This window comes from Rhodamnia argentea, chromosome 5 (genome assembly GCF_020921035.1).
Source record: "Rhodamnia argentea isolate NSW1041297 chromosome 5, ASM2092103v1, whole genome shotgun sequence".
Lineage (NCBI taxonomy): Eukaryota > Viridiplantae > Streptophyta > Magnoliopsida > Myrtales > Myrtaceae > Rhodamnia > Rhodamnia argentea.
The window spans coordinates 4,144,112-5,206,590 of record NC_063154.1 but is presented as its reverse complement, the minus strand read 5'-3'; the positions used below and the strand labels follow the sequence as shown (position 1 = coordinate 5,206,590).

Sequence of the window (1,062,479 nt, the reverse complement as noted above, 5' to 3'; positions counted from 1 at the left end):
TGTATGGGCTTTTTTCGTTTCTCATTTTCCGCTAAACGAGTGAGCGCCCATTGGATTTCAGAGTGAGCTAAGTTGAAAGTTCAAATTTAAAAAATAAAAATATATAATAGTTTGACATAATCCGGAGTACATTAATTACTATTACCATTAGACTTCTGACATTAATGACCAATTTCCAAAATTAACATGCATTTACGACACATAGTAGTCAACCATTTTAATTAGCTACAAAACAATATTATACACACACGCATTTTCTATATATATAAACTCATATCCCTAAGTTTGACCATAAAAAATTCATCATCCATATGTTATCATCTTACCAACAGCTAGCTGAAAAACCTGAAAAAGATTTAATAAGAATGGGATGAGCGACGTGGTTTCAGTAAATAATACAAATCTCTTCTAAATAGATCTTTGTATGCATGTTTATAAAATAATATCAAGACACATTTATCCTAAATCTAGTAGGTAATACTTTCACAAAATCAAAATGAGTTTTATCACTTTAATAGGACCATATACATATAAGATGTACTCGTTCAATCAATACTTTAAAGTAAGTATCAATAGTTCGATCTATTGATCGATCTCATGCTTAATATCAAATTATGGTCATGCTTGTCAACCCGTGACAAGGCTTACCACGATTCCCTTTAACTATGTCTCTACTTATATTAGCAGGTAGCTCGTCCCATAAAGATATCCTGAGATTGGTATGGATACCCACAACCCTCAAAGGCTTCTGAAAATAGTGACCATGAGAATTTAACTACTAACATCATCTTTCAATAACCCACAAATGCAATCCGGAATTGATTTCATAAATCGTTTTAAAAACCAAGTATGAAAACTTTCACAAATCAATTCCTCATATATAATGCACTTTACAAGGCTTTTTTCGGACACTTGCAGAATACATTTCATTAATCATTCACAGATAAATACGTATAACATTTCGAAACACTTTTCATAAACGTTTCCCAAGCTATTTACAAGTAACCAAAATGTTGTAAATGCCTCCTGATCCAGCTTTATGCATCAAATATTCTCTTCTGTAGCTCATAATATGTCATCACTTTTGCGACATCAGATTACAAATTCATAAAGAGAAATAATGACCACTAACTGAAAAATGCAAAACCAAAAGCTCAAATTGGAAGCTACACAATACGTAAAACTTCAAAAACCTATCAAAGAAGTATCAACTGACCGTCAGACTCATGCGCCAACTAATCTCGACAAAGACTACTAGGTTGGGGTCAAGTCATTCGTTACGGATCGATAAAAGACCTCATTGAACGTCAGAGTTATACAACTCGAGCGTGCCAAGCTTGCAACAGAGTTTCACCTGGAAACCATTCTCAAATTCCGTTGATCACTCATCCTACCTCCGCTGCGAGGTTCTGATCTCCATTAACACTGGAAACTACGCTAACTTCGCCAATTTGCAAGGTACCCCTAAGCTTTCAGGACGGAGAAAGTAAAAAGCTTCCAAGAAATATTCAACAACAGAAGGATTCATAATGCAACTTTTTACTAATTGATGAACATCTTCCGACAAATGATTGTTTGACAATTTTGTGATCCCGTATCCCAAAAAAAAGATCGATAAATACACGCTCACTCGTGGCTAAAACTTACAAACTGAGCTTCACAATGGGTTAGTGTGAATATTGACTGCTTGTCTTCACTGCCAAAGCACATTCGCCACGATGGTGCCGGCACGAAAACCACCAGGCACTTGTATGAAGAGTACTTGGCCATCCACTCCGGTTAAGGTAGTTATATTAGAGTGAGGTTAATGCTTCCACATTTCAGTATATGCACTGTGAAACGGGCAAATAAGTATCATCGACCCGTAGCCGCTGCTTGACCACGAGGCGGTCAATTTCTTGAAAGAATCACATTCACTTCCTTCAAGATACATGGGGAATGTATCCTACACAAAGCCCGTGAGTGAAAATCTAGTTGGCCGATCTGCGCTCGTCAAACTGCTTGAAGAGCTAGACTCAACTCATGCGCGGACTTTGCAACAGATCCCCCTCTTCTATGAACAAAGAAAATCAGAACATCGTCACTTCTATGGCTTTTTTAGAAGCATATAACAAGGTCTTCAGAAAAGGAAAATTAAAATGAACCTGGTAAGAGCAGGCAAGCACTGTTTGACCTTTTCGAGCTCTACGTAGCAGAGGTTATAACGTTCCAACCTGTCCCAATCCACCAGCATCACCATCAAGTTAGTTTTTGGATGAAGATTCTACCCAAGAACATTCAAGAACTGAACAAGATGATAAGGCACACACCTTTGTTCAGCTTCAATATCTACACCAACAGGCGTTGATGCCGATACTGCTGTATAAACCATGGAACCAAAAACTCTGACCAGTTTGAGAAGTATGTCCACAGAGATGCTCAAATGCCTGCACAGTTAGAAGCTTTTAGAAAAATTAAATGTCTTTATTATGGAACATAAAAGAGGCAAAAGAACAGCATGATTAATCAGACAAAAGACTGCTCATAAAGAGCGTGGCGTCAGGCCATTCTTTTGATCCTGTGTCATGTTCAACATGAATGCAGAATTTCATTTGTCTAACCAAAGCTACATATCTCCAGAAAAGTGAACGCACTATGATAGCTATAATGCCAGTGAAGCATACGATGAAAGCTTTTGATGCTTCACCAATCACAAGAAACGAGGATGCTCTTTTACTGTGAGTAGCTTTACGCAAAACAAACTAAGCTGAAGATTTGAGTGAAAAGGTCTCATCATAGTCATGATCATGGCATCTAAGGGTGTGGATACCTTCACATATTAAAAAAATTAAAGCTGAAGAGCGAGAAATAAATCAGGGACACCAAAATGAAAAGAAGCTGCAGCAACAAAAAATCGCAGCATCAAGGTTCACAACCAGAATCTGGTTGAAAATAAACCGTTTTGACGATGCAAAGATGAGGAGTAAAGCTGCTACCAAAGAACCATTAAGCACTTGTTACTCACCTATCCAGGTCACTCTCAAGAAGTCCATTCAGAAGGGGCAAAAGACAAGTGAACATATCCAGAGTAATCATGTCAATTTTCTCTGTCATTATACTAACTACATCAGCAAGCACCTGCAGTTTAGGACAAAGAGTGGTTAACACAAGGATGCTAATTAAGACCTCATGAGGCAATCCCATGTTTCTTCAACAGTCAGAAAAAACACTAAATAGTCACTGGAAAGCTACTCACAGAATTATCAGCCATCTTCTCCATAGCACCAATAGCCCCTTTAATATCCCTTCTTCCCCAGAATCCATTGACGACCTACCACATAATTTACAGAAAATGATTGTCGCATTTAATGACAAGATGACATCATCGCAACGCTATGCTCGTGAGCTTAAACTATTTTCGTGTCAGGACCACCGAGATCTCCACATGATAACATGCCACCATGTAAGTCCCATCCATACTACCATAGAACATACAAGCGAATAAATATTAACATTTAATTATATACTAGAATGCAACTTAAAAAAAAAGGCCGAAAATGAATTAACAACTTCTTTTTGGAGGACATCCCTTAACTTGCTGAATAGGGGAGATGAGCTCATACTACTCACATCCTACCTTTAAATCTCCCCCTCTAACATGACCTCTAAGATAAGCATTCAAGCAGAGAAAGATAGTCACCACAAGTTGTTCTTAGCACTTTGAAAAACACGAGCAAATGTCCTATTGATTAAGAATCTGCAGCTTGCAGATTCGAGAGTGAAAAGCATTTTCTATGGTGTTAGATTCCCACTACGCTCCTCATAACTTCCAGCCTTATACAGCTATTGACATGACAAGATGGGCTAATGCATAGGCTGTTGTTTACCAAAACATAGAGTTCACAACCACATTATAACTTTCAAAGACTTGAGTGTATACAGCTATTTAAATCATGACAGTGACCTATATGAAGTACCTGCAACTTGGCTAACCGAGACTGCATAGAGCCAACAAATTGGTCATGATGCTCCATCACATCTGCGATGGCATCCTCATCACTGGCAGAAACTGTTTCCTTCTCAGCTGACGATCTATGTCCTCTCTGTTTCACAACAGGAGTTGTCAAAGACGAACCCAATTTATATTCATACAAGGCGACATCGTGAGTATGCTACACCACACTGTATTATGAAAACCCGGAAAACCCAGATCATGCCTCTTCCCTCCCTCCCTCCCTGGACTCTTGATCTCGAGTGGGCAAAGTCCATCCAAATGGAAGCTTTTAAGAGCATCATCCAAAACAAAGTGGGCAAGGGCCTACGCACAATTGCCCAAACCATACCTTCGTATTCCCCAAACTGGACTTCAGCCCAAGAAAATCAAACAAAAGTCCTAAATGCCCACAACAAAAAGGCAATATCTTTGTCCATTCTTTGTTTTATCCACCACAAGAGTCGCAATGAAAAATTCCAAAAACAGACAAATCAAGAGAAGATACTATTTGGGCTAAAAAAAAAAAAAAAAAGAGAGAAGCTACTATAGGAACCCTCCTTGGTATCAGAACCCACATACATGCAACTGCAGAGGTGCATTTGCTCAAAAAAAGAAAAACAGAATGCATTGTTGCCCCATTCTTGCATATAATGACACTTATTCCAATAACGAATAACAGGTTGAAATCTGTCGGAAGGAAATACAAAACATTGAAAGAGAGGGCCAGTGAAGAACTAGTGCATTTCCTTACCACACTAAGAGGAAGCACATTTACACCAGGCCCCGCTCTTGAGGTAATGCTGGGTGTAGGTCCGTCGATATTAATCTTCTCTCTTTTCTCCCAATTAACAAGGGAACGCATTCGCCCTAGATATTGACAAGATTATATGAGCAAACCTCCTATAATGCCCAAACACAAAGTAAATTTTGAAAATAGGATGTACCTCCCCTTTGTCCATCCACAAAAAGTTGTGCTCTGTTTGCTTTCTGCAAACGAGATTCATCTGCAACAAAAGATTCGATATTGAGAATCATTATTTTAAGGAAAAAAAAATGCACATTTGCAGATCCAAGCTTCAATAATCCAAAGAGTTGGAAGCCAAACACTCCAGCTATCTAATAGGCAGAAGGTGGACATTATGAAGGTGAAACCCAACAAACACATGACAGTTCTCACTTTTGCCTGTAGCTGGCTATAGATTTCACAGAGACCATCAATTATTGCATTAAGGTGGAAAGAATTCATCCAGCTGTGATTCCTTGCAACACATCTCAGCATATGATGCTTAACTCTTTCACTAAATAGCTTTGTCGCAGTTCAAGGAGTCTAACCAGATCCTAGGCTTTAGAGGGGAAACAAACTCAAAAAAAATTCACCAAGTTGTCATTTTTGGACCAAAATCTGAATTTCCAGGAGATGTTAATATAGCTCCTTGCTACTATTTCTGCACCCAGCTCACTTTACATATGCACATGATATATCAGTAAAGCACATTTATCAACTTCGCCAGACTAATACCACTCTCCATTACGAGGATCTTCTATTCACCTATCAGGCTTCGTTGTGCATTTACCAAATAATACTAAGGTGCATAATTTCCTCATTTTGCATTACTCTACCTCCCTCTTAAAATTCTGATCTTCTAAATGATCCTTTTGATGTCAGAACAGGTCCATACCAAGTTGGAAGCAATTCTTTGGCAATAAAATCCAGCAAAACTAGCATAACATTGTGGAACAGGCCGCTATAAGTGAAAAGGTGCGTTGAAATTACACAAGAATGAATACTCTACAACTATGGGTTGCAATTAATATCGGAAAGCATTCTTCTTCTGATAATTGAACACATACAATTTTCACGCTGGTAATCAGCCGGAGCATCCATTATTGTACTTGTGTCATGCTTGCTCGGAAAACCAGATGAATCATCCATTGTGTTTCTTTCAGCAGTAGAGAAGCCTTGGACTGGGCCTCTCGCTGCAGAGAAGATGTTCCTATTTGTAATGTGGCCCAATGAACTGGTATTTGGGCCAGCTGTTTCAGATTGACCTGAGACTGTTGGCTGATCTAGTTCGTCTCTGCCATTTGAGAGCCTTCGTAATTCAATTGATTTTGACTGCAAAGAAAATGGCATAGTTCTTGAAGCAAGATCAACTTCTTTTTTGGATTCAGTAGCCAGTTCTGATCTAGTGTCAGTTCTAGGAACAATGACAGGTACGATATCTGATTTACTGAAGCTGGGAAGACTGATTGTAGCATTGGCCTTCGCAGTATTCCTCCTTGGAACTGCTGCGATCTGAGCTGTCACTGAGGTGGCTGGAGCCACCTTTGAGCCAGCATTTATATTGACCCTTTGAGGAGTACCAGGTACACTTCCTGTGGCTTTAGGCATATGCAAAGCAAGAAAATTGTCATATTCTGAACTCCATTCCAGATACAAAAGCAATATAACCAAAAAGTAAAAATAGATGTCTTACATGCCAAACTTTTCTGCTCCTTAACAGGATCTGAATTTTGAGAAACCGACAATCTCCCCAGGGACTTTGTTTCCTTCACTAAAGAATCTGAAGTTTGGGAAACAGATAACCTCCCTGAATTGGCCTTAGCAGTATTCTCATTCAGTACAGAGAGATTCCCTACTGTAGGAGCTTTAGATTCAGGAGCTACTTTAAATCTGTTATTACCAACAGCATATGGTTCTATTCGCTGAAAAGAGGTGAAAGAGAGCACATCATTTAAAAACTCAAATATGACACAGGAAGCAACTTTAGACTACAACCAAGCGCACAAAGTACGTGCAACTTACCGAGATGTCAACAACCCAAACACCAACGCAACTTTGATTGAATGAGCAGCCGAGAAGCTTTCCCTCGTGCACATTAAGGTCCGATAATCTAGACCATCCCACATCTACAGTGTCATGGCACAGTATTGGTTCCCAGGAAAGAACCTATGAAGAAGCATGGAACAAAAGAATCAATAATGAACCATGTACCTTTTCATTGCAACATTAAATTGTAGCACTGTTACCTTAAGATTTTCATGCAATCCACAAAGAAGGGTCCTTCCATCAGGATTGAATGTCAAACAACGTACTCCAGTGCTCTGTCATATTATTGGGATGCCATATGGTTCGTAAGAACGTCAAACTAAAGACCCGTCGATAATTTAACTCCTCTTTATGTACCAAAAAATCATTCAGACAAAACTCTTACCTCGGGTCCACTGGAACCAATCAGTTCAAAGGTCTCGAGGTCCCAAAATTTGACAGTCCTGTCAGCAGAACCTGTAAAACAGCCGGAACATACAAACAGTTAGTGGAAACATAAAGAGATATGTTGCATTGAACAAAATTGCAGCAGAACGGTATCTCACCTGTTGCCAGTAAAAACTCATGGGGATGGAAATCTATACACTGAACTTGGCCCTCATGACACTTAAAATCATGTAGTAGCTTTCCGGCCGTCAGATCCCAGAGCTATTAATCGGATTCAGAAATGTAATCAGCCATATATTCTTAAGCAACCATAATAAACATATTGATAACATCATTTCCTCCAATCAACATGATCCAAATCATCTGCGCAACTCAGGCAATCACCATAAATCAGACCCTACATCACATTTCCTTAGACAAAACCATGCATTCATTACTCACAAGGAACTGCAGTCTCAGTCACCATATCCAGAACTAGATATTGTGATAACCCATAAAATGATATAGGCTCTAGGTATTGGTAATTGTTTCGGAGCTATCCAATTATGTAGCTAATGTAGGTCTAGTCATCTGCCGACTGTCAGTGTTGCACCAAGTAACCTACAAATTTCATCAGCAAGTGGCAAGTGTGCTCGTTTCTAAAAGAATCTACGCTCCCTTCGCTATACGACAAATCACACCAGACTCCAGATGTGCAGTTGCCCCTATTAAAAACATGTAAACGAGACTGAACCACAGCGCAAATTAACTATAAAGCCTCCACAATCATCGTCCAACTACCACATCCAGGGATTAAGATGCTTCTTAACTATTACCAGAAGAAGACACCTAGATGAATGATCACGTACTTTATCACATGAACTATTTTCACAAACAATTTATAGAATACAAAAAAAAAAAATAATAATAATAACCTTCACAGTGTTGTCCTCTCCACCAGAAACCACCCAACGACCATCAGGAGTAAACCTAATTGCATTGACCCCGCGAGTGTGGCCTTTGTAAGTGTGGATACAACCTTTTTTCCTGATATCCCATATTTTTAAGTTCGTGTCAAGAGAACCAGATGCAAAGAACTCCCCAAAAGGATGGAAGTCCACTGATATGCAATTAGATCTATGACCAGTGAGAGTCCGAACAACTGCAGAGAAAATTACGTCACAACTCGTTGTTACACATCAATGTGATGTGAAAACAAATAAGCAAAGACATGTTTTCTAAGATATAACTTGCAGATTACAAGTTTGAGATACTGCTTAAGAAACAGATGAGCATACTCTTTGCCTCTTCTAAATCCCAAAGCTTGATTGTACCACTTGCTGCTCCTGCAGCTACAACCACCTCCGAAGAATCGAAAGTCACTGAATCAATTCCACTGCTATGTCCAGACAAACTCTGAACACAAGAAATGAAAATTAGACCTGCTGTTTAGATCAAAGGCAGATCCTAATTAGCATGGCCAGTTTTTAGGGTGCCCAATCCTTTTATCTGATGAAAGCAATCATATAAAACCTCTTCCCACTGGGAAAGAAGATGAACTACGAAGAGTACCTAACTCAAATCTATAAGCTGCCAGATCAATGGTAAGGGATTTCAAATTTGGTCAAACATGTCTAATTCTTAATCCACCATCAGAAACTCGAAAGCTTCCAATTCACTTGGTTAATGGACCAGGTATAAAAGGAACATACTGGAGTCACACTCTGTATATCATGACTGTGTCAAGACGAAGGAGTATAAGTATCACATCGTCACAGCAGCACTAGGTACATGCCACCATCATTTGGGCATAAAATCAAAGTTAGAGAAGAATCCATCAGATGGTCGATAATTGGTACGTAATTCATACAACAGTGTGACCGTAGAAAACTGACCAGTATGGCATTGGGCTTTCCAATAGCCCAGAGATTGACTTTATGATCTTCTCCGCCGGTGACCAGAACCCTCGATGACTTCCTTCCAATTTTGAGGCAATTGACTGCTGCAGAATGCGCTACAAATTCCTCTGTTTTTGCAGCTCAAGTTAAGGAAAACCTAAATATCACTAATAATACAACAACTTCCGATGATTCCCAACTGAAATACAAGATGTCCGAATCCACGAAACAAGGAAGTTTCACATACAGCAGCAAACCGAATCGCATTTCATCTTGCTATTTGCAGCCACAAAACATGGCATCAACACACGTGAATTTTCAAGGATACGTAGCTTGTAAGCGCGCTTCGTAGCCATGGCGGAGACGCGAGCAAAACCCTAATGGCAAGAACAGCTCCGGAGACATTCAACATATGACGGGTCGTTCGAAACGAGCCCAAGATCCGACAAACGAAGCCAGATCTCAAAAACCCAAGTCGGGTTCTCCCCGTATCACGCCCTCATTGCCAGTACCCAAGCCCTGGTATTCAACAACAATTAGTGAGTTCCCAGATCACCAGGGAACGAGAACTAGCAAGAAGGAAGGTGAAGAAGAAGGGGGGTGGGGGGGCTAAAAATTGAAAACAAAAAAAATGCCACCTTTGCGGCGACGTTTTGAATGGCGCAGGTGAAAGAAGAAGACCCTTTCCTTTTCTCTCTTTCTCCTGCTCTTCGCTCACGCTCGAGAGAAAAAAAGGAAAATGGTCGCGGAGTAGAGCATAAGCATTCAAATTCCCGGAAGCAAAGAATTTCCTGTTTTTTTTTCAGTTACGGAGAGTCATCACGCACAATCAAATCAGCAGAAAGTATTGAACTAAGTGACAGCCTTTTCCCCCTCTAATTCTGGAAGGAGAGAGAGAAAACTTGGAACGCCAACAATGGCGACAATGCAGTGATTCTGGGAAGAGGAAACCAGGGAGGCAGAGAGAGAGAGAGAGAGAGAGAGAGAGAGAAGGGGTAGTGAGAGGGGAGAGGAGGAGGGCAAGGGAAAGCTTTCAAGATTTGTGTTCAGGTTCAAGAAAATAACAATATTTTCCTAATAATCAACAATAATTAGCAGTGATGACAATCATATTCTCAATAAGATGAGATGAGATGTGGTGTGCCCAATTTGAAAACTACCCACCGCCTCTCTCTCCTTCCTTCTCCCTTTTGGACCAAACTCTCCCTCCCCTCTCAAATCAAAAACGGTAAAGTCTCATAAGCACCGTGCCCCCACCCACCCCCTCCCCTCATAATTTGATCTCATTTCCTCACTTTGCTTCCCTTCCCTTACCTTTCTCTACAAAATCAATCCACTTTCTTTTTCCTCGGATTTTTTTTTTTTGTTGGTCGAACGACGACGACGACTTTTTTATTTTATTTTATCAATTTTACATGATAATAAGATTAAAAAAAAAAATCGTCACACTCGATCAATGTAATGTGGCTGAAGAATGAACCGCGCGTAATAACACGGGCGAGAAAAATTATGGTAAAATTTATATCAATCTATCTAGCTGATTTGTAGAGATTGATAATGTTGTTTCTTTAGAGGCTTGTTTCCCTTTCCTTGGGGGTTTCGTGGGGATATGTTTCCACTCCTCGTTTCTTGCTTTCTTGGACTTCATCTACCCCTTTTATTTTATTTTATTTTATTTTTTTAACAATTTAATTTTTTTTTTGGCTTGTTCTTGAATTATATATTGTAAAGTGGGAGCCACACAGCAATCATCAGGATGCAGCTCCATAAGCCTATAGACCAAGCAGGTCCTCCCACACATTAAGGTTGAAACTAAACAATACTCTTTTGGGGCCTGAAGCCATATTCGGTATCCGTTAGGTTTGACCTTTGGTGGCATTTAGGTATATAACTCTTTCTGCTCTTTTTATCCCTTCGTGCACGAACATGACATAGCGAAATTTCGGCGGCTAAATCGATTCGACGTGGGCCGGTATTTAAACACCCCTCACGTGAAAGCCACATCAAGAGCGGCACGTGAATTGATCCTGATACCATGATAGAATGTCCAAACCCGAAGTTTTGAGTTGATAGGTAGGGTGAAATCACATGAATATAACGAGGCGCTTAGGACCCGCCAGAGCGAGCATCCCGAAAGTTTGACGATCGCACGTGTCGATGCGATGGTCTCGGCGAGTTTCTCCGAGGCTCTCCACCGATAAAACATGTAATCAATTGTGCATTGAGGAAAAGAAGAAAAAAAAAGGACGGAATTCCGTGATTGCTAGTTACGAAATCGGAATAAAAATGAAATAACTTCCCACCCCCCACCACAACCGCTTTTGTTTCTCCATTTAATTAGTCCACCGCAAGGAATTATTTCTGTTTTGGCGGGGGGTAGGACTTTGCCCTCACCCGGTTCCAATGAAGAATATTTAATGAGAGTCCTTCACAACCTCAGAAAAACCGTGAATGTATCGGCTTCAATGGCCGGAACACATGAAAAGCATGCCCGTTGCGGCCACCAAACCGATGTCGGTGGTGGCGCCACCGTGGGACACCACCCCCACCATATGAATTTCACATCGCCTACAGTTTTGCTCTTCCATCCACACAAACCCAAAATCGCACGCACGCCGAACAATCACAGTGCAAAGCATTTCGTTAATCGAAAGCTGCTTCGAGTCGGACCCATTTTGTGGACTGCATAATGTATGTAATCATCCTTATGTTCGATTTCATTCTCGAAAGGATGGAAATCGCGTCATTTCCTCCATCTCGAAGGATCTTGATACGTCGTAATTTTTCACCTTCGTTTAGAGCAGGGCTCCAAGAGCATAGCAATTCTTGAGGAAAAGAAATTCTAAACTTATTATATGAATATTAATTCAGTCTTAAACATTCTAATTTGATCAATTTAGTTCTAAAGTTTTTTTATAATCTTTCAATTATGACTGTTGACGTGGACAATTTTTTTTTATATTTTTTACATTTTTTTTATTTTTCATCCACCGAGCCACGGGCGAGGGATAGCGAGAGTCGCCCCTCGCTCGAAGTTGGCGAGGGTCGACCTTGCCCGATCTAGCGAGGGCGAACCTTGCTCAAGGCTAGGTGGGCCTAGCAAGGTCGAATCTCGCCAGCCGTCGCCAAGTCTTGGCGATCAACAGAGGAAGAAGGGAAAAAGAAAAGAAAAAAAAATGACAAAATTTGTTAATAACAGTGTTGGCTATGAGCGTGACACATATGACATATAGCTTTCACATCAATGTTTTTCAAGTCAAAATTGATTGGAAAGACTAAAGTGGCAAATTATCAAAATATTTAAGATTAACTTGATCAAATTAAAAGGTTTAGGACTAAACTAAATTGTGATCCGCAGTTTTTCGGTAATTTTTTCCAATTGGGAATGCAATTTTGGTCGGTCACGGCTGAATTCTGTTCTGGTGAATGATTTTTAGTTTTATTTTTTTGTCAGAGAAAGATTTTTGTTAGCACGTCGTTTTCGTGGTTAAATAAAATTGGTGGACAAATTTCAAATTTTATTTGTTTTAAGGTGTAGAAGTTAAAGAGTTGGAGTGGTCCCCCCCGGTTAAAAGTACAATTACCTGCCTTCCTCAACCGAAAGAAGATTTTCAAAAATTCTGACGAGGATGTCTTTTTTTCTTTTTTCATATAAATTACGATTATATCATCTGATAACAAGACATAAAAAAAGCTTTAAACATGATAAGTTGTCAGGTGGACATTGTAGGAAAACGGACATGTTCTCCACACGCTCTCTTATTCAATTTTTAATGTGAAGTTATATCGAACTACTATAATTACGGCAATTGAGGTAAATGCAAAAGGATCCTCCTCTGTAATTTATCACATTATAGGATAATTCGACCGTGTTAATTGATCAAAACAGTAATGATTTTTAATCCGACGCGAAGAAGTTACCGTCGCAGAGTACTATAAAAGCTAAAAGAGCAGCAGCAGCAGTAGAAGAAGAAGACGAAAAGTTGATATGAAGTCCCAACAGAAATATCAAAGTAAGTCGAACATGATTTGCTCTTTTTCGTATTATATGCGCGCATCATCACTAACTCCAACCACAGGTTGGCCTGCGTTGACTAACGCTAATCAAAGTCCCGATTTGTTCTTCCTTCCTTTCTTTTTCAGGTGGATTTTGGGTTTGGCTAATGTCCTCAGGTGGATCCATTTTTATTATTTTTTTTGCCGGACCTGTTGTTTCCATCGCGAAACAACTTTTTCGAGTGCGCAAGCTCTCGCCGTCTCTTCTCACTACTTGAGAAGCAAGAGAGGACGATCTTTAAGAGACATCATGGAATGTCCCTCACATGAGACTGCGATGAGATGCTGTAGAATGTTTTGTTTCTCTTCAAAGCAAACTCCAAGAACTTCATCAGCTTTTATAATGCAGGCCTCCTCAGCAGCTCATCCATGAATTGGCCTCTCTACTAGACCCTACAAGCTCACACCGCGGGAGGTGGGATGAAAAGGGCGGACGGCATGTTGCTTTAAGAATCAAAGGCACGGCGAAGACGCATTGGGAGGTGATGTGTGATGACAGATCTTTAAGTGGGTATATGAAAGAAAGCATGTGCCGATAGCTACGGAGCCCGAGAAGTGTTTCATCTAAACTCGCACGCACCGTGGACGCTCGCTCGACTTTGTTTCATCAAAATCACGTATCCAAATCTTGAGGCTAGTATCGGCATTCTCGGCTGCATTCACTGGGTTCTCAACATCTTCACACGTCGAAGCACCGTGTCGCCCAAAACTGTCTGGATAAAATGGTACGGACAACAGATCAAACAGATCTGAGCTCTTTTGTATTCCCAAAAATTGAGCGGTCAAGGCCTTCAGGAACCTTTTTCTAGTCATTTAGAGGTTTGTGAGGGCGTTGTCGGACAAGATTGAAGGAAATTGAGATTTTCAAGGAAAACAAGGCGACGATACAAGCCGAGTGGCGGTGAATTACGTGCAAGAGGGAAAGGAGTTTGCCGTATCGAGGCCACAGTAACCTTTTTGCACTTGACAAAAAAAAAATGATCAATCTAGAAGAAGAGGAAATATAACTCCAAGGGAAGAGCCAATTCTGTAAATCCTTACGCATGAAGGTTTGAATAATTCAACCTCACTGATCTGTCTACAAACCTGAATTCTGGAGATTAGCATCTTGGTTAGTCCCTTTCCTTTTGTTTAACTGCAGCATTCTTTGACAGGGTAGTGCCAGAGTTTAGTTCCAGATTTCTTTTATGAGCAGACAATACTTACCTTCTTCTATGCCACCCGAACTTTCTGTGACTAAAGACGTTGAGCATTCATCAGTTTCCTTAAGTAAAAACGTGCTGTATATAGCCGTCAGCCAAAAATTTTCTGACAATCACAAAAAAAAAAAAAAAAAAAAAAAAGGGACCGACAGCGGGCCTGCCAGTAATCAAAGTAGAAGCACAATTGCCACATTTTACTTTTGGCAAGAATTTGCTACTGGTGCAGAGCAAAAACAAAAATGACCATGATAGTGCTACCGTACAAAGCCAAATGGGGTGACGCATTGACTCCATACGATAGCAGCCATTCCTGTCATGACAATCTGTGACTTATTTGCTGCTGTAAGGAAGTTCCTCAAATATTCAGCAAAAATATCAGATAGGAAGAGTTTGCATGAGAGCGGAAGACAGCAGGTATGTGCCCGAAAAAGAAAAACTGTAATAGTTCAATCCCGATCTGAGAACGGTTCTCTTTCTCTGCCTTTGGCCCTGTGGGTGCATGAGTGCGTGCATCTATGAGAGCAATGAGAGTCTGTCCTCAAGATGACAGAAATAGGTTACCAAACACGAGAATTACCACATTTTCGTAAGTGAACAGCATTACTTAGTGAAGACGTGTGCGTAGAAGGCCAGTCTAGTCCGATAATCTCCTTAATGCACCAAATAAAGCTCAAACACGACTAAACCATGTAACAAGAATGAATTTGGGATGAGTTGGAGCAGATACAGCAACGCCAATGATACATGAAAGGCAAATCATGAGGTAGATTTGGTTATTTATTGCAGCATGATAACTCATATATATGGGAATCCAGATTGCCTCCTAACGAAAGCAAGAACCAAATACATTTTTGAGAATGGCAACTCAGGAAATAACATTATGGACCCATCAACCTCAAGAGGGTGAAGAAACAACCTCTCATTCTTAATCAGTGGTTGAGCAGTCTCACCAACAAAAAGCCAAACTTCATTCAACAAGAATTGACCACAAATCTGGCAAAGCATTCTGCACCAAGGATAACACTATCTAAATATGCTCCTCTGTCGAACATGCTATACCTAACAGGAAATGGAGTAGCGCGTCTGTAAAATTTCTGTCATTAAAATTAATATTATCATTGAAAGAGTGAAACAGTCCCTCGATGAAGGGGGCAGTTTGCTAATCACCACATTTTCATCAGGAAAATTTGAAAGTTGAGGAGGCAATCCTCCAAACGATCACATGGAATAGTTCATGAATTGGCTAAACCTTGTCAGTAGTGAATCGAACAGCACTAGAAGGAATTATGTGATGTTGATGCGCACCCAGAACAAAGTCATTGGAAAAATTAAATGACTTCACTGAGGAAGAAAATCCCAGTTCCCAAAACTCAATTAGCATCCAGACTTCTTCACTCATGAAGCCCATAATAGGACCACACAACTCTCACTACCACTAAAAAGTTACAATCTCATATAGTAGCTGCTAATGGCAAACGAGATCAATGATTAACAAGATAATCAAGTGTAAAAACAAAGGTATACAGATGTGGAGATGGATTTACAGGCTCAGATGTGGGGACAAGTCAATTTTTTCCACTGATTTTTGCGCTAATACTAGTCTAATTTCATTTGACAATGATTATTTTATGAGTACCCCCACGAAATTCCTCATAGGAGACTTTTTTATTTATTTATTTTTTTTGGGTCGAACTCATAGGAGATACTTTGACAAGCTACTATTGAACCTTTTATCAAGTTTGCCCCCATGCACACTAGAAGTACTTCACAAAGAACATATAATTGCTACATGGACATAACCTCATCCTATATAATAAACATCTATGTAATCTTTAAGTACTTTAACACCCCGCACCCACCCAAGAAAAAAAAAAAAAAAAAACTCAAGATCTGACCCAGCACAGATGTTTCCTTTTCCACCTATACATTGCCACAAGCAGGAAGCAGAGTCCTTTCTTTTTAATTTCAAATTATACCCCATCATAAGAGAAAAATCAGTTATTTAGGCCCTTGAGGATTAACATGGCGAAGTGCTAGTTTTTGGATACAAGATATCCACACTAGTCACCACAGACACATTTGCCCAATTCGTCTGAAGTATCGCAGTTGGTTTTATTGGATCTTCAAAAATTCATGTGCGAGCACATCGCCCGGGGGGTGGGGTGTGGTTGGGGTTTGTTGGGCTAGGAAGCCCATTTTATGAAATCTCCAAGGGATCCCTCCACGTATTTTGTAAAAAGAACCACTCTTTTCGTTTGTGAGATCTATAAACTAACATAAGAAACAACTTTCGTCATAGAACTATATTTAATTGAGGCAAATCACGCCCAACAACTTCAAGCTTCACGAGTGGATGGCTTGTAAAACAGCAGTAACACTCATCAAATCAGATTTCAAATCATCTCAAATATTGGCAAAGTAAAGAGAGAAAAGAAAGGATTATACTAGTAATTATTGATTCCTACCAGTCATTCATCAATGAAACGTTTTCACTCAACTGCTTATACAAGTACTGAAAAGGGCTAAACCTTGTAACAAGATTCAGCTCACATTGAAGAAGTTCTACATTTCTCCCAGCCAATTGCAGTCGATGTGAAGTGTAGATTCTTGGATTGTATGAAGTGCAGTTGTAATATTCAGGAGTGAAGTGACAGGTCCAATAACAACAGGACTTACCATATTTATTCTGACAAACAAACTCTCCGGGACACCATTAAAACATTCTTGTGTCAAAGACGTATTCATATTCTCTGCTCATTATGGATAACTTTAATTATCACCGGTTCAAATCTAGTCACTCAGTTCAAATATCACTTCTCTTAATAGCAAGAACCATGATCAAGTTGAGCAAAAGCTATCCTCACATTCCATTGTTACAGTCACATCCCGTGTAAGCAAGAATACAGAACGTATGACCACCGTGCCCAAATTGAATCCTCGAGGAACAAGCAAACTGTGCCTCAGGAGGAGACAAAACAGCACTCTCGTGATAAGAACAATCGTAGTATCGAGTTCGAAGGCCCTAAGAATAGAGAACAATAGTAGAACAAACAACCATCCACATTAACCGCCCACAAGCACTACGCTAGCAAAAAGTATGTATGAATATAGGAACAGAGATTAGAACGGGAGAGATTAATTTGCCTTTTGTATGGGGAAGCAAATACACAATGCTGAAGCGCTTATACACTGATCGAACTCATCATCATATCACACGGACATCAATCAAACATACTCGAACTCATCCTCCTTAAGATGCGCAAAGAACTTGACAGGTCCACGGCCTTCAATTTCCTTAACGAACTGCACCTTAAAAGGAAGATTAGCCGAAATGCGCTTACCTTTAAAGACCGCGACGTACTGCTTCAGCTCGCCTTCCATCCCGGTCAAGTCCACCTCGGGCACGCGCGGAACGTGGTACACCTTCAGCGGCACTTTTACCCTAACTCTCGCTCCAATCCTCGCCGAATCGCCGTCCGAACCGTCTCCTTCACCCGAAACCGATGGAGAATCGCTCTCCGCGGACGAGGAGGAGGACGGCTTCGAGTCCGATTTCAGCGCGACCTCGCACGAGACCTTCCACTCCCTCGTCCGCGAGGTGTTCACGGCGATGTTCGCCGCCGCCGTCCTCGGGAGGGGCGAGAGGCGGAGAGAGGCGCGAGCCGATTTGATCGAGTCCGAGGGAGACGAGGAGGAGGAAATGACCGGTGTGTTGGGGCGATTGATAGACGCTGCTGCGACCGCGGCGGTCCCAGCGGTCGCCGGCGAGAGTAGAGCCATGTTCGCGGCCGTCGCCGTCGCGGTTTTGGAACGCGGAGCCTCGGTGAACTGAAGAAGAAGAAGAAGAAGAGGAAGAGCAAGAATGAGAAGGTACAGTCCTTTGTAAATCTATCTAGCGTCGAGCGAGTGATTCTGGTGAATTGGCCATTTTGTTAGAACTGCGACCAGCATTAAAATAAAAGAAAAATTAAAATGAAAAGGGAAATTTTTTTTTTTGGGTCCAAAAAGGGAAAATAAAAAGGTGAAATTACACCGATTTCTCTAACCCATATAACCGACATTTCTCATTTTCGCCTCTGCCCACCTGTAAAGGCCATGCTCTTTTTATTTTCACTTTTTTTTTATACTTAACATTTAATCTCATTATTTCTTGACTTTAATGGAAAAATGTGTCCAAGTTAATTCGAGATCGAGCGAATTTTTCGAGAAGCAAATAGAGTGTTATTAAAAAAATAAAAAAAAAGGGTGGAGTTCTGATTGAAAATCGACCGGTAATTTTCGATTTTTAGCTTGGAATAGATTTTTTATTTTATTTTTTAACCCATAAATGACAAAAACAGATAGTTCTTATTTGAGTGGGGCCAAGGGACTGACACGTGGCACTAGAACATGTGGCTGTAAGTGGAATGGGGAAGAGAGAGGGGCGCGATTCCACTCCAGCCGTTTTGGATTTGGGATAAACCCGGGAGGGCGACGCGGCCGCCGATCATCCCCACAAACGGGGAACCGGAAAATATCTCGACATCCGTTGGCCCCAGAGAAGTTTAAAAAAATATCCGAGAACACGGAAATAAATTGACGAAATAACTAATATATAAAAAACAATATAAAAATGCCTTCAGTACTTTTGCTTGGACCTTGCTCCCCAGACCTTTCGAGCGTCAATACTTCAGTTCGATTCGATTTTCTTGAAAATCAAATCGAACTGAACTATTAAGATGCAAATTTGAATCGAAGGGAATCTCATCCTGAATTGAACCAAGAATCCATCTCGGTTTGGTCAGTTCAATTTTTAGTTTTTCTTTTTCAATTTTTATTTTTTTCCTTTTTCTTTCTTTCTTTTTTTCTTTTTGATTCAACTAGCTGACCATTGGCTGAGGGCCAGCAACCACCAAGCAAGTGCTGGCAAGGCTTGCTGGCCCCTGGGCGAGGGTCAACGACCCTCGTGGGCGGCAAGGGCTTCGTAGCCCTCACCCACCCTCGCCCAAGGGCCGGCGGCCCTTTCCCCAAACAAGAAAAAAAAAAGGAAAAAAAAGAAAAATAAAAAACGGTTACATTTGAAGATTTTCAATGTGATTTGGTTAACCGAACCAATATAATTGAAATGAAAAAAAAAAGGTTATTTTTCAATTACCAAAATCGAAAATCGTATCGAACCGAAATGCACGAAATTTTCGGTTCAATTTAATTCGGTCAACGGTTCGGTTCAATTTTCCAGTTCAATTTCGACACCTCTACCGGACCTAATTAACACTTAAATGAATGATCTTGGATATTAATGACACAAACAGTTTGGTGCCACGGTTAACTCATGGACGACGAGACGGCGTTCGATATTCACACTCTCATTCCGTTTCACCCCCTGTCTTAAGATTATGGTTAACATTATCTTGAAATGTTCGATGCCATGTTCTGATACATCTATCTTGGTGAGCAAGAGGCGAAACGACGACATCAACTTCGAAGATCCGACATTGAGTAACCGTGTTCGCTTTTTGCCTAACGTCGAGCCTTCTCTTTCGATCGCAATGGGTTTATGTCCCATTTTAACATGCCCACTTTCAATTTGTGCCACAATAACTACTCTACGGGGATTGCCTCAGTGACTACTCTTTTCACTTGGGAAGGGGGAGGTGAGGGGTTCGAATCCTTACCTTAGGGAGTTAGGGTGGGGACACGTGAGAAAAAAGTAGAGGTTCGTAACATGCGCACACACTGTCGCTTGTAGATAGAATAAGACCAGATAAAAAAAAAACTATATATAATGGGCTGAAATGTTATAAGTATTAATTATAGTCAATAAATGGATCATAAATGAGTTTAAATATAATATGATTGTTTTTTTTTTTGCCCAATCCTTAAAAAAACTTCAACTTTAGTATTAGTGATAATTATATCCAAATTTTTTTTGTCTTATAAAAAACCTCCAATATCACTTTTGTCCCAATTCTATCCCAAACTTTCAATTTGGTCCCAATTCTACCAGAGTACCAAAAAAATCCTCAACTTTAACATATATCCAAGTATATCTAAATTTTTTTTTTATTTCATAAAAAACCTCAAATTTTTACTATTGTCTCAATTCTACCATCGATAGCCTTTCGTCTATAATCACCATTAGTTAATCCTATGTGGCATTTTCACGTCATTAATGAATTACACTTCAGCAAAGCTAACATAAAAAAATCCCGAACTTCTCTTACGTTGTTTGCTTTCCTTACATATTATCGAGAGATACATAGTTACTCAAAACGATGTTTTTGGTATTCTCTTCGGCACTCAACAGCCCAAAGAACTTCTATACATGAAAATATTTGGACGAACGATCTAAATTTTCGTTGCTTGAAACCTACTGTTTCTAAATTTTGAAGAATCATTGATAAGTTCGGCGAAAAATTTTTAGCCACGTAGGATTAACTAACAATGATTATAAACGGAAGGTTGAATGTGATAGAATTGGAATAAAAGTAAAAGTTGAAGGTTTTTTATGAGACAAAAAAAAGTTTCGGATATAATTGGGATAAATGTTAAAGTTGATGATTTTTTTTTTTTGTATTAGACTGGTAGAATTGAGACAAAAGTAAAAGTTAGAGGTTTTTTATGAGATAAAAAAAATTGGATATAATTGTCACAAATGCTAAAGCTGTCTTTTTAGGTATTATGCCTTTTTTTTTTTTTGTAATATGAGTGTTAAATGGATTGTAAATTGGTTTACAACTTGCTTAGAACCCAATCCATTCTATGACTTTCTTTTCATTCTCTCTCATCATCACTCGATCTCGCGTTCACTCGCTCCGTACTTTCATCTCGGTTTGGATTTAAATTTTTTTAAATTGGGCTAAATATGTGTGGGGTTGAGTATGAGTCGGGTTGGATATGAGGTACTGAATTTATATTGCATGGAAATTGGTTAGCACATGTTAAATGTGTCTATTTCGATCGAGATGGTAGCATTGTCGATGAATCAAACCAAGGAACTTCTGATTGACCCAACTGGAAGCAGAAATTGTAACACACGTCATGGACTCGTCCTTTTCGGACACTTATCATGCATAAAATTACATCATAGAGAGAATTGCTAATTCAACTAGGATAGCGACTCTTGGCCTGAACGAGGCCTCCTCGGCTTCGCGGAAGGGAAATGCTGCTCCACCGTGCGAAAGAATCGAACGGCGGCTGATCTTTTTGCTGGCTCTGCTCTGACCATTAGCAGGGATCAACTTATAATTCATACGGGTTCGATTCTGTTCTCTCTCAGTCGCGGCGTTCAGCTAGGAACGGCTTGAACATCATCAGCACCCCGATTGCCTCGACCACATTCAAGATGAAGAAGACCATCTGGTCGCCTGCGCATTGGCACGGGGTCGTTAAAAGTCACCTTCTTTTTATTTTAACAGATGACAACGGATGAGCTAGCCGTGGACCGTGGTTATACAAAGAAAGTTAGAGCTGTGATTGCACAATCGGAAAAAGCCGGTATACCTGGGAGCAAGGCCGCGTCCCGACGCTTCTGTGCACAAGAGAATCTGCCAAATATTTTGAGTCCATGGATCAGAACATTGATCAAGTCTACTCTTTAAGCATGCAGAAGTAATTGTTTGATTTCCCTGATGAGTTCTATGATCGACTGCCCAAATTTTCCCACCATCGCCGTGATTAAAAGAAGGCCAACCACAATTAAGCGGGAACTCACATCGCGCCTCCTCCAGCTGGACCAGCCGCCTTGAAAAGAGACATGGCTGTCATCGCGATTCCATTAGCAGCTCCTCTCTGATCTTGGTCCTGCGATTTTCAGATTCATGCTGAAACCAAGCCTTAACAAGAAAGATACAGACTTGACGATGTTCAATGAAGATCAGGCTCGTCTAGGATGATCATTAGAAGCTTACCACAGCTTTGTTTTGAAGAAGGAACAAGCTGGTGATGATGGAAGTCTTCCGACATGCAAAATTCGACCATTAGAATTAGGTATGAACAGCAGTTTTGCCTTCTCTCTTTTCCATAGAGAGACGCATATTTGCTACATACTTCAGGTTAGAGGGTAAGGCATACTCACAGATAGAATATTCTTTGCGACCGATGCGCAATTCAATGTTACGGAGAGACTTAGCCCGGTCAGCATGGCTATGAAAGGGTAGCTTGACAAGAGCGGTATCGACAGGACCTGCATTAACGCATTTGTGCGAAGGAAACACCGGGTGAACACATCTTTTTATCAAATAAATGGCAAACGGCCGGAGATACACAATAGCCGGAAAAATGTACTTTTCACAAGCAGGTGCTCCAGTTCAAATTCCGAGATGTCGAAAACATACCCCACAAATGCGGGCTACCACAACGGGACCGAGCAGTCTGTCCAAGTGTGGATATAAACCCGTCTGGAAGACGAGAAGGCCGGCACCTGGCAGTAGAATTTGGTAATCAGCGATTCCCCCACAAGTAATCGAAACGAGCACAGAGCTACATTAAACGATAACAGATCACCGTGCTTCTAAGTTTCTAATAGACAGAACGCACTGAACGTGTTTATCTTGGAATGTAAGAAAGAAACTGGAGTACACACCTGAGATAGACAGAACAGTTCCGACATCTTCAGTTGTGTAGCTTAAACCCCCTAATCGCCTAGGGCTTACAGCCCATAGCGAGAAGATCTACAAAGAGAAAGTAGCATGGAACGGCCGATGAGAGGATTGCAACAAAAGAGATCAGTTTAACACCTAAATGAATCTATTTGGAAAGCGGCATGATATGCTGATGCCGTATTCTGATGAGCTGCTTCGAACTAGGATAACCCAAGAAAGAGCCCAAGTAGTTTTCTCGCGACAACCAGTTCACCATGACTAGCCAAATGAATGTCTACCGACCGCCGCATTGCAGATTATTAGCACGTGTTCTTCCACAGAAAAAAAAAAAACATTTTTTGCTCTTTAAGCAACTGGGATTAAGCACTCGGCAGCATGAGTACTTAAAATCATTGCACTCGGGATAGTAGAATGTCTAGCACGGTGCACAAAGAAGAACTGAGAAGGCGTCATGTACAAAGTGCACGGCATTTTGAATTACCTCCGTGTAAGCCATGTCATGAAGCGAGAAGACGCAGTACACAATGATGGACGACATCAGCGGCAAATTTCGAATCAGAGACCTTTTCGGAGCTTTCCCTTCGACTTTATGCATCTCATGTTTTGTACCGGACTTGACGGATGCGGTCTCTGCACCTTCACGGGACTCATCAAGCTTTCTACTTCCATGGTGCATATGCAATGTTTCCTGCAGTAAAACCAGATAACTGGACACTCAATAAAGCGCAACAAGCATTCGGTAATTCATTCATGGATAAGGTGAAGCAGAGGTAATGTCTGAGGAAAGGGGCAAAAAAAGAAATGTTTTCAATATCAAGAATGAGAAACATGAACTGAGTTTAGGGAAGTGCGTACCGGAAGCCAGAAGGACGCGATAGAAACTACCAATGCGAAAAGCGAGATGGTGAGACAGGGCAAGAAGTAGGGAAATCTGCATCGAAATCTGGAAATCAGTCGATGATCACTAAAAAGGATCTGCAGCAGAAGCAAGCAACCGTGCTCACCTTCCGAACACTGATTCTTTGGAAAATACCGACGGAAACTTTTCCGCGGGCTGAAGAGAAAAGAGTACAAAACCGGGAACCTCAGAGGAGCATGAAAAATGAGAGAAGCATTTTTCACACACAAGTGTCGGAATTGTCATCGTCTGTCGAATACTCGATTTCATGCGTCGAGATATGATAAATCAGACATACCTGCGCAAGATAACCTCCCAGAGCTGGACCAATAATCAATCCTGTCGCCCATGCTGTACTGACCTGAGTCCAAAGGGTAACCTCAGCTTTATTACTTCAGCAGAAAAACTAGGAACCTGTATTGAGAGCTCGAAGGTTTTTACAAAAGGTCGGAGATCTTACGGTTGATATTCCTAGCGCTTGGTACTCCTTGCGGAACATTTCGCTCGCATAAGCCTGTTACGAAATTAAGAAACACAGAGATGAAAATGATCGTAAATTCGCAGAACAATAAAAGAAGGGATAGTTCATACGAGGTCCAAAATAACTCGTGCAATGACGAATCCCGAAGTTCATAACTGTACCATATCTTACCTTGATCGGTCCGAGTAAACCATTTAAACTTCCTAGAAGGAACCTCGTTGCAATGGCCATCCAAAAGTTCACACTTAGGCCAAATAGAGTGTTGAAGATAACCCTGATATTAGCCGAATCTTAACCATTAACTGAATGTGATTGTCGGACAAATGTTTTTTTCATTAGGAACTCAAATGAATGGTAATCCTGTACTAACACTGCGATTGTTCCAATAATTATGACGGGTTTTCGCCCATAGCGGTCTGCCACAATTCCCCAGATGAGCGATGTCAAGACTCTACCGAACATGAGTGAAGAACCTCAAAGATTTCAAGGAGTTCGTTAGTTAAAAGTTTAGTCGAAAACGAACAAAGGTGTATGCAATGAACAGAGATAAGCAACTCGGACAATCTCACCTACATAACCGGCATAATATCCGATGTCTTCCTCTCTTTCGGCGATATGAAAATCTCTAATCTGCCATTTGGAGATCAACAAACAAATGAAGATTTCTTGACTACAAGCATATACTTCAGAGTCATTTATACAATTATCTGGCGAGGAAAGTGAACGAACTTTTTATCGAGCTTAACCATCCTACGTGACTGCGTCAATGGCTAACTCTGACACTTCAAAGTTGTATAAAAGAATGGTCACTACGCCCAGACATGTTTCATTTGCAACAAAAGCAACAATTTTCAGGACGAATCGACCAGGAGCCTAGAGAGACGACATTCGAGAAAACAGAGCCAAACCATACAATTTAGGACACAATGTCTCGAGTGCAGACGCAACAGTTACATAAACATCAGATTTAACAATGATTTATAAAATGCAAGAGCTTACCATGAAGTAAAGGAATGGGTATAGAGATGATATTGGCAGTGCTGGAAAAGAGAAAGGACAAGACACTGGTCAGTAACATCATAAATTAACCAAAAACACAATGTCTAATCTAATTAGCTACTAATTATATGACTACAAGTACAACTTGTTTGCACGTCTTTTCTAACCCGCGAATATCTTCTATATTATCGAACGAATAAACGCGATAGCTGAATGAAATTTCACAACAAGATAAGCAGACTAATAGTGCCAGAGAGATAAAACATCTGCGGACATACTCTCCATCGCTACGCGAATATCGTCATCGGCTTAACTACACATCAACAACTGAATTATTCCAAACATATTAACTCCAAAGTATCACGTAAATTTGCATCATGGCTATGTCCAGTAAATCAGTAAGTTCAACGAACCCAGAAAAGAAGGCTTACGGACAGCAATAACGCTACGTGTGCTCATTACCGGTGCAAAGCACGACGATCCAGATAGACGCAAGCTTGCAGATCGGCAAGCCTCTCTGTGATTCCTTAAACTTATCGACCTTGCAGCCGGGGCAGTTCTCATAGTAATGCTTCTTCAACAAAGCCTCCTTTTCTTCGTCCGTCGCCATTCTTATGAAGCTCGACAGATGGAGCTGAACACTCGGAACTCAGCTAGCTTCCACCAACAAATGAAGTAGAAAACCTTCTTTCTCTCACCCGAAAAATCTGCTTCAAGAGAGAATAATCGCAAAGCGCTAAAGATGAACAACACCACACGGTATTATATACGATTCTCCACTTCTAAGGCATATTCTGCCAGCGAGAGCACGTGAAAACATCGGATACTTCATGTCTAAAGCTGAGGCTTAAGTACAATACAAGTGCTAAAATTTGTGTATGACGCTCACTTTAGTATTAAAACTTTTAAAACAATCGCTTAAGTGCCAACTTTTTTTAAAAACGATTACTTCAGTGCCAACTTTTTTAAAAAACAATCACTTCATTGCCAACTCCGATATGAGCTAACGTGGCTCGCCGAAAATCCGATGTGGCCTATTTTTTATTAATATTTAAGCTGATGTGGTTCGTCGAAGTTGGCACTGAAGTGAGTGTTTTTCAAAAAATTTAGCATTTAAGTGATCGTTTTAAAAAAAATTAACACTTAAATGATCGTTTGAAAGTTTTGGTATTGAAGTGATCGTTTTTAAAAAAATTTGGCACTTAAGTGATCATTTTAAAAGTTTTGTAATTAAAGTGAGCGCCGTACACTGGTTTGGACACTTGTAACTTTTCAGATCGTTTCATGAAAACAAAATCAAAGTAATCACATACCCAAAAAGTAGAATAAGTTGATTCTGAGTGTGTGATTGAGAGTTTCGTTCTTTTGCACGTGGGAGTGAAATTATGCAGGAGCTCTATATGGTTGGCTTTTGTAGCAAATCCATGGAAGACAATGAGTCTGGTGAAGAAGATGATTCAGGAAATGTGAGACCCAACTCGTTCCAAATACCATCATTGCATAAGTCAGTTTCTGATGGTTTTAAGCAAATGTGATTCTTTGACTCCAAACAATGGCCAACTTTTTCATTGATATCCACAAGTATCAGAGTAAAGTTGATACGAGCAGAGTTTAATTAATAATGAACGAAATAATAAACAATTGAAGGAACTCGACAACTCGCTAAGGAATTCATAGACAACATTAATTATTGACTAGAACCCTCTTCAAGACTTGAGAAAATTGATCCATAAAGCCATCAATAACGGACAATTGATAAGAAAACGTAATTACTAGATCGGATGACAAGTGGCAATCTAGGAGTGCATTGATTTGAGGATTTTACTCTTCGTTTGTCACATGCGTATCGGTTTAAGGTTCTTCGTGGTACTAACTTACATCAACATCAACATCAACATCATCTTTATCTCAAATTAGTTGAGGTCGGTTTCATGGTACTAACTTAATTTAACGAAAATTAACGGAGGAAAAATTTATCACGGATATATTATTTTGAGCGAATTGGTAATAAAAAAATAATTTAAAATAAATTTATCACGAATATAATGAATTGAGATTTTTCATATTATTAATCCGTTTTTCTGTCAGCTTAAAATGTCCGTTGGGACTTTAATTGTTAAGGCCCTAAGTTAGAACGATATTGCTTCTCGCAACCCCAGATCGGACAGGGTCACCCAACACATGGTCAGCCATCATCGAGCTGAACATCGAAACAACATGAAGTGACGCAGGCATGACAGAAAGAAGACAAAGACGATGACGAATGATGAGGGCTGCTTTATTCGTGCCGATAACATACATTAACTGTTTGCCCAAATAAGAACGTGCTAATTGTAGGAGACATCAAAATAATAGGGATCGGTCCAAATTTGGAAAGGCAAAGTGCAGATAGAACTCTCGAACGTGTTACGAAATCATGCCACGAAATCTCGTCCAGGCAAAATCAAGCATCTCGTACAGCTTAATTGACGGCAGCGAATAAGGAAACGGATTATTCAAACACGTTGTTGATATATTTTACTAGAAGATTCGATACTTTTAATTTATAATTTTTTTCCTATTCGACTATTTATTAATCTAAGAATGCATATGTTTCACTGAAAACGTCAAAATAAAGAAAAATATTTTCCATAAAATCCATTTCCAAGGGAAAATGTTTAACTTTCATTTATAAATTTGTTTTTAGTTCTCGTAAAAAGATATTTTTCGTTTGGTCGATTATTTTCTCCTCACAATCAAATATCGGGAAATTAGAGAATAATTTCTAAAAAAGGAAACCCCAGTAAGAAGGACATTGACAGCAACAAGGCCAAGCAATAATGGAGGAGGACAACAAGTCAAAGTCTCCAGAGACGCGTTTCGTACAATGTCACTGACATTCATTCCCTAAACGACAGAGAAAGAGAAACAGCACATGGTCGGCCCATCTGGTGTTGAGTTGACGTATGGGAATTGCGAAAGCGTGCGATCCAGCTCTCGAACCAATTCGACTTTTCCTTCTCTACGTCGTTCAATAAGCGGAAACAGGGCATGAAACTAGTCTTGCGACCCCCATGATAACATTTCCCTCCATCGACTGTAAAGAGATCAGTCTCCGTTTGAGGAGACGAGGAAAACTGGAGGGAACCAAAGCGAAAGCAGAAAAGCGGTTGAAATTCCGATGTTTTCGAGCGAGAAGAATATTAATGGTTGGTTTATAAATATGAGGAAAAGTTTTGTCATGTGAGGAAAGATTATTAAGATTCACATGTGAATTCTATTGAACAAATCACATGTCGGAGAATTGATATGGCGTGGACACTCCAAACAAAGAAGAAGAGAAATTTCCTTCTTTTTGTTTTTCCTAGTCGAATTGTCATTTGTGGCTCGTCTGTTTTCTTCCCTCCCATTGGTTTCCCGACGGCGTGGAGGCCTCGTCGAATGCCCGACCTCGCCCCGAAGAGACGATACGTCCGATGAGAGAATGGGCCTTTCTTTAACCTTTTAAAACAGTACGAAGGGAACAAGATCAAATGACCAAATTTTGGAGGAGCCACTCACCACATTAAAGATTTTTGGTTGCCCTGTGATATACATACTGCTGGACTTTGTCCTGGTGGTGGTGGTGGTGGTCGTGAATCAGATGTCACGTCGTGCTTGTTCATCGACAGCGACGGGTGCGAAGAGGCTGGGGGTCCAGCTAGACGGCTCGTGTTGTTTGGATGCGAGTAGAAGCCCGCGGTACGTGAGCAGTTCTTGCATGATTCGGGTGTGCATCGATTTAATGGAACATCGCCCGTTGGTTCACTAGACCATACATGATACATGGGTTCAAGTGCTCTCTCGAAGGATCCGAGAATTTTTCCCGACACATATTGGATGGTACGGTCGCTTTCGAAAGCCACATGACATGAGGCACCGAAGTTGTGGACGACACGGTTTGTGATGAGAGGGTTGAAAGCAATTATTATCAAAGTTACGTTATATGCGAATGCGAGTGACGTCCATCGCTCATAACCTGTATATATATAGTTTAAGTGCAATTTCCTCGAATTGGAACGGAAGAATGTATGACCCTATTTTCATATACACATATATTGCTATTCGCATAATGTCGGTCGCAGCTACCATCCGAAAAATCGAATATAGAAGGGCTTCTTTTAAGGGAGCTGTAAAGAGCTCCGATTTTGCGCCGCGGCTGTCTTAATGAAAGGCGAGACGGCATCGAATATTTGCACTATCCTTCCTTTTCTTCCTCGTCTTGAGATTATTGTCGATGTTATCTCAAAATGTTGGATGCGGTGCTAAGGACTCCTACATATCTAGGTGGACCAGTTAGCCAAACAACAGTATCTTTTCGGCAATATGATATTGAGTACATATTGAATTTGCTTTCTCCCCGACAAAGCATTCTCTTTGTGATGAGCCAAATATTCACCTGTCTAAAATAGAAACAGGTTATAGTTCTTGAAAGTTTAGGATTATTTGGCACGAAAATTGAAATTCGGCCAATGTAAGCACTACAAAGTAATCAAGCACGACAAAACGTCAAGTACGACAAATCGGAAGTACGACACGTCATAAGCTTACTCCATTGCAAGCTGCTGACTGTAAGCACGACACTTCACAAGCCGACCGTAAGCACAACACGTCATAAGCTAACGTTATCGCAAACCGGCGACAAGTCGACCGGCCCTAAGCCGACCGAACCATTATAAATAGATACCGATGTCGGTTCATTTAGCAACTCTTGTCGGAAATTCCGTTGTTACCTTGCTGGACCGCCGCCATTGGCCGTCCGTTTGCTCCTGCGACCACGGTTATCTGTCGCCGCCCATCCGCTCTGACTCCTGTCACCGCGACGCCCTTGGCCAATTGCCTTTAGCCGCCCGCCACCTTGGCTATGCACCGCCCTAGCATGGCCGAGCCGTTCATCGACCACCTTGGGCGATTATCTGTCGTTCGTTCGTCATCTTCAAAAATTGGAATTTCTGAATCTATGCGAGTGGATTTCTAACTCTTATGGTTTGTTTGGATTGACTTTAGAACTGTTTGTCGATAGTTTAGAATCCCGATTGTATTCTTGAATTGTCGCCCTATATGCTTGATTCTTGCATTGATTGATTTTACGAAAAGAATATGATTATGAAAACATATCATTCATTCATCTCATGGAACTTCGAACGCCGAGTGATGGTAAGATTGCATTGTGTATGCATAGCATGGCATTTCATGATGAAACAAGTGAAACACTCGTCGTGAAATCTATCCGACGTTATATCACCATGAGGTTTATTTGGCGATGCCCCATGGAAGTCGGATGGAATTCGGGATGTCTTCCAATCGCGGATCGGAAATGCCTCTGTCTCTATGAGCTTGAGATGCCTCTGGAGTGAGATTCCGGGTGAGTCCATCCTCGAGGACGGCACACCCGCGGAAAATGCTTATTCGTGAGGAGCCGGTGCTGCCTCGTGGGAGCCGAATGGAATTCGGGATGTCTTCAATGCTTTTTGATGGTTGGAATGCCTCCATCTCTATATGAGCTTGATATGCCCATAGAGTGAGATGCCGGGTGAATCTATCCCCGAGGACGGCACATCCGCATGAGGTTTATTTGCGAAGGAGCCAGAGATTGCATTGCATACAATCTCATGAGTTTTTGGAAAAGAAATCTTATACTTGAATTGCCCGAAACGAGTGCATTTAGATTTATGAATTATTAATGTGGCATTATGATTTCAATGTTTGCATACTATTGAGTTAAATGTTTATTCGTGGAGTTGTCGAGCTCACCCCTCGTGGGATAACTATTTTTAGGTTAGCCTAGCTAACCAGTGATGTTAGCAACAAGGAGTAACTTATGGATGTTGGTGGTGATTTATGAAGTCCGCCCGTGAGGGTAACGTTAGGCTGGAGTAGTTATCGTATTTTGTGATACTCTCATTGTTTTTGAACTTTTGTAAAGAACTGATTGAAAGATATGAATAAAAGACTGCTGTTGTTTGAGATGTGTGATATCTGATTAGTAAAACCATGAAAGACCATACTCTTTGATTAGGCGTGCCTGCCAATTGAATGTTTTGTATTTGCATGCATTTATGCTCGTATGACCACTTGATTGTTTTTTACTTAGAGCTTTTGCATGTGTCAGGTACTTTGATTAAAGAAAGATTAAAGCAGAGAACTAAGCCTTAGTCGCGGGCGGTTCAATATGGGATGTTTCGCCAGCCTCGTGTAGATTGAGGACGTGACAGGGGTGAACTACCTGGATTGCTACACTCTTTTGGTCGCAGTGTCTTCGCTAGGCTAATAAGCTGGTTGCTGTGGCATAAGCAGGAAGGAAGCGGAAAGTGTGGCGATGTCAATGAATTGAACCAATGAAACTTCTGATTGACCCGACTGGTTCTTCTGTTTTCAATCAACTGCACTACCCTTACAATGCCGCGGACTAATCCTTCTGGACACTTAATTCTGCAGAAGGTTACATTATAATGAGCTAATTCTATTCCGCGCAATTGTTGGAGAATTAAGAAATATTAGCACATAGGTGCGAAATTGCTAACTCAACTAGGACAGCTACTCTTGGTTGAAAGAGACCGGCTCGGCTTCGTGGAAGGCGAATGCTGTTCCACCTTGTGAAAGAATCGAATGGCAGCTGATCTTTTTGCGAGCTCTGCTCTGACTTTAGCAGGGCTCTGCTTAGAATTCATGCAGGTTCAATTCTGTTATCTTCAGTCGCGGCGTTCAACTAGGAATGGCTTGAAAGTCATCAGCACCCCGATTGCCTCGACCACATTCAAGATGAAGAAGACCATCTGGTCGCCTGCACATAAGCACGGGGCCGATAAAGTTCCTCAGTAAGCTGAGAGCTCAAGCGTGGTCTATCACGGTCGCGTAGACTTATTTCGCATCATTGTACATTGTGATATGTATGCATACACGCATTTTCATGGGAACACCTTCTCCTTTTCTTTTAGCAGAAGACAACAGATGAACTAGTCATGGTTATCCTTTACCAAAAAAAACTAGTCATGGTTATACAAACAAGGCTAGAGCCATCTCCGCAGAACCGCAAAAAGATGGTTTACCTGGGAGAAAGGCCGCATCCTGACGCTTCTGTGCCCAAGAGAATCTGCGAAAGATTTTGAGACCATGGATGAGAACATTAATCAAATCTAATCTTTAAGCATACAGAAGTAATTATTTGTTTTCAGTGCTGAGTTTAATATGACCGACTTCTCAATTGTCCCATCGTCGCGATGTAACGAAAACCAGCAAAAGTGGAACTCACATTGTGCCTCCTCCGGCTGGGCCGGCCGCCTTGAAGAGAGACATGGCAGTCATTGCAATTCCATTAGCAGCTCCCCTCTGATCTTGGTCCTGTGATTTCAGATTCAGAGTTAAGCCAAACCATTACGAGAAAGGTACATATTCGAAAATGTTAACAAAGATCAGACTCATCAAGGATGATCATTAGAAGCTTACCACGGCTTTGTTTTGCAGAAGGAACAAGCTGGTGATGATGGAAGTCTTTCGACATGCAAAAATTCACAATTAGAATCAGGTATGAAAAGAGGTATTCGATTTTTCTCTTTTTCATGCACAAGAAGTAATTTGAATGATTAACGTGCATATTAGCTTCGTATATAATAGCTTGGAGTGTAAGGCATACTCACAGATAGAACATTCTTCGCGACCGATGCGCAATTTAACACTGTGGAAAGACTTAGCCCGGTCAGCATGGCTATAAAAGGGAAGCTCGACAAGAGGGGTATCGATAAGACCTGCATTCACGCATTTGTGAGAAGGAAACACGGGGGATCATCATCATTTCATCAGATAGATGTGAATGGCCGGAGATACAATAGCCAGAAAATATGTTTTTCAAAAGCAGGTGCTCGAGTTCCAGTTACGAGATGTCAAAAACATACCCCACTAACGCGAGCTACCACAACGGAGCCGAGAAGTCTGTTGAAGTATGGATACAGACACGTCTGGAAGATGAGAAGGCTGGCACCTGGCATTATAGTTTGGGGTAATCAGCGATCCCCAGCATTTATATTGAATGAGCGCAGAGCAAGTTAAATGATAATAGAACACCATACTTCTAAGTTTCAAATAGACAACGCATATCAATGAAGTTTCGTGAATTGCAGGTTTGGAGACTACCTCATTGTTTTTCTGAAAGAATTTATCTTGAAATGCAAGAAAGAAACTGGAGTACATACCTGAGATAGCAAGAACAGTTCCGACATCTTCAGTCGTGTAGCTTAAGCCCCCATATCGCCTAGGGCTTACAGCCCATAGTGAGAAGATCTGCAAAGAGAAAGTAGCATGGAACAGATAATGAGAGGATCGAACTAAAAGACAGATGAATTTATTAGGAAACCGGCTTGATATGCCGATTCCGATCAACTACTTCGAACAACGATAGAGTTCCAAAGAAGAAGCCAAAGTAATATTATGACAACAACCACTATATCGTAACTACCCAAAAGAATGTCCTCTGAGTACAGCATTTCGGATTATAAGTTTGTGTTTCATCCACGATAAAAGAACTTTTGCTCTTTAAGCAACTGTCAATGAAGCGCTCGGCAGCATGAGTACTGAAATCATTGCACGCAGGATTATGGAATGTCTGGTACAGCGAATGAAGAAGAACTGAGAAGGCGAGGGAGACAAGCACTCGACACTTTAGGTTACCTCTGTGTAAGCCATGTCATGAAGCGAGAAGACGCAGTACACAATAATGGATGACATCAAGGGCCAATTCCGTAGCAGAGACTTTTTCGAAGCTTTCCCCTCAACCCTTTGAGTCTTGTATGTCGTGTCAGCCTGGAGGGATGCGGTCTCCACATCTTCGCAAGACTCATCGAGCTCGCTACTTCCGTGGTGCACATGCAATGTTTCCTGGAATAAAACCAGATTTTCGGACCCTCAATAAAGTTCAACAAGCAGTTGGTAATTTTTTTCATAGACAAAAGTGAAGCAGAGGTAATGTCTCATTGAAATGAAAAAAAAAAAAAAATCAGATTGTTTTCCAATGTCAAGGATGAGAAACATGAACTGAGTTTGGTGAAATGCGTACCGGAAGCCAGCAGGATGCGATAGAAACTGCAAATGCGAAGAGCGAGATGGCGAGACAGGGCAAGAAGTAGGGAAATCTGCATCAAGATCAGGAAATCAAATGTTCGCCGCTTGCATCCATGATCACTTAGAAGGATCTGCAATATTAATGTGGGAGAAAGCAACCTCCACTCACCTTCCGAACACCGATTCTTTGGAAAATACCGACGGGAACTTTTCTGCAGGCTGAAACGGCAAAAATAGAAAACCAGGAACACCAGAGGAGCATGAAAAATGAGAGAAGCATTTTGCACGCAGTGTCCGAATTGTCATCACTTTTGGAAAACGAAATTTCATGCGCCTAGATATGATAAATCCGAAGTACCTGTGCAAGATAACCTCCTAGAGCTGGACCGATGATTAATCCTATCCCCCATGCTGTACTAACCTGAGGCCATAAGTGTAGCTCTCAGCTTTATTTACTTAGCAGAAGAACTACGAATTTGTATTGAGAACTGAAAGGTTTCTACAAAGGTCGGAGATCTTACGGTTGATACTCCTAGCGCTTGGTACTCCTCACGGAATATTTCGGTCGCATAAGCCTGTTATGAAATTGCGAAATACATATGAGAGTGGTCGCAAATTCGTGGAACAATATAAGGAGGGATACTTCATTTGAGGCTGGAGCCCCATGACGAATCCCAAGAATCATCAGCCTTACGAGATCTTACCTTGATAGGTCCGAGTAAACCATTTAAACTTCCTAGAAGGAACCTCATCGCGATGGCCATCCAAAAGTTCACACTTAGGCCAAAGAGAGTGTTGAAAATAACCCTGATATAAGTCAAATCATGATGATTAATTGAGTGTATCCGTCGGAGAAGTTTAGTTTTTAACTGAATGAATGCGGATATTTTACTAACACTGCGATTATTCCGATAATTATGACGGGTTTTCGCCCGTAGCGATCAGCCACGATTCCCCAGAAGACCGACGTCAAGGCTCTACCAAACATGAATGAAGAACCTTCGAGATTTCAAGGTGAAAAGTTGAGTTGAAGACAAACAAAGGAGTCTGCATTGAACAGAGATAAGCAACATGGATAATCTCACCTACATAGCCGGCATAATACCCGATGTCTTCCTCTCTTTCGGCTATATGAAAATCTCTAATCTGTCATTCGAAATTCAAGAAACAAATAAGCATTTCTTTAGTAGAAGAGGCTAAATCAATTCTTCGAGTCATTTATACAATTATCTGCCGAGGAAAGTAATGGAGCTTTTAGTCAAGTTTAACCATCCTAAGCAACCGCATGCCCAATGGCAAACTCTGCTGCTTCAAAGTTAGACGGAAGAATGTGCATTTCGCACATACTTGTCATATTTGCAGCAAAAGGGAAAATTTTTAGGACAATTCGACTGGGAGCCTAGAGCGATGACATTCGAGAAAACAGAGCCTGAACCATACAATTTACCAATTTAGGACGCAATGTCTCGAGTGTAGACAGAGCATTTCTAAATACATCATATTTAGAAGTTGCAGTATAAAATGTAAGAACTTACCATGAAGTAAAGGAATGGGAATAGAGATGATATTGGCAGCGCTGGAAAAGAGAAAGGACAAGACACTGGTCAGTAACATCATAAGTCTAATTAGATATTAATTATGTGACTACAATTTACATCTTTCTGAACTGTGGAAGATCTTCTAATTATGTTCCGAATTAACGTTATAGCTATAAGCGGACTAACACTAGCAGAGAAATAAAACATCTTGGGGACATACTCGCCGTCCCTATGCGACATCGCCATCGGCTTAACTTCACATCAACAAAACCGAATTACTCCCAACAAATTTGTTAAATATGTCTCGAGTTTAAAATTGTTATTGGCACCACAAGACAAAATATGGGGACCACGTTTGATCATTACTCAAGATTTTGGTCTGATAGGAGTAATGGTAGATCAAGTTTAGTTGACTTCGTGAACCCCTATGCTAGTGTACGGGGACTTCTTTCGGCAGAAAGTAAAAGCAAAACAAAGGGGCTCCCATGTGCATGCACATACATATATTGGATTGCGGGGCCCATGGAGCAAAAAAAAAGAAGACAAAACTTAATGTTTAGTGATTCTACTTTTTGTTGCTCTGCAGGAGAAGCCGTATGTGAAAAAGAAAGAGAAATCTTGGTGAGTCCCGATCAAAGGTGATTTGGTTGATCCTCATTATTGCTCTCATGTATAAAGCGTGGGTTTTCTTCTGTGAACAATGAGCCACGCATAAAAGGAGGACTAAGAAGAGAGAGTCTACTTCTCCTGCCGAGAGGCTCTTCCGATCGCGCGAAGAAGTCCGAAGAGAGAAGATTTGCTTCGTGAGTTTTATTTTGTTATATCCAATTAAGTTGTTTATTTGTAAACACTTTGGGTTTGGGTATAATCTAGGTGCGGGAAACACGAGCGTATTGAGCGATTGTAATTCCGATTCTCCGATTATAGTGGATTGTTCTTGCTGGCTCTCCCGTGGATGTAGGTACCGATATTCGGACCGAACCACGTAATCCCTGGTGTCATTTATCGTTCCTCGTTATTTCTCGTGGCTTTTTCGCATTGATTTATTTGCAAGATCTGGGTTAGCTTCCGCGTTATATTACAACAATTGGTATCAGAGCACCAGGTTCGGATATTCTAGATTGTGATTTGGGGCTTTTGCTTGTCTAATTATTATCTGGATATCCTGTTATTGCAATTATGTCCGGAGTGAAAGCTGAAATTGAGAAGTTTAACGGGAGGAACAACTTTGGGTTATGGAGTCTCAAGATGGAGGCGATATTGACAACTCAAGGTTTAGCAGAAGCATTGGAGGGCAAGGCCGAGTTGCCCGAAACGATGACAGATGCTGAAAAGGATGTGGTAATGAGGAAAGCTAGAAGTTTAATCCTGTTGAATTTATCGGATGAAGTGTTAATAGAGGTTGGTGAGGAGAAGGATACCGCAGCATTGTGGACAAAACTTCGGGCGCTCTATGTAACGAAGGGTTTGAACAATCGCTTATACATGTTGAAGAGGATGTTCCGGTTCGGATATATCGAAGGTACGTCTATCGAGAACCCATCTAGATGAATTTAATAAACTCATGATGGATTTGAAGAACGTCGGTAAGACACTTGATGATGAAGAGCGGGGGCATGATGTTGTTAGCTTCCCTACCGAGTCATGGGAGCACTTTACCGATTCATCATTGCGGGGCGTACTACGATTACCTCGGAAGAGGTAAAGTCCGCCTTATTTTCTAAAGAGTGGCAGAGAAAGTTGCGAGATGACGGTCTAGCGCAGGATGTAGCGCGAGGACTAGTGATTCGGGGTAGAGAGCAACAACGAGGGTCCAAGAGCAGAGAGGTAAAAGCAGATCTAAGTCACGTCATAGAAAGTCCAAGGGACGCGTGAAGTGCTTTGAGTGTCACGAAGAGGGGCACATCGGGAGAGATTGTCCTAAGTTGAGAAATAGAGGTGATAAGCAGAAAGCCACAACCAGTGTGGCGAACGTTGTTGAAGAGAGCACTAGTGATGCAGAGGCTGTCTTGTGTGTGACCGCAAGTTCATCGGGAGATGAATGGGTGCTAGATTCGGGGTGTTCTTATCATATGACGCCTCATAAGAACCGGTTTACTACTTACCGGACCGCAGATGGTGGTAGAGTTCTGTTGGGGAATAACGCAGCCCGCAAGGTTGTGGGGATAGGGACAGTTCGGATTCGGATGCACGATGGCGTGGTGCGCACATTGACGGACGTAAGGCATGTACCGGAGCTCAAGAAGAACCTTATTTCTCCGGGGACACTCGATGATATCGGGTGTAAGTACACCGCTGAAGGTGGAGGCTTGAAGATCTCTCGAGGTGCTATGACAAGTGATGAAAGGGAAGAAAGTGAGTTCTCTCTATCATCTACTTGGGGAGAGACCGTGACAGAGCGCTGCTGCGGTTTCATCGGGTGAGTCGATTCGATCTAACTCGTTTATGGCATATGCGTCTAGGGCACATGAGTGAGGCGGGTATGACGATGCTTTGAGTGATAGAGGGTTGTTAAAGGGTCGAAGACAAGTAAGTTAGACTTATGTGAGCACTTGCATCTTTGGGAAGCAACACGGAGATTAAGTTTGCTACGGTATTCATTCGACCAAGCAACCGGTAGAATATATTCATTCGGATGTCCGGGGCCCGTCTCCGGTTCCTTCGAAAGGAGGTGCTCGTTATATGCTGACATTTATCGACGACTATTCCAGGAAGGTATGGGTATACTTTCCAAGCACAAATCGATGTGTTTGATCGGTTCAAGAAATTTAAGGCATTGATTGAGAAGCGATCGGATAAACAGATCAAGTGCCCGAGAACCGATAACGGCATGGAGTTACGTGGTAAAGATTTTACCGAGTTCTGCGAGAGAGAAGGGATTGTGAGACACCGCACAAGCACAGGGACACCACAGCCAGAATGGCGTGGCGTAACGGAAGAACGAGAACTTTACTTGAGCGGGCTCGGAGCATGCTTTCGCATGCTGGAATAGGCAAGGAATTTTGGGCCGAAGCGGTGAACATGGCATGTTACCCGATTAATCGATCTCCATCATCTGCTATCGAGTGGAAGACTCCGGAGGAAGTATGGTCGAGGAAACTCGTTGATTACTCCGGATTACGAATATTCGGATGTCTCCGCGTATGCTCATGCGAGTGATGGTAAGCTTGAGCCGAGGTCGAAGAAGTGCATATTTCCGGGTTATGCACATGGGGTGAAAGGCTACCGGCTGTGGTGCACCGATCCCGGATCACCCGGTTTTCTAATCAGCAGAGATGTGATCTTCGACGAGACCGCAATGCTTCGACGAGAGGAGTTACGAGACACAACCAGCAGAAGCGCACGGATCATGGTGTGAGTAGTGAGGTGGAGCTTCAGGTGGAGACTCCGGAGACCTCGGAGGTAACAGATATTCAGACTGCAGAAGTAGCCGCAGTTCTCGAAGTCGGTGATAGTGCACAACTAGTACAACCGCAGCAAAGATAGTATAGCCGCAGACAGACAGAGAAGGCAAATTAAACCACCGGTACGTTATGCTTATACAGATTTTGCTTATGCTTTAACCGTAGGTGATGAGGTGGAGACAGATGAGCCTTCGTCTTACTCTGAGGCGATGGCTAGTTCCGAGTCGTCGCAGTGGCTAGGGGCTATGAGTGAAGAGATGGAATCACTCCATCGAAATCAGACATGGGAGTTAGTTAAAGTACCCAAGAGCCAGAAGATTGTCGGAAGTAAATGGGTCTACAAACGGAAAGAAGGCATTCCTAGTATCGAGGCGGCGAGATACAAGGCGAGGCTTGTTGCGAAGGGGTTTACCCAGCGGGAAGGCATTGACTACGGTGAGGTGTTTTCTCCCGTGGTAAGGCATACTTCTATTCGTGTTTTACTTGCCTTAGTTCTTGCCGCACGGGATCTCGAGTTGGAGCGACTTGATGTGAAAACAAGCGTTTCTTCACGGTGAGTTGGAGGAGCAGATTTACATGAGGCGACAGAGGGATTTGCTATTCCGGGTAAGGAAGATCATGTTTGCTTATTAAAGAAATCTTTATATGGGCTGAAACAATCTCCTAGACAGTGGTACAAGCGGTTTGACGCTTTCATGGCTAGTCGGGACTATTCAAAGAGTCGATGGATAGCCGTGTTTATTTCAGGGAGATTGGAGGACGGGTCTTTGATATATCTGCTATTATATGTTGATGATATGTTGATAGCAAATAAAAATATGTCCGATATTGATGTGTTAGAAGAGGCAATGAGTGCTGAGTTTGAGATGAAAGATTTAGGTGTCTGCGAAGAAACTATTGGGTATGGAGATTTTGCGTGACAGACCTGCAGGATTATTACGTCTGTCTCAAAAGAAATATATTGAGAAAATTGTTGCACGTTTTAATATGCGATCGGGAAAGTCTCGTGAGTACACCATTAGCGAAGCACTTTAAACTTTCGGTTAAGTTATCGCCGCAACCGAGGAGGAAGAGGAACATATGTCTCGTGTTCCTTATTCTAGTGCCGTGGGTAGTATTATGTATGCTATGGTATGCACTAGGCCCGATATTTCACAAGTCGTCGCTGTGGTTAGTCGTTATATGAAGCGTCCGGGTAAAACTCATTGGGAAGTCGTGAAATGGATCCTCAGATATTTGAAGGGGACATCAAACGTTGGTATAGTATACCGGAGGGACAAGAATGGTAGTGAGACCACTGGTTTTGTGGATTCCGATCATGCGGGTGACTTGGATGAGTGCATGTCTTTAGCCGGGTACGTGTTTACGCTTGCAGGTGGTGCGATTAGTTGGAAGGCGTCCTTACGGGACCACGTAGCCTTGTCGTCGACCGAGGCGGAGTACATGGCACCGACCTTTGTAGTGAAAGAGGCGATATGGTTGCAAGGTTTGCTCATGGACTTTGGGTTAGAACAGAAAAGTGTTGATATACACTGTGATAACCAAGGTGCGATTTATCCGGCATATAATCCGGTTTATCACGAGCGAACGAAACATATCAATATTAGGTACCACTTCATCCGAGATGTCTTAGCGAAGGGTAAGGTTGTTGTGAAAAAGATTGCTACAACAGAGAACCCCGCGGACATGATGACTAAGCCTGTTCCTTTGGCGAAGCTCAAGCTCTGCTTGAGCACTATTGGCGTCTGTAGAGAGTGAGCGCCCGTGGGGGCGTTGGGAGAGCAGCATGGATGATGAGCATTATTAACTTGGCTTCAAACATCGAGCCAAGGTGGAGAATTGTTAAATATGTCTCGAGTTTAAAATTGTTATTGGCACCACAAGACAAAATATGGGGACCACGTTTGATCATTACTCAAGATTTTGGTCTGATAGGAGTAATGGTAGATCAAGTTTAGTTGACTTCGTGAACCCCTATGCTAGTGTACGGGGACTTCTTTCGGCAGAAAGTAAAAGCAAAACAAAGGGGCTCCCATGTGCATGCACATACATATATTGGATTGCGGGGCCCATGGAGCAAAAAAAAGAAGACAAAACTTAATGTTTAGTGATTCTACTTTTTGTTGCTCTGCAGGAGAAGCCGTATGTGAAAAAGAAAGAGAAATCTTGGTGAGTCCCGATCAAAGGTGATTTGGTTGATCCTCATTATTGCTCTCATGTATAAAGCGTGGGTTTTCTTCTGTGAACAATGAGCCACGCATAAAAGGAGGACTAAGAAGAGAGAGTCTACTTCTCCTGCCGAGAGGCTCTTCCGATCGCGCGAAGAAGTCTGAAGAGAGAAGATTTGCTTCGTGAGTTTTATTTTGTTATATCCAATTAAGTTGTTTATTTGTAAACACTTTGGGTTTGGGTATAATCTAGGTGCGGGAAACACGAGCGTATTGAGCGATTGTAATTCCGATTCTCCGATTATAGTGGATTGTTCTTGCTGGCTCTCCCGTGGATGTAGGTACCGATATTCGGACCGAACCACGTAATCCCCGGTGTCATTTATCGTTCCTCGTTATTTCTCGTGGCTTTTTCGCATTGATTTATTTGCAAGATCTGGGTTAGCTTCCGCGTTATATTACAACAAAATTAACTCCGAGACATCGTGCGAATTCGCGCTCGTTGTCGTGTCCGGTTACTCGGTAAGTTAAAAGACCCAGAAAAGAAAATCCAAAAAGTCGACCGGAAGCTTATGAACAACGATGATGCTACACGTGCTTCATTACCTGTGCAAAGCACGACGATCCAGATCGACACGAGCTCGCGGATCGGCAAGCCTCTCCGCGACTCCTTAAGCTTCTCGGCTTTGCAGCCGGGGCAATTCTCGTAGTAGGGCTTCTCCAACAGCGCCACCTTCTGTTCTTCCGCCGCCATTGCTGTCGACCTCAACAGGTAGAGCTGAACACAGCGAATTCGGCTCCCCGAACAAAATCTGCTTCAAGGAGACAGAGCAAACACAAAGCGTTAGCGAAGAACAACGCCACATAGTATCATCTACGATGCTCCACTTCAACGCATCCTACGAGAGTTGACAGCACGTGAAAACACAAAGATGCTTCATGTTTAAAGCTGAAGAAGACACAGATTCTAGCTTGACGGGATCATTTCATGAAAGACAAAAAAAAAGGGTTCGAATCACATACCCAGAATGAAAAAAAAGAAGAAGTTGATTTCGTAATCTGCGATTGAGGGTTTTGTTCGTGTTTTTGCATGTGGGAGTGAGATCATATGTTTGGCTTTTGAAGGGAAGCCATGGAAACCGATCGGTCAGGGAAATTTGAGAACCAACTTGTTCCAAATGTCATCATTGCACACGTCAGATTTCTCTGTGAAATCATCTGGATTTCCCTTGTCGCCATTAAAGTCCCACCGCCTGCTCGAATTTTTGGCTCGTTATTTAGCTCACGATATTAAAACGTGGTTTCACTGCCCTTGATTTAATGTCCAGACAGGGCTAACGACAAAAATATTTTGTGGAGCACAAGAAAGTCGATGCATTACTGATTTATGAATGACTTGGCAAAAGCATCTAAACGCGTATCCGCACGAAAGATATAACGATCTGGATATTGTCTCAAAATTTTTCCTTTCACAAAAGGATGGCATGTGATGCATTTTGATCAACCTACGTTCGATTTCGATCGTCGATCAAACTCTAGGCTAGTCAATTTCCTTTCGTCTTGACCTGGCATCCACATAAATTGAATCCCATGATGGAAGATTAGAAATCATGTAAAGTTGTTAAGTCGCGAATTTAGGTTCTCGTCACATGCATCCTATTAACAAATTATTATAGACTCTGCATATTTTCGAAAACCCTAGATCGAACAAGGATTGAACATGCAAAGACCGAGATACGACGTAATCAGCCGCAGTCAAATCTGAATATTCAATATGATATGGTGGGACACACGTACGACAAAACGAAAGCAGAAATGATTACGAGGACTGCTTTATTATTTATGGACTAACGTGCAAAATAACGGGAGACAAGACAAGCGACCGAATAGGACACTAGGGATCGGTCCAAAATCTGGAAAAAGCAAACTCCAAATAGAACTCTCCAACCTCACCAACGAGCCCCCAGGAAAGCCCGGTTAAAAATTATTACAAAACGAAAGAAACGGGTTATTCAAAGGATGCTGATAATGATTGCACGAGAATTACTCAATTCATCGAATTTTTTTTTTTAGAATTTCTTCTTGTTCGATAACTTAATACTCTGAAGTGCCTTAATGAAGGAGAATTCGTCCTTAAATAAATATTAAAACTGCTTCGTCCGAAATTTCATCTGGACTCTGAGGTCTCTCGCACGTTGAGCAACAACAAGATAAGTTTTTTTTTTTTTTTTTTACCTGTGAGTCTTTGATGAATTAGGACATGTGTTTAAATGCCTCAGCCTGACGTACTACTGTGTTTGTCTTTTTCTGCATCAACGAGGACTATAGTACAAAGGTCACGGGCAATCATTTCCAAGACGACAGCAACTTTGGGGGGGAAAAAGGAGAAAATGATTTGTAATCGTCCTCTTGGGATTATTACATATATTTGGGGACGCGGTAGATGCGATGTAGGGCACGTCTCTTGAATCCGATGAATCCGATGCGGTGCTGCATAAATGGACAAAAGAAGCGTTCCAACAGAGATGGTGGCGACGATAATTGCTCGATTGGAAAAACCTGCGGTCACAGTCAGGAAAGACTAACAAAATTTTTGGATGGAAAGAGTTTGGGGAGAGATTGAATTCTCCTACTTGAATCGATAACGTGAACGATTTATGTAATACTATTTTAAAAAAAAAAAGCCTATTATAAAAATTTTCCATGTCTACGCGAGTATATCACGTACAATGATTTCTAGCTAAAATTTCGCCAGCATGACTAAATTAACAAATCGTTAAGAGGTTTAGGATTAAATTGATCAAATTAAAAAGATTATGATTGAATTGATATTTATACAATAAATTTAAGACTTTTTTGATTATTATCTAGAAGAAATAGTCTTGTGATTTCCATAAAAAAATTTCTTCATCGATTTTGAAAGATCAAGATTTGTTGAAGACAAGGAAAATGGAGGGAGTGAAAGTGAAGTTGGAAAATAGGCGAAATTTCGATAATATTCCGGCAGAGCAAGGTTTTGAACATCTGATCTTGCCTAAAGGGAATGATACATTGTAACCTTCTAGCTAAAGTAACGAATTGGTTTACGAAGGGCCCAAAAATCAAATGAGAGATTTTGTACGAGCCAATGGCCACATTAAAAACATTCTTGTCGCAGTACAAAATATTGCTGGACTTTGTCTTGATGATGATGGGGAGGTGAAGTTTCACGTTTCTCTTGATCATCAATATCGACCCGTTGCACCTCCAGAGGGGTCAAAATCTGTTTAAACCCTCGAGAAAAGCTAGGGTTTCCTCCTCTTTCCCCCCATCCCTTTGAAAACGCAGCCGCCAAGCTTGTCTTTTGAGGTTTCTCCCTCCCTCCCCTCCCTGCCCCTTTTCTTACTTGTTTCCATCTTTCCCCTTTGAAGCTTGTGTGGGTAAAAAAATTTCCGATTTCGATTTTGAGTTAATGTGGAGATCAATTCGGCCATCCGCCGAGAAAGACATGCGTGACATGGCTCTACAATCTCTCGAAATTAGGCGGCTCTTCTCTCCCGATTCAAGTTTAGGTCATGATTTGAGGTTTTACTATCCCAAACTAGATCTAAATATAGATATAGCCATGAGAGTTCCCTATAAGTATTTGATTTGTGTTCTTTTAATATATTGATGTTGCTGTCTTTGCACGGCGATGGTGATGAGGATGTCGTACTTAGACGCGCACCGCAAGCCGTTGTAAATGGAGTGAGAGATCTCGGCATGTGCTCATCACTAAATCTTGTGATCGGCCACCAATGTTTTACAATGACAGATAAAAGTGTGCTGCCAGTTGCAGATTTGCTTTGTTTGCTTTATGGCTTTCGTTTTGTTTAGCAGTTATTTGAAATTTGCTAGACTCGAAAGATATAACTTTCAGCTATTATTATGATATATGAATAACATCTTTCTTTCGAACAGAAAAAAAAAAAAACTCCAGAGAATTATCAGCCATTTCGTTGGATCGCATGAATTTACATGAGGTCCGCATGATTCAATGATGGAGATTCATTGAAGGGTCAAGTGTTCCCTAATAGTGCAAGATTTTTTTTCCCAATATGGATTCCATGGTTCCCCGCTTTTCGAAAGCCACATGACACGAGGTACCAATTTGTGGACAGCAAAGTTTGTCGCGAGCTAAGTAGTCCAAACACGTGACACGATACGACACGATACATCGGCATGCTATTTTCGTAAAATAATTTTTTTTTGACACGTTGAGATATATTATATATTCAATATCTATTTATATATATACATGATAAATTACCATTTTTACAACAAAAAAAAAAGCTTTTAAAGTAAAAACGAGTGGACCAAAAAAAAACAAATGAAGTAAAAACGGAAATTAAATTGCCATGACTGCTCTTTATGTGGTGGGTGTGGCCTGTTGGAGCCTTGGAGGTCGCGTGCCCCACCAATTTTATGAGAAAATTAAATTGCATAGGTGTGGGTAGACATGGCCAAATGGGCCCAGGGGCTCGGAACCGCCGGTTCAGGGCCGATTCTGATCCTTTTTTTTTAAACAAAAAAGGGAGGCACAGGAGAAAGAGCTGTTGGGCTCGGGAACCGGCGGTTCCGAATCAGAACCGGAACTGGAACCGGCCTGAAACCGCCGGTTCCACCTTTTCGTGGAATCGGAACCGGCGGTTCGGCCGAACTGGCCATATCTAGGTGTGGGTGTGGCCTGTTGGGGGTTGTGCTTGCCTATTACTAACGCCAACCTCACCTCCATTCTCTCTCAGGGTTTTATTTTATACCACTTGTTCTACGACGTTGCAATCTCCTCTTCTCCTTCTAGATTTTCCTTGCTTCTCTGCGATGAGTTCTACCACGGATGCATGTCCGTGTCCGTGTCCGTGTCCGTGTCCGTGTCCCACATGTATCCGACACCGACACGGCCACTCCCTAAGTTATTGCTTAGGTTGCGAGAGGGTCCTATGCAAGTATTGTCACAGTTAAGTTATATGTGTGTGATGACCACAACTTGTAACCCGCATGACATATAGGGAAAGTTACTCGATCAGTCCTAAACATATTATATAGATACCAATTCAATCATAAATTTTTTAATTTTATCAATTTAGTCCTAAACCTTGCCAGCGATCGACGAGTGCTTACTAAGTTACTAACCGTCGCCAAAAAATAATAATTATAAATAACAATTAAATAATGCTGACGCCAACGTCGGCCGTGTCATGTATGATGACTGGAGTACACGTCATCGATTTCCAATCAATATTTGTCGAATAGACTAAATTGGCACAAATTCAATAGATTTATGACTTTTTTTTTTTTTTATACTTTTCCGCTCGGTATAGATATAGCTGAAGGATAGTTCTCTAGTCAAGGACTGAGAAAAACATAACCCTTTGCATACATAATTGTATTTTTAGAGGGGGGATAATGAAACAATCGGACAAACAAGGAATATGATTGGTAATATGCACAACGTTGCTATTGACTATTAGTAGCGACAAAGTGCACTGCAACACAAGTATATTCCAATAGTGAGATTGATGCATACATTCAGGGGAAACTGGAAATGAAACATTTTCTTCCCAAGAATGTCAGGATGATAACACAATCACGACTGCCATTTGGATGAGCATGTGAAAGAATCAAATGACAGCTGATCTCTCGCAAACACTGCGCTGAGTTTCGGCAGCGCCTATACTTAGAATTCATGCCGGTTCAACTCTGCTTTCATTTAGTCACGGCACTCGACAAGGAACGGCTCAAACGTCATCAGCACCCCAATCGCCATGACCACATTCAAGATGAAGAAGATCATCTGGTTCCCTGCACACCAGCACGGGGATCGTTAAAGTTCCTCAGTAAGCTGAGGGCTCAAGCGCAGTCTGTCAAGGTCGCATAGACTTATATCTCGTCATTGTACACCCTGATTGTGTGCATATACACATCTTCATGTAAACAGTTTTTCTTTTAGCAGATGACAACTGATGAGTTAGTCATGGTTATACAAAGAAGGCCAGAGCCGTCTTCTCAGAATTGGAAAAAGTTTGGTTTACCTGGGAGAAAGGCCACGTCCTGACGCTCTTGTGTCCAAGAGAATCTGCGAAAGATTTTGTCCATGGATGAGAACATTAACAAAGTCTGCCCTTTAAGCATGCAGAGTAATTGTTTACTTTCGGTAACGTGTTTACTATTGTATTGACTGCTAATTGTCCTGTCGGTGTAATATAATGAAAGCCGACAAAAATTCAGCAGGACTCACATTGCACCGCCTCCTGCTGGAGCGACCGCCTTGAAGAGAGACGCGGCGGTCATCGCGATTCCATTAGCAGCTCCTCTCTGATCTTGATCCTGCGATTTCAGATTCGGACTTAAGCCAAACCTTCACGAGAAAGGCATGTGTTCGAAGGATGTTAATAAAGATGAGACACATCGAAGACCATCATTAGAAGCTTACAACGGCTTTGTTTTGCAGAAGCAACAAGCTGGTGAAGACGGAAAGCTTTCGGCATGCAAACTTCGACAGTCAGATTTGGGAATGAACAAAGGTTTTGCCTTTTCTCTATTCCATACAGAAAAAGTAAATCGAATGTTCTTTGTAAATATTAGCTTCACATATTGTAGAATAGAGTGTAAGGCATACTCACAGAAAGAACATTCTTTGCGACTGATGCGCAATTCATAATTATGGAGAGTTTTAGCCCGGTCAGCATGGCTATGAAAGGGTAACTTGACAAGAGCGGTATCGATGAGACCTGTCCCCAAGCATTTGTGCAAAGGAAACACGGGATTATCATCCATTTATCAGATAGACAACGAATAGCCAGAGATACAATAGCAGAAAAATTGTTTTTCACAAGCACGTGCTCGAGTTCAAGTTAGTAGATGTCGAAAACATACCCCACAAATGTGGGCTACCAAAACGGGGCTGAGAAGTTTGTCCAAGTATGGATTTAAGCACGTTTGGAAGACGAGAAGGCCGGCACCTGGAATTAGAATTCAGCAATCAGCGATCGCCTGCAAATATATCAAACGAGTACAGGGATATGTTCGGTGATAATAGACCACCATACTTCTAAGTTTCGAATAGGCAGAACTCATATCCACAATAAGGAGGACCACATGTCGAAGTCTCGTTTGAATTGCAGTTGTAGTGACTACCATGTTGTTTTCCTGAACGAATTTATCGTGATGGACAAGGAAGAAGCTAGAGCATATACCTGAAATGGAGAGAACAGTTCCAACATCTTCAGTCGTGTAGCTTAAACCCCCCAATCGCCTAGGGCTTACGGCCCATAGCGAGAAGATCTACAAAGAGAAAATAGCATGGGAAGGCTAATGAGAGGACCACAATCAAAGACAAAATGAACTTATTGGGAAACTGGCATGATATGCTGATGCCATATTATGAACTACTTCGAACTCGGATAGAATTCCAAAGAACAAGTCAAAATAAATTTCTCGCAACAACCATCAGATCATGACTAGCCAAAGGAATGTCTTCTGCCAACTGCATTGCAGATTACAAGTTTGTGTTCGTCGTCAATAAAACAATTTTTGCTCTACAAGCAACTGTGAACGAAGCACTCGGCACAATGAGTACAGAAATGATTGCACTCATGATGTTAGAATACGGTGAATGAAGAAGAACTGAGAAGGCGTGGTAGAGAAGCGATGCTATTTTAAGTTACCTCCGAGTAAGCCATGTCGTGAAGAGAGAAGACGCAGAACGTCATGATGGCCGACATCAAGGGCCAATTACGAATCAGAGAGACTTTTTTGGAGCTTTCCCTTCGACTTTTTGCGTCTTGCATTTCGCACCAGACTCGAGGGATGCGGTGTCCACATCTTTGCGAGACTCATGAAGCTCGCTATTTCCGCGGTGCATATGCAATGTTTCCTGCAATGAAACCAGATTATTGGGCACTCAATAAAGCGCAACAAGCAGTTGCGAATCCATTCATAGATAAAGTTATGCAGAGATCATGTCTGATGAACGGACAAAAACCAAATATTTTCAATATCAAGAATGAGAAACATGAACTGAGTTTAGTGAACTGCATACCGGAAGCCAGCAGGACCCGATAGAAACTACCAATGCAAAAAAGAGAGATGGCAAGACAGGGCAAGAAGTAGGGAAATCTGCATTCAAATCAAGAAATCAAATGTTTAAAGCTTGTGTGATGATCACTTGATAGGATCTGCACTATCAATGCATAAGAAAGCAACATCCACTTACTTTCCAAACACTGATTCTTTGGAAAATGTCGACGGGAACTTTTCCACGGGCTGAATTGAAAAAGAAAAAAACAGAACAACCAGGAACATCAGAGGAGCATGAAAATACTCAATTAATGCGTCGAGATATGATAAATCAGAAGTACTTGCGCAAGATAACGTCCCAGAGCTGGACCGATAATCAATCCTATCCCCCATGCTGTACTAACCTGAGTCCAATGTGTAACTCTTAGCTTTATGTACTTGGCAGAAAAACTAGGAATCTGTATTGAGAGCTCAAAGGTTTCGAAAGAAGGCCAGAGATCTTACGGTTGATATTCCTAGAGCTTGGTACTCCTCACCGAACATTTCGCTCGCATAAGCCTGTTACGCAATTACAAAAAACATATATGACAATGATGGCAAATTCGCGGTACAAAAGAAGAAGGGATAGCTTATCTGAGGCTCAAAGTAACTTGTGCCACGACGAGTCTCATTCATAAGCGGTACAATATCTTACCTTGGTCGGTCCGAGTAAACCATTTAAACTTCCTAGAAGAAACCGCATCGCAACAGCCATCCAAAAGTTCACACTTAGGCCGAAAAGGGTGCTGAAGATTACCCTGATATAAATCAAACCATGACAGTTAAATTGATAGTAATCGTCAGAGAAATTTTTCATCCCTGGGAACTGAAAACGAATGGTAATCTCGTACTAACACAGCGATTATTGCCATAATTATGACTGGTTTTCGCCCGTATCGATCCACCACAATTCCCCAGAAAATCGACGTCAGGGCTCTACCCAACAGGAAAGAACGACCTTCCAGATTTCAAGGAGTTTGTTAATGAAAAGTCAAAATCAAACCAGGGAGTCTGCAATGAACAGAGATCAGCAACAGGATAATCTCACCTACGCAACCGGCATAATACCCCGATGTCTTCCTCTCTTGTGGCGATATGGAAATCTCTAATCTGCCATTCGAAATTCAACAAACAAACGAAGATTTCCTGAGTAGAAGAAGCTAAATCATATGCTTCGACTCATTTACACAATTATCTACCGAGGAAAGTAGTGGGACTGCATGCCAACAGCTAACTCTGATGCTTCAAAGTCAGATAAAACAATATTCACTTTACTCATTGCTTGTTTCATTCGCAACAGATGCAATAAAATTTCAGGACTAATGGACCAAGACTAACAATCTGGAGCCTAGAGAGACCATATTTGAGAAAACAAAGCCTAAACCACACAGTTTAGGACTCAATATCTCGTCTAGACAGCACAGTTATATTTACATTATACTCAAAACTCCAGTATAAAATGTAAGAACTTACCATGAAGTAAAGGAATGGGTACAGGGATGATATTGGCAGTGCTGGAAAGTGAAAGGACACGACACTCGTCAGTAACATCATAAGTCTAATTAGTGACTAATTACGTCACTACAAGTACATCTAGCTAGTACATCTTTTCGAATCGGTAGATAACTTATGATTACTGAACGAATTAACGTCATGGTGCTATGAAATTTTACAATCAGCTAAGTGGGTTTACACTCCATCCTTATGCAAAATCGCCCTCGTGTTAACTTCACATCAACCACCGAGTCATTCCAAACAAATTAACTCCAAAGTATCATGCGAATTCGTGTCGTCCTTATGTCGAGTCACTCGGTACATTCAATGAACCCAAAAAGAAAAAAAAATGATAGACATGCTCATTACCGCTGCAAAGCACAACTATCCAGATCGACACGAGCTCACAGATCGGCAAGCCTCTCTGCAATTCCTTAAACTTCTCAACTTTGTAGCCGGGGCAATTCTCATGGTAATGCTTCAGCAACGACACCTCCTTTTGTTCTTCCACCGCCATTGCTATTAACCTCGACAGCCAGAGCCGAACCCACGAAATTCAGCTCCTGAACAAATGAAATAGAAAACCCTTCGTTTCTCACGCGGAATATCTGCTTCGATAGAGAATAATCACACAGAGTTAGCGAAGAACAGTTCCACGTAGCCTCATGTGTGATTCTGCACTTTAATTCCAAGAGTGGGACGACGTGAAAACATTGAGATGCTTCATGTTTAAAGCGAAGATGTAGATTGTAAATTGAGATCATTTCATGTAGAGAAAAAAACGTTTGAATCACATACCCTGAATGAAAAAAAGGCATTGATTTTGTCCCAAATGTGACATTTCTCTCGTTTAAGAAAATGTTGACAATGTGAGGAAGAACAAAACTGGTACATGTGAATTGGAATTTTCTGGATTTTGCTTGTCACCATTAATGTCTAGCCACCTACCCATATCTCGGTTTGCATTTTATTTAGTCCATGACATTAAAAAGCCGTTTGCTGCTCTTAATTTACTATCTAGAGGGGGCTTTCTGGTTATTAGAAAAAAATTATCGAGCCTAAGATAGTGAATTTATTCAAAAGGAAGGTGTTTCTGGAGTTGAAGACATCATGTTTAAAGCTCGTCTAGTCACTAAGGGTTAGATTTTGAAAGAGTTAAGTTTAATTTGATAAATGACTTGGCGAAATCATCTAACCAGATATACAAAAAGCGCATAAATTACAAAGTTGATATATAAAGTGACATGGTGACTTATTAATATACGCAGAAGAAAGCCCCCACATTGAAATACACCAAGATGTGAGATACAGTGAGATAATATAAAGTGAAGCAGGTATGACAAAGAAGGAAACAAAGATGATGATGATGAGGACTGCTTTATTTATGGAATAAGTGCAACTAACGCTAATTGTTTGCCCATATAGAACGTGCTAATTGTAGGAAACAAGATCAATTGCAATTAAAACATTAGGGATCCTTCCAAAATCCGGAAAAAGCAAACCGCAAATACATCTTATAAAGAAATGGGCTATTCAGTGGTGTGGAATAATATACTTTACGAAAAAATTTAATACATTAAGATTTTAACTTTTTTTCTTATTGGAAAGCTAAGTACCTTAGGGGCATTTGGTTCCGCTTTGGGAAAAAATCTTTGGGAAAAAGCAAATACCCGGTTGCTTTTGTTATGCAAAAAACGAATGATGTGAAATTATTTTTTTTCCTAAAGATAATTCCTTGACTTTGAGATACTTGTAAAAATGAATGAATGCAAAAACATTTTCATCGTTCAAAATATTATTTAGATATAAGTTATTGTCAATAATGAAAATATTTTTCATTGGCTAATTATTTCAAGCAATACAAATGATTAGTTTTTGAAAAAATATTTTTCAAGTTATTTGTTTTTCACAAAACAAACGGAACCTTAGGCTAATAGGGTTTTCCGAAATGCAATTGTGTTTGGTAAAAAGTCCTTTGTAAAGCAACTTTGGGATAAAGTGTTTGGCAAAATTTTTCTTACAAAGAACTTTGGTTGCGTTTTTGTCTATTTTCTATTAAAAAATAACCCGAACCCTCTAGCTTCGGCGAAGGGTTCTGCCGCCACCAGCCTTTGTCTAAGGTCACACAACCTCAAGTGGCCCCTGGCAACCTCCAACAAGGGTTGCGTGACCCCTTGTCGGCCGCCCTCATGTAGAGAAGATGAAAAGTAACAATGAGGGTAAAATTGGAAAACAAAAAAAAAAATTGAGGGTAGTTTTGGAAAAAGAATTGTTTAACCCTAGGAATAGCCTTCCAATGCTAAAAGCGCAAGAACGTGAGGACATGTCTTGGGCTTTCAGTTTTGCCAAGGCCCGTATTTGGCCATAAGGGTCCAAAAACAGAAATTCGTCAAACATTTCATGTTTTATCTAAGTGGCTTTGAAGGCTCAAAGCCTCTTCCCAAAGCTGAACCAAACGCATCTTGAATTAGAATATCCTCATGGCCATATGAATGACTCCTTGAATCATATATAAAAATGAACGAACCAAAAAAAATATTTTTATTGTCCAATAAATCACTTGGACATAAATTGGCGTCGCCAATGAAAAGATTTTTCATTGAAGAATTATTTCAAGAGATATAAATGATTATTTTTTTAAAAAAATGTATTTCAAATTATTTATTTTCTGCGAAACAAACAGAACCTTAGACTAAAGGGGTTTTTCAAAGTGAAATTGTGTTTGGTAAAATGTCTTTTGTAAAGAAACTTCAGGTTAGATAGCATTCGGCAAAAACAAAAATTTGCAAAGAACATTGGCTGCGTTTATATCTATTTTCTATTGAAAATAACTCAAACCCTTCCTCGGCCCCAGCGAAGGGCTCAAGCCTCCGCTGGCCATCGTCGGAGGCCACACGACCTTGGGCAGCCCCGAGTGACCTCCAACGAGGGTCACACAACCCCTTACCGGTTGCCCTCCCACGTAAAAGATGAAAAGTAACAATGAGGGAAAAATTGGTGAGGGTAGTTTTAAAAAAGGATTAATACCACGAAAAACTCAAAACTAGTACACATGTGATAAATTTATCCCAAACTATTTTTTTATCACAAAAAACTCCAAACTAGTACACCCGTGATTAATTTACCCCAAACTATTTTTTTTTTTACCATGTGAAACCCCAAACTGGTATACCTATGACAAATTTACTCCAAGCTTTTTTTTTTACCACCAAAACACTAAACTGGTACACCTGTGACAATTTATCCCAAATTGATACACTTGTGACAAATTTGCCATCCATTAATTTCTGTTAAATTGAGTTAATACCATGAAAAATCTCAAATTGATACATCTATGACAAACAATGAGTAAAAACCCCAAATGGGTACACTCGTCAACAGTCACGTGTCATCTAACTTAGCAATTTCACGGTAAAATTTAACGGAAACTAACGAAGAGTAAATTTGTCACAAATGCACCCGTTTGGGATAAATTTATCACGAGTGTACCAGTTTGGGATAAATCTATCACCGGTGTATCGGTTTACATTTTTTTATTGTAAAAAAAAATAGTTTTGGATAAATTTATCACGTATATATCAGTTTGGGATTCTTATGGCAAAAAAATAGTTTGGGATAAATTTATAACTGCATCAATTCGAGATTTTCCGTGGTATTAGGCTATTAGCCCTTTAAAAAAAGAATTATTTAACCCTAGGAATAGCCTTTCGCAAATGCCGAAAGCCCAAATAGGCCATAAGGGTCCCAAAAAAATTTGCCAAACACCTGTCTTATTTCCCAAGAGGCTTTGGTTAGCCCATTCCTAAAGCTGAACCAAACACATCCTGTTAGACATAATATTTCAAACAAAGCTGACCTGTCTTAAATAGTGGTTTTTGAAAAGCAGGCTTACTTCGACCAAAAGAAAAAAAAGGCTTACAATTGGCACATGAAAATAGTTTTGACGATAGTATTTTTAGGTCAATTAGAGTATAATAAATTCTACATCAAACGGCGGCCCACCAATAAAAGTTTTCCTTAACAGCCTAGCCTACATCACAACAATTTTTAAAATAAAGAGAGCAAGATGAGGACAAAAAGTCAGCACAGCGTCATTACTACAAGGTCACAGACATTCATTCCATAAACAACATAAACCTGGAAAGAAAATGAAATGAAGGACGGTCCACTTGGAATTGATATATGGTGAGAGACAGATGCAATATAGGGCACGTCTGTTGAATTAATAGACGTGCGATCGTAAGTCAATTCATCTGTCGTTTTTTATGTCGTTCTTTCACAGGAGAAAGGACAAGAAAAGGATTCCAACATTATTTTGGCGACAGTACTTGATTGAAAACTATGGTTATAGTCCGAGGACATGACCATGAACTTTTTGAAAGAGTTTTTAGTTCCGAAAGAACAATTTTCTGTTGCAATTTCGTAAGATAATATGAAATTTAGATAGAAAGATTTGGGAGACATTAAATTGTCGTTTTGATATTAGCCAAAACGGTCAACAACAAGAACTTCAGTGATAAAATTTCATCGCCCGATGAAGTTGTGTTGTGGTCCGAGACAAAAATCCATTTTGGAATAGTAACTAAAGAGAGGAGGTTGGAATCCAACTAGGGGGCTCGTGTTGTTGGGACACGAGCGAAGCACGCAATATAAAAACAATACTTTGGATGGTTCGGGTGCACATCAATCCAACGAATGTCAGCCATTTTGTTGGATCACGTGGATCTTACATGAGTCCAAATAATTCAACAGTCAAAATTTACTGGGGTCAAGTGTTCCCGGAGAATCCAAGAATATTTCCCAATCTGATTATGTGGTATCATGGTTTTCGGAAGTCGCATGACATGAGGTACCAATTTGTGAATGAGTAAGTTCGTCATGCGAGGTTGATCCAATACAATTATTATCAATGTTAAGTTGTATGGATGTGACGCCCACAACTTGTAACCTGCATGATAAAGGAGGAAAACTACTCGATTAATTATAAGTCTATTGTACGAATACCAATTCAATCATAGATTTTTTGATCTGATCTTAAATCATTGGGCAAAATTACAATGTAGTCATTCCAGTAAATTTTCATCGCTAATATGGCGATCCAATCATCATTGGCTGTCCTTCATCCTTCATGGCACACTACCATGTCATTGATTCTTGACAAAAATTGATCGGAAGGATTATGTTGAAATTTTGCACAAATATTTCGAACTATATTGAAAAATTTTAATAATTTATAATTAAATTGACATTCATACAATAAGTCATTGATTGATCGGACGATTTCCAATATAGATATAATTGAAGGAACTTTTTCCGAATCAAGGATGGAGGAAAAAAATGTCAGGATGATAACACAATGGCTGTCAATTGCAAACTAATTAACTATGCATGGGTTTCTTTGAAAAAATCACGAAAAATCCCAAACTATGCTCACCGTAACGCATTTATCCGAAATTTTCTATTGTGATACTACAAACTCCAAACTAATACTCGAGTGATACATTTATACTCCGTTATGGGTCTATTAAAAACCATCGGTAAAATTTGACGGGGCACCGATGTGGCACCCCATCAGAAAAATTTAAAATTAGAATCAAAACAGATAAAAAAAATCAAAGCAATGTTATCTCGGTTATTGTTCATTGTCTTCAAGCACTCATCTGTGGACGACCACCTCGATTCAGGTTGTCCATGGCTTCCCCGACTTGGGATCAAGGAGATGAGGGGATCGACGACCTTGAATCTAAGGTCGCCACAACGGTCAAATGACTATGAGCCTTATTTGATGTTCAAGAGCGAGATCTCACTTTGGTCACCCCATCCAAAGGTTCTTTGTTTCTTTCATTTTTCCTCAACTGTGCTCAACAAGCTCAGCTTTTGTGTGACGAGTTTCGGAGAATAAGATCTGAAAGCAAGAAAATGAGAGTACTTCATGCCCTTATTTGAAATTTTTCCTAACTTTAAGGTCGATTGATAGGGCATACGAGTTTATGCTCTCTCTTGTGGTAGCATCCATTCACGTGTTGATGGTACTGAAAACAGGAGTTGAATGCTCACGCTCTTTGACTATGCTTCGGACAAAAGTGAGGACCCTTTAATTTCCTGCTTTAGAAGATTTGATGAAAGTATCTTATCCTTACAAATATAGTGAATCATACTCTTCACAATATGTTTGGTAGAAGGAAATGAGAAAGAAAGAACTCTAAACACTCAATTAAGATGAAGTAACTACGAGGGAAAAAAAGGATTCACAAAATTATGAGATCTCACTAAAATAAAAATAAAAAATCTCTCTAGAGGTTGTAGGGAGAAGCTTAAGATCAAGGCAAGTTTCTGATCTTTTCATCACTCTTCTATGATTTAATGTTGCTAGATCATGGTTCATTTGAGGTTTATGGCTTAGTATAGATTTGAAATAGAAGTAATGTTAAGCCCATGGTGCTGCCTGGGGTGAATCATAGTATAAAATGGCTATGCATGTGAATTTATGAAGCTATTTTAAAACCGAGCCAAATCTGACCTTTTGTGCTTTCTATTTTCGTTCCGCTTTTTGTATGCTTTTATTTACTAATGTCAAAACATAAAAATTGGAGACAACATCTTAAAATATAACATATATTAATTTTAGAATTTTTGCAGTTCACAGGGTCCGCCATTTGGCCATGCACTTTCACGGTTTTGTGGCCTGTGATAAATCTAAGTCTTGTCTGACCTTTGGTGCTTGTCATTTTTGCACCTTTTTCTGTGGGCTTCTATTAACTAAGATCAAAGCATAAAATTTGAATATAATATTCTAAGCTACAACATATATTAAATTGATAATTTTGGAACCCTTTTAAGTAGGTGATATGACTGATCCCTTAACCCATTCTGTTCCGTTGCTGAGACCCATTTTTTCCATAAGTTGCTTGATTTATTTTGATTTATACGTACTGATTTGGACTTCGTGAATGCTGTAAAATTTGTAGAGCTGTGTTTATGTACAACATATGAAATTTTAGTGAGTTTTGAGATTACTTCACTTGATGAAAAGTGAAAATTTCGATCAACGTGCAATATTGACTTTTTATGAGTAGCTTTTGCATTTTAAGGAAAAATCGCATTTTCGCAGTCCAAATGAGTAAAACTTATATACGAAAGTTACTCAGCATACATTGAACTATCATTTTGAGGATTTTCATGATTTTATAAATTAATTTGATAATTTTGATCAATGCAATATGAAGTCCAAACCTGCCTGGTGGCTGAAGGAGCACAGATATGTGGTGTACGGTTGGTTTGTGTGCGAATTACCGTTGTGTATCTGTTTCTTTTTTATACATGCTGAGTAGTGGTAGACTCAAAAGATTCGCATGTAGAATATTCCTATTGCATATCATATAATGACATGTGTGCATGAGCACGGAGTTAAAAGACGTTAAAATTTCCACCGGATAGAGTTCCGATGGAGCCTCGGGTGATTTGGGAAGTCTCTTGATGTATAAGGAAAGCCCCTGCTGTGTGATCAGGGAAGTCTCATGAATTGAGATGCCTTAAGTATGTAAATTTTGATAGTGCCACGCGCGAATATCGAGAGGAATCCGTGGGCCTTGAAAAGTGAGATTGAGAGCTATGAAATAAAATAATGCTAAAAATTATGTGCATATTTGTGAGTACATAGCATATCTCACGTGATGTGATGTTCATTGGCTACAAATGCTTGATCTGTATTTTTGTTATAATCCTGGATGGCAATATGATGAATATAAAATGATGTGCTAGGTAAGATAATAAAAAGAAAGAAAACTATCTGACACCGCCAGCGCCTCTGCGTGTGGGGAATAAAAAGGGTCCATAGATGACTGGGGTTCAATCCCTGGAAGTCGTTGTTGTAATAGTAATAATAATTTTTTTTTTAAATTAAACGTTTAATTGACGTAATTTATTAGAAGAGCGGATCTTAAATGAATTTTAGTCGGGAAGCAAGTGAATCGTATGGTGTAATTTTTAGTTGATTTATTTGTTGGGCTGTGACTCACTCTTGCAAAAATTTCCGATCCTTAGATATGGACATACCGCCACACCACTTTTACGGAGCGCCATATCATATTCGAGCTTGGCATGAGGATGTTGTTTTCCCTAATTCACCAACTGTTTTCGTTAAGTACACGATCGTCTTATTTGCCAACATGGGATGTCTGCCTGTTGTTAGTGTTAGATTTATCACATGATATTATAGGCAAGGCGATCGTGTGTTAGGACTTCTGATCATAGACAACGACGGCAATGGAGGGGGCAACAGCAGAGACGGCAGCGACAGGCCAAAGGGCGATCCAGGGGAGATGGTAGAGAGCCAGGCAGCAGATACATATGTATGTGTTCGTGTATATTTGAGCGTATGGAGAATAGTGTCCATATGTATTGAACAAAATTTTTTGAGACCGCCTGATAGAAAGGAGTAGGATCATGTTTGTGTACCTCTCACCAGGTAGGCTAGATCATTTGCTGTATGACTCGAATGGTGGTACATGTTATGGCTATGGGTTGAGTATGAACTTGTTCTTATCTTATGTCTTAATGAATGGAATATTATATTCAACATGAATATCATTCCGCTTGCTTATAATGGGAATTCATGCGGGTTCAACTCTGTTTCCATTTAGTCGCGGCGCTCAACAAGGAACGGCTTGAACGTCGTCATCACCCCAATCGCCACGACCACATTCAAGATGAAGAAGATCATCTGGTTACCTGCACATGTGCACGGGCTTGTCAAAGTTCCTCAAGGTCGCATAGACTTAAATGTCGTCATTTTACATCATGAATGTGTGCATATATGCACATCTTCATGTAAACATTTTATCTTTTGGCATATGACAACAGATGAGTTACCTGGCAGAAAGGCCGAGTTCTGACGTTTCTGTGTCCAAGAGAATCTGCCAAAGATTTTGTCCATGGATGAGAACATTAATCAAGTCTACCCTTTAAGCATGCAGAGTAATTGATTGTTTTCAGTAAAGAGTTTAAGATTATCTACTGCTAATTGTCCCGTTGTAGTGATACGATGAATGCTGACAAAAATTAAGCGGAACTCACATAGCGCCTCCTCCAGCTGGACCAACCGCCTTGAAGAGAGACATGGCGGTCATCGCGATTCCATTGGCAGCTCCTCTCTGATCTTGATCCTGTTATTTCAGATTCCAACTTAAGCCAAACCTTCACGAGAAATGTATGCATTCGAGGATGTTAATAAAGATCAGACACGTCGAAGATTATCATTAGAAGCTTACAACGGCTTTGTTTTGCAGAAGGAACAAGCTGGTGAAGACGGAAACCTTTGGACATGCACAATTCCAGTTAGAATTAGGTATGAACAGAGGTTTTGCTTTTCTCTTTTCCGTAGAGTGTAAGGCATACTCACAGAAAGAACATTCTTCGCCACTGATGCGCAATTCAAAACTATGGAGAGACTTATCCCGGTCAGCATGGCTATAAAAGGGTAGCTTGACAAGAGCGGTATCGATAAGATCTGCATTCACGCGTTCATGCAACGGAAAGACGGGATTATCGTCCTTTTATCAGATAGACCCTGAATAGCAGCGAGACAAAATGTTTTTCACGAGCACGTGCTCGAGTTCCAAGTTATGAGATATCGAAAACGTACCCCACAAATGCGAGCTACCAAAACGGGGCCGAGAAGTCTGTCCAAGTATGGGTATAAACAAGTTTGGAAGACGAGAAGGCCGGCACCTGGTGGTAGAATTCAGCAATCAGGATCCCCGGCAAATATATTGAACCAGTACAGACATACGTTCATTGATAATAGACCAAGACCACCATACTTCTAAGTTTCGAATAGGCAGAACTTGTATCAACAATACAGAGTGCCACATCTCGAAGTTCCCTTTGAATTGCAGATTTAGTGACTACCAAGTTGTTTTCCTGAACGAACTTATCTTGACATACGAGGAAGAAACTGGGGTATATACCTGAGATGGAAAGAACAGTTCCAACATCTTCAGTCGTGTAGCTTAAACCCCCTAATCGCCTAGGGCTGACGGCCCACAGCGAAAAGATCTACAGAGAGAGCAAGTAGAACGGAAAGGCTAATGAGAGTATCGAATTAAAAGACAAAATGAACTTATTTGGAAACTGGCATGATATGCTGATGCCACATTATGGACTACTTCGAACTCGGATAGAATTCCAAAGAACAAGCCAAAATAAATTTCTCGCAACAGCCATCAAATCATGACTAGCCGAAGGAATGTCTTCTGCCTGCTGCATTGCAGATTAAAAGTTCGTGCTTGTCCACAATAGAAGAACTTTTGGTCTTCAAGCAACTGTCAATGAAGTACTCGGCACCACGAGTGCGGAAATCGTTGCACTCATGATATTGGAATACGGTGAATGAAGAAGAACTGAGAACGCATGGCAGAGAATCGCGTGCTATTCTTATGTTACCTCTGAGTAAGCCATGTCGTGAAGCGAGAAGACACAGTACGTCATGATGGCCGACATCAAGGGCCAATTACGAATCAGAGACTTTTTCGGAGCTTTCCCTTCGAATTCTTGCGTCTTGCATTTCACACCAGACTTGAGGGATGCGGTCTCCATGTCTTTGCGAGACTCATCAAGCTCGCTACTTCCGTGGTGCATATGCAATGTTTCCTGCAATGAAAACAGATTTTTGCGCACTCAATAAAGCGCAACATCGCTACTCATGTCAGATGAGCGGAAAAAAAACCGAATATTTTCATCATCAAGAATGTGGAACCCGGACTAATTAGCGATGTGCATACCGGAAGCCAGCAGGACGCAATAGAAACTACCAATGCGAAAACCGAGATGGTGAGACACGGCAAGAAGTAGGGAAATCTGCATCCAAATCAAGAAATCAAATGTTTAGAGCTCATGAGGATGATCTCTTGATAGGATCTAACAATATTAATGTAGAAGAAAGCAACATCCACTCACTTTCCGAATACTGATTCTTGGGAAAATATGGACGGGAACTTTTCCGCAGGCTGAGGGCAAAAGAATACAGAAACCAGGAACCTCAGAGGAGCATGATAACTAAGAGAAGGGGTTTTTGCACACAAGTATCGGAATTGTCATCGTTTTTCGAATACTCAATTTCATGCGTCGAGATTGGATAAATCAGACATACCTGCGCAAGATAACCTCCCAGAGCTGGACCGAGAATCAATCCTATCCCCCATGCTGTACTAACCTGAGTCCAAAGAGTAACTCCTTAACTTTTTGTACTTGGCAGAAGAAACTAGAGATCTATATTGAGAGCTGAAAGGTTCTAACAAAGGTCGGAGATCTTACGGCTGATACTCCTAGCGCTTGGTACTCCTCGCGGAATATTTCATTCGCATAAGCCTGTTACAAAATTACGAAACACATACATCGGAGCTTATTGAGGCTCAAATTTGCTTGTGCCACAACGAATCCAAAAGTTCATAAGCAGTACGAGATCCTACCTTGATCGGTCCGAGTAAACCATTTAAACTTCCTAGAAGAAATCTCATGGTAATGGCCATCCAAATGTTCACACTTAGGCCGAAGAGGGTGTTGAAGATTACCCTGATATAAATCGAACCATAACAGTTAAATTGATTGTAATCGCTGTCATCAGAGGAATTTTTCTGTCACTGGGAACTGAAATTGAATGGTGATCTAGTACTAACACAACAATTATTCCCATAATTATGACTGGTTTTCGCCCGTAGTGATCCGCCACAACTCCCCAGAAAATCGACGTCAAGGCTCTACCAAACAGGAATGAACAACCTTCCAGATTTCAAAGAGTTTGTTAGTGAAAAGTATAGCCAAAATCAAACCACGGCGTCTGCAATTAACAGAGATAAGCAACAGGATAATCTCACCTACACAACCGGCATAATACCCGATGTCTTCCTCTCTTGTGGCGATATGGAAATCTCTAATCTTCCATTCCACATGCAACAAACAAAGTAAAATTTCCTGAGTAGAAGAGGCCAAATCATATGCTTCTAGTCATTTACACAACTATCTACAGAGGAAAGTAGTTGGACTGCATGCCAAAAGCTAACTCTGATGCTTCAAAGTTAGATAAAACAATGTTCATTTTGCTCATACTTGTTTCATTCGCAACAAATGCAAAAAATTTCAGGACTAATTGACCAAGAATAACGATCTGGAGCCTAGAGAGACCATATTTGAGGAAACAGAGCCCAAACCATACAGTTCAGGACACAGTATCTCCTGTAGACAGAACAGTTATATAAACATCATACTTAAAATTCTAGTATAAAATGTAAGAACTTACCATGAAGTAAAGGAAAGGATATAGAGATGATATTGGCAGTGCTGGAATGAGAAAGGACAAGAAACTGGTCAGTGACATCATAAATCTAATTAGCCAACAATTAGGTTACAAGTACATCTTTTCGAATCAGCAAATAACTTCTGATTACAGAACGAGTTAACGTCATAGCTATATGAGATTTTACAATCAGCTAAGTGGACTAATACTGCCAGAGAAATAAAACATCTGTGGTTACACACTCCATCACTATGCAATGTCGCCATCGGCTTAACTTCACATCAACAACTGAATTATTTCAAACAAACTAACTCCAAATATCATGTAAATTTGCGTAGTCCTTATGTCCAGTCACTCGGCGAATTCAATGAACCCAGAAAGGAAAAAATTCAGAAGTTGACAGAAAGCTTATGAACAACAATAGTGCCACATATGCTCATTACCGCTGCAAAGTACAACGATCCATATCGACACAAGCTCGCGGATCGGCAAGCCTCTCCGGGATTCCTTAAGCTTCTCGACTTTGCAGCCAGGGCAATTCTCGTAGTAATGCTTCTGCAACAACGCCTCCTTTTGTTCTTCCACACCCATTGCTATTAACCTCGACAGATAGAGCTAAAAAGGCGAAGTTCAGCTCCTGAGCAAATGAAACAGAAAAACCCGTCTTTTCCCACACGGAAAATCTGCTTCAAGAGAGTATCAACATGTTGGAAATTGTGATCCATGTCCTAAATCTAGAAACTACGTGCTTAATAATGAAGTCTAGAAATTGAAGATCCAGCTGCAACTATTTAATATCCAGCTAGCAAATTCTTATCTAGCAATCTAGAGAAGCCTAGAGAACGTGCAGCAAATTATTAACTAGTTAATGAAAAAAGGTGTGGGGAGCATGAAAATAAATAGCTCTACAACCACACCTCCTCCAACTATTGTAATATCAATTCTATCAACTAATCAAACTAACATTATCCCATGACCTATATCCTTGAAATATCCTTGTCCATCGGTCTACCAAATACTAAACAATTGTACATAACTAACCAAAAACTATGCTTGACATCAAAACCATGCTTCCACACGATCAATATTAGAAACATGGTATCAGAGCAAGGCATGATCATTTGGTTATGGGCATTGGTAAGAACCGAGAGGTAAAATGGTGCATCAATGTTCGTAAATAAGTCAGGTGTAAGGGACTGTGAAAACAGAGCTAGGTCCGTGCGGTTGGTTTTGGGCGTTTGCTCTAACCACCTTGTACTGAAATTAAAGACACGGTCTTTAAGCCAGAGCCAGAGGCAGAGCAAAAGCCGGAGCTAGAATTTTGATGGCCCAACACATATGGGACATCCTTGAACAAATGTATGTCGATTAGAAGGTCGGTGCAAGTGTTACAAGAAAGGATATAAGGGATCGTAGAACGAAAACCATAAAAAGGTACGGGACAAACTACATGAAGAATTTTAAGGTACTTCCAAGACATTATGAGATATGTCCGGAATATCACGAAAATAGATCCGGAATACCGTAAAAAGGTATGTGATCTATTTCCTGACCAAAAGAAAAAAAAATTGTCATCCATTTTCTGAACCTAGAAATTACTTGCTTAATGATAAAGTCAAGAACTTGAAGGTCCAGCTGCAACTAGTCAATATCCAACTAGCAAATTCTTACCTAGGAATCTGGAGAATCCTAGAGAACGTGCAGCAAATCTCCAGCTTGGAGGATGTACGTGGGATGCAAGCAAGTCCAAGTCAAAGTTAAAGAGTCTCACGTGTCGAAGATGCAGGGAACTTGGCAAAAACAAAAATAGTCAACAAGTGAGTAAAACAAGAATGCTTAGTGGGAACGAATAAGATTTGGCTTAAGTCAACAAGGGAGAGTCGGTGGATGGAAATGGCGGGATAAGAGCAGGAGTGCCATAACTTTTGGACGGTGCTTACTTAATAAGTGCACATCGAAGTAGGTGCCATTTCTGGCAAATCGAATAGCTAGCAATCTCACACGACCTCATATCCACATTGACAGAAAGGTCCTCATGAGAGCAAAACGAAGCCAAAAGCTGATATTAGACATCCTATAGTCGAGTAATTCAATGGCGATGTGGAACTTCCTCACCTTAGGCGACCGCATGGAGGACCAAGACAAATGTATTCACAAGGGATAAGCACTGGGACTTAAACGAGAGAGAGAGAGAGAGAGAGAGAGAGAGAGAGAGAGAGAGCGAACGAGAGAGGAAGAGAGATTACATTAATTTAGCGTGGCGCCGTTTTCTGATTAGAGGCCACCTCATCGTTCACATGGACTTCCTTTTTATTATTTCATGAAAAGCCACCTAGGTATTAGCATTAGTTAAACAAGCCACGTAATATCTTTTGGCAGATTTGATCGCCGTATATACTTAAGTGATTGTTTTTTCTTTGATTTAGTACTTGAAGTGATCGACGGAAAATTTTGGCCCTAGTGAGCATTGTACGAATCTTTTGGCACTTCTAGTTTTCGTGTCCCCTAAAATTAAGCAACAGAACAGTAGACTAAATTTGATCGGCAGGCAGGCAATGTTGGTATATCTAACCTAAACTTTCATATGTGGGCTCGCCCATGACATAAAATAGGTATCAAATAGGTACTATTCACTTTATACAATGACCGTGCTAAAGGAGGAATTTCTTCCCCCAGTCGCTCAAGTTGTGCTTCGGGTCGGGAGGGCCTAACACGCACTTACACCCATGATCAGGTCTACAGGAGATTAGTTCACGAGCATGGGATCGATGGAACTGTGAAAGAATCGAATGACAGCTGATATTACGCAAGATCTGCTCTGAGTTTTAGCAGCGCCTTTTAGAACTCATGCGGGTTCAACTCTGCTTTCATTTAGTCGCGGCGCTCGACAAGGAACGGCTTGAACGTCATCAGCACCCCGATCGCCATGACCACATTCAGGATGAAGAAGATCATCTGGTTGCCTGCACATACACAACTTCAGGTAAACATTTTTTTTTTTCTTTTGGCAGATGACAACAGATGAGTTAGTCCTGGTTATACAAAGAAGGCCAGAGCCATCATCTCGGAACTAGAAAAAGTTCAGTTTACCTGGGAGAAAGGCCGTGTCCTGACGCTTCTGTGTCCAAGAGAATCTGCGAAAGATGTTGTCCATGGATGAGAATATTAAGCAAGCATACCCTTTAAGCATGCAGAGTAATTGTTTGCCCTCAGTAACGAGTTTAGTATTATCGACTGCTAATTGTCCCATTGTAGTGACATAATGAAAGCCGACCAAAATTAAGTGAAACTCACATTGCGCCTCCTCCAGCTGGACCGACCGCCTTGAAGACAGACACAGCGGTCATCGCGATTCCATTAGCAGCTCCTCTCTGATCTTGATCCTGCAATGTCATATTCGGGCTTAAGCCAAACCTTCACGAGAAATGTATGTATTCGAGGACATTAACAAAGATCAGACACTTGGAAGATGATCATTAGAAGCTTACAACGGCTTTGTTTTGCAGAAGGAACAAGCTGGTGAAGACGGAAATCTTTCGACATGCACAATTCCACAGTTAGAATTAGGTATGAACAGAGGTTTTACTTTTCTCTTCTCCGTAGAGTGTAAGGCATACTCACAGAAAGAACATTCTTCGCGACTGATGCGCAATTCAAAACTATGGAGAGACCTATCCCAGTCAGCATGGCTATAAAAGGGTAGCTTGACAAGAGCGGTATCGATAAGATCTGCATTCACGCGTTCATGCAAAGGAAACACAGGGGATTACCGTCATTTTATCAGATAGACCATGAATAGCAGCGAGACAAAATGTTTTCCCCCGGCACGTACTCGAGTTCCAAGCTATGAGATGTTGAAAACATACCCCACAAATGCGAGCTACCAAAATGGGGCCGAGTAGTCTGTCCAAGTATGGGTATAAAAACGTTTGGAAGATGAGAAGGCCGGCACCTGGCAGTAGAATTCAGCAATCAGCGACCCTCCGCAAATATATTGAACGAGAACAGAGTCGCGTTCAATGATAATAGACCACCATAATTCGAAGTTTCGAATAGGCAGAACTCATATCAATAATGCGGACTACCACATCTTGAAGTTTCGTTCAAATTGCACATTTAGTGACTACCATGTTTTTTTCCTGAACGAATTTCTCGACATACAAGGAAGAAGCTGGAGTATATACCTGAGATGGAAAGAATAGTTCCAACATCTTCAGTGGTGTAGCTTAAGCCCCCTAATCGCCTAGGGCTTACGGCCCACAGGGAGAAGATCTACAGAGAGCAAGTAGAACAGAAAGGCTAATGAGCGGATCGAATTAAAACACAAAATGCACTTACTCGGAAACCGGCATGATATGCTGATGCCATATTACAATGAACTACTTCCAACTAGGACAGAATTCGAAAGAGAAAGTCAAAATAAATTTCTCGTGACAGCCATTAAATCGTGACTAGCCAAAGGAGTGCCTTCTGGCTGCTGCATTGCAGATTACAAGTTCGTGTTCGTCAACAATAGAGCAATTTTTGCTCTTCAAGCAACTGTCAATGAAGCACTCAGCACCATGAGAACTAAAATCATTGCACTATGATATTAGAATAGAACTGAGAAGGCGTGGTAGAGAAGCGCGTGCTATTTTAGGTTACCTCCGAGTAAGCCATGTCGTGAAGCGAGAAGATGCAGTACGCGAGGATGGCCGACATCAAGGGCCAATTACGAAACAGGGACTTTTTCGGAGCTTTCCCTTCGACTTGTTGCGTCTTGCATTTCACACCAGACTCGAGGGATGCGGTCCCCATATCTTTGCGAGACTCATCAAGCTTGCTGTTATCGTGGTACATATGCAATGTTTCCTGCAATGAAACCGGATTTTTGGGCACTCAATAACGCGCAACAAGCAGTTGCGTATCCTTTCATAGATAAAGTTTTGCAGAGTTAATGTCCAATGAGAGGACAGGAATGTGAAACATGAACTGGGTTTAGTGAAGTGCATACCGGAAGCCAGCAGGTCGCGATTGAAACAACCAATGCGAAAAGCGAGATGGTGAGACAGGGCAAGAAGTAGGGAAATCTGCGCCCAAATCAAGAATTCAAATGTTTAAAGCTCATGAGGATGATCACTTGATAGGATCTGCAATATTAATGTAGAAGAAAGCAACATCCACTCACTTTCCAAACACCGATTCTTTGGAAAATATCGACGGGTACTTTTCTGCGGGCTGAAGTGCAAAAATACAGAACAACCAGGAACATCAGAGGAGCATGAAAATGAGAGAAGCAATTCCCGCACAGTTGTCCGAATTGTCATCGCTTTTGGAATACTCAATTTATGCATCAAGATATGATAAATCAGACATACCTGCGCAAGATAACCTCCCAGAGCTGGACCGATAATCAATCCTATCCCCCATGCTGTACTAACCTGAGGCCAAATTGTAACTCTCAGCTTTATTTACTTAGCAGAAGAACTAGGAATCTGTATTGAAGTTTTTTACATAAGGTCAGAGATCTTACAGTTGATACTCCTAGCGCTTGGTACTCCTCACGGAATATTTCGGTCGCATAAGCCTGTTATGGAATTACGAAGCACATATGTCAGAATGATCTCAAATTCTTGGAATAAATTAAGAAGGGATAGGTTATCTGAGGCTCGAAATAACCCGTGCCACGACGTGTCTCAAAGTTCATAGGCGGTACGATATCTCACCTTGATTGGTCCAAGTAAACCATTTAAACTTCCTAGAAGAAACCTCGTTGCAATGGCCATCCAAAAGTTCACACTTAGGCCGAAAAGTGTGTTGAAGATGACCCTGATATAAATCGAATCATAACACTTAAATTGATTGTAATCGTCGGAGGAATTTTTTCGTCACTGGGAAATGAAAATGAATGGTGATCTCGTACTAACACTGCGATTGTTCCCATAATTATGACTGGTTTTCGCCCGTATCGATCCGCCACAATTCCCCAAAAAATTGACGTCAAGGCTCTACCGAACAGGAACGAACAACCTTCCAGATTTGGAGTAGTTTGTTAGTGAGAAGTGTAGTCAAAATCAAACCAGGAAGTCTGCAATGAAGAGAGACAAGCAACAGGATGATCATACCTACACAACCAGCATAATACCCGATGTCTTCCTCTCTTGCGGCGATATGGAAATCTCTAATCTGCCATTCGAAATTCAACAGACAAACGAAGATTTCCTGAGTAGAAGAAGCTAAATCAAATGCTTCAAGTCATTTATGCAATTATCTACCGAGGAAGGTCGTGGGACTTTCGATCGAGTTTAACCATCCTATGTGACTGGATGCCAGCAGCTAACTCTGATGCTTCAAAATGAGATAATACAATGTTCACTTCGCTCATGCTTGTTTCATTTGCAGCAAATGCAAAACATTTCAGGACTAATTGAACAAGAATGACAATACATATACATCATACTTAAAAGTTGAAATCTGACATGTAAGAACTTACCATGAAGTAAAGGAATGGGAACAGAGATGATATTGGCAGTGCTGGAAAGAGAAAGGACAATACACCGGTCAGTGACATCATAAGTCTAATTAGTGATTAATTATGTGACTACAAGTACATCTAGTTAGTACATCTTTTCGAATCGGCAAATAACTTTCGATTTCCGAACGAATTAACGTCATAACTACATGAAATTTTTCAATCAGCTGAGAGGACTAATGCTGCCAGAGAAATAAGACATCTGGGTTTACACTCTCCCTCACTGTGCAATGTTTCCATCGGCTCAACTTTACATCAACTACTGAATTATTTGAAACAAATTTACTCCAAAATATCATGTAAACTCGCGTCGTCCTTGTGTCCAGTCACTCGGTAAGTTCAACGAACCCAGAAAGGGAAAAAAAGAAAAAAGTCCAAAAGTTGACAGAAAGCTTATGAACAAAAACAGTGCTATCCATGCTCGTTACCATTGCAAAGCACGACGATCCAGATCGACATGAGCTCACGGATTGGCAAGCCTCTCCGCGATTCGTTAAGCTTCTTGACTCTGCAGCCGGGGCAATTCTCATAGTAATGCTTCTGCAACAACGCCTCCTTTTGTTCTTCCGCCGCCATTGCTGATAGCCTCAACAGATAAGAGCCGGACCCGCGAAGTTCAGCTCCTTGAACAAATGAAACAGAAAAACCCTTCTTTCCTCACGCGAAGGATCTGTTTCGAGAGAGAACAATCACAAGGCCTTAGTGAATACCAGTACCGATAACATCATATACGATTCTCCGCTTCAAGGCATATTCCAAGAGCGAGTGAGAAGAGACGTGAAAACGTTAAGAAGCTTCATGTTTAAAGCTGAAGTCATAGACTGTAACTCCAGATCATTTCACGTGGAAAAACGGGTCTGAATCACATACCCCGAATGATAAAAACGAAGTTGATCTTGTGATCTATGATTGAGGGTTTTGTGTTTTTTTGCATGTGGGAGTGGAAATCATACGGGAGCTTTGTGTGGTTGGCTTCTAAAGGTAAGCCATCGGAAAACAACCAGCCCGATGAAGTTGACCTTCCATATTTCATCATTGCACACGTCAGCAGATTTCTCTGGTTTAAGGACACCTAACGAAGCGAGTGGGAACAAAACTGGTACATATGAATTGAAATCATCTGGATTCCATTAATGTCCTGTCACCTACTCGAATTTAGTCGGTTACATTAAAAAGTGGTTTTAGGATAATTTGTAAGATTGATACATAAAAGTGATATGACGACCCACACGACAGCACTTTTAGAATAAAATTTTTGAAATCCATTTTGATCACGCAACTTCAATTTTATGCTTCTAAAGTATTATTTTTTTTTTTTACTTTAAAAGTAGTTTTGAAAGTCATTTAAAGAAGTAAAAAATTACTTCTTTCAAAAAATAAAAAAATTAATTTTTGATTAAAAGTTGATTTTCGTTGTCATGGGCGTTCGTAGAGTCGTACAAGACCCACACGTTGGAATGGGCATCCAACAACAAGATGCGAGATCGGAGATGCTCGGCCGTGGTCAAGCTGATTATTGAAATAATATAGAGTGACGCAGTACACGACGAAAGGAAAGCGATGATGATGATGATGATGATGATGATGATGAGGGCTGCTTTGTTTATGGGCTACGTGCAGATAACACCAGCTGTTTGCCCAAATAGAACGTGCTAATTGTAGGAGACATCATTTGCAATCAAAAGACTAGGAACCGGTCAGAATCTGGAAAAATGCAAACTCCAAATAGAACTCTCACATCTCGTAAAGAAATGGGTAAGTGTGCAAAAAAGATTCGATCAAATAGGGAACTGCCTGAACCGAACATAATTGGCCGGTTCGATCCGATTTTCGATTTCGGGTGTAGCATTGCCCACCAAGACTGCCCCAACTGGATCGGTTATTTTTTTCAATTTTAATTTTATTTCTTAATAATATTTTAAAAAATCATTTAAACTCTTAATTAATTTGGGAATTTTTATAGATGGACGTGGAGTGAAAGTGACTCGGTTCAAGGATTTTCTCAAGTATGAAACCATGTAAAGATAGTGGCTCACACAATTTTGGAAGTCTCTTTTGAAATAGTTTGATTTTTTGGCAGGTAAGAAGTGGCATCCAGCCTTGCCTTAATTGACAATATTATTGTGATGCAAAATGGTGCATCCACTTAAACTACAGTAGAATATGAAAAAATATGTGAATATATATATTTCAAGCACATGTAATCGGCTCTCTTGGACCGCTCGGGGAATCGGATTAGGCCGATCCTTCCGGTATGCTATTCCAAAGTGAGAATCGGACTGCCCGGGAACCGATCACGCCTGTGGATTACTCAAAAATGTCAGATAATATATTTTGCTAAAACATTTATTACATTAAGATTTTAATTCTTTTCTTACTCATAATCTAAGTACCTTAATGGAGGACAATGCTCGACATAATATTTCGAAAAAAAAAATTGATCTGTTTTGAATATCGATCGTTGAAAAATCTTCATTAAAAAAGCAAACGAAATAACAATTTCCATAAATACCGACAGCAACATGATGGAGTTCTAATGAATGAGGACAAACTGGTCAGCACCGGCATGATTATTACAAGGTCACAGACATCCATTCCCTAAACGACAGAAACTTGGAAATAAAAAGAGATGAAGTTTGGAATTAATAGCCTTACCAAAAAAAAAAAGTTTGGAATTAATATTTTGGAATTGTTATATGGGGAGAGATGGATGCGTATATAGGGCAGGTGTCTTGAATTAAACAAAGGTGCTCTCAATAGTCAATCCGTCTGTCGTTTTTGGCGTTGTTCGTTCACAGGGAAAAATGGATCAAAGAGGGTTTCCAAAAATTATTGCGGCGACAAATTCATGATTGAAACCTGCGGCCGTAGTCCGAGGACGTGGCCATGACTTTTTTTGAAAGGGCATTTTGTGTACCAAAACAAAAGTTTCAGTTGCAATGTCTGAGTAAACTTGTGCGAAATTTGGATTGAAAGAGTTGGGAGAGATTGAATTGTCATCTCGATTTTAGCAGAAATGGTCAAGAACAAGATCTTTGGTGATAAAATTTTCTCGTGAAAATTACTAAAAAAAACCTAAACCTACTGTAATTATACTAATTCATATATAAATATTTTAATTATGCCAATTGAGTCAAACATTGGGCGAGATCTATAAGTCTTGTCAGCAGCGGCCCTCACTCATAGCTAGGCAAGGGCCTCCCTCGCTAGTGGCCGCCTGTTGGCTCTTAACAATACAAAAAATTTAAAAAAATTTATATCGGCATCAACCGTATTATGTAGGATAGCCAGTGGATGGTTAGTGTCCATGTCATTAATTTTTGGTCAAAAATGGCTGGATGGACTCAATTAACAAAATGTGAAAATGTTTATAACACAATTAGCACAATTAAAAAGCTCAAGACTTAATTAACAAAATCACAAGAGATTGAGGATTTTTTTGGTTATTTTGTTGTGGTCTGATACAAAAATCCATTTTGGAATGGTAAGTAAAGAGAAGATCCTGGAATCCAATTGGGGGGCTCATGTCGTTTGGACCCGAGCGAAGCTCGCAATATGAAACCAATACTTGCAGGATTTGATTGCACATCAATCTAACCAATATCAGCCGTTTCGTTGGATGATGGGGATCTTATATGAGATCTAAATCATTCAAGGGCCAATATTCATTGGGGTCAATTGTTCTTGGACAATCCAATAATTTTTCTGAATACAGATAAAATGGTATTGTGCTTTTCGAAAGCCACATGACATGAGGTACCAATTTATAGACGACAAAGTTTGTCACAAGTGAGTGGGTCCGATGCTTTTACTATCAAAGTTGTATCTGTCTGGCGCCCACAACTGGTAACCCACATAATATAGGAGGAAAATTACCTGATCAGTCCTAGACCTATTATACGAATGTCAAATCAGTCATAAAATTTTCAATTTAATACTAAAAAATTGGCACATAATTCCAATGTAATTATTGCGATTAATTTTCATAAAAAAATCGATGACGTGGTAGTTCAATCATCACCAATTGTAAATATACTATGCAATGTCCCTGTCGGCTTAACTTCACGTCAACAACTGAATTGTTCCAAACAAATTAACTCCAAAGTATGATGTAAATTCGTCTCAGTAATGTATCCAGTCACTCCAACCCAGAGAAGAATATATGAAGTTAACAGAAAACTTATGAACAACAAAAGTGCTATGTATAATTGTGACCGTTGTTGAGCGTGACCATCCAGATCGAAATGAGCTCACATATTGGCAAGCCTCTCCGCGATTCCTTAAGCTATTATTTCGATAATTGGCCGAAAATAGTATTTTGGCAAATCGTTAAAAAGTTTAGAACTAAATTGACAAATCGTCAAGATGTTTAGGACTAAATTGGCATAATTGAAAGGTTTATAACTGAATTGGTAAATTGTCAAAAAGTTTAAGGTTTAGAACTGAATTGACCTCCATACAATAGGTTTATCACTTTTTGGACAATTTTCCTCAAAATCATCTAAATGGATACACAGAAAGCACACACAATTGAATGTTAAGATGATTTCTAAATTTGCTATATTAAGTGATATGACAAATCATTATTGGATGATGAACAAGGCCCGTGTATTGGATTGCGCACTTAGATTATCAACTTTGTCAATCCCTTTTAGTTCAAGTAACATCTTTCTAATGAATAAATATAGAAAAGATGTGAAAGCCCGATTTTCTTATGTGGATAGTGTCCCCGTGCAATTTTAATCATCGAGAGACAAATAAGGACAACATTGCTTCCATGAAAAGTTTGATTAAGACTACTTCTTGGTTAGAGTGGTCCTCGCCAACCCAGGGCCGACATCCCTCGCTCGAGACCATTGAAGGCAGCCCTCGCCTGAGGCCAACGACTTCCACCGGCCATTAACAAAGCTCGGTGGTGGTTGACGAAGGGAAAAAGAAAAAAAGAAAACAGTAAATAAGAAAAATAGAAAAAATAAATAAAATTATATTGAAATATTATTAAAAATTATTTATGTTAGTGCAGGTCATGCTACGTAAGACGATCGGAGTCATGACCGGAGTCCGCGTCAGCAATTTTGCCAGGCAAATTCAATTAAAAATATGTGACAAAGTTTAGGATTCATGGAGCAAAATTAGACAAAAAAAAAAAAAAAAAAAAAAGAGAGCAAAATTAAGCTGACTTTTTTAAGGTGGTGCTTGGAAAAGATAAGGTTCCCATTCGTATGCTAGACTAGGTCCTGTCAATTCTGTTTTTGGGTCAATTCGAGCAAATCCAATTTCCCAATAACTGTGTGGCCCACGACAAAGAGTTGACATTAACAGTGAATAAAAAATAATGATTTTTAAAATACCGACAGCGACAACATGAAATTATGATGAATTAGGACAAAAGGTCAAATCTTTGCAGAGACATGATTAGTACAAGGTCACAGACATTCTTTCCCTAAACAACAGAAACTTGGAAAAAAAATACGGTCCTTTTCGAATTACTCTATGGGAAGAGATAGATGCGATCTAGGGCACGTCTCTTGAGTCAATGAATGTGCTATTATCATATAATAATCTGAAATTTGGATAGAAAGAGTAGGGAGAGAATGAATCCTGGCCTTGATTTTAGCCATAAATAATTCGAGACCAAGAACTTTCGTGATAAAATTTCCTCTAAGGAAGTTTTACCGTGGTCCGAGAATTGTAACTAAAGAAAAAAGGTTGTAGTCCAATTTGGGGGCTCGTGTTGTTTGGAGATGGGCCAAGATCATGTTCACCTTACATGAGATCCTCATGACCAACAACTAAAATTTACAATGTTCAAGTGCTCTCAGAGACTCCAAAAAAAGCTTCAACACATATCATATAGTACCGTCGCTAACATTTATAACGTTTGCCATTGTCTATTAATAACGACAAAACGGACTACAACACAAGCATATTGCCTTAGAGAGACCAATTCGCGCATTCAAGGGAAACTAAGAAAGAAGCACATTTACTTTTTGTTCTTATCTCCAGAATTTCCAAAATAATAGTACAATTATCCGCAAAATGATCGATCTAGATGGATTTCTGTCAAGTAAGTCGTAAAGAGCTCTGATAATGTGCTTTTGTATTTAACTTAAAGGGAAGAGTATCTTATGTGACGGTTATATCACATAACATTTCGATATGGCATTTCTCGGGCATATAATTTCGATAAATTTACACGCGAGATAGCTTGAAAACAATAACGGGTACAACTCGTCCTATAATTTGTTATGTCGCACCAATATATCGCATGATATAAGCAATGGATGGATTTGTTCATGGGTGAGTCGCTGCTTTGATGGGTAAAACATGGGCCTCATAGCCCAAAAAAGATGAAAATGGGTCCACACACATGAATCTTGCAAGTGATTCTCGGGGCTTCGGCCCACATAGCATGTAAAGGCAGTGAGAGTTCTGTTGGATCCAAAACTAAATAACATAATGAAGAGAAAAAAATACCAAAAGAGTTCTAAAATTATTGTGCTTTTATCAATTCAGTCATAAACCTTTCAATTTGACACGCTAAGGGGGTGCATGAAAACGTTTCAGAAACAAAATTTCTGTTCCAAACCTATTTCCGGAACAGAAATCCGTTTAATAACGCAATTCTATTTTTCTATTTTTGAAATAAAAAATTGTTTCAGAAATAAATTTGAAGAAGAAATGTGAAACAAAAGTTTTCTACTTTTTCGAGAAATAGAAATAGAAATCTCATTTTTTCTCAAATACCCGCCGCCACCAACCACCACCCGGCCGCTACCGCCGCCGCGCCGCCGGTCGCCGCCGCCGCCCGCCGCCGCCGCCGCCGCGGTCGCCACCCGCCCGCCGCCGGTGGGCTGCCGTTCATCCCCGGCCACCGCCGCTGTCGGTCTCCACGACCACCTCCCGTCGTCGGCCGGCCAACACATTTTTCAGAAGTAGAAATTTTATGTCGTTATCAAACACATTTTTTTGCTCAGAAACTCATTCAGAAACATAAATAGAAAAAACTATTTCTAGCCGTAAATCTATTTCGAAACGTGAATGGTTATCATTCACCCCCTAAGTCCTAAACCTTTTCACATTTTTCGTATTGAGTCCATCCGGTCAATTTAAACCTGAAATTATTGACGTGGATGTCGGGCGTCATCCATGGCATGGCAAGTATGAAGGTGAACATTTTTGTAAATTTTTAATAATTTTTTTTTCTTTCTTTTTTTCATTTTTTTCCCATGGCCTATTGTTGACAACTAGCACAGGCCATGGCCGACGAGGGTCGGCTTGTCGGGCCTCGCATGAGTAAGGGCAAGCACCGAGAAGCCCAACCCTCATTGGCCGGCACAGGACATGGAAAAAAGAAAAAGAAAAAAAAGGTGAGCAATTCCAAAAAATTATTAAAGTCCACGTCACTACCAACCGTGCCACGTAAAACGGTTGGTTTTCATGTCAACAATTGTCTACCTAATTTGATCAAATGACTCAATCAGTAAAATGTGAAAAAATTTAGGACTTTCAAATTGAAAGATTTATGACCGAATTGGCAAAAATACAATAGGTTTAGGACTTTTTAGACAATTTTTCATAAAATATGTCAAAAATATTCTTCATGCAAAGACCCTCCTCGGATCGGCTCCTCGAGATGGTGTCTTTTTTTTTTTTTTTTTTAGACAGACCTTGAGATGGTGTCTTGATTTGTACTTTCTAGGCTGGTTTCGACTCCAAAGGACATGACTGAAAGAGACTATATTGGAGGAAGGAAGAAACACCGTGGTGATGAATAATCAGCTCCTCATTCAATTAGTATTCTTTATTTCGTACCCTTTTAATCCCAATCAATCAATGCATTGCATATAGGAGAATTCAATTACGAATACCATACACGGTGCCGAGTTCACTAATTAGGGTTGTACGCGACATCCGCCGGCTTGATCCATTTGTCGCCTTTGATGAAGGATTTGACCGTGAACTTGCTAGCTTCCTTAGTAGAAAGGTTCAATCTCAGTCCCTTCCACTTGACCCTGTTGTTCGTGTTGGACCCCGGTCCGTAATTCTGAGATTCCGCGTAGTATATGGTGTCCGGGGCCGAATTGCCGACCCACGGCAGCCACCCGTTCGGGCTGATGATGTTGGACATCATGGAGCGCGTGTACACCGTGGTGGAGTAGTTCTTCCACGGCCGCCCGAGGAACGTCTGGACGTCGGTCAAGTTCCCGGCCGGCCAGATGGTGCAGTTCTGGATCGAGATGCCGGTGTTTTGGTTGGGGTCCATCTTGCCTTGAGCGGTGATGGTGTTCTGCTGGCCGAGCATGGGCGTCTTGGGTAGGATGTTGCAGTTCTGGAGGACGGCCGCGGAGTTCCCGAAGATGAAGTCCACCGTCCCGGAGATGCTGCAGTCCCGGTAGAACTGGCGGTTGGAGTGAGTGTAGAGGGAATCCTGGAAGGCGTCGATGCGGCACCGGTAGAAAATGGACAGGTCGGCAGTCGACATGAGCGCCACCGCTTGGTGCTTGGCCGGGCCGGCGGTGTTGCGGAATCCCATGTCCCTAGCAATGAAGCCTTGTCCAAAAACAGCTGCAAAGTGAAAATGCAAATAGTTAGTTCTGGGATTCGAGTTTTAATGAGTAAGAGATTGCGAAGGAGTGAATTACCGAAAGTTGCAGTCTGAAACGTCGGAGTCCCGTCGACGACATTCAGCCTACCAGTGACGACCGTCGCATCCATCCCGTCGCCGACCATCACGACGTTCCACTTCGACTTCTCGACCCGCACATACTCGCTGTAGACCCCCTTCTTTACGTATATCACGAACGCTTTCTTGCTCTTATCTGGAACGGCATTGAGTGCAGCTCCGATGGTCTTGTACTTGCCCGAGCCGTCTTTGGCCACAACAGCGTTTGCCTTGTTCCTCAAATCGGAGCTCTGAAGCAGCTCCCGCTCCTTCCGGTGCGCCCATTCCGGCACTTTGTGGTGATGGTGGTTGCGGCCGAGGTGGTGCTGGGGGTCAGCCAGGCTCATGAGCCGCCTTAGCTTGATCGAGCTCGCGATGCTGGAAATCCAAGTGATGATAGCAAGACTATTGCTCGTCAGTTCACCCGAATTCTTGAGATGACTCGCAGCATTCTCTTTAATTGCTCCTGCCGATTCATCAAACCCATCGATGCACGTCTGTTGACAAGTCCCGGCAGCGCTGAGCCAGGTCCTGAGATCGTCCTCGGAATCGAGCACGCTCGATGCATCGCTCGATGACAGCGAGCTGTTCAGATGGTCCAGCGCAAGCCCGAGGAGCTCGCGGCAGCTGTCCAGCGCCGTGCTCGCCATCCCGTCCGCCGTGGTGTTATCGAAGGTTGCTCCTTGCTCGGAGAAATATCCCGCGGCCTTGGCCAACTCCTCCAAGGCCACTTGGATCGACAGCTTGAACAGATCCTCAGGGCGGACGTCGCCGCTCGAGTTGGCCATTGGGGCAAGGGAGCCGAGGCACGAGTCCTTGTACAGTGTGACGTCGCACACGGCCTTCACCGAGGTGGAGAGAGGTCCAGGCTCTCCACCGCTCTTGCTGTTGGCGTGCACCGAAGTACCGACCACTGCAGCGACAACGATGGCGACGAGGACGACGGAGGACAAGCTTATGACGACGGTTCTCTTCCGCGCTCGGCGGCGGGCGTCGAGCGTCGCTTGCTCGGCTTCACTGATCTTCCCATAGGTCTTGATCGAAGCCATGGATGGGCAACTTGGAGATTATGTTTTTGTGCTTGGCTGTTGTGGTAATACTGGTACACGGGGCGTTAGTGGTATTTATACGTACGTGGCCGTGCATGGATTAAGGCACGGGACTACGTGCGAGGCACAAAGCAACGGTAAACGTGAAACATAGTCAAGGTGATATGTCTGGATGTTCCATTTTCTTTTCGGGGGGTAGGAGTGGTTCTCATGTTTGTGAAGCAACAAACAACCAAACATAATATTTTTAGTAAATAAATAGACGGGCGAGTTTTTTTTTTAATCTAAGGCAATAATTTTTTGAGGTTTGACTATATACATGAATTATCAGCAAGATTTGGCGTTGACTTGTCGAACCAGATCTCAATGTTTTTCATATGGAGTGAGAAATTGCCCAATACGTTTTACTAGAAAGATCGCTAAGAGTGTGTCCAAATCCAAGCTCACCAATATATGCAGTTGGACCCACGTTCATTCAAAAGTTTAAGTCAATGAATTGTGAGCTGACTAAGATATATTAATTGCTTCACACCATATCAATTCTCGGATGTGAGATTTTTCAACACAACTCACACGAGTATCCCAACAATCCGAAACCTTTCGAGTGCTGTCTCCACAAGGCTGTCTTCATTTGGCTTCATAAAGCTATTATTTTGTTCCAAGGGCCTTGAGCCCTTCTCTTCCTCGGTCCAACTTCTAACAGGCTGGGCTTCGTTTCTGAGCTTTCAAGTTTAAGCTGTCCTGTCCACACGCGGATTCATCAAGCATTCTCGGTAGGACGTGAGAGAATTATTTCGTGATCGTGTTGAATTATTTTTTCTTTTTTTTTTTCTTTTTGGGTAAACAGAAGGTATAAACTAAAAGAAACTATAGTTTAAAATCAACAATCCCAACTTTATCACTAAACAAAATATGAGTAATTCCCTAAGAGGTCGCAAGTAGAACGTAATATCCAATCGCTTCGTTGTACCAATATTTGCAATCATGACTACGGGTCGATTGTCTTTCCGAAAGATATGACGAATTTTGAACTCAGAAAGCGATCCCATGAGTCTTCTAATATATTTAAGTAGTGCTGGTCCTGTGGCATTCTCTATACTCTCCCGATTAACAAATTCGGTGATAATTTTGAAGTCCATCTCGACGATGAGTTTATGGAAACCATGTTCTTTTTTTTTGCCGAACCTTATTTGTACCGTCGATTTCGATGGGCCGTCCTCGTGGGGCCCACCAAGCTCGACGGTCCAGATGCGGTTCAGTATACGTAAATGGGTCGGGCCATGCCCTGTTTTGTTGTCAAAATAGAACTAGCGATATCAAGTCACTCCGTATCATGATCGCACCGGCGATCCATCTCATTAAATCGTTAAATGCGTAGGTTCTTCCGTAGAGAAGTCACCAAGCAATTAACTCACGATGAAAACGAGTTATTTGGCGTCGATCCGTAGGCGAAGAGCATCGTACTTCGGAATTATGTTCGGATTATTTTTTTTCTTTCCAATTTTCTCTAACCCCTTTGGACCCGTTGGATTCGGCTCGGGCAAACTGATAAATGGGCCGGGCCCGTTTTGTCGGCCGGCCCACTTGGATGACGCCCGATATGCAACAAGTATTGGAATCGTCGTCGGCTAGTGAGAGAGGTAGAGAGGATAAGGAGGAGAGAGAGAGAGAAGCCAAAGAAGAATAATTTTTCTCCAGTAATCCGGGTCCTTGTGAGCCCATTACATCTAACCCCTTGGTTAACACGGGTCCCACGTGGAATTACCAACATCGACGGTTCAAATACATTTGAGCTTAGTGTACCGGGATCACCGAAATTTCTTTTATCTCTCTCTCTCCTCCTCCTCCTTTGCCATCTGCCAAAGAAGGTGACGTGTCCTCCACTTTCCGACAAACAACATGGAGGGGGGGCCCTCGACTGGACGCGTGGCATCTTCTCAGCGGCTTTGGAAGTCGCAGCACATGCCCCCCCCGTGCACTCCGGCGGCTGCGTCTCTCCCTCCAAATGAAAAAAAAAAAAAAAACGCATAAGATAATAGTTTTTTGTTTCAGATAACTCAAAGCGATAAAAAAAAAAATTGCTCTTTTTTCTCAGAGGGATGGCCCTCCCGCTCCGGACAAGCAAGGGTCTCTCGCCAAAAATGACATTATTGACCTCGTACAAAAAATTTGGAACGAGTCTATCCGATCTTTTCTAATAATTTAAAATCAGGTCGAGAAGAGAGAAATTCGAAAAACATCTATCGAAAAGCCGAAATTCACATGAATTCCGAGGATAGGGTGGTGAGAGACCCGTGAAGTGAACTCGTGAATCCACCAAAAACATTAATTTTCAGCCCCTTTTTGACATAATTTTCTCTCCGTTTTTTTTCCCGGGAATATGATTCGGCGGTAATGGAGATTTCACACGTGGGAAAAAGAGGCGGGGAAGGGTAGGAACGTGAAATCGCAGGAGAACGTGAGCCGTTCCTTCCAGAAACATAGGCTTTGGTTTCAGGTGCCCCGCCCTTTTTGCGCACGTTCGGAGCGCCGCCTCGGCTTCTGCAGCTGTACTCGGCTGGCCTGATCTAGTGCGCCGCTCGCTCACGCCGTTGTCCTGCGCCTCCAGCATGTCGCGCGTTCGTTCCGAACGAACCCTTTTTTTGAGGCAACACGACGAATGGAACGGTTCGGAGTCTAAAATCGAGGTTTAAGGATATAAACGGCTCAGCTCATGATCAAGATGAGATTGACCGGCCTTCGACCGTCTGTCGGGCTGGCCCGAAAAAAGGCGAATCATCTGTCAATTTAGTCCCTTGGGGCCGATCGAACCTGATCTAACTTAGTGGGTCGTTGATTTTGGTGATTGCCCATGTTTTCGAATACCCCATTGACTTAATTAAGAAATTTGTAATTGCTATTAAGTTTGAGATAAGATCAAACATTAAAAATCTCGTTCCACTGGTCAACGAGAAAAGAAGGAAAGATTTTTTTTTTTTGGAAAAAGAAAAGGAAAGTTGCGTACATGGATTCGTGGAGGGATCCGAAATTGAATGCCGAACGTGTCGGTCGCCAAAGGACAAGCAGCGAAGTGGTATCGAACATTTATGTCGACGGTGTGAGCGTTATACACCGTAGACAATCCCAAGGACAAAAAAAAATCGTCGACTCGTCGTGAGCCACGGCTTAAGCGCGGTTAGAGCTAACCCGACCATGGTTTAATAAATACCCTTTTCCCTTTTCACGTAAAGAGAGAAACATTTTCACTCGACTCATTTTCATGGAGAATCGCACATAAAAGGAAACAGGCCCGCCCCCCCAAGGAAAAAAAAAAAAAACACAGAGCCTCTCTCTCTCTCTCTCTCTCCGGGTGTGTTCATTGGAGAATCTGGAGGAGGAGAAGAAGAATCTGAATGCTCAAGGAGGAGGAGATTGAACGGTACTCACATGCCCTCTCAATCCATCTCGTCGCGCTTGTCTTGTTACGTAAGCCCTTTGTCGCTTCTCAGTTCTTCGTGGGACTCGGCTTCGGTTCCTTCTGCTGTTGTTAGCGAGCTCCGGTCAGTGAGTTCCGCGCTTTGTGGTTGCGTTCGATGTCTCGGAAGGAGCTAGTGTTGCAAAATTCTTTTCTTCTAAAAAATACCGTTCGTGCTTACTGGAAAGTCGACTTCTTCTTCTTCTTCTTCTTCTTCTTCTGTTTTTTTTGGTTTTTTCAAATGAGTTTGTTCTATTTTTTGTTGGACATGGAGGCCTTTATTGGGTCAGAGATTTCGTGGGTTTTGTGATTATGATTGGCGAGTCACTGTAGTTATCATTGTTTGTGGGGTGTACTCGTTTCTTTGCTTCTCTGGTTCCTCTGCTGATTACTTTTTGTGACAGAGAAATCTGCATAAATTTTTTTAATACCAATGGATGATGGGCATGGCAGATCTAAGTGACTCTTTGTCTGTTCTTGGTTTGTAACTCCTTTTCCTGAGTGGGTTTAACTTTGCAAATCCGTTACTTGGGACATAAGACTCTTTCTAATTGGTTTTGATGCCTGCTCTCTGAAAAAGTGGGCTCATTTCTGGATTTGTGTTTTATGTTGGCTTGATTTCAGTTCGAATGCTTGAGAACTAACTGAGGAGATTAGGGTTGTCCGTATCTCTATTTAATCATCTCCATACATGGCTTGTTTCTTGATGCGTGGCGTTTTTGTGTTCCCGGAAATTTTACGTGTGAAATCTTGTTTTCCTGTTTGCCTGCCTTAGTTGCCTGATTAGTGCCTTCAATTATCTGTGGAGAGCTTTAAATGGGGGGGATAAATATCGATTTTTGTTGCCAGTTTCATTTATTGTGTGAACATATTTATGGTGGGGGTTGTCCCTAAGTTTTACTTTATTTATCGTTCTGGTTGCAGGGGACTGAACCATATTTTCACATCCTGGTTTCATGAAATGTATCTTGAGTTGGATCCACAAAGATTTTGAAACCCTCGAGTGATTAAGATCTGCTTGATTCTAGGTCAGTTTGGAGAGTGAGAACTGCGAAGTTCGCTCGAAGCAAGACGATTTTGCGGCCTTCTTGTCATAGATGGGTATCCTCGAAGAAATGGGCTTTTGCAGTAACATCGACTTCTTATCAGTTCATCCCCAGGAGGCTGATACCGAACAGGAAAACGAGGCTGTTATGGAGGAAGACTACAGCGATGAGGAGGTGGATGTTGATGAGCTAGAGAGGAGGATGTGGAGAGACAGGATGCTCTTGAGGCATCTCAAGGAGCAGAGCAAGAACAAAGAAGCTCCGGACAGTGCAAAGCAGCGCCAGTCGCAGGAGCAGGCGCGGAGGAAGAAGATGTCGAGGGCTCAAGATGGTATTCTCAAGTACATGCTGAAGATGATGGAAGTCTGTAAAGCTCAGGGCTTTGTGTACGGGATCATTCCTGAGAAGGGCAAGCCGGTGAGCGGTGCCTCGGACAATCTCCGAGCATGGTGGAAGGAAAAAGTGAGGTTCGACCGGAATGGACCCGCAGCGATCGCCAAATACCGGGTGGACCACTCAATCCCCGGGAACGGCGAGGACACGGCCACCATTGGACCCACTCCTCACACCTTGCAAGAACTGCAGGACACCACTCTCGGGTCGCTCTTATCTGCTCTGATGCAGCACTGCGATCCACCGCAGCGGCGATTCCCGCTGGAGAAGGGTGTGGCTCCTCCGTGGTGGCCCACAGGAAACGAGGAGTGGTGGCCCCAGCTGGGCCTACCCAAGGACCAGGGACCTCCACCCTATAAAAAACCTCACGATCTTAAGAAGGCTTGGAAGGTGAGCGTCCTCACGGCTGTTATCAAGCACATGTCGCCAGACATCTCCAAGATCAGGAAGCTCGTTCGTCAGAGTAAATGTCTACAGGATAAGATGACCGCAAAGGAGAGTGCCACGTGGCTCGCAATAATCAATCAGGAAGAAGCTCTGTCCAGGAAATTGTACCCCAATAGCTGCCCGCCTGTGTGTCCAGATAGTGGGTTTGGGTCCTACGTCATCAACGATGCTAGTGATTATGATGTGGAAGGAGTTGATGATGAACCGAAGCTTGAGGTGGGCGAATGCAAGCCTTTTAATCCAAGTGCTTTTGGTATCGGGCCACGGGTGTCTACAGACGAGCTTTTGGTCCATCCACTGGTTTCTCAAATCAAAGGAGAAGTCAATGAAACCAAAACCAATTTGCGGTTAATTTCAAAGAGGAATCAACCATCTGATGAGCTGAAGGCGAAGATGGATCAGCAGATATACACATGCGAGTTTTCTCAATGCCCTTACAGCGATCACCGCCTCGGTTTTCTTGATAGGACGTCGAGAAATAATCACCAGCTGAATTGCCCTTATCGTAGTAAGCCTATTCCTTCCCAGGCCATTGGAATTTCAAACTTCCAAGCGAGCAATGGTCAGCAAGCAGCCTTCCTTCATTCCTTTGCTCAACCTAATCCTGCTCCATCTCCAGGGACTCATGCCCCGTCTTTTAATATATGTGGACTTGGACTTCCTGAAGATGGACAAACGATTATATCCAATCTCATGTCGTTCTATGATACAAACCTTCAACAAAACAGTAAAATTGCGGGGAAACTTGGTGCACCTGAAAATGAGCAACAGTTGCTGAATGTTCATAATAGCATGGGTGATAGCTTCTTCACTCATGGAGCTTCCATGGAAGGCAAAACGCATGAAGACACAAACCTACCCTTGAACCAATCGGTCTTTCCATCGATGGGCAGTCAACATGATCAATGCAAGGGGTTCGATTCTCCGTTCGAATTTTGCCTCACTGACGGGATGCTCGACTCTCGGTTTGGTTCTCCTTTTAGTGTGACAGCGGCTGGCTGCAACACAATGGATTTGCTTCCAAAGCAAGACATCTCTGTTTGGTACCTTTGAAGCCACTGCCCATGTCTTTGCTTCATGATTTTCTGTGAACTGGGCGCATTGGAAAAGAAGAAAAGTACCAATCTGTTGTTTAGTTTACTTTTGCTGCAAGTTGGTTGAAGATTTTGGGTTTTGAACTTAGCTTGGATTTGCTTGTCAGAGTAGGGTCTCTCTCCTGCAGCATTCTCTATAGGATGGTTAGCAACTTACAATTGCATTTGCAGTAACTGGCAGAGGATTTGGTAACAAGATGGGGAAGAACAAAAACCATACTCCATAGTGTCCTAAAGTTTCATGCTTTTTGTACTTTATTTTCTTGTTGGAACTGCTAATACTGGCTTGTAAAAAAATTTCTGATTTGGAATATATATACATAAATAGATTCTAGCCCTCTGCTTTTTGCTGAGCTAAACTCAGATTCTCTGTTTTGCTTCTTTTTGCTTGGATGGTGGGTCTCTTCTCTGCATGCACTCAAAAAACTCCAGTGAACCATAAGTGAAATAGTTGCAGAGATTGTGGTTGGTGAATGATGTGCCATTTTTATTCATCCACATATAACCTGACTTCAGCAAAATCATAACTTGGTCTGTACGGATCAAGTGAAGCCTGGAACTTTCAGTGCCAAAAGGTGTGCATGGTTCAAGTTTTCTTAATATGACATTCATCGAACAATCCACATCATGTTGTTACCTTCTCGAAGGTCAGCGTAGTCCGATTATTGTCAAATTCTCTCGTCAATGGTGATTTCCGGGACATTCACTTAAGCTGTTTTTCTTGTGATTATTGGAATTGCAAAATTCATTTGCTTGTCGCCAAAGGTCAATGGAGTGGCTTGTCTTCTTCAGGTTGCTTAATTTATTTGGATGATTATGGTTCTTCTGTTGTTAAATACTCCAATTATGGCGCCGTCCAAGGCCCATCAGTTCACCACTTGACCAGCTCCGAGTACGACCCGCTCCACAGCTTGAGCTCATCTGATCTCTCAATAATTTCACATTGCATATACTCATTTCTTTTTGTCAACAAAAAGAAAAAGTTTCCTTCTTCTTTTTTCCTTCTTTGATACATATCATTAATCTTGTTTTCAACTCATATTTTGGTGTTAATCTCTTGGCAATGTTCTCCTTGGAGTTAACAGGGGTGTCAAAAGAATGTTTTCAGTCCAATCTACTCACATTTTGTTGTTTTTTATTTCTTTCTTGGATAAGAGAGGAGAGAACATGACAAGACTATCAGAGCAGATTTTACTTCATGCCATTCTTTGTCTATTATCACTATGAAAGAGAAACAGTCTACAGGACAAAGCTAGAGGCTGATATTCAAAATGTTTTAACAGATTCTTACAGAAAAGAGTGAGAAAATACTTGGAATCAAAGGAAAGAAACAGCTATAAGGCCAAACTGATCTTTAGGGAAGAAACTTTCTATTTGTTTGATTATGTAAAATGAACAATAGGTAAATATCTAGAACTGCACATTAATATAAGAAGGATCAAGAACTGCCCTAATTGACAGAAGTTCTGTTCATTACAGCTGACTGACGCGGTTTGGTTATCTATATCGGCCAAAGATGACGAGAACTATGCTGTGGGTTCTAGGCGACTCGCTGAAAATTGTTCACTGTGGTCTTAAGTATTGAGTTTAATGAAAATCCCAGACATTAGAGATCCTGTTGCATAAAACAATGAAAGATAAGTCAACCAAGCCGCTCAGCTCTCTCTTTCTTTGCTCTTGTTTTATTTAAGTTTCTAGGTTCATAAAGAGTGACTTCTTCTTTTTTTTCCACATGGATTTAGGAGGAAATGATAGAAGCATAGAGTTATTATAATGCATCTTTGGATTCTGTGGGAGGAGATTGGTTGATTAGTTTTAGTTAACTAAGTCACCTTTGTCTCTATTTCCTCAGCTGTTGTGCCCTCCAGTTTGTTCCCTCGTCTCCATCTGAATTTCATGCATTTCTTTATGATCTTATAGTAATGCAAAAATAACTGTTCGTCTATGCTTATGTCAATCCCTTATCATTGAACCCAACTTGTACTCTTTCTCTCTTTCTCTGTTCCTTCTTTAAAGTTCAAAATTTTTCTTAAGTCCAAGTCCAGACCCAGTTTTCCTCAAGTCTCCAGGATTCCAAATTCTCGAGTCTTTCCCAGCTTTTGTCAGAAAAGCTCTCTTTGCCTATGGGCGAAGAAACAAGAAGGCTCTCTGATGACTATGAAGTGGTTGATGTCCTCGGCAGAGGAGGATTCTCGGTGGTCAGGAGAGGCGTCTCCAAATTGAGCGGAGATGGAAGAGAAGTCGCCATCAAGACGCTCAAGAGGCTCGGCCTGTCGACTCCGCCGGCAACAGTCCCCGCAAAGAAGCAGTTTGCTTCGCTGACATTCCCCATGTGGAAGCAAGTGCCCATTTCTGATGCCCTCCTGACCAATGAGATCCTGGTCATGAGAAGGATAGTTGAGAATGTTTCCCCTCACGACAATGTTATCGACCTCTACGATGTGTGTGAGGACCAGAGTGGGGTCCATCTGATCCTCGAGCTCTGCTCTGGCGGGGAGTTGTTTGACCGGATCGTGGATCGGAAGAGGTACTCGGAGGCGGAAGCAGCTGCTGTCGTCCTGCAGATCGCCCGGGGCCTGGATGCTCTCCACAGGGCCAATATTGTGCACCGGGATTTGAAGCCAGAGAATTGCCTGTTCTTGAACAAGCGCGAGGATTCGCCACTGAAGATCATGGATTTTGGGCTGAGCTCCGTGGAGGAATCCGACCCAGTTATCGGATTGTTCGGCTCGATAGATTATGTGTCACCAGAGGCTCTCTGTCAAGGAACAATAACAACTAAGAGTGACATGTGGTCTTTGGGAGTCATTCTATATATTCTACTCTCAGGGTATGCTGCAATATTTTCACTCTCCTGATTTGTGATTACCTCAGATAAAAGGATGATGATCTAATACGGTAGTTGCTACTTTTGCAGTTTTCTTTGCTTAATAGGCTCTTCACAGATGTGAAAATTCTCACCTTCTTGATGAAGCTCATCACGTACTTGCTTTAGAACCCTCGAGCCATGACAGTATAATATGTGACTGCAAATCCTAGAACAGTTTAAACGGACTGTTCCAGGATCTAGTCACTTGTCAGATTCATTTGTGAGCTTAGCAATTCCTGTGTGTCTCATAATCCAGCTGTTGACTATATTTTCTTCAAGTCTGAGTAGGATTCCCATTATTCTGAAAATGTCATTGTTTCCCAATTCCTGCAAATTTCCTGGCAACCAGAGGGCTTAACGATTGTCAGATTCCTGAAAAGTGTTCCTTTTAGTCGCTTTTCGCTTCCAGCTTCGCTCCAGCAGAGGCATTAAAAATATTTCTCAGATCTTACAGCCACAGGCAGCTGTCCGCAGATGTTGACATCTTTTTGTATGAATTTCAGGTATCCGCCATTCATTGCCCCGTCCAACCGGCAAAAGCAGCAGATGATAATGAGAGTAAGTTCAAGCATGTCTATCTAACAGGAAAATATTTCGCTCTCTTTTGTGGCCCTAGGATTAGGTATTGTTCTTCTCAGTTCCAAGGACGAAAAGTTTGACTTGGCGAGATTATGTTTCTTCTGTGAAGGGAGAGTTCAGCTTCGATGAAAGGACCTGGAAGAACATTTCTTCGTCAGCAAAAGAACTAATTTCCAGCCTCCTGACTGTGGATCCTAGCAGGAGACCGAGCACCCTCGATGTAAGATACTCAAATTTACTACTACTCCAATAAGGTCCTCCTATATAGAGACAGGGATTCAGTCGCTATAAAAGAGAATTGCTGTCAAGAGAAATCTGTGCATTGCTCATAACTAGAGACTTAAAATTGTACCAGACTCACAACGGTAAATTCGTTGCATGGTCCTTTTAGAAATAATCAAGAATGAGCTAACTATTCTTGCCCGTGATAATTTCTGAAGTAATGCACATGCTCTTCTAGTGATACTAAACTCAGCTGTTCAAACAGCTTCTCAATCATCCGTGGGTAATCGGTGACTTGGCCAAGGAGGAGCAGATGGACCCTGAAGTCGTTTCGAGGCTGCAGAGCTTCAATGCCAGGCGCAAATTGCGTGCAGCGGCGATCGCGAGCGTGTGGAGCAGCACCATATTCCTGAGGACTAAGAAGCTGAAATCTCTGCTCGGGTCGCATGACCTTTCGAAAGAGGAACTTGAGAATCTTAGGGTCAATTTCAAGAAAATGTGAGCCAGAGTCCATTAATCCGCAGTACACATGCTTCTGTTTAGGTTCTCTGCTTTGATGGAAATTTCATACTTGGTTCACTGCAGATGCGCTAATGGAGACAATGCCACCCTATCAGAATTCGAAGAGGTTCTGAAAGCGATGAACATGTCATCGTTAGTCCCCCTGGCGCCTCGCATCTTCGACCTATTTGACAACAATCGTGATGGAACCGTCGATATGAGAGAGATACTGTGCGGCTTCTCCAGCCTCAGGAACTCCCGTGGTGACGACGCTCTACGCCTGTGCTTCGAGGTACGTTAATCTTCATGGTCTCTACGGAAGAGAATAACACTTCAAGAAAGTTTTAGAGTCGGACAGTGAGATGCTTTGCTATGAACTTGGAGGGATATTAAGGTACACCTGATTATCTGAAAAGCCCCAGGAACATTATTTATCGGCAAAACAATGCAGCGACGCAGACAGATTAGAGTTTCAGTACTGGTGTGAAAATTCTAATTCATCTATTCCGGCGAAACATATCGCCTTCGGGTTAGAAAACTAAATGTTCGACAGAAAACAGGCAGTGTTTCTGCTATCTAACCGACCAAAGCACGCTATCTTTTCTTACCCGCCAAATATCTATCTTTAGCAACTCTGGACACAAGACCAGAAACTCGTTATCACGCTGACTCAAATTCTGTGCGAACAACAGATGTACGATGCAGATCGATCCGGGTGCATCACCAAGGAAGAAGTGGCTTCCATGCTTAGGGTAATACCACCCTTCAACTTTTCACTAAATTCATTTGATTGATTGTTCTCCTAGTTAAAAAGGTGATGTTGCGATGATGACTCTTTTTACAGGCTTTGCCCGACGATTGCCTTCCCACGGACATCACTGAACCGGGAAAGCTAGATGAGATATTCGACCAGATGGATGCCAACAGCGACGGGAAAGTCACCTTTGAAGAGTTCAAGGCGGCAATGCAGAGAGACAGCTCCCTACAAGATGTCGTGCTCTCTTCTCTTCGTCCGTCATAGTTTCCTGCTACTTCGGTGTTATGCCATAATAAAAAAGTTTTGTTTTCATGAAGTTTCTTTATCTCTTTGTATCCGCCACTTAGAATCTGTTGAGCAGAGAGAGAGAGAGAGAGAGACTAATGTTTATTGCTCTATCTGTTAGCAAATGACGACTCTCATTGTAATGATCTTTCAAGGAGCCAAGCCTGGTTAAACTCCCATATATACCTCGTTCTTTTGAAAAATACGCCATTGAAGGAAAAGGCTTCCTTCAACTGGCAGATAATCTGAGGATTCATATCAATAATTGATGTAGTTGAAGTAAGTCAACTGATGTATTTTCTGGGGCAAGCTCCAGTATTTGCTTAGCTTCAGATAGAGGATTTTTTTCACTCTCAGGTGAAAAGGAGAAGCAATTAAACTCGAATACCATCCAAAAATTGCATCAAGAGAATAACCCAAAGTGAAGATTATACACGTCCAATCTTCTACCTCATTCATTAAAACCATTTTCACACAGCTCACATTTACAGTGGGCTACCTACTCCTGGTTTCCATTATATAACACTTGACCTATAAAAGGCACATATACATAACTAAATCCACCCAATGTGGTGAATGTTGTGCTATCTTGAATGACAATCAATCCTAGCTATTACTTTATAACACTAGTTACATTATACAATATATTTCTCACTACGGACCTCTGCAATGCCTCCTTCCTTGAAGCAACTCTGCAGATTCCAACCCTCCGGGTAAATTGTAGCAAACGGTAAATCTTGACTGGCAAATGGTAATGTGGGCTATACAAGGGAAAAAAAACATGCCTATCAATAATGGATAGGAATCGATATCCTTCTCTAGCTGTGGAAAAAAAAAACCTAGTATAACAGGAAAAAGTGATGGAAAAAACCAGCAAAGCTTGTATGAGCAGTCATTCATGCATCAATATGAATTATACTATTTAGCAAAACATTTGAAACACCACACAGAACAAAATGCCTATGATCTACATACACCTCAAGTAATGTAATGCAGTATTGCTTGATTACAAGGAAAACAGTTGAGAAACTCTACTTACACCTTTTAGAGCTGTTCACGGATGTAAGTCATGGATCTGAGCATTGAGCCTAGAGTGTCTCTTGACACCTGAAATTTCACCTCTGTTTCTCCAGTGGATATCTTCGTATCTTGAAGCTGAAAAAGGATAGCAATATAATGCTGTAAGCAAGGATTAAATGAACCAAGTCAACGACACATGAGAGCACATTATTGTGGACAATTCCCACAGTTTTAAGGCTCACCCTCAGATACCTAAGTGAACTGAAAATCAAAACTCTCAAACGAGAAATGCTTCTTCTCAAGCATGTGAGGAACAAAAAAGGTTAATCCCCATGAAAGGTATAACTGCACAGTTACTTTATCTCATGTTTGGGATCCTAAAAGGGCATACATCATATCCAAGACAAGTCCAATTGCCTGAAGGTCGCCAGAAAATCATGCACAGAGTTTCCAACAAAAAGCAACATCTATGGGCTTTTGCTTGCTAGGGGAAATTCAAAATTTAGCTCAAACCCCAAGTCTCTTATGCACCTTCTCCTACATCAGAAAACCTAATTATAAAATGTCATAAAGATACTTCCTCTTAAGCCCGAATCATATGGGAGCATGGAACTATTTAAAGGAAGAAAAACCTGACATATCACGGATATCACTGTAATATATATCTCACTAAACCACGTAAATTCTACCCACTGAGAAAGGTTAAATGCTGAAACACTAAAGCCATCAGGAGAAAAGGTGTCCAGCCTTTGCGATACCTTCAAATTGATGACAGCAACCTTATTGGCTGGGGATGAGAGCTGTTGGCTGATGTAGGCCATGGACCTCAACATGGGCTCCAGCGTGACTCTTGTTAACCTGAACTGCACCTCTGTCTCTCCACAAGGATTCTTTCCATAGTCTTGCAGCTACAAAAAAGGTGAATGAAAATGAAATGAGCTTGTGAGCAATATCCACAGAGAGAGAGAGAGAGAGAGAGAGATAATAACCTCAAAAGTGTGGGTATATATTTATCAGCACAATATTATTACTCCATTCAGCCCCTCATACATACTAAACCAATAGAGCCACAGGAAGACCACGTGCTCATACTCAGATAAGCACGAAAAACTACCTTCCAGATGACAATGAACAACTCGGTGTCTTTTCAAGTATTTAACAAGGACATAAATGTAAATGTCTCAATTCTGAAATGGAAATTATCAACGATATGCGAGTGGTTAACTCTAGTTTACAATCAGGGAAAAAAAGCCTGATGTACAAAAAGCATAACCGTATGAAAGGCACAGAAACTCGTACCTTCAAATTAACTACAGCGACTTTAACAGCAGAAGTTGCAGTACTCCTCTCAATTACCCACGTCATGGACTTAAAACAAGTAAGAACAACCTACATTAAGACAAGACAATCAGAAATTGACACAAAATGTCGAACTACTATTTAACAAATTCACAAGATTAAAAAAAAATGAAGGAAAAACTTAGAAGAGACAAAAATGCTTCCTACCGTGTCATCAGGTGTGCCGCTGTCGCGTTGAATTGACACAGAGGCGAGGCTGGGCTGAGTTAAATCAGCCACAGGAACTCCATTGTCATTAAGGTTAAAACGAGGAGGGTAGGCATCTTGCCAAGGCCACAACGCTGGGAACATCTGGGGGACAGATGATGAGGTTTTCTTGCTACTGTCCTCATTACTTCCACCTCTCTGTGAGCTTGGCAGAGCCACTTTAGCAATGCCTTTCTTCACGGAAGCTATCTTTCTAACACCCTCTTTCAGAGCACTCATTGCAGTGTTATAGGTTTCCACGGCAATTGCTCCTTCCAAAGCATACTGGATGGCTTCCTGACATAGACTGTTGAAGCGCGATGTAAGAGTTTCAATACCATATGGATCAGAATTTTGTTCTTCAGATCCCAACAGAGATTTCGCATTCCTGGTCCATCGCTTTAATATGTAGTGAGAAGGAAGGGTGAGTACATTTGTCACAGTGAAGACAGTCAATATATGTCTACAGAGTATTCCTGAGTACTCAAACATTTGACAGCTGCAGCTTGCTTTCATCTCAGATACATTTAGAGCAACTATGAATGCCTTGTCGTCATGTTCATATTTAGCTACCCTGTATTTACTAACAACTCCATCATCCTCAATCTTATTTGCAGTATACACAAAAGTTTCAACTAATTCCTCCTGGAACTTGGCGAAAATTTTCTTTGAATAAAGGTTTGCTGCCTGTTGTTCCATAGGTGATGGAGTTTTCAGGACTGGAGTGGTGCCCATGGTATCATAATCTGCTTCTATTTCCTTCTCTAATGAACTTTCCAGAGCCCTTTCATACTGCTTAAAAAACAAAGGGACCGTTGTTTGTTGATTCACGTATCCATCAAAGAATGAGCTCACCCCTTGGTTTGATGAGATTGCAGCAAAGAAAGTGTCACGAAAATAAACCGGAGCCCACTGCTTCCTAGCCTTATATACTGCTTGAAGCCACTCATTTTTTTGGAGATCATACCTGTCAAGAAGAGCAACCCATGATGCTTCAAAATCATCAACAGTTTCAGAGAAGTTAATGCAACTGTACATATCCCCGTAAAAAGAAGGATGAGTAAGGTAGATGTGAGCTAATCTTTCCTGGCCCTCCCTTAGGATGTGCCACTTGCAGATACAGTGACGAGTTTGTGGAAATACTTGAGCCACTGCAGCTTGTATGGCTCTATCCTGGTCAGTAGTTATAGAAACAGGGGGTCTATCATTCATTGCAGACAACCACGTCCTAAAGAGCCAAGCAAAGGATGATTCGGACTCATCTAGAAGTAATGCACAACCAAACAATATCATCTGACCATGATTATTTACACCGGTGAAAGGAGCGAAGGGAACTTGGTACTGATTTGGTCTATACATTGTGTCAAAAACTACAGCATCCCCAAAGTAGGTATATGCTGCCCTTGATCTTGCATCAGCCCAAAAGACATTAGTCATGTGGTTATCATCATCAAGCTGGATTGCATAATAGAAACCAGGGTTTTTCGCTTGCATTTTCTTAAAATAGTCGAGAAGGTTTTGGGCATCTCGTCCCAGATTTCTCTTCCGAATACTGGGTCTCACGTAGCTAACAGAACCAACGTTTCTTGCTGGGTGATTTGATTCAACAGGGGAGATATTCCTCCCTCCTCTATTTGGCTCATAAGAGACATGGTTCCCATGCAAAGAAGCATGAGCATCACATATAGCATCCAGAGGTTCACTCACATTCTTTGTAGCACCAGCAAAATGCCTCCGTGGTCGGAGATGACGCACATTACCAGGAGTTGCTGTTGAATGGTTATGCTCTTCCACAAACTTTGACACGACCCAATTGTCCGATTCTTTCCTCTCAATTCTGAGCACTGCATTGCAGCTTTCTATATTCTTCCTTTTTAAAACCTCTCTGGAACATGCAAAATCCCAACTTACAATCGGTCCATCGGGCCTACAACGGCTAAATTGACCAACCTGGGTGCTGAAACCAACATGCCTAGCATATGCATCATAGAAGGTTTTTGCAGCTTCTTCCGATTCGAACTGCATCCCAACACATGGTTTTGCCCTTATGTCGTTTCCTGAAGTAGTCGTCTCCTGGTCTGAAGAAGTGTCGCTGGCACTCTCTTGATCGCCCTGATCATGCACAACACTTTGAGTGATGCGGTGTCCCCTGGGGTCCCTAGTTTTATCAACCGATTCAACCTCCATTATTCAACTTACAACCCAAGATAGAAAGCAGCGGCTGAGAATGCTACAATAGGTTCTCTGCGCCTACTCATCTAGTTGGAGATGTGGAAAGAGCCGTACTAAGCGTCTCCCATGATATGGAACTACATCCTGCAAATCAAGAAAGCACAACCAAGTGAAGGAATTCACCAATATTAAAAGATTACTTCTTCTTTACCGGAAAGCAAAGAATTTTCAATCATGTGGAAGACGCGATATTACACCAGCCTCAAGAATCGAGATCGAGTTAATTCTTTACGGTATTACTGCTCCACAATTTAAAAGAAGAAAGAAATGATCCCCCCAGTGTTAACGACCGTAGCTCTTTCCAAACAACTCCAACGCTCTAATTCCTACACTCCAATATTCTGGAACCACAGTTCGAGAGAGCATCGATTTCGGTCTCGACCCCGCAGAGGAACCTCCGCAACGCGAATGCCACACCAAAAACACGGCAGAACATACGATTTCTTTAAAATTGAAAAACGCATCCCGTCATTCCCAGCGGAAACAGGTGCCGAAATCGAATCGAACGGCGAGGCGTACTTACGTGGCCACCGAGTTCAGCGCTCGAGCGATTAATCGAGCGTCGCACAGCAAATTCGAACGACAGCAGCTGCACTCGTGTGTGCCGCGAGCTTTCAGGTCTCGCTCCTGATTCGATTTCGGCGCGACGGAGTCGGAGATTTTCGGACTCGGGGCGTGAGAGCGACACCGCAACTCGAAGAAGAAGAAGAAGAAGAAACGCGGCACTTGGGTGCTGTTTCCTTTTGCCGTTTTCCGTAATTGTCAATGCTTGCATTTTCGCCGCGCGATTTTGCATTAATTACGGAAAGGCTCTCCTCTATTCTCTAGGATTCCAAGTTGGGTCCAATTTTTTCCCCCGGCAAGTTGGATCTCGTTGATGAATGCCTTTTAGTCTCGATTCTCGAGATACACTTATCGAGTGGTAAAAAGACACTTGGGGTGTCAATATTTATGTACTTCACTCACTTTAGTGTCAATATTTTTTTTATCACTTAAGTGCCAATTTCGGTAAAAAAAAAAACGATCACTTAAGTATTAATTCCGACCAAATGGTACACGTGGCATTTTTTTATTAATTTCTTAATATTATGTGGAATTTTTTTAAAAAAACCTGTTCACATGGCATCCACGTGGCAATTTTTTTTTAAAATTCAGTCCATGTGGATGCCACGTGAAATTTTAAACTAAAAATTAAGTTAATTTTTAAAAAAACTAAAAGTAAACATAAAAATAGCTTTGCCGCGGCAAGGGCTGTGAGCCCTCATCGTCGCCGCCCACCATCGCCGCAAAGGCCAATGATGGGTGGTGGAGTGGCCAGCGAGGTCGCGAGCTTTTTTCCAAAATGGTGCAAAAAAAATTACAAAAATGGGTAAAAAAAATTTTATTTACCGGATTGAGGCTTGCGGGAGTCATACTCCCGAACGGCCCACCCATGCGGGCTCTTCCACAAAGGTGGGCCTTTTTTATTATTAATTTTTTAAAAATAAAATTCGTAATTTTTTTAATTTTTTCAATTATTTTATGTTTATAACATTTATATTTATATAAATTTGTAAATAATTATCAATAATTAATTGAAAATTTTATTAAGATACATAATTAATAAATAAGTTATTATTTATGTAATTAATTTATTTAGTACGTAAATAATTTATAAACAATATTCATAAAATAAAATTGATAAAATATTTGAAAATGACATATCCAGATTAGAAATTTACCGATTGGATAATTTAAAGTGCTAGTTTTTTAATGTAATAATGTCTTTAATTATTTTTTCGAGTATGTCACTTTTAAGGGAAACGTTAAAAGCCCCATTGAATAAGATGACATATCCAGATCATATTCCTTTGCCAAGGCGTGATTTGACATTATTTTTTCATGAATACAAATAAAGGGGGGGTGTGATTATGCAATTTAAAATTTCATTTTTGATGTCCCCACCGGTCTTATTCAATGGGGCTTTTAACGTTTCCCTTAAAAGTGACATACTCGCAAAAACAATTAAAGACATTATTACATAAAAAAAAAACTCGCACTTTAAATTATCTAATTGGCAAATGTCTAATCTAGATATGTCATCTTCATATATCTTATCAATTTTATTTTATAAATATTATATATAAATTATTTACGTGCTAAATAAATTAATTACATAAATACTAAATTATTTATTAATTATGTATCTTCATAAAATTTTCAATTAATTATTGATAATTATTTACAAAGTTATATAAATATAAAATAATTGAAAAAAGTAAAAAAAATTACGGAGTTTTAAAAAATAAAAAAGGTCCACCCGTGTGGGAGAGCCCGCAAGGGTGGGCTAGGCCATTCGTGTGGGAGTTAGACTCCCGCACAAGCCCCAATCCGGTAAATAATTTTTTTTTTACCCATTTTTGTAATTTGTTTTTTACACCATTTCAGGAAAAAGCCCCGAGGTCCCCGATCCTCGGCGACCCGGTCGAGGCCTTGTCGTGGCTAGGCAAGGCCGGAATCGCCCAACCACTTGGGCGAGATCAGCCCTGCCGTGGGGTTTGCGGGGCCCCGGCTGGGGTCACCGGGGCTTGGTGACCCCCCGAGGCACTCCCCCCTCATCGCCGGTCGACGATGGTGGGCAGCAGCGGCAAGGGCTCACAACCCTCGTCGCTACAACTTTAACTTTTTTGTTAGCTTATTTTTACTTTTTTTTTTAATATTATGTGGATTTTGTTATTGATTTTTTTTTTTTTGCTGACTAGGATGTTCCAGCGAGCAACGTAGATGCCATGTATGCTTTCCGACGATGCTCACCAGAGTTGGCACCGAAATAATCGTTTTAAAAAAAATTGGCACTTAAATGATCCCAAAAAAATATTTGCACTAAAGTGAGAGTCATATACAAATATTGACACTCTAAGTGTCATTTTGCCCTTATCGAGTGTATTTGAGATGGTGGAAAAAAACATAGTTTGCCAAGAATATTTTAAGTTCCAAAAGTATATATGTTCACTATAAATCCTTAAACTTGTCACCAAAGTTTTATTAAATCCTAAAACTTATAAAAAATGCAATCGAGTTTTAAAACTTGTCAAATTGGTACAATTGAGTCCTTCAGTTAATTTCATTCAATTTTGCTAGCCAAAAATGCTAACGTGACTTTTTTTTTACACTTTCTCTCTCCTAGTGGCTAAAACGATGTCATTTTTATCCAAATATGATTTTTAATATAATTTTTATTTAAATTTGAAAATAAGGTTAAAAAACAGCATCGTAACAAGGGAGGTTTTGCAGCCCTTGCCCCCGTTACCAACCACCATCGTGAAGTGCCGACGATGGTAGGGAAATGGTAGGTTGCGATCGCGGTCCCTAGCCATGGGACGGCGACCCTCGCCTACCAATGGCAAGGGCTGGTTGGCCCTTGGCCAAATCTGGAGTATCATCTCCAAACGATGGCTCAAGGAAGACAAAAAAAGTACCCATCTCGACTCGGGAGCTTCGCAACCCTTGTCCGCCACCGCCAGGAAGGGATGCGATTCTTGCCGATCGATGGCGAGGGCTGACAATGGTAGGGAAGTGGTAGGCCGCGATCGCGGTCCCCGGCCATGGGCCAACGACCCTCGCCTACCAATGGCAAGGGCTGGTTGGCCCTCGACCAGATTTTGAGTATTGTCTCCAAACGATAACTCAAGGAAGACAAGAAAAAGTACCCATCTCGGCCCAGGGGTTTTGCAACACTCGCCCACCACCACTAGGAAGGGTCGCGATTCTTGCCGACCGATGGCGAGGGCTAGTGGGACCTTGGCCAAATCTGTCTAGAGTATCGTCTCCTCAGAAGAGAAAGACTAAACGATACTCTAGATCTAGCTGGCCCTTCCGGATGATGGTGAAGTGACCGGGGCGAGAGCCGTGAAGCGACTGGGGCGAGAGTTGCAAAGCCCCCATTATTCTGTCACGTCAAAGGGAGCTCAAGTTCAAACCTGTCAATACATTTAGTTGAACTCATCTTCAATCAAAAGTTAAGCCAATAAGTTACAAGCCAATAAAGATATATTGACTGCTCAACACCACATCAATTCTCCAATACGAGACTTCTCTAACACAATTCGCATATACATCTTAGCAGAAATTTTGTCAAGAAAGTAAAAACACCATCAAATTTGAATTTCGTTCTTCTAATTTTGCGAAGAATTTACAGTTTAAGCATTAAATCGAATCGAATTGAAGACGTCAATGTATTTCAAAGGGACACAGGAAATGCTCCACTCAACTCTAACATATATTAGGTTGCCCGAAAGAATCTTCGCAAGAAAAATTGCCTTCAAAGCATGTCCTGAACAGAAGATCTCTCTAATCCCTTGCGATGAGAGGGACGATGACGGTGATACCGTCGGCCTTGCCTCCGAGGTGCTCCTTGCCGTGCTTTGTCGCAATTTTGGAGAAGGGCGTCGTCATGGTCTTGTCGAGGGAATTGCCGTGCGTTCGAGCGGCTATCGAAGATGCGATGTCCCCGAGATCCTTGCCTTCTCTTATCCCGGCTTCTGCTGCGTCCCTAATTTGCTTCACGAACATGTTGTCGAACAACCCATCCGTCCCGGCGACGATGACGTCCCCCTCGCGTACTTCGACTTTGTAGCTCTGGACATCCACATAAAAATCGTTATCGAATCGGACCGGAAATATTATTTCGCAGACAAGCCAAAGGAATCATGAGAAAGTTGCCGAATACGGGATTAGTCAATAAAAACCCGTAAAGATTCACCGATAAACATAAGGCTCATGCGGATCTATAAGACTATAACATGTCATGATTCAGGTCTCGTCGCTCCATTAGGTTTTGGGCGGTTTTTGCATTCGAAACTGGACAGCCTTATCCAACATGCGTGACGTTGAAGCCGCTCGCTAATCTCATTATATAGTGAACAAGCTACGTGAAATTTCCTGATGCAAATCTCCATCCGTAAATTCAAGTTCTTTTACCTGTGCTGTTAGCGGCGAACAGTAGTGTCCTGGCGTTATTCCAAGCTGATATGGACGATTGAAACCGTGCTCTTGGATCGGCGACCGGTAAACGCTCTCGCCCGTTCGGATCCACACGAACCTGCTAGCTAGCACCCACGTTCACGACCTGCAAATGGTGCTGCGACGGAGAAACACAACAGAAGCTCGCAATCAGTTTAGTAACACTAATTAGCCGACCACTCGGAAAGTCCCGCAAAGAAAAGGACGCACATCTTTGGCCAGCGCGTCAGTACACACGGCCGTCGCTGATCCCCTGACTAAGGTCCTGCGGAAGGCCTTGTGGAGTACCCTCTCGAGCTCCACACGGCCGGCCCGCTGCTTCCCGACATCATCAGCGCAGCTCGTCATGAGCCCCCGGGCATACTCCCCATGGTCGACGCCGGACCGAACCCAACTCCCGACACCATTCAACACACTGATGGTCCCCTTCTCGGAGCACATGAAGTGCGCGTCGTGGCCCTTGGGGTACACGGCCCGTTTCTCCGGCACGTAGCACGACCCGGCGATCACCCTTAATTTCCCTTTCTTAGAAGCACCGCGGGCACCACAAACGAACCACATGCTTGCTTGTGTGTGAGAAGTCGGGAAGGTCGAGGCATTTATGGTTGTGTGTGAGAATTTATATACACGAAGAGAAGGGGAGAGATTCTTAAAATTAAACCGTGTTATGGTTGGACTAGGTTTCCGGATTCCACTTGACTTGACGTGACATTACAATGAAAATCACTTTTATTTAATTACAATTAATTTTCCTTTTTCTTTTTCTCTTGTAGGGTAGATCTTATCCGCAGTTTTATGTGCTAATCTTCCACTTTTTTGAAAATTTCTTTTAGTTCTTATTTTGTCATAATTATAATCTTGATAGTATAAAAGCGTGTATTTTTCTAGATGTTGTGTCACGTTTCATGATGATTCCAAGCGATCCTAATAAAAAAAAACTGCTCCCATTTACATGATAATTTAGGATAAAAAAACTGATCAAATATCAATCGAAATTAGAAATAGAATTACAATAAAAAAAAAAAAACTGCTCCCATTTACGACAAAGATGATTTGCAAAGAAAAAAGAAAAAGCAAATCACGAATTCTTAAACGGTAGTTTCTACTAGGAATAATCAGTAGGTTTGGCCCAAAACAAATGTAAGAATAATCTGTCGTTGCTTTTTGCATTTCAAAATTTTGGATTTCAAACAATAAGAAATTGGAATATTATGAAGATTAAATGTAGATTTACAAGTCGAATTTTGTATATTTTAAAATGATTTTAACACGTGAGCTGCGAAATGAAAAAGAAAACTTATTAACATGTGTCTCAAAGTCGAGGGAGCACAAGTCCTCGTGTGTTCCTTTTTTTTGCGGGGAAATTGTCAAAAAAGTCCGAAACCTATTGTATTTTTGTGAATTCAGTCTTAAATATTTTGATTTTGTCAATTGAGTACTAAACATTTTTTTTTTATGTTTTACCAATTGAGTACATTCGATCAATTTCGGCCGAAAATTATTGACATGAACATCAGCCGTCTTATGTGTCACCATCGTCGCCGACGTGAACAACTTTAAGAGTATTTTATTTTATTTTTTTGAATTTTTGTATTAATATTTTTATTTTTTCATTTTTCTCTTTTACTTTTTCTTTGGGCAAAATGACACAAATGATCCCCGAACTTTGATCCAATGTACAATATAGTTTCTTAACTTTTAATTTGACCAATATGACCCATAAACTTTAATTAACTCAATATGCAATGTGGTCCCTGAACTTTTAACTTGACCAATATAGTAGTTCAACTTTTGGAATATGTTTAACTTAGTCCTCAAACTTGAATCAATGGAAGGACTACATTGAACAACTTTCTATAGTTCGGGGACTAAGTTGAACATGATCCAAAAGTTTAGGGACCATATTAATCAAATTAAAAGTCCATGGATCACTTTGCACATTGATTTAAAGTTTATGGGTCATATTAAAATTTAGAAATTACATCACACATTGGATCAAAATTCAGGAACTATTTGTATCATTATCCCTTTTCTTTACTAGCCGGCGAGGATGGCCGGGCCTTGGGCCTTGCTGGAACTATCTCATTCGACTATTGGCCACCTGTACAACAAGTTGCAGAATCGCAAAAACATGCAAAATCTATCCACGTCTTCTTCGTTTCAAAAGCTTAAACACAAGAGAGACGAGAAACGGCGGTCGCGGTTGATGCCGACGGCAAGTCTCTTGTTGCCGCAGACAGCAATGTAGATAAGGACAGCAACTTCTAGGGGCGCCACCGTCGCCAACACTGCCGTCAGATCTTCCAGACATGTCCACATCGTCAGCTCCAGAGCTCGAATCCCTAGTCTCCATCAACGCACCTCCGTGAACAATCTCTTTCCCGGACTCCAAAGATCAAATATCAAGTCGATGCCATCTTCGAATCCGTTGATTCTGTTGAACAAAGCCGGCAGGTAGGGAATCGGCAGCTGCACGAAGCCCATGTTGGCACAAAAGGTCCATGGAAGCTCGCCATCTCCAGCAGTGGAAGCTTCAATTCGAGGTGGTTGAGGTTGGTGTCGCAGTTCGGCGACAGGTGAATGTGACCAATTTCGATTGTCATCATCATCGTCAACGTCGGTGGCAGATTTCGGATCTAGAAGCGGTTGCGGCGATTGTGGTGGTTGGTCGGAGCTGAAGAGATCCGTGTGAATGCCTCTCTTCTTCAGGCAGTCGTCCTAGATGCTGACGTCGAAGTTGGTGACGGCGTCTGCCCCTCCGTACTGGATCGCCGCCATGTCGTAGGCTTCTGCAGCCTCCTCTGGAGGGCCTGCGGGGAAGTTTTTCATTCGAGAAATCTCACTTGACATACATATAAATATTAAATTCACAAAAATACCCAATAATTCTCAAGCTCGCCTTAAATGTTAATAAGGACAAATTGCGCCAATTGGATAAGTATTTGTCATCTTTCATAAGAATTAGGATGATGTTACAACTCACATCCCAATCGATTTCCTTCATTAGCAACAAACGATTTCACAAGATTGGGAAGGCGTCTTACGAATTTCATGTGAATCTCGCACTTATTGAGACGGCAAGATTCGATGCACCGTCGTAAAAACGCAGAAAATTTTTTTACCTAGCAACGCCTCCTTGAGACTCCTCTGGAGAATCTGTTGTTGCGCTGTCAAAGTGACGCAAACTTCTCGTCTTTAGAGAATTGTAATTGTAATTGACCAAATAAAATAAGTAGATCGCTTTAATATCGTCAAAACATTATAATAAGGAGTGTCAAAACCAAATGAGGAGTGGAAAAAGCGCGGCCCATACGGAATATATGCACTCACACAAAAATTAAAAAAAAAATCTAAACTAACTTGTTTGAATATCTACGATCATCTATTCGGTAATGCTTAATTAGATAGTTTTTAATTCATTGATCGTTCTCATGCTAAGAATGGTCAGTGATATCAAAGCAGATTTGTCCTAGATAAAATATGCTTGTTGTTAATATAGTGACAGATGAAAAAGGGAAAAGTATACAAAAAAAGTCCTAAATCTTTTGTTGTGTCAATTCAATCTTAAACTTTTCGATTATATGAATTGAATCCTAAACCTTTTAATGAATTGTCAATATAATCTGTCCGGCGAATTTTAATCAGAAATATGACGCGGTCAAAAATTAAATATTTTATTATGAACTTTTTATTTCTTATTTTTACTTTTTTCCTCTATTCTTTTCTCTCTTTGTTTTTTTAATAACTTTAAGCAGGGCAAGGTCAATGGCTGACCATCACCGGCCAGAAGCAAGGGCCATGGACCCTTGCCTGGTTTGGCCAAGGGTGTCGAGGCCCTCATTGGCCACGGGAGGGGGGCGGAGGCCCTCACTGGCTCATAGTTGGGAAAAAAAAGGGGAAAGAAAAGAAATTATTATTGTCCAAGGGCCGGTCATGTCACGTAGAAAGGTTGGCATCCAATTTCTAGAACGAATTGACTATATTGGCAAATCATAAAAATGTCTAGTATTCATTTGGCTTGATTGAAAGGTTTAAGATTAGACTGATACAATTACAATCGATTAAGGATTTTTTTGGTAATTTTACCTAAAATGATAGAAGAGTTAAAGTAAAGTCACTTCAAACTTACCAAATTAAAAAAAAACTGCGAGAGTTCATGCGATCTCTCAAAAAGAATCAAAGCAAGCACATCTCTTTGCCTGCGCAAGAAAATGCCTCCAAAGCATGTCCTGGACAGATCAGTCTAATCCCTTACAATGCGAGCGACGATGACGGTGATATCGTCGGCCTTGCCCCAGCGGTGCTCCTTGCCGTGCTCCTCCATGCCTTTGGAGAAGGGCGTCCTCGTGGCCTTGTCGAGGGAATTGGCATGCGCTCGAGCGGCTATCGAAGATGCGATGTCCCCAAGATCCTTGCCTGCTCTTATCCCAGCTTCCGCCGCGTCCTTGATTTGGTCCACGAACATGTTGTCAAACAACCCGTCCGTCCCGGCGACGATGATGTCCCCCTTGCGTACTTCGACTTTGTAGCTCTGGACATCCACATAAAAATCGTTATCGAGTCGGACCGGAAATATTACTTCGCGTTCAAGCCAAAGAAATTACGAGAAAGCTGCTGAATCGCTTATCCGTTGCGCTTTAATTTAGACATGTCCGTTCAGTACGATGCTGAATACGGGATTAGCCGATAAAAACACGTAAAGATTCGCCGTCCGTTCAGTACATTGTGAGCAAGCTATGTGAAACTTTCTGATGCAAATCTCGAAGTTCTTTTACCTGTGCTGATCCCGGCGAGCTGTGCCCTGGCTTTCTTCCAAGCTGATATGGGCAATTGAAACCGTACTCTTGGAGCGGTGACCGGTAAACGCTCTCGCCCCTTCGGATCCGCACGAACCCGCTATCGCCCACGTTCACGACCTGCAAACAGTGCTGCGACGGAGAAACACAGCAGAAGCTCGCGATCAGTTTAGGAACACTAATTAGTCGAAGGTTTGAAAGAAAAGGACGTACGTCATCGGCCAGCGTCAATAGACACGCCGTGGCGGATCCCCTGACTAGGGTCCTGTCGAAAGCCGCATTGAGTACAAACTCTAGGTCCACGCATCCGGCCTCCCACTTCCCGACTTCGTCAGCGCAGCTCGTCATGAGCCCCCGGGCGTACTCCCCGGGATCAACGCCGGACCGAACCCAACTCCCGACCCCGTCCGACACGCCGATGGTGCTCTTCTCGGAGCATATGAAGTGCGCGTCGTCGCCGTCGGGGTACACGGCCCGTTTCCTCGGCAAGTAGCACGACCCGGCGATCATCCTTAGTTTCCCTTTCTTGGAAGCCCCGCGGGCGCCGCAACAAACGAACCGCATGCTTGCGTGTGTGAACTCAGGAAGGTCTAGGTGTTACGGTTGGCGTGGATAATTTATATAGATTCTTGGATTAGGTTTCCGAATTCCACTTGATGTAAAATTTCAAGGGAAACTCCTTATCTTTAATTTCAATTAATTGCCCTTTTTTACTTTTTCTTCTCGAGCGGAATCTTATCTGCAGTTTTAAGTGTGTTCTCTTCCAACTTTTTGAAAATTTCTATTTAAGCCATATTAGTCATGATTATAATTTTTTTTTTTTTTGAATTTTTGATAGTATAAGAACATGTATTTTCAAGATTTTGGCCCGTTCCATGGTGATCTCAAGCGATCCCAAGCGGTTTTTGTCTTTGATAAATGTAAAGCATAAGGAAAAGAATTATGCTGGCTAATAAAACAATTACATACTTGATCGACCGCCATACAATATCGTTGGAAATTGGAAATAGAATTAGAAGCAAAACAACTGCTCCCATTTACGACAAAGATAATGTTATAAAAAAAAAAACAAACTACACGTTGTTAAGCGATAGTTTCTACTAGGAATAATTTGTCGGTTTGGCCCAAAAAAATTTAAGAATAATCTGTTCTTGCTTTTTGGACAAACTTTATAATTTTTTTTTCATTTAAAAATTTTGGATTTTAAAAAAGAAGAAATTCGAATATTATGAAGATTTAAAAGTCAAACTTTGTATATTTAAAATGATTTTAGTACGTGAGCTGCGAAATGAAAAAGAAAGCTGAAGGAGCGCAAGTTCTCGCATATTACCTTTTCAACAATACACGATATTTTCTACAATGACTTGTTTAAATATCTTGGTAATGATTACTTATACAGTTTTTAATGCACTGGTGCATCTCATTCTAGATTGAATATATGAAAGCAGAATTATCCTCAAATTAAATATCCATGTTGTTAACAATAGGACGACGAAAAAAAGGGAAAATATTTAAGTAAATATCGTAAATCTTTTGTACTTCTGCAATTTCGATTCTAAACTTTTCAATTATATCAATTGAATGCTAAATCTTTTGATGATTTGTCAATATAATCCGTCCGGCCAATTTTAGCTGAAAGTCACCGATATGGAATCCAACCATCATATGTGACACGACCGATTTTGAAACGGACAAAATTTATAATTTTTAAATATTATATTCTGAATTTTATATCTTTTCTTTTTCTCTTCTCTTTTTTTTTTACCTTTTTTTTTTACAACTCTAGGCGGGCCGACCATCACCGGCCACAGGCAAGGGCCGGTGACCCTCATCCGGTGCGGGTGAGGGCGTCGCAACCCACATTTTGAAAAACAAAAGAAAAAAAAGAAATTAAAAAATTGTCTATGTCAACGCCGGTCGTGTTATGTAAGAATGTTGACATTTATGATAGTGATTTCCAATTAAAATTAGTCGGATGGACTGCATTGGCAAATCGTAAAAAGGTTTATGACTCAATTGGCACAATTGATATGTTTAGGACTGAATTGATATAAACTAATAAGTTTAAGATTTTTTTTAGTACTTGTTCACGGTGAAAAAGGGCAGAAGAGTTAAAGTAAAGTCACTTCTAATTAACCAAATTAGAAAATTGTGAGACTTCATGCGATCTCGCAAAAAGAAAAAAAAATCACATTCTTTTTTTATTGTGCAATTGCTTCATTTGTCGCACCATTCGTATAATTATCGAGCCCAAGATATGGAATGTCCGTGTGTATCTTGTGGACTTATTAAACTCGAGAGATAAATGTAATCATTATTTTATCTTTGTATTTTAACAATATCAGCTGTTTTTTTTTTTATGTAAAAGTCAAATTAACTAAATATTTCTAAGTTAATCAGAAAAAATAATAGTAAAAGTAAACGCAAAAATGTGAAAAAGAATTGGAAGTATCTTATTCTGAGTATTGACCAATGACCACTAGTGCAACTTCTCGAGGCCGCCGCCGCCAGCACCGCCATCAGATCTCCCAGACATGTCCACGTCATCGGCTCCGGAGCTCGGATCACTAGTCTCCATCAATGCACCTCCATGAATGATCTCTTTCCCGGACTCCAGAACGATGTCATCTTCGAATCCGTTGATCTCGTCGAACAAATCCGATAGGTAGGGAATCGGCAGCTACGCGAAGCCCATGTCGGCGCAAAAGCTCCATGTAAGCTCGCCGTCTGCCGCAGCAGAAGCTTCGATTCGAAGTGGTTGGGGTTACTAATGCGGTTAGGCAGCAGATGAACGTGATCGATTTCTGTCATCATCGTGTTTGCAATCTAGAAGCGGTTGCGGCGATTGAGGTAGTTGGTCAGAGCTGAAGCGATCGATGGGGATGCCTTTCTTCTTTAGGCAGTCGATGTAGATGCCGACGTCAAAGTTGGTGACGGCGTTTGCCCCCTCGGTACTAGATCGCCGCCATGTCGCAAGCTTCTGCAACCTCCTCTTGAGTACCTGCGAAGGTACGGTTATGATTTTTTTAAAATAAAAGAATTATCATTTCTTATGACATTTTTATTTATTTAACTGAAACTACAACTCCCAAATTTTATTTTCATTCAAGAAATCTCACTTTACATGCATATAAAAATTAAATTCACAAAAATACCCAATAAATCTCAAGCTCGCCGTAAATGTGTAAATATAGAAGCCGCCAAATTCCAACAATTTTAGCCTTAATACAATGTTGTTCACAATTACCAAAAAAAAGCGAGGAATTCTTCACACGTGCGCCACTTTTGTCGCCAAAGGCAATCTCTTGCAGCCAATAACTCTTTAAATTATATGCATGAATTCACATAAATTTCAAATTTTGGCTAGAAAATATAGACAACCATTATCAAAATAAAAATAAAAAAACAATAATCCCACCAAGAATCGTGAAATTTGCCGGCTATATGCTAGGTCTTCTAAACTTTTATCCATCTTGCTAATATAAAAAATTTGTACCGATGACCCAAAAGTACATTTCTTTAGACTTCCAAACGTATAGCTGTTAAAAATCCGATGTGGCGGCATCTACGGCTGCATCGCCGCCGCCATCGCACTATCGAGGTCGAATTTTTTAACGGACATTGTAGATGGAGGTCTAACGGAATGCATTTTCGGGTCATTGGTATCGATTTGGAGCATTAGTGAGATAAAAAGAATTTGGAAATATTGGTGTTTTAGGAGGAAGAAGATATCCAATGTCATCCATGAACTTGAATCAATAGAATGACTATATTGAACGTCTTCCTATAATTCAAGAACTCAGTTGAACGTGTTCCAAAAGTTCAAGAACCATATTGGCCAAATTGAAAGTTCAGGGATCACATTACACATTTGGCTAAAGTTTAGAAACCATATTGATCAAATTAAAAGTTCATAGATCACATTGTATATTTGGTCAAAGTTCATAAATCATTTGTGTCATTATCCTTTGAGAAAATGTCAAATTCGAAAGATTCACAGCCCAGATATCATCGGCTTCATCGGGACTTCTAATTACGCTACGATCTTCTGCTTCCAGAGCTGTTCCAAGAACTCTTATCTCACATGTGGGCTTCAAATCTCCTTGTCCAATCTGTGCCTGTTCCACCCACTAATAAATCGCCGCATCCCCATGCGGATTACAGAACACGAACAAGATGAGAAATCTCAGGCAGAGAGAGAGAGAGAGAGAGTTGGTGACTCCTCTTTAAATGGAGCTCCTCCTGCACGTGCTGTGCTCATCACCGTTTGGAGGTTCGTCAGCGTCTCGAGCTCTGCGGGCGCGTCTCTTCTTCGGTTTTTGCTCCAATCGCATTAGGATCAGACCCAGAAGCAGTAGCCGGAGAAGATGATGGAGTAGGAGGCCTTTTCATTTGGCCTCTGTTTCTTCCTCTATCTCAAACCTGAGAGAAAGAGAGAGAGAGAGAGAAAGAGAGAGAGAGAGAGGAACTACGTATGAACGACATGGATGGGTCATTTGGCCTCTCTCTTGCTCTGTCTCATACCTTAGAGAGAGAGAGAGAGAGGAACTACATATGAGAGAAATGGATGGGTCTCTAAGGGTGGGCATGGCAACACTTTAATTTTGTTGCTGATAAGAGATTCTTTCGGTAACGATTGAAAATTTTTACTTTGAAATATTAGAAACATGAAACATTTTACGAAAAATTATTATTAGCGGCCGAAAAATTTCTACTTCATGTTTAATCTTGTTTAAATTTCTTTAAAAAATAATTTTTATTATTAAAATATATTATTTACTTTTTAAAAATAAAAAATTATTTTTTATTTTTTGCTCCAACGGCCAAAAAGGGCGAATCGGCAGCGATGGCGGGTAGTGGTAGTGCGGCGGTGGTTGGCGACCGGCGGCAATGATCGCGAGGGGCAAAGGCTATAGGTGGCGATGGCCGGCGGAGGGCGACGTCATCGCCGGTCGATGGTTGTGGGTGACGGCAGGTGGCGATGGCACAACGATGGTGCCGCAGTGGTCGGCGGTGGGCAAGGCGGCTGGTGGTGAGCGGCGATCAGCGACGGCTTGGTTGGGAAAGAGAAGTGCTGAAAATAAAAAGAGGTCAAAGTGAGAGAGATACTACTGTAATTGACTAAAAATGTTGTAATCGACTAAAAAATAATTTCAAAAGTAGAAATTTATTGAAGAAATAGAAATGTAATGTTGCGTAACCAAATCAAATTCTGTTTTAAAAGTTGCATTATCAAATGGATTTCTATTTTAAAATCATTTCTAAAACAGAAATTTATTTCCAGAAGCGTTACCATATTCGGTGAATTTTCTGACTTGTATGCAGTTAATCTAAAGTTGTTTACCAAATTTGGGAGACGCGCAAGACGAAGACCTCAGAAGAGGAAGACAGAGGGTGAGCTTAAAAAATAATAATAATAATATATTTGACCAAAAAAAAAAAAAAAATAAGAAACGAAAGATAACCCAAAGCCTAACTCAGAATGCACAACCCTTGGGTTCAGGCTAACCAAGGTCTGAGGTTAAATAACTTTCTTGTACTGCAAACCACAACAGCAATTAGATGATTACACTAGGCGGATTTTGTCTCTCTGTACTTGGATGAACTTCTGCTGGTCTCATCCTGAATCATTTTGACTAAGAACCAAATGGAGAGAATGATACTGTGACCCCTCCACCACAAATGAGAAAACCACCGGATTCCAAACGGTTTCTGTGGGTCACCCTGTCCGCCAACAAGCTTTGCATCGAGGCGTGGAAGTCGTACTCGTCGAAATGGAAGTAATTGCTCCTTGTACTTGCCGTGCTACTATCGTCCTTCTTAGAGCGGTTCTTCGTGCCTTTGACGCAGTTGCTGACATCGCGTCGAAGGTCAAAGTATTCGAATGTGTCGCCTGAGAAAGAGAACTTGTGCTTCCATCCCAGTTCCCGATTAGTACTTTCAGAACTACCTGGCTCTGAGGTAGAATTCTCATTACTGCATCCGACAGCTACTCTTGAGGATTTGCCACCGAGCTCCAACCGTCTCTCCATGAATGATTGCTGCACAGTTGAAACCAATTTCCATTCACAACATTAAAACCATCTCACTGTATCTTGAATTGCCCCCCTTTCATTTGCCACAAGATATCTGATCTTCACATGCGATTTGCGCAAAAAAACCAGACTCTCTATTTGAGAATCTCTTGTGTTCACCGTAGATGACAGCAGAAAAGGCCAAGGATATAGCGAAAAGCATGGTGACAGACCTGTTTCTCATTGACATGACCATTTGGAGTATGCATGGCTGATGCGCTCAAATTTGATGCACGAACTGATCCGCCTTCATTTAAGGGGTTAGCATCACCAACTAATTTGAGTGGTGGATCTTCTGGCGATGAGAAGTCGGAACTATCAAATGTCGACAGTGAGACGCACTCATCAAAGTACGCCAGGGCTTCTTCTGTCAAGCGTTTAGACATCTTTCTTCTCTCAAGGCTACCCTGTCATTGTTTTGATAAATCACATGAGAGAGAGAGAGAGAGAGAGAGAGCTATCAATATAAACGGTGATCTAACAAATGCATGAAGTTATCATCGTGCAAAACAACACCATTACAATCCTTACAAATGGTTTTCTTCGTGCAAATCACATTCATGAGGATCTTATGACGTTCCTAACGAGCTTCTGGAAACATTTTTTACACAATTATGTTCCTACGTCACTTAAAGAGCCAAGATTTTCTTAAAGAATTGCATAAACAAACTTAAAAAGAAGCGAGAAGCTTTTCATCTACATGGTTAATATCAAGCTCATACATTTTTTAAACAAGGGAATCTAACTCGCGCTTTAACCTGTTTAATAAAAGGAACAAAAACTCAAACAGAGGATAGATGAAGCGCTCACTTTTCGTCCTGGGCGAGACTTTTGTCCAGAAGATGCTCTTGGATCGGGAAGAATTTCCTTCAGGATTCTACTCAGTTCTTGCCCACGGTGCTCCTCAACAGCCAAGTCTGCTTTTAGTTTTCTGGCCCTTTCTTGGGACTGCAAGTCAATGTCAATAGGCAATTTTAGTGGCAAAAAGAAATAAGCTGCCAGACGATGCCACAAGCTACAAATCCAACAATCGGAAAAACTTTATATGATAGCACCAGTTCACTACAAAGATGTGATAGCCGAGTGATAACAAGTCAACATTTAATCAAATAAACTTAAAGTCTCTCCACAAAAATTACTACAGAGCTTGTTTGAAAAGACCCTGAGCAAGGGGAAACACCTCCTCAAGCTTTTCTGCATATTCCCTCCTGATGTCCATGACCAGTTCAACTGCTCCCGGATTTACAAGGTCGGGGGGGATATCTACGACGCTGGAGCTTCCAAGGGCAGCGGTATTGCTCCTTCGTATGGCCTAATTACATATATAGCACAAAAAGGCTCCATAAAGATTGATGAAGGATTGAAATGGACATTATCTCCAACACACTTACATGCTCATGACAAGCATCCAAAAACAAATGTCATAAAACTGGAACTTCAAACATTCTCAATTCCTTCTGACCCAAAAAAAAAAAAACCCTCCTCAATCCGGCATGGCAAAAGATGCGTGAATATGCATATGGATCCTCAACAAGGAGAGCACACACGTGACCACAGATCTGATCAGACTCCCAATTCATAGACAACACCTAGTGTGCCAGTGACACCATATGGCCCAAACACCTCTCAATCTATGGTAACAGGAAGTCATTGCTAATGTTTTTCCTTATTTCCATGGCTTTGGTTCTCCATACTTTCTTTTTAGGGAAAGAGCTTTATTACCATTCTTATAGGAGTTTCTGGAAGATGCAGAGGGGCACAGTAGTAATAGTGCCATTTTCACAGAGCTCATGTGAGCAATAGAATTAGGCCCAAAGAACATTGCATTATCAAGTAAGAAGAAACAGCACAAGAATACTAAGTCAATATTGCACAAAACAGACGTATTTGCTCGGTCTAAGCAATAAAGAATGGCAGAGGTTGCTTGCTGAACCACATACTGCAACCTCTGGAGATGAAAATGACTCTTATTTTCGGCCATAATTCTCCCAAATGTTATTTATCCACTCTGCGTCTTCCACCAATCACTAGTCGTGCAATGTTGTCTTTCACAGCCAGTACATGAGATATATCATCCATTAAACTTCCCTTTTTACAAATTAAGATTCTTCGGATAGGCCTATTACACATGCAAGATATCCTAACAATGAACAAAGAGTAGCTGAAATTTTAAGCTCGTTCAAAAGTCTGCATGCATATGCATGTAACTTGCATATAATTTCATGCACATAGTTGCTAGTGTAAAGAAGAATGACAATGGCAACTGCCATGACAAATAACAAAACATGTCTGATAAAGCTCCACGGCACTTTTCCTTAGGGTCCAGCCCATTTATTTTCTTCTGGTTTAAGGATAAGAAAACTCTCTGATAATTGCAGAGTCACTTTCTAAAGTAGTCATCACTTTTTGCAACTCACCACTGGCAACAATATTTTCAGATTTAGATGGACGCAAGTGTGAGAACCGTTTCTGTCTATGGGATGCCATGGTCGGATGAAAGGACACCTCACCATGATACTCAATTCAAGGTTGTATAAGTCGATAAAGTGATGTGGAAAGCAAACGCAAAGCTTGAAATGCAAAAACAATATTTCTTCATCTTAGTCAAAAGAATCAAAACGTCAGAGTGCCATCTGCTAGTTTCAGCTCCACAATGTATTTTATCCTTCCTAAGAAGTATGAGATAGGAAAATTCAAGAAATTTGTAAATTTGAATTCTGAGAAGGCATGCTGGATCACGTAACCTGCAATGCCAGTCATGTGGAAAGCTCTACCCAGAATAAGCATGATGCCATACGAACTCCACGAAGAACTAAACTGGTGAAAATGCTACATTGTCACTGAATTTGCTAAGGGAAAAAAGAGCTATGAAAATGGATGTAATAACAATAGGACCTACAGTTTCAAGGTCAGTTTGAATATCAGAGATTGCTCGCCTCACTTCAGATCGAACTGTTTCATAAATGCTGCTAGGAGTGGCATCACCTCCTAAATGATCCTCCCGCACTGCCTGCAGTCATAGCACAATGGGAACTACATTATAAGCAGTGAAATTCAACTTGGGGATTATAACATTGGAGAAGCTGTATTATGAAGGAAAGGAACAGCAGAGCAACTATAGTTAGTTTGTTACCTTAATTTGTTCAGAGACAGAGACTGCTTTAATGGTCCTCTCCTCTACTCCAGAAAGAGAACCCATTGAAACTCCATCTTCCCAATGCAAAGAAGACTAAAATAGGAAACATATTCAAAAATGAATCTTCATGAGTTAAAGTTTAATTCCATTAAATATTCAGATTGCGCACGACGAAGGTTGTGCGAGCTCCTACCAAACTTGTGGCAGAATCATCAGGTGGCTGAATACTCGGGTGTTGGCTAGTCCAAGTCCTCGAATTCTTCATCTGATCCAAAACATCAGAACGACTACTCCTATACTTTGTTGATGAATCATGCTCAGGCTCAACTTCACCCTGACCACAACAAAAGAAAAAAGCCCACAAACACAAGCTCAATACTAGATCAAACACCCGAAAATTCCAGGACTTCATTGAAGAGGAAGGACCAGACCTCAGAGCTAACAAAATGACCTCTGGAAACCGGATTCCGCGACACAGAACGGACCCGCCGCCTCGTGTCGACCCTGGACAAGCTCCGACCGAGATCCCTCCTATCTCCCAACAAATTCGACCCGACACCTCCGCTCCTCGAGACTGATCTCCCCCTCCTCTCATCCACAACACCTGGGCTCCTCCCTTCCGCCTTAGTCCCAACAATCCTTGTTTCGAGACCACCGGAATTCCCACCACCCCTGATCAACTTCTCGGACAAGGTCTCGTTTTCAGGAGGGGAATCGCCGGTGCAGAAGAGAGGGTTGTCTCTCTTGTTCAAGAACTCGGGGGACGAGGCGACCCTGGAGAAGGCGCTCACGCTTCTTGATCTCCTGGGAGAGGCTCGCCTCTGGGCATCCCGCGAAGCTTCCCTGACGGAAGGGGACGGCGCCGTCGCGCCGGAGCTACCGGAGGCAGAAGCGCCTCTTCTTGAAGTGGATTTGAAGGCCGAAACCGCCATCAACACAGAGGGGAGTCAAGAAAAGAAGGAACAGAGTGGGAGTTGCGATATGTTCCCGATAGAATCTAGGAGATATCAACCTAAGAAAGACAAAAGAAAAAGGTGACGATGATGGGAATGAAGGACGGTAGGAGTTGGTGGTGGGGCTCTTTCATCTTCTTCTTTTGCTCCTTTCCACTGTCGAGGATTGCGGCAGTCTCGGCGCTACCCAACGTTAAAAAAGCCATTATTGCTGTTTCTGGTTTGACCTGCGGTGTCTTTCTTCCCCTCGCCCTCTCGGAATCTCACATGGCTTTTTCGATTTATTTATGAACTCCTCTCACCTTCCTCTTCCGCTCCCTCCTTTATTAACGGCAGATGCCGCCATAACGGATCTGCTTCTTCATCAGCAAGCCGCCTTTTTCGGCAGAGCTTCTTCATTTCTTTGTTTGGCTAAGCAGAATAAGCATTATACCACCCGAGTTGCTATGCCGTGAGTCAGAATCATTTTGGCTTTGCTTAATAATCAAGAACGTCTCCTGTAGGAAGCTGAGAAGTTGGATTTCGGAGCCGCACTGGACATCTGATATATGCGAAAAGGACGGCTTCGTCCCAAGAAAACACGAGATTCGGATTAAGATGCGCCGAGTTTGGTGCATCCGCGGCCCTGCTTAGTGCTTACCCTCCCCGAACAGAGCGAGCACAAATTGTCAAGCGCGGGCGCTTGCAAGCTCAGAGTAGAATGATCAATGTATATAATGCCTCCGCAAAGATGTCTCCCTACAGATTCACGTAAATGTAGATCACCACGTGCAATCCATCGTGATTCTTTCCTTTCGCATTTTGTCTGTCTTTCCCATGGAAAACTAGTCGCACATTATCGAGTTTCCATTTTGATAGTGCGACTTACCTTCGTTCCGATAGTGCAAGTTATCATAATGGAATTGGACATCACAAGTGAAACGAGAAAATTTTCGGATGAGAGAGGAATCAATTTCATTCTCTCCTCGCAAAATCAATTCAATTAACACAAATGCCATAACTTTTGTAAAACGCTCGCTTGAATGGCATATCCTTTTTTCCGACAATCTTAAATGCCATATCCTTCAGGGGAAAAAAAAATCGTTCACTTGAATATCATAACTCAATTGATCAATTGAGTGCCATAACTTTAGAAAAATGCGCCCGCCCATAACTTCAATTGATCGCTTGGATGCACTCAAGTTATCAATTGAAAAGTTAAAATATCATTCAAGTCATAAAAAAAAAAAAAATTATGACACTTATGTTCACATCCTACTTAAGTTGTGCCAGCAATATCGAACTGTCTAGTTCAGGCGAGCTCGGGCTGAGCCTAAGGCGAACCAAACTCCTTGTGCAATTCAAATCATCTCTAGCTTGAGAAAAGAAGCAACAGAAAATGAAAAATACCACAACATATTCATCTGCTGCGAATTTCCGCACGGAGAAAATGTAGAGTAAAAAGGAATAAGAAACTTCACTTTTTGCCTCAGTCGGTTACATCAAAACAGAGCTTAGCCTCGTCCCAAGGGCCATTGATCTCAAACTTGTATTCCTGTATCCTTATAAGCCAATAAGGGCATACCATGGAAACAAAAACCAGCAAAACTAGAAACATGAAGAAAAGCACCCGATGCAATTTATAGACAAAAGCCAAACTAACTACCATTAACACTAACGAGAACAGGAGATGTAAACCAAAAGACTGTTTCTTTATGCAATCAGTGACTAAAGGGGCAAAAAGAAAAATGAGGAGAGAGAACAGCATTATAGCAAAAACATTTCCGGATGAAGGAAGGCGAGAAGCAATGAAAACTGAAGCCACAATAGAGGCATTTAGGGATATGCAACTGGTCAAGGTAGGATTTTTGCAGGTTCCTGGAGCATGTACCGTGCACCGCGAGTAGTCGTGTAAGAATAGATGGATGATCAGCAGTGAAACAGTTACTGCACAGATGGAGTCCGAACTTATGGACGTTGTTAGAGTTCTGTAGATAGGAGCCAAGACGTACAACCCGGATGTGAAAAAGGCAACATTCGCTAAATAATGGAGGAGCTGATTGAGTGAGAGCATCTTTTCTGTGAGCAGGAGAATCATGAACCCCGACATCAAAAGGCTCGCATCGATAAGCAGGAGAGACTTTTCACTGAGACTAGAGTTCAGGGTGTAGGTCCAAACGACACCGACTAGAACAACAATGCATAGGTATTGAGAAATCGAAACCGAGTCTCGCATCACCTTCAGCAAATCCCGTTTGACAACGTTGGCATTCGTGACCATATCTTCAAGGAAAGACTCGTCCGTGTAATTGTCGTCATATCCAAGCTGCATCCCTCCATACGCCACTTTTCTCCATTTGGATCTAGTCGGAGAAGAGTTTTCTCTATCCATGGCAACCGAATTAAGTATCAGCCTGTCAACGAGATGTTGATCCACACAGTCAAAGCATCCTCCCATTAATGTTCCAAGTGCAGTGGATGTAAGCCAGGACCTCCACAGGATCTGTGCTTCCTACGTGGTCACGATGGCAACAAGACCAAACCACAGAAAACTCAAAAGTACGTCGAATAATGGGAAAAGGCAGGATTAGGTCTCACTAGCTATTTTGAGATTGTGATTTTCAAAGTAACTGACTGAAGATGCCATAGAGTACAATCTTCAATACCCATCCATATATTTTAAGAAACCCAATTTGGATGCAAATAATGAACAATTAATCATGCTACAACTCGATCACAAATCATCAGTCAATCGTGATGGCACTACTTATTCATCGAGAAGCACTTCATCACGCAACTAGATACTCTTACGGAGTTCACTATGAGTACTACAATCTAAGTCCATCCATTATAACTCTTCCCATAACATTGCCTGACAAATAAATGAATCCAGAATAAGCAATTACCCACCAAACCACTGATCAAACATAGTATCATAACGACCTTATAAACCATTTCGCATGGGTACTACAATCTAAGTCCATCCATCATAACTCTTCCCATAACATTGCCTGACAAATAAATGAATCCAGAATAAGCAATTACCCACCAAACCACTGATCAAGCATAGTATCATAAGGACCTTATAAACCATTTCGCATGGGCCACAATATATCTCAACTTCCACAACTAAATCCCAAAGGAGACGAAAAGCTCGCCACGTCATCCTAAAACGACATAACGTGGGGAGCGAAATGGGAAAGGGAACCCTACCCTACGAGCAATTCAAAGTTCCCACTAAACAGGATTCCCATAAACTTAGGATTTTTATCAAACAATTGGTGCGCGCAACTGAAATATCGAATGGAACAACAGAATGGAGCTCCATGAAGCTAAGAAAATCCAAACCCACACCTCGACAAGCTCGCAGGCACGAGAGAGATCGCGATCGACGGAGCTCGATTCGTGCTCACACCAGCGCAGACACAGGCAACAGAGAGAGAGCTCGCCGCCGCAGCGAGGTTTGCGCCACCGCGAATTGCCAATGGGAATCGGAGTCTAACGACTCGGGATCGGTGGATCAACGGAAGAAGAGAAGCAATCCGACATGATCGGCGACATTCCCCGTTTCGGCTACTTACGGAAGAAAAGCTTTAATCTCATCGTCAATAAGATGGGCCGGGCCAGCGTAACATCTCTTGGATCACTAAGCCCGTGGAACCTACGGGCTTCAATAGAAGAATGCAAAAAGCGTTTGGCCCAGCTCAGTTTTGACATTTGAATAGTTCGCTTCGCTTTACTCGTCTATATAGTTATTCAGGTCGACAACTACAGCTGCTTGAATTTGGGCTGCGCTTGTTTCGTGAAAAATAAAAATTTTAAAAACACATTTTCAAAAATGATCGCTTGAAAAAATTAATCAATAAAACATAATTTCTCGGTATATTAAGGAGAACGTCGGTTCTACCCGCGACACAAGTTCTCAGAGAAGGCAGATGCTAGGGTGGGGGAACATTCTGTATGAGCACATCTCAATGGGCTGTGCAGTAGATGGCATTAGTCCCGGCGCACGGATAATATCCGAGTTTTTCTTTTTAGCGTGGACTACAGTGCATTGGGAGTCTTTACATACGAGGGAAAAAGGCACGAATGATCTTTGAATTTTATCCCAACGTAAAATATGGTCCCTGAACTTTTAGCTTGTTCAATTTGGTCCCCTGAAATTTAATCCAATATGCAATATCGACCTTGAACTTTTAAATTGTTAAATGTTGTCCCGAAACTTTTGGTATACGTTCAACTTAGTCCATGAACCATATGAAATCGTTCAATATTGTTCAATGTTCATAAAGTTCATGGACTAAATTGAACGTAGTACCAGAACTTGATAGACTACCATGAATATAGGATTAAAAGTTCATGGATCACATTTGCGCATTGGGATAAAGGCGATGGACCACGTTGAACAAATTACGAGTTTAGAAATAGTATTGCAAATCGAGCCATTGTTGAGGGAATGATTTATGTCATTATCCTTTAATCAAAGTTGGATCTGATCGGTCTTTGCCAAACGAGTTTAAGACAAAACCTCCATTTTCTTAGTTTCAGCAAATTAAACATGCAACCCATTTTCGAGTGAGTCCATGGTCTGCTCTGCTCTTTAAGGAACTCCTTTAAGTTCAAATCCGTATTAAACCGAGCAGCCCACGTGTCGTCGTCGTTTCTGGGGAAGAAGCGAGAGATAAGAGTCGTAGACATGGAAATGGCAACAAATTTACAGCAGACCGCCGGCTCGTACTCACAAGCAGATGGCCGAGAATAGCAAAACGCTCGGCCATTGACAGCTCAGTTCCTCTGCAGAACATTGAATTCTTCAGACCCCACCCTTACCAAAACGAAACCCTCTGTGTCTTCCACAGAAGCAAACAAGCAAGAGACTTCAAAAACACCACCCCCACCCAACCCCCCAAAGAAACCCTAAACGAGCGTGAGACGAGATCAGCTCTCAACGGAGTGTATGTGTTTTATACTCCTGTGAAGATACATCACTCTTTCCATCTCTGCTGCTGCTTTTTTTTTTTTTTTGTCTTGTCTCTTCCGTTTGGGTGATTTTCTCAGCTCTCTTTCTGGTTTTTTTCAGACAATAATTAACCTGGTATCATGGCTTTGCGTCTGTCTTTCGACCTCGAGGCCGACGAACAGGTGTGTACATCTATCTACACGTCCAAGTGTATACGTGTGTATGCACATATGTATGTACGCATGTATTTATCTTCTTCTTCTTCAAGAACAAGCTTACTATTTTGTTCTTCCGGTAAATCTTTTCTTAAGGGTTTTTGCCCATATTCCCTTGCCTTTTCTTTCATTTTATGGAAAGGGGTATGGCGAACTTCCTTTCTTTGGCTCATTATCTCCTTTTGGTTGCTGTGAAACCCAGGGTGGTCCCCAGGTTTTGTTCGAAGAAAGCTCGAGCGTGAGGAAGGTGATACTGAACAGGCCCAAGAAACTGAACTCCCTCACTTATGAAATGGTACTAAACAGTACAGAGCATATATATATCTATCTCTCTCTCTCTCTCTCTCTCTGAAGCTGGTTTTGATGACCTTGTGGTGTATTTTTTACCACATAATCTGCGCTACATGTGAATCTTCAGAGTACAGTGAGACCCTCAGAATCAAAGTTATCTTGCTTTCCTCTGACATTCTTACCACTGAATGAGAGATCGTCTGTACAGCTCTCAATAACTTAAATTTATGCAGAGGTAGAAACAGGATTCCTCATTAAAAAAAAAAAAAAAGGTTTGTGGTTATCATGGCTATTTATAGGGGTGAACATGATTTCAAGGTAAAACGAACTAGACCGGTGGGAAAACCTTCCTGCTCAAGGTTCCAAAATTTGAACGATAGGTTCCAAATTCTAAAAATTGGAGAACCTATAACAAATTTTTGTATTTTCTTGATATATGTCTTCGTGCGGTTCTACGATATTCCACGATGTCCGATAATAAGTATGTAATCCGAAGTCACTAGTTTGAGTTTCCATTTCCAACGAGTTGTGGTCGTGGATTAACCACCATCGTTAATGGTGGAACCTGGGTAGATCCCGGAACGTGTGACAAGTTAGGTTTTAGGTTCTAAAAAAATGAGGAATTTGTTCCGACAGGAAGGTTCCGGGTTTGAGATGAAATCAGTACGTAACCTAAAACCACTCACCTCCGATTATTTAGTAATATTAGTTGTCGCAACGAGTTTTATTCTTATTTTGTTTTGAATTCTTTAGATTTTTTGCACACCCACAAACAGAGGCAATTAACTTCTCCCTTTCCGCCCCATGATAGGCTTCTCAGCTGTTAAGGAAATTGGAAGAATATGAACATGATCCTGCAGTTGGCTGCATAATGTTGAAGGTGAAAACGACAAGTCACATGCTTTTTCATTCTCTCTAATTCATTAATGGAAGAATTTTCATCAGGGGCGTGGTAGGGCCTTCTGTGCTGGAGGCGATGTCATGAGAGTGATTTGCACAACCATGGCAGGTTCTCTCTCTCTCTCTCTCTTTTTCTTTATGTATATACAAATTTTTTTCAACTATTTATGCTCCTTTATTAAACTTTTATTTTTATTTTTCAATTAATGCACCATTAAATATGGGGAAAAAAAAATCATAGGACATTGGAGCTTGGGTACGAGGATTTATGGTCTTCAGCTCACCTTAGATTATCTGCTGGCCACTTACAGAAAACCTGTGGTGAGTCCCAAAACTCTACTTCATCAAAGTACACGCTCAGGCCCTACTTCATTCATGTCTTTAAGATGATGCTTATTACTACTATTGTTGTTATTATTGTCATTATCCAGCAGGCCGCCAATAGAAACTTCTGTCTACACTTTACATTCCATTGATGGTGCTTGTGTTGAAACAGGGCTTAGGGTTTAGGGTTTAGCCTCTAATATGAGTTTTGTATCCCTAATTTTCAGTGCCGTAGTTAGTGTGAATTCTCACTACTTTCTCTTTTTATACGATCATTCGTTGATGGATAAAGGTTGCTCTAGTTGACGGAACTGTCATGGGTGGAGGAGCTGGGCTATCGATGCAAGCGACATTTCGTGTGGTCACCGAGAACACGGTATTGAGTGTGGAATCTCTTGTCTTATAACTTTTTCAGGCAATTAGTTTGAGCCATATGTATGTCGTTGATTGACCTGTGAAAATACGCACAGGTCTTCGCTATGCCGGAAGTATCCATAGGTTTGTTTCCGGACGTCGGTGCATCGAAGTTCCTCTCTAAGCTTCCAGGAGCTTTTGGTAAAATTTCTCGGATAAAAAAAGGGCAGATTTAGCGCGTTTTAATGCTTAGAAAGAAAGGTTAATACTGTTAAAAATTTCAAACCGGTACTCCATGATACATTTATACCAAATTAATTTCTGTCTCACGAAGAACCTCAAAATCCATATCCCACAACATATTTAGCTCATACTTACTTCTTCTCGTGAAAAATCTCAAACTAGTATCCCCGATAGTTTATCTTTTTCGCGTCATATCCCAAAAGTAGATTTGGATCGTGTATACAAGTTTTTTTGGGATTTGACTGAAAATTAGTTTGTGATAAATGCGTCGTTAAAATATTGGTCTGGGATTTTGAATGGTTTTATCCGTAAATTTAACTAAGGAAAACAATTCAATATCGGTCACATTAAAGAGAGAGAGATGACATACTCTTGTACATGTTGATCACAACAATCAAATGCACTTTTTTTTTTTCCAATTTTTGTTCAATTCATAGACATTTATGGTCGTCGAAATAAATCTTTAGTCAATGCTTTCGAATTTTCAAGACATTATTTCTCCTAACTCTATAGGAGAATACTTGGCCCTTACTGGTGCACGGCTGGACGGAGGTGAAATGTTGGCTTGTGGTCTCGCATCTCATTTTGTGCTCTCCACGGTAACTTACTTTTCTTTTCACACAGACTCACTTAGAAGCTTCTGCAGTCAGCTTGGTCCTAATTCCATAAAAATAGTATATAATTGGGGGACACAAACAGTTCATGAATTTTGATCCAACTTGTAATGTCATTCCTAAACTTTTAATTTGTTCATCATCATCCATGAACTTTTAAAAATAATATATATGATATAGGGACTATATTGAACGTTTACATGTGTGTAGTTCATGGATAATGTTGAACAAATTAAAAGATTAAGGACGATGTCGCACATTGTGTCAAAGTTGAGGGATCACATTATTCAAATTAAAAGTTCATGGACGACATTACACAATATACCAAAATTCAAGGACCATTTATTCTCTTATCCCTATATAATTTGTACTTTAACTTAATTCCATTTGATTATAAGTTATGTATTATAATTCACCGATTTCCTCCGTAGAACCCTCATCTTTAAAACCCTAAGGCTATGTTTGATCAAGATAAAAGTCAGAATATGATAAAATTTATCATATCCGATGCTTGGTTCATGCCCGGGACGGGATATATTGGGATATAAAGAGAATATAGCCCGGATAAAATTATCCCATGGGGAAGGTCGGATAAAGGTGGATATTGTTCATGCTACAAAAACTATTTTTTAATAACAAACTTCTTAAATAATAAAAATAAAATAATAATTGAATTGAATTTATAGTTGAATTCTAGTGTTAAATAGAAAAATCAAAATAAAAAAATTTTAGTTTTTATCTGTTCTGATTTTTATTTATTATTTAATTTCTTTCTATTTTATAATATATAGTTTGTGTGTGCATATATACACACACCTAGTATCTATATCTATACAGAGTTTAAATATAATAGTATTAAAATTTGCTAAGAAATGATGGAAGGGAATAAAAGGAATGATAAAAAGAGATTTAAAATTTAAAAATAAGTGAAAAAAACAAAGTAGAAGAACCCATATTTTAAATGAACATATTCAAACTTGAAAATGATCTTTCTAATTCTCGAAGAACGAGAGGCAATGAAATTTCTTTAAAAAATTAGCATTTCCATCTCATTCTACTATATATTTTTAGTTCATGTTGAAGTTTCATGACTCCTTTGTAGTTTTCTAGTTCACGAAAAAACTCTACGAAAATGACGAGAGAGTCGAAACTCCTTCTCCTTCTTAGCTTTTTGGTCCACATCAAAAGTCTATGAAAGCATAAAGAGAGTCAAAATTCCTTCTCCTCCGTAGCTTTATGGTTCATGTTGAAGTTTAAAGAAAATAGCGAGAGCGGTAACGCTTTTCATAGTCGCAAAAGTAAATGATTATATTTTCTCTCTATTACTAGATTTGGTAGTGAATTAAGAGAGATTATGTCTCCGTTCGTACATCGATATGTCGTAAATACCAAATAATGAACACATAGGATATGAACATATTTGACTTTATTATTGTGATTCACCGGACAATAGATAGGATATGACTAAGTTTTTGAATCTCATATTACATCCTATCTAATCTTATCTTGGCTAGAAATCCAGACAACCAAACTATTTATCTATCTAATAAAAGCTCATCGTTTGTGGGTTTCGGGAGCTTCCACGGCTGGAAAAAGCATTGTGTCCGGAGGCCCCCGTCAGCAAATCAACCATTTCGGCTTTATTAAACAAATTCGCGCACAACCCTAATCTAAACGAAAATAGCATTTTAAGGAGGTAATTCTTCGAGCTTCCTATTTCATGCCACAAATGCTAGTATTAATCGCAATTATCGCGTTAATCTTTTGGGCGAGCAGATTGGAGATCATCAACGGGTGCTTCTCGAGACCCACCGTTGAAGAGATATTCTCGTCGCCGGTAATTTATTTCGCGCCGAGAAAAGCGATTAATCCCACTCGAATTTTTCGTTTCTCGCTTTGTGGATTAATCTTCAAAATTTTGCAGGAAAATGAGATAAAAAATAATGGAGCCGAGAACTGGATCGAAGGCGCTGTGAAGTCCATGAGATCAGCCTCCCCAACAAGTCTTAAGATAACTTTGAAATCGGTAATAATAGGGGAGATTAGGAGATTTTAGATTAATCTAATTATTTTCGCGGGGGTTTACTTCATGGTAATAAAGTCTAATTGAGATTAAGTTTCGCGACTACAGATAAGAAAAGGACGGACACAAAACCTCGAGCAATGCCTTGCTCATGAATACACCATCTTCTGCCACGTGTTGCGAGGATCCGTGAATAGAGATTTCTTCGAGGTCCCTTTGAATTAAATCTTATTTATTCATCCTGTTTTTAATTTTCGATTTGTCCCAAATTATACATGTGTTTATATAACCTGGAATTTTTTTTAAGGGTTCAAGAGCGACCCTATTTGACAAGGACAAAAAGGCCAAGGTAACGTTATTCTAATCTAGATTAATTAGCGCGTCATGTTCAAATTCGTGGCGAATATTAATTAATTAATCAATTAATCCATTCATGTTTTTCCTAACAAAATGCAGTGGGACCCACCGAAGCTGGAATTGATCCCCGATGAGATGGTGGACAAGTTCTTCACGAGCCTTGATGGGATCGATCAGGATTGGGTTAGCTTACAGCTCCCGATTCGGTCAGGTCAGACCCGATCACGTGCGAAGCTCTGAGGGACGTCACGTGCTCCTTTTGGATATCTGATGGTTTCTGTTTTGTGGGATCTCATTATATCGTAATTTATGGGCATGTTTCGACCCACAACTGCCTCATGAATTAGTCGCTTGAACTTTAGTCTAATTATATTTGATGCATCAATTTTAGAGTCACCCTTCTAGTTTGGTCGAAACAAAGAGACGTGGGATTCTCCTGCCTCCATGTTAGCTATACTGTAAGAAGCTTCATCTTATCGGCGCTTTATTGCAAACACCGTTTCGAGAAATTAGGAATAATTTCAAGAACCTTATATACATTTCTATATGATTGCTATATGAGAAATTTCTCAAAACAACATTGTTTGGATGGAGCTTGCAAGTCAAAATCACATAGGACAATCGGTATTGAATGGATCTCCAAGTTAGAATTTCCCTACCTAAATTGGTTGGAGGGGATGCATCCAAAAATCGTTAAAAGGTCGAGCACGGCATTGATAAAATTGAAAATTTTATGACTAAATCGGCTGACATACTATATATTTGAGACTGATTAGGTAATTTTCTCAGTCATGTCACTTTTTCTATCCTTGGAGTTTATAATGAAGAGTCACACTTTCAGGCCCTTTTTCGACATACGATTAACTCCCTGCCATTTTCGGATCAGCTATGGCCCTACTCCCATTTGTCAGACACAATTATTGGAGGACTTACTCCATTCCATGTGGCCCATTGTAGTATCAACAAAAAGGTTTGTGAGCCACAAAAATTAAAAAATAAATAATAAATAATTATTGTGGGGTCCACTTCTTCAAGAATTTATGGCCCACAAGATATCATTATTTTTACAATCACCCAAAGATCGATGAGTTGGCAAAGTTCGAAAAGTTTTACCTTTTACTTCATTTTGCTCAATGATTAATTTTCTTATTGGTAGTCTATATATGGAAAATGCTTCTCCGATAAGATTGTCAAGAATGGTACAATTTTAACCGCAGATCCACACATCATCACCGCATGTTTTGCATAAAACACTCATTGATTGGGCGATCGTATGGTCAAAACTAACTAACGTAACTCACAAACTGTTGGATTGGCGACTTCCTTTATATATATATATATATAGACATGGGTTATATTTGCCTCCATTCCTAATCAAAGAAAACTTCCTTGAACAGATACAAACGAGCTTCTTATAGGTGGGTCACAAGTTATAAACCTTACCTATATGCAATGCAACTTAACTATAGTTTCCTCCAACCATGTCTCCAATTATTAGGATACAAGTTATGAACATTCACCACATGCGGTCTTAACTAAAGCTAGAAGTGGGCGGCATACACGTTTGTAACCCACCAATCAGAGATGGTCGGAGCGAATTCCCTCCGACCCAAGGTGGTCGGAGAACATGGCACCCAAAATGACGGCAGCGCCTCCGAGATCGTGACCCGCAAATGAACTGGAATGCAACACCTCCAACTAGGTAGAAGGAAAACAACCATCCGATCCACGTTATCCATATTCATCTTTTCTAAGTCGAGTTTGCACAGGGACAATCTTCATGTTCTTGACCCACCGCTCGGGATACCGGTTCGAGAGAGTTCCTTCCGATCAAAGGCGGAGCAAAGCGCGAACCGAGACCGGGCCATGCTTCATATTTACTCCCAGAGTACGGGGTCGATAGAAGCTTGATGCGTGGAACGGAGAAAATAAGTATGGAATCCAGCAGGTAGAATGGGGTTGCAATGCATTTTGGGGGGGAAATAATAAACGAGGGAGCGCAACTGGGGCACTAGCAAAATGACCATTGATGGTAAGTTCTCAGCCACACCAATAAATAACCTAGCTCTGAGGCCGTTGTGTATATACGGACAGACTTAAATGAACAGGAACCACCACATTTGGACCTTCTGATAAACCCTAATCTGTACCTCGCCATTGTATATATATACCCCCTCTCTCTCTCTCTCTCTCTCTCTCTCTGGAATCAAGTGCTGCTGCCATGGCTTTCCGGTGCTCTTTCGACCTCGAGGACGACGGCCAGGTACATGTGTATCGTCCGGTTCCGCCATGCACGTGCTTCGTATCTTGCACGCTTTCGGATCTATGGGTCTCTTTCTTGGGGGTGATTTTCTTGATGCAAGAACTGCTGGTGAGTTCAGGTTTTGTTCGAAGAGATCTCGAGCGTGAGGAAGGTGATACTGAACAGGCCCGCGAAACTGAACTGCCTCACTTATGAAATGGTATGAACAGTTTTATTATAATGGAGTCCAATAAGTATTACAATGTTATATAATCTCTCTCTCTCTCTCTCTCTCTCTCTCTCTCTGCTTTTCTCCATATTTTATGAATGTGGTCAAACAACCTCATCCATAATTTATCAAAAACGGGAAGCGGCAGGGATAATTTAGTGCCGAAGAGATGTCCTATGATAATCGTCATTAGATGAATGTTTGGTTACGGTTCGTACCGTTCCGTACATAGGGCATCGCCCCGGTTGGGTGAGTCGATAATTCCCTCGAGTTTAGACAGGGTTTCTTTACAGAGTACGGCACGGATCGAGACCTCTCGAACCTTCATTCATTTCCTATGTACTTTGCGAAATCAAGAAATGACTTCACAATCGAGATCTGTACATAGGACGTGTCATATGACAGTTCTCCACGACCCGTTCGTTATTAAGATTTGATGCTGTCGTTTATGGGATTGCTTTGTGTTAAAAACCGTTCTCTTTTTTTTTTCCTCTCCTAATTGCAGGTGGTTCAGATGTCAAGGGCCTTGGAAGCGTATGAATGTGATCCGGCAGTCGAATGCATAACTCTAAAGGTGAATACAGAAATGTCTCTGTGGTTCCTCCTTTCGGATGTCGAAAAGGTTTACGAGATCTTGTGGTGATTTCACTGCACACAAATCCGCCGGTCTTAGGAACCAATACCTCCCCCCCCCCATATTGACTGAAGGCAGACCGGTCAAAATGGATCATGAACCGATTTCTTAACCCATCTATGATGGGTTGAGATGTTACGTGGATTAGTTGTATTTAATAAAATTGGTAAAAAATTGGACGTAAATGGATCATAAATTATTTAGATTCACCCCATCTCTGTGGCTCTCTTTTTATTCTCTCTCGCGCTTGCTCACTCCGTGCTCACAGAACGGGTTAAACTGGTCTACTTGAGTCTGACCCTTTTCGACCCGACCCGACCCGATCTACTCGTTTGATGGGCATTAAGACTGCGGGCAGGGCTTACAAGCCGAGGCTTACCGCTTCTTTCATCTTCACAACCGGCTTGATCCCTATTGAAGCTGTTCAGTAAAAGTTTCGGATTGAAAGTGAAGAGCTTTTTGACTCTGTTGTTAATGTAGATGTAGAGATGTCATGAGACAAAACTTCTTTTTATCAGGGAAACGGCAAGGCGTTTTGTTCCGGAGGAGATGTGAAGGGAGTAATCTGTTCATCGGGGGCAGGGCATTGGAGCTTCGCCGGTGCTTTTTACAGGAGTGAGCTCATCTTGGATTATCTGATTGCCACTTGCACCAAACCTGTGGTCAGTTCAAATCACTTCACAATCACAATTTATCTTTGCGTAATCCAAATAGTTGATCGATCATGTCGACCTAAGGTCGAAGATTTAAATCGTTTTACGCGAGGGCCATCTAAATCTCCCGATATAATGTACGTATGTTTTCTCCGACCGCGTGACTTGAAATGCCGTCAAAGATTGCGCTGGTCGATGGGATCGTGATGGGCGGCGGAGCTGGGCTCGGGATGCACGCCGCGTTCCGCGTCGTCACCGAGAACACGGTATCGAATGTCCGGTCCCTTGCTATCGATTTTCAAATGCAGTTTTATTTCAAGATTAATCTCACTAGCTGTCGGTCCGCCAATTGCCCGGTCTATACGTGTTTTGCTTACTATGTTAACTACCATATTCTTGTTGGATAATGAACAGGTATTTGCAATGCCGGAAGCATCGATAGGTCTCTTTCCGGATGTCGGCGCATCGAAGTTCCTGTCTAAGCTTCCGGGCTCTTTCGGTAAGCGCATCGTTTGGTTTATTTCATCGCCGTCGATGTTAACATCGACCATAGTTTTTGCATGACAACCTTATCGGGTCAATCCGTAACCAAAACGCGCAGCAAACGAACTTAAATTTCTCTTTTTCGAGTCCTATCGTTTGCGAATCACATCGTGGAAGGTTGAATGCCGTAGGAGAATATCTGGCGCTCACCGGCGCGCGCCTGGACGGCGGCGAGATGCTTGCTTGTGGTCTCGCATCTCATTTTGTGCTCTCCAAGGTAATTTTTCATTTATCTGCATGGGCTATTTTACTCTGAGTAATTATTGTATTCTTGATAGGGGTGAGCAAATCGGATCCCCCGAATCGGGAACAGCCCGGACCCGATCAAATCGGTGGTCCGGTTCCCGGTTCTTAATATTGGAACCGATGGCCGAGCGGTGTGATTCTCGGTTCCAGGGACATAAGACCCGATCGGACCGCCCAAATCGAACCGATCGAATTTTAAAAAAAAAAATGTAACCATAATATTTATTGTTTAGTGTTTGCTTCTTTCTTTTGTTGTTTTGTGATTGCCTTCTTCTGTCACTAAGAATGGTAAAATCTTGATGAGTAATTAAATCACATCCAAGAAGCTAAAACCAGAGTAAAAAAATAACAATGAATCCTAGAAAAGGAAAAGATACTCTCTGTCTTGGGCACATTCAGAAATTTGTCGTGTTATTAGTTCCCGGTTCCCGGGGTAGCCATCCGATCCCCAGTTCCACAAATGGGAACCGGGATCACCGGTCCGGTCCCCCGTTCTTAAGGGGAACGGAACCAGATCGGATCGGAAACCGATCACCCCTAATTCTTCATAGATTTTACCTTTTTCCTCTAATTATCATCTCTCTATCGTTATTGTTACTTACATTTCGAATAAGAAAAAAAGTGAAAATGACACAAATGATCCCTAAACTTTGGCCCAATATGCAAGGTGATCCCTGAACTTTTAATTTGACAAAAATGGTCCCTAAACTTTAATCCAATGTGCAATATAATCCATAAAATTTCAATTTGTTCAAGTGATCCCCGAACTTTTGGAGCATGTTCAACTTATTCCCTAAACTATAAGAAAATGTACGAAGTCATCCCCGTACTTGAACTAATGAAAGTACTACATTGAACATCTTTCCGTAATTCATGAATCAAGTTAAACATGTTCCAAAAGTTCATGGACCATATTGGTAAAATTAAAATTCAGGGACCACATTAGATATTTGATCATAGTTCAAGGACCATTTGTGTGATTATCCCAAAAAATAATAATAATAATAATTTTTTGAGTTTGTTTCAGGACCTTCCGTTGCTGGAAAAGAGCCTATGCGAGGAAGGGCCTCTTAAGAAGTCGACCATTTCCGATTTATTAAACAGATTCGCTCAAAAACCAAATCTCAAGGAAAACAGCAGTTTCAGGAGGTAATTAAATTGGTGTAGCTTCCGAAAAATTTCAATACAGTTGCTCGGCATCGTACTCGATTGTCATTTTACTAAATCGATCAAACGAAAAGAAAAAAAAAAAAGGCATCGAAAATTTGTCCGCTCAATTGACATTGGTTGTTTGGCGATGCTAGATTGGAGATTATCAACAGATGCTTCTCGAAACCCACCGTCGAAGAGATATTATCATCGTTGGTAAACAACCCAAGCGAAAAAGCGAATAATTTCCGTGCGATTTTGCGCTTCGTTTTTACTAAACCACTCGACTTATGTCTTTTTTTATCTCCTTGTTTTTTTTTTTTTTTTTGTTGGTTGTGCAGGAAAATGAGGTTGAGAATGATGGAGAAAAGAAATGGATCAAAGATGCTATAAGGTCGATGAAATCAGCCTCCCCAACAAGCCTCAAAATAACTCTGAAATCGGTGCGTAATTGAATGCCCATCACTTTTTTTTCCTTTACTTCCTTGATTTTCATGCGCGACAAATTGTTCTTTTTTTTTTCTTTTTTTTTGCATTATAATGTACAAGTGACCATGAACTGAGTGAGTTAGGAAAAATTTATTGACGTCATCAAATTTGCCACCCCAGATGAGAGAAGGACGCGCAGAAACTATCGAACAATGTCTGACTCGTGATTACGCAATTTCCTGCCATATGTTGCGCCGGTCCATGCATCGAGATTTCTATGAGGTCCCTTCTTGAATTAATTTTTGTTATTCCTTCTATACATACACATATATATATAGGCACACGTGTGTATATGTGTGTGTAATGTCCTGACCGTGGACGATGAAATCCATGTTTTTCAGGGTTCAAGAGCGATGCTATTTGACAAGGACAAAAAGCCCCAGGTATACAATCATCAGGATTAGCAAATTATGCCTTATAAATTCAAAACTTTTTAAATTGTTGGAAAATAATTTCGGACATCCTGAGCGTTCAAAGTTTAAAGAAAAGCCGAACGAAGTTAGAAAAGTAGAAAAATTATCTGTACATATTCTTAATTTTCCTAAAGTTCCCCCTTGTTTATCTTGACGAGTGCAGTGGGACCCGCCAAAGCTGGAGTTGGTCACCGATGAAATGGTCGACAAGTTCTTCAGGGGTCTTGGTGGGAACGACCCGTATTGGGTCGAGTTAGGGCTCCCGATCAGATCGGGCCAGACAATGGCCCGGGCGAAGCTCTGAGGGGCGTCCAAGATTTGGGAGAAACGAATGGGAGTAGATCCACATCACTTTGTTTACGATCTTTATTGCTTGGAATAAAGCCGTAATGGCTTTCAGTCCGACTGATGAGCAGACGTGTTTGTTATCTTTGACGTGTGCGCTATCGTATGAATCTTCTATCTAGAGCTGCCTGCGACGGCGGTACGTGTACCTGCGAAGCATTTGAACAACGCTCTTTGATTTATGAAAATAAATAAGATGGATGCCTCGGGCTTTTGTTCGGGGATATACCGTACCGATCTCACAAGAACAAAAGGTTAAGGCACAAGGGGAAGGGAGGAGCTCGCCAATCTATAAATGATGCTAGAAACAAGAACCTGCAGCTGGGAAAGAATGGGGCATTGCTATCTCATGGCAAGTCGGTGGCAATCCCCTGAATCCTTCGTCTCGTCGCAGAAATCGCAAGGACTAAGGACCCCCATTTTGACTAGATCTATCCTAACGACAATTCGTGAGGATGAAAGAAGATAAACCTCACGACTTAGAACTCCATAAGTCTTCGTCTCTCGTCAGTCTCCCAAATACGGACCAAGCTTATGCCTCAACAGTCAATCTCACTCCAATTGTTTTGCACCATGAAAGATTGATCAAAAGATCGAAGCACGGCCCTTAAGAAATGTAGGGATGCCCTCTTCGGTGTCAGCAGAAGTGAGATTTGTTCGCAACAAAGTTAAAGGAACCAGAAGGCGTCTATCTCATTGCAACCTGTGTAAGGAGAAACACCGACATAAGACCTTAGCGAGTAAAATAAAACACAACAATTGCAACCTCATTTCTATGAAGTTTGTTGCAAATCCTAGTTGGATATCATATTCAGTTCCGCCTAATATCAAAGAGATAAAGAAGTGTGTCTTGCCTAGAAGGAGAAGATGCACACTTGATCCATGTAGCGTAGATTCCCTGATCTTTCACTCTGCGAAGGAAAACCATAGCTAATAGATGTATGTGGTTGGGAAAACCATATGCAACAACCATAGCATCTAACTCGATTTGCGATCGCAACTGTCTATATATATTTACTCTCATACTGGATGAGCTCATGGACAGCGCTTTCAAACTTATGGATGTACCATCTAAGAATGAGATGAGATGTCTAGTACACAGATTCATCCATGGACCCCTCTCGAAGACATCTTCCGAGCAACAATTGAACAAACGATCCATACAACACTCTTTAAATCTTGTACAGTCACATGATATGTCCTATCTATTGGTAAACATGGCAGCAGTCTTTCATCATTTTAAAGGTCCTTTCCCAACAGCTACAGTATAGCAGATCCAAGAGCCACTATTCATCGATATGAAATGCGAGGTAAACAGAGATGGCACAGAATGTTTATATAAAATGACTGGCGACTAAAACCCAGTTTGTGGTATATGCATAAATAGTCCAAAAGACTGTCTTAAACATAATTATCATAAGTCTATTTGAATATTATTCCTCATTTTATAAGATATCTGAGGAAGCCTAATGGCTCAAGAACTAAACTGCTAGGCAAAGAAATAATTTCTAAACTATGACGGCAAATAAATAATTTATGAATTAGGACCCTGAAGGGCAACAAAGAGTCTTCCATACTTTGCACTTGCAGTTCATTGGGAAGAACTTAAGAGATAGCAATTATCCCAAGTATGAAAATGCTCCGTGACAATAGTATTTTCCTTTTTGGCAAGAACACCTTCAATTTCTTGAATGAGTAGTGTCTTAGCACAAATAGTTAAACAACCAATTTTTAATTCTGTACAAAGAACATGCATGGTCTAAGGAAATTATTTCATATGGTTATCTGCAAATCAAAATTTCTCTAAAGGAGTGTGCTGCACAAGAAAAACCAAAGACCAGATATCATTATCAAGCCATAGCAAAGTAGGATGACAATTGTTATTAAGAAGATTTTTTACTCACAGGTATATGTCATCTGTACGAATCTCAGGAAATAAATTAATGTAGAAACGAAAGCCATCAGGGCTTATGTCCCGGCATAGTAAACCTGCCAAAGAGCAAAGCAATGTAAGAATGCTTGTTGCAATAGCACTCCAGCCATTTCAACATTTTTTTTTTTATCTCTCTATAAGCCACATACCTCGGCTCTCAGCAGTTAAGAGGTGCTCCTTGGCCATTGCTGGAGCAATTCCTAGGGTCATGGCAGCATCACCAGCACTTACACCCATCTGAAGGGCGTCAGGCCGTGTAATGAGCAACTTGATTCTAGCAAAAACCTATAAACAGCATCCCTCAGTTATTATCAGGCAAAGTTGGATATAAGTAATTAGGGTACTATTTCTTACATGGGCAATATAAACCAAATAGCCCACATGCCTCAGTAGTTCCTTCTGTCAAAGGAGACGTACATATCCCACATTCATCATTGGATATTGGACAACTCTTTATCATGACAAGTTTGGCAGCCTCTTGCCTCAAACTATAAAATTCTCTCTCTTAGAGAGGGTGTCTACTGCCTAGAGAGCATGAGCAAGAGGCATATCTATGAAAACCACAGTCCATAATGCAGTTCCCAAAGCCAAACTTATATAGCAGCTACAAGCATAACAACATTTCATCTCGCCAGTTTAAACTGAATACAGACAACAGAACATGGGGCACTTCTCCCCAAAGTAAACTCAATCAACACCTTCATAGATTAGAAGGAAGTGAAAGATCACCTCTTCATCGCTGTGGGACTTATTCTGGATAATCATTACTCCACTATCAAACTTCCGAAGCATTACAGGACTGAGAGAGGGGACAGCTCCATTAGTATATATAAAAAATCAGGCCACCTCAAAAGAAATAATAATTATACTGACATTACTCGAGTAGATGGAAAATGTCTTACACATCAAACTTCTCCCACAGGGAACATGCTCGCAACAGATCCTCTGGAGAGATCAGTTCTGTGCCCCGAGCCCGGTTAAAAAGGCAGTACATGTCTATAAGATTAATCATTCCTCCAGACCTCTCAAGAGGAATCTTCACAAAATCTGCTAACTAAGAGCCAAAAAAGAATAATTAACCTTTTGTTAAAAAAAAAAAAGGAAAAAGGACCAAGAATCTAAGATTATAATACAAATAATCACATAGTACAAATGGAATGACACAAGCAGTCCATTTTTTAGAATTTGGAACATATTAAGCCGGTGTATTAGAGACAAGCTTCAGTATAAAATAACTCCACAACTGCTAAAAGGAGCAAATGGTGAATAATTCCACCATAAGTGCTTTGTAACAGTATGCATCTCATCATCTAAGGCCAACAAGGCAACACAAAAAGAAGCAAGGAAATCAGGCTCTATAAGACAAGAAGTAGAAAATGGAGCAAATTCCTCATGAACTGGAATGCACACCCTCAGATTGTAATTCACGAAGCATATACCAGCAAAGTCCTTAAGGAAAAAGCTTTGAAACAAGCAGTTAAGTTTTTTCCCCAACTCCAGCCATTGATCATTGGGATCTCCACATGCATAGAATAGAGATGAAACACCTCCATAATTTCTACCTTTAGGTGTATCCTTTTCAATGCTTTAATCCTTTCAAAGAGTAGTTCATCCTGTTCTCTAATATCACATCAAACGCTCAGCCTCATACATCCATAAAGAATGCTTACTCACGTCCCACAGCATGTCATCCTATTCCAAATTTACGGTACATTTACGTGATCATTTTATGAGTGTTCCACAGGCAGGAAGCTGAAAAGCTTATCGATGTTATCTCACTTAGATGACATGATGCTGCAGTAGAAGGTGTAGACCCGCTGTACCTACTAAATAAACTGCTACAGAAGGTATACATTAATTTTCCCCTATATACACAGGAGGATAAACACTGAACATGCCGTTATTCAAACAATAACCACATATCAAACACAATAGCGAGATTTGACCCAGAAACAACTACAGCAGCTATCCAGCAAAAAGCATATTAATAATATCTCTTCCCATGCACTCTTCAGATGTTCCAATTTCTAGGAGGTCTACATTGCACAAAAACCAGGAATCGTATGAAAAATACGAAGCTCCTGTTAGATGTATGCACTCCCATGCTAACACTCGATAGGATAAAATATGCACCGCTGTCAACTTTATTATACAAATACTTTTTTTAACCACTGTTGTGAAAGCATTACACTAAATAAGTATTGACCGCAACCCTATTTTACACTGTCATGTTGGGACAAAGATATAGAATCAACACATTTACTATTTAAATGGCAACCAAAAGCCAGGAGTTCTATTTTTAAGTACACGTCCCAAGTCCTGCTCAGCAGTGTTACAGATGAAAACAATCAATAAGAAAATTTTTAAGTAAATGGCAAGAGAAGAGGACCTGCCGGGATAGTTGCTGGTGATACAAAGCACCGGCCGACTCTTTTGTAACTGGAGAAACAATACCAACACTCAACAACCAATCCTGCATTTCTTCTTTTGAACCTAATTCCTCATCATTTGATGATCCAGCTTGAGATGGGCCAGATAAAAGTTTCAACCTCATTTTCTCAGCAAGCATCACCATCTCTTTTGCTTTACTCTGCAGGCACACACAACAACATTGAAATAAGAATATGGAACCCTCAGTGTAATCCACTCATTGATAGCAGAAGAGCTATAGAACAGACAAGACAGTCATAGCTGCTGTTTGCCATAGAAAAGGAGAAGTCCATCTGCCCAGGATTTCCTCTTTCTTCAGGCTTTTTCGGCAGCACGGTTACATGGATAGTAAGCTTAAAATTGAGTCTTTTATGCTTTCAGTTTTCTCATCTTAAAGCAACGCCTTTTGCAAAATGTTATGCTAGTCAACATAAGCATAAAAAAAGGCAATTCCCTCAAATCATTACACCTTAGAGCAGATTAGTTCAAACCAAAAGGGTCCAATGAACAATTTCTGAAAGAAAATCCAAATGTGCCAAACAAGGACAGAGAAATCGAACTCTTTAACTGCTGCATATCCTTCTCCCAATAAGTCCAGGACAACCTCAATTATTCCATCCCAAATAATCACGTCGATATTTTACCATTTCGGTGTAGGAATCGATCAAGCAATCAAACTAGACCACAATGCTGAGAATCTAAATCTTCTCCCCCCCAACCTACCCGTCCTAAATAGTTCTTAGCAATGTCAATCAAACAACTCGAATTTATAGATATTACATTACCATGAGGGCATTCAAGTCCTGGAAAGCATCCTGCAAGCTCTTATCAGTGCTCTCCCACATCTCCTGTTCTCTCCTCAGTATCCCCGCGACCCCAACCACTCTCATTCCTCTCGAATCAAACCCGCTCGAACTGGCACTCGACTCCACAACCAAACTCGACCCTGAACTCGCGCTCTCACTCTCCTTCTCTCTCTCCCAGACCCTCGCGCCCCAATTCTGCCTGAATTTGTCCACAAACGCCTCCACGTCATCCTTCCCTCTCATCACCAGCGTCGCCACGATCGACCTCGTCCCCATGCCGCCCACTCGCCCGTCCGAGCCTACAGACAACTGGACCTTGAGCCGCGGCGACCCAAACATCGACTTGATCGATTTCTTCAGCAAGAATATGTGCGTGACGGACGCGAGGGGGACATAGGAGGCGGTGTTGGCAGCGGCAGCGGAGGAGTCGGAGACGAAGATGAGGCGGTGAGTCGTGAGGATCAAGAAGGACGACCTGAGGTGAATGGAGGAGCTAAGCGGCGGCGAACCTTCAGGTTCGAGCTCGACGTTGGAGAGGAGAGAGCACTCGATCTCGTTGGGGAGGAGGATCGGGCGGCCACTGGTGGTCAGCTCCGCCGTAGGGAGGGCGGCTCCGGCCATATGTTGAGCTTAATCTCGCGCAGATTGAAGCTGGATGAGTGTTCGAATCGCTGGCGATCCTTCTACGTTGCTTCGCCTAATTCTCGTTCGTATGAATCCTTGCCGTCGTTATAGCGCGGGAGGAAAAAATGACGCCACAAGAAGGCGCGGGGCGGGGCGGGACGAGGAATAGAGTTGACTGGGAGGACGACCAAGGTGGCTGCGGACGGCGGAGGTGGAGGTGCGATCGCCGATCAGCCTCGGCGAGTTTTGACCGGAAAAGCGCACCGAACTCCCGCTGCTTGGGCCTTGGGCGGTATCCACCTTGGAAGAACTCGATTGACGCAATGCCGAATGGACGGCGATAGAACTCGACTTCCCAATATGATCCAGCTCTCGGCCTTCCCCGAAAACGAGCGGGTCGGAACAGATTGGACCGGATCCAGTCGACCCGGATTTGGCCGGCCTTTCCAAATTTTTAAGAAAAAAAAGTTCATTAATGTTTCGGGATTTATTTTTGTGAAATTTCGATAAGCATTTCGAAATAACACGTCAGCATTATATGACCCATTCACTTTTCATTTACCGTGTTCTTGAAAAACTAAGATTATTATAAAAATAAATATCTGACTTTAAACTCGCACGGATATTAAATTCACGATAGTCATCTATCGTGAAAATACATATTAAAATAATGTAGGTCAATACTTCAACGAAGAAAAGTGTTGTCTTTTTCTCTTTAAACGACTATACTGGATTAGAACTCAAATTGCATGTCTTGCGTGTAACCAAGCCCGCTGAGATGACCAGCCATCGCCTTGTTCATGGGCGGAGGACCACACCTTAGTATCTGCAACATTATATAGTGACATATCATAAAAATAATTTAAGTGGACCGAATCATTGATTAGTTTGGAAAACTAAAGACTTCTCAAATTCTTGAGAAAGTGCATTTTTCCGAGTCAAATGAATGATCCGGATAATATTTTTCACGATCGTTTGTATCTCTTGAAATAATTAACCAACGAGACATGTTTCCATTATTGAATATTATCTATGTCTTAGATTATTTTCTTGAACACCGAAAATAGTTTCTTTATTTTTCAAGCTGTTCATTTTTCACTAAACAAATATAGCCGAAAGAGACAATTTTCCCCCATAAAATGAATTACAAAAACACGGCGAACATAGATGTTAACCCGAATATCGGAAGCCGGTGGTGGGCGGCGGCTTCGGATCATCTCCTTCGTCACATACCCGCCTCCACCATTCCAATTCTCGGGAGGCTGAAAAATAATGGCGAAGATCGATTAACGGCAAGGTTAATTTTCCGGGGCCGACGATCCCAGCATAGACAGTGCATGACGACCGTTGTACATGCTCGATGTATTTGTTGTGTTAAAGCGAAGATTTAGAAAGCCACTTGAGATTTTCCATCACCGACCCGACTAAGAACATAGTACACCTCGAAACGGTTGGCAAATTTCTTGGCAAAGGCGTCCAGTTCTTCCTACGAATAATGTAGTAAGCCATCGGGATGCAAATCGAGATGTAATCGATTAGGAAGAGAGGCGATGAATGAGATATAAGCTGCCGTCCGTTTCACGAAAAATAAATAATTTGATAAATATTTTCATAAAAATAATCATTTATATCTCTTGAGAATAATCGGCCAGTAGAAAAGTAATTTTATCATCAATCATAATTTATGCTCAATCTTTTTTTTTTTCGAATGATGAAAATATTTCTTGTTTATTCATTTTTCTAAATGGTAAAAGCGAGAAGAATTATATGCGTACCTTCAAGAGTATGTCGTGGACGGTAACATTGGCGTAAATGAGGCACGCTTTTGTCTTGTCCTTTGGGTTTTCCAATATCGCGCGAATAAGCTGCTATGAAATATAAAAGGTAAAAAAAAAAAAGGACGATAAATGATAAAAAAAAAAAAAAAATTCAGGAGATGACGAGGATATGGAAGCATTGCCTGGAAAATGGGGGTGATGCCAGAGCCTCCGGCGAGCATCCCGAACGCACGAGCTTGATTGGGCTTATACTTGAATCGTCCCTTCGGATGAGATGAGATGAGAAGCAGAAAATGTTACGTTTTGAAGTTAGGCTTAACTTGTCGCCCAGGCTCGCCAGTCGCGATAGGTTGAGCTTCATAGTCGGGGAAATCACCCAAAAGCTCGTAAAATTTATTTTACTCTGATCAATTCAGTTCTGAACATTTTAATTGTGTTAATTGAGTCATAAATATTTTCCTAATTTGTCAATTTAGTCATTTCGACCAATTTTGATAGGAAGTTACTAACGTGGACGTCGGCATTCCTACATGGCACGGTCGACAGTGACATGAAAAATTTTAGAGAATTTCTAATTTTTTTAATTTTTCTTCTTTTTTATTGTTAAGAGCGGATTGTTGGCAACCGGTCACTGGGCAAGTCCTTGCGTCGGCGGCTGGCAAGGGTCAACCCCAAGTCGGACCTTAACAATAAAAAGAAAAGGAGAAAAAAAATTAGTAAAAGGTTAAAAAATTCTCAAAAAATTTCACGTCGGCGTCAATCGTGTCACATAGAGCGATCGGTGTCGACGTAAGCAATTCCAAGCCAAAATTGATCGAAACGAATAAATTGACAATTTGTCAAACGGTTTAAAACTCAATTTGCCGAGCCCGCGAAAAGTTTACTTTCAGGGCCCGTTTGGCCCAGCGATCCCATGAGCAGTTAGGCCCACGTTCAGATCAAATTGGAAGCAGCTAGCTAACGAGTAGCGTGCACATATCATCTACAACTTAACTTTGAAGCATTATGGAACCGATTGAGATTGGTACCTTTGGTCCTTTAACGGTAAGGTAGTCACCTTCACGCATCTCCCTGAAATGGTGAGACATCCTTCCTTTTGGGTACATCTAGACCATTCACCAGATCAACCCATTATAACTTGGTCAAATCGCAAATTTATTTTCGCGGTAATAGCTATATTAACGTAGCTTAATTGGCGATTTATCATAATAAAGATACGTATATACCTTCACGACCAATTCGAAGTAGCCAAGATCAGAGTCCAGAGTGATGGGGGTGTATGGCCTAATGACTTCTTTGCCGTCTCTGTCCTTTCCTCTGCTCGACGCAGATCGGAGAAAAATAACATTTTGTGAATGCGTGACTAATTAATTTTTTTTCGTTATTATCACCTGCAAATTATGTGTTGCCCCACGGGAAGTCCCAAGACCGAAGTGGGGGTGGGAAGAGCGAATCTGAATCTCGCGGAATTAGGGCTGATCGGGGTCTTCTTGATGAGCCTGAATTCCTTGAATTTCTTCGGGTCAAAGCAGCCTTCACGAAACCGTACAAGGATCCCGAAAGATGTATTAGAATCGGCATGAGAAGATGGTCGGACCGGGTCGATTCTATGAGACCAACGATCCGTCTCGGCATATAAAGTTTTGCAAGAATTAGTCCGCGTAAAAATAAGGTCGTAAAAACATGTCTCATTCGTTTGGAAGATTTACAAATCAAAATTATTTTCCCTCTCTCCTTGGATTGAAGCACACGTCTCTAGGGTCAGCTGAACGGCACTCCGATTCGCTTCCATCCAAGAAACCACGTCTCGTCTCCAATGTTGTCCCGGTCAAAACCCGGAATTGTCTGAATTCTAATTAGGGGCATGATACAATGATCGATGGCTAAACCCTAAAACTAGAAATCGACACAGCAGCAGCTAAGCTATATTAGCTCAAGGAATGGGGCAAATTAGGGTTTGTTAATAAGGTCAAACACCATAGCTCATCCATATATATGTTATTTTTACTAGGATGCTGTAAGAAAACGACCCCTCAAAAAAAAAAAAGTTGGAATTTTCCACGGACCTTTCGATCTGCTCGATCTGCTCCTCTTGAGAAGGTAGACCCCGGAAATCGGGATCGCGAACGGAACCAATGCAACACCGATCGTGTTCGCTCGGATCGATTCGAGAAGACCCATTTTGCTGAAGAATCCGAAAGAGGGCATGTTGAGAAATGGTTTCAGCTATCTTTGTGCAACACAGGAAAACAAAAAAGAAAAAAGAAAAAAACACACGCACATATGTTAAAAACATGAATTTTGATTCTCACAACCATGTTTTATGTGTTGGTGCTTCTTATTTTGTTCTTTCCTTGTGATGTGCTCTGCCTTGAACGTGGGCTTTGGCGTGCATCGACGGCAAGAAGAATCAAGGGAGGTATCAATGGAAAGAAAATTGATCGATTAGTATTGTTGAAAATTCAAATTCCAAAGCTTAAGAGTGCGTTTGGTTGAGGGAAAACGCCATGAAAAAGAAAAATGCTTTTCAAAAAATTACTTTTTGAGAAAATAATTAGTTTTTCTATGTTTGGTGATATGTGATTGATAACTTTTTCTGGTGTTTGGATATCATTAGAAAAATGATTTTTTATTACATATTTGGAAAATGATTTAAATTTCATGCTAAAAAAATAAAAATAAATTTTTTTATTTTTATTTATTTTCTTTCTTTTATTTTAATTTTAATTTTTCTTTCTTCCTCTACCATGACCAACCTGCGACCGTAGGCGAGCTCAAGCTCACCGAACGACATCCGTGGCCAGCCGTCGAGGCCTAGTGACTGGCCGAGGAAGAAGAAAAAGACAAAAAGAAGAAAAGAACATAATAACAAAAAAATAAAAATACAAAACATAAAAAGTATAAAACATAAAATGTAAATTTTTAAAAATAAAAAATAAAAAATTAAAGATGAGCTATTTTGTAAAGTGTTTTCACCTATTAGATTTAAGAATTCATTTTTCTTAATTTTATGCACGAATTTTTCATTGACCGGAAAGTTTTTCTTATTGACTAGGTTATTTTCGACAAACAAAACAATCAAAAGTCCGAAAAACCAATTTTCAGATAACACTTTCACTGAAACAATTAAACATATCCTAAGTTTGTTGACGAAGTGAGTCCACAATTATATTAGAGATCTGTTTCTTTCAAGAAAAGTTGTTTTTAGGAAATTATTTTTCGGCTTTCTAGTATTTAAATGATGAAAAACTAATCGACCTAAATCTTTCTTTTCATGACTCAAAACAAGAAGCTTATATTGGGAGAGATCGATTTCCCCTTTTGGCAAGAACCGCCAACCAAACGAAAACAAAAGGATTCCCTTGAAGATGATTTTCATGGAAAATATCTTCTCCATCCTGAAGTTTTCAAGGAAACAATCGCGCGCCAAAAACATATAAATCACTTAAATAAGTGATGTAGGATGCTTAAACACGCCCTTTCGCTTGCAAGTTGGATTATGAACTAACCCATGTGGATTCAACGAGCATGCGAAATGAACGGAACATAATCTGTGGCTTCAATATCGTGTTAGAAAATCCAATTTTGAAAGTTTAAAACTCATAGCCGAGAGATTATCCCACGGGGAAGAGAAGTATAGTTTCCACGGAACCATCGTGTCTTCTAACGACAGAAAAGTTGCAATTCGGGCAGTAACGTGGCTGAGAATCAAAGAAACACTGGACAACATCATATGGATTCGGGGCAACGTTAGGAGTCGGGTAGAAAAGACGGATGCATGGTGGGCGGAGACGAGAACTCCATTTTTATTTGGGTACGTCTTTTATTTATTTTATTTTATTTTCATTCTATGTATAAGTTGGAGAAAATAATAACACGTTTATGTATTAGAATTGACGGACTCTGACGGTACAACGTGTTATTTCTTTTTGTGTAGGAGTGGATGGAAGAATTCAAGATTATGGACGGCTATGACCCAGCCAAACTCCGCTAGGGTCGTGGCCGTTGCGTTTGGCTTTTTCTTTTCTTTGTTTTTCCATCCGGGGCTTAACTTTATGGAAAAGCGCAGAGATTGGGGCAAAACACTTTGGACGCGCACGTCGCGTCGCGCGACCACATTCACATGTCATGATCGATCGCTTTGGTTTCAATTCGATCCGCTTTGAAACCGTCGAGACGAAATCGCTCTGATTTCTCACCAGCTAATCGAGCAAATTCCTCTGCTAGGGGAGGAGTGTTTTTCACGAAGTTAGTCTTTTGATATCCGTGGGATTTAGTGACATCTCTCAATCACCGAGAACCTCGCCCCGAACAAAGGGCAACAAACGTTGACTGGCAACCACTTATCGTTCTTCGACACTAGCAATTTCTCGCGTTGAGAACTAAAATAACGTTTATTCGCATCATTGAATCCGAAAAAGAATATCAATTTTTTTTTTATTTTTTATTTATCAGGTCCATCACCAGTGCAAGGAATTATTTACATGCTCATCGACGCCTATACATAGAAGTAGCTAATGAAAAGAGAAGTGTCCCATTCCCAGTTGTTGCATCCTCCCCTAAGCCCTAATTTGTCTATTTCCCCGCCTCCGCCGTCGTCCTTTTCTTATCCTATACTTGCGTATCGACATACGAAACACCTCTAATAATTCACGATTCGACAGCCTATTAGTCGCAAAATTCGGCGATTTTTTCGCCTTTCCCGACATTTTACTTCTTGCTCGGGCTCCATTTATTTCTCGAAAAATAATATTTTTCTGAAAATAGTTATCAGCGTAGAGATATGCAATTAATAATCTCGCCCCTCTAAAATCACCATGTCTTTGCAATGCGGGACTTCGGCTCTTCCCTTTTGAATAAAATATCAAACGTGTTCTTTTTCAATGTCGAGGGCAAAAAAAACAAAAAAAAATTAAAGCGGGAAAATCGCATGCGTGGAGTCAAGGTCAGCCGCCATCTAGAGAACCTGTATTTCGGGATTAAGAAGACGTGGGGAGTGGGTCGCGATTGACCATTCTTTAATGACATGACACGTAATTCCAAAATTCAATCAAATCTTTGGACATCCTCCTCATTGAGAATTGGTGAAAGGATGACGCGCTTTCTAGAACCCATTCTTTTAGATTTGGCGTGGGACGAACGAGAAAAGAATTGCGTAATTAACAAGTGCCCCAGTTTAAAAAAATAAATAAATAAATCCCAGTCACCTTGTCACCTCAATGACAAATCCATTTTGAAAAAAAAAAATATAAAAAAATTTAAAAAAAAACGTGTCAATTAATTTTATTTTTTTTAATTTTTGGTTAACATGAGGAGGTCATTGCATAGCTAATCCACGTTGAGGGTTTCAACTCATTCGCGGCTTACCGTAATTATACGCGCTTTATGTACAGAAAAATTGATTATATAACGGTCTCCTTAGCTGATTGTTATGCTAATAGCCTGTTTTGGATCACAAAAAAATAAAAATAATAATGAATTGAAATTTATCGTCGAGTTTGCTCTTTTAAGATTTTGCGGCTCGTTTACCTACCGTTATTTTCACCCGTCACCCACGGACCGTTGCGCTAGCAAAGTCCATTTAAGTATCGTATGTGTGTGTATATTTTTCTTTGGACTATGTCATTCACCATATTTTTTGTTTGGATAACTATGACAGTAGGCCCTATTTTGCCTAGCTGTAAATAAATACATGAATAAGGAGGGTGTCGGCCCGACGTAGGGCAATTATTGAATAAATGTTAGGTATTATTAGGACTCGATACTAGCTCTAGAATCAATATTCCGTTCTTCTTTTTTCAGAATTTACAGAAAAATCAAGGTCCGAAACCGTGTTACCCAAAAAAGGCGAAATTACATGAGGAAGTTGGACGAACTCCTAAGTAGTTTTGTTTTTGCACCTTTAGATTGTGAGCGACACTTGTATTAATGGGAAGGATTCCTTGGACCTTGTCTAAAATAAAGGTACGGAGATTATCGAGCAAGAGGAACCTTCCTACACAATAAAATTCGGAATTCGGAATTCAAATTAAATTATACTTAGTTTCGAGGGTTATTACCCTTAAAAATTTCCGAGCTGATATTCTCATGACGTATATTTTCATCTTACAAAAGATTTCAAACCGATGGCCTTATGACGCGTTTGCCCTAATTTAATTTTCGTCTTACGAGAAAAAATCAAATCGATAGTACTTAATCCAAATTTGCCATTTTTTTTTTATCATTTTTGTCGATATCCCGTTAAAATGATATTTTATTTGCTAAAATGTTTATTTCGATATTAGTTATAGTCCCACTAGGCTCGTTCTCCGTAACTCACTGTCGTTTTGTGCATGGGGCGCGTCAAGTAGAAAATCTTAGCAAAAAATGACAAACGCAATTTCAATCTAACACTCAAGCTTGACGGTTCGTTCAACCATATGCAAAACATGATCCACAGTTCCCGTCTCTTACCAAAGGGGAAAAAGAAGAAAAATTCTTATCTGTTATTGAGCTCTCCAGATCTTTGAAATTCTGTTAGATGCATTAGAATGCTTTCATAATTCCCTTTTCTAATTTTGAGTTATTATAATGCTACAAATCTCAAATTGACGCGCACGCGTCACATTTACTCTCAATTGATATTCACCTCATAGAAAATTCCAAACCAAAACAATTCGAGCTGCATTTGAAAGAAATTTAAGGCGTAATTAGGGATTTTTAGCATATTCCCGTAAACTTGAAGGAGCTCTTAAGGGGAGAATTAGCACGTTTTAGCATATTTCTCAGCCTCACTCCGTGTTTTCCAGATCTGATTTTCCGGAACGGCGCCGTTTACGAGGCCCATTATATTGGATTTCCATACTGAATTCACGTCACATGCTGATCGCCCGAGTTGTTTGGCGAGCTTGTTATTATGTGAGTAATTTAACATGGATGTTAGAGAATCAATTTGACGTAAATGGAGCACGAAAGTATCGGAAGGTGATTTTTGACGACATTAACTTTTTTTTTTTTTCCCGTGACGCAATGTTATAAGCGGACCAGACTTTGCAAATTTTATTTTTCTCGGAGAGGGTTGATGCTTTAGTAACTTTCCACACTGCCGAGAAAAGAAGAGATTTTTCTTTTCTTTTCTGCCGAGAAAAGGACAGACAAAGGAAACCAAAGAGAGGCGAAATCAGCAGCCACGAACATGAAAGAGGTGGTTGTCGCCGTCGCCGTCGCCATTATTAGCGAGCGAGAGAGAGAGAGAGAGAGAACCAGATCGAACGCGGAATCAGAATCATCAGAAGAAGGAGAGGAGTAAAGTAACCAAATTTTCGCACGGCTTTTGAATTTTCGAAAGCGCGAGGTGGCTAAAAATCAGGCCTTGTTCTGTGTCCCCGAATCACCATCGACTGCCGACAAGGTCGATTCTTGATTTTGTCTTTTATGTTTTATGTTTTTTTTTTGCTTTTTTTTTAAAACGAGGAAAATGGACAAGAAAGAGGATGGAAAGCAGCTCCCCCCTCACTTCTCTCTCACCTCCAATTCGTCAAAGAGGAGGAAGAAGAAACTGAAAAAACCCCGAGAGTAGAAATTTGAAGGAATCGTCCTCGTCTCTCGGTTCCGGTCAAATTGAGCCACCTCCTCCGCCATTTGAATAAACCCCCCCTCCTGATCCTGTCGCTTGCCCGCCGGTCCATTCTTCTGGAAGGATTTCCTTTCTCTCTCTTCCTTCTAGAAGATGACTTTTCGACGCCCCTTGTGTGGAAAAAAAGGGGAGAGACTCTTTTGTTCCGATTAATGTTATGTTTTTTTTTTTTTCTTGCCCCCTCCTCTCTCGTTGGTGCAAGGTGTGATCTTTTTCTGATTAAATTGATGGGGTTGTTGTTGTTGTTGTTGTTGTCGCCACCCCATGACGACACTTCCTCAAGTCTTGCAATCCTCGGCCCGCCACCCCCAATCCTCTTCGAGAATGCAATCCAAGTTTGACTTTCTCGACATTTCGCTCCGTCTTACCATCCCCCCCACCACTGAAAAAACACACGCATTTTGAACCACCATCTGTCTGAATAAGAGGGAAGCTTGAGGCCCATCCCTGGGTTCGTCGTCGACTTTACTTCTCTCCCTCTCTCTCTCTCTCTCTCTCTCTATCTCTCTCATACCTTTTTGCACGAGCAACTTGCTGCGACAAGAGCCAGAACGAGAGCAACGATTGCCCATCAAGAGAAAGGTGTGTTCTTTCCTTTAGAATTCGCCTCTCTTGCCAAGTTTGCTTGGTCAATGCTGCTGCTGCAGCTGCTGCTGTTGTAATTTCGAGTGGTTGGCTTGTTTTCTTCATTCTGGTTCTGCTTCTGCCGCTGCCGCTGCCGCTGCCGCCGCCGCCGTTGTCCTCGTTGTGGTTGTTGTGAAGTAATTTTCGATTTCTTGATCGGACGAATCTGGATGGTGCTCTTGGCATGAATTTATTGAGGGTTGACTTCCTAGTGTTGCCTCTGGTCTGGGGATCATGTCCACAGGCCGCCCTCTTCTGATCCCGTCCCCGAGAACGCCTAATACCCCACAAACCCCTTCCATACCCACCTACGCCGATCTTGCAAAACGCAGCTCTGGTGATTTGAAACCCGTCTCTACCATGGAGTCCAATATCGCCATTGACAACACCTCTAGTATTGAGTCCAATTACAACTCGTCATCCAGGCGGAGCATTTCCTCGCACCAGTCGAGGATGTCCGGTACAAACTCTGTCAAGGAAGTGATTTTGGCGGATTTAGGATCCAAGCGAGTGCGGCATGGGTCGCGTGGCACGGATTCGGAGTTTATGAGCATGTCCCAGAAAGAAATTAATGATGACGACGCGAGGTTGGTTTACATAAACGATCCCGACAGGACGAACGAGAAGCATAAGTTCACCGGGAACTCGATTCGCACTTCCAAGTATTCATTTATCACTTTCTTGCCTAGAAATTTGTTTGAACAGTTCCATAGAGTTGCATACATTTATTTCTTAGTGATAGCCATACTCAATCAGCTTCCCCAGCTGGCGGTTTTCGGCCGTGGAGCCTCCATAATGCCATTGGCATTTGTGTTGCTAGTTACAGCAATTAAAGATGCATGTGAGGATTGGAGGCGGCACCGCGCGGATAGGATAGAGAACAACCGACTGGCGTGGGTATTTATGAATGGTCAGTTTCAACGGAAGAAATGGAAGGATATTCGGGTTGGAGAAATCATCAAAATTCAGGCAAATGACACTCTTCCATGTGATATGGTACTGCTTTCGACCAGTGACCCAACTGGGGTTGCTTATGTGCAGACTATTAATTTGGATGGGGAGTCGAATTTGAAAACCCGATATGCAAAGCAAGAGACACTCTCTAAGGTGCCTGAGAAAGAGAAGATTAGTGGTTTGATCAAGTGTGAGAAACCCAATAGGAACATTTATGGTTTTCAGGCAAATATGGAAGTTGATGGGAAAAGGCTTTCCCTTGGACCTTCCAATATTATTCTTCGTGGTTGTGAGCTTAAGAACACTGCCTGGGCGCTTGGAGTTGTAGCATATGCTGGACGGGAGACCAAAGCTATGCTCAACAATGCTGGAGCCCCTTCAAAAAGGAGTAGCCTTGAGACTCGTATGAACTTGGAAATCATCATACTTTCCCTTTTCCTATTTGCTTTGTGCACAGTTGTTTCTTTCCTTGCTGCCGTTTGGTTGAAGCGCCACAAGGATGAGCTAAACATCATTCCATTTTACCGGAAAAAGGACTACTCTGAGCCTACTCCTGACCATGACGATTATAAGTACTATGGCTGGGGACTGGAAATATTTTTCACATTCCTCATGGCTGTTATTGTCTTCCAAATAATGATTCCCATATCATTATACATCTCTATGGAACTTGTTCGAGTTGGTCAGTCTTACTTCATGATTCAAGATACCAACATGTATGACGAGGCCACAAATTCTAGCTTTCAGTGCAGGGCCTTGAATATAAATGAAGATCTAGGACAGATAAAGTACGTGTTCTCTGACAAAACTGGTACACTGACTGAAAACAAAATGGTGTTTCAATGTGCAAGCATCTGGGGGGTAGATTACGGTGGTGGAAAAGCTAGCTCTCAGAATGACGGGGTTGGAAACCCAGTTGAAGGTAAGACTTTTATATAACGTCCTGTAGTATTTCTGGTGAGGCCTTCTGATTATGCTTTTCTTTATCAACTTGAACCATCATCTTATTCATGATTTCTTATTCCTATCAGTGGACAGGAAGATTCTTAGGCCTAAGATGGCTGTTAAAGTTCACCCTCAGCTTTTGGAACTAGCAAAGAGTGGAAAAGATTCGCCCGAAGGCAAACATGTTCATGATTTCTTCCTTGCGTTGGCTTCATGCAACACATTAGTTCCTTTTCTCGTTGATACTTCTGATCCTTTTGTCAAGTTGATTGACTACCAAGGCGAGTCTCCAGATGAGCAAGCATTGGCTTATGCCGCTGCTGCCTATGGATTCACACTCATAGAGAGAACTTCTGGTCATATAGTGATTGATATTCAAGGAGAAAGGCAAAGGTAAATTCAACTGTTTGTTTATTTCCTTATGTAACCGCTTTTTTCATTTTAAGCAATTTGGAGACTTGTTCGGTTCTTTTCAATTGTTCTTGGGGGGGGTTGTCTTTGTTGCTGGAGCCTGGACTGTGGATTTCCGCGCTCGCATGAGGGCTGGGTGTTTTAGTAGTTGATGTATTTTATCCATGGAATGTGACATAAAATTGAACTGTTCTAATTCTTCCTTTTGTCCAATGCACCCTAATGGGCAGTGCAGGTTTGATGTCTTGGGTCTGCATGAGTTTGATAGTGACAGGAAAAGGATGTCCGTCATCTTGGGATTCCCTGACAAGACAGTGAAGGTGTTTGTCAAAGGTGCTGATTCATCCATGTTTAGTGTGATAGATAGATCACTCGAGAAGAATGTGATACATGCAACTGAGCAGCACCTTCACGCTTATTCCTCTGTGGGTTTGAGAACGCTTGTGGTCGGCATGCGAGAACTAAGCTCTTCAGAATTTGAGCAGTGGCATTCTGCCTTCGAGGCAGCAAGTGCTGCTTTAATGGGTAGGGCTGCTTTGCTTCGGAAAGTTGCAAGCAATGTGGAAAACCATCTCTGCATATTGGGCGCCTCTGCAATTGAAGATAAGCTGCAACAAGGGGTGCCAGAAGCCATTGAGTCCCTGAGAATGGCAGCGATTAAGGTTTGGGTATTGACTGGTGACAAGCAAGAAACCGCCATGTCGATTGGCTACTCCTCAAAGCTCCTAACTAGCCAGATGACCCAGATAATAATAAACAGCAGCTCCAAACAGTCGTGTAAAAAGAGCTTGGAAGATGGCATTTTGATGTCCAGTAGGCTCACAACTCAGTCCAGCTTCACGAATAACACTGTAGGAAGTTCCGGAGCTGCTGTAACTTCGCTGGCCTTGATTATTGATGGTACAAGTCTTGTATATGTTCTTGATAGCGAGCTTGAAGAGCAGGTAATCATTTGTAAAATCTGTCCACTTTTTAATTCCTAAATCACTCTCTATCTGCTAATATTGCTCATTGATGTGTTGCTGCAGCTATTCAAGCTAGCCAGTAAATGTGCTGTTGTATTGTGTTGTCGTGTGGCTCCTCTGCAGAAGGCTGGTATTGTTGCCCTGGTGAAGAAAAGGACTTCAGACCTGACTCTTGCTATTGGAGATGGTATTTATTTTTGCTTTTGAAATGAACGACAGAGATTAAAAGTGTGATAAGCAAGTTATTCTGGATCTTTTTTCATGGATTAATCTTTTCACTGGATAAATGGCAGGCGCCAACGATGTTTCCATGATCCAAATGGCTGACGTGGGAGTTGGAATTACCGGGCAAGAGGGCAGGCAAGCTGTGATGGCATCAGATTTTTCAATGGGACAATTCAGATTTTTAGTCCCCCTGTTACTAGTCCATGGGCATTGGAATTACCAAAGGATGGCTTACATGATATTGTACAACTTTTACAGAAATGCGGTGTTTGTTTTTGTTCTATTTTGGTGAGTATTAATCTGCTGGACTGCTCCATACTGCTGCATTCTACATGTAGGGACAGCAAAGCGCGTGCTTGCACTCTGTATGTACTTATATTGATGTATGCTAGCATCTGCGTTATCCTCTATTCAAATAACTGAGTTTTTCATCTGCTTCCTGTAGGTTAACAAGCTAGTTGCCTGTGCTTTAGAACATGTTGTAAAATTGATTCACCCAGTAAATATTCATAACATGGATAAATTTCGTAACGTTCATAGTTGTAAATTGGCAAGTCATGTGATCAGATGGCAATGTAGGTGAACTCCTGAACTTCCCACTTAGAAGCTACAAGAAGGTCATTGAATTTGTGCTCTATAAATGGTCCTTTTAATTGTTCTTGCCCATTATTGGGGTATTTTGTTTTTCCTCCTTTTAGATTGAGAAGCTTATTATGTATATTTCCAGTTAACTTGGGTAAAATTTCTAAATCCTGTGTACACTTCTAGGTATGTGCTCTTTACTTGCTTCACATTGACAACAGCAGTTACTGAATGGAGCAGCATGTTATATTCTGTCATATACACTTCATTTCCTACAATATTTGTCGGAGTTCTTGACAAGGATCTCAGCAGACGGACTCTTCTCAAGTTTCCTCAACTGTATGGGGCAGGGCAGAGACAAGAGAGCTACAGTTCAAAATTGTTTTGGTTAATTATGATGGATACGATATGGCAAAGTGTAGCCATCTTCTTCATACCTCTGTTTGCATACTGGAGGAGCACTATCGATATATCCGGCCTCGGAGATCTGTGGACAATAGCATCAGTTGTGGTGGTCAATTTACACTTGGCCATGGATGTCATTCGGTGGACATGGATTACTCATGCAGCCATTTGGGGGTCAATTTTGGCTACGGGCATTTGTGTTATCATCATTGATGCATTACCATTTTTATTCGGTTACTGGTATGTCCTCCTGTCTTTGCTTTATTCCCACCATGCATATGCATACGCACTCTCTCGCCCTTTCAAGAACACAGTGATGCACATGCTTTATGGTTTGGTAGTAGCTGATATTTCCTAATTATTTTGCCTTTATTGGTTGGCCAAATAGCAAAAATGCAGTGAGACACATTTATCTGCAATTTTTTGCCCATACTGGGGCCATGGTTAACTTGCGGCCCTTGATTATTTGCCTGCTTTCTTCTTCAATCAGAGAGGGATCTTAGCCTACCGGACATCTCCTGGAAAACCCTTTTCGTTCTGCGTAGCCCCTTGTGCTATAGGGTCATGTTACCAGCTAAGAATAGCTCTGATTTCCAAAAGGGAATAAGTTAATAAAAAGATTCGCTCTTTCTCTTACACAATATGGTGATTTAAGTAGAAGAGTTACGGTTTCATGTTCTATTTCACTCTCCAATGGGCATTCCTTACTCAACTAAGGGAAAACCATGGGAAAGATAATTTGGCAAAGACTTAGTGTCCATAGTTAATTGATAGTTATATTACTATTCTCTTGGTTAATTTGGAACCCAACCTATGCAAGGTGCTGGTCTCAATCTCGCTTGGTGGTGCCTTTTGTCACTTAACCGTGGCCAAGAAAGTGGTACCTTCATGGTGTACCCATCTCTTGATTGTTTGAATGAAAAGTCATGAATAGACCAATGTAGTCAACTAAGAAATACGCAGGATACCCATATGTTTGGACCTTGATCATGCTTTGGTAATGTAATTCTTACCTGTTTTTCAGTTGATTGTTGTCTTAAGTAACTGATCTGCTATTACTTGCTTAGGCGGAAAATGAAATTAAGGTGGTTTTCAGCATTTTTCTGATGCTATATACTAACTACTAAGCAGACAGCCAGACATCATGTTTAAAGATTTGGGAATTGTTTTGACTCTTAATGAATAGAGGGAAACCAAAATGATGCTCTCACTGTTTCATGCCTCCGAAATGATTGAAGCTGCACTTTCAATCTCAAATAGAGAGTCGACCTATTTTTTTCCTAATGTTTTATGTCTATTTATATCGACAGGGCCATCTTCCATATTGGTAAAACAGCAGAGTTCTGGTTATGCTTGCTCATCATTGTCGTGGCAGCACTAGTTCCCCGGTTTGTTGCAAAAATTATCTATCAGCACTTTAGCCCTTGTGATATTCGAGTAGCAAGAGAGGCTGAGAAGTTTGGGAATTTTCGGGAGCTGGAACGTATGGAAATGGAAATGAATCTTATGGCGGAACCTCAACGGAGATGACAAGGTGTTTTTTTTTTTTGTAAGATATCACATTCTTTTGGCATCTTTAGGACATATATACTAGATGCCAGTTTCTTGTTGTTTTGCTATCCAAAGGATAGTGTGTGAATACTAATTAGATTCAAAAGTTTTGGTTTGTGTATCTTGTAAGTTCATTGAATGTATGTTATGTACTGTGATGAATAGTCTTGAATGTACCAGTAAATGAAAGATGAGGAGAGTTTCATCATATCGACCATACCAGTTTATCTATGTTTGATGCGGTATCAAGAATTGGGTAATTCAAAGCTGCCGTGTATCTGCTCTGAAAATGAAAGTCGATAAGGGCAGCGTGTGTGCAGGCTATTTCGATTGTGGAAAGTCAATAACTGATTCATTTAGTGAGCTCCAGGGATGAAGGTATGAGGAGTTGCTAGTTACAACCTCAAGCACTTACCATGACATTCATTCTAAGGTATGCTGCACATTGTTGCTCTGTCTGTGTAAAGTGAAATGCTTCTTTGAGCCTGGTGGGGAAGAGCAGTTCAATCAACCATTAAATTCCACTATGGTACCCCTGACTTCACATTTATGTCTAAATGGTGGGTGAAGAAGATAAGTACTAGTTAATGCCAGTGTTTCTGAAAGTTGCATTGCAATGGGACCATTTGGTTTCCCTGCACAGCTTTCACTGAGGATCAACTATGTTTTCTTCTTCCAGTGATGGTAATGAGTATGTGTCAGGGTGCACTTTCTTCTTCAGGTACTGCAGATCCCGGGAAATGAACCATTTTGGCTGTTCTGCCAATTCAACAGCTTCCTCCAATGGCACTCTTGGGAAGAGAGAAGAAAAGAGAAATGGGGTTTACCTTTTTCTTTCCCGTTCTTTAAAATCTGTGTCAAATTGAATTGCACTCTACTTGTCTGTGTACCTCCACCTCTGCTATGAGTGAGCAGTAATATGGACTAAAAGGGAGCATTAATGAGAGAGTGACCCGATGTAACAGTAAATAAGCTACATGAAGTGATGGCTTTCACCTAAAGAGGGACATTATCAGCAATGCCATACCTGTATTATTAAACTTCACTTGAAAATATGACAATTTCATAGATTGTTATACAATAAGTAGACCCGTCAAAATATGTCATAAATCTATATGTGATGGGTTGAGTTACTATATGGATTAATTATATTCAATAAATTGGTTATCAACGAATTTAAACTTAATACGAGTGTTAAATGAATCGTAAACAAGTTTACAATTTACTTAAACCCAACTAACACTCTTTCTTTACTCTCTCTCACCCTCACACGATCCCGTGCTCACTCGCTCCGTACTCTCACCTCAATTTGAGCATGAGTTTCTTAGATTAGATTAAATATGAAAGTGATTTAGAAATATTGATTAGGTCGAGTACATGTTACTAAATTTGAATTGCAATAAACGGATCACAAGCTGGATAAATAAATCTATTTGAATCGATGGCTCGACACAAACCTGACCTAACCACCAGTTTGACGGGTCAAACAACAAGTGAAGTCTCATGAGCAGTTTAGCCGGATTCCTTTTATGATGATAATAACGAAATAGAAGCCATTAATTTTTTATCATTGATTTTCCAATCCACCAAGTTTGATTTATGAAACAAAGCATTAATTGTTGGTTTGAGAGAAGTAACAACCAAATGAAATGTGCAATTCCTTCAATATCCACAACAATTGAGCATCGATGGTTTGATGAAGATTTGAGACAAATAGTCGAGCATCAGTGTGTCCTAACTAAAATCTGATCGAGATTAAGGTTACAAATCGGATCTAATTCGTGATGGGAAGAGAAAAAGCTTTTCCAAGAAAGAAGTAAGCCCACCTATGTTTTTGCATGCTAATAATGCTCCAGAAAATAAAACAAACAAATGGAACTCAGAATTCACTATCCGGAGCACTCGAAAAGAGAAACGGGAATTCTATGAGCTCAATCTACATATACTATTCAAGCAAACAGATCTCCATTGAAGAATGAAACAAGCAACAACCAAAATGAATTTACAAACAAATCTTGAATTTTACTTCAGGAGATCAATGGCAGATTCTGCCTCAGATGCTCTTCAATCTTCGACGACGTATCTATTTCTTCGAGCACCAAAAGCAATTCTCTGACAGAAGGAAAGAACAACTATGTCAACCAACACTTTAAAGGTGTATGTAATGTGAAATATAACCAAGCTATGAAACGGACATAGAGAGGGCCATGGTTACTGAACTGAGAATATCTGGGTGTACGCTTTGATCCCCGTAAGAAACCGGATGTAAGTGGGTTTCTGTGTTCCGTTGGTCGGAACTGATCTGATACTTGGAACAAGATACTTGGCAACCTGCATTATCCCAGAGCATCAACCAGTAAGTTTAAAGAATCGTAAGTGGAAAAAGAACAAACGTAGAATAGACAAACGAGGGCAAGAAAAGTCTTAAACAGAAAGTAATCAAGTGTGTATATATATTCTCTCAAGCTTTTCAGTCATGTACATCATGTCGTGTCCACTTACCAAAGAGTTGATTATTTTACAGCTAGCTATCTGCATCACCTTTTACTTAGCATGATCTTCCCAAGTATTTACTGTTCATATTCACTAAAGCTACACGCTCTACCGATCAATTCAAAGTACAGTTTTAGTCCAGGTCGATGAATAAGATGCTACCACTTCAGCTGGTTCTGCCAGGACATTGATAAAGAATTTCGCCTGCAATAAGCAAGATATTACTTTCTGGTCCAATAACTGAAAGAAAAAAGACATCCCACAAACTGTATGACATTCTGAAAACCTGGTTTGTGGTGGCGCCACACATGAGAAGGTCAGTTGTGACCATTCCTGGCTGCAACAGTTCGTTAAGAGGTAATAGTTAGTACTTGCTCGAGATCATCCTAGATAAGACATATCCAAATGGGAGTAATAATTAGTACTTGCTTGAGATCATCCCAGATAAGATATATCCAAATAGGAGTAAGTTTCATCATTTCTCAAGAGAAATGTGCATAAAATGTCCGACTAAATTTCAACTTCAATAGGCAGAAATCATTGCAGAAAGTCGAACGAGTGGTGTCTATCTGCTAAAGCATATCTGTAAGTATGTTGTATTGTGGGAGATACGAAGCTTTATGGGGCCCGTTATGGACCTTGAAAGTTTCAACTGCACTCAAGGCATGACTTTCCTCTTGAGGCATTTTGTGCCTAATGAGTTCCACTATGCTAGCGAGCCTCTTCAGATCCTAAAAGCATGCATAAGCATGTAGAGAAAGGAGAAGCAATTGATTGTACTGAATGCTTCAGATAACTTTCAAAAGTGACCTTACAGGTGAAATTTCTTTCTGCAGTTTCCAATCAAAATTAACAGCCGATAAACATAACCATTGTTGTATCAGCATACATATGGGATGCAAAGAAGCAAGCATCTAGAGGACAATGACTTGGACAAAAGAGTGCGCAAGTGTTTAATCCTCAGGTCATTTACTTGCCGATGTAGAGGTGGAAGCTCTAATAGTCTAAAGATATATCTTTCATGGAAATCAACCAAACTTTGTCTCTTGTACAAAGGTTTAGATGCACAAATGAAAAAACAAAGAAGATAAGACCAACGCACCGACAAATTATGGACTAAAACATTTTTCACATCTTGCATCTGCAGCTCTGCCTGCAAAAGGAATCAAAGGCTTCTGAACCTGTCAGTCTGATACATAGGTCTTTAGAAAAACAAGACAAACAGAACACATTTCTGAAAGTCGTCTTTGTAATTCATAGTGTTTAAACATATGAAAGCAGATCCGGAATAGGAAAACTAGATGGAAGGAAGCAGAAGCATAAAAATGAAACATGTTCCCTCTTCTTTCATAAAATTCTGTCAGGAGTTATGAGAAACATATGAATGCAATTTGAGCCCCAAAGACATTTATTTGACAGTGAGTAATCAAAAGACATTTCAGGTGGCAGCATTCCACCATCAACATTATTAAAATTGGCATCAAGACCTGATGACATTTCTTTTGTATGAAGACATAGATACTAGCCGGGGTTCACCACCTCACAGAAATAACTTCTAATCACTATTCAAAGTAAGTCAAAAAGCAACACACACAATTTGTAGTGTCAAACAGAGAGCTGCCTGTTACCCAACCAAGTTCAAGCACACGCGCGCGCGCGCACACACCATTTGTAGTGTCAAACAGAGAGCTGCCTGTTACCCAACCAAGTTCAAGCATGCGCGCGCGCGCACCCGCGCTATTTGTAGTGTCAAACAGAGAGCTGCCTGTTACCCAACCAAGTTCAAGCGCGCGCGCGCACACACACACTATTTGTAGTGTCAAACAGAGAGCTGCCTGTTACCCAACCAAGTTCAAGCTCATCCTATATTGACTGATGGCCTATGTCTAATCGTTCTCAGTAATAAATTTGTCATTGATAAGTGTGCAAGGCATTTGCATATCGATGCATATTAAAGGTTTTATTACACAATTTTTACAAGTTTTGGATTAGTTTTTAGCAGTAAGACTGCCATACTCTGCCAGTATAAAGCAATACTGGTTCTTTAACTGAGAACAAAAAAACTTCCCAAGAGAACCTTAACCGCAGGAGAAATACTGCTAGAATTTGGTGACAAGCAAATGAATCATGTAATAGGTCCCATAAAAACGAGAAGTAAATGGAGAATTAGTCATATACCTTGTCATAACAAATATCACTATGAAACAAGAAAATGATACCTGTAATGATTTTGTTAAATGCACCACACTGCGCTTAGTGGCCCCATATGCAGCAAACCTACATCCAAGATGTAAACAAGTACCATCACCAAGCAAGATGACTCCAAAAAGCTACTGTCAACAGGAACAAATTCCGGGAGCATAAAGGACAGGAGATGACAAAATCTATCATGCATCAAGGAGCATAATTGCTATTTAAATTCAGTAAAATAAAGAGAGATCTTCAGCAAATTATTAACACAAAAAAATCAGAAAGTGGAGATCTTAAATGGATAGTCCACATGCAGGTTTTTATGATACTTAAAAGCAAAAACATCATACTTACCTGGGAGTTGGTCTTCCATCTGCACCAGCTCCATCCATGTTGAAAATATGACCCCCTCTAGGCTGGCTCAGCATCATCTTAATTGCCTAGAAAACAAACTAGCATTAGATGTTAGTCAAATAAGAACAGCAAGAGAAAAATAAAATGAACTTATAGATTCACATATATTACCTCACGACAGCAAAGCATCAACCCAAGAGAATTTGTTGTAACTACTTCTCTGCAGAAAGATGTCACATACTGGATAAATAAATGACAAAAGCTGAATGAATCAGACGGGACAATATGGTCAGGAATGATGCCACAGGAAGAAGCAGAGAGGGGACAGAATGCTCACAAAAGATCTTCATCTGAAGATTCTGCTAGTGCTTTGTAGCTATACGCATTTGATCCAGCATTGTTGATCTGCATTATTCCCAAAGACGGTAAGATGGTGACTGAAAAAAGATTTCTGAAAAACAATCAACCACAGATGCGTAAGAGCAAGGGATCAAATCATTGTTGGGGACAAGATAAATAAGAATTATAGGAGTTAGATGTATTGCTATTCCAGATGTAAGTATAGTGCATAAAAAGTCTCCACTAAAATAAAAAGTATTGTCAGTACCATCTTGCACTTCGGCTAGCAAAATATTATTCCTAACGAAAACCAATTCATGATATTTATTGATCAACCTCTTACTTACTAAAACTACATTCAGTTGAAGTAGCAGAGGCAATCACCAAACTCATGTCAATCCATAGGAAAGATGGGTCCTCAATCAACTACACTTTTTCTTGGACTAATTGACAATACAAATAGAAATCTCTTCTCGAGAGTGAGGTCCATCTGTTCTTGAGTCAGGAATACAGAAAGATCCTCGAGCTGCTTCATGGCATGAGAGAATAGAGGAAACCACTTTTACCCATTCTTCCCTGTTCTACCTTTCATCCACCATTGCAAAGACGCATACAAAAACACTCAAATTAGAAGGCAGTTTGCATACCCATATGTCGATGTATTTCAGTTTCTCTTGTGCATACCCTACCAAACTCTTCACCTCCTGACCTTCACGGACATCACATTTTGTACCCTAAGTGGAAGAAAAGGACTTTGAGAAGATGTCAAAACGCGCAATGCAAATGGGAAAAATTTGCAACATCCGGTATGTGAGAATATGTGATAAGGAGGTCATGGAGTAGGTACAAACACATGCTGCTCCCCGAATTCTTTTCTAAGGTCCTGAACAGCAGATTCCACTCTCTCCACTGGCAAAAAAAGAAAAAAGATTGAACAACCTTAAAAGCTCGACCCAACATGAATTCCAGAGCGAACGCCCGCCACACCCAAGACATCGCAAACCATGAGATGGTTACAGCAAGGTGAATTTACTATAGGTGCATTAGGAGAAACACTAGACCTGATCTCGAACAGATTAGGACGTTGTCTCCTGCTTTGAGGAACTCCTTGGCCAGCGCATAACCTATCCCTGAACTCGAAAAAGAAAGAAAGAACAGGACAATCCAGAACCAACGTCGCTCGCTGCCACTTCCACTTCAACAGCAAACTTCATGCCCCATGACATAAAAAGCATGCTAAACGAAAGAGGGAGGGAGAGAGAGAGAGAGAGAGAGAGGGCAGACCTTTGGTGGAACCAGTGATGAGGACATTGTAAGGAGGAGTCATGGGCTCTCTGCTATTCGCCGATGATTCCGCCCTCGCCATCGAACCCATGGAGCTGACGCCAGGATGCGCCGAAAGCTCGCGTCTTTGGCGGGAACCAACGGTCGGACGGCGAGTGCTGGGGATGCGAGAGTGAGAGGGAGGAGCGACGGGGAGCTCGCGCCGGGCTGCGAGGGAGGGAAGCGGAGGGGCGAAGAGGAGAGTACCAGCGGTCGCCATTGAAGAAGACCAGCAGGTCCAAAAACTCGCGGACTGAGCAGATGAGAATGAGTTGCAAATGGATGACGAACTCAGCTCAGTGGACTGAGATTGAGATAAAGCAGGGGAAGCTCGCTCCAGACGGAAATGGGATTAGTCTTGACGTCCTCGTATGTTCCATCGGTCGTTGAAAATTTCTTCTTTAACGGCCCCGAGTATAACAATTCGTGGGCACTCAAGTTAGTTTTACACTCTCTCTCAACCTGAGCGATCTAAATCACAGTCGAACAAACAGTCCGTCGGTCACACGGACAAGCCACGGGCGGCCTCAGCCAATCCTTATCATGGCCGTCGCGGCTCACTAAGCTCGCCCAGACCCACCAAAGCCTGCAAGGCTTGGTACAAAAGCATGACAGTATACTAATGTCCGTAGAGTTGACGAATTCTCTGCCACCAGGAAGAAACACACGGACAGTTAAATTGAATTTCAAACATGTTTTGAGGTTTGGGATTTGTTCCCTGCTAAGACCTGAGGTGGCTTTCAATTTTCATAATCCATCCAGAGACTACTACAGTTACAGAGTCCTTACATATTACCCTGTCCTGATAAAAACACATCGATGCACAAGATAAAATAATATTAATGTCATCTCGACGGGATCTCTGTTATTACTCCTGTATATACAACAAAAGAATGACAAACTGCGTTGAAACCAGTGTTTTCGCAAGTCGGTCGCCTGAGCTTGGTTACTGTGACCCTCCTGCTGTGAGGAGGCATCCCTTCTACTGAAGCTTTCTACTGAAGCTTACGGGGCTTGGAACTGTCCTTATCCGGTTCCTCGTACCGGGACCATAGAACATCCCTAAATTTGATGACATAGGTTCCGGCCTGAGAATCGACGGTTTGCATGACATTCCGAATGCGGCAAAGTCGCATTGTCAAGCCCTCAACGAGGATTTCTCTTTGATCTTCTCCGTTTGCCAAGGAGTTTCAGCATGTTATCTGTGACATCAAGTGGGGATTTGTCATCTTCATCACGGGTATCATCTGAAGTGTGAGTTAACCACGCTAATGCTTCTATAGCAGCCTCCCTCTCCGCAAGCTGCTTATTTTTCTTGGGCTTCCCGACAAATTGCATTCCCTTGAACTCCACCAGTGCCCTAAACTCGTTTGTCTTCAGGTGCTTCGTTTTGTATTTTGGAGGAGAGTGGCCTGCTCTCATCAGCAGAGTTTGGAGCAAGCTCTTAGGATTTGTTCCGTCTCTCGTGAATTTGTTGCCATCGGTAGGTTCCCTGGGCTTCTTGCTTTCTCGGCCAAACACAAATCTCCCTTCGCATTGGTCCCCAGAAACGAGCTCTTGCACAGCAAGCATTAAATATTTTGCTTCCTTGTGAATGTCCAGGCTGGGATCCTGAAGCTGCAGCACCAACAAGATGACCAAGTCAATTGATCTTCTCAGGCAAAGTATGATTTCTAGAATTCCGTACTCTGTACAAGAATATGCCTGCACATGGGTAAGATAATGCTGGCGTAAACCCTATTACCAAAACTAAGGATCCAACCAAGAATGTCAAACTACCATACTGAAATACAATATCAAGACGATCACTCATCAGTTATCAAAGATGCATAGGTAGTTATATAATGAGATCATGAAAGAAGGATGTATTTCAGAAATACGCATTCACATTGCATGCAGAATGAATCTTCATTTAGGTATGTCCAGTTCCATTACTTCCGGCCTTCTAATGTGCTTGTAAATCATACATTACCGTCTGGTTTTCACGATTGTCAGTCACTCTCCACGAATGTACTAAAAGGAAGAGAAAAATCAGAGATATTCATTCTTTGTTTTCTTGACCAACCTTCTTTTGAAGAAGCTTGTCAAGCTCCTCCTTAAGCTTCACATAGCACTCCGCCAAACTCGGATCCATGAAAAAGTCAATATACCCTTCCAGCATTTTCAGATGCCCAACCTAGGAAAAGGCAATTTAGTTATTAAAGGAACCAAGCAATAATATTTTTAAGAACAGAACAAAGATGACTGTCTTTCAGCAGGAATCACCTGTACTCCATGGCTTAGAGCACCGCCGAATAGCATCAATATCGAATCAGATACACCAGTTGAATCACGTAAGAAGACAGTATTCACTTTGATCTTTTCTCCAAACACTAGCCATGGATAAGGAATTGTCTGGTAGTTCGCATTGACAGAGTTCTACAGAAGAAGATTGCACTATCAATGAGAAGATCACGTGTACCCTAGGAAACAGCTGATGAAGAGGGAATTACACCTAATACAGCAGCATTTTTGCAAAATATTCAAGAAATGCATGAAAAATAATCTTACTACAATCAAGTGATGGAAGAACAGCACAATGAAATTAGAAAACAGTTTCGCCTCACTGAGATGACTTCCAAGATTCAAATGTCATCTATTACTATCAATTAGTAGAAGTACGGGCCCATACAACGGAAATCTGCTTCACATATATATCAATTTCAATATAGGGAAAGAGGGGGGTCGGTTCTCGACAATATCCAATACTCCAAAAGAACATAAAAGTGTCCCATAGACTTTGAAAATGGGACAGATGGCAAACTTCACATACCGCGTAAAGTAGCACCATGCCATCATCCATTGTTTTGAAAGACATGGACGTCTCCCTGTGCTGCAAATGTCGAGGAATTATAGTGTCATAGAGATGCACGAATTTCCAATAAACAACTTGAGCTAAATTTTCAATTTGTAGGAACTTACAACTACAGACGCAACACCAGGAAAGAGACCACAGCATATGATTGCACGGACAAGTGGTTGATTGTGGCTTAATTTGTTATTAGTACTTGAATCAGCTTCTACCAAGCCAGCATCTTTTAATATGAAACTAAACTGCTTCCTAAGAGAATGGATGGCTTGCAGTGTCTGGGAAGAGAGGAAATTCCTCCAGCAGTACTCATAAGATGAACCTTCTCTCTCTGCATCCTTCCATCCTTCATATGCACGAACAAGAGCCATGTGGTCACTGTAGTCCTTTGCAGAGAACCTTGATTTTGCTGTCCCTGCTAACTAAATATTAGCAGAAGTATCAGCCGATGAAGTGCATCACAATAGGAACATGACTAGAATATTGACCAGGACATCCAACACCAGAAGAAGAATCTAAATAACTGCTTCATATAGTTGAGCAAATTCTCAAGAAATAAGAAAACAACATAAAATGCACTGCAGATGTTGTGCCATGTGTCAAGATGTTCCTTCTTCTTATGGATGCACAGGATGAGCGATGTGTCATATCAGATCCATAAATGCTTTCTCCTTTCTAATTGCTCAGATATATTTCAAGATTAGTCTGTTCAGAGACACATGGTAGCATGGGCTGGCAAATAGATTTTAACATGGTTGATGAGTCATGTTCAAGGACAAGTATGACAAGTATAAAAAAGTAGTACATGAAGAGATTAATAATTTAAGATCACCAAATGAGCCAGTTTTAGGAAAAACGGGCGAGAAATTCAAGTACCTCCTTTTTGTCTTGAGGCAAAAGGAAAGGATCTCTCACACTGAGTGCTGATACTATGGTAAGAATGGGATCAAAACAACGAAAAATGGCACCCATAATTAGCATTTTCCCCAGCTTCGGATCAACTGGAAGAACTGACAAAAACTTCCCTGGCAGAACAAAAAGCAGGCAACATGATTGAAATTCGATTACAACTAAATTCTGAAAACTGCTGCATATAGTTAGCACACATATAGTCATTCAAAAGTCTGAGAAACTACCAAGATCCGTAAGATTTTCCTTCTCGTCCAATGCCCCAATCATTTTCAAAAAGTCAACAGCATTTTGGACCTATCATGAAGGACATGACAAAAGTGATGATGGAAAAAGCCCAGTAAATCCATTAAAAGAGCAAGATAAGAATCTAAAAGGAGCCATTTACTTACAGTAAGTGGTTCTGGTGGCTGTAGTGCAGCTGACAGGAATTCCCCTATACTGGCAACCTGCAAGCTTTTTATTTGCAGGCAAAGAGAGTTCAGAGGAGTTCTCAAAAGTTCCGGAAGCTGATACTCAGCAAATGCTTCATAAACACAGCGGGGATATAAGTGGTAACATTCGCCTGGCTGTACACGGCCTGCTCTACCCCTTCTCTGCAAGTCAAAACAGCAACCCACAAATTTTATACTGATAGATAGGCTAGGATCCTAGGGTAAAAATAACAACCGTCATATATGGAAAATGACATTTATATCCATATAATTATCACACTGTCCACAAAATAATTTCTCTTTGCTGAATAATTGCAATGTCTGGGAATGCCTCTCTGGGCATATGTGCATACTAACAACAAGGTTAGAAGAGATGCACCTGTTTGGCAGATGCTTGTGATATCCAAGTGGGTAGTAGACACGGTGTATTATTCAATGCATCATACGTGGTCTCTTTCGCTTTTCCACAATCAACAACAAATACAATGTCATTGATTGTAATACTCGCTTCGGCCATATTGGTGGCAAGGACTATTTTACGCACATTGAATGGTGGTCTCTCGAATATTTGTTTCTGTGGAAAAAGAAAAATGAAGAGATTAAGCATTAGGAAAGTTCCAAAAAGGAGAGTTATCCTGCATATTCATTGTAATCTCTTTGCTAACAGATGTCAATATGCAACTAACACTAGGTGCAGCGACATAGCACTTGGCCATCAATTATATTGAGAAGCATCATGTTTACCATTTTCTGTTTAACTAGTTTGATAGTTCTCGCAAAGCATGTGAATCGAAGTTTACCACTTCCCACCTCTGTTGCCACTACTTTGTATGACATTCCTAGAAGAAGTGAGGGCACTTACATAAGGTTTGTAAACCAATTTTGAAGCCAGCATCCTGCCTGTGATTTTTTTATAAGCACCATCTAAGACCAATTTTCAACTTGGCAAACATGTCATGGCAATGAAACACTGATGAGACCAATAAAGTCAGCCATTAATAATTCATCATCTTATCCAGTAACAGCAAGTAAACAACATAATAAAAAGCCACAACATACTTTATTTGTGATAATAGCAACATTCTTCATATTGAAGCCATCAGCATGATAGCTGACAGTATCAAGCAAAATAAAGAGGAAAAGAAGCATTACTGATTGGCACCTGCATGTGCAGTTGAAGATTTCTGATTAACAAGCACATCTACAAATTTTCCCCAGGTCCTTATGATAATATTGATAGTGTGAAGAAGAGATATACAGAAGCAGTCCTACCTGTTCAGATGTTGCCATTGAACCATGACATGTTATGAGCAGAACCCTGTTAGGGTCTCCAAGAAGAGGATGAGCTTTGAGTTGATCCCTTAAGCAGCTTATATCCTCCCATCCAGTCATGAAAACTAGTACAGCACCTGGTCTTTCTTTTCGACATATGTGGCATAACACTGCCTCAATAAGATTGAATCCTATGCAGTCGGGTGTCCAACATGATAAAGAATCACGCACTCTAGAGCTGTAATTTTCAAAACTTGATTTGGTAAGAACATCCTGCAGATAAAAATAATATAACTAATTAAATCATGCATCATACATCACACAGAAGTAGTTATTAATAGAGATGACAGTAGAAGTGTCAAACCTCGACAAGAGCAGTAATCTGGTTTTTCTTTTTCCGTGGTGCTAGCTGTCTCTGCGTTTTCCACAATTTCTCTTGACCATAGTCATCTAATTGATTGAATGAGGTCAACTTGTATCCAGTAATTTCCAGTACATCTTCTAAAAAATGAGCTGTCACTGGATATGTGAATCCCTAAAATCCACAGTTTCCACTCAAGTCAAATCATCGGTAGACTATTTAACACCAGAATAAAACTCAACCAGAGTGAATTCTATACAACGAACTATTTAATTATGTAGGCAGGAAGCTAGAAAAAAAGCTTCTGTTGTGACAATGCAAGAGAATCAAGAGCAAGAGAAATTCAAGAAAAATAAAAGGGAAGAATAGACTAGAAGAACTCAGAGCAAGCAAATAGAGAGCCGAAGGGGGTGGAGAGAGTGGCTTTCCATGAACATAGGAAGATCAGATCGCACAAAAAGGGTAAAGAAAATCTAGAGAACCTGTCCCATGAGGCATAGAGTAACGTAATGCAAAATTTGTTATCACTTTCTCACCACCAAGAAAATAGGGTCTCATTCATAAAGAGGACATCAAAATCAAATAAACTTGTACCATAGAAAAATTATTCCCAAATGATCAAAATTAACGATAGCCAAGTTTGTAGAGGATACTTTTCCCCAGACACTGTAATGAATTCTCCTCACTCTATTCCCCTCTTATAGCACAAGAAAATTCCCAAGAATCTTGACTTCCAAGGTTGTGAGTTCCATCATGCGGAATCATAAGAGGAAAAAATATGTTCCGTGAAGATCATAATTTATGTCACAATTTCCATTGTAAGGAGGGAGATGTAATTTTCAGAGATTTAGGTATGCTATACATCAACTGCAATTGGTGGAATTTGACAAGTTCCACTATTCCAACTTCTTTGATAAGGCAGGGCAAACACTTTCAAACTTGAGACTAGCTGGTCTTAAGCAAACTCGTCCCACCTTTAGAGTAAACTGGAATCAGTAATCAGAACTAGTAATCCTCACTATATTTTCAAAGACTTTCTAAGAATGACATGGCATGTTTCAGTCGATGAATTGTGACAATAGTAAGTAATGTAGTATGGCTAACCAAATTTGCCTATGAAATTCACGGCCCTTTTCATCCCCATCAGATGCAAGAATATTAACAATGACCAACTTCATTTATTTGCTCTTATCCAGAGAAGAATGATCAAACAGATGATTTTCACAATAACTTGGCCAGACAACCGTTTTCGAAAGTGACACTCACAGAAACCACACAACAGACCTGACAACTGCAGATAAGGTATAAGAAATCAGTGGCATCCATAGACGTATGTTTTTACCGGTATATGAATAGTTGGGGCACCTCCAAAATAGGTGGAGAATAACTCTGCATTCAATGTGGCACTCATCAATATCAATCTCAAATCTCGACGGCGTGGAAGAAGATCCTTTAGGACAATCAAGAGGAAGTCTGCAAATGACATGTAAGAAGTCAGAAGACCAAAGCTTTTACCACTTCTAATGAAGCAAGAGGAACATAAATTCATTAACAACTGCACCTTCATTCATGCCTCTCTCGTGAATTTCATCTACAAATACATGGGTTATACCATTCAGGTTCCGATCACTCAGCAATCGTCGTAGTAGAATTCCACTGGTACAGAAGAGAAGATGTGTATTCTTTCCCTTCATCCCTTCTAGCCGAACTTTATAGCCAACCTATAAAGAAATCTGTGTTGTTGTATAGCAGAACCAATACAAACAATTTAAATAGAAGCAACATATGAGATGAACAAAGATTACGATGCACTTTAACTAGGGAAAAGGCTCACTGTTTCACCAAGAGGCTCTCCTCTCTCAGCAGACACTCTTTCGGCAACTGCCATAGCGGATATTCGTCTAGGCTGCGTGCAGATTATGCTGCAAAATGCTCCCCTACCAGATTCTATTTCTGACTCTAGGACATATTGAGGAAGTTGAGTGGTCTTGCCACATCCAGTCTCCCCAGATATTACAATGACCTACAATGGCCAAAACAAAGAGGGAATAAGAAAGCCCACTTGCAAAAAAGCATTCTCTCTCCCTTTCTAAAACATTTCCATGATCCTAAATAAATCAACCAAGCCAGACTCTTTCAAACATACTGAGCTTCTCCAGATAAACTAAGAATAAGTAATAAGCAAAAGTTTTTAGATTGTGCTCGAAGAGTTCAATGCCCGTGTTAGGATAAAGCTAAACATTATTTGCTCAATCTGTTAATGAGAAAATGAGGAATGGCTCTAGATTACAATAAACTTATGTACTTAGGCTGTATCCCAACCTAGATACCGACAGGGTCATGGATTATCCAAATGCAAGAGAAAAGGAGATGAATAACAGGACTGGAATGTGAATTGTAAAGATCTTTCACCAGAATCAGACTTAATGATTAGATCTCAAAGGACTAGCACTTCTTGTAGAGAGTTTGCCACCCATCAATAGGGCATAGTTGGATATGATAGACACCTTCATTACAGTGACTCAGCTCTACTGAATTATGGATGGAGATACTTATTGAAAGCATGAGAAACAAATAGAACATAAGACCAGACCAAGACACACAGACTCTCTCTCTCTCTCTCTAAAAGCCAGTTTATCTTCATTCGATGAAATCGGACTATGTTCAGTAAGAACCTGATTCCTCGCTATTGCCTGAAGCAGCCTGTCCTTCTCCCTGAATGCAGGTAGAGATTTCCGAAAGTCCAGCATTTTCCTGCCCTCCGGTGACTCCTATCAGGGAAGAAAAGGAGGTAAATTAGATGGTATCATGCAGAACTTCAGAGTATGACTTTGTGACATTACAGTTGTTAAATGAAGCCGGCTTCCGTTTCCGATTACAAAAAGAAGAGTGAGCCCAAGGAGGATTTTCTTCACTGTACACATCAAGGCAAAAAAAAAGCTAGTCTAGGATTCAATTGAATCTGCTTAACCGCGATGTTCTGATAAGAATTAAGAGTTTTATAATTTAGTGCCTGCACAAAAGTGGAATAAGCTCGACAACATTCCTCTCGGGAATATACAGGAACTAAAATTAATTATTGATGTGAACTGAATGATCTTCAAGGATGGGAGTAAAGACATTGATCAACAGGCAACTACCAACCATTACGACCAATGGTCTCACTACAACACAATTGGTTTAAGTTCAACTAATGGCATAACCTCAATTAACGAATGTAAGACTGCACAATTGAGAAAAATACTGACGGATAAAATACCAAACTTTAGTACACTAGAGCACTTGGAGTACCTTGACAAACAGGAGAAAAAAGATCGCTATAAAGTAAGTTATGATTCACACCTGCCAAGCTCTTTGCATGTTACGCATCCGCAAGCTTCTCCTTTGAAGTACCTTTTCCATGACAGAACCATCAAGAAATAAGTCTGGATTGTCATCTGGATTGATCTCTTCAACCTGATCGGCTGACTTAACAACACTTGCTTCCTTGCCTTCTTTACCAACTCGTAATTGGATCCTATCAAGATGTTCCTGAAGCAAGCCCTCTACTCTCCTTTGCAGGCCTAGAGGGATAACCACCTGTAACAAATAAGGCAGTTCAGTTCTACTTGAAGGATGGAACTTAGAGGCTGTGAGTACCGAGGACTTTTGATCCTCTCCATGAGCACTGCAAATTATCACCTCTCTTTGAGGCCGCTTATCATCGAGATCTGGCCTGTAGTTTGGGAGAGGAACCTTGCTAGCAACAACTACTTTTCCATATATTTCGCTGTAAGAGCATACGAAGTCAACTGAGCAAGGAAAGCCACAATAGGAGAAAATTACTCAATGCACGAGTCTAAAGTAGCCACTGCCCCTTCACCTGTAAAGCCCCATCCTTTTCGCAAGATTAGAAATCTGCTCATAGTCTCTTCTATCTCTTTTATCTCGAGATACAATTTCCTGGTCCTTTTCGCTGCGTGAGAGCAAGCTGAGCTTCCACTTCCACTCATCAATGTTGGCAACTGAAGATGATGCCTACAAAGGAGACAGTTTTCAAGACATAGAACAACCAAGTGTTTAATTTTGTTTTCAAAAACGGAATGGAATGAACTAGCTACCCGACCAAGCCTGAGTGCTAAAGAATGCGCCCAAACAAACACAACTTGCTCAAAAGAATCAGTTTCTCCCCGTCCAAACCAAACCCATCTCCAAAAACTGATACATCAACTAAATTCCCGAACAGAACAGAACTGAAAAGAGAATAAACAAAAGAGAACCTTGTGGCCCTCGAAGTCGACTTCGTACTCATCGTCCGAGAACTGCTCTGCGGCATAGCCACAAAACCATCGCCTCGTCGCAAAGAATCCCCCTTCACAAAGCGTTGCCTCAGAAAACAGACCGAGCAAGGAGTTGCAGACCCTGCCCTGCTTGTTGACAAAAGGGCAGGGCATAGACTTGGTGATGTGTCCCAGGAGAGCACATCTTAGCATGATATTAGGCATGTTACTGAGGAAGGCGATCGATGCGTCTCCATCTAAAGGCTGGATTGAAGAGCCAAAGTCGCCGATTCTTCAGGCATTGGCACTCTCTCTCTCTCTCTCTCTCTCTCTCTCGCGAGACTGAAGCAAGAAGACGGAGCTGAGCTTTCAGCCGTCGCAGTGCAAACTCGACCGAGGCTTTTTGGCGTTGGATCACTTTTCTCGTGGGCCTATCAACGAACGCGACTCCATATTAGCCTGGCTAATAATACAAAATACCAAAGAAGTTGAAGGATCTATGTGAAAATGACAAATTTTCCCAGGGCAACAAGCAATTTTGCCAGGTTCATTCAGCTCCAGAAAGTATTTACTCGTTTGGTTCCTCTTCCTCCCCTGACATTATCGTCATTGCTCATCGTGAGAATGCCATGACAAAATGAAGCTGCGAGCAGGGGAATCGGAAGGATGGATTCCAAACCGGAAGCTAGATCCTATCCTATTATGTTGCGTTTGGTCGTCGGGATTTCCGGTCGGGATATGATTGAATATGATAGGATAAGAAATCTAAGGATTTGGCCATATTCTATCCACTGTTTGGTGAACTGCAAATTTAAAGTAGAATATTCTCATATCCTATCCTATCCCGCATTTGGTAAAAACTATATATCAATACAAATGACATATATGCCCCTACGTGATGTTCATGAAATATTCCGATCTTATTACTATAAAAATAACGTTATCATACACAAAAAAACTCGAAAATATACACATTTTATTAGATTTTCAAACCTCTTTGCAAAAAAATAAATAAATAAAATGAAAATAGAAACAAATGAGACAATAAAGTTGTCATCATTCTAAAAGTTAGCTTTTATATGACGGATAAGAGAAATCTTATCCGACTTTATCCTATCCTTCCCCTCGGATTTTTTTATCCGTGTTATATTCCCTCTATATTCTACATTATACTATTCGGGACACCTACCAAACACATGATATAATAAAACATATCATATCCCGAGTTTATATGGACGACCAAACGCAGCATTAGTGTTTGATCGTGCTCTTTGGAACCCGCCTAGAATAGAACCAGCCGGTTCTAAGAAAGTTCGAAGATCAACTAGTCGTCGCGGTTTTTTTTTTTTCTTCTTCTTCTTCTTTCTTTTGTTTTGTTTTATTCAATATACACAATGTATGTGTTAAATTTTGTTTTAAAGGAATAAAAGAACTTACTCGGGTTAGGGGTAAATCGATTTGGTTTCGGGTTTTACAACCTTACAAGTTCCGAGTTCCAAATTACGAACTAGAATTGCCCAATTCAGAGTATGGAATTGGGAAGTGAAGGATTCAAGGTTGGTTTTTTGAACTGAAAATCGAATTAGATGTGAAACAATTAGGTAAAGCTTGTTATGATATGTGCCGGGTTGAACTAATCCGGTTGCTCACTCCTGGCAAGGACTTGAATTTCTTCTAGAAAATCGATTGCCAATTTTATTTAAGCATCACTAAGTTGGTTGTTCAGTTGAATCCTCATCTATAGGTTATTATTATTATAAGAGAAGCAAGTATTGGCAATCTCTCTCTCTCTCTCTCTCTCTCTCTCCGATTTCAGTCAGCTCTTGGGCTGTTCCTGAGAGAGATGGGCCATAACAGGCCCAAAGTGAATCGGCCCATTTCCAAAAGAAACTAAAGTGCTCTGCCAACCGCAGAGCAAAACAGGTCGTCTTCTCCTCCTCCTCCTCCTCCTCCTCCTCTGCCTGTAAAGCGTGCACCGACAACCGGAGGCACCTACTTCACCGGAACTGAATTGGTGAGACACTCGAATTCCTATCTTCTTCCCCCTTCGCCGCCTCGCCGAACACTTTAATTGTGAGTCCGTGCATCGTGCTTCGAGTTGTCTTTCGGTCATTTGAATAGCGCATGATTTTGTTGCTTCCCTTCTTGTTCTTGTTCTTGTTCTTGTTCTTGTTCTTGTTCTTGATTGTGTTGATTCTCGTAGTCCTCCTCTGTAACTAAGCTGATTTTCTTTTGGTGATTACTACACATGATGCCGTTTCGATCAAGACCATGTTACTTCTGTGACTTTGGGATTGAACACTATTCTGAAATGATTTAGCTTCTTTTGAAATCGTTCCAGTTTTTTTTTTTTTGTTTATTTGGTCGGTTGGTCAAATGATGGTTTGGATTTTTTGCTGCTTTATCTTGTTGCAGGTCTGATCGATTTGAGCTCATTTTGAAAGATAAGAAGACATGTCGAAGACGCTGGTGCAGCCAATCGGGCAGAAGAGGCTGACCAATGTGGCCGTTGTCCGGCTCAAGAAGCATGGGATGCGCTTCGAAATCGCCTGCTACAAGAACAAAGTCCTATCTTGGCGCTCTGGCGTGTGAGTCTCTCTCTACACCGCTTGCCCCGTTAAATTTTGAATGGCGACTTCGCTGCATAGGAGAATTATTTCTCCATGATCCTTTGTCAAGTATTTGAATTACATGTATGTAAGAATCAAGAATGTTCAAGATGGTGACAAATATAAGTTCTATGTGTTTTCGATTGATGCTTCTTCATGTTCACTCAAATGGTGGAAGACTCCCTGTTGATATGGTAGATATGCACTTCCTTCAATGTTTCAAACATTATATACAAGAGAAGCAAATTCAGACCGGGATATGCAAATACTTATGGTGCTGACTGTAGAGCATTTTGAGATGTAAATACTTAGCTGTTGCTTTTCATGATAATCTGGAACAGTGAGAAGGATTTGGATGAAGTACTTCAGTCGCATACTGTGTATACGAACGTTTCAAAAGGAGTTCTTGCCAAGTCAAAAGACCTCATGAAAGCCTTTGAGACAGATGATCAGACGAAAATTTGTTTGGAGGTCAGTGACGTTCTATTATGGATCATTACATGTAGAAGATTTTGTGTGTACAATATCCTCTAGTGAATCAGAATAGATGTCTTCTGTTCATAATTCTTACATCTCGTGTCATTTGCAACGAATGCTCATGTAGATTTTGGATAAAGGAGAGCTTCAAGTTGCTGGAAAGGAGAGGGAGATGCAATTTGCAAGTCAGTTTCGAGATATTGCCACAATTGTTATGCAGAGGACAATCAATCCTGAAACTCAACGCCCTTATACTATTAGCATGATTGAGCGACTAATGCATGAAATTCACTTTGCTGTTGATCCGAATAGCAACTCAAAGAAGCAGGTATCGAGATATTCAATTTTGATGGACTTATAAAAGAAATCTTGTTAAAAAAGATGGACTTGCAGGATAATGTTTTGCTTTGATTGGACTTTTAGAATATCATGAACATGGTGTTATATATGTCTGTTGTCATACTATATATACGGCTTATCGGCTTTAGAGTATCATGATATCTTACTGTTGGATTTTCTTATCTTATCTTTTTCCTTCCCAGTTAAATTTCTGTGGTAACTAGCTTTTTCCAGTATCACATATGTATAGAGGAACTTTTGGCCATTTATTGCTTTGAACTGTGTATGCAGAAGATATGCAAGACGTTTGCATATCAATAATACATCTTTTGCATCTCTATTTTCATATTGATGCAAAATTTTAGTGATATAAAACCTAATGGAGGAATCAATCTTTCGCAGCTTTTCACCTTGTAATGTTTAATAAGCTTATACGCTAAATTCTCATGCAGGCACTGGAAGTCATACGTGAACTTCAAAAGCATTTTCCAATAAAAAGAGCTCCTATGAGGCTCAGATTCACCGTCACTGAACAGAATGTTTCTTCTCTCCTGGAAAAGCTCAATGCCTGGAATGCTAGTATCAATTCGAGGGATGAATCTGCAAGTCAAATATCTGTTGTAAGTCTTAGACTGTGATCTTGGAAGAGCTGCACTGACACTACATGAATCGTTGATGAAAACATATCTGCATTCTTGAACTGTGAAACTGTGTTCTTCACTTTTGAATGCTTTGATTGGATGTCCCCATCACAGAATAAAGTGCATGATTCTGATATCTTAGAGTATTTCTAATAGGGTGATTGTAACATACTAACTTTCAGTGTTGGACCAGGAGAGTGTTAAGACAACTTCTTTCTTGTTTATCATTTTTCATTTCTTTTATCCCCCTTTTTTAGTAGCCTTTTTTTCTCTTATATTAGCTAAGCTCCTGCTTCTATTAGGACAGGCTCTTCAAATAACCAGTTCCTCTAATTTTTACTTGGTGCAGTTCGCAGTTTTTTAGTATGATTTAATGACGTCTTCTATTGGCATAGATGTTTGGCTAGAGACAATATGCCTCTATGTACTCGGTGAGTCTAGACTTTTCTTGTCAACTGATGAATTTTAGATTAATATCCGAAACCCCTCTTCAATGGAAATAAATTGGATCTCTTCTATATTGTTTTCTTGCCCCTAGGATGACGAGAAGTTCATTCTTTTTTATGCATTACGGATCTGCTCTAGATATGTTTAGATGATGTGGTAAAAATCCTAAGCTAGTGATGCTTTGTGCAACGAGGATTAGTCTTGTTTGTTTTGGTATGATGTGCCTTTGTTTACGAGCACACATATTTTATTCAGGTATGCGAAATTGAACCAGGATTCTACCGGGACTGTGAAGCCTTGGTGAGAAATTTGCAGGGGAGAGTGGAAGTTCTTGCATACTCTGTGCATGCTGAAGGGGATACCCAAGTGGACGACTATGATGATCACGAGGACATCCCATCCCGGTCTGAACCTGATTCCGTAGTCCAGCTAACTGAGAGGATGCAGAAACAGACGCTCACGTCTAAAAAAGAGGGCACGGAGGAGGAAGTAAAGCAAAACAAGTGCAGCACCTGCAATGTGGTGGTAGGGGACGCAAAGCAGTACAGGGAGCACTTCAAGAGCGACTGGCACAAGCACAATTTGAAGCGGAAGACCAGGCAACTCCCTCCTCTCTCGGCAGAAGAGTGCATGGCCGACATGGACTTGGACGACATGCGATCAGATTTGAAGGATTACTCATTTTGAGGCTAGTTTTGAAGCTACTGAGGTTTGGTTTTTGTGCAGTGGCTGCGTGTGTAACCCAAAATAGAATGTAGTACAGAGAACTAGTCTACTAAGTTTGCGCCCTCCGCTTATTTCTTGACATATAGTCTTGTGGGCAAGGCAGACTCGTTGAATTTATCAGACTCTTGTGTTCACTTTATTCCTTTTCCAGCGTGTTCAGTCATTCGTCGATACTCGAGAAGTTGGCCTCACATTTCTGTAAGAGAGTTGAGCAGAAATTTTCCGAAGAATGCGAAAAGACTGCACCGAGTTCCTGAGGGCTCAACGAGCCTCACCGTGCTTTTCTGGTGGCCTTATTCTTTGGTGTACGAAGCCAAATGGATTAGCTTGATGAACAGTATGTTTTGCATATTTAAGACATACTGAATCACCCACCAGTTGGAATTGATAATTGTCTATCGAGATAAGCATCTTTGATACTTGATAATCCCTGAATTCTTCTTATCTTGGATGCAAGGTTATATTGAGGAAACTGAAAAAGAAAGAAACCAATTTAGTGAAACGCAAAACTTGATCAGAAGTGCTCCAAGTTTTCCATGACTAGGTTACCCATTGGAAAGACTACGGAAGAAGCAAATGTCGCGATTCACTTGCTTTGATTGTCCAATATTCGCGGTTCCATTCAGTTGATACTTGATAACCCCTAAAATTTGTAATTCTGAGCATTCAAATCCTAAAATTTGCAAATTTAATGTACTCGAGACCTCTGTTTAATTCCGTTAAAATGACGCGGACGGAAAATGTCACGTGGGTTGTTTTATTCTGTCCTACGTGGCTCTCGAGGAAAAGGTAAAATGTTGCGTAAACTTTCATTCACGAAAATCTAATGGAGCTTACGAAAAGATTAAAGTATATGATTGTGGTAAGTCTCGGAATTTAGATACATAAAAATGAAAATTTTAGGATTGAAGAATATTCTCATGACAAGTTTTAGATTTTTTGCTATGTCGGTACATTTTTTGAAATACGCGATAAAATATTTTTAAACAGTTACTTCATATTGATGATTGGTAAGCTCATCATCTCAGCATAATGATGTCGCTGTTGCCGGAGGAATGTAATTTTGTTTTAATAAAACTACTTTTGGAGCATCAATCCGTTGCTTTTTTAAATTAATCACCTACTATGAACCACGAAGTGATATAATTTGTCTGGGGTGACATTTACTTTTAATTTTTCGAACTGTTTTAAACTTTGGGGTACTTACATTTTGACTATTTATCTACACGTAAACAATTCAAAACTCTGAAAATATTCAGATATTGACATGCAGCATCCATATATAAATTTTATAACTCTTCAAATTTTACGTAGTGTTTTTTTTTTTCATTTAATTTTCAAGTTTTAAGAGGGTAAAAACCGAATGTCACTCGAAATCCTTGAGAGCTATCTTTTATATTAAAAGCCACTTGGAGCCGGATTGCTTTGAACAAGAAAACCTGCGAATTCCCAATCGAGACTTGAAATAGCGGACGAAGGGTTCTCTCTCTCCCCCCCCGTCCCGCCCACCTTGACCGTGTATGGCGTCGTCGATGACATTGTTCACCGTCTATTGAATCGATACAGCGACTATGGAGGCTCCAATCATCGGTATTCCCCTCTCTCTCTCTCTCTCTCTCTCTCAATTGTGCGCTGCTCTCTTTTTGGGTCGCTGTGCTTTCTTCCGACGGCAGAAAGTGAGCTCATTCCGTGTGTGTTTTCCGAATGAGCAGATCCGTTGCAGGGAGATTTCCCTGAAGTGATTGAGGAGTACTTGGAACATGGCATTATGAAGTGCCTCGCCTTCAACCGCCGCGGTACCCTCCTCGCCGGTACTCTCTCTGTCTCTGTCTCTGTCTCTCTCTCTGTCTCTCTCTCTGTGGAATTGTTTTTGGAAGTGGCATTCCGACGGTGCATCTAATTTCGGGTTCCGCTAAAGCTTTGATTTTTTTAGCTATTTTGCTAGTGATAAAGAAGAAGATGAGTTCTTTTTAGCTACCGTTTAAACTGGGTGCTTTGAAGTTGGAAAAGATGTGGCTCGACCTCGGTACTTCTGTCATTAGCGGAGGTCGTAAGGGCTCTCTCCCCATCCTGACCTCGTCCGTCTTAGCTACTCAAAATTCCCTACTCGTAGGCCTGTCTGGTCTGTTCTTGGGTGGAGTCATATTTTGTCGCCGTTTACTCACTTTAGAGAATGCTCTTTTGATTTTCTTGCAATCTGGGCACGATGGAATATTTAGAATAACCAGAAAATGAAAGTGTAGTTTGAATACATCAACTGTTTTATCCGAGAATTGTTCCGATTTGTTCCGAGTCTAGATTAGAACACAATTAAAGATGGAAAGAAAAGCAAATATATAAATGGAGTGGAAGGTTTGAAACACAGATCACATACTTTTGGAATGCACATGATTGATGACTAGAATCTTGTTCTTCCAACCGTTTGGTGATTCTTTAAGTTTGGGGCTACAGTTTAGAGTTGCAGTGCAGACAGTCTTTTTCTTGCAAGTCGTGGCATGTGGCGAGTCTTCTGTTGGTGCATCCATCAGTTACATAATGGGATCAGCATCGCAATGAATAGCTGGTCCCTAATGTTAATTTTGAGAAGTAATTCTAGTTCCTTGTTTGAATGCAATTTGTGAGTCCTATTCTTGGATTTTAGCATTTGTTTTACTGAATGGTGGTTTTGGAAGTCTTGTGATAGGAACAGCGAGAGAGTGATCTGCAAATGTCTGCATCTTTGTCTGATTTTTTTCCGACGCTTCTTCTGAAAATTAGTGTCTGGCTGTTGTCCTATGAAGGAATCGTTGTGGTTCTTGATTATGCTATTTCTTCTATAAGTATATCATACTCTGTTTGATTTCCTTTTCCAGCTGGATGCACCGATGGAAGTTGCATTATATGGGACTTTGAGACCCGGGGCGTCACGAAAGAGCTCCGGGACAATGAATGCACTGCTGCAATTACGAGTGTCTGCTGGTCCAAGTATGGCCACCGCTTACTTGTGTCTGCTTCTGACAAGTCTCTTATTCTTTGGGATGTTCTCAGTGGAGAGAAGATAGCACATACAACTCTGCAGCATACAGTTCTACAAGCTCATCTTCATCCTGGTTCCTCAACTCCATCTATTTGCCTGGCCTGTCCTTTCTCATCTGCTCCTATGATCGTTGACTTGAACACTGGAAACACAACAGCTCTTCCAGTTTTGACAGCTGATGTAAGCAACGGAATTGCTCCTCTGCCCCGGAACAAGACATCAGATACATCAGTAACTTACTCTCCGTGCAATGCTTGCTTTAACAAGCATGGGGATCTGGTTTATGCAGGAACTTCGAAGGGAGAAATTCTTATAATAGATCACAAGAATGTCAGAGTGTGTGCCATCATCCTTGTTTCTGGTGGTGCAGTTATAAAAAACGTTGTATTTAGTAGAAATGGACAGTACATGTTGACAAATTCCAATGACCGGATGATTAGAATCTACAAAAATCTGCTACCTCCTAAAGATGGATTAAAGATGCTTGATGAATTGAATGAGGGTTTCAATGAACCAGATGATGTGGAGAAATTGAAGGCTGTTGGATCGAAGTGCTTGGAACTTCTCCATGAGTTTCAAGATTCTATCACTAGGGTCCAGTGGAAAGCACCTTGTTTTAGTGGTGATGGAGAGTGGGTGATTGGTGGTGCTGCGAGCAGAGGAGAGCACAAAATTTATATATGGGATAGGGCTGGGCATCTTGTTAAAATTCTTGAAGGCCCAAAAGAAGCATTGATGGATTTGGCATGGCATCCTGTTCATCCTATTATTGTTTCTGTTTCTTTGACTGGCTTGGTTTATATATGGGCTAAAGACTATACTGAAAACTGGAGTGCATTTGCTCCAGATTTTAAAGAGCTTGAGGAGAATGAGGAGTATGTTGAACGAGAAGATGAATTTGATTTGGTCCCTGAGACTGAAAAGGTAAATGAGCAGATTATGAGCTTGGCTTATTTGGCTTGATGTTAACAATTATTGAATGTGTATGCATACAGGTGAAAGAACCAGATGTTCATGAAGATGATGAAGTTGATGTTTTGACTGTGGAGAGGGATTCAGCTTTTAGTGACTCAGATATGTCCCAGGAGGAACTATGCTTTTTGCCTGCAGTTCCTTGTCTCGATGTTCCTGAGCAGCAAGACAAGTGTGTTAGCAGTTGTTCAAAGTTGCCAGACGGTAACCATTCTGGATCGCCACTTTCAGTAGAGGCTGGTCAGAATGGAAATGTGAGCAACCATAATTCAAGCCCCCCCGAACGTAAGTTTTCTTTTTCCCACTTGCTGGATTTCCGAAGTGTTGAGATTCTTCTCGTACAGACTGGATTTTCCTGTCAATTCCTGCAATATAACATTGGGGTTGTACGCATGACTATTTGTTCTTACCTAAAGCAGATGCCTGACTTAGGATCTGCATGATAAATTGCCCTCTTAATTATTGGCTAGATTTTCTTACCAACTGCTAGGAATCTTGGTAATGCATTTTCATCTCTGACATGGCATTGAGGGAGAAAAGACTACATTGAGTATGTGTGATGAAAATTTCGCTGAAAAATTAGGCACACTATTTATGGTTGTAACGGAGGAGGGCAGAGGAGAGTCTGGGAGGAGGGGTAGCAATCAAGTTGCAGGACTCTGTAGATGAAAATGTGATTTCAATAGGTGATTACTGGTTTTTTAGCACATAAAAGTTAAGTGATGCTAGGCTGTTCTGTGTTCCGTCTCTTGTAGGGAAGTTAATAGAATGTCATTCTTGAGCTCATGTGTGGCCGAAAGGTTTTTCTCTGACTTGTCTAAACTTATGCAGCCATGGAGAATTCAACTGCCGAGGACACGGATGGTGCACGATTAAAAAGAAAACGCAAACCTTCGGAGAAGGGGTTGGAATTGCAGGCAGTGAAGGTCAAGAGACCCATGAAACCTTTGAAATCGTCTGGTAGATTGTCAAAAACTAATAAACCTGTGATTGATCCGGATTCTAGCAATGGTGTATATGGAGACGACGGTTCTGATTGATTCGATTGAATTGCAATTCTCATATATTCTGCCTCTGTGGATGTCGTGTTCCATTTTCACCTGCATGACACAATGTTTACCGATCTCTACTCTAGGCTTTGAATGCCGTCGCCAGGTTCACCGAAACATTCGAAATTCTTACTGCAGGATGTGAACGAAAGATGAACTTTTTTTTTCCTCCCTTTTCCAACAATAGAACCATGATTACACTTTGGTGATTCTCTGGTAGTTGACCAATTGTTCATAGCAGTCAAAGTAACACAATGTGCCGCTAGAACTCAAACTTCGACAAGTTAGAAGGTTGGTCCTATGTATTCAACATTAAGCCAAGCTACATGAGCTCGACCTAGACGTCGAAACTTGATCTGATCGCTCAGAGTTAAGCTACACATTCAGACTCTGCTGGCCGTATACAACAGTGAAAATAACATGGTTTTCATTTTTCTCGTCCTTTTTTCCACTAGGCTCGTGTCAGCAGAGGTCGAGTTCAAAGCATTAGGATGCTTGGGGTCGGCTGATTCTCAACCCGACTCAGACCAAAACCGTACGTTAAGGAACTTCCAATCATGTTAATAAATGGCGTTATCTCCAAGATCATTGGGGTAAGGAAAATCTCACCATCCTTAATGGGTCAAGAGAATCGATAATCCCGTGAATAAAATACTTTGAGGCCATTACATGCCTCAATTATCCTTGATGGTCTCAGCCGGCGACTACTCTCCGCCCTCGTTAGATCGGGTCGGTACGGCATGCCCTTGGGCTTAATGAACTTGGACTCATGTAACTAAATCGCATATTCTCTCCAAGATCATCAGGTAAGGATCCCGATCCTTGCCAACAGGTCAACAAAATCAGCAATCACTATGGACACGGCCGATAGTTGAAAGAGCTTGGGATATTGACTCGACCGCCTTCTACGGAAAAGGATAACCCACTTCGAGCCAATTTTGTGCACTGTTTATCTCATCGCCATGGTCAACATTGTAAGTCCAGCCCCCCTTAATGGGTCATGGGTCGCTGGCAAGACCTTCCATGTCGGCGATATTTTAGGTTAATCAATTTTACCATAGTAATGATAAGAGTAGGAAATGCGTTTGTGCCCACTTTCGGTAAAGCGGCATATTCTACATGTGTAACCTGCGTAAACATCACTTACTAATGCCTAGCGACGACTACGCGTGTGTTGATCATCACATATGGTCGGTCGAGATTGTACTTCTGTTTAGATTTGGATGGACAGGAAAGCCATTTTCTTATCTAAATTAACAGCTATAGGATTGATAAGAGTGTTTTTATATCTTTTCGTGCCTGCAACTTGGACTGAACAAATTTTGGTGATTGGTGTAAATGGCAGTTTTCACCTATGACAACACCCAGCATAACGTGGTCTCCATCGATGCAAATGGGTACAACAAATGCACGACGAAGAAAAACTACAGAAGCTACGCTAGTGGCAACGACCAGATAAAACTGACCGAAGCCGGCAACCAGTACTTCATCTGTTCGTATCACTGCGATGAGGCTAACCTGAAGATTGCAATCACTATCCACTCATGATGAAGCGACATCGATGTGGTCAACTGAGGTAGGGATTTCATCGATCTTAGCACCGGCTACACGGTAGATGTCAAGGCCTTTTCATTTGGCGTGTTTACTTTCCAATTTTCTCGTACGATGGAGTAGGGAAATGGAGTGGGAATTGTCTCAATAACAAAGGCACGTAATGGCCTCAATGGAATGCTTCGAGTGCTTTGCGTTAAACAGTACCTTGTTCATCAAACTGGTGGAAAATGAAGAAAATCTTCCTTCTCCTCGTTAAGGGTACAAATAGAAGGTACTATTTGCATTATAAAAAAAAAAAAACACTCCAGTTTCCTTAATACCAATACGAAATACAGAAAATGACGTGGCAGTGGATAAAAGATGTGCAGGATTTCAAGCCCATCATAATTGTCAAAGCCCTAAAAGATTTCACCTTGGCATACGGCGAAAGTCAGAATAGTATGCACAAAGGCGCAATGTACCTTCTTAGCTGCATCTTGTGGGCGTTGGAAAGATATTCGTAAAGTATTGGGGGGAAATAAATAATACGGCCTGTTGCAACCAGAAAAACAATAACACGGATAAGGCGATAACAACTTCAATAATGACAAAGTCAATGAGTAAACAATGAGGCAATTACAAATCAAATTGTTATAAAATTGTAATGGAATTACATAAGAGGTGAGGTACGGCTAATCTCCGTGTGGCGATTATTTCCTGTCTACGATGATAAGCAGCTTCACAAACCGTGTCTCCTAAAATATGATACCCTAAACCCATTTGTATTAGTACTATGTGGATGTGATTGTGTCGAACACTTCTTGAAATCGGCACACTTAGCGAACGACTATAGAGAAAACTAGAGGAGCACTTCGAGGAGTTCTCCTTATTTGAACTAAAGAGACACGTCTATTCATAGATAATAAAAACAATTCAAGAAATTGAAAGGACAATAATTCAAGGTCATGTCGGTTAGGCTCACATTAGTCGAGCCATTAATCCTTAATAACGGTAATATTAAAGTCAGAAACTCAAGTAGAACGAAGAGTCACGTGAATTCAAGAGACATGTGAACCGAAGAGAGTTGCTGAGCCATTGATTCATAATAATGACAACAATGAGGATTCTGCAAATAGAATAACTACAATTTGAATATCAAAATTTTTGAAAATTCGTTAACTGGAATAATTGATTTTGCAAATGGAGTGGGAGATCTCAGCGTGTCCTTGAGCTATGCTGCTACATATTAAGTAGGGGAAGAATTTGGCTGGTCCTATAATATTGATCTCGACGCGTGGGTCCCTGCTAGGACTTTCTATGTCCTTGATGTTTTAGGTAATCAATATCACCATTTTCATTATAAGAGTAGGAAATGCATGTGAGCACGAATTCCCTAAAGTGGCATGTCCACATATATAATCTGCAAGGGACATCACTTACTAATGCCGAATGACTACGCCCATGTCGATCATCATGTATGGTTTGTCGAGATTGTACTTCAATTGAGATCCGGATAAAGCGGATAGTCATTTGCTAAAGTGAATAGCATCAACAGGATGAATAGGAGCATCGTTATATCTTGTTGCGCTTGTGGCTTCTACTCAAACTGATTCGAAGCATTCACGTAAATGGACAGTTTTCATCTATGACAACACCTATCATAACGTGGTCTCTGTTCGTATCACTGCGACTACGCTAACCAGAAGATGGCGGTCATGGTCTATCATTGGTCTTAGCACCTGCTACGCGGCTGCTCTCAAGGGCCTTTTCATTTTGGTGTGTTTTACTTTTCAAGTTTTCCCATTGAACGAAGTAGGGAAATGAAGTTGGAATTGTCTAGATGGATCAACAAAGGAGATCTACTTATCGTTGAATCCGTTAATTTATGACTTTTTTCCTTTTCTATCTCTGGATTTTTTTAAGAAGATCATGAAGCACATTTATAACAATCACCTTTGAGTGCTTTGCGTTAATACTTAATCAAGGGTCTATTTATCCTTCGGTTTGCCACGCTTTCCTCTGTATACGTCTGGATTATGAAGCAGAAAGGAGAAGTGAGATAAATCCTGTTTACTGTGTTGAAGATGCCCTTCACCGCCTTGTTCGATTTTGGCTATGCAAAAAGCCGCTCGGGGTTCCAGAATAGGATCGCCTCGCAAATGTAAATTGTAAATTCTTGCATAGTTTTGGCTTTGTCGTCTTCGATCGAAGTTCGAAATGCCCTAGTGAAGAGAAACCAGGGGAATGTTTTGGTCTGAATTCTACCTTTTGAGGCTAGGAATACCGAATACAGGATAGCAAAATATTGCCTAATTCTCACTATATCAATCGTTCTACCACCACTTCTTAAGTCCAAAATAGCAGAAACTGATCAGTCCAATAACATGGGATTTTACAGGCGTAACTCCTGCTGCCACACACAGCGATAACAAAGGTAGTTTCGACAGTAGCTTGTTCATCAAAGTTTTCGTCGAGTAGAGTGACTCGAGCCTTTAGACACGGCCGACGGTTGAAAGAGTTTGATTTAGGAATCAACCGCCTTCCACAAAATGGAGGACTCGCTTTGAGCCAATTTGTGCATTGTCTATCTTATCGCCATAGTGAGTAAACCAAAGCATTTTCGAATTGGGTAATCACTTCATGCATGAAATCACCAAGCAGAATGAACTGTCCTCTCATATAGTATGTGTATGAGCAGGACTAACAATACATAAAATGTACGCGCACACAGACAAAATCTTATTTCCATAGAAACGCACTTCACTCTGCACAATAGCTTGGAAATGGCGCATCTGGGAAAGTGCTTTCTCAATGTCACGACGGTGGTGACGATGTTCGTGTTGATTCTTCCGTCCTTTGAGCTGTGCCACTTCATATCAAGGAGGGGACGAATTTGGCTGGTCTATGAAGTTGATCTCCAAAGGTGGGCCGCCGGCAAGACTTTCTCTTTTGGTGATGTTATAGGTAGTCAATTTTGCCGTTGTCATTACAAGAGCAGCATTACAAGGGCAGGAAATGCATGTGAGCACGAATTCGCTAAAGGGGCGTGTCTAAATGTATAATCTGCATGGACATCACGTACTAATGCCGAGCGACAACCTGCATGTCTATTATCATGTATGTTTTGTCGAGATTGTACTTCGATTGAGATTTGGATAAATCGGATAGTCATTTCCTAAGGTGAATGACAGGAATAGGATGAATAGGAGAGTGTCGTTATATCTTCTTGTACTTATGGCTTTGACTGAACTGATTCTAAGCATTCATGTAAATGTACAGTTTTCATCTATGACAACTCCCTACATAACGTGGTCTTTGTTGGTGCAAATGGGTACAACACATACTTGGCGGATTCAAGTGGCAAGGACGAGATAACGTTGGCAAGCGCCGGCACATGCTTTTATTTATTCACAGTTACATCGGATTAAGCGAAAGAGACTGCTGACTCGTTCGGCCAATTAATAAGAAATCGCTGATATAGGTCGTTCAACGTCACTTTCTTAGTTTGAATTTAATAAAAATCACCCGAGAAATCAGACACGGGATTTATTTATTTCATTTCACGAGGAAACTGATGATGACATGTAAGTAAATTTCTTTTATTTTGAGGATGATATGTTGTTGATGAAAGCTAGTTCTCGGCTCTTGTGGAAGATCCGTATTTGTAGGACAGATAGGCCCCGAGAGCCACAATCACCACAATCGCCACTCCTACGTTCACAACCAGTTGCCGATCTTCGTTCAAACCTGTGGTCAGTCCCTTCACTGCCCTCTTCGCAGCGCCGACCAAATTCTCGGTTTCGATCACTTTCTTGCCTGAGATGGCTTTTGGAATGCCAAGGTTTCGTGTACGATCATCATCCAATCCGGCCCCGGTGTTATTCTTCCTCGAAACCTCTATCACTCCATTTCTCTGCGCATCGTCCTCGTTCTGTGATGATGTTTTGTTTGGCTTGTCACGTGGAGTCTGTTGTTGATCTTTGGGTTTCTTGGTTGTCTGCGATTCAACGGTAGGTCTGTCGCCCTTCTCCTTTGCTCCAACTGCCAAGCCTTCACCAACTCCATAAGCAGCGCGGTCCGACATCACATTCGATGCGGCTCCTTGAGGCTCGACCCGGCTTGCTTTTTGTGGCGTTGGGTCACTGGCCTTGCTTGAGGTGGCTTTTGGAGGGGGGTCTTCTTGACCCTTCTGATGTTTCGCCTGATCAACGGCTTCCTTTGCGCCGGCGACCACCTTGTCGTCGATCTTCGTCTTTCCGATGTTACCGCTTGAAGTGGTCATTGGGGGCACATTTTGTTGACCAGCCTTGGGAGATTTTGGCTCTCTTTCAGTGCTCAAAGATTGTTTCTGAGTCCTCACTTTGGGTGGTGGTGCTTCTTCAGGAGGGACTGGCGTGATGGTTTGCTTCGGCAGGGTTAGGACGAGAGTTCCGCGCTCGAACTTGCCTCTGATCTCGCCCGGCTTGCAGTTCTCCGGGATGCTGAAATCCTTGCTGAAACGGCTGAATTTGTTGGTCCCGAGAGGACGCTCTCCACGGACTTTCACAGTTCGCGGCCGCTCATCATATGTGACCTTGATTTGCTCCTTGACAAAACCTGTATATGAACAAATTACATATATACAATGTGAAAAGGTCGAATTTGAGTTATCACGTCGGTGCCGACGATTTCATCATGGTCGGAGGACCCAATAGCGCTCGATCGAAGTTCAGAACATGTTCTTGAATCGAGAAATTAATTATTACATGACCGCAATACATGTTCTAAGACAAATTGAACCATTAAACTTAATGCAACTTCGACTCTATGATTGAGCGAAGTAAGAAAACGGAGGAGACAACTATTGATGGCAGAACAAGGATAGAATAGCAAAAGAAAAAAAACCGAAGGAATATGCAAAACCTGGAAGAGAAACGCTCAAGAAATTCGCGGTCGGTTCTTCCCGCCACTCAAACTTGGGATCAAAATCCTCGTACACGGGACGGCCCGTCACTTGTGGCGTCCGGCCAGCAACAGTCCCGGACGTTCTCGGCCTCGTCGCCATCGACGTATCTCGTATTTTCTTCCCCCTCCGCAACTATTTGATCATAAGATAGACATTTTGCTCGGCGTTGTCGGTCCGTATATATGTAGTCTTCAACAGCGTCGGTAATGCTTGTGGCGTAAGTAGGTTTCGTGCGTTTGTGTCGGACACGTGAGATTATTCTTTGCCGATTGTTTGGAGTCAAATTGAACAAGGCAATACATTGCTTCTCTGAGAAACAAGGACCAAAGTTCTTTGTTTAGCCTCTGCTTCTCGCCTACGTGAGATGCACCAATCCATCCCCCCTATTTCAAATTCCTTACTTGAGGATGACTCCTCATGCGTTTGCATGATGAGTCTTGAGAATTAGAGAATCCAATAACAAAAAATCGAACCCGACATAAAAATACGTAGCCAATGCCGATTTCAAATACGATCGGAATGTGATGATGAACTTGGCTCTGCCCTGCCGATAAGTTATTGGGCGCTTCTAGATTGTAGCACTTGTGACACCCGACTAGATAATAAAAAAAGTAGTGAGAAAATGTGTGGTATCACGTTTATATTTTACAAGTAACTAATTATTTCACCGCACGGCTCATGAATATGAAAGGCTCCCACTTCTCCATGTGACATTACTTGGATATTACGGCAATTGCGACTCTCTCGTGCAAATTGGGAATTAAGCAATTAGTGCGGAATAGACTCGGATCGTGATGTTTGCGATCGAATTGGGAGAGAAATTTTCCCAATTAGATTCTCCCAATCTGATAAGGGGGTGGAAAATGAAAATTCAAAAGAAATGGAGGACTGAAATGGAGAGGAAAGTGAAAGGCTTACCTGGACACGTTCCCACGAATTCCCAACAAGAAGGAAAAAGACAACATCGTCACTCACTCACTTCACTTCATCACCGTTTCTCTCTCCACTACCACCTCTTCTTCTCTTGGCCAATCTAACACGTTCACTTCACCGTCATCTTTTTTGTTGTTTCTTTTCTCCTTTTCTCTGTTTATTATGCCTTCCAACCCCTGCTCTCTTTCAGTCGCTTTCAGCTGTAAGCGTATCTCTTTCTGCTTCTACTTTTGCACCGTAAGTTCTCTCTCTTTTTCTCTCTCTCTAAAATGTGGCTTTTTGCTCTGATGAAAGAATCTAGAAAGTCATCTTTTTAGCTCGCTTGTAATAACTCAAGAACAGAGAGGATAGGGGATGACCCTTTTAACTGTTCAGGCTTCTTTAGCAAGACTAGGGGTAAGGGCTATGTAAAGATGGTTCCTTTTTTTTTTTTGGGTAAGGTAAAGATGGTTCCTTTTCAACTCGCACAAGGTAGCTTAACAAGAGATGAGAGACGCACACTGGCGCCAACTGTTGCGCTCTTGCCTCTTTTTCTCGCAGCGCAACCAAACAGGGCAGTTACCCAGAAATGAAACTGATTGGAAGTTCCCTTGTTGGGTGATCTAGGACTGAACAAGGGCTCTTGGGGGCGGGGTGGTGCGGACTGAGAGATGAGCAGGGCTTGTCTTCAAACACTTGGGGTGCTTTCGTTATGGTGGTTTGTGGCATCAGCAATGGCTCAATCCACAGAGTACGTTATGTACAAGGACCCAGAGCAACCGGTGGCTGCAAGAGTGAAGGACCTCTTGAGTAGAATGACGCTGGAAGAGAAGATTGGTCAGATGACACAAATCGATCGCACCGTGGCGACTTATGACTTCATGAGAACCTACTCCATTGGTAAGTAGAACAGATCAACATTGTTTATGCTTGTGCATTTTATGTTTTATTTCTTTCTTGTGTTTCTTTTTTGGGGCACTTGGTATTTGGGGTTCGTTGTTGGATTATTATATATTCTATAAAAGTTCACATTTTTTAAGGTGCAATAGTTTGTGTTGTTAAGTAATGACCTACCATTGCAAAGTTTAGCAGGTGTCGTCACACTTCATGTCTGGACTCCATGCATGTTCGACCTACTGTTATGTGAGTGCGGGACACATGATCTAGAAGTTTAATTCGTTTATGTCACAATGATTGTTCATTTCCAGTTATCCAGTGCAGTGTATAGGTTGCCACCTCACCGTCTCAGAACTAATATTTTGTGATGAATGAGCATTTACCTTTTCTGATTATTTTAGTCCAGGTAAAAACCCTAGCAGTATCAACTCATGTGTGCAGACATGGACATGATCCATTTCGGTTTCATTTTGCAAGGGATCAAGCAGTCTCTATTTTACTATATGAGATGCAAGGGTTGATCAACCTCTATCACATATGAATGCACAAGCTGGGTTCCAGCAATAAGTTAGCCTCTCGTATTGATTGAATTCATTTCAATGTTAATAAGAGAAGCAGGACTTCTATCTTGGAGTTTGAAAGAAAGTATGATTGTCCTTCCGCATTTACTCTTGTAATCCTTATTGTAAGTATGATAATTGGAGATAGATATATGAAAGTCCTATTTCGTTTTCTTCAAAATTGTTCAGCCCTCAAAAGTCATATGACATGCTTTCTCTGTAGTAAATCTGTATGTGACATTACCATTGATAACGGCCGCACCAATTACACATACTTGATGGATTTTGTACATGAGAGACCCTGCCTCTTAAAGTCATACTACCGTACATGCTTTAGAGGCATCAATAACCTCAAATCATCTACTGAATTCTTTGGTTGATGTGATTATGATGTGTTACTGACTCCATCGAACCCCACCTTTTTTTTAACATTTAACCTCCGAGAAGATTGCAGATAACTAATGTGATAACTCGTATCTGTTTATAGCTCTCACAGAGACAAGATCATCTTAATATCAAGAAAGAGTCCCATAAAACTGTCAGGTTGGCAGACTCTTGAAATGTCACTGGGCATGTTGCAGGGAGTGTCTTGAGTGGCGGTGGGAGCACTCCACTTCCTGAGGCAAGTGCGGAGGATTGGGTCAATATGATAAATGACTATCAGAATGGTTCTTTGTCCAGTAGATTGGGTATCCCAATGATATATGGAATAGATGCTGTTCATGGGCACAATAACGTCTACAATGCAACAATTTTTCCGCATAATATTGGACTTGGTGCAACAAGGTAAAAAAAGTGTTACTTCTTGCCGGTATAGTAATGTTTTGCCTTTGGAAATTATCTACGCTCTAATGTGGTATAGAGTTCTGAGATACTGGCCTGTAAGATTTTGTAGTGCATCAATTTTATATCAATTTCTGAAATACCAGCATGTACTTAGGTGGTTTAGTAATCTGAATTACGATCGTTCGGCTTGAACTTGCTTGCCTGTACCTCCTTCAAGGCTAAATATTTACCTGATATGCTATTTACTCCAGAACTTTGAAAATAATTCTCTGGGTCAATCTAAGTGGAATTTTTCATTGGTTATTACATCATGTGCAGAGACCCTGACTTGGTGAAAAAGATTGGTGCTGCCACAGCCCTTGAAGTCAGAGCCACGGGGATTCCTTACGTCTTTGCCCCCTGCATTGCAGTAAGCAGCTTAAACAAAATGTTGACAGAATTAAGCAAAAGCATACCTTATATATGCTTCTAAAGTTGTCATATAGGCCTTTTCAGCCCATCTTTATACGGCTTTCAGAATTTCATTTCTCGGGACTTTTTTGATAGGTTTGCAGAGATCCAAGGTGGGGTAGGTGTTATGAAAGCTATAGTGAAAACGAGGAAATTGTGAGACAAATGACTGAGATTATACCTGGATTACAAGGGGATATTCCTTCTGACTCTCGCAAAGGAGTTCCATATGTTGGTGGAAAGTATGAGCTCTATGGCTTTCTAGTGTAGACTTTATATTCTAATTGTAATGTGCTAAGTTATTATGTCTAGGCAGTTCCTTTGTTTTAAGGAGTTATTGGGAAATATTCTTTTAGCAATTCAACATTTTCTGATGATTGCTGATGTGCCCATATATGACGCGCCTGGTGCCTTGGAAAGTGCATTCTCTCTGATCCACCAAAACTGTTGTCATGTTTCTCTATGATTTGTTCCTCACTCCATCAATCGCTACTGATCTGCTGGCACCATCTTTACTAAGAATGCTTCGTCTTTAGTATTGAAGTCCCATCAACTTCGTTCTTTTCCTGTCATTGTTGTCAGTTGTCAATATTGAATTGCCTTTCTTTGAGGAGTTTCCTCCTTGATTTAACTTCAAAATATCCACAGGAACAAGGTTGCAGCATGTGCAAAGCACTTTGTGGGTGATGGAGGAACTACCAAGGGGATCAATGAGAACAACACTGTTGTTGACATGCATGGTTTGCTCAGCATCCACATGCCTGCTTATACAGATGCAATAATTAAGGGTGTTTCAACAGTCATGGTCTCTTACTCTAGCTGGAATGGAGAAAAGATGCATGCTAATCGCGACCTTGTTACTGGTTTCCTTAAGGACACTCTCAATTTCAAGGTTCGATCCACTCTGCATTGTTTCAGCTATATACATAATTAGCACGCCACAGCGGCATCTCACACTGCTCAACAAATTGTGTCCTTGGGAGAACGTTTTTAAGAGTCCCGAGATGGGAACAAAGGTTTATACACGGCATTAGGTGGTCACATGATGCGCATAAAGAGTTCTGCTTTTGTTATTCCTCGCAGCATAGTGTTTGTGCAAGTTTTTATCAATGCTGATCCTCCATTGAATTGGGATGTCCGATTAAAATTCATTTTGAATTACTCATCGTTTAGCCTTGACAACCTACCTTCTTCATGCTCTGTTCATATCAAAAGAGGTTTAAGCCATCCTATACTAGTTTGCTTAAAAATTATTTCTAGATCAAATTATGCCTATAGATGATGCATTAGAAGTGTATGGTCTAGCAATCTGTTTCTCTGTATGGCCTAATCATCATCTATATCTCCTGTGTCCTATCTATTTATATTGTAGTTCCATCGGTGCTACTCATCTATTGTCAAATCCTCATGTATATGAAATAGTTGAATAATTAACTCCTTGGTTGCTGAACAACATATACTGCCATGCACTCAATCGCAGTTATAAGACAAGATGCCTGCCTGCCAACACCCATATTCTGCCACAAACTATCTCTGTGAAATGTTATTTACACATTTTCACCTTTTTGGAAGACTTACTATATTGAAACATAATTGACAGTGGATCCCAGTTATTAGAAAATATATAGTGGATCCCTGTTGAAGGTAGTTAAATCTAGGGTGGTATGTGTTAATTCATAAGATATGTATATCACAGAATATCAATCGCTTACTTGGATATTTTGATCAATTTCAGGGCTTTGTTATCTCAGACTGGCAAGGCATAGACAGGATCACTTCTCCTCCACATGCAAACTATACCTATTCTGTCGAAGCTGGAATTTTAGCTGGCATTGACATGGTTAGGTTCTCTTCTGCTATTTGATGTTTTCTCAACTGTCTTTTAGAGATAGCTCCGTCATTTGACAATTCAAGTTCAGATCAAGGAAAATGTACTTAATACGTAGTTTTGGTTTTGTGGCTTCAACAGGTCATGGTCCCTTTTAATTTTACAGAATTTATTGATGATCTAACTAACCTAGTTAAAGAGGAGGTTATCCCTATGGATCGAATTGATGATGCAGTGGAGAGAATATTGTTTGTCAAGTTCACCATGGGCCTCTTTGAAAGCCCTATGGCTGATCTTAGTCTGGTGAGCGAACTTGGAAGCCAGGTTAGTGAAGTTATTATTCCATATGAACATTCCAAGTCGATGATGATACCTGCTGGTGGCTTGGTGCTAAGGCAAATGAAAAACTCTTTATGAAGGATTGGGCATTTTCTGGCATATTCCATGAACCACCGTCATTTTTCGGTTACATATGCTTAAATTTGTGTATTTGCTCCACTGCTATTGGTAAGTAAGCTAACTTGCATCACCATGGATAATTACTTGTCCTGTTAGTTTACCAGGCACACAGAGAGTTGGCGAGGGAAGCTGTGAGAAAAACTCTTGTGCTGCTGAAGAATGGGAAAAATGAGACTGATCCTTTGCTGCCACTTCCAAAGAAGCCAAAGAAGATCCTTGTTGCAGGTAGTCATGCTGATAATTTGGGTTATCAGTGTGGTGGATGGACGATCAACTGGCAAGGATTTAGTGGAAATAAATACACCAGAGGTACTGCTCCTACTACGTGTCTTCTTCTTCAGTTCTATTTGAGGACTAATTGCGCATATTGGTTCAGGAATTCTGTTATGCGCTATTGACCTATAAGGGTCGTAGAACATCATGGCATATCGTCTTTTTGAACAATTGAAGTCTTTTCTTTTGTTTTTGTAATGAGACAGCAGGATAAGCATCTAAACGGCAAGCTTTGCAATGAAGAAAGCTTAAAAAGTGAAGATCTAGGCCATTTGTTTAAATACCCTGGTTTTGTTTCCATGTTTTGGGAAAGGTAATAATAGTGGCATTAGGTTCCTCAGGAAAGGAGAAAGAAATTATTGTCGAAGCCTTTCAGAACTTGCTGAGGAGGGCATTTAGCATTGTGCACTCCTGCACAGACTTGCACGCCAATAACTGCGTCGTCTAATAGCTACCTAAAAGTTAAATTAAGAGAACTCTTTGGTCTGGCCCAGAGTCTACATACTGTTGGGGCACAATCCTTGTCCAGCCTTGATCTCCTCTGGTGATGTTAAGCGCTGTCGTTCTGGGGCTTTTGGTTTTTAGTTGATAAGGATACGTGGAGTACAATCTTTCAGGTTCCTCTGAAGACAACTAAAGGGAAACTTTCATATTGATGAATTTTCTTTTAATGCTGCCGCAGGAACTACAATTCTCAGTGCCATAAAGTCTACAGTTGATTTGAGCACAGAAGTAGTCTACCAAGAAACCCCCGGCAAGGATTTTGTCAAGTACACTGATTTTGATTATGCTATTGTTGTTGTGGGTGAGCACCCTTATGCAGAGACCGCCGGAGATAGCATGACACTTACAATGGCAGATCCCGGTCCCACCACCATTACCAATGTTTGTGAGGCTGTGAAATGTGTGGTCATCGTAGTTTCAGGAAGACCTCTCATGATTGAACCATATATTTCTTCAATTGATGCCCTAGTGGCAGCATGGTTACCGGGCACTGAAGGTCAGGGAGTGGCTGATGTTCTTTTCGGGGACTATGGGTTCAATGGAAAGCTTCCAAGGACATGGTTCAAATCTGTGGATCAACTCCCCATGAATTTTGGGGATTCGCACTACGACCCACTCTTTCCTTTTGATTTTGGACTTAAAACTGAGTCTGTCCCAGGCCTCGTAGCAAGGTAACTTCTATTGGTAAATTCGTTCTAAGGGAGCGAGCTCCAAAATTAAAACTGCTTTGGCGTCATGATTATGTCGATTGGCTTATGCTGTCTTTCACTTAATTTGTGTTGGCAATTGACAAATGTGGTTGCACGCTTATTGGAGACTTGACTTCTTTAGATTTTTTACGTTTGCCATGTGAATTTCCGTAACATTTATGTGGTATCTGATAATGTTCTTGTTCGAAGAAGTTGCTCTTTGATGGAGTATTGAGGATATGCTCCAACTGAATTTATCGTAATGATGACTGTCGATGATGATGGTTTATTTACCAATTTGCAATCCTGAAGTGCAAATAATAGCTGTTACGCTATATATTTGAGAAGACGATTACGTGGTTCTTCTGTACTGAATTTAATTTCTCTATACAGGGCTACCTCATTCGGCACTGATTGGAGACCGCACCCCCTAATGGTCACAGCCTGCTTAGCTATCAGCCTATATTCAGCTTCTGCAGCTTGTTGCTCCGGTTCGCTTTCAACTCTTTGATTTCCTAGTCGAATGTTTTTTGATGTTGGTAGGTTATAGGTGGCGGGCACCGAAGGTCAAATTGATATGGTAGAAGATTTATCTTCTGTAGTTCATTTGGATGTAGTACTCCCGGGGGGAAATGATTTATCTCCTTGTATCTTCTTCTAGTCTTATTTGATTCATGAGAGCGAAAGAGCTTCTCCCTCCCCAACTTTGCAGTCTGACTCTGTAATGACTTTGGTTTCCGGAACTATACATAGGGGCACTTGCCGGGATCTTCTGTGCCTTTATGTATCTATACCTTCTTCGCCGCTCTCGAGAGTCGGAGTTCTGTGCGCAAGCGCAGTTATATCGGGTACAGTTCAAAGTCGGAATATACGGGACCTCAAAACTTCTTAAATTTCTGCAATCAAGTTCTGAGAGTCAAGTCATTGGAGTTTTGCAATCATCCTTGAAAAGCTTTCGGCGCCATGACATCCCTCGATGCCATTTGATTCGATAAAGTGCATCGAGCCTGTGGAGATTAAAAATGTTCGTACTAATGACTGATCAGAGGTCCGAGAATAATAGGACATGGCGGATTCTTAAAAGCCCGAATTGTACGTACCTAGACATTTCAGGTTTTCTAGCTCGAGTCCGGCATCATCTTGTTATTGCACATGTCATCTTATACAGTTTTATGGTTGCATGGCCAATTGCAAGACTAATATCTTCGAGAGGAAATCGAGACTTTCTCGTTACGGTAAGAAATGTTTTACCGGCCCACAACCCCTAAAACATCTTGATAAAGGAATAAGGGTTCTTTGACACCTCATCAACGGATACTGCTGTAATACTAGAAATTATTAACACCTTTCGAAAATTACTAGAATTTTTTTGAAAATTACTAAACATGTTTGTAAAATCGGTGATTTTAACTTATGGGGTTTTTGAATTATCCGTAAATAAGGGATGAATTATCCGTTTGTTACTTTAACGATTAATTCACTGTTCTATACAATTATTTTCTGAATTGGGCCGAATATCATAGCGATACCAAGGCCCAAGCCTCGTTCTAAGACCCGAAGGAAAATTACCCATGCACGAATTGGTGGGGCATGTGACACGCGGCAGTCTCCTACAGGTCCACGACTGAGAAGATTTTTTTTACCCCTTATTGTCAAGACGATTTTCGAATTTCAAATCATGCTCCAACGGTCATATTTTTCCCCCTAGGGTTTCCAACGTCTGTCTCCCGTCTACGACTACAAATACTCCCTACACCGTCCGGTCTCTGCAAATTGCCCAAAACGCCTTGTTTTGACAAACGCAAAGCGATTCCCATTTTTTTACAGAACTAGAACAGTAAACGCTCTCTCCCATCTTCTCCAATCTCTCTCCCTTGCCTCGGCGCCGAATCTGCGGTCGCGATTTCTCGTAGTCGAAATGGACTTCCACACGCTGTCGAGGAGGGAGCTCCAGGTGCTGTGCAAGAAGAACAAGATCGCTGCCAACATGACCAACGTCGCCATGGCCGATGCCCTCACTGCTCTCCAACATGTAATTAACGATGTCTTCTCATTCTTAGTTTACTCCGATGATTATTCGGTGGTGTATTGCCTTCGATTTTTCCGCTTCATAGTGATTCAGATGATGATTCGATGGCGTATTGCCATCGATTTTGCCACCGGCTGATTCAGTGAATCAACAGCAGGGTGATTCGGTGAATCACGAGATTAGAGAAGAAACGTTTTGAAAAGGAGAATCTGGGAACTTTTCAAACAGTTTTGAGGTTGTAATTGAATTTCCATTGATTTCGCTGCTGCTTTGTGATTCCAAGATGATTCGATGGTGTATTGCCATCGATTTTGCTGCCGGCTGATTCGGTGAATCACGAGATTAGAGAAGGAATGTTTTGAAAAGAAGAATCTGGGAACTTTTCAAACAGTTTGGTGGTTTTTATTGTGGTTGTACTGACCAAAAAGAGAATGAATTGATTCATTTGCAGCTCAGATCTTTCTATAATGAGTCAAGATCTTATTTTCCATAGTTGAATGTTGTTAATGGAATCTAATATTGAGCACAGTTGAGTCATTTTCGATAGCATGATGTTGCTTGAAACTCGAGTGGAGAGAGAATGTTTTTTTGTTTTTGTCCGATTTCATCTAACTGGTTTTTGTATTTTTCTGGCAATTTCTGCAACAGGTTGAGGGGTTGGAAGAGTTCCTAAATCCATCCGAACCTACCAATGCGATGCAATCGCCAGAGAAAGCTCCGCCCGAAACTCCAGCTGTTCCTCGAACTGCAACTCGAGCCTCGGCTAGAGCAAAACCTGCAAAGGATCCCGACAGCTCGCTGGCCATGTCTCGTGCTCGTCGCAGTGCGATGAGCAGTAGGCACGTTGCAGATCAGGAGAACAAACAAGTCAATCTGCCGGATACTCCTGCTGTGCCGATAACTGGAAAAAGAGCCGGGCTTGCCTCGGCTCGGAGAAGACAGGAGGCTATGAAGAGAGATGAGAAGACCGAGGAAGAAAATCAAGTTGTGCCAAAGTCTTCGACAGTGAAGAGCACACAGAGAAAGGCTCGAGTATCTGCAGCGCCAAGGGTATACAGCACAAGGAGGTCAGTGAGGTTGTTGGAGAAGTCAATGTCTGAACTGAAGCTGTCAGAGGAAAGAGCCTCAGAAGTGGAGCCAATTAAAATGGATGACCTGGGTTTGAAAGAAGAATCAGAAGAAGTCCTAGAAGAAACTGAAGAGAACAAGAATACACTTGGTAGGTGTTCTAATTTAAGGATGAAATTGATTTAGGAGTTATGAGTGGATAGAGCTAGGAATCATATGACACTTTTTATTCATCATAGTTTATTCCTTGCTGTTGACACTTGGTAGGTACTCTTTTGGTCGTCTTTGTAAAAGCAGTCACTTAGTCGTAGATTCAAATGAATGATAGTTCTGATTAGCGCCACACTATAAATGCAGATGCTGATTCCCAGGCTGCAGAAGAGGAGAGTTCAGAGAAACCCGATCATTCAAATATTCATGTTGAGAAGTCAACTGGAATGGAGGAGAAGGAAAGAGAACTCGAAAGTCATGTGAATGTGAATGTGGAGAGCAGTTGCGTTGGAGATCTCAGCTCCCAGGCTGCAGAAGAGGAGAGTTCCGAGAAACCCGATCATTCAAATGTTCCTGTTGAGGAGTCAACTGGAATGGAGGAGAAGGAAAGAGAACTCGAAAGTGATGTGAATGTGAATGTGGAGAGCAGTAGCATTGGAGATCTCAGTTCCAAGGTACTCCTGGAAGTTGAATGTGGCAAATCTGATTGCCTGAGTGCCCTTTCTGATTCTGATTTGAAGGATGATGTCCTTGATGAGAAGTCAGATCAGTTGGATGATAACCTACTTGGTAAGTCGAGTTATCACATATTTTCTGGTACATTATTTTCTCCAATCACGAGTATCATGCTAATCAATACAAATTCCTCTGTAGTGTCAAAGCTGAACCAAGATGCGCCACCAGTAGACACTTCTGATTTGAAAGATGATGTCCTTGATGAGAAGTCAGATCAGTTGGATGATAATCTACTTGGTAAGTCGACTTATCGCATATGGTACATTATTTTCTGCAATCACGAGTGTCATGCTAATCAATACAAATTTCTCTGTAGTGTCGAAGCTGAACCAAGATGCGCCACCACTAGACACGTCCGTGCAAACTGATGGTCACAATGCTTTTACTGAGATTGAGGATCATCTTGTAGAAGAGACAACGAACCTAGAGGTTTCAGAAGAATTAGCTTTTGGCGAGGACAATCAAAGTGATGATATCGACATTGATGTGAAACCCATGACAGAAGAGAAGCTACTGAATGAAAACATCCTGGAATTTGAGGAAGATGGCAATAATGAGGAAACTGTTAAAAATGGTTTAATGAATTCGTTACTTCCCGAAGAGCAGAACTCTCATCAGCAGATGGTGGAAAATAATGAGGGAGTTGGTATTTCTGAGACAATCATCTGTACCTCTGATGATTCTGCTAAACTAGTTCCTCATATTATGACCAACTCAGATCGATTAGTCCCTCACTGCGATGATATTCAGGAGCCAGTTGGGGACAATGATTCGGGTGTTGAAATTCCCATGTCCAGCCAATTGGAAATTTGGGACAGTGCTCCTGTTGAGCAAGAAGAAAGCATCAAGCTTGACCAGTTGATGTCTCCTTGTCTTGTTAGTCCAATAATTCAGACAGAGAAGCATGAGGATGAGCAATTGGCTGAAGTCGATTTGATTGAATCAGAAGAGTTCGCCATGGAAGTCCGTGAGTGGCACAAATCATTGGTTGAAGCTTCTGCGGCTGCAAATTCATCAGAAGTGAATGCAGCAGACATTCAAGGATATGCTGATCTTCAAGAGCTAGTTGATCTTCATGTGATGCCAGAAATGGAGTTTGTCGAAGGTACTTGTGAATTGCCTCCATCTGACATTGCAGACAAGACTCCAATTTTTGTGAGCAAAATTAGCACACGTTCTCCTCTTGCTGCGAATGGTAAAGTTACGCTTTCCCTGTTGACAGCTGACCGACTGCCAAAGTCTCCTGTGCTGGCGAAGTCATCCAGTAAGAAGCAGTCCACGGTCAGAAAGATGGCTAATAAACTGGACAATAACAAAGAGAACATGGACAGTCCACGCTCCCCATTAGCAGTAGCAGATGACCAGCTACTGCTTGAGCTCCCTGGGCAAGTGAAGTCATCAAGCAAGAAGCAGCCCGCACCAAGAAAGATGACCACTTTGCTAGGTGACGACAAAGAGAATATGCAGAAGAGTGGCAGAAAAGTTGAGCCAAACACAGAGAAGGCGAAAAAGAAGAGCGATGAAGGGAAGAGTAGAGATGAGGATAGAGTGCTGGAGTCCTTGCAAAAGAAGAGCCTCAGGCAGTTGAAAAAGATGTTCAAGGAAAGATCAGGAATGCCTGAAACCGAAAGGAAGAAAGATGCCACTGAGGTATGCTGATTTTACTTGGTGATGTTTTCTATTTGCTTTGTGGTTTGGTAACAATGTATCATTGGATTAACTGTTTCCTAAATGTTGAGCACATCATAATGATTAACAGTTTCGCAAATGTTCAGCTGCAGCAGCAACAATTGGGGAGTGCGAGACCGGCTTTGCGAGTGCTGTCATCAGAAAACCAAATGGCTCTGAGTGAGGTAGAGGGTAACTGAATCTATTGGGGAGTGCGAGACCAGCTTTGCGAGTGCTGTCATCAGAAAACCAAATGGCTCTGGGTGAGGGAGAGGGTAACTGAATCTATGGTTTTGGGGATGTATGTGATTTTGCGAGGACTTTTTCTTTATCTGGAGGGTGCAAACCTCGGTTTGCCTCTATTGAGTTTCTTTTCCGATGTAATAAGAATCAAATGAAGACCATTCTGATTGCGGAAATTTTTCAATTCCTAAAAGTTCATCAATTAACGTGCAACATTTTTAGATCCCACCCAGTCTATGTCAAGTATGAAGAGACTAATTTTTCCAGGCCCCCTGACTTTGCGCCATCCAATTTTTATCTGTTTACTAATTTTTCCAGGCCTCTCCATGTTTTGTGGATGAGAACGCTGGCTTCCTCCAGGATAAGAAAAATTCAATAGCTTCACAAAAGATACATTTTCTTTGCATCACAAACTTGCCCCAGCAGCCTTACAGAAAGATCCAACCATCTTCAACCATCGTTCAATCACTTTCTCATGTAAATTCTGTATCTTTCTTTCCTCAGCATATTAGATTTTATACTTGCTTCTGATATCCTCCCGAATTCTCATGGATATAATAGAAGCTTCTTTATTGGCGGGTAATACGCCTCCAACCTAAGGGGCCCTGCAGCAGATTACTGTTGTCAGATTGAGCTCGAGTTGATGGATTTGCTCTATATGTGGGCATTCAGAAAAGCCATGGTCTTTGGTCCTCCCTCCCTAAGAACGAGCCGTCCAACCAAGTCTGATGCATGTAGATCCACATAAATCCACCTGGAAGTTCGGCATGCTGAATTTCATGAAAAAAGGGCTTAGTTACTGCAATAAAGATTCTCAATAGAATCTTAATCATTGTTAAGATCATGGGATGATGAAGCACAAATCAATGGCATTCATTCAGCCATACCCTTGAAGTGAGCAAGACTGTTGTCACACGGCATTCTCTATCTTTGCCTGCAAAATGATTGAATATTGAAGATGAATTTCAGGTAGAGCTATTGAACTAATTTCTTCTAGAAAGCATCACATTTGACAAGATAGAATTGTTGCTGTCACATGTCACTACCATCTATTTATCCATCTTGGTGGCTTAATTAGCCACTACCCCAAGTAACCACGCAATTGTCAATCAATTTGTAGACTGTAGTCACATGAGTTCTCATTAATACTGTTTTGCAAAACTGACCTTGGAGAATGTATCCAGATGATCGTTCAAATAAATAAGAGCAATTTAATCAAGTATCTTAGCAAACTTATACTAACCTGAAACAAATGGAGTTACAGTACCACTTAGATTTGGGGCCAACCTACATACGTTAAGAACGAAGTACAGTTTGTTCAACGGCCCTTCCTATCCCGAACCGATCTTCCCCGGGATCGCGAATTCCAAGTTTGTCTATGAGTGCATATCTGATTGTATTAGTGTCTAGAATTGATTTCTTCTATGATCTTCAAGAAAGTTACATACCAAAGCCGTTTTACCAAGCCTAGAAGTCAATATTATGGTTAGTGTCTACAGCATCAGCTTTTTAGCGGTCAACTTGGTTTAAAAAGCTTCACCAGTACATGATCAGTCAGTTTAATCAAAGTATCTCAGCAATTTAATCAAGTATCTTAGCAAACTTATACTAACCTGAAACAAATGGAGTAACAGTATCATAGTCAGTTAAAGCTTCAGCAATTTAATCAAGAACCTTAGCAAACTTATGCTAACCTGAAACAAATGGAGTTACAGTACCACTTAGATTTGGGGCCAAACTATATATGTTAGGAATGAAGTACAGTTTGTGCAAGAGCCCTTCCTATACTGAACCGATCTTACCTGGGATCGCGAATCCCAAGTTTTTCTATGAGTGCATATCTAATTGTATTAGTGTCTAGAATTGATTTCTTCTATGACCTTCAAGAAAATTACATTCCAAAGCTGTCTTACCAAGCCTAGAAGTCAATATTATGGTGAGTGTCTACACCGTCAGCCTTTTAGCGGTCAACTTGGTTTAAAAAGCTTCGCCAGTACATGATCAGTCAGGTTGAATGAAGCTGCAATTCTTTTCCCGCTGTAAACCGAGATCAAGCCTACTTGAAATACACCTATTCACCGTTTTGCATACTAAAATGAAGCTAAGACACAAGCTCAATTTCCAACTGACAGTGTGCTTAGGTGACAAAATGACATGTATTAAATGCTCTATTTTAGGTAAACCATAGACTTCAAGGTTATGCCAAGCATATTTCAGGTAATCAAACACTACTCAAAACTGAGGGAGTGCTTCCAATTGTGGATGAAGTATCAATGTCAGGTGATCTAGAGAGACAACACAAGGTTAGAATTCGAGTTCAGTGTAGCCAAGCTCCAATCAAGCAATTTCTACCCCTAGTTAGCCTCTTGGCTTTTATGCTTCCCAGGCACTACATAGGTCCTGAGTCCAGATCGTGTCGACTGGAATCAGATAAGAATACATAACGACATGTAAACGGAAGAATGGTTAGAAATGAGTATCATACCACATAATTCACACTTATCAAATTTCACCAGCCATGTGTCTGAACATATTTGAGCTACAGAAACTCTATCAACCCATACTCGAAACTGCTTTCCCAGCTGATCTCCATATGAGTTGGCCAACACATCTATGCACTGGGAGAAAGGAATCTCTATTCCAGAAGGATGCACAAAAGTACCCAGTGAATTCTGCACAGAAAATAAGTAAACTTTTCTTTCACCAAGTAAAATGACAAAACTTTCAGAATTTGAAGATAAATTGATCTCCCAGAAGCAAAATGAGGTAATAGGCCCAGAACATGCAATATGAGATGCCATGTGAGCTAAAAAAATAGGACATGTAGTTTTCGTGTTGGTGAGCCTCAGCATCTTGAAATTACTGTAGAATCAAGAAAAATTTTGACCTATAGGAGAAGATACATTTTTTCTTAATTGCAGTAAACAGAATTGACTAGGATGCCAGACTGATAAGTGACAACTAAAGCTCACTTTTCCAGTTTTGCCTGCTGTGGCATGATATACATGAAGGACATGTTTATTCTTTCCATTTGAAGTCTTAATAAATGGAGGAGAATGCATAATTCCTCTCATATCAGCTTAAAACCATGTGTTTTCTACTGCCACGATTCCTTTTACCTTTATTGGTTAATTAGCTTTAAATAAAGATGCTAGATTGTGGAGACACGAGGTCAGACTTTTGCTGAGTGTACCCCAACAAATGCAGTGGAAGCAGAATTTGGGGGAAAAGGTGGAACAAACTTACAAAGAGTAATCTTAAATTATTAATAAAATGGTCGGACCTCTCAACTTCACCACGTCGCCATCTCTCATAGTACAGATAAAATTTCACTACTTCATGACCAGGATTGCATATTTCATCTGTGCATTTCAGAAAGTCCTGTATGTCCCTTGGAGAAACATTTGGACCGAGACTAAAAGTCCCAATCGCTTGGATGATTCCAGCAGCACATCTCTCAGTTGCATGAGTAATTTGATGGCTATTCCTTGCATTTTCTGAGCACCACTCTAATAATTCCTCCTGTGCATTGCTGACCTGCATGTGGTAGGAGTTACACCATGTGATTCACTACTAGGACTCTGATTTTAGACTAAAACTAGTAAATGCTACTTACCATCACACCATGTACTGCAGGGACAGTGAATAGCTCAGCATCATTTCCAGAGTCACCACAAACAAGAGTATTGGAAGGGACACGTCCCTTAGCTTCGAACTTCTTAAGCAAATAAGCAAGTGCCTGTCCCTTTCCAGCACGCTGAGGCAATACATCTAAAGCAATTCCACTGCTGTAAACTATTTTCACATCTAGCTGTCAATCAAATACAATTCCAAATTAATACGATTCTACATGATTAAACAAAATCCAGAGCAATTCTGGTATGACATTGGATTTCTCATATTGCAGATCTGAATATATTTTCATTCTTACCCCATATTTCTCTAGACATTCTGCAAGATCTTTCATAACTTTCATGGCTTTGTCCTTCTCCACATAAAAGCTGACCTTGTGAGGCCGTTGGTCTATTTCTGGCTGAATTTCAGTCCAGCGGTTGTCAAAAATAGAGAGAAAGGTTAATCCTATCACGGACAACAGTTTCTGACTTTAAGTTGGGTGTTGCCAACTTTAATTGTGGAGAAACACATATAGTATGTATATATTGTTCAAGAGCTCAGGAAGCTCAAGAACCTATCTGGTAAACCAGCAAGCAATCTTTAGCTAGAATACATACCTGAGGAGTAAGTTCAGGAAACTTTGCTGTTTCTCCTGTGACTACATCACGGTTCCATTTCTGATTCAGATAACTCTCCCACTCAGCATCCGGTACCATTGACTCGCCATACATGATTTCAGTTCCCACAGACATGATCGTGACATCAGGAGTCAGTAAAGGCTTCTTGATTTTCAACTGCTTGTAACTTGTTGGTGACCTTCCAGTGGAGAAGACTAGCAGAGAATTATCACGGTAGAAAGCTTCCCACAGAGCATTAAACCTAAGAAGAGAGAGGTTCTCTGGATCAAGATGATCAACCTGCAATGAAATATCTCAATTCTATCAACAAGAAGGAAAATATAACTGATGTGAAACAGGCAGAAAAGCTACCTACCATGGTAAAGTCAAGATCCGATACTATCAAGAGGCGTGCAGCACCATCAAGCCGATCCATTACTTTCACGCACCAACTCTATAAGTAGGCAACAAGAGCTACCGCTAGTGGAATTAGTAAACAAATCCCAAAGCCTAAACAGAACAAAAGCTCCCGATGACTGTAAATTAACAAAAACTGATTCATATTTCGTAAAGATTGGAAATTCAAACGAAAATGGGATAGTGCATTATCCTACAGGAGGAAGCGACTTCCATGTTCTATATCCTTTAGCTACAAACTATGATCAAGTCTTCATCATCTCAAACTTCAAGCACACCATGAATGTCTTATGTAGGAAATGCATGGATTTTTACAACGCAAACTGTTTGTGAACAATTCAATTTACTCTCGACTACTGCCCAATTTCATCCAGCTATGTTCTCAGACATCTCGTGATGAGAAAAATGAAATGCTTGTAGTAGAATACTATCATACGCGACTTATAATCTGACAGAGCGCAAACAAACTCGGTTGTTCCATTCCCACATATAAAGTCCAGCCTGCTGAAATTCCAGCAACAGAGCAACTAGTAACCACGAGATGGTTAATCAATCGCTAACCCACTCCCAACAACGCATTACTCAGAGAATCTATAATGCACGGTAGGCGGATTAAGCTGCTTTTAGAGAAGGATCAAATGCATAGCCACTTCGACTAGAATTTTCTCAAAGGTAGCCAGATGGGTTTCGTAGCAGAATAAAGAAAAAAAAAAAAACTTTCTTTATGGTGGTTACGCGCACAGCACACCGTAGCTTCATGTACTAAAATGCAAATAAGATGTTCTTGGTTCTTCCTTAGCTACTTCCATGCACAATACTCTGAGACCCAAATCAGAAGAACCCAAAAGAAGCATCCGACAGGGGATTCCGATCCTTCGAAAAATCGGAAATTCGACACCGGACGGAACTGTTTGTAAGGGGCAAATGAATGTCCACTCATGGATACCCACCTGTTTTCTTCTGGGATTTCTGCTTCGGAGAACGGTCCGGGAACATCAGGGGACGACCCCACGATGCGATCATGCGAGAAGAATAGAATGAAGAGGACAATGCGAAAGGGGAGCGAAGAAGAACTGGAGCAAGGATAAGATTAGAGACGGAAAGCGATAAGGCAACGAGAGTGTTCTTGGAAACGGGGAACTGAAGATGGAATATACCTGCTCAGTGCTTACTGGTCAGTGGACAATACCACAACTCAAAAGTCACTGATTATTCTTTCAACTTGGACCACATTATACAATAACTCCAGAGCTTTCAAAAATAATAGACTACCTTTCTGAATTTACTCTTTCATTTGCCAAATATTAAGTATTAACCGAAAATGGATTTACTCTTTCTTTTACCAAAACTTCCAATAACGTCCCCCTTGTTCAATGCAACTCAGATATAAACTCTGTTCTCCATACGGTAACGGTGTGGGGATACTGAACCTAGGCGCGCATCATCTTTTGGTAAAACCGTAGTTATTATAGAGAGATTTCTCAGTATTTGCCCATCACTTATGTTGCTCCAAGATTCGGTGATCGGCCACCGTTTGTGCTTCGATGCTACAACGGATCGATCTTTGTGGAATGAGTGAGTTTCTGCAAAGTGTACCAAGTTGATTCACTTTTCAACTTTATTTGTTTTAGTTATTTTATAGGATTTGCATATTTATCTTGAGGTTATGTACTTTTTTTCATATGAAATGAAACATTCGACCAAAAAAACAAACTTTGTACCATCTTTGGGACTTGGATCTCCACCAAATAACGAATGAATGGCAGAAATCGGATGGTCTCTCCTGTCCCGTCCCGTCCTTGTTCAATCAAGAATGCAAAATACAACCCAAAACTGCCTCGTATTTGCTTTGCTCTTTACTGATGCATTTCATTTCCAACTTGAAAAAACGCCAAAAAAGTCATAAACTTATTGCATTGATACTAATTCTATCATAAACCCGTCAACCGAACGAATTTAATTCCAAACCTTTTGTGTTTGTATCAATTAAGTCTATTTGGTTAATTTTACCAAGAAATTGTTGACACGGATACTGACTATCCTATGTGGCGCAACCGACGTTAATTTGGACATTTTAAATAATTTTTTTTAAAAAAATTAAATTTTAAATTTTTGTCTTTCTCTTCTTCTTCTTCTTCTTCTTTTTTTCCTTTCATTGTGGCTAGTAAGGGTCACTAGCTGCTAGACAAGGGTCAGCAAGCCCTCGCCAATCACCGGGCGACAGCCCGCAAACCCTCACCCGGAGCCGATGGGGCCACGAGACCCCGGAAAATGGCCTTTGTAGCCTCGTTTGCCGCCGACGAGGGCTTGCTGGCCCTTGCCTAGTGCGGGCAACCCTCGCCGGACAAAATGAAAGGAAGAAATAATAAATATAATTGAAATTTTGTTATTTAATAAATAATTTGAAATTTTGTCCACGTCGGTGTCGGTCGCACCACATAGGACATCCGACGTTCACGTTAGCGATTTTCGGTTAAATTGGCTATATGGACTCAATTAACATAAATGCAAAATGTTTCAGACTAAATTGGTCTAATTAAAAAATTTAAAACTCAATTGGCATCAATACAATAAGTTTAGAACTTTTTTAGTATTTTTCCCATTTCAACTTCATGGCTCATTCCTTGTTATGTTGGCTGAATGCATAAAGACAAGGAACAAAAAAAAAATTTATTTGTTTTGTCTTTAATCCTCCTCTCTCGGACTTTTGCTCTGTCTATTTACAAAGCGCGGGATTCGAACTCCTTACCTATGATGCTAGTGTCCTCACCTCCTCAATCCCTTTATCAGTAGGACCGCGTGCCTATCGGTGAAAATAGGAAACAAGTTCAATAGGTGAAACGTTTGCCTCTAGTCATCACGAAGAATCATCAGAGCCAGGAGTGGACAAATGTTTTCTTCAGTTCTTTTAGACACGCTTATTATCAAGGGCTTGGAACATTCATATAAGTCAATCCTATTAGAACGGAGCATCAGGTATTTGTATATGACTCTTCCATAAGATACAAATCGACGAACCAGATCTGCAAGCAACATAATGCAAATTCCCAAGAGCAAACCCAAAACAGAAAAACGAACACATTAGTGTCTTTCCAATCACTACTCTCATCGGTTCAGAAGATGTATGGGATAAGAGCCTTGACATCTTCAGGAAAATCCTCAAATTTGGAAGTGTACCACCTCCTAGTGGCGTAACTCCTGCCCAGAAGGTAGAAAAATATGGCCAGAGAACAGGAACAAGAATAAACTGACTGGGAAATGAAGGAAATCCCCACAAAAGCTATGACCTCAAACAAGTAGTGTGGACAAATGACCCAGCCAAACAGTCCACCCTTGGGGATCTTGTACTCTCTCTCACCCTCTTTCCTCAGCTTGGAGAGGAGGATATGGTGGTACGAGTTGCTGGCTATCCCGATCAGGAATAGCGCTATCCCCGGATATAGCAGGTCGACCGGGGGCTCGGGCAGACCCTCAGATAGGTGTTGCGAGTAGATCGACGTCGCGGTTGAGAGGAAGTAGATGAGAGAGATGACCACCATGGAGCCCACGCCCATTCCTCCACTAAACTTGTGAATGAACAACACCTGGGAAAAAGTTTAGGTTGAAATGAATTTGCTTGAGAAAACTATAAGAGCGAAACAGGAGCTTAGGCCAGTTTCTGTTCTTGGGAATAATTTCTGAGCAGAAATAATTTTATATTTTTGGGAACAGTTTCTGAGTAGAAGAATTCGTTTGGCAACTGTACAAAATTTATACTCTCGGAACAGAAAAAGAACAAAAAAGTGTACGGTACAATTATAAGAATTTCAATTTCCAATTTTTTATTTAATTACAAAAATGTTAGTGGAGGTGGCAGGGACCGACGAGCTGCAGCGACGATCGGTGACTAGAGACTAGCGGCGGCGGCGGCGGCGATGACGAGGGCAGTGGGCTCATGATTGTAAAGATGAGCATTAAGTTACACTAAGCTTGTTTTTCTAAAATGACATTGTTTCTTTTTTTGTTTTCGATAATAAAGAATCTATTTTTTTTTATTCTTGTTTCCGTTCCTAGGAACAAAAAATCACTATTTTGGGGTACAAAAGAACAGAGAATCAAAAATATTATCAAGCGCGTCTTTAGTTCCGCCGCATTCGTTGTTTCATTTTTATTTGAGAACTGAAAGGAGTTGTCCTAAAAATGCATCTTTCAACATTTCGAGACGGGTTTTCAAAGTTGGAATCAAATCTGCAAACTGCAGACTGATAACACAATTTTATGTCTTACGATTTCGACCAAGAACATGAGGATTGGATTAGGACATGTCTTATAAGTTTCTTGTACCAATAACATTTCTAAAAAGCAAACAGCTGCCTTGAGGGTTGGGAGAAGCAATAGAAAAAGAGAGAAGTGCAGCTTTACCTCCAGGATTCTCTTGAAGAAATGGAGGGAGATGGCTGACCGTAGGATCAGGAACCTGAGGCCCCCGTCGGGGAAGATCAAGAAGGAAGCGAGGCCCGCGAGGAAAGCCGGCGAGTAGAGGAGCAACATCCCGGTCCTGCTCTGGACTTTCTTGTTGGGAGCGAGGCTGAACTTGGAGTACTGCAGGTGAACTCCTCTCGCCTCCAACAAGCCCAGATAGGCCAGCATGGCCACGCTCACCACCGACATGGCCGTCGTGAACACCGACGGAGGCGGCGGGAACACGAAATCCAGTATGGTCGATATCACCATCGCCTCTCTAGCGTGTTTTTCTGCAGCTGAGATGATGACTCTTCGATGTGATCAACAGGAATTACAAGTGCGCTGAAATATACAAGTTGACAATCTATTAGCCATATGCAACTCTATACCCTTCTTATAAAATGCTCCAACCACCTTCTATTGTATACAATTCGATTCCGTATCCCATGTGACGTCGTGGGGAATAGTTCTTCGTCATTGACTGAAACATCGATGAATTATTTCTTCCCCTACTTTGTATTTTAGTAGAGGTGAATGGAAAGAAAAAGGAAGGTACTCAAGTAATTTCTAGAGAAAAGATGGGTTATTAATTAATACTAACAAACAATGATGGAACTTTCAATGGTTACCTAACATTGGCATTATGACTATTCAACCACCGGCCAAATGCAGTTGATAACATCTGGTGTGACCTTCTTCTCCGTTGCCGCTTCTCAGTTTGCTGAAACATATGTAGGCATCGGTGCTTCTCGTGCCCGTCCTGATAAAACTTGTCTTCCTCGACAAATCTCTATGGATGTTTTACACTCTCTGTTATCTTCTTTAGATAAGCATTTCACAATGAATAGAACAGGAGCTCCTTTGCAATGATGTTTACAGTGGTACCATCCCACCCCAGATCTTTCAATACACCTTGAAAAGAGCAGCCAACTAAAAATTGAGTTAGAATACAGCACCTGAGGAGTAAGTCCACGAAATTTTTCTGTTTCTCCGGTGGCCACATCGCGGTTCCGTTTCTGATTCAGACAACACTCCCATTCATGATTCGGTTCCATTGATTCTGTTGGAGTCCAACACCTAATATAAGAGAGAGAAAAGTCTTAACTGGACTTTAGGTCTTAACCGAGACTCTAGTAATTGACATGATGATGGCAACTAGAAGCCTTCGTGTAGCAAGCAGTTGAAAAGTCAAAAAAGAAAGCAAATTAAGTCCAAATTGAGAACTTGCACTTTGGCTTGAAAAAAAGGTGCAGCAGCTCATTTTCACACTCGAAGTCGGCAAAATGGATGGACCACCTTGAAGAGAAGATCAAGTCCAATTTTATTTCTTTCATTGGCGGTGAAGTGCAAGCGGCGAACTTTTTCTTTCACGCTAGTCTTGAATGTTGTTTTTTCAAGCTTTCTCACATGGAGAGAAAGACTTCATTTTTTTTTAGAGTTTTAGAGTGTGTCGTGAGAGAATAGATTGTAATAGTTATACGAGATAATTCACGAGTGTTATACTTTTACTGCGGTTTAGTATAACGAGTTTATCTTGAGTTTTTTATTACATTTCTCTCGTATTATCACCACAAATCTTCCGCATATCTAAGAGTGGTATACCTAGCAAGGTTGCGCACTCTACAGATTCACCACACATGATTTCAGTTCGCAGAGACATGATCATGACTTCTGAGAGTCGATAGGGGAATGAAATTGATGGGCAACAGGCAGGAAAAGCTACCGACCATGGTAAAGTCGAGATCCGCTACTATCATGATGCGTGCAGCACCACCAAGCCGATCCAATATTTTCACAAACTCTACAAGTAGGCAACAACAGTAACCGTCCGAGTACGGGACAACAGCTCTCCAAGACAGTAAAATTAACATGAATTCAAAACACGGTAGTTCATTATTCTACCGAAAGTGTCTCACTGTTGGGACAAGCACACTATTAGTATCAATAACTTTTGTACAGCGTTCATTTGAATACCATAATTTTTAAAACGTTCACTTAAGTGCCATAATTTTCAAAAATCGTTCACTTGAGTGCCATCGCCGACATGAGCATCGGAACGCTAACGTGGCACAGCGAAAAAGCTGGCGTGGCTTGCCGAAAAAGCTGACGTAACACTCAAATGAACGATATTTGAAAGTTATGGCACTCAAGTGAACGTTTTGAAAGTTATGGCACTCAAGTAAACGCCGTACACAAGTTATGGCACTCATGGTGTACTTATTCCCTCATTGTTTTATGTCCTTTAGCTGCAAACTATGATCACAGTCTTCATTGTTTGAAACTTTCAAGCACGCCATCATTGTCTTACGCAGAAAATGCATGGTTTTTTAAACAATGCAACTGTTCCTGAACAATTCAATTTCCTCTCAACAACCACCCAATTTCATCTGTTCAGTTCTCAGATATCCCATGATGAGAAAAAAATGAAATGCTTGTCGTAGAATACTATCATAAATCTGACGGAGCTCAAACATACTCGATCACTCCATTCCCAGAAATAAAGTTCAGCCCAGGTTAAAGGAAATTCCAGGAACAAAGCAACTAGTAAGCCATGAGATGGTTAATCATTCACCAAGCACACTCCCGACGACGCACTCCTCCTAGATCCTATCATGCACAATTGGCACGTGATTTAGATTCTTCAAATATCGGAACAATTAACACCAGTCGGAACTCTTTGTAAGGGCGAATGAATGTCAACCAAATACCAGGCCGACACACAGATTCCCACTTTGTTGTTTTCGGGGATTCCTGCTTGGGGGAGAACGGTAGAGGAATATCATCAAACCATGACGTAGCGAGACGAATCAAACGAAGCAAACAATGCGAATCGGGAGGGATACTAAGATAAGATTAGAGATGGAAAGCGATAGGCAATGAGAATACTCTTGAAGACGGGGCACTGAAGATGGTATATACCTGCTTGCCAGTCCAGTAGACTAGAAAGCATGAGATCCATACTGGATCTCAAGTAACACAACTTGACTATGTCATGCTTAAGATTTCCCTAAACTTAAGTACAGTCGCACAATTTTTCCCCAACTTTGAGAAGTTACGTACTATCTCCCTCAGTTTTGGCCCCATTGCATAATAGTCCAAGAACTTTGACAAATCACAGATTACTCCTCTAAACTTTGACTTTTGTTTCAGTCGCTAGTTTTCCCTCTGCTTAGCCGATAAGTATTACATGAAAGTAGATTTAACTCATTTTTCATTTTACCGGAACTTTAGTACGGTTCTATCGAATTTTGTCAACTTCATGAACCATGCGTCCTCTCCATTCTTTTAACTTTCTGGACCATGTAATAGAGCCCGCCTTTTTGTCGAAAAAATTGAACAGCTCCATTTTCATGTGATATTTGACGGTTGTGCAGATAGAAAAAGCTAACGATTGCAACAATAGGCATAATAGAGAGGCGATAATCTGTACCTTCACAAAGTTTGGGGAAAGTGTATTATGGTGGCAAAGCGAAGGACGGTAATCTCAAACTTTTCAAAATTCAGGGATTATTGTGTAACGATGCCAAAATATCGAGGGTTTCGGTAATTATCATTTATTTCCTTAATTGAGTAGATCCTAGATAAGGTAAATGATTTGGACCAAAAAAAAAAGATAAGGTAAATGATGCCATCAATATATCTAGCAGCTCGGAACATTCATATGTACTCGAATGAGACATCAGGTGTAAGCCTGTACATGACTCTTTTCCTAAAAAATAATCCCTTTGAACCAGTGTTCTTCCGATCACCACTCTCTACCAATTCAGAAGATGAATGGAATAAGAGCCCTGACATCTTCAGGAAAGTCCTCAAACTTGGAAGTGTACCACCTCCTAGTGGCATAGCTCCTGCCCAGGAAGTAGAAAAATATGCCCAGAGACCAGGAACAAGAAAAAACTGTCTGGGAAATGAACGTAATCCCCACAAAATCTATGACCTCAAAGAGGTAGTGTGGGCAAATGACCCAGCCAAACAGGCCACCCTTGGGGATCTTGTAGTCTCTGTCACCCTCTTGCCTCAGTCTGGAGAGGAGGATATGGTGGTACAAGTTGCCAGCTATCCCGATCAGGAATAGCGCGATCCCTGGATAGAGCAGGTCCACCGGGGGCTCGGGCAGACCCTGGGACAGGTGTTGCGAGTAGATCAATGTCGCGGTTGAGAGGAAGTAGCTGAGAGAGATGACGACCATGGAGTCCACGCCCATTCCTCCACTAAACTTGTGAACGAACAAGACCTGAGATGAAGTTTCTTGGTTGAAATGAATTTGCTCAAGAAGGTATAAGCGAAACAGAAGCTTAGGCCAGTTTAGTTCTGCCGGATTCGCCGTTTTATTTTCATTTGAGAACCGAAAAGAGTTGCCCTAAAAATGCATTTTATGACACTTCGAAAAGGGTTTTCAAGTCGTAATTGAAGCCGCAAAATGCAGATTGATAAAACATTTTAACGTCTCACAGTTTGGAACGAGAACACGGGGATTCGATTCCGCATATCTCGTAACTTTCTTGTACCAAATATGTTATCAACAAGCAAGGGTTTCATATCACTACAGTAAAGAGTGACTCGGGGCACATGTGTGCTCAACGATTATTCCTCTGAAGCGCGCGTTGACATGACCTTCTTCGGAACACAAACCAAAAACGTGCTCATAAATGTCAGAAACCAAACGGCCTTGAGGATTGCTTTGGAGAAGCAATAGAAAAGAGAGAAGTTTAGCCTTTACCTCGAGGATTCTCTTGAAGAAATGGAGGCAGATGGCTGATCGTAGGACCAGGAACCTGAGGCCCCCGTCGGGGAAGATCAAGAAGGAAGCGACGCCCGCAAGGAAAGGCGGCGAATAGAGGAGCAACATCCCGCTCCTGCTCGGGACTTTCTTGCAGGGTGTGAGGGCGAACTTGGAGTACTGCTGGTGAACTCCTCTCGCCTCCGACAAGCCCCCATTGACCATCGAGGCCACGCTCACCACTGACATGGCCGTCGTGAGCAGCAACGGAGGCGGTGGGTATATGAAATTACGCAGTATTGTCGACATAACCGTCCCTTCTCTAGCGTGTTTCTCTGCAGCCGAGATGACCGTTTACTAGTTGGGTGGTGAGTTTGGTTTCAATTGGAATCGTGGTATGTGGTGAACAGGAAGTGCACCTGGGCTGAAACCGATTAGTGGATAATAAGAACTCAGCCAGCACGACAACACGAACGTCAACAGAACGCGCGTCGACAGGATACGTAAGTAGTCCTAGGCGGTTTAATAACCATACGTTCGATTCTTTTGCTTAACTTTCTGATGCCATGGCTTTACCTGTGTTCACTTGCCCCTCGTGAAATTTTTTTTCTTATATTTAGGTGGAGGCAGAGCACGTATTGGTTTACTCGTGAGGCTCGAGATTGGCTCTTGAGAACACTCAGGCTACTTTTTCTATGTCATTCGTGAAATCTACGACGCAGCCATCACGGTCGGTTGTCTTCCGATTCGCACCCAGAAACTCCAAACACAAAACTGCACCGACACATCATAGCACCATTTCATAGGCTTCGTCATCCTTCTCACTAAACCAACATAGTTTGCTGGTGATCATGGTTATGTAAAGCAACAAATTAGAGCTGTCGTTGACGAACATTCGCTGTTCATCAATGGTCGACTGGAGGCCTACCCAACTTCGTGCACCTAAAGATTTCACTCACCCTGAACCGCAATGGCACCAACGGTATAAAAAATGTGAACTTCCATGACACATAAATTTACTATCCTCAATCAAATAGACGACCCCCGCTCCCCTTCGATTGCCATACATTCAGAAGCCTCAATAGATCTTCTCGTGCCATTATATGTGATTCATACACAGACGATCTAAAAGCATTTCACAAAGAATTAGAACCGAGATTCTCTGAAATGATGTTTACAGTGGTATTAATCCGCCCGGATATTTCAATACAACTTGAAAAGAGCAGCAGACTAAAAGTTCGAGACTACCGAACAAGTTGCAACATAGATATGTCAGTGTGACATAATGACATTACGAATACTACAGCAGTTCGAATGACCAAACCACCTCTTTTACAACAAAGGAACGGTCGAGAGAATCGGCGGGGCAAATTCTGCAGGCCAACTGTAAAGCTTTTCTTGCAAGACAAGAACCAGCATCCTACATTAACATTTTACAAAACCCCCCCATACACTAATACATTGGGGTATAGACACAACTAAAGAATCAAATCGAAAATTTAAGAACACACTCCTATACCCTCTATACATCACCCACCCCAAAATTGTTTTCATTGATTACAATGCAGTAAATGAACCCCCGCCAACTTCCTCTCAGAGAAGGATGCCTGAAGGTTGGCAAAAGGTCCAGTATCGAGATTACCACAATCCATCAATCACGTCCTTTTAGCACCATGCCATATTACACCACTAGCTCTTCCAATGGCAGTCTAAGATTGAACATGCGGAGCTCCTTCCTGACGGTGTGAGATGTCACTGCCCTCAACACATCCAATGAACTAGTGGAGGCTCGACTTCTAGTTGTAGATTCTCACCGGCTTCTCAAATGTGTGACGATTCTGCAAAATTAAACATTCTCATAGGATTCTTTACTTTCCACTTACTATCAGATGAGTTTCTTTAATTGCCAGAGGGAAAAGGAGATTTTCAATCCACTACTATAACATAGAGGTCGCACTAATAGAATTTTTGGTTATCTAGCCCAAATATTTCCGTTATGCAGAAGTAATCCACAATGCCATAAGACTCTCCATTGCAATTTTTAAAATCTTCGGATATTGTTGAAGTAGGGTTTACAGTAGCAGGTCAATGGAGAATCGGTGTGGCTACCAAAAGGTAGAAAGGGCAGATCCTACATATTAAGACGAGCAAACAAAAGAGTATGATAATAGAAAAGGACGGTCAGGTGGAAGACAAGGTATAGTGCAGGAACTTAGGAAGGAAGGATGAGTGTGAAGGCAAATTTGACGGTCAAAGTTGAAGCTTTGAGCAAAATAAGGGAAACCCGCTTTAGGCGGGTAGGAAACAAATAAAATGTGACTGAGGCCAGGTGAGTGGTGGTTGTAAGGTTGCTTGCACTTGGTGTTAAACGGAATAGGAACACATTCTCTGCACCAAAACCACACCTCAAATCTGTTCCTCGAGGAATCAATAACCTCACTGGGTTGTGTCTATGACATGTTCCCTTTCAGGAAAGACCAACAAGATCAATATTTCGGTATCCCTCCCAGGCCTAGAGAGGCTATTTCCACCATAAAATAACGGCACATGAAAGTCAAAAAAGGATCAAACATGACATTATATCATTACCCAGCTTCATTACCCAGCTTATTTAAATCCCGGAGAGAAAACAGCAAATTTTTTATGTTCATTGCATCAGTCAGAATTAGATCATGCACAAATAGACTATTTCATCACTCATATCCTAATTCCTTTAAACAAACGGAGTTCCTGAAAACTACCTGATTGACTGCATATGACCTTTTTGGAGCATTATCAGTATGTTCCAGTCCAAGATACTGCTCCCAAGCCCCATAGACATCCCTCCTCTAGTAAAATCACAGAGCAGTAGTCATTAAATGACTCAAAAAGTTGCATTAATTAAAGAAAGCATAAACATAAATGGTCGGATTTCCTTTTCAGAGAGAGAGAGAGAGAGAGAGAGAGAGAGAGAGAGAGAGAGAGAGGGAGGGAGGGAGGGAGGGAGGGAGGGAACCTGAAAACGAGTAGAAAGAACATCAGAGTCTGCAAGATACTCCGGACGACCCAATGACAGAAATGCAAACCTCCACTGGCACGTTATAGAAGAAAAGAGAGAATCATGAGATGACCAGTGATGGAGATGCATGAGGAAAAGACAAAGAATCATGGAAAAAAAGAGTAGATGATCATGACATGCATTATGTACTACCCATCAAGAGTGCCAACCCTCACAGTAAAACTGCAGTCCACGAGTTGAGCACATACAGTTTACATTGACCTCAAGACACCATACCTTTGCAAATTCTTCATCTGGAACCTGCAGTTTTTTCTGTATACGAACTTTAATATCAGACAGGGTCTCGCCTTCATGTATAACCAGAAAAAAGGGTTCCCCAAAATTCTGAACCTATTAAAAAATACAAAATGATTCAATACCAAGCAGTATGAGGCACAATACAGAAGAACCACATGGATTCAAAAATCTGAGTGGCGTCCAAAGGAAGAATATGCCTGTTCACTCTTCATCACCTGGTTTTGAGTAGTTTCCTTCATAAAATGATAAACATGAATAAGACGATCATGAGGACCAAGGTTCTTCTCCTCTTCGGGAATCTGCAGAGGGAAAGTGTGATGTTAACATACTACAGGAACCGAATAACCACCCAGAGAAACCAGCGACTGACCTCATAAGCAAGGGTGACCATCAACACAATCAACAATGTGCGAAATAACATGAGATGGCTTGCCACAAAAATATACTCAATCTAATATACTTTTCTAACTACCTTCCTAAGTTCCACTCATTAAAACAATATGTAGATTTAGGAAAAAAGTTAAAAACCAGATGGACATACAACAAATTCTTTACATGAGGAGACGCGTAGTTAAACAACAGAAGGGATATGTTTATCCACATAATTTGCAAGTTACCTCTTCTGCACGCAAAGTCCAGTATTGATCATTTATATTCTCAATCTTTTCGTTGAGTGGGAAAATCTGCAAGCAACATAATTGCAATTCTCAATGAGGAAAAGAAAATCAAATAGCACACGAAGATTAGAATCAACTCCAACAGCAAACACTTTGACAAGAGTCCCATTAATGACCTTGTAGATCTTGTGATAAAAAACTTCAAGCAACCTCAGTTCGGTACTTGGATGAGATAAATCCACCTGCATGTAAAAGAAATTAGTAAAATGAGCCAAAACTCCTCCTGAACATTTTCCAGAAAGAGTTATGGACTTTGCAGACGTTAATTAGCGAAGTAATGTAGACTGGAAATACTCTTCAAGCTTGAAAATATAAACATGATGGGGATTTTGAAGCTTGAACTGATCGAGCACGGCATTTATCACTTTAAAAGCAGAGATATGTGCATCTGTTAGAAAAGGAATTTTCGGATTACCTTGGACTTAAGGTCATTTATAACATCGCCAACAGTGCTTTGTTTTGGCAACCTTATGGAATGAATAACAACCTGAAAATACATGCTGCTATTAGGATGATCACTTTTAAATAGAAGGATGAGTGAGGAAAACAGACATAGAAAGTAACTATAGAAATGTAGATCTTGACGACTGCACTCACTTCATCTTTGGTTGCATGATGAAAAGCCACCTTCAGAGTTTTCAAACCTTGTAGTTCAGGCAGGGGGATATCCAAGACTTCATAATAAAGAATATCTGAAGTCTAGCAACATAAAGACAAGGAAAGTCCCTTTCAGCTCTCATAATACAAAGGTCTACAGAATAACAAATAAGTCTGAAAGAACTCCCAAAAGTTTCACCAATCTGAAGGAAACCTGATTATAGTGAACAAGCATGTCGCACAAGTGCTCTGCTCCTCGATACTTGATTGGTTGAGGTTTAGGTTGTTGGGAGTAGCAATTATGAGGCGTCAGCCTAATTTTGGATGGATCTTCTAAACCGAGATGGCGGGCCACTCTTTCCACGACATCATCGTAGTTGTGAAGCTTTGACCTAGAAAATAAAAAAATAAAAATAAGTGGCTTAAATCATATGAAAACATTATCCCAGCCCTTGAACCCACTTTTATGGCCCCCCTCTCGAAGTTATATGCAGGCAAGATGCACTTGGCTCGAAGGGGAGAGAAAGTGGGGTTTACCCAAAAAAGGGTGTTAGGACAGCTTTCCCCTAACTTTTAGAATAGGAAACAGATTTTTATGTGGAGCACCTCAAATTTTTTGAAATGTGACAAAATTAATATTTAAAGTAACATCATATATTTTGGAATAATATATGTAGAATTTCCTGAAAAGGCCAAATACGCTTTCTGGCTCATGTTAAGGATGAACCGAACACTCCACAATATTTTCTTCTTAAAAGCTGCATTCCAGTAATGCGATGTGAAAGTAGTATATTAACAAAGGTTAGAAGGTTCTGATAAGCTAACACAGATATCAATATTATTTGACAAGAAGCTTTATCAGCGTTCCAAAGTATGTTTATTCTGAAGCTTTTTCCTCTGAGAAGAATAATTATAGAGCTGATACATGAAGAAAATTGTGCAAAAGCGAGGGATACAGACCAATTCAAAGTGACACCCATTGTCCACAAAAATAACTGCACATGCATATAGAGAATCAAAGATAATTTCGTGTTTTGTTTTAGTTTCACTTGTCTGAATCATTCAATCCCAACTAAGTTGGTATGCCAAACACCACAGAAATAACATCAGTTCTTTATTGTCTTTAACTCATTTAATTCATCGCAAGAATTTATTAAGTTGAGTACCAAAACTACCCTTATTTCTAATCATATTTTAGTGATTAGCACTTCAACTTCAATCTCATTTTATATCGTACATATATCATCACAATGAAATTTAATTGAAGTCCCCATTTGCATCCCAATAAATTAATGGTGCTAATCATTTAGCATTTGACTTCATTTTCTAAGATTCTACATATTTTACCTTCTCAAAAAACCCATGATTTTCTGAAAGCGGCTATGTGTCTTTGTATCATTTATCATGCCATTCGAGCAGACTATTAAATGTAAACCAACAAGAAAATGTCTGTCGGGAGGGGGCCATAGCCCATCATGGCCTCCCCCTCCCTTCGGCCAACTATCATATAGCAAATATCCACACTTCACACACTTACAACTCCAGCGAGAACTCATCCTCTTTGGGTTTCTCCAATGATCGGAAACGAACAACCTGGGATTGGACAAATGAATGTCACAACACATTAGTAATGGCAGCACCTGGTAATGCACTTCATTGCATCAAACTTACAAACATAAATAAAACAGAGTACAAAATTGACTCAAGAAATCACAAAGGGTTGGAACAGATTTCACATCAACTCTATGCTACTGAGAATTCGTTAAAATAGTCAAATTCAAAGGCTTCACACCATTACTCTGAACCATTGTTTAGCTCAACTGTAAAATCAACCATTACCGAATCACGAATTAACGCCCTCATGGCAACAGGAGAAACAAGAAACTTAAACTGGGCCAGTTACCATAGTTAAATTAGCCCTTCAAATTTAAATTAGCCGGCACCACCAGGTGGACATTGATGGATGTTCTTTTCAGCTAATTAAAAAGGGGGAGGAAAAAAAGGAATAATGAAACGAATCTTTATGTACCTGACGATTGTGCACATATTCCATAAATGTTGGAACATCAGCATAGCGACGTTGTTCAGTACTGCCAACTTTAGACTTCTGAAAACATACTATATCTCCATCTTCAAGCTGTAGAGCGAGATGAGAAGAATGAATTAGATAAACAATAACTTTAACTACACAACCAAAGTAAGAAGCTTTCATTAAGTAAGAGTCCAAAAAGGAGATAATTCAGTGCATCCGAGACATACCTGACTAGCACGGAAAGTGAACTTCTTATCAACAGGTTCGCACATGACATTAGGTTCAAATTTGATCTCCTGAACACAGTTATGAAACAGTCACCAACTATAAAACCAAGTACAAAGAGAATGCAGATAATCAATAAGGACAAACGAACCTCAAAAAGGTCAATCTCTTCATCCGGAGAGAAACCAGCCATTTCATTTAGTTTTGTAAGTATTTCAGCTGGCTTACTAAGTATTTTCACAAAGAGCCTTCCCACGTACCTAAACATCAAGAGAAAGCATAAGCGTCCATCCTTGACTCATATATTAAAACATTCCAGAAATTTTCATTACCGAAGTTCCTCTTTCAAAGGGTCATAGAGCTTGAAGAAGAGAAGAATATCCTCCTTAGACTTCTCTGGCAGTGGCACAGGGCGCAACTCCTGAATAATTTACAAAATTAGTGAAGTTCCATCTATAAAGATCTATTTGAGTGAGTCAAGTCAACAATAACAAAGGCCACGCAAAAGTGAGTTTACAAAGACCTATTAACCATGAAGAAAAATCGCTACCCAACCTCAAGAGACACACAGTGCAGTAGACAAGATGAGATTACCTGCCCCAATTCTACCTCCAGAAACAGCTTCAATTCAGCAGTGCTTGCCTTATTGGATACTTCTCTCACTTGCCCAACCTACAGCAGTTCAGACTAATCTTGTCAATTGGAAATGGTGCATTGCATTTGGTTAACAATGTCATCTTACAAATCATATTGTGTAGTAACACTCAGAAGAAAGGTGGAAATTTCACCCCACTAAAAGGTAAGCTGTAAATCAGCACACTAACTTCCAACACAAGTGTCGGTCAAAATTCACCTAAGTGCACAAACCATGGTAGTATACAGAGTCATAAGAAGAGCCGCTAAAACAAAAATACGATATTTCACCTTGATATGTAACAGAACCTGTGCCCACCAAAAGATATATTTCGCAACACAACTCAAAGTGTTAAATGAAGTGTTCATTCAAGATCTAACAATTTCAAAATGCTAACCAACTTGACCGAGTCAGCATTTTTAGTTTCTATCAACCTCCGATTAAGCCCCAGCATGACTAAAAGAAGTTTAGCACAAAGAAAACCAATTAATTTGAAGTGGCAAGTCTATATGCTGCAATCATAGCACAAAACATAGAGGCCCAACTGGAAAGTAAAATGACCTAAAGAAGTGGGGAACAAAAAGATTGAAAACTAAATAAAATGCTCACAGATTGCGCTTCTTCCAGAGGTGTCAGTGGCCGATTAGGACGATATGTATGGTTTTGCCGCTTTGCCCACAACCAGAACCGTTGACATTGAACAGGTATGCCAAACTCTTTAGCAACTTCTTCCTGAGAAGAAACATAAATTAGACAAATATGACAAAAAGTGGAGAACAAAAAGGAATTGCAACAGTCAGGGGATGCTAGAATGCCGTGCAGTTCGACCTTAAGAGGATGCTGCATGTGAAGACCCGCTAGTAGCTTTCTAGTAGTACTAAGGAGAAGGGTGACTAAAAGTAAGGATATCCATGACCACCTATTGTGGAGTAAACATGAGACAGATCTATCACAGACTCAAATCAAATGAAAACCCAAATTTATGTGCCATCACCACAGCATAATGTAGATACGACAATCATTACAGAAACCTAAATCCATCAGATTTGATCCCCACGAGTTAACATGCATGAGTGTATTCAAGAAACATAGAAAGAATAACAAAAACAAGTACATTCATAACGAACTAAAGATAAGCAAATTCACGAACATCTACATGCACTCGTATAGAAACTACGCAATTAACTTCAGTAACCTGAACTTTCAAAGTGCCACAAACCGTAAGCAATTGGTCACACGCCATTAATTGGGATCGCCAGCAAATTCACTATATTGCAGCACGTTGGGTTTATTACTTTAGAATACTAGCAAGTTAGGGTTATATGTGTAATTGTACTAGGCTTAACCCTAAGCATATAAGTACTCCTGATCTAAAAAATAAAACAATCGCTCTTTCATCGATAACATGGTACCGGAGCCCAAAATTAAAACCTAAACCCTAGAATTAACAATACCCATCGTCAATCAAAAATCATCTGCAACCAGCCTCTGTAGATCTCACCAGTGACTCAAGATCAGCGTCGCCTAGGTTCCGGCGACCTCACCCAGCGTCGCCCAAGTCCCGACAACCTCGTCCAGCATCGCCCAGCTCCCGGCGACCTTCCAGTGACCTTGCCCAGCGTCACCCAGGTCTCGGCAACCCCAGCCTAGCGTCACCCAGACCAGGCGATCTTAATCCAAGGTCGCGCACTACCAACTGGTGTTGCTGGAAGTTATCTAGGTCAGAAAACCTAGAAATCGGTATTGTCGAAGGTGATTTTCTTGCCTCAGACCTCGCCATGTGTTGATTCCTCACGAATGGTTGTACTTCGGGGGAGTTTCTGAGGCTTACCGTTATGTAGATTGAATGAATGGTGTGTTTGCTGGGTTTGTTGAAATTGGTGATCCGTGTGGAAGTGAATCTTAGTGATTTGTGGAAGTGATCTGTTGAAATGAGCTCTGTTTGCTGTTTTTTGGCTAAATTTAGTGATCTATGGAAGTGAATCTTAGTGTCAGAAGTGGGAGTGAATTGAATTTGATGATGTTTTTGGCTGAATTGTTGATTAGTGGGAGTGAATTTGGTGTGGCTGCTGAGATCGTTGAATATGGTACGGGATTTGACTGAATTTGGTGTTCTGTAGTATCAGAAGTGTGAATGTTGTGTCTAAATTTGAAGTGATATTGGTGGATACTGGAAGAATTGATATAGTAAGTGGTGTGTTTTACTTGATTGCATACGGGTCAAGTTCCTAGTGATTAGAGGTTGTGGAGATGTTTATTGGTTCATCAAGTTCTCCATCTATTGTTTCGGGGTCGGTCCCCGCTAGTGCTTCTTCGAGTTCAGGACCCTTTGGTTCATATTATAGTATGACAAGTTTACACAATACCTTGGTCAAGTTGGACGGTACCAATTATCCTTCTTGGTCAATGGCTCTTTCAACCTTTATTTATTCTAATCGCCAATCTACATGGCTTGAAGAAAAACCACCCGAAGAGTCATGCTACCCAACCATTCGAGTTAGTTCACTCCGATGTGTGGGGTCCTAGTCGAGAGTCTTCATTTGGTCTTCGTTATTTTGTCACCTTTATTGATGATTGTACTCGTACAACTTGGTCATATTTAATAAAAGATCATACTGAAGTTTTTCATCCTTTCCGCTAGTGTTATAATGAAGTTTGTACTCGATATGATTATTCTATTAAGTGTTTGCGTACGCACAATGCTCGTGGATGCTTCTCTTCTTCTACCTTCATTCCATTTCTTGAATCTCATGGTATTTTACATCAGAGTTCTTAGTGCTCACACTCCACAACAAAATGGAGTTGCTGAACACAAAAACCGTTATTTGTTGGATGCTGCGCATTGTCCACTTCTTCACACTCATACAAGTCCTTTTGGAGCTATGCTCTTCTTACAGTATGCCATCTTATTAATCGTCTTCCGTCCTCCGTGTTAAAAGGAGCTATTCCTTATGCTTTTCTTCATCCGGATCGTCCTTGTGGTCCGTTCATCCTCGTATTTTTGGATGTGCCGGTTTTATTCATTCTTTGTCTCCTGGGTTGGACAAATTATCACATCGTGTTGAAAAATGTATATTCGTGGGTTACTCCCATACCCAAAAGGGTATGTCTGCTATAATCCTACTCGTGTCGTGGGTATATTTCTGCTAATGTGACTTTCTTTAAAGATCAAGCATATTTTGGCGATGTTCGTCCTCGGGCACCATTAACCATGGATCTTCCGCCACCCTCGGCGCCTACGTCTCAACCGGAGCCACCGCCTATTAATTCTAACGATGCTCCACCGGATTCGGGATCACCAAGATCAACTCCTCTTCAGGTCTATATACGTGGTCCTCGCCCTGTTTGGGGTCGTACATCTTCACCGACGAGCGTTCCCCCACCACCACTTCCGATACAGGCTTTCGATCCTCTTCCACCGTCTCCCGACGGTTCTTCCGTTGCTCACCGTACTCGGTCTCGATATCCTCTTTCTAATTTTGTGTCTTATCATAACTTAAGCCCTCGGATGTTTGTTTTTGTGTCATCCCTTGCATCTATGTCCGTGTCGAGTAGTGTGCAGAAGGCTTTGGCCCATCCAGGTTGGACTCGTGCCATGGAGGAGGAGATGGCTGCATTGCAGCATAATAAAACTTGGAAGCTGGTTCCATTGTTGGCTAATAAACAATTGGTAGGTTGTCGCTGGGTCTTTGTCGTCTAACACCATCCGGATGGTTCGGTTGAGCGCTTAAAAGTTCGTCTTGTTGCAAAGGGCTATACTCAAACTTATGGTATTTACTATGATGCTACTTTTTCTCCAATAGCCAAAATTCCTTCCGTTCATATAGTTATTTCCTTGGCTGCTCAATCTTAGTGGACTCTTCATCAGCTTGATGTGAAAAATACATTCCTTCATGGTGATATTCACGGGGAAGTATATATGGAGCAACCACCCGGGTTTGTTGCTCAGGGGGAGGTGTGCCGATTGCGGAAAGCTCTTTATGGACTTAAGCAATCTCCTCGTGCTTGGTTTGGCCGCTTCGGTGATGCGGTTATCACTTTTGGCATGCATCGGTGCAGTGTGGATCACTTAGTATTTAGTATGTCATTTTCAAAAGGATGTCTTATTCTTGTTGTTTATGTTGATGATATCATTTTCATAGGAAGTAATGTTGAAGGTATACAACGACTCAAGCAATTTCTACAAAGAGTTTTAACACTAGAGACCTAGGTCAACTTTGATATTTTCTTGACATTGAAGTTGCCTATACTAATGGCGATATTGCTCTCTCCCGCAGAAAGTATACTCTTGACATTCTTAAGGAGGTTTGCTTACATGATGCTAAGCCTGGCGACACACCTATGGACCCCGGAGTGAGGCTTGATAATGAACACGGAGAACTTCATCATGATCCAAAGAAGTATCACCCGTTAGTAGGCAAGTTAAAACTATCTTACCATTACTCGTCTAGATATTTCATTTGTTGTTAGTGTGGTGAGGCAATTTATGAGCTCTCCTCGTACTATTCATTGGCAAGCCGCTCTACAAATTGTTCGATATTTGAAAGGAGCTCCAGGTCAAGGACTTGTGTTCCATAATCGTGGTCATCTTCGCATAGCTAATTATTCTAACCCCGAATCTTTGGAGGTGACAAGATATTCGGATGCAGATTGGGTTGGTTGCCCTATGGATCCCCGGTCTACTTCGGGATACTGTGTTTTTCTTGGTGGTAATCTTGTGTCGTGGAAAAGTAAGAAGCGATCTGTTATTTCCCAATCTAGTGCACAAGCCGAGTATCGTGCTATGGCTAATGTTCCAGGTGAACTTCAATGGGTGCGATGTTGTTATCCGAGATTGGATTGCATATGACCGGATCATCTATTCTCTGTTGTGATAATCAGTCTCCTATTTATATTGCTAGCAACCCGGTGTTTCACAAGCAAACGAAGCATATAGAGGTGGATTGTCATTTTGTTCGGGAAAAGGTGAACTGTGAAGACATACGGTCGGTGCACATGTTACGAAGCGCAACTAGCAAACATTTTCACAGAGTCTCTTCGACATGGACGAGTTTCATATATTTGTCATAAGTTAGGACTTTTTGATATGTACGCTCCGACTTGAGGGGGAGTGTTGGGTTTATCACTTTAGAATATTAGCAAGTTGGGGTTATATATGTAATTATACTAGGTTTAACCCTACGCCTAGAAGTACTCCTTATCTCAGAAATAAAACAATCGCTCTTTTATCTATAATATAGCATATTAATTATACCCTCTTTGAAAAGAGATATAAAAGCATATACTTCTATCCACCCATCTTTCTGCTTTTCTTCTTGTGCCATATCTTCAGCCATATTAAATGGATGTATAAACATAGGAGGACAGCTTGATGATGAAAAAAATAGGGAACCCGTGTTCTTCTTAGCATTTGTTTAGAACATTAAGTGACGTATCAGTCCACTTCAAAGCCTTCTCAAAAACCCACCTTCCCTTGTACTTAGGAATAAATGACTTCAAATCCACCTTGTAGTTACTTTCATGACAAGACTAAGAAAGCATTATACATAAGGCATCATGAAAAAATCTAATGGAATTAAAAACCAAAAAAAATTTGTTATGCCATTTTTACTGACCTATGAAATAAACAAAAGCAAAAAAGATCTATTCATGGAGTCAAGTTATATCATTTCAACTACACACAAATACTCAAAATTGAGGATCAACAGCATCGAATACTAGTCTGTATTGGGTAGTTGTGGGGTCTGCTAAACAGGAAATTGAAGCATGGCAGGGTATAGAAATCCCTTTAGCAAGAAATATAAAGTCTCCATATCATGCTCGTAAGATGGTTCGTATCCTACGTCATTCAATGCATACGAGGGCACACTATCCTCAAAAAGCGAAAATCTTGTACTGATTAGAAAAAATGCATATAGATGATGCACAATTTACAATAAAAAAGTGGAGAGTTCATTCACGATTTTACAACCAAAAAGTAGAGACAGGGAGTACCTTGAATAGCTGAAAGGGCATCTGCTTCTGAACACGAAAACTTTGTACTTTATCATGATCCACAAGATCAAAATATATGTCTCTGCCAATCTGATCATGTAGGTCCCCATCGCGTGCGACCTAGCATTGACAGTGTGATGCATTCACTCACAGTCGTGGCAAGGGGAACCACATTACAAGAAAATGCAATTACTATTGTAAACATTTACCTTTATGATGGTATATAGATGTGCCTCGGCTTTTTCCTTTCTCTTCTTTTCCTTCTCTTCTTGCTCTTTCTTCAATCTTACCTGGAGACAAAGCATATGTTGGCTTCATTGGCATCATAACTATTCAGTTACCCCATTTCTAATAGATGGTAAATGACTTACCCTAAGGTGCTCAGCAATGTCCTTCTCATCCACACTACAAACAATTTTGTCCTTGTCACTTTCACGTATATATACTAGCATATACGCATTCGAGTATTTTGTGAACTTGAATGGGGAACTGTTGAACCCAGGATTTGTTTGTGGTAGCTGTTGAATGCAATAAGTGGAGCAGGAAGCTATCAAGAACACAACAAGAAGTAAATGAAGGGATCAAATCAATGTCCAGAATGAACTACCTCTTCCTCTCCCCCGTATTGTTCCTCCAATGCCCTCTTCACATCTTCCTTTGTCACCCGTTCATCATCAAACTTGAACCTGCATAAAGCAAACCTTGCCAATTTATCATAGGTAAAATATGCCATCAAAAGGGAAATAAGAAAAGCAATAATCAACTAAACAATTGCACCATGCAGGTACGATTCAAGAAGCATAACCTTCAACATATACATCAAGGAACCTCAAATAACAAATAATTGCAGTTACGTGATTGCCAAAATCAAGACAGAGACAAATAAAGTGCAGGTGGCAGCACCTTCCATATTTTGCCAATCAGAATACAAAACCTTTTTCCATACAAACAATCAGTAATGAAATGGTCATATTGACAACAGCAACTTGGAAGTTCAAAAACTGTGATGCATACCACTGGTCTGAGAGGGTTGGCCTAATGTAAGCATAATAGTGCCCCCCATGCACACCGCCACTGTGAACCAAAACACTGCCACCCATACATTAAAAAAAATTAGCGAATGTTGCTGAATCGCAATAAAGCAAAGAGTAAGTAACCCAGCTGTTGTCTTCTATCTGCAAGTTACTCAACCGAAAGTTACAAAATATAGTGTTCAGCATGGAGACACTAACACGACACCTCGTTGGCCATAATATAATTCATCAATGAAAAAAACAGAGTGAAAACCACAGCAAAAGGATAATCGTTAGGAATGTTTACTAAAATATTTCAAACAACTGATGCATCTAATTTGAGCTGACATAAGATAATCAAGGAGAATCAACCATAGAATTATATTTCACTTGATAAGAATCTGTGAACAATGAAACACCCATCCACTCTTGAGCTTCATATGTTTATTTATTTCTTTTAAATACACAAATTAAAAGTCCAGGGTTACAGAGAGCCTTGGATCCCAAACTGAATAGAGGACTAATGCTGACAAGAGGAAGGAGGAAAGAATCTTCCTCTCATGAAGCTAGATGAAGAATTAATCCTTTACTAAATGATAAATCAGCCAAGAAAAAGAAAGAGCTTTACAAGCTTTTTATTTTATTTTATTTTTTTTTTTTTTTTTGGGGGGGCCCAGAATAGAGCTTCATAAGAATGTATGTCGCAATTAAACAGGTTAATTTTCTTCAATCGGCAGAGTATGCTCGGATAATTCAACCAAGTATAGCATTTGATATCTTGTATAAAGTATCTACAGATTTTGCAAGCAGGCATTGACAAGGTAGCCTGAAACAGGATGTTGGAAATACCTGTGAAGTGTGTACAGGTTGCGAACACTCCGATCTGCGTCAGGCGACAAGTACTTTCCATTCTCTCTATCGAGATCAAGTTGCAAAGGAAACTCATAACGGTCATTTATCTGCTTATTGTCAGACAGAAGAACTGTCAGCTAGCCCCCACAGAGCTATAGACATGAGAATAGAGAGCTGCACAATCAAAAACCCTCCACTCGATACCCACTGGTCACTATGACCGATCACAAGATGTGAATACCTTATTATACTTACTGTCAATCAATGAGCACCAAGATAAGATTTAGATGCTAAAAAACAGAAGAAAGTCAATTGGTCTCCATACAAGCTAAATATAAAAGCACATAAGATTCAACCTTCGACGGTGATAAGATTTTACAAGCAATCGACTTTGTAGCTTACAAAATCACAATGCTGAAAGGATCACTTCTAGAAAGGAAATTTTCTTCCCCATTCAATCAGATGAAAAAATTGAAAAATAAGGTTTCACATTCTCTCATTTCAGAAAGGCCATACGCAATAGCTATAGCTGATACAGCTCGATCAAAGTTGAATGCTTCAGTCATTTCCCTATGCTGGTGACTTTAACAGTGTAGCAAAAAAGAACATTAAAGCAAAAAGATACGCAAGTCAACCCAAAGCATATGATGCTGTATCCGGATGTAAAGCTGATCCTACATAACCAGAAAAGTTCTTCATATGGATATACACTTTTAAAAGTTCGACTTATGGGCCAGTGAAACTAAAAAAAAAAAAGCTCTAAACCAACTATTCAGCAATAGAAGATGTCCTCATGCAAAAAGAGACTTGAGGAAGGTTTACTATTTGGTATCTACTTAATTCCAATATTTAAAAAACCAAATCAGCAATTCAAACGTCATTCTACTGTTGTTCTTCTTGTCTTCATTTATTAACAGTTAGACATTGCACTAGCTTTCTCCAAGCTTATCACTCCAAGGACAGACATCTCCCTCTTCATGTGATTGACAATAGGGGCGGCTAACTTCATGTAATCCATGGATTTCATCAATTCAAAGCCCAGAAAAGGTTGTAGAAGTCTCCAATTGCTATATGCGAATACCGTTTAGTCGAAGAACAAATAAGTTTTAGCTAATGTAATATCAAGAAGAAAAAGAATCCACAAGTCAAGATAATCTTGAATCAGATGCACAAAATCAAGCGTGGCCCATTTCCCCTCTTTTGCGATCAGTTTTGCTGCAGCACCCGCTGCTCTAGCTAATTGTCCACTCCAATTTTTAAGTAACGCGCAGAGTCTTGAATTGGACTCAACTATTCAGAACAGCCAAAATAAAACTATGAAAAAGTTGCAAAGTGAAGCTTATTCAGAATAGAGAAAGTAAAAGTACAAGAATGTCGCATACGTGAAGCTTAAAATCTACTTCATTAAATCCCATGTCAGAAATGCATCTTCTCAATGCTTTTCACTGATAAGCTAGCCAGACAAAATCTGACTTAATCAGAATTAATTTCATAAAATTGTCCAAAAGCCTCTGAAATCTATTCTTGGTGGACTATGGTCATTATGAGGTAGTTAGTTCTTATCTTTCTTTTGATCAGTCTTGAATGAACCCCCAAAAATAAAGCTTCCCTGGGCTGTGAACACAGTGACGCACTCGATTAAAGGTGGTTACACGCATCTCTCAGTTAGTCAAAATGTAAATGCTCATTTACAGTGCTCTTCATCAAATGATGGGTCCTGTCAATGATGTAGCAGGTATATGACTTTTAAATCAGCCGGCACCCCCTTGGTACCATTTTCTGAATCTATGTTTAATCACAAGAGGGAAGAATTAAACTGAGCTCTCTGTCTTATATATCTCTGTCTGAAATTCTTATCTACCAGAATGATGAAAGATACACACAGCATCTGACTTCGCTCAAGGCAACAAAATCTCGAGGACTAACCTTAACCATTGTATCCCGCATAAAATCATATTCGAATCGTTTTAGCTGAAGTTGAAGAACGGGGGGGAAGTCTATGAATAGTACACCCTTCTTCGCATCCTGACAAATGCACAAGCAAGTACCCATGCAAATTCAAAGGTTACATTTTTCATCACAATAATACTCATTCATTCAAGCATAAGCGACAAATTACTTAATCATCAGAATAGCTATTGCAAGGTAAAAGGAAAAAAAAAAAAAAGATGGAAGAAAATTGATTCTTGACCCCAGTTAAAACACATAATACAATCAAACAAATAAAAACTGCTAACATGACCCATTACTTATCATAAAAACCATCAGAAAGCTACAACCATGATTGATGCTTGGAACTTCTAACAAACTATACTCTGCCTTATTCATGCAAATTTTTTTACAAACAAGTCAAAAGAAGATGAAAATTGAAGCAACCATTATGGATGCTGTCTCACCTGTAAACCATGTTGTTCGGCATGATATCGATTATCACCTTCAAGTCTCTCCACTTCTACATACTTGTCAAAAGAAGCGTATACATCTCGACAGCCTTTTACATCAAGTTGAAGATCTAATTTCACACAAGCAAATTGCAAAAAATAATCAAATGCCAGCAATAATCTCTGCAAGAACATCTTTTTGTGGCACGTAATATGTTTTCAGAGACCACGAGTCAGAATACGTACCATAAAAGGATTCCTTCCTCGTTGACTTGTAGTCCACATTAATGCATTCAATATAGTTCATATGGTGACCTTCAAACAGCTGCTGAATTGTACCCTCCACAACAGTTCCCTGAACAGATGAGAGGATAGGTCTGCTTACTTGAAGCTAGGGACAAATATAGGCTGGTTCATTTTGATCAAATGGAATAAAAAGGTCGGGGAAAAAAAATCCTAAATTGAAAAGATCCAATTCTTGGTTCTCGCTACTAGTACAAGGGGAGAAGGAAGAGACGTAGACTTTTATAGGCTTTTGCAAGGACAATAAAATAGATAACTTATTGAAATTTTATGTGCCAAGAAACAAAGAGTTGCTCGCTATCCTCCCTTCCTCCTTTCTCTATTTCCTCTGTTCCTCTCTTGACCGTTTTACCCAGCACAGCAAATAAATTAATAATAAAAGCAAAGATTTTTCATACCAAAACTCATACCTTCATCTTGTCTTCAAGTTTTTCACAGAGAACCCGGTTAAGTTCTTGCACATCATGCTGCATGAATGAATCATAAGTGTCCCACCCAAAGGATTTCGTCAACTCCTTTGTCGCTACACTGGTATCACTGTACTGGAGCTTATAGAATAAACTTTGCAAAGCAAGCGGTATGCTTCCTGAAGGCATATCATTTTCTGTTGTTGGCATATGATACACCGCCTGAAACCACAGGACCAGATGAGTATGTCCCGAATCATGATTTTAACAGAAGATTATAAGAGTGGATTTGCTACCTTTCTGAAGTAAGGTATATGATACAACGTCTGAAGAAGGGAATTCATGTAACAGGTAGCTCCTTGGTTCTTAAGTCCAACATAACCAGTCTCCTTTTTGGAGTCATGTGACCAGTAATCGACTACTCTGCGAACTTCAACATCAGCTTCAACAACACATGTGTCGTTCACCAGATAACCTCTGCTAGGATTATACAATTCACTAAGATGCATGAAGGAAGTAAAACCCCAATCACTCTCCCGTGCATTGAACTGGTGCTGTGTCTCTGCAGAATCAAAAGGTCGCAAATGAAGCACAAGAATATTTTCTTAATTGAAAACAGGAAAGAAATGAGGCCTCTAATATGTGAACCATGGAAAGTATAATGGCACTTAACCTCAGCATTTCACTGACCTTTAAAACTATTAAGTACATCACATAAGCACAAGATGCCCAATGACATGTGTTACATTTAGGCAGAGGACTTCTTTTCGACTAACTCTTTAGCACAGACTGAATTAAAATCGACTCTGTTGTGAAAGAGAATCGATAAAAGGGACTTGGAACACGGATTCAACCGAAAATGATGATGCACTTCTAGATAACGTCACTGCCACATAGCTGTCGAATTTAAAGAATGACACAGCTCATTTTCATCCTTCTCCACTCGTCCAATTCAAAATCTACATTACATACATATCTTGCGGTTTTCATTTTCAGATAGACCATGAAATAAACAAAGCCAATTCTACTAAACCAGACACTGCGTCCAAATATAGTGCAATTTTGGAATCCATAGGAATGAAAATTTAGTAAATACACAGATGCAAAAAAGCAAAATCATTTATTACATCAAAATGAAGCGTAAAATATAAACTGGCAAAAGGAAAGTACTCCCAAGGAAGTTATGGAAGAAGTACCTTTTCTTACGGAGAATTTGTTGTGAATCTGATTAATAACAGTTAAGCTGAACTGCGCATATCTACTCCAACCATATGGCAAGGTCGCCGAATCCGCAACATCCAGATATATTGACAAATGGTCCACGTTATTCCCTTTTGGGAAAATAAGAACTCGCCTATCAAATATAAGATTAAATAAAATCTTCACAACGAAAGAAACCAAAGTAACTGCCAATTGTTTAAAATAGAACTCGACGAAACTTGGAGAAAGCTGAATACCACTTGTGTCCACCAACATAAAAGATGTCAGAGTAAAGCTTCTTGGTGTTAAGCCTTGTGAAGTTCTCTATCGTCCATGTGAACCTCCCCGATGGGGGATCTTCAGCAGCTTGTGTTTCGACCGTACCTGCAGTATCTGCTTGAGCTACAAAGCCAAAACCAAATATTAATGAGCCAACTCCCAAAAACAGAAATAACGCATAGTACACGACACAGGAATCTCATGCCAATTTGCCAGTAACAAGAGGACAAAGCACTCAGCCTCCAGGAGCATTACGACTACATGCCACAGTAGACAAGTTCCAAACTTTACGAAACCGTAATCACAACAAGTGGACAGAATAATTAACACTTCCGCTTTCCATTCTTTCCTCAGATTTCTAGACCACCCAAAAACAAAATGAAGCATGTACAAAGCCATTCAATGCACCTCCCTAAGCCATAATGAGGAACGCAAGTCCAGAAACCATATAATTAACACTTCTCACCAGGCCACAAAATGCCGCACGATGCTCACAAGTTCACTCGACGATCAAGCAAAATGAACAACGATCTCACTTCCCCCCGGCCCCCCCCAAAAAAAAAACCCTCACCCAAGCAGCTGGCCTCGAAAACATGCAAATTCCTCTCCGCAATGCGCCAACAGCAAACGACCGACGAGCGAGAGAGGAACAGAATTCCCACGCATTTCACCGCGAACAAAAAAACAAAAACAAAGACCGGGAACAGTACCTTCCATGGGCTGAGGACCTTCGGTGAGTTCGGTGTTGGGGACCAGCATCTCGTCGTCCTCCTGCTGCAAAACCAACAAAAAAAAAAAATAGAAGCACAGAACACACCGGGACAGAAAGAAAGCGTGAGACCTCGGATCGGATTACACAAACCCTAGACGAGTAGGGAACAGCTAAAGAAGCGCCAATTGCGGCGAAAACGGATTGCGGAAGAAGATCAAAGGCGGAATCGCAGTCGCGACAGTGGCGAAATCAGAGAGAGAGAGAGAGAGTGGGAGGTCGGTGATTACATCTACAGGCGGAGGAGTCATCAGAGTCATAGGACGAGGGCACGGGTCGGCGCCTCCGGAATTGCGATCGACTGAATCTGAGAGAGGGAGAGGTGGTGATGTGCGGGCCAAGTATGAAGAGGAAGAGAGAAGCTCTGCAACGTAACACGATGAATCGCGAGCGAGCGAGCGAAGAGAGAGAAAGAGAGACTGGGTTTTCCTCTCCAGAAGGGATACTTTCGGTATTCCACACGGCACTTTCTTTTTTTCTTTTTTCTTTTTTTTTCTTGCCGTAATTGACAATCTCGGCGTGGACTTGAGAACTATTTTTCTTTTCCCTCTTTTTTTATTTCTTCCAAAAACTTGAAATATTTATTAATTCCGCAAAATGAGGGAAATAAGTCATTTTCGTCTTCCTCGTGATATTTTGATCTTCCCATTGTTGGCGGTTTATTTCTAGAAACTTATGTACTTACAGTTTGTACGAGGAATAAAAGGAAAGATTCTTGTTTTGAATATTTTTTCTATTAGGTTAGAAGACAGATCATATTAATAATGAATATTGGATTTTTATCGCAATCCTTTTTTTATGATTAACATTGTACATTCTATTTTTGCTAAATTAGACGACTCATAAAATAAAGGGAAAAATTCAAAAAAGGGCCCGAAGTCCTCATGTTTTCTCAAATAAGGGCCCCAAGTGAACACCGATTCAAAAAAGGGCCCGAAGTCCTCATAGTTTCTCAAATAGGGGCCTCAAGTGAATACTGTTTCAAATAAGGGCTTGAAATGACCTTAAAATCTCAAAAAATGGCCCGATTCAAGGGTATTTTAGTCTTTTTACTTATTTAATTTTTTCTTTTTTATTATAATTTTTGTTATCCGTTTCCACAAAAAAAAAAAAAAAAAAAGAGATAGGAAGAAGTTCACGTTCACAAGCGGGAGCGCCGCCCCTCCCGCTTGTGGCCGCCGGCCCACCGCCGGTGGGGGGTCGGCGGGCGCGGCGAAGGCCGGCGGGGTTGCCGGCGACCCCGGCGACCCCGGCGGCCTCGCCGGTCGAGGCGAGGGCCTCGGCCCTCTCCCGGATCTGGGTGAGGCCGGCGGTCCCCGCCCGGATCGGGGTCGCCGGCCGTCGCCCGGATCCAGGCGGGGTCGCCTTGACCAGGCGACCCCCCACCGGCGATGGGCGACGGCCGGCGACCCCCGATCCGGGCGGGGACCGCCGGCCTCACCCGGGATCCGAGAGAGGGCCCGACCCTCTCCCGGTTTTGGCGAGGGCCGAGGCCCTCGCCTCTAACACCCGGCGGGCCGCTGGGTCGCCGGCGACCCCGCCGGCCTCGCTACGCCCGCCGACCCCCCACCGGCGGTGGGCCGGCGGCACAAAGGGAGGGGCAGCCCTCCCGCCCGTGCATACTCTTTTTTTTTTTTATAATCAAGAATAATAAAAAATTAAAATGTGAAATAACGAAAATACCCTTCAAGCCAGACCCTTTTTTGAAACATTATAACCACTTCGGGCCCTCAATTGAAACGTACTATATTACTTTAGACTCTTATTTGAAACATAATTCTCTTTGGGCCCTTATTTGAAAAATCAAGAGGACTTCGGGCCCTTTTTTGAATTTTTCCCTAAAATAAATAAGCCGATGGATTGTTTTTTTTGTGCCTGGCATATGGAATCCGGTCACGGAGTGGTTTGCTATGGGTAAAATAAGTTGTGCAACGCATAAATGCAAGATATGATAGCATGTCATTTCAAAAGTTTCAAATCCATTTTATGCTATTAGCTTCAAACATGGTGTTTGAGATTGAACTTAAAAGAAAAACACGAGCCCTTGGACACCAATAATCGAGGTAACATCCGGTGTGATTTCAGGTTGTAAATACTTGATACGAAGTAGCAAAAAGATGCTAGATGCTTTTAACTTATATCTCCACTTTCAATCCATCCATCTCAATCATCGAACTCAAATCATTGTAAAGGATGAGCATGCTTCCAATGAAGAATTGAAGAATTGAATCAGTGAAAACAGGGTAGGTTTCATGTTTTGGGGTATGAAGGGTAGGTTTCGGATTTCATAAATTAGGGAATCGATTCCGAGTAGATTCCAGCTTTCGGGAGGTGGAACTTATAACCTAGAACAAGTCCTTGGCCCCCGATGATGTGTGTAATACGGAACCACGAGCCCGAGCTTCCATTGCTTGCAATATCCATGACTAAGACTTTTACTTTGTCAATCTTTCGTATTTTCGATGTGTATAAATATGAGTAATCGTCAGTAGATTATACTACCAAATGGATATTAAAAGTGAAAACTCACTTCAATCATTAAATTGAAAATACATGTAGAACTTGGATAGACTATGGAACGCATCATGAAACCTATAACAAAGCAGATTCCATGTTCCAAGGTTTGTATGGTAGGTTCCAGGTTCCAAAAAATGGAGAACCGATTTCAACGGTCAAGTTCCAAGCCCCAAGGAATCTCCCAAACCGCTCATCCATAAACCCTTGTATTATTCAAAAATCAGCAAACTCCATCCTATTTAAATCCGCGTCTCTAAAATGACCCGATGCAGCGTAAAGAGTTTTCAAAGGGGACAATTAATTTAAAATAGATAGGAATCATGTCGATGCACTCGAAAATTTCCCGATTTTTCGAATTGAATTGTGTTATTTTCTTTGTTGCCTATCCAATATAAAGCAACTTGAGTTACCTTTAATCTTCTTTTCTGAAGGTAAAAAAAAAAAAGCTCTGGGTAGCCTTTCTTATTATGGCATAGTAATTGTAAAAGTATTAACAACCAAATTAATAAAAGACTCGATAATAACAATATTATAATGATAGGATGAGATATTACTGTTGCCTTTTCTCCGCCATCGGTTTGTCTTCTTCCAATCCCCATTCGACTAAAGCTTAGCTAGTAAGGCTCTTTTCCTTTCTTTTAATTATCTTATATTTTTTAGTTTTACTCCGTCATGCTTTATTTAAAGTCAAAAAGGCTACAACAAAATTAGCAGACATCGTGTAACTCCACTTCATTCGAGGACCATGCTTTTTGATGGATGCCGGTTACTTTTTCTTCTTCCCTGTACACATTCGCGGCTGATTTGATACCAATCCGACCCAAGATCGAAACCCGAAAGGCACGAGGAATTGAGAAAACATCGAAAGGAAACAAATATCGCTTTACGCTTTGGTCGCTCCATTTATCATTGGGTTTTAGTTTATCTTGGGGTTTGAGTTTGGCACCGAGGCCACGAGCACCCGTGTCTCATCGGATTAATCCAATGACTCGCTGTAAACTTTCCCCGTAAATTGTAGAAAAAACTACTAAAAAAGTCTTAAAGTTATTGTAATTATGTCAATTACGTCAATTACGTCGCAAACTTTTATTTTTGTCGATTTAATCATAAACCTTTTACAATTATGCCAATTCAGTCCATTTAGCTTGCAGGAATCGATGCAACGCAGCCATGCTGACATGATAATCTTTTAATAACATTTTAATATTTCTCAAATTTTTAAAATTTTTAAAATTAAAAAAAATCTGCATTTTTTCTCTTTTTTTTTAAGGAGTTTGGGCTGGAGCCCTATCGGCTACAACGAGGGTCGCGGCCCTCGTCTAGGGACCAGTGACCTCTGCCAGCCCTTGGAGGGTGGCCAGCAAGAGGTTGCAGGCCCAAATCTTAAAAAACGAAGAAAAAAAAAAGAAAAAAAAATTATTTAAAAAATAAAAATAAATAATTAACAAATATTAATAAAAAAATTATCACATCAACGCCGGCCGATCAAATAGACAGAATTGACATAATTACAAAAATCTTATGACTTTTTTTTATGGCAATTCTCTAGCAATTCATGTCCCGCAATTATCGATCAAGATGTCACATTTACACTCTATGATTGGTTTTGAGTACCGTGGACATGCGCAACGTGCTAACACCTTTTCTATCTATGCCTAACTCCCGTTCTTCTTCTTCTTCTTCTTTTTGTGGTAAGCATATGGTCCGTGACAATAGATTATTGACGAGTGGTTATCCAAACTAATTTCATTTATGCAAACTAATATATACACATATATTTATTTTTACATGCACGTGCGTTTACAAGAATATCTTCTATTCATGGTTGTGACACGTAACTATCTTCTATGGATAAGCAAATGGCGTGTTATAACATGCATTTCTATATATTAAAGAAACGGGGAGACGCTAAAAACGACACTTCGTAACGCGGCTATTTTCATCACTGCAGGATACCATGGGATCACTCCATCAATAGTACATCCGGAATCTTGGCGTATGGATAAGAATACATAGTTTGGAAATAAAAGAAGGAAGATCCATTTCATTAGGCATATTAAAAAAAAATGATATTTACATCACGAGTGTTTGTTTCACGGAAAGCTTATAATTTGAAGAAAAAAAATGATCGCTTGTATCCCGTAAGAATGAATGAACGAACGGAAAATATTTTTATTATTTATGAAATTATTCAGATATAAATTGTTATCGATGGTGAAAATATTTTAAATTAATTATTTTTTTGAAGAGATATAACCAATTAATTTATGATAAATATTTTTTAGATCATTCTTTATTCGCAAAAAATGCTGTGTCCGAGCCGGCTTTCTAACACCTCAACTATTTCACTTCTCCGGGCAATCTTAATGACAAATTGAAGTGATTCTACGCTGACCCTAGGTGCAAAGTTGTTTCAAAACTTTCAATTTGTTTAATGTAATCCATGAACTATCGATAAATGTTCGATGTAGTCCCTATGCTATGTTAAAATTATTAAAAGTTCGGAGGTCATATTGGACAAATTAAAGCTCGATGACAACATTGCACATCAGATCAAAGTGAAGAAATCATCCGTGTCATTTTCTAGAAAAGAAAATATTTGCTTACTCGAGTTTGAGTTTTCTTCGATTGGCTCAATTTAAATTTGAGAGCTAAAAATAAATATGAAAATTTGTTTAATATTAACTGAAAGTTGATCACCGATTTTCTTACTACACATGGAAGTTGTGATTATTGCTATTGAGTATCATCATCGTAATTGGCGAGATTCCAATTGCGGTCAAGGTTTATGCTAAGACAACGGCACCGTTTTTGAACTTAGAGGTCCCCTTTCCTTTCTGAATTTCCTTACTTGTTTTTTTTTTTTTTGGTCACAGAATTTCCGTATTTGAGCTTGTTGCTAAAATTGTATACACGATGCTGTTTCATGGGTTAATCAGGGAGATAATCCCATGTTTATGAGTAATATATCCAGGTGCATAGATTAGGATATGATCTCGAATTTATTGCTCATATCCACAATGAATGCTTTTCAACCCAAAAAAAAAAAAAAAACCACAATGAATGCTGCCATATATAATTAATACATGCATGGATTTGGCTAAAACAAAAATCCATGCATTAATCGCAACACCAAGGGTGCGTTGTTTCATGAAAAATTCAAAATTTGGAAAATATTTTTCAAAAAATAATTGGGTATATAACTCGGAAAAATTAGTTGACGGAAAATATTTTCACTACCTACAACAATTAATGCTAAATTATTTTCGTGGGTGATGAAAATATTTTTCATTCATTCACTCTTAAATCTTGAATTTTTCACGAAACAAACGCAGCTCGAGAGTATTAATAAAACCAAATTCCATGATCAGCACCCACGTGGACTTAGGACTTTTTACTAGCGAGGCAAAAGAAAAGTCTGAAGTTATTTCAATATGAGGAAAATACGTTCACAGTTACAATATGATATTTCCTTTTTGCACAGAAAAACACTATGATATTTGAAAATTGACTTTTGGGTCCCTAAATTTGTTGGACTTATACAATGTCACATAATAAAATAAATCTAAAATTTATCCGACAGCTGCAAAAGTAAAAATAAATCACACTCCTGTGGCATGTTTAAGATAAATCATCACCACAAATTTGCAATCTATAAACAGCCCCAAAAGTCAAAAAAGAAAAATAGCCATAAAAAAAATGATAATTCTTGCACCTAACCTAATTAAACCGCTATGACAAAAAAAAAGGACAAAAAACCTAATTAAACCATTTTTTTTGTATTATAGATAACTATCTTTATAATTTGGTTTTATGACTCATCTTTTAGTAAAATCAAAATGATTGTTCAAATTATTACACATTGTTTTTGGTTGCCAACTAAAAACGAAAAAGAATTTGTGGTTCACGAAGCACCCTCATTCTTAACTTAGCACTACTCTTGCGGTCAATTACTTTTTCTACTTAGTAGAAAAAGGGAATCCTTGCCCCTTCAAGATTATTGTAGTCATCAACTAAGTTTAATCTCATCAAAAGGTGTTTTTTTTTTAATGTTTAACACTTAATCGAGTCTTAAAACAAGCCCTTTATCTTCTTAAGCGCTGTTTTTTTTTTTTCATGCTTAATGAGTTGTCATATAGGCCCACAATCTATGATTATAGAGGGATTATCCCGACATCAATTCAACGGCCTTTCATTAAGCGAGTGAGACCAGCCCCCTTTTTTTAGGTCAAAAAGAGTAGCCGGTTGGAGCGGCTCATACTTGGGTGAATCAAAGTGATATGTTTTACTCACATTCATTTTCATGCCATGCAATCTGAGAGATTTACACTTGATTGATCTTGCTCCGACCCGATCCGAATTCATCAGGATCATATATTTTTAGTGTATTAGTCAGTTCACGGTCACCACTGCTATCGTCGCCTTCACCATGACCTCCTTGGTAATAATTGAAATGACGCACTTGAAATAATTTATAACAAAACCTGATTTGATTTCCTTGTACATCAATCATCCCTACATATTGCATCACAGGTCATCGGCAAGGAACTCCATCCAACAAAAACTCCATTATGCCATCCCCCTAGACATGGTCACGGGCCGGTTTGGGCCCGCAACCAGCCCGTTGACCGGGACCGGTAGTTCCGAACCGGAACCGACCCGGCCCCTCACGGGCCGGTTCTAGTTTTAAAAAATTAGGAACCGGCCAAAAAAAAAAATAGGGAAAGAGCCGTTGCTCTCCCCCCCCCAAAAAAATCCCGGAACCGCCCCTTTAAGGGCCAATTCCTGTCCCATAGTGGCCACGAACCGAAACCGCCGGTTCACGGCCCGTGGCCATGCCTAACCCCCCCTCTCCCCTCTCCTTGCATAGATTTTTTTTTTTTTTGTCGAACTCGCCTTGCATAGGTCAAAAGGTCTATAATTTGAAGTTCAAGTTCAACTTGAGGGGGTTGATGGTTGAGAGAGAGAGAGAGAGAGAGAGAGAGAGAGAGAGAGAGAGAGAGAGAGAGAGAGAGAGAGAGAGGAATTCAGCAATAATTGAGAGACTTGGGCTTGGATAGGTCCTCGGCCCGGCCATGGGGGCTTGGGCCGAGGCGTAAGGGTCTTGATCCCACTCTTGAGGGCAGGGCTTGTTTGAGCCTCAAGGGATATAGGTGTGGGCTTCGGCAACCTAGATGTGGGAGCAAGGTACCCAAGCCTGGCTATCGAGGTCCCGAGCATAGGTATCGAGGACTCAAGCATGGGCATCAAGGACTAATCACTAGCGGTCAAGGCCGAAGCACCAAGTTCCCGTGTCCGAGCACCAGGGCATAGTTGCATTTTGGAAAATCATTATTGATTTTTTAAAACTATAAATTATTTCCCCCGAATTTAAGTGTCGATTTCCATTCACCGAAAAAAGATATTTTATTAATTCATTTTACTAACAATTCGAACACGGGGAAATAAAGAAAATGTTTGTGATACATTTTCTGTGAAATAATTGGACCATTAAAATATTAGGGTTCATTTTTTTTCCTATTTAATGTAGATCATAGATTTTAAAGTCGAAGATCCTAATTCTCGATTGAACTCTTAAAAAATGAGGTTACTTCTCCATATACGTTAAGATCAATATGCCATTGATAAAGTCGAAGATCCTAATTCTCAATTGAACTGTTAAAAAATGAGCTTACTTCTCTATATTCGTTAAGATCAATATGCCATTGATAAAGTCAAAGATCCTAATTCTCAATTAACTGTTAAAAAATGAGCTTACTTCTCCATATACGTTAAGATCAATACGCCATTGATGTTTGACTTTTTAAACTAAGAAACAACCTTGAAATCAATTTAGAGAGTACATCATATCGAGGCAAAACATGCATCATATCGAGTTACAACACAAAGGTTGTGTTAACCAACTTTGACCGGCATCCCAATCATGTCGGGACACTTTTTACGTAGGTAACTTTGATCTTAATTCAATGCGAAATACTCTCTTAACTCCCGAAAATTCTTAGATCACAAAATGACTTTGAGATTCGTTTCGAAACCATACAGTGCGACTGCAATTGGAACACGCCGGATAGAGCGAACAAGCGGCGACCACCCCAAGAAGACGAAGAGCCGAACATTCAGCAAGATCCACCGATCCTGTCCAGCGAAACGCGTGGGCCGTACTGGGTAGTTTGGGTTGGTTGGTCCAGTTTAATTAACCGCCTGTCATTGTCCGAGCGTGCCCGATACCTGCACGGAGCAAACCTCTGCACTCGTCGCAACCGGCCTTACTCATTGATTTATCCACAGAAACAAAAGGAGAATATGGAAAAATTCTTCCTTTTTCTTCTTTTATTTTGAATTTTGTTTTTCGACGTCTCTTCTGTCTTCTTCCTCTTGGTCTTTGACTCTTCATTATGCTAATGCCAATAAAGAAAACCCAGGAAACGAGCCTGTTTGTCTCCCCCATCTTCAATGGCGCGACTCGGTGAAGTCCCAGACTTCTGAGCTCAACTCTCTCTTTTCTGAGTACCCATTTCAGATATCCAAGATCTGAAACTCTGGGTTGCTCGTTTGGTAATTTTTGGATTCAATTTCCATTTTTTTATGAGGCTTGAAGTCGTTCTCTGATCATTATCTACTGACTCCTGTTGTCTTCCTTGGAGCTTGAGCTTCGTTAGAAGTTATCCTTGGTCGAGCTCACTTCTGGGATCCATCGTTTTACTCGTGTTCCATCAACTGACCGGCCAGTTGTTAATTTGTCAATACCCAAGAGTTGGATACACATAGCTGAACCGATTTCTTATTGATTGACTCTGGATCGGGGTTGTTGGCTGCGTTCATGATGCCTTCCCAAGCTCTGTTCTTGGGTTTCACCGCCACATTCAGCGTCAACTCGAGGTAGCTCTAGTGGGAAGCGACTTGATCGATCTATTCAGTTGTTGAAGATCAGGTTGTTGCAAGGTGCAGTTAGTAGCGTTTATGGCGATTTGATCTTAATGTTAAAAAGTAATCGACTGATTTACTAGAAAACTACACAGTAGATATATCAATGGGCAATACCTGTGTGGGACCGAGCATCTCGAAGAATGGGTTCTTCCAATCAGTCTCCGCTGCGATGTGGCGGTCCCGACTACCAGAAGATTCAGTACACACGAATGCGGAGACTGCAAACCAGGAGACAACTACGGAGCCCGAATCGCCTTTACCGGTGCAAAATAAGCCTCCCGAGCAAGTAACAATGCCGAAGCCGGAGACCAAACAGGAAATTCCTCCCAAGCCCAAGAAAAAGCCTCAGATGAAGAGGGTGTCTAGTGCAGGACTGAAGACTGATTCGGTTTTGCAAAGGAAAACCAGCAATTTCAAGGAGTTTTATAGCTTGGGGAAGAAGTTGGGACAAGGGCAATTCGGAACTACCTTCTTGTGCATAGAGAAAGCCACAGGGAAAGAATTCGCTTGCAAATCTATAGCCAAAAGGAAGCTGATCTCTGAAGAGGATGTCGAGGATGTGCGAAGAGAAGTTCAGATAATGCACCACTTGGCAGGGCATCCAAATGTTATATCCATCAAGGGTGCTTACGAGGATGCAGTGGCAGTCCACGTAGTTATGGAGTTCTGTGCAGGTGGTGAGCTCTTTGATCGGATCATTCAACGTGGGCATTATACTGAAAGAAAGGCCGCTGAGCTTACTAGGACTATAGTTGGCGTAGTTGAGACTTGTCATTCTCTAGGCGTGATGCATCGAGATCTTAAGCCCGAGAATTTTCTCTTTGTTAGTAAGGAGGAGGATGCCTTGCTGAAGACAATTGACTTTGGATTGTCAGTTTTCTTCAAACCAGGTATATTCTAGTGCTTGTTGCTCCTCTCATGTTTTCTTGAGATTGTCTGCTTTTGTTTTGCTTAGGATGCTCTATGTATTCAGGACAAACAAGTAGGAAAATCCTCAAAATATGCATCTAATGCCAAAACCTTTTTCAGGTGAATCTGGTAAATAGATCACGAGTAAATTGTCGGTGGTCTAAATTACATGCTTGTTATTCTTTTCCTACAACGTGAATACTAGATCAGGTTTAGAGTTGTTACTCATCTATGGGAAGGGTGAAAAAACCAGCAACAGGTTTGGCAAGAAGCATAGAGTGTTTGTTGTAGCATGCATAGCTCTTTTTAAGTCTTTACTCTTGACCGATGCTATAAACAGTCCTCATGAGTGAAAATGAATGATGTTACTCATCTATGGGAAGGGTGAAAAAACCAGCAACAGGTTTGGCAAGAAGCATAGAGTGTTTGTTGTAGCATGCATAGCTCTTTTTAAGTCATTACTCTTGACCGATGCTATAAACAGTCCTCATGAGTGAAAATGAATGATGTTTCTTCCAGGTGACAAGTTCACAGACGTGGTTGGTAGCCCCTATTATGTTGCACCGGAAGTTCTCAAAAAGCGTTATGGACCAGAAGCTGATGTTTGGAGTGCTGGGGTTATCCTCTACATACTGTTGAGTGGAGTTCCCCCCTTTTGGGCTGGTGAGATTTGTTTTTTCCCCGTTTCAAGATTATTAGTCCCCAGTGTGCATGCTCTTAATGTGTATGCAATCCTAACTTGGCCAACCACATTTTAAATGATCTTTTTTCATACCACCAATCGTGAAGAGACTGAGCAAGGGATATTTGAACAAGTTCTGCATGGGGATCTTGACTTTTCGTCAGACCCATGGCCTAGTGTCACAGAAAGTGCTAAAGACTTAGTGAGGAGGATGCTTGTTCGAGATCCTAGAAGGCGGCTAACTGCTCATGAAGTTTTGTGTGAGTTGTTTTCTTTCTATTTTGAGTCATAAATCAAAGCGAGTTTTTTCCTTTTATCACCTTTGATCCGAACCCTGACAGCATGCACTCTGAAATGAAGATTGAGCATTTGCTTACCTGCTGATGAGAATTCAATTTCCTATAGGCCACCCATGGATCCAGGTTGATGGTGTTGCTCCTGACAAGCCTCTTGATTCTGCAGTATTGAGTCGCTTGAAGCAATTTTCAGCGATGAACAAGCTGAAGAAAATGGCACTTCAAGTAAGTGTCTGGATTCGGAAGACAACTTTCTTAAGCTAGATGGATGGAGAAAAAGGCTACTAACATATCATTCAAAAGAAAAAAAAGGGTTTATTGATACTGCAATGTGTCTTGACATAGTTGATACCTGTGCAGGTTATAGCAGAGAGCTTATCTGATGAAGAAATCGCTGGCCTGAAAGAAATGTTCAAGATGATAGACGCAGATAATAGTGGCCAGATTACCTTCGAAGAGCTTAAGGTAGGATTGAAAAGAGTGGGAGCCAATCTGAAGGAGTCAGAAATATATGACTTAATGCAAGCGGTAAGTGTCGGCTAATGAATCAATTTTTTAAACCAATCCTCACTTGTGCTCCTCTATTTAGGCTCCTTTCTGGTAAGAAAGTGTCATACTGCAGTAGACCCCGGCTTTACCTGAAAGACTTAGCTTGTTGGGCTGTTATCAATAAGGCAAACACAAAAGAAAAAATGAAGAAAGAAGAGAAAAGCAAGCAAAACCTCCTCTGGCGTTTACTTCCACCATGGGATGTCAATGTCCCAGTGAAAAGTGAAAACATCTTTATGAATAGGCTGAATTGTCTTTACGTGCTTGGTTGTGAAGCCTTGAACGTTTCAGTTTCCACGCCTGATTACATCTTATGTTGCTGTGGTAACAAAGGTCACAAACCTAGATGATTCAAGCCATATTTCTTAGGGAGCTGGTTCTTAGTATTATTAGGAAAAGCGAGCTCTTTATTGTGGTGCCTCCTGTATGATCTGGATTTATTAAGTCTAATGGTTACTCTATCCTTGTGCCCGCTATTTCTTAGCATCATACTTCATCTTATCAAGTTATTTGTTAGCTTCAGAGTAGATGAAGAAAAGGAATCTGGGGATTTGGATTATTTTGGAAAATTGTGTGAAATTGGTGTTGATGCTGATCCACCTCTTCAGGAGTAACCGTTTTGTCACCATGGTTACTGGGAACCTATGTTCTAAACACTTGGAAGCAATGCCATTTATCTCACCGGTCGAAGAATGGCAATGCCAGTGGATCTTCCTTCTAAGTAGATCACTGATCGGATAGCTGGTCTTAAAATTTGTAGGCGGACATAGATAACAGCGGGACGATTGACTACGGGGAATTCATTGCTGCCATGTTGCATTTAAACAAAATCGAGCGAGAAGATCATCTGTTCGCTGCTTTTAACTACTTTGACAAAGATGGGAGTGGCTACATCACTCAGGACGAGCTTGAACAAGCTTGCGAGGAATTTGGCATCGAGGATGTACGCCTGGAAGAAATGATCAAGGAAATTGATCAGGACAATGTAAGTCATGTCTTGAATGAAGTAAATTTTACCCTAACTCAATAAGCGATGGACAGGTAACAGAAACCATATCCTAGATACGCATAGACCTAATTTGCTGAGAATATCGAAAGAGTCAAGCCGACCCGCAGACAATATCAAACTTCTATCTGTTTCCCACCTTTCACCTGCACGATGCTGCATTCTGTCTGCTATTGGCCTATTATAACTCCAGTAAGTTGCTTTCAATGGTCATCTAGGTCGGATCAAACCATTAACCATGGGTTTCTTCAGTAACACATCGAGAAGTTTGTTATAATTTCTTTCGGTGATATCCTTTACGGTAATTATTTGTCCTAGAGGTTGATGCTCGCCAGTGCCAATGCGTACTGACTCGGTGCCTACTGATTTTGCAGGATGGACGGATAGACTACAACGAGTTTGTGGCGATGATGCAAGGAGGAAACGCGGTATTTGCACATGCAGCTGCTTTGGGCAGGAAAAGCCTAGAAAATAGTTTCAGCATCGCGCTTAGATAAGCTTATATAAAACTCTAGTTGCACAAGCAGCGGCGACATTCCTCTTTGGTTTCCTTCTCTTAAATATGTAATCTTTCCTATTCATTTCACAATTTTTCCCCTTGATGAGAACTAGAGTTATCGAGAATGCATGCAACCAGCGCCAGCGAGGCCTGTTTCATGTCCTTACGCTTGGGACATAGAGATTGATTTTTCACTCCGTCTTTTGCAACCCAAACCTTCCTTCCTTCCTTCCTTCTTTCTATCTTTTTTCCGACAGTGTTTGAGGACTTCTGTAACTGGTTGTATTGTGTTTTTCCAGTTCAGGATAGTTCGTTGTTGTTTGAAAAAATAGAATGGTTGTATTGCTCGGTCAAGTTATTGGTTTTTCCCCCCATGATACAGCTTATAATTTCCTTGTGGGTGGCTCTGGTTTTGGCTCATATACATACAGTAGACTATGCACATGCATTAGATCAATGGCCCTTGAAGCTTTAATCAGTTTTCTGTTTACACAACTATCCTATTTTGCAGGTATTCTGGTAAAGCTTTTGCTGACATGAATTCCTCCTCTAATTTGGCCTTACTGATGGTGAAATAGCCGCCCGCCTTTGTATTCCCCGACTCGCCATTGACACTTGATTCACCTTCACCTTCACCTTGACCTTACACCACTGCTATGGCAAATCCCGAAAACTGGGCTGAAGCGTCTTCATGAGCCATAGTCCCCACTATCCATCTCGCCACAGCCACAGCCATAGCTGCTTCGACCAAGCGGTGCACTTGATTCAGCCCCTGCTCCATCTCGGGTGGATTTCTACCCTTCCGGCGGCTGGCCAAACCATCAAATTATTAATCTAATCCTGCAAAATTCAAGCCTTGGATCATCTTTCGTAAATGGTCAAGCCGAATCATTCCAATGGTCACTTAGCGACGCTAATTAGTTTGACGGGAAATAAGGTGAATGAGGTCTCTAGTCCAGCTTACAAAATTGCCCGCGGTTCAGATCTTCGGCTTCCAGAAGATCCTAAGGCATAGACCAGAAGACGCTAAAGGCATCTTTGAGTTGTATCAATCTCAGTGGTTCATGCTCTTGTGATCACGCGCTTGTTCGCGTGCGGATCCACCGAAGTCGTCCTCGGCGCATCATCGTTCCAGGCTTACTCTTGGATGACTGACTGCAGGTCGGGATCTATCCTTCTGCTGGCATTCATAACATGATTGTGCTTTCACCAACATCGAGCTCATCTGAGCACAGTGGCTTGTCACGTCCCGATCCTGGTGGCTGTGGCTTCATGCTACGTACGGAACAGGAATCGTTTGGGCAAAACAGGACCGGCGAAGGAGATGAATGGTTCGAGATCTGACTTCTGGAAACGAGGAACGAAAAGATTGGGTGCTGCAAGTTCATCCTTTTCTAGTGTCTGGTCCAACGTTGATCCGGGCAAATTCAACTAATGTGGTGATCAGATAATGCCGAGGTTCATGAACTGTATGAAAATATTCACTATTGTCTTACCATGAATCCAATATCAAGGATACTACTGAACATTTTCATATAGTTCGGGGACTAAATTGAATATGTATAAAAAGTTTAGGGAACACAATACACGTTTGGATAAAGTTCACGAACTATATTGAATAAATTAAAAGTTTAGAAATCGCATTGCATATTGAGCCAAAGTTGAAGAATTATTTGTGTCATTTTTTCATTAAAAGTACATCAAATTGATTATAAAAGAGCCCTTGACGAAAGCAATATTTTCCCATTACAAGCCACGGGTGCAAATGAAAAGCAATGTAATAAAACGCATATATATATATATTTTGGGTCGAATAATAAAACGCATTTGAACCCGCCACTCCCAGCACCGAAGCCCAAAAAAAATCGCCGATTATTTGAACCCGCCATCGCCAGCAAATAAAAAGGCATTTCCGCAAATCGACCGCCGGCGAGAGAGAGAGAGAGAGAGCTGATAACGAAGGACGGTAAAGTAGCGGCGAATCTCCGTCGACTCTGACCGGAACATGTGGCGGAGGGTCGTCTCCGGTGGCCATCTGCGCCTCCTCCCTTGCCGCTCCATCCCTCGTCGATCCGCAGCCTCCGCCGCCGCGAACCACCCCACCGTCTCCTCCGCCGTTAACTCCATCCTCCTCCGCTCCCTCAAGGAGCACTACCTCGAAGTCTCCAAGATGACTCCTCCTCCTGTACGCCTCTTCTTCTCACATCTCCTTTCTCTCTCCGCTTCTTTTTTTTCCCCTTCCATTTGTTAAACCCTCGGAAGGGGTTTTGGAAAGGGTCACTGTTGATAGGCTTTTAGCGTAAGTTTGATTCGCCTATCGTTGCTGGTCTTACGACCTGCAGAAAGTGAATCCTCCATCGCCATTCACGATCGTGAAAGGCGCGCTCGACGCGGACGGTCCGGTTCTCAAGCGAACTTACAACGACGAAGAGATTAGCCTTTACGTTATGCGGTTGGCGAATCTGGCTCCTGGTGGTGGTGGAGATGAGGACGGCGAAGACGACATTAATCAGTTGTTCCTTCACGTGAGCATCGCAAAGCCTGCTCAGAAGGAGGCCTTGCATTTTCTGTGTGGGTTGTATCCGGATGCGCTGGGGATTCACTCTGTTTCGATGAGGCCGAAGCTCGAGACCACCGGTTTTCTCGTGGTTCCGACTAAATACAATGGCCCTGTTTTCGAGTAAGTTGGTGTTGGCTCTTTTTAGTGATGGCATTTCTTGCTGTTTGTGCATTTCTTGGCTCATAGAATTGTCTGAAAGATCATTAGAATAGGATGCAGAGGTTGAAGTTTCTGATCATTTCATTATGAAGCTCGTGTACGCCTGGCAGGGGATTTTATATGCATTGGTTTCTTCAGTGTAGAAATGTGGTAAGACGTAGAAGTGCCAAAATTAGGGCTAGCTATCTAGACTGAGTTGAAGCAAACATTCTTTCCGTCACCATGATAACTAGATTGTGAGATTCTTTGAGATTGTGCCAAGACTACTGGCAGCTCCACTAATTTACTATCGGAGGAGGAAATTGAGGGAATCTTGTCATTCTTCCTCAGGTGAAAGAACAAGTCTTGCCTTTCTTCCTTAGGTGAAAGAATCAGTCTGCACTACAAATTTATGATCAGATATTTTGAGGGAAATTTTAGTAGCAGGTAATTAGTCTTTTTATGTAATGATAAGCGGTAGAACTTTAGTGGCCTCTTTGAAATCTATCTAACGATCTCTCCTATCAGGCACTGTGTCTAGGTGGGTTATGATGAGTTGATGGTTCTATGACTTTAATGTTTTAAAATATTATATTGTTTCAATCATGTAAACTGATGTTGTTCATTTTGAATGTGCTTCTTTTGTTGTTTTTATGGGAGGTCATACGTAATTGATGGTGCATACATCTTAGCAGAGACTCAAAATTCTTTTGGATGGGTGCAAAATGCTATTGTGCTCTATTGTTGCGTAGCAATAGAAATAGAAGCCCGCTTATGCTGCTTCGGCAGCGCTTTTTCGCCTTCTCTTCGCTCTAGACTGGAGCGCTAGTGGACACGGGGACTAATATTAATGTGCAACTCCCTATAAAAAGTAGAGCTTCAGATGGGATGCATATGCATTTTGAGCTGTTAAAAAAGATCACGGAACTCGCTAACCACTATCTTGTCCTAATTAGATTGATGTTGCAATATGTCGAGGGAATTAAGAAATCATAGTATTGCATGACAAAAGGTGGCAACTCTACAGTCTCAATTTTAAAAGGGAAAAGTTATATGACAATACAGTTTGATGGTCAGAATGTGCTCAGGATTTGTTTCTGGGTGCTCTCAACCTTTCACCAATGGTTTCTATCATTTTATTCATGTGCTGAGTTTGATGCAAGTAGTTTTTACAAATGTGCAGAGACCTTGATGAAAAGGTGAGGGACGCGCTTCACAGTTACATTGAGGAACGGGGGGTGAATGAGAGTCTCTTCCCATTTCTTCAAGCATGGCTTTATGTCAAGGATCATAGGGGTCTGATGCGTTGGTTTCAATCAGTGGGAACTTTTATCAGCAAAGATAAGTCTGCAAAAAATGATTAATTTCAGTGAGTACTTCTATTGCGGAAGACGTCCATAAGTGAAAATGCTGGTTTTTGCCGCTTTTTCTTCCATAGCTTATTGGGGAGGATGGTCAATAGGCTACAGCTTGGTGATTGAGCTGCTACTTTTTGGTGGTCGTGTAGATTGCTTATTGGGAACAAGAGATACTCAGATACGGGTACTTATTTATTAGTTCGCTTTAGATTTTTTCTGCTTGTCAATTTGAGATAAGGCATGGATGTTGCTCCTCATATGAAGATTCTGCAGTGGCAGTTGTTATATGGGATAGGTTTGATGTACCATTTTGGCTGCAATATTTTTATTCACCAGTTTAATGTGCCATTGTTTTGCCATCAGCTTGTTACTCGAGGTTTTTCTTGTTACCCATTTTGTCGAGCTGATCATGTCATTATTGGACATCCTCTGCTGTCTACCTGCTCAATTTTGGTTGAAATTTAAACCTTACGATTGCTAGGATTGGGAGCTTTTCCATTCTCATTTAGTCTGCGTTTGGTGGACCGAATGTAGCTCTATAACTTATTTGGTGTTTGATGTGATGCAAAATCTGGATATGTCCGGATATATAATGGATATAATCCCACTTAGGGGGTGGGGTATACTGGGATATGAGATGGATTAAAAGTTCGTAAAGAAGAACAACAATGTGAATATAGACGGATCGATGGAGAGAAAACAAGCATGGGAGCTCAACCGTTGTTTGACCAAATGCTCTTTATCTATTTTGCAGTCCATCAAAATAACAAGAATTACAAAGAAATCAGTCATTTTCGTAAAATACTTTATATGATCGTGTTTTTTGGGAATGTCGAAGAAGATAAGCATTGACGTAGTATATTCAGGTGATGGTAGCTAAGACTTATGCAAAAAGCAGATGAGACTTATAAAAAAATAAAATAAACAGAAGGGTTAATACCATGGAAAACCCCAAACCGGTACACTTGTGACAAATTTACCCCAAATTATTTTTTTTACCACAAAAAACCCCAAACCGGTACACCCGTGACAAATTTACCCTAAACTGGTACACATGTGACAAATTTACCCTCCGTTAATTTTCATTAAATTTAACTATCAAATTGTTGATTTAGTGACATGTGATAGTTGACGGGTATACCAATATGGGGTTTTAACCCTCTATTTGTTACTGGTTTATCAATTTGAGATAGGTGATCTTCGGATCCGATGTGTACGGTCTCGTGGAAGGCAAAAGCATTAGAGACGAGGTCTTCGAGCCATCGCCTTTCTTTGTAAGATCGAAGACTTGCTTTCCGTATCATTGTTACCAGGTTATCCCCATGGTCTCCATGGTTAGGATCTTCGCCGCCGGCTGCCCCTAAGGCTTACTTATTTATGTCAAATCGTGAACCTCCTTCCTTCAGTAGTCTCTTCTTGTACGATGACACCATCCATAGCGCACGGATGGGTGGAGCACCAAGGGTTGTGTCCTCCCATACCGTAGCGGACCAAAAGCCAAAACAAAGTGACGATTTAACGGGGGGTGAATTTGTCACATGTGTACCAGTTTAGGGTATTTCGTGGTCAAAATAATTAGTTTAGGGTAAATTTGTCACAAATATACCAGTTTAGGGTTTTTGGTGGTAAAAAAAATAGTTTGGGGTAAATTTGTCACATATGTACCGGTTTGGGGTTTTTCGTGGTCAAAAAAATAGTTTGGGGTAAATTTGTCACGGGTGTACCGGTTTAGGGTTTTTCATGGTATTAACCCTAAACGGAATCAATGAGATCGAGAGCCATGAAGATAGGGAAAAGGATTTTCCTCTTGCTTGAAGAGAAGTTTTTTTTTTTCTATTTAAGCTTGTTGTTTTCAGTTTATAAAAAACGTTTTCCATTGATCAAATAGTTTTCCTTCATCGAAACTATGACAATTCCGTAAACAATTTCTCCGAAATGGGTTTTCATCAAACAAGCACATCCTAAATAAGAAATGGGCTACTTCTTTATCGGTGACCACAAATTTATTGTGGGAAAGGTATCAAAAGAGCCATAAACATATTGCATTGGTATAAATTCAGTCCTAAACCCTTCAGTTGGATCAATTTAATCTTAAACCTTTTTGCATTGATATTAATTCAATCAATCCAATCAATTTTGGTAGGAAATCATTGATGTGGATGTCGGTGATGTCACGTAAGATGGGCGACACCAACGTGGACATTAGTTAATAATATATTTTTAAAAAAATTATTTCTAATTATTTTTTCCCTTTTTTTTTTGGGAAACTCATTGGCCAACCCTAAGTTTTGGGAAAAAAATGGAAGAAAAAGAAAAAAATAAACTTTTTTTTAAAACATGGTGCATTCATAAATAATGTCCACATTAGCATTGGCCGCCCTATGGGACATCGTTTCACTTCGGCGATTGCCGGCCAAAATTGGCTGGATGGACTAAATTGGTACAAACACAAAATGTTTAAGATTAAATTGATCCAATTGAAAGTTTCAGAATTGAATTGACACTAATATAATAGGTTTAGGACTTTTTTAGAATGTTTCCCATTTATTGTCAACGCACCTCCTTGTGCATGCTTAGTATAAGGATGCCATTTAAGTTCAATTTTATCAATCATTATTACTATTGGTGAATACGCGATCTATGTAGAGTTTCATCCGGGAGCTACACTGCTGGAATTTGGGCAAATTTTTTTTTTGTGGAATGGTTCAGAGGTAGTATTCGTGTAGTGTGAAGCATCTATTGATTGGAGAACACATTTGATTTGGGAGGCCAACCTTAGTAAAATCGAGGCTATTTGAGCTGACAATCTTGTAATTCTCTCAATTAAAACGAGAATGGACGTTCAAACCAAGTAAAACACTACTTTAATCGACGATTCAACCACACCACGCTTATTCGTTAACCAATCAACTTCTACATAAGAGCGAAAGGCTCGCCTACGCAACAGCGAAAGGCTCGTCGTAACGGACATTCACCGCTGTCCGTCACACAAAGCTTGCCCGTCGGACTTGTTCATGCCACAAATTTCTCCATCAAACCCTGACAGCTGAAAACGGGCCGGAACAGTCCCTAAAATAGGAAATTCGTTATTGTTCCAGCGCGCACGAGTATCCTCGGAAATTCGTTTCGGGCAAATTGTAAGCCCAAATCGAGCTCAATAAAATCCTACAAGATCTGAAGTTAGGGATCGGCATAGAAAATTTCTCCCATTAGATGAACTATGAGCTTTACCGGGTATTGTGAAGACCTCCGTGGCGCGTACCCTTTTCCTTTTCCCGTCCGTTCTTTCTCTCTGTGCCGCAGTATGTGGAGGCCTCTTGCCACAGGCATCCTCTCCGACTTGTCGTCCTACGCAATGAGAGAGAGAGAGAGAGAGAGTTCTTTCAAATTTCTTGGCGAATTTGCTTACGAATTCGAGGACTTGCAGTCGATGAGAAACCCCTCACCGTCAGACAGTAGCTGCATCATCTGCAACAGAGCAGGCGAACAACCCTTCCACAGATGTTGGCAGTGCTACGACTACTTCGTTCACTATGAATGCGCCATGTCCCCAGCAGGTGACATCGATCACAGTTGCCACGTCCATACTCTCAAACTTCGAACCTTCAATTACTCCCGAAGGTATTATAAATTTACCTGCTATGCTTGTGGTGCTGAAGGATGTTCTATCTCCTACAACTGCACGGACTGCCACTTCCATTTTCATCTTAAATGCGTCTTGAAGATACCGCTTTCTGTCCAGCATAAGCGTCATGAGTACCCCCTCATTCTAAGCTTGCCCCCCAAAAGATGAAACCAACGAGTACTATTGTGAGGTGTGCGAAACAAGGAGACACCCCGACTATTGGATCTATTACTGTCGGCCGTGTGAGTACGAAGCTCACTTGAGCTGAGCAAATCCCGACATCCCGCCGTATTCCATTACAGAAGATGGAGAACTGCCCGGAGAGTGCAATTCCGAAATGTCTGATGAATACGGTCAGTCGCTTATCTCTGTTACTCGATCATCATCCCAAAATGGGCACCAAGTAGTACGAGACGAGGAGGCTGCATCAACTGATGAACAAGGTATAGATAATTATCCCCATGACACTTGGAACATACAAGATTTAGGCAATTGGGGGCGACACAATATAGGGGATTCTTATATTGGTAGCAGATTTTAATCTGCCACTTTGAAACAGAACTTTGCCGGTGATTGGATGTGGTTATTCATGTTATTGGTCAGCCTCAAACAAACTTACAAGATTGAGTATAAGTAAGCTAGATTCACGTTAGATGGACTCAGGAGAGGATTTTGGATTCATGATTTTGATTGCACTATCCGAACAACATGTAACAGCTCGAGTCCAGCTTCATGCGTGTACAAACAACGTGAAGGAGTGCAAAGAAACAATTGACGCGATATTGCAATCAGTAAATTTGTTAGGACTCCAATCAGAACCCGAATCCTCTGCTGCATTCTATTCAGTGCCTTCTTTTTCTCCCCCTCATTGTAATGGACTAGATCACAGAATTCCTGGCCTTAGAATTGCCACGCACTAGTTTGAATTAGGTCAGGTCTGCATTTCGGTGCTGTCATGTGAATGCCTTATAATTAACGTGCACGAAATATACAGATGACGAGTGCGAAATGGTGCGACGGAAATGTGTCCATGATTGTATCTTGGATAACCGTTACAAGGAGAACTTGGCTGCGCTGATCATTGCAGTGAAGGGCCATCCGTGCACAGGCAGGAGCACCGTGGCTCAGTCACTTGCTAAAGCTCTTAGATGTACTCCAATCGCCTATGATCTTGTCCGTGAATGCATCTCGAGAGCGCAAAATGGCCTATCTCAGCCTCAATGCCTATCCACCGAGCCACTCAGTGAACTATCCTACCAAGTTCTATGCCGCATGCCTACGACCCAGTTGGAAAGAAACCATCATGCCATTGATTCGCCATTATCTTGCAAAGTTCATTTTGATAAACTCCTGAGTTTGGCAAAATCAGTGGATGCAATTGTCATTATCATGGAATGTGGACCACAAGATCATATTGAATTACAGCGTTCGTTTGAGAAATGCCAAGTTGCAGGTGGTGACGATGGGGTGTCCTCCTCACATAAGCCATCTTCGGGTAAAGATGTTGAAGTGCCATCTGAACGACTTGAGTATGATGCCAGTGGAGTTCATGTTCCTAAGCTCATGGTCGACACAGCATGATTGATGGACTGGAGGGACAAATTGAGTCTGCAAAGAAGTTGGTAATATCATGCTTGTATGACAAGTTTAATTTAGAAAGGGCGATAGAAGATTTTGACGTCCGCTCATCCGAGTGTGTTCAATGTTGCGGGGCATTCATTCACAGAAAGTCTGCTGGTTTGCCTACCAGCTTCAAGCACGAAGCTGATCAGCATGAACTGTGCCTTCAGATGTCCGAGATATCGTACGCGTATGGAGCAACTTATCTACTACAAGGGCGACCCCTGTGGCCTCATCTTTCATCCAGGAATGGAGCTTTTCCATTTTCAGTTAAAAGGGGATCTTCCATATATCCCCTTTAATGATCAGTACATCAACCCACTTGAAACTTATGAGGGAATGGGTTGTTAGGATTACGAGTTAGTCCACTTGGATGAGGAGAATATAACCCGCTACAGTTGCAATGCTTTTGCTCAGGTGACCGAGGATTCATTATGTTGCCGCGATGCTCGCGATCTTCAATTCAAATCCAGACTTCATCCGGAAAGTGCTCTAAAATTGACCTTTGAGAATTTCACCTTTATGAATCCCCGAGTTCCTTCTCCGTTTCAACAACATGTGAACGAGTATGAAAGGCAAGTAGTTGATTTTTGAGGTTCCGTTCAGTCACCTAGCGATCTGAACACTTGTTCCTTGGAAGCTCGTGAACTCTGTATTGCACTCTTGTGCGACGTGTATAATTGCTTCTCAACAGCTTGAGGGCAGCCAGTACTTATCGCGACGAACTCCAAATAATAAGCACCTGACGGCAACCAAAAGCCCGAGCCTCCGTGCTTCATGTCCGGTATGCCACTTCTCTACCTTCATTGGTATTACAGTCTATTCTGCACAAATTCAGGAATCAACACATTATTTTGTGCTTCAATTGTTCGCATGTGTATTGTATCGGCCAAAACCTGGTGAATATGCGATCTGTTTAAGGGTTTCCCCCGGGAGATACACAGCTAAAGTTCGTGGTAAAATGGGTTAACTTTTTCTGCGGAATGGTTAAGAGGTAGCGGCGGTTGATCGTGAATCTATTGACTGGAGAATAGACGGGATTCGGATAGCATGTGAACCTTCTTCGCCCCCCTTTTGGCCAAAGCACTTATTCTTGTTTAATGGTGGATAAATACATTAGAAGTCCTAAAACTTAAATATGAAACGGAATTTTGGTCTAAGCATGATTTTCGTTAGTTTGAGTATTATCCAACTAAGACTTTCAAAAAAAGTGAAATTAGAAAGATAAAAAAAAGCAAATTAATATTTGGACCTATGCCACGTGGGATAGAGAAAAAAAAAACAAAGTCAGTGCTTTCCATTAGCATAATTGGATGGAGCTAACGGAACGATTCGATTACACAAATTTGATAAATTTTAGGACTTAGTTGCACTTTTATGACAAGTTTTAGGATCTCGAGTGCGCTTATCCCTATTTGATAATCAGAGCTAGGTGGACTTGTATTTTAAGTGGGTGGGCTAGGAATTTTTGGTTTCGTCCTTGAACAAAAGCAGATACGGACGGAATTTGAATGTCTAAGTTCAGATGAATTTACCATCATGCGATTATAGTATGACTAAAGCGAAGAAATTATGGAGGACGCTTCCGATTAAGGTGCTTTTATTCTCAAATAGAACCCATCACATGTTGCAAGAAAACTGTAGAGAATGCTTCCGATATGCAGACAAGAAAGCTTACTGTGACTGAGCAGTTATCTCTTTCTTTGCCTGGGCGGGGCACGTTTACTCCATTTGTCTCCCTGAAATTGAATGTACATTTTGCTAAAAGTAATTGCTTTAGTCGGTTTAAAAAAAAAAAAAGTTAACGAAACATATTCTCATCATCAACAGCAGTCCATACCTAAATGTTTTTATTACGATGAATATGTTCTTCGTTCGTTCGTTCGTTTTTCTGAACGACACAAGCGATTGATCTTGAAGAAAGAGACTTTCCAAGTCAATGATTTTTGGCAAGACGGTCAACCCCGTGCAAGAACTATCAAAACAGTCTTTCTTAAATGATACAGCATTGCTTGCGCGAAACGAGGAAGCAATAAATTGATGCGGGGTCCGAGATCAATTAAATTAAGCTTAGTGAGTCGGGACATGATTTAGTAATCAAATAGTAAATGACCTTAGGCCCAGTCACAACTAGCTGTGCGGTCCAAAATTGTTAATCCATCTTCTCACAAGAAAAGTACGAGAAAAGGAACATGCCGAATTTAACTCATTTGCCGCTGGGGAAGAAGACCTGCCATGAATAAATAAGTGAAGAAATTATAGAGGATGCTTCCGATTAAGGTGCTTTTTCACTCTCAAGTAGAACCGGTCACATGTTGCAAGGAAACCGTGACACCCTGAATTTAACTCATTGGAGGTATTGTACGCTTGAGGTCGGTCGACGAGGCCCGGCAGAGAGGAAAAGGGCAAAAGAAAAAAGAAAAAAAAAAAAAGAAGAAAAAAGCAACGAAGGAAAACATATCAAAAGAAGAAAAGTAAAAGAATTCGAAATAATATTAAAAAATATTCACGTCGGCGCCGGCCGTGCCACGTAGGAAGGGCGACGTCCATGTCAGCAATTTCTGACAAAAATTGGCCGAATAAACTCAATTAGCAAAATGTGAAAATGTGTAGAATTTAATTGACGAAATGAAAAAAAAAAGATTTAGGATTGAATTATCAAAAACGCAATAGATAGACAACTTTTTGGATAATATTCCCTTATTCTTATGCTCTAGTGGTGAATCTGCCATCGATTTACAGTTTAGTGGGTGGTGGTTTTTACTTTTCACATGCTTGTTGATGCCCGCGGACCTTTTTCTTTGACTCCTTTTGCCAAAGCACGTTTTCTTGTTTAATAAACATCGTTAGGTGTAATGACCAAAAACAAAACGAAACAAGACAAAACATCGTTAGGTGGACTTCCTATTTTAATGGGATGGGTTAGAATCCTAGTTTTTGTCCTTAAACAAAGGCGGAAATGGACGGAATTCCAACCTCTGAGTTCAGAGTCGCATTGGACCACCAAAAAAAAAATAAATTAATTAAATAATAAAAAAGTTCAGGTTCACCTACAATCATGCAATTCTAGATAAGAAATTATGCAATAACAATCTGGTAATCCTATCCCTGCTCATAGCCAATGCATACCCGATCCGATCCGACTCAGTCCGACCCGACCATTATTACTAAAACACATCTATATTTGACTAAATCTAGGAAATCTAATAGCCAAACCGAAGTGAGAGTGCTGAGTGAGTGACTGCAAGATTGAGTGAGTGCGAAAGAGTTGGAGAGAGAGTGAAAAGAGAGTCATTGAGCCAGTTTTTTTTTTTTTAGACAAGTTGGATCTAAGTAAGTTGTGAACCTATTTAACACTCATTATTTTAGGCTTTACCATTTCAAACCATTCATGCTTCATTTACTGAATATAACTAATAATTTAATAACCCATATCGTCAAATATGGATTTATGACCCATTTTGACATTTATAACTCCCCATTATGGATTTTTTAGTGTTGATTAGCAGACATGATAGATGATTGTTTCTTTGCCTGATTATGCTTTTTACCCATGTGCAGGACCTATCAAGACAGCCTTTCATGGATTTGATTCGATCAAGTCCGGCATTCATCAACATCAACTGGTGTAGGTTGTTGCCACAATCGAATCTGTTTGGCTCCATTTTTGCAAGATGTGGGCTACATTTGTTTCGTCATCACGGCATTTCCTCTCAGCCTCCGGTCATTATTATGCATCACTACCTTCCTTCTGATTCTGAGATGCCGAGAACCTGGTCTTCTCGTTCACACCTCGGCTGCTAATAAAATATTGCCACTTGTCCCTCCATATTCAATGTGGAATCAGGGAACAGTAGGTCATTCTTTTTTCATTTTTCTGTCACTGGATCGCGCTTGAAAGCTCTACAAAGCTGTATATTCGACAGAAGAAAACTCAGATGAGCTCAAACACACAGATACAGAGAGAGAGAGAGAGAGAGAGATGGAGGCATTGAAGTTCACTGAGGCCGCCGAGAGCTTCTGGGAAGAACTGATGGAGAGAGACGAGAAGCTACTGCATTCAGTTGATGAATGCGCGTGGTGGCGTCGACCCATCTTTACCAACATTGAGTTCCAGAGGTCGATTTCAGCTGCAGGTCCATTGCTGGTGGCTTCGACGGGCTACTCATGGTTCGCAAGGAAAATAGCCATGCATCTCAAATGCACTTACGCAAGTTATGATGATGTCCGTCCATCCACCCCGAACATGGATGACCTGTTTCTTCAACAAGATGTTCTGTGGGAAATATCTTCCTCCCAACTCTCTCTCGGCCACAGCGTAGTCGGTCACTGCCCCCGACTCAGCCGACAAGAAGTTGATAGGTTGCTGGAGTTGGCCGATTCTAGGGGCGCCTTACTCATTATCATCCAAAGTGGGAGATCACGGAGTGATCCACATCCGAGCGTCACAGAGTCAGGGCATATGCCAGAACTAGTACATACTGGTGACATGAGTGACGTTCCTGTGCTCATCATTAACACCTTGGATCGCGGTTTGCGCGAAAGCGGGGTCTCCCCTGCTTACGAAATGGACGACATCGTGCTTGAATTTATCTTCTTGTGCATGGATATTAGAGTCAGATGCGAAAGAGAAGTCGCAGATCAGAGCCTGGAATCGGGGAAATCGCAGCTTCGACATTTCAGCCATCCCCATCTGCTAACGCTGCAGGAATTTACCAGCGAGATAGACGCCGATTGTTGGGTTTGCTCGGCATCGATATCGGGCCTCTGCTACACTTGTCTCAGCTGCAAATTCTTCGTGCATAGATCTTGTGCCCAGTTGCCGCAGTATGTGGAACCCTCGTTCCATGCGCATCCTCTCCGGCTTCTTGTCCTCTCCAATGAGAGTGACAAATCTTTCACACTCAGCAAATTTCCTCGGAAAATAGATCCGTTCCGCCGCTCGTCATTGACAAGAAGCCTTTCATCCTCAGACAGTGGTTCCTCGTCTGAAAAAATAGATCCGTTCACAAGAAGCCTTTCATCCTCAGACATTGGATGTTGCCCGTCTGAAGACAGTGGTTCCTCGTGTGAAAGCAGGGCAGAGTCTCTTCTAAGTTGCATCATCTGTGACGGAGCAGGCGAACGACCCTTCTACAGATGTTGGCAGTGCTACGACTACTTTGTTCACTACGAGTGCGCCATGTCGGCAACAGGTGACATCGATCACAGCTGCCACGTCCACCCTCTCAAACTTCAGACCTTCATTTATTCCCGAAGTCAATACGTATTTACCTGCTATGCTTGTGGTGGTAAAGGAAGTGCTGTCTCCTACAGCTGCGAAGAATGCAGGTTTTATTTTCATCTTAAATGCGTCTTGAAGCTACCGCTTTCCGTCCAGCACAAGCGTCACCATCACCCCCTCGTTCTAAGCTCGCCCCCCAAAGATGGAACCAACGAGTACTATTGTGAGGTGTGCGAAACAAGGAGACACCCCGACTATTGGATCTATTACTGTCGGCCGTGTGAATACGAAGCTCACTTGAGCTGCGCAAATCCTGACATTCCTCCGTGTTCCATGCCAGAAGATGGAGAAGTGCCCCAACATTGCCTCCTGGAAATATCGCTTGACTTTCCGCCAGTACTTCAACGGGGAGATACAAGTATTAGGAGGAGAAGCAGAAGAAGCAGAAGCAGAAGCAGAAATTGGTCGCCTGTCTCTGGTAGTCGATCATCATCCCAAGATGAGCACCAAGTAGTAAGAGTCCCGGACGCTGCATCAACTGATACAGAAGGTATAGACAATTCTTTACTTAGCTTCATTCATATCTCTTTGGATAGAATACACTGATTTAGGCAATTGGGAGGGACGCAGCACAGGAGATTCTCATATTGGTAGCCAATTTTTAATCTGCAACTCATAGACGGAACTTTGTCGGTGATTGGATGCGGTAATTCATGTTATTGGTTGGCGTCAAACAAACGTCCTCACAAGATTATGTAAGCTAGGTTTGCATCCAGGTGGATTTGCGCATTTGCATTTATGGTTGTGATTGCAGTAATCGAACAACATGTAACAGCTCTAGTCCAGTTTCATGCCTATACGAATAATGTGAAGGAGTGCAAAGTAACAATTGATGCAATGTTGCACTCTTTACATGCGATGTTGCAATCTGTCCGTGTTAAGATCCTGCCAGAACCGATTCCATCTGTTGCAATATGTTTCGCGCCTTCTTTTTCGACCCCTCACTCTATCTATTGGACTCTAGATCAGAAAACTCCTGGGTTAAGAATTGCAATGTACTAGATTTACTTAGGTCAGGTCTACATTTCCTTGCTGTACTGTCAATGCCTTATTAACACGAATGTGCATGAAATATACAGATGGTGAGTGCGAGAAGGTGCAGAGGAAATGTGGTCACAATCGTGTCTTGGATGAAGAACTGCCCAGAGAATCTGAGGACGCTTCATCCAGATTGCCTGAAGTACGGTCTTGTCGAAGCAGGAGTTCGTCGCCCATCTCTGCTACTGGGTCATCATCCCAAGATGATGACACAGCATCATCTGATGCAGAAGGTATAGACAATCTCCCACTTAGCTTTATTCATGATACTTCGAATAGAATACACAATTTTGGCAGTTGGCGGTGACACAATGCCAGAGATTCTTATCCAGGTAGCAAATTCTTAAGGTGAGACTTGTGGATAGAACTTTGTCAGTGATTGCACTAACCGAACGACATGCAACAGCTCTCTCCAGTTTCATGCGTATAGAAACAATGTGAATGAGTGCAAAGAAACAACTTATGCAATGTTGCAATCGGTAGATGTGCTAAGACTCCTACCAGAATCAACCCCCTGTTGCAATCTGTTTAGTGCCTTCTTGTTCTCCCCCTTTTTCTGATGGACCGTGGATCAGAGAACTCCTGGCTTTAGAATCGCGACGTATGGAATTCAATTAGGTCACGTCTACATTCCGTTGCTGTCATGTCAATGCCTAATTACATTCATGGAACATACAGATGGCAAGTGTGAGAAGGTGCGAAGGGGATGTGCTCATCAACGTGTCTTGGGTAACCAGTACCAGGAGAACTTGACTGCGCTGATCATTGCAGTGAAGGGCCATCCATGCGCAGGCAGGAGCACCGTGGCTCAGTTGCTTGCTAAAGCTCTCAAGTGTACTCTAATTGCCTATGATCGTGTCCATGAATGCATCTCAAGAGCTCAAAAGGGCCTCCCTCAGCCTCAATGCCTAGCCCCCGAGCCATTCAGTGAATTATCCTACCAAGTTCTTTGGCGCGTGATTAAGACCCAATTGGAAAGAAACCATCATGTCATCATTGATTTGCCATCACCTCGCAGAGTTCATTTCAATAAACTCCTACGTTTGGCAACATCAGTGGGGGCGACCGTCATTCTCATTGAATGTGCACCACGAGATCATATCAAATCACAGCGTTGGCTGGAGAAATGCCAAGTTGCAGGTGGCGATGAAGGGGCTTCCTCCTCGCATAAGCCATCTTCCGGTAAATATGTCGAAGTGCTATCTGAACAACTTGACTACGAAGACTACGACATCAGTGGTGTTCAGGTCCCTAAGCTCACGATCGACACAGCATCAGTTAACGGACTCGAGGGACAAATTGAGTCCGCAAAGAAGTTGGTATTATCAAGCTTGTACGACCAGTATGAGTTAGAAAGGGTGCTAGAAGATTTGGACATCTCGTCATCCAGGTGTGTTCACTGTCGTGGGGCATTCATTCGCAGAAAGTCTGCCAGTTTTCCTACCTGTTTCAAGCACGAAGCCGATCAGCATGAACTGCAACTTGTGACGTCCGAGAGAATATTCGCATATGGAAAAATTTGTCAATTCAACTGCAATGCCTGTGCGATGGACGGCCTGAATATTTACTATTACTGCAACACTTGTGACCTCAGATTTCATCCAAAATGCGTGCTGGAGTTGCCTCTCACGGTCCGGCACGAACGCGATGAGCACGCTCTTGCTTTGATGCCGTCCGTGAAAGACGATACATACCAGTACTACTGCGATGTGTGCGAGGAAAAGAGAGGGGCTGATGATTGGATTTATTACTGCGAGACTTGTGATTACCAAGCTCATGCTGCTTGCGTGATCGACCCGCAATTTTTCCAGGAAAACTGGCAACTTCGGTTGGTCCCAATAGTGTATGATTTTTGATGCACGGTATGCCTCTTGAGTTAGATAAATCAAGGGTTCTCCTTTCTCTTGTGTCCATCCAAAACGGAGGATGAAAGCTGATTTTTCTTCTCAGGACCAACTCAGAGTGCACGCATACTGTCTCTAGTCGATGATATGGATGACTTCTGGATGTATAACAAAAAGTAAGCTGCCATTGTTGGGATTTGTCTCGAGATTTATATTTTTGGCAATACACCTGTGCTTACATGTTATATATATGCCGTGAGCATCTGACTTGACTTTATCTGCTGTCACTGCGACAAGTTCACCACCGCGGCCGGCGCTGTCCCTTCTCCAAGCGTGTGTTCTTGTCGGACTTGAGACGTCCGTCGTTGCAATGCCATTCTGCCTGGCAAATTCAATCATAAACACCGACAACAGCGAGTTATGCCAACGCTTGTTGCACAGGGAGGTATAAACTGTTCGGGAGAAACGGGCAACAGTTCGCCACAAACTAAGCCAATTCAAGATCAATATCTTCCCCAAAATTAAACCGACTTAACCTAGCAACAACCAACAATATATCCAATAATACAACTTCGAGAACAAGTGAATATGATATGGGAAGGACAAAAGACAATACAACAAGATTTTACGTGAAAAACCCAAAACGGGAAAAACCACTAATAGCCCAAAACTTTCACTAATTAAGAATAGTAGGATACACAAATAAGTTTCTCTCTAGTCACACACTAGAGACCCAACATTAACAATACAAGAGCATTTTATCACCACAAAAGTGAAATAATACAAATGAGGCAAGAAAATTCCAACTGCGATTGGAGAGTTCAGAGAAGAATCTTAACGAATGAAACCGATCAACTCAGAATCGTTACACCCCTATATATATATATATAGAGACACATCCGACTAAATATAAAGGTGGTTCCTCCATTAGAGTTTCTACAATCCTCAAATATATTTACATCTCACTACTCGGCTAAACTCGACAACTAACAACATATATGTATACAACTTCCCTTCGGTCATATCCAAAATCTGACTTCCAAAGGTTTCCGATGTTTACGCTCTTATTCTACTTGCCGTTGACTGAAGAGCCAGAAAACATGTAAAAGGAATGGAATGAGCAACCACGGCTCGATGAGTGGTACATATCTCTTCTAAACGGATCGATCACTCACGATGCACATATAATAATATCAAAACTCTAATTCACGTAAAATGAATAATATCACTTTAGCTTAACGATATATAAGTATATTTACCAGAAATATTTCATCGGTTACCAAATATCATAAAAAAAAATTCAATGGTCAAGTCCATTGATCAATCTCAGTCCATTGATCAATCTCCATCAAACAAAATGTCAATGGTTTATTCCGTTGACCAATCTCTTGCTCATATGAAACCACGATCACAACATAACGCTTGGTGACAAGGCGACCAAGATTCCCTCCTTGATAAGGTCTCCACCTATTATCGGTCGGTGGTTCGGCCCCAAAGAATATCCTGAAACTGGTATGCATACCCAACAACCCTTAATTGGGTTCATGGCCATAATGACCATCAAAGCGACATTTACTAATAATCCACAAACCAATCCAAAATCCATTTCATAAACCAGAATATATTTCACAACCATTTCGGATATACCAGGTTCACAAATCGAAACACGTATTTCACAATTCATTTCGTAACACATTTCTCAAGTGGTTCATAAGTATCAAAACGTAGTAAATGCCCGATCCATAATATTTTTTTTTATGCAACAAATATGCCTTTAGCATTCATAATATATATCAAATCCGTACCGCTTTCAAGATATGACTTTATAAATTCATAGAAGAGATAAGCATCACTCACTTGATATAGCCTAATTCAAATCTCGAAAACTAATTCAGGCCCACGAACTCGAATCCTATCAATTTAGCAAAAACTGGTATCACGGGCAAGCAAAAAATGCTACCGTAACTACAAATCGACTAAGTTAAGCTCATTCGCTAATCAAAATATTCCTACACGTTAATAAAACGCTTATCCAAATCGCATAATCTAAACTATCAGCAACGCGTAAACGTAAAAATTCAACCGTATGGCGTAACTTCGAAAACTATTCTGACTATATGAAGAAGGGCTCGAATATTTACTAGATGCTGAAAAACGCAATTGATTTGGCTTGATTCTTGACCAAAACGAATTTATTTCTATCTTTCTTCTCTCCTCTTTGCGTTTTCCTCTTCCTGTTTTCATGAGTGAATGAATCACTCTCTCCTTTTTGTAATCTCGGCCGAGCACTATTATTTGCGGCGGTGACTATTTTCCTTTTTTTTTTTTTAACTATTTGACCAGTCAAATGGTCAACAGACCACATGGCATCGCAAGGCCAAATGCAAGGCCAGATGTCATCTGCATATTACAGTAACCCTCGGTCTCACGATCAACATACTAAAATTTAAGCCAATTCTGTCAACGTGTGGCTTTCGAATCGGGACCGCAAAGTCGCTCCCATTTTCTTCTTCTTTTGCTTCTTGTCTCTTTTGTTTTTTTCTTTTTGTTTTGGCTTTTCTCTCTTTTCTTTTGCTTTTCTATTTTGTTTCTTGCTTTCTTTATCTGCTGGATGGGTCCCGCATCGGCGGTCCCACCAACAAATCTCCTAGTCTGCCTCACGTGGGGAGTTCCCTCGTGTCCGCATTGTTTCTACAAGAAAAAAGTTCCATCATGGGCAAGACTTTGATCATCATGTCGGATTCGTTGTGGTCGGTGTGGACTTTCTCAAGTAGAAAGAGCTTCTCTTCTAATTTTTCTTGGTTCCAATGATATTTCACATCAATGTGCTTCTATCTAGAATGCAACATCGGATTTTCGCTAAGATAGATAGCATTTATGCTATCACAATTTAAAACAAACTTCTCTTACTTCAAGCCCAACTCTTGTAGGAATTTCTGCATCCACAGTAGTTTCTTGCCTCCTTTGGTAATAGCGATATACTCTACTTTAGTCGTAGACAAAGCTAGACATTTTTGCAATCTTGATTGACACGAAACTACTCCCCTATAAAAGTCATCATATAACCCAACGTGGACTTTCGAGAATCTATGTCACTAGCATAATCAGAATCGGAATCCACACATTTTCTTCTCTTTTTTTACTTCCTCCGCCGCTCGCCGGCCATGGCAACCCCGGCAATCGGTCGCAAGCGAGGCTCGCCCTCTGCGTTGCTTAAGGCCGGTGAAGTGAGGCCAAGCCTAGCCTCACTAGATTCGGTGAGGCTCGGCCTTAGCTCGTCGGCCCGCGATCGGGCGATGAAGAAATTAAAGAAGAAAGAAGAAAAAGGAAGAAGTGAAAAAAAAAATAAGATTTATAAAAAAATCATGGTTAAAAAATATTAAAAATTTTGATTCCACATTAGTCAGCTGTGCCATGTGGGATAACTAGGTTCACGTCAACAATTTTAGATCAAAAGATGACGCAGAAAATAATATTAGATTTTCCTTACCAACGACGGAAAGTATATTCTAATTCATTGTCAGGTCTCAACCAAATGGAAATTGACTTCCTAAAAAATATTTTCCAACGATGACTCATTTTCTACAAAACAAACGGAGCCTTAATACTAGACAAAAAGACCAGGATTTGAATCCTTTCCAAGAGAAGATAAGTTGATATCTTGGATCTTATTCCTAAACTATCAAAACAACCTAGGGCCGCGGGCTGCTTGAGCATGGCCAAGTTTTAAGTGATGACTGGTTAGGGGTGTTTGGAATTGTTACTTATCATTACCGTGCTCGGATTTAGCATTTTTCAAGTGATCATGTGGTTCCATTGAGTGTTAATCTAAACATGGGCTCTCTTGTGGATGAATTTTTAATGCAGAAGGACACAAAATGTGTCAAAGCTCATGTATGATGCTTATTTAGATGCCAATTTTTTTTTTTTTGGATCATTTAAGTATCAATTTTTTTTAGAAATGACTATTTGAGTAGCAACTCCCGTGACTTGCCGGAAATCTTACATGGCAATCCTACGTAGCACGCCGAAAGATCCTAATTTGCAATGAAAAAAATGTTAAAAATTAAAAATATATAAAAACATAAAAATTTAAAAATAAGCTACATATTTACAAAACTACAAAAAAATGGTTGGACTTGGAAGGGGGGTGCCAAGCCCTAGTTAGTGGCCGACCGTAGGCGAGGACCGCCACCGGCGAGGGTTGGCCATGAGTGGCGGCCTTCGCCTGCGATCGGTGGAGGTCGCTGGCCACTAGCTAAGGCTTGGCGACCTCTGCTGATCATCCCCCATCCTCGCTGCCAAGTCCAACTCCTTTTTAATTTTTTTGCTTATTTTTTAAATTGAATTGAATTTTGTAAAAAAAATTAGCTTATTTAAAAAAAAAAAAATCAATGCATGTGGACTGCATGTTTAAAAAAATATGCCACGTGGGCTGACTTTTTACAAAAAATTGCGACATAATATTAAAAATTAATAATACATGCCACATAATCGGTTTGGGTAGAATCTCTTGTCGTTGGCATTAGTGATCGTTTTTTCTTGAATTTGGCAATTAAGTGAGCCTACAATTTTTTTACAATAAATTAAGCATCGTACACAAACTTTGATAGTTTTGGTGTTCTTCACCCAATTTTTAACTTTTGCTTTGGGTGTGGGAGAGTTGTGGACTCTGGGATTGGAGTGGGTCACTTGATTCATCATTTCATTTATTTTCCTTGCAAATCAAATATGGGCTTGAGACTTCAGGTGACTTTTAATAATAGAAGTGAATTAGAGAGAGTTCACTTAAGAGCTTGAGAAAGAGGCAATACGCAAATACTCTCACCTATTTGATGATTGTAATATGTCTATATTGCAAAAACGAAATTTTTGTAAGGTGGGTAAAATATAATAGATAGGCTCAAAGCCCAACCCATTAAAAAGCCGAAGTCCTCATTTCATTTTCTCTTCAACAGATGAAGAAGAATCCGGCCAAGAAAACAAGAAGAAGACGCTCGACCGTGGAGAAGAAAGAAAAAGAGGAAAGAAGAGTGGAGAAAGAAATTTTACGCATACACAATCCAAACGTCCCGAGAAGCCCAATCATCCGTGAATTTTTGAAGTTTCGCATTGGAGTAACGTGCAACAAACGTGCAATGAAAAATTGGCAATTACTATAAACGAGTTTCTTCATTAGCATGTATGACCTGATTGGTTGACGAACAAGCGCCGAGTCGTTCGTTAGAGTAGTGTATTACTTGATTTGATATCATTATTTGACTAGTTGATAGGATTATGAGTATGTTGGCTCGAGTGACCATCTTAGGTTGGTTTTGGCTTCTCCAGGCGAGTAATGTTATCTCTTTTATGAATTTGTAAACTTGTGTCTTAAAAGTGATACAGATTTGAGCGCCGTTTGAGTTATTAAATCATATTTGTTGCTTAGAAATATGGATCGGGCATTCATTAGGTTTTGGTATATGAGTAGAATTTGGGAAATGTTTTAGGAAATGTGTTGCGAAAAGTGACATATATATATATATATCTTATTTGATCTGTTAAATTTATGTCTCGAGTTTAAACCATTTACGAATATAAACCGATCTCTTAAAAGAACAAGAAAATCTTGAAAATATCCGAGGTTGACCACGTTGACTTTGTGAACTCCAATGTGCTGTACAGGGACCCGTTTTGGCGGGACGGAGGAGGAGGTGCCCACGTATGTTCTTTCTTTGAGTTTATCTTGTGGGCCCATCAATTAATTACAGGAAAGAAAGAATAAAAATAAAAGAAAGAGATTATGCTTTCGGGGTTTCTGGTTCTTCAACCGAGACAGCCGCACCGTAAAGAGAAAAGAGTCGCGCGCAAAGAAGAGAAAAGGGACACTACAATCTGGTATTTTCCTTTTCGGTCGCATGGGCTCGGGCGCAGTGATTTTGTCCATGATTTTTTTTTTTTAAATCCAATTAAGAGTTATTTTATTTGCAAACACCTTAGGTTTTGATATAATCTAGGTGCGAAAAATATAAGCGTATTAAGCGATTATAACTCTGATTCTCCGATTATAATGGATTAATCTAATTGGCTCTTTTCCGTGGATGTAAGTATCGATATTCGGACCGAATCACATAATCTCTAGTGTCCTTCATCATTCCTCGTTATCTCTTTTAGCTCTTCACATTGATTTAATTTACAAGATCCTGATATTCCGCATTATCAATGAAGCGGAAAAAGATTATATATTTTGAGTGCATGGAATCTTTTTGTGAAAGAATTGCAAAAAGTTCTTGATCTTGGAGTATGGTTAATGGAAGGTTATGGGTATCGATTTGTGAAATTCTTTATGAGATACGTTCTAGTTGATGAATTGAGTCGTGAAAGGTGATTTGACCGATTTACGAGATTAATTATGGTTTTTGATCTTGGGAGAGAATGAGGTTTAAGCTCGTGTTACTATGGTTAGAACCATTGAGACCCAGTTGGAAAGAAACAATCATGTCGTCGTTGATTCGCCATTATCTCGCAGAGTTCGTTTTGATAAACTCCTAAGTTTGGCAAAATCAGTGGATGCAATCGTCATTATCGTGGAGTGTGGACCACAAGATTATATTGAATTCCAGCGTTCGTTCGAGAAATGCCAAGTTGCAGGTGGCGACGATGGGGCGTCCTCCTCGCATAAGCCATCTTCAGGTAAAGATGTTGAAGTGCCATCTGAACAACTTGAGTACGAAGACTACGAAGCCCCTGGTGTTCAGGTTCCTAAGCTTCAAGCACGAAGCCGATCAGTGTGAACTGTGCCTTCAGACGTCCGAGAGATCGTACGCATATGGATCGACTTATCGCTTCACCTGCAACTCCTGTACGAGGTTCGGCGACGATATCTACTGCGAGTGTGACCCCTGTGGCCTCATCTTTCATCCAAAGAGCGTGCTAGAGTTGCCTCTCACGATCCGACACCAACGTGATGAGCACGCTCTTGCTTTGACGCCGTCTGTGAAAGATGATACGTATCGATGCTATTGCGATGTGTGTGAGGAACGGAGACGGCCTGATGATTGGATTTATTATTGTGAGAGTTGTGATTACCAAGCTCATGTTACTTGCGAGATCGACCCACAATTTTTTTCACGACAAACTATTGATTGATTGCTGGAAATAGCAGATTCTTGTGGGGGCAGCAGTCGTTTTCTCTGAATGTTGGATATCCAAGGCTCATGATTCGGGTTCTGGTGCGATGCGGTGAGGCCAATTTCGTTGAGCCGATTATATCATTTTTGGCGGTTTCAAGTTGGAACCTTTACCTTCGCCAGCCTCCAGGAATGGGAGCTTTTCCATTTTCAGTTAAAAGGGGATCTTCAATGTATCCCCTTTAATGATCAGTACATCAACTCACTTGAAACTTACGAGGGAATGAGTTGTTAGGATTACTAGTTAATCCACTTGGATGAGGAGAATACAACCCGCTACTTTGCATTGCCTGTGCTCGGGCGACCGAGGATTCATTATGTTGCCGCGACGCTCGCCATCTTCAATTCAAATCCAGACTTCATCCGGAAAGTGCTCTAAAATTGACCTTTGTGAATACCCGAGTTCCTTCTCCGTTTTCAACAGCATTCGAACCAGTATGAAAGGCAAGTAGTTGATTTTCGAGGTTCCATCCAGTCACCTAGCGATCTGAACACAACACGAGGTTCGTAGATGACCTCCATGATCCTCGGAAGCTCGTGAACTCTGTATTGCACTCTTGTGCGACATGTATAATTGCTTCTCAACAGCTTGAGGGCAGCCAGTACTTATCGTGACGAACTCCAAATAATAAGCACTGATGGCAACCGAAAGCCCGAGCCTCCGTGCTTCATGTCCGGTTTGCCATTTCTCTACTTTCATCGGTATTACAGTCTGTACTGCACAAATTCAGGAATCAACATATTAGTTTGTGCTTCAATTGTTCGCATGTGTATTGTTTCGGCCAAAACCTGGTGAATATGCGATCTGTTTAAGGGTTTCCCCCGGGAGATACACAGCTAAAGTTCGTGGTAAAATGGGTTAACTTTTTCTGCGGAATGGTTAAGAGGTAGTAGCGGTTGATCATGAATCTATTGACTGGAGAATAGACGTGATTCGGATAACATGTGAACCTTCTTCGGCCCCCTTTTGGCCAAAGCACTTGTTCTTGTTTAATGATGGATAAATACATTAGAAGTCCTAAAACTTAAATATGAAGAGGGGTTTTGGTCTAAACATGATTTTCGTTATTTTGAGTATGATCCAACTTAGACCTAAAAAAAGCGAAATTAGGAAAAAAAAAAAGCAAATTAATATTTGGACCTATGCCACGTAGGATAGAGAAAAAAAACAAACTCAGCATTTTCCATTAACATAATTGGATGGAGCTAACGGAACGATTCGATTGCACAAATTTGATAAATTTTAGGATTTAGTTGCACTTTTATGACAAATTTTAGGATCTCGAGTGCGCTTATCCCTATTTGATAATCAGAGCTAGGTGGACTTGTATTTTAAGGGGGTGGGCTAGGAATTTTTGGTTTCGTCCTTGAACAAAAGCAGAAACGGACAGAATTTGAATGTCTGAGTTCAGATGAATTTACCATCATGCGATTATAGTATGACTAAAGCGAAGAAATTATGGAGGACGCTTCCGATTAAGGTGCTTTCGTTCTCAAATAGAACCGATCACACGTTGCAAGAAAACTGTAGAGGATGCTTCCGATATGCAGAAAAGAAAGCTTATTGTGACGAGCAGTTACCTCTTTCTTTGCCTAGGCAGAGCACATTTACTCCATTTGTTTCGCTGAAATTGAATGTACATTTTGCTAAAAGTAATTGTTTGTCTTTACAAAAAGAGAGAGAGAGAGATAACGAAAAATGTGTTCATTATCACAAACAGTCCATACCATTAGTAATGATGAAAATATTCTTTGTTCGTTTGTTTTTCTCAACGACACAGGCAATCGGTCTTGAAGAATGAAACTGTCCAAGTCAATAATTTTTGGCGAGAGATGGTAGTGCTTGTTTCCTACCCTGTGCAAGAACTATCAAAACAGTCTTATCTTACATGATACAGCATTGCTTACACGAAACAAGGAAGCCATAAATTGATGTGGGGTCCGAGATCAATTAAATTAAGCTTAGTGAGTCGGGACATAATTTAGTAATCAAATGGTAAATGACCTTAGGCCCCGAGTCAAATCGCTTAATTCTATCAAAATATGTGCGGTCCAAAATTGCTAATCCATCTTCCCACAAGAAAAGTACATGAAAAGGCACATGCCAAATTTAACACACTTGCCATCGGTAAAGAAGATCTGCCGCGAATAAATAAGTGAAGAAATTATGGGAAACTTATTAAAAAAAAAAGTTATAAGCTTTTCGTACTATTGTCAATTCAATCATAAACCTTTTAACTTTGTAAATTCAATCTTAAACCTTTTACATTTATGCCAATCCAGTCATAAACTTTCTTTTTTTTGCCAATTCAATCCTAAATATTTTGTATTTATGCCAATTTAGTCCATTCGGCCAACTTCGGCTGGCCCACGCCGATGTGGACCCAAACGGCACTGACAAGGCAAATTTTAATATTTTTTTTCAAATTTTATTTTATTTTTGGCAATCAAAATAGAGATTCAGTAGAGAATAGCCCAGAGACAACCTCCCAAGAGAACTTCTCCAGCTCACGATGAACTTCCCAATGGCAGCAAGAACCCATGTTTCATCAAATGCCCAACACTACAGCAAGAACCATCGACTCTATTTCACCAAGTCAATGAACTTCCGCAGTAAAAGTTGGGACAATTGCTGATCTCAGGACAGACCACAGCGACATCAGCAAAAGACTCATCAGTTCAAGCAGAAAGCGAGAAGATCTAACTGCAGATCACCATTTTTAAAAAAGGGAGGGGCTAGCGCAGGAGCCCACCACCACGACCCCCCACTTAAGACACCGGGGCCGAGGAGTTTTGAACTCGGGACCTCTCGTGAAAGGAACTAAGCTCAAACCGACTCGGCTACCGATCGGTGGGTGTGGTCTTTCTCTTTTCATGTCATCTTAATCGTAAAATCACCTCCTGGTTTTTGATTCCATCTCTCTTTCCCATTTTTGCAATGAGAATACAACCAGAATATCGTAAGGTAAAAATAAAAATAATTCAAGACCAGGCTTTTAATGTTCTTGACGGCTGCCAACCACTCACAGGCACAACCACAGATCTTCGCCGTTGAGGTCGACCCCACCCGACGGCGGCAGATTCAAATCAAAAGGCAAAGGCCTCCTCCTCTTAAACCACGACGTCGACGAAGACCCCTCCTCGACGCCCCCTTTGCAATCGTCCACCACCGACGACGATGGATCGCAATTGGTCTGGCAATCCTCCGGCCCCACGATCGGCGACCTCCTGTACCTCTTCTCGGGCGGCAGCCGCTGGATCCGGCGAGGCTTGACCGTCACCATCGCTAGGCGAGAGACGGCGACGCGACACCATGGCTACCAAAGACGGTGCCGACCTCACGCAACAGCAGAAGGATGAAGATGAAAAAAAAGAGCAAGAAAAGAAAAAAAATGAAAAATAAAAAATTATTTTGAAAAAAAAAATTTAAAAATTATTATTAAAATTGTCCCGTCGGTGCCGACTAACGTCCATATTAGTGCCAGCTGGTCAAAGTTGATCATATGGACTGAATTAGTACAAATGCAAAATGTTTAGGACTGAATTGGTAAAGTTAAAAGATTTAGGATTGAATTGGTAAAAGTGTAATAGGTTTATGACTTTTTTGACAATTTTTTCAAGAAATTATAGAGGTTTCTTCCTATTAAGGTGCTTTTTCAATCTCAAATAGTGTCAATCACATGTTGATGTACTGTTCGCTTGAGATCGGTCAAAGGAGGGAAAAAGAAAAAGGAAAGGAGGAAAAAAAATGTAAGGAAGGAAAACAGAACAAAAGAAAATAGATAAAGGAATTCGAAATACTATTAAAAAAGGTTCTTGAAGTAGGACGGCCAGCGTCCACATTAGCAATTTTTGGTAAAAATTGGCCGAATAAATTGAATTAAAAAAACGTGAAAAAGATTTAGGAATTAATTGACGAAATGAAAAAAAAAAGGTTTAAGATTAAATTGTCAAAAACTTAATATGTTGAGGGCTTTTTGGATAATATTCCCTTAATCTTATGCTCTAGCGGTGAATATGCCATCTATTTAGAGTTTCGTTTGGGAGCTACACTTCTAAAATTCGCTATTAGATGAGTAAATTTTTCCGTGGAATGATTAGATGTGCACAGTTTATTGACGCCATCGAAACTCTTTGCTATGTTATTCTCGATACATGACACTGGCATGTTTCTTGGTGTATCTGGACCTTTTCCTTGGCCCCTTTTTGCCGAAACGCGTTTTATTGTTTAATGAACATCGTTAGGTGTAACGACCAAAAACAAAACGAAACAAAACAAAACATCGTTAGGTGGACTTCCTATTTTAATGGGATGGGTTAGAATCCTAGGTTTCGCCCTTAAACAAAAGCGGAAATGGACGGACTTCCAACGTCTGAGTTTAGAGTCACATTGGACCACAGGGGAAAAAATATAACGGATCACCATAAACCCCGTCAAATGGGTAGGTCGAAAATGATTCGATCCAAAATGACCCATTTTTATGTAATAAAAATCTAGTGACGAGCCGAACCATAGTGTAAAAACACTTCCACATTTGACCAAATCTAGGAAAACTAATAGACAAATTGAAGTGAGACCGCTGAGTGAGTGAGCACAAGATCAAGTGTGTGCGAGAGAGAGAGAGAGTGAAAGGAGAGTTACTGAGATAGGTTGGATCTAAGTAAGTTGTCAACATATTTAACACTTATATTCTTTTAAACTTTACCCTTTTAAACTATTTATAGCTCATTTACTGAATATAACTGACAATTTAATAACCCATCTCATCAAATATGGTTTTATGACCCATTTCGACAGGTATAGTTGCGAGGATACTATAGAGGATGCTCCCCATGATGGAATTTTGGGTGCTGATTAGCAGAAATGATAGCCGATCGTGATTCACCAATCAACTCTTTCTTTGCCTGAGCTGGTATGCGATATTGGATCCGTTTGTTTTGCGGAAATTGAATGATTTGCATACCTTTCCTTGAGAATAATTGTTTTGTATTGCTTCGGAAAATTAGTCAACAAAAAATGACTTTATTATCAACAACATTCTATGCCTAAAAATCTTCGTTTACAATTCGTTCATATTTATATGCGATACAAGCGATAAAAATTGTCACACCCCGATTCTCCAAGAAAAATGGCATGACACGGCCGTCCTCCTTTACTCAAAGGACGCAGCCTCAAAGTAAGAACAAAAACCTGATATCCAAATTATATACCTCCACATATATAATGATAAACAGGTCACAAGTTCACAAAAATTCAGAGCTCATCTCCCAAAACGGAAAGACAAACACAAATAGCTTTCCATCTAGCTCGAACTCACCAACTATATACAACTTATCCCAAAAATATATCCCCACTATCCACAAAGTAGTCTTGTAGCTAACGTACGCTCGACCCTATTTGCGACTCGCCGATAAACCCGAAAGACAAAAGAGATAACGGAGTGAGCAACCACAGCTCGATGAGAAATACAATATCTTCTAAGCGGATCGAGAAATCACTATGCAATCGTTAAAATAAAACAAAAGCAACTCGTAGCAATAACAACTATCAATGGTTTAAACCATTGATTAATCTCATTAAACTAACTTTCGATGGTCCATCTATCGAATAATCTCATACTCATCATCAACTATGGCCACGTTTAACGCCGTGGCAAGGCGACCAAGTTTACCCCTCTTGGTTAGGTCTACCACCCATTTTAGCCGGTGGTTCGGCTCAATGACGTCCCGACAAGATGCATACTACCCCCACCTCGGTGGGTTCTAATCATAGGGATATGAGCATTAATCACAATACCAACATCCAGAAAATCACAATAATCCAGCTTAACAAACCAAATACATAGTCTTGCTCAGAAATATGTTTCTCAAACAGCATTTCAGTAAAACAATCGTCAACAACCATATCAAATAATAAAAGGGGTAGTAATAGCTCGATCCGGTTTATGCAAAAATAATGCTCGAAACATCACATTACTTCACCTTGTCGAGAAAATCAAACCACTGCACTCGTGCTCATCTTTAAAGCATGAGTTTTATAAATTCTTAGAAGATAAAGTACATCTTACCTTAAAAGTCGCAATCCAACCTATCGTAGTCACTCGAACCAACTCATCCGAATCCCTATCAATATATAGAAAAACGGATCAAATCGAGTAACAAGTCATCCTAACGTACGACTTAGCTAAACTATACTTATTTAGTGACAAAACGACGACTACGCACCAACAGAAACTTATCCCTAACAGAAAATTCAATGCTGTTTGCTAAAGACAGCTTGCACGCCAAAACCGTTAAAGCCATAACTTCCTCCACCGAACTCCGTTTCAAGCCATCTTACTGTCCACGCGAAGCTTGTTCAACGTACTACAAAAGTCTTAACAGGGTCAACCTCAACCGACAAACAGAAACTAAAGAAAACAGCCCTCAAAGTCCACTGTTGGCGCAGTAAGTCTGCGCACCAGATTTGAATTGCTCGGTCCGGGCAAACCATAACACAAAATCGTGATCCGTCGAATCCTACGGCTTCATAACATCCTAAAGTTTCATTCCCAAGCAAAAACGTGGCCAATCGCCCACGAGATAGGACACAGCAACTCAGTTTCCCCCAAAATCCGAATTTTGCCCTAAATCCAAAAAATCACTTCAATAGAGAGGGAAGAGAGGGCGAGCGCTTACCACGTGCTGCGACACGTAGGGAAATGACTTCAGCAAAGCGCTCGTGGAGGGTGGTGCGCGCACGTGACTGTTTTCTATTTCTCTTTTTCCCTTTTCTCCTTTCTCCTTCTTTCTTCTCTTCTTTCTCTCCTTTTCTTCCTTTCCCCTTTCTGTTTTCTTTTTCTTCTCTTTATGCGATGGAAGACTCCCGATTCTTTTAAGAGAAACCAACTGCTCCCTTTTTTTTCCTTTTTTTAAAACTAGTGGGTCCCACCACTTTTTGACCTAGTCAAAAATAACTCACATATTACAAAAATTGTTTTCGAATCAATGGTTTTTTGGAGAAGTAAGCGCACTTCTGTTTATGCTTCTTACCCATGTGCAGGAACTATCAAGGCAACCTTTCATGAATTTGATTAGATCAAGTCCGGCATTCATCAACATCAACTGGTGTAGGTTGTTGCCACAGTCGAATCTGTTTGGCTCCATTTTTGCAAGATGCGGGCTACATTTGTTTCGTCATCGCGGCATTTCACTCTCAGCCTCCGGTCATTATCATGCATCAGTACCTTCCTTCTGATTCTGAGATGCCGAGAACCTGGTCTTCTCGTTCACACCTCAGCTGCTAATAAAATATTGCTACTTGTCCCTCCATATTCAATGTGGAATCAGGGAACAGTAGGTCATTCTTTTTTCATTTTTCTGTCACTTGATCACGCTTGAAAGCTCTACAAACCTGTATATTCAACAGAAGAAAACCTCAGATGAGATCAAACAGAGAGAGAGAGAGAGAGAGAGAGAGAGAGAGAGAGATGGAGGCATTGAAGTTCACTGAGGCCGCCGAGAGCTTCTGGGAAGAACTGATGGAGAGAGACGAGAAGCTACTGCATTCAGTTGATGAATGCGCAGGTCGACCCATCTTTACCAACATTGAGTTCCAGAGGTCGATTTCAGCTGCAGGTCCATTGCTGGTGGCATTGGCGGGCTACTCATGGTTCGCAAGGACAATAGCCATGCATCTCAAATGCACTCACGCAAGTTATGATGATGTCCGTCCATCCACACCGAACATGGATGACCTGTTTCTTCAACAAGATGTTCTGTGGGAAATATCTTCTTCCCAACTCTCTCTCAGCCACAGCGTAGTCGCTCACTGCCCCCGACTTAGCCGACAACAAGTTGATAGGTTGCTGGAGTTGGCCGATTCTAGGGGCGCCTTACTCATTATCATCCAAAGTGGGAGATCACAGAGTGATCCCCATCCGAGCGTCACAGGGTCAGGGCATATGCCAGAACTAGGACCTCCTGGTGACATGAGCGACGTTCCTGTGCTCATCATTAACACCTTGGATCGCGGTTTGCGCGAAAGCGGAGCCTCCCCTGCATACAAAATGGACGACATCGTGCTAGAATTTATCTTCTTGTGCATGGACATTAGAGTCAGATGCGAAAGAGAAGTCGCAGATCAGAGCCTGGAATCGGGGAAATCGCAGCTTCGACATTTCAGCCATCCCCATCTGCTAACGCTGCAGGAATTTACCAGCGAGATAGATGCCAATTGTTGGGTTTGCTGGGCATCGATATCGGGCCTCTGCTACACTTGTCTCAGCTGCAAATTCTTCGTGCATAGATCTTGTGGCCAGTTGCCGCAGTATGTGGAAGCCTCATTCCACGCGCATCCTCTCCGGCTTCTTGTCCTCTCCAATGAGAGTGACAAATCTTTCACACTCAGCGAATTTCCTGGGAAAATAGATCCGTTCCGCCGCTCGTCATTGACAAGAAGCCTTTCATCCTCAGACATTGGTTGCTCGTCTGAAGACAGTGGTTCCTCGTGTGAAAGCAGGGCAGAATCTCTTCTAAGTTGCATCATCTGTGACGGAGCAGGTGAACGACCCTTCTACAGATGTTGGCAGTGCTACGACTACTTTGTTCACTACGAGTGCGCCATGTCGGCAACAGGTGACATCGATCACAGCTGCCACGTCCACCCTCTTAAACTTCAGACCTTCATTTATTCCCGAAGTCAATACGTATTTACCTGCTATGCTTGTGGTGGTAAAGGAAGTGCTGTCTCCTACAGCTGCGAAGAATGCAGGTTTTATTTTCATCTTAAATGCGTCTTGAAGCTACCGCTTTCCGTCCAGCATAAGCGTCACCATCACCCCCTCGTTCTAAGCTCGCCCCCAAAAGATGGAACCAACGAGTACTATTGTGAGGTGTGCGAAACAAGGAGACACCCCGACTATTGGATCTATTACTGTCGGCCGTGTGAGTATGAAGCTCACTTGAGCTGCGCAAATCCTGACATTCCTCCGTATTCCATGCCAGAAGATGGAGAAGTGCCCCAACAGTGCCTCCTGGAAATAGCGCTCGACTTTTCGCCAGTACTGTCCCGGACGCCTGTCTCTTCTAGTCGATCATCATCCCAAGATGAGCACCAAGTAGTACGAGTGCTGGACGCTGCATCAACTGATACAAAAGGTATAGACAATTCTTCACTTAGCTTCATTCATATCTCTTGGGATAGAATACACTGATTTAGGCAATCGGGAGGGACACAGCACAGGAGATTCTCATGTTGGTAGCCAATTTTTAATCTGCAACTCATAGACGGAACTTTGTCGGTGATTGGATGTGGTAATTCATGTTATTGGTTGGCCTCAAACAAACGTCCTCACAAGATTAAGTAAGCTAGGTTTGCGTCCAGGTGGATTTGCGGCTTTGCATTTATGGTTGTGATTGCAGTAATCGAACAACATGTAACAGCTCTAGTCCAGTTTCATGCCTATACGAATAATGTGAAGGAGTGCAAAGTAACAATTGATGCAATGTTGCACTCTTTACATGCGATGTTGCAATCTGTACGTGTTAAGATCCTGCCAGAACCGATTCCATCTGTTGCAATATGTTTCGCGCCTTCTTTTTCGACCCCTCACTCTATCTATTGGACTCTAGATCAGAAAACTCCTGGGTTAAGAATTGCAACGTACTAGATTACTTAGGTCAGGTCTACATTTCCTTGCTGTACTGTCAATGCCTTATTAACACGAATGTGCATGAAATATACAGATGGTGAGTGCGAGAAGGTGCAGAGGAAATGTGGTCACTATCGTGTCTTGGACGAAGAACTGCCCAGAGAATCTGAGGACGCTTCGTCCAGATCACCTGAAGTACGGTCTTGTCGAAGTAGAAGCAGGAGTTCGTCGCCCATTTCTGCTTCTGGGTCATCATCCCAAGATGATGACACAGCATCATCTGATGCAGAAGGTATAGACAATCTCCCACTTAGCTTCATTCATGACACTTCAAATGGAATACACCATTTAGGCAATTAACGGTGACACAATGCCACAGATTCTTATCCAGGTAGCAAATTCTTAAGCTGAGACTTGTAGATAGAACTGTGTCAGTGATTGGATGTGGTTTTTCATGTTATCAGTTAGCCTCAAACAAACTTTGTCACAAGATTAAGTATAAGTTAGCTACATTTGAATCTAGATGGATTTGCATTCATGATTGCCCTTAGACAAACTGAACAGCATGTAACAGCTCTAGCCCAGTTTCATGCGTATACAAATAATGTCAAGGAGCGCAAAGAAACAACTGATGCAATGTTGCAGTCTGTAGATATGTTAAGACTCCTACCAGAACCGACTCCCTTTGTTGCAATCTGTGTAGCGCCTTCTTTTTCTCCCCCTCATTCTGATGGACTTTGGATCAGAGAACTCCTGGCTTTAGAATTGTGACGTGCGGGATTCAATTAGGTCACGTCTACATTGCGCTGCTGTCATGTCAATGCCTTATTACATGGATGAAATATACAGATGGCAAGTGCGAGAGGGAGCGAAGGGGATGTGCTCATGAACGGGTCTTGGATAACCAGCGCCAGGAGAACTTGACTGCGCTGATCATTGTAGTGAAGGGCCATCCCTGCGCAGGCAGGAGCACTGTGGCCCGGTTACTTGCTAAAGCTCTCAAATGTACTCTAATTGCCTATGATCGTGTCCACGAATGCATCTCAAGAGCTCAAAAGGGCCGCCCTCAGCCTCAATGCCTGTCCCCCGAGCCATTCAGTGAATTATCGTACCAAGTTCTTTGGCGCGTGCTTAAGACCCAGTTGGAAAGAAACCATCCTGTCGTCATTGATTTGCCATCATCTCACAGAGTTCATTTCAATAAACTCCTATGTTTGGCAACATCGGCGGGGGCAACCATCATTCTCATTGAATGTGCACCACGAGATCATATTGAATCACAGCGTTGGCTCGAGAAATGCCAAGTTGCAGGTGGTGATGATGGTGATGGGGCTTCCATCTCGCATAAGCCATCTTCAGGTAAATATGTTGAAGCGATATCTGAACAACTTGGGTACGAAGACTACGATGCCAGTGGTATTCAGGTCCCTAAGCTCACGGTCGACACAGCATCGGTTCACGGACTCGAGGGACAAATTGAGTCTGCAAAGAAGTTGGTAATATCATGCTTGTACGACCAGTTTGAGTTAGAAAGGATGCGAGAAGATTTGGACATCTGGTCATCCGAGTGTGTTCACTGTCGTAAGGCATTCATTCGCAGAAAGTCTGCCAGTTTGCCTACCTGTTTCAAGCACGAAGCCGATCAGCATGAACTGCACCTTGCGACGTCCGAGAGAACATTCGCATATGGAAAAGTTTATCAATTCACCTGCAATGCCTGTGCGATGAGAGGCCTGAATATCTACTATTTCTGCAACACTTGTGACCTTAGTTTTCATCCAAAGTGCGTGCTTGAATTGCCTCTCACGGTCCAGCACAAACGCGATGAGCATGCTCTTACTTTGACGCCGTCCGTGAAAGACGATACGTGTCAGTACTACTGCGATGTCTGCGAGGAACAGAGAAGGGCTAATGATTGGATTTATTACTGCGAGAGTTGTGATTACCAAGCTCATGTTACTTGTGTGATCGACCACAATTTTTTTCGGGACAACTGACAACTTCAGTTGGTCCACATAGCAAACGAGCTTTGATGCACAGTATGTCTCCTGAGTATGATAAATCAATGGTTCTCCCGTTTCTTGTATCCATCCAAAACAGAGGATGAAAGCTGATTTTCTTCTCATGACCAACTCAGAGTGCATGCACATTGTCTCTAGTCGATAATATGGATGACTTGTGGCTGTATAACAAAAAGTAAGCGGCCATTGTTGGGATTTGTCTTGAGATTCATATTTTTGTCAATACACCTGTGCTTACATGTTAAATAAATGCTGTCAGCAATCTGACCTGACTTGAACTTTATCTGCTGTCACTGCAACAAGTTCACCACCACGCCCGGCGCTGTCCCTTCTCCAAGCGTGTGTTCTTGTTGGACTCGCGATGTCTGTCGCTGCACTGCCATTCTACCAGCCAAATTCAATCATAAACACCACCAACGGGGAGTTATGCCAACGCTTGTTGCACAGGGAGGTACAAACATCCACTCGGATTGCGAACCGTGCATTGCAGCCTCGTGTTTAATCCGAAATGCGCTTGAGAGCTGCCTATCACGGTCCGCCTCAAATGCCATCGGCACGATCTTACTTTGACCTTGCCTCCCAAAGACGATATGTACAAATATCAGATGGGAAACCTCTGAGATTCATCAATGGAAACAGTTGGATGGGCATATCATGCAACAAACATATCCGTGCAGGGATTATTCTATGCTAAACCTCTTCTTGGAAAGCTGGCTGGGGCTAGTGAGTTGTCTTGCAATCTTGAGAGAAATAAGGATGCGGATGATATCAGATGCTGGTATCTCTAGAGTAGGTAAGTCGGTCTACAGATGAGCCCTCTGAACTTCTCCTGCAGACAGATATCTGGCTTGGACGCTCCGAACTGCTTCGGAGTCTCCCCAGATCTGGGATTTCTGCTTCCCTGGACGATATTGCTGACAAAGAGTCAGCTGATCGTCTTCGAGACAGGTTGATTGCAGATGAGCAACATAGTATGGTTGTCCACACTTGTAAGAAGTGCAGATATATGGCTTTCCTGTATGGAATGCTTGAGGACATGCTTCAATTCGAACGGAACACTATGGGAAAGCGCGAGCGAAGTTTAAGCAAGCGATTCAATTGCAGAATATGCACATGGTCTGAATGCTTTCCTGGAGAAGATAAGTTGATGTGTTGGATCTTATTCCTGAACTATCCGAACAACCTATGGTCGCGGTCTCCTTAGGAGAGATACGCACTACCTAGAGCTGTGGTTGCTCGTCTCTTTCCTTCCCACTCTTTTCAAATTCCTTGGCTAGAGCAAGAGCGATAACGATGGGGACTTTTGGAAGTGGGATTTTGGGTGGTTGAAGGTTGCGTCTTTCGGGTGGACGGTAACGACCTGATACGATGAGGACGGAAAGTGATCATCGGGGTTAGAGGGCTCGAATAAGAAGCAGGCCCTGGCAGGTTTCTAGGATGGTGAGTCGAATAAGGAAAGAACGTGTTTAAGATATGTGTTTGTGTTAAAATTGAAATTAACTTATATATAGATACGTAGCATGCCAAAACGGACAATACCTTGAGGATATCACATTTAAAAATAGTGACATGGAATTCATGCAAACTATGTACCATGACCGCCAGATTAGATATGTGTGTGTTTTTTTAATCAGAAAATATTTCTTTTTTTTTCTTGTCAGAATATCAGAAAATAATTCGGCCAAGTTCTTTCGTCGGCTTTTCCAGAAAAAGGAAGGGACAGCTCAGCGAAGCCCAAATGGCACAGTATCATCAGCGCGGCAGTGGCACTATCTGTAAATTAAAATAATAAAAAAATCTGGCACTGCGTGGGCAATGTGTTCGCGGCTCCAAAGCTTCATCGCCGCCACCATTCCCACTCGCTGCAGTGGCCGCGGCCGTGGCCGAGCTCGCGCTCCCAAACCCCACGTCCTCGTCCTCTTCTCTCTCAGCTCGAGGTACGAAATTCCTTTCTGTGCCTCCCTTGCTCTTTCATCTGCAACACATTGTTCCCGCTTTCGCATCTCCAAATGTGAGGAAGCCATCACTTCCCCGTTCCGTTCCGCGCGCATGCGTCTTACGCTCATCATCTTCAGCCTAAATGCTCTGTTCTGAGTGCGATTGGGTAAGTGATGCGTAGGGTTTCCTTGTGGCAGCTACAGCTCCAGAAATCGAGGTGAAATGGGCGACTACGGCCCGTCGAAGGGTTGGGAGGTGGTCGTCGACGACCGACAATCGCTTGATCGGAAGATCGACGCGATTCGGAATGCTGGGCCTCAGAAGCTCCAGGTCCTCCCTTTTCTTAGAGAGAAATTGTATTTTTTTGCTGTTTTGTTTGATGTGCGGAATTTGTCGAACCTAAAACTCCTTGAGAAGTTGTAGTCAAATATTGCGGTGATAGTTCATGGAAACTGATGAAGATTTTGTACTTGGTAAAGTCTGTTCTATTATCCCTTGGCCAGTAGCATCGATCACGCACTTCTGCTTAAAAATTAGTACCATATGTCCCTGGTTTTTCGATACGCTCGTGCCACATGACATGCAATTAAACTGGTTTTTGAGCCAAGTTTTTTGGAATGCTCAATGTATATTAAATGGTAGGGTGTGCATCTGTATTTTTGCCCAACCTTTTCTAGGAATGTGGTATGTTGTATCTATATTTCGATGCCTTTGATTTTGACACGCTGTTGGTGAAAGTCATATCTATTATCTAGTGCTTTAAAATTCACTTTTTGGCAAATTGAAGTTTCCCCTGCAAGGCAGCATCAGACATAGTTTTTGGTCATCACTGAGTATTATTGGCAGGTGATTGCAGATTTTGATGCAACACTGACTAGGTACTGGGTTAATGGCTGCCGGGGCCAAAGTAAGTTGCTGTTGGTTGTTTGGATCATGTGCTGTTATTTCCTGCTTAATTGTCGGTACCCTCCCTGGTTGTCATGTCTAATAATATTAGTAGGCAGTCATGGCCTTTTGCAACAGGGGAATCCGGAATATGATGCTAAGAGGCAGCAATTATATGAATATTATCACCCACTAGAGTTCTCACCAACAATTCCAATTGATGAAAAGACAAAGCTCATGGAAGAGTGGTAAGCGATGTCTCTGCTCTTTATGGTACTATTTATGCTTGTTGTACAATGGGACTTTGTTATGCATAAGTTCGTAAGTACTGTTGACATCAAGTAATGCGGATTTTGAGGATCTTAGCATGAAGTAGGACACTCATTTTTAAATTGCTAATTAGTGCATCCAAATGCTTCTGTATATAATCATCTCTCTCTAAATCATTGTAATCAACACAGGTGGGAGAAGACTCATGCTCTTCTTGTTGAGGGTGGCCTTACCTATGATGATATAAAGAAGTCTGTCGCTAGTGCTAACATTGCTTTTAGAGAGGGTGTGGTTGAACTCTTTGAGTTTTTGGAGGTAAATTTCATCTTTCATGGAATGACCGCTGCATCTCGCTGTAATAGGCCCTCCTAGAGTGTGTGAAGTGCTTATATTCTTCTTTTCCAGTGGAGTAGGTGTCATCAAAGAATCAGTGTAAATGATTATTTTCAGCATCTTGTTATAGGTTCTAGTGCCTTGAATGCAATTATGCCAGTTATGTCTCAGTATTCTCTCTGTTGGTTGCAGGAAAGAGGCATTCCTATCCTTATTTTTTCTGCAGGGCTAGCAGACATTATAGAGGAGGTGAATACCGGAAGAGAAAAATATTTATGGTACTATTTTCTGATTTAATGTCTTTCTAGTATAATTTGATTCTTTTTTTTTTTAAACGTTTGACCCTAGGTCTTAAGGCAGAAGCTCCACAGATCTTTCAGAAACATCAGGGTTGTCTCAAACCGGATGGAGTTTGACAATGATGGTGGCCTTATATCTTTCAAAGGTATCAGTTGATTAATTTCATGCCGTGGAGAAATGTCATGCATGACTTGGAAATAAATAGTCATATGACAGTATTTCCCTGATTTCCTGAGATCCTGTTAGCTGGAATATTGTGCTTCTTTCTTGAATCCTTTTTGTGTTATTATATTTCTTGTCAGATGACCTACTTGTGCATGCACTTGCATTTTGGTTTTGTGGCCTTCTTCTTTTTTATGCTATTATCTCTATGATGAGGAGTAGCAGTGAGCTTTTGACTTCAGGTGGATCAATTGACTTCTTGTTGTTGACTGCTCCATGCTGATAGAACTTCTAGGATCAGCTGCTTATAGAATTATTTATATCGAATGGTGGCTATTCAATGCATTTGGGATATGGCAATATAACTTAGAGGTCTGGGTGTAGAATTTTCTTTTGCTCCTACTTGTTCTTCATATGTTGTCATCAATTTACACATGACTTTTGTATTAATATGGATTTTGTTGATGAGTACCTTGCGATCACTGGTTAAACATCTCAATAAAGAATGTTCGTCATTTCCAATGCACCGTCTTTCTCGGGTTATGTGTGATCATTACAATGGTAATAAAAACAATACTTTATTAAATAGGGTTAATACCGTGAAAAATCTCAAACTGGTACACTTATAACAAATTTGCCCAAAACTATTTTTTGACTATCAAAAACCTCAATTGGTATACCTATGATAAATTTACCTACCGTTAATGTTCGTTACATTTTACCGTCAAATTGCTGAATTAAATAACATGTGGCGGTTGACGGGTGTCTCAATTTGGGGTTTTAACTCTCCGTTTTTCATGTGTACTAGTCCGGGGTTTTACATAAATTAACCCAATTTAACAGAAACTAACGAAGGATAAATTTGTCATTGGTATACCGGTTTGTGGTTTTTAGTGGTCAAAAAATTAGTTTGTGGTAAATTTTTCCCAAGTATACTAGTTTAGGATTTTTTGGAAAATTCCAAATAAGGGCCCCAAGTGCTTTCATTTTCTCTAATAAGGTCCTAAAGTAGACCTTGTTTGGAATAAGGGCCTGAAGTAGCTATATCAGTCTCAAAGAATGGCATGAGCTCACTAGCTAGTTAAGGATATTTTCGTCATTTATATTTTTTTTCCCTTTTTTATTAATTAAAACTTAATTTTATATTTAAAAAAAAATCAAGGGTGGGGCCCTTGCCGCCATCGGCCCTCAATCGCCAGCCTTGGGCGAGGATAGGCCGGGTTACCGGGTCCCAGCCACTGGCCAGCATTGGCTGACCACAGGTGAGAGCTGCTGCTGGCTGGGGTGGGGCTGGGCGGCGACTTCGCCAGTGGCGGCCCTTGCTTGAGGTTGGCCAGCATACTTGTACTATTAACTCTATTAATTATGGTTAACTAGTAAGTATGGTTAACTAGTGCCCTTAGGGAATTCGTCAAGAAGACCTTTTTATATAGGCGTAATTTGCATCACTGTTGTCTCCCATGATGTGAATGTTTCAGTTTGCTTGAGTATGTGCTTAACAATTGATGAATCCTGCTGTACTTTTTTGTATATATGCTGACATGTCCAGGGAGGACAATTCACAGTCTGAACAAAAATGAGCATGCACTTGATATGGCTGCTCCGCTTCACGAGCAATTAGGTGATGTTAACGGAACAGTTGATGATAGTGCCTCAGTTAAGATGAGAACCAATGTCTTGCTTCTCGGGGACCATATTGGGGACTTGGGCATGTCTGATGGTCTGAGCTATGAAACTCGAGTATCAGTGGGATTTTTGTAAGTCTATTTCCCTTTGTCATGTGCATAAGTTTTGAGTATAGCGTATCAAACTTTGAGGTGATCACACCATGAATTTAACGTGCCAACTTAACGAAAAAAAGGAAAAAGAGAAAAAAAAAAAAAGTGCTTCTTCATAGCAGAAGGGTGTACCATAAGTATTCTCGATAATCTTCTAGGAAATGCATGCAATTTTTTGCTATATTTATAGCTTTTCCCTTGATGATGGAAATAGTTACAACTTTTGATATAGAGGTGAAATGACGGCTAAAGTACGCTACAAGTGCTAAAACTTGTACACAGCGCTCACTTTAGTATCAAAATTTTCAAACGATCACTTAAATGTCAATTTTTTTGAAACACTTACTTCAGTATCAACTCCGATTTGAGCTAACATGACTCGCTGGAAATCCGACATAGCCTATTTTTTATTAATATTTGAGTTGACGTTGCTCACCGAAATTGGCACCGAAGTGAGCATTTTTAAAAAAACTTGACACTTAAGTGATCGTTTTTAAAAGTTTTGGCACTCGAAGTGATCTTTTTTAGCACTTAAGTGACTATTTTGAAAGTTTTGACACTAAAATGGGCGCCATACCCAAATTTTGGCACTTGTAGTGTACTTAAGTCGTGAAATGACTGGTCTGATTTTTGCATGTTGACACCTTTTTGTATTCAATTTCCTTGTTTAAGAAGCGGTCACTGCTAGATAAGTCTGTTCTCTGCAGATTCATCTACTTCCTTGACAATGTGAACATCTTTTCCAGGAATGACAATATTGAGGGTTCTATCAATAGCTACCGCAAGGCATTTGATGTCGTTTATCTGGTTAGTGAGACTTACTCCTTAAAAATTTTCTCGGCCTTTTCATGAACCTGATGTGATTCTCATTGCATTAAATGTCTTTACACTTTCATAGAATGACGCTCCTATGTCGGGGGTGCTGGAGCTTGCCTCTCAACTTCTTCCAGCCAAAGCCACTTGACTGCAGCTGACCCGTTCTTTTGGTTAATTCATTCAGGCCCTTAATTTCGAGGCAGAAACTTTTCACAATTCATTTAAGATGAATATTAGGCTTAGTAGAAAGATGTCATTATATCTTCTGCTGCCGAATCACAGTGGTCGCCTCCACGCGAGTCCCGTGATCAATTGTGAAGGTGACCTCATGAGATTTAATCGGTAGATCTCATACCATGTTGAGCATTAATTATGTAGTGATGCGTTGGTATTCTTGGTCCTAAACTCGTATCATTCTCTGTAGATGGTATTCACGCTCTGCTGTTTCAATTCTTTTCTACTGCCCCTTTTTCCCTTTGGACTGATTATGGCATAAACCCGCAACACGCGAGCTTAATGCATCCGAACTTAGTGAAGTCAATGCACCATATCTGAAGGTCGAGAAGCATTAGAAGGTTCCCACGTATGAGATTTGTACAAGGTGCAATGTCTTTTTCCTTGTTAAGGTAGGTTGCCGTTTACATCTACAGAGGTTCACACATGCAGAACTTCTACAGGGAAAATTGTCAAAAAAATCTTAAACGTTTCATACTTTTACCAATTCAGTTCTAAACCTTTTAAGTTTGCCGATTTAATCTTAAATCTTTGCACTTTGTGCCGATTCAGTCATATTCGCCGGATATGGCTTATGTTTTAAAATTTTTATTGAAAAAAATTGCTTTTTTTGTTCTTTGGTTTGCTGGTTTTAAGCTCGGCGACCCCTAGGCAAGGGGCAATGGGGGTCGCCAGCCCCTGGGCAAGAGTCGGTGGGGGTTGGCGATCCTCGCGGGTCCTTGGGCAAGGGTCTTGAATCCCTCGCGGCCGAGCGCCCTCTTGGGCCACGGCGAGGGCGTCGCGGCCCTCGCCCCCCCTCACCATGGCTAGATTTAGGCCAGCATGAGTCACCATGACCAGATTTGGCCACGGCAGGGGCGAGTGAGCGTTGCAACGCCCTTCCCATGGCCCGCAAGGGCGATGGTCGCAACCTCTCGCCTTCGGCCGCGGGGGATTCGCGGCCCTTGCCCAAGGACCCATGGGGGTCGGCGGCCCGTCGGCTCTCTCCAAGGGGCCGACCCTCGCCACTCCTTACTCGGTGGCCGACGACCCCTGTCGGCCCTAATTCGGCGGGGATCGCCAACCTTGAAGCCAGCAAAGGAAAAGATAGGAAAAATGGATTTTTTTTTAAAATAGAAATATTTAAAAATTATCCACGTCAATGTTGGCGACGTCACGTAAGACAGTCGGTATTCATGTCGATAAATAGGACTGAATCGGCAGAAAATGAAAAGAGTTAAGATTGAATCGACAAACTTAAAAAATTTAGAACTGAATTGATAAAAATGGGGAAAAGTGTCAAAAAAGTCCTAAACCTATTGCATTAGTGCCAATTCAATCTCAAACCTTTTTTGGGTGCCAATTCAGTCCTAAACCCTTTGATTGGTGCCAATTAAGTCCTACACCTTTTATTAGTGTCAATTCAATCCTAAACTTTTACAATAGTGCCAATTTAGTCCTAAAAATTTTGTATTTATGTCAATTGAGTCAATTCGGCCAATTTTGATTGGAAATCACTGGCATGGAGGTCAATTATCCTACATGGCACGGTTGGCGCTAACGTGGATTTTTTTAATATTTTTTTAATATTTTAAATAATTTTTAAAAATAATTTTGAAAAAAACCAAAAAAATGCTTAAAATTTATTTAAAATATTAAAATAATATTAAAAAAAGTCCAAGTTAGCGTTAGCCGTGTCATGTAGGACAATCGATGTCCACGTCAGCGATTTTTTATCAAAATTGGCCGGATTAACTCAATTGGTATAAATATAAAAGATTTAGGACTGAATTGGCAACAATACGGAAGGTTTAAGACTAAATTAGCACCAAAAAAAGGTTTAGGACTTAATTGGCACCAATGCAAAAGGTTTAGGACTGAATTGGCACCAAAAAAAGGTTTAGGACTGAATTGGCACTAATGCAATAGGTTTAGGACTTTTTTGACACTTGTCCCGATAAAAATGTGAAAGGTTTATGATTTTTTTAACAATTTTCCCTTACCTATAGTTTACAAGATGTGGGCTTTGGTTTGTTGTGCTACGTTTTCAACAAAGTAAAACGATGTTCGTCCACATCACGGGTCATTGGGTTACAACTGGATTATCAAATCCGAGGGTTTGATTAGTATGTTCCCATATGTCAAAGAAAAAAACTAAATTTATATAAAACCAGCAGCCCCGGCGGATTTCGTGAAGTATAAGTCGAAATGGGTGTTGATATTTGGTCCGGCTCTCATCATGTCGATAATGACTTCCCTTCCATCCCTCGGCCAATCAATTTGGTCAACTCCTGTCTTCTTCATCATCTTCTCCTAACTTGTCTTACCCTTTCAAAAATCCAATTGCAGCCTTTTCCGTCTAAAAATTTCCAGCCACAATTTCAATTGCAAAAAAAAAAAAAAAAAATTGGTACCTGAAGGGAAAAAATCAGAAGAGATTGGCTCTGCTGAGGCCAAAGAAACAGAGGTAGTTTCAAAACGTTGAGGATTCAAAACTTCAGTGCTTCATTTCGTAAATGCTACAGACGCGTATCAACAGTGGATATCCACAAAGCATCTACAGGAGCCGTTCCATTTTAATCATTTTCCGGCGAACCTCCTTTTGAATCAACCGCCTAACTTACCTGTCTCCGCCGTGAGAATTGCCATCGGCCCGTACGGCCACGGGCACCGGCGACTTCCTGCAGACGGGGCACGTGGCGTGCAATCTCAGCCACGGATCGACGCACTTCATGTGGAAGAAGTGCCCGCACTCCGGCAACAGTCGCAGTACATCGCTCTCCTTGTATTCTCCCAGGCATATCGAGCAAGAACCACCGCCAACACCATCGCTCGAGTCCGCTGAGTTGTTCTTCTCGTGGTGCTTCACGCTCGAGAACAGCACCGTCGGGTAGCCCCGGAGTGTGGCCTCGTCGATCCCCCTACGCGCTTGGGCCGACTCGACGTCGAATCGCCGGAGCACAATCCTAGCCGGGATGACCGCCCGGCGGTTAGCACGGATGCAGAGGTAGGAGGAGAGGGTGATGACGAGGACGAGGACGATGAAACCGATTATGAACACCATGTCGTACGCGAACGAGCTGATGTCGCCCGCGTAGCCATCCGAGCTTGTGCCGCCGCTGCCTGGACTGCTGTTCATGTTCTGAGAGCGTTCGAGAACGAGAGGGAGAGATTGTTTTGACTTAACAGTTCTCGTATCGGCAGGCGCCAAGGTCATAGGCTGAACAAATAGAGTTATCGTAACACCGGAGGAAATCGATTTATCCAAGTAATATAATAACTCGAAAACGACCCCGTTCTATATTTTATAAATAAATTCTATCATATACATTATTAATCAAGTAAAAATTTCCGCGTTTCGGGAAATAAATGAAAGGAGTTTCACACTTTCAACTGGAGAAGTACAAAGCACAAGAAGCCATCAAATTTGACATGATGACTCTCTTCCTACAAAGTTACTCTGCCGGAAAATTTCTTCTATATATGATATTCCGGCTTCCGATCAATCATCTCCCTTAACGTATGGAGTGTGTATGTACGCGGCGTCGCTGACGAATGGGATGTTCGCGTAGATCCCCGCGACCGCGCACCTCACACACTCCATCAGCAGCAATATGAACGCGGACCCAACCATCGCCCAGTAGTACATCCCGAACCTGCCGCCGTAGTGGATCAGCGGCGCGAAGTTGCTCGCGTACCACACGATCTGCAGCACGTTCTCCAGCAGGATCCCCATCATCACGTGGTATCGGAAGAAGTGCGGCCACTTCCGGTTCCGCACGACCCCGAGGTACACGGCGAAGCAGTACACCATCAGGAACCAGGTTGGGAGGCGCCGGATCGCCCCCGGGATATAGTAGCTCAGGAACTCGAATTGCTCGTAGTGCTCCATCAAGGGCTGGAAGTAGAAGGCGGTGTCGGAGACCTGCAGGGCCATCAGGTAGGGAACGCACGCCAGGGTCCGCCACCACCACTCCGGCTTCTTCACGATCTTAGGGTAAGGGATGCTGAAAGGATAGTCCAGGTACACTTTTGGAGGCGCCGGGCATTTGCGCCTTCCGGTTCTCGGCGGTAACATACTCCGGTCCTTGCCGAACAATGAAGTCGATGCTGGGGACAGGCGTAAAAGAGGCTGCCGACCTGCGAAATCTGGAAAATGTAATGTTTACATGATCATTTCTAGAAGTTTAACAAAACAAAAATTTTCGATAACAATGACTGAGTATCAAGAAACTACTTGACAATCTGTCTCATTTTGTAAATCATACCCTCTCATCTTCCTTATTGTTACAAACAAAAGCTATTCGCGCAGTTACTCCTTTGCTCAATGAGGGATCGAAAACAGTTCGAGGGCGAAAAGGTGACAAGAAAAAGTTCATTCATTCAGGTAAAGAATCCTAGTTCTTCGCCGTGTTGGCTTTATTAACGGTTAAATCTGTTCAAAGCAATGGAGCATACATAAGCATGAAGAACGAATATGCACCTTCGAATATCTGAAATTGCTGCCCAATGCTGGTTGATAACACAGGCCTTACCGGCCGATGGTAGTCACAAGTAAACGCCAGGCTGCACAATAGGAATTTACCGGCCTTCGGATGCACGGAGACGGTCCCGGAGGTCCTGGTCCATCCGCGCGGACTAGCATTCAAGTGCCTGTTTAAATTACAAGAATGCAAAAGAACGGTTCAGCGAGATGGTAGTGCCAACTGCTAAAAGACTACGAAGAACAATCAAGTCGGCTCAGAAATGCCCGAACGAACGATAGACATCTAAGTCTGCATAACGATGATCAGCCAAACGGTGTCGGAAAAACATCAAATAGCAGCTTGACCGAGCTAGATAGCCTCAGTACTCCCCGCTTGCCGCTAAAAACTTCTGAACAGTTTCCAACTTTTCCACTGTATAACAAACTAGGCCAAAACTCTTTGTTTCCTCAAAATTTCGATCCAGACACGCCTCTATTCTCTCTTCTCGAAATACGTGGGATCCATAGACAAAAGTATGATTCCTTTACATCAAATAAAGTACTTTTCAATAGGCTCCAAGCGAAGTGACACTCTTGATCATAAACTCTGCGGTTAATAGAGCTTGGAGAGGCGAAAGAGACTTCACTGAGAACATCCCACATATGCGTACAGAGTGCATCAACAGATCTAATAAAGCCAAAATTTATTTGAAGTCTGCAGCAAATTGAACCCTTTTAGCTGCAAATTTGATTGCTTTGATACCCGTTTTCTGTTGCTTAAAGCGCCATGCTAAATGATACACGGACAGAGAGAAAAACGTCTTTCTGTATTCTTTTACCGATGGTATGTCCGAAAGTCAAAACCAAGAAAGTACTTACAGAGGAGGAATTGCCGCCTTTTGGACGGCGGCGGCAGCGACGGCCGGCATCTGAGCTGAACGATCCTCTCTCTTCTGCAGTCACCCACCACCAAAGATCTGCAGAAGGAGAGAAAGAAACGAGAAAGGACTGAGCTCTGAATCGATTTGACCGGCACATAAAGATCAGAACATGGTTCCGGAGATTATTCTTGCGTCGACGAGATCAAACACGAGTGACAACCACGCCCCAACCATTACCCAAACGCGAATTCTTGAATCAGATACAAATGGGTTGAAACAAGGCTCGAAGATGGTTGCGCAAAGAGAAGGAACCGACGTTGGGGAGGGGAGAGGGAAGAAAGAGTCGGCGCTTTGGGTAAATGGTAAGCGTCTTGCGTTGCGTTGCGATTTATAAGTCGGCGACCGCAAATAGAAAAAATGGAAGGAAGATAGAGCCGGTGGTGGGTTCGTGAATTCTGGGTGTTTCCGAGGAGTTGGGCTTGGGCTGTGACTTATTACGTCCTTCACATAATGGGCCCATTGGGCCAGACAATACTGCTTATGTCGGATGTGTGCTTGGCAAGGCAACCTAGGTGTTGTCCTCTTCCTATGATAGCAATGTTACGTTCTTTTTCGGTTTTGTTCAAGATTCAGATAGAGGTGATCGGTTTCAGCGTGGACGGTTTCCTCTCTAGAACCGAAAGTCGTCCGTTTGTGGTCTGGTTTCTCGATGGATGCATGGAACCGGTCCTTTCACGCAATCAATGGCTTGTTTTTCAACAAGCAATGAACTGGTCCCACCGAACCTTTTATTTTTTCTAGCAAAAAAAGAATGCCTTCTTCTTTATTTGCCTTGTTATTTGTTAAAAAAAATTTAAACACATACAAAGAATCTTACACTTTTCTCTCAGTACTTCTACAGTGAGTAGATTGAAGAAACTAAAAAGGGGCGAGTGGTAGCAATTAAGGTTTCCAACTCACGACAAATGGAAGGGGGGCCGGGGGAGGCAAGGCCGTGAGTCGTCTCTGCAAGGAACGGCTGAAAACGCGGCCGTGAGTCACCGAGAGTTGAGAGTGGAGAGACGGAGAGATCAAGGGAGTTGCTTGAGAGAGTTGAAACAAGAGACACCGAGATGAGACGAGATGATAATGAGTGAGATTAGGAATTTAACATTTTAATTTTGCATAAACCTTAAAAATATATATATTATTAGTATGGTCCGGGTGGCTAGGTGGGTAGTTGTAGACCAGATATCATGAACCAAACCGGTATCCACCGGCTCCAGTTTATTGGAACCGGGAATTGGACCGATTCCCTTGAGACCCACCGGTTCCGGGCCGGTCCAATCCGATTCTAGGCGGATCCCGATTCCTTTGCACGCACTTAGATTTAGAGCTTTTTAAGCCCTCCACTAATCTTCGTCGAAATGGATCAAATCTTTCTTCGATCACGATTGTCCTAGAAGTCCAAAATCTATTGCTGTCTGGCCAATTGAGTACACCATTCAAATCAGACACTTACTTTGGTCTATGTGATGACCCAAGTCCCCATCTGCAACAGCTAATGAATTAATTTGTTCTCATAATCATAAGGTATCGTCGCGCCGGGACTTGACCCATTGCTTCACCGGACGAGCTAATCTCCCAACTTCTCTTCCGTGGACATTGACAAGATCGTACCATGTTAGCATTTTTCGCAGTTTCGTTGACCCGATTTATGAATCTCAAGTGAAGATTGATCAAGTCTGCCTTTACTATCTGTTGTGAAGATTTGAGGGAGAGAGAGAGAGAGATGAACAACTTTGAGTGGAAAGGAAGCAAGACAAAAGCGCAGAGAGAGAGAGAGAAGAACCACTGAGTTTCAATTTTTTCCTGATGTCAAGCAAGAATATATGCCTTCATGTCCTGGCAACTGAAATCCTAAACTAGGAAAAGAGAGACAGAGAGACTGAAGTCCTAAACAATTTGCCGGCAAGTATGGACTCCACTTTTGGTCTTGGATCACTTGCACATCAGAGAAGCAAAGTCGCTGTTTAGCAAAGTAATCATTATAAAGAATCTTCTTTTTTTCGAATTTTTTTTTTGGAGCTTGCTAATAAAGAATCCTCTTTATTAGCATTTGCTTCTTCCTCAAATTGATTCTTGTCTAGTCTACAAAAAAGGAAAAGGAGAAAAAAGAACCATCAAACTCGCATGATCTAGCATTGTCTGTGCGTCGTGTCCTGTCGTGCGTCGTCTATATATGAGCGCGCAGCTGGGAATCTGGTCTTGCTTCCCCGCAGCGAGAGGCTTGTAAATCTCAAAGTTGATACTCAAAAGAGGATCAGAGCATTTTCACTCCAAAGAGAGTCGAACACAATGGAGAGAAGCAGAAGCAGAGCATGCCTGTACCTGTGGATTCTCCTCCATCTATTTTCCGCATCCGTCTTCTTCATCCACAGCGGTAAGCGAGTGTGTCGTGATTGCGCGGCCTTTTCGGCATTGCCGACCATCTCGTGTTTCCTGGTCAAGTAACTCTTCTTTAGTTAAGTCTCAGAGTCACTTGAATCAGTGTCATTCTCAGTCATTGTGTTCTTTTTCATCCTATGTCCTGCTGATACATCCACGTCCACATGGTTGATGACCAAATCTCAGAATGTCATTTTCCTCGATCAGTATCGCCTGAAAGTCGGGCTTTTTCCTCGTCTTGTAGATGCGAGAAGGATGGCGCCTCGGTCCAAAGGCGCGACGCATCCGACGGTGCCGGCCCTGAGATCCACGAAAAGAATGAGAGTGACTAGAAACCTGGACTCGCCATCGAACATCCAGCCTTACGTGAGCTCGCCGTTCACGCTGCCGCCGTACGATTCGCTTCCCCCGATTCCTCTGCCTGATCTCAGCCCTCCATACTGCATATACCCACCATTGACTCCACAGCCCCCAGCTTCCACAACAAACCCACCTCCCACAATGACCACACCAACACCACCATATATCTACGTCCCACCAATCCTTCCCTTTCAAAGCCCGCCTCCCAGCCCGGCTGCCGTGATTCCGGGCCCGCCTGAGTCGTTCCCTAGCCCTCCAGGCCCTGCAATTGTCCCTACCCCCCCAGGCCCCGGAACCGGTCCTAGTCCTACCCCTCCAACGATCAACCCGCCTTACTACGTGCCTAGCCCCCCAATCTTCATTCCGAGCCCGCCCTCTTATGTCCCGTCCCCGGGCGGCATTGTCCCAAGCCCGACTATATTCCTCCCGCCGGTTGTCTACCCTCCTCCCACGGTGCCGCCACCCCCGAACACCAGTCCTAGCATATCCCTGTGGTGCGTGGCCAAGCCCTCAGTGCCCGAGCCCATCATCCAGGAGGCCATGAACTACGCCTGCGGATCCGGCGCTGACTGCGCCTCGATCCAGCCACAGGGCTCATGCTTCCAGCCCAATACGCTGTTCGCGCATGCCTCGTACGCGTTCAACAGCTACTGGCAGAGGACCAAAGTGGCCGGCGGCTCATGCTCCTTCGGTGGCACGGCCATTCTAGTCACCGTCGATCCTAGTAAGCATACATTTGCATAAAATCAATTGACCTCTATACTCTGCAACATATCCTAGATTTGATCCTAATTAATTACTTACGTTAAACCAGTTGCTAATGCCTCTCTTTTTCTGGGGCCATTTCGTGCAGGCTATGATGGATGCCATTTTGTCTACCTGTAGCAAGTGAAACAGCCCTGTTCTCGGCGACGTTGAGGAGCAGAACACAGATGATTTCTATGCCATCCCACTTCCTAAAATTTTTTTTCATCTTTCCCTTGGAATAAAGTAGGAATTTCGGTTCGTTTTATCAGAGGATGTATGGATTTTTGGCAGTAGATATACATTCATAAGGTGTTATCAGATGACAGGGTACGAAACTCATATCCTTCTAGTGTTAAGAAAACAACCTCTTCTTCATCATATATGGGATTCATCACTCCCTACGTTCACCGCTGAATTTTAGCAGATGACAACCACCATGAATTTTAATTTGCAATGGTAATGTTGCAGCTAACGAAAAATTTCGCCTTAGGTATCGATCATTGCATCGCTCAAGAGAGCTAACGGATGCAAGGTACAGTTAATGGAAGAACTCGCTAAAGATTCTGCAAATTTGAAGAAGCAACATCGAATTCGACTAACCCGAAATCACACTTGTTTGATGTAGCTTTTGTCCTCAAGATGGTAACTACAGGTTCACCAAAGCTGGTACATGTCCATCATTTAGGCTTTGTAACATGAGAGGGTCCATGCAGAGTCAAGTGCCTGTACAATGTTGATACCAAAGTAGATCGGGGCAAGCACCGCTGAGACCAAACTTCCAATCTCTGCTTTGATTTGTACATGTATCAAAGGCACACATTCACGTAGACAAAATATACATCTGAGTGTGTATTCTTTGCCACTAATCAGCCGGTTCCGAGCTTGTCTGAGCACTTACTGTTTTTGAGTATTGAATACGATGTACCAGTTTTTGTTGTCCTACTGCAGCAAGTTGCTCTTCTGAGAAATGGGGAGCCAAAGACATAGAATAACTGAAGCATGGATGCACAAAGTATACCGACACGAGAAATTCACTCCTATCCACATGATCGACAAATCTAATCACAATGCAACAAGTGCGATAATCGATTGACAAGCTCCGCTCCTCTACCATTGTTTGTTTTTCCTTTTTCTGTAATTGATTCTGCCACTCGCAATGAGGTTTCCAACGTGCTTTGTGAATATGCATGGACATCAACTTTTGCACTCGGGGAAAACCATACTCTAGAGCTCGAAGTCCACCGCATCACCGGTCCAACTGATCCCTCGGTGCTGCGGATGGCGGAGCAGCCTTAGCAAGAAGGGTCGGGACCGGTGAGCTCCGACAAACTGGACACGTGGGACGCATCTGCAGCCAAGGGTCCACACACTTCCTATGGAAGACATGGTGGCAATCTGGCAACAACCTCAGGACGTCGCTGTCCTTGTAGTCGCCCAAGCAAATGGAGCAAGAAGAGCGAGTCGAGTCGGAGCCCGACGCGCCCTTGCGAAGCTCCGCCGATTCAAGGCGCATGAGCTTCTGAGGGCCATTCCTTCTGCTGGCAATGTCCTCTTGATCTCCTTCTACCTCTAGGATTGTTTCTGGCTGATGCTCCGGCCGAGAGTCGCGGACAGGGTTCGGAGGCGGCGGGTCGTCGAACCTCCCGCGCCTGCGGCTGCATAGGTACGATACAGCCCCCACAAATACGACGACGACAAGGATGCCGATGGACACTCCCATACCGTGTTTGGGTTCACCGGCTCTGTCCATCTTCAAGAAGATGAAGGGGAGAGCCAAAAGGGAGAGCTGAAATCTGACTCGCGAATGGCGTTTAAGCCATGAATCTACATGATGAGACTTGAGGGAGTTTCTTTGAAATTCACAGTCAAAAACGTCAAAATCAAGAAAAACATCCTTTTATCTCGGCAGGTCTTCCCGTTGCCACCGTGACGATGGCAAAGGATGGAAATATGCGGAAATTGCCTAATCGAACTTCTTAATTAGAACAGACCAAAAAAAAAAAAAAACTTCTTAATTAGAAAGTCTCTTCTACCTAAGTCCCAAGTACTAGGTTTCATGTTCGATTCCTACTCGACACGACAATTTTTAAGGTTAAACCGCGCGAAAATTCATTTCATAGTCAATCTCTAATCTCGACGTGAATGGCCTCCCCTTAGTCGAGCGGACATAATCGGCACACTAATTGCAAGTTTTAAATCCGCAAGTCATCGTTCAGTTGGGTTAATAGGCGCCCCCCAACAACTTATTTTTTGGCACCAAGCATGAGAAGACAAAGTCAAGCAAAGATTTAAATAGGGTGACATAGACCGTTATATGCAAGTAGAAAACACGACACTATTCTTAATAACTACCTAGCAACTTTGCTGTACACAAGGACGCGAACTGGACCCCATGGACAACGTGACACGAGTGTATTTTTTTAATTTTTTTTTTGTGCATATCAGTATGCACAAGTACGAGAGTCGCGAAATTCCGCATTATACTTAATCAAGATCATAATCGAGAACCATACACATGAAAAAAAGAAAGGGTATTCCGGATAAATAATCCCCTAGTAATTAACTACTCGCATTAGCCATTAATTAATTTTTACCGTGAAAAAAATTGGCAAAATGAATTGGTTTATAATTTATTTATTTTTCCCCTCCCTAGTCCGTACACCTCTCTCTCTCTCTCTCTCTCTCTCTCTCTCTCTTCCTTGCAATTAGGAAAGAAGATTCACAGAGAAGTTCCAAAGGGCGAGACAGGTCCCCAATCAACAATTAATGCATGTTGTATTATATGTACATGTTAGACAACGTTGGCACCTGTAAAATTCAATGTCACGATGGGTTTTGAAAGGGAGACTTTGATTCGACATGGTCTTCATCAATTTGTTCTCTTTCGAGTTTTTGTTTTAAAAAAAACCACTTTAAAAAAATCTCTTAAATTAGAAAACCAAAAACAAAGTCAAGTCTTCCCTTTGATCATTTAAGCTGATTATTTCTTTTGTTGTGGGGGCACTTTTGGACTTGATATTACATGCTATTGCTCCACTTGGGGTTTGTATGTGGACGTTTTAATGTCCAATATGTGTGATTGGAGGACAATTTGAACTCAGCCTTCGAAGGTAGGATTGAAATAGCACCTCTACACATACAACGATTCGGACGAGAGTCGTATGTTAGGATCGAAGATCGGCGAGAAGGACTGCATTAGAAATTTCGTGTAAAGGTTCGGGACTCAACTAGTAAAATTAAAAAGTTTAGGACTGAATTGACATCCATACAATAGATTCAAAACTAATTGGATATTTTGTCCATGCTCAAGATATGAACACATGTAAAAAAAAAATGGTGTATAACAAGGAGAAAATGGGGAAATAAGTGGCTGCGGTTTGTCTCCTCAATGGCACTATCGTGGGTGTCCCAACGGCAGGCCGTACTATCCATAATTAAACTGGGAACAAAACTATCAGGAACTATCGGATGGGCAATAAGCCGTGGCCGATCAAAAGGATAATAGCACGAATGATTTTTGAACTTTGGCGTTAATATGTGACATAGTCTCTCAATTTTAAATTTATTTAATGTGATCTCCGAACTTTATCCCAATGTACAAAGCTATTTCTAAACTTTTAATTCAATCAATATGATCTCTTCACTTTAGTCAATGCCGGGGGCGGGAGGAAATAGACATTTTCTATAACCAAATGATTGAAACCGAATTAATCACTGTACAAACAACATGAGAACTTTGTGCTTTCCTCCGAGACCCAGTGCGAGCCTAACAGTTCTTAAATTATGATCGGTTGGGTATCGGAGAGTACAAGGTTAAGCAATACTTACTTTGCATGGAGAGGCCTTGACGGATTCGGGAAGCACACTGTGTGTGGAACGACCTCGGAGACTCGATGATTGAGATCTTCTTGTTCGGTGCCGACCGGGATGTCGCCGTTCTCTTGACTCTGTTTGTGTTTCTTGCTCATCAAGATGCAGAAACAGAGCGCTCTGAGCCACGTGCTTCCAGTTTTCATGGCAGATGCCAAGAGGACATCATCGTTATGTGGCCGGAAACGTGAAAGCAGAGCCAGGGCAGCCTCGAGGGCGGAGGCGGTACCAGAAGCCGCTCCACCAGTAGAGTTCCCGAGTCTCCCAGAACAACTGTTTCGGGAGCTGGTCGAGCAATATGGACTCTTCTTCTTCTCCCGTAGGAACAGAATGACCCATGGTTCTCGGCTTTTCGTAGTCGACATTCACCGTAGCTATGGCTAGTGTTTTGTGGTGTTTGGGTTACTTCCATGGGAGCACTTTTCTGGTCCTGCTGACACCGGAGAAAATTTAGACGTATGAACCAGGCGGAGATCAATTGGTGCATATTATGTAAGTCCGTTCGTGCTGATAGACTGTAAAGGATCTTTTAGAAAGAGCAGCTGATGCTTATGCCAAAGACGCTAATTAAAGACTTGTCTCGAGATGGATCACTTTTGAGCACAAATTGTGAAAGCCAATGAACAGCTTTTCTAATTTATTCTGGCCTTTTTCAGTTGAAGCATCATAATTCGTTTCATTCGTTCAAGGAGTCGGAACAATTTGCAACGCAGCTCCTGCGAACAACAAATTCCTACTCCACCAACGACTGATCTCCATCCCCGTGGGTCAACTTGCTACTGTTCTCAAAGGAAAAGACCATAGTTCTTCAAGAAAAGCTCTTCCTTTTTCGCTTTCATTTAATCTTAGAGGAGTTAAATGGAGCATGAGCTAAACGGAATTACCAAAAATGGAATCATATTAAAAAATGAGAATTCACAAGGATGAGGTTTCATATGATCAGGCATTGAAGAGCTTCCGGAAAGGACCGTCCTTCCTATCCTTAGCCGCTTCCGTGAGAGCAAGAAACCTCTTGAAACCTGTTGAGGCGGCACCACGCCCTAGCGCAGCGGCTCTAGTGAGCACATCCTCCCCAGATGCGATCAAGCTGACTGAAGCGATGTTTGACATTGCAGGAGCTATTGTGGGAACTGGGGCAGCAGGAATGACAGGTGGCGCTACAGGAGGTTGCACAATCCCAGGTCCAAGTTTGTTGAAGTCATCCAATATAGTTTGCTGATCGGCCTTCTTGAGCCCCTGCACACACCAATACCATGTCACAACCGTCATAAAAACAAACTCTAGACAAGGTAGTTACGATCCATTTAAAGAAATCATGAAGAAATGATGAAGCATAGATGCTTGCGGATTAATTTTCCATTGTGCAAACAAGAAAGAAATCACAACTGTTTTTATTTTTTCTTTTTTTACCACAAGAGAAGACACTGTTCGCCAACCAGTTTGCCATGACCATAATAATGTCATTTTTGTTTTGCTTGGTGTATCTTGATCCGTCGATCATCTTAGAAAAGAATACTCTTATCAAAATCAGCCTCAGAGATCAATATTCTGTCAACTACCTTGAGCTCCAGAACACGCTGAAACTCCATTGTCGTTCCTTCTGGTAATAATGCACGATATGTATCTGCCACAGAATCAACAGGAGACAGAATGACCTGCGTTGGAAAACAAATTATGTGTGACGGACAAAGGAGACCTCATGTACTTGAGAGTAACAGCCTGCACTAAGTAAAGAAAAGAACCTTTAGAAGTGCTTCAGCTTTGCTCATCTCTCGGCTTACAAACTTAGAATAGCTGGCAGCGCTTGATGTCTGCACCAGAGAGACAGATTGCAAAATGGTTGCATGAGCTTGTTGGTCTAATGGAAGAAAAGACGAAAGAATCCCTTGAAAAACAACCGGGATTGACCAAGAATTCCAATCAAACGTGCAACATCTAACTGCATCAATATAAATTAAAAGGTAATTCCCTGTAAAATTTGCAGATATGGGATTGTCTGACTGTAGATCAAAGCAAAACTGTGGGCCAAACAGTTTGGCTGCCCACTTATCAATGCTTCCCTAAAAGCAGCAACTTTTGTTCTCTTACACAGGAAGCTGATTGCTAGTCCCTTCGCCACCGAACATTGTGATCTCCCAGTCCCACAATTGCTACATCAGCTTAATCAGGACCTCCCTAGTTACTATTGCTTCCCCGGTCAACTGAGACAAGCTGGGACATTCTAGGCCCACAACAATTCTCTGCCATCCTATCTAGTCCAGCTATGACTAGCAACATAACTTTGCTAGTATCCTTGTAGAGCTATTGCAGAGTATATAGTAGCTGAATGATTTTGTCTGTTGCAAAAGGTATCATAAAAACTAAGCAAAAATCATAATCTATATCAACACTGGATAAGCTGCCCAATTAAGTAAGTTATGGACGACCAGAAGCGGGAACCCAATGTCCAGAAAATAGGTTGAGATGAACAACTGTGCTCAAAGGTGCAAGCAACGCGAAACACAGAGAGGTGAGCGGGGTTTCAGGGTTCCAAGCAATTGGTGGGTGTACTTGAAAGTCAATCTCACGCATTCCAGTGTAAGTAACACAAAATTTGCCATCATAGGTAAACCACATCCACAATATGCTAAGAGAAAATATCTAGGTAACTTGCACGTTCAGATAGTTCGTCGACAATAGGATAAAAGTGCAATAGGAAATTCAAGAGTCTATATTTGGATGTCATCGAAGCAACAAAACTAATTGTACTCACTTGTCGGCCTAGGGAAGGAATATCTAGGAGGATTGTCTTTATGGCTTGAGTATCCAACAGCATCTGCAAAAAAGTATGATACAGTTAAAATGATTTCAGGACATCAAATTCATTCCGCAAACTAGAAAGACGATACCACTCGAAGCAGGAACAACAATAGAACAAGTTCCTTTTCATTAAAAGTTCAATCAATGAAAACACAGAATAAAATACCTCCCTAAGTTGCACTATGTTACTTCGGCTATAGTTTTTATGATACTAGCCGTTGCAAAAGGAAACTTATCATGCCAATTTAGGGTGTTGAATGTGTCCTTTGGCTGTTCATTTAAGAGAAAAGCAACTGGCATGCATCAAGAGATATACACAAAAAGGAATACATGTCTTGTTTTCTTGACAATAAACCTTTGAAAAGTATAAAGATAGAAGAATGAGAGACATTGAGCCCCTTAATTATAATTACATCAATAAATGAAAAGAAGCTACTCGTGGAAACAAGTGCTAGCATTGTGGGAAGTAGAGAGCTCTCAATGCAAAGAATTTAAGGAGTAATCTGAATAGTGAGATGCTTTCGATATGATTCCAATATGTCAATTGACCAGGTACTGCATGAAAGTCAGTCTTAGCACATAATCCTCAAATGCAAAATACCAAACCTTCCTGAATAGGGGGATGCTTCAGAATGATGACAAACAATAAAAAGAAGCAGCAATTACTTGTTGGGCTCCAGTTTCAGATATCTGTTTGCATTTAAATATGTTGACGTAGAAGCGGGGACCAAGTGATGACGCAAGCTGCAAGAACAAAGTTATCAAGGTTGAGAAGAAAAAAAAGGGACTGAAGAAAGCAGATCTCCGCTGGAAGTTATGCAACAAAATGCATGGGCGCTACTTTGGCTTGTAAAATGTTTGCCTAACAGAATGATGGCTTAACCGAGACCCGCCTTATTCTACGGCTGACAATGAGTATAGCTATGCATAATTGTGGAAAGAGGCTCCTGAGAAGTGTGTCATTGCTCTGCAACATAAGAAATACTAACCGCGAAAGATACGTAGGAAGTGTTGTGCCTCAGTTTATTTCGTTTTGTAGCTAAATGACAAAATATCTAGGCTGATGCATGAAATCAGCAAATAGAAAAATCCTTCAGGTTACCTTGTCCAAGAAGAATTGGAAATAAATAGGAGACAGAAGGCTTCCAAGCACAGGAATACTATTATTCAGCATCAGATTTATGTTGTTGACATACCTGCAAGAAAAATGTGGTCATACAAGCGAATCATAATCTCCATTAAATGTGTTTTGGATATGTAGAAATCATCTCACCCTGATTGATCCCCGACACTTTCTAGAGTGTTCCATGGGATGCGTGTCATGGCAGCCATTTCTATATCAAATTTCGTTTCTAGGCCATGCACTAGAGTCACAAGTGCTTTTGTTATGACTGCAGAAAATTCATCCTGTGATACCGCTGATAAGTTAGCAATTAGTGACAAAGAGAATGAGTACCTCACAAGTGCATGCAAATTGAAGTCAAACAATACCTGTACTTCTGACATATCCACACCATCAGCGTATTGGGAATCGATTATCTTTGATACGCTTTCAGCCAGTTCGCCAGCCTATCAAAATGTCAAACTGCAGTTACGATAAACTTACACTGATTTTACCCAATCAGACTGGAATTCAAAAATCAAATATCAGTAACCACCTAATATTGTCTCAGCCCTCATCAAACAATTTCTCGTAGTAATGATGCCTTTGTGGAATTCTCTAGCACTATAAAAAGCATCGTATAATTACATTCTGTCGCCTAAAACGGTAAAGGCAATAGCAAAGTTGACTCTGAAATTCTGATTAGCATTGACAACAATTAGAATAAAATATTGCAATCTCACTATCAAGCACCAAAATTTTGATTTTAACCCCTTGAACTTTGGTCCCTAATGATGGCATTTGGAAGTTTCTTGTGAATAGTATTAAAGATGGCATTGCAATTGGATACACTCTTGAGTAAAGCACAAATGGTCCAAAGAACCTTCTGGTGGGACATTGCTATAATTTCAGAGATGATGTTTGTATGTTCTTCCCGGAAGAATAACATGGAAGCAAAAACAGTCCACAGAACCTTCTGGTGGGACATTGCTATAACTTCAGCAATGAAGTTTCCATGTTCTTCCTGGAAGAATAACATGTAACACAACAACCTCCTATTAAGCGCATACAGTCTACAACTTTCCATGTTGCTTAAAACTGTTCTTCCATAGTTTTAACAATATGACAAGGTAAAATAACCCAGCAGTCCTGATAATCGCTAAGGAAACAACAATAATTTAATAACTAACCGTTTTATGGCAATATTCAGCTGAATTCACTATGTAGCAGATCACTCTTTCATCTCTGTCTGAAGTCTGCATAATTACAATGATTGCTCAAAAGGAGGACATATAAGAACTTTAAGAATAGCCAGAAAAAGTTATAAAATAGACTACCTTTATCTGTCCGTCTATACCTGTGGCCGCTGCAACAAGCCCCACACCACCTTTAGGTAGTTTTGCAAAAAGTTTTGTGGCATATGCTTTAAGAACTCTTTGAAATACCTGATCATAGTTTCCAAGTCAAGTTCTATCAGGTTTCCAAATCTTAATTTGTGATGGTGAACTGGATGAGATCATCAGATTTTACTATAAATACTGATTCTCAAATAGCATGACTAGATATATAACATGCAAAATGAACTGCTATTAGATAGTTGAATGACCAAATGTTCAGGTAAAAGATCCTCATAGCTAGAGAGAGAGAGAGAGATTTGAATGGTAACCGAAGGCTTAATCCCTACTGAGGCCACTTTCAATACTTATATCCAAAGACAGTTTGAAACTCAGAAAACCTAACTGGCTAAACAGCCCCCCCTCCTTTTTCCCCCACAAAAACCCAACAACAAAATGCAAGAATAAAAAGGGGGAAAGCCACCGATCCTCCACAGCACAAACTTTATGTAACAATACATTCTTTTCCTACAGCTTACGCCACCTAACTTACACCAAACGTTGCTTAACTTACAGAATGAACGATGTAGCTATGAACTTATTTGCGTTGGGCCACATGGTCCAGTCACTAGACCCATCATAACTACAGTAGATCACTCCAATTGAGGCATTCCGTTATCTGCCCAGTTCATAGGAACTCTAGCTTGAGCTAATCTTTACAAGCGCCATTACCAATTCCATTATAAAGGAACGCATCTAAACCATTGAAATCGATCAACACACCTTGAACAAATTGAATAGCGTCTGGTTCTTTGTCAGAGCACTGCAACGCTTTAAGCTTCTCTTGATGATAAGAAACAGCTAAGACAACATAAAAAGAGGGTCTGTCAGCACAAAAGCTCAAAAACCTACCCCTCTACAATCAAGTATACTGTATCGATTTAGTCCTATATAGGTAGTAATTGGAAAAGTACTACAGGATGCACACCCCTTGAGCATTCATGAGAAAATTTATGTATTCACAAAATTAGCAAATGAATCGAGATCATGGTTCAAAGTCAAGACAGCAGAACCGAAAGAGCAGTCACTAGATTTTCACTCCACCCAAATATACATGAGTCGAATTTTCAGTTAATTGATTCACTATCACCATCTGCAAACGTCTACAGCTATATTTGGTCAGTAAATCCAAACGCAAAAGATGCATCAGATACTTGCAGTTGTAACCGAAATCAATGTTTCAGTCGCTTACCTGCATGCTACTGGTTAAAACATTGTTCTGACTCCCCTCCTCGATATCCCATGTTTCCTCCTAATAGAGGACATCATAAGCAGGCAAAGTTAGTCCTAAACCATTGAATGAAAAATATGGAGAGCCAAAGTCCAAAAAGAAAGAACTGAAACTACCTGGACAAGTTTTTCAAGACTTTCCATCAGTGTTTTCTCTTCTAGCTCTATATATACCGTTAAATGAGGTTCGAAGCAAGACGAAATGATTCCACGGAAGTTGAACTGTCATCAACAAATGGAATTAGTTTTCGTGAACTGTTTAGGTCAAAAGATGTTCATAGATGCTGTTCACAATCTTCAATTAAAGTTATACAGTAAGCATGCCCGGACACCTGAACATAAACAATGGAACAACAGTTTTCATTCCTTATTCTTAGCTCAAGCACTCTAATTTCTCCGTCCAAATCCTCAAGACTTGTTGACTGTGGTCTAGAAGTAAAACCCAACTAAGAATAGTCGTTGCACGAATAGATTTCCTCCTTAGAAAAAAAAAATTCACAAAAAAAATGGGTTCAATGACATCCTATTGTTTAAGTCACAAAAAAATTTTAGACTACAATTCTTATTCTATCTAATGCAAACTTTAAGGACGAATTTTAATCCTATGACAATAAATCACATAAAATCTCCACACACAAGACAAGGTAAAATCTCCGAAGCACCAACACAAGTACCAACTTAATTTCTTGTTTTCTACACAAGATTAAAAAATTTACCCCAGCACCAGGCACTGACACATCTTTGTTTCCATCCTTCTCCTGTCAATTGAAATCAGAAGAATTGGCAAAAGGGTGAAAAAGCAATCTTACAGAACTTCACATTAAGGACTAGAAATCGCTTAAAGCACTGTCCTGGATTTACCTCATCCTCAGTTCCTTGATGTGCCGCAAGTTTCCGTTCGTACTTCTTTCGTATATCAGAGACAAGTTGACTGTTATTTTCACCCTTATCTATGTCATCTTCACTGATGATCTCTTTGCTCCTAGCTCCTCCCCCAAATTTTTCTGCCAATTCATCTTCAAATTCCAGGGTTCGTTGGAGTGCCTAAAGTTAATTGTCCATGACAAATAACATTCTATAAGAGGCTACGAAGAGCTTTCCAAATGTGCAAATTCAATGAGATCAAGCAACCAAATGACATTATGTTCAGTGATGTTTCCACGTAGAGCATCCTGCATAAGTAACTGTGCAAGATATAGGCCTACGAACAACAGGAGCACAATTGCGAACTATGAGATCACGCGGGCCACAAGGACCTCTTTGCCCTCTCTTACTCTTACATGTATAGCAAGGACTAGGGAATATCCAATATTAGGATCTCAATAAGTACAAGTGACGATGAAAACACACTAAGGTATAGCACATGCACATGATAAAATCTAGTCAAGCTGACACTACCCAGGAAAAAGATTAGGACAGGTTAGCAGAATAGATACTATCACATGAATATTCATAATCAAGTAAAAGCTCCAATTATCTCTACAACATGGTTATGAAAAAATGCTTTAGGGAACTTTTTGATTTGACTCTGACCATGAGATAGCTAATTAATCCATAATTATCATATGGAGATTATTGAAGCGATATCATCTCAGAAGCCAACTTTAAGACATTCTGAAAATTGATTGAAGGACTACATACATGTATAAGCATTTTTATAGGGAAGACCTACATAGATTCTCGACCAATGTGTTGCAACATCCTGGAAACACAGCCTTAGTGAAGAATCTATGAGCCATGATACGGGCATAGTGAATACAGCAGAAATGAAAGGTCCCATGAGGGTTTGGATATCATAAACTTACCAATAACAAAGTACCGACATCTGGCTTTTCCTTCAAATTGACGAGGATCTCTTCAAGTTGTTTCCTGAAGATATATAGAAGAAGTAGATTAGTCACATCTTTTTGCTTCATACTGCTTCTGAGAAACTTCTGCAATACTTGCAAGATCAAATTGACTCCAAATGCTTAGCATATGTAGGGCAGTGCAATGACCATGTCACAAATGTCAGTCTTCTAAGATCTTGTTTAACGCTGGCATTCAAAAGTAAGAAAATTTCTGTAGTGCACTGATGAAACTCATATTAAAGACTCCACCTCTGTTGGAATGCACAGGTTTAATGGGCAAAAAAACATGATCTTTTTCCCCCTTTAAAAAACTATTGCTAAAAAATCACTCATGCTTGAAGAAAATGACAAAGTTCCTCAGGATGAGATTATAAGAAAAATTTGGCACGAAATTGACAGAATAAGTTTATAAGGCCAGCAAACTTCACAATTATACATAGCTCTTTTAGCAGTTTCTGCAATGTTCCTTTGTGACTTCTTCCTTACAAGCTCGTCTGATTAACGTCCACCCTGATCACTAACATCTTGAAAGTTTAAATAATAGCAGCAAACTGAGAGATCTCCCAGTGTTAAAAATAAAAGTGGCACTGTGATAACTCAACTTACTTGACTGACCTTTTAATAGCTAGAGATGGTCATAATAACACTATTTCAACAAAAGAAATGGTACATTTCCAGGTGAGTATACCTTGTCTTCTTACAGAATAGGATGCAAAGCCGATAAGGGACGTGCCAGGAAGGAGGAAAGATCTTCCATATCTCTTCATTGGTTCTCATTCGACGCTTAATCCAGGCATATCTCCGTTCTGTTTTATCCAGCTTAGCAAGTTCTGCAGAAACAAACACGCATCAGCTTGAATACCTCAGAAAAAGCAAACAGTTAACTTTGGTAAGTCTGAAAATAATAGTATATCATCACATGCACAATACAAAGTAGGCAAAAATGGCAGACCAGCTCCTTCAAATATCTGTTCATAAGACGTGAGCTCCCTGCTGCAAAATGTATTCACCAGCTCCTCCCTCACAGAAGGCTCCAACGCGTCAACTACTAAGCAAGCATCGGATAAGTGTTGCAGCAGATTTGTCTCTTCGCTCTCTTTTCCTGTACCTAAGCTGAAATAAGGGGCCAGTCAAGTATGCCGTCCAGATTATCCCAAAAGACGAAAAATATCTCCCGTCATAAATTCCAAAATTGCAAACCAAAAGAACTGCCAGATTAGTATTTCAACTTTAGCCAGGAAGCAATAAGAAAGATATAAAAAGGAAGAGTTGCATTAATCTATTTATTGAGTTTCACATGAATGCATCTTGAGGTTCATTTGGACACTTAGTACTACTGAGGCAATAGTCAAGAATGATCAAATAGAGGACAAACCATGTGCATAAAGAGAACAGACTATTCATGACTGACAGGAACTCATGCATTCCAAGAATAAAGTACCTCGAAAAATCAGAGAACACATGCGACTTGAGTATTTGTTTGATATTCTTAAACTTCTCCCTAAGCTCTGTTATTTTGGGAATATCCCTGTAGGCTTCAAAATGACTGCACAGCTGGTTCACAGCCTGAAATGCATCAGCAGAAAATAACTCAATCAATGCTTTTTTACAGGACTATGCATAATATAATCTAGATATTCCCAGAGATAAGATCTGAATGACAAATCAAGTTAAAGCACAAAGAGGCGTTCCACAGCATTCAATGACTGAATGAGGAACCAGGTCATCTAAGATACGAAATGGAATAATGCAAGCATGAAATCCTGCGGGTAAGGCAATAGCACTTGGATGTCACTCCATATTCTGCATAGATATAGCATAATGCAAATTATCATGTATTCCATAGAGCTAGATAAGCCCAGAACCTTCTTTGGCGATGAGTAACCTAAACAACTACAAATTAGCACGAATCAAGAGCTGACCACCTTCAACAAATATTTTGGCAGAATGAACAATATACGAAGTTTATACCATTTCCTAAATATAATGTTTAATCTAACAAGTTATTTGACTCACGAGCAATCACAGTACCTCCAACTGTGCAGCTGCCTCTTTATATTGTCTTTTAGAAGCCATTATCTGGAGTTGCTCAATGGCTGAGACTGATAGGAAAAAGAGCAACACAAGTTAAACATGTAGCATCTCAGATGGTATTGTCAAAGTAAATTGATCATGCCAAAATAATTATTCACTTTAATGAAATATGCCAGATATATTGTCACAAGCTACAGCACATAGCAAGACCCTAAATGTATAAAACAGGACCCACAGGTCCATCATGTACCATATTTCCTTCAAAGTAGTAAATTGGATACCTAGGGCAGCACAAAACAAGTTTCGAGCAAGTAATGACATAGCCTGATGAAAATGGGGAAAGAAGCGAAATGAAACTGGGAAATGATCCTCGTTTTATTTTAGTTTGATTTTATTGTGTTGTGTAATTGCCAAGCAACAAGAAGCACACATGCTAGTGCACACAATAATCTGCCATCATATTCAAGAATACTGTTTATGCAATATTGTGTATTCAGGCACGACTATCAGTATTTCCAACAAGTTGAGAATTCATTTATTCCCCCAAATAAAGCTACGACACTAAAAGTAAGCATGTTTGATGAAGAAACAAATCCTTATTTTCCTGATATTAATTAAAACCCAGGGAATAATTAATGCCCACAATGAATCCACAACCGTGTAGAGCAAAATAAGAGGCATGCATGATTCCAAAATGATATAATGTAGACAGCAAAGACACTGACCAAGCATGGTAAGACGGTGAAGAGCAGTGATCGTTGTTGTTATATGCTTCTTAGCAAAATCCAACTTCTTTATGTCACGACAAATTTCCTGAACCATGGTCTCACTTTGCTCGGCTTTGGTTTTTATTTCCCGAATCTTGTACATGAGTTCCTGCTTGAAAGGAAAAACATATGAACATGAAAATAGCAGACTGACGAGGTGGTGTTCAACATAGTTGAAGTTTCCTTTCTGCAAGATGGCATCAAATATAAATAGTTACTTTAGATTATTCTTTAACAGACCTCAACAGCGTGTGTAGCAGCAGCAAGATCTTCCTTGGCTTTTGTCCCTGAATTACTCTGTAGAAATGGACCAGAGAGAGGTTGTCAAAAGTTTAGATAGGAAAAATTTGAACCAAACCAGAATTCCATAACGCGTATGAAATAATGATCGAAGTTTCAAATGATTTTGACATCTTGTTTCCTACCCACATCTCATGTAGAATCAAGTGATGGTGTAACAGCAAAGACAGCCCAACAACAGTCATGTAAGCTTCTATTTCCAATCTTACAGAGAAGTGCTATTATGTAACCACTTTGAAATAAGTAAGAGACATTTACAAGCCCCTTACAGATCCAGAACTTGGCAATGAAAAAGTACTCGATGTAACCTCCCTCAAATGCATCCATAGAATTTCACCTCACCAATAACAGCATAAATAAGACGCTTATTCCTTAAGAATCACAAGGAAAGCCAATGACTCAATAGCAAAAATATACACAAAAACAAAAACAACAGCGCAGCTTCTTCCCTTTTTGCAATTTCAGCGTTGTTAAGAGCAAAAACTCATGATGCTACAGAACTGATTCACCATCTTGTCCACAATGTGCCAGTAAACTACATGCCACTTCGTTGAAAAATTCTTTTGGAGCATAACGAGATTCACCAGGCACGATTGAATCAATTACGCAATATGCCAAAGAGGAGGACTCGAGAAAAAGATAATAAAGAACGACCTGCTGGCGAACAGCTGCCAAAATTTCAGAATCAATACGACGAATCTCACTGTGTATCTTCTGCATCAAGGGCTCGACCCCGGATAACGAAGCCTCTGCAACAAATAAAGCGTCTTTCGCCACGTTAAAACGCCAAAAGCAGCAGACAATCGTATCGGAAGAGAAACGCTCAGCCGAGAGGGACCTGTAGGGAACATCTGGTTGATGTACTCCAAGGTACTTGACTTGTCCATTGCGCTATGAATCGATCGCGAACGCGAGTCCTCAGTCTCCAGTTCGACCTGTCAACCGGTGGAAACCACCCGCGATGGGCAGAATCAGTTCACTTCCTGCTGTCCTTGTCTCCGCAACCCTTCATTACGCTTCATCCCCTCATATCTGCACCGAATTAAAGTTTGCTTCCGGCTTAGCGCCGACGGCAGCACCGGGACCACTGATCTCCGAGCAAATTGAAGAGGGAAAAAAGTGAGAAAAGTATTTCCTCAACCGGAGACAGCTTGAGATCTTCAATGAATCCCCGATCACAATCCGACTCCGACGCCGGAAGAAGAGACAAAAGTTGAGGAATCGATTCAGCGGACATACCAATCGAAGATCCCCGAGTCGACGATGGAAGCCGTCAAGCTTGTTTGGAGAGCAGATCAAGATGAACTGCTCCAATTCTCCACGAGCGAGCAGCGACGAATGTCTCGATCCGTCAGCTTAAGCTAACGCGGGGAGTCGAGCGAAGCATATGAAAGGTGCGCTGAAAGGAGAGCAGAGGAGTGGGTCTAGTAAAAACCGGAGTGCTCTGAGTTTTTTTCGAACAATTATCAAACAAATAAGAAGAAAATTCAGCTCCATTTCTTTTCCCAAATCGAGACGATAGTTTTCAATTTTGGCAGGGAAAAATAAAATAAAATTTTGCTCGGCTTAAAGTTGGGTATCCGAAATAATCATGCTCCAGAATACGTCAAATTCTGAAATTAAGTTTACATTTATTTCGACAAAATAAACAATTTAAAATATAATTTTGAAAATATAATTATTCGTATCGCTTAAAAGATAAATAAAAAATGTTATATAGTTCATGAAAATATTCAGACATAAATTATTATTGATTATGAAAATATTTCATATTGACTAATTGTTTTAAACCATACGAATGAGTAATCAATTTTGGAAATATATTTTTTTATTATTTATTTTTCGTGAAATAAAAATAAATTTTTAAATATATAAAAAAATATATTAATTTATCGGAATATTGCTGAACAAAATTAGCACTCTTTTCGGTGTATCATTCATTTCATAAATCTTCATATGTGAACATTCTTTAGGCACAGTTGCATGCTTCCGTCTTGAAAAACCAAATGATGCTCTTTCCTAATGTTTTTTATGATGAAAGTGGATCTAGAAAAATCAAAAAATGATGAGGACCCGATTATCGGGCGAGTACTAAATCTTGTTGGAATAATCCACTCGAGTCTTAAAACTCTCGTTCCGTGCATTCAAAATTCTAAAAACTTGCAACTTCAAGATGTGGTCATTTCGTTAACTTAGTCGATTTTGAGTGGATAAAAAATACATGTATTTTTATTTTATTATATGTCATTTTCTATTGCGCGTGATGTCAATAAAAAGACGACTCATAGTTATATCGTCCACTAAGATTAATGGAGTTAACGGGAGGAAAGAATTGGCCAACTATGATAAGTTTTGGAAAATAAATGCACAAAATAAAAGTTTTGGGGCTCTAATGTATTACCCCGACAAATTTTAAGACTTATACGATAATTATCGCAATCAAAGACATATTTATATTATGGAAATTCTAGGATAAATTATTCAATCAGTCATAAACATATAGTGTGGATGTCAAATTTAATTCTAAACTCTCTAATTTCGTCAATTTAATCTCAAACCTTTACACAAAATTTCAATGTAGTCCTCATGGCCAATTTTCGCAAAAAACGCTGGCGTAGCAAGACGCCACGTAAAACGATCGGTAATGATTGGACCGTTACATTTTCAATTTCCGCAGAAAAACAATCCAAAGGGCTTTATTGCAATTTTGGGTAAAAATTTAGGATTAAATTGGCAAAATTAAAAAATTTGTGACTAAATTAATATATGTACAATAAAATTGGCCCAATACCCAAAAAAACTCCAACTTTAGCATTTGTGACAATTCTACCCAAAACTTTTTTTGTCCCATAAAAAACCTCCAACTTTTATATTTGTCTCAATTATATCCCAAACTTTTGCTTTTATCACAATTCTACCAGCCTAGTATCGAAAAAACCCTTAACTTTAACATATATCCCAATTATATCCAAAACTCTTTTTTTGTCTTATAAAAAACCTACAACTGTTACTTTTGTCCCAATTCTACCATCGTCACCCTTCCATCCATAATCACCATTAGTTAATCTATGTGACATTTTCACGTTAATGAATTACACTCGGTAAAGGCGACATGAAAAAACCCATGAACTTCTCTTCTGTAATTTGCTTCTCCCACATATTGCCGAGGATATAGAGCCACTCAAGACAGCACGTTTCGTATTCTCTTCGGTACTCAGCAGCCCAAAAAATGGCTAGGCATGAAGATATTTGGACTAACGATCTAAAATCTCGTTGCCCCCGAAACCTACTATTTCTAAATTTCGAATATTCATTGGTAAGCTCGGTAAGAAAACTCAAGTTACGTAATATTAACTAACGGTAATTATGGACGAAAGACTGGCGGTGGTAGAATTGGAATAAAAGTAAAAGTTGGGATTTTTTTTTTTTGAGACAAAATTTTTTTGGATATAATTGGAACAGATGCTAAAGTTGAGAGTTTTTTTTTTTTTTCGTATTAGACCGGTAGAATTGGGACAAAAGTAAAAGTTGAAAGTTTTTATGAGACAATTTTTTTTTTTTGAATATATTTATCACAAATACTAATGTTGGAAGTTTTTTTGAATGTGAAGCCCAATAAAATTTATGACTAATTCCATGACTTTTGAGGCAATTCTAGCATCTCGTGTCTTTTCAAACGGCTTGAGTTCATAGACACTGAATATCCTAAGATTTTAATTAATTGTTATATCGATGGATCAAATTAGACCAGAATACCAGCATGTTTTGTCGATTTTTAATTAATTTTCGTGACAACTTAGTAACTTGTAGCTATTAACTTGTCGAAATTACACTTTTTACTATCTGACGTGTGTATACTTAATTATTTGGAAAGGAAAAGATATTGACAAGTCTAAAAATTTCATGTCTGCTATTACTAATATGTTTTGTTATCAAATTGAAAGTACGTACTCCTTATAATTTAGACTTCAATTTTACCCCTATCTACTATAGATGCGACGAGATTGCTATTCACAGATTACTTCTCATAAATTATTAATCAACGTGACAACAATTACTTCCTATAATATGTTGCAACTTATTAGTCTACACGAAAGTTATTAAACACCTTTAAAAGTGATAAGAAACTCAGAAATTGCGTAACACGTGATTAAACTTTACAAGCATCGAAAGAAGAATTTACTTTTCTAAGAAAAAACCTACTAACTAATACGAGGAGATTTAGTTCTTAGAAAATTGCAAATTGCCTTCCTGTTTCAAAAGTTACTCGACATGTGAGCAATTACTCATAGCTCATGGGGAAAATAGTACTTTATTAGAACTTTTGAATAACAAACAATGCGAGAAATTCACTCCCAGACATATTTTTAAACTACAATTTCAACATATTGTTTGTTACTACCTGTAAAAAAATTAGCTCTCCGCTTAATCCCGGGATCTCTGAAAAGCTCATCGAATTGTTGAAGAAAACAAACTTATCCTAACCAGAGGAAAGTGAAATGAGACCAATTGGCAATTCCACAATGCAATCATCTTCTATTCCCCTTCACAAGCTCCAAAACTCGGCAACTTGATTCATTTATCGACTCCTTACCGTCATTAGTTTGTTGAAAGAACAGAAATTACAGCGGAAAGGAGTAGCTACATAGCCATATAAAATCGAGTAGACTCTGCATCTCAATTCTACAGCAGGCGTCTCCATCTACTTCCTCGGCACCAATACATGATCAACAAGGAAGGAAGGTAATTCCTTTTGCATGAGGACCGGCAGGCAGACCCAGTTCATATCTGCCTGATTAGGGAAGAGAAGTTCCATGAGAATTGTTGCTCCAATTCATCGTAAACGACTATGCTTGAGATGTGACGACAAGGAGCCAATACAAACAAGACGAGACATCAAGAATCTCTATAATTCAATGACGTAACAACCCCAAAGAAGCAGCTTGCTCGTCCACAGAATTTGTACCGATGAAGCATGACAGAAAAGCTAAGAGCGGTAGTGACATCGGATATAGATTGAGGGGGTGATATGAAAAATTATGATTAATTTTTTTTTCTCAAACAAATGCGTTCAACAAGTTTTAGAAGGATTTTACAGCATGTCTAGCAGTTGGCACCACCAGCAAGCAAAAGCACCCAATATTTACCTGGGCATTGGATCTGCCAGAAGGTTCAGCAGCGTGTCCTGCTGGATGCTGGCGCTTAAGGCAAGTCAAGCTCTGCACCCAAAACCGGCCCCTCATCCAATTGAAGAAATACAAGTCCTCTCTGGTCTCTGTTTCCATTCCCATGCCTGCTTCCAAACAATTTAGTTCTACAAACCAAAGTCAGAAAGTATGATGTATTAGCTAACATCATGTTCTGCTTCCTAGGAGTACATTTGCTTGCACAAGAGGCCAAAAAAGAAGCAGAAAGAAAAGAAATCTGCAGTAAGATTCACGTATTCTTCTACCTCATTTCTTAACCTACAACTTCCATTACATCTTCCTCAAACGACAAGACTCACCACACAAGTTTTCTCTCGATTTGTGCCACTTATTTTATATGACTTGATCTAGACATGTCAGCTCAGGGGCTCAAGGCCAAGCTCCTAAAATACCCCCAATCAGATAATCGACTTGTTAATAAATTTCAAAAGCTACTTTTCAGATGACTTCCAAAGCAGTCACATCGATGTGCAGTAGTTAGATAAACAGTGTGAATTTCAGTGTTTCAGCAATTGCCAAAATTAAGATGTACCCCTTTTGTCACAGGAGGCACATGCATATATTATCATAACTGAACTAAAGCTCACCAACTAAGAGCTCTTCTTCATCAAAGTCATCAGGTACATTGTAGCTCACTCCAAAGGTTTCTTGTATCTCACTCATCATCAGTTATGTCCATTAGGTCCGTCATCTCATCTTGCAAATGCAAGCTCTATAAAACCAGCTGAAGAAACAGCCGATCCAAAGGAGTCAGCATCTAGACTGAAAGAAAAGAGTAAAGGAGAAATCACAGACATCAATGCCATGGATCTTCATGATTTTCACCACGCCTTTCAAATCCTTATTGGCATACTTCAGAGACGTCAGCTGGAAACAGAAGACTAATACAGGTTCAGTATCAAGTGAACCGAATGGATAATACATGAAGTAAAGCTAAGTGTAGCATATATGTACTAAAAACAGCTTATGCAGCACGCATCCTAATAGGTTCGCAATCGACGATCAAAATAAAGATTGCGTTGTAGAAAAGGAGAAAAAAATATAGCTAGGGCACGAACAATCCAAGAAAATTTATTTTTTTATTCCATTATCCTTTCTTCCAAAGTTGCAACAGATCTCCTCTCAAGCATTATTAGCCATTGAAGTGTACACGACGATCTCTTCTCATCTTTTGAATTCAAGCATGACAAGAAGTAAAGATAATTGATTCCTTGAACGGCTATAAAGTTTATTCTCAATTTGAATTAGTTTCAGTTTTACATAAATGAAGAATAGATCCTACTTAAATCATGCTTTTAGTTTCATTGATTATGAGAAATATTCAGTTTTCTTGGCTACGTCAGTAAAGGATTGCTCCTACATCTCAAATCATGCTTTAGCTTCATTGATTATGAAAAATATTCAGTACTGTTGGCTACATCAGCAAAGGATTGTTGGCACAATGGACTCTTATTATCATGACAATAAATTAACTAAAAGTGAAGTTTCTATACTTGCACAATGAAATAAATCTCTTCACTGCATATCTTTCTTTGCACAGACAGAAAATCCTATTCTAAAATATCTCTGGAAGTACCCTTGCGAAATGATTTTACTTGACATATCTCTATTGTTGTGGGATTTATTAACTCCGGTAACATTGAAATTCGTAGCAATCGACTAACTACTGGCGAAATGATAATAACACGATTTAGATTTCTCTAGCTATTTTCTTACGAAGTTTTGTAAAGTATAATTACGATGACATTTTCTTATAACAAGTTTAAAACAATTTCAAGAGCTTCAAAGATTGCTGGGTAGACTTCAATGTAATGCTTGAAAGGACCTTTGTGCAATTTTGGGAAATGGGGAGCTAAATTTCCTTTATTTGTTCTTTCCCCATCAATGTTTTTCCCTTTTTTGCTAAGTTTATTTTGACTGATGATTCAACACTTATTTAATGACATGGCACATGCCATATAGGCCACCGTGTCATTTAGACAGAAATTCTTGGTAAAGTCTTAGTATGTGTAGCATTACTCTAATACTAATTATATAAGGTTGTGAACAACAGAACGAAATTCGACCCCAGCAACAATGACTCGAAGGATAGCAAAAACAAAGTAATGTGGCGGCAAAGATTATCCATGTATATCACTTAGAAATCCCTTGCTAGTGGCAAATGGCTCATCCCCTACCTCTCATGAGGTAGGCAGCATGTTCCAAACAGGGTAAACATAAAGCTTCGGTTGCACTGTCTTGAATTATGCGTCTTGCAGCGCTACCAAAACAAATATGAACAGTAACTTTAGAACTGTAGTAAAAAAACCAGATGTGATTCAGCATGAATAGAATCCTACAATGGACGTCAATAAAACTCAGCTTCACCTACCGACACGATTCAGCAATTATGGTTTTGGGAAAAGATAAGTTAGAAATTTAATTTAATTAGATACACTATTGACCTGCTGAAAAGCGAGCCATAATTTAATGAGTGACATAATTTTGCTGAAAGATGGACTCATAACTGTCAGATCAAGCACACAAAAGGACACTTCTGACAAGCAAAACTTTGGCTGTAAATATTACAAGGATCTAACAAAACTACTTGGACAAGCCTCCAGTACAAAAGAACACCAACCAGATAGCCACAGCCTAACCTTGCCAATCAGAAAATTAGCACTAATAATTACTCTTCTTGGAGACACTATATCAAGTTATTGAAATCCCATGCTGGCTATGGAAGTAAAATCAAAAGTTCCTGATCAGATTCCCAAATAGGACACCTTAATCATTATACTTTAAGAATATCTTACATTGGAAATCTTTTTAACAATAATTCTTTGAAATTTTGAGGGACAGGAAGTCTATTCAATTACTGTTTTCCAAAATACCCGATCCAGAGCATTATATACACTGATCATTAGAATATTAGTCAAGAGATAGGATTCAGGCTAGATCCAAATACATGGATAGACAACCTAGTCCCTTCAAAAGAAACTCAAACAAACTATTAACACGTTTTCCGAATTAAGTGGAACAAAAGCAACTAAAAAGATTATTATACATCAGCACTCCAGATACACCATCCTTGCCATTTACGTTAGGTAGGTGGTTCATTGCAAATTCTAGAGAAGTGGGAATCTAGCACGTACAGTTTGTTGAGCATCTTTGTCTTTGATACCCTCCGCATTAAAAGCAACTTGATCAAGTCTGAAACTCTCATTGCATAGCATGTCGCGTTGTCCTTCATACCTGTTTACAGATTTCATGATAAGAGAACTTCTATGAAAAACTGCAGCTATCTCCTAATATGCTCTTTTCTTAACTAAAAAAACACATAGCAGCAATCAGGGACTCTCAAATGCCAAGTTGCTACATTTTGTCAAAATTATTAAAGATAACTCGGTCCAAAGTATCAACTTGATCAAAACCCAAACATAAAATTTAGTCTGGTCTACAATAAAAAAAACTTCCAGGAAAATAGTTGCATCAATCCATGTGCATAGTACGATGCCCGTTCTTTACAAGTTGCTAAATAGGGAGGACGTATCTTTTCCTCGAGATCGACAAGCAATTATTATTGACTCCGCATTATCATAAGCAGAGCTCTCCTTTAAAGACAAAAGACAAATTACTTTTCGCCAAGATAGACATGTTCCAAACGTGATAAGAGTGTAGTAGCTGCGGGTGACAAAAACTACTACTGTTAATCTATAGTCCCAGACACTACTTCACCCAAGCCCTTTGGTGCAATATGTTAACCTAAGATGGACCAATAACAGTGGCAGTGCGGACCTCAGATCAGCCCAAACTTAAGCTGGAAAGAGAAAATGGTTGGGTGTGAATGCAATACACAAGTTACTACAAGGCATGTAGTTGTTTCAAATTAAGATCTCTCTTTGTTTTTTGGTTGAAGTTTCCATCTAAGTTCAATGGAAGGAGAAGAATTGGGAAAAAGTTTCCATGTAAATCTTATGTAACCAAACCAAAGCAAAAAGATCGCTGGTTTCAATTGACATCATCTGGAAGTAAGTTAATATGTTCATTCAAGCTCAATTCAAATACGTGTAGAGTAAAAAGTTGCAAGATTTTGAATTCAGGGCCCAATGGAAGTGTTAGGTTTCGACACTTACTAGTAGAACACATGCTCTCCGAAACATCCGGACTATCGCATCTCAAGCATCCTCAATTAACATGAACCACAGACCTTATAACACTTAAGGTGTTCCACATTTACCTCATATAAGGAGAAGAAGATACCAGACCTCGGTGAAATGAAGTGAAGAAGTAAGTTATCCAAAAAACAATTAGAAACTAAAGTCAGATGACTTGCAAAAAGTCATACGTTCGTTTTTGTTGGAGAATCCTCATTGCTCGAGCTTTTTTAGCTTCCTGCACCGGCCCAGGCCGCATTCTCTTGATTTGTTCTTTATATTTACCCAGCTCCGTGTCAAGCTTCTTGATTTTCTCATCTATCGTGTCGCCTCTTCTAGTGATCTGGACGACAGAAAAACAAGACCGTGTTAGGCATTTACAGGCATTAATCGGCAGACACAATCCATGGTACCGAAGGAACAACAAGAAGAAGGGCGTTGCCCCCACATAAGCAAACGTTTTGATCCTATCAGGATAGAGCTAAAGGCTTTTCTGACACTGTAATGCTCTAAAGTAATCACCAAATTCGTGATCTTAATACAACGAAAGTGTATGTAACCACCGACGGTCATCCGATAATAAAATGAGTCATGTCTACGATTATGCTTCAGATGCATCTCAGAACGCGAACATAACCATTTCACCGTCATACTCCTGTCTGAACATCCACAATGTGCATTTAAAAGATCGTCGTAGAGCGACGGAGTTCCGAGAGAACACCGCCACAGTGATACGAACAGCAGGAGCAGCAGCAATCAACTTTCAAATTGAGGAATAGCAAGAAAGGAGATCGGAAACACAAAAACCCAAACGGAAAAGCAAATAAGAAGTTCCAATTTGGTACGGCGCTCAAATATGACCAGTGCAAGCGAGCGCGAGCATGCTGTGTAGGTGAGTCTGTGTGTGGGGTGATAGAGAGAGAGAGAGAGACCCGATCGGAGGCGTCCTGAACGGAGGAAGCAGGCTCCTTCTCCTTCTTGACGCCAAAAGCTCTCTCCATCTTCTTCTTCTTCTTCTTCTTCCCCGAGAACGAAACTGGAAAGGAAAACCCCCTCCGCTACGTTCGCAGAGATCGAGGCAAAACCAAGGTTTTCTGCGCGACACGAAGAATACCGGAAGAGAGTGTCAGGGAATGTGAGGACTGAGAAGCTGCACTTGGCGTTGGCGGAGCGAAGCAGGAGAGGAGAGAGAGAGGATTCACCACATGGAGTGTTCCACAAGCGCCATGAAAGTGGAAAGCGAGAGCTGCGGCAGAATTATTGGAGAAAATTTCAAATAAAAGCTCGAAAATTAAAGTTGATATTATTTTATATAAAGACCAAAAAGACCCTCACAATCTCAAATAAAGACATGAGGTAAATATTATTTTAAATAAAAACGTGAAGTTGTCATATTAATCTCAAAAAAAGGGTCGCAGCCCTCTCCTAACTTTAGAGAGGGCCAACAGGCCCTCATCTCTGGTCAGCGGGATCGCCGGCCTTTGTTGAGATGCCGACGACCTGGCGATGGGACAGTAATCACAGGTAGGAGGTTGCCTTCCGCCCGTATTTCCTCTTCTTATATATTTTTTTAAAATTTTTTTGTCAAAGATGTATTTTGACGAGAATTCATGATTGGCTAGAATATTTTAGCCGGTCGGTTGGCCGGGCCAAATTTTTACTGGGACAATAAAGGCACTTCAAATCTTTATTTAAAATAAGGATCACTCGAGATTTTTATTTGAGAAAATGAGATACTTTAAATCTTTATTTGAAATTTTTCCAAACTATTATTACGATAGCACGAGGGCCGCACAATTTCCGTTTTGCCGTATTTTGATCATTTTATCCTTAATGGGTCCCATGCTTTTGGCAGCCAACTGCACTCAGTTTTAGTTCAAGTAAAGCCCAAGAGACAAACGAGCTAGGTGGCTTTGGGTGCACCGAGGCAAAAGCTAGGTGGTCGGCAAGGATTTGGGGGGTGCGGGGGGGAGGGAGGGGCGGGCCTTGCTGCGAGGTCGAAAGGCGGGAGTCGAGGAGGGGGGAGGAGAGTGGTAGCAGCCGACGAGAGCTGGAAGGAGAGCTCGTGGGAAGGAAAGCTGGCGGATGGCGACGGTGGCGTTGGATCGACCGGAGGTGGCGATATCCCAGTCGGTTCAATGCGGCGGGATCGTCTTCTCTTCTTTTCCTGATATGTTGCTGTATACCATTGCCACTACCATTATCTTGAGAATCGCCAAACAGGGTCTGCTATGCACAAAGAGAAGAAGAAGAAAAATGTGTGGGATCCACAAGGTGGAAAGAAAATGACGAAATCAAATATAAAAGAAGGGCACCATGTTTGAATCTTCGGATGCCAAAATGTAGAGCCCACAAAAAAGTGTACTAGTGAAAAAGACACTAGAAAAAAGGGTGACCCTAGCATAATTAATCCATTAGTTATAACCATAACAACATCTCAATCCTGTGTGCCAAGGCAAATCATTGGCAATTAAGGAAAAGCTAATCATATCCTCATGTGATATGATCTTGTTTCTTAATTTTGAGGTGGTCCAAGAAGAGAAGTTCTTAAGTATTGATAGGAAAATAACTTTCCAACTTCGCATCCTTTTTATTATCCACATGTCGAGTTTTTTTGTTTGTTTTTTGTCTGTCTCGTCAACACCTCCAAACTTGTGCTAGGGACTTGAAAGTGTCTCGTGTCACATGTCCATCCGTAATTGGAGTTCACAGGCTATTATCATGAGTCGAATTAGGGCCGCTCTCCTCTCTTGCATGACTTCTTAAGATGGGTTAGAGAAAATTATTTAACTTCCAATGATGTTTTGCCGTTAAAAACTACTAATTATGTGAAAACGATATTATCTACTGGTGTATACAAACATACTTTTTCCAATTATTAAAAAGATGAGTCACACAAGAAGAAATTACGTAAATTTCTAACCCCGGCGTCAAATTTCACCGGTCGTCGATACATCGAGAATAACTCGTCCTTTCAATAATCATGAGAAATTATCAATTCCTTATACTTACATGCATTTTACAGAAATAAACGAAATTACATCCCCAGAAACAAATTAAGCAATTCACCGAACAGCAAAATCCTATCTTTAACAAACGCCCCTCCTACGGGCAACTCCACCAATGTTTCAATACATTCGTACAGTTGCAACACCAAGGAACATGCCCAGCAACACCTCTAGCATTTCCCGGTGGACGGCGACTTCGGTTTTGAAGGCGGCGGCTTTAGCCCGAGCTGTTTCCTCGTCCTCCCCACGAAGAGATCGCCGGATTTGATCTTTCCAGGAAACCATCCAATTGCCGTCATGAACGGGAATTGCGCGACTGCCTCTTTTCTTCCGAGGGAAACAATCGCGAGCGCCGGTCCGGGCTTGTAAGCAGACATCTTGCTCGCTTGTCCTCCGCTCATCAACAGCTTCAGGTTTTTCACAGCGATCGCGGCGTGCGCATGGGCCACATAGCCTTGTTTGAGTTCCTGCATAATCAGCCACAGAAAACATCATATGAGGACCTAAGCTTTCATGATCGATTCCCTGTATGATAACTTCAGGTAAGGCACAGAGAGAAGATTGACCAAGAGTGCTACAGAGAATCGAGTTAAACAGACACGGTCGGCACCGGATTTTACTTACTTCGATATCGGTAATATCGCCAACCGCGAAAGCATTCCTGTGGCCCTTGACCCTCAAGTGTGCGTCGACCATCAATCTCCCGCGGCTGTCCAAGCTGTCCTTCAGAAAAGTTTGTTTAAGCCAGGAAGAGCCAATCGGCTTCCCTGTACAAAGAAAGTGACAATCGGCCTGGATAGTTTCGCCCCCGGACGTGCGATAAATGCCATCCGACATAGAATCCAGGTCGGCCGATTGGCCCAAGATCACTTCAACTTTCTTCGAAACCAACCAATTCAATGTCTTCTTGGAAGCCTTGGGACTTATGAATTCCAGCAATCTGGAACCTCTGTGCACCAGGGTCACCTTCTTTTCCGGAAAGTCGACGGCGATTTCACCAGCAAGTTCAACACCCGTGGGACCTCCTCCAACGATAAGGATCGAATTCGCAGATTTAATCTTGTCATATTCTGCAAGTAACAATCCACAGAGACAGTCTTTATCATCGAAACATGTCCCCAAACATCCTTAATTTTCGTAATGCCAAAATTAACTGTCAGGATTTTTCATGTTGTCTCATGAGCATTTTACTCACCGGCCTTGTAGTGGACGAGCCTCTCGCCTCTATCTCTCGGGACTGAATCGTCGTGTCCGGTGGCAATGACAAGATAATCATACGGATACAGATTGCCATCCGCAGTCAAGACTCCACTTTCCGTGATTTCCACCGCCGCGGAGGTGACAATCTGTCCATGGGTGAGATAATCTCTGTGATAAATCACGGATCGTTCAGCGACGGAGGGCTCGACCATCGCCCTTAAGGCTGCCCAGGGGATCTCAAAGTACTCTTTCCTGTCGACATTTCGAAATCCAATGAGCGCCGATCATCAATTCGAGGTGCTAAAACAGATATAGTAGTAGTCTACGACCAAGATCACACCGTGTTCCGAAGACTGGAAAGGGAACTCTTTTTCATGCCACCCGGTACAAAGGACTTTCGAAAATGAGATCGAGCGACGTCAACGCCAATCTCATCCTCGATAACTAACATGCTTACAATGTAAATTGCTCAGTACTTTGATTTCTGTACTGGAGACGGGATTCACCAGGAAAATACGAAGAAAATTCCATTCTCAGTCCAGGAAAGATAAACGGATTAAGGGAAAAAAAGAACCATGAATGATGAATCAGAACTCTCCAAAAAAGAAAATAATAATAAGGCAGGGGAAAATTTGTGGCTTACGGGTCGATAAGAACGACTTCGGCGATGAACTGCAGGGACTTAGCGACGAGAGAGCCACCGACGCCGCCACCAATCACCACCACCTTCTTCTTCTCTGCTTCAGCTCCTCCTTTCGCCGCCATTTCTTTCGAATTCGATTTCAACTCGCTCCACGGTTCTCTCTCTCTCTCTGTGATTCCGGCAATGTCGATATCTCGATTTCGCACTCAAAATGAAATGAACACAATGCAAGAACACAAGCATCGACCCAACTTATATAGGCCACCACACTCGAAGGAAGTTTCCAGAAAATGTTAAGATAAGCCGACAGGACAATCCGGGAAAGCAATTGGGCATTTTTGTAGGGATTTCCATTTGTGGGCGCCTGTCCCCTCCTTCCTTTCTAGACTGCGAATTGGGAGTTGCTTCGTCGGCAGTGACGTTTTACGTGCCCATCTTGGGGTTTGCTCCTCGTATGGTCAGCGAATTGACCCGCTTCATCTGAGGAAATAGAAAAAGGGTTAACATCACAAAAATAAATGCATAAATTTTTTTCAAATTAATTTTTTTTAAGACAAAAAACCTCAAATTGGTACACTTATGATAAATGTACCTTCCTTTAGCTTTCGTTAAATTTTTACCATCAAATTGCTGAAATGGACAACACGTGACAAATTTTTTTTTTTTCAACAAGTTTGAGGTTTACCACATGTATATTGTTTTAGAATTTTTCATGGTATTAACTAAATTTAAAACTAACTGGTGGTAAATTTGTTCTTGATATATCGATTTAGGATTTTTAGTGGTTAATATAAATTTATAACAGATGTACTAATTTGAGATGCGGTTAAAAAATTAGTTTGGATTCTCTTCCTTTTCATGATTAGTAAAATACACCAATTCATGAGTCGGAAGATACTACAGTGGCTTGCCACATGGTTTATGGCATTTGTAATACTACCGACATGCGAAAATCGGTAGGCTTTCCTTTGGGAGGGAGAAGAAGAAGAACGTCACCCTATACCTCAGAGAACAGATCTGCGACCTTTGTTTTGCCAAAAAAAAAAAAAAAAAACAGATTTGCATTTCTTTTTATCCAAGATTTAATAGTTGGTCTATTCTTAATCTAGGTAAAGTCCATCTTGTAGTGATAGAAATAAGCAAGAACAAATAAGTTTTAGCTAATGTAATAAAAAATATTAACTGTTGTTGCGAAAACTCTACCTACTTCATTTATTTCAAACAGCTCAGAAACGAACATATAAGGAATAGAGATATTCCAACCCCCTAAGTAAAAAACCGTTACAAATAATGAAAAAAAAAAATTTAGATAGGAGGCAACGTAAAATAATCCAAATTTAATATCTGAATATTCAGTTCGATAACCTGTTACTAATTCTTTTTCCGCTTTTAGTAAATCAAAAGGTCATCTCTTGCATCCCATTAAGAAAGAAATTAGAAAAGCGAAAAATCCTATAGGTTGACGCCACAAATTTCATCCTCGAAAACTGGGCCCCAACTATTTCAACCGTAAAAAGTTCAGCGTTTTGACTAGGAACCGTTGTTCGAAGTCAATGGAGGTCAACGGCTGAGCGAGGGTAGCGGTGGCTTTCTTGATTCTCAATTCTTGATCCATCTCCTCTGCAAGCTCGAGCTGCAAGAAAGAAATCTTCGTCTCTCTCTTTCTCTCGCATCCGTTCACCTTTAGCTCATGAATTCCCAAACACATCCCAATCGAGCTACCTCAAAATCCAAAACTTTCCTGTTCTACGTGCCCGCAATCCTAATCCTCTCGCTGGCCGTCTTAATCACTCTCCCTGGCTCAAATTTCTCCAAAACCCAACACCTGAAAACGCTCCTCTCACTAAACCCACGATCAATCGTCCATAAAGTTTCCAACTTTCTCCTCCAGACCCGAATACCCTACCAAGCCCCGATCCCCGACTCGGACCCAGCACCTCCGTACTGTGTCCTATGGATGGCTCCTTTCCTCTCCGGTGGTGGGTACAGCTCTGAGGCCTGGTCCTACATTTTGTCCCTCCAGGAGCACATGAAGAGCCCAAAGTTCAGATTGGCGATTGAGCAACATGGTGATCTTCAGTCCCTTGAGTTCTGGGAGGGCTTGCCAGAGAAGATGCAGAGACTGGCCATCGAGCTTCACCAGACGGAATGTGCAGTGGGCAACACCATTGTGGTATGTCACAGTGAGCCTGGTGCTTGGTACCCACCATTGTTTCAGACCTTGCCTTGTCCGCCATCTGGTTATGGTGAGTACTTGTCTGTGATTGGGAGGACCATGTTTGAGTCTGATAGGGTCAACCCTGAGCATGCCCAGAGATGTAATAGGATGGATCAGGTGTGGGTTCCTACTGATTTCCATGTGGGTACCTTTGTTGACAGTGGGGTTGATCCATCCAAGTTAGTTAAGGTTGTGCAGCCCATAGATGTGGAGTTCTTCAATCAGGCCAAGTATGAGCCGCTTGATCTCAGTTCTATTGGAAATCTGGTCTTAGGAGAAGAACAGAAGGGTCTTCTTAATTTGAATAGAAAGGAATTTGTGTTCCTGAGTATCTTTAAGTGGGAGTACAGGAAAGGTTGGGATGTGTTGTTGAAGGCATATTTGAATGAGTTCTCTAGGATTGATGGGGTTTCTCTGTACTTACTGACAAACCCATATCACACAGACAGAAACTTTGGCAACAAGATTGTTGAATATGTGAACGCCTCTAAAATAGAAGAACCAAACAAGGGTTGGCCTCCAATATATGTGATCGACACCCACATTGCTCAAGTGGATTTTCCAAGAACGTATAAAGCGGCTGATGCGTTTGTGCTTCCATCGAGAGGGGAAGGATGGGGGAGGCCTCTTGCAGAGGCCATGGCAATGTCATTGCCTGTGATTGCAACAAACTGGTCCGGGCCCACTGAGTACTTGACGGACGAGAATAGCTACCCTTTGCCTGTTGAGCGAATGAGCGAAGTGCTGGAAGGGCCATTCAAGGGGCATCTATGGGCCGAACCATCGGTGAATAAGCTTAGGATGCTAATGAGGCACGTGGTGAGTAATCCTGCAGATGGTAAGGCTAAAGGAAGACGAGCCAGGGAAGACATGAGGCGTAGGTTTGCTCCAGAAATCGTGGCAGAGATTGTAGCTGATCACTTGGAACATATACTGGAGAAAATAGCTTGAGTGTGCTAACATTTCCCACCGGCAAAGATATTGCTTATATTCTTGGATATTCGAGTTGTGAAACTGGTAGCATTGTAAGTTTACTTATTCAGTTGAGTGACTTGAGGCGGCAACTTACAGGAAGCCAATTTTTCCTTTGTGTTAATCTTGTGGACGTAAACTGTTGTAAAATTTGCATCATAACATGATCAGACGACAGGTGTTGAGGTCGTATGTAATTGGTGAAGGCTCACCAGTGCTTATATTTTCTGTCTGGACTGTAAGTCCTCTGATTTATTAATGTTGCCAATGAAAGGCCAGAAAAGAGAGGCCAAAGGTTAGCATCTGGTGGCGTTTTCCTTTCACTGAGTTCAGTAATCATGGCTAGCTTGACAGACGAGAATAGCTACCCTTTGCCTGTTGAGTGAATGAGCGAAATGCTGGAAGGGCCATTCAAGGGGCATCTATTGGCCAAACCTTCGGCGAATAAGCTTATGATGCTAATGAGGCACATGGTGAGTAATCATGCGGATGGTAATGCCAAGGGAAGACAAGCCAGGGAAGACATGAGGCGTAGGTTTGCTCCAGAAATCGTGGCGTGGGTTTGCTCCAGAAATTATGGGGCATATATGGGCCGAACCTTCGGTGGATAAGCTTAAGATGCTAAGGAGGCATGTGGTGAGTAACCTTGCGTGCAGATGGAAAGGCAAAAGGAAGACAAGCCAGGGAAGACATGAGGCGTAGGTTTGCTCAGAAATCGTGGTGGAGATGGTTGCTGATCACTTGGAACACATACCAGAGAAAACAACTTGAGTGTGCTAACATTTCAGACCTGCAGAGGTATTCTTTATATTCTTGGACGTTTGATTTGTAAACTGGAAGTATTGTGAGTCTGCTATCTGTTGAATGACTTGAGGTGGCAACTTACCAGAAGCCAATTCTTCCCCTCCGTTAATCTTATGGATGTAAACTGTTGCATGACGAAATTTTGCATCATAACATGATCAGACAGATGCTTGCTGAGAACATGTATAATTGGTGAAGGCTAACCAGTGTTTATATTTTCGGTCTGGCCCATATATCCTCCGATTTAGTAATTTTGCCAACGAAAGGCCAGAAAAGAGAGGCCAAAAGTTAGCATCTGGTCACGTTTTCCTTTCACTCAGTTCAGTAATCATGGCTAGCTTTCGCAAGTTTGACAGAATTGGTCTCCGGAAACTTGTGAACAGGTAATTTAGATTTTGGCATCCGTTTGTCTGTACAAAGAAATTCCTTGGTTCTCCTTATAACCTAGTGAATTTAAGGATGAAGATATGCAGGTGGCTTGCCAAGGTCTACTACCAGCACAACATTATTTGTTTTGGTCACAACTCACTAATGCCAGCACGGCTTTAAAATATGCCATAATAGTTTGAGATCGCAACTACCAACGGTAAGAAATTGGTTGCTAGAACGAACAGATGTTTTATCATCTGTTCAAAGTTCGTACGTCCATGTCACAATTGAATGCTCACATGTCAGTACACGGATACCATAACACAGTACATTTTCTAATCCTCGCTACAGCTCATAGTGGAAAGTTTAAATTAGGAAAAGCATTAGCTTATTCATTCGTTCTAGGTTTGCCTATTCCCATCTATTAGGCCATAACTTGTCGTTTTCGAGTGAGGCTGGGGTACATTTAGTGTACCGTATTTTAGGGTATCTTGACTGTTGGTTTAGCGTTGAATAAAAGAAAAAGAAGTTAAGCTTTACCAAAAAAAGAAAAAAAAGAAAAAGAAGTTAATGAGTTATTTAAGGCTTAAACGCTTGGTACACGGTACACCAGATATGCCATAGCTTGACCCGCCCTTTTCTTGTCATCTTGGGACATGCCCTCTTAAGATGCAAGTGAACGTGCAGAAAGATACAAAGAACACTTGTAAACTTACCATAAGCTACTCTTACATCATTTATGAGTGAAAGTGAAGCCATTTAATTAACTCTCCACCCATTAATGGTCCAAACACAGGCATAAATGGACCCAGGACAGTTACTGCCTCAATCAATACATAGACGATAGTACGGTTATGTACACAGGATTGTCCTAAGGACCTAATCCATTTGAAGTTCCTGCCAAAATGTCTGAATTTCCTCCAAACCTAGAGGATGGAGAGTTCTGGCTACCATCTGATGTTTTTCATGAGATTCAATCAACAAATGCTCATCATGAGAACAGGTCAAATTATGCCTTGAATATTGCTCATAGTCATCCTGTGCATGCTGTTGTTGGTCCAAGGATATGTGCTGCCAATTCTTTCCCCAACATCGCTATCAATTTCAAGGCTGTTTCTCTTTGCTTTCCAGGAATTTCCTAATATGTGAATCGGATTTGGCTATTTCAATCTAAATTATGACACTACCAGTGGAGTTCACTGTCTTTCTAAATCATGCTTAAGCTTCCTTTGGACAATGTAGGAAAGCGGACTGAGAAACTTGAGAGGGCGGCCATACCTTCCTGGATCGCATGTGAACAGAGGACTAATGAACATCTCCCCTGGGAAATATCAAGGCACTGGTGTCTTTATCCCCAAACCAACCACTTGGAAGGAATCGAATGTTAGAATGATCAAAGGTACTCAAATTCTCCTCAATCATCAAGTTTTCACATCATTTTCCATTACAGCATGTTTGCCTCTGGGCCTCAGCTGATACTGTGGCCTTTTCTCTTTCTCTTCTTTGTCCCTTCAATATAAGCTTTGTCGTCTCAGTAATGCTTGTGATTGAAAACTTTTTCAACCGGTGAAAATAGGTGTCTTGGGAGATTAATTATTTACCATTTTCAGAAAATGCAGTAGTTTCTCTAGTAAATCGGGGTACATTAAACGAGTCATTTCCCCCTTAAATGAAATGGGGAAAAAGTTAAAATTCTATATGTAAAACGGACACGGTGAGACATTCTTATTGTTTTGTTTCCTTAATTATGTCCAACTTGTTTATGCCCCTCAGAGAATCGACTCTGTTCTTGTTCTGCCTGTGGGATGGATATTCAAAATCATTGACAGACTTGATCTTTTGATAAGTAATTCTTGTTTAATCCTGTGCAAAGTTACTGTCGTCAGACAACTAGTCGTCAGACACTTATCAAGATGAAATTCGGGGTTGTATAACTTAATTCTGTGGAAGGCTTGCTCCCAATATGCACTACAGACTTAATTGCCTTACATGATTTTGTTTTCCTCCCTAGGTGGGAGAAATAGGCCAAGCTATCAAGGCAATGGAATGACCGAGAAGGAAAATTTGCGAAATCTAGTGCCAGAGGCTCCTCTGATTTCAACCCAATTCATACATTTGCCTGATGATTGGACATATTAAATCTACTGATGAAGGACTCCAATGGATGGACATAATAAAAGCATCAGATCCATCTGTTTTTCTGAATTTCAATCATGTAACTGTGCAAGCATAATATCAACTGAATGTGAGTCATAAGGTTTTCTGGAACTTGATATGTCAAGAACTTCAGCTGATAATGCACAATGTTAATTGCTTCAATCAACATGTCGGACATTGTTTGGCTGCAAGAACAATGGAAGAAAGGCTGACAATGCCTTGGAAAGAAAAAGAAACTCTCCTTAGCCCTAAGTCATTTTCTTAGACATATTTCCTCGGAAATAATCCAACAAGAAGTCGCAGCTCTTGCATCTGGGACAACATGGATTGATCTCGGACACCATGACATACAGGCGACAGTTTTCACAACCCATCAAAATCAATGATGGTACCTCCTGCTGATGACGATCGATGTCGAGAACCCCATTCAAGTTAACATCCAGCGACATACAGGAGTGCTGAGAGGAGATTGGGGATGGCTCTTCTAACTGAGCTGATGGGGCTTGAAGATTATGATCTTCTTGAACCCCACTGCCTGGTGCTGGTGGTGACAGTTTCAGAGTCAAGTCCACATTACTCATAGTAGGCTCTGCTCTTCGCCTGCTCGACTCTTCATGGCATGTTTCTTCAGTGCATCTTGGGATTACTGGGGTCCCTCCACCCTACGAACAAAACATATCAGCAGTATGGAGGAATATGAACAATATGACAATTTCCCTGCAATAAAAACCAGCAAAGAAAAAGGAAAAAAAAAAAGAAACCATCTTGATCATCAAAGAGTTAAAAGGACAAGAATGAAAGCAATAATTCACCTCACATGAAGGATGCAAGCTTCCCAAGTCTGATTCGTGAAGGTCACCTTGCTCAAACGGAGTCAAAATCGGACTGTTCATCCGAGAATCAACATAAAAATTGCTCCCAGGTTGTTGTGGTTGTGCCATCTCTTCCTCTTGCTTAACATCTTCATCACCCTCGTTATTGTTGGGCACGATGGAGTCATTAGCAGTGCCTGCATTTGTACACTCATGAGCCATTTACTTGAAAACAGAGTCTAAACTTTCTCTCTTCGGCCTGGACAATTATATATAGCTCGGTAGCAGTTTAGCCCAGAAACGTGATTTTTCATGCTTGTTTTTCAAATCCAGTGGCAGCATTTGGAAAGTAGAAAGGTGGGGGCGGGTCCATTGTGAATCTTATGGTCGTGCTCATTTATAGTTATCTCAAATAAGAGATGAAGGAAAAGATTATCTTGAGTGGTCATGTAGATAATTAATCCAGAGGCTATCTTGTGATCTTTCCCTACTTGAACTTTTGATCTTTTCCAACCCGTGTTGGACAACCGACATAGGAGATCCGGCAACAATTATTACGTGCTCTCAGAGCATTGAGTCGTAGATTATCATGAGTAGTTTGCAATTTGTATTGGAAAATCGGAAAAATGAGAGGCTTGTTAAACAGTAGTACAATTTCTTTTCTTTTAATATTTTGGTCTTTGCTTTCTGTGGAAAATATGCAATTGTTTGCGAAAATTCAGGGGCATAAAAACCATGGGAGTCGAAAAAGACTAATATACATATATATATATATATATACATATATATATATATTAAAGTTGCGATGGCGAGTGTTGCGGTACACTTGTTAAGCATGCCGGATAATGATTTCGAAACTCTAATTGCACACTTTACTAGAAATGTTAATACATTGATAACCGCATTTAATTAGTAACCTAACAAGTGCTTAAAACACGCTAGTTAACAAAAACCGGTACATCAAAAAGAATGAACGAAGAGAAACAACATCGGTAATGCCAAGAACGTGCACTTACGGTAACCGTCGCAACGACGAGACGAGAGGAAAAAAAGAGGACAGATTTCCAAACTCAAAAGAAGCTTGTGCTTTCACGTGAATCCGTTTGTTATTTTCTGCGGCTGTCACGAAGAAGTCACAAATGCTTTGGGCTTGTTGGTCAATCTATTACCATTTTCACTACATGCAGTAGACAGCAGGAGGACCATGCTCACATTTAGAGTTATTCATAGAAACAAAACATAAGGTCTCCAGAGGGCTGCAGCATATGGTAAAACTCTGTTCCAAAGCGCATGGAAAAAAGCAAGAGTAAATCGTTTTATTTGCTTGACAACGTAGAACGAATTTCTAATTTGTTAGGCCATCCGTTTATTTACTAGTCCTGTCTACGTACATTGCAAAGTACACTTCGCAATATAACTACAAGGATGCACAAATGGGGTAGAAAAGCAACATCTCTCTCTCTCTCTCTCTCTCCCTGCACTGCCGAACCAAGTCAGTGTCCCTGTGCAGTCCCTACGCCGTTAACAAAAGGTTACAGCAACTATTCGATCATCAGGGAAAGTGCATAGGACCTCTTTCTTCATATTGAATCTGAAGAGCTTTGATGGATCCAGATATACTCTTGCATAGTGACATATACCAGATCACTACCATAATCTTGAACCGAGATTGTTGTTGTCTTCGCTGCCATCGTCATTGTTGTCACCATCAGTTGCAGCAGCATAAAATAAGTCATCATCGCTAACATCAGATTCCTTGTCACTCCCACCATCCATATTATTATCAAGAGCGTTCACTGAATTCCAGTCGGGAGGAAAAGTCTTCTGTAAGGCTTCTGTGAGCTCCCCACCTGTCCTCTCAATCTTGCGCAAACACTTTGACCAATGAACAGCAGTCCCCATGTCAACTGTGAACCCACACTCTATTATCTCTTTGCATATAGATAAAACTCCGGAGTACACGTAAGCTTCCGCAACAGTTGCCCTTGCTAACAATGATGTCATCAAGCAGTGATACACAGCTTTGTCTGGCTTCAAACCGACCTGCTTCATCTCTTCAAAGCATTTCAAGGCCTTCTCCGGGTGAGATGCACGGGCCCACCCATGTATTAAGGTCGTGTAGGTTTTGACATTTGGCTTCACCCCCAAAGCTTCCATTTCTTCCATTGTCTTTGATGCTTTCTGAGAACAAGAAAGTCAAGAAAGAGACGAAGTCCAAATCAGGGAGAGCAGTGTAAAGCAGAAACCTATTAATATTTAAGACGGAGAATTGTTTTTCAGGCTCATATATGCAGCATTAGGTGCTAACTACACAAGGATACAGCCATCAGGAGCAATAATATGAATTAGTTTTCCAACTTCCAAATAACATGATAAAGAGCTATCAAAGAGGATGGATTTCTCTATGATTAGTCCATACAGCAACGAATATCAAACCTAAATGTACGCAGATCTTCCTCATGACCACGAGAACATAGTTTAATATGTAGAAGACAAGAAAAAGACAAGTTATTTCAATCCCAAGAAAGAGAAGGTACCGCCATGTCTCCAGCCTTGCAACAAGCATTGATGAAGGATGTGTAAGTGTGGATATCAGGTTTAACTCCTTCCTTCATCATTTGTTGCATTAGGTCAGCAGCCTCCCAGACATCACCTCGTCGAGCCCATCTACACGACAAAATAGAGCTTCTCAAACAGGGGATAAAAGCATATATTTGCATTCACAAATGAAAACGATAGCTAAAGTAAAGGTTCAATCTGAAAATGACTTCAAAATAAAGAAATAAAGAAAAAGAACAGACTTGGCACAATTTTTTTATGAAGATCAACATGTATGAACCCCCGTCTTTCTTGTCGAGAATTCGACATCTAATTGAGCCTTCATGCAACTTTATGTTAACACAAATTGCAACATTCATACCCATCAATCAATATGTTGTAGACAAATGTGTTTCTGGGAATCCTTTGCCTACTCATTTCCCTAGTAACTGCCAGCGCACTTTGCATCCTTCCTGCCTTACAACATGCCTTCAATAATGCCTCATATGTATACACATCAAGTTCCAGGCCCTCGTTTCTCATCATAGTAAAATATTCAAAAGCTTTTCCTGTGTCGCCCAATGATGCATAACCATGCATGATGGTTGTATATGTATGTTCGTTTGGACTTATGCCTGCCAGGGTCATTTCATTCAATATTTCAACAGCCTTCTCCATCTGCATCAGATAGGATATTAGCAGGGCAAGTAGTCAATTTATGAAATAAATAGCTATAATAACATACATGATAAATATGCATCTTCACAAAAATTAAAACCAAAACCATGAACAGTCAAGAATAAACTGAATCTAGCATAATAGTAAGAAGCCACATAACAGTTGACGTGAGCAATCCCATATGGGTACAGTCAAGCCCATCAATCAAGCATAGGTTCAAGAGCAGGTCTTGGACTTGCAAGGCAATCCTTAATCCATTGAGACAAACTTTTGCCTAAAAAGGTAAAAAGATGAAAATGAAAGCAATCCAAGTAATGCCAGAAAGGTCATGGTAAATCATTTGCATTCTCAGCCAATTCTTTTTCCCCATCATGGAGAGTTATTACACTTTTTTTATCTTAAGAACTATATACCTGACGCTTCTCCACGAGACCAAGAATCAGAGCATTGAAAGTGTGCACAGTAGGAATGCATCCACTCCGCCTCATCATATCAAACATCTCTAGAGCTCTTCTGATCTCCCCAGCTCTTGCAAAACCATGTATGATGGGCATAAATGTACGTGAGGTAGGTCTATGCCTCTCCTTCTGCATTTGCTTGACAGTGCTGATTGCACGATCAATGTTTCCCATCCCACAAAATGCTCTGACAATATTATTGTACAGCACTACATCAGGCTTCAAACCACTTGTAATTACATCCTCAAAAACGGCAAATGCATTAGCCCAATCCTTTAGTTTCAAGAATCCATTGATCAACATTGAATATGTCTTCATGTTATGCTTTATGCCCGCCCCTTCCATCATTTTGCTGATCTCCAATGCTTTAGAAACCTTTCCAATCTGAGATGACAAACATGAAGAATTTCATTTGTGTCTCCCACATGGACCAATGCATAAAAGATTTCTATCCAATATGAAGCAAACATTATCTGCATGCAGTGCACAAGGCGTATCATATCAAAATAAGTATAAAAGGTAGGTACAGTCATACATCATGCCGTGCCGCATTTTCTATCATGAACCTAGACAATCTAAACTAAACACCAAGAACTGAAAGCTAGCAGAGCTATGCAAGGAACTTGCCGCTGTGGGTCGTACACTACTGCTTGGTAAGATAATTAGCCCCATGACAGGGTGAAAGAAACAGAACCAACAAAAGCAACCAATTATGGGGATAACGAAGATGCATACATAAATCAGTTAAACAAACACGCCGTCACTGAACCACAGAGTTTAACCAGTTTAAAACAGAGATCCCTATCTTGTACAAAGCATACAGGATAACATATATGTAGGGTACTACCCATGAAATCAATAAGAAGATGATGTTATCCACAAGTAGCACGCACACGCCAGCACTGTATTCAAGGCTGATAGAGAGAGCAACCAGAAGTAAATCGTTTAAGAGGAAAGACACGTCATTTTTAAGTAAAGAGCTTGACTAATGTTTAGAGGCATTAAGCTTATGAGCCATACAATGAAGTCGTGGAAGAGAGTTATTGAGCATCGTTTAAGAATAGGGACCAAGATCTCTGTAAATTAATTTGGATTTATGCCAAGAAGATCTACCATGGAGGCTATCTTCTTGATACGATAGATGATGGAGAGATATCGAGAAAAGAAGAAGGACCCACATATGGTGTTTATTGATCTCGAGAAGGCGTATGATAATATTCCAAGAAAGATTCTGTGGTGGGTTCTTGAGAAGAAAAAAGTACCTTCAAAGTACGTAGAGGCAATCAAGGATATGTATGATGGTATTACCACATGTGTGAAGGCTTGTAATGGCACATCAAGTTATTTTCCAATCACAGTAGGCTTACACCAAGGTTCTCCTTTGAGTCCTTATCTTTTTATCCTAGTTATGGATAGGCTAACAAAAGATATCCAAAATGGGTGCCGTGGTGTATGCTATTTGCAGATGATATTGTGCTTATTAATGAGGCCAGGGCTGGGATTGGCGCTAAATTAAAATTATGGAGAAGCACGTTGGAGTCTAAAGGATTTACATTAAGTCAAAGTAAGACCGAATACATGAAGTGTGAGTTCGACAAGGCAAGAGGAGGAGATCAAGAATCCGTGAATATGCTTGGACAAGAAGTACCCAAGAAAGATGATTTTAGATATCTGGGATCAATATTGCAAAAGGGGGGAGAGATTGATGAGGATGTAAGCCATAGAATCAAAGCAGGTTGGATGAAATGGCGCGGTGCATCGAGGGTTTTGTGTTATCGCAAAATCCCTCTTAGGCTAAAAGGAAAATTCTATAGGACAGCAATAAGGCCCGCAATGCTATACAAAGCTGAATGTTGGCCAGCACAGAGGCAACATGAGCATAAAATGGGAGTAGCGGAAATGAGAATGTTAAGATGGATGTGTGGTCATACAAGGATAGATAAGATAAGAAATGAAGATATTCAACAAAAAGTTGGAATAGTACCGGTGGCAGAAAAGATGAGAGAACATAGATTAAGATGGTTTGGATATATTCTTCGAAGATCCCTAGATACTTCGGTAAGAACAAAAGTTTGTTACCAAGAGCATGACATGAAGAAAGGAAGAGGTCGGCCGAAACTTACCTGGGGGAAAGTAGTAAAACAAGATTTAATGAAATGGGAAATAGATTGGTGTACGGTTTGTCTTAAGACGGAGTGAAGGAAAGCTATTTGCATTGGAGGGGCAGAATTTCTATGTTCCAGACTGTCATTTTTAGTTTTTTTTCCCTAGATATATTGGATTATATATTTATTTTTATTTTTATATAATTATTTTTTTCCCTCAATCGGTCTTGCTTTTATTTTATTTATTTTTGGGTTCATCGACCGCCGACCCCAACTAGTTTGGGATAAAGGTGATGTTGATGTTGAACTCGACTAATGTTTAAAGTTCAGAGGTGCGTAATATGGAGAGAAATTATATGAGAAAGAGAAGACAAAGAATGCATCACCTTGGTGTAGAGATTGATCAGACATCCATAAGTAACTACGGAAGGTGTGAAGCCACATTCCTATCAAAAGGGAAAAACATTCAGGTACCCTTCTGATGCAATTGCCATGTGTAATGACTTCAGAAGACACACACATTGAGATGTGAAGAAAGTACTCAGGAAAATGCTTCAATTTACACTCTTCGAGGTACAAATAGTCAGGAGAACACAAAAGAATCACAGAATATCCATATGATCCATTAGTCACACTAGTCCTTGCGGAAATCCAATGTTTCAGATGCTCCTACTTATCGAAAAGATACCCAAAGCTAGACAAATAACACCTGTGATACTTGACCAGAACATAAAAAAAGTCAAATCTTGCACATAAAGGCAAATTTTTGCTATGATAGTTCTATTGATCTGACAGTTTTCAGTTGAGAAGAGAGTTCCTAGTTCTGCAATGGGCAACATTATCTGAAAAAATCAAACCAAGATGAACTTGGCAAAGACTAGAGCACTAACAACCATACCTTAAGTCTTTCAAAAACAACAAGGCATTTATTCTCATTGCCCACCATTGTGTAACCATCCATCATGGTGTGATAGATGTCAATGGGAGCATCTACTCCTTCTTCTTCCATCTCTCTTACCAATGCTTCAGCTCGATCCATGTTGCATGTTTGACTAATAGATGGAAAAAGGACCAAAAAGAAATAAAAATTTTATAAGTACAATATTTTATCTAATTATATGCAGGAAGACTATGTTAGAAGCAAAAATGTGAAGCAAAATTAAATGACTTTTCACATAAAAGAAGAACCCATCTAATTTACCGAAAAAAGAAGAGGGACAGGACACAAACAATAATTACCATATAAAGCAAGACATGCAAATCTGAAGGACTATAGACCTAAAGTCAGTGGAATCTTTATGCCTGAAACCCTGTTTCAAATAGTCATTTATTTGGTACCTCCCAAGGATCAAGAACCACCATTCTAACCCTTCTAGGGGGATTCCATCCACAAACACAAAGTTCATGGTTGACTGATATTGCTCATCATCATTTGGCTATTGCATTTATTTTAGCAGCAGAAATTACAGATACTCACCAGTGAGCATATATAATATTCCCATAAACTCTTGCATTTATCGTTGCATGAGTCTCTCTAGCCTCCCTGAACCAGTATTCTGCAGCTCTTCCAAAACAGTAATAAGAAGTGTGAGGATATAGGAACACAAATTAACCTCTTCAAAAAAAAAAAAAAAAAAAATTGGATAGAGATATTAAATTAGTGCAAGTGTCGTTATCAGTTAGAATGGATTTAAGAAATTAGTGGCGAAAGCACAGAAGTGACTTCTCATGCATGTCTGTTCATCACAAAAGGCAGCCAAAGTATTCTTTTCCAAAGCAAAATATAGAAGGACTTGTCATCTCTCCAACAGAACCTAATAATTACTATGTCCTGGTGAAATTAAACACCACCAAAGAGAACGATCTTACGACGATGGATTTAAATTCTCAAGTAATTGATCACGCGTACGGTTTACTTACTCAGCATTGCCAATTTTTGCAAATCCTCCCACAAGTATGCTATAAGTTACCAAGCTCATCTCAATGCCTTCTTCCTTCATCTTTCTCACACAAGATAATGCTTCTTCCATATCTCTACCAACAGCATAAGCATGAATAAGACTGCATAAAGTATACAAACCTTGGTGAGTTAACAAAAAGGATACCTAAATATCACTCTTTACCATGGAAAAAAGCAGGGATACACATATATATCTAATTGAGTATAGCCAAAGACATTGGTATAAAATCAGGTGAATAGATGTGGATCTTTTATTCAGAAAGGTTGATGTAGAATATAGCTCACTGAAAGAGTTGAGCTTTTCACTTATTATAAATACCAGGAACCATCACACTAGACTGGCAAGTGTACCTAATGGAACATGCAATAAAACATCAAGCTAAGTAGAGCAGTCACATGAGTTCCAATGAGCCGTAGACAAAAGCAGAAATTATTACTTGGTGTAAACATGCGAGGTAGGCTCTATTCCCCTTGCTCGCATGCTCTCAAATGTTTCTCGTGCTCGGTGCATATCACCTCTTCTTGCATAATAGTTTACCATCAGGCCAAACTCTCTTCTGGACGGCTAGCAAGAAGAATAGCATAAGCGAAACAAGGTACTCACAAGACAAAGTTCGAACCTCTCACTAAGTAAAATTATCATTTCATTGTAAGAATCAGATCTTCAGACAAATGGCAAAGATAAGTCGAGGAGAGTCAAAAGGCAGTTACCACATCAAGGAGTAATTACTAGAGTTTGATTCTGATTAAATGTGGTAATATTACAGTGAAAAAATAGGGCCCAGAGTAGGAGGTGCTCCAGGAAGGATAACCATTTGGAGCAATGATATAAGAACTAACTTAATGACACAAGGTAAAATGAAGCATATTTTAGCAGTCAAAACATCTGCTAAGAGCAAATCTTTGACCATAAAAGATGACACAAATTGGAGAGCATCACAAATATCACACAAGTTAAATAAATTTGACCCAGAATTCTTTCTATGTTCTCCAAGAATGTAATAAAGGGTATATGCAAATTATTCCAATTTCTAATTGCCGTACATGATCACCAGTGCCTACAAGTTAAACTTTGTCCGGAGATAAATGTAACCTCTGACAAGATTAATCCACTGCTATTTTACACCAATTTCACTTTTCCGCAGAATAATTCCTGGAGTCATTAACATCATCCAGTGCCTCAACAAACAAGACAATGCATATTAAAAGTATCTCAACAAGCAATGCAAACAATTTGAAACGGTCACAAGCTTATACCTTCCTTATCCGCTCGAACGCACTTACAACCGCTTGCCAATTCTCTGGCTCCGTCTCCAAAACCGTCCTAAACGCATTCCTCGACCACTCCCTCTCTTCATGCCACTTGGTCCTAAACTCCGCCGCACCATTCCCCTCCACATACCGCAGTCTCTCCTCCGATTTCTCCTTTAGCCTCCTGCCATCATCTAGCTTCACTGTCAAAACCCTACCATGGAACTCCACTCCGTCAAACTCCACAGCCTTCATCGCAGACTTAGCTGTGGTCGGACCGCTGTAGATAACAAATCCAAAGCCTGCATTTCTCTCGGTCTCATTGTGTCCCTTAATGAGGATCACGTTCTTAATCGGCCCAAACTGGCGGAAAAACTCGGCTACCTCGTTCTTCTTAATCCAGTTAGGCAAATTGCCAACGAAAATCTTGCCTAATTGACGGTAATCAATAGCCGCCAGAGCGTCATTCGAGTCAGAATCCTTAGTGACTTGACTACCACCCTCTCGGACGTCATTTTCACCCACTTCGGGCGGTGGCGGAGGAGGTGGAGGTGGAGGTGGAGGTGGTGCGAGCTTGCTGGAGAGCCAGAGCTTGTTGGAGAGAGACGTGGTCGTTGAAGTGCTGGTGGTGACGGAGGTGGAATCGGGACGATGAGACGGATTTACGAGGCTCTTCAGCGGGTTTTTGGGGATTTTGACCCTCGGCTTAGCCGAGAAAGACGAGGGAGGGGGGTTCTTGAGGACTCGGGGTCGACGGAGGGGGTTTGAGGTGGAGGGACCGGAGGCGGGGTCCTCGGGCTCGGGGTTGGGCTCGTGGAGAGGCCGCACAGAGAAGGAGACGGAGGAGGTGCGGAGTTTTGCGGCGGCGAGAGTGGCGGAGGAGAGCGGTGGCGGGTGGGTGTGGAGTGAGATTGCGTCCATTATCGCATTGCGAGTGGAGGGAAAGTGACGAACGGCAACAAATGGCCGGTCATCAGCATGGCGCTCAGCTCGGACCAGCTTCTCATCCTCTCCAACCTCATGGATAGACCTTATATTTTTATGGACAGGCCCCTGATCTTTTTGTTAATATCTAATGTAGTCCCCGTACATTTTCTTTCGTTTGATCTAATGGCTGAACTTTTTAATATTCACATATATAGTCCTTCGTTATATATATAGACACACACACTTATTATGTGGATGTGCCTATCTATGAGTTACAGGGATCCCTACACGGCAAATTTGGCTTCAAGTTAACAGAAATCGTGGCCACATCAGCTGATGGTGTTAAACTTTTAACGGAAGGACTGTATCGATTGGATTCTTGAAAGCCTAAGGGTTAAATTGAATAAAATTAAAAATATATATAAAAAATAATGTCCCAATTATTCTTTGACCATCACCTAATTCTTTTTTTTTCCCCTTCCTTTTGAGTCAAGATAACCGAATATATATAAAGAGAGAGAGACATACACACATACACATAATATACACATAATATACACTCTTGCGACGTAACAGTCACATGTGAGTTATAGGGATTCCGACGAATCTAACTTCAAGTTAACACAAATCATGGCCATGTCAGCCAATAGTGTTGAATTGTGTCGATCGAATTCTCGAAAGTCCAGGGGCTAAATTGAATAGAATTAAAGAGTTAAAAGAGCAATGTCGCAATTATTCGGGAGGCGGAAAGCAAACTTCTTCTCTTCGGCATTAAATCTGCTTAATTTTAAGCGCGACAAAAAGTCGCACTCCTTATTCTCGGAATCCCAGCCCCACCCCCTTTGCCTTTTTCTTTTCAACTTTTTTAGTGGGGTTAATTCGATATTTAATAGCTATCACTTATTTTCCATCTCGACTCCTAATTTTTCCCCTCTCTCTCTCTCGCTTTGTTTTTCTAATGGTCGCCGGTTCGTATTCGTGCAACATACATTTTGGACTTTCACGAGTAATCTAATTCTTAGCATGTCAATTCGGAAGATTCTCCCAATTATAATCTAAACACGCCGATTACGACGTCTTATTACGTGGAGATCTCTCTTTTTTAATTATTGGTAACTCTTATAGAGAGGTTTAAAATCAAGTCAAACAACAAACGCGTGCTTTTATTTAAAAAAAAAAGAATTACATTTTCTTTTGAAAATCAGAAATCGTTGCACAAAACACGACTAAACTCTGATGATGGAGTTAGGAACCCCGAAGCCCATACTAATATCCCCTACTGGCTATTGCCAAGCAGGGTTTTCCAACGCCTATGATGAAGACCTCGATTGTCAGGTTTACATACCCGACTTCCACACTCGGGTCACCAGTGGTGGCACCTAACTCTTCCAACGCTAAGCCTTGGTCTCCCGAAATTGGGATTGGGACCTCACTTCCCATTGCCAAGGAACCCAACGGTCGGACTTGGGTACGTGGCTCTCGTGCATGGGTAGGGGTTGTCCATGCTTGGGCTCCTCACGATCGAGCTTAGCTCTCTCGAGGCTAGAACTAAGGCTAGGAGTATAGTGCCCATGACCCCGACAAAGGGCTTGGGTCCCTTGAGGTCGAGCTTAGGTCCTTAGCTTTAGCACTCGGCCCCAAGTCATTGGCACACGTACCAAAGACCTCGAGCAATTAAGTTTGAGTCCTCGACGGAGGGGGTTCCATTCCCCGGAAATTGGGCCAGAGTCCCTCGAGGCCAAGATTGGAGCTTGAAATTACATTCAAGACTTTTTTTTAAAACGCGTGTCATGATTTCCTTATAACAAAAAAAAAAAAAAGTCTTCATATTACATAGGAAAATGATATTATTTCACTTAAAAACAAGTTCCTTTGAATATACTTTCGCAAAGTATATTTTCCTTTGAGCGAATGGAGCTGTTACTTTTTCCCTTTCCTTTTACTTTATCTTTTTTTCTCAGGTTCCCTATTATTTTATCGCCACTCCAGAAAAAAAAATTAAAAAATCCTCGCCATTTTCATTTTTAGCCCCCGTCCTTTTAATTATTCCTCTTTCTCCATCATTTTTAAGCTTTTAAGCCATCGTCGTCTGCGCTTTGCTTTTGTTTCCCTAGATTCTTCCCTCTTGACTCGTCGTCTCTGCAACAATCTCTCTCTCCCTCTCTCCTCCGATCAGATCTCCGGGAACTCTCGCCGCGGAAACTCCGATTCTCTCTGCTCACTCATCCATGACGCTCGGCTCGGGAGGATCGGGGGTCGTTGGTGAGTTCTCAAAACCCTCTCGTGACCTCGTTATTCGACCTGCTTTTGGCCTCTTAGTCTCGTGTCTTCGTGGATGTGCTTTCGCTTGCTTCGCTTTGCACTTTGTCGATCCGGAGATTCTGCGGATTGACGAGCGCGCCGTATTAGCGTGTTCGGGTGGTTCGCAGGTCTGTTTTGGCTTGACGACGGTGGTTTCGTATCTTAGGTGAAGAATTGGTGGCGTTATTCTCTCGAGTTAGGTGCGATGTTGCGTTTAGGGGGAGTGCCTGTAATATTCTGTGCTTTAGATGGCGTAGGCCGGCCTTTGGTATCTGAGTCTTTGTTTGATGACGAATTTGAATGCTTGCCGCTTGTATTCTTTGTCATTTGTAAGGCTTGTGGCTGTTGAGGGATAATGATCTTTGTATCTTTGCCTTTTTTTCTTGACTGTTATGCTTAGCTAGCTTTTCCTCGTTAGGCTTTTGGATGTGTGTAATTGATGTGTTAACGAAAATACTTTTGTGTTAATACGCTCGATTTTTGGATTAGTCTGAGGTTTTTGTTGGCTTGCACAAGATTTTGAAATGATGTTCCAGGTTTTGATTCACTGGGGAAGTGCTTGCAAAGGCATTTGGCTGGGATGAATTTGCTGGGGAGTTTGGTTTAATAAGGAGTGAAGATAGCTTAGGGAAAACTGTTTTGATGCCTCATGCACATTGTTTCACCTTTCTATTGTGGTGTACCTGTACAAAACCACTTTCCTGTCGAACTGGTGCACTCACTTGATTTTAGTGCAAATCATATATTAGATGTGACTAGACCTCAATAGCTTCGGTCAGTTGGTTGTTACCATTGCAATTGAGCTGAAGGTCTGTTTGTCTAAAGTTGCTGGTATTATTCCACTTTCAGTCACACAAAAATCTTTTTTGCTGTATTTTCCTCGTATTAACTGTTATTGCTCATCTAGAAAAGCAGCCTATATCTTCGTAGGAAATGGTGGCAGCATTCTTTTAATATTTAGACTATTAATTGAAGGAGAGTGTGTGAAACGGTGAAGTCTTGGATCCTGAATTGATGATTGAGGTAATGGATCATCAGATCCTGTCTTGTGGGAAGTCTTGCTTGTCCAACTGTACAATAATTTTATTTTCGCATAGGCTTGGGAACACTTTCATGGTTAAGTCATCAAAGGCATTGGCTTGGATTATTGTCTTAAATGGCTGGTATATGGGTGTAGTGAAGTATTAGAGCATGTGCGTCAGCAAAGTCTGACTATTTTTAGTATCTATCTCATTACATAATACATGCTTGAACTGAAATTCATTAAAATATGCTATCACTTTCGCTTAATCAAACGTATACAAGGAGCTTTATTCATAAATATCCTTAGACAAGTATAACAAATCATTATTATTTTATTTGTTGTGTGGGAATGATTGCTTCATCACCATTTTCCCTTTGGCACGCATGTATGTTTGCATCTGATGAAGCTTCTATGCTTAGACTAGGAACCTCTTGATTGCCTGTAATGTGACTTGATGCTTTGCAAAACACTTACGAACATCTAACTTTTTGAGTCTACTTTAGTTCCTCGAAATTTCAGGTTATTGGAGGAACTTGAGCGTGGAGAAAAAGGAATTGGAGATGGCACTGTTAGCTATGGGATGGATGATGGGGATGACATTTACATGCGGTCTTGGACTGGCACCATCATTGGTCCTCACAATGTGCGGTTTTCTGTTATAAGTAATCTATTTCATTTTTCTGTTTTCACCAACTTGTGAAAAGAGTACTTGTACTTCGACATTCTTGTCTGTGCATGTCAGTTGCAATTCTCAATGTATTGTGTAATGAGATTTGGTTTCTTAGACGAAGATGCTTCGACTTTTGAAAGGATGAATTAGATTGAATTGATTGGGGTCATGATATTACAATCTTGGGAAACTTTAGTTGGTCTTTTAAACCTACCCCAGGTCCTGTGTTGTTACTGTTGCATTTTTCATTACCGATGGCAACTTATAGATAAATGACGATTGTGGTCAGCATATCCTTTTGCTGTTAGAACAATAGGATATTGAAGACTTGAAAATGTGTTCTTGTTGTTTAGATGCGACTGAAAATGTTTTCCATGGTTAACTAGGGTAGTAGTTGCTTAGAGCATGGAATATATTAAATGGATCACAAAATATTAACTCTGATCGCCATACCAGATCACTTTATGAAGAAATTCTAAGTTCTCATCTGTCCAATCAGAGGTCATATTTGCTTGACAGAATGTGAAGATGTAGCCTGTATTCTTGTTCTGAGCTGGCTGTAAGAGTATATTTTTTGGACTTATTCTTGATATCATCAGTCAAAGTATAATGTTTGTTTCTGTTCATGTTCACCACTGTCTAGTGTAGATTGCTTACTGTTGCAGATTTTGCTCTATTTCCCAGACTGTACATGAAGGTCGTATCTACCAGTTGAAGCTGTTCTGCGACAAAGATTACCCAGAAAAGCCACCCAGTGTTCGTTTTCATTCACGCATCAACATGACATGCGTTAACCATGAAACTGGAGTGGTAATTGATCCCATTCTCCTATGTTTGTGGAATGTAGTGGTTTCTATTAGTGCACGATCATGACTTTGTGCTGCATTATTTATATTCGTGTCTATCAGTGAAGCACATTCATGGCTTCGTATAGCCATCACTTCTGCAATCCTCGAAATTCTTAGTTTCTGCATAAAAGCCTAGATGTCGCAGATTCAGTGTGAGATTTGACGATCTTTGGACATTGACATAGAAAGACCTAAAGACTACTACCCTCTCTCTGCAGGTCGAGTCAAAGAAATTTGGGTTGCTCGCAAATTGGCAGAGGGAGTACACCATGGAGGACATACTGACTCAGCTGAAGAAGGAAATGGCAGCCCCACACAACAGGAAGCTCGTCCAGCCTCCTGAAGGCACCTATTTCTAGCTCTGAATATGACATAGAAATCAAGGGGCATGTTGCTTTCGCCACATGCAATATATAGTTTGTAATGCTGTGTCGATGCTTTTAAAGTCACGATGGTGGAAGAGGGGAATGGCCCTAAGAAAGCCGTCCCCTTTTCCTGGATTCATTGTTGTTCTATCGACTTCTTTCACCTAAACTATGTCTCAAAAGATTGTTTAGTGAATGGAATTTTAATCCGCGTGTCAAAATAGCTTGCCGATCGCTACCTTAATTCGCCACTATTCTTGCCTAGTGCAGCATTTATTCTTGGCCAGCTGATAGTGGTGATTATTTCTGTCTTTTTGGCCACAAGAAAACAGCAGGACACTGCTCCGAAACTTTGGAATTTCGGAATATTCGTCAGTCCAAATTATTTGATGGTAATCTGGAAAGTGAAAGTTCTAAGTTTTCCTGTTTATTGCTATGAAGTTTCTACATGCACCCGTGACAAATTTCATTCGGTGGCAGGAACTAATTGAATGATTGGTTTCTTTTTCCCTTGACGGCGGACTCAAGAATCAACCCGTCTGTCATCTGTATGCACTTTCGGCCAAAAGACATGGCCTCCCATTGTCCCTATTCAGCGAAATCAAGCTTAGGAGGACCCAATAGAAGGAAGTATCAACATGGGCATATTTTGGGATGCAATAGTAAGGAATTTTTTTTTTTTTCCCTTTTTGGAGTTATCAGGAACTTCGTCAAGTGTTGGTTAAGATAACAACGATCGTTGCAAAATTGTCACGATTTCTCTGTTGTAATTATTAAAATCTTAGTCGCTTCTTGTGAATTTTTTAAGTCGGTCGATACTTATTTGATATGCATCTCCAATCATTTTCTAAGCAAAACGTGAAAGAGTTATAAAATGTAATCAATATGAATACCACGAGTATGCAATATCTGGACCGTATGGCACTGTAAATGTTGTCCTTTACGGTCGTAACTTTTATAATGTACAGATAGCCCCGATTTTAAGCCAATTTCAACTTTTCGTGGTCACCAAATCTCTGTTTACTTGTAGCAATTACTGTACAAACAGAAAAACGACCACAATTGCTCAAATATTAACTATTTAGTTTACTCATTTAGTAATAGTCGTGATAACCAAAAATAAATGCTCTTGCTACCAATTTGGTTAGTTAGGAGTTTGAAATAGTGTGATCTTAACGTGCATTTGTATGGGCGAAAAAATTTTCGTCAGACTTTCAGCATTTGGTTTACTGAAAAATGACAAGTCAACGAAAAATAATTTAGCACAAAAAAAATGCACACTTAAAATTAGAAAAATAAATTTTTTAACCTGCAAAGACAACATTTTTCTGAAAAATGACTTCCGAAAAAGCATTTTTCATTATCCTAAAACTTCCCGTAAAACCAACACACCCTAATGTATTTTATCTAGCTATGCACAATCCAAGCAAATTCCTTTTTCCTTTTTGGCTAAGGTTTGCACACCACGAATTCACGACTTTGCCGCCAGGTAGCGTGTTTAGCAGTCATTGCCCCTCTCCTCCTCTCTTATAGCCGATCACAGAAGTGATTTACAAGCCAGTGTAGACATTTTGCCAATCTTGTTGGCAGTGTCTTACCCCCAAAAATAAAAGGAAGAAGAAGAAATTAGGAATCCAAATAAGCTCCTCTGCGTAGAAATTAGAATGTCGCAGGGGGGAGGGTTCGGAAGAGGAAATACGCTTTGCTCTAGCAAAACTCTAAGGGAAAGTTAGACATTTCCAGAACACCAAAATCTTCAGCATGCAGAGAGTCATAGCATCATATGAGCCGGTGAAGGCAAAAGGAATTGTATTGCAGCTCGAAAGTCTGAAAATATCATGCTTAAAGTCGATCTTCAACACACCCAGCTGACTAGTTTAATTCAACATGCCCTTAACAAATGCTAAAACCCACTATCAAAAGCAAAATCAGACTGACCACAAAAAAGCTCCATTCTCACAGCATTAGCATGGCCTCAATCAGTACCTCCTTCCTGGTCCTCCACCGCGGCCAAAAGCCTGGGCGGGCATCATAACCTGTGGTTCAACCTCGACGAGCCCAGGAATGTCGGACATGCCGAGAGAAGCAAGCATGTCCAGAGTCTCCTTGTCGACCTTGATCTCGTTGGTCTTGATGGCTGACTCGTCGGGCACGAAGTCCATGCGACGCTCACGCTCCTCCTCCTGCAGCTTCAATGAGATCCCACGGACGGGTCCCTTCTGGATGCGCTTCATCAAGTGGGTGGAGAACCCGGCGATCTTGTTCCGGAGCCTCTTCGACGGAATGATGGCGACTTCCTCCAGGATCTTCTTGTTCGTGTGGAAGTCCAGAGTCATGCGAGAGTAGTACCTCTCGATAACCTGGCGAGAGGACTTCTTCACAGTCTTGGTGCGCACACGACCCATGATTGCTTACCTTTCCCTACATATCATTGGAGAAACCACAAAAATGACATCATTGCATCCAGCCAATAACTAGAAACATGTCTCACTTTCCACATTCAAGGTTCAGGGAAACGCAAAACCACTTAAACCCCACAAAAAATAAACAAGCAAACAACACAAGAACAGAATCGCCATTACCATATCTCAGTTGCAATTACTTGTCAGATTACAGCATTAAGGGAAACAAAACATCTCATCAAAATTCTATGCCTTGCACAATATCAGCCTAGTAGAAAACTCAGGTGCTAAAAGGGATTCCATGGCGATTAGGAGAATGTCACAATCAGATATTCGGAACAGAAGTTCGAATCCTCTCGTTTAAGGCGATGAAACTTCGCCCAAACAAGATCCAATACCGAGACCGGGCCGAACTCAAATAACAGTCATGAACACGAATCAACCCATGAGAATCAAAGCCACCGAGCTCAGAAACCTCCAACCCCATAAAAGCTACTCAAACAATCAACAACTTTGCATGTAAATAACTACATACGAAGGCTACGGACAAAATCGAACTTTAAAGCGCAATCGAGCCAATGATTTCTAGAATCCAGGAACTAGCAGAACAGAATATGCCCTAACCAACCACCCCAAATCAGGTTTCACCACCGTAAATTACAGTGGAATAGCCAAAGAATCACAAGATTTAGACTATGCTTACCTGTTGAGAGGAGATGAAGAACGAAGATGGAATGGATCGTCTGAGCACTCGGCGACTGCAAGGAGGAATGAACTTGACTGAGCAGACGTGTTAATAAATATGAGGGACGCTAGGGTTTCTCTGTAGGTGCAAAACGGAGCCAGCGAGCCGATCGGGCTGGGCTTTTTTTTGGGGCTCGATCTGTAGGCCTGGCCCAAAAAAAGGCCCAAACAGAAATTGCCCGATTTGGTGGCCGAACAATTTCTTTTTTTAATATTAACAGTAATCAGACTTCAAATCTCCCACGTACAATTCTAAAAAAACTAAAAGTAAATTTACGTAAAATTCATCTCAACTTTAACATGGAATAACTCTTGCGCCCTGTTGAAGTATATCCCACATCAATTGCAACGGGTTATAAATGCTTTTTATGTTCATATAGTCTATCTCCGCTTATCAATTTAAGCTTTTAGAAAAGTTAGCAACAGTCCTACAAAATCTCGTAAACTATCAGAGTAAGAGGTCCTGAGTTCGAATCTTTTCAGGCCCCTATTTGCCTTCAATTAAATATGTCCACGATAGTTTCAAATAAAGGGCTAGCTAAATATTATGACTGGTCAAGAGCATTTTTGTCCAAAGACAATTCTAATTCTAATTTACTTTTTAGTTTTTAATTTTCTTGTTTCTCATTTCTTTTTTTTTCTTTACTACGGCCTCGCCCACCGCTGGCAAGGGGTGGCCTCACTTGGGTAAGGGCGACCCTTGTCCACCTTCTTCAAGCATCGCCGAAAAATAAAAAAGGAAAAAAAAATTTCAAAAAATAAAAGACAAAAATGCCCTTGGTCAATTTGAAGGCCAGACCCTTTTTTTAGACTTATATAGCCACTTTAGCCCCTTATTTGAAATAAGATCAGCGTCATATTTTTATTTGAGAAAACGAGAGCACTTCAAGCCCTTATTTATAATTTTTCCTAAGTTTAATAGCTGAGAAACTAATGGTGACTTTGCTTGATATTGATGAAGCATTCCCTTGAGAAGCCAATTCCCAAAAAGATCAATAACAATGATAAAATAGTCCCTTGAGAAGAGAAAATGATATGCCGGGAAATGATTAGCACTTCTCTTTTCCACATAAAAAAAAAAAACAACAGAAAGAAAAATGATTAGCACATGGACTGTTTAATTACTGACATACTTACACTAACCGCAATTTAATAGTTTAAGTTTTGACAGTAATTGGCAGTGGTCCAACCAAATTTTTCCGTGCCACGGACTTGATGGCAAATGTGGGCGCTAAAGAAAAAAAATGAACTGTATATGCTTGAGTGGGGAAAGTAGAGATAAGCGAGTCAAATTGACTTCGAATATACCACTTGGTGTTCATACATTTATGTTGGCAAAGTCAAATCTTATTCAAGATAAATGGGAGCAAGATCACTTACATCAGTACATCCTCAAACTTCCTTTATTCAATGATTTTTAACACTGAACGCTTTTAGAATATAATTTGCAGGAACAAACATCACATTGTTTTGTTAGAAGGTGATCTCTCTCGTCTGTCTCACTCTCTCATGCTTTGGTGGGTGGGGTTGGTGCAAGGCCAGCCTTCAGCGCTTGAATGGTGTCGACAGTAGTATTGAAGGATTTAGCCAGGATTCCGCTGTCGATGTTGGTCTCGAACACGGCCACGGGGACCGACACCAGTCCCGCGCTCGCGCTTCCGAACGCGGAGACTGCCACGGCGTTGCCGGTCTGGTTGGTATTGAGCTGGAAGTGGACTAGCCCCTTGGGGAATATGAACATGTCACCGGTCTGGAGGGTCTGAGTGAACAGCGTGTTGGTGGTGTCCACGAACCCGACCTCGAGCGTCCCATAAGTGAGGAACAGGAGCTCCGACCCACGGGGGTGCGTGTGCGGGGGGTTCACCGCACCGCCCGGGAATTCGAGGACCGCGTACGAGACGCTCTGCCCTTCGAGAGCGGGGAACTCCTTTGCGCTCGCTTTGGTCACCGTAAACGTGGTCGGGGGTTCGGCGTTTATGAGAGACCTCATGCCGGTGAACGTGAAGAAGCTGCCGTCAACGACAGTGCCGTTCGGGGCCACAAAGTCGGTGAGAATGTCGGGATCGCCGGCGCTCGTTAAGCCGAGAAGAGACAAACCAAGGACTAATGCCGCGACGAGCTCATACTTGGCCATGATGGACACTTTGAAGCTGATGAAAATTTACCTCCCTTTTGTGTTCTTTGTGTGAAGACAGGTTTGAGTTCTAGCTTTCTCACCTGGGCCTTGTTTTTATAGGAAGAGCTTGACCGAGACGAAACCTAACTGTTGCTCGCTGAAGATTACAATGCCCTCGATGTTTTCTAGACATGCTCAAATATCTAGAGCAAATGAGAGCCGGTCGGTTCCATGTGTTCGCCGCATCTTGTTCAAGAATAATGCGAAGATATTCGCAGCGAGGACGGCATGTTGCGACTCGGTTATACACGCTAATGATTGACCAAAACCAACATGTCTTGAACTTATTAAGCTGTTGCCTGTCTGTTGTTTTTAACTCATCTGGGTTTCAAGTGTTAAAGCCCTTGAAAATGAAGACGGCCGGTCGTCGAAAAAGAGGATTATTTCGCCATTCGACCCACGTTGATCACATGTACCTTAGTCATCATCTACAAGAATGAAACAGGCTTACAAAAATTGCTGAGTGCCCATTTCTCTTTCCCTATAGCAGCTATCGATGAGTTAAACTTCTAGTATGAAACTTCCAAGCAACTGTGTAAGCTGGAGCAGTTCATCGGTTTTCACTTCACCAATGAGCTCTTTCAGCTTTTGGCTACCGTTAGGACCTCAAGATGACAAAATGTCGTTTAAGCTTATGCTCACGGACGGCAAGAATTCACTTCTCACAAAATGATCAGATCTAAATAGGTCAAAACATTGCACTGAAATACATATATGGACAACTTTTTTCTTCTGCCGGTTTAACAATCCAACCAATACATCCGATGGAACGAAACAGCATGGGACACTTTAGTTGTAGCATTAACATAGTCAGGATGATCCCGTGTTGTTTATATGAAAATGTGATCCAGATTGCTCCACTACTAGGACATCATAGATTGAAACTCTACTATCAGTTTCACTGTTTTCTTGCTCTGGACATTGTTAAATGAAGATGTAAATATTGGATTACTGACCCCGTGTTCTTCAGAAATCTAAGAATCATCGATCATCGGCAATTGCCCTTCTTTTTTGTGAATTGGAAATTCCTTCGTATAACGCGTTGTTTATGATAAGTTCCTATGTTTCCTAGCTTCAGATTATTAGTCCTGCATAATCCTTCTGTGATGAGCCTTAACCTCTCTAGCCGTCATTCCTCAGCTGATAGTACCTTTTCATATTACACTGCCTATTTGATTCGATTATGGTAAACAAATACGGTAAAAAAAAACAAAAAGAGAGAGAATAGGAAGAAAGTAGCGAAATGTTGATAAAATGTAAGCAATAGCTGGTCAAACGAAAGTTGCTTGACAATGATCCGACAAAATCAAATAGCTTTCTAAGCAGAGTCTTCCTCCCCTAGGCCGTTGGTGGCGTAGGCCTGAGTTTGAGAGCTTGAATGGTGGAGAACACTCGTCTTGAATGGCTTTGCCAAGATCCTGTCTTGATACCGATAGTAAAAACACTCGAGGGAACCAACACGGTTCCAGCAGGCGCGCTTCCGAATGCAGAGATGGCTATTGCGAAGTCCGTCTAATTAGCATTATACTGGAGGTGAACCGGCCCTTTAAGGAACACGAACATGTCGCCAGCTTGGAGCGTCTGATCGAGTGAACAGCTATTGGTCGTGTTGATACATCCGACCTCAACGCATCCATATACGAGGAACAAGACTCAGGCACATGGGGATGCGTGTGTGGAGGGTTGACATAGCCTGCCCCATGTTCCAGCACTGCCAACGAAATGATCTGCCTATTCACAGCCGGGAACTCCATGGTGGTTGCTAGCGTTATCACCTAGAAGGGGGTAAATAGATGATTTTGAAACTTGTGTTAAAAAATAATGCGAAAAACAAATAAGTTCAGAACTTAGTTCAAAGTCTGATTGAGAATAAGATCTAAGATGATGCTATGGTCAATTTGTGCACAAATCTACTATCAAGGATAATATAAAGAGAGTTTATGGGATAAAGAATTTGCACGCAAAGTTTATAGTGATTCGGCTTTGATAGTCAATCGGCTGGATTCCATTAATGAATAGCTCAGATTTTACAACTTGATGATGATCCTTGAGTCAATAGACTACTATGTTTAACACTCGATCACTTTGAATGAAAACCTCTAGGCTACGTTTGGCAGTCAAGATAAAAATCTTGATAAGATAAATTTTATCATTTTTTGTGTTTGGTTCCCGCTCGGGATAGGATACAGTGGGATATAGAAGGGATATAGTCTAAATATAATTATCTCATGAGGGAGGTGGGATAAAGGTGAATAGAATTTCTTTTATTCATGATTTAAAAACTATTTTTCTAAATAACAAACTTCTTATATAATAAAAATAAAATAATAATTATATTTAAATATATTTGAATTCTAATGTTAAAAAGAAAACTCAAAATGAAAAAAAAAACTCATTTTCATTTTTATTCATTATAAATCTTATTCATAATTTAATTTCTTTCTTCTTTATAATACATAGCATGTGTGTGTGTGTGTGTATCCTAGTATCTATATCATTACATATTTTAAGTATAACTGTATAGTTTATTATTTAATGAAAAATTTTATTAAGAAATGATGGAAACGAATCAAAATAATCATTAAAAAGGGATTTATAATTAAAAATAAGTAAGAATGAAGTAGAAGAACCTAGACTTTAAGTGAATATATTCAAACTTGAAAATGATTTTTCTAATTCTCGAAAAATGATGAGCAATGAAATTTCTAAAAAAAACTAGCATCTCCATCTTCTTCTCTTTTATATCTTTAGTTCATGTGGAAGTTTCATGGCTCCTTTGAAATTTTTTAGTTCACGATCAAGCTCTATGAAAACAGCGAGAGAGTTAAAACTTCTTCTCCTTCATAGCTTACTGGTTCACATCAAAAGTCTAAGGAAAAAAAAAAAAGAGTCAAACCTTCTTCTTCTCTGTATTTTGTAGTTCATATTGAAGTTTAACGAATAAAGCGAGAGAGGCAAGACTTTTCAGTCCCAAAGATGAATGGTTATATTTTCTTTTTCTTACCAGATTTGGCAGTGAATTATGCGATATTCTTACAGTTCGTTTGTATATTTTCAAATTCATTTACATTGATATATTATAAATATCAAATAATGAACATGATATGATATGAATATATCCGGCTCTATTACTGCGATTCACCAAACACTGGAGAGGACATGGCAAAATCCATGGATTTCATATCCAATCCCATCAAATTCTATTATGACTAGAAATCCGGACGACCAAACGCAGTCCTAAGATTTAGAGTGTTTGGATCAAGAATGAATATAGAATGTTCTAGAGCTTTGAAATTTCAGATTTTAGACTCTCTTACTATCTTCAACTTTGAATTCTCTTTTATACTCTTCCACCTTCAAACTAGTCGTTGAAAAGGTTTTCAGAGGATCACTTAATCCAATCATCCATACCATTAAGATATGGGTTTCCAAAGATAGAACACTTCATTGGTTTCATCCTCTTCTTCCTTAATTCATGTCTTTGATAGAGATAGAATAATCTTCACGATTGATAATTTTCAAAAACGAATATAACACAATTGCTAGCTGTTGTGATAATATAATATTTCTTAATCAACTTCTTTGATTTCATCTCATAAGAATTTGGATATTGCATCTAAAATACTCTCTCAGAGTTTGAGCTCTCCTAACGTCAGCCTCTTAACTTAAATTGCAAGATCAATTCCCATATATCCATTCCTTAACTTCTGAATGTACTTAGAACAATCTGTAAAAGAGTAATTTATTACATTAAATCACATTGTAGAGTATATGGATTGTTTTGTTAACTTCAAAATCAATTAAAATTTTTTTCAACAAAATTACATGAACAAAGATCACATTGTTTTATTAGAAGTTGATCTCTCTCTCTCACCCTCTCATTCGCTGGCGGGTGGGGGTGCAAGGCCAGCCTTCAGTGCTTGAATGGTGTTGACGGTAGTCTTGAAAGATTTAGCCAGGATTCCGCTGTCGATGTTGGTCTCGAACACGGTCACGGGGACCGACACCAATCCCGCGCTCGCACTCCCGAACGCCGAGACTGCCACAGCATCGTCGGTCTGGTTGGAATTGAACTGGAAGTGGACCAGCCCCTTGGGGAATATGAACATGTCACCGGCTTGGAGGGTCTGAGTGAAGAGCTTGTTGGTCGTGTCCACGAACCCCACCTGGAGCGTCCCGTAAGTGAGGAACAGGAGCTCCGACCCACGGGGGTGCGTGTGTGGGGGGTTCACAGCACCGGCCGGGAATTCGAGAACCGCGTATGAGACGCTCTGCCCTTCGAGAGCAGGAAACTCCTTCGCGCTCGCTTTGGTCACCGTGAATGCTGTTGGGGGACCGGCTTTTATGAGAGACCTCATGCCGGTGAACGTGAAGAAGTTGCCATCGATGATAGTGCCATTCAGGGCCACAAAGTCGGTGAGAATGTCGGGATCGCCGGCGCTCGTTAAGCCGAGAAGGGACAAACCAAGGACTAATGCCACGACGAACTCATACTTGGCCATGATGGACACTTTGAAGCTGATGAAAATTTACCTTGCTTTTCGTGTTCTTTGTGTGAAGACAGGTTTGAGTTCTGGCATTCTCACCTGGGCCTTGTTTTTATAGGAAGAGGTTGACAGAGAAGAAACCTAACTGTTGCTCGCTGAAGATTACAATGCCCTCGATGTTTTCTAGACATGCTCAAATATCTAGAGCAAATGAGAGCCGGTTGGTTCCATGTGTTCGCCACATCTTGTTCAAGAATAATGCGAAGATATTCGCAGCGAGGACGGCATGTTGCGACTCGGTTATACACGCTAATGATTGACCAAAACCAACATGTCTTGAACTTATTAAGCTGTTGCGTGTCTGTTGTTTTTAACTCATCTGGGTTTCAAGTGTTAAAGCCCTTGAAAATGAAGATGGCCGGTCGTCGAAAAAGAGGATTATTTCGCCATTCGACCCACGTTGAGCACATGTACCTTAGTCATCATCTACAAGAATGAAACAGGCTCACAAAAATTTTTGAGTGCCCATTACTCTTTCCCTATAGTGGCTATCGATGACTTAAACTTCTAGCATGAAACTTCCAAGCAACCGTGTAAGCTGAAGCAGTTCATCGGTTTTCACTTCACCAATGAGCTCTTTCAGCTTTTGGCTACCGTTAGGACCTCAAGATGACAAAATGTCGTTTTAGCTTATGCTCACAGACGGCAAGAATTCACTTCTCATAAAATGATCAGATCTAAATAGGTTACAACATTGCACTGAAATACATATATGGACAACTTTTTTCTTCTGCCGGTTTAACAATCCAACCAATACATCCGATGGAACGAAACAGCATGGGACACTTTAGTTGTAGCATTAACATAGTCAGGGTGATCCCGTGTTGTTTATATGAAAATATGATCCAGATTGCTCCACTACTAGGACATTATAGATTGAAACTATCCTATCAGTTTTACTGTTTTCTTGCTCTGGATATTGTTAAATGAAGATGTAAATATCGGATTACTGACCCCGCGTGCTTCAGAAATCTAAGAATCATCGATCATCAGCAATTGCCCTTCTTTTTTGTGAATTGGAAATTCCTTCGTGTAACGCATTGTTTATGATAAGTTCCTATGTTTCCTAGCTTCAGATTGTTAGTCCTGCATAATTCGTTGTCACCACAGGCACAATGAACTTATGGGCTTATCTTTTTAATCCTTCTGTGATGAGCCTCAACCTCACTAGCCGTCAGTTTTACGCACGTTGATCACATTTACCTTCGTCATCATCTACAAGAATGAAACAGGCTTAAAAAAAATTGCTGAGTGCCCATTTCTCTTTCCCTATAATGGCTATCGATGACTTAACTTCTAGTATGAAACTTCCAAGCAACTGTGTAAGCTGAAACAGTTCATTGGTTTTCACTTCACCAATGAACTCTTTCAGCTTTTGCCCCAGATGACAAAATGTCGTTTATGCTTATGCTCACAGACGGCAAGAGTCCACTTCTCATAAAATGATCAGTTCTGAATAAATAAAAACAACGCGCTGAAACACATAAAGACAACTTTTTTCTTCTGCAGCAATGTCGGCATGCATGTGCCGTGCCGTCTGTGGCTCTCTGACTATGTTCGGTACTAATGTCAATCGGGGAATTTGAGATTCAGTTGATCGAGATGCATCCAATTGGAGGTTTCTGAGAATTCTCTCTGCTGGTTCATCAATCAAACTGATGCATCCGATGGAACGAAACTACATGTGACACTTCAATTGTAGCACCAACATTGTCAGGATGATCCCATGTTGGTTCTATGAAAATATGACGCAGATTGCTCCACTGCTATGACATTTATAGATTGAAACTTCACTCTCAATTTCACTGTTTCCTTTTCTAGATATTTTTGAATCAAGATGAAAATGTTGAACTACTGACCCATGTGCCTCAGGATTCTAAGAATCAACAAATGATGTGTACTCTAGTAGAGTTAAATGCTTGTGATCTTGAATCAAAGTAACCACAAGAAGCCTTGCATTGAGATTAGAATATGTCTTCTTAATCCTGCTGTGATGAGCCTCAACCTCTCTAGCAATCATTCCTCAGCTGTAATACCTTTACAAATTATACAGTCTATTTGATTCGATTATGGTAAAAAATAATAGGAAGAAAGTTAGTCAAATCTTGATAAAATGCAAGCAATAGCTGATCAAATGGAAGTTGCTTGACAATGATCCAACAAAATCAAACGGCTTTCTTAGCAGAGACTTCCTCTCTTAGGGCTTTCATGGCGTAAGCCCGAGTTTAAGAGCTTGAATGGCGGAGACTCTCGTCTTGAACGACTTTGCCAAGATCCTGTCTTGATACCGGTGGTAAAAACAATCGGAGGAACTGACATGGTTCCAGCACTCGCGCTTCCTGATGCAGAAATGGCTATCGCGAAGTCCATCTCATTAGCATTGTACTGGAATAGAACCAGCCCCGTTAGGGAATATGAACATGTTGCCTGCTTGGAGCGTCTGAGTGAACAACTTGTTGGTCGTGACGACACATCCGACCTCAATGGATCTGTATACGAGAACCAAGATCTCAGACACATGGGAATGTGTGCGCGAAGGTTTGACATAGCCAGCCGAGTACTCGAGCACTGCCAAGGAAATGCTCTGCCTGCTCAGAGCTGGGAACTCCAGGGCAGTTGCTATTGTTACTTTAGTTGCTGTTGGTGGATCTGACGGAAAGATAGCTCTCATGCCCTTGAAAGTGAAGAAGTTTCCATAAACGGCAGCGACATTCAGCACGACATACCAATCTTAAGATCATCTTGTAAACTCACAAGAAGATCCACAAAATGAATCAGATGTTCAAAACCAAGGACAGACTACAGCACTACCAGTTGGTAAATATTAGATGGGACACAGGTTCTACAGGGAGTTGCATAGAGATCACTCTTTTGCCGGTTCGAATCCAGAAAGCTGCAGGCTTCAAGAGTTGAAAACTATTGGGCAGCTCTTTTGGGGAAAAAAAGGCATGTTAGCTTGTGAAGTTCATTTCCGCCATTTCAGGGGGGCTCCATCTCAAATGATATATACTGCAAGAACCTGGAAATTTTTTCCCCTTTGCGACAGTTTGTGTTGTTAAGCCATTAATTTGTATTAAAAAGATAACATCATGTCTCCATTTGGAGTTAAGGTCTATTTATTTCATGTTCAAGAGCAATAGACACTGTTGATGAGGCCTTATAAACTTCAAACCACTTGTATAGTAGGGTAATCACATAGCAAATTCTACATTAACCAATCCAATGCGAACAAAAGAAAAAAACAACAGTTGATACTGATCAAATGAAGCAGCTTTAGTTTCATTACTTATTCGATGAAACATTCGAAAGAAAGAGAATGAATTTAGTAGTATTTTCGCCTTCCTCTCTTAGGCCTTGGATGGTATGAGCCCACGTTTGAGAGTGTGAATGGTGGAAACGGTCGTCTTGAATGACTTGGCCAAGATCTTGCTGTTGATGCTGGTGGAGAACACAGTTGTAGGAAGCGAGACAGTTCCAGCGCTAGCGCTGCCAAATCCAGAAAGGGCTACTGCATAATCTGATGCATTAGCATTGTACTGGAAGTGAACCAGTCCTTTGGGAAAGATGAACATGTCACCGGCCTGAAGGGTCTGAGTGAAGAGCTTGTTGGTCGTGTCAACAAATCCAACCTCCAGTGATCCATAAGCAAGGAATAGGAGCTCGGATGCACGAGGATGCGTGTGTGGCGGGTTGACTGAGCCGGCCGAGAACTCAAGAACTGCCATCGAGACACTCTGCCCAATAAGAGCCGGGAACTCTGCTGCGCTCGCTTTAGTTACGTTGAAAGCTGTAGGAGTATCCACCGGAATAAGAGATCTCATGCCGGTAAATGTGAAGAAGTTTCCATCTGGAGTAACGTTCTGTGGGACTAGGAAATCTGTTAAGATGTCCGGATCACTAGCGCTCGCCATCTGGAAGACGGACAAAGCGAGGACGAACGCCACAAAAAATCTGTGCTTGAGGACTAACGAGGCCATGGTAAGAAATTGGTGGTGACTGATAGAGCTTCTGTGCTATTTGTTCTGATGAGTTAGCTTGAATGATAAAATTTCAACCTAGAACATCTATTTATAGGGTTAGCTGAGAAAGGACAAGAGACTGAACTGCAAGCTGGAGAGATGGCTACTGTCTTGGACATCACAACGCCCTCGTAAAAACTTTACAAGATATTGTTTACTTCGTGCATATCCGCCAGAGCATAATGCTGGTATATGTCGATGATAAGCATACTACTATGATGGACCATAGGCATGGCGACGGAATCACGGGTTTTACAAGTTTTCCTGGATAGTTCGTGGTACTTTAACCATTATAGTGAACAAGGCCAAAGAAAACTAAGTTGCTTGAATTAATTCGACTTGTTTCTTCACGACTGCTGAATCTCTTGAACACTGACTTTAGTTTCGCTCGGCACACGGGAAAAAGGAAAAAGAATTCCTAGAAGTGCACTAATAACAGGTTTCTGATTGTAGCCAGCTTGCAGCATTGTTCTTGTTGTTTGGCCACTTATTTCAGTCTCTCTGTTCGGTAATACCCAATAGTGCAATGCAGCATCTCCTCTCTCTGTTTATTCAACTTGTGACCTCTTCAGAACTTCTTCCATTTCTGGATGCTACATGAGTGGACTACTACAGATATAATGAGAGCGGCAAGACCTAACGAGCAAATCGTCGCAGCCAACAAGGCAAAACATGTAGATAGATAATCAACTAATGCAATTCATAGGAGACTCAAAACGGATGGACCGTAATGGATTAACCAAAAGCAAGAGCAATGAGTAAGCTCCTTTATGTAAGCTAGAAAAGCGCTTTGAACGTGTTAGAAACCTTAACAAGAAGGACATTGTTTCGCCGGCAGTTATCATCATCAGTAGTTGCAGAATGACCCCCTATTCGAGCTCTTGCTGCTTTGACCACCGCTCTCTCAAATTCTCTTGCTCATGTAACGTGTATTGTATCTAGCAATATCACCTAGATGGTGATTTTAAACAATTTGAAATTAATTGCGGAGTTTAAACAAGTTAAGGCAGGATCTGAATAGATTCAGTAACAGATTCAAAACTAAGATGTGCAATGGACTAAACACAATAAAGAGAGTTTAGAGTAAGAGAGAATTATATGCAAAGTTTATAGTGGTTTGGCTTAGATAAGTCTACGTCCACTCTCCCACGCCGACAATTGATTGGCTGGATTCCACTAGATGAATAGTTGAAAGGTTATGAGTGATATAACACTTTTCACTCTTACAGAATTTTTCAAAGATTATGAGTGATATAACATTTTTCACTCTTACAGAATTTTTCAAAGATAACGTATACGGCTCTCAAGAACAAGTATATGAATCTGAAAAACTCGAGCACTTTGAAATTCTAAGTCTTGATATCTCTCTAATCGATAACCATGATCTTCCTTTTATACTCCTTCACCTCCAAACCGGCCGTTGGATAGGTCTTCAAAGGATCGCTCTTCAATCGTTGATTAGACGCTATCAATGTTGATTAGAAGAGACTATATCTAGAAAGATTTGGTAGCCATTGGAGTAGAGTCCGAACCATCCAGATTCAATCGCCCATACAACTAAATCCCCAGTTTCCATAAGTAAAGTTTATTCAATTATGAAAGCTTTCTTGTCCCATGGAGGTAATATCCAATCAAGGATACTCTCCAATCTGTTTGGAAAATAATTCTGTCAATCAAAGATTATAGACTTTTACAAATAACACGGCCAAATCGGAAACCCGCCAAACATGGATCTTCATAATCCGAACAAAAATATTACGTAATCTAAATATAATTCATAAGCGGTCTTCAGAAGTAGAAGAAACTTTTTGAATCTGATCAGACTAGAACGATGACTGTGAGCCTGAATAAAGCCCTTGCTAATGTTTCACATAAGTCTTCTTCAATAAAGATTGAATCTCCATAAGCGATATCTCACTCCATCTAAATAATAAGATTCAACTGTTTTATAAGTGTTGACACCTAAATTTTGATTTCCAGAAATTCATAAAATGAGAATTGATTATAGTTCTCACAAAAAAAAATTCCTCATACATTGTATATTTATTTCTCATCAATCGTGCATATTTTTGCATTCGAAGTCGAGGTGAGTCAATTGAGTTTAATTTTGGCGGGCGATTGGAGCGGATTTAATTTGGAAAATTTTAACTTAGGCATAGGGGTGTGCTGAATTAATTAAGCTAATTGAACTTAACTTCAAGCCAATTTTATTTCGTTCAAGCTTAATTATTCAAATAAGGCTTTTAGTTCAATGTCCGTTATTTAGAAAAGCCTCAGTTGAGTTCAAGAATGTGAGATGAGCCCATGGGTTGATTAGAAAATTCGAATGAGGCATTACAAAGGCTGGCTGAAATTCCATGATGGGTTCGGTCCTTAATTTGACTCCAAATTAGCCAATTATGATCACTTAATCAAGTGAAGCCCCCAATTAATTAACCATTAATCATCTAGAACCCAATTAAGCCTAAAGTTGCATTCTAAACCCACAAAAGAGGCCATTTTCAGCCATTTCTTTCATCACTACCCCTTTTGGCCGAGATTCATAGAGTCCTAGTGGATTAGGACTATTCAAAGTTCAAATAATTCAAGAGTTCTAATGATTTGGGGATTCTATCTAGCTAGAGTTTTATCGGATTCGGAAACCTAAATTTAATGGTTCATAATAAATCCTACTCTAGCTAGGATTGATAATTTGACGGTTCAAGACTAATTCTACTCCAACTAGGATTGTTGAATTGAAGCTTTATATACACGAGAACTTGGCTCACATAAGAGGTTTCGGAAAAAGATTACGAAGAGAGAGAGAGAGAGAGAGGTGGATTCAATCCGTCCTCAGCCGAAGCACCTACACCGACGGTACTCTTTTACCACAGGTGGGTGATGGGCGCTTGAGGCTACCCCAATCCTTGCTCGTGCCATCATTCTTGCCCCTACTGGTGGTCCCCGTGGAAGCCTTGTTGTCCTAATTGGTGGCTAATCCCATCACCAGCCGTGTCCACTTGGGTTGCAATCCCCATCACTGCGCCATCTACTCTTCATTCAACTGAAGTGCTGACCATCATCCTTGCCTCATCTTGACGCCACGAAGTGCTGTTGTTTTCTCGTCTTTGAAGGATTTGTGAGCTGCCGCAAATAGCCAGGACAAGAATCCTGTCATAGCCTTTTGCGCCACTGTTCTAGCCACAAATTGAGGTCGATCAGCCCCTGTTTCACCAATTTTTGAAGGTCTAACTTTGTTCCTACTTGTGTTAGGCTGTTTGGAGTATTTTGGCAACAAATCGAGCTCAAAAAGTGCTAGTTTTGGACGAAACTCTCAATGCGTGCTGCAAATTCAGCTTGAAAAATGGTAAATCTCTCAACTTTTTTATTGCAATTCGTGCTCATTTACTTGGAAGCCTGCATATATGTCTCAATACCTTGATGAACATATTTGATTTGCAATTAAAAATTAAGAAGTTCAAGCTTTTCCTATCAAATTCGTGCTAGAACCGAAAATTGATATTTGTTGTGCAAAAAAATCTGACCTTTTTGAGTAAATTCGGTTTAATCATTGAAATTGCTTGAATAATCTAGAGAATTGATGTAGTTTGGTTGGAAAAACTCCTTTCTCAAAGCTAAAATTGTTTGTCATTTTTCTATGATCTAAATCGAATTGGAAAAGGTTGAATTTTTGGTGAATTGGATAATGATTTTCGGCACACTTGTCATAGTTGCCTGAATTGCTCTATGCTCGTGGATGATCCGTGCTTTGAATTTTATCTAGGGTTAGTTAATCGACATTATCCTTGGTTATTTGATATTATCTCTACGTTGTGGATGAGGTTTTTTTTAGCCTAAACTTTGTCTAATCTTTGAAGACGTTTGAATTGGATAATATCAGATTTGCTATGGATAATTTCTGATCTTGGATGTTATTTCTAATATGTGATTTGATGAGAATGCTTATCCATGATTGATATGATCTATCTTGTAATTTTTTTATAGTGCTTGATTGTTAGAGATAAGATTTGTGCTTGATTGGATGTTTATCTTAAATTTTGAGAATTATCCAAAACAATTTTTCCAAACATTAAAGATAATTTCTCAAATTAAAAGTGGATCAAGGTTTTTTTTAGATGAGGAAAGGTGGACCCCAATGCCATATTTTTGGCCACCCCTCTCATATTTTCGAAAATCCAAAAAAAATGACTCATTTTTATTTTATTTTTGTCATGCTGTTTGTTTTTTTATTGTTGTAAAGTTTGCACAATTTTAAACAAACATGCCCGTAATATATGCTCACATGTGCCTAGACCCTTCCAAAAAATTAAATCACACGCCTTAGCCATGATCTCATGGAATGAGATGGTGATTTAGTACAAAACTTCGTGTTCTTTCCCTTTGGCAAAAGGGACGTTGTTGTTTTATATCCTTATCCACATGCTGGCTCGAATCTTCGAGGATGTAGCAAATAAAATCTTGCTCTAACCTAGATCTTTGGGAATGAGAGGATTTTTGGAAAAATCGAAAATTAAAAGGTATATTATGGGCATTTTTGTTTGTTTTTTTCAAATTTTCGATTGCTTTTGAGTGCTTTTATTTATCCGAAAAAAATACAAAAAAAATCATCTTTTGGGTGCATAACATATGGTCTCATATTACATTTTTTTTTCCAAAAAATCAAAATCATTCAAATCAATCGATCAATCGAAAAAAAGGATTTTTCATGAAAGTTAGTACTAAAAGGGCATTAATTTTCTAAATTAATGTAACCAAGTCCCCAAACTCACTTTCTCTGATTCGTACAAATAAAATAGTTCTCCTGCTATTTTATGTAGGTTTATAATTAATCTACCGTAAATGATTAGTGGCGGCTCCAATTAAATAATTTTTCGTGAATTGAACCTAAGTTGCGATTTGATAGGACTTGGGAGAGTCCGAGTTAGGTTGGTTAATTTAATTAACCTAATAATCCATTAGCCTAAATTTTAGGTCGCGACAATAAGTAAATATGTGACGATTTCGTCTTGAGTTGAACATCAGGTTTAGAACAATATAAGCTTTTTCATTCACGTGTCATACCTGCAATAAAGTGTTTGAAATCATTAACCAGATTCTTTCTTAAGAAGGATAGTTTTCTCAAAATCAAAATATTCAGAGGAAGGTATTCTCAACAATGTGAGTGACTGCATTGCGAAGAAGGGAAGCCTCCTTCTCATGCCTGCAGCAGAAGGACAAAAGCAGAAGCAGAGGCACCGAACCAACTACTTCGGATTCCTTAACACTGATCTTCTTATGCAACTCGCCATCTGCCAAAAGCACAAAAAGAACAGAAATTTTCATTTTGCATCAAGCTGAACGGCATGATGGAGTTCTCCTTATGGCTGCTAAAATCATCCAATACACAATTAGTGGGAGTCATCTAAAGTTGAAGTCTTCCGAGATCCATATCCAGTAGCACTTCATCTAGTCAGCACAATGAGCAAGCAAGTCTAAGTATTTTGTCACATAGACTAGCAAGCCGTATTGGAAGTGAATATAGATTCAATTCAACATGAGGGTCTATGCTTTAACTTCTTGATAAGCTAGGGGCACAAACGTGGGGACGGGCCATTAATTTTTTTTTTAGGTACTTTGAGTTCGTGCAGCAGAAAAAAATGGCCCTAGGCTTCCAAGGAAACACAAGACTGAACCTTCAACGAGAGTCCAAACAATCCAGAAACTCTGCGAGTGCATATGTGACAGTAAACAAAGTGCAGGGTTTCATATATAAATAACCAAATTGGACATTTTCGTTCCGGTCTCATTGAAAGAATCATTTGCATGATGCACATGATTCAGAAGAGTAATTCACGCGACGAAGATACTAACACGAATGGCGTCTATATCATTGGGGCCAACAAATGCAATGTTTCATCAATTTCCACGAAAAATCAACCAGATTAGAGAACCAAACAGCGGCGCTGTCGATCAGTTGACAAAACACGGACGTCGGACACCACGGTGGCACATAAAGACCGCTCCTCAACTGACTCAAATCCTAAAATGCCGTAAGCTTCGAGAGTTGAAAACTGCTCGACAAGTATGCCCATTCATGAACAGGGGAAGTTGGCCCAAAAGCCATGAATTTAGCTGGGCAGCTCTTTGAAATGAGAAGACCATGTAGCTTGTGAGGTTTATTTCCACCACTCCATGAAGGCTTCATCTCAAAGGATACTTGGATGCGCACTCCAAGAGAAATAGTTCTTTTTGCCATTTTCCTAAGTCTGACATCAATGTGTTGTTAAGCCATTGCTTCGTACTTAGAAGATAACATCATGTCTCCATTGGGAGATAAGGTCTACGTATTTCGAGTCAAGGAGCAATGGAACGCCACAGAATCGCGCAAAGCTGTTGCTCGCTGGCCTCATCAATTTCAAATCGCTTGTTTAGTAGGGTAATGACAGAAAAATTTTACATTAAGCAATGCAATGTGAGCAACAGAAAAGTCAGTTTAGACTGACCAAATGAAACGTCAATCAGAAGACAAATGAATCGACTTTATTACTACTTTGTGCTCCTCTCTTAGGCCTCCAATGAATTATTGGACAACGATGCCGACTCTGTTTGACATACCGTTTTCGTTCTAGCATAATGCCATGCTTGGAGAATAATGTGACCAGAGGAAGCTTAAGCATGAAAACAAATGCTTGCTAGATGTAAGATATGCTGCGAAGTACTCTTATGCCATTATAACTTCCAATTAGGCTTGTCAAACGGTGGGTCGAATTTGATTTTGATCGGGTTGAAGATAATTCATACTCGGATCAAGACCTATACCGAAGACCCAATTCTTAGTAATTTTTTTAATCTTAAATTGTTACCTCCCAAGAATGGGCGACTCCATGGACCGGCTCATCGAGCCAATGATGGAGCTCAGATGCACGGCTCAGGTCTTGAGCTAGGAGTTGGCGCGAGACACAAGCAACATGGAGACGTGGGGTGAGCGTCGCGCTAATAAACAGAGCTCGGCCAACAGCTCGGCGTAATGACTTTGCCATGGAGTCGGGTACTTGGGCATGGCCTGTTACCCTGGCCCAGCCTTTGTGGACCCAACCTTTATGGGACTAGACTAGACAAAGCCCGGGTCTGCCTTGATGGACCCAAGCGACATGGTCAGGAATCCGGGCATAGGCACCCAAGTCTCCGGCTGAGCGTCAAGGGACCCGGCCGGGCCAGGTATCCATGGACTTGACCGCTCACACCGCCATCTTGGGCTGGCCTCAAGGGACCTAGGCCCAGCCACTATGGACTTAGGCCCGACTATCGAGGAAACTGACCCGGACCCGGACATGTCGTTACCCTACATCATGTCTCCTTGGGGAGATACGGTCTACATTTCAAGTTCGGGAACAATAAAAGGCCACAGAATTGTGCAGAAGCCTCATCAACTTCAAATCGCTTGTTTAGTAGGGTAACGTAGGAAATTCTACATTAAGCAACACGATGTGAACGAAAAAAAGGTAGTTTAATCGGATCAAATGGAACGTATAATGAAATATTTAGTCAGAATATTACGAATCAACATTATTATGTTGCTCCTCTCTTAGGCCTTGGGTGGTGCAAGCCCGAGTTTGAGAGCTTCAACGCTGGAGACATTCGTCTTGAATGACTTGACCAAGATCCCGCTGTCAATGCCAGTGGTGAATACACTTGCAGGAAGCGAGACGGTTCCGGCATTCGCGCTACCAAATGCGGAAATAGCTATAGCGAAGTCCGTCGCATTAGCATTATACTGTTAGTGAACCAGTCCTTTCGAAAATATAAACATGTCCCCAGATTGGAGAGTCTGTGTGAAGAGCTTGCTGGTTGTGTCGACGACTCCGACTTCAAGAGATCCATACAGGAGGAAGAGGAGCTCAGAAGCACGGGGATGCGTGTGTGGTGGGTTGACTGAGCTGGCCGAGTACTCAAGAAAAGCCATTGAGACACTCTGGCCGTTAAGAGCCGAGAATTCTGCCGCGCTCACTTTCGTCACTTTGAAAGCTGTAGGAAGATCCAGCGACATAAGAGCTCTCATGCCGGTGAAGGTGAAGAAGTTCCCGTCCACAGCTGTGACGTTCGGCGTCCAGATTGCCCGCGCTTGTCACTTGGAAGACGGACAGAGTAAGGACTAATGCAGTGAAGAACTCATGGCTGAAGGCAGGCAGAGGCCATGGTAAAACTTTAAGGTGCAGGGGAAGATATTTGTATTGTGGATGTCAAAAGATAGAATTCTAATGCTGATTTGGGATGTGACTGTAAACTACAACCGAAGCTGGAGAGACGGCTATATCGTCTTTTGCAAACTCCATTGTCCTCATGAACTTCCCAAAGATATGGAGTGTAATGTGTATCATTGGACAACAATGTGAACTTTGTTTTACCTACCGTTTTCGTTCAAGCTTAGTGCCGGGCTCGGAGGATAATATGACCTGAAGAAGCAAAAGCATGAAAAATATACTTTGCTAAATGTAACATAAGCTGAGACGTACTCAAATGCCATTATAACTCGAAAGCAACACTCCGCCTGGCAGCTAAAGGTTTCAGGGGTGAGGTCATTGGATTAGGAGATCAGAGGTTCGTCCTCCCCGCGAGATGGGGAATGAACTCGCGGAGTATGCTTATAGATCAAGTAGTACGAAAAAATCATAGCTCTACCCTTTCATGAGTCGTGTATGGATATAGCCAGTTATGAATGAATTTTCATAACCAAACAGAGTAAAGACTGTTGTGCAAGAATTTCCAAGCATCAGGCATTGCAACCTGCATGACATACAGCTCTAGATCCTCCAGTCATGCATCAGCGGGATGAAGATGACAGAATATGTTTCACGCGAAACAGAAAAAGCATAAATTTGAATCAAAGACTGTGCCATTTTCCCCTCGGCTAAAGCCAAAAGATAGTGAGGAGCATATGGCAAATCATCTCTTCCGATGCATAGACAAAATAAAGGGATGCAATCCTGATTCCTGACACATGATTTTCAAAGAGAAGCAAATGCAAACCGACTAGCAACCAGCTTAAGCATTAGAAGCTCACAAAAACAGTATCACTGTTAGGAGACTAGATCAGATATTAACAAGAGGATTATTCTGTACAGGAAGCGACTCCCAGGACAAGTTTATTTTGCATACTCATTATTCGCCTGCGAACACCCTCGCTTCATCAGTAGTTAAAGATCGACCTCTCAAGCAGTATGAACCCCTTCAGGTTTCTGCAAAAGGGCAAAAGAAGAGGCAGATAAGAGAGAATATAAAATCCTTGAACATTCCTCAAAAACCTTTTTATCAACATAGAGCACTGCCAGCAATAAGAACAGGGTTGGTTCAGGTTTGCATCATCCAAATGATTCAAATTGTATTATTCCATCTGAGTCATCTACTAAGTTACTGGACTTCAAGGTGTGGATGGGTATGTCCAAGTAAGTGTTCAATCTGGCCTTGAGTCTGTGATTCGTGATCAATAACAATCTATCTACCGTATCCAATTTGCAAACAATTCTAAATTTGGGACAAGATAGCTGGAAACTTGCTCCAACCCAATGACCCACAGAGAATCGTGATATGAATTGCATGCGGTTCTAGACTCGATTCTAAGAAGGACCTCCAGCTTTGAGACTGAGAAGGCCATGAGCTCCTCCTATACAGAGGAGTATTAGCAGCTTCAGGCTATCCATATCAAGTAGCCACAGAAAGACAACACCATCTGATGTTTTACTCGACTAACCATGAAACAGGCATCTCAATCTCACCAGACAAATCATTTGCAGAGTCTTCGTAGTTCCGGGAATGTCGCGAAGGATAGGACCGAGTGCAGTTCAAAGACCATCCCTCGAAATGACGGATTATATATATAGGACAATCACTATTGACTCTTCCTCTATTCTTTTTTTTGTCTTTGTTTTTTGAATTTTGTATGTCTGTGGAATAGAAGGTGCCAAGGATCCTTTAGACATGTACCTGCTCAGCAGCCTCTTTCTCTTTCTCTTTCTCTTTCTCCGCCTTCTCTTTCTCGGCCTTCCTTCTCTGTTTCTCCATCCTCTCCCTCTCCATTTTCTTTCAGAGACCAACAAGAATTCATCAGAGTAAAGCCGGAGCAACATGTATCGGGCTCCACGAATGAGAATCCCGATTTGAATTGAATAAGGAAATCGCTAGAGAACAAAAACCACAATCGAGATGCTAGCAGCGGAATCATTCATCGATTCATCCCTAGAATCAACTGATCTTTAGATTCTTCATACGCAACACGCGCGCAATCACAACCGGCGAAGCTAAGCTCAAATAGGAAAGGAAAGGGACCTGGATATAGACGTTCTCAGCTGCGCGTTCCTCCTCGCTCAGGATCCTTCCATCGCCCGAGCTCAGGTACCTCGCCGCTCCTCGAGATGAGTCCATGAACCGAGTCAAGCTCGCTCGCCTCGCCGCTGCTCTCATGGCCATCTTCTTCACTCCCTTTATGGCGACTCCCTTTCAGCTTCCGCTCCGCGCGTTGCTCAAGGCAGACTCTACAAGCGCGGTATTATATTGCTCGGATATCGGGTCGAGCTTAAACGGGTTTGGGCCGAATCCGGGTCGTCAGCCGAAACCGATTCTCGAAAAACCGGAGCGAAATTCCTGGTGGCGCTGCAAGAAAGCTCGCGAGCGTGTGCGGAAGTACGGTATTACCCTCCTCGACAGGTGGTTCCGCTTTCGTGGGGCTGGGGGTTTCGGTCAATCCGGCTGAATGGATAGGTACGACAGGGTGAACTATTGAACTAATGTGTAAATAGTTTTGCCGTTATCCGGATAAGAGAGAACTTGAGGGAGGGCCAAAAATGTAAATCAGTCTAAATCACGGGGGCATCGTGGGCCTTTTATGGTATGGGTTTGGCCCCACTGCAAATGGATCCTCCATTTTCTGACCCGTTAGATTTCTCCCCGAACCGGATCCAAGGCACGCAGAACACGACAGCCGCAGAAGAGTGAACTTTCGTTCAATTATCGCGCTCTCTAAAGACGCCATCAGTTCCGACCAAAAAATAAAAAAAAGACGCCATCAGCTCGTTCCTGGCGGGAAAGAGGAGGGGAGGCGACGCCGGAGCGGGAACATGGGATCCGAAACTCCGCTTCCGAAATGGGCTTCGAAACCTTGCATCATGGGCATCGACGAAGCTGGCCGGGGCCCTGTTCTGGGTTCGTCCTCTTCGTCGTTTTTGTTTTTTTTTTTCTTGCAAATTTCTGTGATTCTGGTTCGATGGTCTGGTGTTTTTCTGCGCTGATGCGTTGCGTCGGCAGGTCCCATGGTGTACGGGTGCTTGTACTGTGCTCAATCGTATCAGAAGACGCTCTCCACGCTGAACTTCGCAGGTTTTTGATTGCTTGAAATGCTTCCTTTTCATGGTTCTTCTCCTTTCCTGATGAAGGCATTGGCCGTGATGTGAAATGGTTGATATAGATTGAGTTTGCTTTTCCCCGAAAAGACGATTGTTTTGATTTTTCTAAGAATAATTTGAAAAAAAAAATTGAGTTTGGGTGGAGTGAAAGTCTCTTTTTATGTCGGATTAATGTATCATCTGGTTCAAAATCGTTTCTACTGGTAAAGTGGACGACGTGATTTTCGAAATTGTTAATGAGGTGGTCACCTTCAGTGTAAGTTACTCGATGTCTCATCGATTTTTAGTAACGCCCACATAGATGTATACCATTGCTTAATTTTCTCTTTTTCGATCTATTTTGTCCTGACATGCGAGAGGTCTCTCATTGGTAGGTTATCAGGTTGGATTTGGTTGAGATTTTTGAAAGATTGAATCAAGAAGATTTTCTTAACAATGTTGACAACTTGACTTTTATAAGTAAGAAACATGAGTACGAGACGAGGTCACTCCTTACCACGGCAAGACGTATGGATGTTTGAAATTGTTCAGGCATGGCCATACCTTTGAATTTTCATAGAATATGGACACATTTCATAGTTTTTGTCGTCAATTTTTTTTTGCCGGTTCAAATTCCCTCGATTTAGTTGCAGTTGTTTCATGCTTTACTTTCTTTATAGTTTATGGTTTCATTCTGATGACAAAATCTTAGTACATACCATCTAAACTTTGATAGTTAAAATTACTAATTTCACGTTCATTGATCTTCTCAACTTCTTTTCTTTTTTTCATTTTATTGCCTTAGAAACTTGATTTTGAGTATTGGCTGAATGAGCTTTTGGGTACCAGTTGTTGAACTTTGATCACGAAATATATTTGGTGGAGAGATGTTAGCTCTATGAAACACTTATTCCATCTTGGACTATGCTTGAACAAAACTCGTAAAGACAGTTTTCTCATGAATACTTTATCATCCGTTAGCTCATGGAAGAACTTTCTTGCTTGATGCAGCGATAATTTCTGAGATTACTTAGCCACAAATAATGGAAAATCTTCTTTAGCATGATGGTTTCTAATTTAACTGGTCTACATTACTTTTTGGTAAACCGGCAGATTCGAAGACATTAAAAGAAGAGAAGAGGGAGGAATTATTTGAAAATCTAAAGGCTGATGAATCAATTGGCTGGGCTGTTGATGTCATAGACCCACGAGAGCTTTCATCTAAAATGCTAAGGAAGTAAGCTTGCTATATATATGATTCATTCATTCTCTTTCACAGCAATCTGCTATAAATGAGGGACTTGAATATTTTGATCTGTGGCAGAAATAAAATCAATCTCAATGAAATATCACATGACTCTGCAATAGGACTCGTCTCCAGGGTGCTCAATATGGGCGTTCTTCTAACTGAGGTAAATTCTTCAGAAGCGTTTTCCTTCCAACATCAACGTGCTTATAGTGATCAGTCCTTATTGTATAAAAGTTCGGTGAGCATGTGACTATCTGGATAGCGAAATTTCAAAATCATCAGTCCAGCCAAATTATTTATTATCAGGAGTTGAGGACTAAAGAGAGAATAAGTGGGAAAATACAAAGAAAGAAAAAAAAAGTATCTGGAAAGATACTGGCAATTCATGATTCTACTGGGAAAGAAAATATCTATAATTTCGTGAGATTAGTTTGCAAATTGGTACAGGGAGTTAGTTATGTGGGTTTTTATGCTTGAGCGTCTTTCACCATATTCCCTTTAATTTTGAAAATGCTAGAATTTATGCTCCATTGCCTTGATTTCCTCGTTATACTTGTGTTTCCAAAAATAAGTGAGAGATGTTCCACCATCAGTCCCTAAAATTGAACCATCATCATGCAGAATTATCCAGGAACAAAATTTCAGTAGAAAAAAAATAGGGGCGCTGTTCTGCTGGATGATCATTGCTGAACATAATTACAATCGCAACTGAACATGAACTGTTCATTTAAAAGGTACCAATTAGCTTGTAAATTGTGAAACTTCATTAAGGTGGTTCTCCAGAACAATTATAAAGTCACCCCAGTCCACTGGCTCTGGACCACCGAATGTTAAGCTTACACATGACCTTTACTTAAAAAAACTTGCTTTAAGGAAACATGCCACATGGGGTTCAAGAGTGTAAAAGTGCTGTTCTTTTTAGTGGCTTTTGCTTTGAATGCTTCTAAGCAACGGTCATAGGTTCTCCTTTGTGATGTAGAAGCCCATGCAATCTATCCTCACTTCATTAGTGGGAATTCAGATTCTTCGAAGCATGGTAGTGTAAAACTAAATCAAAGCGACTAACTGACCATGATGTGACATTTTCATGAAGCTTATAACTGCATGCTTTCAGGTTTATGTGGACACAGTTGGAGATGCTGAAAAATATAGAGTAAAGCTTTCTGAAAGATTTCAAGGGGTCAAATTTGTGGTTGCAAAGAAGGCCGATAGTCTTTATCCAGTTGTTAGTGGAGCAAGCATAGTCGCAAAAGTGAGTAACTTGATTTAAATAAGAATTTGTCAAATCAGGGCTTATCTCAAGCCGTTTGATGCATCATTTCTCCTTTTTTCTTTTAATGCATGAAGGTCACGCGAGACAGAGCCTTGCACGGATGGGTCCTTGAGGAAACAGCTGAAAACATGCACAAGGAGTTTGGTTCCGGATATCCTGGAGGTAAAGAGAAAGACAGGCTCTCTTTACTGATCTAAATATGAAATGTTTGTTCTTCTCTGAAACTTCATGCTCAAGATGGACTTCTCTGAGAGTTCTGCTTGCCGTTGGTTTGTCGCAGACCCCGAAACGAAGGCATGGTTGGAACAACACAAACACGCGGTTTTTGGGTTCCCAAGTCTCGTCCGCTTCAGTTGGGGTACATGCACGGCATACTACAAGAACTTTGTTGAAGTCGTGTGGTGAGTCTGTGCTCTGCCTGCACTCCCTCATCAACTCCTTATGCATCTAGCCGTCTGGATCTTCTAGGCACTGTTTCCTTTCTGAAACCAATGAACAACTACAATGCTGAATATTTGCAAAATAACTTATGATTTGGGGTGGATGCCCAATTTTTAAGACCACTAGGACCATCGTAATTGGATAAATTAGCCAAATTTCTTATACAATACTTGACCCCACAGCAGGGATCCATACTGCTGACTCCATTCAGTGAAAAAAGACTTGAGTAGCTCTTCTTGTTTTCTGTCAGTATTTGTGTAGGACTTAGGTACTCAAGTCTTCTCTGTCAGTTAAGTAACTGCAATTATGAAAACCACTAAGCATTACATCTGCTATTCCTATAGACCATGAGAATAGAAATGCACAGCCGCGATGCTCAAACTGTCATATTTCAACCCCCCCAAACAGGGAATCTGATCAGTTGGATGAAGATAATTTCGACGGAAGTAGTGGCAAGAAACAGGTGAAGCTGAGCAGTCTCGGCTTTACATCGAAGAGGAAGATAGAAGAGACAGAATCAAGTGGCAGAGGTCGCTGCAAATTCTTTCAAAGCCGGAAACTCCAGCAACTCACTCACTTCTGAGAAAGGCTGGTGACTATCGCGAGGACAATGGAGGTTCCTTTGTTTAGATGTGCTTATTTTTCAGCGGCGAGTCAACTTAAAGAGTAAGAAAGCATTGTTTCCTAAACTATGCGTTCTCTCTTGCAGCAAGGTGTGGTTCCTCGTCAAGATTCATAAATCCGGAAGCTTGACTCGTTGCGCCGAGAATGAATTCTCCAGGGGATCCTTATTCAACTGTAGCTTAAAGGGTCAATTCTCTTCATGGAAGTTCAAGAGATTAGCATTCTAAGCTGAAAACCAATTTGCCTCGAAGAGGAACAGGCGGTGTAACACTTATGATTGGATCTCCAGGAGACCTAGTGTTCAACAGTGTCCTGAACATAATAACGGTTGTGGTTGTTGTATTGGGATTGAGTTTTTGATGGAATTGAGCGCTGCTTTCTTTCTGCAGCTTCCACTTTGGAACTTGATTGTAGGACATCGACTTTCTCAAAAAATTTGATCCTTATGGCTTCTTCATTTGGCTGACAATGTCTAGCTAAAATGCATGTAGAATTGTGTTTCAGAAATTCTTCAGCCTATTATTATAATCGAAAAAAGGGGAAAAAAAAAAAAAGAAATTTCTTCGGCTTTATATGTTCGACATGTTTTGCAAATCTAGCTTCTTGAGAGATAGACAACATGAGAGGTGTTATAGATTTGCTTGGTCAAAGATTTGCAGTTACTAAACATATACTCTAGTGCATCGAATCCCCGTGCATCAGGCCACGGCCCACTCGACAAGACGACGAGATGCACCTAAGCCCAGTCCACAGAGCTTAAACGAGGCTTGTTTAGGCCCAGTGCTCAGAGTTGGGCCCAAAGGCTCAGGCCCAGCCCGCTTTCCTGTCGAGCAGAAACCCTATCCTTCCTACCTTTCCCGTATAAACTAAGAAATCCACCGCTCTTCTTCCTCCAAGCTACCACCGCCGACAGCTCACGCCGCACGCTTTCCTCCGATCCCAACCCGTGAAACTAGCTCTGGTTCACCATGGTAAGAACAAGTGTGATGATGCAATCTTCCGTACTTCGTAATGCATGAGTTCACGACGTCGAAGCATTTTTCGCGGGGAAAAGAATTAGTTGTCGTGTTCGTTTCCGAGTATATATCAATCTTCCGATGCGCCGAGTGTTTTTTCTCGTGTTCCCCAACAGCTTGCAGTTTTGATTTGATGTGTTCGCTGACGTTGTTGGGTTCACGGGTGTTTTTGTAGGCACCGAAGAAGGATAAGGCTCCTCCCCCGTCTTCGAAGCCGGCTAAATCTGGAGGCGGCAAGCAAAAGAAGAAGGTCGATTTTCTTTCTTTTTTCTATCTGGGGATTCGTGCTCTGAGCTCATTCGTTTCAGCTGGGTTTTAGGGTTTCTGCTATGCGCATTGGGTGTCTGTGATTTGAGTGTAGGGCGGTAAATTGGGCTTTGTGTTGCTTGTTCCTCTGAAGGATCTCATCATGGGCGTTGTCCTAACTTATCATCATTGCCTCTCAATTTACTTACAAGGACCGAACTTTTGATGCCGTTTAACTGCGAGCACGTGTCTTATATGCAGCACTCGGTATTTTCAGTTGTTTAGTTCACTGCTGAGGGAGAGAAGGATTGTGTGATATTTGTTCTGTTTGGGTCACCAGTGAGGTTGGACCAGTTCTGCATTCTGGGGCTTCTATTATATGCGCAAATCTGATCAATGACTGAAGTTTTCAGCTCTTATATTGTTAATCAAAATGCAGGGCTGCTAGTTTTCCATAGCAAAGTGAGGATAGCTTCTGCTAGTTAAACACAGAATATCTGGGGTTTTACGGCATCCCTTATGTGTCGATTATGATTGATGAATGTACCTTTTTTCTTGTAAAGGAGTTAAGAGTACTTTTTACATATTTGCCTGAGTCTTTACGTAGTTTGGCTTCAGCTTCAGGCGGTAGTTGTTACTGGATGTCTGTGTGTGACCTTGTGAGATCATTTCGTGCAGAAATGGAGCAAAGGAAAGCAAAAGGAGAAGGTAAACAACATGGTACTCTTTGATCAGGCAACGTATGACAAACTTGTCAGTGAAGTTCCCAAGTACAAGCTTATCACTCCTTCCATCTTATCAGACAGATTGAGGGTATGCTTACATCAGCCGTCTTGTTTATTCTATGCCTCATTTACCTCTGCATCTTTCACTATGGTAGTAGATTTATTTATTTATTTATTTTGCACCACTGCTCCTTTGATTTGTTGCTCAATGGCTTAGAAAAAAGGCTTCCTCTGTTTAAGTGTATATGCTTTGCTAGGAATATATTGGACATTAGTAGCAGTAAATTTTTGTTGTTGGTATTGAGCCTTGGAGCTGCTTGATATACTTGAGCACAAGTTCTGCTCAAGTCGTTTGTGCCATACCCTTTTGCAAGGATGTTGATTGACAATGTTTAACCAATATCCTATTGGGCGATTATATACTCTGTTGGCCCACATGTCTGCAATGCAATCTAATCTGCTCTTTGGCTAAATGCTTCTCCCTGTGGATGATTAGTCATTGGGGATTGAATCCTCTTCCTTCGCCTTGTCATCATCATTTCTCTCTTTTAGATATGTTGCTCCTGGCTTTTGTTTGTTGCAATCATTGGTTACAGCCAGGTAGACTATGACTAGTTTATTCTTGTGTTGATGGATCGCTTGCCACGATGAACTTGTGAAGTGTATATTACATGTATGATGTTAGTCATTAACATCTCAATGTTCTGGCATTCGTCCATTACAGGTCAATGGTTCACTGGCACGTAGAGCAATCAAGGACTTAATGGCAAGAGGTCTTATTAGGATGATATCAGCTCATGCCAGCCAGCAGATCTACACAAGGGCTACCAACACCTAATATAGGAACATTGCCTTGAAAGTTTCATGTTTTTTTTTTTTTCTCTTTCTTTTAGCTTCCCATTATCGGAGCTGACTGAGGGGGAAGTTTTGCTTTTGCATTGAAGTTTTTGATTGTTGCTTCAGTAGCATACATTTGAGCTCTTGTTTTTAGTTAGGGGGTTGAGCGATTATTGCTTCATTTCCCTGTGCTGGAATGATATTCTATCAACCAGTCGGACATCCAATTTGAGGCATCTCTGCGGCTTTTCTGGATCTCACAATTGGTCAAGAGAAACAATGTGGGCAGAAGAAATTATTCTGATAACTTTCGATCTTGAAATGTCCGACGTTTCTTATTTCGGCTGAATGATGCATCACCAAAGAGATGGATATCTTGTTCCATTACATGCTTCATGCATGGTCTATATTTTACTTTCTTAAACCACTTTTATTATCTTACCTGCATTGTTGCATGCATTAGCTTTTTAACAATCAAATGCCTACACTCTTAACATCCTCACTAGTGTTACAACTGCTGGAAGCTTAATTCCGTTTGAATGAACGAAATGTTCTGTGCTCTATCGTCGTATTTAAGAGCTGTGGTCTTTGCATTTTCATCCGGTCCTGTGCAGTTGTGGAGCTCGTGAAGTTATACTTCCAGAAAGGTGCATTTGCGGAGTACATTATTTGGATAATTATATGCACATGAGATACATTTCATTTACAACCAGGTATGTTATTTGGTAACTACAGTTAAATATGTTTCGTTGGTTGATGCTTTGGGTTCGGATTGCTAAAAACATACCCCGAGCGAGTTGAATATGAAAGGCGGCGCTTATGGCTTCGGAATCACTCTGTTGGAGTCGATCACTGGCCTCTCTGCAGTATAACAAAGGGTGATGCTCAGATTTGCATAAATGACAGGCTCACGATCCATCCGATAATTTCAGAGCAATTTCTGCATTGGATTAGCTCGGAAAAGCAAATCATGTGGCCATGGCGTACATTTCACTCGACCCAATGCAGATTGAATTCAAGAACCGGGCAACGAGTTGAAAGCCGTCCGATAAATTCGAGTATGCAACTGAGATTTTGGCCGATCTCGAAAATACCCGCTGTCATTGTACAGATCCCGAGCAAGGTCGTATTAGACGAGTCCCGCAAGCTTTGAAGAGAGCTCTCTATCAGATCTCTATGTCCCAAAATGATCTCCGGTTGCATGCTCTATGCCCCCATTTACTTTTCTGGAACTGAAGTTCATGTTCAACTGAGTCATATTCTTGTATGATGTCTTCATTTTCAACTGTCAAATTTCCACCTTTAGTAATCTCAAAGGGAGTATTTTCCGATACTATGAGGATTTATACAACCAATCCGTGCTTCGGAAAGTGAAACCCGTAGTAGGTAAGAAAGAATCAAGAAGAACTTAGGGTCCGTTTGTTTCGCACACAATGAATGGTTTGAAAATCATTTTTCCAAGTTGGATTGGTTATATCGAAAATGTTTTTCGTTCATTCAGTTTGTGAGCAATGTAAACGTACCATTTTCAGGAAAAATGATTTTCAGAACGTGAGTTTCCCGCGAAACAAACGGACTCTTATTGTAAGGACCCTTTGCATTGGATTAAGAGAACCACATGCAACTAATTATCGGCATCGTGCTTGGATTCTCTGTCGACCGCGTCGTCTGAACAACTATGCACACAGTAGATTCGTAGGTTCTTATGGTCCGATGATTATTCCCAGTATTCGCCCGCTTTGCTTACCTCAAATCCAGTACGCAGTCGACTTGCCTAGCTAACTTCAACTTGATTGCTACTTAACCGAGAGCGAACCGATAGCACTCCATTATAGTTCACAAAGTAGCAAGCTACATATCTTTATTGATATCCGACGCCGGACTCGATCATCGGGAAACATGAAGACATATGGAAACACAAACCTGACGAAGCCCTTCTCGAGTTAGTTTTCATTCGACGTCCGTGACGAGCCTTCTGGTCCGTGCAGAAAATCTGGTTTGCTCGAACGATCCAAGGCCCGGGTCGATCGGCTCTTCTCCCTAAGCTTGATGACCTTTTGCATGGCTTCCGCGAGTCTCGCCGCGTGATGACCAGAACCGCGGTTACATGTTTCGTCCCGTCCTTTGGTCATGTCGGAGGAAGACGGCATCCATTGATCTTCAAGGAGCTCACACTTGTGAAGCTTCACGTACTTCATTTCGGTCTCTGAGTTCTTCTTTTTGTTCTGCTTTTGTCAATGGCTTCAGATTCATGGAAAGACACAGAATAGGTCGAGGACTAGATATAACACTAACTAAGCATGGGACCGTCCGTGCCATGGACGGATTAGATCTAATAAAAAATTTGTGTAAACATGAGAGTTTGAAAAGCTCCGACTTGTCCAATAGCAATAGGACAATCAAGTTATTGCAAATAGATATCCACATAAATTATATACTGATTAAATGACAACCGATCATGTCTTAAATAGAACCTATAGAAATTACCATCTCAAATTTTATTTTCAAATTTCTTATTGCAATATAATAATTAAGATATGTAAGTTTAATCACTTCGACAGTGATTGTTTGTATCGCTTGAAATAAATAGTCACTGGGATGTTTTCGTTAACAACAACAGTTTATATCCAAACGTTTTCATGGACGGTGAAAATGCTTTTCGTAAGCGATACAAGCAATCATCTTTAAGAAAATACATTTTTCAACTCATTTATCTTTCGTAAAATTATACAGAGCCAACCTTTCTAAACGCCATCTAAAAAATTTTCCCTTTTTTTTTATTTTTTATTTTGGTTGGATGAGAGGATGAAGCTAAGAGACAGAGGACACCAGTTAGGACAACCAACCTCCGGGAAGCAATTGGAAATCAATAATGAAGGGCTCAATTTCTGTGAATTGGCGTGGCTTCCAAGTTGAAAGTTTAGGAATATTCTGCGATCAGGAAACGGATTTTATTTAGGAGGATTTCTCCACAGCTGTTGTTTTGGTCACCCAAGTGCACCAAATTCCCTACCTGTCTCCGCACACCAGCTACCGACTAATGGGAAAAACTCCCACCACTGCTATTGCATCTAAGCTTTCCTTGCGTGAACCAACTCGAATGGACCGAGATATTATCATAAGGTCATCAGAATACATGTCTCTCTCGTTCGACAAGCCAACTTCAGCAGGAAACACGAAAGATAACGAAACTCTAGAGCCCCGAGTTTTAGGGGTGATTGGTTTCCGGTCTAGTCCGATCTCACCCCAAAACCGGGGACTGGATTGGAGGTTCCCGAAACCAGACTAGAACAAACCGACTAGTCCAGTTCCCGCGAGATTCAGTGGAACTGATTTCATGTGCTTGAAACACATATTCACATTTTAAATGTGTAAAAATATCCATAATAATTAAGAGTTTAAATTATTTTTTGAAGATTTTTAAGAAATAAAATGAAAAAAATTAGCTGGTCTAGTCCGGACGGGCAATTCCACGCTTGGAACCGGGAACCAAACCGATAATTACCGTTTTCAATTTTATGGAACCGGGAACTAGACCGGCAATCCTAGGAACCGCATCGAACTGGTTGGTTCCTTTTGCTCGCCTCTACTGAATACAAAGTGAGCAAACTTCTGGACTTCTATGTAGCAGAAAAACCCTGGACCTCCTCACCTTAAAGCAGGAAAAGAAACCACGCAGCAACCCTGATTAGCAGTGACACCCAACAAAAGCAACCATCAGAAAGATTTTATCCCATCAATGCACAAGTAAGCTGCGGAAAGTATAGCACGGCGTATTGGAAAATGCCAACCCTAAATCCAAAGTTCACTGAAGGATCGCGATAAGCGTGTGCAGCCCTGCAACATTTTCTGTGGGAAGGGAAAATGATGGAAACACACGAGAAAATATCAGAACAAGGATGACAGCAACTTTTACAAAAGATAGAATGAGACGGACACGGGCAAAGATGTCCAGGAAGAAAAACTTTGATGAAATTTCATTATCAATCAATCAGAACGGAATCCTTGACATAGGACAATGATCTGACTTTCTGCAGAAAATTTTTCGCCGGACATACAGAAAGAATGCTTATGCTACAAGCACCACTTGCCAGGGGCATGATTTAAATTACAAGTTGGTCCCCCACAATGGTGGCTCTATATTTATCTGGACACCTAAGTTCCCTAGGAATGTACAGGCCACTGTCGTCATAGGAACACGTCGGAGAGGTCATCCATGGGTATTTCAAGGCCCATTGAATCATGGTCTTGTAAAGCATCCCCTTCGAAGTTCAACCATGATGGTACATCTAAGTCTCCAAGCAGATCCAAGTTTGCCAAGTCTTCAGATTCATTGGTTCCCTTTAAACCAGGCGGCGCATTGCCGTTTGTTTTATCAAGTTCTTGTTTCTTGTCAGCACTAATTGCAAGGACTTTTTTACTTTCATGAGCCGAGGAGCTCACAGGATGCATCATTTCACTGAACTTGCTAATATATCCATTCCCTGAAGATGACAGCTGAGCAGTTCTTTGTTTTGGCTTGGATTTTGCTTTTCGCTCACCCTTAGCACTGACTGAATTTTGGCGGCCACCCTTGGCAGCAGAATAGTTGAGGACCATCTCTGGATCCCTGTCCCTTTCACTCCTCTTGCCTTTTGCAGGACTTGATGCCACTCTCATGGCACCAACATCGTCAAGCAGCAGTTCTTTCTTCTTGCCTCTGTTCCATATAGGTCCAGTTTTTCCGAAAGCCTGGTCAGGGGGATGTAAAAGAGTTCTATTGTTGTCATTAGGACCCAGGCCAATATCATCATTCTGAAGACCAAACTGCTTAAGCTTGCTGCTGGAGCCTGCAGGTGAGTGCCAAAAGGATATAATGAGAATGGTGCTCGGGTAAGTCGCCAATTTATGCATGTAACATGTTTTTCACAGGGAAGGAGAAAAGGAAACGAGGTAAGAAAAAAATGAGAGACCTGATGTCCCAGGCACAGGTGAAGAACAGAGATTATCATGTCGTATGGATTCTTCACAACCACGAGGGGGTGCAGCAAAAAGGACTTCACTGAGGGAAGGCTCACTAAAGCAACTCTTGCCAGTATCCTCAAACTCCTTGCATCTAGCGAGAGTCCTCCTAGTGAAAGCCATCGCAACATGTTTTGGAACCTTCGGGATCCCATTGCGGGAGGCAATGCTCGCTCGAGTGGCCTGTCAAACCATCCAAAGTGGCATGTCATTTGGTGCAATATCAAGTAAAGTACCCAAAATAATTAAACCCCAGTCCCTCCATAATCGATCACAGTATCACGGTTAATATTTTGCTAATGCGCTCAACGAGGTGTTATTGTACTAATAGCAAATATTTAAACTAACTTTCATAAAAGGGGAGCATTTATATGCATATACCATTAGCATCATAGTTATACACCAAATAAGACTCTAATGCAGTGTATAAGTGAAAAATAATGGTAGGATAAATCTACATGCCTAGATCTGGAAAAAACTTAGCAAGTCCTGAATAAGCTGAAAGTGTTATTTCTGTAATGAAACTCCACGAAATGCACCATCCCAGCGCATTGCGAAATCCAGCAGCGGCATTAAAGTATTATTACTATGGTTCGAGATTTCTCTCCATCTCACAGACAGGGCGAATGAGTTGATCACTAATTTTCCCAGCAACCTGGAAAACTGTTGGCATACTTAATTCTCTGGCAGATGGCACTTGCTGATGCTGTTTCATGGAATGACCACTAATGATGGACCTCATAATACTATGGGGTTTATAATTTATAAGAAACAAAAAGTGGCTACTAGATGCTGTTTCAGATCAAAGAACTGCAGCACATTCACTTGTCCGCCACAGACGAGCCTCCACCAACTTCTTTTGATTACCATTATTTTAGCAACCAAATAAGCACGAGAAACCTCTCACTTTGCCACCATGGCATTCTTTTGTGAGATTGACTGAATCTGCTGATATATTGTCCACATAGTAGTTAGTAGTCGTTCACTTCTATGTCATTGAACACATTAGATAAATTTGAACACAGTACAGATAATTTATTTATTAGATATGACAGAAGCATCTGGATGACCAAAACAGCAACCAAAGGCGACAGTTGCAAGCTCTCGAGCTTAGACACGGGAAACAAAGAAATGCATAGAATAATCGTCACTCTTAAGAAAAATAAATTAAGAGGAGCAGAAAAATTACCAGCTGTTTTCTGTAAGCCATCTCAACAAGTCTTTGCATTGCGGTGCGCTCAAGATCCCTGGAAAATCAAACACAATTATCAACTGGTAAAAAGCAATTAGATATTCATCCTCAATTTGCAAAGTTTCGTTCTAATCGTAATCATAATTTTGTTGTGCTGGGAAAAACAACAGAAGAGTTGACAAGTTTAACGTTGATAATACGACCTCCGTTGTTAATTTGATTGCAAAAGCCAACAAACATTTAGCAATTGATAGGGTAAGGATATCATTGGATTCCCTCTACAAACAATTTCCTTGTTAGACATAAGCAAATTGGACTGGCCATAACTATCTTCTCAGTAGTCAGCATTCAGCTGATGAAGGGACCCAACTTTAGCTGAAATTATCTTGAACTAGGAAGCACGACATTTTCGTGAGATTTATTATGATTCAGTTGAGATCATCTATACTCTGAAAAAAATCCTCAAAGTTCTTCCAAACTTCCAGTTCAGTCAATGATATTTGAAAGATAAAAAGGACAAGGGGTCTTTCATTTCTCAACAACCTAGAAAACGGTAAGCACTAGCACTCGTTGAACATGATATTATTTGTGTATTGGCATTGTATGTTGAGAATATCGAATTTACCTTTCATGTAGTATCCTATTAATATAAGAGTACTACAATTACCGTGTCAATGTATGAACACACATATCAATCATACAATTTGAAAGCAATTTGACTCCATCCACATGGTTTATATGCAACTATTAATCTAAGAAGCTTTCATCCATAATAAGAGAGCTACTGTTTCTTCTCAACAAGTACTAGGAAAATACATATCTCTCAAGTCCCCCAACTGGACTTCGAAAACCACTGTTAATGTGTGACGCTTACTAGTCTAGATATGTAAATTTAATCTACTTTCATCCGGGCATAATGCACCTTATAACTCAGCAAAAAATTGCTATTACTAGAAAAATAGCTGCAACTTCATGTGTTTTCTTAAGCTAAAACTATTGAGAAGCATTAAAGGATTGCCATATGCTATCTTAGATGAATTTTACAAACGGCAGAAACCTAGAAAGTTCTCCATGCATCAGCTTTACAAAGCAGATAATTTCTTTGTTTGATCTCCATGTCTCTAAAGGTTTCATCACTTGATTAGTGAACAAACGAACAATAATTCTCATCGAAGAGGCAGAAGCAAATTTCCGAACTTACCGTCCATTATCTGCACTCCCTTCTGGAATTGCCTTGAGTAATTTATCTAGGAGGAGTTTCTTTTCACCAACCTGAACATTATGTGTTGAAATTTTGTTTGTGATTTGTGAGAAACATATTTGAAAGTCGAGAAGAAAAAGAGTTCAAATCCGATGAAGTGCAAGAACAGGACTTATCCATTAGACATGCCATAGATGTTTTAAAAAGCAATATTGATCTGAAATAAATGGAGTGCAAGAATAATAACCTGCTTGGAGAGTTGCTTCTTTAGGTCAGAGATATCATTATTAATAGCCTCATCCTCTCCATTCACCAGATCAGGCTGCAACAAGTGTCAAATCAGAAAAGCGAAGAGTGTATATGAAGTCCAGAATGTGAATACTAACACAGGGAGGCACCTCTCTGCCCCCCTCTCCATGCATCGAAACATTAGTTCTAGAAATTTTTATAAGCTTGAGAAATATAAGACTATGAATTAGTCAGAGATATCATTATTAATTGCCGCATCCTCTCCATTCACCAGATCAGGTTGCAACAAGCATCAAATCAGAAAAGGGAAGAGTGTATATGAAGTCCAGAATGTGAATAGTAACACAGGCAGCCGCCTCTCTCTCCCCCTCTCCATGCATTAAAACATTAGTTAAAAAATTTTTTTATAAGCTTGAGAAATGTAAGACTATGACTGAGCACTTCATAAACTAAAGTTTACCACGCTCTCAGGATATAAGTCAACACTGTGTAGCTCCACCAGTAATTTGCTTTCTATGGACATATGCATGTACTGTTCATCATACGAAATGCCAGCAACACATGAGAATGCAGCCACCGAGCCATGGAAACCGTTCTTGGATATCTCACACAATACTTGTCCTTTGTGCATCAAGTCCAGATCACTCTGGATGCTTTTGTTGATACTCCCATTACCAGAATAATTTGGAATGTTGTACTGCATGGGAGTTTGGAGCTCGTGCATGACGTCATTTTCATGTACAGAACCATCTCCGTTCCTTGATTTTACACCAACAGCTAGACAGTTTGCCCCAGAATTTCCATCTTCGTTGTGTGAAAAAGGCAAGCTTCTTCCTTCACCACCTTCTTCAAATATAGCTTCCTCTTCTATGATTAGAGAAGCCAATAATCTTTGGTACAGAGGAAGAACTTTCATCCCTCCTGGGTTCAACTTTCCACATATAACATCTTTGTCTTCAACTTGTTGAGTAACATTGTCACTGGCAGCCGATTCTCCCGATCCATATTGACATTGGATACCATTATCTCTTTCACCAAAAACATGTTTGTGAGGCTTCATACTTTCTTCGTGCACGAGATCACGCTACATTTGGAAAAAAATGGTGTAAAGTACTTATCAACGAACCAAACGGCAATATTTGCAAGCTAATTTTGCCACTTCATAGCTTCAATTTAACTGAGTGAAACCTTTAAGAAATTGAGATACAGTTGAAATGATAATACAAGAGTTAGAAGATTCAAGTACGCATGTAATCTGTGAACTCAAGACAACTCAAAGGACCCTGAAGAGGAAAGAAGTATTAAAATGACCCCTATAAGACATTCATCCAGAATAGCAAGTCCAGGGTAAAAATGGTAGCAAGTAGAAGTATTTGAAATGGAAAAGAGAAGAAGACCCCCAGAATCAGTTATCCCACTCCCTGGGAGACAGAAAAAGCAGTATGGATTTTCTACAATTTTGAAGAAACTGGAGTTTTCTGGAGTTAGGATCACTAGAATGATTTCCCAAGTTAAACTTCACATGCAAGTTCGAGAGAATCGCACACTGCCCCCAAGAGAATCAGTAGAAAATGTTTTGCATGCTTATTTCGCATCATGTCGCTATAGATGGTTATCTACAAAATGACAAATAATTTGCCTAAAGACAGCACCTAACCAAAAAAACCTCTTCAGTTCCGCGACGTTCTCAGCTCTACATAAAAATTTCAATCATTTGGTATGATATAACCATCCGACAGTAGCAAAAAATTGTCCAGCTAGAGATGAAGGAAAATGGTAAAATAACAACTTAATTTACCCATTGCAAAAAATATGTACCCTGGCTACTAAAAAACAATTTAAATGAAGGATGCAGCATCAGGCATTTTCTTTTTTCCCGATCGGTACTTATGTCCACTATTAAACATTGTCAGAATAGCATTGCTGCCAAAAAGTTCCTACAGAACTCCTCAAAGGATCTAATCTCATACAAAATAGCTTTTACAGGGAAAAACTAATAAAATAAATTGGGATTTAGTATAACAGGATTATAAAGAAGACACATATTCAAGCTCATTATCACGTCTTTACAGCTTGTAAGTTACTACCTGTTGCTTCAAATAAGAAATGTCCTCCAAGCTGACTGGGGAAAAAAATGATTCCATCTTTTTCCAGAATACTCCAGAATGGACTAGACCTATCAAAGAACCGAAATTCTAATAAGTGCATAGAGATTGTATTCGTGATGAAATTCCACAATCAATCTAAAAATTACAATCCACGTACCGTTGGCACGAGAAGCGAACTTTGCAGCTTCTAAGAGTTCTTCGCGGTCATCATCTGATGCACCTAGAATGGGATAAGCAAAAACATCAGATTCCGAAAGTTTCAGGACAGTTTAAACACTTATTGCAATTGTCTTGTTAGAATTTTCGTCGTTGCTCTCCTTTTTGAACGGCTTTCATACTTCACTTTTACATAGAATAGAATGCCTGAAACCTTTTAAACATACAAAGATTGGTATGTAGATTCCAATATAATTTTCTGGTAACTTTTTAAAATGCATAATATGTTTTTCGTTCTTAATTCTGGAGGGAAAGCAAGTTATCTTTTATTGTTCTTTTGGAGCAAAACCAAACAACCTTTCAGAGAACCCTGGAGGGATACAAGTTCTTCCTCTTGAACAAATTTCAGGAGCAAACAATTGCTAAAACCCAATCACTTCCATTAACTTATAAACGGGAGACTGCGAGCGCAACCACGTTCACATAAATGCGTGCTCTTATGGAAATTCTAATCCAAGCAGTATTCCGCTTGAAGTAGGAAACATTAACACAAAATTACTTATGTGAGAAACCAGCTACGGATATTAGCAGAGCACAAGAAATCCTAATAGATGACTTGTCATTAGACTGTAACCTTATCGTGAAAGAAACGTCTCTAAGGATCCTTTTTCGTCAAACATGCTCTAGACGTTAAATCCAAATCTGAAACATCTGCTAAAGGCATAGGGAGGCTTCTTTCGGCATGATGCCTCACTGAGAAGAGACAACAACTCTGAAAGTATGGGGGGACTCAAGAAAAACCTTGAGCATAAAATTGGTCTTTAAAAAGAAGAGGTACCAGATATATCTGGAGTACTGCCAGCTGGTGACTTCGCATGACGAGCAAAAGCCTTTCGATCGGATACTTTCTTTAATGGAGGCCGTCCAGTCTTGCTGAGATCACAAGAAAGCACACATATACATGAAGGAAATCATCCCGCAAAGAACAATTCAAGACAATTCGCAAGCAAATTTACGTGACTGACCTCCCATTTTTTTCAGAACCAGGCTTAGCACTTCTAAGTGGCTTAGAAGCTGCATTATCCATCTTTTCGTTGGCTGAGGCAATGTTAGCTCTCGGAAATGATGAGCACCTACCACTCCTTCCTTGTCTTTGGACACCATCTCCCACATCATCTTTAGGAACTGTTTTATTTTTCTTTGGCAGTACAATTGACGAGCTAACACCACGGATGGTTCCCACATCGATTTCATCTACTTCAACAGCACTGGCTCTCTTCTCCTTCATCCTGCTTTCACGATTTTGACCACCACCAGATTCATCATTTTCAGGTAATCTCGCCGGTGATGAAACATTTTCCAATTTCACTTTCAGCTGTTGGATTCCATTAGCAAAACCCCTCGAGAACAGAGGGGCACTTGTCTCCACAGAACTCATTTTCAAACCAGGATCCAAGGCACATCCTTCCGACGGTGGATTGCTCTCATTATGGTTTGAGACAGGAGACACAATATTTGCTCTTCTATTGCGAGATGTTTTTTGTCTATGGCAAACCCATTGAGCCATAGGAGGGGAGGATGATTCAGAGGGTAAAGGACGTTTACGGTTATTAGTAGGGCCACCAATCATATGAACTTTGCTTGCACTAGGAGACTGTTCGCATGCTTCAAAAGCTCCAGACGATCGAGAAAAATTAGTAGGTGAGGTTGCTGCCACGACAGAGCCACTTCGGGGAGCCCTCGAACCTTTTGCTTTTGGCGTCTGACTAGGACTCGCCGTGGAAGTTTCTTCACGGACGCTCAATCTGCAACAAAGAGCAATGGAACACTAGGCTAACTTACATAAAACTTCTGGAGAAAGCATTTTAACCTAGGAGTGGACATAACAATCTGAAGACAATAAAACACAATCAATTGCTCTTCATGCAAGTACTCCACAAGCATCAGCAAGAAACCGGTTTTATAACTGACAGTGTCACAAATTTTTTTTTTTTTTTAGGTGACCCAAGGAACCCCCGCACGGCCGGCAGCCGGGGGTAAACCCCGGGGGCAACACGTGCTAGCCACCACACACGTGCCACCGGTTAAGTCACCCTGCAACGTTCCTGGGATTCGAACACTCAACCTTTTGCGAGAGGAAGAGTGTGCGAACCAGCGGCGCCACCCGTGTGGGTAGTGTTTTATAACCGACAGTGTCACAAATATTGATGCTCAATATTTCATCGAATCAATGAGATACCTGGAACCCTGGGCATCAGAGGATTGCAAACTGGGCTCAGTTTTCACTTTATGGAACACAGGTCGCTTTGTCTCCCCATCCATAAGCAGAGGTCTGGAAAAACCCGAGCCTATAGATCTTTTCCTTTTCATTTTTTTATCCCATCCTTCCCCCCCAGCAGGTAGTCTATGATTCTTATCTTCGACTAAATCAGAACCTTCAACCACATTTCTGGTCATCTCTCGATCTTTTCCAGTGACTGCGGGCAGCTTTGTTAGAGTGTGGCCCTGACTGTCTGTCTGAAAAACCAATTAAGGATTGAGTTAGCTAAACTTGAAGCAACATAAAAGGCTCACAGTAATTCGAACACAATCCTTCAGGTAAGCAGCAAAAAGCACTAGATTTTATGCATCAATTAACACCAAATCCCATTGCAGAACACCACACAGTCCCTCTCATTGAGGCTTTTTGAAACTTTACATACTAACTTTTCGATAATTGGATCACAAAGAAACAAAACAGAATCATCAACACAGAATTACATTCTGATGCAAATGAGCATCGAGATAATCTAGATCATCATCAGACATAAATATATGAAAGCATACAGGTGTAAAGATTTGTGCTTCCTTCTAGCAGACAGGCTACTGAATGCAAATAAGAAATAGGCCGTAGATAAATTCATGAAAGAATTTGAAAAGTAAGTCCTCCTAATGCATCTTCAGAAACTGGTATCCCCGACTTTCACAAATTAGCTCATCCTCACTTTCTTGATGGAATTTACGCATATGATAATCACTTGTTGCTGTAGTTAATTTAGAAGAAGGGACATTTTCTTTTGAACGTAAACAGAATACCATTGAAAAAGGTACCAAGGGCATATGGCCCATACAAAAAGACTTCAGAAGGGAAGTCATAGGTCAACATGCTAATATTCAATGCCGGATCAGTTAAAAATGCTTAATTAAATGGTTTATCTAATATCAATGAGGAGATAAATATGCTCTTACATGTACTTCCACCAAAGGATTTGGACATTGATGTATCCCAAACTTGGATTCTCAATAACATCTCAATACACCCCTTTAATATGTGTTATGTCACCATTTCCCCCTTTAGATTGTCTTAAAAATATTGTAGGTCCAACTACATCTTTCTAGTACACCTGCTCAGACGATGTATTCCCTTTTAGGCTCTTAATAATGATATCACCACGAAATAAGATGGAATTTTCCTTGTTTATCTGAAATCTTTAGATTTATAAACATTATTCTAAAGTAAGAAAACTGCCTGTAATAGCCGTGCAAGAAATACACGATCATAATAGGAGAAGGGTAAACAGAACAGCAAAGGCGGGAGAATACTTTGCATGCCATTGGGAACTAATAGCCGTGCAAGAAATACGCAATCATAATAGGAGAAGGGTCAACAGAACAGCAAAGGCAGGAGAATACTTTGCAAGCCATTTGGAACTAATAGCCGTGCAAGAAATACGCGATCATAATAGGAGAAGGGTCAACAGAACAGCAAAGGCAGGAGAATACTTTGCATCCATTTGGAACACTGAAGATTAAACTAGACTCCATTCACATATTTGAAGACGCATGCAAGTTGTTAGATAGAGGTGAAGATTCATGTAAACGTAAATAAATACAGGTTGAGCTAGACACATAGCTGTCCAGATATGAACTTTTAATGTAAGGAAAATAGAAAATCTTCATACAAACCCGAAGTTCAGCCATTGAGGAACGAACTCGCTTATTCAGAACAACACTCTTACTCCTATCTTCAAGTCCTTGACTCAAGAGCTCCGAAGAGTTTCGATGATTCTGACTTGCCATCTTCGACAAATTGGACCCACCTGATCTCTCATTAGCTGTTGTCCCATTCCTTTGAGGCTTTTTTGAATTCAAAACGTGATTATACTTGTTTAACTTGTATAAAGACTCTTCCAACTTTTTTGCCCTTCTCCTGATCAAGAGTAAAGCAGTTTCAACAGAGAATTCAATGAAGATATTGCGCATGTGGGTGTCCACATGTTAATGATGTGGGTACGTGTGCATACTGTCCTCGTTACGAATCTACGTGCTTAACTGTCGCGTGACCAAGTGCAATGGTGTGCTCATTGTAGCAAATTTTCCAGAAAGTAGCTCTCCAAAGGTAAAAATGACAATGTAGATACATGGTAATAAGGAACGGATACTACCTTGCCTTAGAGGAGGTATCCCAAACACTTGATTTGAAGCGCTTTAGCTCCTCTACAGCAGCTGGATGGGGAAGTTTGGCAACACCGGCCCCAGAAGAGCTATCTTCAGCAGTGCTTCCAAAAGGAATTCCCAATATCCTCCGCAACTCACCCAATCTTTGGTATTTCTGATCCCCCAGTGTAATAGGATCCAACATCAGACAATCTGATATGGGAGGGACGTCCCCATTTGATGTAGAATTCTCCCCGGAAAGGCTAGTCAGGGTGCTGAACATCCTGTTTTCACAGCTCTCCCTGAAACTACCTGACCTATCCAGACTAGATCGGGAATGGCTTGCCCTGTTTCCGTTTAGATGGCCCCCAGCAATGGCCAATTCATCTGTACCAGCCGAAGCTGATTCAAACCTTAGATGACCTGACATCAGTGCGAGTGACTAGTACAGTCCACGTCTACATAACATTGTCCCCTGGAAAATATTTCCTCACCACCTGACTAAAAAGTAACCCAAGGTCGAAAGTGCATAAACACATATCCTGTTTCAAGTTTGCTTGGTATTTTCTGCAGGAACATAAGCCACAATCAGCTCAAACTACCAATATTCTCAACTCTTCAATTTATAAAACCGGCACCTCCCCAAATCAACACCTAATGCATTGCTTGACTAGCACATCGAAGCAACGTTTTATCTAAATAATTTGCTTAAATGAGCATGCCCAAAAAACAGCTGCATACCAAAAATAATGAAAACGTCTAAAAGCAAACCAGAATTGAGCAGGAATGAACATATTGCTAGAACTGTCTAACCAATAAGCATGTGTTTGGAGTGACCTGTACTTTTCCTTTCTAAATCTGCCTTTACCGTTACTTTTAGAAATTAAACTATGATGTCAAACACTTCAAATCTTCAAGAAAACTTCACAAGTTTTAAAACATTAAAAAAAAAAGTTGATTAGCTTCATGACTTTAAAAGATTAAAACAATAAATTATTCCAGGTAGTTATTAGTCGGCCCACCAAAAATCTCCCTCCAGGTCTGCAAATATAGCAAAAGATGGCTCAATCATTCTTAATTCAGCAAAAATTCCTTATTCTTCTTTTGTTACAGAAAGTTTGATTTTTTTTTTTTTTACCAACAACAACTAAACGTTATCCCACCAAGGAATCGTTTGAGCCTTTGTGCTCTATTTTCTATCAAGTCTCACAGCTTAGCAACAAAAGCAAGATATGTCGCACTTCTGTCCTCTGCAATGCGCGACCCATCCAACCTGCAACTGCAAGCTTCTAATGCAGCAGTGAAAACACATAAAAAGCACCACAATTCAACTAACTCAGCCAATCAAGCGAACTCCCGAAAGAAACAGACAAATTCCATCAGTTGCAGCGACCAAACCACAAGGAGAATACAAAAGCGGTCAAAGCCCATCGAGCAAGCAGCAGAGACAACGAATCAGAGGCCTGGCGCATTCATCGCCCATTTCTCTCCGAATTGAACCCGAATTCCGCACGTAAGCTGCGTAATCAAGCAGCAGGAACTCGAATTGCGAACGCAAATTACCTGCATTGATCGATCGCGAGCGGGATCAAGCGAGCAGAGACAGCGGATTCCGAGGGTTTTCTGAGGGTAGAGAGAGCGTGGACGCGAGAGTGAGAAGCGATGAGCTGATTGGCTTCGGGGTTGCGGTCGTGGAGATTCGAGAGAGAGAGAGAGAGGAGAGAAGTGAAGAGGGAGACCGAGCGGGTCCCACTGAATTTAGGGGTCGGTCGTACAAGAACGTGAGGGCGCTGAAATCAGAGCCGTCAGAAAGTCATGATCGTTCCCGCGAAGGTGAAATCAGGGCCGTTCATCAGAGATGGTATCATGTTTCGCTCTGAGGAAATAGACCGTGGTGAGGTCCTGGTCTCCTTGATTCCTTCCAAACCGTTTTTCATTTATTCAATTTTTTTTCCTCTATTTTCTGAAAAATTCATTTATTTATTTCGTATGTCCTATCTTTAACGACCCTCTTTCTCGAACTTTTTATTTTTTGTCTTTGGAAAGTGCGGGAATAGAACCATGCACATATGATAATACTAGCGTCTCCATCCCCCAATCCATTTGTTAGCAGAACCGTTTGTCTATTGACATTTTGAGAGATTGAATAGCGCAAGGATCAACTAATTTTCAATTTGTTTCAAGCCTAAAAATAAATTGATTTTTAATTTAAATTGGGGGAAACATTTTGCCCCGAAAATTCTACTTCCCTCTTATTTTCACTAGAAATCTGCTCAAATAACGAGTATATCCGTGTGTTTTTTTTCCAAAACTTAAATCCAAATCGAAGGATTTTTTTTATTTATCATCCCATGACCAACGCCAAAATCGAAGGCATTCAGATTTCTAGATTTGCTCCTCGTGTAGGGAGAATTAATGTATCGTACGAGAATTAGATATAGGCTCGAAGAGTTTCGGACGCCGTCTCAACAGCTCAAAAGAAGGTAGGATTATAGAAACGCATTCATGTCACTTACTGTCGATCGATATTTAAATTCACCTGGAAAATATGGAGCCGAGATTCGAGATTATAATGATTAGTCGTGTTCCTATTTTAATGGGCAGCCAATTGAAAATGAATACAAGGGGATCTTTTGGCCGTAAAAAAAAGCTGCTTCTTGTCCTTTTGGCCAAAGAAGATACTCAGCGAAGCAAAGATGATGCGTAGCTATCGCAGTAGTGCAGTCCCCCACGTTTTAACGTGGGTAACGTTGTGCTCAATAGGAGGAAATTTTGTTTTTTGTTCTGTTTTTTGGTCTAAGTCTAAAGTCAATTGTACGACCCAATAAATAAGTAAACGAAAGCATAGTGGATTGAGGGGGAAAAAAATCGTGTCAGACCTTCGGGCCAATGCAAGCACCGTTTGGCACTTCTAAAGCCTCTCGTACCCCAGGCTGATCTATAGGAGCTTTGACTATTGGCATTTCGGAAATGTTAGTATTTTTGTTCTTTTCAATTTTGCCCTCCATAAATTTTCGAAATTATTGGCAGTGCACTGAACGCTTTCCACAGCACGACATTGCTGGCCAGGCCTGATCTGGCCGTCGACTACCCGGATCCAGCATGAGCGACCCACCCGTTGAGGTCACCCGACCTTGGGCGATTATCGCCTAGGATTGCGAAACCACGGTTGGCCCTCACTAGGGGGTCGCCCGATGGCCGCTCATGTTGTATATGGCTCGTTGACGGCTTGAGCCTTTTGCGAGAGCAATTGAAGGGTTTGAGTTCATTTAAAATAAATAAATCTGTTTATAGGAAAAGTCCTTGCGATTTTTTCAAATACCATTTAAACTAAAGTTGCTCCTAATACACTTTCAAAGTACATTTTACTAAAAGCTACTTGAGTTCGAGAAACCCTCTTAACCTAAAGTAATTTGCATTTTCCCCCACAAACCCAACCAAACGCAGTCTTGTCTCTGCCAATCATCATTCAAATTAACGGGTGTAAGAGAATGTATTCTTGGTGTTCGGCCAAAAAGTTATAAATATAAATTAGGGGGCATGAAACATTATATGTAATTGTTGTGGAAATATACCGTACGGATGTCAATTTAGACCTAAACATTTTAACAATTTGCTAATGTAGCCTTAAACCTATTGGAGTACCAAGAACCACTTAGAAGTTTGGTTGGCTGGGTTCAGGCCTTCGGAAATACAAATTCGCTTTCTGTAGTTATGTTGTGCATGCAAGCATGTATTATTAGTTGGAAGTTGATTATATATCTGTCTTTGGGCGACTGTAACAGCCTTATTTTAGGTCACAAAAAATTAAATAATAAATAATTAAAAAATATTTTGGGGGTCCATTCTTTAAAGAATTTATTGCCCACCGGACCACAAAATACTATTATTCTCACAGTCATCTAAAAACTGTTATGCTAACAAAGTCTTATTAGTTATTGGCAATCTCTCGGCCTATATATGCATTGGGAGTGTGAGATTACATAGCAGTTCTTAGACCTATGTAAGGTGATTTCGTAGTGCCATCGGTACGTGTTGTCGCGTAAGTCTATTCACCCCTTCTCTATCTATGTGCTACGCCGCCACTTCAATCCGCCGGGGCCGCCTCTGGAATTATACTCATGTCACTATCCGTGTATGCCGATCTGATTAGCTATGTCTTGTGCACCATCTGTAGTATCCGTGACGCATGTTGTCATCGACATATCATATCCCTAGATGGGGTGGTGGGTTGATTGCTTGCTCGGTCGCCGGCGTGTTTTACTCCGCATCTAGGTCGACTCGCTCGTAGTGACTGCAGGCTTGCTTCGGCTCGAAGAGATGGGAGATCGATGTCTGGGGACAGGACGGGACGAGAGCGGTGCGGTGCGGTGGAAGCTGAGTTGAGAATGTTTGTATAAAGCTGGAGAACCGTGCCAACCAGGTCATACAATTTACTCGCGACAGGAAGGCAGCAGCATTTTTGCTGCGAAGGCTGCTGTTGTTTTACTTCCCAGAATCCGTATTACGGTGTGAATGGTTGTTTCTCTTTCATGTGATAGATCCTGAAATTCTCTTCTATCGCGTCAAGATGCAATTTTATCGTCATGAACCTGCGCGATACGATACGCAGGGATGCCGTGCCAGCGACACGGTGGAAGCTCCCTCTCGATTCAAGTCGTAAGGATGAAGCATCAACCTCATTTTACTTCTTCAGTGAAAGAATTTTGACCGGTTGTCATGCTTATCTATGTTCATCAAAACTCCGATGAAAATCACGAACTTGGTTCCTATCGCGATTGCAAGTGTTTTGTTTTTTTTCCTTGGAAATGCCACTGAATTGAGCTGTAGAAAGACGGGAATATGCCATTGTAACTGCCATGATCCACGAACATCCTGACGGAATTTGGGATGTATCCTAGTACACCACCGTCTGTTTTCTTTCTCCCAGCTACATTCTTGAGGAGGAGTCCATCCTGAAAGACGCGGGCTTGGAGGATATAAATGACGTCTCGGAATTGCCGGCCCCTCCAGAAATTCAGGACAAAAGTCCCTGCACGGAGAATCAGAGGTAGTATCGGCTATCTCATCTGCACGAGGCCTGGACCGGGTCCGGTTTTGCTTTCTGATCAAGGTCAGGCTCTTTCGGATCCGGTTATCGGGCTTCGCAAGTGAACTGTAGGGGAACTTTTATGCTCATCTTGTAATTGTTTCGGATATGGCACTATCTATTTTTCATTTCTGACTTTGTCCGACAAGATTGAGATGGCTCTGTACCTAATGTGATTTAGAGAAATAATATGCTGATGTTCCTAAATATTTGGTGTCCAGTGTCTTCACGTTGTGGATCGACAACTTTTTGATAGTATCGCATCCGCGTAAATCATCAACTTCAACAAGTTCGGTAGTATGGTATGACGATCCTCCGTCCAGTCCGGTTGACAAAAAGCTGTTGAACTATTCATTATTTACAAAATTACAAGTAAAACTCCTTGATGTTTTTGCTGACCAAGAGCCTTATAATGACATTAACAGATGAAGAGCAATACTGGTATCATCCTCCATTTTAATGCATCACAAGCCTTGTTTATGATTCCAAGCCACCTAGCAAAAGGAGGGAATTCAAAGCCAATGCCTGAATATCTTGGTTAACACTCTTTAACTCTTCGAAGAACGAACCATCCGAAGAACGCAAGGACGAGGGAATCATCGAGCTAACTATGGAATCAACTCTATTTCGGACCACCTACAGGTGCCTTGAGAATAGCTTCACTCATCCCATCAGCATTAGGCTAAAAATGCCCGGCACCGGGTAGATCGTGGTACTGAATCCACGAAAACTAAGCAAAACGGGGACTAGCCTGTCGTCATCGCCTTGCCACAGATGCACCGCTCCTTCCTCATTTGGGAAAGGGTTCTCAATTTCCATAGGATCGAACTCCCAACTCCCGAAACCTACCATCAAGTCCCGAAGGATCGACTCGGCTTCTCCCTGTTGCCTCACGATCGCCTGCGACTGTATAACAAAAGAACAGGGGCAGTTATCTGACAAGTTAAGCTTTCGGCTAGGACCAATTCAGCAACTTTAAGTTAGTCATAATACGAGTGAAGGGAAGAGAGAGAGAGAGAGAGAGCAAAGGTTACTACGTCATTGCAGCGCTTGATCATCTTGGGGATGATTTCCATGTCTTGACGGCCCAAGATGCAGGGTGCGCTGGTGACGACGCTTGATGCTGGGAACCACTTTTGGGTGTTCCGCCAGTATGTGAGCCAAGGGGCACAGGGAACCACTTAGAGAACGCTGGTCCTGTGGTGGCTGCAAGTAGAAGCCTTCCTTGGATATGTCGGCAGCAAACCTGGGCCACCAGTAGTTGATTACAGGAGCGGTGAGAGCTGCTCCGGCTAGCCTGCCCGCGGTGACAATAACTGTAATTTAGCTGACAGACCGTGTGCAGTTTTTGCCCAATGGACAGGCTCGAGCCAGGTCGGTCTCAAGCGTTTGAGCATCGTCAGCGTTTGGGCCATGACTACAGGCCAATATTTACCTGTGAGAGATATATTTGAGGACACCCCAAGTAGCCTGGCCTCCCATGGAATGCCCAACCACATAGAACTTGGCTCCCAGTCCCAACTGGTCGGCAAGCTCTTCTATATCCAGAGTTAGACTCTTTGGCGTCCTTTTTGGGTCTGGGTCGCTTTCTCTGTATCCCGGTTTATCGAATGACAAGACGTACACCTTCGATTCCTCAAGAACCGCCTGAAAACAAACGACCTGACATGGGACTAACTCATTTATCAGAACTGGCTGCTGTGATGTTAGAATGCAAAATGGTCGCTCTCTTGAACACGTAAGGATAAGTCAGTCTACAAGAAGAATCTTAGAGTACCGGGAAAACATCTGTTGCTATCGCTGCGCCGTGCCTAGAGGAGTCGGAGCCGTGCACAAACATGATCTTGTGTTCGGCCAATTCCCTCCGTACTCCATGATCTTTGTAGGCCAAGTTTCGGCCATCCCTGAGCCTCACTTGGGGCGCCGTGATGGGCAGACCGCCTGGAGAGCCGCAACTTTTGGGCGGCGGAGGGCGGATGCCCTTATATGCCAATGCAGGCAGCACAGCCAGCACGACAGCCATTACTCCTCTCATCATTCCTGGAAAGCACAGCAAAAATCTGTCGAAATTGTTCATTACCCTTTTCGTCCCTCTCTCTTTCCTTCTCTCTTCTCTAACTTCTTTCAACCGTGCACGAGTGGACGCGCCTCCATCTCACGTGGGCACCACTGTTAGATTTTGGATCTGTAACCAGAATGCAAGCAGAAAACTTCGAGGAAGAAGCAGTTGAAGGATTAGTCTATACAGGATGATGGGTGCAGTCTTTCTTGGTTTCTTGCAAATACATGCCTGAGCATCAAAGCCTATTTACAGGCCCTCTTGGCCGACACAGCAAAAAGATATCTGATTGTTCAGAGACAATGCCCGAACCGAAATGTACGAAAATTGCAATCTGATTGGGCTCAGTTTTGATTTGATTCGATTTTTCGGTTCGGTTTTGACACCCTCAAATTGCTTTTGCTCTTTAACTACAAAGCTCAGCTACCACTAGACACCTGTGGCACGACGAACTACAGCTATCAATTATTGGTCTGGATACTTGCAGAGTCTAGGCTTTTCTAGTAGTCATGAACTTCAACAGTTCCTGTCAGTTCTGCAACGACAGTTTGGAGTACGAGGATTCAGAGCACACGCAAATATGGCCCACTATCTACCCAGCGCCACACATTGGGAAAAAAACTCGAGCGAAATCAAAAGGAAGAGAGTTCAATCCAAGGAAGAAGCTGCAGAGTCATAGTATCCAAGCAAGTTAAGAGTCCCTTCATGTGGAGAAAGATGTTCGGGTATTATAGAAAAGTGAGAGGTGTTAATTATAATGAAATATCTATTGGATGTTGCTTTAGTTTAAGGCTAAACTAGGATAAATCTTTGTATCTCGATTTCGAGAAATAAAGGAGATCGAAAAGATACAAAATAATTCCACGGTGATTTGACCTTCCGCTAGGCCTACTCCACTCTTCTGAATTTGACGGCCTAGACAAAGTTGGAATTCACTATGTAATTCTTGAGATTTTACAGCTTGTACAAAGTGTTACTTCTATACGAAACTTAGGAGTTATCCTCTGGAAAAGTCACGCACCTCATATTACTTCCTTTCCATTTTGCAAGTGTTCACACCCTCAACAGAGATCTATAACAAGAAATCAGTAGCTAGCAAATTTGCTGCAACAGAGAGGTTGAGAGACCCTACTCCATGAGAGAAAAGCAACACACAATGCCACTGCATGTCAAGCGATGCGATGGATATTATATCCACACTCGTGTTACTCAAAGACTCTCGGTATTTCTCAATCCCGAGTCACACTTGACAACTTATGCAGTATTTAGCCCTCTTAATTGCTAGCGAAAGACTCTCAATCTTACCAAAAGGATTCACCAATCTAACCACGAAATTTATTTGCTACCAAACATTCTCGGATTCACGCTCGGATGTAATTCATGAGTAAGCCATACCTCGAATTCGCCCCCAACTATTGCACATGCAAGGGACGCTATTCTGCACTTACTGCACGAAGGCCAACACCCATTGAACATAGATATACATCTCCAACAAACTTAGGAAATCCTGGTGACCGACTTATAAATCTGTCGCCGCAAATGATTTCTTTGTTTTGTGATAAAAAGAATCTGACAGTACATTTCCTTCAATTCAACAACCTGCCACCATAGTGGATGGGCTCAAACTCGAGATATATTATAACTGTAATAACTGTGAATGATTCGGTGCAGAGCACACTCTTCCAAGAACAAACCATCTCAAGAACACAGAGGAAAAGGGGAAAAAAGAGCTTAAGCAGGAAATCAACTCTGCTTCTGACCAACTATAAGTGCCTTTACAATAGCTTCACTCATTCCATCAGCATAAGGGAACAAATGCCCGGCACCGGGTAGCTCGTGGTACTGAACCCACGAAAGCTTTTGTGCAATGTGACGTTGAAGCAAGACGGGGACTAGCCTATCCTCATCGCCTTGCCACAGATGCACCGATCCTTCCTTGTCTGGGAAAGGATTCTCAATGTCCATAGGATCGAACTCCCAACTCCCGAAACCGACCGTCATGTCCTGATGGATGGACTCGGCTTCTCCTTGTTGCCTTGCGTTCACCAATGGCTGTATTAAGAAAAGAACAAGGCCAGTTATCTGATAAGTTTGCTTTGGCTGGGACTAATTCAACGGGCTGTTAACTAGTCATACTATGAATGAAGGGGGAAGAGAAAAAACCAAACAAACCAAACAAGAGCAGAAGTTACCGCGTCCTTGCGGCGCCCAACCATCTTTGGGATGACTTCCATGTCTTGACGGGACATGATGTGGGGGGCGCGAGCGACAACACTGGATGCGGGGAACCACTTTTGGGTGTTCCACCAGTAGGTGAGCCAAGGGGCATAGTGAGCCACTCTAAGTGCCCACTGGTCCTGTGGTGGCTGCAAGTAGTAGCCTTCTGTGGATAAGTTGGCGGGAAACCCAGGCCACCAGTAGTTGATCACGGGAGCGATGAAAGCTACTCCGGCTAACCTGCCAATGCTTGTTGTCATGAACAATTGCATCCAGGAGACGGTCGGTGGCTAAGATCAAGTGCTAGGATCAATTAGGTGATTTAGCTGAGAGACTACATGTCGTTTTTCTTTACTTCATTGCAGGTTTACTATAATGGTTGTTCTGTTTCGGTTGTAGTTTGCTCAATGGGCAGGCTTGAGCCATGGTCGGTCTCAAGCGCTTGAGCGTGTTGGCGATTGGCTCATTACTGGGTCCATAACCAGGCAATATTTATCTACAGCCTACTCCTCTGCTTCTTTTTTTTTAAGGTTCTTTCCCATGTCGGCCTGGTTGACAGGTCGAGAATCATGACCCGTCAAGCTCGTCAGGCCACAAGAGTATGAGGTATCGCCTTTTGAAAACATGGATTTAGCAGTATGCACTCATGTCCTAAAAATTTATCCTTGCTATTTCCTTTCCACCGAAAACGATGCAATCTCCTCTAGATGACTGATGAACTTTCTTTAACTTCAGTTGGTGTAAATACCTGTGGGGGATATACTTGAGGACACCCCAAGTAGCCTGGCCTCCCATGGAGTACCCAATTACATAGAACTTGGTTCCCAGTCCCAACTGATCAGCAAGCTCTTCTATATCCAGAGCCAGACTCTTCGGTGTCCTTTTTGGGTCGGGGTCGCTTTCTCCGTATCCCGGTCTATCGAACGACAAGACATACACCTTCAATTCCTCAAGAAACGCCTGAACGAACAACCACCCGACATGGACCAACTCAGTTATCAGAACTAGCGGCTGATGTTAGAGAGCAAATGGACAGTATCATGAACATGGAAGAATGAGTCAGTTATGAGAAGGATTTTAAGTACCGGGGAAACATCGGTTGCTATCACTGCATCGTGCCTACAGGAGTCAGAGCCATGCACAAAGACGATCTTGTGTTCGGCCAATTCTCTCGGTACTCCTTGCTCTTTGTAGGCCAAGTTCCGGCCATCTCTGAGCCTTACTCGGGGCGCCGTGACAGGCGGACCGCCTGGAGAGCCACAAGTTTTGGGCAGCGGAGGGCGGATGACCTGATATGCCAATGACAGCACAATCAGCACGGTAGCTGTGACTCCTCTCACCATTCCTGGAAAGTACAGCAAAAAACATGTTTGAAATTGTATGTCAATAACCTTTTCGTCTCTCTCTTCCCTTTTTCTTCTCGTGCACATACATTTCTCTTTGTTTCGCTCAGTTTTGCACGGACAGTTTGGATTATCATGATCAGGGAATTTTCTACATTTCATGCAAGGAAATTGAACAGAGCTCATACAATTACAGCCCACAATCTACACTTCATTTCTTATTTGACCACGAAAAACTCCATTACCCAATGTCATATATGACCTTTAAAAGAAAATAAAAGCCTCAGATGAAATCAAAAGGAAAAGAATTCAATACAGGGAAGAAGCTGAACAGCCATAGCCTCCAAGCAGGTTAAGAGTTTCTTCATGTGGAGAGAGAGAGAGAGAGAGAGAGTGAGTACCTGAATCTTGTTGCAGCGCCTGATAATTTCCTAGAGAACTCCAATCCTTTCACATTCAAGAACAAAAACAGCTCTCACCACCTACATGAACAGCTTCAAATCTATGAAAGCCGTTCCATGTATAGGCTACCCCAGATTCGTCCAAGCCCAAAATCTGAAAATCACACCAAATCCAGGGTACCCATATACTCAAAACTCAACGAAGAGGAAAGAAGTTCGGAAGGCAGGTGAACTTCTTGAAGAACTAGCACAAGATGCCCATACAAAAACTAGAATAAATCTTGGAACAGAGCAATACAAAAAGATCCCCAGGTTCTAGGCACGCCACAGGCTGACAAAAAGGAATTAATCATGAATTTTTCTCTGGGGAAAGAAAATTGTTTACCCAATATGCACGGCAAGAGAAGAAGACTTTACCTTTGGACCAAAAAATAAAAATAAAGAAGAAGAAGACTTTACCCATTTTAGAATTTTTTTTCTTGTTCTTGAACAGATGGTCCTATTTATCATCACTCTAAATCATTGGATGCCTCATCTTGCAAGACTTAGTCATGTATTTATTTGGTTGGCAAGGATGGGAGGGTGGAGTGCGCACAAGCATTAATGTGCTCTCTTTGTTAGAGAGGGAAATAATGTTAGAAAAGCAAAAGATTCATGGGCCACAAATGTGGAGAGGACAGATACAAGTAAAGATAGGTAGATTTCCAATTCTTCCAATTATTAGGCGGGATTCTTGTCGCGTTCATATGCCACAACGGTCGAAAACAAAGAAGGAAAGAACGCTTTGCTTCGGAGTTCTAATTGTAGTCATCGGAAAAGAAAAAAAAACTTTTCTTTTTGTCAGCAGCAAGCATTTTGAAAGGGAAAAAAAAAACAATTCATTTATTAGTTTTCAGGGGTAGTAGGTCCCTAATGAAATGAATACTTGTCCCTTGTATGTTTTTGAGACAAGTGCTTGTTAGAGCCTGGCAGATTAGGGTGCGCATGGTAACCATTCCGTTCCGGAAAACCGATTCTGATTAAAATGATTTTTTCTCGATTTACATTCTTGGATGAGTTTTAGAGAATCAGAACGCATTTGATAACTACCCAAAATTTCTGTTCCTGAAATAGAAACGTATTTGATAACTGCACAAAATTTATATTTCAAAAAACTGTTTCTCTTCCTAATTTTTTTTCATTTAAGTCAAATAACTATGTAATTACTTTGTAAAATTTCATTCTAAATTGAAGACTAATTTTCAATGCACACTAAAATAATTTAAAATACATTATTTTTTTAGTATGTCATAAATGAAATACAAATTTTAATACATTACATTTGAAGTTCGATTGAAGCATGGGAAAGTTTCCATATTAAGGACACATTTTTTCTTTAAATGTTGCGTTATCCAAAATACATACAAACATAGCAGCCGAATAATCAAATTATTCACCGACAAAAAAAAAAAAAAAACAAATTATCCTCCTTGATACGAAGTACAAGTTCTTCACTATCATTTGGCAGCTTCTATCCTAAATCCAAGTGGGTGTTTAGCTTCAGCTCTACGTGCAAATGTTTATATTTTGTGATGCACGACTACAAGTATATATGTTATCATCCACATGTTGGATGCCATCATCTTCTGTGATATTTTTCGCAGAAGAATGAAATCTATGAAATCTAGGAAATTTAGGCCCAAATTTATGAAAATGAGGTGAAACTAGCCTAATATAAACTTATTCTATTTTTAGGGATTTTCTAAATTTTTGGTGAATTTTTAAAAAAAATTTAATTTTTTTTATATTTTATATTTTATATTTTATTTTTATTAGGTTGAGAAAAAAGTGACGAGAGAACCGAAAGGGAAAAGTGAGAGATGTGAAACTTCATTTTGTTTTGTGATTCTCAAAAGTGATTCTTTTTCCGGAACCAACTTTTTTTTTGTTCCGAATTTTGCTTTAAAATTGAAATTGATTCTGATTCTCTAAAACCGATTCTAGGAACAGAATCGGAATCAATTTTATTTGCGTTACCAAACACGATTCTCATCCTTTTTTGTTCTTAAAATCAGAATTAGAGAATGAGAATGATTACCATGCGAGCCCTTACAAGCACTTCCGAGTTCCCAGCAGATTTTCTAACCTAATGTTGGCATTCAATGTGGACCGCAACCACAAGAGACTTGATTAGTCTTTTCTCCTTGTGATTGTTGACCGGAGTAGATGGATTTGCCGAGGTGTGACCTCATGCGAGAAAAGTTTGGTCAACTCAAACCACCAATCCATCTAGAATGTCTCTGGGAATTTGTCGAATGACATATTGAAGCAGACAGCCATCGTTTGGTCACTGTCGTTTTGGACCCGGAATGGAAGACCCGAATGTCATGGCCCTTTGCCGTCGCCCGGTCCTCGGCCATTTTTCGATTCCGGGTTCAAACCCGCAATTCATACTTGGTGCATTAATTGATCAGCGTTATTTCTATCTCTGGAAAGACAAACGAGTTGTGAAATCTCTATGGACACTGTTCACCGTAGGCATCTTGGCAGGCGTTTTTAACCCGACTTCGGAAAAACCGATTATTGTTTCATAACTAGGTTCCCATTATAGAGTTCACGCATCGGTTATTTAATTAGGTTCACGACCAAATCTTTCGCTATGAAAGACTATTTCTTCTTCTTGTCGTCCTTCTTGTTGTTGTTGTTGTTGGGAGGCTGGTTCATGGTGGAAGATGATGCGCCATGTTCAGGGTCAGGTTGCTTGTACCTGGAGAGCTTCTGAATCAACTCCTCAAGTAATGCCTTATTCTCTTGAGCCAGCCCTTCTGATCTCTTCCTCAGCGTCTCATTCTCTTGGATGATGGCACAGTTCTTCAAGAACAGCTGGTAGTTTTCTTCGTCCATTGTTCCCACAGCACACCCTGTAATCAACGTGCAAAAGCACACATTTAATATGCCACTTATGCGATCGTACCAGATAAATGTCTGTACCTAAAAGGAAATGTTTGTCATACTTAAGTAAACCCGGGTTCAAAAATATAAAACTGAAAAGCCCGATTCATTCAACATCATTTTTGTCGTTTTGAAATTGGGAAAAACACGAAGCACATTGTTGCCGAAACTAGGGAAGACGAATCTATAAGTAGAAAGAAAGTAAAGATTTGGCTGGATTTGGGATATGAGCCCGTGCCGGCGCAGGAGCTCTGGTAACATAAAATCTCTAGGAATAATGCTGGCATTTCCAATCAAAATGCGCGAGACGAAAACGAGAATTTGCCAATTTACGCAGTAGAAGAAACAAAGCGTAACGAGTTTCGCGAGAGAAGTGTCAACATATCTATAGCAGAGGCCTGTGTAGAGTCCCTAGCAGCTAGAGGACGCTGAGTTGCTTGTAAGTTCACCTGGGCAGCGGTCATATATAGGGAGGTGAATCGAAAGGGAAAAGAAGGACCAAACAAGTTTAGTGTGCAAGTCCCCCCTCTTTGTCCGCCCTTTTTTCTTGTAAGAGAGCAGCGGTTGCATTGGTCATGTGACCAGGACATACAGAGCTGCGTGCTTCGCATTTCATCGTTCCAGGATATGTGCCAAACCGATTCTATGTGCAAGTATTTTTCTCGCCGGGAAGGAGATAAACAACAGGGAAAGAAAGAGGAACCACAAAAAAAAGACCCAAAAGAAGCCGAAGCCGGCGAAAAGAAGTTAGCCACTTCGACAAGAAAACGAAGGTTGTACCGGCAATAACTCGGATTTACAGCCTGCGCATTGTGGCAGCCGTGAATTCATCCTGCTCTGGCATGCTCATGCTCTATCAACGGGAAGGACTTTGGCAAAAATTGTTCCTCACGCAGCTTGATTTTACCCGGTCTCTAATTAATCGTTGATGGTGCCGCGCGAGCGTCATGTATGAACATATGAACATTCAAGGACAACTCAGCAAGAAAAGATTTGAACCTGACCTAGGAGACATAAATGACAATGTCATTTTACGGATAATTCAAAATGCTCATGGGACTGGCCAACTCAACAGCAGATGCGCAGGAAACATGAAGAACAAGAGGCATCATCAGTGTAAGTCACTCACTTCCTGCGACAACCATTTCATGTGTCAGTGACGAGGTTAACAATCCAATGATTCGGACAACCTCGTCAAGCCAATGCCAGCTCGCTATCCCGTTTCTTGAAAGGGAAATGTATCGAGACATGTAGCCTGATGCATCATGTGGTCATCGAGACATTGTCAATGGTAGAATGTCTATCTTGGTTCACATGGGACCTCCAAGGAGGGTCTCGCAATGTGATTAAGAGACTGCAGGGAGGGTGTATTAAACCATTAGCCAGCCTCCGCCTCTCTAGAAGGGCCTTTGTCACTTGTATGGGCCGGGAAGTAAAGGGAAGATCTGTACAAAAGAATCAGTGGTGCGCAAACCAACGAGATTCACATATCACAAGAGAATGGGTATTTCAAAGAGCGCCCACGTTTCATGTGCACCCTTTACGCTCATAACTTCTTCTCATCCTTCCCTCGGGATTTCCCCATTCTCTCCCCCGATCGAGATACCACTACTACTGGTGGGGTAACGGTTAGGACTAACATAAAACTGTCATAAAACATCAAAAGTTTCTAGTGTCGCAAAGCTCACTGCGATTAACTAAATACTGAGTAAATATGATATCCATCAATTTTTGTACACACCACAAGGTACACTGCATGACCTGCATTCACAGAAAATGCGATGCTCTTTGAGACAATTCCACAAACGAGGGCTAAATGAAGGAACCAAGAGATGACAGTGAACCAGCCATTCCAAGTCCAATCTGGGCATCTATTTCCAGCTCCAGCGAGATACAATGATGCGGTTGCGGGGCGGGCGAGTGTTGCTTTGAGTGACCCTGTGACAGCCCAGCAACCCAGTGGCTCTTCTTGGCACAGTGATGTCAGCTGAAGAAAAGTAGTTGCAATGAATTTCCATAGTAACATCTAATAGCAGTAGAGAAAAGCCAAATTGAGTGTCACAATATCAAGAGAAGAGAAAAATTACTTTAACTGAGTCAAGAGCTCAGATTTGCAGGTCATGCTCCATAACATTATTCTCTTCGTCGTCGTCATCGTCACCATCAACATCAGTGGGGTGACACCTCCATATCTCGATGACCGAAAGAAAATCCAAGCTTCCGGCCATTAAAGATGCTGGAAGCTCTATTACAACCAAGGCTGGAGAAGCGGATGAATGCTTGATGCCTGTATAATCGTCCACTCCATTCCACCTTGGTTGTCTATGCCTGCAATCCTGCACTTGAATGTACTTAGGGCCCTGATGGCCTGCTCAGTTTCAAGCTCGAGTTCCAGCCAGCAGGATTGCAGGCATGGCCCGAGCCCCTCACCGGGGCCGGGCTAATCCAAAACTTGCATCAGGTTGCTGGTGGTGAGACTGCAGCGATTATTAGCCTCATCAAATTTAAATGCACGTGAAATGACAATAGCCAGTAACCATAACACAACATCCACACGTCTACTTTTTAAACGTACTAAGAAATCATATCTTTGAATTTTGCTTGATGTTGCTTCTTCATTGATTTTTGGTTATGAAAATTACAAGTTTATGCTAAATTGCTACAAAGAGAAGACAGAAATAGGGTTATTCTAGTTGTTCCAACATCTTCAAAGTGATTTTCTGTTGGACCAAATTCTTAGCAATTCAGGTTTTGTCAGAGAATAGCCACTGCATCCCTACATTCTTTTATCGTTACACAGCTACTTTCGCACAAAATAATTAATGATTCTTTAGCTAAGCTGGTTTTAGCTATCGCCACATTCCCACCAAAGAAGTGCGACAACAAATATCAAATTCTAGAGCACAAAGAGCTATCATCCTTTGCAACTTAAGTTTCATATTTCCACAGACCAGACAGCTCAATCTCAAAAGTAAAAGGATTAAAGGCCAAAGTTGCATACATTATTTTCCTATAAGTGGTCAACCATACGTCCAAATTAATCCCAAAATCTCAACCATACATTTAAGAGGGAAGACAGCTGAAAAATGGGAATAAATTGTCTGGCATGGCTGCATGCGTCACTGAATATTATGAGACATTAAGAACCGTACTTCCGCTCTTAGCATCATCCTGCTGCCAACATGAATATCCTCTTTTTGACCCAGAAAAACAAAAATATCCCCTTAATTGACAAAAAGCAGAAGCAGACACACCATCACTTCTATTCTCACCCACACCAGCAGCAACACACCCCCTTACCCAAATTAAAAAGGAAGAAAATCACCATGGTTCAGCTGGAGTAAACTAGGGCCTTTCAGTCACTGAAATTATACCTGTGTGAAGGTTTGATGAACATGCTCACTTGGATGGACAAAAGGCATGCCAGGTCGCTGACAAGCATACTGAGACGAGTGCAGATAAGCAGACGAAGAGTGTGCACTGACATGGTTTGGACTGAATGGTGCAATCATGTCTGGATGCCCATACCCTATCCCCACAGCACTCGAGGATCCGGACCATGGCCCAGGTATATGTTGCGGTAGGGGCCGAGGTTGGTGTTCAGCAGGAACCTGAGGATGATGACTAGATCCAAGCTGTGGAAATTCTGTATTATAATTTATAGCTGGAGAATACATAGGTTGCACGGTGTAAGGCCCTCCAGGGAACCCGAATCCAGGATCAAATCTTTGCATGTACCTGGGGGAATTGGCCATTTTGACATAACGTGTTAGCAAGGTCAGAGAGAAAGTAAAATGACCATTGAAGAATCTAACCATAACAAAAGCTCAAAAACTGCGGCTAAATGAAAGGCTCAACTAATGAAAAGAATGGCTAACAACATGCAGAGAGAAGAGCAATCTATGAGAAGAACAGTTGTCATAGAGAGAAGGAGATATTGTAAAGTCCTTATGTTTGCATCTTAAAAAGATCAGTCACCAATTCAAGTTAAGCCAATGTCTACCTCCAACAAAAAAAAAATACGGCGGGAATTTCCAAAGTTAATAATTGATTAATTTCCTCACCGAAGAAGTCTCAAGTCTGCCACAAACTTCCATAACATACTAAAATCAGATATCCTCATGAGACTTGAGACTAATATCAGCATACCTGTCATAGCTCCTGTCATAATCAGGATCCTTGCGATCCACCTCTCGATCCCGAAATATAGCCACCCGATTGTTGGATTTGTGCCTTCCGATAGGTTCCTTTTCTCTGCTTCTAGCTGATCCGCTGCTAGATGTAGATGAGTCAGTCAATCCCCTAACAGTGTTTGCTTCATTGACTCCTGGAAGAGCCTTCTCTTCCATCTTGGATAAAGCCAAGGAGTTATGCTGGGAATTATCTTGAAACCTTGGTCCAGTTTCTCTTGGTCCAGTTTCTGGTTTCCCAGCCAATCCAGCATTGAAGTTGCTAGAGTTAAAAATCCGTGCACGAGCCCTGTTATATTCCTCTTTTCTTTCCTCCACACTCTTGGAACTGTTTGACTTCGTAGAATTTGAGTTACCCGCATTGGCATTTTGAAACCGCTTTTGAGGTCTCTGTTTAATTGCAACCTTCATGACACCAGTGTCCTGAGAAGGTAAATTTACTGGGATGTCTGCCAATCGTATTGGGGAAATCCTACAATCGGATGTCTTGCTAACAATGATGCGGGAGTTTGAGGCATCAGGCAAATTAGTGTCTAGCAGAACCATGGACTGCAAACCGTAGTGCTGTGCAACACGGTGCGCAGCCAGCCGTAGATAAGATGTAGGCAGCTGCTGAAATTCCATCTGCTTTTGTGTTGGATCTCGTATAAATTTCTCCACATCTTGCTCCATACGTAGTACTACAAAGGACAAAGAAGAGGGACTGTGTTACTATTGAGATGAGGAGCTGACGACAGAAAGATCCCACACTACCCTTCTCCAATATTCCAACAATATCATGGCGAACAGAAACAAAGTGATAATAACACTCTGTCTATCAACTATCTCCAAAAACTCCTAACATCATATCAATCGAAAAATTCAGAGATAACATCTTTGAAGGCTCGAACTCCACGACTATGAATAATTGCCGGAGCACATAACCAAGTGTTTAAAACACTGCATTGACGGGGGACCTGTGTGCACAATATGCAAACTCAACCCGGGCATCTAGGATTCCTCCAAGTCTCAAAGCCATCTCCCCATTGTTGGAAATAAGCACAATTCAGTTGAGCCACGCAATAGGCGCCACAACTATACATACACGCCAAAACGGAAGGTCTAACATAGCAAGCCGTACTCAAAGATGAGCCACTTCAACAAGCAAACTCCACCAAAACACGCTTTCAACCCTACACCGAAGCTTCAAAAAACCAAAAACAAAAAGAAAGGAATCAAAGGAAAAAAGGGAAAGCAACCACTCACTGGAGAGCCTCTCCCGAGGATTTTGCAGAGCCTCCCGGAGGAACTGATCCACCTGACCCAGAACATCCTCTGGGACCTTATCCTGAGGCGGCGGAGCAGCGGCAGACGAGCAGCAGCCTCCGCCGCCGCCGCCGCCGTCGAGGTCCGGGACATTCGGCTCCTTGGAGGAGAGCATCAGCCGCCTCATGGACTCGTCCACATCGGCCACCTCCCACGACTCGGGAGCTCCGGCGTCCTCCGCAGGACCCTCCATCGGCGACGGGAAATCCGGCGATTGGAACAGAAGCGCGGTAATCGCTAGGGTTTACAGCAGAGGCCGAGGGGAGGCATCAGGGGAGCGAAGGGGCAGAAGAGGAGATCGGGCGGTCCATGGGAAGCTCGAATCGGAGGCGAATCGCGGATTCAGGGGGAGACGTAGAGAGTGAGGAGAGGAAGGGAGACGAAGTTTAGGGTTTGTGGGAGCTCGTTCTGACGACGATTCTTGGTGTGCGCGCGCGCGTCGATTAGGGGGAGAGAGAAAGGGGACGGAAACTTGTGTAGCTGGGTCGGGATGTGTGTGAGCGTGTGCAGATATTCCGTCCCACGTGTCAGGGCATATTATATTTTTCCTATCTTCGCGAGTCGCGTCAAATCAGCTCAATTCTCAGCCCATATCATCACCCCTGCACTCTCCGGTCACGTAATCAGGCAATAGATCCAAAATCAGAACAACCTCAAATTGATCATTTGGCGCGCCAATGACGACTATTCTTTTTTCCGACTCAATTTTTTACTAGAAATAAATTTTTTTTATTCACGAATTTTTTAGTAGAGACACTTATTTATGACACAAAATTTCTTTTTCCGGAATAGAAATTCATTTGATAATAACATAAAACTTCTATAGTTACTAGCCGTTAGCTCGATCGGCGACCGGCTCATCGGAGACCGGCGACCGATGGATCGAAGATCGGCGGATGGAGACCGAAGGCCGGTGGATGGCGACTAGTGGCCGTAGGATGGCGCAGAGCAAATGAGAGTCGTAGACTAGCGGCCAACCAACGGGGATCGGTGGGCGGTGATGAGCGGATGGAGACCGGAGGCTAGCTGATGGGAACCGACGAATGGCAAAGGGTGAACAAGGGATGAAGACTTGACGACTAGCAATCGGCGAACATCCAGTGGTAAATAGCGACATGGACACGAGAGGGGCAACCAATGGCCGGTGACAGGGAAGTGAGAGAGAAGACCAACTACTGACGGCAGAGATACGAAAGAGAGAGAGAGACCATACGCTAGAGAGAGGGAATGAGCAGTGAAAGAATTCATATTTTCATTTCTGTTCTAGAAATAGAAAAGTAGAAAATTTCTATTTTTTATTTTTGTTCCAAACTTATTTTTATTCCAAAAATTTGTATTGGAAACAGAAAAATGAAATTGCATTACCAAATGGATTTCTATTCTAAACTCGTTCTCGGAACAAACAAACAAAAATAGAAAAAAGGAGAAATAGAATTGTTGTCATGCGCGCCCTTACTTTGTTCTAATTTCCTTCTTAAAAAAATTCAAATTGATATATCTATACCATTTCTAATATTAGTTTTTATCTGATAAAAAATTCATAATTAGTGCATCTGTACCGCATCTACCCAACTTAATTTTCTTGCAAACAAGATTAAAAATTTTAACAGATTTTCAAAAACCGAAAAAGCATTTAGGCCAACATTAATAGATTTCTACGGGATTTTTGACTTTGTGTGCATTAAAATTAGTTTAGGCATAGCTGTGACACTAGTGTGTCGTTGTCACGACCCGAACCCCACGAGCCCGCTAACATCCTATCTGGCCACGACTATGTACGGTTCTCCAGGATCCAAAGGCCAACGAAAACAACACGTACGGAAGCGAAAACAAATCCCCGTACGGATACCAATAGCAATACGATGACTTGGGACGGTAAAAGAAAAACTTATATACATAACCACGTATCCTTTATAAAAGTCGAACCTAAGGCTTTGGCTGTCATTATAAACAGAGATGACTTAGGACGAAGGAAGGTACATCTCTTAGTATTCACCAAACTGGCTGCATAGTCAAAGCAGACAATACAAAATTATCAATTTCTTAAGGCTACAAAAGGTCACATCCGAATAGAGCTTAATATTTAAATCCTCCCAAAGATGGCTTCCGATGTCACTCCATGGCGATCACATGATCCATCACTTGAGATATGAAAATGTTAATCCCATAACGGGGTGAGAATAAATCTCAGTAAGAAAGTCCCTAATCCTAGGTTAGGGCGCTAGTGTCTTCAAACACGTATTAGGTGAGCAATTCCCAACAATTCCTTCTTCAATAAAAAATTTCACAAATAAATTTCAGAATATTCCATTATTTCTCCAAAAATTGCCACACCTTTTCCAAAAATTCCACGTTACTCCCATATCGACTTTCCACGCCTCGGACTATCATAAAAATATTCCACGTTGCTCTAGAACCCGCGTTTAACGCCTTAGGCTAACATATAAAATTCCACGTGGATCCAAAGCCCGCGTTTAACGCATTAGACTAACATATAAATGGACAGACCTGCGTTTAACGCCTCATGCCATTATAAATATTCTACGTGGATCCAAAGCCCGCGTTTAACGCATCGGGCTATATTATAACTGGACAGACCCGCGTAATAACGCCTTAGGCCACTATCCCGCGTTTAACGCCTCAGGATAAAATAATAAGCACAACCTCGCATTTAATGTCTCGGGGTAAAATAATAATAACAGAGCCCGTGTCATAACGCCTCAAGCAATATATGGTCTTATAAAATACGAACCCCGCGTCATCACGCCTCAAGGTAAAAATACCATAACAATTCATCGATCACTCGTCCAATACTACACGATCTCTTAATTTCTTGCGATCGATCAATCTTCGCCACGTGATCTTGCTAAATTTCTTGATTAGCAAATCGAGACCACCTGGTCTCATCAATTTTCTCCAACAAAAGATCGGGACCATGCGATCTCTCCAATTTTCCTCAATTGCCCAATCGAGACCACTCAATTTAATTGTACCGAATAAATACTCGATCGAAACCACGTGATTCGCTCACGTTAGAGAATTAATAAATCGGGACCACCCGATTAGGTCACACAAGACCAATGGCCAATCGGGCCACACGATTAATTTTTGTCACTACAAAAATTAATCTACACCACACGATCGGAATTATACTAACATAGCAATTATTAATCAATGTTCGATCGAAATTCCACTAACGTACAATTAATACGCACCAATTAATCAAACTATACTAACGTGGCGATTAATCTGGGCCGTCCAATTAAAATATCCCCACATGCAATAAATCTCCACCACTCAATTAATTTATACTAAGCAGAAATTAATCTCGGCCGTCGGATCAAGCTTCCTCAACAAGATTCAATACCAACCGTTTGATTAAAGCAAAGATAAGCTAGATCAAATCCTAGCCATCCAACAGTAATTATGCATTTCCACTATTCATGCAAGAACATATCTATTTCTCTCTCCTCCTTCATCCAATTTTCGGCCAAAGCACAATCCAAGCACAAAACCAACAATTTCTTCATCAAAATTACTCAATCTAAAGTCTATTAGCAACCTAGATACCTAATCTAGAGTTAGGAACCAACTTACCACAAATTTAGTAAGTTTTCTGGCGAGAAAACGAGAGAAGTTTTGATCCCAATCCGGCGGCTCCGGCAACTCCCTTTGCTCGGCTAAAAACCCACAAAATCCAGCGGTTCTCGGTAGTTCATGGCGGTAGTCGAGCTTCGGCGATCCAAGGCGAATCCGGCAAGGGCTTGGAAATTTTTTGGCAATGGAGGTGAGGGAGAGAGGGAATCTCGGCCAAGGGGAGAGAGTGAGCTAGAGAGAGAGTGTTTTCTTGAATTTTTGGAAAAGAATACCAAAATTTATTAGTATAAGGTTAGGATAATAATTGGGCTAGATATTTTTGAGGTTTGCAAGGTCAAGAAAGGCAAAAAGTAATTCCCCCCCCCACAAAGACTAGTCAAATTCGGCCAAGGGGTGATTTGACCAAAATACCATTCGGCCAAAGTGAAAAATTGGGTATTCTTCAAGAGCAAATAGGTCTTTTTCCATTTCCAGTCCAAATTTTATTTTTCATGAATCCTTCGGGGTGAACCGCGAAGAAATTATACACTGGACGAGGAAACGTCCAAAATTTAATTATTGAAACCCCTAAAGGTCCAACGTCAAATTCGCAAGCTCGATTTGCGATCAATCTCGATCAATCGAAATTTCAGCGTATCTCAAACTAACGGGCGGTTTTTAGGAGTTACGCGTATCGACCCGTGATTAATATCACGTTTAAGAATTTCTCGAGTCATAGTGATTTTGGTTGTCATTCAATTGTGAGGGTCAATCATTAGTCTCGATGGACATGATCGTTAGAAAATAATTTAGGGACGTTCGGAACCCATACGAGGTCAAACGGAATCACTCGTGATCCGAGCGTAGGGTATTATCCAAATCGTTTCTTAATCATTCTAAGATCGGCCTATATTGATTCATAATATTCCCTCAACAATTTTCATGGCCAAAGAGTCGGTCCAGGATCAAGTTCTTAGGTCCACGTACTTAATTTTCCTAGGCAGTCATTCCCATTTGGTTAGTCTGCTCAAGAGGGATCAATTCCGAGTGAGATTTGACCGAAATACATCAATGAGACATTTCATTCATTCAAAGCTTCAAAAGTGAGTCGGAATACATGATGTCACGATCGGTTTGAGATTTTTTATGATATTAGTGTGCCGATTTGAATAAATGTGACATGGAAGTATCGCCTTGAGATTTTTAAGGTTATTAACATATTTCAAATGTCGCCTTGCTTTCTACGATGCAATGTAAAGCTATCATAAATCTAATAGCCACACATCGATATCTTTTTACTCTATGTGGCAACACATCAAAATGTTATCTCATTTTCTACGGTTAATAACTACTATTACGACTAATTGTTAGATACCTATCTTTTTATCAAGGAGGCGGAGTTCATGTACTATGTATATTTCCTAACTATGTACATCCATGGAATTTCAGACTTTAACCGGAGAAAAGGAAAGTATTCAATTTATAACTCACACGCTCGCCCATATACTTTAATCGCTGTCGATCTCAATTATCTTTTTCCAAACACTTCTTTACTCCGAAATTTATACATAATTCATCACGATATACTTTTTCTCAAGTGAAAATGAATATTGTCCTTTCGCCTTTTTTAAATAATTTATGTGTCCGAATATCTACAACTCTCCCGTACAAATTGGAGTTAACTTTGTTGAATACTCTAAAGGAAACATAAATTCCTAGATATTTTCAAAACTATTTCCATAGCTACGAAAACGGTAAAAGCATACTCTTACGAAATTACAAGAGAAGGTGCGTGAAATAATTTATATATCTAAGACTGTGCCAAGAAATTCGAAAAGTAAACTATTATAACAAACTTTGAAACATAATAATCTTATTGAAACCTCGTCTATTAATTTCATAGATAGTTGTCTTAGCTTTCTTTTCCCAAAAATCACAAAAATTAAAACCGGGAAAAAAGAATAAAGAAAAGAAAAAAGAAAAGTAATCGTTTTTGGAAACGCAAGAGCTCGAGGAACCGAACGAGAGAAGCGTATATATACAGCAGGGGGACCTCGTCCTTCTTCTTCTCCCAATTTCTCAGCCAAGTTGTTGCAGAGAGAGAGAGAGAGGGAGAGAGGATGAGAGGATTCAGCAGATTGATAGGGCAATCTGTATCCCGCGGACAACGAAGCTCCTTCCGCTCCCCGTCTCGCCGCCTCATCTTCTCGTCTTCGTCGTCCTCGGTGAGCTCCTCCCCGCTGCGGAGATCGACGCTGCTCTCCGGATCGAGCCCTTCTCTTTCCACCGAGAAATGGAGCCGCTTCGCAGGTTCGTCGGCTTCGATCCTGTAATTTAACCGCTCATTTCGATCTCGCTGCCGTGAAACGGGACGACATTGAGCTTTGTGCGATAGGTTTCGATTAGCTTTGGCGCCTGTACAGCTTATTCAGCTTTGGTTAATCAGGGTAGCAAGTTACTTTGCTCCGATAGTCTAGCTTCTGTGCCTGAATCTCTAGTTTTTTTTGGGGGGGAGGGGGAATCTTTTTTTAGATGGATTTGTGCGCGTAGTTTCTGTAATCTCTAGTAGTTATATGTCACACAAGTCAATGTGCTGAGGTTCGCAGTGAAGATCGTTTTCGACACGACAGACAAGGCGTATCAGTGCCTCATAAGTTGTGAAACGTAGTTGATGTTTGAAGATCATTTTGGTCAATAATGTGCTTCAAATTTACGGCCTCGCAAAAAGGATGAGGTATGACTTTGAGCTTTTTCCATTCTGCCTGCTACTTTGTTACAGGGCAGAGGAGGAGCATGTTCATCCAAACTCAGTCCACTCCCAATCCAATGTCTCTGATGTTCTACCCTGGAAAGTCGGTTATGGAAGTTGGTAGCGCAGATTTTCCAAATGCTCGCACTTCCATGAATTCACCACTAGCAAGAGCCCTCTTTGGAATCGAAGGTTAGCTTCTCTTGCTTCATAAAAGGTCGCGATTTTTGAAGCCGTTTCGGTCATGATGGTCCCTGTAAGGCTGATTAATTCGTTTTTTCATCTTTTTAATGCAGGAGTTACTCGAGTTTTTTATGGATCGGATTTTGTGACTGTAACTAAGTCCGATGATGCCTCTTGGGATCTTCTCAGACCTGAAATCTTTGCTGCTATCATGGATTTCTACTCTTCTGGGCAGTCATTATTTCTAGACTCGCAAACTGCATCTGCTATGGACACAGCTATAAAGGAAGTATGTGCTTCATTTATAATGTTTGGACCTCCTTCTGCCTCCTTTTTTTGTCTCTTCTGAAGTGTTTTTCATTGGAAATCTTCTCTGTTTCTTGGGATCTTTTTAGTGTTATCAAATATTGATCTTTTTATCACTTTAGCATGATGTCTGTTAATATAAAATTGCTCAGAAAAACTTGCATTTGTCACAAATTCATACCAATCCACAGAATTATTTGAATTCTGATGTAAAAGGTTTATAAACGGATCTCGGCAAGAAGCAAACCTACGTCAAGATAACCCTTCTTTGAAACACTTTGGTAGTGCTCTCGAGTCGAAACCAAAATAATAAATCAGAGCACATGGAGCCATCTTTTCTTAATTGTGGTTGTCTGGGCAGTGATGGTGTTGATGTGGATTTAGATATACCTATCGTACCTGCCTTTTGATGATAAGTTGAGATTGACACTTTTTAATGCTTCCTTTAGATAGATCGATTGAGTTCTGTTTAATTTCATCAAACACCATGAAACTTGTACAAGAGAGGATATAGATTTTCAAAAACACACACAAGTACCATTGACAGTAGTGTTAGTCAGAGTTGAACTGGATATGGTTTTAGAAAGGTTAATTTGGTACATAAGATTGGTACTTCTGTATTCCTTGAGAATGTGGAGTTCTTCCAAACTATGTCCATAACTTATCTTATTACATAGAATCATGTTTCAGTTATCATGGTAAAACAAAATATATGGTGTCTCCAGAAAGTGTTTCGGGATAGATGGCACCCATTGGTGTCTGTTTATGAATACCAACTTTGTTTTCTCAAAAAATATTTGGAGAAAGAATGCTTTTCTACTTGTCATTGTTTGCTTCTTTTATTTTGCTTAGGCTTTTCATTTTCTTAAAGTTCTATGTGTTTATGAATGTGATATCCAAGCACTTTGACTCTGAGATAGCAATTTCCATCAGAGAAAAGATATTGTCATAAGGTATCATGAAAATAGGTTTGTTGCAAAAACAGTTTAGAAATTGTTCTTTTGTGTTGCAATGTTGTGCCACAATTGTGTAGGTTAGCATGAGCTTTTTCAAGGTAATTGCCTGTCAAATTATATAGCATGCCAATATATCCATATGCATTAGGAAGGAACGCTATAAAATACTGTTTGAGGGTTCTAGGCTTGCTCTTGTCTTATACTCTTATATCCAGCATCTTTCTCTGACTCCTCATGGTCTTGTGATGTTTTCCTTTGGTTTTTTGCTTTTCTTTCCTTCTTTCTCTCCTTGTGCATTTGTGACGCCCTTGATTTTTTCGTTAGATCCTTTTTTACCTATCAAAAAACAAAAAACAATCTGACTCATAAACCTTTCGTTCTTATACTCTTAAACTAATCCTTGTATCCTTTTGCAGGATGACTCAGAAACTGTTGCAATGATCAAAGAATTGTTAGAGACTCGCATTCGACCTGCAGTGCAAGATGATGGTGGAGACATTGAGTATCGGGAATTTGATCCGTATATCTCACTTCTTTCCCTCTTCTTTTCTCCTTTCTACAACGAATGATCTGACTTCCATAAGTTCGTAAGGTCCGAGATAATGTTGATCTGTGTTTTACAGGGATACTGGTATAGTCAAATTGAGGATGCAAGGGGCATGTAGTGGCTGTCCTAGCTCTTCGGTCACCCTTAAATCTGGGATCGAGAATATGTTGATGCATTATGTGCCTGAAGTAAGTTTTGCTTCTCTGAGTATGCTTTAGTTTGTAAAGTGTATGCTTGTTGGTGACTTTAGAGCCTAGCACGCTTACCACAATGCGAGATTGTTTAAAAAGATCCACGCATGTGAAGACCCTCTATCTGATAGAACATCTAGTACAAGGAGCTTCCTCAGCCTCATTCAATGGTGAAACAGGAAACTGAAGTATCTTAAATTTTTTTTTTTGGTCGAAGAAGTATCTTAAATTTAAGAAGTAGAAAAACTGATCCTTGCATTTAAGATCTTCTTTCCTTGGTTAATGCAAGAAACGTATTTTTGTTTATGTAATTTCGCTTAATTCTCTAAATTGGCTCACTGCATACCCTGGAATTTAGAAATGTCTAGGAGCATGTGGTTTCACTTAATGGTCAAAAATTGAATGGAAAATGTATCAGAATGGACTGCGATGCTCATTTCATCCTTTCGGGTTTCTTTTTGCATATTGAACTAGATATTGTGACTAAAGTGAAATATCAGAAGTTTGTGTTGTGCAGATTAAAAGAGGTAATGGGAAGTGGTATGTCATTCACAGAAAATGGCATTTGCAAACTGAATTATGATGTGGGGTTTGCAGGACTTTGTCTCTACAGTGGCAACTTCAATCCTCATTGAAGGCTCTTTTTGAGTTTTCTTGAGTTAGATTATTGAGTATTAATGAGGCTAAATAATTCTAACACTTGGGTCTGATGAAATCTTTCTTTGCATTATGCTGACGCTTTAGAGCCACGGACCCGTTTGTTTGATAGAAGATGTAATTCTGTCTGAAGAATTCAAGTCAATGTCAAAATGTTTCTGACCACTTTCTATGTGGGATGACCATTGCACGTGTTTTTGATGTTATTTCATGCTAATTACAGTGAATTGTACGTGCATAATGCGGTCTGCTTTATTTCTTGTAGGACATGATCACTTCACGTCGTAATTTATGCATCTGCATAACTGCATAAAAATGATTGGGCTGCACGAATGGTGTTTTCTTGCTTGGTATATGGTAGTTTCCTGTTGCATTCTGCTTTTGCTTGGCTTGCTCATATTGCACTGCCTTCACAGGTCAAAGGTGTCGAGCAAGATATGGATGCTGAAGATGAAGAGCAAGCTTTGACTGGGCAAATGGAGTAAGTCCGATACGTCTGTTCTGGTCCTAATTATAAAACCGGGGATGATTATAAAACCGGGGATGAGAGCCGAGAGTATTTGGTGCTCAATGTAAAGTAAAGGGAGCTGTTTTGATCACCCAAATCTCATAGCTGGAAGATTGTTGAGAGAATAGGGAGGCGAGGCTTGTGCCTGTATACTTGTGACGTGGAACTGGATGCTTGTTTGTCGTTCACGAGTTGGAAGCAGTTGTACCAATTTTCAGATCCAGCACTTGTTTCCATGAGTTTCTGATCATGAAATGAAGGAGATGATGGATCGTTGCCAAGAATAGGTGTCTCTTTCCCCCACGTTTCCTCTTTCTTTTCTTTGATCATGTGTCCTTTCTGGTTGTCTTACTTGTCCTTCCCTTCCCACGGTTCTTCGCGGCGGTCTTGTTTGCTCGACTTCGTGGTCGTGGCCGGCAGATCACGCGTGCTAATTCTTCTTTTCGGTCCCTTCCTAATGGTCTCGATCTGATGTGATGCCTTGGAGAGAAAAATCAATTGACATGTAGATGATAGGTTGAAACAAAGTACATGCTAATCGGGATCCTTACGTGTGGCTCATCTTGAACGCACTCCAAGTCCTTTTCGCTTTGTGGTTTAAGCTATCTTCTGCCGAAACACGTAGGATTTCGAAATTCGCAGGACATATCTCAAAGTTCACTCGGCTTCGGGAGTCCCACGTAATAATGATAATAGTAGTAGGAACAATCAAATAGAGACATGTTTCGTGTAGTGCTAAGCAACCTCTTGCTTTTTGACTAATAATTTATATTATCCAGTCGCATAATGCTTTATCGTTTCGGTGGCGTGATTTAGTGTCATTTCAAAGAGAGCAATTTAGGCCGACAAACTCCAAGCCCCACCGTAAGTCGGCGATGTTAAAGTTAAATTCCAAATAGATCGCATTCTAATCACGTGTCTAGTTCCTTCCAATCTACATCGTACTAACTTCCACTACAGTCCTCCTTTCCAATCAAAAAACGCAAGAAAGAAAAAGAAGAAAGAAAAAGGAAGAGCTAACTTCGAAACGCATTAGAAAAAATCATGTCGGCCGGCTTAAACCAAGTTGAAGATCCTCGTCAGTCGTGATGGTCGTCATATTCGTCCTCATCCTCCCACTTTCTTTTGTTTGCATTCCTTTCACCGCTTAGATGAGTTGTGGTTGATCAGTCGTCGACGCTACAGTAGACCTTCCAAACCAACCCCACCACTCTCTTTTTTTTTTTGGTTTCCCGGAAAAACAAAATAAAAACAATTTTCCAAAAAATATTAAAATAATTATACGTCAAATAATTCAATTTTTAACATCTTAATTTGATTGATTTAGTCCTAAATCTTTTATAATATAGTCATTCCAATCAACTTTAGCAGGAAATCGGTGACGCAGACACCTATCATCCTACGCGGCACGACCGACGCAATATCGATCACTCTACATGGCACAGTTGGTGTTGATCAAACCGCCATCACGTCATCAATTGTCACATCGACAGTTTTCTCCTATCGAATCGAATCGTGTTCATTAATTGATTTCGCGAGGACGTAGCTTTAGTGGGGAAGCTCATGCAAAGCGTGCCTTAAAAAAGAACCAAAAAAAAAAAAAAAAGAGGCTCCTAGATTGGCTTTTCCATAGCCTCCTTAGAGCTTTAGGCAAAAGGCCACCAACCCCCGCGCAAATTGATCATTGCTCTCCCAACTCCCGTGTGAAATATCTCCCAACTCTTCGCCTTTTTCGATTTGTCAAAGAGAAAGACACAAAAGAGTGTTCACCTTCCAAGCAAGCGAAGGCAAATTTTTGTCAGCAAGACTGTTTTTCAGAGGCGGTGGTGGTGGGAACCTTCAAGACGGCCCAAAGAACATCAACATTAAAACAAGTACGTCGCATTTTGATCGGTAGACTTTGTAGTGTCTATCCACGTACATATCCGATTATTACTCATGCATCGCTATCTTATCCGGGTTTGTATTATATTTTCAGTCGAATAAATGGTAATTTATTAGCAACGACAATGACCATAACAATTAAAAAAAAATACTAGCGTGGTATGCTACGTCCATGCTTAGGCAACTTTTAACACTTGGCACGTCGAACAAAGCAGTCGAATGATAGCCATCACGCCTCCCATGAACTCATTCCATTCATAACCCCAGCGTGAATTAGTTTTCTTCTTCGCAGGAAATGAAGTCGAATGGTAATAACATTGGCCACTTTATGCCGGCAATTCGAAGTCGTAACATAAGACAGGATACGAGACGAATTCCAAGTAGATTGGAGATTGAATTTGTGTTGTGCAATTTGATTTCCTAGAAAAAAAAAAAACCATTTGTCTCGTCGAATCGAATGCGCATTTCAAAAATTTTGGACGGTCGCCCTTTTTTCTAATCGAAAAACCCAAAAACGACGACAACAACAATAATAATAAAAAAAAAAAATCAACACTTTGAAAAGTCTGGTCTAGTCCCTCGAGTGGCTCTCAAAAAGACGTGAAGACTGGATTTCCATAGCATCCGTAGAGCTTAAAAGCAAAAGGCCACCAACCCTTGCAACTCATCATTGCCCACCATATTCACCTTTCTCGATTAATCTTTTGGAAAAAGGCTATTCACCTCCCAAGCAAATGAAGGCAAATTTAGGGTTCGCTTATTTCTTAAATTAAAAATTAAAAATTTTCTTAAAAGTAATCGCTTTTATATCGCTCCCATAAGAGAATGAACGGAAACACTTCGACATATTTGTTATTGCTAATGAAAACCTTTTTAGGCTCCGTTTGTGTTTCGAGAAAAAAATATTCATTTTTCCGAGAACAATCGCTCGTATAGGTTGAAATGATTAATCAACGAGAAAATTTTCCATTATCGACAATAATTTATGTGTCAATGTTTTCATTTCATTTGTTCATTTTTTACATGCGATGTGAACCATCACTCTTAGGAGCAAAGTTTTCCAAATCATTCATTTTTTGCAAAGCAAATATAGCCTTATCGATTGATTATTTTTCAGCGATTCAAGCGATCATATTTTCCTTTTAATAACGCTATTCAAATTATTTATTTTTTTGCGAAAGGAAGGCACCTTAATCGTTTAGTAAGATTATCATTATCCAATTAAGCAGGCGGCGGGTGCACGTCCACGAGATCCCAACATTCGCTTTATCCCAAAAGTCGAAGTCGGCCTCAACGCTTAAACAATGGTTATTTATTTACACTGATAATCACCACATTAATTAACAGAAAAAAAATGATCTTTCAAGATATGCAATTTCGATCTCTTTTCTTTTCACAACATGCCTTTTCCTTTACCCTTTTTCCTTTTTCCTTTTCTATTTCGACCGTCGTTGTCATGGCTCTCCGACACGACGGAAACCGGCTATGAACATGGACGAATCGGCCCTCTGCACGCGGGCGAAGGTGCGGTTTGCTCGAAGGATAAGCCGCCTGTAAAAGAAGGGACGAGTATGAATTGGATCCAACGTTGAATGGAGTGACAAGTCTGATGTGATTGATCATAGGCAAGTTGCCGACAATGGAAGAACTTACTGATGACTATGGACATGTTATCGGCGACCGCCGACGCACGGTGGCGATTGGTTGACGAGTATCTCATTCCGAAGACAGGTCCAAGATATGGCCGATTTATCAAATTTGGTTAATCGTTGTTCAATATGGTCCTTGAAGTATTGACGAATGTTCAATCCACTCCCCCAGCCATATGAAAAATGTTCAACATCGTCCTTCTGTCGATTCATTTTGAACTGAATATGCTATCGTGGCTTCCTTTCTATTAAATTTGAACGGTTGACCAAAAAGAAAAAGTTACACCCGAAGTGTCCACAAAAGATATTCAAATGACGATCGGCATGTCAATACCCTAAATTTTTTTCCTCTTCTCTAAAGTAGATAGATAAAATAGATGGATATGCCGACTCATAACTTAAAAAAAAAAAAAATCCGAAACTCAGCAAATAATACTTTACACCATCATTGTTTAAACGATCGCAAGGATTTTATGAAATATTTATCAAAAGTTTAGAGATTGCATCGAATTAAAAGCTCAGATACCGCATTGTCAGTCTAATCCAAATTCCGTGACTCATTTTGTGTTGTTTTCCCTTATTTTCGAAAGGGCAGGTGGCGTGGTGGGTGCATAGTCTGCCAGATCACACCTCGGTTGGGAAACCTTCAAAAAGTGTCCAGCAACATATCACTATCAAAAGTCGAAGTGGGTCTCTCAACGTCTTGTAATATTAATGTTGCAATGTGACTCGTTGGACGACTTAGCATCTATCCACATAAGTCCAATTAAACGCTAAGGCGTGGTCATCTCATCTAATATATTTATTTTTAAATTTTTTTTTCTGAAACAAATGGTAATTTATTTTTGCTGAAAATGACCTGAATATTAATAAATTTTCCTTCGCAAGACATGCAATTTTTCGACGCTTAGGCTGCTCGACACTCGCACCTCCGACACGAACAAAGTCGAACGACTTCGGCTTTCGTGGACATGGTCGTGGGTAGGCATGGCACGGAAGTGCAAAAGTTCGGAGAAGATTTTAATTTCCTCGTAGCTATGTTGCTAATCGAAAGGAACAAGCCGCCTAAGAGAGAGAGAGAGAGAAAGAGAGAGTAGTATAGGGAAATGCTCGAGCATTTGTATGGCGCGACCGTTCAAATACGACGACGGATTGTCGTAGCTACGTATAAAGACGTCGTATATACAAGAGTTAATACCATCTAAAACTCAGTTTTGTGATCGGGACGTCCGTGTATTAGGTAAAAAAAAAGTTAAACTTTCTGTGAGAAGTCGTACGAAATACGAAATTTTAAGCAATCCCCAAAAATTCTATTTTCAGCTTGCCGAGGATAAAAGGAAAGAAGAACGCAACCTCATCATCACTCCCCCACTCTGTCTCTAGAAGAGAGAGAGAGAGAGAGAGAGTTGCAGAGCAGCCATTGCAGAGAGAGAGAGAGAGAGAGAGAGAGAAAGAGAGAAAGAGGAGCATGGAGAGAGCACACGCCGAGGAGTAGGCGGCACACGAACGCCGACCGCCCCCACGCGCCCTTCCATGCTCTGCTCACTCGCTCGCTTTTCCCTCCTTTATTTATACTCGCGCTTTCCCCTCTCCCTCCGCCTCTCACCACGACCAATCATCCTCACCAACCTCATCCCCATCCTCATCTGCATCTTGAGCACGAAGCGTTTGGGTTGTTAGCTTCTGCAGAATTGACTGCGGCCAGTCTGATCTGATCGGAGGGTGTACTGCCGAGGACATGGCAGTGGGGAAGAGGAGCTGCGGCGGCGGCGGCGGCGGCGGAGGAGGGGGGTGGAGGGAGCTGAGGCCGCTGGTGCAACTGCTGTTGCCGCTGTGCGTGCACTGGATCGCCGAGGAGATGACGGTCTCCGTCCTCGTGGACGTCACCACCTCCGCTCTCTGCCCCGGGCAGTCCACCTGCCCCGAGGCCATCTACATCAACGGCATCCAGCAGACGGTACGGTCAAAACCTCATCAACTCCTCCCCCTCCCCCCACCTCTCCCTCGCACCTCCGCTTCATCACGACGGCTCTGCGTCTCTCTCCCTTCCTTCTCCCTCCCTTCTAGTCCCTCTCGAACACGACCGTGCGCGCATGCAAGCCGACGATTGAATTGGTTGACTCGAGTTTAATGGTCATCTTATGGGACCGACAAGAAAGTTCCGGTGAACGGTTGAGATTCGTCTGTGAGAAGTTGCTCCGCCTGTGCGTCGTCGGATCATCCCGCGTCCAGACAAAATGGGGCGATCCGATTTGGGCCGAAGATCTTGCACGACGTAAGACGTCGTGTTTTGTGGAAATAACAAAGGAAAAAAAAAATGGTTTCGGCGTTTGCGTGCTTTTGAATGCGATGTTGATGAACGGGCTTTCGTCAAGAAGACGACAACGGCATGGACAGACGCGGACAAGCTATCTAAATTAGCTGATTACGTGGCGGGAAAAAAGAAGAAAGAAAAAACTGTTAATTCGATATTCTGATAATTTATAAATTATTTTTGGCTTGTGATTTTTTAAATAATATGTATTTTATGTAAAACACGCGATAAGATGTGTATAAATTTGCGGTTGAGATTGTACCGTCTCAGTATCGTCAATGAAGCATTTAAAAAAGAAAATTACGTAATTGAAAAGAGATTATGTGCAGGACGGTATATTATTGCGAGAATAAAATTTGTCTAATGGAATAAAAAACTTGCTTCACCTTAAAAAAAAAAAAAAAAAGAGAAAGAAGGTGCTGGTCCTACCGGAGGGATCTTTGACTTTGTTCATTCGTTTGTTCTCTGGAGAATTCCGTCGTATGTGCAACTCCTGGATTTTTGTTCAAAGCCTGGAGCTTCTACGAGGATCCGGCCAGAACCTGGGGGAGCTCATCTGGGTGAACTTTCCTCTTGTTAGACGCTAGAATTTTAACGGTTTTTTGTTTCCGCATGCACCTGAAAGTTTTCATCTGGGTTGTTTCGTTCGTTCGGCAGCAAGTGGACCACTTGATTGTAATATGGTCCACAAGAACTGTAGCTTTCTTTGTGCAGTAAAGGAAGTAATTGAAAACGAGAGTGGGGTGCGATGGTCGGTCGGTATCTTCGTCCATCGGCTCAAAGGTTGGGCCAGCCACAACTTTTCTTAAAGAGCGCGACTGTCAAGCTCATGAATGTGGCTGAGGAATTTGTCCCGAAAGCTCAAAAGTTGAGAGAGAAACAAGAAAGTGGTCTAAATTGTCCCACTTTCCTGTACAGAGAGAGCTTCTGTTTATCTTATCAAGAGGGCCTCTTTACACGGAGCTTTTGTTCATATCAGCATTTCCATCTTTCGTTCATCTACGGCACGAACTACGGTATTCGGAATCTTGAGAGTGACAATGTTGGATCCATGAAATTTTGGATATCGAATGCTCTTGGAACGATGGCCTCGCGGTTGGATGATGTTTAGCTGTCCGGTGGACATGGTCATTAATCCGAAGAACTAGTGAGAACGAGAATGGCTGCGGATGATCACAAAAAGATCCCTCAGAAGCTCGTTTACTTATGGTTTGCTTGCTTTCCTCTTCCTATTTTGTAGGTCGTGGGGGTGTTCAAGATGGTGGTGCTTCCGCTCTTGGGTCAGCTTGCAGACGAATGCGGGCGCAAGCCGATGCTCCTTCTGACCGTATCGACCACCATCTTCCCTTTCGGTAAGAACTGAAGTACATTTTGTGTTGCAAGTTTCCACATCATTTTGCTGTGAGGTAAACCAAGGCAGTGTTCTTGCAAGTTATTCGTAAGGAAATACATGATGCCCCCCGATCGCATCGTATGTCATGTCGCTAATTTTGATCGTTCTTTTTCCTTTGATTAATTGGCATAAGGGATAAAGAAACACTGAAAACTAGAACCCTCATTCCATCTTGATTAGCCAAAAGCTAATTAAAAATGGTTCATTCATTTTTATCTAGATATGCAGGATATTAGAAAAGAGAAATCTTCTCACAAATCAATGACTTAAATCTACACTCATGTGCCAGCTCTTCTTGCCATGAAGCAGTCGAAGGAATTTGTGTATGCTTACTATGCGATCCGCACGGTTTCTTACATCATAAGTCAAGGAAGTATATTCTGCATTTCTGTTGCATATGCGGTAAGCATATTGCTGAGATTCTGCCGTTCTGCAGATTTTGGTATGAGGGTGTTACTATTTACGCGGTTTTTCCTTCTAGTAGGCCGACGTCATCGAGGACAGCAAGAGAGCTGCGGCATTTAGTTGGATAACAGGTCTTTTCTCTGCTTCCCATGTCCTTGGAAACATGCTGGCTCGTTTTCTTCCGGAGAAGTACATCTTTGATGTATGATGATGTAACCTGATTTCTCCACTTCATGAACGCGCTTTATATACCGGTCTTCCTTACTATGTTGGTGCCTTTCTTCTTTCAGGTTTCCATAGTGCTGCTGATATTTTGCCCAGTTTACATGCAACTGTTTCTTAGTGAGACGGTGAAATCTACTCCGAAGCAGGACCCGGATTCATCAAGTTTGGGTAAGATAGCGAAGGTTTTGCATAGGAGATACAAGTCGATGAGAAATGCAGCGACAATAGTCGTAAGCAGGTACATCGGGCTAATCAGCCACGTATTTATTCCTAATGCATTTATGGTCCCGAATACTTCTGATCTTGACCAAGTAATTTTCGGTCTATCCACACTGTTGTATCTGCAGAAATCATGGTTATGTTATGTCTGTGCCTAAAGGTTCTCATTTTTCTCTGCAGCCCTGCACTTAGAGGCATTTCTCTCGTTTCTTTCTTCTACGAGTTGGGAATGTCGGGTATCAGCAGCGTATTACTGGTAAAGATTCATGTGAATTCTCTCCAACGAATTTTCGTCTTACTTTGATAATCTTAGACATATGATTTGATCCATATCATCCTTATAAATGAGGTCCTCGATGTTATTGGAATTGATAAAATTGTGCCTCCGAAAGGGGTGACACCTGTTTGAACATAGGGGTGAATGGTGAACGAATGTGAAAGCAATGTATCAAGAAGAGGATAGAGGATTGGAGAATTTAGGGAGCTAAGATTTTCTTTGGCTAATCCGATTCTTGCCAAGTCTAAATACTGGATATGTTACCTTCCATTGATGCAGTACTATCTCAAGGCAGCGTTTGGCTACAACAAGAACCAATTCTCAGAACTCCTTATGATGGTGGGGATAGGTTCAATAGTTTCTCAGGTTCGTCCTTTTCGCATTTTGTTTATTCATTTGTTTATCGCTAAGTCAGCTAGATTTGTGTTCATAGGAATCAATGCCGGAGACAATTTTTGATAGCCTTTTAACTTGGAACGGACTAAACTCGGTATACTTACATCTCATGCAGATGGTGGTGCTTCCTCTACTCAATCCTCTGGTCGGGGAGAAAGTGATACTATGTACAGCCTTACTCTCATCGATTGCATATGTAAGTCATCTTGGATCTGAAGTTATACCCCATATCTCAAGGCGATAAAATAACGGTCTTGTTGGATGGCTTCCTCTTCAGGCACTGCTGTATGGATTTGCATGGGCATCATGGGTATGTCAACTTGTCTGAAATTTGATGTTGTAGTTTTAGCTCTCCCAGGAAGTAGAAGTTCTGCGACCCGAAAACAGGGGAGGATATTCATCACTTTAAGAAGATATTTCCCCATGATGCAGGTTCCTTATTTGAGTGCGTCTTTTGGAGTCATCTACATACTTGTCAAACCCTCTGTAAGTGCCTTTTGTAGTTCAAACTTCCTCCTCTGTTCATGGCAGGACATCTTTCTTGTTGTCTGATCATTTTGGCTGTCAACCTGTCATGTGCAGACGTATGCTATCATTTCGAAAGCGTCAACTTCGGCTGATCAGGTGAGGAACACTTCTCAATCTGATTGTGGGTTAGACTGCTGTTTGATCTCTGAGAAAGCTTATGCTGCTTTTGATTCTTCATCTACCATTTGTATGGAACTTAATAAATCTCAATAGACTGGCGAATCTATCTGCTAGGGAAGGCACTCATGACTTAGTCCTGGGGTAACTTACCGATTTCAGTAGGATTATAGAGAAACAGAACCGGGTACTATAATTTGCTTATGAACAGAAAAATTTACTGCATCCAGTCAAATTTGCGCCACGAGTTGAACCGTCATACTGGCGATGAATCATGCGTAACTTCCCTAGGTGAATGACTGAAGGTCTCACGGGAGATACCTGTGCCCTTGCAGGGAAAGGCGCAGGGATTCATTGCTGGTGTGCAGTCCATAGCGAGCTTGCTGTCGCCTCTCGCCATGAGTCCATTAACTTGTAAGATGCTTTTCTCCAACCCCGAAATTTCCCTAGTAATGCCAGGACAATTGCATTTTTCCCTTTGGTGGCTAATTCGATGCTAAAATGATGACCAGCATGGTTCCTCTCGAGCAATGCCCCTTTCGACTGCAAGGGCTTTAGCATCGTGTGCGCGTCTATTTGCTTGGTGAAGTCTCTCTCTCTCTCTCTCTCTCTCTCTGGGGCGCATGCTCGCTCCCGAACATCTGTTGTCAGGCGCACACAAACATACCTTGCTAACAAGTAGAGCTGGTTTTGTGCTTGCAATTGCATCAGGTAATAGCTCTGTGCTATGCTTGCCTGCTCAAACCGGAAGAGAGCCCGAGCCAGGAAATGCCCGACACAGAGGACCTGGAAGCGCCGCTCTTGCGTGGTACTCGGTGCTCGAGCCGAGATCGAACTCGACAAGACCCCAACTGTACAGCTACGTAGTCCCTGTCCGTAGAGGAAGGTGTACAAATTTGTACATGTCCCTTGAGTATAGCAACCTCTGTCGTCAGTTTTGCTGTAACTTTCCATCTTTTTTTTTTTTCACTTGTTCTTTCTCTCTTTGTGGAGGATGGATGGCACTGTCAATCTATTGAATCTTCCTTGGTTTAGTCAACTCCCGATTCAATTTCATTTTGCAAGTCTTCTGTCCAGCATTTGTGGAAATATTTATTTTCCGTGAATAATTAACGAACTTATGAAAAAGAAAATGAAAAATGACACAAATGAACCCCGAACTATTATCTAATGTATAATATGATCTCTGAACTTTTAATTTGTTCAATATGATTACTGAAGTTTAACTTAACATGAAATATCGTCTTAGATTTTGAATTTGTTTAGTGTAATTCTTAAATTTTGACCTAATGTGTAATGTAAATATTAATAAATTAAAAATTTAAATATCATATTATATATTGGGTTGAAGTTTAGATGTCATTTGTGTAATTATTGAGCCAAGTTCAGACCATTTTTGTAATTACATTTTTTAATAAACATAGGAGAACGCTTGGAGGTAAAATCGCGCGCACGAACAATATATATCCAGGAAAGAGAGAGGAGCTTTTCATTGGTCCGTGCTATGTCGCCGTAGTCAGCAGCCATGGACGCTGCTTCGTCCGCCGTAGCCGTCGCCGTCTCCGCCTCGTTCCCGCTCAGACGGCCTCACAACAAGGCTCTCTTTCTTCCCCCACACACCCTTTCCCCCACTTCGTTCAACTTCAATCTCGCTCTCTCTCCTCGCCGCCATTTGCCTTCTTCCTCCACCTCTTCGACTGCAGCTTCCTCCTCCTCGTCCTCTCGTCCTCTCCCTTCTCTCTCTTCCGATTGCGTTTTACGGGAGCTCGGCCACTGGCTGGTCTCCACCGACGTTCCTCCGCCAGGGCTGGATTCGAAGCCCAAGGTCATCAATTTCTACGTCGGCATGCTCCAGAGAGTTCGCGGCAGGTACGTCTATTTTTGTGCCTCTCAACTTCGTCCCGGTGTGGCGCGCTTTCTGATGTTGGTTTTGGCTTGATGATACGCGTGCTTGGATTTTTGGAACAGTGAGAGAGATGCTCAGATGTGCATATACGACGCTTCCTGTGAAATCCCCTTCGGATTTCGTTGCCAGGTCGATGAAGATACGGCTCGCCAGCTCGCCCGTATGCGCCTTCCATTTTTTGCCTTCTTTCTGTTTGTACTAATTCTCTCCTTAGAAAGAATAGAAATGCGCCCCAACTTGCACCGGAGCGCGTCACTGCCTTTAAGTGGTCTTGTGTTGACTGTGCTTGTGTTAGTGTCTACCGCAATCCCAGTTATCCATGGAGTACCCACCAAATTATGATTAGTACAAGTTCCTGATAGGTAGGAGTGTCTGATTGATGCGCGTATTTATGGTGTAGGCATACCTGGAGTCTTAGCAGTTAGGCCTGACCCGGATCATATACCATTGAAAAAGGATTACTCAGACAGGCAACCCAATTACTTATCTGACCCGAACATCGGAAGCCCGTGGCTGTTTCCGCTGGGGACTACTAAACACTGGCTTGTTCAGATGGACAAACCGGGAGTCGGAGTGGTTACTAAGGCGCAGATGGTCGATTATTATGCTCAAATATTAGCCAAGGTTCTTGGGAAGTAAGTAGTTGCCATTGAGCATGAACCCACTTTCAGTAGTCTTTTTTTGCTGTGATACCCTGACCGAATCCCATATTTCTCAGTGAGAAGGATGCGCAGATGTGTATATATCACGTCTCCTGGCTATCCAACTATGGTTTCTGTTGTGAAATAGATGAAGAATGCGCGAGAGAGCTAGCTGGTGAGTACAACCTCCTGACTCCTCACTTTACTAAATACTGTTTTTGTGTCTCTTTGCTGTCTTTCTAACTCCCGAGCAGTTGCTCCAATGTGATTCAGATATCCCTGGCATTTTATCCGTTCAACCAGATGAGAATTATGAATCTGAGATAAAGGATTATGGAGGTTAGAACTTTTATTCTTTCTTAATTAACTTGGTTCTGCAGTGTTCTTAGAAGTGAAGCTACGTGTGTTACGTCCTTTTCCTTTTAGTACCTTAACCGTTCTTCGGCATTTTGGTTCTAAGGAGCTGACATTTTTCTCTTCAGTTCTATTGCGGGAACCTGGATGAACGCCGAAGTGAGGACCCCCATTCTTTTTGAGTTTTTGGTTCTTGCCGTCACAAAGCTCTTTTTGAAACCAAAGTCATTATAGAGAGATCAATTGGCTTAGAGAAGACCCCATTGTGCCAAATATCCTTTCATTAAATCTATTGTGTGGAATTTTTGTTCATATCCCAAAAAATCTGGCAGCTGATTTAAAGCCAAACTGTTCCTAAAGTTCCCTCGACAATTTCTTGATAAACCTGTTTTTTGAACAACTGCTCCATGAAGAAGCAATTCCTATATAGAATAGGGGATCTGTTAGAGCTTTTCTATTGGAGTATGCACAAGTTAGTTGGATCCAAGGAAAGTTCAGGATCTGATTTGGTTTGGTTTCTGGTCTAGTGGGGTAGAATTACCAAATTTGTTATCACTCCAAATGCTTTTGCAAAGTTGAGTATTTGACTCTGTCTAGGTTATAGTATCTTCCAAGGGGATTTGTTTGTGCCAAATACTGATTGATAGTACGATCATGAAATATCAGAGCTGGTTTTGTTAAACTTTGCTCGAATATTGTGTCTCTTAATTTTTAAGCCTGATGGTAAATTGGTTGTATATTGGAAATGACTTGAAGTCCCAAACTTGAAGATGTTGCTTAATTAACATGACATTATTATTTGAGGTGTTTTGAAATGTATTAATTTGTCTTATGAAGTCAATTTCTGGATAAACAGATATTTTTAAGATGAAATCCATAGCAAGTTCATTTATAAGCTCAGATTTCATAGGAGAGAACAGCAGAGCGATGCGAATTAGGTTGGTTCAACTTAGGCAGGTGGGGATGAGGCTATGACGACCCCATCGACACCCATTTGAATAGGAATTCATTTGAGAGTGATTTTCGGATCAACCCACCAATTCTGGGTTCAAAATGATGCGTGTAGAAGAACTCGATCATCATGTACAAAGTTTCTCCACTTTTCTGATTCCAAGTGCACTACTAGCCCACCAATCTTGGATTTATGATGATGACGTGTAGAAAAACTTGACGGTTGCAAACATAGTTTTGTCACGTTTTCTGATTCAAAATGCACAATGTTGCAGCAGAACATTACATTTTAGCTGATGCACCAATTCTTTGTCCTTCTTAGGTAGCAATTTGCAGAATGCTACGGGTTCAGCAGCGTCCTCTGGAGCAGATCATACATCCCCCATAAGAACAAAGAAACTTTTTGTAACTGGTAAGCTGCAAATCTTCCAATAACTATGTGTTTCATTGTCATTCGATTTTATGAATCTTCCGCGTCTTTGATGTAGAATGTAGATATATCAATTCTTTCTGATGTATATAGATCATGTCTACTTTCCTGCTATTTGAAACTCAGAAAGTCCTCATTGAATGAAAGAACTGAAAATTTTCACCGAGAGCTTTTTGGATCATGCGAGTGTTGGGCCTGACTATCATAAGGCATTACCATGACCTCAAATACCTTCTGCAACAACGAAACCTCTGTTTTGTCGGAGCATTATCAGTTTTAATACGTGGGTCCTGTTCACTAGTCATTTAACCGCCGTCCAAAGTGTTCTTCGGCCTTATTACTTCATGAATGCGGTTCTTTGCTATTTCTTGGTTAACAGGCCTTTCATTTTACACATCCGAGAAAACATTACGTGCTGCATTTGAAGGCTTTGGGGAACTTGTTCAAGGTACTCTTTCATACTCCCAACGACTTGATGATAATCTCGAATTTGTCTCATTGGTGATCAGGCAGCATGTTTGGGCTGATTAATCTCTCTCCTGTAGTGAAAATCATAATGGACAAGATATCAAAAAGGTCGAAAGGATATGCCTTTGTTGAGTATACTACAGAGGAAGCTGCTAGTGCAGCACTGAAAGAGATGAATGGCAAGGTTGATTTAATGCAACTTCCTCGTGTTCAGTTATTATGTGAATTGTGCTTGTGCATATATCTTTTACGGATGATTGAGTCTTGCCTGGTGATGGCTGCAGATCATCAATGGTTGGATGATAGTCGTCGATGTTGCAAAGAGTAACCCACCCCGCCACAGTAAAAGCCACACTAGATAAGGTACTTGAGTTCCATTGAACTCATTCATAACAGTTTTGCTCCATCCGGCTTGTCGATTCATTCACATTCTTGTTGCATCATGCCTGCATAGTGCAGATACTTATGAAGATCGTGAGCGGCAATTGGGTTGTATTCTGATCTTGTGCTAGACATCTGAGTCATGACATTCTTGGCCTGGACTGCGTGTGTTTCACTTACACAATTTCCTTATTTCTCATCAGATCCCATTCATGCTGCAGATTTTATGAAGATAAGTTTAAGATTAGTGTCGTAGAATAGTGATCAAATGGCATTACACTTTAGTCACCATGCATATAGAAGCCAAAATCGAACTAATATGACTCGTGATAATGGTGGAGGTATTGTTAAATGTTGAAAGGGAAATGTTCCAGCCTCCAGATTTGGCAAGAAGCTGGTGAATGCATGCCCCTGCAACCATTAGGGGCCGGGCACGGTATGTAGAAATTCAGGGGGCTTCTACATTCGCCGCAGGGGGAGCTCAATATACATGGAAAAACCGGTTCTTGGAAGGTAGCCGGAAATGGCATCCCTTCTTCCATGTGCCGGGCACTACACCTCCCTGGCAATAAACCCTTGGAAAGCTGCCTACAAAAAATTGCTCGCCATATGAACATTTGTTTTCGCCAAACAGAAAAAAGAAGAAGATGAATCCGGTCAGGAGTGTTTACTAAACTTGGAACATAGCGGACGCATTCCGGAAGCAATTTGGTGCCCAAGTAGTAGTGAATTCTGGAGTTGCTCGCCTGACCAGGAAACACGGTTTCCCCTGACTATGCTAGTCCGAACACCGCTCAACCACATCTTGTTGGAAGACCGATGCGTGGCATCTGCTGCTCGTCGTCTCACAGGCAAAGGTAGTCTGGATTTCTACGATTGCCGAGAAAACTTCGTTTGGAGAAGGAATTCCCAAAGATAAATGATTGGTCCACTCGTCGAGACCGAGCGATCTCATCCCCCAAAGAAACTGCGGGCTCCGCGCGGGAGCCCATCGGACTCTACGGCTCGGATCGGGCCAGCACATGGTGGATCGAATTAGAAAGAGGAATTGCCAAACGCACGCCTTCATTCCCGATATTGTTTTCCGCAAAAAAAAAAAAAAAATGGGTTTTTAGAATATTTCTCTAAAAATGACGGCTTTTGTCGTTTTTAAGTACGAAAGAAAGAAATATTTCGGTCACCCACGAAAATGTATAATAGACATAGGTTGTCGTCCACGATGAGGATATTTTTCGTCGGCTAATTATTTCAAGCGATTGAAGTGATTATTTTCAAGAAAACATTGTCTAAGATGTTCATTTTCGCCATGGTATGAGGAATCGTTATTGGGTATCGTACACGACCACTTGTTTAATTAACCACTTCCGATATGCCACGTCAATATGAACGCACGACAGGCGTAGCGATCTCAGTTTTGTCCAGCAATGCTGCACTTGAAAAAACAGGGCGATGACCCAACGGCAACATTCTAGTCCTCTTGTCTTTCATTTACAGCTCAAGAGGGGGTGGCTCATATAAGGTCGTGGCCCTAGAGATCATTTTCTGCTTTTCTCCAAAACACCTTCAATGGAGAAGCAAAGAGATTTGCTGTTCTTCTGTCTCGTCCTCGCCTGCTCTTCGTCTTTCCTTCCTTGGGTCTCCTCTTCTTCTTCTTCTCCTTCTTCTTCAGGTCATTAATCAAAGAAAATGTGACTTCATCTTCATTTCATGGCATCTTTTCAAATTCCTAAACCACTTCTGTTCCTGACGGTCTCTATGCTTTTCGCTCCCATTTGGTATGTAATCTGCAGAAGGTGGCCCGGAGAAGGCGCCTCCGAAGCTGCTGTTCGTCTTCGGGGACTCCTATGCCGACACCGGGAACACTGAGGAGTTGAGCGTCGCGTGGGTCCCGCCTTACGGCTCCACTTTCCCCGGGGAGCCGTCCGGCCGCTTCTCCGATGGCCTTGTGTTGACCGACTACGTCGGTCAGGCTCTGATCTTCCAAATTTGCGTCTAGCTGCACCATACAAAGTTCCTCTTCTAAATTCTCGCTATCATTGTTGTTTCTTATTTCCTTTCTGGCAGCATCATATTTCGGAATCGAGTCTCCTCACCCCTACAGATTGAGAAACCACGTGAACAAAACTGTGCTGCAACATGGGATGAACTTCGCATATGGAGGGACGGGCGTGTTCGACACCATGGCCAAAGAGCCAAACATGACCACCCAAATCGATTTTTTCCAGAGCTCCGTCGAACAGAACGTGTACACCAAACATGACCTCAGTTCCTCCGTTGCTCTGGTGTCGCTTGCCGGGAACGATTACGCCGCTTTCGCTATGAAGAAGGGCAAGCCCGAGGTGAGTTCGTTTCCATGTCCTTTTCTTGCTTGGAGGAAAATATTTATGCCATTGCTGAATCCGGGCGAGTTGGTGAGCTGCTTGAATTGCTGCGTTGATTGCTAAAACGTATGGTGGCGGGTCATCTGCGTACGCACTTTCGAATTTAGGTTTGCCATTGTGGAAATTTGGACTCACAAGGTACTTGACCTCCTAACAACCATGCAAATCATAATACTATCATTCAGTGAAAAACCAAGTATGAAATTTTATTTTTCGGGTTGGTAAGTTTTATTTTCTAATTTGCAAAGTACAAATTTTCATAGTAACTTATCAACTTTTATTTGCGTGACTTATTAAGCTTCAAATTTACTCTTATATGAGGCGGCGAGTGTTATCCCCGTTGATAATCCGACCCGTGCCATATATCCCCGTATGAGATGCCCGGTTTTAAGCGATATTTACTGACAGCGAGGTCTAGACCCTGGAATAGCCATAGATATGGAAACTTTCCGGCCTCGCGATCGAAATGGATGGCTTATGAATGTTCTCGCCGTTTGAACGATACAGGAGCTACCATCTTTCATTGCATCGGTCATCGACCAGCTGATCCACAACCTGAAGCGCATCAGAGGCTTAGGAGTCGGCAAGATCATGGTCACCGCATTGGGGCCGCTGGGGTGTTTGCCTCAGCTCACTGCTGTCTCCTCGTTCAAGAACTGCAGCTCAAAGTGGGACTCCATAGCTCGCCTGCACAACCTCAAGTTGCGCCAGTCTCTGCAAGAGCTGAAGACGAATGAGAGCATCACGGGGTCGTCTTGTTTGTCGTCATCGTCGTCCGCCCTTACGGTCTTGGACCTCGACAGTGCCTTCATCTCTGCTTTTGATATGCTGCGACACCGATCGGGTATTAACTTTCATCACTTGCACTTTCTTTGGATATTCTCCTTGGGTTAACTCTCTTAAGATCATCTCCACATGGATTTTGACAATCTCCCTCCAGTTACTTATGATTCATGGCTTCTAGTTCTAGCCTCTAATCCAGCCGATAGGGTATTTTCAAAAGCCAGAGCGTGATCCAGTCAGATGCTCTAAAGTAACTCGAACTGAACTTAGATTCATCTGTTGCGAGGTGCCACAACACATCCGGACAGCACAGGACTGTTCCTAAGAAGGACACTTAGGATTTCATTCTTAACTTCTTAAATGAGTGACAGATGAGGATCATCAACTCAACCAACTAAAACTCCCCAAAAAATGGGAAAAGAGACAAGCCGATTTGGTTGGATTGTGATAGCTCGGACTAAAATGTACCAAAATAGCAGATGATGGCTAGCTAACATTCCACCTTCCTTTCTCTCCTCCTTTCATTGAAAGCAGGCGAGTTAAGCGAGAATCCATTGAAGCCGTGCTGCGTCGGTATGACGGCGGGCTACTCATGTGGCAGCGTAGGCGACAAAGGGGTGAAGAACTACGTGGTGTGCGACCATCCGGAGACCTCGTTTTTCTGGGACAACATCCACCCTTCTCAGTACGGTTGGCGCGCCGTTTATTCTTTTCTGGGTTCTTCTCTCCACCATCTTTTGTAATGGTACGAGACGGTAGATATGCATTTATGTATGAGTAATCATCTACCGATTAAGCCGCACCAAAATTTTTAGCCGATTTCTGGGTCGAATGGCCATCATGACTGATGTATGAAAATCGAGTACCAAATGTAATGAGCTTCTGTGCTGCTTATTAGACCTTTGGATCAACCACTTTTGGCCAGAAACACATGCATAATATTGAAGGGTCTAGAGGCGGGCAAGTTGTCCCCGGAGAGAAGGGTAGTCACTGTCATTAACCCCGTAATCGAATTCAGGGACGGGCTCTACGAAACCGTCCCCAGTTGTCTGTGGCGGCACCGCGTATGTCGGCGGCCGGCAAGATTCCTTGCGCTAATGATGATTAGGGACAGTTTTTGTGCCTTAAGGGACTGCTTTTTCCTGTCACCTGATCTCATTTTAGTAGTGTAAAACATGGGACTTCTCATTTTAACAGAAAACAGGGACCACATTATTCGAAGCATATAATTGTCTCCATAACTAGGTAAAAATTACAGATAACAACGAGAAGAGATCAATATCGGATGCAACTTAGTTGACCAGAAAGATCATCAGTAAAATTCAACACGAACTTCTCCTTTCTTCTCCCATCAATTAGCCGCAGCAAAACTGGAGGGGCTCTGCTTTTTACTAGGAGGGAAATCAGCCTTGGCCAAAGGGCCAAAACCAGCAGCAGACGGCTTCGAGCTGTTGCGGCCGACCTGATGATGATGATGTTGGGTCTGGCCGGTGTCGCCCTCCTCTTGAATGGTCTCCAACCTCCTCGTCCCGAAGCTCGGCCTCCTCTCCACGCGGAGGAGGCGGGGTGGCGCCGCCTCGGCTACGACTTGACAATTGGCACTCGACAGCCCTGACATCTCCCCTTTTTTTCCTCGGTTAGGAAGTGATTATTGATGAGCTTGGACCACCGAGATATATATAATGAAGCAGAGAGAGCCACTTGGGGCGTGCATATATGCCCTGATTGAATTGCCACAGTTGCAGTTTTCTTCTTTCGTTTCTGGCCCGAATCTATCTCCTGAAGGGGGAATTTCACCCAGTATTTGAATAATGTTCATGGTGTGCACTTGCATGCATGAGAATAATATCTGCTTCTTTGTGCTCACCAATTATCATGTCCCTTTTTCCGGACGTTATCCAGAATTATTCTATGATTCTCATCCCGGTCTTCTTGACTTTTTACACTATTCATCTCTTTACAAGGAGAATTACAAAAAAAAATTTCTTAAATTCATTATAATTGTGTCAATTCAATCTTAAACTTTTTTTTTTGGTCAATTGAGTCCTAAATCTTTTGCGTTATACTAATTCAGTTCATCGGGCCAATTTTGATGAGAAATCGCTGACGTAGCGTGGTCGGTGCTAACGTAAATGATTTTTAATAATATTTTAATATTTTAAAAAAAATTTTATGGATTTTCTTTGTCTGTTTTTTTTCCTTCCCTTCCCTTCCCTTCCTTCTTCCTCTAGCCGATCGTCGAGGTCCAATGACCGGCTAGAGGCGAGGGCCAGCGAGGTCGACGTAATGATCTAGTTCGATGAGGGCGGGGAGTGGTTGCCGGGGCTAGAGAGCCTGGACCGGGAGTGGCTCATGGTTGACTTCTAGAATGCGAAGGGCGCATGAATGAATTGAACTATGCATCGAATAGGAGGTGAGTGATTCTAGTGTGTGTGGCTCATGGTTGACTTCTAGAATGCGAAGGGCGCATGAATGAATTGAACTATGCATCGAATAGGAGGTGAGTGATTCTAGTGTGTGTGCGTGCGTGCGTGCGTGCGTGCGTGCGTGCGTGCGTGTGTGTGTGAAAATTAGAATTAACTCAGGCGCTTTTTGATGTAATGGTTATGCTTAGTTTTGAAACTCCAAAGGCAAGCATGCTCAAATGGGAGCACTCCCAACATGGATGATCTCCTGGGAAGATGCCCACATGTACGTCAAAGGACAAAACCTTAAGGCTTGGTATGGTATCTGGCCAAAGTGGATAGCATCTTAGTAAGTTAATCCAAGGTGTCACAGTCGATTTTGTGGCCTTTGGCAAAGCTCGCCCCCACCGGTCATTGGTGATGGCGAGGTGCTGAGCGAGGTCAATCTCGCCGGATCCCGATGATAGGCTAGAGGAAAAAGGTAAGGAAAAAGAAGAAAGGGAAAGAAAAGAAAAGAAAAAAAAAAAAGGAAAAAAATAAAAGTTCAAAAAAGTATTGGAATATTATTAAAAATTATCCACATCGGCGTTGATCGAGCCACGTTAGCGATTTCTAGCCAAAATTGACTGGATGTACTGAATTGACAAAACAAAAAGATTTAAGACTGACTTGTCACAATTACAATAAACTTGTCACTTTCTAAATAATTCTTCCTCTCTTTCTTTGGTCAAAATGAGTAGGGCAACACTTCTTTTCTTCAACTTTTCAAGTTCTTCTTGGTGCAACGACGAGCGTTTTCTAGCCCAACTTGCAAAGCGAAGAGAATACAGATCTTCGTGACTCGGAGAATTTGAGAGGCCACCACCGTTACGAACGAATGATTCACTGTCTTTTCCCTTTCCTTCCACGCAGGAAAAACTGGTTCAATGAAAGTGCAGTTAGGATGCGATTAGTTCAGCATTTTTGGAATACTGAAGGCCCTATTAACGAAAAATAGTGAGTTGCCTATTTTGTCGTCCAAACCTTACTAAAAATCAAACTTTACCCTTCTTAAAAAGTAAAACCCTAGATCTAGTGTTCATTTTCCTTCTTGAGCGAGAGGTCGGTGAGGACAGACCTGGCTGACGAAGGGCAGCAAGCGTTGCCTAGGTCGCGCGACCTAGGTAGCCCTCACCGCCCTTCGCCCTACCCTAGGTGGGCGTGACCCGGGCAGCCCTCATCGCCCTTCGCCCGACCCTAGGTGGCCTCTACCAATGGCCACCGGCGCCGGATCTGGTATGCCAGCGGCCCGAGCCGGGCGATGAAGGGTTTTGATTTTTGGCAATAAAAAAAAATGAAAAAAAATAGAAATATGCAAAAAGCCCTTTGCTATTTTTTTTTTTTTTGGCCAAACACTATTAATCCAAAGTTGCATTTCAAAGGATTTTTTCTTTTACCAAACGCTATTTGCGTTTCTCCAAAGTCATTTAGGCTAAAGATATTTGCATTTTCTCAAAAGCTCATTTCCAAAGCCGAACCAAATATACCCTTAATCTACGGTTGAAAAGTTAGGATGCATCACTTATGTCGAAGAATATAGCGCGGAGTGTTTCGATCTGATACTCGAAATTGCGGACGAAATTTGGACATCAATGTCTCCCTTTGGTCGACATTTCGTGACGAACGCAAAAAATTCATGAACCATGAACGAGGATCTTGTGCATTTCCGATTAAAGATAACAAGTAGCCACGGTAACTTCCCCGTAAGATCTCATCCGTTATGTATATGACACATTTTCTCCGCAGAACAAGCCGGGGAGGGTCATGTTTTTCCGAAGAGGGAGCTCACAATCACAAGATCTTCACGTGAGCTTAATGACCTAATCCCATGCATCACGTCCATAGAGTAAAACACAAGCTAAACCAGCCCTGGGGCTCATTAGCAACTATAAAAACGAGTCGATCAACATCGAAACCAACACCGACGACATCTCCTTTTTCCTCCGCATAAACTTGTCCTAACATGGGTAATCTGCATATGCACATGAGGTTCAAAAGATCGACCTGCTTCTGGGTCGTGATCGTTTTGATCTCCTTCCCGTGGCAATCGCTGTCATCGCCAGCCTCACCCGTTCCCGAAATTGATGCTAACGGGCGGCCGAAACCACGGAATGTCCGGTGTCACCTACATTTCTTCCCGAACTGTTTCTTGGTTTCGCACCCTTGTCCCTCGACCTGCCCGACGAGTTGTTTCATGGATTGCAACATATGCAAGCCCGTCTGCAGTAAGTGATCATGGATCTATATAACGTGGTGTGTCTCATTCTTTGTCTGTACTAATGTTCACTTGTCGGATGAAATTTGACCACGGTAGGTTGCAATTTCCCCGGTGCTGTGTGTCAAGACCCGCGGTTTGTGGGTGGAGATGGCAACACGTTCTTCTTCCATGGCCGGAGAGATAGGGACTTCTGCTTGGTCTCCGACACCAACTTCCACATCAACGCCCACTTCATCGGCAAGCGAAACCCTAGCCTCAAGAGGGACTTCACTTGGGTCCAATCCATCGGCGTCGTCGTCGGCTCGCACAAGCTCCTCATTGGCGTGAAGAGGGCCTCGACATGGGATGACAAGGTCGATCACCTCAACGTCATCCTCGACGGCGCGCCCGTCTCGCTCCCGGCCAAGGAAGGCTACAAGTGGCGGTCCCCAGCACCGGCCTCGCCGGCCTTGTCCATCTCCCGGACTGGCGAGACCAACAGCCTTGTGCTCGAGGTGGAGGGGAACTTCAGGATCACGATGACGGTGGTCCCGATAACGGCGGAGGAGTCGAGGGTCCACGGGTATAACATCACGGGCGACGACTGCTTCGCCCACCTGGAGCTAGGGTTCAAGTTCTACAACCTCACTGACTTTGTGGACGGAGTGCTCGGCCAGACTTACCGGAAGAGCTACGTGAGCAAGGCCAAGCCCGGGGCGGTGATGCCGGTGATGGGCGGTGCGAACAAGTACACGACCTCAAACATATTCGCGACCGATTGCTTGGTGTCGCGGTTCGGCCGGCGTCTTCCGACTGCTAGCAACGTCCGCAAACACGAAAGCTTGGTCTGCAAGAGCGGGATTGAGGGGTCGGGGTTGCTTTGTAGAAAGTGAAAGTGAAAATAATCATTGAGAGGTTGCAATAACTGTGAATCTCTCATGAATAAAACAATCACAAATAAAGTTTCAACGCATATCAGCTTGTTCCGCTTAATTTTCTCATGCCAGGGTTCAACCCAAAAAAAAAAAAAAAAACACAGCAGTCTTCTCATGAAAGAAAAGTCGAAAAATAACTGCACTTTGATTTACATATAAGGGTTAATACTATGAAAAACTCCAAACCGGTATACATGCGACACATTCACCATAAACTAATTTTTTGAACACAAAAAATCCAAAACTGGTACACTCAAGATAAATTTACCTCAAATTGAATCACAAAAAATCTCAAACCGATACACCCGTGACAAATTTACCCCTATTAATTTATGTTAAATTGGACCAATACCACAAAAAACCCAAATTAGTACACTTATAATAGATGAAGGGTAAAAATCACAAATCGGTACACCTGTCAACCGCCATGTATTGTTTGACTCGATAATTTGATGGAAAAAAATTTAACAGAAATTAACGGAAGGCAAATTTATAGTAAGTGTACCAGTTTGGATTTTTTGGGATCAAAAACTTAGTTTGAGGTAAATTTATCACAAATATATTAATTTGAAATTTTTCGTGATATTAACCTCCATGTTGTTAAATTTCTAAGAGGGAAACATATATTCGACATATGTAAGTAAATGTTCATACGCCAGACGACCAAAATGGCAATTTTCACATCCGTTAAAACCGTGGGAGAGACCTCAAGAGTCACGTGAACACGATCTATAATTCAGGAGATCATTGCCTAATGAATTATAAAACAACCGACATTTTTATTTTATTTATTTATTTATTTTGTTTACAATAGCTAGGCGCATTTTGCGCCACAAGAAATGTCGGTGATCACAATTTTTATTTTATCGGGAAGGATGACTTTTTTCTAATCGAAACCAGAATATGTAAAAGTGTTATGATCATAGGGTCAATTTTACTCTTTAAATCGATGAACATCACTCGAGAAAGCTTTCGTGGTCGATACGAGAAAACAGTGCAATGTGGTATAAAAACTAGTCGGAACTTGGCTCATTTTGCCAATTCGGTCCTAAACATTTTCAGGTTGTTGATTCATTCCTAAACATTTTCAGCTTTTGCCAATTCAACCCTAAACCTTTTAAGTCTGTCGATTCATTCCCAAACATTTTCAGCTTCTGCTGATTCGGTTTTATTGGTCGAAAATCGCTGATGTGAATGATGGTTGTTTAACGAGGCACCGTCGTTGCTGACGTGAACAATTTTTAGTAATATTTAATATTTGAATTTTTTTTTTTTATTGTTTTCCTTTTTTTTCCTCCCGCATGGGGTGAGGGCCGCCCCGGCTAGCTTCACGCAAGGGCAGCCCCGGGCAAGGGTTGCCCTCATGAGCCTAGGCGAGGGCGGCCCTCGCCCTACGTCAACAAGGGCTTCCCTCGCCTGCTGCCATAGAAAAAAAAGGGAAAAAAAGAAAAAAGAAAAAGAAAAAGAAAAAAGAAACAAATTATAAAAATTATAAAATATTAGAAATTGTCCGTGTCGGCATCAAGCGAGTCACGTTGGATAACCAGCTTCCACGTCAATGATTTCCAGGCAATAGGACCGAATCGGCAAAAGGTGAAAGTGTTTAAGAATGAATCAACAAATTTAAAAGGTTTCAAACTGAAGTGGCAAAAGTGTGAAATGTGTAGGACTCTTTTGACAATTTTCTCCCTAAATTTCTCTAATAACAAGTTCTAATTATTGGGTTTTGTTAGCATAATAATTTTTTGGTGATTGTAAAAGTAACATCATATTGTGGGTCATAAAATTTTAAAGAAATGGACCCCATAATAATTTTTTTTTATCATTTATTATTATTATTATTATTATTATTATTTCGCTCAGAATAGTTTGTTAATCTCAACGTGAATTAAGAATAGTCACATAATCATTTCTCACTACTGTTAGAATGGAATAACTAGGTTTTTCCTTTCCCAGTGTCAGAATGTTGGTGGGGAAAAGGATTCCCATATCTTAATTGTGCGGTTCATTAGATTAGGTAACATTGATATTCCATCAATTATTTTAGGGGGAAATCCAGCTAGCTACGCCCTGAGGTTTAGACTTTTGAGGAAGTCAAAAGCATGGCCAAAAATTAGGTTTTTTGGGTCATGTTCTTGATGAACCGTAGAAAATTTCAGATTGTCTTCGTTGTGTATCGATAAAGTATGTATACAAAAAGTGTATATCGTAATGAAAATGATCATAAAAATAAGACAAGAATACCACGAAACATTGACAAAATCCGGCTACTGTGAAATCCCAACTTGTAAAAAAATGGATCATGAAATTGTCACAACAATATGTCTTATTTTCTTTTGGAAGTTAGATTTAGCATAGCATTGAATATACATGTAAAGTGCAAAATCACCATTCATATCATGCTTTTTTTTTTTATACCGATGTTATTGATTTTTAATTAAGAAACCTCTATCAACAATATAAAATGTCCAAGGTCCAATATTGAAATATGTTTTAGAGATTTTCCCTGACTTTATCCTTGTCAATTGCCCCCTTACTCAACATAGGGTCGCTCGCGATGGTGTGTTTGGCAATGCCCTCCGCATGTTGGTCTGCAGAAGTGGATCTTCAGCAACCACGGGTGTGTCTTGTCTTGCTGATGTAGCTTGCACGCCAAATTGCTTTTTTTTTTTTTTTAATTTTCATAAATAACAAATGCCTCAAATGGAAAAACCAATGCAAAGAATTGAAAAATTAAAAGAAAAATAGACCTTTTTATTTTTATTTTTTTTGCGTTGCTTACAATTTTTGGAAATTAATTGCGAGACGTCCAATCAGAGAGAAAGATAACGGGGAAACGTCCATTTCGTTAGAGCAATTATCATGGTACTAGCCTACGAATGAAAAAATAATTTGGACAAAAATTATGTGGGGGAAACTATGTAGGGGGCGATGATGACGCAACCCATGACGTGTTTACGTGTGCAACTGTGGACCATGTAAATTTTTTTTTTTGGTCGGAATAAAAATAGAAATTTAATGCGACCGACTTTACCTTCGATTCTGCAAAAAAATCAGCGGTTCATTCGTTTGTTTTTCTATCTTCTCTTTCCTTAATATTATCTTTCAACTTAATTTGACAAATTCTAGATGCATTCATTTAATAAACAATTTACATATATATATATATATTAATGAAGTTTGACCACGTTTCCCCGTACTGCTTAGAAAGCTTCGGGCCCCCACATGGCTCAAAATGCAGCCCCATTATGGTTTTCACATGTAAATTTGTGTTTTCTTTTTGTTAATATCATAAAAATTTTAAACTGAATATCTATATTAAATTTAGCCCAGAGTAATATTACTTCAAATTGGTACATATGTGATAAGTTTTCATTAAATTATATTAATATCACGAAAAACTCTAAACTAGTATACATGTAATGAACGGAGAGTAAAAAGCCACAACCGATATACACGTCAACCGCTATATGTCATGTAATTTTTTTTTTTTATGGAAGATAAATTTGTCATAGGCGTATCGGTTTAAAATTTTTGGTAGTCAAAAAATTAATTTGGAATAAGTTTGTCATATGTGTACTAGCTTGATGTTTTTCGTAGTATTAACCCCTTTTTTTTTTTGCCCCTCTTTTAGACGCTTTTGAAATGCCGACTCTTATCGAGATTTTGAGAAAACTCTACGCCGCTTCAGATGTAAACAAACTAATTGGGCATGCTCATACAACACCATTTCACCTAATCATCCAAATTAGTTATGTACATGCGTTTACTTGAAAATGGAGGAGTCTTTTCGTGGATCATTTGAAGAATCAGTTACATAAAGCTTTATTCAATTGTCTATACAAATGCATTAAATTCTCCTCCGCCATGATAAGGACTAGTGAGCTTTCCATGCATGGTGGAATATCGATTCATCAGGAATCCTATATCAAGCGAGCAGAGGTGGCAAAATATGTCTACAATCAATTATTTTAGCATATATTTAAGAGTGTGAGCCATGAATGAGTTATCTTAAGTTTCGAAAACAAGCTTAAGTGGGTACAAGCTTTTAATGTTCCTGGCCAGCTCTGGTCGGCAATCCGTTGCAGAAATGGACGTGGGAAATAGAGTTCTTCTCACGATTGACTCGCTTTCACAACGTGTGCGGAGAACTCAAGGCGTCGAGGGCTCCGACCGAGGCTTGGTAGTGGAGGCCCTAGGATCCCGGCTAAAGCCGCTGCGCATCATCATCTTGACAGTGCTCAGAGCTTCCTCAAGGCAGCCGAGACGGTAGAAAGCAGGCAATTAGCGCATTGAAGGCACTCTTGCGGGAGATGCCACGGTCAAGGTGAGGGAGATACGCGACAAACAACCCAATCACAACGGATGAAAATTGAATTTTTAAATGAGTCATAAATAAGTTTCTAGAGAGTTTATTTATGCCCGATACTGGTTGGATTTCGATATCATAAACCCGTTTTCACTCGGCATTTCGAATGTCTGACAACCCATTTACAACCCAATCCCAAATATATTGAAGTCCAATTCTCTCGAACGCTCATGCGGTGCGAGATGACGACCCGTCATGTCATCCCATGTCATATAGACCTATTCTAACACTACTAGTGAAAGGCCATGCCTACGACGACTCGTCATCTGACCCCTCTGAGCGCACACAAGTTGTGTGAGCCACGAGAAAATTTCGACATCAAATGTCGGGCGCGTGCCCTTTGCGTCCATATGAACCGTTGAATCAGATCCGGTGGCATTCGTCGGATTCAATGATGAATAGTGGCTCGTGATGAATAGTGGCTCGTGAGATAGCGACGCGGGCACGTTCGTGGGTTCCTATATTGCTAAAGCAGGACCAATCACCAAACTTTGAATCAAAATGTTTAGCTTTGTATTTTGATTAAGGCGGGTCGTAATTTTGTGTTTAATATCTTTTTCCCTGAGTCAACACTAATCAATTGGCCACACTTTTTTTTGGGGGGGTCAAATTGGCCACACTTTACCAACCCATAATACGTTAAAAGAAGTTAACAGGAGTGCAATTTCCGTGAAGATGCTTCCATGGTGGTTAGCACAAAACATCCTCAACATTTATGGCTAATATTCCAATCGATGAATTACGAAATATTAATCGAAAATGACTTATAAAAATTTCATTAAAAATGGAATTTAATTTTTTCTAATAAATTAATTCCTAAACACTTTTCACTTCTTTTATGGAACGGAAATCGATTTGGTATCGCAACTTCTGATGCAGAAATTCGTTAGGTTACGTAACTGCATTTTCCTACTTCTTGAGCATTTTTTTTTTTTTACTTCATAAGTAGTTTTAGAGCCACTTGAAGAAGTAAAAAAATAATAATCAACTTCTACTCAAAGGCAACAAAATCAACTTCTGTTCAGAAATAGAAGTAGAAAAATCAATTCATGGTCGGAAGTTAATTTATAGAGCATAAGTGTTGCCAAGTGCGCCCTAAATAATCCGTAAACATTATTTTTACTTACCCTCTAGCTAACACGTGCACGTCGGCTCTTCTATATTTTCTCCTACGGCCACGACCCATCCGCCGCTAGTCCCGTTCCCCACCAAAAGAGATGTACAAAGTCAACAACCACTTCGTTCATGAACACAAAAGTAAAATGATATTTTTCATGTAAAGCTTACATTATGATGCTTAATAATACCTAGGGCTTAATTTATTTTCTTTCCGAATTGTTTAATTTACAACTTATCTCCCCTTTTAGCCCATGTGCCAAAATCTTTTAGGGGACTGTTACAACTGGACCAAATCCCACAAAAAAAAAAGTCTAATATTATATGTATTATTTATCTCTTTTCTCAACGACGCTAGGTTTCTCCTATAAATGAGAGATCTTTCACTCTAATTTGCAGCTACCCAGGCGAACTTTTCCTTCCCAATGTGAATCTTCCTTTGATATTGTTAAGAAATATCATCAATGGAGTTCATAGGATTCTCATTGCTTCATAAGCTTCAGACTTCTCCTTGCTTCTTCTTCTTCTTCTTCTTCTTCCTCTTCCTTTTGTTGTTCACCATCTCTATATTTCTGATCTTCTGTGTATTTCTCTGGTTTGCGAGACGCAAACTTTTGTGCCAATGCCACATTTGCGATAGTTACCGTACGTCTAGTTGGGCAGATGAGTTCCACAACCTTTGTGATTGGTACACTCACCTCCTCAAGGAATCTCCATCCCAAACCATCCACATCCATGTTCTTGGCAATGTTGTTACCGCGAATCCGAAGGTGGTCGAGTACATGCTCAAGACGAGATTCGACAATTACCCGAAAGGGAAGCCTTTCTCCATGATCCTTGGCGATCTTCTCGGCAAGGGCATTTTCAATGTCGACGGAGATTGGTGGGTATTCCAGAGGAAGATGGCGAGCCTCGAGCTGGGGAGCATCTCTATCCGGTCCTACGCATACGAAACCGTCACCAAAGAGATAGAGAACCGGCTCCTCCCGCTTTTGTCAGCAGCAGCTGAGGACGGGAAGAGGATCTTGGATCTACAGGACGTTTTCCAAAGGTTCTCTTTCGACATCATTTGTAATTTCTCTTTCGGGGTAGACCCGGGGTGCCTCGAGTCTTCCATGCCCATTTCTAGCTTTGCTGAGTCGTTCAACCTCGCAACAAAGTTATCGGCGGAGCGAGCCCTTGCGATCACTCCATTAGTGTGGAAGATGAAGAGGCTGCTCAATGTCGGCTCGGAGAAGAAACTCAATGATGCTGTCAAAGTAGTCAAAGTCCTTGCGAAGGATGTCATATCACAAAAGAGGAAGTTAGGGTTTTCCAACCACCAAGATCTTCTTTCGAGATTCATGGCTTGCGTAGATGACGACAAGCATCTAGTAGACATTGTCATTAGCTTTATCCTAGCCGGTCAGGACACGATGGTGTCGGCATTGTCCGCCTTCTTCTGGCTGCTCGGGACACATCCCGACACCGTGTCAAGGATTCGGAGCGAGGCCAAGGAAGTCATCAACGGGGATCAAGGATTTGCGAGTTTTGAACAAATAAGGGCGCTGCATTATTTGCATGCGGTGGTATATGAAAGCTTGAGATTATTCCCACCCATTCAATTCGACTCAAAATTTGCCCTAAAGGATGATGAACTTCCAGATGGAACGTTTGTTAAGGAAGGCACAAGAGTTACTTACCACCCTTATGCAATGGCCAGGATGGAACGAATTTGGGGGCCCGATTGCATGAAATTCGAGCCTGAGAGGTGGATCGAAAATGGCAAATTTTGTCCTCCGAACCCGTATAAGTACCCGGTCTTTCAAGCTGGGTCAAGGGTTTGCCTGGGGAAGGAGATGGCTATAGTCGAGATGAAAATCGTGGCGCTATCTGTCCTACGAAAGTTCGACATCACGGTCGTCTCGCCAGCGAATGGACCCCGGTTTAGTCCGGGCCTCACCGCGATTATGAAGGGTGGGGTTAGGGTTCTGGTCAAGAAGAAAAGGGACGCTCCACCCTAGGGGGGGAATTGATTTCGCAACCTGAAATTGGTTACGTGATGGATGAGTTTCAGTGAGTAAACAGTTCTGCAAAGGAATGCGAGAAAACGTCAATTTTCGGAAAAAGGATGTCCTTAGGTGCAAAGGTGGTCCAAAAAACCAAAGGTAGAAGAAGAGAGAGAAATGATGCACGGTACAGAAATTTGTCCCACAATAAGGTGGTAGTATAGCCTAATCCCGAAATGGGAATTGCTTTATTGTTTGTCGTCACTAGCTCCAGAAAAATTTTCGTGCTTTTTTATTTTATTTTTTAATCTATTTAGTGAAATTTTGACACCATGTAGCAAGTGGGACTAGCTGGTTGAATATCACAAAAGTCCTCAACTACTAGTTTTATGTATCTTGGCGAACTTTTTTTAAGGGAATTGATTGTGTAATATCAAGTGGCCATAAGACTAACATCCTATTTTGTGCCATAAAAAATAAATTATAATTAATTAAAAATTACTTTGGGATCCACTCTTTTAAGAATTTATGACTCATAACTTACTGTTATTCTCACCGTCATTCCAAAACTGTTATGTTAGCAAAACCGTTTTTCTAAATTTGACTCTCTCTCTCTCTCTCTCTCTCTCTCTCTCTCTCTTTACACACACGTTTATATAATGGCAATTGATCCAATATGCTAGTAATGAATAGAATTAAACATAGGTGACTTCTATGAAACCTAAGCTAGCTCCTACGGCTTTAAATAACACCTTCTAATATGTGCCATAGCATAGAGGGTATTTGTTGGTAATCTATCAATTCTACCGCAGCAAGCAAGAATGGCGATTTCGAAATTTTGTTGGTCAACGAGAAATTTATCTGTAAATAACGCTTTGGTGTTTGCAATTCTCTTACCTCTAAAAAAAGGCGATCACGACTATGATGCCTACCTTGGATAAATAAACTCCATGCCGATGAAGATCACCTACACGATGCCTAGATGATGGGGTAGGTAGTGAACTTTTCGATTTTAGTAGAGTAATTGTTCGTTTATTTAAGGATTCGTTTGTGTCGCGGAAAATAAGTGATTTGGAAAATATTTTTCCTAAAAATAAGAGATTGTGTCACTTACAAAAATAAATGAACATACCTTATTTTCACCATCAACGGTACGATAATGTTTCGACATGTATTGTTGTCGATGATGAAAGTTTTTTTCGGTAGCTAATTATTGAGAAAATTTCAAATAAGGGCATGAAGTAGACCTTATTTCAAAGAAAGGCACTCCTGAAATGACCTCATTGTTTCAAAGAAGGGCATGATTAAGAATATTTTTGTCATTTTTGATTTTTGATTTTCATTTTTACTATTTCTTTTTTGTTGGGGCTGACGAGGGCTCGACGACCCTCGACGGCCATTGGGCAAAAGCATACGAGAGCTCACCGGTAGCTAGCGACCTCGCTTAGGCCCTCACTCAGATCAGGCCAAGGCCGGCCTCACTTGTGGCCGGCAAGGGCTCGCATCGCCCTGGTGTGGCTGTCCTTTGCCTAGGTGAGGATCGCGGCGGCCTTGGGCGGCCTCGACTGGATGAGGAGAAGAAAAAGGAAAATATAACAAAAATGAAAAAAAATGAAAAGAAGGAAATTTTTTTTCGAAAATACCTTAAGTCGAGTCCTTCTTTGAAACAATAAGAGCACTTCAAGCCCGTCTTTGAGTTAAGGTCCATTTCAGACATTTATTTGAGAAAATCAAGGCATTTCATGCCCTTATTTGAAGTTTTTTCTTAATTATTTTACGCGATGTAATTTGTCATTTTCAGAAAAAATAAATTTTAAATTATTTATTTTTTGCAAAATAAACAGAGCCAAAATCCACTACACCGACATCGTGACAGGGGCCAAGCAGTGTACAGAAGCTTGAATATCCTAGCCTTTCCTTTTCCTTTCACGTGACCTAAAATGCGTCCATTATAGGAAAGAGACACAGTGACCTTTCTAGAAATTAGCAGCATTAAGTTGATTGCTCCTAGGATTGGCAGATGGACCTGTTTCTCCAACCACCTCAGGCTCTGTATTCCAGTCTGCTACATGTCTAGATTCCGATGTCGCTGTTCACTAGCTAGGGCTTGCCACCTTGATATCAACATCAGATGAAAGTCGAGCCATATACGTTAGCTTGAGTATACTCTTAGGGTAATTATATTAAATCGTACATTCATCTAATAATTTAAACTTTTAAAACAGTTGACAGTTATCTCATTAGATCTTAAATGGCATAAGATCTTAACGTTTGTAGTTTGAAACTTTGAAGCCCCTATTTGCCACTACAATTATACATTTTCCCTGCTTAGTACTATGCAAAAAGATCGGACTAAGCATAAATGAGAGTGCTAAAATCATAAAATATTAAAACGTGCATTCATTTAATAACTTAAACTTTTAAAACAATTGTCAATGTTCCCATCGGATCTCGGATATACACAATTCTTTTTTCGCCATCTTTATCCTATAACAGCCTATATGCTATTAAGGTTTCTATTAAAACAATGTGTTTTATCATTGTCCGATCTAGTATATCTTCTATTCACTTATAACGTAAGTCTCACACTCAATTTCCCTAAAAACAAGTTCTCGTAAAGTACCTTTAGGGAAAATTGTCAAAAATATCATAAATTTATTGCACTTTTGCTAATTCAGTCCTAAACCTATTTTTTGTGCCAATTTAATCATAAACATTTTATATTTATGCCAATTCAGTCCATATGGCCAACTTTGATCGGCTAGCGCTTGTCGTAGATGTCGACCGATGTTGATGTGGATAATTTTTAATAACAAGTTAATAACTTTCAAAATATTTTTTATTCTCATTTTTCCTTTTTTTTTTCTTTTTCTCTTTCATTTTTCTTTTCCTTCCTTCTTCCTCCAGTCGGTGATTGCCGGGATAGGCGAGGCTCGCCCACGTCGGTCCTGTCCGGTCAAATTTGATCGGATGGACTAAATTGACACAAATGCAAAATGTTTATGACTGAACCGACACAAAAATTATTTAGGACTGAATTGGAATAAATGCAAAAGGTTTTGAATTGAATTAAAAAAAATAAAAAGGTTTATGACTCAATTATCAAAAGTGACACGTTTATGACTTTTTTGACACTTTTGTCTGGTACCTTTGTGATCGATTTTTGTCTAAAGGGTATATTTTTTTCCAGCAACTGTTCTTTGTGGGGTACAAGCTGTGGACATCCTTTACGTCAATCCACTAAACACAAGTGTGGGAGTGGTGTCCACGGGGCGTCACCCATCGTTTAGAAAAGTGGTGGGAGGCGATAAAATGGGTATGCTCCATTTTTATCTCGTCATCCTGTGACGGCCTATGTTTTTTGAGTCTTAGCGAAAATGATGTCTCTAAATGCAACGCAACCTATCTTTTCATCTGCTTAGAAATTCGTGTGATGAAACCATGAGATTCGCCCTATTGAACAATTCTATGCCTCTTTGCAATTTCTTTCTCGTTTGTGGTTTTCGAGTGAGAGCCCATTTGTATGGCAACTTTGAATGAGAGAATCAAATTCAATTGGGACCCTCGAAATGAATCCTTTCTTTTTTCCCCCCACCATGTGAGGAGGGTAAATGTGCTGAGTCATTTCCCAATGCATTTGTCATTTTCGTCCATCCCTTTTTTTTTTTTTTTTGGACCTTTTCTCGATACCATGTGGGTGTCGAATTTATTAAATTTCATTGACTACGAGCAATGGATAATCTCGACCTTCACGAAGGCAGGAGGACCACCACACAAACTCCACCCTTTTTTGAGTTGGTGTCTTTAACTTTGCCCACTTTTCCCCAATGCATGTCCTCTCTATTGTCCCTCTCAAGAGTTGAATTGCTTCTTTCGCGATGGTTTAGACATCGATGCATCCTTGTGTATCTAAAGGAAGAAGCTTATGTTAGGGGGAAAATTGTCCAAAAACGTCTTAAACTAATTGCCATTTTGTCAATTCAGTCTTAAACATTTTAACTTTACCAATTGAGTCATAAATATTTTCATATATTGCCAATGAAGTCCATTTAGTCAATTTTGATCGAAAATCTATAATGTGGATGTCGACCATCCTATAGTGACATGATTGGCGTTTGCGTGGAAAATTTTTAATAATTTTTTTTTTCCTTTCTTATGTTTTCCTTTGCTTTTTCCTTTTCTCTTCCCTTCTTCCCTCGGCTGGCATCGGGTGAGGGCCGCCCTCGCTTGGGCGAGTGTCAACCACCCTCGCTTGGGCTGGCAAGGGCAACCTTTGTCCAATCTAGCTAAGGGCTGCCCTCACCAGGCCAAGCCCAAACGTCCCTTGCTCGAGGTCGGCAAGGGTGGCCCCCACCTAAGGCCGGCCCTCGCCTAAGGCCGGCGGAGGGAAGAAGGGAAGGAAAACAGAAAAGAAGAGGAAGAAAAAATGTGTAGGAAAATAGTAGAAAAGAAAAAAAAAAAAAGGAAAAAAAGAAACTAACTTCACGCCGGATGTGCAATTTCCGACCAAAATTGGATGGATAAACTCGATTGACAAAACGCGAAAATGTTTAGAACTCAATTAACAAAATTAAAAGCTTTAGAACCGAATTAGCAAAACTGCAGTAGGTTTAGGACTTTTTGGACAATTTTCTCCTTATGTTGATGAATTAGGGTTTTCGAGATACTCGCCGGATGAATGCGTCAGGTCTATCTGAACTTGTCTATCACGAATTAGGGTTTTCAAGATACTCAAATAACAACAATTTGTTAACCGGACTTCCAACTTGTCTATCGTTGTTCGCAATTTCATCCTATTAGAACTGAGGAGGGCCTGCAATCCTAATTTAGCTCGACCGGCCATCGCTCCTATATATGCATGCGCCCCGAATTTTCTGTAAATGTACAATTTTTCGATCCCAAAATGACACATCAATTCTGTACTATGATGAAGCTCTAGTCTATTTGATGCAGCTAAAGGGAAAAAGCCACCGCCCAGCAATTTATATGGAAGATTCGTGGGTCAGATCGTGGATTCTAACAGGTTAGGTTGAAAATAAGTTGGTGTGCCATTTTCTTCTTAGAATAATTATCTGGGCATCTATTAGTTAACCCTATGATGAATTTGATGAGCAGGAAAGGCCCGATGCTTTAAGTTACCTCTTTACATTGGGCACGACTTCTTTATTCATTCCTAGAAAATTTGAAGAAAAAAACATTATGTGGATATCAGATATGTTTGGATATAAATATGTAATTGTTAATTTTCATGTGAGTGTTGTCAGAAGCCATTTTTCTATAGTAATCTCTTTCTTCCCCTTGATTTTTGGTTGACTTGTGGTCATTTCTTTTCCTCTAAAGTCAACGGAACATATTCTTCTGTTAGAAAATAAGTGATGCAATTAATTTACCAATATCAATATGTGAGATTAATTTTTGCCTCGGGGGCGGAGTAACTTTCGTTTACACGTATTACTACATTCTCCATTATATGAGTATTTAGCTACATATTAAAAGTACAACAATGTATATCAACGTAGATAGATGTGTGATCTATTAAATTTTGGTTACACAGGCTCATTTGATAAAACTAAAACATAATCATTGAAAATTTAAGCACTGAATATCAGGTGCTGAAGGGGATAGTTTTGCAATTTTTTCCAAAAGCATTTCTGTATGTTTTTTTATTTTTTTTTAGAAAATATAAAAAATAGAAAAATTATCCACATTAGTATTGGCTGTTAATGTAAGATGATCGATGTCCACTTCAATAATTTTGGCCAATTTGATTGAAAAGACTACATATGCAAATCATCAAAATGTTTAGGACTAAGTGAGCAAATTGAAAAGTTTTTCTAATTTCTTCCCTAGCAGAATTGATATCGTACAATAGATTTTAGGACGTTTTTTGGTAATTTTCCAGGTGCTAAAGTTTATAAATACTGGAAACAAAAATAAAAAGTTATTTCTTACCAAAATGGAATAGGGAGCATCGCCGAAAGATTTTGATGGTATAATTGGTAAGATTTTAGGCTTCGTTTGTTTCGCAAAAAATGAATGATGAGAAAAATATTTTTAAAAAAAAGAGCTTGTCTAGCTAACAAATGAAAAACAAATGAATAGAAAAATATTTTTCAAAATATGACGGCTTGTATTGCTGACAAAAATTAATGAATGAAAAATACTCTCATTTTCAATGAAAATGGTTAGATATAAATAATTTTGGGTAATGAAAATATTTTTAATTGGTTAATTATTTCAAGTGATACAAGCGATCATTTTAAAAAAAATATCTTTCAAAGCATTTATTTTTCACAAAATAAACGGAGCCTTAATTTCAATCGAATATCTTATAACTCAATCCTTTCTTGCATTACCGATCAAGTGATTTATCACTTAAAAGAAGTCAATTATGTTGCGTATAGTTAGAGGTTATCGGGACACGTGAGCATGTGCCGTCGGTTGTTTAGATTAGGGGTAATTGGTTCTCGGGTGGTCCGGTTTCCATCTTGGAATCGGGAACCGGACTAGAGGGGATGATTCTCAGTTCTTGGAACTAGGAATCAACGCACTTGATCTTGGAAACGGTGGCATGTTCTTGTTTTTTTTTTTTTTTTGTTAATTTGTTGCTATATTCTTTCGATTAACAAGAACAATAAGAGCACCTTCTTTCCTAGTCTTATTTAATTTAAAGTTCACTTTTCCTTCTGAGCATAAACTTCCCATTGCAATAGCACATAGGCTTTCCACCATAGTAAAATCAGGGGAAAAGAACACTTTTAGGAGATCACTTTAGCGTTAAAAGTTTCAATCGGATCACTTTAGTGTCAAGTTTTTTTAAAAAACAATCGTTTTAGTGTCCAATTTGCTCCACCGGAAATCTAACATGGAATTATTTTATTATTATTTGAAGCCGACGTGGCACCAGCGAGGTCCAATCATCAACAAAAAGGTAAAAATTAAAAAAATGATAAAAATAAAAATAAAAACTTAATTAGTTTACAAAAATAAAAAAATACAAATTGTTTTTTCAAAATAATTTGAAAAATTAGGTTAAAAATTAACCAAAAAAATGGAATGGCCAGGGGGTCACCAAGCTCTGGCGAAGGGCCGACGACCCTCGCCGACGATGATGGGGGCGGCGGCCCTCGCTACCCGGTTCTCCGCCCAACTTTTTTTAAGGTTTTTTTTTTATAAAATTTTTTAGCTTATTTTTAATTTTATTTTAAATAAAGTTTGTATTTTAAATGAATTTAATTTTTAGATAATTTTTAAATTTGAATTTATTTTATTTTAAAGTGCATAAGTCCACGAGGCAGCCCACATGGATTTATTTATTTTTTTAAATGTTATTTTTCATAAAAAAAATTATTAATGACACGTGGCAATTTTGGCCAAAAATTCTCGCCGAAGGTACCAAAGTAATCCTTTTGTTTTCGATTTGGCACTAAAGTAATCCGATTGAAACTTTTGGCATTAAAGTTATCTTCGTACACAATTTTTTACACTAAAAGTGTACTTTTCCCGTAAAATCAGACAACGTCGTAGTCATGGACAAGGAGGAGATCATGGAGATAGGTCTCGATTCGACCCCGGTCAGATCTGCAAGTGGGATGTATTCGAGATTGTATAAGCTCTAGAGTTTCAAGGAATGATCGGGTACCTAGGTGTCGGTTCTATCATGAGGATTGAATCAAGAATCTTCGACAGAAAACCAAGCGCCAACGACCCTTGCCCGATCCGTGGGAGGGCCGCGAGCCCTCGCTTGCGGCCAGCGAGGGTCGCCGGCCCCAGGCTGTGGCTCGGCGACCCTCGGCGGCCATGCCCTACCATCGCCGGCCATTGCCGGTGATGGTTGAGGTGGAGGCGACGGCGCTTGGTTTTCCACTCAGATTTTTTTTAAGTTTTTTTTTTTTATTTTAAATTTAGCTTATTTTTAATTTTATTTTAAATAAAAGTTTGTATTTTAAATGAATTTAATTTTTAGCTAATTTTTAAATTTGAATTTTTTTATTTTAATTTATTTTAAAGTGCATAAGTCCACATGGTAGTCCACGTGGATTTTATTTTATTTTTTAAATGTTATTTTTATTAAAAAATAATTATTAATGACACATAGCAATTTTGGTTGGAAATTCTCGCCGAAGTCACCAAAGTGATCCTTTTGTCTTTGACTTGACACTAAAGTAATCCGATTGAAACTTTTGGCACCAAAGTTATATTCTTACATAACTTTTGGCTCTAAAAGTGTACCTTTCCCGTAAAATCAGACAACATCATAGTCATGGATAATGAGGAGATCGTGGAGCGACCTTGGTCAGATCAACAAGTGGAATATATTCGAGACTGTCTAAGCTCCAGAGTTTCAAGGAATGATGGGGTACCTAGGTATCAGCTTTATCATGAGGGTTGAATCAAGAATCTTAGACGGATAGAACCAAAGAAAGATGGAAAAAGCAGTAGATTTAGATGGTGGGCTTGTGAAGGATTAGGGCTTTTTAGTTTTTACAGATTTGTAAGGGAAAAAAAAAAGAAGCAGTTCTAGTCCAGTTGGTCCGGTAGGCGGTTCCATCCATGAAACTGAGAATCGGACTGAAAATCACCGGTTTCAATGTTTTGAAATCGAGTACAGGACCGTTGCCCCAGAGAATTGCCCAGAACTGGCAGGTTCGATCTGGTCAAGGCTGTTTCTTGTTTGGGCGATTCTTTTTGCTCAGCTCCTGTTTAGGTCAATCGCCGACAAGACGAGAGCCGAAACTTGTGAACCCAATGACACAGAATTCGGGAGTTACTGGACTGAGCGGCTGAGCCCAATGACGTAGAGCTGGGCCACATCAACGTTTGGGCAGGCCTAATAATTTAAATTAGTCTTAGAAATCTTATAAGTGAATGCCAAAAAGAAAATTGATTTTTTCTGTTCTTTTTTTTTTTTCAATGAAACCCATCAGTTATTTCAAGAACAAAAAAATTGATGTCATTCTTATTTTTTTTTCTTGAAAGCAACTAATGATAAGACGGGATGTAAGCTGTAATGTATTTTGTAATCATCTCTTCGTTACTTAATTCGCTTATCTAGAAAGTCAACTCTTTTCCCGACTATAATGACCCGTTAATTCTTTTAAAATTTAATTATCTGTCAATCGACCTATTCTCAATTTTTTGCGTCGAGATTTTGGAAAAAGAAATATTAAACTTTGAAAAATTGCAATAAGATTTTGAATGATGGTGTATCTAATGGCGAATGATAATCATATTTCCCAAGAGAAAGTCGGAGATTTTTTTTCTTTTTTCTTGTTTTTTGCATTTGCAACTAAAAATATAAGGAGAAGGTCAAAAGAACAAAAAACATATGCTTCCTTAACTTTTACGCAACGACCACGAAAAATAAAAAAAAACACACTAAAAACATGAAAATGTTTATGTTTTATAAACCCCAGTATACAAACGAACTGTCTTCAATTCCAGCACACCCGATCAAGAATTCAAGATCACCTCGCGTTGAATATCTGGTGGCAATCGCCCTTCATCTTCTTCTGTCGGTTCCTCCCCTGGGATTTTAGGAAAAACCTAATCGACCATGTCTCAGGTAAAGAAGCTTGGTTCTGTGTTGTTCTTGAGCCCTTTCGTCATTCGTTATTTGGTCAAAGTGGTTCTCGATCTTTGTTGGGTTCGAGATTGTTTTGCTTATATACTTTTTATTATTTTTATTTTTATGGGGGATGTGTTGGATTCTTGATTAGAAGGAGTCTTCTTTTCGAGCGATTCTTGTTCTTTCTTTCTGAGATTTGTTATGATTTGATCATGGGTAAGAGTTGAATGTTCGGTGAGCTCGGGTTTGTATACGAATTCGTCAATTGGTTTTTCCCTCTTCGGGAGTAGTAATGGTGCTTCAGGATATCAATTCTGGGAAGTTTGGCAGAAACTGAGTTTATGGGCCATACCATTTATGGTAGCATGTGTATAATCTGTCTATTTTGGTTATAAAAGCAATGGAGACTTGGTGAGGAATTCGGTGAATGCAATTATAGAAATTCGTAGATGCAGAGCAAATTAATTATTTCATGTTAGTTTTCTCGGTCGTGTTGAGCTTCATTCAAGTAGAAATGCGAGATTAGCAAAATGTACCGTCATGCCAGTTGTAATGATTTTCTTATTAAATATGATGCATCATGTCCATTTCACATATTTGCGAGCTTGAAGTTTAATTTGTGATTCTGTGCGGTTGTTCTTATTGGTTGATGTTGGGGAAGGCTGAGATGTGTCTGGATCAGTAGTGAGTCGGCTTTGCATAGAACTATTTCCTCGTTTATGATTCTGAGGTTGGTGGTGGAAGGAATTTGGCACTAGTGCTTCTGTGAAATGTCTGCAAAACCAGGGACTTTTTGAAGCTACAAAGAATGGTAATCCTTGTTATGTTGTGTCACAAAAGGGCAGTACTAGTAGTAGAAGCAAAGTCTTGCTTTTCCTTTTTCTAGTCGATGAGTGATTGTGGTCATTTTTATTTTAGTTGGTGATTTAATTTAGCTTAGTATAGAACTTCGGGTCAAATGTTGCTGAGATAGTTCCTGAATTACAAGTGAAGTCATGCATTTATATAAAGTAACTCGCAGCTGCTTCAACCTGGGCCAGAACAAATTAAATCCTTTATAGCTAATTAGTTGCTTGATATAGAAATCGATAATGAAAAATACTCAGCCAAGGTGGTATCTCTCTCGAGTCCTCTCATGGAATGACCTAAGGAGCTCCATAAGTGGTTTGCCCAGCTAGATGCTAATAGCTTTGGCTTTACTTATCGCATTAAGATGCGCATAATTGCATATTTTGTTGGCGTTTCATCTCAGTGTTAGATCCTTGCTCAATTGCTGAATGTTGAACTCATGATTATAACTTGATTTCTGGCATAGTTAGGAGACAACAAGTCATGTGACTTTATTTCTTCAATCTAGTAAAAATCTGTACGCTTTTTCTGCAGACTGTTGTCCTCAAGGTTGGTATGTCTTGTGAAGGCTGCGTTGGTGCAGTGAAGAGGGTTCTCGGAAAAATGGAAGGTCTGCTGCTGTTCTAAAATGTTCTAATTTGAAATCTTACTTTTTGTTAGCGGTATTTGAACTTGTATATGTCCCGATGTTGAGGCTTTGAAATCTTTATCATGATAGTTGAATTTATTCGCCTTTCAATGGGTCCATTTCATTCTCTATGAATCACCTCAGAAGAGATATCATCGTTTTAAGCTCTGGTTGTTTGAAGCTGTTTGATAACATGTCTAAGGATAGATACATACACTCATTCTCCTAAAGAGATTCACCAGTGTAGTTTTGATTTTACCTTTATCACCCTGAATATATCTTTCTTAATCTTAGAAGTGAAAATAAAATAAAAACAGGGCATCCTTGGAAGACAAGTTACACCGGTGGAGGATTAACTGGTTTCTTTTTCTTTTTTCCCTTTTTTTTTTTCCGCTTTTGTGGTTGCACCTTGAACCAATTTCAGGTGTGGAGTCCTTCGACATTGATCTGAAGGAGCAGAAGGTGACGGTGAAAGGCAATGTCCAGCCGGATGCAGTTTTAAAGACAGTCTCAAAGACTGGGAAGAAGACGACATTTTGGGACGCTGAAACATCAGCAGAGCCCGAAGCAAAGCCTGCTGAAGCCACTGCTGCTGTATAATCAGTGAAGGCGAGATAAAGAAGACAGGCCTGTTTGGCACTTCTTTGATGATGGATTCTATATCAAATGTGGACTATGTGTTGTGCTTTCGACTTGTATGATAGCTACAATAATTTGTATGGACAACCTTGTCGTGGATATAGAAGATGGATTCCACTGTAGTTCTTTGTCCCCATTGTGTTGCGCTGATTCGTGTTGTTGCTATTATGTCTACACGATCGTTTAATGATCTGTTGTCATTATAATTCCAGATCAAGACCAGGCCAAGTGCTAAATTCGTGCCTGAAGCGGTACCTGATGTCAATAAATAGGGAAAAGTGTCAGAAATATCATAAACCCATTGTATTTATGTTAATTTAGTCCTAAACTTTTTAATGGTTTCAATTTACTTATAAATCTTTTAATGGTGCCAATTTAGTCCTAAATTTTTTGACCTTGGGCCAATTGAGCCATTCCAATTAATTTTGGTCAGATATTGCTGACGTATACACCAAACGGCCTACGTGGCACGCCCAACGTTGACGTGCTTATTCTTAAATGATATTTTAATAAATTTTGATTCATTTTATTTATTTATTTTCTCTTTTTCCTTTTTGTATTTCTGTCTTTTCTTCCTCTTTCCTCCTGTGGCCGGTGAGGGCGAATGCTGGCGAGGCCAGCCGTTGCCTGGGCGAGGTGGGTTTAACGTATACTTACACACACTGCTGGATGATTGATATGCCTGACTAATTTATTACAAAACGAGCTTCAAACCCATATGTCACTCGTTCAACAGTGAAGATGTAGGTGGGGACCTAACAATAATCCTATAAAGTTATAATCTTGTACTTTCAACGTTAAATTTTAAACCGATGGTGGACCTCAATGGTGGTGACCAAGCTGGTACTGTTGCATGCGAAGCACTGCCAAATTACACCTGCACAATGTGCATCTAGAGAAATCATTGAACTTCACCCTTGAGATTTCCCACATACCTACATAAGTGAGCAAGAGCATGCCAATATTATCCTCAATGATCTCTAAGAGAGATGCTTCTGTGGGGACTAGTTACTCGGCAAAGGCATATTCTCACGTCATCTTACTGTCAAATCGTTGGAATATTCCTATCGGAGATTTTAATTTCTTGCTTGTTAAAATTAAAGAAGCAGCTATTGAATGTCGCAACAGTTTGAAGATTTCGATGGAATGTAGGCGATGGATGGAGGTTGATGAGTGGCGCTAGCAGGGAATCCGCATCGCGGAGGTGGTAGATGGAGGCCTTGACTTCACTGTCGCAGGAGAAGGAGCAAGCGACTATCTAGCAGAGTGCACACGCTCGCTGAGTGACGATTCGATTTTTGGAGGACTTGGAGGAAAAGGAGAAGCCATAGACGATCTTTGATTTAGGGCTAGCATTGGGGGCGGATGGCTTTCGGGGTTGGTCATGGACTATTTGGGTGAGGCTAGATCCAGCCAGGTGAGGCAAGGCCAGGCCTCACCTCGCGGGGAAAATCTGGTTTGATTTCCGATGGGCAGCTTGAGCATTGTGGCCAAATCTGGTTTGATTTCCGACAGCAAGCTCGAGTCTTGCGGCCTTACGATGGCTCGCTCGAGGCTCACGGCCTTGCTCCAACCTGCTTTCTAACTCGTCGACTGGCAGGGCAATCTTGATTTCCTCCACCATCAGCCCTTTGTTCTGTCGCTGCTCCACGTAGAAGAAGAAAGAAGGAAGAAAATAAAAAAGAAAAGAAAAAAAAAGATAAAAGAAAATAAGAAAAAATAGATTTATTCAAAACAATTAAAAAATAAAAAACGTTAAAAGCTTGGTTGATGGAAATTGATTTTCTTGCCAAATGGCGGAAAATATTTTTCAGTTTATTTTCAAGTTTCATATGAACACCGGAAAATATCCTCATTTTCAGAGAAAACTTCTTTTTGGAAAGACAAGTTCAGATGCTCAAGGCACGAAATGACGACATTAGTTATACTGGAAGTCCGGATATTCGGACAAGAAACAACACAACAATATAAGTAGAGTAATATGACATGCGATGGGATAACTTAAGAAATGAGCCATCAACATGTCGAACCACAGGGTTTTATTTATGCTGGATGAAGGCCTGCCCTAGAGGTAAGCAGTAACGCCAACAAAGAGCAGTTTAGGCTCTAAAGATACAAAACGACAACATCATACTAAGAGAAAGTTCAGATATTCAGACACGAAACGGCACGAGGACATGTCAAGACGAATTCTGATACTCGGCCAGGGCACAAGACTATACCAGTTTTTATTTAGACGAACAGTCAAACTTCACCAATAATGGAGCTTACTTCATGATATAAAGGCTTGGCAGGCTTTGGTGTGACACTGGACGCCCAGTTTCAGTTGTTCCCAGGTCCTGGCTGATTACCCTCGAGGTGGATAATCCTGCGCTCGAGCTGCATATGGGAATTCTTAATGTATAAGATATACATGACAAAGTTTATGCAGAAACAACTTAGATTAAGCCAAGTGCACTCTTTTAATTTTCTTGGTGCCACGTAACCTCAGTATAATTAAAACTATCTGAGTTCAAATGGTCGAATAGTCTATTATAATACTACTGAGCAAAATAAAATAGATTAAAGAATTGAAAAGAGCAGCAACCATGATAAGATTTTTCGGACTTCCGCAACAAAGTAGCATCACCAGTCGCAAGAGAGTACATTTTAGTTGATCACAAAGGGCCGCACACTAAAAGCTCCATCACTTTCTATATTTTCTTGTGAATAGGCAAGTTCACTGTAGAGTTTAAATACATGTGAACTGAGAGAATAGACCTCAAATGCTTCATATTCTTGGCGTCTAGAATGGTTTCAATTCAATCCTATTGAACTCTGTACTAGCTATTACCTAACATTATCATGCGTATACTGTGGTTAATCTTTCCCAGCATACACATGGTGGACATGCACATGCACATGGTAGCATCCTTAAATTCATTTCACCTCTATTGTTTCCCTAAAAAATTTCGTGTTATGTTACCTCAATGATGGTGCCCAAGTGCGGATGCAGAACATGGTACTCATGTCAGATGCGAAGCAATGCCATGTAACACCTGCATAATTAGCATCTAGGGAAGTTATTAAACTTCATCATTGCGGTATTGGACATAAGTGAACATACCAGTATTTCCCTCATCGGTCACTAGAGAGATGCTTCCGTGGTAAAGTCACCCAGCAAAGGCATTTCCCTTGCCTAAACCCCATATCATCTGACTGTCAAACCGCCTAAATTTTCCTATTGGAGATGGTAATTCCTTACCCAATAAAGTAAAAGAAGTAACTGTCGGGAATCGGGTTGTCCTTTGCATGTAGAAAGGAAGTATCCACTTACCCTTCCCTTGAGGTAGTGTCAAGGGCATCCGACAAATCGTCAATGGCAAGCCCCAATGCACAAGCACCAACTCTGGAACACCATTAAAGTAAAGTTAGCAGACCTAAGATATTGATGTTATTACAATGATTGGGTATCACTCTGATATAATCAAGCAGGATAGTACATTAAGATTAACCGATTGCCATGACATTAATAAGTTTGAAAAACTCAAGTGGAAAAACACAATTACCAACGCTAAACTTGTGAGGGGGTATTACAGCAGACCAAGCATTTTCCTTTGATCTCTATCCTGACATGTGAGACATTAATGTTAATGCAGACAAATAACTTTCAGATTTTAACTGTGGGTGTGAGGGTTGAGATCATTAAAAAGGTAAATCGTCTAACTTTATGACAAACAAAATATTCTTCATCTACCTTGAACTCTAGTAGCTCCTATCAGTATGTTTAAGCGAAAAATGTTGAGTTGGACGTGCTAACAAAGACCCAAACTGGTAGCCTCCAATTTTCTCATGGATATGCCACATAATGGCAACGGCAATGACCAGCAAGATTCGAGGGCAACAAGCATTTTAATTTGCGACCCAAATAAATACAAGATTTGCAAATCTTGATCTAAGAGTTCATTAGATGTTTGAAACGCAAAATAACGCTCTCCGAACATCTTAAAAAGGTCAACATTTGGCGAACAAAGTACAAGGAAGACAAAATAAGTAATCAGGCACCAATTTTTCATGGAGGCACCACGTGTATCATTTAAAGTTACCACGGCAAAAGACTTTACATTTAAAGCTGTCGATCATTCATATTCTCTGCTGTAGACCTGATACAAGTAACGCAGCTCCTTTTTCAGAAACGCCACATTTAAGTTACATCTATTACAGCCGCAAAGGATCTTACATTTAAAGCCATTGAAAGCCTATTTTCTCTGCCATAATAAGTATAAGGACAATGAAAGATTGGTGCTTGGCCATATGAACCAGAACATTATATTACCTTGTTGTACTTTCTTTGATCCTTAGATAGCACTGTAACATATATTCATAGTCAACAACTGGGAGTTCCCTATTGTAAATCAACAAATAAACAAGAAGAGTCTTAAATAAGCACAAGAGAACAAGTGAGGTAGAAGTAAATCACCAAGAAGAATGGTTATACAGTGCAAGAACCAGCTCTCTTAGCACTGCTTCCACGTCGTTGCAGAACATCAGGACTAAGTCCAGGAAACAGCTGGAGTCATGCGGTTTCATTTGATAAGCACTTGCAAAATTGCTGTTCAACAAACCCTGGAAAAGATTAACACGAGACTGATCTATTAGAATTCAGTGAAGCAGGTATTTAATAAAGTCACATGGATTATAATAACATTTCACCAAACTATTGACAATGAAAATTGGTAAATCCTCCCCCATAAATCCCCATCTGTCTATGTTTTACTAAAAACCAAAAGCTTGTTTCAAACAAGGCCACCTTTGTCATGAAATGGAGCTAGTAAAACCATGTCAAATCTCACCAGACTAAAAGAATCTGCCTTTTTTCCCTTAAAATTTAAAAAGCTTCAAAAGAAAGGTGGTAAGTGGATACTTGTTCCTCCAGGGTGCTGATGAGTGCATAAAGCCTGTGCACAAGAGCATCCTTCTGACAAGCCATTCCTTAGACAAAGAGAATCTGAGAAGTCTCACATGTAATGGAGATTACATTGAGGCTGAAAATGAGGAAAAGAGACAAAAGAATAGTAATAAAGAAGTGAAGGCCATGCATGATTTGTGTGAGTGTGTCGAACTGGAAGTAACTGCCTCTTCAATGGCCAGGCTATGGGCCAAAGCTGGCTTTATAATGCCTCTCTTCTTCGTTTTTACGCAGGTAATGAGCTGTTTCATTGTAATGCAGAGATGCCATGGCCGGAATTCTTATCTAGACTCAACTCTTAGTAGACAGAGTCAATTGACTCAATAGATATAGTAATTCCCATGTGAGGCCCGCACTTATGACAATACGAGTCGATCCATGACGGACTGATCTAGACAAGAATTCACTGGTAACAATGAGGTATTACCAAATCCTATATTACCTTTTTTCACGTTTTTGCCATTTGTAGTACATGCACCTCCTGTTGAGGTGTCTTTTTGGTGGATTCCTAATTACTCTCTTTCCCCTTTTTTGACTCTGCTTATTACTCGTTCAACTTATGTTCTTGAAGTTACCAATCAAGGAGAAAAAATCTGGTACATTACCAAAACCATTGAAAGAAAGATCTGAGACATCACCAAAATCATGTTTTGCACAAGTACATCTCCGAAACTAAAGAAGCGAGTATTCTCTGAAATCATCCTAATTACGTTGGCAAAACAAAGAAAAATTTAAGCAAACTGATATGCTAGGATACATTTTCCATTTTCTGAGTTGGCACATTCTTAAAACGTGACAACTAAATTTCATAAGAATAAGCCACTCAAGGCTGAAGGCACAACTAAGCTTCTTGATGAAGTATTCAAGAGCTTCCCTACATAACTTTATTATTGTGAGGGAAGTGGAGCTCATTGCATGAAGTTGGCACAGACTAGATAAGCAACTCGATCAGGTTCAACGCAAGAAGCAACCACCGCCAGTATAATAGGAGCTTCATTAAGAGAGAAATACGATTCCTCTATTTCTCCATTTTCCCACTATCCCTCCACTTACTTATGGTCTCCTAAAAAATGATCAGTTAAGGTGACACGGAATAGGCACACCTGTATTTCGAGAGAGTGGCCATGGATTCCCATTCGCCGATCAATCATACAAGAACCATCAGTCACCAATAATGTAGGGAACACATCAAACCCGTCGGCCAGGCACAGCTTTAGCATCATCTTTGTTCCTGTTTGAACATCGATCCTCTCTTGAACGGAGAGATCCCCAGATATCTTGACATATGCACGTAAAAGAACAGTCCACCATAAACCTGAAATACACAGACCGAGATGGATGCTCTTTATCGACATGAGAGTTCTAATGTAGAATATACTATCATCAACCTCTTCTTGAAGCCATAATTACCAGAATCGACTGGTGCAACACGACCTATAGCTGCCTCCCCAGAGTCAGAATCTGATACCTCTTCTGTGGCAGAATCATCCCCATCCAAAGGGACCGTGTGAACCTTAAAACTAGCAGGCATTAAACCTTGATCAGGACCATGGCAGTCCATTGTCTTCTCCCAGTTCTGCAATAAGGAATTACAGATTTGCAGTACAGGACATTTGATTGAGCAACAAAAGATTCTTGCTTATTGAGAATGAAAGAGTAATTCAGCATAGCAGCAAGAAGTTGGAAGCTGCAGCATAAGCAGCCATCGTAAAAGCTGAAAGATAATAAAACCTTCTTTCTCCTAGATGTGTCCCCTTCTTAGAGGAGATGGATTAGCAGATGAACTTGTGTCATGATTTAAAAACTAAATAAAGAATTCCAGAAGCGCTTGGAGAACTATCATATATGGGCACACATTATAATATTCTTAATGTGTACAACGGTTTCAATTCAATCCTGCTGAAGCAATTACCTAACATTATCATGTGGTTATGACGGTTAATCTCTTCCCAGCACACACATAGTGGACATCCATAAATTCATGTCACCTCTAATGTTTTCTCCAAAGATTTGCTTTACATTGCCTCAATGATGGTGCCCAAGTGATGACGCAGAAGCTGGTACTCTCATTGCATGTGAAGCACTGCCAAATTGCACCTGCATAATGTGCATCTAGAAAAGTCATTAAACTTCACCGTCGAGATACTGAACATATGTGAGCAGGCCAATATTCTCCTCGTCGATTAGTAAGATAGATGCTTCTGCGGGGACTAGTCACTCGGCAAAGGCATTTCCCTCTCCTAATTCACTGTCATCCTACTGTCAAATTGCACAAACTTGCCTAAGGGAGATGCTAATTTCCCACTGGTAAAGTAAAAGAAGCAGCTGTTGAATGCCACAACAGTTCCAAGATATCAGTGGAATGGTGTTGTCCTTTGCATGTAGAAAGGAAGTATCTCCTCAGCTGTCCTTGGAGGCAGTGTCAATGGCATTGCGCAATTCCTCAGTTGCGAGCCCCAATGCACAAGCACCAATTTTGAAGCACCCATTTTAAAAAAAACTGAGCTGACCTAATATACCAATGTGATTGGTGTAATAGGGAATCACTATGATACAATCAAGAAGGATAATACGAGAAGAGTAACTGATGTCCCATGACATTAATCAGACTGCTCAGACAACTCAAGCGGTACACACAATTGGCAACAGTGAACTAATGACAGGGTGATACGGCAGAGCAAGCACTTCCTTTGATCTCTTGATTCTGACAAGTGAGATATTAACATTAATGCAGACAAATAGTTCTAGGTTTTGACTTTTCGAGCTGAGTCAAGATCGTTAAAGAAAAGGAATTGTTACAGTGATAGCTTTATGACAAATGACATATGATCTAATTTACCTGCAATTTGAAGAGTATTTTATTGGGTATGAAGGCAAATATTCTTCATCTACCTTGAAGTACAATAATCCCTATAAGTATGTCAAGTGAAAAATGTTGCAATGGACCTGCTAACAAAGAATCTTCCTATGTCACATAAGCTAATATATGATACCAAAAGGTGAATCAGACCGCTCCAAACAAGTAGCCGCCAATTTTCTCGCAGAGATGCCACGTGATGCCTAATGGCAACCACCAACATGATTTGACAAGGTAGCGTAACATGCACTCTAATTTGAGACCCAAATAAACACAAGATGCGTGAATCTTGATCTAAGAGTAGAGCAAAGTTCGACCTCTTACATTTTTACGTGCCTTAGCCAAAATAATATGAAAGTCAGTTAACTTGTTATGAAACCTTCTCACATCGCGCTCTATCCAAATGCAATATATGGTTGCTAGGAAGAATATCTTGAGGACTTTGGTTGCCAAGTCTTTGCCCTTTGTTGCCCTAATCATCCACTAGATTTCCTCATTCCATCCTCCTAAAGAGAGCCTTATCCCACGTGCTAGAACAAATGTGATATATCTTCTATACAAACCCTGCACGTAGCCATTGTGCGACGATCTCGGTTGTCTGTAATCTATCTCTGCACACTAACCAGCCAATAAAATTTTGTTTGCTAATGCCGCTCATCCAAATTAGGTTATACCACTCCACAGGGGGCCCCACTTTTTGAGCTCGTCAATATTTCTCGACAACAATACATTGAGCTAAGGGTAACCAACGATGGAACGGGTCGCAACATACGGAGACATCACCAACTCCAAGCCATATTGCCCTTGATGTCGAGCAGCATAAATGGGGTGCCTCTGCATTTGGTGTTGTTAACCCATATACTCCAAAGGGAAGAGATGGACGATTGATGAGGTTCCACAGCATGCGGCCTACCAATACTTTGTTCCATATGTTCAAATCGGGCAATCCTAATCCTCCTTCCCTTTTAGGTGAGCAAATTACTTGCCATGCAACCTTGTGCAAACCATGATCCACTGTGTTTCCAGCCCAAAAGAATTGTCTAATCCTCTTCTAAACCTCGCATATAGTGTGCTTTGGAACTGGAAACATTTGCATCCAGTGGGTCATATAGAGATGATGACTAATTTGGCGAACTGTAGACACCTTGCATAACTGATATGCTTCATGCCCCAACCCTTAATTTCTTAAAGATCTTGTCAATTAGACTTGTACAGTCCGTGTATGTGAGTCTTCTGGTAACAAGGGGAATACCTAGGTATCTAATAGGGAGGGTACCCGTGGAAAAGGGCTAGTGGTCCAGTATAAGGTGTTTCTCTTCCTCATTCAACCTAGAGAAAAAGATTTGACACTTGTCAAGGTTAAACCGCAGTCTTGTGAGAGCTGCAAATTTGTCAAGGGCATCTACAAGTAAAGGACAAAATTTACATCCCCACAAGCACATATGAACCAGTCGTCGGCTAAGCATAAGTGAGTAATTCTTTGCGTTTTGCATCGCCAATGATACTTGAAAGAAGAGGCAGCAACTTTCGCACAAACAATTCTGTTGAGAATTTCCATAACCAGCATGAAGAGGTAAGGAGAAAGAGGATCACCTTGTCGCAGCCTGTTAATACTATAAAAATAGCCATCTGCTTGCTGTCGAAGTTCACTTGAAATCTCAGAGTACTGATACACTTAGCTATCATATCAACCAAGTTCTGGGGTGTATTTATAGCTTTGAGAGCCCCGAGAACAGCATCCCCTTTTACCATGTCATAGGCTTTCATGAGATTAATCTTTATTGCGACCCGTTTATCTTTTCCTCCCTTATGGTAGTGGTGCAATGGGTCTTGGCACAGCAGAATGTTCTCTCAGATTTGTTGTCCAGTGATGAAAGCAGTTTGGTTGCGGCCGACAATTGCCGGAAGCATGTAACTGGTTCGTTTTGCATGTGATTTTGTATATGACATTGCAGTATGAGATGGGTCTACACTCATTAAGGTATGACAGATTCTGAACCTTTGGTACGAGGGAAATCAATGTGGAATTTATAGACTTTAGCATTCTTTTTGACGAGAAGAAATCCAACAGCTTCCTCAATGTCTTTCCCTATGATGGGTAAAAATAGACTGTTAAAACCATCAGGACCCGGAGCTTTGAAGTTGTTGAAATCCTTGAAAACTCCGAGCATTTCTCATGTCTGAAGTACCGGAATGTAATAAGAGCATTGACATTTTCATGAAATAAAGAAGCATATTTCTTATATGGAATGCTAGTGCGACTGGAGTTTCCAAGGAGGTGCTAGTAATATGAAATAATTGCATTCTTAAGAGCACCCTCCTCAGTAACAATAGGGCCATCCTCAAGTGTGATATGATTAATCCTGTTATGGGCACTCCTTAGCATCATGGAGGCGAAGAAGATCTTACTATTGTTGTCACCCTCTTTTAGCCATAGATTTCTATATTTATGTTTGAGCAAAACCCTGCATGTCTACTAAGAGCAAGTTACTCCTTCGGTTATGCCTTTTCTTCAGCCTAAGTAATGGAATTTGTTAGAAAATATATCAATAAGGGTAGAATAGTCATTGAGGGTTTAGAGTATTATATATATACTCTTGTAATCTCTTTTTTTGTTAGGTTGTGAACATTGATTTCATTCAATGTGGTATTAGAGCCTAATCCTAATCCCTAATCACCTCTCCAGCCTTTCCATCGCCATCGCCATTCCTTTTCTTCACGTCATCTCTTTTATCGCATCGCCATTGCCATTCTTCTCCATAGTCAGCCCCTCACGTCTCGCATCAGCCCATCTTGCTAATCTCACCTAGTCACCTACCTTCTGCTCGCGTATCTCTCGCCCAGTTGCCCATATCACCCAGCTCAACTTTGCACAGCCTCGTCTCAGTCCTTCATATTCTCTTGCACATTCTGGGTTTGCTCTTTGCTTGTGGACTGCAATATGGGTTTGTGAATTGCTTTAAGTTGGTTGTTTGCTGATTACATTTTCTTGTGATTTGTATAAGAGATGATGGCATCTATAGACCTATTTAACAGAATTCTTGAGGAGCAAATGCCTTGTCATTATATTTTCTGGTGTTACATTGATTTTATGAAGTTTCGGTGACCTGCTGCGATTAATGGTGATTGGATTGAGCCCAATTTTATTTGAAAATCACTGTATAGTTGATTCAATTACTGGAATTAAGTGTTGGCTGTTGTGAAGTTCATTTTTGGGGCTCAATCACATACTTTATATATTGATGGCGGCTTCTGCATCGACTTATGAATCCTCTTTTGGTCATTTGCAATTAACTTATGTCAAGTTGGATGGAACTGTGCTTCTGCTAAAGTAGTTTGGGAGAAATGTGCATTGCTTTATTCCGGGCAAAATAATATGACGCGGGTATGTGAAACATGGGAAGTGTCATTTGATATTTAGCGTGGATATCATTCTTTATCCGATCATTATTCTTGGTTCACAACCCTTTGCCAATCATTGGATACTTAGCTTTCCGCCTCGGATGATCCAGCTGTTTTGGCCAAACGTCAAGAGGATTTGAGGGTGATATTATATCTCAAGTTATTAGGGTCGGCGGATTCATCTCTTCACCAACATATTACATCTTAGAGCTCCCTTCCTTCGGTGGACGAAGTCTTCTCTCGAGCTCTTTGTTCTACTACCACTAAGGAGAATTCTTGCATGCCGGCTTTGGAGATGAGTGCTATCCTTTTCCATAGTCCTAGTGGACGTGGAGGTCGAGGTTACTGAAGTTGTGGACGCCATTTTGTTCATGGTGGAGGCCGTGATGGAGGGGTTATTACTCGTGGTGCCTTTAGTTCCGGGAATGGTCGTGGCTCATGCTATTGCCATCATTGTCAAAAAGCTGGACATACAGAAGTCTATTGCTATACTTTTCACCCTAAGCTTAGACCTACGATTGTTGCCTATACTTAAGCTGAGAATTCTATTGTTCCTCACTCACCGGTTCTACCAACTTCAACTACTGTGCAAAACACCAATGGTTCTATTACATTGACACGTGCATAGTATGACGTGTTAGTTGCTCTAACAAATGATAGGTTCTTCGATTCCTCCTGCAACTTTGGCACAAACCTCCAAAGATAGTTCATCTTGTTTGTTTTCTGCAGTGTCTTGACTCTTGGGTTAAGACTGCGGAGCTACAAATCACATGACTGGTAACTCGATCTACTTGTCTTCATTTCATTCTACATATCGGGTTACTAGTATGGGAGTTGGTCATTTGAGTCCCTCTCTTTCTTTGCCATATGTCCTTCACACATCAAAATCACAATACAATTTTATTTCTATTAGTTCTTTAACTAAAGAACTAAATTGTTAAGTGACCTTTTCCTCTTCTCATTGTGTATTTCAAGATCCGAGGACTAGACAAATGATTGGTGGGAGACATGAATCGAATGGTCTGTACTTCTTAACGAGAAGGTGCTTGCGGCTACTGTTGTGAAGTGCACATCCTCTGATGTGTATCGGATGCACTGTCGTTACGGTCATCCGCCACCAAACATTCTTAGGCATTTACTTTCTGACACCGAGTCTGCGAGTTCCTTTCAGTGTGAAGCTTGTCAATTTGGTAAACACCAGAGGACATCTTTTCCTTCTCGCAATCTGGTTCTTGATACGGGAGTTGCTCATTTGAGTCCCTATCCTTCTTTGGCATTTGTCCATCACCTATCAAAATCTCCATATAATTTGATTTTTGGCGGTTGTTTAACTAAAGAACTAGATTGTTTAGTGACTATTTCTCTTATCATTATATCTTTCAGGATCTAAGGATTGGATAGATGATTGGTGGGGGATATGAATCGAATGGTCCGTACCACCCCGACAAGAAGGTGCTTGCTGCTGCTGATGTGAAGCGCACATCCTTTCATGTGTATCGAATGCATTGTCGTGCTGGTCATCCGCCACCAAACGGTCAAGTCATTTGAGGCGGGAAGACAAGTATCCAACTTCTCTAGCAAAGGGTTGTGAACCGAGCATAATGATCGAATAAAGAATGATCTTCCCGCTGAATATCAAATAGCGTTTCCCACGTGTCGCATACACGCATCATATTATTTTGCCCAGAATAAAGTAATGCATATTTCTCTCAAACTGCCTTAGCAGAGTCACACTAAATAAAATGAGGACCGACCTTACGATCCATGGGAAGAAAAATACCTAGAGTGCTAAAAGTTATGTACGATGCTCACTATAGTGCCAAAAGTTTCTCGTGGATCACTTAAGTGCCAAATTTTTAAAAAATGATCGCTTAAGTGCCAACCCCGATTTGCTTGGCTCGAAATCTAACGTGGCATTTTTTTGCTAATATTTGAAAATGATGTGGCTCGCCGAGGTCCAGGTCAACAATAAAAAAAAAAAATAAACGTTGGAAAAACATAATAAAAATACAAAATTAATTAGATTACAACGTAAAAAAGCTAATAATTAAAAAAAAAGACTGTGTACTAGTCATCCTAAAACTTGTTACGAAAGTACAATTGAATCCTCAAACATACAAAAAGTGCATTCAAGTTCTAAAACTTGTCAAATTGGTGCAATCGAGTCATTCCTTTAACTCCATCAATTTGAAATAACGAAAAGTCTTGACTTTTTTAATATTGTCGTAATGATGTGGTTAAGACAACATCCTTTTTGTTGAAATCAGATTTTTAATTCAACTTTTATTTAAAATAAATTATTTAATAAGCCAAAAAAAAAAAAAACAAAAAACAACGTTGTTGCCACCCCATCCTTGCCGGCAATGGCCCGCAAGGGTGGGGAATATCCAACAAGGGTCGCCGAGCCGTTGCTAGGGGCCAACGAACTCTGCCAACCATAGGCAAGGGCAGCGACCTTCCCAAATTGGTCGCCAAACCTCGCCCAATCTAAGTGAGTGTTGTGACCTTCGCTCGAATCTAGGTGAGGGCCGACGGCCGGCAATGATGGGATGGCGGCGTTGAGGGCCTCAACCCATTTTTTTTTTTTCAAAATTTAAACTTATTTTTCATTTTTTAAGGTTTAATATCACGAAAAATCTAAAATTGATACATCTGTAACAAATTTAACTTCAAACTATTTCTTTGACCACTAAAAATCCCAAAGTGGTACGCTTGTGACAAATTTACCCTCCGTTAAATTGGTTAATACCACGAAAAATTTCAAATTGATACACTTGTGACAAAGAGAGAAAACCTACTAGTGCACCCGTCAATTGCCATGTGTCATCCAACTAAGCAATGTGACAGTTAGATTTAACGAAAACTAACTAAGGGTAAATTTGTCACGGGTATACCAATTTGAGGTAAATTTATTACAAGTGTACCAATTTGAAATTTTTTGTGGTCAAAAAAATAGTTTGGGGTAAATTTGTCACGTGTGTTCCGATTTAGAGTTTTTCGTGGTATTAACCCCTTTTTTAAAATTGGCTTTTAGCTTATTTCTAAATCTACTGCTAATTTTTTTAAACTGTCATTTTATAATAAAAATTTAATTATTACTGCCACATATTAACTTTGGCTAGAATATCTTGCCGAAGGCACTTAAGTGATCATTTTTTTCTCCGATTTGGCATTTAAGAGATCCGATGGAACCTTTTGACAATAAAGTGAGCACTGTAAACAACTTTTGGCACTTCCGGTGCTCTTCTCCCGGATCCATGCTATTCCATAAAAGAGTTCGACTCATAGCATCTCTTGCAATCCAATCAGCAACTTTATCCTTGGTAGACGCTACTGTAGACGTAAGATAGTCAAGTTACTTGGTGGCAGTAAGATAAACCTCGACCACTTTAGACAAGGACGAATAATTAGTTCCATCCAACTTGATAGAAGTTAATTGTAAATGACCAAATGAGGATCCAGAAGTCGATGTAGAAGCCGCCATTAGTAAATAAAAAATGTGATTGAGCCCAAAAAATTTGAACTTCACAACAGCAAATTGGAATTACAAAATTGGGCTCAATCCAACCACTATTAATCGCAGCAAGTCATCAAGACTTCATAAAATCAATACAACACCGGACCATATAACATCAATTATGCTCTTCAACCTGGAAACCTTCACTACGAGCAACATCAATTATGCTCTTCCTTGTAACACCTAGTAGGATCATCCCTTTTATTATCGGGTACTTATAACAGTATCCTTCACAACAAAACTGTGGCAACAAGATCCTCCTCTAAATATTATATATATGTATATATATTTATGCACACAATCAAGGTATTAAACATCTGAAAAACCTTTACCTTTGGCAGCAGACTGTGCCTTCAGAACCACAACATAGTTTCCAATAGTCTTGACACCTCCAATATCACCAGGGGTAACTCGATGCAGTTCATGCTCCACCACCAAATGTATTGGTGCTATACCTCCCTTGAAGTAGTTTCCCACAGGTGATACAGAGAATAGAAAGGTCTATTCAGGAGAAGGGGCAAAAATGAGGCTGGGCAAAGATTGGGCGAGATGTGCAAGGGACTGAGACGAGTTGGGCGTGCTGGGTAAGGAGCTTGAAGGGCGAGTTGGGCAAGATGTGGGTGGGCAGAGACTGGGCGAGATGTGGGTGGGGCTAAGACGAGCTGGGTGAGGGGCTTGATGGGCGAGCTAAGCGAGCAGAAGGTGCGCGAGATGGGTGAGGGATTTATGCGAGGGGTTGGGCGAGATGGGTACGGAAGCAAAAGGCGTGCGAGACGAAGAGAATGATGAAGAAAAGAGATGGAGGGAAATAGACAGGATGGCGATGGCGATGGCGATGGCGATGACGATGACGATGGAAAGGCTAGAGAGGCGATTAGGAATTAGCTCTGGTACCATATTGAATGAAATCAATATTTACAATCTAATGAAAATGATTACAAGAGTATATATATAATAGTCTAGACCCTTGATGACTATTCTACCTTTATTGATGTACTTCCTAACAGTATCTTAAACCTGTCTTGGTCCTTATAACATGAGGGACATCATAGAAACAGACCCAAACAAGCACAGAGGTGATCTTCGCTTTCTCTAATATAATAAGGGGGTGTCATTTATGCAGGAACATAGCTTTTCCTGCAATGTCCCAAACCTGGACCTCCATAACTTTCACCAGTTTCGCAATATTTGAGAAGCGAAAGAAGAAAAAACCATCCTCCATAGCCGTAATGTGGAGAAGGTTCTCTTTTTCCCACAATTTCTCGATAACTCCTTTGACTAGGTAAAATGACATATTCGCAGTGAGGAAGTATCTAATAAGGCAGTTTTGGAAATGAGGTTTACCCTCATCTAAAACCACAGGAGGAGGAACAGCGATTAGTTTCATAATTCTTGACAGTTTGGCGGAATTCTAGTTTAGCAGACTGGGCAAAATTACCAATAGCAATGTTTTTCCAAGACACCTGGAGTAGCAGCAGTAGTGTCTTTCAGAAAGGGGCCATCGACAGGTTTAGGTTCTCTCGTTATTCCAGCTTTAGCCATACAGTTGCTAACCCCATCATCATCAGCCAGATTCCCATCTCTCATTTCAGCATCAATAACAGCACAGGTATCCTCAACTATACCATCATCATTACAATTAGGTAGAACGACAAATAGTGTACCTGGCAAGCCGGTCTCGTTGTCTGTTAGACCCTCTGGTTTGACGACCTCCTTCTTTGAGCAGAAGAGGCTACTCTTGATTTTAGAGGAGATAGCTTCGCGCTCTGCGTTGTTCGATGATGAGGCTCTCCCGGTACCTCCTCTTCCTTGTCGCGTTTGAACCACCATTATCAAGTCCTTGCCTGGCAAAACGGGACGTTGTCTCTGGACAGTGGGGTTGAATCGATGCGCTAAAGGACTTGGACCATGAGTGTCGGCAACCCCGATCAGAAAACCCGACCACGACCTGCAACCCAGCGACCTCTGATATCCCAAACAGCAAAAGCAAAGATTCGGCTGGCGAGCAAGAGCTGTTGGGTGACGCCAAATGGGGTCGTGTGCGAGGGGCTAAGGAGGAGCTTGGAGAGGAGCGAGCAGCAATGGGAGACGCGGCCACACTGTGTCCTCTCAAGAAATTTATCAAACACCTGAGCTGCGATTATTTTGGACTGGAGACAGCAATACAAGAAGAGGGGGACGCAACCAACCAGCCAAGCAGAGACGCTCACAGAGAATGGAGGCAACCCGCAACGAGCGGAGCTCAGAATAGAGCAAGACAGCAAAAGGCAGCGGCGTGAGCAGCCAGGGTCCTGACAGCAACTAAGGTGGGTTAGGTGGGAAGCGACAAGGGTGATGAAGGACAGGGCAGCAACGAAGGGGCCAAGAACAAGCACGGGACAGCCGAAATCGGAAGGATAACAGATCTGGGACGTACGGGAAGGACGGGAGAGGAAAGCAGAGGAGAGCGTGAAGAAGAGACGGAGGGTACAGAGGGAAGGGCTGAGGCTAGGCACGCACGATGGCACCTTTACTTGAGAAATTACTTCTGATCGGAAGTTTATTTTTTTAATTTTACTTAAAAGTAAAAGTTGATTTTTTAATTTCTGCTTTAAAATTTTATTTTTCATTATAGAAATTTATTTGATAACAGTTAAAATTTTTTACTTCTGAAACATTATTAACAAAAAATCTTCCATGAAGACAACAACTCGGTGGTAGCGACGGTGGTCGGCGGTCATGGCCAGCTGCGGGCGGTGGTCGGCGGTGGCGGGCGGCAATGGGCGGTGGCCAACGATGGTTGCTGATGATGGTGGTCAACGGTTGTCGGCGGAAACCGGCAATACCTTGTTCGATATGGTACTCCTCCAATACCCCAAATACCATCTCCATCCTCTTGTAAACCAGAACCCCCAAAATCCCCATCAACACCACCTCAGAAACCCGTTACCAGCCCCTTTTATAAACCCATCCAAAAATGGATCAAGAAAAATCCAACTTGCTCCATTGATCTCCCAAAACCATACACATGTGTTCCCATCCCTGAACCACTTCCAAGCATCTGTATGTTTCAACCTAGCGATTTTCCTCCACTCCCGCCCGGAGATGAATCTCACTCATCCACTTTAAATTTTCCACCACTCGAAAAATTCTCGATCCTCAAAGAACAGTATTATCATGCTCCTAAGATACCTGCACCAACCGAGATTGACCCACATGGAAAAAAGAAAGGTCCGGCTCCAGCTGAAACTGTTCTCAATTGGCGGACAGAGAATGCATTAGCCCAAAATGTAGCTCTTGAGAAAGTTTCCACTCAAGTAGATCGAGTTGATCAAGCTTCCACACACATCCGCAAGATGCTTGCAGATTTCCGGAAGAGAGTCTACATGATGGAAAATTAGCGACTCCATCACCATTACCTAGAAGACCGGACTCCTCAAATAGAGAAGCTGAAGAGACAGATCCTCATTCTTGAAAATCAGAAAGCTCAACTTGAGTACCAACCACCTTTCTCCTCATTTACTTCCCCTATTCCTCCATTTCCCTCCCATACACGTCCTACTACTCGTTCGTCCCAAGCTTCCAGCCAAACTTCTTCGACCCCTTTCCAAGAAGTTCTTGAGACAGTACCTTCAGATTCGGGTATAAACGTACTCGCTATTCGAACTCGTCTCAAAGCAATCAAGAAGGCTGAAGGCGATGCCGAAAGAACAAAATTCTCTGACACATCATCATCGGTTCCTACTTTTCCAATTCCTCCCACAAGACCGCCAGAACCTCCCGACTCACCTCCACACTCCCCTTCACAGAAACTACCTTCATTTATGGTTTCTAATCCTATTGAAAGTTTCTCGAGAAAACAAATTCCATCCATTTCCACAATCCAAGCCACTGAGCAAGATGATTCCTCTTCAACATCATCTGCACCACCATCGAAAACATCTCCTTCTTCAGAATCCGAAAATGACCACGAACACATTTCGGACCAAATCCCAGCCATTATGATGGCTGCGGCGATCCCAAAAGAAGAAGATGAAGAAGTGGAATTTGTCAATCTTAAAACCCCTTCAGATCCAAGTCCATCATCTCGTCCGGCCCATTCCTCATCAAGCACGTACTTTACTCTTGATGATGTTCCTTACCATCGTTGGCCCATGAAAATCCAGGAGTTCCATACATGGCTTGTTGCCAGAAATCTAGCTGAACAAAGCACTTATGAAGTTCTCTTAGAATTCACTAGCAAGTTCATTGGAACCCCGAAAGACCGATGGATCTCCATCTCAGAACAAGACCAAATTGCTTTTCTCCCGATGAACTTTAATCGGGCTATGCGGAGTCATTCACCTGTATTTTGTTGGTCAACCCACCGGTGAAAGAGAACTCAAGCGAAAAGAGTTCTTTGAAAGAAAATGCTTGCTCCACTTCTCGAAAGGATCTTGACAGACATTTCAAAGAGATGATTCGACTCTTTTATCATCTCGGAGCAGACATCAATCTTAAACCAATCTTTTTAGCCTCTATTCCTAAAGAGATTGCAGATGAAGTTGATAAACATCTTCAAAGGCCTCTCCTTGAATCCACACTCGGAGAAATACAGCAAGTTGTTCATATTGCCATTGAAGAAAAATGCAGAAGAAAAAGACAGTTCGACCCGTTCTTAAAAGAAAACCGCAAGTATGACAAAAAGCGTGAAAGGCCAGAATGGAAGATCAAGTGCACCAGAGATCGTAATGATCCGTCTTGCTCGGGTCACAAGAAGAAAGTCCATTTCAAGAAGTTTTCATTTGCGAAGCCTCGCAGAAGCAAGTGAAAATTCCTCGAAAAGAAATCACGCAGTCATTACGCAAAGCACCGCAAGAAACCCAAGTCTGACGGATGTTTTATTTGCAACAAGAAGGGTCACTTTGCAAAAAAATGCCCCCAAGCGAAGAAACAGGGTAGTTACATGATCCGGAAGATCTCTCAAAACACTGGGATCTCTCTCGGTGATAAAGACGTTGAATCCATCTTCTCCATTGAAGAAGAGCCGTCTCCGGACACCTTGTGTGCTATTGAAACTTACTCTTCGATTCGAGACTCCTCCCCGGGAGATATTCTCTCCTTCTTTCCTCTTGCTTGATTCTTTCAGAATCCTCTCCCCAACATTTCATCCCCCACATTTTCCGGTCCAGCTTCACCTTCCAAAAAACACCAAATCCATCCAAGTCATTGCTCTCATCGATACTTGCGCAGCTGCATCCCCGTTAGATACCAAAATCTTTCCAGAAGAATCTTGGACACCATATACCAGATATTTCCATGCAGCCTCGGAAGAAACTTTTACTACCAAACTGCGTAGTAAACCTCTCACCATTCATATTCTCCCTAGTTGTGAAATCACCACCCAAATCCTTGGATTTCCATCTCATGACAAGGATCTCATCATTGGTTGGGATATTCTTTCTAAGCTCCCACAACTCAAGATAAACCCTAAGGGGTTAAAATTCCAAAAGAAGTTCCAAGAGTTTGTTGAAATCCAGAGACTCTTTCTCATCCAACCAGAAATCCTTGATCCCATCTATCAATCTCTCCTTTCTCATTGTTCAGAATCTCACCAGCGGTTTGCTCGGATTTGCTCCAACCCTCTTTGGCAAAATTCTGACTTTTTTGTCAAAATTCCCTTCAAGAAAAATGGAGAAATCAATCCCACCAAAGCAAGTCATTCGGGCATGAACCCGGATCACCTTGCTCAAGCACAAGCGGAATGTGCTCGGCTTCTTTCTCGGGGACTCATTGAGCCCTCTGACTCCCCTTGGGCATGTGAGGCCTTCTATGTCAACAAAAGAGCATAACAAAATCGTGGAAAGCTACAGTTAGTCATAAATTACCAGCCTCTCAATCTGTTCATCCAATATGACAAATTCCCATTGCCCCATAAGAACTCTTTGTTCTCCAACCTTGCCCAGGCCAAGATCTATTCCAAATTCGATCTTAAGGCGAGCTTCGGCAATTAGGAATTCATCCCTCGAGCAGATTTAAAACTGGTTTCTGCATCCCTAACCAGCACTTCCAATGGAGAGTCCTTCCCTTTGGACTTAAAACTGCTCCGTCCTTATTCCAAAAGGCTATGTGCAAAATTTTCCAACCTATCCTTGCTAATGCCCGGATCTATATTGATGATATTCTCCTGTTTTCCCATGATGAACATTCTCATGCAAAACTCCTTGACAATTTGCTGAAATTGTGCATACTCATGGCATCATGCTGTCACAAAAGAAGATGATCATAGCTCAACGAGAAATTGAATTTCTCGGCATGCGTTTGAAAAATGGAACCTATTGCCCAGGACCACACATTGCGGAAGATCTCCAGAAATTCCCGGATGAAAACCTCTCGGTTCACCGGATCCAATCCTTTTTAGGAATTGTCAATTATCTCAGAGATTTCATCCCAAAAATTTCTCAGATCCTTTCTCCTCTGCAAAAGATGTTGAAAAAGAATCCTCCTCCTTGGTCACAAAAGCAAACCACTTCCATTAAGACCTTAAAAGAAATACTGCAAAATTTGCCCCATCTCCGGATCCCTTCCACTGGAACCGGAATCCTTCGGACGGATGCCGGTGACAAGCACCTAAGGGCAGCTATCCTCCTTGAAGAAATTAAAGGTAAGCGAAGAATCTGGCATACAAAAGTGGAAAGTTTTCGGCAGCGAAAATGCATTATCACTCCACTTTCAAAGAAATTCTTGCGATAAAAAATGGAATCAAAAAATTTGAATTTCATCTCATTGGTCATCATTTTTTAGTCGAAATGGACATGTCCTCTTTTCCTCGGATGTTCAAATTCAAGCAAAAGCAAGTTCCTCATCCTCAACTCTTGCGATGGGCGTAATGGTTTCCCAAATACTCTTTCGATTCAAAACACATTTACGGAAAGAAAAATATTTTGGCTGATTTCTTTTCTAGGCCAAAAGAACCTTTCGAATCCATAAACATGTTTATTCGAAAAGAGTTTTCAGGATCCTTCAAAACCCGGAATATGCGTAAACACCGGTGACCATCACACCGGTATCCACCCGATATCCCTCCACTCCTTAAACAGAATTCCCTCTCTGATAATTTTCCACGAGTTATTTTGGAATTATCATTATGTCATCTTTAAAGATTATGGTGGATTATTCCTCAAACCAGGTCTCAATTGTGATTATCCGTTCATACATCCATTAAGATGGTCTTCTACCATCCCTTTCCCTTCTGATTTAAAATGGATGTTTTGGTTTATGTTTCACCTCTACCAAGTTGCCATAGAGTTCCCTTTAGACGAAATCATTAAGGTTTTGTCTGATTCCCTTTTTGGAAATTATCGGAACCATCCCCAGAAGTTCTTCCTTGATATTCTTACTTGGTTCCAACCCCTTCAAGCATGGAAACACTTGTTCATTCTTCAAAGACAAGTTGGTCGACCGGAACCTTGCAGACACACGGTTGTCCTCTTTCATCATCCCTGGTCATTCATCGGACCCTCAAGAGATAAAAGATCCAATGCTGCAGAAACAAGCACTACCACTTTCAAACCCGTACTCCAAGATCAAGTCTTCAAGATTCACAAGACGTACTCCAGGACCGTATTTGACATTCCTTATGAATACAAAGAACTCCAGCGAATACTCTGTCAAGAGAATAAGGTTATACCACCCGAAATATGGCCTTACTGCTCAACGAGTTACTCTTGGGATATACCCAGGACCCATCCTCATGTATTCGAAGCCCTCCAGGAGTACAACAAGAATCAACCAAGCTCCTCCATGGATACGAATACCCAGTCCTTTGACCTATGGGGCGGACAACTGTCACAAGATCCATACAGCTATCCGCAACCCGTCATGCCCGACGTCCCTTCCTCATCCAGAAGCACCCCAGGCGTCCCTCATGACCTACACTTAGATCGAGTTATCTCGGATTACGAAAAGAGCGATTATTGCGAGCCTACGAAAGTCGAAAGACGGCCCCTCGACTATGATGGACCGGACACCTCTGACTCGGACGACGCCAATTATCATCCCGACCCGGACGGGAGACGATAATGCCACTCGCTCCATCAGATCCATCAACTTCCTCCATCTGACACCACCCGCTCCACCAGACAAGGCCATGTGCTTCATCGGATATCAGAAGCCCGAAAAGTCGTGTGTTTACCTGCTCCATTTGTAAAGAGTCATGAGAGGCTGCAGAGTTTGTTTGTATGTGTGCTTTGTAGCAATAATGACTTCCTCAGAAGTCAATGTTGGTTGTGTGCTTGTCGGACCTCAATTATGAGGACCCCTTTGTGTTTTCGCCTATATAAGACATGTTTACCCCTTGTAAAGGCCAAGACTTGGCTTCCTTTGTGAAATCCAAGTAAGAGTTTGCTTCCTAATGAGTTTCTAAAACACTCCTCTTTTCTCTTCGACGAGATACTTCTGTGCTAAAATGTCTCTACTTCTCTATTACAATGGTTGGTTCAGTATGCTCTCCACTTGCCACAAATTCCGTAATCATCCGGAAAGTTTATTAGATCTAGTATTGGGTTAAAGCACGTGTAGAGTCCGGCGGGGCCTCTCTCCACTTGTTGATTAACTTCGCAAGTGAGTGCTGGATCTATCCAATAGTTGATCGGGATAAACCTATGGTAGTAATGGATAGTGGATCCTGTGGATCAGAAATCGATGTCTTAAAGGATTAGTTCCAAGAGCGAGATCCGGAAACTAACAGGCAGTCCCTTGAGTGGCCGGAGAGCCCGTGTGGGATAGCATAATTGTTTCAGATTGAGTTCTTGCTTCCGCTCCCTTTTGCGATGAACGGTGGCGAAAGACGGCTGCGGAAGACCACGGAGGCGGGCCTAGTCGGAAAGAGGGTGAAAATGTAATGAAAAGAAGGTGATGCAAGAAGTACTTTACAAGGGTTTTTTTTTTCCAAGAAAGACTTCTTGAGTTAAGAAGCTACGTTTTTTAACTTCTCAAATTGGGGAAAAAACAACTTCAGAAGAGAAAATTCACTTGAGAATTAGAAATTTCTTTCAAAAGTAAAAATTTTTACTAAACGAATTTTTGTTTTAGAAATTATATTACCAAACAGATTTCTACTCCAAAAACACTTCTGAAGTGAAAATCCACTTCTAAAAGTGTTACTATGCACATTTTAACGGGCAAAAGTGGGAAGCCGAAGGCAGGTGGCGCCAATGGGTGAAAGCGTGGGACAGGGCGGCGGCGACTCTCCATCGTCATTTTCCCGAAGGGTAAAACGTGCCACGAACTGAGTTGGTCGCTCTCCCGACATCTTGTCATTGGGATTCGTCGCTCTCCCGACAGCTAAAGCCATTGCCCAGACACACGAGAATGCCTACCATGATGATATGTCCGACTCTCCATCGTTGTTTATTGGTCGATTTGTGAAAGGGAACTCCCTGTTGAGGACTATAATTATACGTTTGAGCAACTGTATAGAGATCCGACGAAAGGGCAACAAGGAAAGACAATGTTCCGGTCCAAGTGGCCATGCGTCAATCGTTGCTGTAATGTGGATGTGTTTGCCTAAAAATTGGTGCTTGATTTCTTATATTCTTCTCTATACTATTGTTTGCCAGAAGTTTACCTTTTTAAGATGTCGGGAGAGCGTTATACTAACGATTTTAAACATCCAACGAACTCTTGGATCAAGATTCGCGCATCTTGCGTTTATTTGGGTCGCAAATTAGAGTGCACACTACGTTACCTTTTCAAATCATGTTGTTGGTTGCCATTAGGCATCACCGCGAGAAAATTGAAGGCTACTTGTTTGGAACGGTCTTATTCACCTTTTGGTATCATATATTAACTTATGTGACATAGGAAGATTAACATACCAATAAAATGCTATTTATATTTTTTCCTACATACTATAATTCTTACGCTAAACTTGCTTGATGCCATTTCAAATTTATAAAGTTCTATTTCACGGTATTAATTACGCTTTTGGATGGAAAAGTACTTAACTAGAGAAAGTCTCTATACATGATAAATTTTCTCTTTAACCTTTATGAAGTTTGTTACAACATGATCACCACTGATAAGAAAAGAAAAACTTACTTTAATCTGGAAAATTAAAGTGCGATCGATTTATCAAGTTTCGAAGGAAATCTTATAAATTTAACTTGAAAAAGGATCCAGTATGAAAATTAAAAGGGAAAAGAGAGTAATTAGGAATCCACCAAAAAGACCCCTCAACCAGAGGTGCGTGTACTACAAATGGCAAAAACGTGAAAAAAGGTAAGATAGGATTTGGTAACACTTCATTGTTACCTGTGAATTCTTGTTTAGGTCAATTTGTCTTGGATCGACTCGTATTGTCATACTAGAGGGCCTCACGTGGGAATCACTAGATCTATTGATTCAATTGACTCGGTCTACTATGGGTTGAGTCTAGGTAAGAATTCCAGCCATGGCATCTCTTCGTTACAATGAAATAGACCTTACGTGCACCATTTGGTGACAGAAACTAAACCCTTTCCATGTGTTTCCCTCTCATTACCAGCTTAAAAATGAAGAAAGCCAACTTTGGCTCATAACCGGGCCATTGAAGAGCAGTTACTTCCAGATCAACAAACTCACACAAAGCATGCATGGCCTTCACTTCTTTATTACTCTTCTTGTCTCTTCTCCTCATTTTCAGCCTTAATATAATCTCCGTTATGACCACCCAGCTCTGCTAGTGCAATCGTCTATATAAACCCCAGTTGGTCACTCACACAATCTAGACAATCCTCATAAAGATTCTCTTCATATACACTTTCTCTGCTTCTGGTGGTGTGAAGTTTTTAGGTTCTTTGTGCTTGAGCAATGGCTGACGAAATAGATGCCCTTGTTGGCGAGCTCTATGCGAGCTTCGGCTCCCTTCAGGAACAAGTATCCTGTTATCCTTTGTCTGAATTTTTTGCATCTGAAAATGAAACAGTGTTGTTTGTTTCACTATTTTTTTTTTTTTTGCCACAGTTGTTTATTTAATTCAACAGTGAATGAAACTATCCTTTTCTTGGTTTGCATATGTAGGGAAAGGGTAGAATCTTTTCAGACTAGTGACGTTTGACAATGTTTTGCTAGCTTTGACTAAAGAAAAACGTAGCCTTTTTCGAAACAAGCTTTCGGCTTTGAGGATAACATCGACAAATTGAACTTATTTGTTTTACCAATTCCAATTTGAGAGAACGGTAGCCTTTTCATTGATACAAACTTTTTGGTTGAATGAAGCATAGATGGGTTGAAAATGTTTTGTGAAGGTTTAACAATTGTCATTGTGAAATAGTGTGGCAAAATATTGATAGATATCATGAAGTCGATTCAAATCTCTTATAAGAAGCAAGTTCATCAAATTCTAATAGATTTGTCTTGTGTTGATCTTTTTCAAGGGCCTGTTGGACGAGCAATTTATCACTAATTATGAAATGAAACCAGATGATGGCTCCATGTTTTTCATAGAGTTGGTCCAAATGTTCCATGAAGATATTCGTTTGGCGATGAGAGATCTCGCTCTTGCTTTGTAATTCTCTATGGCAATCCTTATTATGGTGCTTCTATCTCACTCGTTCTTGTGCTTATTGCGGACTCATCTTGTTTATTTCCTGACTTCTTTAATAGGGAACGTCATGCTGTGGACTATACAGAGATAAATGAGCACTATGCAAAGATCGAAGGTATAGTTAGACGGTAAGACAATAATGGTACGGTCTACGTGGCACGCATCGATATATGATTGGTTGTTTTCTTATTTATGCATGATAGATGGCTTCTACTGTTAAGATCTGTTGCGGCTGTAACGTATATTAGTCAGGGAGGGTATCTCCGTGAAAAAAATTGCAGGTTGATCAGTTAGATTCTCCTCTTTATACTTTTGTTTGCCGCACGTTTACCTTTTCATGTGTTGGTAGGCGTTATTCTCGTTTTTTCCACCAACGAACTTTTAGGTCAAGATCGGTGGATCTGTTTAGCCCTCTGGTAGCGAATATGCATGATCGGTGGCTTTTTAAGGTGATATCTTTTGCGGTTGCAACTCCTACAGGTTACACGTGCTGCTTCCGAGAAATAAGGGGCTGAGTATCATCGCTTATACCATTGTTTGCAGGATCCGGATCCCCTACCATAAAGGTAGGGGTGACATTGAGGGATCCGGGCTGTCTATTTTGAAATGGATGGCCCAAATTCATCCACATCACTTCTTAAAAGAGAAGGAAATTTTTTAGTGAGAAATTTCAAAAATTTTAAAAAAGTAATGTGAATTAATCCACGCCGTCCATTTTTTATTTGGACGGCCCGGATAGATCATGTCACCCTTAATATTAAGTAATGTTAGGGGATCTGGTTCCTTGTTTGCATTCGATCACCATTAAATGATGTCGAGAGATCATTAGTTTTGCATTTTTCAGACTTCAAATGTACTCTTCTATCAAGATCAACACAGTTTGGAATTATTTGGGTCTCAAATTAGAGCTCAAGGTTCCTTTTTTGAATCTTTCAGGTCATTAATTACCGCTACGTGGTCTATACATGGGTGATAGTTATTTTTGGTTGTCTGATTTTCCTTTCCATACCGTTATACTGATTTTTGTGATGTCAGAAGGTGTTCGTTTTGCATTCCCAAAGCAATTCTTTTACGTAAAACATACTGATGACTTACTGAATGTTAAAAGGCTGATGAAGAATATTGCTGTTACTTACCTTACTTACCCTATGAAACACTATCTGCATAATGGACTTAAGCTGAATCATTTGTTATTTATTCTCATGGAACAAATTGTAATGATTCAGTGTTTTGATCTCTCCTCTTAACTTAGGCTTTGCATGCTAGAATCTTGTTGGCCTACATTTATGTTTATATCTCAAAGCATTATCATGAAGAGATCAAAGGAAGAACTGCTGTATTACTCCATCTCTAATTTATAGTCAATCAATTGCATTTTCTGCTTGAGTTGACCGAGTATCTTCTTAATGTAATCGCATATTAAATAATCATCTTTTATAGCATATCAATAATCGACTCGTATGGTCATGCTCCATTGTATCATAATTATATTTAATCCGTAGTGATATGATCATTAGTTTAGGCCCACTAACTATTCTAAATGTTCTCCAGCGTTGGAGCTTCAGCACTGAACCTGCCACTCGAGGTGCTGCGACTTGGTGTTGCTGCTTCCTCCAAGCCAGAGTAAGTAAACACTTGGATTCCACATAAAAATTTTGGCATGCTTACTTATGCTTGATGTCCTAATGGTGAAGTTTAATGGCTTGCTCCGATTTGTTGCTAAGGATACTCATCATGCAGGTGTGATTTTGCGTTGCTGCGTATACATCAAGAGTACCATAGACTGCGTCTGCACGTGGAGTCCATCACTGAGGTAGCATAAAAACTGTTGATTAACTGCGGTAACCAAATGATAATGACATGTACTTATCTACATAGTATGAGATGATCAAAACCATAATGGGTACCTAGAATATGCAGTGAGTGATGATGGACCTGCCGCAATCGTGTCTTCACACTCCACTAGAAAAATGTGGAAACTGATTGAGCTTTCTTATCATACAACCTTCGGGATTTACTTGATTGTCAATTTCTCTTTCTAGAGTTACTCCTTTTAGCACCCAGAACTCTTTTCCGTTTAGATACTATTCTGTCATATCTTGCTTTATACCTTCAACAGTCGGTCGATATTTCAGCCGTTGCTGATACTTTATGCCATTGAAAACTACTCTGCTAAGACGGTGAAGGGGTTTCCTGAAGATCTGAGAAATCTATTGACTTCTTCATTGCTTAGGGTCATTTTTCTTGTTTGGTCTTTTCTTCGCTAATAGAAGTATAATGGAACATGACAACTTGAACCCACCAAGATGTAATTATTCTAAACTCATGAGGCATAAAAGAAAAAAAGGCCATTGAGATACATTAATGTTGTTTCTGTCTGAATTTGATAATGCATTGTAATCTATCGCTGTTATATCTTACTTCGAGAATTCTCATGTTTGCAGCTCGAGCGTAGGATCGTTGACCTTGGGCGAAACCTGGCAGGGCCGGGGGGCGATTGAAATTGGGTGACCGGTGTCTCATCATGGTTGCCAGCCTCAAGTAATGAAGTGATAATGGAAAAGTTTTTTAGTGTCTAATAAAAAAACTTGTGTTCTAGTAGTGTCTTGTTTGAGAATTTGAACTTGCTCTCATGTTGGTTTTGTTGTTTCTTATCTGAGCATTTGAACTTGCTCTGAGTACAACTAATGTCGTCGTTTCTTGCGTTGAGCATCTGAGCTGCTCTTCCAAGGTCTAAAATATGTACTTATTTTTTTGGTCAGATTTCTTGTTTTCTTATTTTGTAGCAATTTTTTGCTTTTGCTATTGATGTCACTTGTCATAGAACAACTCCTTGTATACGATTGCCAACAATTGTTTATCAGTGAACATTTGGATAGTCTAGCTTTCAGAAAGGTTTGAGAATGAGAGCTAATTGAAGTAGGCGTTGCATTTGCAGCTCCTTCAGACAGCGAACATTTTGGCTTTACCCTCATGAGCTTGGGTCCTATTCTACTTGTGCGGTAATTAATCACATTTCTACTGCAGATTAGGGTTAGAAAGTCTGCTCCTATGTTTTATCTTTCCAGTTTTTCAGACGTTTCTTTGTGTTAGTAAATTGATATTTGGTGAGGGTGTATTGTTTTGACTATTTACGGCAAGAAGGCAAGATAAGTAGACAAGGAAACACTTTTTTATTGAGTGGACAATAATTACAAGGCTATTGGGTGTTTAACTAGTTTTTTTTTCTCTTCATCTATCTTTACAAGAGCTCTATCAAGCCTATTTATAGGCAGATTTCACGGACATTGCCATGTACATTCGGTGGATACATGCCACGTGTCTTTATTGCTAACCATGTACACTTTGACTTGTCAACCAAGATTTTTCTATTCCTCTACCGTATGAAGACTAGAAACTTTTAGGATTATTCTGGATTTTTTTGGTAAATGGATCAATTCTTAACACTTTGATATCCAGTGAAAATAAAATAAATCTAATTTCTTCAATCTTATTTTCACAATCCTTAGGGTTGGCGCAATTGGTTGGGCGTCAGAGAATTTCCTGCTCAAGAACTGGAGGTACTGTGCTTTTGCGCTCGTCACTGGGATATAAAAAAAGAGTCTCATCTGTGCATTGTGCTTTTATCTGCTGCATATTTTATGATATGCTGAAAATCGAGGAGCGGATTTATCACTCCAGAAGCACCTTTGGATCTTCTACTAAAAAACCCATATGAACGTAAAGAAAATTGGAGGACAAACTTGATAAAAGAGGAAAATTCTGATAAGGTCATACATCTTTTCCCCCCTTGAATGGTAAGTTCTTTTCTTTGGTAAGTCCTTGAATGGTAAATCCAGCATCGCGTGGATGAGTAGTAAACAGAACCAGAAAGAGAGAGTAATTATCATTTCAAATGCCTTACAACGTAAATTCTTCCATGCCTTCAGTCTAAGGTGGCTATAAAGATCTGAACTGTTAACTTTGGCAAGTCTCTACTCAGTCCATGGCGGGACAAATGATATGTGAGTTTCAGATCGATCTACTATCTTTGAGGGCTCATGTCATCTGTTCACCACGAGAAGAGTAGGCAAATTTTTCACCACTTCAACTCTGATGCATTTCGACCACAAAAAAAAAAAAAAAATTCAGATGCATCGGCCCAAAAAAAAAAAAAAAACTCAGGTGCATGTTTCAAACAAAAGAAAAAAAAAGGGATAAAAACTCGCGTGCATGTACTAAGCAATGACAAAAACAAAAGAATGTGTCGTACCACCGTAAATGAGAAAGCTCTTCTGTGAATTGGTTATATATCACGTGGTAATGACATGCGAAGAAGTCAGTCAACTAAAAATAAGATTTTTCTTGAAAATCAAACTGAAAATCAGCTAAGTCGAAATGATGTGGGTATTATGGTTGATTTGTTACACTGCATTAGTGATGCAACACATATTTATACAAAGCATCATTAGTGATGCAACCAACACATAAAAATACAAGCATCCTCTTGGACATGTTTGGATATCCAGAATGAAACCATCAAGAATGGGGATGGCAACCTTATTCCCTTTCTAGATACAATTTGGCAAATTGAAATGCGGCAAATTTGAAATGCAAATTGGGATCCAAAACTGCTGCATTCTTGCATTTTCATTCCCATTGGGGAAGGTGAGAACGAGTAAGTTGGGAATTGGGTTAATAAAGAAGGCCCGCAGATAAGTGAATTTTTAAGTAATCCTAGGTTTTTACAACATTTCTACAGCAACAATTTGATATGGTAAGTAGCATTACCTAATCTGCTATTATTCACAACAACTTGAAACAACAAAATTTAGACAACAAAGCGACACTTTCCAATTCTGATGTGTTACCAAATGCAGTGATTTTCAGTAATTCACATTCCGGTTCATTATAAATCAAGCAGATTCCTTTTATCTTATTTCAGTAGCCTCATAATCAAATGCAGTGATTTTTATTTTCAATGTTTTTCCGTCCCATTACGACTACCAAAACAAAGAAGAGAGGCGTTAGGAAGCCAGCTTTGGCTCTTAGCCTATTCATGGAAAGACAATCACTCCCACTTAAACAGACTCGCACAAAACATGGCATGGCCTTCACTTCTCCATTACTCTTCTTTTGTCCTTGTTCTCATTTTCAGCTTCATACAAGCTCAGTTATGACCAACTTTGCAGGTGCAACCGCTATATCAACCCCTTTTGGGTTCACTCACTGTATCCACACACCTTTCATACGTATTCTCTCCCTATACACTCTCTGCTTTTGGTTGTGTGTGCAGTTTTTTGAGGTTATTTGTGTCAGAGCAATGGCTGCAGAAAGGGATGAGCTTCTTGAGGAGCTTTTTGGACTCATCATCTCCTTGGAGGAAGAAGTATCCCATTACCCATCTTTCTCTTGAAATTTTGCATCCGAAAATTTCTTGAAGTTGTTTATCTATTAGTCAAGATTGAAAGGGACTACGTTTTTATGGTTCAAATATATTTGTGGGGAAAAAGGGTCGAATTTGTCCCGTTCTTGAAAGGTTTGATAATGTTTTACTTGTTCCAATCTGAGAAAACGACAGCCCGTTATTAGAAAATAGCTTTTGGTTTTCATTGAAATGTGGATGGATGGAACCTATTTGGTGAAAGTTTTGACAATTTTCGTTGTGAAATAGTCCGCTGAGTTTGGCGAATTCTAAGAGATGTTAATCTTTTTTCAGGGCCAGCTGGACACCCGTTTCATGGATAACTATACTATGAAACTGGCTCATGACTCGACCTTTTTCCTCGAGTTGGTTGTAACGTTCTGCGAAGAAGTTCAAGATGCACTACGCGATCTGGGTTCTGCTTTGTAATTCTCTGTTGCGTTCCTAATGATGTGACGTCTATCTCACTTGCCTTTCATGCTTCTTTTACACTTTTTTTTTCCTGATTTCTTTAACAGGGAAGACCGTTTAGTGTGCTATGGGGAAGTGTATGATCACTATAAAAAGCTTAAAGGAATTATAGAAAGGTAAGACAACAGTAATCCTGTTCACGTGGCCATGCTTCAATTTCCTGATTGTTCTTTCTCTTATGGAGGATTACAATAGACTGTGCATGATGGACGGCTTTCAGTTTAAGATTTTTCACAGCTGTGACGCATAATGGTCATAGAGTGTGTTTACGTGAAAAAAATTGGAGGCTGATTACTTAGATTGTCCTCTTTATAATCTTGTTCGTGGTCTGTTTCCCTTTTTGTGATGTTGATAGGTGTTATAATTGCATTTTTCAACTTCTAGCGAACTTTTAGCCAAGATTGACACTTCTTAATTAGGTCTATAGCTAGAGAGTTTACATGATGAATGGCATTTTATGGTAAGACCTTTTGTGGCTGTAATGCAAAAAAGTGAGAAGATTGCTGTCTTTATACACTTCTGTTGTCACATGAGTACTATTTTATGATGTTGATTGTCTGCAAACTGTTATTTTTGCGTTTGACGCGTTATTTTGTTCTATATTAGAGAATAGGCATGGTGAATGGCATTATAAGGTAAGACCTTTTTGCTGCTCTAACACATTTCCGTGACAAAATAGGAGGCTGGCTGCTTAGATTGCTGTTTTATACGTTTGTCGCCGCATGATTACCATTTATGATGTTGATTATCGGGAAACCGCTAGTTTTTCATTTTCAAACATTGAACTTACTTTTTACTCAAGGTCAATGTATCCTAGATTTATTCAGGTCTCGATGTAGGGATCGCAATAGGTTACACATTTTTTTTTTTTATAGGACATCTACCGTTACGCATTACTTGTCCTATCTATGAGAAAATGGTTGGTAATCATTTTGACAGCTACTTGGCCTTTCTGTATCGGATATTCGTTTTTATGATACCGGAAGGTGTCCGCTTTGCACGTTCCAAGTAGCATATTTTCCTCAAAACACACTTATTGGACCTCTAAAGAGTTAGATGCAGATGAATAATATTGCAGTTATGAAAATCTATTTCCATATTTTGAGTTAAACTAGATCATCTGTTTATTGGATTTCATGCAATAATTTTGTGATGATCTAGTGTTTGATTATCTCACCATGCTAGAATCTCATTTGTGTGTATATATGTCAAAGTCCCTAAGTGTTATCAATAGATCAAAGGAAGCAAATGCTGCTGCATTATACCATCTCTGGCTTATTCCTTTTACTTTTCTGCTTGAGCTGTCCAATTATCGGAATAACTTCATACTGTTCTAGCATACTAGTTAATGTTCTCATAGGATCCTCCTCCATCATATCATTATGATATGCTAATCATTCTAAACATATTCCAGTTTTGGTGCTTCGGCGATGGGGCGGAATCTCGAAGAACTCCTCCACAGCATCCTAGATACCTCCAGAAGAGAGTGAGTGGTTACTTTCATTCTACAAGCCAGTGAAAGATTATAGAATGACCAATAGACTAGTCAAAGGCGACTAAACAGTCAGATTACCCGACTAATTGATCCTCGTGGAAGCGCCGCTGCTGGTGACAACATCTGGTGAAGTTTAATGGATCCACAGGATTAGTTACTAACCATGCTCATCGTGCAGGTGCATCTTGGCACATCTTCGTTTGCATCGGGGGTTAGAGAATCTGCGTCCGCACTTGAGACGTATCACCAGGGTAACTTGAGACTATTATTTATTTGGCTGATGCATGAACTTGTCAATGCATTGCAATCTTTGGACCAACAAAAAAACTAAAAAAACACTGTAATCTTTGTATTCTTACTTGGAGAATTCTGCTATGCAGCTTGAGCGCAGGATTATCTACCTTGAGCGTACCCTTGCGGGAGATTTCAATGACGACGAGTAAAACCAGATGTTCCGTGTCTTATCAAGGCCCATAACCCAAGGGTCTGAGCATCTGAACTTGCTCTACTTTTGCTGTTCTGCTGTTTCGTGTCCAAGCATCCAGACTTGCTCTTTGTATAACTAATGTCGCTTGTGCGTTGAGTGGCTGAACTTCTCTTTGTTGGTGTGGCTATCCTATAAATAGAACCCTATGCTTATCCTAAAGCAAATCCTAAGTGGAGCGGGTTTCCTCAAAATAGGTATCGTACTTTAGATCACTGAGAAAAAATATCCAAGAGGAAAACTCGCGTTAGCTCGTTTTGAACCACCTTCTACTTTTGAACCAGTTCTCTTGTGAATTATATCCTCAAGCAATAGAGTATTGAAGCCAAGTAAATCTTGTGGTACGATTTATGTAGTTCCTTAGTATTGTGAAGCTAAGATTTAAGAAATTAGATTCACTTTATTTTCATCAGACATCGAAGAAACATCTGAAAAAGTGAAAAAAAAAAAAAAAAGTGATACATTATGGATAGACTTCCTGCAGCAAACTATACTTTTGAACCAGAGGCCCTGTGCCACAGTGAAGAAATGAGGACTGCTTCTATCAGGTAGCTAGGATTATGGCTAGTGAAAGTGTTGTCCCCATCTGAAAATTAAGGGTTATTTACTTCGTAGACAGCTGCTTTTATTCCGGTGGCAACCTTGTGCAATATCTGGAAAAAGTATACTAGAAGTGCCATAACTTTTGTACGGCGTTCACTTGAATATCATAACTTTCAAAACGTTCACTTAAGTACCATAACTTTTAAAAATCGTTCACTTGAGTGCTATGTTGACGTGGATGCCGGAAAAGCTGACGTGTCACCTCGAAAAAGTTCTTGTAGCACTCAAGTGAACGATTTTGCTCCGACGTAACACTCAAGTGAATGATTTTTGAAAGTTATGGTACTTAAGTGAACGTTTTGAAAGTTATGGCACTCAAGTGAACGCCGTACACAAGTTATGGCATTTCTAATGTACTTTTCTCGCAATATCTTAATTGATTCACGACGGGCCAGATCAAGATCTAGACGCGTGTGGAGCGGAAATCTAATAATTCGAGCAATAAATTTGACTTGTATACATGAATAGATTTAATAACCGTGCAAGAAGCTGACTTGTTTGCGATAGTACACGGGGTAAGAATTCAAAAAGAAAATTGTAAAGTGAAATCCTGTCAATCATGGATCCCTAGTGAGACAAGAAAACTAAGCTAAAGAATGTGCTCAATATGCTTGAACTATAATACCTTAAAAATAATCTCTTCTTTCTTCTTCTTCTTCTTCTTTATTTTGATAGGTCTTAATACGTTCTATCTCATGAAATGATATATAAAAGAGAATAACATTACATAAAAATTTGAAGATATAGGTTTAGAGCAATTTTAGGGTTTTCAACAGTAGGCCTCAACCATACCAGACATTTCAATTTTAGACCTTGGAATATATGGCTAGTTTGATCGCCTTTCATGTCTAGATCCAGCCCTGGAAGCCAAGTACATTTTTCAGTGGCCAAGTACGCATCTTTCCGGGTCAAAAAACAGCATCTCAGCAAAATAATACACAAATCAAAGTTTCAACTAAAAGCAAACTAACAAGTATGAAGAAATATTCCTCATAAGCAAGAGACCCGAACTAATGAAGAAAACCCAAACAATTCCATAACGCGAAAAGGAAAATTTTGTGACAGGAAGATAAAACTAGATAGCTTGTCTAGAGAAACCAAAACTTTAGCTTCAGCCTCGACTTGACATCATTATCAAGTCGGTGCATACGGATAAAGCAAGACAAGGCAACACAAGGCAACATCAACATGTTGAAGCACAAGGTTCGATTTATATAAGGATAAAGAGAAGCCATAGAAGTAACCAGCAACACCAACCAAGAGCAGTTCAGATTCTCGACACAAGAAACAGCGGCATTAGTTGTACTAAGAGCAAGTTCAGATGCTCAGATAGAAACAACAAAACCAACATGAGAGCACGTTCAGAATAGATCATAAGTCTTTTATTATACATGTTAAATATGTATCGAGTTTGAACCCATGTATAAATCTGATCTATAAGTATGTGGGGAAATTCGACTGGAATTCTTTTGGATATACTCGGATGTGCATAAATTAACGAAGTCCATCTTGGATCATTATCAACTTGGACGTTTCTTGAATTTTGATTACTGAGCAGAATACAATTAGAACATAAAAGTTGGGCTAGAGAAAGAATAAAAATATTCCTTCCTATTTCCAGTGGAAGTCACGGTCAAAATAGGAAATCCAATATGCATTTGAAGACCATGGCGGACTAATATATATGCTTATTGCAAGTTGGATTTCGTTACAGAGGTCTTGAAGTGTTGTTTATCAAACGAGCACTTGGTGAAGCTGATTAAATCTTGTGGTAAGATTTGTGTAATTCCTTAGCGAGATTGAGAGATTATTTCGTGAGGAATTGGGGGCTCGTGTGTTATTAGATATACTTGGGGTTGGGAAACACTGAGTGTTTAAGTGACTCGAGTGTGATTTGTAATCTCCATCGAATCGCTTGTTCTATAGTGAAATTCGTTGCAACTCCTCATGTGGACGTAGGTTTCTATGATTGAACCATATACATCTGGTATCCGATTTATTTTCTTGTTGTATCTATTATTGCTCGATCACTTGTTCCACCCAACATTGTAATGAAAAACTTTTCCTTGATCACTTCATTACTTGAAGCTGGCAACCTTGATGAGACCCCGGTCGCCCAATTTCAGTCACCCCCTCGGCCTCACCAGGTTTCGTCAAAGGTCGACGATCCTGCGCTCGAGCTGCAAACATGAGACTTCTTGAGGTAAGATATAACAGCGACATGTCTCAATGCACTATCAGATTCTGGCAGAAACAACATTAATGTAAGTCAATGGCCTTTTGTTTCTCTTATGCCTCATGAGTTCAGAATAATTACATCTTCAGGAAACCCCTTCAACGTCTCAGCAACGTAGTTTTCAATGGCATACAGTATCGGCAATGTCTGAAATGTCGACCATTGAAGGTATAAAGCAAGATATGGCAGAATAGGAACCGGACGGAAAAGAGTTCTAGGTGGAAAAAGGAGTAACCTAGAAAGAGAAATTAACCTTTCAAGAAAATCCCTAAGGTTGTAAGATAAGAAAGCTCAATCATTTTCCACATTTTTCTAGTGGAGACACGATTCTAGCAGATCCATCATCACACATTGCATGTTCTAGATTACCCATTATGGTTTTGGTCAACTCAGACTCTGTAGATAATCACACGACGTTTTCATTTGGTTATTGCAGTTAACCCACAGTTTGTGTGCTACCTCAGTGATGGACGCCAAGTGGGGACGCAATCTATTGTACTCTTGATGTATCCACAGTCGCCCATAGTCACACCTGCATGAGGAGTGCACTTAGCAATAAATCCAAGCAAGCCATTAGACTTCACTATTATCACATCAAGCATAAAAACCATGCTAATATTTTATGTGGAATCAAAGTGTCTACTTACTCTTCCTTGGAGGAAGCAGCAACACCAAGTCGCAGCACCTCAAGTGGCAGGTTAACCGCCGGAGCCCCAGTCCTGGAAAACATTTAGAATAGCTAGTGGGTGTAAACTAATGATGGTATCACTATGGATTAAATATCATTATGATATGATGGAGCAGGACAGTACGAATCGATTGATATGCTATGAAAGACGATTATTTAATAAGCTATTACATTAATAAGAAACTCGGACAATTCAAGCAGAAAATGCTCAGTTCTTCCTTTGATCTTTTCATGATAATGCTTTGAGATGTTAACTTATATGTAGACCAACAAGATTCTAGCATGCAAAGCCTAAGTTAAGAGGAGAGATTAAAGCGCTGAATCATTACAATTTGTTCCCTGAAAATAAATGGCAAATGATCTACCTTAAATCCAATATGCAAATAGTCCTTCATAAGGTAAGGTAAGTAACAGCAGTACTCTTCATCAGCCTTTGAACATTCAGTAAGTCATCAACATGTTTTAAGTAAAAGAAGTGCTTCGATATGCAAAACGAACACCTTCCGACACCACAAAATTAGTATACGGTATGGAAAGGAAATCAGCCGAACAAAAATAACTATTACCAATGTATAGACCACGTAACGGTAATTAATGACCCGAAAGATTCGAAAAGGGAACATTGAGCTCTAATTTGACATGCAAATAAATCCGCAAAAGGACACTAAGAGTGTCAATATTTGTGTACGATGCTTACTTTAAAGTGAATATTTTTTTCGGATCACTTAAGTACCAATTTCAATGCCAACTCCGATAACCTTCGATGGAAATCTGACGTGGCATCTACGTGGCCCGCCAGAGCTTTCAAGTCAGCAATAAAAAAAAGCCAAAAGTTAAAAACATTGAAAAACTAAAAAATATGCTAAATAAACTTAAAAAAAAGTGGAAAACCTCTGTTGCAGAGGAAGCTCTCGCCGCTGCCGCCCACCATTGCCGGCGCCGCGAGGGGTGGAGGATGGCCGAGGAGGATCGCTGTGCCCCGGCGACCCACGCCGAGGCCTCGCCCGGGTTGGCGAGGCCCGACCGTGGCCAACCTCGCCAAGTTGAGCCTCGCCTTGGTGGGGTGCGGCCAGCCTCGCCTAGTGATGGCCAAGCCTTGCAAAGCCGTCACTTGGGCAAGGCTCGACCTCCCCAAATTTGGGCGAGGTCGGCCTTGCCTTGGGTTTGGAAGGCTAGCCACTTTCGGGCCTCGCCGACCCTGTTGAGACCTTGGCGAGGGTCGCCGGGGCTCGGTGACTTCCCACCCCTCGCCGGCGATGGTGGGGCAGCAAGAGAAACCCTCGCCGCTGCAACAGAGGCTTCCTTTTTTTATTTTTTATTTTTTAGGCTATTTTCTGTTTAATTATAATTTTTAAAAAAAATTAAAGATTTTTAAGTTGAACAGTCCATGTGGACACCACATGGACCCCATGTGGTGTCTACATGGGTTGATTTTTTAAGAAAAATTGACACGTAATATTAAAAAATTAATGAAAAATGCCACGTATACTATTTGGCCGAAATTGATACTTAAGTGATTATTTTTTTGCCGAAATTGGCATTTAGGTTATCATTTTCCCTCCGATTTGGCACATAAGTGATCCGAAAAAAAATACTGGCACTAAAGTGAGCGTTATACATAAATATTGGCGTTTCAGTTGTCCTTTTGCCCAAATAAATCCAAGATGTGTTGATCTTGAAAGGAGACCGTTTAAAGTCTAAAAATGCAATCGGTCTCCTGACATCATTTAATGGTAATCGTATGGAAACAAAGTTATAAACGACGAGACTTAGCCCACATGTAACCTGTAGGGCTTGCAGCCGCAAAAGATCCGTCGATCTTAATCTAAAAGTTCGTTGGTGGAAAAAAAAAAAATAACGCCTACCGACATATTAAAAAGCTAAACCTGCGGCTAACAAAAGTATAAAGAGGAGAATCTAAGTGATCAATCTCCAATTTTTAATCTTATGCTCCGTTTGTTTCGTGGAAAATATGACTTTTCCGGAAAATGTTTTCCAGGAAAATGACTTCCTTTTCCGATGTTTGGCAAAAATTTGAAAAAGTTCCGGAAAATATTTTCCGCCGTTTGGTAAGGAAAATTCGTCTTATTTTAAGTTCAGAGACTTGATTATATTAATTTTTTAATTAATGCCCTTCCAGTACCAATTTCATGAAAAAAGTTCAATTTGGCAATTTCGATGAATTCTAACTTGAAGTTCAAAGGTGCAATTTTTTGGATTTTCTTTTTATGATTTTTTTTATATTTTGAAATTAAAAAATAAAGGAAAATTAAAGTGAATTGGTTCAAGGTTACTTTTCCGAATTTGAAACAATATCAAATCGATTCAATCCTACTTGCAGATAGGGTTGGCGATGGTGCGAACGGCGGTGTCTCAAGCGAAGGAGCCTCATGGTTCGTGGTGAGTTCCGGGGATGTTTCGGCAATCTCAAATCAAAATCAATTCCGTATGTCAACTTATTGCGCCCACGGAAATTGCCACCTTGCAAGGCGGGGGACTTGCAACCGTGCTCTCTATTGTGGCCGTGAAGTCTTCAATGAATTTCCATGGCCTCAAAAGTCTCTCGTGATCGGAATCTACGGGAAGAGTCTCCTGGTTGCCGCCACCGCTTAGTAAGAGAGCTCATGGGTGACTGCTATGAATCGTTTTCTCGGCGAATGTTCACCATCGGGCAAACTTGTGAAAATAGAGAGAATGGAGCTTCGCCTGGCCATTAGTAAAAGCGCGAGAACAGAGGGAGAGAGATGCGCCTTTAATTTTTGTGGAAACAAATGAAGGTGGTCCCCGTCGACTACGTTGCGGAGGTCTCGCAGCGCCTCCGGGAGGCCACCCTTGGCGGCGACTCGGAATCGACCTTTGAATGCCTCGTCGACCCACTTGTCGACGTCAACTACGTCGGGGCGGTGAGCCTCAAGATCGGAAGTCCGACGTCATCCTACGCGGCGAGTCCACAGCCGAGCTCTGCGTGGAGCAAGAGAAGTTCGGGACGGACGTCACGACTTTGTTCCTCGCTATAGCTTTCCTTGCTCAAGGCCGGAGCCACTCGCTACGGCCGTGGCCGGCAACCCGCTGAGGGAGAAGAAGGAATACTAAAAAAAGACAAAAAAAATAATAAAGAAAGTAATTAAAAAATAGATTTTATCCAAAAAATGAAAAATGAAATTTTTGAAATTTGAAAAAATAAATAAAAAACGAAAAGAAAGCAAAAAAATAATTAAAAAGAAAAAAATAGTTGAAAGAGAGGAGGAATGAAAAGTGTGGAAAATGTTTTTCTCTTCTCAAAATGAGGAAATCATTTTCCTTAGTTTTAGAAGGTTTTTTTTGTTGATCGGAAAATATTTTCCGTTGACCGCTCATTTTCCGCCCCCAAACACCAGAAATTGGGGAAAATGTTTTCCGGAAAAATATTTTTTGTGAAACAAACGGAGCCTAAGTGAGTCCCTTATTTTGTCCACTTGCGACAGAGACCTCTCTTGTGCAATTATAGATGGACGGCCCTTCGTGCTAAACGATTTGGAAAATCCTCTTCATCAAGTTAATCCTAATCCAAATAGGAATATGCACACGGATTCAAATACAAGACATAATTTAACAGACGAGTTCATAAAGCTCATCAAGAAGCTCCTCCCTTTCTGCTGCCATTGCTCTGACACAAATAACATGAAGAAGTTCATACACAACCAAAAGCAGAGGGAGTGCATAGGGAGAAAATATGTATCAAAGGTGTGTGGGTAGAGTGAGTGAACCCCAAAATGGGTTTAGACTGTGGAATCTACTGTTAGTTTGCTCGTATCAAACAACCACCCACCCCCGCCACCCCCTCCCACGCCCCCCCCCCCCGGGGCGAATCGCTTCATGACTAGATCTGTCTCTAGAAGTCAAGTACATATTTTTCAGTAGCCAAGTACAAATCTTTTCGCGTTGAAAAACATCATTTCGGCAAAATAATACACAAATCAAATTTTCAACCAAAAAGCAAAGTAACAGTTTGAAGAAATATTCCTCACAAGCAAGAGACCCAAAATAATGAAGGATATAGAACTTTGATAGTTGAACACGGTAACCCAAACAATTCCATGAACGCGAAAAGGAAAATTTTCTGATAGAAACATAAAACTAGACAGGTTGTGCTGAGAAACCAAAAGTTTTGCTTCAGCCTCAACTCAACATCATTAATCAAGTTGGCGCATAGGGATAAAGTAAGACATGCAACACAAGGCAACATTAACATGTTGAAGCATAGGGTTCAATTTATAAAATAATGAAGGATGCCACAAAAGTAACTAGCAATACCAACCAAGAGCAGTTCGGATGCTCGACACACAAAGAGACAAGACAGGAATATTCTCATGTTGTCCATCGACTACGCCTTTCAGCCTGATCCTAGGCCCTGTCATTAATTGTACTAAGAGCAAGTTCAGATGTTCTGACGGGAAACAACAGAAACAACGAAACAACATATGGGGAGCAAGTTCGGATGCTCAAACAAGACATGACTATATCATAAGTTTTTTATTAGACACCGAAAGACTTCCATGATCACTTCATTACTTGGGTCCGGCAACCTTGATCTGACACTGGTTGACCAATTTTCAGTTGTCCCCACGCCATGCCACAGTTCGCGCAAGGTTGACTATCCTACCCTCAAGCTGCAAACATGAGAATTCTCGAAATAAGATATAGCAGCAAGTCGCAGTGCATTATCAAATTCAGGTAGAAACAAGATTAATGTAAGTCAATGGCCTTTTGTTTCTCTCATGCTTTACGAATTCGGAATAATTACATCTTGGTGGGTTCAAGTTGTCACATGTTTCTTTATACTTCTATTAGCGAAGAAAAGAATAGAGAGGGAAAACGACCATAAGCAATGAAGTAGTCAATAGATTTCTCAGATCTTCATGAAACCCCTTCATCGTCTCAGCAGAGTAGTTTTCAATTGCATAAAGTATTGGCAATGGCTGAAATATGGACCGTTCAAGGTATAAAGAAAGATAGGGAAGAATAGGATCTGAGTTCTGGATGCATAAAGTTGTAAGATAAGACAGCCCAGTTATTTTTCACATTTTTCTAATGGAGACACGATTCCGGCAGATCCCTCATCACACACTGCATGTTTTAGATTACCCATTAAGGTTTTGATCATCTCATACTCTCTAGATAATTACATGCCATTTTCATTTGGTTATTGCAGTTAACCAACGGCTTGTATGCTACCTCAAGGATGGTCTCCAAGTGCGGACGTAGTTTATGGTACTCTTGATGTAAACGAAGCAGCGCAAAGTCGCACCTGCATGATGAGCATCCTTAGCAACAAATCTAAGCAAGCCATTAAACTCGCCATTAATACATCAACATAAGTAAGAATGCCAATATTTTCATGTGGAACGAAAGTGTTTACTTACTCTGCCTTGGAGGAATCAGCAACACCAAGTCGCAGCACCTCAAGTGGTAGGTTTAGCACTGAAGTACCAAAGCTGGAAAACATTTAGATTAGTTACTAGGCCTAAGCTAATGATCGTACCACTATGGATTAACTATCATTATGATACGATGGAGCAAGACAGTACGAGTCGATCATTGATATGCTAAGAAAGACCATTATTTAATATGCTATTACATTAGTAAAATGCTTGGACAACTCAAGCAGAAAATGCAATTGATTGACTATAAATTAGAGAGGGAGTAATACAGCAGTTCTTCCTTTGATCTCTTCATGATAATGCTTTGAGATATTAACATAAACATAGACGAACAAGATTCAACCATGCAAAGCCTAAGTTAAGAGGAGAGATCAAAACACTGAATCATTACCATTTGTTCCATGAGAATAAATAACAAATGATTCAGCTTAAGTCCAATATGCAGATAGTCTTTCATGTGGTAAGTAACAGCAATATTCTTCATCAGCCTTTAAACATTCACTAAGTCATTAGTATGTTTTAAGTAAAAGAATTGCTTCGGATATGCAAAACGAACACCTTCCGTCATCACAAAAATTGAGAAAAGTACACTAGAAGTGCCATAACTTTTGTACGGCGTTCACTCGAGTGCCATGACTTTCAAAACTTTCACTTAAGTGTCATAACTTTCAAAAATCGTTCACTTGAGTGCCATGTTGACGTGGACGCCGGAAAAGCTAACATGGCAGCCGGAAAGCTGACGTATCACGCGCGAAAAAGTTATTGTAGCTCGCCTGAAAGCTGACATGGCACGCCAAAAAGTTACTGTAGCACGCGGAAAAGCGGACTGGCACGCGCGGAAAAGTTACTGTAGCACTCAAGTGAACGATTTTGCTCCGACGTAGCACTCAAGTAAATGATTTTTGAAAATTATGGCACTTAAGTAAACGTTTTGAAAGTTATGGCACTCAAGTAAACGCCGTACACAAGTTATGGCACTTCTAGTGTACTTTTTCCACAAAAATTAGTATAAGATATGGAAAGGAAAATCAGATAGCCAAAGATAACTATTACCAACGTATAGAACGCGTAACGGTAATTAATGACCCAAAAGATTCGAAAAGGGAACCTTGAGCTCTAACTTGAGACCCAAATAAATCCAAGATGTGTTGATCTTGAAAGAAGAGTACGTCTGAAGTTTGAAAATGCAAACGGTCTTCCGACATCATTTTATGGTAATCATACACAAACAAAGCTATAAACGATGATACGCAGCCCCCAACTATTTCTCAAAAGCACCACTTGTAACCTGTAGGGGTTGCAGCCTCAAAAGATATCACCTTGAAAAGCCATCAATCATGCATATTCGCTACTGTAGGGCTTACATCCGTCAATCTTGATCTAAAAGTTCGTTGGTGGAAAAAAGGAAAATAACGCCTACCAACACATAAAAAGGTAAACATGCGGCAAACAAAAGTATAAAGAGCATAATCTAAGTGATCAACCTCCAATTTTTTCACAGATATACCCTCAGTGACTAATATACGTTACAGCTGCAAAAGATCATAATAGTAGAAGCCATCTATCATGCATAATTTCTACAACTGACCTAAATAAGCGGAAGACCAACCATATATCGATGCGTGTCACATAAATCATATGGTTATTGTCTTACCTTCTAACTTTCCTTTTGATCTTTGCATAGTACTCATTTATCTCTGAATAATCCACAGCAGGATGTTCCCTGTTAAAGGAATTAGGATATAAATCAGATGAGTCCTCAATAAGCACAAGAATGAGTGAGATAGAAGCACCACAATAAGGATTGCCACAGAGATTACAAAACAAGAGTGAGATCTCTCATCGCCAATCGAATATCTTCTTTGAAAGTTTGGACCAAGTACATGAAAAACATGGAGCCATCATTCGGTTTCACTTCATAATTAGCGATAAATTGCTCGTCCAGCAGGCCCTTGAAAAAGATCAACAGGAGACAAATCTATTAGAATTTGATAAACTTGCTTCATATGACAAATTTGAATCGACTTCCTGATATCTATCAATATTTGGCCACGCTCAATTTTTCAATCTATCTATGCTTCATTCAAAACCAAAAAGTTTGTTTCAATGAAAAGGCTACTGTTCTCTCGAATTGGAATTGGTAAAACAAATAGGTTCAATTTGTCGATGTTTCCCTCGCAGCCGAAAGCTTGTTTCGGAAAAGGCTACTTTTTTCTTTAGTTGAAACTAACAAAACATTATCAAGCGTCACTAGTCTGAAAAGATTCTACCTTTTCCCTACATATGCAAACCTAGAAAAGGGTAGTTTCATTCACTGTCGAATTAAATAAACAACTGTGGCAAAAAAAAAAAAAATAGTACAAGAAACAGCACTGTTTCATTTTCAGATGCAAAAAATTCAAAGAACAAAGGATAACAGGATACTTGTTCCTGGAGGGAGGTGAAACTTGCATACAGCTCGTCAATAAGAGCATCTATTCCGTCTGCCATTGTTTAGGCACAAAGAACCTAGAAATCTTCACACAAACAGAAGCAGAGAAATTGTATGCAAAGAAAATCTTTATGAGGGTCGTATAGATTGTGTGAGTGACCAAGTTGGGTTTATATAGGCGATTGCCCTAGCAAAGCTGGGTGGTCATAACGGACATTACATTGAGGCTGAAAATGAGGAGAAGAGACGAAAGAAGAGTAATAAAGAAGTGAAGGCCAATCATGCTTTGTGGGAGTGTGTTGATCTGGAAGTAACCGCTCTTCAATGGCCAGGCTATGGGCCAAAGCTGGCTTACTGACGCCACTCTTCTTCGTTTTAAAGCTGGTAATGAGAGGGAAACACATGGAAAGGGTTTAGTTTTTGTCACCAAAAGGTGCACGCAAGGTCTATTTCATGTAACGTAGAGATGCCATGGCTGGAATTCTTACCTAGTCAATTGAATCAATAGATCTAGTGGTTCCCATGTGAGACCCGCACGTATGACAATATGAGTCGATCCAAGACAGACTAATCTAGACAAGAATTCACGGGTAACAATGAGGAATTGTAAAATCCTATCTTACCTTTTCTCACGTTTTTGCCATTTGTAGTACATGCACCTCCGGTCGAGGTGTCTTTTTTGTAGTTTCCTAATTACTCTCTTTTCCCTTTTTTGACTCTGCTTATTACTCATTCAACATATTTTCTTGAAGTTACCAATCAAGGAGAAAAAAAATCTGGTACATTACCAAAACTAGGGAAAGAAAGATCTAGGACATTACCAAAATCATGTTTTGCTGAAGTTCTACTAATTTTCTTTAATTTTCATACTGAATTCTTTTTCAAGTTAAATTTCTATGATCTTCTTTGGCAGTTGATAAACGTGTTTTGATTTTCTATTGATTACAAATATGCCAAAAAAATTATATGAGTTGGAGAAGAGATCGAAGAAAGTTATTTATCTTCTTCTCATTAATGATCATGGGGATAAGTACCGTGAGTGTCATAACTTGTGTACGGCATTCATTTGAATGCCATAACTTTCAAAATGTTCACTTGAATATCATAATTTTCAAAAATCGTTCACTTGAGTGCCATAATTTTCAAAAATCGTTCACTTAAGTATTACATCAACTTTTCCGATGTCCACGTCAGCTTTTCGAACATGCCACATCAGTTTTCCGGTGTGGCACGTCAATTTCCGACATCCACGTCAGCGATGGCACTCAAGTGAATGATTTTTGAAAGTTATGGTACTTAAGTAAACGTTTTGAAAGTTATGGCACTCAAGTGAACGCCGTACAAAATTTATGGCACTGATAGTGTACTTATCCCATGATCATGTTGTAAGAAACATCTGTAAGTTATTTATCATGTACAGAGACTTTCTATAGATAAGTCCATTTCATTCAAAAACACATTGTTACCGTGGAACAGAACTTTGATAATTTGAAATGACGTCGAGCAAGTTTAGCAAAAGAATTATAGTATGTGAGAAAAATTATAGATAGCATTTTATTGGTATGTTAAGGTAATACAAGTTACATTTTCAGTAGCTTGATTTTGATCTTAACACAGCATTGTGAGCCACGAAAGGAAAACTAGCTGTGTTGTTATTCTCAAGAGAATTGCAGAAGGCAAAACAGTAAGGACATTCATAATATCAGTCCAGTCACCCAAAATCAAGAGTAGCTCCAATAAACATAATCAACACCCATCATCTTTTTTCTCCAACATAAACCCTTGGATACACATGAATATAAATTAAGAACGTCATATTATTGCAAATTTTACTATTGCATTATGGAAGCCTGTCCTGTGCACCGCCCAGTAAAATAACAGGGGGAGGAAAAGGAAAGATGCCTTTGGTACACTAGTTTGGAACTTTTGTTTGAAATTAGTTAATCACTAATCGACCAGTAAATAGAGCCATATATGAGGGGAAAAAAATACTGAACCTATCTATACAAGCAAGCAACCGGCTGTCGTGAATGGCAAGATGTAAGACACAATTCAGACTATATGGCTCTGTTTCAAGTTCTTCCGACCGCGCTTCCTCCTTGGGTTTGCAGCAAGCATGCAAGAGAACGCATTAACTAGTTCGGGGTCCTCATCGGTTATGAGAATCTTGGCAGCACCCGGATCAGCAAGCAAAAGCTTTGACATGAGATAGCCTGCAATCGACCAGGTCTGGAATAGGCGGGCCTGTTTGCCGATGAATCTTGATCTTTTCGTGTCATAATATTCGGGCCACCTGTCTCTTGCTATGTGTCTTTCCGTGATCTCAAAAGCCTACGCAGCAATGTCTGCTCTATTCATCTTTATGCAAATCACTGTGAGCTGCAAAACACTTTCCCTCCATCAAATTCGAAATCTCTATATTTTATCTATAATGAACTTAACAGGGTTTTGTAACGGTTTAGTAAAATAAACGCTAACCTTCCAAAGCAGAGTTGGCCAAGAACCTGCATTGTGATAGGACCACGGCCTGCATCAGAGTACCAATCACATAAGAACGCCATATTAAGCAAAGAAACTGAACTGTCAGAAAAACGCAAATACGCATTTATGTCATTGTCAATTAAAACTTTACGTGTTTTTAGGATCACTTCCAGTGATGATCTGCCATTCTTGTCCTTCAAGAGCAGGATAAGAAATCTTAAATGGCATGTCGGCAACTAAATCTGCCCACTTCGCTCAATGAGATCCAAAATGGCATGGGACTGATCCACGGTTGCAAGCCCGCTAACAATGGACCAGAAGTTCCCAAGAGAAAAGAATCGGAAATCCATGTGGGCAGGCTGCAAGTTCCCGATTAAGTAGCCCCCTCTGTTTGGAATCCATTCAACCAACCATGGAGGAATTTGATCAGGATAAATGTTGAACTTGTTGACTGCGTCATATGAGTATTCTTCTGTCTTGTACCGGTAAATTTCATTTAATTTTCTTAAATCAATCCGATAATACTCCCTGATATGGTAGGAGATCGAGAGCTACTAGACGATTGTTCAGAGCACAAATTAGATCAGCAGATCCATCCTCCGGAGCAAGCATCTCTCGCGCGGACATTAAGGCAGAATAAAAGAGTGCCTGCAAAATTTTAACCATATTCACGTCACATAATTTAAGGAAATGTTATCTATGAGAGAAGATAATGTTATCTGAGTGATAATTAGATTTGTATGAGTTATCTGACTAAAGAAAAAAATAGCCGAAACAAGCTTTCGGCTTTGAGGATAACATCGACAAATTGAACTCATTTGTTTTACCAATTCCAATTTGAGAGAACGGTAGCATTTTTGTTGATACAAACTTTTTGGTTTTGAATGAAGCATAGATGGATTGAAAATGTTTTGTGAAGGTTTAACAATTGTCATTGTGAAATAGTGTGGCAAATTATTGATAGATATCATGAAGCCGATTCAAATCTGCTATATGAAGTAAGTTCATCGAATTATGAGAGATTTGTCTTGTGTTGATCTTTTCCAAGGGCCTGCTGGGCAAGACATTTATCATTAATTATGAAATGAAACCAGATGATGGCTCCATGTTTTTCATAGAGTTGGTCCAAATGTTCCATGAAGATATTCGTCCGGTGATGAGAGATCTCGCTCTTTCTTTGTAGTTCTCTGTATTATGGTGCTTTTATCTCACTCATTCTTGTGCTTATTGCGGACTCATCTTCTTTATTTCCTGATTCCTTTAATAGGGAACATCCTATTGTGGACTATGCAGAGATAAATGAACACTATGCAAAGATCAAAAGTATAATTAGAAGATAAGCTAAAAACGGTACGATTTATGTGGCACGCATCGATATATGATTTGTCTTTTACTTATTTAGGTCTGTTATAGAAATTATGCATGATAGATGGCTTCTACTATTAAGATCTGTTGCGGCTGTAATGTATATTAGTCGGGGAGGGTATCTCCATGAAAAAAATTGGAGGTCGATCGCTCAGATTCTCCTCTTTATACTTTTGTTCGCCGCACGTTTACCTGTTTATGTGTTGGTAGGCGTTATTTTCTTTTTTTCCACCAATGAACTTTCAGATCAAGATCGACGGATCTATTTAGCCCTACGGTAGCAAATATGCATGATCGGTGGCTTTTTAAGGAGATATCTTTTGCGGCTGCAACCCCTACAAGTTACACGTGCAGCTTCCGAGAAAAAGTTAGGGGCTGAGTATCGTCGTTATACCTTTGTTTGCATACGATCACCCATTAAATGATCTCGGGAGACCATTAGTTTTGCATTGTCAGACTTCAAATGTACTCTTCTATCAAGATCGACACGGTTTGGATTTATTTGGTTCTCGAATTATAGCTCAAGGTTCCCTTTTCGAATCTTTCGGGTCATTAACTACCGCTATGGGGTCTATACATTGGTGATAGTTGTTTTTGGTTGACTGACTTGTCTTTCCATACCGTATACTGATTTTTGTGAAGTTGGAAGGTGTTCGTTTTGCATATCTGAAGCAATTCTTTTACTTAAAACATATTGATGACATACTAAATGTTTAAATGCTGATGAAGAATATTGCTATTTATTTGCATGGAACAAATTGTAATGATTCAGTGTCTTGATTTCTCCTCTTAACTTAGGCTTTGCATGCTAGAATCTTGTTGGTCTACATTTATGCTTATATCTCAAAGCATTATCATGGAAAGATCAAAGGAAGAACTGCTGTATTACTCCATCTCTAATTTGTAGTCAATCAATTGCATTTTCTGCTTGAGTTGTCCGAGTATCCTATTAACGTAATGGAAAATTAAATAATCGTCTTTCATAGCATATCAATAATTGACTCAGTACTGTCCTGCTCCATCGTATCATAATAATATTTAATCCATAGTGATATGATGATTAGTTTAGGCCCACTAACTATTCTAAATGTTTTCCAGCATTGGTGCTTCAGCGCTGAACCTGCCACTTGAGGTGCTGCAACTTGGTGTTGCTGCTTCCTCGAAGCCAGAGTAAGTAAACACTTTGATTCGACATAAAAATTTTGGCATGCTTACTTATGCTTGATGTCTTAATGGTGAAGTTTAATGGCTTGCTTGGATTTGTTGCTAAGTGTACTCATCCTGCATGTGAGTGACTTTGCGCTGCTGCATATACAAAAAGTGTACCATGGACTGCGTCCGCACGTGGAGTAACCAAATGATAATGACATGTAATTATCTACAAAGTATGAGATGATCAAAACTATAATGGATACTCTGAAACATGCAGTGTGTGATGATGGATCTTCCGAAATCGTGTCTCCACTAGAAACATGTGGAAAATGATTGAGCTTTCTTATCTTACAACCTTAGAGATCTACTTAATGGTTAATTTCTCTTTCTAGGTTTCTCCTTTTTGCACCCAGAACTCTTTTACATCCAAGTCCTTTTCTGCCATATCTTGCTTTATACCTTCAACGGTCAATATTTCAGCCATTGCCAATACTTTATGCAATTGAAAACTACTCTGCTGAGACGGTGAAGTGGTTTCCTGAAGATCTAAGAAATCTATTGACTACTTCATTGCCTAGGGTCATTTTCCTTCTTTGCTCTTTTCTTCGCAAATAGAAGTATAATGGACCATGTGACCACTTGAACCCACCAAGATGTAATTATTCTGAACAAATGAGGCATGAGAGAAACAAGAGGGCCATTCACTTACATTAATGTTGTTTTTGCCTTAATTTGATATTGCACAGCGATATGTCGCTGTTATATCTTACTTCGAGAATTCTCATGTTTGCAGCTCGATAGCAAGATCATCAACCTTAGGGGAACCTGGCAAGGACGGGGGGCGATTGAAATTGGGTGACCGGTGTCTCATCAAGGTTGCCAGCCTCTAGCGATGAAGTGGTCATGGAAAAGTTTTTTAGTGTCTAACAAAAAACTTAGGATCTAGCCGTGTGTTGTTTGAGCATCTGAAATTGCTCTCATGTTGGTTCTGTTGTTTCTTATCTGAGCATCTAAACTTGCTCTTAGTACAATTAACGTCGTCATTTCTTATGTCGAGCATATGAACTGCTCTTGGTTCGTGTTGCTGGTTACTTCTATGGCTTCTCTTTATCCTTACAAAAATTGAACCCTATGCTTCAACATGTTGATATTGCCTTGTGGTGCATGTCTTACTTTATCCCTATGCACCAACTTGATTATGTTGTTAAGTCAAGGCTGAAGCAAAAGTTTTGGTTTCTCTGGACAAGCTGTCTAGTTTTATCTTTCTGTGAGAAAATTTTCCAAGGTCTAAAATATGTATTTTTTTTTTTTTTGTCAGATTTCTTCTTTTCTCTTCTTACAGCAATTTTTTGCTTTTGCCAATAATTGTTTGTGCAGTTTAGTTGGATGAGGGTTTACAGTGAACATTTGGATAGTCTAGCTTTCGGAAAGGTTTGAGAATGAAACCTAATTGATGTAGGCGTTGCATTTGCAGCTCCCTCAGATAGTGAACATTTTGGCTTTACCTTCATGAGCTTGGGTCCTATTCTACTTGTGCAGTAATTAATCACATTTCTGCTGCAAATTAGGGTTAGAAAGTCTGCTACTATGTTTTATTTTTCCAGTTTTTCAGACACTTCTTTGATCAACATCAACATCACCTTTATCCCAAATTAGTTGGGGTCGGCAGTCAATGAACCCAAAAATAAATAAAATAAAAGCAAGACGGATTTAGAAAAAAGAAATAATTATATAAATATATATATATATGAAAAAAGGACTAAAAAGGACAGTCTGGAACATGGAAATTCTGCTCCTCCACAATAATAATAGCTTTCTTCCACTACATCCTAAGACAAACAGTACTCCAATCCATTTCCCACTTCATTATCTTATTTTATTACTCTCCCCCCGGTAAGTTTCAGCCGACCTCTTCCTTCTTTATGTCATGCCTTCGATAACAAACTTCTGTTTTTACCAAAGCATCTAAGGATCTTAAAAAAAATATGCCCAAACCATCTCAAACTATGTTCTCTCGTATTTTCTGCCACCGGTACTACTCCAACTTTTTGTTGAATATCTTCATTTCTTATCTTATCCATCCTTGTATGACCACACATCCACCTTAACATCCTCATGTCCGCTACCCCCATTTTATGCTCATGTTGCCTCTGTGCTGGCCAACTCTTACTCATCGTCATTTCCCATCCCTATCTTTGATAGGACTACTGACTATTGGAGCATTAAAATGACTACATTCTTGATGGACCAAGATTTATGGAACATCATGGAAAAGGGTTATGAGACTCCGCAAGAAGATGCAAGCGTTCCAAAAGATCAACTACAAAGGGATGCAAGGGCATTATGTGTTATTTAGCAAGCACTCTCGGAAAGGGTATTTCCGAGAATAAATCGGAGGGAAGACCGCGAAGAAGGCTTGGAAGATACTATGAGAAGAATTCCAAGGAGCAAAGAAGGTACGCACTATTCAGCTTCAAACTCTAAGAAGAGATTTCGATAATTCTAAAATGAAAAGTTTGAGACCGTCCAAGAATATTTTCGAAATTAAAAGAACTAGTTAATCAAATGAGATCCTGTGGAGATGAAATGACTGATCAAAGGGTAGTAGAAAAAATACTAGTGTCACTTACTAAAAAATACAGTCCTATTGTCACAACCATAGAAGGGACTAAGGACATAACGACCCTTTCAATAAGTGAATTAATTGGCTCCCTAGAAGCACATGAGACAAGACTGATGGCACAAGATGAAGATTCGGTGGAAAGTGTCTTCTAGTCTAAAATGAACATATGGTCTCTTCAATCTAAAAATGGGAGAAGGAGCTCATGGAAAAATAGAAGAGGAGGAGAAAATATTCAAAAGTAAAAATATCAACCGTCTGGTATTTGCAAGAAAACTAATCATTTGGAGAAAGATTGTTGGTTGAGAAATAAACCACAATGTAGCTTTTGTAAAAGATATGACCACGTAGAAAAATATTATCGCTCGAAAAAAAAAATAACTGAGCCAACTATGTTGAAGAAAAAGAAAGTGAAGACAATACACTCTACACAGGCCAATCGGGCAAATGATAAGAAAAATGATACGTGGTGCACTAATAAAAGGTATAGCAATCATATGACAGGAGATGAATATATATTCATTAGGATTGATTCATCAGTGAAATCACAAGTAAAATTGGGCAACAACGCATTAGTCGATGTGAAAGGAAAGGGCACTATCATCGTTGAACAAATAAAGGCCCAAAATATATTCGTAATGTATATATTGTCCCCAGTTTGCACAAAATCTCTTGAGTGTGGGCCAAATGACATAAAGTGGGTATTCTCTGTACCATAGAGAAGATGCCTACATTATCTATGATTTATATAAAAACATTATTGCCTCTGTTAAAATGAATAATAGCAATTTTCGTAGTCAAGGGAAATACGTTAGAGGTATAGCCATGAAAGCTCAATTTGATGATACATGGTTATGGCCACGGAGATTTGGCCGCTTCACTTTGCTGGACTAATAATTCTCTATGAGAAAACTATGATGAGAGATTTTCCAGCCATATCAGAAATTTCAGATCTTTACGAAGGCTACCTCCTTGGAAAACAATAAAGGCAATCCTTCCAATATGGAGGGCCATGGAGAGCTAAGAAGCCATTGCAACTAATTCATACATGTGTGTGGTCCAATAAGGACTCCAATAAGCCAGTTAGAATAAATATTTCATCTTATTCATTAACAACTATACAACAATGACGTGGCTCTACTTTTTCGAGAAAGAGGGGAGGTTTTCTCTATTTTCAGGAAATTAGACTAACAGTAGTTGTGTTTTGGATATAACTGTATCTGTCCATCATTATGATGAATTTTTTTCTGTTGGACCAAAATTTTCCTCTTTAACCTCTCTCTCAATGATTTGTGAGGCGCTACGCCCAATCTCTTTCAATGCCAGATTAAACAATGCAAAGGCAACAAAAAAAATTGATGAATCTGAATTGAAAATGTTTACATTCTCTCAAATTATCAAAAATAAGCTTGCGTAGCCATTAGATGGTGAAAATTTTGCTGTCACTTGCTATATATCTTCATTTCATTTCTAACTGTTTTATTTCTCAGATTTGTCCAAGTCGACGTGTGAAGAATTAGAACTACCGTTCAGGAGAACCCACCAAAAAATTAAAGAAAAGGACACCGATTTTTTTAGGATTTTCCATAATTAGTAACAAATCAAAATGAATTTGATATCTTCCTGCTATTATTATTTAGTGGGTGAAACAAGAATAAGTTATATTCTTGTATAATTGCTGATATTCATGAGGACAGATGAAAAAATGGCCTAAAAAAATGGCCTAATACCCCAAAAAAAACCCTCAACTTTGGCATTTGTTCCACTTATATCCAAAACTATTACTTGTCTCATAAAAAACCCCAAACTTTTAGTTGTGTCCCAATTCTACCGCCTAATGCAAAAAAAAAAATCTCAACTTTAGCATATGTCTCAATTATACCCAAAACGTTTTTGTCTCTTAAAAAACCTTCAACTTTTACTTTTGTCTCAATCCTACCATCATCAACCTTCCGTCCATAATCATTGTTAGTTAATCCTACGTGGCTCGAATTTTCTTGCCGAACTTACCAATGAATTTTCAAAATTCGAAAACAACAGGTTTAAAGGACGACGAAATTTGAGATTGTTCGTTCAAATAATCATATATCCACATCTAGTCGTTCTTTAGGTCGTCGAGTGTCGAGGACAATCCGAAACGCATTGTCTTGAATGGCTCTGTATCTCCCGATAATTTATAGGGGAAGCAAACAACAGATGCTAAAATTAGGGTTTTTTTTCATGTCGGCTTTGTTGAGATGTAATTTATCAATGACGTGGAAATGTCACGTAAGATTAACTAATAGTGATTATGAACCGAAGGCTAACGATGGTAGAATTGGGACAAAAGTAAAAGTTGGAGGTTTTTTATGAGATAAAAAATCATTTTTGATATAATTGGGACAGAAAAAAGTAAAAGTTGGAGGTTTTTTTTTTGTATTAGGCCGGTAGAATTGGGACAAAAGTAAAAGTTGAAATTTTTTTTTTTTTTGTATTAGGCCAGTAGAATTGGGACAAAAGTAAAGTTGGAGGTTTTTTATGGTATAAAAAAAATTTTGGATATAAATTAGATAAAGACTAAAGTTGGGAGTTGGGGTTTTTTTTTTTTTGGTATTGGGCCGTTTTTGGTGGGTTGTCCTAAATGATTGTTCTAATTCTTCACACATTGATTTGGATAAATTGAGAAACAAAACAGTTAAGAAATAAACTAAAGAAATATACCAAGTGACAACAAATTTTTCACCCACTAATGGATATGCAAGCTTTTTTTTTTTTATAATTTGAGAAAAAGGAAAAAAGGTTTCAACTTAGGTATGACAATTTTTTTTTTTTTTTTTTGGCCTTTTCATTGTTTAACCTGCATTGAATGAGATTGGACGTTGCGCCTTACAAATTTTGAGAGAGGGAGACTTAAAGGGAAAAATCATAATAGTATTTTTTGGTCAAACAACGTGCCTTAATAAAAACAAAGTAATTAAATCCAAAAGCCATACATGGCCAACTTTCACAGAAGCGCATCCAACTACAGTATTTCCCCAATGTCGCGTAATGATCTTTGATGGTCCTATTCGAAAACCTCAGCCCAAATTGCATAACTTCTTTCGATGGTAATTGTAAGACCATTCTTTGATTAATAAAAATGGCAAGACCATTCGAAGATGTTGATCAATCTCAGTAGACAAGGTAATTGCATGTGTGTTGCACGAGGAGAGCTCCGAGAATAATCTGCCCGTGCATCTGTCGGTGTGTTGAGGAGGCAAGCCATAAAAGTGGCGTAAGCTGTGACATGCCAGGAGGAGCCCTTGTGGCACGGCTCAAATGCAATGAAATTGAGGAACAAAGAAACCTAAGAAGTCATTGAATTTTAGTACTGGATTTTCAGGACACCATTGTTTACTTTGATGTCCATGAAGCTTTCACAATGGGTTGGCCCGAACTAAATGCCTGCCCGGTAGAGCTTAGTCATGGAATGGAACATGCGAAGGAGTTTATTTAGAATCAATGGAAGAGAAGATAAGAAAGTGTATTTCGGAGGTCTTAGCTTCAACAGCGATGAGCTCATCGTGGTTATGGTGCTGGATGGTTGCTTTATCATTGAGTTGTTCTACAAGTACTACCATGAATTGGAAGACCACACCTATCCGGGGCATGACCCTTTGTTGACCGAACCATGGATGTTGCCTTTCCTAATGCAAGATCTCGCCAAACTCGAGAACCAGATTTCTTTGTTCATTCTTAAACATCTGTTCGATATGATGCTGGGTTGTTGGAATGAGAGACATCCTTCTCTATCCGATCTCCCCTTGAGTTTCTTCAACCGCATGTTTCAAAGACCAGACGATGTCTTGAAGTAGCACGTTGATTGGGAAGGAGAACATCTCTTAATTTCCTCCATTTGACTAGCAATGCCACAGGGACTTCTCCAAGCATGTCACAGCTTATGCCACTTTCATGGCTTGCCAACTCAACACACCAGCGTATGCCGAGTTCCTGTGCAGACTGCAAGATCATCGAGAGATATGTGGGACGGATGAGAAAATTTCCCATTTCTTCAGCAACATCGGGAAAGATGTCAAGTTCGACATCCACCAGAACAATTTTTGCCAGGTATTCCAGGATGTGAATGCGTATAGCGAGAAGGCTGGCGAGTGCATTGGGCTGGCTTCAAGAACACCTACTTCAGAACACGGTGTTCTCTCATATCAGCTGTAGCAGCATTCATACTTCTTGCTCTCGCGACAATTCAGTCTTTCTTTGATGTGTATGCTTATTACCGACCTCCTTCCAATTCCAAATCATAGTGACGTTTAATGTATGATCTCCATCTGCTGCTCATAGTTGTTGGTCATTAACGCATATTTCCAACCACCTTCATGATTTCAATAATTAGTAATGTTAACCCTGGATATTCATTTCGAACAAGATCTTTAAGGGGTGAAACTGAGTTGGTTTCCAATGAATAACTTACTGCTTATAATTCTTAGAGTTTGTGATATTAGAATGAGTTGCAGCTAAATAACTTATTTCTACACAAGTACATTGTAGTAATTACTCAAATTCTGTTATTCATTCCAGAAACTACATGCTTTCTTTGCACGTGTGTTGCATGAGAAAAGCCGCAAGATTGATCTACCTGTTCATTACCCATGAGTAGCACGGGTTGAATATTTAAATTGCCTCACATTATGGTCCTGTAATTAGTAAGAAAAGGGATTATATTTGCTAAGGAATTGATGTACTAGATTTGTCAATAACTAAAAGGAGTGTTTCCAAAATCAAACTATCGGCAAGGCACAAATCACAGAAAAATATTCAGCAAATTAAACAGAAAAAGAAAAACATAAATGCCCAAAAAGTCAAATTCTCGCCACAACCAAACGGCCAAGAGCAATAGTTCTTCCTATGAGATTTTGTGAGATCGCTTCTAACTGTTCTAAAAGCTTAAGCTTTTGAATTGGACTTTCTAACATTGTATCGTAACAGGATGTCCTGAGTTTAAATCATTCTAGGCCCCATTTGCCTCCCCAATTAAATATTTTCACGCTTAGTACTAGGCAAAAAGATCTGACTAAATGTGATGGGGAGTGTTAGAATATATAAATATTAAACCGTGCCTTCATCTACAAGCTTAAACTTTTTGGTTAGACTTTCTAACACTTTCCATCATAATAAAGGACATCATTAATTTTTCAGATGCAAAATTTCAAAAGAAAGAGGGGTAACGGATACTTCTTCCTCCAAGGAGATGATGACCCCACAAAGCTCCTCAAGAAGCTCGTCCCTTTCTGCAGCCATTGCTTTGACACAAATAACCTGAAAAGACTGCACACACAACCAAAAGCAGAGAGAGCGTATAGGGAGAGAATGTGTATGAAAGGTGTGTGGATCCAGTGAGCGAACCCAAAAGGGGTTTATATAGCGGTTGCACGGGCAAAAGTTGGTCATGATTGAGCTTGTAAGCTGAAAATGAGAAAAAGGGCAAAAGAAGAGTAATGGAGAAGTGAAGGCCATGCCATGTTTTGTGTGATTCTGTTGAACCGGAAGTAATTGTCTTTCCATGGTAAGGTTGTGTGCCAAAGCTGGCTTCGTAATGCCTCTCTTCTTTGTTTTGCTAGTTTGTAATGAGACAGAAAAACATTGGAAATGAAAATCACTGCATTTGGTAAGGAGGCTACCGAAATAAGATAAAAAGGATCGGCTCGAATTATAATGAACCGGAATGTCAATTACTGAAAATCACTGCATTTGGTAACACATCGAGATGGGAAAGTGTCGCTTTTGTGGTCTAAACTTGTTGTTTCAAGTTGATGTGAATAATAGCAGATTAGGTAATGCTACTTACCGTATAAAATTGTTTCTGCATAAAAGTTGTAAAAACCCAAGATTACTTAAAAATTCACTTATGTGCTGGCCTTCTTTATCAACCCAATTCCCAACTCATTCGTTCTCGCCTTCCCCAATGGGATGAAAATGCAAGAATGCTGCAATTTCGGATCCCACTTTCCATTTCAAATTTGGCTGATTTCAATTTGCCAAACTGTATCTAGAAAGGGAATAAGGCTACCATTCCCATTCTTAATGGTCTCACTCTTGATATCCAAACATGTTCAGGAGGATGCTTGTGTTTTTATGTGTTGGTTGTATCAGTAATCCTGTGTAACAAGTCAACCATAACGTCCACATCATTTGAAACATAGCTGATGTTCTATAAGACTTTCAAGAAAAATCTTATTTTTAGTTAACTCACTGTCGCGACCTAAAAATTGAATTTTTTCAGGTTAACGGATTATTAGGTTAATTAGATTAACTAACCTAATTCGGACTCTCCCAAGTCCTACCGAATCGCAACTTAGGTTCAATTACATGCCAAGATTTTAAATTGGAGCCGCCACTAATCTTTTATGGTAGGTAGATTAGAAACCTAAATAAAGTATTCGGAAGAAAATACTTTATTTCATACGAACCAGAGATTAAATGGATTCGGGGACTTGGTTACATTAACTTTTCAATTAATGCCCTTTCGGTACCCGATTTTCATGAAAAATCCTTAGTTTGATGATTTGAATTAAAAATTTTTTTGGGTTTTCTTTTATTAAATGCAATGCTAATGCAATCTACCTATATGACAAATGAGATGTAATGACATGGCAAAACTACGTGACATGGCATAATGACGTGGCAAATATGCATGACAAAGAAAATATAACAATGCAAACTAAACTATAATGCTATGCAACGTGGATGGTATTTTTTGGTATATTTTTGTGTATTTTCGGATTCATGAAAAAATAAAGGTAAAAACTACTCTAACGTGAAGTAACATCTAATTTAACTTAAGAAATTGATTTCTCAAAGTCCTAATTTTATTAGACATTATTTTCATGCAAAAAGTGAAGAGAAATGTGATTTAGCTTAAGAAAATGTAACATCTTTTTTTGGGATTTTTTAGGAATTTATTTAAACCATGAAAACAATGAAATTTGAACAAAAATAAACAATATTGCCCATAAAACACCTTTAAATCCGAAATTCCGATTTTTATTCACAACATCCCCGAGATTAGGGTTAGCAAGTGAATATATTATAGAATTACCGTCGTCCCTATATACATAGGGCAAACCTTGAAATTCTATTTAGGAATTAGCGATCCGCTCCTCGAGATCGAGGATTTGATATCTAATTCACACGTACGGGCACGATCGTACTTCGAGATCGAAGTCATATGTTGCCTTTAATGTACGTTTTCCGAGGGACAAGGCACAATTGGGGAGCATGTGTTATGGGCAAGTTTGTTTAAAGATGTTCAAACTTTATGACAATAAATGGCAAACAACATGCAGAATATAAACATGCCAAATATAAAAGTAAAAACCAACCAAGGCTGCATGAATTTCGAAAATCCATAGGGGATTACCAAAATTTTAAAGGGCATATGGCCCTATCCTCAAAGGATATCGATATCTTTTAAATTTAGGAAAAGTTATCTCTTGAGATCTTCAAAGTGGATTAGATAATTTTTCAGACAATTTTTCAAGTGTAAAAGATATGATAAGGATTTTTTAAGGATTCCAATTTAGACACAAGATAATCTTCAATATTCCAAAAGATGTGTGTAATATCTTTAAGATATGATAGGACTTCAGATTATCTTAAATTTAAATCAAATATCCAAAGATATACTATGCTCAAGATATGTACAATTTTGAAAATGGGAGATATGCTCTACGTTCAAAATCCACCAAACTAGGCAACCATATATCCGAAATTTACTTCATCCACCGAATATTCAAATCAAGCAAGCAATTTTCCAAATATCAATAGATTAGAAAGGTTACCTAATTTGATCTTGAAGCAAACTTGAACACCAAGCGACTTTGCTTAGACCGATCGGCTGAGATTTGCGCACCTAAGGAAACCTTGGCAAGATGAACTCGCAGCAGCTAATTTGAACCTTAGTCCACGCCAATTTGCAAGGAAAATCACTCTAAAACGCTGAGCTAATCGTCTTTTAACAACGACACAAATCTGCACCGATTAGTAGCAAAAATACCCAAAAAAACAAAGCTGTTTTGTGCTCGATTCAGCAGTGAAAAGCCACTAAACAGCAGCTAGATTACTCCCTTAACAGCTGTGGAAAACCGGACTAAACAGTGGCCGAATTACGCACTAAGTAGCAGCAAAATAAACCTCGAACAGCAGTGAAAATAGGGCTGGAAAGCAGTGGATCCGGGCACCAATCAGCAGCGAAGAACGGCCCCAGACAGTGACGAAACCGGTATTGAACAGCAGGAAGATTGGGTACTCAGCAGCAAGATTCGAGGTCGAATCAGTAGCAAAAAGGGGCACCTAGCCAGGAGGAGAAGCACCAAACACAACCAATCCACCTTTAAAAAAACTTCTCTCTTTTTTCTCTTATGCTCACGTGTATCCCCTTTCTTTTTGTGAGCAGGAAATTGCCGTCCCCCCAAAACCCTAGTGAAAGAGCTCTATTTATAGAGAAAAGCTTTGCAAGCTTGGGGCTTAAGTTTTGTTAATCCTGCCAAACAAACCCGGGATCAAAGTATGTGATCAATTGAGTCCCAAAGGATCCAATTGCATTAATTTGATTGAAATTTTTGGCACATAATAATTGACATTTTTAATTAAGGCCTTTAAGCTTAAAATAGCCCCAAATTCTTCTTTGAATTGCCGTTTTTTTTTTTATTATTTAAGCTCATATCATCTAACAAATCAAGCTCAAATCTTCTGCCGTCGGTGGTCCAATGCAAAATGCAATGCATGAATACTAAAATTAAATGAAAAAGATGAGCTATTATTTTTGGTAGGAATTAAAATTTAACTCCAGATTTTTATGCAAAATAAATGAATAAGGAGAAATCAAAATTTAGGTGTCAACACTCACTTCTTCGCATGTAATTACCTCGTGATATATAATAAATTCACAGAAGAGCCTTCTCATTTAAGGTAGTAATAAGAATCTTAAATAAGTTATTAGGGTTCAGAATAAATTTAGGGCTTTCATAGTAGACCTTAACTGTACCAAACTTTTCAAATTCAACTGGTTTGTTAAAGTCAATTTTAGACACTGGAATCAAATGTTAATTAGCTCGTATCAAGCACCCCCCGAATCACTTCATGCCTAGATCTGTCCCTAGAAGCCAAGTACATATTTTTCAGTAGCTAAGTACGAATCTTTCCGAGTCGAAAAACAGCATTTCGGTAAATTAATACACGAATCAAATTTTCAACCGAAAAGCAAACTAACAGTTAGAAGAAATATTCCTCACAAGCAAGAGACCCAAAATAATGAAGGATATAGAACTTTGATAGTTGAACACGTAACCCAAACAATTCCATAAACGCGAAAAGGTAAATTTTCTAACATAAAGATAAAATCACAGCTTGTCCAGAGAAACCAAAAGTTTTGCTTCAGCCTCAACTCAACATCATAATCAAGTTGGCGCATAGGGATAAAGTAAGACATGCAACACAAGGCAACATCAACATGTTGAAGCATAGGGTTCAATTTATATAAGGATAAAGAGATGCCATAGAAGTAACCAGCAACACCAACCAAGAGCAGTTCAGATGCTCGACACACAAAGCGACGGTATAGGAATATTCACCTATTGTCCATCGACTACGTCATTTGGCCTGATCCTAGGCCCTGCCATTAATTGTACTAAGAGCAAGTTCGGATGCTCAGATAGGAAACAACAGAAACAACATGTGGAGAGCAAGTCCAGATGCTCAAACAAGACACGACTATATCATAAGTTTTTTATTAGACACCGAAAGACTTCCATGATCACTTCATTACTTGGGTCTGGCAACCTTAATGAGACGCCGGTCAACCAATTTTCAGTTGCCCCCACGCCATGCCAGGGTTCGCACAAGGTTGATGATCCTGCACTCAAGCTGCAAACATGAGAATTCTCAAAGTCAGATATAGCAGCAAATCGCAATGCATTGTCAAATTCAGATAAAAACAAGATTAATGTAAGTCAATGGCCTTTTGTTTCTCTCATGCCTTATGAGTTCAGAATAATTACATCTTGGTGGTTCAAGTTGTCGCATGTTTCATTATGCTTCTATTAGCGAAGAAAAGAACAGAGAGGGAAAATGACCCTAAGCAATGAAGTGGTCAATATATTTCTCAGATCTTCATGAAATCCCATCACCGTCTCAACAGAGTAGTTTTCAATTGCATAAAGTATTGGCAATGGCTGAAATATGGACCGTTCAAGGTATAAAGCAAGATAGGGAAGAATAGGATCTAAGTTTTGGATGCATAAAGTTGTAAGATAAGACAGCCCAGTCATTTTTCACATTTTTCTAATGGAGACACGATTCCGGCAGGTCTCTCATCACACACTGCATGTTTTAGATTACCCATTAAGGTTTTGGTCATCTCATACTCTCTAGATAATCACATGCCATTTTCATTTGGTTATTGTAGTTAACCAACGGCTAGTATGCTACCTCAAGGATGGTCTCCAAGTGCGGACGCAGTTTACGGTACTCTCGATGTATACGAAGCAGCGCAAAGTCGCACCTGCATGATGAGCATCCTTAGCAACAAATCCAAGCAAGCCACTAAACTTCGCCATTGAGACATCAAGCATAAGCAAGAATGCCAATTATTTTATGTGGAACCAAAGTATTTACTTACTCTGCCTTGGAGGAATCAGCAATACCAAGTCGCAGCACCTCAAGTGGCAGGTTCAGCACTGAAGTACCAAAGCTGGAAAACATTTAGAATAGTTAGTGGGCCTAAACTAATGATCATACCACTATGGATTAACTATCATTATGATACAATAGAGCAGGATAGTACGAGTCGATTATAAATATGCTAGGAAAGACAATTATTTAATATGCTATTACATTAATAAGATACTCGGACAACTCAAGTAGAAAATGCAATTGATTGACTATAAATTAGAGATGGATTAATACAGCAGTTCTTCCTTTGATCTCTTCATAATAGTGCTTTGAGATATTAACATATATGTAGACCAACAAGATTCTATCATGCCAAGCCTAAGTCAAGAGGAGAGATCAAAACACTGAATCATTACCATTTGTTCCATGAAAATAGATAACAAATGATCTAGCTTAAGTCCAATATGCAAATACTCTTTCATAAGATGAGTAACAGCAATATTCTTCATCAGCCTTTAAACATTCACTAAGTCATCAGTATGTTTTAAGTAAAAGAATTGCTTCGGATATGCAAAACGAACACCTTCCGACATCACAAAAATTAGTATAAGATGTGGAAAGGAAAATCAGCCAACCAAAGACAACTATTACCAACGTATAAAACACGCAACGGTAATTAATGACCCAAAAGATTTCGAAAAGAGAACCTTGAGCTCTAACTTGAAACCCAAATAAATCCAAGATGTGTTGATCTTGAAAGAAGAGTACGTTTGAAGACTGAAAATACAAACAGCCTTCCGACATCATTTAATGGTAATCATACACAAACAAAGGTATAAACGACGATACGCCGGCCCCAACTATTTCTCGGAAACACCACTTGTAACCTGTAGGGGTTGCAGCCTCAAAAGATATCACCTTAAAAAGCCATCGATCATGCATATTCGCTACTTTAGGGCTTGTATCCGTCAATCTTGATCTAAAAGCTCGTTGGTGGAAAAAAGGAAAATAACGCCTACCAACACATAAAAAGGAAAACATGCAGCGAACAAAAGTATCAAGAGCATAATCTAAGTGATCAACCTCCAATTTTTTCACAGATGCACCCTCCGTGACTAATATACGTTACAGCCGCAAAAGATCATAACAATAAAGCCATCTATCATGCATAATTTCTACAACTGACCTAAATAAGTGGAAGACTAACCATATATCGATGCGTATCACGTGAACCATATGGTTATTGTCTTACCTTCTAACTTTCCTTTTGATCTTTACATAGTACTCATTTATCTCTGAATAATCCACAGCAGGATGTTCCCTGTTAAAGGAATCAAGATAAGTCCTCAATAAGCACATGAACGAGTGAGAAAGAAGCACCATAACAAGGATTGCCACAGAGATTACAAAGCAAGAGCGAGATGTCTCATCGCCGATCCAATTTCTTCTTTGAAATTTTGGACCAAGAATATGAAAAACATGGAGCCATCATTCGGTTTCCCTTCATAATTAGTGATACATTGCTCGTCCAGCAGGCCCTTGAAAAAGATCAACATAAGACAAATCTATTAGAATTTGATGAACTTGCTTCATATGACAGATTTGAATCAACTTCATGATATCTATCAATATTTTGCCACACTCAATTGTTATACCTTCACAAAACATTTTCAATCTATCTATGCTTCATTCAAAACCAAAAAGTTTGTTTCAATGAAAAGGCTACTGTTCTCTCAAATTGGAATTGGTAAAACAAATAGGTTCAATTTGTCGATGTTTCCCTCGCAGCCGAAAGCTTGTTTCGGACAAGGCTACTTTTTTCTGTAGTCGAAACTAACAAAACATTATCAAGGGTCACTAGTCTAAAAAGATTCTACCCTTTCCCTACATATGCAAACCAAGAAAAGGGTAGTTTCATTCGCTGTCGAATTAAATAAACAACAGTGGCAAAAAAAATTATTACAAGAAACAACACTGTTTCATTTTCAGATGCAAAAAATTCAAAGAACAAAGGATAACAGGATACTTGTCCCTGGAGGGAGGTGAAACTTGCATACAGCTCGTCAATAAGAGCATCTATTCCGTCGGCCATTGTTTAGGCACAAAGAACCAAGAAATCTTCACACAAACAGAAGCAGAGATAGTGTATGCCAAGAAAATCTTTAGGAGGGCTGTATAGATTGTGTGAATGACCAAGTTGGGTTTATATAGGCGATTGCACTAGCAAAGCTGGGTGGTCATAGCGGATATTACATTGAGGCTGAAAATGAGGAGAAGGGACGAAAGAAGGGTAATAAAGAAGGGAAGGCCATGCATGCTTTGAGTGTGTTGATCTGGAAGTAACTGCTCTGCAATGGCCAGGCTATGGGGCAAAGCTGGCTTACTGACGCCACTCTTCTTCGTTTTTAAGCTGGTAATGAGAGGGAAACACACAGAAAGGGTTTAGTTTCTGTCACCAAACGGTGCACGTAAGGTCTATTTCATGTAACGAAGAGATGCCATGGCTGGAATTCTTACCGTGTCAATTGAATCAATAGATCTAGTGGTTCCCATGTGAGACCCGCACGTATGACGATACGAGTCGATCCAAGACAGACTAATCTAGACAAGAATTCACCGGTAACAATGAGGTATTGCAAAATCCTATCTTACCTTTTCTCACGTTTTTGTCATTTGCAGTACATGCACCTCCGGTTGAGGTGTCTTTTTGGTGGTTTCCTAATTACTCTCTTTTCCTTTTTTTTGACTCTGCTTATTACTCATTCAACATATGTTCTTGAAGTTACCAATCAAGGAGAAAAAAATCTGATGCATTACCAAAACCATGGAAAGAAAGATCTGGGACATTACCAAAATCATGTTTTGTTGAAGTAATCCTAATTTTCTTTAATTTTCATACTGAATTCTTTTTCAAGTTAAATTTCTAAGATTTCCTTTGTCAGTTGATAAACCGATCGTGCTTTGGATTTATATGGATTACAAATATGCCAAAAAAATTATATGAGTTGGAGAAGAGATCGAAGTAATTTATTTTCTTCTCATTGATGATGAAGTTGTAAGAAACATCTGTAAGTTATTTATCATGTACAGAGACTTTCTACAGATAAGTACATTTCATTCAAAAACGTATTGCTACCATGGAACAGAACTTAGTTAATTTGAAATGGCGTCAAGCAAGTTTAGCAAAAGAATTATAGTCTGTGAGAAAAATTATAGATAGCATTTTATTGGTATATTAAGCTAATACAAGTTACATTATCAGTAGCTTGATTTTGATCTTAGTACAGCATTCTGAACCAGAAGGCAAAACAGTAAGGACATTCGCAATATCAGTCCAGTCACCCAAAATCAAGAGTAGCCCCAATAAACATAACCAACACCCATCATCTTATTTCTCCAACATAAACACTTGGATACACATGAAGACAAATTAAGAACGTTGTATTATTGCAAATTTTACTATTGCATTATGGAAGCCTGTCCTGTGCACCTCCCAGCAAAATAATAGGGGGAGGAAAAGGAAGCATGCGTTTGGTACACTAGTTTGCAACTTTTGTTTGAAATTAATTAATCATTATTCAACCAGTAAATAGACCCATATATGAGGCGAAAAAATACTTAACCTATCTATACAAGCAAGCAACCGGCTGTCGTGAATGGCAAGATGTAAGACAATTCAGACTATATAGCTCTGCTTCAAGTTCTTCCGACCGCGCTTCCTCCTTGGGTTTGCACCAAGCATGCAAGAGAACGCATTAACTAGTTCGGGGTCCTCATCGGTTATGAGAATCCTGGCAGCACCCGGATCTGCAAGCAAAAGCTTTGCCACGAGATAGCCTGCAATCGACCAGGTCTGGAATAGGCGAGCCTGTTTGCCGATGAATCTTGATCTTCTCGTGTCATAATATTCGGGCCACCTTTCTCTTGATATGCGTCTTTCCGCGATCTGAACAGCCTTCGCGGCAATGTCTGCTCTATTCATCTTTATGCAAGCCACTGTGAGCTGCAAAACACTTTCCCTCCATCAAATTCGAAATCTCTATATTTTATCTATAATGAACTTAACAGGTTTTTGTAAAGGCTTTGTAAAATAAACACTAACCTGCCAAAGCAGAGTTGGCCAAGAACCTGCATTGTGATAGGACCACGGCCTGCATCAGAGTACCAATCACGTAAGAATACCACATTAAGCAAAGAAACTGAACTGTCAGAAAAACACAGATACGCATTTATATCATTGTCAATTAAAACTTTACGTGTTTTTAGGATCACTTCCAGTAATGATCTGCCATTCTTGTCCTTCAAGAGCAGGATAAGAAATCTTAAATGGCATGTCGGCAACTAAATCTGCCCACTTCGCTTCAATGAGATCCAAAATGGCATGGGACTGATCCACGGTTGCAAGCCCGCTAACAATGGACCAGAAGTTCCCAAGAGAAAAGAATCGGAAATCCATGTGGGCAGGTTGCAAGTTCCCGATTAAGTAGCCCCCTCTGTTTGGAATCCATTCAACCAACCATGGAGGAATTTGATCAGGATAAATGTTGAACTTGTTGACTGCGTCATATGAGTATTCTTCCGTCTTGTACCGGTAAATTTCATTTAATTTTCTTAAATCAATCCAATAATACTCCCTGATATGGAAGGAGAGAGCTACTAGACGATTGTTCAGAGCACGAATTAGATCAGCAGATCCATCCTCCGGAGCAAGCATCTCGCGTGCGGACATTAAGGCAGAATAAAAGAGTGCCTGCAAATTTTTAACCGTATTCACGTCACAATATTTAAGAAAATGTTATCTGTGAGAGAAGATAATGTTATCTGAGTGATCATTAGATTTATCTGTAGTTGAAATCAGATAATAACCTGCCAATGTCATGAGAACCAAGAGATATGTACTCTATTTGAAGGACCAAATTAAATTCACCCGGCAGACAAAATAACGATGACCTTCCTCTTATATGCATATTAAAAACGGCTCTGATCTTGGCCTGCTTATGATTTCACCCCATAGTTAAAATTTAACTTAGAAATGCCACCAAATCTCCTAGCTAAACACATCTGCAATCCTGATCCTGTTTAAGATCTGCTATGACTTGAAGCGGTGTATACCATCACATCACCCAATGTATACAGAGAAACATGTTCCATGCACAAGTACATCCCCAAAACTAAAGAAGAAAGTATTCTCCAAAACCATCCTAATTACGTTGGCAAAACAAAGAAAAATATAAGCAAAGAAATGTATGCCCACGAGAGAGAGAGAGAGAGATTTGGCATTCGATATCTTACTCTCAGCAACTGCTATGCATGGTTCGCTATAAAGCTGTTGTCCGAGAGCTAAAAGTACCGTAGAGTGAATAAAGACATTACTTTAAGATCGACTGACAATGCATCAAAATAAAATCTGGGTTGGCAGATACTTATTCAGCAGCCGCCATGATATGCAAACATGCGGTTTGACCTATTAAGGTGATTTTCCCCTATTTATCTTATAAGGAAGAACAGCAACAATAGTATATACTGACATGCTAAGATATATTTTCATTTTTCTGAGTTGGCACATTCTTAAAACGTAACATCTAAATTTCATAAGAATAAGCCATTCAAGGCTGAAGGCACAACTAAGCTACTTGATGAAGTATTCAAGACCCTTCCCTACATAACTTTATTATTGTGAGGGATGTGGAGCTCTTTGCATGAAGTTGGCACAGATTAGATAAGCAACTCGATCAGGTTCAACGCAAGAAGCAACCACCACCAGTATAATAGGAACTTCATTAAGAGAGAAATACGATTCCTCTATTTCTCCATTTACCACTATGCCTCCACTTACATATGGTCATTATAGAAAGAACTCTTAAAAAATGATCAGTTAAGGTGACACAGAATATGCTCACCTGTATTTCGAGAGGGTGGCCATGGATTCCCATTCGTCGATCAATCATACAAGAACCATCAGTCACCAATAATGTAGGGAACATATCAAACCCGTCAGCCAGGCACAGCTTTAAAATCATCTTTATTCCTGTTTGAACATCAATCCTCTCTTGAACAGAGAGATCCCCAGATATCTTGCCATATGCACGTAAAAGAATAATCCACCATAAACCTGACATACAGAGAACGAGATGGATGCTCATTTATCGACACGAGAGTTCTAACGTAGAATATAATATCATCAACCTCTTCTTGAAGCCATAACTTAATTACCAGAATCGACTGGTGCAACACGACCTATAGCTGCCTCCCCAAAGTCTGGATCTAATACCTCTTCTGTGGCAGAATCATCCCCATCCAAAGGAACCGTGCGAACCTTAAAACTAGCAGGCATTAAACCTTGACCAGGACTATGGCAGTCCATTGTCTTCTCCCAGCTCTGCAATAAGGAATTTCAGATTTGCAGTACAGGACATTTGATTGAGCAACAGAGGATTCTTGCTTATTGAGAATCAAAGAGTAATTCAGCACAGCAGCAAGAAGTTGGAACTGTAGCATAAGCAGCCATCTTAAAAGCTGAAAGATAATAAAACCTTCTTTCTCCTAGATGTGTCCCCTTCTTAGAAGGAGATGGATTAGCGGATGAACTCATGTCATGATTTAAAAACTAAATAAAGAATTTCAGAAGCGCTTGAAGAACTATCATATATGGGCACACATTATGATATACTTAACTTGGCTAAGATGCGTTCAGCATGTTCAATCACAACGGATAGATTAGATTGCAAGAATTCTTCCCTTAATTCAGATGAAAGGCATGGTGTACATCCACACCACATTAAGAGCACCGAAATTGATGAAGACCATCTTTCAGTTACAAGAATTACAAATCACCATAATAATGCAACAAAGTTTCTTCACCGTGTGAGCATACATAATCAGAACCACAGAAAATTATGGTGACTAGATTAATTTGAAAAACTCAATGTGCAGTCGCCAAAATGCATCTGATATTGTGTTAAATAAGCTTAGAAACTGAATATGTCAAACATATATTGACAAAAAGAATCGAACGTAGGAAAAAAGCACGGATAACCACCATTGAAATGAGTTACATCAATGGCAAGTGGAATAGTATATACCTGCAACTGAAGAGTGTGAAGGATGAAGTTCCGCACAATATCATACTCACCCTTCAAGAGAAAAGCTATACCAGAAGGAATGAAGTCACGAATGAAGACCTGATCGTAGTTCAAAACGTTAGAACTGGTTGGATCATTTGCAGCAATAGTTCCAATAGGAGTTCCACAGTAATAAACAACTGAGTCGCGCAATAGATCCCATGCTTCTTCCTCAATGGGGTCAACATTAGCCCTGTGAATGGTACTGCTGGCTCTGGGTGCACCATTTGAGATTGAATCCGTTTTCTCCTCTTTCAATTGCTTGACATCGTCAAAATTCAGAACATGTGGCCCATTAACCAAAGTATTTAAGGGGTTCAGATCATCGGCACTATCAACAAACCAACTCCCAGTGTTTGTCCCACCAACACTTTCAGCTCGTTGGCATCTGCAACTTGAAAACTTCAACCGATCGATACTCCTATCCTTATATGAACTCCCTCCAAATCCTTGCACCCCATAGGCTTCAGAATTACTCAACGGTATGCTTGCATAGACAGGGATTTTTATTTTTTTCGATGCACTTCTTTTGGTACTAATCAGACGAGAGTTAAATGAATATGCCAAGCCCAATGCATTAGAACTTGGGTCAGAACAAAGATTGCGTGGAGCAACTCCGGAGAAAACTTGGAGAACTCCTTCAGCAGTGCCCATGGCCACAATACTTGACAAGCAGAAAATATCTTACCGATATCAATTATAAGTGTACAAGATTGAAGACAACCGGCAAACCTCCTATAAATCTAATCGAAGGAAATGCCCTGAAAAAAAGATGCAATTGAAGCTGTCATTACTCCTACTTCACAAATTGAAGACCAAGAGGACAGGTAGAAAGAACTTAGAACGCACAGTTGAAGCACATATTCCAGAAAATGCAGGACCGCAATTAACCGGCAAAAATTAGCCAAAACAGTCTTTCACTTGCTAGTATAAACCCGCCCCCCCAGTGCAGAGTAAGCAAAAACAGCACAACCAATTTTTAGGGCACAAAAGCGTAAAGAATCATTTCACTGAATAAATTCCAAGAGACTCATCTGGCTCGATTCAGATTAAATTCTGTTCATATTTCACACCAAGAAAAACATCAACCGCTCTCTCATAACTCTGTGAGCCAAAAACAGAACAAGCCCTTCCGATATCTTTGACACTAAAATCACAAGCCTTCCACAACTGTCAGAAAAAAAAATTTATACCCGCATTTTGTCCCTAGCGTCCCACAAGAACATCAAACAGCTCGAAAACTAAGTAAAAACAAAACTAAACAAGCCAATCTAACCGATCAGAAGTCATGAGGACAATCATCGAGGACAAATCATGCAAAATTGAAGCCATAATCAGCTCGGGGAGAGATCAAGCCGAGGTGAAATAAACAATTATCATAATGGGTGCTCGGAATCAGCCAAAAAGATGACAACTTCACACGTTCGCCGCGGCTAATTCAAAGAACAAGGAACAGCAAAAAGCAGGAAACGTACGAGCTGGTAGATGCAAAACAAAGTAAAGCTCCGGCGAAGTACACAGACGATTCACTACGATACCCAGATTATGGTTGAAGACTCGCACCAGTTCCCAGAATCAGACCGATTCGACGTCCGGGAATCTTTGACAAAACCAAATTCTTGGCGCCGCAAGAAAACGTGGCGAATTCAAGACAGCCTGGGGCAAGCTGATGATTTTTCGGTACGAAACGAAACAAGGCCGTCGCTCTCGACGCTTGTAATGAATCTCTCTCGCTCCCGTTTGCTACACCAACATCAGCTGCAATGAAAACCTCGTGCGAAACGAAGAAGAAAATCAGACGAACTTCTCTTCTCGTCACGCCTCTTCCATCTGCTTTCGTCCTCCCATTTTATTACATTTTTCCCTAGTATTTCACATTTTTATTTTTATTTTTATTTTTTTCTGAGAAACTAATAAAAATTGATATTATTATTTTTCACTGCGCGCAAACAATTCTACTTTTAGCAATTAGTTGTGGATAATGTTTGGCAAAGGCCTCCTCTAGGTTTTAGAACCAATTAGAGGCGAGATCTTCGAAAGCTTGACATGTCATGATTGTAAATTTCGAATTGACCCACGTTTCCGGACTCGATTCTCCGCAAAAACTAGTAGGCAAAATTAAAATATCAAGAAACAAAAAAACGAAAATTTAGACTATTTAAGTAACTCGATTTGTTCATGGCCAAACAAGCTTTTTGAGCACTCGACGAATCAATTGTCGAGCCGAGATAGCCCTCTCGTCGCGAGCTCGCGGAGCGGACATCGGAGCGGACACGCGTATTTGCTTCCAAGGCAAGTTCCTACAGGAGCGCGAGTTTCATAACTTAGAATCCTCCGAAATCTTGAGCGAGTCCGACCATCGCGATCGCGGCTTGAACATCTTAAAATTAGGATTAATCGACTCGTCAACGTACCAAGTTAGCCGATTCTCCACAAAACCTAATTAGGCAAATAAAATATCAAGAAACAAAAAAAATTGAATTGTTTAAACTAATCAATCATCTAGTAGGGTAGTCGCCTCGTCGCTTGAATATCTTAAAAGTTAGGATTGATAAGACTCGTCAACGTACCAAGTTGGACGGTTTTCATCTAGTATAGTTGTCAGTGTGAATGGAAAGAGGGCAGGAAGCAACGGTGGGTGGTTGTGTTGACTCGCAAGCGGGGATTGACGAAGGAAGTTCTGCTGGCCCAAAGGGTAACGCATGGCCAGATGCAGCACCAGTCGTTGCCAACAGAAGTTCAGCTTCCTCGTGATCTCATTTGCTCCCGATCGACTCTTTCCGTTAAAATAACGTGATTTGTACGTTCACCTTTCGCCTCGTCTCGTCAAAAAATTGAGCAGTTCTAGTGGTACCCAGGGTCGGTCGATGGCGATGGCGATGGTGAAGCGATTGGTTTGATCCGAATGATGTTGTGCTCCGACGAAGGCGTTGCTTGATGTAAGCTCGAAGGTCGGGCTGGGTACTTACAGGGTGAAACGTCGAGCGGTGCAAATGGATAAGATGATCTCCGATGTGCGGAAGTCTTCAATCTTTCTTTATTTTATTTTTATTTTTTTTGCCTCGATCTACTTCCATCGTTTTATTGGCTTCTAACACTCCTTTTTACGTTGAACTGCCTCCATTATCTTTTGTGGATCACTGGATCCCACTCTTAATTTAAGATTATTTATTATATTTTTTTCTTCGTTTTCTCATATTTAATTTTATTGGAGATGAAACTATACATGCTCCTCTTAAGCAACATCTATTAAGGTTAAATATAGGGCCCACTCTTGATTTAAGATTAATGCTCGCCTTCTTCTTTTTTTCGTTTTTCCTTTTCTTTATCCAGTTGAATAAAATCAGTGTATCTTTTCCAAAAAAAAATAGTTTATTTGGTAGATTACTAACTAATTATCGTGTTTTGTGAGCTACCCAAACATTAGGGTTTCCTAATTTTCTCTTTCTGTCGACAAACCCCGTGCTTCGTTATTCTCTCTCTCCCTCTCTCGACAAACCCCATCATCTCCTCAAAAATCCTTCCCTCTTTTGAAACTCTCTTGTGCCTACTTATTCTCTGATTCTTTTTTTTTTTTTTTGCTCATATTTATTTTCTCTCCCATTTGTTTTGGAAATTTGTGTGCGTGAACAAATTTCTGTAGTTGATCTTGGTAGACATGGGGACTAGTTCGGTCATTCGTTCAGTAGTAGCCATCGAGGAGGAAGTTTGTTCCACAACCTTTCCAAGACTAGACCTCTCTCCTCTCCCACTCTAGATTTAGGTCAAGATCTAGGGTTTTACTCTCCCAAACTAGATCTAGATATAAATCTTGAAGTTCCTTACACGTATTTGATGTGTGTTTTTTCAACATATTGATGACATTGAACTTAAACGTGCATCACAAGCCATTGCAAATAAAGTGGGAAATCTCGACGTGTACTTCATATTGAATCTAGTGATCGGCCGCAGATTGTTAATGAATTAATCGTGGATCGTGCTTCATTATTTGCTTTCAGGTATTTACTTTGTTTCTCGGTTATTTGGGATTTGCTAAACTGGAAAGCATTATATATACCTCTCAAATATTATTCTATTTAATGAATGAAATATCTTTCGACAAAACAAAAAGCTATATATTTTGTTTCTTAAAAAGAAACAAATTATTTTGTTAATGAGTTGTATATCTCTTTATGTTTTGTCCTAATATATTATTATTTAAAAAAGAACTTAAGCACAAGCAAGAAGATAATCCTTAAGCAAATTGTGTATAATGGATACAACAATCATAATATTCAATTTTGAGTAAACTTTCATACGTTTGTACCAAAAATCAAAGTCCAAAAATTCACGACCATGAGAGTAATATTAGGAGTGAGCAACATGGACTGATTGAACCAAGAACAGACCGGTTCCCGGAGGGTGTCGTTTTGGTTTCCGATTCCATATTTTTTATCCTGTTTCCGGTTCTAAGTGAGAACCGGATCGGACCAATTATTTTTTATTTATTTATGTTATTTATTGAACGTACACCTAGTAATCCATCGATTGTTTTTTTTTATTTCTTAAATGTTAAGCTAAAGTTTATTAATTATTAAAAATAAAGTATTTGTGTTGCTCACGACTACTAATAATTCACCGGTTCCATTAGACCTCCCCGGAATCAAATCGAGAACCCATCGCTCTCAAGTTATATAGGGAAATAAAGTAAATTTGCATATAAAAATAACATTTATGTACTCCGATATATGATTAGTGCGTATAAGTTCTGAAGAAGACAAATATGAAGTAAAAGTTTAAATGTAATGGATGTGAAAGAAGAGGTGAGGGTGAGCAAAAAATTATTTGGAAACGATGTGTGAGTAAAATATAGTCAATTCAACGTGATATGGGTAGTTAGGAGCCAACAGCAGGATGAAAACGCGAGTTTTTTTTAATTTAAATCAGGTTATTTTTTCATAAGTGAAAAATGTGAGGAAGGCCAAGGCACAGATTGACCGGAGATTCGTTCACGACATAGCTCGAACTTGTAATTCCATGGAAGACGGCGCGGCCTATCTACCGCGTTCGGCAGTAAAGCCCCGGTTGATTTTTATTGTCTTAGGCGTTATCGTCGTTGACGTCATCTCCTACGTCGTCAATCCTCCTGGACCAGAGTTAAATTAAGGCTTTCTTCGGCCCATTGGGCCAACCCAATTTCGAGATGCAACAGCCAACCTCTTGTGGCAGCCGAAGCTTCGTCGATTGGATAGTACCTCTATTTTTCTATTTTTTGTATCTTTAAGAGCAGAATGGCTATTTAACTCTCTAATGCAAAATATATAATCTTCATTTCCTTTTTTTTCCTGGAGAAGCCTCGTTAAGGAATCAAGACCCAATTTAGGCGATTCCCTTAGAAAATGAACAAACAAATTAATACATGAATTTAATGTATTGTGTCGATGGTCCGTTTCTCGGTTCTAGTCGGTGGCGGTCCGATTCTCAATTCTTAATATTAGAACTGGTGGCCAGGTGGTCCGGTTTCCGATTCTAGGATTATAAGACTAAATCGGACCGGAATGGTCCTTTTTGTTTTTTGTTGTTTTTTTTAAGTAACCCTAAATCTAATGTTGTTTGTTCCTAGTTCTAGTAGTCCATTGTTGTTTAAACATTCATGTACGTTCGCTGACTGTCTCCTTTTTTCTATCATGAATGGGTTGGATGTCTAGTTGGTTTAGTAGAGTTAATGCATTCCAGTAGTTTATCCGTATAGCCAAATCTTATGCATCGTATGTCTAACCATTTTGTTTTAAAATTATATGCGATTGCGAAACTCAAGTCCTACGTAAGGTACGGAAGATGCTGTGTAGTGAAGTATGGCTAGAGAGTCGAGAGTCATATCCATAGAAGATGATGTTTTAACCTGTTCCATTGGATCGTCTAAAAATCGGATCGGGAACTACTCACCCCTAATTTCAACTCTCTTAAACTCAAGTTTTAGTGAAAATCTCTTCTATCATTCCTTCTTTACTCAACATTCCGCATTCATAAGTGATATAATTGATGTCAATTGAGTCCATTCGACTAATTTTGATCGGAAGCTACTAATGTAAACACCAACCATCTTAGGTGGCACGACCGACGGTTACGTGCACAATTTTTTGACATTTTAGTAACTCTTTGAATTTTTATACCGGACATTCTATTAAAGATAAAAATACATTGAACACTTCCAGACATCCTAACCATCAAATGAGGGTTAGCCATTTGTTGAATATAGGCAAGGGCCATCGGTCGACCCTCGCCATCCACATGCGAAGGCCGAGATGCCCTCTCCCTTATCTCAGTGTTGTCGCCTCACCAAGAGCCGGTGAGGGCTACTACGCCCTTGCCCAAATCACGCAAAGGGGCCACGCGCCCTCACTTTTGCCGGCAAAGCCGTGGCGAGCTTATCAGGCTTTCACCGCCCTAGCAAGAGCCGCGACGCCTTCAACCAATGTTAGGGTGGACCGTCGGCCCTCAGAAAAAAAAAAATTTAAAGAACAGAAAAAGGAAAAGGTTGCTTCAAACATGATTGAAGATTGTGGATTTGATTTGGTTTTCGTTGTAACTTTTCTCTTAAAAACCCAATTAAGGCCTCGAAAGGTAAAAGCCAAAAATGCTTGCTAGGCCACGCAAGTAAATTTACCTCATTACCTGCTTTTATTGGGGCCCACTTCACAGAAGAGTCCTTTTACTTTTTTAACCTCTCCAAACAGAAAATCAGGACCGTTGGATTTGGCCCTCTCATTTCTGACTTTCAATGCCGCTTTTACTCCCATATCCCCGCTCCAACCCCACGAAATCCCCAATCCGACCCCGTCGATTCACGCACGTCGCCCGCTTATGCCCCGCTCGCCAAGTGAAGGGCATTTTCGTCTTTCCGGAGGAAAGAGATTCAAAGCGAGAAAATATCCAGTGTCTCCTTTCCGAGAGCTGAAGCGCCTCCTTCATCGAGTATGCTTTGGACTCTCTCAGGAACCCTAATCAATCAGGACCGCTGATCTCCAGATCCAACGGCGTGGATCAGTCGGCGATGTTGTCATGCTGCTTCGATCTCAGTTTCTCCTCCATAAACCCTAGCCCGTAGATAGAGACCCCTATACGCATCTCTCTCACTCTCTCTCTCTCTCCTCTTCTCTCACTCGATCTCGATCTCGATCTGGACGAGATTTACGTGAATCGCTCTGTTTTCCAACATCTCTCTGTTTTATAGATCTTCAACATCTCTCTGTCTCTCTCTCTGCGTTGTTCATGTGGGTAGTGGAAGGGAAAATAAGGGAAAAGATTGGATCTCTATTTGTCTGTTTCTTGGCGATCTTCGTGTTTATTCGTGGGTTGGGGTCGATCGGCCCGATTGGCGGTTCACTGTGCTCGTCAGTTGGTTGGTCACGTGCCCGTTTCCTTAAACTGACCGACGTATATTCTCAGTCTCGTCCGGCGATTAACTTCAGTGAGTTCCCCCATGGCGTGTTGGAAGGGCTCTTCTCGTACTTGACTGTACTTATCTTGGGGGTCTTCCGATTTTCCCATACCATACGTGGTCCGGACTCTGTGTTGGTCAGAAGGGGTCACCGAGCGTCTCTTTCCGTTCAGTGGGTCGTCACGGGAGGGATCGGCTGAGTCAACTGGGTGATTCGGCGAAGCGGGGGACAGGGGATCGAGCAGTCGGGTGGTGTCCGGTCTAGGGGGCGGGGCGGGGCGATGCCATCGGTTGGCATGCGACGGACCACGAGGGTTTTCGGAGTGGTGAAGGGCGTCGACGGGGCGCGGGTCTTGCGCTCCGGCCGTCGCTTGTGGCCGGAATCGGGCGACGCCAAGGTCAGGAAGGGCAGCGATAGGGATGAGTGGTTTAGCCTCATAGATAGTAGAGGTGGTAGTGGGAATGGAGTTGTTGGTGGTCTCAAGTCCAAGCAAGTTGGGTTGGCTAAGAATGCGAGTCCAAAGCGTGAGATTGCTGTAATTGAAATAGAGGATGATGAATGTGAGAAGCCTGTTGTTGAAACCGAGTCTTTGATCGGTAGGGACGATGTGGATAGGATGTCTGGGATTGTCTATAGCAGGAAAAGGAAGAGAGAGACGGTGTCAAGCTTGGAGATCGGTGATGGTAAGAAGTATGGGATTCGCTTCTCCAGGAGGCAGAACAGAAAGAGTGGCGGTGCGCAAGGAGAGTTTTTGCAGGGTTTTCGGGCGCTTTCTGTGGTTTTGGAGCTGCCATGTCGAGAAAATTGGGCAGTTGTTGGCCTTTTGTGTTCTGTTCTGCAGTACATGAAGAGGGTCTGCATTAGATTGTCTGCACTTTCAAAGTTTGTCATGTCAGAGCCGCTTCGAGGTGTCTATGCATTGCACGGGATTCATTTCTCACGGGTAAGCTTGATTTTCTTTAGTCTGCTGAGCTATTTTTTGAATTGTATCTTCCATCATGTATATCAAATCGGGGAGATGGGATGTAGGCAGAGGACTTCCTTTTCTATAAGGCCCAGTACACCTATTATAGCTTATGATGAAATTAAGATGTAGAAGACTTTACAATTTTCTTGTTTGTCATGCTATTGGCGTGTTTTGCCATTAGGGCAAAGGATTGGTTCAAGGGTTTCTGCAAAGCTCTTCTTTTTAATATGTACAATGTCATTAGTAATTCACGTATCTATTTTGATAGGCGAGGCTTCTGGATGGATGGTTATTGGGTAAGGGTATCTATTCGGGTAGCTTCTTTGCTACAAGTTATGTAATAGCTAGTGTTGAGGGCGTTTTTTCACTGGATTCTCTTTCCAATGGGCTTGCTTCATCCTAGTAGTGTTGCTTTCGTGCTGTATTTGAATGTTCTTTCTTCCTTTTTCCCTTTCAGGAGTGTCCTTCCATTTTCAGCTCCGGGACATGCAAGTTCTTTGGATCCAGGCAGTTTACACCTATTTTTTGTGTGGATTTTTCTGCAGTTCCCTTTTGTTTCATGTACATGCATTGTAGTATGCTTCTCCGCCATCAGTTTGTGCCATTGGCTCCTGTAAATAATTCAGCGTTGGTGCAAACAAATGATGGTTTGGTGACTGCGGATGAGGAGGAACTCTCAGAAGAAGATTATTCTTTTTCGCCTTCAAAAAGCAAATCAGCAGGTAATGTTGAAGTTCCAGGGAGTGAGCTGCTGCTGCACATGTCTTCTAAAGGCGCTAAGGTTGATAATCGATCTTCACTACATAGATATGGGTCGAATTCTCGTGGCATAAGGAAAAGGAGGAGTTCATTGAGGCCAAGGAGGAGAGCTAGAAATCCTTCTCTAGCATGTGTGAGGAAATGTATTGGAGCATTAGCCTCAGACTTAGTCAGTGCTAAGAAGAACGGATTCCCATTTTCCTCAATAATTTCTAGCAACAAGAGAAGATCTGTTCAGACTAGGTCTGCTGGAAATAATGATGAGACGAGTGCTACTGTGACCAGACTTCAACAGGATACAGATATGTTCTCCTGTAATGCAAATGTATTGATTAGCGATTCAGACAAGTGTTTCAGGGAGGATGGTGGAAATGTCATGTTGGAACTTTTAGACTCTGGGGAGTGGTCTCTTGTTGTCAAAATAGGGGGACTAATAAGATATGCTCACAAGGCACAAGAAGTTATGAGGCCTTGTTCCTCCAACCATTTCACCCATGCAATGGTTTGGATAGGGGATAATGATTGGAAACTGGAATTTCCTGACCGAGACGATTGGTTGAAATTTAAGGATCTTTACAAGGAATGTTTTGACCGAAATAAGCAGGTCATATCTCCTAAGGCTCCTTCTGTTAAGATAATACCTGTTCCAGGGGTGTGTGAAGTATTAGGATATGGAGAAGAAAATTTCGTACCCTTTACAAGACCAGAATATTATATTACGGTGAGTGCTGGTGAGGTGTCAAGAGCTATGGCCAGTAAGACTGCAAGTTACGACATGGACTGTGAAGATGAGGAGTGGCTTCATAAATTCAATAACGAGTTCTTTGCTGAAAATGATCCACCTGAGCATGTTTCAGAGGACAGCTTCGAGCTTATGATTGATGCATTTGAGAAGGCTTTCTATTGCAATCCTTATGATCTCTTGAATGAGAAACCAGACCCTAATCTTAGACTGGACATAGAGAGAGAGGATGTTGTGGAAGCTGTGAACCGTTATTGGGTGAAGAAACGTATGCAGAGACGATCGGCTTTGGTCAGAGTATTTCAGGTAAATTAATGCTTAAAGACCGTGTGCTCCCAATTTTTCTTGAGTGATGGCCAACACACTGCTGACATGCTGGATAGGGTGGATTGGCATTTTGTGTTCCCTTTTCTTGAGAGGATATGCATTCAGTGAAATTGTACACACTTTCTTTGCAGCTGAGCAGCTTTATTAATCTTTTTATGTGGGAGATTGTCTTACGGAAAAGATTTTCAGATTACTGCTTTTCTTGCCATTAGTCTTTTCATTCTTGAAATCCTCTTTCCAGAAAATGGTTACCATTATCTAATTTTATATTATGATTCTCTTGGATCTTAAGTGTTTTCTTTAAGATAATCAGCTTTCTAGAGATTTCTGCTCTCTGGGTTTGGAATTCTTTTTAAGTATCATTTGGATGTAGAAGAGCTTTGGATCTTGCGTTTAGCACCTTACTGTTGTCATTTAAGAAAATGGTTTAGTGTGCATTTATGGGTAAATGAGAAAAGTGCAATCATATTATGCGCTGTAAGTTTGATTTTGTGAGGTTCATTTCTTCTGCTTCAAATGGTTCTCTTAAACATAAACAAATGTTTTTACAGGGTCATCAATCAAGAAAAGCTCCCTTGGTTCCAAAGCCTGCCCTGCGTAAGCGGAGATCATTTAAAAGGCAGGGAAGCCAGCATGGACGAGGCAAGCAACCGGGTCTCTTGCAAGGTGAATGTCACCCTCTTAACTGGATAATTGGAATGATACATGTAGGGAGTATTGGAAGTTTAGCTTGTTCTTGTCGGTAGATTGTAGGTGTGAATGGATGTTTCAGTCTGTGCAAAGTTTGGTCAGTTTCTCTGTGGCATGAACGGAGTTATTTTTTGGAAGTTTGGCTTATTATCCAATCTCACTTCAGCATTGGCAGCAGAGAGAGACGCTCTGGAGGAACAGAGCGCCCTGCGGAAAGTCGAGGAAGCTCAAGCATCAGCTGACAGATCCCTGGAACTCGCTATTGCAAAACGTCAGAGGGCTCAGTCGCTCATGGGAAATGCCGACTTGGCCGCCTACAGGGCCACCATGGCTCTCAGAATCGCCGAATCAGCTCAAGTCGCAGGGTCCCCTGATGCAGCGGCCGCTCATTTTCTTGACTAACAATGACAGAGAGCGGGTATAGTCGATGTGCGAATTGGAACTGCCTGTGTTTTTCTTTCCTCTAAATTCCGGAAGAGTTTTTATCTTCTGGAGCCGTCGGAGGCAAATGTGATCCACGGTTTTTCCAAGAGCCTTATGGGGGAATTGTAATTTTTGTACAGAATTGGTTGAATATGTACATTCTGTATCACTATGACCTCACATCGCAGCAGCAGATGTGTACCCAGGAAATTTCTTTCGAGTTCCTTGGACGAACCACAAAGAAAAAAAAAAGGGAATACATAAAATATTTATGTCAACAGTCTGTGGACTCATTTTCTTGTACACCATTCGACCAAAAAAAAAAATTTATTGTACACTAGTCATAAATCCATGCGTGTGGTTATTTTATAGGTTAATATCATGAAAAACTCTAAATTGGCATATTTGTGATTAATTTACTTTAGATAATTTTTTTTATAATCAAAAGTTTTGTATTGATATATCTGTAATAAATTTACTTTTCGTTAGTTTTTGTTAAATATTGACGTCAAATTATTGAGTTATATGATATGTGATTGAGGTTTTACTTTCGATTTATCATATGTATATCGGTTTTGAGTTTTTTTATAGTATTAACTCAATTTAATGGATGGTAAATTTGTCACGGGTGTATAGTATGAGTTTTCAATGGTCAAAAAGTTATTTTATGATAAATTTATTATATGTATATCAATTTGAGATTTTTCGTGGTATTAATCCTTATATCATACAAAAGTACTGATAATATAAATAATCTTTGGTAAACAAATAGAAAGGAGAAAATAACAGATGATTACATTTGGGATGTCATAAACGATTTAAAAGACGGGCGATGAACATAGGATTGATACATACGATTTACATAAGATAACATATTTTGTCAATGTCATATCAAGAATTAACAACAAATGCACATCGAATAAAGTTTATGTTGAGTGCAAAGTATATATAATATATGTTCGTACACATATTATTGACATGAATCAAAACACATTAACTTTATGTCGAGCTCAATGCATATTCTCATGTATGGCACTGCCGCGTATCATGTTTGTCATGTCAATCATTTTTTGTGAAGCTCATTCAAAAGATTTATCTTTAGGAAATTGCATAAAATTAGAGAAAAAATTGCACTAGAAGTATAGAAAAAAAAAACCTTGAAAAGGGAATATAAAGGGAAAATTATTCAAAAAGTCCTAAATTTATTATATTTTTATTAGTTCAATCTTAAACCTTTTAATTTTGTCAATTGAGTCCTAAACATTTACGCGTATTGTCAATTGAGTTCATCCGACTAATTTTGACAAGCAAATGTTGACATGAAAGCCTGTCGTCTCACCAGGTATGTCGGTGCTAACGTGGATAATTGTTTATAATGTTCTAATAATTTTTTGAGCTTTTTACTCATTTCTTTTTTTTTTCTTTTCATTGGCTTTTTAAACTATGGCCCGTGAGGGCCATGAAGCCCTCTCCCAGACCATGCAAGGGTCGCTAGCCCTCGCCGCTGGCTGGCAACCTAGCAAGCCATTATTTAAAAAAAAAAACAAAAAAAAGGAAAAAGGGAAAAAGTAATACAAATTCGAACAATATTAATAAAAATTGTTCGGATCAACGCCGAACGTGCCATCTAAGAGAACTAGCGTCTACATTAGCACTTTTCGATCAAAATTGGCTGAATGAGCTCAATTGGTAAAATATGAAAAAGTTGAGAATTGAATCGGTAAAAGGGTAATAAATTTAGGAATTTTTTGATAATTTTCTCAAATATAAAGAGTGGATGAAGGTAAGAGTAGCTCTCTGCCATTGTGTGTAGTCAACAAATTGTCGACCTTCAGACTAGATTGAACATCACGTCGCAGCGGACACAAATCTCACGATTTGGAGCAATTCAACTTTGTAAGTTATAGCATATTCCGATGAATAAATTGACTGTAAACTCATAAGATATAATCACAAAAATTACTTTTTTTTTCCTTTTTTTTGTACTCTTCTTCAGTTTGGCTTTGCATCTTTGTCATCATAGACAAATACTCTGCCCCATCCTGTTTCGACTCACTACAATTTACACCCTTCGCATTCTCCACTTTAAGTGAAGTGCAGAAGAAGATAAAATGTAAAGAAAAAGAAAAAAGAAGCTTGAAAGTGCGAGTGCTTGTCTGCTCAACACAGTCAGTCTACCCCATTTACGCATTATCTGATCAGATCAGCAAGCCACATGATCTGTTCATCCCCTGCATACTCCCCTGGCAACTAGCAGAATCGCGACAAGTTGGATCCCGAGCTGACGACGAGTCGGGTAGTTTTTTCGAGTAACTTCTTGTTCGGGCTCTTTGGTTTTTCGCGGGGTGGGTAATCACATCTTTAAACTTGGCCAGACCTCAAAGTTCCACAAGAAGACTCGACTCAATGTGGTGTGCGATATTCGTATAAAGAACTCCTCTGGACTATCAACAACTTGAATATGCCTTTTGGAACTTAATCTGCCGTGGACGATGTTGGAAGCATTTAACCGATGATTTAAAATGAATTTGAGTAATTCACAATCTTTTTCAATCTGGGTTCTTCCTAGCAACAGCTTTGCTTTATTACTTTTTCATCTGTGGGCTAAGCTTGCGCAGTTCAAATTAGTATAAGAGTCTGAACATGATCATTACATCTTTTCAATCTGCTGTGACTACTCGAGCAAGATACGGACAAGCTTGGTTCGGATCATGATCAGACGACAACTTTCGAATTATTCAACCTCTAGCCCGTACTGTTTTTTTTTCCTTAAAAGAATTCTTTTTTCCATTTCAGTAATGTGGCTGCAGTTTCCTTACAAAGCAAACTTCCTGTCAGAGCCTGAAGTCCAAGAATCCGAATGTACGTGTAACTTCCTTTCATAGTTACAAAGACAAACAGCATTGTGATTGCAGATGGATGTATGATGATCTGATATTTGTTTCTTGTCCTGTCTGACCATCCTTTGTTTAATACCTTGTAAACAACGATCAGTCTTTCAATACTAAGAATCTCCAACATGATCATGACAAAAATCAGAATCATCTGCTTAGTCCTTGCTATGACGCCTCTGCAATTCTCATTCCTGTCTGTGCCCACACACTCTTCCTCAATCGCAAACCTTATTTATAAACAGCCAACAATGCCACAATGCATTCCACAAACATCTCACCGGACAAGAAAATCTATTCAAAGGAAGTGAAAACGAATACGTGTTAAGTGACAGGACTCCGTGTGCAAAATGGCGGCGGCATTAGCCGGGGATGACCTCGCTCAGACGATGAGCCAGAGGTCGCTCAGCAGCAGCCGCTCGACGAGCCGGAGGATGAGCCTCTCGGCGAGTGGCAAGAGCTGGGCCTCTGCGAGCATTCGCGAGGTGTGGAACACGCAGGGCGATGTGTTCCAGAAGAGCGGAAGGGAGGATGACGAGGAGGAGCTGAAGTGGGCGGCGATCGAGCGGCTGCCAACGTACGACCGGCTGAGGAAGGGGATGCTGAAGCAGGCGTTGGATGATGGGAGAGTTGGGTACGAAGAGGTTGATGTCACCAACCTTGGAACGAATGACAAGCAGCATCTCATGGAGAGCATATTGAAGGTAGTTGAGGAGGACAATGAGAAATTCCTCCTCAGGCTGAGAGAGAGAACTGACAGGTCAGTGAGCACAGCAGCCTTACAATTTCTCCTTTCTCCCTTTCGTATCCTGATCTAGATCAGCACAAAGCAGAAGAGAAAAAAAATTAGCAGACTCACTCTATGACTAAGTATAAAGAATGTTCTCTTTGAAGGCGTTTTCGGTATCCTTGACGGTACCGAGCCGAAGATTTCGAGTTGATTTTCTCATTCTTAGGTTGATTTTGATGTTTATAACAGGGTTGGGATTGACAACCCCAAAATCGAAGTCCGCTTCGAGCATTTATCAGTGGAAGGAGATGCCTATGTTGGCACCCGGGCACTTCCTACTCTGCTGAATTCTTCCTTGAATGCTATAGAGGTATGCTCGTATCATTTCTTTTTTCCCCTACCTTCACTTCTTCACTGATTGGGTAAGGATTAAACTAGTTGTTTCTTGGTGACACTCGATTCATGAATAACTTCCATTTCTCCATCCTCTTTGCCTCCTCTTTTTTCTGCATAATTCTCTGCAACTTTGGCCCCACATTCTAAATTTACGTCGGTTACTGAAAATGTAATGGCTACATTTTAGTGGAGACCTTGTGCTGATATGAAGCTGCACCTTGATGTGATGAACAGGGAGTTCTTAGCATGGTTAAGCTACTCCCATCCAAGAAGAGAGTAGTTAAGATACTGCAAGACATGAGCGGGATCGTAAAACCATCGAGGTATATTCCTCATAATTTAGAAAACTATTCTTTGCCTAAAGGAGAGAGTAGTATGTATGTTTCTGCATTCAATCCCCTGATATGGCAGTATAAATTTATCTTCGAATGCTCATGTAAAGACACTTGACAATGGATGATTTTCATTATGTAAGTCAAGGCTTTTCTCTTCGTTTTTGACCTACAAGTGCTTTCATTATTCAGAATGACATTGCTCCTGGGACCACCTGGATCGGGGAAAACCACCTTACTGCAAGCACTTTCGGCAAAGCCGGACAAGGACCTAAGGGTGTGTTTACAATCGACGATCAATTTGATACTGTTAGCTACCCAGCTAAAGAGAAGTAGATACTATAACAAGCAGAGTTTATACCCCTTTTGCTGTCATTTAACATTCGCATTAGCCTAAGTTCGATTAAGGGTACAGATATTATGTCCAATCTCAATTTGATGCGCAATTTCTTCCCCTCTTGGAGCTTGTTCTTGTACTTGCAACTGTTTACAGTACGTTTCTGAATTTGCTGTTGAATATTTGGTTGCATATGTAGTCAAACTCAGAATCTGAACTTTCTTGATCATACTAACATGTTCAGATATCCGGGAAAATCACTTATTGTGGTCATGAAATGTCGGAATTCGTTCCCCAAAGAACATGCGCTTACATAAGCCAACATGATCTTCACCATGGAGAGATGACGGTGAGAGAGACCCTGGATTTCTCGGGCCGTTGCTTAGGAGTTGGAATGAGATACGAAATGCTTGCCAAGCTGTCGAGAAGAGAGAAGGAAGCGGGAATTAAACCAGATCCCGAGATAGATGCCTTCATGAAAGCCACTGCAGTGGCAGGACAAGAAATGAGTATCGTGACGGATTATGTTCTCAAGGTTTGCACTTGATCTCGTAGTTGCTATCTGACCCTATTCGTTATTTAAAAAATTCATACTCATATGCCGATAAAATCATCAGATTCTGGGATTGGATATCTGTGCGGATATTATGGTGGGTGATGAGATGAGAAGAGGCATATCCGGGGGCCAGAAGAAGCGCGTTACTACCGGTATGCGAAACAGAAACCGGAGTGACTAAATTCTTTTTGTGAAAACTTGGCTCTGGTTTATGCTTGCCATTCTTGACTTAGCTGGGAATAATACATGAGCTTGCAATTGGCAGGGGAAATGCTTGTTGGACCAGCCAAAGCTCTCTTCATGGACGAAATATCAACAGGCCTGGACAGTTCTACTACCTTCCAAATTGTTAGATTCATGAGGCAGATGGTTCACATCATGGATGTCACCATGATAATCTCCCTTCTGCAACCGGCTCCCGAAACATTCGAACTTTTCGATGATGTCATCTTACTTTCAGAAGGACAGATTGTTTACCAGGGCCCAAGAGAAGACGTGCTTGAGTTTTTCGAGAGCATCGGCTTCAGATGCCCAGAGAGGAAAGGCATAGCTGATTTCTTGCAAGAAGTGACTTCCAAGAAAGACCAAGGACAGTATTGGTGCAAAAAGAACGAGCCCTGCAGATTTGTCAGCGTACCGGATTTCGTCAGCCACTTTAGTAACTTCCACATCGGTCAGAAGCTCCATCAAGAGCTCGCGGTTCCTTTTGATAGGATTAAAGCCCATCCGGCTGCACTAGTGAAGGAGAAGTACGGACTCCCGAGTTGGGAACTCTTTAAGGCGTGTTTCGCGAGAGAGTGGCTGCTAATGAAGCGCAGTGCTTTCTTATACATATTCAAGACAGTACAAATCACCATCATGTCGATAATTGCCATGACAGTCTTCATAAGATCGGAAATGAAGCCCGGTACGGTCGAGGGTGGAGGGAAGTACTATGGCGCGCTATTCTTCAGTCTCATTAACGTCATGTTCAATGGGATGGCAGAGCTCGCAATGACCATCTTCAGGCTTCCGGTATTTTTCAAGCAAAGGGATTTCTTGTTTTATCCTGCTTGGGCTTTTGGCTTACCGATTTGGCTTCTTCGGATCCCGATTTCGCTGATGGAATCCATAATATGGATAGTTCTGACATACTACCCCATTGGTTTTGCCCCGTCAGCCAGTAGGTGAGCTGAGTCCTCTCTCCTAGTTTTTATAGCCGACGAGCGATGTTCAAGTCTGAAGTTTCTTGTATCACGTTATGTCAAATGAACCAATCTTTTTACTACAAGAATGTTGATTCAAACTTGTTCACATTTTTTCAGGTTTTTCCGTCAACTACTGGCATTCTTTGGTGTGCATCAGATGGCTCTTGCACTTTTCCGGTTTATCGCTGTGCTTGGGAGGACACAGGTGGTGGCAAATACTCTTGGTACCTTCACATTGCTTCTTGTTTTTGTCCTTGGAGGATTCATCGTCGCCAAAGGTAAGAGACCCGATTTTACCAGAGCCTTCGTCGTCAACATCTCTATGGATTATGAGCTCTAGCTGCTAAAAATGGAATACTATTTCCCTCCTCCTGCAGATGACATACAGCCATGGATGATATGGGGCTATTATGTTTCTCCGATGATGTACGGACAGAATGCCATAGTCATAAATGAATTCCTTGATAAGAGATGGAGCATTGTAAGACATTTTTGGAGTTTATTTAAGTTGGTCTTCTCATCTGTTGGACAATAATGCTTCAATTCACTTCTTATATCACTTAAATTTGTCGTTTTTAGCCCAATACCGACCCGAGAATTTCTGAACCGACGATCGGGAGAGTTCTTCTGAAGTACAGAGGAATGTTTGTCGAGGACCACTGGTATTGGATCTGCATTGGGGCACTCCTTGGCTTTTCTCTCCTTTTCAACGTCTGCTTCATCCTGGCCCTCACTTACTTGAATCGTAAACTCCACTGGGTCCCTAACATTGACTTCGGCTATGCATACATCATTGTGAAACTCTGAAATTTACTGTCAAACTGCAACCGTGCAGCTCTGGGAGATTCCAAATCAATTACTTTGGATGAAGTTGGTGAGAATAAGGATAAGAAGCAGTCTACTTCTAATGGACAGAACAAGATTGTGTCTTCAGAAATGCGTTCAGCATCTACAGCCCCCTTCTTTGAAGGTATGAGAACTCCCATACGTTGTCCTTATTAATAAGCTTAGACTTTTCCTCAATTAGCATTTATTCTAACACCAGTAGGTGTTTTCTTGTGATGCATAGACTATGTGTGCTCAAACTGTCAGGAAGTAACACGTATTGAAGAGATCACTTTTTCTGCACTGACCTCTTTAGCAATTTGCAGGCATAGATATGGCCGTGATGAACACTTCGGACAATGCTAAGTCTGGCGTTAGCGCTCCAGTGCAAATGAATGCTAAAAGCGGAATGGTTTTGCCATTTCAGCCCTTGTTACTGGCATTTAATCATGTGAATTACTATGTGGATATGCCCGCCGTAAGTCTCTTCCTCGTGCCACTGTAGTCATTCTTTTGGCTTCTCTTCATGCAGAAAGATTCATGGAAGTTCAATGTTTGTTCACAAACATAAATAGCTGCTAATAATTGTCTGGACTTATCAGGAAATGAAGAGCCAGGGAATTGAAGAGAGTCGTCTTCAATTGTTAAGGGATGTTAGTGGTGCATTCAGGCCGGGCGTTTTGACAGCACTAGTTGGAGTTAGCGGTGCTGGGAAGACCACTTTGATGGACGTTTTAGCAGGGAGGAAGACCGGCGGCTATATTGAAGGAAGTATTAGTATTTCTGGCTACCCAAAGAACCAAGAAACTTTCGCTCGGGTCAGCGGTTACTGCGAGCAAAACGACATCCATTCACCCAACGTCACCGTGCATGAATCACTGGTGTACTCAGCATGGTTGCGTCTCCCTAAGGATGTGAAGAAGGAAACCCGGCAGGCATGTTTTTCATTCTTGCCATCTGAATTAGCATTGCCTCCTAAGTTCAGTATATGCCCACCTATATGTCAATTCCAAAGCTCCTGAATGATTTTTTTTTATCTATATAGCATTCCAAAACCGTAATTTTCTTTTGTTAAGAGTTGAATGAATTATTTTTCTTACTCCCCGATTAAGTTTCTCTCAACACGTACGCTAACATCCTGCAATGCCTTTTGTTCCCTTCAGCAATTTGTCGAAGACATCATGGAATTGGTTGAGCTGAATCCTCTTAGGAACTCCCTAGTTGGACTGCCAGGAGTAGATGGCCTCTCAACTGAGCAACGAAAGAGACTCACGATTGCCGTGGAACTTGTGGCCAATCCCTCCATCATCTTCATGGATGAGCCAACATCTGGCCTTGATGCTCGAGCCGCTGCCATCGTCATGCGTACCATTAGAAACACGGTTGATACAGGGAGAACTGTTGTTTGCACAATTCACCAACCAAGCATAGACATTTTTGAAGCATTTGATGAGGTACCTCAACAAGATTGATATCATTTGATCTTTTTCTCCCTTTTCTGAGTGGTCTAAGGTTGCTTTGTTCTCTTTCGTATTTGCAGTTGTTCTTGATGAAAAGAGGAGGACAAGTTATTTATGCCGGACCCCTTGGTCAATGCTCGCGCAAGCTCGTGGAGTACTTCGAGGTGGGTCTTGATCTTACTGCAAGAATTGGATTGGAAGCTTCTGATCATTTTGAGCTTGATGTAGCTTTGGTCCCAAAGTCGTACACTAACTGCTCAAATCTGTACATAGCTAAGATCTATATGATTTTTACAGGCTATCCCAGGGGTTCCCAGGATAAAAAATGGTAATAATCCAGCAACATGGATGCTCAACGTCTCTTCTTCAGCTGCCGAAGCTCAACTTGGAGTAGATTTTGCAGAGATTTATGCCAACTCTGAACTTTACAAGTATGTCACTTTAAAAGCAACTGCATGGACCTTTCACTTGCACGTTTTATTGTCCTTAATGACTCTAAGATTGCAAATATTGGGACTATTCACTAGGAACAATCAGGAACTCATCAAACAGTTGAGCTCTCCGGAACCTGGATCCAAAGACCTCTACTTCCCAACTAAGTATTCTCAAAACTTCGTGACGCAATGCAAGGCTTGCTTCTGGAAACAGCACTGGTCCTACTGGAGGAACCCTCAGTATAATGCAATCCGGTTCTTCATGACCACAGTTGTCGGGGTCATGTTCGGACTAATCTTTTGGAAGAAGGGCGACCAAACGTAAGCTCGCAACCTTTTCTCCTTTCCTTTTCCCCGACAGTTTGGGCTCCGACATGTTTGATACGCTTCTAAAGCCAAGGGAATGAATGATACATGAGCCAGTTTGAATAATTCAGATCTCGAGTCAAATGAACTTCTCTTTTCCTTTCCTTTCCATTTATCTCTGCCTTTCCTTTCGGTTAACAGATATAAAGAGCAAGACTTATTGAATCTTTTGGGAGCTATGTACTCAGCCGTTCTTTTTCTGGGTGCCACCAACACTTCGTCAGTTCAGCCGATCGTCACAATAGAGAGAACAGTTTTTTACCGAGAAAGAGCAGCAGGAATGTACTCGGCTTTGCCTTATGCATTTGCGCAGGTATTAACTCGATGGATTGTTAACAAATGAACCGTTGTTCATTCGCGTAATATCGCTTAAAATTTTTCATTGTATTGCAGGTAGCCATAGAGGCAATATACGTGGCTATCCAGACTTTGGTGTACAGTCTCCTCCTTTATTCCATGATCGGATTTCACTGGCGAGTTGACAAGTTCCTGTGGTTCTACTACTACATTCTAATGTGCTTCATCTATTTCACGTTGTACGGAATGATGACTGTTGCCCTCACCCCAAGTCACCAAATTGCGGCAATCGTCATGTCCTTCTTCCTCAGCTTCTGGAACCTGTTCTCTGGATTCCTCATCCCCAGGACGGTATGTATACTCGCAGATCGTAGAAGGATTACTCGTCATTTATGGATATGCTGTATCCGAACATCAACCAAATGCTCCCATTACTAGCATGAAGAAATCAAGAAAAATTGCAGGTGTATATGCATGACATAATCAGCCGGAACAACTTAGAAATACGAATCTGAATAAAACTAAGAGCCTACATTTTCATCATTCTAAGATCGGTCAATAGGGTACATAATGCAGTATCCGACTTCATGCCAACCAATTTCTAACTCAAAATTCATTGAAGTATTCGAGTTTGCTCATAGCTTTTGACAGCTGATGTCTGCTTCATACTTGATCATTGCAGCAAATTCCGATATGGTGGAGGTGGTACTATTGGGCATCGCCAGTGGCCTGGACAATCTATGGACTCGTGACATCTCAAATAGGCAACAAAGAAAATCCAGTCTTTGTTCCTGAACGTGGCAACATGACGGTGAAGGACTACCTCAAGCAGACCAAAGGTTTCGACTATGACTTCCTTGGGGTTGTTGCGGTAGCTCACATTGGTTGGGTTCTGCTCTTCACCTTCGTCTTCGCCTATGGCATCAGATACCTTAACTTCCAAAGGAGATGATGAGAACTATGCCGAAAACGACTCTGTGTTCTCTGCAAAGAAGAAACATCAAAATAAGTGAACTTCTGCGTTAACATGTTATTTCATTCTTATTGAGATTCTTGTTTTATCAACATGTACGCATTTTTTCTCAAGTACGCAAAACTTCCCAGTTGTGTACTTTCTACTTTCTTTTGACAAACATGCTCTTGGCAACTTCTTTGAAGAAAAGTCAACTTAGCACCAAAAATGAGATGCTTCAATTTGTGCCCCTTGCTCCGGATGGTATTTTCAGGAGGGAAAGAAGCAATGTACGGCTGGAAAAAAAGAAAAAGACAGTTCCGGATAAAAGGCGACTTTGATTTGCTTTAGTTCAATTGACGTTATTTGACTCCATGAGAAAAGTTACAGACAATCAAAGAGAGACGGAAAACTGATGCATAACCGTGCACCGGAGTTTGACAGAAAAACATTACTCCTCTTCCCAATCATCCTTTTGCAAGCCTGTCTTAAAAAACGGGATACTGATCGCCAACAGATCAAGATTAAACCATGCTCAAGCGAACTTAGGTTTGATCGGTGGCCACAGCCCGTTAAATATGGATCACATTGCTAATCGTCGAGCATCACATTGATCATTGCATTGCAGTTTTCCTTGAGAAGCTCATCATTGAGCATTGCATGGCACATTTCCCTGAGAGCGCATTGCACACTGGGTCAGAGAACTGATGGAGGGGCGAATCCAGGGAAAGGACATCAGAAGCGACATGTGCACATTGAAGCATAGACCAAATATCCTTCTGGTCATCAACTTGTATACATGCTTATGTTGTAGCATCTACTGCATTGACAGCTTTCCTGGATTGTAGCGAGGAACTTATCATGAATCCACAGATTTCTGCCGGTTTAGTCTTTGTGTCATGACATTATTGGCCATTTCGTCACCTTTTATGTGCTTAAGTTGCTTTGCTGGACTATTCTTGGTAAACTCTTTTCATTCCTTTCAGTTCATCATCAACTGTCAAAACTTACCATTAACAAAATGAATCAGTTTTTTTTCCCTCGCCGGAAATCACTCCCTGGCTCTACATGCTCCTGTCTAAAATTGATCATTAATGCACTGAACAGTATCCTGGAGTATCTGGAGAGGCATGCTTTGCATTGCATTCAGCTGGGTGCACGCCGCGATGCTTTGAACTCATCTCCATAATCTGAGGTAACCGAAGCACACTAGAAAAAGTCTCTCAGATTGTTCCAACCCCTTCTGCAAATTCCAACATCGACAGCTGCTGAAACCATTGCCAAGCACAATTTTGTTTTCGTCATCATCGACATAGTCCATCACTAGTAATTACACAGCAGCCAATTCCCGTAGATTCCACCATATCAACCTCCTTTGCTTGACAACATGCAACCACTCGCCTCATCCACCAACCTATCCAAAAACTGCTGCCTCAATTGGCATTGTCACTTCATCAGTGTGTCTGGATGGTGCCTTCAATCAGATGATCCAGAGACACCTAAACCAGGGGCTTCATCACCACCCCAAATCTATCCACCGCTCGAAGGAGAAGGTTCAAAGTCTCAGAAGGAGAAGATGAGAAGTCTCAAATTATTTCACGGTCAGTGAAGAGGAAAGCAGAACCAAAACGGGTGTTCCCAAAGCAAATATTAAGTAACTGTAGCACAAAAGGATTTACTGAGCCAAATTGTGAGGCACTACAAACATGCTCGACATAAAAAGGCATAGAAGAATCCGACCAAAAAAAAAGGGGCAGAAGAAGACTAAGACCAATAAATTGAATCTTACTTAAGCAGCTAGAGTTTTTTCCTCTTTTTGGCCGAAAGTAGCTAGTGTTGGAAAATGTCTTCTGTATACAATTAATAATCCCATGAATAGGCAAGTTGTAGATCTGTATCAATCCCCTGTAGCTCTCACGTATCAACTATGCTAATTTTTTTCTTCACAATTTTTAGATGGACAAACTCTTCAATGAGCATGCTTGTGGAGTCATTTTTTTGTCTCACAAAATCTGCAGATCACGTTCAGCCAGGTAGAAGTTTCCGGTACTCTGCCAGCAATTTTGGAATATCATCCATACGCAACTGAAAGCAACACAAACCATCAGCCATCAAAAAAGAGAAATGTAATATAATGAAGTGGATGCTGAAAAGACTTAACACTCATAAATTACATGATTTCTCAGAAATAAAGAACAGTTCCGCAAGTAAAAGCCCTACAGTAGACAGCTATGTACACAAACAAAATCAGGAAACTGAGCCATATCTAGCAACTGAAAAAAGCACATGCATACGTGGAACAAATCAAAAACTATTTCAAGTACATTTGAGGACACAAGTTTATACATCACCAACAGATGAATGTTACTGTTATATACACCATGATCGTATTCATTGAATCTGAGAATTGGTTGGCTAATGCTGACCTTCATTTTCTACAGAAATCTATGAAAATCAAAATTGGCATTACTTGCTAGCCCTCTCGCCTAAACCAGACCAACACTCTAATGAAAGAACATATCAAGTCTTTAAAACTTTCACGATTTGATTGGAAGAACAGAAAACACAGAGCTGGAAGGCAAAGCCATGCATTGTTAGTACCTGAATTGCATTCCTCAAATGGTAAAATCGATGTGCCTCCTTCCCCAGCAGGCCAGTCTCAATCGATTGTTCATCAGATCCACTTTTTTCTCTGCAACAGAGACCCAATTGCCAACAAGAAGACCATTACATGGACAAATTAAAGAACATGAGAGGAAAACAAGAATAATTTGACAACCCAAATGAAAAACACGATATCTTCACCATTTGGCCAGTAGTACATTAACCGTTATAATAAACAATCTGGAAAACAATATGACACGCCGATCGGCAGTGGACAGATAATGGATTCATCATGATTTCTGTTATTGTCTAGATTTCCATGTGGGGTGATGGTATTGTGAATGACAAAATCTATTATTACATCAGTGCAAAACACAGTATACTTCATTGGAAAGATAGTCTATGTAATTTCGAGTCACGAAACTGAAAAAATTCAAATCCTCTTGTTGGACACACTCACTCCATTACAGAAACCATCATTCATTTATTCGTCGAACAAGTAAGTGAATTTATCTGATATATGGCAAGACTCATATTGTGAAAATGAAACTAAGCAGGGATTCGGTGAATTACATGAAGGCAAAAGCAAATCTTTGGAGCAACAAAAATGATTCTTAAAGGTCCCATCAGTTCACAAATTTGTTCATAATAAAATATTCAACTCAATTTTCTATGTATGCAAGGAGTACATGTATTGGTTTTTTGGCAAATATAAACTGGTCGATTAAACCGCAAGGACTGTGTATGACATTCCATTTATAGCTGATAATTGAGATAGAGGGCCACTCTTACATATGGTGTGTGATCAAGCGCTGGTAATCATGAAGCAAAGGACCAAGCTCCTTGAGTGGCATGGCCTTGGCATCCACTGTCTTCCAGTGGTCACGAAGAACCCCAGTTGCATCCTTAGCAAATAGGAATAATGTTAATTTTCTATTTCTGCTGGGTGACATGGAATTAAAATGCCAAATGAAATTCTGATGAACCATATGGTGGCTATTGGATATGGAACAAGTTAAACCTTTCCACCACTTGAAATCGTATCTCCAGTGATTCTCGATGCCAGGTCACAAAATTCCCTGTCCTCTGACACATCCACAATTTCACGCCCTGGATTAGATAGCGAAACAGAAATCCCTAATCTCTTCTGCAGCTCTGAAATTGCAGTTTCTTCCTTCTCCCTTTCCTATCAAAGCAAGGCACAACAAACTCTGAACTATATGCATACAATCATAGAATCAAGATATTGAGAACAAAAGTAAATGAAGAGATCGTATCTACGCTGCTAATCGCAAAACTGCAAAATTCTCATCAAGCACCATGACACAAATCATTTTTGGATAAATTCATACCAACAGAACGCAATCAACAATGTGAAGCAGCAGGCCTCAAGATGGAGATAATTTCAGAAGCCATATCAATCTTGCAGAGGAATCCATGTGAGTTCATGACGCCAATACCTCTATTGCTGATAGGACGCTATCATTTGACACTGTGGAACCCTGATCTTCACAAAAATTTCTAGGAGGAGAGACCGTCCGTCGCTTTGCAATGGGATCCCCTGCAGGAGAATTAAAAGGAATTAAACCTTAGCAGTTTGTCCCATTTACAATTTATGTCTCCACTATGATTCCTCAAGTATTAGCAAAAACGTGAAAGCAACTCATGCCAGCTCTACATCATGAGATGCAAGTGAAAGTTTTGCAATATATAAGATTTACTAAATGTTAAATTCTACAAGGATGTAATCTCCAAGATATATTGAAGTCTCTCAACAAATATGATGTCACGATCCTAAGGTTTAAATATCCTAGATGTTTATGTGAGATAATAATTACTCAAAAAATCAATGACGCACCAGGCGACAGAAGGGAAGTTGAAAAAGAAAAACTAAAACGGTGCGTCAGTTCAAAAGACATTATCTCCATAAAGGGCCATAAGGCTTTGCTGCTATCAGATAAGCTCCCCAAGGCCTCATCCCTGGGGGATGAACGGAACAACCATCTTACACCAAGGCTCACCCCATTTGATTAGTGCAAATAGTTAATAGCAATCACATGGCACATTAGGTGGTATGACAACCAAGATTTCTTGGCATATGGCTCGCTGTAACATGTGGAATGCCTTATTAAAATTTAAAACTGACTTGATGAATCAGTTTATCACCTTCTGGAACTAACCACCAGAAATCGCCGAAAGTCACTTTTCCATCGTAACCACCAAATAACAGATGACGTGAGCCAATAGATGCCATAGAATGGTAAGCACGAGCTGGAGGTGGTTCATTGGTAGTAGGCAAGCGCTTCCACTGTGCTGAAACTTCAGTTATGCAAAAGAGAAGTAAAGGAAATTGGTACGCATGAATAACGCAGGAGCAAGATATACAGAGCCTGGGTCGCAATGGATAAGATTTGATTTGAACAACTGTAAAACAAATTACACAAATTTCTGCCATCGTCGTATAAAAAGGTAGAGTTATTAACCTAGTATTTGATGCTAATATTTACAATGTCATCTCAATACTTGCATTCTGTCTTGAAGATGAAAATCTGTTTTCCGCTTGGGCATTGGAAATATCAAGAATAGTTTTACTTGGACCACAGATATACTGGAAAAAAGGAAAGGAAAAAAAGAGCCTGAAGCCATCAAAAGTAACAATCTCTATTTCTTGGAAATAACTGTGACTAGGTTCCTCTAGTTGAAGCATATTCATACCCTTTCTAGAAGTTCAGGATTCAAGTTACAAAAACCCCAGCATTCACTAGACCCATCTTATTTTAATAATACCAGGTATTTCCATCAATCTGACAATTAAGTCAAGACAACAGGAAAGGCCATGTACTTCATTTACACCACAATGTCATGTGGGATGGACCTCTACTTATAGTCTGCAAATACTTAGAAGCCCACACCTCTGTCCAAGATAATACAGTCATTGTAGTAAATATCATAGCGACTCAGCCAGCCACCTGTCCCATGCCCTCCAAACAACAAGAGCTGCAGAAACACAAAATGCACTATCATAAGGAAAGAAATCCAGTAAATTTAAGATGATTATTTTCTGGACCCTAGCCTGTACAAAAATAATGAAAGTGCACTCATTTGCTTGCGGTATGTGCAGGTAGGCGGGTGGAGAGAGAGAGAGAGAGAGAGAGAGAGAGAGAGAGAGAGAGAGAGAGAGATTTTCATCTAAACAGCATGAGCAGCTGACTTTTTATGCCGTTTGGACAAAATTTTACTACCAATCCAATAAGTATGGACAATGGACTGCAAGAACTTTTTTCCGGTGTCGAAAAACTAATAAAAAGAAGCTGACAAAATAACAAGCAACATATTTCAGGGGACGTAGTAAAAAGAAATGGGATTCAGAAAGATGTGATTACATAGAGCCCTCCAGATGTAACAGTGTGACCACAACGAGGTGAAGGAGCTTGACCGGGAAGCTTTAGTTGTGTCCATCCAGGTGTTTCATTCTCTTCCTTCCAACAAGACGTGGTTACAAGTTAGTACACTTTCACGTACAAGCGATCACTTTCAACATAATAAAAAAATATTCAAGGATAGAAACCACTCACTAAAACTAGAGAAAAAAATCTTATAAAGGAAAAATGTGATTTTACAGGTCATTTGCCCTTAATTTCGGCAAATAAAAAGTCAGCCCAAAAGTTTAAGTCCTTACATATTACATCGGGTACCATATATAAGGCGCAACTAAACCTAGAAACAAACACCTTCTTTCACATGCAAACTAGACATGATGAATTGATGTAAGGGGAAGAACTGACACAATAACTACTTGCTGAATACAATATTAAAGAGTGCATGAAGATCCGACACTTGGCTCTAGTACCATGTAGAAGAGTGTCAACCGAAAACCCAAGCTGTTAGGTGAAGGAAGATAAAAAATACATAAAGCCAGACAACACCCCCCTAATAAGCGAGGTGGGACTCTTCAACACCATGAGATCTACTTAAACTAAACTACTTTTGATTTCTCACTTCTTACTATGACAAAAGCTTGCTTAATAGAAGAGTTAGACATAAAAACAACCAAATAGCTTCAGATGTTTGGGTAGTAATCCTCTAACTTCTTTGCAAGTCTTTCAAATTATTTAGCTTCTTGAAAAAGAAGCAAAGCTTGGAAACGACAAATTATTGACTTTCCATTTTAATTTCAAATGGACAGAGACTGTAAGTATCAAGAGTGAATCTCAGATATAGTTAGTTGATCTTAATAACTTGAGAGTCTGAGTAGGTGCCACAATTTTTCAAGAACACAAAATAGATGCAGCACTGTACTTTACTTCTGCCACAATTAGATGCAAGAGCTTCATTGGGGTTAACTGTTCAGATAGCATTCTGAACATTAACAATTTGCCCAACCCTGGCCCGAAAAGAAAAAGGAAAATAAAAAAGAGATACCTCCTCCTTGCCCTTGATGGTGTCTATGTTTTCTATAGTTATTTTCTTGGGGGGTGGGACAAGGAACTGTGATATCCACCAGCATACTCAAGATGGGGATTCCAAAGACAAACAACTAATGCAGTATATAAGTGTGTTACAACTAATACAGAAGTAAAACGAAAAGGCTATGTAGACAGTATATGTTACAAAACAGTATCTAACAACATAGCTTGTTCAATTGCCAAAAATAAACTTATAGTGCACTCATGTAACTGAAAACATAGGGGAAGCAAACTGAACCAACCTCCTTCAATAAGTCCCTTCAGAGCCCACAAGTCACCCATGATTGGCCCACCACCTCCTATCAAAAGCCAAAAAGAACTCAAGTCAGCTAGGATTACCCAAGAAGGTACAGAAATTCACAATGACTACAGACTATGGGACAATTGCCCACCATTTTTTAGGGAACTTTCCCAGAGCCATCTCTAGAGAGAGAGTTCATAACTCCAGGCACTGGGAATTTGGGTGCTGAACTTTGAGATGGCATGACTATAGATACGGTTGTCCATGGTTTCTTTATTGGAATATTCATTATCCTTTCTGCTGTTAACAATTTTCATCGTATTGTGATGGAAAAACCCATCAATCATAATGTGATGGAAAAGCTACAAACTAAACAGAGATGCTAGTGTGCAGCAGATGTTAAATAATCAACTTCCACTTCTACAGGATCCTGGACCTTAATGAGGTTCAAACGACTCTCCTAATTTCTTTTATAGAAGAATTGTCTAACAAATGCATATTACAGATTACCAGACAATGAATACTGCTACATAGACTGGTCATATTAATGGAAGCCATATGTTATTCACCTCTGCCACCATAGACAAGTAAGCGCTTCTCAACCATGGTAGCTGTATGGCCACATCGAGGAGGCGGTAAAGATCCAGAAATTGATAGTTCCACCCACTCAAGTGATACTGTTCAGGAACAACGCCTAATATGAGCATTTAGCTGCGTTGAAAATTAGTAGGATACACAGATTGAATATTCAGAAATTCACAAAGCCCACTGAGAGATTACTTGTGTCCAATAAATACACATCTGATAACCACTTTTTACCATCCCAGCCACCAAACCTGCAAATAATAAAAGAATATTTGATCATTAAATGCAATGATGGATGAAATATCTCCAGCTTTTGGAGTGATTTTTGTTTTTCCTGACACTCACATAACTATTTTCTGGTTTCCAATAGCTGAAGCTGCGGCAAAATCCCGCGCAGAAGGCAAGTCACCAAAGCCAGTGAGCTCTGACCATTGCCATATATCTGCAGAAGGTAGAGGTTCAATTCAATGAATGCACCCTATAATGACTAATCATGACCATTAATCATACAAATCAACGCACATTGTACTCCCAACATATCATGAAGTACTACAAAAAGAGGCTTACCGGTATCGAGGACCCAAAAGTCACCCAATCTGAAAAATCCATGCCATCATCAACGACGTGAGTATAGGATACTGCATTTGATCAAACTCTAAGCAATTGTAAGATAAACAAGTTGCGAAGCACACCTCTTGCTACCGGAACGACCGCCGAACACAAACATATGACAATCAATCGCAACAGCAACATGAAATGCTCTGGGGCAGGGACCCACCTGCCCATCAGACCCACTCCCAGTGCACTCCGGCTGAAACCACAATCTGTTCTCTATGACAAAACACCACCACCAACATCATGGAAACACCAATCGAGGCAACTCTCAAAGTTGAACGACCGACACACGAATTATCATCTTCCAATTCGAATTAGAGGGTGAACACGGAGATGGAGGTTACCGATGTCGTAGACATATATGTCGTTGAGGAATTTCTTGTCGATGAAGCCGCCGAAGAAGATCACCTTTGACTTGCCGATGTTGACCGCAGTGTGCCCGCTGCGAGGTTGAGGAAGAGAACCAGCAAAATCAGCGGGAGAAGCTCGAACCCAGCAATGCATTTTGGGGATGATGATGGCTATGGTAGTTCTTGATCGTCCAGCTTTCGAAAAATTAGTACTTGCTCGAGTCGAGCTCCAACACAAGTGCTTCTTTCAGAGAAGACCTGCGCAGCTGAGGACACTCGGACCAAAATAAGGGAAAATTTCAATTAAGCCCCAATGTGCCCTCAATTTTTCAGAATAAAGACCTAAACTTGACTTTACTTTAAATAAGAATTTAAAGTATTCTTATTATTTCAAAAAAAAGCCTAAATAAGGGTATTTCCAAACTGGAACGAGAACCGGCCCGGAACCGCTTGTTCCACCTTTTCATGAAACCGGAACCGGCGATTCGGCCGAACCTGCCATGTCTACGATAAATTTACCGTAAATTATATGTTTTACCACGAAAAATTTCAAACTAATATAGTTATGACAAATTTTCCATAAACTATATTTTAGCCATCAAAATCCCTAAATCGATACACTTGAGATATATTTACCCTTAGTTAAGTTTTTTGACTACGAAAAATCTCAAACTAATACATCTATGACAAATTTAACTCCATTTAATTGGAGTGATGCCACAAAAAATTACAAATTGATACACTTGTGACAAACGGAAGGTAAAAATCCTAAATCGGTACATCCGTCAATTGCGACGTGCCATACAAGTTAACACTTTAACAATTATATTTAACAAAAACTAACGGATAGTAAATTTATTGCGGATGTACCGTTTTGGGATAAATTTGTCACAAGTGTACCGGTTTGAAATTTTTTGTGATTAAAAAAATAGTTTGGGGTAAATTTGTCACTAATGTATCGGTTTGAAATTTTTCGTGATATTAACCCTTGTTTTAAATAAGGGTCTAATCAAGGGCATTTTTGTCATTTTCGTTTTAAACCAACTAACCCGGACAAAAAAAAAAGAAATGGAAAAAAGAAAAAAATTAAAACATAAAATGTCCCTTCTTTAAAATAAAGAGGGCACCAAATAGGGCATTCGGCCCTTATCCGAAATAATGTTCACTTCAAGCCCTTATTTGAGAAAATGAGAATACTTTGAGCCTTATTTGAAATTTTTTTAGTTAGATGATAATCTCTGCCTAGGGAACAAACAGAATATATTTAAGAAGCATCATAAATTAGGTGTTCGAATTGAATTTCCAATCAAGCCGATAAATATTTTTGAATTTCTCACAAAAACTAAAATGAAAACTCAGTTCAAATTTTAGGAAATTTATGTTTAGATTTTATTAATAATGGAAGTATTAAATTTTATGTAAAAGTATATGATTCAAGCTTTAAAATAGAGAAAAGTCCGTAAAAGTTACTCCTTGCATCATTTTTCTTTTTTCAAATTTCGAGCACGTTGAATAAAACTTATCTTGCCCATATATTTCCCCCAGAAATATTTATTGTGTTAATAATAAAAAGTTGAGAATTTTGAATAGAAAAGTACACTTACATCTATTAATAACAACTATTTTTTTTCTCTTAGAACACAATAAGCTGCTAATGATGCTCCTATGTCAAATGGTCCGATTTGAGCTCTTTAATCATATCAAGGCCATAATCATAACTTACTTACTAAAACTCCTACGCAACATAAACAAAATCTCTTGAAGGGGCCCATCTTAATCATTTTGATTGTCCTATAAGAATTGAAACGTTTGTCTCGATGCATTTAGTAATAGATAATGAAATATGAAAATGAAAGTACGTTTTAATGTCATGAAAACTTTTTTCGTACGATTGACCACAAAAAAAAAAAAAAACACCTCTAATCCTTGTTCCGAGACTTTAGATAGAAGATAAAGTTTTTTAATGCTTCTTTAATATGATAATTAAAGTTCACATCAGGTCGTAAAATTATTATATTAGTCACTCGGTTTGAATTTTTAATTTCTTGAATTCATTGCCGTCTTTTATTTTTGCAATTTATCTATATTTTCAAATTATCAACTCTCTCGTTCGAATTAAAAATTTATATATTTCAATAAAGCTATGCTACTATCAGGGGGAAAAAAAAGAAACTTCCTAGAAATAAATAATTATTATCCTTATCTAAAAGGGCAAAAAAAAACAAAAAGAAAGGGAAAAGAAAAAAAAACGAGAATGACTAGACTCAATCGCATCATCATCGCTGCCTTTGGCCCAGATCTCCGCTGGTCTCCACAAAGAAGCTTCCTGCTGTGTTCTTCGTTCCCAAACGGGCCAATGAATCGATTACACGCCCCTTAATAAAACCAAAAACAGTGTTTCAAACTTGCAAGTGCAGTGAAAGTCTTCCTCTTTAATCTTTCATTGATTTCCGTGAAGGCCCTCCATTTCATCGTCCTGCTTTCCCACCTCTCTCCGCCCACTCCATTGCTTTTCGTGCGAATCGATCTAGTGATGATAAAAAAGTCTACTGTTGCGTCAGAGCCGTTCTTGGGTCATCATCGCTGAAGGTAATGAACTCGTCACTTCATCCTTTGGGCAGGATTTTTTTTTTTTTTTCCTCATTTCTTGATGCTGGGACTGACCTTATCGGGTAGTTCTCAGAAGCATGTCTGAGAGCTAAAGAACTGGAATTTGAAGCGGTTTCGGTTCTCTTGATGGTACAGGAGCTGAGTTCGAGGTCGAAGTGTTTGTGGGGTTGGGGGTTTTTCAGCTGTCGATGCAGAATCTTGATCAAGACAAGGGAGATCAGAGGTAAAGAACCCATTTGGGTCTTACTGGTTCTTGCTGTTTCAGTGATAGTCTCCGATGTCTCCATGTTTATAGTACTGTCTTTTGCTAGCTCGTGACCATGAGTACTGCTCTAGTGATCTGGGTGGTTTCCTCCTATATATTTAGAAAGTGGATCTCTGTTGATATCTAAAGACCCTTTACATATAGTGTCCTGGAATTCCTTAAGAAATCGGATCTTTACAACAAATCTTGAACAATAGGAGTCTGTCTAGTGGAGCTGAAGTTCTCATATTTGTTATCACTCACTCTGCTGCACCCTGAACGAGGCGATTGTATTAATTAAGATGTATTTCCTTCCAATTGAGTAAATTTGAGTGATGGCTGGATATTGAGTGCCATTTTCTGTCTTAAAAAGGAAGTGATAGTTGGTAGTTCTTTGACTTTTCATTTTAGAGTAGGCTCCAGGCAGTGTGATCTGGACACGGCATTTTTTGGGCTGAACTGTTTACTTGATTGGACTGGGAGCATAAAAAATGCGACTGATTAAGTTCATTCATGGTCTAAGTGGTGGCATAAAATAGTTTGTTGCTTTGCCTTGCCCTCACAAATTGGGAATGTCCTAATTGCTTCGTCATTCAAACTTAATTCTTTAATCTATAGTGGGGAAGGGGAGAAGGGAAGAAAGAGGATGATTATCAGCAGGAATTATCCATAGCCTGAAATGGAAGATTTTGGGGAAAATGAGGACAACCATCTAGAGGCATATGTCTTAGAATTTGAGAGGATGATTGGTACATTTGTAAAGTTTTGATCTTTCAAATTCCATGCTCTCTAGAGGAAAAGGTACCGAGACAACTGAATATGTTGATACTGTTCACTTTCAAATTCGTGTTTTGTGACAATAAAACGAAGAAAGAAGCTTTCCTTGTATTGAACTCTATGACATCAAGTATTCTGTGAGACCGTGGCAACTTGATACTTCATGTAATTTTTTGCTCTAATTATTGATTACAAATTTCTTTTTAATCAGGATAAGTTCTGATATGGAAGATTCAAATGCGATGACCATTGAGTTCCTTCGGGCACGATTACTGTCTGAAAGATCAGTCTCTAAAACTGCAAGGCAAAGAGCTGACGAATTGGCAAAACGGGTATGATTCTCCCTGGTGCAGTCTGCCTAGTTTTTTCTTTTCCTACAACTTCTCTCTCTCTCTCTCTCATCCCTGGGTCCCTTCAAATGAAATTAGGTAGCGGAGCTGGAGGAGCAATTGAGGATTGTGGCTCTGCAAAGGAAGAAGGCTGAGAAGGCTACAGCTGATGTTCTTGCTATATTGGAGAGTCATGGCGTTAGTGATGTTTCTGAGTCATATTACTCAAGTTCGGATCAGGAAGCGACACCACGTAAACTGAAAGTCTGTAATGGTTCAAGCAAAGGAGGAGAGAGCTCTGTTAGTTCAAAACAACTAGGGAATGAATCAGAGGAATTTTCAGGTACGGAGTTTGATTCGACAGCGTCTGGTGGAAACTTGTCCTGGAAAGGCCGAAAGGATGCCTCACGATCTCTTGGGAAATATAAGGATACTTCTATAAGAAGGCGAACCAGTCTTGGAACAATGTCCTCATCTTCAAAACATCGCCCAGGGAAATCATGCCGCCAAATAAGACATAAGGATCAAAGGTTTGTGAGCTTCCTTTTCCTTTTTGATAATCCCGAGTTAGTAGTGAGACCTTGTGCGTGCGCGTGTGAGTGTGTATGCGTTTGTGTGTTGCGTGTCATACTTCATGAGTCATTCATTGACATCCTTGTGCGAGCATAGTATTCTATTGTCTAACCTGGATAGTCAGACAGGTCATAGGTTCAGAGATTTGTATCCAAGAGGAAGAATAATTGTATAGGCCATCATTCTAGTCCAGCAAAGTTCATTTCATTATACTCAGCACCTGCAAGACTAGAGTGGGCAATCGAGATTATCCGGCATGTTTTGGCAGATTTTGCTCTTAAGTCACCCAAATCTCTGAGTCACTTGAATGGTCTGCAAAACCCAGCACATGCATGACATGATACTTTCTTTGCACTGCTGCTTGAAAGAATTAAGGTCTTCATGGAAAATTGATATATCAGCTTTCTTTTGTTGCAGACTAGAATCCTCTGAGGTGATGAATGGGTCTGCTAAAGTTGATGCTCAAGAAAATGACGATGCCAAATCTTCCGAGACGTGCCAGGATTTATCTGAAACAGGGTGTGAGGTCTTTAGAGACGACCCTGAATTGCACTTAGAAAAAGAAGTGAGCGACAGGCCAGTTTCGGGACGGGTAGAAAATGAAGGAAATGTAGTAGTCAGTGGTATCCTTGAGAACAATGACGACAGAGGAGAGAGAGACATGGAAAGGGCACTAGAACATCAAGCGCAACTGATTGGCCAATATGAAGCAATGGAAAAGGCACAAAGAGATTGGGAAGAGAAGTTCAGAGAGAATAATAGCAGTACACCGGTATGCTTTCTCTGGAACCTGCTTTTAGAGAACTGAGAACATGCACTTCTCTCCTCTCTAATTTACATGAAATTATAAAAATTAGAAAAGTGAAAGAGTCTTCATTGCCATGCAAAAGAAAATAAGAAAGTGGGAAGTAACTATTGCATTCTATTTCTACTTTGAAGGTTCTATAGCATGAGGTCGTGCACATTGGTTTCCCAGGCTTATAAATAATGCCAGACTCTTTATTTTATATTTAACCCATGCAATTAACATACTTCTCTGCCGGTCATCATCTATAGGATTCGTGTGATCCTGGTAACCACTCAGATATTACTGAGGAGAGGGATGAAATAAAGCACCAGGCTCCGTATGCTCCACTTGGAGTTGCAATGGAAACCGTCGAATCTAAACTTGGAGCTGAGGATGCTTCTACCGATAACAAATTGTTGGGAACTCAACCAGAAAGCTTCCATCAAGGTCTGCAGCCCGGAGTGGAATCCGCAGAAAGTCAGAAATATTCTATCCCAGTTGATAAGCCCCCCAATCAAGAACATATGTCTTCAACGTCAAGTAGAAAAGGTAAACAAGAGAACCTGGCAAGCAACTATTCACCGGGACAAAACCACCATAATATGGGTTATGGTGATTCTCAAGGGAAGCAGTCAGCACATGGTTTTTCGCCTTCTGCTAGTGACACGTCTCATAAAGTCGAAGCTCTCAGAAACCAAGCTGAACACTATGCCTTAGTTCCACGTGGAGCGGCCGGTGCACATGGTGTCCTTGATTCGCTCAAACAGGCTAAATTACTGCTGCAAAACAAAATGACGAGAATGCCAGTTTCAGATTGCGGACCTCTTCAAATAACTAGTAAACCGCCTGTCTACAAAACTGATATTGGGGACAAGATGGATATTCCCGGTGAATGTCCCGGCCTTTTCAGAGTTCCAACAGATTTTTCACTTGATGCTGCAAAAGCGAATTTGCTGGGTTCAGGTTCTCGGTTGGGTTTAGCAGGTACTTACCCAGAAACTGGAGTTGTGCTGTCTACTAACAATCGATCTTTGAGCAGTCGCTACTTGGAAAGCAGGCCAAGTTTTTTTGGAGATGATAGATATATCTCCAGCCCATTCACAGAGGGTGGGTCAAGAATGATTTTCCCTAGACCATCATTCGACCCTTACTTGGACCACCGTGTTCCCAGTTCCTACGCAACGTATCCTCCTTATAGTTTTCATCCAGAAACGATTTCGGGAATGCCTTCGAGTGAAGGGTTTCCGCGAACTCTTTCGGGTTCAACTGGTTCGACTTCTCACCCAGATCCATTTTTGCTTCATGGTGGTCCTAGCCAACCTTATATGTATAGATAGCTTGTCATGCGTAGCAGAAAAGGAATTCCTCTAGTTTATTCTAGTTTAGCTTGTTAACTGTGGTTCCGAGAGTTCATATATTGTATGCTTGCTTCTTGTGAATGTGTTTGACCGTGAAACTAGAAAGAGTCTGCGAGAACAGATATATAGGAGCAAGTGCTGTCGAGCGTTTGATGATGTTGTTTATCTGCTATGTTTCTTTTGGAACCCATCTGACGTCATATTGATACTCCGAATGGTTCGTTTCATGCTTACGAGCCATTGGTACTTCGGATGGGTTGCGGCTTTGGTGTTAGCCAATCGGGGTATCCTTGTGGAACGTTCTTTCATTTTTTAGTCATGTTGGCAGCTTCTTATGTCGTGTTTCCATGCGGGAGGTCGCTATGAAACATCATGCGCAATCCACGATCACAAGGTCAGCTGTGAATCGCGGCCAAGATCACGCATTGTTTAAGCATGCTTGATGGGTGAAGAGAAACCAGAAAGGATGCATATACAAACGATGGAAGCAATAGGAACCGAGTCAAAAAGAGTAAAAGAGTTGGTTTTTGGCTGAGGAGGAGAGGAGTTGCTCTGATGGAAAGACCGGATCAAATGACTCAAGACCACCAAGCTACTCAGACGAAAAGCCCAACATCTCAGAATCTCTGTGTCTTCGACACGCGCAGGCATTGGACCATCCCCAACGGACGCTCAAAACTATCGGTCGTTGATTAAAGAAACACACTCAACTGTCAGTCCACGCGATTGTGATCCCAGGAAAGGTCAACGAGCTTCCCCTTCCAAATTCCCCTCTTACAAATTCCTAAATTTAGTCCTTTCAATAGTTTGTGTTGGCCAAACCCAAAGAATAGTCGCCTTTCGCGTTACAACCCTCCGATTTTGTTGCGCTTAAAATTATGTCAAATTCGATGGAGTAATCATGAACAAATGAAAAGTTCATGAATCATATTGCGCATTGAGTTAAAGTTTAAATATCACACTGAACAAATTAAGAATTTATGGATCATATTACATATTAAGTCAAAATTTAGAGATAATTTGTGCCATTTTCTCACTAAACAAAATCACACACGTGATAGCGAAAAACAAAAAATTCCACATCCGTTGTGGATGATGATGCTCCATCGATCGGACGAAGCACGTGTTTGGACTGTTCCAAACTTTGAACCCCGATGCCTCAATAAACAGTCAATCTTATTATCTTATTATTCTCAAATCCGACCGCATTATACAGCAACTTCGGACGCGACGCGCGATGATTGGTGCGCAAGAAAGACCAAGTCGTACCTTTTGAAAAGTCTCTCTCTCTCTCTGTCTCTTTCTGTCTCTCTGGAAATCTCAACTGCTCCTCTCTCTCTCTCCCTCTCTTCACCCTATATATACTCTGAGCTTGCTCGATCCTCAGCTTCAATACACAATCCACAAGCACATTCGATTCTTAGCTCTCAAATCTCCAACTCTCAAATTTTTCCAACACCCGGGTCTGCATCAATCGTCGATTTCTGTTTCCCCAGATGGATCATCACAGTTTGCTGTGGCCGGAGTCTCTCGGACCGAGGCCGGACGGAATCGGATACGGGCACGGTGACGGTGCACCCATGCCCAACGCCGCCGGAGCTCCTCCCTTCCCGAGCTCCGATCACGCCCCCTACGCCTACCCCTACAGAAGCGGCAGCCCTTACGGGGAGAGCTACAACTTCGGCGACGCGGAGGGCCAATTCTACTACCACGGGCACCGGCCCTGCGACGGGGACCAGTCGATCGACCCGTGGCTGCTCGCGCTGATGGAGGACCTGAGGGAGCTCTACGTGCGGCGGCGGCACACGTTCCGGCAGATGTTCCCGAATCTGCACGGCGAGATCGAACAGAAGCTGGAGGAGGCTCTGCGGTCGAAGAGGACGAGGGAGGTGGGGGCGTTCCAGAGGAGCCTGAGCGTGGGATCGCCCCGGCTGCCGGGCAGAGACGGCGGAGTGGGAGACGAGCCGGCGTTGAGGCTCGACAGGTTTAAGGTGCGGACGGTTGATTTGGACGACCCCGTTGCCGAGGGCAGCGGTCAACACGGCGGTCAAGGTGGTCCGGGCGGTGTGGCCTCCGGTGGTGGCGGCGGCGTAAAGAAGGGAGGCAAATGACGGAGATGAACAGCTGAAAAAGGAAGCATCTGAATCGGGTGAACATCTCGGAATAGGTTCCTAAACAGGAATTATTCGAGAAACCCGTGTAATAATTTTTTCTATTGATTCATTTATTCATTCATTCTTCTATTTTCTAACAGCTTCGCTATTTTCATTAAAGACTTCAACAGGAGACTCGCTTAAAAATGAAAAAAAAAATTGCCATATATATATATATTAAGACGATCATCACTAATTACGACTCCAAATGAGCCACCTTGGGCTAGGCTACAGACTTTGCGTAGAAACACCGCGATATATTTGAAATCAGCTGGCTAAATTCCTATCCAATGCGACATTCGGAACAATCGAGTATTTCTACCGTTTTTCAATCCGACAATTAATTCTCTTCGGACACCCGACTAGGTCCCATCGAGCGGGGCGGTCGCCTTTCTCAAACACGCGAGACAATTGCCGGAGACGTAAGGATCCGTGCTCCTGGAGGTGGCCCGAATAGAGCGGGGCAAGTGTAATTTCACGAGGGGTCACCCGACTTGTTGCTTATTATGCGTGGCGTGGGATCCTTGGGAAAATTCATTTTATAAGCCTATGAAATTGCTGCTTCTAGGCAGACGCTGGGATCTTAATCCTTGGTTTGGGTTCGCGTGATACGTGTGGGCCTGTAAGCAATTGCCAATGGGCCTGATGTATCATCAAGTTGGGCTGAACACATCCATTCACTAGGTGGAGGTGGCCCAATTTATGAAAGCCTAGCTTGTACTTCCAAAATGCCAAGTTCATGTCAAGCATTTAGGGCATATTTAGCAACGGCTCTGATTTTCTGATTTTATTTCTTGGAACAGAAAAACCTATTTGATAATGTAAATAATTCTGATTGTCAAATTCTCTGATTCTGCTCCTGGAAACAGATTTGGAGCAGAAACAAGAATCATAAAAAGTTTTTTTTTTTTTTTGTTCTAAAGTTACTTTTGAGAAACAAGACCAATAAAGTGATAAGGCTCTCACTTCGCCGTTTGCCGCTGCCAGCTGGAGAAAAAGGAAAATAAAAATAAAATAAAATGTACTTTATAAAAAAAAATTAAAAAATAATTTCTTTTTATGAATAATAAAAATAAAATTTCTAAAAATATATTAAAAAATTTTCATTGTATTGTATGAAAGTGTTTTAGTAATATCATTTTTCTTAACAAAATATAAAATAAAAAAAATATTCTATTATTTGGTTAAATATAGAAGTGTTTAAGTAATACGGGTTGATCGAGTATGGGTCATTAAATTTATACTACATGAAAATTGATCAACATGGGTTATGAGCCAATATGAAGATTCAAACTAATTATAAATAAAAAATTCTATTTAATTTTTTTATATTTTGAATTTTATTTAGCCTATAAAAAGATATAAGAGTTGATGACTTGATGTTCCTACTTTTAGCCCTAAGTAAGCTCTATTCATAGCTGGTCAGTCCTCCACAGCACGACTTCTCTCTTTTCATGAACGTGTCTTCCTTATGAACATATTCTCTTTTTTGGATTAGAATCATTGCCAAATACACCTTTAGCTATTTAGAACGTGAGGTATCTGAACCTTTCGACTTCACTAATCCCCATAGACGTATGATAAATCGCGCTCGTCCACATGTATTGGGTGAGACCTAGACTTGTCAAACGTGTTGGTCGGGTCGGGTCGAAAATAATCCAACCAAAATTGACCCATTTTTCACGTAATGCAAATCTAATTAGAGCAAGGAGTGAATGAGCACGAGATTGAGTGAGGACAACAAAGAATGAAGAGAGAGTGATTAGGTGACCCGACTCAAAGAATGGTGGGTGTGGTCCTTAGGGATTACTCTGAGTGAGGCGATGCTCTCCACCAATCCCTCAAGAGTTTGAGGGGGCATTTTTTAAGGAAAAAAGAAGAGAAAAGGCTTGCGCATTTATAGGAATGACTCTATATATTTAGAGATTAGTTGAGTTCTCAAGGCAATTGAATTTCTGTGTTTCAAAGGCTTGAATTTCGAATATGAATCCTGCTTGGCACATTCTGTCAACAATTTACCGTAGGAGATTGTGAATCTTATTCTAGCGCTTAGTTGTAACATCAATTAAAAGTTGAAACTTTACCTTACGAGAACATAAGGGAGATAAACTTACTATTATACACTAAATTTCTCATAATATTGTGAGTGCTTTTGTCCCAGAAATGTGGAATTTTCTTCGGTGTCGAACCGCAGTAGATTACATATGAAATCTAAATCTTTATCCTATCCTGTCTTTTGGACAATGTCGAACATAAGGGATGGATATAGGCATATGCTATCTGGAGTATTTGGAACGATGGACTATCAAATGGAAAAAACCTGGTAATATTGCCCAAAAAGATAAAACCCTTGAAATCGACATCCGAGGCAAGCACTGCTTCTTCCAATTACATGCTTGGGATTGAATTTTCAGTTGAGGACAACATGAACATTACCTTTGACAGCTCTTACCAAAAAGAAAAAATTACCTTTGATAGCACTTTGCAGACATACTTATATCATTTGAATGCCAGAAACTGAGAATATCGGACAAGAAACCCCCGAAAGCAAAAAGAAACACGAGGAGATCATCATCATCGGCTGCATGACGTAAAGATCTCATCCATTCCTTTATTTTCACTTGATCTAGAGCGAGAGAGATGCAGAAAAAAGGAACATTCGAAAAGAGATGAGGTTTTGAGAAAATAGAACAGAATCAAAAGAACGATATCGATTTGCCTGGACCGTCCAATGTATGCCACAACAACAGCAGGTGTCTTCTCATTCTCTAATTACATCGTCAATGCCCCCCCGTCTTGTGCCCCTTCATCTTGTCCGTCTCGACAAAAACACTCACAAAATCTAAATTAAATATATATCAAATGTTGAGGAATTACGTTGAAAGATATTGAGCATTAGGCTAAAATTTAAAGATTGCACTGGATAAATTAAGAGTTCGGGGATCCCATTACATATTGAGTCAAAATTTAGAAATAATTTGTATCATTTTCTCACTAAGCAAAGTCACACACGTGATAGCAAAAAAAAAATTCCCCAATGCGAATGATGATGCTCCATCGATCGGACGAAGCACGTGTTCGGACTGTTCCAAACTTTGAACCCGATTCCTCAATAAACAGTCAATCTTATTATCTTATTATTCTCAAATCCGACCGTATTACACGGCCACTTCGTACGCGACGCGCGATGATTGATGCGCAAGAAAGACCAAGTCGTACCTTTTGAAAAGTCTCTCTCTCTCTCTCTAGAAATCTCAACTGCTTCACTCTCTCTCTCTAGAAATCTCAACTGCTTCACTCTCTCTCATCACCTATATATACTCGAGCTTGCTCGGTCCTCACCTTCAATCCACAATCCACAGGCACATTCGATTCTTCGCTCTCAAATCTCCAACTCTCAAATTTTTCGAACAGCCGCGTCTGCATCATCTTCGACTTCTTCTCCGGTGATCGGCGATTCCTGTTTCCCCAGATGGATCGTCACGGTTTGCTGTGGCCGGAGTCTCTCGGACCGAGGCCGGACGGAATCGGATACGCGCACGGTGACGGTGCACCCATGCCCAACGCCGCCGGAGCCCCTCCCTTCCCGAGCTCCGATCACGCCCCCTGCGCCTACGCCTACAGAAGCGGCAGCCCTTGCGAGGAGAGCTACAACTTCGGCGACGCGGAGGGCCAGTTCTACTACCACGGGCACAGGCCCTGCGACGGGGACCAGTCGATCGACCCGTGGCTGCTCGAGCTGATGGAGGACCTGAGGGAGCTCTACGTGCGGCGGCGGCGGCACCGGTTCCGACAGCTGTTCCCGAGGCTGCACGACGAGATCGACCGGAAGCTGGAGGAGGCTCTGCGGTCGAAGAGGACGAGGGAGGAGGGGGCGTTCCAGAGGAGCTTGAGCGTGGGATCGCCCCGGCTGCCGGGCAGAGACGGCGGAGTAGGAGACGAGCCGGCGTTGAGGCTCGACAGGTTTAAGGTGCGGATGGTTGATTTGGATGACGATGTTGTTGGGGGCGGTCCACAAGGCGGTCAAGGTGGTGCGGGCGGTGTGGCCTCCGGTGGCGGCGGCGGAAAGAAGGGAGGCAAATGACGGAGATGGAACAGCTGAAAAAGGAAGCGTCTGAATCGGGTGAACGTCTCAGAATAGTTTCCTAAGCAGGAACTATTTGAGAAGCCCGTGTAATAATTTTTTCGATTGATTCATTTATTTATTATTTATTTTCTAACAGCTTTGCTTTTTTCATTATAGTCTTCAACAAGAGACTCGCTAAAAAATGAACGAAAAATTTTACAAGATATGTGGATATAAATTTTAGTCGATAATAAAATATTTTTTTATTGACTAATCATTTCAAGCAGGTACCATTGATCATAGCCCGGAATCGATAGAGCAATAATCGCTAATAAAATGTATAATGAATTCGGAGAATTTGGATTTACTTTCATCGACCTTCCAAAAATAAAAATAAAAACATGAAGGGGAAAAAAAAAGACATACATCTAAAAATTAATCTTGAAATATTCTAAGTGAAGTTCTGTTGTCGATTTTATTTATCATTTTCTATTGAGTTCACCCATTAAAAGTTGAGGGCGATAATTAATCAAAGTTGGGTACTATTGATTGCTAATCAAGACAATCATCACTAATTACGACTCCAAATGAGCCATCTTGGGCTAGGCTAATATTGTTCGCTCTCATTGAACGCGTGTCTACGTTCCGTACGGACTTTGCGCAGAAACATCATGATATATTTGAAATCAACTGGTTATATTCTAATCCAATGTGACATTCGGAACAATCGAGTATTTCTACCGTTTTTCAATCCGACAATCGAATCTCTTCGGACACCCGACTAGGTCCCATCGAGCGGGGCGGTCGCCTTTCTCAAACACGCGAGACAATTGCCGGAGACATAAGGATCCGTGCTCCTGGAGGTGGCCCGAATGGAGCGGGGCAAGTGTAATTTCACGAGGGGTCACCCAACTTGTTGCTTATTATGCGTGGCGTGGGATCCTTGGGAAAATTCATTTTAAGCCTTTGAAATTGCTGCTTCTAGGGCAGACGCTGGGATCTTAATCCTTGGTTTGGGTTCGTGCGACACATGTGGGCCTGTAGGCAATTGCCAATGGGCCTGATGTATCATCAAGTTGGGCTAAACATGTCCATGCAGTCATTCACTAGGTGGAGGTGGCCCAATTTATGAAAGCCTAGCTTGTACTTCCAAAATGCCAAGTTCATGTCGTGTACTTGGAGCATATTTGACGACGATTCTAATTTTCTGATTTTATTTATCAAAACAGAAAAGGAAAAAGACCTATTTGATAACATAAATGATTCTGATTCTCAAATTCTCTGATATTGCTCGTGGAAACAGATTTGGAGCAGAAACAAGAATCATAAAAAGTTATTTTTTTTTTTTTCGTTCTAAAGTCACTTTTGAGAAACGAGACCAATAAAGTGATAAGGCTCTCACTTCACCGTTTGCCGCTGCTAGCCGGAGAAAAAGGAAAATAAAAATAAAAATAAAATGTACTTTATAAAAAAAATTAAAAATAATTTCTTTTTATGAATAATAAAAATAAAATTTCTTAAAAATACATTAAAAATTTTTCATTGTATTGTATGAAAGTGTTTTAGTAATATCATTTTTCTTAACAAAATATAAAAAAATAAATATTCTATTATTTAGTTAAATATAAAAGTGTTTAAGTAATACGGGTCGATCGGGTATGGGTCATTAAATTTATATAGCATGAAAATGGATCAACATGGCTTATGAGCCAATATGAAGATCCAAAATAATTAGAAATAAAAACAATCTATTTAAGTTTGTTATATTTTGAATTTTATTTAGCCTATAAAAAGATATAAGAGACAGTGACTTGATGTTCCTACTTTTAGCCCTAAGTAAGCTCTATTCATAGTTGGTTAGTCTACCACAGCACGACTTCTCTCTTTTCATGAACGCGTCTTCCTTATGAACATATTCTCTTTTTTGAATCAAAATCGTTGCCAAACACACCCTTAGCTATTTACAACGTGAGGTATATAAACCTTTCGACCCGACTAATCCCCACGGACGTATGATAAATCGCGGTCGTCCACGTGTATTGGGTGAGACCTAGACCAGTCAAACGTGTTGGTCGGGTCGGGTCGAAAATAATCCAACCAAAATTGACCCATTTTTCACGTAATGTAAATCTAATTACTCATACCCAACCCAATCCATGTTGCTAAAATACTTAAATATTTAGCACAACCTAAGAAAGCTCATATCCAAACCGAGATAAGAGCGAGGAGTGAATGAGCACGAGATTGAGTGAGGACAATAGAGAATGAAGAGAGAGTGATTAGATGACTCGACTCAAAGAATGGTGGGTGTGGTCCTTAGGGATTACTCTAAGTGAGGCGATGCTCTCCACCAATCCCTCAAGAGTTTGAGGGGGCATTTTTTGAGGGAAAAAAAAAAAGATGAGAACAGACTCATGCATTTATAGGAATGACTCTATATATTTAGAGATTAGTTGAGTTCTCGGGGCAATTGAATTTCTGTGTTTCAAAGGCTTGAATTTCGAGTATGAGTCCTGCTTGGCACATTCTCTCCACAAACTATCGTAGGAGATTGTGAATCTTATCCTAGTGCTTAGTTGTGACGTCAATTGAAAGTTGAAACTTTACCCTCTAAGGGACATAAGGGAGATAAACTTAATCTTATACACTAAATTTCTCATAATATTCAATTAAATCACAACACACATGCATATATAAATATCGTGAACACCCCATTAACCAAATTTCTTTAACCTCGAGATCTTAGTAGTGCCATACAGTCAAATGCACATTGTGCACAACTCTTTTAGACCTTCTAGTCTACGGCATGAGCAACAAAATAGTTTAGAGCATCAACCTAAAATGCCGATAAGATTGGAGGTTATTTTTGTGAAACTGAAAAATTATTTGTTTCGCGAAAAATGAATGATTTAAAAAAATAATCGTTTATATTACTTGAAATAATTAGTTAATGATAATAATTCACTTCTAAACATTCTCGCGGAGAAAAAAAATATTTTTTGATGCGGACGATGATTTTGGCGGACAATGAAGGTGTTGTTTCGACGGTACGCCGCATCAATGACTTGACCGCCAAAGAACGAAGAAAAAAGCCCAGCATCAAAGAAATTCTCTCTCTCCATCGCGCGGAGACATTGGACCGGCCACGACACACACTCAAAAGTCAAAACTATCAGTCGTTGATCAAAGAAACCCACTCAACCATCAGTCAACGCGACTGTGATCCCATAAAAAGTCCACGAGCTTCCCCTTCCAAGCTTCTCTCCCCAGTCATAATCCGACAAATTCTTAAATTCAAGTCTTTTCGACAGCTTGTGTTAGCCAAACCTGAAAAAATGGTCGCATTCTAGGTCACAGCCTATGGAAGATTGAGATATGTCGTATGCACGTGTAAGTCGCCTTATCGAGCTTTTATTGCGCACTCGAATTGAGAAAATATACAGATGGAACATATCAATACAATCAAAGTGCGACTTTCTTTCCTAGACACCATCCGTGCCGAACGAGTTTTTTCAAAATCTTTGATAAGGATACTTTGCCTTGATCTTTTACGCTTTAATTGTTTCAAAACCGAACTCGATGCTAATCTAGTGATACCTAGAAAGATAGTAAAATAGCCACATCTCATGAATCATTTCGCAACTACGTGCAATACGCGACCTCACAGAAATACACGGTCTCGCTTATTTGCGAACCATCTCCAATATGTTCGAAGCTAAAATGTACAAGCGCTCATCCAACGGACCGGTCGTAATCCACGTTTTAATGTCTATGCTCGCACAACGGTCCGCAATTATGTTAAATTACTCGATACAAGGGATTCAAGATCATGCAAGAAAACCTTCCACAATTGGCAGCCGCCATCCGCAGACAGATGACCATGCTCTATCGAAGCACATGTTCGGACCGTTAAAACAAACTTTTGAAGTTGAACACTTAATTGCATGGACATATGCACCCTGACCGTCGCTCCCCTAGGGTTTTCCCCATCCCAACAGCCGCCAAGCCCCCCTTGCAACAACCTTTTGAGGTCTCACCGCTCATCCTCTTCCTTTCCCTTTGGGTTTTCCTCTCTCCTCGTATCCTCAATTTCTTTGTTTTTCTTTGATTTTGCGGACAATCCTGCCGACTTCTTCCATGTGAAGAGTTTTATCTAGTGAGCTCGGAAGTTCGAAGTATGAGTGCCTTGGAAGAATCGGCTATTCTGAATTTGCTTGCTCGTTTTAACTCCGGTTCTTACTTCATATAGTCAAGCGTTACTCCTTTAGTGTTTCAACAATCGACTTATCTGAAAGTAATTTTGTGACCAACTGGTATCTCTTTTACGGGTCTCTCCCAAACTAGTGTTGTATTTAGATTTGGGTGCTCTTTCATTTCGATCTAAAAATAGATCTGAAATTTACAAGGCGTTAGCTATACTCTTTCAATCTACTGGTGTTGTTATTATCTCTTTTCGGTGATGGTGCTGGGGATGTAAAACCTAAACACGCATCGCCTTTTGGCAAAACCGTAAATGGAGAAGGAATATTTCGGTGCGTGCTTGTCATTGATGCTTGATTCGGTGATCGATCGCCAGTCAAACTTTGAGACCCGTCTACGTAGTGGAATGAGCGAGTCTATGTAAACCGTATCAAGTTGATTTATCTTTTAGATTTATTTACTTTATTTGATTTTCATATTTATCTTGAAATAATGTATTTCTTTTTCAAGTGAAATGAAAATTTGATTCTCGCCGATAAAAAGTAAAAAAAAGTTGAACACTTAATCAATAGTCAACTAAATTTTAATAATAATAATAACAAATTATTATTATTATTATTATATAGCAAGTAGCAATGAACTCCAGGTGTGCAATGCGCGTTGATTGATGCACGAGAAAGACCAAGCCGTACCTTTTGAAAAGTCTCTCTCTCTCTCTCTAGAAATCTCAACTGCTTCACTCTCTCTCATCGCCTATATATACTCGAGCTTGCTCGATGCTCAGCTTCAATCCACAATCCACAGGCACATTCGATTCTTCGCTCTCAAATCTCCAACTCTCAAATTTTTCCAACACCCGGGTCTGCATCATCTTCGACTTCTTCTCCGGTGAACGGCGATTTCTGTTTCCCCAGATGGATCATCACAGTTTGCTGTGGCCGGAGTCTCTCGGACCGAGGCCGGACGGGATCGGATACGGGCACGGTGACGGTGCACCCATGCCCAACGCCGCCGGAGCTCCTCCCTTCCCGAGCTCCGATCACGCCCCCTACGCCTACGCCTACAGAAGCGGCAGCCCTTACGGGGAGAGCTACAACTTCGGCGACGCGGAGGGCCAATTCTACTACCACGGGCACCGGCCCTGCGACGGGGACCAGTCGATCGACCCGTGGCTGCTCGCGCTGATGGAGGACCTGAGGGAGCTCTACGTGAGGCGGCGGCACACGTTCCAGCAGCTGTTCCCGAAGCTGCACGGCGAGATCGAACAGAAGCTGGAGGAGGCTCTGCGGCCGAAGGTGACGAGGGAGGTGGGGGCGTTCCAGAGGAGCTTGAGCGTGGGATCGCCCCGGCTGCCGGGCAGAGACGGAGGAGTAGGAGACGAGCTGGCGCTGAGGCTCGACAGGTTCAAGGTGCGGACGGTTGATTTGGACGACCCCGTTGCCGAGGGCGGCGGTCAACAAGGCGGTCAAGGTGGTAACGGCAGTGTGGCCTCTGGCGGCGGAAGAAATGGAGGCAAATGACGGAGATGAACAACGACAAAGGAAGCGGTCGGAAAAGAGAACACAAAAACCATTCGAGTCGGGGTGAATATCTCAAAATAATTTGCTAAACAGGAATTATTTGAGAATCCCCATGTAATAATTCATTTGATTGATTCATTTATTGATTTATTAATTTATTTTTTTCTATCAGCTTAGCTTATCATTTGGAGTTTATTAAATTATTTGGAAAGAGATATTTCGGATGCGCATAATTTGCCATCTAATAAGTGACACATCATTACACTCAACATGTGCTCTCGATTGCTAACCGATGACAAGTATCGCCAATCACGACTCCAAACGAGCGTAGTTTCGAATAATAACGTTCGCTCATGTACACGTACGCCGAAAACGCATGTCCATGTCTCATACACTTTGTGTTGTGTCCACTATTAATTATAGATAGCAAAATCGGTCGGGGCTATATTCTTGTCCGGTACGGCAGTTGAAACGGTCTTGGGATTTTATGATATTACATCAACAGGAGGTCTTGGGCTTTTTGAGCACTCGGCTAATCCCCATCGAGTACGACGGTCCCTCCTCCCAAGCATATTAAGCAATAATCGGAGACGTGCAGTGCAGGTCTGTGCTCCTGAAAAATCACTGCTTCCAAGCAGACGGGTGGGATCTTGATCCTTCATTGGCGTGTTACATGTGTGGGCCTGGAGGCAATTGTTGATGGGCCTGACACGCCATCAAATTGGGCTAAACATATCCATTCTAGGTCAGGTTGGCCCAATTCGGGAAAAGCCCAGCTTGCGGCTTCCAAGATGCCGAACCCCATTTTGATTTACGGCACGAGGCATCTGAACCTTTCGACTCAATCAATTTTTACAGACGGGCAAAGATCGCCCCCGTCCACACGTATCAGGTAAGACGCCGTCCAGAGGATGGCGGGGGTGGCCCTCGGGATGACTCTAAGTGGGGCGATTCTCTCGATCAATCCCTCAAGAGTTTGAGGGGGGAATTTTGAGGGGAAAAAAAGAAAGAAAAAACTTGTGTATTAACAGGCACGGCTATATATATTTAGAGGCCAATTGAATTGCCAAGGCAATTGAAATTCCATGTTGCAAAGGCTCGATTTTCGCGCATAGTTGTTATAACAATAGAAGCGACTCTAGAAAGGATATAAACTTAGGATTATGCACTAAAACTTTCATCTATCTCAGACGCCCCCCTTAACCAAATTTCTATAACCTCGAGATCTTAGTGGTGCCATACAGTCAACTGCAGGCATGTGGCATCAAAGAAAGAAAAGCCACTACTCTGCACGACTTTTTGACCCTCCAGTCGACGACATTGACAATAAAATAGTTGAGAGCATTAATCTAGAACGCCACTATCATCGGAGGCAATTATTGTTGAAACCAAACCTCCGTTCGTTTCGCGAAAAATGAATGATTTGTAGAAAATATCTTCGTGAGAACAGTCACTTGTACTGCTCGAAACAATTGGTCAATAAAAATATTTTTTTTTCACTGTTGGTAACAATCAATGTCTAAATATTTTCGCGAACGATGAAATTATTTTTCGTTCGTTCGTTCGTTTGTTCATTTCTAGAAGCGATATAAGTGATCATTTTTAGAAAAATAATTTTGAAATTTATTCGTCTCCCACGACACAAACAGAGCGTGAAGCTCGAATTCCAAAGACATATGCGCGAAAGTGCTCACCAACACTTTAGCTTTACACCCTCATATTGTTCCATTGTTTGATCGAGTTGAAGACATCTGCGGTACTCGATCAACCTCCAATTCAAGAATGTGAAAAATACAATCAATTTTCATGTCGTCTCTTTGTTTTCCCTTCATTTTTCTCTTCCGAGGTGGAACAGATGAGATTGGAAAAGCACCTCGGCATTACCTCATACGGGGTTTAAGATTCCGATAGGTCTAGTTGTGCGGACAAGATTAGCAGAAGAGAAACAGAGTAACCTGAAGTGCTCCCATGACGACAAGGCATAATCCTAATAGGAACAAGGCATCATTGCTCCCATGATGACACTTTCTCGAAATGGGACAAGTGATTTAATCCCTGCTTTGGAGATATTTGTAGAAATGATGAAGCTACGACTTTTGCTTCACATGCCCCTAAAATGATATCATTGTAGGCATGGAAGGAATCTTAGCCTCACCTTTTTCCTCTTCCGTTTGCAATATCTTCACAAAGCTTCTCCCATCCAACCCAAGGCTCTTGAGGCGTTCGTGACGTGATACTCTTCTATCTAAACCGGCCAAAATGGATCACAAGCACATTTCTTAACTCGTATATGTTGAATTGGATGGTCACATGTGTTAGTTATATTCAATAAAAGAGCCGTAAATGGATTTAATATGAATGTTAAATAAGTCGTAGATAAGTCGTAGATAACTTTACAACTTACTTAAACCCAACTCGCTTCCACGACTCTCTTTTCACCGTCTCTCGTCCTCACTCATTCTTCGTGCTAACTTTAGTTTGGATGTGAGTTTTCCTATGTCATGTTAACTATGAAAGTATTTAAGCCATATGATTCAGGTCGGGTGCGCGTTGCCTGTGGGTTAGGTCGGATGGGTCGATAGCTTTGCATATTGCATGGAAAATTGATCAAAATAGGTTAAATTGGGTCTATTGTTGGATCATCTTCAACTCAACCCACCCGTCTGACAAGTCATTGCTATCTCATAATTTTGTGGCGAGAAATGCCACGTGTGTTTAAGATTCGCCGTAATTCATCTGATAAATTGCGTCGAAAATAAGGAAATTAGCAGCTGGTCTATTATGACATACGCGAGAGACATTTACTATTTAGTGATAAATTCTCCAATTCCACTTGCTCCAGAAAAGCCTTTCCCTGTCTTCGAGAAACCGTGGGTAACTGCTCGGTCTCCCGTTTTGATTCCCGGGGGCCAACCTCATGATTGTGTCTGTTCCTTTCAGCCAATCAAGCACTTCTCCAATTGGAATCGAAGTAAATTTTCTAGTTGATGGGTTTAGAGATATAATCCCCTTATACTTAGGTTAATGAGTGATTATATACTAATTTTGAGGCCGTGGTCGTGGAATGATTATGTACGAAAAAAGAACTCGAATGATGGTTGAACCGAGTGATTGTAATCGGGCGGCTGCTTGAAGTGAAAGTAGCGGGTAATCTCATATGTGTTGATAACTCAACATCCAAAATCTCGGGTTTTAATTCAAATTTGCCAAACACCAGAACTGATTTAAATCGTCAAGAGAGACCAAGTTCGAGTCCGTCAACATATCCAGTTGAAACTACTTTCGCTCAAAAGTTTAAACTAATGAGTTATAAGCTAATTAAGATATATTAACTGCTCTATATCACATCAATTCTCCGATAAGCATGGTCCGCATTGATCCGATTCCCTCAAAAATCATGGATCGGACTGGTGGTACTGGTTTTCAATTTCGGGAATCGTGAATCGGATAGAATGTCCCCGAAATTGTGGATCAAGCGGACCAATGGTTTGGTCCGATTTTCGGCGGTCCAATGGAACCGATAAAATGAAAATATAAGACCCGAATTTGACAGGGCAGCTAAAGCTTTTGGGACACCGTGTACAATACATATGCTAAAATTGGCTAGGGAGATACCCGTTCTAGTTCAGAAGGACAAAATGAAAAGTTCTTCTGCGCATACCAATTGTCCCCGCAATGCTGTAATTCTAGAAAGCAATATAGATCTTTGCATACCAATTGCCCCCATAAAAGCACTAAAATTGGCTCCCACAAACGCCCATACTGAAAAGTCATCATCTTTATCATATGAAATGGCTCCCAAAATGAAAAGCTCTTGCTAAGTCATCATCTCTAGGCTCCTTGTTCCTGCCTCGGTTCGAGCCGATGGACGAGATCTCCTCGTTCCCACTAGACTTCGCGATCCGGAGGCTCAACCCCCCCAATAGGGTGAGTGGTTGAGATTGAGAGGCAACGATTGTCGAGGGTGCGCGATTTAGGGTGAGCGTGCGAGAGAGTGAGCGGCCGCCGAGAGAGATGGAGAGCGACTAAGGAAGAGGGTGGAGAGGAAGACGCGACAATTGCCTATTTGGATTGGGGGATTAGGTTTCGTTTAGGTTAGGATTCATAATTAAGACGGCATCTTATGGACTATTAGGTCTTCTTCTTCTTTTTTTTTTTAGAAATTCAGAATTAAGTTACGTATTAAAAGATAAAAATAAAAATTTGTCGATTCGAGTGGACGATCCATCGGTCTGGTTCCTAGTCCGATTCCTCCTGGAATAGGGAACCGGATCGCCTGGATACCAGTTCTATCTTGAGGAACTCGGGATAGGATCGATGACCTCAAGAATCGGACCAAACCCTTCGGTCCGGGCGGTCCATCTTGCTCACTCTACTCACACGTGCATCCTAACGTGATATGTTAAGCGATATGATGTATTTGTATAGGACAACAAATGCTTAGAGGCCATGCACAATGCATTACATTTAGGGTTAATACAATGAAAAATCTCAAACTGGTCACTTATGATAAATTTACCGCAAGCTATTTTTTTACCACAAAAAGATCACAACCAAGTGCACATGTGTCAATTTTAACCCAAATGATTTTTATGACCACCAAAAATCCAGAACAGTACACTTGTGATAAATTTATCTCAAACTAAATTTTTTGATAACTAAAATCCCAAACTGGTACATATATGCCAAATTTATCCTTCATTAGTTTCTGGTAAATCGGGTTAATACTATGAAAAATTCCAAGGCGATGCATCCGTGACAGACAGATGGTAAAAATTTCAAACTAATATATACCCGTCAACCGCTACGTGTCATCAACTCGACAATTTAATAGTAAAATTTAATGGAAAACTAACGAAAGTTAAATTTACCCTATCTCAAATGTACTAGCTTGGGGTAAATTTGTCGTAAGTGTAACAGTTTAGAGTTTTTGGTGGTCAAAAAATGGTTTGGGACAAATTTATCACATATGTACAAATTTGAAATTTTTTGTGGTAAAAAAATAATTTAAGGAATTTCTCACATGTGTAATAGTTTAGAGTTTTTCGCGGTATTAACACTTACATTTATTTAATATGAATTCGAAGAAGGGGTTTTGATCTCAAGTTTTTTTTTCTAGGAATAAAGCCAAATTTATTGGTTCTAACGAAAGCTCCCCCCAAGTCTTCAGACAGTCGACATTCCAGGGTAGAAAAAAAAAATTGCTAATTAAAATAAATAAAAAAAGTTGTAGAAAAATGAACTTCGAATCTGCTGCTTTTCTTCTTCTTCTTCTTCTTCTTCTTTTGACTTAATTAAGAAATTTCCTTTTCTTTTTTTCAAACTGAAATTTGAATTTCGGAGGCATGAATTTCGCGGGACACAAGCCGTGCGCGTTTGAATTTTCTCACCAAAAATAGAGTAAGCAAATTTCCAAATGCGTGAACGGCTCTCTTTGACCGATTACAACCGGCCTCGTAAGAGGACCTGACCAATCATTTTTTTTTTTTTGCAAGGACACGTCAGAAATTGCCAGCAAAAGATGAAAACGAACCCAATTTCCGTGACCTAATTCCTTAAAAAAAAAAATTCCAAACTCTAGATCCAGTCTCAAATTTACCCCAAACTTTTCTTTTGCTAGGTCAAAATTCCAAACTTTAAGCCTAGTCCCAAATCCGTCTAGAAATTTTTTATCTACAAAAAAAACTTTGAACTGTGGATCCAATCCCAAATTTATCCCGAACTTTTTTTGGTCTAAGAGAAACAATCGTCAAATTTTACTCTAACATCAAATCTGCCCCCATTAGCCCTCTATCCAAAATCCACTGTTCATCGTCCCTAAGTATATCCTAGAACGGTTTTCTTTTCGAGAATTTCAACAATTTTTCATTGGGAGAAATTGTTATCCACATAAAAATTCTACGCTGGTCCTTACCTAACGCCCCATTACTTTGCCGATGTGGGTTTTTCATCGACATGAAACTGCCACGTCAAGTTGGGACAAGACCATGGGGTAGATTTATATTGAAAGTTTGTGATTATTTTTAGAAAAAAAAATTCGGAATACATTTGGGACCATATCTAAAGTTTAGAGTTTCTTTTCGAGATCAAAACAAGTATGGTGCAGTCTTGAAACTGAGGGTTTTTTTTTTTTTTTTTTTTGAGATAAAAAGGAAGTTCGAGATATGGAGTTTTTAAGGGAATTTGTCCCACTTTCCATAACAAGTGGATAAATTTCGTCCTATCATTTCCAAAGTTGCTTCACTTCCTCGCTTAGAAGTTACACCGTTGACCACACTTATAGTAGAGTAGATATCCACAGCCAGAAATCCCCCCCACCCCCCAAAAAAAAATAGTTGATTGAAAATTTTTAATCTTTGTGTTTTTTTCTTTAAATCAAGCGAAGGAAATAACTTATTCGAACTGGATTTAACACCGAACATCGATAAAAACCCGAATATTTCCAATTGGATGAGTTTCCGATTGTCGTCATACGAGACCTAGCTGCAACAGTGACTCCCAGAGCTCGATGAGCAGCGAGTTTATCAAGAACGCCCTATTGATCTCGTTCTAATGGCGAAGCCCATGAATTCTTAATTTTCGAGTTATTAATTTCTCGAAAGCTCGTGAAAAGTCAAGTCACAACACAAGCCACGGAGGGAGGGATCGCTTTCGTGCTGCTTGCTATAAAAGTACCTTAAAACCATGCGATTCCAAACCTTCGAAACCTACTAGATTTGACCCAGCAAGAGATGAGGTCACGATCCAATGTGTTTGGTTTCTGTGATAATTCTCATATTTCACATTAAAAAGTTCACCTAACATGTTCTTTCTACTAATTGGGAATTGGTCTCCACTAGCTTGAAGTTTAATCATTTGTACTTGGTCATCTATGTGTAGCACAAATTTTTTGTGGTCCTGGCTTAGGTAAGATAGATATGGATAAATTAAGGTTCTGTTTGTTTCATGAAAAGTGAATAATTTGAAAAATATTTTTTTCTAAACATGATCACTATTATCTTTTACGTAAATGAATAATAAATATTTTCATTATCCACGAAAATATTTAGGCATAAATTATTATCCATAATGAATTTTATTTTTCATGTATTAAGTATTTCAAGCGATAGAAGCAATCGAGACCTTTGTTGGTTTAACACATGCTGTTTCGGATAATTTATGTGTACCCTATGACTTTTTCTTGTGGAAATCCAACAAATAATTCCGGTCTCATCGAGAACGATTAGCAATCGCGACAGCCTTTTTAGAACCTTAGTAGGTCCAATTCACGGACACGCAACGCCACTGATTAACAATTAGTCCACTAATTAAAGTGGTCTAATTAAAGGTTCAAACTAATCCCTTTTCCGGCAGCCAAACAACCTTTTTGTAGATATTCAAAAAGGAAAAAAAAAGGGAACTTGGCACTATCTGTCATTTGTCATGTGCTCCATGTGGTTGAGAGATTGACGCGTCACTGACGATAAATTAGTCTTTTCGAGACCGTGCGCACTTTATCCTTTTGTTTTTCTTTCTTAAGAAATAAAAATGAAATGAATGTATTCTAAATTTCTAAGGGATAAAAATTACACAAATGATCTATAAACTTGTCCACCGTTCGAACTTAACGAATTAGAAGCAACATTAGCAGATCCCGTTAACTTTAATTAATGAAATTGCAATACGTAACATTTTTCATACGATCTAGGAAGGCATAATGACATCTCAAGTGTCAATATTTGTGTACAACGCTCGCTTTAGTGTCGATATTTTTTTTGAGATCACTCGAGTGCTAAATTGGAGAAAAAATGATCACTTTAGTGCCAACAACGAGAAATTTTTGCGACATCACTGGAGCTGGCACTTAAATAATTATTTTTTAAAAAGATTGTCACTTAAGTGATCCAAAAAATATTGGCACCAAAGTAAGCACCGTACACAGATATTAACAATTGAGATGTCCTTTTGCCGATCTAGGGAGTATATTGAACATTTATCAATAATTTAATGACCATATTGAATAAATTAAAAGTATGTAGATGATATTAGATATCGAGCCAAAGTTCGTGGACCATTTGCGTCATTTTGCCTTTATAAGAAAGACTTATATCTCTTATTTATTTTTTCGAATTATTTTGAGTTGCAGATTGAGATGTACAATGGAAAACTTGTGTTGCTGAGGAAGGTAACATTTAATAGAAAAAACAGAAAAAAAAAATATAGAGCCCTCGATTTTATATTGATGCTTATCAACAATCATAATCTATTTAGAATAAGCAGCCTATATTATCCTTAAAACATTTAATAAATTACTAACCTTTTGCAATTTAATTTACTAAAATGCCCCGCCATTGCATCATCCATGACAACTATTTTGACTTAGTTTTTTCTATATCTTTTTTATCTCAACTTTTTAATGCACGTCCCATTATATTCTTGTTGCAAAAAAAGTTTGTGTCCCTTTCCTTCCCCGAAATTAAATAGTTTTCCAATTGACTAAACTATTAGTGAAGTCATGCAAAGTGCAAAGACTTAACAGCTGAGGGGGTTGAGAAAATTTTGGGGAATCTCGTATCGGAGCTGGTGAAACCAGGGATGAGCATGGACCGGATGGTTAGGTTCGGGACCTAGATCCCGAAACCGACTCTGTTATAATCGGTTTCAAATTTTTGGAACCCGAGACCTACCCCGTTTGTCCCGAAACGTGTTTTGAAATCTATTCTATTTTTTCGGTCCGGTTCCAGGATCTACTGGATAACCTCCTTTTTTTTTTTCTATTTCATTTTTTTCAGCAAAATAATGAGTAGTAATAGAACGATTCAAAATAAAATATTAATAATAAAACTCACTATTCACTAAAAGTAACAATCCCTAATGTGAGCAATATAAATTACAATCAACCGAAAACAGAGGAGATAAGACGAGCGAGACCAGTTTTTTTTCTTTTTTAATAGTTGCTGAAAATCGGTTCCAAAATTGATCGAGTTCCTATGTACTTGGAACCGAGAACCGGTTCTGTTCCAACTAATTTCCAAAATTTAGAACTAGTTCCCGGACCGGTTTGAATGGGAACCGGTTCCCGGACCAGCTTCTCGGGTGGTCCGATCCAGATTCCGGGGTAAACCCGGTACGGTTGCATAACCCCAAGCGAAACACGAAAAGTTTACCTAATATCTTACTAAATCACATCATATAATTACTAAAAAAATTGAACCGAGCACTCAGTAAGATGACGTGGACCATCACTATCAGCTCCTCCTGGGGCATTCGGCAACGACGAGTAAAAATCCGTCGTTGACGTTCCTTTTTATTTACCATGAAACCACGTCGGATAGCGCCACTCTGATGACGTGGATTTCTATAGTAAGAAATCAAAAAGTAACCATAAATAGTAATCACAGATTAAAATCGGAGCATGCTGTGGTGGGGGGAGGTTGGGGGAAATGATGGGCATCTAGTATTAGTAAAAAAAGAGAGAGAGAATTGACAAGCGATGCTTCTGTGTGGAGAGAAGTCAACTCAGAATCTAATCTTTAGTGTTAGCGATTTAAATTTCATATCGTTGCTCCCACCTTCCACACACGTGTTAACTCTCGTCTCGCACGTACTCCTTCTTGGATACTTGTCAAGTAATCAGAAATAATAATAATAATAATAATAAGGGAAAAATCCAAAAAAGGGCCCGAAGTCCTCTTGTTTTTTTAATTAAGGGCCTAAAGTGAACTATGTTTCAAAAAAGGGCCCAAAGTGACATAGTATGTTTCAATTAAAGGCCCGAAGTGTTCATAATGTTTCAAAAAAGGGTCTGGCCTTAAGGGCGTTTGCGTCATTTCACATTTTAATTTTTTTTATTCATTTTTCTTCTTTTTCCCGATTAAAAAAAAAAAAAAAAAATCCTGCACACCGCCGACCCCCGCCCCGCCCGCCGACCCCCCCACCCGCGGTGGGTCGGCGGCCACGAGCGGGAGGGGCGACCCTCCCGCCTGTGAATGTCCAATTTTCCCTTTTTTTTTTTTGTGGTGAGAAAACAGAAAACAAAAGGAATAATAAAAAAGGAAAAAATTAAATAAGTGAAAAGACTAAAATACCATTAAAGCATGCCCTTTTTTGAAATTTTATGATAATTTTAAGCCCTTATTTGAAACAGTATTCACTCGAGGCCCTTATTTGAAAAAAAAAGAAGACTTTGGGCCCTTTTTTGAAACAACATTCACTTTGGGCCATTATTTGAGAAAACATGAGGATTTCGGGCCCTTTTTTGGATTTTTTCCTAATAATAATAAAACAGACATCGCCGTAAATTCCAATACTTTAAGGCTCCGTGTGTTTTGCAAAGAATGAATGATATGTGAAATATTTTTTTGAAAAATAAAAAAGAGACGGCTTATATCGCTTCCGAAAGCAAATGCACGAAAGACTTATTCATCATCATCCGAACAAATATATATTAGACAGTGAAAACACTCAACTGGCTAATTATTTCAAAAGATACAGGCGATCATTTCTTGGACGATGATTTTTTTGAATTATTCATTTTTCGCGAAACGAGCGGAGTCAATCTTTCGACCAAAAAAAAAAAAAAGGAGTCAACTTTAAAAAAAAAAAATGGAAATAAAGGGACTTTAGAGAGAGAGAGAGAGAGAGAGAGAGAGTGGGGACGACCTCGAAGAGTGGAGAAGAAGGATCCTTTGTATTCAAAAGTAATCTCCAAAAGCAAAAGCGGTCCATTCCATCCAATCCTGGCATGGCCCGTGAAGCCGACCGGCACTTTAGGGTTTTCTTTTCATAATACATGAGCAGCGATGCGCATTGTTACACTGGTTAGTTTCGGACAACACCTTTGTCTCAAAAGTCCATCACCAGGATCCATCACATGTCCTTTTAGCAGCATGCTCCCTTCGTTCACCTTTTGGTTTCCAAAACAGACATAAAAATCGAGCAGAAAAAAACTCTCCAAATTGGTCATAAGTTAGGATCGATCGCGATCCTTGTGAGTTCGGAAACGATGCGGAAAACTCATCATCGGATGTCGGTTTTCGACGCATGGAGATTTGGAAAAGGTACCCAAAAAAAAAAAAACTATTCGAATCTACCGCGATCGGTGCCAATTCGGTTATAAATCTTTTTGATTGGACCAATTTAGTCTTAAATTTTTTTGCATTTGCACCGATCGAGTCAATCCGATCAATTTTAGTCGGAAACCGCCGATGTGGATGCCGGCCAAAAATGAAAAAAAAAGGTTAAAAAGAAGGACAACATAGAAAAAAAATATTAAAAAAATATCTATTTCTTCGTCGGTTGCGGGTAATCAGCATCTATGTCGGCGATTTCGAGTTAAAATTGACCGGGCGGACTCAATTGGCACAAATACAAAAAAAATTCAGTATTAAATTGGTAGTACCGAATTGACATGGCTACAATAGGCCCGAGACTTAATTTTTTCATACTTTTTTCCACTTATATTCGTTCTTATTCCGAGATTTTGTTGTTCGTGCTAAAGCTATCATTCTCCATTGAAAACCTTTCTCTCATGTCGATCGAGCGATCGACCGCCCACGTGACTGAAAAGAACCTATTTCAAGGATCTAGGAAGAAGCCAAAACCCCAACATTGTACCGGCGTGGGATCGAACTACTCTTTGATTTTTTCCTGTTTAAAACCCGGAAATGATCTTTGCTTTCATAATCCCAACATATTCAATGAGCAATGTCTCAACTCTTCTCCTTCCACATGGACTATGAAAAAAGAAAGGGCTCGACCCAAAAAAAAAAAAAAAAGGGCAAAAAAAGTATAATAGGACCACTTGGAATGAACTATGAATTCCGACCCAAAAAAAGAAAAAGAACAATGAGTTTAATAATCCCGCATTAAGCGGTAATCATGAGATTTATAAATTGGACCCTCCCATTAACCCGTTTTTAAAGCTCGCCTTAATCCCGGATCCGAAATTGGAACCCCCATCTCTCTCTCTCTCTCTCTCTCTCTCTCATCTAACAACGCTCTGCAACTGCCGAATTCCACCAGTTTTCCACTCCTCGAAGCTCCTCTTGGCGTCGCCAACCGCAGCCTCTGCTCTTTCCTGAGTATCTCACCTCCGGCTTCGATCCCCGGCTTCGGTTTTCTTTCTCCCCCGAACCATGCCAATCGCCGGCCGCGGCCTCTCGCCTGCCGACAGAATCGCCAGGACGACGACGGCGGCGGCGTCGCGCGGCGCCTCCACGCGCCGGGTTTCTCTGTGAAAGTACGCGAGAAGGAGGAAGAAAGAAGAAGCGGAGGGGGCCGACGATGTTCGGGTGCTGAAATCGTGGATAAGTTCTCGATATTCTTTTTGTTCTTCGGGAGAGGGGAAAGATGATATCTTCGGGGATAAACTTGGTGATGACGGTGATTGGGTTCGCGGTGAGCACCATGTTCATCGTCTTCGTCTGCACGCGGCTCATCTGCGCTCGGATTCAGCTCAACGCCTCTCGCCGCTCCTTTGCTCTCGCCGGCCGATCCGATCTTAGCATTGTGCGCCTCTCTCTCTCTCTCTCTCTCTTCCTGCTAGCTCCGTTTGAATTTGCTGGTTTGCTCGATTTCTTCCGTTGAGCTCGTCATGATGTATCGTGTACTTCGCCGGTTTGTTATTGCTCTTTTTCTGTTTGAGTCTGACTCGGTTACTTTACTTCACTGGCTTTAGATTACGCGAGAGGCCTTTCATTGTACTTCTTTGACTGAATTTTTTCGTGCATAAGCTTTTCTTTCGAACTGGTGATCTTTTTGAAATTGGTTCTGGATAATTCATTTGCGCCGACTTGCAGAATGTAGGGCATGAACATAATCTTCTCTGTTTTCCTTCTCTTCTTTTTCTCTTTTCAGTTGTTCTCTCTGAATTTTCGTTCACCGCGGTGTTGCTTTGTAAGCATTTTCATATTGAAATTCCGCTTGTTATTGTCTTTTTCAACTGTTTTGCTTCTTTTCTGACAAAAAAATTATCTGTCGTTCTGGTTTTCCTGCATCTGTGTCCCTTGTTTTGTATGTAGTGAGGCTATTGATGACAAAATTCAGCCCTGTATTTGTTGGTTTATGACAAATCTAAGCTTTTGATAGAGAGCTTAAAACCGATGTTTGTAACTAAAGCCTCATCTTCTTCTCTGAACAGCTAGAGCGGGGTTTACATGGTCTTGAACCTGTAGTGGTGTCTAACTTCCCGACAAAGAAATACAGCGACGAGTTCTTCTCTGCAGTCGGCGATTCTCAGTATGTTACTTTCTTGATTATTTCATCTGTTCTGTTCTTGGGTAGTAGACTTGAGTCTTCAAAGCTTGTCCCTTTCTTCTGCAGTAGAAAAATTGCGAAGTTCGTTCGGTTCATGATTGTGGTACAAGTAGTTCTTTTTGGATAAGGCATCATGTACATTTCGCAGGGATTGTCATAATGCTATTGTTATGGCATTTAGAGGATGGTTCCTATTCTGAGGAGCTTTATTAGTTCTGAGGGACAGAACTGCGTGGGACCTTGAGAATATGGTTCCTGATGTTACACCCTTTTCAGAGTGTCTAGAAAGTAAAGTTCCATGATTTTGCTTCAGGACAAGCCTTTAGTATAAAGTCCCTTCCATAGCATACTCATTTAGGATTACATGGATCTTATGGTTCTGCCAATCTCCGCTTGCCTACTACTTTGTTTCAATAGATAGGTTTCTCTTGTCGGATATCACTTGCAACTGCGAAGTCTTGGCTCCACAACTTCTCAACCAGGTCATCAGTTTAGGAAGGTCCCCGCAGCAGCTAGCTCTGCAGCAACAGCATGCAGCTATGCCCCTAAGCAGACCAAGGACTTGGACAGTTCCTTGCATTTTTCTGGACCTGTCATCATACGCTATACAGCTTAGACATTTTGGATCAACTTTGATTGTAACTAAATTTGAATCACTCGAAAAGATACCAAGAGCAAATCTGTTTATCCACGCCGATGACTCTACAACTGAATCAATAAATTGTTTCCATAGCAGTTTACTCACTGTGGATTCTGTCTTTCCCATTTGCTATTGTTCATCTCAGATTCGAACTTCAGAGCATTATTAGTATGATGATGCTCGTCACATACTAAGGCTTTCTTTAGTTTTGAAATTAACGGCTCTATTGGTTGTGAAGTATAGCCGGTAGGTAGCCATTGTTGATGTAAATTTGGTTAAGTATAATGAGGTTGAAATAGCAATTACTGAAAACCTGAATGGGACTGTGAATCAGATAATTAGGAAAATGAAAAACCACATTACCTCAAAATATCAACTCAAGATTTTTTGAGTTGTTTGGCTTTGTGAAGAATTTAAAACTTGATCTCCTTTTCATAAAATTGAGAGAGGACTAATAGAATTTTGTGGAGATTAAACCAACTTTTCCTTTTCCAGATGAAATGCAAATGTAATATGCTGTCATTCTAATAAATAGTTGCAACAAATAGAACTAATTTATCACAAACAGATCAGTGAGCTTGGAAAGAAAACAAATCGATTTATGCTTCTTTGGTGCAACGTATTGTTTTAATTGCCGTTTTCAAGAGCCAGACTTGTTTACGACTTTTCTGTAATTACATACTGGTTCGTAAAGCCAAGATTTTCTTCACAATACTCATTTAGTTTGGCACACCATAGACTGCAAGATGATATGATCCCTACTTTTTTTTTTTTTGGTCGAAGATACTATACCTACTTCATTAAAGGTATATGTTTGATGGGGGATGCATTTGTATTACTGATACTAAAGCTATTTGAAAAGATCTCTGGAAAACACAAGTGTGCTTTTAGGCATCTAGAAATTCATATGAACACGACATGTCAAGAAATTTTGATTTTGCAGGTTTAAGCTGGCTGTCATGTTGCATCTTTCTGTTCCTTTTTCTCTTTATTTAGAGGGATGTAGCTTGTACTGACACCTTCTCCTTTTGGCTGGTAAACGGTTGGAAGTTGGCTTTTACTGGTACATGTGGGTCAAAGGGCCATATGAAGTTATGCCGTAGATCTTTGATTTTGGTCGTTCTTGTAGCCAGGTGGACGATATTACTATTGTAAGGCAATTCTGTGCCTTGCTATTTCAGTATGTCGTGGCAACTGTGGTGACTGGATTGCAGTAGTGATTCTAACAGCGTCATAGGTGTCATTGTGGTTGCTTATAACGTTGTTGGTATAGCCCACTGTTTTGTAGTTTGCTTGTAGTATGTGAGGAATTGATGGTGTCACCCTCTAAACCTTTTCTAATTTTCGAGTCATTAACAGGTTGATGAGAAGTGAATTGCTTGAGGTATTGTTAAACACGCAAGCAAGCAGCTGGCTCCCTTTCTTTTGCTGCATATTAGTATCGACCATTCTTTCTGGTCATACATCAGAACCCTTGACATGATAAATACTGCACTTTAAATTTAAATATCAGCTGTTTATTCTTTCTTTGCATGCTAATCACTGACATACCTGATGTTTGCATGAATGTGTTCTTACTTTTGCACGTGTTGGTTGTAAATTGTGACGCAGATGCACTGTTTGTTTGGCTGAATACCACTGTGAAGACATGCTGCGGATCCTCCCCAGTTGTGGGCATTCTTTCCATGCTACATGCATAGACATATGGCTTCAGCAGCATTCCACGTGTCCGGTCTGCCGAATATCATTACGAGAGTTTTCGGAGAAGAAGCGTTCAATGCAACCTTTATTTAGTTCAGCTCTTCGACCTCATCGAGGCATGGAGACTGTGCGTGTGCACTCCCCTCATTGTCCATTGGCTGCTCACAACTTCACGTCAAGAGCCAACTATACCCACAGGATGGACCCTATACGAGAGGATCGCTTTGCAACCATGGAAGGTAGATCGGAACCCGGAGAGAGCATCCACACATTGGATGAACCTGGTCAGTTTTCTAAAGATAAAGGAAATGGGCACACAGAAAGCCAATCTAATGCATAGGAATCTTGGGATGAAGAGCTAGCTGGACTCTCTCAGACCGACAACTATAAAATATAGGTTCCACCAAGAAAGGTTTATCCTTGAAACTTCGCGGGTGCCATCTCCCGAGGGTTCACATATGCTGTAAATATGGTAAAAAGTCTTTTTCCTAATATTTGTTGATCTCCCATAGCATTTAGTTAATTGGTTTGGGGCAGTTTTGTTTAGCTCAGTTGTAGGACATGTAGTTTCTATTAGGGGTCGACTGGCAGCTTTGTTTCCTCTCATTGGGCCCACTTTTCTGACTTTCCTAATTGCCTATGATATACTCCATATTCTCCACAACAGCTGTATCATTAGTGGGCCTTGCTCTTTACTCGACAAGAGCGCTGGATCTTCACCTCTCCTGTGTTTGTTCTAAATCTCGACGTTTTCAGCAACTTGCTCTACTTTCAGTATTTTCTATCCGTGTAAATCTTGATGTGGTTCCACTCGCCGTACGAGTATAATCTTCAGAGAAGTCGGATTTGGTTTTTTGGTGCACCTACTCGCCTTTTCTCTTTACTTGAAAGAGAAAGCAGACACTGAATGATTGATTCCATGTTCTCTTCTATTAGTAAAGCAGTATCATTGTTTCTGTCTCCAGGATGAGCTTTTGTTTTTGGGTAAGACATACATTTGTGTCCAATTCGCATGTACCTTTTTTTTTTTTTGGTCCAATATTCGCATGTACCTTATTCGACAGGCTTCACGACAATTCTTTTATCGTATGCGAATCTATTTTGGGGGCCACTGGGCATGAATGGCAATTGATTTTTCAGGAAACAGTGCTTATATGTGCCTTGTTGGAGGAACTAGAATGCACTTTGCCACCACTCCAAATGAAATGTCCTCCGTCACTTCCAAATTTAAGTTGGATTGCCTGATAACTCCTTGAATACGGAAGGCAGTGTTGCTAGTATTACAAAGGTTGTCCTAAAGCATCCTTACTTCGCAAAAGTGGGGAGACAAGGCCTAGAGCACAATTTGTGCGGGCTCAGGCGAGTAATTTCCATTTGGGGATCGAGTCTACTCACATAGGCCCACTTGGGGCCACTATGCCTCGCAAGGCCATTGCCGTTGGGATCGGACCCATCCCGACCCGAACCGGCCGCTCTATGGCAAAATTTAAACCAGACATTTCTTTGATCAGCGTATAAACCATGGACAGGCTAGTTGCTGAAGCTGCCTCATGCATTTGCTTCCGAGTCAGTCCACCTTCCCATGCATTGTAAGTTCATGTTTCCACTCCAAGGTCTTCATGCACAATGCGAGCTCACACAGATGGCAACTCTTTCTTCTATAGAAGAGCCGAGCGCCGTAGCATGTCGTCTCATATTCCGAAGTAATACTACTTGAGAACAGCTGATAACAATGGTGGGCATTCCACTCCCTCAGCCTGATAGGATTCTCAACTACCCCCAAAATGGGGAGCTGAAGTATCTGTTTAGGAAGAAGTTGACAATTAGCGACCTTGCGATAGGGTTAATCCTTGCGCCAATGCAGAGCGACCACCTAATGCGTCTTCCGAGGCCGCTGCTTGATGCCGTCGCCAGGGATGGACTGATGGTCCGGTGTTACACACCAGCTATACACCACGGCGTCGTACTAACATTCGATGCAGTCGAGGACAGTTTCCGGTTCCAGCGTTCTGGCGGTTGGGACGAAGTTGGCTTGGAGAATCGATTAGGAATTGGAGATCAAATTGATTGTTGGTCTCTATATGATGCAGAAGATGGTCCGCATGGCAAGTTGAGCTTTCTGGTCCAAAAGGTAAGAACCGAGTTAGTTCTCTTGCAGGTTTACCATAAAATCTTGACTCGGTTGGTTTTTGTGCCCAAGATATGATACAAATGAGGCTGTCATGATGTACTCTGCATGCAGGTTGGTGGCTCCTTTGAGGTATTTCGTGCATCTGCTTCAGGAGGAGCAGCAACATCAAGTTAAAGAGGATCAGGATTCGATCAGGATTCTGAAGACGGACTGCTTAAGAGATTATCCGACACTAAATAATGGATCGCTAGTTTTCTTTCTGTTCTTTCAGTTTTTGGGTCTTTGGCTTTACAATTCGATGGTAATGTGAGCGATGAGCTCTATGAAGAATCAGATAACAAAGTTGCATTCTGTGTTTTCCTGCTTCATAACTTTGCTTTAAGCGTGCAAAGCATCAGGGGGTTGCTGCTAAGTCGATCCGGTGGTGCGAAATATGCCCAGGCTTTCAAATTTCTACAAGCACTTTCTGAATTTGATTCAGTCTTTCGACTGGTTCGGGCGTTCGCTTTTGCCAAGTCGAAGTCGAGCTTTAAAAACCCGCTTCGCAATTTGTTGTGATGGAAGTGAAAACAATTTGCTTTTGAAGTACGAAAAACACTTCATAAACACTCACTTTTAACCTGAACTCTTGACGTCCCTCTGACTTCAGGAGCTGTGCACGTCCGAGCGGCTCCTCGCTCGAATTTGATGTGATAACGTTACTAGGTAGAAAATCCGGCAAGAAAGCCGTTTCGTCTCGAGTTCGGACGTCAAGGAATGACGTACATGCATTGCATTTTCTTCACGTGCCCTCGCCGCCGATACAACATACTACGAATCGGTCCTAAGGAAACGCGACGAACAATTTCTGCGTGGCAGAACAAAAGAAACTTGAAGATAAATGAACGAAAACGATTTGGAAGATTTTTTTTTTCTAAAAATGATCATTTATATCTCTTACAAAGATGAATGAACGAAAATTATTTTCATCATTTGCGAAAACGCTTAGACACAAATTATTACTACTAATGATTTTTTTTTTCGATGATTCATTATTGCAAGCGATACATGCATTTAATTTTAGGAAATTATTTTCTAAATTATTCATTTTTCGCGAGACAAACGAAGCTTAAATATCAATCAATCCATCTAGGGGGAGAGAGAGAGAGAACACCCTCGTGAGAGCAGGTGAAATTGTAGCCTATAGGGGCCAACGTTGAGACAATGAGGAAGATTTTCTTTAATTCTATGTCCTAAATTATTATTGTGTTCTCCAAAAGATAAGGCTCCATAGACAACCTATATAATCTATGTTAATATCCTAGATAGTGTTTTCACATTCACACTTCGATAGTTTCGCGGAAAATGCGAGATTTTCGAAAAATATTTTTCAAAAAATTATTCTCCAGGAAAATGATAATGTTTTTCGATATTTGGCTAAACTACAAAAAAGACTCGAAAAATATTTTCTGTCGTTTGGTATGGAAAATCAGATTCGATTTTCCTCCATGGACTCCTTTTAATATTTTTTTTAATTTTCTTTTTAAATTCTACTTTTAAATTATTTATTTATTTATTTATTTATTTTCCTTCCGGTTTTGGACAATCGCAGGTGAGCACGAGCTTGCTAGCCTACGTCATGGTCGATTGCCCGGCGATTAGCTGTCTTGAGGTCCACGGTCGATGGAGGAAAGAGGAAAAAGTAGCGGGCGGAGGAAGGAGGAAGAAGGAGAAAAGTAAAAAAAGAGAAACAATAAAAATTAAAAAATTACAATTTTTGAATTTTTTTGAAATAAATAAAAATGAAAAGAAGGTAAAAAATAATTATAAAGAAAGGAAGTGTCAAAGAGAGGAGGAAGGATAGATGAGGAAAATGTTTTCCCCTTATCAAAGAGAGGAAAATGTTTTCCTCACTTTTGAAGGGGTTTTCTTTGTGGGTGGAAAATATTTTCCTAGTCTAACTTATTTTCCACGGACCGAACATCGAAAAATTTAAAAAAAATTTGTCTGAAAATTATTTTCCGCGAAACAAACGAAGTCTTAGTAAATTTATTTGGACAAGGTAAGATATCCTACACCGCCTAATTGAGAATGAAAAAAAAAATCAAGATTTGCCTCAAAATATTAGCAAAACCATGCTCGATAGTGGAATCTATTAAAAGTTACGATTTACCAATGGCCAATATATTAAACTAATATTTGTCGTGATGCCGCCAATTACTTTAATCAATTTATGCTCCCACCACAACATCCCTTTCAGGCTTGGTATCCGATCCGTTTCGACTCGACTCGACCCAATTAGGCCCGGTGATGAAAGTAACATTTGGGACCACCCCGCTTGGCCTAGCCTGGCCATGGCCACTGGGACCCGACCCGACCCGACCCGACCCGACCCGACCCGACCCGACCCGACATAAACCAAAGACAGAATAGTTGCCGAAACTGCCTCATGCATTTGTTTCTGAGTCAGTCCCACCTTCTCATGCATTAAGGTTTCATGTTTCCGCTCCAGTTTCTTCATGCACAATGCAAGCTCACGCAGATGGCAACCCTTTCTTCCTATAGAAGAGCCGAGCCGAGCTCGGTGACATGTCGTCACATATTCCGAACTAATACTACTTGAGATCAGAGGGTAACGGTGATGGCGGATGCTCCGATTCCTCAGCCCGATAAGATTCTCAACTACCCGCAGAATGGGGAGCTGGAATTTCTCTTCAGGAAGAAGTTGACAAGCAGCGACATGCGCACCGGGTTAATCCTCACGTCGTATTCGAACTACTACCTAAGACATCTTCCGAGGCCGCTACTCGATGTCATTACCGGGGATGGACTGACGGTCTGGTGTTACACACCAGCTATACACCACAGCGGCGCCGTACTAAAAGGCCATACCACATATTTCCGGTTCAAGAAAACTGGTTGGGAGCAAATTTCCGCCGCGAATGGATTCCTCACTGAACAAGAAATCGATTGCTGGTCTCTATATGATGCAGAGGATGGTCCGCACGGCAACTTGAGATTTCTGATCCAATCGGTACGAATCGAGTCATAGTTTTCATGCGAATATAACATAAGATCTAATGCACTGTAATTCAAAATGAGGCCGAGTCATAACATGCGCTGCTTGCAGGTTGGCGACCATGTGGTACCTGAGGAAGCTGCTTGAGGAGGAGCAGGAACATCAAGTGGAAGTTAAAGAGGATCAGGATTCTGAACAAATGCTAGAAAATATCCGATTCTAAATCATAGATTGCTGGTTTTCTTTCTGTTCTTTCAGTCTGAGGGCCCTCGGCTTTAGAAGTCGATGATAAATAAAGCGACGATTATCTGAAGAGTTAGGTAACGGACTTGCATCCCGGAGTTCCCCTGCTTCATAACTTGCTTCGAGTGCGAGAAGCGGTGTTGTATCCCCGAGTTTTCTTTCTTTTTCGTCACGTTTCACGATTGCTTCCACCAATTCTTTCAGTGTTCTTTCCTTGCACGGGGACTCAACCGAAGATGACATCGCCACAGGATTTACTTTCGATCGTAAAAGATGAAAACAGGACAACATTTAACAATCCTTCCAGATACCTTGTTGTGCCTTTTCCACTGAGTTTGGACCCGATCCAGCAGTTTATACCGGTAATTCAAACTTGAGTGAACAGGATTGCAGGTGATCAGCAAATCAATTATGTAAAAACCTCAACAAAACAGAATACTCATCATCAGCATTCTTTCAAGAAAGATGGGCATGTCTTTTTCTTCACTTTTGAGCAGCAGCATGCTGTTTTGCCCCTATGCAGACCGGGGACTTGGACAGTTTCTTGGATTTGTTCAGACCCTGTGTCATCATACTCTCTGCACATTCTTGATTAGTTTGGATATTTTGGATCAACCTTTACTCTAAATCTCTCGAAAAAGGATGCCAAAGACTGAATCAAGAGCAAATCTGTTAATCTGAACCATTGAATGTACGACGGATTCGACTAAATCATTTCGCCACAGTTTACTTATTGTGGGTCCTGTCTTTCCCATTTGCTATTGTTCATTGCAGCCCACTTCCTCAAACTTTCTGAGCATTATGTATATGATGATACTCGTCACACACGAAGGTGGCTGTTAGGTTTGAAATTATCGGCTCTATTGGTCGTGAAGTATAGCCAGGAGGAAGCCATTGAAAATGCTAGTTTGGCTAAGCATTATGGGGTTGAATTTGCAATTATTGGAAAACCAGAATGGGACAGTGAATTGGAACATTAGGAAAACGAAAAACTGCATTATCCCAAAGAATCTAGCCGAGAATTTGAGAATAGTTCGGTCACGCGAAAAATTCGAAACTCGCGTTCAGAGAAATCATGAAGAAAGCGAATCCATTAATGCTTCTTCGGTTTATATTGGTTAATTGCCCTGTTCAAGAGCCAGGCTCGCATATGATTTAATCTAGTTACATATTGGTTCATGAAGCCAAGATTTTCTTCACGGTACCCGCCCATCCAGTTTGGCAAACCATGACGTTGTGAGATGATATGACGATACTAAGGGCGGCATTTGTATAACTCGATACTGAAGCTATTTGAGGAGATCTGTGGAAAACGTGAGTGTGCTTTTAGGCATCGCGAAACTCATATGAACACGGCATGCCGAGAAATTTTTGATTGTGCAGGTTTTAGGTGGCTGTCATCTTGCATCTTTCTGGCCCCATTTCTCTTTTATTTTGGAGGAATGTAGCTTGTCTTCGCAGCTTCTCCTTTTAGCCGCCAAAGGTTGGCTTTAGTTGGCTTTTACCGGCAACATCGACATGCGGGTCGAAAGGCCATATGAAGTTATGCCTTAGATCTTTGAGTTTGGTCCTTCTCGTATAGCCGGGCAGACGATGTTACTGTCGTAAGGCCATTCCGTGCCTTGCTATTTCAGTATGCCACGGCAACCGTAGTGATGGGGATTGCAGTAGCGATTCTTACAGTCTCATATGTTTCGTTGCACTAGCTTATTACACACCTGGTATAGCCCAATGCTCTGCAGTTTGCTTGTAGTATGTGAGGAATCAATGTCGTAACCCTCTCAACGTCTTCTGAGATTCGAGGTCGTTAACGGGTCGACGATCTTGTGAATCGCTTGAGATTTTTCTGAACTCTAGTTGACAAGCAAGCAGCTGATGTATCTCTTTAGGAAGAAGTTGGCAATTAGTGACCTGGCGATGGGGTTAATCCTCACGCGAATGCCGACCAACTTCCTAATAGGCGTTTCAAGGGGGGTGCTTGATGCCATCATGAAGGATGGACTGATGGTCCGGTGTTACACGCCGGCTATACACCACCACGTCGTACTAACATTCGATGGACACGAGGCGAGTTTCCGGTTCCAGAGATCTGGTGGTTGGGATGAAATTGCCGAGGTGAATCGATTTGGAATTGGGCACCAAATCGATTGTTGGTCTCTATATGACGCAGAGGATGGTCCGCATGGCAAGTTGGGCTTTCTGGTCCAACGGGTTGGGAATCGAGTTAGTTTCCTTGCAAATTTGCCATGACATATTTGACTCGGTAGATTTTTTGTGCCGAGATATTACACAAATGACGCTGTCATGATATGCTCTGCATGCAGATTGGGGGCTCCGATGAGGAATTTCATGCATCTGCTTCGGGAGGAACAGCAACATCAAGTTAAAGAGGATCAGGATTCTGAAGATCGACCGCTTAAGAGATTATCCGACCTCTAAATAATCGATTGCTAGTTTTCTTTCTGTTCTTTCAGTTTTTGGGTCTTTGGCTTTACGATTTGATGGTAATGCGAGCGATGATTCTCTGAAGAATTAGATAACAAAGTTGCATTCTGCGTTTTCCTGCTTTATAACTTTGCTTTAAGCGTGCAAAGCATCGTGGGTTGCTGCTAAATCGATCCGGCGGTTCGAAAATTCGCCCAGGCTTTCAAAGTACAAGCACTTTCTCGCTTTGATTCGTCTTTCAACCTGGCAAGGCCATTGCCGAAATAATACTACTCTGAGATCAGAGGGCAAAGATGGCCGGTGTTTCGATCCCTCAGCCCGATAAGATTCTCAACTACCCGCAGAATGGGGAGCTGCAGTTTCTCTTCAGGAAGAAGTTGACAAGCAGCGACGTTTTCAAAGTGGAGGCAAGTCGAATGGTGCCACGGAGAACGCGAAATCGGATGAACTGACCAACCGCTTATTTCGAGGAACAATTTCAAATAATAATATGAAGTGTCCTTATTTTCTCAAATAAGGGTTTGGCAATTAACATTCTCATCATTTACTTTTTTTAAAAAAATATTCAAAATTTCCCATTTCTTTTTTTTTTCTTTGTTGCGGTCGGCGAGGGTCGTCGCCCTCGCCCGCTGTGGGCAAGGGTCGACTCGCCCGTGGCCGGTATGGCCGACCACCGATAAAAAGGAAGGAAAGAAAAAAGAAAGAAAACTAAAATAAAAAAAAATGACCAAAACACCTTTTATCAAGTTCTTCTTTGAAATATGAGTGCACTTCATGCTCTTATTTGAAAATTTTTCTTTTTTCAATGGGTTTAATTCCCTAAAAAAACCCCACAACTTTAGGTTTAGTCCAAAATCTATCCTAACTTTTTTGTCTCAGAAAAAATCACAAACTTTAAGTCAAGTCCCAAATCCGCCCTAAACCCATTTTTGTCTAAGATAAAACCCCCAACATTTTTTTTTTGTTACGAAAAAAACCCCAGACTTTAGGTTTAGTCCCAAATCTATCCCGAATATTTTTTTGTGTCAAAGAAAAAATCACTAATTTTTCCTCTAATATCAAATTTGCCCCCATTAGCTATTTGCCCCCAATTTTCATATCCTATAATGGTTTCATTTTGGAGAATTTCAACAATTTGTATTGGAGTGAATTTGTTATCCATGTGAAAATGCCACATCGATCCATAATTATTGCCCTACTATTTTGATGATGTGAATTTTTTATCGACTTGGAAATGCCACGTCAAGTTGGGACTAGACCACGGTTTAGATTTGAGAATAAATTAGAAGTTTGTGATTTTTATTAGACATAATAAAATTTGGACTAGACCTAAAGTTGAGAATTTTTTCTAAGACAAAAACAAAAAGTTCGGGGATGATTTGGACTGAACCTAAAAATTGAGGCTTTTTCGGGGACAAAAAAAGTTCGAGGTAGATTCGAGACTTGAGCTAGAGCTGGGGGTTTTTCTTGAGACAAAAACCAATTCGGGGCAGATTTGAGACTGGCTCAAAGTTAGGAGTTTTTTAGGGAATTGCCTATTTCAATGTGCTTGGTACGTTAATTACGAATATCCTTATGTGCTATTTGGATAGTACTATAGTTGTCCCTATGAAGAACTGTTTCGCTATCCCGACGCACTTCCATGCCTTTCAGTACTCATTTTATGTGGGATTCTTATCTACGACAGGTTTCATTACAGTTCTTTATTGTAAGCGAATCTATGTCGAAGGCACTGGGAGTGAATGGCAATTGATTTTTCAGGAAACGGTGCTACTCAGCCTGGCCATGTCGTTGCCATTGGGATCCGACCCGACCTGATCCGATCTGGTCCGCTCTATGACAAAACATAAACCAAAGACAGAGTAGTTGCTAAAACTACCTCATGCATCTGCTTCTGAGTCAGTCCCGCCTTCTCATGCAACATGATTTCGTGTTTCCACTCCAGTGTCTTCATGCGCAATGCGAGCTCACACGGATGGCAACTCTTTCTACCTATAGAAGAGCCGAACCCCGTAACGAGTCATCGCATATTCCGTAATAATACTACCCGAGAACAGAGGATAACAATGGCGGGTGCTCTGGACACTCCTCAGCCTGATAAGATTCTCTACTACCCACAAAATGGGGAGCTGACATTTCTCTTTAGGAAGGAGTTGACAAAATCAGACCTTCGGATGGGATTTGTCCTCATGCGATTCTCGACCAACCACCTGAGATGGCTTCTGAGGCCGCTGCTTGATGTAGTCGCCGGGGATGGACTGACGCTCTGGTGTTACACACCAGCTATACACCAAGAGGTCGTACTGAGAAGCTATCCGGATAGACCCGGTTTCCGGTTCAAGAAATCTGGTTGGTACCAAATTGCCTAAGCGAATCGATTCCTCACCGGACAGCAAACCGATTGCTGGGCTCCATACGATGCAGGGGAAGGTCCGCATGGCAACTTGAGTTTTCTGATCCAACCGGTAAGAATCGAGTTAGTTTTCAGGAGAATTAACCGTAACATCTTGACTCGGCTTGTTTTTGTGCCGAGGTATGACGCAAAAAGAGGTTGTCACGATATGCTCTGCATGCAGGTTGGCGACTCTGTGGTACCTTGTGAAGTTGCTTCTGGAGGAGCAGGAACGTCAAGTGAGAGTAAAAGTGGATCAGCATTCTGAACAATGCTTAAGAATTATTCGACACTACATGATAGGTTGCTAGTTTTCTTACTGTTCTTTCCTTTATTGGGTCTCTGGCTAATGGTAAATTGAGCGCTTAAGAATTAGATAACTAACTCGCATTCCTGTGTTTTCCTGCTTCCTAAGTTTGCTTCTAGTTAAACGAATGATCATCCAGACACTAAATTCATGAATCACAACATGTATCCGAATGGAAATAACGTGCGTGACTGGCGACATGACAACCAGTTAGCTGGTCCGGGCGTTCACTTGTCAAGCTTTAATTTTGATCGAAGTGAAAACAATTTTCTCTTGAAATAAAGAGAACGCTTGATAAGAAGTCGCTTTTTAATTTGAAATCTTAACGTCTGAGCTCGCCTGAACTACTCATTGTTCAAATAGTCTAAAGCTCAAAGTTTCATCAATTGGCTTCGGAAAAGGATAGTCGCACATCCACTGCTAATCCTCCATTAAAATGACAGACACGTTTCAAGGAATGACGTGCATATATTGTATAGTTTCACTTGCCCTGGCTGATCCAAAATACTACGAATTGGTCGAGGGTAATTGCCGAGCTTCACTCTTAAGTGCCAGTGGCTGAAAGGTGTTCAAATCCTAATCTTAGAAACGCAAAGAACAATTTTTTGTGAGGCAGAACATGCCTAGCTTGAAGATCCGAGCACAATCTGCTGCTTTGATATCGTATAGATTCCAAGCGAGACCATGTCAATACACAAAAGCTTTAAGCTACAAAAGATGATGTCTTGATAGTCAAATACTTCAACAACAATAAGTATTGACATTTTGAAAACCTTGTGCAACCTAATTTAACGCTAACGAGGAACTTTAGAAGTAGCCAAACTAATAACCGGGTGCTTTTATTAGATGCTCCGGGACCATTCCTTCCAAATCATCTCAACCATCGAAGGCACGGAAAATATAACTCAAAGCATCTCTTAATGTGCTTCAACCTTTCTGCTTTTCCATAAAAATAAGTCGCCCTAACTTACCTACTTCAAAAGCCGACGGAATTAATAATAATGAGGCAGAAAGGAATTGCAAGCACATTAAGGATTGAGTTGACATTACCACTATAACTCTTTCATCGTTTACAAGAAAAGTGAAAACAGAAAACAAGAAAAACATGTTTTGCAACAGGGCTACTCTTCATCAAACCTGATCTTCTTTGGCGCTGCCTGGGTGTCACCCACCTACATATCAAGAGAACACAACAATAAGAAGCAGATCTTATGAAACCAACGCGAGGATTGATCAATCTGCGCATGGGAGCGCGTATACATAATCACACTCAAGTCATCATAAGAAACCATGAAACTAAAGCATGAAACACTTAAAATATCCAAGTAAAAGAAAGGCGGTTGCTTCTTACAATATCTGGACATTCATAATCGATACCAGCCTCCTCTATCTTTTTCCTTCTTTTTTTATCACGTTTCATAATTCCTTCGATCAGCTTCTTATGTTCTTCCAGTGTTCTTTCCTGCACAATTATAACCGAAAATGGATTCAACGATAGGACTTACTTTAATTCGTAAAAGATGAAAACACCACAACATTAAAATAATCTTCCAGCTACCCTGTTGTGCTTTTTCCGCTGAACTTGGACCCGATCCAGTGGTTTATACCGGTAATTAAAACCTTTCCATCTGAGTGAATAGGAAAGCAGGTGATCAGCAAATCAATCATGAAAAAATCCCAATAAATAAGAACGCACATCATCGCCATTCTTTCAAGAAAGATGGGGCATGCTTTTTTCTTCACTACTGAGTGTTTGTCCAAAGTATATGGGAAAAAGAGGAATCCAGAAACAAAATAGTGCATCGAACTTACAATTTCGGATGCACATGCTCTGCAGGGATAAGATAAACCTGCAATAAGTGCTCAAAAAGTAGATAATTATGCATAGTTTCAGCTACAATCTTTGCCACCTGCAAATAGTAAAAAGAAACTTTACAAATCATCCTATAGATGGGTCCATGAAGGCACCGGCAGACAAGTGCAAATGTCCAGACAAGCCAAACCTCTGAAGACTCAAATTCAATGAAACCAAAATGCTTTGACTTTCCAGTCTGCAAGAAAACGTATCACACAATAAGAGTATGTCAAAGTAGTTTCCACACAGATGTAGATAAATAGTTGCGGAAAAGGCTTTCTAACAGTATGAAAGGCTGAAAATTGATAGCTTCAAGAAAGGAAAACTACGGCAATGATAAAACAAATGATATCATAATACTCTCACAGCATCCTCCTTGGCACTACTCACAGAAATGCCAAACGAGCAAGCCTCCTCATATTAGATTATCCTCCCTCATAAAGAATAGCAGTCACAACTTTTCAGAGCCTTACCCTCTTGTTCCTGGCAATTCTTAACCTCTTGATAGTACCAAACTGACTGAAGTAACCTGAAGCAAGCAAGCAATAAGGGCAAAGAAGTTATCCCCTGAACATCATCGACAGCCACAACATTCCTTTAAACAAACCAACACAGTAGATAACAGTGAGAATTACTTTCAATTTCCTTCTCATAGAAACCATGTGGTATACGACCAATGTAAAGAACGGTTGAAGTACTCTCAGAAGGTTTCTCCTCAGGAAGCTTATGCCCAGGACCACCTTCCAATGGCTTCAATGCAAAAGAAATCAGTTTCATCGTAAAAACCAGAGATATAAACTCACAAAGCATAAGCACCAAAAAAAAAAAGAAAAAAGAAAAAAAAGAAAGACGTCGAAGTAAAAAATCGGCATACCAAGAAATCGACATCTTCCGTCTTGCTATTAGAAAGCGCCGACTGCGTGGAAGCCTTCTTCAAAGACTTCTTCATTGCTTTCTTGGCCTTCACCCCCATTCCCTGGAATCACAACACCAAAAGTTATTACTCTTTTCACAAGATGTGTCGAAGTGGCTCGCCCTCACAACATCATTTAAACAACAGATAAGTAGCTCGTGTAGCTCCACAGTCAACCAACGGCATCCGCATGACCAGTAGAAAGGTTAAGTCGACATGGTCGAGCTAAGATTCACCAACACCAGTATTACGAGGTGAAAAGAGAAAACAGGAGGTCGAAACGCCGATTGAAGCTTCAACTACGAAATCGAAAGGGGACGAACCCTAGCTCGAGAGCTAGACAAGGAGATGCAAACGACTCAAAAGGGACGGTTCCGCGTCGATTCCACCGAGAACCGCCTCCTGAGTCTCGACTGAAACGTAATGAAGCAAGGACAAGATCGTCACCTTAGCGAGGCAGAGGAAGCAGCCGTGGACGCGCACGCACTCTCCGGCGCAGAGAAAGACAGGAGGGGCGGCGGTGGGGAGGGTGCGAGCAGAGGCTTTTGTTGGAGAAAGGGTTTTGGACCGTCTATATCTATCTCCTGGGGAAAATCATGTGAAATTCCAAAAAAGCCCCCCAAATACTTTTATTATCTTAAATGAGAGTGTAAAGTGTCATATTTATTTTAAAAAAAGGCTTGAATAAGAGTTTTTTTTTTTATTTTTTTATCTTTTTTTATTTTCTGATTTTTCTCCTATTTTCCCTTTTTTCTCTTCCTCCTAATTGGTAATCGTGAGTTAGGCGCCTTCATCCGTCACAAGCGAGACCCGGCCTTTCTTGCGGCTGTGAGGGCTCGCCTCGCGCAACCTAAGCTAGGACCGGCCTGGCGGCCGTTGGCAAGGGGAGCCTCACCTTGCCCAAATGGGTGGTCAATGGAGTGAACTCACCTCCATTTCCCTTCCCTTGTTCCAGATCACGACCCACCAACTCAAGAAGATGCCTGCAACACAACCATATACTCGTTGCGGAATTCTTGGCACTGGAATTTCCAAACGCATTGTGATGTGATTCAAGCGAGTCCGGCTCGCTAATCTTGCCTGATCCGGTGAGGGCTCCCCTCGCCCGCGGTCATGAGGTCGTCCTTCACTTGGGGCGGGCGAGGTGAGCCCTCGTGACCGCAGGCGACGCCGTCCCTCACCCGGGTCGGCGAGGGCACCTAGCCCGCAGCCACATGCGAGGTGGAAGAGGAAAAAAAAGAGGAAAATGGAAAGAAAAAAGAAAAAAATTTAGAAAATATGATAAGGCAAAAATACTCGAGTTAGGCACCTCTTTGAAACAGAAAGAATATTCGAGCTTTTATTTGAAACAAGATCTATTTCAGGCCCTTATTTGAAAAAATGAGAACACTTGAGGCCATTTTTTAGAATTTTCCCGACAATCAATGAAGAAAAAGTTACTTCATCGCGAAAATAAATTTGCCCGTAATTTCTGTAGTTTTTTCCTTTTGGAAAAAAAAAATCATTAACCATTTAAACAATGATGTTGATATTTTTAGATGTAAAAAAGTACTGTGACAAAATAGTATGTATATATAAGTACATTATTATGTACTACGTTAATTGTTATGTATATAAGACAAAATGAAGGAGAAAATTTAAAAAAAGTAGTACAATCGCGAGATACACATAATCACTTTTTTTTTTAAAATAAAAAAAAAGCAAAGATTTCTTGTTTTCCACATAATCAATTGCGTTGCCTTTTGTTTTGGATCTAATTGATTTTATTCGCAGTTGTCCAAACATTATCTTTCGTGCGAACAGTTTTCTCTTCGAAAAATAGAGAAACTATTTATGTAAGTACAACGAAAATCAATTTTTTGAGAATCGGAGTTGGAAAGTTTTCTTTTCCAAGCATTGTCTAGAGCCATAGAGTTTCGAGTTAACATCTTTGACTTTCTTGTTCTCCCCGACTCAGTTTTTAAAACCTCAAGCATAGCTCGAGCTCGAGTCTTCATATGTTAAAGAGGCTTGGAGCAACTTCTTTGTATCCTTGCTAGATATGGTTAAGAGCAACCTTTATGTATTGATTGAAATTTGTAGTAAGTTGTGGACCCAAAATAATCCAAATGAAAATTTTTTACATGGTCTCGGAATATATATACATATATATATGTGTGTGTGAGAGAGAGGGAGAGAGAGAGAGAGTCGAAATCAACATATAATGGCCCGGCTGTTCAAGTCATCAAAACATTTCTTTTTCCATACAATTTCCGTACATGAACGGCAACATGTTCTTCAACATGACTACATGTCATATAGGAGTACGATGTCCCGAGAACGATTTCTCCAACATAGTAGGAAGGCTGTACATCGGAGATGAAAGCTTCGACCCCACCTGGACATTCCCCTGTCATATAGGAGTATGATGTTCCAAGAACGATTTCTCCAACACGGTACGAAGGCTGTACATCGGAGATGAAAGCTTCGACACCTTCTGGACAATCCCCTCATATTTTAAAGACATTAAGAGGGGGCTTCACCTTCCTCAGAAGCTCCACTGCATCTTTTCCCTCCAAATGTCTCAACAATAGACTGTAACAAGAAGGTGTTCTCCTAACACTAGAACCTTCATTTTCAATTGAACAGCAACTGTCCCAATTAACTTCCATAACTCCAGCGACTTTTTGGATTAACACGACCGAGCAGAAACAAATTCAGCATCACTTCTGGAAGGAAACCATCAATATCGATCAATTCTTTCTCAAGTAGATTGCCAAGTGAAGTTCAAACCCCGAACAGTGCTTTTGCTTTTCCAAAATGGGGCTCGACATTACCCCGTAGGGAATACCATCTGTTAATTTGCATTGGCTGACCTCCCTTTAAGTGTGCTTGACACTAGCCACTCATCTCTCCACAACCAAATGGCACTATACATTCTACGGATTCAGCATTCCTAACCAAATGATAGCTCCCACTTACTGGTTATCTGCAGTGATGGAACAATTCCTTCCCAAAGGTTTTTGTGCAATAACCTGTGCAGATCAGAAAATGAAGTCTGTAATTTATAAATGATCACGTCAGGGAGAGAACTTTTCAAACAAAAAACAAGCAATTCTTTCTCAAGTAGATTGCCAAGTGAAGTTCAAACCCCGAACAGTGCTTTTGCTTTTCCAAATGGGGGCTCGACATTACCCCGTAGGGAATACCATCTGTTAATTTGCATTGGCTGACCTCCCTTTAAGTGTGCTTGACACTAGCCACTCATCTCTCCACAACCAAATGGCACTATACATTCTACGGATTCAGCATTCCTAACCAAATGATAGCTCCCACTTACTGGTTATCTGCAGTGATGGAACAATTCCTTCCCAAAGGTTTTTGTGCAATAACCTGTGCAGATCAGAAAATGAAGTCTGTAATTTATAAATGATCACGTCAGGGAGAGAACTTTTCAAACAAAAAACAAGCAACGGACAGATTTCCAAAAGCGAGCGAGTCTTACAACATCAGTAGTCTAAAGACAACCACCATAGTATTAATTAGTCTCCATCTTGAAACCACAGTGGCCTCTCCGAGTCATGTCATGGTCGGTTCAGGGTATATCGAAAATCACACTCCTGCACCAACGAACTCATCAACCCTCAGAACTAGCACTGCTAAAATAATGCGAAAACGCCCGGCTCCCAGGAAACGAGGGTTGAAGGAAGATAGCCAAGGCCATTATTTGTTGAGAAAAACTATTAAGCTCTTACTGTGTGCAAAAGGTACAGCCATCTTTTCTCTGACTATGTTTAGAGTAAACTTGCACTTCCCTAGGACTTCAGATTTTCCTAATAGAGTCCATGTAAGCACCAGAAAGTATTGAGTTCAGCTTCATGATAAACGAAACATCATACGCAGAACAATCTCTAATAGATGCCACTGTGGCAATAAGCACAAAATTTTCCCCATTCCCCACATCAATTTCATACAGATCATGAAAGACATCCCTCACTTCGTTAATCATTGTCCCATAATAAAACCTATCGGGAGGAATCACATTAATTACAAGAATTCCAAACTCGCAAAGGAGTGATCTGGCAGCTAGCAGAACGGGCTTCCTCACAAACTCTAATGGTGGAGCTACCAAACCAGTACTAGCATCACTTGAGTCCAAATCCACCATAATTACATCAAATTTACCATCCATACCATCAGCAACACTCAAATCACGACTGTACCCGGCAACCAAAGTGCCCTCGGTTTTCCAGCTTGCAACTCTTTCTATCCATTCAATTGCATCCCCAACTACAACACGCAAAAAGTCACCATCTTCAAGCCCAAAATACTGTTTCGCAACCCTCAAGACCATCTCATCTACATCTACACCCAGGACCTCAAAACCCAATTGACCACTTAAGAAAGCAAGCAAAGCACCACCACCGACACCAGCACAAAATGCTTTCGGCCTCAACCCCTTCCGAATCCGCTCATCAATGTGAAAACCAATCAGTGATAAGCTCGCCACCATGGGAGCCAAATATGGATGTACCAAAACTCTAGCATCAATTCTGTATTGCATTTCCTCGATTCTGAAACCTCCCTCTGTCTCACCATGATTCTCTCGCGGTACAATACGAACTTGAGTCTGAACCAAATTCGGCATTCTTTTGAACCTCAATCTTCTTCTAAACTCTCTCTCTCCGCAGCCACTGCCCCTCTCTATCTCCACATCTTCAACTAACATTTCGCCAACAAACTCACCAATGCACACTTCAAGCGTCACACTAGCAACCAAATTATCTTCATAACTTAAGAATGTTACCTCCGGAACTCCGATTTCAAAGCAAATCCTCGGAGACAGAGCCAAAACCAGAGGCTTCAAGCTCTCTTCGAGACCCTCCCTCCGCGATCGCTCACATTCCATCTGACGGCGGAAACCGAGCGCCGAACCGCGTCCATCGGCCGGCTGCTCGCCAATGAGGATGAGGCGAGAGAGGCCGGGCGAGCTGAGGAGGAGCTGGAGGTGGCCGGGTTCGGTGGAGAAGATCCAGTCGTGCTCGCGATGGGAGGGGACGAGCATGGCGGCGACTCGGGGCGAGGGGGTTGGTTGGATGGGAGAGTCGAGGACGGCGACTCGGAGAAGGCGGCGGTCGCCGGAGGCGGAGAGAGAAGAAGGATTGGGGAATGTGAAGGTGACGAAGCGCGACGGGACGAGGGTTTCGAACGTGGACTTGTCCAGAGCCATTAGTGTTCAGTACAAGTCATTCGCGCCTTTTGCAAATCAGATTTCTCTTTATTGATCGAAAACAGAGTGATTTGGGAATTAAATTAAAGACAAAAATATCAGATTTTTTTCCTCCAAAACGATTATACTTCCAATTATCTTAATTATTTGGTAAAAAATTTTAAAAATATTTTTTTTGAAAAAACAATCAATTTTATCTCTCATAAAGATGAATAAAAAAATTTCATCACTCGCGAAAATATTAAATGTAAATTATTGTAAATAACGAAAATATTTTTTATTTCTTTCATTGATTAAATCTTTTTTAAGAAAATCTTTTTAAATTATTTATTTGTAGCGAAACAAAAGGAATTAAGCAATTAAGAAAAAATAAAACGGTTTTCGTGAAACAATCTTTATAACTGTTGGATGAACAGTATTTTGATTTTCCTAGTATAACATCTTACAAATTACAAAAAGAAGGCTACATAGCTACATAACTCTTCAGCTTTGATCCGAATCACACCCAGAACTCTGGGCAAACATTTACTAATCTAGCTGTTTTGTCCAGTCAAATGGTTCCCAATCTTGCACGAAACTCGCGACCGCTCGCTTCTGTGTGTCCGCGGATTCGGACCTACGGCGCCGGTGCATGTCTTCCTCGGGCAGACGCATCATCCCTCTTATCACGTCAAGGCCAAGGCTGCTCTTGAAATCCTTCTCGTCGTCGATCACGTGAACGAAGCCCCTGTTCAAGCCGAACTCCACGTGGAAGTACGGGAAGTCCTTTGGAATGGAAGCCCGCAATCCCTTCACGCTGGTGTCGATGAGTTTCTTGGCATTGTGCTGGCTCCACTCATCTTCGGCTTCGTCGATTGCCTGGAACAAGCCGTCATTAGGGTCGAGAAATAGCACTCAGATGATTACAATCCACGTCTCAGCAACAAAGAAACATGGGTTTATCCGCATTAAGCACGAGCTTTTAAGCGGGATCAGCATGGAGCATGAGACCCAGTTGAAGTAGGATTGAATGAAAATGGACAGCGAGGCTCAGAGCATATGTAGGGTTCACATGCAAGTCAATCTCAAATAACATCGGATGACGAAATGCGACTAGTGGTTTCATTCATCAACGCAGTAGGCCATTTACAAACTCAAGAATTTCTAAGCCAGATACTCATCCTGGAATTTCTAGCTTGGTGAAATACAAAAGGGACCAAGAACAAAGAAACAAGTAAAGCATCCAAACAGTAAGACAGATATATTTAGAAGCAGTGTACCAACTGTCAATTACCTTTTTGAAGTAAAGAGGAGCCTCGTTTGCGACTTCTCTCGGTAACGGAAGGCACTCGATCAGACAGTGGCGCCGTTGCTGCGCCAAACCCATCACAGTCTCAAGAAACACAAGATCCTTCTCTTGCTTTGCAAACATCATAATCAGGCACTTCTTAAAGTTCCGGATCTCTTCCCACACATTATCATCGACATTTCTTGTGGATGATTCATGCTGGAGTAATATCGATTTATCAGTAAGGTCTCAAATTGAAAAGATTGTTGCAAACAAAAGAGATTGACAAGCAAATTGTACATGAGAAGAAGTGATTTAGGCAATTTGCGGTACATCCGTTAGCAATAAATGCTGATAAAGCCAGGCCTAGATGTGACTGCCCCCAAATTGTATCGATGACTGGCAACAATATTTCAATTGCAATCAGGACTCTCCTAAAACAGTAATGAGTACTATCTGGGCATCCTTGTTGACAAATCGATCGTTGTCCATAAGAAGCAACAGCATTTCCAGGCATTGCATATACAGGCTCGTAAAAGAAAGTGCCACCAAATCTTAACAAAATGTAGAAACTGTGAGCGAAGTGCAAAAGAAAGCACACCTGCATTGTGACTATGCAGCAATGGCCAGGCACAACAGGCTGCTGCAGTGGCAGCATCAAGTACGTGAAGTTCGCAATTGAAACAACTAGGTGTCTTGGTCTATTTGGATTCTCAAAGCAGTAAAAGCAGCGCTCCTGCTGAGTCAAGATGCGCTTTGCCAAAATGCTACTCTGGGTGGACTTCTGGTCCTTGCTAGGCGCTTTCTTCTGAGACCTTTTCCTTGGGGGACCATCAAAATCATATTCATCATCTGCTTGGCCCGAGGTACTATAACGTCTATTTTGCGTTATTGTTTTAGCTAGATGCCTGTCGGCATCATCCTCCTCATTCCGCTGACGAGATACATCATATAAAACATTCCTGGACACAAATCAAAGCAGGAAAGACGTATCATAAACATGAATGACAATATTAATTGATCCAACATATGATTTACCAAAACATATTCATACAGAAAAAGAGGAAGAAAGGTAGGTGGTGAGACCCAAAAAAAAAAAAAAAATTCTCCACTTCAGCTAACAAAATCCCACTCCCATTAGTTTCATCAGTCACTTTTTAGTTTGATGTTTCATTCTGTAGTCAATCAGAGAAGAAAGACAGTAGGATGGACCTTAAATTTGAACTAGAGGGCAAAACAAGAGCAGACAAAAGCATGATAAAGTCTCACCTGTTTGTGCCTCCATCATTCTGCGATTTAAGTGAAGAATCAGTAGTAAGCTGCTTATTTCTCAAGTTCTCCACTTCTTGCTGGCATAGAGGAAAAATCGGAACAAATGCATGTTAGATCCACTGGTCTGACTTGGGAAAAGAAGAAATACAATCTTTTGAAACCCTCCTAAGGCGTGTTTGTTGTATAGATCAGTAGGCCCAGTCATAGTTTACCACTCACCACACTGCAATCTAATAAACCACCTTAAAGATTGATCTAGTACAAAATCAACATGGCAACAAAGATTTGGTTGACTGCAGGAACTCAAATGAAATACACAGAAAAATATTAAACATCAGGCTCCCCCTAAATGACTGAAAAACAAGAAAATTTCTAATCCATGTCGCAAGCTACCACATTCATCATCAGAAAAACTGACGTGGTTACCTTTGAAAAAATGCAGCAGACTTTCTGAGAAATAAGCAATGACTTGCAGGCTATTGACTTTGCAAAAGAGGAAATTCACAAAAATCAATTATCTTTAAACTACACAGTTCACACTTGTGCATCTAACAGTTCAAGTTCTGGGGCAACAGGAGAAGAAAAATATTGGAAAAAAGCTGTCAAATCTTTTATGTTAGTTATAAAACAGTCCATGCTAGTGAATTAGGAAAATAAACATGCAGAAGTCTCTAGGCCTTCTTTCATCCAAAATAAGTCCTGGACGTTGGTTTCAAAAAGGAAGGATGCATAAAGAAGTGCAGCATGTAAAACTCTCATCACAAGACAAATACAACTCATTCACATTTTTTCCCATCCCTGCTTACATGACAAGTATCAAGCAAGCATCCATGGACTCCCTAGTCATTACATCCTTTACAGTGCAAGCGTCTCCACACACGAAAAATTGCATGAGCATACATACATAAAAGCAAACAGAGAAAGAGGAGACTGCATGCAATCTTCAGTAAAAACACACCAAGAGTGAAGATGCACAATCAGAATTTGGAAATGTCAACTAACCAATAGTTTCTCAGCTTCGTCGTGCTTTCCTTTCATGCGAAGCTGCAACGCCTTAGCAGCCAACTGGTTTGCACTTAACCCCTCATTCACTTGGCTAATGGCTTCACAAGGCTTATTTTCTTCCAACAAGTCCATTTTCCTGCCAAGTGCTGGTTGTGAAGATGAAGAATCACCGGACACGTTTCTCTGTTGACCACAGGCTGCTTGCATGAAGCTTCCATCATTAGAATACTTGTTTAAATTGGACATGGCAGCGGATATGAGCTCAGCATCAGCATCCCTGGCAGATGGATTTTGACCTCTGCGCTTTCTCCAGGATAATGAGTCATCGACTTTTGGTACCCGCATGTCAAGATTGCGAACAGAGACATCCTTCAAATAATTTCGTGTATTCTGATAATCATCAGAAAACAAGATTATGAAACTGTTCTTAACATGTTTCAAAGAAGTCTTATGACTTGTAATCCAAAATAAAAATTTAACAAAGATTATGAATATGCTCTTAACATGCTTCAAAGAAGTCTTATAACTTGTAACCCAAACTAAAATTTAACAAGATACAAGTGGAAAGAAGAGCAGAAAAAGCATTCCCGCTCTTCATTTTTGGCAGATACCTTCTTACTATTTCCTTCTTCTTCATTCAGTCCAGCCGTTTGTTGCTCTTCCATTAACCCTCTCTTTCTGTTCCTTATAGAATCCAAATGAGCACGAGAAGGAGCAGCTCTATGAGATGCAGCGGAAACTGCCAGATGACCCAGGGACCCCCAACGTTCAGCCACAACCTGCACAATGAAATTGGATGAGAAGTTCAAAACTCGTTTCCAAAGTTAAGACATATGCTTGTGACAGGTGCATACCTCCTCAATATTTCGTCCATCCCTAGCTGCCTGCTCTTTTGCTCGTTTTAAGGCTTTCAGCCTCCAACTTGCACCTCCATCCCCGACAACTGATGAAGGCATATGCCGGTCTCCACCAGATTTCGGTCCATCTTCTTCTGGATAACCACTTCCACTATCCTTAAAGTAAGGATTTAACTCCCTTGGATTTACCTTCATTGCCTGGTGGAACAACAAATCATTTACATGAAAAAAATAAAAAATTTAACCACAAAAGACAAATAACAAGTGAACAAATGCATTAGATAAACAGACATATGCATAAGCAGGTTAATCACTGCAATGAATTAAGTCTAAATAAACAACCAACTAAAACATAAGTACAATTCCATAATTGCAATCTATAGAACACCCAAATATCAGAACAAAAAACCATCTTCTAAAATGATCAAGGAAAGCAAAAGAAGAGGGAGGCAACGTAATACGCTGGACCATCCCCTGCTAGTGAATTTTCAATTACTTGATGAATAAACCGAAGCTCGTCCTGAAATTAAATTGAAACTCCTATACCCAGCCAATTGACGATTCTCATTTACAAAGAACTTCTAATGATCAAGTCATTTTCCACCCTCATCAAGAAAAACCAAAAGGGATAGAATTACAAAGGGCAGAAAGTATAAATACTGAGTCCAGACAGATGCTGTGGCACGTTTCCTAGCATAAATTTGGACAATGGTAAAATCAAATGGTATCAAAGCACAGGTTCATGGTAGCAAAGCACAAGCAAGAGTGCAATTCTTTATACCACGTGAAATTGTTACTCTGTCTATTTTCGTGGTATAATGCTCTAGTCTCCGGTTATCTGTTGGATGTGGTGCCTTTCACCTTCAACGTTTCACATGTAAACCGAGCATAACATGTTAAGGACAGTGTTCAACAGATGCCAAATATGGATTATGGTCACACTACTACGGTGGAAATGCAGATAGCTAAGTTCTACAGATCAGGCCCTTAATTTAGACAGCCATGTGGATCTATTTGGCATCTCAATAGAAAGTTCAGAATGATTTTTTTCTTAAAAATGTAGAAGAGGTTAGAATGAGTTCTAGGTACCTCTTCATTCGCAGTTTCGAACAGCTCTTTATCAACACTTATCACTGGGCTTCTCTCAGTCCTTTGTTCAGGCCTCAGCATCCATTCTAACCCCATTTCTCTCCTCACAATTTTCTGGTCATCAAAATCACCCTCGGCTGCGTTCTGATGAGCTCCTTCCTTCCCCCTTTTCTGTCCATCTTTCTTACTACCTTTTTGATGTTTCTCTTTCCTAACATCACCCTCAAAGCTATCAAATTTTTCAGAACCTGAAGAAGAAATAAGATCCTCAGTAGTCTTCCTCCCACTTTTGCTTTTCCTCTTCCTTCTCTTAGATCCACCATCTGATTCTTTAGCGTCAATCTTCTTCTTCTTCTTACGGTCATAATGCCTTCTTTCATCTCGTGGGGAGTCGTCATCGCTGCTTCCACCTGAACAAGCGGACGAGTACTCTTCTGAGGAGTACCACTTCTTCCTCCTAGGCACCTTCTTTATTTGCTGGAGCTCCTCATCATCTGAACTCTCGTATTTAGAGCCTTTCTTCTTTCTACTATATTTTTCCTTCCTACTGCCAGATCTCTTCCGACCCTCCGCTGCAGAATCCGAGCTTTCACCTCGTCTCTAAAGGTAGACAATGACAATAAAATAGAGGACAATGACAAACAATCAGTCTCCTTCTTGACTCAAAACACTGAAACTCAAGATATAAGAAAAAGAAAATGAAAGGATAGAGAGCTAAGACCTCATCAATCTGGTCACGAGGAATCAATTTGACTCCGGAAAGCATTGGTTCTTACTTCACTCCTCGCGCAACACTCACTAAATCTGTCTAAAACAATTTTAAACTAGAAAACCCTACAACCACAACCGAAAAAAAAAAAATCAGAAATCTCGCGCTTGTTAGGCATCATACACTTTTTTTCTCCATTCAATCTGATGCACTGAAGATCAATCATTTCAAATACCGAAAAACAATCCAAATGGATACACGAAAAGCACATCGCGACAGTGAAATCTCCGATTCACATGGATAAGCAGCAAAAGGGCGGAAACACAATCAACAATCAAACAAACCTAAACACCACGCATCGCCTATCGAGCTTGCATCGTTCAAGCCCCTATCACGTTCCAGCGAAACAGTGCCGACGCTCAATTTCGCCAGAAATCAAAGCAGGGAATAGAGGGAGCCAGGAGCCAGAAGCCAGCGCAATCGAATCGAATACCCGGAGCTCCGCGAAACTGCAAGTCGAAGCGAAGCGGAAGCTGCGAAGAATTGAAAGAGAATGCGACGGCGAGTCGGAGAAGTAGGCGTCGGAGAGCCGCGCTATTTATCTGCCAAAACGCAAGAGCCAAATCTGCGTTTCGATGGCCGGAATTGGATCGGGTCGGCAGTTACTAGTTCCGCAAAGTCGGTTTGAGAAACCGGGCTTTGATTTTGTGACTTTTGAATTTAGGAATTTAAAATGAGGCATGTCAGATAGATATCATATCGGATTAATGGCAAATCAAATAAGATTTAGTTTCAAGTCAGACCAACTTGACTTTAGCAACCCAAAAAAAAAAAAAAAAGGGCCGGATCAACTCGAGTTGATAGCGATTTCAATACAGAATGTGACCTATTCGCATTTCGATCTCACAAGCCAGCAAATTCAATTCACATGTCAATTCCATTGAGTGATGCTCAAAGAGACAGATGACTTGCTTTTAAGTTTTTTGTGCCACAAGTTTTTTTTGCGATCAATCAAGTCAAGATTATGAAATCGAAAGGTTGATCCGTTCGGAAATCTTTAGATTTATGTGATTCCCAAAAAAATAATAACTTTTTTCCATATTGAAAGTATGTATTATCCAAATTGAAAACTGCGAGCTTTCCTTTTCTTTTATAGTATCCATTGAAAAATAGTCTCAGAGATTAATCGATCGATCATAATTAGAAAAATTAATTTCGGTAAAGCCATATGATGTCGTAAATTTCTCTGTAGTTTTTGGTTGTGGATAGGCATGGTGACAAGTTGAGACTTACCTCAAGGTTCAGCTCAGCTCTGTCTTGCTCAATTATCATGTACAGTGACATTTTTCTTTTTGCTTACTAACTAACTCTTCTATGCTTTTCTAATTAGCTTGCTTTTTTTTTTATAAATACATACTTTTTCTATTGTTAAAACCACGCCAGCTGCTCACGTCGAAATTGCACGCCAACTTTTTTGTCACGTCGGCGACTCGACAGGACCCAATGATGTTTGATGAAAATGTTAAAACTCAAACAATTTAATGAATTGACGGCGACGGATGACTTGAGTTAAAAGCACTTGGCACGATTCGTATTAAATTTACGCAAAAATAATGGTACGATAACCGTAATTTAATTTATCTTTATAGATCAAAAGAGCACAATATCAGCATGTGCCCTATACAAAAGAATGAGAATCTGAAGTGTTCTTCGTATGAATCATATCAAAATACAACAATTGAGATAAAAAAAAAAAGCCATCTCCAAGTGAATAATATAATATGATAATTATTGTAATAATAGCAATGATGCTGAGATTTTTTTCTATTTCTGTGTGCTAAGACTAAGAGATGGGAACAAACGTGCCCACATAGCCAATCCCAGCAACAAAGAAGGTGAAGGACTGAAGGAAGAGGTAGACGAAGTAGCGGTTCTTGCCGTGGGCCAAGTCGTAGCATCCGCAGACGAAAAGGTAGGCACCAACACAGAGCTCCAGCACATGGACTCTGTTCATCACCGAGAGAAAGATCGAGATCAAGAACGGATGATGAATTCAAAACGTGTCACTCGAACATGTAACTGATGCACATGGATTCAAAATGGGTTTGGCTCTTGGGGTGATATGGTTAGTGAAAAGCTGTCACCTTTGTCCGATCCAGACGCGAAGCCGCCTGTGAGCTTTGCCGGACTTCGTCTTGAGCGCGTCGCCCAGTTTCTGCGTGACGACCCACTCGTTCACTCGCCCCACCTCCAGCAGCCCGATGAAGGTCGCCTTGGTCCGGTGCAGAGCCATCACGTTCTCGAACAGGACCCAGAACACCAGCAGATGAAGTGACCTGCCAACAAAATTGTGCACACGCATTATCTTCTCGAACTCGGTTTCTCTGACTGGTGGAACTATCGATCCGCGAGCTGATGTAAAGGCCGAAAAGTCGACCGCGGGATGTTTGTCGCAGCCATTTTGGCATTGGAATTGTCAAATGGTTTCATCGAGCTTGGATCTAATACTAAGGTGCGTAATGGATGAAGGGCTGTGGGAAGTAGTAGTGACCTTGGAGTACCAACTGCATTCAGGATGGTAACAGTGCAGGGGATATAGACAGCCCCCCATTTGGGTACTTCTACTTCCGGAACCAGCACGGTGGCCGGCATGACGATGCAATAGAACACGAATGTGACGATGTGGGCCACGATCTTCCGGACGAAGAAAAAGCTGTATATCACGTAGAACTTCTTCCAAAGGGACACTTTCTGCGAAAGCCGAACCAAAAAAAGAAAAAGAAAAAGACAGCAAGTCTTGTTCAGTTATTCATAGCGAACCCTTGCATCAAAAGATTAAGGAAGGTGAGTAAAATTCAACCTTGTTCCTGATGATTTCCCCGGCCATTTTCCGGAAGAGATTGGCGGGGCCACAAGACCACCGATGCTGCTGGTGGCGGAACGCCCTGAACGTGCTTGGCAATTCACTCTTCACCTGCAGCCGAAAAACAACTTATGATCACAATCTTGAAGTGAAGTTGCAACAAAATTAGCGGAAGAAACGGTGAACAGAAAGATTAACTGTAAATGAACCTGGTTAAAGTTCTTTGCATGGGGATAATTCAATGACAGATGATGTAGACAGAACAGTGTGGTCCAAAGGAAGGACAGTAAAAAGAAAGTGTGTGAGATGCACATAGTTCATGTCATGACAGTAATAGAATTTGCTTGGAGAACACTCCCCAGATGCATAGGGCTTTGCTTGTTCAAGCAGTGACCAGGTCACTCACTGTGGCCCAGCATAGAGTGCAGTGACAACCACCAGATGGACAATTTGAAATCATTGCTCTCTCCTTGTGCCAATATGCAAGAACTTCTCCAATTTCAATATGGTGTTCTTGACAAATTGGATTTCATTTGATAAATCCCATTAATGGCAAGTCAACCATCCACTGTTTTTCACCTCCCTAAATGAAAAACCTGACCCCATTAGCTCCTTCTTGTGAAAATTTTCACTGACTACTTCTGTTGTGTTCAGTTATACTAACTGTGCTAATTGTCCCTTTTTGAGAGTTAAGCTGCAAAGGTTTCTAGATGATCTCCTCGATGAATGCTTAATTACAGGCAAAACGGCACCTTGATGTCACTGACATAGACGAATTTCCATCCTTTGAGACTAGCCCGCACAGCCAGATCCATGTCCTCAACGGTCGTTCTGTCTTTCCATCCTCCTGCCTCGTTCAGAGCCGAGATCCTCCACACCCCGGCCGTCCCTGGATTCATGGCACGTTCAAACACCTCAAACCTCGAGACCAAATAGCTTAATACCAGAACCAACAACACAAACAACAATAGTGCCGTGCATTTCTATTGAAGGTAACAGAATGCTAGCAAAAGAATTGATGAACTAACCGTTGAAGCCGAAGAAGGCATAGGTTGCAGAGCCCACTTCCTGCTCCACGGTGAAGTGGTAGTCTAGTGACATTTCTTGCATCCTCGTCATTAAGCATTCATCAGAATTCACTGCAACACCATCAAGAACACTGTCAGCTGTGAAGCCTTGAAATTAGAAGAGGTGAAATATCTACTTTTTTTTGTTATTAACTATCTCTTCTTCGATGACTAATCGGAGATGATGGCTACATAAGTCACCAACAACATTCATATCCATACGGAGGCATCCATGGAGAAGAGACATCAAGAAAGAGGAGAAAATGTGTTAACTTACCGAACTTCCACCGAGCTTGGACGAGCCCGATTTCCAGGTTGTGGACTAAGAAAGGTATGGTCCGCCACAGAAAATCGGGCTCAGGTTGGAAATCGGCATCGAAGATCGCCACATAGTCGCATTGTTTGACATAGCTGTGCTTCATGCCTTCCCTGAGTGCCCCGGCTTTGTAACCTTTCCTGTTGTCTCGAATCTCATACTTTATGTTGATGCCTTTGCTCGCCCATCTTTGGCACTCTAGTTTCTTCAGCTCCTGCACAAGTTTCAGTTCAACCAAAAAGGCGAGAAATGAAATTCAGATGTCAATGAATCGGGAAAGGCGCAATTTTTCTTTTGGCGAAGTAGATCGACGACATATATGCAGGATCTAATTCAGGACAACTTTTTGTGACCCATGCAGGATCAACAGGGGAAAGAAACTTAATGATCTTTCATCTCTTCGAACCGCAGGAAATTAAGCATATGTACTTTCAACAATATGACTCTTTCTTTACCAATGCTTGGGGATAGGGACTTGACTGCTGATTAGAGCAAGAAAGTGTAATTTTGAGGTAAATGTTCAATACATCAAAGGGAAGGACCAGGGCCACATGAATGACACCTGTTTTGTGAAATCTCTTAAGCCTTCTAGCGAACATTCTTGTAGTATAACCGGTGAACATCGTGCTCAAATAGACCCGAAAGACAATAAGAACAGAAGTTGACGTAAGAACGAGTTGCTGATTAGCCTAGCAGAACCTTAATAGCCGGGTCTGTTGAATCGTCAAGAATTTGTATTATGATCCGATCAGCTGGCCACGAAAGCCCACACGCAGCTCCAATCGATAGCTGGTAAACCTGCCGAGAAAACCAACCGTTAATCATTAAAGAAAACCATTTAAATTAGACGCTAAAACCATGTATGCATGGAGAGATTGGAAAGTAGCAACAAGGCTTTCAAGGACTTATATTTTCATGGAACCGAACATCTCTTTAACATACATCAGAAAACTAATAAGGAAAGGTTGAATCTTTGCAGGAAGAGAACCAAGAGATCCAAAGAAAAGGAATTTTCCGTATACCTCTTTCTCGTTGTACATGGGGATTTGCACTAGCACCATGGGATAAGATGAACTCCCAGCCTCGATGTCGTCCCTCATTGCGTCCCACTTGTACTGCTTCTCAGGTCGCTGCCGAAGCAGCTTGATGAAGAAGATAACGATCCCCATGTAGACCCTCTCCACAAACAGCATTGTGGACATCACCAAGCACACTACCACCAATACCTTCAGCAATGGAACTATCAGAGGCTCTCTAGTCTGTTGCAAGACCAGCCTGATTTGGCCCAAGAAGCCGTCCGGGACAGAGAACATCGGCGGGCGGTCCATCGTAATAGATGTATAAATAAGCAGCTCGAAGGGGGAGAGAGCGCAAAGAAGCGTAACTCGATGGACAAGGAGAACGGTGAAGTATGTCAGCGCTTATATAATAAAGTGCTGGATTCTATACCCCACAGAAAACGTTGCTGTTTTTCCTATTCTCTCCTCCTCCTTTTTCTGGCTCTGTGGTGCTGAAGTTGGGAGTGATATTCGCTTCTGAGTTACGTTTTGGACAAATAGGCAAGAGCTGGACTAGTAGAGTGAGTGGAACAAGCAAGAACAAAAGGCAAAGAAAGCGAATGCAAGCCCTTACAGAAGAAGTGCACGTAAATTCTGCATGATAACTCAGGATTGCCCGAAAGAGAAAAAAGCTGACACCCAAGTGAGCTCTTCTGATCACAACAACACCCACTAGAACAAAAACCCAACTTCAGATCCACAGAGAGAGAGAGAGAGAGAGAGATGATGATGATGTCAATGGGTTCTTGGCATCACCCACTTAGAAGAAGATGCTTCTTCTTCTTTGTCTCTCTCTCTCTCTCTCTATATCACCGGGAGCTATGCAGAACAAAAATGGAGGGAGTGCATATAAATAAGAACTTCTCAGAGCTGCGGGAAGAATCGAGTCAATGAAGACAGGGACCGTGGATCCGAAATAGAGGAGATATGCTGTCAGATAAAGCCAGCAAGCTTCTTCCTTTTGCCCCTTTCCGAAAGAGGAATTCGCTTTGAAAATGTTGAGCAAGACATTTTGGAGGGGGGGGGGAGGTTAACACCTTGTTTTCCCATTCATGAATAGCCTCTCTTGGGTCGATAACCCATAACCAACACTCAAAAGATAGTTTGCCCGTCCCTCTCGGCCTAGTGAGGCGCTTCAATGATCATCATCAGTAGCCGATCGAAGGTTGGAACTGAAGGCGAATAGCCCTTTGTATGGTTCATCGGTTCCTCTCCATCGTCGTCGTCGTCCATCTTCGAGCGAAGCGATCCGCAATGCCGGATTTCTCATTTTAGCTCTCTTTTTTTCCTGAGAAAAAGGGATTCATTCATGCATCTCAAACGAGCTCATATCTTGCTGCATGTTGCATTTCATATGGGAACGACTCACTTGGAGAAAATGTTGTTTACGCGGTGACCATATTCAAATCATGTGAAAATATGGTTAGTGCATACTTTGTTCCCACCACGGATGGTTTCGATCTCCATCCCGAGGAATTCGTCTTTAAGTGGGAGTTATGGTGGTGGATTTCTGCGCCAGTTGTTCTCCAAACAGCCCGCTACATGCAGCTGCATTCTTAGGTTATAAATTTATCAACAAGCAAAAAAGATGAAAAAAAAAAAAGAAGAAGGGAAAATATCAATGATCATTCTGGCTTTTATATCTTACATCGATTTGCATCATCTCTTTTGGAAAATGGGCAAAGAGGTAATTAAGTGGACAAGTAAATTTTGGAGGAAAAATTACCAAAAAAGTTTAAAACCTATTGTGATTGTGTCAATTCAAGACCGAACTTATTTTTTGTGCCAATTCAATTCTTCCGGCCAACTTTGGCCAGCCGATGCTAACATAGATGCCGACATAGACGTAAAGAATTTTTAATAATATTTTAATATTTTTTTGAATTATTTTTAAATTTTTTTCGTTTTCTTCTTTTCTTTCTTTTCTTCTTGTTTTCTTCTCCTCCTTCCTCCGGGGGAGGTAAGCCTCGCCTAGGTGGAGCTGCGCCACCGTTGCTAGGTGAGGCCGACCTCGCCATGGCTGTCCGAGCCCAAGCTTGCCTAACGACGATGAGGCTCAACCTTGCCAGATTTGAGCAAGGTTTGCCTCACCGTCCCAGGGCAAGGTCTCGGCCTTGCTATGGTTGGGTGAGCTTGGCCTCGCCTAGCGACGGCAAGGTCCGGCCTTGCCATGGCTGGGCGAGCTCAAGGCCACCATGGTTGCCTAAGCTAGCCCAAGAAAGGTGGCGAGGCTGACCTCGCCATCACTGGCTTTGGCCTGCGGCCGATCGCTAATCCAACAACCAGCTAAGAAAGGAGGAGAAGGAAACGAAAAGAAAAAGTAAAACAATAAAAAAAATCAAAATATTACTAGAATTTGTCCACGTCATTGCCACACATCTACATCAGCACCTACTGATCGAAGTTGGCTGGAAGGATTAAATTAGCATAAAAAATAATTTTATGACTAAATTGATATAATTACAATAAGTTTTGGACCTTTTCTTTTTTGTGTGTGTGTGTGTTAATTTTCCCAAATTTAAGATGATTATTCTGCAACCGACCATCCTTGATGAAGCCAATTAAAACCGATTACTCGATGAGGCCCTGAACTAAAAGCTTTTGTCAACGATGGTAGGAACCAGGAAGCAAAGCTGCTAGTAGACAAAGCTATGTCATTATCATCATTCACGACTATGAAGTGACTTTCTAGTTGTCGATTATTCCGTGCTTCAAAACACATGAAAAACCCGTAATATTTCCGATTAACCCGTTTCCAGGTGCAAGACCTCGGGTCTATGAGCGAAGAAAATCGACACGAATCCGGTTTCCAAATTCTAACTCGGAAGATTCTGCTCATCAGATTATTCACGTGAAGCTTTAAACAAGTTTGAACTGATATCGAATACCCGTGTTCGGTTTGCGATTTCTATATATAGAGAATGTGATTGATAACTTGAGGTTGTATGTTGTCCCTTTCTTGTGACAGAGTGAAGAAGAAAACCATTGGAGTCGACCTCTAGAATTAATTTTGCAATAAAGTGGTAGATGGAGAATGAGGTGGAATGTCTAACTCAGAAAATGTGGAAGGGATTGGAGCATGTTGTGCAAAGCTCTCTTCACAATATTTCTACTTGGCAAGTCTTTGTCCATGATTCCATTGCTCTAAAACACATCTTCCCTTGTGAAAAGGAAGGGAAAATCGCTTGAACGCTGCTGGATTCTCACTAAAATTACAACGACAATTCCTTTCATGTTCCCGAAATTACCCCGCCTCCTCCCTCGCGCTCGGGAAGTATAGACCTCTCGCCGCCTTTATTCCCAAGTCAGATGGATAGAAGGACATATATATATACACGCGTCAAAAGTATGATGCCCGCGTCGTGGGCGAAGATGCTCGCTCGAAGTCAAAATTTAACTTAGATCTGGTCATTTTCCGGGAGTCGGCGATTAACTGAAGAATGTGTTGCCACGTGGTTCTTGATCCTCATCAAGGGTGCCAATCAGGAAAAGGATATGCCGAGCCCGTACAGGTCGATGACACGAACGGCTTAACTATGCGGGCTGGCTGTTTACTGTTTAGAAGGGGTGAGATGTGCCTTCCCATCCGTCCACAACAGAGAAAGAACGACGTCATTTTGATTAGATTTGGTCGCACCATCCACGACAAAGATAGTCTCTTTAAGGTGCGCTTCAAGGGTTTTAAGGGCTAAGATTTATCGTCCATGTTGACTCTTTTTTTGGGCATTTCGCAGAGCTATCTGGCTCCTTTTATTAGCTCGTAGTCAATTCATGAGGATCGCTTTCTCAATTACTGGCACAGCTCAGTGACGCTTGTTTCACTCTTTTTTCTCTTTTCACTCGTTCAATGAGCGCATTAAAAGAAAAAGCCGAACCGTCTCAAGAAACACAATACAAGAATTCAAGGATAAGTATTCCCTACAAGAATACATTTCACCAACTAAGTATCGAATTCTCAGGAGAGCCGGGGCTGGGGACGCGGGAGTGAGGGAGGAGCAGGGTTTTTCAACCGGCATATATTACATAGCACACACAATAATAGCTTCTAATATAGAAATAGGATAGAACCAAAAGAAAAAGAAAACGTGGTGTCCAATTAAATTAAAATACGCTTCAGCAAATAATAAATTGTATAAATCTTACGGAATTGGCGGAAAAATTAACAGTCTTAATGATGTGCCTTACATGAACCCGAGCCCACAGGAAAGAAATAAGATGCCCTTCTCAATTCATCAAGCTGCAAATGAAAATCAGGAATATGACGGTATATAAAGGTTTGATGGCTGGAACTGATTCTACTCGTCCATTCTCGAAGACAAAAGAGCCAAGTCTCTCAAGGTTTCAGGTACAACTTGATGGCACTGCTAGAGCATTTTGATCAATGGCTCCATGAGTCAGGTACATTTTCTTCTGTGAGGGAACTATGAAACATCCCATTGACAGAATTTAGAGCCATTCTCGTCAAAATACTGACATAAGTATCAATCGTCAGCACAAAGTCGGGAAATATTACAACCTGAAAGTGTTCGATATCAGCAGTTGCGAGTTGCTCAATTGAGACAACAGAAATTCCGGGCTTGCACTTGCTGCCGGAATTCACATGAAGCCAAACTAAGAGAAGATCCATAGAACTCTAATGAAAAGTTTAGTTTAGTTAAAGACCAGGCTTCGTTTCTTTACAGATTCAGTTGTTAGCGCGCAAATAAGTAGTCTCCGTCCGCACGATGGAAAACCCTCATGCCATAGAAAGCATACACTCAAGGGTAATCAGCCAAAGGGCATGTGAACTTACCCTTCTTCAGATTCTGATGTTACACAGATTGGATGGCTCAAGATCAAATAACCTTTCACTTCAAGTGCTCCAACTAATTTTTCAAGTTCGTTATCATTCCCACCAGCATACAATACTTTTTTTTAAGCTGATTGCTAGGTTTACTGCCACAAGCAAGATCCAACAATTGGGATCCCTAAACTTAGAGCTCAGGTTTAGTACCCAGGGGAATGCAATTTTCACCAGACAATAGACTAAGATCTAAATATCACATTTCCATCCTAGCATCTTTCAAACGACAAAACAACACGTCATCCTGGAAACCAAAATAATATTTGTCATTAGTCAGGACTGGGGTGCAGGCATTTCTCCACAAACCCAGCTTCATAGTCATCGAATACATTAACATTGCCTCTACAATTTCATTTCCTCTAGCTAAACAGTGAGGGAGGAGGGAGACGAGATGTGATTGCTAAAACTCAAGGTAAAGGTGCTGAAATAATGGATCTCTGAAGAAAACTTAGATAACCTAACCCGTTTCTAGATGAAGACCACAAAGCAAAAGCTTTGCATTTCTTTCTATAGATAACCGAAGGCTTGTATTCATCAGAATATACTGAAAAAGGAAAGACAACACGGATGACATCTAGTAGCCAATACTTTGCCATCATATGGAAATTCAAGCAAATAAATTAGTACAAAAATCAAAGGATCTAAAACTTTGATCTTGAAATTCCTCTCTTCTTTCGTCTTCTTTTCTTAGCAAAGTGATCAGCTCCTAATTGAGAACTACCCATAAACAGGCTATCATTGTTATCAACACTCCACCCTTAGGTGTAGTACTCCTTTACAATAGTAATTGCAGTTGAAGAGGTATACTGTAAAATACACCATTATCATTTGGCATATATCAAACATACACAACACATCAGTACGACTTCCTAAAACAATCACTTCACAAGTCCTAGAGAAAAGCAGCATCTCATACAAAAGATGTTTTAACATTAAGCTGCACAAACCTTCAATAGCTTTTCTTCTTCTGAGGTGCAGACATTTGCAGACTGGACGATGCATGAACTAAGACTGGTGATGGAATCATCAAGAGACAATCTTTCAATAGGTCCATTCAGAAGATTTTGCATGGTTGCAGTGCACGGACAAGTAGGGCAATCATTGAAAACCACTGTACGAGGATTTCCAGAAATGAATTGTCTCACAGATTTGATCATATCAAGATAAGCGCCTTCAGAAAGAGTTCTAACTCCATCAACAACCTGCTCAAGAGGAAGAGAGTAATTTTAAAAAAAATAACAAGAAAATTAAGGCAGCTTGTAGTTGAACGACTAATATATACTAGAGATCAAGCAGCGAAAACTCGTGTGAAGTATGCGTAATAACCGAGAAGATCAAAAAGCCCCTCACAACATGCAACATTAAAAGCTTTATGAGAGTAACTGCCAAGAGGAAAATTGTGTTTCTCTTTTATTTGGGGGTTGGTTTTGGGTAGGGAATGATAGGAGTGGACTTTGTACCAGCAAGGACGTTTGAGAAATGTCAATGGCCTTCAAGGTAATAAGCTCCAAAAGTCTCTCAGGTGTCGACACGAGAAACTCGGGCTCACAACTTCTCAACCTGTTAAAAAAATAATTTTCAATAGAGTAATGGACGAACAGAACTCTTCTTCTCAACACACACATATTCATCTTCAATTTCATACATCACATTGGATTTTGTGATACGGCATAACTTTCAAAGAGACCTAGAAATTTCGAGACTAGGTTAAGGGAAAAAAGTACCCGTGAATTTGATGATCTATAGAGGCACCGGAATGTATACTCACGGTATGTATACCAAGAGCCTTCAAGGGCTTGCAAATAGCACGTACCTAACCATGAAGGAGTATTCAACATCAGTAAATGAGAATCGGTGTAAGCTGAAGCTTCTAATCTTCTAACAATTAATCAGTGTAGTATAATCACAGAACATGAGAAAACACTCACCTCAGCAGCTTTCTCAGCTGTTGGCACAAGATACAAAAGGAAAGGGCTGGTTAAGGATAGACCTTCTTTCTCCTTCCTTGCAAAAGCATCAGCAGCAATGGACACAATCCAGGCAATTTGTTCAGCTGAAATACAAACCCCACTCGTCTCTAGAATATCTTTGCCAGATGCATAAAGTTTCCAGAATTCGATTCCCCAGGCATTAACAAACAAAGGGTTGATCATGTCACCATTCTGAGTGTTTTCATGCCACAAGGCATCCTCCAATGTCTTCAGGCACAACGTAAGAAACTTAGAGGAACATGAGTTTTCCCAAGCATGACCTTGTTGACCTTGAGGACCGCTTTTCTTAATCACCTTACTGTCTGTATTACTTCTTTTCTCATGCTTACCATCAGAAGTTAGGTCTCTAACCTGCTCATTCTTGGGATGTCCAGCATTATTTCCTATATTTAGTACAGGATCAGCCCCATTATCATTCCTTTTCAAAGCCCCTTTCCTTGACTTGGCGCTCATCCCATTTTTGCTAGTTTTAGTCAAAGCATCCTTTCCATGTTGGTCATTGAATGGATCATCTGGAGTAGGAAGACTGAAACACATACCCTGTCTCACCATGATGGCACAACAAAACAAATTCCTGGTTCAGGAATCTATGAACACATTACCAGCACAACAAAAGGCACTAACAACTGCCACATGATGAAATGAAAAATTGCTCTGTCATGAGAATTTAAACGAAAAGTGCTAACATTTTTTCATATTCCGTATGGCAAACGAAGATTGCACAACTCCAAAGTCAATAGCCATTGGTGGGAAAGAGCTCGGTATCTGAGGTCAAATCATTAATCCCGAGATGATATCATTCTCGAGTCTCAAAGCAAATTGAGCACATGATAGTAGAAACAAACTAAATTGAGCACATTATTCTCGTGTACTGCCCTATTGACTGCAGCTAGAAGAGCACAACGCCTCAGAAATCTAGATTGTTAAACCTTAAGAATCATCACTAGCTCTCCTCGACACTACTAAGTTCACACTTTCCACAGCGAAACCAACTCGAGCGCAGACATCCATTGGCCGCAATATCCTAACTCGCATCGAATCACAGCTGAGCATCCTGAAGCAACAAAACTCGCTCCTATGGAAAAAAAAAAAAAAAAAACAACAACAACAACAACATTCCAGGAAACAAGTTCACGCGCTCGGAAAGCAAACTCCCCAGGCGTCCGCCATTTCCGAAGTATTCTGGCGAACAAAAAATACAGGATGAGCATCGCGGAATCGTGAAATCGAGTTCTACCTGGCACATGCGGCGCTTGCCGGACTTGCGCCGCTTCTTGGCGGCGATGATGGCGGCGACGCGAGCGGAGACAGCCGACGAGTCCTGTTTCTTCTGGAGCTTCTTCCTGTTCGCTCTGTTCTTCTTCCTCTTGACCGCGTCGTCGCCTTTTGCCATTGCAAATCAGCAGCCGCGAAGTTCGCGATGAGCGAGAAAGAGAGGCTCGCGACGGCTGTGCGCAAGTCGGCGGTTTTAAGTTGGTGCCTCCTACGATACAATAGCAGAGACCGGGCGGTTTGGGAATTCTAACACGATCTCGAGGGTAACTCCGTCAACTCCTTACGCTGGTACCTCGATTGAAGTTGGGCTGGGCTTTATGCCTCATCTTTATATGTAACAGGGCCCAAGAAATTTGGGCCTAAGAAAGGAACGGCGGAGGCCCATTCGTTTCGAGTTCTGGTCTCGTGATGTGTAAAATCCCACTTTGGGTCCCTGAAGTTATGCGATTTTTCCAAACGACTCCTCAAAACCTTTAATCTGTCTAATCAAATCCTTACACAACCTCTCTAATCAAAGTCCCTCCCGCTCCAAATCCAGGTAACTGGAGTTAACTGTCTGCTAACCCGGGAAGGTTTTCGACGTGGGGAGCTTGACTGTAGCATTTGTATTCGGCAACTTCTTTGCTCAAGTTTTGATTGTCGTCTCCATCTTCGAGGATTGTTTATGCAAATTGAAATTTCTAAGACTTCATTAGAAAAAAAACATGAGCTAAGGGATTAGAAGTATATTTTTACATCTATGATTCGATACGTAAAATGATCTTACGTAATTCGAAGCTTAAATTATCACGAGCTCATGCACTATGCACCTCTAAACCTCTCTAGATTAATCGTAATTTATGATCGGTTGACGAATATCTCACTCGGCTAGTCAGATTTATATTATTGATCCGGGCGATTTAATAGAGGAATGCCCAAGTCAAAGATGCAATTTTCATCGATACAAAGAAAGCACCAAGGAGAAAGCAAATTGTCGTCGTCGTTTATTTTAAGTTATCAATTAAATCAAAAGGATGGTTTCGTATCAAGATGAAAATGTGAAGGAGAAATCAAGTCAAAATCCAAATGATATCAGGAGAATAAAATAGAGAGAGAGAGAGAGAGAGAGAGAGAGAGAGAGAGAGAGAGAGAGAGAGAGAGATGGTCAAGGGAATCCTTATTATGAAAATGCATCAGAATACACAAAGGAATCACAAATCACAAATCGCCAGTCACAAATAGGACGTGAATACAAAGTCAAAATCACTTGTGATGTGTTGGAAAATGAAAGGGAAGACCCACCGAGCATCGTTGACCGTCTTACGTTTCTCCCGATCTGAATAATTTCATTGATCAAGGCATGCATGACAATGGATAGGTAGTTGAACAGTTTGGCCAAATCCAAACGTTCGGACTGATTTTCTTGCCGACACTCTGCATCACATTCAAGCAAGACCCGTTATTACAAATCAACTTAAGCGGTTGGCCAAATGATATAAAATGCCATCCTTCCTTCGGAGGCATCACAAAGTTCGTATTTTGCATACCCGTCGCTTTTTTCACCAAGAATGTATATAAACCGTCGTATCGAAACGGAAAATTGATGGCACCTTTTCGGATCATGGCACGTCTCATCTAATGGTCGATGTTGAGCTAAATTCACGTGCAACCGGATCATCTAATGGTGTTCATCATCATTGGCCCAATCCAAATGAAAATCACATTGTTATACTCTCAACACAACATGACCGACACATGAAATATCTTTTCCCACTTCCAAAGATCTAAATTGACATCGAATTCAAAATAAAAGAGAGAAGCAAAGCTGCCTACCCAAGTGAAAAAGGTCGATCCACCGACCACCCATCATCACCCATTCTTCCCTTTTTCTAGAAGAGCATACGGTGGAATTCCGCACGAGCTGTTACAAGTCGCTATCGAAAGTTAAGGGGAAGACACATCCGACGGCTACAACATTTGACCATTACATTTTGTATTTGTTTAACCAGAATCATGCGATTCGCCCACTTTAATTGTTCTTCTAATCCAAAACCCTTGAAACTTTCATAGAATACTTATGAAAATAAAAGGAACTTTCACGAAATGTAAGTATTGGTCCCATGTGAGTTCACATGATTTTCTCGTAAATTTTTTTCATATATTCTAAAAGAAGTCGAGATTACCAGCAAAAGGGTATTTTCTTTTTTCCTTTTTTTTTTTCTAAAATTGAAACAAACCCGACCCAAGCTAACCCGGAGCTTGCTCGATTTGAGATTATCGCATTTCCCTATTTCCATGGCCACTCTCGAAACAGGGTCCTTCAACTTTTATGGGACGAAGCGACTTTCGTATCGAAACGAGAATAGTCAAGTTGATCGATAAACTCACTATCCTCTATCGGGATGCACGCAACACCTTAGCTGCAGGGCAATCCAGCCCAAAATCTCTGACCTTCAATTAACTCGGAGCTTGCTCGATCTCAGAGCTTGAGTTGCGATTATTGCACTTCCCTATTTGTTTAGTCACTCCCAGAACCAGGGTCCTGTTATTTTTATGGGGCAGAGCTCCTGCCACATCCGAGCAAAGTATAGTGAAGTTGACTGCGAGATTCACCATCCTCTATCGGGGAAGCAAGCAGCACCTTAGCTGCCGGCCAAGCCAGTCCAAAGTCTCTGACCTTAAATTAACTTGGAGCTTGCTCGACCTCGGGGCTCCAGTTGAGAGTCTTGCACTTCCCCATTTCCTTGGCTACTCTCGAAATTAGGGTCCTTCGGCTTTTATGAAACGGAGCGACTGCCACATCGAACAAAAGAATAGTCAAGTTAGATTGCGGAATTCACTTTTCCTCTGGCCACTTGCGCGCAGCACTTTAGCGGCGGGCCGAACCGGTCCAAAATCTCCAACACAAAGGTAAAAGACAACAGTTTTCAGTCGATGGCGACGGCCATTGAAAGCGGTGGTATCTTGCCTTTCAACATCGGGAAACTTGTCGTGTAGTCGCTCTTTCCCGCTTTTCTAATCTTGGGATTACGCAGGAGGGTTGAATTATGTGCATCTGGAGCAGTCGTAGGGGACCAGTTGACCAGAGCCACACATAATAATACGAGGCCCCCAACCCCCGGTCGTCGTCGTCGTTTTACCCCTTCGTCATCTCTATACAAAATCGTCGTTCCTCTGCTTTTTCTTCCCTCTCTCTGTTTTCTGATGATAGGACGTGCCCTGTTCTTGGAAGGAAGCCTGGGTCTGGGTACATCTGATGTCCTTCCTGGTATTTATGTAAGAATTCCGTCTCTGAGAGAGAGAGAATGGGGACAGTGGTGGTTCCAAGCTCCATGGAAGTCTCCATCCCGCTCGGCGATCAGAAGGACGGCGGCTTCGTCGGCCGCCGGAACCCGAATGACTTGGACGCCGGAGCTCTCTTCGTCCTCAAATCACGAGGTCAGTGCACTCGTCCCCTTTCTTTAGACGAGCTTCTAACACGGCTTCTCTCTCTCTCTCTCTCTCTCTCTCTCTCTCTCTCTCTAGCTCTAGTGATGCAAGACGACACTGTTGTAGGGAAAGCAAATGAGTCCGAAGCTTGTTATTACGCTCTCCAACATTATTGGGAAACGGTCCATTGATTGGCCTCGTCTTTCTCTTGCACATGATCTATATACACGCCCATGTCTTCTTAAATTTCGAAAAAGAGTAGAGTATGTACCGTTATCTCCGGAAGTAACCGGCTTGCGATCGCATCGGCAGGGTCGTGGTGGCACTGTGGGTACCACTTGACGACGTCGATCGTGGCGCCGGTGCTGTTGAGCCTACCCTTCGCGATGAGCCTGTTGGGTTGGGTGGCCGGGACCGTGTGCCTGGCTCTCGGGGCCGCGGTCACGTTTTACTCTTACAACCTCCTCTCGCTCGTCTTGGAGCAGCAAGCCCAGCTTGGCCAGCGCCAGCTCCGGTTCCGCGACATGGCCCGCGACATCCTAGGTTTACTTTCCCCCCTGATTAAATCAATCTACCGATTTGGCTACTAATTTACCTTGTTGCACGACTAAATTCTTGTATGAATTGGTGAATTCCCAACTCGATTGATAGTATGTCGTGGCTTTGTTATTGAACAGGACCCTCATGGGGAAAATATTTCGTGGGGCCTCTACAGTTTGCTATATGCTATGGTGCTGTCGTTGCCTGCACTCTTTTGGGTGGACAGAGTCTCAAGGTCAGGAACCTTTTTTCTACCCATATTAACATGAAAAATCAATTCTAATTATAGACTTGTACTCCCTAATCAAACAAATTGATTTTTTTTAGGGTAAATGACACAAATGATCTTTAAACTTTGACACAATATTCAAAATGATCCTTGAACTTTAAAGTTGTTCAATATAATCCATGAACTTTAACCCGGTGTGTAATATCATTCATCAACTTTTAATCACTTCAATGTGATCATTGTGCTTTTGGTATGTGTTCAATTTAATCCCTGGACTATATGAAAATACTTCAATATTATTCCTAAACTTGAATTAATGGAATGACAACATTAAACATTTTTGTAGAGTCCAAGATTAAATTAAACATGTACCAAAAGTCCAGAGATCATATTGAATAAATTAAAATTTCAGATACCACATCGCACATTCAGCTAAAGTTCGAGGACCACATTGAATAAATTTAAAGTGTAGGGATCACATTGAACGTTAAATCAAAGTTTATGGATCATTTATGTCACTATCCCAATTTTTTCTAATATGGGTTTGTCTTGAGTTTTTTTTTTTTTTTTTGATCTTTTTGTTATGCTTGCTTGTGCAGTTCATATACTTGCTCTATGAGCCAGATGGGAAAATGCAGCTCTACCAATTCATCACCATGTTTGGTGTCCTAACTCTGTTCTTGGCACAAGTCCCCTCCTTCCACTCCCTCAGGCACATTAACCTCGTCTCTCTCGTCCTCTGCCTCGCTTACAGCGTTTGCGCCGTGGCCGGCTCCGTCGACATCGGTAAGAAAATCGCGTAGGGCGTGTCGATAAAGGTCGGACTTATAGTTATATAACATCATGATATACAATGCTTAAGATTAAAATCGAGGTTGAACGACCGTTATGCAACTACTTTGACACCCCCGCAGGAAACTCAGTGAATGCCCCGCCAAAGGACTACTCCTTGGCCGGCAGCCGAGTCGATCGGCTTTTCGGCGCCTTCAACGGGATCTCCATCATAGCCACCACTTACGCCAGCGGAATTATTCCCGAGATCCAGGTCTTCCTGGAACGCCGCCTCGATTTAATTATTGCTTAGTTTCGCCTTTTTCGGGTTTTCGCCTTTGCCTCGATCTATCCATAATGTAGGATTTGCTGTGGCATTAGGCAACTCTGGCTCCACCGGTGAAGGGCAAGATGTTCAAAGGCCTGTGTGTGTGTTACTCGGTCATAGTGACCACATACTTCAGTGTTGGAATCTCTGGATATTGGGCCTTTGGGAATCAATCCAAAGGAACGATTCTGACCAATTTCATGGGCCAGACCAAGCCACTCCTTCCCACTTGGTTTCTCTTGATCACCAACATTTTTTGCCTCCTTCAATTATCAGCAGTCACTGTGGTAAGAATTAGAAAAAAAATTTAGAATTTGCTCATCTTTCTAGCTAATTCTTCAACTAATTACAAGTTTATCATCAATTTGGGTTTCTGTCGAAATATATATATGTAGGTATATTTACAACCGACCAACGAAGTGTTCGAGAAGAAACCGGCGGACCCGAAGATGGACCGAGACTCGGCGCGCAACGTGGTGCCCGGGCTGATCGCTCGGTCGCTGTCGGTGGTGGCAGCGACCACGGTGGCCACGATGTTGCCCTTCTTCGGGGACATCATGGCGCTGTTCGGCGCGTTCGGGTGCATCCCGCTGGACTTCATACTGCCCATGGTCTTCTATAACGTGGCCTTCAAGCCCTCCCGGAGGAGCCTCGTGTTACGGGTGAACACGGCGATCATCGCCGTGTCCTCGGTGTTGGTGGCCATCGGCATGGTGGCATCGGTCGGGCAGATGGCTCTCGATGCCAAGACCTATCGCTTGTTTGCTAACATGTAACGCCTATAATTGAACGCACCAACCGTTTAAATTGTATGCACGGTTGAGGCTACGTAATTTCCTTATTTAAGTGTGTTTAACAAGTCCATCAGCCAGGGATACATGAGGACCCCCGTCTTCAATAAAATCAACTACATAGCAACTTTTTTTTTTTTTTTTAATCGAGGTGTTCGGGCCGGTTTACGCAGACTTCAACTATTCATTAAGGGAGACTAGCATAGCAACCCACCGTCATGGCCCTCCACTTAAATCACAAGTGCTCAGCTGGGGAATCGAACTTGGGACCAATGCGCCTAACCACACTGTCACGACCCGAACCCTACGAATCGTCGACATCCCACCTGGCCTCACTTGCGTACGGTTCTCCAGGATCCTCGGGCCAACAATATTATACAACACATGCGGAAGCAACAAAAACAAATCCCCGTACAGAAACAATTAACATCACGATGACTTGGGACGGTAAAAACAAACTTATTTACATATCCACACGTTACGTACAATTTTCCAAACCTACGGCTTCGGAGGCCACTGTACAATCCTATGATCACTAGAACAAAAAAAGATTATGTGATCGAAGCCTACTATACATCCAAAATAAAACAGCCAGCAAAAGTCAAGAGGTCAACTACCCTAGGCCTCGTCCTTGCTATCCGGTACTATATCATCTCTCGGTTCCAACTCATCCTCGTCAAGCTCAGGTGGCTGTTCCGCATCCGATGGCTCTACAATCTCCCCATCTTCTCCCGGTACCATGACCTCGGGGAATACCGAACCTTTGAGGCGGGTCATTCATGGTCGAGGCGGATGGTCCGAAAAACAACGAACCCACGACGGGGTGAGATAAAATCTCGATAGGAAAATCTCTAACCCTAGATCGGGTCGCTAGTGCCTCCGGACACAATCTAGGCGAGCAACAATTTCCAACAACTCTTTCTTTCTTACCCAAAAATTCCCCAATTAAATTCCAGAAAATTCCACTCTTTCTCTGAAAATTCTCACACCTTCTCAAATATTCTACGTTACTCTCCTCTCGGCGTTTCACGCCTCGGTCCGACAATAAAATATTCTACGTACTCCGGGGCCCATTTTTAACACATCCAGCCATAATATAAATATCCACATTACTCCGAAAATATTCCACGTCACTCCAGAATATTCCACGTTACTCCAAAAATATTCCACGTCACTCCAGAATATTCCACGTTACTCCAAACATATTCCACGTCACTCCACCGACATCATACATTCATGAAATTGAGCCTCGGACCTTTATGGAACACGGCTCTATACATATACCCGGGTCTCGGACACATAGGAATACGACCCACGGATCTCGGTCTCGGACACATAGGAACACGACCGGATCAAGTCTCGGACAATTAGTCGAACACGACTCACTTTGGTCTCGGACGACTTAATTGAACACAACTTTCTTACTTTCTCGGTCTCGGACAATCGACGAATACGGCTCACTTTGGCCTCGAGCGACTTGATTGAATACGACCATCACATTTCCTCGGTCTCGGACAATCGAGCGAATACGGCTCACTTTGGCCTCGAACTGACTTGATTGAATACGACCATCACATTTCCTCGGTCTCGAGATAATCGACGAATACGGCTCACTTTGGCCTCGGACGACTTGATTGAATACGACCCTCATATTTTCTCGAGAATAGATCGGGATCACGTGATTCACTCACGTTAGAGAATTAATACTTCGGGATCACCCGATTAATTCATACTAATCCAAATATTAATTCAGACTACCCAATCAATTAATACTACCATAGTATCCAATCCACGTCATGCGACCATATTACGCTAACGTAGCAATTTATAAATCACGTGCCATTAAAATTATACTAACGTGGAAATATATCACGGCCGATCAATAATAATTTTCTAACATATAAAATAATTCACGACCATAGTACTATACTATAACAATGTCACATTTAATTAGCACCGTGGCATAACGATTTTATGTCACATAAAAGTAACCCTAGTTAATATTTAAACTAACCATGGTTCAAAAACTAACTAGAGTCAAATACTAACCTAACCATGATTAAACTATAGCATAAAGTAACTCTAGTTAGGGCATAAAGTAACTAGGGTTGGTAGGGTGACCATGGTCAAACTTTGACCAAACAAATATCCTCTTGCATTTACTATTCATTGCAAGAACAAGCCTTCTTTCTCCTCAAAGCTGCAATTTTCGTCCAACCCCTCCCCAAGCTCAAATTCAACACTTTTCTTCATCAAAAATTCACAATTTCATGGTCTTTTAGCAACCTAACCACCTAATTTAGGTTTAGAAACAATCCTACCTCAAAAACTCGCAAAAACCTCCATTGAACGGTTGAGGAAAAGCTTGAACCAATCGGCGATTCCGGCGATCCTTGCACGGCCGGCGACGATCTAGCGACTCCAAGCGCTCCAAAGCGACACCAAAGAAGGCTTGAAGAATTTTCGGCAACGGAGGGTGAGAGAGAGGGTGTTCGGCCAAGTGAGGGAGAGGGAGAGTGAGGTAGAGAGAAAGTGAGCTAGAGAGAGAGAGAGAGTCTTTGGATAAAGAAGAAGAAGATGCCAATATAATAATTAATATAGGTTAATAATAATTAATTATGCTCCCAAAGTCAAGAGAAAAATAATTATCTCCCCTCATTGACTAGTCAATCTCGGCCAAAGGGGAAAATGGCCAAAATACCCTTAGTTTCAAGTGAAAAATGGGGTATTTTTCGAGGGCAAATGGGTCCTTTCCCATACCCAGCCAAATCTACTTTTCCCGAACCCCTTTGGGGCAAACCGCGAAGGAATTGCACACGGGATGAGGAAACGTCCAAAATTTTTATTTATTGAAACCCCCAGAAGGTCCGACGTCAAATTCGAAGCTTGATTCGCGATCAATCTCGATCAACGGAATTTTCAACGTATCTCAAACTAACGGGCGGCTTTTAGGAGTTACGCGTATCGACCCGTGATTAAAAATCACGTTTAAGAATTACTCGAGCCATGGCGACTTTGGTTGTCATTCAATTGCGAGGGTCAATTACTAGTCCCGATGGACACGATCGTTAGAAAATAATTTAGGGACGTTCGAAACCCATACGAGGTCAAACGGAATCACCCGTGATCCAAGCATAGGGTATTATCCAAATCGTTCCTTAATCATTCTAGGATCGGCCTATATTGGTCCAGAATATTCCCTCGACAATTTTCATGGCCAAAGAATCAATCCAGGGTCAAGTTCTTAGGTCCACGTACTTGATTTTCCTAGCTAGCCATTCCCATTTGGTTAGTCTGCTCGAGAGGGATCAACTCCGAGTGAGATTCGACTGAAATACATCAATGAGACCTTTCATTTATTCAAAGCTTCGAAGGTGGGTCGGGATTCGGGATGTCACAATTCTTCCCCCCTTACAAAATTTCGTCCTCGAAATTTGCAATTCTCCAATCATCTCGTCTTATGGGGTACTGACGCCTCATCGCTACCACGCTTCCCAAAGTAGTTCTTGTTGTCATTTGACACTTCGATAACGTCCTTAACAACAACGGTTTTCATCCTTCGAAACTCGTTTTCTTTGGTCCTCAACCGTGTTCACCTTCCTCTTCTCTTTTGACATTCGCAAAATCTGTTGGTAGCATGCCCTCGAGTATTCAAATCACCTCTTCAATTGTCTATTGGTCCAAGAATAACATGCATACCTTACTACAATCCATCTTTTCTAATTCCGGACTAAAGGTCTTTCCAAAGCATTGCATAAGACTCATAGCCTTTATCGACTTGCCCTCTATTATCCAAATCGAGTCGTAACCTTCTCGACTCCTTAAGCAAGTTCAAGATTACTTTCATAGTAATATGCTCTTAATTCCACTTGAAAACCTTCAACGATCATAGTAATTTTTCGATTTTCAAGGTCATGCCTCTTCCCTGGCCGGCATGTCTCATCCTTGACCACATGTAAGGCTGATCTAACATTCAGTCCATTCCATTGGACACCGTAATTTTCCTTCAAATTCCGAGGAGGTCATATCTTTAGATTCCTCTCCACTATTGAACTTGTACATTCGTCTATTAAACTTCAAGGTTTCTATCCTCAACTTCGAGGTTTCATTTCCAAGTACTCAGAAGTCTGAATTTCCTCCTTGTTCTATTCATTTCTACGACCCTTAGAAGTCCGGGTCCATTCATCGCCACATCTCAATTCCTTTCTGACCTTTAGGCTTGATGCTTCAAGTAGCCATCAAACTAGTCAATTGGTAAACTTCCAATTTAGAAGTTGAGTCTCTTATTCCTCGAGGTGAGGTCTATCCCTTCGTTGCCAAATGCAAGACGCTCAATTTTCAATTGTATGCCTCTGCTACCTAATTCACCATTCCTTAGCGATAAGCGCATCGCAATCATGACCTTTCCTTGAGTTCCCTTTGGTGCGATCAATATTTCTAACTCTTGTAGTTCACATAGTTGCAAGGTCATTCCTTGCACAAGCAACGCTCTCATTTTCATAAACGGTTTCATCCATTCGCGCTACGTCTCGTCCTTAGTCCTTTTCATCAATGGAATAATTCTTGTGGGGAATCTTCCTACGATCCGTCTATGACAATCCATCAATTTCAGGAAACTTCAAATTTCAATAACTCACATCGACCTTAGTCGATCCATCATCACTTTTTTTACTCCCGAAGGATTCATAGGGATCCCCTCTCTTGGACTTCACACGACCAATGAATTTCACCTCATCGGACTCAAAACGCGCACTCTTCACACTTAGCATACAATGATTGTTTCCTTAGGGTCATGCTTCTCGTGACTCCTTAAACGAGTATGATCATCGTCTCTAAAGACGGTAACAATTAATTCAATTATTCTTTGGATATACACAATCCGACTATTGTCGGCTCTTGCTACCAGGTGTCGATTCATTTAAACTGTCATTCGTACCATCCACTTGATAGCTTATACTTTGGCTCTCTGTCTTTACTGATTTCTAGTTAGACCATGCCGCATTTTATTCATCTTTGTCACTCTTTCCTCGGGAAGCATCGGTGCCTCAATCTCTTGGTTCCACAACCAGCTAATGCAATCTTATCCCCATTTCATTCATTTAACTGAACATCGACATTTCCCGGAATTCAACATTGTCTACAAGACAGCTCCTTAGAATAATTTTACGGAAATCATTTGAGTTCTACGTCTTCTTTCTCGCTCTAGATGTTCAATCTTAATGCCATGACAATTAGAACTTTCTCTTCCTTCCACATTAGGGTCTCTTACCCTATGAAGGAAACTATACACCTCGGTGGCATTTTTTTCTACTTCAAATCCACCTTGTCCTTGAAGTCCACGCCAATAGCGGTGTTCTTACTCCAGGATTCAAATGCCCCCACACTTGACATTCTCTTCTAATAACCCGGTCATCTTTAGCGACAAGGTTCAAAGGAGTTGAGGTTCTTCCTCGGTCTCCGCACATCCACACCTTGGGTATCATAATTGATTAAATCAATTCACCTTGCGGGTACTATCCAAGTTCCCCTTTTTGTTTACTCCTCCATCCATGAACACTGTGGGTAGTCGGGATTATCAAGCCATTCCCTTTCCTTTCCATTAACGACCATCTCATGATCCAATCGCCCTTTAAAAATGACGCCCTATCCTTTAGGATGATAACTCGCAATACCACTTCTAGTGGTCCCGATTCAACCTCACTCAATCGCATATAAATCAACAAAGTCGGACAATTGACATAACTTTTTCCATAAATTTTTTTTTTTTCCTTGTGATAGAGAAGAAACGTCAATCTTTAATTACGGGCTCTACGCCAAGGTAATAGCCATTCCTCCCCGGCACATTCTATGCTCCATAAGTGAAAATTCCCTTACTCGCAATCCATGAACGAAAATTCTCTTGCTTATTCCTCTTCCGATCATCCACTTCATTCATTACGACCCGTTATCATTCCTCAGAATTAGAGTAACAACTAGTCATAAGACTTTTGAATTTCAATCTCCTTAGGGACTTCACGTTTCATTCAAAGGGTCCTTGTCCACCCTTAGTACACGTAAATAGCTTCGAGGACTTTGTCTCATATTGGTGGATCGCCTTCGGATCTTTGCAAAGCTATTAAAGTTCAGACAATCCTTGTTTTCGAGTAACCTTAGAAAGGTACTTTCCATTGGACAACTTGGCGAAGACAATCCAGGCATATATCATGCCTTCAAGGAAAAACCCTTCCTTTAGTGATCTTTCACTAATGATCGACGGCCTCTTAAGGTTAGTAACTGCCAGGGTCACTTTCTTTTCATCCGTGCACCTAGAACCTCAGAGGTTTCCTTACACAATCCCCAAACCAGAGAAAGACAGTTTTAAATTTACTCTCCATCAAACTTAATCAATCTCACTCTTATGCATCCTTCCACAAGCTTTCTTTCAAACGATTTTCTTTTCCATTCTCTATCGTCTTTCCCATGATCTCTACCATTTACTTTGCTAACAACATAATCAACGATAGCAGTCTTATCTGCTTTGGGCAACAACGGCAGCTCCTTCTTGAGTCGCCTACCCATCAAATTTCAAATTCCTCTCAAGGTTCTCTTGACCCCCTTCAACTCTAGGGTCTCGCACAACTTACAAGCTCGGGCCAAACGCTCTTCCAGCGCTCATACTCTCGTGGTTCATCTTTACTCACTTATCATGATTCCTTTCGGTTCTTGGATCTTCTCATATTTTGCATACTCGAGCCATATGCTCCTCTAGTGACCATACTCTGGTTGTTCGACCTCATCGGGTTCTTATGGCACTTGAACCACTACAATTCCCCCTAGGAATTGAAGACTTAAGTCATATACTTGAGTCTAGCGATTACAAGTTGCTCATCTCATTATCTCTCACCAGCAATCAACCACCCAGTGGTTCTTAGGTAACTCTCAACTACTTGCCGCTTATCCAAGGGTTCCAAGTCACCCATAACCAGTGACTATCTATCAAGTCAGCCTCAACGAGGCAATTTCTCAATTAACCACCAATTACTAGGCATGCCTCAACCAGGCCAACATCAAGCAATCATTCAAGACATTACTTAAGTGAGTCAATCGCTCATACTTTAACTATAAAGGCACCTGTTCCTCTAATACGAACACAATAGACTATCACACTTTCAGAAGATACCGGTTCAACGGGGTATGAACCCCACACGCCGTCTAACCTCTCGGTTAGACCTTTGCCACAATAATCACATGATGCCAACTACATAACGGCATCCACTGCCTAGCATGAAGCCATTAATCATGCCAATCCCGGGCGCCATCACAAATGCCAAGCAAATTTTGAAATTTCACCTTGAGGATCAACTCGGTGCAACACGTCTCTTAATCAAGATCAAACTTAACCTCATACCTAGACTTTCCCTTTCAATTTATGGCATGGGTCATTCCCGCCTCCTTGATATCTTAGAAGCCTGTCGGGAGCCGCTCCTTGTCCGGACCTCTGTGTCCCGGCGATCACTCCCCGCCCTCATCGACACCGTCGTTGCGGGTTGTCCCAAGTCATACATCTACGGAGGAAGCCCCGTTCCACATGTCACATACCATGCTTCATTACGGTTTATAGGTATCCCGTCAACTTGTCCCATACCAAGCAACAGTTTATTAGGTCCGATAGTGATAAGCTCACGCATGCACATCCCTCGACTTTCATTTTAATGCTACAAACACCTGCACTGCATGATTGTCCTCGTTACTCGACGTACCATAGTCGCTTCCGGATCGATTCTTATCCACAAAAGATCTCTAATTCCACCAATGACTGTCACGTCTCATAGATCAATTGCCTATGTTCTAGCATATTCTTCAAGTTGAGTCATTGACAAACCATAATCATAGTCATATAATCCAACTGACCCTTCACTCAAAAGCAATCGTCTATTAGCCTCAACCACATGTACACCCTCAAAATCCGTACTTATGACTCCTCAATTTCCTGCTTGCTCACTTATAAACCTCAATAATATCATCACCCAAATTTACCACTAAAACAAAACGATACTAGAACCATTAGAATACAATACAAGTTCAAGCCTATAATCCTCAAGATTCAGAAATCAATGCCTTATCCTAAGGGTCCCAGTATCTAATCGTCCCCAAGTCATCACTCCTTATTACTCCAAGTCTCAATCTCATTTGATCGAGCTGACCTTGCTCTGATACCACTCCAAACGGGGATGTCACGACCCGAACCCTACGAATCGTCGACATCCCACCTGGCCTCACTTGCGTACGCTTCTCCGGGATCCTCGGGCCAACAATATTATACAACACATGCGGAAGCAACAAAAACAAATCCCCGTACAGAAACAATTAACATCACGATGACTTGGGACGGTAAAAACAAACTTATTTACATATCCACACGTTCCGTACAATTTTCCAAACCTACGGCTTCGGAGGCCACTGTACAATCCTATGATCACTAGAACAAAAAAAGATTATGTGATCGAAGCCTACTATACATCCAAAATAAAACAGCCAGCAAAAGTCAAGAGGTCAACTACCCTAGGCCTCGTCCTTGCTATCCGGTACTATATCATCTCTCGGTTCCAACTCATCCTCGTCAAGCTCAGGTGGCTGTTCCGCATCCGATGGCTCTACAACCTCCCCATCTTCTCCCGGTACCATGACCTCGGGGAATACCGAACCTTTGAGGCGGGTCATTCATGGTTGAGGCGGATGGTCCGAAAAACAACGAACCCACGACGGGGTGAGATAAAATCTCGATAGGAAAATCTCTAACCCTAGATCGGGTCGCTAGTGCCTCCGGACACAATCTAGGCGAGCAACAATTTCCAACAACTCTTTCTTTCTTACCCAAAAATTCCCCAATTAAATTCCAGAAAATTCCACTCTTTCTCTGAAAATTCTCACACCTTCTCAAATATTCTACGTTACTCTCCTCTCGGCGTTTCACGCCTCGGTCCGACAATAAAATATTCTACGTACTCCGGGGCCCATTTTTAACACATCCAGCCATAATATAAATATCCACATTACTCCGAAAATATTCCACGTCACTCCAGAATATTCCACGTTACTCCAAAAATATTCCACGTCACTCCAGAATATTCCACGTTACTCCAAACATATTCCACGTCACTCCACCGACATCATACATTCATGAAATTGAGCCTCGGACCTTTATGGAACACGGCTCTATACATATACCCGGGTCTCAGACACATAGGAATACGACCCACGGATCTCGGTCTCGGACACATAGGAACACGACCGGATCAAGTCTCGGACAATTAGTCGAACACGACTCACTTTGGTCTCGGACGACTTAATTGAACACAACTTTCTTACTTTCTCGGTCTCGGACAATCGGACGAATACGGCTCACTTTGGCCTCGGACGACTTGATTGAATACGACCATCACATTTCCTCGGTCTCGGACAATCAGACGAATACGGCTCACTTTGGCCTCAGACGACTTGATTGAATACGACCATCACATTTCCTCGGTCTCAGATAATCAGACGAATACGGCTCACTTTGGCCTCAGACGACTTGATTGAATACGACCCTCATATTTTCTCAGAATAGATCGGGATCACGTGATTCACTCACGTTAGAGAATTAATACTTCGGGATCACCCGATTAATTCATACTAATCCAAATATTAATTCAGACTACCCAATCAATTAATACTACCATAGTATCCAATCCACGTCATGCGACCATATTACGCTAACGTAGCAATTTATAAATCACGTGCCATTAAAATTATACTAACGTGGAAATATATCACGGCCGATCAATAATAATTTTCTAACATATAAAATAATTCACGACCATAGTACTATACTATAACAATGTCACATTTAATTAGCACCGTGGCATAACGATTTTATGTCACATAAAAGTAACCCTAGTTAATATTTAAACTAACCATGGTTCAAAAACTAACTAGAGTCAAATACTAACCTAACCATGATTAAACTATAGCATAAAGTAACTCTAGTTAGGGCATAAAGTAACTAGGGTTGGTAGGGTGACCATGGTCAAACTTTGACCAAACAAATATCCTCTTGCATTTACTATTCATTGCAAGAACAAGCCTTCTTTCTCCTCAAAGCTGCAATTTTCGTCCAACCCCTCCCCAAGCTCAAATTCAACACTTTTCTTCATCAAAAATTCACAATTTCATGGTCTTTTAGCAACCTAACCACCTAATTTAGGTTTAGAAACAATCCTACCTCAAAAACTCGCAAAAACCTCCATTGAACGGTTGAGGAAAAGCTTGAACCAATCGGCGATTCCGGCGATCCTTGCACGGCCGGCGACGATCTAGCGACTCCAAGCGCTCCAAAGCGACACCAAAGAAGGCTTGAAGAATTTTCGGCAACGGAGGGTGAGAGAGAGGGTGTTCGGCCAAGTGAGGGAGAGGGAGAGTGAGGTAGAGAGAAAGTGAGCTAGAGAGAGAGAGAGAGTCTTTGGATAAAGAAGAAGAAGATGCCAATATAATAATTAATATAGGTTAATAATAATTAATTATGCTCCCAAAGTCAAGAGAAAAATAATTATCTCCCCTCATTGACTAGTCAATCTCGGCCAAAGGGGAAAATGGCCAAAATACCCTTAGTTTCAAGTGAAAAATGGGGTATTTTTCGAGGGCAAATGGGTCCTTTCCCATACCCAGTCCAAATCTACTTTTCCCGAACCCCTTTGGGGCAAACCGCGAAGGAATTGCACACGGGATGAGGAAACGTCCAAAATTTTTATTTATTGAAACCCCCGAAGGTCCGACGTCAAATTCTGAAGCTTGATTCGCGATCAATCTCGATCAACGGAATTTTCAACGTATCTCAAACTAACGGGCGGCTTTTAGGAGTTACGCGTATCGACCCGTGATTAAAAATCACGTTTAAGAATTACTCGAGCCATGGCGACTTTGGTTGTCATTCAATTGCGAGGGTCAATTACTAGTCCCGATGGACACGATCGTTAGAAAATAATTTAGGGACGTTCGAAACCCATACGAGGTCAAACGGAATCACCCGTGATCCAAGCATAGGGTATTATCCAAATCGTTCCTTAATCATTCTAGGATCGGCCTATATTGGTCCGGAATATTCCCTCGACAATTTTCATGGCCAAAGAATCAATCCAGGGTCAAGTTCTTAGGTCCACGTACTTGATTTTCCTAGCTAGCCATTCCCATTTGGTTAGTCCGCTCGAGAGGGATCAACTCCGAGTGAGATTCGACTGAAATACATCAATGAGACCTTTCATTTATTCAAAGCTTCGAAAGTGGGTCGGGATTCGGGATGTCACACACACAATCTCAAGTGCGTCCTAATCAACTGAGCCACCCATGGGTAGGTTTGTTTTCTCTTTTCTTTTTTTTTTTGTTAATAACACGAAAAAATCCGAAGAAGATACAATTGTAACAAATTTACCATTCATTAATTTTCGTTAAATTTTATCATCAAATTATTGAGTTAGATGACACGTAACAGTTGATAGGTGCACCGATTTGATATTTTTACCTCCATTAGTCACAAAAGTACTAGTTTGGGATTCTTGGTGATATACACCCAATTTAACGAAAATTAATGGGGGGTACATTTATTGCGGGTATACTAGTTTGGGGCTTTTTGGAGGTAAAAAAATTAGTTTGAAGTAACTTTATTATAAGCGTAACATTTATGATTTTTTATGATTAAAAAACTAATTTTGGATAAATTTGTCATAAATATATTGATTTAGAATATTTCGCAGCATTAACCTTTTTTTTCTGGTTTTCTATCGTGGTTTTTTTTTTTTTAGACAGACGGGTTTTCCATCATGACTAATCTCTATAATTATGCAAAGTTACGTGAACATTCCGCTAGTGAAGCATTCGAGTATTTAGACATGGCGTGTACGTCGTATTATACGGTATCATGTCAAGTCCGGTCTGATTTCAAAATTAATCAAAAGAAATGGACTTGGAAAGTAAGTAACGAAACGTAGGTGGACCTGCGAGAGTCAGCACCTAGATTTGGTCAATGCGCGGACGACGGGAACATGGAAATGGACCGCCGTTTCCGCCCGGGAAAAGCGGAGGAACAGATCCCTGGGCCGGTCCAATCCAACCGAATCTCGGACATGGTTTTCTCTTCTTCTTCTTCTTCTTTTTTTTTTGCTTGTTTTTATGTTCTTATTATGACCTTTTTGGACACGCTTTAACCTTTACTCAATTCCCCGAATGATGCCAGGGATAAACTATATCTTATACAATTTCAAAAAGAACTTTGTCGAGTTCACACTTCGCATCGCAAAAACAAGTACATATAATTTACTTCCCTGCCCCCCTCTTCCTTATCTCAATCTCTAGTTTGATCCCTCAAAAAAAAAAAAAAAAACCTCGCTCGTTGAAGCAACCAATAGGAATGCCCGCGTTTTCGTTTGAAAAAATCAACTCATGATCACTTACAAAGTATTTTTTTAGGAGCAGTCCTTCTTAAATAATACCAACTTGCAATATGATGGAATCTCCGTTGGAGTTAGGCAACTGCTCTGGAAAACCGTATCTAATGAACCTTGAAAAAACACGCAATCTTTTTTTTTTTTTTTGGTCTAACGAAGAAACATGTAATCTCGATACTAAATATATTTATTTCCTTTTCTTATCGTCACGTTCTTTTCTTTTTACCTCAAATTGGGAAAATATCTAATTACTTTATAAGTGATCCTTTCTTAATTTTTTTTTATCTTAATATATGACAGGCGCTTTATTTTCGGTCCTATGCCGGGGGCAGAAAACATTAAAGCTGTCTTAAGTCCTTTCAATATTTAATATTTTCTCTTACAATAACAAAGCGAGAATCTACCGATGTCGTTGTCAACGCTTTTCTTCCGACGAAAGAAAACCAAAACAGCCAACGTTTCCTTTCCCGTGAACTACGCATTCCACGGTCAGGATTCAACCAATCAAAGCCCATCGGACGGTGGCAAGGTGCCATCGGTGACAACTAGCGCGCAGCTCACAATTTCTCTTCGGACATGACACGTGTCGATCCGTGAGACGTTCGATCCAAGCGTTCTCTCTTTTTAACGTCCCTTGCCAGGAGACCGCACTAAAAAAAATAAAAATAAAATAGTAAAATCGAGTCCCGCTATTAATAATGCTCGAGATCGCTGATCGCGTAGAGTCATTCGAAGAGTGCGCGCGATCACCGTGGACGAGCTTCAGCTTCAATCCTCCTCCGTATCGCCATCGCGATTCCGCTTGCCGCGGCCGTAGAAGACTGTCGGAGAATGCACGCCAACAACTTGCTTCTCGAGGAGCCTATAAGGATGGCTTCGATTCTGGAGCCGTCGAAGCCTGTGAGTGTTCGCTGGACTAGTGGAGTGTTTTTGGTATTTTCAGGTGTCTGATTTTTGTGGCGATAAGTTTCGAGGTCTCTGCTTGTTGCCTACGAGCTGTGTCGGCTTCGTTTTGTTGCCTGTTTTCTGAGAGAGCGAGCGCTATCTTTCCGTCTGGAGCTTCGATTGTGTTTTGGCTTGCGATTTCTGAGCCGCATTAGCTGGTCGTAGGCCTGGCTATGCGGACATTTTTTTTACTGTTTTTAACTGTGGGGGAAGTTCGGACATGACGTGAGGCGTTCTAAAATTTTATGCACCGGAAAAGAAGGTGGCGGTTTGGATTTTTGTGTGATTGATTCTCCGACTTTGATTTATGGTTCGGTTAATTGGTCTGCTGCAATTTTGTAATTATCCAGTTTTGGTTTTTAAGTATTTGATTGCTGTTGGGACCAGAACGAATAGAAGCGATGGTGTATCTAGAGATGAATGCATTATTTGAAAAGATTATGTGCACTTCTATGCGAGTAACTCGGGGCTCGATCGAGATTCATGATTTCATATTGAGGCTGATAGGGTGACTTTTTGTCCGGAAGAAATGAGTTGCTTGAATGATTTGACTCTTATCTTTGCCGATTTCTGTTATTTAGACTAGTTGAGTGAAATCTTTGAGAAAAGTTAAAGGGCGTGGACTTGTTTTATGTAAAAGTAATTGCAATTCTGAGGATTTTTATCAAGATGTATATAGAAATGAATAGTTAGAGTTTTCATGTTAATCTGATCTGGTATTTAATGTGGCAGACATTCTTTCCAGCAATGACGAAGATAGTGGGGACTCTCGGTCCAAAATCACGATCAGCCGATATAATCTCTAGCTGCTTGAATGCTGGAATGTCTGGTATTTGTCAATCCATCTTGCTTAAAGTAATTTTACTGCATTTTTTTTTTTTATAGAGGAATGATTTGGCCGTTTGCCAATTATTTTGAAAATTTAGGTAGTATTCTTTTATAGAGTCATATTTCACCTACGCAGTACCCCTCCAAGGCCTTTTTTGCTGGACTACGGAAAAGAGAAGGGATTGATTGGAAATGTTACCAGGAGGCTCATTATCGAGTCTAATTCAGCCAAACAACATATTAGAATGTGTGGATTCACAGAAATTCTTTTGATAGGAACCTATAAGCAGACATCAGCATATATATGATAACTCAATAATCTAATTACATAACTTCTTGATTCTCAATTATCTCTAATGAGGGAGTTGTGCTTTGATTCTATCATGTTTGTAAAACAAGCCTTTTTATGGAAACAATCGTGTGTCTAATACAGCGGATCACAACTTAATGTAAGTAAATAAATAACCTGCATGCAGTTCCACTTAATTAGTGCCCTAATCTGGAACAGTGGCACGATTTGATTTCTCTTGGGGCGATGCTGAATTCCACCAAGAAACATTGGAAAATCTGAAGGCAGCTATTAAGAGCACGAAAAAGCTATGCGCAGTAAGTTTTCATTCATCTCACTCAGAGCTGAATCAGTGATGTTCTTAGCAGCTTGACGTTGACCACGTGCTTGATGTGAGGGCTTTCTTGTTCATCCACGTGCAGTGCTGTAACGAATAGGCATTAACTTGTTGAGTGCTTTCTGATTCCTGGCAAATTTGAGATTAATATGTGGGTTGGTCTCATTCTCTGTCGTAGGTTATGCTTGATACAATCGGCCCAGAGTTGCAGGCAGTGAATAAGACGGAGCACCCCATTCCCCTTGAGGCAGACACATTACTTGTCCTAACACCAGATCAAAACAAAGAGGCCACTTCAAATCTCTTACCAATCAACTTCACTGGACTCTCAAAGGTTGGCCACTTACTTCCTGTGCTTTGTGCTTTCTGGTTGCTGCTCTTAGACAATTGTAGCAATTCATGTAACTTGACTCATGCAAACCCTGAAATCGGCCATGGATAGATGGCCGTTGTTATTTCTCTTTCGAAGTTACGGGAATTGCTTTTGTTGTGAGGACCTTTGTCCAATCCTGCACAATGTATATTGAGACTGATATGACGAGAATGAATTTTTTCCTCACTAGACATGGATCCCACCTAGAAAAAGAGGGCTGATTTGTTTTCCATTGCAACTCACTTTAGCTATCATTGAGCTGTTCAGTCTCTTAACTAATAATTCAATGCTGGTTGCTGTACTTTTTTTTTTTTTTTTGCAACTGGAAGTGATGGTGCTTTATTTCACCACATTGAGCACTTTCATCCCATCGAATAAAGAGAGCTTACTGCTATGTCCACAAATAACACGACACATCCTGATTTTTTCGTTGCCACTGTTGACTTCTAGCAAAGGTGCTTTTATTTGTTATCACCATGCTAAACTGAACTTGATCATTTCAGGCAGTGAAAAAGGGAGACACTATATTTATTGGCCAGTATCTGTTCACAGGAAGTGAAACCACTTCTGTGTGGTTGGAGGTAAAGCAGTGGTTGAGTGTATTGCTTTCTTGTGGCTTAAAATACTTACATTTTCCTATTTCATCGATAGGTTCCGACTTAACAATTGGGCGTCTCATGTTACCTGTTCTCCAGATCTCACTGTTTTTCTTGCCTTTATCTTACCCCACAGGTCACAGAGGTCAATGGTGAAGATGTGGTTTGCATCATAAAGAACTCTGCTGTGTTGGCAGGGTCTCTATACACTCTCCACGTCTCTCAAATTCGCATAGATTTGCCTACACTTACTGATAAAGATAAGGAGGTATACCATTTTGTTCTAGTTGGAAATTAATGTCATCATTTGAGTGTCTTAAAAGCCACCAACACTATTCAGAGCGAAATGACTTTTCGTTAACAAGAAATGGTAATCAGTAATTAGGGAAATAGGCAATTGCTTTTCTGCAGTTATTTAACTTCTACGGCAATCATCATGCTTGTGTACATAGTTTTTCAATGTTGCATCTCTTTTACTTGTGTCTCTTAGAGAATGATGTGCGTGTAAGTGGCCATTCTCACATTAGTCAGGATTTATGTTGCATCATTCGTATAAGGTGGATATTTCAGAATTTATGTTGTTATTTCCTATTTGTGAATTTCATATTCCTCTCCTCCTTCCCTACCCCATCCCTGGCTGCCCCAAATTTAGCAGAGGTATACTCTAACCTGATGCTTTATTTAGGGCCAACCAAGTGGATGCCTTCACGGGATTGTTCATTGTAGTGGAGTGTCTATTGAAATTGCTCTGCTGGTTTCTCATTGAAAAATTTCAGGTCATTAGCACATGGGGTGTCCGAAACAACATAGACTTTCTCTCACTTTCATACACTCGACATGCTGAAGATATTCGTCATGTGAGGACTCTACTACTTGGAAGTTGATCTAGATAGACTTCTTGTGCCCCCTTGAGTTCATTTCTGTCAACCTTATCATTGATGAAATTACTTATTGTACAATGTACTTATAATACTGGTTTTGGGATTCATTCTTTGATTAATTTCCACCAGTGTCAGCAGTGTACCTATGTTAATCTCAAACTACCTTGATTGCTGATGTTTTCCTGCAGGCTCGTCAGTTCCTGTCTAAATTGGGTGAGCTCCATCAGACTCAAATTTTTGCTAAGATAGAGAACGTTGAGGTGACTAACTGAGTAACTTCTCCTCCTTTTCGTCGTAAATGATCTGCTTGCCCAAAATGACCTGGGCCAATGGCGACTTTGTAGAATATTTGTTTGCTGATTGTGCATGACATGAACTCACCCCGATAACATAGGGTCTAAATCACTTTGATGAGATCCTCCAAGAAGCTGATGGCATCATAATATCTCGTGGAAATTTGGGGATTGATCTACCTCCAGAGAAGGTGATTACACTTCCTCTTCCTCTTTTAGTGCGCTTGGACAATTTCATGGAATTAAATAATGGTTTCTTTCTAATGCACATTGCCCATAAATCTACTGACAGCTTTCACATTGATCCAGGTATTTCTCTTCCAGAAGGCCGCTGTTTACAAATGTAACATGGCTGGGAAGCCGGCGGTCGTCACTCGTGTTGTTGACAGCATGACTGATAACCTGAGGCCCACCCGTGCTGAAGCGACTGATGTTGCCAATGCCATTTTGGATGGTAATTTCTGCTTTCTAATTTAGAATCATCGCTTCTAGGAACTGCCGCCAGATTTTTTGAACATTTGTATGGTTGTGGCTTAAGAACTCTTCCTCCTTTGCTCTTCCATTTTCTTTACACCAGTAAAAACGTACGGCATTAGTTGTACCATGGATATATTGTCACTCTTACGTTCTCTGATTGTTTATTTGTTGCTTCAGGAAGTGATGCTATTCTTCTTGGTGCGGAGACACTGCGAGGATTATACCCTGTGGAGACCATTTCAATTGTCGGAAAGATATGTGCTGAGGTCAGTTACCCATTCAATTGGAACAGCAAAGTTGATTATTTGCATGGGAATGTCATTCAAAGCTATTCAAACACTTTTCTTCGCTCTTTTAGTTTAGTTCTCGGTTGGAATACCAGGGTTATATCGACTTATCCAACCTACCATCTATGCTTTTTGGGGTAATTTGGAAAATTGATAGATAGAAGTTTTCCGAATCTATTAAAGCAAAGAAATTTGTAATGTTTCACCAATGGCCTTTTTGTTGGTGTGCAAATCCTAGCCACCCTATAAAGTGAACTTTCGGGTCAACCCTGGTTATTCATGTATGACTGAATGGAACAAAAGTTGGAGTATGCAATGCTCTGAGTCCCCAAGTGTGCATATCATACTAACAGTATAGCCATCAATACAAACCACTAAGCATACTCAGATGCATTGATTAAGTTATGCTCTTTAGTTCTTCGGAAAATGGGTGGTATAATGGCTCTACATGGGGTATTAAAGGCAGGAATCATCATTGTATTGTTTCATTCCAAACCTTGTTCATGCATTGAACCTTGGGAATAATTTTGTGGCCAATCACCACACCACCTCTATAATGCTACCAAACCTAGGCCACTTGTACTTGCCAGAACTATTGCTTCACTTGGTCTGTTACTGCTGTAGGCAGAGAAAGTCTTCAATCAAGATTCTTATTTCAAGAAGACTGTCAAATGTGTGGGGGAGCCAATGAGCCACTTAGAGTCCATTGCTTCATCTGCAGTATGTCCTGCTATCCTCTGACTTCTTTTTTCCTTTTTTTTCCTTTTTAGCCTATCAATTTCCGAGAGCTCTCCCGCATTTGACTGCTTACAAGGGATTGTTCTTGAAGTAATTTATACAATGCATGAACTATCTGAGTATATTCCTCATGTGATGTAGGTGCGTGCTGCCATCAAGGTGAAGGCCTCAGTAATTATATGCTTCACTTCTTCAGGAAGAGCTGCGAGGTTAATTTTTCTGCATATTTATTAACTTATGTATGCTTGTAGCTATTTCTGAGTCCTGTCTAGATATCTTGTCATGGACAGCAGCTTCAGGTCCTTGAGATTTTCCATACGAGCCTTATGAGCTCTTTGTTTCTTTTGGTGTTTTTTAGGCTAATTGCAAAGTATAGGCCCACAATGCCAGTGATCTCTGTGGTCGTTCCTCGACTCAAGACCAATCAGCTGCGATGGACTTTTAGTGGTGCCTTCGAGGTAGGGACCACAGCCCCGAACTCAATTGAATTATGAGCCTGCATTATGGAACGTCTGTTTCCCTAAGATTTGTCAAGTGGTCATCCATACAACTGAAAGCAACCAGACTGCGCTTCTTGTCTCTTCCCCTATTAGTCTCTTGAATGTTGAATTGTTGACTCACTCCAAAAAAATTGTGCAGATGGAGGATGGTTTTAGCTGTATTTTTTTTTACCTTATAAGTTGCAAACGTCAGTACCTAAGAACATCAGGGAGACGGATGTGCTTTAAAACAGAGGCACTAATTCTAAAACTTGTCATTTTTATAATTAACAGAATACACTGGTTTAAAATGCCTTCTTACTTGTTTTGCAGGCATTGTCATTTCTTATACGACATTTTTGTTTGTACGAGACTTAACATTCACTTCTTTGCCGTGCAGGCAAGGCAATCTCTTATTGTCCGAGGCCTATTTCCCATGCTTGCTGATCCTCGACATCCTGTGAGTTCCAAAGTCCTTTGCTGGTTTAGTATCTCATGCTTCAAAAGACTATTAGACTGTGTTATAAAACAAGTCCAGGTCCTTTCTCATTTGTCTAGGCGCTTAAAAGATGGCATGCGTTCAATACATAGTCGAATTGTTCCAACAAAATGTAGCCTATCACACTTCCATCTTTTTGTAGGCCGAGTCTACAAGCGCAACGAATGAATCAATTCTGAAGGTGGCTCTGGACCACGGGAAGGCGTCAGGTCTCATAAAGGCTCATGATCGCGTAGTCGTCTGCCAAAAAGTGGGCGATGCCTCAGTGGTCAAGATCATTGAGCTTGACGATTAGGATCGTCCCACTTTTCTTAACTCGATCTTTTTCCCACTGCTCCTTTTGAACCCTTTTGCGTAATCTAATGTGATAGAGAGAGAAGGGAACACATTTTTTGGGCATATAGTATCGATACTGATCGTGGCTTATCTGCAAGCCCATGCTTTGTGAGATGATGGTTGTGACTTGTGTCCTCAATCTCTCTTACTACTTTCGACCTTCACGATCTTTTTAACACTGTAAAAAATGTCATTTGCTTGACTTGGATTCACGAGCTTTGTGAGGAATTCAATTTTGTGCTCCTTCCATCCCTATCTCCCACTGTACTGCATCTGGAGTAGAATCTAGAGTGCCCTATCTGCATGCTCTGACCATAGAATTGAACAGATATACTAATCGGAACCCTGGCCTCATCATTGCTGTGGCCTGCTGGAGCTATTGATGCAAGCAAGAATTACAGGGGGAAAAGGCCAGTCGTACAGTACAGGAGCAATTCACCTAATTAACATTATGTACTTCGTCCTGACAATAGATGGACATGCCCAAAATCCTGCAGAAAGTACGCATACTTGCTGGTTTAACACGAACAATCTTCTTCTTTTTTATGAAATTCCTCCAAAACAAGGTATGAATAAATTGATAAATATATAGTAGAAGCTGATGCCTGTTGAAATTTGATCAGTCAAATTCATAAAAGATTAAAAATTCTCTCCTTTGGGTCACAGAAGATGTGTTTGTCTTACATCAGCACTGTGCAACCGGATAGAAGTCTAACTAGCAATCAATCACGTAAGGAAACATGGCCAAGTCACTAAAATATGATACGTTTTATCTACAGCCGTCTACTTTGAACATTAATTTTTCCCTCCATGATTTATCAGGTTAAAGTGCTTCCGAAAAACGTAACTCGGCAGGGCCTGGACCTAATATTCCTTTTTGTTCCGTTATCTTGCCGAGTCCAGCAGGCGGCTCCGAAGGAACAATGGTTTCTTCCTCTCTCCAGTCAGTCCACTCTCTCTGAAACATCAAAGCAAAACCGTGCAACAGAACCGTGAATTCACATTTTTACTGTAACAGAAGATAAGTAACCAGATTCTGTTTTCACACTCCTCAAGCTGGCAGTACTCATTGATGCCACTCATCAAAAGATAAGTGAGAAAAATAGGACGAAAGAACCTAAGTTGTGATTTGTTTTGGTGGACCTTGTAAATCATAAAAACACCAATCCCCGCCCCTCTTCCTAATAAAAAGAGAGAAAATGATATTTGACTGTCGGTGGTGATGGCCGAAATTAGCATGTGTAAATGATGGCAAGTTTTCTGAGGCCTTCTATTCAGGAGTTTATCTTTTCATTGTTACGGTAGGTGCTCAAGACAAGCTCAAAAGATTGCTTTCAAGACTTGTGCACAGCATCCGTCAGCAAAAATGGCATAATCAATTCTTGATCCCCTTATAAGGTCAAGGAGTAAAACAAAACCAAGTTCATGAGAATGGCTCGTAATGGGAAGTCCGAATTTGGATAATTTGTTGCTGAGCTACATTGTACGTCTCAAGCACCAAGATGACTGTTGGGCTAGGTGGAAGATGGCGAAACGGCGTCTTCTCTACCTTCATCTAGTTTGAGAGCTTGAAGTTTTTCGTCAGCAGTACACTAGGGTCTTAACACTAGTTATATTTTCTTACGAAACCAAATGAGAAAGGGTTCCGTGGTAGATTACCTCCAGGATAGCCCAAAAAATGAACCACTTGTTACTTTTGCAATGCAGTTAGGTGAGGCATATTTTCTTTTCCTTTTATTTTTCAAGCAATTGCAGTCCTTGCATAAGGATTGGTCCCCCCTGATAGCTTGAGTTAGATATTCTTACATAGAATAAAAAAAACTTGCCTCCTCTTCATGGTGATTCCTATCCACCAATAATGGGGTTGTAAGTGGGGGCGCAGCATCTGGATCGGGCTTCTGAAAGATAAACGTGGTGTATAAACCTGAAGAAAGGAAATCCACTCTAACTTAATGGTTGCATTTGTGCTCAGTCCAATATCTGTTTTATGCAAATCATCACTTTGATGAATCACTTGAACCTAGAAGACTCTGTTCGACAACAAATAACACAGCTACAAAAAAAACTATTTGACAACCATGGGAATGGGTATTGCTGAACCCATCGTTGTTTATATCAACAGAAGGAGCAAGTAATTCTATTGCGAATTGTAATTTCCATATCCTGAGGTTCTACTCTGGACCCAGAATCTAGCTCTTATTGTTGAACAAACATGGGGTTGAGACATGCAAACTTGCTAGGCGCCCTGGCAGGCTGGAGCCATCCATGATATGCCAATATTTTGGGTGACCAAATGGAACGTTGCTTAATAGTTGTGTGTGTATGTGTTTAGGTATGGATATACCTTGTGTATCCTCGCATAGCTCAAGTAGCAAGGGAAAATATCCATGGTCAGTTCCAAAAATATGTAATCCTTGATCATCAGTATCTACGTAAATGCAAATTGCTATATATTAAATGAATGGGCACACTAATAAGACCCCTATTAGCGATCTCAGAGTCTGATTTGTTACGGTTTGTTTTCTGTGAACTTTGCAGTTAAAATTTAAAAAAAAAAGTGAATCAATGAATGGAATTGGCACTATGATGGAAGGAGATTGCAGTTCACCTAGAATGTCGTATGAGCGAGGTAGAAGCCTCCCTCTAGGATCCACAACGCTTGCACCATAACCCATTAGCATCCCTGCAAAGATTGCTCTTGTGGCCAAGTGTAAAACAACAGAATATCAGGATTGATACAAAAGCAACTGCTCGAGAAATCATAACATGTTTTTACCTAGGTAATCACAAAAAGACCATACTTGTTATCATCGTAAAACTCTGTCAGGTTTTGAATCTCCACGTACTCCAGACCAGCTTCCCTAGCCAATCTGATGAGAATGCATTAGAAACTTCATAGATTCTTACCAACAATCAACAACAATAGCACAAATTTCAGCTACAATTATTCAAACTATGAATTAAAAAGAGAAGCTTTTGTTAACATCATCATCACATAAGCAATTAAGATGGCCGAAAGTCGATTGTAGTCCACCTATAAAATCCTATGCGTACAGCAACAAATGATGCCTATCCTCACTTTTTTATGTCAATTATCCAAGATAAAATAGAGAACCTCAACTCATGGCCAATTATCTTTACCTGATCAAGCTCGGAAAGTGAACCAAGCAATGGGTTTCAGCAGGCATATCACCAGCTAGTTTAAGCTGGTACCTTTTCCCAAATGATGGAAACCTGGAAACAGGCAGTACATCAAATCATCTCAGTACAAGTCCAACGGCATGTAACAATCAACATGGCAACTATCAGCAACGCATACATACTTCTCTTCCTCCACTTCAAAGGTGATCATGTAGCTCTCAGCCCGAACGCAATTAGGAACAATGCCAGGCTTCATGCTACCACTTCTGTTGTGGTATGCTTCCACATTCTTCTGATATTTTGCCCTGTATAGTTCGCTAGCATTTCACATGCAATATGTTTTTAATGGGGAAAATAGAAAAAGGCACCGTATCCTCTCGTGATTGTACAGAGAACTATGATGCAGCATTTTTCATATTGGTTACATCAGCTGACAGGATTGTCACCTCAAGATAAGAGCCTGGCGCTCAATAGTGGCAGTGAAGATAACATAGCTATGAACCTTAGACAAATTGTAATCATTATAAGGAAATCACTCCCTTATATGCATGAACTTTTAAGCCTCAGACCATTCGACATCACAATGAAGATGATACTGTGACAACATAATACTGCAAAATGAGAAGGAAGATTCATCTCCATCAACTAGATAACATTAGCAAGACGCATGACAGCGATTTACAGGTTTCCTTCTAAACTGTACTGGTCTATCTGAAGGCAGAGGTGGACTTGTTACGATGTGGATAAGAATTTAAGATTTCCTAATCTCACGGAATGATGGTAAACACAGATGCAAACATGAAGTCCTCCAGAAAGAAGTAACTATGTTCCCGAAGACCTTTTTTAAGTGAACAAAGAGATGAGGCAGAATGGTGTAGTTGTGCAAGGCACTGAGACAGAAGAGAAGCTGCAAAGCTCTAGTATTGTTTTTATATCCCCCTTGGCTAGAAAGCTGCAGAGCTCTACTTACAAGCTTGGCAAATCGTCAAATAGTCTATAAGAAGGTTGTCGTGCACAATGAATGCATCAAACAATTCTCCGATGAGTGGAGATCCAAGAAGCCTTAGGCTCACTTAAGTACAAAATCTTTAGTCAACCAAAGTAGCTTTCCAATTTGGCACTTAAGTATAGTTCGATCATCATAAGAGTCTATTGCAGAAGCTCGGTGAATTAAGGGAAAAATATCAGTAAACAATAAAAGAAGGGGCATATATCTATATCCTTTAAGGCCCATATAAGCATCTTACTTCTCAAAAGGAAGAAATTTCCCCCTACTATGTTAGCCAGTTGTTACACAAAATCAAGAACATTAGTTCAGTATTATACTATACATCAACATCAACATCAACGTCACATTTATCCCAAACTAGCTGGGGTCGGCGGTCGATGAACTCAAAATAAATAAAATAAAAGCAAGACCAATTGGGGGAAAAGAAATAATTATATAAAAATAAAAATAAATATATAAAAATAAAAATATATAAATATTTATAGGGAAAAATGACTAAAAAGGACAATCTGGAACATAGGAATTCCGGCCCTCCACAATGCTAATAGCTTTCATCCACTCCGTTCTAAAACAAATCGTACGCCAATCTATTTCCCACTTCATTAAATTTTGTTTTACTACTTTCCTCCAGATAAGTTTCGGCCGACCTCTTCCTTTTTTCATGTCATGCTCTCGGTAACAAACTTCTGTTCTTATCGGAGCATCTAGGGATCTTCGAAGAATATGCCCAAATCATCCCAATCTATATTCTCTCATCTTTTCTGCCACCAATATTATAATATACATCTTCAAGTATATTTAGCAAATGCATTTCTTTGGAAAAGAATGAATCTAGCCAACGAAACCATCTCACAAAAATTCCAACATTAAATGTGAACGAGTAACACAAAGTACCATTAATAGAAAGAACATAAAACAATGCTACAATCGGATTAATGAAATGACCAAAGTACAGCGGGTGCAGGCAGCAAGTCAAAACAAGAATCTACGTGCAACTCAAAACAAGAATCTCCAACGATTGTTATTTCATACCATATGGTTGATGAGTCAGGAGTAATACCGAAAAAATAACCCCCTGGTCTTAGCAGAGATGACACATTACGCAACAGTTTCCTCGCTTTGTCCTCACTCTCAAAACATAGCTGCAGAAGCAGTATTTATTTGACCATTTATTCCACATAAAAACAGAGAGAGAGGCTGGAAATCAGAACATAACTGAATTTGGCATTTGCTAAAAGGTGCTGAAGGTAGCTTTCAACCTGCAAATGCTGCAAGCAGCAAACTAAATCTGCTTGGTTTGTCTTCTCTTGCAAACGTGCTTCCAAATCTTCCTACCAAAACAGATTCCAGCCTGACAAAATCAGTGATGACGGGCAAATATGCCACTACAAGATTATAAGAGGGAGACACCCAAATTATGGTTATTAGACATAGTGCTCTCTTCCGCCCGACAAAAACCATGAGCATAATGAGCACACGAACAGAATCATCTAATGAACAGATTAAACAAGCCTAACTGCTTCCCTGCAATGGGGAAACAAGAAAAATTTTGGAAGACAAAGCTCACCGTGCAAGGGTCGAGCTCGTAGAAGTCCGTTGTGTAAGCTTTCCTCAAGCTCTCCCAAGCTTCTCTCTTTTCGCTTATTCCAGACGAAGCGACATCTACAAAATTCAAATTTCTCAAATGCCACTACACAAGGCCACATTCATCCATGAACGAGTACGAACAAATTACCAATCCCGATGTAGTGACCAATCTGAGCTTCTTCCCACCTCTCCGCCTCGAGCCCACCTCCGCAATACAGCTCGCACACCTTGAAACGCCATTAGAAAAACCAAAACAATATAGGACGTCAAAATTAGAAAGAAGCGCACGGTGGCGAGAGAACACACAGTACGGCCTCCCTGCGGAGGTAGATTCGCGGCGTAAGACGGCGCTGGAACGGTTACCGTCGCGTAGGGATGGACGAAGATCTTGATGAGAGCGTTCCGAGCGAACTCGTGGAGGCGATGGTGAGTCGCGTCGGGCCTCGGGATCGCCGCTTGGCTCATGCCGTGCTTCCGAAAGGAATTCAGAGAAGAAAGGTCGCTCTGTCTCGTCTTCGATAGAGCGCGAGCGAGAGAGCGAGAGCGACGTAGAGAAGAAGAGGAAGAAGAAGAGCGACGGGACTCGATAGCAGAGAGACCACTTCATCGGAGGGGAGCGCCGAGTGTAAAAAAAAAAAATCATTTCTTATACATTTTCCCCCACTCAGACTTTTTTTTGTTCAATTTCGTCCTCAGACAATACCCCCCTTCTACTCTTTCGTGTATTTTTTTTTTTTTTTTCCGAATGTGCTTTTTTCTAAATTTGTTAAAAAGATTTACGTCGTTTTTATGTATTTACTGGACCATTAAATCGCGCTTTGTGCTTCGCGTGGGAAACGTTTGTTGTCACTTTTTTAACTTACCTGTAAAATGTAAATTAGACGCAAAAGAGTATACTTTTTTTTTCGCATTGGAAGATTAACACACACAAAATAAAGTAAACTTGATAAGAAAAATTACTCGAAGTTGACGTCGAAGCTATAGTAATTGAAGTATGCACAACATGTGATGATGTGATATTTTTATCCCGATCGAAAATTAGCTCATCATTATCTTTTTGTCTAATAAATTAGGGATTAACCAGATAAAGCAAATACAACTTTTCAATTGACAATCATAAAATGAAAAAAAAAAATTCGAAAATCGAATAGATGTATGTGTAATTTTCATTAGCCTTTTTATCGATTGTATTATTTGCTAATACATCAATTCTTAAACAAATTACAAAAAAAAAAAAAAAGAGCAAATCTCTAACCAATAAAACAGAAGACCAAAAAAAAAAAAAAAAACATCACAGTTTTAGAACTTGGGTAACAAAAAGAGAGAAAAGAACAAAGCCAAAACATTTAACATGCTCTTTAAGAATTATAGCTCCTCCTTGCATATTTCTAAGATTAGCTTCCTTCCACGAACGATTTCCATATGTACTAGAATATTTGAAACCTAGACCAGTAGTGAAAATTTTGTGATAATCCAAAAAATGAAGTGCACATAGATTGTATATATTGAAATGTTGAGAGGAAATAGTAGAAGGTCCTGTAAAAATGTTAGAATTTCTTACCATTGCTAATTTACAGCACCAAAACCCACTGAACTACATTTTTTTTTTTTTTGTTGGTTACAAAACCTGTGGTATTGAACGAGAGAAGTACAAATCCTTGTTGAAAGGAAAATGAACGGAGAGCGCTAGAAAAACACTTCGAATAAGGAGGATGATTAATTTCTAAATAGAGTCCCCGTTCTCAACTTTAAAAGAGTCCTCAGAAAAAATATTGTTTATATTCCTAGATATATAAATCACTTTAATATTTTGAGATATTAGAGTGTCTAAAACTCTTTGAATACTCGGCTAATTTTCATTGGATGTCGTAGTTCCGACACATTGTATATATCATGTCATTATTGAAAATACACGGGGTCTATGCGTCCGAGAATAGTCTAGAGAAGATCAAGTATGGTGATCCCAACCCAAGCCTCAAAGGAGAAGAACAAACTCTCAATATGGCACCGTCAAAATCAAAGGATCTAATTTTTCTTGTTTGGGTCGAAATTAAAGGATCTAATTGAAAACGAGAAAATTTCAGACACCCAATCGTGTAATTGTCGAAAGCTGGATAACCTGAAGGGCAGAGTGCACCGCCGTGTAATGGGAAGTAGACACGGAGAGTAACGAACAACGTTGAGACGAGTTCCCCGATGAGGCCAGGGGAGGAAGAAGACGAAGAAGAAGCAGAGACACTAGTGGAAGCCGCGCTGAGAGTCCTGAACACGCCCGACCCCTTCGAAAAGGCCCGACTCGGCGACTCGGTCGCGACCCGGTGGCTCCAAGGCGCCATCCCCCGACCCTACGACCCTTCCGTGGACCTCCCCGTGCCGGATCGCCCCGCCAGGCTCACCAATGTAATCGCTCTCAATTTATGCTCTCGCTGAGCCGACAAGGCACCAATTTTTTATTTTTTTTGGGCATTGCGTGTTGTGAGTTTGATGAAATGTCCGAGCGAGAAATGGACTCACGTGGGGGCGTGCAGGTTAAGCTTGTGTCGCCCGGTCTCATGCCCAAGCTTGGGAAAGCGGGCAGCTTGCAGAGCAGGCAGGCCATCGTGCACAGTCTTGCGCACACCGAGAGCTGGGCTATTGACTTGTCCTGGGTATCTGTCTTTTTGCCCCTTTTCCTTTTCAACACTCGTTTTACCGCCTGTTTTCCATCACTAAAGAAATGAAAACTGCTTGGTATCTACATTAGATTTAAGGGACCTCATTCTTGCTTAGTGTTGTGCTGCCACATGAAGAATTGGAAACTATGGGCTGAGTGCTGGGCTGGTCAAGGATCGTGGGTCAATAAGTAGGCTTGCCTCAGTCGCAAAGTTCGGTGATAATCTGCAACATTTTCTTGCCGAGAAATTGTGCAGTCGGGACTGGATTAACCCTATTCAATGGGTAAGGGAAGGATATTAAGTCGTAGAGTTTCTTACCAGAAGGGGGGCCTGATTTTTCTATTAAGTCAGTGAGCTGCCAAATGATTTCCTTCTTTGGGTAGTGTCAGCACTGGTCACTGCCTTCCTCGAAAGTGTTCTTTGCCTAAAACACTTCGTTTAAGTTCATGATTTATGTTTGACCCCAAAAAAAAAAAAGTTCATGATTTATGAGTTTATCATATCTCCCATCTTGTCTCCCACTGCACTAGGGAACCCTTTTCCAGGAATCACTTGATGCTCTAAGATAAAAGTCTAAAGTACCTTAGTTAGGTAACAACCTCCGAAAAATGGACCTACTTATTTTACTTTTGACCTTGGATAGCTATACTAACTTTAGTCTCATTCCTAAAGGATATAATTGCTCGCTTTGGTAAGCAAGAGTCAATGCCAAGAGAGTTCTTCACTGATTTCGTGAAGGTGGCCCAAGATGAAGGTCGACACTTTACCCTCCTTGCATCTAGGCTGGAGGAATTGGGTTCCTTTTATGGCGCATTGCCTGCCCATGATGGCCTTTGGGATTCTGCCACTGCTACTTCAAAGGATCTGCTGGCCCGTCTAGCCGTTGAACACTGTGTCCATGAGGTGTGTTTTTGGCTTCCCTTCCTATGAGTATATGGCCTGCCCCTTTCTGTGCTTGATGGATGCACAGAGAATGTTTGTTTAGGCCTTTGCAACTTACATCACGTCCACATTTAGCTGATCAAGTTTCTATGTTTTATTAAGTCCTAGCATTCAGCACATTTCATGGAATTTGTTGGGGTAATGAGTTTATTCCTCTTACATTTCTTGGAGTGAGGAATTCATTCCTCATAAGTTTTGTTTTCTGTTTGAATGAAATGACCATTACTCTAGTACAATCCCACATTGGGAGTGGCAGACGTATATGAACTTCCATCCACCTGAAGAAGTGAAAAAGATGTTTGCATTTTTATATTCTATTCTAAGGCAGTAGTACTTTTTTCTGTTGTTAAGTCTATTGCTACTTTTACCATCAGGCTTTGGAGTTGATTTGTGTTTTTCAATTGCTCTATAAACTGTCTTGGTAGCAGCACTTCAGCTATATGACAAAATTACCACAGAGTGTAAGGTTATGGTAGGTGATGACAATAGTCAATTTTGTGAACAATAATGAGCAGACTCTGTCTTTGATCTCAGAAGGTACTCAAAATTTGGGGTAATCGATTTCCTGGCTGGTCGAATCCCAGCCTAAAACTGGAAACCAACTCGATGATCCCCGGTTTCAGATAATAGGAAGTGAGAATTGAACCAGTTGGTTCATATTGTTGATGGCTCAATTGGAAATATAAATGATAAATTGCTTATCTTATAACTTATGAGTTTTTTGTTTATGTTTTAAAATGTTGGGTTAGGCTAATCCTGGTCTGAGCAATTGAAGCCCGATAGTTCAGACCCACTCAAAGTTAGATGAAAAAGGATAGAGGGGCTTGTCTAGGCGAACTAGGGCTCTAATATTCTGTCCTGTTAGGTTTTTTGGACTTCCGTGCTAAGACAAAGACTCCTACACGGCTGAGTTTTCTTTTTTTGGTAAATTGTATAAGTACAAAAGATAACAGTTGTCTTTTGAACACGAAAAATACTCTTAGTCGCGTGGGTCAAAAAAAAAAAAAAAAAACCATCGTTTGAATCTCTATGGGTGCCACTTTTCCATAAACAAGGTCTGAAACGGGTTCAGAGTTGGAATCCGCGGCTCACCCCTACTCAATGTCTTTTTTGGCAATAATCACGGATGTTAGCTCATTAGCCTGGAAATTAGCACTCCAACCATGATTGTGCTAAGATTAGTTCATAAGTTCTTGTAAGGACATTTAGATCTTGTTTAGTAACGCTCCTGTTTCTTTGATTCATGTTCTTTTGTTTCCGAAAACAGAAAAGAACAAAAATATATTTGATAATATCAGTTAATTTTTCTATTCCCGGGAACAGAGATTTGGAACAAAAACAAAAGGAAAAAAAGTGCACTTTTCTGTTCTCGAGAACAGAATTAGAAAAAATCATTTCTGCTTAGAAATTATTCCTGGGAGTAAAATTGTTATTAAGCAGGCCCTTAGCTGCCATATTGTAACGCATTCCTCAGTGTTTCTTATTCAATAACTGGACTTGAGTTCTCATTCACTTTATGTACGCTTTTACTTCCTTTTGCTGAGATTGTATCCGAACCAGGCTAGAGGACTTGATGTCCTACCGACCACAATATCACGTTTCCGCAGCGGAGGTGATGATAAAACAGCTGATTTGCTGGAAAATGTCGTTTATCCTGAAGAAATCACGCACTGTGCTGCTGGAGTTAGATGGTTCAAGTTTCTGTGTTTGAGGTTGCGCAATTCCCCTGTTAGAGCGATTAAGGTGGGAGAAGGGGAAATGGGAAACCAGGAGGACGCCGAAGTCGTTCAGAAGTTCCACGAGGTAGTAAGGAATCACTTCAGGGGATCATTGAAACCGCCTTTTAACGAGGATGCGAGGAAAGCTGCAGGGTTCGGTCCTAAATGGTATGAACCTCTTGCCTTCAAAGAGGCCAGCCAAGAATGACTGCAATCATACTACTCCTGTGGGCTGTAGTTCTATATATGATTGAAAATAATAGCTCTAGATTATTCCTCCTCTTCAACATTTTCTGTTCCTTAATACTGGCAGCATCCTCACAATTGACAAACATGAATTACAATTCTGCAATGGGTGCTTTTGTTTTTCTGGGCTTAGGCTGTAATGGAAAAGGTCATCGTGTTAGATACAATTACTCGTACAATTACTTACCTTGTTGGATTCGAAGATGTTTTGGTTAACTTTCAGCTAGAGCTACAACAGGAACTTTCCGGGCATTACGAATATACAAATTGATTGCAATTGCATCTGCTTTGAGCACTTGAATTCTGTATCATTGGTAATACATGACATCCATGAGCGGAAGTTATACATCCAGCATCGCCCTGGACCTCTTGGTTCTTTCGATGATGCTGGGCAAGATCTGGTTTGGTCCCTTCGACTAATGGGATTTGGCAAAACTGTGTAACGTCGGCTGTCACGTCGTACCACATTTATTGTCTTCGCTCAGTCTAAGCTTTATGATACAAATCATGCTATAATGATCAAATTGGCAAAAAGCACGCTCTTATAATATGCCATAGTCTTGAGATAAGAATTTCAAAACTTCTTTATATGGGCTTATTTAGCTAAAGTTCTTTTCTATCAAATTTTATATGTCAAGCAAGCCATACGATGTCGTATTTAGTAAGAAGTCATCAAATGGAACCGATGGATGGTCTTGTCGAAACACCCAACAAGTTATCTAAATCACCTGCCCAGATAGCATCCTGACATCACTGTGTCGATAAGGAAGAACAAGTTTAGGATGGTTCTTTGGCAAACTGCAATCCTAATTTGATCAACACCATGAGCAACGTGAAAAAATGGATCTTCAACTAAAGTTGAAGCTCCGCGGTCCAATAATGACTTGCTAACGTTTAGAGCAAAGGAACAAAAAAAATGGTCAAATGGATCAAGATCAAAAGTTGAAAGAGGACGGAACACGACAACAGATGCGTATGCTGCGTCGAATCCCTGCATAAGGCAACGACGTGACAACATGCGCATAGCAAACACATTTGAGAAGGCAGTATTTTATGTTTGCCATTCTGCTTTTCATTATCAAAGCCCCACAAGTTAATGGACTAGGATGGGGTCCATGCACAGTCAACATGACTGACATAAGAAACTTCAAAAGTTGGAACCTTCCTCTCGAGAAAGCCCAAAAGTAGAGCAAAAAAAAAAAAAGTTGACAAGCACAGGATTGGAGGAGTGCTAAAAGAAGACTCATTTCTTCATTTCCATTGCATGATACATTATCCAAAAGAGAGAGACAAGAAACCAAACCAGATTGTTTAAACCAAAGGAAAATGGGGTAACTCTGCATCTGAGAAATTCCAAAGATAAAACCATCTACGACAAGACCAATGTACAGCCCCACTAACCAAGATTCACTCTAAGAAAAGGGGTAGTAATGTATTGACATGCAGGAGAAGAATGTACCTATTGAGATCGAAAATTGGCGGTTTCACGGGGAAGAGCTCGTAAGGTGTCTTTGCCTATCATACACTGCTCGGCATTCCCCTATACATCCCAACCGTCCTTCCTTCTGTCAAACACCCATTTCCGCCTGGCCAAACCCCCGTACATCTGCGAAAACTTTGCAAGGCAATCGCTCCTTATCCGGTAATGAACTTTCGTGTTCCGGCTGATTGCCGCACCCGAGAATTTCGAGGTGTCTATGGCCCACGCCGGCTTCACGTACTCGACAGTCCTAGATGAACTGGCATTCGCATACAAATAGTTCAAAAGCACATCTTCGCAGTTAAAATACTTGTCCACAAATTCTCTCCCGAGCCTAGCTTGCGGGCTCCAGTATCTCTCGAAGGCAACTTGGCTATCAATAAAAGCCGCCCCAGTCAGAATCATATTGTATCCCTTATGCTTCCGTGCGTGCTTTTCGGCGCGGTACTTCAATGGGTTCCCATTAATTAGACGAGGATAAAAACCGACTATCCTGTCTGGATGTTCCCGCCACACCTTGAAACCCCGTTCTACGTCATCGCATGTCATCATGATATCATCATCTAGCTCCAGAACAGCTCGGGTCTTAATCAAAGGATCCATTCTAAAACGATTATTTAGTGAGTTTCTTGCCTCAACCCTGATTCTCACAGGGACCACCGAATCGAAATCACTCGGATCGGGAGGTAACCCCTTATTCCACACCACAACTATCTCCTTCACTGAAGAACATCTAGAATAGTGTTTTACATACATTTTCAAGTTCCATATCCGAGCATCATACGTCATGGTCAACAGGGTGAACTGAGAGTAGTGACCCTTCCATTGGTACGCTTCCTCAGCACCGTTTCCTCCATATATGTAATGGACACCCGTGCACGTTAGAACTACTCCAATTGCAAATATAAAAGCAACAATGCATCTGCCAACGCACGTGTTGACTTTCACCCAACCTCGGAGAAACGGAGGCACCCTATTTAAACGGCTGCAGAATCGTCTCACCTTTGAAGAAAGCATATTTGATCGCCCCCATGCCAAAAATGCATTGCTCTTTTTCCCCAAGCCATGGCTGGACCAGTTCAAAGGGACAATGCACTTCACAGCTCCAAGAAGCACACCAATTAGAACGACTATAACTGCAACTGCTGCAACTGAAGCACACCCAAGAATAAACCTACGGACTGAATACCCAGAAGGTACTCGATCTCCATCCATAACTCCAACCCACTTGCCAGACGGGAGTTGTTGCACATCAAGATGATGATACCGAGCACCATTCCAAGCATTTCTCCCCTTATTGGGCTCCTCTACCCCTAAAGGGACTTCAACTTCTTTGAATTCATCTTTGGAGAGGACTTCCACCTTAAAAATTCGAACTCGTCGTCCATAGGTTTCTCCACAATCTTGACCCACTCGATAAAGGATTCCATCATGTATAAATGGCCTGCCTCCATTACGAGCCCCCACGCTCCTGTCGGTATTATAAACGGGATTCTTCTTGTGTGGCTTCCAGGGACCAAGCGGTGAATCACTATACCAGATTTCAAGCTGCCCATTCTTTTTGGAACCAAAACTGCTGTGGTCCGAGCCAAAGAGCCAAAACTTACCTTTGTGGTTTATTACGAAGCTATCCACCATGGGCTTTTTCATTATGACCTTTTCAAGTTTCCATTGCAATGGAAAATCAAAGGCACGGTAAACTCGAAGCTCTCCTTTCTCACTGCTTTCAGGCATCATGTATATCTGCATAAAGAAAAGTGACATAGTAGAATGATTACACTGTCGATCTTCGCTGACGCATTAATCCATATATAACTCACTACAGTACTAGAAAGGACAAAGCACAACTTCAAATATGTGATCGTGCATAAAAGAAATCAAAATCTTACCTGCCCATGATAACTGAAAACATAGGGATAAGAAAGGTGCCAATCCTCATCCAAAGCGATACCCAATTGTTGCCAAGTTGCTCCCTTATCAACACTTCTTGCAACTGCTATATCACCTTGCATAGTGATAACATTCTTCGTCTCATAAAACAGGTAAATAGCATCACCCTGAATCAAAAAGCAAGTTTAGGTTCAAATTAAGCACAAGCTCAAGGTCAAGCATATTAACTAAAAGAATAACAAACACATGCCTAGTTCAAATACAGCACCCGCAATCAGTCATGTCCGGATAAAGCTACATGCATAAAACTAACCAAGAAAGAGCTTATTCATCGGGGTCAGCATCATTCCCCGCAAACTCATTGAAAGTAAATTCGATGGAGAGTCATATGCAACCATTTAAATGCACATGGCATGACTACATGACACACAATAAATCTTAAAAACAATTAGCACTTTCACTGAGAGAAAGTACCAAATCACATCGCCAGCTCACTTGAATTTGTTCACATGAAAGGAGCATCCAAAAAAAGTCAAACACAATTAAAAAGTGAAGAAAAATCAACAATCAAACTCGAAATGAATCGAATAAAAGCGAATAACCTATTTTTACTGATTGTGATTGAGAGTAGCCCAGGAACACTGATTTATACAGATCTATATCCAGGAACACATTAGTAAACTCAAACATCAGTGAATAAAACCGAATGACCCCAAAAATCCCAAAATCAGCTACGGAGGAAGTAAAAGGAAGACCAGCTTTTTTTTTTTCAAATGACGTACTCAAAGTTCTGCAAATTTTAATAAGAACTTAATTATCCAACTTACAAATAATTGATTTTTGATCAGGCAGTCTACTTTAACCAACTGTGGTCACACCATCAGAAAGTTTGACTCAACAAAAGTCCCTTGCTTCTACCCCAGATAAAGATAGCAAGAGGGACCACAAGCTTTCAAATAAACAAATCAAGTTGTGCAGCTCTTGCGATTTTTTAGGCTGAAATTAACCTTGATCAAAAGAGAATAAACTGCAACTGCAAACAGGAAATAAAATTAAAATACAACGGAATCAGTATAGGCGTGTTTGGCTGTATTAGAGACCAAAGGCAACATAAACTGAATAACAGCTTTTATATAATTCCACTGTCTAGTTACTGGTATTAACGCATACAGCAGGCTATAATGAGAAAAACCACGTGGTTATGACATCTACTCGTCAAATTACAAATAGACACATGATCACACAGAACAGACCATGTGGTTATAACATCTGCACGGTGGACCTCACAATTCACATACACATACATGTCAATCCTACCCACCAACCTAGACATTCGCATACAGTAAGCAAGCACATATAATCAAGATAAGGAAGAAAAACAGATACTACCTGCACATAAATAAAAGGATCAGCTACGAAATTACTGGGAAAGCCAGCTTCAGATGTAGAAGCGCAGGTCACAACCGGGTTGGCCACTGGCCATGCTGCACTCTCATCCCTCCATATATTCATCTGCACCAGATTTGAAACATAGTAATTCTGTAAGCATTGAAGTGTTCAAATAACTTTGAAAAGAATAATAAGAACTTAAGTGCGCATGAGAATTTTACTTTTGGCCAGACCAGAAAAGCAGAAATTGTGGATCAAATGTGGACATAATTCAAATTTGGGAGAAGAATCAAAGAGAAAACAGATAGACAAGTTGGTTTTCCTTAGAGAACAACTGACACGAGGGGAGAAAAATAAGGGAAAAGACCATGAAAATGACATGTTTTCTCGATGTCCTTGGTAATCGAAAAGATGAAGAATGCTCCAAATACGCTGCAAAAGTTAAAGATTCCATATAACGCTCAAATTTATAAAAAAAAAAAAAAAAACTAAAGCGATGCAGTGTTTCATGGGTCTTGAGAATTATTATTCTCATCTTCTCCAGAAGAAAAAGAAGGAAAAACCAAAATGAAAAGAGAACCGAAAAGACTAGCCGATTGAGATAGCAACAGATAGTCAATTTTGAGAATGCTTGTTTTAGTGGCATCACAAATCTAACAGCAAAAAAGATAGAAACGAAAACTCAAAACAAAGTCAAAATTCAAACTTTACTTCAAGCAGACAAAAAATGAAATTGCCTACAAAACCCATCTAAAAGCACTGGAGACAACAGGAAAAGATGGTAAAAAGCAGATATCAGCATCATGATTACACAGTATAGAGACAGAAAGAGAGAGAGAGAGGTTACAGCTTCGATGGGCTTGAGGGAAAAAGGAGAGTCGCCGTAGAAAACGCCGATGGACCAGGACCCTTCATTATCCTCCCGGCACCCGCCGCCGGACGCCGGCCGGGCGGCGACGGCGTAAGGCGGCGTGAAGGCGAGCCACGCGTAGAGGGTGGCGATCGAGCCCAGCGCGACGAAGCAGCCCAAGAAGAAAACCAACCCGTCGTAGCCGCTGTTGTTCAGAAACAATCCCCTGTAGTGCTGGTGTTCGCACCTCCACCTGCACCAGCACTTCATGCTCATGTCGCAGCAGCGACCGTCCCCGCTGTCGCCGCCGCCGCCCCCCGTGGGACCCACCGCCGGGCTCGAGCCCATGATTCCGCCCGCGCAGCGAGATCTCAGTCCAGGCAACCTCCCCCGTCGAATTCACTTGCCTAAACTATCCCCCCGACCCCCCTTTTTTTCATCTCTGGGCTTCAAAAATTTTGAGAATTTTGGGAGCAAGGAGCCTTGTTTGGTTATCTAACTCCTGGGTTTTGTGAGTTGCGTTGTGGGATAAGTGATCACGGCCTCGGTGGGTCTTTTTCTTTCTTTGTCACGCAGACCCTCTCGCTCGCTCGCTCTCCTCTCCCCCCTCTCTTCCTCTCTGGTGAAAGGTGACAGAAAGTCGTGGGCTTTTTCGCTTCAGGGATGAACGTACACTGCCACGAGGAAGCTTGTGGATTTATATATAGGAGAAACTCTCTCCCTCTCCCTCTCTCTCTCCTCTCTTCTCTCTCTCTTCTCTCTTAACCCGGTAGCAGATGAGAAATGGGAATGCAAAAAGTTCTAGATTTTCTTTCCCTTCTTCTATTTTCTTTTAATGTCCGTTTATGGTTTTCAAAAGGGGCAATTCAAAAATGGGAAATGCCGATTTTTTTCCCCTCCGGTGATTATCGGGTGCGAGCGGGTTTCATATGACGCAACCGCGAGTTGGTATCGCGGTGATGATGATGAACATGGACGTGCGAAACTTGAATAGGCGTTGGCGTTGGCTTTGGCGTTGGCGTTGGTCATGGAGTGTGCGTCAGTGTGCTGTGCGACGTAGAGAAATCCGATGTTTTTGACCACGTGGAGATGCGGGTGGAAGGGCGGAGATCCCGAGTTTTGACGTGAATTCCGTGGGGGCCTTTTCCCATGAAAAAAAGGCGTGAAAATGATGTAAATTGAACTTTGGCCCAACTTGTAATGCGATTATTGAACTTCTAATTTGATTAATTCGAGATGAGCAAAGAGAAGAAATTATTTTCTTTTCATACGGCCTGCCCCGCCCAAATTGAAATGAATTCCGACGATCTCTAATAAGAATGTAGATTATTATACATTTCGAAATTGAAGATGGGTGTTCGCAAAACGATGCTATTTTGTTAGATTACCATCCGACGATATCAAATTTTTGAGTATTATTAATGATTTTGCGATATTGTCTTCGCTTTTTTTAATATTTTCGGATGAAGTATGAGCGTAAGTGGACATCGAATTTTTTTTTTCGAGGTACATCAAAATTGAAAAGTGTGTAAATTACTTACTTATTCATGGTTTATTTTATTTTATTTTAATGACCGTCATAAGATGCCGCTTCGTCCTTATTTGTATGGATATTGACGAGCATACTTCTTGCGAGGGTGCAAGCGGACCTGCCACCGCACCTTAATAAGTCCAGGAAATTGCGAATTCTAGAATTCAGCTCACCGTTATTTTTTTTCGCTTCCTCTGTTTTGAAATATGGAAAGACAATATTTTTCTTACTTCCTTTTATTCGACAATTTGAACTATGCACCTTTAACAGTGCAATCTAAATCATGCATCGTTATTTTGTGTAACATTAGATTGGGGTTTAGTGAGCATTAAAAGTGATGGAACGTTGATATCTGTTAGACGAATGGATGGGCCAGGACCACTTAGATCGAAATCGGCTTTGCGTTCCTCGTTTAATTGGCACGGCGAACAATTGGGAAAATCATCCAATCTGTCTTAAATTTGTTGTACGAATGTCCATCCAGCCCTGAACTTTTCAATTTTTGCCAATTTAGTCCTAAACCTTTGTGCGAAATTTTAATGTAGTCCTTCCGGCCAATTTTCTTTGAAAATTTCAATGGCTGTCGTGGTAGTGTAGTCATCGCCGGCCGTCCTACATGGCGCATCGCCACGGAAAATTCTTTTTTTAACTTTTCTTGGACTCCATCCTTATTTGATGATCGCAATCCATACGCGATTCTAGAATTAGTGTAGGACAATTAGTTCGGAAAACCAATTCGTAGAAAATTACTTCGCTCTCACGAACACACTCTATAATTTGCTTTCAATTCACACGGTAGTCGGATGGGATCTTTACTCCCTTCCTTATTTGATGATCGCGCCCCGGATGTGAGCATATCCTAAGCACTTCTTCCATGTAGCCTCGACCCTCGAACCATTCCTTCGACAACCTATGACCAAGTGCCCTTCGAATGTGGGCACAATGCACTCAAAATCACTATGAAGACCATAGGCTACAACTTCTGTCATAGCTGCAAATTTTCGACAGTGAGAGGTAATCACAGATTGGTAGAATTTATGATGATTGAGAAAAATCCTCCCGTGTCCTCTGCGACACGCGACAAAGTCAATTATACCTAGGACATTTTGCAGGATAAGCACGTAAAGATCCCTTTCATAGAAATAAGAAGAGTTCAAATTCGCCGTGGGAATATGGAAATAATGTGCGTGGAGTCACGGCACCGGACCATCAAAATCATTCTCCCCACAAATTGTCACAACAATGGAGGTTGAGGTGGCAATTCATAATAAGGATGATGGGCTTGAACAAGCCAGAGATTTAGCGAGAAGAATTCTACGATGCAAAAGCGACTCGAATGGACACATTTTTTTTTTTTTTAAATGAAGGCTCCGATGGCTGCGGAAAATGAATAATTTGGAAAATATTTTTCTAGAAATGATCGCTTGCATCGCTTGAAATTAATAGTCAATGAATAATATTTTCATTACTAAAAATGATTTATGTCTAAAATTTTTTGTGAATAACGAAAACATTTTACATTAACTCATTTTCCTAAGCGATCCGAACGCCGAAAAATGAAGAAATTTCTTGTACGAATGTCCATTCAGTCCTGAACTTTTCAATTTTTGCCAATTTAGTCCTAAACATTTGCGCAAAATTTTAATGTAGTCCTTCCGACCAATTTTCTCCGAAAATTTCAATGGCTGTCGTGGCAGTGTAGTCATCTGTGGCCATCCTACATGGCGCATCGCCACGGAAAATTCTCTTTTACCTTTTCTTTACTCCTTCCTTATTTGATGATCGCAATCCATACGTGATTCTAGAATTAGTGTAGGACAATTAGTTCGGAAAACCAATTCGTAGAAAATTATTTCGGTCTCACAAACACACTCTATAATTTGCTTTCGATTCACACGGTAGTCGGATGGAGATTGATGATTTATTTCATAAATCATTACAACTTCCTCATATAAATACTTACTACTAAAACGCCTTATATACGAGTCGTGAAAAAAAAAATTGTGAATGAAGTTTTTACAATCCTGGAGAAAACATTTTATATATTTAGCTATGGAAGAAATGATTATTGTCATGAAATGTCATTATCTATCAGAGTATTCTGAGAGCAAAATTTACCGTATAGGTAATCTTGAGGGAGGACGTGGAATATGATCTACGAATCAAGTATCGAATCCAATGATTTCAAAACCTAAGGATACCATGCCCATTTAACGTGACAACCGAACCGAACCTACATGTCTCGTGTACGGGTGAGCATGGTCCGAGTAGGCGGTTCTTACCCTAGAATCGGAAACCACCCGATGACTCCATAGATCCATCGAGAAACCGGACCGGACCAGGTGAGTCCATGGAACCGGTCCCACCAAACTTCACAAATCAAATGGAGATTGAAAACTAGAAATTTTGTGAGTAGATTGAAGATTAGGGATTCGAGCTTATAGCAAATGGAGGCGGCCGAAAGCAAGAGAGTAAGGTGATGAACGGCTAGAGGCGTGGCCGTGAGTCGATGGGAGTCGAGACCATGAGACAATGAGAGCCGAGAGACGAAGATGAAGAAGAAGAGACTGAGGTGAGCACGAGGTATCAAAAGTCCGAGACAAGAGAGAATAGAGACCGAGATGAAAGTGAGAGTTTGAGATAAGATGAGCGAGTTTCAGATTAAGGATTTTTTTTTAATCTTTTTCAAAAAAATTATATATTCTATTGTATATATTACCAGTCCAGTCCGGGTGAAGCGTAGGTGGTGTCACACTTGAAATGGGGAACCGAACCACTTCCCTTAGGAACCATTGGTCCTAGGCCTGTCCAGTCCGGTTCCGGGCGGTCCAAACAATTTCTGGTTCTTTTCCACACCCCTAGTCTTGAGCGATTCCAGGTCAATTTGCATGGGGACCAGGTAGATTCCTGGGTGAAACATTGTGGATTATCGGTTCTACCTTCACCGGTCTTCTACTCTTTTTTTCATTTTCGCTCCATTTGGGTCACAAAAACAAGAAAGGACAGATATGGTTGGTAGAGATAGATATCAAGTTTTCACTATGAAAGAAAAATACCCACCCTTGAATCGATCGCTCATGGTCGTAAATAATACTCATAAACAAATATTGAGAGGGAAAGGAGAACAAACCACCATGTTATCACGTGCAAGGAGTGACCCTTCTCTTGACTCAAATCCCGCATTGGCAAAAGCTTAAAAGCAACCAATCATCCAACTGCTTTCACTCAAAATTAGAAAGTTACTCAACAAGGTTTGCCCGAACTCACCCAAAATTATCGAGCGATATCTTTCAAGTGTTAACTACATGTCTCGTTGAATTATTACTTCAATCGAATCCTATCGAGACGATCGTAACGCATAGGGAAAAACGCCACGTCGACACGTCTAATCGCAAACTTAGACTTGTGTATACAAATTAGTGATGGTACCAAAGAGCCATCGCAGGCCAAATTAAGTACGTGCAACCTTGGCACTTCTCTTTTTGAGGGGAAAAATAGATGCGTCTTTGGGTTTTGACTTTTGCCCTTTAACTCGGTGTGACGATATGGGAGAGTAGGAATTATCCTTTTTTACCCAAAGGCAGGACTAGGAGCCACGCATTGAACCAAATTTTGATCAATGTCCCTAAACACCAGAAGGAAAATGAGCCATTAGGAGGTTGCAAGGAAATTTCCCCGAGTCACTTAAAAGAAGTCTTCTCCCTGGTAACGCCCGAGGCTCGGGCTGTATTGCGTTCGTCTACGGGGTATCGGTCGAGCAAAAAAATTTTGGAATAACTCGCCGAATCGATCAAAAGTAACTCCGCCGAGCGCGATGAGACCATAGACGAAAGAAATTTTATATCAAGTAATAAAGATATAGACTGATCATATTTTTCATTAAATAAATAAAAAAATATCTATAATTATTTAAAATCTTAATTAATGACCGGCTTACTCTCGATTGGCGGGGGATCGTTGGATTCGGAGAGGACAACCAAAGAAAATGATCTTTGTCTTGGGGTTTGGGTTGACTAATTGTAGAGAGGTGGATCCAATTGAACTGATCCAATTGAACTTGGGGAGGGCATTCTTGGGGGGGAATTGAACTGGGGTTTATCTCATTATAAATAATGCTTCCTTTTGACCTATTATCTGTCCCAATCTCCATGTCTTATAATTATATTTTTCTTAATTTATTTGCTGTTTTTCTTTTCCTATTTACAAATTTACTTTCTCTTTTATCTTACCTATACAATTATAAAGTTATTCAGTGACAATGTATTTCCTACATGCATGCTACATCCCATAGGGGCTGGCGTTTACGTCGGCGGCGCCATTCGGCCAAGATTAATCGGATGAATTCAATTGACACGGTTGCAAAAGGTCTAGAACTAAATCGAAAAAAAAAATTAGGACCGGATTTGCATAATTACGATATATTTAGGACTTTTTTTTTTTAATTTTCTCCATTCCATACCATAGAAACTATGGTTATCATTCCTTTATTGACATGGATTGAATTTTTTTATAATTTTTTTCTTTTGTTTTCCATTTTTTTCCTAAACTTGGGGCCGAGGGCTGCAGTGCCCTAGCGGGCCTTAAGTGGAGGGAACATAACTAAAGAAAAGAAAATAAAATTATAAAAAATCATAAAAAAATTCAAAAAATATTAAAATATTTGTCTAAACAAATCAACATCGGTGTTGGCCGATCAAAATTGGTCGGATGAACTGAATTGACACAAACGAAAAATATTTAGGGCTGAATCGGCGCAATTGCAATAAGTTTAGAACTTTTTTGGTAATTCTCTCTCTTTCGGCTTTCAAAGTTTTGATCTTGATTTGGCTTCTATTCTGACTTTGATTTTGTTGAAACTTCGATTTAATTCCAAACTCATTGACAATCAATACTTTGACGATGGGATCGACAGACCAAAATTATATGATAATGCAATCGATATGGAGTGGTCCAGAACACCTGAGCGAAGGTGCTCGAATTGAACTCATCTTCTAATTATGTAATAAATTAATGCCATGCGTCGCCCAAGAACGAAGAGCGTAGAAAGGACACCACCCTTGAACTCAACTTCGCTTTTGATTGTCCTCCAAGAAAGTCCCCTTTGAATCCAGGGCAAAAATGAAGTAAACCTCGTGCCTTCGTTGGGAAGGAAAAAAATAATAATAATATTTGTATCCAGAAGAATTCCATCGGTGGTCATTCAAAAATGACGATTAACATATATTTAGTGCACAAAACTATTCTGGGTCACGACCGCCGGCACGGGCCAGAAATCTGAATTCAACCGATTCATGAAGTTCGTAAGTCGTTCCGTGCATCTCCGAATAGCATAGCATCTGTACTCGTGTCCTTGGATTATACATATGCGCGCGCGCATACTGACTCAATATTTTCTATCTTTAATATAGTTCTAAAACCTTGTTCGTTTGTCTTTTCCATTTTTCTCATGGGATGTATTAAAGTCATTTCAGGGGTATAGTGGTAGGTATTGGGATGATAATTGCTGACGTGGTCGTGATCCATGACTCTCGTCAAAACTCTATTAAATCTCGAAGAATTTTTACATTTTTAACGTAAGATTTTTATTTAGCTCGGATTGAAAGCGTCTTAATGGTCTTTATCTCAATTAAAATACAAAAGACACAGCATCAAACTATTTTTTTTTTCCTTTTGTGAATGAACGTGTGAAATCTTCTGTGGTCGCAAATCCCAGCTTAATGTCAAATGTATTTTCCAAATAAGGTTTCGTTCAGCAACATAATTTTATGCTTTGGTAAAACAGTTTCTCGATCGCGAATGTTAAAATTAATCGAACTATCGTAATAGGATGACCGAAATACATTATTCCAGTCAATCAGAAAGATCAAAAGTTTCTGGAAGTCAAAAAGGAAAAAGTTCAAAAGTTTTGTAATTCAGAATAAAAGATGTCTAATCTATTCTCATGATGATTAATTATAACTGACAGTTCAATGTGGGGAAATTAGCAAAAAAGTCCTAAACTTGTTACAATTGTGTAAATTTAGTCCTAAACTTTTTCTTGCCAATTGAGTCCTAAATCTTTTATATTTGTGTCGGTTAAGTGTATCCAACCAACTTTTGTTAGCCGGCGCTGACATGATAATTTTTATTTATTATTTTAATATTTTTTTCAAATTATCTATTCGTTTTTTTCTTTTTCTTTTTCTTTGTTTTTTCTTCTCCCTCTTTGATCCGGCGACCGGCTAGAGGTGAGGACCGGCGATGTCAAAAAATATATGAAAAATTGTACACGTCAATATCGGCCGGCCAAAGTTGGCTGGATGGACTAAATTGATACAAATGCAAAAAGTGCAGGATTGGATTGACACGGTTGCAATAGGTTTAGGACTTTTTTGGTAATTTTCCCATTCAGCGTGCATGAAAAATAAAATTGAAGAAAAATAAGAAACAAATGAAAGGATAGACGGGAGAAAGCAAAAGGGAGAATTAGAGACTTTTATAGTTACATTAGGTATATATGTTAAATAGCTGACTCTAGTCCGTGGCGATTTTAATTACACATTCCTACGTTCCGCAGCCAATGCAAAAGCAGAAGCAGCAGCCAAATATGACTAGGATTGGCTACATTACCAACTAGCCATATGAATAATAATATGTTTAAGCGTGACTGTCGTGCCGAAAAATCCACGTGGATCCTATGACTAGACCTTCCCCACCAATAGTTTTTTTTTTCTTAATTAAAGTTAAAGCGATTTATGATTTATTAATTACGGAGACACAAGCATGCGACGGCCGATTCTTCTCTCGGAGGATACTTTAATGATGTCCGAAATATGAATGATTCAACTCGAAAGCGATAATTCCACTTCAGAGTTAGTTCCCACGAGCTCCAAAAACAGTAGATAAAAAAAAAATTTGGAGCTCGTGGATAAAAAAGTTGCGTTACCAAACGGAATAAACAATGTCCTCCTTGACTTGCCCTTCTCTTTGTCAATAATAGCTTATGAAAGAAAACCCAATAGAAAATATTAAAATAAAAAAAAAGGTTGAAAGAAAGCTGCCTAAAAAGGAAAAGTCGGGGCAAAAATTGGAATCTAGAAATGCCTCTAACATAATATTCTCTCTCAGTGCTAAAGGATGTACGAGAGATTTTAAACAAATTTGACGCATTTCTAATAGGATTGATTGGTCCGTTTAAGAGTAAAAACACTTGAAAAAGGTTGAAATGTATTTCGTCATTTGACCTTAAAAAATTAACTGCAAATTGTTTATCAGGTGTCCAAAAATTCCTAAACAAATTGCATTTTTATCAATTAAATCCTAAGTCTTTAAGTTATGCCAACTGAGTATAAATTTTTTTACGTTTTGTCAATTTGGTCCATCCAAGCAATTTTGATCAGAAATTGCTAACGTGGATGCTAACCGGCACTAATATGGACAATTTTTAATGGCATTTTAATATATTTTTATTATTTTTTTACAGCTGTTGCTGATAATGTTGCGGGCCAACCATCATCGGCCACAGGCAAAGGGCACGGCAGAGGCAAGGGCGTCATTGTGGCGACATTGTTTTTTGAAATTTTTGAAGTTACAAAACTAGTTATTGATTAACAAAAAATAATGACATTTATGTTAGAATTCGGGGCATAAGCTACAAACGAAGTAAAGCGTAAAAGTGAGAAAAGGAATTCAACACAAGATTTATTACGGTTCACCCTTAAGTTAGAGTTACGTCCAGCAGAGGATTTCACTATAATTAGCATATCACACATCTTTGTCACATCACTCAATTAAGAGCGAAAAAAGAGTATATATAACATTAGCTATTTATAGATCCGAGCCCAAACTACTAATGAAAAAAATATTTGTTCAAATTATAAAAATATTTTGACAGCTTGAGGGCGCTGGCCATGCGACCCCCCGCTCGCTCACCGAGGAGCGGGATCCCCATGCTTTCGATGGAAAGTATGAATCACGTCCAAACATTTTTCCAATTGATAAAGGCTTTTTATTTCGGGTTGCGGTCAAGAGAAAGTGGGCAAACGTAGGGGGCAGGTGGTTTTTGAAAGTTGAAGTTATACGACCAATTACCGATTAATGGCTTTTAATGATTGGATGTTAAACCGAGGTAATGGAATTTCAATTGTCCATTTCAAGAAGGAAAGATTTACAGGCCATTATATTCCTTTTCTTCTAGATTGGGGCAGGGAGCGTCTTCTGATATTGTTAACGAGTGCACGTTTGTGTATGAAATATATATTTTTTAATTTTTTCCTTTTATTACTAAATTATATTTTGCTTTTTATAATTATCGGTAAGTCAGAGAAGAAATCTGACTTCTAAAAAAAAAATTAGTGTCTGCACACTAATTAATTAATAAGCTAAACATATCAATATCTTAATTGCATGACCGATTGCTTCAGTGTGGACCCCACCCTTTGTCAAGGGAGTCTTGTAGCGACGAGCAATGTTTGCCCGGACGCCATGGATTATATGATTGACACATATATGCTACGTGTTGGATAATGTTGGATAACGCTCGATCCGTCAAAATGGGTCGTAAATTTCGCAGGCATAACTTTTCATAGATTTGATTAAATACGGAAATATTTTAGGACTATTGATCGTGTCGTGTATGAGTCGATAGATTTTTCACTACATGGAAATGGGTCAAAAAATGGTGTTAACAGATATCTATTTAGGGCGGATCATTTTTTACCCGACCACGACCCAATCCCGACACATCCGTTTGACGGGTCTATATTACGCCCTCATTTATAACGTCCGATCGCCAGCTATCACATCATTTAATCCCAAACGCACCGATCCGGTTTATCGATCTTCACATGCCCGTCGCCATTTTATTGTGATTCGGTGGCGCATGTTCGAGCATGTAGATGTTAACGAAAAGCGGGTTTCGATAGAAGGTCGAGCTGGATTAGGTTTAACAAGTGATCGTGACATCTAATTCAAAGCAGGAAATAAAAAATAACAAAAATTGGTTTCTGCCTGCGACTTCTTCACCAACTGCGTTTGATTTCAGATTTGAATCACGTCCCGGTTGGTTTGGTGAAGAATTAACCTCAGGCGACATTCGGGGAAGGGTCAAATGTTTTTGCTTCTATTTCTTTAAGTTTTTTTTTTTTGGGGTCGAAAGAGATTTCTTTAAGTTCGAACATGATAATTTTGGATTTATTAGGGTTTCTGCATGCGAAGCGACGTTCTTCGGTACGCGGGCTGCATGTGGGACAGCCGACAAGTTGGCAGATTTTGCTTCTGTTCCCCAGTATTTCCTCGTCATCTTCCATCTTGGTTTCTTTTTCCATGCATGTCGTTTTCCTGTTAATTTCATCACCCTTTTGGAAATAAAAAAAAAAATATTACTTGTTCGACGTGTTTATAGCATCCCTAGATTTAACAAAACCTTGAAAATCGTTACACAGTTATCCTTTTATCTTGATTCGATTTTTTTACTGAGCGAATTGAACAAAGAATCGTAGATCTATTTTATAACGGTTAAATCAGTCATTGATCTTTTAATTGTGCTGATTTAACCTTAAATCTTTTGATAATTTGCCAGTTTAGTACACTAAACTTCTTACTTGTGTCATTCAATCTTGAACATTTTGATAATTTTGAAGCTTGCCAATTTGTTGATATATCTTGTGACGATTTGACGATTTTAGCAGAAAATTTCTAGTCGGTGTCGGTTGTCCTACGAGACGCAACCGACGCCACATAGGATGGCTTGAGGTTGGCGAGGGCGAGCCCAGCCTAACGATGGTGAGGTTGAGCCTCGCATGAGGTTCCTGAACTTTAGCATAATATTTAATATGGCCCATGAACTTTTAATTTATTAAATATGGTTCTTAGACTTTTGGTATATGTTCAATGTAATCCTTCCATTAATTTAAAATCATGGCCAACATTCAACAATTTTATATAGTGTAAAGATCAAATTGAACTTGTACCAAACTTTTATGGACTACATATTGCATGTTGAACTAAAATTCATAGATCACATTGAACAAATTAAAAGTTCAAGAAACGCATTGGACATAAAGCCAAAGTTTAATGACCCATTGTTTTACTTTCCCTTTTGTTTATGAAACTAATGGAAAATCGGCAGTCGTTGGCATTTAAAACATCTCATAAAACGTGATTTCACTCGCTTAACTTCACAAACCTTTGGTGCAAATTGAAGTAAAACCAATTGAGTACTATCTTATTGAAAAAATTATCAAAAAAGTCCTAAATCTTTTGACAACTTATCAATTCAATCCTAAATTTTTCAATTGTGTTAATTTAGTCCTAAACCTTTTAAAAAAATTTCAATTTAATCCTAACTTTTTTGAAGTTTTGCCATTTTAGTCATGAACTTATTATTTGAGTAACCGATCGAAAGGACTAAATTGACAATTCGTTAAAAGGTTTAAGACTAAATTGATATAATTTAAAAGTTTATGGCTGAATTGACAAGTTATCAAAAGGTTTATGACTGAATTGACATAGCCGCAATGGGTTTGGAACTTTGCAGACAATTTTCCCTATCATATTCTATAAGCATATATGCACATGGCTCTTATTTTAATCGATGGTAGCACGACACGCACACATGACATGTATATAAATTAATGAAGTAACACCTGCTGACCTGCCAATCTTGGGATGCAATTTATCAGTTTAATGCATATCTCTGACCATGGTCGTCAAAACGACATCGAACAAAAACAATTAAACTTCGAATATTTTAAGGTTTTATCGCAAAATAAGTTTTCAAATTAAGGACAATTGCGTATTCTGTCCCGGAGGAAGGTGGAACTGGACAGGAGATCCTCACAAGAATTTCGAGATTACACATCGTGGTCGCGTTCATCTTTGCTCTATTCTGCTAGGTTTTGGCGCTACGATTTGATATAATCCCGAGTTTTCATCATCTTATCTTTTGGCCGACGTCGTGCCTCCTCCGCCATGCACGTAAGAATGGGTGTAAAAAGAGGCATCTCACATCACTTATTTACGAGGTTTGTATATTATTTATTTTGGGTTGACCAAAATGGATAAAAGTTAATTTGTTGGAAAATATATTTTGCTTTTTGGCACTTCCAAAAAGATGAAAGGAAAAAAAAAATGTAATGAAGAGTTGCCCTCCCCAAGTCACTTGCATCTCAAACCTGGGCAAGTCCTTAAAAGGCTTAACGGAAAGCTGAAAGTTAAGGGCGCGCATGACAATATTTATGAAGTAGAATTTCTGCTCGAGAAGTGCCGTTTGATAACATAACTTTTAGAGCCACTTGAAGAAGTAAAAAAAAAAAATTTACTTCTCTCCAAAAGTAGCAAAATCAGCTTTTGCTCAGAAGTAGAAGTGGAAAAATTAACTTCTCATTAGAAGTTGATTTTTAGAGCAGAAGTATTGCAATGCGCACCCTAAGCTTATGTAAATCTTTCTCGCGTTTCCCTCGTACCAGGGAAAGAAAAGATAATACGGTAGGAATTTGGGGGAGCTTGAGAGTCGGCCTCGGATCGACATAAAATAAGTCTCAAGATTTGCAGCCCGCCCCCGTTTGGATACAGGCGAAGCCGGTCTCAAGTTGCAATGATCTCTGGGTACTTCGTAACCACGGAACTCACAAAGAGTTGCCTTCCTCAAGTCGCTTGCATCTGCCGGTCGGTCTCATAACTTCTAATCAAATTCACGAGGTCAGCATTTGGACTTTATCCCTTTCTGGGTGATGTTCCAGGATTTGGGTAGGGAAGATCAAAATGGAAAAATTAGAATACAATAAATGATAGTGCGATCCAATTTGGTTGGCTTAGACTTAGCCAAGAGACCTTAGCTTTACCTACTCCTTTTGTAGCTTTTGCACAGGAAAGCACAAGGGCAAAAGGGAAATGCAACTTCTTTTGTTCTATAATAATCTCTCTTATCTATTCAATTTGAAGTCATTCGAGTGCCAAGGCAGATCAGAAGCTTTGAAAAGCACTGAAGATATTATACTTAATTAAACACTAAAATCATGTGCCCAAAAAAAAAAAAATAGATGAAGATGAGAGATTTGGGTAACAGCCTGGCCTTGATCCATCCGAAGTGGTTTGTGCAATTTTGCCTATGCTGTGGCCGACAAAGCATATATGGGGTTGTCATGCAACGGGCTACTTGAACTTGTATCCGTTTGGTTCGCAAAAAATATTTCCTGAAAAATGATCGTTTATGTACCTTACAGAAAATAAATGAGCAAAAAAATGTTTTGATCGTCAACGCAAATGTTTAGACACAAATTATTATCGATGATGGAAATATTTTCCATTGACTAATTTTTCAAGAGCGATACGTGCAATCATTTTTGGAAAAATATTTTTTAAACTACTTATTTTCTGCGAAACAAACGGAGTCAAAAATTATTATAGATGTTGTTACCATGCACTTTCAGGATGATATGCTTCAATTAGTTGATTCCTCCTTTGGAATGAGATTAGTCATATTTATTTGCCAGTTTTCTGTACCCGTCACATATTATTATGTATGTGTTTGTGGGTATGTCCACATAAAAGAAAAGAAAAGAAAAGAAAAATACGATTACTTGAACTGGAATCAAGGGAAACCTCTAAGGAACCCGGTCCGAATAAGAAATGACATTGGAAGCGTAAGCACGAAGAGGATGCTAATTAGATCACAATTTCTAGCAATTTATACATGTAATTGCTCTTCTCAAGGGTCGATGTCTAGCTTGCTTATTTTATTCGCTTTTTCTCTTTTGTTAATTTGTCATGGTTCTTTGTTCCCGAGAACATAATTTGACGATTGACCGGCGGTTTCGCGAGTACCTTAGCCGTGAAGTATTTCGAGTACATGAATAAGTCAGCTCGAAAGGGTCGATCGACCTAGTTTTGTGAGCTCTCTATATGTCTTTGGTGTTTTATAAAGTCAATGACCTAGTTGTTTTGAACAACTACAGCCGATGGCGAAAGATCAATAAAAAAAACAAAGAAACAAACCACGATCTAACAATTCAGAAGAGGTAATTGACTTTGATAGTTTCGGCTAAGCTTCGTTCATAGAGCTGCGTCCACCCGTATATTTCCATGCAATACACCAACATCTAGTTGCAATATCTAACCTGCATCATCTAAGGACGGCGACACATCGATCGGATTTTCTATAGCACACATCGAGCTTTGTCGATAATTCGTCTCTTCACAAACGGCATTTCCAAAAGATCACGGCATCTCTCTTTTTCTCTTTCTCCCGAACGTCGATACGGTGGGCTTTTTATATCGTATATCGAGCTTGTCGATAATTTCATCTCGTTCGAGGAAGGCTTTATTCATTGCTTGACCTTGAACCACTGCATTGCCCTCTCAAATTAATTGGTACCTAACCACCCACAATTTCTAAATTGCGAAGATAAAGAGATTTCTTAAATTAACGTGACGTGCGGTGGGTGGCTCGAGTAGACAAGTCTTAGCATTGTCTGACCGATGTGTGGACGTCGTCCGTTTCGGACACGATCCGAAGGGCCGTCGCCACATGACGACTCGAACAAAGCATACAAAAATGGGGAAGTGGGGCAAGAAAAAGAAGAAGGGACCTGGCCGAGCTCATCTGAGAATTTCCTGCCTGGAGAATGCCTCGTCTGGTCGGGTGCGTATCTTCCAGATTTAAGCTTTGGCTCTCCGTTTCCTCTCTTTGCCTATTCTTGGGATATTCCTCTCTTTAAGTTTAAGCAAGTGGTTCCGATTCAATGTCATCTACCATGCTGAAAAAATCGACGATGATGGCGATGGCGAATGGACTTGCAATGTCGTATGAAAGCCGCCCTCGCTCTGGTTTTGCAAATTAAGTCAACCACACATGTACTGACTTCTAGAAGAACATGCATGTACTGAGGTCGCGCTGTAAAATTTAGGTTCCGTTTGTTTAGCGAAAAATGAATAATTTGAAAAACATAAATCATTGCTTTTTTTCTTATACCTGCATCTGGCATATGAGCCACGATGCCACCACACTGAACAGATTATCAAAGGAGAACGATGCTTTGGCAAGAGAATATTGATATGACCGTGGTAACACAACCCAGAGATGGAGGAGCGTAGGATGCATCCGCAGTCACGATTTGACAGACACCATGTCAGGTTTTCTTTCAAATGGATTTGGAACTCGAGTTTGATCCACTACTGCGTAGTTGCTCGACCAAGTATTTGTACCGAAGCGATGAGCTCGAACCAAGTATTTGTGACAATTGCATCACCCTTCTAAGAAGAAGTGGTGTGAGTTTAGTTGGACCATGTTTGATCCGTAGCTTCAATCCTTCTCTGTTCCATATTCCGAATTGTTTCAAACATATGGGGGCTTGACCATGACATCTAATTCTACACTGAACGGCCCAAGCAAAGGGGAACAGGTTCGATTACCGGTTTACTACATTTCATATGGGCCTGGTCCGACATGTTCAGCCCATTAACCAGGTCTCCTTCCTCTCGAAACAGTTGCACAGAGACCTTGAGTGCACTTCAGATTCGCATTGAAGAAACGAAAGCAGGAAGAGAAACTAATACCCAAAACTCCAGAATGCCATTAGCATGCTTGACAAAGGAACAGATATGTTGTCGTCGAGCACCTCTGTGATTGGAAGAGACTCCACTACCGTCGCCACCAAAGAGATCAATGCGACCCGCTGCAATGTCATTGTCCAGTCCAACTGGAAATACCCAAGAGATGAGAAGTAATGGAGCATCCTACATTGTGAGGGCAAATGTTCCATCGTCAGATTCAAGATGGATATAGACAGAATGAAGTGACATCGAAAGCCAAAGTGCATTGCCAACACACCCCATCGATATTACACAACCGCATATGAACATGGATACACTACCGGCCCAACTCTTTTTTCGGTTATAAGGAAGCTTTTGGGATCCAAATCTCCTCCCAATTATATCAGCAATACCTGCATAGGCAATGTTAGAACCAAGCAATCCAAAGAATAATGAAATCTCCTGTCATCAAGAGAAATGTTTACCATCCCCACCACACATCATCGCCAATGAGATCACCCCCGTTGGGGATTCGCGCCAGTAGACAATAGCGCATAAAATCAGTATCAAAACATAGTATAATGGGCCTCTTAACAATTCCCTGAGAGGCACAGATGACAGAAAAGAAGCTAAGGCAGGATCGCTGATAAAATGATAATGAATTCACTTATCCAGAGGGGGATAAGAGAATCATGAACACAAAATGAGTGAGAGAAAATTTACTGTGGATTTCCTTCTCGGGTGACGGACTTCACAAGTCCTTCATCAGTAGCCAATGAGAACCCATTAACGACGAGCCTTAAGCAATTCGTTAGGGGCACCAAAGAAGCAAAGTAGCGAGCCGCCATGGAGTTGCTATTCTCAGAATTAAAGTTATCAGCTGAAGCATTTTAAAGCTTTCATCATGTGTACACAGTAGAATCAATTTAGTGTGGCTTTGTAAACAAGAGGATTACCTGAAGATAGGCCATGAGGCCATGAAAAGCAACCCGGACAATATGTGGACCAATTTTCTGCTCAGACTCTGCTTCAGTTCAAAAGTTCAACAAAGTCAAAGAGAAAGATCATTCTTGAAAGAGAGTAAGAAACGGGGTTCTCAATCGCTCGAATGTGATTTTGAGGCAGAACATGATCTTCTAAGCTACACTACCACGACTCATACACTGCTGCATATTGTTGAGCGTTACATGAAAGGTGACATTTTTACAGGGGATTTGATAGAAACAACTCATGGATTTACAATTGCAGCTAGTGCAAGCAGCTACAAACCATGAGGACAGAGCAAGCAGAGACATGTGGGAGGGGTTCACACCCTCTGGGAATCATCCCTCTGAAGATCAGCAGCCGTTGGATCATAGATAAATATATCTCGGCCGTCCATCAAAGAGAGGATACCGGACTTTCTCTTCCAAATTTTGGACAGACGAGAAAGAAACAACTAAGGGAAAATGTCGGTGACTTTCATTCACATGAAGCCATTCATGGGGACAATATCTCCATCATTTTCACGCTCTTAAGCTATTTTTCCTTAAACATGGGATCGGCGATATCCAAATCCTAGGTCCCGATAATCAATTCCAATCTCTGAGCGTACGACACAACTGCCCGAGTTCTTGCAGAAATCAAGACACAGCGCACTAATAGATGGACCATACATGAGGAACCATGAAACGCCGGAAGAATTCATCCTGCATTTTCCTTACACATGCATTGAGAGAGAGAGAGAGAGAGAGGCAGGCCTGTTGGATGAGGTTTCGCTGGGTGAGCTTGTCGAACGTGAAGACGAGAGAGTAAGCTCCAGCGAGCACTGCCGCGGTGGCTCCGGCGTCCTGCGCGAGAGCTCCGCCGCCGGAGCCGAGGATGCACCGGCGGAGCGATTTCCGGGACGGGCCATGAGGCTTTGCTCCGACCGCGGTTGGGAAATGCACGGACGAGGAGAAGTGATCAGGAGAGGGAGGCCTGGGGACGGCCAAATGGCGGCGTCGCAAGGCGGAGATGGAGGCGCGGTGGTGGTTAGAGATGGCGAGGGACGAGAGGCTCATCCTTCTCTGCCCCGGTGGACGAGAGTGAGGCCACGGCTCTGAGTGACCGAGAGACAAGGCCGAGTGGCGTCGTTTTGGTCGGGTGGGTTACTCGCTGTTCGGGTCGCTCCATTTTCCGTCTTTCGAAATACGGACCGAACCCATTGACGGTGAAGAAAATGGCCTGGATCCCGGTCCACCGGATCGGATCTATTTGAGCCCTCATACCCACTTGTTTATATGGATCTAGTCCAATGGATTGTAGAATTAGCCCAAATTCGCCGAGCTAAATAAATCATACATGACCCACAATTTTTCATGAGCACTGGCGTCATAACATCCGGTCTACCCATTTGAAGTACGTAATATTAAAATGCCGAGATCGAATGCCAATGCATTTATTCATAAATCACAGAAAATAACGTTCGAGATAATGCTTCATCAAATAAGCCACCCGCAAGGTCAAATTTGGACGATTCGAACGCTGAAAGCAAACGATCTAATCTTAGAATAGCATGATACGTACGGATAGATGCATTAAGGGATTTCACGTTGATTAGGCATGTTAGATGAATCCCTTTATGTAAAATAGAAAGTATTTGTCATATACATTGGTTGAACTACAATACACACTATCAAATTAAGATTTAGGAAGAGACATGGCTCACAGCCCCATCGTCAAATTAGGCTAACACGCAAAAAATGATCGTGTTAATTAGAGTCAAATTAGTTGAAGCAATGTTTGCTTTATGCCAATTGGTAGGAACCTGTTTTCCTTATGCGTTTAGCATCTCTGAAAAATCAATTAGATCGTTAGCTAATTGTGAAAATTACTTAATTTAATTTATACGGTATTTATGCCACTAAATACCAAGTCTTCCGGCGGATAAATCAACCGAATATCCCGTTCGGATATCTTTTCAACCAAAAACGGCACGTCGTTTCCCTCTTCCCACTTCCTCGGTGGTGCCCGCCACTCATTCTTGCATCCCGCAAACCGTTGACCCTAAGTAGCACAAGGTCCGCAAAACGGCGCCGTTCAAGGTTCATGTGGACGATCTCATGTACGCGTACCGATTTACCAGAGTCAGAGCAACTGCCATTTGGGTTTCTCCGCGAATTATTTTCCTCCTCCTCCTCCTCCTGCTTCGAAGCTTGAGTCGGCCATGGAAGGGACGGTGACGTGCGGGTCGTGGATCCGCCGCCCGGAGAACGCAAACCTCGTGGTGCTGGGGAAGTCGCGGCGCAGCGGCTACTCCTCGCCGTCCTCGCTCGAGATCTTCGCCTTCGATCCCAAGTCCACTTCCCTCTCCTCCTCCCCGCTGGTTCGTCTCGTTTTCCGCTAGCGTCCAAGTCTCATTCTGATCGCTGTTTCTCATGTTTTTACTGGTGTGCCGATGCCGTGGCCTGCTTTTTAGGTTGCTCATGTGATCGAGGAAATCGAAGGCGATCCGTTGGCGATCACGGTTCACCCCAACGGAGAGGATATCGTGTGCTTCGCGAGCTCGGGTAGTTGCTTGTGAGTCTCGTTGTTGGCAGATTCTGTCGTGATTTTCCTTTTTCTAGTTTCCCGCGATTTTATAGTTGCAGAGCTCTGTTCACTTTTGGTGCACTCGACCCGGCGCTCGAATGTCGCACTTATCTGACTTGTGAAAGCTTATTCAAACGGTTCAAATTCTTCTTGGGTTTAACTCATGGTCATGCTCGTTTGAACTGTTAATTCCCTCCAATATTTCCTTTTGAAACACATGTGATAGTTCAAATCTTGTTGGGCTAAATTCCCTCGTTTGCTCGTTTTGTGCTTGAATGTCGTGAAAAACCTCGTTATTAGCCATCATTGGAAAGGATGACTTATGTAAAAGATTCCCTGTGAAGTGAGGTGGCACGTTTTTGGGAGTTGGGAACCTTACTGACTGTCTAGATGGATCGTCCCTGTGCATTTGCCGGTCTTTTTCCTGAATCTGCTTTCCTTCTTAAGATTGGAAGTACAGGTTATGTTCCACCATACAAATGGTGACCAAAATGATCCAGTTCTTTATCATGTTAGAGTGATGAGGGCGAAAGGTGGTTGTAGAGGAGCGGCTGTGAAAGGGCGATTCCCCCTTTCCATTGAAGTAGCGCACTGACTAACGACACTACTAGCTAGCCATTATTCACCCAGAAGGAAGAGGGGAAGGAGGGCGGTCTAATCAATTTCTATCAGATTAAGAACATACCACGTCTGTGCCGAATCCTGTATTTTAAGAGAGGCAGCCAATTGGCTTTTCTGAAGGTTAACTTCCTTGGATTGAAAACCAAACCTTGGTCTCGTCCATGACCATTAGTAGCGATAGAAAGAATCCCGGTTCGGAACCAAATCATACAATTACAACGGAATCAGAGGATTATCCTTTTCCTTCAAAATTTCCCCTCATTTTGAACAGTGCTTGCAGTGGCTGGGGGTTGGCTTCATGCAGGCTTATTTCTTTTTCTTTGGTGGAATGCTTTCTCAGTCATTTATTTTTATGACAGTCCAACGGTGAGACCTTTCTGAAGTCTGATTTGCCTACTTGTGGCAGGTTCAGTTCAATTTAAATTTACATTTTGAGGCATCTTTTTTTCTATTCATTAGATATTGACAATAGGATTTTTTGGTTCCCTCTGTCATCTTTTGGGTATACAAGAGGCTTTATAAATGTCAATATCTCAGCCATATATGTCAACTTTGATAGCCACAAAGGTTCTCCTCACTATGGATGTTTGTCTTAAAATTTTGGCCAAGGATGTTTACATTGCTCTCCATTGCACCTATTATATAATCAATTTCTTGTAAAAAGGTCGCCACCTTGCTTATGGGGAGAAAACATGATCGTTGCACCAGTTAGCCACATGACTCGAACAGTTACGTCCTCATACACTGGATTACTTAAACAATTACCATGTTTCCTCTACAGTGCAGGAAAGTGCAGTTGTAGTGTGCCAGGAAGAGTTAATAAGTGTAAATTTATCGTTTTATGCACAGAGCACCATCTCATTATGTATTTTAGCGGATATATAAATTCCTGTGGCCTGCAATTTGGTTATAGGAGCTTATGGAGAGATCTTTTTTTTTTTTTTTTTGGTAAAGACTTCTGGAGAGATCTTGACGCTCACAATTACACATAATTTTATTTTATTTTATTTTTGAATGCGACCCTTTTGGGTTTTGAGGTCAGAGAAGGCTCAACTGGCCTGTCTTTCTAAATGCTTATAATATATCAATAGCTTAACTCACTTACTTAAGTTATACAACTAATCCTATGACATGCAGATCATTTGAATTATCTGCTCAAGAATCAGATTTGAAGCTGCTGATCAAGGAGCTTCCTACTCTTAGAGGGATTGGTCCTCAAAAGTGCATGGCCTTTAGTGTTGATGGATCTAGATTTGCCACTGGTGGAGTGGTGAGCATTTGCTAATCTATCGATGATATTGATGGATATGGCTAGTGGAATATCATATCTACCCTGGGGCTTGATATCTTTTCCTTATCTTTATCATCTGCAGGATGGTCGTCTAAGAATCCTGGAATGGCCTAGTCTGCGCATTATTCTCGATGAACCAAAAGCACACAAAAGCATTAGAGACCTGGATTTTAGGTAGAACCTGGCTCATTTGCTTGATAGTCTTGTTTTGAAGGGGGACACTTTGGTTCGTTTTATAACTTTTATATAGAATGCTAAAAATAATCCACACCAGTATGCCTATAGGAAATTGGAAGTTTGATATCTTCGGATTAATTGCCTACTTTCCATGATATGAATCCTCTTCTCCCTTTGTTGCGCAACAGTCTAGATTCAGAATTTTTGGCTTCAACATCTACTGATGGATCGGCTAGAATATGGAAGGCCGAAGATGGTTTGCCTTGCACTACTTTGAATCGCAGACCTGTATGACTTATTAATTTGAAGGTCCTTGTTTTTAATTTGCACTGTTGGTCCTTTGTTAATTCTGTTGAATATTTTTGCACAGGACGAGAAGATTGAACTGTGTCGGTTCTCTAAGGATGGGACTAAACCCTTTCTATTCTGTACTGTTCAAAAAGGTGCATTAGTTTGTTTCTCTTAGACAAAATATCCTGCCGATTCCAGATTTGGTCATCAGATGCCATTTAGCACTTAAAGGCTTAGTTGTTTTTATACCATGAGTAAGTGGTGTCAAAGCAATTATGGGAAGGGTGGTCATGCTGATGTTACATTCCTTTTTTTTTCTCTGCTAGTTTGTTATGGCAGGTGATTGATAATTTATTTTGTCTGTACTTGGATATTTTATCTTCATTGAGCAGGTGATAAAGCTGTTACTGCTGTCTGGGACATAAGTACATGGAACAAGATTGGGCACAAACGACTCCTCAGAAAGCCTGCTGTTGTAATGTCCATCAGTTTGGATGGAAAATATCTTGCTCAGTAAGGAATTTGAATCTTGCTTTGCCTGGCTGCATTAATAGATATGTGTGGTGCCTTGTTTTTTTGTTTTCTATTTTTTCCCCTTTGCGTGGTTTGAGGGGAGATGAGAAGCAAAGAGTGTAGGCTTTTGAGTATATGCTCACCAAGCACACGCAAGTACTTGGTTCTGTGTAGTTCATGTGTAATACAGAGACGAATTGTTGGTGCGCTTCTCCTGATAAATATTGAATACTTGATCACACCATTTACAGGAGATGTAAAGTGTTAACTGCACACACACTACTTATTGTCACCAAATATTCAAGGCAGTGTCAATGGCATTATACCTGACAGGACCTTGATTTAAACATTCAAGAATTCTTAATACATCTTGTGAGATTTTGTGGAACCATTATCAACATTTAATTATTCTATCATTCCCCCCACCCTTAGTCTGGTCTTTTTGCCTAGTACCAAGCGTGAAAATATATAACTAAGGAGGCAAATAGGTGCCCGAAAAGATTCGAACTTTTGACCTCCTGCTCTAATACCTTGTGAGATTTTATGGGACGATTGCCAACTGTTATAAAGGCTTAAACTGTTTGATGAAAGGCGTGGTTTAACTCTTAATATTCTATCACCCTTTCATAAACCATAAATTGAAAGTCACTTGCACATTCTTGAATAAAGTACAGTGGGCATAGTTAACTGTAGTTACATTACCCAAACAACCATTTAGTTTTTACATCTACTTTTGTTCACCATTATCAGATACTTAGGTGTAATTAATTGCCACTTGGATACCTGCATTTACATTTTGTTTCAATGAACACCTGAACCCCAAACCATGCGCATGTGGTGTCTTGAGAAACTGGATAGTGTTTGATCAGCAACATCTTTAAGAGGGATAGTTAGCTTTGAAAGCTTTTGAAAAGTTTAGTGGTGATCATGGCAAATTGCGGAATCACAGTATTTTGTGATGACGAGTAGACCCATAATCTTCTTTGTAAAAGGTGAAATTAGTGAAATGTCTTCCTGAATTTATAGGGGAAGCAAAGATGGTGATATGTGCGTTATTGAAGTGAAGAAAATGGAGGTTAGCCATTGGAGCAAGAGGCTACACCTGGGAACCTCCCTTACATCACTAGAATTCTGCCCTAGTGAAAGGTAAGCTCCTTAAAGCCTCTTTAAGATGTAGGAGTGAATGCTTACCGGTTTTATTTGTTTTTCTCCATTCTCTACTGAAGAGATTAATTCCCTTAATACTCGAGATGAGAAGTGTTTCACTCAGAGGAAGAATAGATGCTTTAGGTTAGAACTCAATGCAATTGTTTGGTGGATTGGGTAATTGAACATTGTATGTTACTGATGCTTGATAGGTCAGCAGCTGCATCTCTACATTTCTTATTGTCTTGAATAAGGAACGAGCTTCATATTTGCTTGCAGATATTCAGTGATATGCCACTCAGTTAATTGCTGAATGTTGTACAGTGTAATAACTTTTGAGACAGATTTGAGTTATACTAGCGCGATGTGAAATTCAGAACAGTAAATATCCATGTCCTTTTGTCTTTATATCTGAAATGTTGAAATAGTATTTGGCTGCACCGTAACACAGCTAAGTATGTATATTCAGTCTTAATTCATTTGGTTCGTGGGATGAACCTTTTCAGGGTTGTGCTTACGACTTCTGATGAGTGGGGTGTGTTAGTGACCAAGTTAAGCGTTCCTGCTGATTGGAAAGGTGTCTCTCTCTCTCTTTCTCTCTCATTGAGGTATAGATGCATGCAAAGCCTAGGCAGGTGGAAACGTAAAGCTAACCAGTCTCTCCTTTTTCTTATTCGTTTCCATGTGCAGCATGGCAAGTGTATCTACTACTTTTGGGTATGTTTTTGGCATCTCTTGTTGCATTCTACATCTTCTACGAGAACTCCGACTCGTTCTGGAGTTTCCCTCTCGGGAAGGATCAACCTGTAAGATCTAAGATCGACAGTGTTCTGGGAGATCCCAAGTCTGCTGATGATCAAAATATGTGGGGTGAATTTGGGCCATTAGATATGTGAGCGACGTCGTGCTGCAAGCCTCCAGCAGCAGCAGCAGCAGTGGATTGAAAAATACGATTTTGATTATTGTTACACTCTCGCAGTTTTTTTTATTAGGTCTTTTTGGAACAAAATGTCCGTTTGGGCGTGAACAAGCGACATGGGACTGACATCATTGCTTTCATTGTAAAAGTCTCATCGAAGTCGAACTAATCCAGCTATTTGAAAGCGACGAATTTTGATTTTGTCCTTAGCAAGTAGCAAATGGGCACTCTTTTCCCGCCTGCATTTTGGAGATACCGCGATAAGGCTAGCATCCTCGGGGGACTATAACCATCAGTTGCTAGTTACAAATCTAAACACTTATACCACGGTAAGGTCGGAAATGGGATATAGGAACCCAAATTGAAAGAAAAGAATGGTTATTTCAGTTATCTAAATTGAAAATTGAATTTGAACGAAATGTCTAGTTTGATTTTGATACTCCCAACTACAGGTATATATTGAGTATTGCCGCATGATTTTTCCTCTCTCCTTTGTTATTGCTGTATCGTCTGCACATTGTATTGTTGAATCGGAAAAGAAGGGAAGCCCATTTCCAGCCTTTAGTGATTGAATATCTCCGGTCCCTCTTAAATATCCGCAATGGCCATTGGAAAACAACGTGGGAGGCGAAAATTAAAAAAAGAAAGAAAGAATAATATCTATAAATCCAACGTATACCAAAAAATAAATAAATAACGAAATTAATAATTGAGGAAATAGGAAGTCGGCATTGCGGGGAATCTGTGAAAAGGCGCAATCTTCCTTTCCTGCTCTGTTCCAGAGTCCACTCTCTCTCTCTCTCTCTCTATCTCAAAAAAGCTGACCGGATGAACTGCCTCCAGAATCTTCCGAGGTCTCTCGCTCATTCTCACTCTCCCGATCTCGCGAGAGCTTCGCGATCGCCTGCTTCGGCTTCTCTGGAGAATTTTCTCACGGCCCTGAATGAATATGCAGATGCTCGTCCTTGCCTCCGCGCAGATTCAAATGCCACCGTCAAGTCAAGTCGCCGTGCTTTCTCAGGATTTCCGTACGTACGCTTCGAATCAGTTTTTTTTTTTTTTTTTTCTGAGAAGTTTCTGAAGCAGCGTCGAGTTTTGTTCGGCTCAATCCGGATTTTGCTACTCCGATCCGAATCTCGAGTAGTGTAGATGAAAGAATGAAATTTTGAATCGATGCAGGGAGCGGCGGGTGATGCCGATCGCCCGAAGAGTCTGGCTTTGAAGGTAAGCGAGGAAGTGTCCGATAGCTTTTTGAGCAGTTGAAGAGCTTGAGATGGTTTGCTTTCGTTGTGTTCTGTTCTGCGCCCGGTGGTTGCGTAGTTGCTTCTTCTTTCTCGGTGATGTAATTGCTTTGGTATAGGCGGTGTCAGGATCCACGTCCAGCGCAGAAATGAGTGGCTCTGAAATGGAGGAGGAGAAATCAGAGGAATATAGCACCACCATGACAGAAGCAATGGGTGCTGGTAAGTATGGTTCAGCCTGCTTTTACTAAATCCTGAAACCGATACCTCCTTTTTAGTTAATGGTACTCTGGATTTATTTGTCAAGCATCTACTCTGGCGACTAATGATTTCTTTCTAATACAGTTTTGACTTATAGGCATGAACTAGGAATGAACTACAACTTCATCCGACCAGACTTGATCGTAGGTTCGTGCCTACAGGTAAATCTGATGTCCATCATGAGCACCACCTAAGTTTCACTCACTCTAATTTAGACTGTTTCCTTCCACTTAGTATACTAATATTTCAAGCTATTCCAGACTCCAAAAGATGTCAACAAGCTTCGTGCTATTGGAGTGAAGACCATTTTCTGCTTACAGCAAGACCCAGATTTGGAGTATCCTTAGAAATTTTGTTTATGGAGTTTTGGCTTGAATTAATCATTTAAATGGTAATGGTGTGACGACAACAATGTATTGTTTAGGAAAAAGCACATATGGATCCCTTACTACTATCTCCAGATACTTTGGGGTTGATATTAAAGCAATCCGAGACTATGCTGGAACGTATGATGACATTCAACACTTGCGGGCTCAGATAAGGTTTGTCTAGAAAGATTGCTGCTTGTGATATACTAAAGCAATTCTCCATGAAGCATGAGATTCAATTGGCTTGCTTTAGTACCATTTGAGAAATAAGTGTAAATTTGCTTTGGGAAATACCTTTTCTCTGCTAGTTTTATTTTTTTTTTTGGTCAGATTTTCTCTGCTAGTTATACTTTATGTGCATTATGTGAATAATAGACAACTGGTGACTTATGTAGCGGTTCACTTTGATTGTAGCAGAGATTTTGATGCATTTGATTTGCGGATGCGGCTCCCAGCAGTAGTCAGCAAACTTCACAAGGCCATAAACCAGAATGGAGGTGTTACATATGTACATTGTACAGCCGGAATGGGAAGGGCTCCTGCTGTGGCGGTATGCCTGATGTCCAGTTTCTTTCTTGAACAAATTTATCCGCTGGTTGTTTGTCTGTTTTTCTGTCATGTATTTTTCTCATTGACTCACTGTCTCATTGGTCAGATCTTGATTGAACCTCATGGATTGACTAACTGCACACTGTGCCATCCTTCTTACTGATTATCAGTTGTTTGGATTTTTCTTGCAAGTAAAGAGAACATGGTCATTTCAACAGTTCATCTATTTCAATATGTATAACTAATATTCCCCTTGCTTTAATCATGTACTTCAGTTAGCATACATGTTCTGGGTTCAGGGGTATAAACTTGGTGAAGCTCACAGATTATTACTGGTAATAGTTCCTTGCAGTTCTTCAGCTAGTAGTGTTGACTTGCTCCTTGTATGACACACTTATGGCTTGAAATTCCGTATTTTGTATGCTCATTATAATTCATGTTGTCTAGCTCTTTTTCCTGCTACAGGGAAAACTGAAAATTGCTTTTAGAACTATGACAGGATACCAGCAAACCTTGATTTGCTTGTATCTCACTTGATCAATAAAATTCCAGTGGAAGACTGTGAGATTGCTTTGTGCATTGTGATATATGAGAATGCTTTTTGCACTAGATAAAAGCTTTGCTAGATATCTCCAAAATTTATCTAATGATGAACAGAAGAAAGCTTATGCCACTAGGTTACTGTCATGTCTGACTCTTCTTATACTTTTTCATGTAAAATATATTTTAGGTCCCATCTTTTGGACATCTTGCCCATACTTTTATTCTATGATGTGACAGTTAGCTTTGAACTTGCTGAACACCATTACATTGATGAGATACCAAACAGTTGATCTTCAGAGCAAAGAAGTTTTGAAACTTAGATACTTTGGGACTTTGATGGCAGTATTATGAGCATATTTTTGCTTTGTACATTTTTGTGTTTTATCTGTCATTTTAGCGTAAGGAGAGTGTAATATGGTATGGACAATCTTGTATTTTTTTCTCAAATTCCCACTGAATCTGGGAGTTATTTTTATCTTGCAGAGCAAGCGGTCATGCTTTCCCAAGCTTTATGCCATAAAAAGTGCTACTGCTGACATCGTGAGTTTTATTTCTCTATTTTTGCTGAAGTGTTTAAGCATTCACGTTCTTCTGTCCTATATGTTGATGGTGCATGTTGAGGGGTCAACTCAGTTTTGAGAAGTAAACCAAACTAGACCAAATTCACTTTGTTCTTCTCTAGAACCAAATGGCACCATTTTTCATTGTAACTAAGGGTGTGTTTGTTTCAAGAAAATGTTTTACTAAGATTTCCATTTTCTGGAAAACGGTTTGTTTCCTTTGTTTGGTAATATGTTAGAAAATGTTTTCCGGTGTTGGTCTCATTTGAAAAACGATTTCAATGTCATGAATCTCAAGTAAAAATATGATTTTATTAGCACCAAAGGTTTATACTTTTATATTATATTATATTATTTATTAATTTTTAATTAATTATTTAATTTCCTTTTCTTTTGTCTTTTCTTCTTTCTCCGCTACTCCGGCCTGGTGATGACCAGCGACCACATAGACAAGCACTCTACAATAGTGCCCCTCACTCCAAATTAATTTATTGAGTCAATGTTACTTAATAAATGTATTTTCTGATGAGTCTAGCAAATCTAGTATTTGAACTGCAAAATGAAAAGGAAACCTAAATCCGAACGTGTGCTCCTGAAATGGAAAATGGATGCGATTTCAAAAAGCAAACAAAAAGAAAACATTTCATAGTTGGGTTAGTACCAGTGTCCCTATCTTTCTATGAAACATTAGGATAAATTGTGCCACAAAAAGCTACAGAACTGATGTTGATGAGATTATGCTGAAAAGGTGAAGCGCCTAAACTATAGAACAGAAAGACGTACTTGGGGAATCCACTTTCCTAATCTGCTGAATAAAGTTTTCGTTGACTGAAAAGTGCTTTCCGTTGACCAGATTATTTTTTGCGAACCAAACAGACGAAAATCCAGAAAACACTTTCTCGGAAAAGGTTTTGCCAGAAACAAACACACCCTAAAGATGCTGTCTTATGCTTTGTCAATAAATGCTAGTTTTATTGTCTTGCTACTGCCACTTCTCTTTTCAGGTAATAATCGCGGATAATTTTTAGTCCGAATGTGTTAAATGTGTTGTTTCAGCCACTGGAACTTAGTGCTGACATTACCAGTTGCCTTTCTACTTATGGGTTTTAAAGAGAAATTGGCAGAGATGGCTCTTGGAATAAATAAGTGGATCTCCGTCATAGCATGCAAATTGTTAACATTCACATGAAATTTAGATAATTGAAATCTTTCATTGCTTTTAATCATGCACATTTTCACTTTCAGGAGAATCCCTATTATGAGATCATTTTTCATGCAATTCATTTTGATGGACTGTTGTTACTCATCACAAATTCATTCCATTACCTGTTTTCTTGATTAAAGCTTACAGGCTCTAAAAAGAAGCCAATCAGCCTGACATGGCAAGATGGCAACTCTTCCACTGTGGAAGTTTCTGGGCTTGATATTGGATGGGGCCAGGTAAAACTAGTTTCATCCAGCGAAAAAATTTGCAGTTCAAGAATTCAGTTCACTTTGCCAATGCTGCAATTGCACACATGAATGTAGTTTTGGAATTATCATTATGAAACCACTGGGTATTAACACCCCTACGGTATTGTTCTGGCTCATGTACTTGATACTTGTAGAGTAGCTTGGAATCCGGAATTGTTGGAGTATTTGTCTACATTATCCCATATTCCATGCCCTTTTGTTGATTGAAAATGCTTATCTGATTGTGCTGGATACTTGCATAGTTGCATATTCCCAGATAATTAACATTTCCTACCCACTGGGCACGTGGCCCAATGGTAAGTGAATTGGGTGGGGTGGGGACATTTAGTTTCGGGTGTGGGTTTCGACTCCCACGCTCTGCAAAGGGGCAGAGTAAAAGTTTGAGAGAGGGAGAGAGGAGAGAGTTAGAGTAGGACCGACAAAATATATATATATGTCTGTGTGCATGTATATTTTCCTTCTAATTCGATCAATCCTTTTTTTTTTTAAATGCTTTTTCAGAGACTTCCTTTGCAATTTGATGAGGAACAAAGGCTGTGGAAACTCACGAGAGAACTACCAGTAAGTTTAATCAGACAATGTTCCGGCTCATAGTAGTCCTGCATTTTGAGCTCACTATATTTTTCCTGTTACTCAGTTGCTTTACGATTCGTATTAGCACATCAATTAACTCCACTTTAGAAATGCTAATCAATTTTTTGCCGACTCTGAAAGACCAAGGTTTTTCATCTCATGACGGAAAAGATCTGTTGAGTTGGACATTGTGTAACGGCATTGACATTGACTCTTCCGGGTAACAGGAAGGAGAGTACGAATACAAGTACATTGTTGATGGAGAATGGACGTGCAACGAACATGAGCTTGTTACTTCTCCAAACAAAGATGGCCACGTGAACAACTATATAAAAGTAAGGTTCAGTCAGTAGCTGCAATGTATTATTGTCTCTGGCTGCCCATGCCTATCTGTCGAAATATGTCCCATATTGTTTGGCAACGGGTCATAAATATTCTTTATATTCATGTGGTCTCTCTCCATCTATTAACTTAAGCTTTTGAGTTAGACTTTCTAACATGATATCGAGTCGATTACTAAAATTTCCTGTGAAGGTGCGTAATTAAAATGCTCCCTCCATCTATTTAGCTTAAGTTTTTGGGTTGGATTTTGTAACGCTAGTGGATAATTCAATCTTTGGAGGCATGAGCAGTTTAGTACTACTATTTATTCCACTTCTTCCTGAGTCTGGTGGGGAATTTTGAGATTATGCAAGGGATTGCAATTTTTTTTTCTATTTTGCTTTTTATTTTTTATTTTAATTTTTCAAAGGTTATTGCCTTTATATATGGGGACACTTTCTGTTGGAGATTCGGAACATTTAACATTAATAAATTTGTGTTAACTATTTGATGCAGGTTCTTGGTGATGATCATGGCAGTGACGGTGCAGCACTGCGAAATAGGCTGACCGCAGATAATCCTGATCTTACAAAAGATGAACGTATGCTGATTCGACAATTTCTTGAAGCTTGCCCAGATGAAGAGTAGAAAAGTTGCCAGCAAGTTGACTCCATGGCCCCCGACCTCTCAAGAAACAAAGAAACAAGAGTTATCCGCCCGAAGAAGCAAGTTCTTAATTTCTAGAAGCCAGTCGGGGAAAAAAGTAAATTTTCTTTTGCAGGGAACGTCCAACGTATATTATATAGATAAAATTAGTCTATCGAATAGAGAAAAAATAAGAAACTTTCAGTTTACGTGTGTAATGGCTCCAAACCTCCAGTTATCTTATCCTAAGAAAATACATGTACGAGTATTGGTTAATTGGAAATTGACGACGAATTAAGAGGGCAACGCATCATGTCTAAACTTAGTCCTGATAGAACAAAGTACGTGATAAATCGGAACCGGTCAAGGATAATGGAGACTCGTGGACATGTAAAAGGCACGTGTTAGCAAGTGTTAGGGATAGATGTCAACTGAATGGACACACATGGTGGACACGTGTCATCACTTGGCTGCTCGAGTGATGACTCAATACACCACATCTTCTTTTCTCTATAAGTAAGGGATGCTGTTAGTTCATTTCGTCACCGATGGTCCGATCAAAACACCTCTTGACCTTTTACCATCACTCTGCCACTGTTATTCTGTAGTCGTATGTCCTCAAGCTGTCTGTTGTCATCATCGTATCGCCCGTGGTTCAAGCAAATATCAAGTTTATTGTTGTAAAGATAATATAAATGACTAATGAATGCTATAACTCTCACTGCATGTTACGGAGTCCTTAGAGAATGTATTAGCTCATCCCAACCATCTGGAAAACAAGTTTAAAAAGTTAGTACCTTGATAGTAAAAGTAGGACTAGCCTCTGCCCTGGTCTTGTTTCTGGCGCCTAATCTTGTTTCGTTTTGTGGCTTTGTATATGGCCGGAGGGACCACGGTCCATATATAAAGCCACAAAGCATGAACTCTTTGGCCAGTTACAAAGCATGACGAACTCTTTGTATATGGACCAAAGAGTGCGTCGTCCTCTCCAGCCACATACAAAGCCGCAAAGTGAAACAAGATCGAGGCAGAAGCCAATCCTACCTCCACTACCAAGGTACTAACTAATTTTTAAAACTTGATCATCAGGATGGTCGGGATCCACATAATCTTTCCATGAGCTAATACATTCTCTCGGGATTCCGTAACATGCAGTGAGAGTTGCAGCATTAACAGGTGACATTTTTATCATCTTTACAACGATAACCTAGATATCCGCTTGAACCACGAGTGGTACAATGACAATGACAAACGGCTTAGGGGCGTACGACGGCACAGTAATAGCAGCAAAGTAAGGGTAAAGGGTCAAGAAGCGTTTTGATCTAATGATCGATAACGAAATAAACTGACATAATCTCCTATTCATAGGGAAAAGAAGATGGCGGCAAGTCAACGCCCAAGCGGCCACGTGGTCACACGTGTCCACCAAGTGTCACGTGTCCGCCACGTGTCCCCCACTTGGCCCCGTACATGTCTCCATTATCCTCGTCTAGTCCCAATTTCTTAAATACTTTGTTCTATCGAGACTAAGTTTAGACATGATGCATTGCCCTGCGACTCGTCGTCAATTCCTAATTAATCAATACTTGTACATAGATTTTCTTAGGACAAACTAATTGGAGGTTTGGGGTCATCACAACGTGGCTCAAGAATCGTTTGGCCATAGCTGATGGAATAAGATCATGCTTACAACTTGTGTGCAGTTAGACGCGCTTATGAACTTAGATGAGCACATTAATGAATACAAATAGTCGCATGCACAAGTTTTACATCTTTTGCTGTACGGAAAACCGGAGGAGTTCGAGCACAACTGAAACCAGTTCCCAAGTTGAATCGGAACCCTCCATCGTGCTACCCCTCTGTTTTTTTCTCAGACATGGAATGGGCCATTCACTGAACTTCATTTTGTGCCGTATGTTTGCCCATTAAGTCCATGAGCTATCCTGTTCATACTTTCATGGCATAGATGGCATGCAACTTCTTCCCCATAACAAATTGAAGACTGAATACTTCATCTAAATGCAGGGAACGTCAATTGGATACAAGTTACAAATATATTCAACGATTAATACATTCGCTTCTTTCTTCAGCTGCTTATCGAATGTAGGGGAAAGCAATCCTTACTTGTATTTTCTAAGCTTCTGTCGAGCCTAACCAGGCACAAAAATGCCTCCTCTTAACCGCCCTCAATTTCATTGGAATAAGCATATCTTTCAGTCTCTTCAGAGACACTGGAGGAAAATTGGAGCAATACAGAGATCAACCATGTGTGTTCTTCTTTCCTCCTCTCTCCTTCGTCCTTGCATCTCATGTTGTCTACTCCGGCTGAAGTTGCCCCGTCATCAATGCACATAGCACTCATCAGATGCGGGCTTTAGAGACATTTTGCAAGTCTACCAGGTTGCTGCTATCACATATTGTGAAACCAGCATAAGAATTCCCCAGCTATCCACCTGCAGCCTCCAGTTAGCTCCACATGCCCAATTCACCAGTTTCCCGAGTAATCTTCAGCTGAAGGGAAAGGGGCAACTGGGTTGTTATTTGGCATACTACCATGAATGTTCCACTGTCTATGAAGCAGCTTTTTCCTTCTGCTTCTTCTGCTCGGCAACATACTCCCTTACGCGTTGAGCTTTCATCCTCATCTCTGCAATCAGCTTCTCTGTCTCATCAGTTATCTGCTTTGGCAAATAGACCTCCATATAATCAAACCATTCCCTGAGACTCATCTTCGAGAAATCTGGGGACTGGCCGCTCTTCCCTGTAGGCTCTTTCAAACCAAAGCTGATCCCACTTCTTGCCTCGTTACCAGCCCCAGGCTCAAGACCACCGTCATCTTCAATCTCAACCTTTATACTCCTTACACCACCACCTTCCTCACCAGAAACTTGTTCTACCGGGGCCGACTTCTTACTCTCCCCCAAATCTTCAACTGAATCCACCTGTTCAATGTCCGGACTCCAACCCACAAACACTTCCCTTTCATCATTTCCATGGGCTAACTCTGTATTCAGCAGACATGCGTTCTCTTTATTTACCATGACTTCATCTTGGGCCTCTTCCACGGGATCCAACCTCTCCACTCTCTCTGAATCACCTATTTGATTCCTTCCCTTTGCTTGCCTTGCCCTTCTCGATCTCGCATTCCTCTCTTTGCCTTCATCCTTTTTCTTTTCTCCGCACTCCAACACCCCATCCTCCAGACCCTTCTCAACTATGGCACCAGCAACCAAAATATCTTCTTCCTTCTTTCTCCTCCTAGTCCTCCTTGGACTCACTCGTGAGATCCCCGAATTCTCCCTTGCTGTACCCGCATTTCGCAATTCCACACCACAACCCTCGCTCTCAAACCCTCGCACTGCACTTGCCTCCACCAACTCACTCTTCACAACCCGAGCTGCTGCGCCACCCCCAGCTTCGGGCAATTTAGTTTTCCCTCCCCTCGCCTTCGGAACCCTAACACTCTCTCCTCGACTCTCCACAACCGGTCCGGCCACCTCCTTCTCCAAATCCCTCTCGTTGGCTCTTCGCCTAGGGTTCCTACGCAATCTCGACTCAACAGCTCCGCCGCAGCCCTCTATCTTTACGAGGAAGGCAGTGTACTCACCGATTTTGAACGAATCGCCGTCGCGGAGCACGTAGGGCACGTCGGAAGCGACCTTGGTGGACTCGTTCACGATGGTGCCATTGGAGGACCCGAGGTCGGTGAGGATCCAGCTGTTGCCGGAGGGCCCGTCGGGTCGGGACTCGATGGCGAGGTGCTTGGAGGAGATCCCGGCGTCCTTGATGGTGAGGTTGTTGCCGCGGACGACCCGGCCGACCCGGACCGTCGATCCGGGTGGGTATTCTAGGGTTTCTCCCTCGCGAGGGCCTTTGGTGATGTGTAGCTTCAGAGAGAGTAACTCCATTGTTGCTGCTCAGAGAGAGAGAGAGAGAGAGAGAGAGAGGGAAGATGGAGATTTGAATTTTGGGCTCTTTGAAATGCTTGCGAGATGGCAGAAGAGTACAGATGTTGCAGATGACGGGCCCCACCAAAAAAATAAAGTCTTAATTTTGAACAATTCACACGTGGATCTTCAAGTTTGAGGAAATACCCGGCGATTTTTTGACTTATTTTGTATTTGCTCAAAACAAGCAAATAATATTTGTTCAATTATCTTTCGGTGTGAAGTGAAAAAGAAAAAGGGAAAACAAAGGACATGGCCACCGGCGAGGCAATGTCGAGATTGCTCGACCACTGGCGGCGGCCCACGGGATGTGACACAGAGGATCATGAGAGCCAAATTTTGCAGGCATATGTCTCGGCAATCATCTCCTATCGACGATTAGTGAATGTGTTTTGGTTGAGAGAGAGGGGCCGGCAAGAGCCCTCGTCGGATTTGACGAGGGTTGAGTGCTCGCCGTGGTGAGGGCTTAATTCTCGCGGCTTGGCAAGGGCCACCCTACCGTATTTGGTGAGGGGCCGCTTGGACGAGGTTTTGGTAGCCCTTGTTTGACGTTAGACAAGAAATACAAATTTTAAAAAAATTAAAAAATCCAGAAAACTTATAGAATTGTAAAATTTGTCCATATTAGCTTGTTAATATTGCTGGCTTTTTCTAGGAAAAATTATCAAAAAAGTCATAGGCCTATAGCAATTATGCTTATTCAATGCTAAAACTTTTACATTTATGTCGATTCAATTATTGATTGAAAACCACTAACATGGTCCAGCCAATGATGACGTGGCCAATTTTCAATAATATTTTTGAAATTATTTATTGATTTTTATTTTATTTTATTTTCCTTTCCTTTTCTTTTCTTTTCCTTCTTCTTCCTCTAGCAAAGATGTCTAGCTCGGTAATTGGCCAAAGGCAAGGGCCAGTGAAGCTGGCCCCCGCTGGGGACTAACGAGGGTGAGCCTTGCATGGCCATAGTGAGGTCGCTTCTTGCCTAGTGGCAACAAGGTTGGCCTCACCAAGGGTGGGTGAGTTTCGTCGGAACTTGCCTCCGGTTGGTCGTCGGGCTTGGTGGTTAGTCGGAGGAAAAAGGAAAAAAAAGTAAGAGAAATAAAATAAAAAAGTAAAAAGAAAATCAAAAAAATAATTAAAAATTGGCCATGTTAGTGCCAACAGCGCCACATAAGTGATTTTCAGTCAAAATTGATCGGGATGATTGAATTAGTACAAATACAAAAAGTCTAGCACTAAATTGGAAAAACTACAATAGGTTTAGTATTGAATTGACATAATTGCAATATGCTTAAAACCTTTTTGATAATTTTTCATTGGTCAAATGTTGAACCAAACGGGATCTAGCTTTGATCGAAGTTTCGTCCTCAGCCGATTATCTTCCGACAGAGCAGTTAGATAGTTATCGTCAAGTTCCAATTTCTTCCCCCAGGGTTGGAGTTTCGCCGGGTTTTGGAGAATCGGTGATCTGCCGTCCGTGTTCTTACGTGGGGCCGAATCGATGATTATTCGAAAGGTTGGTCGGGGTTTCCGGCTGTCATTGGCTTGGATGAAGTTCTTTTCTCCGCTTTCATTCCGGGTTATGATGAGATGATTAGAGGCCTAGTTCTAGTTCGCTTTCTTAAGTGCCAACCTCTTCCGGTTCGATGCGGATTGTCTTCGAATCTCATAAAATTTGCATTAAACAAAGTAACAAAAAAAAAAACTTAACTGCAAGTGCAAGTCGGCAAAAAAAATAATGAGAAAAAGCCACAAAAAATTCTAAACTATGCCCGCCGTAACACATTTATCATAAACTTTTTTTGTGAGACAAAAAATCATAAACTTATACGCATGTGACACATTTACCTCAAACTTATGCTCGTGTGACACATTTATCCCAAACTTTTTATTGTGACATTAAAAACTCAAAACTTATAGACATGTGACACATTTATTCCAAATTTTGAGGTAAATGTGTCACATAGATATAAGTTTAAGATTTTTAATGTCACAAAAAAGTATTTTGGGATAATTATATTACACGTGTATAAGTTTAGGGTTTTCGATGTCACAAAAAAAGTTTAGGGTAAATGTATCACATGAGTAAAAATTTGGGATTTTTGATGTCACAAAAAAAAGTTTGTAATAAATGTGTCACAATTGACATAGTTCAGGATTTTTGGTGGTTTTTTTTCAAAAATAAAATAAAAAAACAAATCGGAAGCCAAAAAAAAAAACTCAGCTCTGTTCTTCGCTCCAGTCACGTCGTCGAGTCGACTGACCCAAACCAACCTCATCGAACTTCTCTCTTCCTCCCTTCAATGGCGACGCCACCATCTCTCCAATCTCATCCGTGTTGAAAGTCTCCTCCGCCATTTCCTCTCACCCTCTCCCGAGGAAGCCGACCTCTCTCTTATGAACGACGCGGGACCTGATCTCCGGACGCGATGGACGACGCCACCGCCACCACCGCATTCCACTCGATCCGCGGCAGATTCCCTTTCAAGCGGAACTCGAACCCTAGCCCTAGCCAAGAGCCCGATCATTCCTCCCGAGATCGCGCCAAGAGCTTGCCCTCCGATCGCCAGCCGTTCCGGGCCAGCCGAGTCCATCACGCCAGGTTCAATCGCAAGGGGCTCTTCTGGCTCTTCCACCTCAGAGGCAAGTCGCTGCTCTACTTGGCGATACTGCTCGCGGTCTTCGTCTTCGCGATGGCTTCGATGGTCTTGCAGAGCTCGATCACGTCGGTCTTCAAGCAAGGGAGCGACAGGGGCAGGTCGCTGAGGGATGGGCTCAAGTTCGGCAGCACGCTGAAGTTCGTGCCGTCGCGGCAGTTTGCGGAGGGAGGGGGGTTGGATCGGGCGCGGTCGGAGAGGAGGATTGGCGTTCGGCCGCCGAGGCTTGCTCTTGTGAGAATGCTTATCCATTCATTTGCTTCTAAAGTTGAACTGACTTGTGCCAGCTTAGGAAAGTTTTGTTTTGATCTGATCTCGGTTCCTTTCCGTCCGCCCTTTTTCCTGAAATCAATGCATTCGTACTATTTTTACGGCAATATAGTTTAAATTGGCGCTTATTGGAAGTGTATTAAATCTATAAAATGACAGAATCGCATACTTTCACTCATTCACATTGGGCATCTCATGCGTTTGGAGATTTTCACTCGTTATATGACTATATGTTCTCCATTGATTAATTTTTTGACACATGCAAAGTTTGCTGGTGATTCGAGGAATAACGTTTGCCATGTGGTTTCCTGCATTGGCGTGAATAAGCTATGAATTCAGAGCAGCTCTTCGATCTCGTCCAATTGGGATTTGATAATTTCATTGTTAGCTGTATGAAGCTACCTGCAATCAAGCACCTGTCCTGATGGCAGTGCCATTCAGACTCATGCCTTGTGCCTTCAGAAAATACTGAGTAGAAATTAAGACGAGACGACAATGTGATGGTCAATCTAAAAGAACGAATGACCAGCTATATCCTTCTCAATGGTTGTGCCACAAATGTGATGACGGTGATCGGATGAATTGGTGATTATACTTCTACTAGTTCTCAATATTGCTTCACGTTTAGGGACAGTGGAATCTTTCGGTGCGATCATCTGCACCAGTTCATTTGTGTGTGCATGTGCTTTTTTTTAGCAAACTCATCCTACTTATTATATGTTTTGTTCATTTCAGGTTTTGGGGAATTTGAGGAAGGATCCACAGTTCTTGATGTTGTTTTCCGTTGTGAACAATCTAAAGAAACTAGGTTACACGTTTCAGGTGAACTTATAATCGGATCTTGTTACTTTTTTATTTTTATAGAAGCAAATGTTGCTTTAATTTTCTGGCTTTGCATGTGATGTCACCCAGAATGGCCAGCCAGTAAACAAAAATTTGGCTACACTGTAGGAATGACGGAATGATGGTCATGGCATGTTCCTTCCGAGTTTTCCCTTTTCAATTATTAAACTCCCCAGTGATATAATGCACCTCCCTGATGACTTTTCTGCAGATACACGCGGTAGAGAACGGTGAAGCACTTCCTGTCTGGAAGGATGTAGCCAGTCAGATTTCAGTTCTGGGTCCTGAGCAATATGGCCATATTGATTGGTCAATGTATGATGTTATATTTGGCTTTTGTTGGCATTAGTTGAATGATGGGCTTCTACAGTTTTTCTTACTAATTATTAATTGTTAAACTCCTGCTTACTCTTTACAGCTATGAAGGTATTATTGTTGATTCTATTGAAGCAAAAGAGGCCGTTTCGAGGTTCGTTTCTCTTCCTCCCTTGTTCAAAGTTGTTCTTGCTTTCTGTGCATGCTCATGTTTGTTCGTATGGTATTACATGCTGAATTTCACACTCAGTGCATTACCTGGGAAATTAGATTTCAGGATCTTTTTGGGCATGGATATGATGCTTATGTGCTTTTTGTTGAAGTAAAGATATTAATAGTGGTGCTGTTTAATGATCACTTCTAAATGAAGGATCTTATGCATGCCAATTTCCTATTAGATATCAACAATAATAATATTGATAATAACTTTAGTGTTATGTTGACAACTTTCCTTGGCTATCTTCATGTATCTTTGTGATTAAAGTAGCCAAGGAATCTAACAGAGGTCTAGTAATAATGAATCAAGTTTATCTTGTTAAGTTATCTTTCCTTATCAACTCAGAAGTGACATGGCTAATCTAGACTTAATGTTGCAGGGATCTATTAATTTTCAACAATGTCCAATTTATTTGAAAAAGCCAACCCATTAGGATAGCTATAAAGTTGAACCATGCTTTTGGCTTTTTCACAATAATATATACTCAGACTTAGCATAGCAAGACTAAAACTTCAAAAAAAGGGGAAGAACTGGAAGGTTGCTTTTATAGTAGCAAATGTGAAGTTTCATTCCTCGAAGTAAAGAAAAAGGGCCGCTTTGGAATGGATGATAAAATGCTATGCAGTTAATTTCTTCAAAAAGCTTAAGTTGATGAATCAGCTAGCTTATAGTGTATGTCACATATGTATCTTAACGCTCTCTCTTGTGCAAATGGAGCTCTACAGTTGAATCTCAGAACATGAGCAGGACCAAACTGTACTCAACAAGTTGGTAATCAGATGTTTGCATGGGGAGTCGTATAGAGTCCTCTAGCTGTTAAGGACATCAGGCAATACTGTAAAGCAAATGTTTCTTACTTACTCATGGTTTGGCTTGCATCCTTATCATCTTAAACTTCTGCAATAAATTGTTGTTTAACAGACCACACTGTGTTCAATTTACAATATTATCATATCAAGTGATCTAGCCCAATGATGAGTGGATTAGGTGTGTGTTGGTGTTTCTGAGTTCTGATCATGGACATTTATTATCGTTAATTGTTTCCCATTTTTGTTTGAAATTAACATTATTGGAATTTTAATGAGACAATAGAGAAGATGGACTTTGTAACACTGCAGAAAGCAGATATTCTAGTTTGGCCCAAATTTCTCCTTCTCATCATAAAAACTGGAGACGTAGTATCCCCGCCTATAGTCAATTTAAGTACTACGTGCTCTGCTTTGTGCGCATGCTCGTGTGCCTGTTCATGTGCATGTGAGGCTTTTTATGCAGGTACAGGGTTGGGGGGTGGGGGGTGGGAAAGTGGCTGTAGTTGGCTCAGATGCTCACGCCAGGAAGATTCATATTTGCAATTGCTTTTGTATCAGTTACTTTATTTAGTGAGTTTCATATTTCTGCAGCCTTATGCAGGAGCCTTTTTCTTCAGTGCCTCTTATATGGGTAATTCAAGATGATGTCCTTGCAAAACGCCTTCCATTTTATGAGGAAATGGACTGGAAGCATCTTGTCACTCTGTGGAGAAACACTTTCAGCAGAGCTGATGTCATCGTGTTTCCTGATTTCACTCTTCCGGTAAACTTGCTAATCTTATTGCTTGTGGTGTTTTTTTACTTCTTTTCGGTCACCTAGGAAGTCCTTTTCTGCAGTGCTTATTATGTCTTCCTGGATCAGATGTTATATAGTGTGCTTGACACTGGGAACTTCTTTGTCATTCCTGGATCTCCAGTTGATGTCTGGTCTGCAGAAAGGTATAGCCAGACTCATTTTAAGCATCAACTGAGGGAACTCAATGGATTCCATCAAGATGATTTGGTAGTTCTAGTCATTGGGAGTTCTCTATTCTACAACGAGCTATCATGGGATTATGCTGTGGCAATGCATGCCATAGGACCTTTGCTGGTAAAGTATGCAAGGAGAAATGATGGAGGGTCTTATAAGTTTGTTTTCTTGGGTGGCAATTCAACCGGTGACAGTGACGATGCCTTCCAGGTATCTGATTGTTGCCGCTCATTTTGTTTTCTTCTTTACATTGCAGCTAATTTTCAGAAATATCCTATCCTTTTCGTGAATGAGTAAATGAGCAAAAGAGTTAGGGTGAAAATGACGTGACCAATTAAATATGTCTATGTTGTAGTTGCATTTGTTTTTAGAGATGCTGATAGCAAATGCATTGGAGTGGATGAGAAGTTGCTTATCATTCTCCTGGGTTTATCTTCAGAAAAACTGAGTTACAACAATGAGTTGAAAATAGAATTAATTGTTCAATGTTCTACTGCTTATGGTTTTAAAAAAAGACTACAATTTCTTTCTTTTCCTCCCTGCTTCCCTCATAAACTCTTCCTCCTTGACGTTTCTTTAGTTAGTTGTATGTATTATGGTGGTTTGGAAGTGATGATAAAATTTAGAGATGCAAACAGTTTCTTGGGAGAAGAACACTAGAAGTGCCAAAAGTTATGTACGGAGCTTATTTAGTGCCAAAAGTTTCTTTCGATTCACTTAAGTGCCAAATCGGAGAAACTCCGGCGAAATTAATTTTGTGGCATTTGTAATTAAAATTTTCAATATGGCGTGCTATACTTTTCAAATAATTCAGTTCCCGTGGAGGTCGCCTGGCATATTTTTAAAAAAATTCACTCCATGTGGCATTCAAAAAAACAATCAAGATGTTAAAAAATTTAAACTTAAAAAAAAAATCAAGCAGAAAAATGAAAAAACAAACGCAGGCAAGCTGTCGCCAAGCCCTCGCCAGTGGCTGCCAGGAAGGGCCAGCGGAGGTCGCCTGGGCCTTCCTGAATCTTGGCGGCCTTCGCCCACCCCGGGTGAGGCCTCGGCAGTCCCTGGTAAGGGCCTGCTGGCCCTCATCTGGGGCACCCATGCCCCAGGCCGCCACAGCCACTGGAAAAGGCCAGCGGAGGTCACCTGGGCCTTCCCAAAGCCCGGCAACTGTGGCGGCGGCCACCGGCGAGGGCTTTGTTCACAGCCAGCTTGAGTATTTTTTTTTTTTGAATTTTTAGTTTTTTTAAATCTAATTAAGTTTTTATTTTTTACTTTTTAATATTTTCTTTAACTTTTAGTTTTTTTTTTCATTCTTTAGATGCCGACCGGACCTCCGGTGAGCCACGTTGGCTCAAACATATCGGAGTTGGCACTGAAAATATCGTTTTTCAAAAAATTTGGCACTTAAGTGATCCGAAACAAACTTTTGACACTAAAATGAGCTCCATACACAACTTTTGGCACTTCTAATGTTCCTCTCCCACAATTTCTTTGCAGAGATGTATGGCAAATTTCAGAATTTTATATTTGCTTAAGAGAATAATTTGATAGGAGACAACATGTTAATCTGGTGAGCCATTGAGAGAAATTTTGAAAGTAACAAACAAGGACACTTCTTTTTCCCCATAAAAGGTAGCATTTCCTTTGAGTTTCAAGAAAATGTTGCTCTCTGCGTCTTGCTGGCCATTTGTGATTGTTATGACTACTGCTGCTATTGTTGCTGTATTCTGTCTGCCCAGTTTCTAGCATCGTATTGTTATCTGCATAAAATAAGTAGTGGAGGAAGCAGAGGTAAGGAGCTTAGTTGGGTGTTTCTGATGTAGTTACTCTGATTTTTTAGGAGATTGCTTCTCGTCTGGGACTTCTTCCAGGTTCAGTGAGGCATTTTGGCCTAAATGCTGATGTTAATAGCGTAATGACTATGGCAGACATTGTTCTTTATGGTTCTTCTCAAGAGGAGCAGGGTTTTCCTCCATTACTGGTCCGAAGCATGACATTCGGAATCCCCATTGTTGTCCCAGACATTCCGGTTATTACAAAATATGTATGTCTATTTCAGTTCCTCATCTTCATTTCTCTTAATCACGAGGACAGTTTTTCCTCTGGTTCAAGCTGATTTTCTGAAGGAACTAATGAAATTACAGGTTGTTGATGGTGTCCATGGGATACTTTTTCCTCAGCATAACCCTGATGCTTTGATGAGAGCATTCTCCTCTTTAGTTGCAGATGGCAGACTTTCTGAGTTTGCCATCACTGTTGCTTCTTCTGGAAAACTGCTTGCTAAGGACGTGATGGCATCAGATTGCATTAGTACATATGCGAAACTTTTGGAGAACATACTCGATTTTCCATCAGATACCATTTTGCCTGGTCCTGTTGCTAAGCTTGAAGAGTTGTCATGGAACTGGAATTTATTGGAGGGTGAAATAAATCAGGATGCAGGTGACATGCCTCATGAGGATTCAACACAAGCTGGTGTAGTTAATGCTCTCGAGGAAGAATTGACTGACCTTGTGGGTCTGAGAAACACCTCTGAGAATCAAACTAATACTATTGGAGATTTTCCAACTGAACAAGATTGGGCAGTTCTTCAGGAAATAGAACAAATTGAAGAGATTGAGAAAGTAGAAGAAGAAGAGGTATGCAATGTCTTATATGGCACTTTCACGATTCTCTGATCAATGGTTCTCTTTTATATTTGCATACTAGATATCTTAATATTTTCTGCTGTTTATGAAAGAAAAAGGCATCTGAAAACATGATTATCTGTGTCCACTTTCAGCTTGAAGAAAGAATGGAGAGAGATCCCGGCTCATGGAATGACATATACCGTAATGCACGGAAATCTGAGAAGCTCAGTTTTGAAGCAAATGAAAGGGATGAGGGAGAACTGGAAAGGACAGGACAGCCAGTATGCATATATGAGATATACGGAGGGGAAGGAGCTTGGTCATTTCTTCACCATGGTTCTTTGTACAGGGGTTTAAGTCTTGTAAGTTTCTTGAGTCACTTTTATTTTTTATCAACCAGCATCTTAATTCAATATGCTTTGTGAACAATGTGAATCTTCATATAATTGATTGGGCTCATGAAGCATTAGCATTCTTTTTTCCCTATTCGATGATAAGGATTACATAGCGCACCGTTTTGGTTATGTTGCACTGACATTGCCTGGTGAATTTGCACTTTTTCCTTTAACAGATAAGCCAGCAAAATGGTGTAAAAGGATTTATGTGGCCAACCCCCTAAGTGGGAAAGAGCTTAGTTTTCAATGTTGGGTGTTGTTGACCACACTGAAAAATTAAATTTCTATTAACCAACATGTGTGAAAAAAGGGATCAGCATGTACTGCGAAAACGTTTCGAGATGTTTAGTGTACAGTTTGAAAACTTGGTTTAAGTCGAGAAGATGAAATACTGAATGATGAGCATTTTCTGAAGATTAAATGGTGAACTTTTTCTCTTGGCACAAGTAGGTGACTTACTATGGTAAATAATAATCGTCCATAGCACACACAGAGTTCTATAGTTTTCATTTGGCAGATTTCTCCTGGTTCTTGCATGGTCGATAGTTCTTATGCATAATGCTGTTTTGCCATTTACTCATCCTCAACTTTGCATGGCAGTCAACAAAAGCAAGGAGATTGAGATCAGATGATGTAGATGCAGTCAGCCGGCTTCATCTTCTGAATAACACCTATTATCGGGATATTCTATGTGAGATAGGAGGAATGTTTTCTATTGCAAACAGGGTCGATAACATTCACAGCAGACCTTGGATTGGGTTCCAATCATGGCGAAATGCCGGTAGGAAGGTACTCATTTATGTTGCAGGAATGTAGTATTAATGATAAAATTTTTAGTGACCTTAGGTTCCTTGTATCCATGAAGCCATATGAAAACTAATTTGTTGCAAAAATTGATTTAGCTCTCGGTATCTGCACCATGGAATCTTTTCAAACTTCTAACAAAATAATTTTTGTTGCTGTGTGACAAATTGAGCATCATTTCTTTGCCAGGTTTCATTATCCCCAAAAGCGGAGAAGGTATTGGAAGAGTCAGTACAAGGGGAGGAAAATGGAGATGTAATGTACTTTTGGGCACGTTTAGACATGGATGGCGGATTTAGTGGAAGCGATGACGTCCTCACATTTTGGTCTATGTGCGACATCTTGAATGGAGGAGGTTGCAGGTATGTCATGTTAGCTTGAGTACTATAAATGTCAGTTGAGATATAATGTCTTTGCTGATATTAGGAAAAATTATACTGGCCTCCTTTCTGTTTCTATTCCTTTTTTTTTAATGCCTTCTGAAGGTAGCCTTGTGCTATAACTCATGGGAAAAGGTTTTTTGAGCAATTATTATGTATGGAATGCTTCCTAATAACTCCCCATACTGGAGAACGAGACTGCTTTGAAATTGCTGCAGGCATTAAAGTGAGAAGGTCGATTTCACTGTCCATTTTTGTAAGTTTGAAGTGATATGGAGATATTTTTGAAAAAAAAAAAAAAGTGAGTGGAGATGGACTTGATTATATTGGTCTTCATACTTTTCCGGAAATGCAAAATGACACAAATGGTCTCTGAATTTTGATTCAGTTTGTAATGTAGTCCCTGAACTTTACTCCAATGTGCAATATGATCCCTAAACTTTTAACTTGACTACTATGGTCCCTAAACTTTTGGAACATGTTCAAGTTAGTCCTTAAACTTGAATCAATGGAAGAACTACATTGAATATCTTCCCATAGTTCGGAGACTAAGTCGAACATGTTTCAAAGTTTAGCGATCATATTGGTCAAATTAAAAGTCTAGGGACTAACATTGAATATCTTCCCATAGTTCAGAGACTAAGTCGAACATGTTTCAAAGTTTAGCGATCATATTGGTCAAATTAAAAGTCTAGGGACTACTTTGCACATTGGGTGAAAGTTCAGGGACCATATTAGTCAAATTAAAAGTTCAAGGATTACATTGCATATTAGGTCAAAGCCGATAAAATGGCTATCAATTGTTCAATGCAAAGAAAAACGCATTTTCTTTGTTTCTTTCACCAAAAGGCAAAGTCCATTTGAACTACTTCTATTTTTACGAATCTGGTTGGTTGTCCTGCACCTCAGCAGGGATTCTTTACTCAACATTGCACAAGTGCAGATTTCAATAGCTGACTGTTGTAATCTGTATCCAAATTCATGCAGAAACGCTTTTGAGCAAGCCTTCCGCAAGATATATGCTTTGCCGTCACATATAGAAGCTCTTCCTCCCATGCCAGAGGATGGTGGTTACTGGTCCACCCTTCATAGCTGGGTGATGCCCACCCCTTCATTTCTTGAGTTCATAATGTTCACCAGGTGAAATACATGAGACCATTCAAATGCCTCTTCTTCAGTTTACAGCATTTTTCATTTTTGAATAAGCTGCACAGCCCTGAATGTGCTTATTCTCAAATGCGACTTTGAACTGAATTGCAGGATGTTTGCTGATTCTCTCGACTCCTTGCATTTAAATTCTAATGCAACCAATTTCTGCTTGCTGGGTGAAACAGAGGTTGAGGTAAGTTGTTTTAGTGTTTGGCAATTATGGTTCTTGTGATATTTGTGAGCTCATACATTACTTTTGTCTCTTTTTTATTTGGAATTACAATCTGCTGTGGAAGTTGGAAGTAATTCTAGTTTTCTTTGCTTGTTAATTCTGAACAGAAAAGGCATTGTTATTGTCGTATTTTGGAACTTCTTGTCAATGTGTGGGCCTACCACAGTGCCAGAAAGATGGTTTACCTAGATCCACATACGGGTTCACTCTCAGAGCAGCATCCTGTTGAGCTTAGAAGGGGATTTATGTGGGCAAAATACTTCAATTTTACATTGCTGAAGAGTATTGATGAAGATTTAGCAGAAGCTGCCGATGATGGCGACAATCCGAGAGAGCCATGGTTGTGGCCATTAACCGGGGAAGTGCATTGGCAAGGGATTTATGAAAGGGAGAGAGAAGAAAGGTATAGGCTAAAGATGGATAAGAAGAGAAAGACATGGGAGAAACTCAATGAGAGGATGAAACACGGGTACAAGCAGAAGTCCCTAGGGGGATAGGACACGAGCACCCTCGATTGAGGTGGTCAATTCTAACAGGCAAAAGTTCTGTAACAGTGCACGGGCTACTCCAACATCGAAACGAAGAAATGCAGCAGATTGTGGGGGGGATGCCTGATTCTTTCTAACTGCGTCGATGTAAAACCAGTTTCTTCATTCTTTTTGAAGACTGGGAAGATCTGGAAGGGCTTCCGTCATAAGATGCAGTTGACTTGAATTCTTTTTGAGGAGATTTTGTTAGGTCGATTCAAGCAGGCTGGAGGTACCAATTGGTTTCCAAAGAGTACACACAGAGTTGAGTTTCAAAATTCTTTTCCTACACTCAAAGAGGTTCAGTCTAGGCAGAAGTTAGTATTTTTTTTCTCTGATGTATATTCTTTCTCCAAGATGTCAAAGGCGATTTTTGATGGAGAGTGTCGAATTGATGTTTGTTCAATTTAATTCCAGGTTCAATACTTTGGGCAGACTCAAATTCTTTGAAATGAATTTCCCCTCTTTTGGAGAAAAGCTACGATCAGATCTGCAAATTCAGGGTCTAATGAAACAATAGAGCACAAATATTCGGTTGCTGTGTCCATTTGAACCTTGAAGAAGCGGGTAATACGATGGATCAACATTTATTGAACTTGATAAGAGGAGAAGTTCAAACTTCTGGCATGAGCGTTTTCATCTGGTTCAATTGCTCGTGCATAGCTTCTGTCATTGTGTAAGAACTATAAGACAGACCTAATGTCTATTCAGTCCTTTTTTCAGGTGATCTCGTGTTACCAAAAACCCCGGCTTAGAGTTTTCGAAGGTTTAAAGAGCTTTAGAATTGAACCGATGGATAAATTGAATGCAATTCATTATCGGTGTAAGTGAGAGGTATCAAATCTTTTATGGATTGAACTGACATAAACTTACATCGTTGTAAGAATTCGAATTTGAAAGTAGACAACTTTTCCCCAAAAAAAAAAAAGAAGGGACTCCTATTTAGTCCACGTGTGGAATTCAAAAGTAACATGGGTACAATGGTCATTCTCTCTGAGAGCTGAATTTCCTCCTCCCTGGCCCCCCACAACAGAGCTGATACTTTTTGCTCTGTAAATTGCATGCGCAAGGATTTTTGTGCAGTGAGAAACCTTCGAAAAAGACTCTCAGCGATTCCGACTGAACAAAAGCCGAATTCACTCCGAACGAGACTTTGATAAAGAGAATTGGCCTCAAAGCGCGGCTGATATTACAGCATTGCCATCGATTCCCCTTCCGGATAAATTCAGCTCAAAATGTCGGAGGCTGTGTCGGGACTCGAAAACCTTACCGGCGGCTCGGGGCCGTAAGCCTCCGCTACGCAAGCTGAACGCTCGGCGCAATTTCTGTCTCTGTCACTGCGCTTGAAGCTGTAGGGTTTTTGGTGCGGCTTCACTAATCCTAAAACCTCTCTGTCTCTCTCTCTCTCTTCAAGGTAAATGAAGCTCTAGCTCTCTAGCGTTCTTGCGCTCTTTTGGTTCCGCGCTTCAATGTTTGTTCTCGCTGGCATTCTTGCGTATGGCTTTCGTGATGTGAGTACGTTCTGATTGCGTCCTTGTGCTTTCTTTCTCTTTCTGGGTTTTTATAGTTCTATGCATTTCCAAGTCCAGCAGAGTCTCGCCCACCTTTAGATGTTCTTGGCGTGCCATTCGTCGCCGTCGTTTATTTTGTTGTCCATTTACGTGGAGGCCCATTTGGTTGCCTGCGATTGCTTGGTGATTTACGCTGTTCGTTTGCCGCGGGAGGTGCTTCAGCTGCCTGTCTCTGGAAATTTTGAGGGACCCTAATTGCGTGGTTGTGCTGATCTTGGGGGCGGAGATGATGCGTAAATTTTTTTGATTTTCTTGCGAATTTGTTCCCTTGCGCCTCAGTTCAGAATCTGTGGTCACGTGTACTGTCACGCTAGTCAGTATCGGTGAAAAGAATTCCGCGATGAATTGAGAGGGAAAGCTAATGAACCATCCGTTTTTGAGATGAGCCAACACAATGTGATGTTGCGCAGGCTAAATTTGAGGCAGCCATTACCACGTTTCTTTGGTTTCTTAGGTTCTTTGGCTTAGGCTAACAGATTTCCACTCAGAAACTTCGCTGACTTTGCTGTTAGTGTTACTCTGCATTCTCTTTGCTAGAGGTTTATGACTTTAATAGTCTATGTCACTTTCCTTCATCTCTCTCTCTCATTTTATTACTGTTTCAGTATAGCTCAGAAACTTAGTTGCTGTATCCTGGTTTTTGTTCAAATTGCACTACTAATATTTTTATAGATCAGGCAAATGGGTGCCCATGAGAAGTTGTTAAGCATACTCAAGAAAAGTATGTTCACATTTTCAAAGTAGTTATCAGTTATCACACATATCATGGACAATAGCTCATTGCCTTCAAATGCAAACAAATGCTCTAAGGGCACTTTTTGATAAATTTGTCTTTTGATATCTTGTCGGTGTTTGGATGGTTGCAGTTGCTGCTTCCATTACCTTTTCAAAGCCTCCTCCCTATATTTTGTCTGGTTATCCTACTTTCTCTTCCATCTGTTGGCCCAATTCTCAGTCTGATCTATCTTCTTTCTTTGCATGCTAAAGAAATCTTCATGATTGCATTATTTTAGCTTGTTTGTGTTACCAATACATTTTGGCATTTAGTATTAATTATCCATGCGCTACTTCCAGCTTAACTAATCTAAGATAAATCCCTATATTGAATGTATCAGCTCTTTATGTCAAGATCATTTCGTGATCGACTTAGGTATTCATTGCATCATCTGTGAATCGTGGACTTGAGAAATAGATCTGTACCGTGAAATCCTTGTTTAACAACATTCTCATAAATGCATGCATTGGGCTTTGATTGGCTTCTGCATCTGCCTCCCTAGTTTCACAGTGCAATTGTTTGAGTTGGTGTTTGTGAGTCAATTTTGGTGTGCTTTACTTATGTGCCACTAATTAATTCTGCTCTTGACATTCTTTTATGTAGTTTGAAATCTACAAAGCCAGTGTGCTTACCGAAGTCATGCATGCTATCAATGGTGGTTGGGTCGGGCAGACATTTGCCTTGGCAAAGCGTAATGAGTCTGAGAATAGTGGAAGAAAGGCTCGAATCCGTCGATCGAAAGAGGAGAGAAAATCAATGGTGGAAGCATTCGTAAAAAAGTAAGTGCATGGGCTTCTCTGTAAAGCTCTTCAACCAGCATGATGATAAGCAACATAATAAGCAAGACACGGTGCCCTTAGTTCCTCCATTATAGAGGATAACCATTGGTTATAAAATATTGAGCCTTGGAAGTTCAGCCTTTTTCCTGATCTATCATAGTATTGACAAGAAATAATTACCTTGTTCGAACTGTTTAATGCTGGTAGATTTATGAGATAAGTGAAGAAAACTCTCCAGTAAAATAGCTCCAGTTCTGAGCAATGTTTCATTCTCTGATAAGTTTGTTTTGTAATTGTTGAGTCTTTTTTATTTCCCATTAGGTGGGGATAAAATTTAAAAGAGGAGAAAGGGTGGGGATTTTGAATTGCTATTCATCTATTCAAAGTCGTTCTTTTTTATGACTCTAGGACATAATGAGTTTTACTGCATGAACCTTCTCTCTCTTTTGAGGGGATGACACCGTAATGAAATGCGGAGATGGAATGACTAATTCATAGCTGAGTCTATAGTGTCAGTTCCTTTGAATCTCTTGTGCCCAATCCATCTTGCTGAACTTCAATTTACAGAGGACTTCACTCTGCCGAGTAGACGATGACATGTTTCATCTGAAAAATTTCCACCTTTTTACCTCTCAAACTCTGATAAGGATTTGGCAAGTATTCTGCTAAGAGCTGCTGCTGAAACTCGTTCATTAGCAATAGTAATGGGTAAAAATTTGCATTGTATATTAAAAAATTTCAAATGGAAAATAAGGCCAATGGAGATTGGAGAACAAGGAATCTTCTAGATTGACTTTTTTTCTTCTACCCACAAGTCATCAAACCTCCTCATGGCTGTTCATTTTTTGTTGTGACTAATTTTGGGAAATCATACAGTATGTTATAATTTACTTTGGGTACTTTTCTTTGCAGATACCAGAAATTAAATGATGGGAATTTCCCCTCACTGAATCTTACACACAAGGAAGTTGGTGGATCATTCTACACTGTAAGAGAGATTGTCCGCGAGATAATCCAAGAAAATAGAGTTCTTGGACCTGCTAAGTTTGTTCAGGATGGGCAGAGCATTGATCTGTTCTTGGAGCAAAATCCACTTGGTACAATAGCCACCGAACCTCAAGTTTCTATTTCCCTACCTTCAAAAGAATCGGATCAACAATCTAACAGCAAGGTGCTTGGACTTTTATCTGTTGGAAACTCTAAAGGACGTGAAGAACTTAAGGTTGAGGACAGGGAAATTGTCAATGGAAGTCAAGTAGATATCACTTTAAAAGAGTTCGATGGATTAGCATCAACGGAATTGCAAGAAAATGAAGTCATAGAAGCTGGGAAGAATCTTAATGCATTTGCTGAATCAACATCTCAACCAATTAATTTGACAAGTGTAGAAGTAGAGACTTTTCCACTGAGATCTGTTAGTAAGCTAAATGATTGTGTAGATCGAAGTGTTGGTGAAGGTAGGAATGAAGCTTCACAGGAACAAAATCTAGAGGCACATCTGGAATCAGGAAGTGACAGTGCTGTGTTATATGAGATGAATCTGCGAGAAAAAACTTATTCAATGGAGGAGAACACAGCGGAAGCATTAGCTTCAGCTTCACCTTCATCTGTTCCATCACTGGGACAGATACCTCATTTAGTTGATGTGGAAGTTATGGAAGACTTTGCTGATCCTTTGTTAAAGAACTCTAATGGCTCATTTCCCAAGGAGAACTTGTCTCATGATGCTGATGGCAGCATGGATGCTAATGATGCATCAGTTAGTGTTGAAGGCTTGAGTTCAACAGCTGCCAAATACAAACAAGACAGGAATGATGCTGGAGTTGATGTGAGCACTCGCTTTTCTTCTAGGATTTATTTAGTGTTCATCTGCGGAAGCTTTTGCATGAGAAGATAGTAAGACACTTATACAGTGGAGTAATAACGTTGCAAATGAACTCGGTGCAGATCATAGAGGGATGCAGTGTAAACATACGTGATACTTAAAATAAGGATGACTAATAAATGACTCATTATTTTGTAGAAGTACCTGTCGGGGGCTGTGTAGTAGGTGGTCTCTTTCATGTGGTCTTATTCTAGAAATGCTTGCGAAGCCGCCCTCATTTTCTTGTTGGTGAAACATCCATGTTAAAATGATAGCCCTTTGAAGCAAATGTACTGGGGATCTCATGAAAATTTTCCCTTTTATTCTTGCAGAATTTGAACTGTAGGTGTCCAGAAACAGATGGACGAGAAAGATATTCACAGAAAATTGGTTCTGCTGATTAAAACATGTCATTTTTGTATGTAACGTACATATGTACTTGGAAATGTTAAATAAGCTTGAATAGTTGAGATAAATGAAGAAATAGTAAATGGTTATAAATGGATACCTATTTTTAACTTTTCATATGCCCTTGGTTTTCTGATCTTTTTGGTAGTTGATGAATTTTGAGTTTGTATCAAGGAGTTAAGGTCGTGAAACCGATAAATGCCGAAGTATGCGAACCTATTAATCATGTCTCCCCGAAGGAATTGGTGGTAGCTTTTTTACTGTGGAAAATGTTATTTTTTTACTAGTATTTGACGCCTATCAGTCTAGTTACTGTAATTTGTCTGATCCTTCTAATGTATTTGCCCTCATTCCCATTTTGACTCATTTTCTCAGTGGACAATGGGACAGTGAACATGCAGTAGTAGGAGCTAGTTGTTAATCAATTATGCTGGTCTCTTGTTTGTTTGTAGATGTACCATTTGATTTCCTTTCTTGAATTGCCTTAACCTGCTGGTAATTTCTGTTATAAAATACTTCTCTGGACTTTACTTTGTAAAATTTCACAAGTTTTTAAACAAATCTGGCACATTCTCAGATATGTTGTGAAACTGGCTTTGGAATCATTATCCAACAATGAATATGCTACATATTTTGGTCCCTGAACTGAGGATATGTCGTTACAGGCTAGAAATGCTCCCACCGGTGTTGATTCTGAAAGCATAAATAGCAGTTCCACTAGAACTGACAGTGAGGTGTCAGCGCAAGAGCTGAAGCTAAAAGCTGAACCTAATGGCAGCATCCACAAAGGAATCAATCCCCCTTTAGACAGGATTAATCTGTAAGTATAATATACTTTTTTAGAAACATATGATGTTCATCTGGATTGTATTTGTCAGGCTGTGATGTTGAAATATACCTTCTAAAATCATGCTGAATCACCACATAGCCATGGCACTCCTGATATTAATTCCATATGCCAGCAGTTGTACTGCTATGTTCATCATTCGCAATATACCCAAGTATGGTACCAAAGTCAATATTCAGAATTGTTGACTTGTTTTGTGGGTTTGATTTCTCTTTGGCAGTGAATCATGGGAATTGGCGTCCAAGAATCCTTCCAAGCAGGCAATGAATCCTTTATTTGCTGTTATAAAAGCAATTATTGCGTCATTTTTGAAGTTTTGGACTGAGTGAGTTTGTGGTTTTCACAGAGCCTAGAAAATTCTGTTCTACATTCCGCGTGGAAAATGTATGGTTGTTCCTGGCTGTTATATTGTTCTCTCTTTGGGATGTCTCGCTTGTAAATTTTGACGGGCCGTGTATTTCTCTGGTAAGCTGGATGATGCCCATGAAGTAGTTTTGATGTGCAGAATCAGAACTAGATGACTGTCTACATTCTAGTATGGTGTGAAAGTTGTGAAGAAAAAACCCAGAAGTTTTAAGTCTTTGCTAACCAGGGAAATCTGCAAGGTCCACATGTCAAGAAAAGCAACTTGATATGCCCTGCATTGAGTGTGTTTCATAGACTAAACTCATATGGACCGTTAGATCTAATGGGTCTTGCATGAGTATAGGGCACATGTGGAACCTATCATTTATGATGGTCCAGATTCATCTTAGCTTATGCAGGACATTCACTTAATAATGTCATGCAACCCAGTCTATGCCTAGATCTATAACGTGTTACTATGGCTAGGGCGTGTTTACTTTTTGTTTTTGTGACGATATATTCATGTAGTCATTGCCTTGGATCCAGCCATTGCCTACCAACAGCTAAAACATCTTTTAGGGGCTTCCTTTCCAATGGGTACATACCTTTTTAGGTGCTTGGAGATGGGGTTAAATGGAGTAATGAACCTGCACCCGTGAGGATTCTCCATGAAATCCAAGTGAACTTGGTTTCTTTCTTTCCTACATAAATCGTTTGCCCGGTTTACATAGATTTGCAAGTTGAATTTAGTTGTGCATCTGTTTTTTCTCTTGGTAACTCTTACACCCATAGGTCCAGGTGCTTTTTCCGATGATTTGATGCAGTCTTCTTAGTCAGCATGAAAATTTCGGATTCATGTGGTCTTCCTGTTTTCGACTTGATTCAAATTCGGTACTTACGAACCTACATGCATAAATATTCTGCGGCTTAATTACCGCAATATGTCCATAGAGTTGTCAACCTCCTGCAATAGACTGGCCAAAGCAAGGAGGCTAGTCTGCTTACCCAATTTAATGCCAATAGAAAGGTCGGAGTTAAATGGCAAATTTTGGTGGTTGTGTAGTACTAGTAGTTGGAATTAATTAGATTTAGTCAATTGCAGCTATCTTACTTAACTCATTTTTACTGAACTTTTGCTTCCCCTCTCAACTGCTTATTGGTTGGGTTAGGTACTCTCTTATGTCAGGTAGCTACAAGGAAATTATATAGCTTTAACCACTACTGCTATAGTCATGAATCTCACGGAAAAGTATTCACCTTTTGTTGGTGATGTGTGTTAATCTTTTCTGTTTTGAGAACATTAAAACTCAACTCATGAGATTCTTGCAAAGTCGATGAAGAAACCCTAGAAGGTCGGTCGAGTGATCTATCACCTAGCTTGGATACAATAGATTTCGTGTTCAAATCACCGTCTCCCCCGCACTCAAAATACCCCCGTGGGGACAATGGTACCACCTTGTGGATGGAACCTCACCGGTGCATCGTGTATTTGCTAAAATTAGTAAAATCAAAAGATTTTCAGATACCTTTACGAGGAAAATGGTGTCGACCTTGAAGGGAATGTATCTCATCGGGTTGAACTTATTGAAAATTTTGTCTGGCGGCGGACATTTCACGTGGCAAATACATTATAATAAACGGCAAAGCAATAAAAATCCATCCCCCCTTTGTTGAGTGATCATGATATGGGGGTAGACATTCGCATTCAAATCTCCTCCATGGAATCCTAGGCGTACAGAACTTGGTCATAATGCTAAACCAGGTCGTTATATTTGATTAGTCAATAAACACAAGAAGAAGTTCTTATTTTATACAAGATTTACCAAGCTCGCCATTACCAAACAATTCGTATTCCAAAACACCACACCATTGTTCTATTTCGGGATAAACAGATAGTCATTTCGTACCCTCGCGACAGAAACAGAAAATTATTTCTAACATCTTCGAAATATGTACAGTACTTGTTGTCAATTTAATATCATCCAGAGAGAACGAGAATTTTCACACATTGATGAATGCATGAGTCGGGTCGAGGAGGCAATGGCGCACCTCCTGATTTCGCAATTGGTAGTGGCAAAGATAATAACACTAATAGCCCTTAAAACTTTTGTCCAGACCTGCAATATCATTCTCGAACTTGACGATCAGTTCAATCAAGTCCCATAGTTTTGATTGGACATTTTGTGTGATCCCAAGGACTTAAGTAGAAGAATTGGACGTATAGGACCTGATTAAAGAAAGTAGCAAAAATACAGAGATAAAAAGTATAATTTTTCTTTTCCAAGTCGATATAAAAATAAACATAAATCGGAAGAGAAGAAAGATGTAGGAATAATATATATAAAAAAAAAAAACAGTTTCCTCAAAGCTGTAATAATTATGCTCTTTAATGCACTTGAATACTCGACCAACACTAGCTTTAGAAGTAGATCGACAACCTAAAAAACCTAGAAAGCGTTTACTATGTCGGTCATGTGTATTCATCTTTCTCGTCCGACCATTCTAACTGCAACTGACAATCTTTACACAAGCAGCTTCTTCCTTTGTCTCTACCTGTGCTTTTCTTCGTTGTAAACTTTCTTGCCGCACCACGGGGACTCATCAACACGAGTGCCTTACAAGAGGAAATTTGAGCTGAACCCCATGAGACTCTAACGAAGTCGCGCGCGAAACAACAGTCGATTAGCGGCGTCTCCGACGCTCGGAGCACTCGGCTCCTGGTCAGGGGCAGCGATTTGCGTTGCATCCGTGAGGGAATCATCGGCGGGATCGAGGTTTTACAAAGAAATCGATAATCGCCGCACCTCGAATATTACTGCGTCATACGTAGTTAAATTCTGAAAGAATAGTTAATTCTGCATGCATCTCATCTCGTGAGGAGCAAGGCCGGACAATTCACGTGCGAAAGAATAACATAAATAACCGGCAAAACCAATCTCCATCCCCCTTTGTTTTGCCGTCGTGATGCGATACATCCTTGTATTAAAGCCTCCTCCATGGAATCCTATGCGACCAGCTTAACCAGGAGCTTGTCATCATACTAACCCATGTGTGATTACACGTTAATTCGATGGTTAATTAAAATAATTAACGTAGGTCACCCGCTTTAACATCATAAAGTCGAAATATTAGTTATTAACACTTTCAACGTTCAACATAAGAACATAAGCAGGTACATTTTCATATTTACCGGCAGCATAATCACAATGCATTATAACAACGCAAGAAAAACATAAAGAATAGACACGTTGCCGCTCCGGCCCATCGATCCTGAGCATTTGAACACGAAAAACCTCGTAAAGAAAAAGATAAAAAACCGTACACAGATCGGTACATATCTACTCATTCGAACACTATACAAGGTTTCGGGTAATTTTCCACGAGTTACATCGTGTATTTCATGCGGGTTGTGGGGCGGATATGACTTGAAACTGACCCCGTACTCACCGATTCCGAAATTTTCAGAACACGGAACCTCTCTCGTGATTTCAAAAATGTCACCCGGGCACCGGTCGGACTGGACCGGTCCTGCTTATTAGTCCTTATTATTATTTTTGTCATAGTCATTAGTGTTATAATTGTTAATTAGATGGGCCATTTTCCAAAGAAGATGCACAAGGAATAAAGTGACCAACAACCAAACCACCTCTCTCCCTCTCTCTCTCTCTCTCAACCTTCATTCGTACGGCTTCGAAATTCCTTTCCTACATAAACAGGTGCAACCTCCGCCCGAAACTCTCCTGTGGCCCGATCTCTCTCCCTCTCGTCTTCGCCGGAATCGAACGCCAAAATGGCGACCAATCTAGATCCAGATTCGAGATTCGACTCCCCTGCAACTTCGATACTTCCCCGATTGCCGCCCCTCAAGGTCCAAGTCAGAGCCGCCGAAGCCGGACCGACCGACGAGGCCGAAGAGTGTACGACCCCGTCGTCGGTGGAGCACAGGATCCCGCCGGTCCTCACCTGCCCGGCCGCGCCTCGCAAGCCGAGGACGAAGCCGTCGGCCTCCTGCAAGAGAGCCTTCCCGTCGGATCAGCTCGAGCTCTTCGAGGTCGCGAACCGCAGGGAGGTCGAGGACTTCTTCAGGAGCTGCCGCTGCGACGGCGCGGCCGTCGCCGACGTCGCCAAGCGGAGGCGTTTCTTCTGCGACTGAGGACGAGTGGGGGGGTGGTGCGATCGAGACGGACAGTGTTTGGATTGACGAATTGCTTCGATAACCGTTCCCTCTTCTCCCCCATTTCTTTCTTATCTTTCGAATTTCGAATTTTTTTTCTGGTGAATATAGAAATATTCTTTGTGCGCTGATCATGCACGTGAAATGTTAAATCAAAATTACCGAGCGTGAATTTTACATATATGGAGAGAAATATATATATTTTTTTACTTCCTCCCTAGTAAAAATCCTACACATATTTTACGAAATCCATGGACTTAAATATGTATTTATTATTAAATTTAGCATCCGAGTGCCAAAAATCGAGCAATGCTGGCATCAACCGTGGGTCCACGATAGGCCCGGCGAGCCGCAGCCAGTTAAAATCATGTAAGATCTCACGTGAATTCCATATGAATCAAAATCCGACACGTATTCGCAGCCATTGAAATCGCGCGAATCTCACGTGGGTTTTATATGAATCAATGGCCGAGATGCATTGGGCCCACAAGCGAACCGGGGATTATTCAAGAATTTCGCTGCTCGCTCCCGCCAACATCCCTTTTGTTTCGCCATTTACGTTCGCTTTTGTGGAGATCACCCACCGTCCAAAAAACATCGGATGATGAAAGCCCATGTTTATAAAAAGAAAAAAAAAAAAAAAAGAACTTTGCACAACCTATTAATTAATTATGGAATCATTTTCTTAATTAATCTCGGGTAGGGTATATGTCGGTGCCTCGTTACCGAAAGTGTTTAAAGCTGAGGCAAAAAGGAAAGAACCCATTAAACCTGCAGGGGGCGCATCAGAGAATTTTGCACCTAATTATTGTACATCTCACAACCATCAAAGTGGGACCAAACTTTCTATGGGCCATGGGTTGGACGCAGGAAAAACCCGCATCGCGGCAGGGATAATCCGTATTTCTTCTATGTGATTAGGACTCTGATACCAGTGTTAACACATATCTCTTCCGTGTGAATGTTGAGTCCAAACTAGACATGGCCAAAATGAACCGGGGCCCGGAACCGGCCCGGAATTGGCCCGTTGACCGGGCCTACGGTTCCATAATCTCTCCCATGTGATTATTTGTTTTTTTAAAAAAAAAGTCCCGGGAAAAAGAGCCGTTGGGCCTAATGATATCGGTGTTGGATGGTCTTGACCCTTTCTCATTCTAAAACTTAACTTAAAGGTTGAAACTTTCCCTCACACTTATAAACCGATCATTAGTTCTTTTCACAACCGATGTGGGACAACCCCAAGAGGGGGTCGGTGGTGGTGGCCCCTCCTCATAGATTCAAAATCTTCCTTTATTTAAAGAGGAAAATTTAAATATACACATCATACATATGTTATTCTATCGAAAATTCGTGTCTCGCCTCCCAAGTTCGAATTCTCGACACGTCGTTTTGAGTGGGCTCGAGTCATCTCATGGCAGCGAGGTTGCCTCATACATATGAATAGCTAATTTATTTTTGGCGATAATCACGTATCATGCTCTCGAGAGTCTAAATTGGAGTATGTACACATCTATTAAAAAAAAAAAGAACCGGTTTGACTTGGATAGTTTGATGGACTAGTGCGGTATTTGGATTGTTTGAACTGCCCGGTTTTGAGTAGATGGAATTGGAAAAGTGCCATTTGTATGTTGTGACGTCCCATATCGTCAACACCCCATCGAGAAGGCTTTCCAAAACCTTGCTCTCTTTTCTTTAATTAATCTTTTTCTTTCCTTAATCCGAATAACTTGCGTATGCGGAAGTTCTAAGTAAAAATAATCAAGCGGCCATACGGGCACAAGTGCATGCCAAAACAAAACAGTGAATCGGCGGGCATGCCTGTTCAAAGGGTATGGCCTTTCAAGATTTCACTAATCAGATACGCACATTTCAAACAATGGTCTTTTATTTATATCTCATTTATTCAACTACATCAACCACTCATTTATTGTTGACACCTAAAGTTTGATTTCTTATTTAATAATTTGTTGCATAAAAATTAGGGACTAACTTTAATCCCTACAAAAAAATAATTAAATTATCTTGCATATAGGTTGCACTTAGTTCATTTTATTTTATTATTTTTTTAGCATGTATGAATTTACATTTTTATTGGACCGACGGTGGATGATCTGGATTTAAGTTTTCTCGACGAAACCTGAGGAGGCTTAAAATTCGAAGGAGCCCATAATGACCGAAACTACCATGTGATTCATATTCTACTCAATAATACTTATTATAAAACTAATAGGCACCGTGTAGAAAAGAGGAGGAGAAAAAAAATTCCCTCTTTGATATTTCTCTCTCCACTAACATACCGTGGAGGGGCGGTTTTCACAGTTCAAATCCTTAACAAAAAAGGAGATATCAATCTGGCCGAATCATGGGAGTTGAGGATTATTAGGAGAGATATTCTGCGGGGATTCTTTGGTTCAATAGATCAGCTCAAACCTATAAGAAGATCCTTTAAAGTGCTTTCGATAGGGACCGCCTCGTTAAAAAGTGAGCTTTGTCTTGCGGGAGAGAGAGAATGGTGGAAGAGGGAGCTTCATCCAGTGAGATCCCCCGGAAAAAGGTGAGAAAGGGTTCGGTCAGAGGAAAAGACGAGGGAGAGAGAAGAACTCTAAAAGTTCATGACCAACAATTCTAGTTGTAGAAAAAAAAAAAAGTGTGTCAGGATCCTCGCCCAAGCTCTGACACCCATCGCTTTGCCTACTATTTTGCTCCACTGGTCGCTGTTATCCAGTGGTCTTAGACCAAGTGACGAACCAATACCGAGAACCGTCGTAGTCCAATCAAAGGCTTCTCGAGAAAACCGACGCTCGCACCACCTGCCATTGCTCTTCATATTGCTGGTGATTCAACCCGACACCTCCGTTGATCAGTCCCGAGGAAACCGAGCAGATCATCCCCCGACGTCACTAATCCAAGCTGCTCAGTCCGTTGCTCGCCTAACCGTTGATCCGCGGTCCCGTGAACTGAGTCCCTCGAGCGCCCTGAGTAGTCCCCGAAAGCCGTTCGTGCCATGATACTCATCTAACCAGCAAATCCTCTTCGGTGATTGTTTCACTACTTTGCAGGTTCCTCGACGAGAAATCCGGTCGTGAACCTTTTCCCGTAATTTCAACTCAGTTGAAAGCTATTCAGTGGTCAAAAAGTAGGCATCCAGCCAAGGAAAGTGCAAAATCGACAAAAGAACTCGGGAACTCATCAAGCGGTGGCCTCAATCTCGGAGCCCTCCTCATTCATCTGCTGAGTTATTTGTCTTGATCTCTCAATCCACTAGCAAAGCACAAATGGCCGGCAAATGTCAGGTCATCAAGTCCATGAGAATCCGAAGCTACTGATCCCAAAAGCTTGCGGGTATTAGTGGTGCTAGTTCGAATTAGGAAGGCTTACCCCGCAAATCAAGGTAATTTTTTGAATCTTGGGTATTAGTATTATTATTATTATTATTATTATTTTGAATGTTTGGATACCTTATTTTGCTAGATCGTGAAGTTAATTGCATATTTTCAAGAATTCAGTTGCTTGATTTAAAGCATTGCGATATTTGATTGCCTAAATTGAAAAAATCGCATGTTTAAATTAAGTATCTTGAATGCATAGCATAAAAGTGGATTCTTTTAAAAAAATAGGTTGATTAGGAAAATTTGCTTTTCCTAATCTACAACTTGCCTCACGAGCAAGGATTTGAGTTCAATTGTTAATTGTAGGATTACTAATTAAAAATTGACTCAAATATTTGCGAAATATTTCCAAAAAATCAGTTGATATATCCATTGGATTTGATTGGCATAATATAATATTCTTTTGCATGATATTTAAAGACATTGCATAGCATTTTAGATAAAGTTGCATTCTTAAATTAAAATCATGTAGTTATTTGCACGTTTAATTTAAGTTTAGAATGAGTTAATTTAGATTTGCGTTCTAGGATAGAATCCGTTTATTTGGGTAGATTTTCATGTCTAAAATAATTTGTCTTTAATAGGTTAGGGATTAGGAAAACTTAAACCCTAAAATAGGTAAAATAATTATCTTTAGGCATATTTTTATTTAGGGTCATTCATTAATCCGAAAATACAAAATTAAAACAAGCTTGCTATGTCATTTGCATGCTAGGTTTAGATCATATAGAATTTACATGTTTAGGTCTTCAATTGATTCGTGAATCATGTAGTTGATTTAATTAGACTATAACATCACATGTACATTAGTTCAATTTAATTTGCATGTCATCTAGCTTAGGCTTGCATTTGCATCATGACATCGCATCATTTAGCACAAAATTCATACATCATATGCATTCGTAAAAAACAAAAACTAAAAAAAGAAGCAATGAATTATGTGGCGCATGCTCCTTGCAAACCATTGTCTTCTAGTTGTTATGTTAATTGATTGTGCACCCGCATGATAACCTTTGTTAGTGACTTAGGTTAAAATCAATTAATGTTGCCCGACAAAAATCTTTTTCATGAAATAAAATGATATCGAAAGGGCATTAGAGTAATCTAGTGTAATCAAGTCCTCGGACTTTGAATCACTGGTTCATAGAAGTAATTTAGCTCCGCTAATTTACTTAGGTTTCTAATTGACCTATTAAAAACTATTAGTGGCGACTCCAATTTAAAAATCTTTGCATGTTAATTATTTTGAACCCTAAGTTGCGACTTGGTATGGACTTAGGAGAGTCCGAGTTAAGTTAGTTAAATAATTAACCCGATAATCCATTAACCTAGAGTTTTTGAATTTTAGGTCGGGACATTTATTTACAACATTCACATGAGACAAGTACAATAGAGAGCAATCTACTTCGAATTTCCAGCATCATCATCCATAGCTTGTCCGAAAAAGGTGTTATCAATTGGGGTGAGCTCAAGGCTCCGCAAGTAAATTCTTAGGCCAAATAATTAAACTAGCTATAGAATCACAGGATTGTAATTAAAGTCACCACGACAAAATCCAATGTATCCAAAAGGATAGAATCTCAGAGTCAAATCAAAATTCAAGGATATAATCAATTAGAATTCAAAGATAAATTCAATTAGAGTCATAAATACCATAAATCGAGATCTATCAAATCAAAATCTAGGATACACAATGATAGGATTTTAGAATATCCAAATCGAAGTTGTCATAGTCAAAACAGATCGGCAACTAATACCCAAAACAGCAAAACCATAAATGATAAAGTAATAAGGATTAGAAATTCACTTGCCTTGACTAAGCGAGAAATCAAACGGTCGATTAGACGGACAGATGGAACGTTGCACAGGCAAAGGTAGTGAACGGCGGTGGCGCGGCGACTAAAGCTGCTCGCGGCTAGAGTGGTTGACTAATGGCGATGGCCAAGGACATGGGCATGGTGGCGCGGGTTGCAGGCGGCGCTCACGAGTGCACCGGCGAGCGGACGGCTAAGGCGGTTTCGGATGGCGGCCGATGGTTCTAGCGGAGGAACGACAGAATTTCCAACAATAGTTGCTGAATGAACTAACGGCGATTTCTATTTATAATGGTCCAATCGGCTTAGACCAATCAGCTTGCAATCATCGCCTTGTAGCTACTTATTGTGACGTGTCGTGCTTAACGATTTGTCGTATTTTTGCTTTGTTGTACTTGACGCTTTGTCATGGTTAACTAATTTGTTGTACTTACATTGGCCGAATTTCAATTTTCGTGCCAAATAATCCTAAATTGTCAAGCATTAACCTATTCCTATTTTAAACAAATAAAAGTCTCATATCGTGTTCATAAAAATAGTACCGGGTCCATAAAAATTTCTTAAAAATACTCGGGAGTTCGGATAGAAATTTTTTACAGCTTATCCAATAATCTAAACTCATTAAATACTAATTCACTCATAAGCAGGTGAGCGTTTTCAGGTCATCACATATGCTAATGGATCGAGAGGAGCAAAAGGGATGTGATCGTTGATTAGGCAATATCCGATTAGTTTGCAACACATAGCTAGATGGGTTGGGCCCAACCTATCCGAAAATCCTTGCCCGTTCTTGCTTTATCGGAAAAAAATAAAAATAAAAACTTAAATCCTGTGAAAGAAAAACTCGATCGGGGCCACGACATGTGAAGAATTTCTCGCTTAGACCCAGCCATTCTAAGACAAATTCATCAAGCCTAGATGCATCGTCCAAGCCCGCGTAGACGATGGGCAGTTGATCAATTCTAATGTAATGTTCTGTTTGTTTCGTAGTAAAAAAAAAATTTAAAAATTATTCTTCAAAAAATAATCACTTGTATTGTTGACGTTTGTTTGTAAAACAAACAAAAATGCCCTTTTTCCAAATCCACATAGGACAAAAGGAAGATTGCAATTCATTTTATCAGTTAGAAGGGCAATATAGTATTTCAAATAAAGAAATGGGCAAGTGGGCTAATCTCCGCAATACCCACACAGGCAATAATCGGTACTAATCAACAATTATATTCTTATTTTTTTTATTTTTGAAATTAAATTTTGTAAAATTAATCGTAATATCTCGGTGAAACAGTACGATTGTTCACTTAAAAGTTATGATTTTTTTTATATTAATTTTGACCTTTGAAAAGTTGCAATCTTTCGGACAAAAATTATTTTTTAGAAAATGAAAATGTGTAATTGAATAAACTATTTTCGGACATGAACAATTGTATAAGAATTAGCTACCTTTTGGACACAAAAAGGTGTGTTCTTTTCTCATTATATATTTAATTATTTTGTTCATTTTATAACTCAATTCTTCAATTTCAGATTTTTATTTCTTTCGAAAAGAGATACAACATTCTTTTCTAATTGTTTTCTTTTTGGAGAAATATTAGAATTTCTATATAATATTCTTGCTATCCTTGAGGATTTTTGCAGGTAACCATTAGCAACATTATGGGACAAATAATTTCTTAAAGAGAGAGCTATCATGTTTCGTAGTCTAATTTCATTGTTCATCACATTCACTAAGTTTCCTAACATGTATCGCATAAAGTAATTAGTTAATGAAAAAATATTTTCATAATAGATAACAATTCATATCTAAGCATTTTTATGGATGATGAAAATATTTTTCTTTCAATTATTTTCGCAAGCTATACAAGTGATCATTTTCGAGAAAATATTTTTCAAATCAATCATTTTTTGGGAAATAAACGCAGCTTAAGTGTCTAGCCTCACTTACAAACATGTTTAAGTATAGGCCAAAAGTAGCATAAGATGATCATTGAGACGAATTTGGCCCTCTTTATAAAACAAGTGAGACTTGAGACTAGACTAGGAATGATCGATTCCCGATCCGGTTTGATCTCACCTAGGAACAATGAACCAGACTGGAAGTACCGTTCGCCGTTTCTAAGACTAAGAACCGAACCGATCCAATTCCCGAGGAGGCCCAATTGAACCGATAGATTAGTAGTAGAATTACCAACACGGACTTTAATTTTAATATATAGATTACTATTGAATTTACATTTATGAAATGAAAAATAATCAGTTATGTCCAAACGGTCTGTTTGCCCCTTGAAATCGGGAATCAAATCAAATCGGTTGATTCGGTCTAATTTTGAGCGGTTTCTGATTCGATCGGTCTGTCTTGCTCACCCCTAAATTGGGCAGATGCCTGGCTTACATAACTCACAACAACATATGAATTCACAAAGCGAGAGGAAAGAAAACGCATGGAGGAAATAGATAGGCCCAATTTTTTTTTTTTTTTTTTTGTGATTCTGAAGGGAAAGATGGTGACCTGGCTACAGAAGATGATCCCTTTGGGTAAGTTTAATAGTCCACGTAAGCAAATTACTACTCCATTCATTGATTTCCCGCTCGGTTACCCTCCCTCTCCCCTTCATTACTTTCCTTCTGCACCACACCATGAGACAGAAAATGCTCGCACGCCATTAAAGCTCCAAACAAAGATGTGCACAACATGATGACCGAATTTGCAGGAAAAATTCAAGGGCAAAACCCCTCGAGCTTTATTGAATGAAACAAATGGAGAAATCAAAACCTGCTTCAAATTGCAGAATCCTTCATAAGCTATCACCCAAACTCGGAAAATACAAACACCTCCACCTCATAGAAACCAAAGCCCGAACCTTCCTTTCATTCCCGAGAAGAAGAAGCACGACTGTTGGAGATCCTGATTGAACCGATTGAAGATTGTGCTCGGAGATTGACATTGATTGATTCTGTATTTTAGGAAGATAAAAATCATGTACATTTACTTCCTTTTATTTTTTTCTCTTGTCAATACTATAAATGTACAAATTTACAATGCATAACAGATAGAATACACATAATATTTTTCCTTAGGTCTTTGTTCATGTTCATTATCTTTCATGGTATTAGAGCTACCATTCCTAGCCTAGCTTCCGCTATTCCTCTTCTCCATTATTCTTTTGCTCTTTCTTGTTGCTATTGTCCACCTGCAAAACAAAGTTAGAACTACGTGTGAGAAAATCATTTATTTTCCTTTTACAATGGTATGCCAAATTTACAGACGCTTTAACAGCATCAGAGTTCCAGCACTCAAAACATGATTATGCTCTATTCACAAGGACCTTAGGTACCGTGTCCATTTATTTGTTGATTTATGTTGATGACATACTTATCATGGGAAATGATGAGTCTAGCATTGAAAAGTTTAAGAGATATTTGCATTCTACATTCCACATCAAGGATTTAGGGGCACCAAAATATTTCCTTGCGATTGAGATTGCACGTTCTGATAAAGGAATCAACCTCGATCAACGGAGGCTTGCTTTGGAAATTGTGTCTAAAGCTGGTTTATCGGGATGCAAACCTGTTGTCATACCCATAGAACAAAATGTCAAGATGACAAGCCATGAATATGATTTGGGGATTTCTGCATCCATTGATGATCCGCTACTCAAGGGTCCATTGGGATATCAAAGACTTGCGGGGAAATTGATATACCTTACTATGACAAGGCCGGATATATGATATGCCATTCAGATATTGAGTCGGTTCATGCACCAACCAAAACAATCTCGTATGAGCGCAACATTGAAAGTAGTGAGGTATCCGAAGGGATGTCCAGGGCTTGGAATTTTCTTATCTCGCGACTACAACATGAAAATGATAGCCTTTTGTGACACCGATTATGCCACTTGTCCAATGACTAGAAGATCTATTATGGTTTCTGTATAAAGTTAGGAAAGTCCTTGATCTCATGGAAAACCAAGAAGCAAACAACAATCTCCTTGTCATCTGCAGAAGCGAAATACCGTGCCATGGCAAAAACTATCTGTGAGAGAGTCCGGTTACAAGGATTGCTCTCTGATCTCGGGGTACAAGTAGAGGGACCAACTGAATTATTCTGGGATAATGATGCAGCACTCAAGTTGGCAAGAAACCCAGTTTTTCATGAAAGGATGAAGCACATTGATGTTGAAGTTCTAGTCACTAGAGGAATTAGGATAGTGGAACAACCTGCAGATATATTCACCAAACCATTATGTCAAAGGCAACATGCATATCTCCTAAGCAAGCTTGGCGCCCTGGATATATATAAGCCGTCGGCTTGAGGGGGAGTGTTGGAGATACTGATTGAAGATCCGATTGAATTGATTGAAGATTGTGCTCGGAGATTGACATTGATTGATTCCGTATTTTAGGAAGATAAAAATCATGTACATTTACTTCCTTTTATTTTTCTCTCTTGTCAATACTATAAATGTATAATCGTTACAATGCATAACAGATAGAATACACAGAATATTTATCCTCGGGTCTTTGTTTATGTTCATTATCTTTCAATGACGAGGCCATCACCAGGCTCGGCGACCGACCGTCACCAAAGCACATGTCAGCATCTCCATGCTTTGTGAGCTTGACGCCAACCACCGTCCGATCGCTTGGAACTTCGGTCGCAAGCTTTACGATGGTGACTCTTCCTAGAAGCATTTTCATCTTGTGGACGCGAGCTTCAAAATCCGAAGCTCGCTGAGGTTGAAGGAGAGGTGAGGGTTTTTTTTTTTCTTGGTCGAAAGAAGACGTGCGGTTTGACAGCATGAGTGAGAGGAGAGGGAAAAAGTAACGGAGGAGCAACACATCCGTAACTCTTCGATCGGGAAAAATCTCTCGTGACATCCATTCAATCCGGCGAATTCGAATGCTTTCTATCTCGTGTCAAGTGGTAGGCCGAGGGCCACCTCCGTAGGACCGGTGCGAGTCTTCCACTTCCCCGTGATGGCCAATCCGGTTTAACCCGGGGACTTCTTTTTGGGGACCGAACCGTTCAAACAAGTTCTTTTTTTTTTTTTTAAGTCAAGTCTTCTGCTTTTGTCCTTGTATTCTTGACAAGGTAGACTTTGAAATTGCCTTGCAAACAACATGTTGGGAAAAAAAAATTGATATTTGCGGAGAAAGCCCTAGATAATTTTCCCACTATTGCTTCTGTGAGAATTAAATAGGATAAAAATATCGATAGAAAGTTGTAAAGATAAAGAATAGAGAACATCATAATTTTAACGTGGAAACCCCTCCAATATGAAGGGAAAAACCACGGGACGGTAGTCCACTCCAAACCCAAGCTTCCACTATAGCAAATAATGGGATTATAACTTCACCCGAAGGTGGATCTCTCATTTTAATTTGTGGATCTAGATCTCTCACAAATTAGATAACTCGCTCAAAGAAAAACTTTCTTGGAAGAGTAAGAATCGTTTCTTCCGCTACGCTCCGAACTTCTTGCTACAATATTCTCTATTGAGAACGACTTCTATTTATAGGAGCAGATACAATCTCAATTGCACAATCCGAAAGATCTCTTTGATAATCTTCCGATTCCGTAAGATTTTGGAAGATTATTTTATCTCCCAAGTTTCCCTGAATTCGTATCACTTTGAAAATCACATCCGATCATCTCCCGATATCTCTTGATTTTTGTACGACTTGGAAGATTGCGTTGATTTTCCTCTCGATATCCCCTGATATTTTTTTCTTTTTCTTTTTCTCCCTTTTTTTTTACTTTTTCTTTTACGTCATCTACTACACATATTTTACATTGTCCTCTCTAATTGTGAGGGACTCAACACAGCAAGAAATGTTATTCCTAGAAATCATTTCCATCCGGAAGCCTCGACCCTTTATTTGTAAAGACTCTTTCCATGGCTGTGTGTTTTGGTTCCATTTCATGCCCAGTCAGTTTCCTGGAAATGTGAAACAAAAACATTGGGCCAGGACTAGAATTGTCATAGGCGGACCCACCTTTCGCGTTGTTTGCTACGGTAGCACGAGTTGAAAGTGATTGGCACTTTTGAATCCTTCTTTTTGCTACATAAAATTCACGTACTGACTGATGGATCAGCCGGAGACTTGGAAATCAAGAGGAATTGGAAGAGTCCGAAGGTGGGCTAGGGAACAAGCGAGAAAGGTGAGGATGGAAACTTATGCGAAACTTTTTGGATGGAGACAGGAAGAGGAAAAAGCCAACCGAACCAAACCACGCCGCAACCCGATCAATCTTGTGTTGTCCAGGTCGTGGCGGTTGGCCGGATCGTAGGTCTCAATAATTGATCCACAACCATCAACCAAATCGGGTCCGGGGTTTTGACCACAAAGGCGGAAAAAAAAAACACGCAATTTGCTCTTGAATGTTCGATTGGATTTGACCTCTGCCTAAAAGTATGAGGCTGTGTAACTTGACCGTGACATCGTACAGAGTAACCGACAACCGCGAACGAACTTTCTACCGATCCGAAAGAATGGTATGCCATAGGAAATTAAAAACGGGGGGAATTTTCTCCGCAAGGCACGTGCCACCACGTCGAGAGATCTCATCACGTTTGTAATAACGAAATAAGATTCTAAACTTTGATTTCAACACCATATCACGTGTCATGATTAGACTCGAGTAGTAAAAGATGTTACGGCAGCAAGAGCGTGCGCCAGACTAATCAAAATCGAACTGTTGGTGGGACACTTTTCATTTAGTCAGGGGTCTATAGCCAGTTTGAGGGTTCCCAGTCTCAACTTGTGCCACGTGTAACACCCCTATTGGCAACTGATGAGGTATGGAATTAACGCATGCGCAAACTATAATTAGAGGCACGTGCGACATTAAATTCAGGGCTGCTGCTGATTAAACTGAGGGTGCCACCGTTTCACGAAAAATAAGAAATTTAAAAAGATCTTTTTAAAATAATTATTTGTATTGTATATCGTTCATGAAAATATTTACACATGAATAGATGTTGGCAATAATTGAAGTGATATAGAAATAATTTTTTAAAAAATTATTTTTTTTTTTTTTTAGGGCGAAATGACCAAAAGTGTGAGCCCCACATGACCCGGGACCTGAGTTTGCCAATGCCAAGAAGAGGCCTATAAAGCTTTGACTTTCCAACGGCGGGCTTGCCGGTAGAGGGGCTAAGGCGAGAAAAAATCTGAAAGGTGGGCCCAATTCAGACAAATGGCAATCAATGAATGGAGTGGTAATTTGCTTATGTGGACTGTTGAACTCACCCATTATTTTCTCGGGCAACGGAGGGGAGAAAAAAATCTGAAAGGTGGGCCCAGTTCGGACAGATGGCATTCCATGAATGGGGTGGTAATTTGCTTACGTGGACTATTAAACTCACCCAATATTTTCTCCCTATATCGTGGAAAGGACAGCATCGCAGTTTAAGAAAAGGAAAAGGAAAAAGAAAAGATCTTGGTTTTCGATTGATTAATCAAGTTTAGCTAATTCGGTCGTCCGCTATTTTGACAATCATCAAGAGTTCGATTCGGGCAACGTACGATGTCGGGCGTGTAGATACAAGGACAGGCCACCTAAGCAGCGTAAATATATCAAGACGAGCTTGTTTGACAAGTAAGTACGACCATATCTTTGTTGGTCAAAATTCACAATGGCCGACCAATCAAAGAATAGTTTATGCATGACCAACCACTCCGGTCTTTACCGCGCCAAAAGTCAAAACCCTTCTTGTTGGGCAAGTATATAGCTCATTGCAGCAAGCATAACGGATAATGACGCAAATAATTTTTAAATTTTGATTTAATATATAATATGGTCTCTAAAATTTTAAATTATTTAATATAGTCTCTAATCTTTAACACAATATGCAGTGTTGTCCCTGAAGTTTTAATTTATTCACTATGATCCCTGAATTCTTTGTGCACGATTCAATTTAGTCTTCGACCTCTATAAAAATGTCTAATGTCGTATCTAAACTTCAATCAATATAATGATAATTGAACATTTTCATATAATCTAGTGAGTAACTTAAATATTTGTTGAAGTCTCACGTTGAACAAATCAAGATTCAGATATCACAATGAATATTGAGCTAAAGTTTAGGGATTATTTGTATCATTTAGCCGAGCATAAATCATAAAAAGCGCTGACGCAGTCAAGACGTCTTAGCTCGTGGTGGCCGTCGCACGTGGTGGCCTTTATATATGAGCCACTTCACCTGCACTCGCACTCAAAATACAGAGAGAGAGAGAGAGAGAGAGATGGCGTTGACAGAGAAGCAAGAGGTGTTGGTGAAGGAGTCATGGGAGATCCTGAAGCAAAACGTTCCTGAGTACAGCCTCCGCTTGTTCCTGCGGTGAGTTACAGAGATGGAGACATGGCGATTGCTATCGATTTCTTGCTGTGTGTGATTGGAATTGCGTGTGTATATGTGTTCTCTAAAGTTCAAATGGTTCGTCTGCTCATGCACGAGTTTGATGTGTGCCAAGGATAATGGAGGTTTACCCGGACGCCAAGAACATGTTCTCCTTCCTCAGGGATTCGGACGAGATCCCCCAGAACAACCCCAACCTCCAGGCTCACGCCGTGAAGGTCTTCAGGCTGGTGAGTATCTCTCAAACACATGACGTGCATGGCATAATGATCTCATAAGCCCCGTGTTTTCGGCACCATCCTTCCGCCAATTAAATCTCTCCCGGCCTCCGTTTGCTTACACTGTCTTGATGGTGCTTGAACAGACGTGTGAATCGGTCGTCCAACTCCGCGAGTGCGGCGCAGTGGCGATCGCGGGTTCGACCATGAAGCGCCTGGGCTCCGTTCACCTGAAGATTGGAGTCACCGACCGCCACTTTGACGTCCGTAACACACGTGCTTTGGAGTTTGATCTGACCATTATCAATCATTCATGTGTGGCTGAACCTCATCGGTTTGTGAATCAGGTGGTGAGAGAGGCGCTGCTGAGGACGATCGAGGAGGCGGTGGGAGAGAAGTGGAGCGAAGAGATGGAGGGTGCGTGGGGTGAAGGCTACGACCGGTTGGCTGCAGCCATCCTAGCAGAAATGAAGGTCAGCGACGAAGCAGCCCCGGCCGCTAATTAACTGTTCGAATTTCTATTGCGTTTGCCGTCGGCCGGTCGGTCGCCGTAGTTATATGATCTTTTTAGTGTATGGAGTGCGTGCGTGCGAGAGTGAGTAAGAGAGAAATTTTTATATGATTTTCTATATGGCGCCCTTATGAAATATGAAATAATTGGGCTAGTTGTTCAGGAATTTGAGAATTATAGGGAGATCATCTCTTTCTCTTCAGCGATTATGCTTTGCTCAGGAGCACTGCCTTTCAGGGATGAGTTCCAGCCACGAGAGCTTCCCACCCTGTCTTGACTAATGAAGAAAAGTTTCGCTTGGACTTGGATTTCTACATGGCATATATGGGTGATAGATTGGTCAAAAGTGAGGCTATGAAGATGATAGTCCAACTAATATTGAAGATAAAGTAGTATTCAAATATAACGCACATAAACTAATCGGAATCTTACAAATAAGTTAATGCGGAAGCATAGAGAAATAACGAGAAATGAGATTACGTGGTTCGGTCCGAATATCGGTACCTACATATACGGAAGAGCCAGCTCGAATAATCTACTATAATCGGAGAATCGAAATTATAATCACTCAATATGCTTGTGTTTTTCATACCTAAATTATACCTAAATCCTAAGTGTTTGTAAATAAAATAACTCAATTGGATATAATAAAACTCACAAGCACAAATCTCCGCGTGTTCAAGAATCCGTCGGTCCCGAAGTGCTCTCTGTTCAGCCTTTCGGAAATTACTGTGTGGCGCTCCTTTTTCTCCTATCCTTTTGTGGCGCGGCTTCTGCTCAGAGAAGAAAAAAAACCCCCTTTTTTTTTTTAAGCGGCTGCAGCAGGCGTGAACCACAAGAAAAGCCAAAACCCTCTGTTTTGTCTTCGGCCAAAAGGAATAGTACCCGCACAGGAAACAGAGAAGTGCTTGAGTCATGAGCCTCTTTTCTTTGTCCTGTGGTGCCAATATCAATTCCGAACAAGAAGTTGTTGAGTGCACGCCGTACAAGGATTCTTCTTTTCACAAGCCGATTCACCATATATATATATATTCATAAACAATTTAAACTCGGGACATAAATTAACAAGTATCATTCAAATTGGAATTCACTTGCTAGATTAAGTCCGAATCGCCATTGAAGAGTAAATAGGCTCGTCAGAGCAAAATCTTTTGTTCCTTTCTTGAAGTCGGCAAGCATGGTCAAACGACAAAGACATATGTGGAGTTGATTATTCATTGGCTTAAAGAAACAGAAAGTAACGCTTTGAAGACTAGTTCTTTGAGGCGGTGAACTATGGCCATGACTTCTTGTAAGTAGGCGTGGAAAAGCTTACATAGTGAAGCTTGCGTTTTTTCGTGTAAAGCCCATGCAAAACACACCTTGAATATTACTCGCTCGTCTTCTCATCGAAACCTTCAAAGTTTCCCTATCGTTTTCATTCCTATAGCTTGATCGTATAAATGCGGTTTTGTCTTTTGACGTATAAGTGGACACCTTTTCAAGAGCTCGCCTATCTCAAGAGTGCTCCCACCTGAGCACGCTTAAACTTGTATTGTCGTGCCCCATTCCCCATCTTAGAAGACCGTTAGGAGCCGCTTTTTGTCCAGGCCCTCATTGCCCCGGTGATTACCGTCTACCTCATCGGACCGAGTCGTTACAAATATACCATCTCTATTGGGACACCCGACAAATATCCAACATTTTTATCTAGGGAGATCATTAAAAGGAAAGAAAAATACCCAAGAGAATATCAAATTATGTTCACCGTGACACATTTGCTTTGAACTTTTTCTTTGTGATATCATAAATCACAAACTATGCCCACCAAGACACATTAACCTTAAATTTTTTCTTGTGACGCAAAAATCCTTAAACTTGTATTTATAACCAATTTACCCTTCGCCAAGGTTCCGTCAAATGATTATTCAGCCAAAACAACATCGTTTTACATTGCACTTAAGCCGTGTGGGTGCCATGTCAACACCATTTGCTTTTTGGCATCCATGTCAACACCATTTGCTTCCATATAAGTAGATTTTTAACGGTCCTCATTGATAAATTTTTTACGGCGGATAAATATGTCACACAGGTACAAGTTTGAGATTTTTTGTGTCACAAAAAAAAAATTTATAGTAAATGTGCCACATTGTGCATAAATTGGGGTTTTTGGTGGCTTCTGCCCTTAAAAAAAAAAAAAATCTTTAGACCGAACATATTCAATTAGACTCATTATCACTCCAAAATTTAAGTCTATGAGTTAAGAATCAAATAAGACATATTAAAGGCTCCACACCATACTACTTTTCTGATGTGGGAGATGTCGGAACAACAAATTATGAGTGTAAATACATTACAATTGAATTTATTTTATTTTATTTTCTTTCTTCCTTTTTCATCCAAAAATTAAAAGTGAATCGATTTGTACAATCTATATATTATTAATCCCGTTAAAAAAAAAACAATTGATTACGTTCGTCACGAGCACCCATGGTCACCATCCATGTTAGTAGGGGTGAGCATAAGGGATCGATCGAGCCGGGAATTGCCTGGACCGGACCACACCGATGAGTTTGGTTCGATTCCAAAGGGCTTCGGTCCGGTTCTTGGTTCCCAAAAGTGAAACCGGTGTCCGGGAAGTCCGATTCCCGATTTTAGGGGGGAACTAAAACGATGGACCACCCATCCGAACCAACAAAATTTTTTATTTATTTTTTTAGGAAAAATTTCAAATAAGGATCCAAAGTCCTCTCATTTTCTCAAATAAAGGCCACAAGTGAACATTTTCAAATAAGGGCATAAAGTGACATAATATGTTTCAAATAAAGGCTTGAAGTGGCCATAGAGTTTTAAAAAAGAGCATGGCCCAAAGGGCTTTTTCATCATTTCCCACTTAACTGCCCCTGCTAACCCCCCAACGGCGGTGGGCCGGGAACCGCAGGCGGGATGGGCCAGCCTCTGCATCTTGTCTCTCATTTTTTTTAAAATATTTTTGTTAATTTTTAAATAAACAGAAAAAAGAAAAGTCTAATAAAAAAGAAAAAAATCAAATAAGGAAAAAGACGAAAATACCCTTGAAATCAAGCCATTTTTTGAGATTTCATGACCATTTTATGCCCTTATTTGAAATAACATTCACTTCAAGCCCTTTTTTGAGAAAGTAAGGGCACTTCGGGTTCTTATTTGAACCAAGATTTACTCGAGGCCCTTATTAGAGAAAATGAGAAGACTTCGAGCCTTTCTTTGGAATTTTTTCATTTTTTTATTATTTTTGAAATGCAAGTTGGAACTACGATTGTCATTTTCCGATCTTTACCGATTTTTTTAGACTGTGAGGCTAATCTATAGAAATGCATTTTGTTACGGAGGAGATGCAATTGAGAACTTCGAATTTTTTTCATTTTCTGGATGCTTTCCAACATGTTTGGTCTGTCTACAGAAGTCATTTTATGCCGGTGAGCAGACCAAAGTTCATACCTTGGAGGCTTGAAAACAACTGACTTCGACAAGAAAATACAATTTTTTCCAATTCAAAAAGTAGCTCCTTCGGAAAATAACAGAATCTTCCATGTAGCGCCAACGAAGACAGCACCCAAATTTTTAAGTCCTTTATTCAGTTTTTTTTTTTTTTGGTCCAACCTTTATTCAGTTTGTATGTTCAAATTTTTAGCATCTCTGTTATACTTCCTTTTTAGTCTTGTGAAGTTTTTTTTTGTTAGTGTAAAAGTTAGGACTACGATTGCCATTTTTCGACCTTTACCGGTTCCACTAGACCACCCAGGAACTAGACCAGACTAATCGGTTTTGTTTCGGGGATCTCTAATCCGATCCCCAATTTCGAAAATTGAGAACCGGAACCACCGGTCCGGTTCCCAGTTCCTAAGAGAACCGAACCGATCCGGATCATACTCACCCCTACATGTTCGGTTCATCAATGCAAGAGTGTCAAAATATGGACGCTTGACTTCAATTTAATTTTCATATTCCCATTTAAAATCCAGAATTAATTCTTGATCACCTATGAAAAAATTGCTTTGTTTGTCCTGTCTCTTCACGTACTAGCGGCCCTCGACGAAAGCAATTAATGGATGGACGTGAGTTTCCCTCGACGGGTCGTCGGTTATCAAATCTTTGCCGGTTTAAATGTACATGCCACTTTCATTTGATAAGAGTTTATACTTAGTCAATGCGAAGGATGAGGGTAATTAATAATCACGTAACCGAGAGAAAATACCGTCAACCTACCATTATCTTTTCTCGATTTAAAATTTTCTCTCATTTTTTTTTTGTTGATAATTCTAACTTCAAAATTATTTACTTGATGGTTGGATATGGCGTTGCCGGGATATTTCAGGGGAAAGCACGAAGAGCTGATTAACGTGAAAAGATCTCGGGCATGATATAGATAATTTAAGATGTTTTTATGCAAATATTTCCAATTGAATGATCCCTTTGCTTTTTAGAGAGAGAAACATTATCCAAAAAGTTCTAAACATACTTATAAGGCGGCCAATTCAATCTTAAATTTTTTAATTCAATCAATTTAATCCTAAATCTTTTGATGATTTATCGATTTTGGTCGAATATCAATGAAGCGGATGTTGGCTATTCTATGTAGTATGACCGATGCTAATATAGATGATTTTAAATAAAAAAAAATCTAATTTTTTCATGGGGAGGGTTGCAACAACCTTGCCTCATAAAGAGGGGAAGGTCATCTTGGCCCCTGCTTGGTGGCCAGTGTGGGTTGGCGACCCTCACCTGCGGCAGGTGGGGGCGTCGCAGCTCTCACCTTTGGTTGTTAGCCATAGCCTAAATTCCAGCGATCCCTACTAGCCCACGAGAGAAGAAAAAACATTAAGAAGAAAGAAAAGAAAAGAAAAGCCTAAAAGAATATATTTCTATAAAAAATTACAAAAAGCTATCTAAGTCAGCATTGACTGTGGTATGTAAGATGGTCAGTGTCTACGTTATCAATTTTTGACTAAAATTGGTTGAAATGATTTTTTATTTTTGGCATGCTGGAAGGATTAAATTGACAAATTATTAAAAGGCTTATGACTAAATTGGTTAAATTTAAAGGTTTTTGAATAGATTGGCTGTCATACAATAAATTTAGGTTATTACCACGAAAAACTCATAATTAGTACGTCTGTGACAAATTTACCTAAAACTAATTTTTGATTCACAAAAAATCCCAAAATAATGCACTCGTAACATATTTACTCTCCTTTAACTTTTGTCAAATTTTACCGTGAAATTGTTGAATTGGATGATACATGACAATAACTCAATTAACATGGCAAGCTCACGTGCAAATTCATATTAATTTGGGGTAATTTTATCACAAGTATATCGCTTTGAGGTTTTTGGTGACTTAAAAATTAGTTTTGGGTTAAATTCATTATAGGTAGATCGGTTTAGAGATTTGGTGGTACTAACTCATGAATTTATGAATTTCTAGATTGGGACTTCATAAAAATGCCAAACTTAGACTACATAATTAATAACGCAAAAAGAAAATAATTACAAAGTCTTTTGGACACTCACGTCCTCAAGATTCAAGGCTAATTACCGTACAATTATTACTCGATCTTCTAACTTCAATAATTACAGTCGTTAACTGCAAAGACGCATGCCCACGTGGCCACAATCATCCACCTCAGACTCATACGCTACCTCTTCTGATTCGCCAATGGTAATTAGGCTCCCCCGGAGAAAATATTGGGTACAGGCGTGGCAAATCTGATGTTTTCCATACCACCATTCAGTGTGCGACACATGGCGCATAGGGTCCACCACTCAGAAAAAAAGAAAAATTTCTCTCTCCTCTCTCTGTCTTGCCCCTCTGTCTTTCGCCTGACCTCTCCGACCTCCTACCCACTCTCTCCTCCGGCCAATCTCTTTTCCTTTCTCCGACCTGGAGCCGAGCCACCGCCGTTACGGACCGCGTCGAAGAGCACCCTCGGAGTCTTCGGCAACTGGCTCGCCTCTGATGGATTCTATCCTTTCATTCGCCGACGTCTTACCGCAGAGCTTGAGCCTAAGGCTCGAGCTCTGCTGCCCTGGCCGACGTTTTCTCTGTACCTAGTCGCAAAGCTCGAGGTCCGTGGCCATGGCGACCGCGATCTGTGAGCTCGAGCTCCGTGGTGGTGGCCGACGTCTTCTGGGTCTCTAGCTGTGAAAGCTCGAGCCCACGGCTCACGGTCGCCATAGCTGTGCAGCTTGAGAGCTCGAGCTCTGTGGCCATGGCGGCCACGAGCTGTGGGCTCGAGCTCCGCGCTTGTGGTGGCATGAGCTCGTGAAGTCTCGGCCGCGAAGGTCGCAGCTGCCATGGCTGTGGAGCTCGAGCTCCGTGGCCATGGCGGCCGACGTCTTCTTGATTTCCCGGTCGAGATGCAACGCTAAAGAGAGACAGTGGAGAGAGAGAGGAGAGAAATTTTTATTTTTTTTATGAGTGGTGGGACCCTTATATGCCATGTGTCGCACACTGAATAATGGTCTGGACCACATTAGATTTCACACGGACCCAATATTTTCTCCCCCACCCCCCACGCAGGGGGCGACCATCGGCCCAGCCAATCACGAGCTGACACGTCTCGATTGTCGCAAAACTAAATTCAAACGCTTGGGAGTTCTCGCCTGATCCGACAAACGAAACGCCAAATGCCCAAATAAACCTCGTGGGGAAGTTTCGTTACGATGTTTCGTCCCCACCTGTCGATGTTTTCCACCAATTCCCTAAGATTTTATCGTCTTTTATCGACTACCCCCCACAAAATTGACGTTTTGCATTTGGAGCCCCAGATTCAAGAATTTTTTTTTCTTTTTTGTTGCGAAGAACACTATATAGTTCGTTTTCATATTGAGGATCGAGGAAATGTTTACACCATACGAGAGCAAAGATAAAAAAAAAAAACTTTGGCCTTGTGAAAGCTTTATCTCAAAGAGAATAATCATATGAATTTTTTTTTTTTGGCCGAATTCGTGCTCAAAACTTGGCGTGGCTGAACACAAAGATCATCTCTTTTGTCATATGATTTTTAATCTATCAACCCATGTTTGAAGTTTCCTTTTCCTTCTCATATAAATTATGTTTTAAAGTCACTTCATGCGCACTTTAATATCTTCTTATGGATGGTCATCGAGTAGGGCCAGTTCCATCTTTAATATTGATTGCAATTCACACATTAGCAAATTTAAGTAAGAGGTATTGACTTATCCCTCGAGACCTATCTTTTTCGTTAATAAAATGATCTTGGAGTCTGCATTTTTTTTCATTAAAAAAGGTAATATATTCACTTGTCTCTTGAAAGAAAAAGAAAAGGATAAAAATTAAGCGAATAGTTCATTTATATTTTCGCAATGAAATTGAAAGATCGGATATGAGTTACAAAAACCTATCAATCATGCTATGATTCTTGCAACACATGGGAAAAACCTTGTATCTTCTCTTTCCATTTTTTTTTTAAATTTTCCACTGATGTATTGATTTAATCAATTTTAAAAAGATATAAGAAAGAGAAAAGGAGAGGGGGTCACACTAGCTGTGCCTCAGCTTGGAAGAAGAATTGACAGGAGCAGAAACAGGAAATGAGTAAAAATCCGGGTACCAAAAAGTAAATACCACTAAATGAAAGGGCTATCGAAGAAAAGATTTCAGAATAAGCCGGTCCCAATTAAGAAATTCTTTTGGCGACAGTAACAGCTAACGTGCGCTCTCTCCCTCCCGTCGCCTTCTCGTCATCTCTGCACCTGCACCTGCAACTGCAACTGCAAGCTCCTCCTCATTTTCGATTTCTCTGGACTCTCTCTCTCTCTCTAGCCTTCCAGCCAGGTTGACGAGCGAGCTCTATGAAGTTGGCTGAAGATTGAGAGCAATGTTCAGGTTTCACAAGCAGAGGTCCGATAAATTGGGAGAGAGATTCGATTTCCAGCTGTCTGACCTTCAGGCTCTTCAGGTCTCTCTCTAAGTACGCTTGTTTACGTCTCTAAGTTTTCATCCTTGCATCTGCTGTTCCATTGATGAAACTGGCTTCCCTGCTTCCTGATTTTGGCTCATCGCTGTCTCTCGCCGGCGTTCTTCGCCCGTGCACGGCGTGCGCATGTGAATTCATTGTGCGTAAACGTGTGCAAGTGGTCGGGTCGTATTCGTCTAGTGGGAAACAGCATTTTCGTGCGCATGTTTTCTAAAATGCTATGTTCATCGTCTCTCTCCTCACGACCTGATGAGACGATAGCCGTAAATGAGACGAGAATACTGGCTGGTTCGATTCGTATTAATTTTTTTTTTTCTTTTTTGAAGTTTTCGTGATTTCTCTGTGTTATCTCCTCGATACTTGTGTTTGCGCTGCTTAATTGGTTGTTGATTAAGGCTCTCATTTTCCACATTCGACTACAAAAGTAGGTCAGAGAGTTCTTTTGGAACCATTAACAATTTAATCGCGGTGGCTTAATGCTTGAGGAAAGTAATTTGACGTAATTGGCTTGCTTCACTGCTTGACGCTTGTCATGTCATCGCTCAAGATGATGGACCCGTGCATATATTAGCTCATTAAGTTGTGCCTGATTCTTTGAACATATATTCATTGAAATCATAAGTCACACTTTGTAACTAGCATTGCGTGGGGCGATTTAATCGTATATTCTTTGTTTAAGGGAAGTATAATTTGAGACTTGAGGGCCACGTAATGACCGTCTTATTTGAGTGAATTTATTCTGGGTGACATAGTGACTATTGAGAGCACTTTTTAAGTCGATATTCTTAATTTGGGAACGGGAGGACACTGAATGAGCTCTACAGTGAACCTAAAATTCTGAACTCGAGCGCCTTTTGCAGTCTGAAATTGTTACTTGCCCATTAAAGACACTGAGGAAAGTTCATAGTCAACTATTAGATTTCTCTCTTTTTTATATATTTTTTTACATGGACATGGTGCCCTAGGAAGCATTAGGTCATGATGCAACGATGTTCTTGTAAGTGTGGACTCATGAGAGCAGCTCTTTACCTCCAGCATTCCTAAAAGCGTCAGCCCAAGAATATAGTTTGGGCTTAATGCTGCTGATTCTACATGGCAAATCCTGAATTGACATGTCCTGCGTTGACACTGAAATGAACTTGGGAAAGCATGTGCAAGAAGTGTTTCAACAATTGGTACTTGGTCTAGCTAACTGAATGATTTGAATAAATTTGTCCATTGAGCCAACGTACCAGGGACTTCTTTTTACCTACACCTTTTTTCGGTTGGTGACTCCACAAAAAAAATTGAGTTCATTTTTATGTTTCTTTCTTCTCTGTTTCACTCATCATCTTAATATATGCAGGTACCAAAAGGATGGGACAAACTTTTTTTGTCCATTATCTCATTGGACACTGGAAAAACCATAAGAAGGTTGGAAAAAGCGCCAGTTTGGAATGGAAATTGTCAATGGTCAGAGACCATATCAGAATCAATCTGGATATCAAAGTATGATGGCCCAAAAGATGTTGAAGGATGCCTGTTTAAGTTTGTTGTCACAATGGTATGAGGTTTCTCTCATTTAAGAGAGTTTTATTGAACATACGATTTTCATTAGTCAAATCGAATGTATCCAACTTTTCACGGCATTCTTGTTCTAGGGATCATCTAGATCCGGTATCCTTGGAGAGGCGTCCGTCAATCTGGCAAACTATATTAGCTCAAAAGCTTCTGTTCCTGTTTCGTTACAGCTGAAGAAATGCAATCAAGGAACGATTTTACAAGTAAGTTGCACAACCAGATAACTTTCCTACGAATGCTGAACTAATTCTGCCAGTGAACACAAACTTCTACAGCATAGTCTGGCTGTTCTTGCTTCATTCTCAAGGATTGAATCAATTTGGCACCAGCCCAGCTCAATCTCCTTCAGGTTTTCAAGTCACATTGTAGTCGAGAAAACAATCATGCTGGAGTTTTAAGACAAAAGTGTCAAGCTTTTGCTTTTATCAAAAGAGTCTTTTTCCCCCAGTTCTTTATTCATGCTTGCTTGATACGGGATCCAGAATCACAATGTCTAGAATCTAACTTGTTCAAATATGTAATGTCTCGACCAAAAAAACAAAATGTAACGTCAGATCCTGTACTATGCCATTCTAAAGCTCAATTATTAGATCAGCATGAGTGTACTAAGCTAAGCCACGGAATGGAAGCATGATAATCTTGTGGGGGCTGGACTTTCTGGATTATAATCTAGTTTTCTTGTACTCCGTCTTTTATGTAATGGAGGACTTTCTGCTACTCCCTGCCATTGGATGTAGGCTGTTGCAGAACCATGTAAAAACATTGTGTTGCATTGTCTTTACTCTATTTACTTCATTTGATTCTAGTCAAGCTTTCTTCAACCTCTGACCAAAAAAAAAAAAAAAAAAAAAGCTTTCTTCAACCTAATGGCTAAGGATGTGTCTGGATTGACTTTTACTTTTTACTTTTTACTTAATCTAAATTTTGTGGCGCGTGCACTTTGTTTTTTCACTCGGAAAACCAAAAAACTTTCACATAATATAAATGGTGACACTTAGATCTGCATATAGTTTTTCACAATTTTTTATTTTTATTTTTGAGTAATGTTTTGAATTTTGGAGGGAAAGGAAAAAAGTAGATTTTAAACAAACAGGGCCTAGTTTTATTCATTTGGTGTGGTTCAGGAGGCACTGATCAGCCTTATTTCCAACTGTAATGGGCATTCTGGAGTGTTCACTTTTCACATATAATATTTCAGAAAGGCAACCTTCTCCTCCTCAGCCATTATCTTAGTTTTCCAAAGACCTATGTGGAGAAGAACTTAAAACCTCTAAGGAGGATAAAGTATTCTTCAAGGAACAAAATGCTTGTTTTAAACTTTGCAGTCACTAAACTTACACCTATAAACAATGTTGAGGTCTACGCAAGTTCATCCATTTGGTGTTTATTCATAGAATCATAGCTACTCAGTCATCAAGTAAACAACAAGAAATCAGACTTGGTGGTTGAGAGCTTATTGACGCAGCTGCTCATCCGCCTTTATTTTCTTCCTTTTACAGATGAAAATACATTGCTTAACTCCAAAGACAAGGTTCAGCTTCACTCTCTCTTTGGATGTTAGAATGTTCCAGCTCCAGCTTCATAACTGAATTTGTAATAGTAAAAACTCCTTCTACAGGGATGACTGGAAAGATTCAAATTCATTACTTGATGAGGCAAGCATTGACTATGACGATGTGGAAAACAATTCCGATGTATCTGACAGTATTTTCGTCCGTAGTGCTGGATCTTCATCTAGTAATTATATGGATAGTCCATCTCATCCAGAAAAAAATGGAAAAAAGGTATTTCTTTCCTCACTTGGGATATGTGCTCTTCGAGTAGGTTTGTCTTTTCCCGAATCTCATCAGGTATCTCATATCCACAGTCCCACCTATCCTCTTCTCATATCTCACCTTGTTTTTCCTTTATTTATGAACATGCATGTCCAGAACAGAGTGTTTTGGCTTTTGCATCCTCTATTATCTTCTTTCCTGAAGAAGATTCGGTGCTCTCAGGATTACTTGTTTTGTAATCAAGCAATTTTGATACGGGTAATTGCATGAGCTATATCTGAGTGTTTGCCTGGGAAAGGTAATATTGCTTTTGCATGTTAACTGATGAATATCATGCTGGGTAATAGGATACATCCCAGATGCAAGAGTTAGATATTTCTGTAGCATTTCCAAAAACCTTCGAGTTTGACTCACACCAGCTCACCTCTTCTCTAACATCGTCACAGGGAACAACGTTCTCACAATCAGGTTTGCGTCAAAGCTTCGACTCTTTGGAGGAGTCCTTTGGCAGGAAAGATTTGTCCCCCAGTAGCCATCTAATTGGGTTTACTAACAGTTTTATTGGACGGCAGGATTCAGCTGGATCTAATACTGGTTCTCCTTATGGCTCCAACTCCTGTGATACTCCTGCCAAATCAAACAACTCCTCATTCAATTCAAATGTCCGGAGATCAGGACGTTCTTCGGAAAAGGAAAACGGAGAGTTTCGTCGATTTTCACAGCCCTCCATGTCACCCTTGCGTAGTGGGGGTTCATCCAAAGAGCTGCTGGAAGCTGTAGAAGTCACAGTAGAGGAACTTAGGGCAGAAGCTAGGATGTGGGAGAAAAATGCCCGAAAGCTGATGGTTGACATTGAAAATTTGCAAAGGGAGTTATTGAACCGGTCTGAGCACCAAGAAACTCTTAAGTTGAAACTTTCTGCATCAAACACAGAGTGCCACAGCCTAAAGCAGGAAATAGAGCGGCAAAAAATTCTGCTAGAAGATTTGATGATGAAACAAACAGCAATGGACAGTTTGCAGTTGCGAGAAAAAGGTGCGGACAATTCTCGGAAAGAGCTGGAAGAAGAAATGAAGTTCCAAAAGGAGACAAATGCCAATTTGGCTTTACAACTAAAGAAAACTCAAGAATCAAATATTGAGCTTGTTTCTATCCTTCAGGAAATGGAAGATACCATAGAGAAACAGAAAATGGAAATTTCTGATCTTTTATCTGCAAAATCAACTGCGCAACCGATTACTGATGTGTTTCCACGTTTTCATCCGGATGACAACAAAAGTTTTAACCTCTCGCAACCAAGATTTATGGAGAAACAGAAATTGGAAAGTGCCATGAAATTTCTGCAGCCCATGTTGAAGGAGAAAGGAGATAGCGAGATTGACCAAGATTGCAAGACCAAAACAATGGTTGAATGTGAGGCAGAATGGAGAGATAAATCGACTCTGAATGAGGTGGAGATCGTAAGCATTGAAGAAATGTCACCTGAAGCAATTGATTCTCAAGTCTTTGAGGAAGTTAATTGTGAAGATGCAAGCGATACCAATCTGAGAAAGGAAATTCAATCTTTAAAGTTGAAGGTGAAGGAGCTTGAGAAAGACTGCACTGAACTTACAGATGAAAACCTGCAGCTAATATTTAAGCTCAAAGATTTGCACCCTCAGAACATGGCTGCTCCTTCAAATATTGTCCCAAATGACAGTAAAGAAATCGAAAGATGTCAGTCAGAAATAACCAGACTGAATTCAAAAGTATCCGAGCTTCAGGCGGAACTAAAGGAGAAGGAAATTCTTTTTGAAGAATTATCTTATGAACATAGGGGGTGCATTTATTTCCAGGATAAATGTGCTGACCTGGAGTTGCAGTTGCAGTCTCTCAAAGATAAAGGTTCTCTTTTTGATGTTGAACCATGCAAAGGTTGCACACGAGCAGAAGACAAGGAAATTGAGATTGTCACATTGCATCAGCAGGTGGAGCATTATCAAGAACAGCTTCAGCTTTCAGCAATCACTGCAAAGCAGCTGCAGGAACGATATGCTCTTTGTTTGCCTCAAAATGTTGTAGGTAATTATGCTATAGGTTATCTAGACATGCTACAGAGTGCATATAGTGGTGACCTAAAAAAACAAGATCATGATATGCTGAACAAGCTTGTACATTTAAAAAAATTAATCAAAGTACGAATTGGAGTCTCCAAGGATGTAGAGTCAGAAAAAGAAGACTCCAGGACAAGAACCATGAGTGGAGATGGAGCCAGGGAAGATCTTCCTCTCTACGACTTGAAAGAAGACACTGTCTCGAATCTTGATGAGGAGCTCAGCGCTCTTCACATTGAACTGGAATCAAGACTTATAGATTTGAGTGAGGAGATGCTGAAAAACTTTTTTGAGATGGACAAGTTGAAGGCAGACAACTTACTCAAGACAGAAGAGGTCAAGATTCTACAGCATCTACAAAAGGAGTTGGAGACTCGGTTATGTAATTTTGAGCAGCAAAATTCAAAGGTGGATGATAACATGAAAGTTCTTGAAAGAGGTAGTGATAGCAACTGCAGCTTTTGTTCTTTGCATGAAGACAAGATAGTTCATGCTAGCAGCATGGGTCCACAGGTTTCAGCTGACAAAGTTGCTGGAAAATTGTCAGAGTTAGAGAGTGAAAAAAATGAACTTGAAATTCATTTATCAGAACTAGAAGAAGAAAACATAAGGCTATCTGAAAGGATATGTGGCCTGGAAGCTCAACTTCAATATTTGACTGATGAAAGGGAGTCAAGCCGTCTGGCAATACAGTTTTCTGAATCTCAATCATCAAATTTCCGGAGTGACATAAAAAAATTGGAAATTGAGATGGAAGCACAGAAGGTTACTACGAAACAAAGGGTACAAGAAATTCATAAGCAGTTACAGGAAGCTCAAGAAGAGTGTAGGTATCTAAAAGTTGCAAATATGAAAATGCAGGCTACTGCCGAAAATCTTATCGAGGAATGTAGTTCGCTTCAGAAATTAAATGGAGAATTGAGAAAGCAGAACATAGAGTTGCATGAGCACATTAGTTTCTTGGAAGCAGAACTTAGCGAATCCAATGAGGCCTTTTCTCATCTTTCAAATGAAATTGAAGTTTTAGAAGAAAAGTTTGATTCCTTGCTGGAAGAAAGCGCCTTGAAAGAGAAAGCTCTAAATTCAGAACTCAATGCACTTCTTCTTGAAAACAGGAGACTGGATAACATTTTTATTCAGGAAGCCAGAACAGATGCTGTTAAGCATTCTGAAGAGGAAACTGGACATCCAGAAAGTGTGGTTAATAACATCCAGTTGGAAGACGAAGCAAAGGTACTAGGCCTTATTGAGGAGCTAGCATCTTCCAAGCAGAACCAGGAAGTTTTGATGGCTGACCATCTAAAGCTGATAACTTTGCTTGAAGATGTAAAATCTAATGAAAGCAAACTGAGAATTGCTGCTAGAAGACTCGCGATGAAACTAAAAGCTTCTGAGTATGAGAGAGTGCAGCTCGTGGAAGAGATCTCTTGCCTTAAGGTTCAGCTACAGAAGATTGAACTTCTTCAGAATGAAGTTTTGGCTCTTAAGAGAACAATCAGTGAGACCACATTCGAAAAGGAAAGGCTGGAAACCTCACACCATGTATTACGGGCAGATTTGGAAGAAATGAAAGTGGAGAGAGGGTCATTTGTCAAGAAGATCTCGACTATGCAGAAAGCTTTTTCTGAACTAGAAGAATGCAAACGTGTTAAAGTTGCCCTTCAAGAAAGGATCTTACGCCTTGAGGGAGATTTAACTGCCAGAGAAGCTTTATTTGCCCAGGAAGCTGAGCTGAAAAATGAGGTTGCTCGGATTAAGAGATCTTATAGCCAGCTCCAAAGGAGAATGAAGTGCCTGGAAGAAGAGAAAGAAGAATGCCAGAAGAGTGCTCGAGCGGAGCAGGAGCAGGTGAAACATGCGAAGGAAGCAGGACATGATAGATGCAAGCCTGGCAATACGAGTGTTCTTCCTGTTAGCCTGGACGTGAGGCCACCACTTGTCCGTATAATGAATTCTCCTTTAAAATAACATTCTTTCAAATTAATACTGCATGGATACATGTCTAATACAGCTACAGAATTACCAGATGAGTGAAAAGCGACAAAAGCAGTCACCTGCAGAAGCTATTCAAATGCAATGCTTTCCAGATGATCAAGGGCATCTAAAGGTAGATCAACTCCATGAAGAGGTATATTTCAATAGTTTTACTGCCTAGCATTATGTAAGTAATGTTGTGGTCATCAGTATAAGGCTTCCTAACGTTGAGAAATCTGATTTCCCGCTAATTTTGTTTGCTCCATATTCATTTCAGAACAACAAACTCAGAAAGCACACAGATGACCCAGATCTATCATTGAAGATCTCATTTCTTCAGAATGAGCTGGCTGAGGTTTTAGAGGCCAACGATATGTATAAAATGCAGCTTAAGAGGTAGGCAATGGTGGTACTCTAGTTAACTTCCCTCAATTTTCCAGGTTTAATCATGATTTTGGAAGTCTATCTGCAAATTTCAGCCATTAGAATCCTAGAGACTGAAACAGCAACTGGTATGCACAGTTTGTCACCAGCATGATACCGTTTTTTCTTCTGCAGATATTTAAAACAACTCGCCATAGCCTTTCATGCCTCAATTTAATTCGCAAGTTCGATCAGATAATTGGCCTTGTTTACGACTTTATGAGAAGTCATGCATTCATTTGCTAAAATAACGAGAGGAGATCAATAGATTCTGGGGATGTCTGGCATGCACTGACTTTTCTATCGTATGTCCATCCCCTTATATTTTAAAAATTGAATATTCATATTGAAATTTAAGTTAGTTACTTCGAAAAGTCTTATGTCCCATATAAAACTTGTGAGCCTCCTTCATCCGTCCAGCTGTTTCTAACTTGAAGATGGCATTTCTTTTCAGTTTGTTGTCCACGAGAGCAAATGATCGCTCACATATGCCAAAAAGCATGACAGAAGATGTATTGCTGGAGATACAACCGGGGCAGGACAAATCATCACTTGAGGAAGAGTTGATACAGTTACGGGAGAGCTACCTGCACATGAGCCTCAGATATGCAGAGGCAGAGGCTCAGCGAGAGGAGCTCGTGATGAAACTCAAGGCAAGAAATGCTGAAACGAACTAAACCGGGAACGTGTTTTTGGGTGAAGTTTGTCCTCTCTCTGGAACCATTTACTCCTAATTTTGGATCAAGTTTTGATCTTTCACCTGGTTAACACAATTTTTTCGCATACAAGGAAACAATTGATGTAGTATTTTTTCAGGATAACAAATATCTACATGTACAGGAACAGTGCATTAGTAAGTATTAGAAGAGATTACAGGAGGTTTAGGGACAGTTTCTTTCTCTTGTTGTAATTTGAGGTCCCACGATATAGGTAAGTTTGCAAATTGCAATTCAATTGTAGCATAACGCAAACTCCATTCATTCTCCGGAGCCATGTTTTGGCATGATTGGAATCACATCATTGTCAATATTTCCAGTACATCAGAAAAGTTTCCCCCGCTTTCCTTCTAATATCCCTGCAAACCTTAACCATACAATTCCATGGATAAGATGTCATTATCATACTTTCTCTAGTGGAAATTCTCATTATTACTCTTTTCAATATTTTTCTTTAAGTCATATTATGCATCTTCCGTAAGCGAGTTTGGAAGATGCATAATATTTTAAACAGTATCAGTTAATTATAGATTTGTTTCAATATGCAAATCAATTCACGGTGTTCATTTGTACCAAAGAGGATCATTCACTTGATTGGATATACAATTTTCCCAGCGTTTACCTTGCCTGGACCCACATGCGGAGCCCATATGAACCTCACAAAATCAAACGGTTGCGATTCCCCAATCCAGTAGACTCGAATCGAGAGAAGAAATTTCCCTTACTTTGGGGTTAGAAGTGGAATGCCCATGGACCCTAGTAACTGAAATAGACCATAGTCAGATTGTTCGAACTTGGACACCTGATCCCGCCCTTCATTAAACACTTTTAAGCTACAACACTACCAAAATCACCGAACATCTGCATCGTTCTCGTCTCTCTGTGGGAAAGAAGCGGACAACTGGGAAAATATATGACATTTTATTTACACATGAATGATGAATTGGCAATGCCATTTTCTCGTTTCCAATTATACACTGAGAAGCGTTCAACATATAATTAGGAGAACAGCAATAAATAACCGAATATTCCAACATTCTCGAAGCACGACATGGCTCTACTGATCTTACCCTGGATTCCAGGTTCTCTTAGACACTTTCTCTCCCGTCTGTCGGCCGCTTACAGTATGGAGTATGCTCGAACCACCTCAACGATTGGAGCTCTACAGAGAGGGCACTTCCCTCCACCACGAACCAATTCATTTGCGCATTTCAAACAAGTGCACATGTGCCCACATCTGCAAAAGTTAATGAAAGTCAGCAAGCAACAGATGTGATCTCTCCCCAAAGGAATCTTGGGCATGCAGTCAGCAAGTAAAGGCACAACCTTCGGAAAATAAAGGGCAAAGCCAGCATACCTGTACAATAGGGAATCAATGTGGCTGTCACAGCAAACACAACAAGTTCCTTTCCTCACATGAGCCCATCTAGATCCGTCTTCTGATGTCTCAGGACCCAAACCTGCAATATTCCATGTTGTGTTGACTAGTAAGATGTAAGAACCAAACCCCAGGCTTAAACCATCAGCATAGTAGATAACTCCATGACTATCAAATCAAAAGCGATGTTCATAAGTTCAAGAAAAATCAGGCAATAGCTACTTCAAAAGAACTAAAGAACGGTGATTCCAATGCAAAAATCAGACCTTTATCACCCGCAAATCGATTTAAAGCTGCCGAGACTTCCTGTCTCACAGATCGCTGCAACTCAAGCTGCATATCCATGCAGGCTTCCAACATCCTTTGCATGTGGCTCATGCCTTGCTGCAGGCGAGCCATGTCTGTTCTAAGATCATTGATCATCTCCCATTCCTGCACCAGCCAACCATTTGAAGTCAGTTGAGATTTCAGTATCACATGCCTAATGGAAACAATAGTGCTTAGAATAAAGCACCCATATGGCAGCAATTTTTCAATCAGCTAAAGATTTTATCCCCAGTTCCCACATTTAAAGCATTGGGTAATACCACCCCTCAAATAAGGAAGCTGAAGAAGTTACAAGGTAAACTCATCCCTATTCAATCCACCAAAAAAAAAAAAAACTCATCCCTATTCCAACAAAGCATCAGTACAATATGACACATGACTGCCTTTGAAACAGTCTGGATTTCTTAGAGCAACGCCAGATGTTTTCAATGCAGCTATCCAGTGAACAATTAGTTGCATTAAGCATCTGTACCGAAAAAAAAAAATGAGTACCCTATCCCAGTGACAACTAACGAATTTCAAGGTTATAATTTCAGCCTGAAACGAAAAAACTTCAAGATCGGTCAACATCATACTGCAAAAATCCCATCGATTTGAATGAACATCATCATGCCAATGTGGTTTGATAAGGTTAACACCACGCGATTATAGATATCAAAAGAACTCACAATTTCTGATCGATGCATGCTGTGGCGAGACCATCCAGCATGGTGTAGATCCTGATGCCAAAGTGGCTGTGGTGTGGGTATTGATGGACCTGGAAGAACTCTTGGAGGTCTGTTAGTGACATCGACTTGATCTGTCTGTAACTCTTGATCTTGACTAGGTGAGGCAGGAGTTGGAGTCGGAGCAGGCAGATTTCTTTGCAAATCCCATTCAATGGGAGCATGACCTTGCCTTTCCACATATGACTGTATCAGCTGATCCAAACTTTCACGGAAACCACTGCGCAGGAGATTGGAAACACTCCTCCTGCATCGTAAAGGATATTAGATTTGACCGAGCCCAAAAGGTCCTTAAGCCTAAATGATCAAATAGGCATTAAAATATTTGTACCTGCTCAAAAGTTCCCTGAGCTCCATGCTGTAAACGTTATCATCATCAGGGGGATGGAATCTATTATACCTTCTGAGAGGAACAGCACGCCGTGCTCTAGAAGGACCAGCAGACCCCTCTGGCCACATTCCCACCACTGCTTCGTGCGGGCCACCATCATCATGCCATATGCCCTGAGTTTGCTGCAGGTATTGTTCCCCCATATTTGTTGGAGCTCCACGAGCCCATTCATTGGCTGAATTTGTGGGCCAATTGCCTTCCATATCAGCAATATTATCATCCCTAAACTCAATATCAGCAATGTTATCATCCCTAAACTCGTTAAATTGTGCAGCAGTTTGTTGTTGCTCTCCCCTCTCACCACCCAAATTCTGTTCCCAGTTGCCACTTTCATTAGATGTATCTTGCCAATTCACACTTTCAGTACCTGCATTGTTTTCGTCGTTTCTTACTCGATTCAATGAGCGGTTACTATCATTTGCCCGGCTAGTGGATTGTACCGGTTCGTGGTTTTCTTGTTGAACATCCAGTGAAGTTCCAGGAGTCATCGCATTTCTGGACTCATTGTCAACGTCAACAGATGCAGAATCAGACTGCGTATTAGCCTGACCGCGAACAATTGTTTCTAGTCTGGAACGGAATCCTTCCCTAACGAGGAGAGAAACCGAGGATGAATTAAAATTCTTGATAAGCTCATCAAAAGACTAACAACAGTACCGACATCCTTTTACCAAAAAGAAGAAATATAATCCTAAATAGCAATGAAGAATGTGGCAATCACTTAAAAACTCTCAAAGCTGAAAAAAATTCCTCTTTTTTTACCTCTAGGGTCATCTCAGGGGAGAAAATCAAAATAGAAAGCACTCTTTCATATTGCATAAAGCCAATAAGAGAGAAAACACTGACAACCTTGGGAAGATGCCACTAAATGGGCATTTTATCATGATACTCCATTACTCTGAAATTAAAAATTTATATTAAATTTTAACATCAGCATATCTCTATGAATGTATCACAGAAGGGGAAGGAGAATGAACCAAAAGGCTGGATAATCTAGACATTCTACTCCTTTTCTATGATCTCTAAAACTGTGTTAGAACTTAGAATTATTTTGAAATTCAAACTTTTACGTTTTTCCAGTGTTTTACTTCTCATCTACGTTTCTTGTTTAATGATCAGACTACTCATAGAAGTTGAAAGTAAAGGGAATGGCTAGGCTAGACTGTAAACTGAATGTCTTTATATTCCACGTGGGAAAAAAAGAACAGCACTGTACAAACTTTTATCTCTCTATAAGCAAGATAATTAATTAGGAATCTAAGAAGGAAAGGCCGTCAACTCACCAGCATTGCAAAGAGCATTCTAACCTAACTGAAAATGAATAATAACAAAACTTCAAGCTTCCTAAACATTTTCAAAAAGATGTTCTACCTTAAACCAGAAACCGTATGTCGTTGTCGCAACTGAACCAATTCTCCTGCTGCCATTGAAGGAGGCCTTTCTTCTTCAACTGTTCTTTCATTTCGCAAAAATCGCCCTCGTAGTAGTGACTGAAAACATTAGAACATAACAATTCAAAAACACAAAATGCCAGCGAAATTGCAATTAATTGTACAAGGAGGAGCTAAAAGACAATATTATAAGCCTGTTACAACTCTTCTGAAAGAAATCTTCTAGCCCACCACAATTCTCCGCATTGCAGCACTTATAAGGACCTCGGAACTGGAAACACTCAGAGATAACCATCCAATCTAGACGGATCATCTCAATTTAATTCGACTCGCAATTTATGACTCTTGGCAAGGCATGTAAGACAAGCTTAGGGTAAATAATGACAAGCTCGAAAAGGAAAACCAAACATGAAAATCCCCCATTCTACGGCCAAATGGGTAATATGTTAGCAAAAGAAAAGGCCAGTGGCCAATGAGGAACCCCTATGAAGTGAATGGTCAGAAGAAATTAAGGTATACAAACTGGACTTCAAGCAGGAAAAGCTCATACACATCTATGAAAGAAAACCCAGAAATTCGGTACCAAGCCACTGACCTGTATACGATTACGGTGAGCGAAATCAGAAACTGCCCGATGCTCCACCAAACTCTGAAGTTCTCTTTGTCGTTCCCTCTCAACTCTCATGAGCAAATCAATCAGGGCTTGTCTTCCACGCAAACGGAGCATGTCCCGCCGAATATGCTCTGGTTGACCATCCTCAGTGTCGGCAACAGAACCTTCACGAACTCCATCACCTTGAGTACCTTGTCTTGCTCCCTCTTCCTGCTCTTCCCTCCGGCTGCCACGAGCATCCCTTCTTTGACTAGTCATTTGCACCCACTCTCTAACAATTCTCACCCTTTCGCGCTCTGTTTCACCAAGCCATTCTGCTCGCGATCTGTTGTCTCTGGAATTACCATTCGAAGTATGGTCGCCAATCCCACTCTCCATCCATCCCCGAACAATCTGCCTCACTCTCTCCCTCTCAACCTCACCAAGATCAGGAGACTGCTCCCTACTTGATCCATTATCATCCCGACCTTCATTTTGAGTCTGATCATGCGACCAAGTGCCATACTCATTCTCGCTCTCACTCACATCCCCAACACTTCCCTGAATCTCGGCGCCCCTACTCTCAGAAATAATGGTGCTCGGCATATTTGTGTTGGGCTCAACACTCCTCCGCTGCCTCAATCTCTCCCTCACCTCTCTGGCCCGACTCAGCAACTGCTCATCCTCCAATTCCCTCCACATCTGCAAAATAGACGAAGCCCGAGTGTTCGGCTGCTCCACAGCACCTTGCCTCAGGGAAGTCGGTGACTGGGACTCCCTGAGGAACGACGAATCAAGCATCGATACAGTCTGCAAACCAGCCAATGCCATTAACTCAGACTCCCTATTTCTCCTCTCGATGGTCGTGATCATTTCCTGGGCTTGTCTAGCAGCCCACCTGCTCAAAATGCGCGAATGGCGCCTCCTTGCAGCTGAGGACTCAGCCAGGTCATCGCCCTCGAGCTCGGATCTCCGTCTCCGCCTCACCAACTGGTCGCCCTCATCATCTTCCTCGTCGGGTGCACGCGTCGAGCTGCACGAGGCAAATGACATACAATCGTCCAAATGACCTCGCATGAGCTCCTCCAACCCGCGCTCGAATTCAGAACAAACATCGCCGGTGGATTCAGGCTTTTGCTGAAGCGGTTGAAAATCAGTCATCTTTCACCCTATCCTAGCCTTCCCTACCGCCACACTCCAGCTACAACCGATAACATGTTCCTTTTGAAAAACATCTTTGCCCAAAACCCCCCATTTCACAATTAAAAAAAAAGAAAAAAAAAAGAACGTTCTACAATTGATATAATAAAATAGCGCTCATCTGTCCGTAGAAAACAAAATGTTACAATCGCGCTATAGAGCAAACCGGAATACGAATGATCAGAAACAGTATGCCCTAATCTGAACAAGGACCATGACAATGAGCGTGGGCACCTCACCTGGCAAAAAAAAAAAAAAAAACCCACCGTCAAGAACACAACGCATTCGAATCAGGAACCCAGAATCCGGCAAATGCAACCGAATTCCGAATTACCGCATCGGTGATCGAGAAGATGAAGAACCGATTGATAGTGGAGCAATGAGCAGGAGAAAAGGCAGGGGGCACGGAATTGTGAAGCGTACCTGGGAAGCTCTCTATTCGCGTCGTCGCCACAGTGAGAGAGAACAGAACCGACACGCCATTGGAAGACGAAGAGGAGGAGGAAGAAGAAGAGGAGGAGGAGGAGGAGGAGGAGGAGCAATGGAGATTGTAATTAAGTTAAAAAAAAGCAGATCTTTTTAGGTTTTGTAACATGAAAATCGAGAGATCAAATCAATTGAATCGTGTCGCCATTTCTATTAAAGCAAAGGGAAAAAATTTATTGGGAGAGAGAGAGATGAGGAGGGATTGCCACGTAGGCGGTGCTTTCCGTCTTGTAGCTTTGTCAAATTAGGTATTGCCACGTCACCTTCTTTTATTAGGGCGTGTACGTATTATTAGCCGTAATCCTGTACACGCTATCAAATTTCTTTCCCTCTTTTTTTTTTTTTTTTTTATATAATTTTCCATCGAGTACTTTCCCCGTCCAAAATTACCTCCCATCCCAACAACTTTTAAAAAAAAGAACCGAATGCTTGGCTCAAAAATTAATAAAAATAAAATGGACAAGAGAATGTTGATTTTTTTTTTTTTGGTCCAATGGAGAATGTTGATTTAGAGGCATCAAAATGGGTTGAAAACTCATCGTCTAACATATATTCATTAAGGTGGTGGGTTAAATATGACGTGGGTCGGATCGGGTCGGACGTGGATTACTAAATTTGTATTGTATGAAAGCGGGATCAAAACAGGTTAAACAAATTAATATAGATCAAACCATTTTAGATCGGACATAAATCGGATCCGGCTCACTCATTTGACTGGTCTATAATTTATCCTCCCAAGCATCGTATTTTTAATGACGCCCGAGTATATTTGCAGCTTCCATCAATTAGATTGAGTTTAAATCAGAAAAATATAACCGCTAAATCCTCACATGAATTATTGACTGTCTCATTTGTTACCGATATTAGAATATCTATTTGACTCCACAGATTTGTCAGGATTTTATATATTTATATATATATATCTCATTTGATAGCGCATATTTTGATTGATAATAATTCCTATTATGTTCATCTTATCACCTGAAATAGTCATGTAATAAAGCTTATAAATAGGCTCCATATCCTATTTTCTATTCACATCAAAATACACTGAAATTGAACTTTTCGCATCATTCGGATGAACAATCGACACATCGTACGGATTAAATTTAAGGCTATCAATGAAAGGGTATGCACATCGGGTCATAGATTCACACGATGTTTTGTTTTCGCACGAATTTAGATGATTGTCGATCGTAAATCGAACAAGTTAAAAAGTAAAAAATAAAAAAATCCTTTTTTTTTTATTTTGGGCGAATGCATTTTGCCCTTGATCGAGGTTCGACCCTAAGAATAAGGACAAAGGCAAAATACATCAAGCGAGAAGAGAAAATGTCTGTTGACCCTTTAACACAATGATGACGCCTATGTAAAAGATTACACTAGCCACTCTATTATTTTCTTTTATTAATTTAACTGATCCCTAAAAAAAATGTATTAAAATAATCCATCATTTCCTGCAATTTCCACGTGGAAACTAATAATGGGTCACGTGATCAACTTTTTCCCCCCAGTGCAAGTTCCGAGAGCAAAATGCAAAACTGCATTGCATGTGAACATTTTTTAATCAGTACAACCCCACTTTAGCGGCTTTGATAATTAAAATTATATTTTATGCTTTTTCAATTGGGCATTAAAAAAAGGAAAACTTTAATAGATTCCGATTTGTTTCGTAAAAATTAAATAATTTAAAAAATATTTTGTTGAAAATAATTATCTATATTGTTAAAAAAAATGAATGGATTGAAAAAGAAATTAGCTTGTCCGTGAAATATTAATAATAAAAATAGTTTTATTAGCTAATTGTTTTAAGTAAAATAAATCGTCATTTTTTTAAAATAATAATTTATAAATTATTTATTTTTCGTGAAATAATCCGATGGTCTATAATACGAACAAGAATCATATCTCTTTCGTGATTGGAGGGCACAGATTCTTAAACCCCGCTGCTTTTTCCAAACCATGGAGAAAGTCAAAAGAATGTCATCATTAACACCATTATTTAATAGTTTAGTACTTGATTTTAATCCGAAAAATTCTACTGGCCACTGTCTAGATGTGGCGTTACATTGGGACAGTGACCCGACCCGACCTCTTCACACCCCTAGGCAGAGAGGACATTAATTTATTTAAGTTGTAATCTCAAAACAAGCAGTACATATCTTTTTTGAATTAAAAAAAAAAGATAATTACTGGGAGATTATGACTTCTCAGCAGATGAAAAAGGGTTATTTTTTTATTAATTGGCCTTTTCTCTTAGTCCATGCTTGACCCACTAAGGTCATACACCTATATTAATATATATATATAGAAATATGCTCATGTAACGACTTTTTTTTTACTATGAGATTGACAGCATGTTTGTGAACTACATAGAATGAATAACAAATAATTAAAAATCGTTGTGGGGTTCACTCTTTTAAGAATTTGTAGTCCACAATCTGATGTTATTCTCATAGTTACAAAAAAAAAAAATATTATGCTAGTAAAGTCTTGTATATATACATTATTAATGCATTATTTCCTTGGCTTTGAAAAGAGACCGCTGCATACTTTCGTTTTTCGTTACCTTTTTTTTAGGGCAATTGGCGAGAAAGGAAGCGTGTGAAGGAAGCAATAATTCGGATGTGTGGATAGATCTTCTAAGGCGAGTGATCTTTGCATCTTCTTGTTGAACCCCTGGATATATATTGGGATTAAGAGAGAGAGAGAAAAAAAAAGGCGCCACAGGTGTGTATAAATGCCAACTTGGAGCCATGATCGCATTAGGGCTATTAAGGGTTTTTGTGTCATGGGAATTCCAACTTCCTTTAAATGTATATGAGGGCAAAAGCCAAAAAAAAAAAAAAAATGTCTCCAAATAAAAATGACATTATTTGGCTGAAAAATCATCCAACCGAATCTTAATGGAGAGTAAATGTGTCACATAGTACAAGTTTGGGATTTTTTATGTGACAAAATTATTTTAAAGCAAATGTGTCATAAGGGATATATTCTGGGGTTTTTGATGAAAAAAGTTCAGGCTAAATGTATTATAGTGGACCTAATTTCCTAAAAAATCCTCAACTTTAGGTCTAGCCCCAATTTATCTCGAACTTTTTTTTGTTTCAGAAAAACTCTCTACTTTGGATCCAGCCCCAAATCTGTCTCGAACCTTTTTTTGTAGTCGAAAAAACCCCAAACTTCAGGTATAGTCCCAAATCTGTCTCAATTTTGTTTTGTCTAAAAAAATCACAAATTTTCAATGTATTTTCACATCTATCCCGTGGTCAAATTCCAACTTGACTTGGCCTTTTCACGGTAATAAAAAAATCCACATTAGAAAGTAATGTGGTGATAGGTACGGATCACCATGGCATTTCCATGTGATAACAAATTCATCCCCATAAAAAAAAATCTCCAAAATGAAACTATTCTAGGATATGAAAATTAGGGACCGCTAATGGCAATTTTTGGATAGAGGGCTAATGGAACAGATTTGAGATTAGAGTAAAAATTAGTAGTTTTTTCTTACACAAAAAAGGTTTGGGGTAGATTTAGGACTAGATATAAAGTTTAGAGTTTTTTTTAGACAAAAAAAAAAGTTCGGGGCAGATTTGGGATTAAACCTAAAGTTGGAGGTTTTTTTCCGAGACAAAAAAAGTTCGAGATAGATTTGAGACTTGACTTAAAGTTTAGGTTTTTTAGGGAATTTGATCTATTATAGTGGGCAGAGTTTGGGATTTTTTTGTAGGATTTTCCATAAAAAGGATTAAATAATAGATTAAACAAATTTTTTTCTCTGTACATGTCACCTCTCTCACCGATGATGTACTAGGTTATGTGTGTAATTATCAATTAACTAATCAAATATACAGTCAATAAATGATACGTGTAAAAAGTTTATGCAACGACGCACCGTATAAGAGGCGAATGAGGAAATAAGTGCCAATTTTCATTGTTAAGCTACGGTTGTATACATAACTCCATGACAATAAATCAAGAGAGATGAAAGTGGTAGAAGAGGACAAGTAATTTGAGAACATGAAACTACACGAGAATGAAGCCAGATTAGAAGTTTTGTCTCACCAATGAAAATTTTGACTTGCTTATTAAGACAATCTCATTAGCATTTGATAAGACAATATTTCAATATTGTACGAATCAATCCATACTGGGTGTTTTAGATGTACTTATTGAATATAATTGTGGGAGGAATACTTGAAACAAGGTTGGTGTTTATTTTTCAATGGGAAAATTTGTCTAAAAAGTTCTAAACTTATCACACTTTTGACAATTCAGTCATAAATCTTTAAGTTTGTGGATTGAGTTCTACACATTTTTATATTTTGTCAATTGAGCTCATCCGATCAATTTTGGCTAGAAATTGTTGAGGTAGACATTAGTCGTCCTGCGTGGCATGATCGGTGCTAACGTGGATAATTTTTAATAGTATTTTAATTTCTTTTGAATTTTTTTATAATATTTTTAATTTGTCATTTTTTTCCTTGGTTTTTTTCCTCAGTGGTGGATGAGGGTCGTTGGGCCCTCATCGGCCGCTGGGGAGGGGTTGCCCGGCCCTCGCCTTCGAGGGTGTCACGGCCTTCGCTCACAGCCGGTGAGGGCCGGGCAACTCGCGATGGTCTGGGCGAGGCCGGGTGAGGGTTGTGACCCTCCCGCGGTCGGCGAGGTGTCATGGCCCTTACTAATGGTTGAGGGAAAAACAAAAAAAGAAAAAACAAAAACAAAAATTAACAAAAATTCAATTCGTTCACTTTAGCACCAATTATGCTACGTAGGACGCCGGTGTCCATGTTAACAATTTCCAATCAAAATTGAGCAAAACGGACTCAATTGATAAAAAGTTAAAAAGTTTAGACTCAATTGGCAAACTTAAAATGAATTGGCAAAAATATAATAAGTTTAGGACTTTTTGGATAATTTTCTTTTTTCAATGCATATTGCCTTATAGAGTCAATGAAATAGATGAGAAATGATCCGTGCTTTGATAGAACTTGCAACAAAGTAAATACGGAATCACACTCAATAGCATAACTTATCAACTACGTTTGCAAAGTCCGCACATACTAAAACTCAATACGGAGAGAAATAATCAAGAGATCCTAAGAATTACGTAATTGATTTTCTTTTAGTTGAAAATAGTGGATGGAAAACTTCTCTAATTGCTTAGAGTGGGCATGACAACAGAGCTAAAACTATTTTTGAAATGAAAAGAAGACATTTCTAGTCATCCAAAATCCTGAGAAAGTATACCAAAAAGGCCTTAAATCTATTGTATTGATACATATTCAGTACTAAACCTTTTAATTGGATCCTTTTAGTCCTAAAACTTTGCACATTTGTACCAATACTATCCAACCAGTCAATTTTGGCAGAAAGTTGCTGACATGGACGTTGACATCCTAAGCGCGTGTATATTTTTAATAATTTTTTTAGTTTTCTTTTCTTTTTTTTTCTTTTTTTCCCTTCATTTTGGCTAGCAAGTGCCTTCAAGCGAGGCCCAATGGCCTTACCCGCCGCCATCACGGCCTCGTCGGTGGTGTGCGAGGTGACCCTTGCCTAGATTTAATGAGGGTCTAGGGAGGCCGCAACCCTTGCCAGCGCCGGCGAGGGCTTGCTGGCCCCCGTCCAGTGGTCGATGAGGGTCACGGCTAAAAATAAAAAAAATAATAAAAGAAAATAAAATAAAGCAAAGACATTACAAATTCAAAAATATTATTAAAAATATTTACGTCGGTGTCAACATGCTACGTAGGATACCTAGGGTCCATGTCATTAATTTCCGGCCAAAATTGGTTAAATGGATTGAATTGATACAAATATCAAAATATTTATGACTAAATTGGTCCAATTGAAAGGTTTGAGACTAAATTGGTATCAATGCAATAAGTTTATGACTTTTTTGGTACTTTTCTCTCAACATTCTAGGTGTTAAGTTTCGACAACACTCAGAGAAGAGTTTGTAATGAACTATAGGAAAAATTTCAAATATGTACCTGAAATGGACCTTGTTTTAAATAAGAGCTTGAAATGCCATTATTATTTCAAAGAAGAGCCTGGTTGAAGGGCATTTTTATCCCTTTTTTTTTTTTTCTATTTTCCTTTTCTTTTTCTTTTTGCCTTTTTCCTCTCCCCTCCCCCGGCTATTGCAAGCATCAAGCGAGGGTCACCCTCGCTCGCTTAGGGAAGAGCCCTCGCTAGACGCCGGCCCGGGGGAGGGTAGCCCTCGCCTAAGCTCGACAATGGCCGTGGGACGGGAGAGGAAAGAGAAAGAAAAAAGAAAACAAAAAAAGAAAAAGAAAAAATTTAAAAAAGTAAAGGACAAAAATATCCTTTGGTCATGCCCTTCTTAGAGATAACGAGGGCACTTTATGTTCTTATTTGAAATAATGTCCATTTCGATCTCTTATTCGAGAAAATGATGGCATGTTATGCTCCTATTTGGAATTTTTCCTAAAATACAACATTTATTATATGTAAAATTTCAGAAAAAGAAAATTTTAATGCACTGCCGGTGGTTTAATGTACTGCCGGTGGTTGAAAGGGTACGAATATATATATATATGTGTGTGTGTGTGTGTTCCTGTATGTGCATGTTATATATAATTTTATGGCGACCCACATAAAAGGTCATAGAAAAGGCCAAATGCATGGGCGCAAACCGGCACGAATCGCGGAGTGAAAGCTGCACATGAAATTTGCCCAAAAACAAAAGCTTCACGTTAAAGTCAACAACATCATCTCAACAAGCCATATCCATCTGAACCAATACAATTACAGGAGGAGGAGAATGAGATAAACGAGTAGATCCCACCCACGAACCACCAGATTCCGAGGGCAATTATATGCGTGTGTCCGCGGGAGTTGCGACAAAGAACGGATCGGGGTGCGAGAATCGGTACGGCCAGGTTAGGTTTCACGTCACCTCACCGCCCCCCCATGAATGATCATCATCTCATCTCCCTTCCGTTCCGTCCATCCCCATGCAGCCAAAATAACAAAAAGAAGTGGGGAAGCTGTCTCGCAGCTCCTTGAACTGAACTCTATCTAGGGTTTCCCGAAGAAAGACTCCATCTCCAATAAGGCAAGAGACTTTTCGCTGGGGATCTGTTGTTTTTCTACTCTTGGAGCTGCGTGCTCACAGGAATATTTGCTCGATATGTCTCGTATCCTTGGTCGGTAACGGCGGCTTCTTTAGGGGACAGCCCACGTCTCGATCCGCTTATCTCCCCCCCACGAGCTTCTGCGTTTCCCAGGTGGGGATATACGTGATGGATCAGGAAGAATCCTATGCTGCCTGCCTGCAAGATTATTAGTTGCATTCACTTCTTTTTCTTTCCCTAGATTTTTTAGCTTTCTTTTTTGGTTTGTTTGTCAGTGGGAATGTGTGATGAAGGGAAAGAAAAGGAAGAACTGGGTGGCTCTAGAGATCAAGCTTGATTTAGGTGCCAGATGATGCCATCTTCCTTAGTCGATTCGAGGTTATTCGGGCGGAGCTGATGATTAGAGTACCATCGATTTTAGTAGATGAAGGCGTTACGAACGAGACGAGAGTGCAAATTTGTGAAGTTGAGTTGTGGTATAGATGTTTTTGGATATATCCAACGGTCGGAGGGAACATGCTCATCCTCATCTAGATGAAGAATGCCAAGTCGAAGATCACATTATCTAGACACGTTTGTCTCCATAAGATACAACTTCTCGAATAGAGATACGATTGGTTCATGTATTAAGTGGTGCGATGGACTATCGATGGGTGTCGAGCCCATTTTGCACTCAATCGCATCATTTGGTATATCAATTTTGTAATCCGCTTATCGTAGTACATCTACATTATATGTGTGCCCCGGGTGCATCATGTGGGTACTTTGATGATGCTAGTGGACTGCTTCTCAATCCAAGAGTTAAGTTTGTAGATCTTACTAGAGTAAGTAAATAAACAGAGAAAAAGAAATATGTGCGGTTCTTCTTTTGTTGGGGAGAATTATCAAAAAAGTTCTAAATCCATTGCAATTATATCAATTCGATCCATCCGATCAATTTTGATGGAAAATGAGTAACATGGAAGCGACCAACCCCAATGCGGATAATTTTTAAAAATATTTTAATATCTTATTTAATTTTGTTAGTCATGACTGGCTGAAGGACGAAGGAAGTGCAGAAAAAAAAAAGAGATAGAAAAGAAAATAAAAGAAATAATTTTGAAAAGATATTATTAAAAAATTATCCACGCCAAGATCGACCGGTCATGTCGGCGATTTTCAATATTGGGACAATGCAAAAGATTGAGGGCTCAATTGACAAAAAAGAAGTTTATAGCTAAATTGGCAATATTTAGAACTTTTTGGTAATTTTCCCTCATTTGTAGCAACCTCTAGTATCCTTTTCATGCGTGGTATCGGACGTTGCTATCTCCTTATCTAATACCTATTTCCTTAAATACGAGCAATTCAACGGAAATGGAACGATGCTGAGGTGATGCCGCAACAAATGGAATCGGACAACTCACCAGAAGGACACTGCAGAAAGAGGAGAAAACTATTTGACAACCTAGAAGGGACCATGGGACGACCTCCTTGTTCACATGCCATCAACATCGTCACCGATCTTACTTTGTTGCAATTCTAGTGTCTTCTAAGAATTCCCACAGCCGTCACCTCATAGTTTATCTTTGATTATGAGTTCTAATTGCCACAAACTCTTAATTCGGTAAACCTTCGATGGATCTCGGCTCAGCTACTTTGCATCTAGGAGGAGCCAAATTCAGGGAGTTGATGGAATGAAAAACCAATTTTTTGATGCGATTATGGCACTGTACTCGGCCCCCAAGAGATCAATTCATTAGTTGTATGATTATATGATTGACAGTCAAGCTCATTGAACAGCCACGGCATCATGCAATACGTGAAAAGTCAAATGGAATCAACATAAGATAAAGCATCCACAATAAATTTTTAGGAATCCTAATTTGTCTAACGACATTTCATGAAATCAAAAGGCTTCTCTTGGAGCATTTCCCTATTCATGGAAGAGCAGTTATCAACTTGTCAGAGTCGACAGACAACCCACAGTTGTTTTGATCTCATCTCAGGACGTAATCAACAGCATCATGTGTTCATATAAACTTCTCCTAAATAGGGATCATGTAATTGTAGGCCATCACACATCGATGGATTATGGTAATAAGTATATGCAGACAGAAAAATCCTCACTTCTGCTAGAGAGGAAAAAGAAAAATTGACTGTGCACTGTTTAACAAACATATCCTGCAACTGTTGAAACCAATGCGATCTGGCTATGATCATCAAAGAACTCAGTTTATGCCCACATATCATCAGAAATAAACTTTAGGAATAAGAACTCAACTCATTTTCCTTCCAAAGTTAAATTTAAAATGCATGAAGTGATGTAGAATGCTATATCCGCAAAGATAATTAAGATACAATTTGCCTTTTGTCTCCTTTGAGGCAGTTGTAGGGTAATAAATTACGTCCATCATGCCATATTTTAGTCCTTTGTCAATCTAAGTGCAAGAAAACTCAATTAACTTATCCAATTGAATAACCAAATGCAGTAAAAGAAACCGGAGATGAGATACAAGTGCAACTACAGAGGGCCTAATTCAAACGGCTTTTGCAACATACTGCAGTTTCAATGAAAGCATTCTACGGAAAAAGTGAAGCATAATCCACGTGAATGACCAAAGAAAAACTAGAACAACACTGTATAAAAGAGTTGCTTGCACTTACTTCGATGGCTAGCCTACGAACTAACAAAAAAAATTGCATATGCTAAACCAGAGCAACTGTTGGATCCTACAGGACTGGCATTGTGGGCTTGACTCACATAAGCAGCCAAGTTATCAATAGAAACAGTAGCATGTGCATCTGCAGCCTTCTACCATTCAGATTTTACCCGTTCCAAGAGGCTGCCTTGAGGTGTCACCAGAAGCCCAGGCTTGATAATCTTTCACAAGCTACACAAGAAGACGAGCACATGGGTATAGGGAAAAAAAAAGACATTTGGATTAAGAGAAAAACAAAAAAGCAAGTGACCCAAAAGTTTCATTATATTATACTGTCCAGTAGGCACTGGCGAGCCGATATGAATGAGTATCAATTCCTATGGAGAGAGGTCTCATAAAAAAGCTTGTCTTGGCAACAAACTTGCAGATAATTATTCCAGTGAGGGGAGTAGCAACCAGAAATTTCAATGGATCATAGTTTAGACATGGTCATAAGAAAAATTTACCATCGGCATTTCTGGTGATGACTATGATTTTCCTGCCATTCTTGATTAACAGACTTCAACTGAACATCTCAGCATTTATGAGCAAGAAAGACGGTAATTTCTATGGATATAGAGACTTAAAAAATAACCCAGTCGCGCTTACAATTTAACTTCTAGATCCTGGCAAATTTGGACTCCTCATACTGTAGCTTTTTTATACCAGTTCAGTCCAGGACTAGGGTTGAAGCGAATCTAAAGACTAGTCTAAAAGCAAAGATTAGTTAAGAGCATATAACTACTGTTCACTCTCTGAGTAGTGTAACTTTAAGCTCCTCTTCTGTTTCCATGGAAGAATAAAGAGTCCTTAATCTACTACAATCATACCAATAGGTGTAGGCACTTCTCTCAGAAAGTTAATAAACGCGAAGCGACATAGTGCTACCATAACAAAAGCCTTAGTGATCACAAGCTAGTGCTTCTTTAGGCTTTAGCACCTCAGCTGGATGTTCGAGCAGTTTTAAAAGGGGTGCTTTGGCATTCGCCTGCTAGCCAGATTATGAAGGTGTTCGATTCTCATTTCATTTTCTCAGCAATGTCGCAAAAAGCCAAGCAATTCATTAGTGTCGGCAGGCAATGATTGATGAATCCATCAATCAATTCACTTCAATACAAGAATCTATTAAACTACTCGTGCTTTGTGCAAAAATCTTATCAAATCTTCCGAATATTCATCTATCACCTGGAGCCCATCTCCAATTTGGCAGTGGCTCCACCACAACGTTGCACTTGTCTGTAGCTCTGGTGAAACGTCTAATCCATATTCTGGGTGCTGCCTCAGTCAGTTATCACTTCATCCTTTTCCCAGACAGCATTTAGATGAACCATCGTTTATTCAGCTTGAAACAATCCCTCATGGTGCTTTGTTAATGGATCTGTTGCCATATTTGCAGCTGAAAGATTTTCCCTTCCAACATGTCCAAAGTGTGAGTCTAAGTTTAAAGCAGTATTACATGGAATACGCGGCCTCCTAGACCGATCACTCAACTGTTCATTACTATGTCCTAAGCTATCTGTGCGAACTGAGCATAAGCCACGAACTTTGTTGAGTGAGCAGAAACCTCTCAATAAGCTGCATAGCATATGTCAAGAGAGTAATCAAAGGAAAGACCTATGTCAGAGTCCCTGCAGTTCCAAACCTTTAAACACAGAGTTAATAGATTTCCCAGGGAATCACCGAATCACGGCCCTCAATGGGGCACTTAATTCCTGATTAAACATCACAAACATGAGGGTAGTGCCTCCACAATCTCCATGTTTATTGGTGCTATTCTAATATGAATGCCTCCAGGGAAATATGATTAATATACTGGTTCATTTTAATAAATATCGTGCTTCAAAAAGCAACTACAGAAGAACCACAATGTTTCAAAGGCATGGGGCCAGACACCTGAATAGGTAAACCTACCATGAAATAGTAGCCCATTAACAGTTGATAGTTGCACACACAAATGCCACCTATACTGCCCCTTGTCATAGGCCATTGCTCTGACATTATCTTTTCGATCACCTCTAAAAGAGAATGTGTTCGCATTAATTATATACAAAATTAGCATTCTTGACGTACTAAATCCATATTAGCCAGAGATCCTCACTTCTTGCACCATCCACGCTGCAATATCTGCAATTTATCTAATGTGTGATATCACAACTTTCTGTACCTTACCTTCCTTTTTCTTAAATTCATATTCCCTGTAGGAGATCCAATCCTTGGAAAACGGAAAGTTCCACAGGCACATACTACAATTAGTTCACCACGCGGATGATTTTCCATTACTCTTAAAGAGGCAATAGTATCATGTACTCCTAGTTCCCAAGCATTTTCAGTCATTGGAAACAAGCATATTGATGTTTGGCATAATCAATAAGGCAAATAGTAGTGCCATTGCACCCATCCTGAAGCAGTCTGATGGAAGTTAAGAGAAAATTTTACATGCAGTAGTCAAAACCTGGGTCATAAAGCGTGGAAGCATGATCCTGAGTATTTGCTCAAGAATTTGAGTGCCACTTGATTCAATGGCTTGCACTGGAATAGCTTGAAAAGCAAAAGGAATGTCAATGCTGACCTGTTTTTGATAACAATTTGAAGTATTATTTTGAGAGTCTGTAAGTGTTCTTTCAAGAGTCTGCAAGACAATATAATGTCACTGCTACAAAGGAAATATGTTAGAAGCACCTCAATAGTTGTGTCTGAAGTGAGTTGTTGCAGTGATGACGTCCTTTGATTGCTTTCACATGATATTCGGTTCACCATAGAAGCTGCATGCCCATACGAAATCAGTGTCAAAGTTCTCCTGGGAAAAAAGCATGTACATCTAAATTTAGAGAGAACATCAATCGCTTTTGCATTTGGAAAAAGAAACCAAATGAAGCAGATTGCTAACAGTGAACAGCACAAGACATTCCAATTAAGCAAACAAAGTTGCTCATATAAAGTGCAATATCTGATGGTAATTTTCAACAAAGTTCTCACAGGTTATGCAAAACAAAGCTGCACGAAAAATCAGAACATGACAATCAAGTCATGAACATGCTCCATAGTGGAAAGAATACGACAGACTGCTAATGATGAGTAACTTCTTCTTTCAAATGGTTAACATCCATTTCTAGAGTAAGCATTAGAGATGAATGGAGGTGAAGATAAGAAATAACCAACAGGACAAGTTATTTTATGCAGAATTATAATTGCGCTCTTATCATGTTATTCGCATAAGATTGCCTGATTTTGAGCTAACTTTCAACAAAGATTAACCAAAAGTAGTCAAGACTCGAGTGATTTATAACCCAAAAGCACTTCAAATTTGTAGGAGAAGATGAAACAGAAAACAGAGAAACATCTTACCGTCGAATTTATCATTCTGAGCAGCAATAATCGGCGAGCCCTCAAGCTGCCAACAGAGAAAAAAGACCGTATTACAACCACACACCATACTTATGAACCACGCCTTCAAACGCATACACAAGTCAATGTGGAACCTGCTCAGCCAATGTCAAATTTTCATAGCTCAAAATTTTTATTTCCAAACAAATCTCTTCTCAATTGAGCACATGGATCACACATTGTACTAAACCAATCAAATCTGACACTAAGACACAACAGAGGGCACACACCTTGCACGACAATAGCTTAATGCAACAGCCATTGGGCTGCTCTTCCACCCTAACCAGCAAAACAGGGCACACCTCAAACGCAAAGAACTTGAACCTATGCACATAGCACCGGAACGTGCTGTCATCCACTCTCTCGATTCTCTCCGCGTCCAACACCGAGTACTGACTCGCCGGCAAGCTCATGTACTCACCTACCAAAACCCCAAACACCACGACCATGCCGGCATCAAATCAGAAGCTAACTCAAAAAAAAAAAAAAAAACTATCTCCACTATCATTACTCAGAGGCCGGTCCAGCTGCCTGACGGAGACGGACTCTTTCCTCCGGGCGACGAGCCGGGCCTTAGGGTTGGAGCTCGCCGAGACGCGGAGCGGAGGAGGTCGGGAGTCGGCGGCGGCGGCGCCGTCTTCAGAGGAAGCGAGGCGGAGGAGGGCGTGTCGGAAGGAGAGGAGGTTCCGGGAGCTCGCGCGTGGATAGGAAGCGGAAGAGAAGGCGAGGGAGAGAGGAGAAGCAGAGCCCGTCGCCGCCATCTTCGGTGGAGAGTCGGCTCCTATCGATCAAGCGATGGTGAGGATTCAAGCTGCAAACACCATGGCGAACGAGCTGAGCGTGGAGATGGAGACTTGAGGAGTGTACTTTAGCTTGGGAAGCAGTGGCCGAGGATGAGCGACAGCGTGGCCTCTCCTTGTCTCTCGTTTGGCTATTTATTTCCGAAACAGCAACGACAACTTCTTTCCCTTTTTTTTTTTTTTTCTTGTTTCTCTTTTTGCTATTCCAATTTCCTCGGCCCAAATAGTTTCTGATTTCGACCCCTAAAAAATATATAGTTTCTGCTTTTATTGCAAAAAATTAAAAAGCTCGGCTTTGGGTGGGCTGGGCCGAGCCTGAAAATCCTTCCCCTAAGCCCGCCCATAATTTAAAAATTAATAATCGAAACATCATCGCATAAAATATTAATCGAGATTAAGAGGATCGAGTAGTCTAACTCAAAAAGAAAAGCATGCTTTATACTTATTTTGTGCTTCTAATCAATTGGATTTAGGCGGGCCTTATAAGCTGTAATGTGAAGACTAAAAATTTCTCCGGTTAGAATTATAAGCGGAATAGTTAGTTATAAACGAGAATGAGCGACAATTGTGTCTCGAGAGTTCTAATCACGGGCGCGACGGATGTTGAACTAATGGGACTGTTGGATGTGGAGGATAGTTTTTGGACGGACAAGCGATCGATGCTTTGGTTTGGATCTCATACGATCGCTCGGCACGAAGCTTGGACCCGCGAAGCCCACCGACCTTAACCTCTCTCTCTTCCCCGCCTCTCACCCCTCACCCACTATAAAAGCCATTCTTTTCTCTCTCCGTTATGTTGTGGTAGGCTGGTAGCCCCTCAAGAGAACTCTCTCCCATTTCTCCTCTCTTTTCTCTCGGTCTCATCTCCCTTGCCCGTGCTCCACCCAACTAGCTCAGCGACCCTCGAAGCTCGGCGCCGACGACCCACAAGCTTCCCTAGCATCTCCCTCAGCCCCTCGCCACGCCTGACCAGCCTTCATCCTTCACCTCGCCTCATTCATGCGCCGTCAAAGAAGGAGGAACCACGGCTTGTTGCGGGCGTGATTTGACTTCGTTTACTCTGAGCTACAAACTGAGGCAAGTAAATATCTATCCTCACCGCTAGTCTGCTCATTCTTCGTTTGTTTTAGCACGAATTCTCGATTTTTGAAAGTGGGTATGCCGAAGAGTGGTCGGTCTTGCGTGGTAGGGAAAATGGCGATGAATTTTCGATCCGTTGTTTGGGTTGACGTCTCTCAGTACTGCATAAGCGGTTTATGTAAGCTGATCGTCCTGATTGTCGTTCGTGTGCAATGAATTGAGATGGGATCATACAGAGTGAAGTTAGGCCACATGGATGGGGAAAGGATTTGTGAGGTTGGGTACTTAACTGAGGTAAGTTCAGTGGTTACTTGATTATTACCTGGCTTTGGGTAAGTTGAAATTGAGGTGAGATCGCACAAAAAGTTACCAGATGAATGTGAGTTGGACGTGGAGTTATAATGGTGCTCGGTCGTGAGGGTAGAAAGAAGGAATTGCTGGTTCTTTGTATTTTTTGTGTTCACTTCATTGATTAGACCCTCGATAGCCCCATGATTCCTTTGTGTAGGTGCATTAGGGTGGTTTTCTTTTACGCTCAATTGTCTGTATGCCTATCGTGATCTGCTGGATTGAATAACTGAATGGGTTGCCTAGTCGTTAGGCTAGATGTTTTACTTGCTGAGTTTCGGCTCGTCGTGATTGAATTCCTTTTCAGATACCCAAGTCCCTGCGACTATCATGCTAACAGAGACGAGGCTACTTAGTACTCTAGAGTAGATGTACCTATTTTTGACTCCTCTAAATGTATTCTTGTGTTTCGTTTGAATAAAAGATAATGTAACTAACAAGTACTTGTTTCCCTAACATGGCTTTATTAAGAGCCAATAAATCTTTGAATCCAAGCCCCCCTTCGTCCTTTCTAAGCTTTAAAGCTTCCCATTTCCTCCAGTGTAAACTACCTGATTTGTTGTTATTTCTCCAACAAAATGTAGCTATTTTCCTCTCAATAACTTTACAAATGGAAACTGGGATTTTAAAAATGGACATAGCATATTGAGGAAGTGCCTGCACCCCTGCTTTTATCAGGATTTCTTTACCCGCTTTTGACATCAAATTTTCCTTCCAACTTTCTAGCTTCATGTTGACTTGCGCAAGAATCCATGCAAACATCTCTTTCTTCGAAGCACCCCAATTTGACAGGATTCCTAGATATTTCCCAGTTTTTCCCATTTCTGGCACTCTCATTTCTGAAGCCATGTTCCTTCTCAAACGCTGTGGACAACCTTTGCTGAAATAAATCCCAGATTTATTTAAATTTATAGCCTGGCCAGATGCAAAGCAGTATTTGTGTAGTATTGCAGCCACAGTTTGACATTCAACAATAGTACCATCCAAGAAAAAAAATTGAATCGTTACCAAATAGAAGATGTGATAATGTAGAACAGTTGCTGTTCAACTTGATTCCTCGAATAATGCCTGCTGAAATCGCTTGCTTCATCGAGTGAGAAAGCACATTAGCCACCAGAATATGGCAACATCCCGAGACGCTTTGGAGCCAGGTCAAGAAGGGATTTTACTTCCCATGATGTAATTTTTGGCAAGCCAAGAAAGGGTCCCGCCCATTGTGGGGTTGGCAAAGTCTGGTCATTGGAAGAGATGCGATTTCTCCTCATGTTATGTGGGCTGTGGGTAATGGCGAGAAGATCATCACTACAGAAGATGAATGGATAAAAAGTGGAGTCATAGGTGGACCAGCAGCAAGACATGAACCACTGCTGAACTCTATGTTTGATGACCAGAAAATAAGAGAAATTCTCGCTTTTCATGTAGGCCCCTCAACCACAGAGGATAGACTTGGGCGGGTAAACAACAAGTCAGGGAATTACATAGTCAAAAGTGGGTATTTCAGCAACAGAGAGTTGACAATCCCAACCCACACAGAAATAGCATCCTCTTCCTATCAGCCAAAACCAGACCTATGGAACTATATTTGGCAATCCAAAACCATCCCCAAGATTAAAATTTTCTTGTGGAGTGCCTGTCACAACGCCCTGCCTACACTAGATAATCTCTGTAAGAGGAAGGTAGTACCTGAACCTATCTGTGTAGTGTGCAAGCGAGAAGTTGAGACGACTGAGCACATGCTGCTACTATGTCCAGGGACGTCCCTGGTTTGGAGTGAGCCGACCCTGAACATCAGAATACACAGAAAGGAGTTAACTCGATTCGACGAGGTGGTTGGTCAGAATGAAAGAAGAGCCACAAACCTCATCGACTTTGGAGATTAGTGCGACGATCTTGCGGTTTATATGGAAAGCTCGCAATAATCTCATCTTCAGAAAGCAAAGACTGACTTCGAAGCTCGCCATAGCTAGGTATGAAATGTTGAGATAGTCAAAGATTCTGTCTTGGTTGTCGATTGTTTTATTTCCCTTATATAGAAGATTGTATAGGTGTATACAGGTCATGGAGATTGTATAGGCAGATTTCTAGGATGTTAATTGGAATTCTAGTCCTATATATACAATGTATTTGATCAGTGAAATAAAGAAAAAAGAATCGGTTTATCATCCTTGTTCTTTTCATGGTATCGGAGCCATACGTTTGATCCATTCCAAATAAAAAAAAAAAAAACAAAAAACATCATACCCAGAACTTCCAAACCATAAACCGAAGAAAAAAAAAATACCCAAACCGGTAGTCGCCCACCACCGTCTGAGAAGTTGCTTCGCTTGCTGCCCACTCATTGCTGAGACTGCTGCACCAAACCAAGGCCCACCAGACCCACAACAATTCATCCAGATCCGCACCAATCCCACCAGTCGCTCGTCTGGGCACGCGAGTATTAGGCAGCCAAGCCAGACATCCTGGTGCTATCCTCTGTTTTTCTTATTTTTGTTTTTTTTTTGCTCCCTTTCATGTTGCTGTGTTTGATTTTAAATTGTTACTATCAATATATTGTTTGTAGTACAGATTTAAAAGAAAAAAGAGAAAAAAAAAAAAATGAGTGAAAAAGGTGACCCTTCTGGAACCAATTCTGTTCCAGTCTTTGTTTAGACTGAGGGCATCTTTAATGCAGGCATTCTACTTAGTGAAACAAATTATGACGTGTGGTCCCAATTAATGGAGATGCATATTGCTGAACGAGAAAAACTCTCGTATATTATCGGCCGCACACCACCCCCTGCCGAATCCGACAAAGGATATGACAAATGGTATGCTGAAAATCAGAAGGTTAAAAGATGGTTGTTGATGTCTATGTCCCCTGACATTATGAAGCGCTACTTACGTATACCTACTGCTCGTGAAATCTGGAGTACTCTTTCCAAAGCATTTTATGGTGGTAGCGATGAAATGCATGTCTATTCTTTGCATCAAAAAGCCTTCTCAGCCAAACAAGGTGCCAAGTCACTCCCAATCTATTATGGGGAGTTAACATAAATCTTCCAAGAACTAGATCATCGTGACAAAGTGATAATGAAAGACCCCGATGATGTTCGAGCATACCGTCAGTCCATTGAACGCATACGAGTACACATATTTCTGGCTGGGTTGGATAAGGTTTTTGACCAAATTCGAAGGGAAATTTTACGTCAAGAGCCCCTACTAAGTCCGGAAGAGTGCTATTCCTTGGTTCGTCGTGAGGCAATATGTTCTACTACCCTGAATAATAATATTGAGACATCCGAAGCTTCCGCCATGATCACCCGTCACCGACCTAGTCGGCCCTCACAAGACCGGCCAAAATTCACCACTAAAAAGGGCTCTAATAGTTCGGACAAACCTACCTACAAATGCACTCATTGTAGCCAAATTGGTCATTCCAAAAGTCGATGTTTTGAACTTATTGGATATCCAGACTGGTGAGACCCAACTCGGCATTGGAATTCCAAACGGCCTTCTACTTCAGCAGTTACTCAAACAAAGGACGACAATGCTACTCCTAAGTCATCAGCATTGGTAACCACTACAAACACTGGAGGTAAGGTCTTAAACATTTCTACACCTGTTTTGAATAGTGCATGGATAAGTGATTACGGTGCTACTAACCGTATGACATTTGATGTTAGCCAAGTCTCAACCCTTAACACATCCTCCCAAAATTGTGTCTCCACAGCCAACGGTAATACCATCCCGGTTATTGGGGAAGGGTCATCCCATCTTACTAACACTTTACATCTTGATTATGTGTTAGTTGTTCCCTTCCTTAGATTATAACCTCTTGTCGGTCTCTCAAATCACTTCCACCTTATCTTGTGTTGTTATTTTTTGGCCCGACCATTGTGTGTTTAAGGACATTCGGACTCGACAAACGATTGGTTATGGTGTTAAGAACTGGAAGCTATACTACTTGGACTTGGAGTCAAAAACTTCCAACATATTACAACAAGCTTTAGCAAGAGAAAGCATGGGTTCACCAAAGAAAATAGCTAAGATCGGACTCTGGCATCGACGTTTGGGACATGCCTCATTTGGTTATTTAAAAAGGTTGTTTCCTAGTTTATTTACGAATTTGGATATTTCTATTTTCAAATGTGATGTGTGTGAACTTGCAAAAAGCTATCGTGCTTCTTTTCCTTTGATTTTAAATAAAAGTCCAGTTCCTTTTATGGTTATTCACTTTGATGTTTGGGGTCCATCCAAAGTTCCCACATTAGGGGGGTCACATTGGTTTGTTACTTTTATAGATGATTGCACTCGGATGACTTGGTTGTGTTTGATGAAATCCAAATCCGAAGTTAAGTTGCTCTTTCAAAAGTTTTATAACACCATTAGTACACAGTACAATGCCCGCATGCAAGTATTATGAAGTGATAATGGCGAGGAATACCAAGATTCCGAACTTCAGCATGTTTTGGAATCTCATGGCTCGATCCATCAAACCAGTTGTTCGGGTACACCACAATAGAATGGTGTGGCCGAGCGCAAGAATAGACACTTATTAGAGGTCGTTCACGCTTCTCTAATCGAGGCTCACATGGCCTTATACTACTGGGGTGAAGCTCTTCTCTCTACCGCATATCTCATCAACCGTGTTCCATCTCGTTCTCTCAACTTCAAAACACCCTTTCAAACACTTGCAGAAGTTGTTGTTGCTCCCTCGGTTCCAAATCTACCCCCTCATGTCTTTGGATGCGTTGTCTATGTTCATCTTCACACACACCAACGCAGTAATTTAATGCCTCGAGCCTTGAAATGTGTCTTTGTTGGATATGCCCTTCATCAAAAAAGATACGGATGCTATCATCCTCCTACTAAACGCATGTTTGTTACTATGGATGTCTTTCATGAAGATATTATGTATTTTTTGGAGTCCGACTTTCAGGGGGAGTATTTAGAGGAAATTCAAACTCTTATATATGATCTTGAGGAAGATATGGTAGAAGTATCCGATCGAAATATAGGAAACTCGGATTTGAGTGGTGATAACTTACACAACGACACAATAAGTGTAGAAGCGGATGAGTTGGAGCCTAGTGGTCAAAACTTGGATCTAAGTGGGAATGAGCATCCAAAAAGCTAGGAAACTTCTGAACCCGAGCCCGAGTCCCTCCCGATTGATACACCAAACCAATTGTTGTTTGAAGCTATTCCTTATACAACACTTGAGTCATCCAGAAGACAATTACCACAACGTCTCACCAGAGGTATTTCGAAACCTACATATGAACCTCAATTGTCTAGTAAAGTAAGATATCCCATGAATCATTACATGGCTACACATCGCTTGTCAAAAACAAATCAGTCATTTGTCAATCAATTATCTATTGTATCTATACCTAACAGTGTGCGGGAAGCCTTAAATGATCCAAGATGGAAAGCCGCGATGAATGAAGAAATGGCCTCATTGCAAAAGAACCAAACTTGGGAGCTCGTCGATCATCCCACGAGAAAGAGAACAATTGGGTGTCGATGGATCTTTATTGTGAAATACAAAGCCGATGGTACAATCGAACGCTTTAAGGCAAGATTGGTGGCAAAAGGATATACCCAAACGTATGGAATTGACTACATTGAAACATTTGCACCTGTAGCCAAAATCAACACGATTCGAGTCCTATTATCCTTAGCTGCAAAGTTTGATTGGCCGTTATAACAGTTTGATGTGAAGAACGCATTCCTACATGGCGAACTATCTCAAGAAGTATACATGGATCTCCCTCCAGGGTGCATGGTGATAGAAAGACAAAATCAAAAGGTGTGCAAGTTGAAGAAATCACTATATGGATTAAAACAATCTCCTAGAGCTTGGTTCGGACGATTTACCAAATCCATGACAATCTTTGGTTACAGACAAAGCAATTCAGATCACACATTATTTCTTAAGAAGCGACATGGAAAAATTACTGCACTCATTGTATATGTGGATGACATGATTATCACAGGCAATGATCCAGAAGAAATGAGAGCTTTGCGGGAGTACTTGTTCAAGGAATTTGAAATGAAAGACTTAGGCCCCCTAAAATACTTTCTAGGAATTGAAGTATCTCGATCAAGTAAAGGAATCTTTTTATCTCAAAGAAAGTATGCCTTAGATCTGATACATGAAATCGGTATGTCTGCTTGCCAACCAACTGACACCCCAATTGAAGCGGGTTTGAAGTTATGTATTGAGACAAACCAGGTACCGGTGGACGGGGGGAGATACTAGAGACTTGTTGGAAGATTGATGTACTTAGCTCACACAAGACCGGATCTCACCTATGCTCCGAGTATCGTTAGTCGGTTCATGCATAATCCCAGTGAGCAACATATGAATGCAATCATGCGCATTTTGAGGTATCTAAAACCTGCTCCAGGAAAGGGAATTCTATTCTCTAGAAAAACGAACGAGCAAAGTATCGAGGTATATACAGATGCTAATTGGGCGGGAGCAATTGGCGATAGGCGATCTACTTTGGGATACTTTACCTTTGTAGGTGGGAACCTAGTGCCATGGAGAAGCAAGAAACAAAATGTTGTTGCATGATCTAATGCAGAAGCTGAGTACGAAGGAATGGCCTTAGGAATTTGTGAAGCACTTTGGTTGAAATTTCTCTTACAGGACCTAGGCTACTCCCCAGAGCAACCAATTCAACTATATTGTGACAACAAAGCAGCATGTGACATAGCCCATAATCCAGTTCAACATGATCGTACAAAGCATGTTGAGGTGGATAGGTTCTTCATTAAGGAGAAACCGGACGAAAAGACTGTGGAACTACCAAAGATTAGGTCAGAAGATCGGTTAGCGGACATCCTTACCAAAGCGGTATCCAATCGGGTGCTCTCAAAGTTCTTAGACAAGTTGGGCATGTGACATCTATGCACCAACTTGAGGGGGAGTGTTGAGATAGTCAACGATTCTGTCTTAGTTGTCGATTGTTTTATTTCCCTTATATAGAAGATTGTATAGGTGTATACAAGTCATGGAGATTGTATAGGCAGATTTCTAGGATGCTAATTGGAATTTTAGTCCTATATATACAATGTATTTGATCGGTGAAATATAGAAAACAAGAATCGGTTTATCATCCTTGTTCTTTTCATGAAAATGTTGCAGCATGGACGGGGCACACGAAGAAGAAAGAGGTATGAAGCAAAGACTCACCTCAAAGATGGAAACTTTTAGACCTGGGGACATTGAAGATCAACATTGACGGCTCATTTGCAGGTGACTCGATGAGGGGTGCCATAGCTTGTGTTTGTCGAGACGCAAACGGACGTTTGATAGATGGTTTTGCAAAGCTGGTAGACGCGAAATCGGTGGAACAAGTTGAAACATTGGCGTTAGTGGAAACCTTAGTCATTCTCTCTTTTAGATATGAAGCTAAGCGTGCATGGAGACAGATTGCAAAGTACTTGGGGAAAGCGTCCTCGGTCTGTCCGATCACGGTGGCAAGTACAAGCACTTGTTGACCGGGCCCAAGAGCTGCTAAGGAGGTTCTTGGGCTTAACTCTGGCCCATTGTAGAAGGGGCTCTAACAAAATTACGGATTGGATTGCTAAGGCCAAACGAAAAATTGGGTCATGTATCCCCCACCAGCCCTTTTTGATTTATTATTCTCCGAAGCTTCAGATTTGTATTTACTAAACTCTTTTAAGTGAATGGTATCGATTTCTTTTTGACCAAAAAAAATAATTAGTACTTATACATATATACAAATTCAAATGTTTCTTGTTTTGTGTATGTTTGTCTATATAGGTTAGGGAACCCTATGAAAGGCTATAACCTTCAGGTGACATGCATGTCTTTTCCTTTTTCATGCACTTCTATGACTTTGTATGGTCGCTGATTGTTTCTAGTCCATTGAGCTTCTACATGCGCCTTCTAATACTATATAATATAAGATTAAATCAGAACTCGTAATTAGTGTCAAACGATGCCCTAGGATGTTGAAGCTCCGATCAAGGAAGAGACGTTTGTGCATATATGTTATGCTCGAAATGCATTTTAATATTGGGAGTGAGTGTTTCTTCATAATAAATCCTTTACAAACCTTCCATTGCCCCACGATTCGTTTGTGTTTGTGCGTTAGGGTGGTTTTCTTTGATGCTTGATTGCTTGTATACCTATCGTGATCCTGGACTAAATGAATGAATGGATTAGCTAGTCATTAGACTAGATGTTTTATTTGCTGAGTTTCGGCTCACTTTTTCGTGGTTGAATTCTTTTTCGGATACCCGTGTCCCCGCGACTTCGGATGATAGCACGCTAGCAGAGACGAGGCTAGCTAGTACTCTGGAGTAGATGAATCTATTTTTGACTCCTCTTAGTGTATTCTTGTGCTTCATTCGAACACAAGATAATGTAACTAACTAGTACTTATACATATATACAAATTCAAATGTTTCCTATTATGTGTATGTTTGTGTGTATCTATATAGAATTAGTAAATCCTATGAAAGGCTATACCTTTTAGGTGATGCGCTTGCCTTTTCCTTTCCATGCACTCTTAAGACTTTGTATGGCCGGCGATTGTTTCAAATCCACTAAGCTTACGTATGCGCCCTCTAATACTATATAATGTAAGATTAATCAAAGCTCGTAATTAGTATTGAACGACGCTTTGGGACGTTGGAGCCTTGATTAATGAAGAAGTCTTTTGCATGTAATGTATGCTTATGCATATATGTTATGCTCGAAATGCATTTCATTGTTGGGAGTGAGTGTTCCTTCATAATAAATCTTGTGAGTAACTTCAAAAATATTTAAAGTTGATTTTTAAAATATTGGATTATGAGTGTTTAGTGCAGTATCTCTTTGTTTTATTACAATAAAAATGTTTCTTCTTACTTTTTATAAAACTTTAAAGTAGGTAAAGGAATGAAATTTATTTTCATCCTTTGAGGAAAAAACCCTCCATCATTGATAGAGAATACTTTTAAGGAAAATACTTATGGACTCAATGGGTTGAAGTCCTTTTAAATCGTATAGGAAGGAGTGTGCATAATCAAGAAGAATAAAAGGGCTTCTAGCCATTCATACACGAGTCAAATCTACACAACGGGCCTCATAGCCCACTCAGCCCGCTCAAGCCGGCGGGGCCCAAACCACAATTTGGGCAAGTTAGGTAGCCTATTAGTTTTATTCAAAAAAATTATAAAAAAAAATCTAAATTTATTATAATCGTATCAATTCAATGGTAATTTTTTTTTTTACAATTGAGTCCTAAAATTTTTAAAATTATACTAATTCAATTTATTTTTCCAATTGAAGCCGATGTGGAAAATTTTTAATAATAGTTTAATATTTTTGAATTATATTTTTGTTTTTTTGTCTTTTTTATTTTGGTTTAAGGCCGACGGGAGGCCTCCAGCCCTTGAACGAGGGCATGCGAGCCCTCGCCAACGGTTCGTGAGGGCTCACGGGCCCTCGCTCGAGGGCCAACCAAGGTCGCCGGTGGCTTCTTGCAAGAAAAGACCAAACAAGACAAAAAATTAAAAATTAAAATATTATTAAAAATTTGCCACATCATCGACGGTGTAATGTCCCAGGCACATCACCCCACAAACTCATTTATTATTATTACTATTATATTTCTTTCCTCTTTCCTTTTTCTTTTAATGCGGAAATATAACCGTATGCAACTTGATTAAGTAGACAGAATAGCTTCCAAGACCTTTGCAAACACACGTCGTTTTCTATATATGAGTCATATGTCTTGCAATACATCATAACCTTCCATTTACTATGTATACTCAAAATTTTGGAAGGAAATGCCGATGACTACCATACTACTACTCCTTACTATTGCTATGCTTCTAAGGCTTCTCCTCCATCACGGTCTGGTCATTATTCTACGATGTCATCCCATTCTAAAACCTTGGCAACCCATCAAAGTTACATAGAGGGCCAATGAGTACACCATTATCGTTTTGGTGCCAGGTGACAAAGACAAGAAGGATCGACAACTCTATTTCGACATCCGCCCGCACAACAACCTTGATTCTAGTATATATAACATTCGTCTCTATGTTTATCACTAGTCACCGGGAAAGCTCCATGTGGGTCGGTAGACCAAACAATGGGACGTGTGTTAGATCCATCTCAATTTCCTGAAAAATAGAAGAATGAATAAAGAACCCAAGAAAGGAAATTACTAGGCCCAAAAAAAGGAATGCCAACTTAGCACTCAATTCGGTAGTGTCGGTAATATATCGGACAAAGTGGTTCTATGATTCACTATAAAAATGTCATGTATCACACATAGCAAGTATGCAACGTGCAACGATTCCATTATGTAACTTATTTACTCGTAAGGGCCGTGAGCTCGTCGGCTCACTCTCGTAATCTCGTAATCATTTCCTAAGAATGCTTTCTTGTAGGCCCAACTTCACTTCAAGAGCAACGTTTTGTTCGCATTACCACCTTCACGAGAATGATGGCCCATAATCATTTCTCATAATAAAGCCAGCTCTGTCTCTTGTTGATCCTTTAGGTCTTCAAGGGAACGATAACTCGTAATCTTGTAATAAAGCCAACTCGGGCTCTTGTAATCAAGTCTACTCCGGTTTGCAAGCACATCATTTCTCGGGTGATAATGAGCATGCAATCATTTTTGGTCTTTGCATACGGTTACACCTCTACAAGTGCATGTGCCGATTTAGGATTTTATTTTAATATGTACCATGCGGGGTTGGATTGATGGAAGCGAGAAATGTGAGAAGCCGCCCGAGCCACCTCCATCCAAGGAAACCAACCCCGGTAAGACCCGGACTAAGCCATCCAACATCGGTCGAGCTAGAACCGAACTGGACCGGACGGATCAGGCTTGAAGGGGCCAAACCCGATCCGGCCGGTCTAGGCCTACTGTTCTAGTCCCGACTAGATTTTGGTTAGATCGGTTCTAGTTTCGATTGGCCTTGTTCGACTTGGTTTTTACCTCAGCCGATCCTCATTTGGTATTTTCTCGACCCTTCGTCGAAGTCCAACCAATGTGACTTAATGCAATAACACATATTCGCACATGTAATCACCCGTTCAATGTCACACATCAATGTAACACTTCATTGAAGTAATAAACATATATTATCGTCTTAGAATTAGTAATCCCATTTACCTATACTCGAATGCAAATGTTCTAACCAACCATATGCAAGTGAGGGAATGGAAGTGCGGCAAGAGGGAGGAAATGATGGTGGCGACGGAGTTTAGTGTGAGGCAGCGACTAGAGAGAGGTGGCGAGAAAGAGAGAGAGAGAGTCGGCGAGGAAGAGGAGAGAGAGAAGGAGAGGAGTATGGCTTATGTGGTCCCAAAATGGGGGACTACCCTCAATTTATAAGAGCTCCCATCATCATTACCCCCTTAATTTATCTCAATATAATTGGTCCACTTGCCTACTTATAGTGTAATGTATGTTACCCTAAACTAGTGTAGCCCACTTATCCTTCCATGATTGGTCCACTTGCTTGGGCTAATTTAGTGACGTGTCCTTTAAAATCTAGATTAGGTTTGTGGCAACTCTCTATTGGCCCAAGCGTGAGATCTAATGTGGGTGACTTGGTCGTCAAGTCAAGAAATATTACTTTATTTATACATTTCTAGTACTAGAAATTTCCGGGCGTCATAGTTGACCGCCAAATGGATCGAATGACATGATTACAAAAAGTTTAGGACTCAATTGAAAAAAAATTAAATTTAGATTGATACAATTGCAATTGATTTAAGGGCTTTTTTGGTAATTTTCCCATTTTCTCCTTGAGTTGAGCCCGGCGCATAAGCCCATTTCTGCCCGGTTCTTTTTTGTAGAAAAATTTATAATTGATGTATTTGTTTTGTGAAAATGACCGCTTTTATCGCATATGAAAATAAATGGATGAAGAATAACTTCAACATCCACTAGAATATTCAGACTTAAATTATGATCAATAACAAAAATATTTTTTATCGATTAATTATTTCAAACGATTATTTTGAAAAAATTAATTTTCAAATCATTCATTTTTTTTTTTGCGAAATAAACGAAACGTAAATTTGAATGTTTCATTTGACGACGCCCGGATTATCGAGCCCCACTTACATAATTGTTTCTATTGCTTAATCAGCGCGTCCCGTTTTTCCAAAACATAAAACTAAAGAGGAAAAAGGAAACGAAGGATTCGGCCCTAAGACATGACGCGCAAGAACTTGCTTTGCTATAACTAATCTAGGCCATTTTTCTTGCCAAAGCTGTCGTCAAGGAGTTCGATGGACGAAGTCGATGATGATGATGATGATGATGGTGATGACGATGACGATGATGACATTTGGAAGATTCCCATAGCTTGTTTGGTCACCAGACGAGTAGAGTTAGATGTAGGAATTTCACAGGTTTACTACTCGTATCAAAATTAAATGACATCGACCCTTACATTAAGCGACAAATTCCAATTGAATAGGCGCATTTACGTATCATGTATAGGCCGATAGTCCAATTCAGCAATCGCAATAACTTCAAATTCGATCTATATCGAGAATGAAAAAGTCCGCTATGAGGTTGTTCTATAATGCCGGAACATTTTCCCCCGGATAGTGATTTTGAGCTAGTCATGTTACATTGCAATCTCACTTGTCAATCTAGATAAAATAACTTAATGCCGGACTATGTTGTCCCTTTTATCTTAATTTCGGACGGGCTTGAAGATGTGTGACAAAGAAGGGACGTGCAAGAAGTTTCTCGAGAAATTAATGTGCTTTTTTTCTCAAGAAAAAAGAAAAAGAAAACGAAAAAGAAAGGGTTAATATCACCAAAAATATAAACTGGTACACTTGTGATAAATTTAATCAAAACTATTTTTTTGACCATAAAAAATTTCAAATTGGTACACTTATGATAAATTTAACCCCAAACCGATACACCTATGACAAATTTATCCTCTGTTAGTTTTCGTTGAATTTAACCGTTAAATTGCCGAGTTCAATAATACATAGAAGTTGATGGATATACCAATTTGGGATTTTTACTCTCTGTTTATCACAAGTTTATCAATTTGGAATTTTTCGTGATGTTAAGTCAATTTATTGGAGGGTAAATTTATTACATGTGTACCGATTTAGGGTATTTCGTGGTAAAAAAATTAGTTTAAGGTAAATTTGTCACATATATACCAGTTTAGGATTTTTGATGGTAAAAAAAAATAGTTTAGAATAAATTTATCATATGTATATCGGTTTAGATTTTTTCGTGATAAAAAAAATAATTTGAAATAAATTTATCATAAATGCATCAATTTAGAATTTTTTTTATGATATTAACTAAAAAGAAAAATATAAAAATTTTCCGGAGAGGAGAGGAGAGAGAGATTCAGATAGTTTTTCGACAAGATAGGGCGTGAAGCACTCAATTTTATTTTTTTATTTTTTATTTTTGGATGTTTTGGGGGAGGGGAAAGAAAGAGGAGGAAGAAATTAGAAAATCGAAAAACCGCGACGACTCTCCGCTCAGAAAACCACCGATTCGCACCGACGCCATTGCCATCTCTCTCTCTCTCTCTCTCTCTCTCTCTCCTCTGCCTCTGCCTCCGTGAGTTCGCACGTTTCAGCTTTGACCTTGTGCTTCTTCTTCTTCTCCTCCTCCTCCTTCTGCTTTCCGTAGCCATTTCCAGATGTTGCTTCTGGTTTAGCTCACATTCTCTCTGTCTCTCGGATAACGTAGATTAGGTCGGTAACTGAAACTGATTCTCCGGAACTAGAGGGATGGAGTCGAACGAGACCTCGTACGTGTCGTCGCCGGAGCTCGGGCCGAAGCGGTCCTCGCCGCCGCCGACGCCTAAATCCCCGACTTCAGGTGCTGTTTTCTCTCTCTGGCCGACCTGATCTGTTCTCTCCTTACGCTGTTCTCGCGAATTCGATCTGCGTTTGTTGGGGGGGCGGGGCGCTTAGTTAGGTTTAGCGGTGCCCGGTTGTCTGCGAATGTCGCGATTCTGAATGGCGATTAGCGACGGGAGGGGCTAGGAGGCTGTTGTTCTCGTTGCGTTGATTGTGGAAAATGCGGATGCGCGTTTAAACCCTAAGCTGAGCTGTTTGTTTGGATGCCGAAGGTAATTGTAGTAGAGAGAAACAAAACTCTTGCAGTTACGATTCGTTCAACGTTTATCCGTTTGGGGTGAAGTGCTTGATGTACTCTGGTTTATCGGCACCGCACAAATTATTTATGCAGATGCACGCAGAAAAGGTTCAAAGCAGGGGGAATTGAAAGAGCGGCTTCTATCTTTAACTATTTTATGTGTTTGATGCCGTGAATTTTGACTTCTTTTTTCAATGCATGTGGCAATAGTCTAAGGAGATCTCACGTACCCATAGCAAATGTTTGTATTGGTTGGCCCTATCCTATCTTAATGTAATTGGGGGATGACTGGCAACTTGTGTTCATGCATAAATTGTCGCCTCCACGTGATACTGAATAATCCTTGTAGCTGTTTGCTGAGCACTCACGAATTTTACTCTCTAACTCAACAATATTTCCTTAGTACCCTTGCTTTGGCGATAGATGATCTCCTTGAGGTGACTGGTTAAGCTTTATTTTAGACCATGTAGAGAGGGGTTTGTCGCATGTCATTGTTTTACATCAAGAGTTTTCATTATTCATGGCTGAAGCCAACTTTGTGGGATTATGCTCTTTATGTTAATATTAGGGCTTCCACTTATAGCAGATAGCTGTTTTAGAGCTTAAATTTGGCTGAAAACTTCATGGTGCGCTTTCATTTTAAGTGAGACATGTTAAATTATGTTGTGCCTCTGATTAGGAGGTAAGAAAAAAGCTGCTGCTCTGTTGAATAGACGTGAACTTCACTAGCACCATTCCTCTTTTCCTGTCTTGGTTTTAGAGTTCTATTTGGAGAACTGTTTGGCCATTGCATGTCAAGTTTTATTCCCCGAATATGTGTCAGATGAATTTAGAATTAGACGAACTGCTGAAGTTGCTAAAAGACTTGGTGGAGGATGACTTATAGTCACTTCCATGCTATCCCCTTCCTTATTTCTCAAGCCAAAAATCATAATTTTTTCTCCATTATCTGGCTAGCCTTGTTGTTTGATTTGCCTAATTGTTAAATTGCTATCATGTTGTTGATCATCTTTTTGTCCTTACTGCTGGCAGATTCTCTGGAGAAGCCAACATATATTAGGTTTCTTGTGTCAAATGCTGCAGCTGGATCAGTTATTGGAAAGGGTGGTTCAACAATTACTGACTTTCAGTCACAGTCTGGAGCACGTATTCAGTTGTCACGAAATCAAGAATTCTTTCCTGGGACAACTGACAGGATTATCATGATATCTGGTCCATTTGATGATGTGCTGAAAGCAGTAGAACTCATTCTCTCGAAATTGCTAAGCGAGGTAAATTAAGTTAAACATGCTGCTGTGTTCTATTCCATGTTTCCTGTAGATTAACGGCACATGTTTTATTGGTCAGATTCATCTTGAAGAGGGCAATGATGTTGATCCAAGAACAAAAGTGAGACTAGTCGTTCCAAATAGCTTCTGTGGTGGCATAATTGGCAAGGGAGGAGCCACGATAAAGTATGTATGCTCTTTGTCCTCTTTGGAGTTGATCTTCCATTTGAAGTGTTATAACTTCTTATTGGTATGCTTTTACTAGACCGTCCCGGTAGCCTTTCCCTTGCTGTTCTTTTTGCGCTTGTGTCAAGTCATTGTTTTCATCTAGAGTACTCAATTTTGTTTTCACTGTTGAGAGATTTTGAAACTGCCAATCAAATTTGCAGGATTGACAAAGCATACTGGTATCTCTTCCATTATTGAAATAACCCGAGGGACTAGGGGTTCTTGGCTTCTTGGATTTTATAGTTGGCCTTAATATTGTAAAAAGAGGCATTTTCCCTTATATACTGTTTTATGGGGAACTTGCTCTGCTGGTCAATCATTCTTCTATTCATAAACTAGTACCACAACAGGAATTGGATAAGAATAAAGCCTTTCCCCACTGCCACATTGATCTTCTCATTATTTTTCGTTTTGTTTATGATTCTTGAAAGATCCAAACACTTGGTGTCCTTCCTCAAAGAGTTCACATGTCTCCTAGGCTTTCTCATTAAGTTTTGGACTGTGCCATTTTCATAAGTCACGTCTTCTCACTGGAGTATTTGAAGGCTATGGATTCATGTGGCTAAACAACACTAAGTGATCTTCTCTGATTGTATATTCAATTGGGCACTGCAATTTAAATTTTCTGGAGATCATCTTGAAGCCAATTGAAGAAGGTGGTTTGCCAGGTTCAATTTAGGAATTCTGTCTCTTTGCGCTAGAGTTTACTCGGACCAACTTCCTGTAAGAAGATAGAATCCATCTAATTAAAAGAATGAAACCTGGGCATACTTAAGTGGTACTGATTCTGTGAAAGTGAAATATTTGGGAAGTTAGTTGACCGTTCATATGCTAGTTGACTGTTCATATGCACACTCTGAACAGCTGAGGCGTAACTGAAAATCACTAACATGATATCTAATATTAATTTAGGCTTAGTTGGAAGTGCCGGATTTATAATAACTGGAGAAGTAAAGCTAAAGCTTGGACTTTTGTATTGGGAACTGGCTAGTAGCTATAGCATCATACTCAAGCAAACCTCCAAAAGCAGTTGAGTTTTCTTAGAATTCTTTAAATGTCTTCTCAATTTCTCTTGAAAGACCATTTGGGTTATTTCCAGGTAGACCAATCTGCTTGTGTAAATTTCTGTTTCTGAATTCCGACCAGGCTGAGGACGTTTCTCCTTTTTTTTTCCCCTGGTAGGACTCCCAAATTTGATGGTGTTTGTCCTAGAAGTGTCGCGGATTATTGAAACTCCTTGCTCTCAGCTTCTTCTTATGCTGAGAATGGTAGTTATTGTTGTTTGTTGTTGTCGATTTTAGGTGAGATTGACATGTGATATCTGTTACTTATGCATGTTATTGGTGCTTAAGAAGAAACTTCATGTTCGTCAAGGATGCCGCTGATGATTGGTGGCCAGTGCCAATATGATATACGATTGTAATAGTATCATGTGACAGTGGCTTATACTATTTTGCTAATTGTATTCCTTCACTTAAGTTATCGTGAATTAATTTTCTTGGGTCATATGATACCTGTTGTTACTGTGATCTATCTGAGGACATGTAATGCTGATATCTTTTGCTTACGATCAGGTCATTTATTGAAGAGTCCCAAGCTGGTATCAAGATATCTCCTCAGGATAATAATTATTATGGGTTGAACGATAGGCTAGTGACTGTGACAGGCACTTTGGATGAACAAATGCGAGCAGTCGATCTGATCCTCTTGAAGCTATCAGAAGATCTTCACTATCCACAGTCTGTTAATGTGCCATTTTCTTATGCAGGTTTGTCTGAATTCACTGTTTTATTTAGGATTTAGTGTCTTCTTTTCTGTTGTCACCAATTGAAAGTTGCATAACGTCTTAATTAATTCTTAGGAATCTATGTTTATGATATGTCAAATCTCCTTTTTCACAATATTCGCTCTGCATCTCCCCTGGTATTCGACAAAAGCTGGTCATATTGTCACAGAAATCAACAGTGTGATGGGCAGTAATGCCAACTGGGAAGTAATGCCGGAAAGTCCGGTCTGACAGAGTCTAGTGAGACTAAGGATGTGATTCTTGTTTGTTATTTGGTATTTTAGTACGGCCTTCTCTTCATGCGGTCTTCATTGATGTGTGAGAACATTGTCTACAGACTAAAACATGGTAGAAAATCAGTGTGTAGTTGTTGTATCAGGTGGTTTTAGCCTTATAAGGTTTGTTGCATGGATGTGATTGGTTGAATTCACTGTTTTAGTGGCTTTTCCCAGCGGCCCTTTGAATGAAACAAATAGTAGGCAGGACTGTATTCTTGTGTAGACAGACCTTCTCTAGAGCCATCTACCTGTATCTGGTCTTATCCTAAATGTACCATGGAGTTGTTTTACCTGCGCGAATTGGTTTCACACTAACCTTCAAAGCATTACAAGGAGATTGCCAAGGGCCAAAGGGAACAAATTTTTTGCCAGGGTCTCATCTCTGATATTCTCATGTTCATGGATATGGCTCACACTCTGGAGCTGGAGTGTTTTCTACTCATGCTGTACTGCCTTGGCCTCATCAAATGGATATACTTGTTGGTGGAATTTGGGACAAAATCTCTACAATTGGCAATAATTTGAATTGTGAGCCAGTCATAGAATTAGAGAAGTGGAAAAAAATTTACAGTTAAATCTTTGATGGAGCAATCCTGACCTCAAAATCAAAGATTTTGCTATCAATTCATTACTACGAAATCGAAAAAGAAAACAGTATGTGCAGGTCATCTAAATCCTAATATTTAAATGGGTGAATTACCGCAATCAATGCATAAGCTATAGTATGCAGATTGAAGTGTTGATTCTTCTAGCTTGGCTAGTGCCTAGGCTACCTGGTAGTGGTGTAATCAGGTGGAGGGCTTGATTCTTGTATCTCTTTAGTAATCAGTTCAAGTTGCTGTTGAGTTGATTTATCGGATATCCTGCATGTTTGATTTTTCTGCAATTTTTAGCAAGTTCGTCTTAGAATGAATGGACTATTATCATTGTAATAGCATAGCTGTATCCCTTATTGATTTTGATGCCATTATGGTGATGGACAATGAATAGTGAGTTGTTTAACTTGATTGTTTAGGTGTTTACTTCTCCGGTTTTCATGGTACTCCCTATACACCTGTACTTCCTTCTGTTGCAACAGCAGCATATAATGGGGTGAACTATGGACCAGCTGGAGGTGGAGGTGGAGGGAAGTTTCAGAACAACAAGGTTCATTCGTTTTCTTAGTGCTGATGTTCTTTATGACATAATTCATTTGCTCCAAGTTACCATAGTGTCATATTGAGTTGCTATGTGTTACCCCAAACTCTGCATCCATGTGGTATGGAGTTTCTTTTCTTTTTAGCTGTGGTAACAAGTTCTTGGGCAGTGTTAAGAGAGCTCAGGGGGCATGAATTGGCCGCAGTTGGATGGATATTTATGTAAGCTTGAGTTTAGCAAAGTGCAGCCAAGAGCGTCCCAATGCCCAAGGCTACCCTCACTGAGGGGTCTGGAAGGGCTGACGTGGGCAGCCTTACCCATGTTTTTCTCAGAGGCTGTTTCTGTGTGACTCGAATCCCTGACCTTAGACCACAATGGAGCGACCTTTTGCTGTTATACCTAGGCTTACTCTCAGCATAATACAGCTGAGCCAAAAGTAAATAATAATAAGTTTATCATAGGGCTATAGACTTTCACGTTGTGCCTATTTCTCGAAATGGGAATTGCGTGCTCCATTCCGTCAAAGTTTGAATATCTGGCAAATCTTGGTTGTGTGACTCTAGTGTGTTACTGGTTACTGATGTAACCCAGCAGTTCAGGTTCTTGAAGGGTTAAATGAGTGGGCTTGGCTATAAGGCTTGAAAAGTCGGTTAGGCCTTAGTTGGCCCGAATCCAACCAAGCCTGTGAATTATCGTGCAATTTTTATCAGGGAGCAAGCTTTGGTATTATACTTTATCCTGATCACAGAGGTCCATTCCACCCATTTGAGCAGGTCTAGTCAGCATCGTGGTTACAGTATGTTTTGTCTCCATGTCAAGCCATTATGCTGTTAACTCGATGGAAAATTTCTAGTAACCAGCTATTCTCTATCCATAATGATGCAAATTGATAAGAAAGGTCTCATGGGAATACTGACAAAGCTTTCTTCTTGTTCTGCAGGAAGAGCGAAGTAACTCGATGACTATTGGCATTGCAGATGAGCACATTGGATTGGTGGTTGGTCGAGGTGGACGGAATATCATGGACATCAGTCAGGTTTGCAATTCAAAGTTATTATCACTCGGCATTGTAAAAATTGACTCGAGCACTAAATGATATGACAATGACCTTATAGGCTACTGGGGCCAGGATAAAAATATCAGATAGAGGTGACTTCATGTCTGGGACAACTGACAGGTACATAACTTTGATAAGAGTTTTGTTTTCCCTTTAATTTTTTTTTTCCTGATAAATCTCTTCACTATAGGATGTTTACGTTCTTTTCCTTTACTCGTCTGGAACAGGAAAGTCACAATCACGGGATCGCAGAGAGCAATTCGTGCAGCCGAGGCCATGATAATGCAAAAGGTTGCATACGCCTCGGAGAAAAGCGTGAATTAGTTCTCAAGTTCCATCCATTGTTGTAGAAAAAATTTGTGGACCCTCCTTCAGTCTGTCCACAAGTTCACTGATTTTTTAAAATCCGTTGTGATCTAATTCGTTGGCAGGTGATGCACGAGTTATCTTTGGAAGAGTGAGATCAGGAAGTCCTTTTTGGAGAGTTCGTTTTTTTTTTACGAAATAGTGTCTGCTTATTTAAGTCAAAAGGAAATTGTTGTAGGAAATTTGTGTTGTTTCTTTCCCCAAATGGAACAATTAACTCGGCTTTCGAGCAGGTTATTCTCTATCTAAGGTGATACATCCTAGATTTATTATTTGAAGGAAAAACGATGGCAGAAGAAAAGGAGAATTCAAAGTACAATTTCTTGCATCTCGTATTTGCTTCTCTGCTCATAGGGGTTATTTGGCTGTGCTTGTCAAATTGGTTGGTGTAGATGCTGGCCGAATGAAGTGCTGGCTGTGGTGTAGAGCCACACGATGCCTTTTCCTTCCGGCCGAAACCCCTACGATCCCTCATTGATTCTCAAATGCTCGGGTCGTGGCCGAAAATATCAATGGCCGTCAAGTCAAAGCTCTCGAACTTTTTTCACGTTTCAAAGTAATCAACTAGTTTTGACTGTTGAGTACTTAGTCGGTCCTATAGTCTTTCTATCTTTTTAGTTTAGCTCTTTTGAAGAATGCCCGCCAAAGAAAATAGCCCTTCAAAAATTTTACCTCTTTTTTCTCTTTTGGCTAAGAGAATTTAGCTTGTTATACGGACTTTTGGCGATCACTTTGACTGGTACTGCGCCTTTGATAGCCGATCATTTTAGTATTCCACACGAAATCTACCAGTCGAAGCGAAGCTGAATGTTCTTCTACACGTAAAGCAATCGAATTTGATACAAAATTCACCCACGCGGTCAAATAATTTGACAATAATAATGCTCTTTATTATGAAAACTTAAGCCATCTAACGGTGATGACTCCTTTGAGCGTTGTACTATGTAAGAAAGAGAAAGAGAAAGAGAAACCTAAAATTACAGGCATTGATTAAACACAAGCAACGTAAAGCCAACCCCAACAAGTGCATGCATGCATGCAAACTGCGTCTCGGTGCAGAAGCCTCCGCGCCTTTATTGTAGCTCAAACCAAAAGAAATGATGTTACTAACTTACTTCGATTCATGGCGAATCATCGTATCCTCCACCGGGACCACCACCGTATCCTGACCCATATCCGGAGCCGCTCCCGTAGCCCGAGCCGCTCCCACTGCCGCCGCCGCTGCCTCCTCCTCCTCCTCCACCACCACCTCCTCCTCCTCCTCCTCCTCCGCCTCTTCCGCCGCCGCTCCCATATCCACTACCGCTTCCGTAGCCGGAGCCGCTTCCGGATCCCGACCCCGAGCCTCCGCCTCCCCCGCCACCTCCTCCGCCTCCGCCACCACCTCCTCCACTACCTATCCCGCCCCCGGACCCAAATCCGGAGCCCCTCCCTGATCCATACCCAGAACCTGAGCCGCCAATCCCTCCCCCTCCGCCGCCGCCACCACCGCCTCCGCCGCCTCCGCCGCCGCCTCCTACACCACCATAGCCCGAACCACTCCCCGAGCCATACCCGGACCCGTATCCCGAGCCAGAGCCACCCTTTCCTCCACCACCGCCGCCACCTTCTCCTCCACCACTACCACCTCCTCCACTTTTCTTACTCACCACACCGTTCGGCATCGACCTAGCAGCACAGGCGATGTCCACAAGCAGCAAAATCAAGAATGCAGCCCCTATCACCTTAGGACTGCCCATTATTTCCAATCTTGCGAGGGACACAAAAGCTAAGCTAGATTACAAGTGGGACAGAAGAAACGCTTTGTCTCTTTTTTTTTTTTTTTTTGGCAAGCGTGGGATGAACACTATATAAGCCAATGCTCCCAAGTGTTCGTGACATGCCAAAGTTCAGGGGTAGGGTCCCTATTTATAGTGCAGACATAGGTGTAAACCTTTGTTTCTAGTAACTTCGTTGACACTCGTATAAATAATATTTTCTCTTCTCTGCATTTTCAGATGATGTTGATAATGCAAGAGGCACATGCCCTTACGTTTCCGTTAGTGGCGTTGGTGGTGGGCGGTCACACTGGGATATGGTGGTGGGCGGTCCTCTTCTCGGTTTTTTTTTTCCCTTTTTTTTTTTCATGCAAATTGAAGTATAATATGAGCTGTTCTCCACTACTGACTCCGCAAATTCTAGAATGAACAATTAGGCCGGGGGACCAATAAGAGGTATCCCCTGTTCGAGTTCAGCTTGTTCATACTGTCGGCGCAACACGCTTTAACCAAAAAAGTGTTGCTTGATTTCCTGTGCACTCTGCTGATCGACCACTAATTGGTGATCACTCGTAGTGACGTGCATCAAACACTTGTCGCTCGGTTTCTGGCCATTTGATTTTAGTTGCGTAATCGACATGTTTTGGATGCTGGGCAATATGTGGTTGCATCGTACACCATGATAGTGGATTTGCACTGACGGTAGTGGGTTGTCGAGAGCACAAGAGTCTCGATCATGTAGGAAACGAAGAGATGATTACAACTAAGTGCTCCAAATTTATCCATCGACCCCCTTGTTCTTACCCTAAAAGAGCTTGCGTTTGTATCTCACGGCATTCTTCTTCTAGTGTTCATTTCGCCGGAGAAAGCATATACGGCTTAAATACGGGAAAATTATTTAAAAAGTCCTAAATCTATTACATTTTTACCAATACAGTCCTAAAACTTTTACTTTTGCCAATTCAGTCATTGTCGGCTCAAGGCCGAAAGTCCCTCACCCGAGACCTTGCTTGAGGCCACCCACCTCCATCAGCCATCGACAAGGCCCCGACAATGGCTGGCTGAGGAGAAAAGCAAAAAAGGAAAAAGGAAAACAATTAATAAAAAAGTATGACAAAAATATTATAATATTACTAAAAATTGTCCACATCAGCGTTGGTAATGTCACATAGAATGATCGGTATCCACGTTAGCAATTTCGGACCAAAATTAGCCCAATGAAGTCAATTGGTAAAATATGAAAAGGTCGGCCGCCATAGGTCATGACTAGTGAGGGCTGGCTTTGCCTAGGCGAGGGCGAGCATTGGCAAGGCCCCCCTCACCAGATCTAGCGAGGCCAACCCTCGCCACCTGCAGCCTCTCTAGATCTCATTTCCTAAATCGATTTCATTTCCCCCCATACATTTCGTTTTCAACAAGCCCTCCCCACGCACAGATCGTATCTACGCCACCGGCATCTTCATCAACCCAAGATTCCTTTGTCAGCATCTGCAACAATGGTGGTCTAGTGGGCACTGGAGGTGGTGTCGTTGATGATGGCCTCCTTCGTCTCTTTCTCGCTTTGCTTCGCAAGTACGCTTTGGCGCGTTACAGGTGGCGCCTCCTCTTTCACTCCCCTCTCCTCTAATTTCTTCTCTCCGGTTGGGTTCCGCCATGATAGTATGAATGCCTGCTTGCACGCACTCTTCTTCACTTCAAATCGTTATCGTTATCCGATTCCGCGTCACGATTCGCATCCTCTTGACCTCTTGGTCGCTTCTTGTCGACCTTTGTTCTGAGCGAACAATGGTGGACTGAAATCCGTTGCCGGGTTCGACCAGATCCGGGTATCGCGTGCTGTCGGTGGATAATCGGGCCCCGAGCCTCTAGTTCCGATAATGCGTCGAACTCCGTTTAGGAAGCCGATAGAGGATAATGAGAAATGTGCCTTGTGTCTTAGACTTGTCAAAATGAATGAATGAGTATAACTATAGTATGAATGTTAAATATATCATAAATAAATTTACAACTTACTTAAACTCGACCCATCTCTATACCCTCTATTTATTCTCTTTCGCCTTTACTCGATCTCGCCCTCTCTCACTTCATACTCTCACATCGGTTTATGTATGAATTTTCTTATATTGGATTAGATAGTGAAGTGTTTTAGAAATATGGGTCGCGTATGTGTTACTAGATTTGCATTGTAATAAATGGATCATAAACGAATTTAATGTGTCTTTCCGAGTCGGATCATTTATGACCCGATCCAACCCATCCATTTGTTGGGTGTCCTTGTATCCACGACGTGGTTTGTAACAATAGGGTTGCATTAGGTTGCTGCGATTCTTAAGCTTAAGGGACGAAAGCACGGCGATGCTTTTGGGACGACCGATTCCGTCCCAAATTCTTTTCGATGATGTTTCTACGATCCTTCAAGTTCGCTCCGACCCCATGACGAGTTTTTCAAAAGGGTGTACAGTAGTTGGATAAGTTCCCTCAACTTTCAGTTCATCTCTCCTTAGCGAGTGAATGAATTAGTTGATAAAAACAAATTATAAGAATATTTCAAGAAATAATTCACAAGGGTTGAACGAAAAAAAAATGGTTTGAATGAACAATACTGTGTGCTTTCACTAATAGGCACGTTAATACCGATTAATTATTGGAGACACCATGACTAGACCGATCGATTCACTAAATTAGTTTGTGAAAAAAATGATACGACTAACCACATGCGGGTTGTATTTGAAGTTCTCATTGAAAGGAATAATTACATCACTTGGTATACCAACATAGAAATCAATGAACTTCTTATATCAATAGGGTGTTTGAGACTCTTTGAGCACTCGACTAATCCCCGTTGGACGTGGCGATTTCCCGTCAGGTGCATGTTGGGTAGCTACTTGGAGACTCGCCACTTTGTGCTCCCTCCTAGGGCTGTCTTGGGGGAAGCCGCAAGTGTGGTGATTTGATCTTATCGAGGAGGATGAAGAAGATAAACCAATCTGAATTACCACACTTAATAGAATACAAGTTGCCAAATCAATGGACTTAAGCATGTGTGAACCAGAACTGAAGTGCCTGATCAGCCCATTGGACCTAGCCATTCCAATCAAGTTTTTAGATTCCACCTTCATTTATTGCGTGGGCCTCTCTAATCATTAGCCCAAATCCGCAGATGGGCCCACACTTTTATTGGGCAGGCCTGGCTTGCTCTCAACTTGGGCCCACATCTAGAGCCCATATCTCTGCCACGTCAGCGCCAGCTCTGTTCCAGCCAACGAGGCAAAACGCTTCGTCGGCATCCTCTACGGTTGGTTTGTCTGCACGACGCAACGCTCTATCTTTTTACATTCCTGCTGAGGTCCGAAGGAGCGGAAACAGATCTAACGGTGGTCCTTCGAGCGGTCGCTTCTCTGGAGGCCCCCACCACCGTTCGATCTACAGGCCGCCGCTACTACCGCTTGGATCCAGTTCTCTGCTTAAACCTCGCGGTCCGATTGGCTTCGACGACTCGCGAATTCTCGGACAATTGCTTCGAGTCTCAGTAAGTCTCTTCTTCAAGTTTGAGCTGAATGTTCGCGTATCGTATGCGCAGTTTTTCTGCTGTTGAAGTATGCGTAATGATGCCGAGAATGCGCGATCTCGGTCAATTGGTTTGGCTGTGACTGTGAGTGGTGTGATGCAATGCAGCGACAGGTCGATTAGGCTAGCTTGTGATTAATCTGTTTGTCGGAATTCGCAAATTGCTGGTTTCCTTGATTATGTCTATGTTTATGTAGCCGGTGTTTGGATTGGTGATGCTAATGTTATGCTGAGAGCGTTTATGCTCAGTTGCTCACTCCGAGATAATGCATTGACGGGTTTTGGACAACCTTAATTAGATGATGAGAGTTCGATTCTGATTCCGCATTGTGGTCCGGTTCTGCAAGAAGAGTCTTATATCTGAAGGTTGAATTGCAATATATAATGTGCCCTGGACTCTGAATAAAGGTTGAAATCTTGTAAGATCTGTGTAAGAGCATATGTAGAAGGAATCATGACATAGCATCAATTAACTGGTAGATACTACAAATGTGGCTTTGACAGTGGGATGCGGAACAGAACCCCGGTAACTTCATTCAGGGAGATCACCAGGGAGCCCAAATTTAGGCCCATCAACGGATCTTGTTGTACCTACATTTATTCAAAAGCTTAAATAAATGAGTCCGGGCAACTAGAATATATTAACTATTCTATGTTAACTACATCCCCAATGTGATTTCTTTCGCCTACCACCCTCACGCGTGCACCTTAATAAATCTCCCTCACGTGTGAGCCACTTGTGTTAGGTCCGCTCCCCCTTTAATCTAGGTATCCTTCCGCACCAACCTTATCTTGACTTGAGAACCGCCATTTTGGCTCGGCTAAGTTTGTCAAATGTTGGGGAAACACACCCATGGCCCCACCACCCAAGAGGACAACCATACAACCGATTAAGGAGTCACATCAAGGTTTTTTCCTGAGATATTCATAAGACACGAACACATTGGGAGATTAAATATATTTTTTTTGGGCCGCTAATAAATTATTGTTTCGATGTCAAAATTTGTTGAGTGATGCGAGAATTACCCATCTAAATAGATCACAAAGAAGGAGTCCAAATCTAAGCTTGTCTACATATGCAGTTTGACTCACATTCACTCGAAAGTTTAAGCCAATGAGTTATGGCCCAACTAAGATATTAACTACTCTATAATTTGCAACATCCGATGCGGGACTTCTTTCGCCTAGCACCATCACACGTGCACTTTAACAGTTGATTCCTTTCCTTCTAACTGCTTTATGTAGTTATTTATGTTGGTGTATGATTAAAAGTTGTTTCTCAATTCCGTACCTCCTTTTTACTCAAACGTACCATATATAGGTAATCATTTCTATCTTCTGAAAAATTTGCAATATTTGATTTCTTAGAAATTGTAAAAGGATCATAGTAATCTAACTACTGAGTTGTGAATGCAGTCTTTATATTTTGTACAGAACAGTAAAAGGTTCCGACATTTGATGTTTTTTCTGTGGATGGCTGCAGATATTTGATGTGAACAGAAGAGACCAGAAAAGATATGGATATTGACAGTTGGTGCTCAGATTTGGCATATGACCAGTGGGTACCATTCCCAGTGTCAGAGCAACGTCCATCTGCTCGATACAAGGTAATGGCTAAATACTAGTCATTTGATCTTTTAGAAATGCAAAATATGTTTATCTTACCTAATTTCCTTTCATTCATCTATTTTTATGATGTAGTGTTTGTCTTGTGATCTAGTGCCTCATCTTGATAGTTATTGGTATCATGTGTAATATAGCATGCTGCAGCTGTCGTTGATGAGAAACTTTACATCATTGGTGGGAGTCGAAATGGTCGATACTTGTCTGATGTTCAGGTACTCAACATGCCATTTCCATCCATCCACATCTGAGTGATTATATCTCGTATGTCATGCATTTGGTTCCTTTCGCAGGCCTTTGATTTTAAAAGTTTGACATGGTCTAGTATAAGATTAAAGATGGAGCCACAAATTGGTAACTGGTCACCAGATAATCTACTATCCACCTCAGGTCACGTTACGGTAACGGATCTTTTCGTGATATGTTTATAATCTGATTTTTCTTTGTATGGCTTATTGGAAGTCTGATGGCGAATTATGCTTGTTAGATCACATGGGGAAACAAACTACTTCTCATTGGTGGACACTCGAAGCATGATTCTGACAGTATGCCAGGCATGTTACTTTGGTTTTAAGATTGTTTTAAAGTTGGAATTTGGTTTTATACGTCTTAAATAGTTCACCATGTTCTTGTAGTGAGGTTCATCAATTTAGAATCGCTTCAATGTGGTTTTCTGGAGACCTCGGGAAAAGCTCCAGTAAGTTGTCAACTGATACTGCTGCAATGGTTTTTGAGTTTTTCCTAGTTTTTTCTGTTTTTGTTTTCAAATATTAAATTGATTATCCACCTTTAAAGGATGATATTTTCCAGATCATCCAGAATAAGTTTCATCTGCCCTAAATTTGTAGCTGAGTTGGTTTCTGTACATCTTTGGTTTATATTGCAGGAAGCTCGAGGGGGGCACTCTGTATCTCTTGTTGGATCTAACCTTATAGTTTTTGGTGGAGAAGACAGGAAAAGGCGATTACTAAATGATGTGCACATTCTTGATTTAGAGACAATGAGCTGGGAACTTCTTAAGGCAACGTAAATGTTTACTCTTGTTGTTGGCTTATATACTGGAAACTGTTGCCAAAAAGGATTACATGGTATCTTTTCATGTTGATAGGCAGACACCTCCGGCTCCCAGATTTGACCACACAGCTGCAGTGCATGGGGATCGCTATCTTATAGTTTTCGGTGGGTGCTCTCACTCGATCTTCTTCAGTGATCTGCATGTACTGGACTTGCAGATGGTAAGACTACAATTTGGAAATCAGAAGATCTCAGAATTATTGTTCCTATACCTCTTCATTCAAGTCATCTGTTGATTTGCTGACTACCGTTCTGCAGAATAGGTGCAGCTTCATTGCTCAGATCTGTCGGAATTATTATGTGTTAACAATGCCAGAGATGCTTACACTATAGACTAGTATGAAAATAATTGGGTTTATTGAAACATGGAGCTTGCATAGGCAAAGATGATGCTGCTAGAGTATATTGGTTGGAGAAGTTTCATAAGGAAATATGGAGGTTGGACCTGCGCATAGTTAAAGTAGCTTTCCGGGGCCTTAATGTGCTCCTTTTTGAAGAAATTGGTAGAACAGATATGCATGTGAAATGTAAAAGCTCTAAACATAGAAGGAAATTGCAATGTTTTCAGTTAATGTTATTGGTAAACGTGGAAATTGGGAAACCTTAACAACTAATGGATATATGCAAAACCAATTTAAAACGACAAAACAAGAGAATGAAGACCAACGCTAAGGAAAAGAAGAAAATTAAGACTGTTGTTAACAAGTTGTATGAATTTTGTGAGAAACTAAGAGGATTGTACACTTCAGCTCACTTCAGACCTTAATCCTGTGGGCATCTGTTATCAAGGAGCCTAATACATTGAATATCTTTTTTTCGTTGCATTATGTTTGAAATTGGAAGCAGAAGAAGCATATCTTTTGGGCAAAGTGCCTCTTAATTCTCTTTTCCCTACTTTATTTTCTTCAGCAATCAACAAGGACGCCATGGCTTCTGATTATATGTCTTTGGAGGGTGGTTCCATTCATTGGAATCCTGTTTTCATCAGGAATTTGAAGGATTGGGAGCCTTCCCCAACATAGTCCCTTTTGGGATCTTCTTTATTCCTTCAAAATTGATGGTTTCAGGGATGACAAGATGGTGGGGCACCCAGCTAATAACAAGAAATTTAGTGTTATAGCATGTTACCTCGTGGAATTTTTCCCCTTGCTCATTCCCCTCTAAAGCAATCTGGCTTCACCATTTACCTTATAGAACATCTTTCTTCTGTTGGACGGTAGCTTGGAATAAGATCCTTACTATTGAGGGTCTCGGGGAATGGAATTTCATTCTCACGGATTGGTGTTTGCATGTGTAAGCAATCTGGGGAACCTTTATTGTGACTTTGCTCTTAATCTTTGGAGTAATATCCTTTGCTTGTGTAAGGTGGCATGGTTATGCCAAGTCATGTCATCCAGTGTTTTAGCTGATGGAATGCTTTTGGAGGAAGTTCAAATCTTAAGAATTCTTGGATTGATGCACCACTTTGACTCATGTGGTGGAAGTAACACAACAAAAGATTGTTCGAGGTTTAGAATCTCCAGTTGCTTCTGTGTTGTACTCTTTTCTTTCTTTCTTTCTTTTCTGGTAGATTTCTGATGTACTTAAATTTTTTTATTTTAATATAAATCATTATTACCTATCAAAAGATTTCCTTAAGTTATGAGACAAATGATCTCTATGAACAGACAATACATCTTCACTGTACATAACATCTATATGTTCGGTGTGACGATGTATTGCAGAAGGAATGGTCCCAACCCGAAATTCGGGGTGATATGGTTACTCCTCGAGCAGGTCATGCTGGTGTTTCAATTGGTGAGAGCTGGTATGTTGTCGGTGGTGGAGATAACAAGAGTGGTATGGAGGATATATTATGAACCGAGTTGTGGGCATTCTTTTCTGATTTTCCCAAATCCATGATTAATCCCTCCAAGTTTTTGTGTAATGTCTTACAGGTTGCTCAGAGACTTTGATGTTAAATATGCCTAAACTTGTTTGGTCAACATTGACTACTGTGAAGGAGAGGGATCCACTTGCTAGTGAGGTCAATATGGCGTTGTTTTTATCGTCATCTTTGTATTCTGTTTCATTAAGTTTGCATATCTTTCAAGGAAAAGAGAAAATAAAAACCCTGCATATCTGGTTAATCTGTAGTGTGTATCTAACATAGCTATCTTCTTTTCCTTGTGCATTTAGTATCTTCCTTCTTGTTACTATCTGATATGCCTGTCTTTCATGCACTTGGAAGCAGGGACTTAGTGTTTGCTCAGCACTTATTGCTGGTGAGATATATTTGGTTGCATTTGGTGGCTACAATGGCAAATATCAAAATGAGGTATTGGAGAATATGAACTCTATAGGTTTTAGTTGAGTCATGTTACCTATCCTTATATGAATCATGATGCAGATTTTACCTCTCCTCCTTCGATTGATTTACCTATGGGCTAATTGTCCAGTTGGGTGCTAGAATATTTATGAGAATTTCTGAGTATAATGGGAACTTCAGCAGATTAGGATGCGAACCTTATTATTTTCATAATTCTCTGATGTTCTAAATGATCGAAACACAATGTTCATAACATTTTTTTCCCATGAAGGATTCATTAAGTCACTCAGTCAAGTTATTGTGGAAGTTGGCCGAATTTATGTTACTTACGGAAACATTTATAGATTAGGTATGGAAATGAATATACACTGCTGCCTGATCATCTTCTTTTTCTTTTGCTTTTCTTGGTGGGGTTGAGATGTATGATCTTTGTTGTGTATTTTTATTGGTTGGCTTCTTTTTCCCATGGTCACTTGTCTTGAGATTGATAATTTGTGGACTCTTAGAAGTTGATGCATTGCCAGTGGAATGGGCATTTCCTTTACTTTTCACTTGAAAAGCGATGCATGTGGTAATCTTGGTTATTTTGCTGTGATAATGGTAGGGATGGAAATGAAATATGAGGCTATGGTGGGAGGGAGATAAACTATGATGTTACCAATATGCAGCTGTTTTTTTCTAAATCATCAGTGTTAAAATGGAACCTGGATAGTAAAAGTTCACTTACTGAGAACTTGCCTGTTTATGTTTATTGCATTCCCGTGAACAGTTTAATGCATAATAAATCTTCAAGAAGTGATTCTCCTGCTTCTTATTTTTGTTATCATTGTTGTACATCTTGATACAGATCAGATAGTAACTTCATTTTTCTTCTTGGTTTTCGTGTCTTCTCTTTGATGCAAGATTTTTTTCATGAGACCCAAACCAAGAGATTCTTCACGCCCTAAGATATTTCAATCACCGGCTGCAGCTGCTGCTGCAGCTTCTGTCACCGCTGCATATGCCTTGGCAAAATCTGAAAAACTGGATTTCTCTGAAACAGAGGGACCAATAAAGTTAGTTGTGAATAAAAACTATATATCAGTTGAGCTTGATGCTGTTAGAGAGGACAAGAAAGTGATGGACTCGTCGCTTACTGAAGTCAGACAAGCCAATTCTAGGCTCAGGGAAAAGATAGAAGAAGTCAACAATACACATGCTGAGCTCTCAAAGGTGGGTCTAGTTTTTTGTAAGATGATAATCTCCTCTGAAGTGATGATAGAGGTTTTTATTTTTGTCTCTGCGTTCTTTCAGGAACTTCTTTCTGTCCAAGGTCAATTGACTTCTGAGAGATCAAGATGCTTTAAACTGGAGGTTCTTCTTTTAATTTTTTTTTTTATGATAAAACTAAGTTTGTTGTTCTTTGTGACTTTGTGGCTTATGGTTACCAATTATGATGATACACAGGCACAAATAGCGGAATTGCAGAAGGTGTTGGAATCATTTCACTCAATTGAAAGTGAGGTAGAGGTTCTTCGAAAGCAAAAGTCTGCACTAGAAGAGGATATGGAGCATGCTGCAGCTGCCACAAGACAAGGTTCTGGCGGCCTGTTGAGCTGGTTGTCTGGGGCTCCACGAAGTTCATAAAGTTCGAAGAGGCTAGTGCCCCAAAGTTGGAGCGTGTTATGACTCGTTGTTTGTATAGTCGAGCAACCGCAGAAAAGTGATGCAGAGATTGGATCTTTGCTTGGTCAAGCTTGTAGATGTCCTGAAGATCTGTGGTATTTACATCTACCCAACAATTTATATGGGCAAATCTCAAAGTATTTGGCATTACTGATGGGAGAAATTTCTGAGGGGCTGAAGATGGATGGCTACGGTTCTAGTCTTCTGCTATCAGATGATCGGATTCTCATGAAAATTCATTTGGACGGCATATGGGGGGAGCTTTCTCGAATCTTTTGGCTGTTCTCTGTTCTGATGCTATCTCTCCCGTCTCTGCGATATGGAAGTATATGTATCTTCTCGTTGCAATCAGATCTTGCTAGTCATTCATTTGAATTCGGAGATTGTCCTCGTTTGTCATGGATTACCCTTTTGTCCTGGATCACGTTGTATTTTGTTTTTTTCTTTTGAGAGATTTTACAGATTCATCTACTTGCGATATAAACTCGGCAATACAGTGGCAGCACAAACCCTCCTAAAATCGTGAGCTGAAATTGTTGCTACTTGCTGTTTGATCTGGATCTCGTTGTTATAGCTTTGCTAATTGCTCCTTTTTTTCATTTAAATTTTATGGGAAATTGCTGAGCTCTAACGGAGGTACCTTAAGGTGAAATAATGACTCCTTTCCCCCACTAATTTGTTCTGATACGGGTTTCTTTCTCAGTTCCATGTGAAGAGTTCATCTCCTACATCTACTGGCAAAAATTGAAACGCCAACTGCAATTCTTTCTCTTTAGTATTCGACAACTCGCGGTAAGATCGAATTGCTTATTATACCTCAGCCTTCGCATCTCTTATGTTTCAGCGGCCCTACACGGAAAGGGACATTATGCCAAGTAACTCTCGCACAATCTTACCATGACGTAAGGAACCAGCTTAACGGAAACCTGAAGTGGAAAACTCTCCTGGTGTTAGGAGAGATGCCAACGACACAGTGCACTGTCTCGGAAAAATCGGCTCTTAGAACTCCCCCATGCATTGAACTTGAGGAATCTTAGTAACACTCCAAATGAACTAAAACCATGATACCTCATGAAGGAAATTATGTCTCGGGGACAACAGATGACAGAGACACTAATACATCCATTGCCATTTTACTTCAGAAGATCAAAGGGGTCTGAAAATCTGGATACTTTCTAGCTACATTGCATACTGCGAAACTCTTTTATTGGTATGAACTCAAGACCGTGGTAAGATCTTGTACAACTACTGGAGTTCTTGTTCTTAATTGGACACACTGACCCACCATCATATAACTCCATTACTTCACAAGCTAGAGATGAGTTGCTGTTGGGTTTGTGAAATCAGCTGCTTCCTCAAGATTTTCCCTGCGGCTGATTTTGGAATGGTGCTGATAAACCCTACTCTTCTCACTTTCTTGTAGGGTGCAACCTGCAAATTTCAATCAAACACAATCTCACTATCCGTTGTCTTCTTGTTCCGCGTATTATTGGGGCAAGGAAGGAAGTAGTAGACAGGGACTGATAAGAAACCTGGTCGGCAATGAATCGAATGACTTGATTCTCGGTAAGTTCCGAACCAGATGCTCTGACTACATATGCCATCGGTACTTGTCCTGCTTCCTCATCCTCTAGCCTGCATATTATCAGTATTCTGCTTAAGCTACATATCATGTGCATATGAAGATTCATGTTCACGTGGAAACACAGCACAGGCATGCATGCGAGAAAGAAAGAGAGAGGTGACATACGGTATGACAGCTGCATCAACAATTTCAGGGTGGCTAAGTAGCAAAGCTTCCAGTTCTGCTGGAGCAACCTGTAATGCCGTATGTTTGATCCACGGGTCAGAATGGTTCCATTACTAGATCATTTTTAGGATGCTTTCTTGATATTGAGTTCTCGTTAAACTAAATTCTGATCTTGCAGAATTGCACTATGCCTCAGTTTTAATGCTGGTTTGAACTGAAATGATGAGCCTGATGAGGTAACTAACCTGATAACCATTATGCTTGATGAGCTCCTTTATCCTGTCAACAATGTAAAGATACCCATCTTCGTCGAAATAACTGAGATCACCAGTCATTAACCACCCTTCGGGATCTAAAGTCGCAGTCGTTGCTTCCTCGTTCCGCAGATACCCCTTCATAATTGTAGGCCCTCTCAGCCACAGCTCTCCCTCTATGTTAGGTGGCAACGGTGACCCGGTTTCAATATTGACTATCTTGGCCGAGAAGTTTGGTATCAAACTCCCGCAAGATCCAGAATGGGCCTTTGCTTCCTCATCCGTTGCAAAAAAATTGGCTGCACCGCTACTTTCGGTTAGCCCATACCCTTGCCTCAGCTCGACCCATGGGAACTTCTCTCGGAAACCATCAGTCACCTCTTTGCTCAGCGGTGCTGCCCCAGAACCCACTCTTCGAAGGGACGAGAGGTCGCATTTCATGTTACTGGCATGCTTCACTAGCGTGAGAATCACAGGGGGCACTGCAGGGATGTTATTGACTTGATGCACTTTGATGGCATCGAGCATGGTCTGGAAGTCGAATCTCTGCATCACGACTGTAGTGATTCCTGAGCAGAACAGTCCGAGCCCGAAGAAAGCAAGGCCATAAATGTGGAACATGGGTATGAAGCATAGGAACACGTCGTCTTGGGACGAGGATGCACGTACTGACCAGTTTAGTAGTGTGACGACGGATATGAAGTTTGCATGAGTCAATATGACTCCTTTGCTAGTGCCAGTGGTTCCTGAGGAGTAGAGAACAGCCGCAGTATCCGATTGAGTCGGCCTTTCTTGCGGAAAATCAATCGGGTCGCAGCATTCTATGAGTTCTTCCACAGAAAGCAAATCGCCATCCAATGCTTTGGTTGTTAGCATAGTAGGAACCTTGGTCGGTATCAACTTATGTAGCTCTTCTGGTGCGGATATTGCGATCTTGGCTCCGGAATCAGCCACTTGCTTAGCTATTTCCAGTGTAGTATTCACCGGATTAGCTGGAGTCAGAATCGCACCGATCGATAGTATGGCAAGACACATGGTCGGGTAAAGGAGCGAGTTCGGGGCCAACAGGAACACCACATCGCCTTTTCTGATCCCCAGCGCATGATACAATCCATAGGCAAGCGATCTGATGGAGCGGTGGAGCTGCGCATATGTGATCCGGCAGTTTGTGGCTGCATCAATCAGTGCAACGCGCGACTCGGCAAGAGCATGTGGGAATTGCGAGAGCACGTACGAAGCAACATCGAGGTCGGGATTGGTTGGGATCTTTTGGTGCTCATTAAGTTCGAAGAGAGAGTTGTAGATTCCGGTTCTTGGATCGAAACAGCCTGTTCTATGAACTGACCGGCCGCGTTTTCTTGTTTCTTCATTGGGAATAGACCACCCTTCTTCAACGGACATATTTACTACTCCTAACTCGAAGATGGCAAGAACTCTCAGAGGCTTAGAAATTTCTTTTGGAGGCTGTTCAAATGCAGAAGCAACATATTTGAGCCATCTCCATTGTCTTTTATGTCCGACGGAATTAAGGTTTGTCATTGTAAACATCATTGTCCTAGTGAGTCGATTTGGAAAAGGACAACACATGTATGTTTGAGCGGCCGGCTCGAGCGTTGGGAACAAGTCCTTGGAATCTTCCAAAACTTTGAGAAGATTCATGTCTGATGCTTCTTGTACTGTCCCCAGTGAGGCAAACAAGAAACCCTCTTTTATTATCATGCTTCGCATTGCATTGATTCCATCACTGCTAATCTGTCTTCTGATGCTGCCCGGGGACAAACATCTCCAGCCAAATCGAATCGATGTGGGAATATCGACTCGGACCAGATCATCATTTTGGCATCCGACAATAGCCAGAGAGGATTTGATGATGACCTGAAAGGACTACGTTGACAACGCCCTGTGAAAAAATGCCTAATCCTCGTGTAAAATATCGAGCGAACACCTGCTGCATATTCTTGAATTGGATATGTCTATTAGTATGGCTCAACTAGGTACCCGAAAACACAAGAAACAAGCAGAATGAAGAGCATTGACCAAGTATGGGAACACCTACCTGTAGGAACCTACTTCCTCCAATTTGATATCCCTTAAAGGCGTGATTTTGTTGCTCTTGGACGAAGAACACCGGCTCGGATCGGATCTCATAAGATATGCGAAAAGGACTCGCCATGCTAGGAGCCCATCATAGCATGAGGTCCACTTCACACAAAGCTCTCCGTGCCAATGCCAACTAACATCGATTTTCTCCGTTGAATCACTCTTCGAGATTGCAAGCAAGAAGCAATGAACCGACCAACTCGATGCAACATCATCTGTCAGCAATGCAAAACTCATAGCCTCCGTCGGAATCCCCGCAAGTAGCAACAAACTCCATAAAAATTAAACATGTACAACCCCCATAAAAAAAGGATTGCTCAAGAGATCAATCAGATGCTGCTTCCCAACTTAACATAATAGAAGGGGTAATAGGCCCAGATTACTGTCCATCTGGTTCAAAGTACTTTTAAGTTTTAGACAGACAAGAACCACGGATAGGCAGAAACACTACAACTACAGTAACTTACACAGCACATCGAACAACTTGACTTCTGAAAGCCACTGATAGGCAACAGTACAACAATAAGGAAGAACGAAAAGAAGGTGAAAAGGCAAAGCTACAACATCAAAGCCATCAAACAGCAACTAAGCATCTTGAACCTTGCGCTTCAGCTCCTCATTCTCCTTTGTCAGATGATCGACTTTGGATTGAAGAACATTAGCCATCGAGCGGGTGCTTAACATTTCAAGCCTTAATGTTTCCCTCTCAATGGACACCTTATAAATCTCCTCTTGTAAACTGTGAATGAAGTCCAAGCATTCAGGAGGGACGGTTGCATTGAGATTGGCGGGGGCAAAAGTCGAGAGAGGAATACGAGGTCCTTCTTTTATATCAAGTGATTCCATCAAAGAATACTCCACCAATGTCGATAAACCACATGTCAAATTCATAGCCGACCTTGCTGTTGTGATGGTAGATGAAGAAGGACCTTCAGTTTTCTTGGGCGAATTTTCTGAACCCGTTGAATCAATTGAGTTCAAATCAATATCTCTCCGTCGTTTGTAATGAAGAAGTGGTGCGGTATCCCTGTTAGTTGGACATATTGCAGAGGGATCATCTAAAGTCTCACCCATTGTTTCACTCTTGCAAACAGCCAGAAGGCACTGGGTCTTAGTGGGAAGTTCATTACGGCAAACAGGAGGCATGCGGGGTGGCATTTCCTGTAGTAATCAGTGCTCACATAAGAACTCCTCACATTGCTTATCGATTTAATTCCGGCTAAACAGTCTCGAAGTAAGCATTTGGGAATAACATTCATTCTGGCCAGCAGAAGATTTAATTGTGTCACCCCCCACATGGTATACAAGGCTTATTAGGGCATTACAAGCAGGCCCAACCAACACGACAAACAGGCCGAATGGACCTGGCGGTTCAATGCCAACCTGTGATTCTTGAATCTAGCTGCCACAGGGTCCTAGTACTAATAGGTTCCCCTTCTGACCTTCAGAGCCACTGCTTCAAACCAGGAAGCAAACCGCACAATGAACCAGCATCCAAACTCGTATTCTCTCGTCATCATATAATATTTGGAATAGAATTACGATGATGATAATAATGCTTATTAAGTGCAGCCGAGGAAACTTGAACTCTGGGTTTGAATACGAACAGCCCTCATAAACTCACCACTAAACCAAGTGTTCAGGCAACCAACAGCAGCACAAGCGGTGATGTTAAAATCACATTTTAGCTCATGAGATCGCAGGATCTCACCGCTCAAGTTTGCTTAACCAATGTGAATCAACATTGTTGCCAGATGAAATCGCCTTAAAATCGGGTTTATTGTGGGTTAACTTGTTAACATCACGTTTCAGCCCTTCAAGCGATCGAGTTTAGCAGAATACTGCAGCCAATAATTGTAAGATTTTGTGAGACCAATTGTTCTAAAAGCTTAAGCTGTTAGATGAATGCGTGGTTTAATATTTAATTATTCTATCATTGTCCCTCACACTTAGGCTGGTCTTTTTACCTAGCACTAAGTGTGGACATTTTTAATTTACGAGGCAAATGGAGCCTTAAAAGATTTGAACTCGGGACCTCCTGCTCTGGTATCATGTGAGATTTTCTAGAACCATTGCTAACTATTCTAAAAGCTCAAGCTGTTAGATGAAAGCGTGATTTGATATTTAATTATTCTATCAATAACAAATAGATAAATGTATCTACTACTTCATGACATTTTCCATACCACGCAAATATGATCTTAGAACTTGATTTTGCAAGCCCTAGGATAATTCTAATGGTAAAAGAGAAATTTAATAACCTCAGTGACTCAACCAAACCTCATCACTCATATGAAACTCTCCCTCTCTCAACCATCAAAAGAAAAAAAAATAAGGTGCCCCCATGCACAAGGCTCTCTAGACAAAGGAGTTTTGGAGAGGGATTGATGTTCGCATGCCGTTTCTATGACTTGAACCCATGACCTCAGGCTACAATCCTTTCACGACCACACCAAGGCTTGCCCTCCTCTTTCTCTTAATCATTATTTTTTGTCAATTTTTTTCTCTGTTTATAGCTTACAGCCCATGCTGTTCTCCACTTCCCTCACACTCGGGACCTTGTTTCTTGCATTTTTTTTCCTTTATTTCTCAAATTTGCTTTTGGAGGTTCTTTTTTGGTGATATTTCATTCTTTGCATAAGATTCAGCCCTATTTTTACAAATTAGGGTTCTGTATTTCATCCTTGTTTTGCAAATTATTTGCCTTGTCTCTGTTGCTCGTTTTCCTAAATTAGTTGATTGCGGGTTAGTTTGTTTGATCATAAATTCTGATAGCTGGTTGTTATATAAACTTGGCTCAGCAAGAAAGTTTCAGTTGTTGAATTTTTATTTTTTGTCTGAAAGGAAAAAAAGCCGGTTCCTGGGAAGACTCAGGAGCCATTTTTTCGAGACAATACAGAAAAAAGAAAAAAAAGATCATGTTGAGAGAATGATAATAGTTACACTATAATAATGTAAGAATCGCATTTAGGCAAATGCAAACCTGAACCATGCCATTTCCCTGAGGTACAGCTTCTTCTCTGGTGTCTACACCTGGAACCACATTTGCTTCGCCATCCCACTCCTCCTCAACAAAAGGGGCATAACGATGACCAGTCGGTGGCCCTAAATTAGCCTTATGAAATATTCTACAAAGAACGTATGCATCCTACACGCAGAAAAAAATGATTAACATGGTAAGAACGGTTTGTATAAACACCCACACCCCCCACAAAACAAAAAAAGAAAATGTTAACAACCCCCACCGTTTTGTGTCTCACATACACAAAATAATGATTAATATGGAAAGAACAGTTCGTATAACCCCACCCCACAAAAAAAAAAAAAAAAAAGAGAAAAAAAAGATGTCCAATATTTTTCTTTCAGAGTCTAACTGGGTGAAATACACTACAGACTATATTCGGACGCTGATCCAACAATAGCAACACAAGAACATTCCACCATTTTGCACCTGCATTCATTGGTGAACTGAACCGCTAAGATGAACATTAAATGTCATAATGTAACTACATCAAAATGCCATGCCCTTAAATTCCTTGCAATTCAATGGGCCACTTCACCATTTCGAGATATATAGTATATCACCACAATGTCAAGGTTCCACAATATAAGAGGTTATAAGCTAGTATCCCCAGCGAATTCCTAATGGGTGAAGGTCAGTTTCAGAAATCTAAGCAAGATAGAATTAATCTTTTCTTTTTCGTGACATTGCTCATTATCGTGAGACAGTTAATAACTTGAAGTTGTACAGAGGAAAGCTGAAAAGCTATTGATTGAATGCTAGTTGCCAACATTTACCTTGAAACTACCACATTTTTCCAACTCATCTTCCACGAGCCTGTACTCATGCATGACCCAATTTGTTCGCTTCCCTTCAGGAGCTCGCCCACTATGGAAAACAAGTGTCTTTTTGAGACCAACAACACGTGAGTCGTGTTGAACAGCACGATCATTTCCAGTTGCCTTCCAATAACCAGAGCTGGTGGCTCGGTTCATTCTAGCCCCATTAGCATACTTCCTGTCCAGTGCACTAAAGAAGTACCATTCTTGGTCCCTAGTCTTCAACTTTGACTTGCCTAATACCAAACACAAAAAGAAGTAATTGAAACAAATGGCAGGAAAAGAAGTCATCATATAGTACTCTAACAATAACACTGTACAACACTAAGGTGCAAATGAATTACTAGGTACATCCACAGAAGATAACTAATAACACATCTAAATATTAAGGAGCAATGAAAGAATGATAATTGCCAAGTAAATTTGCATAATCTTAACTTCCCCAAGTCCATGTAGTTCAACAGTTATACAACTGAACAGACATGAAGAAGTCAACACATTTGTAACCTGCAAGGTGCCAAGGAGCTGCAGAATCTAACTATATCCAAGTTCATGTAACTCCACAAAACAACTAAAGAGAGAATAAATGAACAACAGAATTATGACCTGCAAGGTCCCACGGCTCCATTTTGTAGATATCCACGTCAGCTATCACGTCAAAGCGGAATGATTTACCGCACATTTTGCGTTTAAGATAATATATAATCAACTCTTCGTCTGTTGGGTGGAATCTGAACCCAGGGGCCAAAGCAGTGGTGCTAGTCTTTTGAGCAGATGGAGCTGCAGCTATTGCAGAGGTCGAAGGGGTTGATGTTTCAGGACCCATATCTGTGTATGCAAAAGAAAGGTACAGCTTTACAAGAGATGGACAGATAGAGTTGCACGAACTACTAAAAAGATTCTTTAGTTGCGAGACATTCCCCTTGAAGTTAGTTCTCACTGTCTATAGTATAAGTCCACATGTCAACTATTAGTGCAAAAAGAAAAGAACTGGCACAAGCCCCATGGCACATAACAAGATTCAACAAACTAATGTGTGTTATGAACTTCGAACTTCCGCTAAATGCATAAGCATCCCCTCAATCTTAAGTATGCTTCCTCCCAAAACACAGCCAGTGCATTTGTAAGACATTTCCAAACATTTTCGATGGCATTACTGAGCAATAAAGTTAGATGAATTAATCTTCGAAGCAGATTCTTTTGTTTCCTGTATATCCAAACCTAGCACTCATTAATGCAGTTAGATGCACCTCAATGATAAAAGAACCTTTGTAAATGCTAGAAGGACACGATATTACAGAACAAGACAAAACAAGCCGTACAATCCATAACCATAAGGTCCACTCAATCGTCTTAATGCATATTATCCTGTGTTCAAGCAAAGTGTCTCTCAATGAGAGAGGCTCTTGCAGAGCAAATATAGACAGGGAGTTGCGTAAATTAATCAGCTTCACCCCACATTCCAGGGAATCTTTTATCGTTACACCTCAAAATGGAGAAACTGTATTGTTACACTAAGGTTCACTCTTCCAATATATCTTGATACTCGATATACAGTTTTCTGTTTTATTTTTCAAAATCATCAAAGATGGGGCTATTCTTTGCTTTAAACTAGCAATAACAACTTCTCCTTGTTTTCTAAAGTTTTGCCAATGTTTTTTAGTGCCTGTACTCTGCATAGCCAAGAAGAATCTATCTTCAGTAAAATGGTAGCCACTCCACCTATCAATGTTTTCAAAAGACTCTGTTCATAGGACAACTATGACCTTAACCCGTGCTACCCATCGCAGTTTTGTTATAACCGAATATGGCTGCAGGGAAAACAGTTCACCATTATGATTCTAAATAACTGCCATTTTATAACGTTGTCAGCACCGTGATCAAAATTGTCTTTTTGCCCCTTTGCCAAGAAAGATCAAGGTTCCCCAAATAGGATAGCAAAATCACATTTCTTCGTTCTCCAGATGATAACAATCATCACTATGGTTGAAAAGTAAGGACACTTTTCTCAAAGTTCATACTTTTTCACTTTCTTAAGGATCAAGGCCCAACATCTTCAGTGAAATCTCACGCAGGGCAATCACAGTAGGGAGACAAGTCATCATCACATGAAATGAAACTATCAAAGCGAGAACTTTTTCTACATAAAAAAAAATCTTATGCAAGTCCAATTCTTGAAACCACAACCAACAAAGTCCCAGTCCAAATCCAACAACAACAAAAGCGAAGGACCAGCAACCCATCACACCAAATGCTCGCAGCCGAGCCAAACAAAAGTGCCGATCCAGCGGCAAAAGCCACATGCAGGTCGACATTTCCGACAAAACACTTAGTCCCAAGCACAAAATCAAGAGGGCACAATCAGCAACACCAAAGGACCAAGCTCACAGATTCACCCAGAAGCAAGCAACTTCATCACAAGAAAGGCCGTAAACGAAAACCCAAAAACCTAAGCAAGAGTATCAGCTCAAGAGGAATTCTCGTATCAACAGAACGAGGCTGAGCTGCTCGAGAGATAGAGCGAACCTCGGAAGTTTCTGGTAGAGGAAGCTGGCAAGAGCTTACAAATGAAGCGAAGTCGCTGAGAACCAAAAGGGTCGGGTTCACTTCAGAGAGAGAGAGAGAGAGAGTTGGAGTTTACTTGGATGAGAAGAAAGAGAGAGGCATTGGAGATAGGGAGGGCTTTGAGGAAGACGAGGCTCGGCTCGGGACTATCATCGAGACCTGCAACTGAAGAAAGAAGGGTTTTTTACTTTCTTTCTGGGCATAAAACGCTTCGTTTTGGGCTGGTAGATGGGCCTTTGTAGATAGAACCAGAAGGAGACAGACAGGTCTCAGTGAAACAAAACAATATTGTTGGGGACAACAGGATCTCCTAGTTATTAATTTCGATTCGAATGTTGCGATTTTCCTTAAAATGTACAGATCTTGAATTGATGATATAGACTCTAAGCATTATCAAGCAATAGTTAGAATAATATGATTTACATAAGCGATTTTCGTAGTCTATTAGATGATACTGATATTCGATTCGAATCTTACGATTTCACTTGAAAAATGCGGATCTTAAAGAGATAATATAGACTCCGTGCAATATCGAGCAATACTTAGAATATTATGATTTATATAGGCGATTCTCATTGTCTATTTAGGTGATATCGATATGCAATTCGAATCTTCCTTTGAAAAGTGCGGATCTTGAAGTGATAAAACGGACTCCATGCCATATCGAGCAATATTTAGGATAACACAATTTACATAGGCGATTCTCGTTGTCTATTTAGGTGATACTGATATTTGATTCGAATCTTATCATTTCTCTTGAAAAGTATGGATTTTGAAGTGAAAATATGAACTCCAAGCAATATCGATCAATACTTAGAATAATATGATTTGCATAGGCTTTTTCTCGTAAGCTATTTAGGTGATATTCATATTCAATTTGAATCTTGCGATTTAGCACAGATCTTGAAGTGATAACAAGGACTCCATGGCGTATCGAGCAATACTTAGAATAATATGCATGTTTTCTATAGGCAATTCACGTGGTCAATTGAATAATACTCAATTTTTTAGATACATGCACGCTACTAGTATCATTTTTACTGTTGAAAGCATACTCAACTTGTTGCAAAAATTACTAATTGATAGTTGAAAGTTACTTATTTCCAACATCAATTCTATGGGCTATTGCTCTTATTACCACATGGATCACAAACTTCTCACCCCGTAAAAAGAAAATTACCTAACAGTAACTCCAATGTTACTAACAAAAACAAGAATTTACTAGTTATAAGGATGATTTTATCCACAAGTGCTTTTGTGTATCTATTGTAATACTTCTACTTGTGCTGCATAAAATGAAAATGTACTAACTTGTCGCAAAAATTGCTAATCATGAGTTGAAAGATAGTTACATATGAATGTTGCTAAATACAATGTCATGCTTTTTCCAATAGTCTACTTACATAGGCTAATAGTCAATGTAGTATCCGAAGATTTACCATTTATGTATTCGTTAATGCTAATACTTGGGGGTGAACAATCAAACAGTTCTACTCGGGGAACCGTTCGGTTCGATTCTACCAAGGCCGGTTCTCAAGTGGAACCGATTTCCAGACCGATTCTCGAATCTCTTATATTCCTTTTCGAGTTCTCACTCTCATATTTATTTGCCTCCTCTCTCTCTCTCTCTCTCTCTCTCTCTCTCTCTCCCCCTTTCAACCTCAATCTCGATCTCGATCGAGTCTCTCCGGCAGGGTCCCTCTCTCTCTCTCTCTCTCTCTCTCTCTCTCTCTCTCTCTCTCTCTCTCTCTCTCTCTCTCTCTCTCTCCGATCATGTCCCGTCTCGTCCTTGGTCTCACCAATGACACTTCGTCTCGTCTCTCTCTCGGTCTTGCGGGTTGGGGCATTGCCTTTGCCGGTCGGCCGTCAATCGGCCCACTCTTAGCCAGGTACAATCTCTTTCTACGTCGGTTTCGTTCTTCATTTCTTCGTCGAATGTGTCGATCGCGGGATTTCTATTTCTTTTGTTCTCTTGGCCATACGTGCGTCGGATTGGTACGTGTGTGTTTGTTTGTTTCGCCGCTTGACAAATTGAACTCCTGCAAGGTCGACTTCCGTTAGCTTTGTGGTACTCTCATGATGAGGTTGCAAGGCAAACAAAATTGACGATTAACTAACAAATAGAGAATGATGGGATAATTATCCAAAGACCTAAATCAATAGTACGGCGGCCAATTCAGTCCTAAACTTTTTAATTGTGTCAATTTAGTCCTAAACTTTTTGGCGATTGACATTGTGTCATTAGTCCTAAACCTTTTGAAGTTTCCCCAATTTAGTCCTAACCTATTGTTTGAATAATTGGCTGAAAGGACTACACCGACAAATTGTCAAAACTATTTAGGACTATATTAGCACAATTGAAAGATTTGTGACCGAATTGGCAAATTATCAAAATGTTTGGGACTAAATTGGCGCGATTGAGAGATTCGGGATTGAATTAACCGTCGTACAATAGGTTTAAGATTTTTCAGACAATTTTTGCCTGAATGACGGTCCCAGAATGCCGGAATCACGCCGTCAATTTTCCAAGTAGAGACATTCCCAGTGCAAGGTGATAGCAGAGATTCAAGATTGTCGTCTTTGACTGAAAACAAGACACGAAAAAAAAATAAACATCAGCATGTTTGGATCAGCAATATTTCCAGGGAATGTTAAGTTTCTACGAGGAAATTTTTTATGATATTCGATTCACAAAACAAAAAAGTGCAGCGAAAAAAAAAAAGTAGGCCGGTTTAGACCGGTTTCGAACCGGTTCACTTCTAGGTTTCCCAAAAATGGAAACCTACTCTAACAGGCTGGTTCCAGGTTCACATGGATGAGCACAAATTAAAATTTTGCCAGAACATATGTCCAGTGCACACTTACCAAAGTGGGGAATTTATAAATGGGAACTTACATCAGCCAAAAATGCAAAAATGACAATTTCTGTTCTTGCTCTTTCCCGTTTCGGATGACTTACCAAATGCGAGAGAAAAGACTCTCTTTCTCTCCCTTTCTCCACGTGGATTAAACTTTATCCGAAGCTGAGCGTAGGAGCACGATAAGGTATGATGGCTAACTGAGGCTGGGTTTACCTAAATTAGGTGCGCCCCATGAATAGCTCCCAAGATCTTGAGGGCTTGTTTTGGCTCTTTTTTTTTTTTTTTTTGGTCTACTCCTTTCCTTCTTTTTGAAAAAAACGTCTTCAGTTTTGCTCCAAAATTTGGAGATAAAGAAATATTACAAATTTGCACAAAAAAAAAGAGGACACAACAGGGTTGTACACAATTTTGCATGTCAATTTCTTGACGTATGTTGTAAGGTTTCTAAGTATTTCGAGTTAAATAGAAGTCGAAAGCGTGGGTTTTGCAAAACTTACGGTGAGTCAAAGGTTAAATGCATGGATCAATGTATTGTCTCTTTCTTTTGTAATTAAATTATGTAACAGAAAAGTGCGAGATGCTGATCATAGTGAAATCCTCTGCTGGATGTAGTCCTAGTTTAAAGGATAATTAGGATAACTCTTATGTCTCGATTTTCTTTTTCTTTTTCTCTTTCACACTTTATTTTATTGTGATTTGTGCACCGAATCCTAAGAGGGGAAAAATAGGAAGAAAGGAAATGACCGACGAAGGAATTGTTGTTAGCGGACCACTTATTGGAAGGAAAGAACTGGAGCTATTGCTTAGACACAGAAATGTGGTGGACAGGGCTCCACCACTAGCCAAGATTACTACAAACTCTAGGACACTTCCACAACAAAAAAAAAAAACAAGGGCCAAAAGAAGACCAACATTGAATTCACTACATGATAAGGGAAACTGCTTATTGAACTTAAGAACATGATGCAACGATGGTTATACTCCAGTGATGATTGAATTGATTTTTTCCTCAGAATGCCTCGTTTTCCCGCCGCAGATTGTCGGACTGTGACCGTTAAACGTCTTTGACACATTGGTCCTCCGAAGTCTGGCGCTTGACGGTTTCCCTCTCGATGGTTAAACGAATCTCTGGCCAGGTTTGAACGGCTGTTGTTTGCTGTGGCTCCACGGCTTGCTGGGGAACTGGTTGCGGTATCGCTATTCGTCGCTGTCCTCGTTGCTCGGCTGCTGTTGCTCGGGTGCTGTTTGGCGAGGTTTGAACAGTTGTCCTCCATGGTGGCTCCACGGCTTGCTGGGGAACTGGTTCCGGCATTGCTATTTGTCGCTGTTCTTGTTGCTCAGGTGCTGTTTTCGATGCCGGGCATGCCAAGCTCAACGTCAGTGATGGTACAGCTCCCGCCACAGAATTTGAGCTGTTCGGTTCTTGATCTCCCGGGGAAAGATTTTGCGGGCCATTAGCTTCAGCATTTCTGGGTCTCTTGACCGGATGGGTCGGTGCATCTTCCCTCGCGGATGAAGTCTCCTCCAAGTTTTCGTACCGTCCCTCGCCGTCGAAATTGGTCAGGAGATCAAGAGTTTTACGTGGGGATCGTTTGCGAATAACCCGGGCGTAAGCGGCCGGCGCCATTTCGTCCGATCCAAGTTCCGCCAAAGGCTGCACAAGAAACATGGCTTCCACAGTAGGGTTAGGGTTTCGAGCATATACCAGAGACCATGTTTAAGAACCCAGACTGGAAGAGACAAGTCTGAAAACATAATGTCTGCACTTCAACAGTATCTAGCACTTCGAAACAAGAGCTCATCGAACCTGAAGAGCCACATCGGCCGGGGCAACGGTGTCGTCATGAACTTGGTCTCCCTCCTCCTCGGAGTTGCCTTTCCAAAACAACCTGGAGACTACGTAGACGTCCCTGGCCTGTAAGACAACAAACGAAGCACGCATTTTCAGTTTGGAGAATTGCTTTCATTCCTTTCAATCGATGAGGAACGAGCAAGGGATACACGATACACATCCAAATCGGCAAAAGCCATATACTTGGGGCACTTGGAGCGTTGCATCCATCAGTCGATACTCGTGCATCACCCAGTCGGTCCGCCTCCCCACCTTCGTTTGCCCGGCATAATACACGAGAAACCTCTTTTGGCCGATCACTTGGGTGCCGTACTTGATTTTGTGTTCGGGCCCGGTTACCTTCCAATACCCCCTTTTGGTAGATCGATTCACTCTCACTCCTGTCTCGTATTTCTTGTCCAGCTTACTGAAGAAATACCACTCGAGGTCTCCTCCAACTTTTTCTGAGAGAGAAGAAAGGAAAAACGAAAAAGAAAAACCACCCCAATTAACATATTTGAATAATGATAAGCCTCGTTTTACGAAATTCGTATTCTAAATAACGTGGCTAAATATTATCGAATATTCAATATGATTTCCTTACGATCTGTTTGCATCGTTCATAATATCAACTTTTGTAAATCGATTTTGATATACCTAGTCAATTCTTATGTAAGGATAGCCCGTTTGTCCGATGTAGATGATTATACGTCTCATCTTTTTACGAGTACAAAAAAGAGAATTTCAATTGGAATTGAGAAAATCACAGAGATAACAATGGCTACTCGATCTTGACTTGGTTAAGCCAAATTACTGTCAAATCCCTCCACAAACAATAATAATAAAAAAAGCAGATGAGATCCTAAAATCATAGGACACAAAGAGTATGTTCGCACAATCAATCATAGGTGAGGGTGGCAAAAACGGCATCACCTGGTACTTCATGGGGCTCAAATTTGTAGATGTCAATATCAGGAACAACATTAGTGTATAAGGGTAGTCCAAGCACTTTTCGCCCTAAATAATACAAGATCAATTCTTGTTCAGTTGGACGGAACCTGAACCCAGGAGCTACGACACTATGGCTGTCCTGCGGTGGTACCGAAGACGAGGCAACGTTGGCCGCGAGCTTCAAAGAAGACGGTGCTTGAGAATTCATTTTGTGATGAACTAAGGGGATATGATCTGTGGAGAGACTGGATGCTAAAGAATGAGGAGGAAGAAGAAGTTTGTAACTTCAAATGCAAGCTATAAGTTTTTTGTGATGGCAATTGGTCATGCTTTGCCTTGGTTTAAATAGGCCAATTTGGCCTCAACATTAAGCACTAAACTAGTAAGTAAGTTGTGTCCTCATCATTACAACCGAGCGACATTTAAATGCAGCCTTCCATACATGTCTCAAGGCAAATGCAGTCACACACTTCGTGCAGTCTAAGAGTAATATAATTTTTCTATTTTTTAGATTATTAAGATTTTTTTTTTTTTTTGTCTTTTGAGACATTTCTAGAAAATATGTTCGATACGAAAACTCCGCCAATTCAGATACGGAAAATTGGCCATGATCAAACGTCGCTTTTAAACAAGTGTAGCAACGAACTAGTCCTTGTTATATGAAATCTTGTAATGTTATTACCGCAAATGCACAAACATTCTTAAACAATAACACATCTTTTTAATGATTGACCTAGGGATTGGACCAATTTTCAGGTTTGATTGTTCTTATGGAGGTCTTGTGGTTGAAATATGAAGATAAACTCTCTTTTTTCCCTTTCTTTGTTAACCATGTTATGCATCTGATTAGCTTCCCTTACGTGGCAATCGGAAGGCAGATAGACATTGGGTTTGTTACCAAGTATAAAGGCTTTCCTCTTCTGTACAATTCAAAATATTAGAGGTCACAAAAAATGGAAGGCTGGAAAAATCTTCCCAATATGGAAAGATCTAGCCACTAAGTTTTGTTCCCAAAATGGCCGGACTCGTTGATACTTTTTGGTCTTCTATAAGAAGGTTGCACACTCTTTTTCTAGGGTTTAACTCCGTTAACAATCCTAAACTCATAACTCACGATATATTTATTCCAAACTAATTTTCGGTCTCACAAAAAAATTCTAAATTGGTGCCCCATAACATATTTACTTCAAATTAACTTTCATCAGAAACGAAAAATCTTAAATCGGTACCCCATACCCAAATCTACCCTTCGTTAATGATGTTTCTAACGGGGATATTGTACGGTAACAGAGGGTAAAATTTGGTCAGGGGTACCAATTTGAATTTTCCGGTGAGACGAATAGAGATTCTTGTTAAAAGAAAATTAGTTTAGGGTCAACGTGTTATGGGATGCCAGTTTGAGAATTTTTATGAAATGAAAATTAGTTTAGGATAATGTATCGTGAAAGTACCATTTGAGATTCCTAATGGTAATAATCTTTTTTAAGTAGTTTCTGTCGGTGTGTAGTACCATGGTACTTCCATAATTGCTCTCTTTCCTTTTTTTAACTTTTGGACGTCCTTAGCTTCATTCTACATGTTCGTCTCAATACCATATACAGCACCTGCCAAAAATCCAACATTCTACAAGCACTATTTTTGTTCTTACCAAATTCTGAGTTCCCAAATTCTCATCTCAATCCTTGCATACAACTTTTTCCTAATTCCATATTCGTTCATTAGTTTCCTTAATTTTACTTATTCTCCACTAATTAATTGCTTCAAAAACCAAGTATTTGAGATGCCAAGTGATTACATTGGATGAAGGTCTTCTACCTTGTATGGTGTTTCCCTCGATTTCTCACTAAAATCTCATACCTCTGTAAAAATTTAATTTTTCGTAAATCAACAAGTCCAAATTTATTGAGGCATCAAGATGAGCGTTATACGAAATAGAGAATCCATGTCCAATTAGGTGAATGATGTCAGAAAAAAAAAAGTTTTCTATTTGTGATCGAGGGCTATGGGAATTGGATGGCGATCCAACATTGAATTGTTTACATTTGATGATGTGGAGGATCAAATGTGTTGCACATCCACAGAAAAATTGTCAAAAAAGTGTTAAACCTATTGCACTTTTGCCAATTCATTACTAAACCTTTTAATTTGGCTAGCTGTACTGAAATGGTACAAAAAGAAAAAAATAATTTGAGAAAATATTGAATCGTAAATGTATGCCGACATTTACGTCGGTGTTGGTCAGCCAAAATTGATCAAATGGACTGAATTGACATAAATGTAAAAATTTTAAGACTCAATTGGCAAAAAAAAAAAAAAGGTTTTGGATTGATTTAGCGCAAATACAAAAAGGTTTAAGACAGAATCGGGAAATAAGTTTAGGACTTTTTTGACAATTTTCCCTAAGTTCCACACATATACCAATTTCTTAATCACCGAGCCAACGGGTTGGATTCATTGACGACTAGAATAATTTAATCTTTGCGGTGAGTGATGATAGATTTGGAGAAGAAACTGTAAGGTTCATAATTTTATTGAAGTAAAAGAAATTCAACGGACAAGGCTAGGCTTTGTCAGAGTGTGAGATTACTACAAACTTAGATAGATATGTATTTCAAATTCGCGAGAATGACAATAAATGAAATGGTTGATATCACGAAAAATTCAAGATGGTAATACTTATGATGAATTTACCCCAAATTAATTTTTGTATCAACAAAACCTCCCAAATTGGTACCAATGACAAATTTACCCAAAACTAATTTTTGAGTCACCAAAAACTCTAAATTGGTACAAACTTGTCACATTTACCTTCCATTAGCTTCCGTCAATTTTATCATGAAATTACTAAGTTGGACGACACATGGCAATAACTGAGTGGACTCGACAAGTCCACATGAAAATCCAGGAGATGAACAAATAGATTTTCGAGCAAATATGAGTAGACTTTCTACTGATGGTGGAGCTTGGTTTATAGAGCCTAATGATCGGAAGACTTTTGCCCTTCCTTGTTAAAAGAACAGGTAAATAAATACATTTACCCTTCTACTTGCTAGGTTGACTGAGTTATTATCATGTATCACACAGTTCAATAATTTCACGGTAAAATTTGATGGAAGTTAACGAAGAGTAAATGTATTACGTGTATATCGGTTTGGGCTTTTAGTAACCCAAAAATTGGATAAATCTATCACGAATGTATCCTTATATGAAAAGAGGGATGTAGATATCATAAATGGTAGGGAATCACTTGCTATATGAACTTTCAATATTTTTTTTTTTCTGTTTTTATGAATTTCGCGGCATTGGCGTAAGACAAAGAATTGTTGGGAAATCGATTTATTAAGGAACCATGTATTTCAGATATGGCCCGACAATAAAAGGCAGGGGATGGTTGAAATCAGATAAAACATTTATTATATGGCGGTATCTGTTTTCTCAAAGTGGAAATGACTAGTTATTGATTTGAGACACAAAGCAAATTGGGCTTGATCTAGCAAGTGAATGACGGATTGTAAGTTCACAAGGTAAGTGTCTGCATCGTTGTAAGAATGGTTGTTTCACTTTACTGTGTTAAAATCCATGCCGGGCTAGTAAAAGGCAAGCCTGCCTTAATTTGTCTAAAAATATCTGGGGTACAATATTTTGTTGTTGTAATTTCTGCAACTTTTTCTCAAATTTACATTGCGCACATTTGTCGCCAATTCTAACAATATACACCAAAAATTAATATTATCGTCGATAAACACATGCCTAGCACGTGAATGAGAGAGCGCGTGAATGGCCTGTGAGTATGGGTAATCACGTGCATGGCACGTGAATTTCACTATGCATTTCCTAGCTTATCAACAAACGGGGGGATTAACATATATTGATCAACATAGACATTCATCAACACCACGTATTTAATCGTTGAAATACGACGACGGGTAAGTGGTAGCCACTGATGTAAGGGACGGCGACGACTACCTGTCGGAGGGATGTTGAAATGATATTTTGAAACTCAAAATCGGCAAGACAGTAGTTTAGGGACACACAGTTCTTGGAGGGAACATCCATTGCTTGAAAGTAAGATCGCGAAGCAACCATTACCGTAAGAAAGAAGATGGTGGAGTGGTTCACATACGGCAAGGGCAACTGTTTGAGAACAACGCGGAAACAGTAGATGGAAGCTACACAAGAACTCCGCTGCAAACCATCAGAAGGCAATTAGCATGAACACCCCTATAAACAACGCCAGTCACCCATCAGGAAGGCCCCACACACAAACCAAGCAAATTTGCTCTATATGTACTTTCCCGTATCAAATTGTATATTTCCTAGCTATAGCTTTCAGATTCACGCAACCTATTAAATTTCGCTGTGCATTTCTATCCTTGGTATTGTGTCGTCGATTAGATTCCGGTATAGTATTGACGCACTCTTGAGCTGTTTCGCCGATCAAATTTAGGTATAGTTTGTTAATGTTTGGTTACTTTATCGAGTTTGTATCATCGGATCTTGTCGTCGATCAAATTTCGACACGATTTGTGTTCGTACGTTCTCCTGTTCTAATCGAATTTTTTGTTGTTTGTTTGCTTGTGATACTTTCTATCTGGAGTTAGCTCGGGGACCTTGTCTTTCTTAATTAAAAGCCAAAGAACGACTTTCAGCGAAAGATACTTCGTCGCGAGAGAAATTCCGACCAAACAACACTTATATTAAATGGAGTTTCTAGTCAACCATCTCCATTTTAGATGAATAGTAACAGTTTAATTAATTGCTCTTCATAGCGCATTGAAAATTTTTGCTAGACATTTTAACTAATAAGCACTAAGCTAGGCATAATTACGTATTTTTCTAGCAGCATCTATTAAACTCACCTAAGGTTGTTAAAAATATCTATAGTTAAATTCACCTAACCTTTTTATTGAAGCAATCTAGTCATATATCTTTACAGAAAAATAAGATTGATTTTTACCAATATAGTATTTGAACTTTAACTTAATATGCAATGTGATTCCTAAACTTTTAATTTGATCAATATAATTCCTGAACACTTGGAACATGTTCAATTTAGTTCTTGAATTATAGAAAAATGCTCAATGTAGTCCTTCCATCGATTCAAGTTTAGGGACAAAGTTGAATATGTTCTAAAAGTTCATGGACCATATTGGTTAAATTAAAAGTTTAGATATCATATTGCATATTGAGTTAAAATTTAAGGAGAATATTGGTTAAATTAAAAGTTCAGGGATTATATTGTATATTAAATCAAAGTTAATAGATTATTTGTGCCATTTTTCCTAACAAGATATTGCAATATCATACGCAAGTAAAATAATTAGAAAAGTGGGAATTTCAATAGGTGACATAAACACAGGTGTTGTCGGAAAATGAAAGTGAAAAAATTCGTTCTCCAGGGAAACATTTGGGAGAGGTGTAACGCAAGAGGTGGCGATTGTAGGCAAACGATGTGGGACTTGCGTGTTCATTGCATGTTCAACACTTGTTATCGGCTCCTGGCGCCATATGTATCCGTTATCGGATTTTCATTTTCGTGGTTTTTATCGTCGTCGCACTCTGAAGCGCGTGCGGTCGACTCGCTTTTTAAAATTATCTTAATCGATGATTTTCTTTGACGTGTCTCAATTCTTAAAATATAAAGCATACTCCGTCAATCGACAAAAATGGTTTCATACACCACTATTTTTTGAAACACGAAAAAATGTTACTATACTATAATTATTATTTGTAGATTATGTTTTCTCAAAATATCAAATCAATCATCCCCTCATGATTGGTGTTTTCGGATAAAGTCGCATTCTATGTAATAATACTCACAATAAAGTAACTTATACAAGACTTTTTTTCTTTATTTGTATTAGCTTTCCTTTTCTCTCTCATCATGTTTGGAAAGTTTACGAGTGTGAATAATTTTCTGCAGCTTATCTTGGGTGAATGTAGAGACCAATTCGGCCATTCATCCACTTGATAGTCACCAGTAAGGATGTTCGTAACATGACTTTATAAACTCTATGAAATTATGCCGCTTCTCTCTCTTGATTTAGATGTAGATCTAGATTCAGGAATTTTATCCTCCCGAACTAGATCTAGATATAAATTTGGGAGTTCTCTACAAGTATTTGATCTATGCTCTTTCAACGTATTGATGTTGGTATTACTCCTTGGCGATGGCGATGGAAACGTCGAATCTAGACTCGCACCACAAGCCGTTGCAATTGGTATGAAAGTTCTCGGTGTGTGCTTGTTATTGAATCTAGTGACCGACCGCCGAAATTTTATGATGGCAAAGCTATTCTTGGAGAATGAGAGTATGCTTATAGTTACAAAATATATTTTATTATTTGCTACCTGCTATTTGCTTTTTCCTTGGGAAAAAGTACCAAAAAAGTCTTAAGCCTATTGTATTGGTATCAATTCGGTCCTAAACCTTTCAATTGCACCAATTTAATCCTAAACCTTTTTTGTATTTATATCAATTCAGTCCATTCAATCAATTTAGGCCGGAAACTACTAACATGGACGCTGATCATTCTACATAGCACCACCGGCGCTAACGTGAAATTTTGTGTAAATTTTAAATACTTTTAAAAAAATTATTATTATTTTTCCTTATTATTTTCCCTTTTTTCTCCCCCTGTTTTCTTCCAGTGTTCTCTGTTCTACAACTTTAATTGCCAGCCGCCAGCCATAGATCTCGCAAGGCGTTGCCGAAACTCACTTGGGCGAGAGTGAGGCCGGCGAGGCTCGCCTTGGCTTGGGGGACTAGTGCAAGAAGAACGGTGAACAGGGGTTGAAAAAAGGGGAAGAAAAAAAATTATTAAAAAATTATTAAAAAATTATTAAAAAAATTCACGTTAGCACCGGTGTTGCCATGTAGGATGGTTGGCGTCCATATCAGCGGTTTCCGGCCTAACTTGGCGAGACGGACTAAATTGGTACCAATACAAAAAAAAATTAGAAATAAATTGGTCCAATTTAAAGGTTTAAAATTGAATTGGTACTATAATGTAATAGGTTTAGGACTTTTTTAGTACTATTTTTCATTTTTTCTGAGAGCTTAAAAGCATTCTATGTACTTATTGAATATTATCTTAATTAATGGATTAAAATTTTCTTTCGACGGAAAAAAGAGTAACTTATAAGAAAAAAAATGTCCATCGAGTTTAGAAATAGCAATAATATAAAAATTTCGCCACGTTAATTCGTTGGATCTCTCATCGAGTCATTATCTAGATATTCTATACCGAGCTTAATCGAAAGTCTGAGCCTCATAATCAATTTTGATTAACAAATGGACAAGCCATTAAATGCCAAAAGACCGGCGCGTGGATGCGCGTCCGTGGTGTGACAGCCAAGGGCGGGCGCCTGCAGAGAGGCGCGTGGACCCGACCCAGCAGAAAATAAAAAAACCGTTCAAACAATGAAACGGACGTTTGTCCATTGCTCCAACCTCTGTGTCCCCTGCGATTTTCCGGTCGAGGCTGTGCTTCTGCTCTGCGACTACTTGGAGGAATCGTCATCCGCAAAACATTCGCTACGCTCCAACCTCTTTCACTGTCTCTTACCGCAGAGGAAATTTCCCACTGATTACCACACTTTCTGTGGATCATGGGGGGTTTTCCCTGTTCCTTGAAGTGGTGGTGATCAGCCGATGGGAAACAGAGGACGGTGCAGCAAAACACAGGAAAGGGCTGTTCTTTATCTCGTGTTTTCTTTGCGGTTTGAGGGTGGAAAAGAATAATGAGTTCTTCTGGGAAAGGTTGGAACAACAGCTTTGATTACTCGTTCAAGATATTGGTGATTGGGGATTCGGGTGTTGGCAAGAGCAGCCTTCTTCTCAGCTTCATCTCTAACTCTGTTCATGATCCTTCTCCTACCGTCGGTACAGTACAGTACAGTCTCTCTCCTTTCGGCTATATTTTTGGTTTGTGCTGCTGAATCTTCTACTGGTATCATGGACAACTGTGTGAGGAATGATCTTTTTGTATGTGTGAAGGCCCTAATGAAGTAACTTATCTTCACTTGTTCTGAGGTTATTCTTTCGCTCTTGATGCTTTTGTTGCTTGAAACAATCTTTTGTTTATCCTCAGGGATGTGGTAAATGGTGAGCAGAATCGATCTTCCTTCCTTTCTGTGTGATTTTGTTCCCTATCTATTGCCTGTATGAGTAGCTAGGGCACATTGAATTGAGATGGTCAGGGATTTTCTGTTAAAATTATGGTGAGGACTGGGACCTCTATGAATTTACTTCTTATGTCCCACATTGCAATCAAGTTTGTAGCTTTTGTAGCAAGCAACTACATGGCCCCATCACGTGATTCTCTACTTTCTAGATTCTTGTTCATTAGGATTATTCTGTTGGTGTAGAACTGAGAATATGCTAGCACCAAGAATATGAGCAAGGCAAAGAGGAGGACTGGTCTTATATTGGACACTAGCCAGTTGGGTGTGGACTGGGAAATTCCATTTCATTGTACTTTTCTTCGCCTTAGTGAAGATCCGTTTCAGTGTTGACCAAATCAGCGGTGAAATTGGACACCATTTCATCCAAGAGAGTGTCTATTCCTTTCGACTCATCCTCTAGGTTTTATGTTGTTGAATGTGATTGAGCATATTCCAAATCTTGGCATATCTAGTGTGATTGCATCTCCCTCTTCTTGTTGGCAATAGGAGTAGGAAACAAAATCTCTAAATTCTGGTTTTGGGGGGAAAAAATCCAGGTGTGGACTTTAAGATCAAGCTTTTGACTGTTGGAGGCAAGAGATTGAAGCTTACAATTTGGGATACTGGTACTGCCAACCTCTTATCTCTTTTTCTTACCAGTACTCTGTTGGTTACAGGTTTTAATCAATCTCGACTCTACTTTTAGCGTCAGTTTTTCCTGTGTGAACCTTTCAATATCCTTAGTTACATGAGAATTGAGTTGCACCAGTCAAACTAGAAAGTAAAATTCAGTGTGCTTGTTGGAAAGTCGAGATATTCAAGTTGGATTCGTATTTTGGGAATATGCATTCATATTCAGGGCCATTCACTCTGCCTATGGTTCATCGATGAATTCTCTTATGTTACACAAAGAGGTTTGATTGGCTGATTGTGGTCAATATTAACTCTTGCTATGTGACGGTTGGATTTGGAATTCAACATAAACTAACAGGCCTTTCCTGTTGTTGTCATTATGCGATCTGATAGCAGTTTCAGTTGTTAACAATCATTATCCGGTGCAGCTGGACAAGAGAGGTTTGGGACATTGACAAGCTCGTATTATAGAGGCGCGCATGGACTTATATTGGGTGAGCCACTGTGTCTTGTGGAGCCCTGTGCTTCGTGGTGCCACTCTGTTTAATCTTAGTTTGAAATTTATATCCTCCACTAGATAAATTCCCGGGCTAAATGGGTATACTTGCTGAGTGGAATGTGATGCAAGGCATAAAGACTATATTAGAACATTCAGACGAGAAGATGAGTTTTTAGCATGCTTTACCACGATTTCACATGCTTATGGCCGTATTTATTCTGCTGATTTCAAAGCCTAACATATGCTTTCATGTAATCTGATCTAGTTTATGATGTGACGCGGCGAGAGACTTTCACGAATTTGTCGGATATATGGCCAAAAGAAGTGGATCTTTACTCTACAAATCAGGACTGTATCAGAATCTTAGTTGGGAACAAGGTTGATAAGGTAAGCCGATGCCCCAGGTTACGGTCTTTGGCTCTCACTGACCGTAATACCTCTCTTCGAGAGAAGAGAAGCCACCTTGCTTCTGATGATGTGATGATTTCAGGAGAGTGAAAGGGCTGTAACTAGGGAAGAAGGAAGAGATCTAGCTCAAAGACATAGATGTTCGTTTCTTGAATGTAGCGCGAAAACTAGAGAGAACGTCAATCAATGCTTCAAGGAGCTTATACAGAAGGTGAGCCTCGCCAAGATTGCGCTAGTGAATTTCCCACATTCGTATTGTGATATCTGTACTTCTTCAAGTAAACGAAAATGCTTTACTGGCACCAAATTTGAACGAGTTCGAGTTGATTAACGTGTTCCACTGGCGCGTGTATGCTGATGTTGTTAACATTAATCAATACAGATGATGGAGGTGCCTAGTATACTAGAGAAGGGATCTGTGGCAGTGAAGAAGCAAATCCTAAAACAGAGAGAACTGGATCAACCGCCTCGCCAAAGCAGTTGCTGTTCGTAGATAATAATTGTTCAACATACAAAAACAGATAGGTGATATAGACATACTGTTGACAAATATACAACATGTTTGACAGAAGATTTACTGCTGAAAATTGACTAAAAAGAATGATTCTGGGTACATTGTAAATCTGATGGTAGGTATATTTTCAAAATCTGTTGAGTCGGAGGATTCTATTCCTGCGCTACAGTTTAATATTGTATACCATTGATTTGTTTTTTGTTTTTTTTTTCTGTAAATAGAGAAAGTTCTGTACTTTTAATTTGTCTAATGAAGTATCTCTAGTTTCACAAACTCTTTAATCAAGTCCTCGTAAACCAAATCAGCCCACATCCGATTGACATAGCTGTCAAAACGACTGTTGTAGTGCGACATGAATGAAATTTTTCTTACGCCTTCATCTAATAGTTTAAGCTAGTCATAGGGAAAATTCTGCAAACTGTAATCTTAGGTGAAAGTTCTGCAGGGTGCTACTGCTAGTGTTGTTGCATGGTCAGGTTGCCAAAACCTCAAAGACACAAAATGACGGATCATACCTATTGTGAATTCACAACCTCCATTGTGTTCATCGATGACATGAAGAGATGAACTATTGAACTAGTTGTGTCACATGGTACAGAGAGAGAGAGAGAGAGAGAGAAGAGCTTTGCATGCATCTAAACTATTTCTTGAAGGTTGTGAAAAACAAAGATCACAAACGATGCTCAAGCCGGCTAGAATTCTATGAACCTTCGTGGCTCAGCTCCAATTGTCAATATTAGGTCATTCACAGCCCCTCGCCTTGTCTTTTATTCTTCTGTTTCTTTCCCTGATCTTAGTAAGCTCCACCGTCTCTCCGGTTGGACACTTCAAAAACGAGGGGAAAGAACGTTCGCACAGTGTATATATACCGGAGTGGGAGTCGTGTTCCGGAAACGAGCTATACCCTTTTGTCATCTTTGTATAAGTCGTGGAAAAAAGCCCAGGTGGGAGTGGTGTTGCCGCCGCTGCAATGGCCTTTTCAGGCCACCTCAGGTGGTGGATCTTGGGCGCAGCAATGGTGGCTATGCTGTGCACTGGAGCCGGCGCCATTGACATCTTTATGGAATGGCACGTGGCCTTCGACGCGACAGCCATGCCGCTTACTCTTGATCAACCGGTATGAACATCGCTTGGCCTCTACTGTTTCATTGATCAAAACCTCTTATCCTCCGGCTAAATCGCATCGAAACATACATAACCCCCTGTCAACAATCTGTATCGCCCCAATTTCCGTGCTTTTAAGCGTATGTTTCAGTCTGGACATTTAGCAGATGTTCATAGACATAAGACTGGGTTGAATCTGCATAAAAGTCCACAAAGATCAGAGTAGTAAGTTATATAATTCTGTGTTGCCTTGGAAATGGGATACATTGCAATTTCCACGATTCACGTTTCATTATTAAGTCTTTCAATTCGTGGTTCTAGAATGTAAAGATGATTGTTACACTATGTATGGACAGGTTATTACCATCAACGGAATGTTCCCTGGCCCGTTGATCAATGCGACCACCAACGATTTCGTCCACGTCAACGTCTACAATGACTTGGATGAACCTCTACTCTTCACATGGTACGAGCTCGAGTTATTCATAGAATACCCTGCTCGATCCTTTTCTAGGGACATTAGCTGAATCTCGGCTGTATGTCCGGGACTAAAGATGACAAACCGGTAATGTCGGTTGCAGGAACGGCATACAACAGAGGCTCAACTCGTGGCAGGACGGGGTTTCGGGCACCAACTGCCCTATACTGCCAGGCACAAACTGGACTTATGTGTTCCAGACCAAGGATCAGATCGGCACTTTCTTCTATTTCCCCTCCATCAACTTCCAAAAAGCGGCAGGAGGTTACGGCGCGATCCGCGTCAACAACCGTGTAGTCATCAGTGTGCCCTTCCCCAAACCCGAGGCGGAGTACGACCTTCTCATTGGCGACTGGTATTACGACAGCTACAAGGTAATGCCTTTTTTTTTTCACCCCAATTCTTCCTTCATTGAGCAGTTCTTAAGACTTTTTCTGGCATCACCCTATGAATTCCATGTAACATATGAATACGACATCGAATTTATGGTTCTATTCATTCTGGCAGTTCATCCGATCGACGATGAGAAACCCCCTGGTGGCATATCCAGGAGTCCCCGATACCATACTAATGAATGGGAAGGGGCCTTACGGTCACCCCTTATCGATTTCACACGAGTCCTTCAATGTCACCAAAGGTATGATCCAGAAAGAAGACACCAGTACCATATTTGCATGTTCTACAATGAAAAGCCCAGTTAGTGCTCTATGGTGTGAGTGCTGTATCTAAAGAAGTTCATTCTGTTCATCATGGCTACAGGGAAGATTTACAGGTTCCGAATATCGAATGTCGGCAATGCATTTAGTTTGAACTTTAGAATCCAAAATCACTCCATGATGATAGTGGAGACGGAAGGTTCGTACACTAACCAAATCATAGTGGATTCCCTTGATGTGCATGTCGGACAGTCTTACTCGGTCCTCGTGACGGCCAATCAAGACGAAGCGGATTACTACATGGTGGCGACTCCTAAAATGTTCAGGGTCCATGATTCAAGCAGCCTTGTGGGCGTTGGAGTGCTACACTACTCCAATTCTCTCACCCAAGTTGGTGGGCCTTTGCCGGCCGGACCAGATCCATTCAATTGGGGTTTCACAATGAATCAGGCTAGATCTATAAGGTAAACTGATCCCACAGTGAACGCATCGCCAGTTTTGTTACTAATCGTGATCATTTGACGTGCTTTTCTTCCAAAAGTTTTCATCAATTTGTTTGATGTTTCAGGTAGAACAACCTTAGATTTGCATTGTTAGACGTGAAACGTTTATTTTCTCTCAGTATCTCACGAGTACAAAGTCCTTGATGAATGCGTATATAGGTGGAACTTGACTGCCGGTGCTGCCAGGCCGAACCCACAAGGGACTTTCAATGTGTCGAATGTGACCTTGGCCGAAACCTTTGTTCTGCAGAACTCCGTTGAAGAGATAGAAGGTTCAGCTCGCTATGTTGTCAACAACGTATCATACTATACCCTTAATACCCCTCTGAAGCTCGCGGACTACTTCCTCAACGGATCGGGAATTTATCAGCTAAACGCATTCCCAACTAGATCAGTCAACAGGGACGCCGCATGTGGAGTTTCGGTCGTGTCAGGGATCCACAAAGGGTGGTTGGAGATCGTGTTCAAGAATAATTTGGATGCCATGGATTCATGGCATCTTGACGGTTTCGGTTTCTATGTTGTTGGGTGAGTACTACAGTAGCATATAACATTCGTATCTACATCATCAGAACATTCTAGCTACGTAGGCTGAATCTTACGTGATCAAATGATACTTATGGAAGAAAGCAAATGAAATGTTCTAGGTTTGGTCTCGGAAACTGGGATGAAGGCGCTCGTGCTGGCTACAACCTGCACAATCCCGTGGTCCGGTCGACCACACAAGTGTACCCAGGAGGGTGGACCGCGGTGTACGTCTTCCTCGACAACCCCGGAATGTGGAATCTCCGATCGCAGCATCTCATGAACTGGTACTTGGGTGAAGAACTCCATATCCGGGTCCATGACCCTGACCCGAACCCTGCCAAGGAGCAGCCGCCACCGGATAATCTCCTCCTCTGCGGTCAGTAGTACAAATTACTTGAATTTTTTTATTTTTTCCTTTCGATTTCAGCACAAGTTAGCTCTGGTTGACTAATTTTGGTGGCTCAATGATCGGTTTCGAATGAGATTTGTGAATCTTCCATTCCATTGCAGGAATATTTGGTGAATCTGGTGCTCCTACTGGTTCACCACCACCTGCACCTGCACCTGCACCTGCACCATGGTCATGGTGGTGATGATCATCACAAAAGAATTTTAGCAGAACGGACAGCGCAACAGATCATTGTTTTTCGTAGTTCGATGTCGCAGCACATTTGGTTCCTGTATGATCTTGTAATAAGAGAAAAGACAGACGACGGATTTGTTAAGGGGCTGGTTCTCCCGCCATCTGGTGCTCCTACTGGTTCACCACCACCTGCACCTGCACCTGCACCTGCACCATGGTCATGGTGGTGATGATCATCACAAAAGAATTTTAGCGAACGGACAGCGCAACAGATCATTGTTTTTCGTAGTTCGATGTCGCAGCACATTTGGTTCCTGTATGATCTTGTAATAAGAGAAAAGACAGACGACGGATTTGTTAAGGGGCTGGTTCTCCCGCCATTGTTACACCTTTCATTCTTAGTGATGGTCCAGGTGACCATCTTGCTTATACAGCAGACGAACTCGTAGTTGATGATTAAAAATCAGATAGGTGACTAAACTTGTGTTCTTGTGATTTTGCCAACTTTTATACGAAATCATAAACCTTAATTTGAGCAAGTTATCAAAAAAAGAAATTGAATGAACTTACCAATTAGTTTGTTTCGTGCTCTTGTTTGAATCACCTCAACGATTGGTTGAATCCATTCCGGATTACTAACTTTTCTGGTAACATACCAATTTATATTGAAGTCGCCAACTCATATATCAAAGGCAAATGCAAACCTGACAGTTCCATGTTGACTGACGGTGGGACGGTCTGTTCACAGCCACAAAAAGTGTTATGCTCGACAAAAATAAATTTGTGGCTGAAACAAAACTTTGCATCAGTGAAACAAACTTGTGGCTATGAGCAGACCGTCCCACCGTTGGACAACATGACATGATCAGATTAACGGCTCCCTATATTAAATCCACAAAATCATTTGAGAGAAGTACTCATGTTCAAGAAATTCACCAGTCTTAACCACGTCCACGTATTCATTTTACAAACACACCTTGGTTTTTCCACTCCACCGTTGTCAAAGACACCGAGTCCCAATATTTGAAAAAAAAAAAAAAACTTCATCAACTCGACATGCTTATTTCTTAGTTTTTTTTTTTAATAAGGAGGAAGTCCGCCTTAAATAATTAAGTAAAGTTCACCATTCTGATTGACTTGGTGAGACGAGAGCCGAACTCCAAGCGAGCGCTCCCAACACAAAACCGTCTCCATTCATAAGGAGTGTGGAATCAAATCCGTGTCACGCAGTTAAAAGTACCAGTACAATCTTCCTAAGATGTATGAATAATAAGACCTATTCTATCTTCTATTGTCTTTATCCTTAGAAAAGATATAATAATCTAAAAAAATAGAATGTCAAGATATGCCTATGTGAAACAATCGGAGGATCACCTATTCCACTCTCGACTAGGGTTTATTTTATTGGAAAGAAAGAATTTCTTTCTTTCATTTCAATTTCAGAAAGCCAATTGTCCATCGAATTGCCGTTGGATACCGAGAACTTCGAGACCATCCTAAGTCTGTACAGACGTATAATTCACACACACAAGTTCGTTCCCGAGTCGCTAAACCGATCCCCGTTACCTCGGAACAGTGGCATATCATTATCCAATGGGGACCTCACAAAGAAAGAAGAGAACCCTCCCTCTTGGCTAAATGAGAGGAGGACATCCCCCTGATTACCATAACTGCTCAACTTAATCCGTACCCATTAACAAGCCTTAAAAAAAAAAAAGAGAAAAGGAAATCTCTCTCCCTCTAAATCTTTATGTAAGTTGAGTGAGACACGCACCCGCCACCCCTTAATAACACACAGCTCATGCCACTTAAACAATGCCTGGAAAAAAAAAAGATTAGGTACCTTGTTTTTGTCCTCATTAATCCCTACTTGTTCCTAATAGATATTCTCGCCTAACCACACAGAAAAACTGTCAGCCACCGATATCTTTTAACTGCTTCAAGGACGTAGGTCACGGCCAATGTGAGGTCAGCAGACTTAAAAGGGATTGGAACCAAGTGAGAGTTAAGCTTAATTCTAAGATAGATAGATATATCATCCGGGTTTTTTTTCCAACGGGAGGAGATGAGATGGAACTTATGAGCTTAGTGAGGTCGGACCGCCCACTCGGGCTCGGACTTTGGCTCGCTTCTTACCCTGATCTCGTGAGGTTGGCACGTATTTAATGGATTCGAGGTTTGGTTTCTTGTTAGTAAAAAAAAGTATTGCATGGTGCATTCCTTGCAGGCTAGGCTAGAAGAGGAAAACAAGTTGGGGGCATCATTTCAAATTTAATCTCATGCGCTTGCTTGTTATAGGAGGAAAAGGACAAGAGGTGGATTCAGGGAAGTGCATTGTTCAGTGTCCTTCCTGAAAGACACACACATATTCTATTCTTGGAGAGAGAGAGAGAGAGGCTTTTCTTGCTTTCTAAACAATGAAACCTAAGCCACCACTTCTGGTTGGTGCTTGTGACAACCCCAAGCAAGCCCCTCTCTCTCTCTCTCTCTCTCTCTCTCTCTGATCTGGACATTGGCATTCTTGTTACCTACTGGAAAAAAAACAAAAGTCGATCACAAAGAAGTGTAAGAAGGGGGGAAAAACAAAAGGAAGAAGAGAAAAGCTGGTTCTGTGCCATCATGCTCTTTCCATGAATGACCAGCAAATTTTGCTTTTGGACAAAAGAAACTGACCTCCATGCAAAACAGCCCAGATCAAGATACACATGTAACCAAAGAATCAACTGAATGCCCCTGTAAATTTCTGAATATCTAACATGTAACATCCCCACAATTGATGGCAGGAAAATCTGGGTATAAATCAAACTTTAGATGCACTAAAGCCCATGGAAAAATTAACACGGACCCGCGCGCATGGTTTTTTAATTCGTGAGCTGTGATTGACTTGACCCATCACCTTGAATTGATTTTCTTGCTCAGTAATGGCAATCCACGATTGCCGAGGCAGCCGAGACGAAGATGGGAGGATGAGATTGGTTCTGATGATGATGCTGTTGTTTGGAGCTCAAGGGAAACAAGTGATCGCACTTCTCTTCTTCCGGGGCCGGGAGGTTGAGATCCAAATCGAGGGACAAGAGCCCGTTGGCACTCAGCCGCATGGATTCGTCGTCGGATTCTGGCTTCGCCCCAACAGCGACCGGCAGGCGGTGTCGCCTCATGTGGCCTCCCAAGGCCTGGCCCGATGTGAACTCCGCACCGCAGATGGAGCACTCATGGATCTTGGCCTGCTTCTTGCAATTACCATTGCTCCCATGAATGTTGATGCTCCCAAGAGGGAAAGTCGAAACTTTCTTGAATTCTCCTCCTCCTCCTTCGTCTGGCGAGGATGGCAAGAACACGAATTGCTTATACAGCGGCGGCTTCTCTTCGGCCGTGGCTGTTGCCAACTTCAGCTTCTTGTGGCTCGCCCGATGACCACCTAGGGCTTGGAAGGAAGGGAAGGTCTTGTTGCAAGTCTTGCACTCATAGACACAATAGCCCTCCAAGTACCTCTTGCTGTTGAATTTATTGCTATGGTCGTGGTCTTCCTGAACAACAACCCTTCTAGGGGGCTCTTTGGATTGGCCCTGAGCTAGGAGGATCAGGCAATTGGCCATGTCCTCCTCTTCCTCGGTGCAGCCGCTGTGGAATTTGGCAGAAGTGGAGGGAGAGAGGTCGGCGGCCTTGTCGCCCTCGCCGTCTTCGACGCAATCCCCATCTCCTCCTTCAGAGCTGATCGGCGAGTCGGCGGCATTCACAAAAAGGATCGGCGACTGCGGCCTCTGCCGCTTCGTGCGCTTGCCCTTGATGATGATCTGGGTGTGCTCTTTGGGACCTCCAAGGGCAAGGGCTGCTTCTTCCGAGGGTTCCATGGTATGCCTCCTCCACTAGAGAGAGAGAGAGAGACAGAGACAGAGAGGCTCTTAAGGAGAGGGAAGGGAAGTCTTAAGTTATATTTGGAGTCATGTTGGGATGTGCTGACACCACCAATGGAACAGTAAACTGTGTGAATTAGTCCGCCTCAAATCTTTTCTTTGAGTTTCCAACACCCTTTCAAGTCCTGTTTTATACACATAGCAATTTCTATACTTGGACATGGACACTCCCCCCAACACCCCCACACCCCACAAAATAAGCTAGAGAGAGAGAGAGAGACCCATGAAAACCACCATCAATCTGAACAGAAAAGATGCAAAATTAGGAGATGAGTGGTCTGCTATCATTGAAATTACTGGTGGGATATGAATTTTTTTTGTGTATGTTGAGGGTTGGTTAATGCAGATTCATGTGTTGTCCCCGCTTGACACTCTCTTTCTCACACTTTGCCAACTCACTCCTTCACACAAGGGTTGCAAAAAAACCAACCATCAATATGAGCTTGCAACTCCACCCACGTCACCTAAAACTCAATTTTTAGCGTGTTCAGATTACCTAATTCTCCTGTGGACTACATGAACATAGAGCTCTTTCAAGCCGGGACGTGCTCAAGATACCGTCGGATCGATAGCCCGCCCCATGCCCGTCACGACGTCCCCCCATTCCGCTTACGAGATGGGCAACACAAAAAGGAAAAAACCATGCGAAATCAAACTCGAGATCTTCGGCTCTAATGTCGGGGGGGTTGGAAAATGATCTGCATCATAAACATTCTTCACTACCTTTTTCACGTCTCAACACCAACCACACTAAGAATTCCTTCTCATCTACCGCTCCCACGTTACTAATTTCAGGCAATCATTGATGTTGACTTGATATAAAGCGGCTCTGTGTGGACATATTCTTTTTTGAGGGAAACTATGTAAAGTGGATGGTTGGTGCTGTTCCAGCGAAGGAGGGCGACCATCTTGCACAAATCCATTGATTTATCGTGACATCTTGGATTAACTCGCTCAGGCGCCTTTTGGCGTAACAACAAATTTTGTTTTGAAACTTCAAAATTAAGCGTGCTCAGATCAGAGCTCTACTAGGATGGGTGAACTCCAGGAAAAGTGTCTACCTATACACCGAAGAACAAAACCGTGAGGCTCGGTACCGGACGGGCCAAAGCGGACAATCTCTCAAGTGAGTTAATCTTGGGATGTCACATTTATTATCCGCAAATAACTGTTGCCATTAATCACACTACAAAAAAGAAAAAAGAAAAAAATCCGACCGCTCGATCTAACAATCCAACTGCGCAAGCACAATTGCATGATCTTTCTGTGTCTTTCATTTTTTTCTAATGACGGGAGGATGGTAATTGAATGTGTACATATAGAAATATCATAGCTAAATTTGAAGATTGATTATGTGGTGGACATTGTGTAAGTTTCAGTTTCGGCCTCACTAGGGGTTTGGCGTGATGCGTGCATGACGAGTTAAGGGAGGGGGACTTCCTTCCTTGGCGTGAACAACCTCTTCTTTTCGTTTAATTATTGATTGGGTCGTGGAATGTGTGAAGCACGTAAGTGGCCAGAGCCACTCCAACAAGTGGGTTCTCTGCTGAAGCAAAGAATACCAATTCATCATGGAATTTTCTATTATTCCTCCACTAATCTGACTATAAATCTGTAACTATACAGGAACAAGAAAAAAAAAATCAGATATTTTTCCTGGGTTTTTCTTATTAACGTGGGGCTATATAGCTACCTGCAAATAAGCTTGTTGGGTCGTTTTCTACTTCCATATTATATGACATTGACGTTAAGAAAAAGTCTTACTGCGGTGCATTTTTGTGCTAATCGCCGGTGGCTGGCAAGGTCACCTCGCAGGCCCTTGTGTCTGGCTAGTCACCGGATTAGCCATTGGCTGGAGGAAGAAGGAGGGGAGAAAAAAAAAAAGAGAAAAAAAATAAGTAAATAATTTGAAAAAATATTAAAGTATTATAAAAAATTATTCACGACAAAGCCGATCGAAAGGACTGAATTGTCGCAAATGCAAATGATTTATGGCTGAATCAATAAGAAAAAAATAATGTTTGGGATTGAATTGGCATAATTACAATAAGTTTATGACTTTTTTGGTAATTTTCTCTTATTACAAGACATACACGAAATTATAAGTGAGAACCCATATGTTTCTATCAGAACTTGAAGAACCTCGTGTGATGAAATGTGAGAGTTTGATGGCAAAAAAAATGTGAAGCTGAGGAGAGATCTAGGGTTGGGAAGAAACCGTTGACATGAGTACCCAAGACAAACAAGCAAGAACATATCCACCCAATACGCATCAGAACCGACCTCTTCCATTATTTTATGTCTTTCTTGTTCCATTTTCTGCTTCACAAGTCATCCATGGAGAGAGAGAGAGAGAGAGAGAGAGAGAGAGAGAGAGGAGAGAGAGAATAAGTGGCTTCTGAGCCACTCAATACAGGCATGTTGGTTGCAACTAAGCAACCGAAAGGCCTCAAGTTCAATAACACTCCCCCCATATATGACAGGAATGTGGAAGGGAATGGATGGAAAATGTATTTTATGACCTAATAATTCTTTGGTCAACTGCAACACCTTGCCTCAGTCCACAAGTATGACTGCACAGCAGCAAACAAAAAGGAAAGTGAACCAGAAATTACAATCACCCTAGATTCTCGCGGCCTAAATCGGTGAACTTGACCGATCAAAGTGCACGAAGAATGTGTGAACACCCACGTCCTTTGACGTCGCCTGCCTTGTTGCAATTGGTCGATCTCATTAGATTCTTCTAAGTATACGGAAATTGATTGCGGGTTGGACGTTCAGCATGACTCGGTCGGGGATGTATGCTTACGATCTCAGTTTGACAACCAAGCCGATTAAACTTGATTATGGGGCTAGACAAAGCGAGAGCATTTTAAGTTGAGGTGAACTCCACGGGGTCAATATAGATAGGTGAGCTGCATATTTATGGCCCTATAGAAGAGATACTAAACGATGTCTTAACTAGCTTAAACACTTTTCAATTCAAGGGTCGCAATCTTTCAAATCATCAGTTAGCTTGATCAAGCACCATCCTCCCCACATGATATTTTGAAGGAAAAGGAAGGAAAAAACCAAGGCAGGCTTCGATATGGATTCAGAACCTACAACCCCAACAAGCGAGGATCCAAATATAATCTCATCTCTTGTTACTGTATCATCTTCAATTTGAATATCGTGATTAGTATGTGGATTAAACGCGTTAATAAGAGGAAAATCAAACAGCAAACCCCCGGTCGCCATGCCAAAATGGGGCAAAAGACCAATCCCTCAAACTAGAAAGGCGTTTCTTATTTTTTAATCATGTTGGACATTCCCAAAGTAAGCAAGATTAAGTAGGGAGGTGGCAGGGAAACTTCAATTAGATTCCTTGCAATGAAATAAGTACACCAAATACCAAAAAAATTAAGAAGCTGTAGAATGTGTAGAGAGTGAAGTGGGTGGGAGTGGCCAGGGAATGCTCTTAATCTCCTTCTTTAAAGAAAATTGCCACCTTCATGAATATTAAAGTGCCCAAATCAAAGCAACCCCATAATCCTGTACAGAGTTGACCTGAACAGCCTTGCAGTCACCAGCTAACAGCGACAGCTGATTATTAGCACAAGAACCCATCGCCAATGCATCGATATCTTTTTTTTTTTCTGCAGATCTGCAGACGTGTGGACTCCTCCTGTTATGCCAATGTCATTAGGTGAGCGATGACATCGTATAACTTCTTGCATTTAGTTTGTCACACGGGGTTAGATCTATCTGGATCAAGAGGTTCACAAAGATCGGATTAATCGCCATCCTTTATTATGCGGGAGTCTGCACGTATCATGCGAGAATCGTTGGTTGTCACTGGCAATGATCCGTGAACCATATCCTCCCGTCTGAAGTTAAGTTTTTCAGGAAAATGTATTAGCGTCTCCTCCTGCCGCCCCGAAGGTTTTGCATCCGCAGCTGTGTCTAACATCAGGTTCCCTGTACCCATGAAGGTTTCTGTGAGGAGCTGCTTTGGAACAATAATAGGACATTCTCTTACTTGATGGTAGTGGCCAAGGCATTTCGAACCTTTTATCAAAACGTCGTGGGGAATTTAAACTAATGTTTGAAAGTTTATCCAGCACATCGGTCGATCCCGGCACGAATTCAGGGAAAATACCCGAAAGAGACTGGTAAAATGTCGACCAATAACAACAGTTTGTCCTTGCTAGGTTGATTACTTCAATGCAAGTAGGTTCTATATTGAACTATGTAAATATAGAGCTTGCTTTCAGGATAAGGACTTGATGCCAACTCCACCGATTTTAGCTTCAAACCCCTCGTTTAATGAGGGAAAAGTCTCTTTCACTTGGCTTCCACGAGCAAAATTGTGCAACATCATCAGCCGCTCAACAGCTGAAGCAAAAGAACCTCAGAAAAATTGGGAGGAGAGTGCAGATAGGATTTATCTATAATGTTATTAAAAAAGAACGCTGTTATTAACGACGTAAATAGCATTATAATAGTTCTTTCTTCGAGTTTTCTCCATCTGGACAGGAGATTGTTATGGCTGACACAAGTCGCATGCTACTCGGTATCTATTCAGTCACCGAGGACCGCGAAAAGAGGAGTTCCCTGGGCCACTTACTGTTGTCATCGGCATCATGATCGCTTTTAAAGGTATTCCTTTTGTCTCGCAAGCTCTGACCTGTGAAACTTTTCACAAACTAACCAACTCAATGCGAAAACATCAGGTGCCTCATCGACCGCACTTATATAGTCAATCATTTCTGGGCTCAACGAACACAGATGTGGTCCTTGCAGGAATGGTTAAGCACCCCGAGGATGCCTCAAAGCTTGAGGTCTTCACTACCTCATCAGTTGACATAACCTGCGTCGCACATATTGAAGCCATCAATCTAATAGAATTAACTATTTCAACCAAGCATAATCACAAGAGCAAACTTGTCAGACGTCAAAATCATGGCCTTCCAAATTCGACAGGCCAAAAGATAAACTATAGAAACATCAAATATTCAAGGGGGCAACTCTATTGTGGAGATTCAAAGTAACTTCAAGTCCAACTTTCTACCTGTACTGGATGCAGTTGAAGGGCTTTTGCTCGCAATGCCGGGCTAGCAAATGAAACCTCAGATGGGCACGAATTGATAACAAGGGCAATGTACGAATAGCTGTCAAGAACAAATTCCTATGAGAGTGAGCAATTAATATACGGAGAAGCATATGGATATTTTACTTTCACAGACATGGGGTCTAGTTGAGTCAATCCTGGGACACCTTCATGGCCATCTTCCATGCTCATCGCTATGACACCAGGGATTTGTGATGGACCAGTATTGAGAAAACGTACGCGTTCCTACAAAATTCGAAGCGCATAAGAACCCACAAGCCCTTTCTTTTGGTCTGCACACTTCAGGGCTCTTTACAATTACATTCTCATTTTGACTCCCCAACATCTCAATGGCACATTATGTGGCACTTACATGGAGAAGCTAATGAGAAAGAATTACTTCTCAGTGATTGACATACAATGTCTTTATCCGTTTTAAGAAAAAGTCAACTTTGTCGCATCAATTTATAGTAGTAGCCAATTAAACAGTTGGCCAGAAAATGAGGATTTAAAGGAATTACAAATATAGTGCATGTGAAAAAGTCTGAGGAAGCCATAATTTTTCCCTTTTATTTGAAGAAGTACCATACTTGTTGCATCCATTCATAAGCAAAAAGTTTCATTCATGCTGGCACCATTAGGAGGGCAAACCCATGAAAAAGGAGCTCATCTACAAGAGATAATCTACGCGTCTATCAAGGCCAAACAAGTATAGGAAAACCAGATAATACAAACTAATATAGAGGACAACTGTTAACAGAGTTTATTAAGTAAAGTGTCATTTATAGTGGAAACTCAAGTTTACAAAATATTTCTGAAAAGCAAGTCATCTGCTGTTCCTTTACTTTTATGTATTCGTAAGTGCGAGGGATCCAAATTCAGTACATTTTACTATCATAGGTTGTAGTTCTAGTTAAATTCCTCCACTAACAAGATAGTTCATATCAATGCACAAGTCACCCATTACCAACAGTATGGTACTTTATCTTGCCAGAAGTATATGGTACTTCACTTACATAAATACGCAGCTGCATATAAGTGCAACAGTCTCCAATGTTGTCAGAATTGATCTCACCTGGATAGCGTTTGCAGTCTTCAAACGGAAAAGGGGTGAAGAGTATCTAATGCGTAATAAATTCAAGAAATTATCCACAGCAGCAAGGATATTACTCCTTTGAGGCTTGAAGGATGGATCTGCTAGTCTTGGTTTGATTCTGGGAAAGAAAAGCAGAAGGAAAACAATTATCACATCAGCAAATTCACGTTAGTATATGCAACGGCTTAAATGGGAGACTAAGAGGAGACATCAAGGTGATTCAAACCAAGCAACAATTTGAAACTTTTAATTAACTTACAGAGGCCAGTTTTTCTCATTCTTCTCTTTTGGGGGAAGACCGACACCCCAATTATTATCATTGTAAGTGAAGTCCAGTCTAAAAACAATTGTAGAAGGACATTCATGTTAGATTAAGAAGAGAAACATAGCATTTGGCATCAAAGCAACTTCAGCAAATACTAATTTCTTCTCATCATAGTTTACATGACGGTTGAGAGTGGAACATCTATAAAGAAAGTGGAAAGCTGATGGTGAAGATTCAAACTTCACCTGTTGAACCAGTCACCAGAGTTGTAAGAATCACGATCGAGTGATTTGGATCGTAGTAACTCATCACCACAATGGAAAAACGGGACACCCTAAGTGAATTACCATGAAAGTGGATACTTGAGAAACGAAAGTGACAAGCATACAAAAGCATTTCAAAGAGACATTAGTCTCCAGAATGTTGATTTCCTTCAAAATTGACAGCATTAAGCTGTCCAACATCACAAAGAGCAGGAAAGTTCCACAAAAACCTGTGAAAGTGCGATTGTACTAGTTGCTAGATGATTCATCCTGCATCTTTCATCCACAGAAATTGACATAGGAGTCTGAAAGTAAGAGGAGCAAGGTTAGATGGAAAAATCAAAGTTAATAAGTCAGGTATCAGTTTCCCCTGTTTCCTGTTTGGTGTACATGTTGGGGAAATTCTAAGCTACAAAAAGAACAAGAAAGTCGGTATGATATACAAAAATGCGTACTGCATACCTTCAAGCTCACAATGTCAAATAGGGTCTCATTGTCATGAGCAGAGACATAATTAACCTATTAGAGCAATAAATGGTGTCAATGGAACAACTATTAAGCTGCAAAATATTGGAAAGACTCATCGTATAAGAAACTTGAAATGTGATGGAAGTTCTTACAGATCATAAGAACAACAAGAGTAAGAAATTCTTTTGATGTGTTTGCATTGAGAATCATATCAGATATGCAATTGATGAATACTGGGAAATAGCTATATACAGACAAAGTTTTCAGCAAAGAGCATATCGACTCGTGTTGGCTACCAACTGCACGCAGAACCATGAAAGTAATCCCTGCTCTGTAGCATTATCCCAGGCAATGTATGGTTCAAATCAATAAACCGTATTAACACCACAATTCTGTTTAGACTGTAATTCCATACAGTATTGAGAAGATAACCCTCCATTCTAGTCATATATTATACGAAATCACAAGCAAAAACAGATCAGCATACTTTTCTCAACTCGCATTCTCCAATATGAAGTATGCATGCGATTCCAAAACGTCTTTGCTTCATGCAACAAATACAAATCTCCCAATCAATGAGATTATTTTCTTTTTATTTTGACAAAGATGACATCCACCCTATGAATTTAACTTAGTAATTCTAGCCACCTCTATCTTGTCTATCAGAATTAAAAAGAATCACTAATTTCACATCGTTGTTGATGTCTACTACCTTAACAGGAGATTTAAAATGACTAACGCAGGTAAAAATGTTAGGCACAGGAGAGATGAGAAACCAGCATGAACAAAGAAATGGAGATTTCTTACTGTTTCAGTGGGGCACAGAGCATATCCTACGGGACTTCCATCATAAGTCAAAACTTCAGACCCTTTTACCTGAAATTCAATTAGCTTCGTGGCTATTAATAATCACAAAAGCAGTCAGATCCTAGTCATGGCATCTGTGTATACCATTGAACAACTTAGAGAAATAATAAGCAAGTTTGCTTATTCCCTTTCCCAAGGCACGTTTAGTTATATGAACAACAGCAATTAGCTCAAATGTAACAGATGCCAAGAAATATAGAAATAAGCTAAACATGCGTCCTGGCAACAAGTTTTTGAAGTACTGTAATTCATTTTCCACAAGCAGGCTTCAATGATGAATTATCACTCGAAGACAGATGCCTATCAAAGAAGGTTCCAAGACACCAGAAGAAAAGAGATCCCACAGCCAAACACATACCTCATTGCCTTCATGATTAGTGAAGACATAGTCTCTCAAGTTTGCTGCCATCCCAACCTGAGAAATGCAAGGTTTCTTATGTAAACATTACATCAGAATCAGATAAAGAGGACTTAGAGAATAAGGGTCATGTGGGTCAGCTATTGAAGTCATCCCTCGAATGTTTCATCTGGCTATTTTTCCTATTTTCCAACTTGGCACAGCAGTACTATCACACCTTTTGATATCAAAAGTATTTGCATCGTAGTCCTTTATGCTCATTTTCCGGCCATTGTGGGTTATAATATATCCTCCATTTTAAGGTGGATGCCTTTCCTTACTCAACTTGATGCAACTAAGCAATTTTGCAGTACTTTTTTTAAATTTTGATATATTAACTCAATCAATAGCAACAACTTGAAAGCACGATAACCTGGATATGATCCTTTGACAAAGCAAGCATGAGCTTCTCTTTAGCTTGTGTACCGTGGTCATGACCATTACCCTGCAGAAAGGAACTAATCAATTGCAATAAACCAGATAATCTGATTAATGCATACAGCACAAACAAGCCGCATCTTTCCCCTAAGAATCAGCATATGATATAGGAAGCAATTACGCCTCCAATTCAATATCACTCATCCAAAATAGTAAGTCAGACCTTAACCAAGATACAGTAGCTTTCTGTCCATGAGATTATCAACACTGTAAAATACAAGTATAAATCAAAAGTGAAATATGGGGGAACAAAAATTCGGCAGTGGAAGAGTCACAAAAAACTTCAAATCAGACAAATTGACAACGTGGCATCAGCCAGTTTGGTTCGGGAAACCGAAGATAACACGTCATTAACAGCAAGCTGGTAGAATAAGAATATATTCCATAATTACTTCAGAACAACTAAGAGTTCAAGCATTTTTCAGAAAAAGTGGTTCTCCACCATCAGATCGTTATCCCTTATTTGTGTGATTTAGATGGGTCTTATAAACATATAGTCTCCCTCCACTTGATAGCTTAAACTTTTAGAATAAACATTCTAACATGGTATTAGAGTTAGGTTTTACCCCAAGTTTATTTCGTGTGAGTGGCTCTCTATTTGTCAATTCCACATCCCATTTCCATTGCAAGTGATCCCACATTGCTTATCTAACGAGATTTAAATAGGCCATACATGTAGTTTCCCTCTATAGGATAGCATACGATTTTGCGTTCGACGACAAAATCTAACAAGCCTAAGATTAACAAGATAGAATTAGCAGTTTATTTCCCACTTGAGAATTATATACCAAGAAAGAACTCATGTCCAAATTGAGAACATTGTTCAATATCTACCTGCAGGTATAGACCAGTTGCAAATCCTTGCTGAAGAGGATGACCAAATGGAGATCCTCCAAGAATTGCATCTCGAACTCGATCATTAAAGCTGAATCACATTGCCAGATGATTAGTAATTGATACTTTATGTCTGCATCTAGGCACAGATGCTTCTGCCTACCTTATGTAGTTTGTGCATGTATACATCAATATCTACATGTACATCAACATATTTATAGACAATGTAAAGTATTACTACCTCCCAATTCCAGTTCCACAAAGATTGAATTGACAAGCATTGATGCCCCTTCCATTTTTGGCAACTTCACCAAAGTCCCACCCTTCACCGTATCTAGTTGGTGAAAGCATGTAATGTTGTTAAATAACACAGTCGAAACCACTAGCAGAGAGGAAACAAGTTTGTGACGTGAAATAATACCAATTCACAGTTTAATGAAACCCCAAACCTACATATATACACAAGAACCGTCAACTCCATCCCTTTCTTTTGATAGTCCATGGAGTGCAGCTTTGGCCTTGAGCTGAAAAGAAGAAGCAGATTGGTCGTCGGTTTAAATTTTGTACAATGACATACATACTGCTGGAAATATGTGCAAAATTAGTTCATATCTAGTAGTTGCAGCCAGCACATGAGATGAGTCTTGAAGAAGCAATGTGTTATATGCTTAATAATAATCGTTATGGCACCTTTTTTTGGTGATTCTAAATGACAAATTACAAGAAGGAAGTATTAGATTCACATCTTACACAGTGAATGCCTCCTGATGAATGCTCCAAAGAGACCGCAACCTTATTTAGCGAACTCACTAAGCCTGCAGCTTTCTTAGCGAATGGCATATTCTGTATCCATTCTCGCTCTATACCATGACCCATCGAACTACATATTCTAGGCAACTATGGGCATCTCTTAGTATGGCCACTCATTCCTCTTGCTTATAATGTGGTCTCTCTTGACACGCATCTGGCTCAGCAGTGCACGGGTAACACCCGATAGTCATATGTTTGAAGCAATGTGAAATTATAGTTTATTTATACCCAACTGAGCTAAGCCAGAGAGGTCCACTAAGTAATCCATCAAATAAGAAAAAGGACAGAACCAGTGCAGTAGGCATATATTCTCAAAAAAATCCTCTACACACCCTGTATAAACGAGGACCAGAAAGTATATGAAGAGGGATGGAGATGCAAAGTGGCATACCATTGTCCGTTTCATAATGTGACCCATGAGGTCAAAGCGGAACCCATCAACCTAATAAAAGAGGCATAATATGAAATGTCTGCAACAAGCTGGAAAGGACATGATGTAAGAAATTCTAACCTAGGCTTACAAGAACACTAAATGCGATTGTAAGAAAAATGATTCATTGCAACCAAAAGTTGAAACTCAGAAACTGTCATCAGAGTTATACATGACAGTCAGTCACAACTTGTCACCTTATAGTCAACTGCCCAGCATAGAAGATCGTCAACAATCAACCTCTCCACCATGAAATGCTCGCTGGCCGTGTTGTTGATGCATGTACTATGCTCAATAAAACCATCAGCATTCCTCCTCAGGTAGTAACCTGGAACAATCTAAAAATAAAAAATAAAAAATCAGCATGGCAAAGAGGAGTTCACCCAGAAATATATGAGACTTCTTTGTAATGTGAAGTTTAATGCTCATAACAGACCATTTAAGGCTTGAGACACAGTTCAAGAGGTGTAAATATGACAAAACTACCTTATCAAGAACAGAATTCTCATCAAATGGTCCACTTGCATGCAAATGATTGTAGACAACATCCATTACAACTCGAAGGCCTATTTTGTTGAGTGCCTGCAATTTGCAACTAATCATATGCAGAAGAAAACCATCAAAGTGAGTCTTTTTACTAGTCACATTACCATCTCCGTCACATAAATGGTCTATTTATGACACTGAAGCATGGACTTTACATCAGGAAACAAAGAAGATCCAATTTTCAGACCTGAACCATCTTTCTGAACTGCAACGTACGGGAGGGACCATTGGGGTTACTGGCATAGCTTCCTTTTGGAACACCCCATAGAACGGGATTGTACCTGCACATTATTCATACAAGCAAAATAATGATTATCACTTGGTAGTAAGATTTAAAGGAGAATCCAGTACTTGGAAACTTAAGTTGCAACCAGAAGGAGTATAAGTTATTATTGGAGATGAGAAGAATGGAAGGAACTGGGAAGAGAATATCCTATTTTTCTTATTCAGTTGCTCAAAAGAAGCATAAGGAAAAGAATGATGAATTATGGGGCGTCACCACCAATCCTTTTTTATTCGACCATGGGAAGAGCTGCTCTGTTCTTGCTTACGCCTGTTGCGGGATAAATACTCCTTGCAGGAGTAAAGCAGGGCCCCCACAACTGCACCCAGGTAAGGCTGTGGTAATTACATGAAAATGGATTTGAACTCGGCACCCCAAGGTGGGATTGAAGTAGCACCATCACTGACGCATCACCCCGTGGGGCAATTGCGAGAGGTGAGGATTGAAACCCTCATCAGCCGGTTCCCAAGAGGGGAGCTTGACAACTTAGCTACCAACGATTTATTTTGAAAGTACACTATTTGATCTTCATGGTACTTCTCATTTCCCTCCATTTCCACCCACTTCTCGAAGGACCTCTAAACCTACTATAAGGGGCCCCTTCCCTCCTATTTCCTTTGTCTATGGAAATTACCACACAACAAATTGCTTCCTCTGTTCTTTATCATTTCACTCTCCAGAGAAATATGGCTAAATCTCGACAAAATTGCAAAAGAAAAACGGAGAGTATATTGCCCACCAAGCCAAGCATACAACATCCTGGTGCTTATAAGTTTAATCACAAGCAGCATTCAATGCAAACCCTCTCTCACAATCATCCTACCATACCACCCCACACACCCCCCCCTCTCTTTTTTCCCCTCCCCTCCTTCTTCCTCTTCTCTGAGGGAGGCTGATCCACCTAACATTGATATCAACTCTTTTCTAGGAGATCATCAATCCTAACAGTATTAGCATGGGATCCCTTTAGGATCTACTCTGGCTTTTAGATGTACCAACATTCGTAAAGATACATGTACTTGATGCCCCGCCCAAGAAAGAGACCCAAGTCCTAGTAGACCTGGTAAATGGTGATCAACATAGCTTACCCCCAATTATAGCCATCTTCATTTTGGATTGCTGTGATCTGAAATTGTTGCTCATCTGAGTCAGGGGGTAATATTTCCAGCTTCTTGACATCTGCAAAAGCCTTTTATGTCAAGAGAAGGATGATGTGACATAAGAAAAATTAAGGTTATTCAAGTGCAAGAGCATAAAAGAGCAGATATGCTCAATTGGTTCGTCTTAGAATTGAATTGTCTCACAAATTTCAAAGAGAAAAATATAGTAGTGACAAAGAAAGTAATTCGACCTCCACTGACATGGTAGATTAAGCTGTTTGAAAGATCAAGCATGAGAAGCGAAGAGAAGATTATACAATATGGTCGGATTCCCACTGAGACACCCTTTTACTTGATATGCTTTCACAATTTACTACACTCAAATCTATTTTTCTGAGTAGATTTGGGTGGGGCATGATTTGGGATGAGAAATTACTACAAGTACAACTAAGATCTTACCAACAAACTTCCATTTCTCTTTCTCGTCGTCCACACCAGCAAACTGGTAGGTCGGCAGGAGATGGACATGTGTGATGCCAGCATCTGATAACTTCTTTAAGTGCTGCACACCAGCTGACTCCTTTCATAGCCAAAAGCGTTGAGCATTAGTGAAATTATTTAATTCGTTTCACTTTGACTCGGTAGTGACACAGAGTCTCATTCACAATCAACTATTAGGAACAATACAACGGAGATTTACATTGCCATATTTCCACATGCTCCTTCTGCCCATTCTTGGCTTAAACCCACCAGAAGAACATTAGCAGCAACATTCAAATCAAGATATACTAATTAGGCTCCTTATCTCTCTTTAAAGAACATAGATGACTGCCCCAAAATATATTATAAAGAGTGACTGAATCAGTTTCTTCATAATAGTCGACACTCTCGAGATGGGCTGGGCGAGAAGTTTGTGTCAAAGAAAATGATTGTTGTAAGGGCTAGCAGCAATAAAGAATCAGTGGTTTAAGGAACCAGCGCATGGTTGAGATTCAAGGACCCTGTAGATTCTAGAGAAAGATTGTAGTCAGGGGGGCACGGGGACCCCAAAACCTCCTCAACTTGATTGTCAGCCAAACAGAGAAGTCCTCTCTCTGGGACAAAATACTTGCATAAAACAGTGAAAAGGTTTCTGGATTTTGGACTATGTGAAGCAACAATCTAATTAAACAAAGTAAAACATATTATCCTGGATGCAAATGCATTTTAATTGCCAATCTTCCTTCCATTCAGTGCCCCATCAATCCTAGTTAATTTTGAACTGACAAAAGAACCTCCATGGAAATTGGACGATGCAATCCAAGTAGTCTATAAAAAAATTATGCCCTACTGTATTAGCTGTAACAAAGTAAAAGGCATTGAAAGAAGAAAGGACAAATTATATTACAAGAAGTCACCTGCAAAGTGAACGCCTCATAACCACCACGAACGTCAGGGGGGACTGTACCGTCATTGGCACTGCAGTGGCAATAGACAAAACCGAGATGAGCAGAAGCACTGGCAAAAACTGCAGTAAAGTATATGAGGAGGACAGCAGACAAAATAAATAACACAGGTAAAAACAGCCACATTACATTACAAAATACCAACTATCAGAATTTCCAACATATCTGGATGAGGTTGTCATGAACCATATCCAATGAATGCACCACATGGACATGTCATCAGGAATGTCATCAAGCACAAAATTGATAACTATTAAGCTTGAAAGAAGATGAAGCAGTCTCATGGCGCAAGTAAGGTAGAGCACAGAACAGCACGTTCAAGCAATAATTCTCTCACACACAAGAATTTACAAGTAAGATGTACCTTAATATTTTAAAAAGCCAAAGTACAATGAAACAACTTAAGGCAATATGATGAACCTTACTGAGAGGAGAAAACAGTGGAAAGTTTTGAATCAACCTGAAATCCCTTATGTGCAACTCATAAATACTGATATCAGCAAAGGATTTAATGTGAGGCTTCTCGTCTGCCAATTTATCCCATTCTTCAGGTTTTAGAGCTTCAGAATTGAGATTCACCAGTAATGTCCGCCAACCATCTGATGATAGACTGTATTAACAGCCAAAGGTTGTAATGGTCACATTCCAAAAAAGAGCTTAAAATTTATAATGCTATGTTCAGACTGAAACTACATGTTGATGGAATCTACGCAGACACAACTAAAGGAAACAGCCAGCATACCCTCTGGAATAAGGATCATTTGCATAGCATTTTTCAACTTGCAAGGTGGTCCAATGGTAAACGCAGACTTCATACACATAGTAGCATCCTTCCCAATCTTTGGGCCCTTTAGCAGTCCAGACACCTTCAACCTCCTCTAGGGGCACAATTTCAAATGGATCCCCACCCAATGGTTCCCTATAAAGAAAAGCTCGTACTATCTACTCTAGAAAGCAAACAGGAGGATATAAGAAAACACCTTAGCACAAAATCAAACTTTACACATCAAACACGAAAATTACTTCAAGATGGACATACTTGAGCTGTCGGAGCCCAAAGGTAAAGAGAGATAGCTTCTTCTGAGAAAACTGCTCCTAGAGGACCGGCGTAAGCAAATAACTCATCAAGGACACCAGGTAACTGCAAACCAGTGGCATCGCAGCATCTTCCATCAGCTGTTTCATGAAAAGAGAAATAACACAGGCCAATTACTTCTGACACCACCGGTTCATAACAGGCAATAGGTCTGATGTATTTGTCTTAGTTAAGCGGTATTTGTCTTAGTTAAGCATAGAGTTACAAGTCAAAGGCTCTTGCACAAGCTAATGAAATATCAAAGCATCAAGCAACCTGCCTATGGAAATGGGAAGAGCATCACCCGGCAGACTTTTCATACTTAATGAGAAAGCAAGAATAGTAAACTCCATTCAGACAAGAAACCATCATCTATGAAGCATCATTGGCTGCCACAAAATTGTAATAGTACGAAGCTATGCCAAAATTAAAACCTCAGACACAACAATGACAGGCTGAGACAATTTTGGCAATGATAAACAAACAGTTTTGCCTTACAATATATATATATTTATTTGTTTGCCTTACGTCTAAATATGGCAATAGCCAATTGGCATTTGAGGAGAGTTTTAGCATCCAGAGCAGAAGGGAGTTCAAAAGCTCCGTAATCTTGAATATGTGGAAATTTTTCAAGTACCTAATATCAAAAGTTCAAGCAAACGTTAATGCTTATAAGAAAGAGCTTAGCAAGGATAATCATTTGGTCAACAAAAATAAAAAAACAAAGTGCACATTTGCAGGAAGAGGACCGCCAGCTCTTTTGAGTTTTATCTTCACATCATAACCTGCTATTTATGCAAAAAGAATCAGCTTCTAGAAGACAATTTAGTAGGCTAGAAATAAGGATTTTTCCAAACAAAGATTAAGATGGTTGAAGCCAATATTTAGTAGGATGCAGACCTTGAATGCCATCAACTGTAACAGCTAATGAAGCGCATTTACTGGCATACAAGAAGTAAGAACCATCTTCAATGTCCACATTCCAAGCAATCAAAGATTTATTAACCCAGTAAGCCCTAGACTGGAGTAGGCTATCCTGCAACTGACCATCACCCCAGGACATATCAGAAGTATAAATTAGGAAGATATGTTTGATATGAAAAATAACGTATCAAGAGACATACAGGATTATACCAAAGAAAGGAAAGATAGTATAGGACACACTTCATGGTACTGTGATACTTAACTATATCCTTGCCTAGGAGGCCAAATGCAAAAAAAAAAAAAAGCTGCTACATCAGCAAGTAAAACCCTGCAGAGAGTTTCCACATTTATTACAAAACTATCATCTTCTGCGGATATCTTACAGCTACAACTTTGTTCCTGATATCAAAAGTCAAATGCAAACTTCCAATCTCCATCTGCCCACCCAGGTCTATATGCAGATTAGCCTGAACAGCCATTCTTTTCGCATCCTTCCGTTAAGGAAGGATCGAATTACCAGGCCATTGCAAATTCCCACAAGCACATAGCACATCAGATTTGGGACAATGCTTGCCTCAGTTCCCAGACATCAAAAAAAAAAAAATTTGTCCCATTAGCGTGACTAATTAGCACTTGCAAGAGAAACAGAATTGGTGCTACATTCGACACTTCTTTTAGCATTTTCCAATGCCAAGGTTGAGGAACTGAGGGGAAAGAAACTAGTTTGCTAGAATTTCATTCATTTGATTGTTTCAAGCTAAAATCAATATCCTCATTCAAGGGTATTACCTGGACTCCTTTCTCGATGTTCGTAACATCAACCAAGGAGTCCAGGTGGCTCCACTCGTATATCACATTTTCGTCGCACGGGTCCGCCCTAAGAAAATAACAACACCCACGCTATTAATAGCATGTAACGTAATAAGGTTCAATCCTCGTTTTCGAAAGTCCCAAAATCTACTATTTTTGTCCCCTTCCAAAAGCTGCCACCGTTTGCAAGGGATAACTAAAACTGCAAAGGCATTAACTCTCTTTCCCATTCCTTCAGAACTAAAGGGAATTCAATTCTCAGCTGTCTTTTTAGTTGTTAACATCTTTACGCCTTTGTGGGGCACTCAGTTAAAGCTATCGCGTACCTCCGGTTCCATGAAGAAGGAAAATTAGAAGACCAGAGGGGCCGTGAGCTTAATCTTGAAATTTAGTGGAAACGACGACGAGGGTTATGGTCTCAGAGAAGAGAGAAGGCTGAACCTGAGACGTGGGAGTGTCTTCTTGAACGGACATGGAGGAGCAGCGAAAGGGGTGTCTGAAGAGGGGCGTGGAAAGCGATGGGAGAGCGAAAGAGGGTCTGCTCTTGGTGGTAAAAAGATGGAGTCTTTGACATGGAAGACGCTTGTGATGGCGAGTCGGTGACAGCGGAATTGGAACTGGGTAGCGATGAAGCAAGGACATTTGGGCTCTTCTTGCAGAGAGTCTGGTTGGGGAGATGGAGAAGAAGGTGGCACTGTGGGACCGTCACTCTTTTGTCCTTTATTTTTAATTTTTTCAGTTGTTTTATTTATTTTCATCTTTATGTTTTAATTTTTCTTTTTTCTTCCCTGTTCTTTCTTTTTTTCCTTTCTTGTTCTTTTGGTAATCAGATCCGAGATAACTTCGGTTTTGGGATGGATTGTTGGCTTATATCTTATAGATTTCTTCAGCTAATACATGAATATAATTTACATTCGATGCCATTAAATTGAAGTTCGAACCTAAATTCGATGATCATGGCAACTTCACATTTTCAAACTTGGAATTATGGATCGCTATACTATTTTACAATGCAATTCGATCAATTTCATTAGCTTTCCAAGATAACTTCTGTTAAAGGGCCTGAACAATCAATCTTCAGAGACCTAATGTAGAGAAGTTTATATTGTACATTTCACGGATATTCATAACATTGAGAATTTCGAACAAGAAGAGTTTAAAAATTTGTCCACTCTTCATCTTGTATTAATAAATGCACATAATGGGTTTCTCAAGAAAAATAATCTATAATGTCTCGTGATGAACCAATCTCCATGAATACCGTACTGACATACAAAAAGCATACACATATTTCATTCCATGACCTCAAAATTCAAAGAGAAGAACTTGAGATTGATTCAAGGTACGATTGCTCCAACACAGCCTAATCCGCGTATTCCTTTACACCCGGCAAAATCCGGATTGATAAGATATTAGTGACAAATTCCCTTTTTTTATCATCACAATATAGTATAATTGTTCTCTGCCTCAAAACCCTCGAAGTGAACATCAACCACAAGATATAGCCCTCATTTATGGAAACTTGAAGTCGTACTGAGCCATTATTATCGTGTCACCTTAAATTCGTAACGAAACGAGATTCACGAATGAATGTAATTGTTTGTCCATCGTAAGAGCTATCAAAATAGAGCGAAAGTAAAAAAGAAAATAAGTAACATTAAGACAGACATGATTTTGTGTGACTTGACTCAAAAGCTTCACAAACCAATTCCCATCTAATCCAATGTTAGAATGTTGGAAGCCGAAGCCCCGCATAAGAATGCCAAAGGGTTGGTCCTCAATTGAAAGCGTGTGGGGCCCTCTCTAATCAAATGTATAATCCTAGCTCAGCAGCATGTGCATCCCCATGATAATGCTCATAAGCCGTTCAAAGAAAGCAACCCTCTCTCCTTTTAGCCCCTCCTCAGCTCCTATGAAAATCCCACCCCCACCCCCCCTTCCTTTTGACTTCTTGGATTGGTGATGATTTCCTCCTCCTCATGTGACTATTTGAGAAACTCTCTCCTGTTCTTGAAAAATTTAGCACCGGCCTTTTCGATTAATTTATCGAGGTGAAAGAACTTTTTCTAAGGACCGATACTGCTATCACGAAAATACACTAAAAAAATCATTGGAATGTGATATATAATCTTCGCTATGCCTGTGAACTCGTACAATATCAGTTAGATCTTCACAAGAGATCGAGTAAAGTTCGATAGAATCGGTTGTTCCCGATGGTACTGATAATTCTGTTAACTTTTTGCTGTAGTGAATTAAACCCAAAAATACACTGAAAAAATCATTGGAATGCGATATATAATCTTCGCTACGCCTATGAGCTCGTACAATATCAGTTAGATCTTCGCAAGAGATCGAGAAAAGTTTGATAGAATCGGTTGTTCTTGGTGGAACCGATAATTCTGTTAACTTTTTTTGCTGCAGTGAAGAGATTCTGAGATAGTTGCACCACAGAATCACCTCTCATCTCTCAGTGTGATCATGCTTTTTCCTCTAGGATATATTAAATTAGTGAAGTCATGATGGTGGTGAAGTCCAATTAGATGCACTTTTAATGGCGGGCACCAAACATGGAAGGAAAATCCCCGGGAAGATTTATGATTGCATGTCATGGCCACGCACACTCATCATCACCATCATATGCTTTAACACATCCAACAGAAAAGCTGAAAAGCAAGTAGAGAAAATCATAGCATTCTTCATTCTTTTTCCCCCAACAAATACCCAAAGAGTGTCTCAGAGTCCCAAAAGTTGTATTCAGAAGTTAGCAGACCCCCCTACTAATCTGAACAAGTTATATCAGAACTCTATACACGCATCTATCCACAATTAGTACTCTTGATACTGAACAAGATTGCCTATTTCCACCTTGGAATGTAAGTTAAAGATCCCTCTTTTGTAATTCTAGGAGAGACTTGGTCTACTTCTAAAGTGAAGCAAAAGAGCCACTCACTTCATCGTTCTAGGAGAAAAAGAAAAGTGAAAGGGCACACTAAAGTTCTAGTTTTTGGCAAGCACTTGCTCTTTTTATCAGTGTAAAATGAGCTTCTGATGCTTGTTCTTGGGGGATTCAGAGGTTTCACTGCATTCCGAACTCCTCTTGTTACCGAAACCGCCATTGAACTTTGCGCTGGAGCTTGGAGAAGGAATGGCCACAGGAGGAATCTCAGTAGAGTCAAGCGGTGGTGGTGGGTGCTCCCACTGAGGCAGGGGACCTGCCAGGAGAAGCGTCTGGAGGAGCGGCCCTGCCTCCATCACCGCCTGCAATAGCTTCCCTTTGGGCGGCAACGGCTTCTGGACCGCCAATTCCAAGGCCACTTTTGGCACTGGCAGGGCCGGCGGCTGCGGCGACGACGGAGACAGCGGAGAATTACTTACTCCGGAGGAAACCAACATTGCCTCATCGTCGCCACTAGAAGTTTTGCGCGGCGATGGAGCTGCGGCTAATTTTGGTTGCTCTTTTCTGCTTAACTGTTGTTGGAGGATGAGTTTCTCCAATTGTAGCTCCTCGCATCTGGATTGAGCCCCATCTCTCTCTTTCATGGTCCTGGTCAACAAATCCTTGATTTGAATCATCTCTAGCTCTCTCCCTGAGATCTCCTCCTTGGCCGAGGCAATTGTGGTCTGCAGCTCGAAAGTAGTGTACAAGAGAGCCTGCCTCAGCTCCTCCATGCCCTACAAAAGATTGAATTGCGAAAACAAACACCCTTTAGCGCAAACCCGAAGAAGAGGCAAAAAAGAAGCTTTGTCACCAGAGTGAGCACCAGGCAATGCGGATCACATGACCAGGACATAAAGAAGAAAGATGCAATTTCCATGGCTCTTTCATGCAGTTCTTCTTACCTCTTCCTGGAAGCAGAATTCCCAGCTAAATGGGCCGCATTGGTCGTCCATGGATGATGAAGGAAGTTCGGTGTGAGAAAGAGCTGAGTGAGAGAATGTCTTGTGTGTGTGTTTTTTTTTGGAGGGATGCTCAAAATGAGGGTGTGCTCTTCACTACTTATCAGAAATGTGATCCCTTTTTTTTTTCCTCTACTGTTGGCACTTTCCTCTCATTCCCTCTTTTCGCTCTTCTCTTTTCATACCTAAGCGAGGGACATGCCGAGCAACAAGAACGCGATAAGGGACAAAAGGACAGGCGATACGGCAAAAAGGAAAATTCCTAGTACATACTCTACACCTTTGGAAGTTTATCAGTAGATTCTGTTCTGTGTACACATTTGTAAGAATGTTGGCAACTTGAGCATCGACTGTTCTTGATCTGATTGTAGCATCTTGGCACGTGCGCCTCCAAAAGAAGTTTCTTCATCATGTTATTGATGCCACTGCACACATCCTCCTCAATTGATCCAAAAGAACATAAGACAAGTGAGTTCCATTCTGCTTTAACCAAACACTTTAGCACAGCACCAGTTTCATGGTCTGAGTCAAGGTGGGGGGAAATAAGTGAAACCCTGATAGCTTTCCGTTCTGCATTTTTCTCTACACAATTACATAATATTTAAATATTAAACCACACTTTCATTTAACAGCATAAACTTATAGAACAGCTAATAGTTGTCCCATAAAACCTCACATGATATCCAAGCATGAGGTCCTGAATTCAAATCTTTTCAAAGTCTTACAAAATCTCACAAAAATCAGGGAAAAAACCACAAAGATGTAGATAAAATGCTATCGTATCTAGGAGTGTGCAAATTGGACCGGACCAACTCGGATCGGACCGGGACCGGACCGGACCGGCCGGGTTGGTCCGGTCCTTGAGGGGGGCGGTCCGGTCCCCGGTCCCAATAAATGGAACCGGTGACCGGGCGGTCCGGTCCCCGGGTCCATGGTGGATGGGACAGGTCCGAACCTCCCGGATCGGACCTTTCAAAATATATCTATAGATTCATAAAATTATAAAAATAATTAGAAATGTTTGATTTCAAACAAAATAATCCAATAATAAAAAAGAAAAAAAGAACTAGTTAACATGGACTAGTTAACCTAATTTTCCTAAGTCCTCTCTACTTACATCTCCTTGTTGCCTCTCCTCACGTCTCACCTTCGCCTCTCCGCTCACGTCTCGCCTTCGCTTCTCCACTCACGTCTCCTTGTACTACCTATATTTACTTCAATCTTTTCATCTTCTTTTATTGTGCCAAAACTACATGTAGTAACGCAGTTACATTGTTTTCAAGATCCTCCATATTTTTCTATTTAGAAGCCTTACTTCTAGAGCATTAGCGTGATGTCATTTTTCATAGCAAGATGATGATATTCCAACTTATTTTTTTTATTCAACCGGGAGGTATAGATTGTAAATTAACATGCAATTGAAGCATATTGTATTCAAAGAGTTAGATTTTTATAAGTAGCTAATATTAGCGGTCCCATTGGGCCGGGATCGGGACCGGACCGGCCCGGACCGCCGGTCCCGATCCTGTCCGGTCCCGATCCGGTCCTTGGTCCCGAAAATTTAGGGGACCAAGACTACCGGTCCGGTCCCCGATTCCAAACCAAGACCGGACCGGCCCCGACCATGCATACCTCTAATCGTATTTGCTATTTGGTAAATTGCGGATATAATGTATCATAATGTTTTAGAAATTATTTAGTGATAAGTTCTTATGAATAAGTTATTGTTGAGCATAAGTTTATGCAATCTAAATTCAGACACGACATCAATCGAACGGACCCAATAGAATCGGGGGTCTTGATTTGGAGTCAAATCATTTGAAGATGACCCATTGGCCTTGCTCATTGTCTTGTTGAGTGACTAAATAAGTGCTGAACAATAAAATTATTCAGCCTCTTTTCACAAGTTGAAGATACACTCATAAAGGTCATTCACTAGAGCTATCTTGAAAATCGATGATTAACATCAAGTTCTTCATAACATGTCAAGATCTCTTTCTAATGATGACAAAATTCAAGTGATTAAAGAATGAAGGACATTATTTCATATCACGCCAAACTATCGATTAAAGAACAAGGTCGTGGAGATACCCGACTTTGCCCCCCTCCCTCGAAGGCCTCAACCTGGAGCCGCCAAGAGAGGTGACCACACTTGACGGTCACTGCTATTGGAGAGGCGGTCCGACACGTCGGAAAGGTGGTTCGGCACGGAGGAGAGGCATTGGTTGTGGAAAAAACTTGATTCTTTTCATATTTACTCTCTTGAGAAATCATATTCAGGTCTATTTCACACCCTCCTTTAGGATATTTTATTTGGGCTATATTCCCATTTATCCTGTCATGGACATCTACCGAACATAAGATATGATAAAACATATCATATACTGATTTTTGTTCTGACAACCAAACATAGCCTTAGGAGTTAATGGCGTTTTTGAATAATAGTTTAGGACATAATCAAACCAACCGAAAGGTTTAGGGCTCGATTGCATTTTTCCGAAAGACTTGGGACTTTGATTGAATCGATCGAAAAGTTTAAGACTCGATGTCATTCCGTACGCGAGATTGAGGACCTGCGGTGCAATTTTTCCTAATTCAAGAGCGAACGTAGCCGTTATAGCGCGTTTTCTTAAGGGAGAATAGAAGTTTTTTCAACAAGGGTGGTGGTGATCTTGATTGGTCAAGGTCCAACAATTGGGTGAGCAAATGAAAGCCATTAGATGATCCCATTGGCTGATCCCATTGGTTTTTTCCTTAAAGAGATCGGTGCCTCGGATTTCTTTTTTGACTTCGCGCAGGAAAAGAATTACATACAATTCGGAAAATCTCACGTGAATTCGGTTTTGTTCTTTTTCTTTTAACTTCTACTTACTTTTTTAACCCTTTCCATAGTAAATCGGTTATTTACCGTTACAAAAATGGGCCTTTGATAGACTCCTAGTCCCTTCCATTTCCCGCTAATTTTCGACGGTTCTCGAGTCTTATTTTCCCTAAAAGTATTCCGTCAAAAAATGCAATTTTTTTCCTCCTTTCTTTTTTCCGCAATTTATGAGGACGAATGACGTTATCGCGACCCCGTACTGTACCAGCATGCGAAACTCGAAACCCGATCCTCTCGTTGGAATGAAAGTAAGCAAAAAAAATTTTCTACAAATGCAATCGAGTGTGTGTTTTTGATGCATGCGGCAACTTCTCAATCCTCGGTCAGAGATGTGAGGCAACCGAAAATTTCCAACCAAATCTTTTTTTTTTATCAAAGTGACCATGGTAGGGTCCTTGGGGACCCCCTTTTTCAGGACAAAGTAAGCTTTAGACGGAAAAAGAAGAAGAAGAGGATAACGGTTTGTATTTCGATCAATTCAACATCAAAAGTTACAAATAAAATAAATAGATAGATAAGAGATCATGCAATTTTTCTCACCATGAATTTTTTTTTTGCATGTATTTGGATCTTTCGCCATACATTGACCGCGAGATATTTTATTCGCGTAACAATTTGCAGATTAACAAGTGTCGTTTTAGTCCATTTTGAAGACGTTCATTTCGAGGCTTAGCTCGTGATCGGGGGGCATCGCGGGTTCGTCGTATGTATATCACATTATAATCGCAAGAATAAGAAAGTACATAACATTAGCGAGACGAGACATCTCGTGCCCCTTTTCCTCGAATTAGACAAATTACCGGGGCCTCGGGGTCTTTTTCAACTTTAGATATCGTGTCGAGTCCTTGCATATTAGCACATTATTATCGCAGAATCTAGGAAACCTTTTTTCGTGAATCTTTTTTCGTGGGTGCTCTAGACGCGGCATTGGAGGTGCATAAAAGAAAGTGTCGATCGCTTAAAGATCAAACCTTTTTTTTTTTTTTTTTTTTTTTTTTTTCTTCTTCTTGCATGTGAGATCGTAATGTCTGCCGGGGCCCACATGTCACTTTGGCAACGACAACAATTGTAGGCAGGGGATGATAAGGTACGGGATTTTCTCTGACAAAAAAAAAAAAAAAAGAGGTATGGGATTTTCGAAAAACCCAAAATTAGTACGTTTGTCACAAATTTATTTTAAATTATTTTTTTAATCACCAAAAACTTTAAATAGGTACACTTATAACAAATTTATCACAAACTATTTTTTTACTATCAAAATCTTAAACTAGTACATCCGTGATAAATTTACCTTAAAGTAAATATTTTTAGAACGAAAACCCTAAACTGATACACTCATTATAAATTTACCCTTTGTTAAATTAGATTAATACTATGAAAAATCTAAAATTGATACATTTATGATAAACAGAGGGTAAAAACCCAAAAATGATACGCCCGTGAATTGTTACGTGTCATCCAACTCGGTAATTTGATGCTTAAATTTAAAAAAAGCTAACGAAGAGTAATTTATCACATGTGTACCGGTTTGGGATAAATTTATCATAAAAATACTAGTTTATGATAAATTTGTCACAAGTGTGCCGATTTGGGGTTTTTTGTAGTAAAAAAATAGTTTGAGGTAAATTTGTCATAAATGCGCTAATTTGGACTTTTTTGTGATTTAACCCAAAAAAGTATAGGATTTTTTTTTTTCGAAAAGAAAAAGGTAGAGGAATTATTTTTTTTTGGGGGGAGGGGGTCAAATAAAAGGTGCAGGATTGAGCGTTGACTATTTGGATGTCCGAAAACTTTAATTCTTGGACTAAGCTTCAAGATCAAACCTGTGAAGGTAGATTGGGCCTTTTCAAAAAGCTTAATACCATTGAGCCCAATTCAAGTTCCAACCTAAGCCAACTCTCACTCGCTCTTGCTCGTTTTTAAGAGAGATAAACTTGAAAAGAACAAATTGGCCACACTCCCTAAAAATATCTCCAATTTAATTCTATCTCGAACCGCATTTTTTTTGTCTAAAAAAATCACAACTTTCGATACAGTTCTAAATCTACCCCGTGTCCAAAACCCGCCATTAATTTCTTAAAAATTATCAACATCGGGGAGGCTGCAATTATTCCATAGGAAAGTGAGAGTGTGAGTGAAACCGTAGATTCTAATAACGAACCTCTAACCAAACCTACTGCTGACAATTTTGAAGAAACAAGTGGCGATATTTCCATAAGGGAATAGATCTAGGACTAAAGCAAAAGTCTGTGAATTCTTTTTGCATATTAAAAAAAAAAGAAAAAGGTCGAGCCAAGATTGGGATTGGATCTAAACTTAGGAATAATTCTAGAAAGTTAAGCTAAAAAAGAGTATGCTCGTGTTGAAGTTCAAAACGGCACATTACAATATGGAGTTTCTCCTCCTTCCACTTAGATCTTCCCACGTGAAATGTCGATTTAGTTACTTTGATAAAGCTACGAGAATAAATTTTGTGAAGAACGTATCTACACAAACCCTATCACGAGGCTCGTTTTATCTAGCGTTGACTCTTGCGAATGTGAAGCCCATCTGGCAATCATTAAGGCCGAATGTCTGCAATTAGCAGCCCAAACCACTAACAGCATAATTGATGAAAACTTTTTTAAAACCATTTCAACATTATAGTATGAAAATTCCTAAAAATGAAGTTAATGTCATTTTTTTTTTCATTTAAAAATTACTTCAGGCGCCAAAAAAGTTAAAGAGAATAGCTAAGAACTCAAATCATCATGTAAAGCAGTCTGTTAGAGTAACTACGATTGCACTTTGTTCAACATTTGAGGAGATGCCAAGACTTAAAGTTAAAAGTTTTTTTTTTTTTGAAATACAACGAATTTTTAGTAAAATGTAATTGGAATGTTTTGATTTTAAATGTTATTCAGAAAAACATAGACTTGTCGAGGACTTTGAGTAAACAATAAGCAAGCAAAAGAAAATCTACTCATAACCGTGGGACGCCGATGAGCCAAATCTAGTGCCGGCGACCGTCGTACAACATCAAGCGACCCCCGGCAAGGGCTGCCGGTGCTGGATCTAGCTTGTCGGCAATCATATATGACCTCGCAACATCACGCGTTGGTGAGGGTAAAAATGAAGTTTCGAAAGCTTAGCGAGGGTAAGGTTGCAAAGAGAAAATGCATTAGTATTCCGGAAATAATCCTAGCCCAAAGGCAGGATAGGTTTTCTTTTGAGAAAAGGCCTTTGTAAGACTTTGGAAATGCAACTTATCTCCCCAAAGTTCTCCCAAAAAAAAAATTTGTTAAACACCTTATAACTTAGCTAAAGGCCTTTAGAGTCTCAAAACCCATTAACCAAACGCACGGGTGACATTGTGACAATGGCTTTTGAAGTGCAGTTTTCACTAGAATTCAAATTAAAACATTTCTTTTCAACACCATTTTTTTCTTTTTCTTTTTCTTTTTTTTTTGTCAAGAATCCTTGGAGGACAACTACTCAGCAAGTCAGCATGACACAATAATGCTGTCGCGTGAGGACAAATATTGGGGGGCCCACAACTCGCGAAGGAAAAACGAATCTGAGGCGGCAATTTCACGCGATTACTCGATCAACATGTTTCTTTCGCTTTTTTCCCGAAAAGCCATGAGCATTTCTCCCGATTGAAGCAAAAGATTATACGCTTTTGGCGCATAAAGTTTAGATTTTGCGCATAACCCACGACAATAATCCATCTTCTTTAACGATAACCATCATCATTAAGACAACTCGTTATACTTGTCTAAACTCTGAAGCATATACTCGATCCTAACAATTAACTAAGAATGCCCATCCCGGAGTTATTGTTCAATTTTTAGCCAGCGGTAAGATTTCCCGTGCACGAGAAAACGAAATGATAGAACAAAAGTTAATCGACTCTTAATAAATTGACCCTTTAAGACTACATTACATGTGCTCTGCATCTATAGCCTCTTTCGAAGCCGATTTTGTTGAAAGGAAGCTATAATAATGAGAAAAGGGTTTCGGACTTCCGTCGTCGTTTTGCTTCCTTTATAAGTTCAAATTCAAAGTACTTATCAATATTTAATGTCCGATCGAAAAGGTTGGAAATGTTAAAACTTAAACCAAGAATCGCGGATTGCATTTGTGCATGGCTTCTCGCGATCGCGACGGTGGACCAGCATATTTGAAGAAAAGTTGTGAATTTCGTTTGTACAGATTAACGTTTGAGATTGGTTTGGTCATGTCGGACGTGGACATAACATGCTTTCTCCATTAAAACCGAGAGCAACAGGCCAAATGGAGAAGTAATTGGCTGAAGGAGACATAACATGATTTTCCTTCAATCTTAATTCAAGTCAAATTAAACATTGATTGTGGTAATTATGGTGAAAAAGAGTGGCGGAAATAAAGGAGGGCATGCCTGCCTAGCAAAGACAAAAAAAATTTGAAAATTCAAAAGTTAGGTCCCGGAAATTACAAGGCGATTGGTCGTGCCACACTCTATAATTCGTTTGACTTCCTATGTAGTGAAGATTGCATCTCTTTACTATAAAGTGGTCGATGATTATTCCGGATACAAAGTTGCTGCTTTTACTCTTTATTTGTTTCGCGAAAAAATAAATGATTTGAAAAATACTTTTTAAGAAACAATCGCTTGTATCATTTTGAAATAATTAATAACAATTTATGTTTAAATATTTTTATGAGCGGTGAGCCGGCCTAGCGACCGTGGCAAGGCTTGGCCCGGGCGAGGCCCAACTCGCCCTCGCCGACTCTAGCCTTCGACGACCAGCCGGAGGAGGGAGGAGAAGAAAAGAAAAAAAAAGAAAAAAATTTAAAAATTTAAAAAATTTAAAAATATATTAGAATATTTGTCGTCGTCCACATCAGCACTAGTCGGCTAAAGTCTGCCGGAAGGGCTAAATTGACACAAATGCAAAATGTTTATGATTAAATCGATAAAAAAAAAATTTAAGACTAAATTGACACAATTATAATAGGTTCATGACTTTTTTGGTAATTTTTCCCTTGTTGACCGGTAGCTAGGGGCTTGTTCTTGGCAATGGCATCCCCAACTGCGGCTTTGACGGTTTGGCAGAGTCAATGTTGTTTTGGAGACAAGCCCATGTTAGAACTTACTGCTCAGGACTGCTCTATTGCTGTTGAGAAAGAATAAAGGGCAAAAGCGAAAGATTTTGTTTAAGGAGTGTTCTAAAGATACTTATGAGCTAACTAATCACGAATATTCAGAGAATTCAATGAATCGTTATCTTTTCCGTCACGGGAAATCAATTTTTCGAAAATTGAGTAATTTTCTATGTGGAGACACTCGTTAACGTGATCGAAAAAAACATGAATGCAGACAAGGTGGTGTTATAGAAAGGCTCTGAAATTAATGCAGCAATATGGCCCCCCCATAGTCACCTGGGCCATCCATACCCCATGCATTCACTTTTGCACTTTTTCCTGTTGATCAAGCCTTTTATAAAGCTTAATCGAAAGAAAGTTGCTAATCGCATAGGAGCGAGCATGGTGCGGATTGACCATCAAATCGGACCGAAACAGAGCGCACAGATACAGCTCGAAGAAAACTAGAAATAAAATCAAACCGGATAATAGTTTAGGAACCACATCGAATCGATTTTTTCTATTCAATAGTTTTTAGGCTCTCACATGAATTTTTTTTTTTCTTTGGCAATGTTTCTACAATGTCAACAATTGCAATGATAATAGAGCACCACGGTTGGTACTAGTGTACAAAACCAAAATGATTAGTAAAAACAAAAGGATTGAGGTAGCTGATGAATGTGCTGGTGGCGCATCGCTCCCGAATATCATTCCAAAGTAGTCACCTTCCCCTCCGTCAGACCCACCTCCTGCACCGACGGCACCGTCGGTGGAGGAGCCCGTGCTGGTCCCGCCCCCAGCAAACCCCGGGTAAGATATGCCGGCGCTGTTGTCCCTGGGAAGGAAAGGAGAGGGAAAAGAAAAAGGAAAATCAGAGACCCTCCTGAATGAATCATAATCCCAGGACAAAAGTCATGACAACATCAGGTTGAGGAATCAAACAAAGGGTGATGGACATGATGGAGAAAAGGAACAAGAACAAAAGGCCTTTTCTTTATTGCAGAGTCCAAGAGATCCTAGTGGTAGGAGTAAGGTTCAATCTAAGCTGAACTGGAAATTTGGCTGCGTTATCTTCCTAAAAAAATTCTCTGTCCCAGATGGAACCTTCTCTCATTGCTATATGCTCATCTCAAACTCAAATGCAGTCAAGTTGATGCTACACAATGATGCAGAAAATGCAGAAAGAGAAGTGTATTTTAATGAACCTATCACTCAAAGTGCTTGCTTTCAAATGAGAAGACTCGCATACACTAGGTCAAGGCCAGTTGCAGTAAGGTACAGTTGCGTTATACCAATGGACCATCCTAGATTCCATCAGTCTGTGTCGAGCCAGCTTTTCCCTCTCTGCCTAATCAAGCAGGTTATTGACTTTACTCCCCATCATTCGACACCGAAAAAAGACGGCCATTCACAAGTCTCCTCTGTCTAATGTCATTTATCTGCAACCCAAATAAGATGACTCCCACTACTTATTCCAAGTTCCAAGAGCAGAGAAACCGGTAAAAATCATGGATATTGCTGGGTTTCTTGGTTTTGAAAGCACTACCCTGGAGAATTTGTTCAAGCTTCAGTCCGAACTGGACTTTCGAAGAATTATGACTTCATTCAGAGAAGCCGCTAATCTTCGCATATATCTCGAGCTAGCATTGACATGGTTGAAAGGAAATCTAGCAATGTTCATTCTTCAGAAGATTTGGATCTAAGGTTCTCACCTCCGGCAAATTCTTACCCCGACCACAGTTCACCAGGTACCATCATAGCCATGGGATATGGCTAAAGCCAGCACATGCTGACCCGGGTCCAGGCAAAGCATTCGCCCGAACCTCCCATGGTTTCAAAGCAAGATGGGCTGATGGGAGTTGGGATGAGGGACCATCTCTCTCCCTTCCTCCCCTGTTCAGGTGTGTGCAGACACAAATCCTGAGAGCACGGTTGGGGGGACACAACGGTAATAACATTGAACATGCAAACGTGAATAGGACAGGGACCAAGGTCACTTGGTGGAAATCTTCTTTTCTTTTCTTTTTTTCTCAATTATTGTATCTAGATGCTAACACTAGCGCAGCTGGTTGTCGCTGTCTAGTTCATATCAGATCCCAAACCAATGCCCCCTCCCCCCTCAAAAAAAAAAAAACAAAACAAACAAACAGGTGGGTGGGGCCCACAACGCCTCCTTAGTCCAACCTAAAGAAAATAATGCAGTTGTCATAAGCGGATCCCACAAGTATTGGCTGGACAGCAGATGCAGGGAATATGAACTGAGTACACACTCACTCACTCATTCACTTTCTAACCCCAATACACACACAAACCCGTATGACCTCTTCTGAACTTTCCTGGGCGGGCAGATGACATTTTCTTTGACTATAATGCAGCAGCCTCCAATTAGACCAGATAAAGAGTACAAAAAAGGAAGGGAAAAATCGCCTCCTTTATCAAAGCCCTTGCACTTAGAAAGGCCTTTTCATCCTCCATGCTCAAAGTCACAAGCTTTTGACATGGAGACACTGGTTTTCCAGCTCAAACCCTCGTGTCAGAAAAAGCTAAAAACCATCTCATTTTATATACTATTCCTAGACAGAATGGCCAGATGAGTTGGGCTCACTTTACAATTACAAGCCTGGATGCCCATTTTGCAAAAAAAGCTATTCATCAACTTGAGTGAGCCTCCTCATTAGACGAACGAGTCTACTCCAAAAGGTCAAGCCATAGAAATTTAACTCACAGCTTGCAATTTACCCTGTCTAAACAACTCCAGGAAAAAGATTATGCATTTTTACGCCCTTTCACCAATTTTTTCTCAAAGCGATTGTCATTCAAACCAGGTATTTGAATTGGTAGAACAAAGTGTACGACTTTCAATCGCAAAAGAATGTGATGATGAAAGCATGTATCATGTGGACTTCGATATAGGCGACTAGCAGGTCTAGGGATTGGTCAGGAACTGCTAAATGGCCTACAGAGATAAAAGGGTAAAAAGCAGTGGGCAAGAAGAGGACTTACTTCTCATTTGCGTAAAACCCAGAACAAATCACTGCAAAGGACTGCAGATTATTGGAGAACTGGAAAAGGCACACAAGGAAAGGGACAAGGGAACTGCAAGGCTGTTCTGTTGGCCCTATTGAAAGATTCTCCAAGCCCCGCATGATCACGTGCAGAGATAGAATGACAAAAAGATGGAACAAAGCTCACCACAATGTCTGTAATAACACCATATGCAGTTGAGAGTTTTTATTTTATTTTTTTGTATCTGTAACTCTCATGATGATCTGGTGATTAGCTTCAAATGATATTCCAGGGAAAACAACTTGCTTCTTCTTTTTGGTTAAAAGGTCATGGATCAACAACAGCAACTGGGAAAGAGAAAAGCAGACTAACAATGCCGAATAATACCCCCTTCACAGCGACAGCTAAACTGACAGGTTCTGTTGTTGCCAATGTCTTATTCGGAACGGTTGCAAGGTGTTCAATCAGGATTTATATTCGGTCCATTGCAGTTTCAAAAAATAGAAATAAATAGACTGTCTTTTCCCCGAGAATTATTGATCCAATGAACTCAGAAACCGTTCCAATTTGTAGATGCAGCGCACAAATCAGTCATTCAAAGTGAAGAGCCTATCTTCAAGATCTAACAAAAGACCAATAGGATTAAGAGCGCACAATTTGTTCACTATTCCGAGAAAATACTTCTGGAAGAATGCAATTTATAACCAAATCTCTCGGATGAAAATTGCATTTGTGAAGAGCTGTATTCAAGTATAAATGAGCACACCCAATCTACTTTGACAGTTGAGATAGATACTTGAGAAGCAGAAGCACCAGTACTACCTCAGCCTGGAACTTATCTTCCTACCAACTAACAATGTAACTTCACAAAAATCCGAATCCTGTCATGTACCAAGACAGTGTGATACTATCAAAAAGGGTACCATAATTTAGAGCTTAGCCATGACAAACCAATGGAGAGCTCAGTAACTCGGTGCGGCTTTGTATAGATGTGTAATTTAATCTTTTGAACTCGATCACCCCCGAACTAGTGTGATCCTCTAATCTAAATCTCCGTGTCTGACACTGAGCTTAGCAGAGTAAATGAATCCACTGTTGAAGCAAATAATAACTAACAACAATGCCGGGAAATGCGACGAAGAGAGAGAGAGAGAGAGAGGTGTACCTAGGATCGCCGAAGACGCCAGCGTTCATGGTCAACTGGTTGATGAGGCCAGCAGACTTGGGCTCAATGCTGGAGGCCTTGGAGTACTGAGCGCTGAGGCCGACCCCGGACGGCACGAAGAAGGCGCCGTTCACCATGACGTCCCCCTCCGTCCTCCAGTTCCAGTCCGTCCACTCGTTCTCCTCTGTGTCCACGCGCTTTGTCACCTGCGATGGGATAGCGACATTGGGGCCTATCACATCCCATCTCTCATCTCATAACGGAAGATCCCGCAAAGAACGTCCAACGTCCTCAAAGATCCGAAAAAAAACATCCATAATGCGTACTGACTCGAAAATAATTGGCTCGAGTTTGGCACCAAAAGAAACACGCTGGTTGTGTGCCTGTCAAAGCACTTATAAGACCAGACTCAATCTGTCAAACGAGACGGACCAACTAGCTTCTGCGTCGAGCACCAGGCTGGGACTAGCCCAGAGGCAGCGGCATCTGCTCCCCACGCACCGTCGCAGCAAGTGGGGAAACACCCCACGTCCCCCGCAGACAGAGACATCCGTCCGCGTCAAGCGCAGAAGACAGAAAGTCAAAAAAAGCTCGATGACCCACACCCTCCTCCCTCCTAAAAATCAGATTTTTTCTTTTCAACGAATCCGAGGGCGCCTAAGACTCAGCGACTTTCGTACATTTTTCTATGCTGCAAGTTTTACCATGTTTTTTCGGACCTTCCCATGTCTTGTGTAACGCAAAGACTATTCTAAAAGTTGAAATTTTTTTAATAGTACTTAATAAATGCTTAACCTGCTACTGACGAGACGCATGAAAATAACTTAGCCCGAAAAAGAAGTCATTTTTATCCCGAAACCGCCCCTCACTACCCACGCTCGCTCACCTCCTTGGCGTTGGGGTCGACGGGCGCCGTGTAGCGGTTGCCCTGGCTGTTGATAGTGGGGTTGGCGCTGCCGCCGATGGCGTACATCTCCCACGCCGTGAAGTCGTTGTTGACTACGTGGATGTAGCCCCGCCGGCACCGCGGCATCCGCTGCACCAGCGCCTCCCCGAAGTGGTTGAACGCGATTGTCACCTGCATCCCCGTGTCCGGGGCGTACTTGTCGTCGTGCCCCAGCAGCATCACCTCGTCGTGGTGCGAGAAGTAGCTGTTCGATATCGTGATTGCCGTCGAGCCCATGATTGCGTCAATCAGCCCGTCCGCGCAGTACGACAGCGAGCAGTGGTCCACCCATATGTGCGACGCCCCGAATATCGATATCCCGTCCCCGTCGGATCGCCCGCGCCACCCGACGTGGGTCGGCGACGATCGGATGTTGGTGTTGCCGGAGGGCTTGCAGTGGTGGATGTGGACGTTGTGGATGATGATGTTGGAGATGTATTGGACGGTGAGGCAGCCGTTGCCTGTGATTTGGATGTTGTGCCCCCGGCCATCGATGGTCTTGAAGCTGTTGAGGATGAGCTCGTGCTTGAGCCGGATCAACATGTCGGCGGAGAAGATGATCCACAGGGGCTCGTCCTGGATGGCCCCGAACCGGAGCGTCCCCGGTTTCGGGTTCACCACATCCAAGTCCGAGGAGTCGGTCACCACGTAGATGCGCCCGTCACGACCACCCAGCGCCGACTGCCCAAACCCAATGCCACAGTCTGCCAGGCGCTGCCGGTTCGAGGCCCAGTTCGGGTCACACCGCCAGCAGTCGTCGATGGGGTTGCCGGTGCCACACGACGAGGAGGACGAGGACAGGAGTCTTCTTGAGAGGGAGGCATTCAGTCTCCTGCAAAGATTAAATTGCAAGGAAGGTTTTTGCTTTGTTCGAAAAACCTGGAAGGAATAACTAAAGAAAGAGCAGGTGGGTTTTGTTTTTCTTGTTTTTGGTGTTAGAAGAAGAGTTGAAAAGAGGCTGCGAGGCAAGAAATGAGGGCAGTATCCCACTATTTCCTATCAAATGTGGGAAAATGCACAAGGCTTGGATGGGTTCTTTGCCCGCAATGGCTGGGACTTGAGAGTGTATTGTGCAAATGCTGTCTGCTTGGTGAGCTCAGAGGATGATTTGCTTGTCTTGAGGAAAAATGAAAGAAATCTCTCGAGGAAGAAAAACCTGGGGAGAAATCTCTTTGACCAAAAGAAAGGGGAAAATCTGTCAGATTTGAGATTTGGGGGAGAAAACAGAGCAATGTGGGTCAAAAAACAGAGTGGGTATCTCGGCTTGTCCTTGGCCAGAAGGTTTCGGGGCCTTAGAAGACATTGCTGGATGCGGGATGAATGCAGATGAGGATTAGAGACTAGACATACCTGTGCACATCTTGGACAACAGCTTCAGGGTCCGGGTGTTGGTGAGGGAGGGTGAGGTTCATAGCAGCCGAGAGGGAGAGAGAGACGAAGAAGATGCACGCAGGGAGAATGCAGGTGGTCGGGAACAACATCCTCATCCTCCTCTCCTAGGCACAGCAAGCAATAATGAGGCAAATGGGGGAGCCGCTAGTTCTGCCGGAGCTGGTTGTTTGCTTCTCCCAAAACTAAAATCCCGCTAAGAAAAAAATTAGAAAGAAAAGAGAAAGGACCTTTGCCTTTGATGCTTGATGAGATGTAGCTACAGAATTTCAGGAAATTGTGCAGGGGAGGTGGGCTTTATAATAACACAGGCCTAAGCGGTGATTATAAAATAATTACCTGCCGGAAAACTCTATTTTAAACTTTCTTGAGGGCAGGGTTTTGGTTTTTCCATTCTTGGAGGTTTTGTTTACTTCATTTTCAACAAGAAGAAATGGAGGAAGGAAGTCAGAGGATGGGGACACAATGGGAGCGGGAATGAGGTGGAGAGAGAAACACCTCCCCCTCCTCCTCCATTCTCTCTCTCTCCCTCTCCCTACCCTAATCCTCTGTTTCTTGCGAGACCCCCTTTCAGACACTCACATTCCTGCCTTGCTTGCTAATCATTCTGCAAATAGTTAGAGAAAATCGCTAGAGAGAGAAAGAAGAGAGACAGAGAGAGCGAGCGCATATCCTTATATCTGCATGAGGGATTGAGATTCTTTGCTGGGGCTGGTGGTAAAAGATGTTGCTACTGATGGTTATTCCTCAGCAAGTGTGGACAAAAAACCCTTTTTCACTTTTTTGAGTTGGGCTATCTCTCCCTCCCTCTCTCTCTCTCTCTGTTTTGTGTCCGAGTGAAGGTTTCGATGATTTCTGGGTTAGATTCTTCGCAGTTTTTCATTGATTCAGTTAAAAATGCTTTGCCGGAGGTTGAAGACGAGGCTCTCTCACAATGGCTTCTGTGGAAGCTGTAAACAGAGGTCCCTTTCGTTCTTCCGTTTTATTTCCTGCACAACAGAACAGAGAAAATAGCAAAAGCACAGCGTCAAAGCCTGTTGTCGTCGAACAGAGTGTCCTGCAGACTGCCTTCTGCAAAAGCTTCATAGCGGCATAAATGAGCTGAATCTATTTTTTATTTCTTCTTTTGATAATCCAAAACGCCCCGACGAAATGGATCTAACAAATCTTGGAAAGGCCCTTTGGACATCTTTACAAGTTTAATGGACTTGGGTTGAGCCCAGATTCTTGACCAGGTGATACCGGTCCAGAAACGAGCAAGAGATGTCGGAAGTTAGTTCCTAGATTGTCCGAGTGATATTTCGTTTTTCCATTTGCCTTTGTGCATGCAGTCGATTAATCATCGATCGATCTTTGCACCATCAGGGACCATTCATTCGAGAAAATCCCTAGTATTATAAAAATGTTTTTCCTTGAAAAGATTAAAAAAAACAAATATATTTCACGTCACGATTCTGTGATTTTAATAATTCGGCTGGACAACCTGCGTGGTGCTCGAGGAGTAGGAGCATCACAAGATCCAACAGATGTTGTTGGATTGGGGGCAATTCGGGTCCTCGGGTCAATCAGTGGGCCTCGGCCTGACATCCATTTGGATCCTTCCCAATGAGCCACTCTGCATGAGATTTGACTTCACCTACTTGACAAATGATAAAGAAAAAATAACTTGAAAAATCCTTCCTGCTGATCAGATTGGGGGGGGGGTTTCAATGTTCATCAATTTCACTTGTTCCTTCTCACTCTCTTATCTTTTACGTCCTGAGGATCATCAGTGTTGGCATTGCTTAACGCAATTCCCTTCTCATTCTCAGCCATTTGATCTCTACACCTCTTGTAGATGTCCCCTTGGTAGTGCTTCCTGGTCCTCACGACTAGAACCAGCAAGATGAGCACGTTGACCGCGTTCACGTTTGCCAGAATGCTGAATGACGTCCGTTAACACCGCCTCCCGAAGCAAGTCAACTCCATCGTCGCCGATTAGTTCAGTCGTCTGGCCGCCAGCTGCCTCGTGGTCTCCTGGTCGTGCAACCACCCTACGACCAGCACGTTGAGGGTGTAAGATCCGAAGGGACTGGCCAGCTGCCCACAATTGAAGAGCGTCGAGTAGTACCTGAGCCCGAAGAGCTCGGAGATGATGATGAAGAGGAGGCTTGAGTTGCGCGCCCCTAGGAGAATCCAATGAGGAGAGACGCGACGTAGACGGACCCAGGGGTGGGGATTAGGACGAGACACGACGAGCGAGAGCATCATGATGGCGGGACGGGGCACCTTCCACTTCTCATATTTGATCTCCGAGATGAACCCAGCGAACACCCGGCCAAAGTGGTTCCACACGCTCACAAGGGACACGAATGTGCCGACCGGGTGTTGCGGGTAGCCTAGGGACTCTCCAATCTGGCCCAGGTTGTCGACCGCCGTCAGGATGCACCTAGGTCGCAACACGTTGCCATGAAGAGAGTGATCATGTCCAAGCTCAAAAGGGCCTGCATGATGGTGTAGTCCGCACCTCTTTTGGGTGGCTTGAGCACATCAGCACAACACAGTTTTTGGATCATTTGAATTGGCACCCTCTTGCTCTTCTTGTTTCGACTGATCAGTCGCATGAATTTCCAAATAACAAATCTATCGGGAATGATACAATCTCAACCGTAAACCCTCACACTATTACTACATATTTTACATAAAATACTTATTGATTGGAAGATCAGTACTCTACAATTGTCAGGCTAGCAGCACCCTTTCCAAATCAAGAGGAGAGTTGGAGGCATAATCAGCAACTCTCATGGTTGCCGTCCTGGGTTGCTGCGCCTTCCTCTGATTCCACGTGGCCCAATCCTCTCTCACCACGATCCCGAGGGGGAGGGAAGTCAAGATGCAGATGGCGACCGTGCTCAGCCACGTAGGCCCAATGGGGGAAGCTGACCTGCTTCTGGGCGATGGTCAAGGCCATGATGACCAACGCAAGCAGGACCGTGATGGCCAAGTACTTGTAGAACATCTTGAGCTTGTTGGGGTGCGTTGAGAGCTTCATCGTCCAGATGGTGTACACGAAGATGATTGAGATCACGGCCGACAACCACCCGAACAGGAGGATGATGGCCTTGGAGTTGTCCCCGTAGATGGCGAAGTAGAGCTACGACATCATCGCGCTGCTCGGCCCCACGAAGCCCTTCACGAGACGAGAAAGCATTTCGTGCACATGTTAAGGTTGCTGACGTGAATATTGACGAGAAACTAGTCGATGCATGAAATACCTTCATCAGGCCGAGCATGTTGCCTCGGCTCTCGGGGACGCTCTTGACGCAGGTGACGAGGGAGCCCATGTTGGCGAAGTTCTGGGAGTTGGCGTCGACGCAGATGTAGAGGCACATCTGCCAGACCGCCGGCCAGGTAATGCGACGGGTGACTGCGAGCTAGACGAGGAAGTAGCCAGGGAAGTTCATGGCAGAGTCGATGAGGAAGACGAGCCACGTGGGGCGACCTCAGCGATGAGGCCGGAGGGGATGTCGACATTGGCGCCGAGGTCCTTGCAGGAGTTGAGGAGGTTGAGGGTCGACTAGTCGTAGCCGAGGGTGGACTTGATGTCCCTGGAGCAGTCGCCAGAGAGGTAGGTGGTGCCGACACCCAGCATTATGAGGAACGACGCGAACATCATGAACCACCGCCCCCTGGAGGACCTGGAGGACGAAGCCGCAGCAGCCTTCGCCGCCAGTGGTGGTCGCCATGGGAAGATTGCCGTCTCTGGTCTGGGGAAGTTGAAGCTTTCGTCTTCTTTGAAAGGATACATCTAGAGCTCTTAAAAAGGGAGGATTTCAATGTGGACATGGATGGATTTTTATGGTGGAAATCATGATGAGAAGATTGAAACAAAGAAGTTTTAGTTAAGCGGATAAGGTCAAAATAGATTTGATCTTCGTAATTGCAAATTTACAGTGTCGTGCATGCTGAATTTAGCGTAACACTTCACAACTATAGACAAGGTCCCTTTCATCGGATCCCAAAAAAAAATAGAACCCGCACCGTATCCGTTTGGATTGGAACGGATAGGGCCCGCAATTCATGAGTTCTTTTAGGTAGGGTAAGCGGATCCAAGATTGGTTCAGGTTTCACTTGGAATCTGAAATTTACCTGTCGAATCAATTCTCCAATTTTTGAGAACCTAAAAACTACCCTTTTACGGATTTCAGGATCATGTGCGGGGTCTACCCAAATTCCACATAAATTTTTTAATCGATCGATTGTAATGAATCATCACCTCTAATGACCGCCATTTGTCGTTATGATCCCTCTATTATAATTCATATTTAGACACACAAAAAATATAAAACATTAACAAAGTAAAAGTCTTTGTTATAGATATCGTCGAAAATTTAATTTCAAACTAGTGGTTTCAGATTGCACACTCATCATCGAAGGCCATGAAAAATTGCACCATCGCTCGAAAAAATAGAATATGGAAAACACAAAGACTTATTGCAGGTTCTAATGTGGAACCTACCGTGAGAATTGGTTTCCCAGACTTTTGAAATATGAAACCTGACCGATGGACCGGGCCAATTTTACCCTAAAACGATGCTCACCCTTACTTTTATGTGCTGACGGGTACGGATTTCTCGACCCATTATGGGTTGAGTGGATCCATTTGGGTCGGCCCATCAATAGTTAAAAGTTGTGGGCCGTGCAGGACTGCGTGTCGAGAGTCCGTGATTGAGTCTCTTTTGTCCGGGCATGTTGCCTTCTTGGGCTCACAGGAACTCCTTGAGTAAACATGCGACCAAGCCGACAAGTTTCTTAAAGATGCTAATCATGATCGGGAAATTAATTATACAAGTTTCTTAAAGATGCTAATCATGATCGGGAAATTAATTATTGATTAACACGAAGAATCAATTTTTTGTGTGAAGGGAATTTTGTCTTTGGGTTTAATTCAACTTGACACGCCAAAAACAAAACGCTAAAGTTGGGGACCTCAAATTCATGCGAGCACAATCGGTCTTTTTAAATTAGTGCTCGTAAGGAACTTGTCAAAAAAAGATATATCTTAAACATACTCATTTATAATGGTCAAATTCCCTAAAAAACCCCAAACTTTAATCTAGTCCCAAATCAATCTCAAACTCTTTTTTTTATTTTAAAAAAAAAAATCCCAGCTTTATGTCTAGTCCCAAATCCGCTTCGAATAATTTTTTGTCTCGAAAAAATTTCCAAACTTTAGGTACAATCCCAAATTTGCCCAAAATTTTATTTTTTTCTTAAAAAAATCATAAATTTTCAATGTATTTTCAAATTTAGCCAGTGATCTAATCCCAATTTGACGTGGTATTTCCACGTTGAATGAAAAATTAACATTAGCGAACGAAGGGGCGATAGTTACGGACTGACGTGGCATTTTCACATGGATATTAAATCCACCCCAGTAAAAAAATTATCCAAAATGAAATTGTTCTAGGATCTAAAAATTAGGGACGACTAACGGCGATTTTTTGACAAAGTGTTAATGGAGCAAATTTTAGATTAGAGCAAAAATTGGTGATTTTTTTACTTAGACAAAAAATGGTCATGGTAGATTTCAAACTAGAACTAAATTTTAGGGTTTTTTTTTTTAGACAAAAAGAAATTCGAGACAAATTTGAGATTGAACTTAAAGTTAGGGTTTTTTTTTTAGACAAAAAGTTAGAGAGGGGCTTGACCTAAAGTCTGGAGTTTTTTAAAAGAATTAGGCCTCATTTATAAAATCCTAATTCGTGAGCTGGGTGTTCTACAATCATCGTATCTTATCGCCAACAATACCCAAATGTGCGGTCGAGGAGAGAACGCGAATGGTTTTTTGTGCACAAACTTGTGAATTGGCAACCATTTGCAATCGAATCACATCGTTTTCGTCCGTTGATTTGACTTACTCGTATAAGGCTAACGAAAATTAATAGTCCGGCACATTGATCCAGACTTCACATTTGTTTGATAGGTAAGTCAAATCCCGCACCACCTCAAACTAGTATGGCTCCTATCAGAGTCATCATGCGTGCGTGGATGAACGGAGGGGGCTGTGACCACATTTCGATAAGATCGTGACGAAGATAGGTCCAAGCAGGCCAATTGCCTGAAAAGTCGATCGTAGAACAACAGTGAAATCTTAGGGCGTGCACGGCAACACTTCTGCTCTATAAATCAATTTTTCGCTAGAAATTGATTTTCTGCTTTCAAAGAGAAATTAATTCTTTTTTTTATTTGTTTAAGTGGCTCCAAAACTACTTCTGGAGCAAAAAAAAAATGCTCCAAAAGTAGAAAAATGAAATGGCGTAGTCAAATGAAATTCCGCTCTAGAAGTTATGTTACTAAAAGGATTTTTGCTCCAGAAGAGCTGTCATAGACGCTCTCATCTGCTGCTAAAAATCTTCCGTGGGCCACCTAATGAAGCCCACTCTTAAAGTAACAAAGAAAAAAACGAAGAATAGTAAAAATCGTTTATATTGTTTAGGCATTTTCTACGTACACATGGTACTCCAAGGTCCGCTTTCGGGGCGGGCATATTCAAACTTAAATAGTCAGTTCTGAATCGATTATAGAAATTACCGAATCAAGAAGGGGAGTATTATACTCAAATCTAGTTGCGACAAAGGGAGACAGACGAGACGAGAGACAACTAGGATGCTGCAGATCAGAAAGTTCTAATCTCCAATGGCTGATCAAGACCGTAGCCTAGTCAGTCAAAACAACTGTGTTTTTCTTAGATTAATCTTCTTCTTCTTCTTCCGTGAGAGAATCTTAGCCCTTTGAATTCTTACACGACCACAAAGGGAAACTGCGTCATCTTGTACAAGAAAGAAAGTTTTGTTGCACACAATTTACGATTATTCTTCTCGATGATTCCACCGACTCTTGCGCAGACGCAGGCACGGAGAGAGCGCTCGCCACGGCAGCGAGGTTGTGCCGGTGCCGTGCGCCATCCGAACCCCGTTTGTGTTAAACCCCCTTCATGTTAAGCACGAGAATAGCCATAAGCAGCAGCCTCGATTCCAACCCTTACAAAAATCGAGCGATCTGGAAAACGGGTGGATCATGTTCTTGAAAAATGCTAAACGAAGATCGTGATCAAGCGGGTTATACATTTCTTTGCGACGTCGTCTTTGTTCTATGTATACATATCTGATCAATCTTTCTACTGATAACATGCAAATCCCGAAAGGGTACAATTTATTTTGATGTCGCCGGTGTCGCATCGTCGTCGTCCCATTATTCAAAGCCATTTCCGTCTCGGCCGCCTCTGCCTCCTCCCTGAACTTCTTGTAAATATCACTCCTGTAAAACTTCCTCGTCCTCACGACCAAAATGAAGGACACGAACGCGCCGAACAACGTGGCGAACGTTATTATGAGGAACGCCAACTGATAACACTTGACCCCGGTGCAGTCCAAGTCTTCGCCGTGCTTTCGGACAAGCCCCAGGGCGGCCATCTGTTTCTTGGCTTCTTTGTCGTACAGATGACCGGCCACTCTCACGTTGAGCAGGTACCCTCCGATGGGGCTCGCCACCGAGCCAAAGTTGTAGAGAGTCGAATAGTACTTGAGCCCGAAGATTTCGGATATGATCGCGAAGAGCAACGGCCACTGCGCACCGAAGCAGAAACCGATGATGATGGACGCAAAGTAGAGGCCGTTGGGGACATTGAACGCAATCAGGAGGTGGCCAACACATGAGACGAGGAGGATGATCGTGAGCATCAGCGTGCGCGGGAATTGGTACCGTTTCAGGAGGATCTCGGAGACGAAGCCGGCAACGACGCGTCCGAGGTAGTTCCATATGCTGACTAGGGAGACGAACGTGCTTGTGCTCCGCGTCGGGTAGCCAAGCGAGGACCCGATCTGGTTCAGGTTGTCGATGGCCGTCAATGTCCCCCCGACGCCACAGATGGTGGCCAAGAAGAGGATCAACATATCTATGCTAAAGAGAGCTTGGAGGATGGTGTAGTCTTCACCTCTGTCCGGTGGCCTGAACGCCGTTCTCCAGCAAGAGGGTTGCTTTTCAAGCTGTTCTCCACCGTTCAAGACGGCGGTAGGGGGTGCTGTCTCCTGGGGAGGCGGTGGCAGAGGGAGGGATGCTTCCAGGTTCGGCTTCTCGGTGGTGATCTCGATTGGGGACGGGCCGTTGAGGGCTTCTCTCTTCTGTTCCCACAGTTTGTATTCCTCGATGACGACGACGGCGAGTGGCAGGAAGAGCAAGAAGAGGACGCCAGCAGCGGAGATACCGTACTCGGAGCGGGTGAAGTTATTGAAGTGCTTCTCGATGATGATCATGATCATGAGGAAGCTGGCCAGGCCGAGGGAGATGTAGAGGAACCTGTAGAAGACCTTGAGCTCGTTGGGCTGCCGGATCACCTTCATGATCCGGATGGTGCGGAGGAAGGCGAACGATATGGCGGCCGGCAGCCATCCGATGAGGAGGATCAAGGACCTGGTGTCTTTGTAGTAGAACGCATAGAATAGTTGCGTGATGATCGCGCCGCTCAGCCCGACATAGCTGCCCAAAAAAGTTCAGGGAAATTAAGCGATTATTCCAAATTTCTCGACGCATCAAAAAATGCAAATTGCATGATTCTATTGACCTTATGGTTGAGTATACGCAAAAAAAAAAAAAAAAGATGCATGCAATTGAAACAAGAAAATTCACAAACAAGACATCGAGTGAATTAATATTACAAATCTTAGCTTTAATTAATAATCTTGCAGGATCATGAACTGGTCTTCTGTCTTGACCGGCAGGACGGAAGGAAATGTTTGCTCACGTATCACTTTCACACATGAAAACCAGTTTTTTTTTAAACTTGTCTTGGATCCGGTCGTCCAATCATTGACCTAATCGTGAATGAACGAATGAAACGAACGTGAACCACCAAATCAAAACGTGACAATAAGAGATTTCGGGTAGGCCTACCCCTTGAGGATCCCCAGCACGACGCCCCGGCTCTGCGGGAAGTTCTTGACGCAGGTGACGAGCGCGCCGGTGTTGGCAAACGCCTGCGAGTTGGCGCCGATGCATATGTAGAGGCACATCTGCCACACCTGCGGCTTCGCGATCCGCTTGGTGACGGAGAGCCAGATCATGAAGTAGCCGAAGAAGTTGAGGACCGCCCCCATGGAGAGCACCACCCACGGAGGGGTCACCTCGTTGATGAGCCCCGACAGGACCCCGACGTTGGCGCCGAGGTCCTTGAAGAAGCTCAGAAGGTTGAGGGTGCTCTGGTCGTAGCCAAGGGAGCTCTTGATATCCTCCGAGTAGATAGCAAACATGTAGGTCGCCCCCGCAGCCGACATGACCAGGAGGCACGCGAACACCATGAACCACCGCCCCGCGATGACCTGGGTCGCCAGGTGCCTCACGTCCGAGAGGCCGGCAAGGCCTCCGCGCCCGCCGGGGGAGCCTGCGACCACCATTGTGCACTGTGTCCTGGCCTTCTTTGGGGTGAGAGAGGAAGTTACAAGGACGTTCTTGTTAATCACAAGACTGGAGTATAGTCTGGCGACTTAGGAATTTATAGAATTAGATCTTGGAAAAACAAAAACGAAGTGTGACGAAATGCTTGCGCGTGCAATTTTGGGGATAGAGAGTGGGGTGGTGGGAATACACTTCCACAAGGACTTTAGAGTTGACTTAGGGTTGGTGTTCCAAAGGATGAAGTTATTTTCGTCCAAAAAAAAAAAAAGCGAAAAATATTTTCTTGAAAATGAAATAATTTTTTTTTATCCTCTATGAAATTGTTCAAATATGAAGAAATTATTGATAATACTTAAGAACGATGTGAAAGAGATAAATTGGGAAAATTTTCTGTATAATTCGATGTATCCAGAAAAGAGTACATGAAACTTGTTTATAGACATAATTAGAAGACTAACCAAGGTAATAAGATGAAGATAATATCAAATATAATCAATCAATGATATGAGCTAGGATATACGCATAATCCTGAAAGATATGCCAAATCAACTAAATACCATAATATTGCTAACAACGGCGATAATATTTTTTGCAAATCGATTACTTCAATTGATACGAGCGACGATTTTCAAAAGAGTATTCTTCATATTAGTGAGAATACGCCAAAGGGTATATAACCAAGAAAATTGGACGATCTCTCTTTGATCTTGTCCTCGTGAAATTAATTATGGGTGTCCGATCTGATTTATTTATTTTTAAGTGATGATAACGTGCCATGTGGCAATCATACACAGTCGAAGAGGAAATAAATACATGGGATAGTTTGATTCACATGCTATTTGGGTATATATATGTCACCCACCATGTGTATGGATGGATAATTGATATCGTATCGTGACTTTGATTCCCCGGCGATATTTTAGCCGATTTTTTTTTTTTCAGACGAGTCGCACGTTGACTTTTTTTTTTTTGGTGGTTCTCGAAATTACCATGATTTGCAAGATTCATCCCCCCGACGGCTATGTTACAACATTCGCAAAATTGCAAAAAAGTTCAGCTTGACCGTGGTGTGTGGTGTGGCACCACGGCACGTGTTGTGTCACCTATGTCGTCCTCGCAAAACATCGTTTTGTTCACGTCAATGACTTTGAGAAAATTATTCGAAAAGTTCTGAACTTATTATACGGTAACTAATTCAGTTATAAACCTTTCAACTATTTTTCGATTTAATCCTAAACATTTCGATTGTACCAATTCAGTACTAAAACTTTTGACGATTTGAAAGTATAATGTTTTCGAAAAATTACCTAGATAATAGATTTACGACTAAATTAAAAAAAAAGCATCAAAGTATTTAAGATTAAGTTGGCATAATTCAAAAGGTTAGCAGCTAACTTTTGATTGGAAAAACTATTAAAAGAGGGTGTTGATGGAGTGCTTTTGAGGACAAAAAAAAAAATGGCCTGAAAATTTTTTCTGTTTCCCAAATTTTTTATTGGGTCAGGTGAATCGGTTGTTTTCGGGAAAGGGGAAAGCTTCCAAGTCTAAACAGAAAGAGCCCGGTAATTTGTCATGGAAACCCTTTGCAAATTCAGTTTAATTAGACGTATAAAGGCAAATAATTTTGGATTGGACATCTACATTATGAAGAGATAAGCTGCCCCTATCACTGATTGGGATGGATGACCTGCGTTCCCTTTGCTCCTTTCTTTTTTATGTGCCCGAGTGCGAAGGGAAGAACAAGTACAAGGAGGCCAAAGTTAAGGAATACAACTGAAAATGGACAATATTGATTAGGGTTTCCTCTTCAGAAGAGAGGGAGGGAGGGAGGGAGAGAGAGAGAGTGGGGTGGAAACCGTGGAATGTTTAGTCGAGCCGAACCGAGGCGTTTGTATTTTGGCTCGACTCGACGTCTTGTGAGACGATTCGGTTCGTGTTCATACGGCGTGTTTGTCGTTGTTCAGGTCGTGGAGTTGGGATCTCGGCTTCGAGTCTATCAGGTAACGGGCCCTGTACGGTTGCTGCGTTGCCCCTCACGCCCGTCACATAAGGTTAATGAGCGTAACGAGTGCGAGAATTCAGGCAGTCGACCTAATTCTCGCAGCTGCGTTACAACACTTTTTGTCCAAGTTGAACGGGGGGGTGTGACCACTGGGGATGTATGTCGATTGGTGCTTTTATATGCTTTTGTTGGCTTGCGACCCCCGCGAGCTGAATTGATTTTGGCTGCATCTCCAATGCCGGAAGGAGACTATCTTTAATGACCACATGCGAAAGAAACTTAGAGAAGATGACAACTTCTTGCTCGCTTTTATTTGATTGATAAATTAAAGCTCGGTGGGAGTCAATTTGCTATGCAAGGTCACTTCTCTCGTGGAAATTTTGTCAATGGAATCCCCTTTTGGCCCTCTATGTCTTGCTTGAAAACCGAATCGAAGGGAAAGGGGTAAATCTCAATCCCGAACTTGACGGCACATCTCATAATTGGACCAACTCAAAAGTTAGTCCGGAGCACGAAAGAGAACCCCAGATGCCCGTTTAGCCAGATTGGCACACGGAATGTATGAAATGAAAAACTTCCACGATCAATCGATTCGGACTATCGGCAGAGGATGTTCTGTCATCAAATACCTGTGTATGCTTCTCTTGTGACGACAAAATTCCCTTTAGCTGCTCGATATCGAGCCGATGAAACATCTTACCTTGATAGGATGAGTAAGATGCAAAGCCGAAACCCTCTGTAATTGGCCCGCTTATGATGGTTTTTGGACTCCACAGAGAAACAAACCTTTGGCTTGCAATCAAATCTGTACGCACATTTCCATGTTTAGTTACTAATGGAATCTTACAGTGTGTATCCTTGGACTTTTGGTTTCTCGTCTTTGTTGGGAGTCGGAACAAGTGAGCTGTAGGTGACCTGTTTGCCTCCACTTGCCGTCAACTTCGCGAATCTATCTTATGATCTTCCCTCCAAATTCCAAAGTAAAAGGCTAAAGTACACAAATTACGGAAAGATCACGTGCGATTCTACATGTTGATATTTGAATATATGTACTTTCGAAATCCTTCTAGCATTTCAAGGCTGAATAAAATTCAAAGCTTTGAAACAAAGAGTTTTTCCGGGGGAGAATCTTGGAAGAAGTCAAAGCTTTGCAACAATCGCTAAAGGCTACGTAAAAGCTGATTGAGAAATCGTAAGATCTTAACAACTGCCAAATTACTTAGAAAAATATCATTCCCAATAAATAATGACCCCAACAAAAGACCATAATGCAAGATCAATGAAACAAGTCCAGTACTGTATGAGCCTTATGCAAATACAAATTTACTAGTTTATAGTGTCCACAATATTTGTAATCTAATTTCAGTCGACAATCCATAAAAGATGAACGAGTAAAATAAAATAAACAATAAAAAGTTCAAAACACGTAACATAAAATCTCTACCATAGAACTTCGGTCCTCAATCATTCACCAAAACTTGCTCCAAAATTGCTCCTTTTAGGGTTTCTTTTTGGCGGTTTCCCGATTCTCGACTCCGGTCCTAGTTCCGATTCCGGTTCGGCTCCCTCCGACATTCGAGAAACTGCGGGTTCCTAAAAAATGGAAATTGGAAACTAGAACATGTCTCCCCAGAACCCGGAACAGAACCGGGAACCGCCGGTCGAGGATAAATGTGGGGCCCACTATTGATTAAGATTAATTCTTACAATTTTTTCCCTCTTCCCATTTGGGACGAAATTGGCATCCCGCTTTTTAAAAAAATAAAGTTTATTTGACAGACAACCAACTAATCAGTGTACTAAATAGTTATGTGGAATATTATCTTTGCCTTGATTACATGGAATAATTAGCTTTTGATAAGATGAAGGAAAGAAGGTAAATAAATAATCTTAAACGAGGAGCGAGACCCACAAGGGATAATGTGGTCAGTTCAATGTGGTGTAGGGGTGTGAGAAGCCAAAAATGGGGTCGAAAAAGCGCCAGCCTTGGTATTGTTAAGGATAATTACACCAATGATCTGAATTTTGACCCAATATGCAATATCGATCATGAACTTTTGGTAAATGGTTAACCTAATCCTAGATTGTATGAAAATATTCGATATTTTTTGGTAATTTGAATTGATGAAAATACAGTGTTGAACATTTTCATATAGTCTAGGGATTAAATTGGATATTTACTAAAAGTTTGGGGACCATACTAAATGAATCAAAAGTTCATGGACGATATTGCACGTTAGGACAAAACTAGGAGACAATTTGTGTCATTTTTCCTTACTAGTGTTTACTATTATTGCCTCTATTGTTATTATTATTATTATCTGTTTTACAGAAGACATGAATATTATCCCTATTCCTAACTAGAATATTTGTTAACGTTTTCGTTGTGTCCCTTTAAAAGGCACCAAAGCAAAGATAATGTCAATGTTTACACGTTGGTCACGACATACATTAGCATATCCACGATGTCAAGTTCCAACTATCTGGCGACTCGACAATATTTATTTGTCCCCGTCTCTAATTCAAATGACATGTTCGACCCATCTTTCTTGACCATAATTTATGGAAATTATACTTTTCAAGTTCATTCGAGGGAAGAACATGTGGACTTTTTTCCAATTGATTGAACCAATCGAAGAGCGACCATTCCTTCCCTCTCATTTTCATGAACATTAAGCCATCAACATCGATTCTATATGTTAGAAGGCGAAAAAAAATCGGATAAACCTCGAGCCCGTGAATCAGCTTGTGTTAATCAATATTATCCCAAATTGATGATAATCTAACGTTCCTAACCAATCTATTAGGTGCCCATATTTGTTGACGAGAGCAGGTCGGAGACCAACCATACGTATCACGTAATCACACTAGTAATCAATTCTACAATGCCGTTCACACGACAAGGAATCCCGTGATTATAATAAATGAACCGGGTATTTTTTCCGTTTGACGTATATTTTTCTATATGTGCACGTCACGATTTATGAAAGTTCATGACAGCCTCGTTCTTAGTCTACATTTGTTGATCAATAAATGATGTGTCCAATTTCATGTGTTTTACCCCTACATAGAGCCTTCCTTGGTCGAGGACTCTCTCGTGACAAGTCCCATTTAATGTGAAAATTTAAGTAAGGATGTGCTGTGAATAGCTTAGATTGAAAGTCTACGTAGTTTCATTTCTTACACGACGAATAATTATATCGTCCTACACATGTGCAATTGCAGCATGACACCTATGCACCAAAAAATTATTAAGAAAAATCATAAACTTATTATATTCGTGTCAATTCAGTCATAAACCTTTCAATTATAATAACTCCGTTCACACGAAAAGGAAACCCGTGATTATAATAAATGAACCGGTATTTTTTCCGTTTGACGTATATTTTCTATATGTGCACATCGCAATTTATGAAAGTTCATGACAGCCTCGTTCTTAGTCTACATTTGTTAATCAATAAATGATGTGTCCAATTTCATGTGTTTTACCCCTACATAGAGCCTTCCTTGGTCGAGGACTCTCTCGTGACAAGTCCCATTTAATGTGAAAATTTAAGTAAGGACGTGCTGTGAATAGCTTAGATTGAAAGTCTACGTAGTTTCCTTTATTACACGACGAATAATTATATCGCCCTACACATGTGCAATTGCAGCATGACACCTATGCACCAAAAAATTATTAAGAAAAATCATAAACTTATTATATTCGTGTCAATTCAGTCATAAACCTTTCAATTATAATAACCCCGTTCACACGAGAAGGAAACCCGTGATTATAATAAATGAACCGGTATTTTTTCCGTTTGACGTATATTTTCTATATGTGCACATCGCAATTTATGAAAGTTCATGACAGCCTCGTTCTTAGTCTACATTTGTTGATCAATAAATGATGTGTCCAATTTCATGTGTTTTACCCCTACATAGAGCCTCCTTGGTCGAGGACTCTCTCGTGACAAGTCCCATTTAATGTGAAAATTTAAGTAAGGACGTGCTGTGAATAGCTTAGATTGAAAGTCTACGTAGTTTCATTTATTACACGACGAATAATTATATCGCCCTACACATGTGCAATTGCAGCACGACACCTATGCACCAAAAAATTATTAAGAAAAATCATAAACTTATTATATTCGTGTCAATTCAGCCATAAACCTTTCAATTATGTCAAATTAATCCTAAACATTTTCACGTTTTTCCAATGCAGTCCATCCGACCAATTTTGACTGGAAATCGCTGACATGGATGTCCGCCGTCTTACATGACACGACCGGCGCCGACATGGGCAAACTTAATAAAATTTTTCATCGAGAATACTAAATAATAATGGTAATGCTATTGTTTACCAAGAGTTGACCCGCAAACCAATCAGTGATATTGGGAATACTAAATAACGCTTAGTCCATGTGCTCGTAGGTTCCGTAAATACTACCTCGGAACACTAAATAATGCTAAAGAGGTTCTCAGTCGTCTTCTTCACGGCACCTGCCCATCTCTCTCTCTCTCTCTGTGTGTTTTGAATAGTCTATGGAGCGAGAGTCGTCGTCAATGGCCGCCCACCATGTGTGGTGACATCCATTGGGGAAGGGGGACCAATTTCTTCAATTTGGACTTGTGTCCATGTCCTACTCTGCCATGCTCGATCTCATGCTCTTCAAGACAAACATCAATCCACTTGCAAAAGTTGAATCTTCCAAAGCTTTGAGAAAATATGAACGGGAAAAGTACACACAAAAAAAAGTCATAAAGCAATCACATCAGCATCAAGTCAGTAGTCGACAAAAGAAGGTATCTATAAACTTTTCAATTAGATCACTTTAGTCCTAAACCTTTTCATGTTCTGTGTCAATTGAGTCTATCCCATCAATTTTCACCGGAAATTTCTAACATTGACATTGGCCGCACCATATAGCACTTTTAATAATATCTCATATGTTTTTCTCTTTGTTTTTGGGGGCTGAGGGTTGCAAAGGCTTGTGGGCCCTCGCCAAATCTGGGTCGGGGGAGGGCATTGCGGCCCTCTTTAGTACTGGTGAGGGTCGGACAACAGCCCTTGACGATCCTCAATCCCCAAAAAAAATATATATAAACACTATTAAAGGAATTAAAATTTTTTTTCAAAATGTCCATCTCAACATCGGCGCACCACGTAAGATGGCCGACGTCCACATTATCTATTTCCAATTGAAATCGATCAAATTGACTCAATTGGCAAAGCATGAAATGTTTATGACTAAATTTATCAATTGAAATGTTCAGAATTGAATTGGTATCGATGCAATAAATTTACGATTTTTTTTTTTATACTTTCCTAAATATGAACTGCGGTCGCTAAGCACGAGTGACATCGAGTGATCTCACCTAATCCAACTCTCCCCTCTTTTCCTTCCTCTGAACAACGACCACCTCCCAAGTCAACGACCGGAAACCTCCGGCGGCTATTTAAATACCACATTATTGAATTTCGGTGTTGCAAGAAAGAAGGTGGGTCGGGCAAATTCATCATCATCATCATCATCATCATCATCCACATGCTCCATAAGTCAAGCTTCGCACTTTCTATTTTTCTTCCTTCCTCTTTTCCGCAGTTTTAATCGTGGAGTTCACACGCAAGTCAACCCCACGTGGGTGCTGCCATTCGAGAATCCATTATTAGTCAAAAGTCGCCGAGTATGATTTCACAATCGTCAAAAAAAGAAAATACGTACACGCATAAGAAAATTCCTGAAATAATTTTCCACGAACTCAAAAATGACACTATTCGTAAGTGAGGATTGCGTTTCGAGCGGGTATGCCTTTGTTCTTATACGCCGTCCTCGAATTGGCGTGACGACACGTGGACATCGTTTTTTTATTGGATTATTTTATTTTATTTTATTTTGGATTTTGGTGGAGATGTTGGAACAGATTCTTGAAAATTCAATAAAATGGGGAAATGCACGTGTTAAATTTCTTTTAAAAGATACTTGAAGTGGTCGGCTTTGGATAATATCATCAGCATTTATGAAAAAAAAAAGGGAGAAGTGTAAAAAAAAAAATCCTAAACTTATTGCATTAGTGTTAATTCGATCCTAAATCTTTTTTTGATGCCAATTCAGTCCTAAACTTTTTGCATTGATGCTAATTAAGTCTTAAACCTTTTACATTGATGCTAATTTAGTCCTAAACCTTTTGTATTTGTGTCAATTTAGTTTTAAATCTTTTATATTTATGCCAATTGAGTTAATCCAGCCAATTTTGATCGAAAATCGCCGACATGGACATCGATTGTCCTACATAACACAGCTAGCGCTAACTTGAACTTTTTTTAAATATTTTTTAAATATTTTTAAATAATTTTTAAGCATTCTTTTTGTTTTTTAAAAATTATTTTTAAAAAATATTTAAATTATCAAAAAAAATATTCACATTAGCGCCAATCGTGCCACGTAGGATAATTGACATCCACATCGGTGATTTCCGATCAAAATTGACCGAATTAACTCGATTGGCATACATGCAAAGTATTTAGGACTAAATTGGTACCAATGTAAAAGGTTTAGAACTGAATTGGCACTAACAAAAGGTTTAGGACTTAATTAGCACCAATGCAAAAGATTTATGACTAAATTGGCACTAACGAAATATATTTAGGACTTTTTTGACACTTTTTAAAAAAAGAATAGAGTATTTGTTTGAATTTTTAAGGTTGTAGGTTTAGGACTTTTCCCTAAAGCCATTGTCCTCCATTATATTCGGATGATTTTCTGTTCTTGTGTTCCTCGACCAAACTAGTTAGTGTCACTAATCACGTCGATGATGATGAAATCATTTCTAGAAGTTCAACGCGGGAATTTTTTTTCAAAATTATGACCTGATGATGCGACATTGTGCGCCCATTAATTATTTGACTACTGAATTTTAACGGAACTCGTGTTGACGTTTTGTACGTCTAGAAAGCATTTGCTGTAAATCTTATCTTGGAGAATCGTGGCATCATAACTAATGGGACCAACCAAAAAGGGGGAAAAAAAAAGGTTGCAATTGACGTCAATAGGTAGATTCTTGAGGTAGAAATCAGCTGAAAAAAATTAAGGCTTTCAATGAAGACACGAGCTTTTAGAAAAGCCAGAATCAATAGCTCGCCGTCGGGAAAATTTAGGCGTCGCAAATGGCGCGTGGCGAATGGCCAAATACTCCATTTGGGCTTTTCGACTATTGGACTCGCCGATGACGAGCTCGAGACCTGATTGAAGTTTTGTCTCGTAACCTTAAGTCCTCAGTCGAACTCAACGCAATATTGACGTCGACAAGAAAGAGTGAATGATTGGAAAAGCTAAGGGATTGTAAAGATAAAAATATTCATTTCATTGCATGTTGAGTGATCTTCCTCCTTAGCCTTCATCATCCGTTCGTGCAATAGCCAAGCCACAAAACAAAGGACGTATACTTCATTCAATTCCATAAGCCTCAAGGGTCTCCTCAAGTATCTTTTATTCCTTCCTATGAAGAGAAATTGCCATTTGGATCATTTAAGAGTGAAATTTTTGTTGGGTGATCTTGAACCTCTCTCACCCTAAAAGCTAGTTCAAAGGATAAACCGATGTGAGATAACCTCAACAATATTTTCCTCTCACACATCCGCATCTCTCCCATGTGACTCTTGAGGCTTGTTGATAATCCGGGCTCGGATACCAGTGTTGCATGATATTTAACCTCTCTCATCTAAAAAACTAGCTCAAATGATGAGGCTTTCCCTCACACTTATAAACCGACCACCAACCCCCTTCATAAGGGGTATGGGATAACCCCAATAATTTCGAGTTACATTATTAATCGTATCGATACGAAATCTATTGTTATAAATAGTTTTCCCCCACTTAAGCCCGCTAAACCCCCAACATACGTTGGGAAATTCCACTTGCCATTTGAGAATTATTATTTTCAAGCATTAGGAAGTCCACTTGCCATTTGATAATCTACACCTATTTGCTTGTGATATATAATGATTATTTTCGAGAAAATAACTAGCTCAAAGGATGAGACTTTCCCTCATACTTATAAACCGACCATCAACCCTCTTCATAACCGGTATGGGATAACCCCAATAATTTCGAGTTACATTATTAACTGTATCGATACGAAGTCTATTGTTATAAATAGTTTTCCCCCACTTAAGCTCGCTAAACCCCCAACATACGTTGGGAAATTCCACTTGCCATTTGAGAATTATTATTTTCAAGCATTAGGAAGTCCACTTGCCATTTGATAATCTACACCTATTTGCTTGTGATATATAATGATTATTTTCGAGAAAATAACTAGCTCAAAGAATGAGGCTTTCCCTCACACTTATAAACCGACCACCAACCCCTTTCATAACCGGTATGGGATAACCCCAATAATTTCGAGTTACATTATTAACTGTATCGATACGAAATCTATTGTTATAAATAGTTTTCCCCCACTTAAGCCCGCTAAACCACCAACATACGTTGGGAAATGCCACTTGCCATTTGAGAATTATTATTTTCAAGCATTAGGAAGTCCACTTGCCATTTGATAATCTACACCTATTCGCTTGTGATATATAATGATTATTTTCGAGAAAATATAATCCCCTTATATGCCTAAGGTTTCATTTTAGTCGGTAGACGACTTGAGATTTTAAAGAAGCCACAATCGGGTTTCAAGCTCGCTTTCAATGGAATTCAAGCGTCGAAAATGACACGCGACAAATGACCAAATATGCTCAAACGATAATGCCGTCCAGATGCTGTGGTCGAGATAAAACAGAACAGTTTTGATAAGAAATGACAAAATTGTCTCCATACAAAATATCAAAATTTGCTTGTGATTTCATTGCTAGTGGTAGTTTGCCTCCACATAAGTCCACACATGGTTAAATTTCAACCGCTAGTGGTCATTTTCCTCTTTAATCCACCTCATCATACATCTTCTAGCATTTTCAAAGTGCATCAACATTGATTATCTTTCAAAGGGCATAATTGGATACGATTTTCTGAATATCCTCTTAAGGCGTGTTTATTGTACAGATCAGTAGATCCAGTCATAGTTTACCACTCACTACCTCAAAGATTGATCTAATACAAAATCAAGATGGCAACAACGATTTGGCTGATTGCAGTAACTCAAATGAAAGAAGCAATGCCTCCCAGGCTTTCAGCCTCCAACTTGCAATTCCATAAAGCTCCCATAATCCCTTCCCGAACCAAACATTGAATATTTCAATTCCTCTGGCTCTCGTGCCCAATTACTTGTGTAAAATTCTCCCCAACTGATGAAGGCATGTGCCGGTCTCCACCAGAGTTCGGTCCATCTCCTTCTAGATAACCACTTCCATTATTCTACAAAGTTTAGCCGAATTCGATAAAAAGCACATGAATACCAGTTTTCAAAATTTGTTCTAATTAGATTATTTAAAATGTCTGACTTCGTGAGATTTAGAGTTTTAAATCATTTATAATAATTATATTCAATCACGACAAAGGGATTTTTAACGAAGAAAACATCATAATCACCTGTTTGATTCAAGTCTTGGAAATTCGCAATGCCAAGACTTTTTTTTTTTTGAGATCGAACTATGTTTTGAAATAATCGGGTTATGGATTTTCTGTAAGTGCAAAAATCGAGCCAATAAAATGTACTCCTAGATTATCATTACCCTTACCGTTAGCACTATGTTGACAAGTCTCTTCCATTCTCACTTGTCAAGCTATTACCTATTGCATATAGGTACGATGAAATTATTGAAAAATAATTTCATCGATACTGGTTTTGAAAATATTAATGAGTGATTCTCCTTGTCTAGCACTTAATGTATCTTTGGGTGCATAAGTACGATTCCGCTATGACGAGTTCGCTCGCATATAGATTCAGGAATCTGCAGAGGCTCTGGTTTCAGGGCGAAAACTTCATTAACATGTCAATTTTAATAATAATTTCAATTTTTTTAATTTGTATTTAATTTTTCTTTTTTCTTTTGTTTTTCCATTTTGAAACAATATGATTACGGGTCTTCCATTGGTGCAAAAATAGAGTTAATATGGACATAAGATGAAAAAAGTTATGCCTAATCAAAGTTTAGCCAATTTCGATAAGAAATACATAAATGCCTTTTTCCAATTTGTTTTGATTAGACAATTTAATGAGGAAAATATCTTGTCCGACCTTTGATGCAATTCTTGGAAATTCGCAATGACAACACCTTTTTTTTTTTTCAAATCGAATCGCATTTTAAAACGATCGGGTCACGGATTTTTAGGTGTAAAAATCGAGTTAATGAGATTTACTCCTAGATTATCATTATCATTACCATTACCATTACCTTTATATTGAAAAACTCTTCCATTCTCACTCGTCCAGTGATTAACTTTTACATATATCCTACATCACAAATAATAAAAAATAATTTCCTCGATGTTGTTTCTGAAAATGTTAATAAATACTTCTCCATGTTGTGGAACTCATTGGCTCATGCCGAGTTCACTCGCATCTTGATCCAGGAATCTGCAGAAGCTCTGATTTCAAGGAAACGAGGCGGCTAATGCGATAATTTTTCTCCAATCTGGGAACTTGTGAGAAATAAGTGGTGATTATTTTGGTTAATTTTGACTAGAAATTGTTAGCATGGACGCCGGCCATATTACATGGTGTAAACGGCACTAATATGGATAATTTTTAATAATACTTTAATATTTTATCGAATAATATTTTATTGAATATTTTGTTTATGTTTTGTCTTTCCATTTTGAAACAACCCGATTATAGGTCTGGTGCAAAAATCGAGTTAATGGGACGTCGGATGTAAAAGTTGTCAGATTAAAGTTTAGCCAAATTTATTAAAAAAAATGCATAAATATCATTTTTCAAAATTTATTTAAAATGTCTGAACTCGTGAGATTTATAGTTTTAAATAATCTAAATTAGTTATATTCAATCACGACAAACAGATTTTTAATGAAGAAAATATCATGACCCAAGTCTTGGAAATTCACGATGCCATTTTTTAAGATCTCACTTCATTTTGAAATAATCGGGTCACGCATTTCATGGGAAACAAATTATGGGTTTTGTGCCAATTCAAGAAAAGATGGGCTTTTTGCCACGACCTCACGCTACTGAAAACCAAGAGCGCATCGTCCTGGTAATGAGAGCGCTTCTACCTCTGCAGGTTCAGCAAGAAGCGCTTGGATCGTGCTGGGTTGACCTAGGTGGATCTTGGCTTCGATTTCAAGACGTGGGTGTGGGCTGTCTTGGCCGTGGACAGAGGGTCGACTTGCTCGGACAAGGACGGGTTTCTTTCGATCGAGCTCCGAGAGGTTTTGAGGAGGTTTGGGAGGAGATTTGGAGGAGGAAGAGTTGCAGGAGACAGCAAATCTTCTAGTCGGACGTTGCCTGAGCGATCGAGGGAAAAGGGTTTTCTGTAGATGCAAAAATTGAGTCAATGAGATGTACTCCTAGATTATCATTTTCGTTACCGTTACCATTATATTGACAAATGTCTTTCATTATCAATTGTCAAGTATTACATAAATAAACATCGAAAATAATGAAAAATAATTTATTCGGTACTACTTTTGAAAATGTTTATGAGTGGTTCTCTTTGTCTGTAGAACTGATTGGATCTTCGGGCACATAAGTGCGATTCAACGATGGCGAGTTCGCTACCCTCTAGATGCAAGAATTTGCCGAAACTCGGGCAGTGAAGCAGGATTCACCACATGACCGTTTCGGCAATTGCTTGGCATGTTCTCGCCATCTTTGAGTATACTTGTAGCTATCTCGATCGGCCTTCCCTTCGTCATGTAAAGATGGACCCGGGCCTTCATTCCTTAAGTGTCGATAGTAGTTGGCTATGCCAAGCGGCTCCACAAGTTGCGAAACCTTGTGCCGAGCTTCAGCCACGCTTCCTCTGGGCTCAAATTTATCTGGGAGCTCATCTCGTTTTAGCATCTCGATAATCTCTTCCCATATGCCTGGTAGTTCCATTCTCTTCACATTAGCCTTGACGTCGTCCTCATACTTTTGCACCTTGAATGCATCGAAATGTCCCATGCCACGAGTGTCGTACACGGTCCGGCACCTTTCTACATCGGAGAGGGCGTTCTGTATGGTGTGGTGACGATCATGTGTTCAATCTTTGTCTAGTTACCCTCATTCTGCTTCTCAGACTCTCCGGCTGCACGAAGGCACAACCTTGCCCTCGTACTCTACAATACCAAAATCATAGATGGCGACTATTCGATAACACTTCCTCTTGATTGGGACAAATCTCCTCCAAGATCACTGCAGCTCCAATATATGATAAGTCATGTCATGGGCCCTTTTATTTTTTATTATTTTCAGATTTCTTAAACATTAGGGTTGTCAAATAGGCGGGTCGGGGTCGGGTTTATGTCACGTCAAATATGATCCAACCCATATTGACCCATTTAACTTGTTTTGACCCTTTTTAATACTGTGCAAGTTTAACGACCCATACCCGACTCAACCCGTATTACTTAAATGCTTCTCTGTTTAACTTTTTATAATTTATTAAGAAAAATGATATTGCCAAAATACTTTCATGCAATTGAAATTTGTTTAATTTTTCTAAAAAAATTTAAACTTCTATTATTACGCACACCACCCCCCGCTGCCGCCGCTCGCCTCCGCCCACCACCTCGGCGCCACCAACCAAGCAAGAAACAAAGCCATCCCCCATGACCACGAGACAGCTCGTCAAAAGAAAATATTTTGCAGTGGATGGCCGGGGAAGCAGTACGCACTTGTTGCCGAGCAAGCTGTGGAGCTTGATGATGAGCTCGTCTTCTTCATCGGTGAAGTTGCCGTGCCTGAGGGTTAATTAATCCTTCTGAGCTTGCAACTTTTGCTACACCTGAGAAGCCCTGCGACAAGCGATTCAAGAACCCAGTCAACAACAAAAAAAGAAGGGATAAGCAGTTAAAAGTTCTAAAACTTATCGAAAAAAGTGTAATTGAATCTTAAAATTTTTAAGAAGTGTAATTAAGTCCTAAAACTTGTCAGAAAGTGTAATTGAGTTCTAAAACTTTTAAAAAGTGTAATCAAATTCTAAAACTTGTTAAATTGAAGCAATCAAGTCCTTCCATTGATTACATTTTTTAAAGTTTTAGAATTTGATTGCATTTTGATAACAAGTTTTAGAACTTGATTGCATCTTTGAAAGATTTAAGACTTGATTGCATTTTCGTGATAAGTTTTAGGACATGATTACATCTTTTGAAAGATGTATGACTTGATTACACTTTTGTGATAAATTTTAGGACTTGATTACATCTTTTGGTAATTTTAGGACTCAATTGCGCTTTCATGACAGATTTTAGGACTTCCCGTGCATTTATCCCAAAAAAGAAAAGAACTCCATCTCGTTCAGGAGAAAGGAACAAAAGGAAAAAACACCACTGGACACATAATATATAATCTTCAAGTACCGATGGCTTTGGGGAGGGAACGCCAGCAACCTTAGCCGTGGAGGTGGATGTAGTGGATGAGGCATTGGGCCGGCGGTGGTGGCGGCGGGTGGCGGTCGGTGGGGGTAGGCAGTAGTCGGCAGCAACGGCGGTGGGTGGCAGGCGATGGCGGTGGTCGGCATCGAGTCGGTGCTTGGGATGTTTCAGGCCTTGAGTCGAAAATGGGTTAAGTGAAGACCCATATATGAATAGACTTTATGAACCTAAATCCATATTTGACCCATTTTTCAAATTTGCATAACCCATTTATGACCCAAGTGAATAAAAGTGGGTTAAAAAGTGGGTCAATGACCCACATTGACACCTCTATTAGACCGTAACTTTTTGAGTGAGTGCTTTTGTCTATCGGGTAAAATTTCGTATTGATTCTCTTCTATTTGTTTCTCTCATTCAGTCAGGCCTACATTCCAGATGAGATTACTTCGCAGGACAATGATGTGTTGTTTTGCCATTTCTAAATAGTCATGCCCCAGAATTGGACGTGGTCATGCCATAAAACGTTGTTCGAAACTTTTTCGTAATATACACCCTGAAGCATGCGGAAGGTATACGTATTCCCTTTAATTTCCTCCAATCGGAAGCATTAATTATTATTGTTTTTTTTTGCTTCTCAAGCCTCTGATAACGAAAATTATTCTCTAAAGGAAAAAAAAATGAGAAACATGACTGTGAACTTTGAACAACCTCTTGCCTCTACTCGACAATGACTTGTCCTTTGACTTTGTCCAATTGTGCAATCCAATGTTTCATTTATTCGTAATAACTAACATTATTAATTAGGGAAAAATTATCAAAAATGTTTTAATCATATTATCAATTCAGTCTAAAACATTTCAATCTACGCCGCCCATTGAATGCCACATGGCTTGCAATGCATGATTATTTTCTTTGGAATTTTCTTTATTATATAAAGAAACATCAAACAATCAATTCAGTTTATTTTCGAGGTACCGTATACTCTCCCCGAATGAACGGAGCAAACGGTCTTCACTCTATTTATTTGGGTGTCATATAACATTAATATATATGGAATTCTCCAATAAATATGCATTCCAAAGCGATTCAGCAAAATAAAATCACTTTCTAAGAACAGAAGAGAAAAAAAAAAAAAAAGACGAAAAACAAGTGCTGAGTGGACTTTTATCTCCCCAAACTATTTGATAAAACTGAAAAATAAATATTGAAATTTAAGTGCTGATCATCTGAAGAGCTAAACGTGAAAACATAATTTTTTTTATTTTATAATAGCTGAATATGGAGTGTAGGATAAGGGCGGTGTTATTTCTACTCCTATTTTGGCTAACGTACTCTTCTTTTTAATCAATAGACCGAAATACCCTTCTCCCTCTTCAAGTTATTGTTTATTTTTTTTATCAACCTAACCAACATAACTGCTTTTATTTTTTATTTTCCCTTTTAAATATCAAATTGCACCCAATAAATATCATTCTATAATGCATCATGTTATCACTTTTCCTAGAGAAGTTCGTTATTCTTAATTTATGATCACATCATTTTAATTAGAAAAGCTATATAAAATGTTAGAAATTTCTAGTTATAACGGCTTATGAACATACAATTAACTATCTATTTTTTATGAAATAGTTAGAGGGAAACTTTATTTCAAATTTGAAATTTAAAATTCAATATAATTATCAAGCAGATTTTGATCTTGTGGGTGATTTTCAAATAGAATTGTAGGTTTCTAAAGTTACAAATCGCTTATTTGTTCTTTTTTTGTATAGCTTTTCATATTTTAATATGAATTGGAAGATGGGGTTGAAATTTTTTTTTAAACATTCTGCAATTTCAAACTCACGTAAGATTTTTTTAGGAGAAATTTTAAGCATATTTTAAATTTTTTATCCACTTGCTATGAGATTGAATTTACAATCGACATTAATTCCTTTCTTTATATCAAGTTTTGAACAGCACAAAATTTCATGTTTTTTTTTTCATTTATGTGTTTATCCTTTGTTAATACATATCTAAATACAAATACGTTTGACATTTTATTATGCTTTTAACAAATTAATCTTTTCCATTTTGTGATCAATTTTCCTTTTCTGTTTTTATCAAGATCAACTAAAAAAAAAGGTAGATTTATGGATTAGCCTGATAAAAAAAGAAATATTTAATTAAAGAAACAGGAGGGTATTTTAGTAAGTTAACTAGTAAAAATGAGTGTCTTAGCCAAAATGAGAGTGTAAATAGCGCTACCCTAGAATAATATTAATTTCTCACCAAATCTGAAAAGGATTTAGGCCTTTAGAGATGCAAATAGGCAAGATTTTATATGATTTAACCCAATCTTTTTTAAGAAGTTAAATGATTGTTTTACTTAATTGAACCCCTTAAGTCAAAACTAATTATTGTCATTAAACGTGCTTAATTTTATTCATTGGTTTAAGACAATTATATTTTGGTAAAACATCTATATTACGCATGGCAAGAGAATATTTTGCAAATGAAAAATGGATGCTCTTCTTTCACGTGAACAAAATCTCCGAAATTTTCTTATGGGGATGAAATCCGATATTCGCATGCAATATTAATTGGAAACTGCCGTATAACAAGTTTTGTAGTTGCTTTATAAAAAAAGGAGATATCAAGGAGATTATGCATCCACAACTCATCCTTTGTTTATCAAAAACTCTTTGCTTATTTTCACATGTAAGTGGTAGGACTGAAAAAGATGGGTGGCTGTCACTCAATGCCAGCTCCTCCGCCGCCCCCGCCCCCGCCCCCGCCCCCGCCTCCATCTCCGCCTCCAAATCCACACCCAGTTCAGAATCCGCCTCCGCCACCAAATTCGGGTCCAAAACCAGCTTCCCGTCCAAATTCAGATCCAAAACCACCTTCCCGTCCGGCTTCGATACCATCTTCCATGCCATCTTTAGAAACAGCTTCGCCTCCATCTTCCAAGGGGAAGTCGGTTCATCCGACCCCGCCACCAGATTCGGGTCCAAAACCAGCTTCCCGCCCAAATTCAGGTCCAAAACCACCTTCCCGTCCGGCTTCAACACCATCTTCCATGCCATCCTTAGAAACAGCTTCGCCTCCATCTTTAAAGGCGACGTCGGCTCCGGTTACAGCTAAAATAGGTAAGCCTACCCCTTCTCATCTTCGTCGGAAAAAAAAAAAAAAAAAAATATTTTTGCAAGGTAATGTATCATATACGCGCACAAGACACATATGTACATCATACGTGTATATGAGTGGTAATAGCAAAACAGTGCTAGCATTATAGTGTTCTATATGACATTTCGAAACTCTGTTAAATCTTCTTTTGTTGTTTCAATCAAGGGAAAATCATGCGATTACACATGATATGTGAGTTCTAACGCAAGTGCATTATTCCAGGCATTTCCAAGTCAGACGTGCAGATTAAGGCTCGCGGCGCGCATGAGATTAAGCTTTGTGGCAAGCGTGAAAAAACCGCAAGCCGAAGCACCCGGGAGGTCCGCTGCCATATCAAGTGAAACCGCACAAACCCTAGACACATGCATTCTTCTATATATCTATATAGACACACACACACTATAGGTCGTTGTTGGAGTTTATAACTGAGCAGATACTGTTACGAGTCTTGATTTGGAAGCAGATAGGAAGTGTTCGTGATCACTGCGAACGTGTTTTTGGCGTGGAATGGCTAGAAAAAGATCTAGCTTGTATACGTCGTCTTCAGAACTTTCCAAGGGTACGAGTTCTCTACATTTGCAGTTCCGCAGCTTCGGCTCTTCAAGATGCAGGAATCTGCAGAAGCTCCGGATGGAATAGGCTAATGCGATAATTTATTTCTGCCAAATTTGATTGGAAATCACTCACATGGATGCCAACCGTATTATGTGGCGCAACCGGTGTTAAAATGAGCAAATTTTAATAATATTCTAATATTTTTTTCTTTTTCTTTTGTTTTTTCATTTAGGAATATCGGATTACCGATCTTATGTTGATGCAAAAATCAGGTTAGTGGGACATCAGATGAAAAAGTTATGACGGATCAAAGTTTAGCCAAATTCGATAGAAGGAAAGTACATAAATACCATGTTTTGAAATTTATTCCAATCAGATGATTTAAAATTGCATGACCTTGCGAGATTTACAGTTTTAAATCATCTAAATTAATTAAATTCAATCACGGTAAATGGATTTTTAACTATCGATAATATGATGGGATCCAAGTCTTTAAAATTCGCAATACTAGCATTTTTTTTTCTTAAGATCGAATCGCATTTGGAAACCATACTTCCTGTATGGTAGGTCAACGTATTCCCTTTGATTTCCTCCAATGGGAAGCATTAATTGTTATTATTTTTGGCTTCTCAAGCCTCTAATAACGGAAATTATTCTCTAAAGGAAAAAAAAAATGAGAAACGTGACTGTGAACTTTGACCAACGCCTCGCCTGTTGCCTCTACTCAACAATGTCTTGTCCTTTGACGTTCTTCAATTGTTCTCGATCTAGATATGATAGATGTTGTACTAAAATCATAACAACAGGGGCCTACACATGTTATCCAATCGATGGGGTCTCACGCGATGTATCTTTGCTGAGCGATTGGCATGCATCCATGGCGAGTAATCGCGCCGAAAGGTTTAGATATCGTGTGTTATATGTTCGTTAACAGCATATCTACCTAGTAGTTTCACGAAAATGTATGATCCCCTTTTGCTCTTAGTGAGCCTACAATAGAGTAAGGGTATGTTCCTTTTTCTTGCACTGAAAAAGGAGTAGATTTGCACTTCATGAATAAGATGTCGTGGCTATATCAATTGGATAATTAGGCTAATTTGACGGTTCATTGTAGTTAACGAGAAGCATAAGCTATTTATGCAAGTCAAATATGTAAGCATTTCTAGTCACATATCAATCTGTTTGAAATGTTAGTTAATTGTTAACTTATAGGTTTCGCTTGTGAAAGGGAAAATAAATGATTTGGAAAACATATTCTTAAAAATGATCGCTTGTATCTTTCATAAAAATAAATAAATGAAAAATCTTTTCATCGTCCAAGATATTTAGACATAAACTGCTGACGGTAACGAAAACATTTTTTTATTGATAGACATTTTCAAGCGATACAAACAATCATTTTTAGAAAAATATTTTCTAATCCGTTCACTTCTCACAAAACAAACGGAGCCTGCTAGTTACAAGTGTCAATATGGGCCTTTGATTCACTTTTTAATCCACTTTTATTTACTTGGATCACATATGAGTTCGATGGATTTAAAAAATGTTCAAATATGGGTTTAGGTTTATAAAGCTTATTCAAATATGGGTTTTAATTCGATCCATTTTCAATCCATTTTTTGCCCGTGGCTTGCAGCTTTCCAAGCATCGCTTGTAAATGAACCTCAATTATATTTATATTTTTTTATAAGTAAATACAAGAAAAAATTAAAATTAAAAAACGTAAAAACTATTTGGAATGTCGCCACCGCTGCCGTCCACCTTCGCGGCCACCCATCGCCGCTCGCCGGCTGACCACCACCGCCAGCAGCCGCCCACCTCCGCCAACCGCCCACCTCAAGCTCCTGTGACAAACAATAATTCTCGCGCATGAAGCTGCTGTTGTATCCATTTGACGAGGCGGACATAATAATTTATCTATTTTATGCCATCTTTTATTGCAGGAGCGAGTGATCTACATCTTTAAACATTCACATAATCTTCTTCTTTTTTTATTTGTTAAGTAAAAAAAAAACAGTTTGAGGTGGGCGGGGTCGGCAACGCGGAAGTGGCGGCCGGCGGTGGCGAGCAGCGGTAATAATAAAAAAAATATTTTATAGAAATAGAACAAAATTTAATTTTTTTTATAAAAATTAAAAAAATCAATTGCATGAAAGTATTTTAGCAATATCATTTCTCTTAACAAATTATAAGAAATAAATATTGCATGATTTGATTAAATATAAAAGTATTTAAGTAATACGGATTGGGTTGGATATGAGTCGTTAAATTGTACCGTATAAAAATGAGTCAAAATTAATTAAATGAGTCAATACGGGTCGGACCATATTCGACCCGACCCATCCATTCGACACCTCTAGCGCTAGTTTACATTCTTAAAATTTGATCCGAGTAAAGCTATTTCTATTCTTTCCCGTAAAAGTGGAAATCTCCATTAATTATGGATAATTCTATATTGCCGAAAATCGACTAAAACTCACAAAAGGGCATTCATATGTTTTCTCCAAGTTTCACTTGCCCCAACTCATTTGAATTCTCCTACCTTGAATGTCTTCATTGATGATCTAAGGGCATTATTGGGTTCTTGAAAGAGTGACCAACTTCCACGCTTTTTTTCCTTAATGAGTAGTATAAACATAGATATTATCTTCTTTTAGCGGGAAAAAAAAAACAAAAAAACTCGAATGCGACTTTAGAATTCATTATAGACCGGATCGACAGGCGGATTGATCTAACATTTTGGCCTAGAAGGTCGAGCACGAGCATGACCGTAAAACGGAAACAAAAGAAAAAAATCATGTTCAATATAAAATGCTAGAGAAGATCTAGCTATGCCGACCGGGCTTAAGGAGGAAACGGGCTACATAGGCCAACCCATTTGCACTTCGGTTTGGTCCATTCATGCTTAGCTTGGCTGCCAATAGATGGGAATTCATTGGAGTAGTCAATGCGAACTCGAATCCCTTGGGGGGAAAATCGAGATAAATTCTCAAGACAAAACAACGGAATTAAACTTAAATCTGAGAATCATTAAGAACTCAAAGTCTTGATAATTCACATGGATGAGGATATGGTAGGCCTATTTTTCAGACTTGACATATAATTATACGTGAAGTGCTGGAAATTAATGGGTTTTCGATTTTATTATCGAAGTTTGAACATTAGTGACCAATGTTAATTATATTGTCCATGCAACCAATGTGGCACATGATGGTGTGGCTAAAGGCGCCGCCGTATGCAAAAAGACACATCCACAAGAGGCAATAGATGCGCCGAACACGTAGGTAATAGCCAAAAGAAATGTGGATTTCCCTAAAACGTCGTCGTTTTTTATATCCCTCTTAATTGTGACAAATCTGTTTCAAGATCATTGCAGCTCTAATCTGCAAATGCCATCATTAGTCATGTCATGTGCCTTTTTTTTTTTCGGATTTTTGAGACGGGAACTTTTTCAGAGAGTGCTTTTGTCCCTCGAGTACAAATTCACAGAGTTTCTTGAATCATCTAAAAAGTTAGGGCATTATTGTTGTACAAGGGGAAGTTCATATATTTTTATCAAATTTGACCATTACCGATCACAATTCGGAAGGAGAACGGATATCCCAATTGCTTCGACCGGTCATACCTAGGCTTATTCTTACACTAACACACAAGCCGCAAAATCGACCTAGCTGAGTTGAAGCATCGAGATTGCAATTCTTCTTCTTGGTAACCTAAAATTCAATCCTAAGTCAACGCATAGTCAATATTCTTGTACCAACGACCGACCGAGACAGAGAAATTAATTTTCTTTTTTTTTTTCCAAATTTAGGGAGTAAATTGGTGATTAAAGAAAGAAGGATTACTTGATTTGGACGGTAAGGCGAAGGCCACGTGGCGCCCACCCAAGTGGCCTCTTGTGGTGGGGTGACGTCGGGTGGTCCCCACACATGCCACCCCGCGAAGCGACAATCCATGCCTAAGTAACCGTTTTCATAAATATCAAGCTTTTGAAGGTCGCCATCGATGCTGACATCAGCTTTTTTGGCCAATTTCCGGAAAATTAAATTGTCGCCGGCCGGACGTTGACCCACCAGCTTTTGTGTGTGGTTGAAGATTAGGAACATATAGTTCTCCTGCGAGTCGTTTTCTAATAGTGGGATGTGGAATTTTCCGCTTTGTTTTCAACTAAGGGATCGTTCCGGGATCCGCAAATTGATTTGCGTCGTGGTCGCGGATCGATCGCTCGATCCGAATCGCACTTCGATTCGCATCAATCAAGGTCACGCGATGGTTCTCATCCTTTTTCTTAAAAATTTGAGGCAAAGTGTAAGTCGGAACTCCCGATTTGTCTTTACAAGATTAAAATATCGTAATAAATCGCTTGAAAGAACATCAGAGGTGGACTTTGTTTGTTTTTTTATTTGTCTTATCGTTGATTAATCACAATACTTAAAACTCTTAGACCGTGTTTGATAGTCGGGATATAATTCATGATATAATTAATAAAGACATGATAAAGTTGAATATAAGAGGGATGTAGCCCCGATAAAATTATCCCATTGGTGAGTGGAATAAAAAGTGGATGGGATTTTTAATAATCATAATGTAAATGTTATTTCTCTTGAATAACAAACTTCTTAAATATAAAATTAAAATTATATTTGAATTTTTGCATTTATGCCAAATCAATCCATTCGACCAAAAAATTCATCTCGACCAACTTTGGCCGACTAACGCTAACATGGCAATTTTTAATGATATTTTAGTATTTTTAAAATTTTTTTTTTCTTCTCCTTCTTCCTCTAACGGGTCACCGACTTAGCGACCAGCTAGAGACGAGAGCCGACGAGGTCAGCAACCCTCGCATCTAGCTTGCTGCTGTGCAACCAGTTGAAAAAAGAAGGAGAAGAAAAAAAAAGAACATAAGTAAGCAAATAAATAAAAAATTCAAAAAATTTATTAAAAATTATTATTAAAAACTATCACATCGGCGCTAACTAGCCAAAATTGACTAGATGGACTGATTTGACACAAATGTAAAAAAGATTTAGGACTCGATAGATTAAAAAAAAATTACGGCTGAATTAACATAATTGTAATAGGTCTATAACTTTTTTGGCGAATTCTCCTATTATCAATTGTTCCAATCACGTAAACAAAGCTAACCACACCAATTCTTCCGGACATGTTCCTAGTTTATTAGTTACAACGTCCTTCGGTGAATTTACCGTCGGGATAAAATATTCATTTTCAACTTTTTTAGATGCGAAGAACTTGTGGGAACTTTTCAAACGCTATTATTTTGCGTGTTCTTGAGATTCGGAATATTCAAATTTTTACATGAGCTTAGTTCTAACTTAAGGATTTTGGTCGCGTGTATTATCTTTTTTTCTTGTTTTTCTTTTGCGTCTTTTTCGCATATAAGGATGTGTATGGTAACGTTTCCGTTCCCGAAAACATATTTGGAACATAAATATTTTTTTGTGTTTTTGTTCCCGATTACGATTTCATGGAATAGAAACACGTTTGGCAAGTATAAAAAAAAGCTTTTTTTTCATCAAAAGGAAGGATCCGCAACCCGCGGCCCGCAGGCGGCGGCGACGGCAGCCTCCGCTTGAGCTCTTCGCCGATGATGGTAGGCGGTCGTGGCTTACACAAGCTCTTTCTCAAGTTGTTTCTAAAAAGTGTTCCAAAATCCAGAAATAATTTTTACTTATTTATTTATTCTTGCTTCAAAGGTGTTTCTTTTTTCAAAAATGTTCTTCAAAACACTTTCGGAACAAAAATACTTTTCAGGGAGTATTATCGTACGGACCCTAAGTATTTGCCTTCTTTGCAAGTTTTGCACGGAACTGTAGCATCTGCCTAGTGGGACAAAATAACGAATGCATTGATGTTATGCTCCAATTGGAGGATGACGTCACTAGTCGGCCTTTATGACGTCAATATCCACTTGGCATCGCGCTTTGGGAGATTCTGGGTAATAATGACAATGGACAAGATGGGAAGAAGCCTTTCCATGGAGTAATTGAGGATGTCGGGCTAAGCTCGAGATGTCCGATGTGGGACGAGTCGACATTTCATTCGGTAATAAGATATACTTTTTTTTGTTGGGGTGGGGAGCAATCTTTCTTTTTTCTCCCGGGGACAAATTTCCACGTAACGACAAGTAAGGCGCGAGATATTTTCATTCAGGATCGTTAAAGCTAATGATATTGTTCTCGTTTGATTTTTTTGGAACATTTGAGTTTATCTATTTCCTTTTCACACCGTATTCTCAATCACGAAATCAGTGCGTTGAATGTTCGCGACTTTCATCCCTTGTTTGTATCTTCCGCACAAAATCAACGGCGCGCCGAGATTGGGTTTTGTGTTAGTTTAATTTAAAGAGAGAAACCTATGCGCATCGATATCAAAAAATTGATGGAATTATTTGCCCATCGGGACCATGCCATATACCACGATCGCGAGATAACAGAGAAATAAGAGAGAGAGAGAGAGAGAGAGAGAGAGAGAGAGAGGCATCGAGATTTATGTTGTTTGGTCTAGGGTTGAGATCTAAATTCGGGAGGAGAGACGCGACAAGGATCAATGGCAAACAAGGAGATTACAAGCTTGAAGCTATGTCGCTCTCAATCCCGCGCTCGAGAATAACTCCCGATGGACCTTCACCCAGTATTTTGCATGGATTATTATAGCGTTCTCTTCTCAAAACTCACATAGAGAACTCTAGTGATATCTTTAAGATGGAAAATTGTAAAAAAAAAAAAAAAAAAAGTCCTAAACATATTGTACTTTTATCGGTTCAGTCTTAAACCTTTTAATTTTATCAATTCAATCATAAACCTTTTGTATTTATGCAAAAAGCTCCTCGTCAGCGTCTACCAGTCAAAATTTACGGGATAGACTAAATTGGTACAAATGCGAAAAGTTTAAGACTAAATTAACATAAATGCAAAAGGCTTAGGATTAAATTAGCAAAATCAAAAGATTTAAGGCTAAAATGGCAAAGTGCAATAGTTTTAGGACCTTTTTGACAATTTTCCCTCTTTAAGATGGTCTAACATGTAATCTGCCAAACAAATTTTAAAAACGAACCTTTTGAATCCCAAGTTGGTTCTATGGTTGACTAGAGCTGGCTAACCATGATCAACTATGGTCAACCAAACTTCCCAACCATGGTCAACCAAAGGTTCCTGAATATGGTTGACCAGGCAGCAGGTTTTGATCCTCGCCGGAATTGTTGACTAAAGCGCAAGACAGACAATCCATATGAAAATGATATCAAGTGCATATACATGTTAAAATCGAATCCTCAACACTACTCAAAGTAATTTGCATCCCATGTGGTATGATCTCTTTTATCCCCTACAACACCTCTCAAATATAGAGGTGAGCACGATTTCAAGGTAGAATCGGGAATTAGAGAACTAGATCGACAGTTTCTTGTTCGATTTTAGGTTCTAGGGAGACAGGATTTGGTTCTCGGTTCTTAGAGAGAATCAAACCGGAACCAAAACTGGGAACCGCCAAAAGGAAATAGCAAAAGAAGCAATTTTTGGAGTAATTTTTCATGGATGATTAAGGACTGAAGTTTTATGGTTTAGATTTTATGTCACATGTTTTGAACTTTTTCTCGTTTGTTTTATTTTACGTGTTCATCTTTTATGGATTGCCGACTACAATTAGATTGCAATTATTATGCTTGAACACTAAACACTATAAACTAGTAAATTTGTATTTGCATAAGGCTTATACTGTACTGGACTTGTTTTGTTGATCTTGCATTATGATCTTTTGTTAGGGTCTCTATTTATTGGGGATGATGTTTTTCAAAATAATTTAGTAGTTATTAAGATATCATGATTTCGAAATTCGCTTTTATAGACCTCTTGGCGATTGTTACTTTCACTCTCATTTTGCTTAACTAAAAATGAAAAAAAAAAATTGGTAGGTTCTCGGGTTGCTCGAAACCCGCGATAGTGTAGGTTCTAGGTTCCGGGGTATGACGGGTAGGTTCCAGGCTAAAAAAAAATAAAAGATATTTGGAACCACTCACCCCTATTCAAATCCAATGGGTCAGATAAGAACAAAGCCAAAACTCAAGTAAGTAACCTAAAATACGAGGTTGTTCGAAATGTTGGTGTGAGAGATCAAACTTCCATTACACGCGGCCTCATTCTTGGGATAGTTGTCCAAAAAAATTCCAAAACTTATTGTACGGAGGTTAATTCAATTCGAAATATTTCAATTATGTCAATTGAGTCATAAACCTTTTGATGATTTGCCAATTTAGTTCTAAACTGTTCAATTGAAATTTTGCTAATTTAGTCATAAAGCTATTGTTTGGAAAATTCGCCGAAAGGATTATATTGTAAATTGTCAAAATGTTTAGAATTAAATCATCATAATTGAAAGGTCATGACTAACTTGACAAACCATCAAATAATTTAAGACTACATTGGCACGATTAAAAGGTTTAGGCTTGAATTGGTCGTTATAAAGTAGATTTATTATTTTTTGGAAAATTTCCCTTTCATTCCTTAATCACCAAACTGATGTCACGATGCCACGCGCGGCACAAACCCCGAAGAACGTTTGTTAATTAGGATAAGCCTCTAATCTTCATCAATCATGGATGGGAACCATCGTCAAAATTATTTGGTGGTCGTCTTTTTGTGTGATTTGGACATCGTTTTCAGAACTGCATTGCGAGCGCCAATGCCTGGCGCTTGCGTCACGTTTCAAGTGGGAGGTGAAGTCACCCAAGCCTCTTTCGCTTTCATGCGCGTTTATGCACTACGTAGTTCATCCGGGCAAAACTTGGGTCTAAGATGGAAATTGTTTGCTCGGGCCTGCCTAACTCGGGTTTCGAGTCATGTCGGCTTGGAGAAGCGCCAGACCGATTATCGGGTCGATTGGAAAAACTTATGTTGAAGCGAAATGAAACAACTATAACTTCGTTATCTAGACTCCACATCGGCGGAGATAAATAGGTATTTGGCATTCGAAAATGGGCTCGAATTGACCAATCTGGTTTTCTTAGCTCGGCCCCCATCATGATCGATTTTCTGAAAAGGAAAGAAAAGAGAACAAAATGGAATCTTAAACGAGGAATCTCCAATTTTCTAGATGATCAAAACTCCTAACATGGGACTCACCAAATTCGCCATCATTCGCCGTAGAACGGAGCGACAGAAAATTCTGACTTCCCGAGATGTTCCGCAAGTCGAGGACATGACTCACCCTGCTCGGTGACGGAGGTCGTTTCCTGATTGGCCCGTTCGGCCTGAAGTCAAAAAACTAGATAGCACAGGATTATTCCCCAACAACCCCAACACAAAAAGAGACGAGGGAGTTAAAAAAAAAAAGGAGAAGAAGAAAAGGACAAAGAAAAAGAAAAAGAAAGCACGTGCGAAGAAGAAATTGCATGGAAGCTTCCACGGGGCGGGACGCGATTGGGCGAAGTTATCGCGTTTGGGGGGGCGCGTGGGCGCGTAACGCGTTTCGCGAGATGCGACGGCGGTGACAGATTATCGGGAGACGACAAAAAGAGGAGGCAAGATATCGCGCGTGAGGTGAGGGCGGAGATATTTTCCTGGCCCCGCCTTGGTTTCGACGGAACGAGACAAACAGAGCGTGGAACCAAAACCGGCCAGACATCACAAAATCGCACCAAGGCACTCTCCGGTGGAAAGAGGATGGGTCTCTAATTTGCTTTTGTTTGTGGCTACATTTGCAAAAAGTACAAAGCGTACTAATAATTTGTTAGGACAAAATCGAGTCGTACAGATTCCATTTTATTAGAATATTTGGTTATTAAATCACGTATTCGTCTAACAATTTAAATTTTCAAAATAGTCACGAGTGATTTGCATTTTTCAAGACCACTATTTACTTCATCAAACGCATATTTTCCAAGCTTTAACTTTTGGAACAGCCGATAACGATCCTACAAAGATCTCATGCATTTGAGTCTTCACAAGCAACTATCCAATGAGGAGCTTATTTGTTGAGCGGATCGTCTTTTCTGAAAATATTTAAAAAGCTCTCGTGGTGCGTGAGTTGTAAGTCGTGCCTTGTGCATGGAACAAAAGATGCTGGTTGGTGAAATAACAATAGGTAGAAAACCATGTTAGTTTAACTCTTAAAAACGGCGCTATTTTAGGTTTAATCTTAATTCTACCCCGTACTTTTTTTTTTTTCTAAATAATAATCATCAAACTTCACTCTAAGCCAAATCTATCACAATTAACCCTCTGTCCAAAAATCACTATGGATTTCTTTAAAATTAATAATATCAAGAAGTTGTTGTTTTTGTTGTTGTTCTAGACAAATATGAGGGTGTTGATGAAGACATGTTCTGATAATAATCCTCTGAGTGGCTCTAATGTTGATAATTTTAAAAAAATAAACGGTCATTTTTTAAACGGAGGGTTAATCGGGGCACATTAGAGATTAGAGCGAAAGTTAATGATGTTTTTCAGACAAAAAAAAAGAAAAGGCACAAAACATAGTTAAGATTAAGCTACATGTTAACAAGATTTTTTTCTCTTCTCTCTCCCGTTAGGTTGTCTATTTAAGCCAGCAGTTTAACTCTCTCGAACCGCAGTAAACAGGCAAAAAGGCCCGAGATACTCAGATTTCCCGAGAATCCACACAGAAAATCGAGGAAACGCCGGGAAAAAGAAAGTGTCGAGAAAGAAGGGGGAAAAAAAAAGCAGAGTTCGAGCTCGATCTATGTCCGCTTCTCTCTGGCGTAATCTCCCAGTCTTTCGGCCGATTCAGACGCGGATCGGAGCAGTGAAAAAGCCAGCTTCTTGAGCGGCAAAAAGAGGAAAGAAAAAGTTACCGCACAGAGCGGGGGAAAGCGAAAGCATCGTCGACATGGGGATATTGCACGAGGACGCGGTGGTGATTCGCCAGTCGCAGAACGGAAGTGACTCGACCGTGATCACCGTGAACTGTCCCGACAAGACCGGGTTGGGCTGCGATCTGTGTCGGATCATATTGCAGTTCGGTTTGAGCATTTGCAGGGGAGGTGAGTGAGCTCTTGTACTGTAGTTTTGCGAGCAATGTTTTTGGCGGAGGTCGAGATTCTTGCGGGATGATGGGTGGCTTCGATCTTTCTGCTAGTTGCTTTCCAATTCTGAGAGATGCCTTGATGGTGTTTGTTTGTGTTCTTGATCTTTAGCAGCGCCTTTCTGAAATTATCTTATATTGAGGTGGAAAATGGTTCACTTACGAGCAAATAAACGGTGGGATTAATGTTTGCTGTGTACGTATTAACATCCTGGAGATTGAAATCTTATGAATGAACCGATGAGCTGCTCTCAAATTCATATGTTTTATCGTCTTTTATGAGCTTGTTCGTTCAGGATCCTGGGTTTTCTGGGTTCATTTTGGTAGTTTATGATGCTTCATTTATCCGGGGAAACCATCTAGAGATGAGATTTTGCTCTGTTTCCGTATTACAGATCTGTCCACGGATGGGAAATGGTGTTATTTGTTGTTCTGGTTGCTGGGGAGACCGACGACTAGCTGGAATTTGTTGAAGAAGAGGCTGCTAGATGCGTGCCCTTCGTACTTCTCGACGTCGGAGATCGAGTACTACAGGCCCAAGAGCAAGCAGGCAAGGCCACCTGATGTCTTCCTGTTAAAGTTCTGGTGTTCATACGATCGCAAAGGCTTGTTACACGGTAAAATTGTCTTCTTTCTTAGCTAATTACACGGAATTAAACTCGGGTTGTGTTGGTTTAGTAATACACGGCATCCGCCTTTTAAGTAGGGGAGTCATCTCGTGTTGGTTGAACAAAATCAAGCATCCTTCATAATTCCACTGAGGAATCGGTATCGCGAACCCTTACATACAATGCATACTGTGAATTGAAATATAGGTCAACATGATTGATTGACGTGAAGCTATGAGATTTCCATTATCACGGTATAAGGGAAGAACTTCTGTGCTTGGTTTTCGTTTAGATGGGAATATGAAATCACCTCAAACATCTTAGCCACCTAACGTTCAATCTATATAACAGAGAATTTAAAAAACTTATCATTCAGAAATTATATCCGTAAATACATGTAGTTACTGCTAACATCCATCATGATTTGCTGTCCGCTTCTCTCACATATGGAGAGTCTAACGGTCCATCGCTTAAAGAAGTTTCAAGTAGAGAAGTTTCATTTGTACTGATCATTGTCCTTTGTTTCACCGGCAGACGTGACAGAGGCTCTGTGCGAACTAGAACTGCCAATAAAGAGAGTGAAAGTATCCACAACTCCAGATGGCAGGGTGATGGACCTCTTTTTTGTCACGGACTCTAGGTTTGTCATCACTAGTTGTTCCCCCTTTCATTTGCTCAGTAATGCGTTTAGCAAATGCAGTTCTGTTGTTATCCTTGAGCACCTCGATCATTGGGAGAAAAAAGGAGAAGTCAAACGCATCAATTTGAAATGCCTTTCGTCATGCATCAAATATCCGATCCTTTGGGGTCAATTTCATAATCGAAAGCATCAAACTGTTACATGTAATGTGAAGCCTAGACTTATAGGTACTTCTTTTAATCGTGCTCGTCTATGAACTGAACTCCGTTATGCTTGTTACCTCGTATGTTGACTGCCTTCTTGTGTCCTAAAAGAAGTATAAGCCTTCAGTTAAAGATTCATCTAGCTGCAAGAGCAGGAGTGCTCTCTAGGAAATAAAAGCAGTGGTCTCCACTCCAGTGTCTTATTCTCATACCTGAATCAGAGAGCTACTTCATACAAAGAAGAGACAGGAGGAGACGATCAACCATTTGAGAGCTGCACTAGGGGACACCATGGTGAGTTGTGAGATTGAACGGGCCGGACAAGAAGTCACTGCGTGCTCACAGGGTTCTCCATTTCTTCCTTCTGCAATTACTGAGGAAACTTCCAGTTTAGAGTTGCTAGATGGGAATCAGAGCAGTTCTCATTTCTCTAACCCTGTATTTGTTTCGATGGACAACTCTCTGAGTCCCTCACACACGATTGTTCAGATCGAATGTCAGGACCACAAAGGCCTCATTTACGATATCATGAGGACATTGAAAGACTTGAATATCCAGGTGAATAGTATAGTTTTTAGGGGCTTTTTTATTGATCAAAAACGCTATTTTCCCACTATCTAGACACAACAAACCTCCAACAAAGGCAAGCACTTTTGTTCTAATGGATTTTCTCCCGTCTTCTCAGATCTCTTATGGACGGTTCTGGGCAAACTGTAGAGGGAACTGTGAGGTAGAGCTTTTCATGATGCATGCTGATGGAAGCAAGATTGTCGACCTCACCGAGCAGAACGACTTGAGTTCTTGTTTGAAGAGGGAGCTGCAGAGTCCCCTCAGAGTGGCTGTGGTTAGCCGAGGCCCAGAGACTGAGCTGCTAGTTGCAAACCCAGTTGAATTGTCTGGAAGGGGTCGCCCTCTCGTGTTTTATGATATTACTTTTGCTCTGCAGATTCTCAATATCCGAATATTTTCGGTAAATATTCCGATCAATTTGTAATCCTGCATAAATATCAAACATTCTCACTTGTAGTCTTGACTGCTTTACAAATCTCTTTTCATCTATCATCTCAGGTGGAGATAGGACGACACATGATATGCAACCGGGAGTGGGAGGTCTACAGAATCTTACTAGAGGAAAGGGACAGTTCGTGTGTGCCGAGAAAGAAGATTGAAGAAGGCGTTCGAAATCGATTGATGGGTTGGGATAGGGGGTGAAAGTTTGGTACCGGTTGAGTCACCCATCATTGTACGGCTATGTTTACTTCTTTAGCATCTTCCTGGTCTAGGCTCTCCAACTGCAACGAGTGTAAATAGTGTAAAGCATAATTTGGAATGGTAAGATGTTGATTTTCCCTCCCTAGCTTTTATTGTTGGGGAAGAGAATGCGACATCGGCTGCATCCGAGTCCCCGTTTAATTTTCTCAACTTCTCTTTTTTGCCCTCTGAAATGCAGAACCATAGCGTGAATACAACATTGCCAGAATTTTGCCTGGTTTAGTAGCAGGTAGAGTTGTTTACCAGTTGGAACTTTCGCTAAGATAGTGACATGCCCTTTAATCCAGAAGCACTACGAGTAGTATTCCCAGAATTTGGCCAACGAATTGCAAGGACTATCTGTATGAGTGCCTTACTTCTGACTTGTGAAAATTGCTGTCAGCAACTTCTCAATTCTCCATAAGTTGCAATGACGAAGGTGCTTCATATTCCGAAAGACCGATCCAATCCCGAATCCACGAGTATCTTGAAAATCTCAAGTTAGAATCCCTCAATCGGTTGCTTCCTTTCCAACTGTTTGTGAAGCGGCAATGTCCTTCTGTGCCCCAAGTAGCTGTCCAAGCGAACTTGATCGGTGTTTGCATGTTGCACAAAATCGCAGATGTTGTTGCTATGAGCAACTCCCTTACCACTTGGCCGACCATTGCTCGTGGATGCGCTGAAGAGTTCCATACTGATTTCCTCACAGGATATCCCTCTTTCCCTCAAGACATCAGTTGCCTGACGGGTTCTCATCTGCCGTGGACAAGGGATGGTTTGTGGAAGGAAGGTACGTCGCGAGGAGATTCGTGCTCAATCCAAAGGTGATAGATATCCTCAAAGATAGAGCCAGAAGCAAAAGCCTACCGAACCCGACCCGACATGAGGCTCTCTGCTAGTTCATATGGAAACACGCGACGGCTGCATCTAGGATGCCATCAGAGTCACCCAAACTCTCCGTGTCGATACACTCGGTCGACATGAGATCAAGAATGAAGGAGCCCTTGTCCAGGAGCACGATGGACAATCTTTCGGGCTCTGCAACTTCGGGTTTCGACTCTGCAAAGTCAGAGATAGGCCTATGTGACATGGTGACCATGACAACAGAATCCACTCGGAATATACACGGCGATTGCTTGAAAACTTCACAGGGAGATCAGGGGTGATCCATGATTTACAGCGGCGTAAAGCTCATGCTTGAAAACTTCTCCCAGGAAAGCCCGGATTCCTTTGGATTCAACAGCTGGTGCAATCTGGGCCACAGAGAGACGGATTTCGGGTGTAGAAAGCCTGTATGGGGCGGAATCTGGGGAGGAGAAGCATCGCCATTGAGGAACCCTGCCATTTTCCTGGAAACTCGATGCGGCCTTGGAATCGAGGCAATGGATGACCCTGGATGAGAACATACTGTCAGCCGAGTTCCCTGCATACGCTTTGCTGAACCCGAACATAACATAACGAGCGCGCGTCGCAAATGGAAGTAGAGCAGCTGTGAGCACTCCATTCCACTCCGCTCCACTGGTGTAACATGTGAATGGAACAAAGAAGAGGGAGGCTTCTAAAGTTCCAACGTTCTTGCAGCAAAGCCGCCATGACCGCGAGCTGCGTGCGTAGAAGACACAGCGATGGGGATCGCGACATAATTGAAGTGTCAGCATCCTCGAATTCATCTTGCCCAAAGCATGACCTGCCTCCCGATGTTCAGCTTCAGTCGGTTTTCTTTCTCCACAGGAGAAAACTGATAGTGATTAACCACCAGCAACCCATGGGTGGTCAAAAACAAGGATGTATGAGCTTAATATATCCTGATTATGAAAATCAGGGCAACCTCGGGGTTGCTGTGGTGTAGTGGTTATCACGTTAGTCTTACACACTAAAGGTCTCCAGTTCGATCCTGGGCAGCAACATTTTTCGCATCAATTTTTCACTTCTTTCCCTTTTTTCTGATTTCGGATAATTGGAAAGTCGCTTGCAATTGATGCACTTCGCACTTCCTTTACCGTTATGTGCAGCGTTATTTTTCTTTTAACACTCGTCGTTTTCGGCATTGAATAATCGGTATCGAATAATTCGAATATTGCTTGCGATTGACGCATTTTGCATTTCTTTATTGTTTTGCGCGTCAATTTTTTAAAGCTCGTCTATTTCAGTAATGAACCGTCAGTATTTTTGTTTTCGGATAAGAAAAAGTCCGTCTCATTTGTTTCGAGAAAAGCTTGATAACGAGGCAAAGAGTATTTAGCAGATAATGAGTCGCTTAAGGATTATTAGATCTCGATCCGATTCGATCTTTCTTAGAAATTAGGAATTGGATCAAAATGGTCGTAGTGGTTATCACGTTAGTCTTACACACTAAAGGTCTCCAGTTCGATCCTGGGCAGCAACATTTTTCATTTCTTTCCCTTTTTTCTCTTCACATAGTGTTTGAGGCTTTGGGCTATTGGAAAAGTCCAGGTCTAATCATCCTTTCGGGTAAAGACGACACACGAATGAAAGACGAACCCGATCTTGCAATTTACCTTGAAACAATGTATCAAGTTCGGATAATTGGTAAATCGCTTGCAATTGATGCACTTTGCACTTCCTTTACCGTTATGTGCAGCGATATTTTTGTTTTAACGCTCGTCGTTTTCGGCAATGAATAATCGGTATCGAATAATTCGAATATTGCTTGCGATTGACGCATTTTGCATTTCTTTATTGTTTTGCACGTCAATTTTTCAAAGCTCGTCTATTTCGATAATGAACCGTCCGTATTTTTGTTTTCGGATAAGAAAAAGTCCATCTCATTTGTTTCGAGAAAAGCTTGATAACGAGGCAAAGAGTATTTAGCAGATAATGAGTCGCTTAAGGATTATTAGATCTCGATCCGATTCGATCTTTCTTAGAAATCAGGAATCGGATCAAAATGATCGGTTTCTAATTTTTGAAACCGAGAACGGAATCGGATGGTCACGAGACTTGTTCAGCCAGATTCTTGAGCAGTCTAATAGAGTGGATTGCCCAGGCTGTCCCTCTCTATCGCATTTATGTTTACTTCCTCACAAGTCTCTATCGCATTAAAGGCATTTGTTTTTGTTCAGTCTTGTTCAATCTCAATTTCTAATCTCTATCGCCTTCACTTTTACTTCGTCCACTTTCTCACAAGTTTCGTCCCACGTGTCTCATCTGTCTCTCTTATTTACGCAAACCCCCTTTCCCTCCTCCTCCCACCAAAAAAAAAAAAAAAAAAAGACAACCACTATGACAAGTTCGTGACAACGCTTCTACTCTAAAATAGCTTCCGGTGAAAAATTAAATTTTTTATTTTCATTTCTGATCAGAAATTAATCTTTTTATTTTCGAAGAGAAGTAAATTTTTGTAATTCTTCAAATAACTTCAAAATTACTTTTGGAGAAAAAATACTTCAGAAGTAGAAAAATAAAATCGTGTAATCAAATGGATTTTTGCTCCAAAAGCACTTTTGAAGTCAAAATTTTACTCTAAATGTGTTGTCATATGCGCCGCTAAAAGGCCGACGAAGAGACTGCACCTTCAATTCACTTCAATCCTGCTCTCAAGCCGTCATGGATCATTGTATCTCTAGTGTCTCCTCCCTCCCTCCCCTTTCATCCGCATGGCCCCGCCGACTCCCCTCTAACTCCATAGGGGGTCAGATCAACTCGAACTTCATCCTCGTTGCCCTCTTTGACTCCTACTACGTCGAGAGCTCTTGTCAAGAAGGCCCTCCTCCTCTAGACCCCGGAGTACGTCGTCCACCGCCGTACGGAAGGTGGCACCGTCTAAGAGTCGAGCGAGAGGGACATGACCGGAGCGTGAGAGGGAAAGAGTGATTAGCGCCCCAAAAATCAGCTTAATATTTTTTTTAAAGGTTTTTACGAAATAAAAAAATAAAAATAGTAATCAGTCTGGTTTGGGTAGAATCGAGATCATCGGTTTCAATTTTATGAAATTGAGAATCGAATCGATCTCCTTAGGAATAGCCCGGAATCACTGGGTTCGATCTAGCCCAAACGGTTTTTTTTTTTCCTCATCCCTAGCCGGGCTAAGGAGGCCTTATATTCAAGGATTGCCGTGAGTGCTTACAATCGGTTAAAGGAACCCAAAAAGGAAAAAAAAAAGACTTGAATTAGTAAATCCGAACGGCGGAATTAAAATAAGCTTTGCATAAACATAAAAACAACAAAAAGACAAATCCGACCTGCCGGATTCGAACCAGCGACCTAAGGATCACTATGAGGTTTACCCACTACAGTCCTCCGCTCTGCCAACTGAGCTAAGGTCGGTTTGTTGCACTGCGTTCGCCACTATTTGATAAACATTGTCATTCATTAATTTGTCACGTGATGTTCGTTTATGGTCTGATCATTCGACTCTCTCCTCTCCAGACCCAAAGGGGCGTCGCATTGACTTTTCAAACCTTGTCAGACTCTCCCGAGTTTTCCTACGAAAATGTCTTTTGTGCCCCGACACCAAACAGTCTCGATTACCTCGGACGCAAGATGGCCTTTTGGAAAATGTCTCCCCCACCCACACTTATGTGGAGAGAGCTCTTCCGGTTCCTATATCTCGATTTTTCCTTTCCATGAGCACGGAATTGACATCGCGTAGTGTTCCATGGATTAATTTCATTCCTACACTTTGTCAAATCTAAGTCACTCTTATTCCCTTCGCTTGAAAATCCGGTATGTCGGTCAATACGGATATGCCGTTCGGACAAGATGTCTTTCCAGTAGCGGCACTAGCTCACACGAGCTCTGCTCGAGTTTCAACACTATCTTCTCTTGTGCACCGACCATTTTACTAGTATTGCACTTTCTAACTACTTATTCTAAGTTAAGCGCTTGGCAAAAAAATAAAAATAAAAATAGACAAAACTACATTATATCAAGTCGTGAAATCTGAATAGTGGATACCATTGAGAATTGGATCCTTGAAGTTCGATATCGACGGATCTATACTCGGAGGAGAATTGGCGGGAGCTATAGCAGGATTCTGTTGTGATTAATCCGAGAAGATTGTCGCCGATTTTGCTAAAAAAGTGAACGCGTCGATCGCAAAAAGCCTCGAAGCCCTAGCCCTCAAAGAAGCTCTCTTACACTTAATTAGAGGAGTGAAATTAATCTGCACATGGTGGTAGAAACTAATTGCCTATCAATTCATAACAACATTTCGGGCGCTTATCTGAGCTCATGGGACGTGCGAACCGTGACCGGGGACCGTAGGAGAAGCTTAGGGTCCGTATGGTAACGTTCCGGAAAAAGTGTTTCTATTCCCAAAGTGTTCCCGGAACACTTTGGGAACGAAAATGCGTATGTAAAAAAGTGTTCCAAAAATATTCCGGGAACACTTTTGAGAAATAGAAACACTTTTGGAGCAGAAATAAGAAACAACAAAAACTTGCTTCTGTGTTTTTGGAATACTTTTTAGAAACACATTTGAAACATTTTTTAGAAACAATTGGGAATAATTTTGTTTTTGAACACACTTTTTTCTCTTTTGTTCTTGCATGATGTTGACACTTGATTTTTTATCATTTTATTTTAAAAAATTAATTAAAAATATGAAAAAATTCATAAAATTGCAAAATCAACCTTGGAAGCTTCGGCCTAGCCTTAGCAACCAGTTTTGAACAAAAAATATTTTTTGTAATATTTGACATTTTGCAGATTTATTTTAATTATAAAAATAGCCGAAAATAAGGAAAAATAGTATTTGTGGTCAGAAAAATGTGCAAAAATAGTCCATATTCTTATTTTAATTCCTTTTTCATTTTGGTCTCTTAAATTTAAAAAAATTCAGTTTGGGACCACATGCCTCTTCATTGAACATAATCCTAAATTGACTAAAAATTTTCATTTTAAATCATTTTAGCTAAAATTTTTACTTTTAGAGTCATGACATGAGATTTTGATACCTTGCATCTCATTTCAGTCCTCATGTTTGGAAAAATTGCACAATTAGACTAAAAGGACTTAAATGCACAAATATTTTTCATTTTAGTCCCCGATTTCACTCAAAGTGCAATTAATATTTTTCTAGGGTCCCCGTTTAAAGGTAATCATATTTTTAACTACTTGGGAACATTTACGTGCAACTCATAATTGTAATTTTTCCTATCTATAGAAAACATATTTGATGTTCTCGTTGTCTAATTCCAATTCATATTCTCTTTCAGTTTTTTTTTTTATAGTTGATTTCGTTCATATCATCATTTGATAAATCGTGCATAAATTACTTATACATATATTGGTCCAATTTGATTTAGTAAATTGAACAAATGTGATTTAATTTGATTTAGTAAGTTAAAAAGATAAAGACAATTTAATTTTAATATATATAGTCCCCTTAATTAAATGGAAAAAAATTAGGAACAATTTTTTTGCAGTTACTAAACGCATTTATTTTCTTCTTTTTTGTTCCGCAACAAAAATTTTATGTAGTTACCAAACGAGTTTCTGTTCTTTTTTTATTCCGGGAACATATTTTTTTTGTAGTTACCAAACGCTTTTTTGTTCCCAAAAATCGTTGCTGGGAATAGAAACAGAAAAAAATGTTTCTGTTCTAAAAGTTGTTCCGAGAACATAAACGTTATCATACGCAGCCTTAGCCTCGTCCAAGGCCATTCAAGTCTATCCGCGCAAGAGGCAAATCAATTGGTGGATTGGATTGCAAAAACTCATTGCGAGGAAGCCCGTCCTTTCTCCTAATTGGGTGCTTCACTACCTTTTCTTCTTCCTTTATTACCCTTTTTATATGGTTGACATCATGGCATACGTCAAAATCCACAAAAAAGTGTTTTTTTTTCTCCTTCTTCTTTCGGTAAGTGCGAGATTGACTCGCGCTGACCACAGTAACCACAAATTCTTGCCCGAATTAGGTAGAGGGTGTTTCGGTCATTTCGCTGTGAACACAAAAGGGCTTATCCGCTGATAAGTCCGCAACAGATCCACGTTGGCACGAGGGAGACAGAGAGAAGCGTCACACGAAAATGCGAGCCCAACGTTAGAAAATGACACCCCACCTCCCTCCTTATTACCAAAAGCCCCTATAAATATTACCACCCCTGCTGCTGTTTTCCTCTTCTTCTCCCTCTCTCTCTCTCTCCCTCTCCCTCTCTCCGTCCATTTGCGTCTCTCGCTTTGTTCTCTCCTTCGGAAATTGTCCGGAGGCGCACGCATTGGTGGTGCAGTCCGCAGAAGAGAAAAGGGTAAGTCTCGGGTCTTCCTTTTTCGTTGTTTCGTTCCGGTTCTTGCATGCTTTTGTCGTTTCCAATCCATCGAATTTTGTTAGCTGGAGTTCTTCGTTAGCTCGAGGACGTCAGGATGCCCTGATGGTTTTGGGGGATTATTAGGATGAACGAATTGTTTGTGTGTGGAGATGGCGAGTTCTTTTGCATGGTGTATATTGAGCGTTAGGGGAAATCAAGAATCGATCTCTTTTTGCAATGGGCACGTGTTTCACGTTCCGGTGGTAGAGGATGTCGTGATTGGGAAGAATGGGGGATATAGTTGTGGTGGGACATATTGTGTACTAGCAAAGGAAGTAAAAGAGAGAGACTTGGAAAAATCTTTTTGGCGTGTAGCAATAGAGGATGGGGGAATGGTCTTCTTGATCTTTGTAGGAAGTGGATTGTTTAGGATGATTGCCGAGCTTAGCAATGTTATCCATGTGAGTGCTATTTAATGAGCATGGCAGAATAGGAGCGAGATTGTTCTGCTGGTACTCGAATACGATGAGAAGGCAGGAGTTCTTCTGGGATTGATTTTTAAGGGGTGAGAGCATTTGTGAACCAGAATCCCTTGCCAGCGAGCTAAAGCTTCTCTAATATTGACTTTCGTGATACTGCAGTAGGATAAATGGGAACTCTCCCTTGGACATTGTAAGCAATTTCTCGCCATGATTCATAATTGTAACATTAGCTTTCTCCACTGTTTTTGTTAAGTCTATTGAATGTTGAAAACTCGGAAAGCAGTTGTTGATCGATTATGTCGTCTTGTGCTGTAAGACGGAAATTCATTTGGTATTCATAATTAGAAAATAAAAAAGCTATATGCCCATCACTAGGCCATGTGAACGTGTTTCGATAGAATGTTAATGCTCCTCAAATTATCACTCGAGTTGTAGAGAATATCTCATCTTTCAGTGGAGTCTTGGATTTATTTTATAGAATGCATTACAGGGGAAAAGCGTTGGATGCTCACTTAATTGAACTTGCTCGCTCATTTTTTTTTTTGTGTGTGTGTAATTAATGATATGAAGTATTTACTTCATGCAGAGCAATATAAATAGAAATCTAGTTGGATTTCAAGTGGCGTCATCCATTGACAGAAACTGCTGTGGATCTTACAAGGGAATATCAATCCTTCACACTCCTTGTCTCCACACAAAGGGATGGTTCTTTTTCCCCGATCTTATGGATGTCACTACTGGGAACTCCCATTCCAGTGAAGAGCAACCCGTGGAGTCTTGCAAGTCCTTGGAAGAAGGAAAAGAAGCTGTAGGAAAAGATACAAACAACTCTTTGTTTGTCAATCATGGTATACTCATCTAGACTCTCTAGATGGTTAAGGTTACCTTGAGTCGTTGATGTGAATTTAGTATAAGGTACTGTCTGTTGCGGTCTCACTAAGAGAAAAGCAGTTTCTCAGCTTTGCTACATGACAAAATCACATAATGTAGGTTTGGCAGTTCAAGTTTGGAATGAAACAAGTAGATCCTTTAGTCCTGACTATCAAATCGCATTGATTATGGTCACATATTGCAGAATCTCAATATGAGCTGCTTCATCTTCTCTTATCTAGGAAGGAATTTCCTTGACCTCTGGCCTTTCCATACTTCATATAGCAGTAATTGTCAGAAGATAATTATTGTATTGTTCTCAGATCATTTGTACGTCATGTGTCTCTGTTTTTCTTTATTAAGAATCTTGTTGATGGTAAGTGGTGCGAAGAAGCTGGCGGAAAAACTTGTTAGAACTTTTGAGGAGTAGGAATGTCACTTTAAGGAGTAGGAATGATCTATCTAAAGTGTCTTTCTTGTTGGGTTTCACCTAGATTGGTCAACATACCCAATGGTAATTACTCGCGATAGTCATAGCATTCTTAATTTTAGCTAGTGGGGAAAGTGGAAAGAGGCATGAGCTTCTGTGGTCTGCCACATGTGAAAGTGGAATATGCTAATGTTCACGAACATGTTTAGAAGCCATCCCCACTTAATAACTCCACGAAGTCACCCTGTAATTACTTGGTTTTGCTGGTTGAGTCACAAATAATCTGAAAGGATGCAGCCATGGCAGTCAATCAATGTTCTTCTGTAGAATCTCTGCCGTGGAACCTCTTTTGCGCTTTTTCCTCCTTTTGAGATGATCTTATTAATGATAGACGCAACTGACATCTGCAAATGGAATCTTTTTCTTTCTGTTGAAGAAATAGTCAAAGCATTTTGAGTATAATTTTGTGTGTTAGAGAGGAATATACGTAACATCTCGAACATTTGGGCCTCCACAACAAAGTCTAGTGCATCATTAATTTCATGTTTTTTTTTTCCGATCCATCTTGGCTCCTCATATTCATACATACCTGTCTAAGGGTCTTTGTGCTTGTACAGAAGCTCATACTAAATTAATGTGCGGAAATAGATCGTAGCTAAAACAAGAAAGGAAATAGAGAAGTTATGTTGTGTGATGAATCTCATCAAGGTATTATAATTTCACTAGTCATATTTTGGCTGGTCATGTGGGGTTGATAATTATGTGGTCTTTAAGTAATATATGTCATGCATATGTGTTGCAGCGGAAGTAGCTTGGCATGAGAGTAGAAGGAAGTGGGTTGGAGATCAGACTCAAAGATCACCAAAAATGGTCAAGGATGAAATCATAAGGTACTGACATTTCAATTGTGTGACAACTCCTTGCAGAGAACTTCTCTAGGTTGAAGTCCCGAACTGATTTCAGAGTGTACTTGCTTTTTTTTACCATTATCGTGGTACTGAATGGTCTGTAGAGCTTTTGTACGTGCATTGGAAGCAGTGTTGCCTGTTTGTGGTAGGAGGAACCCCCCCTTTTTTGGACTTTTTCAAAATAGCGGCATTGATTTTTGCATATGCATGCGACTTTGATACTGCCGTTTAATGATATGGATCAAATGGACACTTTAAGGTATGTATTAGTATTTTTGATCTTTCATATTGATCGTTTATGAAGTAAATGCAGAAATACATGTTTGACTGACCTACTTGAAACACATATGAGTAAGTCAGTGCAATACATTATATGCCTATTTGCCATGTTGGATTAAATAAATTAATACTCCCAATGCTCAAGCTGTATCCGCCAAAGAAGTTAGAAATTGTTTCTAAAGCTTGAAATCTCGGGCTTGAATGAAAAAAGAGCTGCTAATGACTCATTGCAAAGGGATGTTCCAGCAGTACCATAACAACTTCTCTGCACCATGCTTTTAAAATTGCTGCTTGTTCATCTAATTTGATAACTGTTAAGCCCCTCCTAATTGGTATATCTTTTTTTATGATGGTTTTTTTACTCAATATTGGAGCTAGATTAGGGATCTAGCTTTGCCACTGTGAGCTTCTAACAACATGAAGGATGTTGTAGTACCTACTTAGACAACTTGTATGCTGAAGTGTAATCTGTTATAGGGATTATGTTTCTTCTTCTCTTTATACCTTATCATTCTCATTTGTGTTGTGCCTCTGTCAATGTTCACACCTGCTCTTCTATATACCAGGGTGATTGCAAAACTAACTGTGAATTGTTACTGTTGCAATTCAGCTGGTCCACAACTTACGAGGAACTTTTATCGACTAATGAACCTTTTTCCGAGCCCATTCCTCTTCCGGTAAGACTAATATGCAACCTTTTCTTCTTTAGATAATTAGAAAATGCTACAGCTAGGGTTCTACAGAAACATACTCGATTTACGAACACTTGCAGCTGACTTGTTGATCAAGGAATACATTAGTATCTAGCTATAAAGAAGCTAGACATAAAATATGCCTCATTTCTCATGTCTCTTGCATTATTGCATTGAGAGATTGTAGTTGATGAACTTTCTTGAAGAAATCATGCTCTTGATTCGGTAAATTACTGAATGCTAACACAGTGGGATGTTGATTATGTTGCAGGAGATGGTCGATTTTTTAGTTGATATCTGGCATAGCGAAGGCCTCTTTGATTAGACCATGGATCTTTCTCGTCATTCTGTAACATGATGGAGACAATCTGGAGAGGCAATACCCTGAATTGATGGAATATTACCAAGGTCAAGGAACTCGAAGAGTGATTTGTCCATTGAGTTATCAGATCAAGCCATGGATTTCCTTAGACGACCGATTACTTCGCATGGTTCTTTGCTGACATTAGTCTGAGATGCTAGACATTCATAGGTTAGTGCTCCATTCTAACCATCTAATCCTGAATGTTTCCGAATAATACCGGAATTATGCCTCAAATGCCAGTGGATCACCGAACGATGGCTTTCCTGTATCGTACTAGTGGTTGTAATCACCTACAGTATATATGTTGCTCTTATCAATGGGTGGCCTGAGGGTAGGTATTATTTTCTGTGCCTGTTTACGATGGAACCCAGCAGGCAAGACGCAAGACGCAAGACGTGAACCAGTTTATCTCGCGTCGCATTCGTAACTTCTTGAGGGGCAATGAACTCGCTCGTCACGCTTGGTGTCGACCAACCTGAGACTCAGCCTCGGGGGAAGATGAACTGGTGGAATCATTCCATAGTATCAGTTTTTAATATATGCTGCCCGTGCCGGTATGCTTGAATGGAAACACAATCAGCAGATGAGCTGCAGTCATCCAAGAGGCCTTAATGACCAGAATTGACATCATGTGATTCGTGGGGTAGTTAATGTCCCTCCCTGTGCCCATTTGACGAAGTTGCTTCGCCACCTTTCTTCTGAATTGAATTTGTCCTGATTAACCTTCTTTTCTCGAGGGATGATGCAATGGGGATTGCTTGGTGGCCAAGAATTGTCAAAAAGGAGACTTCTATACTCGAAAATCTGTCCTTTTTTTCCTTAGGATGCGTCACCCTCAGCCACCGCCCTGGCTGATTAATTAATATGTGAAGATTTTTAATCGGGTCAGTTAAGACCTGTAATCTGAAATCACTTATCCGAAATGAAACGCCTAGTTTGCATCTTGGAATTACCGTTCAAATTGACATTTTTGGGATACAAAACGACTCGATCATGAAAAATTGGAGCGAGTTGGCAGCTCCGAGTCAGCTTTACTCCATTCGCTCAAATTAGTACCTAAAAAAAAGCAACCCCGAAAAAAAAAAAAAGTTAAGGCGGGGCATAAATCGAACCGTCATGAATTGACCCGGAAAGAAAGCTCGAGCCGGGCATAGATCTAACCGTCAAGATTAAAAAAATCAGGATCACCCGTTGCCTGATCTCAGCCAAGGCTTGCGTGCACACGGTTGAAAACGTACACCTCTCCGCACGCAATTCCCACCCCATAAAAGGAAAACCGAATGAGAAAAAAAGCTCAGAAAAGAAAATATCTCGAACGCCAAAAAGCTTCACTCCACCACCTTCCCCCGTTTAAGACCGAAGCGACGCCGTTCCAGAGCCTAACCAACCACTCCTCCACTTCACACCCCGTCCTCTTCGAACTCGTCGTATAAGACGCAAACCCTCCCGAAGAAACGCAACTGCCATTCTAACTTTCGGGAACCGAGGAAGACAATCTCATCTTGATTCGAGCAGAGGATCAGCGGCGACGACCTTGGAATTCGCAGCCTCGCGATCCGAAATCCCATCATCGCTGCGGGGACCGATCGCGGCTCGGTGAAGGAAATGGAGCGACTGAAGCTCGTTTCTCTGGTCCTCGCCCTCCTGCTCGCGTCTCCGTCCGCCTCCGCGACGGACGTGGGCGACCTCCGCCTCGCGCAGTCGAGTTTCCCCTCTGTCCACGCCGAGAAGCTGATCAGGCAGCTCAATTTGTTCCCCAAGAAGGACGTCAACGTCGTCGTCGACCGTAGGGTTTCCGGTTCGCTCGGCGCGAAGCGCATCGTCGAGAAGCGGTTCAGGTTCCCTAATTTGGGGCTGGAGTCGGGGGTTTCCGTCGAGGATTTGGGTCACCATGCCGGGTACTATAAGCTCGAGCATTCGCATGACGCGAGGTAATTCTCATGTTTTTTTTTTTCCCTTCCTTTGAAGGTTTCTTTGTTTCCGGTTTGATGTGGGATCAGCTTAATCTCTCACTTGACTGTCTTGGACTATAGATTTTTGTCTGATGTTTGGGGTCTATTAAGCTCATGTAATGTCATGATATCAGAAGGCCAAGTCTTGTAATTTGGGATCGCTAGTTATGTGATGGCTTAACTATTGCATGTCGTGTTTGTGAAATTTGCAGAAATTTTATGGATACTTAACTTTCTGTGTAGTTGCAACGTGCTGTTCCGTCTGCGTGATACTAGTAGCTCATTTTCAGATTTCTTATTTTGCTGCGACATGTGTGGTATATTTTGGTGTAATGATAGTAGTGGTCTTTGTACTTTTACTTGAAAATCAAAGCCTTTGTGGGATTAAAGAAAATTGGTTTAAATTTAGGATCTGAGGGTTATGCAGACTTTTCTACCTTATCATTTCGCCCATTACTTAGTAATGTACTATTATTATTGTAACCTTGTATAAAAGTTTGAGATTGAAAGATGTTTTGGATTTGCTTTATAATTTAGAGAGGTGATGGATTGTAACTTACCAAATGAAGTGAAGGACAGTTAGTAAATAGGTCGCGGCTACACTTAGCCACTCATTGCTTCCAGTTTATTTTCGTTATCCTGAGTATGTGGGAATTTGCTACCTAGTAGATTTGTCAATGATTCACATATTACTTCTCACATCAAACTAACTTGGCTTTTGGTGTCTCAAATCTAGCTTTAAAACTTGTTCTTAATCTTGTCTCTTGTTTTTGGTAGGATGTTCTACTTTTTCTTTGAATCACGAAGCAACAAGGACGATCCTGTTGTTATCTGGCTGACTGGAGGACCGGGTTGTAGTAGTGAATTGGCTATGTTCTATGAAAATGGTCCCTTCGCCATTGCAAACAACATGTCCCTTGTTTGGAATGAATATGGTTGGGACAAGGTATTGAGGAGTATTTTTTAATGTTCGTTTTCATAAACAGTTGCCACTTGGGAAGGATTTTAAATGTATTACATTATTACACTCTTGTTCTATTCTAGCCTTAGCAATTAATATGATCTTGACAATGTCTTTTTAGGCTTCAAACCTGCTCTATGTTGATCAACCAGTTGGAACTGGCTTCAGTTTTACCTCTGACAAGCGTGACATCCGACACAATGAAGATGGTGTCAGTGACGACTTATATGATTTCTTGCAGGTCTGTAAATTCTTTTGACTTTTATTCTACTGGTGCCGTTGGTACTGTGGACTCGTTAGATGCCAGACTTTTTCGGAAAACATATCAATCTTGAACAGATTTGTAGCATTCGTCTGACTTAAACAGTACCAGTTCCCTTTTCTTTGTTTCATTTCACCTGACAAAGAAACAGGGGGCTTCAATTGAAAGCATTTAGACTTTTGCATTCTTTTGACTTGAAGAGCTCTTGTTCTAGGCCTTCTTTGCGGAGCACCCTCAGTTTGCAAAGAATGACTTCTACATTACCGGAGAATCATATGCTGGTCACTATATACCTGCTTTTGCTGCTCGTGTTCATCAAGGAAACAAAGCTAAAGAAGGAATTTATATAAACCTAAAGGTAGGTCCGCCAACTTCAATTTGCACATCATTGTAGTGATTGATTAAAATTTTCATAAAACTAAAACCAAAATGTTAAAACAGGGATTTGCTATTGGCAATGGCCTTACCGATCCTGCAATTCAGTACAAAGCTTACACGGATTATGCGTTGGACATGGGGATTATTAAGAAATCTCAGTATGACCGTATCAACAAGATTGTTCCAGTGTGCGAAATGGCTATAAAGCTTTGTGGTAACTACCCTGATCTTGTCAGGAAATTCTCCTTTCCAGTATCCATTCTTCTGCTTCCCTAGCTACCATTTTAGTTTTTTTTGGACGAGTTTGATCTATAATTGCTTAATGAATATTGGCTTCTCTCTTTTTCTGCTGCCATTACTTTTCTAATGCACATAATGAAGTTTCCTTGTGTCAATATACTACTTTCAGGTACTGATGGTACAGTCTCGTGCATGGCTTCATATTTTCTTTGCAACACTATATTCAGCAGCATCATGGCACTTGCTGGTGACGCCAACGTAAGTTTATCACCTTGTGTTTTTTCAGGCATTTTGGTGGTGAATTAGGGTATGCTTTCCTTTGCTGTTTCCATTTGTTCTCTCCTGTTTAGATCCCTTAGCATGTTGACAGTTGACATTTGGAAATCCAATCTTGATAGATCTAAGTATTTTTTCTTTTTTGTTAAATTAAGAGGTCATAGTTCTGGACTTTTTTCTTGTTCCATTATCTGATATAACTGTTTATTGAAGAATTGAGTTTGCACTTTCCCCTTTTTCATCTTCATAAACGGGAGGCTATGGAACAATACAGTTGAAAGCAACTTTAAACCTTTTGCAAGCATGCAGAGTAGAGGAAGGTATCGGCGAATAATGTCATATTTGATGATTATGTTTGGTCCATTGCAGTATTATGACATCAGAAAGAAGTGTGAAGGGAGCCTATGCTATGACTTCTCCAACATGGAAAAGTTCTTGAACCAGAAACCTGTCAGGGATGCACTTGGAGTTGGGGAGATAGATTTTGTATCATGTAGCCCGACCGTTTATCAGGCCATGTTGGTGGACTGGATGAGGAATCTGGAAGTAGGGATTCCTACTCTTCTCGAGGATGGAGTTGAATTGCTAGTCTATGCTGGAGAATATGATTTGATCTGCAACTGGCTTGGTGAGTTATCTCTAATTACTTCCGGTGGTATGTCAAGCCAAATCATTTTAAACATCTGATGGTGCTTATTGTATTTCTATGATCAGGTAATTCAAGATGGGTTCATGCTATGGAATGGTCTGGTCAGAAGAAGTTTGTGGACTCTCCTGAAGTTTCCTTCGAAGTTGATGGATCAGAAGCCGGAGTTTTGAAGAGCCATGGCCCTCTGAGTTTCCTCAAGGTCTCTCTCTCTCTCTCTCTCTCTCTCTCTCTCTCTCTCTCTGTGTTAAATGTCAAAGGGAATAATTTTGGCCATTCTAAGCTGCATGATCTAATTGACACTAGGTGCATGATGCGGGTCACATGGTTCCAATGGACCAGCCCAAGGCTTCACTGGAGATGCTGAAAAGGTGGACTCAAGGTCAACTCTCTAAAACTGGAGCTGAGACGGAGAACTTGGTGGCTGAGATGTGATTCCATCGCTTGCGCATCTCATGGGAAAAACTTAAAGAATTTTATGTGGTTGTAAATATCTCCTCTTCATATGTTGTGCTGTCAGACTCTTTAGAGGACTTCCGACGTAAGATGGTATGGTACATTGTCGGTTATTGAGATGGTTCTGTTAATCTGACAGGGCACTTCGATAAAACTAAAACTGGATCCTTTGTCACATGTTTTAAAGCGAAGATAAAGAAAGGTATATGTGCGTCGAGTTCTTTTGCTTTTTAGTAATTTGATGTGATCATTGGCTTGGGGATTCCTTTTACGTGCTCTAGTAGCATCGCCCTCAGCCTCTCTTACCCGACGGGTGCATAAGATCATCGTGTTTTGGTTATCTTGTTCTCTGGATTCTGTGGTCCTAGTGAAACAGGATCTAAGAGCACTGTCGCCCACGGCATGTAATTGTCATTTGTGGCATGGAGTGTTAAAACCGGGACCAAATAGAAGGCCCGTTTCCTTGGAATAGAATTCATGGGGAGTGAGAGGGTGGATCCAACAAGGCACACTCAAGCAGTGCACTCAACGGGATGAAACAATTGTGCGAAATTCAATCGAATCAAATGTTTCCGCATTGACCTACAGCGGGAAGAACCGACTTCTCGTTAGTATGCTCGAGAGGAAAGCTAGTCACTCGAGAGTAGGAAGAAATACAATAGCGTGTGTCGGCAACCAGTGACTTTGAGCTTTGACATCTTTCAACTCCTGTCCACGACCTTGCTTCTATTGAATCAGCGTGAGGAGAGGATACGGTAAAGAGCTGAAGGAGTCCGTTTAAGCTGGAAAGACAGAATTTAGCCTCTTGATGGACCTAAGGACCGAAAGAAGCCGGTGGCAAAGGAAACAGCAACAATACTTTATATAACTGCTTTCAGATACAGAGGCTCATACCCTGGTCGGTGAGGAAGAGGAGCTCTTGTAGAAAAAGAAGCCGGGGAAGAGACCCGACAACAAAGTCCCCCGTGAAAGCAAAATTGAAAGTACTATGGAGGGGATCATCGTAGGCATTGTCTGATGATGATTGTGTTGCTGGGCTAGCAAACTGTCACCCACTAATCAGGTTTTCCTCAAAAAAGAACGTACTTATATTAGTTATACTGATGATTTTTCCTCTCAAAATGGAGAACGGGTACAAATTCGACTTACATGACTAGCGAACTTTGAAATGGTTGATGTTGCGTTGTTTATATGTGCTGTGATATATATCGTCCGCATAGATTGTCTGAACATTAGCATCTTGGTACAGGGTAGTTAAAATTTAAATCGGACACTGGGCGATAAGACTGTTGTGATAACGCCTAAAACGTGGGTTGCTCCCAACGCTCGTCGCCGGCCACAGTCCTCGTGTAACCAATCAAGAGAAGATAAAGGGAAGGGAGATGGCGAAGGAAGAGGATTGAGTGGCGATGGCGTCTGCTCTCGCTCTCTCTCTAAACCCTCCTCTTCTCTCCAACAATTCGCTTCCTTTGCTGTCTTCGCTTCCACCTTCACCTTCTCTCCATTCCCAGCTCTCCCCCGCGCTTGCTTCTTCACAGAAGCGTCGTGTTTTGAAGCCCCAGAAGGGTATCCCGGGAGCGTCTGCTGAAGGTTCGTCTCTTTATCCAGGATGGCCTTGCCCGCTCTAAACCCATTTGCTTATCTGTTCGTTTTCTTCCTCGGTAGCTCTCGTATGTCGCTGTGGCCTCTGAAAATTTTTCTCCTGATCGGGGTAGAATTCGGTTCTGTTGTTTCTCATCGAGCAATTTGCCGTGGTTGGTCATTATCCTTTCCATGTTTTTGCTGTGCTCCTAGACTGTCTGTGCTACGATTTGCTAGAGAACCTGAGGTGCGATATCGCTGTGATTCGTAGCCGCGATGCTTGATTGCTCCGTTTGAGATCATTTGAGGTTGAGCTTAAAAGATTGGATCTTTGAGGACATGGACTGCATGATCGTGGTCCTTTGCGTAACCATTATAATCAGCCAGTTTCTCACCTGTTCAAGGGAACAGAAACCGATGACAGGACTCAAACCTCCGATCTCCTGCTTAGGAGATGAGAGTTATGATCAGCCATTGTGCCGCCTATACTGAGTGAGCACAAGATGATGGTTTAGTCAATGCATCTTCTTCGATTATCTTCTCTCGGTGATTGAAGGTTCCTACTAACTAGCTCTTCATAAAATGAAACAGAAAGAGTGTCAATCCTAGTTCTTTTGTGCCTTATAAACTTGGTTTAGGAAAATTTCAAATAAAATAAAGTAAATAATTGAAGCGCGGGCCAGCGAACACAAGGGGACTGTACGACCTCATATGAGTAGAGAGAGAAGTCAGCCCCATTCTTTGAAATCGAGGCTAAGCAGTGGATTCCGAATAATTGCTTTTAACTAGTATGTTGCGTCGTGTGGCATCAACTGCTACTGCTGGGATAAGATCCAAGAAAAAACCATTCCCGACGACAAGTTTTGTGCTTTCTCGGTCTCTAATACGAGCATTGCCTCTTCACGTTGATTTGCTTTGTTTTTACAGGAGTTCCAAGCAAGTTGGTCGAAGATTCGAAATTCGTTCCATTGAATGCTGAAGATCCTAGATATGGCCCCCCTGTAAGTTCTGGTTAGTTTTTCTGCACCACAGCGAGTTCTTTTTCACGACACATTCTCACGCGGCATTCCTGATTTAAAGGTAGCATTACACGAGCCACCATGAATTTGATTTGCATAATTCCTTAGCACCTAACTATTTCATACAGCAAAACTGTAAAATTCTACGATTGAATGCACAGAATCACTGATTCTTACTTTGAAACTTGATGAACATGTCTAGTCGTCTCCAGCAATGAGATTACCTTTATGTTTCAAGAAGTTTGAATCTTGCAGGCTTTGTTGCTAGTAGGCTTTGATGCAGAGGAGGCGGGAAAGGTATGAATTGCTGTGATTGACTCTTTATGTCTAGTTGACCCTTATTCTTTTGTAGAGGAGGTTGAAACTCGTTTTCAGAAGTTCTTTGGTTTTAATATCATCTACCGTCTTTAGTCCGTGTTCTAAAGTGACTTTTCTTTTGCGGTTCTGCAATTACAGATCCAACAACTTCTGAAAGAGATGGACGGCGAATTTCTACAGGTATCTAACTTCTGTTCTTGTATCCCTAGATTCCCTACCATGTAAAATTAAGGTAAATTGTTCGCAGCACTGCTTTAAAATGCAATGACAAAAGTGAGTGTAGACTTGGAATTCCACCTATGCAGGGACAACGTTTTCACAAATATTGTGTGCCACTGTCGAATGATTTCATACTCTGCATCTATTGTCCTTGCTTTTAACCAATTTTTCAACAAAAGCGATCCGCTGTATCTATGAAGTTTTTCCTTTATTGATGTTGAAAGAACATAATTTGACATTTGCAACAAAGCAAGGTAATGTCAACAGGTTTTATATGCCTTGACCGATCGATCCCTGCCCTTGGTCTTGCAGATTGTGTACTGCACTGAGAATATGGTCAGCCGTTCCCTTTGGGAAGCGGTGCATACAAGACAGCCTGATTTCAAGGCAATCAAGGTTGATACATGGAATTCCGTCCACATTAGTGGTCGAACCATTTTCTTTAAGTTGCCATATTCTATTATTTTCACTGTGATGCGTCATTTTTTTTCCAGATTGCAAAGAATGTGCTGCGAATCTGCTTCTTGTCGGGTCTCAGCGGAGAGGAGATGATGATGTTCATTGATGCCTTTCCCGAAACTGGTACAGCTTCATTTTTCTTCGTCTGGGGGGCTGTTTGGTTAGAACTGTTTGCGTTGGAAATCCTTGTACTTTTGTCTGCGACTCGACTCTACTCATTGTAGATCAGCTAGGAAACTGTCTTTAGAGACCGAGCCGATTACTTAAATTTGGTCAGGCGAGTGTAAGAATCTGCATATTTTGTTTATCCTCATTCATGACATTACATGTTACCAAATGCACTGTGGTTGGTTCTTGCAGGACTGGAACCGGCTGTGTTCGCAGCTCTTGTTCCCAACAGCGCCAATAAACCAGTGCAGGAATTGATAGAAGAAATAATGGGAGATCATGAAATGCTTGTAAGTTGATATACTCATTTCCTTTGTCTTACGACAATCTATTAATTTTGGTTCAGTCCCCTCAATTTAATTGAGGTACATTTGATTCTTTGCAGACTGGAAAGCAGTAAGGCACGACCTAAGAATGTAAGAATCACTTTGAAGGATTGTGATCATCGTTAGCACATAGACGGACACCCTTTTTTGTTTGGTTATGGCAAGGAAATTATCCCAATAACAGATTATTGTTGCACTCCTATTCAAATTCCATGGCATAATAGTACTGTTAAATGCTTTTTGCATCCACTCCATGGTCGAAAACCACCCCCACCAAGCTGTGAAATCAATACATAATCACTCGACCTTACCGGAGCCTTCGGCATCAAGAAATCCCTTTACGCGAGCAATGAGCTTTCATCCAGAAGATAGGGTTTCAAGAGGATAGACGGCAGAAATTGCTTTTCTCACAAGTCATAAGAAGTCTAAAGCAAACATGTAGTCTGTCTCAAGTGCTTTCGAATTTGAAGATTTCAACTCTTTTCTTTGCTTCACATTATCCGGCAGATTGCTCTGTTATCACAATGTGTACAAATTCAGATGGGTGACAATAGCTTAACAAAGAATTTTTTCTCATTCTATATCGTCATCTGCGAGCTAAAGTTAACGATGAAAAACCACAAACGATATCATATATATGAGAAGGAACTAGGCTTTCCCCTTTTTTGAATTACAAAGGACACATCGTATTTCATCTCCGAAATGTCCTCCACAAGCATCTTTTCTCTAGCAAATTTCCCTTTTTCCACCCACTCATATCAGCCACTATCCAAGAATGTTTTACCAGACTAATTTTCTGGCAAGACCCCTGAAAATGAACCAAAGCAAGATTTAAGAAGAAGCCTAACCGTGCAAAACCATGTGTCTCTGTGCAAGAATGCATGGAGAAGAAGATGGTCACCGTGAACGATGAATATGGGCCGTTAGCGATGGACTCAGACCATACTACACATGAGATTATCTTATGATACAGCTCAGAAAGAATCACAAAACAATAAGATGGACCCTAGCAGTGCTATATGTATGCATGTGAGACGGAATTGGGGATACCAATCTAGGGAAGTTGCGCAAAAGAGTTGAGACGGAAAGCCAGGTAAAAGAGAACTTCTTGCATAGTTTTTCCACAATCTGACAACTTGTAATTTCTGTGGATTTTCATACCATTCATTGAACTTCCTTCTCCAGGCGGAACTCTCATAACTACATATTTGTTAGGCCAAAAATAACCATACCAACATTGGCAGGCGAGAAAATGCTTCAGGATTGCCTATAATAATTCATCACCTCGAATAACCATATCCTCTCGCTTAACTGTTAATATAGATGCTCATCTTCAACAGTGACTTATTGAATGCAAAGATTACAACCAAGTCAGCTTTAGATCACACCCCCACAAGAGCAAAAGATCAGAGAAAACCTAACATGAGCTTGACTACAGTATGCATGAGGCAGCACCAAGTAGCTCGACATGCTATGGACTCTGTATCTTTCTGAAGTTTGAAACCGAAACCATCCGCAGCATGAAGGGATCAAAATCACCTAGTCCTTAGCAAAACAAAATTGCAATTGCGAAACCCACAAGGCATAAACTACTCCATACCCCTTTATCATCATAAACTACTTTGTTTCGATGCGCCAAGCATACAAATCTCTAGCTCCAACATCATTCTACCAAAATACCAAGAAGTATCCTGAGCCTGACTATACCAAGAACACCACGGAACAGAGGACTTCGCCAACCCAACGCTCAATTCGAAAAACCAGATGCTGCTTCTACTTCCACATCTACTTAGCTAGATCAAAAGCACAAAGACGTACCTTCAAGGAAGAAGGATTCCGGAAGCACCTCCAAGAGGGTGTAGTCCTTCGGAATCCAAGCAAAGCCATGACCTCACTCTCTGCAAATTTCACTCATCCTCCTCATCACTCTCGTCACTGAAATAGCTCACCTTTTTCTCTCTCCTCTCCTTCACTTTCTCTCTCTTCTCTCTCTCTCCCCTCAACAATCTCTCGTCCGCGCCGTTGTCCACGACCGAGGCCCAATTCTCCTCCTCGAATACCTCCCCTTCATCGTCTCCACCGCCGCCGTGGCCGCCGCCGCCGCCCCACTCCTCCCTCCCTCCGCCGCCTCTCCTCCCCTTCTTTGGGACAGGCCTCTCTCTCGGCCCCAGAACATTGTTAGGGCACTCGTAGGACAGGTGCCCGTCCCCACCGCACTCGTAGCACCTGCTCTTATCCTTGTAAACCCTCTTCCTGATGAACTCGGTCGCCCGGCCGTTGTCGATCGCGATCGACGCGGCGACCTTGCGGCCGTTGAGGATCTTGCCGTGCATCTCGGTGGCCGCCCTCTGGGCTTCGGGCTGCGAGACGAACTGGACGAAGGCGACGCCGCGGCTGCGGCGGGTGGCGCGGTCCTTGAGGACGGTGACGCGGGCGATCTTGCCGAAGGTGGAGAAGAGGGTGTGAAGGTCGGAATTGGTGAGGGAGAAGTCGAGGTTGGAGACGTAGAGGGTCGACTTGGAGGGGACGAGGCCGCCAGAGCCGCCGCCGCCGCCGCCAGAATTTGGGTTCCTTCTGCCGTGAGTAGTGGTGAGGTCGGAGGTTGATGGCTGAGGAGGAGGAGGAGGTGGAGCTGAGGCGTACCGATAGTAGAAGGTTTCGTCCTCGTCGGAATCTGACTCGTTGTGCCTGCGCTTGTTCTTGGGCTTCCCCATTATTATCGCTCCTGCTTCGCGCTTCGCACTTTCTTCTGTCGTCGTCTTCGCCATCGGCTCGATATACCCGCGGCAACGATCGGGCTGGGCTCTGCCATCAATTAGCTTCCGTGGGCCAGGCCCAATTAAGACGGCCTCGCTTCATGGGCTTTCAACGCCAGCCCATATAGTCGACCCACCTTCGACGGTCCCGGTGTTTCATCGATCCTCGTCACTGTTTGTGTTGTGGCTTCTCGGAGGTACCTGTCGTCGGTTGAGGAAAAGGTGAAAACGTAAGGCAAGACGCACGAGTGCTGAGGGGACGGTCCTTGCTTTTGGATATATATGCTCATCGTCGTCGCAAGTTGCGTGCTGATTCCTCACCAGCGCCAGAGATCTCGAAAGCGCCCTGTTCTTGCTGTCGTTCTCTGGATCGGCGACTCGGGCGGGTGGCCAATTGATTGGGAGTGCTCGCGAGACCGCTTCTTTGAGGTAAGCACGGAGATCCTAAATCTTTCTCGTTTCGTCTTGGGAAATTGTTCCTTTCTCAGCGTGTCCTGTTGGCCTAATGTTTCTCGGATTCGCTGTGCTTTTTTGAGTCCGAAGCTTATGGGCTTCTCAGAAAAACGAAGTTAAGAGTTGAGTACTGTGCGGGTTGATATGTTTTGTGTGATTGAAGGAGCTCTCTCGGAGCTCAATATTTCAAGGTTTGTTATTGATGGTGATGTTGTGGATTCAATTCTCTGATAGTTTGATGGTTACTTGTGTTATATCTAAATGCTGTTAGACCGTTTAGAGTTTTAGATGGTTGCGCATAATCATCTCTTATTTGAATGGGGCACCCCTGGAATCGTGAAGGTCTAACGTGTGCAGGCGTGATGGCGAATGTTTACTTGGGATGTGACAATAAGTTGGGAATGGCCACAATATGTTCATTTTCACTTTGTCATTTGATAGAACAGCACAAGCATATGCATTGCACCTGTGTAAGGTTCTGCTCCACAGCTGGATGAAGGAAGAGGGAGGCGATAGCAAACATTTACATTATGAAATTTCGATGACATCGATCCTGGACTTCATTTAGAGCAGCAGATTTTTATGGTGTTGGATAAATATGTGGAAGACAGAGGATCAAAAAGAATCTTAAGTATGGTTGTCATTGTCACTCTCGTTCCTGCCCTTTGGGTTGTTTGTGTTTACAAGATCCCAGGGGCTGAACTCAGCCCCACGTTTGAGAGGTCCACTTTGAGATAGGAACCGTCCATTTGGCTGTTCATAGTACACATTTGAAGTAGTGCCAATTGATGCGGAAAGGGGGGTGGGGGGTTAGTGATTGAATACCTGCCACATCCTGGCTAATGTAGAGAAAACCTGGTTCAGCTCGACATAAGATAGGGGAGGTCATTCCCCTGTTGTAGATTAGGGGCCAGGACTCTATACGGTGTCCACTTTGATAAATCTTTTTTCTGCTTGGAAAACAACAATGTATATCGTTAAAAAAGTTGCAAGCAGAATTTCGGTCTTGGTGCTAGATGTACTTATGGCTTTTGAGCACCGTAAAAAGAAGCCACTCAGCTACTATTAGAGGTTTCACAGACTAACTGGAAGGGCATGCTTGTGCTAGCTGCTATGACGAACTTAATGCACTATTTTTGTGCAATTGACACAATATCTTTATGGAAAGAAAAGTTACTGAATTCTGCTTAAGTGAGAGTCACTTCCATGTATTTACTGAATGCATATCCAACCAGCATGTCTTGCCATCTCACAACCATTCTAAAGGTTTTCCTCCACAGGTTGCCCTCTAGTCCTTATTTTGGTCCTCAGGTATACATATGTTGCCGGACCATGTTCTGAATTGGTGACACTGATGTTACTTGTCAATTGTGACCTTTGACCAATTGGCGCTTGAAACTGAAGGACGTGCATTTTTGGGTCCTGGGTTACTTCGTTTCTTTTCTTCTTTTTGGCTGAACCTAGACTGCATAGATGCTGGGGATCAGGCACTATATCCTCAGAAGACATCCTTCACCATATGTTATTGGTTCCATTAATTCTAAATGTGCCTTCGAAATTTTGGCTGACAATATCCTGTTAAAGTAACAATTTCATTGCAATCGGGTTCCAGGTTTTCCAAGTGCAAATGGTGAATCGACATGGATTTTTAAAGTTGCAATCAGAATGGCAACTAGGATCTGAAGGACCCTGAACAACTTAAATCTGAAAAAAGCACTGACTTATCAATTTGGGTTGGGATCCAGGTCTAACACAGATCCCAGTCTGCCTTAAAATGAAGACTAAGGCTAATTTCCCGAAGAATTGATGTTCTTTTTTTGGTTGCAAAAGTTCATGATATTTTTTCTATGGGAGTAAGTGCTTGCTCGTCTGCAACTGGCAGTTTTGCCATTTCTCGGTTCGTTTCTTTACTTTTTTCTTGAAAAATTTTCCCTGTGTAAGTCATTGACCAGACTAGTGATGATTTGTCATTCACCTTCAACAAGATGCATGGATTCTCCACTGCTGATGGCTTTGTGGAGATAACTGAAAGCTTGGCAGAGATGATCAAGTATGTGGCGAATGAACCTTCAGTGGGGCTATTTTACATGCTGCAGCACACCCAGAATGCAGTGCCCAATGTTATTAGTCTCAAGAATAATGTTGCCGGGAAATCACAAATAACCAATCTGCATATCGAGGACTTAGAAGATTCTATTACAATGATGAGGTCAATGAAGGATTGTGGGATCCCCATTGTTGATGACATGATTGGTGATATCAGCAAATCTCTAGCAATTATGTCGGCGAAACAGCCTAAAAAAGGATTGATACACAACCAAACCTCGGGTTTTGAAATGCGAAGAATTAGCTCGGCAGGGCCAACCACTTGGGGACGATCTACCAAATTTGACCCTCAAGATGGTGAAAGGAGTGGAAATTACTTTTCCAACGTTTTAAAGTCGGCGAAACAAAGGGCGAGCAATTTTAAGTGGTCTAACCTTGATTCCCAAGACCCTGTGCAAACGCAGGGTGAGAAACATTTGATTTATACTCATGAACCATTGTCAGTTGCAGAAACCAGCTCAAGCTCGACTCTGCCAGTGGTCGAGTCTGATGAACTTCCATTATCTAGTGAGGTTTCTGAAGAACTGCAAGCAGAGGAAGGAGGAGAAAGCCACACTACTCTCCACTTGCCAAGTGATAAGGTATTGCCGGTGTCAGAAGACTTCGAGAGTTTTAAAGCTAATAGAGAAGCAAAATTGGAGGAGTGGCTGGGAGAGACTGGTCACCGTAATAATTGCAACGGAGCGACTAATGTGGACCCAGCTTAGCTTGATTCGCCGCTGTTTAAAATAACCGCCCTTGTGCATTTTATTACTTGGGATGTAAATATCTGTCCAGATGATGATCAGTATTGACCGATTGCTTGCTTGCTATGAGAAATACGTTCATCACTGTCGTCTTTTCAGAGAGAGCGCAATACAGATGATTCAAGGCTCTCCTACAGAGATGAAGATTGCTTTCTCAAGGCAGTTTCAGAGAAATGCAGACAATACTTGCGTCGGCCAGGCAACTTATCAGCAGCAACAGTCGTGCATGTAGTTCCATTTTCTTGGTTCCTAACAAACATCTTATGGATTCCTAGATGTAGAACTGCATCAGGAGTCTCCCAAAACTGAGCCTTTTTCTTTTATCTTCTTGTGAAGTAGGTTGTATATTTTTGGCTTGCTTATAACAGTTTCTCCTTTGTGAGGAACAATGAGTGAGGTGATGATCTGTAGCTTGTTGTGGAATAAATTTCCATGTACTGGTTTTATTCAATATCAGTTATTTGGTGAATCTTTGAGACAAATGGTTGAAAGACGTAGTAAAGAAATGGTGTGAGGCCTTTAACAGAGTACAAACTTGTTGCTGCAACTCACCAGTGAGGCCTCTGACGGGCCTTTTCTTGAACCTCTCTGCGTTTGTGGTAGAAATAGGCTATAGAAATACTTTCAGTACTAGTCTTCGGTGTCTATGCAGACTAACAAGATCACACACCAACTGCGAAACTCTATTTGGCTTACATAGGCGGGATCTATCCAAACATTTTCGTCTCTCTAAATCTTTAAGATGATCTGTATTCTGAGGATTAACCTTCCCACCTACGGCACCCACTCAACTCGGCCAGGTTTGCCTTATATTTTCCATTTTGACTCTGCTCTTGCCCCCCAGGAAATTGTTCTGCCTTGCCCTCCAGCTACATTCGGCTGAGGGATCTAAAGTTACAGTCGTTTGCTGTCTCCTCGAGTCGGTTACAGGGGGCCTCCTTTCACCAGTCTATTTGTCTAGATTCTGCTTCAAGTACAAGACTTACGCCCAGAGCAAAGCACACAGGACCCTCTAGGAAAGGTACAATTCACAAGAACATTTCCCTTTGGTTTAACTAACAATCACATTTCAAAGTCAACAAAAGGCCATATGAAGAATTCCACAAAAAATCTCCTGCGAATTCCACGATGATTTCCAAACTGGCATCTGCTAAATTGAACTAAGTATCTTATGTATTTACGTTTGTATCTGGAATTTCACAAAAGAAAAGGGAGTCTCCTTTCTGTCACACCTAGAGGAATCTTTGAACCTCAGGCTGTATAGCTGAATTTCGCCAATGAATACTTTGGAAGCATAAAAAATTCTTCGATCATCTGCCTTAAAACGTTTTCCAAAAAAATAGCATGATGGTGACGTCCTCAACGAAAGAACAGAAAATTATAGGTCCTGCTTCCTTGAGGTAGTAAAGGGTAATCTCACTCCATCACTTGATTGGCAGCAGTCAGAACGATCAGCGGCAATAAGAGATGCCACATTCAAATATTGCCACTATGACAACGTCAATGAAATACAGGCCTTCATGAAGACATTCTCTTATCATGGAGGTGGCTGGGAGGAAACTGGTTCACCAGCTCTTGCTTCAGAATGAGTTTTTTAACAATCTATCATCTGCTAGTCCACAAAGCCTAGCCAAAATCCATTTGGAGCTTCTATTTAGTCATGCAAATGTTGGTGACCCATGATGATTAACCAACGATAACTAACTTTACACAGCTCAAGGGACACCAGCATCAAAAGCAAGGCCATATAGAATCATAGATGCAATGCACAACCTGTAGAGAGAGTATGAGGAAATGAGGATCCAATCTTGGCAATAAGAAAGAAGGCAAGTTCAAGAGCCTAGTCAGAATGTGTCAAATTATCCAGCCCCAAACTTTTCCCCACAGAAAGTCATCATTTGTATTTGTGACAGCCAAAATTAGTATTTAAATGAACCCGACTAGACTGAAAATGCTAAATTCATTAATATTAAAACTAGTTGATCCTACTGAGCAGAACCAACGAAATCCCGACTTTACAAAGGCATTTTGCATCTAGATTTTCTCTATGTTTTCCATATAGATTCCAGACAGGCCCATTAACTTGACGATGTATCCCCACATGCAGGGTGGCCAACACATTGTCTAGGTGCCGTCTCCTTTTGGGACTCATTTCCTTATGTCTTCAATGAGAAGACTAACAATATGGGGGCAATGAAGAAACTAAGAAGAAACTGGTTCCTAAAACAACCAACATAGTAGATTTTTTACTATATTTGCGTAAGCACAGTCAAAGGTTCAGTGGAACGTCACGCAGAAGAACAGATACTAAGTTGAAGACCAAATCAAGGAGGCCATAAGATGGAATCGAAATTCACTAAATTTATCTGTTCTCTATATAGAAAGAAGTAAGTACCTGCTCAAAACATCGCAAACTAACCGGTCATCGATACATGTCAACTTCTTGAGAGGAACCTGGAAGCTCAGCTCTTATGCTGGGAAGATCGTAGTCTGAACTGAAATTCAAAATCAGTCAGTTTCTTTTGCATTTCCTTTCATCAAAAGGGAGAAGAGAGGTAAGGGCTCCACTATAATTGATTTGTGTCTCTCAAGATTTGGTGCTATTCAAATGGTTCAGTATACCAAAAATCTTCAAAAAATTTCTGACGAAATGGTGCCTTCGACCTTTCGGCAGCAAAAAAATGTGGCAGAGAAGATAAAAAAAGATAACAGGTTTAACAAAGAAAAGCCAAGGTAAGCCAGGATTTCAAGTTCTCAATTCTAAGCCAACAATCGACGACCGTTACTCAAAAGCCAGCTAATTTTCAGTAAGTCGCAATATTCATATTACATCATGAAGGTAAGGAAGAGCCACCAACTTAAATTTACACGCGCGCACAGTGTGATAATACTCGATTTGGGCACTAATTCTTGGTAAGTAGGAAGATTCATATTAAATCATCCAGGCAAGGAAAAGCCACCCACTAAAATTTACACGAACACCATGTGGTAATGCTCGATTAAAGCAATGGAGTAACTATTGCAAAAAGAGTGATTAAAATAATGTTGCGGAGGATAACTCAGTAAATGACAAACTCCACCAGATTGCCCAGAAAGTGGAGAAAGAAAAATCCTAGATACAAATCGCCTTATCATTGAATTAACAACATTTACGAAAGAGCCCACATAGCTATGGGACTTTCCAGGGAAAGTAAATCAGACTTTTAATTCCTGAAGCGTTCAGATTGTTAGATAATGAAATCTGGAACAACAAACAGCCATAAGTGAAAATCGCTAGTGACTATCATTACCGAAATGAATGATGAAAGCGAAGTTCCAAAGCCATCAAAATGTGAACATATAAATCTGTGATCTCACCGTTCACCTGTCTGCAAGGTGTACACTTTCTTCTAATTGCTTCGTTATGTCGTCATGAACTTGCCCTACAAAAGAACGATATTCTTCAGATATTCAGTTACAGTAATATAAAGAAATTTACAAGTGTACCATACATAATGAACCTTCTACTACAATGAAACAACCCTCCCGTATTCATTGTGTTCAAACCCATAATGAACCGGCCAATTCAACTTGTTGAACCATGAACCAATCCAAAGTCATCTCCTACTAGACCATTGACCGTGTATAGCGGAAGTGTTTTGAAATGGTATTGACCCGGTTTAACTGGTCAAACTGAGGCAATTAGATTTTTTTCTAGGGTTATCGAGCCAATCAAATATTTATTACTCCCAGAGGAAGCCTACAATTACTAATATGAAAGTACATGTCCGGGCGTTATTTGCAACAAAAAGGGTTTTGACATCTGTTCGGCACTCCTTCATTAGCAAGACAAATGTTGCAATTGCTGAAAAATTAATGATATTTTAACAAAACTTGAACCACCGATTCAACCAGCTGAGCTGCTAGTCCGACTCTGGGCCAAAAAAGAGCAGCTGATTGCGAGACATTGATTTTTTAAACAGTGGCTACTTAGTTGTATCGGTCACACATCCATTCCCACTAAAAGAGCAAAAGAGAAAAAAAAAATTATAAAGAGAAGGGAACTAGTGCAATGAAACAATAAATCCCAATATTTATAATAGAATGATAATTGACTCCTACCATTAACTAAGCCTGCGAATCTATAACATGTAGTTGGCCAAAGAAACTATCTAGAACATGAGATAGTAATTTCATTCCTGCTTTTAAGTACTGGCGCCCACGAAAGATATGCTATTATGCAATATGAGTGATACACGAGCAATAAAATCTCTCTTTTCCTATCTCTATCTCAATGAGACGAAACAAAATATCTTATTTTCTTAATTAACTAATTATTGGAGCAAGTCTTGAACAAGCCCCCCGATTCCTGACTATAAGTTATTCTTTCCTTTTCTAACTGATTCGTGAAATGCCATACATATGCCTTCTTGACAATAATCGTTCCTCAATCTATAACCGACATATAATACTCCAAGACAAACTATACAGCTAAGATCATTTAATCTAATCATCCCACAAGACCATGGGCCAACTGGTAATGAATATTGACTAGACAAAAATAGCATCCAATTCTATGCATTGCTATTTCCTGGATTTATTATACAAAAATTAGTAGACCTCCGAAACATCTATAAAGGAAAGTTGAGTCACACATTCTAGCAGGGGACTTAAACACAACTCAACCTTTATTTTTTATTCATGTTGTCTTTCATCCCTTTATCGTGTTACGTCAACTCAAATGTGTTCAATCGAGATCTTAAATAAGAGAAAATGACCCCGTAAAGTAAAGAGCCTCGCCTAAAGGACCAGACCCGGAGCTCAGTACCAGATTACTTGGCGATGTATGTTCTTGCCCAATTGATTCCCTATATTTTTAGTTTTCTTTATTCCACTAGTTCGATAATTTGATAAGTTCCTTTTTTAGTTCTGTATCGCTATTTTGAATGTCTTAGAAAGATTCACTTTATCAACACCGAGACTTTTCTCTACTAGGAAAGAAATCACATGATGCATATTATAGATACAACTCTTAGCCAAATGAGTCATGTTGCTTTGTCGATAAAAATGACTAAAAGACACAGTTTCCCTTATTCAGCCTCACAAGGAGAAGCAAAATTCATCAGGCAAGTTAACTTTTAGGTTCTCCACAAAATTGAGATATTGTTCTTCTAGGTACAACCAAACCTAAGGTCAATGAGGGTTCCAGACAGATGAAACCCTACTCCCTTGTTTGGTTACCAAGAGCAAAACCATTGGAATGGGATTAAGGACTTTATCATCGCTCCCCCGACATTTAGTGACAGAAAATGATGAGGAAAGAAGATAACACCTGAACGAAACTCATCCCTTTATCATGATTTCTAGGTGGTGGGATTATGAGAGGAATTAGCAAATGGAATTGATAAACACTCGAAAAGAAAATGACATTTCTCCATAATGGACGCGCAGTCATTATCTAAGCTCGCTTTCTTCTCTCTCTCTCTCTCTCTCTCTCTCAAATGTGCACACATAATTCCATATTGCCAATTCCAATCTCATTGCATTCTGTTTATCCAATTCCCACCAACCAAAGAGGAATGGAATGGAGAAATCGTCAATATATAGAAACCAAAGTACAAACATATATCCTTTCAATCTCAGCATTTCATGAAAACAGAAGTTTACGAATCCACAAGCTGATACAGAAATAAACAAGTGCTTATAAAATTCATGTATAGTGCACCCATCAACCCGGTAAATATACTGAAGAAACGTTACCAACCAAAACTAAACAATTCTTGTAGCATACAAATGCAAGAAGTTTAAGCCACTTATTTTCCCAGGTAGGAATGAGGTTTAGTCATATGGTGAATGTGGCGAATGAAACAAAAGAAAAGGATGTTAAATGGACAAATAGAAGATCTATTTTCGAGCCACAGACTGTTTTGCTCGCGAAGGTCTACGTCTACCTGTCTCAGATGGGCCAGGAGTGGCTTGATTTGTGCTCCTACCATCATGTGTCACCTTACTGCTTTCAGCATTTAAACCAGGAAGAGCTCCCAGACCTCCACTTTTGCCCACTATTTTAGCTTTTCTGAGGTATTTTGAACAGAAATATTGGAATTACTAGACCGATTTAGCTATATCTAGCAACATAAAAGCAATTGGAACTTAAGCTAGGTCTAAGCATTGTACCTGACAACTTTTTGCTTCGGAGCACCTCTTTTATTCATCAATGTACCTTCCAACAATCAAAATAGGTTTCAACACCAGATTTTTATACGAAAATCACTACTCTTTTGATAAAGGTCTGATTCCTCACCTGATTTAGTAGCCAAAGAAACTGAAGCAGGTTTGCGCTTGCCCCTTTCAGCTTTAATGGAAGCAATCACAGAATCAGCGGCAGGTCCTAAACCTTTCCTCCCTATCAGCTTTATCCCAAGCTTTTCAGAAAGATGATAAAACCTCATCTCATCACCTCCTCTCACTTCTCTCAGCTCAAGAGCCTGTTGCTTTGACAACAAGGTGTAAATGTGAAGTTGTTGTTGCTGATTAAAATGTGACTGAAGCTGTTGAAATAGTAGTTTATTGGTATGCTGGTCTGACTTCAGACCCTCATGAGCTTTTTTACGAGGCTCGCTAAAAGTCACTCTCAAAATTGCCCCAGAACTGGGATCAGAGTTCTTCTCATAAATGACAGCAAAGCTCCCAAATTCCAAATCAGGTTCCCTGAATAAGTCAGCTAGAATGGAAGCACAGGAATGGGCATTCTTCGATGGAGTCTGGTCAATCTTTTTCTTTGAAGCACGAGCATTAGCATGATGAACCATATTAGCAGCTTCTCTCAGCCCAGTCAGAAAGGCCCCATGCATAGTTGCAGGATACCTTCTGGTAGTTGCCTCCCCAGCAAAGAAGAGCCTTCCATCTCCCACACTTTCACCTAAAATGTCATAGTCATCTCCAGAGGCCCCTACCGCCACATTAGAGTAGGAACCTAAGCAAAAAGGATCACCACCCCACCTGGTGCAGACAGTTTGGATAGGATCTGGTACCTTGATCCCCTGAGGTTCATAAATACCTGCACTCCCAGATCTTAACAATAAGTGAACAATTACGGATAATTATCTACACAACCATTCGACTTCATCGCATGAACAGCCAAGAAACCATCCATAGTACACTAACTGCTCTCCCCATACCAAGACTTTGTCTTTGATCTAAAAACTCTGAAAGACTAAGAAAAAAGGATCAAGGCAGAAAAAAGCTAGAAATTGTAGCCGCTGGACGCTGTTGATGACTGGCTTGCTTAGTTTACATGGAAGGGGGTTAAGAACAGCACAAACTTCACTCATACAAAGATTTCATGCCAATATTTAATATTTCGCAGGGACACAAACTACAACAACAAACGGGCTACACTTGCAAGTGTCATACGATAAAAGAGAACCAACCTTATTTATCTATCATATCATCCATCATAGTGTGAAAGGAACCTAGTCGACTCGTGTGAACAAATACTCATTGATTCGAGAATTCAACCTCAATACACTCGTTGTCTATTCCAAGTGACATACGACAAAGTTGCAAGTGCTTCCTGAAGATACTAGACAAATGACAGGCTAGCAAGCAATGAGTAGCTGAATTATGCTCTTAAGCCAAGCCATAAATTTCTTACACTTCAAAACAGACTACGGGCTAAATAAGAAGTTCTCTGAGTTATATTAGAATCAATAAGTACTTGATATGCCAACATCAAATCTGAGCCATAATTTACCCAATTTGCACGCTATGATATCCATCATTCTAGGCAGCATGTTATTTAAATGCACCCATAATGCATATAGTAACCTCCGACATCCAATATAATCCATTAACTACATAATATGTCAAGTCCAAATACTAAACATAGTGTTTGCACATTGCACGCCATAATTTCTGTGTTCTTTTCTTCACAACAAGTAATACATCGTCTGCAGTTATTTTGGTCCAGCAATACATTTATTAGTCCCCTAAAAAATGCCCATGCACCTTCTTGTCGACTCATGCATTCATGCATTCTCTTCTGCACATATGTAATATTTTGGGTAATCATCTCAATGGTCCTAAAAAATCAGACGAGAGTAAATCAGGTACTAGGAAGGTCCATAAATTTAAAAAAAAAGAGAGAAAAAAAAAAGAAAACAGAATCTAACTCGCGATATAGATTCAAATGATATAGTCAGATAGCTCTGTATTCTAAGAACAATCATATATTTAGGGTAGAAAAACAAATCTATAACTAAGATATTCTGACAACAAATACACAAAGTACATGATATTGTTTTCGCAATTATGGAGGATCGATTACGCGTTCCAATTTTTCCACTCTTATTTTAAAGCAAGTTTTGCACTCATTAACTAGCCATTAACAAATTTATCGAACTCCAGTAATTAAAGCAGAACAGTTGATTTTAATTACAGCTGTTACCCTTAAGAATTTGAAGAACCCGCGTCACCGCATCAGTAGGGGGCATGCTCTCAAACTTATGTGCAGCTTCCCCAGCTACTAATGCAATCAAGAGAGGACCACCTGCAACCGTTGCATAGCTATAAAACAAAAAGAACTCCCCACGGCGGCTTGGATCATCTTTTAGGTGTCCAAAGGTGTCAAGATCTGTGCCCCAAAACACATGGGGAAAAAGCATTGCAACCTTATTTAGCAGCCCAAATCCCAGCCTCTTTATCCCGTCAAGCTTTCTCTGAGGCAACTCGGGAATAAACTTGATAGACCCACTTTTCAGAACACCAAGAGGAACAGTACAAAGTGCCATATCACCCTCAAAAACCTGGCTACCTGCCATGACTTGCACACCATCATTGCCATATCTGATAGTATGCACAGTTCTCTCATACAAAATAGGTACATTCTCAGCCAAAGCCTGAACCAGCCTTCCATTCCCTCCATGCAAAAAACAGTGATCACCTCCCATATCATAAGGATCATCCTGGTCCCAAAATGCAAGGGAAAGCTTTGAGAGCAAACCTGCATTAGCATATTCCAAATTGGCAAGATGCCAATTGAACAAGTTCATTTCCTCAGCATTTACAGCATCCCCATAAACTGGCCTAAATGTTTCCAGGGCGGATCCAAGCGAAACATCCATGGACACCTCTCCCATAGACTGCCTAAGCCTGCTGGCCTTATCCAAGAGACGGTTAAAAGCAGTCTCAACCTTCATGTCTATGTCGGAGTCAACCGGCTTCCCATCCACCCTGTAAATAGGGCACTTATCCCTCACCTTGTGAAGTGGATGCCCTAGCTGCCGAGCAACAATTCCGAGGGGGTTCCCCAATGTCCCAGTCAATACACTTCCCCCTAAATCGGCAGCAGCAGATAGCTTGTTCCCACCTTCCATCTTCTTTGTATAAACCCTCCCACCTGCTCTCTTCCTACCCTCCAAAACTGTCACCTTAAAACCCAACCGCATCAACTGCCGTGCTGCAGCCAATCCTGCAAGGCCAGCGCCGACAATAACCACGCTATGCCTGCTCGGCTCTGCCGGAATCTTGTCTTTAATTGCGGGCGTGACCCCAAAATTAATATACCCATGAGAAACCAAGTAATCATAAGCAGAGTCCAGTAGAGAAGTGCACTGTTTAGGGATAACATCCACAAACATCTCCTTGGTAACCCAATTGGACACATTCTCACGCCATTTCGCAATAATGTGGTTCCTAATCAAAATATAGTTAACCTGTTCGATCCCGCCGATCACTGGCACAACACCGAAATCGATCTCTTCGTCAGTGAGCGAGTCGGCTGGGAACCCAGCCGTGAGTGCAATGAGGGCCTCAGCCGTGGACTCTCTATTGATCACGATTATCTCATCAGAAGCGTCAGAGACAGAGCTAGGGTTTTCCAGAGCAGGCTTACTCGAAACAGCAGCAACCAGAGCAGACGAAGAGGCCGATGCGGATGCAGATGCGGAACTAGGATTACCAGACGGCAAGGGAGGGAGCTGGAAGGGGGCCACATTCCGCTGCGACCGGCCTCGCCTACGCTTCTTGGGGACGGTGAAGGAGAGGAGGGGATTGTAGGCGGAGCCCGAGGCAGAGGCGGAGGCGGAGGCCAAGGTGGGATTAGGGTTTTGCGGGGACGGAGGGTTGGGAGGTGGGGGAGGGACGGGGCTGGGGCTAGGGTTTGGGAGGGGCTCGAAGGGGTAGAACTCGAGGGGAGGGAATTCAGCGAATGGGTCGGGCGAATCGCTCGGAGGCTCCATTCTCGCGGCTCTGTCTCGCTGCGAGAGAGAGAAGAGTAGGGTTTTAGAAGAAGAAATGAGAGAGACGAGAGGGAGTGAGGACTGACGAACGAGAGGAGAGTGAAGGTCGGTGGCGTTCGGTCGCTGAGAAAAATATTTGAACGGTTTTAGTCGTTAAGTCCGTTTAAATCCGAGAGCCGAGTGCGCGCTCGAAAGAGCTCGAAAGGTGGACAGCCTCGGGGATTCGAGGCTCTTGGCCCAAGCGCAAGCCATGCACAAGACGCACGTGCCTCCTCCGAGTGAGGTAATGCTGATCGGCTCATTTTTTTTCTCTTCTCCTCTCTTTCGAAAATATTCCCTCGAAGGTGTTAAGTGAGACCAAATCGGATATCGGACTGGGTTTCGAGGGATGTCGGGTTTAATTAGATATTTTAGTCGGTTTAGACATACATTTCCATTGACGAGACTTCAATATTTGCTTTTGTTGCAATCTTGAGTCCGTTCTTGTTATTCAAGTTATTTGGACGGCAGACGATGCGAGTAGGGTGAAATGCGAATGAGCATCGGTAAGATGTTTAATCACATCATGTTAGGTCCCAAGCCAAATCCCGCCGGCAATTCATGTTTTGATATCTTTTGCTGAAGTTTAATCCGGCAAATCATGTTTTGTTATCTTTCTTGGAAATTTAAGTGAATCAAAATGTACACGGATCAACTCCAAGACAAATGTAAGAGTTGTGAAATTTGCCCTTTTGTTAATCTATCTTTATCTCCTTGGCATCAAATCAATGTCTACATTTGTTCCACAGTTAAAGTTCTCCTGTCTTTTGCGAGTAAATATTTTTTCGTTTTGCCACCGACCCACCGCAAAGACTGGTAGCAATACGAAAACCAAGGAATCAACCGGAAATCACAAATTAAAATACTAGCACAACATAAAAAGGGAATATGAGCAAGTGGATAAAGAAACCCCTACAAAGTAAATGTGCACTCTGGAAATTACTTGCATGATGTTCAGATCTTAGCAGAGCCTGTTTTCACCAAAAAAAAAAAAAATGGACAAAAATAATTTCTAAAGTCCTCCAAACGAAGCTAAAACCTCTTGCAATAAAAACTGATGACCATGAGGTTCCTATTCTCCTCAATATATACTCAGCCAGTAATGCTGCTTCAGAGACGACTCTACCGGCTCTTTCAATTTTCCATCTCTGGGTATGAATGTCGATCGACCGTAACCGCCTTTTGTGGTATTGATCTTCAAGTAATCAATATGTAGTTCAACCAGCAGCTCAGAGGGCAGGAAGCAAATGCTCAAATTCTCCTTGACAATGAACATCTTTTACCATTTTTCATTTGAGTGCTATTGCATGAGAAAGTTCAGAGAAACTCAGTCCGGCATGAGCAGTGATTTCTTAGCTCTTCCAACCCAGTGCCTGAAGGTCAACTGGTTTCAATTCAACATGCTTCCCGATCCTGAAATGATAACAAAATCAGACAAAAAAGTTCTAATGAATCTTGCTACCTGGAATGTAATTAAATGAAGTGATAACATAACTTCATTTTCCAGTAGAATCTGCTATAGCACAAGTTAGAGCTATCAGCAATGACTGGTAAGAAAGTATCATCTCATGCAAAACATGCATTCATAATTGTGCTCGTGCATGAAATGCGTCAAGAATGAAAAAGTCTAAACTGGACACAGAGATGACAAATGGGTAGAGTTAAGAGGAATTACCCAAGATCTGTTGGAAGTCTGAAACCACCAATTCGGACTCGCTTTAATGAATAAATCTGGAAAAGCAAACGAGAGGTAAGTTCTTTTACATGAAAATATGTTAGCATATGCAGAGAAATTGTTATATGGTCTATAGACCAAGTGTATCAAGATCAATCGAACCATTAATCATGTGGGTCCCCCCATCGGGCCCACATGATCAACGATCTAGATGGGCTTGATCTACAAACCATGCCATATTTTTCCGCATCTGTAAAGATGAGTTTGTTCCGCAATCGACCAATCTAACCTCAAGTCCAGCATTTTTTATAAGCTCCCTGACTTCATGGTTCCTGCCTTCATGGACCTGGCGATGCCCAATAAGGAAAATAGAATTATGACATGAAAGCTACTCCAAGGCAATGAAAAGAAGACGTATTATAAAGCCAAAAGACGATTTAAATTGTTCAAGTTTTCTCATTTAGTTGTCATTACAGGTAAGTGTTCCTAAACATGCCAATACTCTGCAATTTTCATCTCGCCACTGTGGCAAATAAAGCGAAAGGAGTCAGAAAAAGAAACTACATTGAAATATCTTGCTTTTCAGCACTGAAGATAAGAGGATGAGTACTTCTATTTCAGCTGTTGGTGTCATTGATCAGTTGATCTAAAGTGTTTTTCCTCTTTCTACTCTTTGGACAAATAAAGATTGCTTCCGGACATGAATAAACTACTTCCAATACATTGACATCAGGACTACAAAAAAAACTGAAAGAGACCGAAAATTCTCACTCATCTTCTTTCTGCTAGAAATGTGTTTGGAACCGAATAACATATTTTTTGTCACGATGCTTTGTAAGTGATAAAAGGTACCACAATCCGAAGACGAGGTCTTGAATTATCTGGCTGCCTTGGCAACAACTCCACAGAGTCTGGGATGCAGTGAATTCCATCGACAACTGTTCCCTGACTGATGGCCATAAAATGTCGCTTGTGCACCTCACCATCTACTGCTGCAATGTATCTGCAATTCAGAAACAAAACCAAGGTCAACTCTCAAGTATGGTGAAATGAAGAAGTAACCACTTATACTATTATAATTTGTACCCATATGTGAATGCATTTAAATTCAAAAAAATTCGCTTTCTAGACAATCCCTCTAGAATAGGGAATAGGGTATTCTAACAATATTACTAGTTACTTTGTTCTCTATTTCCATTTGAGTCAATCCTTAGGAAAAGTATTTTGTGTCCACCTATCATCTGAAAAAACAAGCACATGGACAATTTGGAATGCAAACCCCAAAGATTGAGAACTATATCCATAGCATCACGCAATTTTCTACTTTTAATAGTTTCAGAAGCTGCATTGAAGAAAGAATCATGTAAAACACTTACTCCTTAGATAAATTTGCAGAAGGATGTGAAATTTTTTGAGCAAAATCTCCTGCAGAACATAGCACAAGGAAAAGTTTAACATAATCCATGGCACCTTAAACTCAAAGAAGCTTCATGTTCACATAAGAATAATCTGTTGCAGCGTCTCCTTAACTATCATACCGTCATTAGTCACAATGATCAAGCCAGATGTGGCAACATCGAGGCGGCCAACAGTGAATAGTCGGGGTTTGGATAGTCCAGGATTTCTCTTGCCCTAAAATGAAACGGCATTTTTTCCTTAGCTTGCAAAAATGTACAGACATGCTATAAGTCACAGATTTGTTAAGAACTCGAAGCTCCCAGTAAATAAGCCTTTGCAGATACATAAAATGTCTAGCAAAAATATACAGAAGATAGAGTACATAAATGATTAATCAGTAGAGAATGGCACTCTGGCAAGTATGGATATGGTACCAAGATTTTCAGATAGTCGTCAAACAGCTCCAATACGGATTTAGACTCTTTCTCCCCAGCAGAGCAAATGTACCTGTCAGTATTTTCAGCATTAGCTTATGCTAAAAGAAAGGAAAAAAATAACCTAAAACAATTTTCACAAAAAGCTACAGTGTTTGGAGTTAGCTGCAAACCCTTTCGGCTTGTTCAGAGCAAGGTAGACCTTTGGCGGCAACTTTTTGGGCAGGCGGTTCCCATTAACATAAATGACATCCTTCATAGGATCAACTCGAGTCTGCATCAGTGATATTATTTCAACAGCGGAAATAAGCAAATTGTTGAAGATGAAGTTATCTCAATAGCCAAGTCTTGACTTTGATTATGATAACTTCTGTCCTCATTTTCCAAAACCACATTAACAACATGTCATCACAAGAATGTTCTAGCACTTCTCTTCAATTTCCTTTTTCTCCACTCTTGGAAGAAATACGAGGACCCAGAAAACTGACAGCCTTTTTGCTCTTCCTTTTGCCCTTCTTGTTGGTGGGGAGAGCAGGAAAGGCTTTCTCACGAACTAAAGCGGGTTAACAAGTTCAGTCGCAGTTGCCAAGAATGTTCTCTCAAGATCAACTTATGCACAATTGACATGATTCTTGAAACAACAAGGCAATTCTTTTTAAAAGGAAAGAGGAAAATGGTAAACAAACGCTAACTGTAGGAGCTGACCTGAGGGGTATTACACACAGAGCCATTAACAGTGACCTTGCCTTCAAAAATGAGCTCCTCACTGCCCCGCCTCGATGCCACTGTCAACAACAACAACATTGCGTAAATTCCAAAATGATCAAAACACCTCACTGTCTTTACTAGAAGGTACAATCCATTGCACAAAGAATCTACAAAGGAAAAAAGTTGAAAATGAAAAAAAAAAAAAAAAATTCCCAGAACGAAGACATTTTTTGACCGAGAGCTTTCACACGCATATTCGCAAGTACATTAGTGGCACTTGAGCCAGAGCAGTGTACACGAGAGTTAAGAAAACCAGAAATTTGTTTGAATTACCCCCGGCAGCAGCGAGAACCTTGCTGAGGCGCTGCGGGGGATCCCTGAAATTCTCGTTGTAGAACCGGCGCGCCGCCTTGGAGTACTTGGGCTCCCCAGCGGCCGCCGCCTTGGGGTACTTGGGCTCACCGGCGGCCGCCGCTGCCCCCTTCGGCTTATCCTTCTTAGGCGCCCTCTTCTCCTTGGTGTCGGCGTGGGCGAGAGCGTGGATGAGGCGCGCGGGAGGGTGAGACTGGAGCTTGAGCTGGCCGTCCTCGCCGCGGACTATCCAGGGGATGAAGAGCTGCTGGCCCGCGCCGGAGATGAAGCTGCAGTCGCGGGAGTCGGGGTCGGGGCCGGGCGTCTGCTTCGGTTTGGGCTTGGGCGGAGCAAAGGAGATGTCGAACTGTAACGGAGGGGAGGAGGGAGAGGGAGAGGAAGAGCAAGTGATGCGAGGCGAGAGGGAGAGGGAACGGGGATGGTGTCGCGGGAAATGGAAGGACTTGGAGAGGGATGACCACGAAAGTGTTGCGGCCATCGTCCGAGGTTTGGGTTTAGCAGGAGCATGAGAGGTCAGCCTCTACCCGCAGAGACTGAGAGATAGAGGCTTAGCATTTCCATTTGGATTTTTGTCGGCGAACTGCCCCCTAATCATATAAGTTATACGCAATCTTTCGTCCCGATACCTTAAAAAAAAATCCTTAACTTCATTTATGGCACAGTTCTGTCCGAAATTTTAACGTCATTACTTTTAGCTTTTGCCCAAATTTCATATTTAAGAATACATATTTTGAAAATGAATTTTCATGTCAATCTAAATAGCGTCTTGTTGTATTTGAAATTTGGGCAAAAACTTAAACAATTAAAATTGACTCTCTTCAATTACTCACGCTCTTAAGGAAGTCTTCATTCCATCTCGCTATATCTGATTTTGTGATCAATCTTTAATCCCCTGTAGTCAAGGCTCTCCCCTCTCTCACGGTGTGAGAGCTCATGCTCAAGATGCTCGATTACTTCTTACTCGGGATATTTTCATTTTCGATTGTCAAGAAAAATTTTGAAATGAGAGTTAACCGAGTATACTTAAAATTCAAGTAAAAATTAGTATTTTTTATGAGATAAAAAAAGTTTATGATAGAATTATATTAGACTCAAAGTTAGGGCGTTTATGGGATTTTAAAAAAGTTAGGATAAAATTAAGATTAAATTTAAAATTTGAAACTTTTTAGGGTGCTAGGCCGTATTCTTCCGCAGCTACTTTTCTCTTTTTGTCTTTTTCTGGACATCGTAAATGGAACTCCAGTTTTCAACTTTCATTTTGTCCTAAAAATTGACCCCACGACTTTTGCAAATGCCATTTATTTTTCAATATTTCTAAAGGCAAGTTACTTACGAGAAATCTCGAAGCTAACGTGGGTTGATTATTTATTTTATGGGTTTCATATACAACATCGCAACATGTAATATTTCACCCTCCTAATTCATGATAGTGTGAATAAATATTTGCATTGCGCATTCCTAAATAGCGACAGGCAATACAAGATAGTATATTGGAGAAAGCTTTAAAAAGCTAATTTTGTTTTCTACTATACATAGCACTGTCGATGCACGACGTAGATAATATATAACATTGTCGAAGATTATCTATAGTCCATTTGTTCATATCCTATAAGCATAATGGAAATCCTAAAAGCTCGTGGGCTAAAGTCACAGATTCTAACCATGTTCTTTTCATTAGTAACCTTCAAATCGTGTTGCTAAATCTCGAATTTGTAGAATATAACGTACGGAATAAATAGCACTAATATAACCCTGGAAAATAGCATAGGATAATGCTGGTGGAAAGTCAGAAATTGTGAAATGCGAGCAAATTGCAGATCATAGAAGGTAAAAAAAAAAAATATAACTACGCTTGCGGAAAATCAGAAGCCCCAATTTATTAAACGCCAAAAGAATCAGAAGTATAATTCTGGCTTTCTAATGCATGAAGGAGCCGATTATAAAGAAATAAACAAATCACAAAAGAAAAAAAAAAAAAAAAACAAATATATCCTTCTCGATTTGTCATGGACCGTGATAAAGTCAAATCCACATTATCCCCCATTCTCGGCCACAGTCCTGAAACAACAGGGGCAATTCATTCAATCCATCAGCATCGATCTAACCTGGTGAACCAGTAAGACTCCGAAACACTGAAGCAGCAAACGTGATGAAATGCACCTGTTACTTGTGTTTCCCGTCATGAAATTGCGCGTTTCTCGATGACTTGAAAGTTTCCAAAAATTCTTTTGCCTTCTGTAGCTCTCGCTTCTTCCTCGACTTGTCCCATTGGTGCTCCGTCGCAAGTATCTCGATAACTCGAGGCAGCGCCCGGCCGGCTGCATCGGTGTCAAGAAATGCGAGTCTCGATCTCCTGGCGATGAAATCAATGGCAGATTCACAGTACTCGTATCGAGCACAGTAGGCAACTTCAGCCTCTAGAAAAGGATATCCATGTGCCAACCTCTTACCCAAACCTTCATCCTTAAAGTACACAAAAGAGAGTAATGTGAGAATGATCCATGAACTTGAAGTTCAATCACCCAATGTGATGGACTAGTTGAAGATTCCAAGTGTCCAATCAGCAAATAAAATATCAAAATCGGCTATGCTAGATAACATTTCTGAACTTGGGTACCGTGAAAAGGCAAAGAGAAAACCGCGGAAGAAATTACTGGATTCCAACAAACTTAGTTGCAGAAATGATGTGTTTCAAATGCTGTGCATATGTTCTCAAATATGAACAAGGCAACTAAACAGCTCGCCTGCAAGAAACCAAGACCAAAACAGCAGTTACCTAACATAAGACCAGAATGTGTACAAAATTTTTCAGCTTAATGCCATAATCAGAACTGCAAAACCCTTGAGTCACAACTATAAATCAAAAACTCAGTCACACAACGGACCAACTAGCTTTTGGGATGTTCCTACCATCTTTAATGGCAATCATCAGGATTAGCCGCTACCAAAACAACATTACCACTAGAACCTCCGAGCCTTAATATGTTTGCTAGAGTAAAAGCTCAAAAAAAGATCAAGGATTTATTATTCAGACTTCTATAAGATGGTGCAGAAAATATTGATAGTCTTCGCGTCCATCATCCTTCAAACATTGTTGTAGACACTAACAACAGTTGTCTCAAACCACGAGTATAAAAAGCAATAATTCACAGATGGATATACCAGCATGTGCAAGTACTAAAGTTTTCTGGTATTAAAAGGAAGACATAATTCTAATAGCAAGAAGTTAAACCTGAGCTATAGCTGCCACTCTTTCAGCAAAAGTTCCATATGCACGAGACAAATGCTTGGCTGCAGTAGTGTCCATCACCCCAGGAACAACTTTACCACCATATGTCCTTTTCATGCGTACATATTGCTGAGCAAGCACTGTAAAAGATGCAGGATCCCATCCCTCTCCCCCAACCAGTCGGAGGTTGTTAGTAAGACATTCATTAGCCGGCTTTAGCTTTCCAGACCGGATAGCTGCATTAACTGCATCTTCCGCCATGCTGAAACTCATTACATCAATATAAATACTAGTCGATAGAGCTAGCGAAACAACGATTGCGCCGCAACAGCAACACTAAGTACATTAGCCAAATCTAATGTAGATTAGTTGGGGTTCTGTAGCTAGTAAATAACATCGCAATTAGGTGGTAAAACCACAAGAAGAACCATGAAACTAAAATGGTACCTCCGATATGTAGTCCACTTTCCACCTGTGATGGTGACTAAACCTGGGTAATCTTCACACACAACATGATCTCTAGATATGCTCTCAGTATTTTTGGCCGAGGGATCCATTGCCAATGGGCGGATACCACTCCATGCAGAGAGAACATCCATGCGTCTTACCTAAATTAGGCAAAAATCCTTCAAATCCCAGAAACAAGTCAAATATATGGGAAGGAACCAAAGTGCTTAAAAAATCAATAGTATCCTCGTGCTTTCAAAGACCACTTAATAAAATTCTCAACAACAAGGACTAATGACAATTATGCCTAGATATTCGCGCAGCTTTTGACACGTTATTAGTTCAATCAATACTACCACGCATTACCAACCCAAATGATGAAAGTTTAGACCACATAACCCATAATGTAATTTATGTACTTATGTACAAACTAAAAGATTCGGTAATAATCCAGCACAGCATATAATCTTCACCTTCTAAAACTGAAATCAGAACTCACACAACTGAAAGTTATGGTTCCACTTTCAGCAGGGAAAAACTAATTAAATCACGTCCAAGAAAAAGCTCCAGTTCGTGATATTACTGACATATGTCAAACATCATAAGTAAAGGATCGTTTAAACAAACTTAATTCCCAGGAAATTCACAACCAACGTTGCATTTAGATGAAGAAACTGAAACAGGTAATAAAACCCAACCTTGACATTAAGGTAATCACAGATGGCATCAAGTATAAATTGAATCTCGTCTTCATGAGGTTCAGGTAGCATTGTGATTGTAGTGTTAGAGTCTGTAGTGCCCGCGACAGTTCTCCCCAACCACGGAAGCATGAAAACAACTCTTCCATCTTTAGTTTTAGGAACAATCAAGCCCATGCCTTCTGGAGAGTAGTAGTCAGGGAGGACAATGTGTACACCACTGCTAGGACAGATCATTGGCTGTGCATCTGCTTTAGCCATCTTCCTTACAGAGTCGCAAAAAGCGCCGGCAGCATTGACAACAACTTTTGCATATGTGTCAAACTCTTGACCTAAGTACAAAGGTCAGCAAGCCATTAAATTAAGAAATACTAGAACTATGAGGGAAAATCAATACAGTACTTAAGGAACAATTACTAAAGAAAAAGACTGATCAAACAAACAAACTGGAAAAATGCAAAACAAACGGAATTTGTTAATTGGAAGAATCCCGATCTAAACTCCAGGTAAATTTTTAAGTTAAAGAGGTCCATGACAATTCTGGTTAGAACCACAAATCTTTCGTATGAATATTTTTGAAGAACATTAAGTCATATGTATGCTCAAAGTCTGGATTTACACACACAAAAAATGAGACAAATGAAGATTCCGAAACACAGTCTGTATTCTTTCTTCTGGCATATACGTGACCAACTGTAACCAATTGTCCATCCCAATCCTCCTAGAAGAATTAAGGTCAATCAAGCCAAAGCAATAACGTCTTCACAAATTGATTTAACTCTATAGAATTACAAAAATTTCCTCAATTTGGAAAGATTTGCTTTTTTCCACGAGATATTTGAGTATGAAAACCACACTTCTTTCGACCAAAAAAAAAAAAAAACCAAACTTCTGAATAGGATCAGATGTACTTAAAGACAAAATCATCAAATGGAAAATTTGCATCTGGGGATCCCCGGGTGCAGAGCTGAAAACCCTGTAATACTTGCTTCAAAGGACACAACAAAAATTTCCTAAATGTACCTGATAGATTGTCTCGAATCCTGGCACCAATTATTCGTTCACTGACTTCATCCTTAAGAAAGGAAACCACTTCTGCATGGTTGAGAACTGCTGCGCCAGCTAAGGCAGCCGTACATGCTAATCCAACATTGAGCCTTGAGTCATTCATTTGCCCATCATAGTACACCACTGTGCCCTTTAGTACACGATCCTTGCCTTTCCTTGCAAGAGTCGGGAAAAGTTCCGCAGATTCTTGTGCAGAATAATATCTAGATAAGTGCAAAAGGCGCGCTCCTGCTACCAAATCGTATAGCTTCAACCCCATCCAGAAGTACACAACCTCAAACCAGTTAAAGCACGGTGTCATGCAGGGTAAAGCATGGCACAGGTGTGGGGCATTCTCAATGACCTGTTTTCGCTCCTCGAGTGCATGGAAAACTAGCTTCAGTTGCCCATAGTCAAGATTGAACACAGCCTTTTCAAGATATCGAACCCCTACAAAACAAGATTACCATGAGTTGTATTAAAAAAAGGAATGAAGATGAAAGCTTCGTTTAAAGAATATCAATACTGGAAGTAGGACAAGAACAGGGGAATAAACGATGAGCTGAACATAATGTATGATGCAATCGAAAGGATCCAATTTCTTCCATAGTCTGGAACCTTAAAGCATATAAAATTCAGATTCACCAATCTAAACGCACTCACTAGGAGTTGTGACCACAAAAAAAAAATTGCTAGGAGCAAATATTCATGACCAGTGCACGCATCCAATCTCGTCTTAGTTTGAATTCAGTACCTCCATGGATCAGCTTCGTCGACCGAGAAGAAGTGCCGGACGAGAAATCCTCTCTCTCGACGAGTCCAACGCGCAGGCCACGAGTGGTGGCGTCCAGAGCGACGCCACAGCCGGTGGCCCCGCCGCCGATCACAAGAATGTCGAGCGGGTTGGCGGAGCTGGCGCCGATGAGGGCCGATTCCTGGACGGCTCGCGGCGGGACTGCGGCGTTGGGATCGACGATCCTCCGCCTCACGGCGTCGAGGCCGGGTCCGCCGCCGCGATCGGAGGACGCGATGGATGGAGTGAGGGACGTGCAGGCGGCAGCGGTGGCCGCGACGGTGGCGATGCCGGCGAGGCGGCGGAGGCGAGCGCCGGTGGTGGCCATCGGGGAGAGGAGCGGTGTGGTGGTGGCAGGAAAAGAGTGGGAATCAGTTATGGTGGGAGATGATGAGGAGGACTTGCCTCGAGAATCGGATTCTTCAGCGGATCTTGTAATATTATATCACCATAATACCACTTCCCATTTCCAAAGAAATTTACGCTTTCATTGCAGCTGTATTCCTTTCGCGAAAAAATGAAGGTTTTATGAAAAAAATCTCATTAAAATTATCGTTCGTATTTTTTAAAATACTTTTTTTGTCAATAATAATTTATATCTAAATATTATCATAAACTATACAAATATTTTTCACTCAGTAATTTATCGAAGCGATACAAATGAGCATATTTAAAAATATTCAAAGTCATTTATTTTTCGTTAAATAAACTCATCCTACATTTATTATAGAGATAATAAAATACATGTGTCATTAATTCAACCATTTATGTATAAGGATTAATTTCTACCGACAAAAAACTTAAGAGTACTTTCCTTTTTTTTTGGTCCAAGAGAGTACTTTCCTTTAATAAACCTTTTTTCACTAATTCATGACATGTGGATTCGGCATTTGGGGAATGTCCTTGGTTAAATGTAAATGTCTTTAGCCTAAATAGCTTCGAGGAAATGTAAGACTGTTTGGTATGTGTCTTTTGATATATTTCTTTGTAAAGCAAAAAAAAAAAAAAACACTTTAAAGTGAAAAAAAGAAAAGAAAAGAGAGCAACGAATCTCGATCCCTCCTCTCGAATTTAGCCGTACTCAACTCGACCTCTAATCTCGAATCTAGAGTTGTTCGAGCCCTAGATATTGGACCTTGGGCTCGCTTGACAATCGATTGAGCTTGATTGGGTCGGCGACGATCACAAGTGGCTCGTTCATTTGGTGGTCGAGCGACGCGGGATCGATACAAGGGGGCTCGTTGGTGTTGGTGGCTTATTATCGCCAAGTGAGGTGACGAAAATGCTCAAAGTCCAAAATAGGTCCCTATCTGCCTTGAGCTTTTAGCTTTTCCCAGCATTTCAAATACTAGCATTTGGCTAATGGAGTTTCAAAAACACTCATCAAACACCTTATATATGTTTTTTCAAATGGACTTTGGACCTCTAAAGTTTTTTAGGAAAGCTGAACCAAACGCGCCCGACGAATGCCATGTGACGGGAATATTCTAAATTTTCGAACAAGATAGGGATGCAAGAGTAATTTACAAGCGGTGGGCCCGAGGGGGCGCGGGGCAGTGGTCATGGGCCTCATGGCTCGTGAGCCACCCACCGCCCTCCTCCCTCTTTTTATTTATTACTTTGAAAATGGGCGGCCCGACGTTGAATGCGTAACCGAGTTTCACTTGTCGCCGTCCGTGGCCTTTGATGTGAATTTAAGAATCATAATGTGTCCAGTTCATTTTCAGGAGTCTTTAGCCTTTCCTTAGAAAGTTCCGGCGGTGGGATTGAGAGCTTCCCTCCCGTCGTTTTGCTTATCATGTCGTGCGTATCCATGACCACAATTAATAAAGCGGGGAGAATATTCCAAATAAGGGCTTGAAATTCTCTCGGTCTTTTTTTTTTCAAATAATGATATGAAGCGCTTTCATTTTTTTCAATTAAGAGTCCGAAGTAGTCATGATAATTCCAAATAATGGCATGACCTCATTGGCCAATTAAATATTTTCGCCGGTCAAGAGCATTTCCATCCAAAAATAATTGTAATTTTAAATGATTTTATTCTATTTTTTCTCATTTCTTTTTTTTTTCTTTACTATCGTTGGCGAGGGCCTAGTGGCGACCCTTACTCAGATCCGGCGAAGACCGGCCTCCCCCGTGGCTAGCAAGAGCAACCCTCGCCCAACCCTCTCTAGGTCGGCCATTGACAAAAAGAAAAGAAAAGAAAAAGACGAAAATGTTCTTACCGGCCGGGAAGGTTAAACCCTCACTTGAAACAAGGTCCACTTAATATTCTTATTTGCAAAAAATGAGAGCACATCACACATTTATTTGAAACAATGTCTCCTTGAGGGTCTTTATGTGAGAAAATGAGAGCATTTCATCCTCTTATTGAAATTTTCCCTAAAGTGATCACGCCCCCCAATTCTCTAATCGTGTGGTGACCAACACGTCTCTAGCGACGTTGCTTAGGGATGATCTATTTCAAGATGGTGAATAGGTACACATCACGAAACCCGGAACAACCCATGCACCGCATGGGTAGCTAGTAACTTCCTATTGAAACATCCTATTAAAACACGGTAAATAGTTAAACATAGCAAACAAAAACACATGGTCGGTTCGCAGTGCCGTAGGCTTTCTACAAGCATCCAATGGATATACATATCAGTTGAATAGAACATATTGAAACAATTAGCTTGCTACGAGACTGTTTGTCCATGCCACGAAGAAGAAAAAGATTGGAGGCATAGTATGACCTAGTTCCGTGGGCTTGGTCTCGTTCCACACAAAGTATTGGGAACCGGACCAGTTATTTTCGATTTCAAAAATTGTGAAATCGAGAATCACTCAGTTTCGACCGGTTTGATACGGTATGGTCCGGTTCCAGTTCGGGTTGGATGCTCCTTCTAACCGACCCTCATTGAATAAAATACGAGAGAAGGATCCACGAATAAACAAAATAGGCGCAACCCGAAAGAGGCCCAAAAGGAGGAGCGAGTCCAGCCCGGCAAGGCAACAGGAACAAGCCCAGGTCCGTTGCCAGCCCGAATGAGGCTTGAGATGATCGTCGTCGCCGTCTTTCCCCTCTCTCTCCCTCTCTCTCTCTCTCTCTTCTCTCTGATGATCATCTGTCCTCCGACGAGGCACTGCGGTTGAACAGGGACGATTCGACTCTCTCTCTTCGGCTCGAATGGCTCAGATGCCGAACCTGGACAATGCTCCTATCAATCTCGCGTCAATCAGGCACTCATCGCTTTCCCGACTCATGGTCGATGTCTTCGTTTTTTGATCGACTCTGCTCATCGGCGTTGTGTTTTTTTTTTTTTTCCTTTTTAATTCTGCTTCGTTCGTCGGAATCAGGGATCAGTCGCAGAAGGAGCTCATAACCATCCTGAAAAACGTGAGTCCTTCTGTTTTGAGCTCGTCGCGTTGAGCTCGATTATGTGCAGTCTGCTTTTTCTCTGCAATAGCTGTGCGTCCAGCTCCTGTCCAATTTCTGGTTCCTTAGCCGTCGCGCTTGCTTGTATTTGAAATTGGAGCTTTCATTTGTATGATGACTTGTTGAAGTTTTGGTGTTTTCTCAGATCCGGGGGAGGAAGTGTTTGGTTGTCGATCAGAAGCTCAGTGGCTCGCTATCTCTAATCATCCAAACTTCACTTCTCAAGGCAAGGATGTTGCATAGTTTATGGTCAATGACTCTTGTTTGTCTGGGGAAAAAACACTACGGACAATGAATTCGTCGTTCGCATCAAGGCTTACAATGTGTGGAGAAACTAAGAAGAGTATATGGCTTCTGTATTATGCTCTGCTCTGACTTACTGAGTTTCTTCCAAATGAATAAGAGGTGTCAAGCGGGTGGGGCTGATCGAATATGGTCCAACCCATATTGACCCATTTAACCCGTATTGGTCTATTTTTCATGCTATACAAATTTAGTGGCCCATACCCAACCTGACCTATATTGTTAAAACACTTCAATATTGAAATCTAGTTTAGAGAGAATGGTTTCTTATACATATATATATATATATATATATATATATATATAAAACTAATTTTTTTTATAATTTTCTTAGTTAATCTACTTATGACCTATTTAAAACTTATTTATGACGCATTAAGTTTCTAAATAATAAATGGGTTATAGACCCATTTTGCCACCTCTAGAAATGATGTATCCTTGCTTGGAGCTCAGTTGATGGATGGTTGTTGTGACAGGAGCATGGCGTGGAGTTGAGGCATCTTTCCGCTGAACCAATTCAAACTGAATGTACCAAAATTGTTTACCTCGTTCGGGCTCAACTTGATCTTTTGAAATTTATATGCTCGCACATTCACAACGATCAATCGAAAGGGTTTCAGAGGGAGTACTATGTTTATTTTGTTCCTCGCCGAGCTGTAGCTTGTGAGAAGGTATGAAAATTTGGCATCTTTGCCATGCACAAAGGATGAAATGACTGCTAGCGATATTCTCTTCTGAGTAACTGGTAAAGTTTGTCATTTGCTGTGCAGATTTTTGAGGAGGAAAAAGTTCATCAGTTGTTGACCATTGGGGACTACCCGTTATACCTCATTCCTTTGGACGAGGATATCCTATCATTCGAACTGGACCTTGCTTATAAAGTATGGATAAACTCTAGTTCATTAGCTGATGTGCACCACTACCACAATAGAATTCCTTCTAGTAAGATTGTCTACTTACTCCCTTTTTCTCATTTTTCCTCTTTGATAGGAGAGCCTAGTCGATGGTGATACAAGCTCACTCTGGCATATTGCGAAAGCCATTCACAAGCTTGAGGTGTAAAATTGTTATGTATACCATTATAAGAGGCTTTTGAGCTTCAGCATTTACTTCTTTCCTTCCTTGTATGAATTGCATGGGAATTGATGTGATCCTCTCGTGATGATTTCTGATCCTGTTGTGATGTTGAGTAATTTGATTGACAGTTTGCTTTCGGGGTGATACCGAATGTCAGAGCTAAGGGCAAAGCCTCAGTTCGAGTCGCAGACATACTTAATCGGATGCAAGCAGAGGAACCAGTCAATTCATCTGATGTAATAATGCATAGCTTTTGTAAGCTTAGTGGTACTTTAGCCATACCATCTGTTTAATTCCGTGTACTTGTCTTCTTGATATTATTGCAGATTGTGGTGCCGGAGATAAATACTCTTATTCTTCTTGATAGGGAGGTAATTGCGGTTCCAGTTTTAATTTATGTTCTTTTGGAGGCGAATTGTAATCAATCATTTCTCACTTGAGGAGGAACAATATTATTTCATGATTATGAAGTGCAAGGACATAGATATTCCACTAACTTGGGAGGATCTGCTCTGGCAGACTTGTAAAGATTTAGGAACCAGATCAGACTATTTTAACCCAAATTTTAGGCTTATGGAAGATGAATTGTCTTCTATTTAGTTAAATGTGCTTCTGAATGTGCCACAAACCGTCCACTGCGGGGAAAAGAGGGAGGGGGGGGGGGTGACTGACAGGGCAATTGTTTTGCCAAGAGCATCCTCTTCAGAGATCATGTGACATTGACTGCAAGATCATGCGGTTTCATGGATTTCATTTAAACGTGACACCAATGTCTGATTGATACTGGAAGCGTGATTAAAAGCTTAACGTTTTGGTTGCAGGTTGACATGGTTACTCCCATGTGTTCTCAGTTAACCTATGAAGGACTGTTGGACGAGGTAAATTGACGTTTGGTACTTTTTGCAGTCTCTAATAGGGTTCAATACCTTTAATTTAGATGCATAATTAGCTGCTAAAGTCCAACTTAGTTGTATACACAGTCCCTTCACTTTTATTTTATTCAATTGCAAATCAAGTAAAGGTAATGCATTCAGTCAGCGAAATAAAAAATCAAGAATCCAGTTGGAGGCTGCATCAAAGTAGAATGATCACTAATGGATTTTTCCTGAAGAATTAGGTGTATATATGTTATCAGAAAACTTCTCTGAAAAAATTAGGCTGAAACTATTGTCGATAGTTCAGATTGACTTATCCAAAAAGAATGCTAATGAGTTCTGTTGTGATATAGAGGAAGTAATTGCAGTTGGTTGTACTCTATATTTCTTTTTTGAAGTATTTTTGGTATTTGCCAAAACCTGAGTTGTTTGACCATCGAATGGTTGACCGTGGACATTTAGACATTGTACGCTAGCAAATGTGCTTTAATAGCTATTTGAACACATTCAGAAGGCAAGTGCTGTTTTTCCTTTATTGTCATATCAGTAAGTTATCTCTAACACTTCCGAGTTTGGCAGTTTTTACATGTGAACAATGGTTCAGTGGAGCTTGATGCCTCCATCATGGGTGTTCAACAAGAGGGCAAAAAAATGAAAGTTCCACTTAATTCTAGGTGAGATATATAGCTTACCGCTGCTGCAGCTATTATATCCTCAGCTGATAGATACTGTTTGGACGAGACTATGCCATCCTAGCATTTGATTTGCGTGGCTTACTTTTGAGAAGCACTTTTTATGTGATCCACTTGCTTGTAGTTCATATAGCTGCTTATACATTGCATGTGTTGTGTAGTGTAGTTACTTTATCGTTCCTTGTTTGTTTTTAGCTGGGAAAAAAAAAGAAATTAAGTATGTTGCATTCATGTGTTGGTTTTCACTTCTCTTTTGCTCGGTAATGTCAAAGGTTCATCCATCCTCCTTTCATATTCCCTGATCCAGTGACAATTGTTTCTGTTTTGAACTTTAGTGACAAGCTTTACAAGGAGATACGAGATCTCAACTTCGAAGTTGTTGTCCAGGTTGACTTATCATCTTATGTTGCCTCGTACTATGATTGTACTATCTTTGCTTTGAGGTCATGTCCTTGGATGTTCCATGTCTTAGTTCCAACTGCAGTTTGCTTGCAGGTTTTACGTCAAAAAGCAACATCAATGAAGCAAGATTATACGGAGATGACAACTACCGTAAGTCGACTTCGTTCTGATCACATGTGCCTATGTTTCACTGGCCTCAGGGATCGTCGACTTCTAGTTCCTTTTTCCGCTGACAGAATGTGATAGCCTTCGTATATATATTTTGTAGCTGTAATTGTCTGTCACTAGAAGCTTTTAGTTCGTGTAGCTTGAGAGATGATCTGAAAAGTTTTCTCACACTGCATACAGACTCAGACAGTTTCAGAGTTGAAGGATTTTGTAAAGAAGCTCAATTCGCTACCTGAAATGACTGTAAGTACTGTTGCCTTTTATTTTGGCCTTTGCTCATTTGCTAATTGCTTGAGTTCAATTATATTATTGTGCTTTACTTTCTCTTTTCAGAGGCACATAAATCTCGCTCAGCATTTATCATCTTTCACATCTAAGCCATCATTTCTTGCACGACTTGACATGGAACACACAATGGTTGAGGCTCAGAGTTATGACATGTAAGCTAATTCTTTGAATGTACCTCTTATGAAAAACCCAGCATGTACTTTCTTTCACAAATTTCTATTTTTTTATTTTATTTTGTTAAGGTGTAGATCCCTTTGTAGTGAAAGTTGCATTTTACTCGGTTTTACTGGCTAAGTATTCCTCTTAAGGCATGGAAAATGACATCTTTGCTCCTGTCTTACTCTGACAATACTCTCAAGTCCAAGGTCCTCCTCTGCCCCATACATTTGCATCTTCATATATTTATCTTCTATTGTTTTGATGTCATATAATCTGATTTTAATTACCATGGAGGATGTATGGCGGTTGATATCATTATATTAGACATAATTTCTGAGTGATCCATGTTCTTCCATTTGGCTTCCTATTCCAATAGAATAGATTGGTGGGACTGGTTTTTTCCCGTACATGTACAACCATAGATAGTTACGGGGATTAAAGTGAAAGAATTTCATCGTTTTGAAGAGGAAGAAATTGGTTTTTGATGAGTGATTCTTTTTTCTCCTTTAGATTTCTTTTTGTTACTTGCTGCCAGAGTTTTCTCATACTAAACTTTCTTTTTGCTATCTGTTATATAATATTCGAATGCAGTTGCTTTGAGTACATTGAAGAAATGATCCATAAGCAGGAACCTCTTATCGACATCCTGCGAATGCTCATATTGTTATCCATTACAAATGGGGGGCTGCCGAAGAAGCATTTTGATTATTTAAGGCAAGTACGACACTTTTACCAATTTTGAGTTTTTTGTTCTTTTCACTATAGTTGGGAAGCTAGAGAAAGGGTGGGGAAAGAAAATTTGAGGATAAAGTTTTAAATTTCCCCTTCTCCTTCCCTCTCACAAAGAAATTTCAAAATCTCATTTTCCACTCCAATTTTCATCCCCTCACCTTTTTTGAACTTTCCAAACAGAGCCTTAGTATTCCCATGTTTAAATTTGGTAGTATCATTATCTTGTTTCAGGAGGGAGCTACTTCATAGCTATGGTTTTGAGCACATGGCTACACTGAACAATTTGGAAAAAGCTGGACTGCTGAAAAAGCAGGTATGATTTCTTCACCAAGTGCTTTTACCTCTAACAAGGTATTCAATTAATAAATGTTGATTGGTCTGTCTTGTCCAATACTGCAGGAGTCAAAGAGCAATTGGCTGGCAATAAAACGCGCTCTGCATCTCGTAGTTGAAGATACTGACACAGCCAAGTACTATCATTCTTCAGCTCATTCTCTGGTTCTAATTTTTCACATTGAACACGTTGTGCTGTTACCATTGATTTTTGCTTGATAGCTATCCTTCTTCTTTTTTTCACAATTGTCTCATTGCACTTGTGACTGAGTTTTGAAGTTACTCTATTCTGCAGTCCCAATGATATTGCCTATGTATTTTCTGGATATGCGCCGCTTAGCGTTCGGCTTGTTCAGAATGCTATTCGATCTGGTTGGTGAGTTTTTATCTGATGAATCTCGCATATATTTTGTATTCAGTGAGTTGGATTACCTTTTAGCTTCTGTTATTTCCATGCCAGAAATACCATAAATTTCTTGCTTTAATCTACATAAGCCTCAATGACCCAAAAATACAGAAAGAAATCTGCATGAGCCTTTTTCAGTTTTGCTTGCAAGTTGAAGTCAATTGATGCATGGTGAGCCTTTTTCGATGAATCCAAATTTGAGATGTTATCGTGCACAAGTTTAAGGTTTTAGTATTAGGAATAGCGAGTATCTTTGTCCTGGTTTAAATTCTAGTCATTATATACTGGCTGATAGTGTCTGTTTTAAACATTACTTATATGCTTTAATGACCCAAAACCAAAGGCTCAGCCCATCATTTCCCAAGTATTTTGTATTTTCATATTTTCGAGAAGCTCACTTCAGCCACTTCTTACTCAACAGTTTATTTTATGTATGACTTGTAGGCGTCCCATTGAAGAGATCTTAAGAATGCTACCAGGACCCCATTCAGAATCAAAGAGAGTAAGTACTATGTTACGTTTATCATTTCTCTGCCAAGTTTCTTGGTTGCTGCTATTTCTTCACTTCATTTTCCTCACTGATTATGTTCATGCTTCATACTCTAGCTGTTATTGGATGATTTTTTTGGCTTATTTCGTAGTTCTTATCCTAAGAGACCATGTGCATTTGTTTCATCAGGAACATGTGGATGCCAGTCCTGTACCTTTGTGCAATTTGATGGGTCTTCTTGAGATTTATTTGAGGGTCAACTATTGAGGGCTTGTGTCGTCGTGTGTGTTTGTCTGATATTCTTTCTGCTATGTCTGCAGAGTAGGTTTGCAAGCAGTCAATCATATGATTCGATGCAAGATGCTTCGGTTGACAAGTAATTTCCATTTATTTCAAACAATATGGCTCTGCTTAAGTTGGCATGTTTTCTTTATTTTCCTTTTCGCAATTTGTTGCCACAAGATAAACTTCGGTGGTATTTTGGAGGTAAGATTTTACAATTTTCCGTACAGCTTGTAGGTTGGGATTTTGGTGAAATAATACTTACCATCTCTGTTTGATTTCTTTTTAAATGGTTACTATTCTGACTAAGTTTGCAGTAGGATACTACTTTAGCTAGCAAAATAAATTGATCTCATGGTTGACTTATCTGTATAAATTTGAAGATGAACGCTCATGAGACTAGATAATAGCCGCAAGCAAAAAATTATGCCTACTCCTATCAATCAACAGAAGAGTTAAAATTAAAACTCATTTTCCTCTTTCCTTTAGTGGAAAATTTTAATGATGCTGGAGAAGGTATCTTCTTGATCAGATAGTCTGATCGTTTACCACGCATCCTGTATGGAGAGTTTGTTTTTTCTCTCTTTTCCAAGTCTCTTTTGCCTCCGTCCACAGTGAGACAGTTTCATGACCGGTCTAATGATAAAGAGTAAACATATGCAAGTGGTACTTTCTTTAGAATTGGTCCATAATAAATGCTATAACTTTGAAATTTTTACAATATCCTGGCGCAACTATAGTTCTTATGACACTTCAATTTGCCAGAGCGACTGGAGGAAGACGCTCCTTGGTACTTGTTGTTTTCGTGGGAGGAGTAACATTCGCTGAGATTTCTGCTCTACGATTCCTCAGTGCTCAGGTGCTTGTTGTCAATTATGGATTTGTCAGTATTCTCTTGCAGATTGTACAGATAACCTATGCAATTCATTTTAAAAGTAATTGTTCAGTCTGTAATCGCTGGCTGTTAGTGGGTCAAATTGGTGTTCTTGAAGCTGCTAGTTGTAAAACTTGAAGCAGAGTCTAATGCACGAAAGAGGCGTTTTGTCAATTCTAATTAGTTTAGGTCACTTTGTTCTTTCTGTGGCTTTTCTATTAGCGGTTGGGACATTAAAGATGGAAGTATTAAGTTGGCTACAAGTCATGCAATGTCTTCACGATGATTTCATTACACTAAATATTTCCCCTGTTTTGCCTGCAGGAGGGGATGGCATATGATATAATCGTGGGCACTACAAAACTAGTCAGCGGTCAAACCCTGACCGAAACATTTGTCCAGAGCATGGGTTGACTGATGATTCTTTTCTCCGCTGATGTCCAGTCATGCTCTCGAGTAGAGTTTTGCGATTTTGTATTGTGCAGGTGATACGAGATTTCATGATTGAGCGGTTTTCGAGATCATGTAATTTATTTTCTGCCCCCTCAGCTTTCATCTTGATTATGTGAGGAGAAAAGAATGTTAACCTCCTCTTCAAAGAAACTGGACCGCTAAAGTCGTCGCAACTGAGAACTCCACATGCTAATATGAGTGGAGGCGAGAAGGCTCGGGCGGAGAAACAATAGGGTGCTACTCTGATCTTTTGGATGTGATTTAATCGCCATTGTAAAGACCAAGTAGATGCCACGATTCTTTGCTTTATATCACAACTTGTACACGAATCAGCCCCGCCATTTCATGCGATAGTATCGCGCTCGACTGATATATGGAGCTTGATATACGGAACGCACCTCTTGACTGAGGGACTGATATCTTTCAGTTGAGGTGAGGTAGAGGCATAAAGGCATCGCACGGGCGCCATCCGGTCTCTGCTTTTCAACTTCCCTCTTATCCGGCCTCGCGGCTATTTATCCCGGCACGGAAAGGGCTTTACATTCTAGCGTCATTCTAGCTCACGCGCTCTCTACTCTGAGGAATCAGAGTTTATTTTCCTTCCATTCATTCGTCAACAAAAAGAGTGTGCTAAATGAAAATGAAGTATTTTCGGAACGGTCGCGGGTTTGCTTGTGCGAGAGGGTTGACTCAAAAGGATTCTCAAGAGTGTTGAACAGATTTAGTTTCGTTCTCTCATCTTTCGTTTTTGTGTTAAGCCTGTACAAAGGCTGAGGGCACTGAAGAGCCAAACGCTGCTTTGTTGCCCCTACCCCTTATACAAGAATGACGGATTTTACTCATCCAGCGTTTCTTCCGATCCCTCCTCCCTGGTGTAATGACCTCCTCAGTCCACGCTGAACGTGTCCTGTACTGCCAGGTCGAAATCAGCGAGAGCAAAGGTTTTTGTCCCGACGTAGACTTTTCACCTTTGTTTCTCTAAGGCAAGTGGCGGTCGCGGAGGTAAAAGGAAGAGTAGCGTCTTCGACTATCTCAGGGGCCGGGAAGTTTAACAGCGAGGGTAGAAAAATCGTGGACCGAACCTGTCATGCACACTGCCGTGCGGGTATCAAATTATGTACATGATGAAACGGAATTAATACGTGCAAGAATCTTTCTTCGCCCGACACTCTTCCCTGTACCTTACGTTTCTTTAAACAACTCCATAACCACTCTCACCAGAAACCCGTGTCACAAATCAGGAGCTGTCTCGGCTCGTTGGATAAGCTCCAGTAGAGTCCCGGCTTTTCTCTTGGCACGGTCAGTGCCACTCTCCATTAGTTCCTTCAGTACCTCCTCTGCTCCAAGATCTTTCGCAAATTTTAGCTGCTCTAGATCACCCGAGCACAGAGACCAAAGCACTGCCGCCGCATTCTCTCGATTCCGGGGCGAACCGGTCCTTATAACCTCCACCAGCACAGGGATGGGCTCAGCTTGACTGATTGCCATCTTTCCTTCTTGATGACTCGCAAGGATCGCTAGGATCGCCAATGCTTCATCCACCATCCCTCCCCCAGCATCCTTCAGCAGTCTCATGAGCGGCCCCACGATACCGGCCTTTATGGCCCTTGCCTTGTTCCCCTGATAGATTGAAAGATTAAAGATTGCAGTAGCAGCATCCTTCTTTCCTCTGGGAGTGCCTTCACATAGCAATTTTATAAGGGCAGGAATAGCTCCGGCTGCTCCAATGGCCACCTTGTTCTCATCAATTACCGATAAACTGAAAAGAGTGGCGGCAGCATTTTCTCTTGCCTCCATGCTTCCGTTTTTCAGTACATCCACAATGTCAGGTATAGCCCCTGCATTTACTATTGTCCCTTTGTTACTATCGTTTATAGAAAGATTGAGCAGGGCAGTAACAGCGTGCTCCTGGGTTCGGGAATCTGGTGAGGATAATAGATCAACAAGGAGTGGAATCGCTCCTGCCTCCGCAATGCACACTCTATTATCTGCATTCCTCTTTGCGAGCAATCGGAGCTCCCCTGCAGCCCCTCTTTGTTGGTCCTGATTCCCATCGGCTAGTTTCTCTAACAAGGCATTGATAGCGGCCCGATCGCATTCAGAAGCAACACGGCCAGATCTCTTGCTTCTGCCTTTTCCCTGCTTTTCTGGAAGCTCGACACCATTGCTCTCGCACCATAAAGCAATCAAACTCTTCAGAACATAATTAGGTGTTAAGGCTGTGTGCAGTAGCGTCTGCTGGGTTTTGGGACACGTCTTATGCCCTGCATCAAGCCACCTCTGGATGCACGATCTTTCATATGTCTGCAAAATAAGAGAATCGATGTGATAACTACAAAGCAATGAACAAGAATGGCACGAAATTATCGAAATGCGAAGGATAACCATGATGTACCTGTCCAGTGGATACTATAACCGGATCTTTCATCAACTCAAGAGATATTGGGCACCGGAAATCATCCGGAATAACAGGGGATCTGTGCTTTAACAAGCCCTTCTCACTCTCCGAGGGATCCACTTCAGGATTTTCCCTGATAACAGAGTCGTTCAACTTTCTAAGCAGCCATGCCATTTTCTCAAAGGAGTCTGCTGGCTCATCAACATTTGAAATAATCAGTTCATGGATAGCAAGCGATTCTTTCTTTAGATCATTTATAGTCTTCAATTGAAGCTTTTCTGAGAGCCGTTTCAGCACTGCTAGGTCTGGTTCCTTCTCCTTCTGAACTATATCTAAGTCCATCACCAGCTGTAAATCAGGCAAGTCCATTCTTCCATTTGCCCTTGTAAATTGGGCATGCACCAGTTCAATCTGCACAATGTCAAAGGAACTTTGTCTTGAAATTCTATAAATCAACATATGTGAAGGATAACTTTTTGCACAATCATTCCCAGTTTTCCAATTTGCATCACATCAGTGGAGGGAACGCTACACCTTTTTCCCTCCACTTAAAAGTCCAAGCATTGAAAATCAGTGTACTGTACGACTCGATCATGTATGCAATTCATGGAAGAAATACATCAGACAAAGAAATTACGAACATATGTTACAATCAGAAATCTTACCTGTTCTCGAACTTCCCCTGATATATCTAGTCTCTCATAAGGGATCATACTCAAAGCAGCTTCAATTTGTCCTGTCAACTGATGGAATTTCGTGGCGTTCTTGTCAATTTGAAAAGCCTGGAGTATGATATATGAAAAAGAAAATGCTCAGTGAGAAAGAACAACCTACAGGTTACATCAACTGAAGATTTCATTTCGGAAACCAAAAAGAGATCTACCGGTGCTTAGTTTAGTAAAATGCTCGAGTAATATACGAATCAATGGAGCAAAAGAAGCAAAGAATTGTATGCCATGACATTGAAAGTTTCCTCATGTCATGAAAACTGCAGCTGGTAGAAAATGGTGCCCCTATGTTCAATCAGAAAATAATATGAAGAATTTGCGGCAAGCAACTAATCATCATGAACTTGCAGACCTACTTACTTTCTTAGACTCAGAGGTAGAGGAATTAAGGTTCAAAGTTCAATGGGGCTCTCTCACCCACAAAAAATAAGCATCTCCACACACCCTCGAAGCACACAAGCTGCAATCAAGCATCACAAAACCCGGCCTAAATGACCAAAACTCAACTAAGCCTTGCACAGCCGCTCGCGACGCTCGACAAAGCTAAAATTCACATCCCACGCCACCAAATTAACCAAAACTCAAAATTTCACCAGCAAAAACCATCACGACGAGGCCAATTCATCCATTTTAGAACAACCCCTCAACCACATCACTTGGTAACAACGACCCCTTACCTGGTACAGCTTACTCCCTTGATTAACCGATCGCAACACCGCCACGGCAGAATCCAGAGCGGCTCCCAGCATCTCGAACCCTCTCCGATCTCCCTCCCCAATCTCTCCGCCGCCGTCCTTCAACTCCTCGAACAGAGGGCTCAGCAGCTTTACCCTGCGCACCAGATTGCCGTACATCCTCTTGCAACAGTTCCTGCACTCCGGCAAGCTCGCGATCTCCTTGATCGACTCCACGAGCCGGCTCGGCGACGACGGCTCATCGCTCCGCCAATCCCCCGTCTCCATCGGCGGCAAAAGGACCAAGAAAAAAGCCAACAACAAAGCAGCAGCGGCCGCGAATCAGTCGCCGAAACGAGCTTGAGCCGACGAATTCGAGGTCAACGAGAGAGAATCAGACGGAAGGAATTCGATGAGAGCTTGGTCCGACGAGGAGGTTCGAGTTTGGATTTGGAAACGCGTATTAAGAAGGAGGAGGAGGATGAGAAGAGGAGGAGGTTAATGACAGTCATAAGCTTCATGCTTGAAATGATGACCGAGTCTCCTGTTTGTTCTTTCGGCTGTTTTGACTGCTGGTAAGGATTGAGACTTGAAGTGGGAGATCACGATGACGTCACCCGTGACGGAAGCTTTTGGGGGCCAATTTACATATTAGCACATAATAAATTTTAGGGTTAATATCACGAAAAACTTCAAATTGATACATTTCTGACAAATTTATCTCAAATTATTTTTTTTACCACGAAAAATCCCAAACTTATACACTCGTGCTAAATTTACTCTAAACTATTTTTTTTACCACAAAAAATTATAAACTGATATATTTATGACAAATTTACCCTAAATTAATTATTTTGACCATGAAAAATTTCAAACTGGCACACCTGTAATAAATTTATCTTTCATTAAATTGGGTTAATACTATGAAAAATCTTAAATTAATACACCTGCGACAAATATATGATAAAAATCCAAAATTGTTACATCCGTTAATTGCTATGTATCATCCAACTCAGCAATTCAACTGTTAGATTTAACAAAAACTAATAGCAAATAAATATGTCGCAGATGTACCAGTTTCAAGTAAATTTGTCACAAGTGTATCGGTTTAGAATTTTTGCGAGTCAAAAAAATAATATGGGGTAAATTTGTCAAAAATGTACTAATTCAAAATTTTATGTGGTATTAACCCCAAAATTTATTATTATTTTCCTCGCATTTGTCCTTTCTTGGTAACCTTTTATGCCTTTCGTGCTCTCTCTTTTTTGTCTTTTTTTTTTATATTGCGTAACTGTCCAATTTTTCTCGATTCATTGGGCCGTGGTAATGAAAAATAATTGCTTAGATGGTTGAGAAATACAAGTGAAATTTTTTGATGAATAAAGTATGTACGTTACTCCTTTAGCAAAGCTTATTACCGCATATTACGAAAAACTTCAAATTGATACATCCGTGACAAATTTATCCCAAACTATTTTTTTTTTACCACGAAAAATCCTAAACTTATACACCCGTGATAAATTTACCCTAAACTATTTTTTTGACCACAAAAAATTATAAACTAATATATTTATGATAAATTTACCCTAAATTAATTATTTTGACCACGAAAAATTTCAAACTGACACACCCGTAATAAATTTATCCTCCATTAAATTAGGTTAATACCATGAAAAATCTTAAATTAATACACCTGTGACAAATATAGGATAAAAATCCAAAATTGTTACACTCGTTAATTGCCATGTATCATCCAACTTAGCAATTCGATTGTTAAATTTAACGAAAAATAATAGCAAATAAATATGTCACAAATGTACCGGTTTAAGGTAAATTTGTCACAAGTATATCGGTTTAGAATTTTTGGCGATCAAAAAAATAATGAGGGGATAAATTTGTCAAAGATGTATCAATTTAAAATTTTATGTGGTATTAACCCCAAATTTTATTATTATTTTCCTCACATTTGTCCTTTCTTGGTAACCTTTTATGCCTTCTGTGCTCTCTTTTTTCTGTCTTTTTTTTTTTTATTGCGTAACTGTCCAATTTTTCTCGATTCATTGGGCCGTGGTAATGAAAAATAATTGCTTAGATTGTTGAGAAATACAGGTGAAAATTTTTTATGAATAAAGTATGTACGTTACTCCTTTAGCAAAGCTTATTACAGCATGGCGCGATCGTAAATTTAGACAGTATCCATATTAGATATTTTATTTCTCAATTATGTCAAAAAGTGATGTGGGCAGAAAAAAAAATTAGAAGATAATAATTCGAATATTTTATATGAATGACGTTTTCCTCCAAAGATAAGCGCGAGATTCGCTTTGCCATGACTTAGCTGGAATTAAGAATGTTTTGCCGAAAACTCTGCCCGACGACAGTTATCCTAGAAATAGAAATCAACTTAATCTTTCCTCAATGTCTTTCCCCATATAATAATAATAATAATAAGAGAAAAGAAAAATCCAAAATATTTGGGGTGGCCCTTCGACGAAAGGAGAATGGAGCCACGCGGCGAAGAGAGGTGTGGCGTGGCCGGCGCACACGGTAAGACAGTGACAAATGTCGTCGTCGTGGCGGTGATGTCGGACCAAGTCCAATGACGTGCCGTGACGTGGACGGCAGCCCAAAGGGTCGCTGGGACCCATCGTGTTATTCCCCATCTCGATTTGATTCCCATCAAGAAGGCAAATGACATCTGTTGTTGGTAAAAATCGGTCCGTCCCTACACAATAATCACGGCCAATTTCGGACGGACAAGATTCGACGCCAATTAGGGAAACAAATCAATTTCTCGTTGACATTAAATCAACTGAAGGATGACCAAAACCCAAGGCGCAACCACGATACCCCACCCTCCATTAGAATCGTCGGCTATGAAGCGATCTCTCTCTCGCGTGAGTGTACAAATACACGTCTGTGGATCGCTCGCACGTGCGTAAACGCATCTGAACCGCACATTTTAGCCAGCCTATTAATTTCATCAAAAGGGGGAGAAAGTCACGCAAGTGCAATGTGCCGGTAGATTGGTTGGTGTAGTTGCAGCTGGCCAATTCAGCACACGTTTATGGTAGTACGTGAGATCTTAGCCTAAAGATTAGGTGGATACTAAATTTTGCTTCGAATAAACAATGGGAAAATTATTATTATTATTATTATTTAATGTTTGTGACCCCGGCTTACGACCATTCACCTTAATGAGATGAGAAGGTAGGCGTGGGTGCCAGGTGGCATAAGCATAAACATAAATTAGTCCACAAATCGCACTCCAAAACAAAAGCATGATTAAAGCGTAATCATCCTTCTATCACATCAACACTGCCAAAGAGCGACCTATTACTCACGGGACTCCTATTGTTTTTTTTTTATAATCAAATTCAGGAATGACGAAAGGCAAAAATATAGCAAGTTCAAGTTCAAGTTCCAAGTTCAAGCAGCATTCGAATTATAATCAGGCTAGTAAAGATCATTATGAAGTTCGAGTTTGCCAAGCGAAATCGTTGCCGCCACTGGGTTTCCTTTCCATGTCAGCATTCACAAGCTCTCTCTGGTACAATTGGGGATTGATCATCTTACAACTTATGTGGGAACGGTTCATGGAAAAATGGAAGTAACTGTCAGACAGAAGAATTACAGGACAGGAGATACACATTGCGATAGATATTTTACATTATGGCCACGGAAGACTCCCATAACATCACATGCGGCTTTTAAACACGGTATGGGCTTCCTGATCATGACGGGGTCGGACGTGGAAGCCGCTTGGCAATTTCCTGAGAGGAAAAAGAACAATTTCAACATATAGTACATAGGAACTGCTATAATACTGAGACGACAGTGGAGTTTAGTGAATGCATGATTTGCGCTCAAGAGGAACCTCTTGAGACAGTTATTATAATCGCTTGACGGATGAAAGAAAAGTGACAGCAGTACTCCACTAGGTTTTCTCCAAAACAATATTGCCACCAGAAACCAAATAGGGATTGATTAGTTTTATTAATATTCAAAGAGATTAATCGACTACATCAATCATTACTTCGACATTCCTTCTGAATGTTTGGTAACAAATCTCGATCAAGATTAGAGCTGAGCGAAGCGAAAGAACAAATCTATCAGAACTTTGACTTCAATAACAGCAACAACTACTACCATATAATGGAACAAGACCGGCACTAATGGGGGCAAATCAAATCAAAGATGAATATAAAACAACACCAGTGTTCTTTACTTAGAACTGCTAGAAGTTTATGAGAGTACATAGAAATTTTAACAAACAAGAGGTATATTTTCAATTAAAACAATGCCATAACTCGTATGTCAGACATATATACCTCAAACAGCTGATTTATATTATCTGCAGTTTTAGCAGATGTCTCGATGAAAAACATGCCATTCTTCTCAGCATAGTCAATGCCATCCTACGGGAACAATGACAACAATTTCCCGTGTTAGCTGTAACATTTGTGGAAGAAGAATCCCTATAGACATATATTCCAGAACATAACCAATTGCAGAGTGTCACACTCACTTGGACCGTCACTTCTCTATTCTCCTGGAGGTCAGCTTTATTTCCAACCAGAGCCATAACCATATCAGGGCTTCCATGTTTTTGAAGCTCCTATTGAACAAAACTATACATTGTATATGAACAAAATCTTCATCAAATAGATCAAAATAAAACTCCATTTGAAAGGAAAGAGAGGAAATATCAGGTCATTGAGATATTAAGAGTAAGAAGTGATGGTTACCATGATGGTACACTAGTATTTCAGGCGCACAGTAAATACCAAATCAACAGAGGAAGGTAAAACTCCATATTGAAATCAAAGAGAATATCAGGTCAATAGATACTAAGAGTACGAAGTGATATTACTATAATGGTACACTAGTATTACGGGGTCACAGTGTGTGGGTGTGTGTGTGTGTGTGTGTGTGTGTGTGTGTGTGTGTGTGTGTGTGGGGCATCAACAAAGAGCATATTAAAAAAATGAATCCTGGTAATCTGCTACTATATCTGCTCTGTTACATCAAATATTTCCCAAAATTACATGGTTTTCTTCCAATAGCTGGTAGAAATTGTTCTCAATTATCAGGTCTAGATAAACTCAAATTGGTGCAGAAACTCGCTAGAACAACATAAATCGTACCATCATCAAAAAGACCACATCTATTCCACGAGAAAGGGTCATATGGAACTTAGACAATCTCGACATTGTATATCTATGAAGACAGAAGAAAACCCAAGACTTGGCTTCCACCACCAGAGTATATAATATCCTGCTTTCTTTTCATACCATAAATCATTCTGTCAAAAACATCAAAGATGGTACTAGCTATTCACTTTAAAACCCAGTCAGTGTTTATTCATCCCTGCAAGGTTTTTGAGGATCACTCTCCAACAACTTCCACCAAAATTCACATCAAAGAAAGAGGTAAGGAAAGTATGCATTAAAATATAACTGCTGCAATACACGAGCCCCTACCTTTACCCAGTACTGAGCTTTTTGAAACGATTCTGGGCTTGTTATATCATAAACCACAACTGCAACCGCAGCGCCCCGATAGTAAAGTGGGGCCAGGGCAGCATACCTGTATAAGGAAAACCAGTGAATTCTCTCTCTGTGATTGTGATAGATAAATTGGTTGAATGAAGTTTCGTCACCCCACTCCTTAAAATATGAAAATTCAAAAGAAAACATATATTGCACAATTTATTACCTTTCTTGACCAGCAGTGTCCCATATTTCGAACTTAACTGTTGTAGAATCTTGCAAAGCTATGGTCTGTGACAAGAACGATGCTCCAATAGTTACCTGCAAATAAAACCCAGAAAACCTGACTATTACAAGTCAAAATTTCAGAAATCAACATAAATGGTTAAGTATCCTAATATCCCTAGAGCACAATTAGGAGTTACACAAAAAAAAAAAAAAAATGAATGAAATTGCCTGAAGCCTGAACCAACTGAAATGGGTAAATTAGGCAAAGTATGAAATCCCTTGCCTTGGATGTTGGATCAAACTGACCACGGACAAAGCGTAGTACAATGCAACTTTTCCCAACACCAGAATCCCCTAGAAGTACAAGCTGCAGATGTGACAAGGAGGTTAATGACATCAGGATTAGTTGAAGGCTATATTTCTTAGCACTCAACATAAATGCTCTTGCGAGCTTCCAAACTAAGAGAAACACATAATGCAACTCACACGCATACCATCTCTAGGCCTTCTTTCTAGAGTTGATGGCATTTTTAACATCACATCTATGTTCTTTTTTTAATTGGGGGGCAGAGGGAGTTGGGAAGGGGGCATGTTTTGCAAGTTAACACATATAAAGGAATAAAAGAAATTTGCTTTTACTATTTCCCCTCGAGATGAATTTGACACTGGGAGAATTGGTCTCATTCGATCAGAAATTTTGTTCAAGTAATGTCAAAAGTTCAGTGCTCAGAAATATGGAGATCTTCACTTATCTTTAGCAGAGTCCAAAGTTATCTGTGGAAGTGTTATATTGGACAAAGGTAGTTTGAAAGAAACTTGTACAGGAGAACGAGGCTATGATGACTTGATCCAGAGAGAAGACTAACAAAATAGAGTGAATCAGGTAAAAGAATGGGGTAGCCAATCCCACATAGTAAGACAAGGCTTAGTTTGTTGTTGTGGTTGTGACAACAATCTCGTAGATGACCAATCCAGGAAAAAAAAAAAAATTTGCTAGATTGGAACAGCTTAGGAAGACCAAATGCAGTCGGTATTTCAGTAAAGTTACATGTAAGACCGATTTGCCTAATTCTACTCGAAGGACTAAATGACATTAGAGGACCATGTAGGGAAACGGTACCTCTCCATTTGTGTACATGATGCAGGAACGGAAATTACTCTGTGCCAGCTAACGTATAAAATTTACATCTTAAAGCTAATGTAGACTTCCCATACACCTAGTCACAATAGTTCAAGATCACAGCAGCTCCTATGACAGACTTTATAAACTAAATTACTCATGATAGCTTGTCGACACCGAAACTTAGTACCAACCAGACACAGCCTTGATGTTGCTATGCACTTCTTTAATGAACTAATGTGCCATCTGGATGAAAAATGTTAAATGGTTTGATGATATCAACATACAGCATTGCTAATAGATACCCCAAACAAGTGGGGTATTGGCATGATTACGAGGAATCTATGGAAAATGCTAAAATAGGATGCAAAATAAATAAATAAATAAATAAACAACTGACAAGAGTTCAGATGCTGAAGCTATATAAAGCAGCAATGACAATGAGGACGTTGCATATCAAGACACCATCGTCCTAACTACACAGAAGACATCTAAGCAATCAATGCCATCACCTTGAGTACAGCAAGCAACACCTAGATATGAGATTTCATACCACCAGAATGATCAAACAAAAAGAAAGAAACGACCACAGGACGGAAGCGTACCTTAACACGCAGGTTTTTCGCATCATTCACTGAGCCATTCTCTGAATTGAGCCCGCTCAATCTACCAGAAGCCCTATCTGCAATAATAAGAATGTCGAGCCAATCAAGCACAAAGCCGATTCACTATCTAGAGGCATTCATCAAATTCCGACAGCTACTCGAAGGTGCCCGACAGCTTCCCAATTTCACAGCTACGGGAAAACAATTTCACCCATCGAAATTGCCAAACCCTAACCACGATCTACACACTCGACTTCTTCCAATACGAAGCAGGATACACGCGGCTCCAAAACGCGGGAGAACCTCCCGAGACAACCATCGGTATGTGCCACAACCTGAGGAACCGCATGGCAACCATAGCTCGAGCCCAAATCAGCTCGCCCCTAACGAAATGTTGCGAGAACGCGCACAGCGGAACGGGGATTACCTGGAAGCGAAGAGGAGCAACCCATGGCGGCTCCGATGAGGTGATTCTACGGATGCCTCGAATCAACAGATGGGCGGGAGTTCGAGAGCCGCGTGTTGAAATCGAATGTCGGAGTGCAGAGAGCGCGCGCGCGCGAGAGAGAGAGAGAGAGAGAGAGGACTGAGTTCGTTGGTTGGGACTTCGACGGGCACGAATGAAGGGTAGTTGGCTGGCGTGGCGACGAAAGCCGGTTTCCCCGAAGCATTCCTAGTGGTCGTCGATACGGTACGAGATTACTTCCCCGCAACGACAGGTCGTTTTGGGTAAAGGTCCGCATTCCTATCCCCGTTTTGAGTTTAATCCAAGGTCCATGCAACTAGACTAAGTTTAAAGGAAATGGAAGAAACGAGCTGCCTATTTTCCCTATCATGGCTTTCGATAAATCTACGTCGGATGCAAAAACCTCGAGCTTGAGGAATATGTCAGTATTTCTATTAGTCTCTAAAGTATTATTATCCGTTTACTATTGTAGAAGAGAAATAAAAAGAATATTTTTCGAGAAAAATTGAGTTAAAAGAGAGATGATATATATTTAATGCTTATCACGGATAATTGACAATCAAAATGAGATTCATAGGCACCCGAAAGTTGTGGGGGGCTACATGGAAGGGGGGTGTGATTAAACTTGGTTTTATTTTTTAATTATGACTGATTTTGGTGATTAATGAATAAGCAAGGACCAAAAAGCAAAGATTACCACAAGAATAAAATAGAGTGATATACTCTGTGGACAAATTATTTGGAGGTCCAAGGGATAGTTTAACCGGGCTCATCACAACGAAAGCCCATACGACTAAGGCTCAATTCATGGAGGCCCATGAGCCATGGACACATAAATTCAAAATAGGCTAAGAAGTAGAAGTTTGGATTGGAAATGGGCCGCATAGAAGCTAGCTCAATAGAAAATCAAAAGCATTTCCCAACTTCTTGTTTTTACATTTTTTTTTTCCCTTTGGCCCCTCTCCTTTTCCATTCCAAAATTCTGCCCTCGCCCAAAACCAGACGGAACAAGTCAGTGCCGTGGCTCGCTCGAGATCACGTCCTGGAGCTCATACATGAAGGCGAGTAGGCGCAAATCGGATCGATACACGTACCACCGCTATACATACGAGACTGTTCATATCCGAATTTTACTGTCCAATCGATTTGTTCAAAGGTGATTTTTAGAAGGGTTAATATCACTGAAAACCCCAAATTAGTATACAAATGACAAATCTACCAAACCTACTTTTTTTACCATAAAAAATCTTAAACCGGTACATTTGTGACAAATTTACCCCAAACCGGTACACCTATGATAATTTTACCCACCGTTAGTTTTCGTTAAATCTAACTATCAACCTATTAAGTTGGATGACACATTCATGAATGTACAATTTTTAGGTTTCTACCCTATATTTGTTACACGTGTTTTAATTTGGGATTTTTTAAGGTATTAACCCAATTTAACAGAGGGTAAATTCATCATGGGTGTACCAATTTGGATTTTTTAGTGATAAAAAATTAATTTATGGTAAATTTGTTACAAATGTACCAGTTTAGAATATTTGGTGGTTAAAAAAATAGCTTGGGATATATTTATCATATGTGTACCGGTTTGGGATTTTTCGCCATCAAAATAAGAGTTTGGATAAATTTATCAAAGAAATATTAGCTTGGAATTTTTTGTGATATTAATTTTTTTTTAGAATTGCACTCTTTTACCCATGATTTCAGAAAAATCAAGTTTTTTATATCTAATGTTCATCCCCTTCTTTTTTGTTATTGGGCTGAACATGAGAATGAGGTGGACAGAAAGGTGACGTGCTTGGGCGAGACTTGGAGTTGTGACAAGACCAACCAACGTCCGAGGAGACAAGCCCACCTGAAGACATATGAGACTTTGAATTGGTCGAACGTAAGTCATGTCAAAATGTCACTAAATTCAAACTCTCTCTCTTGCTTTTTTCACTTATCAGCGCATGACCCAAATCTGTCCCGAGTGCTATATGTATGGAGTCATTCCAAAGGACATCTAGACACCCAAAAAAGCAAAAATCAATTGAGTCTCCCTCACACGTGAAGTGATGCAACTAGGAATTGCTTTCCTTTTGTGGCTCAAGAAAGACGAGGGGGGGGGGGGGGAGGGGGGTGGTAAAAGAAATATTAGCATGCTTTGCTTTCCTATAATGCATTGGTTTTGAAATTTTCCGATTTCGTCGAATATATGCACGTCCACGTGGGCCTATTTTAGGCTTCATTTATTTAGCGAATTTTTTTTTCTAAAAATGATTGCTTGTATCATTTGAAATTAATAATCAATTAGTTTCGGTTAAATTTCAATGTCAAATTGTTGAGTTGAATGACATGTGGCAATTGACGGGTATACCAATATATGGTTGTTACCCTCCCTTTATTACTATTTTGGAGTTTTTTGCTATAATAACCCAATTTAATAAAAACTAACGAAGTACCGGTTTGGTCAATAAATTAGTTTAGGGTAAATTTATCTCAAGTGTATTAGTTTAGGGTTTTGCTGGTCAATAATTTAGTTTATGGTAAATTTATTACATGTGTACCAACTTATGATTTTGGTGGTCAATAAATTAGTTTCGAATAAATTTGTCACATATGTACATGTTTGAGATTTTTTGTGATAAAAAAAATAATTTTGGATAAATTTATCACATGTGTATCGATTTTGAGTTTTTCGTGTTATTAACCCCTTTCTTTAAGCGATACAAATGATGATTTTTATGAAAAAAATGTTTTACAAACAGTTCGATTTATGCTTCATAATTAATTTCTTTTTGCTAAGGGATTGGCCGTCCCACGACAAGTTGGGTTTCAAATCGAAATAATAGACATAAAGAGGGCAATGTGCAAATTTTGATGGAGGGTCAAATTTTTGCTGACTTGGTGTGGAGGTGGTGAAACGAAAGATTTTATGGGGTCGTGTCAATCATAAGTGGAACAGAAAGCTTATCTTATCTCTTTTGGTTGGATGCCTTTTCCATCTCCAACTATGTCCAATCACCACCTACTTTCCTTTTTCGCGATTTTTTTTTATTATTATTTTTTAAAAGTTTCTCTAAATCTCTTATTTTTCTCCGACTTTTGCTCTGTCTCTTTGCAAAGGGCGGAAATTGAATCCCACACCAGCGATACTAATGTCCCACTCTCAATCCCTTTACTAGTAGGGTCGCATTGCAACATTATTTGTCGCGAAGAGAAATGACGACATTTTGATGTGGATATTTATTCAAAGTTTGTGTGGTACCTGTATAACAATTTAAGATTGATCGAGTAATTTTTCCAAACAAAGTTGAATAATGCGATCGATTGAGCCATAGAAAGATGCGCAAAAGAGGTCCGATCAATGTAAGTGGATTGAGTCTTCCCCTCTTATTTTCTTCTCAAAAGACAGCTCCTCAGTGTATGGAATCTGTGATGCCTTGGAAATGATCAGTATCGAGTCGAATCTAATTGAATCGGATCGAATCTAATCGAGAGGGACTTCGACAACACATTTATGGTCACGTGCACGCCACTGGACCCATCCATTGCATGTCCACCAATGACCGGCTCGGCTTACGCTGAGTTGTCTGGCCACGATAAACTAGGACTCGACTATTGTTGAAAGTTCAATAGCAAAACGATAGACTCTTTTAAAACTAGTTATCAAACAAATGATGCTGACTCACAAAACGTCTTTCATAAACTAAAGTAACTTATAATAAACAAAATCGTACTTCGAGAAGTAAAGAGACTTTTAACCATACAATGATATCGCGATTTATCATGGATTACGATCTTTCGATAAGTACGACCTCGTCCAACTCTCATCGATTGCGTTTAGCTCTTTGCAGTGATTAAAAAAAAAGTCATAAACTTATTGTACGGATATCAATTCAGTCCTAAAACTTTCAACTCATTTAATTTAATTGTTAAACCTTTTGACAAGTTAACAATGTAGTCATCTGTCCAATTTTGATCGAAATCGTTGACATAGAGTATTCTCTATAAAATTTTTAAAGATTTACGATTGAACTGTTGTCCGCATAATAGAAATGTCTGAACTGTCGTTTTGATGGAGGAATTTCCTCGCAAGTGGCTTGGTGGGTCATCCCACGATAGCAAAGGTTGACAAGACAAAGAAAAGAGGGTTGACGAGTTATGTGGTGTGGGGGAAGAAAAAGGGGACCTTGGCCTCTGGAAGAGTACACGCACACATGGGGTTTGCCACGAGAAAGGCAAAAGGAGGGAAAAAAGGAGAGATGATGAGCTTGTCTCCGTTCTATCGTGCAAAGAGAAAAGAGAGACGTGACCTACAAAGGTGGAAGATTGACAATAACGCTAAGAGGTCGCTGGGGTTCGAGTCTTGGTCACAATTATTCCACCTCCTCCTATTGTTGACCTCGATTGTTTAGTCATTCTGATTTCTAGAAATCAGAATAGAATAGAGCTGAATAGGACAAGATGCGAAATTTGAGGGTTATGCTTTTATTCCATCTATTATTTGGTAAATTACAATAATAAATGCGATTTTTTTTTTACATTTTAGTAATTTCATTATTTGGTAGGAACCGCATGTCGATATAAATGAACCCCGGTGATACACAAAGGGAGATCGTTAGAGTCTCTCACGATTCATTGCTAAAGAAATTTCAAAAACACAGACGGAGACAACTTCCAACAATCACTCCATGATTTCTATACGATCTAGATCTTAAACACCAAATGAGCTCATTGCAACATTCTAGAGCCACAAGTTTAGCTATGATAAGAAATGTAAACATGCTACGGCGACATGGATCATATAGATCAGCTAGCTAATGCCAAATTTAGGAAGAGAGAAAGTATGATCATTTACCTTCGTGTTTCGTGCTTTGATTCTCTCATTGCCGCTTTCGTGAAATTTCGACATGAACTAGAAAGTTACATAGGGGAAGAAGGAGTTTTGACTTTCTTGCTGATTTCATGAACCTTCGATGTAAACCAAAGAGTTGGAGAACGAGGATCTTGATTCTCTATTTCTCTCTCACACCATTTTCGTGAAACGTTGACGTGAATAAAAAGTTATAGAGGAGTAGTCAAGCTTCAACTTGAATCAGAGCCACGAAGCATAAGGAGAAGAAGATGGTCAGGTTTCTTCTAAATCTCCCCGCCTCTCACTTTCGAGAAGCAGAGAAATCATTTTCAAGCTTGAATTTATTCGTTTGAAATCCGGGTAGTTCTACTTTACTTTTGTACATTATAAATTATCAATAGTTACTTTCCTTTTCCTTTTTTCCACTATGCTCCTCCTCCTCCACAACTCCGCCATCACCTCTCCTTCGCCGTCATCGCCTGCCGTCTTCGCCAACCTTCATCTTGCACCTCCCAAGCCTCCCTTACTTTCTCTCTTCCTCCAAGCCAAACCTAACTACAATCATAGTCTCCAACCTGAGGCCGTCATCCTCAAGCGACCCCAAATCCAGTCGGTCAACCTGAAGCTGGCCGGAGGCCGTCCGCGTCATTGGAACCGACCAGCAAGGGAAGTAGTGGCCACATTGGCACGCGGGTAAAGGCAAGGCCGGTACGTCGGCGATAGAAGCGGGAGGAGAGGGAGAAGATTAGGATTGGCGCTTTAGATTTTTTGGATATTCAAGCATAAATTTGATATTTTCAAGAGTAGAGAAATATAAATTATCGAGCAAAATGCAAGATTTGTTTTTTCTCACTCCCCACGAGTGCCGCTATTGACCCCTGGCATCTCAGTACAACAATCAAAGTTAGACACTGTTGTGATTAGACAAGTACTCGATCTAGATAGCTTTTGCGGTTCCCCCTCTTTAGTCGCCTATTACTCTTTCCCACTATATATGACTGTTTTTGTTTCTTTCTCTTTTCGCTTTGTCCCGATAATACTATGCAAAATATAGCTCGAGTAGTACCAACACTAGAATCAACACTCGATATGGGATACGACAAGACACGCTATTTCTTTAAAAAAAAAAAACCGACATGTTGTATATTAAAGGTAATTTTTATATAAATGCGATAATTTTTATGATTATTTCAATCAAATTAATTTGATTCAAACTATAAATAAATAAATAATAAAAATAGCCTAGAATGTATTGACACTAAAAGTATTAATCCACCGTCTATTAGTACCATTCACGATTTTGAATTGACAAATTCAACGACATTCCATTTCATTAATCCATAAAATTTGGAGAGAATAAAAACTAGCAATCCACATTCCACCATTAAATTTAACATTTAGCAATAAGTCGAAAAAAAAAAAATCAATCGACGGGGTAGATAATACAAGGTGATTGGAGACGCTATGCGAGAGCCGAGAGGTTGAGAGAGGCCGATAGACGAGAGATGAGAGGTTGAGAGACGGCCATTAAAGTTTGGGCTATTGGGGTGGAGGATTTTGAATATTAGGTTTTGATAAATTTGCATTTTAACCCTTAAATATTAGCTCGCACATGGTAGATAATACAAGGTGATTGGGGACGCCATGCGAGAGCCACGAGGTCGAGAGACGAGAGGCTGAGAGGCGAAAATTAAAGTTTGAGTAATTAGGGTGGAGGATTTTCAATATTAAATTTTGATAGATTTACATTTTAACCCTTAAATATATTGAGAATTTTTAAAATTGGCCCGTGAGTATTAAAATGGTGTGTTGAAATTTCGGATTCGTGCGTCGCCAACGTGTATGGAGCATTGACCATGTGTTCGATGTTTGGCACGCGTCCAACACCGGCACGAAAGTTCTCGAAGAGTGTTCGTGTTTCTTAGAATATAGCATATAGAATTTACGCGGTTGACTTAAAATTAATTCTGCGAGAACTAGTTTAGGTTACCCTGAGAAAATGTAACTTAGAAAGAAATAAAAAAATATAAAAATAACAGTAATGCATGTGTATATCTATCTTTTTTTTTGGGGTGTCGAAATGTGCATATCTATCTTATGAACCATATGTTCATGCGATGTCAATAATTATTTTTCCAAGGAGAAGAAGAATGCTACTCGGGGGCTGAGCAGACAGCAAGATCTTTCCAACAGTGAGACATGACCCTCACCGGTTTAACATGGGAACTGTACGATAAATTTCTTTTTTCACCCTTTTTTTGGTCATACTGTTGTCTATCTGTCCTTTTTCACGATTGCTTTCGGTGCCTTTCAATTTTTTATTATCGGGTCAGTATTTTAATCATCAATTTTCTGTTTCCTTTTATTGATAAATTTTCCCTCAAATTCAACGGCATAAATTACATGTCGGTTCTGGTCATGTCACATAAGACAACCGATGTCCATATCAGCGATTTCCATTTAAATTTGACTGGATGAACTGAATTGACACAAATGTAAAATATTTATGACTAAATTAGAACAATTGAAAGATTTTAGACTGAATTAATGCTAATATAATAGAATTTATGACTTTTTTTGGTACTTTTTCCATGACTTAAGATATGCTCATCTGTGACATACACTAATATCTTATATACATATGTCCTGATTTTCTGGGTTTGCCAATATGATATGCATATATATTGCAGTTGGCTTCTCTCTACAAGTGACTAGGAGAGGAAAAGTATATTCACTACATTTTATGAATTTATGTGTATATGTACGTGAACTCCTAACTTCGATATTGCAGCACATGAACCAAAAATGGGATCAGCATGGATTCATCTACAGTCAAGTGTCGCCGCGATCGCGCCAACAGACGAGCATGGCGACGCAGCGGCGGAGGATGTAGAACCGCGCTCTCTGCTCTTTCGCCAACCGGCTGCATCTCCTCTTGAATGATCTGCACGAGTCTCCAACCTGCCGTTCACGGAAACTAGGGTTTCCTTGGTTCTTCATCTTCTTCTTTCTTGATGAATCAATGAAGATGATGGCAAAGAGTACTGATCGGTAACAAGAGAGTGGAGCTGCTCTAGCTGTGCTTGCGAGTGGTTTCTGGTCACACAGCGAGCGAGAGAGAGAGAGAGAGAGAGAGAGAGAGAGAGAGAGAGAGAGAGAGAGTTTCTCTTTGGTTCTTTAGAATACTAAATAAGATAGGCTCATAAACCTATTTATAAGTGTCGTGAAATCTGTTCTTTTGGCCAGAAACCTGACAAAATCATTGCTCTATCGACTTTTCTGTCGAAAGATGGAAAAGAAAATGTTGACCTTTTCCCAAAAAAAAAAGCTTACTTAAATGAGTAAATTGAAGTCTAGTGTTGAGTAAGCTTACTTAGTCAAGAGCATTTTATGTTGTAGGTGGAGCCATACTTGTAAACTAGCCTAGAGTCTCTCTCTATATATATATATATCGATCGGAGTGCATTTGTGACAATTATTAATAATTGAGTTAAAAAACTTGAATATTAGCGCGTTGTGAATAAAATAGGAAAAAGGCAAGAGGCGATAAGCACAGACATAGGATTGTTTGCGTTAGTTGATGGGAAGAAGATAATCACTCAACCAATTCACGGGTTGACATGACTTTGTTTGTGTCGCACGTTTTCAATTTTTGAAAAGTTTCAGACCAAGATACGTCGAAATTATTGCTAATAGTAACTTTATGCGCGCTGACTATAGCTCATAATACGACTTTACTAGATATATTCCTGTTTTATATATAGCGGAGAATGTCAATTCAAATCCAAAGTTCTCAACTCTTCACCAATTCCATTCAATTAGCAAAACAAGGAGGAAAAAGAAAAAGAAAAACGAAAATTTAAGCCTAAAAATCCAGGCATTGTAAGGACGCAAGCCCAATGGGCCAAAGTTCACTTGGCCCCCATCTTCTTCATGGTAGCTACATTCAAACCCTTAAATAATCTTTCGAATAAAAAAAACGAAAAAAAAAAATTAATTCGGGATTTAACCTGTTCGATGATATAAAGAAACCCTTACATAATATTTTGAATTAAAATAAAAAAAAAATAAATTGATTCGGGATTTAATCTGTTCGATGATATAAAGAAATCCTTAAATAATCCTACTTAAAGTAATTGCAAGAGGCGATTTGAATTGGGAAGATTATTTAAGTACTCCAACTTGCATTAGCTCGCTTTACACGAGCCGTTTGATCTTATGGATAGTGTTAGACGTAGGTACAATGCTTGGAATAGAATATGACGGCTAATCTATAGGCAAATTGTCGACATTCGCCCCGAATCAACCATGAACAAACATTCTCGACTGTATTGCTTCATTGCTTTCGACTCGAAGCTAAACTTTGCATTCATGCCTATCCTTGACATCTACATGGAGTAAACGTACCGGCGCCTTGCGTCTCCCTTTCCTCCATTGCCCTACATGTCAGGCAACACGTCGGTTGTATCGCGCGCAACCGCATACCATTACGAAGCGCCCACTTCTTAACACGAGGAACTTCAACCCCTGCGTTGCATTTCGCTAGTTGTCACGGACTCTTGATGACGCTGCTCGAAGAACACGGCGAGGACGATCCAAGGGGCTGGTTGTTTATGTATCGGCTTGGAGCGGAAGTACGCCGAAGCCCTTTAGGCAAACAACTCTCGACGCCTCGATTGCCGCTGTCAAAGCTACCGCCACCCGTTGCGTCTCGTTTCAGGTTGAGACTAGCGTAGCCTGGAGACACGGGTTTCGACAGACGCATGGTAGCCATGGAGGTGGTCACGAATAGGGTGGGACAAGGTAAGAGGAAGAGGAAGAACAGGAGAGCAATGGCAGGAGACATTGTTGTGTGTTCTCTTTCTTTTTGCAGATTACGTTGGGATTGCATGGAGGTCTTGAAGATGGAGAGATGCCTTTAAATAGGGGCTCACGAGGAGAGCACAAGACTTAGATTTTGTGCCAACTCGAGCCTAGCCAACAGCAATGTGGTGGAGATAGCTTCTTCACTTCATCTTGACTAACTACAGAATTTCACATGAACAATGAATGATGTTATCGATTATGCTGAGATCAATTCACTTCTGTATAATAATAAAAAAACAAAAAGATAGAATAAAATAAGAATTGATAGAAAATTTTAGAAAAATTATAAAAATTGTCCACGTCAGCATAAACCGTGTCGAGTTGGATAGTCGGCATCAACTTCAGTGATCTTCCGGCCAAAACTAACTGGAAAGACTATATTGACATTGTTCAACAACAATTATGAAAAATAGTCGACTCAAGAGAAAGCAGGTCGGACTCTCGAAAGTCAACCGACAGCTCGCATGGACGTCCCCAGATGGCGCCACATGGAAGGAGTAGCTCACCGGTTAGACCGACCAATCAGGTGAAAAAAACGCACACGTTAGCAAATCCGGGTATAAATCTTCGATGGAGGGGATGATGATCTGGATGGGGGAGTAAATGGGCATGCAAATGCAACTACAAAAATCTTCTGGTCACCAGCCACAAACGCCGCACAACCACCACGCCCCACCCGCACCGTCTCATAAAATCTAACCCGACCACACGAAGGAACCACGGACATCGCCACCTTGTACGTCCTCTCTCCATCGTCTCTTCTTTTTGCTCGATTTTACGACGATTAGAATGTTGTCGGCTAATGCGACGGGATTCGATGGAGTAATGTAGAGGGAATGTCGAGATTCAAACCCTTGACCTATGCTCCGATACCATGTTAGACAAATCGTTTTGCCTTTACCATTGCTCTGAACCGGGCCAACAATATATCTGTAACAAATTACTTAATGGGTTCACCGAATCGAAATATAGTTCGACTGTGTCATTTAATTAAATCTGGCAATGTAATATGATATGGAAACTCATGTGGGTTTTTCTTATGTCCCGTCGAATTCCATTTTCTTTGCTTGGATCTAGTTGAGTTGATTGAATACAACTTATTACTTGATACCAGCAGATTTTCGACCAGCGATGTTAAAATATGATAACATTACGCAATCGGATTCTAGTCATTCCGTTAATAAATTTCAATTGTGGGTGGAAACCTTATCTGATGCATGCGGTCAACGGTGCGGCTTTTGTGGATCCGTCTAGGATTAATCTAACTGAAAGGTTTCAATATCTTATGTTAACAATAGAAAAATCATATTGCCCATTCAGATGTGAATAATTCCATCAGACACAAACATGGTATCCTATGTTTTTTTTTTTTTTTTGTTGATAACATTATATCCTATGTTAATTGTTTGGATTTGAGAACTCCTCGTATGGGCCAACTTATGGAAATGGGCCTCCCCTATGATTGTAGAGCTCCATCATATGAAAAGCCTAAGGTACATGCGAATGGTCTGGTCCAATAAAATTTTTGCAGCCCATTGGCCTTATTTTCCTAAATTTTTCGCACATTTTCGCGTGGGACCTTGTTGATGCAGCTTAACAATGACTTAATTAGTTATATCAGAGATCACGGAATAATCAACCTCTGAAACTCCATGCAACTTGCTTTTGACCAATAACCCATCTCGTCTTTCGAGGTCAATATCGATGGATCTCGGTATTTAGGCAAAGCGATTAATTTCATGAAAAGCGCAAAACCACACGATTCACGGAGAGCCGACATGAAATCTTATTAAGTGCTTATTGCCAAACGATTCTTTTATTTAAATTAATTGTTGGGTCGTCGTCGGTGCTGGCCCGGATTCCCCTTTGGATCTGCCCTTTAGTTATATTATGTCCGAGATAAAAATTAACATAAATTCGAAAATATGCATAAAATTGGCACTTATCCATGGTGGAATTAATCGATTAACAACTACGTAATTAGAGAAGGCTTATCTCATGTCTTCACCCTCGTACAAAACCTGTCTGAAGTTCAAATGGCTAACATGTGCAAAGTCACCAAGTGTTTGAAGTTTGAGCATTACACGATCCATCACGAATCACCACCGTGCAACTATAACGCTATATACAAACCTAACTTTCATGTGCGGTCACATCCTTTACTCGACGACAACAAACTCACTTCCAATATCGAAAGAGCAAAACAAAAATCGCGTATTGTTTTAATTCGATATCTCTATGTAAGTACTAACAAATCTCCTATTCTCATGTTTAATAAAGAAAATAATATACGTTAGCGTATATGAAGAATCCGGTTACGGTCCCGTCACGCGATCTTGCATCTTGATTAGACGTTGTGCGAGAGGCGGGCATGGATCTTTGACCGGTTCGAAATCAGAAAGCGCATACCTTTTTGAAAATAGCGAGATCGACACGCCTAAGATATTTGACGAGATGCGGAAGTTTATGCACATTAATCACAACGGATTTGCAGAGATGATCTAGTCCACAGTCATTAAATAATAGATATATACACACGCTCATAACCGATATGAAAAAACAAAAGTAAAAAGAAACTGGGTATTAATGTAAACCAATATCTCCGCGCGATTACTAACAAATCTCCTACTTTCATACAGTTTTTTTTTTTTTTGGTATCCGAGGATCCGCACGGCTTATGCCCGCGACTATACCTTCGGAGGAGACTAGCCTAGCAACTCATCGCCGGGACCCTTCACTTAAATCACGAAACGTAGTCGGGAGTTTCGAACCCTCGACGTTGACGAAGAAGGGCACGCTCTCAACCAACCACGCCATGCGTGGATGGGTTCATACCGTTATTCTCTTGACAAAAACGATATGCATTCATCCTTTATCTGGCATGTATATGGCGCTTGCGAAGAATCTAGTTGCGCACTTATTACAGAATCATGCATTTTTAATTAGACATGGTGTCTTTTCCAAAAAAAAAAAAAAAAGAAAAAGACATGGTGCGGGTCGGAAGGCGGGCATGAGATCATGAACATTTCAAAATCAAGGCGCCAGTACTTTTCGAAAACAACAAGATTCATATTATAAGGTAATTGATGAGAAACCCAATTTTTTTTTTTGGTCAAAGATGAGAAACCTAGTTACACACTTAAATCTTAGCAAATTTGCAGATTCATACTTCGCAATCGTCTTTCTACAAAATTCTCTGCAAATTTGCAGAGAGACGATCGCGAAGTATGAATGGGAATTTGCAGAGAGACGACTACGAAGTATGAATGGGACAATCTCTGCAAATTTGCTGACGATTGCGTAGTATGAACGGGACAATCTTTGCAAATTTGCTGAGATTTAAGTGTGTAACTATATATATATATATATATATATATATATATATATATATGAATGTTTCTACTGGTCAAGATTTAAAATTAGGTGTACAAATACATTCAAAGCACAATAAAAAAAAAGGCAAGTAGCAGTTCAGCAATTGTCTGCAAGTTGAGTCGGGCTGTAAATTTGTGGGAGATGATCCCATCTATTTTTTAATTTGGCGACGTAATAATAATATATGAAGTACAACGGGAACATATTCAACGGGCAGTGTGCAAACGACGTCGTCTCGTAAAAGTCATCTTTGTCCTAATTTCTCGGGGCCAACACCTAAACATATGTTACCAACGGTGCGGTTGGCTCCGACCAACGAGCCCCCAATAGATTTCAACATCTTTATATAAGCAACAAAATATATAAATCTATTTCTCCAATGCCATGTCCAAGGTTTCCAAATCCCACGGGGCCACCATCTATATGCACCACAAACAAATAAATAAATAAAACATATATGCAGGTCAAGTTACAAATGAAACGATTAGGACTCGCGCAAAAACCGCCATAATCCAAGCATCGCATTTCTTAACTATTAACTTTATTATTAATCGAGTCGTTTCTTTTCACGAGGAAGCGAATAAACCTTTGGATTAGAATGGATACCATGCGGATTAGGTGAGCTAGTTGGAAAGTCACGGGCCATAATGGAACTCACTTGCTTGCATATCTGGATCTAACGTTGTTTCATGCACATCTGGCTTTACATCGAAGCATGTGTATTATTTATACTAAATATTCCTAAATGAAGAATCGGATAAATTATTGGGAATATATATATTAAACCACACACGGAAGTATGTATAGACATAAGGAGAAAAGGAGAAAATGAAAAGGAGCCAAACCGAGGGTTCAACATAGGTATCATTAACGTACGGATTAAGAGCAATAATGTAGTGTTAATGGCCCACTGTTTCGAAGGAACCAAAGCGATTAGGAACACAAAGCCACTCTAGGATAATTCGTGAGTCTCGAAAAAGGGGGGTCATCTTGATTAACGTGGTGAAATGAGCTTAATTAAAGTAATCGCTCCATAATTAGGAGAGCTCAATGCTTTTCCACCGAGGACGGGATATGTCTCGACTGGAAAAGATTTCTTATCATCCATCCGATCACCGCTGTCAAATCGTGTCGCGGCCGACAGGATAATGAGTATGTGCAGCCGAGTCGGATCGAGGCGGACAATGGATCGGCGATCACATGAATCTGATCATCATCGTTCCCACGAGCCATGTGCCGTGATGATCCGAACTTAATCGATTATACGACAATTTCCTATGCATCGGCTGATGATTTTTTTTCCTAGAAATCTCACGCTTAAAACATTTCGTTGGAAAAATGGAAAGTATGAAAATTGATAGTTGTCCTTTGAGTGAATGGGATAGTACGAATAGTGCTTGCACCTTCATCGAAAAATAATATGAGATCGAGGATGATATAACCCTTGAACGCATGTTGCTAGCAGTTACCAAGGTGGAAGTACATTTACTGACCTAGGAATTCCCAAAATCTCAACATTCCCACATCGACCGTACGTAAATAAATTCATAAAATATCCCTTTTCACCCCAAAAATATTGTCGTAAAATATTCGCGCACAAACGTAGCTACACATGATCTGATCAAATGAGGAGGCGACGCGTGTAAATTAACATAGGATTTTGCACATAATCTTTCGATTATGTTACTTTTCTAGGTCTAATTTAATCGCAAGATTCGAGAAAATAGAAACATGAAAATCTGGAACCATACGTGAATGTTTCTACGTGTCCATCAGCTATTGCGGGTGAAAATCTTTCAGCGCCTCAATCAAGTGATTTCTTCAACCAATGTGGAGATTCGTTCAGGGCCAAACGAGATAAACCCTAGATGAGATCACCAAGGCACGAGCTTTAGGATATGTGGATCCATTGATCCAACCCCATTATGGTCATCGATTCAGACTTTGAAAAAATTGACATGAATTTTTGTCTTATCGGTTCAACCAAAACAAAAGTTAATCAATCTTCTAATGACTGCTTTACCCCACTAATTAGGAGACGTGATCATTCTAATCTTGTGGGTCATCGCACGTCATTTGTTCCTTTATCCCCGGCGACACTCTCCAGCCAAAATGAAGGAAAAGAAAATAAAAGAAAGAACAATAAAATTATACAAAAATTCAAAAAAATAACTGACATGTTATTTAAAAATGCCCATATCGATTGGCTAGGTGGATTGAATTTGTATCGATGTGAAAATATTTATGACTAAATTGGTGTAATTGGAAAGTTTGGGACAAAAATAGTATCGATGCAATAGATTAAAGACTTTTTTGATCGTTTTTCCTTCTTCTCATTCAATTGTATGCACAGGCGAATTACTTACCTCCCTTTTCCGTTTCGATTTGTCTGATCTTAAAGACCATCGTTCTCCTAGGTCTTGGTCAGATGAAGCTTCCTTCAACTGGTCTCTTGATTGGTGGGCTATAAGCGCGGACATCAGCGGCTTCCATGTTTAGTTAAGTTTGTATGCGGGTGACAGTGCTTGTAACTCACGGCACATCGAAGGAGACTCTAGAGCCGCCCATAGGCCTTTCGCTCGATCCGTATGAAGAAGAAAGGTATATCAATCTTAAAGATTTCGCCTGGTAAAGCCCTATAAGATGCCGACTACAACTAATTAGGTAAACACATCGTGTCGAAACCCTAGTGCTGAGGTTGCTCAAGCAATAGGTTTGTAGCCTTCCTCGCCCAACATCTGGGTTGTTGCAATTAATTGACATACCCCAGTGAATTCTCTTAATCAATGCCACCCAAAGAACATGGAACGAAGGGGGCCACGGCACACCCCACAAAAAGTTAGCCTAGTGCAGAAAGAATACCCAACATTTCATGTGACTTAAAAGACATAAAAAAGGTTGCCTTTCTTTGATAATTTGTTTTCCCGATCCACGAAACACATCATACTCGTGATTTCTATGCAAAATAGCACTATTTGCAAGGTCGAAGATCGTGATTTCCTCGATGGAAAAATAAGAGGAGGAGGAGGAATTTGACGGTGCCTTAAAAAGATCCATAAAAGAGATGCTAAAGCAGTACAAGGTTGTTGGCCACGTGTAAGGCAGGCTTTCCTCCATGAATGAAAAGATCGCTACGGATCACAAGAGTGGGGTATTCCTCTTTTCAAGTCTTTTGGGACCTAGTAACAATGCCCAACCACCAAATTATTGATTCAGAGCATCTTGCGAGTTTGCAACCTGAGTACATCAACTTTGGCATCTGAAAACATCAATTTACAGAACGCCTCCGTTAGAAAGTCCAATTCAAAAGTTTAAGGCGATAGGTGGCGAGAGACCACATGAACATAAAGAGCATTTGAGGACCCGTTGTTAAACGATGTGGCACGACAGTCTTGGCGGGCGACCATGCAGCCGATGGATCCGATGATTGCCCATTTTTTATGCTCTTAATCTGAAGAGAATGATGAATTGTTGGCGAGCTTTTAGCCTTGGCAGGAGGATTGAATGGAGCATTGGGAGGCGAGGTGGGAAAGGAAAAGTAGTCATTGACTCCTTGAGTTGAAAAATGGCAAAGTGACAAGCGACAAGACCATGCATATTCCTTCATAGTCGTAGATGTCCATGGAAGAAAAAAGAAGGGCTATACAGGTTATGAGGCTAGCCACGTGTCTGTGGATTCAAATGAGATGATGAACGAGAAGTCAAAGCTTGATGAAGATTCGGTAAAAAGCTAAAGCTTTTGAATTTCCATGGGAAAGGTGGAAAGTTTCGAACTAAAAGATCGTTTTCCTCGAGCGAGAATGACTTTTATAATGTAGGAGAGAAGATTTTTGGTTGATTATGATTCGATCTAAAATTAGGTCAGTTAACTTGGATGAATACAATTACTAGTGGGGTGGAGATTGTTTTGTTATTGAACACAATTGAAGATGTAAAAACATTTCTCCTATCGAGAGATATTTAAATACACGAAAAACAAGTTAAACAACTTCACCACATATAAAAAAAGGAAAGATAAAACCAAACCAAAGGACACTTAAGTTATTTAGAAAATCCTCAAAATGGTGAGTTTCGTTTTAAGAGAAAATAGAAATGAAAAATTAAAAACCGTGGACAAAAGAAAAGAAGAAAAAAAAGGAGGGGTCATAATTTTTCTCTACGATAAAATGGATGGAATCAAAATTAGGTAATAAAACATAAATAGAAAGCGACAGCAGAGAATTGGGTGGCTATCAAATGCATCGATGTGACGGATTAGTCACCATCAAAACGACGTCGCGAAAATGCGCCATCTTTGCAATTGGTGTGTCCATAAATGATGTGAAAAAGTCCCTTTTTCTTTCCTTCTTTCTTTCTCTTAGATCCTCTCTTGACTCGTTCTTCCCCGAATCATCGTCCCTCACACGTTTAAAGCAGTCCAAAAATCATCCCCCACGTGGCACGCCACTTCTTTGTTGCAAAGTCTATGAACGATGGTTTCCAAAGATTGTCGTGATTTGATTTCCCCGTCGTGCTCATAAGCGGGAAAAGGATGCGGCGTCTGACCTTCTCCATTTGCTTTGGAGAATTATGGGTAAAAAAAGGGGAAATTGCCAACGCAAGTGTGGTCGCTGTCGTTTTCGGAAGGAAATGAAAATGGCTGAACCACGGAAAAAAACAAAACTTAAAAAAAAAAAAAGAAATAAATTTAAAACAATGAAAAGAAAGAAGGGAGGAAAAGTTAGACGCAGCCACAGCGGGGTTGTACGGATTGGACCCCATCTCCCCAATGGAGAGGTGGGGACGAGAAGGAATCTATCTGACCCTCTGTCCTTTTTCGTTTGATAGATCGATCGTTCCAATAGTTAAAATTGTGGAGATGTATGAACGTGTCTATGCCATGGTCAAAAGTGAAGTTGGGCCTCATCTTTGCTAACATCTCTTATTTTGCAAGAGGAGGATGAAATATCTTGTGCAGTATAAGGTAGACATTACCAATAATTTCACCTGTTTTTGTGGCATTTTGCATTCTTTCAACGAATTCTAATTTGTGCATAGGAATTGTTTGATTGTAGTGAACTTTATAATTCATGAATGATTTTTTTGAATTTTTTTGTTATTTTTTTCCTTACTTTTTTTTTTTCTCTTCCTTGTTCATATTGCCGGTGGCCAGCCGATCAATGGCCATAGAAGTGGGGCGGCCTCGCCGGGCCAAGGGGGGCAGCGCCGGTAAGCTCGACCGTCGTTCAAGCAAAGGCAAACTTGCCGAGGCCTCATCGGTGCTCCCCCTCGGCCGGCGAGGGCGACCTCGACCACCATCCAGTGCCAGTGCTGACCACCCACAAACAGGGGAAGGAAAAAAAATAAAGAAAAACTAATAATAGTAAATTAAAAATAATATTTCAAAATAATAAAAAATTTCACATCAGCACTAGCGATGCCACATAAGACGATTAGCTTCCAGTGGTTTCCCGCCTAAATTAATTATATGGACTAAATTAGTATCAATGCAATAGATTTGTGACCTTTTTAGTGCTTTTTCATATTTTGTGGTATGTCACATTCCTTAAAACAAGAGTCTAATTTGTTAGAAGAAATTATTTGATTGTAGTGGATTTTACATATTTTAGTAAATAGGTTTTTTTTTATTATAAAAAGAACCATCGGTAATGAATTATATTCATTCATAATGAGCTTCATTTGATTTCGGTACACTTATTTATTCCAACTAGTATAAATCAAATAATAAAATTACATAATGTTTTCGATATTAAAATATCTTTGACAAAAAAAATCTAAAAAGCGGAGAAACAAGAAGGTAGTTGGGCAGTGGCAAGGGTCGTCGATCCTTGCCGGCCTCTTGAGAGGGTGGAGGCGATCCTCTCCGATTGCGGGGAGGGTAATGCGACCTTTATCTTATTTGTGCCAAAGGGTTGCGTGCGGCCTCGGTGAGCAAGGGTCGGCCATGAGTTGGTGAGGGCTGCCCACGGCGAGCCAAGGTCGGCCATGAGCGAAATTCTGGTGAAAATTAATCAACCAAACCAAATGATGTCAAAACAGAAAGAGTTAGGTAAAGCAAAAATAAAAAATAAAAAAAATAATAATAATAAAATCAGAAGGAGATATTATTAGAGATAATGTGTCTTACTACGAACGAATGTTTTTATTAAGTATAAAATATTGTACCACAAGTGAGAGTCATTTCATTACGATAGATATCTTTACAAAGTATAAGTAGCTTTTGCTAAAAACAACGAGTAACCTGATCGGTAATTTAGAAAATGAACGATGCGTGATGGTTATTTTCTGGTAAATGGCGATAAATTCAATCTTATGGTTAGATAACTCGATCACACAAGCTCCTGATATGCTTTGCTTCTCGTTTCTTTAATCTTTGTTCAACATGCACCATTATTGCAAATTTTTTGACAATGGAAATGGAAACAAATTATCTCAACACTTGATTGTAGATAGAAAAGATCCTAAAATAGAAATGAGTATACACCAAAGTACTTAAAAATAGACTAACATGATCTTCTTTTCTAAAATGGCAAATTTTTATAAGCTTCTTAAGGATTTTGCTCGATTAATTTCTAACTTATCTAGCTCAAGTGTGTGTGTGTATAGAGAGAGAGAGAGAGAGAGAGAGAGAACATGATCAATCTATTGAAGAGCTTTACAAAAAAAAAGAAAAAGAAATGGTAACCGAAAAGATAAAAATGTAAGTAGATATTAGTTACCTAATTATCTCCAAGTATACTTGTCGATCACAGTAATAAAGCGCATAAAAATTCCTTTTTACCGACCGTGAATCTAAATAATAATAAAAGAGTTTTCTTGGGCTAACTACACTTTGTGTTCTTGATATGATCATGATGGCAGGATGATGAGTTGATGATGTCTAAGGGGAAATCTAGATGATGTCCGAATGACTTGTTTGTACGTTTGCTGTAAATCTCAGCCAAGCATGTCAAACATCAATGGCAGAATAGAGGCAGGCTGCTCTTGGACAAAACGATGATCATGAGCGGTCTTACTTTCATCCTCACATCTCCAAAAGAAGACAAAAAATATATATATGCCAATCTCATCAACGTGCTCGTCTCGTGTAAGCTCATGATTTCGATAATGGCCATGTGACGCGACGTTAACATGACTACTGAAGAGTTTTTACAACAGTTGAATGATCGTACATTTGACGGGCAGATTTCATGTATCCTAGTCATACCAATCTGTAACTTCTAAGCCTTTCAATTATCCCAAATCGATTTTATCTTTTTATTCGTTCACAAAAATGTTTAGATATGAATTGTTGTCAATAATAAAAACATTTTTCATTGGCTAATTATTTTAAGTGATTAAAGCAACTATTTTTAGAAAAAGATATTTTGTGAATTACACATTTTTCGTCAAGCGAACGCACCCTAAGAATTTACTATTTTGTTTTTACTTTGTGTCGTGCGACTATTGATATATACTATCTTCATTCTAATAATTTCGCTGTTGCAAGATAATATATTTGTATGGGCCATGTGAGGAAAAGAGAAATGTATCATGAAAAATGAGTGATTTGAATTATTGTCAAGGAATTAAACTTGGTGAATGATGATGTTAGCAGTTCTTCTTATGTTTTAGATCTTAATCTTATCTGTAGTCTTAGTGGTCGATATTTAATTCCAAAGTGGAATTACTTGATGGTGTATTTTGGGCTGGGAATTTTCAAGCAATGACCTTTTGCTTTCCTGCTTTTTGATAGAATAAGATGGATATTCTTGAAAAATTCCAGTTTTGCACATAAAGACTATCATTTCTGGGGGCAATTCTTTTTTCCTTTTTGTTTTGATACAACGACGTTCGCATGTACGACGATAAAAATATTTTTCGTTTATTCATTTTGTATGTGATATAAGCTAACATTTTCTAAAAAAGTTTTTTTTCGAATTACTCTTTTTCACGAAATAGACGGAGCCTAATTTAGATAGCCGATCATTTTATGCTGGCCACATAATTTTCTAATTTCACTTGGTCAAATTATACAGGTGATTGGAGGAGATATGCAGGCGACGGTAAATCGAGAGTCCAATGCGGAGACACTGGACCACACAAATCATGAACCTGAAGATGCCCTAATAAGAACTAAATTTGGTGGACCATGCACGCATTTTTTTTTGCACTTTTTTTTTTTGGTAAGCACACTGTTTTATTTCCATAATCCAGTTGCAAATTTTCTCTAAAAAAGAATTTTTATTTTCTGAATCACATGGGAATAATGCAGTACCTAAATAGACAATGTCCAGAAAACGTCAGGCTAAGGTTGTAATTGGTTTTCCATTCTTAGTAAACAAAATTAAGAATGCTGTTTATATGTGAACCTGTTGAGTGTTGATCCTCATGCAAGAACAAGAAAGGGGAAAAAGAAAACATAAATTGACATAGTTGTGCGTATATAAGCAACTGTGTATCTTTACTCTTCTTCACCACCACCCTTCTCTGTCCTCATCATCATCTACTCTCTCTCTCTCTCTCTCTCTCTCTCTCTCTATTTCTGATCCTCCTCTCCCGTTCCAGTTCTCTCCCTCATCCCTGTCGCGGTCACTGTCGCTGTCGCCGTCGCCGCCACCACCACCGCCGCCGCTGCTACCGCCTCTTGTGTTCCTGTTCTGTCTTTCATCCCTTTCGTCGCCACCACCGCGACCCCCACATACTCAATATTCTTCTTCTTGCTCAATATTTTTTCCCCTCAATGGAGGCCAAGGAAAGAGAGATCATTCTTTGCTAGGAATCATCCTTATTATGTCCTTATTACATGGATTTTATCTCGGTCCCATCTTTTTGCCATATCTTTCCTTCCATTGATCCACTGTTGTCCTTTTTTCCCTGCTAAAAGTTCTGGGATGGAGTTTTCATTAGCTAGGGTTTATTTACAACAACGAATCTTGGAAGCTTTTCCCTTTTAATTTCCTGTTCTTGACAGTATGCCGGACCGTAGTTCTTCCTTTTTTTTGTTTTTTGTTGCTCTTGTTCATTTTTTTGGCAAATTGTTGTTTGAATTTTCAGAGGGCCAAATATTTCGAGCTAGAAGGTCTGTCGAATGATCTGCAAGCAGCTGCGCACAGTCGTTGTTTGCGGGTGCAGCATCATCAAGATTCACACATGATTTCACGGCATAGACATGAATTTCGCTGACAGAGGTTCAGTATTGAGAATCTTGATGATGCTGCATCAGCAATCCATGACTAGTTTTCCATTATCCACAGCCTTAGGTTAATTTATTGAGCGTTTCAAGAGGTGTATCCATGTGTAACTTCAGGGTCTTTTCTTCACCTCTGGATATAAAAGGCCTTATTGGGCTGTAACTATGTGCTTATATATATTTTTGTTCCTTTTGTCATTTTCAAGTGATTAATTGAATTAGTGCGATGTTTTGTACATTCACTAATTAATCGCAGCAATGCCACAGCAGGTAGCATGTGTATACACAGAAGGAGGATGTGCTCAGCCGTCAAGTGATACTGAAGTTTCTTTGGCATAAAAGGTCAGATACTTACTATCCTCTAAAATCTGTGAGCAGTACCATAGATTAATTAACCCATGTTGCACATAATCTGTCCGACAAATTCAGTGCCTTGGCAAAATTTCGGCTTTTATATTGTATGCATATATGAGATGAGAAAAATGCAGTTTTGATCGCTCGATTACTGATTTTAGGATCTGCAACTGCAAGTGGTTGAAGCATGGACCAAATTGTGTTTAGAATTGCAAGATAACATGATCATCATCTTGATTAAATTCGATTGGGTTGTTCCACCACATATTATTAGGTGGAGCCATTCCATATGATGCTTCATGCCTTCCTATTGCCGGCAACGTTTGTTGAGCACATCAAAAGCCTGTTCGAAACAAGATTGGTTTTGCTAGGGGATGGGATTTGAATGATCTCACACAAGTAGCTCAACTTATAGGAACTTGGATAGAATTTTTGTATTTTGGAATTGAAATATCTTCACAATTGGATGGGTTTAATCTTTAATGAAGAAAACTTATTTCTTTTGCCTCAAGCTTTGCAGCTGCCGACTTCTATATCTTTAAATCAATGTCAACTGTGGTAGCATGCTATCACATAGACAATACGCAGCAACTGTCTTCTACATAGATAAAGGAGGTATCGTTCACCGGCATAGAAGATAAGCCAAAATAATGAGGGAACTTGGCACAGAATTGCGATGTTTCACATCTTTTTAGAGCCAGTTAACATTAATTTATCAGGATTAGGAATTGATATATTGAATTACTAGGGGGAATATACACATCTATTTCTGACTAGCCTGCCGAAATTAAAGTTTATGCATTCTGATTCTAGAGCTGTGCGCATTGTTTGTATGCCGTACAGGATTTTCGTTGCATATGCTGGACTTGCTCTAAAAAAACTTTATCTTATTTGAGCTCGTATAGCCAATGTTGCATTAAAATCACTCTTAACTAAGAGCTAATTAGCATCACATGCCACTCTTTTGTATTAGAACGGTGAAGCTAAGTAAGAATTAATTGAAATCATCTTCTAATGAGAATAGGATCAGAAAAATGACGGTTCCAAGAAACAAATATAAGATGTAATATGGCATCTTTTGGGAGGCACTAGGTTTTGTGAAGGGGGGAAAGAAGGAGAAGAAGAAGAAGAAGAAGAAGAAGAAGAAAGGGGGAAGAAGAAAAGTCCTCCCTTTGTGGCAATTGACAGATGAAATTTTCCCCCTTGCTTGAGGTCCACACTTCACATGGTGGGAAGGAGGAAAAAAGCAATAATGGAGTACAATAGAGAGATCGCACCAGAGAATTAGTGTAAGACAGGAAGATATTTTTTCTGTGTACTTTCGGAAATTATGCGTGCGGATTTTTGCGGACACTATGATTCTCGAAGCCTTTTGTGGATTTGTTGTTACTTCTTTGTATGTCACCGATCCTCCTAAAATGAGTTCACGCGGCGGTGGTGCGTTCCTATATACGATTTGAAAAACTAGTCCTCTTCCAATAATCGATACCTCGTGTTTTCGCACTGGAATGTCATCTGTGTACACCGGTCATGTGAAATTTGGAGATGTTCTGGAAACCAGCCTTTTAACTGTGGTACAAAGCTACTACCGTGACAATGAATGGTGTAGTGTGTGCTATCTCTTCTTGCTAGTTAACTCTGAGTTTAGGTTTTGGGAATCAGGATTATAGAAGATTTTTTGTCTTAGCGTACTTGCTTCACCGATTAATCGTTTCCTTATTCTACCCGGCCCCCCTTGGCTTATTAAACCTAAAGTTATCATGAATGTAATTAGCTTAGCAATCTTGATTTTCGAGGGGAGAAAAAAAAAACACAAAAGGTCACTTTACATTCTTTACTAGTACTGGGTGTGTCTGTTGTTCGGTGTTCCGGTCCGAGGTATGTTTTTTTCATTTACACCGATTTGGTCAAGAGATTAGCATGCCGATATTTTTAGCCAGTGCCCTCAAGTGAGCTTCTTTCTCCCCCTTGTCCGGTCCCAAGGCCATCCGTCCGTTCAGGCCGGAAAGCAGGATGTTTGCGAGAAATTTCTTCCTCGAGACCGAGGAGTCAGGCTTGTAGCTTGTGTTATTGTAATAAGATTAACTCATGCCTGTGTTCTCCTGGGCTGAATTATTCAACAGCAGGTCTTCTGAGTCTTTTGACAAAGTACCTGTCGTGCAACTCATCTTATAATGTTCTTGCAGGCGAAAATGTTATTTACAGATGGAATATAGTATCCGATGTGAAAAGGGTGGTCCTCTCCTCCTGCTACGACTCCCCTGGCTCCGCACTGGAATCTGCTCATCTCCAACAGCATATTTGCAATCGATTTGCCAAGTCCTAAATTGTGTTGTGTTGCATCACTTTCTCTTTTCCCCGAACTGTACCTTTCTGGAAAACCCTAGAAAAGAAGAAAGAGCAAGCATGGCGGAATTCTCTCCTCATTTCCATGCATACGTGTATAAGTAAGGTCGTAATGAGCAAGGATAGATCGATTGAACCATCGCGCGATTTCTACGTTTCGCCTAGATTGTCAGACACGTGCAAGTAGCGGAAAGACTAATCAAGGGTATCATGCATGTGCTTAATACATGTCGCGTCTCATAGACAAGCGTGGCTACATCGTCGGCGACTCGGTCAAAGACGTCAGATGTGTCGTCGCTTTACGGCACCCCTAAACCCTCGAGGTGTTCGAGATTTACTAGCTTGCGATCGCCATAATATCCCGGAATCTGTACCCTAGCTTTGGCTCAATGACGAAGAAGCCCCCCTTTCTTTTCCTTTTTCACGTTGATGTATGCCATTTATGACAAAAGATCGAAGGCCCCCATCTGCAATTTATGTTGTCCTTTTCCCTCCCCTCCCCTCCCTTTTATGATCCTACGCTCCCTCGCTCGTACAATGCTTTAACTTTTTCTCTTCAGAGGAGAAAAAAGAGGAGAGAAAATTGAGATGGGAATTGATACGTTTCCATGCAAATCCTCCGCCTTTTGTACATTTACGACTTGGATAAAGTGATAATTACCGGGGGAGGTTCGATCAATCGATCAAAGGATGGGTCCGCACGACAAGAGCAATGATGCACGGTGCGGACGGACGTACGAGGTCGAATGATACGGCCCCACCCATAGATCTCCCCCCATATCTCACCGGCTTATTCGAGAACGATGCCCCCCAAAATAGAATGATGAACCTTTTGCGTGTATTAATTCGGACCACACGAGGACGTCCACCGGGAGACTATCGTTCTGCCATTTTTTTTTTTCGGTTGATCGATTGATCCTAGTTTAAAGGGAAAATTTCGAAGTGTCCACATTTTCTTAAAAGAGGGTTCAAAATGAATATTATTTCGGATAAAGTCTTGAAGTGACAATGACAATTCAAATAAAAGCCCCAAGTGGCAACGATAATTTCAAATAAGAGCATGAAGATTTGGCTAGCCAACGAGGCTAAACCTTTCTTTGACACTAATATAGTCATTTCAAGCCTTCTTTGAAATAATTTTCACTTTCGATCTTCTTTTGAGAAAATGAAGTGATTGCGAGCCCTTACATGGAATTTTCTCTAATTTAAATGCAATAGAGGACTTCTGTTTAGATGTGATCCAAGGGACTTCTTCGTAGGATCAAGTGCATACTTGATTCCATGAGGCCACCGAACAACTAAATCGACTCTGTTAGCAAGGCCTTTTCTTTTGCAAGACTTAGCTTCATGGCTCTACCATGGCTTTGGGAAAGGTCGGTTTTCTAGGAAGCTGAAAGCGACCTCCAGTTCTAGTACCTCCTCAAAGATAATGTATAGAGGTTCTAACTGACTGTCTAAGGAGACATTTTGATTTCAAAGGCCTTTGGTACAGTTTAATCGGATCTCTCATGGTGGTATACCGGCCGCCTGTTCTGGAACTTCCCGTCTAAAGCATATAGATCCGTAAAGCCGTGACAATAGGGGCATGGGAAAGGAGAGGTCGCCCATCGTAATGAAGAAAAATAGAGTGCGAAAGTATTATACCACTCACGTTTTCTCTTTCTACCGGAATTATTGCTTGAAAGAACTAACCCAAAGAGGAACTTCCTTTTTCGAAGAGATCAGGACAGGTGGCTCTTCCATGTGGGGTTAGACAAACATATGGAGGCCCAGTCCAACTCATAAATCATAGACTAACCAAAGAGAGTACATGGAAATATGGGACGCATGTCTAGTTCTCATCGGAAAAGAATCGGCTAAGACAGAAGGGAGGAGTTGTAAGAGTAACCTAACTAGGAGTCATAAGATTGGGTTCTTCTGAAACCGTACAAATTGTGCGTGCGCCTCCTCACATCTCTAACTTTAAAGCCACGCGAGGCGAGTCCTCTCACCCGATGCAAGAACGACGAGCCAACCAGTAGCCCAAAGCCCATCTCAAATACCAAAGGCCATGTCCATGCTCAAGAAGAACGGCCTTTAGCCCAAGCAAACGGCCTTTTCAGCTTCTCTGCTCACCCGCCTGATCAAACAGCTCGCTTCCTTCTGTTGCAAAATAAAATCGAATTTCTTCGACTCGAGCTCATCTTCTGACAAACATCGTTTTCACGGGATGAAGTGGGAGAGACTCCTCTCGATTCCGATATTAGCTGTGTTTCTTCTGATGGGTTTCGTTTATTACACCACCTTGTTCGTTTCCATTGAAGATTGGGTCGGTTTACAGAGCTCGGGTGGATCGTTCCACGCCTTGGCCTTCACTTTCTTGGCTTCCTACAGTCTTTTCTCGTTCTTCGTCTGCGTGCTCACTGACCCGGGACACGTTCCTTCTTCTTATGTCCCCGATGTTGAAGATAGGGAGCTCTCGGATCAAGAATTCAGGAGAAATGTGAGTTCTGTTGTGTTCGCGAGTGTATCCATTTTACAAGTTAATTCGAATGCTTACGTTGTCATTACTATGGGTGTATCTTGTTCGGTTTCAGTGAGGTAATTGGTTGAGCAGATTAGCTTTTTGACTTATGCGTCCTGCATATGAAACTGAGGTTTGGGTTATATGCCTGTAGAGCTCATTGTATTAGGCCTTGTTTTGCTTTTCTCCTGTATTGATTCTCGTAAACTCTCTAGAAGAATTTTGCTCTGTGCGTTCCTTATTTTTACGGCATCTTGAAGGCCTTGCTTTTTAGCTTGATCATTTGCATGTTTGTGTAATCTTTCTAGAGAGATAGTGATCGAAAACTGATAGAAGGTCAATCTGTTTTACCCATCGGTATGACAATTTTCCTTGTTCATCGAGTCCAAGATTGTGTACATAGTCTCATGTGTAATCTTTCCTTGTTCATGCACTTTATGTACAGATATAAGTGTGTGGATATGTACGTTGGCTTGAACATACATAACGTATATATGTATATAGATGTGCCTACGAGTTTCGTATCAAGCTTATACTAGGTTAACAAATGTTAGAGTAATTGAATATTATACCACGTCTTTATCTAACAGCTTAATATTTAGAACAGTTGATTGTAGTTCCACAAAATACTAAGCATGAGGAGGAGTGTTAGAGTAATTAAATATTAAATCACGCATTTATCTAACAGCTCAAGAACAGTTCTCTTGCTCTGATATCATGTGAAATTTTGTTGGGATCACTAAAAACTGTTTTAAAAGTTTAAGCCCTTAGATGTAGAGGAAGGCAAATAGGGGCCTGGTAAGATTTGAACTTAGGACCTCTTTTTCTAATATCATGTGAGATTTTGTTGAGATCACTACCAACTGTTTTAAAAACTTAAGCTGTTAGATGAAGACGTGATTTAATATTCAATTACTCTAACAACAAACATGCATGGATGACGCAAAATTTACTTTTGAAGTTCTAATGTAGATAAAGTATCTAGTTTTGTCTCTTTGATATCTCATGAAGCAGCTGGATGGAGGTTCTCCAACCGGTCTCATTCGAGTGGAGTGGATTCTGAAATAAATTCCTGAGCCTTTTTGGTTCTGCATTTTCATTAACTTTATAGGCATTGGTATCTCGCCTGCAAAAAGTAAAATTAGGGTAGTGGTTTTTTCCCCTCTATTTGTATTATTAGTGCCTATAGTTTCGATCACTCAAAACTTAAGATTATCCATGAAAGAAATTATTAAAGTAGGGTTATAACTTTGTATCAGTCATAGAGTGTTAGTCTGCTTAGCATGATATATGGCCTCTATATCCTCCCCTTCTGGTGTAGCGGTGGGTAAAGCTTGATGTGTCAATGCCCTGAGTGGGAGGGTAATTAATCTAGAGTTGTCATGATATTTGCATATTGGGGCTTCCCCTTCAGAGCCACTTGGTATAGGGAATATGTCCTCTTAATTTCTTTACTAATGATGTCTTCTCTATACTTCTGAAAAGAGGATAATGGGATGATGGGTTTTGAGTCCAAAAAGAATTTGTAATGGTTTATCTGTAGAAAAGATGCGTCATGACTTTCTTTGTCATACATGAGCTCGTGTGGCAGTTTACGGGGACGTTTTCTGGGGCACATTGAAGTCAGCACAGTTGATAGATGATAAAGCATATCCCTATTTCCATCAGCTCAACCCTTGTGGATATTTTTGCGAGATACTGTATCTGTCATGGGAAGAAAATGTCAATTTGCCTATTGATCTATTTAGCAGCACAATTTTTTACCCGCGATACTAAATTGTTGAAAGTTGATCAAATACTAACAGGTTACGCATCAAAGGAAATGTGAGATTTGCTCTACATACAAGCCTCGAAGATGTCATCATTGCCGAACCTGCAGAAGGTGTGTGTTGAGGATGGTAAGAGTGGATTATGTAATTTCTTCTGAAAAATCAGTGACATTCAAAAAATTTCTACAGATTTTATGTTATATGATATTTGTAAATTTTCGTTCCTTGAAACGTATCCTTGTTTGCAGGATCATCACTGTCGATGGATAAACAACTGTGTTGGTTACTGGAACTACAAGGCCTTTTTTATACTTGTCTTAGTTGCAACTGTCGCAAGCATCTATTCAACGGTATATTCTGCTTCACGTGTTTATGGGACCATCTAAGTAGGCCTCCTCAATCACTGATGCAAATAAGCTTCCCGAAATTCTCATTCACACGTTCTGTTTGCTTAGATCCTCTTTATAGCATGTGCTCGCCAAAAGGACTGGGAAGTTTGGGGACAATCTCACTTCAAGGCTCTTTATGTAAGTTAGAAGCTATCTGCAAAGTGTCGTTTCATGGTTATGCGTTGAGAGTAATAGTATTAACGAGTTCATCATGATAGATCCTTGTTTCATCAGTGGAGTTCACATTCATCTACCTGATGCATTTATCTTGCTGTTGACGAGGTATACGTGGAATTTTAGGTATAGCTGTATAGATCTCTTTTCTCGATTGAAAAACTATTAGGTCCTTTTCCTAACATGGTTTATGTATCCGCTGCAACTACAAGGATTCGAGCTGCTTTCAATAGATTAAAAGAAGTACCCTTACTATGTTCTCTTCTATAAGGACTCGAATTTACTTTTCTTGAAACTGTCTCAGTGAGATAAACCATGTTGTATTGTGTGCACTGTGACCATAGTGACTTTCTTTGGTGCTTGATAGAAATTTTTTTCTTATCGTTGTATGGATTTCATTCTATGGTGCTCCGTGCTCTTTCTGTGTGCATTGGGACCCCCATCATAGTTTGTGCTTTGCAAGATTCTTCTTGTGCTGGATGAGGATTTTTGCGAATTTAAGGAGAAATTATACTTTTCTCAGGTGACATGTGGAATATCTGTGCTTGGCCTGAGTATAACACTGGGTTCTTTGTTGTGCTGGCATATATACCTCATGGCCAATAACATGACAACCATAGAGGTACTTGTTTAACTTTTAGCATACAATGTAGAGAGTTATGTTCTTCTGCCAATTAATTTTAGAATGGACACTTGATCAGTATTATGAAGCAGTACGAGCACGATGGCTGGCAAGGAAATCTGGGCAGAGCTATCGTCATCCGTTCAACCTTGGTGTTTACAGAAACGTGACATCGGTACTCTCTCTCTCTCTCCCCCCTGCCTCATTGTTTAATGATTGTTTATATTTGTGTCAATCTGATCAAGATTCAATAAATGGATTGAGTGTGATCAAGGAGCTCTTCTCGCTTGTTTTAGGTCCTTGGCCCAAACATGCTAAAGTGGTTACTCCCAACAGCAGTAAGCCATTTAAAGGACGGTATTAGTTTCCGCATTGCACATGATACAAGGCAGACAGCATGAAACAAGATTATCGGGCAACCTACTCAATTGTTCTTCACTTCTGGACTTGGAACATCGTCCAAGAATCGTGGCGGAAAGTGGAGTTCCATGACCTATCAAGCCTATCTACTCGGACGAAAGACTTGCGATTTTAGAACATTGGTAGACTCGCGGAATGACAATTCTTTACTGTGTAACGTGGTCGAAACATGACGCGTGCTGTTGCAGGTATAGCTGCTGTCGATATTCTTTACTTGTACATCGGCCTTTTTTATTTTTTAATCATGTGTTCACGCTTCATTATCTAATGCGAGGAATTTCATGATAGGCGTAAGATACGGGATACTTTTGGTACGGATTTTGTTAACGATAGCCCTCGGGGCATTGGTTAAGCATACCAGAGAAAAGTTGCGATTTCCAGCGCACTGATTTCACAATACATTGGAATAGCTAATGCATGAAAATCACCTTCACAAATGCCTCTAGGCACTCCCTTACCAAATTCCGTTTTGCCGCGACACATCGCCATATGCAAAGCCTTGAGATTTCTTGTATCTTATATTGCATGATAGAGGATAACTCTGGGGATACAAATGCATCTGTCCAAGCAGAAGTGCCAAACTGCAATAAGTGAGACTTTTCTTCTTGATGGGGATGTGGGCTCATTCAACTCCGTGAACTGTGGACAAGGTCATGTGCCGGAAACACTGGAAATAGTCTGGCCACCTAATTGTCGAACGAAATCCTTCTGCATATTCGCGGCACAAGCACAAACCGTCTCCGTACGTCGGCTTCCGCCTGTAGCGTGTCCTGTCGGGCTGTCGCTGTTAAGGGGCGCGATTCATACATCATGACCAATTTGCTGCTCGTTTCTCTACGATCTAAAGCGTGAAGCCCTGTAAAATTTGTGAGACTTTGAAAGAATCTCACTACCCCTTTTTCGACGTTCCTTTCGTTTGTTATATTGATATGAAGTGTAGTTTTATAGGTGAAAGATGATTGCATGCGTTGAGCAAGTCAAAAGGCAAAGATAAGGAGAAGTCCTATGGACACTGGCGTAATCAATGTCAGTAAAGATTACCCCCAAAGCATTGTTTAACGCAAGTCAATCGGTCGTCGCGTTCTATGTTTTAGGTTTAATTATCGCTCGATTGCTTTTGTTGGGGATCTCTGGTTGTACGGGAGGTTTTGCTCGGTTTACCAAGTCATTTATGAATTTGAAACCCACCTCTTTGTAGTACTCTTTCTTATACGAAATCACCAACTCGACTTTCGTAAGTTGTACGTTAAGGAGTCACTACTATTCATGGGCGGCATTATTCTAGTGATTTCCCTATCCTTCTCATATAAAATCGGTATAATTGAATTAATTCATCAACGTCGGTTCCATAGATCTTACGATTTTCTAGTCACGTTTATAATCTTATTGAGGTTGTCAAATATCGGAGGTGAGAAAATCGGAACGTAATATCACGAAATTTCAAGTTTTCGGTCAATTCAATTCGGTCAAATTACGAATTGTTTTCTATGACGGGTTTGAAATAATTACTTGTGGCATGCAAACAATATGTATGATTGTTGTATTGGTTCAAAAATATTTGTTCCTCGAAAGTATGCTGGAGAAAACAAATGACTAGACACACCAAATGAGGATGATGCCATGATGGTCCGCAACAAAAAGATATGCCCGAATGCCGGCAAATGGTCCTACTAGCTGTTGCGACGTGGTCTTAATCCTACCTACTGAATCCCACTAATCCACCTTGACTGTCTCTCTCTGCCCCTGGTTTTCTTCTTCCTCTGGAGTTTGACGTCCATAAACTCCACACGGAAGCCCAAGCCAACTCGCGAACGTGTTCAGACAAGGACAAATCTTCTGCTTCCTCTGCAGGAACCCATCTCTTTCAAGACCAGTTCTCGCGACCCCATATAGCCCAATGCGCTAAATCTCGCACCATCTCATTTACCTTTGCCCAGCACTGCTTCTTGATCTCGAGATTAGTACTCCCACCCACGACCCCCAGAAGAAAGATGAGCTCGGAGAAGCTCGGAATCGTGGAGTCTGCGTCGTTTCTCTTAGTGGGTGTTCTTGTTTTGAGCTGTGTGCGATTTGTGCAGTGTCAAGATTTGAGTGACTACGACCAAATTGACAACCCTGCTGTTCTGCCCCTCATTACTCAACTCGTTTATGCCCGAATCTCAAATGTCACCACCGGTCTTCAGTATGAGATCAATAACCGGTCCAGCTTCTGCATTAAGAATCCGTCAGTACTCTCTTCCTCGCTCGCTCTTCTTGCTGTTTGTCAAATGAGGGTTGTGAGAAATGTAGAAAAGTCAAATTTGTGTTCTTTTCTGGTTTAAGATTTCTATGGAGAAGTTACAACTGTGATTTTGCGTGTGCTTTTTCTGAGCAAATTAGGACTTTTGACAATTCTTGAGTGTGCTTTATTACGCTGCGTCATGGACTTTGTTACTTCAATTTAGGTGAACTGTTCTTAGATAAGTATGTTTAGCTGGGTGAAAAATATTTGATTGTTCAAAATGCAATTGCAGAAGTTCTGATGTTGATTTATCAAAGTGTTAGGACGGTTTGTTTTCATTTTCTTTCTTAGCAAAATTATCTTTCTTGGAATAATTGGGTAGTCTTGTAACCGTTTAACATTGGGATGCTTCCATATTTCAGGTCAGATGATTGGAACAGAGCTTTCAATTTTTCATCTAATTTGGACTTCTTGTCCTCTTGCATTAAGCAAACTAGAGGTATAATTCCGTTTACTTTACCCTAGAGAACTTGGCAAGTCTAATGTCTCTTGTTTTTTATGATTCTTAATATAGAACACCTTTTGCTATTAAGTTGAGTTTGATTGCCATAATAACTGAGGTTTTCTAGTTTCAATGACAGATCTTCCACTTTAGTTGCTGGATCCAAGAATCTACTGACATTTTCCTGTCAACAAATTTTTTTTTTCTCACATGACATGATGCTCCCACTTGATGCTATAGGAGATATCTCCCGCCGTTTGTGTACAGCAGCAGAACTGAAGTTCTACTTCGACTACCTATTTCAAACTTCAGTGAGCAGTAATTATCTGAAGCCTAACAAAAATTGTAATCTCACCACCTGGATTTCTGGTTGTGAGCCTGGATGGGCTTGCAGTGTTGGTGCAAATCAATCAGTTGATCTGAAAAATGCACAAGAAATCCCCACAAGAACCGATAGTTGTCAGGCCTGCTGTGAGGGATTCTTCTGTCCTCATGGTCTTACATGCATGATCCGTAAGTATCCGGTGCCTATCAGAATCTTTTGCAAATTTTACCATCATTACATGGAATTCTAGTTGTCTGGCCTCTCGCTTTTGCCTGAGTGACTTTTCATGTAGTTTCTCCTTATGTTATTGAAATAGGATAGTATGACGTTGGCCTCTCATCTTATTTTATTTCCCACAGGAAGCATATGCATAGAATTGACTATAGTACAAACCCGTAACCCGTAACGTTTGTAGGTTTGAGCTTCTTAACAATTCTGGAAGCCAGCAGATAGAAATACACTATTGATTCCTTATTCTTCTGTTGAACATGAAATTAGTTAGCTTCTCGTTTATGATACGATTTAAATTTATTCATGACTAGTTTGGTTGTACAAATTCAGCGATCGAAAAGTATTTTTCTCTCACTTATAAGCTCATCTTTATTGACTCTTACAGCCTGTCCACTTGGAGCTTACTGCCCACTCGCAACACTCAATACATTGACTGGCATATGTGAACCGTAAGCTCAGCCTAGTTAGCAGCATTTCTCATTTTTATCTTTATGTTGCCCAAAGTGCCAATAGAACTTTATGCTGCTATAATTTGCAGCTATACCTACCAACTGCCCCCAGGGAGGCCAAATCATACCTGTGGAGGAGCAAATATTTGGGCCGATGTTGAAAGGAGCAGGGAGATTTTCTGTTCATCGGGATCATACTGTCCAACTATGGTGGAAGAAGTCACATGTCGTAGTGGGTATTTAATTTTATTCCAGTGCTTATTTTCATTTTCAGGATTACCTCCACAATGCGCTCCACCTTCAATTGGATGTGAATCTGATTCATCTGTATTTTCGTTTACTAATATCAATCTCCCATCCAAGATATGGCCTATTTCTTATTTTCTTTCATTTTCCAAATTACTGCAGACACTATTGCCGGCTGGGATCTACATCAGAGCAACGTAAGTTCTTAATGGAACTGAATTGATTGATGGAAATTAAGCTTTCGAAATTTAATATTCAGCATTTGGGACTTCAATTTTGTTGTGTTGTGGGTTTACACACTTCTTGATAACTGTATTCTTTTGCAGCTTGCTACAAGATGGTTTCTTGTGATTCGAACACCGTAAATCAAAACATTCGTGCTTATGGCATTATGCTTATTGTAAGTTTCTATACACATCTTGAGCATCTCTTTAGTATCTCCTTTTCTCAAATTTTAGATAATGTCAGATGTACGATCATAATGTCTTCTCTTTTGTGGAATGTGTCATCTTGAATGTCATCTCAAACATTTTCTGACCATTCACTTTTGCAATCTCCAGATCTTTCACTTTTGCTGGATGTTAGTTTTGTGGTTTTGTATTTTATTCTTTCAAGACAATATTTACATCCAACAATTTAGGAGTTGAAGTTTCTGGCTATGCTCATGCAGGCTGCTTTGAGTACTTTCCTACTCATCATCTACAATTGTTCCGACCAATTACTCACTACTAGAGCGAGGAGACTAGCCAAATCCAGGGAAGCAGCTGCAAGAAGTGCAAGAGAGACTGCCAAAGCACGTCAGAGATGGAAAGCAGCAAAAGATGCTGCAAAGAAGCACGCGAGTGAGTTGCAATCTCATTTATCACAGACATTTTCCGGGAGAACGGACGCCGAGCGATTCCAAATTTTAAATCAGGATAGTCCCGATGAAGCTTATGATTTTTCGCCAGCTGATCATGCAAGGAATTCAACTCTGCCATCAAATCAAAGAAAGAGGGAGAATATCGAACTCATGCAGACAACGCATGAGATTGAAGAAGATAGTTCTCACAATCTTGAACACTCCGATCCCGGTAGCGTGGATAAGAATAAAAAAGGGAATATAAAGGAAGTCAAAGATATGCATACTCATACCCAAATTTTTAAGTATGCATATTCTCAACTTGAGAAAGAGAGAGCTCAGGAGCAGCAGAACAAAGATCTTACCTTTTCTGGAGTAATTTCGATGGCCACTAATTCCGAAATTGGGAAAAGGCTACTTATTGAAGTATCGTTTAAGGACCTAACTCTCACTTTGAAAGGCAAAAAGAAGCATCTTTTAAGATGTGTTACTGGAACATTAAGGCCTGGGCGCATTGCGGCAGTCATGGGTCCATCAGGGGCTGGGAAAACATCATTCCTATTGGCACTGGCTGGAAAAGCTATTGGTTGTTCAACGACTGGTGTAATCCTGATCAACGGGAAGAAAGAATCAATCCACTCATACAAGAAAATTACCGGTTTTGTGCCACAAGACGACATTGTCCATGGAAACTTGACTGTGGAAGAGAATCTCTGGTTTAGTGCAAAATGCAGGTATGATTCAGTTGATTCGCTACAATTTTCTCCAAAAAAATGCGTCCAACGTACATTATGGTAACACATGCTTGTAAATGTTTGCTAGAAATTACATTATATTGGTTCTTGGGTCCCAATTTGAGTTTTAGCTTGGACTAAGAACATACTCTTCATACCTCATCATGCATCTCTTATTTTAAAAAAAAAACGCAAAGAAATCTTGTTAAATTTTATTGCGTTTCTTATACTAGGCTTATGCAGAGAATTGTTGGTGGAAAATGTCCATGTTCCGAAATGTGAACATGATCTTTTATACCACTTTGCTGCATCTATCCTTAATTTTATGCTAAGCTGTGGTGGCAACAATCTTCAACTGGTAGTTCTTTCAATATTTTCATGTAAAACCTGAAGACTTCCTGCCAAGATGCCAAAGGCGGATAAAGTGCTCGTTGTTGAGAGAGTTATTGAGTCCTTGGGGTTGCATTCAGTGCGAGATTCGCTGGTTGGAACAGTCGAGAAGCGAGGGATCTCTGGAGGCCAGAGAAAGAGAGTAAATGTTGGCTTAGAAATGGTGATGGAACCTTCACTTTTAATTCTAGATGAACCAACATCTGGTCTTGACAGTGCATCCTCACAGCTGCTCCTGAGAGCACTTCGACACGAAGCACTGGAAGGGGTTAACATCTGCATGGTGGTTCATCAACCGAGGCAAGTTTCTGTGAGAATCATCAAATTATCATGCATAACCATTTTCATGAAGATCTACGATTTCCAGCGTTCATAAGGATACATATTGAAGCTGCAACTATCATTACGAATGTTCTAGTAAAAAAAGTCTCAATTCTAGGTGCCTTGTTCTTGTGTTGTTTTATACAAAAAGAAAAAAAAGATTGTTACTGGTAACTGGACAACATTTTTCGGTGCAGCTACTCACTGTTCAGGATGTTTGATGATTTGATACTGCTGGCAAAAGGGGGCCTAATCGTCTATCATGGTCCAGCAAAGAAAGTTGAGGCATACTTTGCAGGAATTGGCATAAATGTGCCAGAGCGAGTGAACCCTCCAGATCACTTTATTGACATTTTAGAGGGCATTGTGACTCCAAGCACAAGCTCCGGCGTGAATTATAAAGACCTTCCTATCAGGTGGATGATTCACAATGGGTATCCGATACCTCCAGATATGAAGGAGGATGCGGGAGCCATTTTGACCAGTGGAGGCGCGGGTATAGTTGTTGGACTTAATGCCCCTAGAGTTGGAACCGAGGAGCAATCTTTTGCCGGTGAAATATGGCAAGATGTGAGGAGCAATGTTGAGAGGCAGCGGGATAAGATACGACTCAATTTCTTGAGGTCCAGGGACTTATCCCATCGGAAAACTGCAGGCGTAATCTCGCAGTACAGATACTTTCTTGGGAGGTGAGAACTATTAATCGGCAGAAAAAGTTCTGGTCCTATGATTCTTCTATACGGGTCAAAAGGATGAACTTATATGAGTTAGAATGTGTTGTGAACGCGGAGCTTCTGCTTGCTTAGTTCAAGATGGCTTTACTAAACAAAGAACCCAAATCAAATTGATTTTGTTTTACTTTCTATTCAAGGCTTGTCAGGGAAATCACGTGTCTTTTCATAATCATCCACTTATTTGTCTCGTGGAAAGCTTGTACAATAGGTGAGAAGTTTTTCTCATTTCTACGTTGTTGACAATTTCCAGGGTTGGTAAACAGAGATTACGTGATGCTAGAATACAAGCAGCAGACTATCTAATCTTATTACTCGCTGGAGCCTGCTTAGGAACACTTACTAATGCGGGTGATGAATCATTTGGAGCTGCTGGTTATACTTACACCATAATTGCCGTCTGTAAGTTGGAAGTTTCCCGACCATTCATTACATGTCTTATCTTTATTTGACTTTGTTAATATTGACCCCATGACTCTACCTTCCCCAACATTCGTGATGTTCCTTATGTAAGCTCTTGTTCGTACACGTTCTATCGTATTTTTCTGCATTGTGTTTGTGACTAAAGGTAACTGTTTTTTGTCTTCAGCCCTTCTGTGCAAAATCTCGGCTTTGAGGTCATTTTCTCTAGATAAATTGCAGCACTGGAGAGAAAGTTCTTCTGGGATGAGCAGCTTGGCTTATTTTCTTGCAAAAGACACAATGGACCACTTCAATACAGTGATCAAACCAGTGGTGTATTTATCGACATTCTATTTCTTCACCAATCCGAGATCTTCCTTTGCTGACAATTATAGTGTTCTTCTGTGCCTTGTATACTGCGTGACTGGTATCGCCTATGCCTTGGCCATCTTCTTTGAAGCCAGCACTGCCCAGTTGGTAAGTAATATTCAGAATGTTTGTATTTTGTTTTTATTATTTTCAGTAATGAGAAGCTCTATAATGTATGCCAATAATGCCTGCTTTACTTCTAATTGTCACGCATGCTCTTGATGATTACAGTGGTCAGTTCTTCTTCCTGTGATTTTGACTCTCATTGCAACACGGAATGGTGGTGGTATTTCGAAAATCTTATCCGACTTTTGCTACCCTAAGTGGGCTCTGCAAGCATTTGTGATTGCAAATGCCGAAAGGTAATGGTTAACTCATCCACTGTTCATTTATCCTTTAACATAGACGTATACTATCCTCACAAATTATTTCAAGGTCCAACAATGTGGAGAGACCATTAGATCTTACTCAGTGGTAGCCAACATCCTCACAAATTGGTTTAGACGTTGAAGTGATCATGTTATGGAAAACCATACAGAGAAATGTTAGTTTTCCAGAGAAATGTTAATCGTATTGCTTATTTTTCCGCTGCAGATACTACGGAGTTTGGCTTATTACTCGGTGTGGTGCGCTTTTCAGAAGTGGTTACGATCTTAATAATTGGGGTACATGTATATTTATCCTCGTCTTCATTGGCGTACTTGGCCGTGCCATAGCCTTCTTCGGCATGTTGATTTTCCAAAGGAAGTAAGTTCAAGCAGTGATAACCTCCCCATCATCATATCTCTGTGCACAGAAGCATTCGCAGCTTTGAGCAGTTTTAATCGGGCAAAATATTTGGAAATGTGCAACCCTTCGGAGAGGAGGGTTTCTCTGGATCATTATTAGCTTTCTCGGAATTGCTTCATCTCTTTCTACACGGAGTATATGAGGTCGGCCATCCTCGGCGAAATTGGTCCATCCACATTCTTTATCTGATTTGGGGAGAGTTACTGCTCAACCATTCTGTACTCGAAATCCTAGGGAAATTGTTCTGGTACAAGTACATACCATACATACCCATTTGATATTCTATAGAATGTTGGCTAGTGCAATGGAGTCGCAACATCTTAGCAACATCTTACTATTGCATTCATTTTGGAAAAAATTCAAGCTTCTTTGGCATCAGAAATATCTGGCCTAAGGAACAACAAATATTCAATCTTCGATTTAACAACGTTTATGCGTGATTAAACATGCAATCTCAGTCAGGAAAAATAGATGGCATCCATTGATGTTTAGCTGAAGTAAAGAATTTGACTTTGAAGAATGCATAGCTAGCTAATTGTCACGAACCCATTTAATTTATAAGAAGAAAGATAACAATGAAACATATGGAGCTCTTCAGGCAACTATTTATAATCTAAGAAATTCAAGTTCAAGAGTGGTACTGCTATAATAGTACCAAAGTTGGCAGTGTAAAGCAGAGTTAGCTGTTCTTTTCTCGTTTTTCTTCCATTTTCTATCTCACGGTTCATACTTCAACACATTGAAGTATATATTCCACCAGCAAAAAACCAATCTTCACACAGAATCATGCATTCGCAGCATGAAATTTCTATCAATGATGGCGTTTAAAGTGTTTCCTGTATGTAACCAAAAAAAAAAAAGTGTTTCCTGTACAGTGGTGTCCTCTTCCCTTGACCTTTTTGGGTACAAAAACCAATCACATACAGTAAAACAAGAAGTGAACTACTTGAGTCACACATTGTATACATCAAAGCCAATAAACAACAAGAGAAATCCTCGCTGCACAATCCTCGAGACTATGCCTTGCGATAGCTCGAACTTACTATGTGAAAGGGCTCCAACTTATGATCATGCCAATTGGTTATGAAGTTTCGGTCATTTGGAGCAAGAAAGCTGAACCGCTAAGGCAAAAGTAGGCCCCGTAACCAAAACGTCTCCGGCAGTCTTCCGAGACTTGGCCTCTGCTCTTGCGGCATGACATGGCATGACATGGCATCTGAATCTGAATGTGGAAATCAAACAGAAAAGACGGCCTCTGCTAATCAGGCATATATCAGACTTAAAAAACGAGGAAGCATATTAAAGTCAAAGCAATGGTCTCAACATCTAGATACATGAAACTAGGCCCTCTCAATACTTAAAAAAAAATAAAATACTAGATTCTAAGTCGAATGATCCTCAAACGACCAAACGTAAGAAACTTTAAACACGGTACCAAGACCACAGAAAGATTCCTGACCACAAAAGGAGTCCATTCCTTTCTTTCGCTACAGCACCAGATAAAATCAGTCACATATTACCTTAAAAGCTTAAAAAATTTCCTTATTTTACATTTTTGAGGGATAAATACACCATGAGTGCCATAACTTTTTTTTCGTTCACTTGAGTGCCATATCGAACAAAATCATTCACTTAAGTGTCATTTCCAGCAAATCGTCTTACGTGGACTTATTATTATTATTTTATTTATTTTTCAGTGACACGTGGATTTTTTTAATATTTTATTGATTTTTTTATTTTGATATGTCTGAAAAAAAAAATTTGAATTTCCCCATGGCCGGCCAGCTCGGGGGGGGTGCCGTCTTGTCCTCGATAGGGGGGGGCCAAGATGGCTTGGGGGCAGCTGGTGATGCCAACGGCCCTCTCCAAGTCCGGGTGAGGGCTGCCTCGCCCATGGCCAGCGGGACCTCAAGGGCCCTTGCCTAGATTTGCGAGGGCCTTTTTCGCCCTCGCCAGCGGCGGCCGGGGCCGCGACGACCGTCGCCCAAGGCCGTCGCGCCCCCCCCGGCCGAGGGCGAGGCGGCCCTCCCCCCTGAGCTGGCTGGCCGTGGATGGCGAGGGCCCTCACGGTGACCCTCGCCGGCCAAGGAAAAAATAAAAAAAAAACCCAAAAAAATTCAAAATAACTAAAAAATAAAATAAAAATCCACGTGTATATTGAAAAATTCAAAAAATTGGTCCGGCAATGCCACGTCAAATTTCTGGCGTCCACGTAGGATTTCCGGCGAGGCAAATCAGCGATGACATTTAAATGATCGTTTTTTCAAAATTATGGCACTCAAGTGAGCGAAAAAAAAAGTTATGGCATTCAAGTGAACGCCGTACAAAAGTTATGGCACACTGCGGTACACTTATCCCCATTTCTGGTCTTGAGAACTAAAGCTGGTATGAAGAAAGTAGAATCCAAGAAGAAGAGGGCCTACAATTACGTATAGTCATTTCCAAATGATATCACCCATAAATTTAAGAGCCGGTACACCTCTTATCTCTACATCAACAAGAGGTGCCTGAATTAGATTCAAGCCAGAGAGTTCTGGATCATTTTGGATCATATCAAGAGCTCGCATCTGATCCTGAAATATTCAAGGAAGTGTTAGTCAGCATCTAAGCATAACTTTGATAACCGCACAAGTAATAACACAGCAACTAAGAACAAATCATTTCCTGGAATTTAGGAAATGGGTTACCTTCCTTTTCATTGCGCAAAACTTGCAATCCGAGGCAGATGGAGGTAGAATCTGATTAACAATCAGCCTCTTGACCGGAACATTTTCTTTCTTCAGAGATGCACGCAACCGGGAAGACTCGCTAATTGCCATCACCTACAAAGAAAGAACCAAGAGATGTATGACCAAACTTCACCCACTACGTTAGATATGGATAAGCCAGAGAACGGCAATTAAATAACTGATCTAATTAGCCTTTTTTTTTTTTTTTTTCTCTTTATAGCAATTGAATTATACAGGTAGGGTAGACTTCTTAGAGCTCATTACCGTTGGTATTGTTACTATCACAAATTCTGTCGAATCAGTGTCACGGAAAAGCTCACGCACTTTCACCATTCTTTCCCTTAGACGCTCCAACTTGTTAGCCTGCATAACAAGGTATAACTATCAATCATTCTGATTAAAATATCAAGACAAATAGTCCCAAATTAAGTATCTCCTCACTTACGGCATCCTCCTGCTTATTTTCTTCTTGGCCAAAAACAGATTTGATGGCAGAGGTAGCTGATGAAATTTTTTGCTTGAGCTGTAACAGAAGATATACAAAAATTTGAGAAGGGACCCAATGAAACATAGATTGAGTCCTATCGGCTTTATAGAGCCCAATAGTCGATCTCTTCATTTTTAATGCAGAGTTGTTCCTATACTTAGTGAACCATAATAACTGTGAATAACAAATTTATGTAAGTAATATCACAGAGTCAGGGGAAGAGTTGTCATCAAGAAGGAACAACCAAAGTATTTGGCGTAAGCCATCTAATTCACTGCAACCTCTTCAAGAGAGCTACTTGCCAAGATACATGAACACACTTATTTGTTGTTCTTAGGTTTTTTTTTTTTTTGGTTGAGTTGTTCTTAGTTTGATTGCAAGGACTTTCGCATCCTTTTTTTTTTCATTTGACCAAAATGAATCTGATTCAAATTGAATCGCCAAGGAGCTGGCAGCCATTCACAAATTCAAACTCTTACATTCAATATCTTGCCTATTGATGCATCCAGAAAGTCAGGCAAAGACAACAGCCGCAGAGTATGACCCTGTTGAAAAACTGCCAATAAGATAATAGATCCAGTGATTGACAAACATTGGCTGTTCAATTTCCTTACCGTGGGTGCAGTATCAAATATGATTCGTGTAAACATGCTATATTCTGGTGATTCAAGGAATTGCATCACCTGGAACATTTTAAATTTCAAAATCATTAAACATGTGATGGATATAATATCGATATTACTAAGCTATAGTGCAAGGAACTTCCGAAAGAGGAAATAAAACCTTTGAAATTGCAATTCCTTCATCCAGTCCAGGTGGTGGTGTATCAAGCAGCTCTCCCAGCTTAAGCTCACCAAGCTTGAAAAAGGTCAACAGGGCCTCATTATAGTTACACAATCATACAATTTCCAGGGGATTGATTTTCTATTGGTCTTTTTGTCAAAAAGAAGCTCCAAACACAAATGATAAAGTAACTTATATTCAAATATCACAAATATTAAGAAGCAACAATTTTTTCAAAATATAGCAGAAGGCTTCTACACAAAGGAACAATTAACCATAGTCTTGTATCAACTTGAACTCAAATGGAAAAACAAGTGAAGTGGTTTTTGTTGGGCTAACCATACAGAAAATATATCCTTACCTGTTCTACTAGCATTCCGAGGCCCATTCCATCCATGAAATCTTTAACCCCAGTTCCACCATTTGTCTGACTTGCACTACGGAACTCTTCCCTAGCTTTTTCAGGATTTATCTGCATTAACAAATGAACTTTAATAGAACACCAGATTATCTCTAAGGACACACAACATGTACCAACAGATATTCCAACAATCATATGCTGTTGCTACATACCTCAAGAGCAAAAAGTGGATAATCAGGTCCTTCAACACGTACTAGCACACCCCCTGTTAAATCCTACATATTGCAAACAGATAGAAATGCAGTATCAGCTACTAGCACAATTGGGCAAAGTAGCAGCAAAGAAACTAAGAAAGTACCGATAGGATGAACCTGCGCGAACGAATCACTCAAAGAGTGGGCTGGATCAGTCGACACAACAAGAGTGGGGTGTCCATTGTTAGCAAACTTTACAGCAAGTGATGCAGCACAGCTCGTCTTACCAACACCTCCTTTCCCACCGAGCAGGTAATACTTGCGCTGAGTCCCCGAAACCATCTCATCAAAGACTGCAACACCTTCTGCAGGGGCTGCCACTGCCCTCACTGAATAAAGATACAAAAGACAAAATGGAAGAGCATCAATGTAGAGAAAATGCCTCTCCCTATGGACATGAGAGATTACAAGAATTATTTGTATCAGACACCATCGAGAGAGTGTCTGATCTTCCTAAATATTATCCCCGATCAAGCAAAGACGGATTCTATTCTCCTTCTTCGCTAGGTCTGAACCCAATCTGACATTCAACTAAAGTTGAAAATTGATGCCATCCAGACATTCAGTAAGAAGTGCTCAAGGACTTCAGAGGAAGAACAGAATTAAGAAAAAATAGTATTTCAAATTTTCTTCCTCTTTTAGTTCAATCTTCAGTGTACCACTTCAGGTGTTCATAGACTATACTACTTGTGTGGAAGTATAGGTTCGATTAATATTTGTTTCTCCGGAGTAAACTTCATCTAACTGTGTAACTCGTGAAAATATAAAAGAATTACCAGTCATTTTACACGTTCATTAGGAGTATGCAGATTCACATACCCAAACACCTGTTGATCACATTCTCATGCATTATGTTAGTGGAATTAATCATCCATGCATTCGAGGAAATTCTACTATACAATTGGTACCAGTTCATTATCACACTGAAAGATTCTTGCACAGACGCACAACAAGTTGTATGCCAATAAAGACAGTTCTTTCAGTGGGGACACCAACTTCCATTGAGTACGCGTTTGATACATACGGCATTAGTTAAGAAGAAAAGGGAAAATCCAAAGCTAAGTTCATCCCTACTTTTGGCCAAATAAAGTAAAGGGAATTCTTTAGCTCATTAATTTGATTAACGAAAGAAATATCCAGCTCGTCAATCTTCTAATTTCTTGTTTAATGCAAGCCAAACCTCCACAGTGTTTACTTATGAGCAAGTACAGCAACCAATACACCTGAAAACCGTCTACTCCACACAACTATCGAAAAATCCAAACTTTGCAGATTAAAATTCCAGGAACACAACCAGTTCTTACGATAAGCCACCTAAACACAGAAGCGGAAGGTTCTTTTAGCTAAAATAGGGGAAATTAACAATTAGGAACCACTTAGATGAAAAACTTGATTCAGCGCAACCGCTTTCGAGCATTCAGCGAAGTGGGCACTGATTGAATTACCTCGAAAAGAACTCCTCCGAGTCTTTCTAGCGATGGAAAGTGAGACGAACTTGTTGCGAAAAGGATTCGTCGGTCTCAGTGTTTTGGGAAGATGAGAAAGCGGATTAATGGGTTCAATGGAGGTGGTGGGTTTGCGAAAAGTAGGTGAAGAAATGGAGGGCATACATGGAGCTGTCGCCATATCGTCCCTTCTTCTTTCTCTTGTGCGAAGGAGCGAGGCACAGTGTGTCTCGTCCGAGAGAGTCCTTCGGCTTCAGGACCATGCGTGCGTTTCTCTTTCTAGTAAGCCCCGGAAAGGGACGAGGACAGATTGTGCACGGTGGAAAGATTAGAAAAAAACAAAAAAGTTTTCTTGCTCTGACAGATTTTCATGTACAGTGGCTACTTATTATCACTACAAATGTTTTCATTGATGCTAATACTCGAATACAAAATGTTCTTTCATTAGAATTAACATTTATACTTATTTTCGAAGTCAAAAATCATTTCTTTTATTTGATTTCTATTATATCAACTAAATCTTTCGTTTTCTTTTCTTTGACGAATAATTTGTAAATAAATCAATTGAGTTCAATGTCATTCCTAATTATTCCATCTTTTTCCCTTTTCAATTTGCACAATTCAGATCTAACAGTGAAAATTGATAGAAGTTTTGTTAAAATATAAGTGCTTATTTTCCATATTAACTCGAGGAAATACGCATGGGTGCTTTTTTCATATTGCCCTTAAGAGTATTGTAAGAGTGTTCAAGAAATTTAGACATTTAGAAGCTCAAAGGCTCGCCCGATCATCACGGCCATTTCCTTGATCCATCGGATGCACCCCACATTGGAAAATGCATCATATGATCATCGCATAATCCAGACGCACACATTAATTGCTCTCACGCTCCTCATTCCCAGAACTAAATCAAGAAACAACGAATCAAAGGAAAAAAACTACTATTCTCATAAATCCCGAAAATAAAGAGGCTTTAGTAATTCACTTTACAACCGAAGCAACGCCAACAAGTAGAGATCAAGGTTCAAATTTTTCTAAAGGAAACAGTTGATTCACGCGAGCAACATTCAGAAGCATTCCAGACGCACACATTAATTGCTCTCGCGGCTCTCTCATTCCCAGGAACTGATGAATCAATGAATCACATAGCGAATTGAGAGTTTAAAGAGTAAGGGTGGTAATGACAAAGCTACTGTTCTCATAATATCCGCGAAAATTCACTGAAGAGGCTTCAGTAATTCTACCTTACAACCTGAAGCAACTGCCAACAAGTGAGAAGATCAAGGTTCAAATTTTTTCTAAAGGGAAAACATGTGTGATTCACACGAGCAACATTCAGAAGCATTCTCCAGACCAAATTAATTGCTTACTTATTCCAGAACTAATGAATCAATGAATACATAGCGAATTGAGAGTTTAGAGAGTAAGGTGGTAATGACAAAGCTACTGTTCTCATAATATCCAAAATTCACTGAAGAGGCTTCAGTAATTCTACCTACAACCGAAGCAACTGCCAACAAGTGAGAAGATCAAGGTTCGAATTTTTTCTAAAGGGAAAACATGTGATTCACATGAGCAACATTCAGAAGCATTCTCAATTTCTGGTTCCAGCTAAATCCTCCAAAGTCAAATTCAAGGTATCAACAGAGCCTTTCTTGATTTCCTCTCCTCGAGCAGCCAACAGATCCTCTACACTCCCAGGCTCTCCGAACCACCCAAGCCGGTCTGCTATCAGGTGTAGATTATTGCAGCCGCTGCATCTAACCACGACTACGCCTTTCTCATATGATTCACGACAAGCCGTCTTCACCGATCTTGTCTCGCAGACCTTGCAAGTAAAGACCAGGGCAAGATCATGCCTTGAAGAAGTTTTCAAGTTGGAAACGACGGAGTACTTGCCTTCGGAATTGTCATTGCTCTCCTGCTCCTGTTTGTCGGTATTCCTTTTGCCCCTGACTTGTTTTTTCCAGTCCACAATGGCCTCTGCTTGAGTCTTCAAGCTTCTTTCAAAAAGATTGTGTCTACTGAATAATGTACTTGCAGAAGGAAGCATATGTTGCGAGGCTTCTGCAATGGGAAAGTGGTGTAAGTAGCAGCAACAGCAGAAGTTAAAAAGAGCATCAACACATGATGCTCTGCATTCAAGGATGATGTGAACGACATAAGTATAGTGCGCGAGAGCTTGCAGATGCAGATTGATTGGGCATGCATTGAAAAATGTCGGGCAATGGAGACTGAAACTGGGTGGTGGCTGGCTGGCTGGCCAAAGGTTATGAAGATCGATTGGAAGGAGTAAATTTTCCTCTACATGTCCTGGTTCGTACATCCATCGCAATCTGCGACTACTTAAGAGTGATATATCCATTCGATTCCCAAAGTAATCAAATCATTCGACACCTCCCATTTCTGCAGGTTACCAGGCCCAAATCTTTAATGTGGTATCTGTAGCAGCATCTCATTCTACTGGCTTGCATCAAGTAAGGGTAAGACATGTCCAGTCAATACGGCTTACTCAACAAGCGGGTAGTCAACTAGGCCTCTAATCTGAGTGGACATAATCCTTCCGTGAAGTGCTATGTCTGTCTTGCTTTCGATCCCAATCCAAAATTACCTAGGCCGGCAATCCTACTGTCAAGGCAACTCCTGTTTCAAAAAGAGGGATTCTTCTCAATGTTCCTAACTCCTACAAAATTCAAACAAACAAAACAAAACAAAACTATTCAAAATAACAGGAAGGGCTTCCCAGCCAATGTTCATGGGGGCACCACTGCTGCTTCGTTTTCCCTAGAAAATTTCGCAATTCCCTGTCCTAAAGGTAATCATAGGAGAGCTCAATGCGACCATCCTCTGGACAAGGTAATCGGGGCCCCTGTAAACCTCTCACCACCCTTCAGCTGAACATGATCAAAATAAGCACCGGAAACGACTCTCATCTAAAGCTCCAGCTGAACATGACCCTTCAGTTCCAAGGAAGAGATCTAAACACAGAACCAGAGAGCGGGGATAAAAGCGACAGACTTCAATGAACAAAGCCCATCATTTCGATTAAAAAAAAAAGAGTTAAAAGCCCATCGAAACAAAACGCACGCGTCCAAATCGTCAAGGAGAGAGAAGGAATCGATGCTCGACGGGCATTGGTGCGATTAGGGTTTGCTCTTTCCGTTCCGTGTCCACGAACGACGCATAGAGCGAGAGAGGAGAGACCAACCAGTGGGAGGAAGATTCCGGGCACGATTAGAGGCGAACAGAGAGAGGATTCGCCTCTGCAACATCTTCCCGACACCAGCGGCCGCCATGGGGATCGTTCTCTTCAGCCGATTGAAGGTGGGAAATCGGTGGGGGACAACCCAGTCCTGGTCGAGTCGGCGCCGCTTGTGGTGATTGCTGCACGAGCCGGATAAAACCTCAAATTTTCAACTCTTTATCGAAGGGCTTTCGTGAACGACAAGTTAGTTATTTTTAATATTAATGAAAGAGGGCGTGCTTTATTATTAAGTGCATTTATGGACGTGAAAATGATTTTTTTTCCTTTTTTTTCGTAATAGTTAATTTTTTATGGATTGACTTGTCGGGCAGTTTCTTTCATTGGATCAAAATACAATTTTTTTCCCGGGATATGTTGACAAAAAATTTGAAGATTTTTGTTATGAAAAGTGTAATTGATTCTTAAAATTTATAAAATGTGTAATTGAATTTTAAAACTTGTTAGATTTATTGTGACATGAATTTCTTTTTAATATTTTCTCTCATAACAACGACGACGTGGCTAAAACGACGTCATTCTAGAAAAAGGGTCGGCGACATGAGGAAGTGGTCGAAGAAGGTCGCCGACCGCAGATAATGGCCTAGATCTGGATGAGGGCCGCGGCCCTCACTCAGAT

The 1,062,479-nt window shown here is 40.7% G+C and overlaps 115 protein-coding genes, 4 long non-coding RNA genes, 2 other non-coding genes and 6 pseudogenes across 239 annotated transcripts; 58 read left to right on the top strand and 69 right to left on the bottom strand.

The window, feature by feature from the left end:
• Positions 1-1,521: 1,521 nt before the first annotated feature.
• Positions 1,522-10,130, bottom strand: LOC115751965 (katanin p80 WD40 repeat-containing subunit B1 homolog KTN80.4). Of its 2 annotated transcripts, none has more exons than XM_030689988.2 (19): positions 9,706-10,130; positions 9,396-9,586; positions 9,065-9,195; positions 8,468-8,585; positions 8,105-8,331; positions 7,349-7,451; positions 7,189-7,259; positions 7,004-7,078; positions 6,780-6,923; positions 6,451-6,679; positions 5,825-6,355; positions 4,918-4,977; positions 4,725-4,840; positions 3,957-4,082; positions 3,236-3,310; positions 3,005-3,117; positions 2,310-2,426; positions 2,145-2,213; positions 1,522-2,050 (listed from the first exon to the last, which is right to left on the bottom strand). In XM_030689988.2, the coding sequence occupies exons 2-19, from the start codon at positions 9,421-9,423 to the stop codon at positions 1,993-1,995; spliced, it is 2,391 nt and encodes a 796-aa protein (XP_030545848.1). In that variant the 5' UTR covers positions 9,424-9,586; positions 9,706-10,130; the 3' UTR covers positions 1,522-1,992. The 2 variants fall into 2 exon arrangements, with proteins under 2 accessions (XP_030545848.1, XP_030545840.1); XM_030689980.2 differs by having other exon boundaries at positions 1,522-2,053; positions 9,706-10,129.
• A 7,281-nt stretch (positions 10,131-17,411) lies between these two features.
• Positions 17,412-18,245, bottom strand: LOC115753753 (ferredoxin-thioredoxin reductase, variable chain, chloroplastic). Its single transcript, XM_030692532.2, has one exon. It carries the CDS (start codon positions 18,103-18,105, stop codon positions 17,551-17,553), a length of 555 nt encoding a protein of 184 aa, XP_030548392.1. The 5' UTR covers positions 18,106-18,245; the 3' UTR covers positions 17,412-17,550.
• A 3,053-nt stretch (positions 18,246-21,298) lies between these two features.
• LOC115753732 (protein ZINC INDUCED FACILITATOR-LIKE 1-like) lies at positions 21,299-26,126 on the bottom strand. Its single transcript, XM_030692509.2, has 18 exons — positions 26,039-26,126; positions 25,748-25,919; positions 25,286-25,326; positions 24,856-24,916; positions 24,657-24,759; positions 24,458-24,560; positions 24,266-24,319; positions 24,104-24,166; positions 23,912-23,961; positions 23,763-23,838; positions 23,389-23,595; positions 22,889-22,976; positions 22,641-22,726; positions 22,382-22,489; positions 22,215-22,259; positions 22,019-22,107; positions 21,808-21,851; positions 21,299-21,671 (listed from the first exon to the last, which is right to left on the bottom strand). Exons 2-18 carry the CDS (start codon positions 25,893-25,895, stop codon positions 21,580-21,582), a joined length of 1,458 nt encoding a protein of 485 aa, XP_030548369.1. The 5' UTR covers positions 25,896-25,919; positions 26,039-26,126; the 3' UTR covers positions 21,299-21,579.
• Positions 26,127-31,629: 5,503 nt separating this feature from the next.
• LOC115753713 (protein ZINC INDUCED FACILITATOR-LIKE 1-like) lies at positions 31,630-70,726 on the bottom strand. 6 transcript variants are annotated; one of them, XM_048279294.1, is made up of 20 exons: positions 70,549-70,726; positions 70,269-70,507; positions 69,802-69,842; positions 69,434-69,494; positions 69,236-69,338; positions 69,035-69,137; positions 68,842-68,895; positions 68,687-68,749; positions 68,497-68,546; positions 68,323-68,398; positions 67,974-68,180; positions 67,514-67,601; positions 67,196-67,281; positions 66,951-67,058; positions 66,818-66,862; positions 66,624-66,712; positions 66,420-66,463; positions 59,694-59,767; positions 55,757-55,762; positions 46,931-47,207 (listed from the first exon to the last, which is right to left on the bottom strand). In XM_048279294.1, exons 2-20 carry the CDS (start codon positions 70,414-70,416, stop codon positions 47,196-47,198), a joined length of 1,458 nt encoding a protein of 485 aa, XP_048135251.1. In that variant the 5' UTR covers positions 70,417-70,507; positions 70,549-70,726; the 3' UTR covers positions 46,931-47,195. The 6 variants fall into 6 exon arrangements, with proteins under 6 accessions (XP_030548317.1, XP_030548326.1, XP_030548337.1 ...); XM_030692457.2 differs by lacking the exons at positions 46,931-47,207; positions 55,757-55,762; positions 59,694-59,767; ... (15 more) ...; positions 70,269-70,507; positions 70,549-70,726 and adding exons at positions 31,630-32,087; positions 32,353-32,396; positions 32,556-32,644; ... (13 more) ...; positions 42,074-42,279; positions 42,491-42,635; XM_030692466.2 differs by lacking the exons at positions 46,931-47,207; positions 55,757-55,762; positions 59,694-59,767; ... (15 more) ...; positions 70,269-70,507; positions 70,549-70,726 and adding exons at positions 31,630-32,087; positions 32,353-32,396; positions 32,556-32,644; ... (13 more) ...; positions 42,074-42,282; positions 42,491-42,631.
• Positions 48,203-51,666, bottom strand: LOC115753745 (annotated as a pseudogene).
• Positions 70,727-77,731: 7,005 nt separating the features above from the next.
• Positions 77,732-79,630, bottom strand: LOC115754633 (probable pectinesterase/pectinesterase inhibitor 46). Its single transcript, XM_030693723.2, has 2 exons — positions 78,486-79,630; positions 77,732-78,408 (listed from the first exon to the last, which is right to left on the bottom strand). Exons 1-2 carry the CDS (start codon positions 79,552-79,554, stop codon positions 77,732-77,734), a joined length of 1,746 nt encoding a protein of 581 aa, XP_030549583.1. The 5' UTR covers positions 79,555-79,630.
• A 3,201-nt stretch (positions 79,631-82,831) lies between these two features.
• On the top strand, positions 82,832-86,326 carry LOC115753696 (ETHYLENE INSENSITIVE 3-like 1 protein). 5 transcript variants are annotated; one of them, XM_030692427.2, is made up of 2 exons: positions 82,832-82,972; positions 83,933-86,326. In XM_030692427.2, exon 2 carries the CDS (start codon positions 84,106-84,108, stop codon positions 85,945-85,947), a length of 1,842 nt encoding a protein of 613 aa, XP_030548287.1. In that variant the 5' UTR covers positions 82,832-82,972; positions 83,933-84,105; the 3' UTR covers positions 85,948-86,326. The 5 variants fall into 5 exon arrangements, with proteins under 5 accessions (XP_030548287.1, XP_030548295.1, XP_048135247.1 ...); XM_030692435.2 differs by having other exon boundaries at positions 82,861-83,019; XM_048279290.1 differs by lacking the exon at positions 82,832-82,972 and adding an exon at positions 83,074-83,097.
• Positions 86,327-87,409: 1,083 nt separating this feature from the next.
• Positions 87,410-91,208, top strand: LOC115751788 (calcium and calcium/calmodulin-dependent serine/threonine-protein kinase-like). Its single transcript, XM_030689789.2, has 7 exons — positions 87,410-88,818; positions 89,361-89,415; positions 89,546-89,656; positions 89,924-90,156; positions 90,244-90,451; positions 90,852-90,911; positions 91,004-91,208. Exons 1-7 carry the CDS (start codon positions 88,112-88,114, stop codon positions 91,178-91,180), a joined length of 1,551 nt encoding a protein of 516 aa, XP_030545649.1. The 5' UTR covers positions 87,410-88,111; the 3' UTR covers positions 91,181-91,208.
• On the bottom strand, positions 91,131-96,716 carry LOC115751774 (protein FAR1-RELATED SEQUENCE 3-like). 5 transcript variants are annotated; one of them, XR_004016674.2, is made up of 7 exons: positions 96,522-96,716; positions 93,728-96,082; positions 93,521-93,610; positions 92,980-93,129; positions 92,243-92,356; positions 91,388-91,446; positions 91,131-91,266 (listed from the first exon to the last, which is right to left on the bottom strand). XR_004016674.2 is itself a non-coding variant. In XM_048278795.1 (7 exons), exons 3-6 carry the CDS (start codon positions 95,951-95,953, stop codon positions 92,246-92,248), a joined length of 2,577 nt encoding a protein of 858 aa, XP_048134752.1. In that variant the 5' UTR covers positions 95,954-96,082; positions 96,196-96,441; positions 96,522-96,716; the 3' UTR covers positions 91,567-91,962; positions 92,243-92,245. The 5 variants fall into 5 exon arrangements, 4 of the variants coding, with proteins under 4 accessions (XP_048134753.1, XP_048134752.1, XP_030545625.1 ...); XM_048278795.1 differs by lacking the exons at positions 91,131-91,266; positions 91,388-91,446 and adding exons at positions 91,567-91,962; positions 96,196-96,441; XM_048278796.1 differs by lacking the exon at positions 91,131-91,266 and having other exon boundaries at positions 91,364-91,446.
• A 3,784-nt stretch (positions 96,717-100,500) lies between these two features.
• On the bottom strand, positions 100,501-101,407 carry LOC115754640. Its single transcript, XR_007198514.1, has 3 exons — positions 101,210-101,407; positions 100,958-101,117; positions 100,501-100,615 (listed from the first exon to the last, which is right to left on the bottom strand). It is a non-coding gene; the product is annotated as an uncharacterized LOC115754640 (long non-coding RNA).
• A 3,835-nt stretch (positions 101,408-105,242) lies between these two features.
• LOC115754647 (probable protein phosphatase 2C 80) lies at positions 105,243-106,359 on the bottom strand. The gene is made up of 3 exons (XM_030693743.2): positions 106,009-106,359; positions 105,775-105,915; positions 105,243-105,530 (listed from the first exon to the last, which is right to left on the bottom strand). Exons 1-3 carry the CDS (start codon positions 106,357-106,359, stop codon positions 105,243-105,245), a joined length of 780 nt encoding a protein of 259 aa, XP_030549603.2.
• A 4,912-nt stretch (positions 106,360-111,271) lies between these two features.
• On the bottom strand, positions 111,272-116,593 carry LOC115753622. Its single transcript, XM_030692318.2, has 8 exons — positions 115,437-116,593; positions 115,199-115,339; positions 115,003-115,098; positions 114,769-114,879; positions 113,050-113,181; positions 112,680-112,817; positions 112,043-112,276; positions 111,272-111,836 (listed from the first exon to the last, which is right to left on the bottom strand). The coding sequence occupies exons 1-8, from the start codon at positions 115,935-115,937 to the stop codon at positions 111,432-111,434; spliced, it is 1,758 nt and encodes a 585-aa protein (XP_030548178.1). The 5' UTR covers positions 115,938-116,593; the 3' UTR covers positions 111,272-111,431.
• An 802-nt stretch (positions 116,594-117,395) lies between these two features.
• LOC115753975 (phosphatidylinositol N-acetylglucosaminyltransferase subunit C) lies at positions 117,396-119,424 on the bottom strand. 3 transcript variants are annotated; one of them, XM_048279429.1, is made up of 3 exons: positions 119,292-119,360; positions 118,573-118,634; positions 117,396-118,449 (listed from the first exon to the last, which is right to left on the bottom strand). In XM_048279429.1, the coding sequence occupies exons 2-3, from the start codon at positions 118,582-118,584 to the stop codon at positions 117,427-117,429; spliced, it is 1,035 nt and encodes a 344-aa protein (XP_048135386.1). In that variant the 5' UTR covers positions 118,585-118,634; positions 119,292-119,360; the 3' UTR covers positions 117,396-117,426. The 3 variants fall into 3 exon arrangements, with proteins under 3 accessions (XP_048135386.1, XP_030548708.1, XP_030548718.1); XM_030692848.2 differs by lacking the exon at positions 119,292-119,360 and adding an exon at positions 119,020-119,284 and having other exon boundaries at positions 118,573-118,880; XM_030692858.2 differs by lacking the exon at positions 118,573-118,634 and having other exon boundaries at positions 119,292-119,424.
• A 1,598-nt stretch (positions 119,425-121,022) lies between these two features.
• Positions 121,023-126,642, top strand: LOC115728942 (3-hydroxyisobutyryl-CoA hydrolase 1-like). Its single transcript, XM_048279010.1, has 14 exons — positions 121,023-121,079; positions 121,315-121,407; positions 122,215-122,283; positions 122,349-122,412; positions 122,545-122,624; positions 122,920-123,003; positions 123,098-123,182; positions 123,738-123,821; positions 125,411-125,534; positions 125,615-125,675; positions 125,763-125,864; positions 125,970-126,071; positions 126,169-126,210; positions 126,318-126,642. Exons 1-14 carry the CDS (start codon positions 121,038-121,040, stop codon positions 126,456-126,458), a joined length of 1,173 nt encoding a protein of 390 aa, XP_048134967.1. The 5' UTR covers positions 121,023-121,037; the 3' UTR covers positions 126,459-126,642.
• A 1,708-nt stretch (positions 126,643-128,350) lies between these two features.
• LOC115751540 (3-hydroxyisobutyryl-CoA hydrolase 1-like) lies at positions 128,351-133,305 on the top strand. The gene is made up of 13 exons (XM_030689467.2): positions 128,351-128,481; positions 128,600-128,680; positions 129,195-129,263; positions 129,842-129,985; positions 130,159-130,242; positions 130,391-130,475; positions 130,651-130,736; positions 131,793-131,914; positions 132,070-132,130; positions 132,256-132,357; positions 132,524-132,625; positions 132,745-132,786; positions 132,980-133,305. Exons 1-13 carry the CDS (start codon positions 128,440-128,442, stop codon positions 133,118-133,120), a joined length of 1,161 nt encoding a protein of 386 aa, XP_030545327.1. The 5' UTR covers positions 128,351-128,439; the 3' UTR covers positions 133,121-133,305.
• Positions 133,306-133,310: 5 nt separating this feature from the next.
• LOC115728944 (vacuolar protein sorting-associated protein 36) lies at positions 133,311-139,250 on the bottom strand. The gene is made up of 9 exons (XM_048279009.1): positions 138,310-139,250; positions 137,484-137,684; positions 135,997-136,148; positions 135,824-135,893; positions 135,244-135,379; positions 135,066-135,150; positions 134,016-134,072; positions 133,633-133,864; positions 133,311-133,597 (listed from the first exon to the last, which is right to left on the bottom strand). The coding sequence occupies exons 1-8, from the start codon at positions 138,949-138,951 to the stop codon at positions 133,855-133,857; spliced, it is 1,353 nt and encodes a 450-aa protein (XP_048134966.1). The 5' UTR covers positions 138,952-139,250; the 3' UTR covers positions 133,311-133,597; positions 133,633-133,854.
• Positions 139,251-139,637: 387 nt separating this feature from the next.
• On the bottom strand, positions 139,638-142,975 carry LOC115751581 (NADH--cytochrome b5 reductase 1-like). Its single transcript, XM_048279069.1, has 9 exons — positions 142,810-142,975; positions 142,124-142,267; positions 141,959-142,049; positions 141,761-141,838; positions 140,915-140,995; positions 140,730-140,819; positions 140,375-140,440; positions 140,130-140,216; positions 139,638-139,780 (listed from the first exon to the last, which is right to left on the bottom strand). Exons 1-9 carry the CDS (start codon positions 142,938-142,940, stop codon positions 139,688-139,690), a joined length of 861 nt encoding a protein of 286 aa, XP_048135026.1. The 5' UTR covers positions 142,941-142,975; the 3' UTR covers positions 139,638-139,687.
• Positions 142,976-148,422: 5,447 nt separating this feature from the next.
• LOC115751492 (phospholipid-transporting ATPase 1) lies at positions 148,423-155,226 on the top strand. Its single transcript, XM_030689418.2, has 7 exons — positions 148,423-150,847; positions 150,957-151,263; positions 151,517-152,225; positions 152,310-152,433; positions 152,540-152,759; positions 153,240-153,698; positions 154,769-155,226. Exons 1-7 carry the CDS (start codon positions 149,206-149,208, stop codon positions 154,986-154,988), a joined length of 3,681 nt encoding a protein of 1,226 aa, XP_030545278.1. The 5' UTR covers positions 148,423-149,205; the 3' UTR covers positions 154,989-155,226.
• Positions 155,227-156,810: 1,584 nt separating this feature from the next.
• On the bottom strand, positions 156,811-162,062 carry LOC115751568 (chlorophyll(ide) b reductase NOL, chloroplastic). Of its 3 annotated transcripts, none has more exons than XM_030689495.1 (13): positions 161,670-162,062; positions 161,447-161,515; positions 161,233-161,294; positions 161,033-161,119; positions 160,384-160,451; positions 160,218-160,266; positions 160,047-160,132; positions 159,722-159,779; positions 158,605-158,655; positions 157,789-157,839; positions 157,665-157,706; positions 157,230-157,340; positions 156,811-157,121 (listed from the first exon to the last, which is right to left on the bottom strand). In XM_030689495.1, the coding sequence occupies exons 1-13, from the start codon at positions 161,926-161,928 to the stop codon at positions 157,074-157,076; spliced, it is 1,041 nt and encodes a 346-aa protein (XP_030545355.1). In that variant the 5' UTR covers positions 161,929-162,062; the 3' UTR covers positions 156,811-157,073. The 3 variants fall into 3 exon arrangements, with proteins under 3 accessions (XP_030545355.1, XP_048135473.1, XP_048135474.1); XM_048279516.1 differs by having other exon boundaries at positions 161,239-161,294; XM_048279517.1 differs by lacking the exon at positions 161,447-161,515.
• A 380-nt stretch (positions 162,063-162,442) lies between these two features.
• Positions 162,443-172,207, bottom strand: LOC115751503 (DExH-box ATP-dependent RNA helicase DExH3). The gene is made up of 19 exons (XM_030689430.2): positions 171,792-172,207; positions 171,395-171,549; positions 171,214-171,301; positions 170,875-171,111; positions 170,208-170,303; positions 169,367-169,555; positions 169,094-169,253; positions 168,875-169,005; positions 167,536-167,706; positions 167,172-167,444; positions 166,279-166,473; positions 165,858-166,061; positions 165,693-165,762; positions 165,433-165,581; positions 164,670-164,978; positions 164,521-164,580; positions 163,974-164,126; positions 163,774-163,884; positions 162,443-163,325 (listed from the first exon to the last, which is right to left on the bottom strand). The coding sequence occupies exons 1-19, from the start codon at positions 172,014-172,016 to the stop codon at positions 162,855-162,857; spliced, it is 3,447 nt and encodes a 1,148-aa protein (XP_030545290.1). The 5' UTR covers positions 172,017-172,207; the 3' UTR covers positions 162,443-162,854.
• LOC115751514 (protein RBL) lies at positions 172,105-182,082 on the top strand. Of its 2 annotated transcripts, XM_048278423.1 has the most exons (6): positions 172,105-172,123; positions 178,512-178,620; positions 178,743-178,841; positions 179,883-180,970; positions 181,042-181,303; positions 181,850-182,082. In XM_048278423.1, the coding sequence occupies exons 2-6, from the start codon at positions 178,602-178,604 to the stop codon at positions 182,056-182,058; spliced, it is 1,677 nt and encodes a 558-aa protein (XP_048134380.1). In that variant the 5' UTR covers positions 172,105-172,123; positions 178,512-178,601; the 3' UTR covers positions 182,059-182,082. The 2 variants fall into 2 exon arrangements, with proteins under 2 accessions (XP_048134380.1, XP_030545301.1); XM_030689441.2 differs by lacking the exon at positions 172,105-172,123 and having other exon boundaries at positions 178,453-178,620.
• On the top strand, positions 173,703-177,271 carry LOC115751551 (ribosome maturation protein SBDS). 2 transcript variants are annotated; one of them, XM_030689477.2, is made up of 6 exons: positions 173,703-173,805; positions 174,207-174,379; positions 174,742-174,871; positions 175,005-175,205; positions 175,669-175,836; positions 176,560-177,271. In XM_030689477.2, the coding sequence occupies exons 2-6, from the start codon at positions 174,246-174,248 to the stop codon at positions 176,989-176,991; spliced, it is 1,065 nt and encodes a 354-aa protein (XP_030545337.1). In that variant the 5' UTR covers positions 173,703-173,805; positions 174,207-174,245; the 3' UTR covers positions 176,992-177,271. The 2 variants fall into 2 exon arrangements, with proteins under 2 accessions (XP_030545337.1, XP_030545344.1); XM_030689484.2 differs by lacking the exon at positions 173,703-173,805 and adding an exon at positions 173,854-173,923.
• A 5,052-nt stretch (positions 182,083-187,134) lies between the features above and the next one.
• On the bottom strand, positions 187,135-188,804 carry LOC115749764 (inactive protein RESTRICTED TEV MOVEMENT 2-like). The gene is made up of 2 exons (XM_030686733.2): positions 188,503-188,804; positions 187,135-188,196 (listed from the first exon to the last, which is right to left on the bottom strand). Exons 1-2 carry the CDS (start codon positions 188,642-188,644, stop codon positions 187,232-187,234), a joined length of 1,107 nt encoding a protein of 368 aa, XP_030542593.1. The 5' UTR covers positions 188,645-188,804; the 3' UTR covers positions 187,135-187,231.
• Positions 188,805-189,528: 724 nt separating this feature from the next.
• LOC115749695 (beta-glucosidase BoGH3B) lies at positions 189,529-196,671 on the top strand. 7 transcript variants are annotated; one of them, XM_030686652.2, is made up of 13 exons: positions 189,762-189,885; positions 189,919-189,990; positions 190,085-190,357; positions 191,496-191,700; positions 192,019-192,109; positions 192,247-192,392; positions 192,799-193,042; positions 193,886-193,990; positions 194,120-194,302; positions 194,542-194,746; positions 195,393-195,885; positions 196,297-196,369; positions 196,440-196,671. In XM_030686652.2, the coding sequence occupies exons 3-13, from the start codon at positions 190,129-190,131 to the stop codon at positions 196,485-196,487; spliced, it is 2,022 nt and encodes a 673-aa protein (XP_030542512.1). In that variant the 5' UTR covers positions 189,762-189,885; positions 189,919-189,990; positions 190,085-190,128; the 3' UTR covers positions 196,488-196,671. The 7 variants fall into 7 exon arrangements, with proteins under 7 accessions (XP_048134755.1, XP_030542496.1, XP_048134756.1 ...); XM_030686631.2 differs by having other exon boundaries at positions 196,297-196,374; positions 196,445-196,671; XM_030686659.2 differs by having other exon boundaries at positions 196,297-196,381; positions 196,444-196,671.
• On the top strand, positions 190,531-191,095 carry LOC125315017. The gene is made up of 2 exons (XR_007198362.1): positions 190,531-190,600; positions 190,756-191,095. It is a non-coding gene; the product is annotated as an uncharacterized LOC125315017 (long non-coding RNA).
• Positions 196,672-197,665: 994 nt separating the features above from the next.
• LOC115749682 (titin homolog) lies at positions 197,666-201,806 on the top strand. Of its 3 annotated transcripts, none has more exons than XM_030686621.2 (8): positions 197,666-197,935; positions 198,581-199,151; positions 199,352-199,518; positions 199,666-199,780; positions 199,865-199,963; positions 200,043-201,376; positions 201,511-201,579; positions 201,663-201,806. In XM_030686621.2, the coding sequence occupies exons 1-8, from the start codon at positions 197,822-197,824 to the stop codon at positions 201,675-201,677; spliced, it is 2,484 nt and encodes an 827-aa protein (XP_030542481.1). In that variant the 5' UTR covers positions 197,666-197,821; the 3' UTR covers positions 201,678-201,806. The 3 variants fall into 3 exon arrangements, with proteins under 3 accessions (XP_030542481.1, XP_030542473.1, XP_048134754.1); XM_030686613.2 differs by having other exon boundaries at positions 201,508-201,579; XM_048278797.1 differs by lacking the exon at positions 201,663-201,806 and having other exon boundaries at positions 199,358-199,518; positions 201,502-201,626.
• Positions 201,807-202,246: 440 nt separating this feature from the next.
• On the bottom strand, positions 202,247-207,448 carry LOC115749732 (sucrose-phosphatase 2-like). Of its 6 annotated transcripts, none has more exons than XM_048278800.1 (9): positions 207,003-207,447; positions 206,246-206,323; positions 205,870-206,169; positions 205,569-205,670; positions 205,254-205,448; positions 204,884-205,174; positions 204,123-204,309; positions 202,525-202,571; positions 202,247-202,407 (listed from the first exon to the last, which is right to left on the bottom strand). In XM_048278800.1, the coding sequence occupies exons 2-9, from the start codon at positions 206,303-206,305 to the stop codon at positions 202,306-202,308; spliced, it is 1,284 nt and encodes a 427-aa protein (XP_048134757.1). In that variant the 5' UTR covers positions 206,306-206,323; positions 207,003-207,447; the 3' UTR covers positions 202,247-202,305. The 6 variants fall into 6 exon arrangements, with proteins under 6 accessions (XP_048134757.1, XP_030542574.2, XP_030542566.2 ...); XM_030686714.2 differs by having other exon boundaries at positions 207,227-207,447; XM_030686706.2 differs by having other exon boundaries at positions 206,246-206,343; positions 207,237-207,447.
• A 1,778-nt stretch (positions 207,449-209,226) lies between these two features.
• Positions 209,227-211,176, bottom strand: LOC115749771 (very-long-chain enoyl-CoA reductase). The gene is made up of 2 exons (XM_030686746.2): positions 210,688-211,176; positions 209,227-209,870 (listed from the first exon to the last, which is right to left on the bottom strand). Exons 1-2 carry the CDS (start codon positions 210,997-210,999, stop codon positions 209,400-209,402), a joined length of 783 nt encoding a protein of 260 aa, XP_030542606.1. The 5' UTR covers positions 211,000-211,176; the 3' UTR covers positions 209,227-209,399.
• A 5,501-nt stretch (positions 211,177-216,677) lies between these two features.
• On the bottom strand, positions 216,678-236,506 carry LOC115754298 (ubiquitin C-terminal hydrolase 12-like). Its single transcript, XM_030693280.2, has 32 exons — positions 236,338-236,506; positions 236,049-236,112; positions 235,317-235,461; positions 235,056-235,213; positions 234,156-234,421; positions 233,863-234,081; positions 233,396-233,504; positions 233,165-233,280; positions 232,695-232,793; positions 230,766-230,875; positions 229,918-229,992; positions 229,511-229,589; positions 229,275-229,421; positions 229,113-229,193; positions 228,904-229,023; positions 223,519-223,641; positions 222,870-222,947; positions 222,608-222,696; positions 222,427-222,535; positions 222,278-222,346; positions 222,048-222,155; positions 221,556-221,611; positions 220,233-220,410; positions 220,019-220,120; positions 219,837-219,908; positions 219,538-219,603; positions 219,362-219,427; positions 218,960-219,043; positions 218,724-218,837; positions 218,445-218,519; positions 218,191-218,277; positions 216,678-217,287 (listed from the first exon to the last, which is right to left on the bottom strand). The coding sequence occupies exons 1-32, from the start codon at positions 236,365-236,367 to the stop codon at positions 217,246-217,248; spliced, it is 3,336 nt and encodes a 1,111-aa protein (XP_030549140.1). The 5' UTR covers positions 236,368-236,506; the 3' UTR covers positions 216,678-217,245.
• An 8,369-nt stretch (positions 236,507-244,875) lies between these two features.
• On the top strand, positions 244,876-249,846 carry LOC115754308 (calcium-dependent protein kinase 1). Its single transcript, XM_030693290.2, has 7 exons — positions 244,876-246,441; positions 246,980-247,123; positions 247,250-247,402; positions 247,548-247,663; positions 247,799-247,966; positions 248,748-248,972; positions 249,368-249,846. Exons 1-7 carry the CDS (start codon positions 245,655-245,657, stop codon positions 249,488-249,490), a joined length of 1,716 nt encoding a protein of 571 aa, XP_030549150.1. The 5' UTR covers positions 244,876-245,654; the 3' UTR covers positions 249,491-249,846.
• Positions 249,847-251,326: 1,480 nt separating this feature from the next.
• Positions 251,327-253,583, top strand: LOC115750332 (mitochondrial acidic protein MAM33). The gene is made up of 3 exons (XM_030687615.2): positions 251,327-251,677; positions 251,835-252,172; positions 253,374-253,583. The coding sequence occupies exons 1-3, from the start codon at positions 251,498-251,500 to the stop codon at positions 253,552-253,554; spliced, it is 699 nt and encodes a 232-aa protein (XP_030543475.1). The 5' UTR covers positions 251,327-251,497; the 3' UTR covers positions 253,555-253,583.
• A 33,977-nt stretch (positions 253,584-287,560) lies between these two features.
• On the top strand, positions 287,561-292,668 carry LOC115750286 (7-methylguanosine phosphate-specific 5'-nucleotidase A). 3 transcript variants are annotated; one of them, XM_030687551.2, is made up of 10 exons: positions 287,561-287,718; positions 287,917-288,049; positions 288,566-288,626; positions 288,720-288,852; positions 289,066-289,189; positions 289,400-289,456; positions 289,556-289,652; positions 291,219-291,426; positions 292,194-292,254; positions 292,346-292,668. In XM_030687551.2, the coding sequence occupies exons 1-10, from the start codon at positions 287,597-287,599 to the stop codon at positions 292,409-292,411; spliced, it is 1,062 nt and encodes a 353-aa protein (XP_030543411.1). In that variant the 5' UTR covers positions 287,561-287,596; the 3' UTR covers positions 292,412-292,668. The 3 variants fall into 3 exon arrangements, with proteins under 3 accessions (XP_030543411.1, XP_030543419.1, XP_030543424.1); XM_030687559.2 differs by having other exon boundaries at positions 287,563-287,718; positions 287,923-288,049; XM_030687564.2 differs by having other exon boundaries at positions 287,601-287,718; positions 287,857-288,049.
• Positions 292,669-294,947: 2,279 nt separating this feature from the next.
• LOC115750342 (RING-H2 finger protein ATL67-like) lies at positions 294,948-295,728 on the bottom strand. Its single transcript, XM_048278966.1, has 2 exons — positions 295,080-295,728; positions 294,948-295,033 (listed from the first exon to the last, which is right to left on the bottom strand). The coding sequence occupies exon 1, from the start codon at positions 295,691-295,693 to the stop codon at positions 295,097-295,099; it is 597 nt and encodes a 198-aa protein (XP_048134923.1). The 5' UTR covers positions 295,694-295,728; the 3' UTR covers positions 294,948-295,033; positions 295,080-295,096.
• A 108-nt stretch (positions 295,729-295,836) lies between these two features.
• On the bottom strand, positions 295,837-298,209 carry LOC115750324 (protein TIC 20-IV, chloroplastic-like). Its single transcript, XM_030687602.2, has 4 exons — positions 298,060-298,209; positions 297,821-297,918; positions 296,960-297,129; positions 295,837-296,616 (listed from the first exon to the last, which is right to left on the bottom strand). The coding sequence occupies exons 2-4, from the start codon at positions 297,868-297,870 to the stop codon at positions 295,979-295,981; spliced, it is 858 nt and encodes a 285-aa protein (XP_030543462.1). The 5' UTR covers positions 297,871-297,918; positions 298,060-298,209; the 3' UTR covers positions 295,837-295,978.
• A 1,748-nt stretch (positions 298,210-299,957) lies between these two features.
• LOC115750312 (leucine-rich repeat extensin-like protein 3) lies at positions 299,958-301,674 on the top strand. The gene is made up of 3 exons (XM_030687581.2): positions 299,958-300,244; positions 300,494-301,333; positions 301,463-301,674. The coding sequence occupies exons 1-3, from the start codon at positions 300,160-300,162 to the stop codon at positions 301,492-301,494; spliced, it is 957 nt and encodes a 318-aa protein (XP_030543441.1). The 5' UTR covers positions 299,958-300,159; the 3' UTR covers positions 301,495-301,674.
• A 4,359-nt stretch (positions 301,675-306,033) lies between these two features.
• On the bottom strand, positions 306,034-318,133 carry LOC115750253 (vacuolar protein sorting-associated protein 53 A). Of its 4 annotated transcripts, none has more exons than XM_048279125.1 (24): positions 317,851-318,133; positions 317,541-317,734; positions 317,357-317,451; positions 316,643-316,699; positions 316,361-316,511; positions 315,633-315,703; positions 315,043-315,167; positions 314,554-314,714; positions 314,290-314,431; positions 313,557-313,620; positions 312,613-312,795; positions 312,468-312,509; positions 311,869-311,973; positions 311,714-311,773; positions 311,245-311,322; positions 310,465-310,572; positions 310,318-310,383; positions 309,299-309,594; positions 309,128-309,221; positions 308,692-308,769; positions 307,979-308,041; positions 306,969-307,037; positions 306,786-306,881; positions 306,034-306,462 (listed from the first exon to the last, which is right to left on the bottom strand). In XM_048279125.1, the coding sequence occupies exons 2-24, from the start codon at positions 317,587-317,589 to the stop codon at positions 306,166-306,168; spliced, it is 2,550 nt and encodes an 849-aa protein (XP_048135082.1). In that variant the 5' UTR covers positions 317,590-317,734; positions 317,851-318,133; the 3' UTR covers positions 306,034-306,165. The 4 variants fall into 4 exon arrangements, with proteins under 4 accessions (XP_048135082.1, XP_030543340.1, XP_030543347.1 ...); XM_030687480.2 differs by having other exon boundaries at positions 317,541-317,789; positions 317,942-318,133; XM_030687487.2 differs by having other exon boundaries at positions 317,942-318,133.
• LOC115749848 lies at positions 313,921-783,317 on the bottom strand. Of its 5 annotated transcripts, XM_048279124.1 has the most exons (9): positions 783,113-783,317; positions 781,493-782,928; positions 780,878-780,996; positions 779,447-780,094; positions 779,059-779,362; positions 778,330-778,495; positions 778,043-778,145; positions 777,823-777,922; positions 313,921-314,095 (listed from the first exon to the last, which is right to left on the bottom strand). In XM_048279124.1, exons 2-9 carry the CDS (start codon positions 782,648-782,650, stop codon positions 314,084-314,086), a joined length of 2,610 nt encoding a protein of 869 aa, XP_048135081.1. In that variant the 5' UTR covers positions 782,651-782,928; positions 783,113-783,317; the 3' UTR covers positions 313,921-314,083. The 5 variants fall into 5 exon arrangements, with proteins under 5 accessions (XP_048135081.1, XP_030542712.1, XP_030542703.1 ...); XM_030686852.2 differs by lacking the exon at positions 313,921-314,095 and having other exon boundaries at positions 777,589-777,922; positions 779,447-780,001; XM_030686843.2 differs by lacking the exon at positions 313,921-314,095 and having other exon boundaries at positions 777,589-777,922; positions 783,113-783,316.
• Positions 321,042-327,214, bottom strand: LOC115750351 (vacuolar protein sorting-associated protein 60.1-like). Its single transcript, XM_030687651.2, has 8 exons — positions 327,160-327,214; positions 326,978-327,081; positions 326,237-326,388; positions 325,044-325,143; positions 324,087-324,169; positions 322,497-322,790; positions 321,850-322,016; positions 321,042-321,494 (listed from the first exon to the last, which is right to left on the bottom strand). Exons 2-6 carry the CDS (start codon positions 327,044-327,046, stop codon positions 322,751-322,753), a joined length of 444 nt encoding a protein of 147 aa, XP_030543511.1. The 5' UTR covers positions 327,047-327,081; positions 327,160-327,214; the 3' UTR covers positions 321,042-321,494; positions 321,850-322,016; positions 322,497-322,750.
• On the bottom strand, positions 329,161-330,556 carry LOC115754775 (ferroptosis suppressor protein 1-like). The gene is made up of 3 exons (XM_030693941.2): positions 330,249-330,556; positions 329,678-330,123; positions 329,161-329,520 (listed from the first exon to the last, which is right to left on the bottom strand). The coding sequence occupies exons 1-3, from the start codon at positions 330,463-330,465 to the stop codon at positions 329,224-329,226; spliced, it is 960 nt and encodes a 319-aa protein (XP_030549801.2). The 5' UTR covers positions 330,466-330,556; the 3' UTR covers positions 329,161-329,223.
• On the top strand, positions 332,470-337,576 carry LOC115750277. 2 transcript variants are annotated; one of them, XM_030687528.2, is made up of 4 exons: positions 332,470-334,011; positions 334,663-334,884; positions 336,502-336,658; positions 337,271-337,576. In XM_030687528.2, exons 1-2 carry the CDS (start codon positions 332,587-332,589, stop codon positions 334,786-334,788), a joined length of 1,551 nt encoding a protein of 516 aa, XP_030543388.1. In that variant the 5' UTR covers positions 332,470-332,586; the 3' UTR covers positions 334,789-334,884; positions 336,502-336,658; positions 337,271-337,576. The 2 variants fall into 2 exon arrangements, with proteins under 2 accessions (XP_030543388.1, XP_048135089.1); XM_048279132.1 differs by having other exon boundaries at positions 332,470-334,646; positions 334,813-334,884.
• Positions 339,521-348,199, bottom strand: LOC115750246 (pentatricopeptide repeat-containing protein At5g04810, chloroplastic). The gene is made up of 10 exons (XM_030687468.2): positions 347,225-348,199; positions 346,405-346,532; positions 345,928-346,068; positions 345,485-345,571; positions 344,906-345,059; positions 344,394-344,453; positions 341,858-342,286; positions 341,149-341,444; positions 340,766-340,895; positions 339,521-340,409 (listed from the first exon to the last, which is right to left on the bottom strand). The coding sequence occupies exons 1-10, from the start codon at positions 348,137-348,139 to the stop codon at positions 339,876-339,878; spliced, it is 2,874 nt and encodes a 957-aa protein (XP_030543328.1). The 5' UTR covers positions 348,140-348,199; the 3' UTR covers positions 339,521-339,875.
• Positions 350,241-353,574, top strand: LOC115750378 (ubiquitin-conjugating enzyme E2 variant 1C). The gene is made up of 4 exons (XM_030687684.2): positions 350,241-350,407; positions 351,974-352,113; positions 352,825-352,950; positions 353,207-353,574. The coding sequence occupies exons 1-4, from the start codon at positions 350,374-350,376 to the stop codon at positions 353,345-353,347; spliced, it is 441 nt and encodes a 146-aa protein (XP_030543544.1). The 5' UTR covers positions 350,241-350,373; the 3' UTR covers positions 353,348-353,574.
• On the bottom strand, positions 355,146-356,574 carry LOC115750392 (40S ribosomal protein S17-4). The gene is made up of 2 exons (XM_030687712.2): positions 356,459-356,574; positions 355,146-355,774 (listed from the first exon to the last, which is right to left on the bottom strand). Exon 2 carries the CDS (start codon positions 355,756-355,758, stop codon positions 355,333-355,335), a length of 426 nt encoding a protein of 141 aa, XP_030543572.1. The 5' UTR covers positions 355,759-355,774; positions 356,459-356,574; the 3' UTR covers positions 355,146-355,332.
• On the bottom strand, positions 357,916-359,031 carry LOC115754782 (germin-like protein 9-3). Its single transcript, XM_030693954.2, has one exon. The coding sequence runs from the start codon at positions 358,631-358,633 to the stop codon at positions 358,007-358,009; it is 627 nt and encodes a 208-aa protein (XP_030549814.1). The 5' UTR covers positions 358,634-359,031; the 3' UTR covers positions 357,916-358,006.
• LOC115754790 (germin-like protein 9-3) lies at positions 362,526-363,210 on the bottom strand. The gene has a single exon (XM_030693966.2). It carries the CDS (start codon positions 363,175-363,177, stop codon positions 362,554-362,556), a length of 624 nt encoding a protein of 207 aa, XP_030549826.1. The 5' UTR covers positions 363,178-363,210; the 3' UTR covers positions 362,526-362,553.
• LOC115754800 lies at positions 365,429-366,505 on the bottom strand (annotated as a pseudogene).
• LOC115754809 (germin-like protein 9-3) lies at positions 366,570-367,227 on the bottom strand. The gene has a single exon (XM_030693983.2). The coding sequence runs from the start codon at positions 367,197-367,199 to the stop codon at positions 366,570-366,572; it is 630 nt and encodes a 209-aa protein (XP_030549843.1). The 5' UTR covers positions 367,200-367,227.
• On the bottom strand, positions 374,614-375,460 carry LOC115754819 (annotated as a pseudogene).
• Positions 376,157-377,883, bottom strand: LOC115754897 (uncharacterized protein At2g27730, mitochondrial-like). Its single transcript, XM_030694079.2, has 4 exons — positions 377,782-377,883; positions 377,544-377,690; positions 377,202-377,297; positions 376,157-376,456 (listed from the first exon to the last, which is right to left on the bottom strand). Exons 2-4 carry the CDS (start codon positions 377,682-377,684, stop codon positions 376,430-376,432), a joined length of 264 nt encoding a protein of 87 aa, XP_030549939.1. The 5' UTR covers positions 377,685-377,690; positions 377,782-377,883; the 3' UTR covers positions 376,157-376,429.
• LOC115752811 (ribonuclease H2 subunit A) lies at positions 378,072-382,651 on the top strand. Of its 4 annotated transcripts, none has more exons than XM_030691209.2 (10): positions 378,072-378,235; positions 378,271-378,416; positions 378,519-378,590; positions 379,709-379,832; positions 379,920-380,007; positions 380,959-381,096; positions 381,192-381,279; positions 381,398-381,518; positions 381,967-382,174; positions 382,268-382,651. In XM_030691209.2, exons 2-9 carry the CDS (start codon positions 378,332-378,334, stop codon positions 382,139-382,141), a joined length of 891 nt encoding a protein of 296 aa, XP_030547069.1. In that variant the 5' UTR covers positions 378,072-378,235; positions 378,271-378,331; the 3' UTR covers positions 382,142-382,174; positions 382,268-382,651. The 4 variants fall into 4 exon arrangements, with proteins under 4 accessions (XP_030547069.1, XP_030547060.1, XP_048135105.1 ...); XM_030691200.2 differs by having other exon boundaries at positions 378,073-378,235; positions 381,967-382,183; XM_048279148.1 differs by having other exon boundaries at positions 378,074-378,235; positions 378,276-378,416; positions 381,967-382,651.
• Positions 383,000-385,328, top strand: LOC115752830 (40S ribosomal protein S25-2-like). The gene is made up of 4 exons (XM_030691219.2): positions 383,000-383,153; positions 383,374-383,448; positions 384,123-384,257; positions 384,894-385,328. The coding sequence occupies exons 1-4, from the start codon at positions 383,151-383,153 to the stop codon at positions 385,005-385,007; spliced, it is 327 nt and encodes a 108-aa protein (XP_030547079.1). The 5' UTR covers positions 383,000-383,150; the 3' UTR covers positions 385,008-385,328.
• LOC115751273 lies at positions 388,963-401,066 on the bottom strand. Its single transcript, XM_030689089.2, has 14 exons — positions 400,893-401,066; positions 399,338-399,896; positions 398,859-399,102; positions 397,153-397,430; positions 395,939-396,718; positions 395,752-395,846; positions 394,915-394,977; positions 394,737-394,825; positions 393,110-393,733; positions 392,648-392,722; positions 392,401-392,471; positions 391,197-391,254; positions 389,959-390,190; positions 388,963-389,835 (listed from the first exon to the last, which is right to left on the bottom strand). The coding sequence occupies exons 2-14, from the start codon at positions 399,757-399,759 to the stop codon at positions 389,195-389,197; spliced, it is 3,672 nt and encodes a 1,223-aa protein (XP_030544949.1). The 5' UTR covers positions 399,760-399,896; positions 400,893-401,066; the 3' UTR covers positions 388,963-389,194.
• LOC115754830 lies at positions 405,026-406,739 on the bottom strand (annotated as a pseudogene).
• On the bottom strand, positions 408,096-410,974 carry LOC115754751. Its single transcript, XM_030693910.2, has 6 exons — positions 410,898-410,974; positions 410,439-410,592; positions 409,780-410,039; positions 409,443-409,654; positions 408,670-408,934; positions 408,096-408,529 (listed from the first exon to the last, which is right to left on the bottom strand). The coding sequence occupies exons 3-6, from the start codon at positions 410,035-410,037 to the stop codon at positions 408,221-408,223; spliced, it is 1,044 nt and encodes a 347-aa protein (XP_030549770.1). The 5' UTR covers positions 410,038-410,039; positions 410,439-410,592; positions 410,898-410,974; the 3' UTR covers positions 408,096-408,220.
• On the top strand, positions 410,413-428,821 carry LOC115754765 (nifU-like protein 4, mitochondrial). Its single transcript, XM_030693927.2, has 7 exons — positions 410,413-410,423; positions 424,536-424,750; positions 425,220-425,381; positions 425,486-425,661; positions 427,051-427,154; positions 427,258-427,369; positions 428,446-428,821. The coding sequence occupies exons 2-7, from the start codon at positions 424,561-424,563 to the stop codon at positions 428,512-428,514; spliced, it is 813 nt and encodes a 270-aa protein (XP_030549787.1). The 5' UTR covers positions 410,413-410,423; positions 424,536-424,560; the 3' UTR covers positions 428,515-428,821.
• LOC115754737 (R3H domain-containing protein 2-like) lies at positions 415,001-419,337 on the bottom strand. Its single transcript, XM_030693881.2, has 5 exons — positions 418,805-419,337; positions 417,519-418,239; positions 416,744-417,107; positions 415,457-415,846; positions 415,001-415,356 (listed from the first exon to the last, which is right to left on the bottom strand). The coding sequence occupies exons 1-4, from the start codon at positions 419,055-419,057 to the stop codon at positions 415,796-415,798; spliced, it is 1,389 nt and encodes a 462-aa protein (XP_030549741.1). The 5' UTR covers positions 419,058-419,337; the 3' UTR covers positions 415,001-415,356; positions 415,457-415,795.
• On the top strand, positions 433,447-439,000 carry LOC115754731 (hippocampus abundant transcript-like protein 1). The gene is made up of 14 exons (XM_030693867.2): positions 433,447-434,027; positions 435,625-435,736; positions 436,067-436,179; positions 436,262-436,384; positions 436,473-436,645; positions 436,807-436,882; positions 437,183-437,269; positions 437,415-437,495; positions 437,577-437,609; positions 437,732-437,785; positions 437,882-437,923; positions 438,280-438,358; positions 438,457-438,527; positions 438,656-439,000. The coding sequence occupies exons 1-14, from the start codon at positions 433,809-433,811 to the stop codon at positions 438,809-438,811; spliced, it is 1,419 nt and encodes a 472-aa protein (XP_030549727.1). The 5' UTR covers positions 433,447-433,808; the 3' UTR covers positions 438,812-439,000.
• LOC115754744 (organelle RRM domain-containing protein 1, chloroplastic) lies at positions 439,389-443,306 on the top strand. Its single transcript, XM_030693894.2, has 9 exons — positions 439,389-439,813; positions 439,913-440,010; positions 440,251-440,485; positions 440,569-440,666; positions 440,765-440,830; positions 442,119-442,208; positions 442,606-442,674; positions 442,772-442,878; positions 442,979-443,306. The coding sequence occupies exons 1-9, from the start codon at positions 439,470-439,472 to the stop codon at positions 443,054-443,056; spliced, it is 1,185 nt and encodes a 394-aa protein (XP_030549754.1). The 5' UTR covers positions 439,389-439,469; the 3' UTR covers positions 443,057-443,306.
• On the top strand, positions 444,525-447,058 carry LOC115749792 (GDSL esterase/lipase At5g03610-like). Of its 3 annotated transcripts, none has more exons than XM_030686765.2 (5): positions 444,525-444,722; positions 444,859-445,039; positions 445,140-445,414; positions 445,964-446,300; positions 446,774-447,058. In XM_030686765.2, the coding sequence occupies exons 1-5, from the start codon at positions 444,642-444,644 to the stop codon at positions 446,980-446,982; spliced, it is 1,083 nt and encodes a 360-aa protein (XP_030542625.1). In that variant the 5' UTR covers positions 444,525-444,641; the 3' UTR covers positions 446,983-447,058. The 3 variants fall into 3 exon arrangements, with proteins under 3 accessions (XP_030542625.1, XP_048135100.1, XP_048135101.1); XM_048279143.1 differs by having other exon boundaries at positions 444,525-444,726; positions 444,863-445,039; XM_048279144.1 differs by having other exon boundaries at positions 444,526-444,723; positions 444,863-445,039.
• LOC115754839 lies at positions 450,619-451,864 on the top strand. Its single transcript, XM_048279147.1, has 2 exons — positions 450,619-450,908; positions 450,998-451,864. Exons 1-2 carry the CDS (start codon positions 450,647-450,649, stop codon positions 451,771-451,773), a joined length of 1,038 nt encoding a protein of 345 aa, XP_048135104.1. The 5' UTR covers positions 450,619-450,646; the 3' UTR covers positions 451,774-451,864.
• Positions 457,631-459,715, top strand: LOC115755000 (cytochrome P450 94C1-like). Its single transcript, XM_030694228.2, has one exon. It carries the CDS (start codon positions 457,765-457,767, stop codon positions 459,301-459,303), a length of 1,539 nt encoding a protein of 512 aa, XP_030550088.1. The 5' UTR covers positions 457,631-457,764; the 3' UTR covers positions 459,304-459,715.
• On the top strand, positions 468,690-471,092 carry LOC115753333 (copper transport protein ATX1-like). The gene is made up of 3 exons (XM_030691904.2): positions 468,690-468,853; positions 470,240-470,315; positions 470,758-471,092. Exons 1-3 carry the CDS (start codon positions 468,845-468,847, stop codon positions 470,931-470,933), a joined length of 261 nt encoding a protein of 86 aa, XP_030547764.1. The 5' UTR covers positions 468,690-468,844; the 3' UTR covers positions 470,934-471,092.
• Positions 477,028-488,177, bottom strand: LOC115753344. The gene is made up of 2 exons (XM_048279156.1): positions 487,160-488,177; positions 477,028-477,496 (listed from the first exon to the last, which is right to left on the bottom strand). Exons 1-2 carry the CDS (start codon positions 487,524-487,526, stop codon positions 477,462-477,464), a joined length of 402 nt encoding a protein of 133 aa, XP_048135113.1. The 5' UTR covers positions 487,527-488,177; the 3' UTR covers positions 477,028-477,461.
• On the top strand, positions 502,497-505,241 carry LOC115751281. Of its 2 annotated transcripts, none has more exons than XM_048279153.1 (6): positions 502,497-502,609; positions 502,940-503,070; positions 503,164-503,232; positions 504,531-504,602; positions 504,790-504,862; positions 505,003-505,241. In XM_048279153.1, exons 1-6 carry the CDS (start codon positions 502,544-502,546, stop codon positions 505,015-505,017), a joined length of 426 nt encoding a protein of 141 aa, XP_048135110.1. In that variant the 5' UTR covers positions 502,497-502,543; the 3' UTR covers positions 505,018-505,241. The 2 variants fall into 2 exon arrangements, with proteins under 2 accessions (XP_048135110.1, XP_030544976.1); XM_030689116.2 differs by having other exon boundaries at positions 504,992-505,241.
• On the bottom strand, positions 518,217-540,624 carry LOC115751289 (annotated as a pseudogene).
• On the bottom strand, positions 538,102-543,662 carry LOC115751276 (neutral/alkaline invertase 3, chloroplastic-like). Its single transcript, XM_048279131.1, has 7 exons — positions 543,213-543,662; positions 541,818-542,617; positions 540,949-541,114; positions 540,636-540,847; positions 538,992-539,485; positions 538,838-538,886; positions 538,102-538,738 (listed from the first exon to the last, which is right to left on the bottom strand). Exons 2-7 carry the CDS (start codon positions 542,508-542,510, stop codon positions 538,412-538,414), a joined length of 1,941 nt encoding a protein of 646 aa, XP_048135088.1. The 5' UTR covers positions 542,511-542,617; positions 543,213-543,662; the 3' UTR covers positions 538,102-538,411.
• On the top strand, positions 548,993-553,463 carry LOC115751798. Of its 2 annotated transcripts, none has more exons than XM_030689808.2 (4): positions 548,993-550,220; positions 550,702-552,051; positions 552,624-552,738; positions 552,938-553,463. In XM_030689808.2, the coding sequence occupies exons 1-4, from the start codon at positions 549,558-549,560 to the stop codon at positions 553,162-553,164; spliced, it is 2,355 nt and encodes a 784-aa protein (XP_030545668.1). In that variant the 5' UTR covers positions 548,993-549,557; the 3' UTR covers positions 553,165-553,463. The 2 variants fall into 2 exon arrangements, with proteins under 2 accessions (XP_030545668.1, XP_030545661.1); XM_030689801.2 differs by having other exon boundaries at positions 548,994-550,220; positions 552,929-553,463.
• LOC115750031 (pleiotropic drug resistance protein 2-like) lies at positions 556,083-563,970 on the top strand. The gene is made up of 20 exons (XM_030687162.2): positions 556,083-556,836; positions 557,056-557,176; positions 557,437-557,525; positions 557,727-557,811; positions 558,116-558,406; positions 558,489-558,579; positions 558,693-559,593; positions 559,732-559,892; positions 559,992-560,095; positions 560,194-560,359; positions 560,450-560,584; positions 560,766-560,917; positions 561,042-561,374; positions 561,603-561,893; positions 561,980-562,063; positions 562,197-562,330; positions 562,427-562,654; positions 562,841-563,012; positions 563,093-563,347; positions 563,679-563,970. The coding sequence occupies exons 1-20, from the start codon at positions 556,427-556,429 to the stop codon at positions 563,946-563,948; spliced, it is 4,473 nt and encodes a 1,490-aa protein (XP_030543022.1). The 5' UTR covers positions 556,083-556,426; the 3' UTR covers positions 563,949-563,970.
• LOC115750053 (protein GLUTELIN PRECURSOR ACCUMULATION 3) lies at positions 565,762-573,082 on the bottom strand. The gene is made up of 15 exons (XM_030687214.2): positions 572,804-573,082; positions 572,537-572,675; positions 572,412-572,440; positions 572,190-572,286; positions 572,040-572,095; positions 571,829-571,936; positions 571,261-571,317; positions 569,936-570,027; positions 569,465-569,549; positions 568,719-568,871; positions 568,013-568,113; positions 567,574-567,738; positions 567,345-567,457; positions 566,550-566,640; positions 565,762-566,033 (listed from the first exon to the last, which is right to left on the bottom strand). Exons 1-15 carry the CDS (start codon positions 572,961-572,963, stop codon positions 565,974-565,976), a joined length of 1,506 nt encoding a protein of 501 aa, XP_030543074.1. The 5' UTR covers positions 572,964-573,082; the 3' UTR covers positions 565,762-565,973.
• Positions 575,162-579,523, top strand: LOC115750038. 3 transcript variants are annotated; one of them, XM_030687193.2, is made up of 6 exons: positions 575,162-575,398; positions 575,493-575,642; positions 576,652-576,772; positions 576,869-577,299; positions 577,760-578,114; positions 578,399-579,523. In XM_030687193.2, the coding sequence occupies exons 2-6, from the start codon at positions 575,608-575,610 to the stop codon at positions 579,464-579,466; spliced, it is 2,010 nt and encodes a 669-aa protein (XP_030543053.1). In that variant the 5' UTR covers positions 575,162-575,398; positions 575,493-575,607; the 3' UTR covers positions 579,467-579,523. The 3 variants fall into 3 exon arrangements, with proteins under 3 accessions (XP_030543053.1, XP_030543042.1, XP_030543034.1); XM_030687182.2 differs by having other exon boundaries at positions 575,486-575,642; XM_030687174.2 differs by having other exon boundaries at positions 575,163-575,398; positions 575,555-575,642.
• On the top strand, positions 580,908-591,594 carry LOC125315098. Of its 3 annotated transcripts, none has more exons than XM_048279151.1 (2): positions 580,908-581,471; positions 591,309-591,594. In XM_048279151.1, the coding sequence occupies exons 1-2, from the start codon at positions 580,984-580,986 to the stop codon at positions 591,424-591,426; spliced, it is 606 nt and encodes a 201-aa protein (XP_048135108.1). In that variant the 5' UTR covers positions 580,908-580,983; the 3' UTR covers positions 591,427-591,594. The 3 variants fall into 3 exon arrangements, with proteins under 3 accessions (XP_048135108.1, XP_048135107.1, XP_048135106.1); XM_048279150.1 differs by lacking the exon at positions 591,309-591,594 and adding an exon at positions 585,604-585,856; XM_048279149.1 differs by lacking the exon at positions 580,908-581,471 and adding an exon at positions 584,944-585,603.
• On the top strand, positions 603,336-607,780 carry LOC115753349 (RING-H2 finger protein ATL38-like). The gene is made up of 3 exons (XM_030691930.2): positions 603,336-603,915; positions 604,547-604,644; positions 606,914-607,780. Exons 1-3 carry the CDS (start codon positions 603,757-603,759, stop codon positions 607,341-607,343), a joined length of 687 nt encoding a protein of 228 aa, XP_030547790.1. The 5' UTR covers positions 603,336-603,756; the 3' UTR covers positions 607,344-607,780.
• LOC125315099 lies at positions 608,532-614,881 on the top strand. Its single transcript, XM_048279154.1, has 3 exons — positions 608,532-608,839; positions 614,292-614,598; positions 614,700-614,881. The coding sequence occupies exons 1-3, from the start codon at positions 608,736-608,738 to the stop codon at positions 614,760-614,762; spliced, it is 474 nt and encodes a 157-aa protein (XP_048135111.1). The 5' UTR covers positions 608,532-608,735; the 3' UTR covers positions 614,763-614,881.
• On the top strand, positions 611,735-617,673 carry LOC125315100. The gene is made up of 3 exons (XM_048279155.1): positions 611,735-612,147; positions 612,244-612,321; positions 617,474-617,673. The coding sequence occupies exons 1-2, from the start codon at positions 611,755-611,757 to the stop codon at positions 612,277-612,279; spliced, it is 429 nt and encodes a 142-aa protein (XP_048135112.1). The 5' UTR covers positions 611,735-611,754; the 3' UTR covers positions 612,280-612,321; positions 617,474-617,673.
• On the bottom strand, positions 618,537-620,822 carry LOC115754680 (uncharacterized RNA-binding protein C1827.05c). Its single transcript, XM_030693786.2, has 9 exons — positions 620,735-620,822; positions 620,249-620,350; positions 620,010-620,124; positions 619,848-619,903; positions 619,523-619,570; positions 619,332-619,429; positions 619,078-619,147; positions 618,871-618,981; positions 618,537-618,691 (listed from the first exon to the last, which is right to left on the bottom strand). The coding sequence occupies exons 2-9, from the start codon at positions 620,345-620,347 to the stop codon at positions 618,641-618,643; spliced, it is 648 nt and encodes a 215-aa protein (XP_030549646.1). The 5' UTR covers positions 620,348-620,350; positions 620,735-620,822; the 3' UTR covers positions 618,537-618,640.
• On the bottom strand, positions 623,387-625,526 carry LOC115754872 (eEF1A lysine and N-terminal methyltransferase). The gene is made up of 2 exons (XM_048279133.1): positions 623,772-625,526; positions 623,387-623,659 (listed from the first exon to the last, which is right to left on the bottom strand). Exon 1 carries the CDS (start codon positions 625,494-625,496, stop codon positions 624,090-624,092), a length of 1,407 nt encoding a protein of 468 aa, XP_048135090.1. The 5' UTR covers positions 625,497-625,526; the 3' UTR covers positions 623,387-623,659; positions 623,772-624,089.
• LOC115752322 (CWF19-like protein 2) lies at positions 625,860-632,419 on the bottom strand. Of its 4 annotated transcripts, none has more exons than XM_030690470.2 (10): positions 632,189-632,419; positions 631,708-631,820; positions 630,987-631,586; positions 629,895-630,095; positions 629,652-629,819; positions 629,038-629,430; positions 628,033-628,112; positions 627,365-627,725; positions 626,770-626,982; positions 625,860-626,354 (listed from the first exon to the last, which is right to left on the bottom strand). In XM_030690470.2, exons 2-10 carry the CDS (start codon positions 631,750-631,752, stop codon positions 626,025-626,027), a joined length of 2,391 nt encoding a protein of 796 aa, XP_030546330.1. In that variant the 5' UTR covers positions 631,753-631,820; positions 632,189-632,419; the 3' UTR covers positions 625,860-626,024. The 4 variants fall into 4 exon arrangements, with proteins under 4 accessions (XP_030546330.1, XP_048135085.1, XP_048135086.1 ...); XM_048279128.1 differs by having other exon boundaries at positions 631,708-631,794; XM_048279129.1 differs by having other exon boundaries at positions 631,708-631,790.
• LOC115751707 (glucomannan 4-beta-mannosyltransferase 9-like) lies at positions 633,512-637,818 on the bottom strand. Of its 2 annotated transcripts, none has more exons than XM_030689673.2 (9): positions 636,964-637,818; positions 636,641-636,739; positions 635,903-636,155; positions 635,587-635,724; positions 635,311-635,447; positions 634,556-634,669; positions 634,247-634,446; positions 633,840-634,031; positions 633,512-633,701 (listed from the first exon to the last, which is right to left on the bottom strand). In XM_030689673.2, the coding sequence occupies exons 1-9, from the start codon at positions 637,267-637,269 to the stop codon at positions 633,539-633,541; spliced, it is 1,602 nt and encodes a 533-aa protein (XP_030545533.2). In that variant the 5' UTR covers positions 637,270-637,818; the 3' UTR covers positions 633,512-633,538. The 2 variants fall into 2 exon arrangements, with proteins under 2 accessions (XP_030545533.2, XP_030545540.2); XM_030689680.2 differs by having other exon boundaries at positions 635,587-635,697; positions 636,964-637,817.
• Positions 641,123-645,334, bottom strand: LOC115751724 (probable ATP-dependent RNA helicase ddx5). Of its 6 annotated transcripts, none has more exons than XM_048279139.1 (7): positions 645,071-645,334; positions 643,771-644,373; positions 643,567-643,655; positions 643,303-643,402; positions 642,790-643,044; positions 642,415-642,416; positions 641,123-641,384 (listed from the first exon to the last, which is right to left on the bottom strand). In XM_048279139.1, the coding sequence occupies exons 1-7, from the start codon at positions 645,224-645,226 to the stop codon at positions 641,378-641,380; spliced, it is 1,212 nt and encodes a 403-aa protein (XP_048135096.1). In that variant the 5' UTR covers positions 645,227-645,334; the 3' UTR covers positions 641,123-641,377. The 6 variants fall into 6 exon arrangements, with proteins under 6 accessions (XP_048135096.1, XP_048135093.1, XP_030545559.1 ...); XM_048279136.1 differs by lacking the exon at positions 642,415-642,416 and having other exon boundaries at positions 641,123-641,236; positions 641,352-641,420; XM_030689699.2 differs by lacking the exon at positions 642,415-642,416 and having other exon boundaries at positions 641,123-641,420.
• LOC115751686 (GABA transporter 1-like) lies at positions 648,309-651,230 on the top strand. The gene is made up of 7 exons (XM_030689648.2): positions 648,309-648,525; positions 648,829-649,059; positions 649,194-649,291; positions 649,885-650,071; positions 650,200-650,330; positions 650,438-650,671; positions 650,780-651,230. The coding sequence occupies exons 1-7, from the start codon at positions 648,393-648,395 to the stop codon at positions 651,158-651,160; spliced, it is 1,395 nt and encodes a 464-aa protein (XP_030545508.2). The 5' UTR covers positions 648,309-648,392; the 3' UTR covers positions 651,161-651,230.
• LOC115751417 (pyruvate kinase 1, cytosolic-like) lies at positions 664,309-671,021 on the top strand. The gene is made up of 16 exons (XM_030689330.2): positions 664,309-664,533; positions 665,311-665,407; positions 665,915-666,012; positions 666,211-666,366; positions 666,909-666,986; positions 667,138-667,269; positions 667,778-667,858; positions 668,071-668,142; positions 668,277-668,366; positions 668,485-668,629; positions 668,830-668,918; positions 669,564-669,659; positions 669,819-669,886; positions 670,036-670,135; positions 670,557-670,616; positions 670,798-671,021. Exons 1-16 carry the CDS (start codon positions 664,465-664,467, stop codon positions 670,948-670,950), a joined length of 1,584 nt encoding a protein of 527 aa, XP_030545190.1. The 5' UTR covers positions 664,309-664,464; the 3' UTR covers positions 670,951-671,021.
• On the bottom strand, positions 671,591-677,326 carry LOC115751428 (mRNA cap guanine-N7 methyltransferase 2). 4 transcript variants are annotated; one of them, XM_030689339.2, is made up of 11 exons: positions 677,092-677,324; positions 676,877-676,955; positions 676,709-676,803; positions 676,401-676,472; positions 676,174-676,283; positions 674,315-674,437; positions 674,133-674,225; positions 673,793-673,861; positions 673,600-673,688; positions 672,818-672,915; positions 671,591-671,949 (listed from the first exon to the last, which is right to left on the bottom strand). In XM_030689339.2, exons 1-11 carry the CDS (start codon positions 677,191-677,193, stop codon positions 671,815-671,817), a joined length of 1,065 nt encoding a protein of 354 aa, XP_030545199.1. In that variant the 5' UTR covers positions 677,194-677,324; the 3' UTR covers positions 671,591-671,814. The 4 variants fall into 4 exon arrangements, 2 of the variants coding, with proteins under 2 accessions (XP_030545199.1, XP_048135102.1); XM_048279145.1 differs by lacking the exon at positions 671,591-671,949 and having other exon boundaries at positions 672,813-672,915; positions 673,600-673,674; positions 677,092-677,326; XR_007198461.1 differs by lacking the exon at positions 671,591-671,949 and having other exon boundaries at positions 672,881-672,915; positions 673,600-673,674; positions 673,768-673,861; positions 677,092-677,326.
• On the top strand, positions 678,650-682,416 carry LOC115749677 (uncharacterized protein HI_0077). The gene is made up of 4 exons (XM_030686598.2): positions 678,650-679,128; positions 679,257-679,376; positions 680,055-680,285; positions 681,885-682,416. The coding sequence occupies exons 1-4, from the start codon at positions 678,925-678,927 to the stop codon at positions 682,248-682,250; spliced, it is 921 nt and encodes a 306-aa protein (XP_030542458.1). The 5' UTR covers positions 678,650-678,924; the 3' UTR covers positions 682,251-682,416.
• LOC115752805 (glucosamine inositolphosphorylceramide transferase 1) lies at positions 683,520-688,288 on the bottom strand. The gene is made up of 4 exons (XM_030691180.2): positions 687,895-688,288; positions 687,048-687,170; positions 685,658-685,825; positions 683,520-685,511 (listed from the first exon to the last, which is right to left on the bottom strand). The coding sequence occupies exons 1-4, from the start codon at positions 688,243-688,245 to the stop codon at positions 683,829-683,831; spliced, it is 2,325 nt and encodes a 774-aa protein (XP_030547040.1). The 5' UTR covers positions 688,246-688,288; the 3' UTR covers positions 683,520-683,828.
• Positions 703,756-706,059, bottom strand: LOC115752153 (probable phytol kinase 1, chloroplastic). The gene is made up of 6 exons (XM_030690206.2): positions 705,679-706,059; positions 704,896-704,963; positions 704,663-704,794; positions 704,425-704,540; positions 704,238-704,352; positions 703,756-704,143 (listed from the first exon to the last, which is right to left on the bottom strand). Exons 1-6 carry the CDS (start codon positions 705,979-705,981, stop codon positions 703,957-703,959), a joined length of 921 nt encoding a protein of 306 aa, XP_030546066.2. The 5' UTR covers positions 705,982-706,059; the 3' UTR covers positions 703,756-703,956.
• Positions 707,014-712,666, top strand: LOC115752142 (SEC12-like protein 1). Its single transcript, XM_030690194.2, has 10 exons — positions 707,014-707,285; positions 707,379-707,479; positions 709,250-709,382; positions 709,486-709,577; positions 709,769-709,868; positions 709,951-710,023; positions 710,264-710,384; positions 711,411-711,530; positions 712,037-712,107; positions 712,221-712,666. The coding sequence occupies exons 1-10, from the start codon at positions 707,127-707,129 to the stop codon at positions 712,424-712,426; spliced, it is 1,176 nt and encodes a 391-aa protein (XP_030546054.1). The 5' UTR covers positions 707,014-707,126; the 3' UTR covers positions 712,427-712,666.
• On the top strand, positions 713,207-719,170 carry LOC115753507 (phosphoglucan phosphatase DSP4, amyloplastic). Of its 4 annotated transcripts, none has more exons than XM_048279140.1 (14): positions 713,207-713,303; positions 713,405-713,477; positions 713,629-713,673; positions 713,810-713,912; positions 714,036-714,112; positions 714,212-714,288; positions 714,413-714,493; positions 714,734-714,869; positions 715,144-715,203; positions 715,895-715,951; positions 717,316-717,411; positions 717,946-718,005; positions 718,245-718,352; positions 718,855-719,169. In XM_048279140.1, exons 1-14 carry the CDS (start codon positions 713,278-713,280, stop codon positions 718,984-718,986), a joined length of 1,131 nt encoding a protein of 376 aa, XP_048135097.1. In that variant the 5' UTR covers positions 713,207-713,277; the 3' UTR covers positions 718,987-719,169. The 4 variants fall into 4 exon arrangements, with proteins under 4 accessions (XP_048135097.1, XP_030547998.2, XP_048135099.1 ...); XM_030692138.2 differs by having other exon boundaries at positions 714,737-714,869; positions 718,855-719,168; XM_048279142.1 differs by lacking the exon at positions 715,144-715,203 and having other exon boundaries at positions 718,855-719,170.
• LOC115754970 (FHA domain-containing protein At4g14490-like) lies at positions 720,965-722,948 on the bottom strand. The gene has a single exon (XM_030694177.2). The coding sequence runs from the start codon at positions 722,889-722,891 to the stop codon at positions 721,554-721,556; it is 1,338 nt and encodes a 445-aa protein (XP_030550037.2). The 5' UTR covers positions 722,892-722,948; the 3' UTR covers positions 720,965-721,553.
• On the top strand, positions 725,142-735,609 carry LOC115752214. Of its 2 annotated transcripts, XR_007198460.1 has the most exons (15): positions 725,142-725,824; positions 726,596-726,682; positions 726,915-727,018; positions 727,122-727,172; positions 728,636-728,807; positions 728,907-729,224; positions 730,852-731,055; positions 731,156-731,650; positions 731,794-732,003; positions 732,637-732,825; positions 733,030-733,202; positions 734,208-734,360; positions 734,481-734,562; positions 734,709-735,445; positions 735,546-735,609. XR_007198460.1 is itself a non-coding variant. In XM_030690313.2 (14 exons), the coding sequence occupies exons 1-14, from the start codon at positions 725,363-725,365 to the stop codon at positions 735,096-735,098; spliced, it is 3,090 nt and encodes a 1,029-aa protein (XP_030546173.2). In that variant the 5' UTR covers positions 725,142-725,362; the 3' UTR covers positions 735,099-735,609. The 2 variants fall into 2 exon arrangements, 1 of the variants encoding a protein (XP_030546173.2); XM_030690313.2 differs by having other exon boundaries at positions 734,709-735,609.
• Positions 736,326-741,910, top strand: LOC115753662. 4 transcript variants are annotated; one of them, XM_048279134.1, is made up of 5 exons: positions 736,326-736,599; positions 738,078-738,253; positions 739,166-740,081; positions 741,191-741,345; positions 741,593-741,910. In XM_048279134.1, the coding sequence occupies exons 2-5, from the start codon at positions 738,114-738,116 to the stop codon at positions 741,699-741,701; spliced, it is 1,320 nt and encodes a 439-aa protein (XP_048135091.1). In that variant the 5' UTR covers positions 736,326-736,599; positions 738,078-738,113; the 3' UTR covers positions 741,702-741,910. The 4 variants fall into 4 exon arrangements, with proteins under 4 accessions (XP_048135091.1, XP_030548229.2, XP_048135092.1 ...); XM_030692369.2 differs by having other exon boundaries at positions 736,327-736,542; XM_030692378.2 differs by having other exon boundaries at positions 736,328-736,491.
• LOC115752985 (cyclin-dependent protein kinase inhibitor SMR1) lies at positions 745,406-745,891 on the top strand. Its single transcript, XM_030691435.2, has one exon. The coding sequence runs from the start codon at positions 745,508-745,510 to the stop codon at positions 745,868-745,870; it is 363 nt and encodes a 120-aa protein (XP_030547295.2). The 5' UTR covers positions 745,406-745,507; the 3' UTR covers positions 745,871-745,891.
• LOC125315102 lies at positions 755,728-767,700 on the top strand. Its single transcript, XR_007198464.1, has 3 exons — positions 755,728-755,848; positions 763,783-763,797; positions 767,690-767,700. It is a non-coding gene; the product is annotated as an uncharacterized LOC125315102 (long non-coding RNA).
• Positions 759,298-760,409, top strand: LOC115753092 (non-symbiotic hemoglobin 2). Its single transcript, XM_030691603.2, has 4 exons — positions 759,298-759,436; positions 759,570-759,687; positions 759,822-759,938; positions 760,023-760,409. Exons 1-4 carry the CDS (start codon positions 759,345-759,347, stop codon positions 760,179-760,181), a joined length of 486 nt encoding a protein of 161 aa, XP_030547463.1. The 5' UTR covers positions 759,298-759,344; the 3' UTR covers positions 760,182-760,409.
• Positions 767,861-777,007, top strand: LOC115749815 (sporulation-specific protein 15-like). 10 transcript variants are annotated; one of them, XR_007198459.1, is made up of 9 exons: positions 767,862-768,126; positions 769,490-769,687; positions 769,785-769,907; positions 771,204-771,235; positions 771,323-771,488; positions 771,926-775,510; positions 775,590-775,700; positions 775,824-776,058; positions 776,424-776,565. XR_007198459.1 is itself a non-coding variant. In XM_030686822.2 (9 exons), the coding sequence occupies exons 1-9, from the start codon at positions 768,046-768,048 to the stop codon at positions 776,644-776,646; spliced, it is 4,614 nt and encodes a 1,537-aa protein (XP_030542682.1). In that variant the 5' UTR covers positions 767,863-768,045; the 3' UTR covers positions 776,647-777,007. The 10 variants fall into 10 exon arrangements, 9 of the variants coding, with proteins under 9 accessions (XP_048135075.1, XP_048135074.1, XP_048135076.1 ...); XM_030686822.2 differs by having other exon boundaries at positions 767,863-768,126; positions 771,926-775,495; positions 775,599-775,700; positions 775,824-775,942; positions 776,424-777,007; XM_030686815.2 differs by having other exon boundaries at positions 767,863-768,126; positions 771,926-775,495; positions 775,824-775,942; positions 776,424-777,007.
• A 9,192-nt stretch (positions 783,318-792,509) lies between the features above and the next one.
• On the bottom strand, positions 792,510-797,272 carry LOC115749859 (uncharacterized protein SYNPCC7002_A1590). Of its 4 annotated transcripts, none has more exons than XR_007198486.1 (7): positions 796,855-797,272; positions 796,574-796,764; positions 796,305-796,350; positions 795,639-795,721; positions 795,412-795,528; positions 793,569-793,774; positions 792,510-793,151 (listed from the first exon to the last, which is right to left on the bottom strand). XR_007198486.1 is itself a non-coding variant. In XM_030686872.2 (7 exons), the coding sequence occupies exons 1-6, from the start codon at positions 797,102-797,104 to the stop codon at positions 793,730-793,732; spliced, it is 732 nt and encodes a 243-aa protein (XP_030542732.1). In that variant the 5' UTR covers positions 797,105-797,272; the 3' UTR covers positions 792,510-793,151; positions 793,712-793,729. The 4 variants fall into 4 exon arrangements, 3 of the variants coding, with proteins under 3 accessions (XP_030542732.1, XP_030542724.1, XP_048135230.1); XM_030686872.2 differs by having other exon boundaries at positions 793,712-793,774; XM_030686864.2 differs by lacking the exon at positions 793,569-793,774 and having other exon boundaries at positions 796,855-797,270.
• Positions 797,273-811,987: 14,715 nt separating this feature from the next.
• On the top strand, positions 811,988-819,143 carry LOC115753851 (protein BTR1). Of its 6 annotated transcripts, none has more exons than XM_048278782.1 (9): positions 811,988-812,148; positions 812,281-812,412; positions 813,724-813,962; positions 814,039-814,145; positions 815,762-815,955; positions 817,267-817,397; positions 818,329-818,424; positions 818,504-818,565; positions 818,673-819,143. In XM_048278782.1, exons 2-9 carry the CDS (start codon positions 812,322-812,324, stop codon positions 818,767-818,769), a joined length of 1,017 nt encoding a protein of 338 aa, XP_048134739.1. In that variant the 5' UTR covers positions 811,988-812,148; positions 812,281-812,321; the 3' UTR covers positions 818,770-819,143. The 6 variants fall into 6 exon arrangements, with proteins under 6 accessions (XP_048134739.1, XP_048134742.1, XP_048134743.1 ...); XM_048278785.1 differs by having other exon boundaries at positions 812,009-812,148; positions 812,286-812,412; XM_048278783.1 differs by having other exon boundaries at positions 812,015-812,156.
• Positions 819,144-823,897: 4,754 nt separating this feature from the next.
• LOC115753817 (acyl-CoA-binding domain-containing protein 4) lies at positions 823,898-831,365 on the top strand. 2 transcript variants are annotated; one of them, XM_030692649.2, is made up of 14 exons: positions 823,898-824,097; positions 825,636-825,742; positions 825,896-825,973; positions 826,052-826,159; positions 826,246-826,312; positions 826,394-826,455; positions 826,645-826,784; positions 826,867-826,993; positions 828,557-828,671; positions 828,770-828,858; positions 829,066-829,149; positions 830,044-830,352; positions 830,434-830,493; positions 830,587-831,365. In XM_030692649.2, exons 2-14 carry the CDS (start codon positions 825,653-825,655, stop codon positions 830,764-830,766), a joined length of 1,509 nt encoding a protein of 502 aa, XP_030548509.2. In that variant the 5' UTR covers positions 823,898-824,097; positions 825,636-825,652; the 3' UTR covers positions 830,767-831,365. The 2 variants fall into 2 exon arrangements, with proteins under 2 accessions (XP_030548509.2, XP_030548502.2); XM_030692642.2 differs by having other exon boundaries at positions 825,619-825,742.
• A 118-nt stretch (positions 831,366-831,483) lies between these two features.
• LOC115753810 (probable CoA ligase CCL5) lies at positions 831,484-835,073 on the bottom strand. Its single transcript, XM_030692632.2, has 4 exons — positions 832,801-835,073; positions 832,556-832,623; positions 832,338-832,440; positions 831,484-832,236 (listed from the first exon to the last, which is right to left on the bottom strand). Exons 1-4 carry the CDS (start codon positions 834,535-834,537, stop codon positions 832,111-832,113), a joined length of 2,034 nt encoding a protein of 677 aa, XP_030548492.2. The 5' UTR covers positions 834,538-835,073; the 3' UTR covers positions 831,484-832,110.
• A 149-nt stretch (positions 835,074-835,222) lies between these two features.
• LOC115753833 (NAC domain containing protein 50-like) lies at positions 835,223-841,488 on the bottom strand. The gene is made up of 5 exons (XM_030692665.2): positions 841,276-841,488; positions 839,356-839,577; positions 838,708-838,985; positions 837,893-838,057; positions 835,223-836,070 (listed from the first exon to the last, which is right to left on the bottom strand). Exons 2-5 carry the CDS (start codon positions 839,573-839,575, stop codon positions 835,495-835,497), a joined length of 1,239 nt encoding a protein of 412 aa, XP_030548525.1. The 5' UTR covers positions 839,576-839,577; positions 841,276-841,488; the 3' UTR covers positions 835,223-835,494.
• A 3,741-nt stretch (positions 841,489-845,229) lies between these two features.
• LOC115754977 (NAC domain-containing protein 22-like) lies at positions 845,230-847,165 on the bottom strand. The gene is made up of 4 exons (XM_030694192.1): positions 846,940-847,165; positions 846,211-846,470; positions 845,983-846,090; positions 845,230-845,829 (listed from the first exon to the last, which is right to left on the bottom strand). Exons 1-4 carry the CDS (start codon positions 847,163-847,165, stop codon positions 845,230-845,232), a joined length of 1,194 nt encoding a protein of 397 aa, XP_030550052.1.
• Positions 847,166-854,399: 7,234 nt separating this feature from the next.
• On the top strand, positions 854,400-857,446 carry LOC115751225 (ras-related protein RABC2a-like). Its single transcript, XM_030689005.2, has 6 exons — positions 854,400-854,842; positions 855,681-855,749; positions 856,185-856,250; positions 856,521-856,642; positions 856,746-856,874; positions 857,046-857,446. Exons 1-6 carry the CDS (start codon positions 854,701-854,703, stop codon positions 857,154-857,156), a joined length of 639 nt encoding a protein of 212 aa, XP_030544865.1. The 5' UTR covers positions 854,400-854,700; the 3' UTR covers positions 857,157-857,446.
• Positions 857,447-858,088: 642 nt separating this feature from the next.
• On the top strand, positions 858,089-861,158 carry LOC115754985 (monocopper oxidase-like protein SKU5). Its single transcript, XM_048279093.1, has 8 exons — positions 858,089-858,294; positions 858,638-858,747; positions 858,863-859,133; positions 859,267-859,396; positions 859,519-859,879; positions 860,078-860,446; positions 860,566-860,822; positions 860,957-861,158. The coding sequence occupies exons 1-8, from the start codon at positions 858,148-858,150 to the stop codon at positions 861,037-861,039; spliced, it is 1,728 nt and encodes a 575-aa protein (XP_048135050.1). The 5' UTR covers positions 858,089-858,147; the 3' UTR covers positions 861,040-861,158.
• A 2,579-nt stretch (positions 861,159-863,737) lies between these two features.
• LOC115751216 (zinc finger protein ZAT5-like) lies at positions 863,738-865,196 on the bottom strand. The gene has a single exon (XM_030688995.2). The coding sequence runs from the start codon at positions 864,878-864,880 to the stop codon at positions 863,945-863,947; it is 936 nt and encodes a 311-aa protein (XP_030544855.2). The 5' UTR covers positions 864,881-865,196; the 3' UTR covers positions 863,738-863,944.
• A 4,150-nt stretch (positions 865,197-869,346) lies between these two features.
• Positions 869,347-882,768, bottom strand: LOC115751193 (pullulanase 1, chloroplastic). 7 transcript variants are annotated; one of them, XM_048278646.1, is made up of 28 exons: positions 882,528-882,768; positions 881,253-881,394; positions 881,085-881,140; positions 880,881-880,989; positions 880,317-880,453; positions 880,020-880,219; positions 879,738-879,887; positions 879,230-879,290; positions 878,292-878,412; positions 877,821-877,911; positions 876,637-876,730; positions 876,390-876,485; positions 876,101-876,241; positions 875,865-875,915; positions 875,117-875,187; positions 874,905-874,997; positions 874,664-874,754; positions 873,765-873,839; positions 873,353-873,409; positions 872,935-873,003; positions 872,122-872,178; positions 871,890-871,964; positions 871,642-871,730; positions 871,391-871,468; positions 871,111-871,249; positions 870,172-870,281; positions 869,997-870,096; positions 869,347-869,795 (listed from the first exon to the last, which is right to left on the bottom strand). In XM_048278646.1, exons 1-28 carry the CDS (start codon positions 882,726-882,728, stop codon positions 869,685-869,687), a joined length of 2,865 nt encoding a protein of 954 aa, XP_048134603.1. In that variant the 5' UTR covers positions 882,729-882,768; the 3' UTR covers positions 869,347-869,684. The 7 variants fall into 7 exon arrangements, with proteins under 7 accessions (XP_048134603.1, XP_048134605.1, XP_030544822.2 ...); XM_048278648.1 differs by having other exon boundaries at positions 873,765-873,836; XM_030688962.2 differs by having other exon boundaries at positions 881,085-881,137.
• A 1,886-nt stretch (positions 882,769-884,654) lies between these two features.
• LOC115754318 (protein enabled homolog) lies at positions 884,655-886,274 on the bottom strand. 2 transcript variants are annotated; one of them, XM_030693318.2, is made up of 2 exons: positions 885,899-886,274; positions 884,655-885,758 (listed from the first exon to the last, which is right to left on the bottom strand). In XM_030693318.2, exons 1-2 carry the CDS (start codon positions 885,899-885,901, stop codon positions 885,114-885,116), a joined length of 648 nt encoding a protein of 215 aa, XP_030549178.2. In that variant the 5' UTR covers positions 885,902-886,274; the 3' UTR covers positions 884,655-885,113. The 2 variants fall into 2 exon arrangements, with proteins under 2 accessions (XP_030549178.2, XP_030549169.2); XM_030693309.2 differs by having other exon boundaries at positions 885,927-886,265.
• Positions 886,275-894,514: 8,240 nt separating this feature from the next.
• LOC115750840 (probable pectate lyase 5) lies at positions 894,515-901,407 on the bottom strand. The gene is made up of 5 exons (XM_030688433.2): positions 901,068-901,407; positions 900,438-900,656; positions 899,028-899,919; positions 898,142-898,347; positions 894,515-894,805 (listed from the first exon to the last, which is right to left on the bottom strand). The coding sequence occupies exons 2-5, from the start codon at positions 900,572-900,574 to the stop codon at positions 894,547-894,549; spliced, it is 1,494 nt and encodes a 497-aa protein (XP_030544293.2). The 5' UTR covers positions 900,575-900,656; positions 901,068-901,407; the 3' UTR covers positions 894,515-894,546.
• Positions 901,408-902,198: 791 nt separating this feature from the next.
• On the bottom strand, positions 902,199-904,201 carry LOC115754994 (annotated as a pseudogene).
• Positions 904,202-907,450: 3,249 nt separating this feature from the next.
• On the bottom strand, positions 907,451-909,926 carry LOC115750836. Its single transcript, XM_030688420.2, has 2 exons — positions 909,408-909,926; positions 907,451-908,993 (listed from the first exon to the last, which is right to left on the bottom strand). Exons 1-2 carry the CDS (start codon positions 909,905-909,907, stop codon positions 907,451-907,453), a joined length of 2,043 nt encoding a protein of 680 aa, XP_030544280.2. The 5' UTR covers positions 909,908-909,926.
• A 29,768-nt stretch (positions 909,927-939,694) lies between these two features.
• LOC115753085 (ACT domain-containing protein ACR10-like) lies at positions 939,695-943,010 on the top strand. The gene is made up of 6 exons (XM_030691584.2): positions 939,695-940,122; positions 940,559-940,780; positions 941,306-941,411; positions 941,836-942,172; positions 942,300-942,584; positions 942,683-943,010. The coding sequence occupies exons 1-6, from the start codon at positions 939,969-939,971 to the stop codon at positions 942,824-942,826; spliced, it is 1,248 nt and encodes a 415-aa protein (XP_030547444.1). The 5' UTR covers positions 939,695-939,968; the 3' UTR covers positions 942,827-943,010.
• A 1,689-nt stretch (positions 943,011-944,699) lies between these two features.
• On the top strand, positions 944,700-944,772 carry TRNAV-UAC. Its single transcript has one exon. It is a non-coding gene; the product is annotated as a tRNA-Val (tRNA).
• A 2,289-nt stretch (positions 944,773-947,061) lies between these two features.
• TRNAY-GUA lies at positions 947,062-947,152 on the bottom strand. The gene is given in 2 exon segments: positions 947,062-947,097; positions 947,116-947,152. It is a non-coding gene; the product is annotated as a tRNA-Tyr (tRNA).
• Positions 947,153-949,931: 2,779 nt separating this feature from the next.
• On the top strand, positions 949,932-954,447 carry LOC115750705. Of its 2 annotated transcripts, none has more exons than XM_030688223.2 (5): positions 949,932-950,076; positions 951,145-951,406; positions 952,661-952,748; positions 953,656-953,722; positions 954,009-954,447. In XM_030688223.2, exons 2-5 carry the CDS (start codon positions 951,283-951,285, stop codon positions 954,060-954,062), a joined length of 333 nt encoding a protein of 110 aa, XP_030544083.1. In that variant the 5' UTR covers positions 949,932-950,076; positions 951,145-951,282; the 3' UTR covers positions 954,063-954,447. The 2 variants fall into 2 exon arrangements, with proteins under 2 accessions (XP_030544083.1, XP_030544090.1); XM_030688230.2 differs by lacking the exon at positions 949,932-950,076 and adding an exon at positions 950,396-950,748.
• A 1,100-nt stretch (positions 954,448-955,547) lies between these two features.
• On the top strand, positions 955,548-959,484 carry LOC115750660 (serine carboxypeptidase-like). The gene is made up of 9 exons (XM_030688165.2): positions 955,548-956,032; positions 956,831-956,999; positions 957,136-957,255; positions 957,491-957,634; positions 957,718-957,868; positions 958,064-958,152; positions 958,540-958,798; positions 958,885-959,018; positions 959,123-959,484. Exons 1-9 carry the CDS (start codon positions 955,707-955,709, stop codon positions 959,249-959,251), a joined length of 1,521 nt encoding a protein of 506 aa, XP_030544025.1. The 5' UTR covers positions 955,548-955,706; the 3' UTR covers positions 959,252-959,484.
• Positions 959,485-960,541: 1,057 nt separating this feature from the next.
• On the top strand, positions 960,542-963,582 carry LOC115750694. The gene is made up of 8 exons (XM_030688212.2): positions 960,542-960,862; positions 961,781-961,854; positions 962,128-962,169; positions 962,329-962,370; positions 962,722-962,805; positions 962,904-962,991; positions 963,229-963,326; positions 963,422-963,582. Exons 1-8 carry the CDS (start codon positions 960,682-960,684, stop codon positions 963,434-963,436), a joined length of 624 nt encoding a protein of 207 aa, XP_030544072.1. The 5' UTR covers positions 960,542-960,681; the 3' UTR covers positions 963,437-963,582.
• Positions 963,583-963,808: 226 nt separating this feature from the next.
• On the bottom strand, positions 963,809-966,146 carry LOC115750669 (U11/U12 small nuclear ribonucleoprotein 31 kDa protein). The gene is made up of 2 exons (XM_030688185.2): positions 965,181-966,146; positions 963,809-964,170 (listed from the first exon to the last, which is right to left on the bottom strand). Exon 1 carries the CDS (start codon positions 966,128-966,130, stop codon positions 965,270-965,272), a length of 861 nt encoding a protein of 286 aa, XP_030544045.2. The 5' UTR covers positions 966,131-966,146; the 3' UTR covers positions 963,809-964,170; positions 965,181-965,269.
• Positions 966,147-966,314: 168 nt separating this feature from the next.
• On the top strand, positions 966,315-969,862 carry LOC115752343. 7 transcript variants are annotated; one of them, XM_048278451.1, is made up of 4 exons: positions 966,405-966,547; positions 967,018-967,293; positions 968,184-968,424; positions 968,557-969,862. In XM_048278451.1, the coding sequence occupies exons 3-4, from the start codon at positions 968,419-968,421 to the stop codon at positions 969,382-969,384; spliced, it is 834 nt and encodes a 277-aa protein (XP_048134408.1). In that variant the 5' UTR covers positions 966,405-966,547; positions 967,018-967,293; positions 968,184-968,418; the 3' UTR covers positions 969,385-969,862. The 7 variants fall into 7 exon arrangements, with proteins under 7 accessions (XP_030546346.1, XP_048134408.1, XP_030546386.1 ...); XM_048278449.1 differs by having other exon boundaries at positions 966,407-966,547; positions 967,013-967,293; XM_048278452.1 differs by having other exon boundaries at positions 966,407-966,547; positions 967,013-967,293; positions 968,513-969,862.
• A 682-nt stretch (positions 969,863-970,544) lies between these two features.
• Positions 970,545-979,755, bottom strand: LOC115751441 (protein FLOWERING LOCUS D). 6 transcript variants are annotated; one of them, XR_004016623.2, is made up of 7 exons: positions 977,852-979,755; positions 975,707-976,462; positions 975,580-975,625; positions 975,354-975,478; positions 972,714-972,845; positions 971,819-971,918; positions 970,545-971,196 (listed from the first exon to the last, which is right to left on the bottom strand). XR_004016623.2 is itself a non-coding variant. In XM_030689379.2 (6 exons), the coding sequence occupies exons 1-5, from the start codon at positions 979,641-979,643 to the stop codon at positions 972,784-972,786; spliced, it is 2,781 nt and encodes a 926-aa protein (XP_030545239.1). In that variant the 5' UTR covers positions 979,644-979,755; the 3' UTR covers positions 970,545-971,196; positions 972,781-972,783. The 6 variants fall into 6 exon arrangements, 1 of the variants encoding a protein (XP_030545239.1); XR_004016627.2 differs by having other exon boundaries at positions 971,819-971,913; XR_004016628.2 differs by having other exon boundaries at positions 972,781-972,845.
• A 1,209-nt stretch (positions 979,756-980,964) lies between these two features.
• Positions 980,965-984,811, bottom strand: LOC115754089 (putative ribosomal large subunit pseudouridine synthase SVR1, chloroplastic). Of its 2 annotated transcripts, XM_030693024.2 has the most exons (11): positions 984,370-984,811; positions 984,231-984,339; positions 983,895-983,974; positions 983,363-983,463; positions 983,190-983,262; positions 982,896-982,989; positions 982,734-982,782; positions 982,210-982,360; positions 981,647-981,703; positions 981,358-981,413; positions 980,965-981,095 (listed from the first exon to the last, which is right to left on the bottom strand). In XM_030693024.2, the coding sequence occupies exons 1-11, from the start codon at positions 984,745-984,747 to the stop codon at positions 981,035-981,037; spliced, it is 1,209 nt and encodes a 402-aa protein (XP_030548884.1). In that variant the 5' UTR covers positions 984,748-984,811; the 3' UTR covers positions 980,965-981,034. The 2 variants fall into 2 exon arrangements, with proteins under 2 accessions (XP_030548884.1, XP_030548875.1); XM_030693015.2 differs by having other exon boundaries at positions 984,231-984,811.
• A 1,323-nt stretch (positions 984,812-986,134) lies between these two features.
• LOC115753595 (glycerol-3-phosphate dehydrogenase SDP6, mitochondrial) lies at positions 986,135-990,899 on the bottom strand. Its single transcript, XM_030692270.2, has 7 exons — positions 990,445-990,899; positions 989,667-990,140; positions 988,644-988,975; positions 987,946-988,106; positions 987,502-987,760; positions 986,430-986,732; positions 986,135-986,327 (listed from the first exon to the last, which is right to left on the bottom strand). Exons 1-6 carry the CDS (start codon positions 990,809-990,811, stop codon positions 986,433-986,435), a joined length of 1,893 nt encoding a protein of 630 aa, XP_030548130.1. The 5' UTR covers positions 990,812-990,899; the 3' UTR covers positions 986,135-986,327; positions 986,430-986,432.
• Positions 990,900-993,537: 2,638 nt separating this feature from the next.
• Positions 993,538-1,001,747, top strand: LOC115752797 (vacuolar protein-sorting-associated protein 33 homolog). Of its 2 annotated transcripts, XR_007198299.1 has the most exons (23): positions 993,538-993,708; positions 993,826-993,865; positions 994,050-994,130; positions 994,684-994,878; positions 994,978-995,088; positions 995,198-995,263; positions 995,413-995,520; positions 995,611-995,655; positions 996,106-996,162; positions 996,739-996,833; positions 997,187-997,238; positions 997,347-997,403; positions 997,602-997,664; positions 997,755-997,861; positions 998,460-998,582; positions 998,832-998,913; positions 999,000-999,070; positions 999,229-999,309; positions 999,784-999,841; positions 1,000,150-1,000,205; positions 1,000,877-1,000,970; positions 1,001,059-1,001,147; positions 1,001,310-1,001,747. XR_007198299.1 is itself a non-coding variant. In XM_030691170.2 (22 exons), the coding sequence occupies exons 1-22, from the start codon at positions 993,656-993,658 to the stop codon at positions 1,001,397-1,001,399; spliced, it is 1,785 nt and encodes a 594-aa protein (XP_030547030.1). In that variant the 5' UTR covers positions 993,540-993,655; the 3' UTR covers positions 1,001,400-1,001,747. The 2 variants fall into 2 exon arrangements, 1 of the variants encoding a protein (XP_030547030.1); XM_030691170.2 differs by lacking the exon at positions 1,001,059-1,001,147 and having other exon boundaries at positions 993,540-993,708.
• Positions 1,001,748-1,002,499: 752 nt separating this feature from the next.
• LOC115751916 (U-box domain-containing protein 14) lies at positions 1,002,500-1,005,779 on the bottom strand. The gene is made up of 4 exons (XM_030689930.2): positions 1,005,242-1,005,779; positions 1,004,502-1,004,618; positions 1,003,834-1,004,247; positions 1,002,500-1,003,742 (listed from the first exon to the last, which is right to left on the bottom strand). Exons 1-4 carry the CDS (start codon positions 1,005,524-1,005,526, stop codon positions 1,002,669-1,002,671), a joined length of 1,890 nt encoding a protein of 629 aa, XP_030545790.1. The 5' UTR covers positions 1,005,527-1,005,779; the 3' UTR covers positions 1,002,500-1,002,668.
• A 2,883-nt stretch (positions 1,005,780-1,008,662) lies between these two features.
• Positions 1,008,663-1,013,362, bottom strand: LOC115753607 (ras-related protein RABF1). Of its 2 annotated transcripts, XR_007198492.1 has the most exons (9): positions 1,013,111-1,013,362; positions 1,012,684-1,012,760; positions 1,011,242-1,011,325; positions 1,010,957-1,011,051; positions 1,010,722-1,010,827; positions 1,009,767-1,009,856; positions 1,009,570-1,009,656; positions 1,008,889-1,009,011; positions 1,008,663-1,008,785 (listed from the first exon to the last, which is right to left on the bottom strand). XR_007198492.1 is itself a non-coding variant. In XM_030692291.2 (8 exons), the coding sequence occupies exons 1-8, from the start codon at positions 1,013,133-1,013,135 to the stop codon at positions 1,008,973-1,008,975; spliced, it is 603 nt and encodes a 200-aa protein (XP_030548151.1). In that variant the 5' UTR covers positions 1,013,136-1,013,360; the 3' UTR covers positions 1,008,663-1,008,972. The 2 variants fall into 2 exon arrangements, 1 of the variants encoding a protein (XP_030548151.1); XM_030692291.2 differs by having other exon boundaries at positions 1,008,663-1,009,011; positions 1,013,111-1,013,360.
• Positions 1,013,363-1,034,849: 21,487 nt separating this feature from the next.
• LOC115753562 lies at positions 1,034,850-1,037,229 on the top strand. 2 transcript variants are annotated; one of them, XR_007198280.1, is made up of 2 exons: positions 1,034,850-1,036,380; positions 1,036,858-1,037,229. It is a non-coding gene; the product is annotated as an uncharacterized LOC115753562 (long non-coding RNA). The 2 variants fall into 2 exon arrangements; XR_004016888.2 differs by having other exon boundaries at positions 1,036,790-1,037,229.
• Positions 1,037,230-1,040,213: 2,984 nt separating this feature from the next.
• Positions 1,040,214-1,044,273, top strand: LOC115754259 (probable protein S-acyltransferase 15). Of its 3 annotated transcripts, none has more exons than XM_048278412.1 (7): positions 1,040,214-1,040,593; positions 1,042,420-1,042,512; positions 1,042,632-1,042,733; positions 1,042,839-1,042,910; positions 1,043,461-1,043,568; positions 1,043,648-1,043,743; positions 1,043,865-1,044,273. In XM_048278412.1, the coding sequence occupies exons 1-7, from the start codon at positions 1,040,321-1,040,323 to the stop codon at positions 1,043,967-1,043,969; spliced, it is 849 nt and encodes a 282-aa protein (XP_048134369.1). In that variant the 5' UTR covers positions 1,040,214-1,040,320; the 3' UTR covers positions 1,043,970-1,044,273. The 3 variants fall into 3 exon arrangements, with proteins under 3 accessions (XP_048134369.1, XP_048134370.1, XP_030549088.1); XM_030693228.2 differs by having other exon boundaries at positions 1,040,218-1,040,593; positions 1,043,470-1,043,568; XM_048278413.1 differs by lacking the exon at positions 1,042,839-1,042,910 and having other exon boundaries at positions 1,040,217-1,040,593; positions 1,043,470-1,043,568.
• A 1,451-nt stretch (positions 1,044,274-1,045,724) lies between these two features.
• Positions 1,045,725-1,052,916, top strand: LOC115753245 (ABC transporter G family member 24-like; the record flags this gene model as incomplete). Its single annotated transcript, XM_030691782.2, has 14 exons — positions 1,045,725-1,046,212; positions 1,046,632-1,046,708; positions 1,046,952-1,047,224; positions 1,047,653-1,047,716; positions 1,047,806-1,047,952; positions 1,048,125-1,048,159; positions 1,048,289-1,048,362; positions 1,048,633-1,049,537; positions 1,049,931-1,050,227; positions 1,050,446-1,050,937; positions 1,051,233-1,051,381; positions 1,051,569-1,051,858; positions 1,051,982-1,052,112; positions 1,052,345-1,052,916. Coding segments are annotated over 14 exons (3,579 nt in total), but the record flags the coding sequence as incomplete, so codon positions are not given.
• A 414-nt stretch (positions 1,052,917-1,053,330) lies between these two features.
• Positions 1,053,331-1,058,922, bottom strand: LOC115753270 (ATPase GET3B). Of its 2 annotated transcripts, none has more exons than XM_030691816.2 (12): positions 1,058,599-1,058,922; positions 1,057,271-1,057,482; positions 1,057,112-1,057,174; positions 1,056,900-1,057,010; positions 1,056,539-1,056,613; positions 1,056,370-1,056,438; positions 1,056,235-1,056,300; positions 1,055,714-1,055,791; positions 1,055,533-1,055,631; positions 1,055,227-1,055,361; positions 1,054,969-1,055,112; positions 1,053,331-1,053,761 (listed from the first exon to the last, which is right to left on the bottom strand). In XM_030691816.2, the coding sequence occupies exons 1-11, from the start codon at positions 1,058,777-1,058,779 to the stop codon at positions 1,054,975-1,054,977; spliced, it is 1,227 nt and encodes a 408-aa protein (XP_030547676.2). In that variant the 5' UTR covers positions 1,058,780-1,058,922; the 3' UTR covers positions 1,053,331-1,053,761; positions 1,054,969-1,054,974. The 2 variants fall into 2 exon arrangements, 1 of the variants encoding a protein (XP_030547676.2); XR_004016850.2 differs by lacking the exon at positions 1,053,331-1,053,761 and adding an exon at positions 1,054,026-1,054,092 and having other exon boundaries at positions 1,054,901-1,055,112.
• Positions 1,058,923-1,059,776: 854 nt separating this feature from the next.
• LOC115753300 (DNL-type zinc finger protein) lies at positions 1,059,777-1,062,034 on the bottom strand. Of its 2 annotated transcripts, XM_048279559.1 has the most exons (3): positions 1,061,807-1,062,034; positions 1,060,179-1,060,665; positions 1,059,777-1,059,931 (listed from the first exon to the last, which is right to left on the bottom strand). In XM_048279559.1, the coding sequence occupies exons 1-2, from the start codon at positions 1,061,892-1,061,894 to the stop codon at positions 1,060,193-1,060,195; spliced, it is 561 nt and encodes a 186-aa protein (XP_048135516.1). In that variant the 5' UTR covers positions 1,061,895-1,062,034; the 3' UTR covers positions 1,059,777-1,059,931; positions 1,060,179-1,060,192. The 2 variants fall into 2 exon arrangements, with proteins under 2 accessions (XP_048135516.1, XP_030547717.1); XM_030691857.2 differs by lacking the exon at positions 1,059,777-1,059,931 and having other exon boundaries at positions 1,060,148-1,060,665; positions 1,061,807-1,062,033.
• Positions 1,062,035-1,062,479: the final 445 nt, after the last annotated feature.

What these genes read in the sequence shown, in the direction of transcription:
- LOC115751965 (XM_030689980.2), bottom strand. Translation starts at nt 9,423, where the DNA reads ATGGCTACGAAGCGCGCTTACAAGCTAC. An exon ending in GGAGCAGAAAAGTTTGGCAT is followed by an intron (nt 6,356 to 6,450) that starts GTAAGACATCTA and finishes ATATGCCTAAAG; the next exon opens with CCACAGGAAGTGTACCTGGT. An exon ending in TGCTTGCCTGCTCTTACCAG is followed by an intron (nt 2,054 to 2,144) that starts GTTCATTTTAAT and finishes CTTTGTTCATAG; the next exon opens with AAGAGGGGGATCTGTTGCAA.
- LOC115753753 (XM_030692532.2), bottom strand. Translation starts at nt 18,105, where the DNA reads ATGGCTCTACTCTCGCCGGCGACCGCTGGGACCGCCGCGGTCGCAGCA.
- LOC115753732 (XM_030692509.2), bottom strand. Translation starts at nt 25,895, where the DNA reads ATGGCGACGGACGAAGAAAAGGAGGCTTTGTTGAAGAAGCATTACTAT. An exon ending in ATATTATGCCGGTTATGTAG is followed by an intron (nt 24,760 to 24,855) that starts GTGAGATTGTCC and finishes GAAATCTTTGAG; the next exon opens with GTTCTTCACTCATGTTCGGT. An exon ending in TTCTTCAAAACAAAGCTGTG is followed by an intron (nt 22,108 to 22,214) that starts GTAAGCTTCTAA and finishes TGAAAATCGCAG; the next exon opens with GACCAAGATCAGAGAGGAGC.
- LOC115753713 (XM_048279294.1), bottom strand. Translation starts at nt 70,416, where the DNA reads ATGGCGGCGGAAGAACAAAAGGAGGCGTTGTTGCAGAAGCATTACTAT. An exon ending in ATTATGGGAACAATCGCAGT is followed by an intron (nt 69,138 to 69,235) that starts GTTAGTACGAGA and finishes GATTTATATCAG; the next exon opens with GGTCATCTTCAACACACTTT. An exon ending in GTTTACTTGGACCAATCAAG is followed by an intron (nt 68,896 to 69,034) that starts GTGAGATATCGT and finishes ATTCCATAACAG; the next exon opens with GCTTATGCGACCGAAATATT.
- LOC115754633 (XM_030693723.2), bottom strand. Translation starts at nt 79,554, where the DNA reads ATGGCTTCGATCAAGACCTATGGGAAGATCAGTGAAGCCGAGCAAGCG. An exon ending in GTTTCAGACTGCAACTTTCG is followed by an intron (nt 78,409 to 78,485) that starts GTAATTCACTCC and finishes TTCACTTTGCAG; the next exon opens with CTGTTTTTGGACAAGGCTTC.
- LOC115753696 (XM_030692427.2), top strand. Translation starts at nt 84,106, where the DNA reads ATGGGTATCCTCGAAGAAATGGGCTTTTGCAGTAACATCGACTTCTTA.
- LOC115751788 (XM_030689789.2), top strand. Translation starts at nt 88,112, where the DNA reads ATGGGCGAAGAAACAAGAAGGCTCTCTGATGACTATGAAGTGGTTGAT. An exon ending in CTATATATTCTACTCTCAGG is followed by an intron (nt 88,819 to 89,360) that starts GTATGCTGCAAT and finishes TATGAATTTCAG; the next exon opens with GTATCCGCCATTCATTGCCC. An exon ending in GGAGACCGAGCACCCTCGAT is followed by an intron (nt 89,657 to 89,923) that starts GTAAGATACTCA and finishes CTGTTCAAACAG; the next exon opens with CTTCTCAATCATCCGTGGGT.
- LOC115751774 (XM_048278796.1), bottom strand. Translation starts at nt 95,953, where the DNA reads ATGGAGGTTGAATCGGTTGATAAAACTAGGGACCCCAGGGGACACCGC. An exon ending in TCGCTGTAGTTAATTTGAAG is followed by an intron (nt 93,130 to 93,520) that starts GTACGAGTTTCT and finishes CCTTTTTTGTAG; the next exon opens with CTGCAAGACTATGGAAAGAA. An exon ending in TTGCTGTCATCAATTTGAAG is followed by an intron (nt 92,357 to 92,979) that starts GTATCGCAAAGG and finishes ATCCTTTTTCAG; the next exon opens with CTTCAAGATACGAAGATATC.
- LOC115754647 (XM_030693743.2), bottom strand. Translation starts at nt 106,359, where the DNA reads ATGCGGTTCGTTTGTTGCGGCGCCCGCGGGGCTTCCAAGAAAGGGAAA. An exon ending in TATTGACGCTGGCCGATGAC is followed by an intron (nt 105,916 to 106,008) that starts GTACGTCCTTTT and finishes CACTGTTTGCAG; the next exon opens with GTCGTGAACGTGGGCGATAG. An exon ending in GCTCGCCGGGATCAGCACAG is followed by an intron (nt 105,531 to 105,774) that starts GTAAAAGAACTT and finishes GTGGATGTCCAG; the next exon opens with AGCTACAAAGTCGAAGTACG.
- LOC115753622 (XM_030692318.2), bottom strand. Translation starts at nt 115,937, where the DNA reads ATGGCGGTTTCGGCCTTCAAATCCACTTCAAGAAGAGGCGCTTCTGCC. An exon ending in TTCAAACTGACCTTGAAACT is followed by an intron (nt 113,182 to 114,768) that starts GTAGGTCCTATT and finishes ATATGTAATTAG; the next exon opens with GCCATACGAAGGAGCAATAC. An exon ending in AGTCTCGCCCAGGACGAAAA is followed by an intron (nt 112,277 to 112,679) that starts GTGAGCGCTTCA and finishes AAACAATGACAG; the next exon opens with GGTAGCCTTGAGAGAAGAAA.
- LOC115728942 (XM_048279010.1), top strand. Translation starts at nt 121,038, where the DNA reads ATGGCTTTGCGTCTGTCTTTCGACCTCGAGGCCGACGAACAG. An exon ending in TTAAGATAACTTTGAAATCG is followed by an intron (nt 125,865 to 125,969) that starts GTAATAATAGGG and finishes TCGCGACTACAG; the next exon opens with ATAAGAAAAGGACGGACACA. An exon ending in TGAATAGAGATTTCTTCGAG is followed by an intron (nt 126,072 to 126,168) that starts GTCCCTTTGAAT and finishes ATTTTTTTTAAG; the next exon opens with GGTTCAAGAGCGACCCTATT.
- LOC115751540 (XM_030689467.2), top strand. Translation starts at nt 128,440, where the DNA reads ATGGCTTTCCGGTGCTCTTTCGACCTCGAGGACGACGGCCAG. An exon ending in ACTGCCTCACTTATGAAATG is followed by an intron (nt 128,681 to 129,194) that starts GTATGAACAGTT and finishes TCCTAATTGCAG; the next exon opens with GTGGTTCAGATGTCAAGGGC. An exon ending in TCGAATGCATAACTCTAAAG is followed by an intron (nt 129,264 to 129,841) that starts GTGAATACAGAA and finishes TCTTTTTATCAG; the next exon opens with GGAAACGGCAAGGCGTTTTG.
- LOC115728944 (XM_048279009.1), bottom strand. Translation starts at nt 138,951, where the DNA reads ATGGCCGGAGCCGCCCTCCCTACGGCGGAGCTGACCACCAGTGGCCGC. An exon ending in AGTCCCACAGCGATGAAGAG is followed by an intron (nt 135,380 to 135,823) that starts GTGATCTTTCAC and finishes TGCTGTTTATAG; the next exon opens with GTTTTTGCTAGAATCAAGTT. An exon ending in CTTAACTGCTGAGAGCCGAG is followed by an intron (nt 135,151 to 135,243) that starts GTATGTGGCTTA and finishes GCTCTTTGGCAG; the next exon opens with GTTTACTATGCCGGGACATA.
- LOC115751581 (XM_048279069.1), bottom strand. Translation starts at nt 142,940, where the DNA reads ATGCCCTCTTTCGGATTCTTCAGCAAAATGGGTCTTCTCGAATCGATC. An exon ending in ACTTCGAATTGGTCGTGAAG is followed by an intron (nt 141,839 to 141,958) that starts GTATATACGTAT and finishes TGAATGGTCTAG; the next exon opens with ATGTACCCAAAAGGAAGGAT. An exon ending in CACCGGCTTCCGATATTCGG is followed by an intron (nt 139,781 to 140,129) that starts GTTAACATCTAT and finishes ATAATGTTGCAG; the next exon opens with ATACTAAGGTGTGGTCCTCC.
- LOC115751492 (XM_030689418.2), top strand. Translation starts at nt 149,206, where the DNA reads ATGTCCACAGGCCGCCCTCTTCTGATCCCGTCCCCGAGAACGCCTAAT. An exon ending in ATAGCGAGCTTGAAGAGCAG is followed by an intron (nt 152,226 to 152,309) that starts GTAATCATTTGT and finishes GTGTTGCTGCAG; the next exon opens with CTATTCAAGCTAGCCAGTAA. An exon ending in GACTCTTGCTATTGGAGATG is followed by an intron (nt 152,434 to 152,539) that starts GTATTTATTTTT and finishes GATAAATGGCAG; the next exon opens with GCGCCAACGATGTTTCCATG.
- LOC115751568 (XM_030689495.1), bottom strand. Translation starts at nt 161,928, where the DNA reads ATGGCGACCGCTGGTACTCTCCTCTTCGCCCCTCCGCTTCCCTCCCTC. An exon ending in TGATGCTTTGCTGTCGTGAG is followed by an intron (nt 160,133 to 160,217) that starts GTAATATATGTG and finishes TTTGTTTTCTAG; the next exon opens with GCAATTAAGATGATGCTGAG. An exon ending in CGTACACCCAGATATTCTCA is followed by an intron (nt 157,122 to 157,229) that starts GTTCAGTAACCA and finishes TCCTTCTGTCAG; the next exon opens with AGAATTGCTTTTGGTGCTCG.
- LOC115751503 (XM_030689430.2), bottom strand. Translation starts at nt 172,016, where the DNA reads ATGCCTAATATCATGCTAAGATGTGCTCTCCTGGGACACATCACCAAG. An exon ending in GAGAGCCTCTTGGTGAAACA is followed by an intron (nt 169,254 to 169,366) that starts GTGAGCCTTTTC and finishes ATTTCTTTATAG; the next exon opens with GTTGGCTATAAAGTTCGGCT. An exon ending in CTCTAAGCCATGGAGTACAG is followed by an intron (nt 163,885 to 163,973) that starts GTGATTCCTGCT and finishes GCCTTTTCCTAG; the next exon opens with GTTGGGCATCTGAAAATGCT.
- LOC115751551 (XM_030689477.2), top strand. Translation starts at nt 174,246, where the DNA reads ATGTCGAAGACGCTGGTGCAGCCAATCGGGCAGAAGAGGCTGACCAAT. An exon ending in CTATCTTGGCGCTCTGGCGT is followed by an intron (nt 174,380 to 174,741) that starts GTGAGTCTCTCT and finishes AATCTGGAACAG; the next exon opens with TGAGAAGGATTTGGATGAAG. An exon ending in ATAGCAACTCAAAGAAGCAG is followed by an intron (nt 175,206 to 175,668) that starts GTATCGAGATAT and finishes ATTCTCATGCAG; the next exon opens with GCACTGGAAGTCATACGTGA.
- LOC115751514 (XM_048278423.1), top strand. An exon ending in CCGCGGTACCCTCCTCGCCG is followed by an intron (nt 178,842 to 179,882) that starts GTACTCTCTCTG and finishes TTCCTTTTCCAG; the next exon opens with CTGGATGCACCGATGGAAGT. An exon ending in TAATTCAAGCCCCCCCGAAC is followed by an intron (nt 181,304 to 181,849) that starts GTAAGTTTTCTT and finishes AAACTTATGCAG; the next exon opens with CCATGGAGAATTCAACTGCC.
- LOC115749764 (XM_030686733.2), bottom strand. Translation starts at nt 188,644, where the DNA reads ATGGCGACGAGGCCGAGAACGTCCGGGACTGTTGCTGGCCGGACGCCA. An exon ending in CTTGAGCGTTTCTCTTCCAG is followed by an intron (nt 188,197 to 188,502) that starts GTTTTGCATATT and finishes GTTCATATACAG; the next exon opens with GTTTTGTCAAGGAGCAAATC.
- LOC115749695 (XM_048278798.1), top strand. Translation starts at nt 190,129, where the DNA reads ATGAGCAGGGCTTGTCTTCAAACACTTGGGGTGCTTTCGTTATGGTGG. An exon ending in GTCCCAGGCCTCGTAGCAAG is followed by an intron (nt 195,886 to 196,296) that starts GTAACTTCTATT and finishes TTCTCTATACAG; the next exon opens with GGCTACCTCATTCGGCACTG. An exon ending in GCTATCAGCCTATATTCAGC is followed by an intron (nt 196,375 to 196,444) that starts TTCTGCAGCTTG and finishes TTTGATGTTGGT; the next exon opens with AGGTTATAGGTGGCGGGCAC.
- LOC115749682 (XM_030686613.2), top strand. Translation starts at nt 197,822, where the DNA reads ATGGACTTCCACACGCTGTCGAGGAGGGAGCTCCAGGTGCTGTGCAAG. An exon ending in GTTGGATGATAACCTACTTG is followed by an intron (nt 199,781 to 199,864) that starts GTAAGTCGAGTT and finishes ATTCCTCTGTAG; the next exon opens with TGTCAAAGCTGAACCAAGAT. An exon ending in GGAAGAAAGATGCCACTGAG is followed by an intron (nt 201,377 to 201,507) that starts GTATGCTGATTT and finishes GTTCAGCTGCAG; the next exon opens with CAGCAACAATTGGGGAGTGC.
- LOC115749732 (XM_048278800.1), bottom strand. Translation starts at nt 206,305, where the DNA reads ATGGATCGGCTTGATGGTGCTGCACGCCTCTTGATAGTATCGGATCTT. An exon ending in TTCCTGAACTTACTCCTCAG is followed by an intron (nt 205,671 to 205,869) that starts GTATGTATTCTA and finishes ACTGAAATTCAG; the next exon opens with CCAGAAATAGACCAACGGCC. An exon ending in CAGTCTTGCTCACTTCAAGG is followed by an intron (nt 202,408 to 202,524) that starts GTATGGCTGAAT and finishes CATGAAATTCAG; the next exon opens with CATGCCGAACTTCCAGGTGG.
- LOC115749771 (XM_030686746.2), bottom strand. Translation starts at nt 210,999, where the DNA reads ATGGTGATATCGACCATACTGGATTTCGTGTTCCCGCCGCCTCCGTCG. An exon ending in TCTTCAAGAGAATCCTGGAG is followed by an intron (nt 209,871 to 210,687) that starts GTAAAGCTGCAC and finishes ACTTTTTCCCAG; the next exon opens with GTGTTGTTCATTCACAAGTT.
- LOC115754298 (XM_030693280.2), bottom strand. Translation starts at nt 236,367, where the DNA reads ATGACTCTGATGACTCCTCCGCCTGTAGAT. An exon ending in AAGAGATTGACCTTTTTGAG is followed by an intron (nt 222,347 to 222,426) that starts GTTCGTTTGTCC and finishes AACTGTGTTCAG; the next exon opens with GAGATCAAATTTGAACCTAA. An exon ending in CAGATGAAGAATTTGCAAAG is followed by an intron (nt 218,520 to 218,723) that starts GTATGGTGTCTT and finishes ATAACGTGCCAG; the next exon opens with TGGAGGTTTGCATTTCTGTC.
- LOC115754308 (XM_030693290.2), top strand. Translation starts at nt 245,655, where the DNA reads ATGGGCAATACCTGTGTGGGACCGAGCATCTCGAAGAATGGGTTCTTC. An exon ending in GTCAGTTTTCTTCAAACCAG is followed by an intron (nt 246,442 to 246,979) that starts GTATATTCTAGT and finishes TGTTTCTTCCAG; the next exon opens with GTGACAAGTTCACAGACGTG. An exon ending in AGGAAATTGATCAGGACAAT is followed by an intron (nt 248,973 to 249,367) that starts GTAAGTCATGTC and finishes CTGATTTTGCAG; the next exon opens with GATGGACGGATAGACTACAA.
- LOC115750332 (XM_030687615.2), top strand. Translation starts at nt 251,498, where the DNA reads ATGTGGCGGAGGGTCGTCTCCGGTGGCCATCTGCGCCTCCTCCCTTGC. An exon ending in CCAAGATGACTCCTCCTCCT is followed by an intron (nt 251,678 to 251,834) that starts GTACGCCTCTTC and finishes TACGACCTGCAG; the next exon opens with AAAGTGAATCCTCCATCGCC. An exon ending in TACAATGGCCCTGTTTTCGA is followed by an intron (nt 252,173 to 253,373) that starts GTAAGTTGGTGT and finishes ACAAATGTGCAG; the next exon opens with AGACCTTGATGAAAAGGTGA.
- LOC115750286 (XM_030687551.2), top strand. Translation starts at nt 287,597, where the DNA reads ATGTGTTCGCGGCTCCAAAGCTTCATCGCCGCCACCATTCCCACTCGC. An exon ending in CTCTTCTCTCTCAGCTCGAG is followed by an intron (nt 287,719 to 287,916) that starts GTACGAAATTCC and finishes TCCTTGTGGCAG; the next exon opens with CTACAGCTCCAGAAATCGAG. An exon ending in AACTCTTTGAGTTTTTGGAG is followed by an intron (nt 289,190 to 289,399) that starts GTAAATTTCATC and finishes TGTTGGTTGCAG; the next exon opens with GAAAGAGGCATTCCTATCCT.
- LOC115750342 (XM_048278966.1), bottom strand. Translation starts at nt 295,693, where the DNA reads ATGACCTTGGCGCCTGCCGATACGAGAACTGTTAAGTCAAAACAATCT.
- LOC115750324 (XM_030687602.2), bottom strand. Translation starts at nt 297,870, where the DNA reads ATGCCGGCCGTCGCTGCCGCCGCCGTCCAAAAGGCGGCAATTCCTCCT. An exon ending in AAGGCGGCAATTCCTCCTCT is followed by an intron (nt 297,130 to 297,820) that starts GTAAGTACTTTC and finishes TAATTTAAACAG; the next exon opens with GCACTTGAATGCTAGTCCGC. An exon ending in GCAATTTCAGATATTCGAAG is followed by an intron (nt 296,617 to 296,959) that starts GTGCATATTCGT and finishes CAGATTTCGCAG; the next exon opens with GTCGGCAGCCTCTTTTACGC.
- LOC115750312 (XM_030687581.2), top strand. Translation starts at nt 300,160, where the DNA reads ATGGAGAGAAGCAGAAGCAGAGCATGCCTGTACCTGTGGATTCTCCTC. An exon ending in CGTCTTCTTCATCCACAGCG is followed by an intron (nt 300,245 to 300,493) that starts GTAAGCGAGTGT and finishes CTCGTCTTGTAG; the next exon opens with ATGCGAGAAGGATGGCGCCT. An exon ending in TCTAGTCACCGTCGATCCTA is followed by an intron (nt 301,334 to 301,462) that starts GTAAGCATACAT and finishes CATTTCGTGCAG; the next exon opens with GCTATGATGGATGCCATTTT.
- LOC115750253 (XM_048279125.1), bottom strand. Translation starts at nt 317,589, where the DNA reads ATGGACAAGTCAAGTACCTTGGAGTACATCAACCAGATGTTCCCTACA. An exon ending in ACAGATATTTGAAGGAGCTG is followed by an intron (nt 314,432 to 314,553) that starts GTCTGCCATTTT and finishes TTGTTTCTGCAG; the next exon opens with AACTTGCTAAGCTGGATAAA. An exon ending in TGTCAGTGCCTGGTGCTGGG is followed by an intron (nt 311,974 to 312,467) that starts GTAAATTTTTTA and finishes TGTTGATGACAG; the next exon opens with TTCAACTTCCGTGGAATCAT.
- LOC115750351 (XM_030687651.2), bottom strand. Translation starts at nt 327,046, where the DNA reads ATGGAGAGAGCTTTTGGCGTCAAGAAGGAGAAGGAGCCTGCTTCCTCC. An exon ending in TTCAGGACGCCTCCGATCGG is followed by an intron (nt 326,389 to 326,977) that starts GTCTCTCTCTCT and finishes TCTGTCGTCCAG; the next exon opens with ATCACTAGAAGAGGCGACAC. An exon ending in TGCTGCCTACCTCATGAGAG is followed by an intron (nt 322,791 to 324,086) that starts GTAGGGGATGAG and finishes AACCTGTATTAG; the next exon opens with TCTTCTGTTTCCAGCTGACG.
- LOC115754775 (XM_030693941.2), bottom strand. Translation starts at nt 330,465, where the DNA reads ATGGTCGAGCCCTCCGTCGCTGAACGATCCGTGATTTATCACAGAGAT. An exon ending in GCTCGTCCACTACAAGGCCG is followed by an intron (nt 330,124 to 330,248) that starts GTGAGTAAAATG and finishes TGTTACTTGCAG; the next exon opens with AATATGACAAGATTAAATCT. An exon ending in GCGATATTACCGATATCGAA is followed by an intron (nt 329,521 to 329,677) that starts GTAAGTAAAATC and finishes CTGATTATGCAG; the next exon opens with GAACTCAAACAAGGCTATGT.
- LOC115750277 (XM_030687528.2), top strand. Translation starts at nt 332,587, where the DNA reads ATGAATTCCCAAACACATCCCAATCGAGCTACCTCAAAATCCAAAACT. An exon ending in GTAGGTTTGCTCCAGAAATC is followed by an intron (nt 334,012 to 334,662) that starts GTGGCAGAGATT and finishes GCTCCAGAAATT; the next exon opens with ATGGGGCATATATGGGCCGA.
- LOC115750246 (XM_030687468.2), bottom strand. Translation starts at nt 348,139, where the DNA reads ATGGACGCAATCTCACTCCACACCCACCCGCCACCGCTCTCCTCCGCC. An exon ending in TGATCAATCTCTACACCAAG is followed by an intron (nt 342,287 to 344,393) that starts GTGATGCATTCT and finishes TTGTCATCTCAG; the next exon opens with ATTGGAAAGGTTTCTAAAGC. An exon ending in GTCTCGTGGAGAAGCGTCAG is followed by an intron (nt 341,445 to 341,857) that starts GTATATAGTTCT and finishes TATCTGATGCAG; the next exon opens with ATGGAGAAGGCTGTTGAAAT.
- LOC115750378 (XM_030687684.2), top strand. Translation starts at nt 350,374, where the DNA reads ATGACGCTCGGCTCGGGAGGATCGGGGGTCGTTG. An exon ending in GGGAGGATCGGGGGTCGTTG is followed by an intron (nt 350,408 to 351,973) that starts GTGAGTTCTCAA and finishes AGTCTACTTTAG; the next exon opens with TTCCTCGAAATTTCAGGTTA. An exon ending in TTAACCATGAAACTGGAGTG is followed by an intron (nt 352,951 to 353,206) that starts GTAATTGATCCC and finishes CTCTCTCTGCAG; the next exon opens with GTCGAGTCAAAGAAATTTGG.
- LOC115750392 (XM_030687712.2), bottom strand. Translation starts at nt 355,758, where the DNA reads ATGGGTCGTGTGCGCACCAAGACTGTGAAGAAGTCCTCTCGCCAGGTT.
- LOC115754782 (XM_030693954.2), bottom strand. Translation starts at nt 358,633, where the DNA reads ATGGCCAAGTATGAGCTCGTCGCGGCATTAGTCCTTGGTTTGTCTCTT.
- LOC115754790 (XM_030693966.2), bottom strand. Translation starts at nt 363,177, where the DNA reads ATGGCCAAGTATGAGTTCGTCGTGGCATTAGTCCTTGGTTTGTCCCTT.
- LOC115754809 (XM_030693983.2), bottom strand. Translation starts at nt 367,199, where the DNA reads ATGGCCTCGTTAGTCCTCAAGCACAGATTTTTTGTGGCGTTCGTCCTC.
- LOC115754897 (XM_030694079.2), bottom strand. Translation starts at nt 377,684, where the DNA reads ATGGCCATGAGAGCAGCGGCGAGGCGAGCGAGCTTGACTCGGTTCATG. An exon ending in CTGAGAACGTCTATATCCAG is followed by an intron (nt 377,298 to 377,543) that starts GTCCCTTTCCTT and finishes GGTCTCTGAAAG; the next exon opens with AAAATGGAGAGGGAGAGGAT. An exon ending in AGAAAGAGGCTGCTGAGCAG is followed by an intron (nt 376,457 to 377,201) that starts GTACATGTCTAA and finishes GCCCTTTTGCAG; the next exon opens with AAACCTGAAGGGGTTCATAC.
- LOC115752811 (XM_030691209.2), top strand. Translation starts at nt 378,332, where the DNA reads ATGGGATCCGAAACTCCGCTTCCGAAATGGGCTTCGAAACCTTGCATC. An exon ending in TGGGCGTTCTTCTAACTGAG is followed by an intron (nt 380,008 to 380,958) that starts GTAAATTCTTCA and finishes GCATGCTTTCAG; the next exon opens with GTTTATGTGGACACAGTTGG. An exon ending in TGGTTCCGGATATCCTGGAG is followed by an intron (nt 381,280 to 381,397) that starts GTAAAGAGAAAG and finishes GGTTTGTCGCAG; the next exon opens with ACCCCGAAACGAAGGCATGG.
- LOC115752830 (XM_030691219.2), top strand. An exon ending in GCGGCAAGCAAAAGAAGAAG is followed by an intron (nt 383,449 to 384,122) that starts GTCGATTTTCTT and finishes CATTTCGTGCAG; the next exon opens with AAATGGAGCAAAGGAAAGCA. An exon ending in TCTTATCAGACAGATTGAGG is followed by an intron (nt 384,258 to 384,893) that starts GTATGCTTACAT and finishes CGTCCATTACAG; the next exon opens with GTCAATGGTTCACTGGCACG.
- LOC115751273 (XM_030689089.2), bottom strand. Translation starts at nt 399,759, where the DNA reads ATGTCAGGTCATCTAAGGTTTGAATCAGCTTCGGCTGGTACAGATGAA. An exon ending in GATACCTCCTCTAAGGCAAG is followed by an intron (nt 399,103 to 399,337) that starts GTAGTATCCGTT and finishes ACTCTTGATCAG; the next exon opens with GAGAAGGGCAAAAAAGTTGG. An exon ending in CCTCAATGGCTGAACTTCGG is followed by an intron (nt 397,431 to 398,858) that starts GTTTGTATGAAG and finishes TTGGTTTTTCAG; the next exon opens with ACAGACAGTCAGGGCCACAC.
- LOC115754751 (XM_030693910.2), bottom strand. Translation starts at nt 410,037, where the DNA reads ATGGTGAGAGGAGTCACAGCTACCGTGCTGATTGTGCTGTCATTGGCA. An exon ending in CTCAAGTATATCCCCCACAG is followed by an intron (nt 408,935 to 409,442) that starts GTATTTACACCA and finishes AAGCATTGGCAG; the next exon opens with GTTAGCCGGAGTAGCTTTCA. An exon ending in TTGGGCGCCGCAAGGACGCG is followed by an intron (nt 408,530 to 408,669) that starts GTAACTTCTGCT and finishes TTCTTAATACAG; the next exon opens with CCATTGGTGAACGCAAGGCA.
- LOC115754737 (XM_030693881.2), bottom strand. Translation starts at nt 419,057, where the DNA reads ATGGAGGGTCCTGCGGAGGACGCCGGAGCTCCCGAGTCGTGGGAGGTG. An exon ending in TCCTCGGGAGAGGCTCTCCA is followed by an intron (nt 418,240 to 418,804) that starts GTGAGTGGTTGC and finishes TGTCCTTTGTAG; the next exon opens with TACTACGTATGGAGCAAGAT. An exon ending in TATGACAGGAGCTATGACAG is followed by an intron (nt 417,108 to 417,518) that starts GTATGCTGATAT and finishes CAATTCCCCCAG; the next exon opens with GTACATGCAAAGATTTGATC.
- LOC115754765 (XM_030693927.2), top strand. Translation starts at nt 424,561, where the DNA reads ATGAGAGGATTCAGCAGATTGATAGGGCAATCTGTATCCCGCGGACAA. An exon ending in GAAATGGAGCCGCTTCGCAG is followed by an intron (nt 424,751 to 425,219) that starts GTTCGTCGGCTT and finishes ACTTTGTTACAG; the next exon opens with GGCAGAGGAGGAGCATGTTC. An exon ending in TGGACACAGCTATAAAGGAA is followed by an intron (nt 425,662 to 427,050) that starts GTATGTGCTTCA and finishes ATCCTTTTGCAG; the next exon opens with GATGACTCAGAAACTGTTGC.
- LOC115754731 (XM_030693867.2), top strand. Translation starts at nt 433,809, where the DNA reads ATGGCAGTGGGGAAGAGGAGCTGCGGCGGCGGCGGCGGCGGCGGAGGA. An exon ending in ACATACTTGTCAAACCCTCT is followed by an intron (nt 437,786 to 437,881) that starts GTAAGTGCCTTT and finishes TGTCATGTGCAG; the next exon opens with ACGTATGCTATCATTTCGAA. An exon ending in CGCCATGAGTCCATTAACTT is followed by an intron (nt 438,359 to 438,456) that starts GTAAGATGCTTT and finishes AATGATGACCAG; the next exon opens with CATGGTTCCTCTCGAGCAAT.
- LOC115754744 (XM_030693894.2), top strand. Translation starts at nt 439,470, where the DNA reads ATGGACGCTGCTTCGTCCGCCGTAGCCGTCGCCGTCTCCGCCTCGTTC. An exon ending in ATGCGCGAGAGAGCTAGCTG is followed by an intron (nt 440,667 to 440,764) that starts GTGAGTACAACC and finishes AATGTGATTCAG; the next exon opens with ATATCCCTGGCATTTTATCC. An exon ending in TGAGATAAAGGATTATGGAG is followed by an intron (nt 440,831 to 442,118) that starts GTTAGAACTTTT and finishes TGTCCTTCTTAG; the next exon opens with GTAGCAATTTGCAGAATGCT.
- LOC115749792 (XM_030686765.2), top strand. Translation starts at nt 444,642, where the DNA reads ATGGAGAAGCAAAGAGATTTGCTGTTCTTCTGTCTCGTCCTCGCCTGC. An exon ending in TTCCTTGGGTCTCCTCTTCT is followed by an intron (nt 444,723 to 444,858) that starts TCTTCTTCTCCT and finishes TTTGGTATGTAA; the next exon opens with TCTGCAGAAGGTGGCCCGGA. An exon ending in TATGCTGCGACACCGATCGG is followed by an intron (nt 446,301 to 446,773) that starts GTATTAACTTTC and finishes CATTGAAAGCAG; the next exon opens with GCGAGTTAAGCGAGAATCCA.
- LOC115754839 (XM_048279147.1), top strand. Translation starts at nt 450,647, where the DNA reads ATGGGTAATCTGCATATGCACATGAGGTTCAAAAGATCGACCTGCTTC. An exon ending in CATATGCAAGCCCGTCTGCA is followed by an intron (nt 450,909 to 450,997) that starts GTAAGTGATCAT and finishes TGACCACGGTAG; the next exon opens with GTTGCAATTTCCCCGGTGCT.
- LOC115755000 (XM_030694228.2), top strand. Translation starts at nt 457,765, where the DNA reads ATGGAGTTCATAGGATTCTCATTGCTTCATAAGCTTCAGACTTCTCCT.
- LOC115753333 (XM_030691904.2), top strand. An exon ending in GGTTCTCGGAAAAATGGAAG is followed by an intron (nt 470,316 to 470,757) that starts GTCTGCTGCTGT and finishes AACCAATTTCAG; the next exon opens with GTGTGGAGTCCTTCGACATT.
- LOC115753344 (XM_048279156.1), bottom strand. Translation starts at nt 487,526, where the DNA reads ATGGTGGTTCAAACGCGACAAGGAAGAGGAGGTACCGGGAGAGCCTCA. An exon ending in CACTACTGCTGCTACTCCAG is followed by an intron (nt 477,497 to 487,159) that starts GTGTCTTGGAAA and finishes TCCTTATTGCAG; the next exon opens with AACTGGGAGAAGACAATGGA.
- LOC115751281 (XM_030689116.2), top strand. Translation starts at nt 502,544, where the DNA reads ATGGCTGCAGAAAGGGATGAGCTTCTTGAGGAGCTTTTTGGACTCATC. An exon ending in CTAGATACCTCCAGAAGAGA is followed by an intron (nt 504,603 to 504,789) that starts GTGAGTGGTTAC and finishes CTCATCGTGCAG; the next exon opens with GTGCATCTTGGCACATCTTC. An exon ending in ACTTGAGACGTATCACCAGG is followed by an intron (nt 504,863 to 504,991) that starts GTAACTTGAGAC and finishes TCTGCTATGCAG; the next exon opens with CTTGAGCGCAGGATTATCTA.
- LOC115751276 (XM_048279131.1), bottom strand. Translation starts at nt 542,510, where the DNA reads ATGGGCACTGCTGAAGGAGTTCTCCAAGTTTTCTCCGGAGTTGCTCCA. An exon ending in GCCACCCTCTCGAAATACAG is followed by an intron (nt 539,486 to 540,635) that starts GTGAGCATATTC and finishes AAAAATTTGCAG; the next exon opens with GCACTCTTTTATTCTGCCTT. An exon ending in GGCCAACTCTGCTTTGGCAG is followed by an intron (nt 538,739 to 538,837) that starts GTTAGTGTTTAT and finishes AGTGTTTTGCAG; the next exon opens with CTCACAGTGGCTTGCATAAA.
- LOC115751798 (XM_030689801.2), top strand. Translation starts at nt 549,558, where the DNA reads ATGCCATCGGTTGGCATGCGACGGACCACGAGGGTTTTCGGAGTGGTG. An exon ending in ACGGGATTCATTTCTCACGG is followed by an intron (nt 550,221 to 550,701) that starts GTAAGCTTGATT and finishes TTTCCCTTTCAG; the next exon opens with GAGTGTCCTTCCATTTTCAG. An exon ending in GCAACCGGGTCTCTTGCAAG is followed by an intron (nt 552,739 to 552,928) that starts GTGAATGTCACC and finishes ATCTCACTTCAG; the next exon opens with CATTGGCAGCAGAGAGAGAC.
- LOC115750031 (XM_030687162.2), top strand. Translation starts at nt 556,427, where the DNA reads ATGGCGGCGGCATTAGCCGGGGATGACCTCGCTCAGACGATGAGCCAG. An exon ending in TTGATAAGAGATGGAGCATT is followed by an intron (nt 560,096 to 560,193) that starts GTAAGACATTTT and finishes TGTCGTTTTTAG; the next exon opens with CCCAATACCGACCCGAGAAT. An exon ending in TGGAAGAAGGGCGACCAAAC is followed by an intron (nt 562,655 to 562,840) that starts GTAAGCTCGCAA and finishes TTCGGTTAACAG; the next exon opens with ATATAAAGAGCAAGACTTAT.
- LOC115750053 (XM_030687214.2), bottom strand. Translation starts at nt 572,963, where the DNA reads ATGCATTGCTGGGTTCGAGCTTCTCCCGCTGATTTTGCTGGTTCTCTT. An exon ending in CTTTTGGGTCCTCGATACCG is followed by an intron (nt 572,287 to 572,411) that starts GTAAGCCTCTTT and finishes TACCTTCTGCAG; the next exon opens with ATATATGGCAATGGTCAGAG. An exon ending in ACTTGTCTATGGTGGCAGAG is followed by an intron (nt 571,318 to 571,828) that starts GTGAATAACATA and finishes GGCTTTTGATAG; the next exon opens with GAGGTGGTGGGCCAATCATG.
- LOC115750038 (XM_030687193.2), top strand. Translation starts at nt 575,608, where the DNA reads ATGCAGAATCTTGATCAAGACAAGGGAGATCAGAG. An exon ending in CAAGACAAGGGAGATCAGAG is followed by an intron (nt 575,643 to 576,651) that starts GTAAAGAACCCA and finishes CTTTTTAATCAG; the next exon opens with GATAAGTTCTGATATGGAAG. An exon ending in ATAAGACATAAGGATCAAAG is followed by an intron (nt 577,300 to 577,759) that starts GTTTGTGAGCTT and finishes CTTTTGTTGCAG; the next exon opens with ACTAGAATCCTCTGAGGTGA.
- LOC125315098 (XM_048279149.1), top strand. Translation starts at nt 585,113, where the DNA reads ATGGATCGTCACGGTTTGCTGTGGCCGGAGTCTCTCGGACCGAGGCCG. An exon ending in CCGGCGTTGAGGCTCGACAG is followed by an intron (nt 585,604 to 591,308) that starts GTTTAAGGTGCG and finishes GAGGCTCGACAG; the next exon opens with GTTCAAGGTGCGGACGGTTG.
- LOC115753349 (XM_030691930.2), top strand. Translation starts at nt 603,757, where the DNA reads ATGATATCTTCGGGGATAAACTTGGTGATGACGGTGATTGGGTTCGCG. An exon ending in GCCGATCCGATCTTAGCATT is followed by an intron (nt 603,916 to 604,546) that starts GTGCGCCTCTCT and finishes TTCTCTGAACAG; the next exon opens with CTAGAGCGGGGTTTACATGG. An exon ending in TCTGCAGTCGGCGATTCTCA is followed by an intron (nt 604,645 to 606,913) that starts GTATGTTACTTT and finishes ATTGTGACGCAG; the next exon opens with ATGCACTGTTTGTTTGGCTG.
- LOC125315099 (XM_048279154.1), top strand. Translation starts at nt 608,736, where the DNA reads ATGGTGGGCATTCCACTCCCTCAGCCTGATAGGATTCTCAACTACCCC. An exon ending in TTGACAATTAGCGACCTTGC is followed by an intron (nt 608,840 to 614,291) that starts GATAGGGTTAAT and finishes TAGTGACCTGGC; the next exon opens with GATGGGGTTAATCCTCACGC. An exon ending in TCCAACGGGTTGGGAATCGA is followed by an intron (nt 614,599 to 614,699) that starts GTTAGTTTCCTT and finishes CTCTGCATGCAG; the next exon opens with ATTGGGGGCTCCGATGAGGA.
- LOC125315100 (XM_048279155.1), top strand. Translation starts at nt 611,755, where the DNA reads ATGGCGGATGCTCCGATTCCTCAGCCCGATAAGATTCTCAACTACCCG. An exon ending in TGAGATTTCTGATCCAATCG is followed by an intron (nt 612,148 to 612,243) that starts GTACGAATCGAG and finishes CGCTGCTTGCAG; the next exon opens with GTTGGCGACCATGTGGTACC.
- LOC115754680 (XM_030693786.2), bottom strand. Translation starts at nt 620,347, where the DNA reads ATGGGGGTGAAGGCCAAGAAAGCAATGAAGAAGTCTTTGAAGAAGGCT. An exon ending in GAATTGCCAGGAACAAGAGG is followed by an intron (nt 619,571 to 619,847) that starts GTAAGGCTCTGA and finishes GTTTTCTTGCAG; the next exon opens with ACTGGAAAGTCAAAGCATTT. An exon ending in AGCGGAAAAAGCACAACAGG is followed by an intron (nt 618,982 to 619,077) that starts GTAGCTGGAAGA and finishes ATAATTGTGCAG; the next exon opens with GAAAGAACACTGGAAGAACA.
- LOC115754872 (XM_048279133.1), bottom strand. Translation starts at nt 625,496, where the DNA reads ATGGCTCTGGACAAGTCCACGTTCGAAACCCTCGTCCCGTCGCGCTTC.
- LOC115752322 (XM_048279127.1), bottom strand. Translation starts at nt 631,752, where the DNA reads ATGCTTTCCGGAGTCAAATTGATTCCTCGTGACCAGATTGATGAG. An exon ending in AAGAAGGAAATAGTAAGAAG is followed by an intron (nt 629,431 to 629,651) that starts GTATCTGCCAAA and finishes GATGATTATCAG; the next exon opens with AATACACGAAATTATTTGAA. An exon ending in ACGAAGCTGAGAAACTATTG is followed by an intron (nt 628,113 to 629,037) that starts GTTAGTTGACAT and finishes CCTCTATGCCAG; the next exon opens with CAAGAAGTGGAGAACTTGAG.
- LOC115751707 (XM_030689673.2), bottom strand. Translation starts at nt 637,269, where the DNA reads ATGGACCGCCCGCCGATGTTCTCTGTCCCGGACGGCTTCTTGGGCCAA. An exon ending in CCAAGCTCGGTGGAAGTTCG is followed by an intron (nt 635,725 to 635,902) that starts GTAAGTTAACAC and finishes AAGGCTTCACAG; the next exon opens with CTGACAGTGTTCTTGATGGT. An exon ending in CGCGTCTGGATCGGACAAAG is followed by an intron (nt 633,702 to 633,839) that starts GTGACAGCTTTT and finishes GGTGATGAACAG; the next exon opens with AGTCCATGTGCTGGAGCTCT.
- LOC115751724 (XM_030689692.2), bottom strand. Translation starts at nt 645,226, where the DNA reads ATGGCAAAAGGCGACGACGCGGTCAAGAGGAAGAAGAACAGAGCGAAC. An exon ending in ATAGATCATCAAATTCACGG is followed by an intron (nt 643,403 to 643,566) that starts GTACTTTTTTCC and finishes TTTTTTTAACAG; the next exon opens with GTTGAGAAGTTGTGAGCCCG. An exon ending in AAGAAGAAAAGCTATTGAAG is followed by an intron (nt 641,586 to 642,789) that starts GTTTGTGCAGCT and finishes GAATTCCGGCAG; the next exon opens with CAAGTGCAAGCCCGGAATTT.
- LOC115751686 (XM_030689648.2), top strand. Translation starts at nt 648,393, where the DNA reads ATGGGGACAGTGGTGGTTCCAAGCTCCATGGAAGTCTCCATCCCGCTC. An exon ending in GGCCGGCTCCGTCGACATCG is followed by an intron (nt 650,072 to 650,199) that starts GTAAGAAAATCG and finishes ACACCCCCGCAG; the next exon opens with GAAACTCAGTGAATGCCCCG. An exon ending in GAATTATTCCCGAGATCCAG is followed by an intron (nt 650,331 to 650,437) that starts GTCTTCCTGGAA and finishes CTGTGGCATTAG; the next exon opens with GCAACTCTGGCTCCACCGGT.
- LOC115751417 (XM_030689330.2), top strand. Translation starts at nt 664,465, where the DNA reads ATGCACGCCAACAACTTGCTTCTCGAGGAGCCTATAAGGATGGCTTCG. An exon ending in ACTTCACTGGACTCTCAAAG is followed by an intron (nt 666,367 to 666,908) that starts GTTGGCCACTTA and finishes TGATCATTTCAG; the next exon opens with GCAGTGAAAAAGGGAGACAC. An exon ending in TTGATCTACCTCCAGAGAAG is followed by an intron (nt 668,367 to 668,484) that starts GTGATTACACTT and finishes ACATTGATCCAG; the next exon opens with GTATTTCTCTTCCAGAAGGC.
- LOC115751428 (XM_030689339.2), bottom strand. Translation starts at nt 677,193, where the DNA reads ATGAGCCAAGCGGCGATCCCGAGGCCCGACGCGACTCACCATCGCCTC. An exon ending in TCGTCCATCCCTACGCGACG is followed by an intron (nt 676,956 to 677,091) that starts GTAACCGTTCCA and finishes TGGCGTTTCAAG; the next exon opens with GTGTGCGAGCTGTATTGCGG. An exon ending in TCGCTCATACGACATTCTAG is followed by an intron (nt 672,916 to 673,599) that starts GTGAACTGCAAT and finishes TCCTTTCTTCAG; the next exon opens with GTTTATACACCACGTTTATC.
- LOC115749677 (XM_030686598.2), top strand. Translation starts at nt 678,925, where the DNA reads ATGAGGCCAGGGGAGGAAGAAGACGAAGAAGAAGCAGAGACACTAGTG. An exon ending in GCCCCGCCAGGCTCACCAAT is followed by an intron (nt 679,129 to 679,256) that starts GTAATCGCTCTC and finishes GGGGGCGTGCAG; the next exon opens with GTTAAGCTTGTGTCGCCCGG. An exon ending in GGGCTATTGACTTGTCCTGG is followed by an intron (nt 679,377 to 680,054) that starts GTATCTGTCTTT and finishes TCATTCCTAAAG; the next exon opens with GATATAATTGCTCGCTTTGG.
- LOC115752805 (XM_030691180.2), bottom strand. Translation starts at nt 688,245, where the DNA reads ATGGGCTCGAGCCCGGCGGTGGGTCCCACGGGGGGCGGCGGCGGCGAC. An exon ending in ATCCTTTTATTTATGTGCAG is followed by an intron (nt 685,826 to 687,047) that starts GTAGTATCTGTT and finishes TTTTTGATTCAG; the next exon opens with GGTGATGCTATTTACCTGTT. An exon ending in TTTTCAGTTATCATGGGCAG is followed by an intron (nt 685,512 to 685,657) that starts GTAAGATTTTGA and finishes TTCTTTATGCAG; the next exon opens with ATATACATGATGCCTGAAAG.
- LOC115752153 (XM_030690206.2), bottom strand. Translation starts at nt 705,981, where the DNA reads ATGAGCCTCTCGTCCCTCGCCATCTCTAACCACCACCGCGCCTCCATC. An exon ending in GCCTCATGGCCTATCTTCAG is followed by an intron (nt 704,795 to 704,895) that starts GTAATCCTCTTG and finishes TTCTGAGAATAG; the next exon opens with CAACTCCATGGCGGCTCGCT. An exon ending in ACCCGAGAAGGAAATCCACA is followed by an intron (nt 704,541 to 704,662) that starts GTAAATTTTCTC and finishes TGTGCCTCTCAG; the next exon opens with GGAATTGTTAAGAGGCCCAT.
- LOC115752142 (XM_030690194.2), top strand. Translation starts at nt 707,127, where the DNA reads ATGGAAGGGACGGTGACGTGCGGGTCGTGGATCCGCCGCCCGGAGAAC. An exon ending in CCCTCTCCTCCTCCCCGCTG is followed by an intron (nt 707,286 to 707,378) that starts GTTCGTCTCGTT and finishes CCTGCTTTTTAG; the next exon opens with GTTGCTCATGTGATCGAGGA. An exon ending in GAATTCTGCCCTAGTGAAAG is followed by an intron (nt 711,531 to 712,036) that starts GTAAGCTCCTTA and finishes GAACCTTTTCAG; the next exon opens with GGTTGTGCTTACGACTTCTG.
- LOC115753507 (XM_048279140.1), top strand. Translation starts at nt 713,278, where the DNA reads ATGAACTGCCTCCAGAATCTTCCGAG. An exon ending in TCGTAGGTTCGTGCCTACAG is followed by an intron (nt 714,113 to 714,211) that starts GTAAATCTGATG and finishes AAGCTATTCCAG; the next exon opens with ACTCCAAAAGATGTCAACAA. An exon ending in GAAGGGCTCCTGCTGTGGCG is followed by an intron (nt 714,870 to 715,143) that starts GTATGCCTGATG and finishes CATGTACTTCAG; the next exon opens with TTAGCATACATGTTCTGGGT.
- LOC115754970 (XM_030694177.2), bottom strand. Translation starts at nt 722,891, where the DNA reads ATGGAGTTACTCTCTCTGAAGCTACACATCACCAAAGGCCCTCGCGAG.
- LOC115752214 (XM_030690313.2), top strand. Translation starts at nt 725,363, where the DNA reads ATGGACGACGCCACCGCCACCACCGCATTCCACTCGATCCGCGGCAGA. An exon ending in TTCCTGATTTCACTCTTCCG is followed by an intron (nt 728,808 to 728,906) that starts GTAAACTTGCTA and finishes TTCCTGGATCAG; the next exon opens with ATGTTATATAGTGTGCTTGA. An exon ending in GAGTTCATAATGTTCACCAG is followed by an intron (nt 734,361 to 734,480) that starts GTGAAATACATG and finishes ACTGAATTGCAG; the next exon opens with GATGTTTGCTGATTCTCTCG.
- LOC115753662 (XM_048279134.1), top strand. Translation starts at nt 738,114, where the DNA reads ATGCATGCTATCAATGGTGGTTGGGTCGGGCAGACATTTGCCTTGGCA. An exon ending in GTGGAAGCATTCGTAAAAAA is followed by an intron (nt 738,254 to 739,165) that starts GTAAGTGCATGG and finishes TTTTCTTTGCAG; the next exon opens with ATACCAGAAATTAAATGATG. An exon ending in CCTTTAGACAGGATTAATCT is followed by an intron (nt 741,346 to 741,592) that starts GTAAGTATAATA and finishes TCTCTTTGGCAG; the next exon opens with TGAATCATGGGAATTGGCGT.
- LOC115752985 (XM_030691435.2), top strand. Translation starts at nt 745,508, where the DNA reads ATGGCGACCAATCTAGATCCAGATTCGAGATTCGACTCCCCTGCAACT.
- LOC115753092 (XM_030691603.2), top strand. Translation starts at nt 759,345, where the DNA reads ATGGCGTTGACAGAGAAGCAAGAGGTGTTGGTGAAGGAGTCATGGGAG. An exon ending in TACAGCCTCCGCTTGTTCCT is followed by an intron (nt 759,437 to 759,569) that starts GCGGTGAGTTAC and finishes TTGATGTGTGCC; the next exon opens with AAGGATAATGGAGGTTTACC. An exon ending in TCACCGACCGCCACTTTGAC is followed by an intron (nt 759,939 to 760,022) that starts GTCCGTAACACA and finishes TTTGTGAATCAG; the next exon opens with GTGGTGAGAGAGGCGCTGCT.
- LOC115749815 (XM_030686794.2), top strand. Translation starts at nt 768,046, where the DNA reads ATGTTCAGGTTTCACAAGCAGAGGTCCGATAAATTGGGAGAGAGATTC. An exon ending in CAGAAAAAAATGGAAAAAAG is followed by an intron (nt 771,489 to 771,925) that starts GTATTTCTTTCC and finishes ACATCGTCACAG; the next exon opens with GGAACAACGTTCTCACAATC. An exon ending in TATAAAATGCAGCTTAAGAG is followed by an intron (nt 775,943 to 776,423) that starts GTAGGCAATGGT and finishes ATTTCTTTTCAG; the next exon opens with TTTGTTGTCCACGAGAGCAA.
- LOC115749848 (XM_030686843.2), bottom strand. Translation starts at nt 782,650, where the DNA reads ATGACTGATTTTCAACCGCTTCAGCAAAAGCCTGAATCCACCGGCGAT. An exon ending in GCATGCATCGATCAGAAATT is followed by an intron (nt 778,496 to 779,058) that starts GTGAGTTCTTTT and finishes TGGCTGGTGCAG; the next exon opens with GAATGGGAGATGATCAATGA. An exon ending in ATTGATTCCCTATTGTACAG is followed by an intron (nt 777,923 to 778,042) that starts GTATGCTGGCTT and finishes TAACTTTTGCAG; the next exon opens with ATGTGGGCACATGTGCACTT.
- LOC115749859 (XM_030686864.2), bottom strand. Translation starts at nt 797,104, where the DNA reads ATGGCGGCGACGGGCTCTGCTTCTCCTCTCTCCCTCGCCTTCTCTTCC. An exon ending in TTAAGCTATTGTCGTGCAAG is followed by an intron (nt 796,351 to 796,573) that starts GTGTGTGCCCTC and finishes CTCTGTTGGCAG; the next exon opens with CTTGAGGGCTCGCCGATTAT. An exon ending in TCAGAATGATAAATTCGACG is followed by an intron (nt 795,722 to 796,304) that starts GTAAGATGTTTC and finishes ATGGGCATGCAG; the next exon opens with CTTCTATGGTGAACCGAATA.
- LOC115753851 (XM_048278782.1), top strand. Translation starts at nt 812,322, where the DNA reads ATGGAGTCGAACGAGACCTCGTACGTGTCGTCGCCGGAGCTCGGGCCG. An exon ending in TGTGCCATTTTCTTATGCAG is followed by an intron (nt 815,956 to 817,266) that starts GTTTGTCTGAAT and finishes TTGATTGTTTAG; the next exon opens with GTGTTTACTTCTCCGGTTTT. An exon ending in ATATCATGGACATCAGTCAG is followed by an intron (nt 818,425 to 818,503) that starts GTTTGCAATTCA and finishes ATGACCTTATAG; the next exon opens with GCTACTGGGGCCAGGATAAA.
- LOC115753817 (XM_030692649.2), top strand. Translation starts at nt 825,653, where the DNA reads ATGGATATTGACAGTTGGTGCTCAGATTTGGCATATGACCAGTGGGTA. An exon ending in AGACCTCGGGAAAAGCTCCA is followed by an intron (nt 826,456 to 826,644) that starts GTAAGTTGTCAA and finishes TTTATATTGCAG; the next exon opens with GAAGCTCGAGGGGGGCACTC. An exon ending in GGGATCCACTTGCTAGTGAG is followed by an intron (nt 828,859 to 829,065) that starts GTCAATATGGCG and finishes ACTTGGAAGCAG; the next exon opens with GGACTTAGTGTTTGCTCAGC.
- LOC115753810 (XM_030692632.2), bottom strand. Translation starts at nt 834,537, where the DNA reads ATGCGAAGCATGATAATAAAAGAGGGTTTCTTGTTTGCCTCACTGGGG. An exon ending in TCAAGCATAATGGTTATCAG is followed by an intron (nt 832,624 to 832,800) that starts GTTAGTTACCTC and finishes ACGGCATTACAG; the next exon opens with GTTGCTCCAGCAGAACTGGA. An exon ending in GTTGATGCAGCTGTCATACC is followed by an intron (nt 832,441 to 832,555) that starts GTATGTCACCTC and finishes GATAATATGCAG; the next exon opens with GCTAGAGGATGAGGAAGCAG.
- LOC115753833 (XM_030692665.2), bottom strand. Translation starts at nt 839,575, where the DNA reads ATGGGTCCTGAAACATCAACCCCTTCGACCTCTGCAATAGCTGCAGCT. An exon ending in AAAAATGTGGTAGTTTCAAG is followed by an intron (nt 838,058 to 838,707) that starts GTAAATGTTGGC and finishes TTCTGCGTGTAG; the next exon opens with GATGCATACGTTCTTTGTAG. An exon ending in AGGGAAATGGCATGGTTCAG is followed by an intron (nt 836,071 to 837,892) that starts GTTTGCATTTGC and finishes TGATTACTACAG; the next exon opens with GAAATGCCACCCCGCATGCC.
- LOC115754977 (XM_030694192.1), bottom strand. Translation starts at nt 847,165, where the DNA reads ATGAATTCTCAAGCACCGTCTTCTTTGAAGCTCGCGGCCAACGTTGCC. An exon ending in TGAGCCCCATGAAGTACCAG is followed by an intron (nt 846,471 to 846,939) that starts GTGATGCCGTTT and finishes CTTCTCTCTCAG; the next exon opens with AAAAAGTTGGAGGAGACCTC. An exon ending in CGGCCGATGTGGCTCTTCAG is followed by an intron (nt 845,830 to 845,982) that starts GTTCGATGAGCT and finishes TTTCTTGTGCAG; the next exon opens with CCTTTGGCGGAACTTGGATC.
- LOC115751225 (XM_030689005.2), top strand. Translation starts at nt 854,701, where the DNA reads ATGAGTTCTTCTGGGAAAGGTTGGAACAACAGCTTTGATTACTCGTTC. An exon ending in TGATCCTTCTCCTACCGTCG is followed by an intron (nt 854,843 to 855,680) that starts GTACAGTACAGT and finishes GAAAAAATCCAG; the next exon opens with GTGTGGACTTTAAGATCAAG. An exon ending in CGCGCATGGACTTATATTGG is followed by an intron (nt 856,251 to 856,520) that starts GTGAGCCACTGT and finishes AATCTGATCTAG; the next exon opens with TTTATGATGTGACGCGGCGA.
- LOC115754985 (XM_048279093.1), top strand. Translation starts at nt 858,148, where the DNA reads ATGGCCTTTTCAGGCCACCTCAGGTGGTGGATCTTGGGCGCAGCAATG. An exon ending in CGCTTACTCTTGATCAACCG is followed by an intron (nt 858,295 to 858,637) that starts GTATGAACATCG and finishes ATGTATGGACAG; the next exon opens with GTTATTACCATCAACGGAAT. An exon ending in AATCAGGCTAGATCTATAAG is followed by an intron (nt 859,880 to 860,077) that starts GTAAACTGATCC and finishes ATGCGTATATAG; the next exon opens with GTGGAACTTGACTGCCGGTG.
- LOC115751216 (XM_030688995.2), bottom strand. Translation starts at nt 864,880, where the DNA reads ATGGAACCCTCGGAAGAAGCAGCCCTTGCCCTTGGAGGTCCCAAAGAG.
- LOC115751193 (XM_048278646.1), bottom strand. Translation starts at nt 882,728, where the DNA reads ATGTCCTTGCTTCATCGCTACCCAGTTCCAATTCCGCTGTCACCGACT. An exon ending in AGAGAAATGGAAGTTTGTTG is followed by an intron (nt 877,912 to 878,291) that starts GTAAGATCTTAG and finishes AGGCTTTTGCAG; the next exon opens with ATGTCAAGAAGCTGGAAATA. An exon ending in GTACAATCGCACTTTCACAG is followed by an intron (nt 871,731 to 871,889) that starts GTTTTTGTGGAA and finishes TAATTCACTTAG; the next exon opens with GGTGTCCCGTTTTTCCATTG.
- LOC115754318 (XM_030693309.2), bottom strand. Translation starts at nt 885,977, where the DNA reads ATGGACGACCAATGCGGCCCATTTAGCTGGGAATTCTGCTTCCAGGAA. An exon ending in AATTCTGCTTCCAGGAAGAG is followed by an intron (nt 885,759 to 885,926) that starts GTAAGAAGAACT and finishes AATCTTTTGTAG; the next exon opens with GGCATGGAGGAGCTGAGGCA.
- LOC115750840 (XM_030688433.2), bottom strand. Translation starts at nt 900,574, where the DNA reads ATGAGGATGTTGTTCCCGACCACCTGCATTCTCCCTGCGTGCATCTTC. An exon ending in TCGACCCCAACGCCAAGGAG is followed by an intron (nt 898,348 to 899,027) that starts GTGAGCGAGCGT and finishes ATCCCATCGCAG; the next exon opens with GTGACAAAGCGCGTGGACAC. An exon ending in GGCGTCTTCGGCGATCCTAG is followed by an intron (nt 894,806 to 898,141) that starts GTACACCTCTCT and finishes TTTCCTTCCCAG; the next exon opens with GGACAACAGCGCCGGCATAT.
- LOC115750836 (XM_030688420.2), bottom strand. Translation starts at nt 909,907, where the DNA reads ATGGTGGTCGCAGGCTCCCCCGGCGGGCGCGGAGGCCTTGCCGGCCTC. An exon ending in GTGCTGGGGATCCTCAAGGG is followed by an intron (nt 908,994 to 909,407) that starts GTAGGCCTACCC and finishes TTTTTTGGGCAG; the next exon opens with CTATGTCGGGCTGAGCGGCG.
- LOC115753085 (XM_030691584.2), top strand. Translation starts at nt 939,969, where the DNA reads ATGGGGATATTGCACGAGGACGCGGTGGTGATTCGCCAGTCGCAGAAC. An exon ending in TCGCAAAGGCTTGTTACACG is followed by an intron (nt 940,781 to 941,305) that starts GTAAAATTGTCT and finishes TTTCACCGGCAG; the next exon opens with ACGTGACAGAGGCTCTGTGC. An exon ending in TTTTTTGTCACGGACTCTAG is followed by an intron (nt 941,412 to 941,835) that starts GTTTGTCATCAC and finishes TACCTGAATCAG; the next exon opens with AGAGCTACTTCATACAAAGA.
- LOC115750705 (XM_030688223.2), top strand. Translation starts at nt 951,283, where the DNA reads ATGGATGTCACTACTGGGAACTCCCATTCCAGTGAAGAGCAACCCGTG. An exon ending in CTCTTTGTTTGTCAATCATG is followed by an intron (nt 951,407 to 952,660) that starts GTATACTCATCT and finishes TATGTGTTGCAG; the next exon opens with CGGAAGTAGCTTGGCATGAG. An exon ending in GTCAAGGATGAAATCATAAG is followed by an intron (nt 952,749 to 953,655) that starts GTACTGACATTT and finishes GTTGCAATTCAG; the next exon opens with CTGGTCCACAACTTACGAGG.
- LOC115750660 (XM_030688165.2), top strand. Translation starts at nt 955,707, where the DNA reads ATGGAGCGACTGAAGCTCGTTTCTCTGGTCCTCGCCCTCCTGCTCGCG. An exon ending in GAGCATTCGCATGACGCGAG is followed by an intron (nt 956,033 to 956,830) that starts GTAATTCTCATG and finishes TGTTTTTGGTAG; the next exon opens with GATGTTCTACTTTTTCTTTG. An exon ending in TTTGATCTGCAACTGGCTTG is followed by an intron (nt 958,799 to 958,884) that starts GTGAGTTATCTC and finishes TTCTATGATCAG; the next exon opens with GTAATTCAAGATGGGTTCAT.
- LOC115750694 (XM_030688212.2), top strand. Translation starts at nt 960,682, where the DNA reads ATGGCGTCTGCTCTCGCTCTCTCTCTAAACCCTCCTCTTCTCTCCAAC. An exon ending in TGGACGGCGAATTTCTACAG is followed by an intron (nt 962,371 to 962,721) that starts GTATCTAACTTC and finishes TTGGTCTTGCAG; the next exon opens with ATTGTGTACTGCACTGAGAA. An exon ending in CTGATTTCAAGGCAATCAAG is followed by an intron (nt 962,806 to 962,903) that starts GTTGATACATGG and finishes TTTTTTTTCCAG; the next exon opens with ATTGCAAAGAATGTGCTGCG.
- LOC115750669 (XM_030688185.2), bottom strand. Translation starts at nt 966,130, where the DNA reads ATGGCGAAGACGACGACAGAAGAAAGTGCGAAGCGCGAAGCAGGAGCG.
- LOC115752343 (XM_030690486.2), top strand. Translation starts at nt 966,401, where the DNA reads ATGCTCATCGTCGTCGCAAGTTGCGTGCTGATTCCTCACCAGCGCCAG. An exon ending in CGCGAGACCGCTTCTTTGAG is followed by an intron (nt 966,548 to 968,556) that starts GTAAGCACGGAG and finishes ACCTTCAACAAG; the next exon opens with ATGCATGGATTCTCCACTGC.
- LOC115751441 (XM_030689379.2), bottom strand. Translation starts at nt 979,643, where the DNA reads ATGGAGCCTCCGAGCGATTCGCCCGACCCATTCGCTGAATTCCCTCCC. An exon ending in TTCTTTGGCTACTAAATCAG is followed by an intron (nt 975,626 to 975,706) that starts GTGAGGAATCAG and finishes GATTGTTGGAAG; the next exon opens with GTACATTGATGAATAAAAGA. An exon ending in CCGAAGCAAAAAGTTGTCAG is followed by an intron (nt 975,479 to 975,579) that starts GTACAATGCTTA and finishes AAAATACCTCAG; the next exon opens with AAAAGCTAAAATAGTGGGCA.
- LOC115754089 (XM_030693015.2), bottom strand. Translation starts at nt 984,747, where the DNA reads ATGGCCGCAACACTTTCGTGGTCATCCCTCTCCAAGTCCTTCCATTTC. An exon ending in GGTTCTCGCTGCTGCCGGGG is followed by an intron (nt 983,975 to 984,230) that starts GTAATTCAAACA and finishes TGTTGTTGACAG; the next exon opens with TGGCATCGAGGCGGGGCAGT. An exon ending in CTGTGTGTAATACCCCTCAG is followed by an intron (nt 983,464 to 983,894) that starts GTCAGCTCCTAC and finishes TCACTGATGCAG; the next exon opens with ACTCGAGTTGATCCTATGAA.
- LOC115753595 (XM_030692270.2), bottom strand. Translation starts at nt 990,811, where the DNA reads ATGGCCACCACCGGCGCTCGCCTCCGCCGCCTCGCCGGCATCGCCACC. An exon ending in GACGAAGCTGATCCATGGAG is followed by an intron (nt 990,141 to 990,444) that starts GTACTGAATTCA and finishes CTTGTTTTGTAG; the next exon opens with GGGTTCGATATCTTGAAAAG. An exon ending in AAGTGGACTACATATCGGAG is followed by an intron (nt 987,761 to 987,945) that starts GTACCATTTTAG and finishes AATGAGTTTCAG; the next exon opens with CATGGCGGAAGATGCAGTTA.
- LOC115752797 (XM_030691170.2), top strand. Translation starts at nt 993,656, where the DNA reads ATGGCTCAGATGCCGAACCTGGACAATGCTCCTATCAATCTCGCGTCA. An exon ending in TTATTCTTCTTGATAGGGAG is followed by an intron (nt 995,656 to 996,105) that starts GTAATTGCGGTT and finishes TTTTGGTTGCAG; the next exon opens with GTTGACATGGTTACTCCCAT. An exon ending in TACGATTCCTCAGTGCTCAG is followed by an intron (nt 1,000,971 to 1,001,309) that starts GTGCTTGTTGTC and finishes TTTTGCCTGCAG; the next exon opens with GAGGGGATGGCATATGATAT.
- LOC115751916 (XM_030689930.2), bottom strand. Translation starts at nt 1,005,526, where the DNA reads ATGGAGACGGGGGATTGGCGGAGCGATGAGCCGTCGTCGCCGAGCCGG. An exon ending in AAGGGAGTAAGCTGTACCAG is followed by an intron (nt 1,004,619 to 1,005,241) that starts GTAAGGGGTCGT and finishes ATCATACTCCAG; the next exon opens with GCTTTTCAAATTGACAAGAA. An exon ending in TTATAGTATCCACTGGACAG is followed by an intron (nt 1,003,743 to 1,003,833) that starts GTACATCATGGT and finishes CTTATTTTGCAG; the next exon opens with ACATATGAAAGATCGTGCAT.
- LOC115753607 (XM_030692291.2), bottom strand. Translation starts at nt 1,013,135, where the DNA reads ATGGGTTGCTCCTCTTCGCTTCCAG. An exon ending in CGAAAAACCTGCGTGTTAAG is followed by an intron (nt 1,011,326 to 1,012,683) that starts GTACGCTTCCGT and finishes TCACATCTGCAG; the next exon opens with CTTGTACTTCTAGGGGATTC. An exon ending in AAGCTCAGTACTGGGTAAAG is followed by an intron (nt 1,009,857 to 1,010,721) that starts GTAGGGGCTCGT and finishes TTTGTTCAATAG; the next exon opens with GAGCTTCAAAAACATGGAAG.
- LOC115754259 (XM_048278412.1), top strand. Translation starts at nt 1,040,321, where the DNA reads ATGAAGTGGGAGAGACTCCTCTCGATTCCGATATTAGCTGTGTTTCTT. An exon ending in TCGCAAGCATCTATTCAACG is followed by an intron (nt 1,042,734 to 1,042,838) that starts GTATATTCTGCT and finishes CTGTTTGCTTAG; the next exon opens with ATCCTCTTTATAGCATGTGC. An exon ending in TTTACAGAAACGTGACATCG is followed by an intron (nt 1,043,744 to 1,043,864) that starts GTACTCTCTCTC and finishes CGCTTGTTTTAG; the next exon opens with GTCCTTGGCCCAAACATGCT.
- LOC115753270 (XM_030691816.2), bottom strand. Translation starts at nt 1,058,779, where the DNA reads ATGGCGACAGCTCCATGTATGCCCTCCATTTCTTCACCTACTTTTCGC. An exon ending in TCGGAATGCTAGTAGAACAG is followed by an intron (nt 1,056,614 to 1,056,899) that starts GTAAGGATATAT and finishes ACCTTTTTCAAG; the next exon opens with CTTGGTGAGCTTAAGCTGGG. An exon ending in TATTTGATACTGCACCCACG is followed by an intron (nt 1,056,301 to 1,056,369) that starts GTAAGGAAATTG and finishes GTTTTTCAACAG; the next exon opens with GGTCATACTCTGCGGCTGTT.
- LOC115753300 (XM_048279559.1), bottom strand. Translation starts at nt 1,061,894, where the DNA reads ATGGCGGCCGCTGGTGTCGGGAAGATGTTGCAGAGGCGAATCCTCTCT. An exon ending in CCGGAATCTTCCTCCCACTG is followed by an intron (nt 1,060,666 to 1,061,806) that starts GTTGGTCTCTCC and finishes TTCCCATTGCAG; the next exon opens with AAGCCTCGCAACATATGCTT.